The 1,153,433-nt window shown below is 33.1% G+C and overlaps 1 protein-coding gene and 1 non-coding gene across 2 annotated transcripts; one reads left to right on the top strand and one right to left on the bottom strand.

The window, feature by feature from the left end:
* Nucleotides 1-4,841: 4,841 nt before the first annotated feature.
* Nucleotides 4,842-730,750, bottom strand: Lrrtm4 (leucine rich repeat transmembrane neuronal 4). Its single transcript, XM_076832764.2, has 2 exons — nucleotides 729,173-730,750; nucleotides 4,842-5,063 (listed from the first exon to the last, which is right to left on the bottom strand). The coding sequence occupies exons 1-2, from the start codon at nucleotides 730,748-730,750 to the stop codon at nucleotides 4,842-4,844; spliced, it is 1,800 nt and encodes a 599-aa protein (XP_076688879.1).
* Nucleotides 730,751-831,644: 100,894 nt separating this feature from the next.
* Nucleotides 831,645-831,717, top strand: Trnav-uac (transfer RNA valine (anticodon UAC)). The gene has a single exon. It is a non-coding gene; the product is annotated as a tRNA-Val (tRNA).
* Nucleotides 831,718-1,153,433: the final 321,716 nt, after the last annotated feature.

A 1,153,433-nucleotide genomic window follows, 5' to 3' on the forward strand; every position in this document is an offset into this window, starting at 1 on the left:
AAGAGAATAGACTGCCTGTCTGAGGGTAGCATTGAAGGCTGGCCGAGGAGAGCACAGTGGGTATTAATGGTCATAAACAGAGCAGGTTTAGTAACAAATGATTGGAATTCACAGGTAGGAATCCGCTGTTTGGTAATATAGACAACACAGTATTCAGTCTTACAAAAACCAGGACCTAGAGGCACATCAGAGCAGGAGGAGGAATTCAAAACTTTAGAGAACAAAATGGTAGGCAGCACTTTTTTTTTTTTTTTTTTAAACAGGGACAATGCTGAGATAATGTCACTACATGTGGGTATTTGGAATGAATGATGTTAAAACTCAGTTTGGCCAGGTGTGGTAGGGCTGTCCTAGAATCCCAGCAGCTCAGAAGGCTGAAGCAGAAGGATCCCAAGTTCAAAGCCAGTCTCAGCAACTTGGTGAGGCTCTAAGCAATTTAGTGAGAGCCTGTCTCAAAATATAAAATGGCCTTGGGCTGTGGCTCAGTGATTAAGCACCCCTGAGTTCAATCCCTAGTACCAAACCAAGTCAACCAAAAAAAAAAAAAAAACAAACCAAACAAACAAAAAACTTAGTTTTCAGGATGTATAACCCAATTTTCTGAAATTGCATGTTTATACTGTTCTGAATTAAAGGAATTAAAAGTTATGTAAAATTTGTATAATGGCAAATATGCATTAATCAGAGAACATGGGGCATTAGAAATTAGGTGCAGAGTGGGAGAGTTTAACAAGGACCTGGGCAAGCTAACGCCATAAGAATCTTGGATTCTTCAAAAAATAAATTACCAATACTGGTTGGCTATCATGGGCCTATGGAGCAGAGTGAATTTGCTACCATTTGCTTCTCTCCATGGTTTGATTACATGTATTGCTTGAATGTCTTCAGCTAGCAAATAATCCTGATTCCAGCTCTTCATTAAGCAGGGATATATGAAATACATTGACTTTCTGTGTTCTGGTTACTATGCTTACAGCTATGTCTTGGAAGTTTGATACTACCACTAAACTCCAAGTGTGTTCTGACAAGCCAGGTTTAAATGTGAACAATGATATTTTTTATTAGGTACACCTCTATGATCTATTTCTCTTTGGCAGTCTTGTTGAGTTACTGAGTAATATTAAGTTATCTTTCAACTTAAATCCCCAAGTTTAATTAAAATGCATGATTGCTGATCATAGGCAAAGGTTTACAGATTGAAAAAATACATTTTCTTCTTTTTTCCAGTTTTATGACATCAGTGATTATGTAGGGTATATTTGCCTCTACTACACTCAAGCTACTGACAGAAGTATGGCCTGAGGCCCAGGAGAGATACTGGGGGCATCCCCCTTGAGCCTTCCTTCCACCCACACTGCTTCATTATTGAATAAAACTACTTGAAATATTATAACTTTATGTACTTTTTATTTTAGAAAGTACTTGGGTTTTTTTTTTTTGGCATCCTGCAAATGATGGCTCTTGTTATTTATATCCTCTGTTTCAGAAGGTCATACATGAAATATTATGAGCAGAGGTACAAGGGGATGAAAATGTAAAGCACAGTTACTCCTATACACATATCCATCAAGCTGCTGACTTAAGATATTTACTTATGGCTTGTTACAATAAGTAAAAGCAAACTCAGCATTACTAAGAATATTTATGAAAAAAGTTAATCAAAATGCTTATATAATTGACTGTTCCAATCTGTACTGTGTCACATTCATAATTGCTTTTAGGCATGGTTTTAATGCCCTTCCTCTATAAATACTCCACGAGACTCCTCAACTTTGAAATTAGAACCTGCATATCCTTCAGAGGTTCAATAAACATTATAGTATAAAATCAAAGTTCTAATTAGGAGAGCATTGAAATAATGCATAACTTTCTTTAAGAGGGCTCTTTAACATTTCAACATGAACAAGAAGTAGAATCGACATCATTCCTGCCTTCTAGAAGACAGTGCAAAGTTTTTATATTAGCTAGAGTCATAATCAGAATTATAAACATTCTTCCATGTTAAGGGAGAAAGAGGGACTCTGGGGAAATCAGATTGCACAGCTAAGTACATGAATGGACCTGAAATGGAATGAAAGTGACCTGCATAGACAAGTTTGCTCCCTATTGTTTAGAGACCCAGACAATCATTTAGCTATGTCTTGGAGTGGTGACTAAATGCAGAAGCCTTGAATCCTGCTTAGTTACATCAGGCTTTCAGCATAAAAATGATTGACTTTGGGGCTTAAAGGATCAATAATCCCATATTATATTCTTAAATCTTCTACTGAAATAGTGTTAACTTAAAAAAATGATGTTGTTTTCTCTGAAAACCTGATGATCCATCATAAAATATTAAGTCTGAATTTTTCAAAAGAGAGCTTTCTTAAGCTAACTCAGGTAAAATCACCATTTGAATATTTTTTTTTGTATTTTGGTTTTAATCATCAGTAGATTCCCAAAGCTCTGTGTAAACTTATTCTGACATATGAAAATTTTTTTTAAATAAGGTTTTTGAAAGTTTTCATGTTCAGACGGTACAATTTTCTCAATGCTGTGTTTTGCTAGTAGTTCACTTTTATGTTTGACTTGAGGCAACTCCTGGCCAAAGGTGTCAGTTTTAAATAGCATAGGCGATCTCTATAGCACTGTTTTAAGTTGTAAGAAACAGAAATAAATTGGAGCCCAATTAAGTCAAATTTGATCAAGATTCTTCAGGTGTGATCTCCAATAAATCAAATCTGGTAGGCATGAGGTATATGCATAATACTGCACACATTAAGAAGTGAGGGAGTTAAGAAAATCCTTGTAATTTGAAAAGACACTTCAAATCCATTGAACAAATCCTTAAAGGAAAATAAAAATGCCAAAGAATTATCTTTAACTTTTAAATTCATAGTCAACATACTTTACTTGCATGGTTAAGAAAATAGGTGTAACTCAGATTATAAATATTAACTGGAAAGTTACCAGAATTTGATAGCAATGGCCATATCTACTGATGTGTGTGGGATGAGCAGGTTTCTCTTGATTGAACTTTCCTTCAGCATGACATGATGTTTTTCTCAGTTAAGATAGAATTTAACTTCAAGTCTAATTGTGAATGGTAGCATGTGAGAACAGTTTTGAGAACAAAACTCATGCTCAGTACCCTATGCTGGTTTACTTTGATATGAGGGTATTAGAAACCTCTTTGGCTATTATTTCCATATAATTTAGAATTAAATGAATAGCAGCTATTAACTTGGTTCTTGTAACATCCAGTAGTACCATGATGTGTTAGCACTCTTTAGAATGTAAAACTTGCTCTAATAAATTATGACATACATTTCATGGTTATGTTTTGTTTTAAAAATGAAAGTAGGCCAGTCAGACCAGTGAGTACATCAGAAGAATGTCCATAGTGAGTCTGGGGAATGTGAAACCTAGTATCACAATGCTGAGGAAGTGAAGAGAAAATGGCTCAACTGTTATGAGAATTATTTCCTTTGTTAAAGAAATACGAAGGAGCATTTTTCTTTTTAGTTAGTGAGAAATTTTTACACAGATCTTCCTCTCCTGTAAGATCATATGACTTATGTTTTTTCTCATGTTATATGATTTTATTAAGGAAGGCCACATGTCTAGAAAAAGAATTGTGAAATATGTTAGCTCATGAGCCATATCTCATTTCTTTTTTATACCTTTTTTGGCCTCCTTGTCTAGCCTTAAAACATACAGAAGGCACTTAGTAGATACCTACTGATTCTTATTGCATTGCCCTGATATACACTAGAAACATAACACAAATATAAAGCACTCAACATTAATGTGAAGTGTGGTATACCAACCACAAAATAATATATTTATTTTTCAACATGTTTTTCTTTTATTGATAAAAACTACACAAAAGCTAATTGATCATCAATTTAAAAAGCAATGTTACACATCATGTTGTGTTTAGAAATTGGTCAGGTTGGCGGTTTCACTCATGGACCACATGGCCATTGTTGTCATCTACCCTTGGTCCCCGTGAGAATAATTCTGTTGGTCTTCCCACTCCGAGGTCTTCAAAGGTCTCTCTTTCAGGCTGTCTACAGTGAGGGCTGCCAATGGGGAAAAAAACCAAAACTCCTAATACTGTGTACAATGTTGTCCTGCAGGAACATTCAGTTTGATTTATTGAATTTTTATTCCAGTAGTTTTATCAAACTTTGTGGCCAACTTTATTTGTGGTCTATGGTAAAGCAAAGTTTCTTTTGGTACAACATAAGCTTTAATGCCCATGTTTATAATAATAATAAAAAAATAAAACAGAATCACTTGACCAATAAAAAAAAAAGAAAAGAAAAATTAAACCAACCAAACAAGAACATAGTATTTTTAAAGGGAAAATAAAATGAAAGCAATTGAAATAAAGTCTGTGAGTGTTACACACAACTAACAAGGAAAACCGTTTTGTTTTCCCAAGTTCCCACCCACCCCTGTTTACCTGCCCCCTGTGGTTCTCCAGCCCAGGAACCATGCAGTGTAGAAAAATCAAATATACAAACAAACCTATAGATAGCTAGGGTGAAATCTATTTTTATAAGAACTTGACACTCTGGACTATTTACATAGTGTCATCCGGGAGCATTTTTGTTTGTTTTATATTTTAAAGCAAAGAAAGTTTGGTAGTTCTCCCGGTTATGCTGAAGGTGCATCCGCTGCCCTCTGTAAGCAGTTTTGGTTTTTCTTTTCTCTATGTCATTTATGTTTGTTTGTTTGTTTAACAGGAACGATGAGCTTGCTTGATTGCGTGGGCTGGGACACCCATATCTCCTTTAGGATGAAAGCCCTCCCTACCCACGGCGAGGTCCCCCAGTGAGGAGTTGGCTTCTGCACTAGTTTGTTATTCTCTCCAGGTAAATGGCAGGTGCAGCCGACCTGGCGATGGTGGCGATGAAGCTGTGGTCTCGACCAAGCTCCAGGCTGGGGCTCTCCTCCTGCTCTGGAGACACTGTCTCATAGCCCTTGTTGACGTGCAGTGGCTGGTGAGCCTGGCAGTACCCGATCACCGGCTGGTCGTAACTGTAGTAGGGCAAGGGCTTCACGTGGTGTGGAATCTGCATGGGAGAGACGGAAGACGAGTTGATAATAGAAATGTTTCAGAAAGGTAAGCAGATTATATTTTTGTTCCCCATGCTGTTTCAAGACATCCATAATGGATCCAACGACTAATAAACACTAGTTAGCAAGAAAAAAAAAATTCATTCAGGATGATTTATATATGCTTTGCACATAAAATCATAGACAAAGAATCTACAATGTAATATCATCTATCATGGTAGCCATTACCATATTCCCCATTACAGAAAGTCAGAAACCACTTAAATGTCCACCAACAGAAAAATTTAAAACATTATGTACATCCATGCATTCAAATGCAGAAAAGCAGACATTACAAATATGGGTTGTGTTGGAATAGGGTAAGACATATTAAGTGCAGAAAAATTAAAAAGGTGAAAGAGAATGTATGATTCATTTTCTGTAAATAAAAATGTAATCATGTATATTTTACATATATATTATAAACATGTTTATTTTCATTTGTACTTTTCATTTCATGTATTTCAAATCTCTATAATGGGCACGTATAATTTTTATTTAAACTTAAACAATAATCCCACAAATCATTTCTAACAGTTAATTACTTAAAAATATTATTCCAAAGAACTCTGGGATCATGGGAAAAGACATATCTTTGTGTTAATAACATGTACTGTTATTATTTGTGTTCAAGCTAAGATGCTAAATGTGTGTCTACTGAAGGTATAATAAATGGTCTACAGAAACTCCTTTAATAGGAAAACCTGAACATATTAGAGTACTTTTGATTTGCTCTGCAGCTTTTTATTAAACCATAAATTTTTGATTTAAAAAAGTATATTCTAATGTTAGAAAAAGAAAATTGATGATTGCTCAATTCTTGATCTCTTTCTAGAACAATTGCCATAACCTGTTAGATCCAATTTGACACTGTTAATTAGGGATCCAAAGATGGTAGAGTGTGATTGCATCACGGCTCTGTGAAGTTAGAAGTTGTGGCAGTTTTTAAACTCCTTTCTCTCAGCTTCAGCTCCACTTTTGTTGTACACTTTATGATGCCAGAGTTGGAGCTTTATAGACTGCATTCCTTTTACCTGTTTTAAGCATGGGAAGGCTTAGAAGAAGGAGAGTAACTGCTCTCAGTGTAGGCTGTCTATCTTTTCCTCCTGCAGGGATTCACTCCAACAATACTACTTCATTTTGTCTCTTTCATTTAATCCTATAGTAGCAGGTGATACCTGGTTTCAGTCTTTCCAATATTTGTAACATAGGAACACTTGTTAAAACTTAACTTACACCCCTCCAGCCCCTGCCCCATCACACACACCAGATACCAACACTAGAGAAATATAAGGATCATCTCCCCAAAGCCCTTTCTCCAAACTTTTAGGTTTAGTGATTTCAACATCTTCCTTTTGTGCCGTCAACCCTACATGAGGAAGGAGTGGTGACTACTTCCTGAACTTGTCTCTGTGATACCTTGGCACTATACTAGTCTTTTCATTAATTAATAATTCTATATCATATTAGCAATTCTTAATTAGCCTTATTTGTTAGAATAACTGATATGCTGTCTCCTAACTGGACTACGTTCTCTAACTAGAACAGAGAGTATCAGAATAAAGTTAAGGGTATATTGTTCCATTAGAGTTTTGCTTCAAATTGACATGCACACATATTTGTGTATGTACTGGTCACATTGTGAATTTTTAAAATCTGGAGATCACAGTTAAAGATGTTTCTGAAAAATACTTGATCAAATCACATATTCAGATTACAGTTTAAGTCTTTGCAATAGTTCAGAAAAAATTCCCGTGCTGCTCTTAATATTCTTTCTAAATGCATATGATTCAGTATTTTTCATGATGAGATGGGAAATTAAATTTATATATATACACACATATATATACTATTGATTTATATATTTATAATATAAACATACTCTCTATGTATACACACACACAGGGAGAGCACTTTTGTAATGAGGCACATTGACTTCTAAGGAAAGCAAACATTATTTTCAGCAAGATTTAATAAATAGTGATGAATCAGAAATAATAACAGAATTTCTCACCAAATTGTTGTTATAACCTTGAATACACAAATCCATCCTCAAAAAAAAAAAGGTTTGTAAAAAGTACATACTAGGTTAATTGTGACTGATATAGAGATGTTGTAGACATTAGACATTTATTGGTGCTGACAGATCAAAGAACAGATTTTAAGGCAACAGGTTCAAATTACTTGACAGTAAATACAAAGTTATGTCTAAACTACCTCACCACAAATCTGCAGGTTTGATATTATTTCTTATTTATTTAAACCTCTACATATCTGTACAGATTCAAACATGAACTGTTTGCCAACAAGCTCTATCTTGGGAAATCTCATAGGATTTTGTGCTGTGTCAGATAGAAAGAGAGATGCATGATTGGTATCATAGGTCACCACAACTATGACAAAGCACATCAATGGAAGTAGATACTTTGTTCTGGCATTCTAGCCAGGATAAATATTTTTGAGAAGACCTACCTAAGAGTAAAATGATCCATTCTTACTTTTTGTCATTAATAGGTAGATAGGTATAGCTTGAAAACATCCTAAGATTTCAACACATTATTTCCAAAATACACAAATACTCACCAGGTATAGACATTTATTCCACACAATTTCATTTAAAGGAATGACTGGTTTTCTCCAAATTAGCCAACTTACCAAAACAAAAAAACACATTAAAATTAATATTACTTCCGACTTGTGCCTCTTCCAATGTCTTGTAGCACCCCAAATACTCTTTCTCCAGTCATTGCAAGAGCACATACTTGAATCCACAAACATGTGTTAGTTAATATGACAGGAATTAAGAGTCTTCTAGACCCTTCTGTGTATCAGTAGCTCATAGGTGAACAGCATTGAATTTCAAATAAGAATTAATACTTCCATAGCTGAGAAATTCTATTTGTCTTCAAATTAAATTGACTCAAATGTCAAGGAACCTGCATTAATTACAGAGTTTTGGGGTTGGACAGGTTTGTTTTGTTGTTTTTGCAATATACAAGGATTCATTTCATTTTTCTTATTGTATTTTAGACAGGCTTAGAACCTCTTGCAAGACCAGAAATCATTGTAAAGTTGCCTTCTGCAAAACTGACCAATGGCAAAAGTTCAAAAGCCAAGTGAATTGGCAAGGTTTAAAAAGAGAGTACAATGTTTGTTCATTTACTCTTAAAGTCTATTCTGTAGGGCATTTGTAATCAACAGAATTTGTGGTTTCTGAGCAGCTAAGAGACTGAGGTCTTGTACTTTATAGTAATAATGTACAGTACATTAACCACCTGGGTCCCTATGTGTATCATTGTTTCCTTTCCAGTAGTCAAAATAAAGTATCTTTTAAGCTTCCCTGAAATCAGTTCTGGTATTTTTGTAAATGTGTTCTCAGAGCTTTTCCAAAGGGTCCCAGTGCTCCCTCAGCTCTCTGATGGGCTTTACCGGGTAGCTCAGCAGAACACCCCTATTTAAAGACGTCCTCGATCCCATGCTTGACTACACATTGGCTGCATTGGAAGCTATGCTTTACTTACAGACAGTGGGTGTGGTACACAGAATTAAAAAAAATCATATCAGGAGAATATATTTTATTATATTGAAATTTTGCCATTCACTTCTCTGAAGGATATGAGCGCTTCAATATGAATCACATTTAAACATCCGTAAAGGCATATTTCATAACTAAATCAGAGGTAAGTTGCAAGGCGGATGAACCATCATTATGACTAATTATAAGTCACTTTAATTCTTTTGAGTTTCATGTGAATCCTCTGAAAATGGGGATAATAATGACACCTCATTTACCTCGATAATAAATTTCAGATAACCCTGAAAGGCCTCCCTGATTCTTAAGAAAGAAAAAGAATACAGTGAAAGGACATATTCTTATGCTTTTTTTATTTGATACTGACAGCATCTTTTCTGGAAATGTGCCCTGTCTTTTGTCTTATAGTTTCCATTCAGAGAAATGCAGGCCATGAGGGTCAGAGAGTGGCTCATTAACCAAAGGCTTTCAGTCCTACTTGGTGCACTAAGAAGCTGGAAACCTTGGCGTGTGTTCTGGTTTTCTGAAAGCATCATTTACCCTTTACCAGGATATGTTTTCTTCCAATGCACTGAAGGGAGTAAAAACTTGACACATTCCTCTCAATTACAGAGTCTTGTAGTGTTCATGATTTAAAGAGAGAAGTCCGGGGGGAAAGAATATTTTTGAATCTGGGAGGAACAATGAAATTTTACTCATGTAGAGCTTCAAAATCTGCAAATTGACTTCCATCTCATAATTTTACATCTGTAATAATTATATTTAAAATGAGAAATGAATGTGTAGAGTAAATGTGAGAGAAATATGAAACGGATTCTTTATATATTTGATCAAGGTCTTTTGAAGTTCAATTTTTGTTATGAGCATGAAATTCCAATATTGTTAACCTCTTTTCTCAAAGGTATGAGCCTTAGTTATAAGTAGTTTAAGAGTTTGATCATTCTTAAATTACCTCGGACTATCATTAGTCTTATTTATTAACTTTTCATGAACATTGTTCACATTTCAGTATGAGCTCCTTCAATTGAAGTCATAAAAGGTTGATTTTCAATTTCCTAAATGACATTTGTTCTCTAATTTCCAGAATTAAAGGATAGTGTCTGAGTATTCAGACCGTTTAAAAAGTACCATCATATAAATCCAGATGAAAAATTCAGTATCCTTGAATTGCTTAATGAAGATGGACACTTGGTTTATTGGAAGTAAAATTGATTAAAAATGAAGGGCAATAGCTAGATGAGTGTATAACTTCAACTTTATTCTACTCACTCTATTAGTATGTGACAAGATTGGAAAAAGAAGAAGTACATGTAAACAAGTTTGGGTAGTTTTTTTTTTCAGGAATTTTGATTAAAACTGATAGAATCTCAACTCATTTAAGTCAGTTGAATGAAACTGACGCTTAATTGGCTCATAAAATACAAGAAAGGATTTAATAGCTAATTTGAAGGATGAACAAAGGCACCACTGAGTCTTAGGAACACAGATGTCACTAGATTTTTTCCATCAAACATGCATGATAGCTTCATACCCTGAGTGCCAAATAACTTCCTACACCTGACTGAACTCAAGACTGTCACAGCTCCTGAGTTTTGTGTATTCCATCCAAGATAAGTGATGAATACCAAATCAATTTATCATACTACATCATCTAATCCCATTTACCATGTAACATTCTTGTTTATTTGAAAAATGCAGGCTTACTTCTCAATTAGAAAACATCAATAATCTAAGCATTAAATTCTGTTCAATTAAAAGTCAAACTTCCCAAAGAACATGGCATTTCATATACGATATTTGATATTTGTTAGAAGGCTTATTTTGTGACACTACTTTGAAAAAAGTATTTTGAACTCAAAAGTTAATAATTGTTCTTCTATGTCTGGATGGAAATTTGAGCCCTGACCTTTGAGTACTAACTCTCTAACTTACCATTCAACAAACAAAGGCTATTCTACATAAAGGATGTTTCTCATTTTTAGTTTTTGCTTTTTGCCATTCCTAAGTCAGAACACCAAGAAACCTCTACAAGGTAGAGAGGATAGTGCTTGAAAAAAATTCTATCATATAATTCAATGAGGCTGTAGGAAAAGCTGGCTTGGGTTGCTGAAAGTTATTTTCCATAATCCACATCCCTCAACCATGTGATGTTTTTAGTGCTGGAGAGGAAAGAGAAGAATGGACTGAATACTTTCCTGGCCATGAGTAAAATCAGGGAGAACATTAGAGGAACAGAAAGAAGAGGAGCCTACATCTCATTCCCATAACTCACACTACAGAACACTAGGGAAGGAGAAAGCCCAAACCAGAAGACTAGACTTCCATTTACAAAATTTCTGTATCTGCCATTTTCTTTTATCTATTTATCATCTATCTATCTATCTATCTATTTTTGAGTCCAGGTGTACTTTACCACTGAGTCACAATCCCAGTCATTTTTATTTTTTAATTTTGAGAAAGGGTCTCACTAAGTTGCTTAGGGTCTCACTAATTTGCTGAGGCTGGCTTTGAACTCACAATTCTGCCTCCTCCTCCTCAGCTGCTGGGATTACAGGCATGTGCCGCTGTGAAAGACTCTTCCGTTTTATTTTTTGGTGTTCACCAAATTCTTTCCTTCACCAATAGCTCTTCGTTTTCTCTCCACCCATGCCAAAGCTGATTGGTTCATTAATCAAATGAAACCTCTTTTTAAAAAAATGCCATTTCTGATATCTGATATCTTAATACTTGATGCACACAAAGACCTGCCTCAATAAGAAGTAGCTAAAATAGAAAAAAAAATTTCCAGAAATAAAAAAGATTCAAGAATCCAGGAGATGATAAATCCAAGAGATTATAGCAAATAGCAAAATTTACTAAGAATAAATGAAAATAGAAGTTATGTGAAACACATTATTATTGAATTTTGTCATCTAAAATATTTCTTGGATACATTATGGGTATTCACTTATTTATCAAATGAAAGCACTTGAAGAGTCTTATCCTTTCCCCATTTTTTGAAGATAAAATAATAAATATGAAAAAATCTATCATAAAAATTTTAAATAATTTATTTCATTTATTGTCCCTTGTTCTAAAAAAAAATCTTCAAAGAAAAACAAAACAGATAAAGGTCAAATTGATAACTTATTCACTTCTAGTTTGTTCAGGGGCTGAAATGTGTGTAGTAGCTCTAGCATGTGAAATATACAATGCTAAATACAATAGATGTGGCTTTTTATATTGCCTGGACTATTCAGGCCGTTTTCAACTTTAGTTCTGACGAAAGTTGCTGTGTAGAATTTGTTTTTCTTGTTCTGTTTTTATTCAAGGGTGGAAATGTGTACTATTTGTGCACTCATGGTTGTCCAAATTTTAGCTTTCAAGTCAGTAGTGGGATATCAGAACAGAACATCCACTTGCATCTTTATTGCTCTCCTACTAGGATCTGTTGTCTATGAGGTGTCAAGAGAGTTGATTAAGTTAATGAATAAGGTACTAGCTGTTCTTTGAAGTTAGCTTTGACTCCATTAACTGGGAATCTTATTACATTAGCAGCCCTCTCAGCATTCAGTGAGGTTTTGGGCTAATGAGCTGGATTAATTAGCTGGTATTAATTTCTAAAGGCTTTCCTACTATAGTTCTGGCCTCTAAATTAGGAAGAGGAAGTCTTCCCCAACAGTGTATTGGAAGCAAACTTCCTATCTAAACATATCTACATTGATTTGCTTACAAAGTATTTAAATAAAAATAGAGATGATGAAATTTCAAATTACATTATTTTTCTCCTCTTTGGAAAAACAAATGTGGAAGTTTCAGTAATATATGATGATGCACAAAAGACAAGTTTTTCCTAAGATGGTGATCCTTGTGTGGGTCTAGATTCCTTCTTGGAAAATTAAATACATACAAAAGCAAACAACAAAAGAAAATTATCAGCATATGCAATTGACTCAATTTAAGATGGTTTTGTTTTCATCCCTTCTAGCAGTTTGGGAAAGGAAGTGAAAGCAGGAATATCTGCACCAAGGAAGTACTATCAACATTGGAGACAATTTGCACCCAAGCCCCCTCTCACTTTCTTCAATGTGCAGAGCAGCCTATTCTATCTTCCATATGAATTTGCATAGTATTCTAATTGGATTTATATTAAACAATTTATCTGCCATAAATGGGTTTTATACAAAAATGTGGCTCTTGATTAACCAGAATGTAACTGATGTATTTTCCCTTGGAAGACATATTCAGTTTGTGACTCTCCCAGTGTATCTAATCTAATAATACAGTGGGCATACATTTAAAGTTAGAAATTATTTAACAAATACAAAATTGAAGTGTAATTCTCATGAAAGGGAGGTGATTGAGTTTCTTCCAGGCATGTATCTTTGTAAAACAGTATTGCATAACCCAAGGTAGAACTCTAGAACCAACTAATAGACACAGAAGGAGGAAAGGCCCAGAAGGTTTTATACATAATTGGTAGGATGAAATGACTACCCTGATTCTAATACCATTTAAATTAAACTCCTTGGGAGACTGGCTGTTTCTAATGAAAAAAAAAAATCTTTAGATGTATGTTTAATTATAAAAATAGAAGATACCCATTAAGAAAATGCAATTAAAATTTTTTTTTCTGATTGAATATATATTAGAAAAGCATAAGAGAGTGATTCATAAATAATACTGGTTTCATACTTCATATGAAATATCTAAAGGTCTAGGTCAATGCCTGGATCTCTGCCATGGTGTCTATACTATTAAGGAGTAATTATATCAAAGTGAATTTGCCATCATAGTTCATGTATTTATGTGTTCATTCATTCATTCACATGACACATATTTATCACAGGGCTTGGCAAACCTTTTTTTATAAAGAGCCAGCAGTAAGTGTTTTAGGCTTGCGACCCATACAATATCTATTGTAACTACTGAACTCTGCAACAACTACTTAATTCTGCTTTTATCTATGAAAGTAAACTTAAGCAAATGTGAATGGATTAGCATGACTGTTTCAATAAAACTTTATGTACACTGAACTTGAAATTTCATTGGATTCTTATGTGTTACAATATTAATCTTTTTCTTTCAATTTTTTTTAACCATTTATAAAAAACATTGACCATTTAATTCATAGTCCATTTATCTGTGATCTAGGCACTGTGTTAGGTTCTCTCTCTCTCTCTCTCTCTCTCTATATATATATATATATATATATATATATATATATATATATATATATATATATATAAAAGATTAAGTACTATCAACATTGGAGCTTATTAAGAACTGACAGAGTGAGATGAACAGGATTACACTTCCCTGTGTTTTAGACCACCGAATCCATATCAGCAAAACAGAGAGAAAAGCACTCCCAGCATTGCAGATTTACACTGAAGTTCTAATTCTTCTGTAGAATAAAGCTCTCAGTGGCTTCCAGACAAAGAGTGAGACTCATGCAACCTTGGTACTTGGAAGTCAGACTTGAACCTCCAGGTGGAAGTCTGAGGTCGCCATCCAGGGCATTTTGATCAGATGTACTCTAGCAGGATAAAAGCCCAGTGACCTTTTAGCAAAGATCTTACAGGACACTCTTAAGCCAATGAACCTGCCCTTGAGTATATGATGGCTTCTAACACAGGACCCAAGAGAACTTTGGTGATTTTGTAAAAGTGGTTAGGTTCAGGGGTCATCTAATCATAAACTGATTCCTCCCACCCACACTTTTTCTCATGGAAAAGTTAAAAATAAGCCTTCTTTCTATTTCTCAATCTCACTAAACTGTTCCTGTGCCTGGGTCTTTGTACTTACCATTCTCTTTGCATGGAATAGCCTTCTTCTTCTTCTTTTTTTTTTTTTTTTTTCCTTCAGTGGGCTTATGCTAATCTTTTGAGTCTCAACTTAAATGTCATGTTTCAGAGAGGCCCTCTCTAACCACCTTGTCTAAAATGCCATCCCACCCCCATTTACATATGTAAGCCATTCCTTGTTTCAATTCCCTGTTTATTTTCTGCTCAGCATTTATCAAAATGTCGAATATTCTTGACGATGTGTGTCTTCGCTCCTTTACTCTCTGTTTTCCCCGCCGTGTAAGCCCCATGATGTCAGTTTCTGACTTGTCTGCTGTTGTCTGCCTAAAACTCTTCAATAAATGTGCCATAAAAGAATGTATAAATTTATGAGAGGTATTTGGTGGGGAATTGTGTTTTATTTCAAAGAGATAATACCTCAAAAACAGTAAGCTGCTCCCTCTTCTTTTTTTCTTTCTACTGTCTCCCACCCATTCTCAGCTATGAATTGAAACAGGAGGTCTAGGATCACACTCAGACATATTTAATCTACAAATGCTTACAGGCATGACATTGTTATGAGAGCTAAAAACATTAGAATTACTAAAGCTATCCATGACCTTAAGGTTTTTTTTTTTTTTTTTTTTTTAAAACACCTATAACCTGATATAGAAGACAAATGTGAGCAGAATTTTACACTATAAAATGCCACACTGGAAGAATTTGAAAACCTATGAGGAAGGAAAGAAGGAGGCGGGATGATTACCAGATTGTTTCTAACCCAAACAATAGATGTCTACAAAACCACTAGGAGAAAGCCTGCAAAACACAGAGCTATACACAGGCAGTACTTCTGGGTCAGCCATCGAGGCACGGCTGTATATGTGCCATGGTGTATACCGTGAAACTACTCTTTTACAAATTTTAGCACTCTGTCCAATCCATTCACAAGTTGCCCTGGTACAAAATAGATTCCACACCCTTGATCTTTTCAGACCTCATCCTCAACTCTCAACCCAAAATGGCCTTAGCTTCTTGCAAAGGAATCATTCCTACATTATAATGAGCAGTAGAGACTGACCATGACCCCAGGGTGGAAGGGCAGGACACTGCTACAGCTGCTGCCTCTGCTGCTTCTAAAAGTCAAAACAATCAACTCTTGTCTGCCATCCCTAATTTCAGAAACAGGGAGAAATGCAATGCTTCACCTTCCTTTCATTTGCCATTTGAGACCTTTTCAGCCATGTAGACTGCCCTTAAAGCAGTGGTGATCAGCCCTGGATACAACTTTGAGACATCTGTAGTGATTTTAAAACTCCTTTTTTTCTGGTCCCTATCTCACATCAATTAAATAAGAATTTCTTGGGTATGGCCCAGGCCACTCTATTTTAAAACAGCATCCCTGGTGATTCAAATGTGCATTCAAGGTTGACAGCAGTGCTTATTGTTAAATTTAGGTTGCTGTGGCTTAAAGATGTAAGCCCAGCAGGGAGCACCAGCTATGATTTACCTAATTCCCTATTCCTGCCAGGAGACTGCTTGACTTAAAACAAAGCAGACTACTTTCTAATCACAAGCCAACAAACATGGTGTGCATGTGTGTGTTTTTGATTTACCAATTAAACTTTCCTTTTTCATAAGTTCAATTCGTTACTACTGATTTTATTCTGTCTCACCAATTTGAGCTTATTCACTTGGTCCCATTCATATTCTTATCAGTGATTATACTGCCATCTTTTTAGTTATCATCAATTTGGAGATACACATACATAGTTTCTACTATTTTTTTCCCCTGAAGTTTGGGCTAATTCAGTTGGGTAAATTGAACAACTATCATTATACTCTTGTTTTCTAAATAGCTGCTTGTAGGTGAATTTACCTTGCCTTGGTAGCGAAGTACCCATAAATGTTCAGTCAGCTGGAGAACTCCTTTGGCTAAACATTTTCACAATCCACTCCTTTTATTTTTTTAAAGTAATTTAATTTACTGGGATGGTAGTAATAGCCCATTCCACTTTGCACTATGGGGAAGAAAGGATATTTTTATCTACTTAAAAGCTAATAAAGACTCCCACTGTTGAAAAATATTCAAACCTTCCAATTATTTCCATCAAGCGATAAATTTAAAAGAAAAGAAAAAAAGAATTAAAACCCCAATGTGTTAGCAAGTAAGCAATAATGACAAGGAGAAACTTAGGGAAGGATCATTAAATTCATCTTTGCTTTCAAACAACCTGATGCTCGTACACATAGGGGGCTATAAAAGGATGTCCTCTGACACTTGAAATAATAAGAGTCAACACATAATTGATGAAATGAGCCATCTGTAGTAATAAATCATAGGAAGGAATTATCTATATGTGCAAGACTACATAGAACAGCTTGAAGGAGTTGATTTTTCCATCCTTTACACCTCTCTTAGTTCCACTGCTACCCCCAAGTTCACAGGGTTTATTTACTTGTATCTCACCACTGTGCTCCAGAACACCACCGTGTTCACCTGCTTATAGTTCACACCACTACAGAGCTGACTTTTTCAAACTCCTATGACCCTTATTTCAGAATGAAGCTAAATTGAATAGCTAGATAGGTTGACCATACTCCAGAGGAGTGGAAAATTCTACCATGCTACATTTCATTGTGTTTCTTGGCCAAAATACAACCTTTTCTGGGCATCTATACCTGTCTACACTGTTTCTATAATCTTCTTTCTCTTTTCCTCATTTCCAGTGTTCCCACCCCATGTCCCTCCCTGACCTCTTAAACTCTAATTTCATCACTAAATACTCTTTATCCAAAACCACATCAAGGAACATGTATAGCTTCCTCGGCTGTTTGTCATGACTGAGGTACCTTGTACTTTTGACCGTGGAAGCAGGCCACTTGTCATCTGTCATGTTCTAGTTCTGCATGTTTCTCCTAGACCCTGACTTGTGGCCATTTAACCCTAGTCAGTGTACCTTGCCTACATTACTCTCTTCCCACTGCTCTTTGGATTTGGCAGCTCTTATTTCTGAATTGTATTTTAACACAGATGTGCCATTGTTTTCCAGGAAGAAGGTTTAATGTATATTATTAAGAGTGCTCAATGGAACAAGTAGTTTTTTACACTGCCAACCAAGTTGTGGTTTGCTGGTTTATTACAGAAATAGAGTTATTTATAATAAAAAAGTTATAAATACTTTTATTTAGGTTATTTAAGTAACTTCATTAAGTGATTATAAATAAGTTTATTATTTCTCATGAACTTAAATTCTCAAAAGAGCACCTCTTGGGACCAAGATTAGCAATGGGATATTGATAAAAAAAAAAAGAATTCATAATATCTTGGATGGATTTAATTTTCTGTGCCTTCCAAATGGCCATTTGCCTGATTTGTATTTAGGGTACTAAAAACATGGAAATGACTCATTATATTTTTAACTAAACATGCAATGAGACCACAATGATTCAGATCAACTAGCAGAGGATCCTTTGATAAGAATCATGCATTATGGAGTATAAGAACATAATTCATTTCATTGAGTAAAACAAGAAATTTATACTTAAATAACCTAGAATCATCAAGCTACCAGTGTATGTAGACAATGGTATTTCTCAACTCTTTCCTTGACGGGTAGAGAGGTTATATAATCTGATAGTACAGATGTGCAGTCCGGAACTGGAGAAACTGAGGAGATTAAAAGAGATACTGAAAAGGCATCCCCTTATTTTCTGTTGTCTGTTAGAGGACTGGATAGATCAGAAGTTAATGAAATGGTTCATAAAAGATTTGTGACACACTGGGTGTAAAACACTGCATACACTTGCCAAAGAGTCTGTTCTCCCCCCGCCCCTTTTTTTTCTGGAGAAGATCAGAGCTCATACCCTTGATCTAGTAAGTGGCATTTTTATGGTAGAGCACTATTATGGATGGAATGTTGCATTCTCTCAAAATTTATATATTGAAACTCAAAACCTGAGTGTAACTATATGAGATTATAGAGCCTCTAAGGAAGTAATTAAGGTTAAATGTTGTCATAAAAATGTCTCCTGATCTGATGGGAGTAGTGTCCTTACAAGAAGCAACAAAGGGCTTTTATCCTCTCTGTTTCTCTCTCCCTCTCTCTCTTTGTCCTTGCAAAAAGAAATCATGAATACACAGAAATATGGTATAGGGAAGAGTTCTCAAATTTAATCGGCCTTAATATTACCTTAATCTTGGACTTCTGGCCTCCATAATTATAAGATAAAGAAATAAATACATTTCTGTTGTTTAAGCCGCCAAGCTTGTTCAGACTTGTTATGGCAACCCAAAATGACACAGATTTTCATACTGTGATTTGAGTCACTGCTATAACTAATACCTAAAAATGTGGCCATAACATTGGAACCTGGTGACAGAGGCTAGATAAGTTTTGAGGTACATACTAGAAAAAGCCTATGTTGCTATGAAGACATTGTTGGTAGAAATATGGATTTCAAAGGTCATTCCCGGTGAAGTCTTAGATGAAAATAAGGAGCAGGCTTTTGAAAATGGCAGGGTCCTTGTTCAAGGTGACAAAAAACTTGGATGGACCATGTTATAGTTGGTAAAAAGATTTAACGCAAAATATTGTGGATGCATCCTGGGTTTCTTCTAACCGCTTATTGCAAAAGGTGAGAGAAGAAAGATGGATTGAAAAGGAATTGTTAAGCAGAAAGAAACAAAACTTAAACATTTACAAGATTGTCAACCTGTCTTTATTCTAAAAAAAATGAGAAAGTTATAGCAGAACAATCATTTGGTAAAGACATTCAGAAACAAAACACATTTGAACTAAGGAAGAGAGAGAAAAGGGAACAGAAGGCAGGCTGCTGGACTGCTGGGATTCTACAGGATGGAACAACAGAACTATCCAGTAGCAAATATGCTTTTCTCTCAAGAAAAGGAAATAATGAGCCTGAGGTGATTTAGGAATCATCAGAATTGAGACTCTCTCCACATCCTCAGGGGAAAGGCACATTCCCACTTGAGGTCAACATGTCACAATGTTGCTTCCTAGAGCTTTGGGGAAAGACCCTAATAGATCTGTAGGTGTGGAACTGCTGCCTAAAGCCCTGGAGGCCACCACTTCAGTTGGTCAAAAGGGAACGCCAACCCAGTATGCTTGTAAGGTGCGGTATGAGACCAAAGGAGATCATTACTGAGCCTTAAGATCTCATGGAATATGCTTTGCTAGGCATTGGACTTGCTTAAGACCCATTATTCTTTTCTTCCTTCAAGTTTATCTTTGATTTTGGGAAGGGGGATGTCTATCCTATGCACACCACACCATTGTATTATGGAAGCACATACCTTGCAGGATTTCTCAGTTTCTGAGTTCTAGAAGAATTTTGCCTTAGGATTAATCATACAACCAGTTCCTCTTGTGTATGACTTCAGTGGTATTTGGATGAGACTTTGGATCTTACAGTCGATGCAAGAATAAGTTAAGATTTTAAAGACTATGAGAACAGAATAAATGCATTTTGTATGCAAGAAAGACATGAATTTTGGGTGGTCAGGAACAAAACATTATTACCGAATGTTGTATCTTCCCCAAATTCATATGTTGAAACCTGAACCATAAGGATGGCTATACTTGGATATAAGGACTCTACTGAAGAAATTAAAACTAAGCAAGAGCATAAATTTGGGGCACTGATCCAATAACAGTAGTGTTGTTTACCAGATGAGACATCAGACAGTTCTTTCCTTCTGCTTTTGTCTCTGTCTCTCTCTTATTTTCTGTCCCCACATCAGTAAGAAGAAGTAATATGAGCAACAGCAATATGGGGGCAGTCTACAGGCCAAAAAGCAGAGACCTCAGAATGTGGGTCTCTTCATTCTCTAAAGGAAGAGTTTGTGCTAGCCTCTATTTTGTGAGTGTTAACAGCACAACTCTGCTTGTACCTTGATGTTGGACTGCAGACCAAATAACAAAAATTAGTTTCTGTTGATTAAGTCACCCAGCCTATAGCATTTTGTTATGGTAGCATGAGTAAATGTATATGGGCACCATCACCATGGTGTGCTGCAGCTTTGCATAAAGACATGTGGATGACTTCATAATGGTGGAAGAAATGTTATTGCAATGGATAAACCATTTGGGGAGAAAGTATTTAACAATGTTCTGTACATGTCAAGAGACAATTTCTTAAAAGAGGGATTAGTAAAATCATGTAACTTTATAATGGAATATAGGGATATAATTTGGCATTTAGTTGATTTATCGATTCGGGACCAAAGGGAAGACCCCCCCAAGGATCAGCATATTGGTTGTTACAATATGCTGAGATCTTTCTATAGGAAAAACTCCTTTGTGTTTAGAATAATGATAATTCATATCCTTCTTTCTTGAACATTATTACGTTTTAAATGTGAGGTGTCCCTGAAAAGCTCACATGTGGGACAATGCAAGAAGATTCAGAGGAGAAATGATTGGGTTGTGAGAGTTAAACCTGATTAATCCCTGATAGGGATTAACCAATTGGCAACTGAAATGGTAGGGTGTGGCTGGAGGAGGTGGGAATGGCTTAGGGGTATATATTTGTATATGGCAAGTGGAGACCATCCTCTTTGCTTCTTTGATCATCATGTGAGCTGCTTCCCTCTGACACACTCTTCCACCATGATGTTCTGCCTTACATTGAGTCCTAAGGAATGGAGTCAACCTTCTATGGACTAAGACCTCTGAAACCATGAGCTCTCTAATAAACTTTTCCTCCTCTACAATTGTTCTGGTTGTGTTTTTTAGTCACAGTGGTGAAATAGTGGACTAAACAAACATCTTCCCCCATCCTCCATTTCTAAATGTTGTTTTGATAGTTTTTAAATGAGGTCAGAGCTGTAAGGGGTTATACATGAGTGGATTTTAAAATTTTCTTTTTTATGCCTATTTTTTTTTAAATGAACATTCAAAATTCAAGCTGGAGACATTTAGATCTACGTAAGTATTGTTGCCTTTATTGTCCAGCTGGGAACTATGAAATTAATACATTTTCTTAAGGTCCTACAAGCCATAGTATTCCTTGTCTTTTTATGTCACCCTAAAGTATCATGACTAGTGAAAAAGGGTCCAGGTAATCTAACTTAATGCATGTGTTGGCACTACAAATTGTTCACCCTCTTTTTTCTTCCTTGGATCCTTTGCCCACCCTTTGCTGCCTTGCCTTGTACCCATGAAATCTCATTTCTTGCCTAGACTCCTTCACCTTGCTATCTGGCTTTGCTAAATGTCAGTAAATAAGAGATGTTCATCAATGACAGGAGTCGGAGGTCAAGATATTTACTGCTTTCCTATGGTTCTGGAAGGTCTGGTTCCCACTACAGCAGTGTTTGCCAATATGAGGCAGTTTGGCCTCCCAGGGAACTGTTGGCAATGTCGGGAGGCATTTCAGATTGTGGAGATGAGGATTTTTTTTAGCATATAGTTGGTAGAGGCCAGAAATACTATAAAACATGCTGCAATGTGCAGGACATCCCCACCTAATACAGAATTATCAGGTGTAAAATGTCAAAAATGCTACTGTTGAACAATCTTCTGGGTACGCTCTCTCCTCCCTCTTTGTCTCTCCTCCTCCCTCTATATATCTACATTATAAAGACATAAAAAGAATAACTCCTATTAGATGAATCTGTGAAACTTATCTGTAGTGTTCGTATCTGTAGCTCCTTCTACATCTAGCAACACGGTACCTTCACTTTGCTCCTCAGGCCTTACTAAAGGAGAGGGAAAAGAACTCTTTCTGTTTCTATCAAGATTCTTCAAAAACCCTTGAAAATTTTCACTTAATTTCGCTCTCATTTCTATAAAATTCCCTTCATTAAACTCTCCTTGGTTAAAATTCTTAAGGGTACAGTCTTTCTTTCTGGGATTCTGGCTCCTGTGGAATTTAGGTCCACATATAATAGTTGACATTTCACATTATGTTCAGATTGTTTAAATTAGAGGTGAAATGGCAAACTCTTCAACTAGTCTTAAGTGTTTACATTTATTGAGGATGTTTCTGAGCCTCCCTTCTTTATAAGTCCTTGATGAAAATTAACTCATTTGATGTTCACAAGAGTTTTGTGATTTGGTTGCAAATCCGATTCCCACTTTAAAAATGGTAAAATTAAAACACAGGAGTGACATGTTCTGCACAGGTTCACAGACTGAAGATGGCTCTTGACATTCATACCTAGACATTATGGCAAACAGGCATCTCAAGACAAAGAAAGCTGTAGTTGACTCCAGTTAGCTAGTCAAATGGGAAGCAATGGCAAATTTTCAGAGTGGCATCTGGGGCCATTTTGATGGCATTCCACCTTCCTTGATTCTCTGTCCTTAACTTCTTCCTGCCTCCTGTCCTTCCCTTTTATTTTTTGTTTTTCCTTCTGCATTATTCTTGCATGCATCTGTAACTTCTACTCCTTCTTCTCTTTGCCTTTGCCCATTTTTCTAAAAGTTAGGTTTGTTTCTGGGATCTGAATGTTAAAATATCCTAAGTTCTGTTTTCATTGAGAGTAGCACTCAAACCATCAGGAACAGAATATTAAATTATGCAATATAATAGTATGCATGAAATATTAATTAAGCCTATTCTTGGGATGTCATGAAATGTTAGGCATAAAATTATTTAAACATTAGTTTTCCAAATGCCAGTGACTTGATATGACAATATAAGCCGATTTCACCAGAAATGCATAACATATAATGAATTGATTGATAAAGACTATGCTTAGGCAATACAGAGGAAAAAAGGTTTTAATTATAGATGTGCATATTATAGAGCAGTAGGAAGGCAAAGTGATATAATTTATGTAAGAGCTTTGGTTTGAAAACATAAAATGTTGATTTGGGGAAGTAATAGTCTCTCCTTCCTAAAGAATTGTGGCACACAAGTAAAGTATTGTTATTGTTTCACATGCAACGATCCTAAAGATGGTAACTTCTTCCCATCCATTTTTCACAATAAATATCTATTAAAATAATTAATATCAAAAGCTGAGTGTGGATGACACTATGATAAATGGATGCATTGATGGAAAAATGAAACAAGATTTTGTTTTAGAGTGAATATTGGCTTTTCATTAGGTCAACTCAAAATATGTAACATGTAAAAAACTATCTAGAATTGACAGCTTCCTTAAAGAAGTTTAAATACTAGTTCTAAAGATATACAAGTTATTTTCCAAGGAAAAATATCTCAAATTTCTATGAATATTGAGAGCAGTATCCAACATTCTTTCCTATACTTGTAAATGGAAAGACTTAGGACTGGAAACTTATGCTTTTAAATTCAAAGCACTTTTCTACTTTGTCCTCTCATGGGCAAAAGGATAGCCTCAAATATTAAGGAAATAAAAGCTCTGTATTTGTTCATGATGATTTTTTTAATGACAATATCTCACGTGCAGGATAAGAACAGGAATATTCTCACTTGTCTTTTCAGAAACTTCAAAGAAATCAGGATAAGGTTCCTTCTACCTAACAGTCTTCAGGGTTTTAAAAATAGGAGGAGTAAATTCATTGCACTGTTCATTCTTCGTAAGGTATGGAATGTGCTGGGGTGCATAACACTGAAATTCACATGAAAGTGACACAAAGTTACATTTTGTGTACATCACTTTAATTAGTGTTAGAGGACTTTCAACAAAGTTATTGAATGAAGAATCTTGTGGTACTGCTTAAGAAATAGTCATGTTTCTTTGAGGACTTCCTCATAATCACCTTCTAGCTTTAGGAACATTGGGATTATAAAATATGTACTTCATTTCATGGCCATAAAAAGAGATAAGTGAAGGTCATTAACCTTATCATGGAATGAGAAGGGTCATGCTACTTCTTGGGTTCATAAACTGTGACGGCTAATTATGAAACCTCTTTACTTTTAGACTAAGTCTACCCTAAGAGATTCACACAAACAAAGAAGTATCCAATGATTACACCATATTTTTCTTATTCCCAGTCAGGTGCAAGATTAAGAAAATATCCTGCTAAATAAAATGAATAAATTAACTTGGAAGATATTTGCTGTATTCTGTGTTTTATGTAAACAGAAAATCTTTTCTGTTGAGGATAGTTGATGTGATAATATAACCTAGTTGCAGAAGTATAAAGATGACTTTGGGATTTGAGATTCCCCTAGAAAGAAACCCATTTGCAACTGAGAAGAAACCCCACTCTCAGAGTTGCCACATGCACCCAAATCCTTCAGCACCTTGCTTCTCCAAGTACAGCCTACAGCACCGACCTTGACAGAAATGCAGAACCTCAGATCTCACTTCAAACTCACTGAATCTGAATCAGCATCTTGAGAAGGCTCCTAGTGCTCAATGTTTATATTAAAATTTGTGAAGCACTGCTTCACAGATCAGTTGTCTCGCAGTAATCATCTACCAGAACAGCAATGGTATTTACACTGAATTACAGCCCTGAGTTTTCCCCCACCATGCCTAGATCAAAACTGCAATAAAATCAAAAGTGATATAATTGATTTTATAACTGAGAAGTGCTTCTTTCATACAAATAGTTATAACATCAACTATTAACTTGTTTGAAATGCAAATAATTACACCCCATCCCAAACCTCTGGGTTTGAGACCCAGGCATCTGTAGTTGCATAGGCCGACAGGTGACTCCACACAGAGAGTGGCTGCAGGGTGGTATCTGGAATTTGCAAACAAGCAGAAAATAGACACTCCAAAATGTAGCTTAAAGGGAAAATGGATTTCTTCCATGTGAAAAATGCTGTTTTAAAATATTAGTACAATAATATGTGTGGACTGGACTACAGTTACTGTACTTTCTCCAATTTCATAAATTCTTGTATTTCAAAAAGCACAGTAGGTTCCTTTGGGAAACCTATTTCCCAATATGGTGACTTTTTGCTGTTTTGAATACCCATTCCCATTGTCTGTATTGACTATGTCATGGTTTTTACTTTGAATAATTTTCACCAGAGACCACAGGAGAATTACTTTATCTATAAGGGTTTGGAGAGTAGGGATTGTGTCTTTCTCTTGTATAACTCTCAGACACCTAGAATGATGTCTGTGACATCATTGATGCCTAATATATGCCTTCTAGATGTTCATGTTTTTGTTTGGGGTTGAAAAGGCCCATTTTTGTCTTGTTCTAGTTTGATAATTTATTTTAGTTCATTCTATTTTTTTTTAAAGATGAAACATTATCTGTAAGGCAGTTTCGAGATCTTTTATTTCAAAGTAAGCAATATTCAGTACCTCTCCTTTTATATATTAAGCACTAGGAAAAAAATCTAATGTCATAGAAGGTCTTTTACCCCCCAGTAGTACAATTGAAACATTTGACATAACATAAAATATGTCTCCATTTTCATGCATTTAAATTTCTAATTGTTTCTAGGTCCCTTGGAGAGCGTTTCTAGGTCAACGAAGTACTCACACTGTGCTACGTTACACGTTCCAAGAGTTCAAGTTAGTCTTGACTCTGTGACACTCACAAAATAGAGTGCTAGCACAGGTTCTTCCTTTATACAATAGTTAGAAAAAAAATCCTAAGAAAAAAATGTGACTATTTGACTGTCAAATACAGCTCTTAGATGCCTGGCTGACAATGATATTCTTAGCTCCTTAATATTTATTTCCCCTTCTTCCAGGTTGCTTTCTAATCCAGTTTTAATACTAGAAGAATTTTTTTTAGAGATGACAAATTGTTAGATATATAGCATTACATTATGATTATTGACTTCTAACCCTCATCTCCTCTCACTTCCAATGTAAAGAAATGATTAAAGGATGAAAAAAAATGAGAGGAGGGATACGGGGTTGGAATCATTGTATCAGCTATTTGGACACAGTACAAAGTACCATCCACTTGCCATGACCTGAGAGGATGTTTGTGAGATTTAATGCAACAGGAGCCAGACAAGAATCAAAACAATGGCTGGCTCAGAACTACTCAGTATGATTTAGATGAGATGTGGCAAAATCCCACTAAAATGACCTTATTTGTAAGAATGAAGAATGAAGGTGAAGTGGGACAGCAGAAAAGGCTCCATGCAGAATCCTTTTAACCACTGTGATTCCACAGCATTCCTAAATAGCTGCCTGGGAGATCTGAGGCCAGCCTGTCACTTAGAAGAGCTTTGTCCAGAACACTCTGCTGAAGCAGCAAGAAGGCTGCATGCTGTCCCTGGAATCAATAGCAGCTGTACTGAAAATCAGTTGTGTCTAAGATTGCTTTCCAATGTGCTTCCTGTGGACCAAGCAAACAGGGAAGACCAAACTTCAAACTTTAGCATCTTTCTCTTATTATACACCAGAGATTGATGACTTCCATTGTCCCTCTTGGTCTGGTATCTGAGATTCTGTCTGTTTTATTAGCAGCCCTTTACTGTCATATTGAGGAGGTCTTTAACTGTCTCCACATGTACAATGGAAGATTTGAGGAAAAGCAATTCAGGTTATTTTGAGGAAAAAATGCTGTCTGGTATTTCCCTTATCTCTTCAAAGAAAGAGGGCAAAAAGGACAAAATAAACTTTAAACTATGAGAGGCCGGGTATAAGACAAAAGCAAAGACTTGTAAGGGATTATGTAGGAATGGAGTTATAAACTGAATGCTCACACCCTTCCCTATTTATATGTTGAGATACTAACCCCCAGTGTGATATTAGGAGCAGGGACCTTTTGGAATAGTTCAGACCTCAGGGTGGAGCAGTCATGATAGGATTAGTGTTTCATAGAAGTGATCTCAGGAGCTCACTCTGCTCTCTTACCACATGACACAGTGTGAAGATAACTGTCCATGAACCAAGAAGCGACCCCTTCCCAAATACCAGATCTGCCTTAACCTTGGGTTTTCCAGCCCCCAGGTTATAAGAAATAAATTTAAAGTTTCTCAGTCCATGGCATTTTGTTGTTGTTGTTGTTGTTATGGAAACCTAGTATATTGTATAAAACATTTTGTGGGGCAAGTCAATTCAGACATGTTTCAACATCATTTCCCACAGGAATATGGCTCCATTCCAGAAGCTGAGTTGGGTGAAAACATGTTAATTTCTAATGAAGTAGATTCAAAACAAGGAAACAATTAAAAGCAAATAAAAAATAAAAATTTAAGTTGAATAATTCCCAAAGATGCACTGTTTATACAAATACGGAACACATAATGAAATACATAAATGCAAAATATTTTAGAAAAAATATACAACTATAAATACAAAAAGAAACTGAATAATTATGAAGAAGAATCTAGGAAGTTTAGTCTTGAATTCAATATATTTTACTTATTAGGCATATTTATAGAATTCCTAATTCCATTAATACCAAATATATCTTAAATTTGAAGTAGTTATAGATAAATGGAAAAAAATAGTAGTATAAAGAGAAGCACATTACATTCGTTTTAAACCACTGGTCTCAGAGATTTTTAAATCATTACTTGGGAGACTAAATTGTACAGAGTTATCTTAAAAGAATAGATCATATAGCAAAATTGTTTAAGCCCTTATTCAGAGATTATAGATTCCTTGAAAAATGGCTTTTACCTTTTATTGTTTTTGTGTTCTTTTAAAATATATATGCAGTATATAAACTATATGCTTGGTTAAGTGAAAGTTTTATATACAAGAGTGTTCAGAGAAGCATTATTTATACAATGGCCAGGGCTAATCATTACTGGGAAAAATTCATATACTACCATCCTAGAATGAATAAATAAATTGCATTTTTGTCATTTAGAGGAAAATATAGAACCTTATTGTTTTTAGATTTAGACAGGAAGAATGAATGTAAATGTATTAACCATTTGTTTCAAGAAACTAAACAAACAAAAATAATAATAAAATTAATACATAAGGGAGATTTTTAAGAGATTTTCTTAAGTGATTTTAATAAATTATTGGATCAAATAAAAGTAAAAATAACTATAATATTATATGAATCATTTAAATTATTCTCTGAAAATATGTATAAAATATGAAGCATGTATTTCCCTTCTGTTTATTTATATATTCTAATATTTTCTGCAGTGATGACACATTCATTTATCAGTATTTAATTGCACCTGTCACTAAGTCAGACCCTGGGAGGTGCACAGTAGAAAAAACAGACAAGGTTCCCGTCTTAGACAGTTCATGGTCTGTTGGAGAAGAGAGACAGCACATTAGTTATGTTAGGAAGTTGTGGTGGTATCATGAGAAGGCAGACAGACACTTTGTAATCTGGAGCTGTGATATTACATACCAAATAAAGGGGTCAAATTGGGGAAGATGAATTTTCTGGCAAAGATGAATTTTCTGGCAAAAGTAGGAGGCACAGGAACACTATACATTTTCAAGGTACTGAAAGTCATCCATGGTGACAGTGGCTGTGTATCTGTGTGTTTATATGTGGGAGAGAGACAGGGAAAAGATTGGGGGTTAAATGCAGGTGGAGGATCAGATACAAAAGGACTTTTAAGACTCAGGTATTTGGACTTCAACTTAAATTATTTCTTTTTCTACCATGCAGATGTAAACATGGGAACATAGCGGGTAAGAACCACAACTGTCCATCCTAAATACAGCTTGGACTCTAATGACTGAAAGTACTTGCCCCTTCCCCCCTCATCTCTCTTACCACACCTACAACTTAATCTCCAAATTACCATGTCTTTATTATTCCATTGCTTCATTGGCATATCCCTCTTGCTCCAAGAATCTTGGGATCAGTCAAGTAAACTAATGATTCAATTTTTCAAAAGGAGGCACCAGCAGGAAATTTTTGTCTTAAGATTCTTTGAGTCCCTGATCTCAAAATGCTCGCCCTTTCTACCAATTTTAAACTGTTATGTGACAATATACAAACCTGATACAGACATGCTATTGAAAGACCACATTAAACAAAACTTCAAATCCTTAATAAAATTCTACCTTCCCATTTTTTTTTTTCTGTCTAAAATCCTATTCCACTGCAAGAAATAAACTTAGCCTTGTCTTATTATCATCAAGCTGTGCTGGTGATATGGGGGGAGGTGGCTATCCACAGAAGAAATGGTGTTACTTTCAAACATTTAAATTAAGACAAATAACCACTGAAGGGCTATTTTATTTATTTATTTTTAAATTTTTATAAATTGTAGTTAAAAATATATATAATGTATATATATCTAATATATAACATGCATTTTAGCCATTTTTAAATCTTACAACTCAGTACATTAAATATAATCACAATAATATCACAGTTCATCCCCCAAACTTTTTCTCTTTCCAAAGTGAAACACTGCACCCATCAAATGACAACTCCCTTTTATACTCCCTCTCACTTCTGACAACCCACTATGTAGTGTAGATTTTGCAGAAAATGCTAATATAAAAAGTCTCTTAGGAAAATATACCAGGGGATTATATTGTGATAAAATTAACTACCTTTTATTGAGTGAAAACTGTGTGGCATGCATTGGACCTTCTGCCCCTTTCTTCTCAACTTTAGAGTGACTCAGTGGGTATTTTCAGTACCTTTATGGATGATTTAGCTGACATTATCTATAGTGCTATTAGCAGTGAAACCAGGATCAAAAATTCGGCTCCTGTATTACATATTTCAAAATACCATTTGAAAACGTTATTTCCCATTACAGACTTTTACTCTACTTGGATATTTATTGCAAACAAGTTGCTTATCTGAGATCAAAAAGTGGACAATGAATTCAATGGTACTCTGTATTTTAACTGCAATCTTCAATTATGAACATTTCATTAAGTAGAAATTAATTTATGATACAAAAGACTCATAACAGAAATGCTCAGTAATAAATAGATTGTTCATTAGGAAAAATGTACAACTAGAGGATTAACAAGATATTTTGAATTTTAAATAAAGTTGCTACTTGAATTATCTATTTAAAATTATTTTAGGTGAGAAAATGTAAATATTGATTTGGGAAATTAATCTTTAAATAAAAGTTCCTCTTTTGAACTAAAACAACCCCCAAAGCTATGATATATTCATATTTATATGTGTTAACCTTTAATCCTAGCTATAGTTGTGTCACAACAAAGAAGCATAGGTATCTCTAGATGAATGTTTTTGGAAAATAATTCAGTCTCTTCAGTTCAATGCATTATTCAGATAAATAACTAATAACACTTTAATTCATGCTTTTTAACTCTATGCAGACTTTGAAAATTATTATGAAATAGCATATGTAATGTTTGAAACATTTTCCATACGTATGATCATATATTAACTGCAGGCCATAGATTACTATATTCCCATTAAAATACATCTAACATATATAAGTATATGAATAGATATGTGAATGCCATGTTTTTAATTGGGCAATTAGACGAAGCTGATATTTAGTTTCTTTTTTAATAACTATAAAATTTAAAGGTGCTTCAATTTCAAAATTAGGTATTCAGTGTAATTGTATTCATTTAAGTTGTATTTATTATTTAACTCTACTGATTTTGAGATGAATGTAATGTTCTCTTTATTTCATGCATGAATTGCTTCCTGTGATCTATTAATATTCCACCTCTAAACAGCTTTTAAAATACCATAAGAGTGCTGGGCAGTCATTTTGTCAAGACTGAATATCTGTGTGATTTTTTTTAAACTTAGTTTCACAAAAATTTTAAATACTGTAAAGATAGTTAAGTAAATATTCCTTAAAGAAAACTATTTGCTTAGCCCCAGAACATCATGAATGCTTTGATTGCATAATCAGTTATTTTGCACAAAACTAATTCAATTTAAATAGAGGCTTGCAATAAACTGAGTGCCAGATTGCACTCTAGATTTCACAACAGCAATCTGGGGTTTTCATTTTATTCTATCCTATCAAATTCCCTATAGACAACTTTCTCTAGTTGTCACTCTTATAATATGGCTGCAATCAACATTCAATTTCCTAATAGTTTAGAAAATTAACTATTTACATATCAGTTCTTTGGAGATATCTTGCTGCATAGTTTCTCAAAGAAGGAAGGATAAACAATTAATTGAAACTTGCAATCTTGTTGATAATTAACATCTGCTTTTTGAATAGTCGCATTAAATTTAGGAATGAGAAACTTCTGCAATGATTAATTTGCAGTATTATGAAAGTTTTTCTCAAGTGGGGGAGGGACTACTATTTTCTTTCTCAAATTAAGCATGTGGAACAAGTGCTCTTATAACACTAGTAGAAGAATTAAGCAAAACAGAGCACCAGTTTATAATGATATAATTTATAATGCCAACATATTAATATCATATTTAAGTGGCACAGGAGAATTCACGAGAGTGAATTTTGGTTGGGAACAAAAATAGCAGCTGCTTTGATATCTTTGGACTACTTTGGCAACCAAGATCTTTGTCTGCTGAATGTAGACTATATTTATAGTGTTCCAATTAACTACAAATAATTTCTTTTGAACACGTTTTAATAACATTCTTCACAAAAGGCCACTAAGAAGTATAAATGGTTACATGGCATATCTTAGGGTATTAAGGTAAGAAAGTTCTTCTCATATATATACATTCAGTAAATAACTAATGGTAAGTGAAATTGATTCTGATGTACAAGAAGCTTAACAAATTCTTATTTAAACCGATAGCATGGCTTTAAGACATCATGTTCTCGATTTTATTTATGATGGATATTAAAAGACAAAGATCAACCGGCAACTACAGAGTTGCTGGAGGAAGAGGAAGTCTTGTCTGTGGATCAACCAAAACCAAAATGAGTTCAGGGTAGAAACACCAGCAGCAGAAGTTAATCAGTGATAAACTTGATTGATTCCTGCACAACATGTACTTCAGCTGAGTGGAACTTCACTGCTTCCTATCTTTTTAATAGTTTGTGAGTCCAGAAAATGTGAGCTATGGGAGTATTTTGGAAAGCTCCATCTTCAACTTTTACCTGAAATTCAACTGCATCTAGGAGACCTGGTATAATTGGTTGCGGGGGGAAAAAGTACAAATTATTTCATATTCATAGAGCGATTAAATGAAAAAAAATTCTACCTATCTGCCTAAATAAACTATGAACCATTAAAAATAAGCCACACAGAAAATGACATTTTACAATTGATCAATTTTTCTTAAATTGTAAATGTGAAAAGATTTCTTTGGTTAAGAAAATTGATATATTTTCATGCAAAAAATTTGAGAAAACACAGATGATGAATAAGCAAACTATTATCTGATTTTCCAAGATTTTCCAACATTTGTTTAGCAGCATTTGTACAATATTTTCAATTCAGTCATGGATTACATTATTATAATACTCTAAAAATAAAAGTAGCTCTCATTGAATTTAATGAAAATTATAAATATATGTCATGCAACTCTTTTGGTCCTGGAGGGAGTTGTCTGATTCAATTTCCCATTACCTTTTCTCCACTGAAATCTACAGAGGAGCCAAATAACAAGAGAACTAAAAGCAGAGGAGTAATTTGGTTTCAAAAATATCTGGGGGAGATGCAGATTAATTCAGACAATTTTCCCACTTCTTTGATTCAGCTCTTTAAGTGACCCCCTTTCAATTTCTTTATCTTGTGTCAACAGGCTACAAGATTGTTGCAAAGGAATACATCATTTTATTGGTTGACAAGCCAAAAATAGTTTGCTTAAAGAATGCAGAGCCAACAGGATTTTCATATTGCTTCCCTTGCTGTTTCTTTTCTTTGTGTTGATAACATCAAAGTCAAAGCCACCCCAATCAGCAAGTTCCTGACACTGCTATTGGCTGAACACAGTGAAAAGTTGTAGGGGAGAAAAATGTGACTGCCTTTTTTTTTTTTTTTTTTTCAACTTTCTGCCCTGACTAGTGACTTTAGGAACTTAAAGCATAATATCTAAGGGAAGGATATAGGAATGCCCATAGCTGGGGAAAGTTAATATGTGGAAAGGCAAATGGAAGGTCAGTGTCCATGTTGTAAAGGAAGCAGTAAGCTGTCAGGCAGATAAAGAAACGGTGTGCTATAAAAGGGAGAAAGTGGAAAGTAAGAATAGAAGTTTATTGGATTAGACAAAGGGGAATGAAGGGAAGGAAGGAGGGATGGGATAGAGAAGACAGTAGAATGGATCAGATGTGACTCTCCTATGTTCATATACGAATACGCCACAGTGAATCTCCATATCATGGACAACCACAAGCCTGGAATCCTAACTAGAATACTACATGTGTGTATAACATGTCAGAATGCACTCTTCTGTCAGGTGTATCTAAAAAGAACAAATAAAAATAAAGAACAAAAAAATAGTTCTGGAAAACATCGTGGTTGGGTGGAGAAAGTTTACCTCAGAGATAAGTCAGGGTGCTGTTACATTTTGGATCATAACTTTTCTTTGAAGATCCATGTGACAAAGGCCAATTTCCCCAGGATGATACTATTGGGAGGTGGTGTAACCTTTAAGAAGTGGGGTCTAGTGAGAGATCTTCAGGTCAATGGGGGTGTGCCTTTGAAGAGGAGAGTCGGGGAGTGGGACCCCAGATCCTTCCCCTCCTCCTCCCCCCTCCTCCTCCTCCTCCTCCTCCTCCTCCCTCCTCTTCCTCCTCCTCCTCTTCCTCCTCCTCCTCTTCCTCCTCCTCCTTCTTCTTCTTCTTCTTTTTTTTGTCCTGACCACTAGTGAGAAATGTTTCTTCCCTCAAGTGCTGACTCACCACAGATTCCAAAGTAGTGGGGACAAAACATAAGACAAAAATAGACTTTCGTTCTTTATAGATTGATTACCTAAGGTATTTGTTTTAGAAACTGAAAGCTACCTAACACAAGGGCCCAACTGACCTGAGATTTGAATTTGTGTTAACGATATAGCCTGCCTTTATTGGCAATATTCAGTCCAAAATTATTTTTGTCTCTTTTGCCTCCCTCTGTACTGATAGGTGTAGCCTGCTCTGCCTTTTCTTGTGTATTATGTTCTAGTCCTTCAAACATTTCCAGAGTTCAAGATTGTCAAATGGGAAACTCATTATCTACTGAGGTAAATATGAAACATTTAATAATTAAGTGTGCTGTTAAAAATGGAGAGAGGGAATTAAAAACAGGAAAAAGAAAGAATGTATGGAGTTAATGGCAAAATGTAGTGCATGGGTTAAATTGAATATGTATTATTTTTTTTTGTGTGTGTGTGAGAAGCTCCAGAGTTCTTGGAAATACTTGTGATTCAGTGGAAAACTGCATTGTCTAGAGCACACTTTACTGGCACATCTGATTCTGATGCAAGGGAGTTATTTTTACAACCATGAAAACTTACTCTTCTCTACAAATAACAAATCTATTCTGTCAGATGGAACTTCAGTTGTCTTCCCTTACTCTCTATGGAAAAAGCCAGTTTCTCTCTAGTTGCAAATTCATATCACCAACCTTTTACTCTATACAAATCTGTGCTTCTCTGGCTTCTTTTTTTGAACTAATTGTAGCATCTGACATCTTCATTATGAATTATGGACGATTCTCAACACATGTTTACTTGTGTCTCCATTAGATTCATGAAGTTATCATTTTAAAAATACTTTCTTTAACAGAGTTAATTATGTGTTAAAATCGCTTAGAACTTGCCTGGTGTAGGTAAAGATGAATTAACTTTGCAGTTTTTGCTACTGTTGGTATAAGAAAGCATTCTTGATTCTAAGTGCCTGGGTACGATCATGATTACAACCAAAGAAGGTCAGAGTTTAGTGAGAAAATCAACTAAATAAGTAGTTCCAATACAATGTGTTAAGAAACATAATTGAGGTAAGTACAAGGTCCTGTAGAAATGTGGACAGAACAGCAATTGACTGTGGCTTAGGGTCAAGAGAAAAATGTGTGGGTGGGAGCAACCTTTGAGAGATTAGTAAAGGAGTTAACCAATCATATTATTTGCCCCAGATATCCCTGATGAATAACTATAATCAGATATTACAGTTTTAAACATAGAATCAGGATAAAAGCAATGAGTGAATAAGCTCTTTTGTACTCAATCAGAAAGAAAATGAGCTTTTACACAAGGTCACATTTACTAGTACTAGAAAGTCAGCAGAGACCCAAAGTGTAATGTTCTCTACTTAACCCATGTGGATTTAGCAGTGTCTGAGATTAGCCAAGGAAACATGAGAGAGAGAATTTCAAAATAAGTGCAAAGAAGCTTATAAATCAAGGTTAAGTTTAGATCAAAATTTAATGCTGGTTTTTTAAAGGTAATCACATGTGAGAAAAGTCACTACTTTTTAGTAAGATTTTGTACTGCTGAGATCTCTGTTCAATGTCATTTTATACCTCCACTATCAATATCACTTCAGCAACAAGACCCTGGGAATTTGTTCAGGGAAGGGGCTATTATTAATGTTGTTTTATAGTTGATGGCTCTGAAACACACAGAAGTGTTTATACTAAAGTCTGTGATAATAATGATAGATGATTTTATCATTTATCATGTCTAATAATGATAAATGTTCTTATTCTATAGGGTTTATAGTTTCCAAAATAATTTCTATATGTAGTATTTCCTCTACTTCCCAACTACAATTGCAACAGAGATTTTTTCATATTTTCAGATGAAAAAAGTTTAGTCCTCGAGAAATAAAGTCTTTTACACAACTAATAGTTGACACTCTGAATTTCTGGTTCTGCAATTTTGTTCTTTTTCTACCAACAGTTGCTTCTCAATAAAGAAATAAACTGCCGGGCATGGTTGTGCACACCTGTAATCCCAGAGGTTCAGGAGGCTGAGGCAGGAGTATCACAAGTTCAAAGCCAGTCTCAGCAATGGTGAGGTGCTAAGCAATTTAGTGAGACTGTATCTCTAAATAAAATATAAAATAGGACTGGGAATGTGGCTCAGTGATTGAGTGCCCCCAAATTCAATCTCCCGTACCCTCAGAAAAGTAAAAGGAATAACCATATGCTTTGCTTAGAAAATTCAAGGGGTCATGAAGTTCAGGTCTATGAACCCATTCAGGAAAGAGATAGCTTTGAGATTAGAATTAGAAGAAGCTATGACATTAATCTTCATTTTATTTAAATGCCAGGAGAATTACAAAGGATGATGACCAAGGATCCAATTAGGTCAAGAAAGAAAGCAAGTCTCTTTCTTGCCTTTACCACCCCATACTATGATATTGGGAATCATAAAGAATTATATAAATTCATATTTTATCCCAGAACTGATACATGCAGTGCATTTTGGACCATTTAAAACAAATTCATTGCAAATTTTAATGAAAGGCACAGGATTTTGATCTAGTTGGAGAAAAAAAAAAGCATGCAAATATCAAGGAGACTCATAGCAACCCCCATATACAGTAGTATCCTTTATTCAAAGGGGATACATTCCAAGATCCCCAATGAATGCCTGAAACCACAGATCATACAGAATCTTAGTGTATATACAAACATGACCTTACCACAATAGTAGATCAGAAACCCTAGATGGCTACTAAGTGACTAATTGTCAGGTAGCACATAGTATGAATGCAGTGGACAAAGGAATGATACACTCTGGGCAGGATAAAGTAGGAGAGTATGAGATTACATCATGCTATTCTGTATAGCTTAGGATTTAAAACTAAAGAGTTGTTTATTACTGGAATTCTCCATTTAATATTTTGGACTGTGGTCAATCACAGGTAACTGAAACCCCAGAAAGTGAAACTGCAGATAAGGTTACACCAGTAACCTTATTAAGTAGTTTCAATAATGTTAATGGTCACCCAAATAATGGATGGTATAAGCATATATATTGACTATCTTCAATGAATCAAACCCAGAATTCCAGTTTTTCCTTGAATTCAGAATGGGCTATTATTATAAGTTACATACCTAGAGTATCGACAAATTTTTCAATAACTCTCAAATTCATAGAATGAATCAAGTTGTGCACTTTGCAAGTCAACCAGCCATACAGATGAGGTAACTCGATTTCAGCCGACATTTCACTGACCCTCCCTGTCTCCAGAAAAGCACCCTGGAATTGAGCTACAACTATCCAAGAGATGCAACCTCTATCTTTATTCATAATAAGGCACAATATGTGTTAACAATGGCAGCAATCAAAAACAACATGAACCATGAGGAGAACACAGGAAAAAGTGACTAAGTAGATGAGATTCACGTTTAGGAATCTAACCTTCTTGTTTTATATCACTTCAGTTGCTCTGCAGTCCCTTGTCCTCACCAACAATCATCTCCATCTTTCAAAAAAAATTAAAAAAAAAACATTTGCAAGGGATAATTGCATGTGTGACATACAGTTCTTCTTTGGGAGGCTCTGTCTTGCTATATAGATAGCTGAAGATAGAAATTTAAAAAATAATTAGACTTTGCTTTTAAGTTTGAGTGGCATATTACAAGAGGGTTTTTGTTTGTTTTAGGAGTTTGTGGCACCTCCTTCATTCATGCCATTCCCCATTTGTTCTTGCATATGTCACAGTTTTGGAGACTCCAGGGTTGATCCAGAGGAGTCACATTGTGTGCTCTCTAGCCTATGGGTAAAATGCTTCCACGAGATGAAATTCAATTCATGGAGAACATATTGATGATCTCTTGCCATTCTTACTATTTTTTCATTTCCTGATAGTTAGTGGAGACTCTTTTACTTAGGGTAATTTCAAATTCTCTTCTCTTTAGTTCTTCATTATCTCACTTTTAAATGGTCTTGTTCTCCTTTGCAGTTTCCAGAATCAAGGGTCTCCTCCTTGGTGTAAGGTCTGGGGGCTCTTTCCCCACAGCTCCACTGGAGGGAATTGGACAGGTGTTCTCTCTTGCTTCTTCATTAGTTCCTTTCATTTTTACTGCAGGAGATGTTTTCTTATATCAGATATTTTGACTTACTCTAAGAAGTACCAAAGCAGATTTTTCAGACTTAATGAAGGAGACACCAAAAAGTTGAGCTTAGTTCACTAGACTTCCTTTCTTAGGCTATGAGTAAGAGTCAAAACTCATGATAGTGAAGTATTTGGCTCTAACCTGCCATCCATATTGTGATGCTTGCCTTTCTACTCTGCAAGGCATTCCTGGATTTCTTCTGTTTCTCATGTCTTATTTTTTGGTCCTCCAAGAACACCAAACATATTAGGAATTCCCATTCTTCAAAGGGGCAGAACACTTTCCCACTCTCTACTGGATTATTTCAATAATGCTAGAATGTCTTGTCTATTTGAAAAAACAAAACTCCTCCTTTAATTCTCATTAAAGTTTTGATACTCATTGGCAAGTTTTGAAACACACTGGAAATATTTTTGATTGCAGAATTGGAATACATGTCTCATAGGTATTTATCAGGGGATGCATCAGAGAATTTATGGAAAGGTAAATGAGAACATCATATGGATATTGAAAAATCAAGGAAGAAAAAGGGCTCAGATGTTTAAGGAAGAAATTGGAGGCTTGTACTTTAGCATAAATGCTCAGAGAATAACAAATCCTATCTACTAGATATACATAGGGAAGCACAATAGTATTAGAAAAACAGCAAAGGCTGCTGAATTTTATACACAACTTTCTGGAGTTGTGAGGACCAACTAAAGACACAATTTCAGTGCCTATTATGTTCTCATACAGAAAAAATGTCATCATGCAAATGGGTGAACGAATCATGCATGTGGAGCTGCACAGTCCATAGATACACAGCAGATAGGCGCTGCAGGCTTCAGGGCAATACTTATTTATTTTGCCAACAATATTTGTCATAGGAAATCAAGTCAAAACATTGTAATAAGCTAGTTTTCAATTTAAAATGGACTTGCAAACCCCAGAGAGTTTTTGAGGAAAAGCAAAATATGAAAACCAAACAAGAAATTCCTAAGTAGTTTAGCATATCACCCTCTCATGTTTCTGTATCAGATCTGGGTCATAAATTTCATTACTTCCCAGTTTTCTCTATTGTATAGTTCTATTTCAGAAAGAAAGTTGGCTCTTGTTTATCTAAGCATACAAACCAGGGGGCAGGCAGAATATCTAAAATATAAATGCCCATATTTATAGAAATGATGTTTCCCAGTTATGAGAGAGAGAGAGAGAGAGAGAGAGAGAGAGAGAGAGAGAGAGAGAGAGAGAGATTGCAGAGTTAGAAGAGATCATATGCATGGTTTTTATGCAATACTCCATCTATATTACTATTATGTCTCACTATTAAAAATAAGTTGACTCAATCAACTTAAAATAACTGTGTCTCACTATTAAACTGTGTCTCACTATGTCTCACTATTAAAATTAAGTTGACTCAATCAACTTAAAATAACTGTGTAAAAAGAAAGTCAAACACTCTCACTTTAAACATTTAATAATATATTAACCACACAGACTATGAATATATGAAAATGGAGTAATGTCATTATAGAATGCTAATATTCAACTCCAGGAAAATGATAGATATTATTTACAAAACACTCTGTTAGGAACCGTGCATAATCTAAAGATAGGAAGACATATATCCAAAGGTGTGTGTGTGTGTGTGTGTGTGTGTGTGTCCTATTAAACTATAGACCTATGGCACAGTGTATGTTATGCTAAATTTCTAGTAAGTGTTAGGGGAAAAAGCATTTCAGATAACAGAAACTGCCTTAGGAATGATAATGCTGCTAATGTCAACATCAGGCATCTAATAAATACATGGCGGGTACCTTCTACAGATCACTGGACCTTTCTTTGTGCAACTCTCTCTCCTCTAGTATTTTTCTGTAAATTCAACTTTTTAAGAACTCTCAGTTCTGCCTTGTCTCTTCAGATAAGGGAGATAAGTTGGCTCTGCTTGGATTCCTCATGCATGGCAGCTGGGAAACACATTCAAATAAGTAATCTGGAGCAATCAGAGAACTCACTTTACTTGTTTCCTGTCTCTCTTGGATCATTCTTATGCATTGCTTAAAATCTGGTGTCTGAAAAATTTTAATTTCATATATTTTGTTTGGGTTTTTTATTTTTTTATTGTGGGTGGATGGGTGAATCCTGTGTCTGCTGTTCCATCCCAATGGAAAGTAGATGTCCTTATTGATTTTTTAAAACAAAAAAATGCCCATTTTCTGGTTATAAAACTGAGGCTTTAGCACTATTGAATAACTTTCTGAATTTAACATAGAATATGGAAGTATGAGTTAGTATTCCCACATAAGTCTCTAGGAAAGTAGTATCTAGAGGTCCCTTGAATATGGAGAATTGTTTATGCCATTTACCCTCCTTCATTAGTATTCTTTATATTAGTTTACTGTTCTTTGACTCTTCCTCACCATCAGAGAGGTTAGATACCAAAGGCAGGGATCACAGGTTAGCCAACAATTTGTCTCTGGCTGCTTTTCCACTACAACCCTCTTCAGCAGATATGGCAGAAACTATCTAGAACATAAAGTCTAAACTCCAATTGGTCCTCTAAATTTGAGGTTTCCGCACCAAGGATTCAACCAGTTGCACACACACACACACACACACACACACAAGTATATATAATTATTATTAAATTGTGTCCATATATAATTATAAAATTCTTATTAACGTGTTCATATTGAATGTGCACTGACCTTTTATTCTTGTTTTTATTCCTTAAACAATATAGTATGACAACTATTTACACAGCCTTTACTTTATGTTAGGTGTTCTAAATATTCTAGAAATAATTTAAAATACATAGGAAGATGTGTATAGAATACATGAACACACTATACCATTTTATATAAAGGACTTAACATCCTTAGATTTGGGTAGTTACCAGGTCATGGAACCAGTTTCCCATGAATACCAAGGGACCACTGTACTTACTATTTATCTCTTTACAAAAACATTTTAGCAACTCCTAGAGAAAAGAAATCAAGAAGAAATTCAGACATCATTTTCTCTAACCATTTTACTTTTATCTAACACAAATTGTATTTTGTTGATTTATTTGTGGTCAATATCTAGATATTGAGAAGCTATACCGTATTTTGATATTAGAAACCTCTGATAGGTTATTTACAGTGTTCTTCTCTGTGTTGTTGGTAAATTTTAAGGGGATTCTCAGGAGATGGCCCAGAAGAGATAAATGAGACTGTTGTAAATGAAGGGTCAACAACTTGAGGATTGGAGCCTGAGCAGAGTATCTTTCATTTCATCATAATCTGGGAGAATTTGACAACCTATGCAAACTTATAAACAGCAGATTGAGATCTAGAAGGCAAAGTGCTGACTGAGGATAAGAAAACAGACCTCTGAGAAACACTTTGTATTGTTACAAACCTGAGAGAAAGTCACAGATTTACATGTCCTATTAAAATATTAGTTGGGTAATGATTCTTCACATTGGCCAGAGCAAAGTTTTCTGAAATCTCAAAATGCTAATACAGAAATATTCCATTTACATTTTGGAGAGGATTTTAAAATTGATATCCAATAGTGATCTGTATGAGCCAAAATTTGGATTTATATTGAATGCTAGGGAAGCCCCACTAGGAACTAAAAATTGCAGGAGTAGCTGTCTGTCTCCTGAGCGACACTACTTGGAGTGAAGAACATCTGCTTTTAGAGAGTGATTGATGGGGCTAGAGGTGATTTCACTTCAAAGTAAGCAGAGATCACTATGTAAGCATGCAGCTTATTGAGTCTGACCTTGTTAAATTATCTGAATATGTCTTATACTACAAAAAGAGAAAGAGCCCTATCTTTAGATCAGAGATAAGTAATACCTATATTAATCTGAAAGGAAGCCAGGTCTCAGAAGGAGGAAAGTGAGCCCTAGGAAAAACTGAGGATGGATTATACATCAAAATCTCTAATGTTGCCAAAATACAAGCTGGTTACTTATCAGGTATCTTATTTATTTTGTTATAATTTTGAATGAATTGTTTCCTGCTCATTAAAGTCACTTATTACTGATATAAAATATTTTCTACTATTTCTTTTATTTAGCCTAATTAAATTGATTTATTAACTATAGATTATTTTTATTGATTTTGCTAACCAGGGCCCTGTGCTTTTTTTTCAAATAATGATAATTTTTTTCTCTTTTTCCAGTGTTAAAAGTTGTTCCACTTTTTTTTTTACAAGATTTTTCAGCTTGGTATTATTTTGGTTTTTTTTGTCTGGCTTTGTTAAATATGGGGTGCTCTCTTGTACCTTCTAGGATGTTTAGCATCCTCACAACCAGATTCCATACCATTCATACCCCAAATGTGACAACCAACATGATAATAGACATTATCAAATATCCTCCTAGAGTGGCAAGATTGTCTTAGTTGAAAAATCACAGTTCTAGAAGAGTTATGTTATGTTTGAGTATACCACAGTGAATCCTACTTCTGACACATATGAGATATACTGATAATAATAATTAAATACACAGTGCTCTTATAACATTAATGTTAAACTGGACAAACACATGAATAGGCCATGACAAACATAGGAAAACGTACTCATATCCACTAATAAATAAAGAAATTAAAGGGAGAAGTTTCATTGACATTTTAAAATTTATTTTAACTGATAAACAAAAACTGCATATTTATCATTTACATATCTCTTGAACTTATTTCTTTTAACTGAAACATTGTATCCTTTGATCAACACCTCTCCAAACCCCCATCCTCAGACCCTGATAACCAGCATTCTGCATCAATTTTTATGAGTTCAACATTTTCATGTTCTAAGTATCGATGAAATCATGCAGTGGTTGTCTCTCTATACTTGGCTTGTTTCATTTAATATAATATCCTTCAGGTGCATTCATTCATGTGGTCACAAACAACAAAAATTCCTTCTTTTTCAAACCTGAGTAGTATTCAAATGTAACTACCTTTTCTTGATCCATTCATCCACTGATATTCTGTTTCTGCTCCTTGGGTATTATGAATAATGCTGCAATGAACTGGAGAGTAGGGATATTTCCTTGCTATACTGATTTTATTACCTTTGAACACATATTTTAGGAGGCCAACACCACTCTGACACCAAAGCCAAAGAAGGACAAATGAGGAAAGAAAATTACAGGCCAATATCCCTGATGAACATAGATGCAAAGATCTGGACAAAATATTAGTAAACCGAATTTAATAGAACAAAAACGCATTCAGCAAGATCAAGTGGGATACATTGTAGGGATAAAACATACAAAATTTTTGAATGTAATATAACATATTAATAGAATAAGGACAAAAACATGATCATCTCAATAGATGCAGAAAGAGCATTGTAGGATATTTAAAATACTTTCATGATAAAAACTCTCAACAAATTAGGCATATAAGAAATGTACTTCAAGGCAATAAAATCCTTATATGATAAATCCACAGTTAACAACACACTTGATGGTTAGAAGCTGAAAGATCTTCCTCCCAGAGCAGGAACAAGGAAAGGATATCAATCTCATCACTTCTACTTCACATAGTATGTGAAGTCATAGCTATACTAATCAGACAAGAGAAAGAAATAGAAGGCATCCTACCTGAAAATTGAAAAAAATAAATAAATTTACCTATTTGCATATGATTTGACCTTATAGAAACAATCTTCTATTTATAATGGTGCAGCTTACTGTCTTTTAGCTATACAATGCTGAAAGTGGTACGCATTCAGAAGAAATCATAATTTGAATTTTGATCTTTTCTTGCCCTAGCAAGTTGAAATATGATTCTATCTTGTAATGATGGGCAGTGGTGCCAAGCCACAGTTTCCTGTTCACTATGCCATCATAAGAGCTAAGAAACCAATATTCTATAGGGTTATGTATTGCTGAGTAATGATATTTTATAGGTAGGTATGCTAAGTGCATCCTTATCTGTGATATTTTGAACTTATAAATGGCTTAACAGAATGTAACCTCATTATAACTAAAAAAGCGTCTGTATATAGAAAATTCCTGAAGGTCTGATTAGAAAACTTTTTAAGCTAGCAAAGACAAGAAGAAAAAATCAGTTATGTTGAAGGGTACAGAATCACCATGCAAAATTTACTTTCCTTTCTCTACAATAACAATGAACAATTCTAAAAACATGAAGAAAACAATGCCCTTTACCATAGCTAAACCTCCTTAGGAATTAATTTAGCCAAGAGGGTAAGACCTGTTTACTGAAAACTACAAAAAATTGATGAAATAAATTGAGAAAGATGCAAATAAATGAAAAGGTTCTAGATTCATTGATTGGAAGAAATAATACTCTTAATAAATGTCCATACTACCAAGGTGACCTACGTAATCACTGAAATAAAAATTCCAATGACATTTTTCACAGAATAGAAAAAAAAATCACAAAATTTTTAGGGACGTATAAAAGACTATGAATATAAAATAATCTTGAGCATAAGAACAAGCTGGAACCATTACACTCACCCAACTTCACAGTTTACTACGGAGCTATTAAAGTCAAAACAGTTCTGCACAGAAATAACAGTTGACCAATGGAAAATAATAGAGGGCCAAGAAAGAAATTTATGAATTATATCCTTTGATTTTTTACAAAAAAACCAAGACACCACAATGGGGAGATGATGAATTCTTTAATAAATGATGTTGAGACAAATGATATCCACAAGCAGAAGAATAAAATTAGAATCTTATTTCTCACAATATATAAAAATCAACTCAAAGAGATTAAAAACTTAACTGCCAGATCCAATACTATAAAACTACTGGAAGAAAATATAAGGGGAAAGTTTCTTATTATATTTGTCCTGTTACATATGCCCCCCGAACAGACAACAAAAGTAAAAAAAAAAACAAAAAAACACACCAAAAAACCAAATGGGATTATAGCAAACTAAAATCTTTTGTAAATCCAAGGAAACAATCAATAGAATGAAGAGACTACCTACAGAATAGTAAGAGATACTTGCAAACCACATATTTCTGATAAGAGGTTAATATCCAAAATATGTAAGGAGCTCATAAAACTTAATAATAAGAAAACACATGATCTGATTAAAAAAGGGCAAAGAGTCTGAATAGATATTTCTCAAAAGTACACATACAAATGGCTAATAGGTACATTAAAAAATGTTTAAAACCATCCACAATCGAGAAATATAAATAAAAGCCACAAGGTACTACCTCACATCTGTTTAATAGGTATTCATAGAAGGAGGAAAGACAAGGTTTGGAAAGGATGTGGAGAAAAGGGCAGTTTTCTCCTATTGGTGGGCATATAAGTTAGTGTAGTCATTATGGAAGACAGTGTGCCCTGTGATCCAGCAGTATCATTACCAGGGTATATACGATGGAAATAAGATCAACGAGAAGCTTTCCAAAGAGGATATGGTAGAAAACAATGAATGCAGCAGACCTAAGAATGCTACCCTCAGAAAAGTCTGCTTGTACTGTTGACACTTAGCTGGCATCTGGTAACTTGCATATTGGGAATCTTTCCACCAAGTATCTGATACAAGTGGCTAACCATGCCTACAAGATTCATGCAAATATATGCAATGCCAAAAACCTGCTTTGCTTCTTGGTACCAAGAATTTTGTTATGTGACAAGCAGAGGATGTCTCCCTGACCATTTTCCCAATGAAAAGGTTGGCTATGAGTCTTTAATGAGCTTTCCTCATAGTTGACTTTTGACACATGTTGTCACAACTCACTGCTTAAGGAATTAAGCAAGTCCCATGTGATCCCTTTGGGAGAGGGTTCTTAAAAGCTTGTACTTTCTTTCCTTCAACTTGCTCCATGTAAACGTTTCCTTTTTTGATTTTGCTTTGTATCACTTTGCTGTAATGAGTCCTGAAAACCCTCCTCCTAAACAAAGAGGTGACCTGAGGTACCATTAACATAAACAGATAATTTTGTCAATATTACCATATTTTAACTATATAACCATTGCCCAAATGTAATCTTCACACTGTATTGTTTCAGTCCAAAAACGTTTTATCCTGTAATCCTCACATGACATGTATATTTTTTGTCATGATGTTTTTAAAGGTAAACAGCTCAGCAATACATTCATCAGTGGCATATGGGCACACATTTGTCTTCTGGAGAACTGTGAACCTTGAGCTTAGAATTCTCAGTGCATATGTATCCAGTATAGTTCTGAAAGCCGACTTGCATGATTTGTTTAGAGCACTCTGTTCTGTGAACAATTCTTATATGAATGGTGCTGAGGACGGTGCATCAGATAACAAAACCTATGATAGTGGTGTAGAATCTTCAAACAACAGACTGAATTTTCTCAGTCCGTACTCTGCAACACTGTAGTAAATTTTCTCAAGAGGAATAGTTTGATTATAATGCACAAATGAATAATTACTAATGAGTTAATTTTTTTTCCCCAACTAGAAAAATGTTCACTAAGCTATTGCAAAGTTTCCCTAAACTATTGTGAACTAAAAAGTATAGGGAACTGGGGCTGGGGATGTGGTTCAAGCGGTAGCGCGCTTGCCTGGCATGCGTTTGGCCTGGGTTCGATCCTCAGCACCACATACAAATAGAGATGTTGGGTCCGCCGAGAACTAAAAATAAATATTAAAAAAAAAAGTATAGGGAACTAAAAAGTTTCCTAAACTATTATATGTCAATTTGGACTACTCCATTATAATGTATATTAATGAATATTTGCATACAAAGACAGTTGAGTAATAAATGATTATTAAGTAAAACTGTCACAATTTCCCTTCTAACACAGTTTCACATGATGATTGCACTCCAGTTTTTGTGAAAAAAATTGGAATAAAATCTGTGATGATTATATGGTTAAATACAATATATAGAAATAGGCATCTTCTTGTGAGGATTTTAATTGGTTCATCATTTCTGGAGAACCATTTGGCATTACATAATACATAATTTACATAGATGACATATATAGGTTCTAGGAATTAGAACTGGTATGGTGGGCAGACCATTATTCAGCCTACTACTGTTAGAAACCTAGAGGTTGGGTGTGGTGGTGCACACCTGTTAATTCCAGAGGTTCTGAAAGCTGAGGCAGGAGGGTCTTGTGTTCAAACCAGCCTCAGCAAAAGCAAGGCACTAAGCAATTCAGTGAAAGCCTATCTCTAAATAAAATACAAAATAAGGCTGGGGATGTGGCTTAGTGGTTGAGTGCCACTGAGTTCAAACCTCGGTACAAAAAAAAAAAAAAAAAAAAAAAACCTAGAATACATTTAAAAAAACGAGAATATAAAAGTGACAAACTTATGACAATGTGATCACAGAAATGTAAACTTAAAAATAATAAAACTTCAAAATATTATCAGTGGAGAAAACTTTATTTCATTTATTTTTATTTTTACTTAAATAGGATTGAACTCAGAGATGCTTTACCACTGAGTTAAGTCCTTAGCCTATTTTACATTTATTTTGAGTCAGGGTCTCACTAAGTTGCTTAAGCTTTGAAAAGTGGCTGAGTCTGGCTTTGAACTTGCAATCCTCCTGCCTTAGCCTGGTGAGTCCTTGGGATTACAGGCATGTGCTATTGTGCCCCATGTCAGTGGAGAAAAATTATAAAAACACACTTATAAAATGCACTGCAAGTGAAATGTTGGCAAAGGAGCTGCCACTTTATAGGAATGTGAAAACGAACACAAATCTACTTGCAGTATGGAATCAAAGCTTAGTTTAACAGCTAGCAATTCTATTTCAAGGAACTAAGTCAAAGGAAATAATCTCCACTGTTTATCTATGGAAATGCTCCCTGAAATACTGTGATGAACAACAAAATTCAACTACAAGGACAAATTAAATGAATTGTAGCATAACCACATCATTTGCCACTGTGCGAATTCTGCATGTTTTATGGTGAAGGAATCTATAATTATATAGAATAGATAAATAGGTTCCCAGAATATGTATTATGAACTTCATAGTGATCTATGTAAATAAGCCAACACACATATATGTGTATTAATACAATATATATTCACACTATAAAATGAACATATAATATATATAATATGCACATATAAGCTATAAAATAAAATCTTTACCATACTATCTTTTATCTCTGTCATAATCATTAGTTTTGATTTTTTATTTTTAAAGTTTTAAATTTATTTCTATATATTATTCTATTCTTTATTCTAAATTATCTGTAATGTTTATTATTACTTTCTAATAATAAAATATTTCTCATAATATAAATAATATATGTACTATTTTTGTTTGTTTTGCAGTTCTGAGGTCTCATGTATATTTGGTGAATGTTGTACCATTAAACCATATCCCCAACTCCAGTATATTGCTTTTGAAAAGCACCGAACAATATATAAGCCCACAGGAAAGAGAAAAATGCCACTAAACTCTCATTACCCTGAAGACAGCATCACATGTAGGGGTTGCACTTTCTTTTATCTCTTGATAAAACACACACTATTTTTAAATATGCAAAATATTGTTGACATTATTTTTGTAACCAGTTTTATTTTCCTGAAAAGTATCCTAAAGTCCACTTTCAAATTCCTAGAACTGGCACAGGATATTTTTGGAATATACTTTCACCTGCCTCATTGGTGTAGAATATCATGTGTGTGCTCACCATCCTTTTCCACAGGTCAGTGTTAGGAAATTCACAAACAATACAAATTGCTGAAAATTTTCATCTGGATTTTTTTTTTTAGTTCAACTCAGAAAATAGATGGCAATCTTCTTATTTTAAGGAGATGTTTTCTTCCATTTCTTTTTCATTTTAGCAGAAACAGTAAAGAATTCAAATTATATAATATCTCTGTCCTCCAAACCAGCTGTGTTTTGTGTTTGTCAGATGTTTCAAGTGATTTTCAAACAGCTGGGTTTTTTCCAACCATATTTTACCCCAATTATCTTTCTCCATGATCTTCAAAGTTATTTCAAATGATTTTCTCCTTGATTCAATACATACACACATGTTTATAGTTAAAAAAAAAAAAGGAAAATAGAGAATAAAATGACAAAGAAAATCAGAGTCAGGGGCTGTGGTGTGGCTCAGTGGTAGAGCACTCACCTAGCACGTGTGAGGTACTGGATTCGATCCTCAGCACCACATAAAAATAAATAAATAAAATAAAAGTATTGTGTCCAACTACAACTAAAAAAAAAAATTAAAAAGTCAGAGTCAGCTATAATTGTATCAACCAGTGATAAATAATGTTAACATTTTTATCACTGATAACAGTTTTATATCTATGTATATATATACATACATACATATATACATACATACACACAAACACATACATACATACACATACAAATAAATCTCATCATATGTCTTGTTTCATAGCTTTATGCCTCATAATATAGCTTGAATAGTTTCCAAATTTATTAAGTATGCTTTCAAAGCACAGACTTCAGTGTTTGCAGTCTATTGCCACCACCTCACCACCACCTGCTCCTTCCCCAGTGTCCCCTTATCAGTATGTCAGCTCTATCCCTCAATTGCAAAGGCCTCAAGTTACAGACTCTTTTACAAATTTTTTTGCACAACACACATGCAAACATCAGAAAATCTTAAGAACTTTACAAAACATGAAGAAAAATAATAAAGTAGTAAATAAACTCTAACCTATACACTTCCTAATCTTCTACTGCTAATTCCTAACCTAGCAATCACTATTTTTTTTCTTTTTTCTAGTGTTAAGAGGAAAACCTTTCTTCTTTCAATCTGTCATCCCTACCTTGGATCAAATGTAAGACAGTCCATATATACTCTGCTTAGAACCCATTGCATTGAAAATAGAACACCAACCATGAGCTGTAGCTTACTAGCTCATGAGAACCTAGATGATTGGCCTGTGCTGCTCTGTGACCTGTTGTGACTCCAGCACCAACTGCTGTTTCTAATGAACCTTGAACATGCCAAGTTTGCTTCTGAGGAATTTTGCTCTTTCTGTTTGCTGTGCTATAAGACACCTCCCCAGACACCCTGAGAGTCACTTCATATACCTTTTCTCACTTCATACAGTTCCTGTCCAAATGTCACCACCTCGGAGAACTTTCTTTTACCAAACAGTTAAGAAAGACATCACCTGTGATTTCTTCTTCTACATTTTTTTTAGTATTTCTTTAAGTATTGATCACCAGCTGATATTATGTCATATATTGATGTGTTCATTTTGTTTTATCTTTCATCCCCTCCGCATATAAGCTGAATGAAGATACATTATCAGTTTTTTTAATCACTGCATTTCCAATATCTTGAAAGTGAGTGACACAAATTAATTGATTTAACATTTTCGTTCAATAAATGGGTTTATTTTCTGAAGAATGATGTTTCTCATTTGTGATTGTGTTTTAACAGTAATAACATGTTATTTTTTTAAAATTGAACGTTCTATGATTATCAGTAGCAGATTATTCTAATTCATGTTTCCACAAAAAAATTTATAAGCATAACTGTTTACCTATAATGTTATCCATCCTGAGTTCTGATTATTTTCTTTTATATTCTGCACTTGCTTATGAGTTTAGATGTTTATTTTCATATTTTAGGTATTATAAAATTACTCTGCTGTCATTTATATGAATGTTTTCTATATAGTGAAACTATCAATAAGTTAGGAATTTTTAAAAAAATCCTGACCATGTTGATTTACCAAGAATTCTTAAAATAGATGAAAATTGTATTATAAAGGTAAAACATAACAAAAAAAAAAGAAAAACAAAAAATAAAACTTGTGTTAATAGTCTGCTGGAACTTAACTCTCTTTCCTGGGTTTCCTTTTTAATATTTTTCACTAAAATACTAACATTCTAATTTCTAAAGAAAACTATGCTTTGAGATCAATGGATGAAACTGATAGACATGCTGATTAGGTTTGAATGTGTTTTCTGAAGGAAATAATATCCATGAGGCTTAGTCCTAGTTGTTATTCAACATAACATGCCGCAGCCCGGCTGGCTGGGCAAAATAACCGGGGGGTGACGAATGACTTGTATACGTTGATGCAGCAGGAATGAGAGCCATTTATTGTGTGATAACAGAGGTATTTATACATTTTGCACAGCTTATCTTAATTAGCATAAACTAGATATTGCAGTCAACCAATCAGGAATCTCCACACTTAATGGCTCGCTTTTGTTACTTTACAAACCACTCCCTCTGGCATTTTGCCAGGCGCCATCCAGACTTGTTTACAGACTCTAACAATAACACACATACTCTTTCACCACTTACATATCTATCTAGTTATTTTTAAGAAATACTTCTCTGTTCAATAGTACATCTGATAATATCATACACAGGTCAAAAACCATGAGATCCACTGAAAATGAACCAGGGGATATTTGGAGGTGACTCATTTGAAATAAAAATGGAAATGCCCAGTCCACTTAATTGAGACAATGTCCTCCCACTCTGCCCCATCTCCACTTTAGCTCCATCCTTACCTGGACATATCAGACAGGGACCCTCCATTCCTACACAGGCATTTCTTTCTATTAAGGCTTTACTCCAAAAGGCTATCACTAACATGCTTAAATACAGAGTTCTCGACATCTTGTAAGCCTTCAAAGAATGGTTTTGTGTGTGCGTGAATTAATGTTACTATAGGAAAATAAGCATTAGCACCTTATATTGTCTTCATTAAATATTTACCAAATTTGTAGCTGACACAAAAGTGCCTGTAGAGGTTTAAAGGTTAAAGACCGATGAATAGACATTTTGAAGACAAGTGAGGGCAAAACAACATGATAAGGGACTCTCAAGCATATACAAGACAGAAAAGGGACAATGACTATTTGCAGGCAGGAAAGCAGTTCACCCAAGGACTCAGTGGGAATAGTGCACAACCCACTATCCCCTATGTTGTAAGTTTGATGAAGGTCATATAAAGGAAGGGGGCTGTTCCTTTCTGTGTCTGATTTTAGTCAAAGCATCTGCCTTTGTTTCTGTCATGCCTAGGTCTAGAAGATGAATGTGTCTATGTAGCAGAGAAAGGCCAATATGAAACAGCTGTACATACTGACATAGCTGATATCTTGTATAAATGACCTGTGAACCCATTCCAAAAAAAGACCCTGTGCTTGCTCTATAAAATAATTTTTGAACAAAATCCTCACATTTTCATTTTACCTGTTCTGAACACCAGTGAGGCAGCTCATTAGAATCCAAGTCCCCAGTGGTGAAAAGTAAACCATCATTTGATTTGTAACATAGGAAATCAAAGAAATACAGTATGGGAAGATCCACAATACTATATTTCTGCAGTCTTTGGTCTTATTCATTGCTTTTGTTATATAATAAGTTTACTCATTTACTTTTTGTATGCTAATGTCTCATTTTCCTCACTCCCATTTTACTAAGTGTGTTTCATAAGAATTGTATTTCAAATACTGAGCTTATTTTTTTTCAGTAGCAATAAAGCATTAAGATAACTTATACTTCTTTTGATAAATGCAGTTATTTGAACTTCATAAAGCACTAAGAAAAAATTTATAGTGTAACTGAATAATAAACATAGCTAGTAGAAGTCTTTGAGGTCTGGAAGGAGGAATGAAACAATGTACACTTCCTCCCATCTCATATATCTTAATCCAATTTTCAGATCTAGGATCCATTCTAGTCACTTAAACACCACATAAACTTCTTTGACATTTAATTATATTATCTATATGCCTGGTACTATAGAAGAACCCCACAGAATGAAAAGTTCATTGAGTGTTTTCCTGGCTGCTAACCAATGAAATGCTGTCTTAGAAGGAATACTGGTTAACCAAGGCTGATGGGTGTAAGGGCTTAGACAATAAATTCTCCATTCTGAATAAACTGTTGGGAAGGTCGGAGAGGGGAAGCTTGCTAGACTCTAGATTGAATTGACTGGGGATACTTGTTAGTATTGCACTGAGATTTATCAGGCTTGGCATGAATTTGATAAGAGCTGGTATCACCAAGAGACATTTAGTGTAATTATTGGCTTTAGGGTACACAGGTTACCTCCAGCCCTAATGCATTTCTATGAAGGAGACTGTTACAAGGAAGCTGTTTATCAAGAAAGGAGACTTTTTGAACTTCATCTTAAAATGGGATATTTAATTGGGATTGGTGGCTACACTATATTTATATGTTAAAATAGGGTTTTCAAAAGTCAGATTTAAAGAAAGTTTGCTTCTTTTTCTGCTAAACAACTCCTCAGACATCGTAAAGGAGGAATATGTATACATATTTTATGCAGACGGGTATACACAGGAAATCATCCCACTGGGGAATTGTTTATGGGAACAATTTTTCTTGACCTAAATCATCATGAGTGGTATAATCTTGTTCCTGTCAGACAAGGACCATCTCTCATCAGTTGTCTCACCAGATGTCCTTTATCAACCCTGGGCTTTCTCAAGTTTGCCTTGTGTCAGAGAAATATGAAAACCCAGGTCTTCAAACAATTTCATGACAGGAAGTTCCACAAGATAGAGAGTACTATTGCTACTTTGCTATTCATGTCTCAGATTCCAATTTAATTTAAATTTTATTAAAAATATAATTCATGCATTTTAGACACAGATTATATATATATATATATATATATATATATATATATATATATATATATATATATACAGTAAATAAAAATTATCCCAGCCAGCACAAAATTATAAAGTAGGCCAAGTTAACTTTTGGTATATAACTTTTGGATTGTGAGTGATTGACAGGTTTGAGATTTATTTCCTCTCTAGAGTTGGGATAGGGTAGATGAGAAGGATGGACTCTTCTTTTGTTTAATAAACTTTTTAAAGATGGTTTGAGATTCACACAATAACTGTGAAAACAGTATAAAGAGTTCCCACATACTGCACGCTTAGTTTCTTTTACTTTTAACACCTCAGATTACCATTGCATTAGGATTGTGTTGTCACAATTGAACCAAATTAACACATTATTATTATCCAAAGTTTATTCAGATATTTTTAGTTGTTACCTCATGTTGATTTCCTATTTCTGTATTCCTCACTATATATGATCTTTTTTTTCTCTCCTTAACCTGTTCTGTGTTGTGACAGTGTCTTATATTTTTGATAATTGTATTAGCCAGCTTTCCATAACTGTAACAAATACCTGAGAATCAACTCACAAAGGGGAAAATATATCTTGGCTCACAGCTTTGGAGTTTTCATTTCTTAATTTATTGGCTCTGTTGCTTTGGACTTCTGGTAAAGCAGCACATCATAGTGACAGCAAGTAGTTAAGCAAAAACACTCACCACATAGCTCAGATGCTAAAGAGAAAGAGGAAGGGACTGGGGTCCACTATCCCTTTCCAGGGAATGCCTCCAATAACCTAAAGACCTTCCATTTGGCCCCACCTCTTAAAGGTTCTACCACCTACCCCAAAGTCCTTCCTAGGGGCCAACCCTTTCCATGCATAGGCCCTTGGGGGATATTTCATATCCAGGCTACACCACTGACTGAAATTTTGAAAAATACTGTTGGGGTGTTTCATCATCTGCCATAAATGGGGATTAATCTGATGTTTTTGTCATGGTTCTTTTGAAATTATGAGTTTTGGTAAAGTGTCTTTTTCATAAAGTACATCAAGAGTGCATATTATCAGCATGGTATATCACTGATGATGCTAATTTTGATTGATCACCTGTTTGCACTGGTATTTGTCAGTTTTATCCACTATAAAGATACTCTTCTTTCACCTGTTTTCCACATTGTAGTCATTGGAAGGAAGTCACTGTGCAGAGACTACACTTCAGGGAAGGGAATTTATGTTCCACCTCTTTGAAGGATTAGTATTTATATGGCTTCTTTGGAAATTTTTTACACTGAAGATTTTTCTATGCCCTTTCTCTTAATTTCTTAATAATAATAGTGTGACTGATTAATATTTATTTAATTTTTGGCTTCCAATATAGTACTGTGATATTTATTTGGAATTATGACAGTATAAGTACTGAAGAGGCTTCAAGATCCAAAGATATTTTTGTTTGTTTGTTTGTTTTGGGGGTTGGGGGGTGGGGAGGTGCTTGAGGATTCATCCCAGGGCCTCACACATACTAGGCAAGCACTCTGCTACTGAGCTATAACCCCAGTCCAGAAATACATATTTGTCACTGTAACCACATATCCTCTAGTCAAAGGTTATGGACATATTTTAATGAAGGATGTGTCTCAAATCCTACTTCTTTACATCATCAAAGAAACATATCCACTTGCTGATGAGGAGAGGAGGCAATATATTTGCCAGTACCAATGTTTCTTTTCAATGAGAATACTGTGAGAGAATATTCTTCCACAAATGGGAATAATAACAGTTTTCAATACCTGTGAGAAGATTTAAGGTTGAAAAATAGTATATTTACCATGTTAATAAAAGGAAATGGAAACAGGAATAAGCAATTTCTAAGGTCCAGTTTCTGAGTCAGTTGTAGGAAACCTCTCTATCATCAGGTAAATGGTTATTAAGACTTGAGTTTATGGTAGATGGAATTGTAAAGTGCATCAAATCTGTTTTTGAAAGCACTTCTTCTTTTCTGCTTCTGTTTCCTTGGTTTTCTGCATGAGTCTCAGTCTATGGCACTCAGTGTTCTGATTGCTGATTTGACCCTACTTGTCATGAGGGTAAGCATCTCATTAACCAAATAACCGAATACCTCATTGTTTAACTTGTTACTTATCATATTTGACTAAAAAAATCAATTTTTTGATTCGTTACTTAATTCCATTCAGCAAACTTTTATGGAGTGGCAATTCCATGTTGGTCATGGGCATCCTGGAAATCAACAGTCTAGAAAAGGTAGATACACAAATAGTTATGATCCAGTATGATGAGAGCGCTATTGTAGAGAAAACTCCTTAGGTTTTTATTTTTCCCAATGGTATTTATGTTTTTCAATAAATCTCCAGAACAATAAGTGTTTACTTCAAAGGAATCATTAATTGCAGAATTTTAGACCTGAAATATAGAAAAATGATCATAGGGTATGGTGTTAGTTCCTTGAGATTGATCTTTAAACTACCTCTGGGCACAGATGTTGACAATACAGTACAAAGTAAATACCCAATAAATATTTTTTGTTCAGGTAGTTTTTTTGTTATATTTTGAAATAAATTTAATAGGCTTTATTTTAGGGCAGTTTTGTGTTCACAGAAACATTGAGTGGAAGACAGAGATATTTTTCACATGTTCCCTTCATTCACATAAGGACAGCCCCTTCTCAAAATGCATATGCCTTTTGATTAATTTTGTTCATACGAATTAACTCTATAAAGATATTTCATATGCACCAAATAACAAATGCAAACTATCACTCAATGTTCCATGCTTTATATTAGCAAAATATGTTAAACAGCCTGAATCTTCACAGGGTAAGTTGGGCTAAATAAACCATATATATTCATAAAATTGACTAAAATAAAATTTGAAAAAAAATGAGGAAAGATTTTATGAGCTAAAGAGGAAAAAATAAATCCAAGGTAATAATATTAGGTAAAAAAAATTGACCATGATGCAAAAGTATGGTTTCAATACATTACTATATGTATAAAAAATTAGAAAAGTATTTGGTTGTTAATATTACATAGGATTTGCTTGTAATATGGAAAGACACTTAAAAACTAATGGTGATTAATGGTTGTGGTAAAAACTAGGGAGAGTGGGGATATGAGTATATGATAAGTTCATTGTGTTTATTTCATTTTAACTTTCTGCCTTTTGAAACACACAGCCTTATTTATTTGAAATAAATAAAGCAATAAATAAAATTAGTAAAATAGTTATTTTTGAATGAGTCAATGACACTTCACACAAAAAGAATGCCCCTACTATGCCTACTTCACATTGAAGTTGGACTAATTCTGTAAAATAAATGTCTGTTGTTTCTAAGCTACAGAAAACTAACTCAAAGAGCTTAGGTAAAAGGACTCCTGCATTGCTTATGTTACAGGGCAGGGCCTACCCTGAACCTGCCAGAAGCTAGGGACTCAATTTTAATAAGCATCTCCTGTATCTGTCTTTCAGCTATGCTGCCTTTGGCAAATTCAGAAAGCTGGATATATGGTTGTTGCCAGCTAAAACAGATGATAAAATATTGATATCTCTCAATTTAAATGATTTAATATATGTAATAGCATAGAACACAATTTGACAAACATTGCTGTGCAGTTAGTAATAGAAGGAGGAATAATTATTTAAAAAATAGATATTTTTGTTAATGCATTTATATGAGTGAATTCTTTTGAAGATCATGAAATGTTTGAGGAACCCAAAAAAGTAGGACTTACATAAAATCACAGACTGCTGGCCAAACACATACATTAGAGGTAACAGGAAAAACTGATTTTGCAGGTATTTATAAAATAATATATATCAAAGAGTGGGATAAAGTGGAATGATGTGGGTTGGAACAATACAGAATGTTAATATTAAGAAATGAATTTCTGTATTTTGCATGTTTTAGCATCTTCCAATAACTAGTAGGGCTCTTTGAAAGCTTCTGAAATTGTATTATTTTTTTCTCTAAACAAAATATTTCAATTTTATTTTGTTTATTGTTAGTTGTTGTTATTGTTACTGATTGGGGAGGGTAAAATTTCTTATACACCTGTTTCTATTTAAACCTTCCAGAATAACCAATACCACACGGAGAGATGAAGGTCACAGTTCTGCAACTATATCCTCCCTACTTTCCTCTGTCTGCCTGGAGAAGTTGACCTTACTTGTATTAGACAGAACTGGACACAGAAAAGACTGTATGCAAAGGGGTTCGTTAAAGAGACATGTGACAGCATAAATCATTAGAAGACCCTACCCCATAAAGTACAGGTAGCTTTCAGAACCATCGTCCCCCAGTGTTGTAGTGGCTGCTTTGACTGTGGAACTGCAAAAATCTGCTGCATAACTAGTGACCTCTATCCAAACACAGTGTTCTCAAGCTGGCTACCGATCAGAAGTATCCAAGCATTGCCAAGGAAAACAGATACTCACATTGATCTATTAGAACAAATAATAATCTGCAGAAGAATCTAGAATCTGTTCTTTTTTTTAAAACTCCAATATAAATTGAACAATAGTCACTCTTGTATACTGTTTTATTAGTTCTTCCCCAGCCAGCTCCCAATGTCATAAGCTATGTCAACACTGTGGAATCTCAAGAAATTCATGTGGTGACATTGATCAGAAAGCCCTCTAGCCCTCCATCTTGTATCCTGTTCCTTCTCTCATGTGACTTCCTTCAGATTTGCCATTAGATCATCTGAATTCTGCTTTTACTTAGAATTAATAAGTTTTCTAGTGCTTTAAGAGATCTATGCTCTTTCATATGAAGCCAAATAAGAAACAGAAATGACTTTGAGGTTGGAGGGACTAGTCCCCCCATCGAAGTGGGAGGACCCTTCACAAAAAGTGGGGTGGGGGGACAGTTCACAAAAGCAATGACACAGCCTTGTAACTGTGCCCTGTATACTCAGGTTAAGCCAGATCATTCTATTAAATCTTAAAATTGTGATGTTTACAATAAGAAGGAAGTGGGCCTTGTTCTCTAAGGACTTAATAGACTCAAATGGAGAAGAGGGAGAAAAGAAGATAATTCCAGATAGAGGGAACAGCCTGAATCGCAATGGCTTGTGCCAAGAGCAGGCCTGGTTGTTTCTAGTATCAATGAAGCAAGTGGTCTCAATAGTTTGATGGTGTATTCTAAAGTATAACTGGCAATGATACATCATCACAGTATAGGATAGGATTGCAGATTTGATTTCAGTTGTTGCTGAGTCAAAGCTTTTCATTGGTATATTAGTTGACATGATTGTAACACAAATAAAAGGTGGAGGATTGAAGTGGTGCAAAGTGGAGTTAGGGTTGGGATTTAGGAGGTGGAGCAATTAGCCAACATGTTTAAGTTATATTGCCTGGGAACTGAATGAATAGGACTTCATTTTATTTTTTATTTTTGTGCAGAAATATCACTCTTTTAGTGATAAATAATAGCCTTGGAAAAGTTAAGAAACTTATTGGAGGTCACATAGTTAGTAAGTTAATGAGATTCCTTCCATAATTCTGTGCTTAGCAGTAGAAAGTCCCGGGAACAGTCAGAATTACAATGAGAGAATGAGGCTATGCCCATTACATAACGACTCAAGTCCCTTGCAGGTACCTTGGAAAACTTCCTTTAGTATCACTTTAAAATGAAAAGTGCTTTAGAATGTGCTTAAATGCTCTTTGAACAAGAGATGCTTCTAATGATACTATCAAATTTGTGTTAATGAATCTGAGCTGCAGAATAACATCATCTTACTTCAGAGATGTCCGTCTTTCACATGAAAAGGCTGTTTTTCTTCTCTTGGAAGAGTTGTGGTATTTCGCATGGAGAGTATCATCATTCATAAAACATAATCATGTTGGACAAAACACTAAGGGGTTTCATGCTCTCTTAAACTCCGAGGAAATAAAAATTCAGAGCAAGTTCTTTTAAAAGCTAATGAGGATGCAGATGGCAAGATGAACATGGATGTTTGTGCCTTTCTGTCGAGGGGGAAAATAACTACAGTGGTATTGTTTGTAATATATATATTTATTCTGCAACTTTTATTTCATAAACAACAAAGGGCAAATGAAACATTGTTTAACTTAAATGTTTTCTTTCAATTTATTTTAAAAATACCATGTGTTATTGATTTTGTGTATACCCTTAGTGAGCGAATAGGATGTAGGAACTTAATAGGACATAGTCTTATAAAGTAATATCAAATTTCTCCTTAAAGAGAAATAAAAATAGGAAAAAAATAATAAATGCATGAAAACTGTGTTTTCTTCAGTCACAACCCATCGACTCTTCACATTCCCAAACATGAAATCTGAAGTAAAATCGTCCCTCAAACTCCTCGGCTAGAGAGAAGGAATGTGAACATGAGAACATGGTGTGAATGAAAAGCAACATGGACACCAGTCTTCCCTTTCTCGATTTCTTGAATATAAAATAGTGATGCTTTTTGTATGGTCTGGATTCAGGATGTTTTCCTGAAAGCTCATGTGTTAAAAGCATGGTGCCTAACACAGTAAGGCTCAGAAGTGGGCATTTTAGGCAGTGATTGGACTATGAGGATTTTGGCCTCCTCAGTGAATTAATCTATTTGGTAGTTGAGTGGATCCTGGGAGTTGGAATCCAGGTGGCAGAAGTAGGACATTGGGGTGTGCCTAGAGGACTTTCATTCTTGGTGTGCTCTTTTAGCTACTGTGGGCTGAGCTGTCTTCCTCTGCCATGTCACCCTGCCAGGAAGTTTTGCCCCACCTCAGGCCCAGAAATGACTGTGGATTCAAGTCTCTAGAACTGTGAGTCAAAATAAATCTTTCCTTCTTTAAATTGTTCTTCATAGGAATTTTGGTCATAGTGATCAAAAGCTGACAAAAACCCCTTTTCACTTTGTAATACATATTTTTTTAAAAACCTCTTTCAAAAAAATACTAAGTGAAATAAGAGATCAAAGACTTTGTCATAGCAATAGTGATACTTTCACATTATTTTCAATCTTCTTATTTTCAACCTACCGTTGTGACTAGAATTTTAAATGAGAAAACAGATAATATCAGATGGGTATTGTTGAGATACAGGACTCCCATCCCAGCATCATATTAAAATTAAGCTTTCATGTGCATTCATCCTTCCTTTCTGTCATTTCAATAGCCCTACCATGAAAATCCAACCCATCCATTTTTACTTTTTCAGGCATTCTTATTCATCTGCACAACAACTCTGTGACCTAAATCTTTAACCCAATGTCCCCTTGACATACTGCCATATTCTCACAGTACCCTTCTTGGTGACAGTGGTAACAATAACAAGAAAGGCTTTCCAATACTACATGTCCCTCTGCATGCCCATTCCACTTTTTCAAGTTTTAACGGATTTTTTTTTTAAAAGTAAACGTAAACATACTTTATTTCCTCAATTCCCATTCTGTTTAATCCAAGATTTGGGTTATGCAATGATAATGGAATTGCTATGTAATTGTTATTAAATTTAACTGATACTTTATAAATTTTCATTTTTCATGGTCTCTTTCAGTCATTTGTGGATTTTTTTTTCATTTGGCTTCTTAGTTTTAGTATTCTTTATTTTTCTGTCTTAGGACTTCTCATTTTACCTTCAGTTCTATGTTCCTTAACTCCTCACTATATCAAGTTAGAAAAGAAAAACTTAGGCTCAATTAGGTTCAGAAATAAAGCAGCGCTTGTTTGCAGATGAATGGAAAGTTTAAAATTACTCCATGTTATTATGGAAATAGGAATGAAAAAAAAACATAGAATTATAGCACAAATCAATGTTTTCACGTTAACCTTAATCCCTGGGAAGTTGTATCACTAAAAGAGCTTTGTGGCAAAAATAATGAACTCAGTTTTACATATTATTGAAGGAATTACACAGATATCACTACCCAAATGTACATAATTGTTTTGGTGGGTTTTGTTTATAGAAGAATTACTTATAACACATCATCAATTGTCATAATATTAATAAGAGACTGAAGCTCTCTTTCCATTAAAAATAATAGAAAAGTGAGCTTATGCATCAAACTGGTGATATTAATGACATGCGTTTATAATTTCATATTATATAAAACTGGGAATGCTGTTATGGCACTAAATAAAATGGAAAGTCACTGAGGCACAGGAGGAACTGAAAGGAGCTTCAGTATCTGAATTTTCCATTTCCTCATTTCTCTGGAGACTGAGAAAATTAGGGCAAACTGGTAGAATATTGGCTAATGCATTTAGTGCATTCAGCATTTGCACTAAAAATAACTTGATTAAATATATGTCTTGATGTAAAACTATGGGTTATGTCACCATGGAGAGTAGGAGTATATATCCCACTGATACTATGAATAAAAAAGCACATGGGTAGATATTGATGAATCAAAAATACATAAATGGGAGAGTGCCTTTAAAGCAGTCTGTGATCAGGGATCAGAAAAAAATGAATTGCTTCAAAAACATGGCACATATAATCACACAGCAACACAAAGCCAAAACTTTTATGCAGCACTTTATTTAAGTAGAGATGATTGTATTTTGCCTAAATATATTCCCAAACTATATCCGACAACTTGAGAAAATCATAAAAAGTGAGTAGGACAATGCATCTGTCTGCCCCTCTCCACTCCAGGAGGGATTATGTTCAAAATGGAAGAAAGATCGCACACAACTCTGGGTATTATGTACAATTGAGGATGGATGCCTAGCTCCTTTTCTCCTTGATTCTAGCATAATTACTATATTTTAAAAAGACAAAGACCTTCATCATTTCTGAAACACCACAGAAAATTTAAAGGCATTCTTCTAGGTGTTAAATTTACAGAACTGGATTGAATCAAAACCCCAGAGACAACATGCATTTCAATGGAAATCAGGAAAGGGTATAATAAAAACAAATCACAAATATTGACAGCACTTTGCAGCGCACAGCTTGCAACACCTCCTTTGACTTCCCTGGCTCTTTGGTATTAACTAGGAGACAATGGATTCAGTGAATCCCAGTAGGTGGAGTGAATTGGAGGAGTTTCTCTTCACCTAATAAAAAACGGGCCATGAAGAAAATACAATCAGCTTATCAAACAGTAGGACAAAAATGAACTTTAACATGACTTCACCCTCTCTCCCTCTTCCTCTGTGCCTTCTGGGCCACCTCATAACATAGAATATTCCGCAGAATGTGTTGGCACAGACTCTCATGACTTCTTTTGAGGAAATCCTGAGATAACTAATCTACCCTGATTTTAGGATAAAAAATGTGAAACAAAGAAATTGGTTTATAAAAATATTCACTAAAATTTTGATAGTATGAAAATATGATATTGTAGAGTCAAACAAAAATCATATCCCAGGGGAAATGAATACTTTTCTTGGTTAAATAACATGCTTTGAGCTCTCAAAAATAAATGAAATAGAACATGGATTTAGAGCTGAAAACATGATAAGACCTGGATTCATAGGGAGAATGAGATGACTAAAAAAGGCAGAAATAAAAAGTCAGGTAGACATTATTTTTTTTTTCATTTACAAATAAACTGAAATATTATAGCAGAATTGAAAATGGCATTAGGGCAAAGAAAATAGAAATGAACATAGCAAATCAAACTATATAATTCTAATGGTGAATCCAACTAAGAACTCATCAGCTATTAAAAAGTGGACAAAGATTAAAAATGGAGAGAACTGTGTTTCCTAAAAGAAGAGACTAGTAACAGTGTAGTGAATCATAATAAAATTAATAAGAGAGAGCAAACAAGAGGTAAATGTTACTTTTTTTACATGAACACCTTGAACCTTTGGAGGTAAAGTGCTCACTGCATTCCATAAGGGATGTAACAACGTAAAGAAACCACTGTCATCTCAAGGAAGAAAAAATAAAAGGTCACTAATCATAACTTCCTCAGGAAATGGAAACCCTTCAAGGATAAGGGAGAAACTAGTTAACACCTATGGAAGACATGACAAGAACAAAGCACTCTGAAGTGAAGGCACATGCTAGCTGTGAAATGGGGAAGGGAACTGAAGTGTGATCTTCAGTCTACCTCACATCAGAGGTGAAGTTTGTACAACACAGAGCCGGCCGTTGGCCAGAGGAGATTTGAAGTAAATGTTCAATGCCACAGAATTCTTTCACCAAACAATTCCACTATTATAAAAATAACAAAAATTCCTTTAGTTATCTATGAGACAGTGAGAAACGAAACTCATACAATGTTTCTAAAACACTGAAGCTACTATGCTTGCAAAAATAACATTTAAAATTATAAATCATGTCCAAAAATGACAGGAAGAACCCACAATAACTCAAAAGTGAGAGAAGCAGAAATGGGACAAAATTAAAATGGTTTAGTTCATCATTTCATGGAATGACAAGATCATGTATCCATCTTAATGTCACAATTAGAGTGTGAGTTAGTTTACCGTGGTAGAACTAAAAGTAGCTGGATATCATACCAATCTCTAGAAAAACTTAAAAAAAGATATATTCTGTTCTTATATCAAAAAATGGGAAAATACATCAAATCAGAAAAAAAAAACATTAGAAAAATTAAGATAAAACTTAGAAGCAAGCAAAACCTGTAGAAACATCTCGAGCAATTAAATTTGCTAATATCTGAAAATAAAATAAAAGATTCACAAATCCAGTAACGTATGACCATTTGAAAATATATTGGCAAAATGTCTAGTATTCCTCCTTTCAAGTAATGAAGCCTAGTTCCTCTCTTTTTATGTGTTGACTGGACTGAAAATCTCACCTCTACTAGAATAAGGCAGACTAACAGTGTGACATCAGAGAACAGGCCCTTTGAAGGCACATACTTCTTCATCACCTGCATTTGCTTGGGTTGGTTGCTCCGGGAGAACGTGGATACCCTGTCATAAGTGCACTTAGTCAGCCTGCAGAGAGGGCCATGCAGTAATGAGCTCTGTTTTCTGATAAAAGAGAAAACCATCTCCAAAGGGGGCTTCCCACCCCATTGAAGCTAGGTGACTTCCACACCTGGTGACTCTTATGGAACAATGAAGAAAGCTAGGGCCAGATTACCAAACATAGCAGCTATGAATTCCTAACCCAGAGAAACCATCCAATAATAGATATCTGCTGTTTTGAAACACTGAATCTTAGGATTATTTCTTATGTAGCAATAACTAACTAAAATACTAAAACCTACCTACATGTGTTTCAGAAATGACAGTATTCCATCTTCAATAATCAGTCTTAATACAAAGGGACAGAGAAAAATTCAGTATAAGAACATAAACAAATGCAAGTATTGAAACGCATTAATATCAACTGGGCATGGGATTAGATTCAACAATTGTTATTATTATTATTATTTCCAGGAACTGAACCACATCCCCAGCCCTTTTTTTTATTTTTTGAGACAAGTTCTCGATAAGTTGCTTAGAGCCTTGCTAAGTTGCTGAGGCTAGCTCCTTTTTTTTATAATATTATCATTTTTTAGTTGTAGCTTTTTTTTTTTTAGAGAGAGAGAGAGAGAGAATTTTTTAATATTTATTTTTTACTTTTCGGCGGACACAACATCTTTGTTTGTATGTGGTGCTGAGGATCGAACCTGGGCCGCACGCAGGCAAGCGTGCTACTGCTTGAGCCACATCCCCAGACCCTAGTTGTAGCTTTTTGAACTTGCAATCTTCCTGCCTCAGTCTCCAGAGCTGCTGGTATTACAGGTGTGTGCCTGGCTCAACACATGTTTTTCAGCACAATGCAACTTTATTCTCTTTTTATAATGAATAAAATAAGAAATATAGATTTATCTTCTATCTTATTCTATTTAAAATAATGATTAAAATAAAATTTTATGGAAAAAATAGGCATAAATACATATTCATATAGATCTATTTTAAACAATGAGATGAATTTATATGGAAATAAACAGCTATGAATACATATTCATATAGAAATTATGAAAGCATAAAATAAGTAAATTCGTGTTCATTATTCATACTTACCACACAAAACATACACATGCACGCACACACACACACACACACACACACACACATACATGAATACAGTAAAACAGCGAGCTATTCCTACAACACATAAGCAATAGTACATTTTTGTTAATGTGAAAAGGATGTATTTAGTAATTTGTTAGAAAACGTATGGTTAACTACCAAAAAAAAAAATACAATTTCATCTCTAGATCATTTCTTATATCAAAATAAGAGCCAAATGAATCATGCCATCATATGTAATAGAATAAAACATCTAGCAAAAGAAAAGATAAGTATTCCTTTATTCATGAGCAAAATAAAGGTATAAGTGGGAAATTGATTAAAGATATAAGTGGAAATTGATTCAATTATACAAATTCAAATCATTCAATTAAAAACAGAATATTTAAAAAAATATAAGCTTTGAAAATTTATATAAAATAGTACTTAGAAAAATCAACAAAAGCATATAAAATGTACATTTTACTTCCTAAATATAATGTAATAATATGTGATGAATTTCTTGTCACTTTAATGAATACTCTTATCAACTACTCAGCTTTACTTATATAGAAAGGTCTGCATTCAGTGATCAGAGAAAAATCTGTTCTCCAATAAAAATCCATGTGCCAAGGTCTGGGTTACAAGTGTTCTTCAAAGGATCAAGTGTTGGGAAGTTAGTCCACAGTGTGATAATATTGGGAGACAGGTTCTTTAAGAGGTGGAAGGAACTGAGAGTTCCTTAGGTAACTTGATATTATGCTCTTACAAGGGACTTTGGGACTGCAAACTCTCTCTGGTTTCCTGTTTCAAGAGGCATCTCCTCCTTTTACATATACTGCTATAATTTTCATGTACCATGAGATGATACAGCCAAGGGCAACCCTTGCCAGGATATGAATCATGTTGTTTGGGCTTTCAATATTCAAAGTTAGGAGCTACATAAGCCTTTTTAGAAAAAGGAGCTACATAAGCCTTTTTAGAAAATAAAGTTAACCTGTCTCAGGTATTTCATTACAGTAACACAAAATAGATTAATATAGCATATATTGTCTAGAGTACATCCCTATGGGGTACCTTATTCTCATCTTTCATTGTCTTAGAACTATATTACAAAAACTCTGAGAGTTAGAGATAACTCATAATAATACAAAAATAATTTTTATATTCAGACATGCAAGTTTTGTCTTCCCTGGTAGAGGTTCAATCAACTTTTCCCAACCACTTGTTTGTCATGGAAGACCCATTTGCCTCTATTCATTTTTATTGGTTTTTAAATGTGTGTTCTTTCGTATTATCTTTTTTTTTGAGTAGTTATAGCAATTCCTTTTTTTCCTCATAAATATGTGTGCATAATATAATTTTTTTAGCATGTATTTATTTCATGTATACATGATGATCGGTCACAGATCACATATAAATAGAATGTTTCTAGAATTTCCTTGGGATATTCTCCTGTTTAATAAATAAATTATAAGCCATCTGATAAATTTTTAATCTAGGTAGCACCTATATACTCAGCTCCTTAAATTCATTAGCACGCTGCTTTGTTTTGAGTATTGTTATAATTGTCATACTAAGGTAAAAGTAGATTGACAAGAATAAGACATGCCACCTGCCCTATAAATAGGCAGACTCCTATTGGAGACTTACACTACCAATTATTATTTATACATATTTGGTTTTTCAGGATAATTGGTGAAAGAGCAACCAGTTAATTAGGATTTAAAAGTACCAAAGGCATATTAGCATTATTCCAAGGCATTTCAGCAGTAAATAAAGGTGACAGACCTTAGGAAGTTTCTAATGGCAGGGTAGGCATTGGGGGTGGATCTGATGGACCTGCAAGAATGGGCAGAGTTGGAGTGGATGGAGGAGAAGAAGGACTTCTTCCAGAAGAAGGGAAATGGTGGGAACAAGAGCAACCAGCACAGATTTCACATGTTACATGGAGTAATCAACAAGTGACACTTTCAATGCACCTAATTCCACCATTCAAAGCGTGCTTTATTCATTATTTACTTTATTTAGATATATTTGATAACCATGTAATACTATGGACAATTTTCCTAGATGCTACAATACAGAGATATAAGCTCAAGAGATTCATTCCAATGGTCATGATTCTAGTAAATCAGATAAAGGATGCAACATTTGTATTCAATGCTGAATGTCAGATGAGGGAGGTTGGAAGGAAATGGAAAGCGTTAAGGAGGAAAGAAACAGTCTGCTTTCCATTTTTAAAAAGTCATTTAGCTGATGGGTGGTGAATTGGATTGCATGAGTACACAGTAAATCAGAGAGGATAGTTAAGACATTGTGTGACAGTCGCCGAAGTTAGGGACAATGGCTGATTCAACTATTCTGACACTAGTAGTGATATAAAAAAGTGAACAAGAGTTGTAGATGTGCAAGAAAACAGGCTGATTCAAGATATCTTCTAAACACAGAGTGACTCGATATACTGAAGACTGAAGGTAATGGAGAGTGAAAGGTATTACCCAAGACTTCTAGCTAATTTATTTGAGCAGTTGTGCAGATGGGTGCCTTTTTTTCTGACATGGAAGAGACTAAGATGCAGAGTGAGGGTTTCTGTGGGTGATGGCTGCGGAAGCAAGTTAAAAAGTCCATTTGGTATGCATTAAGTATAAGATGATAGATAGACATCTAAATAGAGTTGTCAAGGAGGCTTTTGAATATACTGTCTGAAGTGCTAGGGACAGGTCAGAGCTAGAAAAACAAACTTGAGCATATACACTGTGTTTAAATTCATGAGACTCAAGGAGAATATATAGGGAGAGAGGGTAGAGGCTGAGCCATCTGAAAAAGAGCCCAGAGCATTAAAATATAGAAAGGTTAAGTCACAGAGAAAATTCCAAATAAGAAGAAGGAGAAGAAGCAGGCAGTAAGATAAGACAAAATACAAAAGATATGGATGTGCAGTTTTCAAGAGCAGACATTATTTTTACAAAAGACGTACTCCATTTTTCTGAATATGTTCAAAGAAAATCAAAGAGATGAATATCGGATTTGCTAACAAAGAGTGATCGAGGATGTTGATAAAAGTAGTTTCAATGTAATTGAATGGATAGATGTCCTCATAGAGTAGATGAAGAAAATTAAGATGAGATGGTATACAAGCATATCTGTCCATAATATTTGTTATGAGTAGGACAGAGAAGTGTCAATGGAATCCACAAAGAAATTTTTTTTTCTTAATGTTGAAAATTCAAGATTATTATAAAATGAATTTGTGAATCACACAAAGATCTTAGAAAAATAAAAGGAAAACATGGTAGAAAGAAAACACATACTTTAATAAAGTAGCAAAGAAATTAATATTAGGAATGAGAAACAGATGGTTTTGAATCTAGGCATCATTGCGTACCAGATGTGTAATCTTAAATAAGTTACATAAACCCTTTAAACATCATCTAATCATACATAAAAGAAAAAAAGAAGTAACTTTGTGATATTAAGGTCTGCAATAGTGTACACCCAGTGATTTTGGAAAAATGGAGAATGAATTGTCTTTGAAATATAAACTGTTATACAAGAAAATTATATATATATATATATATATATATATATATATATATATATATATATATATACACACACACACACACACCACACACACACACACACACACACACACACACACCACACACTTTGGCGGGTGTTTGACATTTACCCTTAAGAAATAATATAACTACAAGTCCAGAAGGATTTAGCAACACTTAAAACAAACTGCATTAAACTACTTTAAAAATATCTTGTGCCATTCCGAAGAAGGGTTTGCTCAGTCACAAGAGCAGTGATAAAAAGAAAGTCACCAGGGAAGATGCTCATCATGCTGATTCAAGTAGTGTGCAGCAAGTAGTGCAGATTAATCATGGCCTCAAAATATCTGTTCAAGGAAAAGCCATTCGTGGAGTAAAAACTTGAGTAGCCAAGGGGATGGATATTTCTAGTCTTAAGGGAGACTCATCACAATCATGAGTGGCTTCTAGCCATCTCAGGTGCTTTGAGCTTTGATTCAGCCAGTGCCTGGTTTGCTTTGGTACTCAGCAAGCCACCTTCAGATTCTTGTGCACGTTCATCTCTTAAGGAGAATCACTGATCTAATGGACTTTTGAGTATTTCCTCTACTGAGACCATTATTACTCATGGTAAAACAATAAAGTGGTTTCTGATTTTGATTTGGCTTCCTAAAGTGTTGGAATACAGTGATGATAATATGCTGGTCACATTAACAGTAAGTTTTTTCTGGTCTTTATGACCTATTTTTCCATTGTGAAGTAATAAACATGACAGTTGATGTATGATGTATGGCTGAGCATTATGAGCATTTTAGTTAGCAGTGTTGAGTCTCTCGAGACCTAATTATTGTGAGCACTCTAAGAGAAAAGTTTCGGGTCTTAAAAGAGAAGGGTCAAATTCCAGAGGACTTTGCTTATAATTTATTTGTTGTGCTGTTTTAAAATTCAGTATTCTGGATGATGTTAAAGCACTTGTAAAATTATTAGAATTCAAGGGGATAAATGTAAACAAATTGCAAAACAGACTGTTATTTAACTTGTTTTCTGTGGTTTTGTCCCAATGGTTGCTGACTATAAATCTTTATTAAAACAAAAGCCCACAGTGCTACACGGTTTAGGTTAAATCATTAACTGATGTTGTGAACTACACACTATGATGACTATAAATTGATGAATTGATAATGGGAATTATTATAGCTTCAAAAAAGATTTTATTTGATTCTGAAAATGAACAATTTAAATGACCACTGTGCAGATTCATGAAAAAAAGATTTATATTATGATAACAAAATTGGTAAACCTATCCTATTTTTTTTAATTGTGTATTTGAGGTCAACATGTTGAGTACTGATACGATTGCAAATCAGGTGCTTTAGTTTGAGGCAGTCCCAATACCTATCAATACAGAAGATGCTATAGCTGTTTTCTTCTATCTGCCCATGGAAACTAGATAGTTAAAATAAGATTAATTTTATTGTTGTGATTCAACAAGAATGATTATTTCCATTTTGCACAAGTATTAATTTTAAAAATAACTGTCTAGATGAAGAAGACAATAGAAATATGTTATTTTCAGAATACACAAGAAAATAGCATTTACATTTACTATTGAGAAATAGGGAGTAAAAGATTTGTTGCCTTTGTTAGTATAGTCTTGCTTATGCTTAAGTGTTTACACAGTGAATTTGGACTTACTAAAAAGAAAAATAATTTCTTTGGACATCTTTATTACTACCAATTTTTGAATTATCACCATCTCCTGTGTGTTTTTCTTTAGCATTAAGTGACCTAATGGCAAGTGATCCCCTGATTTCCTGAGCATGTCATTTAGAGCACTATTGAGTTTTCTAAAGGGTTGCTGCTCCTTCCAAAATTACAGTAAAGGAGGAAAGCTCTTAGAAGTTCAAGAGCAATGACCTCCTCCATTTCAACTCTTTCATAATTGCATCTTATGTGGGCTCAAATCCTACACGGGTTGTGTCTAAAAATGGAGCCAATAGTAACATGAAGTGGAAGCAATATCATTGTAATACACATTTCAAAGAGTTTCAGTGCTAGCTCACTTAACTTCGTAGGCTTTGAAGTGTTCAGAGAATGAAATGATGACACTTAGGAAGAAGCTGAAGAATTTATTCTCAAATATTAGTGTAATGCAGTCTATTGAGAGAGGACAAGAGGGTAGTATACAGATCCATCAGAGAATTAACAATTTCTTACTATAGCTATCAAGTTGTGGGTGACATAAATGCTTGGTATGACTGAATTTTCCCTTGTGTTTTTAAAAACATTAGACCTTGATTCTTTACTCTCAAAAGACACTTTAACTAATTTGAGCTCCTCAGAACACAGTGCCTACTGCCTTTTCCTAATAGCTGAAAGTAAATTTGTCTTTGGGCTCCCAGCTTCTTTTTACTCTGTAGCTCTATAAAAATGAAACACATTTAATATGCATAGCACTAAACTTATTAATAACCCCAATTCACCTTTTCAATCTTCTTTTGCGATTCCCACTTTCAATGTGGCCTGTAAATTATTCTTTAAATCCTAGTCTCTAATATCTAATCAGTGATTAGACCTTGAGATCCTTCTGCAATTTCATATCATAAAATGTACTCACTGAATTCTTCCCAAGCTCCATCTGCTTTGAAGAGCCTATCTTGCTTCTTATTCCACTTGTGAACTTCCTTGTGTGCCAAGGGTCTATGGAAACAGGGGAATATCCCTATTCAAAACCTTTATATTGTCTTGAAAGTCTACATTTTTAGAAACCTAGTTCTCAACATTATTGTTGAAAGGGCCCCAAAGTAGCTCCCCTGGAGATGGGCACACAAACATAAGGTATAGTTGAGGAACAAATATTAGTTGTGTAGCGATAGCCCTAAGAAGAGACTAAATCTTAGCTTGAGAGTGTCCATTGCAAATGTACATAGGCCACTGGAGGGCAGGAAGAACAAGGAATAGGAGAAGAGGAGCATCAGGATTCAGGCTAGGTATATTCATTTGTCTTTTGCTCCCAACCCATGATTATTAGGAGCTCCCCTGCCTAAAATGATTCAGCTTAATCTTACCATTAACTAACTTTACTGATTATTTCATTTCACAGAGAAGCTGGTCACTTATCACTGCAGAGCTCTTAAAATCTGCTGCATAATCTGATCTTGATCAGATACTTTTATGTCATTGCTCTTTGATTGGTTAGGCTCCCCCACCCTCTGTAATTAATGTAAACTAGAATTTTTTTACTGCTTAGAAATCTATTGCTATGCATAGTACATGTTTGTTAGATAAATGTATGTGGAGAACAAGATTTATATTAATCTACTTCTCTCTTTCATTTTTCTTTGACTTGTTCATATTATTAATGTGCCTTCAGAAAGTAGAAGCAATGTATTCTGGTGTTTTAACAGCTTCCTCGAAATATTGTACCTCAACCTTGCATTTTAATTGATCCAGATTGTAGATTTTGTAACTTTCACTCATACATTTTGACCAAATTTATTTTCAAAATAATAGAATTACATGGATTGAAGAATCATGAATTGTCATTGAGTTTAATCTACCTTTTTTGTTGGCAGGAATCCACGGCATCCTTGACAGATGACCAAAGACTAATTGTTCATCCAATTAACCTTAGACTTCCAACAGCGTGTATTACAGGACTCTGAGAAGCTTTAACATGACTGATTTATAATATAAACCTCCCAGAATAGAAAAAAAAAAATTCTCATCATGTTATATGTTGTAAGTAACAGTAACCTGATTATCAGGACTATTGCTTATACAGGTAAATCTTAGCGACTCTGAATTCTTCCACATTCAATGTGCCATATGCCATGTTATCCTTACTATCATCAAAGTATTCAAATACAACATAACTATAAAATCTTATATTTAAGTCAGATATTTCTACTCTACTTTTATCCTTTTCACTATATGTCTTTTCTTTAAATAGTTGCACTTTTTAATTTCAGTAATTAGCACTAATATGGTTTTATGTTTTTATTAGTGTATTATAGTTATACATAATACTGGGTTTCATTTGGGCATAATCATACATGTGTGTAAAAAAATTTACCCCATTTGAGTTTCCATATTTCTTCTTTTCTTCCCCTCCGTCCTCCCTGTTTTCCTTCCTTTACTCTTCTTGTCTTCTGTCTACTCATTTATTTATTTTTTTTAGATGGATGCTTTATAGAAACTCAAAAAGGTGAAATTCACTGTGGTATATTCACATATGTACATAGCATAATTTGCTCAATTTCATCCCATCTTTCGTCCCTTTTTTCATTCTTTCTCCCTCCTCCTTTATCCTTCTCCTGGATGTCCTCCCAATTTTTTGCCTTATTTTGGTTTAACTTCTGAATATGACAGACAACATTTGACTTTGTCCAAATATGTCTTATTTCGCTCTCCAGTTGCATCAATTTACCAGCAAATTCTATAATTTCATTCTTTGTGGCTGAATAAAACTTCATTATAGATGTATATTTCCTTTATCCATTCATATTTGTCAATGGGCACTGGGCAGATCCCATAAATGGGCTCTAGTAAACTGTACTACTATAAACATTGAATTGGTTCTATCATTATAGTACATTGATTTTAGATCTGCACGATAAATACCAAGGAGTGGGATAAATGGGTCATGTGGTGGTTTAATTTCTTCACGTCTTTTGAGGAATCTCCATACTGCTTTCCAAAGTGATTGTGCTAGTTGGCAGTCCCACCAACAAAGTATGAGTGTATGTTTCTTGCCACATTCTCACCAGCATTTATTATTATTTGAATTCTAACTGGAGTGAGACCAGATCTCAATGTAGTTTTGATTTGATTTACCTAGAATGGTGAATTTTTTAAATATTTATTTGTTGGCTATTTGTATTTCTTTTAAGAAGTGTCTAAATATTCCATCTGTTTATTGATGTTTAATTTGATTTTGTACATATAATTTCTAAATTTTGGGATTTTGTTTTTATTTCTGCAAGCAGGTGATTAAAGAGTAAGACTAGAAATCTATTTTACCTCTGACTGCATTTTTTTAATCTTTGAAAATAAGTTTGTAGCATGTGACTGTGTGTGCTTGTGTGTGTGTGTGTGTGTGTGTGTGTGTGTGTGTGTTCATGCATGAGTGTACTAATGCCCTAGGGAACATAACAATGGAATGTAAGTAGAATGTTTGTAACTTTTAGATTCTGAAATTGTATGTTTTTCAACCATATAAAAGTTGGAGTGTATTTCTAAATTTAAAATTAATCATTACATTATCAAAATATTTTTTAAATGTTATTGTAAATTAACATTGCAGAAAAAATGGAAAATTTGTGCTTATTTAAAAATAGGTGGGGCTGGGGTGGCTCAGCAGTAGAGCACTCACCTAGGACTAGCACGCACGAAGCCCTGGGTTGGATCCTCAGCATTATATTTTTTAAAAAAAGTAAATAAATAAAATAAAGGTATTAAAAATAGGTAACATTTTTATTTTAAAAAAAAACACTATTTAAAGGACATTGAGGTTTGATTGTACATACAATTTTGATCTAGTTTGTTTTTTTCATCACAAGTCTGCTGTGAATATTTATCTTTGACCTAATAAATAAATAAAATATAAAAATTTAAACAATGTCATAGTTCTAATCATGGTCATCTTTCTAAAATAGAATTATTTCATGTGGTTATAATTTATCACAACAAGTTTTAATATTTAGCCAATTACTTAATTTTTGGAACACTTTAATTTGCTTTAATAAAGTTAATGATGTTTGACCTCCCATCTTGTTTAAAAGTGAGGATACTAGTGGAGATTTTTCTTTTTAATTCTTTCTGTAATTTCAAATCTCTAGGAAAACCATGGTTAATAATATAGTGAATTGTTTAGGTTATGCACATGTATTTATATACATGCATATCTTACATATGTTGAAAATATTATGCTATAGATAGATAAAATGGACAAACATGCACAGATATATGGTGAATATAGTAAACATGTATTAAGACTTTCTGAAAGTGGTTTGCCACTGCTGGAAACTATTTTTAAATTAGTTTTTGCCTCTGTAACTTAATTGATGTCTGTGCATGAACACACAATTGTCCCTTACGATAATGACCCTCACTGCATTTCTGCCCCTCTGCTCTATACATTTTTAGGAATGTTTCATCTAGTATTTGGAATCTACTTAAATAGCCTCTCCCTGATATGCTTCCTGTTTATTCTAGTTTTGCAATTAACTCTCATCTGTCCAATTCTCTAACATATATAATCGGAAACACACAATTCGGTTGCTAATAAAAAGATGCCTCCCTCGATACCTGATCATTCAATATTTCAACATTTACAATAATGACTTGCAAAATGGTTTATCCCAAATTCACAATCTAAATTGAAATCCTGCTCTAATGAATATGTTCACACACCAATGAACATGTTGACATCTGGGAGAAAGGGTATTAGAATGCTAACATCTCAGCTCAACCCCTCTGTTATTGTCATTAAACTCTTCCCCATCCTTCCTGAGAACGTAAGCTGTCATAGGTCTCAGTGTTTCATGCACCAAGTTCAGTGAGTACTACCACACTGGGGGCAATTAAGATGCTACGTTTAATATTTTCTCTGTTTTTCTTCCTTAAAAAAAAAAATTACAGACTGGTACATATTTGTTTGTTGCAGTGTAGGAAGGAGATACAATCTACATCTTTGGGTTATATTGGTGTTCTGCACACAAACACACCCATTTTGGCTCATTAAATGTTACATAACTTGATAAGTGGTGCCTTAAAAGCATTACATTCTGCAGAAAACCTTCAAGAATTTTTATATTGGTGATTAAAGATGTTTTAGTAATTTGAAGGAAGATGTCTGGGGGTTTGCTTACCATAGGAACCCATGAATTTTTCCCCATTTAACAGAAGATATGCAGGCTCCCACTTTCTGAAAATTTGCTGCTATACACTGATGGGGACAAATTAGGTTTTGATACTTAGAGATGTCTGCATTTGGTTTTATTTTATTTGCCTTTGTTTAGCATGTCTGAATTCCCTATAACCAATTTGATTATCAGTAATTTGGAAGTTTATCTTAGGCTTTTGATGTATTTTTATTGAGCCTATATTACATTGAATGTGAAGCAAGTGTCTAACACATATATTCTGGTTGATTAAAGCAGCAATCTCTCTCTCTCTCTCTCTGTGTCTTACACATACACACACAAAAACACATACACACTTCCCTGACCCACCGACTGGTTTCCACATCTCATGATTTACTGCAGTTCATTTTCTAACTGTTTCAGTGCAACCTTGAAGCAGTTCTTCTTTCAACACTGCTTAATAGGACAGAGAAGACTAAGATTCTCTTAGGTCCTCGATAAATATTTGTTGAAGTGTGAAGGAATATTTTACCTTTGTTATTAAGGTTTAAATTATTTCAACACATATCCAATTTGTTTTACAAATCCAGTTTCTTTTACAAAGATGTGTTAGACTGAATGCATTGAACACATGAAGATTGAATTTAAATAACAACATTCTAATTCTAATGTCTTGCCATTTTCAGTTAACTATAGTGTTTAGTTGAGGCAGGAATGATAATTAAAAGCCATCTATGACATTTCCAGTGTACCTAGAACAAAGGCATCTGAATATTTATAGATATGATATGACATGATATGATATGATATGATACGATATGGTGAAAGTCAGATTAAGGCTCTAGGGTTTCAACGGAAAGTTATGGAGGATTAGGGTGAAAGAATCAGTAGCATAAATTGATGTGACAGAACCAGGAGCTAAAGACCCACATGAATTAAGATGTGAGCAGATTGTTCCTTTTGAGAGACGAGGTTAGGTGTGGTACTCCAGACACACCGATACTATTATGAATGTTGGAAAGTTAGAACACATGAATTGGGCAGGAAGGTGGCAGTGAACTGTTTGGAGTTTATATGACTCATATCTATGTAGACCTGAATGTGAAATATAGATTCAGAACTTGGGTGAGTGATTGTGGTTGGAAATACAGAGTTGGGAGTTGTTTAACATAGAAATAATGGTTGAAGCCATAAAAGTAAATGAACTCTGCAAGGGAGTGATCACAAAGGGTGAGGAGTTTTATTTGAAAGCTTCTATTTTCCTTTAAAAGAATCCTCTGTGACTTATCCATCCATGTCCCTGCAGCAAACTCTGATTGTAAATATGCCACTTCTCCAACTTCGTGTGGATGTTCTAAGTGGGTCAGAGTAGTCTAATCCATAAAGTTATCTATACATAACATATTTTATCTAAGATCTAGAAACATAAGAGATTTTTAAAAAACACCTTATAATACATAAGCTTCCTTGTATACAATATAGTTTTCAAATGTGATCATTATTAAAACTAGTAGAAGACAGCTAATTGTTGATTTTTTCCATATAACTATACATTGTAATATCCATTTGCAAATCAATGTTTTTTAATTATGATATGTTGTTAAGAAATAAAACAAATATTATAAAATATATTATTAATAGTTTTAAATTGCTAGTCTTTACAGCTGTTTTACTTTATCATAATTATCTACTAAAGTAAATCTTATGATTAAAAAATGTTTACATGTTAATTACAAAACACTTGAAAATAGAACAACTTAAATGTTTTCCTTCTTAGAGGAAATTTGCATAAATATCAAAATATCTAGTTTTCTTTTTTATTCTCTTCTGATAGAGATAATCCATACACAAAATGTATAGATCTGTTTGGAAAGGTGATTTATATATAAAATTCTCTAAATTAGAGTAAGTTAACAATAGTGCATATTTTGTTATACAGCAGTACTTGAATAAATGCCAAGTGAATAATTTCAGACAAGGCTGAAGTCATTTCTTCCATAGCAGGTTGTGGCCAAAAATATGCATTTGGAAGATCACAAAGGTCTGATCTTCCCTTCATCTGTAAAGTTAATAATAGAAAGAATACTCACAGTTAAGTTACTAGGTTATTTTAATTTTAGTAAGTTAGATGATTTGGAGGAGACACTAACTTCTAGATACTTATAGGCTATAGCCTCAAGTACATGTTGTATCAAAAGAAATCATTCCTTTGGTAACATGATGAGCAATATGTAAGACACCAATACTACTATAAATTAGCTTAAAGGAATAAGTCTTTAGTGTCTAATTTATTATTTGTGTAAAGTAATATATATCTATAGATTCAGAACTTTATGTGTATTAGGCAAGCCATGTAAATTCTTTGGTTGACATTATTATTTAAAGTATAATGAAAATACCAGATCAAATCACATGTTCTAAGTGTTTGTCCTTCATTTATATTTCAATAAAGCTGAAAAAATAGCTCTGGGGGGCAGCTAATGTAAACAAATGAACAAATGTGGTTTTTTTCTAACAAGTGCATAGGTCTATGAGGTGATAAATACTTTGTCTACCTAAAAATACTAATTTATATAATCTTAAACTCTAAATTAATGGTAGAGTTAAACACAGACAATGTGAGTTTTTAATGTGTGTGTGTGTGTGTGAGAGAGAATGTTTCTAATATCTGTTTAGAAACATAAAAAGGAAGTGAACTTTCTGACTAAAAAGTGTCATTTATTCCGTTTTTATTCTTGTACGAACGTTACTAAGGTTTAATCATTTGAGGCAGAAAAATAACAATGAGATTGGCCTTCAATCAGGAGAGTACTTTCTGGGAGACAAAAAGTACAAGGAGAAGCCAGGTGCCCTGGTCCACACCTGTAATCCCACCAGCTTGGGAGGTTGAGACAGGAGGATTGTTGCATTCAAATCTGGCCTCAGCAACAGTGAGACGATAAACAACTCAGTGAGACCCTATCTCTGAATAAAATTTAAAAATGGCTGGAGATGTGTTTCAGTGGTCATGTGCCCCTGTGTTCAATCCCCAGAACCCCTACACCAAACGAAAAGTACATTGAGAAAAGCAGTAAGAAGCTTGTCATGCAACCTGGCAATTCATACCTCTTTTTGGGTGCATATTTGTTTACACATTCAAAAGGTCTTTGATATGGTCACTTAAGGATAGTTACCCTGGTACACCAACATTCTAATTACAACTATAACATTAACCATGACTAGAAAAATAAATTTCATCAGAAAATAGATGACGAATGTAGGTTTGAAAGTGGTTGAAAACATTTGGATCAGTTAATTACACAACTGGAAATAGATAAGACCGACTTAATGTTATAATTTAGCAATGTCTTTAAATTTATAGATCATTGCAGGATCCCCTAAATCTCAGGGAATATTTGTTTTCCTTTCTTGGTATCAAGAAAGTTAGTTTGTGTAAGGCTATAGATCAGAATACCAATGATGAACTTATCCCTGGCCTAGCATTTGAAGATGCATTTGGAGGCAATTTTCCAACCTTCAGATATAAACATATGTGGACAAATAGAGTATGAAAAATTAATCAAAATACCTGATTTTTGCAGGTTGAAAATCTCTAATCTGTAAATATGAAATTAAAAATGTACCCAAATTCAGAACTTTTGACTGTTAACATAATGCCACATGGAGAAAATTTTACACCATAAAACTTGTTGAATGCAAAAAACTATTTAAAATATTGTACAAAATGATCATCAGGCTATGTGTATATGGTACACATGAGGATAAATAAGTTTTCTATTTAGACTTTGGTCTTATGCATACTATGTCATTATATACATAGAAATATTGCAAAATCTGAAACACTTCTGTTGCTAAATATTTCAGAAAATGGGCATTTAAAATTCCCCTCACAAAACTTGGATTAGAACCACCATTTGACTCAGTTATCCCATTCCTTGGTATACACAAAGACTTAAAATCAGCATACTACAATAGTGACTGGCCACTTCAATGTTTATAGCATCTCAATTCAGAATAGCTACACTGTGGAACCAACCTAAGTACCCTTCACCAGGTGAATGGTTAAAGAAAATGTGGTATATATACACTGTATATAGGTTAAAAAAGAATGAAATTATAACATTTGCTGGTAAATAGATGGAACTAGAGACTATCATGCTAAGTGAAATAAACCAATCGAAAATAAACCAAAGGCTGAATGTTCTCTCTCATTTGTGGATGCTAACAAACAATAAGAGGGTAGGGGAATAGAAGTTCATTGGATTAGACAAAGGAGAATGAAGGGAAGAGGGGTAGGAATAGGAAAGTAGACTGAATCAGGCATAACTTTCCTATGTTCATATATGAATACATGACCAGTGTAACCCCACATCATAAGCAACCACAAGAATGGGAAGTTATACTCCATGTATATATAATATGTCAAAATACATACTACTGTCACATATTACTAAAAAGAACAAATTTAATTTTTTAATATATTATCTTTGTGACTTTGAACCAACCAAATAACTTTTCTAAGCCTGAGTTTCATAACCAACAGAAAGATGTGATAATATCTAATCAGGTTTTATGAGCTGATTAATTATTGAGATGAGTTATTTCAAAAGCTCTTGGCCCCATTGTAGCTGCTAAGTCAATCTCACCAGCTTCCTTGTTGTCTTTGATCATGTGCCTGCTAATATTTGCAAGCCACTACTCCAGGGTATTCTGTGTGCCTTTGTATTTTGTTTCTAATCTTCATTTTCTTCCACACATTTTTCCATCAGCCCTTTCTCCTCTTGACTCTTCAATTTGTTTTTAGTTGTAAAGACATTGGTGAAGACAATGTTGTGAAAAAATTAAGTTAATGAATACTTAATATACATTAGAGACTGTGTTCAATGCTTTCTGGACATATCATCTAATTCTGGTAAAAATTCCATACAATAAGAACTGAGAAGGAGTAAAAAAGATTGAGAGGCATTCAGTACTTTCTCCAAGGTTTCAGAGCTACTGAGTAGCATGACTGGGAAAAAAATTCACAGGTTTTGCTCCTAAGATGTTGTCAACTCAGTATGCAATATATTTCCCAAAGCCTGAGGCGAGGGGGCAGGGACATGGGGCAGGGGGAAAAGAGAAAATTGCAAATGAGTACTAAGGTTTATGTTCGACTATGAATTGTTTATGTAGGTCTCAGATGGATTGTTCTATCTTTTCCCTTCTGTTCCAAGAACACTTTAAATTCTATTACTACTGTTAATCAAAATAATTTACAATAGCAGGGAATCGTAGGATTTTCTCAAAGTTGTATGCAGGTAGGATGAAACTTAATTTGGGTTCATCTCTCACCTTTGTACCTCTCAGAAATTAAGTATTCAGGAGTGGAAGCAGAAGAACAGACTAGAGATGTTCAAGCTATTTTAGTACTATTTGTATTTGTGACTCAGCTAATTAATACACAAGAGGCACCTAATTACCTTTATCATTCAATTAATATCACTGTAGGAAATGATTTCAGCTGAGTAATCCAAAAGCATATCTTAATTGTTTTATTCTGTATACTATTTATAATCGTTGTTTTTCTATTTCCAGTATAATAATTAATTCATTTAAGAAGATCCTCTGCAAGAAATTGAATATCTAACTCTAAATCAAGAATGATGCATTATTGAGTAAAGACAACTAATGTAAAAATTCCAGGCACTACCCTACTATTCTTAATGACAGTGCAAAAGAATTTCAACTTGTGGAAACTTATTCTGATTTCCCTATCTCAGGTGTCTTTGCAAATTAGGTTTGGAATCCATTTTCCATTTCCCCACTCCACCACTATTCTGTATCACGAAAGGAGCCAAAATGTCACTCTCTACTTGAAGCTACCAGTAACACTTACTGAGTTCTGAAATTACAGTCAGTTTCTTCTCTGAATCACACCTGGAATAACATCCATAAATTCATAAAGATGCATGTTTTAACAGAGGTGATATTAGAGTGAAATTATATTCTCAGTTTGACAATGAAAATGAAGTGTCAATAAGGATCCATAGATAAATTTCAAGCGCCAAAGAAACACCTTTGAAATGGATCTGAGAAAATTTCAAAAGTTCAAAAGTGATCCTAGGTTAATAATCAGTTATTTAGGTATACTTATTCTCTTTTTCAGAAAACAAGCTTTCCTCCCAACTTGTTTTAATTTACACAATCATTTTGTGTTTAACTAACAATTATTGTTATGAAATGTCCTATCCCTTAATGAAAATAAAGAAATTTGGGGTACCATTAAGGAAGCCAGATTACCTCATGTCCTCTGTAATGTAAATATTCTTCATATTGAAATATTTTTGTACCATTTTCCCAAAGATATTTACCACAATACAGTGTTAACTATAAAATGGTTAAACAGAGAAAAAAGAAATTAGAAGATTACGTGAGGAAAATAAGAAATGCTTTCCAATTATTGTTGACAACAGATGGCAAGTCAATGAGGAAAAGAGATACAGAAATTTTATCCTCAAAAAACAATTTCTGTAGGAGAAACTCTCAAAGCATGAACACTAGATTGTACTACCATTCCCAGTTAGGTGTCAGAGGAGACAAGACTCACAGGAGAAGGGGGGAAATGTTCACTTAAATTTTGCTACAACTGAAAGCATTTTATTGCCCTTAAATTCTCAAATGGTTATTTTTAAAGTGGTAAGAAATAAGTAGACTACTTTTAGTACATGATAATGATAATAATGCATAATAACTTTACCAGAAATAAATGTTTTATTTATAATTAAGTAATTGATTTTGTTTTCTAACATTTGAAGCCTTAGTTGCAATACCAAGTCATCCTGCTAGATCTTTTTTGATTCTGCCATTTCCAACTAATCATGCTTATTAACTGGAGATGGTTATACTGGAATTTGTCATGAAAGTAGTTTTATTAAAACATTATTATTCCAACAAAAATTTACTACCTAATGAGGTAGACGATAATATTCATAAGCATATATCTGAATACATCATATAACATATTTCTTTAAAATAATATTTTACCTATGATTGTTGAATTCAAGTAATTTCTAAATGCAAGTTTATACTTTAAAATATTAAATCTTGGGGCTGGGGCTGTAGCTCAGTGGCAGAGTGCTTGCCTAGCATGTGTGAAGCACTGGGTTCCATCCTTAGCACTGCATAAAGAAAAAAATAATAACCAAATAAAATGAAGTCATGCTGTCCATACACAATTACAAAGAAAATTAAAAAATAAAAATAAAAATAAAAGTGTCAGAAAATGTATAAAGGTAATATCTGTGCCTTTGGCATGAGGCATACATTCAAGTTTAGTGTTACATTAGGAAATTCTTGCTTTATCAAACGATTCTAGAATTTTTCTTTTACTGACTTAGTAAAAAAAAGCAATAAGCCTAACCTGGAGGCAAGGTATTGAATGAGGTCGTATCTACAGGCCAAATATTTCTTCTACACCAGAAGGGGTCTCCATTAGCTTTTCTTTCAGGGTCTTAATCACACTATACTCTTGAATATCATTGATAATGATAACTCTTATCCTTTAAAAATGAATTTCCTCATAAAGCAGTATTTGGTGACGACAAGGCAAGGGAAATTGATTTTGAACTAAGCTTTATTGGAAGACAAAATCATCAATTTTGTACTCCCCACCCCCCAAAAAATGTTTAAATAAAACTAATAAACTTCAAATAGGTTCTGAAGGTAATTCCAAAAATACCTTCAAATCAGTTGGGCAAAAGCATTCTCTCAGATATTATCTACAAACCCAGTCTTTGGAGGACAAAAAACTTTGTAATTTCAAAACACATTCCTAGGAACCTAACAGGTGCTTATGTGTCCTTGATGGGCTACTGGCTATCATCTGATGAAGTCATGGAGCCATATCAGTGAGCAGGCAAGTTCCACTTACTGATCAGAACTTACAGGAGACAAGATCATGAAACAAACAAAAACCCAAAACGATAGCAAATAAGAAAACAACTAGATATGTTTTCACAGAAGCCCTGAGTAGATGTAGTTTCTCTGTTTTGCATGAAAATAGAGAAGAAAAAAAGACAGATGTTGGAGTTAGTACTGATATCTGGATCCTTGTTTCTAATCATGAATGCACCGTCTCTTTGACCATATATCCAGGAAAATGTCACTTTTAATTTTACTGTATTTTAAAGGCATCTGTAACATTGGGGTGTCCTGGGAATTCATTATTATGAAATACTTTGAAATCCTCAACTTTTCAATGCCATATAATTGTGATGGTTGTTAGTATTCAAGACCCACAAGGCCCATCAAAAATATAGAAGGCTCAGTGTCAGATGACAACCTGGAAAAAAGAGGATGAAAAATATACTGTGAGCACATTAAAAAAAAAATTCAACATGAAAGAGGCAAATACCCCCATGGAAAGATATAAAAAGTCTATAAAATGAATAAAAATAAAAGGTAAGTAAAATATCAAATATTAAATTATACTAGAAATGAAAGAAGTGTGACTTTTTTTTAAAAAAGATATTATTTTCACATATCAAATGGGGAAAATTTGAAAAAGAAGATTACTGAGGCTGTGAGACAATGTGATCAAATACATGCTGCTCATAGGAGGCCGAATTTAGATATTTTTCCTGATGATTAATTTTGTGTATACACTTGAGTGGGGAACAGGATGCTCACAGAGCAGGTAAATTATCATTTCTGGGTATGTCTGTGAGGGCATTTCTAGAAGAGATCAGAATTTGAATTTTGGAGGACTGAACAAAGCAGATGACTTTGTATAAATGAAAACCTGAATAGAACAGAAAGTAGAAGAACATTGAGTTAACTCTGCCTAATTACCTAAGCTTGTAGGATTCTATGTTCTCCTGTCCTTAAGGCACCTTGTTCTTAGAACTTCAGACTTGGACAGGAATGTGTGCCATTGACATTGACTTCCTGGTTCTCAGGGCTTCACACTACTTCACTGATTTTCCTGGTTCTCTAGCTTACAGAAGGCAGATGATGGAACTTTGCCTCCCAGTGGATTGAGGCAATGTCCCAAATCTATCTTTCTCTCTCTCTCTCTCTCTCTCTCTCTCTCACACACACACACACACACACACACACACACACACACACACAGTTCATTCATTGTTTCTCTGAAGAACCCTGACAAACATATTCTAATACATTCTATTCTTAGGGAAAAACTGAGCATTATCTATGATTAAAAAATTATTTGTAACTGGGGGAATTCACTTGTTGGTAGAATGCCTACTTAGCAGGTTGTTGGGCCCTCAGTTGAATCCCTGTTTGGACTTTGACATTTATATTTAACTTCTTAGATTTAACATCTATGTTCCTTTGAAGCAACATCAAAACAAATAATATTCTATATTAGTGCCCAATAAAAGTAGAGGAGGGGATTTTCCTATTCTCTCATAAGTACAAAGTGATTAGGATATATCTTTGAGATTTACCCATATTAGGAAAAAAATATCAACTATTTATAAATATATGGTTGGAGTTAGCTATTCCTCTTTCGGGTTCAGATACATTAGAGGATTTTCTTCATCTTTAAAAATGGTCCCCAAATCCCAAAGTTAAGCTTAGACGTAAATGGAAAGTTACACAAGATGACTCTTTTTAAAAATGGCAACTTCACATTATGATGTAGTCTCTGAGAGATAAATGGTGATGGCCTTCCTTCTATTGGGCACAAATAGACAACAAATTCAAGTAAGGAGAAGTAAGAGCAGTGAGTGTGGATGACGCCACTCCCTTAGTAGTAGTAGAAAATCGCAGGACCCAGAGGAGGGAGACAAGAAGAGGAAACAAGGGAGGAATCAGTCATGGTCAGAGTGTATCATTTGTAGTTTTTCCAGGGTCCATTCTTTGTATTTGTACCTGAAAAATTTCTGAGAACTTACATTTAATATATATCTCAAGTGTATCTAAAATTTCTCTCCAAAGATATTCTTTTAAAAATTTTTTCAATGAATTATAATAGTCTGGATTCATTCTTAAGCATATGTGCCTATTATACATAAAAAATGTATGTATACCTTCACACATGAGCATCTGATTTAATTCTCACAATTTTTTTTTCAGGTGGGTTTTTCATGTATATTATATAGGTGAAGAAAATGCCACACAGTAAGTGAAAAAGTGGGGTTTAAATGCTAGTTCTTATATATAAGCAATTGGAAATTTCAAAGCTGACAGAACATTTGATAATATAATGAAACATTTTGAAATTTTGACATCTGATAATAATGTGGTTATATTAAGAAAATTAGCTTCCATTTCTAGAATTACATATTGAAATATAATCTGATAAAAAACATGCTTTGTGGGACATAATCCAAATAATTTGGAAGCAGGATAGATAGTTGTTGAGAGAGGGCCAGGGCAGAGGGAAACTGAGACTAGATGGTAGCAGGGCTTATTATATACTACTACTTATGTGTATATTCATTATGAAATATTAAAGCAACACTGATTCTAGGCCTGTCTCCAAAGCTCATGCTTTAAAACCCTCAAATAATTTCTTTATAAATATTTTTCTTGAATAAGAGTCATCATTTCTGTTTTTAGGGGGCTGATCTTTTCTCTTGCATTTTTTTTGTGTGTATTAGCAAAAGTTAAATGAACATTTATTATTGAACCGCTAGTATATAATTTAGTTTCTTAACTGAAGTTTGACAAATCAAATAAGCAATGTATCATTTTCAATAATGTAGTTTAGAATTACTGAGCCTTATGCTAAAAGTTATGTTACCATAGTTCTTATTGACAATTGTGTCTCTTAATTGCCCCTTCTGAAGTTATTACATATCTTACTTAATGATGGATTACTGTTGCCTAGAGACTTTTAATAGAGAATTATGGCATTAGGTCACCAAACCTTTACATATTGTGTGGCTGGATATCAACTTAACTTTGATAAGTCCTTTCTTTTAAAACACAGTATGTTTTCTTCATTATGAAAAATAAAGATGGAATATTTTAGTTACCAATTAGGAGGCATTAAAAAGAAGGTTTAAAAAGTAGGCTCACAGGTCCTCTTTGAAACATAAGTATGACAGACTTGCAAATGTGAATTCATTTTAGTGAATTATCACTCCCAAAACCTAGTTTCCTTTACCCTATTTCAATCTGTTTTGATGCTTGAGAACAATTACTTTTTGATTTATTAAAAAGTCTAAGTGCAGAATCTGAATTTCAAGAAACTAAGACAATCAACATAATCAATCAATGTATATACAGCCTAGTTGCTAAGTTTAATAGTAAATAAGAAAATGCAAATGCATAGAAGGGTGGAGAGCAGGAATGTTAGTGGCAGCTCTCTGTTGGAAACAATCTCCCAGGAGGCAGGACTCAACAGAGGCTGCAGGAGGACCTAGGAGCAGGACCTAGGAGCAGATGCAAGCAGGTTGAGGGGAACATTGAGGACACTAAAAATAAATTTCTTTCTACTAAGCCATTTTCAATAAAACACAATTACCACCACGGGGGAAGCTAACAAGAAATATGTTTCAGTCTTTTTCACTTCAAAATGAAATGGCTATTTATAAACACATCTATAGCATCTATAGTGTTCTTCATATGAAAGGTGCAGAAAAGACTAAAACTTTGATAAGGTAGCAAGAGAGAGAAGCTTCTAAACACAATACTGGTTCAATACCTGTTTTGGTTTAGATTGAGATGTTCCCCAAAAGTTCATGTGTGAGACAATGCAAGAATGTTCAGAGATGGAGGGATAAGATTATGGGAGGTATCAGCTAATCAGTGGATTAATACATTTACATATTAACTGAGCAGTAACTGTAGGCAGGTAAAGTGTGACTGCAGGAAGTAGGTCACTGGGCTATAAATTTGAGGTTTATATTTTGTCCCTGGTGAGCAGAGCACTCTTGCTGCTTCCTGGTTTTCATTCCTGAATGCTTTCCTCTGCCTGTGCACTTCTGTCATGATGTTGTTCCTCACCTTGAGCTTAGGGCTATGGAAGTGTCTATAGAGCTGTCTGTAGACTGACCTCTGAAACCATGAGCCAAAGGAAATGTTTTCTCCTCTATCTTGTTCTCCTCAGATCTTTTGATCACAGCACTACAAAGCTGACTAAAACAATGTCCTACCTCGAAGCATGAGGAGTAGTAAGAAGGTTCTAGAAGTCTGGAAATAGTCTTATAACACTGGAAACAATTCCAAAAGGGGGAGAGTTTTTGAGACCAGATGTATGTGAAAGAGATGCCTAGGGTGCAAATTTTAAAGAGGCACTCATGCTTAGAGGGCTGTTGGGCACTTGCACCTGATAAGAACCTGCTTGCCATCCATACCCTAAGTGCCTCACATTCCCCATGTTGACCTGGTCTAGGCACCTTAAGCAAACTCCACAGATGACATGTTTCTCACAAATAATATTACATGTTCTGAATTACTGCAAACACAATGTTAAAATAGATAGAATTTTATAACTCATAAGGTTGATATTGTTTTACACTTATGTATGTTTGTACATACTCATGTACATACTTCTCACATATCTATCTATATATACATCTATCTGGATAACTGCTAGCTAGCTAGCAATTTCTTTTACTTATCGGAAAAGGTATCCAGTAATGTTATACCAATTTATCATGGAGAAAAAGAAACATTCTTTCAATTACAAATGCATTGAGATAGTTAGAATAGTCAATTGGTTTTCCTATTTTGTTGCATTACATACAGATCTTAATAAATAACCACATTTCTTTCCTCAACTATATACTAGGAATATCTTTGTATTTAAAAACTGCAGAGGGCTGAGGTTGTGGCTCAGTGGTAGAGTGCTTGCCTAGCATGCATGAGGCACTGTGTTCGATCCTCAGCACCACATAAAAGTAAAATAAAGGTTATTGTGTCCACCTACAACTAAAACAAATATTAAAAAAAGAAAAATAAAAATTGCTATTTGTTAATAAAAACAATAGTAAAGAAGTATAGTTGTCTCCTGCTACAAGGGAGTGGCCAAATAATTGGCTATATAATCTATTTATTTTATAATATTAAAAAATGATGTAAAGCTAATTTGTTTTCCATTCTAGATGAATTATTTGTATATTAACAAGGTGCTCTGCTCACCAGGGACAAATATTAAAAAAGAAAAGAACCGCAGAGTTAAATATTCCTAGAAACTTTCCTGAATATAGTCCGCCACATGGTAGGATAAAGAAAAAATGTTCATAATTAAGTAAAATTGATTTTATAAAAAGTTCACATGATACATGCAAATAAATAGGTCTTAGATTTGAAAGAAAATAAAAATCATAGTCCTTCTATGGGAGGGATTCAGGGAAGATTTTTCTGAAGAAAATGATATTTGAGTTAGAGTTTGAAAGTCAAACAAGTAATTATTTATTAGGTCAATGTTCTCCAAGTGGATTAGATACCCAAATTGACTGGGAACAGTCCACTTCAGGTGGTCTTTCAAAAGTGTAAAGAAACAATTATTCAATTCTCAACATCTGTGTCAGGGAATGGTTGCAAATTTTCTGAAATAATATATTTTGGTCATCTGTTCCTCCTTCATTTCTCTTCCCAATATACTTAATGCTTCTACTAACACAGAGGTTGTGTTGAGAATTATGCTGCACAAAATATCTTATATTTGGAGCATACTATCCAACCAAAAAATGTTTTCTGCAGTAATTGTTATGACTATAATACTAGAAATATTTTGAAGAAAATTTTAAAAAGTTAAAGAAATGTTCTTTGCATTTAATAAAATTTGCATGGATCAGTACCTTTCCTATTTATTATTATCTTTTCTTCCTCTATCCCCTTTCTCATGTAGATGCTTTACTATTAGGTTACCAAAGTAAATTCTGTGATTAAGAAAGAGATGGCCAGCAGGACATTTAGGGCTTCTTTAAACACTTATTTTAATTATACTTAGTTTTTGAATCACTTATATAATCAGACCATTATTCTTGAAAATGATGAAAAAAATGTCATTTGATTATTACAAAATGAATGTTTCTACACATACTGATACTATTACTTATTTGTAGATAGTCTAAATGTGCTCATTTTTGGTCATCTTTGTAAGAAATTCTTTATTATATAAACCTTTTATAAAAATTTTAAAATAAATCCCATTCAAATGTTTAATGAATTTTCATGAACACTTTGAGCTGATTGATGTTAAAATTGATATTTTAACTCTTCATATTTCCATAACAGGTAAATGTCCATGAGATCCTTATAAAAACATTCATCTTCCTGGTGCCCAACCATTGTAGGCGTGTGTGTGTGTGTGTGTGTGTGTGTGTGTGTGTGTGTTCCCTATGAAGCACTTGGTTAAGAAATGTGAGACCTATTTGTCAGTGATAAAGAAGTAGCAAAAATCAAGGCAGAATTGAATTTCAATGTATCTTAGAAGAAATTTAGTGCTGTCTTTTTTCTAGAAAGCTGTGTATGCATCCTCTGTCCTTTCTTCTTCCCCTCTCTCTCTCTCTCTCTCTCTCTCTCTCTCTCTCTCTCTCTCTCTCTGAAGGCTTTTCCCTTTAGATTTTCATTTTTTTGTGAGGAAACGGTAATTTATCCATATGATATGATATTTTGTTACTGTTTGTTGATGTTATACAACAATATTTATTCATACATTTTTTTATCTTGGAATTTGCCATCATACAAAATTTTGTTACTAATTCTAATTATTTTTCCTATTTGATTCATCTTAAGTATAATTTCTATAAAAAAGGAACTTATTTACCATCTATAAATTGTCTTTCTTTTCTCAAGCCAATTTTAGTTATGAATTTTCTTTTCAAAGTCTCTTGTTCATAACTATTTTAAAATGTATTGTCAATACCATTTTATTCTACTTGAAATAAAGTTATTATTATCTGTGCATAATTTCTGACAGATATTTCTAATCTATGTTATAATGTGTGAGAATTAATAAGGAATTACAGAAAAATAAATGCTTTATATGCTCAACAAATATTTGGGAAATTGTTTAAAGCAATTATAAAGTTAATTTCCAACAGAATATTTGGAGCAATAGAAAATGTACATACAAATTGTTGCTTTATTTTTCATGGGGTGTATACAGAATTCTGGAAACTTATTTCATGAGAGAACTATATAGTGATGGGCATGGTCTATGCTAAACATTTTGGGGAGTCCTTGTTAGCAAATATTAGTTGGTAGAAGGTCACACAAATGAGATCTATATTCTCTATTGTACCAAATTTACCCCACCCCAAGTGTTCTTCTTCTGTCTTTTGAGATAAAAGGAAAATAATTTTTTTTTCCTGTGTTAGATGACAGCACAGGGTTTTAATAAAGGCTGATAGTTGCTAGTTTGGAGAGTGATGTGGGAATGATAGTGCAGAGAAGAGAGAGTAGGTTGAATCAAGGAAAGGCAATCATCTTGAGAACTATTTTTCTTCTTCTATCCCTCCAGCTTTAGTGCTCAAAAAATTCAGCATTATCAATATGATCTTCTTCCACCTTTTCTTGGGACAGCACACCTCAATTCTTGGAAAAAAAATGAAAATCTATCCACTGTGATAACTCTGTGTAAAAATTGAAAATTCAGAGCTGGAATATCTCCCACATGAAACATAGTCCCATGGAACAAATTATCCAAAATAAACGCTATACATTTCTGAGAATAATGATGGGGCAAAAAGACTGCACAAAAGAATTATGTTGCTACTTATACCTCCATAGAAGATAACTTTGAAAATAAAATCTAGTTGCTGAAAGAAAAAAATTCCATGCCAATGAATTGTTTCTGTCAAATTCTTCCTTGCAAATAAGTTGCACAAAGTAAAAAAAAAAAAAAAAAAAAAAAAAACAAGCTTTGCTAATATTAATACCAAGCTGAAACACTTTAACAACAAATGCTTGATACTAGATTATAATTTTCTTGAATTTGAATCTATATTTTAGGACCAGGGATGTAACCTAGTGGAAGAGTGCTTTCCTAGCATGTAGGAGGCACTGGGTTCCATCCTCAGCACTGAAGAGAAAAATGATTATCATGAGAAATTGATCTCTTATGTGGTGTATATTTTATGACCAAAGATTTTTCATAGTGTTTAAAAGAATACTAACCAATCCCTTAAAAGTTGAAGACAATTTTTAAAAAGGAATGCTAATGCTAGGTTCCTTTCATACAAAGAATTGATTTGTAATTCTATTCCCCCTGCCCTTTTCTTTTCCAAAAAAAAGGTAGTAGTTAATTGGTGGCAGATGAAGAAAGAAGTACAGGGTGTGAATGGTGGAGAGAACCATTCTGCCTGCCCACAGGTGGAAGTCTTTTACTAATAATAGAGCATTATTTATATTTGGTTTTATAACCCTCCACCCTTTTGAATCATTTCAATTTAGGTTCAGTTCTTCAATCTTTTGTCTCACAAGTGTTCAAGTTAAACACACCACTGTCTCCAAACAAGGTTTCCCAGGCTAGATAAACCCTTTCTGCCCTACGGACTTTCATGTCTCACTTTTTTCTCTCTTTTCTCAGCTATTTACATTTTGTCTACCTCCCAAGTTCTAGCTAAAGGTCAATGTTCACCATGAAGGGATGCATATACTAAAATTCCAGTGAAGGTGGAGATAGTCACGCAGTGAACAGAAGAGAACATGAAGCATAGGAAAATTATGGATGAAAATTAAGAAAATTGATTCAAATTTCAATTCCATTAATAATTCAGTGATGTCATGCAGACTAACAAATACTTCTGATCCTCCATTTGATAATTGCGCATGAAAATAAATTGTATCCACAATTACTCAGGTGTTAAGTGCTATGTTTAAGAGAGACATATAAGAGAGATTCAAAAATGGATTTTATTATGCATTTGCATTTAGCATTATGCATTACTATTATTAGCATTTTATTGTCCATTAAGCATTTAGCACTCTGAACATAGTAGACACTTAACAGATGTCACTCTTGCCTCCTCACCTCTGCTTATCTGAAGAGACAACATCTCAACGACATCAGAAACTTTTATTCATGCATGTGCCTCATAGAAACTAGTCCAGTGTTATATACAGTAATTTCTCTACAAGTATTCTGCCAATACTTGGCTAGTTCTTAAAATTTGTTAATCTTTAATAATTATAGGGGAAGTAGAAAAAGAAAGTTATGAAATGATCAAATATCACAACTGAGATTTTACATATCAATTTAATTTCAAACATGGCTTACCGTAGACCCCTTTAGGATGTCTAAAAGATTAACATTATTTCTAAATATATTATATCCCCAAAGAACCAACTGATTTTGGCTAAATAGAAGCAGCCAGTTTGGGTAAATCTGGAGCCCCACTTGGGCTGAGGGCCCAGTTTTGCTAACAGTGCACATTCAGGGAACACTGTGAGCAATTCTATTTATCTAAGAGTTCAGCCTCTTGCTTGGGTTTGCAGGTGCAGCTGTAAATTTCAGGTGATTTACAGAGTGGGAAGCACACCAAATCTGAAATTATAATGGAACTCAAGGCTCACAGCATCTTTTGTTAGATGCTCTGGTTTTATGATTTTGGGTGGGTGCCACCACATTTTTCTTCCAAGTGCAATAAAAAAAATGATGCCATTCAAGCTGAAAAGCTTAACAACCACTTTACCTTTATTGAATCTGTAGCTAATGTACTGAAATAGCAGGGGTTTGCTGCAAATGTAATTTGGGGTTTTGTCTGGGCATCTCTTCATGCCTTAAAATTGGGTTTGCATTGAGCACACATGAGTTACCTAAAAGATCTAAAGATAAAAACACAGACCTGACCTTCCTGTTACAGGCAGATGTCCACCTAGACCCAATGAGAAGAAAGCGCTGGCTTAGAGATCCCGGACATTTCCTATGGAAGCCATCTGGTTGACTAACTGGCTTTAGACAGATGCTTCCTCTTAACAGGCTCAGTTTTTCTTTTTTAATCAATAATCTGACAGAGTTGCAGTAGATGATCTTCATGTTCCTTCAAAGACCAGAAATGTTCTCTTCTAAGGAAACTGGCACACTTAGATTTTTCAACTAATTGATTAAGTTTTTTAAACTCTTTCCAAGTCATCCTAAGAAACCTGTCTTTTAAAGTAACACTGTCTTCTGAAGAGTTGGTAAGTTAAACATAACTTTTTGATCCTGTATTATGTTAAAATTTTGGCTGTATTTTGTTCATCACAGAGGAAACAATTCGTGTGATTACAGGGAAAAGGAAGAAGGAAAACAAAATACTTTTATGATTCTAGAGTTTAAATATAGCTCACTTTTACATAAGATTGAATCATACTGCTTGTACATGAAAGACTCAAAGGAACTTTATATGTTTCCTAATTCTGTTCAGATTTAACTAGTAACTTTGACCACTTCCTAACTACTTCCCAAGGTACTGGGGAATTTCACCTTCATTACTGAATGTTATTACAAGAGCCTTGCTGAAGGTCACACAATGAGAAAGGAAGATTGAGATTCCAGCACCAGGCTTTATAATTCCAAATGTAGCATCATTTCATAATAACTTTTCCATTGAATCCACCCCTTATTATCACCCAGCACACACTGGAAGTGCCACTCAACCTAGGCACCTACTAGGCTGAGCTTCATTCCATCCTCAAAGTCATTCCTTCTTTCTGACACTGTTATCTTTAGCTCCTAAACATTTTTTTTTTTTTTAATCTTCCTCTGACCGTGCAAAACTTAGAACTGTGTCAAGGTCCAATGAGATCCCAACTCCCTTCAGTGAATCGAAATAAAAACTTCAGATTTTATTTACTCACTTTTATGAATATAGTGCATTTTGTCTATTATCACTCGAATGTAATTTGCTGTTCATTTATGTTGTAATTTTTAAATTAGCATTGGCCTATCAGCTCCTACTTGAAAAAGTTTATTTCTTCTGGTCATTTAGTACTTTACAACAATTATCTTCTAGACTGTTCATTCAACAAAAATCTGACTTTCATATCCTAAAATATTTAAATATGATAAGGCATTTTTGTTGTTGTTGTTGTTTTCTTTTAGGGCCAAGGATTGTGATAAGGCATTCTTAACCCTTTCAGAACTCAGGGTATACATACACCCCAAACAAATAAACTAAAATGCTATATAATATGATTAATGAATAAAGTTGGCTTAAATGTAATTATAAGAATAGATTTGGAAATGGTTTGTGGAGGGGATTATGTTACAATATGCATCAATGAAAAAGCTACAAATAATTGAAAAATGACTTTTTGTAAAATGGGGAAGAATTTTTGATATTTGAAGAATCAACATGTATAAAAACAGAAGTAAGCATTATTCTGGGAAAAGGATAGGGGTCTGTGTCCCAGAGCAAGTTGAAGAGTTGAGAGACAGGCTTGGGTTTCTGACTAGGTACCTGTCAGCTGAAAACTGTTTTATGCTCTAATAAAAAAGTTCGTCCTGATATAGGGAGACACTACAGATTTTTTAGTTTTGTTTTGGGAACAGCAGAGGTTTGATGCCATCAGATCTGGTGTTAGAGAGATAAGACTGAGTACAATGTGGCCGATGAATTGGAGAGGAGGCTATTGTCAGTAGTATAGATGCGGCGAAGAAAGAAAGGTTAAAAATTGATTCAAGAGATGTTCAAGAAATATAATCAGCAAAACTGAATTGAATTGAGATAGACTCTTGGTACCTCCAGATTGTTTTTTTTTTCTTTCTATTTTTATTTTTAATACAAGCCTGCCTTTATTTCAACATCCAAATTGTTGAGAGCACCTGTCACCATCTAAATAGAACTCAATAGCATTTTTTCTCTTTTTCTTTTCTTTTTTTTTTTTTTTTTTTTTTTAACAGATGAAACTGGTCCTTGCTCTTTAGAGGTTAAAAATATTTTTGAATGAAAGTGCTGCAAAGTTGTACATTATTTATATAGAAAATGATACCCAGGGCACGTTTTAAAAATTACCTCTCTATGGTACTACTTAAAATAGGTTAAGTGGCATATATTTCTGCATTGAAAAATAAAAATGTGTTAATCCCAAAGAAGAAAGATCTTGAAAACAGGTTAAATTTTCTTCCACAGTGTATACCAGGCATAAAAAGCATTACAAAAAGTGTTAAATCCCAGATTAAGTCATTTTTCAGAGGGCAAAGAAACAAAAAATACAAAAATAATTGTGTTGGTTTTCTACAAGAACAAATGCAATTACAGTACTATAGCTGATCCTTACATGCTGCTAACCTACCATACATAGTATTAAAGGTATTTTGTTTTCTCAATGTAAACAATATATATATATATATATTGTTGAGTTTTCTTTACTGTTGTGGATATTGTTTAAAATTCATATGTATCTGCCTCTCCTCAAAATTTCATATGCTTATTTTTTGGTTCCTTAAAAGTTTCCACTACTGAACAAGACTTTTCATTGGAGTTTTAGTCTGTAGTAGCAACCATTCTAAGGTACCAACCTTATAGCTTTCACACTCCTCTTCCCTCTTGGCAACAAATTCTTTATTTCCTTCACAAATGTAATCACTTTCCCAGGAGATGTACTATGATTACTCTCAGCCAACAGTGGAAGAGCATTTTCTATTGTTAGACATTTACTTTTGCAGTTCTTTGAGCAATTGATAGATGGTCTTGTAGCAAGAACAGACCAATGAGAGGTGAGCATTAATATTTTAGGAGGCCCCCTTGGAGGATTTTGACTGTCTGGTAAAAGAGTTAGTATGTTGAGAATCTGCTTCCTCTTTCCCTCATCAGACACACAAATCTTTACATGTTGGCAAGGTACCTACTGAAGTGGGGGTCTTATTTCAATCTGAAGTACTAAGCAGAGTGACCAAAATCCAAATTGGGAGGACTGGTCAATCAACAAAAGGAATAAAAACTCTGGATCCTTAGATGTGCATAGCAATCACTCTCTGAGGAAAAAAAATGTCTTGATTCACTAGAATTTTCCAATTATGATAGTATAAAGACTTTCATTAAAGCTCAGTAAAATCTACTAATCACTGAAATTCCAGCACACCACTTCCCAGGTATCTGTTGACAAAAATGACCTACTGCACTTTCTCTAGACATTAAGATGTCATGTATTCTTTTATTAATCAAATATTTATAGAGTACCTACCATAATCTAAAACTATTAAAACCATTTGGGATTTATTAGTATGCAAAATAGAAAAAGAGCATTTCTGCTTTCCTGGAGCTGAAATTCAGAAGAGGAATGTAATCAACAATCAGAATAATAGGCATCTATGTTACATTTTATTTTGGAAATTAGTAAGCATTATTTTAAAACACAGAAAGAGAAAGAAGGATCAGGGACAAAAGAATCCCGTGGCCTAAGAAGGAAAATTGCAGTAATAAATAAGATGGTGCAGAGGTGATATTGAGTCAGGTGGAAAAAAAATTGGAAAGAGAGGAACTATTTAGCCACATAGGGGCCCCGAAGAAGACACTGCAGGCAGAGGGAATGGTCAGAGCAAATGCTTTTGGTCAGGGGCTTCAATAGCCTGCAGGAGCCATCAGGAACCAAGTGAACAAGGAGAGAAAATAAAAGAGGCATTGACCATAAGATCATGAAGGTCGTCAGTGGACATTATTGCTAAAATAACTAATGGGAATCACTGACTCGTATCTAGGACAAAGATGGACAGTTATGAATGTCCTGCCTCATTCTTTTTGACAATCTTTAACACTAACTCCTGCTCTATGAAATCAATTTTCCCTTAGGACTCAAAATATTCTAACAGAAAAGAAAATGTTTCCCCCTTACATTGATAGAATCCAAGCTACCAAAATGTTAGAAATTCTCCATTTTGTTATATAAGAAAACATAAACTCTACTTTGACAAATAATAGAATCATATCAAATACTTTATCAAGTTTCCTTTAAAACCAAACCGAATTATAAAACACATTCCGGGAAGAGATTAGCGCAAGAGAAAATATACTTCACTTCCACGAGCCTGCTTCTTTGCCCTCCATCCTCTCTTTAATGAAACCACTAAAAGCATATAAAAAGTCAGATGATTTCTAATAAAGATTAAAATAAAAACTAGCAAGTGAGACCATTAGCATGCCAAAAATGTAAAAACATGTTCTGAAAGCAAGTAATTCAGATCAATCTAGAAAGTGGGTCTAAGGGCATTCCCTTGGAGGAGGACAAATCACCCCCCTGTTGGCATGATTCTGAAAGTGCTGGTGCATAGAACTGGAGAGACAGGGTTGTGTTGGGTGGGTGTCCAGAGAACACATAAGAAATGCCACTGTTCAAACAGTAAGAAGAAACGGTACAGTTTGTTTAGGCAAAGCTTGGTGAAGAGTTGTATTTAATGTGGAGCATTGAAATAAGCAAATTATCCAAGAATTTCAAATATCACTTTGATTATCAATCACTCTGGAACCTGAAGAAATATAAATTAGTAAAAAATGACATTATTGTTATCAGTTTATATTGTCCAGTTAATACTATGTTAGGTAAAATATGCTATTTGATTGAAGTATGTGTAAAGAAAGCCTCTTGTACATGTGAACAAAAATACTGAAATGGACACATGTTACTAAGAGAGTAGCTCACACGTACCAAACATTCAGATTTTACCTCAGCTATTTGCTTTCTAGGAATATCAGTTACAGGATTTAATCCTATTTAGTGTTAAAAATAATTGTCTGCAAACTTTCTTTTAGCAGGAAAAAAATCTAAATATTTCATATAAGTTAACATTTAATGTAATGCTTAATTATTAATTAAATGTTGTGTTGCCATTAAAAACAATATATGTACATATCAAATTACTTAGAAGTATTTTTTTCCTTATATAAATTAATCTAGATATTTGTTATAAACTGTATGGAATTTGGGATTTTATAGATATATGAATTTCATATACATATATGGCTGAAATAAAGGATATGCAAAGATACAAAAAAATTCAAATTAGTCTTTTTGGTAGTATCTTGAGTGATTTGTGCTTGTTTACATTCTTGCTTTCTCTTCTCTAAGTTTTCCAATGTAAACATACACTTCTTTTAATATAAAAATATGATGAAAACAAAAGTAAAATTTATAGCAAATGTTTTCAACTTCTTAACAAAATTAAAATTCTTTCAATTTTTTAGGATATACATGATTTCATAATTCCTTTTATTTAGAAGTATCATAGACAGACACATTTATTTAGAAGTATCACAGATGTAATTTTGATATTCAAGAGTGAAAACATGTCTGGCATAATCGTCTTTTGTATTTTAATTACCAATTAATGTCCTACATTTTGTCTGTACTGATAAAAGAAACCACTACATTTTTGGCAACATACTTTCATGTCAGCAATTCTCTCTTTTCCTTGGCTTTTATGAAAATATGCTCTTGTAAATAGTTTTAATTGATTCGTTTTAATTCAATATTATTATTTGATCTCCTCTAATAGGAAGATTATCATGCATTTTAGACATTATAGGAATCAACTAGTAAAATACCACATTAATAAAGAAGTGAGTTTTAAGAAGATTATTATAAAGAAAGTAAAATATAAATGAGCAACTGAGGAGCTTTCTCCCATAAGGTGCCGCAATACAGCCTCAGGTAATTCTTGGGACTATTAACGTGTGTATGTTTCTATCATGTAAAAAAAATTATATAACCATTCAAAGGAAATTGATAATGACCCCTTTATATGAAAAATTAAAAGGGCCATTGATATCCTGATGGTTGATTTTATGTGTTAACAGGACAAAAGAGTGCCACATCTTTGACTAAATAAATGTTGATTGTTTTTATAAGGGTGTTTAGGGTGCGATGAACATTTGAATTGGTAGACCCCATAAAGCATATTGTCCTCCCTAATGTTTATGGGCCTCATCCAACCCAGTAAAAGCCTGCATACAACAAAAGCCTGATGTTCCCTCAAATAAAGGAGAATTCCTCCTGCTTTCAAACTAGGACTTGATCTTTTCTATTCTTTGAGTTCAAACGGAGACACTGCTTCTTCCTGGGTGTCTAGCTGCCATCCTTCCAGCTGAAACCACACTACTGCTCCTTCTGCTTCTCCCGTTTTTGGATTCTGACTGGATTCATATAAAACACAAGCTTTCCCGGCGCTCCAGTATGTGGACTTACCCTGAAGATTTTGAGATGTGTCAGCTTCCATAATGGCATAAGCCAAATTCTAATTTTACTGACTCTTAGTTTTGTTTCTTTGGAAAATGCCAAATAATAAAATGTCCTTCCAATTGTGAAGGGTTCCCCATTATTTGGTAATAGGTAATACAGCTTTACCACTGTGGCAGAATTATCCCTTTAGAGACAATAGATATGTCAAGTAATCCACTGACATTTTACTCTATTAACTACTCTGCCAATTGGTCTTCCTTGGCAATTTCAAACTATAGGAAGATTTTACTGGTCAAAGAATATGAATCTCTATTATCTTCAACATTATATTTAATATTGCAATTTTGTGAATATTTCTTGAATTGTTTACTGCTTTGTTTCTTCCTAATTGAATTTATATTAGTCAAATTTTAAGACCCTAAATCCCTATCAGATACTAAATATTTCAGATATCTGGACCTTCACAATTCTGATACAGCCACTAAAAAAAATATCTTCATCTAGATGTCTTAGGAGTTAATTGTCTCTTCTCAGGCTAAAGACCATATTGTAGAGCTCCTTCAAACCAACATATTCAAATCGACATGTTACTGAATTTACATTTAAAATATGGTCATCCCTTTCCGATGCAATTTTCCATATCTTTACCGTGTTTGAGCTTCAGTTTTTTTGGTGGGGGTGAGTATTGGGGATTAAACCCAGGGGCACTTAACCAAGGAGCAACATCACTGGTCCTTTTCATTTTGAGACATGGTCCTGCTGAATTGCTTAGGACCTTGCTAAGATGCTGAGGCTGGCTTTGAACTTTTGATCCTCCTGCCTCATCCTCTGGAGTTGCTGGGTTTACAGGCTTGTGCCACCAGACCCAGCTTGTACTTTATTTTTAAAATATCATAAAGCAGGAAGGGCAGCCAAGTATCTGTAGCTTAGTAAGGGAGTAGAGGATACAGGTTGAGTGCAATCATGTTGGAATAAGATGAATTCACTTGCTGTTTTGTTCTGCAATTTGTTTATTCTCATTTCCATCAGTTCTCCATTTATCAGATAGAACTAATCATAGGTTGTTTTGAGGAATAGATACCTGTTAAACACACTGTTCCAAGTACATATTAGACACTCAATCAGACAAAAGTTTACCTTTTACTTAAAGTAAGTGTGTGTGTGTGTGTGTGTGTGTGTGTGTGTGTTTGTGTCTGTTTGTCACTATAGCCTTTCTTAGGTAGTCCCTATGACAGTAGAACTTAATTACATTTTTCTGAATCTCAGGTATATTCTATTTGTCCATTTCATTTTTGTAAAAGAGAAACTAACTAGACTTTAGTGATAAGAGAGGGATTTAAGTAGTGACTTAAATATAATACTTTTTCTATAAACTCCAGAATTATAAATACCTCTCCCCAGATTTAGAATATCATAACAAAAAAAGAATTAAGAACTAGAAGAAGAGATATCAAGCCAGTAATGAATAAATATAGAATGTGGGATTTGTATAATATACAGTAAGATTAAGAAAAGAAAGCATGCTAAAAGAAGAAAGCCTTGCCAGGCATGGTGGCACACGCAGCTCTAAAGGCTCAGACAAGAGGATAGGAATTTCAAGCCCAGCCTTAGCAACTTAGAGAGGCCCTAAGCAACTTAGCAAGACCCTGTCTCAAAATAAAAAATATAAAAAAGGGCTGGGGTGGGGCTTAGTGGTTAAGTGCCCAAGAAAGGAAGAAAGAAAGAAAGAAAATAGAGAAAGAGAAAGGGGTGGGGGTGGGGGCGATGGGGAAGGAGGGAGGGAGGGAGTAAGGAAGAAAGGAAGGAAGGAAGGAGGGGAGGAAGGAAGGAAGGAATAAAAAAGCAAGCAAGCACTGGTTTTACTATGAAGACATAAAGACACAGAGAGTAACCACAAGGGAAACAGATGAGGGAAGCTGACTGAGAGAGTTCATCTAGTTTTTCCAGAAATTTCTCTTCTACTTTTTGAGATCAAAATAGGAAGATGTACTTAGTATCTAAACCATAGATGCCTTTTGGTAATATATTAGGCCTTTGTTAGTTTTGATTTCCTATGTCCAAGTTTAGACAAGGTGTGTTTTTTTTTTTTTTTTTTTTTTTTTTGAGAATAAGTTTGCTTCAGTCCTACCAACTTAACCATTCAATGATTTGATTAACTTCTGTCTAATATATTTATTCTCATATCCTAAATTGAAACTGCAGGGAACGATGAAGCTCACGAACACATGAAGCATCCCTGTGTTTGCATTCTTTTTTGTTGTTGTTGCTGTTAGGATTTGCCAAAATAAAATTCTTCCTGTGCCTCTTCACCCAGCATTTTGATGTTTCTTCCCGTATCTAACTGCATGTCACTTATCTCCAAGAGGAGTGAAGTTGTTTCTCTTCTCCATCAAAGCAGTCTGATTCATTCACAGTTTCAATTTCTTGCTAATGGTCTATTGGGTGTACTTTGCTTTCTCAGTTCAGTTGTCAACACAATCTTTTCAACAGACACTGTCTCTGTCCTTTCCTAGGAAATCTGCATGAGTCCTAGCTGTCCTTAATCTTGACAAAAGCATTATAATCTGCCAGGATGATAGAATACTCACTTGTTTAAGAAAAGCAGTTTTTCATTTTCCTCTTTTTAGGAATCTTTATATAATACAATGATTCATATTAATTAATGGTAATAAAGTTTTTTTTTAATGTGTGTAATTTTAGATCAGACCATGAGAAGAGAATTTGAGTCAAGAATCATAATGCTGGCTTTGAATTTCTCATGTTGTAAAAGAATGCCTGCTTTATCCTTATAATGACACTTATATGAAATAACACAGACATATATGAAATATGAAATACATCAATAAAACCCAGGGTTTTATTGTGGGCCTTTCTAGGGCCTGAAGCAGCTATTGTATTCCTATATCAAATAAGGCACTCATTGGCTGGAATATTCTTTCTGACAATTTCTGGGCTGTTCCTATGCTTAGTATAATCATATTCATATTGAGACACAGGTATAAACTCTTGCTCATTTAGGCATTTTCAAAAAAGCAGGTTTTAAATTTTTTGCATTGCTATAATGACGCACCCCTATTTCAACTATATTAAAACCATGAAAAATGGGACTAACATTTCCAAATATCAGCAGCTTCAGTATCATTTGGTGCCTTTGATTTTTTAGAACAGGCCTACAGGAAGTGGGTGCTTATACTTATAGAGCTCAGTCCCTCTTGGGTCAAAACGTATCCTCTTTGTTTTTTAATATTTTTTGTTTTTAGTTGTTGATAGACCTTTATTTTACTTATGTATTTTTATGTGGTGCTGAGAATGGAACTGAGTGCCTCACACATACCAGGCAAGTATACTACCTCTGAGCCATGGCCCAACCCAAAACATGTCCTTTTGATATGAGGAAGACTTTGATTAAATTATAATTTATAGCATCACATTGCAAATATTATCTTCAAGGCCTGATAACCAGTTGTCATTTGCTGATTTTTTCTTACAATTGCTATGAGTTTTGTTCTTCATTCAGAAAAGTACATAGAAAAGGTAATAAAGTCAGCTATCACTTCTAAGGAGACAAATGTGGAGAAATGCTGTTGTCTCAAGAAGATGATTCGTAAGGTCATTACTCTCCACTAGATACAATAACAATAGATAGTAGCAGCATGACCTTCCTGAGAGAAAAAGAAGTTGTACTTTGAGGAAAGGAAACTATTTTACACATATAAGTACAAATATATAGAAAGAGGCATAAAATAAAGCTATAAGATTATCAAAGGATGCTCTGTAACTGCAACTTCTCTGTTAAACTGAATTCTGTTTAATCATGTTTGAACAATCTAAGAACTGAAGATGAGGATCTTATTCACATGTATGTATTGACTTTGAAAGAGAATTGCAGGTAAATAGGAGAGTGTATCTATAGTAAATGAAGACACCTAGCTGGCAAGATGCATTCTTATTTACAGAACATCATTTTGTTAAGGGTAATGCTACCTGTATAAGCATTTTTGTAACCCAAAGCGGATTCTATTTCCAAATTGTTTTTATGTCCTTCAATTAAGTGCTTTTGTCAGAACAGAAATTAAAATCATACGCCATCACATCAAAATTCAAATTAGAAGCATATAACCTGCAACTTATATGCATTCTGAACTGCATATTTTTACACCCCCCCCCCCCCGCCATGTGCCCACAGTTTTCACTGAAACTCTTTTATTATTTGTAGACATGTCTATCTCCCCCAGCTTCACAATTATGGAGAGAAGGAACATCCAGATGCCAAAAGCCACATACTTGCATATAATAATTCAGTCCTCATGATGATGTTGTGGTAAGATATAATTAAGTGTGTGTGTTTTCCATGTCAGAAATGTTCTCAAGATTATTCAACTTGCTAATAGATATAGAATATGAACCCTGAACTGCTTGACATAAACTTGACATTGTTTTCATTATACTTTTCAGGTGGAGGGCTTTATATTTATTATCTATGATTTGATAACATGGTTATGGGGAACAAGATTTGAACTAATTGTATTTGTTTTTGATGTCATGGAATTCAAGTAAAAAAGTAGAATATGGAGTAGAATAATTACCTCTCAGTGTGAAACTAAGTTGTCCAAAGATGGAATAAAATATTCAGGAGGTGGAACTTTCCTCATCCCTGGCATTATTTATGCTAATATGTAAAAGCTGTTTGTTGGGAATTTGAATGATTTGTTTCTAGCATTAAATACGGGAAATATTTTATTCCATTCAAATCTCAATTCTTACTTAGTTATGACTCCAAGCAGATTTTATTTCCACATTGCCTTTCTACACGACAATTATTTACTTTTTGTATTGTTATAAGAAAAGTATTATTGGACCTTGAAAATGTTCCCACCTCTCATTTCTGGGTAAGTTAGGTTGTCTCACTAGACTCTAAAATGGCAAGATGAATGATACTTTGACCATTGATTGTTTTAAGAACATATTCAGCATTGTGCATTCATTTCTTTCTTTTCATGGGTAGGGCTATGTCCCTCTTGATACACACTGCCCATTCACCTTCATGGAGAAGATAATCGAGAAATAAAAGTATTTTATTTATTTTGTCCCACAAAAGCCCATGTGTGAGCAAATGTAAGAAAATTCAGAGGTGAAATGATTGGGAGATGAGAGTTTTAACCCAAATGCTGAATTAATTCCATGATGTAACTATAAAAAGTGCAATGAATATAATGCCATCCCTATTAAAATTCAAATGGTATCCCTTGTAGAAATAGAAAAAGCAGTTGTTAAATTCATTTGGAAACATAAGAGGCCCAGAGTAGGCAAAGCAATCCTTAGCAAGAAAAGTGATGCAGGGGGCATCACTGTACCAGACCTTAAGTTATATAGCAAATCTCTTGTAACAAAAACACCATGGTATCGGTACCAAAACAGACATGCAGATCAATGAAACGGAACAGAAGACACAGAGACAAACATAAATATATTTATATCAAAATAGACAAATCTCCATAATCATACATTGGAGAAAAGATAGCCTCGTTAACAAATGATGCTGGGAAAACTGGAAATCCATATGTAGCACAATGAAATTAAACCCCATCTCTCACCATCCACAAAATTCAACTCAAGTGAATCAAGGACCTATGCATTAGACCAAAGACCCTGCACCTAACAGAAGGAAAAGTAGGGCCAAATCTCCACATTGTCAGCTTAGGAACTGGCTTCCTCAACAAAATACCTAAAATGCAAGAGGTAAAATCAAGAATCAATAAATGGGATTGTATCAAACTAAAAAGCTTCTTCACAGCAAAGGAAACAATCAAGAATGCCAACTGAGAGCCTATAGAATGGGAGAAAATCTTTACCACCTGCACCTCAGAGCATTAATCTCATGAATGTATAAAGAACTAAAAAAAAAAATTAAATAAACCAATCAATAAATGGGTAAAGGAACTGAACAAGAATTTCATAGAAGAAATATGAATTGTCAAAAATACATGAAAACATGTTCAACATCTCTAGAAATTAGAGAAATGCAAATTAAAACTAAACTGAGATTCCATCTCACTCAGTCAGAATGGCAATTATCAAGAATACAAGTAACAATATATGTTGGTGAGGATAAGGGGGAAAAGGTTCACTCATACCTTGCTGGTGGAACTGCAAATTGGTACATCCACTCTGGAAAACACTATGGAGATTCCTCAGAAAACTTGGAATGAAACCACCATTTGATTCAGCTATCCCACTCCTTGGTTTATACCCAAAGGACTTAAAATCAGAATACTACAGAGACACAGTCACATCAATGTTTATAGCAGCTCAATTCACACTAGCCAAAGTATGGAACCAAACTAGGTACCCTATAACAGATGAATGAATAAAGAAAATGTGGTTACACACATAATGGAATATTATTTTGCATAAAGAATGAAATTATGGTGTTTGTCAGTAATCAGATGGAACTGGAGACTATCATGCTAAGTAAAATAAGCCAGTCCCCCCAAAAACAAAGGCCAAATGTTCTGTCTGATATTTGGATGCTAACTAACAACAGTAAAGAGTAGGAAGGGGAAGATTACAAGTTCATTGGGTTAGATAAAGGGGAATGAAGGGAAGGGAAAAGGGATGGGAATAGGAAAGATAGTAGAATGAATTGGAAATAACTTCCCTATCTTTATATATGAATACATAACCTGTGAAACTCCACATCATATACAACCACAAGAGTGGGATCCTGATTAGAATAAGTTATACTCCATATATATATACAATATGTCAAAATATACTCTTCTGTGATGTATATAAATAAAACAATTCCCTGATATGATTCATTTAATGGTATCTGAAGGCAGGTAGGGTGCGGCTAGAGGAGGTGGGCATTGGGGCTGTGCCTTTGGTACACGTTTTGTATGTGGAGACTGCAGTCTCTCTCTTTCTCTCTCTCTCTCTGAAATGTGAGCCCCTGAATAAACTTTTCCTCTTCTATGTTGTTCTTTTCAGGGCTTTGAGTCACAATGATAAAAAAAAAAAGCTGACTAAAATAACTTAGTGATTGATTAATAATTTTCTTGAATTTCCATTTGGAATCCAATTTTGGATGTTCTCAGGGAATGAGTGTTAAAAGGCCAATATAACCTTGATGCCCACAACACCATTAGGTCTAGGTGACCTGCTTCCTCCATGATCACCTTGAGTTAAATTTATAAAATTCAAGAAATTTCCTTCCAATGCAATATTTGAAATTTCTTATGTAGTTTCTGTCCAAAAGTATCACTTTATCAAAGAAAGTATTATCCTTTCATCTAATGTTCATTCCTAAGTTAAGACATATTTTCTTAGATATTCACTTAACTTCTCATTGAACATCTGAACTCATGATTTTGAGCTCTCTCTTTGAATTGCTAAAAGTCTAGATTTAAGTAATATTTTAGAATCAAGGAAGTATTTAACAATTTTTTTTTTCCAGTACTGAGGATTGAACCCAGGGCCTCATGCATGTTAGGCAAGCACTTTAGCACTGAGTTACATCCCCAGCCCAGCTCTTCCAACTTCACAGGGATAAATCAGGTAGCAATACCCTTGCTTGAAACATAGACATTGACTAAATAAAAGGTGAAGACTGTACATTTAAGCCAAGGTGAGGGGGCTGTTACTGTCCGATGGCCCTGTCTCATATATAAAGGAAGACTGTGTTAGACCTGCCATGTTGCATATTTCAAGAAAGAAATATAAATACTACTCTTTTGTAGATGGAGAAAGTCCAGAATGTCACTTCACATTTTTACAAATGTTTTGAATATTCAAGTTTCCATGTTGAAATAATTAAAATTATACATATTACTATTTGGGTGATTAGTCAAAACTCTACATCTGATTTCACTTGTTAGCTAGTATGGAAGGAGCAGGTAGGGATGAGCCTTGGTCCTAGTCCAAATCCTAACTCTGAATGGAAATAAAATAAAGTGGCAACATTCCTTAGTAGGATGGTACTCTGGCCATGGAAAACTCCAGTTATCTAACTTCTCTGCCAGAACCATCCTGCTTTAAAGAAAGGAGTCCCTTTGGGGCCACTAAGCATTTCAAGAGGTTAATTTGAAACTATCTGTACATTCTGCCATGGAGGGGCAGCCTTAGTTCTCTTCATCCCTCTCTTTTCAAATCTTGAAGAGATCACCAACATGAAATGATTATGATGCAGCGATCTCATTTTGAACATTTTCCTCAGGGTTTTCATGAGCTCTGCTGGTTACCTTTCTTTCCTTAGAGCAATTTCAATTTCCTTATGACTCAGCCAGCAGCATTTGGATCGATACTGTATTTTTTACTCCTTCAGTTGTGGATCTGCTTTTCTTTCTTTTCTTTTTTCCCCCCTAAAACAAATGTAAAACCTTTTCCTTGCAAAAGGCAAAAACTTTGAAAACCCTGAACTGTATCCTTCTGCAAACAATCCTTGATTGATGTGTCATGTTGTGTCACATCACCTTAGGTAACTCTTGTCTCCTTGCATTGTACCAGTCAACAAGCCAGTGAGAATGATGGCCTGAACTCCACAAGAGGCATTAGGATGCAGGGGAGGCTTGCTGTACGGCTTTCTTTGAGACTTTACAACAAATTCTGCAACTGAATACAAATATGAAAGCCTTTTAGCTCGTGTTTGCAAACCAAATTGAACACAAAGAATTCCAAGTATAAAAGACATAAAGTTAAAATAACTGGGATATGGCTCAAACCCTGGAAATACCTTTTCTGCTGATTTCCTCTGGGTATAATTGATGCAAATCTAAATGTGTTTGTTTTAATTTTTTTTCTTTCTTTCTTTTTATGAATGCTAGAAGTTAGCTGCTGTAATAAATCCTTCAGGGACTTTTGAGTTGAAGAGATATTTGCTGTTAGCTTAATGTGTAACTGATACTACAGTGATCCTGAAACCCCAGACAGTGCACTCCCAATCATTGTGTATAGGCTGCCCCACTTGTTGATGCTGTTTTGTGAGTAACCTCTGGCTTCACCTTGTGAAAGAGGTGCCTCTTGTGGCTTTACAGTTTTAGTGCTGTATGTTTTCTAAATCAGAATGTATTTTCCATCAGAGAAAATTCATGCGTGTATTCATATTTCTTCTCATTCTAATTATGAACAAAAACTCACCTATATCCCTTAACACATCAGACTGAGATTTTATTGACTTTTAATATCATTTGGAATTTTCTAGAGAGAGCAACTCCATGAGAACTTATTGATTAGTATTGCCATGTTAACCAAGCAAGCCCTACTCAATCAATTCAGCTATAGTGGCATTTCCTGTTGACTCAGATGTTCTGTTCTATACAAGATATGGGGATCCAGCTAATGTATCAAAAGCTGAGTCAGGAAAAGAATGTAAAGTCATCGAATGGAACTGAGAATATTTTGTCAACTGAAGTCAATCAGTCCATAGTAAGATTGCAGATATTCTCATCCAAAAATCTCACAACAAAGTTAGAATTTACTTTTTATTATTACTACTACTACTATTATTATTATTATTATTATTGGTAAATGTAATAACTCAGGACGGTACCCAATTTAAGTTTCAGTCTATACTCCTACACAATCTGAATCACATTTGTTAAAATTCCCATGTCTTCTATCTATGGATGTATGTTATGGTCAGTTTTCAACAATTTTTTTTTTTTGAGTGTGAAAAGGAAAAGAAAAAATACCCCTCGTTTATATAGCACCTTTCAATCAGAACGTTCTTTGTACACTGTACATGGTTAATTTTTCCTTTGAATACTCGTGTTAAACTCCCACAGATGTATCAGAAATTTCATGGGGCTATTTTTAAGATTATATTAGAGAAAAAGATTTAGCAGAATAAAAAAGCCTTGCGGAGCCTTCCTTCAACTTAAGGAAGTTCAAGTTATTTTTATATTGTCTACTTCTATGTGGAAATATTGCTAAGAATATAATGAAAAAAATATCCAGTGGATTTGCAGCAGGCGACATGTAGGTGGGAACCTGGTCACTTAATAAAAAGAAGTATAAAAAAAACTTAAACTGAGTCAGACTCAGATGAAAGGGTATGAAGTCGTTCTATGATTGCTCTGAGAACTTTTCTGGACAGTCTTTTTAAATTTTACACCCCATTAAATTACCCTTTGTGCCTTTCTCTTCTTGAATATCTGTGTTCTCATACCTTCCCTAACTACCCTATTAAAAATTGTTTTCAGGAAAGGATAGGGAATTTACTTAACCCTATCGTATGTTAACAACTTTACCTCCCTGGGGTTTTATGTTTTAAAAGCCAGTGTAACTGTAAGGGGAGGCAAAGAACTTCAGGTGTCAGGATGAAATAGCTGAGTTTTCTCTTTGCCTTTCAGGTTGTATAACAGTTTGATCACCAAGTTTTGTAATAATTCTTCCATGAGGTTTATCTTAAACTTAAAATGCAGACTTGTGAAACTGAGAAATCTCATGGGATACTGCTTGGCTTATTCTGAGGCTGATTTGAAAAATGAATGGGAGGTGGGAAAGGGTATATGATTGATTTTTTGTTTTTTTATAAAGGTCAGACCTTTAGGGGGAACTTTAAAAAATGTCTGCCAACTCCAAATGTATACTTAAAAACATGGCTGGCATTATGTGCAATGGAAGTTAACTTATGCTATTAAAATCGAAATACAATATAACCAGAGGCAAAATGAATTTATTTAATCTAGGAAATAGGATTGAGAGGTTGTATTACAAGATTGTAAGAGAACTTGAGAGAAAGCCACAGAAAGAAAATAATACCCAAGGACATAAAAATATTCTAGTAAATAACACACACAAAATTAAAATGGTAGTGATAATAACAATGAACTCACACAATAGTTTGCTTTTACACAATAAATTTATACCTGCCTTCCTATAAAATGCCCTTTTGGTGAATGATAACATGATTCAACTAGGATAGAAAGAGAGACATTTTCAACATAAATGTAAAGGGAAGAGATTTAGGAAAGCAGAAAACAATTACCCAAATTGGAACTTTTGTCAAAACACATAGCTTAACAGTCCTATCTCATGCAGATTATCCAGGATATTTACAGCTCAATGGTAGATAGGATCCTTTTTCTATTTCTCACCAGAAAGATATATGAGATTTTACTCCACTGGAGTTCTGCAGGGTTTCCTGTTTGCTCAGCATTTTTGCATACTTGTGCCTTCTGCAGGAAGAATATACAATTTGCTTTTGAATCTGTTGAGTTGCTGGGTGACTCTGGGAAGGTTCTTTTTGTAGAATAGAATCTGTTGTATGGTAAACAAGCCTCCCTGGCAATCTCTCTCCAAATCCATCTTCTTGAATAATGATTATGTGAATATTGTCATAACATCCTGAAATCCTAACTCCACTTTGAAGGTTCCCCAAAAGTTGAACTGCAACCTTTTGAGGGGATATAAATATGTATTTGTTTTTCCTTCTAAAAGAAAAAAAAAATGAAGTGACATTTTTGGCCAATGGAGCAATGGAGGCATATGGAGAATGAACTTTGCAACTAACTATAGTTACCTTTGATTTGGCTGTTAAACAGAGTATCAGGCCTATTCCTTTCCTAATATCTTTAGACTTTTCTTTTTTTATATCCCTATGCATCTTAACTTTATGGAACACTAAATATTTCCCCTTTCTAAGTGATTCTTTTTGATGTAACAAGACTTGAGATTCACTGGAAGCAGGGCTGGTCAATATTTATTTGTAATGTCATAGAAATGGCATTCTCCTGGAGTGGCCTTATGTTTATTATGTATTAAATGTGATCACCACATCCATGGCTCACACGAAAGCAGAATGTTAAATGGTGAGATGACAGGAAACCATACACAGGAGTGCCTAGACTCAGTAGATCCCTAATAACCCATACTTTAATCACACCTCCTTTGTACTAAAATTTGCTCTGTGAGTGAATCCAGAGACTGCTTTTCACTGTCCTTAGAAGTTCTACATTTTACAGACCACACAATTAGGCTGCAACACAGTAACATGTTGAATATAAAATCTTTGAAAAAATCAATACAGCATCAGCATGGTCACCCATATTTTAAAATAGAATACTTTGTTTTGTAGAGAACAAACATTGTCCCAATTTCCATATATATAGAGATGCCTTGGTAGAACAAAACATAAATTTAAAAAAACTTTCATTTAGGAAAAAAAAAAAAAAAACATAAAACCTTTCCCCCAAACTTAAAGTTTCAAATGATTATGTCTGGTGTACATTCATAAAATATTAACTTTAGAAGATTTCTAGTTCCATCTCCTGATATTACAGATAATGGATTTGGGCATCTATGAGATGGAGGATTTGATCAATATTGCAAGGTAGTTACTAGACACCTAGATTATAGACTGCCGTCTACTTTAACCAGGAGAAAGTGTAGCAATTTAAATAGCTTTACCACATTTTCTAGTCAAGGAAATCTAAAGTCGTCCCATGTATTGAATTAAAAAACTTGTTTTTGCCATAATTTTTGTATCCAAAGCAAATCTGTGTGGCACATAGACTCTGAGATGATCTCCAAAGATCTCTCCCTTCTTGACTTATAACTCTTGTTTAATTCCTTTTCATTGAGAGACCAAAAACTGTGGCTTGCTTCTAACCAATAGAACACAACAAAGTTGATGGGATTCCTTTCTGTGGTTAAACTGTAGATAATTATAACCTTGCTTTTGCTGACAGACTATCTTCCTTACTGATTTTGACTAAGCCAGCTGCCTTCCCTGTGATGAACTGTGCTATGAGACTCCAACTGGCAAGAAATGGAGGGCTACCTTTGACAATCAGCAAGGAACTTATTCTCAAATCTCACAGCAAGGAACTGAATCCTATCTACAACTGTGTAAGTGAGCATGAAAAAGAGGATTCTTTTTCATATGAAAAACCAACATAGGGTGGTATATTGATTGCAGCTATATGGAGACTCCCTAAATAGAAGTCATAACTAAACCATGCCTGGACTTCTGGTCCTCAGAAACTATGAAGTAATGAATATGTGTTGTTCTTTTTGTTGTTGTTTGTTTGTTTGTTGGCACTGGGGATTGAACTCAGGGGCAATCAACCACTGAGCCACATCCTCAGTCCTATTTTGTATTTTATTTAGAGACAGGGTCTCACTGAGTTGCTTATCACCTCACAGTTGCTGAGGCTGGCTTGAAACTCATGATCCTCTGGACTCAGCCTCCAGAGCTGCTATGATTATAGGCATGCACCACTGCACCCGCCATGTGTTATTTTAAACTGCTCAATTTGTGATAATTTGTTATGTCCCAAGAGGTAACTCACAAAATAAGTTTCTGAATGAAATAGCACTGCATAATCAGAATAATTCAAGGAAATGTAACTGCCATATAGGAACATTGACATTTTGCTTATTTTAAAGACAGATAAAAATCAGAATCATGAAATCTCCCTTAAACTTATGAATCAATATGGCAACCGTGAACCTGTAAAGGCAATAATGAAAAATGGCATTAATAAAACAGAAAAACATAATTACATGGCAAAATGCCTTTGCTCAAAATGAAGCAGTTCCCTCTATGTTACTATTTTCCAATATCTTCTGCTTCTTTGAAAGCTCAGGTGATACTTCCAGGAAGCCATTTCTGACTTCTAGTGCCAATGTTTGGTTTTGTTTCCATCTTCCCTCCGTAAGAACTGACTGTGTGACTAATGTGGTACTTAAGATAAGGTATTGGTACTACTGTAAGTATTACAATGTACCTAGGCATATCTTCTCTTCCTAATATGGTCTCAAATTTTCTTAATGGTCTAAAATTTCCTAAGGGCATGTATAATGCCTTTTATCATTTTCTAACATTAGCATAGTACAATATATGACAGAGAAGGTAAACTGGATTTGTTGAGAATGGTGCCAATTTTGGCCACATAAATCATTTATAATCTATATAAGAAGATAGTTCAAATATCTAAAGTTTTCAAGACATGAGAAAATCCACTTGCTATCTAGAGGTATGAAATTAGGTAATTTGGTTGTTATTTTCAGACCCATTGTATTCATTGGCACAACTTCATTTCCTGCCACTTAGTCATCTTTATATAAATAGCCTGAGTGTGAACCAGTTCTGGGGGGCAAAAAAAGACAGCTAGCTCCACTAGAGAAATTATTGATTTCTCTTTTGCCATTCAGGTAGGTAATTAGAGTACTTATGTTTGAGTTGTGTGATCTGGTAATCCCTGGCACGTGGAAGATGAACTTGTGCTTCTGGGTAACATTTTATCATATGACCTTATTATTAATCCCCATACTCTGCTTCTGGGAAGTTAAAATTTTTAATAGGTGAATCACGTGAAGCAGGTTGATAGATTGATATCCCAATCCTGATGCTAATGTACTCAAACACAAGAGAACTCATGAACGATGTAGAGAATAAATTTAAGTATTGATTATGTCTTTTGAAGGTCAGACTCCTCTGATAATTTGAATCTCTTGAAAATTTATAAGGTTAATGTTTCCTAACTTAATAGCAAATCATATTGATTGTAAATAATATTTAATGAAATTTTTAGGACCTACGAAAAAATATTGATATCAACCCAAAAGCTCCCTCTCTCAGAACATCATTTTTAGTTCAGGCAACTATAAAATTGGAGTACTTTACATAAAATTCAGGCCACATTGGACAATTTCTATTTGTTTTGTTTTGTTTCTGCATATTGTATATAATTTTCCTTCTGGCTGAAATTTCTTCTAAACACTCTTTGTCTATCTAAATCCTGTTTATTGTTCTTGTTCAATGTTAAACAACACTTAAGAAAGTGTGGACTTACTTTGACAAAACAATCATTGCTTTGTCAAACTTTCTGTACATTCCTCAAGTACCTTCCTCTCAATGCACATACAGAGAGACACAAAATGCATTTAATTTCCCAGAATCTTTACATACTTCTGTGGCTGGACTTTAATCCTATTGAGAACAAAGATAATGTCTCACTTACTACTCTGCTCCTAAAACAGGTGTGGCACTAGCTATGTGGTAAAACATCAGAAAACATTTGGTAAACAACGAGGATGAATGAAAGACATGAATAGAAACACAGAATGAATATATTTAAAATGGTTAAATATCCTATCACACAAATGAACCCTTTTTTATTTAGAAAGTTTGGTTGTTTTTGTCAATCGTTGATGTTATTTCTAATGCTTTGCTATTTTAGATAACAATTCAATAGTCTACTTTGTAATAGAATCCTAAATCTCTATTTCTGATGATTTGCTCAGAATGAATTCCTAGAAATGGAATACTTTTAAGGTTCTTGTTATTACTGCCAGATTACTTTTGTTAACAGTGGGGATTGTTTTCAAAATTTTCCTTACTTTTTAGGTAAGAGTCAACTCTTATGTTAAAGTTGCATGATGGAGGTTGAACATTCCATTTATATATATTTTTGGATATCGATTATAATAATTTACATTTCTTGTTACAATTTTGGAATTTCTCATTTTCAGATTTATATGCCAATATCTCTGTTCTATTTTACTACTGGAGCAGTATTTAATTTTTAAAATCATCTTTATGTTCATATATTTTAATCCACAATGACAGAGACTAGAAGGTTCTGCATGAGGCAAAGGGGAATATGGGTAAAAATAGCCAGGGTCTCATTAAAGGATAAAGAGTCTGTATTTGACGTTTTTAGGTAGATAAATGTTTCTGTGGTAAAACTTGAGGCAGTAAAAGATGTGTCTGCAATAGATATCAGTTAAATCCTACAATATTCTTATGTCAGGGACCTTCCCTCTTTAATACTTCCCAAAATGGTACCTCTTTTCTTAATGCTTCTCCATGATTTACATAAATTCTCCATATGTACTCATCTTTTTGCTTTTAGATTATACACTGATTTGGTTTTAATCCTCTAAATTCCCAGGAGGTCACCTCTGTAGTCTCATGTTTATTCCATTTCTGATATATTTTGTTCACAATGGCTATTGGAAAAGGAGTAAGTTATTCGTGAGTATGGGTGAATAAACACATCAGATGCATTTTTAAGATGCATGTCCATGAGTGTTGCCATTTTAGAGAGCGAGGATATAAGGGAATAGGAAAGTGGAATTCTAATACTGGCAAAACTTATGGGAGAAAAAGACTCTGACCTTTGCTTATTTCTCTATAGTTTCTGAATTATCCATTAGCATTGAGTAATCATTCATTTGATGTCTTCATATGTATGAGGATTAATTTCCTCTCATAAATTGACACATCTCTCTAGACACTTCAATATCCTTAACTAAAACCATTCTTCCAAAGCCATCAAAATTTTTGAGATAGGGTGTTGGGACTCTAGGTAATTGCCACAGGCAGATACTTACTGCAGCTGAATTTTATTATGGAGTGTTCCAAAAAATGCACGGGGTGGGAACACATCCTGAGTATAAGTACCTATTCACTCGGAACATCAGTTACAGAAGAAACCATCCTTTAACTTGTTGCCATCTTTACAATAATTGAATTTAATGTGCTTTTCTCCAGTTGTCCCCAAGGATTCTACTCTCTAATCAAGTCTAATTGGTGTTTTCCCTGGAGGTAAGAATTATACACACACAGTAAAGAACTAAGTATGCTGAAAGATTTTAGAGGGAAAGGGAGGTGATTTTTAACACAAATCACTAAAATTTGAATTAAATTCCATTAAATTCTTACATATTTACAATTTATGTAAAAATAATGTTCTTCTACAATACCTCTTAATTTAAAAGGTACATAAAAAGTGAACGATGTACCAATTTTAATGCTGGGTTCAAGAATCAAGAACTGCCTCAAACATGCATTATTTCATTAAGATTAGAAAATTATTACATAGTTTTTGCTAGTTTAAAGGTTTGGCAAATGTGTTTGAATTAATTTTATTTTTAATAAAGTATCTCTGTTAAGGCATTATGTTATAAAAGAAATTTAATTTTCATTTCCCTTAGATAAAAATATAGAAAATTACAAAGGATAATATAATGAATACCTATAAACCTCCTATCCCACATTAATATACGATGTCTATGATTTTGCATATTTGCCTCAGACACGGTTCCTTAACGACTTCTTATACACAAAGTTGAACATTGTCCTTTGTGCTCTCTTGCTTTCTTCCTTCATCATAATCTAGATCCTTTCTTCTTAAGTGACAGGTACTATGTCATGAGTTTTAGCTATATCTGGTTCATATTTTTATATATAAGCTGATTATATATACTTCCAAAAATTAGATATAGTATTCTTACTTATCAGCTTTCACTTTAACTCTGGCTAATTGTGTGTGTGTGTGTGTGTGTGTGTGTGTGCACGTGTATGAGCACTTGTGTACAAACACAAAACTTGTTGCTTAACAATAGAAAAATCATTCTGTAACTTCATAAATGATAAGAAATACAAATTGATAATCAATGCAATGATTTGGAAGGAGATAATAGTGCATGAAATTCATATTGTTAAAGTATTCCCAATAAGTGTTTTTAATCTCTGGTTTTCCAAATATTAAAATGTTAGTGTCTTACAGTTGGTAGGTGGTAGAATATACATTAAACTTAAATAATTTTATGAGTTGGGGGAATTTTAAAGATCAAGCCTTTCAGTTAGGCGTGGTGGTGCATGTCTCTTATCCCAGTAACTGGAGAGATTCAGGCAAGAGGTTTCAATTTATAGGCCAGCCTCCACAATTTAGCAATATGCTGTCTCAAAATAAAACAGAGAACTGAGAATATTTATCAATGGTAGAGGATGTCTGGGCTTAATCCCCAGTACCACAAAAAAATTAAAGAAATAAAAACTAATAAATAAATAAATAAAAATAATTAAGGTTTTTCTATACTTAATACAGAAAGATTTTATAACTGGTAGCATTTTGAAACTTTTTGTAAGCTACTAATAAATTTCATTATGTTTCGAGTAGCTTGGTTTTGCTCTGCTTCATTAGCAAAGTGTTTCCATTTTTTTAAGTAAATAATCTGAAAAACTATTCATTGAAAATTTGTTTTTATTATTTAATATATTCATAATTTTTTGTGACTAAAATTAATTTAAACAGAAAAAAATATGCATTTTATAGTTCACTTTCAAATGCTTGTTACTAATATTTCTAAGTTATTTTTTTTCGTTTTTCAGAATTAAGGACTATTTTGATATTAGGAACAATGGTTAATCAATTAATATATAATTGCATCATAATTACATGTTCTTTAGTGTACTCAGGGTGAAGTGTAAAATAATATCTATGATAATTGGAATTTTAAATCAATGCACTATGGTCAAAATTAAAATGTCTTTGTGCTTTATATTCTAATATTAACTTATAAATTATTTCTGAGTTTAAAATATAAAATTTAAAAATTGCTTGTGGCTTCTAGAAATGTTATTTTTCTCAAGTTAAAAGTTTTATCAAAATCACTGAAGATTAAATTCAATATAAATTTTAAGTTTCATAACAAAGAAATTGCCAAGTTTTGAGAGTTGATGTCAGCATAACTTTTCATAAGATGGAGTGAAAAGTTACAGGAATAAAGAGTCAAGGGAAAAGCATTTAAAAGACATGTTGAATCACTGAAGCAAATCCGACATCTGTCTATCAGATATTCCAGAAAGAACATAAAAACAGAAAGAAAAGGAGGAAGGTCAATCATCCAATGAGTATTGACAAAGGACTGTTTGGGGCCACAGGAAGTCAACTGCTTCAAATTGGTCAGATCCCTGGGTGCTGCACCTGGTGAGTGACAAATTCATGACTAGAGAAGGAACTGAGTTATTTTTTCAGAGATAGAAATGACAGTCACAGCCACACCAGAAGAATAGCAGCCACAGCTTATTCCCAAGTGAATGAGCACCTGACTGGTATTTGATTTTTCCTTAGTGACCCTCTTCACAAAGAGAGGAAGAATATCTTTATCATCCCGAGCACAGTCAGTTTGAACCCAGAATTCTGCAGGACCTCATTAGAATGAAGTGTAAATATAAAATGAAACACTTCCAGGCACGGGATCTGTTAGGTTCTTCCTTTTTTAATTTGGAGTTGTTCTCACTTACATTTATAATTCTAATATATATTTGGAGTTGCAGGCAAGAATATGACTTTTCTGAGGTGAGAGACTTGTCTTCATTATTTTATTTTAATTGTGTTCTTGCTGTCTTTTTTTGCTTTGTGTTTTATTTTTGTTTGTGTTTTTCACTCCAGATACTTAATGTTAATTTTACTGTTTTAGAAATCTTAACATTCTGTTTCAAATTCTCCTGGATTCACTCTTAGGAAAAAATAAATAATTGAGCCTATATTTTTCCTAATATCCATCATCAAAAATGAATTAGAACACATTTAGTCCCTGTTATCAAAGATGAAAAAAAAAACAACAAAAACAAACATTTCTCTTGTATAAGGCATTTTTTTCTCTTTGCTCTCTCATTTTTGTTTCAGTACATTTTGATTTTTATATATTCTTATTTCTTTAAACCTTAACAATATTTGAATGGTATATTCTATTCTAATATAACATAGTTATTTTCATGTAATTCCAACTAGAAGAGGTTGCAAGTATTGCCAACCATATTTTTATGTAAAAAGTAGAATATGAACCCCTTTAGTGTTTCTCTGTTGGTGAAAGTGGTGCTCAGTTAAATCCATGTTCATTCCTTACACACATTTTGATAGACATTACCGAAAATCACAACTTGGTTTTAAAATTGAATTCCTAGTAAAAATCCCTTCTTCCATAGCACTTGGTATGCATTGCTCTGCCTGAGAGTCTGAGACTGAGAAGCCTGAACAAAGTTAAATTTCTCTAAAATATCAGTACTTTCTTTTTCTTTTTCTTTTTTTTTTTTTTTTTTGGTGTGCTTTTTTTTGTATGAGGACTATTATTTCTGTATATGGAGGAGTAGTCTGGGCTCTGATACCATTTTCACTAATTTTTTAATGAAAAATTAATTTACTAATTAATATATTCTAATAGTAAAATGATTATGAAGAAAATGAGAGCACTCATCATTCTACTTCAAGTTAAAAATGTAAAAATCGGAAATAAAAATGGTAATGTAGGGCATATTATAACTTTTTACTGAGTCAATTGAATTCTACAGGAATGAGATTATTATCTTAAAAACTGTGAATTAGCGAGATTGATTTAAAGAGGTCTACCACCAAAAGCGCTTAGGAGGCCCCAATCTTGACTCTATTAGTGGCCAGCTGTTTCCAGTTGTTGAAAAGCTGAGGCCAGAAATAGAAGCATGGTTTCTGGAAACTTGTCTCCTGATCAGGAAAACACCACTTGTTGAAAATAGGGTGGAGGTGTTTGCAGGACACCCTCCAGGAGGAACCATAACTTTCCCAAGTTATTATCTCTCGGGTCTCCCAAATGAGAAAGCAGGGAGAAATTGTTACCATAGCGCTGCCAGGCAGGACTGCCCTCTGTCCTTTTCTCCTGAACAGATCTGCTTTCCAAGCCACGTCTCTTAGCCTCCAGTGTTGACCCCTTCAGATCTGATGCTCCCTTTGCTGGTCTAGTCAAATCTCATGTTTTCACTGTGGTCATAGAAGACCAGGATACCCTGTGACTGTTGTGTACCCTGTACCCTGGTCTGTGCTGCATTTGTGAAGTCCATCTTCTCAGCTCTTATGAATCTTTCCACAAGCTTCCTTCTCTCTTGTGGCAAGCTAACTCCTCTGAGGAACCAGATAGACCCAGCCCTTTTAGGATTTCCATATTCTCATAAGAGAAAGGAACTCCAGTGCTGAGTGTGCAGAAAGATTCTGCAGCCAGACAAGCTGTGGTTTGAGAGGCTGATTCTCATGAGCCCCACCAGAAAGTGAATCAAATGACCCCAAAGGGATGTACATGTTTGGGGCATGGAGATGGAAACAAGAGAAGATGAGGGGATCCTTATTAGCAAACAAAAGTTAAAAACATCTCAATATAACCCACTGTTCCCTTCAAGCCCACTTTGCCTACAGTCCCCCTACCCGACCCCAGAACTGCAGAACTTGGAGCAGAATCAAGTCACTGATAATTTTGTTGAAAAGTGCTTCATCAGCCATTTCAGTCCCCATGGTTTGGGAGAATAGAAGTGAAGCATTGCAGACAAGCTCTATGCAATTGTGAAGGTGTGTTACATCCTAACTTAATCAACAGTTGCAAGTTTTATTGGTAACTGATTTAAACTGAGCCAAATAAGCGAAATGTGACTTTTAAAAATGCCTTTGAATTCTATTTTTGTTGAGTGTTTTATAATCAGCATTGTGCAAAACTGTTATATTAATTCATTTCATTTTTACAACAACCCTGTGAAGTATATGTTTCTAAAATTATAACATTTTTTCTGGAAAGAAGAAAGGGGATTAAGGAAATGAAGTATCTTGCCCAAGTCATGGAGCTAATTAAAATGGAGCAGGGATTCAAAGGCAGCTCTCAAAGCTCATATCATAACTCCTATAAGGTCTACGTTATGCAAAAACAAATCCCATGGTGTTTAATGCTGAGAATTGAAACAAAGAAGAAACCCCCACAATAGGAAAATGTTCAATCAATCTATAATTATATCCCCACTATTATGCATGTATTAAAGGCTTACACACTATGTGTGAACACAATTGAATTTTTTTTGTTTGACTGAATAATTAGAATACAAAATTTTACATACATTATGATTACATCTATATATCTGATTTAAAATCAAAACAGTATGTTGAGCATGGAGGAATAAAAAGAACAAAAACCAGTAAAATAGTTCTGTTCTTTGACAACATGTTTCAAAAGCTTTTAAAATGTTGAACTTTTAACTTAGTAATTCATTTCTTAAAATCTGTTATAAAAGAATAATTGGAGTGGATAAATACTTGTGAATGAAAAAGTTCAGTAAAATGGAAAAAATGTAAACCACTTAAGTGTTCAAGTAGGTACTGCCAAGATAAATAGCTTACACATATAAAATGTTATTTTATATAAGAGTTGGGACTTCAAAATGTTTTCAATGACCATAAAAAAAGAGCTTCAAAATAATTGAAAGCAGAATTACATTGTACAAAGTTGTATGCATGACATTATCATGAAAGATGAACAAACACAAAATATACATAAAATATACAGGCCAAAATGTTAATAGTACTTCTTCCTGGAGAGGAATAAGATGAATGATTTTCTTCTTTATCATTTTCTACATTCTATGATTTTTTTCTAGTATTATCATGTATTATTTTTATTTAAAATAACATAAATTGTTCTTAATTACAGTCATCCTTTATCAAGAATGATTAATAAATAATTTTAAAAAGATATTTAAATAGTGACTTGCAGAGTAAGATCCTTCCCTATTAGATTGTAAATTATGAAAGTCAGGGATCTTCTAGATATAGAATCATGTCATCAGCAAATAGTGAAAGTTTGAGTTCTTCTTTACCTATTTGTATTAGTTTAATTTCTTTCTTTTGTCTAATTCTTCTGGCTAGAGTTTCAAAGATGATGTTGAATAGAAGTGGTGAAAGAAGACATCCTTGTTTTGTTCCAGTTTATTGCTTTCAATCTTTCTCTATTTAAAATTATGCTGGTCTTGAGTTTAGCATATATAGCTTTTACAATGTTGAGGTATGTTACTATTATCCCCAGTTTTGCTAGTGTTTTGAACATGAAGGTGTGCTGTGTTTTGTCAAAACCTCTTTTCTGCATCTATTGAGATGATCATATGATTCTTATTTTTGAGTCAATTAGTATGGTGAATTACATTTATTGATTTCCTCATGTTGAACCAACCCTGTATCCCTGGGATGAATCCCACTTGATCGTGGTGCACTATCTTTTTAATATGATTTTGTATGCAATTTGCCAGAATTTTACTGAGAATTTTTGCATCTATGTTCATAAGGAATATTGGTCTGAAGTTGACAAATGCAAATCAAAACTACTCTAAGATTTGATCTCACTCCTGTCAGAATGGCAATCATCAAGAATGTAGGCAACAATGGTGGCGAGGATGTGGGAAAAAAGGTACACTCATACATTGCTGATGGGACTGCAAACTGGTGCAACCACTATGGAAATCAGTATGGAGATTCCTCAGAAAATTGGGAATGGAACCACCATTTGACCTAGCTATCCCACTCCTTGGTTTATACTCAAAGGACTTAAAATCAGCATACTATATTGACACAGCCATATCAAGGTTTATAGCATCTCAATTCACAAGAACCAACGTAGGTATTCCTTAATAGAGGAATGAATAAAGAAAATGTGGTACATATACTCAATGGAATATTACTCAGCTTTAAAGAAGAGTAAAATTATGGCATTTGCCAGTAAATGGTTGGAGTTGGAGAATATCATACTAAGCGAAATAAACCAATCCCACAAAACCAAAGGCCAAATTTTTTCTTTAACTTTGGGATACTAATTCATAATAAGGCCAGGGGCACTGTAGAAGAATAGCATTATGTTAGATTAGGTAGAGGGAAGTGATGGGAGGAAAGCAGAGGGAATGTGCGGATAGGAAAGACAGTAGAATGAAACATACATTATTAATGTATGTATATATGTGACTGCATGACCAATATGATTCTGCAACATGTACACTCAGAAAAATGAGAAATATATGAAATATATACCATCTATGTATGATACATCAAAATACATAAATGCATTTGACTGTCATGTATAACTAATTAAAACAAATTTTAAAAGTTTTTTAAAAAGTCAGGGACACTGCCTTAGTTATACTTTTATACCCATTGACTATAACTCCGTGCTCCACAAATGCTGACAGAATGAACATCACCAATAAAAAGATATATAAGATTTGAGCTGACTGCTAAATAGGAAATAAACCTTTTCAGCAATGTACTAAAAAAACCTAAAAATTGTCACCAGACTGTGGGATTTTTATGGTAAACACATACACATTTGCAACTAATAAATAATAATTTTAAATGTAAGCCCTTCCAGATTATTAAAAAGACAGAAATGTTTTTAATTCATTTGAACAAATAAGAAATGGCTCAAAAAATAATCCTGATACACTAGTAACAAACCCAGTTCTAACATTTATACAAAATTGTTCAATACAATTTATTGTATCAAAGTTTAAACTGCAAGCATTTGAAGAAAATCAATATCCTCAATAGAAATGTAAAAAAAACAAAAATTAAGAAATTTGAGGGGGAATTGACAGTAAAATTTTTTAAGTATTTTTTTCTTAATGTAATAAAAGACCCATATCTCAAATAAACACCAAAGTTATATGTATTAATGATCAATATATTTGACCATTTGGTTCACAACTCTTTGGAGAATTTGTCATTAATGATAATTAGACACTTTTAAACTTGCACAAACAATATTTTTTTTAAATTTTTTGTTGTTGTAGATGGAAAGCATACCTTTATTTTATTTGTTTATTTTGTGGTGCTGAGAATCAAAACCAGGGCCTCTCATTAGCTAGGCAAGCACTCTGCCACTGAGCTACAGCCCCAGCCCCAAACAATATTTTAATGCAATATTAGGGAACATGTTTTACTTTTATGGGTGCATATTAATTGTACATAATGGTGGTTATATTGTGACATATTCATGCAAACATAAATATCTAATTCTCTTAAATACTGATCAAACTCAGATTAGGAACCTCTATTTTAGAAATGTAACTTTTAGAGTCAAGAACCAATTAAGATTTCCATGAACAGTTCCTTTATAAAACTTTCTTCTATGTGATGTAATAAAAAGCAACAAAGAAATTAATATAAGTGAATATAGAGAAAAAAACAGATATATTGCTACTTGGAGATGACATAGTTTACTACCTGGAAAACAGAAGGAAATAAATTGAAAAAACAATAAATTTAATAAAAACATTTGTTAAAATGATGAGTTACAAAAATAAAAAATAAAAATAACTTTCCTAGAAACTCTAAATATCCTTTTAGAAAATGAAATGGTAAAGCATTGAACACCATATGTGCAGAACATTTACAATGAAACCAAACACTTTTTCTGATAGATTTAAAATAATAAAACAAATGAAAATCTCTCATTATATAATGAGAGATTATAAATGGAAAACTCAATACAAGAATTAATCTATACAAAATTAATCTATAGTTTCAGGGGGATTTTTTTTACTTAGTAACCATATCCAAACAGAAAAATATTTCTTTAATTTTTTTATGAACTATTCATCAAGTCATGTTTGTAGTTATAAAATGTTTGGTACTTAGTTAATTTAGTTCATATATTCTGCTTTCGCTTATATAAGAGAAAAATATAAGACTAAGTTATTCTGTTAAGGCATGTCAGAAGCCTAGTATTTCTATATAAAACAGACATATTTCAACAAGTTTTCATTTTGTCTATGGAAACCAGTGTCGCTAAATATGTCAGGGGAATATTTCTATTTTAACTCAGAAATAGAATAGCAATATCATAAAAGCAAAAAAAAAAAGTAAAAATTGAGTTTGAAACATTTTATTTATTAGTGTTTTCCTGAAAGACAGGTAAGATGATGAACATTTTTGTGGTTAGATTAACTGCAATGAATGTAAAATTCATGACATCATTTTAATCAGCATTGTACTCATCTGTTTACAAATTACATTTTCAATTTTAGTTCTGAAAATTCTTCAAACCATAAACCTCCTAGATAGAGGGAGTTTAGATTAAGAAACCAGGTACTGATTGTGAGAAATAAATGCTTTTATATCTATTTCAAAATATAGCTTTCTGTTTTTATCGTCTTACTGAAAGAAATGAAAAGTTCTCTTCTTTGAAATATACCTTTCATTCTCAGTGAGATTAAAGTAAAAAATAAACCATCACTTCTTTTGATATTTGCATGAATCTTAAAGATTATTACTGTTTAGTATTGGATTTATATGAATTTAAGTAATGAAGGTGATGATAATAGGACAGAAGCTTGGCAACATGCACATAATAATAATTTGGCACCAAAGATCCAAGGATACTGATTGCAGCAAATGGAAGATCAAGTTAACTGATGATCCAATTAGCAAAGAGGCAGGCAGGCAAAAGATTGTGCTTCAACCTGAAACAAGGCCCCAGCATATTCTTAGAGGATGTCAGGAATCTAGAAGAAAAATTTTACTTGCTTCTGACTTTCTTTGTGTTTTATTCCATGCAGGAGAGGAAAGCATGAAAAGAGAAGAAAGGGAGATAAAACAAAGGAGAAGAGGAAAGAAAGAAACAGGGGAGAGTGATTGCAATAAAATTATTACAAAAGCAAGCATTCAATAACTCCCAAGCCATAGATGCAGGTATTGAACGAGTGTCCATCTCAGGGCATTCTGTTCGGTAATCTAGTCTTAGATAAATGACTCCAGAGATATTCAGGGACTTCTGTTATTCTGTCAAGAGATAAGGATCTAAGGTCATTTGCCAGTGAATGTCCTATCTAGGGTCAATGAAAAGAAATAACTGTAGCACACATGCTATCAAAAGCAAGATAGAATCTTAGGTCTTGGTTATAGATTTCATCATCCTACCACAGTAATTCTATGGTGTGAAGGCTGGTATTATGGTTGTGAAAGGCCACCCAACTAACTGAATAGCCAGATTCAAGAGTACATTTATGCTTAGTCCCCAGAACTAAGAATTCTAAACAGAAATGTTTTGAACTTCATAACAAATGATATTATGTCCTGACCACTTTAATATTTGACTCTGTAAGCTTTATAACCATGGTAAATATAATTTTATATAATTCTCAAAAATTGCTTCAGAGACTAAGAGGTCATATTGGATCTTTTCAATGTTGATTACGTTTTTTAGATTATTTCATGTTGATATTTCCTCAGACTCAATTAACAATTTTTGTTAGTGAATATTGAAATGTAAAACTTAACTAAATAAGGAAAAAAAAACACATTGGTTTATATATAACATATATATGGTTTTTATATGCTTTATATGTGCTTATATACATTTATATGTAAACTGTAAAATAGAACATGATGTTTCTTTAGTATCCTCGGTTTAGCAGTAAAACTTTCCAAAAATCAGACATATTAACAAAAATAGAAAATAGGATTGAGCATAATTCATACCCAGAATATAAGTATAGAAAGAGAGTGCTACAAAGTTGAGTTCAAATGGAAACGGGGAAATAATCAATTTAGACTGGCAGTCATCTCTGACTATTGTGCCAAAAGAGACCATTACTCAGATCCAGTAAAGGAAAGAAGGAAGGCTGCAGAGGACTAATGGTGGCAGAACTCAGGAAAGATCACCCCAGAGAGAGAAGAGCACTCTGATGGGGGAATATCAGAATAGATCTATGATTGGGAATTGGAGGATGATTACTGACAAGGCAACCAGAGGTCTGGGACTTTCAAGGGAAGGATAGTGACAATCCTAATGTCCCACCTCCATGAAAGAAAAAGGATGAACTGAATAGAGGAGACATCATTTGAAGGCTGCTCAGTCTGGACAAGGAGAAAATTAAAGATTCTGCATAAACAAAAGAGAATCATAAAGTTAAAAGACATGCTGAATACTTTCCCAACATCACTTTCCACAAGAAGTTTGCTAAAACAAAACAAAAACATCTTCCCTGGAGAACAACAAGGGAGAAACTCTTAAAGAAATGTAGTTCACTCCTCCTTGAAAAGAAGCACATTTTATTGCTGGTCCAAAAAAAATAAAAGGAATCTCAAGGTAAACAAAAGAGCAGGCAACACCCTTACAAACTTACTTTAAAGGAAAGAAAATCAATGCATTTCCGCTGTTGGGTATTGGAAGGCAGAACATTCTCATAGATCCACTTACTCAAACAATTTCTAGTCCCACAAGATTTTACAAGGGAACGCTACCAAATATAACCATTATTACAATATTATTTTACATCTTCGCAGAGAACAAAAAAGTAAAAAACACCCATATTCTTTAGATTAAGAAAAGTTAACATTAGTGTCTAAACATTTACATATACCATTTCTACGCATACACATTATCAATCTCACTTATACATATTATGTAAAATTTCTAAATAAAATATTATCAAAAATTGTTTAAGTGTGACAAAATAATACATGATTATCAAGTAGAATTTATTCTAAGAATGTTAATGTTTAGTCCTTTGGTATAATTTCTACTCATAGACCTGAACAGAAATATCATGACTATTTCTATAGAAACTAAGAAGGATTTCTATAAAATCCAACACTTATCCCTAATAAAAAAACACTTCATAAAGTAGAAATTGTCTTGCTTTGCATAGAAAAACGTTTACACCTTAGAACTAAACCCAACTTTTCATTCAATGTGAAAATACTAGATACATTCCTACTAAAACTATATAAAAGGCTAAGTTGCCCAATATCTCCACTAACAATTACCTTGGAGAGATATCCAACATATTCAGAGGACAACAAAATGAAACATCACACACACACACACACACACACACACACACACACAAATAAAATTTAAAACCCCCAAACTCTTAGAGTTATAGTAATTGAACACAAAATAAAAACATATTTTTCCAGATGGTACAGCAGAAGTGAGCAAAGTCTAGCTCCTCAGCTGGCCATCTCCTTTGATAAATAAAGTTTTATGGAATGATAGCCATTTTTATTCATTTGTGTGTTATTTATAACTGCTTTTGCACTACATGAAAGAGTTAATTTGTTGTGACAGACTGTATTGTCAATAAAGCTTAAAATACTTAGATATAGCTACTTAAGTAAAAGTTTATTACCTCAGCCCTAGACAATCTATGATAATATTAACACAAACAATAACATGTCATTAAGGTGGCAGAGTATGATATGAACAGGCAAAAATTAATAATCTCCACATATGAGAATAAGACATTAGAAGAGTAAGTCCAATTTTTAATAACAGGAAAAAAGTGAAATACTTCATAAAAAATGTTTCAAACTGATAAGAGGAAAATAATATAAATATAAGTAGAAATTCATCATATGATAAAAGTGTCTTTCCAAACTGCTGGGGAAAATATAGTCTTTTGCATAAAATGTATAAGGCAATTAAAGAGTCAAAAACAATGAAGTTGGATTAATAACTCTTAAAATCAGAATAAATTCTAAGTGAACAAGATATAAAGATATACAAGTACAGCAGGCCCTCCATGCTCTGAATTTTTGGATTCAATCAACTGCAAATCAAAAATGCCTAAATAGAGGATTGTACATATACTGCACTTGTACAGACTTCTTTTTCCTGTCATTATTTCCTAAACACTATAGTATAACAATTATTCAGAAAGCGTTTATATTGTATGTGGTATTATAATTAATATAGAGATGTTTCAAATATATTGTGAAGATGTACATAAAATTTTATGCAAGTGATATGACACTTATATCATATGAGACCATAGCATCAGGAGATTATTAGTATACATTGGGATCATGAAATCAACATCCTGTAGATACCTAGGGACAACTATACTAGAAGAAAATATAGATAATTTATAAACTGAAAATAGAGAGAGGGATCTTTTAAACTATGTCTCAAAATACAGATGAAAAAAAAAGAGATTAATTTGACAAAATTTTCACCAAAATAACCCATAATTAACAAAAGCAAAACACAAAAGATCATTAAGGAGAAAATACTTGCATCATATGACACAGATGAAAAAGTAATTTAATATATAAATAACTAAAATATGATATGGGACTGGATAAATAAAAAACATAATAAATTGCAGAATAGACTTTGATGTACTGTATAGAAAATAAGTAACACTTATGGTGCTATTACTTCATTAAAATTGTCCTAAGACATTATTTTAAACACTAGAAAAATTAAAAGCAATATAAATATGTTCTAAGTTATTATATGAAGAATTCAGGTAACAATTTCTAAAAATGGAAATGGTTTAACACTTTTTTAGGACAGTTAAATTATCTGTGTCATTTCATGCTGATCAATTTCCAATAGTTAGAAGCCAGATCAATGAGGGAAGTCTTTGCAATATACTTGGCTCTTTGATTATTATTGTCTAAACACATACATACACTGGGCATACATAAATTATCCATTCATTTCACTCATACATATTGATGCAAAATTGATTCAAAACTGACACATCTTTAAACTTCCAATATTGATGATATATAAACAATAATAACAATTGTTATTATTTTAGAAAACAAAGCATGCTATCACTGTTTCATGTAGTTTCCTTATATTACCTTCTATAAAGTAATAAAAGCCCATGAAGCTATCACTTTTGTTTTACATATGAGGAAACTAAAGAAAAGGTGTTGTTGAGTAACTTCAACTTGGCATTGCTGGGTATGATTATCAGGATTCAATCCTGGCATCTCAACTTCTAATCATTATCCATCAATATTGCTTACCATTCATACCCCATTTGAATCAAATACATGATATGTCAAGATCATTGTATTGTCATGAGCAACTAATAAAAAAAATATTGCTTACCATGTACCAGCATCAGAAATCAATTGAGATTTTTATACTTAAGGATTTGTGTGTGTGTGTGTGTGTATGTGTGTGTGTTTCTGTGTGTGTGTTGGTTCAATGGACCTTTATTTAATTTATTTATATGTGATGCTGAGAATCAAATTCCATGCCTCACACATGACAGGCAAGCACTCTACCACTGAGCCATAACCCCAGCTGCAGAATTTTTTGATGATCAGAACACCTGATTCAGAAAATTGGTGAATGGAGACAAGTCTAGACTGGTGTCAGGCCTGGGTGAGCTAGATGTATGATGATTTCAAATTTCAACATTTCCGTCAAAACTCTAGTGACTGGAAAATCTATTCCCAAGTCCAGTTTCATCATTTCATGGATATTTTAGAAAGTTAATTATTTCAGGCAGCTTCCACCTGTACCTAAGTAGCTTCCTTCTTCTATCTAGGGAGGCAGTTTAGAGGTGACACAATCTCTCTTTACCTGGCAAACTTTAAATGAATTAGAAAATAAGTATCTTGTTTATTAAATCTTTCCCCAGTCTAGATAACAATCATTATCTTACTTAACTACTTCTTATTGATTAAAAAGGACTTTCTCATTCTGGAATATAGAAGTCAGTCAATAATGGATAGGCAAAGTCATATACAGATATTTAGCTGGATAGTCTGCAATTCAAAAAAATGTGTTATGTAGGCATTATCATAAGCTTTAAAAATACTTCCTCAGCTCTTTCTTATGATCCTCTCAAAAGCTGTAGGTCATTTCATTCCTAAATATTGGCTGTTCTTTGGAATCCATATAGAAGAGTGCCAAAGTCCCATTTTGGCACTTGGCTTTAGTTAGAAGGCCACAAGAAGCAATTATATAAGACTGTGCATATAATAATCCAAAGCCTAGTCAAATATAATTTTTTCAACTGTCATAGCCACCTGCTCTACATAACTATACCATTGCTTTGTTGCTTTCATTTGTTGGTTCATTTCTAACCAATATGATCCCAAATAAAACAAATTGTCAGTCTCTAATCTTTCCAATCTAAAGGCTTCATTTGGATCTCAAAACATTGTACTTGAGGGGCAGACCTAAGGAAAAGCAGACTTAAACAAAATATTTGTAGCCTGTGGAACAACATCATTGACTCTTGATAGAGAAAAGAAATAGAACTGTGAGCTCATGATGAAATGGACTTAGGGATAAACAGCTCAATTCTCTTAACTGTGGACCCCCATGCCTTTCCTGCTAGTTCTCCTTTCTGTACTCGGAAACTCTTCCTTTGGTTACCTCTCTCAGTCTCATTCTGTCCTTTCTGATATAAAATTATAAAATGGTCTTAAATTTTGCTTTTAAGTATTTCATTTGGTGAATTTTTCTTCCATGTTTAGATCTTGAACAGCAGTTCCTAGTTGTCGGGTTAGGGATGGCAGCACAGATAATCCATGCTACAGGTCCTAGCTATTGCACTCTGCTACCAAATTTCCTGCCAGGTCCATAATATAAAGGTGATAGATAATGCTCATCTCATTTGTATGAATGCTAGAGCAGAGTTTGGAAAAGATTATAGGCCTGAATGACATGTTTTCTTCCATTTTATGCCTTCTGAAAAGTTATTTTAGTGAACTGAAAACTTTTTTTTTTTTTTTTAGTAAACCTAAGGACAGTGATGTATACCCAGAGATCCTAAAATATATTCCAAGGAGCCACAGATTGTTAGTACTTTTAATCTGAAAAGGGAAAATAATCAGTGGGGAAAGTAAGATTCAAAGTATGACATACATCTAGGAAAAGCTGATGATTAATTTCCATTTCAAACTGGGAAAGTCACAACATTTTTAATATTCATCATGGCCCTACAAGAAGGGAATGAATTTGATAGCATTCTCCAAACATATTTATATCCCAAACCACTCTTCAAGGAGCATCTTAAAATACTGCTATTCCTCATAAATTTCTTTAGGAAATATTGACTGAAAAGAAAATGTGATAAGAAACATTGAAACAGAGCTCCACTGAATGCTTTGGGGTTTTTAAGTCTCTCCTGCTAAATTATTCCAAGTCCTAAAAGTACAAAAAGATGTTTGAAATCATAATTAGAGATTTTATAATGAATCTGAACCTCAGAGAAAAAGGTATGACTATCATTAATAGCAAACAAAGCACAAAAATATCATCATACAAAAGTTAAAGCAAAAGGCTGACCATATAATTTAAATTCATAAATTAATTACCCAGTGAAATTAAAGGAATAAATACAGACTGAAACTCTCAGTAGTTCACACCTTTTTAGGGTATTCTCATCTCTTTATCAGTAGCAGAAGAAGAAGTGATTTCTCCCTATTTAATGATGAATCAGGGCATACAGCTTGTCCCTCCCAAATTAGAATAGATTTGTCTCTGAGGAGGTTTTTAACAGATTTTTGACGGCCTCACTCAAGCAAGTTTATAGAATTACTGGTTCAATCATCCATAAGTAACTCTCCCAATTAGATAAATTCAGATAAACTCATACTGAAAAATTCGATAAGTAATTAAATGTAATTATGGACTTGATCAGAACATTGTATTCAAGATGTACACAGATAAACAGTAGATATACTCTGGCTATTCCAAACTTCTATTCTCTAAGATTAAATTTCTCTTACAATAAAATAAGAATCCTCAGAAGTCAGTGAGCAATCCCTTAATTAATGCATTCTTATATATGCTTGAAAGCTTTATGATGACAATGATAATGAATTAACAAGAATTCAAGTGCTGGCGAGAAATGAGACAGTATTACCATAGAAGGTCTCACTGGGCCTGGGATTTCAAAAAGCTTTCATTCTTGTTTGCACAACATGCTGTCATATCATTTATTACTGTAGATAGAGGAGCTTTGTCAATTTAGCATATCTAAATTGACCGGTGTTGAATATACTTAATCCATCTTATCAATTAGCTTTTTTATAATTGATTAGAATGCTCAGACTGTGTGCGGGGGATGTAGCTCAGTGGTACAGTGCTAATTGACAGAGTGTGAGGTCCTGGGTTTGATACCCAGCACGTGTGTGCGCGCACACACACACACACACACACACACACACCTGCACACATTGGTTATTCACAATTTAGGTGTAAATGCATGCACCTAGCTACATAGGTAGTGAAAAATAATGATTCAATAACAAATTGATTTGTCATTATATCATACTATAATGATAAATTATAATATTACATATTTCACTTCTTTAGAAAAGCAATTTACCAAATATTGGGGAATGACATTTCATTTTAAAATGAAACAAAGGAAAACACTTGGGCAAAAATGCCATTGTTTAAAAAATAAAAGAGCCAGACTTAATATAACAATCCTAGGTAGATATTTTCCTGTTATAAAATTTTAGCACATCATTTGCATTTCTATTTGTAACTTATCTACTTTTTATAGCATTCTGTGTTAATTTCCAACTCTATTTATATAACACTTGTGGAAGATGGTAGACTGATTTTCCATGGATAAAAATACTTCATATTTAAATAAACCTCATAAAGATAGATCACCTTTAAATTTTTTTACTAGTATGTATACTGTCAAATTGCTGCACCACTTAGCCATCTGAGAGAAAAAGTGGTCATTATAAAAAATAACAACAAAAAATATCTTGTACCAATTTGTGTAGCCTGTACAATTATCAGTCAAGTGCACAAATATTTAAATTTGATAGTCTCAGAACAAAGGCAGACTTGGATGATAGGTTAAGCTAAACTAGTTTATCCTCCAAACCAATAGGCATAGAACTGAAAGTATAGCCCTCAGAATGACTTATCCCTCCCAGTCATGGCTTCCGACAAAAAGAACCAAATAGACCATCAGAGATTTAAGTTTTTCTTTACTGTTAATTTTGAACTCTAGGTCTGTCCACTATCTGTCTATAAATCCAGCAAACTCTTTATGTTGAACAATTAAGGCAACAATCTGTGCCTTCAACACTCCATCTGAAGGGAATGTAAAGAGCCACAGGGGTAAACATCTAGTGAAAAATGTATCAGTGGTGCTGAGCCCAGTGCTGTTTTTCTTCCTTTCCTTTTCTTTTTCTTTAAATAAATAATTAAGGGAAATGGCTAACTTCCATGCAGTCTGTGGAGGGTGGCAACACAACCCCAATTACTTACATTGACAACTGAATTAATCTCCTTCTTTTCTTTTTCTCTTCTCAATAACATATGGGCTCCATTCAGCTGTGGAAGATGGTGGAACCTCACTGGGATCACATCTGTTAGGTTTACAGGGTGAATAAAAGCACTCAGCAGGCTCCTGTGCTGCCGTGTGTGTGAATACAGGTGTGAATGTGTGCCAAGTCAAGTCTTATGTCCTTGGAAAAACACTTTGCCTTGTCTCATAGATGTTTAACATCATTGTCTCTTTCGTAGATGAACACCATGGAGTATCCTTCATGGGAAATTTTAAAATACATGTAAATATTGGGGGGGGGGCAATATTTATACTGGTTGGAATTTTCATTGCACACACATTCATACACTTTACTTTTTAGTAAACATTTTTCATATTTTATATACAAATGATCACTTGAAAAATACTTTAGATAATAAACATTCTAACCTATGTTATCACGGTTTGAAAAAACAAAATAGGATGAAAAAAGTGGATTAGCTTAAATACAAAGATGACTAGTGTTCATCAGATATGAACATATTTTAATTTCTTCCTGACCTTGGTCCGAAGTACTGCAAATTATGTTCTGTTCCATCAAACAAAACAAAACAACAACAACAAAAAAATAAATTTATGAGACTTATCTCAGAGGAAAATTTTCATGAAGTGGCAAAGATTTAAAACACTAAAAATGTTATAATTGGCAAAAGTTTATATGATTCAGATTGTTATAGGCCACATGTCATTTCAATCTTCCCAAAAGAGGACCTTACTCAAAATTATGATCTTATATTTTCACTTAGTTAGGGAAGATGTCATCTAATTAAAAATTTAAGAGTCAGTCTGATTTTAAATTTCTTTGTTGCAAGTTACCAAGTATTTATTGCACCCCTCCTGGATGCACTGTTTTGAGGACCATGAAGGCTGCACAGATATACAGGATCTGTTCCTTATACCAAAAGCCCATGATTTGATAACACAACATACACACAAACATGTCAAATAACTATATAAAACAATTTCTATCAAAATAATAGCAACTCTACAAATTTTTAAAACAGGGAAATTAGGAAAAATCCAAAATAATTACTTTCAATTGAACTGAATTTGGGAAAGATAATATTTTGATGAGGCTGCCCAGCATATTTAACTAAGATGCACATTCTTAGGTTATTTTAATTTCAGAAAGGAGGTGGTTGCTTAACAACTGCTGTCATAGCTCCACTGAGTCTAAAAGCAACCCACATACTCTGAGAACCTGAGATGAGGAGGAGAGCTCTGAACTGAATTATAGTTGTTTATCCAGTGCAGAGTAGACCCTTCCTGAGAATGTGATCACATTCCATCCTGTATTGAGAGAAAACCTACTTTTCTGAAATTTATACTACAAAAGGATAGAAGAAAGAAATGTGATCACACAACACCTATGATATCTCATTTTTCTCTAAAGTAAAAAATAAGACCTGGTGTGTAATGAATAGTTATTGTTATTAGCACTCTTAGACATAAATGAAAGAAAAGTGAATGTTCTAAATTCTTTTACAGATGTTTACATTATTGTACACTCTATAGACTGACATCACAACTGATTTGTTTATTATTGATCTCTAGTAAGTAGACATAATATTGGATGTGATGAATGGAAATAGAAAGAGTGGGATGTAGTCTCAAACCCTTATAACTTTGTTGAAGATAGTCATTAAAGCAGTTGTTCTACCTATATTAGCTTGCACCTACAGTTAATACAAATAGGAAGCAAAACATTTTAAGTAAAGTGTATTGTTTATTCACAAGCTGGGTTATGACTCCCTGAATCCTGTCTATTTCAATGATCTAGGTTTGGCCATATGTGCATTCCTACTGCCCAGGTTCAACCTAGCCACTTACTCTGTGGACGCTGTCCCATGAGCCCAATCTCAATAAATAACAGCAGTTCACAGAGGAAGGAAGAACAGTACAGACTTTCTGTATGGGTAGAATCAAGCAACAAACTACAAAGTATTCAAAATAGTTGGAATTTCACATAGTAAAAAAATATATATAAAAATATTTTTTAAATTTTTAATTTCCTAATTTTTCCAAATGTAAACTCTAACCTCTAAGAAAATAGTCAAGATTATTCCTATGTCCATGGTCTCCATAATTTCTCTTTAGAAATGGAAAGAAGGACAGGGCATGAGTGAATGAGTAAATGTTTTCTGGTGTGAGAAAATTTACCCAAAAGAAATGTGAAGACTTCATGAAAACTCGGTTCCTTTATAAATAATATTTCTCTGTATTATAAAGATTGTCTCCTGAGTCACCTATACATCTTTTAATACATTTAGTTTTTTCCTGCTTTTCAATTCTTATAAAAATAAAATAAATATTTATTATGTAGTGACTATTATTTTCTTTTAAATAAGTAAGTGTTTTTCAGCTAAATCACTGTTTTCTCTTAATATTTTAGCAATTAGCAATTCTAAATGACTTTTTTTCTGAAAGAAAATCTTTTGGAAATCAGCAGATTATGTAACTGTCTCATATATATTAAAGAGACATTTAAATAATTTTGCTTAGATGCTGCAAATCAACATTTTACTTCCATATAATAGGATAATTTGAAAACATTTTAAAAAGTCAGTACAGTGGTGGGTGGTGGAACAAAATAATGTCTCCTGTTGAAATCTGCATTAATGTTTTCATTTTTCACACCCATAAAGATTTTTTTGAGAAAACAGAATCTAAACATATTGAAACTTACAGAATCTAAACATATTGAAACTTACAGAATATGGTTACTAGATTGAAAAACAACTAGTATGAACTAGCAGAAATATAACATGTACATTTGTATATTTATTTATAATTTTTCACAATTTGTAGACAAATTGTTAGTTTAATTTTTCATTTAGCAGTTCAAATTTTTTGAAAATTTGAATTTTCCAAAGGCAGAACTTAATTTATATAAGAATGTACTTTTTGATTAATTTTCATTCATAAATCAGTAGAGAAAGGAAATTTTATGAGAATACAGTATTGTAAAACTCAGTTAATTGCACAATTGAAGAAATATGAGACTTTTACCCTATTCCTTACAGCCTAGTGAATAATGGGTTCATTAAAAGACCAAACTAAAAATTGAAATGAATGTTTATATATCTCAAGATAGAAAAGAACTTCAATAGTTTATTCAACATGCTGCATAAATACCAGCCTTATGGATCTTAAACTCTATTGGGGAAGGGAGAAAGACAAAATAACATTTATATTTAAACTATGTTTTGTGATAGTACATAATAAATATTAAGAGAAAAGGTGGTTGAAGAATTCTAAATAGACTGGTCATGGTAATCCATATGGAGGAGGTGATGATTGAACAAAAGAAGATGAAGGTGAGAAATAAACCCTACTGATCTCTGGAGGGAAACATCATATATGGAGGATATAGCAATTATGAAGGATGCTAATGTAAACTAATACTTGATGCCTTCTCTTCTTTTTAAAAAGAAAATTAGTGTAGCTGGAAAGAGAGAGTAGATGAGAATTTATTAAAACTATGGATGGACTTATCAAAAATATTGTAGATTGTATTATTGTGTGTCTGAGCACTTTCTGAACATTAAAGACAAATTAAGAAGCAAAAGACCAAGCAGGTTAAATAGTAATAGGAATTACAGCAAAAGACAATCCAATGGACAGCAAGCATTATGTCAACTAGGACATTTCTTTTCTCACTGTGGAATCAAAAGTGCTTTAAACCCTGTTTTTTACATGATGACTATGCTAAATACATCTTGAGTATTGTTTAATGACTTAAAATATGCTAGTAGAAATGCAGACTGAAAGATATTGATATGCAATTTTTAGTAGTTGTATAGTGTGAATTTTTTTAAGAATTAGACCATAATATATATATCAGAGGTTTCAAAACTTCATATTGTTTTATGATTGTCTCTGCCCCTTGAACTTCCTTAATTATTTTCAAAATGATAGTTATTTCCTGATGTTAAATTATACATTTATTTATTTATACTATATCTACTAGGGCAATGCTTTTGTTTGGTTCTTTCCTGTATGTCAAATCATAAAATAGTTTCTGGTATCTCATAGTTCTCTATACATATTTCTTTAATAAGTGAATACTTTTCCTCTACCAAATAATCCAATTGAAATAACCAATGTGGTCAAGATTCATATACAAGGGCTCTCATTTTGGTACCATGAAATGTAAAAAGTCCAGACAACCTTACATTTATAAAATCAAAACAATGGTTAAAAATTGTGACATGGCTACTTGATAGAATATCACAAGAATTATCTGTACAGAGAACAATGATATTTACCATTATGAGAAAATGTTCCTGAAGCACACTAAATAAAAATAATATGATGCCAAATCCTCGAACATTCAACTGACACTTGTTGAATCAAATCATGTTGATTAGAAATACTGGATTTTAGAGTTGTGAGAGTCCTAAAACACACAACTTTTGTTTTGGACATTTTTTTTTCTTTTACTTTGGGAACAAATTATTTTACTAAAGAAAATGTTTCATCAGAAGCCAATGCGCACACACATACTTTAAATGGAGCCAGTATGATTTAGAGAGCGGACAGTGAGAAGAGAGTGCTCCAGAGGCAGCGTCCTTACTCCTGAACCCACATGTTCATTCTCTTATTACTACAGGGAAGGCCCGTAGAAAACCCTTTAGGATATCTCTTTAGGCTATCTCTGAGGCCAGGAAAAAAAAAAAGAAAGAAAAAAAAAATTCAAGGAGATTTTTCTGCTTTGAGATCTGGAAGAAAATATCAGAGCCCAGAATGTCATATAACTGTGAATGTGACTTAACAGAAAAAAAAAAAAATCTGGTATCAGAAAACTATCTCCTTAACTTGGAGTTAATACTTTTTAACTATCCTTCTTACTTATAGAGTGAGGACCCTGGGATCTCCAAAATTTACTAATAAATCTATATAAACTCATATATATATATATATATATATATATATATATATATATATATATATATATTCATAATTCTTGTGGAAGTAACTCATAGGAATAATTACCATTTGGATAATTTATCTGATATATAGGTGAATTATGCACCAAGGATGTGAAGCATATCTTTTTTGATTGTTCCTGTACTAATTGTCACAAACAACTTGGCAGCTTATAACACAAATTTATTATCTTACAGCTTTGTAGTTCAAAAGTTAGGCATGGATCTTCTTACCAAGCTAAAATTAAGATGTCAGCAGCGCTGTGCTCCCTTCTAGAAGTTCTAGAGGACGAAGGCATTTTCTTGGCTTCCTTGCTTTCAGGGGCTGCCTACAGTTCTTGCATTTTTGGCTAATGGCCCATTCATTTTCAAAGTCAACACTGTATCTTTGAAACCTTTCTTCCATAGTCACATATTACTGTTTTTCTTTCTTCCATTTTGAAGGATCCTTGTGATTACATTGGGGCCACATGAAGAATTTAGAATTATTTACCTATTACAGTGATTAGCAACCAGAATTCCACCTGCAGTCTTCAGTCCATGGCCATGTAACCTAAATGGTCACAGGTTTCTAGTTTACAGTCTCTTTATTCTTCCCATGAGTAAAAGCAAGAAGATTTAAAGAAAATATTCTCAGATTACAATTTTTTAAAAATTTTTAACTCTTTTCAGACAAGGTACAATGAAAAGCAGAAAAAAAATGTGAATTGTATCTATGAGAAAATAACTTGACTAAAAAATTAAAGGTCAATCTCCAAGTCGTTTAAAAATAGAGTGTCTAATAGAGTTTACAGGCTACTCTGGCTATACCCAAGCATTACTGTTCCTACCTGCTAAATTATAAGTAGGTCAGAAGTAAATTATATTTCTCCCTTTTTAATCAACCTTGCATAAAATTAAATAACCAAGCTTGTTTTTGATTAATTAACCAGCCCCTATTCAATCATATTTGAAACATTGTAATATACATTTAGCAATAATCTGCATTCGTGCTTTAGCAAGAATTTGTATATTGAGTCACTTCTCATTAACCAGGAGCTTTTCAAGAAAACAACATGAGACATGCAGATTGATGACAGAGAGGAGACTTGGAAGTCTGGAATATTGAAGTGGAGCTTAAAGATAACAGGTGTGAACAAGAGACTCATAAGACCAAGGGCTAAAATGGGGTCCCCGTGGATAAACACAAGGAGGGTGTTCCTGCATGAGATTTTGGTTCAGTTAAGAAACTATTTTTAGTTTTACTTGGACTTGTTCTCTGTATTAAGTTCTGTTATATACCACCACTTTATTTTTCACTGCATACTTACCTAGAATCAAACTGCCCTACTTTTAAAATACTCTATTGAATTGTACATGGAATAGACCTAAATTGATAGAGCTCCCCAGTGCATTCAAAGGGAGTTTTTGAAAATATTATCATGTTCATTTGGGTTTTTACCATTTTTTTTGGTATCTCTTAATTAGCTCTATTTCCAGGAACCATGATTGACTTTTTCTATAATAAACTAATACACTGGGTGGGTCAAGGGTAATGTAATTGTTAACTGAAGATCATATTCCACAGTTTCTCAGCTCATTAAGACATGTCAGATGATTTCACTTATCTTTCATCAAGATTTCATTAAAAGTGCAAAAGCTTATTTTATCTAAACTTGATAATGTTTGTTGATGACACTGTTGCCTAGAGAAATTAGGGCTTTGAGTCACACTGAATAAGATGATATTCTTGTAAGTAGGATAAATAAATAAGAGAAACCTCTATAAAGAATTTTCATTTCAAATAAATACCAGAAATTATACCTTTCTTATATTTCAGATGTTTATGGATTCAATTACTAACAAGCTGATTATAGAAAGGTCGAGGCCAGGGGATGGGGTATGCTTCCTTTCTCAATTATGTAATTTTCCCATTATAATGGAAGTCCTTATTAAACAATGTCCATTCACTGATAACTCAAATGTTTTAAAATGTAGATGATAATCTGTCAAATGTGTCAGCATCAAGAGAGTGACTATTCTTCAAATGTATGAATCCAACTTAGCAAAAATGTTGAATACCAAGCATTCCACATTCCATCTAAGGTAACCTTTTCAGCAATGGTGGTGGTAAGTTTATTTCCTACCTACTTATAAGAACTGAAATGAAGAGGCGTAGAGTTCCTTTCCTGGGTTGACACAGCCTGGCAAAATTAGCATTCAGACACAACCCTTCAATCCTGTGCTCCTTCTACTCCACAACAATTGCCTTGGGGAGAGCAGCATGTGACTTGACACCAGGGGGTGTCTTTTATTGAATGATTGGAGCATGCTTTACAGACCTTTTTATCTCTCAGTTAAGCTGTGTTAGCTACTTGTCTAATGGGAATTTTCACATTTTATTGAGAACAAAAATAGTTTTCTTGGGAACCTCATTTGGGGGAGAGCATAAGAGAAAGAAAGAACTATGTGTTTATAGAGAATACAAAATGAACGATCATTCAGAAAAAATAAGAAACCAGACCAGAACAAAAAATGGCAAAACTTGAGTGGATTTGGCATAACCTGGCATTCTATCTTTATGAAAGAAGAGCAGAGTAAAAAAGAAAAGTAACTTTTTGCCTTATACCCAACAAATATCAAGCATTTTCATGTATTTTATATCTTTATGTTCACACTACAAGATTGTTTTTATAAGCCATATGTTACATATGGAAACAACTTAAGGCTCACAGTTTAAAATGCTAGCCCAAATATATTTGATAGAAACAAATAAAATTGAGATGAACACAGGTAATTGCCTTTAAGACTATATACTCTCAACTATTCAGCATTTAGCATTCTGTCAGATAAAATCACAGTATTTTGATTGTAAAATGAAAATAAAACAAATTACTATCCTTTTCTCAAAATCATAATGATTATATTGTTATTGTGATGAGAACATTAAATAAATATTTTACCATTTGCAGAATTACAAATAAAAATATATAAATAAGGCTCAAAAATATTAATAATGATGATGTGATTATTGAAAACTTTTGGTAATAAAATGAATTAATTCATATATTAGTTTACTTTTAATAGAAGATAAACATAATTTTTAAAAAGCAGTTAAAAACTTATTGAAAGTGATTTTACTTAAAAAGCTTGACATGGGGCTGAGGTTGTGGCTTAGTAGAAGAACACTCGCTTAGCACATGTGAGGCAGGCACTGGGTTCGATCCTCAGCACCACATAAAAAATAAAATAAAAGTATTGTGTCCGGCTACAACTAAAAAAAAAAAAAATGTATATTGAAAACAAAGCCTGACATACTAGTGAGTTACTCTTAGTATATATGACTCAAATAGTAAAAATAATAAAATGAAGATTTCAAAAATATTTTTTAAAAGTACCTTCAAAGATTTAGTCCTATTGCAAAAAAAGAGTATGAAGTCTTGGGTTGAATTCACCAGTATAAGAAAATTTTTTTTCAGCTTAGTAGTAGAAAATAAAATTTGTAAACAATGGAATGAGGTCAATGTGCTAACAATAGATGAAAGTTTTCATGGTGGTGTTAGGTGCCACTTGTTTCCCATGTTGTCTGCAGGGGCAAAAAATGATTGAGTGGATCCTTCTAAGTCTCTACCAATACTGATTTTTTCCTATATATTTTTTACTACAGGGATTGTTAATGTGGAAATACCTACTTCAAAGATGATAAATATCAGTGATTCAATGCCAGCTATTATTTATAGTTTTATGTCTGTATAGATTAGGCTGAGGGAGAAAAACATGGAGGTTATGTTGCATAACTAGCTATCTTTTAAGATGAATACAACTTGATCATTTGAACAGCTCTATTTTTTTAAGAAGATACAGCTTTATCAACAGCATCAGATTTGATTCAGAGATTGTTGCTCAAGAAAGAAACAAATCATGAATGGGGTGTTATGGCACATATACTTATGCTACATGATGCCCTTACATTTTATAATCATAGTATGATTTTCATTATAGAAAATATTCTGTGTGGTTCCATGAATGTGAGAATTATGATGAACTAAAACATGCATACCTCAGTAGTGTTAATATAAATATTTGTGAGTGTAGTGAAGACTTTGAGTACCCTTAAAGGATCAAAGGTTGTATGTCTAAGCAGAAAGAAATCTGCATCAGTATCTTAGAATGTTACTGGCACAATGGGAAGAACATTGACATTGAAGTTAGAAAATTCATTTTTGAACTCCATACACTCTTAGCAAGCCTTGTGACTTGAGACAACACCCAAATATCACATACTTGAAAAAAAAATTGCAGTACGGTATAAAATTACCCACCAGGAAATGCTATGGTAAAAGTCATATGAGCCACACACTCATCTTGGAGCACTATTATGAGTAATAAATATTTATCAATTTCTCATGTCATGGTTTGATGGAATATCCCTCTCAAAGTGTATGTGTACTCAACCAAGAATAAAGATAGTATTAAATTCTTTACATACCATTCTACTTAATACCTGGCTATGTGAAGAGGTCTTTGCAATGAAATAACTATCAAGACGCTGGAGTGTGGCTTAATTCACAAAAATGTTCTATATGTAAAAGTGTCTGTGGTGAAAAATACTAATTGATCTCTTATTTTCTCATTCCCTTTTAAGTCAGTTTTCTCCCTCCATAGGAATATACTTTAATTCTCCCATTAGGCATATTCAGTCTTTTCTGATTATTCTTCTGAATTCTACATAAAGTCTAAATAGTAATAAGATGCTAATGATCTTGATGATACTGAGTAATAAATCCATCTACATAAAATGCCTGTATTCAACAGAGGATGTAGATTGCAATAATGAACTGAAACAATCCAAGAGAGCAAAACTTTGTTGAATACAATATTTTCCATTTTGATCAATAGTATTTATACATTTTATTTAGAGAATTAAAGTGAAAAAGAAATATCTTCAAAGGTACCTTTTACTTAATAATGAATCATTTACAAAGAATCATTTTTCCTGGAATCATAGAATATTGGTCATTCTAGTATTGGATTTGCAAAGGAATCTATTAGTAGGAAGTTTTATAGATAAATGTACCATGAAGCAAGTAAAGTAAAAAGTGATCATTTCATCACAACATTTGCTAATTAAATCATAATTAGGAGAATTTTCACAATTATTTTAAGTTCCCTAAAGATTTCTTGAAAAGAAAAATAAAAAAATATATTTCCTTGAGAATGAAGAAAAAATGCTGTGACAGATCATAATGCTTTTCAAGAAATGATTACATCAAACCTGTGAACATCTCTCCATTTTTGTAATCTTATCAAGAGTTTCAAAAATTTTAAATCTGTACTTAAGACTGACAGCTTTCCTATGGTTCAAGTTAATGGCAGTGGGGTGTGAATCACGATGTCCTTGAATGGATCATTATGAGACTTTGATATATGCTTTCAAAGAGGAGAAATTGAATATAGGAGACAGAACAGAAAGTCAGAGAGGTAATGAGGAAGAAAGAGAAAGATTAAGAGGTAGGATAAAAAGAGAAAGAAAAGGCAATAAAAGTGGAAAGAGCTTATCACTTTTTCTGATAACACATAATATTCACAACAAGAACAGAAAGAAAATGAGAAAATAATTAGGAAGAGGAGGAAAAAGAGGTGGAGTAGGCAGAGGAAAAGGATATGTGTGTTTGTGTGTGTGTTGTTTGAAATTGCCCATAACTCCACACCATGAACTAGAAAGTCACTAGTATGTGATGTTTTAATGAGGTATGTGCATATAATACAATAGAACATACTATTTGCAATATTTTATGCTTTTTGCATTTACTTTATGAGAACTCTCATTCCATGTCAATGTATATATTTCTGAAAAAATGGTATAAAAGCCATTTTATCGATTAGATTTCTTCCCATCATTTAGCTATGTAAATAATGTTATGATGAATCTCTGTGGGTATAAAATTTTATCTATTCTTAATTATTTTATTGGAATTACTTCCTCTGAGTAAAAATCACAAGCAGTTTGTAATGCAGAATTCCAAAATTACTAAAACAGGGACAATATCATTTGGAAATCTTCTGCTACTTTATATTTGACTAAAAATGTCTTTGATATCATAAAGCTCCATTTTCTTACCCTGGGAAACACTGATATTTATGATAGGGTCTAATCTTTGCAAATTAAAAATCATAATTTATTTTGCCAGCAATATTGCTATTCATATCAAACATGTCTTTACATCTATATCTCATATGCTTTGCTTATTTATGATCTTGGTGCATTTTTTTTAAATATTTGTTATGTTTGTTAATTTCATAATAGGTCTAGATATGTTGGAAACAAGAAAATTTAGCAATATATTTTCCCTTTGTGTGATGTTTCATTTAAAGATATTAGTTGGTTTGTCATATATATTTTTCTAAAGTGAATTTTTGTGTTTGTTGGGTTATTACTTATATAGAATTGTTGGTGTTAACTTATTTAACTAAATATCTTACCAAGTCCTCTGGTTAATCAAAATTCTTTAAACTAAATGCAATTTTTTTTTTCAGTGAAAGAATTTTTGTATTTATAAGTTAGAACAACTTTTTTATATACTCCCCAGTCCTCACAAGTTCTCTATCAATTGTTTCCAATGTATTGACTAGAAGCACTAAAAAATGTATAAAAAATAGTTACATTAAATTGTTTCCTTTGTTACTTCAGTGAACACTCTAGCCTTTTGTCATTGTGATAGACTGAATCTTAAATGTTCCTAAAAGCTCTTATGCTAAAAGGCTTGGATAGCAGACTGTGGTGCTACTGGGAAATGGTAGAACCTTTAGGCAGGAAGTAGTGGGGCCTTGTTGGAGTTGAGGCCATTAGGGGTGTGCCCTTGAAAGAGATATTGGAATCTTCTTCTCTCTCTCTCTTTTGCTTTTCAGACACCATAGATAAACAGGTCTCTATTATACACTCCCACCATGCTGTTTTGGCTTACCTAGGCCCAAGAGCAATAGGGCCATATGAACATGAGCAGAAGCCTCTGCAGCCATAAGCCAAAATCAATCTTTTCTACTTAGAAGTTGTTTATGTCAGGTATTTGTCACAGTGATGTAAAACTAACAGCAACTAAGCTTCAAAATTGTTTGGAAATACATATATCTTTAATATTAAAAAATTAAGTGAAGAATTAAATTTTCAAAATACATCTGAAAAGTGTAATAACGTAAAACAAATGATTTTTAAGAGTCAAGTTTCATTCATAAAATTATCTTTCCTCTTGATTATTCTTCAACAATTTTAAATTATTTCCCCCAAAGTTTCCATTCAATTCTATTTTTTTTTTTCTGGTTGTGGTGGTGTTGTTCTGTTGAATTTAATTAACATTCCCATAATACACCATTCATTAATTGTAGTTATGTCATTTTTCATTTATTCCCTTTGTGAAAGTACTGATTGCTTTTTATTTCTTTAGTCTTCTGTTATTTTTTTCCCAATTTCATTGTGAATAAACAATGTATACAGAATTCCTCCCACTTTTCTTTATATTTGGAATTCCCTTTAGGCTTGCTTCATGCTCTAGCAAATACTTGTTTTATAAACTTTCAATGATAATTTGAACTAGTGCATCTTTAATTCTATATGGCAAATTTTACCTTTATTACATCATGATTATTAAATTCTTACTGAAGATATAATATCATGTATGTGTCAATTTGAAATAAACTGAATGGTATATTAGAGTGAAAGGCAGAGATTTACACATTTTAATGTGTATGCTCTGATACACAAAATTCCGATTTCTGTTTATAAAATGCCCAACTGAATACTTAGTGTTTTTAATTTTATATAATTCTCTATTTTATTTAATCTAAGTATATTCATTTAATCTCAAAATAGATTTATTTCTAAGTTTAACTAAATTTTTACCATCATATATACTTATTATCTTTGTGATACAGATGCACTATTAATAAAGAGCAAAGATTACAGATTGCAGAGTAATTTGAGTTTACTAAAACAAAAAGGAAATTTCAGTTATGCACAAAAAATAAACATTGAATAACACCATTTTTCATTGATGTTGAAGTACACTGCATACCTTTACTTATGATCTATTGTGTACCTTCCACATACTCAAAAAATCATAGGAAGAGATGTGAACTGGTATGGAGGGAAAGTGTCATGGAATCATCCAAAAATATATTTTAAAAAATCTTAAGAAATTTAAATTAGTCAAAATGAAAAGAAGAGACAAGCGATAATTTGTGATATACAAAAAATAATAATTGCTTTGCACAGGGAGAATAAGAGGTGGACACTGGGAACAAACTGGATTAATGCATCTTATTTGGAGCTTAGGGAGGCAGAAGAAAGAACAGATGGGCTAATGGGTTGGAGCCTCTGGGGAATATCTTTTCTAAGTCCATCAGTTAAGTATAAATATCAAAATAGGATCCAATCCTAACAATTATAATTGAAAGCACTAGAGATTGTTCTGGGTAAAGCTGGGGCAAATTTTAGGACACCGCTCCAGACAAATTTGCAAGATATACTTTTAATAAGAGGCAAAAATAATTTTCTTCTTCCACCTCAGGCTCTAGTACTATTCTTTGCTTCCAAGGCTAAGGCTTCCAACATTACTGGAGTTCATGGTTATAGTCAGTGTACTTGGGTAAATCTACTTCTGTCACTCAAGGGTATCCGGATGTTCTCTTTTACAGTCTTCTCTTATCAGCACACAGAAGGCTCATTCAGACCTCTCATGCCTTGCCTTCTGGAAACCATCATGACCTCCCCACTAGTGTACTATTGGATAGGAAAAATTCAAATGAAACAGGAAAAAAACTTTAAATAAAGAATTAATTCTGGTAGTTTCTCTTTGTGTGTATATATATAAAAGTTATTATAAGAAAGGGAAAAAACTATAAATTATTTCTCTAATATCCTTATCAATATTCAATAACACTTTCCACACAAGTTGAACATTTTAAATAATGAGCAATGAGCTTTACTGAGAAAATGCTTATTGGGGAAAAAAGCAATCTTTTCATTTTTAAGGCATTTTGATGGCAAGACATTGATTAATTACTGGAAAAGCCCAATGAATATAACTGAAGACAAATGAAGAAATGCTTCCACAATCAAAGATAATAAATAACAATGTCAGTAATATGGGGGCAAATGACCTATAAAGTAGATGTAAGAGACAAAGTGTATATGTAACATGAATTTTAGGGGACATAATAAAACAAAGAGAGGGATTATGATAATTTAACCATAGTAGTGGTAGAATAATGTGACCACAAATTGTAAAAAAAAAAAAAAAAAAAAGTAAAAAATTACTAGCATCTGATCACATCAAAGTTTTTTAAAAATTCTTTAGCTGAAATCCAAAATGTATTTGAAAGGCCCTGGTGTCACGTTAAAAGGGTCAAATATACAATTTAAATGTTAAAAGCTATTGTGCCTTCACTAATTTCAAAGGTACAGTGTTTTGAGGTAAAAATACCATGACCTAAAAATTCTAAATCCCTGAAACTCAAATGTACAAAAATACAACTATGTTTCTAAAACTATCTTTACTATCTCACTGGGAAACCCAACTGGCTTCTTAGCAGGAAAGCTCATCTAGTTATTTCTAGTTAATTTAAGTCCTGCTAATTCCAGCTAAGATATCTATAAGCCTGTGTTTCAAATAAAAGCCCATAGTTGAGTTCTTTTGTTCACTTCATTGGCTCTAAAATCGCAGTAAGACATTTATAGCATCTAAGAGTTGGTGCTCATGTTCCTTTTTATCAGAGGGTGTCATATATAGGTGCTTTTTGTTAACATAATCTTTTTTGGTGTAGAACAGGCTTTGGCCATTTTTTTCTTAAAAGGGCCAGATAGTAAATATTTCAGCCTGTCTGAGCCAGGTACTCTTGTTGCATGTAGCTCAGGACTTTGCCACTGTTGTTATGAAAGTAGCTATAGATGATATGCAAATTAATAAACATTGCTGTATTCTCTTAAATCCTGGTTTACGAAAACAGGAAGGAGGCTAGATTTAATCCATGAATTGTAGTTAGCTGAACAGTGGTCCACAAATTTCCCAGAACTCTTTCTAAATTATATGCAATTTAAATATTACCATTACGTTTTTGTTGTTGTTGTTTTGGAAGGGCACACCCATATCTTGAGCACTGTAGTTCATGAAGAGTGGCTTCTGCTCTAAACAGAGATACATGCATGGTCATCTCCACTGGGTGAGTTAACTCTAAGCTCTTGGTATCTCTCAGAATTATGAAAAACATGAGATCTTCGTCCAGGCTGTTTGCCTATATAGAAAACTCAGGGAGCTCTTTGGGGTTCTTAATTGTATATATATCACCAGGTGCCCATTCTTACAAGGCTATGGAATACTAGCAATCAAAATGATTGAGCTCCAAATTTATTCTCCTTTATAATTCATGGTTGGTTTTTTTTTTTTTTTTTTTTTTCCTTTTGGTACCAGGATTGAACCCAGGGGCACTTAACCACTGAGTGACATCCCAGACCTTTGTATATTTTATTTAGAGATAGGGTCTTACTAAGTTTCCTAGGGCCTCATAAGTTTCTGATGCTGGCCTTGAACTTGAAATCCTCCTGCCTCAGCCTCCTGAGCTGCTGGGATTATAGGAGTGTGCCACTGCACCCATCCGTGGTCATTTTTAATCATGCCCCTAACAGTCCTGTTTACTCTTGTGTCCCTGACACAAGATACCCTTGTGTTCCTTGTGGGGCAGGTTATCAAAAAGCTATACATTTCTTTTTATTTCTGTTTCTTCCTCTATTTTTATTCTTTTTTACCAAAATTATTTTAACTAGTGTTCCCCACCTCTTGTTTTTTTCTTATTTCTTTTTTGATGTTAATTATGTTCCAGGAAGTAAGACATGCTTTTATATCTTCTCTGTGTAGTGCTTGTCATCAATCTTGACTAAAACAGGCAAAAATCTGGTATTTTTCCCCATTGGGTCAAGGAATAGAGAATGATATCTCAAAGTACTAGATGGTTTCCCAGTGTTAATTCTTCATATATCATCTTTTTACATAACTATAATAGTGCTATATTAACAAAACAGTAAATATTAAAAATTGTGACAATATACCAGTGTACAAGAAATCCACTTTTATGGAAAATGTCTACCCTCCTAATCCATTTATAAAATTTCTTCATGTAGCTTGAACAAGGATTAAAAATCACAGTTCAGCAAGTAATTTGTAGGAAATAAATATTAAAGTTTAAAATTTAATTTATTGTGCAAGGACTGGTGATGGGTCTTTTATTGGTGTTGGATGAATCCTCCTTCTAATGTTATCCTCTCTAATTCCTTCCTTCTCTCATGTGTTCAGATCTCCAGGTCAGAGGCCTCTTTCTGCCAATCTGTTCTGATATGCAACATTCGCCTTCTCATTCTTCAGAGAAGTAAGAACCTCTTTGGTCTCTTGCAGAGGTACCTTGTTTGAGATCCTTTACTTTTGGCTCATCCAGACCCAGGGGGTCCTCCACAATTAGGATTGCAGTAAGGACACCCTCACATTCTCCAGTGGAACTCTGTCCAGTGACAGACATTGAGGGATGCTTTGATATCATCTGCCATCCCAGTCAAATCTCTCCAATGTGGGGGCTAACCAGACTATCCCACAGAACTCCCCCTTAAGTTGTCTCATCAAAATTTTAAAAATTATCTACCTCATTTCTGACCTTAAAAGCAAATGCCTTATTAGGCTTAGCACCCAGATTTGGCCACAATCTAAATTAGACAACTTTAGTCAGTGGCCCAGATTTCGGGAATTTGAGATCTTTACCTTCAAATTCTCCAAGACATAGACAATTTCCTCCAATGAAACGGCAAACGGCCTGAGGTTCCTCCAAGCTTTCTTTTATCTTCTCTCAAGGCCCTTATTATGCCAACTTGCTCTGCTCCACCATGGATTAATTTTCACTGACTCTTCACTCCATGAGCCCCTAGTTCAGGCTCTGCTCCTAGCTCTCTTTTTTTTTTTTTAAATTAATTTTTATTGTAGGTTGTTCAAAACATTACATAGTTCTTGATATATCATATTTCACACTTTGATTCAAGTGGGATATGAGCTCCCATTTTTACCCCATATACAGATTGCAGAATCACATCAGTTGCACAACCATTGATTTACATATTGCCATTCTGGTGTCTGTTGTATTCTGCTGCCTTTCCTATCCTCTACTATCCCCCCTCCCCCCTCCCCTCAATTATCCTAGCTCTCTTCTTCATTTCCTGCCCCTGAAATAACAGATGAACCTCCACAAGAAGTAAGTGAAGCTGGAGGCTATAAAGAAAAGTTTCATAGAGAGGTGTCTGTCTGTGAAACTGACAATTATCAAAAGAGATTGTCATAGTCCTAGTTTTTTTCTGAGTCAATTTGAGACCTACAAATCTTCCTAACCTTCCACAGAAGCAGGCTTGGTCTGTGATTCTGTGTTTGCTAGTATGATTATTAAGCCCCAATACTTATCCCTCATATTGATCTAAAAGATGTAATGTGGTCCATAGAAAGCCCTGATAGAGATAATGGAATCTCTAATAAACATAGAGGTAATGCCAAAAGAAAGATATTTTGCAAAAATCAAATGGCATTAGACATCTTAACTACAGCTCATGAGGACGTCTGTGACATTAAAAAAGCTAAATGTTGTGTATAATAATTCTATCAAATGGACCCATTGTGCTGACACCCACATGCTTTCTTTTCCAAGAAGCCATTTACCTGCAGCCCTGCCTGGTCTCTGTAGAAAATATAAGTCACATTCCTAGCAAACTACCTATTCACTGCAAGAAAAATGCAGGTCCACAATAATGTTGATCAGAGGAACCTAAGTTTTCCTGAAGGTGGGAACTTTTGTGACCAGATCCTGAAACTCTGGGAGATAAAAAATAGTTCCTCTTAGTCATAAAATCTGTAAAAATGTAGGGTTAGGAATACAATTAGAACAGGTCAGCATGGGCCAAGGTGACCTAGAGTTGCCATGGGAGTGGGGACTTGAAAGTGCGATGTCCCCTTGCTGTCAGTCAAAAGTCAATAGGTGGGTTGTATCCCCCTGCACTCAGGTGTTGGGAATGTCAGTTCTGTCTTGCTTCAGTTTCATTTCTATGGGGAAATGTTTGTGTGTGAGACAGACAAAGGCTTGAAACAACTGAAGAAATCTGGCCAGGGTTACTCCCAGATGCTGCATGAAGGTCTCATGTCCTGAGTCTGACCCTGACAGCCCCCAGGGATACCAAGTATTGGCTAATATCTGTCTCTGTTTCTGATTAACTTGACCTGAGGGTGGAGGGCACCCTCACCTAATGAATGTTGGATCCCGAGATGAAATCCCAGTCTGATCTGAGGTCTGTGGGAAAGAGGTGACCCATTAATCCCCAGAACACAAACCAAGCAATCTCCACCTCTTCAGAAATACTTCTACCCCAATTCTGTCCACACTGTCTGCCTCTCAAACAGGGACCCATCATTAGAGATAGAGCTTCTCTAGCTTTAAAATTAGTGTATCTTCTCTAGACTCTCATAGGACACATTTTATTTTTCTATATTCCCGTCATCTGGCAGGGAAAAGACCAGAAAATCTGTCTCAGTTAATTGGAGTAAAACTACCCCTCATCTGTCCTAGTTCAGGAATCCAAATTATTTATTTTCTCTACTGGAGTCATCACCAAGACCACTAAACATGCTTGCCTCCAACTTGAAATTGAAGAGCATAATATGAAATTTGTTCCTGTGAATATGAGGATTCAAAAGGACAAAGGGAACATGTAAAAAAATCTAAAAAGCACAACTAACTGGCAAGTGTCCTCCCTTAAATTAAGATAGTTATCAAGAAGTTAGTCAGTATCCTCCATTCTGAGTGAAGCCCCAGCTAGAGGTCATGGAAGGAAAGGCAGAAGCTGATGTCCCCAGAGGATCTGGGATTGGGGAAATGTCCCCTTGACAAGGAGATAGCTGTCTCAACACAGGAGCCCATGTTCTGTTCTCTTTCACTTTCTGTTATTGTTGTTGTTGTATGTTTGTATTTAATTTTTGTTTAGAAGGGAGCCTCATTCTCAAATGTGAATCATTTGAATCATTTCTTAATCACAGCTGAGATAAAGAAAATGTCTAATAATTTTCTGCATCCAAACCTGGCCTGATTACCAACTGGGGAAATGAAAAATGGTTAAAATGCCTTATGCATGAAGTTCTGCTCAAAACAGCAGCTTCCCTCTCTTCTTAGCTTCTGCCACAACTCTCTCTCTCTCTTCAAGGCTTGGAGAGCCTACAGGGCTTGCAAGATTTACAAGGCTTACAGAGAATCCGTTGATAACAAAGGAAAAAAAAGTCTCACTTTTAAGTTCAAGCCCACTTGTGGGATAGAAACAGCTGGCCATCTTAACTTCTCTTAGCTGTCAATCAAGCTGTTTTCTCAACAAGTCCCTCCCTAAACACTACAGCACAGGGAGGGAAGACGGGGTGATTTCATATATACAAGTCTTCTTTACGTTGAGAATCTTTACTTAAGGATTTCAAGGTTTTCCCATTCTGTCAATATCTGAACTGACTCTAATCTGACACAAGAGTTCACTCTGATCTGATAAAGAGGTTCTGGCGTATCTCTTTACTTTATCTATGTCATTTTGGTTTTTTTAGAACTCCTGTTTGTTAAAATTGTGTATCTTTGAGTTTATGGTTTTATGGTGAATTCACATTTGATCCTGTATGCCTAAACTAATTTTATTTTTCTGATCAGACTTATTTTTATCTAACTATAGAAGTTTTTATGCTCTGCCTTTGTTCAAAGGCCAAATTTTCAATGGTTAGCTCCCAAATACGCTGGAGAATCTGTTTTTCAAAACCTTATAAAAGAACATAGACATGGTGATGTTGGGAAAAAAATCTGATAGCCATTGAGGACAAGCAGCCACCTGAATCTTTGATCTCAGTATCCACCATGGCTATTAGACTTCACACCTAATATTTCCAAGCCTCTTTATTTAAGGCATAACGGGAAAGTCTGATAAGCTTTATTTTAAATCTAACAGTTTAAATCTAATAGAGGCTTTAATAAACATTTGTAGCATTTTTTCCTAAGGGTGGAGATTTACATTCAAAACAGCTGCAAGATCTCTGTTTCCTCTCTGTTTTGTGTATGTGTGCACACCTGTATTGTGTTGTTGTGTCTACATATGTGCTTGTGTCCATATATCATGTACATGGTATCAATATTGGCATATAGATAAACGAGTGACCATAAAGTAAAGTTTAAAGAAGAAATGGATCCAAATAACTTTTAGTTCATGTGACTTAAAAAAAAAACAACTTTAATTTAAACTAGATAAAAAAGTGAGAGTAAAGATGTCTTTAAAATTACTAACTCACAAGTTTTTCTAGGTGGTCGGACAATTAACAGAGTGTTGGCTTCCATAAAATGTTTAGAATGTAATATGCATTGTTTCTAGGATTTTTCTTTAGGAGGGAAGAGATAGCTAGTACTACTGGCAAGTACTACAAATGTTAACTACATTTTTCTGATATCTTAGTTTTTACAAAAGAGTAAATTATATTTAACATCAACATCAATGTGTTTGTTAGAGGAGATATCTGATTAATTCATAAAGTTACAGTGCTAACACATCAAATACTAAATATGAAATCAGTACTCTCAAATTCTTAAATTCCAAAAGAAAATATATTCAAACATTAAACGTGATTTTCTAAATTGGTAAATGGAAAATAGCATTTAAGATTGTTTTGTTTTTTGGTCTTTAGTAAAGCAAGATTACTAATAGTTAAAGTTCTAACAGGTATAATTCTATATACAAAGAGCCTCAAAAATTTCAGCTGTGTTTCAATTAAAGTACTGTAAATAGCATAATGTATTTTATCTTATTAAGAGTAATAATGGAAAAAATTCAGAAAATTCATAAGGTTTGTTTCAGTATGTGAATTTGAAAAGGGATCAACAGCTAAGAAAGAGATATAAGAAGACTGTAGGCATGGAAATATGTTTTAGTATATATGTTTTATACTAAATATGTTTTAGTAGAAAGAAAAAATGTTTCTAGATGAGAAGTATTTAGCGTGCTAAAATAAAGAGTTATAGAATGTCTAAGTAAGTTGCAGAAGGTAAGTGGAGGTTAAATTTTAAAAAGTTTGCATGAAATTAAATTAGTTATATATAATTAACACAATTATACTATTTAAGGATTTTTCCTAAGGTCAAATAGTAATGTACTCATATAAACCAAAGTTTAATCCTCTACAGGTTGAAGTAACAAGGATTTCTTAAAATATTAATCTTATTTTATCTATTAAGAAAATTTCTTGTGTTTGTTAAGTATTATTATTTAGAGAAACTTGTCTTAAAGAAATTAGGGTTTGTGGCTAGGTATCATGATGTGTACCTATAAATCCAGTGGTTCAGGAGGCTGAGGCAAGAGGATCAGGAGTTCAAAGCCAGCCTATGCAAAAGTGAGGTGCCAAGCAACTCAGTGAGACCCTGACTCTAAACAAAATACAAAATAGGGCAGGGGATGTGGCTCAGTGGTCAACTGCCCCTGAGTTCAATATCTGGTACCTCCCCGAAAGAAAGAAAGAAAGAAAGAAAGAAAGAAAGAAAGAAAGAAAGAAAGAAATTAGAGTGTGTATAACTCTAGATAAGCAACTGTTAAAGGTTTGCAATTATAAAAATTATGTTTCTTAGTTCATAACTATTATATAAGCTGAAAATATTTTTACTCTGTTAATTTCATTTTGTATTTTCTTTGTAACTTTAATTATTATCTGTTAGTGCCTTATAAAAGTACAACTTATAACAGCCTGAGTTAACTTGAGATAATAATGAGGAGACTTCTCTAAGGTCTTTGTGACTGTGGGCCACATGACTTCCCAATAAGATATATTAATAAGACCCTGGAGATCAGAGAGCTGACCAGTACACATGCTGCAAAGACAAGGGTCACTGGAGAAATAGACATCCCTGATGCTTTCAAGGGAAGCCACCTGATCAAGGAGACACTGACCTATCCTAATAGATGTCACTAAAAGAGTTAGGGGCTGCTTACAAGTTCCCAAGAATGACCCCATGAGGAAACTCAACTGACTCTTAACAATAGATAGGAACACTGTCAGTTTTTGCAGCTGGGTCTTGAACACCTAGCAAAAACAGTTATAACTAAAATACAGCTGTACCTGGGCATTTAAAAGAAAAGACAATAGTTTTTTTTTAATGGAACATAAGATGTATACTTGTGTCAGCCCCACAGCCCTGCTGCCCTCCAAATTCTGAGGCATTTTTTTTTCTTTACGAGGCTCATATTTACCTCTACCAAAATTTGGACTGCCCTCTGTAATTTGGTCTACCTTATTCCTCAAATTGATGTTCTATCTAATAACCAAATTTTTCTAGCCCAATAACAGTGCACACCAGACCAAAAAGAGCCTTTCAGTTTATTCTCTTACTCATAGGGCTAGAGATATCAACCAGGATTGGCACAGGAGTAGCAGGATTAGGAACTTCTGTTCATGACTATAACAAATTGTCAGTACAGATTATTGAAGATATCAAACAGTTTGCCAATTTGGTACTGTCTTTACAAAATCAATTGGATGCCCTAGTGTCTGTAATCCTACAAAATCTTTGGGGCCTAGATCTTACTGTAGAACGAGGTGGCCTCTACCTCTTCCTTGGGAAAGAATATTGTTTCTGTGTTAATAAGTAAGAAATTGTAAGGGATAAGATAAGAAAGCAAAAGGAATAAGCTGCTAACCTAGCAACCATCTCTTCCCCATTTGGATGGTGGGGAGGACTCCCAACCTGGATTTGGCCCATTATGACCCCATTTATCCAGATTAATCTGATTTCTCTCCCTTCTCTCATGTTTCATTAATCTTTTGCAGAAGTTTCAAACAGAACTTGTCACCATCATCTCCAGGGCCACCACCCAAAGACATGTGAAAGCTATGTTTTTCCTTGAGACTCTAGAAGATATCCCAATGATGCCCCTTCTTAGCAGGAAATAGCCAGATATGATGATGTAGCCCCAATTCATTATGCCCCACTTAGAGTCTGAAATGAAGGAAATGGAGACTTATAAAACCCTCAGAGAAAAAAGGAGGTCAGGAATCTGAGCTGTCACAATCTCCCTTGTCTGCTAAAATCCCGCTATCCCCTGAAAGTAAACCCTCTAAAAGTAACTGGCCAACTTGTCACATAACCTGGCCCTGCTAAACTCAGACACTTGTAGTAGTCTGCCTTCATTTTGTCATCTTGAAAAGGTGCTCCTCCACTGCTTAATAGAGCATTACTGATCTGTTGAGGTTTGTCTCTCATTGTTTTTCTTTTTGTATTCTCTTTCATTTGCTTTCAGGCATGTGCCACCCACCTGGCTCATTTATGTGTTCTTGAAGACTTATTTTACTTCCACTAACTTAGTTCGGTATTTTGTATAATTAGCTTTCAATAAATATATTGTATGTTCAATCTGAATTCCAGATAGAACAGTTTCCAATGAGATTGTGCCATATAATTGTTTCAAAACACAATGAGGGACCTCAGTGTGAAACCAACAGGTGATAAAAATTACTCTGAAGAAGATATTCATGACCTTGTAAACTTAAGGAGAGTGGTCAATTTATAACATTGTTCATTTTTCTTTTTTTTTTTCTATTTTAATATTTTACTCCAAAAGGATAAAATTTGATATAAACCTCTGGTAATTTACACATGCAACTTTTAAATCCTAACTTTTCAAAATCTTCTCTTCTGCAATACCTTGCATTCTTTGGCATACTTTTAGATTCTAGACCTCTTTTATAATCTCCAGGCCCAAATAATTGGTTTTGAAATAAAGATAAAATTTTGCACTTTCATGAAACAATGATATTGAGAATTTTGATAATTTATTTTAGCACCCGAAGAATGCATTTTCATACTTGTCCTATTGGGTTTTATGCTGGTTTTAATGACATTCAAAAGTTGTCAATTTGAAATATTTCTAATTTGGGAAGCTTGGCTGGTAGATATTTGCAGGGAGTTTGTTAGTTTAGTGTTGTTTTCATGTGTGTTTAAAAATAGAATAACCAGATAGCAATAAATGAAGTGTAGGAGAGGAACCACCCAGCACAGACTCCAGCCCATGGTGAATTCTCAACAAATGGTCTTTTGTCTTGTACTTCATTTGCTAACACACCATTTTCTAGGCCTACTCTCTATCATATTTTATTTAAATACTTTAAAAATATTTCTTCTTGTTTCTATTTCTTTTGATTTAATAAATTTGTCTAAAATTTTTTAAAGATTTTTTGGATTTGTGGAAAAGTTACAGTTGCAGTAAATAGTTCCAAAATGCCCCAACCCCATTTTCCCCAATTTTAATATCTTACATTAATTTAATTCATTTATCCAAACTAAGAAACCAGTCTTGGTGCATGATTAACAACTAAACTCCATAATTGATTCAGATACCCTAGTTTTCAACTAATGTCCATTTTTCTCTATTCCTGGATGCTATCTAGGATACAACAATAAATGTAATCATTATGCCTCCTTTTTTACTCTGATAGTTTCTCAGACTTTATTTTTGTTGACTTGACAGTGTTGAGGAGGCATAGTTAAGTATTATGTTCATGATTTCCCAATGCACATACATATTAAAAAATCATGTTATATACCTTAAATGTTCACTACCTTTGTCAGTGACACCTCAATAAAACTTGGAAGAAATATTTTACTCTTAGCTTCAGAGGTGAGCATGTGGTTTAAAGCTACCCAATCAGAAAAAATCTTAGGATCTTGTTCAGGAAAATTTTCTTTGTATGTGTAGGTCTGACACCAACATATGCTGCAGCCATGACATGATGATATAACTATAATCAAAGCCAGTAGGAAAGTAAGACTGAGGCAAAGCTAGAATGATTTTCATCCCTTAGCTAGAAAAAAAATTGATAATCTTGAAATACCATAAAGACTAAAAAAATAATTTTTGAAAAATATTAACTCACAAACTTCTTTGGTATCATTTATTTACCTATTACTGACTTTACCTGGGGAAATGCAATAGTATTATGTATTATGTTAAACTTTTATCCAAACAGTTTATGAACCCTCTTGAATCTAGTGGTGTCCTAGACCTAGCTTATATAAGCTTGCTAAAACCAGTTGTTAAATTTCTAGAAAGTTTGTAAGCTGGTTATAAAACAGAACCATTGTTTAAAAGTATGTAAATTTATATTTAAGTAAATTATGTTAAAAATGTAATAAATGCTCAAGAAAAGAGGAAACTGAGATTTGGATGTTGGATGTGCTCCTTGCTACTGGATTCTTTTTTATTTGTTTCATGGAAATATTCAAACAAAAGTTGAAAATTAGTGAATCATGTAAATTCCTTTACTTAATTTCAACAATTATCAACAAAGGAAAATCTCATTGCATTTACTCTCCCAGCTCTTCTCCCAAAGCTATCTAAGCCCCATTATCATTATAACTATATAGTCTCTAAAAGATAAACCTTTCTTTAACAAAACCACAATGTCATTATCAAAGTTGGGAAAAAAATCATCAAAAATCTATAATATTATCAAACCCTTAGCTAGCATTAAAGTGTCACTAATTCTCTCATATTTTAAAGTTGATTTTTTCCTTCTCCTCTGAAAGAACAGGAATTTCACCATAGCCTTAGTATGAGCCAGCAGAGTATTTACTGTTGGTTTAGAACTTAAGTTATTCTTTCATGGGTTCACTTCTTCAGTGTTTGTCAAAGAAAACTTGAAATTTTCAAATTAGTACATTACATGAATCCCTAAGTACAGTTTCTTATTATTATTTTATAGCTCCATGGCCAATATGGCAGAAATGTTGAGTGCCTAGTACAGAGATGTAAAGCCTGGACACAGGACCCCTGGCTAAGGCCTGGCTAGGGACAACCAGAGAGTGTTTTCTCTGACCTGACAGATGAAATACTCAACAACTTTTCTGGCCATAGTAGATACTACCTAAACATTGTGGAATGGACCATATATATACCAGAATTGGACTTGTTCTAATATTATCTAATTTGTCACTGACTTTTTTTTCTGTTTATATTTGCCTACTGAAAATTTATCCATACCTCTGTTATTTTCTTTCAGTGCATTTGTTTTGAGATATGTGTTCAAAAACAACATGTTTGGGATTCACTGACTTTAATTGAGAAAGTTTCAAAAATTCACTTTTATTACTATAGCTGGTAAACATGAATTTATTTTCATTCTTACACATATTTTTTAGCCACTGCCTTTGATTTCTTTTCCTACTTTTTTCTATTTAATACAAAGCTTTATTCTCAGCTCCATGTGTACCTATATATTCTAAGAAACTTCCTGTACACTTATGGAATTATACTTTGTTTGGGAATTCAGTGAAATCCCACTGCATTAGTATTTTGCGGAAAATTCTCACATTTTATATTTGCTTGAGGCAATTTTCTTACTATGTTTCACAAAGGCTAATAAGAAAACTCTTATTTTATGTACTGTTAGATATTTCAATAGTAATTCTGGTGGTAATGTGAATGGTCAGAAATTATTGTCTTCAAAGACGATATTTTATTGCCTTTTGCAAATTCCTAAAACAGTCAAAAAAGGTGATACACTCAAGGCATCCTGAATATTGCTCTTGTATACATGTTAAATGTATTTTGATACTTAGCATGTTTTCAATTATGTTTCTAATCCCCTCCAACAGAGGAAGCTGTATTGGGCATATGCTGAAATATCCTAATTATAATGGAGCTTTGATTACCTGGACAGCATTTCATAAACAGCTCAAGTGATAAATGAAGACAAACTTAGTCATGTATTTCCAAAGTTTCTATTATAGAAAATCATCTACTTTTGGAAACTCACTTGTCCAAAAACATATATTTTAAAACCAAAGCAAAATACATGTAATAGAGATCATAATGACAGTCTTTAAATTAGAACTCAGGTATTCAAATTGCCTTGTACTATCTTTACAATATATATTTTCCTCAACTCTCTTCTTTTGGGCCCCCTAAGCTCTATGTGATTGCAACGATAAATGATATATCATCCTTTCATCTTTTCCTTTAGCTCATTGAGGCCATAACACAATTCAGCAAGGACTTGATGGATTTAACTAAAGCCCATTCACATATCTGTCCCAAATTCCAAAGTCTATTTCAATTCTATTCAATTTAAAAGATATTACTAAACTTCCACTGTATGACAACATACATTGAAGATGGTAGAAAGATAAATAGATATAGTTCACCCTGCTATAATGATTGTTTTAAAAATGCACACTGGTTTCAATACTACTGATATATTAAGGAACAATTTGAACATAATACAGAATTTACATTTGCTTATGCATGATTTCATCTGTGAGAAAACACTAGCTGAATGCATAATACTGCACCCAGCTGAATTGAGCTACCACATAGGAATACACAAAATACACATGTTAAACATCTACAGCCTGCCTCAGTTCACAGCATGTGTTTTGAGCCCCATTGAGCTACCTCTCATGTTAAAAATTTCCTTCCAATTTCATATAGCCCTATTTCCACCTCTTCACAATAACCCACAAGCTGGAAAGCTCCTGTCTTAAGCAAAATTCTCAGAAGACCTACAGTGACTCATTGCTTTGCCTTAGTCCCTGCTCTTGAGTTGAGAGATTTGTAACTTGTTTTTACGCAATAAAACGTGGTGGAGGTGGTGGGATATTTCACCTATGTTTATAACACATTGTATGCCAAAGGTGAAGAAAATTTAAAGACAGTTGATTTCAGAATGAGGTTCACCTAATCAAGTGAATCCTTTCAAAGAAAGACTAGATGTTAGAGATGGAAGAAGTTAGTTTTTTTCCTGCTGTCTATGAAAAGGCGTTAGTGAGGCTATATCCATTGTGGGAGTTGCTGAGAGACTCAATCCTGTAACCCAAAGTCTGCCAATAACTTGAATGACCTTGAAAAAGAACTGGAGCTTTATAAGAGACCAGAGCCTCATCTGACACCTTGATTTCACAGTGAGAGACTCTGAGCAGAGGAGCCATTTGTATTCCTCCTGGCCTCATGACCTATAGAACTTCAAGACAGAAAATGAGTGTTGTTTTAAGATACCAAATTTGTGGTGATTTGTGAAGCAGCAACAGCAAAACCAGGGCTGGGGTTGTAGGTCAGTGTTAGAGAGTGCTTGCCTCACATGTGTAAGGAGCTGGGTTCAATCCTCAGCACAAAAATAAATAAATAAAAATAAAGATATTGTGTTCATCTACAACTAACAATTTTTTTTTTTTAAAAAAAGAGTAAAACCAATAGACCGTCTGTTACCTGTATTCACAAATTTCGAGTCCTTCTCAAGTTGAGTGTCATATTTTTTATAGTATTTTTGTATTTCCTAAACCATTCACTTTGTATGGAAGTATATGGTTCTTATCTTTTCTCAAATGTCTCTAATAAAAAACAATGTGTTATTATGATCCAAACACTTTTTCCCCATAGGCTTTGTTGATTTTTCAAGTGATTTTTTTGAAATACATATGTCAGTCATATGTCATTTTATCCATTCATCTATTGAAGAGCTCCTACATTGGTTTCATAGTTTAGATATTGTGAACTGACTTTCTGTAAGTATTGATGTTTTATAAAGGGGCTAGGGATATAGCTCAGTTGGTAAGTGCTTCCTTCATATGCACAAGGTCTTGGGATCAATCCCAGCACCACAGGAAAAAAAAAATGATGTTTTGTAAAGAATTAACCAAGGTCTTAAAATAATTTCCTTTGTGTTGTGCATGGTGGTGTCCACCTATAATCCCATCAGCTCCAGAGGATGAGGTGAGAACATTGCTCACTGGAGGCCAACCTTAGCAATTTAGTGAGAACCTGTCTCAAAATTTAAACAAGCTGGGAGTGTGGGTCAGTGGCAAAGTAGAGTGCCCCTGAGTTCAAGCTCCAGGACCACCAAAAATTAATAAAAACTTGTTGGTAAAACACAAATTGAAGAAATCTATAATAAAAGACTTACAAAGGAAAACTCTTTAAAGAAAACTATACCATTGCCAATCAGCAGTAGTAACAAATCAGTCTATATTAATGTAATACATTTTAAACACAGCACATTACTTCTCTGATTTCTTCTTTCTAATGAAAGACCATGGTTGTCTATTACTAAAGAGTAGATTGATGAAGTAAAATAGAACTGAGTTATAGTTGATATAAGATTGCTCCAACTATTATGATAATGGGTTTTCATCAAGAAAAAAAAAATCAACCTTTACTTGTGTCAATCATATGCATATTCCACCACCCGTATTGTATTTAGAAAGTAGAAAACTTGCTTTGGTTTCACAGATTCACAGATAGATGGAAACTTTTTTTGCTGGAGGATGAATATTACCTTGAGAGTTACTGTACCTGATTTAAATAAGATTCAAGTCTTTGGACTTTGGGTGCTTGAATAAGACTGTGTGAATATTGAAATGAAATATATTTGCATATGAAAAAGACATAAATTGGGGGTAGAAGGGTTGGAATGCTAACAGATTGAATGTGTCCACCCAAAAGCATGTGTTGGAAACTTAATTACCATTGCAAATTGGAAAGTGGGCCTAATGATAGGTGATTAGACCAAGAGTGCTCTGCACTCATGAAAAGCTTAAGACCATTATACTTGTAGTGGGTTCATTATGACAGGAGTAGGCTCTTTATAAAATACTGAGTTTAGCTCCCTCTTGCTTTCTCTCTTACCCCCTCTTCACCTTTCTGCCATGGGATGATGTACCTAGAGTTCCCTCACAGATGTTGGCCTCTTGATGTTGGACTTTTCACACTCCAGAACTGTGAATTAATGAATTTCTTTTCATTGTAAATCACCCAGTCTCTAGTATTCTGTTATTAAAAACCTGCATCTATTCCTTATTCTAAAATTCCCTAAAACCTATGTTAGCAAAACTCACATGAACATAAAATTTTCTACTGGTTATACCAAGACTAAAAGTCACAGAAAATGTACCAAGATGATAAATAGGAACAGAATACACTAAATCTGCTTAATTTATTTCTTCATTCAAATTACAAATCGGTAATAGTTTATGGTGATTTTATCTATGACCTTTGAATTTATGATTGTTAGCCATTTGCAAAACTTATGCTTATATATTTTTTTTAATTGGGTCTCTAAAGAGCCCTTTATCCCTCTTGTGGGGGAGCCTCCCTTGCTATACCCACATAGTATCACTTTAGGAAATACTGGATCCCTACATGACTTCATACATAACTAACTACCTTCAGAATTATGTGCATAATTGATTTACTTTGGTATAGAGATGTGTCCCAAGATGAGGCAATTCAATTTCTTCCCTGGGATTTAAAACATGAGGTGATTGAGAAATGAATAAAGGCCTTGCCAATATAAAAACACTCAAAGGTAGACCCTGTGCTACTGGATAGCTATGATTCCTATAAGTCAAGTATGAGAAATAATGAAACAAATGCCAGACAGAAATAGAAACAAAAGATGAACTGGAACAAGCTTCATGGCAGAGGCTTAGTTCTTGCAGGGACTGTCTTTAACATATCTTGATATTCCAATTATCATTCATTCCAAGAATGAATGTATTGTTTTGTTCCTTTCCACTAATTTACCTGAGTTTCTGTAAAAAAAGCAATGGGATCCTGATTAATAAATTGACGGAGAGGATGCAAATAAATTAACATATTATTTAGCATCTTAATTTCTACCTTATGTTTCCTCAGTTTACAAGTTTAGTAAAGTTTTGATTTCAAAGTGATAACTCTATTTAAAAGCACCAGTGTCTCTCTGTAGAATTCTTAACATTTAGGACAGGAGACAGAAAAACTAAGCAGGAGGTAAAAATGTGGCTATGTCAAGGGTCAAACTTTCTTCTAACCAGAAAGAAATATAATTTATTTCCTCATATAACTTATTTCAGAGACTTTGTTCTTAAAGAGAAATTAAACTAAAATGATTCAAATAATCTTACTGATTTCGCGAAATGCATGTTCAAATTGCCATTTTAAATATCATGCTCTTGTAAGGCACAGAATGTCCTTTTCTTACATTTATGGCTTTTCATTGGACATATAATAGTCACATAATAAATGTTTGTTGAGTTGAAAAGAAGGACAGGAGCCATGTGGATGTGGAAATTTGGGTTTGTGATGAAAGTCACACTTTAGAATCACACTTCATATCTGATGCTTCAAATCCTTTAAAATATTGATAAAATAAAAATTCAGTGTTAATTGGAATTCTCTATTTTGACTGTCAGTTCTCTCATTTAAAACATTAAAACGGGTATCATGTATAATTGACTGAATAACAGCAAAAGCCATTCTGAAGTGTTATGAATATGTTTAAACAAGTGCAGGACTAGAGGCTGAGATGTAAAGACTTTCAATTTTGTGGTTTCTAGATCAAATTCTGCAGTGTGCCTATGGGCCTGACCACTGTTCACAGAGGAGCTTTGAGGATTTTTGATGATGTGGAACAATCAGTGGTGAAAGATCAAAGGCTGGAACATTGAGGGCAAATATGGGTTCATGCATTTTAAAGGCAGTCATGCCTTAAATAATTTCAGGGCCAGGATGAAGCTGCTGGTGCTAGTGAGATGGAATTCCTTTCTATCTCAATATGGTAGGGAATCCATCGAACCTTCTCTTTAGAGAAATAGGAAACACTCCAGCCCATCACAATGACTTCTCAGTTTTTTCAGGCTAACTGAAGGACGATTAACCCATTCAAGGAATAAGAAAGTACTTGTCAAAGTTGCTGCATTATTGGTCATCATTTTCTTTCACCTGTTCCTTAATTTATACCATTTAGAATTAAGCAAGGAGTATAAAAAGCAAGCATGCGACAAGTCATTTTTAATACTAAAACATTTTAAGTGTGTTTGCTGTGATTGGTTCTTTGTTACCATATTGAATTTTACATGAACAGTACAATTTTCTGTATTCTCTTATTTTAAAGCAAGTTAAATATGATTTTTGTGATCCATTATATTACAGAGGTAAGCAAATGATCAAAACATAGTTTTATCTTCCTACTAGTAGACAACTCTGAATGATACTGGTAACTACATATTTTATTTATTTATGGTTCTAGAGATTGAGCCCAAAGACCTCATATATGCTAAGCATGTGCTATACCCTTGGCTCTGGGGACCAAATATTTTATTCTCAAGTTCAAACTAGTAAACTCAACCTCTTTGGAAGAGCTCTGTAATGTTTTAAGGAAATGGAAACAATTTAGGCCATGGAGTGGAGGATCCAAAATATCATTGGAATGAGAAGGGTGAGGTTTTGTTTGGTTTATTTCTTTGAGAGTAGTAATAAACACCTAGATGTCCCATATACTAGGGCACATGGACTACATCCATTTCTAAGTTAGGTGAAGGGTTCAAGATCAATACCCCAAGTCCTCTTTAGTCTTCTGACTGACAAGGAACGTTACTTCAAAGAAGAACAAGTCACCTCACATATACTAGCTTTATAACTTGTTTGCAGAATTAAATAGGAAAAACAAAATAGGCGAATGGGTTTTTAGTAAAGCTCTATAGACTTGTTGGTTGCAATAGTGTGTGTGTGTGTGTGTGTGTGTGTGTGTGTGTATGTGTTTTAATTTGTCTTATAGGAATTCTGCTTAGAATGAAATCCAGTTTGAGTTGAAAAACTATCTGTGGTGGTTTGGGTTTTTGTTTTTGTTTGTTTTACTTTCATTTATTACCTCTCTGCAGAAAGTCTAGAGATCAGTACAGTTTGACTTCAGGCTCTGGGTACTAATGGTGTAATTTCTAACAGCCAATCCACAACAAACCCCATAAAATTTGTCTTAATGGGATTTGCCTTGAGCACCATCTGTAATTAGGTAGGGGGTTTCCACTGCAACTCTATTACTGTGATGTCTAGGTAAGTCTCCCGGGGCGCCTTTGGCCTCTGGGCCTCAAAGCTCTGCAGCATTCACTGAGCATTAGAAAAGCCTCAGAGGATGCGCAAGTGTGTATGTGCACATGTGTGTGTGCATACACATTCACACATGCAGCATGGTAAATATCCATCATCAATTCTGTAGTCACCAAATGTCTCTGTACTGTGGGTTTTGTCCTTATTTTATCATTACTTTTTTTTTTTCTCTTGCACATATTGGCTTTTTCGGTGTAAGTAGAATCCAATCTAGAGGCACAGAAGTTACCGCAGATGCCGCACCAGAAGTGTGCTGATGACACCATCTGCTTTCTGCAATTCTCTCCTGGTCATTGATTTCTCTGGGAGATTTTCTTCAAAATAGTTGGACAATCTTATGGCATGTTGCGTGACATATGGAGTGCTTTTTCACTAGTGACTCCAGCATGCTGTAGTGGAAAGAGCAAGGGATGTGGAATCAGAGTGCCAGATTTAGAAGCCTGGATAGGTTTCCTCACACTAGAAAAAGTCAAGCATTCTTCCTGTCCTTAGTCTCTTACTCTGTAAAATAATGGTAATTTCTTCTCCAAGATGCCTGAGAGGTGCTTCAGTGAGGGGAAAAAGAAACATTAAAATACTAAAAAATGATGAAATATCATATAAAAATAAATCATCATAATTTTATTTTCCTCACACTTTTATTAATGGTACCTGGATCATCTTTTTTTTTTTATCATCCAAAGGAATCTTTTTTACACTGTCCCTAGTGATATTTATACCACTTCTGCCAACACTGATTGAGACTTATTGGACTGATGTGATCTTTGAGGTATTAGACTTTTGTTGGAAATTTCTCTTGTAGCAATATCTTACCCATGTAAGAAAAAGGCTCTAAGATTGTGAAATAATAGGAAGGAGAGAGAAACAGAGAGAAGGGGAGAGAGGGGGAGAAATGAGAGAGAAAAATAAAAATAATAATATCCATGCATACCAACACTATGTTAAAATCACTTGCTGTCATAAGATAAAAGAAACAGGGAAGGGAACCCATTTCCTTACTTTCTGCATTAATCCATGGCTTAATTCTTATTGTCTTGCTATCCTTGATTTTTCTCATCACGTCTGTACTGATTCATGAGTGTAGGATCAGGTTCCCTGCTGTGCCCACACTGTGCCTGATTACTGTGTCTCTCTATCTCCGTCCTCATCACCTAATACCCTATAAAACCTCACATGGTCAGAAGATCCTGCACTTCCCTTTGTCCAGGTTTGGCTAACATAAACTACATATTTGATACCTATCTTACTCTTGTTTTACTTTTCAGAATATTAAGAACCCATAAGGTTGGGAGGTCTGATCATTTAGTCCCCTGAAAGTTCCAGTAATTTCAATATCAAGATAATTTTTATTAAGTTGAGAAGAAAAAAAGGTTGGGCAGGGCAGAGAGACTTGTGAGTAAAAAATTAGTGTCTTAAACTTCAATAAATGCGTTTCAACATGATATTTCACTTCAGGACTTTAATCTAGGAACTGATCACTATAATCACAGTGGCTTCTGTATTTATCCTAGTCTTTACTGCATGGTGGCTGAGGTAGAGATAGCATAATGAGCCCTGTCCATCACCTTCAGAAGTGACCACATTCCAAGTGACTGGGCTTTGAGCACAGAATGCAACAGTAAGTACACTTATAATGACAATAGAAATACTGATATGGCATACTTTAAAAATTTATCATGACTCAATTTCTTTCATCTGAATCTCATGAAAGTAATCAGTAAGCACTCAATGAGAGAAATAAGCTTCCTCAAACAAATAGCTATAATTATCCCATTCCCCTACTCTATAAGGTGCCGATTACTATGTATTGAATCTTTTTTTTTTCTAACTAGATATCCGTATGTACAAAAGTCAGCTCAAAATAGAGTGAAGACCTAGATATAAGACCACAAACATAGAAACTTCCAGAGGAAAACAGGTGAAACATTTCACCATTGTAGTCACAGGCAACAACTTCCTCAATAGGAATCTCATAGCTCAGGAAATAATTCTAAGAATTGATAAACAGGATGGCATCAAATTAAAAACTTCTGCACAACAAAAGAAACAATTAATAAAGGAAATAGAAAACCTACAGAATGGGAAAATGTCTTTGCTAGCTACCTTCTCACAGGGGATTAATATGCAGACTACATAAAGAACTCAAAATATCAACACTGATAAACATAACCCATTCAATAAATGGATGAATAAGCTAACCAACACTTCTAGAAAGAAGAAGTACAAACGATCAATTGTATGAAAAAAAAACATGTTTAATGTCTTTAGCCATCAGGGAAATGCAAATCAGACTACATTAAGATTCTATCTCAGTCAAAATGGCAATCATCAAGAATACACATAACAATAAAGGCTGAGGAGGATGCTGGAAAAAAGGAACTCTTACACACTGTTGGTGGGCATGTAAATTAGTACAGCCACTGTGAAAAATCAAACTATCATATGATCCAGCTATACCAACTTCCTGGCACTTACTCACAAGAATTAAAGTCAGCATAATTTAGAGATATAGATATACCCATGTTTATTGAAGCACAATTTACAATAGCTAAGTTATGAAATCAGTCTAGAAGTCTATTGATGAATGAATAAAGAAAATGTGATACACACACAATGACGTTTTACTTAGCCACAAAGAAGAATGAAATTATGTCATTTGCAGGAAAGTGGACGCAATTAGAGAGCATAATAAGCCAGACTCAGAAAGACAAGTGTCATGTATTTATTTTCATGTATGGAAGCTCAAGGGGAATAAAAACTAAACAACAACACCAAAAAAGATCTCATGAAAGTAGGAGGGGGACCCAGGGTAGAGGAACGACAACATGGGGAAGGAGGAGGGGAAAGGCAGGAAAGGGAAGTCTTATGTAGTGAAATTGATCAAATAATGTTATGTGCATGTGTGGATATGCCACAAAATCTCACTATTCTGTATAATTAATACACACCAATTAAACACACACACACACACACACACTTTTTTCTGTGTCCCAAAATAGGCAATCTTTTTATACTCATTCTGTCCAATTGATAGTTACTTGCTCAAAGAGGTGGATCATTTTTGAACACTGGAATAAGAATCAAATTTTACATATTTAACTATGTGGAACAATTCATTGATGATAAATAGAATTGAGGTATGAAAATAGAGAGGAGTGCTTATTAATTTTTTAGAATTTATTACTAAACTTAGCCTATTATTATTCTTACTAATTGCCTTCCTTCCATGATATCATGCTTTGAAATAATAGTATGCAGGATTTTGATCCATTGGTGTAACTAGCAGTATCTATTATATTGATTGAAAGCTGCCCAGATAAATCTCTTCAGTTACAAGGTGTCAACTGAAACCAGAGAGTGATGGTTTAAATAAATAAAGAGGGAGAAATTTCTGAGCACAGCATTAGTGTCAGAATCAATGAATTATTCCTACTGGGCATTTATTAGCACGTACAAATGCTAGTTTCAGAGGGACATTTGTGGGAAAGTTGATGAAAAATTTACCGTCACCCCAAACTTACATGCTTTCATTTCCTATTTGACTCAGATACTAAAGGTAGAGATTTAAAATGTATCAGGAATAGTCTGCTTTACACAGACAGCCCCATGCTGAGAAATAACATCTTCAAGGAAATGGCTAAGATGTCAATTGCATTCACACTGATTTAGCAGTGTCCACTTTGCTCTGGGACTTCAGTTCTCATGGCAAGAGTCTGCCTGAAATGGAAATGAAGAACTCTACTCTGTAGGAAAAGCTCACGAGGATTTAAATAAACCTGGGTATCCGTCCTTGTAAACTAGAAGGTTTCTTCAAAAATTTCACTATGACTTAATTATAATGTTAAGTGTAATAAAATTGGATATTGCTCCTTATGTATAACATTATCAGAGATATGAACTGTAATGGAAGTCAAATTTTTAGTAACATGGTACAACTGTATTAAAGAGTGAAAAAGTAATTGAATTAGAGGCTCCAGACCTGCTTTTAGATCTAATTGTACATATGACAGTTATATGAATAAGGACATGGCATCATAATTTGGGAATCTTGTATGTCTTATTTGAAAAATGTGGATAACTGTATTTCAGTTCACCTACAAGTTGTAATTTAAATCACCTTTTCTTGGATAGTTTTTACAAGACTTTCCATTTAGGGATGTGCTAGTAAATGTGTAACAACCATTTCTCCAGGTAAGAACATGCCCCAATCATGGTTGTCAATCTGCAGTGAATCATATTCCTACCACATCCAATTTTAAGGCATCAACGTAATGTCACTGCATATGGGATTGGGAAGAGAGGTGCAGAATCAGTTTTTATAAACTGGCATAAGCCACTTTCAGCCAAGTGTTGCTCCCACTGGAAAATACAAATGGTAGTACTCTGTACTGTGTCTCACATACAGCAAATGCTCACTAAGTCTTTATGGAACGAATCTGTATATGAAAGAATCCTATGGACATTTTTCAAATGAAGAAAATGAAGAATGTATTTATTAGTTTATCCACTTAATAGAAATATAAAATTCTAATGCTAATTTATCTTCAGAATAAAATTCTGGAAAATGGAGATTTTTTCTTCTCAATTCCATATTCTTAAGAGAAAAGAAAAAAGGAGATGAAGTAAGATAAGACTTTTACTTACATATGCTGGTTATTGAACATTCTCAATTTAGTATCATTTCAACAAATTTTTTTAAGATAAAATAATAATAAAATCAATGTAATGGTCTCTTGCACACATTCCTCAGCATTCAAGAACATGAAAGATAAAAGATGAAAAATGGCATCTAGTAGCTGCAACCCAAATAGAGGTAATGGGAACTGTTTTCTTTTTTTCAGGTCAAGTTGCATATTGTATATGAAAGAACTTTGTAGTTACAAATTTTTTTTCCCCACTCACTTTTACTGGTCAATTTTCAATTCAAAGATTCAATTCAGTACATATGAAAACATCATTTTGTCAGTAGATCCATGGTTTCAGTGACACCAGGGAGGCATAGTTGAACTCAATAAGTGTGGTGTGAGAGTGTTCAGCACGACCATTTCATTGCCCTACTCCATGGGAAAATTTCACTCAGCACACAGTGCAAATGGGGCTTCCTTGCTTAGGAACCAAAACTGAACCCAATAGCCTTTAGATGTAGCTTCAATACACAGGGTAAAATTATTCTTGAAGATTATTATCAGATTCAAACCAAAATCTGAAAGTTTTTCCATAATAATATGAAGAGGGAAATGGGGTTGTAGGTAGTCACAAGTCAGTGTAATGTTTTGACAGTTCTTTTCTTTCTCATGCTGCGACAGACAATGTGGCAACAGAATCCATATGGGATCAATTATTTTTAAACCTAAGATGAACCTTTCTAATAATTTTAAACTTGAATTTGCTTATGCAACAAATTATACTTTTATTTTAATAAAATAAAAATTAACTACATAAAAGGATATTATATATACATGGGGATGTTATTTTTAGAAGATGACATTATATAAGATGATATGGAGATCTTAGTGGTCTTTATCAAATCCTCCGTATTTTTAAAATGAACCACATTAATAATATACTTGAATGTATGTTCTTGGACCAAATTATCACTTATGAGCCAAAAGCAATTAAAGAAAACATGTTAATTTTATTTAAAATGTGAAGGCTTTTATTTTATTGGCTTTACTTTGTTAATAATATCCCTCCTTACATGATATCAGTTAGACAGTTATTCTTCTTCGCCTCCCATTTCTCAGATCCAAGTCCATCTAATTGACAGGTGCAGAAAGAGTTAGATTACAAAGATTACTCTTGATGACTCAGACTAATGAAACATACTTAATTTTGTCCCTAACTGTCTCATAAAGTTAAGCATCTGGTAAAGAGTCTCATACTGATCATATTTTAGAAGTTGTAATAAAACCACTGTGACATATTTTAATTTTCAAAACAAAAAATATAAATTATTATGTAATTTCCATCTCAAGCTATTATGATATTTTCTGAACAGTTTTACTGATGACATATTCCATAATCCTATTAGAAAGGGCTGCTTTATAGCTGCTTGTCCTTCTTTGTGACCACTGTAGCCATGTTTGGGAAGATGTGATTTGACATTTGATATGCTTGCATATGTAGACTAATGAGCTGTATTATAATGAGTATGATTGAACAAAATGAGATATTGCTTTTTTTTGCGGGGGGTGGGGGGCTTACAAGGGATTGAACCCAGGGGCACTTAACCATTGAGCCATATCTCAAACCCATTTTTATTTTTTTATTTTGAGACAGAATCTTGCTAACTTGCTTATGGCCTCACTAAGTTGCTGAGGCTGGCCTAAACTTTCCATTCTCCTACCTCAGCCTCCTGAGTAGCTGGATTACAAGCAAATGTGTACCAGCGCAACTGGCTAAGATACATTTTGAGAGACCATTTACCCTCATATTATTCAAAAACTTTACATTTAAAAACAAAGCAATTTTTTTTCAGGAAAAGGTCCTGGTATGATGGTATAATGTTCTATATAATTGTTTGATATAATTATATGCAAGCAGGAACAGTATTATGAAGCTTATTTTTGAAAGATAGTGTTATTTATAACATCTGAAAAAATATACTTAATAAGAAAGGCAAAATGTTTGAATTATTCATGTTTTAAAAGTTCTTATTTTCATCAGGTGTTCCTGCCAAATTTAAATTCTATATATACACCTCTAAACTAGTCTTTCAATATCATGAATCCAGTATGTCTCACAGGGGATCCCTGTAGGAAAATTCCTAGGGAAAAAGATGAAACAGCACTTTTTTTTCCCTCTATGTAGCAAAGTTATTCTCTGGAGATCCTTCTGTGTCCATAGAGTAAGATCAAGGCTTCTGTTCACATCAACTCTTGTTAAAGCACACCTTTGGCACATTTGTTCTAAAACGTCATTTGTGTAAGAGACATCATGAAGGTAACACATTTTTATTATTCCATTCTAATAATGGAAACTACAGAGTATCATAATGAAAAGTTGGAATTAACCTACATGATCTTTAACAAATGAAGATGACTGCTGGTTCCGCACTTCACCCATTCCCAGGGCCCTTTTTCATCCTCATCCTAATGGGGATGGGAACTTCTGAGCAAAATAATTCACTAAAATTTAGTTACATGACCCATTAGCAAGAGACTATCTGTTGTAAATTTACACATAGGCTAAAGAATGTAAAGCTAGTACAAAATGGAACTTGCAGTTTGGAGGTCCTGAGCAAGATCTTGAAATTCAAAGAGTAACAGTATCAAACCAGACTAAGATGGCAATGGGACGAGAGTGTGAAGCCAAGAACCGGAGTGATTGGGACATGCAGACTAAAGACAGACAAAGAAACCTATCTGTGTTAGCAGACTAACCCTCTTAGGGTTAAAATCAACAGAGGAGCAGTGAGGTATCTATATTATTAACCTTGCACCACCAAGTACATTGATGAGAGTCTGGAAGTATTACAGGGTTTCTACTAAAGACTGGGTCATCTGGCCTATTTGAGTCAGCTTTTTTGCTGCTATGACTAAAGAATCCAACCAGCAAAATTATAGAGGAGGAAGAGTTTATTTGAGAGCTTCTGGTTTCAGAGGTCTTAGTCCATAGAAGCCCAGCTTCATTCCTTAGGGCTCAAGGTAAGGCTGAATATCATGGCGGGGAGAGGGTGGTGGAGGGAAGCAGCTCATATTGAGGTGATCAGGAAGCAGAGAGAGAAACTCCACTGGACAGATACAAATATATACCCAAAGCCATGCCCCAATTCTCACCTCCTCCAGCCACACCCTACCACCTTAATTAATCCCATGAAGAATTAATTTACTGATTGGGTTAAAAGACTCACAACCCAATCATTTTTTCTCTGAACCTTATTGCATTGTTCCACATGGGAACTTCTGGGGGACACTCACATCCAAACCATAACAGGCCTGTTCATGTATTTGTAGAATATCCATAGAATCGCTGAATTGCTATCTTACATCAGTATAGAACTGGCATGTAAGTTCTGAGGTAAAGGGCTTTCCAAGGCTTTTCAATGTAAAAAGAATTAAAAAATTAGAAATAGAAAAATACTAATTTAATTAGCTTAAGTAAATCTTATATTAATGAGGGTATATTGTGTTTTGTTTTGCAAAAGAAAAGAGTATAATTATAACCAAACTTTTGATATTACAAAAATCAAATTATTCACAAAATACTACTAAAATACTTGGAGGTTTCATGTTCCACTTTTCTTCATGGAATAATTGGGTTACTTAATATACCTATTTTATATTTAAGTGTGCTCATAAAAGCACTTGACAGGGAATATGGAGATCTGGTGTCTTTCTCTGTATTTATGAATTTGTGTATCTGTTTAACCTCTTCTCCTTAGTTTATTTATGTATAAATTATGGACTACACAATATGTAAAAACATTTTCAGTCATGAATTTTATGCAATGTTGAATCTTCTGAAGGCTTGCTGAGGAATATATTTCCTGTTATGCTAACATTGACTTAAAGTATATCAATATTTATTCATAATTTGTATTTTATGTATTTATTTTAACTGTAGGATTAAATATTTAAAAATTAGTCTAAATTATACTCCTACATGTGAATGTGTCTATACAAATGTATACATATAATAATACATACAAATACAAATAATACAAATGAAGTAACAGTTTTACTTGTTTTGTATTAAGTTTTTGGAACTCTACTCAAACAGGCATGAGCCTTCTAGAAATGTGAAATGTATAATACCTTCTACATATTAGAATTTAAAACATTTACTAATGTAAATATTGTAGGCATTGGGCACAGAACCCTTCTGGCTTCTTTGTACAAATGTGATTCACTGGCAGTAAAGTATTTGTAACTTTAAACATAGTGTCTGCTTCATAAAGAGAACATAAAATAAGAGACCCAGAATAGCCAAAGCAATCTTTAGCAGGAAAAGTGAAGCAGAAGACATCACAACACCAGACCTTAAACTATCCTACAGAGCCATGGTACCAAAAATGGTGTGATATTGGCACAAAACCAGATATGTGGACTAATGGTACAGAATAGAAGGCACAGAGACAAACCAAAACAAATACAGTTATCCCATAGTTGACAAAGGTGTCAAAAACATTCATTGGAGAAAAGATAGCCTCTTCACCAAATGGTGCTGGGAAAACTAGAAATCCATATGTAACAAAATGAAACTAAACTCCTATCTCTCACCCTGCACAAAATGCAACTCAAAGTGGATCAAAGACTTAGGCACTAGAACAGAGACCTGCACCTAATAAAAGAAAAAGTAGGCCCAAATATTCACCATGTTGGCTTGGGAACTGACTTCCTTAATAAGACTCCTAAAGTGCAAAAAGTAAAATCAAGAATCAATATATAGGCTGGATTCAAACTAAAAAGGTTCTTCTCAGTAAAGGAAACAATCAGTAATGTGAAGAGGGAGCCTAAAGAACAGGAGAAAATCTGTACCACAGACATCTCACATAGAGCATTAATCTCCAGGATATAGAAAGAACTAAAAAAAATTAACATAAAAAAACCCGCAATCAATAAATAAACAAAGGAACTGAACAGACACTTCACAGAAAAAGAACTACATCAACAAATTTATGCAAAAATGTTCAAAATCTCCAGCAATTAGAGAAATGCAAATCAAAACAACTCTAAGATTTCATCTCACTCTAGTAGAATGGCCATTATGAAGAACACAAGCAATAATAAATGTTGGTGTGGATGTGGGGAAAAAGGTACACTCTTATACTGCTGGTAGGACTGCAAATTGATGCACCCACTCTGGAAAGTACTATGGAAATTCCTCAGAAAACTTGAAATGGAAACATCATTTGACTCAGCTATCCCACTACTCAGTTTATACCCAAAGGACTTAAAATCAGCATACTACAGTGATGTAAGCACAACAATGTTTATAGCAGCTCAACTCACAATAGCTAAAATATGGAACCTAGATGCCTTTCAACAGATGAATAGATACAGTAAAGGTAGTGTATACATACACAAAGAAATATTACTCAGCCATAAAGAAGAATGAAATTATAGCATTTGTAGGTAAATGGATGGAGCTGGAGAATATCATGCTAAGCAAAATAAATCAATCCCTAAAACCAAAGGTTGAATGTTTTCTCTGATATGTGGATGCTAATTCACAATGGGGGTTTGGCTAGGGAAAAATAGAGGTACTTTACATTAGGCAGAGGGGAGTGAAGGGAGGGGAAATGTTATGGGGTAGGAAGAATAGTAGAATGAACCAGACATTATTACCTTGTGTACATATATTATTACATGACTGGTGTGACTCTACATTATGTACAACCATAAGAATGATAAGTTATATTTCATTTATATACAATGTGTCAAAATGCATTCTAATGTCATATAAAACTAAGTAGAACAAATAAAAAAATAAAATATAATAAGAAAGAGAACATAAAAGCTAGAGTTAACAATATTCATCATTACAGTAATAATGATAATAATGATACTCATTTTATCATCATTGTCTGATACCTGTTGACTTCTATAAAGAACTCGAGGTTCTCCACAACAGAGGAATAGCATGCCATGAACAAAAGTCAGGAAATGTCAATCAGAAAGAAGATACCAGTTCTATGAAGTTATTTCTAAGATTTGAGGCTGTTGATCATGAACAAATTAGGAAAATCTAGAAAAGTCCCTAGAACACTAGAACCCTTAGTTTAAACACAGAACCCTTCTGGCTTCATTGTACAAATGTGATTCACTGGCAGTAATGTATTTGTAACTTTAAGCATAGTGTCTGCTTCATAAACAGAACATAAGATAAGAGACCCAGAATAGCCAAAGCAATCTTTAGCAGGAAAAGTGAAGCAGGAGGCATCACAACACCAGACCTTAAACTGTCCTACAGAGCCATAGTACCAAAAATGGTGTGGTATTGGCACAAAACCAGATATGTGGACTAATGGTACAGAATAGAAGGCACTTTAATTTTAATTTTAATTTTTGGTACCAGGAATTGAACCCACACACTTAACCACTGAGGCATATCCCCAACCCTTTTAAATATTTTATTTAGAGACAGGGTCTTCCTGTATTACTTAGTGCCTGCTAAGTTGCTGAGGCTGGCTTTGAACTCACAATCCTCCTGCCTCTGCTTCCCCTGCCACTGGGATTACAGGCAAGTGCCACTGTGCCCAGCACTAATTTTTAGAAAAACATTCAAACTCCAAAATCTTCCATGTTTATTAGAAAAAGGTATCATAGATTTTAGATTTTTAAAAAATGAATACATGGTGTTGAATAAAATTTGTTAATTGCACTTTTACTGCAGTACTTTTTCCTATAACAGGCAAACCTCAAACTTTAGGTGACTAACACAATAGAATTTATTTCTCACTCAAATAACATTTCAGTGCAGGTTTTCTCAGAGCCTTTCTTCTGCCTGAAGACGTACAGATGCAGATTTCTTTTATCTTGTAACTCCACTACTCCCTAAGGGCTTGGAATCCACTACATTTAATATCAAGTGAGAGAAACAGTAGTGAGGGCATGCATGTTCCTTAAAAATTGGAAAATGACAAGCAGCCTTCTGTTCACATTCCACTGCTGAAAACAGTCCCACAGTCTTGCCAGAATTAAAAGGAAGCCAGGAATGGAGTTTTTGCTTGGATGGCTCCCTAACTATTTGCCAGTCTGGGTATTGAAAGAATAGAACCAATATCATTATTATAAATGCCAGGGTTTATTTTTTGACTATGTTAAATAATAAATTTTCCTCTGACCACAAAATTGAAGAGCAATTTTTATCCAAAATTATTGCAGATGTTTCAAACCGTCTTATTTGATCTGATTTTTAAGTGATATCATGTTGGCCAGTCAATATTAGCTGTTTTCTAATTGGCCATAGATAATCTTAAGTGCTTTTCATGTCCCAGGAACTTTAGAAAAATAAATGTCTTGGAGGATTTTCCCACAATTCCGCAATTTTTACCACTTAGTGCTGTGCTCAAATGAATATTGGTGACAATTATTCATTCGTACAAGTAAAAATGAGTTTGGCTGTTCACATACACTTTGTTCACTTGTAATGACGTGCAGATACCAGATTCTAATCACTATTTGAACTTTAGAAAGAAATTTCTGGAAGTAAGTATGCAAATTCAGTCTCCCCTTACCCTACTTACAAGGCATCTACCTAAATTCTCTTTCTATCTTCAGAACTTAAACTCATTACTTTAGCTTTAGCAGAAATCACCTTCTTAGCGACCTCTTTCTTTCTCTATTATAATAGAATTAAGAAGTCTAACTTTACACAGAACTTCAAACCTTATTTACTTTGCACCATTTTTGTTTTCTTCCGGATTGAGGTTAATTCTCATGGTAAAAGCCAATCAAATGATTGTTTTGTTTTTGTGATTTTTGTGACTGGTAAGGTGATATTGAAAATAACATATTCTATATTATTTCAGAGTTGAGACACAAAGATGTGAAAAAGATATATAGAAATCACTATGTCATATGCAGTATTTCCTAGCAAGATGCACACACACTATCTTTTATACATTGAATCATATTTGATTAATTCCCAGGTTAAAAAAATATAGCTATTTATATTAAGTGCACTCTAAATGCATTCAAGGAAGAGTCAGACTATAGTGTATTAAGATTTAGAGATAATTGGTGTTTTGCCCCCTGAGGAGAACTGATACAAGAATATGTATTCCTGATGCTTAAACCTCTGGGCTAACTTTGCATTGCAATAAAATCTCTCTCAGAGAGTTTTAGCCAGATAAACAATAAAATGTGCAAATTTTTATTGCAAATATAATATGTCCAAAAGTTTTGACCCCCACTTTATGAATACTATGTCTATTAGTGAAATTGCAATAGCACTTTGTATAAGTAATCAACTTCTAGGATCAGAGTTTTTTTTGTTTTCCTTTATAGAGTAGATACAAGTTTTAAGTATATTAGTATATGATTATCTGGAGATGGACTCAACATCATAGCTGTTAACCCTCCTTTATATTAGAATTCTCAGAAAGTTGTTAACAATGCCAACCCTTGAAGCCTGAAACAGCCAAATCCTCAAATTCTAATTTAATCTTTTGATGATGGGGCTAGAACATTACTGTTTTCAAAATTTCCTTTGATGATATGCATACTGGCATGAACATCACTTAATTCAAAGATTCTCTGGAAACAGTAAACACGCCATAAAGACATATCCACATCTATAGTGTATACCTTGTATACTTTCTCATTATAGTTTATTTCATTGTCAATGACAAATTGACTTCCATTTTTGTGAGATCCATACCTCTATACCCTCCTGTATTCTGAATGATTTCAATTGTGCACTCTGCATGGCTTTGTCAGAACACTACAATGTAACTTTATTACATTTGCCTAAAATCCACTCTTTCTCTATTGTGCATTTCCGCGAATGACACTATAATTCACTTCTTGTTTAAGCCAGGAACATGAGCATTGGCCTTAATGTCTTGCCTGCTTTCTTCCTTCACAGGCAATCCTGTATTCCAGAAAGCCTCCACGTGTTGTTTCTCATGCACTGTCTGCACTTATTCGTGTATGGAAATACCTTAGTGCCATTTTCCTAGTTGACCACACTATTTCCAAAACTTCCTCATCGGTCTCCCTGATTTCAGTTTTCTCAGTATCATGCTCTTGCTTACCTCTTTGCTGGAACCACTTTTAAAATCATACTTTCCTAATTTTCTTCCCTTTCACTCCAGACTCACATTCTTAGAACCTCTCCTTCCTACAGTCTTTCCTGACACTCAAATATGGAAGAAATGTCTTCTTAGGGACTCTTATGCGACTGTGTCTCTCTCATCACATCATATTTAATTCTCTACGTGCTTATTTCCCAACTGTTTCCAGTGAATTTCTTGTCAGTGTCTGAGAAACACTAATTACACACAAATGCTTGGTGAATCGATGAGCAGAGGCTAACACATTGTTTAGAAACATAAAAGGAAACACCTTACCATGAAGCAGGTATGGGGAGATTCATTTACGTGGAGGAATTGGGGGGGGGCGGCGGGCAGGAGGCAAAAGTAGATCACAGAAATATAATGCCATTGTCTTCAATTTTGTCCTAAAAGCATAATAACATTCATTTCTCTGAAAACTTTCAAGATATTCATTTGGGAAACCAAGAATTGTCCCCTCAGATATTCTCAGAGTTTATAGAATGGTGAGGAAATGGACCAAAGGCTAATGAAAAGATACTCACAATGAAATAAGAAGCAATCAAGCTAATCCATTTGTAAAAGGTTGAATTTACATGACCGAGGAATATTTAACTTGTTCTTCAGTTAAGGTATAAGAAGGGAAATGACAAATTATGGAGTTTGTACAGAACTTGCATGGAAAGTTTTCTTTTAAGGATTCCAGGACTACTTTAAGAAGCTAGTGGGTTTGTTGAATGTGGAAAAAATTCTGGGGAGTTGTGACCCAGAAATGAAGATTTGGAAACCTTAATTAGGGACAGGTACGAGTTTTGGCCAATGTCATGGATATAACACAAGTCAGGGTATTACAGCATGTTGATGATTATAAACTAAATAAAAAAACCTAATGGGAATCTTACCCAATGTAATCACTCAACAGTTTTCCTTTTATTTTTGTAAAAAGAAGATGGACTATTCAAATAACCTCAACTTCAGGGAAATTGTTCATAAAATAAAGCAACTAATATACCTAAATGACACTTTTTATATTTTCCTGAGGAGAATGAGATTCACTTTAATGTATATTTATTGGTCTCAGAGTAACAACTTTTCCAGTGTGGAAACATTTGCTGTGAAAATGCCACCACCATAAAATGTGTCATGTTTTATTTTAGCAGATTGAAAATGGCTCTATAAGGCATGGGACAATATTGATGAAGAGGGAAGAATAACTACAGCCAATGCAGTTGGCGAAAGAAAGAACTGGTAGTATAGTACAGAATCTGAAATAGCTTTCCATAAAATATGAAGTATCATTTTGATTAAAAAGACATTTTAATCTAAATATCTATTAGACCCTGGGAAAAGATCTGCATATATATAATACAATCCTTTTTTTAAGGTTTTGTACTGAAACTCAAAAACAAAGAGAATAGTGAAATGTTGATAAGTGCAAGTGAAAAATAATTTGAGAGGGAAAAATGAAATATATCAAACAATCACATTTTGAGTGAGTGAATATATGTATGTGTATATGTAACTGTTTTGTAAAAAGGCATTATAGAAACGTACATTTGTAATAACGACAGTGAAATTGACTTATGAAAATTGAATTCATTCAGCTACAAAATCATATCTAGGATTAAGAAATTATAGTAAGAAATCTGGCTTGTTGTCCTCTCAGTTTCTCCATAAGAAAATGGGATTTCTATTAAAATGGTAGAGTGTTTTATCCTTTAAAGTTCTATCTGAAATTTCAATGTAGCACCATTAAAATACAGCATTTTATCAAGGTTTGTAAGCACAGACACATTGTATCTTGTCTCCAGGGACAATAAATGCCTTAGAAGTAAATATTTTCCCTCAACATAAATGCTTTCCTGAAAGATGGTAGAAGGCCTTCTGGGGAGTAAATATTTCAGAGAAATAACTTCCCAAATTATTCTAAATGGGCATGATCTTACACACACACACACACACACACATGAAATCATAATATTCCTATCCTAACATGTTACTGACATCCCTCTTTTTTACTATTTTTACAGCTATAAAGTCAAATTCAAACAAGAAAAAAAAATATGATAAATATAAACACTATCCCCGCTTGTTTGGGAAGAAGAGGTCCAGTGCTCCTATTTATGTCTGGAAATTAGGCTGAAGACTTGAAATAAAATCAAAACTAAGACTTTTGGTGTTTGAGGAAAACTTAGCAGTGACACAGTTAAAAAGAAATGTTAAAAGGTCACACACATTGGGCCACTCAGTCACCTCCTAGCACTGAATGAACTCATTGTTTTTGAACTTTGATTTTTCATCTTTACATTGAGATAATCATTTTTGCACTGCTAGCTTCACTAAAGAAATAAGTGAAACTGAAACTGAGCATACATAATCTGCCAGTTTCAACAACCTTGTAGGCATGTAAAAAATGTTAAAGTGTTTTCCCAGATCAGACTTAGGGAAAGAATTTGGTCTATAATCTTCAAAATTACCTAACATAAAAAATGAAGTTATTTTTTTCTGTAAAGTTTTAATGAACTTTTAAATATCATTTGAAGCCTCATTCAAAACACAAGAATTTATTTATGCACCATTATTCACAATATGTCTTCTCTGGCAAATGAGGTACACCTGTTATACACAGGTGGAGAAGAAAACAAATGATCAAGTCCCTTCCTTTGAAAGGATTTCAGTATTAACAAGGAAGCCCTGAAAGCAAAGAACAATTATTGAATAATAAACAAAGTCTAACTCATGAATGTAATGTAATCACCAGCTTTGGATGAAGATGGAGAGATTTTAAACTCTGATTCTGCTCTTGGAATTTCTAGGAAGTAGTGAGCTTTAAGAGAGAAAAAATGAAACTATTAAAATGCTAAGTGCCCTTGTCAATTGCAAATCAACAGAAGAAATAATGAAGTGATAAGCAGATAATAAGCAGCAACAGAAGTAGAACTAATATTTATTTGAATGTATTCAATAATCCTGAGGCTACACTGAGATGAGACAGGTCTTTTCTCATTTGAGTCTCATAATAGCCTACTACTAATTCTCTCTCCATTATAGAGATGAGAAAGTTAAGAACTAGATCAGATAAGCTATGTAGCATGCATGGAATAATAAAACCAGTAGAGAACGGGCATGAGTTTGAAGCCAGATTATTCTAAAGAGTTGTCATAAACCAAATACAATATTGAGGGGTATATTGAATTGTTTCGTGAAGCTCTATGTATCAATATCATATTAATATGAAATATTAAGATAATTTAATCACTCTTGGGCTCATTTATATACATACATATATACACACATATATATATGAATATATATACATATATATACATATGTGTGTATATGTGTGTGTGTATCCAAATCTTATCTATTTTTGTATGTTCAGTAAACTAATTAATAGATAAAACTTCAGCCAGGAGCAGTGGCTCACACCTGTAATCCCAATGGCTTGGGAGGCTGAGACAGGAGGATTGTGAGTTCAAACCCAGCCTCAGCAAAAAGCAAGTTGCTAAGCAACTCAGTAAATAAAATACAAAATAGGGCTGGAGATGTGGCTTAGTGGTCAAATGCCCCTGAGTTCAATCCCTGGTACCCCCCGACCAAAAAAAAAAAAAATAGATAAAACTTTAAATAAGACTTCTTTACACATACAGACACATAAATGGATAGATATTTTTATATATCTGTGATTCACATATAGACATATACATATACATACAAAGTGCATGTTACTTTTGATAAACTTCTGTAGAAGACTCCTGCTCTTTAGAAAGAAGCAGCAGTACTGTTAATACAATACACCATGAACCACAATGTCATTTATGCTTGACTTTGAAAATAAATTTTTTCTTCTTATGTTTGAAAGAAGAGGCATATTTATGTCAGATTCTTAACAAAGACCATACAAAGGAAGGGAATTGCAAGATCTCTCTTAAAATCAAAATTAGAAGCTGCCCAGATACTCTCATCTTCAGCTTTATTTACCAGTCCAGAGCATCTTTTTTAACTGTACACTATCACCTTATTTTTACAGTATTTTTCTTTTCACAATTCCTCAGTTTATTTTATTTATAACAGTATAAAAAAAGAAGTTTTGATTCAGGATATTGATTCCCAAATATTGTGAGTGTTGCAAGATGCATGACAGAAGCAAGCATCCAACATCACAAATCATCACAAATCCCTTCGTTGACAAGGGGAGCGTGATTATATTTACTTCTTCCTGCTGTTATTATTGTGAGCAGGAAACTTTACAGATAAAGGTGATGATAAATATACATTGGAGCCAAGATCTTATTACCCCCATAAATCCTGTTCTTCATTTAATTAGACTGAAGATGTGTGTTACCTATATAACTGAATTCACTTGAGTTTTGTCAAGTGAAGACAAATGTCTTTGCATTTTAATTTTTTCTCATTGAAATCTATTGGACCTATTTACGAAGGAAATTTAATAATCCTACACTATTTAAAAATACTTTATTTTAGGATGTCTCATCTTTTTGCATTTATCTGATTTCCATTTCCAGTAGAACTGGTCAGAGTAATTTCATTTGCAATCAATGCCTTCGTCTGATTATGATTCTGTAGGTGTTATATGGTAACTTAATAATAGTTCTTAGATGGTTAAGTCACTAGAGCTAATTTAGAGGGGAAGTGCATATGGAATAATATATTGCTGCTCCACTGAATTTCAAAGGAATTCATTATGATTAATAACATTACAATAGCAATTGAAAGAAGTAATAATGATTTGCCACAAGTTATAAGAACTCATTGAATAGTTTTAATCTTACTACATTTAAACATTGAACTGCAAGTAAATTCAGCAGTACTCGATAATGAGATTTGGAACTTATAATAATACTATTAATCATGACTAGATTTGTGCATTTTATGGTAAGGAATTTATGATATTTGGTGGATTTGATTTAAAATATTTTACTTATTTTGATTATGCTGCATGTGTGAGATTTGGAGACATTGGTGATTATATCTTTACATAGCCATTTTGTTTTAAGTGATTGACAGGTTTAATTCCCCCTAGTGAATATTTTATATTTGTACCCAAATCCAAACACTTCATACAATTAAGAGTAATGGAGTGCTTTGAGGGAAATAAACAGTGCTTTAGCTAACAAAAGTAGATTAATATCCAATTCTCTGCTGCTTAAGAGCCTCAGTTATTAGAGACATTCTCAATATTGAATCTGGGTGAAATTTACAGAATATGTGTTCAAATAAATGAATAGTTATTTTGTTTCTGGCTCTGTATGAAACATTGGGGAGACAAATATAAAGAAGCCGGGCTGCTCAGTCTCTTGAAATTCCCAATACAGTAGATGCAGGTCCACATACAACTCAATACAATAAAATGTAAAACCTGCTGTACTAGGGAACAGAATAAAGTACCCCAGGAGAGAACAATTACTTCTGCTTGAGCAGTTTAAAAGAATGCTTCATAGAAGATATAATACTTTCAGCCAGAATTGATGGATAAGAGAAATTTCAGCTGCTGAGGATGGCATGGAAAATGTGCTAAAAATATTAAAAGAGAAATGGTAATGCTCTATGATCACAAGGTGCAGTGGAAAGATCTCACTTTCCTCTGATATGCAGTTTCACTGACCTATCCATAAAATGTGGCAGTAATTATGATAATTTGCTCATATCTAATAGGATCCTCCTTTTCAAACACATCAAGATGTTTAAACTACCTTGTGATATTGTAAAGACATTATTATTTAGGTGGGTATGCAAATATTTTATGATAATATTAATAACTTATAGAAAATGCAATGATTGATCTAGTAGACAAGAGATAAGCAGCATTATCATTGACTGGTCAAGATCATAGACTAAGACCCATTATAACCAAAAAACTTAAGAATTATGAGAAAAGTAGCTTGTAGGAAAAATGAAAGATAAAATGCAAGAAAAAAAGTGGTGGCACACTCCTGTAATCCCAGTGGCTCAGGAGGCTGAAGCAGGAGGATCACACGTCCAAAGCTAGCCTCAGCAAAAGCAAGGCACTAAGCAACTCAGTGAGACCCTGTCTCTAAATAAAATACAAAATAGGGCTGGGGATGTGGCTCAGTGGTCAAGTGTCCCTGAGTTTAATCCCAAGTACACCCTACCCCCATCCCCCAAAAAAACATACAAGAATAATCATAAAATTTGTAAAAAGTGAAAGAGATATAAGTATAGATACAAACATACATACTGGTGAGAGAAAGCACCATGGTGCAAATCATGAGAAGTGGATTTGCAAATTATGAAAATGAGAATAGTAATGGAAATCCATAGGAAGAAGAGATAAGCATGCCTTTCCAAACAGATTTCAGAGCATATGCATGGGAACTCAGTAATGATTAAACAGCTTTGCCAAGAAAGAGTAAAAGCAGCCCCTACCTTTGAATAAAAGTCTAGAATCATAAGAGTTTACCTCAGAGTTCTTTATGGTATAATTGAATTTTTACCTCGTGTATCATTGGAGACATGTGGATGAGGACACTTAAGGAATTCGGGTGGAGCTGGTCACAAATACAATAAAACCTCACACTTATGCAGCTCAACCTAACCAACCATATGGTAGAAAATCATTTCTGCTTATAGTTTCCAAACTGCCAAGTAAAGGGAGCTGTGTAAGAAAGTTATATTAACTTCAAGAAAGAAAAAAAATTAATATTGTATCTCAATTGAAAAGGTTGGAAAAAATTGAGGCCCTTGGTGCATCAATGCGATATTGACTTATCTGTGTCATATAAAATGTTTGACCAGAACAGATGGCTCTTCAAACTTTCAAATGAATTATATTACAAATAATTTCACATAAACACCAAACACCGTATTGTTAAGTTAGTCCTTCTATAAAAGTACTTTTAATGTTAAAAAATAGGAAGTATTTAAATTTGATCAAATTATTACTAAAAACAAAACATTCCTAAGAGTGCTTGCAGTTAGAAGTTCTTTGAAAAGAAGTTTCTGCCATATTAAGACCAAATTCTAAGTCATATGGAATTGGAAACTTCATTTCACTTCTCATTTGCTCATGACCAATAATTATGTGTTGCTTGAAGCATAGACAAAACATTCTGAAAATAACCAAACATGAAAACTTAAACTTCAAAGTAAGTTTGCAATTATTTCAACAAAATTAATATCTGAGCACTATTCATCCCTTTCAAAATACTAAAGCAAACTCCCATTATATTCCTAAATTTGATCAGCATTCCATAATTTGTGCCTGAGAACATTTGTCCTTGTATCAAATATAAGAAAAGCAAACTAGTGAAAAAGTGCTAATGCTTCGGTCTTTCATAAAATAAGCATCTGGTGATAAAACAATATGATGATTTCATGCCACTGAAAGGCATTAGAAGATTAATTTATTGCTTTCAAAGTTTATGTTTATGTTTGAATGCAAAAGACAACTATTTCCTAACTGGTTTATGTTTGAATGGAAAAGCCAACTATTTCCTAACTGGTTGCATCAGACATTTGTATCTTTACTGAAGTCGGATATAGTTTAGCTCTTCATTTTGTGGGTAATTGTAAAATTTATCCAAGGACAAGCAATAAAATTCACATGGAAATAAAAGTTTTGGATTATTGAATAATAATGTCCTTTGCATTGTTAATAGTTTATTTGTCAGGGATTAATAAAATGCTATCTGCAAGTACATTAGTCTGTTTAATGGAAACTATTCTGACTCAAGCTATTACTGGGATAATAGTGGCATATTCTTTTGACTTCCTGGGAAGGATTCTGCTATGACTGTGAATATGTAGGATAATTGAGTTATTTAGAAGCTGCTTTGCCCAATATCTAAATGTGCATCATTAATGAAGATAAAATGAACTTGAGTTTCCCAGATGTCAGGAAATGTTCATTGTTTTCCTGACAACATGTCTTCCAAATATACCAGACAGATGCATTCACGTGTAGCCTGTTAAATTTCATTTCAACACTTTGGAGGAGGAATACATCAATACAATTTAAGAATAGAACTACATATTAATATTTTCTACATTAAGAAAGAAAGAAATACAATTAGTGTATCACATTTAATTTAATGATGGTTTTATGCATAAAGGATTTGTACAAAAGTCAAATGATAGATTATCTGTTCTTTGAATAATAGTTTGAAAAAATCAGTGAGTGAAAATGCACATAAAGAATTTTTTCTACTGATTTTAAATTTTAAAATTAATTCTACAAGCAAGAAGTAACAAAACTGAAGTGATTAATAGACTACGATTCTGGTGATCAACATGCACACAATTTAATGGTTAGTATGTAAGAAGTAAGATAAGGACATGTGGTCTGTTACTCTTAAAAGCAGCCTCTTTTCCACTTCTCTCAATCTATCCTTAACTAGAATTGCACTGTCTTGGATTGGAGATACAGCTCAGTAATAGAGCACCTACCTAGCATGTGCGAAACTCTGGGGTTGATGCCCAGTAAAACACACACACACACACAATTTTTCTCTCTTAAAGGAAAAGAACAGTTTGCTAACTTATAATTTTAATTCCACTTGTTCCAAATATTATTTTTGGATTTTTAAAAATCTGAGTAGGGGGATAATCTAAAGAATTTAAAAATAAGAGAAGTCAGCAAAATAGTATAATAGGAAAGTCTAGAACTATTTAACAACAAAATATGATTAAAAAATATATCATTATGAATACTTTAGAAATCGCATAGAAAGTAACAATGCCCCAGGCAAACTCAAAGCCAAGAATGGTCACTTTCAAATAAGTAAAAAAAAAAAGATCTTTTATTGCAACCAATTCAACCCCTCTTCAAACCACAATATTCATGATTGAAAGAAAACATTCAACTCATGAATACCCCTTGAAAGGAAAAGGGAAGACTGGAACATATATCCAACATTTACCCCTTTGGCAGATTTCAAGGAACTGATTTTGTGTGTTGACAGGGAATTGGATACTTTGAATGGCTGGGGCACCAGAGATTAAAGAAAAGCTCAACAAATGCCACTTAGTACAATATGAAGTTAGCTCCTAGCTTATGGTTTCTCTGTTGGGAAGGAAAGCAAAAAGGTGAATGTTTGGGGAAGAAAAGAGAAAAGTGGAATGTACATATAACACTCAACCTTGGGGCTTACCTGAAGTCCTGGTTTCTCTCTTGTCTGACTCAGAGGGCTGGTAGACTTTGAATGTCTGGAAGCCAGACAGAATGAGAGCTCAGCAGCTTGTGGCAGTGCCAGAGAGCCTGCAGTACCATAGATATATAGACAGATAGTACCATAGAGACCAGAGAGAGCAGGAGACTATAAGATGCTGAGAAAGAAATGAGCAAACATCTACTGTTGAGAAATTATACTCAGAAACCAAGAAAAAAAAACATGTCCATAAAAGGTTTGAGAAACTTCCATAGATTCTAGCTGTGTTTGCTGGTGAAGAGCTTTCTGTGTATGAGAATCTTTTTTCAAATGCATGAATCTTAGTACAGAGGTATAAGTCTCACAAAGAAACATGGAAACGTGGCCCAAATAAAGTAACAAGATGAACTACCAGAAATGGAATCTAAAGAAGCAGATGTACATGAATAATGTAACATGCATATGAATTATGTATATGAATCATGAACCTCAAAAAGATGTTTATAAAGCTTAGAAAAACAATATATGTACAAAATAAGAATATCAACAAAAAGAAAAATTTTAAAGAAATCAAACAAATAACAGCTTAATTGGAAAATTCACTAGACATGCTCAGCTGAAGATTAATCAAGCAGAGGAAAGAATCAGAATTCAAAGAAAGATCATGTGAAATTAGTTAGCCAGAAAAGCAAAAAGAAAAAAAAAAAATATATATATATAAAAGAAATAAAGCCTAAGGAACCTATGAGCCATCATCAAATGAGCCAAAATGTGATTTCAGAAGGAGGAGGCAAAAGAGAGGGGCCAAAAAACATACTTAATAAAATAATGGTCAAAAACTTGTGAAGTTTATGGAGGAAAAGATAAATTGGAAAATTCAAAAGTATGTGAAAATTAAACATACTCAAACAACCAAGAAAAAAAAAAACAACAGGAAATTAGAAAATATCTAGTAGAAAAACAAAACAAACAAAAAAGACAATATACCAAAACCAATGAGATGAAGCAAAAGTTGTACTGAGAAGAAAGTTTATAGCAGTAAATGACTACATTAGGAAAGAAGAAATATATTGAATAAACAATTTCCATTCTATCTTAACGAATTAAAACAAAAGCTAAATGTAAAGTTAGCAGAAAACAAAAAAGACTAATCATAAGAAAATAAAATAGAGAATTTAAAAATAAAACAATAGAAAAAAGCAATAAAACTAAGAATTGTGTTTTTTTTAAAAAAATCAATAGAATGGGTAAATCTTTAGTGTACTAACCAAAAAAAAAAAAAAACAAACAACAACAACAACAACAAAAAAAAAAAAAAAACCCCAAAATCAGAAAAATAACATCACAACTGAGAGAGCAGACATTGCAACCAATACAGAGAAAACAAAAGAGGTTGCTGGGCCCAGTGAGGCATGCCTGTAATCCCAGTGATTTAGGAGGCTGAGGCAGAAGGATCTCAAGTTCAAGACCAGCCTCAGCAACTTAGAGAAACCATAAGCATCTTAGCAAGACCCTGTCTCTAAATAAAAAATAAAAAGGGTTGGGTATGTAGCTCAATGATTGAGTGCCCCTAGGTTTACTCCCCCTTACAAAAGAAGAGGGAGGAGGAAAAGGAAGGAGAAGGAGAAGGAGAGGGAGAGGAAAGCAATAGAAAGGGTTAAAAGAGACTATGAAAAATTCCATGCCAACTAATTTGATAATCAAGAAGAAATGGATAAATTCTTAGAGATATGCAAACTACCAAGACTGAAGGCTACAGAAATGGAAATTCTGAACAGAATTATAACTACTAAGAAGAATGAACGATAAATCAAAAGATTCCAACAGCAAGAACAACAATAAATTCATGTCTACTCCAGTATTCCTCCCAATAATCAAGAGGTAGAAACACCCTGAGCGTTCTTCAACAGATGACCTGATAAAGAAAACAAAGTCTATACTGCAGTGGAATCTCACTCTGCCATCATAAAATATCCTATTATCTGGATGACCCTTGAGGATGTTATACCAAACAAGTCAGTCTCATAAAGGCAAATAAGATGTGATTCCAATTCTAGGGATATGTGAAGTAGTCAGATTCTTAAAAGCAGAAAGAGGAGTTCTGTTTGCCAGAGGATGGAGGGAGGAAGAAATGGAAAGTTGTTCTTTAATGAGTACGGAGTTTTAGTCATGTAAAAATGGAAAAGGTCTGGAGATACGTTCTGAAACAAGTCTTATAGAGTTAATATTTTATTGTATGCATAAAAAATTGTTAAGAACATAGACTCAGATACTTTTACCAAGTTAAGAAAAGAATTTCAAGATAAGAAATACTATTTTACTGTGCTTTGCCTTTTAAAATGATACACAAAAGTGTTAAATTTATAGGGAGTTATAGCCAAATTTTGAATTTAACTTCAACAATTTCAAGAGGGAAATTTGTTTGCAGTTCCAAAATCCATTATCAATCTTTGGCAAACTTGTATTATCATATTTGACTGTCATTTCACGGTAGTCTTAAATTTATTTCATAGTACCTCAGAGAGCCCTATTAGAAAGCAGCCTCACGAAGAAAATGACCACACTTTACTTTCTATTAATAAGATGTAAAATGTGGCTATGATAAATAATAAGTTTCTCACAATCGTACACACTCATGGTTTTGACTTATATAATTCTGCCTGGCAAGCAGTCTCTCAAGAGATACATGTTTTTATTTTAACTAAGATCAAGTCTTCTGCTGTAATTGGTTTCAATTTCACCTCTTCTTAGCTATACGCCTTAGGCATTGTTATAACTGTAAGATCAACTTTAGTGCTTGACATGACTCACAGGTGGCAGAGAGTTTTATTTACTACAAAATTCTGTGGGAGGAAACACTTCACCACCATTTCCTTAAGTATGACATCAAATATTTACAGAAAAGCTAACCACCTGTCAACCAGTGGCTAGGCAGAGGGCCATGTCATCCCCGTAATGACAAATTTCTTTTCCCAATCTGTTGCAGGAATCTAGAGTGCAATCCAGAAAAAAAAAAAAAAAAAAAATTGACAGAATCTCTTGATTGCTGAAAGTCCTAGATCTTTTCTGTGTCTCTCTGCTATGGTTTTTGATAGATTTTTCACCTCAAAATTGAACAGACAGCCTAATCAACTGAAAGCCCATAATCATTTGAAAAGGAAAACCCTTTTAAGACCCACTTACATGCACAGGGAAACTTAGTGTGATGATTGAATATGCCAACTGAGAACCCTTTTGAATTCTTAGTAGCGGGTTATTACGGTTTCAAAATGTTAGATACCCTGAAATAGTAAACTTAGCATCCACTCAGACAAGATACTTATGGCTTACAAGGAGGCCCTGAATTCTCATACCATGTCCACTTTCCAGAACTCTTGGAGTCTACTCATGTTCTTTGTTCAATTTGAACCAAGCAACAGATCTTGGATAGCTTTCATGTTTCACTGAATGTAAGACAAAGCTAACTCACTAAAATAATATTTCACGTAGATCGAAATTACCCTGGATTATGGTTGGCAACGTGTGTATAAAACTAATTAGTAAATATTTTACTCTTTTCTGACCAGATATACTTATATCTCAAATCTACTTACATCTGTAGTATAAAAGAAACCACAGACAATAAATAAATGAAAGTGCATGGTTGTGTTTGAATAAAAATATATTTAATAAAACAGGCTGCAGAACATATTTGGCCTTCAGGACATAGTTTTCTGAGTCCTAAGCTGAGACCTCAAAGGCCTGATTCTAAATTTCTGGATCAGGTAATGGAGTCTCAGTAAATCTTACCACTCAATCACAGGGCAAGTCCCTTTCTGCTTTTCTTCTCTGGGTTTCAGAGTCCCAAACCTGACCCTGTAAAATTCTCAGTCTCTTTCTGACCAGGTCTCTATAGCTGTCAGTTTTTCATCTTTACTTAAGCTGCTTGATCTGACAGTTCATTTCAGTAAAGCAGAAGGTAAAGGTAGTGTGAAAAGATCCCCTTCAGGCGGAAAACTCAAGAGAGATTTGAAGAACCAGCTAAATTATCAGCCCGTTTGGGTAATTTAGGTCAATGATTACGAAACCTTAGCAAGTGTAAGAATTACTGGAGATGCTGTTAAAACTGTAGGTCTCACACTCCTGCTTCCCTGAGATTACAATTTGGTATGCAGATCTGTCAGAAATCATGTCACATGCTTTGGGACCATGTAATAAGGATCCTAAGGTCTTAAGGATTATTCTGTTGTGAAAAACAAATATAGAGGGAAACACAAGTTGTTGAAAAATATAAATGCTGCTAACAGTGTCCTACTGAGTTGTCATTGTAAATAAGTAGTTCTCACACCTCTTGTGGCATTCAGTGAGGGTGATAACCCAAATCCAATATTTAGTTCATGCACACACATCCTGAGGATGTCTCTCTTTGTTCTGACCAATGAAAAGACTGACCTCAGAGAAGCAAGCCAGAGAATCCCAAGTAGATTCAGAATAAAAAAGTTGGAAAATGATTTGAAGGGTACTCTATGTACAATCTCTTCCTTTTGTCTCCTGTTTCTGTATCCCATAGAGCCTAATTTAGAATTGAGTATACAACCTTCAAAAGAAGAATAGTTTGTGTTTTTTTTTTTTTTTTTTTTTTTTTTTTAATGATGTTCTCTGGACTAGTAGTCCTAAATGATAATGGCAGGTATTAAATAAAAGAAAAAGACCATGTGTAAGTGAGAAGGAAGAGTATACAATATTTCTGATTTTAATCTTGAACTATCTTTCACTCTTACCACTCACTCACTGCTGAAGTAAGTAGCTTGCTAGATGAATTTTTTTAAGATCTGGGTTTCTTTCTTTTATTATTTTGCTTTCTTTTGCTTTATTGTTTTTTGTTTGGGTTTTTGTTGTTGTTGTTTTGCTTAGAAATATTTGGTAAAGGGTGAAGAGCATGTAGGAGATGACATGTAAGTTTTATTTTTCTATTTTATACTTTATATCTTTAAATTTATATAAACAAGTATTCTTGTCATTAAAATGATAAGAAAATTGAAAATTTAAAAGTGTAAGTTTTTCAAAATACAGGGACACTATATAGCCATTCTCAGAGCTATCTCATTAAAAGAAAGAAATTAATATAAGAGCCCCTGCAAGACCTCTGCCAGGTACATGTGGTTTTCATTTTTTGGCTTTTTATTTTTGTAATCACACTTACATTAGCATGCCCCAGGCATACACACACACACACACACATGCATGCATACATATATCAGATACTGTTTTCAATATTAGTAATTCAACAATATTTTCCTGAAGATCAATATGATATGAAAATAAAGGGACTCTAGGATCATATGATATAAGTTTTAAACCTGTCATTTCTTGTGTGATACAAGTTTTTCCTTAAAAAAACAAAAACCTATAATGCTTTTTTCCCCTAATCACTTAAATATCTTAACTTACCTCATGCCATTTTTATGAGGTTTGAAATGAAAAATACATGTACAGTGTTTAGGGGATGTTTAGCATGTTGTATAAACAAGCAACAAATGCTCACCATTTTTATTGAGTGACTACTTTCATAATATATTGTGCTAGGACTGTGGGGGATATAAAAATAATTCTATGTGAAATCTCTTTTTTTTCAATGTGATTTTGTAATCCATTCTTGTGAAAACTTAAAATCTTATTTTAAGTTGCATCCATGATGCAAATCTATTAACATATTACCTATTTTCATTTTTATTATAACAGCAGGGTAAAAACCTTTCTTCTTATTGGATGGAATTGAGTTTTCTGACCATATAACATTGTAGACAGTGGAATTTGTTATCAATTGGCTTAAGTGAATAAATATTTGTTAAATAAAATTGGGAATGAGTTGCCCAAACATGAAAGATTTGTACGCCTCTCAATTTCCTAGTATTAAAATTTCCAAATGCTACAATATGGCGTATTTGAAATATCAGAGGTGGAATTTCACAAATCTATTAGCTTGCCAACATTTTTATATATCAAGAAAAGAACTATGTCATTCCAGACTTTTGTCTCTGCCAAGGTAAGGAATACTTACATTATTGGAATGGATACCTTAAATGAACTTTTAGAAATTCATTATATATATTATTCTTTGTACTTTAGCTAGAATAGTTCAAGTAAAAAATATCCAGGGTAATCAAAGTACCTGAACAGAGAGACTTTTATAAATGCAATGGAGATTGGATCAATAAACTTCATGAAATGTGTTAGATCCTCAGGGCTGCATGAAACTAATAAATTTATATTAATGAAGTTATATTTCTGAACCTGTTCCTTCTCTTCTAAAATGAGGAATTATAATAAATTTGGAACAAAAATATATTTTAGCTCTCAAATTCTGGGTGATACATGATATGCAAATGTATCTGACTTTTAGTAAACTTTAATTCAGTAATATATTTTAAATTTTGCTTTAAGAATCCTCAATATTTGTTAATTCTTAAAACTGAATTTAAGATAATAGCTCCCATTTAACGTGGGTCATCTTTGCAATTTTCAAGTCTCTTTGCAATTACAAACCCTTCCACACTAAGGGTATAGTATTTCTGTTTCTCTGAGATTTTTCTTCTCAATATAACTTGTATACATTGATGATAACCACAGTTGATCAAAAACCCTATAGTAACCTAATGGAGTCTCTCTGTTTTAACTTTGCTTGAGGATCATTGAACTGTTTTTGTAAAAAAGGACACATTTTGAATGTGACTTTGGTATCACTGCAAATACCTAGTTTCTAGTGAATAATCTCAAAGAGAACAACTAAATGAAAAGTCAGATCATCTGAAATGTCTCTCTGATACTTCTGCAAAACCTTCCAGCACGAGTCTTGAAATTTAACATCATCTCCTGTGTTCAAATAAAATTCAAATAATTCTGCAGGCAACTCTACCCCCTGCCACATATTTATTGATAAATTGAAAATTAAAATCACATTGTGTTTTCAGAATAGTGCGAATAACGCATTTATTAGACAAGATGAAAGACCTAAGTGTGGTAATCTAAGTTTCCACCTTAAAAAGCTAGAAAAGGCAGTGCAATTTAAGCTTAAATTAAACAGCAGAAGGAAAGCAAAAGCAAAATTAGAACAGAAATTAGTGGAAACAGGAGAACAAAAGAGAAAATCAATCAAAATAAAAGCTGTTTTTTTTTTCTTTTTTTTTTTTTTTTTGATAAAACTGAGAAACCTAATCTAGCCAGACTAAGAAAAAAGATAGAGAAGACAAAAATTCCCAATAAGAAAAATGGGGAAAAAAATCCTCAATACTTACCCTATGAACATTAAAATAATTCTAAAGGAATATTTTAAACAACTCTACAAATTTAATAATTTTGAGGAAATAAGTCTATACAAACTATCAAAATTCAATAAAAAATAGATTATTCAAATTGGCCTATATCCCTTAAAAATTGAATCTACAATTAATACTTTTCTAAAGTGAAGAATTAGACCCAGATAGTTTCACTGGGAAATTCTACCAAACATTTAAATAGGAATTGTTGCCAGTCTCCACAATCTATAGAGAATAGATGCAAAGAGAATATTTCTTAAACTCATTCTATAAGAAAAGCATCACTCTAACACCAAAACCAAATTAAGAAATTACAAAAGAGAAAAACAAAACTACACACCAATATCACTCATGGAAATAACTTCAAAAGTCCTCATATAGCTGATTTTGGTGGGGCATGCCTGTAATCCCTGGGGCTGGGGAGGCTGAGGCTGCAGGATTGCAAATTCAAAACTAGCTTCAGCAATTTAGTGAGGCCCTAAGCAAGTTAGCAGAACTTGTCTCAAAATAAATAAAAAAATAATAATTTTTTAAAATCTGGGGATGTGGCTCAGTGGTTAATCATTCCTGGGTTCAATCCCTGGTACCAAAAAAAAAAAAAAAAAGTCATCTAAATTAAAATATTAGCACATCAAATTCAACAGCTTATAAACCAAGAATTTTACACCATGAACAAGTGAATTTATTCAGTTTTCAAAAATTTGTTAATGTCATCTAACACATTAACACCATAAAGAAGAAAAATCATAGGATGATATCAATTGGTATAAGATAGGTCTAGAAATGCCTTAAATTTTGTAAATATTTATCTTGAAGCTATATAGTGAAAAATGATTGCCTGTTTTAGAGCAGAAGAAAGTGTAGATTTGCATATTTAACTCTTAGAATTATTAAACTTCGTAAATAGAAAATCATTATTCGGAATTGAGGTGGCTCAATTATAGTTACATCCACATTTGAGTAATACTTGTCCCTATTAAACTTTTTAATTAAGAATTTCAAATAAATGCTGTAACATATTATAAATGTAAAATGCATAGTCTTTGAAAACAAATTTGTATTAAGTGAAAATATTTGATTCAATGTTTTCATTACAAAAATTAATCTTGCTCATTTGTGGCGATAATAAGCTGGGCGAATAAAGGTATGGAACATAAATAAAATAACATAGTGTATCTAATATTACCTGGGTACACGCCCATCATACTGTTATTTGGGGGATTGTTGCAGCCAATTTCAAAACCAAAGTACAAAGAGATTTCCCAGCAGCTATTCTGGTAGTAAGACTTGGATCCACGTGGTTGCTATATGCATGACAATAGTTTATATAAAGTTGTAATCTCTGTGAAAGATAGGCAGAGGTTTCCAAAGCAGGATTCCAAAACCAAATTCTCTTAATAGGGTTTATAACCAATGGCAATAAATATTTTGAATTTTGCAACATCAAATTGAGTTACAAACAAAAAAGAAAGGGAAAGGAGTGAGAGAAGAAAAGGTTGGTAAGAAAAGCATAGAAACAGCAGGTAAAATAGAAGAAGGTATGCGGGGAGGAGGAGGAGATGCAGCAGGACAAGAAATGGGTGGAGGAGAAGGTGGAGGTGGAGATGGTAGATAAAAAAGAAGGGATTGGATTGGGATCACTTGCATGCATCTTTGTGTCTGTTTTGGTCTTTATTTCAGATTGTGCCCTCATGTTTATAGTTTACTTGGTAACTCAAGGGAGAAAAAAAAATCACTGGATCCTTCTCATAAACTTTCAAGAATGCATGAGCCTTTTCAACCTCTAAGGAAACAAATAATAAATAAACACATAAGGAAACAAACACAAGCAACAATAACAACAACTTCCTAAACTCTGTATTTCCCTTTTGAAATTGTTTTACTTCTTCTATTGGAACTAATTTTCTTGGAAAACTTTGTACTTTCTCACCTTTCATTTTTTTCATTATTCATTTTTTTTGTTTGTTTGTTTGCACTAGGGATGGAAACCATGGGCGCTTTAACACTCAATTTTATTATTCCCAGTCCTTTTTATTTTATATTTTGAGAATGGAACTTGCTAAATTGCCCAGACTGGCCTCAATCTTGCCATCCTTAGCCTCTCAAGATGCTTGGATTATAGGCATGTGCCACTGTGCCCAACTTTATCACTTCTTATTACAATCTTGTTCTGTCAGACTTCCTCCACAGAAAATAGTAGCGCCATGCTTTTAATGACAATTTCATTACCAATTCTAATGATATGTTTCAATTCTTGTACAACATTTTACAGTGTTTGACACTGTCGATTAATCCTCTATGGGGATCCTTAATAACATTCCCTGCTGGTTTTCCTTCCATTTCTCTGACAACTTTTCAGGTTGCCTTCACTGGTTTCTTTATTTCTTCAGGGACCTTAAATTTATCCCCAAGCTATTCAATCAGCCTTCTCAAATTTCATTCTCATGTATTTCCTTGAATAATAATACCATTATGTTTTTAGCTTTTATAGCTACCAGCCCACCTAAATTCAAACAAATGAATTCATAAAGTTATTTACTAGCTCCTAAGTCAGTATTTCCATCACATATCATCTGTGACTCTGCTAACTTACATGTTTTATTGTCTTCTACATACTGCTACCTATTATGCCCACAAACACCCTCTCTCAGAATGGATGTCTACCCATGCACTGATTTTTATTCTTAGCAGACATCTACCAGAAATCTCCCTCCCTAACATGTTCCATATTCAATTAATCAGAAGATATTAAAGATTTGTCTCCTAAATATACCTCTGACCACTTCCCTTCTAATTGCAGAGTCACTATCAGTTCAGATTCTAATACCATATATATTTCCACCCACCAATCCATTTACACAAGTCAATTGATTTGGTATTTCTATCCTACACTTTGATAATGTCACTTCCAAAGTACAGTCGTTTACTGGACTCCCCATGATTACAGAATCAATTTTTAATATCTTGGGTATTGTTAAAATATGGGCATGAAACCTTTTGAACCAACTGTGTATGTCCTTTTAAAAACTCTCTTCGGTTAACCTTTCTACCTATTTCTGTTTCATCACACAAAATAATTGTAATTCATCAAATTGACCATATTCATAAAAACATACACCTTTGAACATGATGATTCTTCTTGTTAGAATATCTTTTTTTTCCTCAGCTGCTTATATCGTTTTGTCAAAATCCTATTAATTCTTCAAAGTACACATTTCTTTTCCTTTCCTTTTAAATGACACCTGTGAACACCAGTGTTACAGCACACATTGCACTCTCCCCTTGGCTAATGGGTTCCAAGTGAAAAGATACTGTCTTATTGTATCTCTATTCCCAGCAACCGGCTCAGAGCTTGATGGCATTAGTAGTTTAACAAATCGGAAGACAAATGAATGTTGACTGAGGACTCACATGTCTTTGTTCATGTATTTATCTGATTAAAAAGCGAGGATGGATGATTAAAAGATTAAAGATGGAAGTTAGCAAAAATGAAAAGGAGAAAAAAACTCAGACTGTGATTGTACCACTCAGATCTGTGGGTTATTAAAATTTTGGTGTATATTAGTCATTCATTTATGCAAATCTACTCAAGAATAAAAGTAGTTCACAATGCATATGTAAAAAACTGGTTAATTCCATAATCATAAACAAATTAGTGTTGATCAAAACAATATTGGGAACTCTTTTTAAAAGGAAAAATAAATCTTTCAGTGAATCCAGAATCTCCTGTTACATAGGGCTGGTAAAAATGTAAAAACTATACCCTATAAATTATAGAAAAACAAACAATTCCATCTTTTAATTTTGTATTCTCCCTTCTGTCTCCTCTATCTGTCTATCTACCTATCTATATCTATTTATGCATGTTTCTATCATCTACTTATTTGAATTCTTATACTTGAAAGATATATATTCAGGTTAAACTTCCAAAAATATTTGTTCATCTAGAGCCATCCTAGTGTTCCTAGTTTTCTTTAAACCTTAGCTAATTTTACTTTTAGCTAGTTCTTCTATTTTAGGTTTGTCAGAGGAAGAAAGGGATAAGTGTATATAGTAGAAGAAAAATAGGAACAATTAAGGAGTAAAAGATAAATGTTGTACACAAGATGTCCAGCAAATCCACACTGCCTGGTATGAATCTTCACTCTGCAAAACTGTCCTTCCCTCACCCAGACTCCAAGCCAGTCTTTCAGAGTTCAAAGACTTCTGCTCAGCAAAGCATTTAAAGTGGATCCCTATTCTCATTGATTTGTGGCTTCCTGTTAAATACTTCACAATCTCAGAGCTTTGCTGTCAATGTGTTAAATGAAAACTTTGCTTCTTCCATCAGTGCCTAGGAAACTGTCAATTACCTTGCATCATTTAGCTTTTGCTAATTGTAAAACAAGTAAAATAAGCAGACCGCTGCCCTTATGGCCCCCACAAAGGGCTGTGCCTTCATCTACATAGTATATCCAGGTTTTATTATTATCCATATCACTTTGTAAAATTGAAGAAATCTAACTTTTAAAACAGAAAAAAAAAAATTAAATAGCTGCTTTTAGTCCATTGTGTGTGTGTGTGTGTGTGTGTGTGTGTTGTACTGGGGATTAAATCCAGAGATGCTTAATCACTGAGCTGCATCCCCATCCCTTTTTATTTTTTATTTTGAGACAGAGTGTCACTAAGTTATTTAGGGCCTTGCTATGTTTCTAGGCTGACTTCAAACTTGTGATCCTCCCATCTCAACCTCCCAAGCTGCTGGGATTACAGGTACGCACTGTAATGGCTTGATCCTTCTTAAAAATAACTATTTCTCATGTTAACATTCCACTACCAGCTAATTAGCCTCTTTAAGGTTAAGTTATGTACCAAAGGAACAGTAGCATAGACTTCATCACTCTGCAAACTAAATCTTATTCTACCTTGAAGACTTTCTAGTAACATTTCATCTATCTCATTTTTCATTCTCTGTCATTTCTGTTTCTAGCTGTTGCCACATATGGAGATGCAAAATGCAAGAACTATGTTTTTAGTATCCCCTGCCTCCCCCCGAAACTCATATTCTTGATTTTCTCCAAGAAAGATAAATCTGGAAAAGCTTTGAGTGCAGCTCAAAAGATGGAGAAAGTGTAGGTCATTCAAGTATTTATCCAGACAACCAAAGAAGAATTGCATGCTGAATCAAGTTTTGCACTTTTCATAAAGATTTTTTAACAGTAAAAAATTCCAACAAAATAATAAAAATAATGCCAGTAATATTGATAATTGTGATAATGTTGATGATTTTGGTAATGAGCTTGAGCTTCTGTTGCATTCTTAAAATAGATTATGGACTACTTGCCACTTGCTTTACCTATACTATCTTCATGAAACCTCACAAAGATCACAAAAGCTGAAATCCACGTCTTTCTTTCTAGGACAAAGATAACAAACAAGACACTGGGGATTGAAAATAATTAGTAGCGACCCAAAGTCTCAAGTCTTCAAAACACCTTTATTCTGCTGAGAATTCTAGAAATTTTCATGTAACTTCAAGCCAAAATGGTTTTAGAGATGACTTAGTCCTGTGCTCTCATTTTGGGAAGAAGAAATTGAGAACCATAGATTTAAATGATGTATCCATCTTCACTCAACAGGTGTGCTACAAAGCAGACTTCCAAGTTTAACCTCCAGACACAAAATACAGACTTCCTTCCATCACATCTAAAATCAGGGCACAGCTCCAAAAATTAGGACTTACAGTTTGAGCAACTGTGAATAAGCATGTAAGGATAGAATATTTTAAATCTCCAAAATACACAATCAACACAGTACATCAGGCTGCCAATTTTCTTCAGAGAGGAAAAGGCGCATGTCACAGAATACCAAAACAGTCTTTTCTTCCCCGGGTGCTCATGACAACTAATAGTACCGTAAATAGTGGGAAAATCATTTTTACTTTATTGAAAATTCTCATGATGCCCCTTGTTGGTTTCTTTCCTATTAAAGTGTTAAGCATATTGGTTTAAGTACTTACTCTACAAGTATATTATTGACTCATAAGAAGTTATATAAATTCAGTAATATTTGTTGCATATCATATGCATATTATAAATGTTATAGAATAACTATTACCCTCAGCTTAATAACCCCAGAAAAATAATTGGTTTGCATTATGAAACTTGTAATTTCTCATAAAAGGAAAATACCCTGAAGCAATTTCACACCATCTTTACGTATGTTCTGCCAAAAGTTATATAAAGCTGAACCTCACACCCTAGAGCTATAGCAATGTAATTAGATTTCTATTTTACAACTGTATATACTGATTTCATTGGAAGGTGTTTTGTGATATTTCTTTACTCGTTATGTTAAAATGTCATGGTTAGAGGTTGGAAAAGTTGATTTACAATTAATTTCACAGTTTCAGGGAATGACTTGGAGATAAGAAACCTGTGAAGGAGTTGCCATTGAGATCCATCCACAGGTTATGAGATCATGGGTTTATTTGCTCTTTTGTTCTTGCTTTTCTACTCTACGAATCTCGAGAGCTTACAGGACAGAAAAAGTGATGACAGTCCACAGCAGAGGTAAATTGAGTAGGTAATTTAATGATCCAGAAATTCTGGTTCCTGAGACTGCTACTAGCTCTGATTGATCTGATTCTCTGCAGAGCAAGTTCTTCCTGGACAAGTAAAGCAGGAACTTTAAAATAGGAAACTTTCTCAACGTTCTGGTTCTGATAATCATCTGTGTCTGCATCAGCCTGTGTGTTTGTTAAAATTGCTCATTGCTTAGTCAAACCTACCCAAATCGGGAAGCATCTAGTTGGAGTCCTGGAAGAATATAACTCTGACCAGCTCCCAGACCATTCTTCATGCATGCTCAAGTTTGATAATAGTCTACCTCTGAAGTTTGGTGTCAGACAGTTTGTCAGAGGCAAGCAGATGACTAGGAGGCTTGATACCCATAAAGGACATGAGTTGTATTGGGAAGGTCATCAGGGACACTAGGAGAGATCACATTTGATGTGTCTATCAAACAGAAGGGTGACAAGCCTCCTGTTTGGGCTAGGCTTCAATTCCAGAGAATAGATATTGGTTTGACCCTTTGTGGGAATAATAATGGAACAAGCAAGGATGGTAAAAGGATATAAGGATATAAGCCTGGAATTGAAACATAGAGTCAGGGTTTCATAGCAGTAATTTTATTTAAATGTATTAAAATGTATTAACAAATTTAATTATTCATGGTTAGGTTTTATTCTTTTTCAAAGTTCCATTGAAAAACAGTAAAAAAGAAAAACAGAAAACAATAGCCTCTCCTGATTCCTTCCTAAAATATACGAACAAAACAGGGGGAAAAAAATCAATAGGATTTAAATTATAATGGAAACTTTTTAATGGTTATTTACTTTTCTATAAAAATGAAGACTGATGATCCTGCTGATACTGTTATATTTTATCCCACAAATCATGCTGTTTCATTGAATTGCAGTGGGACAGAAACCTTTACTGTGGTACTATTGTTATTCTTCCTTTATAGAGTCCAGTTAAAATGCAGCACTAGAATCTGGGTGTCATTGTAGCCCTTTACCAGAAGACGTCTACTTTCATAAAAACTTAGTCATTCTCAACTGATGTTTCCACAGAAGACTCCATCTTAGTGAAAAGAAGGAATCCAATAGTACTTCTTTAAGAAATCTTGGTCAAATTTGCTCATCTAATTAGAAGTGAGAAGACTGAGGAGGATGAGATGGGGGGAAGTAATTGGGCATGCTTGTATGGCAAACACAGTGAGCCTCTCAGCAGAGAACAAAATCTTTTCTTCCTCAAATATATGCAAGCTGCTAACTAACAGTACTTTGAAGCCACCTGTTTTAGTTAGTTCTTGTGTTGCAGTGATCAAAATACTCTACAAGAAAATCTTACAAAAGAAAACGTTTATTTCGGCTACAGCCATACTCTACCTGCCTACAGTTACCACCCAGTTCAGAATTCAGACCATGGTTAGCAGACTCCACAGCTCTGGGTGAAGGTGAGGCAGAACATTATGGCAGAAGGGTGTGGCAGAAGAAAGTAGCTCAGAACATGTAAAACAGGAAGGAGAGAGAGAGAGAGAGAGAGAGAGAGAGAGAGAGAGAGAGAGAGAGAGAGATCGCTCCTTTTACAAAGGACAAAATATAAACCACTAGATCATGTCCCCAATGATCCACCTCCTCCAGTTACAGTCTCCATGCCTACAGTTACTACCCAGTTAGGTTACAGTTCTCCTAACACCTGCAGAAAACCCCATACTGGTGTTCCAGCTCACTCAACTTTGAACATTCTTGCATTGTCTCACACATGAGCTTTTAGAGAGTACTTCATATCTAAACCATAACACCACCTTTTACACTCGACCTTGTTTATACATCATGGGTAATTAATTCACTGAACTTTTTTTTTTTTTAATCAACTTCTCTGTTTGCCACGTGGTGGCCTGGACACATCCTTAAATAAGATTGTTGATGTCCTTACCCTAATGGCATTTGAAATCCACGATGGCAGGTTTTATGTCACTCTTCATATCACCTCCCATGAAGAAGAATATTTGCCAAGTGAAATCATGGACGACATATAATGGAAAAAGTTTGCTAGAGTTAATTCTGTTTCTTTTTCCTATAATCCCTGTAAAAAGCAGGCCAGAGTATAGAAAAAGTTATTTTTTTTCCCTACAAATGTTTCAAAAGTTTATACTGTGTTTTATTCAAAGAAAGTGTATCCTACATTTTACAATATACAAGAAAGTGTATTCTGTTATACAATAAAATCAGGTTTTGACTCTGTGAAGTGAATGGGAATCATTATTTGGTGAGATATTAACTAATTTTATTACACAAAAAGGGCAATATTTGATGGTAATTACCAGAAGACTGCTGACAAGGAAAGGTTGGGAGATCAGTGACATTGAATTAGAATGATTCAAATATGATTTCTGTGTTCTCGAAATGTCTTGACAGTAATAGTTACACAATATCCTGAGTCACACTTTAAGTAATTTTGTATCACTTTATTATGTTTATAAAATAGTAGAGTTCAAGCTTCTAAATGGATTAAATTTCTGAAATTTTATTTATTTTGTTAATATTACTACATGGAAGAGTTTCAACCAGTCATTGTATTACATTTGTCATGTATATTCTGAAGGTAGACATGCTGTCTACTTTTCCCGTTAAGTTTTTAGAAGAACAGAATACTTCCTCTGTATTTGGAACATTCTGACCAAGAAAATGCTGCCTTTCCTGTGAGACAAGGGGCATTGCAGACTATATCACTTCTGATGAGCTTTAATACATACTTTTGAGGGTAATGCTCATTTCTATTCTATCAGTGCTAATACAACCGAATAACCCATTTATGCAATTTTCCATCTTTCTAGAAGATGGATGAGTGAGCTTAATGTATAAAGGATGACAAAATGAAATATATAAGTCTGGACAGAATAGAATAACCAAGGTAGCGCATACAATTACTAGCATCTGTCAATTCTTCTCCATCATTTGTCATTCATTCTCTTACTAATTCTCAAAGCTGAAATTATGTGTCATGGGATAAATATAATGGAAAGTTACTTCTCACCTTTTCTTAAGTAAAGGATCAATGAAACTCATGCTCAGAAAAAAATGCAACTGATATTGCTTGTCATTTTTCACATTTTCAAGATGGAGGAAAATGTTCTCTCCATCTCTTTTCTGAAAAAGTAGTACTGCCAGGAACATAGTAGTAAAGGATAATAATTTCCTGTTCCTCGGAGAAAGGTTTTACCACCTTGTTCAGATAAATGCACAGTTTCTAATGCTGAATCATATAATTATTAATATACTTCTTCTAATATATCTAGCAAGCTATATACTTTTATATATACCCATGTATATACACACTCACATATATATATGTGTGTTTGTGTGATTCTTTTGATACCTGAGCATCAACAAAAATAGCAATTTTAAACATATTTGTATTTATTAATCCCAAAATTGAAAGAAAAAAAGTTTTTAGTTGATAATATTTATCTTGAGAATATTAGAAAGGCTCAAAATAATGATTGAATTATTAGTACAACATGACATATTTTGTAAAGTATTAATTAAAGCCTTATATGGCTATATACTTGTAAATAAAACATCATGTTATTACCATTATGATACACAAACACACAGAAATGAAAAAAAAAATGAAAAATTATCCAAACACACTCATCCTGTTTAGTCTCAAAAGTGAATTTCAAATCAGTACAAAGTATATATTTTGAAGTAAATTGTGCTTGAATCTGGGGAAAACTAGTGACCTTTGTGAGAATAAAGTCAAATGAATGTTCTAATATAGTAGTATTATAAATTTAATTCTCCAAAAATTTTACTGAAGGATGGTTAATAATACATTTCATTTTTTTTAAATTGACATTCTTGATTATCTTCTTTTATATTTTCAAACCATGGTACTCTTTTACCTTTAATCTAAGGAAATCATGAGGGGCTTGCAGAAATGTGCACAACAATATTCATCTTGGTATGCCTTTTAAATATTTTTTTCTGTTTTAAAAATATTTCTATGCTTTCCCTATTCTTAGGAAATAAAAATTTTTATAAATTACATGACACTTGGGAGAGTGATAGCTATTTTTAAGTATCGCATTAGTGAGGTAGATTAATATGCTAATAAATGTTTAATAAAAATAGTGGCTGATTAGAACATGGTGATTTCCTTAAAAGGACCTTTCTTTCCCAGCACACATTGGGAGAATCTAGATAGGTTGCTGCTTAACACCAAATTTAGGCAAGAAGAATTCACTTCCATTTGCTCATTAGGGATTTGAGGACAAATCATTATAGGAATTACACAAATTCATTCTTCTCACCTAATCCTATGTGACTTTTTTCCTAGGGAAAATCTAGGAGTACAAGGAGGCTGTTCATAGAAGGGACAAACAGTGATGTTAAATCATGTCTCTGCCATATTCCTGTCATCCTTAATATTTCTTAATATTTGGAGCACTTTATGTAACATACCTTCATCTCAATTGTCATATGTTGAAAATAGAACCATATCTCCACTAAAAATCAAAAGATGGTTGTGAGGCACATGGTAGGAGTTAATTCTGTGATGAACCCATCCTAATTCCATTTTAAGATTGGGAACCATCTCATCACAAAATCATGAAAAGTTAATTTCTGTTTTACTATAAATTACTGTGATTTTTAAACTTGTTTGGAATTTCTGCCCATGCCTTGAACTCACCCATGCCTGATTTTCCCTGATCAGATTACAACCCTCTCTGAAACCTCAGTGGCACCTCATAAATCCAGATGTTGGGATCTGAATTACTCCCTACTTGGAAATATCATGCCATGTAGATCATTAACCTACAATCTGCCTTTGTATTATGCTTGTCAAAATCCTATTAGCTGTAAGTTCTCAAGACACCCCCTTTCCAACTTTTTGTGCTAAAAAATCTTGTTCCTGGAGAGTTGGTGGGGGGGGGGTGATCTCTAGCCTGGCTTAGGGAGAGACAGTTCTGGCCAGTTCTTGTGTACACAATAAAAGCTTGCTTTAATCTGATTTAAAATTGGAGTCCATGGTCTTTTCCTTGCATCCTGTTCAACATGTGAAAGAAGGTTGCTAAGCAGAAAACCTTAAACAGCCATGAAGTCATTGGATCACTGGGGCACAGTGCCTTATCAGAGGCCCTAAGCAGTGAACAATATTACAACAACAGGCCAGTTCATAAGGAGCAAGTCAAAGCAATCTCTCTTATTTTTTTATTTGTTTGTTTTTGTTTTTTGTTTGTTTGTTTTTTTGGCTAATCGAGTAATTATTTTAGTAATCTAGAAACAGTAATTGGAAGCACACTAGTAAGTTATAAGGACATTTTGAGAAGAACTGATTTCTATTTCTCTTTCTTTCTAATGAAATAAGTACATTTTATTCTTGGTCAGTCAAGGGATGTGTGTGCATTTTCTTCTTTACTTCTAATTCTTTGGGGAAATAGTATTTCTTTCCATTGAATTACAGCTTGCCTTGTAGTAAATATGTTCTTTCTATTGAAAACTGGCTTGTGTGCATTTTATATAGTATAGTTTCAAAACTTTATACATTTCCTATCTATTTACAGGCATACACTATAATCCTCTGTCTGGCTTCGCATAAGTAAGTGATGGAATAGAACTTTTACATTTGCTTTCTTATCATGCCACTAACAATTCAAAGAGCCTGTCAGTAATAACACAATGTGTTCATATCAAAATACACTGAAGATAACACTATCATGAGAATAAATGAAATTAAAATATATTTTATGTATACCCCTCATCTGTAGAAAGCAGAACATATTGGGCTTGATATAAAAAATCCTGTGTTTACATGATGAGTATTTTATATAATGAAAACATTGAAGTAGGGAAAAAATCATACAAAAACTCGTGAATAATTAGGCTAAGGTTATTATTAGTTATAAGAAAAATAATTAAATTATTTATCAGTAGTTATTTGCTCTCTTGGTTCCTATGTAGCTCACTAGTTTCACTTGTTATGTCTTTTTACAATTTCTTCTTCTCTACTAGTCTTCCAAATGCTGGCATGACCCAGACTCAAAAAATTTCATCTCTTTACTTCTCCACACCTCTTATCAATCATTCATTTCTATGGCATGAAAAGGCTTCAGTATGCTGATATATCATATTGAAACCAGAATTAGACAGGAGTCAGTATAGATAAGTAAATCAAGTTGAAATTAGGCCAGAACAAGGAGAACAATTTTGAGAGGGTCAGGAAGTTGGAGACTGTCCCCTGAAGAATTGAAATGTTAATTCCTTCAGAACCCTTCCTCCCCTCCCCCTTCCCCCCACCCCCCACCATTCCTTCACTAAAGTAACCTTTCCCAGGAATTGCCCCTCCCTACTGTGAGCTATAAGGCTGTTCATTAATGTATCTTGGGCTGCTCCATCCTGCCCTTCCCCCTTCAACCCACCTATATCCCACATTTTGGTCATCCCATGGAGCATTCCTGGGCCTAGTCACAAACACAGGAAAGGGGAAGAAATCAGGAGAACAAAAGAAACCTAGGACATATGAAAAGGGCAGAAAGGCTTGCTTCTAGGGATCCAGGAAACCAGCTATGGTCCCCTTCGCCTTCCTAGGAGAAGTCTATGTTACCCTTTTTTAAAATAAAGCCTGCTTTATATGCTTGCTTCAGCCTGCTCTTTTAATGTTCAAACTTCAATGAGTGAGAGAGCAGAACTCATCACTGATAACCAGGGCACAGTGCACAGTGCACAGTGTCAATATCATGTGTCCTTGTGTATACCCATGACAATGTATGTTCACCTGTGTCATTTCTCTTTACTGTCAATGGAGAACTTCCCTTTGATTTTTTTTTTTTTATGGGTAAATAATAGTGGTTTTAAATTCTATTTAATTTAATTAATTAATTTATTTATTTATATTTTTTTATTTATTTTTTTTCATCTTTCATACATTTGATTCATGTGAGTTATGCTTTAGCAACACCATCCCTTCCTTTGGGTTCTTCTTAATCCACATTAATAAATCCAAAATTAAACCCTGGACTCCATATCTCCTAGCAAACTTTATCACACCAGCAACTAATTCCATTAAAAAAAAAAATACCTAGATGTTATCCTGAATTTCTATACCCTTTCCCAATTGCGTTTTCTCAGATTTGATATCTTTTGCTCAGGTCTTCTCCTAGGAATGACACATGACTCTTAATTTTTGACCAATTGAACTACAAAACACCATAAAATTTACCCATCTGGCAGAAATTATAATTCCTGCAGAGTACAGACAGCATGAAGACATTTCGTTGCAAACAAACTCTTAAAGACTACAAATGTCGACTTGTTCAAAATGTGAAACTAAAATTTCAGATGACTAGGAGAGGATTACCCTACTTCACTCATTCTTACTTGAACCAGTAGCCTGTTCATTTCTGCAGTACAGGAGTCTGCCTCTCAGTGCCCAAGGCGTTAATGTAATAACAGTCACAAACTGTTACTGGAGTCCTAGGTCCCCACAGACATAACTCACAGTAAAGCTTTATTTCTTTTAGAATATTGATAACATTTAGACTAGGAAAATGCGACATTTCACTCTCCTTGGCATAATGGTTGTCAATTGGTGATTCTTTATTATATTTCAGTCATGAAGGAGCAATCGAAAGCATAGGAAATGTGTTTTCTCTTTCAAAAACCTATTAGAAGAAAACAAATAAGGATTAGGGCATAAACTTTTTTTTTCATCCAAATGTAGTGAAAACAGTGGGATGCCCTTTTATGCTAACTATGTCGAGAAAAGAATTGAAAGGCTTGCTGAGCCAGAAACATAAATGGCTTTGATAGCACTGGAGTTGAAAACCTTTATTTACATTCACTCAGTGTGAATGTGAGCTTCCATATGGTCAAACCTATGGCTTATGAGTCTATGGGGAAGGTTAATACTTCATCTGGCTCTTCTCACACAAATTATATTCTGATGGCAACCATTAGCCTTCTCATAGTTTTCTTTCTTTTATGAGCCTTCCTAAACTATTCTCCCCCTTGGCCTACAAACAGATTCCCTCCTCCAACAGACAGTTCAGCATGAATGACTCAGAAGGCAAATGTCTTTCCATCTACTACAGAAAAGTGATGCTTTCCTAAGATGTTGCCTTCAAAAATCATTTGGCTGTTTGATATTTAGAAACAGGAAAATAGAAGAAGGAACAAGCTTGGCTTAAGTTGGAGGATTTTATTGCTTAGTTACGTTGGTGTGATGAACGGTAATGGCTGTAGTCATTTTTTTCTTATATAACATAAAAGTATGTCTTTTTTCAGTGTTCTGCTTTCACATTTATTTTCTGCAATCCAAATGCTCTCTAACTATATTGCCTCTAGCTTAAGGCACTTGCTTTCTAAGCAATAGATGAGATAGATACAGAATAAAAATAAAACTGGGGAGATACCACTGTGTTGTTAATCATTCTTTTATTCATTTTGTCATTTGTTCAATCAACACATATTTATACAGGGCCTATTTCTAAGATTTACCACTTTCAACAGAAATTGAGGTTCAGACTTGCCTGGGTGTGCCTGGAGAACTGATAATCATACCCTCAAGTAAGTGGTTTGCATGAAAACATATTTATTTTGGCAGAAGGTAAAGGGAAAATTGAGGAATGCTGGCATCCTGAAATTGAGACTGGGATGGGGGATGGTGTGGGAAAATATAGTGCCCTCTCTTATCAAGCAGCAGGAATTGGGTCTGGAGTCTGAGGCCACAGAAATGAAGGGAAACAGCAAAAGCGATTTTCACGTAGCCTAATATGACACCCTGAAATCCTTACATCTGTAGACAATGGGAAATGACACAGAGAGGCTTTATCTTCTCTTCATCCATCAGAAAAGGGTCAGAGAGAACAGGATGTTTCATGGTCAGTGAGGATGCTTGATCTGTATTTAGCATTTAAGCGAGTCATATCAAATTTCAGTATTATTAGATATGCATATGGCCACATATCCAGCATCCCTGAGGGACTCCTTGGAAGGCACTTTCCGATTCTGCGTGAGTAGTTGCAAGCAAGAACAAGTGAAATTTCTATTACTGCTATTAACTTGACCTCACTTTTACTTGCATAGTGTTGAAGTCTAGGAAAAGCAGCTCTCCTCTCAAGGGATGATTTAGATTTTAGGTACTCAGCATATAAAGGAGGCACTTGCATTAAAACGAGTCCAAGTTACTCATATGCTAGACAGATAAAGAAGTTAAGTACAACCTAGTGTAAGAGGCTGTGATAACTCAGGTATGATTATGTGGGAACACAGAAGATAGGTACTGAATCCAAAATGGAAAACTACGTTTGGATAAAGAGGGAAAAATAAAAACAGGAAAAGCATCAAAGTTACTATAGGAAGGAGAATAGCAAGACACTTGTATTTGGAGCACAGTTTTCAATTAGGGCATAAGTGATAGATGAGACACAGGAAGTTCTTAAAGAAATGACTGAAGATATTTCAGTCATGGCAATATATGAAAAGAGTAGATTCATGAAGCAGGGTCTAGATTCTTGTCTGACTACCTGCCACTTACGTCAGTTATTTTGGTAACTTTCTTCCCTTCTCACCCTTTCTGCTGGGAAGAAACTCTGATCCAAATAACTCCAAACTATCCAGACAGCTACCTTCAGAGTCCCTGGCCACAGGTGATTGATTCATAGGGGAAGGGAAACTCCTGATCTAAATTAAGGCTTCATGTCTTTCTCTGTCTTTTAGATGACACAGAGTGAGAATAGGTTTTCTCTAGATAACTGTTATGGTTTAGTTCTGAAATGTTCCTCAAAAGTTCACGTGCTGAAGACTTGATTCCCAAAGCAGCAATGTTCAGAGGCAGAACTTTTGGGAAGTGATTGGATTATGGGGTTCTAATCTCATCAGAATGGTTTAAATCACTGAGGGATTTATGACTGAATGGCATTATAGGGAGGTGGTGGAGACTGTGTAATGGTGGACCTAATATGGTAAAGCAGGTCACCGAGGGCATGACCTGGAAGACTATATCTTGACCCTGGGCTCCTCTCTCTCTCTCCTCCCCAGCTCCATGAGGTGATCAACTTACCTCTGATCTTTTGTCATAATACATTTTGTGTCCTCAGGCCCAAGGCAATGGAACCAGAAGACCATAGATTGAAACCTCTTAAATCATGAGCCATAATAAATCTTTCCTCCTCTAAGTTGTTTTTATTAGGCATTTTGTCCCAGGAAAAGAAAACACACTAACACAGTAACTAAAATTATACTATGTAAAGTTACATATAACAGGGTACTTTAGATTTTTGGCAGGCACTTGTATTAAATGCGTTCAAGTTCAAGTTACTTATATGCTAGACAGACTGAAGATTATATAAAGCCCAGTCTTCAGCAATGAAGAGTATCATACATATCCAAGAGCAGCAACAATGGGACATAGAGAAAAATGTCCTGATAAATCCTTGGTGGAGGAGTTATTGAGGCTTAGACATCCTAGCCTCATGTTTTCCGTGAGCATCTTCTATAGCCTTATCTCAGGTCATGCCACAGGTTCAAGCTAATTGGAGTGTAGTATCTTATATTTGCAAAAGAAATAGTCTTGAACAATAAACCTGGGTTGGTTCAATTGTTTTCCAATATATTAATTTAAAAAGAAATATAGGTGACAGAGGACAAAGGATGGAATATTGCTATTGACCTATATGTTGCTTGCAGAAAGATTCAATAAAAGAGAGGACAGATCCAGATGGAAGGGAGTCACACTCTTAGAAAACTTGCTGTTGGCATCAATGAAAATAAGATGGTAAACTCTTACCTGGTTTGTTGTCAAGCTAATGAAAACCATGAGGCAATTCTGAAGGAATGCACCTGGTTGGGCCTCCAGAGTAATGCCTCTGAAAGTGAGCACAGCCAACATTTGCTGACCATGACAGAAGACTTCCAACATTTCCAGCTTAGATCTAAACTAGTGCCAGAGATAGTGATTGAATAGAAAACATCATAAGAGGATTAGAAGAAATGGAGGTATTTTTGATTAATGTTTCTGTATTAAATTTTACTTCTTACAAATCTTGAAAATGTTAATGGAAATTGGAATATTAAGTGTCCTTTAGTTATACATTGCTATGTACTATTCTTATCTGTTTAGTAAATACAGATGACTTGTTTTTTAACATTGGCCTTAAGTTTCTTTGGGGAAAAATTAGGAAGATGAGGTGAACATAGTTATTCAATGATGTTTCGATCAATTCCAATTGATGACCACATAATGTACATTATAAAAAATATTCATATCCAAAGAATAAATATAATCTTTGTTTATCTTGTTGATACTAAAAAAGATAATTTTAATTAATTTGTTAGTCAGAACTTACAAACACTTTCTGTAGTTATATGTGGGAAATATGGAGATGTGATTATAAAATTTGTCTCCTCTGTCTTTAAAGAGAAATAAAGAAAGTAGTGAAACATGGAAAGGAAATAATTTCTTGACTACCTCTCGCTCAGCAGTGCACGGTCTGGAAGAGCAATTAGGCACCATCAACAGAAATCACTCTGCCATGACAGAGCCGGCTGGGCTTTGCAAATTCACAAGCATTCTCATTGTAGGATTTTAATATTAGCACTACTTGGAAATATAATAAGCAAAATGTATACTTCGAAATATATAAGCAAAAAGAGCTACTAAAAAAAGATTTAGGGTTCTCAGTAAAGTAATGGGACTGATAATGTGAATTTTGTCATAAATAGTGTACAAAAGATGTGTATAAAACTTAAGAAGTCTGAAGATTCTCAAGTTTTCTGGATTTAACTTGATTTAAAAATTAAACTGCCATTGAGTAGGCTTACTAACTCCTTGATAGAAGGGCATTACTTCTAACAATGTAAGCACATGTGTTAACAAAGGAATTGTGCTCCATGAATCTCTACCTTCTTTTATGACTTCAACAGTCCTGTGTCCTGCTCCAGTATATATTCATGAATACAGTATCATTTGCCGATTTTCATATTTTCTAGTTCTGTAGTTATTTCTTCAAAAGTAAGTCTGCCATTAACTTTGATCTGTTCATTCAGTCTTCTTGCATTTGAATGCAAACAGTAGAAACCAAGTATGAAATTCATGAAAATAAAATAAATATCTGGAAAGTTTCAAGACCATAATTAAATACACACACACACACACACACACACACACACACACACACAAAGTCACTATAACAATCCCAATGATGTGAAATGGAAAATATCTTATAACCTTGCACAGAATTGACTTTCAAGCAATCAGGCTCTTTTGGGGGGCACAAATTAAGTGGAAAGGAAAGAAGTATTTAAACTACATTACCCTCACCTCATTTTATGAGTAATAATAAAAAGGTGACTTTCCATGATTCTTTACATTTTTCCAACCATGATGGCTCCCTATGGGTAAGATCAGCTGAATACTGGAGGTGAAGAAACTTGTGCCCAGAGTAGGGGAACTCAGGAGTCACATGTGACCTATCCTGATGCTGAGCATGGGCAGAGTGGGACCAAAAGCAGACCCAAAGACACAGGCTGTGACCTGGGTCAACTGTAGAGTCATATAAAGTGAGTTTGAAAGTACAAATGGATAAAAGGATGTCACATGTAAACCAAACACCAATGTAAATAATAAGTGACCAAATTTCAATAGATTTGCAAAAATGCAAATAAAAAAGAATAAGGAGAGAAGTTATTATTTTTGTTTTATTTATAATTTTACTTCCAAGCTCTGACTCTTTTATTATGAGCAGAAAAACATTTCTTTTTTTTTTTGTAAGGAGGGGTGATGTGGGAATTGAATCCAAAGACTCCTATGTGCTAGGCAAGCACTCTAGCAAAAGAGCATTTTATTTATTTATTTTTCATTCATTCATTCATTCATTCATTTTGGTACAGGGGATTCAACCCAGGGGTTAACCACTGAGCAACATCCCCAGTCCATTTTATTTTTTATTTTGAGTTAGGGTCTTGCTATGTTGCTTAGGGCCTAACTACGTTGCTGAGTCTAGCCTCAAACTTGCAATCCTCCTGTCTCAGCCTTCTGAATCACTGGAATTACAGGCATGCACCACTGTACCTGATGGAAAGCATTTCTTAAAACACTTTTTCTTATGCCCAGATTACAGATAAGAAAGTTGCATCTGTGGTCATTATAAGATTAATTCAAGTTCTTACATCAAATCAAATAAGGGCATATATTTAATTCCTCTTACTATAAATGTTGTTGTGTTGTTTACACTCAAATTTTAAATAGTCTCTTTGTTCCAATATATTGTAAAAATGCTAAATACTTTTCATCTCTATTTTTTTTTTTTTTTTTTTTTTTTTTTGTGATGCTAGGGATTGAACCCAGGACCTTGTGCATGCGAGGAAAGCACTCTATCATCTGAACTATATCCCCAGCCTTCATTTCTATTGGTATAAATTCATGGCACTATTCAGTAATGTTTTAATAAACTTACATATTCAAGGTAATGATATAGTTAGAATAAGGTGCAAGGGTCCCAGTTGATCTTAAGTTCCACATCTTTTTTTCTGGGCAATAAGTCACACATTATTGAACAGAAATGTTTTTTTTAATTTGACCCTGTTCTTCACAATCATACACAAGATTGGAAAGGAAATGATCTGGGATCATTTTCAATCATCTTATACTTTAACTCTGCAAATCATGTTAGTAAAATGAAAAAAGATAAGGAAATAAAATATTTTAAAATTTAATTACCTTCATAATGACTAAGCTCATGGGGGGGGGGAGAAAAAAAACAACTCCAAATGAATAAGTGATATCAGGCCACAAGAGTTTTGCTCTCAGATGGCATTTTGTTTTTCTATTTATTTTGTATACTTTTGAGTGCAGGACTATCCAAATTTGAAAAAATATCCATTTGGAAGAAAATGGGGTGGGCTGGACCTATAGCTCAGTGGCAGAGTGCTTGCTTAGCATATGTGAAGCACCAGGTTTGATCCTTAGCACCACATAAAAACTAAACAAATAAAGGCATGCTGTCTTTTATTTAAAAAAAAAAAGAAAAGAAAGAAAAAGAAAAGAAAAAAATAGAGAAAGAAAGAAAGCTAATGGGGCAAATTCCAGTGTGACTACCTAAGCACCTGCTATTTGTCATCATCCTCTGAATTAATATTCACTATGTGGTTACTTAAATAATTATGAATTATTTTAAAATTAAATAAAACTTACATGTTAAAGTGTTAGTAGTCTCATTTTAGAAATACAGATACACAATACAAAGGGATCATATCACCAAGAATATATGCGCTGTGATTCAAGTCATCTTTTCACATTCCCTAAAACATATTATCACTTTACTAACAACTGCTTCTTAGTGCAAAATATATTTAATATTAATATAAATTGATTGAGATTTATTTTCAAATCCAGACATGTTTCAATATTTTTTTTTAAATTATAGAATATTCCCTTACAGAATTGAAAAATGCTAGGCATGTGGTACACACCTGTCATCCCAGCTACTTGGAAGGCTGAGACAGGAGGATCATAAGTTTGAGGTGAGCCTCAGCACTTTAATGAGACCCTGTCTCAAAAATTTAAATAAGTCAATGAAAATGGCAGGGTATATAGCTCAGTGGTAGAAACTCCATGTTTAATAGAACCACAAAAAAACTTAAAATTTTAAAAGAAACTTTTTACAATTTTCATATTTATCTCAAAGTGGAAAAACAGCAGACTTGTAACACATATTGTTGAGTGGTTTTGTTGTTTTACATCCAGAATCTGCTTTCCTCTGAGTTTACTGATACGTGTGAATGGTCATATGGAGAAATTTTGGTCTATAAGGCTGAAGAAGAAACCCACTGAATGGTACAGGCTTTCTGCACTACTCTTGTCTTCCTGAGCTAAATTATGAGACTAGAGTTGGAAAAGGCTGATGATAACATGAGGCTTAGGGACAAAACACTAAGACTGCTGAGTTAGAAAAGCAGCAGAAGTCTGAGAAGTTGGGGACTTGGTGGGGACACTGACTACATCAAACTGCTCATGTCAGGATTTGTTATTGTAGGGGATAAGCTCCTACTGGTATAAACTCAACCATTCCTAAATAGACCAACCACCTACAAGTTAACATGCTTATAGAATTGAAATGGGCATAACATATTCAGATTTGCATAAGTAGATAGTAAAGGGGGGAGTTGACAATGTAAGAATTTCAAAGCAATGTATAGGTTACTTTCTGGAATTTATAGTTCTTCGGGGATAAAAGTTACACTATTATAATATGATAGATATCCCACAGTAAGTATTTCTAAAGCATGGGTTTTCTTTGAATCTTAAAATTCCAATCAATTCCTCTTATATCTTTTGATAAAAGTATTATTATTATTATTTTTTTTTTGATAAAAGGATTTCTTCACCTTTTCTCAAGACATTGGTGCTCCTTAGGAAATCCTTTAAAAAAAACTCTTCTCAATTAGAAAATCTGATCAGAGAGTTTGTATTGGAAACATGTAAAAGTTTTGTATATTTAAACAGACCCCCAGCTGTGAATTAATTGGGGGGATAATGTTTCCTTAAGAGCAAATTGAGAAATCCCCTTCTCTGTAGAAAAATAACTATTCACAGATTTTGCATTCAGCTAAGAACCCCCAGTGGGATTGCAGTTTCTTTCTTTCTTCTGCCAATATCATAGAAAAGGGAGGCAGGAACAATAAGGAATACGATGCCCTTTCCAGAGACCTTGAGTGGCAGTAAGGCAAACAGGGGTCATCACTTTAATTAGCTTTAATACCCCAACACAGGGTGAAAAATTCCCTCCTGAGACAAAAGTTGCCAACTGCTGAAAGGATGTTAGTGAAGGTTCTGTTATGTCAAAAGTCTTGCCGCGTGAATTGAAGTTTTTATTAAGGAAGCTGGAAGGTTCCTAGGAACATGTGAGAAGCGATCAAAAAACAGATGAAATCTACTGCCTTTTATTATTATTTTCAGTCAAAAACTAGCTTCTTTTAATGGCATCATCTTAGTGTATATCAGTAGCTCTACTAACAGACCACATGCTCATCATTTTTAATGACAAAGACATTAAAAGACAATATGAAACATTAATAAATGCACAGAAAAGAATGAAGCCTGTCTTTTCCCCCGCCCCCCACCCCCCACTCACATACTTGCTTAAAGGTTCCAAAAAGCTGAGGGGAAAAAAATTTCACCCTGTGAATCTCTGAGCTCTCAATTCACCATCGTTCATTGGGTGGCCCTAGAATAATGGGGCTCCTGTAAAATAAGACATTTTCAAAGAAGTCTCAAATTGTTTTTTGCTCAGTTCCAGCCATTTTACTCCTAATTTGTTCTTTATGCTGTTTTTCCCACTCCAGCTTCCTAAGGGTAGTCAGCTCATGTTGAAAACAGAAGCTGAAACTGGCCCTAAATCCCTGGCCTCCAAAGTCAGGAGGATGCAACAGAACCCGCAGAGCCGGAGTTACAACCCACCTCTCCACTGGCATGGCGGACCAACAGCCAAACCAGGTGTAACCTAGTTCCACTAGACCCTCTTTAAAGAAATTACCATAAAAATACCACAAACTCTGCTAAACCCAGTTTTCAATAAAATGTTGGATCATTCTTTTATTCCTGGGCAGGTTTTTGTTTGTTTGTTTGTGGTATTAGGGATTGAACCTAGACACACTTTACCACTGAGCCACATCCCCCTTTTAAAATATTTCATTTAGAGATAGGTTCTCACTGAGTTGCTTAGGGTCTTGCTAACTTGCTGATGGTGGTTTTCAACATGTGATCCTCCTGCCTCAGCCTCCCAAGCTGCTGGGATTCTGTTCCGCTCGGATTTAATGTCACCCTTTAAAAGTACTCATTGTAGATAGCAGATACCAGAAAGACCTGAACAATGGGAACTCAAGGTTGAGAGGGTAATTCTATAGACTTGTTCCACTGTACTGACTTCCACATGCTTTCTTTTTAAAAGAAATTTACCTAAGAACACTCTGGACCTGCCTGGTTTAAAGTCAATACTCCCAGAAACACTGGAAAGGAAGAGGGGCATAGTATCCTTCTCTCTGAGAGAATTCAGTCTCTCCTTTTCTCCTGTACAAGGGCCCTTTTCCATTTTATTTTCTCTTCTAATAAATTCTGCCTGCTACTATGTACAACTCACTTGAAATTCTTCAGGCAATATTGCAAGAACCAGTGGTCACAGACCCCCATGGTCGCTTCGGTTCTGAGGGTGGATCCCATTCTGTGACTCTCATAGCATTCCCTGTAACTTGTGTTTTTCCTTTTGGAAGTTTAAACTTTTTGCAAAGAAAACAGAATGTGTGTTTTTGTGTGCTGTATTTCACAGGAGAAGATAATCAGATGTGGTCTATCTGAATAGCTTTGATGGGTGAAAATATGAAACAAATCTCTTGGTTTAAGAATCTTAGTAGTGGAAGGCATTGGAAGCCTAGAACTAACTGGCACAGCTTTTCTGGCATATAGAAAAAGTTCGTTTGAAAATGAAATCAACAGAGAGAAAAACAGAGCCAAGACATGGAAAAAATGATATTGTTTGCACTCTAAGATCCAGCCACATTTGGAACAAGTTTTACTCCTTGAACTTTGCAGCTATGAAGAGTGATACATTTCTTCTTTGCCTTTGGCTCATTTGATTATTGCTTTTTAATCATAGGCAACTAAAGTCAGCATAGTAAATGTAATGTAATTTTTTTTATATTATTACATACACGGTTAACTTTTCATTCTCATTTCTCTCTTCATTTCTAAAATACATTTGTTATTACCAATCTTAGATCTAGAACTCCATAGCCCTGAAAAAAATGATTAAGTGGCAGAGTAGAAGACTAGATTTAAAATATAATAATTTATTGAATATGGTACCACAATAATTTATGGAATATGGTACCACAATCCCTATTCAAAGCAAGCACTGGTTGTCTGTGATGGACCCCTAACAAAGACATTTTCTTATTAATGATCTCAAAACAGAATAGTTTATTTGTGCTCCAGTATAGAAAAATTAATGAAAAATTTTAATCTGCAACTATGTAAGAATAGCATGAAAAAAAGATTGCACGTGTTGGGTATAGTAGAAAAAAAGAATATGTTAGTTAATATGAAGCTGTAATTATCTTTTGAGAGACAATAAAACAAATGGCTTAAAAAATGATCATTCTGGAGCAATCTTGTCTTTTAGTTGTTATTTAACTTAGGCAAGGTATTGTCAATCTAAATAAAAACTACAGGGAAAGAGTAATTGTCGCTAAAAAATAGTGACAATTATTTGGGAACAGCAGAACATGGTAATGTGGAGGCACATGACATAGAAAACTATAGGTATACACAAAAATATTGTGACAAAGACAAGGAGAAGTGTTTTGTTTGCTGACTTGTTTTTGTGGTACCGGGGGATTTAACTCAGGGGCACTCAGCCATTGAGCCACATCCTCATTCCTATTTTATATTTTATTTATAGCTAGGGTCTCACTGAATTGCTTAGTACCTTGCCGTTGGTGAGGCTGGTTTTGAATTTTCAATCCTCCTACCTCACCCTCCCGAGCCACTAGGCTTCCAGTGCCTTCCACTACTAAGATTCTTAAACCAAGAGATTTCTTTCATATTTTTACCTATCAAAGCTATTCAGATAGACCACATCTGATTATCTTCTCCTGTGAAATACAGCACACAAAAACACACATACTGTATAGGATTGTGGCCAAGGATTAAAATCTGGTATAATCCTCCCCTTGAGATTGTGACAAGGAGAAGTTTTTAAAGAAAAAGAAAATGAGGATTATACCAGATTATTTAAAACTATAACCTTTGGCTACAATGACTAATAATAAGAATTTTGTCAGAGGTGGCGTAGACAGTTGCTAGGCAGATGGCCTTGTAGAAATGTTTTGTGTATAAGGTTATGATGGCTTCTGTGCAAGTTTGTGATTTTGGCAGGGGCAATTGTGATAGTTACTATCAGGAAATTTATATAAGGAATTCTTACATCATAACTTTCTTTTCAGCTTTGCTTTTCTTTTTTACTTTTTTTTTTCTTTTTGATTAGGGTTGACATAAGCAACTACACTTAATTAATTCTGACAATTTTCAGATTTCTTTCAACAGTACTTAACCTCCCTAGGTCTCAGTATCCTGAATTACAAAATGGGAATAATAGAGGATTTGATTTAAAAACAACCGATACCTGTCATATAAGAGCTTATATTATAATTATTCAAATATATTCTCTGTTATATTTGTTTTGTAAAAATCATTCTGAAGGTGCCTCTAACCATCCCTTTCATCTGGCTGCACTGGTCTTAGGCAAATGACTTAAGATAGGTGGACTTGTTTTCTTTTCTTTCTTTTTTTTTTAGAAGGAAGGGATTAAAAATCCAAGAGGATAATGATAAAATCTAATCTCGATAAAGTAGATAAAGTACCTTTGACAATTTTTAATAATCATTGGTTAGTAAATAAAATGCAACTATCCTTCCTAATTCCTTTTGAGAAGACACAGTTCCTCAGAACTCTGAGTAGCCCTGCAAGTTCCCGTTGGGCAAACCTAGAAAGCCAATGCCCTAATTTCTCATTACCAGGACCATTTATCAAGGTGGTATTTGTAGGGCAACCCTGATAGATTTGATAACACTCCATCCCATTTACCATCTGCTGTTTCAATGAGACAAATTGTAGGCTTACTTTTCCCTTTTAAAAAAGTGGTGAATCATCAAAGTGGTTTTCCTATTCTGTAACATAACCAATTTCATGTTTAAGTATCTATGATGGGCCCTTTCCATTTCCCTTGTAGGAGTGTGTTGCAGGGAATCCTAGGGAACTGATGAAAACCAACAGGAGGTTCTGTCTACTGCTTTGCCATGAGTAATAAAATCATTTGTCTTTGACCCAGGAATCTCACAGTCTTTGCCAACATCCTTAAAACTATGGTAGGCTAATACTTTTGCTTGTAAGTGAAATTTCAGAGGTTGCACAATTCTTGACATAGTTTAACTCCCCCCCCCAAAAAAAATATTATAAAACATTTGTCTCCTAAGAAACACTGAAGCTAAAGGAATTTTTTAAATAATTTAAAATTTTGATACACTGAAGTTTTAATTCATTGTTTTATGAGCATGATGCTCAGAGAAAGAAAACTAACAAAGCATTACATAAATGTATATTATCTGCTATGTTGTTGAAAGTGTGTTATCTGCTGTATTGATGAACGTGTAAAATTGATTTCCTCCTACTATCAACAACAATGCACAAAAGTTATATCCAGAACAAGTGAGGAAACTATTTTATGGCATTCCATCCAAGTTAAATGATTACCTTATCCAACTAGGAAAATGAAATCTGTACTCAATCCCTTCCTGACATTTCGATCTAAATCAAGAAGTTTCCAAGGATAGAGCTCAGAGTTGAATCTGATAGCTGACAAGTCTGTCATATTATAAGACTTGTGATTGTAAGGAAAAATATGATCTAGGAAACTAAATTTTTAAATTTGTTATATGGAAAGTGTACTTCAAATATTTATAAAAGAAACAGAAAGAAAGGCATAGAATATTTTTGAATTGAAATGGCTACCTAGATAATTCTTTAATTTTTCTCATGAGTGAAGTTCACACATCTTTGAAAGATAGCACAGTATACTGAAATGTAATAATTCATCTTTTCTTGTTTGTTTGTTCATTTCTGTCTTTGAGTTTGTATCATAATAACTGTGAATGCAGAATGCTTATTCTTGTGAACTCTGGTCAAGATATTGCTGTGACTTTAGTCGAATCCTTCCCCACTGTCCTCCCCCAAACATAGCATTTTAGTTTTCTTATACCATGTGATCATCTCAATGAAATAAAAATGGAACTGGGACCACAACAATAAATGAAATCCTGATGACAATTCTATGAAGTTTTTGAATCAAAATCTGGTAGAGGAAATTGGCAGTTGGGTATCACCAATTATCCAGGCTGTGGTAGCTAGTAAGAGGCATGCTGAAATCTTGGATTGCTCACAAAAGTAGATGTGAAAAAGCTACAATTACTTTTTGCAGTTTCCATTCAAGAATGACCTGGGGGAACTAGAGATAAGACCAGGGTAAGCTATCAAGATTCAGGAACTACACTTTTGATATCTCCATAGGATTAAAGCTTTGAAACTCCAATACAAATGCAGGATTCTGATTTGCAGGATGGACACAACTAGACAGAGACAGGTGAGCATAGAAAATAGGAAGTAAATATGTGCTTATGTACATTCAAGATGAATTGGTTCTAACGGTCTAAAGAACAAAGAAAAACCAGTAACTTGAAAGTCTCCCATTAGTCTCCCAAGAAACTCCAAAGCTAAAGGAATGTTTTAAATAATTTTCAATTGATACACTAAAGATTAAATTCACTAATTTATGACCATGGCACTTACAATGAAGGAAACCAACAAAGGACTACATAAAAGTGTATCTATCGTCTCCTGTGCCAATGAACACGTAAAACTGGTTTCCTTTTATTGTCAACAGCAATCCTCAAAAAATCTATTCACACTCACACAAAGCCTTTCTGCAAAAAAGAAAGAGAATTGACATGATAGAGCATGCAGATTATGTAGAAGTTTTGTGAAAAGCCTTACAAATAATTCTCCTTCAAATATTCAGAATCACAAAGAAAGAAATAACATTCATAAATCATAAACAGGAAATGATGGAACAAAACGTATTTAGATAGAAATCATGAATTAGTTGAGATATAAAATTGTCAGAAATCCTGAAAATTAAAAATGTTATCATGAAAGAAACAATTGAGATAAATTTCAGAAAGGCCCAAGGAATACAGAAAATTATTATACTGTAATATAATAATGAGGAAACAGCCAGAATGAAACAAAAAAAGAAAGAAAAAAGAAGAGAAAAGACAGTTTCAAATCTTTTAAAAAATGTTTTTATTACTTGTTGATGGACCTTTATTTTATTTATTTATTTATATGTAGTGCTGAGAATTGAACCCAGTGCCTCACATATGCTAGGCGAGTGCTCTATTACTGAGACACAAACCCAGTCCCTCAATTTTTTTACTTATAAATAAAGGGATATTGCCAGGCACTGTGGTGCATGCCTGTAATCCCAGAGGTTCAGGAAGCTGAGGCAGGAAGTTAGTGAATTCAAAGCCAACCTCAGTAAAACCAAGGTGCTATGCAACTCAGTGAGACCCCGTCTCTAAATAAAATGCAAAAGAGAAACATGGCTCAGTGGTTGACTGCATCGAGTTCAAACTCTAGTACCAAATAAAGAAATAAAGGAATATTCTGGAGAATAAAAGAGAAAATGGTGGAAAGGCAATGTTTAAAGAAAGAATGGCTAAGATTTGTGTATCAATGAAAAGACATGAATCAGAAGTTATGAGCATTGATAAGATTTTTTTTTTTTTAAATTAGTGCCCACCTGAACAAAGGAAGACTACCAAGAACCAGGATAAAATAAAATTCTTAGACAATAAAAATCCTAGACAGTGATCACAATAACTAAGTCTGATGGTGCTATTAACTATAACAATTGCCAAATATCACCATCCATTATTTTCAAAAGTCTGAGAGAAAATAACAAAAGCCTTGAAATTTTACACTGTTGTAAACTACTGTCTGTATGTCTGCTTTAAATTAAACTTCTGATTTCAAATATTAGAAATATTTGGTGTGAACAAATGCTCACATGTTAACTACTAAAGACAAGGTTCATTCGTAAGAAATGTGGCCCCAGGTGGAGGGCTGTGGGGCTAGGAACTAAGAGGACTTAAAAAAATGAAAAATGTATTTCTGTGTTTTTTGCAAGATGAATTCAAAATGCTAAATAACGATAACATAGACTGTGGATGGGGAGTTTAGAGATTAATGCATGAAAAGGCCATTGTCTTGTTCAAGAAGAGGGTCAATAGATACCATAAATCACTTTAGACATTTATAGAAAAGTACAAAATTAAAGATGTATAAAGAGGCATTGAGGGAGATTGAGTCATTTATTTAATATATATCTAGTTAGTGCTGAGTAAATGCCAAGCAGGGTGCTAGGTTCTGAGGGTTGTTAGCCAATGTCCTGAGTTGAAGGAAAGGTAAAGTGTCAATTATTCTTAAACTATTCACAGCAGCTGAGAGATGGCAACACCCAGCAAGGTTTGGGACCGAATTTTGTCCCCTGTACTAAACTACTACCTGCCAGTAAACATTAACAGTACTGAAGAATTTGGGAAAATTCTTCATTGTATAGGGTTTATGAGGAATATTATTCCATTTCTCTACAAAGCCAAGTGCGCACAGTGAGAGGGACTCCATCATTTGCAAAGATGTGGAAAAAGTGGCTGGCACTTCACTTGCAAATGCTCATGAAGCTGTACACTGATGTAGGCATAAAAGGGGCTATGCATGTTCATGTGAGGAAAAAAGGGAAAGTGTAACACATGCCTCTGAGGTTTGGATTTCATTTGATGGAGACTGCTAATTAATTCTAGTATAGACATTTCTACAGAGTTTTTAGAATAGTCGGAACTCAAAATATGAAGGAATGATGGCACAGCATGGGAAGAAGAAAGAAGAAAGAGAATTTTCTGGAAAAATTTAATGGTTCTTTAGGTTCCTCCAAGAGAGAAGAGTTGGGGGAGGTACTTCAAATCATAATTTTTTTATTTCTTCTAAGATATAATATGTTCAAGGGTGAGATAGTGATTGCTTTATTTTAATTTTTAAGAAGAGCCCTATTAGTAAAAGGTGATATAGGAACAGGTCTGATGTAGCCACATGTTGCCAAATTCAAATTCCCACATGCATAGTCTTAGGCAAGAGTGAGGTGGGAGAGGGGCTATGGGAGAGGGGCTATGGGATTGTGCATGGAAATTTCACAATTAGGTGAAGATGTGTTTTGAAAGACAATCTATGTGGAATTGATACTTTACTAAAAGTTGGCCCAACATCTTTTGATCTATTGCAGTCCTTCAATAATGTTTGCTTCTTTGTTCCTGACAGAGTGCACACTGAGAGACTGAGCTTTTACTCAACCTAACAGTTCTATAATATCCCTATAGCATCAGAACAAAAAAAAATAGGTAACTTGGAACAGTTTTGTTGATTCAGATGAGCATGGTATAGAAAGCTCATGAATCTGAATCCAACCTCACCAAAGCTCCCATTGTGTAATCCCCCCCGCAAATAACATTAATCATGAGAGATTTTTTCCTTGCCCTACAAGTCTAAGTTGTGTTAACCTGCATAATTTTTGCTTAGTGCAATATAGGGTATCCTTTTTCAAGCTTACCAAAACAGAAAAAGAATATTTCAAAGGAAAATAATAAAGTGGAACTACTTCTTTGAGTTACAGAGCAGCCAACTCTTAATGATTGCATAAGGTAAAGTAAAAGTTCACTTAATAACTTATGTCACTGAAAAATAAGAGAGAAAAAAAACAAGGACAAATATAAAGCTGTATTAATTCTCCAGGCCTGGCAAAGTGGAAAAGCATCCTAAGTACTTGTAACCACAGTAGGGGGTTAAGAGGAAAACATCTCTAGTAATATTCCTTAGGAGTAATTGTGCAGAGATGCTAATGACTGATGATAACTTTCTTGACAGTTGACCCAGAAGACATGTAAAAATAAAATGAAGTATAGTTACATGTGTAAAGTATAGTTAAATGTGTGTGTATATATATATATATATATATATGTGTGTGTGTGTGTGTGTGTGTGTGTGTGTGTATACATCATATATAAATATCATAACTAAGTTATTAGTTTAAGAGTCACACCTATCACAATTATTTTCTTAGAGACACATTCCTTTACTCCTGTAGATAATTTGCTGGAACTTGTCAGAAAACAATCAAGAGCACACACTTATCCAGCCTGGCAAATATACACTATGAAACGAAAATCCTGGTTTTGGTCAACAGAAGAGGAACCAAAGCTGAAGGATAAAGTGGTATCAAGTTATTCTGAGTATTTATGTAGAACTGGACTGTTTTTTTTTTTTATGACTTTCTCAGAATGTCTTATTCTAAAGCCAGTAAAATTTTAATTAACCTAACCCCTCCTTCTGATTCTATGCTCCCTAAGCAACTATCCATCTATCAAGCTCAATCAAATGGAACTCAAATATTTATGATATCTTTGACAGTGATTTTTAGCAATGAATTATTACTTGCAGTCCTGAAAAATTTTCCCCACTTTCTCGTTCAGTTTGAATAGAGAGAAGGTTGCTGATTATAAATACATTGGTGTACCTGCCAATGAGTTTTATTTCTCACTGTGTGTTTAAAGATTTAGCCAACTCTTAATTACCTTAGTCTTTTGGATGTTTTCTTTAGCATGACTTGGTCCTCCATCTCAGACCTCATCACCTCTGAACACTGATAGAATATGTATCTGAGATCCTACAATGATGAGACCAAATTAAAGTACTACCTTATGAGATCCAGCACAGCCCAAATTAGTCTTCCATGAGACCACACATCTCCCATTTGCTGACTTGCTCCACTAATTTACACAACCCCTGTTTAAACAAGGAAGAATTCATGGGTCATATTTAAGGATATGTGGTTTGTTACATAGCTACAAGAAACTGAACTCATATTTTGCATAATATCTACTCCATGCAGTCACCTGTGCTTGGTATCTCATACAGATTGTTCTGACTTATCTTTTTCTATTTTCTGCATAGGTTTAGAAGGCTTTACCATCCATCCAACTAGAAAGCAGTGGGACCTGGATAATTTTGACAACTGGCATACAGTATCTTCCCTGGGTCCCTATGGATGATCTTAACGTTAATTTGAGGTTCCTCTACTATCTCTATCAGAATCAACTGGAGCGCATTTTAAGCATATAGATCCATCACAGGGGTGCACACGCACACACATACACACACACAATAATACCAATAACAAAAAAAACTGTGTAATCAGAAGCCTTTGTTGTTCATTTCTTTGTTTATTTGCTACCCCGGAGAACCAACCCAGGGCCTTAGCACATGCTAAGCAACTGCTCTAACATTCAGCTGCTTTCCACCCCTGAAGTAAGAAACCTTAGGCAGACTCTGGGGTCTGTGCAATTAGGAAGAAGTCCCTGGTGATTTTTGTACACATTGCAGTCTGACATCCACAGCTATAAAATCTATGGGTATCCCTTTGGAGGAAAAAAAAAAACAACAACAATGTGAAAAAGAAAGTCATTGTCACAGTCCCTGGTTACTCTTTTCTCCATTTTTTTCTTTGTTTTTCCTCATTTTGTTCTTACCGTTAGGCGAAAGTTAAAGTTTCCTTCAGTCAGTCATGACTTATAGTCCCTTTGTGGTTGTGACTCATCCCAAGCACTTTCAAACAACTGCAGCAAAATCAATAAATCAATGTAATTAAATCACTATCATAAAGAATATTACTCAACAGGATAAGAACTGTAAAGACTTGCCCTAACATGTGTTTCTTTCCATTTCCTATCCTGGGAGCCCATACAAATTCTCCAGTGAACTGTTTCAGAAAATATCTTGATAGAATCTAAGATGTACTTGAGCAACTGGTTCACAGTAACGATGGCTATGACTTAGGGCTCTCAAGGGACCAATCACAGAGCCATAAAAACTACTTAAATCCAAGAAGGAAAACACAAAATATAGCAAGAAAGGAGGTTGGGGGTGAGGCAGTTGGTGAGGAGTCTGTAAGTGGTAATGTGTGGTATATAAACGGTTTCTCAATTTTCTAAAATCAACAGAAATTTAGCCCAGGCGGGATGAAATACAGCTATCCTATTTTGAGTAATAAGAACAGCAGAAGGACCTTTAAAGTTTCCTTAGCCTTTCTTCTTTTCAGGATTTAAAACTTGAATCATATGAACTCTGACTATGGTAGAAACAATCGGCAGGTATCTGGCACATCAAGTTTTCTTCATCATAGCTAATACTGGTTGAAGTTTGTCTTCCATAACACACCATCTAGAATTTCCATACCTGTACCTATTTTCCATTTGTCTCAGGACCTCCCATAAGAAATCATTTCAAAGAATTATGAAAGATAGATTCCAAACTTTCATAAAACTGCTTCAGCATGCTATTTTTAGATGCCTTCTATTGTACTTTAAAACGAAGTTGTTACAGTTTAAAAGTGTCTAGGGCGGTGTGACAGCCCAATATACTATGGAGAGAAGTAAATGGACAATGATAATAGTTTCTTTCAGCCAGGAAATCGTACAATGGATCATTCTTCTCTACACTTTAGGTAGACTGAAAAATATAACCTACATGAGTTTTTGGTTTCTTAGCCTCGTTTAACTTGATGAATTGACAATAGCTTCTGATAATGGCTGAATAGAGCAAGCCTGGGAAAGTACATCCACAGGTGGACAAGCATGACCCTGAATCAAAACTGTGAATGAGCCTGCAGGGGCAACTGCAGCACAAGAGCATGATTTACCCCCATTAAGGAGCAATTTCCTCTTCAGAACTGAACATCCAGTCTATCTCTTTCTCAGCCCTCACGGATTTTCAGGAGAAATAAAGTGATACTAATTGTGTGGTCTTTTTCCATAACACAGATGCTGACATTTCAAGTTTCAAAGGTTATACTAAATGATAGCTTGGGACATTCAGGTTTAGCATTCAAATCTGCTAATGGAAAGGTTGAGAACTGCTATACTTTGGGTCTCCATATCTATGACATGTAAGGAAGGAGGGTCATTAAGCAGCCTGAAACTTTTAGCATTGCTAAGGGTCCTAAGGCACAGCGGACTGTAAAGGTGCAGAGGCTGATGGCCTAAATGAGAAGAGGTGGTCCCATTAGTTTGTAAGTTTTTAGAATATGGAGCGAAAGAGAAGCACATGTTTTGAGTGGTCCTAGGAACTTGAGGTGTGGTAGAATAACTAAAATTACTTTTGCAATTCTTGCACCTTCTGGTTTTTTTAATATTTATTTTTTTAGCTGTAGTTGGACACAATACATTTATTTCACTTATTTATTTTTATGATACTGATGATCAAACCCAGGGTCTCGCACGTACGAGGCAAGCACTCTACTGCTGTGCCACAACCTCAGCCCTGTTTTGTTTTTTCCATAGTCATCATTTAAATTCTGTCCCTATCTCTAGAAACTTTCAATTCTTTCCCCCGCATAATCAATCCTTGTCCTTCCATGGGGACATTAAAAGAAATTTTGACAGAAACATCCTAATTCTTAGTCACTAGGAAATCTCTTTGCCATTGAAGTGGCACCAAGCCTCCTCAACACTTTTTTTTTTTTTTTTTGAGAGAAGCTACCTTATATCTCAGAACAGAAAAGTCTGAAACTTTAAAACAATAATAACAAAGCCACAAAGGAAAATACTATTGCTGAGCCCACATGATGACAAAAAGATCTGCCCAGTATATATAAACTAACTAGCAAATGTTGTCCTGCCTTTTTCTCTGAAGCAACAGGCCCAGAGCCAGTAAAGGACTGATTTCCTGGTCTGTCAAAGGTGTCATATCAGTCTAGTAAGGAGTGAGATCCAAAGAGAGAAGATACCTCTTCTACAGCATGTTTCAGGCATACCATGAGAGTTCTGAGTTGCGGTCTACTCTTTCTTAATTAATCCACAGGGGATCTGGAATTATCATTAAATTCAATGAAACATCTGGGTCCCAATTTCAGGAATGCCATCTTCCCTGATGCCTCATAAGACAACATTATCAAAATGTACTACAGTACTCCTGAGACGATTGTTGCATGCATGATGGAGTTTACTGGATCAAACATTCCCTTTGAAATCCCATAAATACTTTGTGAATAGGCGGTAAGAAGAACCTCAATGCATAGTCCCAAATTAAGGCATCAGCCTTGAACCCTCTTTCCTTCACTCTCACAGTCACTTTTCTATGCCTATACTTAACTCCAAAATTGGCCTCTCCATATCCAAAACAGACCATATAAGGTGTTCTAAAAACTCAAATTCAGTTATGAGAGACACTGCAGGATAAAATCATTTTCTAAAGTGTTTTTCATTTCTGTACCCAGGCAGCTGCTTCTCCCACCATCTCTTGTAAATGACCTCACCTCCTTACCGCTCTATTCCACCTCCTCTTGACAAAGTCCATATTGCCTGAACAACAGCTGGTGAGCTTCACTAACAATTCCTTCCTTTCGAAGAGCCATTGTTGATCAATTAGTTCTGAAACTAGCTGAACTTCCTTCAGCTCGTCCCTTCTCATAAAGCTCCTTTTAAAGATTTTCCCCTCCTTCCCCAAATAGGAATGTTCTATTCTCTCTGTTTTCTGGCTGCCATGAGCTGAACAGCTTTCCTCTAGCATGCCCTTCAGCCTTGCAAGGCTGACCAGGTTCTAAACCTCTGAAACTGGTCTCACTAAGTTGCTGAGGCTGAACTTGAACTTGCAATCCTCCTGTCTCAGCCTCTTCAGTTGCTGGGATCACAGATGGACATACCACATCAGGTGTCCCTTCATTTATGTGTTTTAGGTAAAGCAGTTTCTTCTATTCTTTGACAGGGTGTGCTTGATAAACTCACATCCCTGGTTTCTCCAATATGGATTTGATATGCCCCTGAATCCCTGTAGCTCTGATTTAATTTGATAAAGTTCACAGATGGTTAACAAGATTAATTTATCGATCAATTTGTGCCCTTTGATTTTGCTATATAGCTGGGAGTTATTCTTTTCAGTAAGTTATATATGTTCAAAATCTAATACTTATCTATTGCTCAGACAAGTTTCTAAACTATTCTACCTGACCACTTGCACTTCAAGTGAACTATCTCAGAGCAAACATAATTTTGTAAAACGGAATAACTCAGATTAGGCATAGCCTGAAAGCTGCTGTGCTATACAATATGGGGCTACACAGAGAGGGTACAGCCTACTCTTCATACCATAATAAATTAAAACAGGAAGCTAAAGCATTAGAACACTTTGAGGAAGCTGTCCCAGGTACTTTTTAAGGTAGGGTAAGAATATAAAATGCTCTTTGACCTATCCGTTGAAGGGTTATGCCCAAACTTCATTGGTTTGACTAGGAAAAAAAAAAAAAAACTACATTAGAAGGACTTAAGTCTATCAACTAGATAAATCTCCAGAATATGACTTTCTGACATTATTGTGAGCTATTTTGATGCTCCTGTTAAAGAAATTTACATCTGTAAAGGAAGGTTTCTTATGTCAGATAGTGACCAACTGTGCAATGAGGAGAGACCTTAAAATTTTATAACAAGTCTCCCCCTGACCATTTTATCTAGGCTGGACCTTAACCCATACACTTTTTTGTCTCCATAAATACTGCTGTTTTTCTTCTTTGATGTAAATGCCTTTTCTTGTTTCATCTAAAAAGTCATACTTTTGTAAATGCAGATTTAGGGCTGATTAACTATGGAAACTTTGGGACAATAAAACAAGTAATAAAAAAATTGATATTCTAAGAAAAGTAAATTACTTGAAATCTAGAAAATCAAGAATCTCAAAGCTCTAAGATCCTTGTTTGTCTGAATTCTGATGTATATATGTGTATATGTGTGTATTCTATATTTTGTCTACATGTATACTTATAGCTATACACATATTTAAACATTGCCCAAATGGCCAAATGGAATTAGAAATAAACAAATATTTATAAATTAAATAACATGAATAAATGCTTTTCAAAGACTATATAACTTCGGAAAATCTTAAGTAAATAAGATGAGTTTAAAATTGTTGATTTAGTAACAAAGCAGCTGTGCCATCAGATGAACATAATACCCATGTTTTTAACTTTAAAAATCTTGATTGGGCAAATGCTGAGAAAATGGTTACCAGGGAAGTAGCTTGAGACGTTGGCTAGCTAGTTTTGGTCAATGCCTCATAAAATTTCCATGAACAACTCACACAGAATTGTAATAAGCAAATTACATAAGTGTAAATGGAATAGACATTTGTAAATGAATTCTTAGCTTCAAAAATCTCTTACAGTGCTTTCAAATTTTAATATTACATTATACTAAGTGAAATAATGTTCATTATACATCTACTTTGTAACTACATAAGTTTAAAACACCAGAACATTAATTATTAAGCATAAATTTAAAGTTAATATAATATACATTTGGATTTGTTTCTGCATTCAAATATTGTGTTATGAGAAAAAAATCTATTATATATATATGTGTATATATATATATATATATATATAGAGAGAGAGAGAGAGAGAGAGAGAGAGAGAGATTTTCGTTTATAGGATGCTAGTTCATAATTACCTAGTATTAATAATCAAACTGAAAAAAAGGGAAACAACTTTGTGTGTGAGGAAAATGATACATTTTATGAGAAAGTTATGGAATATGAGGATATGTTGAGGAAAACAAAATAGTTTTTGTCCTTAAAATGACTGTTAGTTTTTCCCATACAGGAGAAAATATTATAGTAACAGAGATAAGGGTTTGAACAAAATATTATAAACATGAGGAAGTTGGAAAAGGGTTTTAAAAAAGAGTGAATCTTGGAAGATTTTTACATGTGATCAGGTTGGCAAAAACATGTTTTCTGGAGATTGGTACAAAATATCCCGTGTGTTAAATGGTAGTTTTCTTGGAGCATTGACCTGTTCTTAATAGGACATTGTGAAAGGTTTTTTACTTAAAAGTTTTTTTTTCCATCTAAATTATATTTCATAATTATCCTCTTTAACTGTTTCAACATTTTGATATTCGTGACAAACTTCACAAAATGTAATTCTAAAGTTAAACCCTTTTGTCTACAACTAAATTTAGGATTTCCAGAGGGCCCCTGGAAACACAAAAGACACATACTTAAGAGTTCTGTGAATGCATTATTAATATACGTTCCAAAATTGTATAACATTCATATAAGTCAGATATTTTTTTGGTAGGTTAGCCATGATAATTTTAATGTTAAAACATTATATGCTATAAAAATAACCAAATTTCCTTGTCAGTTGTGAACAGTCATCAGATCTTTAACCATGGATATTTTAAATCTTCTCCACAATTAAATTGATTTATTCTGAGGGAAAAAAAAATAGTGTTCCTTGGTTGCCTTTTCATGGCTGGCATTTTCAATAAAGGCTTATGTTAATCCTTGATTGATTTTCTTCTACACCATATATAAAATATATGCTAATATTTTGTTCTCTTAGAATCAACATCATGACATCTTTGCAAGGTCTTCAATGTCAGGCCCTGTGTTCTTCTTTAGTAAATATTGTGTTTCTCCTTCTTTTCAAATGCACACTTGGCCTCTTTTCAAATCCACAAACTGGGGATTCTAAAGTCTCCCCAGCAGGAGTAAGAGTCAGAGTGCCACCCATGCATCAAAAAGGACTTGGAAAAATGATGTGATAATGCGAGAAGTGTGGTAGATTCCCAACTCTTAGCTGGGGAGATTCATTTTTCCTGCAAGCAGATCTTTGGCAAATGACAAATTTTAAAATTCATAGTACATAAGCCTTTTCTTCCATAATCATCATTGCTGACTTTGTTCAGCCTGAATCCATCACTCATTTGAATTAGTACTCTTTACTCCTAAGTGGTGTTGGTGCTTCCACACTAGCCCTATGAAACCCTATTCTTTTTTAATTTTTTAATTTGTTCTACTTAGTTATACATGACAGTAGAATGCATTTTGATATATTCTACACAAATGGAGCACAAGTTCTCATTCCTTTGGCTGTACATGATGCAGAAGCATACCAATAGTGTAATCATATGCGTATATAGGGTAATAATGTCCGTCTTGTTCCACCATCTTTCCAGTTCCCACACTCCTCCCCTCCATCCTCGCTGCACAATCCAAAGTTCTTTCATTCTTTCTACCCACTTCCCTGACCCATTATAGATTAGCATCTGCTTATCAGGGAAAACATTTGGCCTTTGGTTCTTTGGGTTTGGCTTATTTTGTTTAGCATGATATTCTTTAGCTCCATCCATTTACCTGCAAATGCCATAATTTCATTTTTCTTTAAGGTTGAGTAATATCCCATTGTGTATATGTACCATGTTTTCTTTATTCATTCATCTGTTAAAGAGCACCTAGGTTGGTTCTGTAGTTTAGCTATTGTGAATTGAGCTACTCTGAACATTGATGTGCCTTTGTCACTGTAGTATGCTAATATTACATCCTTTAAATCGAATGGATTCAAACTAAAAAGCTTCTTCTCAGCAAAGGAAATGATCAATAATGTGAAGAAAGAGCCTACAGAATAGGAGAAAATCTTTTACCCACAAACCTCAGATACAGCACCAATCTCTAGGATATATACATCACTCAAAAAACTAAAAAAACAAATGACCCGATCAATGAATGGGCTAAGGAAATGAACAGACACATCAGAGAAGAAATACAATTGATCAACAAACATGAAAAAATGTCCATCATCTCTTGCAACTAGAGAAATGCAAATAAAAACTACTGTAAGATTTCATCTCACTCCAGTCAGAATGGCAATTTCAAGAATATAAGCAATGATAAATGTTGGCAAGGATGTGGAGGAAAAGATATACTCATACATTGCTGGTGGGACTGCAAATTGATGCAATTACTATGGAAAGCAGTATGGAGATTCCTCAAAAAATTTGGAATGGAACCATCATTTGACACAGTTATCCCACTCCTCACTTTGTAGCCCTATTCTTTTCATCACAGCTGGAGCATTCTTTTAAAATGTAAGCAGAGTATGTCACTCTTCTGCTTAAACTCCCAAGGCTTCACTTCATAGTGCTCTTCATACTTCCTGGAAGCACAGAGCTCAATCTTTCACCGTCCTTTGATGATCACCTGGTGTCCCGGTTCTCACATTTCTCACATCCTCCCAAGACTGGCTTCTTCCCATCATGTAAGTCCCAATAAAATGGTCCCTTTTCAGAGGTTCCTTGGTACACCAGATCCAAATGCTCCCTCTTCCTTCATGTTCTTCATCACTTTAATCTTTTCTATTCATTTAGGTTTTCTAAATCAATATTTTAGTCTATTCAATTCAGTTTTACTTGATTGACAACTCTTTCACTCACTGTAAGAATATATTCTACCTGGAGCAAGAAAATTGTCTGTCTTGTTTATAGGTGGTAAACACAATGCCTAGAACAGACTGGACACATAGTGGGTACTCAGTTTAATTTTTATTTATTTAAGTTTTTAAAGTATTGAAGTATTACTTAACAATAATAAGGTATCGAATTTCTCTTTTCTGAGATTCCCTTAAGCTACATCTTCAGATATATATAAAATATGTGTATATATATTTTATTTATAGAGTCTAGTTTATTATTTTTTCCTCTTATCATTGTCATTATTATCTCTATTTATATAGAACCTATAATTTTTGAGGAAGTACTCTAGCACTTAACAGATACTAAGTCAACTACTAGTAAATATCCTTGTGAATGTTTACCTATACATTACTATTATTTTTATTTTAAACAGTGATATGGAGGGACAAAATATAAGTAAGACTCATAAACATGTAGACAATAAATTTAGAATCCAGGATTTAAATTCAGATCTGTATAGTCTGGAATTCAGAATCCAGACTTAAATGAATATAGAATAAGTCCCAAAGATTTTGTATATATATATATATATATATATATATATATATATATATGTATATACATACACAAATACATGCACACACATATAAATATCTATTTTTAAATATATATGAAATATATGTATATAAATATGTTTATATTTAATAAACATGTTTACATTATAAAAGTTTACTATAATATTATTATAGTAAATATTACATTATTATATTTTTATAGATGTAATAATATATAATGAACATATAGGCATTTTGAACATATACATTTTAAGTATATGTATATGAACATAATATTTAAATATATTATACATGTTTAAATACAGACATATTTAAAATATTTTCTCATATAGATCATTCCAAGAATTTCTGGCTCCAATACAAAGGGCACCTATTCCTCCAGGGGGGATAATATGACCTTCAATAAAATGTTACAGATCATTTTTTAATCTCAAACCTAACATTTTGTGAATCCAAGAATTACAGTAACTTTAAACCTAGTCCTTGCTGAGGAAAAGATATTTCTGAATTCCAAAGCTCATGTTTTTCTACATATAGAAACAAAGAAATAGTCACTGGGCCATGGCAAAGAATTATTTGAAAAATATTACCTGAAGTATCTTTCCTAAAGTAATGTTCCTGTCTCTGGACAGGAACTATATACACACCTAAGTCCTGAGTAAAGAGGTACTGAACAGGTATTGCACTCCACAATACAATTTGGACTTTACCTCTGCTCAGATAAAGAGGTGCAGGTGCCAAAGTGGGTGTCACCCAATGGGATTAGATTACACTCACTTGTTTGTTGTAACCTTACCCCTTGCCTCTTTTGAATGGCTTCTCCCCAGTAAAACCTGGGTTCAACGTGTGCTGTTTCTCTTCTTGCTTGCCTTGTCCCCCTTGTGGAGAGCCATGGCTGAGGAGCGATCACTGAACCCAAAGAAAAGGTACTTTCTGTGTTTGTGTCTGTGTCTTTATTTAGTCAGCCCAAATTCATTTGGAGTGACCCCAACTGGTTTAGTCATATGTCACAACAGTTTCCAGAAAATTTTATATTGCTATATGAAGATGTAGGAAAGAGAAGAAAATTAGAACATTTAGACCAACAATGATTACACTTTCAAAGTCTTTTATTCTTCATGATATGCTAAGCTCTAGAAGTATTAATCAAGATAAAAAAGTCTCTGAGTTGTTTACATTCAGAGCACTCCCACCCCACCCAGAGGTTGAGGAAACCAACATGTTGCAGAAAAATAAACTGAGAGATCTGCTAGAATATCATAGAATACCTGATGAAAACTGGAAGATTAGAAATGTGTGGGGTCAGAATACATGGACTGAGGTTGGGCTTTTTGATACTGGTGTATAGCAGATGGCAATAGGCCACTTATAAGGAACAGGTAGGACCCTCCAACCTACAATGGGCACCAGACCTTGACACAGAGGAGGAGACTAGGGTAGATTCTGAACCCTTCCAAAATCAGCAAAGCTCCTGAAGACAGAAATTGTATCAAATGAGTTTCTAGTCAAGCATTATCAGGCAAACTTCCCCATTACATCTCAACTCACAAAGGGTAAAGATTAAATTGTATATTCTCTCAGAAAGATTATACAAGTATATGTTTTAAAACTTTCAATTACCTATAATTAGAAGACATTTGAGTTAAACATAAAAATCCAACTCTGACTAAGGAAAGTTGAAAAAAAAGAGAATTCAAGTATTTATAAAAATAAGAAATAGGGGCTGGGGATGTGGCTCAAGCGGTAGCACGCTCGCCTGGCATGTGTGGGCCTGGGTTCGATCCTCAGCACCACATACAAACAAAGATGTTGTGTCCGCCGAAAACTAAAAAATAAATATTAAAAATTCTCTCTCTCTCTCTCTCTTTAAAAAAATAAGAATAAAGAGGAATATATTAATTTTTGCACATATTAGATGAAATGTGTGCACGTTTTCAATTCTAATATGTAAGAGAAGATTAAGAAATGCTGAGGATTGTTTGTGCAAAGAGGAGGTGAATAACTATTCTCCCTTGTGTATTTCATTAAAAGAAACACTGAATACCTGTAGACACTGTGCAAAATATTACAGCAATTTAAAATGATCAATTGGGAGATAGCAGCCATGCATCTAAAATATACTGGCTATATAATCAAATTCTACTCCGGTGTGAAAGAATATATTTAGTAAGCAGGGAAGGCTATAAATAGTAATAGGCATTTCCACCTGTAGAAGGACTAAGGAAAATCTGATTCTGAGGTCTAAGACATAGACCGTGTTCTAGATCTAGAACCAATAATACCTGGGTAAATGCAAACAAAGAAAGTTAAAGCACTACCTGAGAATATTATCAATCTAAATGTGAAACCTCTAGAAAATTCTGCTGGGTAAGGGTATAATGCAAGTGTATTATTAGCGAATATTATTGCAACTATATCTTACCAAGCAAGTCTCCCTTAAGAGGACAGAATAAAGCAAGTTATTTACAGTACTCTTGTAATGGGTCAGTGGAAAAGAAAGCCTACACTTCTTTTATTCTGCTTCAGAGAGACTTTTGTGAATGGAAAATTGGCTCTTTTCCTCATTACTCTCCTGGAAATCAGCTCCTGAGTGGGACTTTATAACCTACACCTTCCTACAAAAGATATGACAGAGGTTAAGTGATTTTGTCCTACATCCAACATAACTTTTATATAGCTTTATTGTTCTTTCAATGAATTGAATCATTCACTAAAAATACACACTTTTACTGTGTACCAGATATATTATCCGAAGTATTAATCCCCATTTCACCAAATTGGAATATGGAAGTAAAATGTAAACCACATTGACCTGAACAATTGTGGAATCCTGTTGTTTAGCTGACCACTTATCATGTTTGGCCAGATGTATTAATGAGGGAGAAAATGAAAACAGAAAACAAGTGAAAAACCTCCAATGTGGTGTGTTGTTAATGTAAGGTAATGTCACCCTCAGTGGCTTTCTTTACTTTGAAATGTGAATGACTAAAGCAGCAGCTACTTGCATTGGCCATATCCGTATTTATGTTTATCCAGGCATATTATATGAAGCTTCTGACTTTGGTTTCCCTTATAATTGTCGAATATTTTCTACATTGCAATTTTCAAAACCTCAGTCATTCCTAAAAGCAGAATCACAGAGGTATCATAGAATACAAGGTTCAGATCCCTGTGTTCAAAACAATGCAGCCCTGTTCAAAACAATGCAACCCTATTCAAAAGATAGCATAATTGTGTGTGGGCAGTTTGACTTCAGCTCTGATGTGATATTGGTTAAGCTTTATGAATAACATTACCACTTTTGTTACCATGAACAAATAATGTAGGGGCTGGAAGAATTAAATTTACTAAGTGTTGGGAATGTGAGGCCTAACAGCTGTATATTAGAATAACATCTGGAGAGCAGACTAAAGCCTGTCCTTCTTGCTGAGGTGTGTTTGTCATGTAGCTCATGCTCATATCGGTAGTCAAATCATGTCCATTAACTTAGTCAATTTATTCCTTCTGCCTAGGACACAGTGAATTCCAAGTATACCATTTTTATAATTGTTTTCTAAGCCTGAAGGCATGACAAGGCATCTGCGTCGCCTTTCCTGTGGCTTATTACTTTCTCCTTGTAGGATTCACTGTTTCTGACTGGGTTAGCACTTTCTGTCTAACACTTTACTGTTATACAGTAATGCCAGATTTCAAGCCACTGTGGAGTCAAGAAGAAAAAAGAAAAAAAAAATGACGAAATGCAGCTAAACGGTTTTGCTGACATCTTCTTATCTTCTTTCATTCACAGAGTGTGAACCCCTAGAGTTTTACTATCATTTGAAATTCAAAGGTAAATGCTGAGAACACACCATCACGTGAATCGGCATCACTGAAAAAGTTTGTCAAAACCGGCTTGGCACTGAACTATTGTATGTTTGGGGCACAAATAGAAAGCTGACACCATTCATTGACAACTCATGGGCTAACCCAAAGTAAAAATGTCGGATCCAGTGAATTCTTTCCCTGCAGGTACTGTATGATTTCAACACTGAAGTCTATAAGAAAAATAGGATGCTGTTTTACTCTGCTGTGTGATCTGTGGAATTATTTATTTTATCATGTGAAGTTTGTCCTCTTGCACTTTTCCTTAGAGCTTGAGCATGCATTTTATAATTCTGCTAGTGATTTTAAATTTCAAGAGATTATAAACATGATTCATGTACTATGACTCATCCCTCTTAAATGTTCTAATTGTATAAACCATATCCTTCAAAGCATCCTATGGACACATTAAATATTAATAAACAAATTTAAAAGCTCCAAGAGGTATGATTCTTTCATCCTTGCCAATAAAACTGTAATTGATCCCCTACTTCCTGTCTACAATTCAAAAATACAGCTAGGATTCTGGTAAGCCTTGCAATTTTAGCATTAAACTTGAACATACCAGGTCTACCAGCTCAGTAGGCATATCTTCATTATCAACAGCTGTCAACTCTATTTCAACATTCATAATTTTCTATAATTTTCCCCTTTGTTGCTTCAAATCTACAAAATTGGAATTATTTTTACACTATATAAACTTTTTTATCAATAAACTATGCCATTTGTCACAATGTAAATCACTATCTATTCATATCATGGGAAAGAAACAATCATTTTCTAACACGATTTTGTTCCACTTACTATCACACTTCTCTCTCTTATTTTGTTCAAAACAGTTATCATCTATCTTCCTTCATTAAGCTCAAAATTCTTCAGGGCCAGACCTCTTAAAAAAAACAACAACAACCAATTCATTGATTTGTTTTAAATTCACAAGTAAAAATTATATAAATTTATAGTATTCAACATAACACTTTCATAAGTGGATACATTGTTGAATGGCTCACTCAAGCTATTTAATGTGTGCACTATCACACATTTATCATTCTTTTGTGGTAAGAATTTTTAAAATCTATTCTTAGCAATTCTCAAATATGCCGTATTTTATAAATTGTAGCCAGTATGAATAAAATTTTCTTAAACTTATTCCTTCTTTCTAACTTAAACTCAGTGTTCTTTGACTAATATCTCCCCACCTTCTTCACTCTGTCAATTAGCATTTTATTCTATTAGCTCAACTTTTTAAACTCCACATATACTGCGATTATGTAATATTTGTCTTTCTATGCCTAGCTTGTTTTACTTAACATAATATCCTTGAAGTCAATCTACAATGTCAAAATGTCAGATTTCCTTCTTTTTAAAGGCTGAATAGAATTCCGTTGGGCATATACCCAACATTGTCTTAACCATTTATCTGTTGATGGACACAGGTTGATTCCATATCTTGCTTATTCTGAATAATGCTTCCATGACCATGGAAGTGCAGGTGTCTCTTTGACATACTGATTTCATGTAGAGGGGGACCCTTTTGTCTTATGTTCAAAGTTATATCTGCCTTTCCTCCATACACTCCATACACTAGAAAAGTGAAAGATACTGAAGGTGGTACTTGAAGAATATTTGTTGAATGAATGAATAAATGGATGAATCTAATGATTGAAAAGATATTGTTCAACTTAAGTCTTATCCACAGGCAATTTTGTAAATTGAGACTGATTGTGTTTTGAAGCCCTGGAAGGCAAAGTTAATTTACCCTTCTCACAACACAACCATGTGAAAAGCAACTCTGAAAAGAATTGATGAGCTGGACATCAAATATTATTTTCAGAATTTTCTCTGATATTACTCATCAATATAAGAGCAGAAGCTATTAAAGTTGGTGAAGAGTAGATTTTTTTTTTTTAATTGGGGATTTAACTCAGAGGTGATTTACCACTGAGCTATGTCCCTAACCCCTTATTTTTTATTAATTTTTAAAAATTTGAAACAAGGTCTCACTAAATTGCTTAGGGCCTTGTTATATTGCTGAGGCTGACTTTGAACTTGGTATTCTCTTGCCCAATCACTGGGATTACAGGTGTGTGTCACTGCACCCAGCCTCAATTATTTTTGATAAGAGGCAAAAGTACTCTGAGTGCTCTAGACTAGCTGGAACATAATGTAAACCACCAATTTGAGCCATATGGTAGATTTAATTTTTTTTCTAATAGTTCTGTTTAACAAAAATACAAAGAAAGATGTGAAATTAATTATTGTATGATACTAGGGATTGATTCATACATGCTAGGCAAGCATTTTACCACTAAGATTGTGCAACCCCAACCCTGAAATTAATTTTATTTCATCTAACTTAATATTTTAAAAAATATTTCAACATAAAATCACATATAATATCATCAATGAGATAGCTTACATTCTTTTTATAATCACATTGCATTTTTTAACATATAGATTGCATTTAAAACCTATAACATATCTGAATTTAGACTGGTTACACTTAAGTAACCAGCCATATGTACTAATGGTTATCATACTGGACAGAATGGAGCTAGAGTAAGGGACCAATTTTTGAAGTTAGAACTTACATTATTATGGGAATTGATGGAAGGGGTGATGCAAGGTTTGGATGTTGAGCCTGATAACTCTGTGGGTCCCACTTACAAATGTGGAGGAAGTTATTATGGACATGGATAAAGAACACATGAAAGGCAGAGGGCAAACTGTAATACAGTTGTATTTCTCACTGTCTTTAGCTAGATGTGATGACTTGCAAGAGAAGTTGGTACATTTGCTATGGACTTAAATAACCCTGTGGTCCACCCCGAGGAATTGCCAAAGGAAGAGAACTGTTAGGAGGTCAGGAAGCTACAAGTTCAGACACTACCCCACACATACAAGGTGAGTTAACAGATCAATGATAACATATGTCATCTGCCACAGGGCTTGAAGCCTTACATCAAAGCTGAAAGCATAAAGATATGGCTGTTGATTTACTTCTGCCTTCTACAACTCTTGCAAAATGTTGTTTGTGCCCAGTATAAATTCTAAAACATATAGGGATTGAATTCTTGGAAATTCCACTTCAGCTCTTCTAAATTGGTAAAGTATAAATACACCATAAGCAGAGAGGGAAGATGCTCGAGTATTTTCAAGTACTGTCAGATGTTCTAACAAAGTGTCTTGTAGTTCATAATCAGCTTTTGCACTGAGAAATTAATTCCTACAGAGTTTATATGGGCATATATTTCATATATTTCCCTTACTCTTCTCTCTTTTTAATTTAAAGTATAAGACCCAACACAAAATCATTTAATTGCAGAGTTATCTAAGAACATCAAGAATCACACCTGCAAAGTCCAGGCGGGATTGATTAATGTTAATTGCACTTGAAGTCAAAGTTCTAATGGAATGTTTGGAGTAGAAGTATCATAAGTTTTTAGAACTGGAAATAATTTTTCAAATTATCAGGTTGACTCTCCAGAAAAGAAACTGAGACCCCAAAACATGAATTAAATGACATTCAAATCATGCAGCAGTTCAGTAAAAGCAGGACACTGCTTTTCAGAGATCGAACATAATAGAACCATAACAAAATAAGAAAATAAGGCAAGAACAGATGAGGATATAACTAAGTGGTGGAACACTTGCTTTGCATATGCAGGGCTCTGGGTTCAATTCCTAGTACTGGAAAAAAATTAGATAAGATTACTAATTTAAACAAAGATTACTAACTCACAAAAAGCTATGTAATATCTACTTGTAATATCTACTGTTGATAACATTCTTATATAATGAGCATATGACATATTAGGTAACTGGTAGGTTTATGGCACATGCCAGCAAGGTAAATATTTAAGAGGTACTTTCTTGATTCAAACAGAATTAGAGAGGAGTAGCATGAATGGTATTACACGTGAATGAATGATAACATGAAAGCATGCATTTACCTTCTTCACACTTTGCATCATTCTTTTTTTTTTCTTTTCTCTAAGCTTTCTCATTGAAAAGTATCATGGCACTCATCTTTGGTAATCATCTCAAACAGAAGGAACCATTCAGAACACTTGAGGTAGAAGCAGAGAGCAGGACATGTATGCCTTGATTTCAGTTAATTTCTCCTGCTCTTATCAGTTGACTGCATAGAGAAGATATGGTATTGTGCAATATTTTGGCACAGGTAGAGCCAGAGAAAGTGTTTAGCATTTCCTGCAACTGCCAGGCAGTATGAAAGGGTAATCTTATCAATCCAGCTTGCCTGTGGGATCCACAGCGAAGGGAAAGTGTTCTTGTAGTGAGCATGGCAGGGCAAGCTAGAAGACAAACGGAAACTATAGGCAGTCCTGAGAGGACTCAAAGAATTAAAATTGGGCTGAGAAGGATATCATGTCAATGGGTAGATAGTTCATACCTTCCAAAATGCATGGCTTGACAGTCTGTGTTGAAAGAACAGGATTAAGTACAGCATCCTCTGGCTTGTTATTAGTGGTGGCAACATGGGCTAAGGTTACTCCCAACCTGAAAGTTAGTCTAAGTAACATTCTTCCCAATAAATTTACATACTGTCTTGGACAGAAGACCTGAACAAGAAACCAATAGAAAGGCAGAAACAACGCAGATAGAAAACTGAAATTTGAAGTATATTCACCTCCAATATAATCACACATTGGTCTCTATTCATCCTGTAATATGATTCATTTCCTATCAAGATCTTCTAGATAGTAAACATATCTAATTGACTATCCCCTCTATCAAGATCAATGCAGAAGAAGCACATGTGTCCTTTCCTAAAAACTTTTACAAACATTATTATTAGAGACTATGCAATAGTGATCATGTAATATCTGATCAGATATGGTACCATAATTGATTTTTCATTTGTTTCAAAGAGCATTATTATTTGGTGATTATGATGATTTTTTTGGTCCATCTCTAGTTATTCAATAAGCAGCCAACTAGCTATTACTGTGAAGGTATTTTGTGGATGTGATTAAACATCACTATAATCAGTTGGCAGGAGAGTATCTCAGATAATCCAAGTGGATCTAATGTGATGGAAACTGGAAGAACTAAGAAGCAAAGCGGAACCTTCTCTGATGAAAACTTTCTTGTGGGCAGCAACTTCTCTTGTACCTGAAGTTCCAGTCTGTCCTTCCAGCAACCACCTTGATGGGTTTCAGTCTTGCCTGGCTAGTCCTAACATTAACAAGCCAACTCCTCACGCTGAATTCCTTCCTCTCCATCTCCTTCCGATTCCACTTCCCTGACCAATACGGGGAGGAAGGTTTCCCTTTTAGAAACAGCCTTACCACACTGTACAGTAATCAAATAACCACAAAAAGCTCATCTGCCTAGCGAATGCATGAAGTGCCTAAGAAGGGGATGCGAGGGACAAAACAAAACAACAGAAACAAATATCTTTTAAAAAAAGTTTGGAAATCGAAATTTCTCAGACAAGCTCTCTAAATACAAGGTGAGAAATATAAATAGTGAGATGACGGCCACCCCTGCTAACCAGCCTCGCTTTGGGAGCGATGATGGAGCAGTGAGGGAGATGGGAAAAGGAAATAAGCTCTGATGGATGAATAGAAGCAAATTTGTCAAGTGTAGAGGGTCAGAGTAACAAAAGTGAGATTTTTCCCCTGTGAAGCACCACCATCCTGATGATGCGTCACTGCAGCTGGGGAGCCCTCTGCACCGGTTCACCATCCGCCTCTCTTTTTTCGTGCTATTTCTGAAGAAAGAATATTTTGCCTCTGAAAATGCAAATAAACTTTCCCCCATAGAGGCCCCCTGCTCAAAAATGATAAATGGAGGCCTTGAAGTGTTTCCTCTAGTGAATTACATATTAGAATTACACTTGCTATTTCTGGGAACTTCACATTCTCACCTACTGCCTAGTTGGCCATTTGCTGCCTCTGGCTGCAGAAACTGATTAGGAAGCAAGGCCAATTGGAGATTTGAAATGATACTGTATTGACTTTTTTTTTTCTTTCTTTCTTTTTTCCTTTTTTTTTTTTTTTTGTTAATAAAGGAGACATAGCCAGCAGAGAAATGCGTAAGTAGCACTTTCTATTTGACTGTAGTTAGGATCCTATCTTGTTTTCCTTATTTTATAGCAAGGAACCAGGAATACTCCAAGCTTCCTTTTCAATTACACTCAGCTAAAGTAAGTTGGGTGTTACTCATTTTAAAGGCCTGAGGGAAGAGAAGCTACAATAGGTTGTAGGCACTCTGCCCTTTGTTTGATATCCCCTGAGTGTCAACAAAATGAATTCTTTCTGGACAAGGATCATAAAGATGAAGACTCTGAAGCCCCAGAAATGAAGTATCTTACCCCCGGCTGAAATGAGATTTTTAACCAAGACTTGCTTTCTTTTTGCTCAGCCCCATTGGGTGATGCATGCATTCTCTAAAGTCATATTTAAATTTATCTCCATATTACTTGTGAAATTCCTTGGGAATCACCCACTAAAAATAATGATATATTGGAAACTCTTTTTGTAGAACTGATACGACTTTATTGCTCTTACTGATCCTTTTTTCTTTCTAATTTTGAGGAAATATAAAAGAATCTTTTCTTCATAATGCATCCTCTTCATTACTTGTATGTCCTAAGATTTGGTAAATACAGGCAAGCTGAAGTTAAATGAAACGGTGTCTACATTTCTCACGTTCAAGTGTCATTTACAGAGAAGAAATATCCTACCCAGAAGGAGGGTTTCATCAGACCTAGAAAGATCATGGACTACTTAAACTCAACACAACATAAATATAAATAATAATTCTTCTCCTGCTCCCTCTCCCCACTACCCTGGGTAGTTACTAAAATATCTAAAAAGAAAGATAATTGGACATGGGATTTCAAAGAAAATTTTCAGAACCATTATGAATAGTTTCCTCATTAATTAATTTAGTTAGCTTTTTACAAGTTTTCAGAATATGAGAATCTCATGCACTAGTATTTAGCAAGTAGCAAGTATGCATTATCATCAGAACAGTATGTATCAGGAAATATTTTTTATTTAAAACAAGAAGTGTTGGGGGCTCGAAAGAGATAAGACGTAAACAAATAATCATAAGGGCATGTTACTCTATAAATATATTTTATGTAAAATTAATTTAAATATCTGGTTCATCTATATGTATGTTTAGATCGGTATGGACTTGACTTCTTATTTGTAAATATGCTACACAAATTGTTTAGTGTGGGAAACAGTTGAAAGAACTATTTTGCATTTTGATGTTTTTGAAATCTAGTTTCCATTTCAAACATTTAATTTCTGTTATAAGATGAAAAATAGGTTCCCTGAAGAAAAATGCTTCTGTTTTCTTTGTTCCAAAAGTGCGTTTCACTTAGCCATCGAGTTCCAAGCTCTCAGTTGCTTTTATTTTTTGTCTTTGCTCTTTTTCTGACTGTGAGCAGGTGACAGAAGAACAGGAGGGTGTAAAGCACTCTTTGATACCAGAAGGACCCCTAAGGCTTCTTTCATTTGTTGATGGCTGGGATTTTCTCATTTACATCCTTTCAGAGAACAAACCATGTAGCTGCCATATCATATCAGTGTTTGGATAGCCTTGCGGGCTTGACTGCTGTGTATGGATTACCTCGGGATGACTGTGGCTATTGACTCTGAGTTCTTACAGCATTCTTCTGAGCAGAAGGCAGGATTCAATCTCTTCCATTCTTTATGATAACAACAGCATCCAGGCCAATTTCTGGTATCATTAGATTTCAATTAGGATAAAAGACAAATGGATTTGACTTTTCTTGAGTTAAATTCCAAATTGCTAATAGTTCAGAAGTTAGGCTGAAGGGGTGACCTTAACCCAGAAAGTTGCTAACTAAATAGGCAAGTACAATCATTAAAGCAAAATTTAAAGTCTTTAAAAATATTTATGTAAACTGATGAAGTGAAAAAATATATGACTTCCACGTAAAAAAAAATGACATCTGTTGTAATTATCTTTCATGAAAGCAATTTCTCAAGGATTTTTTAAGGTGTAGCGAAATTTTTGTTGAGTTTCAAAATTAGTTTGTGTCTGAATGTTCTACAATGTAATGTTCTTAAATATTCCAAATTCTGATCATTCTCATTTAGTTTACCATCTCAGTCTCAAAAGAAAAAAAAAGAAATACCTTGTAACAGAAATATAGTGAATTCACAGTTCCAATCTCAAACATCACGCCTTGGAAAGCTCCAATCTGCTGTTCATTTCACAGTGCTATGTGAAAAACTTAATGAATGGAATATGGAACTCAATTTTTAGACTTGTTACAGGGAGTCAGAATATAGCTTCCTGAACACACAGATAGTACTGAGTTTTACAAAATGCGATTTATTCAAGAACATACTATTGGATACAAAGCTTGTTCCTGTTCTACAAGGAAAGGAGACAGAGTGTATTGACCCTGCTTATTGATATCCTTTGTTAATATGAAGTCTCCAAAGGCCTTAATGCCTGCTGTGCAACATTATAGACACTGTTGTGGAGTATTTAAGAGTACTGTCTCTGAAGTCAGAATAGTAATCCTAAATTTGTTACTTTTTATATGGCCTGGTGAAGGTTACATAACACTGTCCATCTCATTGTGAGAGCTGCTGTGAAGATGTGAAGAAGAAGTAAATTTAAGCCCTTCACACAATGGAAGGCACCCAGTAACTGCCCATAAGGGTTAGCATGTATTTATCTTGCTAGGCAAGTGAGAAAATTTATATCAATTGGGAGAGAAAGCCAATTTCTTGTTTATGATATATCTGAATGGAGTTTAAAAGAAACTAACTTTTTACAATAACAGATTATCACATTAATGGTACTCATTATATAGCAATAGATAATTGGGCCAGACAATTTTATTAGAAGTGAGGTTTGAATGCAATCACTTGAAAAACAAGTAGCACCAGGTTTGGAATTAGATGGATGAAAAAGGCCAGAAAGTATCAAGGAGGCTGCTGATGAAGATTGAAGAATGGTAGAAAGATATGAGTGAGCCTGGAAAACTAGTGAATATATCATTACTGCAGGTTGAATAGAATGGCAATCTGTGTTTATTTTAGTAGAAACACTGGCCATTCTGTTTTCTGAGTTACTTGGGAAACAAAAAAGTTACTGATGAATCAAAGGGAATTTCTAGGTCCTTATTACAAATTTGCTTTTTCTATTGTTTGTAATAAGATATATCTATCTTATTATATACAATTATATATATATATATATATATATATATATATATAATTTTCTTATAAAAAAAGATGTAAGAAGAGAGAAAATTTCGATTTACAAGTAGTATTTAAAAAAATAGAAATAATGCAGAACTCATTTGCTCTAAAAGGAAAACCATTTCCTCTAATCTTTCTACTCAGTAACACAATTTCCAAGTAAGAAATGGCCTCACAAGTAAGGATTAAATCTGGTGTGATTGCAAGATTCAGTTAATACTCTAGAAAGAAGGGAGGAACTCTAGGAGACCCCATCTGCTACACAAAATGCTTTCTAAGAATCCTAAAGATTTTATCCCTAAAATTAATTTTGAGAAAAATATATTTCAGAAATAATTGTAGATACAGTTTTGGGGCATAGTATAAGCACCAATTACATGTGTGTGGAGACCACTGTGTTTTTAAGGGGCAGGCCATTCAGAATGGATACATAACTTTATGCACATAAATTTCTATGATCATGAAATAACCTAAAATAGATTGAGAAGTCACAGCTTCAAATGGAAGTCATTTCTTAAAGAAAAGGAAAGACATTTCACAGGGTAGAGTCACAAGTCTACACAAACAAAGAATGGGAGAATCAAGGAACATTCCCTGCCATTGGAGTTGGGAGTCCTGAGAGCACATACCAAATAATTTCACAATTATTATAAGACCAGTGGTTGACTCCTGTTGAATAAGAGTTTTCTTTGTAGCTACCCTCTATTTGATTCACCATTATATAAGGTATATAACTTGTCTTTTTAGAACGTGAGTACTTCCTAGAACCTTAAGTACACCCTCAAGAAACCACGAGCAATAAACCTTATCTATCTAGATGTGACATAGAGTAACAACATTACGAATTTCAAGACAACTGCAATGACTAGATGAAGATATTGGGTGTGTTGAGAAATCGTGAGGATATTGTATGGATAAGGGAAATATTAATAATTGGAGTAAAAAAAATCTCCAGGATAACATGTTCTTTCAGTGATCCCAAAGAATCATTCTATCTAGCATCCATGCATTGAGATCATGCGTTTTCATGTTAACATCATAACCAAAGGGGCATTAACATACATGACACAAATGAAAACATGATAATTGTTTGCATCTCTGGGTTTGTCAATTAGCACCATGTTAAGAAAAGATCACTCCTTTTTCAAGACTCCTTAGTTATTCCAGCCATTCCAACAATGCCCAGTTTTTAACCAAACTACCTGATGAATATAGTTTTAAAAGTTCTTCTGCTAACTCAGGTAGTATTACCAGAAGAAACTTTCTTCCAACTCACTAAATTAAAAATGACACCAAAAGAATATTTTTCAGGTTTTTTTTCCAGGCATCTAAATTTTGGAAGTGATTATACAGTAATAGATAGTCAATGAAAATACTAACTCTTTAAATATTTAAAGGATATATTTAAAGTATATACTGAGATGATTTAATATACATATATGTTGCATAATTATTTTCAAAATCAAATTCATTAACATATCCATCATCTCTATTGCCAACATCTCTCCTGGTTACCATTGTTCTATTCTGTTTCTTTGAGTTTAACTTTTTTAGATTCTACATATAACTTTCATCATGCATTATTTGTCCTTCTGCATCTGGTTTGTTTCATTCAGTGTAATGTTTCCAGGTTCATCCTTGTTGTCAAAAGGGCAGGATTTCCTCCTCCTCCTCCTCCTTCTTCTTCCTTTTTTTTTTTTTTGTGGGATAACATTCCAGCACCATATCTCACAAATGCATGTCAATGGTTGCAAAAATAATAAAATGATTAAGAGAATTCAAGTTCTATAAACAGAAAGAAAAGAAAAAAGTGGAAAAAGCAAATCTCTTTCTTTCTAATTAACTGAATGCCTGCAAATAAGCAATACAATCTCTGCTCTTTTTTATTTTATTTCTTATTCTCTTCCAGGGAATTTCAATCACTTAACATTTTCCCACTTAAGTATTAAATGACATGATAAATATGAACTACTCTGAAATAATATGAAATGTATAAAGTTAAGATATTTATAAAAGTCGACAGGAGGGATCTCATTATTGATATGACTATCAGATCCAATTTTCCTTCTCTGTTGTTTATAACAATAGCCAATCTTTCCTTCTTGAATGTTGCTAGGTCTTTCTCTCTTTAATAAACACAGGAAAAATCCTGGAAAAGGTCTTCCCTATGATGAGATGTAGTTTGTCCCAATTTACTGATGAGCTAGAAATGAGCATCGATCTCTTCCTTACTTAAAACAATGCAGTTGATAGAAATGGTTGATTTTTATTCTCCTGCCCATCTTCCTCCTCTTTCTCCTTTTCCTCTTATTAACATTCTGAAAATGTTTTTTTCTTTTTGCTACTGATATGAATGCAAGTGAATAAAATCAATACTTCAAAGTATTATATTTTTAGTAATATGATCATTATTGGATGCCAAGAAGAATGGGGTCTATTCCCTCCTTTCTGTTATGTAGTAACTTGGTAAGTGACTAAATGAAAAGGATCAGGATGAAGGGAGGTGATGGCAAAAGTAGACAGGATAGGAATGGAGCCCTAAAGAATGTTGACCAAGGGAGAAACATAATATGATGAAATCTTAAGCATTTCCACCTCATGAACAAGGTTCATGATTCTTTCTTTTATTCCTTGTTTTGGATGCCAATTTATTGAGAACCATTCCCACATATGTTCAGCAACGTTTCTTAATTATGTCAGTGTCCCCAACATGACAATGACTACTCCTTTCAAATATTGAGAAAATAATATAAATAAAGAAGCTATGGGGCATGGCTGCACATACCTCCTATTTAAATAAAAATGTAGCATGTGCAAAGGGGGAGCAATGAGTTCACAGTTCTAAAAGTCATGCATTATAAACATATACTAAACTAAAATGTTATTTTCTTTGTCTTGGATAAATAAATTTACTGGGGATTAAATGATACCACAGCATACTCTGTGAAATGTTCTCTAGTGATTAACACCACAGGAAAAAGAATCTTTTGATTTATTACAACTAGGATAATAATACCATCTAGATTCCAAGGGTTGTTTGAGTACATAACATGCATCATCTCGATCAATCATCACTAAAACCCCAGGGTGTAGATGTTATATTTTCCAGATTTTATAGATAAGGGAGATGAGCTTCAGAGAAATCAAAAGCCTTTTGCAATTTGGAAGGTGGAGCTAAGAATCAACTACATAGCTTCTAGATCCTAAATGATCAGTGCTTGACCAATATAATGATTATGAGAGTAGTCATCTCACGTATGTTAACAACAACAACAACAACAACAACAACAACAAAAAAAAACCTGAAGTGTCAAAATTACTGAAAGTAAATTTTTATTGCCTTTAACTTATATTGCATAATTATAACCAAAATAATCATAAGAGAATAACCTATATATATATATATATATATATATGTATTTAAAATTTTGATATCAGATTATATTTTAACTATTATACAATATACAGATAGATCTTTCTATAAAAACTGAAAACCAGTTTATTGTCATATAAATGAAAAAAGAATCATTTATTATTTGCTTGTACATCTCTGTCTCTCTTTCTCTCTCTCTCTCTCTCTCTCTCTCTCTCTCTCTCTCTCTCTCTCACACACACACACACACACACATTAATCCAAATTTGTTTTAATATATTTTGTCTGAAATAAAACTATACTTTTGAAGAAACCTACAGTATTCAACTTCAGGCATACATGTATATACAAAAAAAGTCTTCAATATCCAGAAATACAATGCAAATAAGTGTTAAATGTGTCTGAATTTTTAGCAGAATACCCCAAAACATGTTATTTTTGAAGGAAAACATATGAACTAAATATAAGGCAGGCAAAGAAATATATCTCTCATGTTTGTTACAGTTTTGGAACAGAATTTGAGTTGTTCCATCTACCACACTGGTCACGGATTCCTGCTATACTTCTCACTGAGATTACAGCAATACTCAGACTGTCCTTATACCATACCTCGGAAAGCACACCTTTCTTGCCTTCTCCTCTAAATTATTTATGGACCACCTTCAATACTAGATGTGATATTTCTTTTTGGACACAAACAATGTAAGGCCTTCCCTTTTTATTCTCAGGCAAGCTCAAACCAAAGAAAGTGCTATGTAAGAGCAAGGTTGAAATTTTAATAGGGAAATAGACTCTTTAACCTGAGGTTTGATTTTTTTTATTTTAAGGTTATAAAATTGGAATAGATGAATATAGGAAGGAAATAATAAATGCTTTTAAAAATAGCCTACGTGGTAGACTGAATAGTCACAGCATGCAGAAATTAATTTGCAGTACATGCATGCTTCAGTGATTTGAAGGTTTTAGGAGCAATGAAGTGCTTCTAATCTCAGTAGCCAGGTGGCTGGGATTGAATAGATGGGTATGCACCCAGGGGGCTAATAGTAAAAACTACTTACCAATAGTATAGATGAATTTTAACATTTTAACAAATGGCATGACAGTACCAACCCTATCAGTGGAACATCAGTGCATATGCCTTCTGAATCACTAAAAGCCTTCTAAATGATTATAGTTAGTCATGACTTGTCAACAGTCATTTCTTCTTGCTTAATTGTTTATTGTCTTTTTGTTTTCTTTTTTTTTTTCTTTTTGACAATATTGGGGATTGAACCTAGGCCCTTGCACATGCTGGGAAAGTGCTCTACTACTGAGTCACATTTTCAGCCCGACTCTATGGCTTTTATAATAAAATGAAAGTGAAATATTGTGAATTTTAAGACATTTTGAATTATAATGTTCATTGCCTTAATTTTACCATGTTCATGCAATTCATACCATGTTTATTTTTGATATACAAATGGATACATTCACTAAAATCTCATTTGAGAAACATTGATACTGCTCAAAGAAAAATTATCAATAAAATTAATGCTGAAATATTTAAACTGCTTATTATATCTTTTGCTCATTTTTTAGTATCTGTCTCCAAATTTTTAAAAAGAAACACATACTTGCAATAATGTAAAATATAAAAAAAACTAAGTCATTTTTCACTCCATATTCATATTAGTTTGATGAGATTTGCTCATATTAAAAATGCATAAACAATTATTCATGGTGCTACCTTCTATTACACTCTGCATGGATAAAAAAAATGTTAGCTCCCTTTAGAATTCAGCCAGAAAAGGAAAGGCAAATGTACTGAAATCTTAATTCCAAATTCCGATTGGAGGAAAGAAGAGGTATCAGAAGGTAGCAGATGACTTACTGAGAAATGAAAGGTGCATAGATTAAGAAAATTGGCAAGTGTTCAATGATATAGAAGCAGAACATTAGAAGCCAAAAGCATGAATGGAAATCAAGTGTCAGAAAGCACTTAAAAACATTAATCAGAGAATTTCCAGGAAAAACGTTAAGTTGAGATCAACTTTCTAACCTTGCCTCAGTCCATTAAAACCCTTCTGGAAAAGCCCACAGGAATATAAAGATATAAAAAAGGATTGTCCAAATGGGACCATATTGAAAAAAAGATAGGAGGAAACAGACAGCCAACTTATGCTTTTTGTAATTTCAATGACAAGCAGGAAATATAAATTTGAAGAACAAAGCAAAATATCAATGATAGAACAAAAAATGACTCTCATACTGGTTAAAAGAAAGAAAAAGAATGAACAACACAGGAAGAGGATGATGGTATCAAGATAGATTAAAAGAAAGCCACAGAGAATTGAAATACTCATAAAACATAAAATCAGTCATCAGAAGAAGAACTTATCATTGCACAAGTTTGATAAGCCTAATATTTAGAGATGACTCAGAGACAAAAACTCAAAATGAGATTGTTTGATAAAGAGGACAGAAAACAGAAATCTTATATGTAATTATTAGAGATTCTGAGGAAGAAATAAAATAAATGGTAAATAAGAAATAATAAAAGATGTAAGTAATATAAAGCATTTTTGAGCTGAAGCAAGATTTATTTATTTTTTTTCTGAATAAAAGGAATCATCATTATCCTTAAGATATTAGAAACAAAACCCAGGGCAACAAAGAACAGACCACAAGACAAAATAGGTGTCCATGGTGACCAAGAATCCCACAGATTCAGGGGAAAACACATCAAGCAAAATCAGAAGACTAAAATGAATTCAAGAGTGGTAGCAATATAGTGCAGCACTACAGAATAAGAATCTAACTGGGCATTGCAGCAATTAGTACATTCTCTTTATATCAGAGAGGTCAGTCTAATAATTTCATATAAAATAGCCTAGAATTCAGCATGAGGAATTTGTAAGTATATTTATAACTAAATCTTAAGTTTAGGTATTCTATTTGATTCATTAAAAATGAAATGTGAACCAATAAGCACTTGTATACAGGGTCAAATATCACATATTTAACAACAAAATCAAAGCAATAAAATTGAAAATATTAAGAAGGAATCTTTAGTACACATTTTAGAATTTAGTTCTAAATTTATGAAATCTTAAAGATGAGGACTATCAATATTTAAAACAGGATTTATACTTTCCACTTTATAGAGGATGAAAAAATAGTATCTGAGTCTAGATGGGCCCACTGGTATATGCCTATAAACGAAGAGATTTGAGAGGCTGTGGCCTAAGGATCACAGTTTTAAGGCCAGTCTTAGCAATTTAGCAAGGCCCTAAGCAACTTAGAGAGACCTGTCTCAAATTTAAAAGATTAAAAAAAAAAAAGAAGACTGTGGATGTGGCTCAGTGGTAAATCATCCCTGGGTTCAATCCCCAGTACCAAAAAAAAAAAAAAAAAAAAAAAAAAACTAAATTAAGAAAAACCTGAATCTACCTATTAAAACATTTTAAAAATGTGACAAAATAACAACAAACAAGATAATTAAAAATTATAATATAAAAATAAAAGTAGATGAGGCAAGTGCCAACATTAAAAATAAATCCTTAAATTCTTGTAGTAGTTTTCCTAGAAATGTTTTCTAGGCTAAAGATTATAGGTTTTGTTCAAAGTTTTGATAAGTAGCAACAAATTATCAGAAAATTTACACCAACTTTTCTCCTCCCAATGTGTTAAAGAAACTGTTTTTTCTACAGTATCAAAGATTAGATTCTATTCAGGTTCTAATATTCTTACTTTTATGGTTCTGTTCATTTGCAATGTCTTGATAATTAATGATGTACATATTTTAAGACATTTAATTGACTGTGTTAGGTATTTCTTCCTTTGTGAATAAATTGTTAATGCTCTTTTCTCATATTTCTATTAGATTACTTTTTTTTCAGGATTTGCAACTGCAATTTATAGTATGTCATATACAACATACATGTAGAAGTTAGTACTCCATTATATTATAAAGTGTATATTTCTAAATTAGCCCTTTGTTTTTAATGTCACATTTTTTTGACATACCTAATATTTGATGCTTTAAAAAAAGAAAAGGTGGCTGTTTGTCATGTAGAAATTTACCTTTTTTTTTTTTTTCCATCGAGGTTAGACTTTCAAATACTTTCACCACTTTTGAGATCAACTATATTTCTATAGCTCTCCTCTGGTTTTACATTCTCATTTAGTCATTTATTCTATACAAAATTTAGTTTGCTATAAAATTGAGGTAGAGATTGAACATGCTTTTTCATATGGATCACAATTGTTTTAGGGCCAAATTTTAAAAAAATTTTCACATGGTTACAGCTAATCTTTGTTCAAGTAAAGGCTCTGGAAAAATTATGAATGATCATAAATCATGGATTTCTCGGAGTGCAGATTACCTTGTAGAGTTTTAAGGTTTAGTCTTCCAGTCTTTTTTCAGGGCATGTTTATGTCAGTGATCCCATGTAGGAACATGGTTTTAAATATCAGCTATGTCTGATGATCCCCCAAAGAATCTCTCCCGAGAATAACAAACACTATCTCATTTATTTGTGTGCGTGTTAACATTTAATATGTGTTGAATTAATATATTTTAATAAGAATTATTATATGATTATTAATTATTATCATTTTCTGAAATCTCTTTCTGAACATCAATGTTCCTTTCCTTCTATATCTCTACTTTTCCGGTTGCTCAGATCCCAAACCCTAATATGATTGTCAAATTCTCTTTCTTCTAGTCACATCTCAAAACTCAGCAAATCACAATACTTTTTAAAGGATATCAAGAATGTAATATCTTTTTGTCTCCTCTACAGCAGCTGTCCTGGTGAAAATCACCATCACTTTGGACCTGCAATATTTGTTTTGGCTTCTCAAAAGTCTTTCTGCCATTATCCTTGCATTTGATCCCTGATTTTATTTATTTTGCTACAAAGAAGCCAGAATGAAATTTTAATTTGCCCCTTTCTTTCTGAAAATTTCTTGTAGTTTCCATTTTTCTTTCTGCTTGTTTGTTTTGTTTTTCAAATATATGCTGGGGATTGAGCCCAGGGAATCTTACCACTGAGCTACATCCCCAGCCTTTTTACTTTGAGACAGAGTTTCACCTTTTTATGAGTGTGGCCTGAAACTTGTGACCCTCCTGCCTCAGCCTCCCTGGTCACTGGGATTACACGTGTGTGCCATGCACCTGGCTGACCTTAATGAGTGAAATCCAAGTTCTTTAGTATATTTTACCATGCTCTGCATGATCCATCCTTCTCTAGCCATTACTCCAGCTCCATTTGGCCTTCTCCTATACCTCAGTACAATAAAAAAAAAAAAAAAAAATCAGACTTAACATTTCCTTCTTTCTGCAAAAGTCCCCTGAAATTGTCCCACAGAAAACTCCTTCATTTATATCAAATTTCTGCTCGATTTTCTCCAGGTCAGAGAGGTTGGCCTAAAAATCTCATATAAAATAGTACCCCATCCTGTCCCATTACTCAACCAATTTTCATTAGTTTCCTTTACAACATTCACCATTGAACTATTCTATATTCATTTCATTGATCATTGTCTTTCTCTAGTAGATTATAAATTTCATGACTGCACATAATTAGTTTTGTTCAAGTGCCATATATGTTGTAAGAGGAATTGGCACATAGTATGAGTATGAGTGTAATGTAGTTATTGAATGAATAAACAAACAATTGAATAAATGAAAGAAAGCTTCACTCATTAAAATCTTTTGATTCTATTTTAATCCACTTTTTTCCTAAAGGAGTAAATTTAGGGAAGGAGGAGAAATTGATCCTTAATATGTGTCTATGTGTTATTACCTAATATGTTCCAAAGTGTTGCATTAGAAACTTCTTAAGTCTTACTTGTTCAACTCAACTTTAAATTTCTCTAATTTATAAATAGCACTTATTTATATGTAATTATGTTTCAATAATGATGTTTAGAATTGCTCATTTGTATTTTACCACTGTTTTTGTCATATTGATTTTATGAGACTTTGTAATGTGCGAGCTTTCTTTCTTGCTGGGTTTTAATTGCCTATTATATCATAGAACATGGTTCTACTGATTTTACTAAATAAGAGTTATCCACTTATGGCACATTTCATCCTTAATAATTATGTTCAAATTCTCAAAAGAATAGCACGTAGATGAAAAAGATGAAAGATCTTTTGAAAAACACATGACCCATGTTTACCTGGTGTTTTTAAGTTGAAATGTGACTGAAAAGCTGCTGTAGAAATAATATCTCCAGGGGAGATTTCTTTTAAACCTAGCTACAAAGAAAGAACAATAATTCCTGGGAACCAACATGGGCTATAATCTATTCAGTATTTAAAACTCATATTTTCTAAACAAGATCATTGTCACATGCATTTATTATTTTAAATGGGCTCTCTCAAGAAAGCATTGACTTTATATTTATGAAGACATTTATTGCACAGTAAATGCCAAGTAAAGATTATAAAAAATATCTTTATTGAAGTCTAACAGCAACGAAAGACATTTTCCATTAGTAGTGTAATTAGTTCATAATTATGTAAGTAATAAATGCATAATTAGTTTTCTTATTCTTATGATATTAATATTGTATATAATATTGGTCATGGAGCTGTTAATAATATTGACAAATTAAATCATCATTTCCTTGTGTACTGAATATCAATTTCCTTGAAGAAAGAGACATTTCTAAAACAGAATATTCAAAGAATTCTTCCACCACAAATCCACAAGCTCCTCTCTTTTGGGATCTGAGAGTAGACAATAATTTTTCACACTTAGATTTAAGGAATGATAACAATCCAAACTCTTCAAAAACTATCAATAGAGATAGGAATTAGTGTTTTCATTTGCACTTTATTTCAAAAATTAATAAACTAATTACTTTTATAATACACATTTGCTTTACTGTCTCCTCAAGGCTAAATGTTTTATTTAGGGAATGTTATGGCTTATACATTAAAGATCCCCCAAAAGTTCATGTGTGAGAAAATACAAGAAAGTTTAGAGGTGAAATGATTGGGTCTTGGGGGTATTAATCTGATCAGTGAATTAATCACCTTCTGGGTATAACTGAGCGGTAACTGTGGCAGGTACAGTATGTCTGGAGGAGGTGGGCTATTGAAGGAATGCCTTTGAAGTTTATATTTTGTCTGTGCTGAGTAGATTACTTTCATTCTCTCTGTTTCTTGGTGGCCATATCCTGACCTGCTTTCTTCTACCACACTTTTCTGCCATGATGTTCTGCTTTATCATGGGCCCAGAGCAATGCAGTTGGCCATCTGCAGGCTGGTACCCATGAAATCATGAGCTTCAAATAAATTTTTCCTCCTCTAAAATTGCTCTTGTGAGAGCCTACCAAATGGGAGAAAACTTTTGCCACCTGCACCTCAGAGCATCAATCTCCAGGATATATAAAGAAAAATCTTAACACCCCAAACCAAAGAACCCAATCAATAAATGAGCAAAGGAACTAAACAGATAGTTCATAGAAGAAGAAATATGAATGGTCAACAAATATGTGAAAGAATGTTCAACATCTCTAGCAATTACAGAAATGCAAATTAAAAGTATACTGAGATTTCATCTCACTCTAATAAGAATGGCATTTATCAAGAATAAAAGTAAAAAAATAAGTGTTGGTGAGGATGCAGGGGAAAAATGTATACTCATACATTGCTGGTAGGAATGCAAATTGATGCAACTATTCTGGAAAGCACTATGGATATTCCTCAGAAAACTTGGAATGGAACCATCATTTGACCCAGTTATCCCACTCCTCCATTTATACCCCAAATTTATATTTTATATCCCACTCCTCCATTTATACTTAAAATCAGCATAGTTATATTGATGTAGCCATATCACTGTTTATAGCAGCTCAATTCACAATAGCTAAACTATGGAACCAGCCTAGGTGCCCTTCAACAGATGAATAGATAAATAAAATGTTGTATGTGTACACATTGGAATATTACTTGGCCACGAGGAAGAATAAAATTATGGCATTTGCTGGTAAATGGTTGGAAGCGAAGATTATAATGCTAAGTGAAATAAACCAATCCCCAAATTCCAAAGGCTGAATATTTTCTCTGATATGCAGATGTTAACACATAATGGGCAGGGGAATAGAAGAATTTTGCATTAGGCAAAGGGGGATGAAGGGAAGGGAGGCAGATAGGAAAGACAGTAGAATGAATCAGATATAACTTTCCTATGTTCATATATTAATACATAACCAGTGTAACTCTATATCATATATATCATATATAACAAGAATGTGAAGTTATATTCTATGTACATATAATATCTCAAAATACATTCTACTCTCATATATAACTGAAAAAAACCCAAAATATTAGAAAAAATACATAAAATAAAATAAAACTGCTCTTGATAAGTCTTCTGGTTACAGCCATGAAAGAGCTCACTAAAACAGAGGGCTAAATCCAAAAAGTAATCAATTTATAAAGAAGGAGATGGATATTAAGTGTTAAATAAAGACACACTGAAATTGTTCAGACCATCACAGTCTTTTATTTCCTTTAATTTAGGAAATAAAAAAAAAACAACGAGAAATGAAAAACCTGAAGCTGAAATTGTAATACAAACAATACTTCCATACCTCTCAATAGAAAGTAGTCTTACAATTCTTAATAATTAAAATCTAGTATTAGTAGTAGAAAGAATCCTATTGCAAATTCTACATAAGTGTCTTTTACCTTGAAATGTTAGAAATGTTCCTCATCTTACAATTGGATTACCTCCAAATAAAACAAACCAATTTGAAAACATACTGAGTTGAATATGCATTTAGTACACGCACCTACCAAACATCAGAGCCCAGCAACAGGGTACATTATGGAGTATCAGTTGCTCATTCTCTTTATCTCATGGCTGACTGGGAGATATGGCTCTATCAGCGCTGCTCAGCATCACATGACAATATCCTGCCACCGTCTTTAGCCCAGAAAAAATCCAGAAATCAAAATCAGAAATGCAGTTCCTACTGAATGTGTACTGCTTTTGCACCATTGTAAAATCAGAAAACTTGAAAAATTATTAAGAATCTATCAGAGACCATTAATATATAATAAAACTTTTAAAATAAAGATTTTAAAGCATTTATGAAATTTGGAAATTTTTTAATTTTAATGTTCTTTAATTAATAAAAATTGAAAATACATTCAGAGCTTAAAAAATATTATCAGGTGAATATCCAAGTGAGGAAACAGAACTTTGATAATCCTCCAGAACTCTCACAGAAGGGTCTCAACTCAATTGCAATCCTCTTCTTCCCCCCAAAATTAAACTGCTTTTAGATCCGTATAGTAATCTCTTTTTTGTGAGTTTTCTAGTTTTAATATCAAAGGATACATTCCTAGACATGAGAGTTTAATATTTTTATAGTTTTTAAAGCTATATTTTAGTGGTAGGTGGATACAATACCTTTGGTGCTGAGGATTGAACCCAGTGCCTCCCACATGCTAGGCAAGCACTTTACTGCTGAGCCACAACTGCAGCCCATAAACTTACTCACTTTTTTTTTTTTTTAAATATAATGTCTTTGAAGTTTCTGTTCAATCTACAGATCTTTCCATGTTTTTCTCTCTTACTATTTATGGGTAGAACACCTTTGGGGAACTCATAGATTGGATTATGTTGCTTTTATAATCATAGTGCAGTTGTACGTGTCCCTCTGTTTCTGGTCTGTCCTGACAATAGGCAGCTCAGTCTGAGGCTTTGATCATTTTGAAGTCTCTATTTGCTTTCTTTTATCCTGAAGCATATTATGTCTGCTTGTAGGTATTGTGGTGAGGTTGGCAACCACTAAAATTCAGCACCTGTGTTTGTTATTTTTGTGAGGGTTATAAAATGGTGATAGTCTACTTGTAATTTTATTTTTCATTTATTAGCAAGAATAATTCTATAAAGGGAAACTTCCATTCATCTGTTAGTAGTTTATATAGTGTTACAAAGAGTAAAAGTGGGTTGTTTTTCCCATTATTGGAGACTTTTCAAAATGAATTGATTTGCTACCATTTTCTGAAGGTAATTACACATAAAATGTTATTTTAAGTTTCTTATAAATACATAAGAAATAATAAAAATGAGTCCTGTGAATTATTTGCCCAGTTTTCTGTAAAGGCAAGATCTTACAACGCTGAAGGTAATACTACAAACTGGTTATTATCCCTGATAAAAGACACAGAACGTTGCCATCATTACAAAATACTTCCTATTTCCCTTTTAAATTCACACTTATTTCTTCTACACTCCCAGCCCCTTCACAAAGTCAGGCAACACTAATCTGTTTACCATTTTTATAATGTTGTTATTTCAAGAATTTTGTATAAATGGAATTGATTTTTTAATTTAGCATAATTCTCTGAATACCTGATTGCTGCACATATCAATAGTCCTTATTTCTGAGTGGTATTTCATGTTATGATGTCCTACAGCTTCTTTAATAATTCACCAGTTGAAGGACATCTGAATTGATTCTTGTTTTTAGTGATTATAAATGAAGTGGTTACCTTAAAAGTTGTTCTGCATCTACCTTGTATGTCTAACTTATGTCTAAGCTAGTTTGGCAACATCAAAGTGCAGTTTTATACTATTCCAGAATTTTAAAAGACAATAGGGATTAAAAATCACGTCTTTGGTGAAAAAGAACAATATAATATATAATATGATTTTGGAAGTTTAGTGGGTTTTTTAAAAAATTTTATTTTCATATAATTATAGATTCTTAAGCATTTACAACAAAAAATAGAGATCTAGTTTACAATTTTTGCCCAGCTTACCTCAATTGTATGAATAAGAACTTGCAATGTGTATGGGTTTAATATGAATACGAATCTTCATTTATTTGGGATAAAACATTAGTAATGAAATTGATTTTATGATAACTGTACATTTATATTTTTAAAGAAACCTCCAATTTTTTTTTAATGTGGTTGTATCATTGTACTTTCTCACTAGTAATGTATCAGTGATCCAGTTTCTCTATGTCTTCTCTAACATTTGGTGTTTTCACTAATATTAAGTTGAGCTATTCAGATTGATGTGAAATGACATTTCATTGAGGTTTTAATTTGAATTTCTATAATAGTTAATGACATTAAACATCTTGCCTTGGGCTTTTTGTAATCTATGTATATACTGCAGTGAAATGCCTCTTCATGTTTTGCCCATGGATTCTATTGGCCACTGATTAAATTGCCATTGGATTTTTTTTTTCCTCTTGAGTTTGGGGACTTCTTTATATATTCTATATACTAGTCCTTCATCCAACAAATGATTTGTAAATATTTTCTCTTATTCCATAATTCTTCCTTTTGTCCCCTCAATAATAAATTTTACAGGCCAAAAAGTATTTAATTTTAAAGAAGACTACTATATTATTTATCCTTTTATGGATCATTTTTACTGTGTCAAACCTGAGAACTCCATCTAGTGTTCAAAGAACTACTTTTTTGTTTTATCAGGTTTCTCCATTGCTTTGTCTTTAGTTTTATTGATTTCTTATCCTATCTTTATCAATTCCTGCTTTCTGTTTATTTATTATTTTCTTCTTCTAGTTTCTAGGTTCAAGGTAGAAGATTATATTATTGATCTGAGAACTTTTTTCTTATGTATACTTTCAGTGCTCTGAATTTCCATCTTAACAATACTTTCTCCTTTCTCCGTGTCCCATAAAATTCCCATTATTTTCATTTTTGATCAATTCAACGTACTTCAAAATTTCCCTTGAGACATTGTCTTTCATACAATAATTTTTCAAAAGCATGCTGTTTTTCTATTACCTGTTTGTTATTGAGTTTTAATTTAAATTCATTGTGTTATAGATCATACTGTTAGTGGTTTTGATTCTTGTGTATCTTTTGAAATTTGTTTAATGATCTACCTTCTTAGATGTTCAATGGGCACTTAATTAGATGTGTATTATGTATTATGAGTTGAATGTTTTATAAATGTCAATTAGAGTCCATTGTTTAGTCTTGTTGTTGAGTTCTTATTTACCTCAGGTGATTTTCTAATTATTTTTTTGATCACTTATTGATAGGAAGTATTGATGATAAAATTATAATTTTAGTTTTTTCTGTTTCTTCTTAGAATCTATAATATCTTCATATTATATATTTTGCAATCCATTCTTTACTGCATACACATTTAGAATTGCCATGTTTTTTGGTAAAATTATTATTTTATTATAATTTTCATTTCGGTCTGTGGTTATTTTCACGTATTTGAAGTTACTTTTTTGATATTAATATATCTACTGCTTTACTTCAAAAATATTTGCATAATATATCTTTTTTCATCCTTTTACTTTTATTCAACCTTTTAATTGGAGTATTTAGGACATTTACATGTATGTAATTATTTGTATGTCAGTGGTTACATCTTTCATTTAACTTTTTGTTTTAATTTTTTCTGTTTTTCTTTTTCTTTTTTCTTTTCCCTGCCTTCCTTTGGTTTAAACAATTTTAGGATTTCATTTTAAATAATTGATAAAATTTTTGAATATATCTTTTTTAGTAATTTCTATAGAATTGCATTTTATTTATACAAAGAAATAAAGCCATATATATATATATATATATATATATATATAGATAGATAGATATAGATATAGTGTGCCTATATGTATGTACATAAAATCATAGTATATTGGTGTCATTATTTTACCAGTTTGAATGAAGTATAGAAACCTTGCTTCTCTTTGTTAATTTAATCTTCCCCCATTTATAATATAATAATGTAAAATATTTTTCTACATATGGTCAGAACCATATCATACTATATTTTTTTTGTTTCAACCATCAAGTTTAATTTATAAAGTTTAAGAGAAGGAAAGCTTATTATATTGACCCATAATTTTGCTTACCAAGTAAAAATTTTTTTCTTTCCTAATGTTACAGACTTTCTTCTTTTACTGTTAACTTTCTGTTCATTTGATTCCCTCTAGTTATGCATTTACTGTAGGTCTGCTGTTTAAAAATTCGTTGTACCTTTATCTGAGACTATCTTTATGGCCTCTACATTTCTGAAGAATATTTTCTGTGAGTATAGAATCCTGGGTTAAGTTCTTTACTTTCGGCACTTAAACGATATTGTACAACTTCTGAGAAAAACTCCACTGTAATTCAAGTCATTTGTTCCTGATGGGAATTCTGTTATTTTCCTCTGAATGCTTTTAATAGTTTGTCTTTGATAATGAAATATGATGATTCTTGCCATTGTTTCCTTGAGTTTATTCTATACATTTGTTATCTTCCTTCATATAGCTGAGTGTTTATTAATTTTGATTTTCATTGTATTCTTCCGCATTTTGGGACTGGATTGTTTCTGTTATTGTACCTTCCCATTGACTGATTGTTTCCTCAGTTCTCAACCTATGTCTATTGAACCTATTCACTCAGTTTTTTTTTATCTTATATTTTAATGCTAAATTTTTCCTTTGGGATATATATCAAATTCTATTTCTTTGTCGAGGCTTTCATTTTATCATATATTTCAAGTATACATATGACTGCTTAATAAAACATTTTCATCGTGACTTATCTACAATCTATGTCAGATAATTATAATAATCTTGTCATCTCATTGTTGGTGTATTTTCTCTTTATTTTCATTCAGTTTGATACCTTTTGTCTTCTTGAGAATTAAGTGATTTTTCAACTAAAACATGAACTTTTACGTTATGAAATGCTGGACCTTATTTGAAAAATCCACTTTAACTGGCTTATTATGATACCATGACAGCAAAGGAAGAGGAGTATGCTACTTCTTCTTTGGAAGGATATAATATTCTAGGTTTCCTTTTTTGTCTCTACTGACACATAAAGGAATGTAGCTCTACATTACTCAGGTTGGAGGTGAATGCTCTAGTCCTCATGTGGTCTCTAATGATACCCTGGTAAACATATGTTATGACTCCTGGGTTCAGCAAAATTCATGACTCCATTGGTCTTCACTAATACTATCAAGTAAAGAGGGTGAAGGGGCCTTAATTATGCTTGGTAGAGGTGAAAGTCTACAAATTCCTATTTGGTCTCCAAATATAAAGTACAGTGAAGTTGGACTCATCCTCTGCTTTCTGTGACCACTACATTGATGGGGAAATTGGAGTGCCTTGTTAACATCCTCAAAAGGATGAAAGTGAATTCTATCCACTCAGGTGTTGCTGAAGAGGGTGGTAATGGAACTATGATTTTATCCCCTTCCAATTGAAGTTTGGATGCAGTAGAACACTTTTTGTGTAAATGATTTTTGTCTTGTTACAATTTTCTTTGGATTGAGAGAGCTTTTTTGGGACTTGTTTTGTTTGTGCATTTTGGCATTTCTGGGTTACTGGCTTCTTTATTTTCAATTCTGAGATACATGAGTTAAAAAGCCCAAAACCAGAATCAGAGGACTCACCACCATGTTACTGAAGTCCTGAGGCCTTAGCATTTATACCTTCTTTTCTCCATCTTTGAATGATTTCTTACATTTGTTTTATATATAATTTCTATGTATTTTTGTTATAATTATTGGAAAGAATGGGGCAAAATAGGTCTACTCTTTCTTCTAAAAAAAAACCACAGCTCAACTTAAAAAAAAAATACTATAATCGATTTGATCCTATTGATGGACTTGAATCAATTATTTATCCATAATGAAATTCCAAGTGTTGAAGTTTCCATCATTAGAAAGTCTCTTGTATACTGACTTTATTCTGCAATGACCCTAATAGTCTGCTAATTAAGTACTATTTAATATTCTCTCATTTAATCTTAAGTCTGTAAGTCACTATTTTTTCTCATGTTTGCATTATATTATTTTCTCTCTAATAATTACACGCAGCTGATGCTTGTTCTCTAACGAGTGCTTCATAAGTTCATCATGGGAAGAATCTTTTTCGAGTTCTGGCATTGATTACAATTTGTACTCTTTATATTTGAATTTTGAAGTAGGGAGCTATAAACCTCTTCACTCAGATTTCTTTTCTTTATTGTTTTAATTTTTTTTGTACTAGAGATTGAACTTCACCACTGAGCTACACCCATATCCAAAAATAAAATAAATCATAAAATAAATTTTCATGATTTATTTTATTTTTGGATATGGTCTTGCTAAGTTGTTAAGGCTGGCCTCAAGCTTAAAATCCTCCTGCTTCTGCCTCCTGAGTTGCTGAGATTGCAGATGTGGGACTCTGAGCCACCACACCCGGATAAATTGCATTTATCATGGGATAAATCCCTAATTTTGAAAATTTTGTTGACCACTTCTTTCCTCATAAAATCATTTTTCTTATGTCTGCATATGCAAGTGTTTCTTTTTTCTTTTCCTTCTCCTTCCTTCCTCTGTTATTTCTTATTCTCCTCGACCCCCATTCTTTCTTAAAGTCCAGTAATTTTATGGTAAGTCTCTGGTGGTCAGTTGTTTTAGGTCACTACTCTCAAGTATGTGGTATGAATTTTAATTTTGAATGCTATTCTTCACAAGCTTTATTTGTCGTCACTATTTTTCATTTTATCTTGATCATTTTAAAATTTTCTTTATATTTTCTGGAATATTAAATCATTGTTCTTTATTTTATGTATTTCTCTTAAGATACTATCCGTGTGGTTTATTTGCTTTTGTGTTCCTTCTAGTTTCATCTTTATTTCTGAAATGAGTTTTTGTGTCAAATTTTAATTCTTTTCTGTGCTCATCTAATTGCCCTAAGGTTTTCTAATTCTTGTTAATTTTGTTCTTTCATGTTGTACATTTTAACCTTAATGCGTGTTAGCTTAATTTGAATCATGGATTCTAGTTTCATATAATCATTAGGGTAAATTTATCTTATGGAGATTTTGAAATTTTTCTCAACTTTAACAAGGAGAGTTATTCAGGATAATTATTCTGACCTGGTATTACTCCTTTTCCTATTATTTTTCTGTTGTGTTTACAAGTATAATAGCTTACTTTTGTAGATCTTCTGGCTTTCCCCTTTTCTTAGAATTATTTTTTCTCCATTTATATTGCCCTTGTCCTGCTCAATTATGATTCTATATCAACCAGTTTCTCCTCAATTAAAAAAATTAAAAACTTATTCTAGAAAAAGAACAGGTTGATTAATATTGAGAGCTCATGAATATTATGATCTTCCAATGCCACTAGACCCGGTCCCAGATCATTTGCTATTAGATCATCACAGACAAAGATAAGGTTGTGTGAAATGTTTTCAAGTGCAATATCAATTTGAGAAGTGGCAAAAGTATGCTTTGCAAGAAACATTTGTTGGATATTTGGGATCCATATGCCTAATAATATTTTTGAAACATCTTTACAGAACCCTGTAGATTTTATTTCTTTCTGCTTGAATTTGGTTTATGCATAAGAATTATCTTGTCACCTATTTTTCTAATAAATATTATTCCTGGGTTTTTAATTCAACTTAATTATCTGTCCATTTTATGTGAAACTTGGGAAGATCTAAGTAATAACACATCTATTACCAGATTCCTCAAAATAACAAAAGATAATTAAATTTTAAAATGTCTTCCATACTACCCCCAAATTGTCCTTCATGGCTCCAGAGAAAATAAGTAACCTTATTTCTTAAGCTAACTCTATCTCACATCATTTCACTAAGAAGAAAGAAAAGAGTACAGGAATCATATGCATCTTGACAAGGGATTTCCTGAAAGGGTACTCACCTGTGAGGGAGAGGGATGAAGAGTAGTGTTTCGGTGTGTGGGGGCAGAGGAGGAAGTTATGCTTTTTTTTTTTTTATCAGACATGGAAAAATGCAACATTACCATCATTAGTGTACTAACGTATAAATTTCTGGAAATAAAAAAATAATCTTGAAATAAGGGTATTTCTCATGCTAATTTAAAAATATTTTAAAACATCCAAAACTGAACTGAAGCTAGTAAAAACACATTGAAGTATGAACCAAAATCTTTTATTTCTTCAATATGTCACAAAAACAAAAGGCAATAAACACATTATGCACAGTTAAGTTTGTTATAAACTAAAGAGAAGGAACGGAGCTTTTGTTTAAGAGTAAGACAGAAAAGGAATAGGAGATGCTTTATGGTCAATTTGGGCTGACATTAGCAAAAGGCCGAGACTGAGCAGAAAATTTCAACTTTCATGTTGCACATGCATTTTCCAGAATGGAAAATTGTTTGCAATATTTGATGGATAAAAGAAATAAACTAAAAAGGAAATCAAAGCCTAATACATGAAGGAATAGCAAGCTAACACCCCCAAACGTGATATATACATAGAGGTTGAGGGTTCCAGGGCTGCTGGTGGATAACAAAATCTGCAAACACTCAAGTTTCATGTAAAGCAGCATAATATTTGTATATTACTTATGCATATTTACATGTATATCTTTTTTTTCCTTTTGTGCTGTGGATTGAACTCAGCATCTGACACATGCTAAGCACCTGCCCTACTAGTGATATTCAGGAATGACTAGTTATATATTAAGTTAATTCTCATCACATTTCCTGTGTACTCTTGAGCCCCAGAAACATACTGAAATGTCCAAAAGAATATTAAACTTAAGCTGCATCATAATTCTAAGACTATTTAATGTTTTACTCAAAATTAGGAAGTTAAAAAATGGTCTATAATATGCATGGATGTAATATATACAGTCTATTTCATTAGGATATTAATGAGAGAAGTATATTCCACTTGTAATTTTAAAATTAGAAAATGCATACTAATCAAATGCCAAAATTATACTTCCAGAATATTAAAAAATGGAAAGTAGTGCCTACATCAACAGATATAGAACATACAAATAGCATATCATTAAGATGAAATCCAAGGAATCATATAAAAATCATTTTGGCAAAACTATCTACTGACCTGAAAAATGTTTTTGATTTAGTTTTAGGGAATAAAATAATTATTAATCATACAGTTAGTATAAAATAAATATTTTAGAGGAAAAATATGTATGAACATATAGAAGAAATAGTTTTCATATAAAATATTTAGGGGAAATTTTTATATTTTTGATTCATTATTTGTTCCTTTTTGCATATGTATACATATGTATTTATTAATATGCATATATGATAAATGAATGAAAAACTCTCTCTCCTCATAGATGGATTGATGATAGATTGGTTGATTCAGTATATACTAAATTTTAAAATTTGAGAAAGACATGAATGGTCTTAGTATTTTAAGTACATGAGGACTTTTAAAAATGTTTAAGTATTAAGATCACTATTTTGAAATAATTATTTAGAATGAAAGTAAAATCTATTTGAAGAAAATGAATAACTTCAAAATTTTAGCTAATGAAAAAGTTGAGATTATAAGATGTCTGTGGAAATACTTCATAGAGCATAACACTTATTAGTTACCTTGCCTGTTGTCTGTTTAGATGACTAACACTAATCAGATTATGTCTGCACTGCATCAGTCAATGGAGAGTCACAATCTCACAAAAAATGATGATTGAATGTGTCCATCCTGGGTGAGACCTTGAGGTCCAAATATAACCTGCTCCATCCACCATTTCATTTCCCTAATCTTACCATAAGGCTGGCATAGACTTTCAGTAAATATGTATTTAATTTGATGAATCAATAAGAAGTTTCTAGGGCTGCTCAGTGGCAGAGCACTTGCCTAACATGTATGAGGCACTGGGTTCAATCCTTAGCAATGCATCTACAACTACAAAAAAAAAAAATTGGGGGGCTGGGGATGTGCTCAAGCGGTAGTGCACTCGCCTAGCATGCATGAGGCACTGGGTTCGATTCTCAGCACCACATAAAAATAAAATAAAGACATTGTGTCCACCTAAAACTAAAAAATAAATATTTAAAAAAATTTTTTTAAAGAAGTCTCTAGTAATTTAGGGAGGAAGTGCATTATCAAGCATAATTAATATGTTAATAAATTACCTAATATTCTAAAATTAGATTGATAAAAAAAATCAGGTATAAGAAAGAAAAATAATCAAATCCTGAGGATTCATCTCTCCTCCTGATAAGTTAGAAGTCCACTTAAGGTTAGTCCACAGGATAGATAGAACAGCAAAAACGTTCAGAATTGATTTCCAGTATACAAGAGAAAATCAAGAATATTGTGGTGCCTTGGGATCAACAAAAAGGAGGGTGCTCCAAATGAAGAGATGTCAATTTTGTTGAAGGCCATACAGGTAAGATGAGGACAGAGAAATGTCAGTTGGATTTAGCCACATGAAGATTTCTGATGACCTTGGAAGAGCAAGTTCTCTGAGACAGGGAGAACACTATTTTTCAATCTATTTTATTAGTTGTAAAGGACATTTTATTCCTTACATATGGCGGACTTGTATTTTTTGGAAGCTAAATATGGAATGAATTGAAGAGTGATTGAAGGATTGAAAATATGGGATTTAAAAAATAATATACCTTAGAAGGTTCAACTTTATACATATAGTCCTCTAATCCTCAAGAAACCCTTTTGAATTAAATAGACCAGATAATATCTTTTTTTCTCAAAAGTGAGACATTACTACATAGTATAGCAGAAAAGAGGCTAAATTCTAGCTTACTTATTCACAGTCCAGTGCTATTTTCACAGCAATGTACAACACAATACTCGCTGAAATGCACCTTTAGTTATAGAATTATGTAAGAATTTAACACTTTATAAAAATTTTGACTGCTATTGGCAGTTAAACAAATTTAATAAGTAATGTCATTTAATCATTATCAGGGGCTTTTTAAGTCTCTGTCCCCTTAGAATGAGATTTGATTAAGCTCCGAGGAACAGCCTAATGGTTTTTGAGTTCCAGATTTCAACTGTATCTCTAGGGTGTTAGAGTGCCTCACTCTCCAAGAATTAGTTTGGGCCTGGAATTAATTAAGACATATGATTCCCATAGTGATATGGATGTTGCCACATAAAAGCTAAAGACTACAAATTGATAGCTTATTCATATGCATGAGTAGCAATGGATCACCTGCTTAAAGAAATACTGTCGACCATAAAACAGAAACATCACAGAAAAGCATTTATGTTGGTGTGTGAAACAAAAGTGAGGGAAAATTGTGGGTATGGGGAAAATATAGAAAAGCAAAAAATTGCATAACAAAGTTCATGTTATGGGAAGTAGCATTTCTGGCTTTTTCCTCAATTCTATAAAGAGATTTCACAGTATCATGGACCAAACATCATTATCCTGATATGGTTTTCAACCCCAGGAGCATAATTACATTTTCTAGCAAACAAAACTCTATCTTTTAGAAAGTAGACTTTCAGAATCCTGCCCAGGTATCTCATCCTCAGCAGAGGTACTCCTGACCAGCCCAGCTAAACTAAATTTCTACCAACACTTAGGTTTCTGCAATCCTAACTATTCATTTACTTCTCAGCATTTTCTTTTCATGTTTTTTTTCTTTTTTACCTTAAAATGTATTATTATTTCTTAATTATATCATATATTCTGTGAAACAATGATTGTTTCTTTATAGTTCAATAGGCAAAAAGTACAAAGACCTTCAAACAGTATATATTTTGTACCTGGTAGATGAGGCTGTTGAGTAGTCAACCAGGTATTACTGAGACTCTGGGAGAAAGAAGCCTTCTCTAGCTGACTCTGTAATAGTGATTGAGTAAAAAAGGTGGTGAGAGATGTTTTATCTAGTTCTCTCTCATGCCAACTTAGGAATTTCTTAAATAAATCTTCTGCTGTTCATGGAAGGCATAGAAATGACTTACCAACCTTAGGTTGTAGAGCAATGCTCTAAAAATTTCCAGAAGTGATTGGGCTCTAGTTAATTCTATAGAAATTAGAGGTTACTCAGATGATTAGTATTCTTGAGACCCCCCTTACCAATTGCTTGGTATTCCTCTAGATGGCCCCTCAATAGGGTGGAACTGAGGGAAACAATTTCACCATTTGCCTTTCTCTTAAATCATATCACTGAGGTAATGAAACAGAATTTCTTTGATAAACTCCAATTATCAAGGCAGCCAAGGGTGTAAATTTACTACTATTATCTCCACGACACAGAGAGAAAGAATGTGGGCTTCACAGATCACAATTTCCCAAGAAAAGCCTTCATCCATTTCAGTGAGTATTAACATAACTTTGTACAAACCAGGTGAGAGATAAAGTTCATATTGGTTATTAAACAATATGGCCACCTCTAAACTTTGTGTGTGTTTCAGTCAGCTTTTTCGCTGTGTGACTAAAGGATCTCACCAGAAAAACTATAGAGGTGGAAAAGGTTCAGAGGTTTTAGTCCATAGAAGGCCAGCTCCATTCTTCCTGGCTGGAGGTGAGGTTGAACATCACGGCTAGAGAGAGTGGCAGAGGGAAGCAGCTCACATCACAGTGATCAGCAGGCAGAGAGACTCCACTCTCCAGAAACATATCCCATGGTCACGCCCCCAATTAACCACTTCCTTCAGCCACACACCACCTGTCCTGAGTTCTCACTCAGGTAATCCCATCAGGAATTAATTCACTGATTAGGTTAAGATTTTCACAATATGATCATTTCTCCTCTGAATCTTTTTGCATTGTCTCACATGTGAGCTTTTGGGGACATCTTACATCCAAACCATAACAGTGTGTTATGTGGCTGTGCATGTGCATATTAAACAATATGACATGTGTATATGTGTGTGTGTGTGTGTGTGTGTGTGTGTGTGTGTGTGTGTGTTCAATTCACAAGAAACTCAAGCACCAAAATCTCAGAAGTCCATAATGTTTCTCTCAATGATGATTGCTAAATTCTTCCTTGCATGAGGGTCTAGCATTATACAACCTCTAAATGTTCTGTTTGTCTCAATGATTAACTTGCACATATAAAAAAATTCTCTTGTCACTCTTTTCTGTACAACTAAATCAACCAAAGAAAAGTCTCAAATACATTTAAAATATCACATGCAAATAGAATACACAGATCTCCATTTTTAAAAATGTAGAAACTCTAATCATGGGAAAGATTATTTTAAATGTGTTTTAAGTATACAATTGGGGTATCTTTATTGGTTTTGTTTTCAGCTTGCAGCTTCTACAACTAGAGTTTTTTTTTTAACACATAATCAAATAATTATAGATTGCAAGTGCTCTTGTAATGTTGATTTCACAATTAAATTGGTTTCTTATTAATGCATTTGGGAGAAAGTACACATTTATCTGTCCTGCTCTCTTGAAGACCAATAGTGGAAAGAGCCTGAAAGAGGCCAGTGCCCAGTAGAACCCTGGAATCCACAGGCTTCTATTCTTTGTGGAAGTCCAACAGAGCTTGGTGGTCCTCAAAGTATCCATATAATTTTAAGTAAGCAGATTTTTCTGCCCAGTGAAGTATTGGTCTCTTTTTAAGACCACATATTTTTTTTCCTAAACATACATTAATGAATATCTACTACATTTTCACAGAAGATCTCTGTGGACCTTTGAGTATTAAAACTGCTAGAACTAATAAAATACTTTTTGTATGATTTTCAATGATTCTTTTTTACAAGTACTTTAGAAAGAGGAAAATGAAGACTGTGTTTGAATCACCATATTACATTAAAAATTCAGCATTTGAAATTTGCCTAATAGATTATTATTTGGTGTGCAGAGTCAGGCACAGCTTTGTGATTAGGATTCACTTGACCTTAGGCATGTTAAGCTAAACTGCTGTCCTAAAATAGCATCTGCTTTTGTTTGGGTTTGGTTTGAACTGGTTTGTTTTTCAGAAGTTTCCTTTGTATTTTAATGCCTGAATTTTTATTTTAGAAAAAAATATACAGTATCATTTAGACTCTATGAAGTCATAATTTAGCACTATAAATTTAACATGCCAAATACTGAAAAGATGCAAATTCTGGCCTCTTTTCAATTTAATTTCTTCCTTTATCCCTACCAGCACCTGCAGGTTTATAAGATTCATGCCACTAAAAGAACTGAGCTGTGTCATAACAGTTTCCTGCCCTCTACTTTTAGTGTTCATCTGCCTTTACAAAGCCAGAGCTTAAGAAATTATCTTTGAAATGCAATTAATTATGAATTTTATGCTGATTAAAGTTATTATGCATCACAATGATAATAAGGAATCATTTCCCATTCTCTTAAACTATTGTATACATATCTTTCCATTTCATGCTGTGTTTTATTTCATTGTATATCTGACGCCCACATCAGTCTACATGTAATTGAGCTTAGGCACTATATTATACATGTGATATTGTCCCTATTATATATATTTTTTTTAAAAAATGTACAAAATAAATAATATAGTAGTTTCAATTTTAGAGGTCCAGTAAAGATCCATAGATTCCTAAAATCTCTTTTGTTCTGTAGAAAACAGAACAAGGCTATGTATTTGCAGTCCAACAATGAGTAGAATTAATGGGAAAAAAATAATCAAAATTCTTTCTTGCTCAAATACAACAAAGGAAGTAATTAATTTATAAAACAGTAAAGAAAACCAAGAAATGGCATATTTAAGACTGAATACATTTGTTATCTTAGAACAAGGGGAACACAGGATAACTCCTGAAGGTGAGAACTGGGGGCAGCTGAGTTTTCTCTTTAGTATAGAATGTGAGTCTGAATCAGGAAACATATTGAAATGAATCCAAAACCTGTATCAAATATTCTTTGTAATTCTTTTAAAAAAAATTAAAGAAAGCCAGAGGATAATATTTAGGTATGCTTTTTCAATCAAGCTCTGTATGATTTTTCTTATTATTTTGGTATTGGGGATTGAACCCAGGAACATTTAATCACTAATTAATCTTTTTAATCTTTTATTTTGAGACAGGATCTCACTAAATTATTTTAGGGACTTGTTAAGTTTCTTAGGCTGGCCTTGAACTTGCAATTTTCCTGCCTCAGCCACCTGAATAGCTGAGATAACAGGTGTGCACCAATGATCCTGGAGAGCTAGTATGTTTTGATTAATATCAGTTCCTTTAAGATCAATGGTGTATGTCTCCACATTCTGTCATTATGAATAATTCTGTTCAATTTTGGAAGACACAGGATTGTCACTGAGAAACTTTTTTGAAGTTATATTTTAACTTCTATGAAGCAACCCCACCACCAAACTGTCTTCTACTGGTTAGAAAATTATTTTAAAATAATGAAAAAGTCAGTTTTTAACACATATAAATATGAATAATCTAATGTTGTCTTGTGTTTATTTACATGTAGTATTCTATTCTTATACTAGAATATTTCCTCTTTCATATTAGTCATTTCTATGAAATATTGATTTCTTTCTTCCCCTTAGTTGTTTCATAAATAAAATACTAGTACAACATACTTAGAACAACATTGAACTCTCAAAAGAGAAGATTTTCTTTATTTTAATACAGAATAATATTGCTAAAGAAAGTAGACTCAAGATAATTTTTGATAGAAATTGTCAATAAAATCTTTTAAAATGATTATTTTCATAGATATCGATTATTTAAAATTGTAGTAAGCGCTCTTTATGAAGAAGAGTATTGGAATTTTGTCCTATGTTGTTGGCTAAATCAAGTTATCTTGATGCATGTCTTAACACTACAGAACAAGTTTGCAGGCAGAAGAAAACAAAACCATAGTCTTAATGATACTGCTGGAAATTTCATTGTATTCTAAATCTATGAGATCTTAAAAAAACTATACAGATTTTCCAAAGTATTAAAATATAATTGCTCTTTCCTTAATCAAGACATGTCTTGAATCTCCTTTATATTCTGTACCTAATATATAATGGTGACGTGTGCAAAGCACAAGTCTTCATTCTCTAAATGCTTGATGAGATTTTGACAAATGCTACACATGGAATAACTAAAAATAAACAGGTCTTGTTTAATCTACTGAATCTCTAAATGAAGCTTGAATGAGCTTGTATCATCTGAATCCAAAATGAACTGTCAAATTGATAAATTTCAACAAATTCTCAGTAAATTCAGTAAAATGGGCAAAAAAAAATCTTCATGGCTGTGACTTGGTAGGCCTACTTTGAAGTGCTAATGCATGATGGGTTACTCAGTGGAGCAAATACTATGAAACCTCTTGTATGGCAGCTGCAGAAATTAAATACTCAAATACATATTCTAGTACATATGGCAGGAGAGAGGACATGTTATATTGGGCCATGATGAATTTATGAAACCAAAGTAACAAAAATTAAGAAGCCAACCCAATCACTCATTTTTACCATCATGAAAAAAGACAAAGTTATAAGTCCATTTTCTTTGTGTATTCAAATTGAGAAGTGTTCCAATATTTTTAAAGGATCAAAGAAACTTAAAAGTGTAATGTGGAACCAGAGAATTTTTAAACCTTCAATTAATTAACTAATTTTTAACTATAGGACTAATACTGGAACAACTGAAAAATTCTGAGTAAAGTTTGTGGTTTAAATAATAATACTGAATCACTTTTAATTTCCTGATGTTGACAGTTAGGCTATCAATATGCGAAAGAGTGACTTTGTTTTCTAGAAAATACTTGCTGACATATTTAGGGGTAAAGAGACATTATGCATGTGGCTACTTTGAGGTAATTTGGATAAAATAGAAAGAAGGAAAACAATAAAGCAATATAACAAAATGTTAACATTTGGGGACTAAGGGTGAAGGATCTATGCAAAGTCTGTATTCATCATTGTATGTTTTTGTGCAACTCAAATTACATCAAAATAAAAAGTTAAAAAATATTAAAGTTATGAGTGAAAATATCTCTCCTTATTATGAAATTTAATTTGATGTATAATGCCTTTATTAGAAAGACATTTTATTATATATCAAAATAAATTAACAATAATAAATAATTTAATAACATATTTTATTATAGGTACTAAACCAAATCAGAATTATAATAAGACTGTAATTTATGTGTATAATAGCACCCAGAATAAAATTATGGAGATTTTATTGTATAGGAATAAAATAGAAGATCTTTCATCATATAGAAACTATTTTAATAAAATAAAATCTAACTTTTTATGAGCTTTATAATGAAATGTAAATGATTCATGTGAATATTGATATGAATTAATGTTACTAATGGAATATTTAGAAACTTAAATTTATCCAGAGTATTTCTAGTGACTGAAGGGTAAAGGCATGTAATGACACCTGTGACTTCAGGGGATGGTGTTACTCTCCACCCCCATCCCCATATTCGAATGGGATACAGTGGTTTTGGACAGGAATTTTCTGCGTCGAGAAATTAAAGGGATTAAAGTCTTATCCGATATTGGTGGGGGAAATGGGGGGACATGAGCTGAAGTGTGTCTTCTTTGGGCTCTTTATGTTTCCCTCAAGATGTCCTAGGTCTCTTGAGTTATTCATGCATAGGCATGGTCTTGTGTGGCTTCCTCAGCTCAACTCTGTCCTTGTACTTAGGAAGAGAGTTTTGTTGCTTTCTTGATCTTTATTGATTTGTCTCTTGTACTGTCCATGACCACTCCATACCATTCAAATATGGGGGTGGCTGGAGAAGAACAACATTCCCTGAGGTCACAGGGGTCATTATCCAACCTTTACACTTCCATCACTACAAAATCTAAGTTTCTAATTTTACTACTATTTGTGTGTAAGTAGATTCAGTTCTCAGAAAAAAAAGAAGCCACTGTTTAAATTTTGGTTGTAGGTCAGAGCCTGCCTCTAATCTAGGTGTTCAGGTCTAGGGTATGTTGTGATTGACATCTGCCCTTCTGTGTGCCTAAATTTTCTCCACCACTTGACAGAAGAGTTGTCTACAGGATAGTAGAAAATGAGGATTCATGCATTGTTTCCCAACCACTATTATCCTTCTCTAACACAACATATAACATTGCAACAAGAAACACTGCTGAGAAATTTCTAATTCCCTGGAGGGTATACCTGTAATGCTTACAAAAGGGTTTTAAGACACCTAAATGAATGTCACTGTGTTCAATTTATGCAGTTCACTGAAATCAAATTCAAGTCATAATCAACAGTGGCACTGCATGAGAGAAGAGACAGAAAGAGTTAAGGAGGTACAGTCTTCCTCAAAAAGTATAATATGGGAACATTTAATCATAACTGGGATATTATCATATAAATGTGCAGATTACAGCCAAACTTTATGAAGGATGATGAATCAGGACCAGTCTAATGATCCTATAATCTGGCAGCATTCCTCTTGCAAACATCCTTCATCTTAAAGTGATGAAGGATTTCTACTGGAATAATAACTAATGGGTGTTAAGCTCTGTGTGTCAGGTAAGAAAGAAATCAATTATAATTTATTTGCAATTAAAATAGCAAAATGGTCAATTCTGCAGCCCGCAAACAGGCAAAAACAGTTTTCAGCCCACATCTTGGGCACAACAGTATTGTGTATCCCAACTAAGAGGACACCTGCCCATTTATTTGTATAAGGAGGATTTCCTCAGTTTCTCCTTAATTTCTTTGTGCTTTTGCTTCACCATCTTCCCAGATTATGAAGACAGAAATTATAAATGTACTACAACTTCTAGTGAAGGTCCTGTAGGTATTTTCAATCACCTTTACGTGCATTAGAGTAATGCAAGCCTCATGATATGGGGATACATTTTAAAGATCATACTGTCCTTTTATACTTGTGTTCCATGAACCCATTTGAATAGAAAGTACACAAAAGTTGTAAAGATAATATCATTCTAATGGAATTAAATATATACTATTTAAATAAAACAATTCAGCTAAAAATTATCTGCATGAATATGGTGCTTACATTTATTCAAAATTTCAACAATTACATCAAAGAGTCTAAATACAGCTGCCTATGGAAAGCTCAAAACTGCTAACCTTGATCTTACTATGGAAAGCTCAAAACTGCTAACCTTGATCTTACTTCTTTGAAAAGGGAGCTACTGTGAAAGAGAAAATTCATGCAGTTATTTAAGTTGACATTCAAAATGCTACTAATGGTAATGTGTTTTTCTAAACAAATGGCAATTATTAGTCAAGTTGTATGTGTGTGCACACTCATTTGTGAAAAGTATGGATTTGATGAGAGTGAAAACGACTTACTCTTGTCCTGTATAATTCTCTTTTGAATATATGTAAATATATACACATACCTGCTGACATACATACAAATGTATAAACAATACACACATATTTACATGTTTACATGTGTAAATACACATTACAAATATGTGTGCATACACATCACATGTACATTAGTGTGTTTACATATATGTGTGTATATTATATATAGTTGATTTATATGTATAAATCAAATTTTATATATACACACACATATATATATATGTGTGTGTATATAAAATTTTCCTGATAGCTTCAAAAATATTTTTTCATCCTTGGGTTGAATACTGATGTAATCGATGCAGTGCATTTATATTTATGTCCCTAAATCTGTGTAATATGGTATAATTTCCTTCTTATTTCTTTCAGCATTTCATTGACTTGTTATAGAAATCAGAGTAGTTGTTCTCTAGAATGTTCCACATTCTGAATTTGTATGTTTATTTATTTTACTGACATTCAAGAATGCTTATCTGACCAGGCGTGTGGTGTATTTTGTAATCCCAGTGGTTTGGGAGGCTGAGGCAGAAGGATCACAAGTTCAAAGACAACTTTGGCAACTTAGAGAGGACTTAAAAAACTTGGCAAGACCCAGTCTTAAAATAAACAAAAAATTAAAAAAACAGTCTGAGGATGTGGTTCAGTGGTTAAGCATGCTTGAGTTCATCCTTGGTTTCAAGAAAGAAAGAAAGGGAGGGGAAGAAGGGAGAGAGGAGAAAAAAAAATTCTGTTAATATGTCTCATCTGAATAGAAGCCTAGCAACTTACTTTGATTGTGGTCAACTATTTAGGAAAATATACTTCATAGGTGGTCATATTTTCCATTCATTACTCTGGAGTCAGCCTTGGAAGCCTATAAGAAAGGATATCTGATTCCAAAACCCATGCTATTTACTTCAAGACCCCTTTTTTACACTAGACTATAAACTCTATCCCTGGAAACAACTTTTAACAAACTAAGGCACCAAGGCAACCAAAATACAAGATTTGCAATGGGTAGATTTTTTTTTTTCAGAAAAATAGCTACAAATCTTTGGCAAAGGAAATTTTGATGCCAGCCATTATGTTCTATCACCCCACAAAATAGTACTCTGGAAAATAATCTGATATTTGAATGCCACAAAGCCCTGGCTGACAGTGTTGGTGATGCAGTCCCTAGAGGAGCCTTCAGCAGAGTGGTTAGAATAGATACTGCTCAGAAGGGAGACATTGATGTTCTGGCACATGCACCCTCAATGCGGCAGTGCTGAACAATCCATTTTCTTCCCAGGAAGCAGTTACTACATTCACACTGAGAAAAATGGTAGAAGGCATAAGATAAAAATGACACATGGGGAAAAAAGCAGAAGGAAGTCTCCTCCCAAGTACATGTGTTCTCAGTTTACAATATATGTGTATATCTCTGTGCACACTCATGCACCCCCCCACATACACATGAAGGATGATAAGGTGACTTAAGAATTTGAAGCATTTGCAGTGCAATTATAAATAGACCCAAACCTGGAGGCTTTAGCTGCCTTTACAAAAGGGAAGCAGACTTCTGATATTTAGAAATGCAACTCTTTTGATTCCTAGTTTGCTCTGCAAGAGGGTATCCTGCTCCTATCTTGAAGCAAATGTCCAAGAATCAAACCACATTTTATCATGATTTGGGCATAAAAATGTAGTTAGTGGTTCAGAAATATGTTCTATCTCAGCCAGGGAGGAAACTTTACAAGAAGTGCTTGTTCTTGGCATCTGTGATACATCTTGGCACACCTTGGGCAAAGTATGTGTTGTCTTTGTTTTGATTTCAAACAAAACATTGAATTTAATTGAGTGCAATGCTAAATGAACTGAGCCTTAGTCTTCTTGAGAATGGTTATTGTTATTATTATTATTTTTCCACATCTGTTCCCAAGTAGAATCCCTAAGTAGGCTGAGCACATAGTAGAGAAGTATAAAAGACAGTGTATTTGTTTGCTAGGGCTGCTATAAAACAGAATCCAAACTAAGTGGCTTCAACCACAGGTGTTTATTGTCCAAGAGCTGCAGAGACTAGATCAAGGGGTCAGTAGGACTGGTTCTTTCTACATGCTGAGAGAAAGATTTCTCCATGACTTCTCCCTCACTCCTTGAGGTTTTCTGGTAATCTCGAGTGTTCATTGGCTTGTAGAAACATCACCCAGATCTTGACTGGCATTTTTACAAAATGTCCTCCCTGTGTGTTTGTTGTATACAAATATCCCCTTTGCCAAATTTTCCCTTGAGGTTGGGAGTAGGGGAAGGTACATCACTTGTGAAGAGTCATTGAATTACTAGACAGCTTTCCTGTTAATTCTGTATATCCACCAAAACTGGAAAACATAAGCCATTACCCTTAGCAATAGCAGTGAACTTTTTTCAATGTTCTAAATGTATGGGCTGGGGATGTGGCTCAAGTGGTAGTGTGCTCTCCTGGAAGGTGTGAGGCACTGGGTTTGATTCTCAGCACCACGTAAAAATAAAATAAGGATATTGTGTCCACCTAAAACTAAAAAATAAATATTTTTTTAAAAAAGATCATTATTTTCATATCTACCTAAAAATATATTTGGATTAAAAACACAACTTATGATTGTCTTATCAGCATCTCTCTGAATTTTTATTTTAATCTTTAATAAGAATAAATTGAAAATAAATTCAGTATTAGCAATTGAAGATACTGTGTTAGTAAAAGAAAAACAAATAAGTAGATGCTTCTGTTTATGCACAAAATAATCATGATTTTATACCAATATATGTGCGTGTTTCTCTGGGTGTATAAGGATGTATTCAGATGGTCCTGCTGAAGTACTGACAAGAAAACTTGCATTTATGCCAAGTGAATCAAGAGAAGTGGAATAATACATGTACCTGCATATTATGACCATGATTTAGCATAAATTATTTTTTTAAAATGCTTCAACTGCCATTATAGATAGACCACTTTTTAAATTTTTTAATTTGTTCTACTTAGTTGTACCTGACAGCAGAATGCATTTCGATTCATCATACACAAATGGAGCACAACATTTCAATTATCTGATTGTACATGATGTAGGGTCACACCATTTGTGCAATCATACATATACCTAGGATAATGATGTCCATTTCCTTCCATTACCTTTTCTAATTCTCATAACCCCTCCCCACCTAGACCACTTTTTATAAGTAGGCAATAAAATTAATTTGTGTCAAAGCAGCTTAATATAATTGTCTAAAAACTGAAGTTATAATTTAAAAGATTTCTTTATATACAAGATTAAAACTATATTTTGAATGACAGATCTAAATAAACACTGCTGATTTGAAAGGAAAAATAAAACCCTCCAAATGCATTTGCTTTTGAAGTCTTTTTAAGGACATCTCTTAGGAAATTTTGATGACAGAAGTATAATATTCCTTGCTTGTCCTGAAAAGAGACAAAAAAAAAAAAAGAAAAAAGAATATATATAGACATTGTTTTGACAATAGTCTCAATATTCTTTATCCAAGCAATTCTCTTCTCAGGAACATAACATATTTATATGAGTTGAGCAAAGCTTTTAACTCTGTGGGTTTCTTTTCTTTAAAATAAGCATAATATTCTCTAGTTTGCAAAAGTATTCTGAAAATTTATTATAATAACATTGCAAAAGAAGTGTTTGATAGAATTTTGATTCTTCTCCATGTAATCTGAGAAGCAGTTCCATGACCAAAAATGGTCAGGAATTGAACTACTGTAAGAATAGAACTTCTTTTTTGTTGTTTGTGTTTCATAATTAAGAATGGACTTCATGATATGCCCTAACACATTGACTCTTATCATTTGAAGCAGATGTCTAAACCAATTCCAAATGAACTATATATATTTTTCTGTAGATGACTTTTGTTCTTTTCTTTGTTTTAAATTTTATGAATAATCAAAGAATATGGGATTCCTACTTATCTTTTGAATCAGCAGATACAGAATCCCTGGCTCCATATTTCTGCATGGTAACCATCTATCTGCTAAAGCTAAAATATTGTCACTCTTTTGGCTTAGCAGGTCTTCTGCAGTTGGCTACTGTCCCTACCACGGCTCATTCTCTCTACAAATTGCATATTTGTTTGTGTGGGTTTTAATCTGCTTTAAATTAGTACCAATCTCTTCAACTTCATGACCTGTAGAAAGCCCCTGGGTTCATCATCTAATACCGAAATTATTGGAAACTAAGTATGAAGAATCAGATGTCAGAAACTTCTGTTAGGAATTAGGCAATAAAAGTAGGACATCAAAGACATACACCTGCAAAATCTATTTATTCACACTTTGACGAAGGTTATTAACTCTATCCGCTTGGTATCATTAGAAACAAAGTAGTTTGTGACCTAAACTTCTATCTCTGGTATTGTAAAGCTATTTATTTGAATGCCTACTTCTTTTGCTAGATATGTGATCTTGACATTACTTAACTCTCCAAACTACACTTCCCACTTCTGTAAGATGATAAAGTAATTGTGTGTTTATTTCATAGGCTTAAGTGAGCATTACATAAATAAATAAACACTAACTGCCTAGAATAATATTTGCTGAAGTAAGTCCTTTTTAAATGTTTTCCTATTTGTATTACAAATAGGTTTATATTTCAAACATCCATTCTTTAAATAATCATGTCAATGTCTTATATTTTCAAATGACTTAAACACATTGGTAATTAACTTCAACATTCTGTATGTAGGTCAACAAGATCCAGAAAATCAAATTAATAGACAATACTAAATTTAGAGCAATGATTCTTAACCCTGAGTGTTTTGGCCCCCATTTGGTAACATCTGCAGTTATTTATTTTATTTTATTTTATTTTATTTATTTATTTTTTAAATATTTATCTTCTAGTTGTAGTTGGACAGAGCATCTTTGTTTTATTTATTTTTATGTGGTACTAAGGATCGGACCCAGGGCCTCGCACGTGCTAGGCACTGAGCCACAACCCCAGCCCCAAATAGAGTGTTCTGTTTGTTTGTGGTGCTGGGGATTGAACCCAGGGCCTTGTGCATGCAAGGCAAGCACTCTACCAACTAAGCTGTATCCCCAACCCATCTGCAGACATTTATGATTGTCAAGACTAGGGATAGATGCAATTGTCACTTTGTGGGAAAAAGCAGGATGCCTGCTTAATATCCTAGAATGCAAAGGACAGCCCCTTACCAGAAAAAAAAATGTTCAGTCCAAAATAAGAATCTATTACCATAAACTAAAGAATTACTGTTGTGAAGGTGGGAAAACATATGTCTACAGAACACTGAGAATGAGGGAACTGTTTTCATTTCACTACATGCTTTTTAGAGAAGTTCTTATTGTCAGATAAATAAAGTGCTCTCCTTTGGACCACAGAAGTTTGACTTTCAAAAGAAAGCTTCTAAGGTCACGATAAATCCATCAACTTAATGCCTACAACTAAGCAGCTGAAACCAAAATAAATGAATTCCGCCAGTGGATCACTAGCCATGAGTGCAAGTCTACTTCTAAAATTAATACATGTAATGTCATGGTGTGCAACTACTTTTCACACTTTTCCTCTGGGACAGATAATACTCCAAACGTCCCAAGATATCTATAAAACCAGTTTTTGTGTAAGAGCATCATCTGTTAGCATAAACTATTTACTTAAAGACTAAATTGATAATCAAATTTGCAACTTGAGCACCTGGATTAGGACTATTTTTCCTTTGTTTTTCCCTTGCTTCAGCTCTTCATCTAACTTTGCCAAACAGGGAACTATAAAAACAGTGGATGGTTTTCTTGACAATGGAAGCATCTTTGAAAATCAACCATCCATTTTCCTCCAGTATGCTATGGTTTTAAGAAACATATTTGTTTCTTGGGCTTAAAGGCTTTAATTTCCATTTGTCTCTCCATGTCCTAAAGTAATTTATCTGTAACTTTTAAGAAATCTATTTTTGTAAGTTGGAGTTAAGTTGGGTTTGGAGACATTTTGACATTTAAAGAGGAAGATTTTGAGGATTAGGAAAAGATACAGAGCTCAGAACCTAAGGAATGAAATACAAGAGGAAACAAGGACAAGATCACATCTTCCTTTGCATGAAAGATAATCAAGCTCTTAAAGGTTATTTATGTCTAGGTTAATCATCTAATCCTTTTAACTCATCTACTTCTTACAGATCAGAAAGACAAAGCCAGGCCATATAATGTTTAATAATGATAACATGATGGAGTCATTATAACAAACTTTCTTCTAGCATTTTCATAAGCATTGCATTTACTATTCTATATTAGGGAAGTGTGTGTGTGTGTGTGTGTGTGTGTGTGTGTGTGTGTAAAATCCTTGTGAAAGGTTCTATTAATTTTCCATTTAATTATTTTCTTATAATACCAAGGGTGCTGACACAGAAATCCAAAACAAAAGTGAATCATGTGCTTGATATAAAGCTTAGCCTCATTGATTTTCTTCAGGGGATGTACAATGGAATAGCTTTCCATCTGAATTCACGAATATAATGGGTTTTTAGGCTCCATTCAATAATTTTCCAAAAAGAAGCTTCTATCCCAGGATAGAAGTTAAAAAAAAAATAAAAGAACTGTCAGATGAAGTGAAAAGGGTATTTTATCATCATACTTTAAGAAAAAAACTATATCAAATCTTAGAAAGATAAACAAGTAATTCTTGATGGTAACTACAATCTCACTGGTTCCAAAACCCATAATTGGCAGACAAAATGTAAACTTATCACTAAACCACAATGCAGATCAGAAACACTGTGCTTATGGGAAATTTTGTCTCCATTTATTTATCTCCTACTTTTCCAAATCTGTTCATAGTTCAGTCCAAGTAAGTTGCCCATATTTAAAAATATCGAGTAAATAAATAAAACTTTATGGTTTAATAAGACAACAAAGCAGGGATGGTAGGTGGGAAATAAAGTAAATATCAGAATTAAGTTTCCTTATGAAATTTAGTGGGCCAAAGTATTTAAAAATCAATATATATATATCATCAGGGTCTAATGATAACAGATTTGTAGGAATAAATAACAGAAAAATATCCGTAGGTATAATGCTCTTAATTTCAAAATAATATGCTTAAAATTTGCTTTGTGTTTTCTGTAGATTTATCCCAGGCCTAAGATGATTGCTTTCAGCTGACAGCTTGCTAGTCTCCTAGTGATTCCAATAATTATCTCTATTGAGTTAGGGTATTGATCTGTAGCTGCTAGCCATTTCCAAATTCCCCTTTTATCCTGCTAGAGGTAATAGAATTAATGAGTATCTTTGCCAAACATAACAGGAACACTGAGTACACAATTAGGTCACAATATGAAAGTTAAAAAAAAAAAACTACAGAAAAATTAAATTAAAAATTTTTGAGCTAAAATAAATTTAAATAATATTACTTTCACTTAAATTGTTTGTTAAATATACCAAAACAACAGCCAAAGAAAATCAGATGAATTTACTGGAGAATCTTCAAAATATAAGTGTTTATATGAATGGTAGATAAATCAAAAAGAATGATTATGAGTTAGGAATGTACTTTGAAACCTTTTAAAAAGTTTTTCCTTCACAAGTATTGTTAGAGAATATTCAGAGTTTTGTCCCTGAGTCAGTATGCCTAAAATGGAATCTGGCTTTGCCTAGTGGATAGCTGAGAAACTTTGCCTCAGTTTCCTCATCGAAAACATGAGGATAAGGCAGTATCTACCTCAAGGAGTGAGTTTGTTCTGAGGCATCCATAACTAGGCAGGCTATTGGAATGGTGGGCATTGGTGAAAGATGTCTGCATAGCTTATATAAGTTCCTATCCAAATTGGCAAGTGGTTAGGAGCCCCAAGAATAGTCCCAAGTAAACTCTTGACTACCTAATGGTTGGAAAAAATGTGCATTGTCTCTATAACAAATGAATGCAATGTGACTATGTTCAATTCCTGATTTAAAAACACTTTTACAGAGGTATTCACTCTTGCTTTGTAAATAATTGGTCAAAGTGATAGAGGCTGTCTCATAGTATGATCAATGAAAGGGAGGCTAGACAGATATTTCTCACAATTAAAATAGTATTCATTTTTTTACTTCAAGTGGCATTTTATGAGAAAGACTTTATCAAAGCAAATTAGTTAATTAGAGAACTAAAAAACCATGTAGAGTAAATGGAATAAATACAGTGAAATAGTTAAATAGGTAAACTAGGTGCTATTCAAAGAAAAATTCCTAAAGTAGATAATTTTTCATGAATTTGGCGGCCCTAATAAGTAAAGGCATTATTACAACCTTTGTCTAATTGCACACATTTATAATTAGAAAGAGCTACATGCTCAGTATGAAGAATCATAGTTTATGAAACCAGAGGGACTGCCAATGGCTGACCACTGTTTTTAAAAGTAGAAACAATCATGCTACTCTTTCTTTAGTTTGAGTAATTGCTGTTTTTAAAAATAAAGCAGGCATCAGTGACTGGAAAAATTGCAAAATCGGTGACTGGAAAAATTCATTTTTGACCAATTTATCATTTCAACAAGTTTGTTTTTGACTTATTCATTTGCAACCTTTTTTCCTTAACAATTTATTTATAACCAGATCATCTGCTTCCCGCAGAGCAAGAATTCAACAGTTGCATTTATTCTTGCTGCAATGGCAAGGCTGGTCCAAAAGCCACACCTTGTGACAGCTGGCTCTCATCAAAGGAAGAATGCCAAGGGAGGACGACAAGGTGCTGAATCACTTAGCTTAGAGTTTCTACAACAACCCAGAAAAGGAGCTGTCCTGCAAGAAGGGGTTACTCTTGCTTCCTACTCTTGTTTTCTCCCTCAGCCTTTCCTAGGCTACTGAATACCCAAGGAAGCCTTGTGAAAAAACACAACTATTTATTACTCCTTTTCTCTGTTACTGAAGTTTTGATACTCAAGGAAAAAACACACCCAGCTGTTGATAGAAGTTAGTTTTGCCCTTTCTGGGCACACATCCATCTTTTATGTATAATACCAACCTGAGAATAACCATGTGGTATATGAAAAGATAAGGCAATTTCAAGAGAAGAAAACCAGTCAAAGCATATGAATTCTCCTATGTGTTACTGTTAGGATATAAAATTCCCCTCAAAACTTGTGTGTTGAAGTCTTGGTCCCTTATGCAGCAGCCTTCAGAGGAAGGAAATGACTGGATCATCAAGAACTCTAATATCATCAATGGATTAACCCATTGATAATTCATAGGTTCATAGGCTAGTGGGAAGTGATGTAAACTTAAAGGGTGAGGACTAGTTGAAGAAAGTAAATCACTATCTTTGTAGGTTATATTTTGTCCTTGGTCCTTGTCCCTCCCTATCCCCTGCTCAGCTGCCATGAGGTGATTTTTGCTTCACCACACTCTCTTTGTCATGATGTTCTGTCTCACCATACACCCAGAAACGATGGAGTTAAATAAGACCATGGGCCCAAACTGTGAACCAGAAATAAATTTTCTCTCCTTTAAGTTTTTTCTTCCTCAGATTTTGTTTTGTTTTGTTTTGTTTTGTTTTACAGTGAAGGAAAACTGATTAACAGTTTAAAAAATAAACTCTGTTCAAGAAAATGAAAATCTGGAGATGTAACTCAGGGGTAGAGTGTTAACTTAGCACATGTGAGGCTCTGAGACTGATCCTTGGCACTGCAAAAATTAAACAAATAAATGGGAAGGAGTGGAGAAGATAGGCAGGCAATAAAGAAATTAGACATTTTTGTAAAGCCTGAAACTCAATTTTCCACTAGGTTCAAAAGTGGAGCTGTTCCATATATCAAAATCTGGTAGAAATGAAATGATCATGATCTGACATCAAAGAAAATAGCAAGAATAAGGCTAACATAAATCTAAAATACAAATGAGGCAACAGGGAACAGATTCCCTGTAACAGAGAACTGAGTAAATCATAAATCAAGGCTCATGATCAAGGGAGAAAACTTGAAGACATAAAAGTGATTAGATAAAAAGAATTAAAATGCATGAAAACACTGTTAAGGAAATTTGTACATAAGATGTAATGTGTGAAAAAATATTTAAGATTTTATATTACTTTTAGCAGGTAAAGTTATCTACACCTGCATATATTCTTAGCTAAGAAGTTAATTCTAATACTATAGGAAGGGAAATCAATGATGCATCAATGTCCTCCTCCCTAAAACGATTGCTTATTTGAGGGAAAATTCCATTTATCTAATTGCCCTTCATATCTTAAATGTCTAAAGACAAGATCCAACATCTGCACAGTTTTAAAAGCTAATGACCAGAGCACAAGAATTGTTTGTAGAGATAAATTACTATTCACATAGTACAGGGAATGGCAAATTACACTGATGTGCCAAATTAGATTCATCTTCTATTGTGGCGAATAAAGTTTTCTTGTGCCACAGGCATGTCCACATTTTTCAGGCTGTATAGGGATGGCTGTTTTCACACTACAATGACAGTGTCATTGCAACAGAGACTGTATGGTCTACAAAACTTTAAATATTTATTACTTAGGTTTTTGTAGAAAAATCTTTGATGACCCCTGATACAGAATTTACTGATCTTGATCTAAAAGATATGTGATTAAAAAAATAACATTTATGCTTCCTATAAAGATATAAAATAATTTTGGGAAAATATCCTATAAAATATTAAGTAGTCTAGATAATTGTGATTTATTATTATGAAACATATATGTATACACATACATATGTATACATATATATATACATATGTCAAAAATATGTAGAAAAGAGGTTAACAATATAATAGGTACATTAAATTAAAAGAAATTGTAAATATATATATATTATATATATAATATATATATATATATATATATATATATATTATATATATGAAAATGCTCTGAAACCTGGAACAAGCTATGCAAATTAATTGAAATATCATTAACCACAAGAATACCATTAATTAATGGAATAACTAGAACACGATACAGCAACATACAATTTACTTGTTAAATCACAGTGTAGCAGTAGTTAATTTTACCTTTTCTTACTATTAATAACATGGATTTTAGCCTGACTTTCTGGATTTCAAGGAAGTGAGAACCAGCCAAGCTAGTTCAGTAGTTTTATATCCTTTTCTGCAATGAGAATCACTGAAGGAGCTTTCAATCAAAATGCCAGCACCCTTACCTCTTCCCAGACCCATTAAATGTGAACTTCTTGGCAATTTTCTCCTCACATGCTTGTAATGGGCAGCCAAGGTCAAGAAAAAATTGGACTATTAAAATAAATGAAAAAGTAAATATACATGTAGACATATACATTAGTGGGGACCTATATTAAGCATGGGTATAAAGTGGGGATTTGAGTTTCATGGAAACCTATGAATGTGATTTATAGGTGCCCAGAATTCATAGAACTTAGAACTGAGGAAAGTTCTTCAAAAGTATATGTACATACAAATGTGACTCAGCCTCATTTCCTCTGTCACCTTTTTCATAGTCGGCTATCAACTGGCTTCTGCTGGTTTCTTCTGTTCCTCCAAAAACTTTTGGCAATAATTTGAATTTTTCATGGACCTCTGGCATTTAGTTCATCTTGTAATGACATTTTGTGGTAACCTTTTAATTTTTCTATCCTGAATTCCTTTGTTTTCCTGGTTCAAACAATCTAACCAAAAAAACAAAACAAAACAAAAAACCCACAAAGAAAAACAGATCTGAGTATGCATAAATCTACATATCTGATAGCATTTTGTAAGTGACAGAGCAGAGGTCATTAGTGAGTGGGCATTTTTTAAATTGCTGGTCTTTGTTCATGTAGCAAGTGCTTCTGGCTGAAGGAGTATACATAAATAGTGCTAGGGCTGGAGCGAGGCCAGTTAATGTCAGTGATTACTCCCGACCATGAAGGCCAAGTCCATGGGTGAGTCAGCTTTCTGCAGGGGATGAGCAGGAGAGGCAGGTCCACCGCAAAGTCACTGTGATATGAATCTTTTACATCCCATTTTAACCTGTAGTCCTTTTTCCCCTCTTTCCCTTTCTATCATCTGTCTTGTCTTCTCTTTTGCTTCCTCCCTTCATCACTCAGTATTTCTCTTTCAATAATTTCATCTCTTTTACTATTTTGTTCTCCTGCAAGAAAGTAAAATACTCAGTAGTCATCTTTTGTCTTTCTAATATATTTCAATATATAGTTTTCTTGATTAAAACCAGAAAACAATGATATTTTAAAAAGTTGAAACACACTATGAAGACAGACTATAAAACATCAGACAAAGCTAGATTTTTGTTTTCTGGGTCTCACCATTAGTCATATGACCCAATTAATTTTATTTATTTAGATAATCATTTTAGATAAGGTTCTTGAATCAGTTCAGTACAGGTGATATTGAATAATTCGTTCCTTTGAATCTTCAGTCAAACAGTTGCAGTTTTATCATTGGATTATTATTCATTGACTACCTATACATATATTTAGGAATGAAAATTTAATGATTGAGTATTGAAATCGCCATTTTTTAAGAAACTTTTGTAAATTTCTCCATTAGTTAGAACAACCAAAAAGTTGTCATTTCCAAAACAAAGCCTTTTTCTTCTCCCACTTAACTTTGTCAATCTCTTTTATTTTATTGCTAAACTTGGCAATGGTTTTCAGAATCTGCAGCTAAATTTATTCTTTTATACTTGGCTATTTAGCATACTTGAATCAAGGGAACTAGACTTATCCTAAAAGAATGCACTTCAAAATAAATATATTGTGTTTGTTTCATTCTTTTTTTTTTATTTCTTGACAAATGTCTTTGGATTTGGAAGGCCATTTGTCTTTCAGTATATAAACTATTATCTTGTCATAGTGGATAACACTTTAGTAGAGTTGTCTAAAAATTCCAAAATCTTTTCTTTTTAAATTTTGGTTCACTTGGGTTACTTTAGCACTTAAATATTAAAATGAAATAGCAAGAAACTACACATAATGGCTTATATTTTGGCCTATAATCAATGATGCAACCTCTGAAAGTGAGGTACCATTCCTTCTCAATCATCATTTGTAATACTTTCCATATGTCTGACCAGCATAATTTGTTTAGAATTAAGTCACTGGCAAGATACTTGATAATTTTGTTTTCCTTTTCAAATGAGTTAAAGGGGATTCCTTAAACCTGAACAACCCTCTTTTATGGGGTTGTGCTATAACAAGTAATTAACCCACATAGAGTGGCAGTACAGTGGGCAATCATAAGGGGAAATAAATATTTGCTTGATGATCCTTGCTTGACAATTTTAAGTAAGACTGAAGGATAAAAAAAGACATTTCACCAACATTTGAAGCCATCTTTTCTATTAAGTGTTAAGTTATTTTGATTGATTAATTAGTCTGTTATAGCCCAAGTCATATTTCTGATTCCTCTGAAGAGCCCCAGACTTAGCTCCAACTGGTCAGCATATAGACTTCTATCTTGAGAAACAATACAGTCAAAAGAGTTTTTGTTTGTCTGTTTTTTTTTTCTTTTGTTGGTTTGTGCTTGCTTTTATGCTTTTAGACCAAGGTAGAGTAGCACACAATTGCAGGGACTGGTAAACTGTGAGCTGCAGGCCCAATATGACCTTCTGGTTGTAGGTCACTAGCCAGCTGTGTTTTCTGTAGATAAAAATTTGCAACCAATTTGATGGTGGGGAACAATTTGCATCGATGTGTTTGGATTCCATTTTTGTTTGACTATGTGACCTTGAGCCAAATAAACAAAATATCTATGTTGTAAATTCCTTACAATTTGTACAAAAATAAAATCTATAAATGTATATACCTAAATGTTCATAATCCATAGTATAGGTTAGAAAAATTATGATCTTATCCTTGTTTTCTATGTAATTTTTTTTTGAATAGGCATAACCTCCCTTCTCTGCTTCTATTATAAAGCTGCTCTTCAAATAAAATAGTAAATTGCAGCAATATTCAGAATAAATACCCCTATGAAGAATGGATTAGCATATTTGAGAAAAGAAATTTATGTTTTTAATGTTTTAGAAATTTAAAATTATCAATCTAAAGAAATTTAGCCATAAATTACTTATTGTTATTAAAATGAGTGAAATCTTTTAGAAAAGTTAAGCATTAATTGTGATTAAATTGGATGATTTAACAATTATTTTGCATTAATGGCAAAATACAGATATTAAGACAAGGGAACATGTTTATATGATAGACACAGCGTTGTGTTGTACCAAATAGCTCTAGATCTAGAGTTTGTTTATAATTCAATATGTGGCTATTCCTAATTTATTGCTCTTAACTTCTGTAAGTATGATTTATCTAAGACATTACTTTTTTTTTTTCCAAAATGAAACACAATATAGTATTTCTTAATCAGAGTGTTTTGAGGGCTATTTGGGAAAATTTATGGAAAGACTTTAACACAATACTTGGACCATAAATGTTAAACTATGACTTGATCACAATTTGTATAAATTCATTCTACCAACATTTGTAACTTTCTTTTTGAATTTAAGTGCAAAAAAAAAAACAATAGAAAGTTATATCAATAAAAAACAAACCAAAAAATAAACTTTGCTAGAGTACTACAAAATGCATTTGGTGTAAACAAAAAATATTTCAAGTCCTAATTTTCCCATCTCCTTGATTTATAACATTGAAAAATATTCAAATGTTTTCAAAAACTTGATTTCTTTACTTGTATAAAATGAGGACGTATTAGTTGTCCTTATTTCACAACGACATGGTGAGAAGCAAATTAAATAATGGAATATTCTTCATTATAAATAGTGGTCCAATTTTTATTGTCATGATTATATTTGGCAGATCTGAAAAGTTCACTTATGTCACTAATGCCAGTAATTCAAATTTTTAATTTGAGGCTGTCCTTAACAGTTTATTAATTTACTCTAGTCCACCAGAATCTGAACAAAGTAGTCTTCAAAAATCAAAATACCGTAATAAACCTGCTGAGATACTGAAAGCCCACACATTAATTAGTTCTCCACTCAATTTGATGCAGTAGCTTTTAAAATGAGATCAGTCCCTCTTTAGGCTGGTCTAGTACATTAGTCTTAGGGTTTATTACAAATATTCAGATCTCAGGAAGAAAGTTCAGCCTGGGGCTAGATGGAAATGATTAGCACTGCTTTGTTTGCAGCACCGTTAATTTTCAGGTTAGTAGAAAATACCACATATATATAGTATATTACACAAAATACCATATATATATAACATATATATATATGTTAGTATACTACACAACTCCTATCCATTAACTTCTATGAGACTGTGATTCATTAGTGGGAAGAATTGTGAGTTACTAGAACCATCTCTCTCTCTCCTTCTCTCTTCCTCTAAGCATGCATGCACACACACACACACACACACACACACACACACACACACAACTAACCACTGTATTATCTTTGTTGCCTGATGAATAAATTGAACCCAAGATGACTTTCAAAGTCATCTCACAGTACTTAATAGTTGATAGCTTTTAATGAGCCAATTAAACAAAATATTTTATGCAGTCTCCTTGAGAGTGTGTAAAGCACAATTGATCCTATAAAGCACAGCACAATGAAATAGCTAGTGTTCCAGTATTTGCCTGTGACAGATGTGTGAGGGGCATGGAGAGGTTAGCAGAATAGCCAAAACATTTGTTTGATTTAAAAACTTTGACTTGAATTAACTCTTGATTTTTTTTCCCCCTGAATGAGTCTCTGTAAATTTGCATTACTGGATTCGTCTTCAGACTGGTAATTCCCCAGTGCACTAGACAATAACTGTAAGATCTAAATAAAATGGAAACATCAGTAATTGTAGTTTATCTTGGCTCATAAACTAGATTAATCAAAGAGCACATGGCAGGGAGAAAAGCAGTATGTTAAGTGAAAATGTGATCCATTTAAAATGATAGATGGCCACATCCATGACAGTCCCTGTAGAAAAATGACATAAGTCAGGATTTGGAATAATAACTAACATACACAATGTTATGTGATAAATTTAAAGTAAATGAGTATTCTGATCTGCTACTTGTTGCAGGCGTTCCTACTCAGAAAAAGCTTATCTGGAAAATGAACCAGTACTTTCGACTTGACCATTTTAAGGAGGACTAAAGGGTAAAGTAAAAGATATTTCACCAGTATTCGAAAACTTCTTTTCTATTAAGCGTATTTTGCTTGATTTACCAATTTAAAAACATTTTCTTTTAAATATTATTCAGAATGCCAATGTGCATATGTTTTTATACTGATACTTTAAATCCCAGCAGTAGAGACAAAACTCAAATGATAAGGCAGATATTCTCTGCTCTTTCTCTCTCCTCAGAAAACCTAGTATTATATCTTTCAAGATGTCTTATTCTTGTCTTCAGTAGAGTGCAGCAGAGACAGGTGGCTTATGGATCTCCAAAGCTTAATCACTCCTCAGCATTCTGTGATGTTGGCACAGGATACAGCATTCTGCAGTAGGGATGCAGGAAAGCAGAGGTGGGCCTTAACTCTCATCAGTGCAAATTGCAGGACTCAGATAGTCTTCTGGTATTTTACTTCTGTGTTTAGCTTCCCTTGTCTTTTTATGCAACCATAACCTGGTGGTCATCATTGTGTTCAGATTTTATATCACACAAAGATCTCTAAAGACTTGTTTTACATCTGTTGAGATATTTACATCTATTTACAATAATGTAATGCTGCCTCCTTAGCCTTGTGTATTTCCTAACCACAGGACCATTATATCATATCCCTCTGTTTCCACCAAATTATATATACAATTATTGTCTTGGGAAGAAAAAAATATACAAAACAGAAAAATGAGGCTTCCATTTGTTTGTCAAAAATTGTTTGTCAACAGGAGACGTGTGTGTAATCTTTTACAAATTTTGTTTTCTTTTCCAGAATCTAAAATTTGCTAGAATGCATAAAAGGCAAAGTGATTCAAGTTCAAAATTACATCAACTTGTTTTATAACTCCCTAAATTCAGTAACATTAAAAATTGGCCATTGTCAGTCAAAATTAAATTTTTCCAGTTTAAAAACATTTTCTTTTAAATACTATTTACAATGCCAAATGCTTATTATAATAAACTAAAAATTCTGCATTATAATAAAAATGTTAAATGCCTTCTTCTTTGTTTCCCACTAATTCAATCAAGTCAGTGCTCTACTGTTCTTGGAAGTCTAGCACATCATTAAAATAAAGAATACTGATGGCGTAGACTTTTTTTTTTTTTTAACAGACAAAGGTTATTTAGAAAAATAGATTCAAAAGGAAAAGTAGGGGCTGGGGCTGGGGCTCAGTGGTATGGTGTTCACTTAGCATGTGTAAAGGCCTGGGTTCCATCCTCAGTACTACATAAAAGTAAATAAATAAAATAAAAGTATTGTGTCCAACTACAACTAAAAAATAAATATTAAAAAAGGAAAAGTATATATGGAAATAAATATTAAATTAGCTGTATGCTTGTGTGCATACTTACAGCGTGAATTTTAATTTTATTTTAAGACAAAAAATGTTTCTAAGGTGTTCCTTCTCTTTCTTATGCATTTATGCAATGTAGAAATATAGTCTAAAAGAAATATGTTGGGGGGAAAGTTAAAATTTTTATTTCAAAACTGATTAAGTATTGGTTGAAAAAACGGGGAGGGGGGATTCTAATTTTATCTTCCAGTACCTAATCTAGATAATATTGCATAAAGATTAAGGAAGTTATAATTGTGAGTTTATGTGTTGTAGAAGTATGATTATGAATCACTTAAAATAGACCTTCAGTGGACCACCTGATAATTACCTCATTTACCACAGTACACATAGTAGAGATGAAGCCCTGAGAATTACAGAGGAAGAAATGGTATCTCAATAACTTTATTTAAAAGTGGATTTTAAAGTTGACATTTTCTTCACAATGAGAGTTTCAGGCAAATTGTGATAGGAGACACAGATAAAAATGCATTGAAAGGCACCTGTCAAAAATAATTTCACAGCACACTCATTAGCTGTATTTTTCAGGCCAGGGAGTAGTGTGCATATCTTAGAGGAGCTCAGTTTATCTTCAGATAAGGTGACATCTGTCATGCACTCCAGGACTGTATCAAATGCTCAGTTCTCCCATAAGATAAACAACAACTTAGATCTGTGTGACACCTTTTCTTCATGTTATTTTAAAAACTTATTCCCATAAAATTGTACAGCATTTTGAGAAAGAAATTGTCATAGACAGGGGGACTTTGGAATAATCTGGGTTGAACTTTCTGCACTGATTGACCAACTTTATCAACTCCTGAGGATCTTACCTAAGATTTCACCAACAATCTGGAACCTGTCCAGTTTGGCACAAATAGTCCCTAGATAATATATGATCTGATGAAACTTTATAATTAATTGTGTTGTGTTGATTATAGCAACTACTGCACTCTACTATGGAATTGTTCAACATATATTGTTGATTCAAATTTCTAATAATAATTAATAATATTAATGTTTTATTGAAAAACTATTATGTGTCAAGTATTATGATGGACAATTCATAAGTATTGTTTCATTTAATTCTCATAAAAATCCATTCAAGTACCATTGCTTCCAAAAATGAGGATTGTAATATGCCTAGTGTTAATTAGGTGGCGAACAGGGTTTTTCACTCAAATTTGTCAGACTGGAGCCATGAACTTTTTCCATTACTTGAGTGAATTCTCACCAATAGAGTCTGAAGATATACAGATAAAAAGACAGTCATTATCCTCAGAGAACTCACATTGCAATGAGAGAGATTACTTATGAAAAATAAAGTTAGAATACAATGCAAAACTGATTTAAGTCTTTCTCTTTGTTGACCTTTTGTTATTGGGTTTTCTTTTACTCAGCATTTCAATTTTCCCATAGAGGATGGTAATGCATATTTACTCAAAGAGTGGATAAATACTATATATACTACCATATGCTACTAAATCACACTTTTTAACAACATAGTCTGACAGAATAACTTTCTGGATTATATAAAATGAAATTTCTTGTAATGCTGGGGAAGATCTCGGGCTGTGAGTCAGGAGAAACATTCTTGATATTAAGCAGGGGCATATATAAGGAACAAAATATTTGGCTAAAGTTCAGCAAATTCCTGTTCCAAGCCAGAAATCTCTTAATCATATCATTTGATTTTCTTCCCATTAGATAATAGAATGAGGTTTAATTCTAATTTACCCATCAAACATTTACATGGTTGACTCCAACAGTAAGATTCAATTTTTATATTGATATAAAAAGAATGTAACTAATAGATGTATTATATTAAATAAGATGATATTAAATGAGATCATATGTGTGCAATACTTACTATAGTCCCAAGCACACAGTTAGTACTTAATACATGTTCCTTTAAATTGAGATTTAAAAAAAATCATTTCCATATATTCTGATAATTTCTATAAAATAAACCTGGGATGCCATAAGAAAAAGAAAGTAGTTTTGAAAAGCAGAAGACAATTGGTTTATTCCCAGATTTTTCTCTCACATTCTACTAAGCAAAAAGCAAGAGTTTGCCTTTGTAAGAGACAAAACAATGTATTGGTTAAGGGTTCAGATGTTGAACTAAATTGCTTTTTCCAATCCCTGGCTCTATCAATTACTATTTTGTGACCTTCCACATGTTATTTAAGTTTTTATATGTCTCAGTTCCTCTGCCTATAAAACTCGGTTAATAGTAGTTCTGGACCTGCTAAGTATGTTGTATTAAATGTATACAATAAGAAAAGGATTCAGAACTGCATGTGGTAAATTCGATAAAAACAGAAAATGAATGGGCATCATCTTTGTAGGCACTGCCACCTGTGGTAATAGAATCAACCTCTGAAGTTCAAATTCTCCAACTTGATTCATTTTTAAAGTTCCAGCCACTCTGCAGCGGAGTCTGTAATGCACATGGAGGTGTATTAATGGATGTGACTTGAGTAGTGTCATGAGAAAGCCCAAAGTTTCCCTTTACTTGGGCATCTAGTGTGATACAATGGCCAATATGAAGAAAAGAGCTAGAAGGTCATTCATAGAAGGTCATTCATGTCATGGGGGCTTGCTAAGGAGTGTGTCTGTGTGTGTGTGTGTGTCCTGTGTGTGTCTGTGTGTGTATGCATATATATATATATATATATATATATATATATATATATGCATTTATATGTGTGTGAGAATACATAAACATACATTTACACATGAAAGTAATTCAAAAATAATAAAATATGAAACCAATGAAGATTGTCATTTCGTAAAAAAAATGAACTAGAGGGAGCTGGGGCTGTAGCTCAGTGATAGAGCACTTGCCTTGCATGAGTGAGGTGCTGGGTTTGATCCTCAGCACCACATAAAAATAAATAAATAAATATATTGTACCAACTGCAACTAAAAACATTTAAAAAAAATGAATTAGACCTTTGGTATGAATCTGGAAGCATTACTAAGCATTTTCTCAAAGATGCCTATGATATCATCCATGAATACCCACTAAAATATGCAGAACAGAGCATGTGGGGGCTGAATTTCAGCTGATCACAAATCCATGAATCTTACCTCAGTGTTCCTGAGATGAGGGGTATACCAAACTCCAAATTATTAAAAAAAAAAAAAATGTATTGACCAGAGTGGAAGACATTTTGATTCCCCATTATTATTGGAATTTAGCATATTTCCAGTTAATAGAACTAGAAGCATGTCAAATTCTAGTTGCTTTATATTATTACAGCCCAGTGTTGGATAAGCCAAGTGGATACCTATTAGGAGACAATTTGAATTTAACACCATTTTTTTCGTAATTCCTATTGAAGTGAATGAAAAAGGAACAATAGTTGTTTTAGTCAGCTTTTTCACTGCTGGGACCAAAGCAAGAACAATTAGGGAAGATAAATTTATTTGGGGTTTAACAGTTTCAGAGGTGTTAGGGCATAGATGGCCTACTCCATTTTGGAGGGCTGAGGTTAGATAGAACATCATGGCGAAAGTGTGACAGAGGAAACAGCTGGAAACATGGCACCAGGAAGTAGAGAGAGAGAAAGAGAGACAGACAGACAGACAGAGAGAAATAGGGAGCAAGAGGGAGTGCTCCTGACCACAGACAAGATATATATACCTTAAAGGCACACCCCCAGGGACCCACCTCCCAGCCACCCTCTAGCTGCCTATAGTAAACACCCAGTTAATCCCTACCAGTGGATTATTGAACTGATTAGGTTAAAATTCTCATAACCCAATCATTTCACCTCTAAATTTTCTTGAATTGTTTCACATAGGAGCTTTTGGGGGTCCCTAATACCCAAATCATAACTGAACATGTAAATAACTTCAAATTTTAGGATAAATTTCTGGAGAAAATCCAATAGAATTTATCTGATAGGATAAATGACAGATGAGACAGGAAAGTAGAAAGGACCGAGGGCCTCACAATATATTGCAAATTAGAGAAAGTTCTCCCAGATAATAAAACCGAGCCCTAAGCTAACCACCACCTTAAAACTGCAAAGGAGAGCCTCGGTGCAGACGTTGGGGGTGTGGGGAGTGTCTAAGGAGGAATGGCTTCAAAGCTAAAGTACCTAAGAGTAAAAAGCATATTTTTGAGATTAGACATAATACTATACAAAACAGGTTAATAACTGTAAAATAAGAACAAGAATTTCTCCAGAACTCAGGGAAAAAGAAGAGGAGATAAATATGAAACTGTCATTAAAAAAATTAGAAGTAGGATGTTTGCCTTTCAAAGATACATATATGTGGAATAGGAATTTTAGAAAGAATGAAGAAAGCAAATTGGGGAAGCAATAATTTAATATATGATAAGAGACATTATCTTTGAGTGCTACAGTGTGTATCCAAAGGCCTATGTGTTGGAGGGTTGGTTCCCAGCCTGTGATGCAGGATTAGTAAGTGGTTGGAGCACTAGGAAGTGGGGCCTAGTGGAAGAGGCTAGGTCAGTGAGGGCATGCTCTTCAAGGGGATATTGGGACCTAGTACTTTCCTTTTTCGCTTTTTGTTCCCTGGTCACCATGAGGTGAATAATTTTCCTCTACCAAAAGCTCCCACTATGACTTGTTGTGCAACCAGAGGCCCGGAACAGAAATCTCTGGAACCATGAGCGAAATAAATGTCCCTTCTTTACATATTTATTATCTTAGGTATCTTTTTGCAGTAACTAAAATGGAACATAAGTCAAAAGAGAAGCTTGCTTTAATGAGAAAAATCTGAGTGCAGTAAAATTTAATATATAACTATAAATATGAATATATGCTAATATTCATGTGCATTTAAAACAAAAAGGGAAATAATAATAAGTTTATGCATTTATGCAATAAGAAATTTAAAACATTTATTGATAATTGTTCACCAGTATTTACAATAAAGTAAATAATATACAGTTGGGTAACATTCTGTTTACTAATACTGTAAAGACAGAACCTACATGTAAGGAATTAATTGGGGCAAAGATAAAACATGCAGGTCAATAATTTAGATATAAAAATTTGGTCACTTTTATGTGAGCAATTAGTATATTACGAATCTTCAGTTTTGATATTTTCTCTAATTGTTAATGATGTTAACCATCTTTTCATGTATTTAGTGAACATTTGTATTTCTTTTTTGTATAAATGATGTTTTCAAATTATTTTCAAATTTTCTGTTACTTTGTTTATTTTTCTTCTTGTTATTTTTGAACTCTCTATCCTCCTGCCTCAGCCTCCCAGCCACTGGGATTATAAGCGGGTGCCACCAAGCCAGGATATAATGTTTTTTATACTCTAGTGTTTTTTTAAGGTTGTAATTATACCCTGTCATACTTTTTTAGTAATCTGAAACTCATCTCTTTTTTTCTAAGTCTATCTAGTTAAATAAAATTTTGTAAACTTAATGTTTTCAAAGAAGCAACTTTTGGGGTTTGTTGCTTTCTCAAATAATATTTCTATTTTCCCTTCCTTCCTTCCTTCCTTCCTTCCTTCCTTCCTTCCTTCCTTTCTTTCTTTCTTTTATCCCTTCCTTCCTTCCTTCCTTCCTTCTTTCTGCTTATCTTGGGGGGTTTTTGCTATTATTTTTTAAGTTTCTTAAGCTGAAAGATTAAGATACAAGTTTTCTATGGTTCTTTTTTTTTTAAGGAGAAACTTTTTAAAAGTAAGCACTGATGAATTTTATACTAAACAATACACTTGTGCAACCTCTAAAATTTTGGTTTTCATTTTCACTTAACTTGAAAGTGTTTTTAATTCTTCTGATTATTCCTTTGACCTATTTTTAAACTAGCTTTGTGTTTTTTTTCTCATATTTCTGTGAATTTTCTGAATAGCCTTATGGTTTTGATTTCTAATTTTATTTCATTGTGTTTAGAGAACATACTTTGTATGGCTCCAATATTTTCAAATATATCTAAGCTTGCTTTATGTATAAACATACCTGCAGGAATATTCCATGTCTTCTGAGAAAAATGTGTATACTGCTGTTGTTGGTTTTGAGTATTCTGTAGATGTCTATTAAGTTCATTTGGTTTACAAGATTGGTTAAGTGTTCTCTTTTCCATTTAATCTTCAATCTAGAGTGTTCTTTTCATTGTTGAGAGTGAACTAATGAAGTCTCCAACCATATTGTTTCATCATTTATTTCCTTACACCAGTTTTGAGTATTTGCTTCAGATATTTTGGGGCTTTGTGACTAAGTGACTATGTATTTGTTATTTTCTTTTAAATATGACATGGACTATCATTACTATTTCTTGGTAGTGGTGTTTGTTTAATGAATTAACTACAGTAATTCTGTACAATCTTTATTTATGAATTATGGGAAGGCACTGTAGTCTCTATTTGATTGTACTCATTAGTTAACAATAGGTCACCAGTTTTCTCAAATGCCTATAACCAATCAATTTCCCAATCTGTGAGAATGGGTTCTTGTGTTTCCTGCCTTGACCTCAACACTCATCCAGATATTTTTTAAGTCTTCCTTAACTTTTCCTTCCTGTTTTGTGTGGAGCTTCATATATATCTCTGGGAGCTTATGGCCTTTTTAATACTTTCTTGAGCATGTTCTCAGCCCTACACATATCAGTTTCTTTCTAGATTACCAGGAATATATCAGAAGTTTTTCAAAGACCTTTGGAAGTCACATTCTTCAGCTTTTCCTTTCAAGCCTTTTGGTTAGTCTGTTCTTTGCCCAACTTTTGGCTTGTCTATTCCGTCCATTGCCTTGGGAAGCTGAAAATTTTAAAAGACTCACCTGTGAATGTTTTGAAAAAACATCCCCCTTTGAGAAGCTTTTAGACTTGGCAAGCTCCAGTCAGATCAAATAATAGCAAGCTTTTTGAGGAGAGACTTCCAGGTAATGACCTGACAGATCAGATAAGGGCAATTCTTGGAAATGAGGTCATGAAAGACTCCTGCTCTCTTCTATTCCTTCTCATACCTGAAATGCAAGCTGCTTTTTTACCAAGGATACTGACGGACTTGAGGACAGGAAATGGAACTAGGATAGGGACCACGATAAGATAAAATAAAATGCCACTGAAGTTATGGTTCTTATGGAGACTCGGCTATTTTTCTTGAATAAATGTTTCACAGGTGGCTTCTGACCTTTGGTTAGTTTCAACAGTCACGAAAACTTGCTTCAGACAACTTTTGCCAGTTTCCAAGTAGATTTTAAAGAGGGATAAATTTCTGCAGGTCCTCGCTCTTTCATTTTCATTGGTATCCCTCTACATAGAATTTCTTAAAGATAAAATGGAAATGCCAAATTACACATTAAATATGTTCATTGTTATGCAGAATAACAAGCTAAAACAATACTACTGTTTATCAGTATAACATTAGTAAACTTTTAATGTTTTCATCTTTCTGCTGTTTTTTTTTTCCTGGATTTTCTAGAAAATAATAAAATTGTGTCTTTTTATAGTATCAGTTCAAAATAAGTTTTGAAATAATAGTTTTAAAAGTTCAATGGCTGTGTTTCTTTAGCATCTTGGAGTTTTAATTCTATGTTCAGCATTACTTTCTGAGCATGCCTAAATTTTTGCTCTTTTTTAACTCCAGACACCCATCACACATCCCTTGGGAATAATTCACATAGATAAATACAGGAAAATAAAGAATCTATTTGAAAAAGTTTTGAGACCCACACTTTGAAGGTCAAAACCAAATCATCAAAATCTTCACAAAGAATGTAAATATGACACATTAAATACCACATGAATTTTAGTCTGCATATTATAATTACATGTCTTGAGCATCTTTATGTGTGTGGAAAAGAATGATCCAACCATAAAAAGCTTCCAAACCCAAATTATATCTATATATTGTTGTCATTTTCCAGAGATCATTATTATTAAATTAGCAGTATGCCTTATTTTAATTAAATCCAAATCCAAAGAAAATTGATTATTAATGTATGATCTGAGGATATCGCCCTTATATTTAAAATACTATTTAAACTACCATCCCCAAACCCTCGATATTTTAAGTGAGATGGAGTTCACTAAGCTAAAATACTTTTCCTGATTTCTCCCCAAGACAAGAGTACAAAAAGCAATCAATTCTAACTGTGACCTGTAGTGGCAAAAAATAAGAAAGCAGAGAGTTACCTGTCTTACACAAGCTGACACAAGCTGAGTCTGTTAAAATCTGAAGTTCTAACCATATGCAAATCATGAATATGTAATCAAAAATCAAAAATTAATTGTTTTAGTGTGTTTAATAACAATCAACTAAAGAATCTGTTCATAAACATGGGGAGTATGCACTAGTCTTTTATAAAGAGCAAAATTCAAGAAAACTATACAGTATCTGTAGTTGATGAAGTTTTTAAATAAAATCTAAAATCCTACATTTGTAAAAGAATGTTGAGAACAAAGTATGCAAGTTTTATTTTAATAGCTTAGGCAACAGCCAGTTAGTAGTGAAAATTATGAAAACTAAAATTTGTTGACTTGGTTAGTCTCTTTTATTTTGGTTTATAGCCATGAACTATAAAATTTATTTTACTACTCCCAACATCCTACAAAACTTTTCACTGATTTCACCTAATAGGGAAATATCCATTATTAATGACATATCTATATAGATACATTAAAATGAAGTCAATCTGGAAAACTCAGTTATAAAAATGTTATTAAATATTCAAACTTTTGCATTCCCTGCTATCAACTTATAAACACCAGATTGAGAACTAATGGCTTCTGTGAACAGCATAACAGTAGGAAAAAATAAGTCAACTAATTATAGTGCTGACTATGTGTACACTTATAGATTAATCCCTTCTAAACTGGTGGTCTTTTGCTATCTACTTAGCTAATTCATGTTTCTGTAATTATTAACTAACTAGTCAACAAGTTTTTCATCAGAATTGAAGCATTAGTTCTGTGAAAAAAAACAATGGTCTAAACATATACATTTATGTGTTTAATTTCAAATATATGCAATATATATATATATATATATATATATATATATATATATACACATATATATGATTTCAAAATAGGTGAATTTGAAGACTTAGGACATATGATAATTTAATTAAGATTTTATAATATCATCCTGACTCACTGAAGACTGCCTTACCAATCCTTCCCACAATCATTAAACTTAAGATTTTCTCAGTGATCTAAAGATGGTTTGGAAGATAGATTTTTAGGGGCTGGGGATGTGGCTCAAGCAGTAGCGCGCTCGCCTGGCATGCGTGCGACCCGGGTTCGAGCCTCAGCACCACGTACAGACAAAGATGTTGTGTCTGCCAAATACTAAAAAAAAAAAAAAGATAGATTTTTAGGAAAAAATCAACACTTGTGCTGATTTCAACCCTAACAATCAGAGATAAGATAACAAGATAATAGATTACAGAGAGTTTGCTTAAATTTCTGTTATAACCATTTTATGCCATAATGTATTTAGAGTACATTTATTTTATAAATTTATCATAAATGTATTTTAAAAGCTTAGTATGTGTGGGACTGGGGCTCAATGGTAGAGCACTCACCTAGCACGTGGGAGGCCCTGGGTTCGATCCTCAGCACCACATGAAAATAAATAAATAAGATAAAGATATATGTATTAAAAAAAGCTGAGTATGTGGAAAAAAATTGAGTCTGAAGAATAAGTATTGTGGAAAATATAGGACACATTCTAGTTTAATATTAGAAAGGTATACTCTGATTTTTTTGCCTATTGTAGATAGTTTATTTTTCAGTCTAGTTATTCACATGCACACTCAAACAAACATATATTTCTTTTAACCATAATTAAAGATTCACCATAGCTAATATGTGACCTTCTGCAAACATTTTTCTAGGAATGTGGTAAACCCTTTGATTTGTATATTCCTGTCTTATTTTAGCTGAGGTTATTTTATTTAAGATATATGATCTTTACCATTTCTGTTTGTGATAAAAATATTCTTAATAAACTCTACATTGGTTTTCTTGTGACTATTATTATGCATATTTGTACTTTTTTGTCTGCATTCTGAAAGCCTTTAAAAGTCTGTCTTTTATATTGGTGATTCAGTATTGCACAATGTAATTTTATGCAAGTTTACAATTTCTTTTTTTTTATTGGTTGTTCAAAACATTACAAAGCTCTACAATTTCTAATAAAAATTTATTTTAGCTACCTCTGAGTTCATCTTTAAATAGTTCCTTTTTAATTTTATTCTGTTATTATATCTCAATTTGTGTACTTGTCCTCAAGCATAGACATGGTCCATTAAATATAAATCCATATCAGCCTTTGTAATAGTACAGGTATGTGGTTGTGTTGGTTCATAAAACCTACCTTCTTGGGACCAGCTGATAAGCGTCATCATATCTGTAGGTAGAAAGTGCATTTTTGTCCTCAGTGCCCTGAAGACTTCCCACTGTTGACATAGACTTTATCATTTGAGAATTAGCAGTAATAAGATAATATCTTTTCTCTCCCCTACTACTTGGAATTATGGTAACCCAAGGTTAAGGGTTGAATTGTCTTGAATTGCTTCTGTTACTAAATTTATGTTAATCTTTCTGGTGACTACATTTCTAAGTTTCACAATCCTGAATTTTTCTTACTCAGATTTATGCGTGTGTGTGTGTGTGTGTGTGTGTGTGTGTGTGTGATTTATCACACTTTGCTGAGTGGATTTACCACTGTGAGTTAGGTTATGAAATGTAAGTACAAGGAGAGGTTCTGATATGGAAAAGAGGGAAGGAGAGCTGCTGTTCTAAAATATTAGAATGACAGCAGATCAATGGCTTAAGATCTGGATTTCCTGAACTAAGAGTCAGACAAAGCTGAGAATGGATTTTCCTATAATACCCAGTTAGCACTGCAAAGATGGGCAAGAATTTGAGGTACTCAAATAAATTTCATTAAGTTATGGCTTAAAGGTAGTCAGATACATTGGCAAAAATTTGTCTTAAATTTTACTTTTTTTTCAGGGTTTAATGTGATCTTGCTCTTTATTTTATTCAGTACATATTTCAATGGAGATGTAGTTGACATCATGTGCAGACTCATACCTATTTCCAAATAAAATGCTCCTTAATCATGGAAGCAGACCAACATTGTCACATAAAAATTAAATATTTATTTTATTTTATTAGCATTAACAATGTTTTTAGACCTACTAATTAGGAGGTGAGATGCTTCTGCTAATACCTGTCACTATAAAGTTGAAATAGATTGACATACAGTGCCTACTTTTAGAACATACATAAAAATTGATATTTGAAGGAATAATTTTGTTCCTAAAAGGGCTATTTTTTTATTATTATTTCTTCAATTGGTGAAGCTTAGACTTCATCACAAAACAAGTAGAATTCTATGTTTGTTTCTTTATTTGTCTTGGGAAGGAAACCAGAAGTTAAATTGTTTTAAATTCCTCCCAACTAAGTAGCGCCTTAGCTTTATATTTAGTTTACATGTCATAAAAATTTGCAACTTGCTTCACTGAAATCTAGAGGAAATAACCAGGGTGGCAATAACATTACTACTTATGATCCCCTTATAAAATTTCCATAGCAATAAGTTCTATATACCTCACACATGCAAATAGTATCCAAATGTGATAATCAGAATTAATCAGAATCAAAACTAGTTTTCAATTTTGTTTTAAATAAAGTGTGATGAGGAGTTAAACTGGTTTGTAATAGGGCCATTCCAAAATCTGGTATAGACTTGCTTCCAAAACCTGTTTCCATTTATTTCAGTACTTTTTTTTTTAAGCACTATGTTGATCAGTGAGGCTTTTGACATTTACATAAAGCAAAAAGGCATTTTCATTCTCTTGGAGCTATTCTTCGAAGAGAAAGATGGTGCAGCTAGGGAAAACATTAATTAGAAGCTCATCTAACATAAATGGCTTGTCACTGAGTTACACTACTTAGCAGAACTTCCACTGTCCTTGGAAGATCGAAAAATTCCTTCAGTGCTTGGTTCTAACAGGAGAAGTTAACTACTCTAATTTGTAGGGATACATATTATGCACAGGCTGCAATGTATTTGCATATTTTAAATACTTTAAAGAATATTTCACCAAATGAATCCCTTATGTAATATAATTTAGTTCACAGGTTGAAAAATGGGATAACAGTTTCAGTTTGCTGTCACTCTCCTCATGCTGAAAGTATAGCTGGAGAATAAAATAAGCAGTGCATAAAAACAGATATTACAGTTAACAACTGCCATGATTATAAAAGGGATACACTGCACTGTTTTTGCTTATTTATAACAAATGAGCATAACTATCTTCTTGTGTTTCTTTGGGGAATAGGATTAATTTCTTTTGCTACATTGCAATGAAGCATGGGTAATGTCATTGAATGTGTGTCTAAATGACCCTAAAATATTACATTAGTAGAAATGATGGGATAAAAGTCATGCAAATGAACAAGATGCTTATGTCCCCCACATTCTTTAGTTTCACATTGCATGATAATGAGATAACTCTGTCATTGTTCAAACTACCCATGGATGCCAGTTTATTTGCGAAAGTGTCTTTGAACAAAGCAGAAAATTGTAAGAGCTTTATTACTTGATCTGTGCTGGATTTATAAGTACCCAAATTTGCATCAGTGTATCCCTTTATCAACCATTTCCCTCTTCTTCTCTCTGTTTATTCTAACAATAATTATGTTAAACAAAGATGAAAAGCAGCAATTCTAGGACAGGGAATACAACAATTGCAACCTCTCTTCTTCAACAGATTATTTGTTGGGCAGTATATAGATGGTCTAAAAATCCAACACATTTTCCTACCTTTACATTAGTCTGTAGATATAGTATCTAACCATGTGAAAAAATTGCACAAAAATAGAACATCAGATAACTTACATATTGATCTATGACCATGATATAGGGACTTCTTTTCATGTATCAAGTTATATTATCACTTATAATAGAAGTATCAATAAATTGTTCCATAGATTTCACTAAGTGTCTTAAAATTATATCTCTTAAATAACTATTATCAATGAAAAGATATAAACTGATATAATCTTAATCTTACTTTTTATTTCCATTCTAGGGACCTAAGTCTTAGTGCATCCTAAGAGAACTATTCATCAGACATGTCAGAGATATTTTTCAGTTCTTCCAGGAACTGTTTAGAATTAGGTCAGAAATTTTAGGAAATTATGGTGTGAATATAATCACCTGCAATAATTTATAAGTGTTGTTACCTCTACAGAGCTACCTGTGGACCACAGTGGAAAACCCAGTTGAGTAGGACTGTCCTCTAAGATTCTCAGCAGGGTTCCCCAACTACGGTTTAGTAATTGCTGAAATAATTCCCGTACACAAGACTTACAAGGATGTCCAGTAGCAAAAATAGGGCTCTTGTTGAGAGGTTATAGGAACTAGGAGAAAAGAGAAACTCCACAAACTCTACGTGGTCACTTTTCACATGTGTAGAATATACTTAGCAACAACCTCTAGAAACAATACATTGACCAAGATTGAAGGAGTTTAAGTTTTGATTAATGAGGAAGTTACATGGAACACATCCATTGTACTTAGTACATGTCAAACAATTAATCTTCATAGTCCCCAGCAACAAAGGGGGCATTATATTTTTAAGTGAAGAAAGAGACACACAATGAAGTAAAATAATGTGCCTCCTTGCATTTCCATCAGTATCTTTTATAATCCCAGTTTCCCAAAACTTCTTGGCAGTGAACTCCAGACTTCTTTCTGAAATACTTAACTATTCTTTTATAACTCTGCAAGCAAAACATTCTTTGTGACTGTTTTGTTTTTGTCTTTTTTATTTGAGGCAATAAATAACATTGTCATTGACTTTTTATATAGACTCCCCATGAGTCATCTGAGATTTCATTAAGAAGTCTGTCATCTTTGTGGCTGAATAAAACTCCATTGTGTGTGTGTGTGTGTGTGTGTGTGTGTGTGTGTGGTGTGTGTGTGTGTGTATATATATATATATATATATATATATATACCACATTTTCTTTATCCATTCATCTATTGATGGACACCTAGAATGGTTCCATCGTTTGGCTACTGTGAATGGTGCTGTTATGTATCACTATAGAGTGATGACTTTAATTCTTTAGGATAAATGTCAAGAAGTGGTATAGCTTTAAAAAATAATTCTGTCATTTTGCAACTTAACATATGCTATAAACAAATTTAGTAAGGACTGGAAGTGCTGAATTTGGTTCTGTTAGTTTCTCTTATTATTTTTTTCATACCCAGTTTTTTTCTAAAACAATAACACATCCAGGGAAAAGGTATTATTGAAATACACACACATACACACACACACACACACAAGTTCTGTGATCTAGTTAATGACAGAGGAGTTAGAAGCAAAGAATTTAAAAAATAGCAAAGTAACTGAGGTGACCTTGATATTCATTGATTATAGACTATTAATTTAAAGCAATACTTTATTAACATAAAAAGTCTTTGTATGCTTAAGCTTGAACCATTAATGTAGAACAATTGCCACAATTTTGTGGACAGGCTGATTTTTAGGGACCTTGGCAAAAATCTGATTATCAAATAACACATAGAGTACCATGTACAAACCTTGTATAACAAGCAAGAGACTATGGAAAATATTTACAGACTTCTGTAAAATTTCCTTTTCATTGACAAAAAAAAAACTTATCCAAATGATTTTCAGCTATTCAAGGTGCTATAAAGAGCATAGAAAGAATAGCTTATTAACAACCAAAATTGATTTTTCAAAGTTATGGAGGCTAGGAAGTCCAAGATTTAGCTCTTGCAGATTGTCTTTCCTGAGTTCTCTCTTCCTATCTTATAGATGGTGCCTTCTTGACATTGTCTCACATGGTAGTAATGGAAAAAGAGCTCTTTTGGGAATGTTTTATACATGTATTAAAACCATTTTTGAGAATTCAGGTCTCATGACCTAATCACAACCTAGTATTATTGCACTGAGAATTAAGACTTTAAAATAAGAATTTTGGAGATACAGATATTTGGATCATAGCAAATACATATATATATATATATATATATATATATATATATATATATATATATATATATATATAAAATACAGCAAACAAGGAAATATGTCTCTTGTCTCTTGTATCAGTAATAGATTTGGGATTTATGCATACCCAAAGTTTTAAAATTTTTTCATGAAGCTTAATCTAAGAAATGGAATCGTGAATTGCATGATAGTTTTGCATGAAGATCAGTGAACTATGAGCTACAGGCCAAATAGGGATGAGTGCCTATCTCTGTATATGCAGTTTTATTGAAACACAACTTTGCCTATTGATTTACATAATATGGGGCTACAATTACCAGACAGTTGTCATGTTGAATAGTTAGGACAGGGATCTTAAGATTTTCAAGCCTAAAGGATTTATCATGTACTCCTTATCTAAAAAATTATTCTGATTCTGGGTCTTGCTGTTTTATGAAGCAAAACAAATATTAATTAAAAGTTAGGCAAGTACAATTCATTAAATGATAGGATAATGGTGATTTTTTTCCCCATTCTTCCATTTTCTTCTTTCTAGTTTTCTGTGTATTCTATTTCTTTGAAATGTTCATGTATAATTCCTATCATAGAAAATATAATTTTAATTTGGTTCCATTTTAAATATTCATTTTATAATAGGAATATATTTTTAAAAGCACTTTAAAATTGTTTGCTTAATTTTCTTTTTCTTTTTTTTTGCAGTACCAGTTTTTCCACCACTGAGTACATCTTCAGCCATTTTAATTTTTCTCAGCCTCATGAGTTACTGGAATTGTAGGCATGCACCACCACCTCCAGTTTCTTTGTTCTCCTTTTCAACAAAATTTCTCATAAAATATTTTTCAAAATGGTAGAGCTGATCTAGGCAACAACCCTCAACCATTCCACACCCCAGAAAGGAAGCAGTTGACCAGAGAAGTAGGTGACCAAGATAATACTATGAAACTCAATGTTTCTCAATTTAAGATTAAGAGGGGCTTAGAGTTTGGCTTCCAGAGAAGAAAATAATGACAGAATTCCTTGACTTCCAGTGTGGGGTCAGGCAGGAGGTGTAACAAAGAGAGAGAGAGGAAGAGGAAAAGCCCATAAGTTTACTTCCTTCATGACAATGGAAAAGAAAAGCAGAGCAAGTTAAAATAACATGGGAGTGGGAGCTGCAAAGACAGTGAAGGAGATCAAATGGTTAAACCAAATTGTGGACTGAAAGTTGTACTGGGCTGGACAGTCATTTTGGAGAGTCCACAACTAGTCAAAGTCCTTTGAAGAAATTAGATCAACACAGCTTCTGTTCACCTTCAGATAGCAACAAATAAAAACAGAGAGAATACCTCAGAAATGGGTTGTCTCAGTAATCTGTCTGGATGGAAATTGTAAAGGGATCCCTATTAGATCAACATAAGCAGCAAACGACACAGCTGTACCACTCCTTGGTATCCTGAAAAACTAAAATCTTCATACTAGCAGGAGAACTTCAATTTTAAAGTTAGCCTCAACAATTTATTGAAGCCATAAGAAATTTAATGAGATCCGATCTCAAAATAAAAGAAATTTAAAGGGCCCGAATGTAGCTCAGTGTTTAAATGCCCCTGGGTTCAATACCTAGTATATATAGATACATACATACATACATACATACATAATAGAAATTCAATTAAAACTTTAAAAATAAGAATAAAAAATAAGATCTGCATACATAATGATATAGGCACATCAATGTTTCATAACAGCACAATTCACAATATCCAAATTATGGAACTAGCCAGAATCCCATCAACAGATGAATGGATAAAGTATGGTGTTCTATAAACACACACACACACACACACACACACACACACACAATGGAGTTTTTCTCAGCTATAAAAAAGAGTGAAATTTTGGCATTAGGTAGTAGATAAATAGAACTGGAAAACAGCATGCTAAATGAAATAAACCAGACCCAGGCAGTCAAGAGTCTAATGTTTTCTCTCCTATGTAGAAGTTAGACCCAAATAAGGGAAAAGATGGGGGAGGGAATCCTATGAAAATAGAAGGGTAATCAGTGGAGTAGAGGAAGAGGCTGAGGAAGAGGAGGAAGAGAAAGGAAAGTGAGGAAATGTGGAATTAAATTGACCAGATTGTCCTGTGTAAATATATGACTATACCATAGTGAATTTCACCTTTATGTATATGTCTAAAGCACTGATTAAAAAAAAAAAACTAAATAAATACAAGGAAGACCAATAGGGTAGAGGAAGAGGAAACAGGGGAAACGGGCAGGTGACAGATAGGATGTACTGGGGACTGAAGCAGAGCAAATTATATTCTAAACATGTATGATTATGTGAAAATTAGCCCCATTATTAGATATAACTATAATTTACTAACAAAAATATAAAAATATTCCCTAAAACGATTATTTATGTTTTCTTGTCTCTAATTCTTTAATTCACATTCTTTTTTTAATGTTTTCCTAGTTTCACTCCCACAAAAATGTTAAAATTGGTCTCATCAAAGTCTTCAATGCATCTACATTGTCCAATTCAATATTTATTTCTCAATTGTTTTACTTGACCTTTTAGCAACATTTGAAAGAGTTGATCAGTCCTTTTTCCTTGAAATTTTTTTAGTATTTGCCTTCTAGGATTTCATTCACATCTATTTTCCTCCTATATAACTGGTTTCTACTTTTAATCTCTTTTTCTGACTTTTCCTTGGCTTTCCACCTCTTCGGAATAGCTAATTGCCTTTGGACTCTGTCCTTGATCACATTTCTAAATCTATACCCATTTGTTCACACCCCACCCATGTCTCACTGTATCCTTAAGTTATTCTGGAACACCAGCCCTATATTTATTTCCTTTTAGACATCTCCACTTGAGAGTCCAATGGGACGTCTGAAATTTAACCTAATATTGAACTACTGATAGCTCTTCTAACCCAGATTGACTTTTCTAGCATCCACTCTATCTCAGCGATGGAAACCACATTTTCTGTCATGTAAGTAAATCTTTGAAGTTATCCTTGACTCTTCATTGTCTCACACTTCATTTTTTTTCATTACTTTTTTATTTATGTAAGACAATGGAATTCATTACAATTCTTATTACACATATAGAACACAATGTTTTTATGTCTGGTTGTATACAAAGTATATTCACACCAATTCATGCCTTCATAAATGTACTTTCGATAATAATGATCACCACGTTCCACCATTATTTCTAACCCTATACCCCCTCCATTCTCCTCCAACCACTCTGCCCTATCTAGAGTTGGTCTATTCCTCCCATGCTCCCCCTCCCTATCCCACTATGAATCAGCCTCCTTATATCAAAGAAAGCATTTGGCATTTGGTTATTTAGGATTGGCTAACTTCATTTAGCATTATCTATCCATTTACCTGCAAATGCCATGATTTTATTCTCTTTTATTTTTGAGTAATATTCCACTGTGTGTGTGTGTACGCCACATTTTTTTTTTGTCCTTTCATCTATTGAAGGGCATCTAGGTTGGTTCCACAGTTTAGCTATTGCAAATTGTGCTGCTATAAACACTGATGTGGCTGTGTCCCTGTAGTATACTGTTTTAAGTTTTTTGGATATAGGCTCAATAAATGGGCCAAGGACCTGAACAGATGATTCTCAGATGATGATATACAATCAATCAACAAATATATGAAGAAATATTCATCATAACTAGCAATTAGAGAAATGCAAATCAAACCACTCTAAGATTTCATCTCACTCCAATCAGAATGGCAGCTATTAGGAATACAAGCAACAATAAGTGTTGGCACATTGCTGGTGAGACTGCAAACTGGTGCAGCCAATATGGAAAGCAGTATGGAGATTTCTTAGAAAATTGGGAATGGAATCACATCCCATTTTAACAAAAAATAACAACTTCACCTTTAATTTATGGACAAAATTTAAGCATCACAACTTTTACAAGCAAAGCAGCTAATGTTGCACTATCTTCTCTTCTTGCTCTCAAGGTAGTTTTAATGCTTATAATGCCCTATGTGATCAGCCCCCTGGTAACTCTCAGTCTAGTATAATTTTTCTCCTTTCTACCACACCAACTCTACCTTAATAGGAAATTTTCTTCATTATTGGGGCATTCATTCTTGCTAGTCTCTCTGCCCACATCCCTCACATCCCTACCAACCAATAAATGCCTGCATCGTCAGATTCATGCTTGGTAACTCCCTCAATTTTTTCTTTTCATCTAATTCCCATCCTGTACTTTTAATTGATCCTCTTAATCCTACTCTGTATTTGCTATGGATTATTGCATTTAGTATCTGATGTTGTAGTCTAGAATTTGCTTTTTGATTTTTTATATTATCTGTCCTTCTGATAGATCAACCCCATAAAGAGAATAATCTTCATATTTTTCCATGAATATGTCAAACAGTACCTGACAATAGTATGTGTGTATACGCATATGTATACATATATATTTATAAGAAATAAACATGTATACATGTGCACATAGAGTCAAACATGTCTACCTATCCTTCACACTAGAAGAATTCAGGTGTTCATCACTTTCAAAAGTTTTACTGTGAAGAAATATTTCTCTTCAATAAATGGCAAATATATTTTCAAGTTCAGGATCCAGTATATTTTTTCCAAATCTGACATTTCAGTGACAGTTTATCAGTTGGAAACACATTCTGGATAGGTTTTTAAAAATGTTCAAGACATAATTTTCTGATAATACTGTATATTGAAGAGTGGTTCAACTTTCTTGCCTTGGGCGATTGCTGAGCCATCTAAATATCCTCCTCAACCAATCAGATATACTCATCCCAGGAAGCAATATTCCAATAGTAATAGCTACAAAATCCATTAGAAAATTTACAAAGATATGTTTATTCAGTTTTTTTAATTACCAAAAAACTAAAAATAAAACTATTGTCAAAATTCTTTTTTAATGGAGATTATCATCTCACAATCCATATATATTTTCTGAAAGACTTGAGGTCAATAGCCTTAAATATATCTATATCTATGTTTCATCTTTGCTTTATATTTTTCTTTTGTTGACTATTTACTCCTTCCTATCATTCGAGAAGATAAATAGGTCCCAAAGGAGTGTTGCTTCTGTTGAAGGCATTTTCTCATCTCTGTCTTAATTTTTTCAATCCATCATACTTCATGTGAGATTGTAGGAAATTCATGTGCCTTTTTGGATTTTCTTCTGATGCAGATTTCATTTTGTTTTTCTCTATTGCTTGCATTGTTTTAAAAAATACTACAATTAGGGCTGTAGCTGTAGCTCAGTGGTAAAGCTCTTGCCTTGCATGTGTGACCCACTGAGTTCAATCTTCAGAACCACATAAAAGTAAATAAATATACTGTGTGTTCATCTACAACTAAAAAAAAGTTTTAAAAATTACTATAATTAATTTTTTTGAGCACCTTTGATGTGAATAACATTAAACTAAATGCTGAGATGGACCAATATTTACAAAACTTAAAGACCTTAGTATCTTGCTTTATTTTATTCTTTTCATAAATTTTGTCATAGAAACAATTGTTAATTTCCATGATACTGCAATCATAAAGTTCAGGGAGAATTTGCATGGCATCTACTATTGAAAGCAACTATACAACTTAAAGTTAACTTAAAATTTGATTTGGAAAAATAAGCCCAGAATAGCCAATGCAATTCTTAGCAAGAAAAGTAAAGCAAGAGGCATCACAACCAGAACTTAAATATTACTAAAGAACAATAGTAACAAAACATTATGGTATTGGAACCAAAACATACATGAAGTCCAACGGAACAGAATAGAAGACACAGAGATAAACCCACATAAAACAGCTATTTTTTATTAGACAAAGGCACCATAAACATACATTGGAGAAATATAACCTCTTCAACAAATGGTGGTAGGAAAACTGGAAATCCATATTATCAGAATGAAATTCAACATCAATCTCATACCCTACATAAAACTCAACTCAAAGGATATCAAATACCTAGGCATTAGACCAGAGAACATGAATCTACTAGAATAAAATATTGAGAACTTTCCATCACATCATCTTAGAAACCAGCTTTCTCAACAAGACTCCTAAAGTGCAAAGGATAGAATCATGAATCAATAAATGGATGGTATCAAGCTAAGAAGTTTCTTCACAGCAAAGAATCAAGAATGTTTAGAGAGATCCTACAGAATAGGAGAAAATCATTGCCACCTGTACTTCAGATAATCTCCATTAGTCTCCAGGATATACAGAGGACTGAAAAAAATTGATAAAAAACAAATAACACAAAAATAAATGGGCAAAGAAACTGAATGGGCACTTCACAGAAGAAAAAATTTGAATAGTTAACAAATATATGAAAAAATGTTCAACATCTCTAGCTATTAGAGAAATGCCAATTAAAACAACACTGAGATTCCATCTTATTCCTGTGATAATGGCAATTATAAGAATACAAGTAACAGCAAATGTTGGTGAGGATGTAAAGGAAAAGGTTCACACATATATTGCTGGTAGGACAACAAATTGTGCAACCACTCTGGAAAGCGCTATGGAGATTCCTCAGAAAACTTGGAATGAAACCACCATTTGACATAATTATCCCACTCCTTACTATATATCCAAAGGACTTAAAATCAGCACACTGTGATGCAGCTAAGCTATGAAACCAACCTAGTGGCCCTTCAACAGATGAATGGATAAAGAAAGTGTAGTAATATGTACAATGGAATATTACTCATCCATAAAGAAGAATGACATTATGGCATTTGCCGGTAAATGAATGGAAGTGAAGACTATCATGCTAAGTGAAATAAGCTAACCTCCCCAAACTGAGGGCCAAATGTTCTCTCTGATGTGAGGATGCTAACACACAATAATGGAAGAGGTGGGAAGACTAGAATTTCCTTGGATTAGATAAAGGAGAATGGAGGGAAGGAAGAGGGGATAAATATACAAAGACAACAGAATGAATATGACATAACTTTAATATGCCTATGTATGTATACAAGACAAGTGAAACTCAACATCATGAATAACCAGAAGAATGGGATCCTAATTAGAATAAGTTATACTCCATGTACATATACGTAATATGTCAAAATACATTCTACTTTCACGTGTATCTAAAAAGAACAAATAAAAAAAAGGAAAAAGAATAATTTTATTCAAAAGAGCACCATTTGAATACAGTATACAGGTCAGGGCAGAAAATTGCTTTTGTCTCAATAAACTGAAAATTAGTAACAATGAATCCAATGTGTGAAAACATATTCTTGTACTTGTATTTTAAAATGTGGCCCACATCTTTAGTTCTGACATTAATGTCAGAGAAAAAAATCCTATACTGAATATATTTTTCTGTGATTATAAGAATTTCATTACTTCTCATGATATTTTGTGCATCTGCTCTTAAAAAACACAAATTTTCTGCCAAAAAAACTATATACACAAAGCAAGCAATATTTTACCTTTTATTTTTTATGATCTATTCATTGGGAGAGTAGTTTATTATATGTATTATATTTGTAATAATTTCAAAATTTTTAAATATTCCAAAAATGGTTAAAATAAGTCAAGCTGACATGCTTTTATTTTTAGGGTCTATTTTATTAATTAAATACTTTTAACTATTCCTTTTGATCAAAATTAAAATATTATATTTATGTGTGTATATATATATATATATGTTTTGGGGTTAATATTTCCAAATTTCTTTACTATTAAGACTTGGAAAACTCCATGCCTTCAAATTTCCATACATTGAAAGTCAGATGGTGTAAATTCCATGGAACACAAAAGCTCACAAAATGTAGTAGAGGATTACGGTTTAGATCTGAAATGTCCTCCAGAAAATTCATGCATTGAAATCATGGTCCATAATATGCCAAGTTTCCGATGTAGAGCTTTGAGAGAATATTTTGATCTTATGAGGGCAGAAAACTTCAGTGGGTTAATCCATTTCATGAATCAATGATTTGAATTAACTCTTGGGTAGTAATCATAGGTAGATAGGGTGTGTGGTTAGAGGAAGGAGGTCACTGGGTATATGGACTTAGGAAATATATCTATCCATGGCTCCTTTCCCCTCTTTCTTTGCTTCCCAGATGCCATAAGCTAATAATCTTCCTCTGCCTTATCCTTCTGCCATGATGTTTCTATCTTGGAGTGAATAGACCATGAAGAGAACTTCTTAAACTGTGAGCCAAAAAAAAAAAAAAATCTCTCCTCCTCTAAGATATTATTGTCAGTGTTGTTATGATTTAGATGTGAGGAGTCCTCCAACAGCTCACATGTAAAACAATGCAAGATGGTGTGGAGGAGAACTGATTGGGTTATAGTCCTAACATAATCAGTGAATTAATACCGGAGAGGATTAACTGAGCAATAAATGGAGGCAAGTGGGGGTGTGACTGGAGGAAGTCATTTATTAAGGATGTTGTGTTGGGGTATATATTTTGTATCTGGAGACAGGATTCTCTCTGCTTTCTGATTACCATGTTAGCTTCTTTCCCTTGCCACCCTCTCCTTCCATGATGTTCAATCCTCACAAGCCCTGAGGAATGGAACTTTGCCATTTATGGACTAAGAACTCTGAAACTGTGAGCCCTCAAATAGACGTTTCCTTCTCTACAATTGTTCTGGTTGGGTTTTTTAGTCACAGTGGTGAAAAAGCTGACTAGAACAGGTGTTATGGTTTATATATGAGATGTCTTCCAAAAACTCATGTTGTGAGAATGCAAGAATGCTCAGAGATCAGATGCTTACATCAGGAGAGTTTTAATCTAATCAGTGGACTGGCTACTGAGACAGTTAACTGAGTGGTAACTGTAGTCAGGTAGGATGTGGAAGGAAGAAGTAGGCCACTAGGGTTGTGCCTTTGGTAAGGGGTATGTTTTGTCACTGGTGAGCACAGTTCTCTTTATCCTTCCAACTTGCCATGTCCTGAGCTATTTTCCTCCACTCCATTGTCCCCGTATGATGTTCTGCTTCACCTTGGGTCCAGGGCTATGGAGTCCACCAACCATGGGCTGAACCTCTGAAGTCTTACCTTACTCTATGGAATTCTTGTCAGAATAAAACATCAGGTATTTTGGACTCAGTGATGAAAAGCTAAATAACACACAGGGTAATGGCTCAGTTTCACAGAGCTGAATGAGTAGTCCCATGGAGTAAAGGATCTTTTCAATCAGAGGCTGTGGAGCATGCTACATGCAAGGGGTCTTGAGGAGTGTTTATACTTGCTGAGATCCCACATCCTAAGGGACTCTGAAGGTTTTACTGGCAAAAGCATTGAAACAATACAAGAAGTTTCAAAGAGTCCAGTTCAGAAGCTGTAGTCAGTAGAAAATCATCCATACATTCCATACATCCACACATGATTTTTAGCTTTGGGAATCATTAAGCTAGCCAAAAAGAATAACAGCGACAGGGTATGGGAGGCTAGTCCTGGCAAATATTCAATATTCAACTATCAAAAAAAAAAGTAAGTTGCTCTCCTATTTCTACTGCCTCATGATTATTTTGTAAAGAACAATACCTCTAATTCCCTGTTACTCTATTAAGAGCTTTGATTATACCTCAGTAGCTACTCTCCCTTTCTTCCATAGTAATAAAACTCCTCAATTTTTAACTAAACACAGAATCCTTTCTCATTTTGAATAAGGAATGTGACTAAGATCTTAACCATGGTATATAGACCGAGGAATGTCTGGGGGAACTTCTCAAGAACATTATTTAAAATAACTGACTTTGTCTTTGGCTCGTCTTTAGTTAGTCCTAAATTCTGACACTTGTTAATTGGGATGTGATAGCTAGGTTATCAACAATAATTTGGAACTCTGAAGACATGGATCATACCCTGGGATTGGAGGGTAGTGAGGTGAAATCATCCTACATCCTGAGGGCTTTGTGAAAAATTTTCATATAAACCTCCAGAATTCTATGTGGGACAAGAATGCCTCTCTTGTTAAGTGGTGTTTAATACGCTGTGTTTTCTCTCAGAGTCCCATGTAATTCTAATGTATTCAGCATTTCCAGATTTATCCTGATATTATTCTTAGAGAATCACTTAGTTCAAAATTTTGATATCATGGTTGTTTAACCAATTGAAATAGAGAATGTGACCATTCTCTCTTGGGTACCTCTAAGTAATGGTGAAGGGGATTGGCTCTGGAGTTTGACAGACTTTAGCCTTCTAATTCTTAGATGAGATAGTTTTTTAAACTATTTAAAATCTCTAAGTATCAATTAATCACAAAAGTTATTATAAATGTACCTATTATCTCATACCATTGTAATGAAAAATGATTTAGATAATGTATACAGGACATAATAGAACATATACAACATAATAGAACATATAGTAAGAACTAAAAATTTATAGGTGAACAGGCATACACTGAATCACACTTTCACGTTTGTTCCAGTTATGAGTGGTAAAACAAGCACTAGATAATTACATAGGTTAAAGGTTACTATTTAAAATTATGATAATTTTATATACACACATACTTAAATTTTAAATTCCAAAATAAATACTGGAAGAATCAAAGTTGTTATCTTTGCTATAAAGAAAAAATTCAATTGTTTATAATATAATAAAGAATTTCTCTATATCAAGTGAATCTAATCTCCTTTTAGTAGGATATTTTAAAAATAAAGCTTCCTATTGTTGGAAAATAAATATTTTCATGTTGCTAGATGAGTTATGTTTGAGAATTTTATCTTATAAACAAGTGTTTTATGGTATTAAAATATTTTATAATACCAATCTATATATAAATATAAGTTTACATATATACATATATATATGTTTAATACATTTTTTTCAGTTAAAGAGAAAGATATTTTCACAGACAATCTTTTATTTGTGGACATTTATTTACCTACAAGTGGGATGTAGGTAAATAGTGTTAAAAAACACTGTTTTAAGATTTGAATAAAAAATATTCCTCCAAGGTTTTCTTACCCCCGTTTAAGAATATTATTTGTGTATTTTTGGAGGCCTTTTAGTCTGATAGTATTTAAAAGTAGATTAACTTAAACCAAAAATGATTAAAAATTTGTTTAATTCCCTATTCCCTTTGACACAGAATATATATTAAGAAAGAATAGTAAAGTGGCCTTGCATTCTAAAGAAAAACTAATTGCCTGTATGTCATTTGTTCATTTTCAGCAAATAGTATGTGGAACACAATTTTCTGCCTGACACAATTCTTTTAATTTTTAGCAAGAAAAATATGCTCAAACCTAACAGAACATTTAAAGAGTTTTCTATTTCAAAAGTGATATCCTATTTTATTTTTGGCATTTTATACATCATCAAGTGATTTTCTGCTAATTTAAATATGGCTTCTTATCACAGACTGATTACCTAAGGTAAAATATATGGACGTAAAATGGTTTCTAAATGTTCTCTGTTCCTAAACTTTTTCAAGATTTCCTGTTTGCATGAATATTCCCATCCTCACAGAACTTATGTGGATAATGAGGAGTCGAAAGGAATAAACTTTTTTTTTTGTATATTTTTGGTTACTGCAGTATAAAATGAGTTTATTTTTTGAGATAGGGAGAAAGCAAGTGAGTTAAATTCAGTTTAGAAAAATATCTCATGGAAGATTGCCTCAATCATATTGATTAAGTAATTCAGAATTGCTCTAAAGGTGGACAGTATAGAACCTTAATAATATTTGAAAAATATATAGACTATTTAAATGTATGGGCACAGTTCTACATATATTCTCTATACAATATATTTAACCATACCAGCCCTCTGATGAAGGAGATGCTGTTATTTACACATACATTTTGTAGATGATAAAAGAAAGTCAAGGAGGTTGGCTACTGGCCCAGAGTCTAACATCACAGAAGAAATACAGCCAGAAAACAAGCTCGGGCTGCCTGCCTGCAAAGTTTATGTTTTCCACCTACATACTATGGCCTCTTAAATGTTGCTGTTTTTGTCATTTTTAAAACATTTTTCATGTTTGTTTGTTTTTCAGAAATTATGTTTAGAGGCCATATGTAATAATTTAAAATACTAGTAGGTACAAAGCTATTAAGCCCAAGCACAGTGAATTAATACCACAATTCAATGTCAGAGAACGGACTTCTGTTTCTGGCAGTAATATTATCTAAATAACCTGAAGAAACAACTGACAAAGCACATCTAGACATTCTAGGTTAAATATAAAAATACAACCTTTTAAATGTTGTAGCAGAGCTCCCAACATAATATCAGAATTACCAGAGGCACAAAAGAAAAGAGAATTAGAAATCAGAAACCAGCACAAAACATCAAGAAGGTACACACACACACACACACACACACACACACACACACACCTCAAGTTGAACTCTCAAAAGCCTACATTCCTGACTAATTTGATGAACCAAAAAAAAATTTCTTCCATCTGGAAAACATAAAACCAAGCAAATTTGCCTATCTTGGCTTAGAACCTGGTAGGAAAAAAATCACTTCCATAAAAACTACAAATCATAGTCTGTTCTCAGCAGTTAGGAATTTCATTTTATAATTTCTATGTGGTCTAGGAGAGAATGTCCAGCAATAAGTTCACTTAAAATTTTCCCAGGATGATAGTAACTTACAATGCCTAGCTGAACAAAGTCCAAATATACTCTTAAGGTAAAGACATTAACTCATCTTCCTAAAGGTCCTGCAGATTAAATCTTGAGACACTTGACTCCCCATTTAAAATTATCCAGTCCATAATAATAAGTGACAAATAAGTGTGAATCATCAGAAACAAAAGTATTAAAACTTAAACCCAGCAGCATAGGATAAAGAAAATAAATATCAGATTAAAGAAAAAAAACAGGGGCTAACTTGCAGTAATATTAAAATTAACATGCTTAAAATATAATTGAAAAGAGAGTGGGGAGATAAGAAAAATAAAAAGAGCATTTACAAAGGAATAATATAATTACTTAAGAAAGTAACCTCAATTGATGTGCTAAAGCAAATAATCCAGGAGCTGGATCTAATGTATTGAGAGATATATGTGCAGAAAATAAGGTAATGAATAAAACAGTATATCTCTTTGCCAAAGTGTTCTTCCTCCAGAAAGAGAAGATCATGCACTAACACTCTATTGGGGAGTACAATGCCATGGAAATATAAGGGAGTGGAAAAGGGAAGAGAGGAGGGAGGTGGAGACAATAAAAACAAGGAGAGGGTGCTGAACGTATTCCTGAGCTAGCAACTATACAGCTTCATGTCAGATACAATGTTTGCTCTTGCCTGATCAGAGATGAGAATTGATCTTCATCACTGTATTTCATCTCCTATTGGTCAAAATTGGCCACATCAGTGTTTGGCTTCCTACACTCTGAGGCTCTCTGTGGGTGAAATCAAGTAGATCCAGCCAGGCTCTGAGATGGTAGAATTGTTGATAGAGTTTGGACCCCTGTAACCACCATTAGGCCATATAATATATAAGCTCTGCTTATAGACCCTCTTGCCACTAATTAAATTAACCCATTGTATTAACTTCAGACCTGCACTATATGACTCTTGCCTTTGACCAAGGGCCAGTTGCTTTTGAGGTATGCGACACTGTAGTATCTATTTGGCAACCAAATAGGAAAGGAGTAAGTGAAATTGTTTCTGCTTGCTAATGACATATCTTATACTACCCAAAAGCTGGTAGAAATGATAAATTATTCAATAAAATTGTAGGTTTCAAATTGATATGCAAAAACTAGTATGCTTCTATATACTAATTACCAACTATTTGAAAAAGTTAAGAAAACAATTCCATTACAACAGCACTAAACAGAATGAAACACTAAGAAAGAAATTTAACTAAGATGGTGATAGGTGTACACACTGAGGGCTATACAAGATGGATGAAAGAATTGAGGATATTACAGATAAATTGAAAGGTATCTCAGGTTCATTGATTGGAAGAATTGTTAAATTATCTATACTATTCAAAGTGATCTAAAGATTCAATGAAATTCCTGTCAAAATTCTAATGTCAATTTCACAGAAAGAGAAATAAAACCCTAAAATTTCTATGGAACCAGGAAGGACTTTGAATAAGAAAAACGATCCTGAACAAAAAGAATAGACCTGGGGACATGACACTCCTGATTTCATAATCTTGAAAATTTGATTTTTATAATTAAAACAGTATAGCACTGGTATAGAAACAGGATAGAAAATCTAGAAGTAATTCCAAATACTAATGGTCAATTAAATTTAAACAATTAATTATGAATACACAATGGGTCAAGGACAGTCTCTTTAATAAGTGGTACTGGAAAAACAAAATATACCATGCTGAAAAATGAAACTGGACCTATATATTGAGCCATAAAAATTAATATAGACTAAATTTAAGACCTGAACTATAAATTAGCAGAAAACACCAGGGGAAAGTACCATGACACATTGGTCTGGGGAATGTTTTTTTTTTTTTTTTTTTCAATGACTCCAAAAGTACAAGTAACAGAAATAAAAATAGACAAATGAAATTACAGCAAATTAAAAAGTTTCCACAAAATACAGAAAAAAATAATTAACAGAGTGAAGAAATCAACCATGTTTTGGGAGGAAATAGTTACAAATTATATATCTGATGAGTGTTTCATATGTTAAGGAACTCCAATAACTCAAAGAATAAGAAAAGAAATAATTAAAAACATGTGTATGGGGCTGGGGTTGTGGCTCAGTGGTAGAGTGCTCACTTAGTACATGGGAGGCCCTGGGTTTGATTCTCAGCACCACATATAAGTAAATAAATAAAATAAAGGTATTGTGTCCAACCCCAAAAATAAATATTAAAAAAAAATGTGTGAAGTGCCTAAATAGACATTTCTCCAAAGAAAAGAGATGGAATGGCAATCATATATATGAAAACATTCTTGATATTTCTAATTTGCAGGTAGAACAATTTCAGAGTCCATTGGATATAATTCCACCTGTATTGGAATGTCTGTTATCCAAAACATAAATGATAACCACTTCTGAGTGAGGATGTGAGGAAAGGAAACTCTTGTACGCTGTGGGAATGTAAATTAGTACAGCCATTTATGAAAAAGGGTTTTCTGGAAAAAAAATTAAAAAATACTATGATCCAAAAATCCACTATTGTTCAATACACAAAGAAAATGAAATTATTCATTTGAAGAGATATGTACACTACCATGTTCTCTACAACACTATCCCCAGTAGCCAAGAAATGAAAAGACCCTAAATGCCTGTCCACCAGTGAACATAAGGAAAATAAGGTACATATACATGAGGGAGCATTATTCAGTTACAAAAAAAAAAAAAATGAAATCCTGTTATTTGTGATTTGTGATGGCACAGATGAAACTGGAGATTTGTTATGGTTTAGATATGAGTTGTCCCCCAAAACCTCATGTGTGAGACAATACAAGAAGGTTCAGAAGAGAAGTGATTGGGTTTTAAGAGTTTTAACCTAATCAGGGATTTAACAGCCTATTAGGAATTAACTGAATCATAACTGAAGTGGTACGGTGTGTCTGAAGGAGGTGGGAATTGAGGCATGGCTTTGGGAATATGTTTGTATCTGGTGAGTGGAGTCTCTCTCTGTTTATTGATCACCCTAATGTGAGCTGTTTGCTTCTGCCACCCTCTCCCTCTATGATGTTCAGTCTCATGAGCCCTGAGAAATGCTACCTCTGAAACCTTGAGCCCTCAACCAAACTCTTCCTCCTCTTTAATAGTGCTGGTTTGTTCCTTTAGTCATGGCACTGGAAAAGCTGATTAAAAGATTGTTGTGCTCAGTGAAATAACAGAAAGACAAATATTGTATGTTTTCCTTCATATGTAGAATTTAAAATGTTACTGGTTACCAGAAGTGGAGGAGAGTAAAGGATGGGAAAGAATGAGGAGAGTTGAAACAATGGGTACTAGTAAGCATTTGTACAGTAGGGTGACTAAGATAATGAAAATGTCTGTAGATAGTATATATTTTAAAAAGCTAAAAGAATGTATTTTCAATGTTTTCACCATAAGCAAATGACAACTCTTTGATGATAAGTGTGTGTGTGTGTTGTGTATGTGTATGTTTGTATCAAACACATACATTTAATGATTTAAACATACATAATGTATACTAATATCAAAATATTGTATGGTACCCCCAAAATAGGTACAATTTTTATTATTTGTGTATCAGCTAAAAATAAATTTAAAATTAAGAATATGAGAATTAAGTACTTTTAAGTCTAATAAAATGTTGAATAATCTGATAACAACTTATTTAGTGATATTTATAGAACTTTGCATCTTTTATTTCAATAATGTTATTTTTGCATGCATGAAAGCCAAAAAAGCATTGTTCAACAAATTTCAAGATTTTATGTCACAGAGATAGTTATTTTTGCATGCATGAAAGCCAAAAAAGCATTGTTCAACAAATTTCAAGATTTTATGTCACAGAGATAGTATCCATGGACTAAGCTATAACACATAGAAATAAATAAAAAGACAACTGAAAACACTAGAACAGTTAAAAATGTTTTAAGGTTATGAATTAGAAGTAAAATCATATTAAAAATTAGAAAGTAAAACTGAAACATAATCACAAGTATAATAAAATTGATGAGCCATGTAAATGTGGTAATGTGAGGAAATTTTTAACCCTTATAAAAATTTCTGTTTGGAAAAAACAATGTGTGAAAACTAATTATCCAAGCATGTGAGTTAAAGAATTGAAAAGAAGAATGTGATACAAAAATAGTTCTTAAAATAAGGAAGATAGAAGTAGTAATTAATGGAATAGAAAACAAGGAACAAGAAAGAGAATCATTAAAGATGAGGGTGATTATTTGCAAAGATAAATAATACCTACAAGCACGCAAGAGGTTATTCATATGTAAAAGAAGAAACAAATACAAAAGATAAGAATAAAAAGGTGACAAAATTATAGTCCCAACAGAGAATTTTGACTTAATTAGAGAATATTTATGAACTACATTGTGAAAATATATTTGAAGACCCATAAAAAGTAGACACTTAAGAAATAAGTGGGACACCCATTCTCTATTTATTTATTCATATAAATAAAATAAAATATGAAAACATATTTGCTACTAAAAAGTAGAAATGTTGAATAGGTCTAACACTTGGTGGTACATCTAGAACTGTATTCTACAATTTTTGTGGAAGACACAATTACAATTATCCAAGATAAATTTAAAAAATGATTCGGGAGAACAACCTTATCAGATGACAGGATGACAATGTTGTGATTATTTATGTGGTTTTGATATCAACATAGACAAATAGAGTAGAGGAGAATAATTGAGAGTTCAGAAAAAAGAATAATCTATAGGTATAGAAGCTTAATATGTAACAGGAATGACACTGAATATCACTCAGGATTAGATGGGCTATTGAAAAATGACATGAAAAAAGACTATTCTCCTAGGAAAAGATAAAGTTGTCTACCTCTTACCAGAGACATAAATTTATAGTTACAGTTTAAAGAACTAAATATAAAAAATCAAGCTTTAAAATGGGTAGAAATAAATATCAGAGCCTATTCATAAGACCTCTTTATTAATGGAATTTTACTTGAATAGAACCCAAAAGAATACAAACCACAAATAAGAAAGATTGATAAAGTTGGCCATGCTGAAATTATAAACAGATATAACTTAAGTGGCTATAAAAATATAAACTGCTAACTAAATGTTCTCATATAAAATATATTACACATAAAAAATGAGTTTCCAATAGAGGTCAAGAATATTTACAAATCATAAAATAACAACAAATCTGTAGGAAAAGATCAAAAAGTATAAAGAGGTGATTCATATAGAGGAAACTGCAAGAAATAAAGAAGCAACTTTTAAATGACATTGATAGTTAAAATTAACTTTAAAACCACGATGAGACATCTTTGGCACACCTACTAAGTTGGTGATAACACAATAGTTGGATAATGTCAAATGATGGCAAATAGGTGAAAAAAATAAAATCTCTTACATGCTGGTGGTAAGATAAATTCACTTCAACTTAATAATTCTTACCTAATTTTTAACATCAATTGAAATATTAAGATATTAGTCACTGTCACTTGGGTGGTTTTCATGAATGTGGAGAACAAATCGCAGATATAAACTTCGGGCAGTTCATAAAAGAAATATTGTAAAAGTAACATAATTATTTTATCATGAATGAATTATTCTTTTTCTACAGATTATTCCTTTCTTTCTCGAAGCAGCTAATAGATTTTTTTCTTCTTAGGTGTCCTTTTGGTTCTTTGACAACCATTCTATGTGTTTTCTGTCATTTCAGCATCATTTAGACATTAACCTTCTTGTCAGCCTCAACCCACTATTTTGACACATTTGCATTAATAATTTTGGCTGTGGTAGAAGAGGGGAGAACCATCACTTTGTCAAGAATTTAAGTCATCTTGGGCTAAGAAATTTCTTTTGTACCATTAAGCACTTCATCAGAACATACATTATAACACCAAAACATACTTCTCCAAAATCTAAACTTTGTGCTGAATTTACTCCAAATACCTACAACAGATATTGCAAAAATTTTATATAGCATAATAGGAAATTCATAGCACTATTGTAGTATTCTTGATACCAAAGCATTGTTGAGTCAAGTCATACCTTTATTTCTAATAGAAGAAACAGCAGGGATAGATAGCCAAGTGACATGTCACCACAATGAATTAATTGCTAAACCCAGAATAATGGACATTCTACAGGACACAGACCTAGCTTTTCAATAATAATTATTGCAAAAAAATAAAAGGTGAGTATTTTTTTTGTAGTATTGATTATTGTAGGCAGAACTTTGTGCATGTTAGACAAGCACTCTACCACTGAGCATACATACTTCCAATCCAAATGGTGAGGTTTCTTAACCTCCTAGCGGATCCAATAATGAAATGCCATGGTCAGTCATGTTTCAATTGGCATAGAATAAATCAAGTTGGAAAAAATCATAGAGGCAATTAGAAAAAGATGGAAGGATTAGCTATTTGATGATATTAAGATATTTTTGTCAAATGAAATAACAGAATGGTATTTTTCAAATATATTGTTATATCTTATAACTAAGAGAAACTACTGAAGTATATGCAAATTGGGGAATTGCTATAAGCTTCTACCAAATTAGCTGCTGTTTTTAGGTAATATTATTATCTAGAAACTTTTTTCATTGAAAGTATAAAAATATTTTTAGATCTCTTTAGGATTGAACATAATGCTATGTACACAGAAGACCCTGGAAATAGTCAAATAAATAAATGGAGAAAATTATCTTGATAGCTCTTTTATATGTGCTTATATATATATATTCTTAAAGTCCTGGGAATAAAGACATCTTAGTAACAGAAACTCCCGTATATAAAACTAGGAATCTTTCCAAAATACAATAAATACAAAACGAGGAGATTCAGAAAGTACTATCAAAACTGAATAATGCTGTAGTCCAATAGTAAACTTTTAAGACTCTGCTTATATTTCAATATCAATAGACATGTTCCCTCTTCAGGCACCCCATACTATAGTTAGCCACTAAAAATTTAAGAAAAAGATATCTAAAACCAATTTGTGCTGATCATTTACCTACTGTCTTGTAGCCTAAAGCCTATCTACTTTAGGATTTTCCTTTTTATGCAATTCTACAAACTACACTTCCCACATTGGCCTTCCACACAATTATATACTGGCAGGAGTTAAGTGGAGATTATGGAACAAGCATGGGGACTTTCTTCCTGCTTCCTAGTTTCTGTCTGTCCTTCCAGCAGCAGAAGACAACTGGTTTCTCCTGCCCATAGCTCTTTTCTGTACTCCAATCCTCATTCATAACCATATTTTCTCAGCAAATAAAGAATCAGCCTCACTGCAGTCTGCCACACACTGGGCTTTGCACCCACCACAGGACCAGGAACTAGTCAGGGCTCACTGTCTCCTCAGAAGCACAAGCACCTCTTACTCTTTACCTCCTGTGCCGGCTTTCACATCAAAAGCACTGTACTTATGATTGCCCGTCTTGCTGCTCCTGAGTTTTATTAATCCTATCTACTTCCACTTCTTTCAGTGAGGACTCCCAGGTTCCTTCAAACATCCAACATCAAAATAAACAGATTCCCTTTGATGGAAACGTTTAGACTGTTAATCTGACTACATCTGAGTGAAAAATGTTCAAAAATGGGGACCTTAGCACATATTTAAATCCCCTATTTGGTGAAATTGATTTTTAAAGTGGTGAAAGGGATATAAAACTCGAATGGGGTAGATGAGAAATTCTATTCCTCTAATCAACAAAAACTTTTCTGCAAGATTTTGAGTGGAGAAAATGCAAGATTTTGACTGAAGGAAAGGCTAGCCACAAGAAATCTGTATTTCTCAAGCTGCTTCGGGAAACATTGTATTTAAAGAAAATGTTTTCCAGTGGAATCCCAGTACACTCATAACACAGGGGACCATGAGCTAAAACTGGTGGGATAAATGAGGTTTGAAAACAAAGTTTTATTGAAACATAGTCACACCCACTTTTGTACACATTATCCACAGCTGCTCTTGTATTATAAAGATAGGTGGGTGACAGTGATAGAGAACAAGTTGCATGAGAAGCCCAAATCATTTCTGTCTGGGACTTTATAAAAAATATTAGATGGAAGGGTAAATATGGTACCATTTGTATTAAAAAAAGTTAAACCCAGTATTAATTCCAAATATTATTCCAGGGTGCAAGAATTCAAACAAGTAAGACATTGCATCATAACATTCACTCTAGGTTTTGTTTGTGGCTGGGACAGTGGACTATATGGTAGAGATTGAGTGACTTGTCATAAGAAGCTGACAATAAGGGAGGTCAGGACATTTGGAGAAGAAAAATAACACCAGAAAAAAAAGATAAAGAAAAAATATTCAGTTACCACAGAAAATAGAAGAAACACTTTGGCCTCTAGAGATACAATAGATATGAGAGAGATTGCACAGGCAATTGAAGATTTAAATTGGCAAAGTGAATCTAAACTTTTTTCCATCTCTCTTGTCATGAAAGATTTAAACAACTCAACACAATCTCCAAGAGAATTCCCCATAGTGTAAAAAATAGCCTTCACTCTGTAAGAGTAAGAAAGAACTTGTTCACTGGGCATGTGAATAGATTTAGCAGTTGGAAAAGGGGACCGATTATTAAACTCTCTACACTGGTATTTTCCTAGAAATAAATTTATGTTGCAAAAAGCTAAAATTTTATGGCATTTTTAATTGGCACTGTCAATGTAATGCAGTAGAATAAATAAGTATGTATATAAATAAATATGTATGTATGTATAAAATAATAGAGGAGAGAGTTTTGAAAAGGAGATAGTCACCAGTCCTGGTGGTTCATGTCTGTAATCCCAGGGGCTCAGGAGACTGAGGCAGGAGGATTGCAAACTCAAAGCCAAACTCAGCACCTTAGGGAGACCCTAAGGTGGGAGGCAACTAGGTGAGATATCATCTCTAAATAAAATACAAAAAATGGCTTGGATGTAGCTCACTGGTTAAGTGCCACTGGGTTCAATACTTGGGAAAGGAAGGAAGGAAGGAAGGAAGGAAGGAAGGAAGGAAGGAAGGAAGGAAGGAAGGAAAGAAGGAAGGGAGGGAGGGAGGGAGGGAGGGAGGGAGGTAGGGAAGGAGGGAGAAAGGAAGGAAGGAAGAAGGAAAGAAGGAAAGAAAGAAAGAAAGAAAGAAAGAAAGAAAGAAAGAAAGAAAGAAAGAAAGAAAGAAAGAAAGTGAGATACTCTAAGACAGCGGAAAGGTTTTCTTGTTTAAAAATACAGTGGAAGTAGTAAACAGCAGGTCGCAAACTGTGAGAAACTCATTTAATTGATTTAAGTAATTCTAGAATTTAGACAAAAACCATTAGAAGAGGACAAAGAAAGAAGATATCGAGATGGATCTCAGTCTTAATTTGTCCTTGGAACTTCAGATACAAACATTCAACTGCTTATCTTTCAATTGCACCTGAATATAACAGGCATTATGAACTTAACAGGATGCAGATAAAATTTTTATTTCTAGTCCTGAAACCTCCTCCACGGACAGTCTCCAAAATCTAAGAGTCATTGATTTCTGTCTTCCCTTCAACTCAGTGGAGAATCTGTCTACTTAGAAGTCACCCTCATCTTCTGTTCTTGGCTCTGCCTGTGGCTCAGTGGTTCAGGTTAGCGTTCTCCCTCACCAGGACTGATGTGAAAACTTCTCTGCCAACCTCCCTGCTCTCTCTGCTGTCACCACTGTCCCCTGTCCACAGGGTCATCATCAGCATGATCTTTTCAAGATCAGATAATGTCACTTTCCCAGTAGAATTTTCAGATGACTTCTCAGTTAAAAAGTCAATGCAAGAATTTGAAGCCAGTGTGATACAGATTTTAATTTCCAAAGACACTCTCAAATCTACCAAATTATGCTATTTCCACGTGTTAACATACTACAATGAATCCTGTTCATTATATATAAAATCATAATGCACTAATTGAAATAATTATAACAATAATAGAAGGTAAATGAGTAGACCAAGTAGATCAGTGAAGAGAGGAAGAAAGGGGAAGGGAAGGTACTGAGAATGAGAAATAAATAAAATATTTTAAAACATGATAACCTAGGCATAAATTTCTGTATCATTTCAAGAGCAACTGAAAGCTAAAGAATGTGAATAAGAGAGGATACCCGATAGTAAATTTCTTACTTCCAAAGGATATTAATGTGGTAACAAAAATGAGCAATTTGTAAAGAAATTTATATATCTAGACTACTAGATAGTGTAAAGATATTATGTAATTAACCAAAGTGAAAGGCAAAATTTTAATATCTTTAAGTTTAAAAAAATAAGTAAGATCAAGTAAGTATAAAATGAAAATACAAAATTAAAGGTATAAATAGTCACAAGATTTAATTTTATATTAGTTGTTTAAATATTTTTTATAAAATATGGTTCTGGGGTAAGTGTGGTGGTGTATAATGGTAATCCCAGTGGCCCAGGAGGCTGAGGCAGAAGGATCACAACTTCAAGGCCAGCATTAGCAATTTAGGAGGCCCTGTACAACTTAGTGAGACCCTGTCTCATAATAAAAAACAAAAAGAGCTGAAGATATAACTCAAAGCACTCCTGGATTCTAACCCCAGAACCGAAAATAAAATGAAGTTCTGGGGATTGCACACAGGGTCTAGCATCTGATAGGCAAGTGTTCTACCCTTGAGCTGAACTCCCAACCCTAAAGAGTCTTTTTAAGGGAAAAATAGAACACTCCAGATAGAAGATAGATATCCAACTATGGGAGATTTAGAGTGAACAAAGTTATACAAAGAATAAAAAATAAGAGTATTGTCAAAAATATATAGAACATCAACAGAAAGAAGGATAAAACAGTAATATTTGTAGACAGTAATGTAGATAGAATTCATAGCAATTTTTATGCTACTGAAAATAATTTTAAAGTAAAAATATCTCACAGCACAGAAAGACAAGTAGCACATGATCTTACTCACACATGGAATCTAAAAATGTTAAGATCACAGAAGTTGATAATAGAACGGTGGTTACCAGAGGCTGGGAAGAGTGGACCAGATTATGGAGAAAGCCTGATGGACAGGTACTAGGTAACAAATAAGAGTAAGGATTTCTGGGTGCTGTTGCACAGTAGAGTGACTAGAGATAACAATTATGTACATATATTTCAGAAGTAGAAGAAAAAAATTCTGAATGCTTTCATCACAAAGAAAAGACAAATGTTTGAGGACACAGATATGTTTAACCTGATTTAAATATGACACAACATATACATATACCAAAACATCTCATGTTGTTTCACAAATACGTATAATTTTAATGTTTTTAGGTATCAGTTAAAAATAAATCATAAAAGAAAAAGAGAAAAGAAAATGTATACAATTTGCATACATTCAAAGAAAGAAAAAAGAAATTATGAGGAGAAATCTACAACATTAAAAAGGGAACCACATTTAATAACTCTTCTTTGAATGTGATTTGTATCTCTATATAGATTTTATATATATTTTTATAAATAAATAAATATATATGTGTGTGTATATATATTTAACTCTCCTTTGTTTTGGCACAATAAGAACAATAAACTTCAGCATTTTTACATATTACAAAAAATGCTTGATTAAACTATGTGTAGGTGTTAATAAATATATATTTAGGGAGAATGTGAGAGAATGTTTAAAAAAAAGAATATATTTTTCAAATATATCTACATACTTTTTTCTAGATATGGTAAAAATAAAACCTCAAAATGTTTCAAAATATAGAAAAGCAATAGCCCATATTCTATGACCAGACTGAATATAAATAGCAAGAGATTCAAATGTAACTGGGGACTTAAAACTATTCCAAATTGCTCTTGGTACAAAAGCAAAGAACCTACAATTACAAATTGTTTAGGAAATAACAGGGGGGAGTTCTACACTAAATGTTAAATATGATGATATTTTTTTAAGAAAACTCTTCATAAATATGGAGATATTGACATTTCAAAATTAATAAAGGAAATTCAATTCATTGCACAATAAATTTAGTGAAAAACAACCAGTAAGTTCATCCAGAGGAATAAGGTAAAAGAAAGAATTAGAAAAAAAAAATACTAAAAAGAGCAGGAGGAAAACAGGAATCTGAAGAGATAGTTCATTGAAAAGAACATAAAACAAACCATCACTGGGAGGCTAAAGAGGCCAGAAAGAATCCACATGTGTTACTAGAAAAGGAGAAGAAGAAGAAATACAGGAGAAAGAAGGAAAGAGATAAAAGAAGGAAGACCAGTTAAAGACAACAGCAGAGGGAGAGGAGAAGAAAGAGGAATTTTATGACGCTTAAAAATAATCATACATCATTTTATAAGAAATGTTCCTACCACTGCTTAAAGATTTAAAATATTAATGCAATGGACAGTGCTTTATAAATATTTGAATAGTCAATTAAAAATGAACTGCAATAATTACAGAATTTACATATTTTTTTTTACTTCTCAAAGAACTGGTTAAGTACAGGCACATGGTTCTAGACTATTTTAGGAAATAGCTATTTAATTTTTAAAGGAACATGAACACTCTATAGAAGAAAATCTAAAAGGACAAAAATCTCTCCACAGACTTCATAATTCTGGAAAACACCCCAAATAAACCACTTAAAATTTTAATTTATGACAATATGGTAAATCAAAATGTAAAATAATTTGTATTACTTATATTAAATATAAGAATATTTTCCACAAAAATAAATGCATTAAAATAAATTGAAAAAACCAATTATGTTACACTGAAGCATACATTGAAAAAAAAAAAAAAAAAGAAAGGAATTCCTCAAAGTAACAGAAATCAAAGCCATAGTTTACATGGATATTTCATTGGCCATGTGTGTTTTGAGTATTTTTTATTTTTTTTAAGACATAATGGTAACCAAAGTGCCAAAAAATTGTTTTGACTTTAATAACTGCTAGGTTGAGTGACAAGGCCTTAAACTACATAAGGTAGAGTACTGCAAACTTTTAAAAAGTTATGGCATGAATAGGACTCCTCCTAACTCGAAATATCAACTTAGGGTACAAAAATATAAAAACAAATTAAGAAAAGCAACGTTGTGAATATAAGACAGGGTGATTAACAAAAAAAAAAAAAAAAACAAAAAAAAAACCACAAAAACAAAAACAGAACAAAACAATAAACTTCAGATAAGCAGATTATTATCAGATAAAGAATATAAACTAAGTGTAAAATGTTAAGTATAAACTGTTTAAAAACAGGAAAGAATACTTAAAGATGAAAGCAAAACATAAACAAAGATTAGGACAATTTGAAAAATACAATGCTTTTAACTTTTATAAATAAAAAATGCGGTACTAAAAATAAAAACAAATGTCTTCAAGACCTAAAGAATTAGGGAGCTGAAAGATAAATATGAAGAAATTACCCTCTGTGCATCAGAAGAAGCTATGACACAAAAATTATAAAAGATATCTGGGTGCATGGGCTCATGCCTGTAATCCCAGTGGCTCAGGAAGCTGAGACAGGAGAATCATGAGTTCAAAGTCAGCCTCAGCAACAGTGAGGAACTAAGCAACTCAGGGAGACCCTGGCTCCATTAAATAAAATACAAAAAAAAAAACTGGGGACGTGGCTCAGTGGCTGTGTGCCCCTGGATTCAATCCCTGATATCTAAATAAATAAATTAATTAATAAAACAAAAATTGTAAAAGAAATACATATTATATATTTTCAATTCAAGGGAAAAAAACAGTACAGAGAATATGAAGGAGAGATAAATGCAAAAAATTATGGTTTCGCATTTTTCATACTTGATGAAATTCATGATTCCTTAAATACAAACATTACAGGAAAATCTAAGCAGGATAAAGGTAACTCCACACCTAATCTCCTTGAAATGAATCCTCATGACATCTAAACTATGAATGGTCTTCATTAGGAGGAAAACAAAAACAAAAAAAAACTAAACACTTCTAAAGAAAAGACAAGTGATCTGGCAATTGAAATGGGAGGAAATAGCTGGCAACCTTGAATTTATACCCAACTCAACTATTGTGTAAAAATGAATAACAATATAAATTAAAAGCAATCTTCAGACAGATAAAAACCAAAATAGTTTAGCAATATTGCTGAATTATCTCTTATGTTAATTATTTAGGGAAAATGTATTTTATTTGTAAGGATTGCCAGTTTAAATTGTCAGTTTAAGGATTGGAAATTAAATTTGATAAAAACAAAAACTGGCTTCTATATCTTATAACTTTTAAAAATGTGCATGCTCTGTGTATTAGGAATTTTTAAACTAGAATTCTTATCATAACATTATTGTAATATGTGCAAATATTTTATCATAAGATCTATTTATTTGTTTTTATGACATTAAAATAAAAAATATTTTTGACCCCCAATAAAAATGAAGTGTTAAATATACCATAAAATGTTAAAATAGTATGCCATCATGAATAAAATTAGTATATAAAGACTTCTGTCTAAAACCATGGATAGATTTCTAAGTTATATTAATTTCAAAAGCAATTCATGCTCATATAGAGCTTAATCATAATTTTATTAAAATATTACTAGATACACACTCCTGAAATATTAAGATCAGTTATCTCTAGTAGTAGAATTATGAATACATTTTAACTGACTTTTGTGCTTGACAGTATTTTTAGATTATTTCTCCAGCAAAATTTTGCTTTGTATTAAAAAGTATTAGAAATAAATGCTATCTTTGGGTATGATGGTGGCTCAGTTTTTGAAAGTTGGAAAGAAGAAACAGAATTCAGAAAAGAAAGAAGCATAAAAGTACTGATTTGATTAGCTCATGAGTGAAAGAAGTTTGAGAGTTTGATATTGAACCTCTACTTCTGGTCTCACAAGTTTAATTTAAAAATTGTGTGATACAGGAGGATGGAAAGGGGAAAAGAAGGACCCTGGGAATCCTTTCCTGTTTCTAAGGCAACCGGTGCATTCTGACTATTCTCAACATATGATAATATATCCAAAGGTCTACAATATAATCTTATAAAAACTGACTTTTACTTAGTAGTATCTTTGATGATTGCTAATATTTACTTTTATTTGCTTATGTTTTTCTTTCAAACAAGATTCATAGCTGGCTGTTTATTTTCTTGAGAGACCAAGAAAGAAAATCAGGAACTAGTTTCCATTGTAACTAGAAGTGGCAAAAAAAAAAAAAAATGTGCTTTCTTATTTGCGTACCTATTTTAAATAACACTACATATTAATTCACCTCTAGGCATAAAAAACACACTGAAAAGGTATCCTTGAAATTATAAAGAATATTTTCTATTTTATATGGCATTTACAATTAGCAAATCTGTAATAGATGTTCAACAGTATTATTGATTTTAAAGTGCAATACCTGAGAATTTCTTGTGAAGGCTTTTTATAAAATTCTAAATTGTATTTTGCATTTATTTTCTATTCTGAATGTTAAATTTGCATAATATAACAATATACCATATATAGGATTCATATATGTGTCCTTATATGTACAAAATATATGTTCATATGATGCACACTTTTCCTTGCCTATGTCAGATCCTGCATTTTTCTATAGGTTTTCACAAGTACATTCTTATGGATATACATATTTCCCCATATTATTTTTCTCATGTAGTATTAGGCCCTGACTTCGTTAACAAGACTTCTAAAGCATAATAAATAAATCAAGAATTAATAAATGGGTGAATTCGAACTAAAAAGGCTCTTCTCAGCAAAAGAGACAATCAATGAGGTGAACAAAGAGTTTACATTTTGGGAGCAAATTTTTGCACACATGTGTCAGATAGAGCACTAATCTCCAATGTATAGAAAGAACTAAAAAAAACTAAACACCAAAAAACCAAACAACCCAATCAATAAATGGGCTAAGGAGGTGAACAGACATTTCTCAGAAGATGATGTACACTCGATCAACAAATATATGAAAAAAATTGTTCAACATCTCCAGTAATTAGAAAAATGTAATCAAAACTACTCATTTCATCTGACACCAGTCAGAATGGCAGCTATCAAGAATACAGACAATGATTAATGTTGGTGATGATGTGGGGGAAAGGCACACTCGTACATTGCTAGTGGGACTGCAAATTGGTGCAATCTGGAAAGCAGTATGGAGATTCCTTAGAAAACTTGGAATGGAACCACCATTTAACCCAGATATCCCATTTCTCAGTCAATACCCAAAGGACTTAAAAATCAGCGTACTATAGTAACACAGCCACATCAATGTTCATAGCAGCTTAATTTACAATAGCTAAACTGTGGAAGCAACGTAGATGCCCTTCAATAGATGAATGGATAAAGAAACTACAGTATATATACACAATGGAATATTATGCAGCATTAAAAGAGAAGGACAGGAAGGAGATTGTGAAGGTTTTTAACAGAGAGAAAATCCTAACTGAAGCAGGCTCTAGCAAATTTTTTTTCTGAGGGAATTTCTTCTGGACACTGTCAAAGTAATATGGGTCTAAAAACCCATATGACCTTGATATTCTATGAAGGTGCCTTGCAAAACATTAAAGTGTAAGTCCCACTATACAGTGAGACTCAGAAGAAATATGAGTTTTTAACAAATTGGAAGATGTCTCTCTTTAAATCATGGAGAGCAATGAATTTAGGAAATTCAAAAGAATCTCAGGTAACACAGTCAACATAGAATGTTGGAGTTATCCTGCAATATTTCCAGCAGCAGAAGTATAAGAATAAACTCAAAATTAATACCAAAACATTCCTTGTAGAGAAATATAAAAGAAAAGGCAACCTAAGAGTTTATTGGATGTGTAATTACTACATGTATATAATTATTGCAGTTGAGGGAGAGCTACCAAAAGCTTGAAGGTTATTTTTAGCGAACTAATATTTTGAATTTAGCATTGCTACCCACTTATTTTCTAACCATGAGAAAAATAGTCATCTTTTTTGTTGTTGTTTGTTTTTTACCATTTTATAGCACAGCACGACAAGCTAAATTTATTTCAGATTATTGGAAGTATTTCACTGGTTAAGAACAGTCCTTCAAAGCTTAACAAGAAATTTCTTTCATATTGTAAAGGTAGTTTTTTCCTACTCTCCCAAATAATCAAGCAGTCGCTCTTTCCAAAGCAATCAGTGTCTTTACATACCATGTAAGTCACCATTCCAACTCACAAGTGCTTCTCAATGATGTTTTAATCAATGTACCAAGTTGTTCAACAATTACTGTGAGTTTTTAGCATATTTTCATCACTCCTGCAAAATTCCTTATAGGCAGTAACTATGAATATGCACACAACATATGTAAACACACGTGCCTCAGGCAACAACTTTTGGTCACCTTAGACTTGCTTTTCTTGTTAAATCCTATAAATAAGGTCAACAACACATGATCTTTTATTTCTGGATTCTTTCAGTAAGCATAATGTTTTCGAGATTCATCCTTGTAACACTATGTATGCAAAGTTCATTCCATTTAATCACTGAGTGTATTGTATTCTATAGTTTACCTCTGAACATAAAGGGTTTTCTTTCATTTATTTATTTATGGCTTTTATGATGCTTATTTGCAAATATCTGTGTAGTTTAAATTAATAAAAATATTAAGAGAAAAAAATCTTTAGAAATGAGCAATTTAGGATGAATCAAATGAGAACAAAAAATGTTATGCTTTTTATTGTAAAACTTGTAAACTTTAATTAAACATAATCTCTAACATGTTGTAATAATATATGCATCCACTTTTCTTTCTTCATGAGAATTGAGGAAATACTTTAACTCTGCCTAATAAGCAATCATAATTTCCTTTGTCTTTTTCTTCTTCCCTTTTTACTCTAAACTGCTCCATATAGGCGTAGTAATTGTATAAAAAATATTTTTTGTGTGTGTCAGTAATGACCAAATAAATAAATAACACTGCAAACCAACACCTATTTATGCAATTAAAATGGTGCAAAAAATAAACCCAGCTGATCCAAGTTATAAAAAGTTTTAATCGTGTGGGAAATTCATATTGTATACACACATACATTTTAATTTAAAAAAATACCATAAAAAGCTGAATTTATTCAAACCTCCTAAAAACATTTATAGAGTCTTGATTGCTCTAGATGCTGGAGCTTATTTCAGCTTTAAGATTTCAAGAGTTAATTGGATGTATTTATCTGTGTGCTGTGAGAAGAGATGCAATTCCAGCACATTAGAGGAACTTGGCCTCCATTTGCAGAATGCAGTCCTCACAGTGGAGCTACACAGCGAACTGCTGACAGCTGGAATCTATAGTTTATTTCACAAGTAAATCATCATTTCCTATGTTCATTGAATTTGGAAATGCATAGTGTAACAAGGAGTAAATTTGTTGTCCTCAGGAAATCTCCCTCTTCATCACACTGATCTGATTTACTTACATAAGGCCAGAGTTTTTGTCAAACCCTGTCACTGCTAGAAACTGGTAGGTTTTGTAGACATATTGCCACTGGGAGGGAAGCTCATTTTATGCTACCTTCTTAGCAAAGAAACACACTCACACACACACACACACACACACACACACAAACACACACATCTACACACAAAAACACTCACACAAACACATGCTGATAAGATAGACTTTAAAATTAAAGGGACAATTATACTTCTAAGTATTATTAAGTTATAGCTTTGGCTTAGAAATCTTGAATGCTGTTATCATCAGAAAATGCTATGGTCAGAAAAAAGCTACAGGCCAACTCAGAGGAGTTCTACTATTTTCACGAAGGAAGGGTATAGAGTCTCAAGTAACATCACTGCAGCTGTTAAGTGACTAAATCCTAATTCATTATTAGCTGTAAACAGATGCATAGTTTTCTTTCTTATACTTGCTCATTCTTAAAGCTTAAAATCTTCCAATAGGGGATAGAATGTGCATCATTGCTAAGGCATTGTGACATTTCTGACACTCTTTAGATTTTGATAATGTGTAATTTAGAATCTAGTAAATTGAATCAAAAGAAAATGAATGTTCATCCCAGAAGGCAATTGACATGTTCCTGGAAAAAGTGGTAAGAATTAGAGATTAAGAGGATTCATTATGGAGCCACATGATATGATTCATAATTTATTAATTATTTGGGAGAGAGGGACAGGTCAGTCAAATTTTTAGCCCTTGGTTTTCTCTCCTTTCAAGTAATATGAATGGTAGTGGCATACAAATTCTTTAAAGATCAAATGAGAAAATCTCATAAAGCTAGATGGACCAAATACATTAGATACAACTGTCACTATTAATTAGGACACTTTGAGAAAGGGAGATATTGAGAATCAGGCTGGGATAACATATATAAACCAAGATGGACTAAACAAGTCTACATATTATGCTATGTAAAACATACTTAGCATGATGCTTGTCACCTAGTAAGTATGAATGTGTGTAAGAGAAGATTCGTGTTACAGGTGGAATTGCATTAATCTGTAAATCCAAAATCTCAAATTCCTTAAATTCAAACTTTTGAGCATCAATATGACACAGAGGAAAATTCCACACCATAAAACTTTGTTTCACACATAAAATTATTAAAGTCACTGTATAAATTGACCTTCAGCTTGTGTGCATAATGAAACATAAAAGAATTTAATTATAATGAAACATAAAAGAATTTTGTGTTTAGATTGGAGTCCTATCCCCAAGATATATTATTCTGTATTATTAAATAAATATTTAAATTAAAAAAATATTGGAATTCAAAACATTTCCAGTACAGACTATTTTAGATAAGGGATATTCATCCTGTGTTTTAAAATTTTTACACGTCCTCTTTGTTCATGAAGATCTATTACCCTTTTCACCTATCACAAAGAACTCACCATTTCAATGAATCAACTGATCCTGTTGTCTATACAATATATTCTCCCTTTAGTTAGTGACTGCTTACCACCAACCCATCTCCATCATACCTCCATTCTTCCTCCAACTTCCTTTGTCAGTCTCTTCTACAATCTAATTTCTTCCTTTTCCTTTTCCTTTTTCATTCATAGACACTGCTTAATTGAGTTGTCAATTTATGAGACTTAAAAGAGTGTTGAACTTTCTCCAAGAAATTGTTAAGGAACGATTTCTTCTACTTGAGTAAGTTTCTTCACGTTACATTTTGGGAGCAGAAATCTATTCCTTAGATATTAAGGAAGTTGGCTGAGTCCAAGTATCTAAAAGCAACTAAGATAAAAATTCAATTCAACCACTCTCTTGGGGACTTAACTCATAGGCATACATAGCTAGCAAATTACCTTTTGCTCTGTTTCTACTCCAAGCACTGGGGCAAATGTTAGAGCAATTAAGAGGGAGTACCTGCTTCCTATAATTTACTTCCTAAAACTTATACTCAAGTAGAAATAGAATTGTTCAGAAAATAGTTGAAAAGGAGGTCACTCATGACATAGGTTTGCTTCTGTTGCAAAAGATTCACAGGAAGCTTGGCTTCAACACAGAGTTTTAAAGATCACTGCTCTGAGTAACTTGTTCTGTCTTCTATGCTTCTTTCTCACTCTTTGAATCTTGACAAGAATTGAAGTATAAAGAAATTCTGAATTACTTGTTCTAAGACCTATTTTATCTGAATAAGTAGAAGCCGATGGTAATTGTATGGGTAAACTACATTTATGCTGAAACAGCCAGAACCCCTCACCCTGCCCCAGACACAAACTAAAACTCAGTGTTTAACAAATAAGTGCCTACTTTTTGCTCATAGGTGTCTCCTGGTTGAGTAGATTTCTATAACTGCTTCTAAACAGTGATTGGGTGATCCAGGATATGTCTATCTTGTAAACAAACCACTACTTCATAATTATCAACCAAAAAGAAGAGAGGTTCTAGAAGGTTGCAAAATGGTTTTAGAATATGTCACTCCAGATAAGGTTCACATCTTTTATGCATATAACCCATTGGTTCAAGGTATTTTTAAGAGGGCTGAAAGACACAGGAAACTATATAGTTATACAAGATGCAGAGAATACTTCGTCCCTATGAGTCTAGAAGTTTCTACAATGACTTTGAAAAATATTTAGGACATTGTCACTGGGAATGTTGGCTGAAAAGAGATCTACTATTAATTAAATTTAGCCCTGGACTTAAGTAGAAATTGAGATGAAGAGTGGTACAGAGAGTGTCCAAAGAGGTACTTCCTTACTTGAAGAGTGAAGAAACAGGGTTTCAGAAAGAAAGTTATTGAAACTACTAAAGAAGAGCTGTTCCCCAATTTAACTCAAAAATATAAGGGGAGAGGCTAGGATTATGGCTCAGCACTAGAGTGCTCACCTAGCACATGGGAGGCTCTGGGTTTGATCCTTAGCACCACATAAAAATAAATAAATACAATAAAGATATTGTGTCCAGTTACAACCAAAAAATAAATAAGTAAATAAATATATAAGGGGAATATAAGAATGGGCCATTATTAAAGGATTCAAATACATAGGATTTTAAATACTTCACTAATTTTCTAGGTCAATAAAGTAATTTCATGCTTCTGATGCTTCATTTTCAAAACTAGATTGAAGCATCTTTCTTTTATATGCTCACTTTCTTAGACTTAAGTCCACTGAGAAATGCCTTGACAGTGCCTAAAATGTTATATATATATATATATATATATATATATATATATATATATATATATATATATATATATGACAATATTTATCTTAGTAGGAAAACAAAATCTGCACATTCAAAGAATATCTTTGGCATCTCTGATACAGCCAAACATTGCATTCACTTCACTGATGCATGATATTTGTGTCAGCGGAGGAAAACTTTTTCCTATCAACATTTCTTGTTCTCTGACAATTTGAGAACATGTAATTTAATTTGGCTTTATAACAGCAGTCTACAGTTCTTCAGTGCAGAACCTCAAGTGTTCAGAATAATTTTAAAGCAATCTCAAAATGGAAAAAAAAAGAAAAGAAAAGATACACAGGAGATTTATGTCGGGGTGTTTGTGTGGGGGTGAGTATGGGCAGGTATACTGTTTGGAAGATAATGACAGGAAGGAAAAATAAGACAAGAGATGAAGTTTTAGATCTGACTGAAAAACTTGGCTTTTTGAAAGTAGGAGAAAAAAACAAAACTGAAAGGCAAATTAGGGATTTGCTACTTCATTAATGTTTCTAACAGCTATATTAGTCTACATTTTGTTTTACATGAGAGAAAATATTTTAATTAAAAAAACGAACTATATATAATAATTTGAATCATCAGCTCCTTTAGTATAAAGTAACATAAATATCCATCCATATTTTCTTAAATTTGAACTTCACTTAGACAAGAACAGCAAAATAAATGCACTGTCCTCAATTTAAGGCAAACAAGAAAATTGCTCACAAAAGATATTTTTTAAAGTTGGTGATGGACCTTGATTTTATTGACTTATTTATATGCAGTGCTGAGAATCAAACCCAGTGCCTCACACATATGAGCCAAGCACTCAAGCCACAATCCTAGCCCCAAAAGACATCTTTTTTTAATGCTTACATTGAAAAGGCACATAACTAAGATTATGAAATTAAGACGCTTACTGTGAAAAACTGCAAAGATCTTGAGTTTGCAAGATAGACAGGTACTGCTTACAAATACAGTGAGTTTTATGCCATGCTGAACTTCAAAAGATGAAAGATTTGCATGCAAATATACTTCCACAAACATAGCCAAAGTGTTACCAACTAAGCAGGGATCCAAGATGACTCAGGGTTTCCCCCTTCATCTGAAGATTGGTTTTAGTCCAATTTTCCTGGATAGATGACATTGGCCTTCCACTTTTGTAGGTTTCCTTTTCCACTGAAACATGGAATCTTCAGATATAACAATCTTCTAAAAATTTGATTAAAATTTATGTTTTGGAATAATACAGAAGTCTCAAGGTTGTTGTGTATTTTAGTAAAGATTTGTAGTATCACTATCAGTAATGACTTAACATGTTGCTACTGCTACTGTTGTTTTAGAGGACAGATATGTACAATATTTATATATAAGTATATACTTCCATGAAGTGCATATTATTTTATATACCATTAAACATAAAAGGCATTTGCTTAAACAAGGTTTTTACTAGCAGCTAGAGATAAAAGTCATGGAAGGATGCTGAGAGCCATAGCCAAGTAGGAATGATGCATGGCAATTTCCTTGTCAGCCTACCCAATGCTGCTTAGAGGGATGACTCTCCATTGTGGAAATGAACTTGCCTTGGACCCAGGTCATTTGCAGTGACATTGCATGAATGTTTGAGAAAGGTGACCCTGCTCAAGGACCAGGGAGGATCCTGGTTTAGGGCGGTTCCAGGTTTAGGGTGGATCCTGCTGGGAATAGGGCAGGCGTATCCTGCTGCCTCAGGCCCGGCTTCTTGAGTTCCCATTGAGTTCTCCCACGGGATTCAGAGGGTATTTGGTATGCAGAGCCCTGTGGAGTGTGTGTATTTTCCTCAGAACATGCGTGCAGAGTGCCGGTGAGAGTTTGGGAATATAGAGTTGCTGTTTGAATCTACAAGGCTTTTGTGGTGGCTCGATTATTTTGTGCCTAGACAGACTGCGGCAGAAGGAAACTGAACAACTTATAAAATTAATAAATTCAATATGATAAGAACTATTTAAGTCCATTACTATACTTGGTCAGATTATGTGCCTTAGTTCAACATCAAGAACATAAAACTATTTTGGAAGTGTGAAAATAAGGGTAATGAATTATTTGGTACATTTTGGCTTTTGTTTCCTTTTTAAGGATCTTACTTCTAGAACACCATCTTTATGTTGGATCTATTAGATTTACACACACACACACGCATACACATACACATAATTTTGGAAGTACATATTTTGGAGAGCTGAATACCATTCTTAGAATCTGCATATATGGCTCAGAAAGTTCAACATTGTATTTTAACATTTTAAGGCTCTGCCATTCACCATGAATGTACTTTTCCCCATGAGACTGTCTGTTCACAAAGTTAGCAGAATACATGACAATCATTCAAATAAAAAGTTTTTGTCAGAATATAAGGGACAATAAGTGCAGGAGAGGTACAACTCAGAAAATCCAGACATCCATAATGAGTGAGACATAATTAAACTTTAATGTATTATCAGTGTTAGTTTATCACTCCAAGTGATTCAGCAGCCCCTCATATTTCCTTGAGGCTTTTATTTATTTAGTATATGTCAAGTTTCATATGCATCTACTCTAAGACTCAGAAAATGATGAGACCCTATTCAAAAAACTACTGGCATTGCTCAATGTGTTGAGGGCAAAGAAAAGTAGATTAGAGTCAATTTACATATGTGAAAAATATTTCCTTAATTTTCTAACATTGAATGTCAAACTAATTTTCATAGTGAAAATAATTACGGAAACAAATGATGAGTTGATGGAGAAAAATAAAACATAAGCAACACCCTCCCCTGCAAAAAAACCCACAAAAACAAAACCAAAAAATCCTTCTTATGTACATGTCCAATCTCACACATGGGGAGAGGTGAATGTGTTCATAATTAATCTTTTAACTTTTGTTTTGGCATGCTTTTCATAGCCTCACACTAAAGTAAATTAACTTTCCTGTTGAACTCTGTTTCATATATATATATATATATATATATATATATATATATATATATATATATATATTGTCTTTGCTGGCTTGCAGACTCAAGTAACTGAGAAAAAAAAAACACTAATTGAACTATGTTGAAAACTAAATGGGATTGTTGAAGTATTTCCACCACGTTCATTAATTTATCTGCATTTCTTCTGGGACTATGCCTTTGCAAACAACAAGGATTTGAAGAAACACAGGAGGGCAGAAAGTGTCCATAATAGCACAGATTCATGAATCTAATGTCTATTCTTTGACCTTAAATAATATGCTTTTTCAGAGAAAAATGTAATGAAAATTAAAAAAAAAAAAAAACACTTTTGGAGTGACATTTGTGTAAGAAAACTTTTATTTAATTATTTTTATTTTGGATGCTCTGGATTTCATCTCATTTTATGTCTTTGTCTTTTAAAAGAATAATGCAGGGAACCATTTTCTGCTTAACACAAAATACAGTTTTAATTTTTTTTTCATATCAGTAGTTAATATGAGTTATGTTAATGCACGTTGGGTAGCACTACAAAAAATATTCACGGCATGCACACCAGTACTTCAGTTAAACCCCAAAGACATAGCTGTACTAACATGGAACTTTACCCTTTCTCCTGGGCCTCAACAGTGTGTAGCAGTACTCTAAGTGCATCATACAGCAGAACTAGGTAGCAAAAAGAAGACAGTACATTTCATGTGGTATTTCAAGCTGTTAAGATGGTAGAAATTAAGGATATGCAGAAGTTGGTGAGAAAACTCCTTGGGCTAATGTAGACCAGGAATGCTATTAACAATTGCAGTAATGATTCACCCAGCACTCTGTCTGACATCAGAGAAATAAAGACACAGGTAGAGCTCAAGGGCAGGACTTGCCCTAAGGATGAATGGGCCAATTCAAATCAGTGTCTGATATTTGGAAAAACTGGGCTGTGGCAAAGAGAATCAAAACATCATAGCAAGAAAAAGAAAGGAGTTATGAGAGTAATAGGTTGTGGAAGTGGCCTACGGCTTATACAGAACCGCAAAAAGGAGCCAAATTAAATATATTCAGGACCATGTCGAAGCAGAACGAGTAGGACATGAAACTTTAGGCTACGACATTGAAGACACATGAAGGTTAGTGTTTGAAGTCCCCCTTCTTCAAAACAAGATTGTTCATAAATTTTGGTAGAAAGAAGAACTAGTTGAGGTGATTACAAATACGGTGTCCATGAGACACTTTGGGGGGTAAATGAAAGCCACTGACAAGGTAGCCTAGCTGCTGCTTTTGTATCCATGTCACAAAATAACTAGAAGATCCATACTACCTCTGTAAATCCTTGTCAACCTTCGATTAAATTGACAATATTGGAGTCATTCTCCAAGTTTCTAGTTCCCTAAAGGAAATGCTAATATTTTTTTTATTCGGTTTTGTACTCCTCTAGCCATCAGCCCAGATTTATGTAGCATGTTTTCCAGGCAATAGAACATGGCAGCAAGATATTCTGCTGACTGTAGTGTTTGGGGATGTGATGCGGTTCATGACATCCATCTTCTTCAGGTCGATACATAACATTGTGCTGACTTTTCAAAAGCATGTCTATTGTCCTGCATGTCTTACAGATGTGTCCTCAGGGAATAGAGATCAGCAAAAAGAGACATGTAGCTTCTGCTTGCGTCCTGAGCCTGTTTGGACCAGTTACATTTTGAATAAGCTGAAATAGCATACTGCTTGCTTCTTTCTCTATTCTCCTAGTCAGAGTTCCATAAAACTCAAAAATAAATTACTACCTTTATTAACATATGAAACTGATTTAAAATGATATAAAACAGTTGCCAATATCATTGTGGATTGATTTTTTTATAGGATATTTTCCCACAGTTTTTCACCACACATATCTGCTGAAGTTTGAGTGGCTGTTTTGGTGTATGACAAGATTTTGTCTTCAGAAAAGAAAGCCATATTTTGAATGCTGTCTGTGAAACTGTAGTCCTGGTTCCCAAGATGCTGATTAAAAGTTTCTATAAAGTCTTTTTCAGTATTTTTACCTAACATCTGATGAAGAAGATATTTTGGAGATGTTTCCATCAGAGACAGAGCATGCAAGTGCAGAGCGCCCCATAGTCACTTTCTTCCCACTCTCCTTGGAGAGTGAGAGGATCCGCAGGCTTTGTTTCTAATTTGCTATTCATTCCTATCCTAAACTCATGTCAAGCCTCCTGCACATTAGACTGAGGACTACTGAGGCAACATATTTGAACTAGGACTGACCTGTCCTGAGCTAATGAGTTTGCCACTTTAAGGATGTTTTGTAGAATATCCATTATTATTTTTTCTTTTTTTAAAAAAATTATTTATTTATTCTAATTTGTTATGTATGACAGAAGAATGAATTTCAACTCATAGTGCACATATACAGCACAATTTTTCATGTTTCTGGTTGTACACAAAATATAGTCATATCATTCATGTCTTCATACATGTACTTGCAATAATGACATACATCGCATTCCACCATCTTTCCTAAGCCCCTGCCCCCTCCTTCCCCTCCCTCCCTTTTGCCTTATCTAAATTTCCCCATTGTGGATCAGCATCCACTTCTCAAAGAAAACATTCGGTCTTTGTATTTTGGGGATTAGCTTACTTCACTTAGCATAATATTCTATTATTTGACATCTACTATTATTTTTATTTGCCCAACAAATAAAATTGAAGTAAACTCATTCGTTCATGCTCCTAATGTGTGTGTGTGTGTGTGTGGGTATGTGTGAAGTTGTAGTTATGTGTGATTTTAAAAATGATAAAGATGAAATTTTTAACCTCCACACTAGAAAATTTAGATTACCATTACTAGCTTATGTATTCATGCATAATAGAAATTTCATTTTATTTGTAACAGAGCTCTAAATTCAGTGAATTAAGTAGAGAATTACATATCAACCACATATATTTGTGCTTTTGTGTGTGTATATATGTAAATATGTGTATATATGTAAATGTTTATATTTATGTTTGTAGATATGCTATATACACATTCATATGTTCTGAATTATGTATACAAATACACAATGTGTCTATTCTGGGTAAAAATGAATTGGATGAATTGTCTGAAATCAGAAATAAAAATAACTATGTTGTAGTCTCAAGAAAATCAATTTATGAAATTCTTAGATTTTTATCCCTGGATTCACTTTTTTTCCCCAAGAAAATTATGCTTTTATGCTGTAAAGCTAACTTGCCTTGATTATACTTTATTTTAAATTTGGTGATATAATCTATTATAGGAATATATTAGTGAACAGAATTCTAAAGATAAAGCAAGAGTTGAAGAAAAAGACAAATTTGTAAACATATTTAACAATGACAAGTTAATGAGGAAATAAATACAGGAATTTCATATTGGGCCTATGGGGCATAAAATGAAGAGAAGCAGAAAAAAAAGTTTGGTGTTCTAGGTATCTGTATCAGTTATTGTGTCTTCCCCTTGCCTCTAGTGTGCTATATTTCTTCCTATGAAATGAAAAGGAAAAAGTTTCTACATCCAGTATCCCAAAGGAAAGTAAAATGGTGATTCCATTACAAGGGAGGCTATTTAAGTAAGAAAGATAGATTCTTTTCATGGGAAATCAATTCTCCAAACTCACTTTATATGGATTTCTCTCATCCTACAAGTGAAATGTGGGATGTAGACAGAAATGTGAAATGACATAGGGGTCTTGTCAGGTCATTTCTGGAAAAGTTTAGAGCCATTAATGGGATCCTCAGGGAGTTGATTTAGTAACAGCTAGTAATGGAAGAACAAAGTAGATGAAGGTTTTTGGTATGATAAAAGGAAAGTCAGTCATTCAATCCTTGCAAGGTATTTGCATCCTGGACTTGTTCTAACAGAGAGCTGATCTCATTTGGGTTTGAAGATATTTACCCATCATTTTTTTTTCTACTTCTCTGAGGGCAGCTGAGAATTATATTATGCAAGCCCAAGGATTTGTGAAAGGTTCTGGAATTTATTTTTGATTCTGCTACTGGTTTCTGGAAGGTATCTGTACTTCCTTTATCCACAAATATATGCCTCCCATTTCTTGCCCATAATTTTTATTATCCTCTAAATATACCAAAAAGCTTAAATAATAGGCCTTGGTCTCTTCACCTAAGATGCTTATTTTTATTTCCCTCTTCCTCAGTTTAGATGTTATTGGTGCAGGTATTTGCTTTCCCTGGTCACCCATGCTCTGGTGTTCTTGAAGAATCCAGAGCCCAGCCCAGCTGAAGTTTTTCTCAATTACTTTTAAATATCCTGTTACATGGTTCTCTTCAAGTTCTATGGGATCATGATATGTAGGTAACAGATATTCAATGAAGAATTAATAAAAACTATTTGAATCTAAATGCATAAATCATATGAATCAGTAAACTAATAAATGATGTGGTAACTAACTTCCAAAATATTTTCCTAGCAATCCTTCGCTTTTGATATTTGCAGTGTGTATATTCCCCTTCCTCACTGTGCTAAAATTGGTCTGTATGACCTTTAGAATTATAAAATCATGATATGTCACACTAAGAGTAGATTGTAGGTGACTATTTATTCTTTCTCTCATGAATCATTTTCCTTGATCACTTGTGGAAGAAGAGCTGTTATGAACAATCATAGAAATAGCCCACATGGAAAGAACAGAAGTGTCCCAAAAAAGCACCTTATGGGACCAACACTGGGTTCTCAACACAAGAGTATCCCTGACTGAGAGTTTGAAGACTACCTTAGGAGAGACCTTGAGCCAGAAACACCTAGACTCCTTCCTAATCCTGAGAAAATTTGAGGTAAATATTTTCTTTTTAAGCTGATAAATTGTGGAATAATACAAATACAATATTTGGGAGGAAAACGAAAATTAAACTTTTCATGTGTATAATAAATGCCACTTATAAGCAAGTGCTAATGTTTGTATGTTTTCTTCTTCTGCAATTTATATCTGGGTACAAAAGATAGAAGATAACAATGGAAGAGCCAAAAATCTGAAATTTTACCATGAAAGATACAAGTCAAGAAATGTGCCTTCAAATTTAAGACAAAATCTTTTGTCACTGATGTGACTATATTTGTAACAAAATCAGACCCAAGAAGCAAAGTGTCCTGAGTAATCTCCCCAAGAGTCCCATCAGGTAAAACCTTGCCAACTCTAAGCTTTCCTTTTACAGTCAAAACAAAGGTTTTGCTGAGTGTTATGAGAAAGGAGAATTGTGCAAATATTTTCATCTTAAAAATTGTATTTAATTTTTATTTTTCACACTTTTATTTACATCCTTTGATTTTTCCATTGTGACCATGCAAACAAGTGGTCCCAACAGAAGTAAACATTTTTCTTTCTCTGAGTGCCCTTAGTCTTCTTGAGCTTCCCTTTTTCATGACATATTTTCACAGTTCCAACTACATTGCAATGGTCTGAGAACACTGATTTCAACTGGAGATAACACTTGCAGTAAAAAAAACCCAACAACAACAACAAAGAGCAGGGCTGTCCATTCCATTGCCTCAGGACTGACTGATCTCTCAATTCCCCAGGGGTCTGCTCATGGACACACAGGCTTTCCACCGATTTCTGACACCAAGCCCTCTTACAGAAAAGGGTGAAGGAAGAACAATACTTCCGTAACCTCTGTACAAAGCAAGTGTTTTTAATATAGAGATGGCTGTTTCGAAGGACTGAGTAACCCCTGCCAGGAAGGAGAAACAGATCGATTGTATCTGGGATAGTGAAAATGTAGAATGATTTGCAGCAGGAAATCCCTCTGAATGAGTGAACCAAACTTCTATTGTTTTTTTTTTCTTTTAATATCTTTTTCCCCCCTATATCTAAACTAGTTGTTTCCAACTTTTACTGTGATAAAATGTATCTGCTCTGAAACCTGTTTGGCCTAAATTGGATTTCTCACTTGATTATTGAACCTCAAAGAATGCTATGGTTTTTCCTTGGTGATGAGAATCAAGGTTTGCCAAACACAGACTTAGGTAAAGGGAAGACAGACGTACGATCCTCCACAAGAGCACAATTCTAGTGACACAAAACTCCCAGGAAAGTCATATGAACATGGTTTGCAGCACCTTGGCCCTCTGCATATGTCAGGTAAGTGACTATACATGGTGTGGCATCTGTGCTACCCTAGGTTTTCCACAGACTTTTCTCTGTCCACTCTGTATAACTGCTGGTTTTTCCCTGGGGTAAAGAATTGCCAAAGCAATGATTAGCAACATGTAGTGTTCATCAATGATTTCAAACATGCTGAAATGTTAGGTTTGGAATTCAAATTGCAACAACCTAGGTAGTTGCAGGCATATGAGATAGAACTATCATGTGTATATAGTCTTCTTTGATAGTGAATTTATGAATATCACATTTTATGTTGGAGGTTCTTATTCATTAGGACATGTCTTATATTCCAGTCTTGCAACCAAATTCTTTGATTCTAATAAGGATTTTGCTTGTAGAAAGGGGAGTTAGGTATTTTTTTTTTCATAAATGTTCCATTTTCTCCTCATCAGTGACTTTTCATGCCATGTGTTATTTATGTGGGTAAATGCACACTATTTTCAGTTTAATTAAGAGGGTTGCCAATAGTTAACAAATGAGAATGATAGGAATGAGAAACAGAGGTCTTGATAAAGGGTCTTCAATCACATTTGTTTCAGAAAAAAATCCAGAAGCTTTTTCACTTACCCATTTCAGACACAAATGATGTGTTCATAATTAAATTTCCCTTAAAATAGCCTCTTGGGCTGGAGTTGTAGCTCAGTGGTAAAGTGCTTGCATAAGCATGTGTAAGGCACTGGGTTCGATTTTCAGCACAGCACCCAAATAAATAAATAACATAAAGGTTCATCAACAATTAAAAAGTATTTTTTAAAATAGTCACTTCTTCCCCATATTCATATCATTTAATCTGACTGTCTACCTGGAAAGATATGACTTTTGAAATGCAGAAAATAAATGAGTTGTTAGATAAACTGAGAGAGACCTTTACTCCTTCATATTCAGAAGGATGTGTTGAGTGTGTGTGTGTGTGAGAGAGAGTGTGTGTGTGTGTGTGTGTGTGTGTGTGTGTGTGTTTGGGTGTGAGTGACATGTCTAAAAACATCAATAATAACAAGCTTCCAGTTTTTCCCCCCTCTCGAATCACTTTTATTCTATGCCTAAAAATTCTGCTCAATGCAGCTTTCAGTCTTTGACATACTAGACTTATTTGTTGTTTACTATTCAAAGCCCATGGAGAAGAACAAAGATGTTTGAAATGCGGCTTGGGGCCAAGAACATGAGTTATTTGTCATAGTTGTTTTTAATGTGCATCGGTGCTTTGTAATGGATTTATTACTACAGAAGTTAGTTAGAGGGAAAGACAGTGAATTTCACACACACTCACAAAAGAAAATAAAACACATAGGTATAATTTAATGTGTTATTCACTCTGTGCAATTCCAACTTTATTAACAATTTGGCATCATTTACGTGATCTAGTTTGGGGGGGGTCAATGCCCTTTTCTAAAGGATGATAAAACATTATTATTGTTGTATGTCATGATTTGGATTTAAAAAAAATAATATCAGTTATTATTTTGGGTGTCAGGTATTCTATTGTATATATTTATGTATTTTTTTATCTTATTATCTTATGTGTATCACATAAAGGGAGAAACGTTGTATATGAATTTATAACATAAACAAAGCTTCAAGTAAATTATTAATATATATTTAAATTAATCACAGAAAACTATGTGGTAGGTATTAGTGTTATTCCCATTTTATTGACAAGAAAATCAGAACTCAGAGATATTAAACTAATTAAAGGGACTTAGATAATAAGTATGAAAACTAGAAGAAATCAGTTTTACTGAAATTTGAGCCCTTTTTAAAGTACCAATGTTTCTATCACTAACGAATTGGCTGTTATATTCTAGTATATTAAATGTATAAAAGAAAACTGATGGAGCTGGCCTGCTTTTTGCCCAGTAACATAAATGCATGTTGTTATGGTTTGGATCTGGAATATTCCTTAAAAAGGCTCATGTATTGAAAGTAAGGTCTTCAATGCAGCAGGATATGGAGGGGGCGGGGCTTTTGGTTAATGATGGACCATGAGGTCTCTGACCTCAGTGGATTAAGGCATTTGATAGATTAACCCATTGATAGCTAGATGGACTACTGGCATGTGGGTCTTAGTTGGAGGAAGACAACTGGGTGCATGCTGGAAGGGTTTATTTTCTCCCTGGCCCTGTGTCCCCCTCTCTTTCTATCTTGGTCCCCCAGATGCCTTGAGCTGAGCATCTTCCCTCTGCCATGTCCTTCATGCATGATGTTTCCATCTTGGAGCAAGTTGATTGTGAATTCTTTGAAACTCTGAGCCAAAATAAACCTTTCCACCTCTAAATTGTTCTTGTCAGGTATTTGGTCACCATAACAAAACAACTTAATAAAACATATTTTAATTCATAATATGTTGTATGTTGTCAGAACATTATTTACTAGGGTGGTATATGATCTAGGGAAGTGAGAGAAGGCCAAACATCAACTTCTGTAGAGGATAATTTTGTCAAAGATCAACCTAATCTAGACTTTATACTATGAATGGAATATCGATGACTCAGTGCCCTGGGGAAGAGTTAAAATTAATGTTTCTAGAGGGAAGATCTAAAAGGTTCACCTTTACAATGAAATTTCTGTGAAGATACCTGACTGGTGAATACTTAGGAAGACACATCCCTGAAGGACTCCCTCTTAGAATATCTGTGCTGCCAAAACAAAATACTGTAGATTGGGTAATTTGTAGACAGAAATTTATTTTGCACACTTCTGGGAGATGGGAAGTACCAGATCGAGGCCTTGGTAACTCTTGTGTCTGCTTCCAAAGTAAAGCCTTGAACTTAGTGTGTTCACATCATAGAAGGATAGAAGAGCAAAAAGGCTACAAGCTCTGTGAAGCCTCTTTTCTAAAGGATTTAATTCTGCACCTGAGGGCTTTGCCCTCATGTCTTGATTGTCTCCACTTTGTGCTGTCATGATGCAAATAAAGTTTCAACACAGGAGTTTGGGGGACATTTAGACCATAGCAGATGCAGAAGCAGATTTTTTTTTTTAATTTTAAAGCAGAAAAACAGGCAAAAGAGGAAGAAGAATAAAGGAATAAGAGGGACTGGTACAGCCTAGAATCAACACTGATATACCACGTCCTGACATCTATCTGCCTGTGTTCATCTATTTTCTGGTAAACATCTGTCAGAATTCAACCAATCCTGGCTGGATTAAATGTTGCAACTTCACAGAAAATCAACTTCAAGTTATTGAGCATAGCCAAGGCCATAGTAAGAATTTTGGATTTAAATTATGTCTCCATTGTGTTTTGTTTGTTTGGAAATGCAGTTAAGCTAGCGTTGGCAGCTTTACAACTATCTAAGAAAGAGACAGGCCAGCTCAGCAGTAAATGAGGTAAATATTGATAACACTTCCCCTGACCTAACACAACCGATGCATTTCTTTCATCATTACAAATAGAATGGTAAACACGTCCAACCCAAATTTTGAAAACTGTGCATCAGATCAGCATTCCCTCAGTAGAATCTGATGCCTTCCAGGCGCTGGCCAAGATGTGGAACTTAGATCACTGATCACAGTCTGATGGCGTTAAATGAACCAGAGTTTTCTTGCACAAGAAAGTCCATGTGTAAGATCAGACATTCCTCTCTTATTACACAAGTCTTCTCATTTCTGTCCTCATCATTGCCAGGGTCCCCAGTGATCAGTGAAGAGTCCCCATCCTATCCATCCTAATGAGAATCAGTTCTTTACAAAGTTACTTAGGATTGCCTGGGATCGCAAAGCCACTTGCAGTTTCTGGATTAGATAATAATATGATCAGTAATAGTGAGATCTCTGTGTGTGTGTGTGTGTGTGTGTGTGTGTGTGTGTGTGTGTGTGTGTGTTTGATACATGAATGTGTATATTTGAGTGTGTATGCCTAAATATACATATGTATAAACACATATAATGTTGTGGAATAACTTGATCTAGAAAATCAATTCTATATTTACTCTAATGACTCATTCGAACTACTTTGCATTATATCATTTTAAAACTTACCATAAATCCCCCACGAAATAAAACGCTACTGAGAGTGTCTGAAAATTCTCAAAAAGCAATCGATTATAGAGAAGTCTACTATTGTGAAATTGTTGAATTTTGTTTGCAACATTACTTTTGAAGGCTTTCAAAGTAATTCAGAAGCTAGGCTTTTGAAAATAATCACTACAAATATGAAAATTACAAATAAATAAATAGTAAATCATTTTTAAAAGAATTAAGGCAGAAAAATGAGTAAGTAAATGTTTATTTTCTTCTTTTTTTATCAAAACAGCATTCAATATTAATACCAAAATACAGAATTTGGAAAATGATTTAACAAATTTTAACTTGAACATCTCAAACTATCAGTTATAAAATCAGTCTAGGAAGAGACCTCCTGAATTTTTAATTTCTAATGAGTTTTAATGAGTTGCCAAAGTCAACTTGTTTTCATTATTGTTATAAACCTTTATTTTTGACCACTATATATGTCACCAAATTGTTTATATTATGACATAAAAGTCATAAGGACATAGTAGGCATAATCAGTCTATAGTTGAGGATATTGAAATTTACAGAAATCACAATGCAAGTAGGTAATAAACAGAGTGAGAATATCAGTCCAGGGTTCAACTCCAAAGTCCCACATCTTCATCACAATTCTCTTCCTTTTGAATTATTACATTTACCTCCAGAAATCATATTTACAAGCTGTGCTAGAGACAGTTCTAAAGTAGACTGAAAAACTTCCAGCTACAAAGATATTGAAATACAGGCACAACACAAGGAGTAAGAGTGCCTCACCCAAAAGTTATAGATTTCATAGTTGGCCATCATTTCTGTAAAGTAGTTTCTAGAATTCCTCCTCAGGGATTCGAAGATTTGGAATTAATATCCTTGAAAATGCATTAGAACATTTGCAATATCAAATTGTTTTGCACTTTCTTCACCACACACACACACACACAAATTAAGAACATTTTTTAGCTGGTTGAAATCTTCTATCTCATTCCCTGTGACTGAGTTCTTGTTCTTGTTTCCATGGTTTCCCAGGATGCCCTGTCCAAAGACTAGAATATATCAAAAATCTAATAAGCCATTCTCCTTTTTGTTGCTGCTTGTTACCATCTACATATTCTCTCTCTTTCTCTCTCTCTCTCTCTCTCTCTCTCTCACACACACACACACACACACACACACACACACACATAATCTCTCTCTAAGCTTCACTGATTAGTGAAAAATTGACAGTTCTATCGATTAGATGTACATGAAATGGTAGTTTAAATTTAGTATCTCAAACAGGTTCATTATTAATTCTGAATCCAAAGATTAGTTTCTATCACATTACATATGTCTATTACCGACAAATAAGCCAGGAAAATCAATATGATAACAAGACCATCCACTTGGTGAGAACCTTCTACAAACTTTAAGAAAAGATATTGAGAAAGAGAATGATAGGCAGTGATCTCTTATCTGTTTACAAAAGAAAATGTTTTCAATACAGTTTCATCTTTATCTCTAATCTGATTCCCCTAACACATAGTATCTGAACTTTGTAGTACACCAGTTTGTTTGTCTGTTTCTAATTTGCACTTAAAGATAAGAAAACTGGTTAACAGACCTGTTAAAAGAATTTCTCAAGGTCACTCCTCTTGTGAAAAAGCCACACATGAATTTAAGTTTTCAGTTCAGGCAACTATGTGTAATAAAGGGTTACATTCTACCTATATTTCAGTTTTATATACTCACACTTGAACAAATGTAATACCAACAATAATAACACAATAGCAACACACACACTTTATCAAAAACTTGTATTACAGGCTGGGTTAAAATCTCTACATGTATTTTTTCCTTATAACCTTTATAATAATCCCATGAGGTTACTCTACTCTCCATTTTACAGATTAAAATATTGAGACAAGAATGTGGTGGATCCAGGATTCAAATAAAATGGAATGATTTTTAAATATAGATTTTTAATTCCAATTGTAAATATTCTGAGTTAAGTAACCTCAATTAGAAAACGAGGGGCAAATTTTCTCTTATTTTAACTAGAAGGTCTTTATAGAAAAAGTGATTTTAAGATAATAGTTATATTTTTATTTGGCTTTCAAATATCATTATAAGAAAAAACACTCCAATATTTGTTCATTTTTTTAAAATGAATGTCAGTGCTCCATTTTACATTCTTTCTTAGTAGTGTTAAAATATTAATTTTAATATCAAGAATATATCTTGGTAATATGCTTTAAGATTGTGATCTATGCCAGGCACTGTGGTGCATGCCTGTCATGCCAGCGGCTTGGGAGGCTGAGACAGGAGGATCACAAGTACAAAGCTGGCCTCAACAACTGTAAGGCAGTAAGCAACTCAGTGAGACTCTGTCTCTAAATAAAATACAAAATAGGGCTGGGGATGTGGCTCAGTGATTGAGTGCCTCTGAGTTCAATCCCCAGGGTGCCCTCTCCCAACAGCAACAACAAAAAAGATTGTGATCTATGCTCATCCTTATAGATCTCCCTGTTTCTCCAGAATTTCTGTGAAAATAATAAATGACACACCCATAAAAGTAAAGGGAGTTAGTAATAAAAATGTGAGAAACTAGGAAAATTATGTCATCCCCAACCAGAAGCATGTCAGAATTTCTACAAGATGTGCATAAGGAGAGGTTAGATTGAGGAAAGGCCAATTGATTCATTATTTACAAATACAGTAAGAGTTCAGCAGTAAAATAAATGGGCAAGATCACTAAGGGATTATCAATGCAAACTGCTAGCAAGAGACACTTCGGTCAATTATTTGGGGCCACATCTAGATAATGCATGTGTCTTCTGTAAATTCACTAAGTTAATGAGTTCACACACAGATGAAATATCCTGTGACGTTGCACATAACTTACTGCTGTAAGGTCAGTTGCCCTGGAAGCAGATTCTGAGACAACCTAATGTGTAGTATATTTATTAGGAGATGCCATTTGAGGACAACAACCGTGGAAGGAATGAGAAGGCCAGCAATTTCTGCAGAGGGAGAAGTTGAGCTATAATAATGTCCCAGTAATAGATTTGCTCAAACTGAGGGGAAGCTCAGTGTCTGACATCCTTGAGTTGTCCCAAGGTAAGCCAAGATGGTCAGGCCTTTTTGATGACACAGCAATTAGTCACTGAATGTGGATGTTCCTGGAAGAGCTGTGGCTTTGATCTTCATTGCTTTGCATAAATAAGGTCATTCCTGAAAAGGCTGATATCTGAAGGCTGCCTGCCCACCACATTCCCAACAACAAAAGCTACAGATCCTTCATGAAGGGAGATCTGAAAGTACATCAGCACAGTGTTCATAGTGACTCAGACCACAGCAAGATTACTATGTTAAGAGGGAGCAAAAATAAAACCATTTTCTGATGACAACAGTCATACTGATTACACAAGGGAATGTAGAATCAGCTGTGATTGACATGGAAGAAAGACTCACTGGCTTGGAGATGAAGCTCCTACAACAGCTGCCTCCATCTCTAGTTCTACTCTACTGTGCTGATGGACAGAGACCAGAGCACCTCAGTGCTAGAAAAATAAAACTACAAAAGAGCTAAGTTTTTCCTATCATTTTTTATGCAAATATGAAATACTAAAAGAGGGAGTAACAAATATGACAGAACTTATATTTTCCTCTCCATGGAAAGATGATCAAAAAGAAAAGAAACAAACCGTCATATGAAGAAATTCAGTGATTTCAAAGAAGAGAAAGAGGAAACTCATCGTAATGCAACTGAGTTGATATGAGGAACCTGTGGAAGTTCTAACTTTTCATAAGATCTGAAAGGATATTGCATTTATGAACTGAGGAGAGAGTGAGATTTGAAATGTATGTATAAAAATATGAAAATGCAAAGAAAATTTTAAGAGTAAAATAATTCCAAGTAAAGGGAAGCAAAGAAAACATGTAGAAAAACCAATTTATTGACTTAAAAAGCAAGTTCAAATGTATTAAATGCAGCATGAAAAAATTTTAGCTGGAGAAAATCAAGATAACACACAAAATGTAGGACAAATACCACATTCATGGAATTGAAACTTCAAAATTAAAAAGTGAAGCTAATGAGAGAAACATTAATTAAAGAAATACTAAAAATAAAAAAAAGTGTGGACACAAAAAAACAGTGGACTTTCTGTGTTTTCCTCATCTATATTTTATGATTTTGATATTGACACGTGTTAATTTCATGGCAAAACCAGCAAATACTATACAAAGAATATATGAAGGAATTAAAATCTCAGATTTCATAAGAGTTTTTCTTGTAAGATTGCCTGTGTGCTTGGGTGAGAGGAAGCTAGGTAGCTTGAGGGCATTTTATACATTCTTAGTATTGCGTTTCAAAGATTATTCTTCTGTCAAGAAAATTTAAGATCAAAGTTTTCAAATCCCATTGCTGGAACAGCTCATTCAATATGTCACCTTTAATCTACAGTCCTCTATCTTCTTGAAATTTTGTAAACAATATTAAAAATGTGGCCTTTTAAAATCTATATTCAGACCCCCTCTGATGATGACATATATTTAACTTCTTGTTTCAGTGTGTATTTATTTGTTTGTTTCTTTTAGACGCTACTTTTAGAATTAATGTTCATACACTGTAACACTGAATATTTTTGTCCCCAGAGAATTAAGGTCCTGTTCTCCATATCATTCCATACCAATTGAGGATCTAAGGTCTGAGAGCAGAATTATGGTAGCTTAAGGGTATTGTGTGTAATTTTAGGAAGACTACTTTCAAAACTCATTTATTGCCAGGTGTTTTTTTTTTTCCATTCTTAATTTCAACCCTGGCTTTCAAAGTTCTTCAAATTCAGTTAGTCAGCCTACCATTAGTTTATGTGAGGACCTTGACACATAATAAGTATAAGGTATATTTCTGTCTTGTTACCAGGACACACTTCACTTGGGTGTGTAGTCTCATGCACACAAAAGGTGTTCTGGCTTCTGTGCTTTTCCATCTATCATTGAAGCTCTTTTGATTTTTTTTCACAAATTCCATCTAGTTACTCTCCTGTGCTGCTGCAAATATTACTAAAAGTTATTTCATCCTGGGCTCATCCTGTTTAAGCTTTCAGACCTGAAAAGTTGTACTAAGGCTAGATATCGCAGTATGAGTAAATCTATGAAATAAAGAGTTCTGTTTCAACTGAGGGGCTTTGAAAATTAGAAAAAAATAAAAGGTTGTGAAATTTTAGGCCATAGGTAACTAGAACTGAAACTTTCTTCCATTGTTGCCATGTGGCTTTTTATTTTTTTTTGAAAAGTCCAATATTTCCATGAGTTAGAATTGAGAGATTCCAGAAAATAAAACATGCTTCAAAATATTTTTCTATTTCTTCCTTATGGAAACATTCCATTTAAAGTATGGGGGAATAAATAAAACTCTAAGCATTTAGTCAATTGTAAATAATTTTATTGACTGAGTAAAGCAACTTATTCAGATAATATAAATAATTAATGATCTCTCCTCTTTCTGTTCTCCTTTTTCTCCTTTATTATCAAAAATTGCTTAAGCAATTTTTTTGATACAGAAAAGGAATTTAGAGGAATCTGATTTATTTCACAAACAACTTAAAATCAACTTAAAACAAGATAAGTCAACATTAACTGACAAAATCTGATTTCATACATTTAATAACATTTTTAAAAATTTTTTAAATGATAAGACTTTCCCAGACAAAAAGAGGAGTATACCTAAATGTAAGGATGATTAGACTAAAATTATTTCCTATATGCACATTTATTTTCCACAAATCTATAGATATTCTATGTTCAAAAGGATGATTTCAATGTTGTGTCTTTTATTTAGGTCTGCTCTTAGCCCTTTAACTTGAGGAAGACACTGACGCAGATATCAGCCTCCAAGATGGATTTCCCATTCCTGGTGACAGAGTCATAAGTATATTAAGTCTAATGACACAGCTCAGGCAACAAAACATATGTTCCAGGAGCACATTTAATTGGGACAGGAACTCTTAATGTACATAACAGCAGAGCAAAATTAATGGCACAGTGTTCCTGTATGGGCTTCCTGAAGTGGCTTCATGTGATTGGAAAAGATTTATCATGGTATGTTAATCAGCTTTTTGTTACTGGGACAAAAATATGTGACAAGAAAAAGGTAGACAAGAAAAAGTTTATTTGGGTTCATGGTTTCAGAGTTTCTGACTCCACTGGTCTGAGCTTGACGTGAGGCAGATATCAGGTGATGGATGTGGGGGAAGAAAGATTTTCAGTTCATAGCAGCCATGAAGGGGGAGGGAGGGAGGGAGGGAGGGAGGGAGAGAGAGAGAGAGAGAGAGAGAGAGAGAGGCGGGGTGGGAGCATGAACATAGGGACGAAATAAAGTCCTCAAGGGCATGCCCCCAGTGATTCAATTCCCTAGGCACACCCCACCCACCTATAGTTACCATTCAGGGGTATATGCAAACTATTGATCAAGTAGATCGATCCATTGATGATATTATAATTCTCATAATCTAATCTTTTCCACCTCTGAACATTCATCTATTACCTAACACATGCACTTTTGGGTGACTTTAAGTATCTAAATCAAAACATGCATACAGTATGGAATATATGTTTTATTGTCTGAAGAGTGTCATTAGATTTGAGGTACTCACGACTTCCATTACTTAGGGATGGGAAATCCCACTTGAACGCTTGAGTCTACTTCAGTATCTTCCTCAAATTAATATTACTTGAGTATTACATCTATGTTATGCCATCACATTTCTATCCTTTTACCAAAACACTGTTTTTTAAAAAAAAAAAAAAAAAAAAAAAAACTTGTGTTTCCATTCTTATCCACAAATAATGTTTTATTTTCTGGCTTTTATACTTTCTCATCTATAATTGAGATTCTTTCTTTTCCTCTCAATTCTAGCTAGTTACTCTATTGTACTACTGCAAATATTAAAAAAAAGAGAGAAAAAAAGAAGTTACTTAAAAGCTTTGACATTTTTGGTTAAATATTCCTCTTGACTTAATTGAAAATAAGCAAAAATATAAGCTGAGGAGTTAAAAATATTTTAAAAAGAGCATTGATATGAATTGGGGGTGATTTGTTAAGGAAGTATATACTAGGTATTATGCCTAATATGTAAATAAAGTAGGAAAACTAATCTGCTTTTACAGATATAATAGGTTACTGAAATTTTATGTTTTTAAACATTGAAGGTTTTTCAACATTTAGTTAAATGAAGTGATTCATGAAGCTTTTATATACATGATAAATAATTTAACTTTTAGTCAAAGTGAATAAGATTTGCAAACCTTGTGATAATGAAAGATTTTCCCCTAGTTTCTATTTTTCAATATCCTCTGTACTCAACATAAGAGGCTTTTATTAGCCATTTTTTATAATATGGCTAACATGCCTTGGCATCCAACTCTAAACCCCCATCTTTTTTCATGCAACCACTTACTGTATAGTGCCTACCTTTCTTTCTAACCTGTATCTCATGAACATGTGTAATTAGCTATTTCTAGGGGGGCTATTGATTTCAGTCTGGCAAATGCATTCTGTGAATACCTTGGATGTCTTGCAAAATGAAAATCATCTTGGCATACTATGAAATTCTTGTGGGAAATGAACTGGGAGATAAATAGGAAAACTCCTATGAGAACTCAGTTGAGTCAGAGACTTTTATCTAAACTGCTATACTAAGGATGTCAGGAATTTAACTTCTACATGATCCATCAATCACTCTTTTTCTTTTTTCCTAAGGCTAGATACATAAATGAGTTAGCTTTACAAAACACAACCCCAACATTAGCTGATTTACTTTTATGAATGATAATTCTGTTGCATTTGAACAATGGAAATGCACCTGCTGTCACATGAGTTAGGCAAATATAGACACAGTGTGACAGAGAAGAGGAGGAAAGAGGAAAAAAGTATGTGGAAAATACATACAATTGATAATTGAAGCAGTAGAGGGTAATTACAGTGATTCACAAGTTGTTTGTGAAATATTTGAGCATATTCATCACCCAATGAAGGAACAAAAATTAGGCAGTAAAAGATGGTAGGTTTATAACAGGAATTCCTAATACTATTTGCCTTTAATTTTTATATGTCTATAGATTGCCTGTATTTCACAAATTTTATCTAAAATCCCTATTCCTAACATAAACACATTTTTTAAAATAAAACTTAATTATACAAGTAGGAAATCTTAAGTCCAAAGATACCCTGAAATGTTATATAATTTTGTGTTTGTATTTATTCATAGCATGATTTTCTGACTAAGCCAAGCTTCATCTTAGTAAATACTGTGGATAGTGAACATGTAAACTATGATCTCTCTGAATGGAGATGTGAAATAAGCAAAAGAATAATACTGGTTTTAAAAACTGAATGTAAAAATGTCTCAGTAATACCTGTTTACTGGTTACATGCTCAAATACGATACTTTAGATATATTGGGCCAAATAAAATACTAAATTTTATTGTATTTTAGTTTTCACTGTGATGGACAGAAAATTATAAGTTCTATACAGAACTCACATTTGTCTCCAATTATACTTCTATTGCACAATAATCATCTAGAATTTTCCTTGGTTTCACAGATTCCATGGTCTATTACAGAACAGGAACCAGAACCTCACAGGGTCTCTTTATGTGAACAAACAGTTCTTTTAGATGTATGTCCCATCATGGATAAAAAGACCAAAGTACTTGGTAAGTGTATCAAAGCTGTGAGAAAGTGTAAACCATTTTGTCAGGGGAGCAAAAATCTGCATGAATTTTCATTAAGGACTTAAGATTCGTTTCTGATACGTCAGGCTTTTCTGAGAGAATTTACACTATTCAGGGAAAAAATCTCTGTGAGAAGGAAGAGGCACATGAGAACTTCTGAATGCGACTGGGTGGACACACACATTCGTGAGGAGCTGCATGCCTCCTTGGTTGAGTGTGAGTGTTCACCTGCCAGGGTCTCACATCTCCTTGAACTTGGGCTCCCAGGGAACTCCCCCAGTCATTTTCTGCTTCACTCTCCTTCCTGCTCTGAAGGTGCTCTGTCCTGACACCTGCTCCTGAGTCCACTACCTTCACTTACAAGCATTACCGATGGGAAGACAATCCATGTGATGCTCTAGGGATATTATTTTTTTCTTTTTTAAAAAAAAGAAGGCTAAAAATTTGTACATTTTCCTCATTGATTTTAACATGAATACTTTCCCTGGCTGCCTCTCCGAAATCATCTATTTAGCAGAGAGTAAAGGAGTAACAGCTTTAAGAGAATCTGAACCTTAAATAATGCATTGGAGCTCTCTTTTTAGGTGAATCTTTTGAAAAACTGGAAGGAAAATTCTCCTGATAGGAGTACCTTAGGCTGGAAATAGGAATACTAGGATAGAATTAGAAAAATACTAAAACAATAGAATTCATTTTCCTTTCTGTATAAGTTTATAGCCTTCCAAATAAGGTGCAAAAATCCGTCTTACGCATGCTGTAACACAAACCTGACTCCACCATTTAAGACTTCCCTTATTTTCCACTTTTTTTTCCCTAAATAAGGGGAATTATTTTCAAACAAAAGGAAAATTTTTTTAAAAAATTTATAATGAAATAGTGGATTTTCAATCCTGTAAATCTGTTTTATAGTGGGAGCTAAATTGGGGAGAGACAGATTGATTTATTGGCTGAGTGACTGTATTTATAAGAATGATCCAGAAGCCCCCACTGATTTTAAAACCTCATTTAAATGAACCATGTTTTTCATTCCATAACTATTGTATATATGTTGGAACATATGTATCATATCTGTCACATATTTTTTTTCTATCTAATTGAGGAACTAATTATGGTAATCATCTATTTTTTTAAAAAAAGCCTGTATGGCCCAGAAATAGATGAACTGGTTATTGTCAGTTTTCATACTTGTACAATGCACTCATATTTAGAAAATAAAATTATATTTTCAATGTTGAATCACTGTGTCAAGTTTTTCCTAACACCACCATCATCCCTCAGTTGTTTTATCCTCTTTATTTGCCATAATCATTATTTCTTGGAGTTTTTCTTAATTTTCTCAGTTAATTTTCTCCTTGTCTCATTTTTCTTTATTCCTCAAGCTAAACACATTCAAGCACCTTTTAAAATATTTTATTAAAGTATAATTGATACACAAAGAAATGCATGTATTTAGTATATGCAGTTTGATGTTTGGTCTTAGGCAAGCACCCATGATACCATCACTACATTCAAGACAATAGATATATCTGACACTTCCCAAAATTTCCTTATGCACCATATGTTTGCATGTTTTTGTGCCTGAGTTAGAAATACTTAACATGTTATACACCCTCTTAGAGAGTGAACAATATTGTATCATTAACTATAAGTCTAAATAATATATTATATCCCTAGAATGTTTATCTAAGATTTTTGAAACATACCATATTTACTCCATCCCATAGCCCCAGGAAATCACTATTGTATTCCATATTTCTATATGTTTGACTATGATAGCTACCACATATAGGTGAATTTATTCCAATATTATGCAGCAATCCTACATCTGGCTACATATCAATAATTGAAATCAGGGTTCTCAAAGAGATGTCTCTACATTTCTGTTCTTTTCATAGTATTCATAGCAGTATTCATAATATCCAGGACATGAAAACAATGCAAGTGTCCATCAATATATAGATAGATAAAAAATATGGTATAAATATCAATGCAATATTACTTGGCCTAATTAAAAGAGAAAAATCCTTTTATTTGTGATGTGTATAAAAAGTAAATCATACTCAATAAGTCAATCACAGCAGGGTAAATATAGCATTCATATAATTTTAAAAGTATAGTTTAATGAAAAACACATTGGAATGCAGTTGTGCATTGTTAGTAATTTCAGAGATCAAAAAGGCCTTTCTTTGTTCATTATAGTACAGACAAAATATATTTTTTAAAAAAATTCTTCATCCCATTATTTTTTCTTATATTCCTGTTGTCTTATATCTACCTTTAAATTTTTTAAAATGCGAAGAATTTTATCTCAAGAATGCACTTCCTTTAAATGAAATGTTACCAAATTGGGTATCTAAGTGGAGAAACATATTACCACACATGAGGAATGGAAAGTTTAACCAACATTTGTAAAAATGCAAAGAAGAAAATTAGATATTTAGTGTAGTTTATCTTTCTCTACTCAATTTCTTAATTAATTTGTCTTGACTGTAGGTCACTTTGTTCACATAATTCCATCTGGGGCTTGCCAAATGGATTCGCAAAGGTTATATCATTTTGGCCAAAGGACCCTAACAAGTGTCCTCATACACATTATATGGGATCTGCAATTTAACCCCAACAGAGAGCAAAGAGCATGGTAGTAAGAGCTGCTACTCTGGAGCTACATTACTAAGGTACAAACACATATATGACATGGAAATTTGGATATACTTCTTCAATTTTCCGTATCTTTATTCATTCATAAGGTAGAGAAAAAACTACTTCAAGGGTTTCCTGTGTAAACTCAATGAGCTAGTTCACAGAGAGCACATGTGAGGTATAGAGCCACTCAGTGGTAATGTTCATTATTTTTCTTCTATTTAAATTTCAACCTTCTTTCCAGATCTGTTCACACCAGCATGCAGGACCCAGGCTCACAGTAAACCTGGGTCCATCCCCTCCACTGGTGGGGCAGACACACCTGGAGCTCAGCCTCCAGCATCAAATTGCCTATTCTGACAGGTGACTACCTTGGGAGCCCAGGCCCAGCCCAGATCCACCCACTCCGATTTGTGCAGGACCCAGGTCCACAGTAGGCCTGAGTTCTTCTCCCTCCCATCTCAGAGCCTAAGCCTAACCCACTTCTATATCTTGGGACACTGCAGTCATTGCCATAGCCTCCCCCATGCAGAAGCCCCTAACTTTTTGACAGTAGACAGGACCTAGAAGCAGCTGCCTCTCAGAGCAGGCTTCCCAAAGAGAGTGTGAGGCCCACCCTTTCAGCCCCATCTCTATAAGACATTGCTTCCATCTTGGGGCATCTTAACTATTATCTCAAGTTGCTGCCACCACCTGTAGATGCAGTAGCATACATTGAGGGACACCAGCAGGGTCTGGATGCCCAATATCAAGGTGAGGTAAAGACAATCTGTATGGATTCTACAAGAATATAGGGAAGATATTGTAATATCTCAGATCTACACTGCAGGAAAGGAAGACACATAGACAACATGAAAAAAAAAAAAAAAAAAAAAAAAAAAACAAGGGAGGAAAGTGTCTCAAACAAACCAGGACACTACAATAACAGAACCTACGGACAGAAAAGTTGATGAAATATCAGAAAGGGAGTTCAGAAGGTTCATAAGTAAATTTATCTGTGAATTAAAGAATGACCTAGATGAGCAAATACAAGCAAAAATTGATCACTCCAACAAAGAGAGAAGAGAGAAATACAGGTAGCAAAGATTACTTTGAGAGAAATAGGGACTCTAGGAAAAGACCAGTCAGAATTCCTTGAAATGAAGGATATAATAAACAAAATAAATAACTCAAAAGAAAGCATAATCAACAGAAAAGATCAGTTGGAAGAAAGAACTTCAGATAATGAAGACAAAGTATACAATCTGGAAAATAAAGCTGATCACACAGTGAAGATAGTAAGAAACCATGAATAGAATATCCAAGAATTATGGGACAGCATCAAAAGACCAAATCCAAGAGTTATTGGGATAGAGGAAGGCACAGAGTTTCAAACCAAAGGAATACACAATCTCTTTAATGAGATAATATCAGAAAATTTCAGAAGCATGAAGAACGAGTTGGAAAACCAAATAAAGAGGCTTACAGGACAGCAAATGTACAAAATTACAACAAATCTACACCAAGTCACATTAAAATGAAAATGCTTAACCTACAGAATAAGGATAAAATCTTGAAAGTCACAAGACAGAGGAATCAGATCACATATAGGGGGAGGTCAATTGTATCTTAGCAGATATTTCAACCCAGACCCTCAAAGCTAGGAGATCATGGAACAACATATACCAAGCTCTGATAGAAAATGAATGTCAACCAAGAATCTTACATCCAACAAAACTAAGCTTTAGATTTGATGATGAAATAAAAGCCTTCCATGATAAACAAAAGTTAAAAGAATTGACAACTAGAAAGCCTGCACTACAGAACATCAGTAAATTATTCCATGAAGAGAAAATGAAAAGCAATGATGAAAATCAGCAGACGGAAGTATTACACTAAAGGAAAATTTATTCATAGAAGAAACCAAATCACGTTAAATACCAAAAATAAACAAAAATGGCTGGGAATACAAATTATGTCTCAATAATAGCCCTGAATGTTAATGGCCTAAATTCACCAATCAAAAGACATAGACTAGCAGATTGGATTAAAAAAAAAAAAGACCCAACAATATGCTGCCTCACTCAAAGAGACTCATCTCATAGGAAAAGACATCCACAGACTGAAGAGGAAGGGCTGGGAAAAGTCATACCACTCACATGGACTGCAGAAGCAAGCAGGGGTTTCCATCCTCATATCAAATAAAGTAGACTTTAAGCTAAATTTAATCAAGACAGTTAAAGAAGGACCCTATATACTGCTCAAGGGAACCATGCACCAATAAGACTTAACAATTATAAATATATATGCCCCAAACAATGAAGCATCTATGTTCATCAAACTAACTTTTCTCAAGTTCAAGAGTCCACAATTCAGAGACCACAACACAATAATTTTGGGTGTCTTTAACATACTTCATTCATCACTAGATACATCTTTCAAACAAAAGCTGACCAAAGAAAATATAGAACACAATAATACAATCAATAACTTAGATTAAACTGACATATATAGAATATTTTATTCTTCAACAATTCACTTTTTTTTTTCTGAGCAGGACATGGATTCTCCTCTAAAATAGACCATATATTATGCCACAGAGCACTTCTTAGCAAATATAAAAAGGTAGAGATACTACTCTGCATTCTATCAGATCATAATGGAATAAAATTAGAAATCAATGATAAAAATAAGAAATATAGCTACTCCAACACGTGGAGAGTAAATAATATGCTACTGAATGAACAATTGGTTGCCGAAGAAATCAAAGAAGAGTTTAAAAATTTTTAGAGGTGATTGAGAACACAGATAGAACATTGAAATCTCTGGGACACTGTGAAAGCAGTTCTAAAAGGAAAGTTCATTGCATGGAGTTCATTCCTTAAAGAAGAAAAAATCAACAAATGAATGACTTAACATTACATCTCAAAGCTCTAGAAAAAGAAGAACAAATCTATGCCAAAAGCAGTAGAAGAAAGCAAATAACTAAAATGAGAGCTGAAATCAATGAAATTGAAACAAAAGAAACAATTTTAAAAATTGACAGAACAAAAAGTTGGTTTTTCGAAAAAGTAAATAAAATTGACAGACCCTTGGGCATGCTGACAAAGAGAAGAAGAGAAAATTCAAATTACTAACATGTTATAAAAAATGAAATATCATGATAGACACTACAGAAATACAGAAGATAATTAGAAATTATTTTCAAAACTTGTACTCCAATAAAATAAAAAATATTCAAGGCATCAAAAAATTTCTAGAGTCATAAAATTTGCCCAAACTGTATCAGGATGATATACACAATTTAAACAAATCACTTTCAAGAGACAAAAATGGAAGATACCATTAAAAGTCTACCAACCAAGAAAAGTCCAGGACTAGACAGATACACAGCCGAGTTCCACAAGTCCTTTAAGGAAGAACTAATACCAATAGTCTTCAATTTATTTCAGGAAATAGAAAAAGAGGCAGCACTTCACAACTCATTGTATGAGGCCAATATCACCCTGATTCCAAGACCAGGCAAAAACACATCAAAGAAAGAAACTTACAGAGCAATATCTCTAATGAACATAGATGCAAAAGTTCTCAATAAAATTCTGGCAAATCAAATACAAAAACATATCAAAAAGATCATACACCACAATAAAGTGGAATTCATCCCAGGGATGCAAGGTTGGTTCAACATATGGAAATCAATAAATGTAATTCATCACATCAATAGATTAAAGATAAGAATCATATGATTATCTCAATAGATGCATAAAATGCATTTGACAAAATATAGTATCCCTTCACGTTCAAACACTAGAGACATTAGGGATAATGGGAACATATCTCAACATCATAAAGGCTATCTATGCTAAGCCTCAGGCCAACATCATTCTAACTGGAGAAAAATTAAAGGCATTCCTTCTAAAATTGGAACAAGACAGGGATGCCCTCTTTCACTACTTTTATTTAACATAGTTCTTGAAACACTGGCCAGAGCAGTTAGACAGATGAAAGAAATTAAAGGATGGGTTGAGGATGTGGCTCAAGCGGTAGCGCACTCGCCTGGCATGCATGCGGCTCTAGGTTCCATCCTCAGCATCACATACAAATAAAGATATTGTGACCGCTGAAAACTAAAGAAAATAAATATTAAAAAATTCTCTCTCTCTCTCTCTCTCTCTCTCTCTCTCTCTATCTCTCTCTTTAAAAATAAAAGAAAGAAATTAAAGGTATACATATAGGAAAAGAAGAACTCAAATTTGCACTATTCGCTGATGACATGATTCTGTAACTAGAAGACTCTAAAAGTTCCACCAGAGAACTTCTAGAATTAGTAAATAAATACAGCAAAGTAGCAGGATATAAAATCAACACCCATAAATCAAAAGTATTTCTGTATATCAGTGAAAAATACTCTGAAAGGGAAATGAGGAAAACTACCCCATTTACAATAGCCTCAAAAAAAAAAAAAAAGAGAATATTTGGGAATCAGCTTAACAAAAGAGGTGAAAGATTTATTCAATGAAAATTACAGAACCCTAAAGAAAGAAGTCAAAGAAGACCTTATAAGAAAGAAAAGATAGAAATATCTACCTTGCTCTTGGATAGGCAGAATTAATATTATCAAAATGACTATACTACCAATAGCACTATACAGATTTAATACAATTTTGATCAAAATCCTAGTGACGTTTTTATATAAATAGAAAAAGCAATAATGAAATTCATCTGGAAAAATAAAAGATCCAGAATAGCCAAAAAAAAAAAAAATCCTTAGCAGGAAAAGTAAAGCAGGTAGCATCACTATACCAGACCTTAAACTATACTACAGAGCAATAGAAACAAAAATGGCAAGGTATTCACACCAAAACAGACTGGTAGACCAATGTTACAGAATGGAGGACACAGAGACTAACCCACAAAAGTACAATTATCTTATATTAGACAAAGGTGCCAAAAACATGCATTGGAGAAAAGATAGCCTCTTCAACAAATGATGCTGGGAAAACTGGAAATCTATATGCAACAAAATGAAATTAAACCCCTATCTCTCACCATGAACAAAACTTAACTCAAAATGTATCAAGGACCTAGGAATAAAACAAGAGACCCTGGGTCTAATTGAAGGAAAAAGTAGGCCCTAATCTTTATTATGTGGGATTAGTCCCTAACTTCCTTAATAAGACTCCTTTGGCAAAAGAGTTAAAATCAATGATCAATAAATAGGATGGACTCAAACTAAAAAGTTTCTTCTCAGAAAAAAAAAAATCTGTGAGGTGAATAGAGAGCCTACATATTGGGAGCACATCTTCACTCCTCATACATCAGATAGAGCACTAATCTCTACGGTATATAAAGAACTCAAAAAGCTAAGCACCAAATAAATAAATACATAAATAACCCAACCAATAAATGGGCCAAGGACCTAAACATACACTTCTCAGAAGATGATATACAAACAATCATCCAAAATGTGAAAAAATGTTCATCATCTCCAGCAATTAGAGAAATTCAAATCAAAACCACTCTAAGATTTCATCTCACTTTAGTCAAAATGTCAGCTATTATGAAGACAAACAACAATAAATGTTGGCAAGGATGTGGTGAAAAAGGTCCACTCATCCACTGCTGGTGGGACCGCAAACTGTGCAGCCAATTTGAAAAGCAATATGGAGATTTCTTGGAAAATTGGGAATGGAACCACCATTTGACCCAGTTATCCCTCTCCTCCTTCTATACACACGGGACTTAACAACAGTGTTCTACAGGGACACAGTCACATCAATTTTTATAGCAGCACAATTCACAGTAGGTAAACTGTGGAACCAACCTAGATGCCCTTCAATGCATGAATGGATAAAAGAAAATATGACATATATACACAATGAAATATTACTCAGCAATAAAAGAGAATAAAATCACGGCATTTGCAGGTAAATGGATGGAGTTAGAGAAGATAATGCTAAGTTAGCCAATCCCCCCAAAGCCAAATGCCAAATGTTTTCTCTGATATAAGGAGGCTGATTCATAGTGGGGTAGGGAGGGGGAACTCTAGATAGGACAGAAGGGTAGAAATGAAAAGGCAGGGGGGGCATGGGGTTAGAAATGATGGTGGAGTGTGGTGGACAATGTTATCCAAAGTATGTATATGAAGACATGAATTGGTGTGAATATACTTTATATACAATCAGAGATATGAAAATTGTGCTCTATATGTGTAATAAGAATTGCAATGCATTCAGCTGCCATATAAATTTTTTAAAATAAAAAAAATATAAATTTCAACCTTCTTTATTGATATTTACAGCAAGATTTCTTCTCCCTTCCATTTTGCACCAATTCATTAGTACCTTTAATGCACTCAGATCACTTACTCTCCTTTAAAACCAATACTGAAACTTCCAGAGAAAGAAGTGCCAAGATGTGGCAGATTAGTTCTGTACTCTTCTTCATGGTCACTGACAAGTGCATGTTGAATCTGGCTTGCCCAAGAATGGGGGAGAATGCCTCTCTGCTCATCTTTTCTATAATAGTTGGTCACATGCTTACAGGTAAGAAGCATGTTTCCCAGGTACATTAAGTCTTTAATGAAATTAGCTCTCTGAGTCTTTTAAATATATCTCAATGTTAAAAATACAAGAAATACTAATATAGTCAATTTAATGTAAAAAATAAAATGTGTTATTTTCTCTCTTTTTAAAAGGCAGGATAAATACATTCATTATTATGAACAGGGATACAGAATTGCTTTCTTTTATTATGCCTCAACTTAAAGAGCCCCATGCCTTATTCAAAAAGCCAGGCTTTCACCTCATGGTAAGAAATATTTTTATATAACTTTCCAAGTGGATTACTCCTTTGAGCAGAAAGGCATTTTAGGGTTAACGGATTTTATACACATTAATTCTAAACCTTAGGAATGCTTTTAGATTTTACCTAAGGGAAAATAGCAAATGTAAACTGTCAACTCATATGTATGCATCCAAAAATCTCAATCAAGCATTGTGAAATCTTGTCAGGAAAAATAATTATCCTCTTGATTTAAAGAGTGCATTTTTGTCCCAAGTGACAAAGGAAGCATTTAATTACTAGAAGCTTATAGTGGTTCACAGTTAGCATCTAATTTATTTAATCACACTAAATATGTTGTAAGATGCTATGTTTAAACTATCTTGGAACCTTCAGAATTGTTTCACAGGAGAATAGAATAGATTTCTATTACTCTCAGCATTTTTGAATTATTAAACATGATCAATATCAATCAAACCCAGACACAGAGAAGATGGAGTATAGCACAAAATGTCCTGGTTTGAGTTCGTGAATATTTGGGTTGTAGACCAGGTATTCCCATGAAATTTGTGACACTAGGAAAGCTATTTAGTTTCTTCTTTTTCTCATTCTGTGTCTAGAAACTTTAGAATTCAACTAAATATATCTTATAGTCCTTCTCTAAAATTTCTTTTTTTTCCTATTCAATTTTCTGGGTATTTGATCCCTTGGTGAAAAAGAATTATTCATAAAATGCAATTAAACAGTTGAAGAAAAATGTGTAATGATTTCTGGGTTTTGAAAATGCAATTGACAATTGACACAAAGGAAAAAGGGCAATCATAATTAGTATAGGCACAGACACATATGTATATATAAGATACAGATGGTTGAGAAAATGAATGAAAAGCTATAAGAAAACGCATCAACCCAACATTTCTACATAGCAGAATTTATACTAAGATACAAAATTTACACTTTGTACTTAAGAATATTCAGGGGGCTGAGGGTGTGGCTCAGAGGTAGCACGCTTGCCTAGCATGTGTGAGGCACTGGGTTAGGTTGTCAGCACCCCATAAAAATAAAATAAAGATATAAAAAAAAAATTAATATGTATTTCTTTATGAAGGCAAAGAAAAATCCAAAACATGAAAACACAAATATTAAAGAATAGATTAGTTACATAGAAATTGAATGAGACTCTGCACAAGGCCATCACAGTGGGCACAAGCATGGGCTTTGGAGTCAGAGTCTGTTTCTTACTCACTTTGAAATTCTCTAGTATTATTTAACTGTGAAACACTCTTAACCACTTTGAAGCTCTGTTTTTGACCTTTTAAAGTGGGAATAATACTATCTTCATAAGATGGTTGTTCTGAGAACTAAAGAAGATATGATTCTCATTGGAGCTGGCAATATTAACCTTCAATTTTAGTCTAAAATACTCTTCTCTTCACATAAAATAACAATGATCGTACAAAATTATGTCAATTGACATAGGACATAATTCTTAAATTGCTATGTCTAACAAAATGCAACAACTACCTGGCAGCAAAGACCTATGTAAAGTACAATCTTATTTTAAATATTAATAGTGAGAAGGTATGAAAAATCCTTCATATGCATTTTGTATTGTATTTTTACTTTAAAGATTTTCCATAATCCCACAGTGGAAGATGGGAGCCAGGTTTGAGCCCCTGGTGTGAAGCACAAAATTTCAAAGGCAGATCCATCTTTGAAAAAATGACTAGAAAAACAGTGTTCCCATTAGCTATAGGAAGCTTACCTTCTCAAGAAAAGGAACTCTAGGATCCCTCCTTTCAGCATCAAGAACACCCAAAGGTGCTATTATGTGGAAAACTGGGGAGAGTTACATTTTATAAGAGCATTCACTTAACAATAATTGCAATTTAATATCAACAAAAAACAATAACAACAAAAATCGATGTACCATGAGAGAGTAGGGTAAGAAATAGGAACAAAGTTATAAAATAATAGAACAAAAGCTATAAGAATTTAAAATAATTAAAGAAATACTGGTGGGAATGAAAAAGAGAGATAGAAAAGATACCATAAAAATGAAAATAGAATTGAAAAAGATAATTATAGAAATCAGCTGGGGGCTGGGGATATAGCTCAGTTGGTGGAGCTCTTGCCTCACATGCACAAGGCCCCAGGTTCAATCCCCAACACCACACACACACACACACACACACACACACACACACACACACATACACACACATAAACACACACACAAAATCAGCTGAAAAACTGATTTCTCTGAAATCTGAAATCAGCCAAAGAAAAATAGTTAATAAATCATAACATATCTAAGCCTGGAAATTTGTGTGGAACTAAAATATGAGTCAGAGTTTACATTTCAAAATGAGCATTGAATTTAAAATATAACTAAAATGATACAGAAGGACATACACAGAACAATGCCAATAATATTAAAAACATGCATAGCCATGTCATATATAATTTAGAAACACATGTGCAGTATCAGTGCAAAAAAGTGCAAAGAAACATAAAATTCAGATAGAGGTAGGAAGATACAAATTGAAGAGAGATATACAATTAGACCTTGAAATTGATACTAATGTTTTTCGTTTCCTCTGAAATTACTCTTTAACTTGATGATGATGATGATGATGATGATGGTGATGATGATGATTGATTATTTTGGTTATGAGGGATTGAACCTCAAGGCATCTACCCATGAGCCACATCCACAGTCTTCTTTTTTTTTAATTTTGAGAAAGAGTTTCAATTATTGAAGTTGGCCTTGAATTTGCAATTATCCTGCCTTAGCTCCTGAGTCAGTGGAATTACAGGCATGCATCTCTGCACCTGTATGAATGTATAACAACGAAACCCATCATTATGCACAACCACAAAGCACCAGTAAAAAACAGAAGGAAAAAAGGACGATGAAGATAATTTTTGAAAAGTAAAAGCACATGCATATTTGATTTTTCTTATAAATCATGGCTTATTTATGCTGTTCTCAACTTTAAAATTCATGTTTCAACCAAATTTCAGTATATGATATTTGATGGATTTTTAAAAGATCATCTTTTTCCAAATGTGTAAAGATAGTTATCTTTTGATACTGATATACAGTTTGAAATATTCATGGTCAAGGAGTGAAATAACATTCTACATCTTACCAGAGATATGTCTAAGATATAAAATTCCTCTGTTTCTTTTAGAATTTTTATCTACTTCCTCTATCCATCATTAAGAGATTGGTGTTTGTGGTCCTGATGTTGTCATCTTCACCAGCTGGAGTCTTGCTAAAGAATTGACATGAGTGTGATCTGGCAATGTACAGGAAATCCAGGGACTGGGGAATATGGAGATCTGTGCTGTGAGTATGCTTTCAGCAAAATTCAGATTGGATACTCTACAGGTCAAATGGGTTGATTTTTTTCAACAGATGAATTACATGAAAGAGAGAGGAATGGAGGGAAGAATTAAAAGAGACTTAAAGGACATCTTGTTAAAAAAGAAAAAAAGATGGGACACTAAACAATAGTGTCCAAGGATTTGCACTAGATGAATCTACCATACAGAAACACAAGGGGATTTTGAATCAATATTGAAGTCAGAATGGGCTGTCAATGGGGGGCAACACAGAAAGAGAATTTTGAGGGAGTCAATCCGCATTCAATTTCATGACCTAGGTGGTGGTTAAGCTATTCACCTTATAATAATTCACTAAGTTGTATGTTGCTTCTGTGTAACTTTCTCTTTGTTTTATTTACAATAAAAATTTTTAAAAAATAGATTTATGTTTTAATTTCACACCAGGAGAGGGGATGTCTCAATTTCTACTTACAGATGTAACATATTTTACATTACTGACTTTGAAACTATGTTGTTAGACATGTGGTATTTTGAAATTATTTTATCCTTTTTGGTGAAATAAACAATTTATATCTTGAATGTCTTAAAATACACTATAAACCTTATTTTGCATCATATTGAATAAAGACAGCAGTTGTGTTTTATTATATATTTCATTGACATCTCTTCTTTTTATTGCAATGTTTGTGTTTTCTAAAGTTTTAGATATATATTAGAAATAAAATACTAGACTGCATTTTTTACACCTTTTGATAATTTTTCATTTTAAGGTAAGCATTTAGTTCATTCATTATTACTATAATTTGGAGTATGATTAAATTCACATCTACTTTTATCTTGTGTTTTCTGTATTTCCTATTAGTTTTCTCCCCTTCTTGCTTTCCAATGGACTGAATTTTTTTTCTTCATTCCATTTCCATTTACCCTATTAAAAGTGAAGAAATTATACATTCACTTTCTAATCTTTTAAAAGGTAGAAAAATTTAGCATGGATATATAACTTTAAATTAACTAATTATGTGTATATTGGATTAATTATCACCTGCCTTTTGCAAAATACAAGAATCTTACAATGCTTTTGTTCCGTAACTCTTCTTCATTTATATACATGTTTCTCTATAATAAACTTCATATTTTAAACACTAAATAAAACGTTTTTAACATGATTATTATTATCAACATGTCAAATTTAGCAACACTTTATTATTTTACATGTGAGCTATTCATTTTTGTGATCCAAATATTTTCTTGTAGAGTTCAATTTCTTCTTCAGAAGTATAACTTTTAACAGTATTTTAGACAGATTCCACAGGTAGTAAATTATCAGGGTTTATTTTACATTTCCTCTTGAAAATGTCTAACTTTTTTCTTCTTTGGTAAAATATTATTTCATAGAATGAACGAGTCTGATGGTAAACATTCTTTGAGATTAATTCATTCTCTGTTGACATTTGTTGAGTTTTCCAGAAATCAGTTATCAGCTACCAGTAAAACATTCCTTCTTGTAGGTACTCTGTTTCTGTTTTTGTTTTCTCTCTGGCTTATTTAAAAATAATTGTGTATTCATTACCTTTTGCAATTATCTTCACTGTGTGTTCTTGAAAGACATGTGTGCACTTTAATATTTAATTCTAATTGAACTCAAGTGATCTGATATATATATATATATATATATATATATATCTTCACACACATATATGCATTTATCTATAAAAAATTATCCACCAAACTATCTTATGTAGAACAAGGTTTGGTCCCCCCATGCAAAGTAAAACAATTGGATTTAGCAAATTGGCTTGCTTGTTCAGAACCATATTTATGATTTAAGTATTCCCTGTACATTTTTTTTGGGGGGGGGGGATGTTGGGGATTGAACTCAGTGGCACTCAACAACTGAGCCACATCCTCAGCTCTATTTTTTTGTATTTTATTTAGAAACAGGGTCTCACTGACTTGCTTAGCACCTCGCCATTGCTGAGGCTGGCTTTGAACTCACCATCCTTCTGTCTTAGACTCCCAAGCTGATGCGAATACAGATGTGTGCCATTGCAATTGGCTCACTGTATGTTTTTGAGAGCTCAGTTATGCAAATAAATATTTGATAAACATATGCATATACAATTTTACCCAATATTTTTAGAAATTTTATAACAGGAAAGTTTATAGCAACAAATCATCTCCCACATTTCTCATTTTCAACATATTTTTCCTATGTATTATGTTTTTATTTCTTTTTATATTAAAATATACAAAAATATGAAAAAGTGCATTAGTATTTGTTAAGTTTGGATAAGGAAATTAATTACCATTTCCACTTTTCTGTATTTTTTAAATAGCCCATTGCAATATTTTTTTTTAAATAAAGAAAAAGAATAAAGGCCATTTGTCTTCATTTAATTAAGTCAGGAAAATAAAGACCACTATAGATAGTCCAAATAGGAAGATTTTAATATAGCAAATTACAGAATTGCATAACCCTTGTAAAGGCTAGAGCACTTCAAATTCAAAGTCACAGCTACAAGTAAGTCATTCTTAGGGACTCCCAAGGTGTTTATGTTCACTTTCTGCCTTTACTAAAATATCTAAATTGTAAGAAATAATAGTATTCTTTCACTGAGCTTTATGTAACTATCTATTCCCAACAAAAAAAAATATGTTTACTTTCTCTCAAAAAGGTAGACAGAAATTTTCAGGCGCAATCTCTGTGATATTATTTCTATTCTAGTTCAATCATGATCCCCCTATGATGAATCAGTGAAGATGGGTAGTATTATGATTCTGTAAAGATAAACCCCAAAAACAGCAGCTCAAATATAAGAAAGATTTATTTCTAAGACAGTTTGTTTTCATATGCATCAAAAGTGGCTTCTTGAGGCATGTTTTCCGCAGATTAGGACCCAGGCTAACAGAGGCTATCTCATTTAGAAAATTGACAATCTAGCCAACAGAAGGAAAAGAAAATAGAGAATTGAGCACTGGTTTATAACTGTTGTTGTTTGTTTTGCATGAGATACTGAACCCAGGGGCACTTAATCATAGAGCCATATCCTGGGCCCTTTTTACTTTTTATTTTGAGACAAGGTCTCGCTAATTTGCTTAAGGACTTACACCATTGCTAAGGCTGGCTTTGAAGTTGGGATGTTGCTGCCTCAGACTCTGGAATCTCTGGGATTAGAGGTGTGCACCACCATTGTTTTAATAAGTCACTTTTCTCCATACTTCATTGGCCAGGTCAAGTCACACTGCAATGCCTAATTCTAAGTAAGGGTTGGGGTATCTGCTGTTTAGATATTCTCAAATGTCTGAGGGAACCCGATATCCATTGTGGCAGTGATATTTACCATGGAAATGTATGATAGAAATTAAGGTTGTGTAAGTTGTATAATCAAGACAGTAAAGCAAAATGTACATTAGATACTTCTACCTAATGTAGCTTGTTATCATAAGTATTTTCATATTTTTATTAGGTTGTTTATTTTCAACTATTCTACTTAAAATCAAGATTATGTATTTGAGCATACATACATTTTTGTGGATAGGTGTTACAAGATGATTAAGCTTATCTATTCTACTCATAGCTTAATATATGATTTATTTTTCTTTCTCTCTCCTCATGATTACTAAGTAAAACTACAAACATTGCCACTTGAGCTATTTCCTCCAAGGTATTGCAGAAACAATGTATTAAGATATTTATAATTCTCAAAAAATTACTCAAGAAATAAGACCAATTGATTTTTTATTTGATGCCCTGTTTTCTTCTTATTAAAGTTTATCTGAGATCAGTAATTTAACAGAAGTATAATCTGATGAATAAATCTGTAAAAGGAGAATAGACTTGAATATTTAAATGAAGACTATTTAAGCTGGGAAAAAAAAGACTAAAAAATGGCCAAATAATAACATAAGGTTAGACAGTGATTTTCTAGAGTAAAGAAGAGTCCTGGGTATTTTCAATGCATTGTTAAAACATATTTTATAAACTGGTTCTTCACTTCATACCTTTCTTCTTTGTGAAATATGTAAGTTTGAAAAGAGATCAGAACAGTGTTCATGAAGAAAAATAATGCTAGCATACTGTTTGTTTTTAAGCAATAAAAAAATTATTCTTCAGCAAATGGAGGTGCCTTCCTAAATATTCAGACATAGATAATTTCCTATTATTCATTTCTTCTTCTCTGACCTCCTGTCTGCCCTTCATCTGCCTCCTTTTATCATACAACACACATATCCAATTATCTATGAAAAGAAAAGAGAATCATACTTCTATGGCTTATATATGAGGTGTTCTCCAGTGTATTATGAGACAATACAAAGAAAATTTAAAAATGAGAAGATTGGACTATGAGAACCTTAACCTAATCAGTACATTAATCCACTTATAGGGATTACTGGATGGGATAAGCAGGAAGGGTGTGGCTGGAGGAGGGGGTCACTGGTGGCAAGCCTTTGGTGTATATATTTTGTTCCTGGTGAGCAGAGCTTGGTCTCACCTTGCATTCTGATTGTCATGTCCTGAGCTGATGTACTCCTCTACTCCCTTCCACCACAGTGTTCTGCTTCATCTCAGGCCCAGGCTATTAGCTGGCCATCTACAGGTGAAGACCTTTGACCATATGAACTTTTCTTCCTCCAAAATTGTTCTTGTCAGGTCTTTTAGTTGCAGTGGTGAAAAGCTAACTAAAACAATCACCATTTCATGTATTTGGGCATGAAGAAACTTGAATATACTTTCATGTATCATATATCTTGCTTAATAAGAGATCTATAGGGAAGAATAGCAATTGGAGAGCTTTCAAAGAAAAGAGAAATCAGAAGATATATATATATATATATATATATATATATATATATATATATATATATATATATCTTTTTTGACTTTGCATTCCTTGAAGTGTTGGTTGCTCAATCAATATACCTTTTAATTGACAGAGTAGAAAGCAGTATCACAGGTAGCCAAGACACTGATATGAAGTAGAACCCTTTTTACTCTAGATGAAGAGTTGAATGTATTTGAGACAGAAGTGAATGTTTTAAAGGCATAGAGAATGCAAGTGAATAAAAATCAGTATAAATTTTGGTCAAGGTTTTTCAAGTAGTGGTGGGGTAATAGGAAAAAATGCTAGCTGGAACAATGGCAATCGCTTCCCTCTTCTAAAGTGGAAGAAAGTCTGAAAAGACAAGGAAATGAGAAAGATAATGAGTTAAAAGAGACAAGACATATGGGACTTGAATTAGATTTCTTAAACATTGTGGTAAAGCAAAGAATGATATGATCTGTTGTCAATGATGGGCTAGTTTTGCAGTAAGTGACAGTACTGTAAAAAGGAAGATACAATCCTGATTAGCTAGAGTGAAGGGATTAACATGGAAATAAACATAAATAAACCCGGAGATCAATATGAAGAGTTGCAATTATGGGACCTAAATTGAACTTGGCTTCTGATTTCATTTATTTTTGCCAGATCCTAAAGATTCCAAACTGATATTGTTGAATGAGAAATGAGAAGGACACTATTTCAAAGTTCAGTCTGTTTTAAGTTTAAAGGAAGAAAAGGCATCCATTTGACTTTTTTCTTCCTGATGTCCTCATAATGTGAATGTCAGGGTTAGAAAGGATCTTAGACTTTGATTCTAAATTCTAATATCTTCTATAATTCCAAGACATGTATTTAGCCTCTGCTTGGGAATCTCACTTTAATAACAGGAAGTTGTCTACCTGAGCCTTGAAGCTTAAGATAGTGGGTGCTTGGCAGATGGTGTGATTTGAATGGTATTTATTGCCTTAAGCCAAAAATCAAGCTCACTGTTAGGCTGCTGAGCACTCTGCTTTAGTGACATATTGCTTTCTTTCACCTTGATATGAACTTTTTCTCAGATGCTTAAAGTCAGCAATCAGGTTAATGTTTCCAGACTGGTGAGAACTACTATTCAGTTTATCAATGCCTCTTCACATTTGTCACCCATCACTCCAGATACAATCCTTGACCTCAGTGAAGGTATGTATCCAGATTGCAAAATTAAGGTGAGCAATGGTTCTGGTTTGCCTGAGACTGAGAAAGTGGCACATGACATTCAACATTAAAACAAAGAGAGTTCTGCTCAAATAGGAAAAAGTTAGTCAACTTACTATGTACACAATTCTTTGGTGGTTCACAACCATCACAAGAGAACAAATTCTTCTAAATCTGGTTTTAATATCTTTCTCTTTTCCTTGCAGTTCCTCTAGAACATAGGCTAATGATCAAATCAATAGGTCAGGCAGTAAGAGGGTGGAGAGAGGAGTAAAATAAAATGGATCATTTGCAGTTGGATTGTCAGGACCAAGGTGATTAAAAAGTAAGTGGGTTTGCCTACTATGCTGTGAATTAAGAGATTTAGGATACTGATTTTATCCATTGATTTTATGATATTTCAGCATTCCACAGGGATGGGATGGGCCCACTGATAAGCTGTCAATGTGATCTAAGTTAGATTTATGCTGAAGAAACAACAGAAAATTATTTAATTCATATGTTATTGTTTGGATGTGCAGTGTCCCCCAAAAGCTCCTGTGTGCAACAATGCAAGAAGGTTTAGAGAAGAAATAATTTAATCCCCTGGTTGTATTAACTGAGTGGTAACTGAAGGTGGGTAGTATGTGGTTGGAGCAGGCAGGGCATTGGGGCAATGCTTTTGGGGTATATATTTTGTTTCTGGCAATTGGTCTCTCTCTTTGCTTTCTGATCGTCATGTGAACTGCATCCCTTCACTATACTCTTCCACCATGATGACCTGCCTCATCTCAAGCCCTGAGGAATGGAGCCGGGCTTTTATGATTGAGACCCTTGAAACTGTAAGCCCTTTAATAAACTTTTCCTCCTTAAATTTGTTCTTGTCAGGTCTTTTAGTCACAGCAGTGAAAAAGCAGATTAAAATATAGTGTCTCTTAGAATCATTTTTTATGGCTCTAGTTAGAAAGAAAAAGCATTTTCTTTATCCAAAATGTGAGAGAGGACTGCATGGATTTGCTTCCCAGAATACTTTTCCAGTTCTCACCATGTTCTCCCAAAGTGTCTTCTACCTTCAGTGTGCTTCAAGGTTTCTTCCAATCTCCTTAACATTTCCAAAGGTGCAGAGACCTACCAGATATAATCAAAGCATTTTTGTTCTGCTGTCTGCCTATTCCCATGAAGCAGATTCTCAATTAAACTTGCAGAATCCTTGCAGAATCTTTCCATGACCTCCACTGTCTAAAAAATTTTGAAGAACAGAATCCACATTTTTAAATAAGCAGCTCAGCTCCCAGTTGACATTGGGAGTAAAGGTTTTCTTAAGGACTTGATTCATTTAAACAAATTTTAGCTGTAGCCTCCATGAGTTAATCTCTTGTTGGCATCTGAAGTCAGTGGACTACGCTCATGCTCTCCATTCTTTAACACCTTTGGTTTGTTTGCTTGTTTGTTTCCTACTTATCAAAAGTCTCCAAAACTCATCAGATGATTTGCTGTTGATTATCAGTAACAGAATTCCTTTAGGAAAGCTTTCCTGCTGAGAGTCCTAAAGGAGACAGACCTTATTCATATGCTTATATGTGCTTATATATTATTGCAACAGCAAACTCATTCATTCTAAGTGAGTTAACAAATGTAAAACACTTGGAGGAGTGACTGGCACATAATAGTGCTCGAAAGATGTCAACAATTATTAACCAAGTCTTCATACTACGTTATAATGAGTAAATGCTTTCTTATTATATAAATCATTAAATTGCATTACAAATGTATAAATTATCTATCATTATTATGCTCAGGTGTGAAAATTTTTAATATTTAGTGAATAATATGTGTATTTAAAATCATGCATAAATCTTAAAACTCCTTTCTCACTATTTCATTATTTCATGTATTCATTTAATAACTAGAGTCACTCCTCATGTAGTTATGAATGTGGTATTACTAATATAGTCTCTAATAATGAACATAAATTGTTTCTAACATTTCATTATTCTGAACAAATTTTGTTTTCAATTTTCTTTTACCTAAACTTTTCAGCAAAGTGTTAATTAACTCCTTAAGATCAAATTCCATGGGGAATTTTTAAGCAAAAATGATATAATTTTAAAATATATGATCCATATTGTAAAACTTCTCTTAAAGGAGATGTGGCCAATTTACATTCAGGCCAATAGTGAAAAACATCCCACATCTTCTTAAATATTTATAAATGTCTGTAGATAGCTGAATGTAAGCATTGGTAGCTCTAATCTTTGTCATGTAATTTTATTTTGGCTTTTCTAAACTTTATTTTAAATATTCTTTAAAGAACAATTTTGCATAATTCCAAAAAAAAACTTTCATACTCAATGTTGATGATAGTGCATACATAATTAGGTCACAAAATTGCTATAGCAAAGCTATGGATGACCCAGTCCGCAAGTATTAAAGAAACAAAACCTAGGTCTTTGAATGACAAACCTAGAACATTCCCTATTTCATTAAGCATAATTAACATGTCAGTCAGTACATTTCTAGAAATATAGAAGTAGCACTGGGAGAACTCTATTTTAGGAAATCTAATTTGGCATTGCACCTAAAATAAGTCCAAAAAGTCAATGAACAAAGTCATAATCATATACTTAGAGATATCCTGAGTCAGTGATCTTTGAAATATTTAACTTGTCCCCTTGCGTGTTGCTTGGGTTTTACTGAATAATATTATGTGAGTTTTCATAATTGTTTGTTCAATTGATTGACAAGCATTACATTGAGTAAGTAATTACTTGTCATTCATCAGTATTTCAAAAAGACTGTGTGGTTAAGTTGAGAGTAAAGTCACTTAAGGTTTAGGGGTTTAATGTTCGATTTTCCATTGATTTATGTCAGGCTTTACTCTATTAAAAAAATTAGAACATAAAACTGTCCTAATAAGGATGATTCGGGCTTCAGCTAGAGGAGAAAAAAAATGAGAATAAGAGCCAACTTGTTTTATTACTAAGACAAGACTTATTTCTTATCAGCATAATCAGCTCATATCCAGGATGCTAGTCCCAATGCAGTCAAAAATGAAAAGTAATTTGACCACAGACTTAGAAAAGTGATCCTTTTAAGTCACTAGTTCCCTGTTGTTTAGGGAAACAAAAGCAAAATTTCACCAACAAGCAAAATTATTTTTCTGAAATATGTGTTGCATAAAGTTATAATAGAATTTTAAAAGTTTTCTAAATATATTAGAGAACTGAGTAAAATTACTATTATTAAAAAGTAAAGAGCAAAAGAAAACAAGAGAGTTTATTAACATGATTATGAGATTACATCTACTATTGGCCATCAAAGAATAGGAAGTTAGCATTAGAAAACACATCAGAAGCAATTCAAGTATACAAAAGAATCTGCTCAGAAACTTGCTGTACTATCATAATCTCTTGTAAACAATAAGAATTATAACTTTGACAGCACCTACCAGGAAGCAATGACAAGTACCTGATCTAAGCCTGATTCTAAGTTCCAGGAGAATTATCTTTTAAGAATGGAGAATAATAGTAGGTGGCAGAATAAACCACATGGCATATGGCATCCCCCTTGTCTATCTAATATCTCTCTCTCTCTCTTTCTCATCTTCCTCTCTTTCTCACTCACTCCCTTCCTGTGTTTTGTATCTACGGAAGCAGTGAAGAGGCAGCTATAAAGTCTAATGACCAAGGTATGGATCCTGGCATACCCACTCACTTTAGTATGACCTGCATAATTAACCTCTTTTTGCTTCAACTTCCAAAAATAAAATGAAGACTCATTTCTTCCTATTTCATGCACTTATTGAGAAATTCATTGAAAACCTTTGCTCCAATAAATTGTAACCATCATTATAATTTTCTTTTTTCCAGTTAGTTTGTGGAAAATCATGAAAACTATTTTTAATATCATAATGTTGAATATAAGCCCATTTCACTTTGATTTGTATGTGGAAAATCATGAAAACTATTTTTAATATCATAATGTTGAATATAAGCCCATTTCACTTTGATTTGTATTTGGAAGAAAATTCTGACTGCCTCATCTATGTCTCTATATCATGAATTGATGATATCTATTTGTCATAAAAGCTTTCAAATGAGTATAACAAAAACCATTTGAAAAAAAACAGTGAATTCAGAAGGTTATGGAACACTCTGTTCTAATCTCTTCAGACATTGTGTACATACTCTCTGAATCAGTCATGAATAATAAGCATTGAAATATGTGACATCTCAGTATACTTACGTTTGTTATATAAAGTCTACTCTCTGTAGCTTTATATTTCACTCTAATAAAGCTCTCTAATCTTTTTTCTTAAAAGATTTAGAAGAATAAATAGACATGAAGGAAAATGGAGACTATGATTTGAGCCCATAGATCAATCCTAAATGACTTTTTCAAATAAATATAATAATAAGTAGAAATGGATTCTAGCACAAGATAACATAAATTTCTCAATGTCAGGATACACTGCAGGTTACACTGAATTAAGAGTATGGTCTATGATGCTTGAAGGAAGAGCCCACATGTGTATAATAGGAAGAGTGACCAAGAACCATGAACAATTTGATCTGATGTTGGAAGGTGAAGTACATGGGGAAAGAGAAATGAAAGGGAGTTGAACTTTTAAATCTTCATATCATAAAGACTTAGAAAAGTAGCCCAAGTATCAGAGGCTGCACAAAACATTCCTATCCAAATATTCAAGGATTTGTATTTGATTCAATATCTGGTGGAGCAAAGGTAACAATATATTAAAATGGATTAAAGGGATGGTCAGTGGTACTGGACAGGAAAAAATAACTACCATTCTGCCAACACAATGAGGAAAACAATGCAAACATATAAGTACAAAAGTAACACGTCCTATAAAACCAGTAACAATAACAAGAAGGAGTTAATTAGCCAGGCATACATTTAAAAATATGAATGCTAATATGAATATGCATAACACAGAATACAGATCATGAGTAAATAGGAAGATATTAACTCTCCCTACGATAACTAATAAATTTAGCATGGTGCAATAGAAAGCAATATCTTTGGGGCACATGATTTAACAAGATTATGTCAAAGTGCACATAAAAATACATCAAAATTCTAACAGATTAGCAAATTTTCTTTTAACTAGCATAGTTAAAAAATAAAAAACTGTGTAGGCACATATTACTACATGGTACAATATAAAATCTGAAAAACTGAAGCACAGTACCATTGGATAAAGTTTCAACACTTATTAATACATACTAGCAAACAAGAAAAATAATGTTCAAAATATAAAATATATCAGTTTGATATCAAGGTATTATTAGCATGTAATATGTTTGAAAGAGCTATGAATAATAAAACAAACTATATGCATATTTCACTTATCATTACTAGTGACTCTGTTGCAAACCATATTCAGTTGGAAAATGACTAAGTAAAAGACAGTTGATCTAAGAGCCATAATCTTCTAGAGTTAAAACCAGAGGTTTCTTATTAATACGACTATGCCATATTTAAATGGAGAGAGAAGTATAATGGGTAAGGACAACAGAAGTAAAATCATGCAGACAGTTCTCATTTTACATTGGAAAAGCCAATGACTAAATTTTACCTATGGTTTCAATAGAAATAATTAGCTTTTGCATTTTTAAATTAAATGATAATAATCTGATCATCACCAGACAAGACAACAGATGAGAACACAAAAAATTTTAACTCCAAAATTCTGAAAATTGTTTGTATTAGGAAATGTGATGAAAATTCATGTGCTTTCCGCTGTGTTTTTGGTTTTTAAGTGTAGAATTTCATCTGTACTTCCTTTTTGTTGCATACATGCTTCCTTGCATATCGTTATTAACTAGTTTAACTTGTCTCACAAATGAAAATATTTTAAGTTTATTTAAAACTTTTGGGTGTTTGATCACATCTTAAAAACTGGGGTACTGTAGAGCACTTTGCGAGAGTGTGTGAGGCACTGGGTTTGATTATCCCCACCGCATTTAAATAAAGGTCCATGGACAACATTTTTTTTTTTTTAAATTCATCACATTAAGAAGTTTAAAGTAAAAGAAGATATAATCTGGAGCAATGATTCAAAAAAAATTGATAAAGTGCAATGCATGTTGTTTTTAAGAAAATACAATACTCCTACTAAATAGAAATTAAAGGATAAGTTATTAACATAATAATGATTATTACAAAAAAGCTGAAATCCTAAGTAATGGAACTATCTCATTAAAATCAAGAAAAGATAAAGACATCTTGCTTCTCTACTGTTGTGAATGAATTAACCAAGGTAACTGAATTAAGAACTGTTTTTAAAAAAGTAAAATAAGCTGGGGATATAGCTCAGTGGCAGAGCACTTGCCTGGAATGGGCAAGGCCCTGGGTTCAATCCTCAGCAGTAACAAAAAATAAATAAATAAGTAAATAAAATTTTTAAAAGTAAAATAATTAGAATAAAATTTGAAATATCAGTCATGAAACCACAAAAGAAACAACTGGAAAAAGACTGCATCATTTTAAATGTAGTTTTAATTATCAAAAAAATATCTGTGGCTACAGAAACAAAGGTTTTAGAGTTAAATGTTACTTTCCTTTCCTCTATTTTCTTTAGCTGCTTTTTAATTTTTTTGTTCCATCACAAAATATATTATTAAAATTTTAATTTCATTAAAATATATTCTGAAAATATATTAAAATAAATTATACGACAAAAGAAAAAATAATGTCGCTTCCAGAACTCCAGTCTAATGAAGTACTAAAATTATATTAATGCCCAAAGGTTTCAATATTTTCCTACAATATTTACAAGAATTATTAATATATTGTATCTCATTCTACTTGTATGAAAACAAAAAATACTCTGATTTTCCTCAACATAGAAAAGTCAGGATCCAGAAGTCTTTAATGTAAGATCTTTAGATACTTAGGTAATTCAGATTCATCTAATTCAGATCCCTTCTCCAGAAGAGACACACACACACACAAACACACAGTCTCTCTCTCTCTCTCTCTCCAATGCAGTTTCATGAGCCCTTTGTGTTAATATTCACAATGTTTTTCCTAAACATTATCATTTCCTTTTCTGAAATGAGAAAATACAGGCACAGAAAGGGCAATTCTAACTTGGCATTGGTTTTGTGGGGAAGAAAGCAGGAACATTGAGATTTATGCCCATGCCTTATCTCTTACAAAATACCCAGAGACAGATCATTGAAAACATGATTTCTTATAAAAATGATATTCTGGTGAGCATATCTTGAGCACTTTATTAAAAATTACTAAGGAAGTAGAATTATTGTTCTTGCCCTGCTCCCTAAGTGTCATTGCTCTATCTGGGTAATTTGAAATAATGCTCAGATTCTTAAGATCATACATAAAATCTTTCCTAAAGGAATTCCATTCACAATTTGTCCTTGGAATGATTCTGGCCATAATTCCACATCACTCTATGCCTCTCTAATCCCAGACATAAATAAAACAAGCACAACTGGGAGACATTGATTTATACATAAATGTTAAATTTGTGTGTGCTCATATAAAAGTGAAAATGTTATCTTCAAAGAGAGAAATATTCTAATATTCTCTTCTATGCTAATAAAAGTGAGAGCCAGAAAGATATTTTATATTTTTCACAAGTCAATATATTAAGAAATAAGAGGATTGATTGGGGAAACATTTGCTCCCAGTATTTTATTTTTTATTTTTTTGTGTGTGTGGAAAAATTGCTGGTGCCCAAGCCACAGATCAGTGATTGAAGAAAGTCTTTACTGGTAGGTTCTACAGATTGCATAGTAATAGCCAGGGAAGAGAACCATGATTCTAAAGTAAAACTTTTGCATTTTGTCCATCTCCATTTCTCCCATCATTCTTTCTCTCCTGTGGGAGGAGAGATGAATTATTCATTCAGCAATCTTTGGAGAAGGAATTAAGCATGCTCAACACAGCTGCAGCATCCTGAGATGCCAGCCTAATTATATACCACCTGTTCTGGTCTGTTCTGTCTGTGGTAAGGGAGTCACTCCCAGTAGGAATACTCGCTTGTTGTGTAATGCTGCCCACGGGATGAAACATTAGCAAGCCCAGTTGGCCATAGATCTAAAGTCATTTTCAAAACAGTTGGATCAGTGATAACTGTCATACACTTATCACTTTATCACTCTACTGGATCTGGAAATTAGTGGCTTCATGAACTCTTATTTACATATCACTCTCCTCCCACAAAACTCCAAGAGGATAATTTAAAGCTTACTTTACCTTCATGGCTCAGAATGAGGAAAGTTAAGTGACCAAACTCCTACAGCAAGCATAGTGTGTGGGTATTTGGAGTGATTGTGAGGTTCAGGGTTGGAGAATAGTGGTGAAGTCAAGCTAAAATGTGAATAAGGAACAGACTTTAAATTATATAATGAGGTTTTTACTTATTAAAGATTAGGTAGTTGTTCATAAGCCACATGCATCTTCTTAATGTCACCAACACCCTGTGAGTTAAGAGGGGAGCTGGTTGGTAGAACAGTGCTAGAGTTAACCCATGGAAATGGAAGTCAAACCAGCCTGTGTGAATCCTTGTTCAACTGTTTACTAGTGATCTGACTTTTGGCCAGTGACTGCATCTCTGAGTTTACTTAGCTCTGCCATAAAGTAAGGGTTCACTTTATGAGTTTGACATGAGGATTATGTGATATTATGTTTGCAAACTTTTCAGGACAGTATTTGGCACATAGTAGTTGACTCATATTCACAAGCATCACTAATTTGTAAATGAAGACCTGATAAAGAAAATTGGCTATATCACAAGGCTACAAAGTGGCATATTGGAGATAATATACCTTGTGTTTAAATACCTTCAATAACACACCCACTTTAATTCTTGTGAAATTCAAATTAGTTTGCAGAAATTTAATTGCCTCCTTTGCACATTCAATTCTGTGTCATGAAATAATTCTCATCCAATCTTTCTGTTCCTTATTGCCATTTATCAGTACTTTAAAAATTGTTATTACTTTATTTATACTTATTTATAGAGCACAGTGTGATAATTTGACACATGGATAGAATATATAGTGATCAAATCAGGGCAATTAACATTTCTATCTCCTTATCATTACTTTGTGTTTGGAGCCTTTGAACTCCTCATTTTTAGTTGTTCATAAAATGCATAACAGTTTACACTAGAACTTATTTCTTCTATCCATGTTTGGGTGCCTCTTATGCAGGCTCCCTTTAATACCATTCACAACACTTCCCTGACTCTGTTAATTGCTATAATACCTTCTGATCTACTTTTTAATGCTGTGTTTATTCCTCCATGAATCTCTTCTGAATCATCAGGAGTTGCTTGCTCTTTCATTAACAAATTTAGCAAGCACTTCTTTGGTACTCATCAGAGATTTACATGGATAACTGTGAATTGGAAAAATGTATTATCTCACTGAATTTTATGTTCCTGGGTAGGAAGACTTGTGTCTTACTCCTTCATTCAGTTCATTATCTTATTTAGAATCAGCATTTAATACTTGTTTGCCAATGTTTTAAAAAATTTAGTGAACCTACCAATATTCATATTGCAATTCCTTAAAAAATTGACATAAAGATTGTGGAAACAATGACAGTTAAGTTCAATTAATATGACTTAGTACTTACATAAGAAAAAACTCTCTAGGATAAAAATGAGTTGGCATGCAGTAACTTCCCATCCAAGTTGTGCTTTTATTATATTTGGTCCTCAGTTATGTGATTTCTCTAACTGTTTTAAAGAGAGACATATACTGGGAAATTAATACTTGGTAATTTGTGTCTACCTGTGAGCAGAAAGTCTAAATTTCCCATATTATTACTAAGTCTCTTACAAATGTACCAAGCGTTACTAAGTTTTGAAGTCATCAGACAGATGATGCTCAAAAAAGCAACTTCATTGTGATGAAGATGGAAGGAATGATTGTTGTCTTGATTAAAAGCAGAAAGAGGCCTAGATACTAATTCTTCTGACTCCCAAGGACAGGACTTTTTCCATTATCCATTGTAAGTGGAAGTATAGATATCTCAGAAGATGCATATCCCATTTACAGCAGATGCAACTTTCAAAGGCTTCTAAAAGGCTCAGTGCTGCATTCTTTGTACACAAGGAGCCTCCATAATCGAAGGGGTGGGTGGCAGGTCTATAATCTATGGCTGATTGACTGGGAGTTACTAAGAGCCCAGTTCCATTGCTCTGAGGTAGGGCCATTGTGATGCTATTATTGTTCCAGAATTGCTTTTGAGACCAGATTGAACCTTGATTTCAGCCAAACCATATTTTTGCTCAGTTCGTTCTCCTGTCTCCAGATCACAGATTCTTCTCCTTATAACACTTCTTCAGCAAATTATTTCCGCAGAATAGACTTCTCTGAGCTTGTCTATATTTAGTCATACTCAAAGATAACTGTATTAACCATATCTTTAAAATAGTCCTTTATTTTATTTTCATAAAAATTCTCCATCCCTTAACAAGCAAATACTTTAAATCTTTTTAGTCTCATCACTGAACTGGAAAAAAAAATGTTTTCCAGGCATGCAAATTAGAACCTTTTAGGGAAAATCAACAGGGAAACAAGGGAATCATATTAAAATGTTTTCTTCTGATAAAATGGTAAGCCATGCCTCCTATGAAAATATCTAAATACAGTTATTTTTAAAGTAACTGTTGCAAGTACTATATTTTTACAAATATATTTTTTTAATTTTCTATGTATTTTCAAGTTTTTATTAGATATAAATTGTACTCCATACAAAATTTTACACTCAGCTTTTATTTTTTACAAATGTTGGTCTGATAACTTTGAATATAGTGACTATTCCATGAAACTCTTAACCTGATTGTAACATCAATGTTCTTCCTTCCTGTAACAAAAGAAAAAGGGACTCTTATGATAGACCAAGGTCTCCACATGTGCTGAGTTTCATTACTTCTTACCTCCTTAGGGATTGCACTCATCTATTTCTTTTTTCCTTCTACACTTTCAATCTATAAAGACTATTTCCAAGGTGTTTCCTGTCTGTGAGCAAACATGGTACACAACAAAATTCTCCATGATTCAAAGGTTCTCTCACTAATTCCCATCTCTCATTTCATATCACCTAGTCAGTTCCTTCTTCTCTGTTCTTAGTTTCATGGACATAACTTATTCCTGATATTCCCCTCTATATTTGGTCACTATATATCTATATTTCTAACTCAAACTGATTTTCCAGGCACTAAACTCAGATATCCAGCTCTTTATCGCAATCTCTCTTAAATGCTCCACCAGTTGGAAACATGATCTATCCACATAGAAAACTTCTCTGTTAGCCATTAACACCTCAAGGATTGACACTACCAAGTGGGATAGAGAAGATAACATATTATCCAAGTGCTTAATGAGCTGGCAATAAATGGAGCCCTCTGCCCTAACCTTTGCTGTGCTCTTAAAGTTTACAATCAACTAGAGGCTAAAACCAAAAGCATAGTGTGATCCCTGTCTTCTGTTTCCCATTCCAATCCATCAGCAAGTTCTACCATTTTTATTTCGAAAATGTATCTTGAATTCATCTTGTTTCTATCACCTCTATGAGCTTCCTTATCCCCATTACCCATCCCGTCTCATCTGGTCTATAGCAATAAATTCTTCATTTCATGAACATGGAAGGAAATTTCAAACAGCTAATAAGAAGATGTCATACTCAAATTCAGCTCCAATTGACAATGTTCTGCCAAATGAAAATCTTTCTGTACTCAACATGGTTATTTAAGATGTAAAAAAATCTCTGTAAATTTCCAAATGCACATGTAGGACATATTCTTCAAATACTGTAAACAAAAATGAGTAATGCCAGGTTAGGACCACCACACACACACACAAAAAAAAATCAAACAATTCAGAACTTTTTTTTTTTTTTTTTAAAAAAAACAACACTTCTAGGTAATTTCTCAATCAATAAGGAAATAAAATTTAAAATTAGACTAATAATAAATCAAAAACAGCAATAACACAGAGTATGGAAATTTACAAAGTACCATCAAAGCTCTAACCTGATGAATATGTATATGAAAATTAAGTTCATTATGCAAGAATGAAGAAAAAATTGAATATTTATCTCTCAAATATAATTTTTTGAAAAAAACTTATGTAATCTATGTAATGTAGAAGATAATATAAAGATATAATCTGAAATTTAAAATCATAGAAATAATAAATGTAATTAAAAATAATACTAAAATATACAATTTTCCAATTTTCACAGAGATAAAAATTATGAAGACCAATGGAAATTTAAAATTAAAATCCTATTCCTTTATATTAAAGATATTGAAATTATGAGACTATTTTTTTAAGAATATGTCTATCTCTGTCTAAACACACACACACACTTGAAAATATTTATTCAATGGGAAGTTTTTTAGGTAAAATGCAATTTGTTTCAGGAAGAAAGAGAAAACATGGATAAATTAATTGCCATGTAGAAGGTCTATTTGTATTAGTACACAGAACTTTTTCTACATCTCTACTACCTATATAAATGATCATAATGTTATAATCATAATCATGAGGGACAGTTCCATTCTTTCCCTTGACTTTACAGGGACAAAAGTGTACAGATCAGCCTCTACAAACTATACATTTAAATATTGAAAAGGTTAAAAAAAAAAACACCTAACTGGCAAATAAGATGTGGTATACTTTCTCCTCATAACAAATAAACTTCTCAAATATATGTTTGTGAAGCTGGAACATAATATAACTGGAAGTTGGAAAACGTGTATGACAGTTGCATTTAAATACTACTACACATTTTGAGTATTCATAAGCTGGGATATTTGTGAGAATAATAAAATAAAATCTTTTTATTTTTTAAAGAACCACATGTATATTATTTCAAACATTTACTTACTTTCACTTAAGCAAAATCACAAGTAAGGTCATTTGAATCAAGATTTTACTATACATGCGTTTTATTCACAATGACATTAAATTAGATGATCACATACTTTTAACTTGATTATGAATTATATTATATTGATGATAAATATTCCTTTGTCATCAAAAAAAAAGTAATGGAGCTTTTTAGTTCTTTCTTTTCTAACATTTTACTAAAGCGCATAACCTGCCCCACCCCACCCCATACACACAAAAGAAAAGAAGAAATAAAAAAGGAAGAAAAAATGCTGGAAATAATAACAAAATATTTACTTGACTAAGTCATTTTTTCAAAACTTAGAAAAAGCATACATTTAAACTAATTTGAACTTTTTCCAAGTAAAATAGCCAAGTAAAATATGTTCATTGTTTTTAAAGCAGTTCCAAAATCTGTAGCTAGTACAAGTTCAAAATTAATTTGATTTTTTTACCAAAAATAACGATTTGTTTCTAGTACATTTTGTATCCTACAAATAGTTTTTACAGAATTTAGATGGCATTATCATTGTGTGTCTAAATGTGGTTTTAAGTTTAAATTTATTGTGTATATCACAAAATATTTCATCTTTGAGTGATTCAGAAAGTGTCATGTGTAATATTAGAATTTTTCCAAAGAACATTTTTGGTATTAGCATAGTAAAATTTCGGGAAGCTACAGAAACTATATGGCAAAAATAAGACTTCTAATTTTCAGTTACAATTATGGCTTGTACATCTAACTCACAAACTTAATTTTAGGTAAATCACTTAAATGCTGTTAAATATTTTATAAAATAAAATCATAATTTTGTATTTAAGAATCCATCTATTTGCAGTGTAACAATCAGAATCATGTCTTACTCTTGTTATTAAAATTAAACATACACACATTTGAGAAAAAAATTAACGTTACAAATATTTATTTCACTCACTTTGTGTATCACTAACCTAGATGAATATTAGGAGCTCACGAAGAGCAAGAAAATGGAAACTAGTTCTTTGTAGCAAGTGATTATGCAAGAATCTTTGGAAACTATTCTAAGAATTTTACAGGTCATTCAATATCTTTCTCTTTTTTAACTGTTGCTTATAGTTTCATAGTTCTGAAATAGACAGCAGCAGCACCCACATATCTTGCAGGCATTCAACTGTGGTGACATTTTGTTTTGATTGTTGGGATTAGGGATGTGGAGGCATGTTCCCTGGAGCTAAGCAGTGACATGCCATAGAATACCTCTTGCCCAGGTCTTAGAGAGTAGTACTCAGGTGAGGAGTCAATCTAAGAAAATATGCCAATACAATTATCCTTTAGTATTCACAGGGGATGAGTTCCAGGAGCCACATGAATACCAAAATTTGGAGATGCCCAAGCCCCTTAAATAAAATGGCACATAACCATTTGTGTGTGAAATGCAACCAATCCTCAAAGATATTTTAAATTGTCTCTAGATTTTCTATACTTAATATAAGTGTTATGTAAAAACTGTCTTGTTTAGGGAATATGGCAAGAAGAAAGGTCCATATATGTTCAGCATGGGAGTAATTTTTCTTTTCTCAAATATTTTTGTTCCATTGATGATTGAATCCATGGATACAGAACCCATGGATACAGAGGTCCACTTGTGTCTTGCAGATGAGATAATAAAAAAGAGAAAACCATGAGCATTCTGACCCTTAACTTTGGAGGAACATATTGTTATTATCATGTACTGGATGTTTTCTCTTCTGCAACCATGGAAGAGTGCATAAAAGAGTAAGTGCTATCATGATGTCCTACTAACTACCAACAAGCCAAGGTATTTTTATATATATATATATATATATATACATATATATATATATATATATATATATATTTTTTTTTTTAATTACAGTCCTAAATACCCATATCAGAACACCAGGTGCATTTATATATTAAATAAAGAGAAGAAAATTTATCTTTAAGAATGGCAGTTTTAATGTAGTTATCAAATCAAAAGCTTGAAATACTCGTTGTTTAATTTACATTGTTATGCTGAAGCTATTAAAATGTTTGATAATTTCTATGGCAAAAGATCCCTTAAATATCACAAAAAGGTTTTAGAACAGTAAATTCAAAGATATACATTTTTTTCTTATATTTACTATGTATCAATTTGTATTTTTGAATTATTTAAAATAAGCATGTATTATTTAAGAAGTTTATTGGGTGGGAGGAATTAAACTTATCAACTTTTTTGTCTTTTGCTAAAGTGATATGCCACTGGAAGTATTTTAGAATTGACTTACAACTTGAAATTACTTAATAAATTATTTTCACAGATATTTTCTTTGACACTATTCCATAGAAATAGATAGCAAGTTATTTCTAAGAGATGATTTATAAAAAATTTTAAAAGCTACCATTTATACTTTAAGTAAACAGAACAATTATGCACATATTTAATAAATTTTAACAAGTGGTAAAATATATCATCTACTATAAAGAACTATATCTAAAATTAAGATTATTCATATATTCAAAATTTATTATTCATATATTCAAAATTTATCAAAACATGTTGAATACAGATACAGATACAGTCATATCTATAGTCCAGTAAAATAATAAATGTATATAATATTAAATACATTTCTTTAAACTAATATGATGAAGATATAGATACAATCATATAACTGTGATAGTCAAATTCCAAATTACAAACATCCTCTTATTTCCCTGGGTGATAAGAACATCACTAAATGTCTGAAACAGCAAGCAGATAGTACCAAATTCTATATGTACTATATTTTAGATGTATGTAAATAACTGATAAAAGTTGTATTTGTTATTATTATTAAAACTTTATTATTAAAATTATTGGGTCACAGTAAGAGATTAACAATAGTAACTAATTACAGAAATATTATAACACTATAAGTTGTTTGTATGTGGTTTCTCTCTCAAAATATTTTATTGTCTCCCTACTTCTTGTGATGATATGACATGATACTGCTTTGTGTTTCTGCAAACAAAAGACCTGACAGTAACACTTAGAGAAGGAAGAGTTCTTTTTGGCTCATTGTTTCAGAGGTTAAGACCCTAATCGTCCAACTCTGTTGCTCTGGGCGGCAGGTGAGGTAGAACATCATGGCAAGGAGTGTGACAGAGGAAAGCAGCTCAGGCCATGACAGTCAAGAAGGAGAGAGAGAACAACAGGGCGGGGGAAGCATGTTGCACTCTCTAGGGACAAAATGCAAACTACAAAGGCTAGCATTCACTGACCAACGTCCTGAAACAGCATCCTACCTGCCTACAATTACCACTCATTTAATCCATATCAGTGGATTAATCCAATATTAGTTTACATTTCTCATGAACTAATCAGTTCACCTCTAAATTTTCATGCATTGTCTCACACATGAACTTTTGAGTGATATCTCATATCTAAACCATAACACAATGCTTATGTGATAAGATGAAATGAAAATGTGTGGACATTGTGATGTAGCTTTAGGCTACTCTGTAAGGGTCACTTAAACACAAGCACTTAGATACTGCAACAGTCAATGTAATATCCATGATAGCTACTAGAAGATGAATGGACACTTGTGCATACAGACATATATTCTACAAAAAGGGTTTTTTTACATCTCCAGGGGAAGGTGCAGAATGAACTAAGATTTTATCACACTACTCCAAACAATGTGTGATATTTAAAATGTACAAATAATTTATTTCCAAAATATTCTACTTAATAGTTTTCAATAGTGATTGACTATGGATAACTGAAATCATGAAAAGCAAAACCACAAATAGAAAAACTACTATAAATTAATTCTAAAATTCAAAGATTAATAAAGTAATGTGATGATACAAAAATGTTATTTTTTATTCTAATTTTCTTATTTCTTAGGTAGGTATGAGACCATGTTGTTGATCATCCAAAGAGACCATGAAATCTGCTAAGAGATAATATTGGGTGAGGTCAATCATAGTGAATCCTGAGGTTCAAACAATGATGTATGGCGATGGTATGGAGAGGGAATGACATTTTAGAAGAAGTAGTAGTCACAATGGATTTTGAAGATTGAATCTATGTAGAAAGATATTCAAATGTGTAGAAAATCAATTAACCTTCCAGGACAAAAAGAAACCAATCTTTATATGCCTCTCCAACTTCCCCATTACGTTTGATGAAGACATTCAGATTTTATTTAATAAGTTATAAATAATAGTACATTTGTTTAATTACTATCATTTACTAAGATTTCAATGATAGTGAAGAGAAATGTATTTTTGAATAAGGGGATTAAAACTGCACAGGATTAAAGGGAAATCTTAGAAAATTAAAGGGCATTATGAGAATACCACCAGCCATCAAATCAAGATAGAAGTAACTATTTAATCAATTCATGTAAGTTGAACCTGTAATATGAAATTCAATTTTTAAGTAAAATAAGTCTACTAAAATTAGTATAAAGAACAGTAAAAATATAAGAAATATCATTTTAAAATATCTGTTGAAATATTTGGATGATTTAAGATATAACTCCAGGACCCTGAGTTGCTTTATTCTAGTTGTAATATCCTATAACTTTATTGGTCTCCTTGTGTTGGCTTCAGGCATTCTTGTTACTAAATCTGTAGCAAATTTGGCATGTTTCTCTGTCTTGATTTCAGTAGAATTTTCTATTTTAAACTAAGACATCCTAAATTTGTATCTCCATTACAACATTGAACAGCACTATAAATAGTAGATATTATTGCTTTTTTCCTAATCTTAATGGAAATCCCTGCATTGTATTTCCATGTAATAATGGAAATAGATTAAGGCAGCCTAAAATAAGTGCATTCCTGGGAAAATACTTTTGAGAATATTAAGGGCATGCTGGAAAATAAGAAGGTGGCTCCAACACATTATTAATAAGCTACATTAATAAACTTATTAAAGTAAAACTTATAATCTACACATACTACACAATAAAGTAGAATGGTACAATTGTCACAGATTTTTCCATAAATCTATATTATTGGAAATGAGGGATACCATTCATTACAATGATTGATTTCAGGTTATTAATTTCAGAGGTTATTCAATTTAAAGAAAAACACCTATCTTATGACTTTCTGTTCAATCACATAAATATTACTAATACAATGAGCTATTATTTGAAATAGTTAAAGACAACTTATAATACTCTAGAAATATTGTTCTGTAAATCTTTATAACAATAAATCACATGTTGAAAATGAGAATGAGTTAGGAGGTCACACACTGGACTGGGATTAGTGAGGCATATTCTCATTATTTTGCATGTATTTTTCTGTGACACATTGAGAAACTAACCCATTATAGATGAACTTCAGTTCTTCCCTTAAAAATGATGGAATGCCACAAGATTAAATCTTTTTCTTTCATTTATTGAAAACTTAATACCATGCAAAGACTTAAAGGAGGTTTTTCTCTTTGCATGCAATATATCATCCAGGGAAAATATTGTTTGAATTCTATTCTTATTTAAGTTTTCTTTTTCACTCTTAAGAGAAAAAGAAACACACACACACACACACACACAATTACATGATTTTATGTTGAGAGATATAAGTATCAGTTAGGTTAGGCTAACTTATGTTGCATTACAGAAAAACTCTCAATATCTCAAGAGCTTAAACAAAAATGTTTATTTCTTACTCATGCAACTTCTGCACTGAGCATTTCTTTTTTAACCTTTTTTTTTTAAATTGGTTTTTCCTAGTTATACATGAGGGTAGAATCCATTTGATAAAATGGTACAAGTGTTGCTTTGACCACTGAATGTTCTCTAAGGCCTAAAGCTACTTGAGACTTCAGCATGGCAGCCTGATATCTCTTGCCATAGTGGAAAGGGGCCTCTAGAGGGCTCTTAAATAACCCAAGACTCTGGCTGGGGTATGATACATGTCACATTCCTCCACTGGAAGCAATGATGCCCCACCTCAACACAGTGGTGTGAGGAGTTTCATCCTTTCTCACGGCGGTCAGAGGGAGAAACCTGGATGTCAGGCAACATCTCTAAAGTCTCACATGGAGCAATCTCAATAGCTCAAAAATCATAAATATGTTTGTATCTGTCAGCTTCAGGTGAAACATAATTGAGCTGGTTGAATGATTCTGGTCCTTTCATCTAAAAGTGTTTAAATCAAAGTTATTTGTGATTCAACCAAATAGAAAGTGTATTATCTGAAGTTAGTAAAGGTATGAAAACTTAGAAAGCATAAAAAAAAAAAAAACTTAGGTCTGATCTCAGAATTCATAAACTAGACTTTTTTGAAAAAATAGGTAGCTACAAAAGTCATTAATTTAGCTATTTGCTTCCAGTCACAATTTAGCCCCTCTGCAAAGCCTTCTGTGAATCTAGTCTTCCCTGCCTATTCAGTCAAAAATAAATCCAGAACAATCTCTTTCTAACCATTCTGATTACTCCCTTTTTAGTTCTCATCATATTTCCTACATACATTATTTCTCATATTTCTTGTGACCAGCACCTTCCTTGGACTATAAATCTTGCATAATCAGGGACCCAACTGCACCATTATCCCATGTTTCTTTGGAACCCACCACATAGTGATTGATGTGCCAACTTCTGAATTCTTGTGTTCTTAGTATCTGGAACTGCTTTGACATTTTGCAATCTTGTTCATAAAGCTCTCTATGTTCTTCTGGTAGTGGTTATTGAATGATAATTCATTATATAATTAAATATTGCTTAAAGAGGCATTAAATAAATTTTCATCCAAAGAACCTTAGTTACGAGTCAGAGGTTTGGATTTTAATAGTAATAATAGCAAAATCTTTTCCAGCTCTTGCTATATACCAGGTAATAAAGTTTACATATTTGAACTCACTTGGTCCAAAACAAGCATTCTTTGAGTCAGTTACTATTATTATGCACATTTTACACAGGAGAGAATTAAAAATACAGAGGGTAAGCAATTTGCCCAAGATCAAATGGCTAATAACTGGAAGTGCCAGGAATTGACCCCAGACTGGCTGGCTCCTGAGCCTGTGCCCTCAACCATTGTGTATGATGCTTCATTATTGGTAAATTCTATTTTAACTGAGGTTTCTAATTTTGAATCAGTTGTTTTGCTTGTTTTGTTTCCCTTCTGTGAAAAAAAAATATTGAAGCAAATGATCACCACATCCCACTTTTTATTTTATGAGTCCAAAAGTCATGTTAGGGAATTATTTCTAAGTTGTAAACTTTTAAATATAAGGCTCTTCATAATCTCTTCTAAATACAGCTGAGAGTGATACAAACTTTGCTTATCTTATGCTGTCATTATAGTTCAAAGACAAAGAACAATTATGGTGTGATGTTAATAAAGAAGGCTTACTCATGATAATTAATAGTAAATGTTAATCTACTTCAAGAATGCTACACTAAAGAGAAAGGTTCAAATCAAAAGGATTATTTGAAGGAAACACTTTTAGATAGACCATAAATATCCCTGAAAAGTTCAAAAATTTTGTGAATTTTTTTCAATACTTGTATATCTCTAAGAAGCAGGTTGTTATGATTTAGACGCGAAGTGTCCCCCAGAAGCTCTTGTGAGACAATGTAGCAATGTTTGGAGGTAATATAGTTAAATTGTGAGAGTTTTAATCTGGTCAGTGGAGTAATTTGCTGATGTGGATTAACGTGGAGGTAACTATAGGCAGGTGAGATGGTTGGAGGAGGTGGATCACCGCAGGTGTGCCTTTGGGGCTTGCATTTTGTCCCTGATGAGGGGAACTGTCTCTCTTCAATTCCTTGTCCATGTCCTAAGCTACTTTTCTTCCCCACATTTTTCCTTCATGATGTTCAGCCTCACCTCAGACCCAGAACAATGGAGCTGGCCATCTACAGACTAAGATCTTGGAAACTGTGAGCCAAAAATAAACTTTTCTTCTTCTAAGTTGTTCTTCTTGGGTCTTTTGGTGACAGTGACCAAAAAAAAAAAAAAAAAAAAAAAAGGCTGACAAAAACATAGACACAGAATCTCAATTTCAAAAGTCAAATGTGTAGGAAATGCTAGATTAGTGCTTTGTTGTTGTTGCTGTTGTTGTTGTGTTTTGTTCCAGGGATTAACCCAGGGGTCCTTAAACACTGAACCACATCCTTACCCCTTTTTGCTTTTTTATTTTTGAGATAGAGTCTTACTAAATTGCTTAGGGCCTCACGAAGTTACTGAAACTGGCTTTGAATTTGTGATTCTCCTGCCTCAGCCTCACAAACCACTCAGATTACAGGCTTGCACCACTGCATCCAGCTTAGATTAATATTCAATCTACTTTCACATTAATTTTTTAGAAGTTTCACTATGATTATGAAATCACATACTTCTTTTGAAAGGAACAACAGTGTTTCCAAATTTATGGGGCCATCAAACACCCATTTGTTTTGTAAAGTATTTTGTGCAATTATGTTCCCTGAAACATCCCCTAGGAAACAGGAAATGCTGACTTCAAACTAAAACAGCATAAAATAAGAAATTGAAAAATAGTGAGTTCATTGTAAATGTTCCAGGGAATTGAAAGGAACACAAAATTTTAGCTCTCTTAATAATATAATTTTCTGATAAAAATTTTTCTCTCTGACCTAATGTAGGTGTTAGCTGAAAAAACCAATTAAATGTAAGTATGTGTGTATGTATATGTACATATACAGTTGTTTGCCTTTACATACACACCCACAAACACACACACACAAACCCTTTACATACACACACACACACACACACACTCCTCCTCAAGTAAAATTTGGACACAACAATTTACTTTTTAAAATGTTATGAAAAATATGAGCATCCATATTAAAAACTCTCTTTTATGAAAGATTCCGTGTTCCTAGATTTTATAGGGGTGGGTTGTTGGTTAGTATCATTTTGAATAGGATAAAAATGTTCAGTGAAATATAATAGTTACTCTTTCTTTTCTTCAAGTTGCGCCTCAGTGCTACAAAGGTCAACAGTTATAGTCCTCTGGATTCTCAGAATATGAAATGAAGGAGATTTAAATGATTTATTCTGTCACCTGTTCCTAGAAAAACTGACATAATTTAGTATGATGACTGTTCTTTTTACCTTATTAAACTGGTAAAAGGCTGCAAGATAGCATCTTAAGATGTTTATGACTTTCCACTTACAAAATATGTTTTGGATTCAAACTCCACCTGCCACAACCACCTTCCTCCAACACTGGCTAACCCAAAGCATCATGGCATATAATTGAATGCTCTAGGTCAAGCCCCTCCTATGTGTCCAAGGCAAGTATAAATCAGTATGTGACAATTTAATTAGCAACACCATTGTCTTCCCTCAAAACATTGATTTGAGAATTATCCTATATATTATTGTGCCTTAAAAATCAATGACTTACAAAGGAAGAATGGAAAACAGGAAATATTCAAAGCATATAGAACACACAGTGCAGGAAAAGCAAAAGAGAAATTTAAGACCTTTCAAGTAGGGCTTTAGCGAAGTTGTTGCTAACCTGGACTCTCAGACATAACTATACAGCTCTTAAGACTGGTCTGCAATGAGTATTTTAGAGTCTCAGATATCAAAATGGGAGTTCCTTATCACAAGAGTACCCCAGAAAAACCAACTACTACATTTCTTGGCTATTGTCTAGACTTAGTTTATGCCCATATACAAACTGGGTTATGTGATAATAATCTCTGGAAACTGGAAGTTCCATGGGTATTAAGTTAAAATTTTGAAAATTCTGGAAATGTAAATTTTTATCACTTAAAAATATAGTTTGTTTTGATAAATTTTTTTCAGACCATGTGACAAAAGAGGTGCATTGTACAATATCAGTATGCAGATAGGGTAGTATAATCAAACCTCAGAAACAAAATGCAGAGAAAGAAGAGGTAGCTCTTTAAATACAAAGGGCTGTACTCAAAAGATTAGTGTCCTTCCAATCTCCCTGGTAAAATAAATGAATTGGAGCATAGGAACAAAGCATCTAATATGTTCCAAGAAGTCGCAACATTCCAAAACATTTTTTAAAAAATATGATTAAAAATGCATGACTTTCTAGGAATTTTATTACAGACAAATAAATTAAATTATAAATAGTTAGCCAGTAACCTAATCTCCCTCAATTTGTAAAGTAATTATCAAATTTCTAAATATAATCTTTCATTATGCTTTTTATCAGAGGTACTACTGGGGAAGAGTGTCATCCATGCTATTTCAGATCTGTCATATATAATCTTCTAATCTGCCAACTTTTTGTAACTAAAAGATGAGCTCATGTACAAGCTGACAAAAGGTACTGATGAGACTAGGCTTTCTTGAAGATTGTTAAAAGTTTAAGTCCCCCACCCCCATTGTGCAGAAGCTCCCTGAATTGACTTGGCAAATTTCTATAATGATAGCTGATGTCAGGTGATAAGGTAAATTATTCCGCTCAGAAGATGTTGTCCGAAAAAGTAAAAGGGTGCTAGAAATAGAAATGGACCCAGATATTGAAGACAGTGACTTGTGTAAATCTATCAAATCTCTCTGGGGATCCTGGATGTTTCATTTTTCCCCCAGCTATGCTTTAAAACCACCACTTCTGCTGATGATGACACTTTCTTTACATAGAAAGTGAAGTGAAGAACTAATCAGATTAGTTGAAAGAGAAAAAACCTCAGACACGTCAATCTGAAGATTTAGGCCTTGACATTTTCAAGTCCGAAAACTCCTGATAGAGTTTAATAGCACCAATTATTATTATTATTAGCAATAATACAAATATCACTTAAGTGTGATACTGCAAACATTCATGTACATATACATAGAAGTCCATGGCTTTCATTTATCTCTCAAAGTGTTTAACCCATATAGGTGACAATTTTACATTAAAATTTCAATAATTATTTTCTCTAGCATGACTGGACCTAAGAAATAAGGCAGAGGCTTGCTTAAGATTCATATTCCAAGGTGATGTTAGCACAAGGAATCCAGAATCTTTAATTGGCTGATTTTTCTGGATGAATATTACTGGAGTAATGTCAGCTATTGGTATTAGTTTAAAGACTTAGGGAAGTTTCAGAAAGTTATTATAATTTCCCTTTTGTTTTACATGTTTCATATAATTTTTTTGTGTTCACAGTGTTTGCTTTTAAAATTTCCGGATTACTTTTCAATTTTTAAACAAATGGATATTAACATAAAATCAAATTTTCATTTTCTAAGGGAAAATAGAATATGTGGGAACACAAGGACTACACTCTAACGTGGTCAGAATGAGCCTTAAAGGAATTACTATGGGCCCTAGGATATGCCTGCCGATCACTGTATTTCCACCTGGCTGGTTTCACACGTATAGATCATCTACCTGGTCTCAATGATTAAAAATTTTGCAAGACAATGAAGGGATCCAAGTATGAATAAGTTCTTACAGGTAAAGAGAAGCAAAGCAATAAGCCATTCTTATTTGATAATAACAAAATATTCAGAAAGTTACTTAGGATTTGAAAGTTCTTGCAAAAAAGAGGGGGGCTTTTTAGCATTGTTTTATTAACTCAATTGTGTATGAGGTCCATCACAGAAAGGCTGGCAAGACTAAAACAGGTTCTGTTAACAGCATAGAAATGGACAGGTTATTCAACAGCAACTGCAAGGGCTTTGGAAAATGCTAAGTTAAACAATCTGGGCCTCCTGGGAATGGATAAGAAGAGGTAAAAAATGAAAGAAAAGGATTTCTAGAAATGGATGATCCTGTCATTGTTGAAAGAACTTCACATATAACTGAGTCCCAGATATTGGCCAAGATTGGTGTTGGAACCTGTCAGTGGGGCATAGCTTACAGAAAGCCCACTGTTGTTGCAAGGATAAGAAGACACGTAGAGCCCAGACCTAGATAAGACAGGCAGGCAAAATTATGTGTCTCTATAATGATGCTCCAGATTGTGGCTTAGCAAATACAACTGATGGATTTGCCCTAAGGAAAGAGCTTTAAGCTGTGGGAAATGCATGAAAGAGAAATCAAATGCAGAGGTTTGGTTCAATGACAGTGAATCTTATTTATAAGAGAAGCAGTTTTGGTACATCCAGTACAATGATAACTCCCCTCTGTCCAGAAACTTTATGCTCAGAGTTTCTACTATAAGATTAAATTAAAAAACATGTTGCTCCTCCAAAATATCTATGAGAGCCTTGGAACTGAAGACTTCACTGATATTTTGTCTAGCAGCCTGAAGTAGAATGCATTTTGCCTCTTTCTAGGTCACAGAGTCACTATAGCAACCCTAGACTGAACTGAAGCCACATTCTGAGTGTCTGGTACCATTATCTGAAATGACTTGTAATTCATAAGGTCAGTGTCAGGCATGCAGCACAGGTCACCCTTTGTCGACACTGGCATCTGACCAATGTTATAAACCAATGAAGTCATCTTTTTTTAACAATCCAAATTTAATAACATAGGAAACAACAGAAGAGAAACACATGGTACAGACTGGCCAGGTAAACTGGAGTTAAATAATATGTGCTTCACTTCCTCATATGTAAAGTAAATATCATAATTAGTACCTATTTCTATGGTCATTATAAACTATCAGGATTAAACCATGTAAAGTATTTAAAAATAGCTCTTCAATAAATAATGATGATGATGGTGATAGTGATGGTGATGATGATGATAATGGCAAAAAGTAGATGGACACTCTTGGAAGCAAACCAATTTTTCAACACTTCATGGGATGAAACATTTTGAAGATTGGACTCTAGCAGTTATTCTAGTTGGGGGTCAAGCCAGGTGGATACATGATTTCTCCTAACACTTACCTATCCTACAAGCCCCAGTTTGTTGTTACTTCTTATGGAGGTCTTCTCTCACATCCTAAATCGAGACAGATGCTCTGACTTTTCCTGTGTCCAAGACATTATATTCCTCCCCTATCATAGCACTGTTTGTGATTCATTGTGATGAACTGTTTGACTTATGGTTTGTCCCTCAAAAACCTGTAAACTCCATGAAAGTTGAAGACCTTTCAATTTATGCCCTACAACAAGCAGAGCACTGTGGAAATAGGGGTACTCAATTAAGACTTGTGGAATAAATAAGTCAATTGTCATAGTATAACTTACTACCCATTGACTTGGTAAAGAATGCCATAAGTAAATTCTTCTGATATAAACCAGCAGCATCCATAAGTAGTGTAATATTTTTTTCTCCTATAGTCGCATGCAAAATTCTTTTGAAGCGAAAACATAAGGCTGTTGATATTCTATAATATCAGGAAGATTTTGAGAGATTTATAATTCTGCATGTTCAGAGATCCAAAGGTGACTTCTTATTCATTGAGAGAGTATAAATATTTTTCAGTCCTATAACAATGTGTGTGTGTATTAAAACACACACACACACACACACACACACACACACACTATGATACTCATTTTTTTCTTTCCAATCACAGCCATTTCAATACCCTTTTTCCTGGATTTGGGGGATTCCTTTGTAAATACACTCATAAATACAGTCATTTGTTTTCATGAAGATTGGTAGAGGTAGAGGAAGAAACCAAGCAAATTAATATCAGATATTTAAAAGTACTTTGGAAGAAAATGATATTGGGTAATCGGATCTAGGGGACTAGGAGGTAGTGTTTTCTGTTCTTTTAGATGAAATGGTCATGGACAGTCTCTCTGAAGAAATGTGTGCTTGTGTGTGTGCACGTGTGTTTTAATTTCAGATAAAAATGATGACAGTGGCCATCACCACAGAGAACTAGGGGGACACCATTCCAGGTAAAAGAAGTGACATTAGGAAAGGCTCTCACAAGGGTGTGTGTTTGGCTGTGCAAAGAGCCAGGAGAGCAATGGAGGCTGGAGGAAAATGAAGGAGAGTGGAGTAAGAAGAAATCAGAGAAAGGATCAGACTCTGGATTTTGAGCACAATGGCAATCTAGATGTTATTCTGATTCCAGTGGAAATCCATTCATTTTGTCAGCACAATTTAAGTTATTTACAAAAAAAATCATAGCTATTATAAGGATAATGTATCCATTTTGTTACAAACTGAATGAACAAAGTCTATATAAACTTCAGACATCATTAATAATGATGTTGCTAGAGATTTTTGCCTCTTTTACAATACGAAATAATGATTTCAATATCATTCTGGATGAACATTTTAGTCTAATTGTTCTCTATTCTCCAACATTCCCCAAATGATTTTGTTGACAGATCAATAAAAACAGCCTTACTTAAGGCAGTGTGGGTCACATTTCACATCAAATACAGCTAATTTAAACTGAGACCCCAAATTACCAAAGTATAGAAAATTCTTCTGCAGCAACTCATTTATGGAGCACCAACACTCAAATAATCTCACAGGGACAGTGAGGTTATTTGTGGATAATTTCCCCTGATGTCTCTTCAGAGCCCAAAACATTCCATGGGAAATGTGACTTATCATTTTCTCCTTTGTTTGCACCTGATTGAAATGTTATGTTTCCCTGATTTCACCAGAAAACTTCTGGGACACACTTCTATGTTACCTTTTGGTCTCCTCGTCTCATGTCATCAGAATGAGGTTATAATTGACACTGACTTTCAATCTCCCTGTGACTTATTGTCCACTGCAGAGTTGAGCTCACAGCATTTGGCCATTTGTTATAAATTCATATTAAAGCTTCACAAGTAGGTCTCCTTGATGTCTCATTATGCTATTAACTTTAAATGCCTAAAATAATCATTGACAGTTCTAGGTACTGCAGAGATTTCAGCAGATCTCTAGGTTGTCTTTCATATATTCAACTCAGAAACAGAATACAAATTGCATGCTACATCACCTATTTAAAAGTGAATCATTGATTGATTCTTTCCTGCATGAGTAGAATTGGTTCTGTATACTCTGTTCCCTGCTATAATTTTTTGTATACTGGTATAAGACAAGGTGGCTTCTTTGAAGAGTTGTAGAATAAAGCAGGTAACGCCAATAATTGAATCATCTATTACAGGTAGTATATGGGAACTGGGTGCTATAGAGATTTATTTCCCTTCTCTTCCCTTTTTGCCATATTCAAAATGGAAATCACGGGAAACCTTCTCTCCTGAGATGAAGAACAAGGCTTTGAAAGATAAACAGAATTTTATGGGAAGAATAAATTCCTCCTTTGCATAAGGAGCCAGGCAGAGTTAGACTCCAGGGTGAAGACTGGAGGAAGAATGTTACTTCTGTGAAGGGAAGAAGGAAAATATTGTAGACAGAGATGTTGGTCAGCTGCTGTAGAAAGAGTTGTAATGGTCCCAATGGTTTCAGAAATTATGAGGTTAGGTTTTTGGAGAAGGAGTTAAGTTAGAGGGTTTGAAAAGGGGAACTGTTTGGGATTGTGATTATGGGAACTGAGAGGCCAGAAGTCTAGAGTAGAAAATTAAGTAGTAGGCAAATTAACAGCTTGTCAGAAAATGATGGGGTCAGGATCCTGGAAGTTTTGGTGGAAGGAGGAAAAATAAATGTATTTGTTTTATATACCAAAATAATTATATTTGTGGGCGAATTAACCCCGTTTGTTTGTTATTTTCACCACACAGGCTAATAAATTGACGTGTAAAAAATGCCAGCATGTTTCAGAGATGTTATTGATTCTGTGATTCAGCACTAACTTACAGATACTCATTTTTTTTTTTCAGGTGAAATTTCACCTCCTATTTAATCTCCACTAGGCCTTCAACATCCATCCTTTGTGGAAAATACCCAATCCATCCTATTACCAGCTCTTTCTCCTCAGATGGCTCCCTCCACTCCAATTTTTTTTAAATAGAACTTAAGTCCTTATGACTTTGGCTGTCTAATTATCAAGATTGTAAAGCAATGCTTCGAGGAAAATATTGCCATATAATAGTTGGTATCTGTATAGCCAAATTCCCAAGTAACTTCCATGTTAGAACATACTACTGCCCAGGCTTCATGATAAACATTAAATTAGACTGCTCAAGAAACAGAGTCTGGGCAAAGGTTCTTTGGGGAAAATTCCAAAGGTGATTTTAGTACACAGACATATCAACTATATTGTTAGTACTTAGTTGGCACTGAGAAAAGTACTGTGTTTGAGAAGCTTTTGTATGGAAGAAAAAAACCACTAACCAACTTAATACCAAACTGCAAAAACACAAAAATTGTAATTGTTACTCTTTTTTTGCAATAGCAGGGTCAATGTTCTTTAAATCATAGATAACGTTTTAGAGCTAGGTATTATTAACAATGGTACGATTTAAATAAAGTTCATTTGTTGGAGCATACAAACACGTTGTCAATCTGACCCCTTACCTGTACATAATTTATTTAGCACAAAATTTTTTTAAAGAAAGAGAGTTCCAGTGAACTGTAATTTTCTTATGTGATTTTCTAAAAGGCATAAAAGGCAACACATAAACAATTACATTGAAACAATGCTCTGACCTCAATAACCACACATTGAAAATACATTTATCTGGAAAAAGCCATTAGGAAAAACTGTGAACAAGGTGAAAACAGCTTTTGTGTGTTTTGGATAATAGTAACTCAGCAGGACCACAACAACAAAGCCCTATTAAATCTACTTCTCATTCTACACTTCTTGCTTATGCTGAAAGTAACTCCTTGAATCCTGAGTTCAAAAATTTGTGTTCTTGACCCAAAAATGCAATCATATAGGATTCTGTCCAGCTTATCTGAGCATTACACTTTCACAAGTATGTATATATTACAGCTATCCCAAGACCTATCTTATTTATGGAAAGAATTAGCAACATTGCTGACAATTTCTCACACACCAAGGGATTGACTAGTCATTTGAAGGACAAAACAACAGCAAAATGGCTGAAACTTTTATATTGCCTCCTCCAGGCCTCCTGTTGTCCTTTTAAAAAAATCCATTGGAAGTAGCATCTCTGCTTCTTTTCTCACAATAACACAAAACCCTTTTTGCCTTTTCTAGGAACTATTCCTAGAAGCTCATCCCTTTTTCTGTATTTCCTTCCCCTTCCTGACATGAAGCTTTCCTTTAGCTAGCTAACATTTGGATAGAATATAATTATTTAAAATGAATTAAAATTCTTAGAAAAAGTCATGAAACAACATTAAAAACAGTTTTGGAAATGAAAAGAAATTTTTTTAAATCGATTCACCACTTTTATAAAGCACTACCATGTTGTCCTGATTTTATCTTTTTGTCTTATTCATGAGAGATTTTCTAAATGTTTGCAATTAAGTCTCCTCCCAGAGTCTTTACCTGACTCCCTCCCCATAACCTTAGGTCACACAGCTGGCTCATGGTGGAAATAAAACTCTAATCAAGTTCAGTTTGACTCCTAATCTTATACGCTATTTTCCCTCTGTATTTTCAGCATGTGGTGAGGATTTTGAAGTAGCAACAGAAATAGAGATCATGTTTAAAGCTTCTACCTGAGGACCTTCTGTTAATCACCCTCCTGAATAAAAGAAGTATCTTTTTTTCTATCAGGCAAGTTCACCCCATTCACCAAATCTGTAGAAAAGAGAGGAACAGATCTAGAGCACAGAAAAGCACTATCTCTACTGTAGTGTAGGTACAGGAAACTGCTCAGCAGTGCAAGAGAAGATAGATGTAGTAGCCCACTCATTCCTGTAATCTTTAATGGGTGTAAAAGTCATCACCCCACTAACAACTCCATCAAGAGTCCCTCTGAACCCCTGTAGTGCTTAGGATCTATCCAGGAGAAAAGAACCAATGTAACTTCATAAAATGTTTTAATGTGGGCGACTAGAAATAGAATTATTACAAAATAATTTATTAAAAAATTATTTCAAGGTGGGGCAAAGAAAACAACCATAGAAAGTCCCTCAGCTTTGGGACAGAAGGTCAAATAGAGGTCATTGCTATAAAAAACTAATGATAAGGCCATCATGTGAAAGTTGGAAAGATAGAGAAGAGGGCAACAAATAGATAACTGGAACCATGAAAGAGAAGCAGAGAGTGCATGTATCATCACCAAAGCAGGAAGAAAAGATGAGAAGCATTCCCCTTGCCTCTACTCTCAGTGTTCTGCTGCTGCCTACATTCATTAAAATTAATAGCCACTGGGCAAGGAAACAGCACAGGGTAATTTTTATGAGAGCAAATAGGCAAGTGATTGGTTCTATATCCAGTCCAATTGACTTGATTCTGTTACAATAAAGTTGAACATCCCTCATAGGGTAAAGGGGAAAAGGGGAGGGAGCGGAAGGGAGGGAGAATAGGAGTTGAAAAGATGGTGGAATGTGATAGTGATCATTACCCTACGTACATGTATGAAGACACGAAGGATGTGACTCTACTTCGTGAACAACCAGAGACATGAAAAATCGTGCTCTATATCTAATATGAATTGTAATGCATTCTGTTGTCATATGTAACTAATTAAAATTAAAAATTAAAAAAAAATTTAAAAAGAAAGTGAAGAAGTAAACTCCACCTAAATTAAACATTCACTATGCACATATTTGATAAGGACTTTCATCTAGATTATACAAAGGACTTCTACAATTCAATAATAAAAAGACCAAAACAACTCTACAAGAAAAAAGAGGCAAAAGACTAGAATTGATTTTCACAAAAAGGTATATAAAAAGTCATGCTCAATTTAATGCCAGTGAAGCCATTAGTAAGACTCCATTCACAAATCTATGTCTCTTGACAGTTTAAAGCCTACTAACGGAGACTTCTATGTTAAATATGTCTTAGATATTCTCTATATTATTCAAGTATTTCAACAATCTTCATTTTATATTAAATTCTCTATGAATAAAGCTGAATTTTTACATTATTATATCCAGTTCCATGTCCTAATTTTCCTGTGCAATTAAAATTTTATTGTGTACTATAATATTCATTAATTCTTCATGAATATTTTCTTTCCAACTTAGTAATAAGGTCTACATGGATTGAGACAATGAATAATCTTTCTTAGTTCCATTGGCACCTGATTAATGTTATGCATATAGTAAAAGATAACTTTTCTTATTGTACATATTCTATTAAAATTAATAGACATGATAAAACATTACTAAAAGGACAAAATGTCATTTTTAGTTTTCAAATGTTTAGAAAGAAAAGCATTATATTAGGTTGATTATATAAGAAAAATACTAACAATTACTATGATGATAATAACATATTTATACAGAAGAGTTCCTTTGAAATGAAAATCCAATCTTGAATTTTGGAACTATTGCTTAATGAATACCAAGTTGTTTATATTAATTTTTATTTAATCCCCATAGTTAATTCATGTGATAAATATGTATATTCCTAGTTGATGTACCAGAAAAAATGGAGGGTAAAGAAATTTAATTAAACATCCTTACATCAAATAAGTTGCAAATGCTAGTACTTGTGTGAGAATCTAAATCTGCCATAAAAATATTGACTTCTCATTTTATACTATGTTGTGTCTGAAAAAAAATACTTTTGAGATAACAATTAGGATATAAATTATATCATATATAATTTATTTCTAGTATAATTGTTTATATGATCTTTTTATTTATTAAAGGTATTGCATTTTTTTGTGCATGTATTCTTGGAGATTAAATGAGACCCTTTAGGAATAGGATATCATTTCTGTGCATGAAAACTTATTTCTTTGTTCTCCGCTGATCACATAGTGAAGTTTAATGTACCTCATTAAAAATACAGAAATATATGTTCTTTAAAGACTTTAAGCCATCAAAATTTTGTTTCAAGGTTGCAAATTGATCCTCAAATCAAACATAAATTAATTGTTCTGAATTAGTTTTGAATCAATTTTTATAGACATGTTAGCACCTGCAAATGTTACCAGGAAACAAAAGACACTGGTAGGTCATTTTGTCAACATAATATTCATTTTGCTTTAAATATAGGCAACTCGAATTATAGTTCATGTTATATAGTCAGCTTGTAAAATAGAGAAGCTGCTCTCTTGTCAGACCTCTAGGGACATTGCTATTTTGACAGCAAAGGATGGGGCAGAGTAGTGGTCAAAAGCAGAAACTCTAGAGCCAGACAAACTGGATTTAAATCCCTACCAGCTTCTCAACTTATTGTGTCACCTGGTCATGTCAGTCAACTTCTTTGAGTCTTGGGCTCTGCATCTACAAAATGGTCATGGTAATAATAGTCATTTGCAGGGTCATTATTAAAAAGAAGTGAATTTATATACATATATATATATATATATATATATATATATATATATATATATAATCTACACACACACACACACACACATACACACATATGACATAAAAGAGTGCCTGCCACACAGTGTACTTTCCATAATATTAGCTGCTACTATTGTACTATATACAAATTTGAAAACAGGTCCTTAAAACTATTTTCCAACAGCAAAAGATAAGAAAGACACCCTCACTTTTCTGTGAGCTGTTTTTTCCCAGTGAGTGAGGAAATCTAGAATATCCTATGTAAGGACTATCAGAAACTCAGGTGAGAATTTGGAGACAGGTTGAGTTATTTTTTTTATTCCAGATCCCTGTTCAGAGATGCAACAGCACTAGAGATCTTTGAGAAGATTACTTGATTACAAAGATTACTCCTTTGATGGAACTCCAGCTTACTTCATCTATGTCTGTAGTAGAGCAGAAAAGGAAGAAAAATATTAATTAGCTATACACCTTTTGCAGTAAAACACTGTATCTTGAGCCTTAGAAGAACCTGAAATGTAGGAAGTCAGAATTCTCCTGTGGGATAATCTAGGTTTCCTATTGAGCTTGTATTCTGAATCTCAGCAAAAACCTGACTCTGTTCAAGCAATAATGAATTCAGTAAAGCTTTGCCTTTACTTGAGAGTTAATTCTTATGTAGAAGCAATATTCCAATGTAATTCTAACATGAAAGTGAGGTAGTAGAAATAGGGACCCATAAAAATGATTCATGAAACAAAGTTTAGTTGAGAACAAAAGAAACCTGTGTTCATACTCTATGCCTTCCCATTTTAATTTATTTTTACAATAGGGATGATAATAATATTTCTTTATATAATTGTTAGTGTTATTAAATAGCATACCATATGTAATGCCCAGCTCTGTGCCAGATGCACACAGGATCACAATAAATGAAGCTATTGTTACTTACTGAGTTTATGTTTTCAGTGCAATGACAATTATTCCACGCAATGGTAGAACTTATCTTAGGCCTCCTTAAATCAACCCCAATATGATAAATTATTTTGATATTTTTAATATAAAACAGAGCTATGAGAAGATTTAATATATTGAGTTTGGATTTATTCAGGTTACATACAATGCTTATGTTATTAAACCTTCCCAAAGTACAATTTGAAAAAGAGGTAAGTGGCAAAATTACTAATTTCCATATAACTCCTTTTTACCATTGTAAACTTGCTAATATGGACAATCATCTCCAGCCATCTGTTAACTTTCCTCTCAAAAAGATTTATTTATAATTCAAGTGAACATAGTCCTTCCTTGAATTAAACAGATGTTGTGATGTTTGGCTTCCTAAAGAGGCAATTTCTTATCTTTATTCCATAATGACATAGTTTTCTGTGAGGTAATATGATAATTTTTAAAATTATCTAGATTATTCTTTATTTGAATTAACTAATATCTAAGTTCCGGTATAATTTAATTGGCTTATATGTAGTAATTTTCCAATTGTCTCTTTTTAATAAATTGATATTGACTAAGTATATTCCACATATGGCTTAATATAATCAATTTAGAATAGCTCCTACATAGACTATCAGTTGACATGAGCAAACTTTATGATTTAACAAAAAGTTCTCTTTATTAAATAGTATAAGACCCTTCAAGTTTCAACGGCAATTAGTAAAGTGATGATGAAAAAACATATTTTAGGAGAGGAAAAAAAATGCTAGGGAGGTAGAAAGAAAGAAAAAATGATTCAGAGATTGAAGGAAATGAGGTCAGAGAACAAGCAAGTTACCCTTAAAACCTGTTACTGTTGCTTACTAGAAAGGTTTGAGATGCTTCATTAATGAGAAGAGTAGCTTGTCCTAAAATACACATCAAAGTTACATAGTGCAATTGGACTCTTCCGTTCCCAGATGCCTCACTTGCCTTTAAGAAAATATCATGGACTAATTAGGAGGTAGTCTAACACCATAACTTTAACAGGGAAGAATTATGACCTATTTTTTCTTTATTCCTGATAACTCCTCATTAGATGCAAATTGCCTAATCTCGTCATACTTAGAGTAAAACTGAACTGAAGCTTTACTTTTGGGGTGAAACTTTTGAGCTTGGCTTCTACCAATTCCATTTGAAGTGACTATGAGCCACTATTTTATTCATCATAATAGTGAGCTGCTTCAAAACTGACTAAACATCCAAATTTTCCTTTCTATCAAAGTTTAATTGAACTTGGGTTTCTCTAGTTTCTTTGGAATGACTGATTTTAATTGCCACTGCTGAACAATGTCAATTATAATGAAACCTCAGAGAGTTTAACCTCTCATACCATCTTAATTAGTGGAGAATTTAAAGTAATGGGTAAATATTTATAAGCATTATTTTTCTTCGTAATTATTATTGCTAATGGCACCATTGACAAATTATGGGTCAACCACAAGAGTTTTCATTCCCTATTACATCATTTGATCCTTGCCCCCATGTCCTGCTGCACTGCATGGAGACTGATGGAGCTAGCATAAGAACCACAGAAACTTCTCTTCTTTCTCAAGAAGCTGGGAATGAGGATGCTTTGAAAAAAACTCCTACCACAGCAATGCAACTAGGACTTGGACAAACTAGAAAACAAATTCTAAAGCATTGTAGGGGTACCAGAAGTATAAATGGAAAACTTCCTGGACAGATGGAAAGGTGAAACCTGCTTGATAAAATTGCCCCAATGCAAAACTAGGATCGACCTGGTTTCAAAATGATCCCAGGTATTTTATAATAAATGAGAGCTTGCCTTTTTTTTTTTTTTTTTTTTTTGCTTAATGTGAATGCCTAGTTAATAGAGTGCTTCTTAGAAAAGTAAAGATGCACTTACTTTAATAAATACATGATATAAATCACAGCATGTACACAAAACATCTTTCCTGAAGATAACTTGTTCACCTAAGCAGGTAAAAGTGAATCACCCTAAATATATGTTTTCTATTTGAAAGGACATATGCATAAGAATAAGACTTTTAAGGAGGAAACATTCAGAGATTCTCAAATTCAGCTACGAAGCCTGATCACTTAGACTTTGGAAAACTAAGAAGATTCAACTTCGCCCATTGAATTCAGGATTTCAGGGAACTTGCAGTACTGGTATCCAAGCATTTTTTTTTCTCTCTCCTTAAACATTCTTCTGGTGACTTTGATGCATAAGATTGATGTCAATCATTTTATTTTTCCCTAGTGAGTGCTGTTAACCTACTCTTCCCATTCTAGACACCATAATTGGGGACATAAATGTAGAATTTTGCCTGACTTCTGTTTACTCGGTAATATAATTATGTTAGTTGGGGATGACTTGGGCTATATCACAGAATGAACTGCACATGTTTATTTAGGATTTAACTTGAACAAAATGTGCCAATAAAGTAAATTGTGTTCCTAGAATTGGGTTCAGGTTACTCCTTATTTACACTAGAGCTGGAAGTACCAACTAAAACATGATTGGTTTTTGAGTCATGTTCCTTATGCTGTTCTGATGTTCTTGCTCCATGTCCCAACGCTTCTGTTTTGACAGTGTTGCTTTTTCTCCTAACTGGTTGTATCCCAATTGTAGATAAATCCTAAGTCTTTCTGTCTACAATAACTAAAATTTAATTCCTTTAGCATTGTCTTCACCAGTTTTATTTGTCCCTAGTAGCCTGCTGTATCCTTGATTGTTCCTGAGGAAATGAAACATACCCATCTTTCATACCATGCATGATTCCCAAATAAATAAGGCACAATCATCATTATATTGAAAGACTGTGCCTGCTTTGTTGACAACTATAGTCATTGTGCAACATGTGACATAGGAAAGGTTTCCATAATATTCATTAAATAAAATTGATCTCTATTTTTCCTGAAAGCTGTTGCTCAGAATTGAGTTATTTTGGACACTAATAACATACTTTATTTCAGATTTTTTTATCTCCACTGTGGGTTTTCTGGAAGAAAGAATCAAAAAGAGTACAGAAAAACTTGTCTGTAACTTATTCCAGAAATTAAATATTTTCTAATATGATTGATCTTTACTCTATGTTTCCTGTAAAGTTTTTTGAATGTTTTTTCCAATATTGGTTTTATGGTATTGTGATTTTATTGTGATATGGTATTATGATTTTAAAGTTCATCTAATACTTAATGGAAGGCAAAGAGTTTCCAAAAGTTTTGAGAAAGACTTGGAGATTTACTTTAAATAAAGGTACAGGATCCTTAATCCTGCTTTGGTGGTATCATCAAATATTGCTTCTAGCTCTATTCCCTTAGGTGTTTAATTCTTCATTTCCAGCTTCACATGAGCAACAGCTGAAGCATATTTAGTTAAGGTGAATTTTGCAGCACTGTTGAAACAAATAAAATACCGTATGTCATGATATATTCTGGGCATTGCTAGAATTCCAGAAAAAATAATTGTGAGTGATGCTAAAATGATATATTTTTTACTGCAGATTTCTTGATAAATACAATCTGACCATCATTAGCCTAAGACTTTGTAGAATTCCTTGGATGGGGAAAAGTTCGAGCTGTATATTTTTCCATATGTGTGTCTTTGGGAGACCCAATTTCATGATAAAACTACTGGAGAAACACAGAGAAACAAGGTTTGCACCGTCAGTTTCTTGTTGTATCTACTTTGCTAACCACATAAGGAATTTATACTGGTCACTATCTGGATCATTGACCAAGGAGCATGGTCTGTTGAATCACTAAAACAAAAAAATACTAGAAATCCTCAAGCTATTTACCTTATAAATCTAAATTCCTCACATTCAGGAAGCCCACTGGGGGGGAAAAATAGGAACATGTTTAACAAGTGGGTACAGATAGTGAAAAATAGCCCTTGCTCTTGTTCACAGTACTAAGAAATTTTGAGAAGAGAAGTATCTCTCATCTCTGTGATAGCGCTGGGAAGACCATTAACACTTTCAATACTACCCTGACATTATTCTTCTCGGGGTGAGGACATGATAGAATGTGTAATTTTGCAGAAAAAAACAGAAGGATTTGTGTGATTTCTAGGAAGTCATTTCAATGACAGTAACAACAGTTAATATTTCCCAAGTGTCCATGCTGTGTACCACATTCTAAATTATATAGTAAGTAATTTTCCCTTCTTTCTCTTCCTTAACAAATATTTACTGAATACTTATTAGGTAAATCATGGAAACTTACAGTCTTTGGGATGGTGTTAGTCTCATAATTATCCATTAATTCTTATTGGGATAATTAATAATGCATGTACACATTTTAATTATATAGTATATGAAAGCAAGTGCTTTCCATTTGCTAAGGCCTACATATGCTATGGTGAATACACACGAAGTGCACAATATAGCCATGTCCTTAAATAGATTCAGTTTTTCCAGAGAGGAAAATTAAAATATTACATGAAAACTGATTTGAATTGCTTAGCAATTTTATCTTTGCTTTTGGTACAAATTAACACATTCAAATATAATATGTTAGAGAGAAAACATGATAGATATTCTTATTTGTAGACAGAAATGACATCAAATAGCTATGTTTGGAAATGAATGTAAGTAGCAATTATATCTGATAAGTAATTCATTCTTACTGCATGGGGGTAAAAATAAAGAATAAAAATTATACATATTTAATATTTTAAATATATATTTTACAAAATATATAGTTATAAATTTTATAATTACTATCTTTTAAAAGTAATTTATTTTAATTTTTAGAAAAAATGTTTATTGTAAATTAGATAAAGAACAAAACTTAAAGAATAATTCTAATTCTTCTCTACAACATTTCATTTAAAATATTTAAAAGTGGTAATATCTTTAATCCATATCTATTAGAAAATTCTTTCACTTCTACCCTGAGTAAAATGACTGCAGGAAGGATTAGTAATAACAAAACAAAAACAAAAATTAAGAGTGATCGGCCATACTGTTGCGGTGGTGCATGCCTCTAATCCCAGCAGCCTGGTAGGCTGAGGCAGGGGGATTATAAGTTCAAAGCCAGCCTCAGCAATTAGACAGGCCCTAAGCAACTCAGTGAGACCATGTCTCTAATAAAATTCAAAATAGGACTGGGGATGTAACTCAGTGGTCATGTGTCCTTGAGTTCAATCCCTGGTACTACTGCCCCCACTCCAAAAAAAAAAAAAAATGGCTGGCCATAGTTTCTATTCCTCTTTAATAATTATAATCATAGTTCAATGTGCTTGCAAAGTAGAACACAGGAATATTTAAACATGTATTTAGGTTCCATATCACCAATTAAAAGGAAAAAAACACACAATCCTGATTGTAATTTGTCCTCTATTCTCTACTAATACGTTTATTAACAGAAATAATATGTTTTGTTGGTGCCAGAAACAATTCTTACACTTAGTTCTTTTTTGTCAAATGTTGTCTCGAAAATTGAATAAATAAATTATATTGAGCTTTAAAATGAAATACTTGTTTTTAAGTATTGGATTTACTGCTCAAAGCAAACATATCCTATAAACCTCTCTTTAACCTACTTTGAATTCCTTAAAAAAATAATAGTTGGCCATTCTTCTAGAAGAATAATGGTTTGCACACAGAAACAATGTGGGGTGTACCAATAGTTGAGCAACTTTAGCTAGATGATGGTTTTAGGCAGAATGCATACACACTGCCTTTAAGATATGAACTAATTTTTCTATTTCAGTATTCAATAGTGAAATCCCAGCCATATCTAGGGGCAAAATGAGATTGGTTAATACCACCACTATGTGGTTTTCAATTTTTCAAAGCTAGTTTTTGCTCCATTATGTAGAGCCTCCACCACTTTTGCTGCCACTAACCCCAGTTTTAAGAATGTTAGCAGCAATCTTTCAGAATTTAACACATAAGGGCTGGTAGAACACTTGCCTTATATGTGTGAGGCCCTGGGTTCAATCCTCAGCACCACATTTTAAAAAAAAAGATATCATGTCCATCTACAACTAATATATATATATAGTTTTTTTAAAGAAGAATTTAACATACATCTTCCAAGCGACAAAAGGAAAGCAAATTGCACTATTATGACTTTCCAAATTGTCATAGCTCACACTTAATATTGATTTTATTTTAATATTACTGACAATGGATTTTGTTGAGTGAAATAAATTCAGCACTAATGAGCATATTTTGAAAGTTTAAAAACACAATTTGATGAATGATTCAATGTAATCTCTACAAAAATGACTCTAGGGGGCCAAAGAGTCACTGAGCAGGAGGAAAATCATGAGAAAACAAAGGAACAAAAATAAATAAGTGAAAGCGATTCTGATAGTTCCAAGAGCAATTAACCAACAAGTCCTTGTTTTTTGTTTTTATTTTTTGTTTTTTTATTCAATATCAGAAAGAAATAGTTGTGCAATGACAAAGTTAGGTCAATTTAATTATAAACATTCCTATACCAGTTATTTCTTTGAACTAATCTAGGAGGGCCTAGCACATAGTAGGGTTTATAATTGCTGTTTCCTCACCGATTTTGGCTTCCCTCTTATTTCATAACATTTAAATGGAGTTCTTATTATGTAGTCTGATATCTAATTTTCACAGTTAGATTTATGAATTATGCCAACAACTGTTGGGCAATAATTATTGCCCAATAACGGTTGTCTTTTATAAATAGTTATTACTTTATGACAAGAATTGTTTAAAGGAGCATATTTTGTAGTCTTTAAAGAATAGTTATATTTTTCCATATGCATATGCCAACATTATTATTTTCTAACAAAATGAGATATGACTATTATGTTTCTTCTTATTGCTACCATTTAAATTGCAATAGATATATCAAAAACATGTCTTCTAGGACTTTTTTTGGAAAAATAAAATATAAGGGGCACAGAAATATTATTATAGCTAATATTAACTTGGTTTTGAAAGAGGACACAATAATAATTTCCTATATCACAATGCAAGCCTGGGCAGAGAAACTCTGAAGAAACTGAGAATTAAAGGGATTCATTTTTTGGTTGAAGTTGCATAACAGATCTAAGTAAGATTTCAATTACAGTAGGAGCTGTCCAAATCCATGGTATTTCCAACAAACCTTACTATATTTCACATAATAATTTTATGTTTACTTCCATGTGATTATGATTTATACTCTTTAATTCCACTTCCTGCCTTCCTCTGTTCTCTTGAACCCTTATTAATATGGTTTTGTTCCACCTTGAGAGAAGGATTAGTTAGCTTTCTTGTTTTTGACTAATCTCTTGTAGACTGGCCACTCAGGAAAGGTACAGGTCTTATGTAAAGCTCCATAAAATGTTGATGAAGCTGGGTAAATATCTCATTCAAACCTAACTACCTACAAAACTGAGGTTCAGGCACTGGATTATATCAGAGAAGGGTCTGTTGTTCCTCCAACTGTATATTCTTATGCATGCAGGGAGCCTTGCTGTCAGCTTCTACTTTCCAAGGCTACAAGCTCAAGGCTTGGACCCTCACCCACTGATCACCCCAGGGGAAAGGGTTGTTGCTTTTTCCAACAATTAAAGCTGAGTTAGCAGGACTGGACTGCCGCCAAGATTCTGTCACAATGTGCTCCTATTGTGTCCTGTCCTTGTCCTTATCAGGAAAAGAGTAGCACTTTCTTAAAACAATATAAAATTCTGGAAGGTAGGAGTCATACTCACTTGTTATCTAAAGTCCACTTTCACTAGTCTCTTGGGATTACCTTAGGATATGCATGTATCAGGGGTTCCACCCAGCTGTTAATTCTCCTGTTTCTCAGTGAATCAAAAGGACTAGTGGATATAACCTTTGAGATTCCAACATCCTCCCCTTTTTAATGCAAATCAATAACTTTCCAGAATCTCTTTCATATTTCCAAATCAAGTGATTATTACTCTATCATTATATCACTCCTTCTAGGAGGATGACAGCATGGATTAGTTTTTCTCCATCCTTTGAAAGTCTTTCTTAATTGGTTTCCAGAATACCACACATTGGACTGTTCTTCTATCATACTAGTGACTCCTTCTGATTCTTCATTGTTGAATTGTACTTGAATTCATAAACTGTAAAGCTAAAGTGTCTTAGCTCATGTGTCTTTTCTGTACTCCTCTAAATTCATTGCCCAGATAACCACACTTTGTTTTATGACTTAAAATATCACCCACAATCAATGAGTAGCCACTGTGCCTTTCCAACTGCAAAGTCCAAATTCATGTATTTCATTCTTTATTCAATTTTTCAATTTTGTAAAAGAGTCTTAAGCAAATAAATCTTAACCTTCCTTGCTCTATAAGGAAATCTTCTTTTAGGTCGCTAATTAGACTCACAGGTTTAATAAGTTCAAATTTGTACACCTCTAACCAACATCATTAAATGGCAACTACAGTTTTCTGGATAATAATTATATTTGGCACCACTTTTGCCCTCTTTTTCTCTAATATCTCACATTCAAACCACCAGCAAATTATCTGGAAAATTCTCCTGAATGCATCCAGAATCTGACCCTCACTCTCCAGTTCTAATGGGACTCTGTTGACAGCCCAAGTGCACATGCTCCTCAGGGTTTTGTTGCTAGATATTCCTCTCCCTAGAATGTTAGTGTCACCAATACCCGAGTGGTTTGCTCTCTTACATTTTTTAAAATTTCTGATCACATATCACTTATCATAGTTGCCATTTTAAACACTTCATAGAAAATATCACCTCCACTACAATATCTTAATATGTACTCATCTCACTTTACATTTCTTCATTGCATTTCCCATTGCATCTTATATCTATCATTGCTTACTGTCGGTCTGTCTTTCCTATTGGGAAAAACTAGAGTGCAGGAGAAAAAGGTCATGTTGTTCTTAGCCTTCCCCTAATTTTTCAGTGCCTAGGACTTGATTTATTGGTACCTAAAAGATACCTCTCTTGGAGTTTTCAGTCCCTTACAGTTGAAATCTTCTATTTTGAAACTAAAATTAAGAGTCACATTCTTTCATAATAGCTAAACTGTGGAACCAACCTAGATGCCCTTCAATAGATGAATGGATAAAAAAAAATGTGGCTTATATACATAATAAAATATTACTCAGTAATAAAAGAGAATAAAATCATGGCATTTGCAGGTAAATGGATGGAGTTAGAGAAGATAATGCAAAGTAAATTGACCAATCCATAAAAACCAAATGCCGAAAGATATAAGGAGGTTGATTCATAGTGGGATAGGGAGCAGGAGCATGGGAGGAATAGACGAACTCTACATAGGGCAGAGGGGTTGGAGGGAAAGGGATGGGGCATGGGGTTATTATTAATGGTGGAATATGATGATCATTATTATCCAAAGTACAGGTATAAAGACATGAATTGGTATGAATATACTATGCATTCAACCAGAAATATGAAAAATTGTGTTCTATATGTATAATAAGAATTGTAATGCATTCCGCTGTCATATATAAATAAAAAAAAGAAAAGAATAAAAGAACAAAAAAGTCACATTCTTTGCATACATTTAAGGTATATACTACAGAGCCACATGACTAATTATTAATTATTCAATGCTAATAAACTTTTCAGCAAATAAACTTTTAAGTTCTTATAAGTATGAGATTGTGCTAACTACTGCTGGACATATACCATGTACATTTAAATAAGACACTATTGTTCTCCTCAAAAACACTATCTAAATTAGTCAGCATCATAAGAGAAAAAATAGAAAATGGAATGTTCCACTGGGAGAAATGACTTCCAGATGGACAAAGGGAAGTAACAGAAAGCTGTGCAGCATAATTGGCAATTGGACAGGGTCTTCATTTAATTTCAACATAAAGAAAAGTTTGAGAAAAATATAGCAATCCCATCACTTGGTAATTATAAAATGTTTGACATTGTAGCCTAAAACTTTAACTGCTGTTTAGTTTTTAATTCTCTGATTCTTAGTTGGCTCATGGTACAAATGAGGCTTTCATGCATAATAAATGTGATAACATTTACTGAATGAACAGCATACTTGATGTAGCCACAGAATGACAAGTTTTATCCTTAATATTCTTTCATTTTTAAAGAAACTGTAATGTATTTAATAATAATGTATACAACCAGAAATATGAAAAATTGTGCTCTATATGTGTAATGAGAATTGTGATGCATTCTGCTGTCATATATAAATAAAACATAACTATTAAAAAACAAAAGAATGTATAATCCAAAGATGTTTTTGAAAATAGACAAAATAATTTTTAGTATAAAATGGTCATTTTTGTCAGTATTACCCACAGGTTTTCTAATCAATGCAGGTAGAATTGCCAAGTTTAGCAAAAAGAAAAATATACAATGCCCAGATAAATCTGAATTATATGTAAACGATAAATAATTTTCTATCTATGTTCTAAATATTGAGGAGACATGCTTATTCTTTATAAATATTTAATTTTTATGAATATTTAGATTTAACTGAACTTCCTGAATTTTATTTGGCAACTCTAAATACAGTCTCTATTTTTACTTTTTTAAAAATACTAATAAATGAGCCTACCAAACACATGTTCACATGTGCACATGTGTGTGCGTACACACACACACACACACACACACACAGGACTGTTTTGCAATGTTACTAGAAGGAGCCTTAGAAATCAAACTAAGATCCACTTATTCTGTATAGAGCAGGGATCAGCAAACTACACATTGCAGGCTAAATCTGCTCCAGGGCCAGGTTTTGTATAGCACTCTGGCTAAGAATGGTTTTACACACTTTTAATGTAAAAATATAATGTTTTTTATATATTAACTTATATTTTGTATTTTAATTTATAAGTAAGAATATGCACTAATCTAACATGACCCATAAAGTTTAAACTAATTGTTATCTGTCCTCTTTTAGAAGTTTGTTAACATGTACAGAGAAGAAATTCATTTGTTAATTTACTTCTTCAGTAAATAATTATTGAGAGCCATTATGTTGCAGGAACCCTTGTAGGTGCCCTTGTAGAGCTTACAGTGTAAAAAGAAAAGACTAAATTAAATAGCATTGCCATAAATCTATGAACAATCAAATAAATCATATATGATAGCGTAGAACATTATGCAAACACAGTTAGGCATTTGAACTTTCTTTTTATACTGCAAGTTAATAATTTAAACCTATCCTAAATGGAGCACTATTTCTGAATTCTTATGTTTATTAAGCTGTTATTTTAAATACTTAATTAAAAAGTTTACTTTTCATATACCTTTTGCTTCTCTTTAGAATTACTATTCTGTTCAAAGTTTTCAAGGAAATTTTAGTTCATAGTATTATTTTGGTGGTCTTTAATTTTCTACATCAGAAATTCTGAATTCCAATTTTTTATTGTAATTTCATGGCAAAATTTTAATGTTTTTATTCAATAGCAAATTCACATATAATTCAATTATCTGACAATTAAAATATTATAATTAAAGTATATTTTGTCAAAATATCAAAGGATTTTTCTTATTCATGAATGCCAGCAGGTAAGTATCTGTCTTGTTTTTTTTTTTTTTTAAGACCATTTTGAGTATAAGCATGTCCGGGTATATAACACATGAGGTGCCTATCTATAGCAGTATTGAATCAGGCCATGAGAAACCATATGAAGGAGATAGATGTCCTTGTTGTGCCAACAACCCTCCTTGTTCCTAATGCTCTGTGCCATCGATTCAAAGGAATCTACATTGATAGCCTACTCAACCATGAAAATACAAGAGCCTAAAGGGGCTGATTTAACATCTGAGAAAAGATACTTTCTCTCCTTAGCTCACAAAAACCAAGTCATTGCAATGATTTCAAATAATCTGTGACTACCGTTGAGATGTGGCCTCTGGTAGAATATGTGTCTACAAGTATAAAATATGTGGTTTTGGATGGTTTCTTTTTAAGTAGTAGGATTTAAAAAAAAATCTTCAAATAAATTTATGATTAGGATATATTTAAAAATATGATGGTTCGCATGCTAGAATTTGTTATTCTACACATTGTTCAGATTTATTGGACCATTTAGAATGATTAGAGCAGAAATTCTTAACATTAAAATCACCTGGGTAGAGTTTTTAAAAATACCCTTGCCTGGGGCTCTGCTCAGACCAATTAATTAAGAATCTCTGTAGGATGAAACTTGGACATCAATATTTTTTAAAATGACTCCTAGTGATTCTTATTAGCATCTGGGGTTGAAAATTGCACATTAGGGATCATGCATGCTGCTTGAGTTTCTGGGGTTCTTAACTTTAATAGTACATTGGATGAATATACCCAAAAAAACCTTTCACTGTAAGTGGTGGTAGGTGGGTATAGCACAGATGCTGGAGTTCTGCTTCCATATAAGATTCTGAATTTCATAGAAAGACCAAACTCCCAAACAAACAGAAAAAAAAAATCAGAAAGATGAACAAAATTATAACTTATTTTTAGCCCAGAATGCTGAAGACCAAAGCAGCACAAATAGCCTGAAATCAAAGAGCCTCCCCTGTCCCAGTTTGAAATGATTTGCAAACATTGAGACAACTTATTGCAGAGCCTGAGAGAGAAAACACAGAAAATACCCTTAGCAAGTAAGAACTCAGCCCAAAACATTAATGAGTTGAGGGTACTGAATTGCAAACTTAAAAATAGTTAAATGGGTAAATTTATGTGTATTTTTACAAATTAAACATTTATTATTTAAAAGGGACAATTGGATTATGCCCCTTGAAATAATATGTTTGTATTGCTTTTCAGTTTTGTTTAATGGTGTTCTAAGGTCTTTACCATCAATAATAGATACTTGTGTCTAGATGTTTTAAAGAGAATTTGTAGCATCAAAAGGGGAAAATGCTTGATATTGATAGATACCTAAAAATAGAGGTTATGGTAGGCAGCTTTAGAAATGGCTCCAAAGTGGGGTTCATACTGACATACATGTCCTAATTCCATACTCTCCTTTTGAATGTGGGTTAGCTCTAACAGGCCTTAAGCTCATAACAAACTTAATATGGCAAAAAAGGGACATCATTTTTAATATTTGGTAAGGAAAAAATGCTACCTTCCTTTTCTGTCTCTATCACAATCCACAGGCCCCACCCTCCTCCAGCTGAAGCAAGGCACAATGATGTTTTTAATTGACCTATGAAGAAGTCCCAGGAAAAAAATGAGTGAAGGCTCTGGCTAGCAGTCAACCAAGAAATTAAGGCCATCAGCCCAAACCCATTAAGAAAAGATTCCTGCCAACATCTAAGTAACTTTGGACTTGGATCTCTTCTCAGCAAAGCCCTGATAGGATGCCCTGGCCAACACCCTCTCTTATAAGAGACCCTATGACACAGAGAACCCAGGTAAACCAAACTCAGATTCCTGACACATTTACATGTGAGACAATGGCTTTATAAACCACTGCATTTCATTGTGTTCTTTTATTCCCAAATCAGTAATTAATAAATGATAAAAATCTACTGAAACAAATAGGAAAAAAGAAAGATTCTTAAGCATTATGAAAAAGTTAAAAGGTAGCTGTAATCTCCAAAGGCACACACACACACAAAAAAACCCCACAAATTATTCCCTAAACATATTTCTAAGTATATTACCGAAGTTATAAATTACTAATGCCCAGAATTATATATTCTGAAGAAAACAAAACCAAAATAAAAAAACTTGGATTTATTTTAAACATATTGTGTGTCTCTCTGTGTGTGTGTGTGTGTGTGTGTGTGTGTATGTGATAGTTTCTTGTTTCTATCTGAAGTAGCCTATAGTTTTTCCTTTTCAGAGCAAACTAACTTTCAATTTTCAGAAATTAGCTCTCAATTTAGTTTATGAAAATAGATTGTTTTTCATGTCTACTTATAGCATGTGTATTTTGTGCTTTTAAGGTTGTGGAATGGGCAAGAATGAAAAGGATCAAAACAACATTCTGTATCATTGGTAGAGAGATAACTTCACCTGACTTTTCCTTCTCCAGTTCAGAGTGAAATCTGGGGCTGTGCAGTGATACTTGGACTACATGAATTACATTTTTGAAATCTTACAAGAGAAAAATCCAGTCCTTGCTAATTACCAGGAATCTACACTGGTCCACCACACATCATGATCAGGCAGTTCCATTAATTTTAAATGCCACTAAATACTCTGTAAATCCTTCACTGCATTATTTATCTTCTCTTTGTTTTTCTAGTCCTGTTTAAATAGCCAACTTTACTGTTGATTAGGCAAAGCTTCCTTTAGTTCAAACTGTGTGTGATTCTAGATATAAACATTTACAAGTGACAAAATAATTTATTTCACTAGATTCAGTGGCTGATGAACACTTTAGAGTCTACTATCTAATTACTTAGCAATTAGAGGACATCTGCATCTGAATGTTTCTAGTTTCTGCTCCTCCATAAACTTGGAATTAGGCAAGAAGTTTCACTGGCTCCATAGTGTGACCATTGAAAGCACAGGTCTAATTCTGGCAACATTTCTTCCATGTACACACACTATAAAGGTAAAGAGGATCAATGTGTATATAAACTATATTGTATATCTACATTGTTCATAAGCAGAATATGTGAATATTAGCATTTCAATTATAATCAAATTAAATTTCATTCCTAAATCACATTAAACCTATATTAAGTACGAAATAGCCACATGTTATTATTAAATTGGACAGAACAAATATTGAACATTTCCATCATCACAGACCTGTTGTTTTCAATGAACAAAACTTCTCTAGACATTATCATCTTTGATTTTGCCACCTTTAAAAGTTTGAAGTTCCATGCTTACCTCAAGATATACATGTAAATATCAACTGATAATGGGTGTAAAACTTCTTCATAGATAAGGGTGTATTATCATCATTATTGTTTTCTTTTTTTTTATAAATCAAAATATGACACTTCTGGGTGAATTTATAAGACCATTCTCTGAAGAAAATATACCAGTTCATATAAAAACAATTACAATGTATGATTTTTTATGCAAACCTTCAAAAATTATTGTATTTTATTATTTTAAAAATCACACCTTCATCACCATGATCTACACAATTCTTACTTCATTGAGGCAGTTTGTTTGTTAATTATATTGATTAATGTCATTTAACATCACATTTAACAGATGTGCAGAAGTGTATTATAGTTTGTTTTTAATAGCAAATAATTACCACTTGACAATAGAGCAATCTTTTCAAATGAATGAAATATAAATAGTTAATGTGAAATAAAAACAAATACACAACTTTACAAGAAATTGAAAATATTCAATCTACAAAATTCTGTATGTGCAATTTCTTAAAACTTGGTATATGAAATTGAATGGTCACAAAACCATACCATATAAAACTAAATGAAACATTTCTTTTTCTTTTTATTTAAGTACTTGAAAAAAATTCTCCTATATTCTAGTGGCTAACCATGATGTCTTTTAGATAGTACTGTAGGATTAATAGGCCTATTTATTCTTCATACATAATACTAAGAACTACTTTGCTAAATCCATTGTTGTTTTGAAGACAGTGAGCCTGGAAGTGACAAACCACATAAGAATTCTAAGAGGACTGTTATTTTTCATAACCTAGTTACTCAACACATCTCTTTTTGCTTTTGTTATTCTGCCAACATTTTGTGGGTAAGAGGTTGGAGAGAAATTTCAAGCAACACGAAAATAACAGAATCAGATCTTCTTCCAAAAATATGTGTTTGTGAATATTGAAGGAATGTATTAGGATTACATCTGTGATATAAAAAAGTACACAAAAATAAAGATTAATTAATATTTTGAAATTGTGCTTTTCCATGTAGTATATGCATAATTCATAAAAACAATTGGTCATTGTAATAATACAATGTTATTTCTATTAATATTGATCAATTGCATGCTAAATAATAATAATTAAGTATATTAGTATATTAGTTTTTAACTTTATAACTGTTTCTCTTTGCAAGTTAATTACTCTAAAACCTACAACTATATAAATATATAGATTTTACATATATTTTGTATATGTATGAATTATGTACATTAATTTGTAAAATAAATACAAAGTAGTCTATAAATGAATAGTATGTACATATTCATTTATTTGAAAATTATAATATCAACACAAAAATGGTATACTCTAAAACAATGATATAGGTATATATCTAATGAAATATGTACAACATATGAAGAAAAACACAAAACCCTGATGAAATTAATCCAGGAATCAAAGAAATAGGGAAATATTCCACAATTATGGATAAGAAGACTGACTCTATATTATTGAATTATCAGTTTTCTAAATTTGATACATGCATTCAATGTAATCCTGATCAAAATCTCAGAAAGTTACTTTTTAAACATCAAGAAACAGATGTTAACAAATGTCTGAAGAGTCAAAAGACCCAGAATAACCAAGATAATGTTGAAAGTGAGGGACAAAATTGGAAGAGTGGCACCACCCAATTTCAAGATGACTTATGAAGTTACAATAGTAATAGGAACAATAAGGTGTACCCAAAGAATACACCAAGAGATCAGTGTCATGTAAAAGAAGCTTTGTAATAGATCCACATAAGTATAGTCAATTGTTGTGAAAAAGAAGCTAAGATGATACAATGGAAAAATACAATCTTTCCAATAAATGGCATTGGAAAAAAAATGGACATTCCTATACAAAAGAATGAATCTAGACACAGGCCATATGCTTTTTAGAAAACTACAGAATGAATAGTAGGTTTATATAAAAGAAAAATTATATTACTTTAAGGGCATAAAGGAGAAAATATAAATGACCATGGGTTTAACAACAATACTAGATAACAACACTACAATCATGACCTGTAATAGAAATATTTGATAAGCTGAAATTATATATTTTTTTGTTTTGCCAAGGACACTGTAAAGAGAACAAGGACAGAAGAAAAAACTGGGAGAAAATATCTGCAAAAGCCTATCTGAAATACAAAGAAATTTTAGAACTCAATAAGAAAACAATCTATTGCAAAATGGACCACAGACCCTAACAGACATTTAACAGCAAGAAAAACATCAAAATGATATGCAGATGACAAATAAGCATATAAAGTATGCTCAAAATCTTGTGTTATCAGAAAAACAAAAATTAAAACTAGGAGATGTCAATACACTCTTATTACCATGGCCCAAGTTGAGACAACTGACATTACCAAACATTGGAAAGATGTACAGGAAAAAGAATTCTCATTGGTGGTGGAAATGCAATGTTGTTCAGCCACTTTGGAAGAGGGTTTGGCTGTTTCTTACAAGAATGAACCAAACCATATAACATAGTATTTATACATCTTGAAATTTACCCACAGGAGTTGAAATTACATACATACACACACACACACACACACAAAAAAAAAACCCTGCACAAAGAGGTTTTCATAGTTTTATTTGACTTTGACAAAACATGGAAGCAACTAAAGGTGGTTTTCAAGTGAAATTGGCATATCCATACAGTAGAGTACTATTTAATGCAAAAAGAAGTGAATTATTCAGTCCTGAAAAGACACTGAGAAAACTAATGTGGGGTTGGGGTTGTGGCTCAAGTTGTAGCACACTCGACTAGCAGACGTGAGGCAGTGGGTTCCATCCTCAGCACCATATAAAAATAAAATAAAGGTAATGTGTCCACCTAAAACTAAAATAAATATTAAAAAAGAAAGAAAACTAATGTGCATATTACTAACTAAAGGAAATCAGTCTGGAAAGTCTACATACTGTGTCATCTCAACTGTATTATATTTTGGAAAAGGCAATATTATGAAGATAGCAAAATGATCACCAGTTGCCAGAAGTTTTGGGAAAGGGAGGGCCATAAAAATAGAGCACAGAGGATTTCCAGAGCAGCAAAATTGTTGACAGTGTACTAGTAGGCACTTGTCATTATAAATTTGTCCCAACTCACAGAGTATACCACCAAGAGTGAATCTGAATGTAAACTATGAACTCTGAAAATGATGTGTGAGTACAGGCTCATCAGTTCTAGCAAATATATCACACTGGTGGAGCGGGTGTTGAAAACTAGGGAGTCTATATAGGTATTGGGGCAAGGAAAATATGGGATTCTTTGTTACCTTCTGCTGAATATTTTTGTGAACTTAACAAAGTCTATTAACCAATCAAAAATATTCTGAAATATTTTATATAAATGAATATATATATATATATATATTTTTTTTTTTGAATGCACTTATAGGTACATTAACTGATTCAGTTAAGTTTTAATTAATATAAAATGTACAGACATGCATTTATTGCCAGAATGAAATATGAACACAAAGTGATTGTGTGTGTGAATATATGTGTGTGTAAACGATATGAATTCATTTGCAAATCAAAATATGGACATAAAAGAGTAAATATTTGTATATTTTATGTAAATTGTGGAGAGAAAATAATGAAACCAAATAATACTTGCTATAAACCCCTATTCCACTAGAATAAAAATGATTTTAATTTCTATGTTTAAAATTTCATAGAAAATCAATCAATTCGAGCCTGATAGTCTGAAGTAAGTTACGAGGTTCAATTTTATGAAAATCAATCTATAAATATCATTCATCAAAATTCAGAAATAATATGAAATAATAAACATTTAACAGTGAATTAGTAAATCCATGGTGAAAAGCTTAATGTATGTTGTTTTGCTTTAGATGAGTATGTTGTTTACTTTGTATATTTCTTCACTGGTGACAAACAAAGGGAGTCATAACCTCTTATCAGTTCTATATTATTATAATTTTATCAACATTATATTAATCACAACTAGTAAAAGGGGAAAGGGAAAAAAAAAACAAGGGAGAGAATTAAACAACAGCAGATGGGGTAGAGAGGGAAGATGAGAGGGAAGGGGAGGGGGGGATAGTAGGGGATAGGAAAGGTAGCAGAATACAACAGTCATTAATATGGTATTATGTAAAAATGTGGATGTGTAACCCATGTGATTCTGCAACTTGTGATTCTGCAACTTGTATTTGGGGTAAAAATGGGAGTTCATAACCCACTTGAATCAAATGTATGGAAGATGATATGTCATGAGCTTTGTAATGTTTTGAACAACCAATAAAAAAAAAGAAGTATATATATTCTCTAGTATGGTAGCTGCCAAAAAATAGAATTAATAAATGAAAGCTTTTCAGAAAGGTAAAGGCATAAGCACAAGGATTTAATGTCTCTTCTCTAATATTCCCTCTAAAATAATCAAGGTAATAGATTGTTTGAAGTAAAAAAAAATAAAATATTCATATTATCCTCAAGTGTTTACACATTACCAGCTCTGGAATGTATTTGGTCTTTTAGATTTTTATGATGCAGATTTTGAATAACCAGAAGAAGCTAAATGCATTTCTGCTCTTTGGTGAAATTTTAAACTCAGAAAAGTGGATTCTTGGGTGTTCCAGGGAAAAGGAGAAGAAAGGAGAATTAAGAAGATGTTATATGGAAAGGAGACTCAGACCAACAAGGGAACCAACAAATCTGTCATCTGAACCCACCCCAGGAAGCAGGGAAGACCTTAGGGGCATAACATTAAGTACTTTCTAGAGCTAGCTGTGTACAAGGAACTACTCTGTAGCCTTCACCTGTGTTTATTCTCTAAATCCGCACAAAGATCTTTAGATATTAAGAACTAGGGTTTACACTTTACTGGCGAAGAAAACTGAGACAAAGACAGGTGATGCGATATTTCAAGACCACATCCCTAACAGCAGAGATACTGTTTGACTCAGAAATACTTGATTCCACTGCCTCTGTACTCACCCACTGAATTCTTTCACTGCTAATGTCCACATGAGATTCTGGGCTTCACTTCCATGGTATCTTGTTAGCAAATTCTTCACTGAGATTGCATTAAATAAAGCCCCAGACATTTGTCTTCCTAAGGATGATGGTATTTGTGTGGGTAATGGTTGTTAGAAGTTGAGAATTTCTGAGATTGAATTTTCTGCCAGCTTACTGAACGGGGGCTCAGAGGCATAATTATGTTAATTTAAAACAAAATTTAAATAACATCAATATTCCCACACACTTGCAGAGAACTATCAATATTCCCACACACTTGCAAGAAACTTGAGGACTTTAGGCAAGATCTAGCACAGAAAGAACTGGATCCAATGAAAGGCCAACCAACCCGTCATTCATCAAACTCAAGACAACAGTTGACCTCATAAATATTCGGAACAGATTTCAGTAGATCTTATTTCAGAATATCTGGGTCCAAAGATAGGGAAGTTCCTGGGAAGTATAAATCTTGATTCAAAAACAGCCTTGGGAAAGGTCACCAGAGGTCTGAATGATGACTCAGGGTGGGGACCCTAAAGAGGGCAGGCAACCATGGGAAAGGAAGAGCTGTGACCCAAGAAAGAAGTTACATCTTCATGGAGACCTCCCTGGCTTTGCGGGAAGACTGCATGTCACTTAAACAACAGAAAATGATTTCCTAGAATTCTGGAGACTAAAAATTCAAGATCGAGGTGTTGGCAGAATTGTTTCTTCTGAGGCCTCCATGTATGGCTTACAAATGGTGGTCTTCTCCCCAGGCCTTTACGTGGTCTCCTTCCTCTATGTTGTTGCATCTCTGACTTTAAAATCTGTGTAAAATTTAATTCTTTGAATTCTTCCTGTACTCTTATACTCTTCTCTGACTCCATACCTCCTGAAAGTCCAATGGTTTTCTGAACAGCTATGCTAATATCTGGCCAATTACATTCTCTTTACCCTCTCTGTCTCTTTCATTACTCTCTAGCTATAGTAAATTGTCTTTACCATAAACCATGGCATTTACTCATTCCATTCTCAAACACACAAATAAGCAAAATTACTAAAATTGATTAACTCAACATCCATATACTGAAAATGTGCTGGAGCCCCACAAGGGGTGTCACGTTGAATGTCTCTGAGCTTTCCATCACTCCCTAATTTTCTATACCCCCTTTCTTTCACAATTATTATTCAATAGTCAGTCTTTATTTCCTGAATATTCCCTTAGCTTCTCATCCACAAGTAAAATATTTTTTTTTCCTGAAATTCTTGTACCAGCTGTTCAGAGAAAGAAGTTTTTCACCTCAGATGAAAAACATCGTAGCTGATGTAAAAACTATGATGGAGGGAGTGTACGGACCATTGGATATAGTCAAAAGCCACGTGAGTGAATTAGATGTCAACTTTAAGAAATCTTTGAGAAAATACCTAAGGGAAAGGAAAATAAATCATCAATTTTGAGAGCAAGAAAGGCACAGTGGAGTAACCTAAAATATAACTAATGGTCTAGATTGGGGGGGAGAGCAACATGAAAATTAATCATCAAAAAGCAATAAAATGAATCTTTCTGTGCTGAAGGAACACTTGAGTTTGAAGATCAAAATTGCTTAAAAACTCTCAGGCAACATAAATGAAGAGACAGATTCAACATTGTGTTTATGCTGTAGAAAGTCAACTTTCAAGGACAACAATAACAACAAAAAAGTTTGTAAGCTCTTATAGAGGAAAAAAACGACATAGTGAGTTTATAATGAAAAACCTTTTATATTGGATGTGGAATTTTCATGCATGATAGTAATGTCAGAGAGCTGTAGTACAATTGTATCAACATATTTTGAGGGAAAGGGATCTACATATACAAATATAGATGGGTGTCTACCTTTTTTCTTTTCTTCTTTAATTGTTTCAAGTTATAGCATATGAATAATAGCACCAGAAGGACATGGTCAAAAATACAAGGATTTCAAAATTCCATTTAAGAAACAACAAAAATGCTCAAAAATGTTCTTCAGATGACTAAGAAAGTAATCCAATAAAACATTGGCAATAGATAGAATGAAAAATAAATAAGCAAAACCTCTGTTTCTGGAAAGATAGAAAGGAAGTATTTTTTTTTCTGCTTTACCTGCTAAATATAATTAAAAACACTGGAGAAGAAGGCAGACTGGAAAGAAATATGGATGTCTAGGGAATGACAGAGGGGTGTTTTCTGTGTTTTCTTCTATTCCAAGCTTGGTGCTCTGGAAAAGTCAGCCTGGAAATACTAACGGGCACAGCCAAAAATAAAGAAAATAAAAATAAAAATGGTCCTAACAAAAACCTTCTCCTCTTTAATAAACTTAGGAAAAAAGAAGTATCCAAGTAATACGGAAAACTTTGTTTTCCAGTACTGAGAATTAAACCCAGTACCTTAGGCATGCTAGGCAAACACTATGCCACTGAACTACATTTCTAACAAATAAAATAGAAATATTTTAGAAACTAGCCATTTAACTTCCTCCTACTTTTATGGGAAAAATCTTTGGCCCCACCAACATCTATATCAGCAAGTCCCCATTGTGGAGTCTAGATTTCTATCCTCTGCTGGCTACAAAAACCTGCTCAGCTCCTTACTCCCCATGGATATGGATCAGAGGAGATTGAGTAGTACCAAAGAAGACCAAGAAATATAATCTTTAAATGAGATCCAGAATCTCATACATGGCCCCTGGTTATCCAGGATTTAATAATAAAATAAAACTCTTGACATAAAATGTACCAAGAAAATCTCAACCAACTACGAAAGACAATCATCAGATACCAAAACTGAGTAGATACAAATGTTAGAAGTAACAGATAATATTAAATCATGTATTGTAAAATTGTTTCAATAAGCAATTATGAATACACTTGGTACAAATAAAGAATAAAAAAAAGTCAGTAAATAAATACAATGTACAAAAAGAACTGCAAAGAAGGAGCCATTGAAATTGTGCATATAGAACAACTGAAAGAACTTAGATTGGGAGTAAAAAAGAAAAAGACAGCAGAATCTTTGGAACTTCTGAGACTGTTGTAGAATATCTAACAATCATGTTTAGAGTTCTGGGATGAAGAACAGAGAATTTTTGTAAAATATTCAAAAAGAAACAAATCTTGAACACTTTCCAAAACTGTCAAGACATGAGCTTAAAATTTAAGAAAAGCAAATCTCAAAACAATATATCCATAGATATATGTATGATATATATACAAACATATGTATAAAATCACACCTGACACACAGAAGAGTAAACTTATGAAATTAAAGAATAAGAAAAAAATTGAAAGAGACAGGGAGAAATGACCTATAGAATGAAAATAAAAAGTCTAATAACAGTTGATTTCTCCTAAGAAACCATCAAGGCAAAAAGGAAGTGACCTAATATTTTTCTGGGAATATTCTAGGTATAAGAGATAGCCCAGTTGCTATGGTGATGCCCTGTTCATTAGAGGGTTCTCTGCTAGCCACAGAGCCATTCAGTTCTTGATCTAGATAGACCTCAGACACCAGTTCCCAGGGATAGAGGATTTTGAACATAGCAATATAACTACAATGTCTCACCAGTGCTGTAACCTTCAAGCCTTCCATCTTAATAGAAACGTTGGACAATGAGCTTCCTAGGTGCCACAGGAAGCTCCTAGCATTGCAACAGTGAAATAGCTATGAGAGATTTCTAGCCCTATAAATTTCTAGTGCACAAAGAGCAATACCTCTGTAGTCTTTAACTTCCTGATTACGAGACCCTACATAATAAATGAGCTGGACCAGCTCTAGGTCACTGCTTCTTCACCAGAGATCTGTGTCCCACCTGATATCAGCTTTTTCTCTAAATGTCTGTGTCTTTCTTAATCCCACATCACCCCCTTGCCAGTTTCTTGGGTTCTCTGTGCAGGTTGTGGCAAACAATCATGTTATAACTGAGGGAGGGAAATGAGATATAAAAGGAGAATAATTTCCCATAGGGCATTTCAACTGGTAAAATATTGACCCTAGAAGATTTTGTAAATATCTCTCTCTCTCTCTCTCTCTCTCTCTCTCTCTCTCTCTCTCTCTCTGTCTTCCTCCCTCCCCCTTCCTTCCTCCCACTTTCCCCCTTCCTTTGTCTTTCCACACACACACACACACACACACACACACACATTTTATATATTACTTAAAGCAAATTTTACAAAGAGGCATACTTAAAACAATGTAGTATAAAAAATGTTCAAGTACATTGCAAGACAAGAGATCGCAGAAAATAGACCATAATCTTAATTTATAGTATAAAACTTAAAAACTTTTTGAAAATATAGGAGAAAAGTTTTTAGACCTTGGGCGTGGTGAGTTCTTAAACATGATATTAAAAAGACAACCCATAAAGAAAAATTAAAAATTTGAGTTTAAAAATTATTATAAAAGTCTCTGTAAGGAGGATAAAAAATAAGTTCCAGAGAGGGAGAAAATTTGCAAATCACAAAACTGATCAAAGATTTATGTCAGGGATTTAGAACAAACTCACAAAACTAAGTAAAAACATTCAATTGGAAAATAGGCAAAAACGTGAAATGACATTTTAGTGAGGATGATACTACATAAGTGCCAAGTAAGCATGTGAGAAGAAATTCAATGTCAGTACCCATTAGGGGAATGTACATTGGGGAAGACCATGATATCACCATGCATATATTATAGTGACTAAAAGTTAAAATACTGACACTACTAAATGCTGATGCAAATGAGATGAAAGTCAATTACTCATCATTGCTAATGGGAATGCAATATGGCAGATTTACTATGGAAAAAAGCTTGGCAGGTTTCTAAACAGCTAAGCAGACATTACCATACAACAGATCAATTGCACAATGGGATCAGTAATTTATAGTGATGAAAGACTTCTGTATTTCAATTGTCTATTGGAGTGATGGTTTCATAAATATCCTCATGCAATAAAGTGACATAGGGCTATGATCATATTTTATAGCAATATCAGTTTTCTTGTTTTTCTATTATACTACAGTTATGTAAGATGTATGACATATCAGGATGAATATAATTAACAATAATGCATTATATATCTCAAAATAGAAGAGAGAAATTTGAATGTAGTCATCATCAATAAATGACAGATGTATAAGATAACAAATATAATAATTACCCTGAATTGATCACTACACAATGTAAATATGAATAAAATATCTTATATAGATAACCAACATTATGTCAATCAAAAATTTAAAAAATAATTTAAAATTTATAACAAAATATCTTATGCTAGTAAGAAACATTTTAAAAGTTCTTCTGAATATAAACAAAAGGAATCTAAATAATGGCAATGAAATAATAAAAGAAGAAGAAGAAGAAAATAAATAGATGTAATCCATAAGGAAAACTGAATGAATGGTACTTGAGAGCACTATGTACTCTCTGACAACTTCCTATATATGTTTATTTCAGAGCAAGGCGTAGCAACAACAACAAAGCAGAGATCAAAATAGTTAAATTCATAAAGTGCAGTTGGAGAGTAAACTTTTTTATTCCTAATAAATTCTTGCTTATATTATGTTGATGAAATTATTACAATCTTCAAAATAAAAAAAAATGGCTACATATCCCTACTATCTTCATCTCAAATAAAAACCTCACCTGGACCTGCATTAGAATAAGGCTTATTTCTAATAAGGTTTACCTAGAAGAATAATATGGACAATATTTTTAAGAAAATACTAGGCAGAGGTGAAAACAAAAACAGTAATAACATAAAAAAGTTGTAAGAATGTGTAACAACAGAGAGGTGGAGTGGGCAGCCTATAGGAATACAGGAAATGAACTTCTATCAAATACATCAAAATATGTAAAATTACAATAACTAAACGTATATATCATTGACCACAAATTAACACAGAGTTCATGCAAAAAGTATAAAACAAACAAAACATAAGAGAATTAAGTGTCTTCTAAAGTATTAATAGCAGCGTCAGAATATTCTGTGAAGAGTATAGGCTTAGGAGTCAAGTACACTTAAATGTAAATCCTGGCTCTTGCACTAACTGGCTGTGTGATATTAAACAACAACAACAAAATGTTCTTAGCCTCTCAAAAACATCTCTCATATACTTGTGAGAATGATGATACTGCTTTTAAAAAGATTGTTAACCCTGAAAATGAAAATGTTGAGGACCTGACCCATAGAAAAAATTTAATATAGATCATCAATGATAATCATCATTATTTAATTTTTAATTCATTCAACAACCACCTTTTGAGAGCAACCTGTTTAAAGGACCATGTATTACCACATTGAAAAAGAAATGATGATCAAGATATGCTTACTTCCCTGGGCAATATAAGAAGCACAGATAAAAGAACAAGTAGCTATGATGTGGTGGGATCCTCCTACACATTTGCACAGGAAGTATGGGGAATATAGAGGTCAACAGGTAAGAAACCTACCCAGGATTAAAAGGTGTGAGCATACGTCTTAAAACAAGTGATCCCTAAGACTATAATGAAAAACGAGTGAGAGTGGCCTCAGTAAAGACGCAGGAATGGAGAGCAGTGGGCTATGATAGTAAGAAACACGGCTCAATATAGAGGACACACGGTACTCAAGCTTGAGAGGAAATAATTATTATAATGTTGATAAAATCTGCTTTTTTCCAATTCTTCCATGTGTAACAGCTACATGTTTGACGGACAGAGTGGTCTAATAGAACCAGCCATGTCAAGAGACATGCAGGTCAAAACAAACTAGTGACACTTCCATTGACTATTGTGGATGGTAAAACAGAAAAGAAAGGAGAAAGCATTCTATTTAGAGAGTCTGAAGCAAGAAAGAGCTTAGTGTCAGGAGGTTCAAGATGTGAATTAATAGAAGTAGCTCAATAGAGCATAAAGTTCCTTTTTGCAACTAGCAGGAGATAGTTCTGTCTGAACAGAATGTAGAAAGCCCATTACATTTTTAAGAGATAATATTTTTTGAATTTACACAATATTCAACTTTACAAAGATGTGGTCAGGACACAGGTTACCTGGGTGAAAATCTCTTCTGACCTTTCTTAGAAGAGTTCAATACAATAGGAACATGAACAGAGCAGAAGTGCATGAGTAAGAGTTCCCCAGGCTTCCCACATTAGATTTTCTTTACTACTTCAACAAACATTAAAGACACTGGAAATATCAAGAAATGGTGTGTGTGTGTGTGTGTGTGTGTGTGTGTGTGTGTGTGTAGATAAAGACATGGCTGCTGTCAATTATCAGATAATATTTGTAACACAGCACCACTACACAAATGGGTAAAAGTATTTATATACCAAACCATTCCTTGCCATAATTTACCAACACATTTTTATAATAGCCAGTAACTACTACAACATCATGAAAGATATTCCAATTTGTCAACATTTTAGTTCTTATTGTAATTAGGAAAGGTAAATATAGAATGAGTTTGTCAACAGGATGCAAAAGCTAATTCAACTATACTTATAGGCACACATGCAATAAATGAGTGTCAAAACATAGCATTTTCATAGGTGACTGGGTGTTTATGTTTGAAGTGGATTGTTAGAATTCTAAACTATCCAATTTAGAAGGCAAGTGTATACTTTCCTTATGAAAATAAAGCCTCACCAAGCCTGATTGAAATATAGCTTTACAGTTTATGGACTTAGGACACTGGAATTGGAGATAATCTTATGGTGATTTCAGATTAAACAGTGTAACTTAAACTTTTCCCTATCACTAGGAAATAACTTAAAATAATAGTCATGATACACTAATTTCAAATTTATTATTACTTTTTTCACTCATAAGTCTTGGTCAGCCGTAAATTGAAAGAAGCCGAGTATTGTGCTTAGTCCGTAGGTAGAAAATCAAGATCTGTATTAGTGTTCATCATTCCTCCAGAGAAAAGTCTGAAGCTATTGTGAATATAGAATGTTAAGCAGAGTTCTTAATTTCTTTTCTTTTTATAAAAGAGAAGATTCTTTTTATTATGGAGATTTGCTCACATGCTTATGGAGGCCAAAAAATCCCACAATATACTATGTGGAAGTTAAAGATCCAGAAAAAAACTTGTAATATTTTGGAAGTAAAATTAATAGTAATAATAGGGGGCTGGAGTTGAGACTCAGTAGTAGAGCATTTACCTGACATGTGTGAGGCCCTGGGTTTGATCCTCAGCATCACATATTAATAAATAAAATAAAAAATCCATTGACAACTAAAAAAATTAATAACAATAATAAACAAATTGGATAGAAGAAGCTGAATGTTGGTAAAGAATGAGGAAAGAAGGATGTGTGGTGAATTTATTATTCAACAAATGTTGTATTTTTTTTCCATCTATATTTCTTATCCTCTTACAGTTAGCCATGATTGTAGGACATATTCTACCCATGGGCTATGAGGAAAAGCATGGTGTTTTCTTTTGGACTCAGGCAGTGAAAAGCCAATATGTTAATATTCAGGGTATCTTTCTTGTTCTGGTGAAAAGAGAACCTTGTTTGAGATGGAGTGTCATGTGATGCTCCCATTAGGTCTCGGTCCCTAAGTAAGAAGACCCCCTTGGTGTTCCAAGCTGGAAATGAAACATGAGAAAGAAATGAACTTGGATTGCTTTAAGCCACTATTTCCTTATTTCTTCCTCCATCTCCCCATTTTAATTATGGTGAATTTTAACAATATTTCTTTACTTTCTACCTAGTGACCTTTTTTTATGTTCCAAGATCCCATCAAGAATACAATGCCTTTTAATAGTATTCTTAGATTTTTAATATTCTTAGATTCTGATAGGGTATATCAGCTCTTAAAATTTTGTTTTTGATGACCCTTATAAGTTAGTGAAGGGTTGGTCATATATTTTTAAACTGTTTTTCAATATGGATGTGTATGATATTTTTCTCATGCATAGACTGAGGTTAGGGGTTTGAAGCAATAATACACATTATACCAAAGCTACTGCCCAATTTGGATTTATAATTAGGAACATAATTGTTCCATTCCTGACACAGATCTCCCAAAGCCCTGGGAATTTTCTAAGTGATACGAATGTTAAAGATAAATGAAGAATCTTTTATTATTCAGAATATTTTATTATTCATAATAGGCCCCTTAAGTTATGTTAATGAGCTAATATTTGAAAAGCCCTACAGATAAAGATAAGGTAGTAGCTGGAATTTGTAGCAGAGAGGCTAGCAGAAGGCTCACTTAACCTCAGGAGTTTTAGAAGCCACTTTGAGCCCATCACCAGACCTTTAGAGAAGGAATAGGGGTTGGAGGTTAGGTTAACCAATAGTGGACAATGATTTAATCAAACATGCCTAGATAATGAAGTCTCACTAAACCCCCAAAAGGACAAGGTTGGGTTGTTGAATATGTACAAGATGAAGCCCACAGAGACAGAATGGATGTTCTACACTCCTTTCACCATATCTAATCCTATGCATCTATTTCTTCTGCTTATTTCCAGTATGTTGACTTTAATAAACCAGTCATCTACTAAAAGTAAACTATTTTCTTGAGTTATAGGAGTTTCTACAAGGAAGTGATGGAACCTAAAAAGCGGGCATGGAAATTTTCAATTTTTAGCAAAATTGGTTAGAATATATAGGTAAACTGGGGATCTATTACTTTCCTTTCATATCTGCAGTAGGATGTACTCTTGTAGGACTGAGTCCAGAACTTGTGGAATCCTGTACTGTCTTCAAGTAGATAGTTTCAGAATTGAATTGAATTATAAGACTCTCAGCCCCTGTTAGAGAATTGATGAGCATGGGAAGAAATCCACATATCTAGAGTTTAATATGAAATATTAAATGAGTGTTGAGAGTATGGTACAAGATAATAGTCCTCCTCACCCAACTGTATGTGTACATTATATTAAAATGACTTATCATTGATAATGCTCATTATCTTTAATCACATGGCTAAGTAGTATTTGTTCACCACCTCCCTCTATAAAGTTGCACTTTTCCAATCTTTCCATATTATACCTTATAAAAAGAAGTTATTTGCATACATATTTATACACCCAGACATCTCCTGGTCCAAATATTCTAATTGGAATCTCATTCTCCACTTGTACAATTATACTTCTTGGTTCCTTTTCATACTGGTTTCCATACAAAGGAAGACCTTCAAATGCTAAAGTTTCTAACTTGTTATAGAAAATTAAGCTCAGGTTTCTTCAAGCTTTTCCTATGGAATTCCTCTGAACACTTGTGCATCTCTCACAGCAACTCAGAATGTTACATTTTCATAATTTCACATTGGAAAGTGTATTTTTCAGATCAAACAGCTATAACTAAAAACTACAGAATGGGTGTTTAAGCAACAGAAATTTATTTTCCGCTTTGTTTTGGGTTGGTTAATGGCTCAAGGTCAATCAGGTTCTGGTAAGAACTATCTTGGCTTGGTGGCCTTTTTCCCCTATATCCTCATGTGGCCTTTCTTCTGTGTGTGTGCATTGAAAGAGAGAGGAAGAGAGAGAAGGAGGAGAGGGGGAGAAAGAGGAGGATAGGGAGGGGAAGGGGGAGGGGAGAAAGAGGGGAGCAGGAGGGAAGGAGAATGCTCCTTGTTGTCTCTTCTTATAAGGACACTAATCCTGTCAAATCCTGTTAAAACCTCCTTTTACCTTAATTAATTCCTGAAAGGCTCCATCTCTAAACTGGGCCACACCAAGGGTTAGGGCTTCAACATTTAAATTTTGGAGAGATATAAATATTCAGCACATTAGAGAAGATAAAGAAACCTAAGTCAACCAAAAGAATTAATAGAGGGCAACATGTGACATCTCTATCCTAGCAGAAATTAAAGGACAATAAATTACTAGTAAAAATTTTGGTTTTATTGAGATTATTTGTCTTCGGTATAGCTATAATATTTATGTTTTAAATTTGCATTAGGTGTCATGACATGATGAGATATAAATCTACTCAAACCAACCCTAAAATGAGGCCCCTTATATAAACACACAGCACAATTAGAATGAAATGGTCATCTCAGTACTGCTCAACTAATGAGAATTGCCTCTATGAAATGACTATATTCATTTAATTAAAAAGCCCATTATGGATCTCATTCAAAATGCTGTTCACTGAACTCTTCAGAATAAATCTGGTTTGTTTTAGTAGAGTGTTTAGAAGTGTCACTTTTATTTGTTTTCAAAGATGGTAAAACAACAGGGTCTTGGAAATTATAATGAGCCATTCACCAAGAGAAGTCTCAGTGAATGGCTTTTGTAAGTTTAGAAAGCTTTAAAATTAAGAGGGAAGTTTTGTCTACATAATATGCTAAGAAAAGGACAAAAGAGAGGCTCTACTCCAACTAGAAATGATAAAAGGCAAGTTGTAATATGAAAAGTGTTGTTTCTTTTAATGTCTACTTGTTTAGTACATTTAAAAATAAAGTTGCATTTTAACTACTGTAATTATCTATTTAAGAAAAACACTAGTATAATAATATCTGTTCTATTAGTAACATGTTCAAAGAAGTATGCTACACAACTTCATATTTAAACTTTTTTGATTTAATATATGCAAAATCTGGAAAAAAAAGCTTTTCAATCCAGAGGAAGTATATAAAAGTCTTTAATATATAATAAAGATAGAATAATTAATGATATTAAAATAATGGGTGATAAAAATATACTAGAAGAGTTGAATTATTTGGAGAGAAAAGTGCAGCAAGATTACTTAATATTATATTTCAATATAAATTTTAGGTGGAATATAATTTAAATTTAAAAATATAAGCATAACACTACTTGTTGAAAACATAAAAATGTTTCTAAAGCAGAAGTTGGAAAACTATAACCCACAGGCAAAGTCAAGCCAGCCACCTGTTCTTGTAAATGAATATTTGTTGGGACACAGTTTTGCCCCATTCATATACACATCATCCATGGCTTCTTTAGTGCTGTGGTAGTAAAAGTGAGTAGTTATGATAGAGGACATGGGTCTGCAAAGTCTAAAAGAATTACTTTTTCATCAGGGATGTTTGTTCATCCTTCATTTAGAGGTAAAAGAAAACCTTTTACTAAAGGGCTTCTAGGTTGGTTACATAATTTACCTATTGTGAATTGTGCTGCTATAAACATTGTTATGGCTATGTCCCTATAGTATTCAGACTTTGGTATATATATATATATATATATATATATATATATATATATATATACCCAATGAAACATTATTCAGCATTAAAAAAGAATGAAATCATGGCATTTACAGGTAAATGGATGGAGTTGGAGAATATAATGCTAAGTGAAGCAAGCCAATCCCCAAAAAACCAAAGGTCAAATGTTTTCATTGATATGAGAATGCTAACAAGTAATGGCCATGGGGAGGGAGCATGGGAGGAATGGAGGAACTTTTGATAGGGAAAAGGGGAGGGAGGCCAAGCAGGGGAGAAGGGGGTAGGAATGATGGTGAAATGAGTTAGACATCATTACCCTAATTACATGTAGGAAGACACGAATGGTGTGAAAGTACTTTGTGTACAATCAGTGACTTGAAAAATTGTGCTCTATATGTGTAATATGAAATAAATTATAACAAATTAGAATAAATAATTTATTGTCTTTGGTATAGCTATAATATTTATGTATAACAAATTAGAATAAATAATTTAATAAAAAAGAAAGCCTTTTAAAACATGACAGGAAAGGTAAACCCCATAAAGGAATATCAGATGCCTTGGCTGTGTTATTTGTAAAAATTGTGCATTTAAAACTCAGCCAGTTAGGTAAAATTGAAGATCAAAAGCGAAATGGGATAATCATAGGATGGAAAACAACAAAAACATAAGCTTAGAGTGTCTTATTTCCAATATACAAAAAACAAAAGTAGAAGAATAAAAGTTACTAGAATCACAATAAGTGAATGAGTGAATGAATGAAAAGAAGCGGGGTTGCGGGGGGAATGAATAGGAGGAGGAAAAAACAAGAAAGGGAGGAAGAAAAGAAGGGAAGGAACAGACATCAGGACCAACATATTTTAACTCTTTGGAAAAGAAAGAAGATGTGTGTACGTATATGAATACACCACAGTGAATCTCCCCATCATGCACAACCAAGACTGGGATCCTAATTGGAATAAGATGTACTCCATGTTTGTATAAATATGTCAAAATATACTCTACTGTCACATATTACTAAAAAGAACAAATTAAAAAAAATAAAAAGAAAGAAGCTAAAAGAAAAGCAAATAATTAAGTACAATGAAAGAATTTTGTAGAGTGAAAGAGTGAACACTTAGAATTTGTAGAAGGGATTCTGATGAGAAAAGGGCCTATTAGCAGCACTAAACTCCAGAGAGTACAGCAGTTAGGATCGTGGATAGAAAGTGCTAAAAATATGTCTGAAAGGCCTAGTTCTTCTAACTGTAGGAAGCAGGAATACTATTCTCTAGATCACAGACATGCTGAGGCTCCAGATGTGAAGGAACTCAGGCACAGTAAAATGTTCCGATGAGGCTTCTGGCAAAGACAGAGGGCAGTGAGGGTCAACATTGAGATGAAGTCAGAGATATTCCCCTCTTCTCCTAATCTACTTCCTGAAAATAAGTCAGAGACTGGAAGTTTGTCAAATAAACTGCACAATTCAGAGAAAACAAGCAAACAAATAAGTAAAAGCATTGAAACATTGACATTTGGTGACCTCTCTCACCAAAAAGACCAGAAACAAAAATAAGAAACAACCAAAACCACCCAATTTTCCTCATGTTTTCTGTACTGCAAAGCCCCAGGAAACACATGTCTCTAAACAAGTTTTCCAATAATCACTTTAGTATTTCCATTATTATCTAAAGGAATATCTCAGAAAGAAGAAAATGAAGTGATTGAAAGAAGATAAAAATAAGATAATAAAATATTTACGTGATTAATCTGGAAGTTCCAACATATGACTAATTTAGGGAGATCACTTATTTTTGGCAGTTTTGTGCTGCTGTAACAAAATATCATAGACTGGATAATTTATAGAAATAGAAATGTATTACTCATAGTTCTGGATATAGGCTGATGCAATGGTTTGGATCTTGAATGTCTCCCAAAGCCTCATGTGTTGAAGACTTTGTCCCTTTCTGTAGTCACTGTGAAGTAACTGCTTTGGGAGGTGATAAGAGGAAGTTAATTCATTAGAGTTGTGATCTTGAAGGGGATATTGAGACCCTTTCTGGGTCCTTCCTATCTCTCTTTGCTTCCTGACCTCCATGAAATAAACATGCATCCTCTGCCATATGCGTCCATCCTGATCTACAGGTTGCCACAGACCCAAAGTAACAGGGTCAAGTAACCAAACTGAAACCTATGAAACCATGAGCTAAAATAAACCTTTCTTCCTTTTAAGTTGCTTAAGTCAGGTATATCGTTGCAGTGACAGAAAGTCAATGTTCATAGCTGGGGAGTCCAAGCCATCCTGCATGTTACTTAGGGCCCACTCTCTGCTTCCAAGATGGTGCCTTCAACCTAGAACACTGTGTCCTTGTGATGGAAAGAACACTGTCCTCACATAGTAGAAAAGAAGAGAGAAAAGTCACTCCTGAAAATCCTGCTTATAGTGGCACTAATTTATTCATGAAAGCAAAGTCCTAAGCATATCCTATGAGGTCTCACTTCCCAACACTGTTGCATCCAGGATTAAGTTTCAACATGAGTTTTGGAAGAAACAAAAATACACCCTTTATATTTCTGTTTAGAACTACTTTTCCTGAACATTTATGATTTTCCGTTTTATTTTAAAATGTTCTAGTTAGGACTATGAATTATATAATCATGGTATTAGACAATTAGAATTTCTAAAAAAAAAAAAAAACAGAAAGAGAATAAAAAATTTAAATGAGAAAGTTTCAGAATACTCTGGTGAAATGCCAGAGCATTGAGGTTAAATAGAAAATCCTAACCATTTTCAAAAAAGGGAAAACAGTACTAAAAAGGGTTCATAGGAGAATTATTTGTCACGCTAACAGTAGCTTTTTTTTCTTCAATATCTCTAGCTACTACCTCTCAGCTTCCTTTAGCAACTCACTCTGTTTGCTGTCTAGTTTTTTTTTTTCTCCTCCCAGAAACTAATTCTTAAGTCCCCTTATGTTGTATTCTATATTCTTAGATGATTTGGTCCATACATGCAATTCCAAATTCCACCAATAGGTCCTGACTTTTAAATTTGTATGTCCTTTTTGGTTGCTTGTTCGTTTGTTTTGGCACATTCTTCTCAATTCAACTCAGGTCCAAATATATATAAATGCTCATTTTACTTTTTCCCGTTAAAAAATAAACAAACAAAAATCCTCCAAGAACCAAAATACATATCGTGTGTTCCTCTTTTTTTTCATCCATTCCATCTCCAACAACCTGGCTTTCTTCCAGGAATTTTCTTGCCTGAGTCTACTAAATTGCCTGAAGCTGAATTCTTATGAGTCATTTTTGTCCCTTCTATTATCACATTGATCCCCAAATCCTCCTGCCTCTCTTAAATATTTGTATCATCACTCCTACAACCCCCCGCATTGCTCTCACCTGAATTCCTGGAAAAGTCTCCAAACTACTCTTAAACTACATGTTCTTGGTTTCCCTTTGATTCATTCTATGCAACACATACCAAGTCATCTTTTTAAAAAACAGATGTGATCACATCCAAAAAGTTCATCCCACTGTTTTTAAAACATGATCTTTTTTTTTAAAAAAAGAAGGCTGTTTTAAATAATCTGTCTTCTCCCTAAATTTTGCCTGCTTATTCATTTATTCTCATGGCTAAATAAGATGGGCCATAATTATCTTTCTTTAATTCCTTTAATTCAGTGGTTCTCCAACTGTATTCCCTAGACCAACAGCAGTACCTGGGAACTTTTTAGAAATATAATTTCTGCAAATACTTTTACCCCAACCCAAGCCTGCTGAATCATCAGCTCTACATGAGACTCAAAAATGTGTTTTTAAAAGCCTTTCAGGTGATTCTGACATATTCTAAAGCTGGGAACAAATGAACCATTGAACACTCTGATTTCTTCACTTCTTCCTCCTTTATTCATATATACTTTCTAATCAGTGTCCAGATCTGAGCTCAAATTTTATTTTTCTTTGATATTTTCTCTGACCTTCCTTCTTTACATGTCTAGTTTGTATTTTCTTGTCCTAAACTGATATATCTTTGTGCATTTGCCTTCAAACTTTTTAGAGGTATGATTAGATATTTTCTGATTATTTTAATGTCTATTTTCTTAATCGGTTTATTAGAAAATAGGAGAACCTAGACCTGGTTAGGTTGACTCAAAATGTATCTAGGATGGCACATAAATCATGTTCAATAAATATTATTTTACTATTAATATGTTAAATAAGGAGATAAAACAGTGGCAGAAATACACGATAAAGGAAATAAATTAGCACTCTGCATTTTTTAACGACAAGCACTCATGACCTTAAGGCAGTAGATTATATGTCATTTTATGAAACTTGATGAATCAAAATATCTGCCGTTACATTCTAAGGCAGTGCCATTTACAAATACAAATGAAATTTAAGCACGCAAATGGCTGATAATCAATAATTACTTTAAAAAAGGGAAAAAAAGGCATTTAGTTATACAGGGCATGATAGAGAGCTCGCTTATAAACAAGGACCTTTGCTAAGTCTTTGCTTTAATTTCTTTTGCTCAGTGTATAAGGAGCTTTATTCAATCCACGTTGGTCTTGGGTATACCTCATATAAAAACCTTATGTTCAACAAAAATCAAATAATAATAGAATAAATGGTTAAATGTTTTATCCGTGGGAACAGAGTTTCTTTGAAAGAGCTTGAACTAAACTCCAGGCTTCCTGGTTCCCTACATTTCTGAATTATGTTGCCTGGTAACTAAGCAACATGGGTGCTTCCTGGAGGACAATGCTTTCAGCGCCAGCATAGCCATGTCTTTCCTACCTGTGATTGCTGGCAGACACAGAAGTTGAGGTCATCTGGCCACAGGAGCATGCTAAAGTGGAAACATGATTACTTAAGATCTGAACTGTGACAAAATGTCTGGATTGACTGATAAGGCAGCATTTGTACATCTGCATCCTTCTGCAAAGGCCTGGGTAAAAGTAAGAACCTCTATCTTAATAAGTTATGTATTTGGGTCACTGATTTTAAGAAAGAAAGGGACAGCTTAGAAAAGTGACCTAGAAAATTGAAAAGTTAGGACTTAATTGCAAGGAAAAAATTGAAAAGGTAATAGGTCTTGCTCCAGCTTTGGCAAGGAAGGCTGCGAAATTCCATCCTTTTGCCCTTTCTCTGTGTTCACTAAAAGGAGATTATTTAGACGTGAGGTCTCCTCATGATCATTGGTGTGGAAATAAGATCATTTTTGCTTGGTTCTCCTCCAAATGCTCTTTTTTTATGAAAAAAATAAATAAATAAAAATCATTCTAATTTGGTATTACAATAAATATATGGCAAATAGCCCTTACAATTAATATTGACGAGGGCATTTTCTAGAAAGCATGTCTGTTTCCCTTCATGTACCTCAAGGATCTTCTTTATATATCCCCTCTTGCATTTCTTCTCATTATTACACCACATCTGCATTCTCTCTTTTTTGGTTTAAAGCTCAATAGCTACCTAGAGTCCACTCTGAAGGTCTTCCTGTCTTCTGCTTCTCCTTTTATTCATTTCCCAGGTTGCGACTCAGTCTGTAGTTTCTATATCATCAACCTGATTATTCATTTGTCTGTCCTTCCATTTTTAATTATCACTTTTTTTTTTTTTGGTTAATGGACAAGTCCTCCATAATAGGATTAAAGTTTTCTGTGACCCAGGAATTGATTACTCATGTACTTTTACCTCCTATTCTTCTACCCACCATGCCCCGTGCATACTTCCTCCATGGACACAAGTAAATCAAACATAAGACATTATTTAAATTTGACTAGTTCATGTTGTTCCACACCTTTGAGTCATTCATACTTGCTGGGTTCATTTGCCAAAATGTCCTATCCCTTTTCTATGGTTTTTTGCTTACTTTATTCTTAGCCCTCCTTCAAGTTGGCTCATGTTCCAACTCCTTTTTGAAACTCTCCATCCATCCCTCCCCACTTCTCAATAAGCACAGTTATCACTTCCACTGTAACCTAATTATTTTCTTCAGACTTTAATCAATGCATGATATATTATAGCGATTTTAGGGATAATTTTGTGGGATTTGTTGGGTAATCCTTGCCTACCTATGATTTTTATTGAGCTGTTACTTGATGACTCAGGCATATTGGCACTTTGATAGGGTAACTTGGAAAACAAATTTTAATGTTCATGGGTGAATCACGAAAAAGGAATTTCAAGGAATGTAATAAATGTGATCATGGTTATTTGTGAATGAGTGGGATATGGGGAGAGGAAGGAAGGGAGGAGTGGAAGCAGCAGCAATTCACCATGCCTGAGAAGATACAGACATTGCTTGAAATGAAGTCATTAAACAAGTGTATTGATCATCATCTCTAACTCCTTGATGATCACAAGAAGTTAACCTTCTAAATATTAAGGTGGATTTTTTTTCAGCAAGATATTGAATTATTTAGAATTGTGAAAAGTCATTTTTATATATGATTCAGTGATTTAACGGTTTTGAAGTCATGTATTTTGAGTACAAAGAGCTTTCAATGGCAGTTTTTTTTTTAGTGATTTTCCATCTTAATATTTTCATTCTGTGCAGCATAACAAATTATAATGGGACCACTTTTAATCAACTTGTTTTTTTCATCCTGTTAATTTCCATGTCTATTTGGGACATCCATTAAAGTCAATATCCTTAATTTAATGGAAGATTTCCTTTTGAAGTTGCTACATTTTTTCTGTCTAAATTAACACTGAGGATATGTAATGGATGTGTTAAATAGATAATGCTATTAATGGGAAAACTGCATAAATTAAATACAAGTCCAATAATTTTCAAAGCATCTGTTTTACTTTCAACAGTTTAGGTTCTTTCATGCAGTGAACAGACAGACCTCTACCTTATATTATCTATTACCTTAATTTTATAATCACTGTAGCAAAAAAACTAACTGCTAAAATCCTATTTTTATTTTGATATGGATTTAGCACTAGAACGATGATAAGCTAATGTTCAAACCCATGTGGATGACACTTTCAAAAAATAAACCAAGAGTTTGGATAGATGTAAAATGGGAGTTTTTTAGGAAACCATAACAATGAGATGAACCAGAAATTTAGAAGTTTATGAGACATGAGGGGAAAGGGGAAAAAAACAAGAGAGAGAAATCAATTACAGTAGATGGGGTAGAGAGAGAAGATGGGAGTGGAGGGGAAGAGAAGGGAGGGGGGATAGTAGAAGATAGGAAAGGCAGCAGAATACAACATACACTAGTATGGCAGTATGTAAAAAAGTGGATGTGTAACCGATGTGAATCTGCAATATGTATACGGGGTAAAAATGGGAGTTCATAATCCGTTTGAATCAAATGTATAAAATATGATATGTCAAGAGCTTTGTAATGTTTTGAACAACTAATAAAAATAAACAGAACAAGATTTCTAAGTTACTAAAGTCTATAGCTGCATCACTGAATGAATTGAAATTGAAACTGCTGTTTTAATTCCACAAAGAATTTTTAACTTTGTAAGATTTATAAATAATGACTTATTTGGATTTGCTTTCAATTTATATTTGTTGAAGGATAAACATCATCTTTCCCAGTACAGTTTGTCCATTCATCCTTCTAGTGTTAATGATATCACTCGACACTAAAATGAGGGAACTATACAAAAAAAAAAAAAAGAAGAAGAAGTTTATGAGAATAAGATATTAGATTTTTAAAATATTTAAAGGGACTATATGCAAAATGCTATCTTCAAATGTATTACTTCCTCATTGGAAATAACATAAAAAGAGATATATATAATAGTAGTAGAAAAATTTAAGTATTTGCAGTTTTCTGTTTTGCTTTTGACGTCTAAAGGCATTTAGAAGCAGATGCAACTCGTGAGCTTCTTAAACTCAGTACATGATAATGTATTTATCATGGATTTATTGATTTTGCAAATTTTGTGGATGATTTTATATATATATATATATATATATATATATATATATATATATATATATATCCTAGTGTTCTGTAACCAGTGATTTCTTTTTATTACTAGTGAATGCAATATTCATATTTCTTACTTATTTTAGTAATTAGAAAATACTCAGGAAATGATACTCACAAAATGTTTTGAATCTTTCCTAAAAATAAACTCCAGCAATACTTCATTTATTTTATTACCCTAGGAGCATTTATGCCCACTCTTGAAAAATAATGCACATTTTGTACTTCCAAAACCCTCACTCCTTTCATTTACAGCTTTCTCTTTTATATGTGCACTCACACATGACCACACATATATACATATAATACTATGCCTTTAACAACCAAGAATGAACTTTTTCTGCTATTCATTATATATATTAAGTTACTGAACAATCTATCACCAGAAGGTTAATGAGTATCTAGAAGAGCTGGAACCCAAGGACTTGAATGTTCATTTAGTTATTTTTAAGGTTAAATGTACCTTAGCTTCCTGCTGTATCATTATCTGTGGAGAAATGTCTTTAACTTTAGAAGAACACGGGACAACCACAGGTGTAATAAAGGTCATAGCATTTGGTAAGAGATCTGCTCATCTGGGTTGGGGTTGTGGCTCATAGGTAGAGTGCTTACCTAACATGCACGAGGCACTGGTTTTGATTCTCAGCACCACATAAAACTAAAATAAATATTTTGTGTCCATCTATAACTAAAAAATAAATATTTAAAAAATAAATCTGCTCATATTATTAATCATACTATTTTATGTGGAGAATGATATCGGATTAGAAGTTAACAAAAATGCTTCTGTTTCTTTTTTATTATTGATTTTTATATATGACAGCAGAATGCATTACAGTTCATATTGTACATATAGAGCTCAATTTTTCATATCTCTGGTTGTATATAAAGCATATGCATACCAATTCATGTCTGCATACATGTACTTTGAATAATGATGTTCATCACATTCCATTCCATTCTTGCTAACCCCATGCCCCCTTCCTTCTCCTCCCACCCCTCTACCGTACATCTATTCCTCCCATGCTCCCCCTCCCTACCCCACTATGAATTAGTCTCCTTATACCAGAAAAAAAAAAAAAAAAAAAAACATTTGGCATTTGTTTTTTTTGGAGACTGGCTAACTTCACTTAGCATTATATTCTACAACTCCATCAATTTACTTGGAAATGCCATGATTTTATTCTCAATTAAAATAAAAAATGGATAAATGGGATGGATTCAAACTTAAAAGTTTCTTATCAGTAAAAAGAAACATTCTGAAGGTGAATAGAGAGACTACATCTTGGGAGCAAATTTTTACCCCTCATACATCAAATAGAGCACTAATCTCTAGAGTATATAAAGAACTCAAAAAGCTAAACACCAAAACCAAATAACTCAATCAATAAATGGGCCAAGGACATGAACAGACACTTCTCAGAATATGATATACAATCATTCAACAAATATATGAAAAAAATGTTCATCATCTCTAGCAATTAGAGAAATGCAAATCAAAACTACTCCAAAGAAACAAATGCTGAATGTTCTCTCTGATATAAGCAGGGTGACTCAAAGTGGGGTAGGGAGGGAGAGCATGGGAGGAAGATTATTTCTAAATAGGGAAGAAGGGTGGGAGGGATAGGAGGGGGAAGGGGATTAGCAAGGATGGTGGAAAGTGATGGTCACATTATACAAAATACATGTATGAAGATTTAAATTTCGCGTCAACATACCTTATATACAAACAGAGATATGAAAAATTGTTGTATATACATGTACATGTATAATGGCATAATTTGGCATGAACATACTTTATATACAGAGATACAAAAAATTGTGCTGTATATGTATAATAAGGATTGTAATATATTCCACTGTTGTTGTATATTTAAAAAATAAATAAATTAATTAATTTAAAAAAACTATTCTAAGATTTCATCTCACTTCTGTCAGAATGATAGCTATTATAAATACAAACAACAATAAGTGTTGGCAAGGATGTGAGGGAAAAGGTACATTCATACATTGCTGGTGGGACTGCAATTGGTACAGCCAATATGGAAAGCAGTTTGGAGATTCCTTGGAAAGCTGGGAATGGAACCACCATTTGACCCAGTTATCCCACTCCTTGGTCTATACCCAAGGGACTTAAAAACAGCGTACTATAAGGACACAGCCACATCAATGTTTATAGAAGCACAATTCACAATAGCTAGATTGTGGAACCAACCTAGATGCCTTTCAGTAGATGAATGGATTAAAAACAAAATGTGGCATATATATACAATGGAATATTACTCAGCAACAAAAATGCTTTTGATTTGGTGTTGGGAAATATTTTAGAACCCTGTGGCTTTTCTTTCTCCCCAGTGTACTAAAAGAGTACAATGATGCTAGTCAATCAGTAATTTCAAAGTGACATTAGTACAATCAAATTAGAATGTGTCAAAAGGTTTTTGACAACAAACAACTATTATTGCTCTTTTTAAATCTATGATCCTGGCTGGGGATGTAGCTCAGTGGTAGAGTGCTTGCCTAGTTCGCACAAGACCCCACATTTGTTCCACAACACTGGAAAACAAAACAAAAAATAACAGTAAACCTGGCTAGTTTGAAGGATTTTTTTAAAAAATATAATACTATAGCATAAAACATTTAGGTTTTACTTTATGACTCATTCAGAATATCCACTAAAGTCCTTGTATCTAATTTTAAAATGGAGATACAAGGAACCACAGAAGAGGAAACTAAACCATCAGTAAGTTCTTCCTTATTTTCTAAAATTTCAGAACCCAGATGTCTGAACAGGGTGTGTAGATGGAGAAGAAACAGAGGGTTTGGTGTAACATGGGTATCACAGCATGAACCAGGCAATGTATGTCTCACATAGATTGGTTCCATTCCCAGCTTTCCTAAGGACACAAGTATGAACCTTAATGTGAAAACAGTAGAGTCCTTATCTCAGTCCGAGGTGTTAGGATAATTTATGGAGGGAAAAAAGCTTATGAGCAAGAGCAAACTTGGGAATTAAAACAACCCTTTTCTTCTAGCATTCAGGAGATAGGAGAACTTTCTCTGCCTAAGTCTATTGTCAAAGGGACTACCCTTTAACAATACAACCCCAAACAAAAGTAATCCAGGGTAGAGGACACATTCTTAGTCCAGGGAAAGAGGTCAGGTGTGTGTACACATCTCAGTAGACACATTTTACTTTGTCCTTGAGATAATATCTTCATATCCTCTATCAGTATTCCGTACTCTTGTATGTTCAATCTTTAAAAAGCACCAGGCAAGGTCAGTGACTTACAACTTCAGAGTTGTGAGGGCAGAAGGAACAATCCAACGTGGGTATTTTTGAAATGATTTTCTATAATGTGGCACATGCCTGAAATCTTTATACTTTTTGAAAACAGTTATTTTCAAAACCAATTGCAGATAGTTATTGACAACGATACCCAAAGCATTCTTTCTGGGAATGTAAATTTTAATATTTTCAGAGTTAATACGTATATAAAGCAATGGAGATGATTTTGTTTAGTTCAGTTTGACATTTTTTTCTTTGGTCTTCCCGGTTACATTACATAGGAAATAATTGTTTGGGTATTGAATACTGCATATTATCTCAGAGAACTTCTCTATTTCCAAAGTAAATGATGTACAGATATTAAAGAAGAAGCTAAAAAGCAGAGAGATGCATCTTTCTTTTATTCAAATACTCTTTCAACCCAAAATATTAAAATTATATACACCCTCTTCAGATTTGCCTTTCCTTTCTACCAGCATTCATTAGGACAGACTAAATGAGGGAATAGTCTAATAGTTAGGTTATTTGAAACTAAGTCACTGAAAAATGATATTTTTTTCCTGGCTTCAACAGAGCTTAGTGCACTGTTAAATTCTCCCTTCAAATATAAAAGCAGATGATCTCATTTTCTTAAGTGACAAATGGATTCTGTTCAGTATAGCTCATTGGTAGTGAACTTTACAAATGACTCACACTATATATGAGTTGTATAATTACATTTACATTTGCTTGTCATATTTACTCTAAAATGTCACTGAATACTTTTTAAAGTAGCTCTGTATGGCACACCAAAGATGAGAAAGCTGAAGCTATTCATTTCAGATTAAGTCTAACCCTGATTAGTTCCATAAGGAAAATAAATCAAATTCATTTGCTAGGGTTAACTGGAACATTTCACTTGGGATTCTTTTTTTAAAAAAATTCTCTCTGCCTGTCTTTCTGTCTCTCTTGCCCCACTCCCAAAAGAATCACTGCCTCAAAGTCACACTGAAGGCTAATTACCATGTTGGAAAGATGTGGCATTTTACTTGGAAAGGTCACATGGCATGGTAGAAAGAGCCTTGAACTTATAATTAGAAGTCCCAGATTCAAAGCTGGGTTCTTCTCCTTTGTAGCACCTCTTCAGTCCTGTTCACCTCTAATCAGTAATGTGACCTTGAGCAAAGCAGATAGGTTTCAGTTTCCTCATGATCCCTTTGCTTTTTTTTTTAACAGTTCACATAAGTACCATAAGAGATTAAACCTATCAAAGCTATACATTTAGCAAAAGTAAATGTATACACAAATGAGTTTTTTTTTTTTTTTAAAAAAAAAACAGGTTAAAAACATAGTTTTTGCATGGAACATGGTCTATGACAGCTGGAAGAAACTTCAAAATTTACCATACACATATGTCTGTGCACGCTTGATTGACACCTCTGAGATATGAAAAGCATAACACCACAATGGAAAGAAATGTAGACAAATTAGCAAACATTCATAGGACAGCAGCTAAAATGATGCTTAGAGAGCAATATAAAACAAACTTAGTGAAGAGATAATATTTATCTTGTCTAAATCCTAAAGAGAGGAGAAGGTGATTGCTGGAACAGCATTATTATATGTTTGAAGAATCACGATGGTAAAAAAAAGAAATAGTTTCTCCCCCCATCCTTGATGAGGCCAGTTTTTAGTAAGTCCATGGAAACCATTTTTTGAACCTATGAATGATTGGAGTTGTCCATAGAAAAAGGAATTGTCTCAAAATACAATGACCCATGAAATGTGATAAAAATGTTGGTTTTTTTTCTTTTTTCTTTTTTCTAGACTTCAAATGTTTATGGTTTGTTTGTTTGTTTAGGGAGGAGTTAACTGGGGATTGATTGAATGTAAGGGCATTCTACCACTGAACTTTATCCTCAGACCTTTATTATTTTTATTTTAAGACGAGGTGTCACAAAGTTGCTGAGAAACTTGCCATCTTCCTGCCCTAGCCTCCCAAATCACTGGGGATTATAGGCAGGCATCAGCATGGCCACCTTTAAATAGTTTTATAGTTTCTTCTAATCTAAACTTCTTAAAATTTTGTAAGGGATGCATCTTTGTCCTTTCTGTACCAATCATCTCTAAAACCATGTTTGATGCTTTACTTGGTTTCCATTTACAGTCATTCTTACTTATTGTAACAACACTGAACCACTAGGGCAAGTGAAATCTCATTTCTTGGTGCCAACTCACTATTCATGTTTCTTAACCGAGGACAATTGAGGTACATTTGAACTATATAGCTCATGAGGGTGATCATTGAAGGAAAAACCAGCATGCCAAATGATAATGTAGTAGAAAGTGGTTGAGTCCATAGGACATGTGTTACTTTCTAATTTGAAAAGTAACATGTTGTGTGGGTGGGGGTATCTATATCTCCATCTATAGTATATCTATATCTATATCTTCCTCTTCAACTATATTAGCATAATACTCCCTTGGATTACTCTAGATTAGCCCCCAAATTTGGAAGTTTTCATCATTAATTTTTCTTGCCAATTCTTCTCATGCCATTATCAGTTTGAAGACAATATTTTTTGCAAGTGATATAGGCACTCTATCACCATTAGATTTAGGCCTCAGTCTCTTATTTATTGTCATAAAATGCTTGTTAAAATAGTGTATCATTATTCAATTGTTGTTTAATCATTGTATCATGGGACAGCATGTTCTCTTGTTCTATATATTACAATTCTACTAATTTAGCACACATTATTAGTCAATAATTAGACTTCCATAATAATATAAACAAATATGATAGATTGTCATAAAATCCCTGGGTCTATTTTTAAATTTTTATTATGGAAACATTAAATATATATAAAAGTAGACTAACACAATTACCTTCTCAAATAACCATCACCCACCCAACTTCAATAATTTGCAACTTATAGATCATTATGAGTTTTACAAGCCATGAAGTTGGTTGAATAGTAACTCTAAGGTGAAGAAAGAACACAAGGTTTTAAGCAGGATTTATTAAACTATAAGTTGCAGTAGCAAACTTAGACCAAGTGGTTTTGTGAAGAAAAACAAATGTGTATGCCTTAGAATTCTGGTGTTCTATAATGGAGAATTAATTACAAGGATTGCAGTACATAATAACTCTCACCATTTATTTTAGTATTCTTAAAGTATTTTAATACTTTAAAATTATTTATACTTTACACTTTTCCTCAAGGAGAAATTGTTTCTAAATTCAGTTCATTTTAATTATCTTGTCAACATAGAAAACTTGTCATGCCTGGCTGAAATCCAGACCTGTCTGAAGCCTCTTTAATATCCCTTGATCTATTAAGCTACTAACCCTATTAAAAGGAAAAATTGAATTAGTCTGACATGGCTTAGTCCTTGTGAACCCTTATTGAAGCTGAGTGGTATCTGTGCCTTCTTTCAGGTACTCACTAATAAGTTTGTTTATAATTGGTTCAAGAATTTCATCTGAAATCAATATCAATCTCATTTGGCTAATGTCTGACCAATGTCCCTTCATTCACTCCATGTTTCATACAGGAACCATGCTTAGGTGCTTCTTGTGAAATAAGGCATTGTAAATTTCTACAAGAAGCTAGCAGTCTAGCAAATTTCACTTTTAAGTTTCCAGACACCTTATTCTTCATGATCCCTGGAAACCATGATAATGTTTCCAGAGTTTATATGGCCCATACAGTTACCCCTTGTATCCATGAGGATTTAATTCTATCACCTTTTGCACACACTAGAATTAGTGGAAGCTCAAATATGCCATCTAAAATGCTGTAGTATTTGTATATAACCTATACATATCCTTCCATATGTTTTAAATCTCTTTAGACTATCTATAATACCTAACACAAGATACCTGGTATGTGAATAGTTGTTATACTATATTGTTTAGGGAATCATGACAAGAAAAAAAAATGGCACATATTTAATACAATATGTGGATTCAGAATCTGTGAATACTGAGAACTGGCTACTGCCCTCTCTTGCTTGTTGTCTCTAAACATCTAACAAAGAACATTGAGTCATCATGTCTTAACTAGCAATTTATTACTTAAATAAATAATAAAGGCAAATTTTTAAAATTGTGGAGGTACAGAAGGAATTTTCACATATCACTTCCATATGTGGCTCAGTTTTTATGGTAGAAGAAAAGAATGATATGATTTGTGCTTTAAATAATAGGGTTGGCAATTTTCAACTGTTCTCAACTGCTAAGTTCATCTTTTACAAAATGGGCATAGCAAATGTGATGTATGTCATATCAAATACCTTCAGCCTTTTAAGAGTGGGAAGGTGTATGCCAATGGTTGAAACAGAAGCCCTGACTTGGATAAAGGTGTTAAGGAAAACATTGAATTTAAAATAGTCAAGCACAGAAAGAGTATGTGAAGAGAAATCTTGACTACCCAGTTTTGTCATGTACATAAAATAATTAGAACATAAGATACAGGTGAAAAATATATTTCACACTGTGAATGATAAAGAAATTTAAGTTATGCTTTTTATTTTATTTACTTAATATTTTTACCAAGAGCACCTTGTCCCCATGCTATCTTCTGCACATCTAAAATTAAAGCTTCTGGATCCCAGGAATGGATCCTCAAGTTGTGTGACTGTTTTCATTTCTTTGTGAACAGGTGAAACTCACTCTCATTTGGGAGTTAGAACTTAACAGTTCCTTCCATCCCATGCATTTCCCTGGGATGCATTTCATGGGGGAAGAGCATGTGCCTCTGACCCTAGGCACCATGCCCATGGTCTGTTAATGACAATTCTCATAGTATACTTACTTATTGTCACAGAAAGTGATACTGTTACTCACTCCTAAAGTTAGATGATAACACATACAGATGTCTAAATTTATCTAAAGGGCTGGGAATTTACATGTGTAATTTCATGTGTAAATTTCATGTGTAAAATAGTTAGCTTTTTAAAAATCTCTGTCATTCCATTAAATATAGAAAGTAGTTTAAAAAAGATATCTAGATTTAAAACTTCATTGGACAGGTGATATATTTACTCACATTACATGTCCATGAATCACAGAAAAGAATACATAGTAGGCATTATAAAATTATTGAATAATCCTAATATTTCCCAATCAAAAGATCTCTGATGCTGTTCCTCTGTTCGGCAAGTAATTTTATTAATTTTCTCAAGATCTTACTAGAAGTTAGTAATGGAGTTAAAAATGCAATTAACATCTAAGTCCTTCTGTGTTTCTTCCACCTTAACATGGTGCTTGCTTGCATGATTTCACAGTAGTGAGGAAAAGGTATATTTTAAAGAAATTGGAAAATGAAGAAATCAAAGGAAACGAATGTTGATAATCTCAACAGTGCTTGAAGTCTGCTTATCTACTACTAAACAGGCAATTCACTCAGAAGCTAGGGAAACCTTAATACACTCATCAAAGCCCTCTTTACAATTACAGAGGTGTTAAATAAAGTGCCCAGCAGTGAGAGGTGAATCTTAAGTAGTCTAAAGATTGCATTTAGATGATGAAGATAAGAGCAATAATACTTAATGCTACTATAGAGTCTTTAATCCTGGAGGCTAAGAAATTTAACTAAAGGTCAAATGATATAAACCTCTGATATCTGCAAAACTGGGTTGGAAACTTTATTCTAATAACATTCTATGCTTTTTTCCTTGACTTTTAAATTTTCTTGCAGTAGAAACAAATCCAATAGTATCTGAAAGTGTTCTAGCACAAATTTTCTTTTAAAAGCAATGGGAATGTATTCAACTTGCAGTTAAAAAAAAATGTCAGTGCTCAGGTTAAATCCTTTTTCTCTATAATTAAATCTATGTAAATTTAATCTTGTCCCAATGCAACATAGAAAAATTTTATATGGATAATAGAAACAGTAAATGTTTTAATAGTATGAGGAATTATAAGTGAACATTAGAGAAATCTCATAAGAAAGAGAAACATTAAAAATAGAAGCTGATAGTATAAAATAAAACAGGACAATCAATGCATACTTTCAGGTATCCTTTTAAATTTTACTGATTTGGTTTATTTCTGCTTTCACAACACAGAATAGAACACATACTGCTGGATTAAATTAATAAAATTTATCTAAATATAAACCCAAAGATTTACTATAAAAAGTCCACATAATCAAAGTTATTTAGCAAAATATTTTCATTAAACATAAATGACTTTTCCTAACACATAAAATATAGATGTTGAACTTTTTTTCTCATGGCATGCAAACTGCATTTGATGTGGCTGATGGGAAAATCATCATGTGATATAACTTCCGAGCAAATGGCAAACTTCTGTGTTTCCTGTTACTCACAGTTTGAAAGAACTCTATGGATTAGTCCATTTGAACAATTGTTTCTGTCCTGTAAATTTTACTGTCATATGTGGGTCAAACTCTAGATTTTTGGACAGTTTAACACTATTCTTCATACTTATTTCAGTAAACATTAAAATTAGAATATATTTTTAAACATATAGAATACAAGGTAGTCAAGGTATAATTGATAAATTACTCTGTCATTTTTCTATTGATTTTAAATAGAGGTGGTATTTAAACTCATAATTACTAATAGTCATGTGTTTTTATTTAATTGAAACATTTAAAGGTTTACCTGCATTATAAAATAAACCTAGTTAATTAAAACATACTAAATGTTAACTACTTTTGGCCTTTAAGCATCTATTATTTTTGCATTGTGAAATGTAAATGATTTTTTTTCACAAATAGCATTTTTTTTTATCAGAAGTTATCACCAAAAATTATATGTATGGGGAAAGAAGTTCTAGCAAAGGAGAACGTGAATTTGTGGAAACTGTGTACTGATATTCAACCAAACAGCAGAAGCTAAGAAGAGGAATTTTGTTTTAAATTGTCTTCTTTATATGGGCCAACAATACAGTCTCGATTCTATAAAGTAACAACAGGAGAAATGATAACCAGATATTATTGTTGCCATGTTTACAAGGAGGAATAAACCCTCAATTAAAGATTACTGGCTACATGAAAGAAATCATATTCCAAATTAATCTTATTAAATACTTTACATTTTCTTTATAAAAGTTAGGGAAATTCTTCATGAACTCCACACTCTTTCTTCAGAATGAAAAGATATTCACAGATTTAAATCTTCCTTCCTTCCTTGTACCAGTATAGAAGAGCAAAATTGCTTTTTTCCTACCCAATCACATCACTTTTTTTTCTGTACATAAATGGGGAGAATTTATACAAAGATCAAGGATAATGCTGTGTTCAAGTTCAGCTAGACCCTTCTCATGGGTAAGTATAGGTTATGTAATGAATAGGCAAGTTATTTGTGATAAGGATGAAAGAAAAGGAATAAGAGAAATTCAGGAAGTGGGGAAGTAGACCTTATTTGTTTGGGACTTATTTGTTTCATATTCTATTATTTTAGAATGTAGAAAACCAGGCATTGTGTGATGGAGAATCACACCGTACTAGAACAAAGGAATTATGATGAAAACCTACTTTAAATTAGAAGCTCTTCATATCTACTAACCCGCTATCCCCAAATCTTAAATATAATATATGTATACATCATTATGAAATATTTATATTTTCCAGAAGAAAATCATACAAAAGGGGCGATAATTAGTAGCTAAGCATCAGACAAATATTTTGTCTAGACATTTTATTAAAACAAACAAACAGAAAGGTAGCAAGATGAATTAGCATTGTTCTTATGGTTAGTGTTTCAGTCAGCTTTTTCACTGCTATGACAAAAGACCTGTCAAGAACAATATTAGAGGAGGATGTTTATTTTGAGGTCCACAGTTTCAAAGATCTCAGTCTATAGACAGCCTTCTCCATTCCTCAGAGTTCAGGGTGAGGCAGAACATCATGGCAGAAGAGTGTGGCAAAGGATAGCAGTTCAAGACACCCAATCAGGAAGCAGAGAGAGCTCCACTCACCAGATATAAAATATATACCTCAAAGACATGCCCCCGATGACCCACCTCATCCAGGCAGACCCCACCAACCTTCAGTTACCACTCAGTTAATCCCTATCAGGGGATTAATTCACTAACTGGGTTAAGGCTCTCATACTTGATCTTTTTAACCTTCAAACACTCATGTGTTGTTTTACACATGAGGTTTTGTGGGACACTTTATACCTGAACTATAACAGTTACAGAAAGAGAAAAAGGGGACAGGAAGACTGTGGAAGTGAGCTAGGCAGCAAGTTCCAGTCTCCTCAAAACACATAACGGAGGCAATGGAGGAAGAGCAGAATTGAGCTGGTGTGCGGGAATTCACCTATTAGCCTAGCAGCTCAGGAGGCTGAGACAGGAGGATTGCAAGTTCAAAGCCAGCCTCAGCAACTTGGTGAGGCCCTAAGTAACTTAACTAGGGCTTGCCTCAAAATAAAATAATAATAATAATAATAATAATAATAATAATAATAATAATAATAAAAAAAGGTTTGGGTATGTGGCTCAGTGATTAATTGACCCTGGGTTCCATCCCTGCTACCAAAAAGGGAGAGGGGGAAAGCAGAATTGAGAGGTGGGCAACAAATTAAATGCTCTTAAGATTCAATATTACAAAGCGAGAGACATGGAGAGAATGGAAGATAGGTTACCAGAGTAGAAAACAACTCAGGGTTCCCGAACCCCAAACCCAAACCTGCAGATGAGAAGCGGGGAGGGGCAACAGAGAGAGAGAAAGACAAGGTGGGTAGAAAATCTCTTAAACTCAACCACTTGAAAACATTTGGAATGAAAGACAAAATTTAAAGTGTGACAGTAACAGGAGGGTCCATACAATTTAAAAAAAAAAAAAAAAAACAGGTTAAAACCAAATTGTGAAAAGAAAACTGAGACAGGGGTCTGCAGCCCTCTGGTGGAGACTTTGGCTGACCAATCACCCCCTTAAATAGCACAGTGTCTGCCCACATCCAGATAGCCGCAAATTAAATCAGAGGGAAGCCCCCTGAAGTGTAATCTCTTAAGAATCTGGCCACAAAGAACTTCTAGAAGGACCATTACTAGCCCCAAATCACTGAAACCTCTTCTCCTTGCCCACTAACAGCAAACAAGGGAAATGGACAAGGCTGGTGGAGACCTGGTGCTGGTGAATGCACCTAACCCTGCTCAGCATCTGTGACCCAATCAAGAGCAAAAAAGCTTTGTGCTGGGTCTATTGGCAGGACTCAGACAGAGATAGCAAGAAAGTAGCTTTGGCCCCAAACAGAGGAAAGTAGAGGCCTTGAGCAATGACATTGGGGGAGGTACTATGGGAAGCCTAGGGATGGTTCCTGGGATCAAGGAGCCTTATCAGAATGAAGTCGCCTGAACATCTAGTGAAATAGAGACCCATTGGAAAATTACTACATGGTAGGAGGCAGATGAGTCCAGCCTTACCTGGGGCACAGACTGATCACATTGGCAAATTGAAAAGGCATTATTTGAAAACATGTGGGACATTGTATGTCAGAAAACAGAGGGAATCAATGCCCATCATTCACAACCTGGGGCCATTCATAACCTAGGGCAGTGGAAACTAGATTTCAGGTGAACCACCTGAGGCCCTCCACAACTGTACCTCAGACAGTGGCATAAGCCAGGGGAATAACTCTGTGTCACAGAACACGCACAGAAAACCTACAACCGGGGTTCATTTTTCTTCATTTTTTTTTTTTTGGATTGAACCCAGGAGTGCTTTACCACTGAGTAACATCCCCAGCCCTCTTTTTTCTTTTTTTTTTTAAAGACAGGGTCTCACTAAGTTGCCTAGTGCCTAAATTGTTGAGGCTGGCTTTGAACTTGTGATCCTTCTGCCACAGCCACACAAGCAGATAGGATTACAGGTGTGTGCCACCATGCCCAGTTACAACCAGAGTCCTTGCATTCACAGACAGTCACCGGGATCTTCCTACTGTGAAAAAATATCCTGCACAGAGGATTAGGTACATGGTGATCCACAGCAATCACAGGGACACAGAGCCTGCATTCTGAAGTGCATACTGCACACAATAGAAACAGCCAACTGACAACACTGCACCCTCTGAGCAGCCAATTGCAGGCCTCTAAGATGAAAAACCAGAAGCTGCTAGTAGGAAATTGGCTCCTGTGTCCCTGACACTTGGGGGAGATCCACAGGCAGATAGTTTCAGATATCTGCTAAATGTCCAAACCCCAATGAAATCTAAACCAAGATTCCACAAGAATTTTCTACATCTTAATATGGTTTACTATAAATAACTCTAATGTCAACTTTGGTCATTTAAATAAATTTTTAACTTCAATAATAATTGTTAGCCTCATAGCCAACATTATACCATCAACCCATTTGAGTTTATTTTATCTAATGGCTTAAAATACTAATTGGAATCAGCCTTTGTTTTCCTAGATCTAGTTTATACTCGCTCTCCTTACCCCCTGCTTATCCTCTTGCATTATCAGCTACTATATCAATTACCAATCATTCATCTAATTTTCTTTTCTTCCTTCATATGAATTATTTTTATTCTCTCTCTCTCTCCTCTTTCTCTCTCTCTCTCTCTCTCTCTCTCTCTCTCTCTCTCCCCCATTCCTCAACATTTTGTCTATTCTTTCACCCACCCCCACTTTAGCCCTTAATTAATATTATAGTCACTAATTTTGATCTATACCATAACTTTATTATAGGTTTATACCCTAACTTGAGGAACCATAAAGAACAATTGCAACAAGTTTTTGTTTCTTTTAAGGTTGAACAGTATGAGGCTTTTCTCTGTAGTGATCATAGTCAATAGAGCTGTACGGTATCTTTTAAAGTAGTGCTGATATTGGGATGAGCAAATGTCACACATTGAATTAAAATATCATTATTTGGATATTCTCTCAACCCAGAGCTCTTGCAAAAAACAAGCTCACAAAGTAATCCTTCATTTAAAAGAAGATGCCTGAACTATACTGAGAATGTGTAGACGTGCAAAGAATATAAAAAGGCAAGGGAACAAACCATCTCAAACAGTCCATAATGTGGCAACAACAGATTTCACTGACACCACAGTGGAGAACATATCAGAAAAGGAATTTAGAAAGTTCCTAGTTAAACTGTTCTAAGAGCTAAAAGTCAATGTAAGGAGATAAATCAGAGAGAAAATATAAAAACTGAAAGGTGACTTCAATAAAGTGGTAGAGATTCCAAAAAAGAACCAAATGGAAATCCTCAAAGAATCAGTAAAACAAATTAAAAATTCAATGGAAAGTATAACCAATAGATTAGACCATTATGAAGACAGATTTTCAAGACTCAATGTATATAAGATTGAAAATAAAATCAACTATAAAGAAAAGCTGTGAAGATATAGGAAGAGAATATTCAATAAATCTGGAGTAGGGCTGGGACATAGCTCAGTTGGTAGAGTGCTTGTCTTGCATGCAAAAGGCCCTGGGTTCAATACCCAGCACCAGAAAAAACAAAACAAAAAGAAATCTGGCCTAGCATTTCAAGGCCAAATTTAAGATTCATTAGAAAAACGAAGTCCCTGAAATACAAACTAAAGGATGAACAATCTTTTCAAGAAAATAATACCAGAAAATTTTCCACACCATAAGAATGAAATGGAAATTCAAATATAAGAGGCATATAGACTCCAAATACACAAAATCACAATAGACTCACTCCAAGATACATTATTATAAAAATGCCTAATATACAGAATAAGGATGGAATTTTAAAAACTGCAAGAGAATAATGATTGGTCACATGTATTGATAAACCAGTCACATTTCAACTGACTTCTCAACCCAGACACTAAAAGTCAGGAAGGCTTATAATAATATATACCAGGTTTATGAATGAGAATGGATGCCAACCAAAAATAATATACCCAGAAAAACTAAGCTTCAGAATTTAGATGATATAAAAATCTTCTGTGATAAACATAAGCTCAAAGAATTCATAACTAGGAAGCCTGCACTATAAAACATATTCAATAAAATACTTTATGAAGAATCAATGAAAGATGAAAACAAAAACTCATAAAGAGAAAAATAACACTAGAAGAATAGTCAATTAAAGGTTTATCAAGACCAATTTAAACATTAGAAATAAATCAAAATGGCAGAAAATAAAAATCATTTCTTAATAATAATAATTAATGTAAAAGGTCTAAACTCTTTAATCAAAAGACATAGGCTGGCAGATTGGATTAAAATCAAGACCAAAATATGCTGAGTGCAATAGTCTCACCTCACAGGCAAAGAAATCCAAGACTGGAGTTGAAATAAAAGGGGGAAAAAATCATACTATTCACATGGGACTCCAAAACAAGCAAGGGTTGCTATTCTCATATTAGATAAAGTGGACTTAAAATCAAGATTCATAAGAAGACACAAATAAGGTCATGTCATACTGCTTAAGAGAATCCTACATAAGTATTTATGCCCCCAAACCAGAAGCATCTAAGAACATCAAACAAACCTTTCTTAATACTAAGAATCAATAGACCACAGTACAACAATACTGGATAACCTTAGCTCACTTCTCTCAGTACTGAATAGAACATTCAAACAAAAACTAATATTCTACATAACTAAAAATGTAATTAATAATTTGTACCTAACAGACCTCTATAGAATATTTCATCCATCAATGACAGAATTCACTTTCTTCTCAGCAGGACACAGAACATTTTCTAAAACAGACCATATTTTAAGTCACAAAGCAAATTTTAACAAATACAAAAAAATAGAGAAAATACATTTCATTATAAGAGATCATAATGGAACAAAATTAGAAATCAATAATAAAATAAAAAAAACAGAAACCACTCTAACACATGGAGATTAGATAATACACTTTTGATTAATGGATATCAGAAGAAATCAGGGGAGAAATAAAAACATTCTTAGAAGTAAATGAGAATAGTAAGACAACATATCCAATTTTCTGAGACAATATGAAAGCAGTTCTAAGAGGAGGTTCATACCATTGAGCTCATACATGAAAAAAATATAGGAATATGCCAAAGAAATAAACTAACAATACATCTCCAGGTCCTAGGAAAGGAAGAACAAAGCAACACCAAAATCAGTAGACGATGGGAAGAAATTACAATAGAGCTGAAATCAATGAAATTGAGATTTACAAACTGATACAAACTATCAATAAATCAAAGAGTTGGTCTTTTGGAAAAGATAAAGAAAATTGACAAATCCATAGCCATACTAACTAATAGATGCAGGAAAAGCATTTGACATAGGATAGCACCTATTCATGTTTAAAACACTAAAATAACTAGGAAGAGAAGAATTTACCTCAGCACTGTAAAAAGCTACATATGACAAAACCAAGGCCAACATTATTTTGAATAGAGAAGAAATGAAAGCATTTCCTTTTAAAATGGAAACAAGACCAGAATGCCCACTTTCACCAGTAGTATTCAACATAGTCCTTGAAACTCTATCCAGGTTAATAAGACAAGAGAAGAAAATTAAAGAAATGTGAGTAGAAAAAGAAGAGCCCAAACTCTCTCTGTTTGCTGGCTACATGATCCTATGTTTAGAGTACTCAATAAAGTCCAATGGAAGACTTCTAGAGCTCATAAATGAATTCAGCACAGTAGCAGGGTACAAGATCAATGCCCATACATCAATCATGCCCTTATAGGTTAATAATAAATCTGCTGAAAAAGAAATTTGGAAAACTATCCCATTCACAATAGCCTCAAAAAAAATAAAATAATGGAAATTAATCTAACAAAAGAGACAAAGGACCTCTACAATGAAAACCATATAACACCTAAAGAAAAAACTGAAGAACTTAGAATATGGAAAGATCATGCAGGTTCTTGAATAGGCAGAATTAATATTGTCAAAATGGCCATACTTCCAAAAGTGACACACACACACACACATACACACACACACACACGCACATACTCAATGAAATTCTTACTCAAATCCCAATAATGTTCTTCATAGAAATAGAAAAAGCAGTCATGAAATTCATTTGGAAAAATAAGAGGCCCAGAACAGCCAACACAATTCTTAGCAAGAAAAGTGATGCAGGAAACAATACCAGACCTTAAATTATGGTACAGGGCTAAGGTAAGCAAAAAAGCATGGTATTGGGACCAAAACAGTCAAGAAGACAAAATGGAATAGAATAGAAGTCAAGAGACAGACCCACATAAAAACAGTTATGGTTCACTTGATAAAGGTGCCAAAAATATACATAGAGAAAAAATAGCCTCTTTAATAAATGTGCTGGAAAAACTGGAAATCCATATGTAGCAGAATAAAATTTAACCCACTATATTTCATCCTGTGCAAAACTCAACTCAAAGGAATTAGACCAGAAATCCTGAACCTGCTAGAAGAAAATGTAGGCCCAACGCTCCAACATATCAGCTCAGGAATTGACTCCTAAAGTGTAAGAAGTAAAATCAAAAATTAATAAATGGGATGGGGTCAAATTAAAAAATTACTTCATAGCAAAAAGAATAATCAAGAGGGTGAATAGAGAGCCTATATAATGGGAGAAAATCTTTGCCAACTGTACCTCAGATAGGGCATTAATATCCAGGATATACAAAGAACTCAAAAAACTTACCACCACAGAAACAAAGAACCCAATCAATAAATGGGCAAATGAACAAAGCAGGCACTCCTCAAAAGAAGAAATACAAATGGTCAATAAATATGTGAAAAAAAAGGTTCAACATCTCTAGCAATTGGAGAAATGCAAATTAAATGTACATTAAGATTTCATCTCAATCTAGTCGGAATGGAAATTATCAAGAATACAATTAATGATAAATGCTAGCAAGAAAGTGGAAAATAGGTATGCCCATACATTGATGTTGGAACTGCAAATTAGAGCAACCACTCTGGAAAGCAGTACAGTGATTCCTCAAAAAACTAGGAATGGGCTGGGCGCGGTGGCACATACCTGAAATCCTAGTAGCTCAGGAGACTAAGGTAGGAGAATAGCAAGTTCAAAGCCAGCCTCAGCAACTTGGCAACTCCAAATGAAAATATAAAAAAGGGCTGGAATGTTTCTCAGTAGTTAAACACCCCTGGGTGCAATCACTGTTACCAACAGACAAACAAACAAACAAACAAACAAACAAAAACTTGGAACAAAACAACTATATGACCCAGCTATCCAGTATATATCCAAAGGGTTCAAAATCAACATACTACAGTGATGAAGACACATCAGTGTTTATAGCAGCATAATTCAAAAGCTAAGCTATAGAGCCAACCTAGATGCCCTTTAATAGATGAATGAATAAAGAAAATGTGATATGTATACACAATGAAATATTACTCAGTCATAAAGAAGAATGACATTATGGAATTTGCTGGTAAATGGATGTAACCAGACACTAAATGCTAAGTGAAGCAATCTAGTCCCTAAAAGTTGAAGGACAAATGTTTACTCTGATAGGCAGAAGCTAATCCAAAATAAGGGGTTAGATAAAAAAATAATAGAAGAAAGATCAGTGGATTAGACAAAAGGAAATGAAAGGAAGGGAGGACGAATGGGATGGGGAAAGACAGTAGAATGAATCTGACCTAACTTCCCTAAGTGCATCTATGTATATACCACAGTGATTCTCACCATCCTGTTCATCCACAAGACACTAAGTTAAAAAATTAAAAGAAAAAAAAAAAGCTAAGTAAGTAAGGATAAGGTAGAAGAAAGAAATGGAAGTACCGCAGACTGAATTACAACAAATTATATTACATGTTTTTATAACTATGTCAAAATGAATCCTATTATAATGTATAACTAAGATTAACCAAAAATAAAACAGAAAAAACAAAGCAATATGAAAGTAAATGTGACTCAAGGTAAGATCTAAAATACCAACATGCTAAAGTGGCATAACAAATATACAACAATAGAGCACTCCCTTATGAATCAGAAGAGTGTAATATGGTGAGAACACACTAAGAAGTCAGAAAAAATAATAAATCTATAAGGCAACCACTGAAAGGATAAATCGTAAATAGTAAGTTTTAAAAAAACGTATAAATCGTAAATATTTTGGAGACAATAAATTACAGAAATGTTTTAGAATAATGGTATATGAGAAACAAACTTGCTTCAAAACAAGTAAATTTCTAATTTATGATAAATAAAGAACAGATGTAGAAATTCAATGCCATTATAGAAGATAATATCCATAAAGTGTGAAAAAGATTACATATCTTGGCACACAGTATTCATTATTTTCCAAAGTAAGGTGCCCAATACATAAACATACCATTGTAATATTTTTAGATTATAAATAGACAATCCTTATGCACATATGCTAGAAAAAAAATACATACAAAAAGAATCTAGATTTGTTTGAATTCAAATTTTTATATTGTAAAAATTAATATTTTGGAAGAAAATGAAAGTAATTACATAACTTTTATGAAATGAATACTATAAATGGTTCAAACTCATTGTTATCATCCTGCTTCCCAATTTCCCAGCCTTCTTTGAAGCTAGGAGCTCTCTCTGTCAGGTTTCTCCTCAATGGTTGCTCAGGATAATTTAGGTTGGGTATAACCACAAAAATACAGTTACCTGGCTATGACCACTTTACCTTTTTTACATGAAATTTAATATTTAATCTTGATCCACAATAAAACACACACTTCATAATTCTGAGTACATTAATTTCCTTTCCTATGACTGGCTCATGCTATTATTTACACAGCATGTCTAAAATCACCCTTATGCAAATCACGTAGAAGAATGAAGAATACTGTAGGTCTTTAAGAGGTGTTGGGTATTTGTCTGTAATTCTATAAGTTCTAACTCTGCTAATCAGAGTTGTGTGGCAACAGTGTCAGAACCAGTTAAGTTCTGTATCAGTTACCACAGACTGTATCACTTACCTCCTGACCAGGATCGGGTGGATTTGAGTCCTCTTTAGGGGGATTCTGAGATTTGGCTTCATTTCAGGATAGGTCATGAGGAGGCAGAGATATTAGGACTAGTACAAGTCAGAAATCAACAAATGTAGGCTGTCCAGTTAGCCACAGAGGTCCCCAGTGCTGGACAAACTCAGAGAGCTGCTCACAGGTCAACAGAGAAGGTACTTGCTGAGCATGCACCTTGACTGTATCTTGACTAACTGCCTCAGATACTGTACTCAGGAAGGCCACAGGTTTATCTGAAGTGGTGGCTTATTTCTTGAGTCCCAGGTTCTGGACTGGATGTTATGCTCATTGGTAGCGCACAGGGCTCTTGTTGGCAGACCACATAAATATGTTCAATTTTGCTCCTCTGTCCAGCATAATAGGACTTTTGTCTCTTTTCCAAAATTCAAACTGCACTCACTTTCTGGACAGTTCCATGTTTGAATTTGGCTGCTATCTTTGGAAATTTTCATTTTCATTTACCTAGATTTTCCCTCATCTGAACTCAACTTTTATTCTGATCTAGCAATGTGGTTTCTGGCTTTGAGATTAGTTTCTTTGGAATTTTCATTTGGATTGGGTTATGATTCTTGTCTTTGGATGCAGCTCTCACTGGAAATAGGAAGAGAATATCGTGCCTCTTTCCAATGGTTTGTCCTTATATGATCCCCTTCCTTTAAAAGTGGTGGGATATCAGTGCCTTACTGCCTCACCACTTTCTCTCTCCTATTGTCTAGAAACCAGAGAATTCAACGAGTACCTCTGTGAGAATAATGTCCAGGGAGCCAATATATCTTAGTAGAGTCTGGGCAGGCCTATTAGAAATCTGGTGACCACTTAGGTCAATGAGAACATAATGATGGTTCCCTGGTTCTAGCTATAATTTGCTGGGCTCCCATCCTGCCACCAGGCCTTCACACTGTGTATAATACCAGGTCTGCCCTACCTCAAGTCTCAAGTCCCCACAACATGACACTAGGGAGAGGCTGATGGGAAAAGGCACCACTTTACTTTTATCTTTGCCTATACATTCACACATATCTTAGTTTAGGCAGTAGTATAAAATAAGAGTTATTCTTTTCAGTTGGAAAATCTAAAAGCTAATGGATTATCATCCCAACATTTCTAAATCAGAGTATGGAAACAGTTTAAGTGATGAAATCCTTCATTACTACATGTTTACACCTGAACTATCACAGCCACATTTGCCTTACCTGCTACACAATTATCATAATCTCTAGAGCTACTCTCATGACTCTGATTAACATTTATATGAACCATGGGCTTCATAATGCACAGCTGACAATGAGCCCTGTTGTTTTATCTCAAGCCAATAATAACACATGTGTGATCAAGAAGGTAGTTTGTGTTTATAGGAACTGTTTTCTGGAGTATAGGCTGGGTTGCCATTGATAATTTGAACCCTAGGCTTATACTGAAATAGATCTACTTCTGTCTCCAAAGCAGACAGGATGATTGAATTTAGTATCCAAGGATTATGTAACAAGATTTTTTTCAATTCTAGTATTTAAAAAATAAAAAAAAATCTTTTCATATTTAAAGCCTCTGAGGTGAAATCTTTTTAATACAAAGAACATGTCATTTATCTCTTTTTTTCATTACCATATTTCTCAAAATAATGTCCCTTTATCTTATTTCTTGGCCTCTCCCAGTTAATTTAGTTCTTAGTTCCCAAATAAAAATTGTAAAAACCATCCAGGATGAAGTAGCATCTGATTATGGTGTTATGAAGACTTTTATCTCTTTATTAGTTGTATTTTTTAATAGTAGTTTATAAGCAATCAAGTATTTTGTGGGCTAAAACAAGGTGAAAATGAATGAAAACATAGAGGAGATCAGAATGAAAACCCTAAACTGTGATTCATTAGATACATCATAGGACATAAAAAGCCAAGTTCATATTAATGTGGACCCGAACGTGGTTAAGTTGATGTTAACTATTGGCTGAGAATCTTTCTAGTCAATTTATGCATTGTTTTTGGAAGAAGAAATAATGCATCTTGTGACTTTCTTTGAATGCTTGCAATCAGTGCTGTCTCATCACCTTCAAAGTTCAACCTCCAAGTTTCTTTTCATCTCACCTAACTACAGTCTCAGGGTTTTTTTGTTTGTTTGTTTGTTTGTTTGTTTTTTAATGCTTCAGCCACACTGGAATTTGTGTTCTGGAATTTGTGTTCTTCCTTGATGCATCTGTTCCCTGACATAGTTTGTCTCCTGAGTTCCTTTTGATTTGTCAATTCAGATATCTTTCAGTCTCATTGTAGGAAAAATTCATATAGGAGAATAATACTGGGGCAATGTGTCTTTTTTTAATGCTCTCATAACCCATATATAACTCCACTTTCTAACCAACTGAGTGAGGGAAGGAGAGTGATCTATTATTTTACGTTCTGTTCACAGTTGATGGGTGATATTTAGTAGCTCTTATAGATTTTCTTAATACCTGAAGAATTGTGATTTTATTTTATAGGTTAGAGATGGGAGTAAATGATATTTATGTTAATAAAGATAAGTTTTATTACACCTCTCTGGTAAATGTATTGGAATTAACAAAAATTGTGACAGAATTCAAACTAATTTGGAATAAAAAATGGAGTTTTGTCAGGGGAAAGAAATAGAAGAAAAGTCTTTTCAAATAAACTATGTCAAAGAATTGGAAAAAAGGAAAGTCAGCAGAGATTTATTATTAAACTATTCTGCTATTAGCATTTTTTACACATCCTTAATTCAAAAGCACCTTTCAACTTTTTAGAAGATGTATTATAAGTTCTTTTGCATTTCCATAGGCGTGTCTTATTTACTGCTAATGATATCAACTTAAACATTGCCTATAAAAATTAAAAACTTAAAAGTAATACAGTATTCACATACTAATATTCAACAGAATTTCTGTGTGCTTCAGGTTTTCAGATAAGACAAAATGTCTGGAAATATAAACAAGAGAAAATTGTTTGGGAAGAGAAAAATAAGCAAACAAACATGTTATGGAGAGGTCATTATATTTTAGTACCAAGGTATTCATTTTTCTATGAATACATCTTAGCCAAAGCTGTTAAATCTTAAATTAATAATAAAAATATTGCACTCCATTCAAACTCCACATTAGGATGGATATCCTCTTTTGATCAGGCCACAAAATAAAGGCTAATTTTATGTGAGCGTATAGGTAGTATTCATTTCTTGGAGGCACAATATAAGAATAGGAAAAAGAATAAATATTTGTGTGGAAGAACATTGTGGTTGGCTCTTCCAGTGATTTTTTTCATAGCCACATCATCCTGTTTTTCAGACCTGTGAGAGGAAGACCGTCCTCTGAGGTGTGCCCTGAGACAAAGCCATGTGGATGACTGGATGATAGACTAAGGCCAAAGTCTATCATTGCTCCTGTGAGATCTGGGGGCTTCAGTCCTCTTCTTCCCTGTCCTGACAATGCCGGAAACCTTATGATAAGATAGTGATGTCATAATCAGGTAGAAATTTTATCAACCTAGGGTTCCTGTGACTAAAGGAGCAAACCCTTTCAATGAACAGTTTTGAATAAAAATATGAGAAATAAGCCTTTGCTGTTTTATGTCACTGAAAAATTGTTTCCTTACTGCATCATATCCATGCAATAGATGTGTGTCCCAAACATATATGCATATTGCATATGTTTGGGTGTGTGTGCATTTATATATGTGAGTGCACACACTTCACTTAATTTTCTCATCTCTAGATGGTAGATACTTATGTTATTTTTCTGGTTTGGGCTTCTTGAAGGTGCATTTTTTTTTTTCACTTTAGATGGCATGCCGTATATGTAGAATAACATAATCAAGTATTCAATCAGTATGAAATGACTGGTCTTAGGTTAAAAAAAATGGAGTGGAATGAGGCTTGGATTTTTATATTCTGATTATATCAAGAACCATAATTTTAATCATATTATCGACCTTAGATATTTTTGTTTCCTGTTTAATAAAAATCATGATTTACAAAATTTTTAGAGAAAGAAGGTGTGTATTTTGTAAAACATGTTCACATAAATTAAGCATTTTAATTTAATATGGAAATAAGCAATATCAGAAAAAAAGAAGTTAATGAATTGTAATCTCTATGTTTGACAACATTTTGGAGTATCAAAAGCAGATATAAAGCTTAAAAAGGGTCTTATACATGTTTTTAGAACTTAACTACATAGGATTTATCTTTTGAGTGGGTAGAAGAGTGCACATTAATGGATACCACTGAGATACTTTTCTTGCCCAACTTGTAACAAGACTCAAGTGTGACCTGAATGGGTCCCTGGTGCTTGGATGTATATTCCTCTCAGAGGCATTGGATATTGTATTTCACTACAAAGAGCTAAAAACATTGCGATCATTATTTATAAATCTTTTAGAAAAATGCATTTTCTTAGCAGCAACTATGGCAACAGGGAACTTGAAATGACACTGGAAAAGAATTGAGCTCAGTTGCAATGGGTAATGTACATGAGATTTATATTCTATCACTACCTGTATTTTAAAACTGGAAAAATTAAAACAAACATTCAGTATATATGATTATTTTCTTTATTTAACCCATGTGTTGTTGCACTGAAGTAACATTAAAATATCATAACATAAAGTATAGTTATGTGATCATCATGAAAATTTGTAAACATTAAAATGACTCCACATGAATCAAAATCATCTCATTTCCAGTGTACAGAAACTTTACACTTTTGCAATAATGCTAGCATTTCTAGTCATAGTGCTTATTTACTGTCATTTGTTATAAATTTAATAAACTTTCCAGAAATGAAAATGTGGTCATTCTTTTGAAGTATTAAATTTAAAGCAAGCAGGAGGGTTTTTCTTCACACATTAAATGACACACTTATAATAGCCTTTTATATTACTTGAGACAAAGAATATTGACAAATCATCATCTCCAGTTCTATCACTTGACTATTATTGTATTAGTTTGCTTGAGCTATCATTACAACTACTGCAGATTGTATGTGTGTGTGTGTGTGTGTGTGTGTGTGTGTATGTGTGTGTTACACAACAGAAATATGTTTTCTCATGCTTCTGGAGGCTTAAAGGTCCAAAATGAAGGTATCAGCAGAGCTGATTTCTTCTGAGGGCTGGGATGCTGTAGCACTATAGTGTGGTCAAGGCCTGGCTTCCTGCCTTTCCCTTTCACACAGATGGTCACATTGGCTTCATTTTGTGTCTGTTGTGAACAAAATTATTTGTTCCTTTAGAGACCCTACTTTGAAACACAGTCACTTACTGTGTTATTTGGGGGTAGGATAAAATGATTTTAGGGGATAAACTTCAGTCTATAACAATTGTATTTAATTTAATAATATAACATGTTTGAAATATGTTTCCAATGCTCTTATTATTGTTCTACAAATTCTATAGTAAATATCTTTATAAATATCTTTGTAGTTAATTCTTGATATAAAACTTACTTTTTTTTAGACTATTTTCCTCAACATGGATAAAAAATGTAAATATTTCATAAGCTTTGATGTTTGTTGAAAAAGTCTCAACCTGAGAATTCATAGATTTTTGTGGATATAATATATTGGAGCCAACTTTTGCCAATATCTTTTCTAATACAAATGATTAGATATTTTTAAAAGTCAACATTTGAGGGACTGGAAGTATATCTCAGTGAATTGCCTACAATTCACAAGATCCAGTGTTTGATCTTCTCAAATCACCATATACACAGTAATAATTATATTACTATAATGATATAATATATATTAATTATTAATATAACTATTATAATTATATTATTATTCCCTATTCTGTTAGGGAAATAAAATAGTATATCATTAATTCAAATTTTAATTCCAAAATACTAAAGACATTAAATTATTTTTATATAAATAATTTCTCTTTCTTTTCTGAAGGAATTACCTGCTCAATCTTTTTTCTCTCAATTTTTATATTTGGTAACTTACATTTTTTGTAATAAATTACATTCTTTGTAATAAAATATGTTAAATCATTTTCAAGGGTTTGGTATGTGCCCTTTATTTATGGTATGCTGTTTCTGTACAATTTTTTAAAATTATGTACTAGATATAAAAGACAAAACATTTTTCTACAACATTTAGTTGATTTGGTGGCTGGCTAATTTATATAAAAAATGCACATTTTTTTGGATAAGAATATACAATTGTATTTTGCATGTTCTTCTGATATGGATATCTCATTTACAAATTGGAATTTTGCCTGCTTAAAGTTCTTTGCTTCAGGCCTTGTACACCCTAGGGTGAACTGAACACCTCACTCATATTTCCTTCTTACTTGCTTGTGTGCTGAGTGCTGCCTTTTCTCATGTGGATATAAAGAAAGTGGGGCTGGGGACACTCTCTATGCCTCAGAGTGGAACACTAGTTTGATGCCTATCCACCCTCAGCTCTGAGCCAGATTGCACAGGGTGCCAAAGGCTGGGCTTCTATGCTTTCACTGTGGTTCTGTCATATGGAAAGACCTGATCCAAGGATGAGAAAACGGTTTCCTGGTACTTCAGCCCTATCACAGCCCCATGAAGTACTAAAAAGGGATGCCTCAGTATTCTGGCACTAGTACATTCTATTTTTGTTTTTGTTTGTTTGTTGTCTTTTCCACTGCTTTTTTCATTTTGAATCATTATGGAAGTTTTCTTCAATCATTTTACATGCCACAAGGGGGCTGTAGAAGCCCCTTCTGTGTATTTTACTATTTATTAAAAGAAAAAAAAATCTCCTTTACATGAATTTTACATCATAATAAAAACAATAGACGATGTGACCCTTGCAGGTCTATAAAAGTTAGTTAATATTTAATAAGGCATTATTTACTTGACTTATAAAGAACACCCTAATTATTCTATAGTCACCACAAGTAACTATGTACTGATGAGGCCACTCTCTCTTATTTAGGAGTATTATCTAAAAACTCATAGTTAAGTGTAAGAAAAAAACTATAGATGGACATGAGAGGGATCTGTAGGAATTCTCCTCATTCACAAACTGGTTACTATTTTCTTTTTCTTTCCTATGCCATGGATCAAAGGATTAACTAATTCTTTTCCTAGGAAGCCTGGATTTACTGTTCCTGTAGCCAAGAGAAGCTGTTTCTTAGGGCAGCTGTCCCAGGAAGTTTTAGATTTTTCACTTTAATAAAAGAGTCAAGAGATCCAGACTTTAAAGTAAATTAAAGCAAGGTAATGACAAAACTTTTCCTCTTTGATGGTTCTCCTGTTCTAATTTCATCAGATTTCAAACTATCCACCTTGGTAATACCTTGTGAGGATATTGCTACTTCAGGACTTACTGAAGATCATATGGTGATATCCAACTAAAAGATATACATGTATATGTATGTATACACACACACACACACACACACACACACCCGAGTGTGTGTGTACCTATATTTGCCAAAAAGATTCCATAAGGTTTAAATTTCCAACTATGCACAGTATGCTGGAGAATTAAATATGACATATAAACATGCAATCTGTAAGAAACTCAAAAAGAAAAAAGTATATTCCCTCTTTCACTAATTCATCAAGAGATAAGTAGATTAGTCAGTCATTGGGAGTGCTATCACCTACTGTTCTGTGAGGCTCTGTTATTAAGGAGAGTCTAAGATGAACAGGTGGTTCAAAAATTATTTTATATAACAATTACTAAAGGCAAGTTTAAAATCAATTTCCAGATATCACCCCAGACTTACTCAATCACTCCCTAATTTTGCAACCCAAGCACTGATGTTATATGAAAGTTCTAGAAGCAATTTTTATCTCCCACCAGAGTTGAAAACCACTGTGAAAATTGATCAAATAAAATTACAAACTAACAATGCAATTGGTCAATCCTCTCCTCAATTTAGCTCCTGAAATTTGCAATTAATTAATAATTGCATTCACCAGAAAACATCCTGCTGTTCTCATTGGAAGGAAAAACATAACTTGAATAAAAATAATCCCACTTTCATTTTGTTTTCCAACACATGATTGAATTTGAATCTTGTTTTATTATTCATTTTTACTCTGTTATATCATTGATGGTTAGTATTGATTAAGATCTTTAAAAACACCTAATATAAATTTTAGATATATAGGAGATAATAAAAACTGTTGCTATAAAACATTAGACAAAACATTTCACAAGAATATTCATATATCATAGAAAATTTTTTAACTTTTAGTAAAACAGTGAAGGGTTTTCAATCTTGCCAATTATAAACTAAAAGGAATAACACATGTATTTTTAATAAGACATTCTATTTGGTCATTTGTAACAATTTAGATCAACCATAAAGAAGGACGGTAAATGCATGATGGTTCTTAATTATCACGATATATGTACGTAGACATCACAATCAGTTTTTCTGAAAAAGAGCTCTATTGAGATATAATTCGAATATCATGCAATTCACCCAAAGTACACAGCCCACACATTTGTAGCCAAATGATCTTTCCTAATTGGCTTATTTGTTTTCTTCATTACTACATTATGAGTAGTGAAGGATAATTAATTCAACTTGGAAACAATTCACAGAAGGTTTCTGGACTAAATAATTGACTCTTCAAAATTCAGCCTCTAAGAACCACGAGTGGTTTTCCTTCTGTCTGGTGGTAGAATATTTGTTCAAGCCATCTATTTCCAAAAAACAGAGTGCAGGAAAAACAAAAGCTTGTCTGAGTAAAACCAGAACATTATTCTTCACAAGACCCTGAGAGTCTTAAAAAGTGGGCAATATTTTAAAAGAGTTTATACATTATATGTTATTAAAAGAAAAACTTCTAACCTTTCAAAGCAAACATGTTGAGATATATAGAGAAATATGGCAACACATTGTCACTGAGAGGACAAGATGTTGATGATGATGATTTTTAGAGATTTATTTGAAGATCACATAGTCTATCAGTCCATGAAAGTGATGTCTTGTAGAAAATATGACATTACTTTATATTTAATTTGCAGAAGTGATTCTTTATAACTCATTTACTTTAACCAAAACTGTTATCATAGCTAGAAGATTTGTACTAATCATTTGATACTACTATTTACACAGAAAGTCAAAATTTTAAACTTTGGTTAGACTTCTAGAAAAACACAAAATAATTAAGAGTTAATAGTCTTCACTTTTACAAGGTAGGATCATGACCAAGTTGTACCAAAGACTATATGTGTCATTTTGGGGCTAAGTGCTTAGTGAATAGCTCAATTCTTCATTTGTGATATGGGGTTTATAATAAATAGCATATATGATTGTAATGCACACATCATTCAATAGAGGACCTAGCACAAAGGAAGCCCTTGAAAAACAGCAGCTATTGCTGCTGTAAATCCGATCTATGCAGGCATCAGGCATGTTCTCTGATCAGTTAGTACTTCTTAGAAAAGGACCTGAGGGGCTGGGGTTGTAGCTTAGCGGTAGAGTGCTCAACTAGCACGTGCCAGGCACTAGGTTGATACTCAGCACAACAAATAAATAAATAAATATATTATATCCAAAAACAACTAAATATATATATATATATATATATATATATATATATATATATATTAAAAAAAGAAAAGGACCTGAGGCATATAGTTAATATGCATGCGTGTGGGTTCACTTCCTGCTTATCCATTACCCTTACCCTCATATATTTGATTAAAATGGCAACTTGCACTGTACAATATCTTGTGTATTCTCTTCTCTCATGGTTAAAAATTATAACATATGCTAAGTTAAAGGAAGATGCAAATCATAATAAAAATCTAGTTGTGGCCAAAGAAGAAGTACTTTAAATAACTCTAAATAGATTGACTTTTTCCTTTTTATTTTTACTTTTTAAATGTGATAACAAGTCACAGTGTGTCCCTTTTAAAGCTGTTTAGACATTTCAGTTTGTTTAGGGTCAACCGCCCTAATATGAACCCATCAGAAAAAAAATACCCTTTACATGTTTTCAATATACTATGAAACAGATGTATCATGAAATATTTAATGTTGCTTTTCTGTTCAACTTTACATTTTAAAACAGTTTTTTTAAGAAAGTGGATGAATTTTATGCTTCCTAATTTTATAACCATGAATGTTGAGTTTGTGATTTTGACTTTATATTATAAAACAATTAAATTTGAAAATGTAACAATAGCATAGTGAATAAAATAAATTATTTCAAAAGAGATTTTAAGTAGGCACTGCCAACATAAAATATTATCAATAAGTATTTTAGAAATAAGAATGGCATTTCATGTGGTTTTAGCCTGGGATGGTATATGTTCTGGGAAGATTTTATGCTTATGTCATTATGTCACAGAGACTATATTAAGTAGTAATTACTACTAACAAAATGTAATATTGCACAAATTACCAGAGCCATCCTTTTTTATTAACATGACTTGATAAAAAATAAAAAAGCTATTGCTAAAACCATCACATTAATATCCCTCTGAGATTTAAACTATAATTGCAGTCACTTTTATTCTGCCCCATGAGACATAAGAGGAATGCGAGAGGCAGCTGGCAATCCACTCGTGTAATTATATTTCTCCCTATGTTTGAATTATTAGGCTGAAGTTTTGCTAATAGAACTGTAAACGAATAGTATCCCATTACCTTCATATTAAACTTGGTTATTTTCAGACCATAGAAAGATTTCAAACACAGGGATGATATTAGATATTGTGTGTCTATGACCTCTACTCACAACTTATCCGTAACAGGGAGAAGTTAAGGAATTGTAAGAAATAAAGGAAAGTTAAGATATTGCCTAGCAACACCTCAAAATATGAAAGTCATGGAAGACTCACCAGAAATGAGAAAAGGTGAAATCATTGGAATACTATTTTAGACATATTTCTTTAGTTTCTATGCCATCTAGGTAGAAAAAGAGAGCTAAGCAGAAATAAGCTCATTTTCCATGCATCAGAGAAGCAATAGAGGAATAGATAGAAATAAAGACATACTTTTCTAGTCATCACAGCAAACTCACATTAGGGCAGTAAAATTTCCATCAAAATATTTCAAAATGGGTTCCAAATTTCAAGTAATAACCTATACATGTAATAAAAAAATAAAGAACTGAGTCACAGTATTACTCGTTCTTGATTCCATGGGGCATCATTTTAGTTATTTATTTCAAGAAATAATAAATTCTGCTCTTTATTTTTAACATTAAAATTTCGTTACATAAAATGTATACTATGTTTAGTGTTAATAACCAAACCTTGTATTTCAGATACTGATTTCCTTGCAAATGGCTCTCAAAAAAACGTTAAACGGGAAACACAGGAGTTCCTCTGACACAGTGGATATAATAATGAAAAGAAAAAGACACACAGGTTTGAAATCAGAATATACCTAACAGTGTTGTGAGAATTAAATAAAATAAATAAATATCATAGTCTCTATGAGAATGGGGAAGTATTTTCAGCAGATATTAGCTCATATTTTCTCTGATTTCTAAGATCCCAGGAGAATTCTTTCAGCAGCATGAGGATTTGTGCTGGCAATAGTAGGTGTAGCTACTCAATCTACTAACACCCTTGGTGTGCCTTCTGCAGTATTTTCTACTGAAATGTCTTCAAACACACATTCTTTCCTGAGACTGTGAAATGCATATGGGGGAACTGCTGTCAGAGGGATACTCAGAAAGGAATGGGACAGGGCTACGTTATGTGAAGAGTTTGTTAGGATAATGCAGTCTGTCAATACAATCTAGCATTTGGTTGAAGGGGGCAAGAGAAAGAAACAAGGACCTGGACATATAGGCCAGCAGTAGAGCATGTGCTTAGCATGCAGAAGGCCCTGGGTTCAATCCCTAGCCCAAAAGTGGTCAGGAGTGGGGAGCAGGAAACAATATGGTAAAGTAGGCTGAAGCATTCCCTGTTTAAGGTAGGGTGTACTGGATGATTCCAATGTCCCTCTCTATAGGGCTCCGGAGAAATCTTTCTAAAATATACCACTGAAAGTTTTAATTACCTGCTTAAGATTCTTATGTCTATTTTTCTCTTCAGAATTAATTGCAATTGTCAGAGGTTGGTATTTGAAAGTGGATTTGACTAAGGTTGAAGATTTTAACAGAGCAGGTGCTTATAATTTATATTTTTAACAAGATAAGGAGTTCTACACACTCCTTTTGATAGAGAAGAAAGAAAAGTAATGCAGTGAAACAGGAGTTGTTATCCATGTGAGTGATGGGACACTAACAGGGTCAGATTATTGGCTCAAACCTTATCAAACACACATTCATCTCCCAAAAGACACACCACTCCATCCTTAGCACTTCCGAACAGTGCTGATCATGTAGTATACATTCTACAAAGTTTTGTTGAATAAAAGAATGGAGTTCTTATAAGAAGTGAATTCCAGTTTCCTAAATCCAGAAGAAGAGGTTTGGAGTTTAGTAGCAAGAGGCCCTTCACATAGGTTACTTAACAAACCTTCTCTTAACCATGAATGATTTAAAAATAAATGGCAAAAAATAAATGGCATACTGATGCCATGGTTTGAATATGAGGTGTCTCCCCTCACAAAGCTCCTATTAATACAGTAATAGTCAGGGATAAAAAGATTAGACTGTGAGAGTGGTAGCCTAACCAGTCCAAATAAGTTTGATTGGACTGACTAGAAACGGGTGGAAGGTGGGATATGGCTGGAGTAGGTGGATCGCTGGGGGTATACCCAGGAAGGGTGCATCTTCCTGTGGTCCCTTCTTCCCTCTCTCCTTTTCTCTTTTTCCTGACCTGCCATTAGCTGAGCAGCTTTCCACCACTGGGCCCTTCTCCTGTGATGCTGCCTCACTTGGGCCCAGAGCAATGGAGTCAGCTTCCTATGGACTGAGATCTCTGAATTAAATAAGGCCCAAATAAACATTTCCTCCTCTAAGTTGTTCTTGTTGATTATTTTGGTCACAGCAATGCAAAAGCTGACCAAAACACCTGAAAAAAATACTTGAGACTTTTGAATACAATCAAACAGAAAAACCAAGAGTTTATTAATCTGTTTTATTATAATGGCTGTCAGACTTTATGTACTAAGGCCAGAAAAATAAAAAATTGAATTAATGTGTTAACTACCATGTACTGAGATATTAGTATTTAATCAGTCATCATGCTCAATACTTCCAATACACTATCTCCTTTACTGTATAAATAAACATTTGGAATTTATATTATTTTTTTTATATATAAATAAACTTAGGTTTGTAGTGATAAACCTTTTCCAAGATCACACAGTTAGCCCACCGTAAGGACAGTTCAAATTCATGCTTTTTTTGACTACAGATCTTCTTAAAATATCATAATGTATTTAATTTTATTAAAGCAATACCATTCAAGGTCTCTTTATAATATGCCAACAATTAGGTACAGTCTAGATAGCCAATCCTTTCATTCATGCATTGTACATTAGTTCTTCATAGAATGTAATATAACATGTCTGTATGAAAGGAAGGGAACATCTTTAATGAACATCAATTTTTTGCAAATGTTGGGTCATGTAAGGTAAGGCAGAAAAGACACAAAAAACTTAATTATTTTGGATTATTATTTAATCAGTTTTTTAAATTCAAAACAATTAATTCAAAACCAGTGTACCATCAGTCATCAAGCTTTCTTTGTTGAATTACACACGAATTGTCAAATCTATTATTTTTTCTGTTAGAAATACTAAATTGCAAACAATTCTGAGAACCTTAGGAATATGTTCAAAGGTGTGCTTGAGAGTAATTTAAATATTCAAGATGTTGAAATACTAATCTCACAGTAAATTTTCCAACTTCACATAGGGAAACAAAGTTTCAGTCCAGGTAGCTAACATAACTGATTACACAACAAAATATTTTATAGTCAACTTTTTTTTGCAATCTTGCTATTTATTTATTAAAACTGGTGCTTTAAAATATTTCCACAGCTTATATACATTATTTCGGAAAGGGTACATTGGGCACTAGAAATTACAGGTGTTTAATATTCAACAAGCATAGTCCTAAGAGTCAATGCATGTTTTAAAATTTTCAAGGCATATCCATGTGTTACTGTTAAGCTTTTAAAATCATTGCTTTGTTAGGCTATTAAAAGTTGGCCAGATGACTTTTTGATATATTTAGTGAAAAAACGTGGATACTGTGTTTTCTGAAAAATATGCAAGGTGATATACTTAGTAGTATACTCAGAACCACCTACTTTCTGCTTTCAAATAAAATAATAAATCTATATACCTTAAGTTTCAAAAATATATTAGTACATTCATTATAACTGAATCATTTGAATCAGATTATTTTGAAACTGTATATGTTGTAATAATTCAATATCTAAAAATTTGATATAAATTGAGTCACATCATTTTTAAATTTATATATTACTTAAATTTAACCAAGTATCTACATTTGCATATTCAATAACATATGGATTGCACTATAGTTTATGTATCAATCCTTGATATTTGGATATATTTAAATTCAATTTTTCAATATTTTTACCAATTTTGCAATTTTCCTGTCATGTAAAGAAGATAAAATATTTTTAAGTGGAATTTTAGGTCAAATTTTGTTTTCAGTAAAGAAATTTTAATATGCATTGCCTTTATTGTGTATAAAAAACATACAAAATTTTGTGCCCTTTTTCATCCTGCAGCACCTGACAGATCTGCAAGCACCTGAACAATGCAACTTGACAGGCAGTAGTGACAGTGGCTCATATCAGGTTGGGATTCTAAGCTCTTTGCAATAGCTGTACTGCAATTTACCATGGCTTTTGGATATTGCTGATTGGCCCCATCATGCAAAAACCTTAAATTTGATAGTTTCCATTAAGTCACACCTGAGGCATTGGGAGCTAACATATCCCAAAATGTTATGCAAATGTGACACCACTAGTATTCAAATGACTATTCAGCTTTTGCAGCTGATAAATCCTTAATATCTCTTTCCTTCTCTCCTCCTCAAAGCAGTTAACCTGAGAGCAATTAGTGATAAAGTCAATGCAATTTTCTGTGATGCAGATACCTTTCCAAGTCAGAATATGAGACTAAAATATATGCAGAGAAGGGTTTAATATGGTGACTTTGATTTTTCTAAAAAATGAAAGAAAAAAAGAAAGAAAGCAAAAGTTGTGTTTTGATTTTTCTCAAATAAAAGTTAAATGGTGAACAATAAATTGTGATTGATGAGATAAATTCCTAATGTTTTTAACCATTTAAAAGTAAAATTAAATAGTATCTATCATTTTACTTACTTTAAAAGTATTTTTATAGTTTACTTTGAGTACTAACATCTAAATGATTTAGAGACCAACCTGAAATATGAATTACTCATCACTTTCGCTTCTTAGCTGTGCTTCTTATTATGTTTATCCTTTCACTATTTCTGATTTCAAGATTTTACACATTCATTAACAAATATTTTTTTCTGCATATTATATTCAATGTTTATGATACAAGTTTGTTTGTAAAATTTAACAATATGATGTTATGTATACACATTTGTCACTTCTATTATATATAAACACATATGTATATTTGGCATTGTATTTGTTTCTGCATAAAGAAAGGATTTAGAAGAATTAGCAAAATAATGAAATACTTGGTGTGAAATGGAATGAATCACTTATTATTGATAAAATGGAATTCACATTCACAATGAAAGATCCAAATGGTTAAATATAATACAAAATGAAAACTAAAGGACTCAAGAACTTTCCCTTTTAATTGCAATTTCCAATCCTTAGAGAACTACTTCAACACTATTGTAATTATAATATTTGTTACACTCTAAGTATATAAGAGTTTGAAAATCAATTTCTTGATTTTAAGCCTCAATCAGTAAAAAAGGGGAATTTAGTTCATATTTTAATTTGAGGAATTTGTTTCCTATTTGCCTTCCTCTGGTAAGTTTCAGAGATAGGTATTTATTTTTTATCTTTATCAGTTACTAACATAAGCACAATTTATTGTTCTGTCATCTTGAGATGATGGCTCTTAATCCACACTGTGTGAGGTAATAAGTGCCATTACATTTCTCTACCTTCCTTCATTATCTACATATTCTACTATCTATTATCAAAGCAATGCATTTACATTGATAAAGTTTGAGGAAAGACCTATTCTTTTTTAGGCCAGCTGTTTTTTTGGTAGCAGTCTGTATTATATTATGATTTATTTGGGTATGAGGGTGGGGTGAGGTCAGCTAAGTAAATTCTAAATCTATAAAATACATAAAACATAACTCCAAGAAACAAATAAACAAAAATATTAATCATAAATTCATAATTATAAAAATATAATTTTCAAACCCAGAATCTCCTGGCATGTGTAGTAAAAATTACAAAACAAACAGAAATGTACATATAAGGAAGTCTAATTGAACTTAATTTTTACCATTAATCTATTTAGGGAAAAGAATAATGAAAATTATGAGGAATGAGGAAGCATAAACAAAGCAGTTTATGATTATTTTTCACCCATCCTTTCTAATGCAGAATGGCAAAAGTTGGAGCAGAGTTCAAATAAAGAATTTTTAAATAAAATTGTATAACAACATGGACTAAAAAAAAATCTAAGGATATAAAGGAAGGAAAGGGTGATAAATGTACAACTCTTCCTCCTATCTTTAAGATTCAGCAAATGTGAAACCATGAGAAATAAACTTTCACAGACATTTTGCAGAATGTCTGTGAAATGAGGTACAGATATGGCCATAATGAAGCAGCACACCTATCAAAAGATGTGCTGTAATCCATCTCTCTGATAATATGGTGTACACTTGAGACAAACAGTGGAAGTAATCCAAAGCCCACTGAGGCCTTCTAGCTGGGAAGGGGGAAGGCCTGGAAGTCTAATCAGGAGGAAAGAGTTGATAATGCTCCAGAGATACCAGGCACCACAGGAAGCAACATGTAGTAGAATTCCTGGCAAGTAGGATTTTTTTTTTTTTTTTTTTTTTTTAATAACAAAAGGCTGAAAGTACAGAAATCCCTCAGGGGCATATAAGGCTTAAATAACCTTGTCATATCCATAGCCTGGAAGTTTATGCAGCTATTAAAATAGCAGTGTTGGTTAGGATGAATGCTTATAACCCACAGATGGATTCTGGTGCACGTCCTCCTTTTTTAAATAAAGTTTTATTGAGACATATCCATACCCATTTTTAAATCTGTTTGCTCTGGCTGTTTTTATGATACAATGGCAAAGCTGATTACTTGTGACAGAGACCATCTAACCAGCAAAGTCTGAAATATTTGCAATTTTGCCATTGAACAAAAAAGTTTTTGAAAAAAAATTTAAGAAAATTTAAGAAAAAGGTATATTTGACTCAGAAACATTGTCATTAGCTAGTTCTGGGTAAAAAAGAAAGCAACAAAACTATGAATGCTACACTTATATGTTTGTAATTATAAATTTATTTGTGTGTACATGTACATGTCTCTGGTTTGGGGACATCTATACCATAAAGTCAACATTGGCTACCTCAACTACTAGGATTGTTAATGATTTCATTTTGTCATTATATTGCTTTTTAATTTATTTGTAAAAATATGTTAATTATACTACCAAAAATATAATTTAAAGCAGAAAATGAGTAAATCATTGAGGCAGTTTTTATCATTGGTTGTCAGACAATCATAACAGCTGAATTTTCAGAAAAGGAACAAAGACACTTCTTGTGTTTCAGTAGAATAGGACTTGCCAGACTCAAGGACTGTGTGAGCCTCATCCTAGTGCAAGGCAGGCTGCAAATTATTTCAAGGTTCTATGAGTTTGATAGCAGTTGTCTGGAAGGGGGACAACTGCTCATTTTCAACTGTGGTCTCACAAGCATGGAAAGACTGTTATTTTCATCTGTGCTCCTTCAATCGAACAAGGAACATCTGTCACAAAACTATTGTCTGATGTGGCAGCAAAGGCTTTGCTCAATCTGAGAGTCTAGCAGCTGTGATAGGAGAAAAGATCAGACAGCTACAACCAATATGTCAATACCTGAATCAGACCACCATGATTAATTATGTTTTCAGTAATATCATTGTGGAATTAAGAGTAAAAACTCTGGCAATAGGTTATAAAGTGATATAAAAACAGATGGATGGACAGATAGAGAGATAGATAAATGAAAAGAGGAAAAGATAGAATATTATGTGTATGTGTATTTTAGCCTACCATTTGACCTAATATAGACTCTTAAAAAAAGAATATGAAATGGTTTTTTGAAAGATGTATATCATTTTCATTATGAACTTAAGCTTTGGACTATAGTTTGCTTTACTTTGGCAGGTAGATAGAGGTTTACAAGTGTGGTTACAGAATGTTCTCAAATTGATTGTGGGTACTGAGTTTTTTATTTTGTTGTTGTTGTTTGTTTTAGGGAAAAAGATCTGTCAAATTTAAATGCATCTTTAAAACATTTTCCTAGGTTAACAAATTAGAATGTAAGGTAGAAATGTGCTGCATTTGAAAAGGCTGAGACTTTTATTGTGTTCTTTCCTGTGTGCTATTGTTTTGTTTATTAAGATTCCTTAATTTTTGCTGGTTTCTATGAGGCATATGCATGAAATCTGGTGCTCAGGAGGAATTACTAATTTAGGGTAAATAAGGGGTGAGTGTTAATAGGGAAGAAAGCAGAATATCTGGGTGAGGAGCTTAATATTTGCAGTCAGAAATCACTTTAGATTGAATCCTGTTTGCTGGCTTTGGGAAATCAGGAGGTCCCAAGTCCTCATTGTGCACATCTTTAAAGTATAGATGATTACACAGCTGCCTGTTTCCCTTCTAAGGTTGTTTTGATAATCAAATGGATTAATATTTAGAAAATGTTTCATACTATAGATGGCGTATATCAAAAGCTGTATATATTGGTTAAATAAATGGTGACAGATGTGATGCTGATTTGAGATGCCATAACAGGCCTCCATTGTTAGCCACCAAAGGGAGACAGCAACAATGAAGCAGTACTTAGAGCAGCAAGACATTTACTTGAAAGCAGGAGGCATAGGTCAGACACAGATTAAAAACAAACAAAGAAATCCAGAAGACACAAGACCATTGAGAATTTCAACATTGTTAGCAAATGAAATTGCATGAAAAAGTAATGAAGAGTCTTATACTGAAAAAACAGCAGTTTGGTTTTACTTCTAAATGGCTTTGAGACAAAACATGTTGAGTGCACTGGAATCTATTTTTTTAAATTTCAAAAATGACTAGCAGATGCAGTATATATTTCCCTTTTGTCACCCTTCAATTTTACAGTATTGATGAACTCTCATAACCTCTACCCACAGCTCAGATACCCACCTGAGCGCTCAAACTATTGAAATGTGTTTTCTCTTGTTTTTTTCAAAAAATATTTGACTTCAACCCATATCACTACCCACACATCCCTGTCATTAATATCACTTTCTCCCCAAAAAATCTATTTCTCAACAGTATATCTCTTCTACCAAAATGTGTAATTTCTCTGTATTAATTAGGTGTCACTTAAATTTTGCTAATAATGTACAACAGCTGACCCCCTTATTCATGTTGCATTTCAACCTCTCCTAGATTTTTATAGCTTCAATCAGTGAAAAATGTTGCTATTGAATCTTATTCAATTACACAAACAAGGTATCAACACAACTATAAAAATGCAATTTTATTTTGCCCACATCATCGGGTAATTTTGTATTGGGAGACCAGATTCAATGATCTACTTTGAACCTCTATTTAAAAATCAAAAACTGGAAGCTGATATTTTAGTTCAGTGGTAGACTACATGTGTAGCATGTGTGAGTCTCTGGGTTCAATCTCCAGCACAAAAAAATAAAAATAAAATAAAATAAAATAAAATAAAAGAGAATAAAGAAAAGGAAAGAAAAAAATCTAAAACTTTAATTAAAACATGTTTTTTAATTTACACTTCATCAATTAATATATAAATATCATTTTTCTTCTTTCTCTTTGGTTTTTAATACCTATAGTTCAATTAATTCAACTCTGCATAATTACCTATATGGTTCTTAAATCGCACATACACACATTTCTTTTTTTTCAAATTGTGAATTAAACATTGTTTTTATAAAATCCTAATTAGTTCAGTTGAAAATCTATTATCCAATAAAATCCAATGATATGAATTATATTATAAATACAACTCATGCTTAGATACTGATTAACAGAAATAGAAAATAAAATTCATACTTTCAACAGAGTTAAGCACAGTTCAGATCCAGGCTTATAGCCTTTTATATATTTTAGACATACATCTACACTGATTTTCACTGGAAAAAACTAAAATAACTCTTAATTCAAATAATTCCAACAATGATGGCCTTTCTAGAGGCATAAAAAGCTGAGGGAAGACAATGAGAAGATTTTGAAGCTACAAAATACGGTCAAATGAGTTGTTAGGAAAGACACCTTTTTTGAACACATTGCTGGGAGTGCAGGGGTAAGCTCCGGAAAAACAATGATGATGCACACCAGGAGTTACAATGATTGCAGTTATTATAAAAGTAAGTGTCTTCTCTTGAGATTGTTTTATTTCCTTTTGTCACTAGGAAGGTCAAGCCCACAGAGGTAAATTCTGAGACAGTTTAAATCAAAACTAACTCTAAATGACAAAACAGACTTCCAGCAACTGAGATGCTAACCAAGCCTCCCCATCTTCTTCCTTCCTCCTGGGATTCAGGACATCCTTCCTGATGCTTGTTTGTCCTCTATCTATATCTTCCTATATCTTTTTTTAAATCTTCATGAAGACTTTACATATATACTCTCTCCTCTATTCATTGTTATCAGAATCATACATGTGTTATTCTTGCTCCAATCTCTCCTCCTACATAAAACTGTAGTGTTCCTGAAACCTGCCTCTAAAAATGTCAACCCTACTCTTTGAATTAAAAAAAAAAAAAAAAAACAAAGACAAACAAACAAACAAGCAAAAACCAGAATGCCAAGGATTTCCTGAAGGCTACCCAGTAGCATTCAAATTCCATAGGAAACCATACTCCACCCCAAATAAAAAATATTGTATTGGTTGTTATGGTTTGGATATGGGATGTCCCCCCAAACTCCTGTTAATGCAGGAAGGGAAATGATTAGATTGTGTGAGCTGTGATCTAATCAGCCCATCTTAGTTTGTATGGACTAATGGGGTTGTAAATGTAGGCTGTTGAGGCATGACTAGAGGACGTGTGTCACTTGGGCACATACCGAGGAAGCATAAACCTTTCATCTTCCCTCTGGCCTCTTTCTCTCTTTCTTTATGTGTCTGTCCACCAACAGCAGTGTAGCTTTCCACTGCCACATCCTTCTGCCAGGATGTCCCGTCTCACCTCAGATCCAAAGCAACATTGTTGACCATGCAAAGACTGAACCTATGAAACTGTGAGCCCAAATTCACTTTTCCTCCTCTAAGCTGTTGTTGTCAGGTATTTGATCATAACCACAAAAAGCTGACTAATATATTGGTGCATAATACATAGAGATGGGCACCTCAAAATATTTTAGTATGATATTATCTGTCTGAAATAAAAATATATTATCTATTTTTATTACAAAAGTCTAAGCACAGGAAATAAATATTCTCATGGGAATTGTTACATCCAATTTTGAAGCAAGTTTCCTTTGCTATTTGCCCAATTGTTTGTAATGCAACTTATAATATCCTCTGTGGCTAAAGAGGCAATTTGCAGATCTAGAGGACATTTAGATTTCAGACAATTGGAAAGAGAAAAGTTTTACATGTGGCTTAGATCAGGCTTATTTGTAGTATTTAAAGTATCTATGTTTTTATTTATTTGGTTTCCTTAAGTGTGCAAATACTTAAGATTTATAATGGGGATGTCTATATTTATAGTCTTCCTTATATTCTATACATATTTCTTTCATATAATTTTTCTGTGTTTTAGTGTTCAGTGAAAAAAGTTTTAAATATATAAATATATATGAAATATCATATTATAAATTATAAATGCAATTTGAGTTCATATAATGATTAACAGAAATAGAAAATAAAATTCATACTTTCAACAGAGTTAAGCAAAGTTCAGATACTGGTTTATAGCCTTTTATATATTACATATATCTGCACTCATTTTCTAAGAATAGGGTCATACATATTCACCACTTTTTAAATCAGCTTTGGTCACTTATATAATCTAAGCTTGGCAGTTTTACTAATTAAAACTTATATTGCAAGATCACTTACTAGCTGTGTGACCTTAAGGCAACAACTTATTGCCTATGTGATTAAAATTTCTTATATAAAAAATACAGATGAAAATAATATCTTCCCCTTAGGAATCTTTAGAGAATTAAAACCAAAGTACCTAGAATACATAGTACATACCATTTAATAAGATATGTTATTATATATTAATATAATCTTATTATTATTCAAATTGATTCTTTTTTTCCAGAATAGTATGTGGATGCACATATTTTATTCTTTGGTCGGAAACTAAATATATATGAAATGTAGGTTTTGTCTAACTATAAAACTGATATAATGTCAAATAGAAATTTTGAGTAATAGTGTAGAAGTATAGGAAATTATATTTAAAAAGCACTGCTAATTAGAAAAGTAACTTATTTGCGTAACATAAATAGCTAGTATAAATGAAGTTTTTTTGTCTCTGTGTTCTCATTTTTAAAACAATTATGCTATAGATTATAATAGTAAATTTCATAAACATTAATAAAGTAAAATATAGTTGATAAAACTATTTACAATAATCGTGGCTAACAGTTTTTTTTTTTTCTTTAAATATTGAAGGTTGTTGTGAGTGACCAAGAAGGTCCTAATAGTCTCCTCTATTTGACTAAATTTCAAACAGGTTAATCCTTCTAGGAATGGAAGTAGAAATTGCTGTTGTCTTTCTGAAGGGTGGTCTGTCAATAAATATCAAAAGTATTTAACTTATGCCTACCTAGTGTCCTACTTTTAGGACTTAGAAACAGTCCTGCATTACAAAATATTACTCAATGATTTTCATATCAGCTTTATTTTAATAAGGAAAATTATGAACAGATGTAAGAAATCATAGAAAATAAATAATGCAACTACAGCTAAGTACAAGAGAATGTACTGTGTAACCAAGGACTTGTATGTAAGAATGTTTTATAATTTGAGAAAATATCTATGAAAAAATATAAAGTGAAGAAAAAGAACATATTTAGTATATTTTCTATGCACATATTCTGTATCAAGGAAGATAGTTGTGGTCCAAAAAGCATAATAGAAAAGGTTTAAAATAATTAGAATCTTACAGTTTTCTGTCATTTTTACAACAAATCACAAAAAAAAAATTGTTAAAATGATCAAAGTAACCACATCTAGTAAACCTTCTCTAGTTAAAAAGCAAGCAAGATTTTCCTTCAGTTCATTATTTCCTAAACAAGGGAATTAAAGATTTCGATATGTGAGATACTTCTTACAGCTTTCTTTCAGCATTTTTGACTTTATTTGTATGAACTATTGACTTCTTTCTATAGACTCATAATAAATTGTATATCTCTGAACAATATAATAGTTACCAGTATGTTTTATAATTTCAAGACAGCTTCACAGCCTAAACAGACATTTTTTTCCCTTGTGCTTTTTTTATAGGTTAGGTGTTGAGAGGTATAACTACATCAGATTATGGTATTTGATGTATACATAAACTGCAGTCACTTTGACCATAAAGAGGTTGGAGGGCAATCTGGTTTATCAAAAATGAATACATGTGATTTATTGGTTTATTTTTCCCTTACAAAGATAAAACATGTCACTGAGGGTGTACTGTCTAGTAATTAAAAAAAAAGAAAGAAAGAAAGAAAAAATCTCACATCTAAGAACAATCAAAATAACCTGAAGTCAATGTAAGTCAATGTAGTTTGGTGAGGATGTTAGCAAAGACTCATGTGGAGGATTTTATTTGCTTAAAAGTTATAAAAATATTGTATTATTGCTTTTGTCTCAAAACCAATATTTTCCTTTAAATTCCTAACACTCTTGTATTTATTTTAAACATACTTATATGGTAAATCAGTTGATATAAATGGCACAGGTTTAAATAGTTACATTTGACTCCTGTGGAGAAACTCAGGAAGATCTAACTAAAAATTTACGGATTTAAAGGCACCATGAGAAAGCAAACTCAGACCCGAAACTTCCATTGACCTGCTGCAGATCACATTATCTTCTGGCTGGAAATTAAAATGACACCTGGAAAATAGAACTACCCTTTTCAAGGAACAGAGCCCAAATCTAATAATGTTCTTATTTAATATCATTGTGGCTTGAAATAGGATAGTTTATCTAATTTGGGTAAAGGAAGAGGCAGTATTGATTCCTTTGTGTGTCATGTATTTTGTTTTATTTATTTATTTTTGCATACAAAAGTGGTAATTATCATTTTAGTATGGGTAATTTCTTAAAGGATACTTTGCATAAACAGATTCTCTGTTGAAGCTACACTAATACAAAAATTTGAGAAAATGAACATTTGAAACCTAAGGTAAATCAGATGATCTTTGTGGGGTTCTGAGTATCATGGTCTTGTAAATGCCTATTTTTTCTTTCTATTTTCAAATAACATTAGAATTATGAAAATTTGTAAAAATAATAGGATTCCTTTACAATTTTGTCCAACTTCCTCTATGTTTACAATCTATAAAAACCATAGAACAGTGATATAAACCAGGAAATCACATAGATGAAATGCTTTTCACTGATTTATAATTACTATTCAAATTTTTCCAGTTTGACCACTAACATGGTTCTGATCTAGTATTCAATCCAACATCTCCTCAGGCTCCTCCAATCTGTGACAATTCCTTTGATTTTATTACTTCTGTTATGATTTTGACACTTTCAGTGATATTAGTCATTCTATACAATATACTCTGACTTGTGTTTATCTGATATTTTCTATGACTATATTGACGTGCTGTTTTGGAAAGAGCAACAATTCTTGGTTTGTCCCACTTAGGGGTTACATGATGTTATTTCAGTTTATCAAACCCTTGCTTTTTAGCGCAGGTTATACCTTTGGGATTGCTGTACAGGTAAGAACAGGAAAGTGACTATCCCAAAATGTTCATACTGAGTAACTCATATCAAACAGAAATTATCATTAAGAAAAAATCAAGCATGATTTTGAAGGTTAACTCCTCTTATTTTAAATGTCAACTTGTAGGTATTGATGCATTTCTATTATGCTGAAAATGAGGGCACATTTCAAATAAAACAAAACAAAATTAGAATGTTGCATTTTTAGGAATAAAATCTGTTTTAATACTTGGGATTTGGGTGGAAGAGAAAAACTACTAGGATATGTTTAATTCAGTTTATCAGAAACATGTAAATTTAAAGTCATGGATAAGTTAATATGACTAATATTTTAAATTAGTATATGGTCACACCAAGAACTGCATTAACAACAAGGTACATATTAGGATGAAGATCTAATATTGAATTTGAGAGATCTGAAATGGCTAAGTGGGTAGAGAGCAACAAACTATTTTCAAAAATATTTCTCCAAACTTCAAATAAAATGTGAAGAATGGAAATTAGTGTAATTTAAAAAGTTGTTAACCTTGTAAATATTACTATCATTCTTAATTTTGGAGTCTCTCCACCCAACCTAAAGAGGTATATTGAGGTATAATTTCTATCTTTCAAGATAATGTAGCCAAGGATTACTGGACACAGCTTATGTTCTATAATTGGGGAGAGTATTTCTCACAAAGTCTCAGGGACTAGAGTTAATTATAGTGGGTGGGCGCTGGAACACACCTGTGTTGCTATAGGGTTAAAACTGTAGGTATCAATAAGCATTAAATAACCTCACTAAAATCCACCTGCTACTTGATTCCACTTAACCATCTGTCATTCTGCCCTTCAGCTGAGTTGGTTCCTGGCAGGAAGGCTAAGGAATGAGTCAGTGAGTGGTTCAGAGACTGGAAGAGTTTTTTTGTTTTTACACCACTTTCAACTTGGTGTTTTTTTCTTTTGTCTCTTTCTCTTAGATTATGGGGAATAAGGTAACTTGGAATTTTGGGAGAATAAACAAGTCCAACTTTCTGGTGGACAGACTTATAAAAGTCCTCAAATATGAGTGAAAGCCATACAAGTTCATCACTTTTTCACAAAATTATAATTGACTTTTAAAAACTAAAGACACACACACACACACACACACAAGATTGAACCCAGGAGTGCTTTAACACTGAGTCACATACCCAGTCATTTACTAATTTATTTATTCATTTATTTTTATTTTAAGAAATGGTCTTTTTAAGTTTATTAGGGCCTTAACAAGTTCTTGAGGCTGCCTTTGAACTTGCTATTCTCCTGCCTTAGCCTCCTGAGTCGCTTATAGTCTATTAGTTGTATACCATCATACCATACATGGCATATACATGGATGACACCTATATTTTTAAATTACACACACACACACACACACACACACACACACACACACATTTGAGATTCAAAATAAATCTAGGCTTGTATAATTGGATGATTTTTTGAAAATCACTACAGAACATCACTTTGAGCATTGTGTGATTAGAATACACATTTCTTTTTCAGAAACTTTTACTGAAGACTGTAAAAGAAGAGGTAATAATATAACCCCCACTCGGTGTCTTAGTACTTAAGAATCTCCATTCACCCTGTTGTCTCTACTCTGTTATTTTCTGAGCTTTCCCAGACATTCTGCATCCTTATGCCTCTGCCCTCCCCCAACATTTCTTATGAATATCAGATCTGCTGAATTTCTTCATGCCTTCGAACTTTAAATAAAATGAACAAGAAAATAACAACTACAAAAAGGCTTAATGATATTATAACAGGCCTGGAGGGTTAAAATAATAATAATAATAAAAGCAATCCTAGTTTCTCATGTTTCAGCTAGTAAAAACAAGTTGTAGGGTGTCCCACCAGCACCCTTCAGTTCACACAAGGGGAGTCTGCCTCATAGATGTTGTCCATGGAAGTGGAATGGAACTCTTTTTGGACAGTATAATATAGCTTTTCATCCTTCACATTGTGACAACCTCAAATGTGATCTGCATAAATCTTCCATGAATATCAAATCAATCTGATTTTCTTCTCTGATCTCTTTGAATAGCATATTTGAAATTATAATTATTATCAAAATACTGTCTAGTGTTACTTAAATATTTACTTTCAACCAAAGTCTGTCTAAATAGTATTTAAAGTAGCTGACCAAAATAGTATTATACAATTATGTTAATGTAAGTGAAATGAAAGCCCGAGCCAGAGAAGGAAACCAAATAAATCTAGGAGCTAACGCTAATATACTTGTTAGAAGAGATCAGGAATCTTACTTGGATGGTAATTTTACCTATATAAGTTATTCTAAATGTTTAATTTCTACTATTCAAATACATTACACACACAAAGAGAATAGGTTGTCAAACCAACCTGAGTTAAGATAAAATATGTGAATTTATCTGTGAATAGGAACTTGGCTGGCAATTAAATAACTCCAACTACATAAACATAAAATTTTTAAATAAGTTATTAGGATATACTATTTACACTACATCTTCTTTGATATTTGTATCTCTCATTATTTGGCAAGTACCTAACAGTGACACTGGAAAAACCATACTGAGTTCTGTAAGAGCACATGTTAATAACAATAAAAAGCATAGTCTTAGCTTCATGTCATGCAAAAATACCACCTTGTCTCATCTCTGGTTAGTAAAAAAAAAAAAAAAAAAAAAAAAAAAAACTAAAACTCTACGGAAATGATATTCAAGTAAACTCTTACAACCTTATTACTAAAAGCACCATCTGCTGGCTAGTAGAAATGGATGCATTTTCAATCTGTCTGTCTTGAGATCCTTTGATAAGAGCATAGAAAAAAATGTTTCTCTGTTTCATGCCAGTGCAGATTGCCCTCTGCATATTGAAGTTACAAGCCTAGAAAAGCAGGAGGTGGATTTTATTGGTAAAATGTTTTAGTTTATATGTGTGTGCGTGCAAAGGAAATCAATTTTTCAGCTTGTCTTTTATTGGAAATCTTAGGTATATAAATAAGAGTATTTTCTGATCTAAATCCATCTTATATAACCAGAAGGCAGATGTTAGTTCAGGAAGTACAGAGTCCTCTCTCCTAGGGAAAACTACAAAACCTAAACTGAAGCTTTTTAACTACCCCAGGTTGTTGCCTGATTCTAGCACACAGTAGATAGGTGTTGACTGAATAACAGAAGGGAAAAATGGATTAATTACTATAACTTGATGTAAAATAAGACCAAACTGGAGGCAAATATCCTCACGTTTTATATTCACTAGGTAGATATTTTTAACCATGCCAAAATTTGATGTGCAAATTTAATATTAGCAAGGGAAAAGTGGGGATTTTTATTTTTAATAAAAAAAATCATCATACAAAGAACAAGTGTAGATTTTTTATTTTTAGATTTCCAAAATGAGGCAAGGTATTAATTCTAGGTTTAAAAAAGTATTAGTGTGAGCAGTTGACCTAATGGATTTTAAAAACAGAACAAAGAAATCCACTATTGCTACCTAGCATTGTTTTAAATTCAATAGAACCCATTTTCTACATTTTCTTGAGATGATTTAAATAGATAATTTCAAATTGATATTAAAAATATAAAATTTTGAGCTGTAGCAGTGTAAAATATATATTTTTTCTTTTCTCCAAAATTAACACCCCTCCCCATTGTATAGGGAGAAACTGAGTTTCAAAGGTGATCAAGATAAAGTCAAGTCACACAGGTAAAAGTATGAAGTTGGCATTTAAATTCAGCACTTTGTTTCCAAATGCATTGTTTTTAAATTTATAAATAAGCCCCTCAATTTCACTAGTACACTGTTTTTTGAGACTTGGGTACAGGAGAGTGAATACAATTTTCCCTACATATAGGCAACTTCCTCTAAACCACAGTATGATGCTACTTTGTCACTCTCTCCAATATATTGCAAACGTACCTCTTTAAGTAAAATAATTGACATTAATAATATATACTCCATATCTGGCTCTTCTAACCACTTTGAGGTTAAACTTTCAGGGATTCAAGATATGATTTTGAATTAAAGTTAAATTAAAAAGAGATTCTGCTTTCACTAAATAACAAGGTAAATGAAACAGTTGGCCAACAGACACTTCCCCAAGTGTTAGAAATTTCTGAATCCAATGGGCAGAAAAAGGCATTCATATAAATTTTTTAGACAAAGATGAAAATGAGGTTTTGGCATAGATTTAGGAGGAAACTGCTTCTGCAATGGAAAGTTTATGTTGATGTACTCCAATATCAGTAAGGTATTATTATCAAATATGTACCCAGTAGCCTAAAAAAAGTGAAATGTCTAGATTCCACACAATCTTTTAAATATATCATATTTTGATATATTCACACAAAACTGAAGGTGGAGGTTGAGATATTGGGATTATATAATCTCTCTCTATTCCTCTTTCTTTCAGTTTATTACAATAACCAGTGTGCAAAATGGAAATATTAGCATCAATTATTTGTCATGTTGCTTTTTCAATATTAGTAACAAAGCATTGTAATATTATCTTTTAGTCAAAATTCATTTTTTTTTGTCCACCCAATATCCATTGTCTCTCAGAAATATCCAAAACATCCTTGGAGGCATCAACCTTTCTTCACTGTGTCATAGATACAGGATTTGGGATTGGCTTCTGGGGAGAATGCTGATGATCAGACAGTGGTGCCTTTTTCTATTCCTTTTGTCCCAGTAAGACAGTGACCCAGACCTTTGCAATTGTCTCATGAAAATCTCCTGTCTACCGTAAAGACCAAAGTTTGTTCAAGCAGAATAAATCCCAGAACTTCTTTCCCCAGAATTTTTTTTTTTTTTTTTCCCCCAGTGGCCAAAAGAGAAACATTCTCTTTCTGAACTGGAAAGAAGCCAGGATTTCATTGTCTGCTGCCATCTTGAGATCCTAATAGGAGCTGGCCTTTGATAAAACTGTACTGCCAAAGAACAGAGCTGGAAATAACCTGAACCCTGGGGAATATCGTTTAGCCTCTAATCTTTGCCAGGAGTTCACGGTACCTGTGGACTTTTCAGATACATGGGTGAACCATTTCCCTTTATTTATTATACCAGTTTAACTTAGGTTTCCTGCTGCTTAAAAATGAATATCCATAATCCCAATGGCTATGGTGATAGGTATTATTTGAGTGTTCTCCGAAGGATGCATTTTCAGGGTCTAAAGAAAAGGAAATAGATTCAGCTAGGTTAAATAACTTCCTTAAGATCATACATGTAAAAGAAGTTAGAGTTTACTATTCAATCTGAACCTTCCTGATTATAGAGCACACATTCTTAAACTTTATAGTATGAACACCCTGAATGAGACAATGTGATTGAACATTGATTTCACCATTACTAGCTGTGCCGTCTTGGGCAAGTTGCTTAACTTTGCTGAGTCTCAAGTTCTTCAACCATAAATTTGTAGAAACAATGCTCTCTAATTTATATACAGAAAAAGAAACTTATACATAGAAAGTGCTTAAAATTACTCTTATAATATAAATCACATGATATTAGATTTTCTCATAATTATGAGGCTTGCATTTATTAGTTTTCAGTTCAGGTTTCCTAACTAGTAAAATACAAATTCTTCAGGCACATTATGGATGTCTATTAATGGACTCAAATAAAGATGGTAACATGAGATTTTTCACAGAACTCTGATTACAGTGACTGCAATATTTCTAGTTTTCCCTCCTTACCCCACATTCATTTCACTTTATTGATTTTTCTTCCTCAACAAATATTGAGAGCTTACTTTGGGTTAAGAAGTTTTGTAGAAGAAAGAGCAGCAAACATAAACATTCTTTAACATACTCCAGTAGAAAAATTGAAGTATGGAATCTATAGTTAGGACAATGACTGAGGAGGTTGACAAGAATAAGACCATTCTGCTTTTATAGGTAATTTTATAAACTTGGGTATTCATCCTAAGAATTTTAAGTAAGTCAGTGATATGATTTTTGTTTTCTAAAGAAGCCAGTGACTATTTGGGGAAAATTAGATAAACATACATGCAGATTTGCGAAGAACAATTAATGGGTTATTTTATTTGTCTTAAGCAATAATGCCTTGAACAAGGGTGATGGCAGAATGATAAAAGCAAATAGCTGTATCAATGATTATTTAATTAATAACATTTAATGATAAATTATATGTAGTTAAAGGAATAGATGCTATAGTGTCCACCCACATCCTCATTACCAAACCACTTAGTGTTTAAGTTGGCTCCTAGGCTCACAAGTTATCCCTTCTCCAGAGAATTACAAGACACATCTTGGAACCAGTACATCACTTTTCTTTCCTCAGACTCACAAGCCCAGCCAATGATGGCAATCTCTAAAGAACTATCCTAATTTATATGCAATAGCTTGTGTACTCAAATCTTGGTTTCAGTCTCTGTTTCTAGGGAGTCTGAACTAATAAATAAGACAGTTGCCAACAGACAAGTGAATTACAGGCTTATTCTCAATCTTTTTGGACAAAGTAAACTTTATGTGCTCTGGAGGTAGATCTTATTAAAGATTTGCCTTCAAGTTGTCATGTATTGTGTTTAAGACTCTTATGAGCTAAACAAATAGGGATGCCAAGTCATTGCTTACCTACATAGGATTCTGAATTTCAGAGAGAAATGGAAAAGAATTAAATTGTGTAGATATCATAAAAAGTACATGCAGCATAAGAATGAGAGGAAAATGCATGAGAAAGAAATCAAAGCTTCCCTCATAGATATGCAATTGCCAGTGAGACATTTGCTTCCCGAGTTTTCTCTACTTTCTTCTGCAGGACCCTTTCCCGTTCTCGCTTGGGAAATCGACCCTTTTGTTTTGTTTGGGCAAGGAAACTCTTTCAGAAATGATATCAAATAATTTTTCAGCTTTTTATTTGTAACTGCACATGCCCATCCCCCATATAATACACCAGCTTCATTTGGTGCTGACCCTGGTGGTATAACTATTATGGGTTGTATTTAAACCATGCTGTTCCTCTCTGAAGGGACTAAAGACATGCAAGCCCAAAATGTGGTACCTTGTCTTTTGCAGAAACAGCAGAAGCAAGAAGGTTACTTTTATCTCCCCTGTCCCTTCTTCCTTGAAGCGGATTATAGGACCTTCATTTGAAAGGTACCCTCTTTATACTTAGAGAAAAGTTGCTGAAGACACAGAAACACCCAGACAAAATGCTAAAAAGGACTTGTTAAGTTTCTGACCATTCATCATCATTAGATCATTTACGTTTGTTTTTCAAGAAGATTCCTTCCCTACTGTCCATGTAAAACAGGAAATTAGAGGTTGTTTTTGCTAAAAGCATTCTTTACATGGGCATACAGATATCCAATAGGTAAATGAAAGCATGGTAAAAGTTTGGCAACTCCGCTTATTTTACATCTTTTTCCTTTTCTACTTTAAAGTTTGGGTCAGACTCCTCCTCAATTCTAGTTAGACATATTAATTATTTAATGAGTATTCATCTAAAACTAGAAATTCTTCCCCTTCAAGGAAGAAAACACAATGCTAAGAGTAACTAAGGTTTTCTCAAGATTTACAGGGACATCACAACAAGAGATTACCAATGTCCAATTTTCACAGCATCTTGTTACAGAGCACCAGAGTGGTTCCTAGAAGATCCCAGTCATTTCCCCAAACCTGAAGAAATGCCACCTTGATTTCTCCCAAGTTATTCTGTCCTGTAGTCACCTGGAATTTCAAAAACAGTAGGACTCTGAGGAGAGTAGAAACTACCTTCAGGCAGGAACAACATTGAGATAAAGATCAGCCAGACCAGATCTTGACCTAGACTCCTTAACTATGTGTACTTCCTGCTCCAAGCTCTCTTTTATTTCTTCCCTATAAAATTCTCAATATCTTGTCAATAACACAAAGATAGGGGGTGAGGACTCTTGGTCACCATTGGTTCTTCCCTGTATAGCCACACTAAACACATTTCTTCCTTCACCATTACTTTTTTCATTTGGACTTTTTAGTACAAGTGATCAGGCCTAGTTTGTGGGGATCCTTGGAATCTGATCTCTGGCTGAGGCCTCTGTTACATGTTCATCAAACCCATTTTTTTTTTTTTTTTTTGGTCTCTATTTAGTTATGAATGTTCTAATACTTACATTAAATAAATTTATTAATCTGCCTTTTGTTATAAAGGAATCAGCCATAAACCTAGCAATAGTGAAAAAGTGCTTTCTAGCCTATCTCTCTTTTTTTAAAATATTTTATGTTTTATTTGTTGTTGGACACAATACCTTATTTTATTTATTTATTTGTATGTGGTGCTGAGGATCGAACTCGGGCCTCGAATGTGCTAGGTGAGTGCTCTACAGCTGAGCCACAACCCCAGCCAGCCTATATCTCTTTATATTCAAAATAAGTCACACCTCTCCTCATCTCTAATTTTAATAAGGTCTATAGAATCTAAACTTACTTCTAGCCAAAGGATGGAAAGATAATGTGTTGAATGAAGCTAGATTACTTTCCCTTTCCCCATTACTAGCTTGTCACAACGCATCATGCTTATGACATGCATGTTGGAGACATTATATGACAAATAAATTTCTCCCTAATTCTGCTGGACTGCTGATGTGCTTCCATTTCCCTCTCATCCTTGTTTTAATTTCAGAATTCAAAGACTTTCTATAAAAGGACCTGAGATGGCTCTGTTGCTGAACATGTTACAGGCAAAAGGAAGTTTGTTTTGTTTGATTTAGTTTTAAATCTGCAGTTGTCTCTTCTGACACAGATATGGTCATGAAATAGGGAAGTATATTCTTCCTGAATTAAATGTGGAGGATAGCTCCTCATCTGGACAGAAGAATGGCAATCAAGCTAATTATTTGTACAAAACTATTTCTATATACTATGGAACTCAAGAATAATGTTGTATGATTTCAAATAATTTGTGGGCCTAATCACACTGTGCAAAATACAAAAAGCTATAGAAAACACAAAAGAGGGACAAACCCAAGAATAGGATACTATTGTATTTCTACATAATTTTAGAATCCTTAGCTCCTGCAGCTTCCCAACATTCCACAGCACTTAGGTGATTTAGAGTTCTTTTTGTACCAGGGTAATTAATAACAAGTCAATAACAATAACAAGGAAGAGCTATTTGGCTACATAGGATACAGATTGTTCTGTAAAACTGGTTACTAATCAAGGTACATTTATTATTTGAAGAAATGATTTAAGTTCTATATAGGTCACAGAAGGAAAAGAAGAAGAAAATATTATAAATTGGGCAGATAGGAAGAAAAGAGAGAGGAGAGGTGGGGTCCCTTATTCCTCCATGTAATTTCAGCAGTTAGGACTGATGACATTCATTATTCGCCTTGTACTTTTCTTCAATTTAATGATAGGCAGCTCTACCTTCTCTAGGTATTATTTTGTGTGTGTGTGTGGGGGGAGGGGACTGAGTGAAATTCACAGAATTGTCCCCCTCAAGCCCAATCACAATAACTCATGTGTAGAGGGAAACATATGAGGAAGTATGCAAATGTAAATTAGTTAAAAAAAAAAAAAGGTGGGGGAGGGGGAAAGGAACAAAAAGAATAAGAAGCCAAAAAAAAAGATGGCAGAAAGATTTATAAAAGCAAGGGCAGGAAAGTCACCAGAAAGAGAAAGGACAAACCACAAGTGAGTGAAAACACGTAGGGAGAAATGGGTGGCTTGGCAGATTTACCATTTTAGAGATTTACAGCCGGAATCTGCCTTTATCAAAATACATGTGTTGAGAGACATGGCATTGCATTTCTTATTACATATTGTGCTCAGACCCTTTGTGACCTCCTATTTTTAGTAATAAAAGTTATAATTTCAGCAAATTGGTTTTATCCATTAACTTCATAGCCCGCTTGATATAACCTGAGATTAAGTTAAATTTAAAGTCCAAGTGAGCTCAAAGGTGTGGGTGAAGGTTGTAGCTATTAGGTCTAACTGAATAATAGCTCTGCAAAATCCCAACCACATAAAAACCCCTGTTCTGGCAGTCATAGCAACCTCACCAGCTTGAGCTGCGATCGCTGACAGAGAGTTCACTGATTTTTTTTTCCATAGAGAACCCTGAAGCTTGCTGTTTGGGTTGACATTTTTACAACCGTGTAGTTGAAAAGGGAAAATTTCAGTAATAGAGGGGCACATGTCATCTTCCTTTCTCCCCTCTCTCCTTTCTTTCCTCTTCCCTCTTTTCTTGCCCTCCTTCTTTCACTGATCACAACCGATTCATTAGTACATTTCCAGACCCATAGTTTGAGGATATAAGGGTTAGAGCTTTACAATGACAGTTACTAAAACTATAACTTTCCAAATATATTATACATTCCTGAGCAAAATGTGAAGCCCTGGCGGAGAGTGCAGCGAGCTATGATCTATGGTTTACAAGTGCTGTCGTTGGGAGAAGTTACATGGGACTCTTCAGAGAACTCGGCAGGTGATTTATTCCTGTTTAGGGATTTCGGGCTGCCCGATAGGCACATAAATTGAAACAAGCTGACGAATGGCTTCTATACTTCAGTCCTGATATCTCAAAAAGGTACTGCATGTGCTCTGGGTACAGAGTCCCTTGGAGCAGAGATCTCTGAGAGCTGAGTGTGACAACTTTCAAGTTGGGACTCAGAAAACCATACCCTACAAGACATGGTGCTCTGACACTCTAAGCGCCTTTGTTTTTACTCAGAATCAAGGTCCCTCTGACCTTGCTTTGTCTCTCCCCCTCCCAGCACACACAGGCTTTCTGCAAAGTTCCCTTATCTAACTCTGGACTGACCCAAGAACCAATTACCTCTGGTGGCTTCCTTAAGTTTTCATTAAGTAAATTCATATTGCAGGAAGACAGACTGAAATCTGTCAACTCACCTGGCCAGATTTCTGTCACACACCGTTGTCCTCTATTTCAGCCCCCCAAAGAGTCATATATAAACCAGTGTCTGTGGGTCTAACAGACATTGTCCCAGGCAATTGTATGCTCTCCAAACCCACTGAGGGTCCCTGAAAAATCATTTAATAGACCTCTAAAAACTGCCTACATCCCCATTACTCCCCCTACCCCATAGAAACAGGGGTATATAAATTTCTGAACGATGTTTATCCTAGTAGATAATCACAATTTCCTGATTGTCCCACCTGCTAAGATTTTTTTCCTCCCCTGCACGTTAATAACTCTTTACCTCTTCTATTTAATCTGAGCTTGTCATTTTATTTCAGTGAAAATTCATGGGGTAGAAGAGAAATTTCACATTACCCCTACCTACATTTTTGTGCTGAGTTTTCTCACCTGTCAAATGTAAGGAAGAGAAGGTTTTCATGAATCCCAGCTGAGACAGAATGTCTTCCCCTGAGGTTATCACACTCAAGACAGGTTGTCCCAAGATAAGATTCACTGTAGGACAGCAGCCTGCTCATCACACAAGTCCACAGTGTTCCCGTGACTAGTGATGGTACACTCAACTATGAATAAATTCCCAGAATTCAGTTTAAGATATCAGAATAATCATTCATATAAAATCATACATCTATCTGTGGTCTGTGCCCTCTGACTTTCTAACCAAATACTGATTTTCATTCGGTAGGTATTTAATAAGTGTCTAATATGGGAAGGACCAGCGATTTTTTTAAATGAGGAATACAAGCACACTAAAACAAAAACCTTATGTTCAGAAAAAGTTCATTCCAGAGTGGGTGACCAGCCTATTAAAAACAAATCAAAATAGGCCCCAAGAATCTACAGTGGCAATGTCCGGAGTATGTTTAACACTGCTAACTACTAAAAAAAATAAATAAAATGAAACGAAGCTGGGGAAGGTTTCCTGTAATGTATTTGTATAAAGACTATAAAACGTACATAGCACAGTCCTTGAAGGTGTTCAGATTAGTGAAGGTGTCAGGAGTGTCAATGAATGTGTCACATGAGCCATAAATACTCTAAAAGCAGAAGGCACAGGGGCATGTGGGAGGGAGCGGAGAAGATGTATACCTGGGACCAGAATATGTGTGAGAGGCGAACAAAGTGATGGAAAGACTCCCAGAGAGGACAGCATTTGTTTTAGGTCTTCAGGATTATGCAGGACTTTTCCAGATGACCTAATTAGCTGGAGTGGAGGCCTTACAGATGTAGATAATAATCCTATTGTTTTAATAATAAACTGAGTTATCCTGCCCAGCTGGAAGGTGTGAATTTAGTCATGGTCAAGAAACTAAAGGAAAGAGCTGATCTGAGCATGAAGGAGCAGGAAAGGGGTAGCAAAAGAGGCAAAGAAGGTAGATTCAGCCATGCCAGCTCTTCTTTCTCTCTAAACAGCCAAGTTGATTTTGTTGAAATCTGGGGTGATAGAGTAAATGGCTCCAATTTGTATTTTAGAAATGTCACTTGGTAAATTAATGTCACTTGGAGGGGAGTGATTTGGAATGACAGGACTGTAGGTGGAGAATCACTTTCTCAGTACAGATTAGGCGTTCAGCAAAAGATTGGGAGTTATTTTGTTATTTAATTGTTTGCTTCCCTCATTTTGGTTCCTTGTAATGTGCCCACATGGTTCAGATTACTTGCTAACTACCCACAAAAGGAGGTGACATGTACCCAATTAATAATGCTTTATTGAATAGGACTGATTGCAATCAAAATAGGGATATTTAAAATATTACTAATTGTTTATATTTTGTTGAGTGGCGAGAGAAGAAACTCTTCAGTGAGTTTTATCCTAAGCTAACAAAAAATAATAAGTTAATCTGCTACCTAAAACTTTACTTAAAAAATAATTTTAATGATGTAAGGAAATTTCCACAGTGAAATAAAGTGAATAAATTGCATGTACAATATGATTGCTATTTTGTAGGCATGGGTATTTGTTTATATATATATGTATATGGCGAAAACATGTCACTATGTTAGTTGCTCTCTTTAGAGTAATGGGTGGTTTTCTTTGTGTTTGCACTCATCTATGTTGTCAACAAAAACCTGTTTCTGTCAGTAAAACCATGTATTCAAAAAAATAAAATACAGGAAGTTTCATGATCTTCTTCTCTGTGTTGGAATGAATTTCAGAGCATTTCATAACATTTTTATATTATGGGAAAATGATTACGTTGTCAAACATCAAAATGCCATTTTATCCATTATAGAAATAAAGCCGTGAAACTCAGTTTAAGATTTCTCTGTATATATTTTGAGTCATTAAGACTCTTTGTTTGCAAGTGAAAATAATCTGTTCAAAAAATAATTTATAGGGCTGGGGATGTGTCTCAAGCGGTAGTGCACTCGCCCGGCATGCATGCAGCATTGGGTTCCATCCTCAGCACCTCATACAAATAAAATAAAGATGTTGTGTCCACCGAAAACGAAAATAAATAAATAAATATTAAGAATTCTCTCTCTCTCTCTCTCTCTCTCTCTCTCTCTCTCTCTCTCTTTAAAAAAATAATTTATACTATTTAAGGAAAAAATGTGCAGATGATGGGTAAACCTAGAGATACATATAAAACATAACTTTGGGGATCAAATTCGTTAATCCAACAGTATTCTTTCTTCACTTCATTTTATTTCTTTTCTCTTTGGTTCTTCAACTTGCTTTCTTCTTCAGGTTAGAATTAATCTCTTTTACTTCAGGCATGTATTCTTTGCACAGCACAGGCCTAAAATTTCCAGTAAGGAAACAAAACAGGGGGAAAGAAAAAAATAAAAAAATATCCCTTCTAAATTATATATCAATCCCAGGTACAGCCCTGTTTGGTTTAAATATCTTCATCACAGTAGGCATGATTACTAGGCTCATAGAAGGGTACAAGCAGCATCCAGGCTACTCTGCATGAAACCCTTTGTAAACTGAAAGCTGAGGTATATGGTTAAATAGCTGTCCTGCAGACCATTCTCAACTTTGGTTGGAAAAGACAGAACATACAGGTTATGAGTGAAAATGGGGAGTTGATGTGGTCCATTCCCATCCCTTCTTCCTAAACTGGATGGTATTTAGAAGCCTTGTATGTTAACCTGGGCCTGGGAGAAGCCCTGATATGGTGAGCAAGAATGTAAAGAATGATGTCTGAGGTTGTAGACTTTTCCATCCTTGATCATATTTTATGCTTACTTGTGTTCTTAGAAATTTTAACCATAGTGGAAACGGGGTAAAATTTCTAACTTTACAACTATAATTTGACAATATAATTCTTGTGTTGTGGGGGCAAAAATAAATGGAATTGAAGTGGGGTAACTACTTACAAAACAAGTGGATATAGCATGTAAATTATTTTCATGACAATTCTCTGAATTCTATAAATATATTGCTATATACAAGAAAATATATTTTAACTAATTAAAATCAATTTTAATATCAAGGCAAAGTGACAAATGTTGTCATGAATAATATAAATGCCAATGTTTCCTAGGAAGAACATTCATTTCAAGTTTTCTAGGAAAATCTATTTCATATTTTATACTGTCTAAATTCCTTTATTGATTTTCTTTTCCAAAATGAAAGGAAACCAGGAGCTGCATAATTAGTACATTGTAGAATAGTCCTCCTCCATTATTATGAACCTGATTTTACACTAATGTATTTTAAAAACATAGCGAACTAGCAAACTCTTGTACGTGTAGTAATGATTTACAATTTGATCATAAGGGTTTCTTGACCATATCAAATATCAAGTTACACTTGGCTTTTGTAAAAAAAAATAATAACCAAAACTTGTTAGCCATTTGCTCTTATAAATTAACTACAGAAAGATCAGATTATAGCTCTGTTTTCCTCTGTAATGATAATGAAATGTTCCTTCATCCCTAAATATGTCTTTTTAACACTTATTTGGATTTATACTCACTTGCAGAATGTGATTAGTTACTAGTTGTTTTATTGCATTGTATTTTGCACCTATACCATATAATTGCATAATTTTATACTTTTGCATTTGCAGTTGTGAACTTTTTTGGAAGCCCCAACCTTTGTTTCAATATAGTACACTTATATTACTCCTTTATTCTCTATAATTTGTCTCCATCTTTCTTGTAGTATGATATTGGGTCAGTACAGTACACTTATATTCCTCTTTAGTCTCTATAAATATGTCTCCATCTTTCTTGTAGTATGGTATTTTATTAGAGATCATGTATCTGTTAGTTAAAATACACTGATAGTCTTTCTGTATACTTTCAGTTTCCAAATCCCAACCATAGGTAACATTAGATGTTATTGTTTATTATTTAGACATAGAGTATATTAGGCAGTTGCATCATCTTCAAAATAAAAACACTCTCTTGCATTTGTGTTTCAACCGTTAATAAATCTAAGATGCTAGTATGTCTAACATCTTTTGGACATTTAGCAAATGCTAGTTTCTAGTTAAAACACTCTCACTTCCCCTTCATACAGTCTCAGTAGTTCTAACTTTAGCTCATTCCTTTTACTTTCTAATTTTACTGGCTCTAAATTCTTACAGGTAATGGTAATAGTTTAGCATTTGCTAATAGCTTATATCAATTTGCATTTTGTATGATAGTTTGCTGTCTTTAAAAACCTATAAATTGACCCAGAATGGAATCAAGACTTCTATTTTTCCAGGTTCAATCTGCATAAAATATTTTACCAAAACCTCCTTATCACTTCCACATTAGCATAAAATTCATTATCTTGAAATGGCTAAAAACAAGGAGTGGTCTGTTTTCTGTGCTGTTTCTATGGTCTCTGCTCCAGTGAGTATATCTTTTTTTAGTCAACTTCAGTCCAGCAGGGTCTTCCTTGCTTATTCTCTAACAAGCATTCCCCTTCTCAGGGTCTTTGCCCTGGCTTTCTCTCCTGCCCCAAATGCTCACACTTTACAATTTCCCTTAGCCAAATGCTCATCTTTAGGTATTTGTTCAAATTGTACCTGCTCAGGAAGGTCTAACTTCATCATATTATTTAGACTGTGCCTTGTCTAGAATTCTCAATTACTTTTGTTTTTTATTGAATTTATCACTTTAAAATTATATTTAATTTGCAATATTTATCATATTTATTTTTCTAGTAGTTTAAGCTACAGGAGGGCAGGATTTTAAGTGTGTTTTAAACACTGATAAATCCCTTTGCCTGATTCATAGCTGGTACTCAACACTATTGAAATAATGAATTTATTCACCCAACTATATCCTTATTCTCCTAATTTTCATTATATAAGCCTGGATTCCTAAAAAATTGGGGGATGTTTTATGTCTCTATCTAGTGATAGAGTGAGATTGCTTTTGTATTTACGTATATAGATCTGGATGCCTTCTAAAGAAGATTAAGTAGAAATCCTTCTTCCCCATTGTTTGTATTTTCAATACACGTTAACATAAATAATTCACATATTATTCTCTTTCCATACCTAACATACTTAAATTACTATTATATAAGTATTTACTTTTATTACAAATGAATTTATTTGTATTGGAGACTATTAACATATTTACATAATTTTTCAAAATGTGAATATGTTTCCCTGGAGACAGTGTTATTTAATATTAATATTATAAAGAGGCTGTACTTTGAGATATGAAAGGATTGGGTATTTAAACATCCTGACACTAATTTTTGTCTCAAATACTCTAAGCACCAGTTTTTGAATATTTAGGAACAAAATAGTATTTTCCTCATGTGATTTTTGTGAGGTACTGTAATAAATTCCCTAGTGTGATGCTCCCTAGACAGCAATGCTGTGAATATTTTGTTGGCACAAAGAAGCATGTTTGATCTAACTTTGCAAGATGAAATGAATAGGTCCATATTCTCCCTTGGCAGATCCTCCAAAATTGAATTTGTATCTTTAATGCAGTCAGTATTTTTCACATAGAAGTTATTTTGGAGCTACTTATAAAGGATTCTTTGTTAGTCTGTCATGCCTAATAGTTCTTAAACTTGACAAGTTAGAGTTGAGTGCAGGGGCCAGAAAAATTTTCTATAAAGTGGTAGATAGCAAATAGTGTTGGCTTTGTGGATCCTACAGTCTCTGTCACAACCACTCAACTCTGATGTTATAGAACAATAGTAGCTGTAAACAATACATAAATGAATACGAGTGCCTCAATTCTAATAAAATTTTACTTACAGAAGCAGGCAGTTAGATTTGCTCTGCAGGTTAGAGCTTGCTGACTCCTGACCTAATAGTTTTACTGATCCTTCCATGAAATGGTTGTAAGGAAGGAAGGAAAAGAGAAAGAGATAGAGAAGAAATGTCCTCCCATAAATTTTGAGAGCCTTTCTCTTACAACAGTGAGCTCATAAATAAACTTTTTATCAAAACGATTATGTTTTTCCTGCAATTCCTTTAACATATATTTATGTATTCTCAAAAATTCCTTCAAATTACTTTCTGAAAAATCTGTTGAACCTAATTTGAAGCAGTTATCTTTCCTGAAATTTAGATTAGGACATGTTATTTTTTTTTCTCTGTTTCTGCCATCAGCAAATTGGAGTTTAGAATTCATTACTACCATCGTTTTAATTTTTTTTTTTCACAGTGCTAGGGATTGCACACAAGGCCTATGTGTGCTAGAAAAGTACTCTATTGCTCAGCTATTATCCCTGATTGGAGGTCATCGAAGGTGGCTGACCCTTGTTTAGGAGTTGTTTTATTCAGGTTTCGCATTGCTGTGATGACAGTAACAAATAAAAACAACTTACAGGAGGAAATGCTTATTTGGGCCTCACAATTTCAGAGGTCTCAGTCCACAGAGGGCTGACTCCATTTCTCTGGGCACACAATGAGGCAGCACATTATAGTGGAAGAGCCAGTGGAGGAAAGCTTCTCAGCTTGTGACAGGCAGGAAGCAAAGAGGGAGAAAGAAGTGGTTAGAGGCCACTGGAAAGATGAGCCCTTCCGGGGAACACCCCCACTGTCCCACCTCCAGCTACAACCTACCTGAACAGTTACCACCCAGTCCATTCCAACTAGGATGAACTAATTAGGGTTCCAACTCTCACAGTCCAATTAGTTTACATTCAAGCATTCCTGCATAAATACATGAGCTTTTGGAGACATTCATATCCAAACCATAATATTGGTACAGATAAGTAAGTGTCAAGGGTCTTCTATTATTAGCCCCTGCTTGCAACTGCAATCAAGGCTAGTGTGTCTACTCTCCTTGTTTTAAAACTTGAACTTATTTAACTGGGCTACAGAAGTTTTCTCTTACTGAAACTTTTACATTTAAGTCAAAGAAGAATGTCATGTATCTTCTAAGTGATCATAATCGAAGTTGATATTATTTGAAACTGGTCTAATTTTTTGAAACCACACTTTTATTTAAGGGGCAGTATAGAAATTTTGGGACTGTACAGGCACTTTACAACTTAAAAGGAGTATGAAGTGGAGGTGTAGCCTCTTAAGAAATAGTTAACAATTAACTACTAAGGCACTAACTTAAAATGGCTTTGTGAAATAATTTGACACACCAAAATTGTATTATGCCACCAGTATATAATAGCCAAACTGTTCTCATAACAAAATTTCACTAGACATTTTATAAGCCCCACATGATTTGAAGGCCTCAGAGTGATGTGTATACCTAGCCAGGTGACTAGAACTTTCTGACAGGCATTTCTCCTTCTATGGATGTTCTCTGTCTTATCTATCACATTATTCCAAGAAATTGGCCCGTTTCTTTTCTCTGAGGTGCACACTCTCAATAATGTGAAAAGATTTACATTCACAAAATCAAATATGAACATAGCACTTTGCAGTTCAGAAAGCCATGGCTTGCTCTACTTCATTCATGCCTCATTTAAATGCCAATTTCTTGGGATAGTCTTTCTGACCACAGTTTCCAGCATATTGTATTCTGACTCTCTGGCAGGTTCTATTCCTTTTTGTTTTATCAAAAATAATTAACACTACTGAGTTGTATGCTTTATTATTATTATTATTATTATTATTATTATTATTATCATTATTGTTATTTAGTATATGTCTTCCCCATGTCATTCCATAGGGGAAGCAAGATGAAACCAAAGGTTTTTCTGATGTTTAAATTACTACCTGGTATGGAGGAAGTGTTCAATAAATATGTGTTAAATGAATAACTAAATAAACCTTATCTGTTGGTAATGCATCCATGAATTTTCTCAAATAGCAATGAGGAAAATGAGAGACCATAATTGCTAACGTTCCTAAGGTTCTTAGGTCTTAACACCTCCCACTCCATCTCTGCCATATGTAATGGATTGGCTACAGGTCTATGAGGACTGGGTGGACGGTAAGTGTATAGAGCCATGTCTCTGGTCTCAAGAGGTTGAGGATGATGTGATGTAGAGTCAAAGAGAAGAATGGGCTCCTCCTTCTGAGCAGAGTAGATTGTCATAGGAAGCTTGAATATAGGTTTAACTCTCACACCTGATTTAGCCTCTTCGATGCCTGTTGTTTCATTGCCTAACAAGAATGATGCACATTAATGTCTGTGACCAAAGATGTGGGCAAACACTTTAAGGTCATAGATCTACATTCTGCATATGAAAGAGTTGACAGGCATTTGAAGGATGCTGGTGTAAAGCAGATGCTATGAGAAATAGGACGTTACACATTCTGCCACATTTTTAAAAGACTGATGACACATTATCAATGCAGTTCCCAAGAGGAAAGATGAAATAAAGAAAGATGACAATTTATTCTTATGAAAAAATTTAGCTTGCATGTTTGACTGCATATATTTTATGTATATATGCATATACATATATACACATTCATATTCTAATGTCCATATTTACATATATACAGTCTCATCCATGAATTGCTAGAAGTGACAGCATTGAATAATGGTTGAAAACCTGGCTTAGGATTCAAAAGTCCACTATTTATGAGCTCTCCTATTTGGGAAAAAATCTCCATTTTAATTTGGTATCTTTAATTATAAAAATGAGATGATAATAAAATCTATCATGTAGTACTACTCTGAAGATTGCATAACTTAATAGATCTGAGGAGTTTAATATATTACCTGGCACATTGCAAGTCCCTACTAAAGTTTAGGTATGCACATTCAAGGCACTGAATATAAACTTAAATGCTGAAATACCAACAAAATTAACTATAATAAATCTCATAATGTATTGTTGACCTTTTGAACATCTTTATTATCACATGTTCAGAAAGACAAATGGGAAAGAATTGGTAGGGATAAAATTATGAACTGAGAATTCAAATTAATATAGAAATAAAATAATTTATGGGCCTCTGTGTTTGTATGCTCTTGATTTATCATTTATTGAGCATCAGAAATAATTTTAATTGAACTTTCATAATCCATGATTTCAATATTCTTCATGGGCATTTGACACTATAAGTTGTTTAATAGAATAAAAATATGGACCTTGCTGAAGGAACATGATCTACATTTCAAAGTAAAAATTTGTTTTTTTATTAAAAAAAATATTGGTGAGACTACATACAGAGTGGAAATTTAACAGTGCATATCACACAATGTCATAAAATATTTCTGAGTTAGAGAAGCAGTGTAAGACCCTGATATATGGCACTTTACAATTATAATTTCAGAGAGTCTACCAGGGAAATGAAATCCTCTATAGACATGATTGTGTTTACTAGATAACCCTCATTATTCCATGGACTATCTATAATTTAAGAGTTCATTCACTCAAAAAACTTCTGTAATAACATGGATGGGACAAACACTGTTAGCTGCATGAAAACTCAGACACAGTTCTCAATATCTGGAGGAACTACCTAGGTGGAGAAAATGCATCCCCATCTATACTAGATTCTTCTTGTCCCCCCAAATCTGCAATCTGTCCTCTTAGGCTGATGTTATTCTTTATGTAAAGGGACCACACTCTTTGACTCTGAGATTTGATTCATGCTTCCATTCTTGCCTCTCCCATCCATCTAAACTTTTATTGTCCTGGTGGACACTGCTTAGCTTTGAGGTTTCTGCTGTGATATTACTCCTTCATGTAATTCTTTTCTTATCCCCTGTCCTGGGTTATATCAACTGTTTTGTGACAATCTGTCTTTCCTGTAGGAGAGTGATTATCACATTCTCATTAATAATCACATAGGAACTTCTTTTCTCCTATGGGTTATTATATGTCCTATGAGAATAAGAAACATATACACTGCTGTTTAGCATAATAGTGTGCAGTCAATAAATATCCACCGGATAAATGAAAGAATGAATGCCACCTGACAAATTGAGTTAGAATGAGACATCTCTAAGAAAAAAATAGTTTATATTTGGGGAAGATTAGGAAGTTTACATTGACCCTCCTTAATTTGTACATTTTTATTTTACTAAATATTAAGAGTTCTTACATAATTTTGATGCTCATGTGTTTGGGGGATAAAAATGAAATGAATGTCATTACACCAAAAGGTTTGTTTTTAACTCACAGATCAAATGTGCCTTAATATATATATTTTTTTCATTTAGATTTCAACTAGTTGATAGGCTTGCCATTTTAATACACATAATTGGAGATTTGCTTATTCATAAACAGCCTATTTTTCATTTGGAAAAAACAAACCAGTTGACAATATTAAAAAAAGAAAGTTGATATTAAGTAATTACCCTTTCATATGACTCTTGTAAGCATGGATAGAATTCCCCAGACAGACCAGAAGGAGAAGAGCATTTATAGGAAAAAAAAAAACTATTGTAAAGGTGAAAGGTATAGCTTTTTGTAAAGAATATTTTTTGTGTGTATGTGGTACTGGGGATTGAACCCAAGGCCTTGTGCATGCGAGGCAAGCACTCTATCAATTGAGCTATATTCCCTGCCCTGAATATTTGTTTTTGATATACAAATTATACAGAGTTTAATTGAATCTACAATAGTTCTGAGGTAGGTGGATGAAGCATTGTGGTATCCCAGAGGTTCTATATAAGCTAATTGGTGGTTTAGACACACAAGAACATAAAGTAAAATGGAATTTGAATAGATTTTATTATTGCAGGAAATTTAGGAGGCATTTTAATGTCAATGTACTACATCAATGCACTTTACAATTTTGTTACAGTGTATATGGAGCCTTTTAAAGTTTACTTATAGAGCTCTCCTTTTTTTGCCAAGACAGAGCATCATCATGTATTGCGGTACACAGAGAAGATGTTGGGAATCAGTGGTTTCCCAAGTAGGGTGCTTTGCCCCAAAGGACACTGGCAATATTTGAGCATATTTTGGGCCATCATAGCTGTATAAGTCTGGGGTAGTTACTCGTTTCTAGTAGATAGAGGCCAGATTTGATTTCAAACACCCTACAAAGCACAGGAAAATCCCCACAACAAATTATTATTCAACCCCAAATATCAATACTGTTAAAGCTGAAAAATCCTAAGAGTGAAAGAGCAAGAGCTGTGGATTAAGATCCAAAGTGTCTATTTTGCTGCTTAATAGTTGTTAAATATTAAACAAATCATTTTTAATGTATCTTGACCTCAGGTGCTTCGCTGGAAAAGCAGGAATAAAATCACTTAATTTGAAGGTTAACATTATGTTAAGAAGGGTAATATGTATAAAATTGTGAAGCGGAATAACTGTCACAGAACAGTCACTTAATAAAAATTGTAGTAGCTAGATGGAGTTGGTTGTTTTGGGTTTGGTTTTTCCCAAGATTCCTATTCACTCTCTTTTAATTAAGAAAGCCGAGTTGCTTGCGGTAAACATTTATTTCATGGACACCCCGGAAGAATTTGCTCAGACTGGTTCAAATTTAGTACTTTATGCCACTAGCCTCAGTTAGGATCCTGGGAATGGGTACATAGTTCAAACTGTAGCATGAGTGCCTTTTACAAAAATTGTGAACAAAACAAAACAACAAAATACTATTTATACCTTGTCAAGGCTATGATAAAGTTGTCCTGGATATGAGTCAAAATCACTTACAATTATAAAGTTTGAAGGTGGCACTGAGAGGAAGACAAACATGAGATTCACAACTAGTATGACTCACTGAAGCCCTATATCCACTCATGATTGAAGCCAGCTCCCATTGTCATTTGAGGTAAGTAGAGTTAGCACAGCCTCTATTTTTCTTTAGCTAGTTTCTCTTTCACTTGACATAAAAGGAGTCGTAACAAACACAGGCACAGCATTTTTTTTTTTTTTTGGTAGAAAATACAGAACTCTCATGTGTTCTAACATATACATAGTAGGGTTAATGGGATTTTCCTAGGAACCTAATTGGATGGTGTCATTAAATATTTAAATGTTTCACAAACAATAATGTATCATATTAATGAAATACAATGAGAGTTTCCAGAACCTGAATTTATGTTTTAGATTTCATCCACTGTGCTAGCTTTTGAAGACTGACTGCTCTCAAACAAGCAGTCATTAACACAATTCTTTGTCTGTATTCTGTTTTTAAAATGTAGTTTCAAATTTTAGTTGGACCTGGCTTATTATCCTTAAGTAACCAATACTGAATTTCCCAGGAAAAATCTAAAAAAGGCAAACAGTTAATTAATTAGTTAACTAAGGAAGTTGAAAATATCATGACTGTGGTTGTTATATAATATAAAATCATAGAAGAGTCTCTAGGCATATTTAACAGATTTGTTTACTCAGTAAATACTTGCTTACTGAGCACGCATTATATGGTGGCTACTATTGCAAAAGGACTGCTATGTTGGTGTTAATTGCAAAGAAATAAAATAATAGCTTAGGTAAAACCTTTATAGTTTGTACTATGAGTATAAAACAAGAGATTATAATATGTGTGTGTATACATAATTATGCAAGTGGTAAGTCAAGGCTTTTCTGAAGAAGGAATATTAAACTTACATGAAAGTAGAGAAGACATGCAAATAGAATTTCTGGGACAGCATTCCAGGAAGTTGTAATATTTGATATAATTGTCCCCAGGAAATTAGGTTATTGCAGTGAAGGAATGGAAAGAAAGATAAGAAGGCTTAAATATGGCATGAAAGACAGGATAAAAAAATAGATTTACTTAAAATTTGTACTAGTCTTGCCACTAAATGGTACTTGCAAAAGCTTGATATAACAAATAAATAAAATAAATCGTCATTTTCTATATTATGTAAACATGACCTATATTTCCATATATTTCCATAACATTATACTAAAAATCCAAGACAGAAGCCAAAGCCAAAATTACATTAAAAAGAAAAAAAATAAATAAAAGTATTATAGATACCAATAAATTCTGAGACGATATAGATGTTAAAATTACCTGACAATGACTATAACAGTAGTTCAGAAAGTAAGGGTAAATGCTCTTTAAATATGTCAGGTGTTTGGCAAATCCAAGTAGAAAAGTAGGAGACAAAAGATTACTAAATGGAAATTTTAGAACTAAAAATAATTGAATGGGCTTCATAGAAAACATTGGAATTACATGAAAAATATCAATAAACTTTAAGGCATATCAATAGGAATTACCTGATAAAAAGAGAGTGAAAAGATTGGGGGGAAATGAACAGAGTCTTAGGGTCTTATAGGGAAGTTCCAATAGTTTAATTTTTGCATTATTATAATATCAAAAGAAAATTGTGGTGCAGAAGAAAAAAAAACATGGCTAAATCATGACTGGAAACTTCTGAAATTCATTTAATGTGATAGATTTACAAATTGAAGAAACTCAAAGAACCCAAAATCAGGTAAATTAAAAAAGCATTCATAAGAAGATATATCCTGAATCAAACTCCTAAAAACCACAGACAGAAAATTCTAGCACTAAAATAATCATATAAATAGATGATAAAACACTCATTGCAAGTTAAATTATAAAAATACAAAACTCAAGAAAAATAAATAAATGAAACAGAAAAAAACAAAAACAAAAGCCAATAAAATGGGAGACATAATAAAACATTATCAATAATCATACTAAATGTAAATGGTGTAGTGAAACTAATTAAACAATCAAAGATGATGAAAATATATTTTCCAAACAAATAAAAAGGACTTTATCATAGTTAAAATTTATGCTCTGAGCAACACAGTGGTAAAAGAAGAAAAAGCAAGCCAAGTCTGGGAAAAACATTTTGAAATCATGTATTTTAAGAAGGACTTCTATTGGGAATGGTGGCACATGCCTTTAATCACAGCAGCTCAGGAGGGTAGACAGGAGGACCAAATTTCAAAGCCAGCCTCAGCAACTTAGTGACCCTATGCAACTTAGCAAGACCTGGATTCAAATAAATAAACAAACAAACAAATGGGGGCTAGGGCTAAATATATAAAGGAAACTAAACACTCAACATTTAAAAAAAATGTGTGGAAGATTTGAACATATACCTCTTCAAAGAAAATATGTAGATGACACAAGATGTCCAAACTCCTTTGCCATTAGGATAATAGAAATTAAGAACATAATGAAATACTACCATTCTAGGATAAAAAAAAAATTACAATGCTAGCACTATGACAATACCTACTTCTGGCAAGTATGTACAGCAATTGGGATTCTCACACTTCAGGAGTGAAAAATGATAAAGTTACTCTGGAAGAGATTAGCAGTTTCCTTTTAAGTTAAATATTTGTCACATGAATTTGTGATCTCACTCTTAGATATTTACTCTACAGAAATGAAATATTATATTCACACAAGACTTATACATGTTATTTATAGCATTACATTTGTAATCACAGAAAAATGAAGATAATGTAAATATCCTTTACCAACTGAATGTATAAATAAATATTATACGCCCTACCACAGAGCACTACATACCAAAAGTGGGGAAGGGAGATGAACAATATGTGTCCATAACATTATGCATTTCAAAGTTATTATGATAACTTAATAAAAAAGTCATTATTAATATGGCATACATCATAATGAATGATCCCTTAATATGATATCTGAAAATGGTACACAGATTATTTGCTTAACCTAAGGTTTAAAAGTAGAGGGTGAGTTTGACACAAAGATGTAGTACTTGGTAAAATGATAGAAATATTATATATTGAAATTGCCAGGGTGATTGCTTGAATATAACCATGTATTAAAATAGATACATTAATAAACAGTAACAAAAAGCTAATTTTTATATAAAGATACAAATTTAAAGAATATCGACACAAATTTTAGATGAGGTTTTTAAAAGATCATACATTCAAAGACAGAAATTGTGTTAAAAAATTAATTTATCATAAGTAAATGCAGATTATATTTGTGGGGACATTTTGTTATGCACATGTGCATAAAGTTTATTAACCATAGTTTGTAAAAGGCTCTTGCCAATTTCTTAAAACAAACATATACAATAAAAATGGATAAATTCATATTAAGGTAATTAGTGTATATAAAACTGCATAAAGACCAGATATAAAAACTGTTTTTATCTTACTGTCAAATAAACATAAGTTTAAGAAGATACGTGATTTGAAAATGTTTCTCCCAGACTTGGCTTGCTTTTCCTTCTTTTACCACTGTGTTGCTCAGAGCATAAATTTTAACTACAATAAAGTCCTTTTTATTTGTTTGGAAAATATAATTTCATTATCTTTGATTAATTAGTTCACTACACCACTTACATTTAGTATGATTATTACATTTAGTATGAATATTATATTTTCAGAAAAATTTTAGATGGATGTATATGTATATGTCAGTACATTCATGCCTATGTTTGGGTCTATGTACTTACATGGAGATATGAGAAACTGGGATATGGGAAAATGATTATCCATGTATATTAGGAGCAGAAAATTTGAATTGTAATGTATTTCTTAACATTTTTCAAAAACTTTGAAGAACTCTGCTTTTAGAATTCAAATAAGGGAATAATCATGCATGTACACGAAAATACACTATGGGCTTTTTAATTGTAGAGTGATTTACAATATTCACTTAATTAGTGAAATATAAATATAATTAAGGGTTTCCTTAATAACAATGAAAATAATAATAATAATCTTAGTAGCTATATAAATAATTATGAAAAAATAGTTACTTGGGGAAAAATAATCCCAATGCATTTTTTTATGAATTGGTTAAAGAAAAAAACAGATGACTTGCAATCTTTTAATAAATAATCGATATTTCTTAATTTTGCACAACCAAAATGACACAAATTATGGATATTATGCTATGTATCTTCTAATCCCTCTATATATGTACTCTGTAATCTCTCCTTCCTTCCCTAGGTCTTCCCTTGCACCCTGGTTTACAATTGGTTTGGTCAAAGTAGGGCACTATCAGAATAGAATGTTAGAAAAATATTGAAAATATTTATTCTTCAGCTTTCTCCTTATTGTCTGTTATTTGATCTTGATTATATCCATTAATCCTATCAAGTGGTTAATCACAACAATGGGATCCTAATTAGGATAATTTATAGTCCATGTACATATATATGTCAAAACACACTCTACTGTCATGTATAACAGAAAAGAACAAATAAAATAATAAAATTTAATTAAAATATAAAGACTAAAATCCATTAATTTCCAATAACCACTGCCTCCCAATCAGACCCAGGGCTTGTGATGACTTCACAAGGGCACAGCTCACACCACAGGAATTTTCAGTATGTCTTTTATTATCCCTCTCTGACTTTTTTTTTTTTTTTTAGCTAAACTCTGTCTTTAATCACACCTGTTTGGGGGCACCCAGAGATTGAACTCAGGGACACTTGACCACTGCGTCACATCCACAGCCCTATTTTGTATTTTATTTAGAGATAGAGTGTCTCTGAGTTGCTTTTGCTTTTGCAAAGGCTGGCTTTGAATTCTTTATCCTGCCTCAGCCTCCAGAGCCACTGGGATTATAGGTGTCTGTCACTTCACCAGGCTAATAACTTCCTTTTAATTAATGGTACTTTATCAGTACCCTAAACAATACCTGATAAAAATAATAGAAGGCTATTTGGATTACTTTTTGACCACAATTTATTATTTATATTAAACTTTTTTTTAAAAGAGAGAGAGGGAGAGAGAGAGAGAGAGAGAGAGAGAGAGAGAGAGAATTTTAATATTTATTTTTTAGTTTTCAGCAAACACAACATCTTTGTTTGTATATGGAGCTGAGGATCGAACTCGGGCCGCACGCATGCCAGGTGAGCGCGCTACCCCTTGAGCCACATCCCCAGCCCTATATTAAACTTTTATGTAGACTACTATTTCTTTGTTTCTCATATTTCTAGTAAATGTAAACATACTTATGTTTATTTAATTTTGTAATTATATTATTATAATTATAAGGAAAATATACAATTTGCTAAAATAAATAAAATACATAATAAATAAATTCGCTAAAATAATATTTGTTTAGTTTTTAAATCAGTCATGGATATACAGTTTTGTAAAACAAAATGCAAATAAAATGCAGAAAAAAAAATTTTTTGGTCATGCTGGGTATTGAACCCACAGCTTTGTACATGCTGGGCAAGCACTCTACCCTCTGAGCTATATCCTCAAATTTTTTTAAAATGTAAAAATACACACCTACATATTTTATATTTTAATTCCTCTTGTGCAAAAGTACTCTGTGAAATTTCTACAAAAGCTTAAAATGTTTGATCTCAATTTCTGTGAGTAGTTTGTGAGCTTACATCAGTTTGTAGATCATATTATTAGTGGCTCTTGCCTTAACTATGAAAAAGTCAGCTATGAATAATGTGATATCTATATCTATTTGTGTGTGTGTATATATATATATATAAATTATATTTAGTTATATTATTTATGTATACACACATATATAAATTATATTTTTCCTACATTTATGCATCTACTTTTATCTATGTGTGTATTAAGTATTGATACTTAACCAGCATCTTGCTACTCATTAGGTACCAAATAAATATTGGTTAAATATGAAAACGACTACTTATTAAAAGGTCGGACAAGAAAATATAAAACACACACACACGCATGTGCTTACACATATATGTATTTTTTACTTCTGAAGTATCAGAGGATATATTATTTCATATATTATCTGGGGAATGTAAATTATGCATAAAATATAAAAATGTTTAAATGGTTATACTTTCAATATGATAATTAAACTTAATAATACCATTTATAAGACAAGAAAAGTTAGAAAATCATCAAGGAAAGATCAAACAGAAAGAAGAGTTTAAATGTTTTGATATGATTTTATTGAACATAATATAGACTCTAAAATAAAATTCTGTACACAGATGCACATGCACACGCACACACACACACACACAAACACACACACACACACACACACACACACACATATATATATATATATATATATTATGAAAAGATACAAAATACTTGTTAAGTGAAATAGAACTAATAAATAAAGTGAAATGCTATATTTAAAAGACTAGGTATCTGGAAGATTATAAAAAACATTATGTTAAAACTACATCTTTTAAAGAAATTATATATTTTTATATATTCCCTATTCCCTTTTTGCTTATATATAATCCTATCCTCACTGAGCTTATATTTTGAAATGAACAAATAAATGCATATAGATATTATAACCCAATCTGTTGTAGTCAGTTTTTTTTTTTTTTTTTCCACTTTGGCCAGAAGACCTGAGAAGAACATAGAGGAGGAAAGGTTTATTTGGGGATCCCAGTTTCAGGGGACTTCAGTCTCAGTTCAGAGACAGCCAACTCCATTGCTCTCAGCCCAAGAGATTCAGAACATCAAGGCAGAGGGTAGAAGGGTGAGGAGGAGAAAAGCAGATCAGGATATTGCAACAGGGAAGCAGAGAGAGAAAACTCTGTTCAACAAGAAAAAAGTAAAAGTCCCAAATTTATGCCTCCAGTGATCTACCTCTCCAGCTACATACATTCTACTGCCTACAGTTACCACCCAGTTGATCCCTATCAGGGGATAAATGCAGTGACTAGATTAAGGCTCTCAAAACCCAATCACTGCACCTTTGAAACTGCCTTGCATTATTTCACTAAAAAGCTTTTGGGGGACACCTCCCATGTAAACTATAACACCTTCTTATTTAAAAAAAAATATAGAAACTTACAAAAATATAGCTAATAGAAGAAATTAATTACAAAATGGATAAATCCAAGTAGAACTCATTTCCTGAATGGAGAAGGGGTTAGACACAAAATAAAAATTCTATCACCATAATATTGTATCTATAAATTAATGATAAAATTAAATGAAAACGCATTTGATAAAGTACAGCAGCCACTTATATTAAAAAAACAAAGAAAACAAAAATAGAAGACTATTAAAACTGACAGAAAATATGATTATAAATGTCAAACCTCTAAAAGCAGTTCCAGCAATATCAGGACCTGGACAAGGATGTCAGCTAGCTCCATTTTTTTTTAAATAAAGTATGTATTGTAGGCTCTAGTGAAATAAGAAATGAAATAACATCAGAAAAGTAGAGATAATATCATTTTTTAGCTACTTTTGAGATTAGTGAAGAGTCATTAAAATTGTTGCTTTACTTTTGAACATAGGCTAATTATAAGGTAAATACATTAAAAACAAAATCCTAGCTTTTCCTTCACTAATAGTGTCCTAGAAAAGTAGATCAAAATTCTTTTACAAAAGGTTTTATTGCCTGGCCTGGTGGCACACAACTGTAATCTCAGCTGCTCAGGGGCTGAGGCAGGTGGATCATGAATTCAAAGCCAGTCTCAGCAATGAGAAGGTGCTAAGCAATTCAGTTAGACCCTGTCTCTAAGTAAAATACAAAATAGGGCTGGGGATGCAGCTTAGTGGTTGAGTGCCCCTGGATTCAATCCCCAGTACCGACCCACCAAAAAAGATGTTATTTGCAACTAAGAAAAAAAAGTATGAATGAATTTCAGAAAACAGTCCAGAAGAAATGTTCTGTACAACTTCAGAAAAAATTCTATGAGTCTATGCTCTGGACCACAAAACTTCTATGAATTTCATGTAATTATGAAGACAACCACTTGTGAGAATTTTGTTCATGTTTTCATTGATGGTTTGTTGTTGTTGTTGTTGTTGTTGGGATTAAGTGTTAAGGTCTCCTTCATCTTTTAAGAAAAAATAGATGTGTACAAACAAGATTTTTTTTTTTTGCTCAAGAATAATAGAAAAAGAGGATGTTTTAATTTATATTAGAAAACTTATATTTCAAACACACCCATATTATAATTATAAAAAATAATGTGTCAATGGACTAGAATAAAAAGACTATAAAAATAAATCTCGGGTGTATTTGATAATGTCAATTATGAAAGTTAGTTTGTTGTATTCTTCCAATTCAGTATGTGAATAATGGATTATAAATTGCTTAGTATTATACATATACCAAGCTAGCTAGAGAACTTAAAATTTTAGTTCATCTTACACTATCTATAATTATAAATACAAATTAGTCTTCTGACAACAGACCTACAATATTAACAATGGGTTTAACAATGGGACATTTAACTTATTAGAAACTCCAAAATTATCTCTCATACATTTTTCTCACATAGGACTTGATGATGCTGACATATGAGAGAATGAATTTATAAGTATTTGAGAAAAAAGTAATGCATTTGAAATAAATAACTTTCTAAAGTATCTCTAAGAATTACTCTAAAATAATATGTTTAATGAGTGCTTAGGTGTACCTTTGAAATCAAGACTACAAATCCAAAAACCATGCAAAAAAATGAAGATGTTTGAATATAAAAATAATTTAAAACAGGTTTTAGCAATGCTATAGACAAGGTAAAGTGACAAATGATAAATTTGAAAAAGTTAATTTCCATCAGCAAGCTGAGAATTATTTTATATTAAAGGCAAATTTTATAAACTGACTAAATCAGGACAAACAATTAAAAGACTAAAGGATAGGAACTGATAATCATATTGGAACAAATTTAGTTAAAATATCATATAAAAATTTGTTCAGACTTATCAAGGCACAGGAACAGGCTGCATACAGAAGTATTCTATTGGAGTGAAATACCAATTTAAATCTATCACTGAAAATATAAAAATATAAACAAATACACAAAATATTTTCCAGTGAATACAATCTGTTATAGCTCCTGGTGAAATGAAGTGGGCAACAATCCATGAAGTTTGGAAATGCAGAGCTTCTTGGACATGATATTCCAAATTCAAAAATTCTGTTTCATTAAAAAAATAGCAACTATATTGAAGGTGTATGTACAAAGCTATTTTCTGCAGTATTTGCTACAATATAACATAAAAGGCATGAAGTAAACTGATTCCACTTTAGTAGTATTTTAGGGCTAATAACTTTATAGTAGATCTGAAACATTGACTAGTAAAGAATAAACAGAAATATAGCAAATGATTTAGAAGAATTTCTATGAGTTGCTCTAAATGATAAAAGCAAGACACAAAAATAATATACTTTTGTGAAAGAAGGACAAACCCCAGTGCATGTATGCTTATGAGATAATTTATACATATACTTTTATGTGATGGCATAGGTGTATAGAAAAATATAAAAAGATTCATTTTGTTATTAAAGCAGACTCTTGGATTATTAATATGTGAGGCAGGAACCAAGCAAAATGAAAAACAAAAGGATCATACTTTGTATCACATTACACATCAGGGAGAAAATACAGACAAAGAAAAGGATTTATATATGTGAGTTCAGTATAATTTATGCTTGCAGAAATATTTCTAAGCTGAAATATGAATAATTACAACAAAACACATTTAGAAATGTTTGATGATATTTCTGGTCTCTTTTTCTCTGAGTAGATTGCTTCAGTTCTGTACCACTTCAGTTATGAAGTCACTTGCACCATATGTGAAACACCTGATAATGTAACTCACAATGAGCAATGGAGCACCAATGTGCATAAGTATGTCATACACCCTAGTCAATCACATGAATATCAGTTGTCAATCAGTGAAGAGTCTATTATTTCAGAACACCTTTTCTTTTCTGTTTAGCATTCATGAGAAGATGTTTTCTCTCCTCTTGATGCTGAGCTTGATCTTGCATTTCATAAGAGCAATTATTTGTTTAGATCTTACTAATGTTGGAATAATAACTAGATGTTAGGATTAAAATCATATTATTGATTTGATGTATAACCCACCAGAGGAAAATTTGTAAGTTTCCTACATTTGATTTCAATGAAGAATAAATTGAACCTCTCCCTCAGTGGTCTAATACATTCAAAACAGATTATTCTTGTAATTATTAAGGGATCTACATCATCCTTGGGTCATTTTGTGAACTCCAAGAATATCAATTAATTTTATGCATGCCCTGTCTTATTTAAAATACTCACTATTCCAGGAGACTGTTGGAACTGAGTTGTAATCAGTTCTTATTGTTTCAGGTGTTTACATTTGAGGAGAGACCAGGTTTGCCTCTGCACATAGAACTATATTTTAATATGAGCTATTGGTCCAAATGGGACAATACTGAAATCCCTTAAGCCCTACAATTTCATTTTCCAAACTAAGATTTTTTTTTTTTCAATTTGTGTTGAAAATTCTAGGTAATGAAGGATAAGAAAAAATAATTGAATTTTGTTGTTTTATTGTACAGGCTATTAAAAATGCCTTTTTGGTAGAGTTGAATGACAGAGAAACAAAAAAAAAAAAAACAATCAATCAAATAAATATGTAAATACTATGCGCCTAATTGCAAGACTTTTAGCAAAGAGCCTCATTGGTAACAATACATAAATCAAAATAAGTAACTCTAATTAATTTTATGTATTTGCATTTATGAATAATTTTAAATAATTGAAATTTACAGCCAATTTTATTGTATAAATTTGAATTGTACATTTAAATTAAGTATTATAAAATACTGAAGTTTTATTTTTATGCATGAGAAGTTTAATACACACAAAAAAAGGAATTTAATCACTTTCATTTTAAAAATATTCATTTTTATCACAACATAAATGTTAGATATAGCAATATCGGAAAAGGCAAAAATTCAAAGTAAAGATTTAAAGGTGAAAGTATAATCACTGTAATATCATCTCTTTCACTTAATGGAAGAATGATATATATATGTATCTATACATATATATATAAGACTTTATTGTCTTTTTTCCTTGCAAAAATAAAATAAATTTGTGAATATTCTTTTGTGCTCATTTTGTTTTACCATTCTTCTTTATTTTTATAAACTCTTCAACTTTGTGATTGAAGACTTTTTTGTTGTTGTTTTGTGGCTAAACCATAACATAAAACACCCATAATCTATTATTAGACATTCAGATGGGTTTAACTTTTTCCTTATTTCACACAAAACTGTAAAAAATTTCTCCTACACATTTGTTTTGAATAGTATAGAGAAATAATGACAGCATGCTAAAATTATAAAAATAATTATATTATTATATAGTTAATGTATATATTACTTTTAACCTTTTGACTTTTTTGGTGTTCTAATACTGTTTAATTTTCTAAATGAAATCATTCTCTTTATATCCTAATATAATTTAGTGAATTCATTTTTTTTTATCTTCCTAGCTAGATGATGAAAATTAAGAAACAGTACAGGGGGATATGAGTGTATTGGTCAGCTTCATGTTACTACAATGAAATACCTGAGGCAATTAACTTAATAAAGAGAAATGTAAAATTTAAGTCACAGTTTTAAATATTCATATCCAACATCAGACAGTCTTAATGGTTTGGGCCTCTAGTGAGGGTGTTAGGTGGGAACATTTGTTGGAATGATCAGTCACAGCCCAAGACAGGAAGAAGAGAAAGAGAGGGCCAGGCTCCTATAATCTCTTTTGGAGGTGTGCCCCAAAGATGTAAGGACCACCTACTACGTCCCACCTCTTAAAGGTACAAAAGACCCTCCCATACTGCCCCTCTAGGGACCAAGCCTTTACAAATGGACTTCTGAGTGATGTTCAAATTCCCAAGCCAAAATCAGTTTGGGAGTTGTTGGTTAAAGGATATAAAATTACAGTTATATAGAGGGAATAGTTTCAAGAATCTAGCAGCATGGTGATGATAATTATGATATACTTTGAAGTTGTATCTTAAAATTGTATCCATTCTGGAAGTGGATATTCAGTGCTCTGGCCACAAAAATGATAACCCTGTGAGGTAATGCATGTGTTAACTATCTAGATTTAACTATTCAGCAATGTATATATACTTCAAAATTTCATGTTGTACATGATAAACACATACAATTTGTCAAATAAAAATAATAATTTTAAAATATAAATATTGGAAAATGAAAGAAAAAAGAAGAAAGAAAAAAAGAATGAGAGAAGGAATATGGGAAAAGAACACTTGGGAAAAAGATATGTTTTGAACAGGAGAGAAACCAAGATGAAAAGCTCGGATATCAAGAAGTAAGGAGATATGTGTTCAGACAAATGGTTTTTACACTTTAGTATGTATACAATTTTATTTTGACATCTTTTTAAAAGACATGTTTCAACCAGAAATTTTATTTGGGGGACTATGGGGAGGAATAGTGGGATTTGCATTTTTAATAAGCTTCCAGGAAATGCTGCTGCTCTTGAGTAGCATATTCCAAACTTGACTATCCTAATCAACTATGCGACTTATTGAATTTCTCAGAAGTGAAACTTGAAGCCAGTCATCAAGTCAAGCATTTTATTAAAGGAAGTGCTCCTAGCATACACTGGTAAGAGAACTGGGAAAGCAGATCCCGAGGAGGAAAGAGACAAGTCCTGGTGTGATTTTAAGTAGGTCTCAGGTTAGTCAGATACCACATGGGTCTCTAGGATGTAAATTATGCTGAGTTACTTTTAGCTCCACGATGGTCAGCCACTGGTGAAGGGCCTTCTACAAGTGGGCAGAATATACTCCGACTCCTCTTCCTCTTTTCACTGACATAAAGAGGCCTTAAATCAGAACAGAGTAATAGATCCACAGCCAGCTACTGGCCACAGACAATGCCCACATTCCTCTGTCCTTCATTAGAGAAGTCTTCCTATTGGTTTTAAATACACATGGAGATTTAAAAAAAAAAATACGAGGAAATAAAAGCAATTTAGACAACTAAATAATTTCTCCTTGCTCTACAATTCCCTTATTTTATAGAAATGAACTATTGAATATAAGAAAGAATCTGATGATCTCATGCATGGATTTTGTATTACAAACAATGCCTAATAACTTGCTTCTAATGTTTACTGTTTTGTTCCAATGAATAAAGTAAAAGTCCTTTTTATTATCCCACATATAGTTGTAGGTAAATAATGTAGAAAAGCATCTTTTGGAAATTTCCTCACCTAATTCCAGTTAATTTCAAATAATCAATTTGAATGTTGATTTTTTAAATTAAGGATGAATAATATAGCTTCAAATCTTGCCTTCTCCATAACTTACGTTGGACAATAGAAAGTAATGTGGAATGCTTTGCGTTCCATCTCCAGAAGATTTCCTACCATTTAGAAAATCTATGTTGGAAAAACTCTTTTCTATGTAACATTATTCATTCTGACTAATTGCTGGCTTTCCTGATTATTTGAAAGGCTCTAGATTGCTATAACAATGCTATTATTGGGTAAAAATACACAGAGAAAAAGTACAAAGAGAGCACGGATTTGATTTGCTTTTCTCAGTATTAAACAAAAATGAAAAGCAAATGCATGCAGTGTCTGCTGAGAAAGAATGGCAGAAGTGCAATGGAATTTATGGCAACTCTTCTTAAGGTTTATATTGGAAAAAAAATTAAAGACAGTGCTGGAATACCAGGATACAATGTTCTTTTTAATTAGATCATAGATTAATTGAAATATTAAAGGTTTTAGTCAGGGAAATAACAGGATCACAGCAACTGCTCAAAAATAATTATTAGATACTATTTTTATATAATTTCAAAAGGAAAGATGACCACTTGGAGATTTCAGAAGTACTCTAGACTTGGGTTTGCAAGTCTAATGTTAATTGTGTGTCAGTGACATTTCAACAGGAGAATGGATAACTCAAAGGAAAACAATAACTGAAAACTTAGGAAGATGGCAGAAAATAAGAGAAGGGAGCTTCAAAGATCACTTGGACATTGCAAACCTCAGACAAGGAAAATATAGCATTTCTAGAAACTACTGTATTATCAGAAATTACACAAAAAGTGTCTTTAAGTTGATTAGAATTGATAATAAGCATCATATTACTTTAAGAAATTCCTATTAAAAGGAATCAAAAAATAATCTGTCCATATGTTTGTGATAACTATGCTGTCATTTTAGAATATAGAGTCACATAATTGTGTATAATGACAACAAGAGTTAGTGGATGAGGCTAAGTGCCAATGTCCACCGGAAGTAATTATGAAAACATACCTGAAATCCAGTGTGAATAATCCTGTGAGATTTTAGTCTTATTTTTTAAGCTTTGTGTATGTCAATTTTTCTACCTGAAAAAATGAGAATGTGCACAATATTCTAGGCATTATGATTACTGTAAAGGTCAACTTAATTAACACATTTGAAATTTTTTGAAAATTTATATTGTGCCATTTGCCTATCAGTATTATAAAGTACTGATCCTTAGAAATTCACTCTGCCTTCCTCCTCAGTGTGAAGAAATGTGCAGTAGCATCCTAAGTTGTCAGAAACTGAAACTATTTAGATGATGTACTTTATATTCTCTTGAGTTTCATGGTTATGAATTAGAATCAGATTAAATTATGTCTTGCCTGAGATATTTTATTATGTGTAGGTATGACATTCACAATTCTCTTCTCTCAAACTTGAAAATGTTTAAACTAATTCTATTTTTTTGTTTAGATAATGGAAGTGAAGGCTAATTTCAAAAATCTTTGAAGAAGAAAAACAAATAAAATGAAAACTACAATAAGAATAACATTTTGCAAAGTGTCATTATAATGTTGCAAGATGAGTAAAGATGATTCTGACCTTTTTCTATTTCCCATAGCACAATATAAATTAGCACAGCTGGTATATTCTACAGAAAATGGAGCATCATAGCCACACATTTGATTATACTTTATTTTTTTAATCATTGCTTACAAAAACCCTTCCCCAATATTCTTTGTTCTTCTGAATACTAATTAAATGGAAAACATCTAGTGAGGCTAAATATCTGCTTCAAATCTTCCCAAGAGTTATGCATATAAATATGAACTTCATTCATTTGTCAACCCAAATTTGATGGTTCATTCTATCCCTGGATCTCTATTAGGCCTTAGGTCAAAGGTATTTAAAAGACAGGGTGTTATCATAGCAAACTTGGAACTTAACTGAAAGTTATATACATTTAAGATAAGGATGACATATGAATGGCTTTATTACACAAATTTATATCTTTAAGAATAACTTATAATTTTAATTCAATTAAGATTAGCACCCATATAACATTTTAAAAGTAATAAATTCTCATAATAGGGATTGAAGAAAACACTGATGGGATAAAGTATAAAAAAATAAATATATAGTAAGAAATTCACCCACCATTCTGAGAGACTGCTTATTTTAAAATATATTTCTTCTCTTCATTGCTCTGTTTATGAATAAAACTTTGGAATATACACATATTCCAATATCTACATTAGTATATAGATATACTACAGGATATATATATGTGTGTGTATATATATATCCTAAAACAATATTAGCATCTTCATATACTTTCAGACTTTCCCATACTTAGAATATACTGAAATAATTTTCTTAGTTTTTCCCCCAAAACATAATGTCTTATGTCAAAAAATAATTGCATTTTGCTCATTTCATTTTTGATATATTTACCACTATATATTTACCTAAATTTTTTCCCAAAGGAAATTCTTTTTTGCAGTATGTTTTGAGGCAAGATTCTCTATTTCTAGGTTCTCTCCCCAACCCAAATTAGTGAAAGGACTTTTTTAATGTAATCAGTCATTTACATTGTGATATAAAATGGCATATATAAAATTCTTTAAAAATTGGGATTTCTGGGGCTTGGGTTGTGGCTTGGCAGTAGAGTGCCCACCTAGCATGTGCGAGGCCCGGGATTCAATCCTCAGATCCATAAAAAATAAATAAAATAAAGGTATTGTGTCCAATTACAACTAAAAAATATTTTTTTAAAAAATGTGGGATTTCCTTTTGGGCATTTATTTTTTTTCTTTAGAGTATTTTCCTCAATGCCACACTATATTGTTATAATTTATAATTTAGTCATCTAATATTTCCCTAATTTTCTTAGTTTCCACATTATTCTGAGCCTTTCCCCCCCTTTTTTGGTGTTTCCACTTTTTTTTTAATTGGTGCATCATCTGTGTATATAATGGTTAAATTTGTTGTTACACATTCATACATGCACATAATTTAATAATAGAATTTGGTCAGCTTTTTTTTTTCATTAGAGAAAAATGTGGCAGTATTTTTCTACATAGTATTCTTAGATTTTATGAAATAGAGTGTTGTAAATTTCATTTTTTTTAAAGAGAGAGTGAGAGAGGAGAGAGAGAGAGAATTTTTTAATATTTATTTTTTAGTTATCGGCAGACACAACATCTTTGTTTGTACGTGGTGCTGAGAATCGAACCCGGGCCGCACGCATGCCAGGTGAGCGCTACCACTTGAGCCACATCCCCAGCCCCATAAATTTCATTTTTATTAAGAAGGCTTCTTATATCTTTCTGCAAGTTAAGAGCAATGTAGTAGGAAAAGCTAAAAATTTGAGACACATATATTTTATTAACCAGGGCTAGATTCTGAAGCTACTGCTATTCACAATTGACTTAAACTTCTCTTTTATATTTATAAAATTGGGGCAATCACACTTTCCTCAAATGATTGTTGTGTATATTGAGAGATAAGGTATGTCAGGTGCCCCAAACATAATGCTTATTTTATATATCTCTTTATACTTCTATTTAATTGGGTAAGTTACTTGAGTTATATTATGGTCAATTTCTAGTTAAAAAGAGACACCACTGATATTTGAATATTTATAGTCTCTAAATTATTAATTATGATAGAACATGAATTATCCTCCTGTATATATCTCAACTCCTTGGAATGTTGGACTTTAGAGCTCTGAGCTCCAGTTTTCATTGCTGCTCTCTTATAAGGAGATCCTAGGGAAATATGTAACAGGACATGTAGATATATTTGAAAAACAAGTGTCATGTGAATAAGTGTGTTAAAATTTATACTGACTTTATCTTTTAATTAACTAGTTAGTTCTTTATCACTCCTCTAAGAACTCTTCTAAATATTGATTTCTTCCCTCCATTCCCATATGCCTCCTCTCCTCAAATCTCTACACAAACGGTCTTTTCTTCTTCATTGAGTAAAAAGTAGAAGTAGAGGGTGCCAATTGGTAAGAACTGCGTAACCTTCCCCCTTTTGCTATAAGCAATGAATCTAACTCTGTGCCTTCTTCCATCTTTCCCTTTCATTTTAGATGAAGTGTCCTCTCCAAGATAAAATCTACCTTGTTTTCCAGGCTTCCTTTCCTGTTGCTTGCATAGACAGGCTACTGCAGTCCATTTCATTCTCTCCAACCCCATTGTTGTTTTTTCTTATAATATTCCTTTAGACAAATTATGATGTTCAACATTATCTCATCCCTCAAATCTACATCTTTTGCTCATGGAAATCCTATGTATGTATCCTCTTTACAGCTATACTACTGGAAAGAATTTGTCTAAAAAACATGCCACTTATCTTTTCTATGTACTAACTATACTAAAATCTGTACATTAGACTCCCTATGGAAGATAACACAAACAAACCAACAAAACTAACCACGATTTTGGAAACTAAAGATCACTGACATAAGGTGAAGTCTGATGGTATCTTAGATCAGCTCCATGTTGAAATTTCATGTTTTACCTCTTTAATATATCTAAAAATCCATCTCTTTTTCTCTATTATGAAATCAATTAACATTTTACAGGTAAGAAAAGGAAGATCCAGTAGGCTAATTTGCAGAAGAAGCCTATTCAAGAACTAATTCCAGATGGAAGCAGCTCTAGAGTTCATAGCTTTATTCATTCCAAATTCTCTCCTTTACCATACGCTCAGTGTTTTCTAGCTAGAAAGAAGGTTCTGGTATATTCAACTGCACTGCCCAAGTAAGATAAACATAACTGAACTTAATTCCACATGACTCTCACTGTGAGACCATAAAACAGAGAACAATCTAACATTTCTAATGTGACAACTTTATTGAAGAAAGTAGATGGTTTAAAAGATAAAAGCTTAGAAACAGATATTAGAGAAAGGTTGAACTTTAGTCACAGGTGAGTGGGGTCCATGTCACTCAAATCCATTCACATATCTCCTTAAAATTGGCCTTATTCTTCCTTCTCTCCCATGAGCAGTAATATAGGGACTGGTAGAATTTATTGCTGGCCCAAAGAAGTCAGTCTGAGGGAGAGTAAATGTTAGTGATGGACAACAGTGTAGTTGGGCTAGCTGTGTCCTGCCACTGCGACCATTATAAGATAGAAGACTATGACTGCTACTGCCTTTCTTTACTTTTTGTTCCTGACAACCAGATAAATGAGTCCCAATTTCAAGTGTATGATTTACAGATATCTTAGGTAAGATAAAAAGAACTTTTAGGAGTAGAACTAGAAGTCAGTCTATAAAAACTCCAATCTGTTGTAGAATCAATATTAACCTATTTCTCACTTCAACAAGTATAATGTTTTTAAATTTAATGTTGAATGTACAATTTTATTTATTTAGCCATGAATCTTCACAAGAATCCAGATGGATACTGTTATTGCTCACCATTGTACAGATGACAAAATCGTGGCCCTAAGATATTAAGCACCTTCCCAAAGAATATGTATAAGAATATGGCAAGATGAGAATTTGCAGCCAGATAGTTTATCCCCAGGATCCATGTTCTTAACCACAGTGTTATTTTGTCCCTTTGGAATTTATATCACATTCATAATTAAAATCTACTGGAAATTTTACCATGGCTTATAAAAAATTATAGTATACTTCTACATTTTATATGATGTCAATGTGATTGGCTATACAAATATTTTCAGTTCTTCAAAACTGAATGTTAAACAGAAAGAAAAAGTAGGAAACCAGGAAGAAAAAAAAAAAGGAAACTGTAAAGGTAGAAAAGTACAGGAACAGAAAAAATATCCTCCCAGGAATATAGCCTATTGCCTTGAACTGAAGACTCCAGCATCATCCCTAATAGCAGCAATGAGATGGAATCTAACAAAGCCTGTCATCTCGCTGAACAGAAGTAGTGGTGGTAATTTCCCTTATGTCCTTTAAGGAATCAAGGCCATGAACAATTTCATGTATTCTGTGTCTTGTCATCCTGATATGGTTTACCCAGCTTTGCATCCAACCCGAAATTCCATTCTGACTCAGAATTGTAACATAAATAGTAATGACTAATGAATGTGCTCTTCAAAATGCTGTCTCATTAACATCAGGTCCTCAATAAAAGAAGGCAAATTTACCATAAATAGCTGCATCCCCTATGTGTAGACCACAGCTCTAACTGAACAGAGAGTACATATATATTATTTATCTCCTTCTTTTCAAGAAGGTATTAGGAGGAATGCTTTGGCATTTTAACTAAACATAGTATGTAACTCCGAATTCAAAAATTAAAAAAAAAAAAAAAAACCTTTAAAGTAATCAAACTAAAGTACTTTTTGGCATAATGGAAAGCTTCAATTACAAGTGATATACAATTCCACATATGACTGACACATTTAACACAGTTACTAAATTACTAAAGGTAAATGAGCTGCACGTGTTCCCTCTCAACACATCTAAATTTGAATCCCAAAAGGAAAATTTTGCTTAGTAAAGGCTCTCTTTTCAATGGTATATTTAGAAGCAGAGAATGTCATGGATGACTAACGACAACAACAACAACAAACTGTTGTTATTTACTCTTCTGCATGTGAATATTTGCATTCAGCATGAGCACACCTGCCACATCATAGCAGGGTGGGTGGCTCTGATCACCAGAGTGTTTACCTTCTGCTCCTTGGCACATATTTGTTTAAAATTCCTGTAAAAATTGAGTCTTTAAATGATACTTTAACTAATAGAGATATATATCAAAGACACACACTGTATTTGGAGAAAGAAACAAATTTGATTCAATTTTAAAGGACTTAGAGAATTATAGGAAATTGTGGATTCAAGTTCAAATAAGAAAGGATATGCTAACAGTAGAGGACAAAATGCTCACTAAGAGGTAAAATCTCTATCTGGACATATTTTAAAAGGACAACTCTAACAGCCTAGCAGCCATAATGAAAATCGGATATAACTTTCCCTGAATTTATAGGGCTGGCTAAAATCCTATTGTCCTCTGTGATTCCCATTCTGCCCTTTCACTCCCTCCTCTTGCTACAACCTCCATCTCCTGGTGTCTGCCTCACCCTCTGCAAGTCAATAGGCAGAAGGCAGCCTCTAGCCCCAGACGCAAGACAAGTGACTGAGTCCATCCCAATAAGCAAGTGTCCTAATAGTAAGGCGGGCGTATCAAATATGCCCAGATACCTCAGAGTCAACACTAAAAGCAACACTGCCTCTGTCATTTTGGTTACTATCATTGCTATAGATTGTGTGGGAAAAGCACTGTATTTAGTTTTATCAGAGTAGAACAAATCCTCAATAATCATTTAATCCTACCTCTTAGCAGATAACAAACAATGTTCATTTACATCAAACTTTTAAAACCAACATTGATCTTTCTAGCAAGACACATATCACTTTGATAAATTCCAACAACACATTCAGGCCCAAACCTCTACTTAATAATTTTGTTTTTTAATTTTCAGGGCAGAAGTTGAATATTAGCAAGATGTAAGAATTAATCATGTTGAAAAGAAAAGAGTAATGTTTTCTCTATCCACATGTAGAATCTCAATTTGCATTTTGACTCTCACATATAAAAAAATAGCCTTAAGTAGAATCATATTACCCAAATTATTTTTACTGAATACTGATATTCTCAGGGAAAGGCTGTAGTCAATGAAGAAAATCTTACCATTTACATTCAAAACACCACAAAGTTCAGCCCCATCTCTACAATATAATGTCTAATTACTTATTGCTAAAACTGTATTCCAACTCTGTAGAACACTTACATCTTTTTAAATTACATTAAAATTATTAATAAAGAGACATTAATCAAGCAATCTGAAAATTTTTCATGATTTTTCCCCCTCTGGTTATAGTTATGTTTTTAATTAAAGGTAAATAGTTTAAGATTTTGCATCTCACTAAATTAATTTGTAAGACCTTTACATAAATAGGACTGTAAATCAATAAGAATAATTTTGCTTAAGTAACTTACTACATATTAATGCAAATACTACCTATTAATTATAGCAAATAAAATATTTGTTTTATATATGCAGCTAATGTTTGTGAGTCATTTTTTGAAAAATTATGGCCCAATATTATACTGTATTTAAAATATTTAACAAAATTGTATTATAATAAGTTAAATTATTTGTATAATATTAAGTGAATATAAATTTAAACTACAATTGTAGAGAAGGAAAAATTTATTTGAGGTCTCACGGTTTCAGAGGTTTTAGTCCATAGAAGGTCAGCTCCATTCCTTGAGGCTCCATTGAGGAAAGATATCATGGTGGAAGAGTGTAGCAGAGGGAAACAGATCTCAGGATGATGAGGAAGCAGAAAGAGAAAGACTCCACTCTCCAGATACAAAATATATACCCCATAGCCCCACCCCCTTTGATCCACTTCCTCCAGCCACATTCAACTCCCACCAGTAATTAATTCACTGATTAGGTTAAGGCTAATTACATAAATGACCCCCAATTGTTTCTCCTCCAAACCTTCTTGCATTGTCTCACATGTGAACTTTTGGGGGACACCTTACATCCAAACTATAACATAATGTATCTATGGCACTTACACTTATCAATGGCATTATGTTACTTTTTTGCCTACTAGACAATAAGCTATATGAAAGCAAGATGCTCTTTTTCTTTATGATTATAACTCCAATTATTAGCAATAGAATACATTCAAGAGAAAATGTAAGTAGTCCATTTTCTATTTAAAGTAGAAACCTGATTGAAATTGAATGATGTGCTTAAAGAACCTCTGTGCAGAGCTTTCCTCAAGTGAGACTGTAAGATAGGCAGAAATGGTTAAATCTTTTGTCCTCTTCTTTTTTTGGTTCCACTCTCCAACTTCTAGCAATTCCTTTCACCATTGGATATCTTTCTGTGCAAACTTCAGTTATGATTACTCTTTCAAAGCAATACCACCCCCAGGACACTTACATTTCCAATTATCTAAAGAAAGGAGTAATTATTTATAATATAAAAATTACAGGATTGGGTTGTTCCTTTTTGAGTAAGAGACAGTAGGTCAGTCTGCTCTGTGGACTTCAAGGTCTGTATTAAAAAAAGCTTTGTCCTTTAGTCAGTCTTTTACACACTCATTAAATAATTATAGATTATCTCATACTAACAGTTTCCACTTGATGACTACAATATTTGATGGCTACATGGTCAACACAATAGCCAGTAGTCATGTATGGCTATTTAAGTTAATTAAAATACAATATTCATTTATTTTCTGTGATTGTATTTTGGATACTCTTTTCCATCATCATATAAAGCTCCATTGAACAATGTCATTCATTCCACAATATGTTTTAATACATAAACTCTGCATTGATAAACTCTTGATTCTTCTGCCTCAAAAGGAGATTGATCTTCTGGCCCATATACTATCAGTTTTGACTTGGAAGAACAAGCTTTCTTTTGTATACTTCTGCAGGATTTTCTTTCTCCTTCACATAGGAACAGGTAGGTGTGAGCAGGTTCCCAAGGTAGGGAAACTTGTTTTTTTTTTTCCTAAGGAATTTGGAATTTGATGGAGAGAAATGTCATTTTTTTAGGTGACTCAGCTATGAATTCTACTATGTGGTTTGGGGGATGCAGAAGAACAAAATTCAGGAAACAAAGAACATGTATCATAAATTAGTAATTAGAAGAGAAATGAAAGTCATAGCAGTATTCTACCCAGTTTTGTTATCAGTAACTTTTTACCCTTGTTCTTAAACTAATATGATTTACCTCTGAATCCTGAAATATACACTATCATCTGTAAACATATAATCTATTTTAATTAGCTTTTAAGTCATTCTCATAATAAATAAGGAGATACGTTACAATTTCTATTTACCCATGAGAAAATTTTGGGTTCCCTGAATGCAGTAAAAATAGCAGACCACAGATTCAAATTTATATAGTTCATATGAATTCAAAACATGTTATATTTTCCTTTGCTTTTCTAGTGTTTGTAAAGTGCAAGGGTGCAATAGAAACTAAGGCTAAAGAAACAAATAAGGTTTGGTGCTCGGTTATAGTTTTAGTCCATTGTGGGTCAAGATATAGAAAAGGAATAGAGATTAAAGATACAAAGGTAAGGCTGTTTGCATAATCAAGGCTTATCCCAGGAAAAGTCTGGGATTGGAGGCAAAACAAAACTTTTCTGATCAGCAAAAGGAAGTTATTAGAAACAATTGAGCAGACTGTAGTTGAAATCTATATATAGATTATGAGTCAGATATTGGTCCACTTATTTATCATATGGCATTTCCATAGAAATATGCTACATCTGAGGCTAATAAAGTCCAGAGAGAAACAAAGGAAGACCTTGACCTTGAATAAGGAAGTTTGGGCAAGGGCAGAAAATGGGGACAAATCCTGTGTGAGACTAGATATTTAATCCATCAAGTTAAGAGTCTGAGCATACTAGCTACTGCCTTAGCTAGTGCTACTTTTTGAAAACATAAATCTTTACAGAAGATTAATTTGACAGTAATCTTTCTACTCCTAATTTGGGTAAAATAGAGCATTGTTTCATTTCTCAGTGCTTCATTCATTTTCACATCATAAATGAGTGACTGTTTCTATGACTGATGAACAAAAAGAAAAAAATAGGTCTGATTTGTTTTTGAAATTTAGAAATATGTATATGGATGACTAGCCAAAGATGGCAGAATTTGGATATGACAAGATGGATTGATGTAGCTATCTGCCAAACAGCATGATTAAAACCATTCAGACCCCGAAGATGAAGCAGAGTACATTGGCTTTATTTCTGTAAACTAAACTGTCACCATCAGACTTAAGTGCTCTTGTCTTGTCAGAGGATTTATTATTATTAAGAATTTCTCTGACATGCATTTGCCAAGTGCTTCATTTGAAGCTCCCCATCACTCACAGCTCCTTGGTGACATGGTCTGGCTAGACCTCAAAAACAAAAGGAACTGAGGTCTTCATGCAAATTAGCACCAGTTTATGCCCAAGGCCCCTCATTAATATATGATTTGAAAAGAAGGCGGATTTAATCTGTAATATGGTTACTCATACAAGGAAAGACCACCTCAAGTAGTAGAAAAGTGTTGGAACATTTTTCAGTCTCAGCTTATGAGAATCAAAGTGTGAGTTACTCATCTATTATCTCAATGGTCAGCTACGTACATGAATTTATAATTAGTTAGGACCTCAGATTGACAGGTTTGTCCCAACATATTCAGAAATGAATATTATTCTCTCTGCTTATTAAGAAAGTCAACTTCTAAATTTAGCATTTTTCCTACTTCAAAGCAATTTAATTCTACCAGAGACCATATTGCAACCATGAGCATTAAAAAAAAATCTTCCAATTTATATTTTCTGAACTTAGGTGGGCTCTCAGCACCACCTATCCTTTCTTTTATCTGCATTTAGTCAGCTACCTCTCCCATTCTCTTCCTGACAATTTCAGAATCATTCTTTCCCTAAAATGTTCTCTCTGCTCAATTTCCACCCAGCTCTCTCCTCTCAGATACCATGACTACCTTAAATTTGTTTCTCCCAGGCTTGATTTCCCTCAACTTTTCACCTCTTTATTCCACTTGTACCTTTTTGTACTTTTTCCCAGCCTCACAGGACGAAGTTACCTTCCTCCTGCTCTAATCTAGATTCATTATTTGTGACTTTGAATATCTCCTCTGAGTTCATCTCTAGGACCTGAATACATCAACATGAACTCTTCTACAAATCTTCAGAATCTCCTTTTCTGTTGGCTCACCTCTCTCAGCTCTGTCTTTCAAGTCCCCGCGACCTTCTCTTTGCCCCATGTTCTCTTTATCTACTGACAAAGTCTCATTGTGCTCCATGCTAAATGGTTGTGTCAGGAATCTTGAAGGGAATGAGATTTTCCTGTATCTGAAGGCTAACAAGCTTGTCTGCCACAGTTTGATACATAGAGGCAGAACACACATAACTCATGGGTGAGAGAAAGTGGACTTTATTACCTGTAGAACAAGAAGCATGAGCTTTATCTTTACATTAGTTTCCCATGACCCTTAGGTCCCAGTGGTGCAATTGGCACAGGAGGTTGCTGTGCAAATGGTGGGTTTGTGTTACAGCCAAGGAAACACCCACCCTTAGGAAAACTCCAGAATTGAAATAAGCTGCTAGCAAGTCTGGTCCAACACTATGCGGGGATGGGGACATTATCTTTGTTATTCTTCTCAGGAACAAACTTGCCCTGTGTCCTTGAGGGAGATTCTATCTGTATCTTCCAAGACATTTTTTATACAAACATCCTTGAAAAGATAACCTGGAACAAAAATTGCCCAAGACATGTAAAAATGCCACAGAGAATTCTTTCTTAATAGGTTGTCTGTCATCTATTTGTATTTTTATTAATTTTTTAAGAAGTCTGACTGTTATCTACATGTTAAACATTTTACTAGGTGGAGAGCACACTACCAGACTCAAAGAATCCTACTGAATTCTTCATAGACACAATGAATCTCATAACACATTTCAAGAATAATGGTGACTTTTAAAAGCCCTTAATTATAAATCATAAATCATACACAGTCATTTCATTATAAACTGCTGAAAGGCTCCTAAGCATTGAGGTCTGGTAAAAAATCTCCACATATATTAGTATTGATCCAATATAGAAGAATAAATTGCAAATAATATTTCAGCATTAGCACTGTTTTCTTCACTCTACAAGATATACAAATGGAGCATCATGGAAAATACACTATTGCAGTTGCTCTAAACCTCCATTTCATTTTCAGCCAACAGTCAAAATCACATTATATTAAATAACTGTGTATGCGTGGTCTTTTGGGGTAGGGATAAGAAAACATATTTTGCCAAGTTTAGCTATTATGAGTTCAGAGTTCAGAAGCAAATTTAATTCTTCTGGAAATGAGTGCAATAGAACAGCTGGTCAAACACAATTTAGTTGCTCACAGAAACAAACTTAATGATTTAAAAAAAAGCTTACTAAAAAGGGTCATAAAGAATACCAACCAGATTTAGGACACTTTTGGCTTAAAAGGGCATCTGTTTATAGGCCCTGATGCAACTTTCCCCAGTCCTGAAAACAAACAACAAAAATAAATAAACAATAAAACACCCCAAAACTGAAAACATGAAAATAAAAGAAGGATCACTTAACACATTTAAATTTAGATTGATTGATATTTATAATAAGGATCTTTGAAGACTTTCCATTAACTATAAGAGTATTAACATAGATTATGAGAAAAACAAATAACATTAATTATTATATTATTAAAAAAAAACAGGATTTTCTTTCTGTAATAAAACTCACTTGAGAAAACACATTAGAAAAATATTTGTTTTAAATTGCTGTTTGCCACCACACGCAGAAATCCAAGTTTGATATAAAACTTAAAATGAGAGAGATGTCCTACAAAATTAGTACCTCATATTGAGGTCATTGGGACACTACATTATGTCCCCTCCCCTTTCATTTATTTTATTTTTTATTTGAAAAAAATAATCAGATTCACTAGAGGTTGAAAAATGGAGAGTTCCCAGGAGCCCTGTACTCAATATCTCCCAATGAAAATATCTTCTATAAACCCAGAATATCAAAAACAGGAATTTGATTTTGGTGTTATATATAAACAACAAAACTTCATTCTTTATGTAAATTTCATCACTTTTTTTCCCTTCTCTTTTATTTTTAAAGCTACCTTCAGATATAAAGCTCACAGAAGATAAACAGCAAGAAAATGAGGTGGGTCTGGGGTGAGAGGAGAAAACATGGTACCTAATATAGGTGCACATTTCTGTTAACATAGCACCAAAAAAGTCTAGGCAGGAGTAGGAAAACAGCCAAGATTGCTGCACAATGAAAAGTCTGCATTTTTTTTTCCTTGTGCCCTTTAGTTGACAGTATCAGAAAACCATGGAGTGGAAAATAGAGACGGACTTGCCCAATTACAGAGGAAAACAAACAATGAAGAGAGAGACCCACAGGGAGATTTTGACATCCACTTTTCCATTGGCTAAGATCTGAAGCTAGAGTCGAAGCTTATGTCCAAACCCGGTCTGCCCATAGTTTTTACTACTGCTGAGTAAAAATACAAAATTTCATAAAGATCGACACTATCGAAAGAGTACAGGAAGATGTGATGCAAAGTGAATAGCCACAAGAAAGAACAGATCAAAATTAAAAGTGGACAAGCTCTAATGACACATGAGGTTGAGAAGCTAAGAAAGGATTTCAGAACTAATGGAAATTAATATATGAAGGTAGGAAATTAAATTAGCTTACAGAGAATACAATGAAATTAGTAAGTTTACTTCTTCCCTTCAAAAGGGTATTATATATATCAACATCTAATGCCCATTTCATTATGATTTATAATTTGGCATATAAGGTTTTTTATAGAAACTGCACACTACTTTTCTAAAAAGTATTTGTTTAAATGTAATACCAAATTCTTTGTATAGATTCCAATTATTTCTAATATGGAAGGAAAACTCACTAGATGATAATTCTAGGGCTCAATAGTGAGAAGTTATTTTTGTAGGGGAATTGTCCATCCACTCCCCTGGCTAGGATGGTCCCAGCAGATTGATTACTCACAATGGCTGATTAAATTTATTGATGTCAGCCTTAATTGCCTTCAAAACTCTTGACTAGAGACCATCTGGTCCCAGAGATTTATCTATATCTACTTTGCAGATTCGGTATCAAACATTCTGTGGTTGTACCACCACTTTGTCTAGTTGCTATAAATTTAAAATTCAAAGGTCATTTTGGAGTAGAAGAAAACAAAAACAAAGTAAAAAACAAAAAAAAAACTCAGTTTTTTTTTTTTAGAAAAGGCAAGAAACATATTATTTTTCTGTTTCTCCCATGAGTTTCCACTTTCTAGAAGAACTTCCTGCAGAGACTACCAGAGGATACCACTAATCTCTCACTTTCCTTCATTTCTTCTAATCCTCTAAACTTCCTAGCTTTTCTTTCCCCTAAGTTTCTTCTGATTCTGAGTCCAAACATTTTAAAATAAACTCGATGTAAGTTCCATCTCCATTTACTCTTTTCTTCCTTACATTGTTTTTTTCCTCTGTGTGAGCCTCACCACTTAGTAAGTAAGGGTTTAGGTGCTACAAATTGCAGATTGCCACTTTCTATAAACTCACAAGGATTTTTAATTTATTTTTAAAAACAAATTTGTTTTCAAAATTGTGATGAGAGCTCTTAACATGAGATCCCTTTTTTTAAATTAAGAACTTTATGATAATGTCAACAAAAGCTGCACGTTTATCTTATGCAATGGATGACTTTGGACATACACACACCAAATATTTTCTTTTCTTTTTTTTTTTAAGATAGAGAGGATAGAGAGAGAGAGAGAGAAAGAGAGAGAGAATGTTTTAATATTTATTTTTTAGTTTTCGGTGGACACAACATCTTTATTTTATTTTTATGTGGTGCTGAGGATCGAACCCAGTGCCCTGCGCATGCCAGGCGAACGCATTACCACTTGAGCCACATCCCCAGCCCCAAACATTTTCTTTATCCCCTTTTTGCTAGCTGTTTCATTTTTCAACAGAATCCTTAACAATGGCAAAATTTAAGTGCACAGATATTATTGTTAATGACAGGCAGAATGATATACAGCAGAACTCTAGAAAGTAATCACCTTTCATAACTAAAACTTCATACCCACTGAAGAGCAACTCCCTGTTTTTCCTTCTCCCCATATCCTGGGAGCCAACATTCCTTTTTCTGCTGTGGGTGTTTGGCTGTTTTAAGTAGCTCTTATGAATGAAATCATGGAACACTGATCTGTGCCTGTGACCCCTATACTTGCTATTATATAATAGAAGCTGTTAATATTTTTCTCCAGTTACCTTCAGCTTTCTCTGAAGGAAAGGACACAAATTAAGAATCCAAAGAAAGGGGGGAATCCAAAGAGCACCTTATAATTTTAGCCAAGTCTCTGGCTCTCGAGCTTTCCTCCCTTCTCCAACCCCAGACATAAACAGTGTCCTATATTTGGTGCCATCATTCTGACAAGTGCTGAGAAAATATAAACACGGGATGAAGACAGCTTGGTTTGGAATTGTTTCCCTGTTGCTTGCAGGCTCTATGATCTTGAAAAGTTGGCATCTGATCCTGTACCTTGATTTCTTTTCCTATGATTGGGAAAAATATTGATACATAAAGACTGCACACAGGAAACAAAACATGAGGATGAATCAAGTCCTTAGCAATTTGCAAGGTACCTAGTAAATGCTCTATAAATTTAAATACTATTATCATCAATATTATTAAAATATTTTTATAAAGCCTTGGAGATTAGATATTTTGAATTTTATGAGTCCTTTGTTATGTTCTTTCTTCCTTCCTTCTATTTCTTTCTCTTGTTATTTCTCCCTCCCTCAATTCTTTAAAAATGCAAAAGCAAATGAACCCTCTGAACTCATGCACCATAGGATGAATTGCAACTATGGGACAAGATTTGCTGGCACTTACTCTAAATTAATTCTAGGATAGTAACAATTTTGTGATATTATTTTTTCCTCATTGAATGTCTCTAGTATACAGGTTTTCATGTGCTTCAAAATTTTTTTGGTATGAAAACTGTACCTCTTGTTAGATTTATTCCTAGGCACCTTGAGGTTTTCTTTTCACAAGAAATTCCCTCTTAATTTTTTTAAATAAAAATTTTCATATTAGAATTATTTTAGGTTTATAAAAACTATCAAGATAGTACAGTTTCAGGTAGTACTCACCTAGTTTCTCCTAATGATACCTTCCTATAATACTGTGTTGCATTTGTCCCAAGTAAGAAATCAACATTGCTACCCTATTATTATCTAAACTACACAGTGAATTCTGATTTCATTAGTTTTTCCCTCATGTTATTTTTCTTTTCCATCCCCAATACTAATCAAGGTTCTTCTGTTTCCTTAGCCTTTGGTCTGTGATAGTGTCTCATTTTCTTTGATTTTGACAGTTTGAGAATTGGTCAGTGATGTTTTAGAATGTTCCCTGATTATACACTTTTCTCTTGATGAGACTGATGTTACAGATTTTGTGGAAGAAAACCAGAGACATAAAGTAATGTTTTCATGATTTTTCAACTCACTATCAACAAGATTTATCTTGTGATGACAGCTTTGATCCTCCGGCTGAGGTGGTATGTGTGGTCTCTCCACTGTAAATTGACTTTTTCACATCTTCTAACCCTTTACTCTTTGGAAGGAAGTTTCTTGCACATCCCAACCACAGGGAAAATGTAATTGAACTTCTTTTCCTTGTAGTGGAGGTATTATCTACAAGAAACACTTGCAATTCTTTTGTAGCAGAGACTTGTCTCTTTCTCCATATATTTATACTTATTTATTCAATGAATTATTTATATCAGTAGGTACTCATTTGTTTTATGTAGCATAATAGGGTAATGATGTAATATGTTATTTACTTTGTGGTTCAATTTGTTCCAGCATTGACAACCGGGAGTTCTTTTAGATTGTCTCCTGTGTGCCATTGAGGTCCACCATGTTTTTGTGTGTTGAGCATTTGTTTTTGTTTCTGTTTTTTTTTACTTTCTGAAAGAAGAAGATACTCAAGGGTAATCTTATACATTTTCTTTCCCAGCCCTAGAATCAATCATTTCTTAAAGGAACTCTGGAGAATGGTATTAGAAATCAAGGGAAAGAATAATGTGTGGCCATTTTTTTAATAAAATTGTAACTTACTTTTTTATTTATAATATGCAAGATCACTATCATTTATTGTTTATTTATCTTAAAACTGTCCATTTTAATTCTAAAATGTCACATATAATATTCTGTAGAAAAATAGTTGAATATTCTAAAGGGGTCACCATATTCTTTCACAATTTTATTTTTTCTTTACAAATCATATGTCCTTTATTTTTAATTATTGTGACTTAGACTGAAATCTCCAGGACATTGCTAAACTTGAATCTTGTTTTTGTATCTAACTTCACATGAATGTTCTAATTCTTTTCCTTAATAGGTATGATATTTTCTGTAACCATGTGATAATGCTACTTATTGGGTTAAAACTGCTAAAACAGTGAGTACTGAATATTAAATGCTTGCAAAACTCTCCACAAAATACCACATGATTTTTAAATCTCTAAGTAATTTATATAATAAATTATATAAATATCTTTCTGAGTAGCACAAGTCTTTCAGTGTATGAGATAAACTGAAGGCATTTAGTTTTCCATTCTTCAATAATTCAACCTATTAATCTTAAGAAAATCAATTTCATTTCTTTAATGTTTATTGTCCTATCAACAGTTTGTATATTTTTAAAATATTTTGGTAATTTATATTCAAGAAAAGTTCATTTTGCTCATTTTTAGAATTATTGGTTTATATTAACAATATCTTCATGTTTTAAAAAATTTTCTGTGATTATATTATCTATATCCATTAAATATTACTTTGTTGAACCTTCAATATTTTCCCCCTCTTTATGATCTGGCTAAATATTTCTTTTATTTTACTTTTCAAATGATGCATTTTAGGATAATATATACACACACACACACACACACACACACACACACACACACACACATACATATATATATATTTCAATTCATGTTCATTCTCATTAATTTACTTTTATAATTATCTTTCTTGTTTTGGCAGTATATCTTTAGTTTCCTTATGATAAACAAAATTAAATGGTTTTCTACTTATCTGCTAATATGTTTAAATCGACACTATTTATTTTAGATTCTTCTCTAAATTTATTTCATTTGTTTAGATATATGGTATTATCATTGCTTAAATGCACAATATATTATATTTCAATTATGACTCAGAGCTATTTCTTTTCTAAGGAGTGTGCCTGTGTGTGTGTATGTGTGTGTGTATGTGTGTGTGTGTGTGTGTTTAAAATTTATATAAAATGTATTAGAGGATCATATATTTGTATGCATAATTAACTGGGAACATTTAGAACTTGATCTGGGTGTTTAATACTACCAGGTCTGTCTGAGACTTTCCTTTTACCCTGATATCTGAGCAGATACTGTTAAAATTTTTCAGGAGCTTGGACATAAGGTATATTTTTTCCCTCCGAGGTGAAAGCCTCCTGTTGTATTGGTGGTATCTTCATGTTACCTGCTGTATCTCCATGTTACCCAGCATTTGAAGCCAAGCTTACCAGGTGCACATTTACCTTATCTGTGGCCACATATGTGCACTCAGGCAGGGCATAGCAGTCTTCACCCACTACAGTATCTTCATGGTGCAATGGACCCTCTTGTCTCTTCATGGTAAGTATCGAGCAAATGGATGTGTATGGAGCTCCCAGAGCTTACCTGTGTTTAGGTTGTAGAGTGCTTGCCTTTGCACAATTCAAGCACTCATAGATACTATATCTTCCTTGTAAATTCTTCCTTTTGTCATTGTGCATAATGATGCTCTTTATGTTCATTTTGTCCCATGTTCACATTTACAAGGAGTTGCTTAGTATAATTTTTCATTCCGTCCCTTTAAGCTTTGTATATTTTTATGTTTTAGAGGTGTTTGTTTCAAAAAAATATCTAAGTTCAATATGTTTCTTTTCAGAGTAGATTTTATTTGCCTTATTTTAATTACTAATATGTTTTGGATTTATTTTGAACTTTTTTCCTGACTTTTTCCTTTTCTTTTTTGTAGATGAGCACAATACCTTTATACCTTTATTTTATTTGTTTATTTTTATGAGGTGCTGGGGATCAAACCCAGGGCCTCACAGGAGCAAGGCAAGTGCTCTACCACTGAGCAACAATCCTAGTCTCTTTATTTTGAGCTTTTATTGCCAGGGATTTTTTTCCCTCTTTCTCCTATTTCCAGTCATCTATTTTTTCATGAATTTTTTTAAACTAGGTATTTTCCCTTATGTACTTTTTTCACTGGATTGGAAGTGATGCATTGTATTTATATGATCTGAATATTTATGTGTATATTTTAACATGACTATTTGACATGGCCATATATAAAGAAAATATACAACTTTATTCTCCTTTCCAACGATATTTGGTATTTAGATTAGTTTAACTCCAGTGGCTCTTCTCACACATGCATGCTATTGCTGTCTTTTATTTTGCCTGTATTTTGCACTTGACATCACAACAGATACTGCTATTAATATTGATATTTATAGTTTAATTATAGAGATTTCCTTATGTGTCTATCGCCTTTCAATTTCTTTGTTCATTGTCATTACTTTCCTGTACTTTCTGCTCTTCTTTTTCCTACACTTGCTACTGTTGTTTTTCTTCTTGAATTATTACTTTGCAATAGTTCTTTAGAAAAAGGCTTATGAGTAATTTTTATCTTGTCTTGTCTTTTATGTGCCCATCTTTCTTCAATGATAGTGCATGTGAGTCAGAAGACTGCAAGTTATTTTTCTTAACAAGTTAAAAATATGACTTTACTGTTTGCTGGTCTTTCTTGTTGAAGTTGAAAGGTATGCCCTCAGTCTCACTGTTGTTAATTTGTGGTAGATTTATTTCTGATATGTGCCCATTTTTTAGGTTTTTCATTCAGTGCTTGGCAATCTATAGTTTTATAAGGCTACATTTATTTCTAATAACCAGGCAAAAAAGAAGTCTGAGGCTCACATTTAATTAAGTAATACTTTTTATCCAGCAGGCGGTGAAGCTATAATTTTAGCAATAAACTCAAATAGTATAGATAATATAACTTATGACTTTTAGATAATATACTTAATTAACAGGACAAATACTGCATAGAAATCAATAATCACACTTAAAAACAGCCTTTACATATTGAATTCTCAAATATTTTGTTTTTAGTTTTTGATTTGTTTTTGTTTGATTTTAAAAATCACTACCAAATGAAAATTTCACTTATATGGAAAAGCTGAGGCACAGTTCATGAGATAACAGTCAATAAAATCTCTCTTAGGGCAATTTGGAAGCATATGGAATGAGGTAAAAATTTATTCAATTATTTGACCTACGAATTCAAATTTCATAACAATAATTTTACTCAGAGTACAATATAAAATGATATTCAACATGATTTTAGTAAAATAGCAAAAACTTAACTTTGTAGTAGCATGCTTAAAACTTACACTGTAACTATGTGATTAAGTCCTTATTTAGCTATCAAAGTAATGTTTCTAAGTGACTTCACATGAAATCAGGTAGGTCATATTAATTTTTTTTTTATAAAATGATATGCTAAATGGTATAATAATATGGCCAAGTTTGTGGATTGAAATTTTACTAAATGATAAATAATAATACATGATGTAAATTATATATACATACATATATATATATATAAACTAATAGCAGTATCTTGGTATTAGCATTTTCATAATTTTTATTTTCCATTTTTTTCTAAATTGTTTAAACTTTTTAGATGAATTATCCATATGAAGCAACACAAGGAATGTAACAATAATTGACATAAACTAGACTTTTTAATATTTAGCTTAAATTATTAGTATTATTAATATGTTAAGAACACCAAAGAAATGGAGTTTTTAAGCAAGAGATTTAAGTTTTAGAGAAGTATAAGAGATACAATTTCTAAACATTTACTAATACCAAAGGCAAAAATGTAAATACTAGTGAATTTGATTTTACAAAATATTAAATCTCCTATGTAGACAATATCATACACTATATCAAAAGATAAATGATAAACCAGAATAACATGGTAATCATATAAGAACAAGAGAGAAAACTGTTTTAACACAAAATTCTTCTTTCAAATCAGTATTAAAAGATCAAACAGACCCAGGTGGAGAATTGACCAAAGAGTATCTAAATAATCATTAAGCATCAACATCTGCAATCTTAGTCATAATTAAATAAATAATGATTGCAATAAACATACTATTTCTCTCCATATGATAGTTATAGGTGAAAAATGCATTAATAGCTAATGTGGATGATAATTTAGTTGGTTCTTTAAATGTTTTGGTGAAAGTGTAAGTTGTCATAACCTTTTAGGCAAATGAATTAGTGGAGTTTTGAAAAAGAGTATCCAGAAAATCCACATCTAGGTATTTTTGATATCTATTCCTATATATTTGTACCAAAATCAGTCTGATTTTGCAATGACAAGATGACAGAATATTGAAAAAAAGAAGAATATTAATGTTAATATAGTGTGTAACATAATAAATAACAAGTTTGTGAAATATTTTAGTTTCTGAAAATACTAAAAAACAAATTATACAATATACTTTATCTGCATGGTAATCATGCAAGATAAGTATGTATTTAGATATTTCAGGGTAAAAATGAATGTGAAAACATTATACTAGAAATCCCTCTTGTTTTTTAAGTCATGGCAAAAACATTTTACATAACTAAGTGTTTGGTACACTCTTGAAGATTTTTCTGTGTTGAATCTTTGGTATTCATAAAAATATGGCAACACATTTTAAGCTAAATATAAAATAAAATCTTGTTTATTATGTGCTTTATTCTCTCATCTGACCTATTATCACTGATTGATGTACTTAATATTTTTGTACACTTCACTAACATAAAGAGATGTTTCAGTCAGGTTTTTTTTTATAGCAAAATACCTAACACTGAGTATCTTATGGAGAATAAGTTCTATTTATGTCATAGCTCTGGAGATTCAAGATCCTGGCACCAGCATCTACTCAGCCCTAATAAGGGCCTCGTGGTGGTTGGCACCACAATGGCAGGAACCCATGTGATGAGAGAGAAAGCAAGAAACTGGGGCGGGGCCAAGCTTGCTGCTTTTCCAATGAGAATGCACTTACTTGAGAAAAACATTAGTTCCTCTTAAAGACCTAATAAACTCACACTAGAAGTGACCTTAACTTCACTACATTGGTGACCAAGCCTTTAGCATTCCAATCTATGAATAACAACCCACGTTCAAACCATAGCAAGGAGGAAAATGTAATTTTTTTAAATATATAATATTTTCACAGGAAACCTGAATTCAGCAACATCAGATAGCTACATGCTCTGAAAAGAAAAGAAATTGCTCATTTTACCCATACAGGGGTTGATTCATGTGTCTACCACCAGAGGTTACAAATCAGTGATCAAATGTCCAGAAATTTATAGACGTCTTGCTTGATTCTGGGGCATGTACCTCAAGACTACATTCATAGAAAATCCAGTGGCAATATCAGTCATTTACATCGTCTTGGCAATGTTCATCTGCTTTTATTTCCCTACTGTCTGCTTCAAGAGGATACAGAAAACAATTATGAACCTATTCTCACAACAGTGGCCACAGGAGGCCCTTTTACTTAAAAGTGTTAAATAGGAAATCGTGCCACTGCTTTATTTTCTAAGAATAAATTGATCTTCTCAAAACCAGTAAAAAAATTAAAAATTATTTTTAATTGTTTTACTTGAATTGAAAAGAAAATTGAAATCAAAGAATACAATGTAAATGGTCAAATCTAAAACTGGACCAATTTGTAGACTATGTTCTTCATATCTTTGGGTATTACACCATATTGTAGTTACCTTGGCTGTTTAAAACCTGACTTGAGTGAAAGCCTGGCATAGCATATGCCATTGTTAAGAAAAAATGCAGATTCAAAGAGTTGCTGGGGTTCTCCATTAGTAGCAATGTATTGTGAAATTCACCCAGTTTCTAATTTTATTGCTGGCATATTCACAGATAATAGAACAGTTGATACACATTTGTATCAAATTAAATTTTAAAAATACACTTAAGTTTGTATCAAATTAAATTTTAAAAATACACTTAAGTTTGATAAACTCAAATAAGATGATTGAGAAAATTATGTATCATGTGACTATCCATGAAGTAGTGACAATATTATGTGTATTAGGAAAATTCATCTTCCATTTTGTCTGTTGAAGATGGGTCCCTCATTTACTAAAATTTTCTTGACTTCTGCTCTTTCCCTTTTTAAATCATCTTGGGTTCTCCTTCTTATTATCAAGACTCCCCCCCCCACCCAAGGGGCTTTCTGATTTCTTTGTTAATTGTTTTGGATATGACTAGCCCAATGAATATCTCAGCCTAGTGTCTCCTTCTCAATGCTTGATTTTTGCCCTCCCACTCAAAAGGCAGGCTAGCAAGGAGCTGATGATATGATATTCATAATTTTTTTATTAGTGTTAGTAAAGAAAAAGTCAATGAAATTAATTATTGAGCACTTATTTATCTTGCTCTTCTAAGAAATTTACATGCACTTTTTCATTGAATTCACACAAAAGTTTTAATATTTGCTTTATATGAAGAAACTGAGACCCACTTGCTCAAGTTCACATGGCTTATAAGTTTCAGTGCTGAGATTTTAGTTATTCACTTATGATTCTAGAGCCATTAGCTAATGGCTCTCTAAGACCTCAGATCTGTTGAATCAGACACTTTGGAGAAATCTGTACTTGGATAAGACCTTCAAAGAATTCTGATGCAAGTTTAAGTGTGAGAACCACTGCACCAAGCTGTGCTGTTTAGATGTTTGATATAGAGCTGGATAGAGACCAATGACAGAGACATTCTTAAATGAGTAAGGTGTCTTATTATTACTCTTATTTGTATTTCTTTAAACATCCAAACTTACAATTCATTATATCAATGTTCAATTAATGACTTAATGCAGTAAATTAGACATTGTGAGGGAGGCAGAGATGTACAAAACATTACCCTTTCCTTCAAAAAGTTTGCACTCTAAAGAGATAAGGAAGATTTTTTAAATGGAGATCTCTCAAATCACAAAATAAAGTTTGATGGTTTAGAATGTGAGGTCTTGAATTAGGAAACCTAAATTAGAATACCAGTTTCAACATTGATTAGCTGTGAGACTTTATGCAAGTTGTCTCATTATTTAAGTACCTATTATCTTAACTTCCTTATAGCACTTACTTTATTAGGTTATTAGGAAAATAAATGAGAAAAATATTTTGTACAATGTCTGATGTATACTAAGCAACCCATAAATGTTAATTAGTTATCACTACTTCCCTTGCTATTATACTAGTTATTACTATTAACATTTGTAATAGTATTACCACAGCAATAGACAGGTTTTACTGAGATCTTAATGAAAGGAAAAACAGAAGTTTTTAGAAGTTAAAGAAACAGGAAAAAAAAAAAAAAAAACAAAATCGTTGAAGACCCGGATGTGTAAGGAAAAATTTAAAAGAAAGAATGGGACCTAAACTGGATCATCTCTGTCTTTACCTCCTTCTGGTGAAAAAGAAGGAATTGGAAAAAAAAAATAAAAATAAAATTTAAAAAATCACAAAATTTGAAATAATATTTCTGGGAAAGTGAATAAACTGAATAAACCAGTGTTGATGGAACCCCAAACTTACGAAGGAAAGGATGCAAAGATGGAAGAAGCTCAGGTTTAAAGTTAATGCATATGGCCTTATCTTGCTGTAAACTGAAAGTCAGCTCTATTAAAGACAAATTTCACATTATATCGACATGCTTCCGCAAAAATCTGACCATGAAAATTCTCAAGTTAAAGTAGGCATTTACAAGAAGCCACTAATCTCCTGGTTATGCTGAATTTCTTTTCATCTTCAAGTGCCAAGCCAAAGCACATGGAAATGAAAGGAGAAGGGGAGAATGAGAACACTGTGAGGTAGGACACTAACAATGCTGGGTAATGCCTTCTTAAGAGGTTAATAATCACAGCAGGATCTCCCTGTGCTAACCCTGGAGTCCAAGAAACAGATCTAAAGATAATGGAGAATAGAATCTTTCAAAAGCGATCTGCACTAGATTGCACTCTAATGACCCATTTAGTTTTATAAATTCCATTAATAATTCTAGCTGTACATTTTTCAACCTTTTATCCTTGGGGCTTAGTCAAAATTAAGTCAACTAACAACTACATTAACAATAAGCAAGAGAATAGAATTCTGTTTACTGTGGTTCCAAAGAGCTTTCCCAAGCAGATTCACTGGTAAGAACAAATCCTCTTAGCTGCTGTTGGCTCTGATAATATTTATGTACTGCAATTCTTTGTTCCACCATTAACCCACTCACTGACTGCCCGGGCAGTTGTGTTCTGACACAGATAAGATTTAAATGTGCTGTTTTCTAAAACCAACTATGACAGAAGACTTCAGATTGAAAAACCTCAACTTGTAATATTCTTAAAATGACCAAAAAGATTACTTTAAAACATGAGAACATGCTTTGGAAATCGTAAACTTCAAACTCTCACTCCATTAACACCTATGGTACTAAATTAATAATTAGATGCTCTTCTTCTTCTTCATTTTTTTCTCTTTTATTAATAAAAAATAAAGATCTAGAATATATTTATGATATGTTATTTGGTACAATTTTAGGTGTTATAGGTTATGATATGGAGGATGGAAAGATTATTTCTAAGAGAAAATGTTGTGTCATTGGTTGTCATTGATCCCAATTCATCATCAAAATTTCCCCCAAACAACTGCATTTTAAGAATAAGAGGCCAAAAAAAGAGAGAAAAAGATGAGGAAGAGTAGGAGGAGGGAAAAGAAAAGGATGAGAAGAAAAAGTATACTGGAGAAATTAGATAAATAAGCTTTCTAATTCAAGAGTGACTTTATAAATTTGTATTTATATGATAATTACTACTGCTAGGGGACAAACATGTAAGTGATGGGAACAAAAAGTTAATGGAATAAGTCTATAAAATCGGCCCATTCTGTGGACCCTTACATGCTTTTTTTTTTTTTCACGAAGCAATTTACCTGAACCTGCCTGGCTTTAGTGGACAGGATATGTTACATTCCTTAGCAAACTACCTGTTATCTGCAGGAGAATTGCAGGCTGAAAAAAATAATGTCAATAAGAGAAACACAAGTTACCTTGAAAGGGGAGATTTTGTCACACTTTTCACAGACTAGGTCGCAGAACTCAGGGAGATAAAGATAATTCCTTCTAAGTATAAAATTTGTAAGAATTTATATTTAAGAATCCAATTAGAACTGGTCAGCATGGGCCAAAAGGACCTGGACTTGTCATGGTAGAGGGGATTTGAAAGTCCAATGTCATCCTGCTGTCACTCAAAAGTCAAGAGGTCGACCTGGGCAAGACTCTCTGGAAACTTCTCTGGGATCTCGGATAAAACTGGAGTGCAGGAGAGGCACACTGTCCCTCTCCTGCCTGAGAGTATCCATCCTCTCACTTGAGAGTGTTCCCATTTCCTTTCCCTGTCTCTTCAATAACCTGTCACTCTGTTACCTGTTACTCTGAGCAACACATCTGGAATCTTTCTGACTCCATCACAAGAATCAGGTTTGAAAGGGGTCTGGGTGTTGCCTTAGTTTCTCACTACTGCCTCAGTAGTAACACTACTTTCTAACAACTGGCTCACATATATCCAGACTATCTACAAAGTGAATAAAACAAAGAGAAACATGGTGTTAAAAACTGCTTATCATTTTCCCTCAACATACTAGCTTTATAATGATTGTTTCTCAATACTCTTTATGGAATTTGAATCCTAGTGCTACCATGAATGGTTCCAGGACCAACAGCCAGGAAATATTCCTTGCAAGAACATTAGTTTCCTTACCTGTGCAATGGAGAATAGTATGAAATTCTTCATGGAGTTGCTTTAGAATTAGAGTAGAAGAATTTGTGGAAATGGCTGGGGTTTGGCAGGTATTTATAGATATTATTCATGACTAAATTCATTTGATTATGGTGTCTCTTACTTCTTCCTCATGAAAGTGAACATACTGATTCACATGCATGAAGATTTGCATATTCAAGTTCTTGCTTTTGATTTTTGTTTGTTTGTTGAGAACTACTGGGTGATAATTTTCAATTTTTCTCATGTTTCCCTGCATGTCTTCTGAACAAAGGGAAGAATCACTTGCTTTTCAGGATGCCTCCTCCCTACACGGGAAAATTTCGGCAGGTTTTCTAGCAGCCCTCTTTAAAAACTGGGGTTCCCTAAGCTTTACGTTTCTAAGAGCCTCACAAACCTACTGCGTGTGCAACATCAAGTTGGACTACTCTGCATCACCGTTGGGACTTGGAGGTGGGTAAGTGGAGCTCATTAACATAAACTAGACTATTCCTTCTGTCCACTTCTGTGAACATATGGCCAGGCTAACTTGTGAGCTTCCAGGCAGGCTAACACCTTCACAATTCTTGACAGGAACCTACCTTAGCTAAAGAAAAATCATACCAACTAAGAAATTGGTAGTGAGTTGTAAAGCATATGTCTAAAAGTTAATGAAATTCCTTCACCTACTGTGTTATCTTTTGTTGTTGTTGTTGTTGTTATTTTTCTGGTGCTGGAAATTGAACCCAAGGCCTCAGGCATGTTATTGCAAGTACTGTACTACTGAGCTACATCCCTAGTGTCTATGTTATGTTCTTTGAATAAGGCTCATACCATTTAAAATATTCTCAAACTTTATTACATCTTAATTCAAAAACATTAAGAAAATATGGCACAGGATATATAAATGTGTTCTCTATATTTTCACATAACGGAGGATTAGATGAGTTCCTTTTTCTTTTCCTGCTCAAATCACTCTTTTGATGCAGGCTTTATGCTACTTCCTGGATAAAGGTCTTGTCACTCCATGATAAATTGATTTCCTGACACTTGTAGCAGAAGACTGAGGGACATGCCCATCATGGGAAAAGGAAAAGTCAGATTAGTAACTTCAATCTTTAAAAAAAAAAAAGAAAGAAAGAAAGAAAGAAAACAAGCAAGGGTTCCTGAAAGTGACAGTTATTTAAGTTTAGTGTGAACGAAGTGAACGAAATGAATCTTCACAGAGAGGATTAGTTGAGATATGGAATGCTGGAGCCAGAATGAACCATAAATATCATCAGTCCAAATGGAGGGAGGCTCGGTCACTCTCCAAGGTCAGTCTGTGCAGTGGGTGGCACACAGATCTCACAACTACAAGGCCAGAATATTATTTATCTCCATCAGACATTCAAAACTCTGACAGCAGTGCTGAAGGAGTGTGCAGTCACAGTTTAATTGATTTGGGAGGAAATAAATCTAGGAGAGCTCCTTTTTTTGTTGTTTCTTTCCTTCATTTTAGTGTGGCCATTACATTATTTTTCTCTCATGCAGTTGTGTTATAGTCAGATATATAAGCATTTGGAGATTTATAATTATTGTTTCCTTCTTAGGTTAATTCATAACGTTTTTATTTTGAATATTATTGTTAGCACATCAAATCATTCATAACAAATATAATAGCATTCTACTTATAAAGCAGTGATTCAGTTTAGTGACTTAGGTATTTGAAGTTTGTTAGTTGTTTTAGATGTGTCTTTTCTCAATATTTCCCAAAGTAGTTATTTTGGCTTAGATACGAAGTGTCCTCAAAAAGCTCAGTGTGAGACTATGCAAGAAAGTTCCCAGGTGACGTGATTATAGATGATGAGAGATGGAACCCAATCAGTGGATTAACCCATTGATAGAAATAACTGGAGGTAGGCTCCAGTAATCATGCCTTTGGGGTTGATATTTTGTCCCTGATAAGTAGAGCATGCTCCCTCTACCTGCCTCTTCCTTATTGCCATGTCCTGAGCTATATTCCCCCTCCATACCTCCTCACAATTTTCTGCCATGATGTTTTGCTTCACCTTGGGCCCAGATCAATGGAATTGGTCATTCATTAACAGAGACCTCTGAAACTGTGAGCACCAAATAAACTTTTCTTTCTCTAAGTTGTTTTGGTCTGACCTTTTGTTTAGAATGACTCAAAAAGATGACTAAAACAGCAGCAGCCACATTGGAGAATATGTTCAGGGCTTTTGTTGTTGTTGTTTGTTTATTTTTTGTTTTTCAGTGTCAGGGATTGAACCCAGGTGCAGTCTACCACAGAGACAGTGTCTTGCTAAATTGCTAAAGCTGACCTGGAACTTGTGTTTCTCCTGCCTTGGCCTCCTGAGTCACAGGGACTACAGGTATGCACTGTAATGAGAATATGTTTTATGCCATTGTCATTCATTGAAATACATCTATATCGATATCCATCTGTATGTACATATAATGTGCTTCACCCTTCCTACTTTCTTTCCTTCGTCCCTTCTGTCATTTTTACCTTTGTCCCTTCCTTTCTGTGGTACCTTCTGTTTCTTGAGCTCCCAATAAATATGTGCCAGACACTGTGGTAGGTTTTGTGAATCCAGTGGGGAACATTCATGGAGACCATTAGTAAGGACAGCAGACAACCTGATAAGCGTATCAGTGCAACCATCAATCTCCTCTGTATCGTTTCAATTTTAGTATATGTGCTGCCAAAGCGAGCACATCAGTGCTACCATTAAATCCAGGCAACAGGGGCCTCTCTATTGAGTCCAGAGACTTAGAGGGATTTGATATATCAAAAGCTCATACACAATGTGCAGTACAGAACACACTGACATCTTGTTGCTCAGAATTCAACATTCAGGTTCAGCATAATACTTAATCCTACATTGTTCATATTCCAGGGAACTTTTCAACATTTTTGCCCCATTCCTTTGAAACCAAAGGCAACTGTTTCTGAGTTCTGAAAAATGTGTATGCTGTAATGCATGGGAAGTTGGATGATGCTTCTGACACTATGTACAGTACTTGAACAAGGAATGGGCTTAGGAAAAAGAACATACATGAATTTACTTGGAGAGTTACCATGAGGGCAATAGATTCTGACATAGTAAAATATAATTTTTCAGAATTGTGAGTCATCTATGTTTTTTTCTTGTTCCATTTTGTGCTCCCAGAGGTATCCATTCTTGAAATTTTCATGTAAGTTTCACATAGCAGTGCCAAAGCATTTTGCACTGTGAAGTGATTTATATCACTGATAAGTGTGTAAGTATGAAGGTTTAGACAAAATACATATGAATAATCACTGTTCTTAACACTAACATCCAGAAATGTTTTTAGATTATAAAAAAATTAAAATTTTACATAGTTTTATTATTATATACACAGGTAAGATTAACTTTACAAATTGCTAAATGGAATTATCTATCCACAAATATGTTTTAAAAAATTATTTCTATAATTAAAATTGAGAGATTAACACAAATTATAATATGTAACATTGAATATTTTAGAGAAAAATAACGTTTTAGAGGTACATACTTTTGTTTACTTTCACTTATATGTGGATGAAAATATATCTAACATTGTATACTTAGTGAATAAATATAATATTTTAAAAATTCTTTTAAGCATTGAGAATGAATAAAACTATTAGAGAAATAGAAAATAACTTGAGAAATAGTTCAAAAATTCAATACAGAGGAAAAAAACTGTTAAAGAAGGAGATACATTTTATTCAGGGAAGCCATCTATTTAAATCTTTAAAACCTCAAGACAATGAAAAGGAGCATATTTTTGTGGAGCGTGACCCACTTAAAATTTGCAATCAGGACATTACAAATTCTTCATTAATGAATATTTAATTACTTAATTACTGATCAAAATAGTGAAACCAAGCAAAAAAATTTTTTTCTTATGAAATAGCTGCTTGAGTAGGTAAGATGAAAACTTTCTAACTTTTTATTCTTTACTAGTTAAACATTTAATTAGCCATAGAAACAATGGAAATGTTTTTGTGCTTCTATTTACATACATTTGCTCCTATTTGAATAAAAATTCTCTGGAAGGCACTTGAGGAACTCTGAAGAAGCTTCTGCTGGGACAGAACATTAGTGGCTATATGGGGGTTGCGGGTGCCATTGGTTCTTTTTGAATACTGTCTATGCATTACCTATTAAAATTTATTAAAATTTGTTTTATATAAAAGTTTTTAAAAATCCCAATTAGAAGTAAGAAAATTCTTTCTTAGATCATATTAATCAGTTCACATCTATCTTTAATGCTTATCAAAATGAGATACTATAGCTTAGAGTGATATACAGTATTTAAAAAATAATTGGAAGCTATGTACCTAGCATGCAAGAACTGTATCAAGGGTATTCCTATATTCACTGTAGCACTATTCACTAAAGCCAAGATACAAATGAACTTAACTGTTCCTCAGTGCAAGAATGAATAAGGAAAATGGGGTATATAGACACAAAGGAATATTATTCAGCCTTAGAAAGAAATCCTGCCATTTTTGATAATGCAGTTGAACCTGGAGGAGATTATGCTAAATGAAATAAGCCAGACACAGAAAGACATAGACTTCACGTTCTCACTTATGTGTAGAATGTAAAAAAAAAAAAAAAAAAATGGAAACAGAGTATAATGCTCACCAGAGTCTGAGGTCTGGGGAAATCGAGGAGATTTCTGTTAGAAAAAAGTCCAAGAGATCTGTTACATCTTTGTGACTATAGCTAAAAACAATATATGTTATATTTGAAAATTGCTAAGAGTGTAGATTTCAAGTGTTCTCACCACAAAAATATCAAAGGAAAACAAAAAACAAAACCTGTAAATATGTGAAGAAATCCATATGTTAAATAGATATATATCAAAATATCGTTTTGTGTACCATAAATGTATATAATATTTACTTGTAAAATAAAAACCCATGCTATTAATGAATAATCAAAACAAAACTAAGAACCGTTTAAAAGTTTTGCTTTATTGTTTCAAAAAATGCCCTCATTACATCTTACCTGCAACCTTGATATACTATTAAACTAAAAATCTTTTCCTTCATTCAGTGCACCTTTTTAAATAAAATGTGTCAAACGGTGTGTATTAAACTTAAAAAAGTCAATCCCTTCCCTCCCAGGGCAGAGCCTACTGGGGAGACTAAGGAGTAAGGAGGCAATGGAAGTACTATTTGATACATGTTATAAAAGGCTAAAATTGGAACACTGGAAGATAAGTGAAGAGAAAAGGTGAACACCATGCACAAAGACTGAGATTGGTGAGCAGGAGTTCTCCAGAGGCAAAATGGGGAAAGGTTGAGATCTTTCTAGGCAGACACATCAGGACTGGATGAGGCTAACTGTGGCTAAATTTAATTTACAACAAAGGGAAGAGGAAGACAGAAGCAGACCACCTAGGGCTTGACATTATTTACTAAGGAGTTTACATTTTATCTTGAGGGCATGGGAGAGCCATTAACAAGATTTTAGTATGCAAGTCACCTTGATCAGGTTTGTGTTTTAGAGCAATCATTTTACTACAGAGTGTAGAAGGGAGAAAGTAAAGCCGGAGGCAGTTGGTAGGCTATTGGAATTACTTATGTCAGAATAATTATGATCTAAAGGAGGGAGGGGAGAGGAGGAGGAGGAGGACAGAGATGAATGGATTAATGGATAAACAACTCCTTGATTAGTTTGTTTAGGGTTTGGCATATACAGATGTGTGGACTTCCTACAGTCTAAGATTATTATACTCAGCAAATGAAAATACTATATGCACCATTAAATTTGAATTTCAGGTTAATAGTGAATAATTTCTCAGTATGACAATGTTTTATGTAAAATTCAGAATATATTTACAACCACCAAAAAAATCCTCCTTGTTTATTTGAAATTTGAATTTGATCTTGTGCCCTGTAATTAATCTGGCAAACTTACCACAGTGAATTAACAAATATAGTTCCTGCATTTTTGCAACATTCAGGCATCTCTATCTATAATGCAGATAAAAGTTTGTGTATAATTTAATACAACTCAATACTTTAAATTAAGAATACCAGATCTCATAGAAGTTGAGAGCCGAAGTCTTGTATCAGAGGCCAAGGAGAGTTATGGGCAAGCTTACCCTTAAATGAGGAACAAGAAGTTCTGGGATGCCATTGCTAAGTATAGTGACCATAAATCACAATAAAGTTTGTGTATTTTAAACAGCTAGGAGAAAGGATTTTTAAAGTATTCACCATTTTTAAAAAATGATAAACACTTGATGAGATAGGTATGCTTAACTTCTTGCTCACATTATACAATGTATACACAGAGCAAAACATTGCATGTTAGCCCATTATTATGAGAACATTTTATGCAACAGTTAGCAAAAGAGATTTTGCCACAAAAAGCAAATTTAGGGTCACAAAGAACTGGAGGCAAGTATTCACTGTGTAAAAACAAAATAAATTCAATTAAAAACATGATATGATTATTTTTATTCTGTTATAAAATTTCTGACTTCTACTTAGAATTTTCATTCAGGAAAGTAAGGAACTATCATAGCATTAGGAACAATTACTTTCCACTTCCCCACATCAGTGTTTTCTTTCTCTGGCTCTGCTGTTAGGTTCTGCTTTTGTCTGTGAGAAATAGTTACGGAGAGCTAATTTCTGAGATAATATTACTCTTATGCTTCATATGTACAAACTTATTTGTTTTTTAAAACAATTAATGGGGTAGATGTTCATTTTACCTGGGCTTTCAGATATCTACCTTGAAAAATGGCTCAAGAAGGTTAAAAAGTCACAATTCACAGAACGAGACCCCAAAGTACCCAGTGCTTGAACTTAGTTCTGGCTATGTCAACATAGCCTTTGCTTTCAAGAGATAGCCTCATCTGTCATTTCACTCAAGCCTTTTTGGTCAATCTGCAGACTTTTTATACATTTTCAATTCTGAGTAAGTTGCTCTGATGCTTCCTTCATATTGAATTTGTTCTTTCTGAAAATTTATAAATCTAACTTGAGCCTCTCTTGCTATTATTAAACTATTTCTGGTCTCTGTGTGCAGAAACTGCCAGGGTTATTTTTGGAACCTCTCTGCTCTAAGACCATTGGACAGAGGCCTTATTCCAAATTATTCAGGACACAAATCATTTTGATGAGTTAACATCCACTAATATTTATTTCAGTATCATATCAGCTATTCTTTTTAATTTTTTAATGGTCTAGTTTTTCTTGTAATTTTTTTTGCCAGCTTTGAAAAACTTAGATATAAATAGTTGTGATTCTATGACATTTGCCAAGGTGTTAATTTTGCTTATTATTAGCCATTTCATATATTTCCTGTCTTAGAATTGAAATTTGTACTGAAACATTTCTTTAAACATTAAAAGCAGGGTCATTTAGTTTTGAATCACTTAGATGCTGTCTTTAGGACATGCTTAATTGTATTGGTTTCATATTAAAGCCACCAAACAATTATTCATTTCAAAGACTGATTACATAACATACAACAGAACCACCCACGTGTGTTCACATACATGCATCCATCTATGCATATATATTCTACGTTTTATTTCAGCAAGAAAATAATCTCCACAAGCTGCTGAACTCAATAGACTTTATGCTCCCCTGAAGGCATTTATCATATTTCCAGCTTGTATTCTAGCTATTTATGCACATTTTTGTTTCCCCTAAGGTTTTTACAGGTAGGCACTGTGTTTAATCCATCTTTATATCTCCCACAGTGCCTACACACAGTTTGCATACTGTGAGTACTTGTTAAATGTTGTTAAATGAATGACATAAAAAGTAAATTTTGCTTATTTGATCTCTCAGACTAGAAATTTTTCTAATCAAAATGTAGTAAATCCAGTCTTTATAAAAGCTTTCTCCCAGAGCTTACTTTAATTTCTTACTGATATATTTTACTTTCCAAATCTTAAATCATTTTTTTTTATCAATAGACTGCCATCTTCTACCACAGATGTGAGGTTAAAAAGGGATTTTAGATGAAAATAGAAAATACTTAAGATTTATTATCCTGCCTTCTGATTATACAATCCTATATTATCCAGCGAAGCATAACTTTATCAGTTCCTGATATAACAACGTAACTGAATAGTCTGAGAATGCCGAGATCAAAAGCTTATTATAAGGAGGATATACAGAGAATGCTAAAGGCCTCAGAATTGGCAACTAAAACTACCTTTCTCTCTATATTAAAAGTTGACCTGAATGAACAAAGGAATATTGAGGTAGAGAAAATTTGCATCAAGTCTGTGAAAAGAGAGAAGACATCCACATATTGAACTCTTTTAGGGCTCTTTGCTTAATTCAAATGAAATGGAACCTAATTGAAGGGCAAACATATTTTCTGAAAAAGCAAGGTGCTGCTAATTATATAAAGAGTAAGTCAAAGGAAATTTCCTGAATTTTTAAATGTGAGAATTGAAGGGGGGGTTGTGCAATGGATCTTTTCTGATTTAAAAAAAAAAAAAAAACCCTTTGACCATCTTGAATTAAAAATAAATATATAAAAATAAATTAATATCTGCTGAACGAGTTGGTTCTGGAGCAAGCCTAAGTATGGCCACGCTAAGCTGAAATTGGCTCTGTTTTCTGTGTTCTCTGATGCAACAGACCCCTCTTGATGCTGCTCTCTGTGACACAGAGAAGGAGGCAGAGCACGGCTACTTCTTGCAGCAGAACTCCAGAGGATAGATTTAAACAACATGGAGAAGAATCAGTCAAGCTTCAAAGTCCTCCTACTGGGATCGCCCATGGCAATCCTCACTCAGGTTTTTAGGTCACTGACCTAACTAAAGAAACTTACAGCAGTCACCTGCAACATCAAGACTTCCAAAAGAAATTCTACAAATAGATTTGCTGACAGTGAAGAGAATGAACGTTCTTTCTCACCATGTTTTGAGCTGTAAATAAAGCCATTAAAAACCATTTTCCTCTTTCGAAGATAAGTAAAAACAAATAAATCTGTATAATTTCTTTAACAAAAAGAGAAAGAAAATGAAGATAGAATGAAGTAAAAGAAGAGCATTCGTTATAAAATAGAGACTCAGCTAATTACTTGTAGCATGTTTGAATTTCAGTCAGTCTTTTGAAATATGTGCTCTGCATGCTTAGAAGGAAAGAAAAGTTTTGTAAACATATTGTGGCATACAAAAGTGAAAATGTATTTTGAACTGAAGACTGAAAAGTCCACAGGTTTATTTAACTTTTATTAAAAATCAAATTATTTCTGTTTCAGTATTGTCATCAAACATGGAAATCACAGGCTGGTACTTCCTTTTCTTTTTTTCTTTTTTAGTTGTAGTTAGACACAATACCTTTATTTTATTTATTTATTTTTATGTGGTGTTGAGGATCGAACCTAGCGCCTTGCACATGCTAGGTAAGTGCTCTACCACTGAGCCACAACCCAGCCCTGGTACTTTCTTTTTACCTGATAGAATAAAGCAAAATTACTGTTCAACATCTTAGGAATTATGATCAGAAGACCACCAGCTTGGGAAAAACCTTGACTAAAAAGGCTTTTTAATACCTGGGTGCTCACTCACATTGTTAAGCCACAGTGTATCTCAGTGTATCTTCACTGAAAGAGAGAAAACCATATTTATGTCCTGGGCAGAAATGTCATTGTAGAGATTCAAAACATTGTTCCTTAATAGCAAAACATGAAACAGAGAAAGCTCCCTTTTTGGCCAGTGAGAATGTGAAAGTTCCATTTTCAGATGTCTTTTGAATATTAGGAATTATTAGTAAATAAGAAAGTTACCTCTACTTGGTTAACTGCATGATAAACTCAGTTTGTAGAAGACATTTAGAAGGTAGTTGAAATAGTTATTTTCTAATTTAATATTTGTTACTTTTATTAATTTTCTAAAAGATAAAATAACCAATAGGTGTTGTCCCACAAACTATAGTCATATCAAGAAGCAAATGGTTAAAGAAGAATGAAATCATGGCATTTACTGGTAAATGCTAAGCAAAACAAATTCCCCCAAACAAAAGGCCAAATGTTTTCTCTGATACGTGGATGATAATTCACAATAAGGGATGGGGAGTAAGGCTAGAGAAAAATAGAGGAACTTTGGAGTAGGCAGAAGGAAGTGAAGAGAGAGGAGGAGTTATGGGGGTAGGAAGAATAATAGAATGAATTGGACATTATTACCCTATATGCATATATGACTAAATGACCAGTGTCATTCTACATCATGTACAACCAGAAGAATGAGAAGTTATACTCCATTTGTGAATGATGTGTCAAATGCCTTCTACTGTCATGTATAACTAATTAGAACAAATAAAAATAAAAATTCTTATAAAAAGAAGCAAAGGCATTACAAGTCCTATTTCAGCATGTAGATACTTGAGAGAAAACAAAAGCAGGGTTTGGAAACGATACTTAGAGGCACTTGCCAGTGTTAAACCTGTTCTGGGCATATAGTCTCTTAGAGGAACTAAATTACATTCTTTTCAATTATTTAATCCAAACAAATGAAAACAACCTGAATTGAATCCTGTGTAGTTAAAATAACTTTCTACTTTTCTATGAAAGAAAGGCAAAATGTTGAAGCTTGCAGATAAAATTGATTGCTACTGATTAAAAATGTGCTCAAAGTTTTGCATCTAATAATGAGAAGTTCCCTGTAGCATACATTTCAAATAGCTAGAAAATCACCTTGAATTTGCACATGTGTAAGTGTCTGGGCCACTTCACAGCTTGGTTTCTCTTCTTGACCTCATCAGAACTGATCAGAATTTGGATCCAGAATGTCATTGACTGGCTGTGAGATCTTGAACATGTCACATAAACCGTGTCTCTGTTTTCTTTTCTTTAAAATGGTATTATTTTATACTGGGTAGATTTATTTTGAATGTTGAGTAAAATAATGCAATATTAATTATTGTTGGTTTTACTTATTAATAGAACCACTGAAAATAACTATTTCTTGTGTCATGTGGGCACAAAAAGTAAAACACCAAGTCATTCTTTTCTGAATATGAGTATATGTGTGTATGTGCAAACAAATGTATCTATCTGTAGAAATGATGATGTTATAAAAAGATTTAGTAAGTTAATATAAGGAAGAAAACAGCTCTTATTCAGCCCCATTAAATACTGAGGTCCCTTTCATGTGTTATATCATTTTTAAATGGTAGTTTTATATTTAGCATTTTAATGTCCATTTTTTTTTCTCCTTGAACACTTTATTCCCTCAATGTTTATTACAACAAAAGTCTAATACAGTCCTATATCATATTATGCCACATTACACAGCTCAGCCAAAATCAAAATGCAGAACTGATAAGATTACTCATCCCAGTGATGTCACAGTCATTCTAATTTAAAATGCATACATTCTATGATGTTTGCACTAGGCCAACATTACCTAACAATGCTTTTCTCAGAACACTTCCTGATTGCTAAACAATGCATGAATATACTTCAAAGAGCATTGATTACTCAGTATTCAGTAAATTGGATAAATTAAAATATTTTTATGAAGGATACACAGAGATCTTTTAAAGTATTCTAGATATGGAGGCACACCAAGATGATGTCCACCTTGGGTTCTTTGCTTCAGATCACATGCCTGTGGGATTATCTATAAGATACAGCCCACAGATATTGTCATATACCTTCATTTTAAGTCCATACTGGATCAAGTACTCAAGGGAGCATGCAAATCCAGAATATTTGCTTATAAAACAATGTCTAATCATCTGAATCTTTTTCTTATGCCCTACAAAATAGTGTATCAATAAAATAACGTAAAGAATAAATGAATGAAGAAAGAGGAAAGACAAAAAGAGGAAGTGGGGATAGAGGGGGGACTGACAGAAAAAAAAGAGGAGAGAAAGAGAGAGATAGGAGAGAGAGAATGAGAATTAAAAGACGGGGGAAATCACTAAAAAGGTGTTTCTAGGGTGTACATTTTGTAAAAGTGTTTCTAAGTGAATCACATAGGGCACGTATGGGTGGTTGGTGATAAGAAATAAGCTCAAAACTTCCTGAAGATCAATATAAAAATAACACATAGTAGATCAGGAGAATGTGAAGATAAACAGGGTCAGAGGTGCATGCTTCCAAGATATGGCTGACAGAAGAGGTTATTCATTAGTAAGACCAGGCAACCTACACAACAGATGTTTTCCTGAACAGCACGGAGAACAGTAAAGTGATTAACTTGCATTGTGGCTGCTCCAGTGTTGAGCAACAAGGTTAATTGAAATCAAAGTCTGAATATATGTTTCTTAAAAAAAGACTATTTATACATTGAGGACAGCATAATACTATCGTCTTCTCTTACTTTAATTCTTTATTTTACGCACAGGTAAAATGGTAGATTATGCATAACAAGAATCTTTGAACTGGGGCTCAAATACAGCAAGACTCAATGATTAATAAATTGTTTGCTTTTTTATTTGCTTATTTGTTCAACAAATGTACACTAAGTGTAGAGAGTATACAATTTTTACTGTGATCTAATAGTGATATATATATATATATATATATATATATATATATATATATATATATATCAGAATTTTCCCCCGTGTTTCTTTTGGTATATGTTGTTTAGTTGATTATCAAAACAAGTAGACAAGGCCATAACTAAAATATTCCCATTTCCATAGTTAATGTGTGCAACAGATGCAGTAATCATTCCTATTTCTGAATAAGCTATAAAATCAAGACTGGAACTCAGATCCTCTGATTCTGTATTACATGGTGGTTAATTGTATTTTTAAGTCCTCCTTTATTATAATACTCTAAACCTTAGCAACTTGGAAAGAGGAGGTGGATGGAAGAAGTCTAAGGTTGATTTCTCCTAATTAAATGCAGATAATTAATCAGGAAAAAGATAAGAAAATACATTTTAAGGAGACTTGATGGCTCACAGGCAAGCATAATATGATTATACTCAGATAAAAATATTTATCATCTCTAAAAAAGAATGCATCTTTCTAACCCTTAGGGTTGTGGAAGTTTGCAGGTCAAAGAATATAAAGGAGATGTGGATAGAAGAACCTCAGCTGTGCTGATCCCAGAGATGTACAGAGCTGGGAGATTCCCTGCCTCAAGGATGTGCATTGTCTCCTCTGTCCCCAGTGTGATTCTTTGTTTGAAACTATCCCCAACTTACAGAACACCTATGCCACCAAACATTTAAATTTCTAACTAGCAAACCCATGCTTTTATTCTTATTTTATGCTACATGAGCAGAGTTATGCATATCATTGTCTCTTTATGTGCTCCATTGAATGTGCTATTCCCTTATCAATAAATTTTAAACTAACATTTTCAGTATGATTTGGCTTTCTATACCTTTGCCTATAGAAAGAAACTGCACTAAGGATACATAAATCCACTTGCAGTGAGGGTTTCCACTGGAAATTACAAGGTTGACATAATAGTTTACACCCCAATCACATGAGCTTCATTAAATCAAATCAAACATCAAATGACATATCCATTGTCACAGAGATTTCAGAGACTGCAAGGATTGAGACAGATTATGAAATGCAGCAAATTCCTATTTGTTATGCTACTCATTAATCCTCAAAAGTATTCTATTAGCTGGCCTTACCCAGAGGAACTTTCCTTTCCACTGTGTGGTACTTCAAACTTCTAATTCTTTGGTCTCTTCATCACTACACCAATGCAAACACTCTCATCAATGCAAATAATTTTCTTCTAGTTGTATTATGATTTATTATGTTAAGGTGAGTCAATAAGATAATGTTCTATTGCCCAGCATAGGGTATATTCATAAATTATTATAAATTGTAATTACAATTTATATTTGTGAATATAAATTGTAATTGTAATATAAATTATAATTTATATTCATAAATTGTCCAGGTACCTGGACACTGGTCTTTGCAGAGTTTAACAAGAAGCCCATAGGCTCATTTTGCTCCTCAACCTGTCCCCAAGCCTTATTACTGATGTCAAATGACTGGATTTAGATCCTCGAAAGTCTCCTTTCTCCTGGTCAGTGATCATTGTTCTCCAGCATTCCTATATTGCCAGCAATGATACACCCGATCTCAAGAAATTGCAACAGTTTGTTCTTGCACACCTTTTGCTTTATATGCTATACACAACCTAATCTGAACCTCTGTCCAAGATGCATTGGATCTCAGAATATGTCTTCATCAAAAGATTCTTTCAAGATGTTCCCTCAACATCTTCTCCAAATCAGACTCCCTTTTAATAGATTCTTCAAAAAGACTTTCACTTCATTTCAAAGTCCTTGATTTCTTTATTTTCTCTCACCCCAATTCACAGGTGATATGGAGGTGTGTAAGGGTTTTCCTTGTCACTTATATTCCACCAAAAAGTAGAAGAAATCTGAAAAGAACGGGTCCCTCCTCTGCCAAGTGATGGTTAATCTTGGTTGTTAACTTAACTGGATTGAGAGGTGGCTAAAAAAATTGGTAAAGCACATTCTGGGTGAGTCTGTGAGGGTGTTTCCGGAGTAGATTAGCCTCCAGTCAGCACACTGAATTGGAAAGTCTAACCCTGAACAGAGTGGCACCATCCACTAGGCTGGGGGCCTAGATGGAATGAAAAGGTGGAAGAAGGGAAGAATTCATGTGCATTCATATATATTTTTTTTTGCTTTGCTTTGCTTTTTTGCTGCTACTATTGTCACTCATGTATATCAAACTTCAGGTTCTTCAGGCTTTGAATTTACACTCACATTAACAACTCTCCAGGGCCCTCCAGGCTGTGAGAATGGAACAGCTTCCTAGGTGCCTCCTGTTCTGAAGTTTTCTGCTTCAGGGACTGAAGAGCTACCAATGTACCAATTTTCCAAGTCTATAGTTGGCCATCGTGAACTATTCAGCCTCTGATTGTGTAAGTAAATATAATCTCATCTTACTATATATATATGTATATATATAGTAAGTCTTATATAGAACCCATTATACACACACACACACATCCTATTGATTCTGTTATTCTGAAGAACCTGACTAATCCACCACATATCTCTTTTATATACCTCTTCATGAATTAGTCCTACTTCTCTTCTCTACTATTTCACTATATGAGTTGTTCCTCTCTGTGGTAATAACCCTTCAACCATGAACAGAAAATCATCCTTTACTAAACAACTCAATAGTAATCTAAATCTGTCATTTTTTAACAATCCATTCCCCTCCATCAAGTTTTTCCTCTTGATTGGATAACCTATATGAGCATACAAACATGCTGCAATATTCCCAATTTTTATCAAAAGATGTATGTGAAAGAGATTGTCTTCATATCTTTCTAGCCCCTTCCTTATTCCTTTTGTTCTTGCTAGCAAGTCTTCCAGAACAATTCATAAAAAAAAAACACTCTTTAGTAGGTTCTTTCATTATCTTTCTCCACATCTTGTTCCCCTTCCCCATATGTGTTTTCTGTGATAGCAAAAGTCTTCTAGAACAATCTATTTCTCCTGTATTTCTCTCATCTCTTAAATCTTATTCATTACTTTACAATTTAGCATCACAGTTCTATAGAAACCTCCAATTTTATGCTAGTGGCCAATTATCCATCTTTATCTTTACCTCAGCTCCCAATATCTGCCCATTTGTGCACCATTGTTCTTGAAATATTTTCTTGATGACATGATGCTGTATTCTTTTTCTTCCTTCTTCTTTCTAAACAGCTATTCTTCCCTCTTCCCTTTCACAATTCTTGTTTTCTTTTCAATCTATTGCCTACAGCTGAGTAATTGGCTCTCCAATTTACTCTAATAACTACTGCTGAGTAATTGTCCCTTACAATTCGGTTCCCAGGACTGAAAGACTCAGAACTGTCTCTCACTTCATTTTTCGTTCATCCCTCAGCACATCTATCAGCATGTATAGGGGTTTATAAACTCAAAAAACAAAACAAAACAAAAAAAACCCAAAACCTGTCTTCTACTGCTTCTGTCCCATTACCTGAGTTCAAACAAAAAGCATTTACCTGGATAACTGGGAGAGTTTCCAGATAAGTCTCGTGCCTTATTCTATTTCTCCACAGTTTTGTCTCATGATAATATAAATAACTAGAAGAAAGGGACATCAAAATGTGACAGAGGGTATTGTTTCCCTGCTGAAAATCTAATAAGATATTTATTTATTTAAATACAATTTATGAAGGGTTTATAAGACCTCATGGCTTGGGTGGCTGTTCCAATTCAGCAGCTTCTCACCTATTTTTTTCCCTCCTAGAACACACCAAATATGTGCCTGCCTCAGGGATTTTCATCTTTTTATTTACTTCTTGAATAAGGTCTTCAAACTTTCTGGACCATATCTATATTTTGCAAGGCCCATTAGATAATGATGGTTTTTTAATATTTAAATTCTTGAAAAGTCAGGAGGGATAATATTTAATCACATGTGGGAATTATACAAAATTCAAATTTTAGTGACAATTATGATTTAAATATCAGGTGTGTTATTAAAAAAAGCTTTTGTTCTTGCATGTTCTTCTGAATCTGCAAGAATGTTCAGAGATGGAAATAATTATATCATGACTGGTGTTGCCTAATCTGTGGATTAATACACTGATATGGATTAACTGGGTGATAAGTATAGACAAGTGGGGTGTGACAGAGGATATAGGTCACTGGGGGTATTCCTTTGGGGTTTATATTTTGTCCCTGGTGAGTGGAGCTCTCTCCCTGCTTCTTGATTGCCATGTCCTAAGTTACTTTCCCCTGTCACACCATTCTTCTATGATGTTTGATTTCACCTTAGGCCCAGAGCTATGGAATCTGCTGCCCATGGACTGAATCTCTGAAACTGTGAGCCAGAATAAACATTTCTATTTCTAAGTTGTTCTTGTCTTTTGCTCACAGCAACCATGAACAAATAAAACTACTTTTGGACAGACACAGTTTTAGTTAGGTAAATATTTAGTTTAGATAAATGTTTAGTCATCTACACTGTTGTCCAAAAGTAGCCATAGAAAATATATATTTATCTAACTATTTATCATCTGGACCTTTATAGAAATAATGTTTGCTTAATCCTTTATTCTGGAATAGTTCTCAAAGTGTTGTACTTGATATCAGTTTCACCGGGGAAATTGTAAAACATGTAAATCCTTGAGCCCTACCAAACACTTGCTAAATCAGAAAATATGGTGGAAAACCCAACAGTCTGCATTCTATCAAGTAATCTAGGGAAATTTGATGCATGCTAATATTTGTGAACCAACACTCTAGAATATTTGAATATCTAAATCAGTTACCATTTATGTAATCATGCTCCTTGATGAAATTTAGCAACCAGGCTACTTAAAATTGCTTCTCTATTTTTAGGTTACTTTGTTTTCCTTCATATCATATATCACTATGTAATATTACATGAAGTATAATTTGCTTATTTCGTCTATTTTCTCTCTTCCCTCATTATGACATATGTCATAGACTTTGTCATGTTCATGTTTTAAATCTTAGCACTTAGGACAATGCTTGACATAGGAGATGTTAAATATCTGTTAATGAATGAATGTATAAATAATCGTTTTTCATTTTAATTTACATTATCATAAATATCTAGACCTGTCCCTGAAAGTATGACCATTTTTTCCTTTCAATATTCTGCCACAAGAATAAAATTAAAATAATCTTCCTGATTCTTTACTTTGTAAATAAATTATACATTTCAATATTCAGAAATGACCAATCTATCTTTCAATATTTGTAAAACCATATAACCTGTATCTTCTATGGTTAGATTGGAAATTCAGAAATTCAGGCTATAATGCTATGTAATAGACAATATGCTAACAATCTAAGAATATCTGGTGAATTCCATTATTTTTTTGTATTTAAAATTGCTATTCTTTTTTTAGAATGCTCATTGCTTCTAAAGAGTTTATCTAATTTTTTGTACATAAGAACATATTGAACATATATGCCCATAAAATGAAGTGTTCTCTTAATGTCAAGATAATTTTAAATGAAAGTAATCTGCATTTAACCAAAATCCTCTATTAATAAGGGATTGATTCTAAATTTGTATTGTTTAAACCATAAAGTATACCTGACTTATGGTGGTTTGAATTACAATTTTTTGAGTTTACAAGTTTGTGGAATTGATAAGGATAAGTAGACACTGTAGCTGTAGTTTTGGATTTTTTACCTTTTCCTGAGATAGTGATATGTGGTATGTGTTTTGTGATGCTGGGCAGAGGCAGGGAGCAGCAGCTCTCAGTCACTGACATGATCATGACAGTAAGCATGGTTGTTGTTAAGCTCTGCATTCCGTAAGTTAGGTGTATTAAATGTATTTTTGACTTATGTTATTTTCATAACCATATATGATGGTTTTATCAGAACATAATCCAAACTAAATTGAGTAATATCTGTAAGTGTCATAATATCTCTTTAATCTGTCATGCACACTCTGGGATTGACCATCAGGATCTAGTGAAACAGACTTGTACCTTCTAACTTCTGTTTTCAACATGAACTGAATTTTTGCTTTCTTCCCTCCTGAATGATGATCTGGTCATCGTTCCTTTGGTAGTCAATATTGTCCCTTTTCCTAGGTTTGTTTTCATATCTTGATCTGTTTTACCATGTTTTCACATCGGGGCAATGGCCTAATCTCTTATAACATCATTCTGCCTGAATCAAATCCCCACCTTGAACCCCCTCAATTAGTATGTGATTTTGATCACCATAGCTTAAACTTTACTTTTTAATTTAGATCCCCCAAATAGAATTTTCAAAAATTCCTACTTTGTTTTTTTTCATGGATGTTTATACATATCTACTGAATATTCACCATGTGCAAGGCTTTCTATTACAGTGGTAGATAAGACCTTTCTCCAAGAAAATGTGTACAGATTTTTCTACTTTCCATTGGTCACTACCTTAATTGTGATTAAATCTATTATTTCTTAGGTTCTTATAAGCATTTTGTTCTAACTCCATTAAGCCCTTCTATATACTGAGACATAAAAGTCCCACTGAAGTACAAGTCTGATCATAACAGTTTTGTGTATGTGCAGTGTTTTAGTCAGGTTTTCTACTGCTATTACTAAAATATATGACAATAATGATTATAGAAGAGAAAAAGTTTGGAGGCTCACAGTTTCAGAGATCCAGTCCATTGATAGCCAGTTACATTTCTCAGGGCTTGAGGTGAGGCAGAGCATCATGGAGGAAGAATGTGGAGGAGGGATGCGGCTCATGCGATGTTAGGAAATAGACAGAAAGACTCCACTTGCCAGATACAAAATATATACCACCAAAGTACTACCCCAATGACCCACCTCTTCCAGCCACACCCTACCTACTTTCAGTTACACCCAATTAAACCCAACAGGGAATTAATCCACTAATTGGTTCTCATAACTCAACAATTTGTCCTCTAAATCTTCTTGTGTTATCTCACACATGAGCTTTTGGGGGACACATTACATTCAAACTATAACATGCAGAAAACCTTTTAACGACAGCCCCCACCCCCTTAACCTCACTAAAAGATATGACAATAACAATAATAACAAAAGTTCCTAACCTGATTAGGACAAACTCTAAATAATCAGTTTGTCCTATCCCAAAGTCTTAATACATATTCTCCCATTTGTACCCACTACAAACAAAATGAAACAAACAAAAACCTCTCCACTGTTAGACATTAATAATTATGGTCATCTCCTGCCTATTTTATATAATTTCCATAGGGTTGAGGTAAGGATATATGTGTTGTTCCAGTTGTATTTCAGGACTTAATATAGTACAGTATACTTGATATAGAGCAGGTGCTTAATAAGTATATCAATAAAGGATGAATGAATGAATGAGAAATAATAGAATTGTGATTTTTATATGCTTTTAAAATATATCAATCCTTTTATTTCTTTAATTTTGTTTGACTGAATAAGTATTTAAGGAATGTTTCCTAACTTTAGTGGTAGGGTAGGAATTTGACAGGTCTTAGATAACAGGGGAGGGCTTGGAAAACTCCCACCTTCAAGCCTTGTTCTCTATCAGGTCTCAGATACGTGTCACATTTTCTACCACCATCTTGAGATCTAATACAAAGCTAATCCTGGTTCCACTCTGCAATACCCAAAGCTAAATATAACTAATTGTTAGTTTGACTTTTTAAAATTAGACCAGTATGTCATTTTCCCCCATTTAAATGAAAAACAGATATTTATTTCAGGAAAGGAAATTTTATTGAGAGTTTTTTTTTTCACTCACTGGAAGAAAGAAAAATGTTTACAATATTTTAAATAATGCATCCTAGATAAATATAACAAATACACTTTATTATATATATATATATGCATATGTATAGTTGTAAATGTATCTTTCTTTATTTACTTATATGCAGTGCTGAGAATCAAATCCTGTTCTGCACACATGCTAGGCAAGCGCTCTATCACTGAGCTATGACCCCAGCCCTACACTTTATTATTATAGTTTTAAAGGACCCATGTTTGCATTTGGCATGAGTCCGCTGGAATCATTAAGTTGTCTTGCCTGGATAAATAAGACAATACTATTTCTATTATAGTTTATTGTTTTATATATGACTATAGTCCTTAGATCAGTTCTTATTATGGTAATGCTGCGTGATGATGTTCTGGCTTATGATTTAGCAAGTCACTCTATTTTACAATATGGTAACATAACTAATTTATAGAAATGAAAAGCAAATGTGAAATTGGTGTAATTGTGTGCTGGGGAAAAACACTCTCCTTAGTTGTCATTATCTCTAATTTTCCCATTTTTCAGCTGGCTGCTACCTAATACAGACAGAGTTGTCTTCAATTTGATATATCAGTATTTTGCTATAATATTGAAATACTTTAATTTTTTTTTAAAATATAAGGCCTGTCTCTGTTGGGCACTACATTTAGAAAATAACACACTTCAATCTCTTAAGAGAAAGAAAAACATTTGCCTTCATGCAAAGTTAAAGTGGTGAATGAAATCTTTAGAAGGAGAAGAAATGCTGGGATAACACAATGGCTGGATATTCTGACTACCCCATTCATCAGAATTATTTTTTGACCTCTGATTAGCTCTGCTTAATGACAAATGGACTTAAAAACTTGAAATTACACCCCCCCCCCAGATTTCTATGAAAAAAATAAAAATAAAAACTAGTTAAACCAGAGTCAGACTGAGTTAACACATTATCCTATCTGCCTATCTCACAGGAGAGGTGAGAAAGCTAATTAAAGTGGCTGCAGGGAACTTCTAAATGGGTACTGGCATGGAGTAAAAGTTTTAAAAAAACAACATTTAGTTAAGCAACAGGAATTATTGAGCATCTGGCATTTAATGTTTCCAATGTTTTTCGTGAACCCCACCCCCTTCTCCTTTTCAAATCATTGAATTTTCACATTATTGGTAAATGTGATAATGTCACTTTTTAAGGTAAATTTATAAACTTATTAAACACTCTGCAATCAGCTTTCCCAAATAGCAGGTGTAAGCCATGATTTAAATTACTCTTATAATGTAATTTTAAAAGTCTAATATAAAAAAGCCCAGGTTCCACAGATGTTTAAGTTGAAAGCTTCCACTTATCAGTCTCACTCTAATTGCAACCAAATTATTACTATTTACTTTGATTTATGGGCAAAATGCTAATTTTGACTTGAGGCCCTTTTGTAAATTCTACAAAGCCCAGCAGTACTGTTAAGTTCTTCACCCATCCAAACCGAGAGGAGGCGTGTGGAGGAAGCTCCAGAACATGTTAAAGACTGGTGATATCCATGAAGTGGCTCAACTCTTCCCACTCTGACCCTTAAAATATAGTTTTTACTCTGTCGAACAACATGGACAGCCCTAAATGTGATATATCTCTCAGGATTTGACTTCAGTTCAACATAGGATAAGGAGAATATGTCTTTCTTCTTTTACACCCTTTCTCCTCCTCGATGATGTCATTTCCTCCCCTTTCCCCTTTTACACTTTACCTAGCTAAAACCAATTTATGTTACATATTACATCCAAATGTATATCCTTCCAGGAATTCTGTTCTAATCATCTGCAATAAATTTGGTAATAGTGGTACTTAAAAAAAAAAAAGACATAAACAACCCACAAATCCAAAAGAGTTGGCAGCTATATTAGGTAAGTAGGCTTGAAGTGGAACTTGAGAGCCAAGAATCAGCTCTTTATATCCAGCTACCTCATGTCTACTGAGAGTCTTCTCTGCCTTACAACACTCAGGGATGAGGCAGTTCCCCTAGACTCTTCTCAGGCTTGTGAAAGTGTTCCTCCATTGGCTTCATAATTTTTAATTTCTCTTTGCCATCTTTTCATGTTCACTTGTCTTTCACACTAAACAAGGAGGTCTTTAAAAGCACAACTGGGTCTTCCTTTTCTTTGTCTTTATATCTAAACCTAGCACCCTGTATGTTACCAGTAGATCCTGGATAAAGAAATGGAAGAATTTATTGAAGAACAAACTATGGTAATATCATCATTCGTGTTTTAATAGATAGATATTTGCCATAGTATCCTTTCTTCCTTCAATGGTGAAGCAGGGTAAAAAGAGGATAAATCAGGGAGGTGAGAAAAGAGGACATCCATGGAAATTACTGACTGGAGTTTTGGACCAAGATATCAAGTTGAGACAATTTGTCAATCAACTACTAATTTTAGCAGCCAATTATATACAATGTGTTCTGCAGTAGGGATTTTTACACATACTACTTCTCAGGCTAATATTTGTTTACATTAGCAGAAACAAATAGTTTATGTTAAAACAATAATAAGGTTGTTACTATGATCACTGATGGTTCTCAGACCACTTTGCTCAGTTTATGGATTGAACATAAATATGTTCCATCAGTGTGAGGAAAGACTATGTCCATTTCATATAAAGACAAAACAGAGGGAAGAGAGGAGGTGAAGGGAAGGAACTAGGGAATGAGATTGATCAGATTATGCTATGTGCTTGTATGAATATGGCATAAAGAATCTCACTATTCTGGACAATTAAGATGCCCCAATTAAAAAATAAATAAATACAGTGAAAAATATATTTTCCTTCTCCAAATCCACAAAGACTGAAATACAGTAATCTTTTTTATCTTAAGAAAATATGATTACCAAAAATATATAATTTTTCATTATAATAGAAAGGAACTGGGGAAATATATTGCTTAATGCTGGGGTAGAAATAAGCTCTCCTTCAGCAGGCTGCTGATGCATATCCCACAAAGTTAACTACTGTTAAGTTGGTCAATAAAGCCGATCTTTTAAATGAATAATTTCTAATTGTAGAGAAAGAATTTATTCCCTGGGCTTAGATTATTGAGTTCACTTGTAATTAAAACTAAATTTTACCAAGAAAACCTCTCTCTCTATCTCACACACACACACACACAAAAAAAAAAAAAAAAAAAAAAAAAGGAAAATAATTTGGCTAGGAGAAAACAAGATGTACATAAATCAAGTAAATTTCCCTTTGTATTAGGTAAAGACTGTGCTCTGAAATATTTTTAAGTATATGAGGTATAATTACAGCATGACCATTTTTACAGATGAATTTTTGTGTTAATTATGCCTGAACATACCCTAGAGAGTAAAGCTTTAATTTTGGACTAAAGCATATCAATTTTTGAGTTTATGTTTTTTTTTTTCATTTTGAGTTTATTGTTTGTTTGTATTTTGTTGATTTAGTAATTAGAGCCGTTGGTGAATCTGTATAGCAAGAATCACGGTAAATATCATATATATGCAGTTTAAGAATTTCAATTTTTAGTCCTACCTAACTTTTTAGAACCATTTAAATGCCTCTAAAATTGTCTTTAAATACTCTTGTAAAAGCCTTTTTCAAGATCGTTTGAATGATTTCTCCTTCAAGCTTTTGAAAAAACAATGATTATCAAATAATCTGACATCATAGAAAACATTCACAAATGCCTAACATGTGTTCCCTTGGTCCAAACCCATAACCTGTCTTTATACTGTTGGTTTTAGAAGAAAAATTCCAAATTAATCTTGTGGCACTGGAATATTATTCAACCTTAAAGAGGAAGTAGAACTTGCAATGTAGCACAGCGTATGTGGATGTGGAAGTCATTATACTAAGTGAAATAAGCCAAGAACATACAAAGAAAAAAAATTGCAGTTTCACTTATATGTTGAATCTAAACAATCAAAAACAACAACCAGAATCAAGAAAAATGGAGAGAGAGATAGAAAATGAAACATTAGTTATAATGGGTGAAGGATGGGGGCGGGATGGAGAAATGTCAGTCAAAGGATATGAACTATGCAATTACTAGATATTTAGAGTGAACAAGTTTAGAGACCTATTGTACAACATGAGGAATATCATTAATAAAAATTTTATTGTAAAAGAGATTTTTGTTATATAAGTAGTTTAGATGTTCTTGTCATAAAATAGAAACTCTGGTGATGATAGATATGTTAATGGGTTTCACTACAGCACTTATTTTACCATCTATATGTATTCCATAAAATCATATTGTCAACCTCAAGTGTATACAATAAATGTTCTTAAAAAAATTTAAAAATAAGTCTTTAAGTCCACACATAAAGATATTTCTATTGCTATAAATATTCAAAAAAATGTATCAATGCTTGCAAGGAAAGATATTTTCTCATCAGTATTTTCCATTTCTAGAATCAGTTTTAGTACTGATATTTTCATATCCTTTTTTTCTTCTTTTTTGTTGTATTAGGGATTGAATTCAGGGTCTTGCACATTTTATGCGAGTGCTCTATTACTGAACTAAACCACTAGCCATTTTTATTTTGTTTTGAGACAGGGTCTCTTTAAGTTGCCCAAGCTGGCCTCAAACTTGCAATCCTCCTTCCTCAGTCTCCTGAGTAGCTGGTATCAGTACACCATAATGCTGGGCTCAAATCCCATCTTTTAATCATGTTTTCTAGTGGGAATAATATTTTCCTGTCTACATTTTTCTTTATAAGAGGATGGCCAGGACCCTGTTTATGACATTTCTTCTTCATGCAAACATCATAGCATATATGCAACTGAACTTGCCTCCAAATTTAGTGATTTTTTTTGTGTGTTAATAGCTCAACACTTTTATTTAAGTTTTATGTGAACTATACATAAAAACGAGAAATATACATATTTATGGGGCACCATGTACTGTTTTGATACATAAATACATTGTATAATGTTTAAAACCGTGTTAATGTATCTATCACCTCAAACATTTATGGTTTCTTCACAGTGAAAACATTCAAAATCCTAATAGCTCCGTATTTATCATGGTTTCAAATATTTATTCACACATAACTTTTATAGACAAAATTGGATTTTGAATCAGGTTGTAAACCCCAATTTGCAATCAGTCATTAAAAGATGGTACTACTAATTAGGACTTTCGCCTATCTGCTGAGTTTAGAATTTAAATCTCTAGGAAATGTAATATAAAATCAATTCTTAATTTGCTGAAATTCTGTTCACAAATAATTCTCATTGTGTGTTTTCTCACAAATATAAGAAATTGCAGCCACTGGACCTCTGACTGCTAGATTCATCCAAATTACCCGTGAGCCCTGCATGCTTCCAGAAGTCTGCAAACCCTCCTGCCAGGGATAGGTGCTCCTCCTCTGTCAAACTCTGGTTCCCCATGGTGGCCTTTGTCACTCTGTTTTATAATTGCTTTTTTTATTTCTATATATTCCCCCATTAAACTAATGCTCTTCATAAGAAGAAATTGTGCACATATTGAATCTCTAGTGTCTAGTAGAGGTATGAGAGTATCTGTTTAATAAATATGTTTCAATAAAAAATGAATACCAATTAAACAGTCAGTTAAGAAAATTATAATGAGTCACATGTGCATGTTCTACTCTACTAACAATTTGCACTTATTGAGAACATTTCACAAATGAGTCAACAACTGTAGGGAAAATATAGTTATTTTCATATATATATATATAATCATGCAAGAAGCATTCTTCCACTGAAAGTATGTGCATGTGTATGTGTGTGTAATGAACATTATATCCTGCTTTTCTCTACTGGAAATTCTGGAAATTTTACCCGTTAGGTCTCAACTTCTTGATGTGGAAAGTAGACAATGTCCACCCAAGAAGAAAGCTTTACTTGGTTCCTAAATGGAGATGGTATGAATCAATCAACCTGTTTCCATTGAACTTGTTCTAGGCTGCATTTCTTGGATATTCTGGAAGAATTGTTTGTTTTTAAATGTACGTATCCATATCTGCATTGATCTATCAGTTTCAGAAGAAAAAAAAAACAAACAAGTCTCATAGAATTTAAAATAAAATTTACATAAGGACAATCGACAAATGAATATTTTCTTACATTGGAACTTCAAAATTCAATAGGAAGCAATTTCCTGAATTTTTTTTTCATGTCAGGTATAACTGGGGTCTGATATTTGGGAAAATGGGACCAGTCACATGAGCAGGGAGCAAGTTCTATTGTGATTTTTTTTTAAGGTCTATTTTAAAGACCTCCCTTCTCTGAAAATAGTTCCCTCATTGGTGCTTAAAACCCCTATTAGATATCTTAAGCCCTGAAGATTTTGGTCTTTGCATTTCCCTATTAAATTGAAATTGCTTTACAGGATGTAACACCATAGGAAGCACTAGCTAACACCTGATCAGGGATTGCTTTCGGATCTGGCAGACAGCTAATTAAGTGAGATAGGTCCTACGGGGAAAGTCCATTGAGGATGGGGTACATATGAGGAGAAAAGGAACCCTGACTGAGAAGGCAGGATGCTAAGGAAAATTTGGCCCAATTGAAATTTATCCTAGGGGTGCAAGTATTGGGAATCAACTTTCTTTTCTACTCACTAAAGTAGTGATTCTTGACCAGGGATGGAAGGGAAAATATCTGGAAGAGTAGGGTATTAAAATCATGGGTACAACTCTAAAATTGACTGAATGCATTTTAATCTGCTGCGTAGACGAATACTGCTATTTTTGAAACTCTCTCTAGGTGAGTCTGTTATATGCACTAATGCCATAAAATGTAAGCAAGTTAACTACCTCAGGCTCAATTCCATTCAACAAATACTTCACTGAAAACTTGGAAGACACACAGGTCAGCTAATGCAAACAGAAAAGATGAATCTTATTTTCAAGATTATAACTACCAGGAACAACAAATCATGGGCATTCAAAACACAAGGCATAATATATAAGATAGTATAAGATGAAACAAAATAAAATGTAGAAGAGAATATTACCTATAAAGGGAACACTCAATAAAGGCTTCCTGGGACATAAGTTTTGGACAGCTTTCTCATCTCCCTACTCTCCCTGGTACCTCCCAAAGGAATCTATTGGCCATCAATTACCTACTCTTGGTCTTCTTTGTGTCCCAAAGCTCTACTAGGCCTAAGATAATGAGTTACTTATCAGCAAAACATGAGATGGCTGGTTAGATTCATGTGAAATTTTTTTTTCTCCTCAAATTGGCTACCCAAGCATTTGATCCCAGAGCCTTGGGATTCTCCCATAGATCTAACCTACCTCCAAACCAATGCATTTACATAGCCAATTTACAGAAGACTCAGTAACCCAGAAACTAGTGTCCTTGGCTCTGAAAGACAAGAATAAATAACATGTCACTCCTAGCCTTGAGGAATACAGGAAATACTGATAATGAGATTTCAGTTTTGGGTTTCTGTGGCCATACTGCATGTACTCGGACTTCTCTAACTTTATTTTAGAAATGAGATTCTGTGATATCAGTCCTGCTCCATCCCTTGTCCTCCCCTAACCCTAACTAGTATTTAGGGACATGGGACTAATCCCAGGAGTAGGGAGCCAATTTTGTTGTGATTTTATATGAATTTTACCTGATGCCCTAAGGACTGACCACCTGTCTCTGAATTCCACAGGCTTGAGGTCTGCCTCTGCAAGGCCTTATTCTTAGGGACCTCTAAGCTCTTATATCTTCTGTTTCAGGAATGAGAGGTAGGTGAGTGGAACAGTCAAGGTCACGAGGCATAGAGTTAGGGAGTCTAGGGAAAACATTTCTGCTTGCGGTACAACCAAGTTTCTAACAGGATGTCATTTGAAAGAAATTTATCTGTGAACAAAGTCTAGCACATGGTACAAGAAGACATTCTCTCCTAATATGTTCCACTCTTAAAGGTTCCCTAATTCTCTGCAGCATACTATAATTGCAACTTTTCAGTCACCTAGTAAATATTAAGTATTTGCAAGCATTTTGCAAGCAGCCACCAGTGTTTAATCCTGGGATAATGCCTTCTTGATGTGCAAACCCCCAGAGTATTTCCAACAGCCTACATGTGAATTATTTGTTGTAAAGAAGAAAATTGACTGCTTCAAATCATGTCTGCCTGTAACTGAAGATATGACAACATCAAAACACAAGGTCACATCTGTGCAATAAAACCTATAAGCAAAACTTTGGCTGCAATAGCAGTACCAGGGGAAGTGTGTAGAAATTAATAAGAAATTACCATCACTATTAGAATATAATTTTGAAAATTATCCCATATCAATAACTAAGAGTGAGATCCATTATCTTGAAATATGTAAATTTAAAATAAGCAGCATAAGGGTGGATGACAGATTTGGATAGAAACTTTAAATATCCTCATATAGTTTTCTTCTATCTAGCTTTTGGACATCAGTTTGATTCTTGATAAAAAGGGGAAAAAATAATACTCATCTTCCCTAATGCCTGTGAGGTATTAATAATACCCATTTATTGTTGTTTATCAATTTACTACTTTAAAAACTACTTTCAAATGTATGATCTCTGTTGAGACTCTGAATAAATAAGTTAGCAGGAAATATTTCTGGGTTTTGTGGGGGTTTGTTGGAGTTATTTTTCTCACCTGTAGAGGTGACTTGTCCCCAAGTGCAGGTGTGGCAAGACCAACACTCAAATATTGATGTTGCCATTCCTTGATCCCCTTCACCTCTTGGCTTCCCCTTTGTGGGACCATTACCCTCAATTCTACTTCTTCTCCTCGTGGGTCCCTGTTTGCTGAACCTCCTCCCTGTTTACTCTTTGCCTACAGAACACCAACCTGCAGATGTCCCAGAGACTTGTTGGAGACTATCAACCTCTCATGTCTGAGGCCCTGTTGCCATTGTCACCTGCTTTGGATCAAGTAGGACAAAAATTCCAAAGAGTTTTGAGGGTGGAATTCTAGAGAAAGCAGCTAGACGTAAGAGGGATCAGGAGGAAAAACAGGGCTCTCACTCTTAGTTACCAAAAATCCCTGCCAATAGGCCCACCTCCTTCAGGGACAAAGACTACCTTCTTCAACTAGAAGGACATGATGTCACCACCTGAAGGGACTTTCTAGCTTCAAAACACATACAGAGCAGTGAGGTACTGTCATCTGGGGGGACCCTGATTCATGGAAATTTGCATTATGACTTTAAAAGCCTTTTGGGGGCTGGGGATGTGGCTCAAGTGGTAGCGCGCTCGCCTGGCATGCGTGCGGCCCGGGTTCGATCCTCAGCACCACATACAGACAAAAATGTTGTGTCTGCCAAATACTGAAAAAATAAAATATTAAAATTCTCTCTCTCTCCCTCTTTCTCGCTCTCTCTCATTCTTTCTTAAAAAAAAATAAAAAAATAAAAAAAAATAAAAGCCTTTTGGTTTTGCTTAGACAATAATGTAAATTTTCCAAAGGGGTGAAAATCAGCTCAGACACATTGAGCCACGGCCTGAAAACCACAGTAATGTCCTAAGTACGTTGTTGTCCCGTAGGAGGGAGGTTTTGAGTCAAAATATAAAAACCCAGAATGTGGGAAACCCGAGGCTGCTTCATCTCTTGAGGTAAACCACACTTCCATTTCACTAAATAAAATATTGGCCTTCCTAATAATGGTAACAATATTATTATTATTATTATTATTATTATTATTATTATTATTATTCTCAGTTCACTTTCTGCATCATTAAGGGTCTTCTGACTTGTCTTTTGCAGAAATACTAATGCCAACTGGACTGCATTAAAAAGAAATGTATTGCCTTAGAAACTCGAAAACCTAAGTATGGCTGGCTTTTGTTGGAGCTAAGGTTCAAACTAGGTCACTGAGATCCTGGCCTCAGGCCCCTTCCTGTGAGTTGGTCTCATCATGAAGCTGTCTCTCTGTTCATGTAGCCGAGTGACTGTAGTGGCTTCAGCTTCCTAAACTCAAACTAAGCATTTCAAAGAGAGAAAGTCTTTCCTTTTTAAAAGCTCAGCTGTGCTTCTTTGATCTCCTTTGATTTAATGTACTACTTGCCTATTCTGAACCAATCATTATTAATCCGGAAATGGATGTTCCAAGGGGCTGAAGGCAATGCAGTAGATGGAGAATATTCTACCCAGATATGAGAATGACAGGGTGGATTCTTACAGGAGATACGGCAAACTGTTTCTAGCAGAGAGAGATTGGTTGTTGAGAAGTAAAACACAAATGGGCTCTTCTCCAGCCTCCTCCCAATGAACATGATCACCTCCTGGCATAAGATTGTGTGAATACATATGGATGAGTTTTATAAATGGAGAGCCCCAGGCAAACATCAATTGCATTTTTGTCTACTTTGGTGGTGTTATGTTAATCCCCTCAGAGATATCTGGACTATCTGGGTAGCTGAGGTCCCGGACCCAAAGTTGGTAAGCAACATTCTCCAAAATGTCAATGAGTATTTGGCTTAAGTAGCATTTACTGCAAATATGTTTCAATACATAGGGGAAATAGGGAAATCTTTGTAATACTCCTTACTGGCAAAGCACTTGAGGGTTGGGAGAAGAAGGTGTTGCTACCTTAAATTAAAATATTCCTATTCCCATATGATTATTATCAGGTTTCTTTTTTCTTCTTCTTTTGTTTCCATACTTTCTCTTTATACCTCTTTCCTGTCTTCTTAGTTAAAAAAAACAGATACTTGTGGCTTCCTAAGTGCTAGGCACTATACTAAGGGCTGAGAAAATAAATGTAAATAAGCTAGCTCCTTGTCTTGACAGCAAAACAGACTAGTACACAGATAGTTATAATTTAGTCTGATAATTGCTGTAAAAAAAAGAAATACTGAGTGCTCTATGGACAACTTATCTTCTAGCTTCAATTGCCCAAAAGAAGCCTTCTCCTGCGCTTTCCCCAAACTGTGTCTGAGTTAGTGATCTGTGCTCCCAAGGAGCCTGGTTCATAATTCTATTTATCTAAGATCGTTTTAATTGTCTCTTTAATTCTTGGCCAACCACAGCCACTACCAGCAACAAAACCAATTAAAGGCCATGAATTCCACAAGGACAGGATTTTAAGTATAAGTTACTATCAGTTGAGGATGTATTTTTTTTCTGCAGTTTCCTACAGTGATGAGGGTTTGTTCTGACATAAACATACTTTCTCAGCAAAACAAAGACTGTTGAGAAGCACCAACAGTATGCAGTAGTCTAATATATAAGCAAGATATTTATGCTTACTCGTCCATGTGACCTATAAGCAATATCTCTCTTCTTCCCAAATACCTGCTCTGCCCTTTTGCCCTTCACACACATTCAGTAGCAATAATTCATTTCCAATATCTGTGCTACCTGCTTGGAAAAATCAAGTACAAACACAGAGATTAAACTCAAAGGTAGACATTGACATTTTCCAAATGCTTTTTTGTTTGTTTTCTTCTGCATTGTCATATATAGTATGAAGAAATTAGACAAGATAGTCTGTAGTGTCCTACTGAAATCCAATTATTCCAAAACAAGCTTTAGAAAGATTTGATGGTAGCGATTTAGGAAGAAGCTACTATTGATTATGATTTTAAATTGTAATGCTATGTTTGCACTCCGGTGCATTGCAAATCAAATTCCCTGAAAAATCACTAAGGAAGACACAAGTCTGCCCACTTTACTCAAATACTTGATAACATTTCCTTTCTGGGAGAATGTATTTAGGACAACCATTCTGATATAGACAATTCTGATAATGGACGAATAACTATGTCTTGACTACAGATATCAGACTTTGGTCAGGGAAGTGCATTTCTTCATCCTATGACTTGTTCATTTTTTTTTTCACTATATTAAAGACTGCACTCTGTATCTGCCATTTTTCAGGTGCAAGAGCATATTAATCCATCAAATTTGTTCTTTGTCAATTGGTGACTGTCAAGATTTCTTGGTGACTTTGAAATTTGTGCATGCCATTTTGTTCTTTCAAAATACATGCTCCCTTGGCTCCCCATGAGGTCTTAGCACATACTGTTCTGTCTGCACAGAACTTTCCATCTCCCCACCTATGTGTGTGGTTAATTCTTTTTCAACATATAGTTTCATCACCCAGGAGTCCTTTTAAAATTTTTCCAAATATTTTGCATTGTGGGTTCCTTTCTATTTCTGTGTATACTTCTAGTCTTAATTCCATGATAGAAAAAAACAGTTTCTGTATCACAGAACTTAATATAGTGCTTGAGTACATAGTTAGTATTCTCAAGATATTGTAACATGTATAACTAGATAAAAAAATAAATAAATGTCATTAACATGTGATTAACAAGTACATTAACTAAATCTAAACATAATTGATTTGTGATTACTAGATTTTGGTGGAAATTCACTGTAGAAAATCTATATAATTGCCCAATAATTCCCTGAATGTATAGCTTAGAATCAAGATGTCATTCGCAATTACACAATTATTTTCTTCCCTAGACTATGTTCCATCTCCTTTTTTAAAAAAATATGATTTTCCATTTTTCTTTTGTATGGTAGTTCCATTTTTCCAACCTGCTTTAATCTAGTGAAGAATATTTCTTTCATTATACCCTCTAAATCTTATGGATTTAACAAATCATGACAGCAAAATTAATAACAAAGAGCAGCTAAAAATATTGACCTCTATGAGGTGAATTGGTAGGTTCATGAGTGGCCTACAAATAAGAAAGTCCAATGCTATTACACTGTTTGGTCTTTAGTTATAAATAGTATTCTTTGGCCACATGGATTATTCAGTCCACTTTGTGTATGTGTGTGAAATTACATATACCTTGTGGTATACACTAAAACACATTTGTAAATGATTTTGTTAATGCTTTGGGTTTGTTCATAAATATATCTTACCTCTTATAAGGTTTATAATTGACCAACATCAAAATAGGTACAAATTCATTCTCAATAAAGAGACCCATTCTAAAAATGAACAAAATGACTATTATTAAAAGGTATCTCCTACTGTGCACATTCATGAAAGGAAACTTACTAAAAGCATGCCACTTTGGACAAGACTGTAGATTAGAACTGCACATCCCATCTTCAGTAAAAAGGCCAATATTTAATAAAAAGAAGAAATAGTAAGATAAAAATGAGATAAAATAATTAATATGGCAACTAAATAAATGGGTTTCAAAACCAAAGAGTTATCTTTAAAATACTATAATATTTAATTTTTCTTGAAACCTAGTTATAAAAACTACTTTAAAAGCTTTCTAAACCAGTCACAGTAGGGCATGCCTATAATCCGTATGACTGGGCAACCTAGTGACACCTCATCTCAGAATAAACAATGAAAAGGCTGGGAAATACAGCTAAGTGGTAGAGCACCCCTGAGTTAAATCCCCAGTACCACACATTTAAAAAAGACAGACAGAAAGAAAAAATGCCCTTCTAAAATATAAGCTCATTATCCATCACATCTTATTCCTTAATTTTTAAATTGCAACACACATGCAACGTACATGGTCACTCCTCATGCCATTTAAGCTATTTATTCATTTATTCAGCAAACTATCTTCATAAATCGTATCTGTACTATTAGTTAGCTCTGTGTCACTATGACCAAAATACCGGACAAGAACACCTTAGAGAAGGTAATGTTTATTTAGGCTCATTTGGGCCTGAGGTGAGGCAGACCATCCTGGCAGAGGATGTGGCTGAGGAAAGCAGTCAGGAAGCAGAGAGAGAACAGGGAAGGAGCCACTGAGAAAGTAAATTCTTCCAGGACATGACCTCAGTGACCCACCTCCTCTGGCCACATTTCACATGCTTACAGTTGCCATGCAGTCCCCTCATTCAAACTAGGGTGGACTAGTTAGGTTATAGATCTCATAATTTAATCGTTTCACCTCTGACAATACCTTCATTAATATACATTAACATACATTAACATAAATGTGGCTGGAGGTGCTAGATGTAGATCAGCAATATCAATAAGACTATAACTTTGCCACAGCTAATTCCCTAATTCATCAATCAAAGATCATTTGGGGAAGGCATGCAATTTTTTTTACAACTTTTACATTAAAAAGTTTTTAAAAATAAATACTGCTTATTTTTAGAATATCTAATACAATATGAATGCAATAAAAGTGATTTTTTCCTCATTAAAAACATTATTGAAGTGAACACTAATACCTAAGGTATTAAATTTCTATTATCTTCGCCATAGGACATAGAGCTTTCAAGGAAACAGGGTATAAGTGGCATCAAATGCTTTTTTTTTCATGTGCTAATAAATTATATTAAATGTATAAAATATGTTTTTTTCCTCCAATGCAACTTGATTAGCCTACATTTTTGAAAAGGGAGTTTCAAAAATATTTTCCAAAATCACTGCACAATGTTTTAAAAATTTCAGTCATTTAAAAAAATTAAATTTTGCTTATGCTTAGAAAAGAATTTACATTAAATTTTATTTGTAAATACTTTGAAAAATATGCTTTAATTCACTAGATATTCTCTAAGAGTAGATGTTTCTAAAACAATAGGCATGGAATTTGAAAATATGATAAGAAGTAAGCCACGAAAAATATCATGTACCAGTACTTTGATCTTCTAAAAGACATTTTAATTATGTATTTTATTTTGCTTTAAACATGTGAGGTTTTGAACTATTATCCTGCTGTTTGCTGGTGTAACTGTAAAGCAAACATTTCAAAATAATTTCCTAATTTGTCATTTTATGGATGAATGATATACCTACCAGTGTGTGTGTGTGTGTGTGTGTGTGTGTGTGTGTGTGTGTTACAAATTTTCTTTCTTTATTTATTTGTTGATTTGATATCTTGGCTTTTACGAATAGTACTGTTGTAAACTTGCTGGGCACAGTGGTGCACACCTATAATCCCAGCAATTTGGAGACTGAGGCAGGAGGATCAGTAGCCTCAGCAATTTAGCGAGACCCTATCTCAAAACAAAAATAAAAAAGAGCTGCTCATGTAACTCAGTGATAAAGCACCCCTGGCAAAAAAAAAAAAAAAAAAAAAAAAAAAAAAAACAAAAAAACTATAAATTGTATTCTTTTGAAAAATGCTAAGAGAATGATGTAAAATTACCTCACCATCAAAATAGATACATGAGGTAATAAATTTGTGAATTAATCCTTTCACAGTGTATATGTACTTCAAAGCATCATGTTAAGCACAAAAATGCAAGCAATTTTGTCAATTTAAATAATAAGGAAAATTGTTAATTTTAGGATGAAACTCTATAATCTGACTTTTAAGTAACATGATTGAAAAATTAGATGTTCTTATTTAGAGTCCCTTTCATAATTTATGTGCATGCATGACATGCAGCCCCCATCTTTTATAAAGCTAGGTAAGTCCTTCAGGGAAGTAGTCTATATTCCAAAGAGGGCCTCCCTCAGAACCTATTTTATAAATTGCATTTCTCTGATTTACCATTTTAATATGATTTCACCATTTTATTTAAACTAGAAATGTTAAGAGTTCACAAGAGTTTCTAAGGCAATACCAGAAGGATCATGAGAAAGTAATCTATCTTTTAAGTTGTTTTTTTCCTGATTGTGGTTTACTAGACAAAGCTGTTGACAGATAGTATTAGGCTAAGCTAATTTCCATCACACATCCCCTTAAACTCTTGGCTAGTCCTCTTTCCAATGATGTATTTTGCATCACTTTTGTGTTTTAGAATATTTCCCAGGAAGATCTGATCTTATATTGCTAAGAAAATCATAACTAATTTACTCCACTGATTTTATCCAAAGCTACAGTAGTGAAACTGGTGTGGAGTTCTTACTCGAGATCTTCTATTGCTTCTATACTGACATTCTGGTTAAATCAGAAAATATGATACACTGAAATAATCTATTGTTCCATAGCACAACTAATCACATTGTAAAAAAAACCTGATAATTACCAATGAAACAAAAATGTTTAGCACTTATAAAGTAAGCTTGAACTGTGTTGAGTCAAATACAAATTGTTTACTAAATGAAATGAGTCTGTATGTGTGTGTCTCTCTCTGTGTGTGTGTATGTATGTACATCTTAAAGTAAATCTAATATATTAAAAGGAATGCCAACTAGATTTTCTCAGACTTGGCTTTCTTCTGAGTCTTCTAATCATCCCTTGCACCTTTATCTACCCATCTATTGAACTATCTATCTATCTACATTTACATACATATATATATAATATATATACTTTATGATATATATATAACAAATATTTTATATATTGTATATTATATATTATATATGTTTGTTTTGTTTTTTACATAGACTAGGTAACAATTTCACTCCCTCACATTCATGATATCCTTTAATACTGCTTTAAGGCATCTCCAATAAATCTTCTAGTGAACTCTAAATTCATTCAGACTACCAGTATTTTGTATTTCTACAGGATTTTATATCAAAGTCAGCAAGGAGTTTATCCTAGGCTTACTTTAATTATCTCTGTTTATTCAATCATGCCTGAACTTCTCACTATATAATAAACTTGTGAAGGTCACGAAGTCTCTTTCAATTCCATTATTTATTCAATTATACTTAGTAGAGAATTGCATAAACACAAAGGCAGAAAATTATTGCTAAATGAACATTTATTAGATTACTAAACCTATTTTTTACAAGAAAATAAAACAAGAACACAGGGTGTGTGAATATAAATTTTTAAAATTGAGATCTTTGACCCCTGAAAGAAGACAGAAGAAAAAATAAAATCCAAAAGATACTGACAGCCTTGGCTCTTACAGGGCTAAACAATCATAGTAGGACTTTGTTTTTACTGTACTATATCCTGTTGGATATAATAGAATATATTATTTTAACATAATATTGAAACCCTGATAGAAAAGAATGGGAGAGGAGGAAAAGAGGCTATCTTCAGTCTGAAGGGATGCACACATGTCAATTTCTTATTCTCAGGTATCTTTGCATGTAGGAGCCCGTGGAATGTACCTGTTGGATACCTGCTGGCTCAGGATATCTCCCTGACACGAGGGGATGAATCATTTCTGCCTGCACCTTAGATTCACATCTGAGAATATATTGCTAGTATTTCTGTTGTGGTTGCCTTCTAAGGTCTCTGTTAAAGTGTGAAATTATTTCTCTGTAGTGTAACAGGAAGAGACCTACTTTTCCTTCTCTTATGAAAAACTGAGAACTAGTAACCTCTTGTATGGCCCAGGAAGAGGCTTTGCTCCAAAGCCCATTCAATTTCAGTCCACAGACAAATAAATCCTTCTCTAGCTGCCTGAACTGTGTAAGGACCATCCAGTCCCTCACTGAAGACACACACTCAAAGGGAAGGTTGGGTTATTACAACTTGAATACTATGAGTAGACAAGGGAGTTAAAATTTTGCTTAAGGGAGTCAGTGGTTTGAAGAACAGTGACCAACAAGACAAATTGCAATAGGAATTTTTTTTTTCTGAAGACAATTTAGTAGGAAGGGATTTTAAGGAAGTGAAATCTGCATCAAGGAAATACCTGTACTCCCATGTTTTTACATAGCTAATAAATGAATCAACTTAGATGTTTGTTAATATATATAAAAATTTAAAAACATGGTACATGTATACCATGGCATATTATTCAACCATTAAAAAATGAAATTCCATCATCTGCAGAAAAATAAACAGTAATAAAGTATGTTGTATTAAGTGAGATAAGTCAGACACAAAAGATAAATGTCTCAGGATCTCACACAATATGTGGAAGGAAAAAAATTAGGAGAGAGAGAGAGAGAGAGAGAGAGAGAGAGAGAGAGAGAGAGAAAGAGAAACTAGAAGCATGATACCCAGAAGCTAGCAGGTCAGGAGGAAAGACAGCTAAAGCAACATTGAATACCAGGTAGCAAATTATAGTTATATAGGAGGAAAAAAATGCTAGTGTTCTACAACTCACTAGGGAAGCTGAAGTTTTCAAGTGCCTACTAGCTATAGTATAAATAACTAGAATGACAAGGAGGTGGAAATGCTAATTACCCTGCTTTGATAATTACATATTATAATATATATTGAATTATCACACTGTACATCATAAGCATATAAGTTTAAGTCCTAAAATTATAATGTGTCAATAAAAATAAAATAATACTACGAAAAAAGACAAAGAAAACATCTGCAATTTTAATTCTTAAGTAAAAGAAGATCTTAGGAATGATTTGAAATGTATGCCTATAGATATGTACATATATACATGTACATATTATTGTATAGTGTATATACATTTGTGAATACATATTATGTATATATGCTGTATCCATAAATATATACGTATCCATATGTATACACATGCATACATACCACACACACATACACACACATACACACACACACATACACATCTATGTACATACTTAAAAAAACAAAAGGCATTGAGAAGAACAGAACAAACAAATGTTGAAATACAATCTGTGGTCTGAAATACCAACAATGATCATTTTTTTTTTAATGACTTTGACATTGAACTGAACTATGTCCTCCTGAAATTCAATAGTTTGAATATCTAACCTTCAATGTGACTATATTTGAAGATAGGACATTTAGGTTGTAATTAAGATTAAATAAATTTATAGATATAAGACCCTAATTTGATAACATCGGTGGTCTTCTAAGGAAAGGAAGAATCTATGCCATGTGTGAACATATTGAGAAGGCAGCTGTCAGCAAGTCTGGAGAGAACTCTCGCCAGAAACCAAACCCTATTATGCCAACCATGCTAGCACTCTGATCTTGAAATTCCAGCCTGCAGAATTGCAGAAAATGTTTCTGTGTTGTTTAAGCCACCCAGCCTATGATGTTTTGTTATTGTAGTCTAAGAGAACACAAACACTGAACAAAATTTCAAGATAATACAAAGTAAGAATGAAAACTTAATAAACAAGTACAATGTAGCACTATCTACTATGTGAAGTACAAGGATTCTGGAAGAGAAAGAACCAAAGCATATCATAAGTGCATTAGTTATATGAATAGTTCCTGGACATTAGTTCATTGGTACAGGATAATATCTGAAGGAAGCAGGTATGAACTTCCAACAGGGAAGCTTTTGGTCAATAAAAAGCCACACACACACACACACACACCCTGATTCCAACTATTCCTGTTTCAAAGGGTTCTTAATTTACACCCTCACTAAAATTGTGGTATGTTTTAGAACATTAATAATGTGGACTTGAGGAGCGTTTCAACTGATTCTGTGAGGGAGAAACAATAGAAATGTTAGCTGTCACATTCTTGATGATTCTTAAAAATAATATGCAACATGATCTGGTTGATTGACATATTTTCATCCATTTCAATCTTTTCAAGAATTTTTAGAAACATCAATCTGAGAATATATTATTTCTTTTTCTCAAAGATACTTGAAAATTTGAGGTCATGTTAGAAAATTATTAGACAATACTCGCTCCCCTGAAGAATTCCTCTTTCATGACTAAAGTTTATGCACTTGGCTTCATTTTTAAAGGTGAAGGTTGATGTATGATCTCTCTTGTCCTAACTTCTCTGCCCCAAAATGTACAATGCCTCAGCAGTTTGAGCACAAAAAAGGGAAAAACAAATCTTCTTCTGTGTATGTGGCATTACACACGTGAGCACCACACACCCCCAGGTTTTCTGTCACTTTCCCTTCATTCTGTCTCAGCCACACAATTGCCTTGCTATTCAGGGGCCACAGGAGGTGCGAATTTGCCTCAGATCTTTGAGTTTTATATTCCCACAACCTAGTTGGGTCTTTCCCTAGGTTATATACATAGCTGTGCATAAAATGTTCTTGTTAAAAGAATCATCAATATCCATCTAATTTTAATTTAATTTCACTAGCATATGTGTACTTCTTATGCCCCATTCTATTGTATTTATCTCTATAGCATTTGCCAGCTCTCAAGATATGATGTCATTTTTTTACTATCATCAATCGACTCTTAAGTTAGCCTATGGGTTCCCTAACTCCCAAGATTTCCTCCTTTATTTTATTTATTATCACTTCCTAATAGACTTTAAGTCCAATGAAGGTATGAATTTTTTTCATACTGAGAGATTGAACCCAGAGGTGTTTTACTACTGAGCTTCATTCCCAGCCCCTCTGCTTTTTTTGGGGGGGGACACAGGGTCTCACTAAAATTGCTTAGGTTCTGGTGATGGCTGAGTTGCTGAGGTTGCCCTGGAACTTGCAATACTCCTGCCTCAGCTTTCAGGGATAGAGGAGGAGGAGGAGAAAGAACAATCCCCTCCTCTGGACTAAACAACCTGGTTGATTCTTCCTAGTACGAGTTCTTGAATGAAATTGTTCATGACAACTTCCCTTCTATTCATTGTCAATACCTATAGCCAAGAGCTGGGATTTTTACCACAACTTGAAAGTAGTGTCAAGGATTGCCTTGACACAAGGATTGTGCTAAGTATTTAGATATTATAAGAATGTAAAATAGTTACTTCATTTTCACTTACAAATGATGCTCAGAAAACAGCAGACTTACTGGGTTTTCTTCCATTTTGCTCTTAAAAGAATATATATAGAGAGAGATAAATAGACATATATTTATCTATATATATAATTGAAATGGAACTAACCAGATACATCAGACTTTCTTAGGATTTTCATTTTCGGTTTTATCCTTTTATAAAAAATATTGTTTTTATTTTTAGGTGGACACAATATCTTTATTTTATTTTTAGGTGGTGTTGAGGATCGAACCCAGCGCTCCGTGAATGCCAGGTGAGCACGCTACCGCTTGAGCCACATCCCCAACCCATTGGTTTTATCCTTTGATATTTATATTTAAATAAAGTGAGATGATTATTTTTAATTATAAGCAACATATCACAATGCCTCATCTTATTCCCTTGCAAAACTTTCTTCTAAATACTGACAAAATACTCTTTAATGTGAGTCCCTGATCAAATGTTTCTGTTTATGTCTTCTCTGACAGATAATATAATTTCTCTGTTTTGTTTATTTTCATATTGACTGATTTTATTTATTAATATATTACATCCCCCCAAAAAGAAAATTTAGTAAAACTAATAAGTACAAACATAATATCTTTGACAATAACAATGAAATCATTTATATATATATATAAATATATCACAGTGAATTCCAACTTTATGTATGTCTATAAAGCACCAATTAAAAAATAAATAAATTGAAGGAAGACCAAGAGAGTAGAGGAAGGGGAACAGATGGAGGAAGGAGGGAAGGGAAAGTGGAAGTAGTGGGAGTACTAGTGATGGAAATGGAGCAAATTATATTCCATGTAGGCATAATTATGTCAAAAATGAATCCCAATATTATGTATAACTAAAACACTAATAATAAACATTACTATGTGTATAATTATAATAAACACTAATAAAAACATTGAAAAATAACAATTATAATACACAGTGTTTTAACTCTTCCAATTTTGGGCTGAGCAGGAGTAGACTGCACTTTAACAGAAGAAATCTCTGAGAAATGGAAAAAAAATGTTAAAGATAAAATAACTATTCAATCAGTTAATCAGCTAAATTTTTAGAAAAGGAATTATATTGAAAGATATAGATTAAAAACATAATTTCTAGAACTAAATCAGTAGAAAAGTACAATTTAACAAAATTGCCCACAATGAAGACAAAAGTCTAGAAAGGTCAGTCAACATGCAAGAAATAACTTTGTAAATGGAGCACTAAAACCAAACAAAACCTAAGATCCAGCTGGTTCTATAGGAGAATTGTCTCCATAATATAAAAATTGATAAATACTTCAGTTCCTAAATGACATTTTTCTTAATGGGAAATTATAGGGCCTTTTATGATAATGTTGCAGATAAAGCAAAAATACTCACTATTTCCACTATTGCATAGATTTTATTGAAGATATTATCCAATCCAATTAGAAAAGAAAATGCAATAAGAGGTTTAAGAATTGGAAAGAAAGATATTAAACTCTTTTTTATATAATTTTCAGATGATATTATTATAGATCTGGAAAGCCCAAGAGTCAATGGGAAATGTACTATAAACAACAAGATAATTGGGGAAAGTAGAAGATTATAAAATCAACACAAAAAAATCAATATCCTTCAGAAGAAAACAACAAAATCTCTTAAAAGATGTAATGGAAGAGAAAACTACTTTTAAAATAGTTTATAAAGCAAAAGGAACCGAGGAAAAGACTTTCAATAAAATCTTAGAACAAAATTCTGTTTAAAAATGCAAAACCAATGGAAAATTATATTTCATTCTTGAAGCAAAAACTTAATATCACAAGACTGTCTGTTATCACCACATTTAATGGAATTTTAGGTAAATTACCATGTTTTAAACTGAAGTTTGAAAAATTATAAGAGAGCAAGAATATCTAAAAATTATCTTATTGAGAAGGGACTATAGCTTTACTGATATTATTATATACTTTTCTATAGAGAAATTAGCATGGTGTGAGCATAGAGACAAACCAAAGTTAATATTAGAAAAATCAAGAAAACTATTTGGAATGTTTTTTTAAAAGTTAAACATAAATTTACCATATGATTCAGAAATTCCACTCCTAGCTATACATCTAAGATAAATAAGAATGTATGTCCAGGACTTGGGCGTGAATGTTGATAGCAGCACTATTCATAGTAGCTGAAAATTGCATATAACCTAAATATTCATAAATTGATCAATGAATTCAAAGTGCGGTATATCTATAAGGAATATTATTTGGCAATAAAAATGAAAAGTACATACAACAAAATTGATGGATCTAAAAATATCCATTATGCTTAGGTGAAAGAAGCCAGACTTCAATATCAAATAATGTATGAATGAATTTACATAAAATTTTCAGAAGCATAATATTTTTGAAGACAAATACAAGATCAGCATTTTCTTCTGGCTAGAGATGGGAATGGGTAGTGATAAGAAAAGTAAGCAAGAGACATTTTTGGCATGATGGAAACTATCTGAACTTGAATTTCATAATGGTTCTATGCTGCTGCAAATTTGCTAGAGTTATTTAGGTGTATCCTTAAAGCAAGTAAATTCCATGGTATTTAAATGATACCTCAATAAAGCTGCTAAAAATGGAATTGAAATCCAGAGAGACCCAATATATTTGGAAATGTAGTATATGATAATAGCACCTCCTCCAATCAGTTTGGAAAATGAACTTTTAAAAATAGTTGTGTTAGAATAACTGCAAAGTCACATTGAAAAAGATATTTTTTTTTTTTTACTATATGACAGAATGAATATAAAATGATTCAGAAACTACACAGTTAGTAGGGGAAAGCATGAATAAATCCCCCTTCTATTTTGGTTATAAGAGGTTTTACTGACTACAGCTCTGAATTCTAATAGGACAAATAAATCTACAAACACAGTTTTAAAAAGAATATAAAACATTAACATTGATAACAAGTAAAACAAAATAGATAATTGGAAAAATATTTTCTACATCTGCAACAAATTCTTTGTAGAACTAATGTGTAAAGACCTCCAAAGGAGAAAAAGAAAGTGAGACAACAGATAGAATGTGGGCAATGGATGTGATCAGATAAATCAAAGAGAAAAAAAAATGAAAATGAACATCAAATATAAGAAAGGTAGCTGAGCCTTGCTCATCATAAGAGAAATTGAAGTAAAATGACATTTTGGTCCCCTTACTCCCCTATAAAGCTAGCAATAAAATTTGACAACATCTGATGTGGTAAAGCCAGAGGTAAACATTCTCATTTACTGATGGTAGGGAAGTAAAATGGTTTGATCCCTATCATATGGGAGTAGAATTTACTCACATCTTGCAAAAATACAGATGCATTTATGTTTTCACATAGCAATCCTGCTATTATGACTCTATTCCAATGATATATTTTAAAATATATATAAAGAGAAAAGCTCAAGATTACTTAATGCAGGTCTAGGTGTAACAGTAAACACCTGTAAAACACCAAAATGGGTAGCAAAGGACACTGCTTATAAACAATGGTATACACACAAAAATGAATAGTATGAAGTTGTAAAAAAAAAGAATTAAGTATATTTTTAACTAACACAGCACTTGTGAAAAAGGAGTGATGTTTTTCCCCCAAAGGACTTTTGCAATGGTTGGCAAGGACATGTGGTGTTATGACTTGCAGGGCAGTGCTACTGTCACCTATTATGTAGAAATGAGTAAGGGTGATAAACATCTTATGATATGGACAGTCCTCACAACAAAGACTTATGTGACTTGTAATGTCCAAAATGCCGAAATAGAAAAATTCTCATCTAGAATGTGTTGGCAAGTGAGGAAAAGCAAGGGGAAGAACTAGGTACATGGTATGCTACAATTTACCTTATATTCCTAAGAGAGGGTGTAAGTATATAAACTGACTTAGTTTTATTTCCTTACCAAAAAAAAAAAAAAAGTTATCCATAGGGTTTAGATAAAAGATGAAATAGAGGGAATAGGGTCAAAAATAAAATTTAAAAACTATTCCTTGCTTATGTATTTGATGTTAAACTATGTAAATATTGTCATAATTATACAATAAAGCTAAATTTATAACAATGAGAAACAGTGAACATAATTTGGTTCTGAGCAGCAGCATAAACACATGGATAGAAATTAAATTGAGTTTAAAACACAATAACTGTCCATCCTTAGTAATTTATATACAAAATTAATGACCCCAAAAAATCCTAACTAATTTAAACATTTAAATATTCATATTGTTGACAGCAAGGGTGATATGCATGATTTCTTATGAGACAAGCTTTTGTGTGTTGGGTTTTGTATTAGTTATCTATTGCAGCAGCACCAAGAATTTAGCAACGTAAAGCAATGAATATTTATTATTTTACAATTTCTCAAGATGGGGAATCTGGGTGCATCTTAATTGGCTGCCTGTATTTGAGGTTACTCAAAAGGTGGTGAGAAGATGGTGTCAGGTACAGCTTCAGTCTTTGGAATCAACTCAAGGATCAACTGGGAAATAATCTGTTTTCTTGCTCACTCAGATGCTTGTTGGCAGGGTTTGATTCTTTGGGGGCTGAGGGCCTCAGTTCTTCTCTGGCTGAAGATAGGAGGCCTTTCTCAGTTTCCTGCCTTGTTGGTGTCACGAGAGGGCAAATCAACACATGGATTACCTCAAAGCATACCAGTGATAGAACATGATCAAACGAGCAAGACAGAAGTCACACTCTGTAACCTCATCTAGGAGGAGACCACCCATCACTTTTGCCAGATTGTATTCATTTTTAAGTAAGTCACTGTGTCCAGCCCACACTGAAGAAGATGAGATTAAAGTGGGGCTTGACTACCAGGAGGTACGGATTTTAGGGTAACTGTAAAGTCGGCCTAACACGAGTATAAAGCAAATTAGTAAATACACTGATATCCTGAGATGTTACAATGTGCAGCAGTGGGTGAAGGAGATACAGCTGTAAGGTAAAAGACTAGTCAGTAATCCTATAGTCCTAAAATTTAACTGGAAGTATGAATCTATGGGTGTGTAGTGGTGTGTGTGTGTGTGTGTGTGTGTGTACGCACATATATATATTCTATATTTGTTCATAGATGAGACAAATTGATGAGCATCTCTTTTACCCAGACTGTTCTAAATTCCATTTCTTACAAAATGTATTATGGACCTTTCGAGAAATAAGGGCCTGGGCAGGAGAGGTACAAAATTAGCTTAGAAGAACTTACTGTAGCAGAAAGTAAGATCATTATATGTGTCAAATGAATTTAGGAATCAACCTGAAGAGGCTCATATATATCAAATCTAAGAAAATGTGAGCATTAAGTGGAAATGGTAGCTGACATAAATGACACTTAAACCATGACTTCATCATCATGTATCTCACCTACCACCTCCAGCCACATCCTACCTGCCTACAGTTGCCAGCCAGCTAATCCATTTCAGTGGATTAAGCTATAGATTAGGTTACACCTCTCATAACCCAGTTAGTCCCCCTCTGATCTTTCTTTCAAAGTCTCACATATGAGGTTTTGGAAGATTCCTCATATCTAAACCATAATGCCATCAAAACATTATAGCATTCTGCTTTTATATGCTTTTGAAATTTCATGCAATAGAAGGGTTTAAAAGTTTACAATTTCCTTTTAAGTTATTACAAGAGATGTATTAAGAAAAAGAAACAAATAATAAAATAGAAACAAAATATTCCATAATTTATATCAACCTAGCATTATAGTTGGTTTAATATAGTGTTGTTATCATAATATATATAGTTTCAAATGTTAAATTTTTAATTTCTATTTATATTAAAATAAGTTTTATTTTAGCATTACTCATTTTCAAGGGTCATTTTCTTGCTACATAATGGCTCACTAAATAAGTGTGACTTGTTTAGTTTACTATTCATCCCCTACTTGCCATTTAATTTTTTCTACTTTTCAGTATTATAAATAGTGCCAAAATAAACACATTTTGCATATAATATAATTTATTGTCCAAACTCATTCATTTTAGGGCATTAGAGGTCTTGTATAAATCCATCTCCTTGGAATAATTCCCAGAATTTAAATTACTGAATATAAGGTCTCATCTTTCTAAAGATTATTGAGACATAAAGACCCATCACTCTGTAGAGATTAAGAAAGCATTTGGCTACAAAGAATTGAACATCTTTCAACAATTACCTAAACAATAAGCATTTTGTTGTCTCAGATAATAAAAAGGCTAGGGCTAGTACAGGGGAAGTACAATGTCATCAGTAACATACCTCTTCTGTTCCCCTGAGATTCTGCCCTGTTCACAGCTTCCTTGTGGTAGTAACTGGTTGCTGATGTACACTATATCTAGGGACCAGATTAGAATAGGATGGAAGAAACAAAATCTGTTTTCAAAAGTTTATCTTTGCATGTGGATAGACAAGTGATTACGGGAAAACTTCCTAGATTTCTTATCAGCCAGAATTGTTTTGCAAGGTCATACTTAATTAATTAGAAGTGGTTTATGAAAATATGAAGTTTTTTTTTGGGGGGGGGGTCTTCATAAAAGAGATTGGGTAGTTGGGAATGGACACCACGTGAACTAATTCACAGTACCTGAGGCATGGTTTACAGATTTAAAAATATTGAAAGACAACCAATATTTGGAATGATTATTCACAATCCACTGAATAATTATATATAATTTTATATTGATTTAAGTTGAATTTATTGAGTTGTCAATAAGGTTAAATTTGTTTTGTATCTTAATTAATTTCACCACATCTTTTAAAAAATAATCTATTCATGTGTTTTGTCATTACCCTATTATGTATCAATGTATTTTTAAACCATTTATGTTTCATTTGTGTGTGTAGCAGGTTCTACAATGACTGAGAAAGCAGTAAGCTCATAATATTAAGTTTAAATGTCTGGTCTTGTGTAATGCTTGAGTTTTTAGCATGCATGCAAACCCGGCAAACTCCTGGTTACATGGCAAGCATTCTGTACATTTTAGCTTATTGTTCTTGTTGATAAAATAACTGATCACTGGGAAATTTGCTTTAAAAAAATTGAGATGATTTATTTTCACTCATCTTCCATGGAGAATGCTTTAGCTAGATATTGTATTCTACATTTTGGCCTTCAAAAGTTCTTCATAATTTGTCTCATTATACAGTGAGCTAAAATTAGCTCACAGTTGCTTTGGGAAAAAATCACATGAACACTTTACTACTGAAGTATTAATGATAAACATCAACTAATTCATCACTCTCCCCTGGAATGCTTTAATCTTAGCCAAACCAAATCCTTATTCCAATGGAAAATATATTTCACTATGTGATATCTCTGTTAGCACCCTTCTGATAGGTGAAATTTTTTAGCAAGAGAATATTTCCAGAACTCATCAAGTAAGCCATAATAATGATTATATAAATTTTCAACCTTGTTGACATGAATTTCTGAGATTATTTAACAAAAGATGCACCAGAGCTAACAAGTATTTTGCACACTTGCTTTATATGTGAGGAAATTCTAGCTTTAATTACATAGCACTTATCTGATGAAAGCCAGACTCTGTGTGGCTATAGATTCACAAATGCCTGTGGACAGCACGGTAATTGCTAATAAGTCTATTATTTATGTTAGTTATTACCACAAATCTCTAGGACAAAGACTAATATATATATAAAAAATATATATTTTAGATGCTTAGTATTTTAAGTGCAGTAATGAAACATCTTTAAATCACAGTTGCAGGTTTTTGAAAATGAAAGCATGGTGTCTATTAAAAACCTATTCCAGTTATGAAAATAATGTGTCAAATAAAAATGCATTCATATAGTGAGAAATTCAGTACTTAAAAACCTTCAACACTTTTCATTTATATTTCTTCAGTTTTTCTTCTTGATTTTACTTGTCCAAAATAACACAGCATATGAAAAGTACATACTAAGTTAAAGATATCATAGCTTCATATACAAACTTTTTGTAAGAGCTCTTTATACTCTCTGATTTCTTATAGTTTTCAGTTTGTCTTAAGTTTAGTCCATCAGTCTATTTTCAGCCTTAACAAACTTGCTGAAACTTGTTAGTGCTGAAAGAAATTTGTAAAAAAAAAATAACAAATCCTTTCAAGTCAAATATCCATACATTGATTCTTTCTTCATTTATGTATGTATGTATAAAAATAATATATTATAACTATATAAGTACATATTAACAAATGCATTTATCAAGTTAAATCAACTACTTTCCTCTTGATAACATGCTTGCCAAAGTGAAAACATGCATTTATTTCATTCATACACAAACATATGCAACAATGATCTATCAGTACATAATTCAGAGAAAATTTTATTATGTGGGTAGTTTGAAGATAAACTTCTTAGGTCAATATGAGTTAATTAAGCTCTGTGCTAAAGATAAATCTTCTGTGTGAAGTAGCTACATAGTTGTCTCTTTGGTATTATATTTTTACCTTAGATTATATGCTTTGACTGTCAGACTGACATAGGGAAACAATATTGGGAATAACTGTAGACTTGGAATATATTATCTTTATTTAGATCTTGAAACCAAGGCTCAGCTGAACAGATAAAATTCTTTGTGTATTTTGTATAAATAAATGTTACTAATATTTAGAATCCACATACCATAAAACATTTCAAGTAGTGAGGGAGAAGACAGTCATAAATTTGAAAGCTTTTATCATTTACAACCTTACAAATTAAAACTGCCCATAGTACTCATCCTGTAAAAATGTTACCAGCAAATATATATATACACACACACATATATATGTATAAATATACAAAAAATCAACAAATATATATAAACACAAAATAATCAAAATTATATAAGAATAGATTTTTGATTTAATAAATGTTAAACCCCCTTGCTAAGTTATGGTGAATCTCTGCATTTGTTATCAGCTCACATTGGCCTGGCAAAGGTGTCATCAGAAACTTGCCTGGCCCACAATCTGACATTTGGGAGTCATTCATATAATGAAGGACTTTTGCCTACAACAAAATATTGACTTTTGCCATTATTTGTAATATTGTAATATTTCTAAAAAATGGTCCACATCATTCAGATACAGGTTCACAATAATTTCAGTATTGACAACATAAATGTTCAAAACTGGGAAGGAAAATTAAGTCAGCCCATGTGTTGTCACAAGGAAACACAGATAAAATTGTTCATTAATGGAAGAACCAGAACAGTAAACTGTGGACGTAACTAACGCATGCTGTTAAGCAAAGTTTCACTACTGAGACTGTTTAAAAAAGCAAATACAGTTTAATTGCCTTGTGATTAAGTGAAATCCCTTAAATGTCTTAGAATTCATCAGTATGCCCTGAGACTCCAGTGTGCTTTTAAGCACATAGTGTGCTGCTTAACAAATGCATATTGATTAGTGGATAAGCAGTAGACACAATTAGAAGAAAAAGAACAGAACTAAATTAAATCTGTACTGGGTGGGAAAGTTTAACAATGTCATTCTCCAGGTTTGACAGTCATTTTATTTAAAGATTTTTATAAATAACCTAAAAGTGGGAGTACACAGCGAACTATCTAAGCTCTTTTTAAGCAAAGGAATGCTGAGTCAGTAGGAGTAAAGTGCAGGAAGAACTCTTGAAGCTCTGCAGGGTAAGAAAAATGGCAATTGAGCTCCAGTGTGGGCAAGTGTGAAGCAAAGCATATAAAGAACAATTCTAGATATGGGATGATACATAATGCAGTATCATTTATAATCCAGGAAAATGATCTAAGAGTCACAATACGATGTTTCATTAAAAAAGCAATCCCAGTATTGGAGGTGTGTGTGTGTGTGTGTGTGTGTGTGTGTGTGTGTGTGTGTCTGTCTGTATATGACTCCAAATGAAATGATGTCAATGCCAAAATGTTATCTACCTTTCCCTGGTTATTGCAGCATTATTCACAGTAGCCAATAGTTGGTTCTAAAATACAGAATCAACTTAAGGGTCCAATAAGAGATGAATGAATAAAAACAATGTGGTATATATACCTAATGGAATAATATCCAGCCTTAACAAAAAAGAATATCCTGTCATTTGTGACAATATGGATGAACATGGAGAATGTTATGCTAAGGGAAATAAGTCTGGCACAGAAAGAAATACACCACATGATCTCATTTTTATGTGGAATGTAAAATAGTTGAACTCATAGAACTAGAATAGATTGAAGGTTGCCAGGAATTTGGGTAGGGAAGAGAGGATTGGGGATTAATCATAGAATACAAAAATTTAAGTTCAATGGGATGATTAATTTCAAGACACAGTACAAGTGCAGCATTGTGAAACTTCAGCAGACTACATATATGGCAGTAGTTGCATAAGATTATATCACCTAGTGAAGTTGTAGAGGTCTTGATTTGCATAAGGACACTCTATGATAGTCACACAAAAATAAAATTGCCTAATGCAATGAAACATTTCTCAGAACTGATACTGTATTATATCCTTTAAAAGTATTAGAGAGTACATGCTAAGTGTTCTTACCATAAAATAAGGAAAATATAAAACCACACGTTAATTCCCTATGCTTAGTTATTCCAAAATGTGTATGTATTTTAACACATCATGTTGTACACAATAAATACATACACCATTATTTGTCAATTTAAAAATATGATCTTGTGAGTTATATAAGAACTTGAAAATTAGGTAACTTCTTGTCCTACGTATGATGACATAATCTAGGTCAATAGGGAGGCAATAAGAAAATATTGTAGACTTGTATTATGGTTAGTTTCAGATATCAACTTGACTGGATTAAGAGATAACTATAAAGATGATAAAGTATCATTTCTGGGTTTGTCTGTGAGGATGTTTCCAGAGGAGATTGGCATGTGAATCCATGGACTGGTGAGGAAGATCTACCCACCATGTGGGTGGGCATCGTCCAATTGGTCAAGATCCCTGATCTAATAAAAAGACAGAAGAAAGACAAATCGATATCCTCGCTTCTGGAGCTAGGACACCTTCTTCTCCTATTTGAACATCAGAACACTGGTTCTCCATCTTTTGGATTCCAAGGCTTTCAACAGAGCCCATGGTCTTAGACTGAGAATTATACCATTGTCTTCCCTGCTTGTAGTCTCCTAATTGTTTTAATCAATTCTTTTTATATATTACACTCATCTATGTGTGTATGTATTCATCTATCTATCTATCTATCTGTCTATCTTTTCATATAACTGGTTCTGTATCTCTGGAGAACTCTTACTAATTATCTGAGTAATTGATAAAATTAGAAATTTATTGCTCACTATTCTGAGTATGGAAAGTCGAAGATCAAGATGCCAGTGTATTCAGTGTCAGTCAAGGGCTCTCTCCACTTCAAGGATGGAAGCTATTATGTGTTCTCTTGTGGCAGAAGGAATGAACAACCTTCCTAAGATCACTTTTCTAAAGGCATAACCCCATTCATGAAGGATTCACCCTTAGGATCTAGTTACCTCCTAAAAGGCCCAACTTCAATACTAACACATTTGGTTTAGGTTTCAAAATATGAATTTTAAGGAATGTATTCAGACTACAGAATTATGCCCCTTGCCCCTCCCTCAAATTCATGTCCTTTTTTTTTTTACATGTGAAATACTCATTCCTTCCCCCAAACCCCCCAATTTTTAATTCATTCCAATAGCAACTCAAAAGTCTAAAATCTGGAGTCTTATATAAACATCATCTAAATCAGGTATGAGACTTAAAGTATTATTCATTCTGAAGCCAATTGCTTTCCAATTGGATAGGTGTAAAAATACCTAACTTCTGTGATTCTTACATACAATGGTGAGAATGGCATTGTACAGATATTCCTATTTCAAAAGGGAGAAATGAAACGAAAGAAAAAGGCAATTGTTCCGAGTAAATTGAAAACCCAACAGGAAAAACAATATTACATCCTAAGTCTTAAGAACCATCTCTTTTGACTCTATGTCCTCTCTCAAGACACATGGAGATGGGGATTATGTCCCCAAACTCCACAGGACCCTACCTCTAACTGTGCTGGGTGAAGGCCCTGCAGTAGCTCTCATTAGTCGGAATTGGATGCCTGTGTATTCCCTAGGATCCTTCATTTCCTCACATTATCACATTGTAATTAGGTTTCAACATATGAATTTTGGGAAATCCAAATTTTCATACTGTAGCATTATTTAAGATGATTTCAAATTGTGAAAGATGTATTTTTCTTTGACAAATTATATGCGTAAACCCTTCCAAAATGTATCTTTTATTAAAAGGTACATTTGGTGGAGCAAATTTATCTCATTCAATTTAACAAAAATCTCTACATTGACAAAATCCAGTTTTTATCATCAAATAATAATGAATCCAAATTTGACTTCTTTTCCATAGAAAAAGGATATGGTACCAGGGATTGATCAGGGGCACTCAACAATGGAGCCACATTCTCAGCCCTATTTTTTTTTTATTTTATTTAGAGACAGGGTCTCACTGAGTTGCTTAGGGCCTCACTGTTGAGGCTGTCTTTGAACATGGGCTTACCCTGCCTTAGCCTCCTAAGCCGCTGGGATTATAGGTGTGCGCCATCACACCCGGCAGGAAGACTACTTATTTTTAATGAAAATCAACATATTCATATATTTTGTGACGATGTTTTCACTATTGAATTATAATTCTGTTTTAGGTAGAGGCCTATAGATAGAGATAAATGTAAATATAAGTAAGTAAATGAATATATATATATATATATATGTATATACACACATAAACATGGAGAAAGGGGAAGGGAGAGATAAATACATATATAAATATATGCATTGAGTATATAGAAATAGACACATAAAGCACAGAAGGTGTTGACAAAAAGTATTATAAGAGGCAGAGTATAATTTCATTCCACGTGTAAACAAGAAATATGTAAGTATGTAAGTAGGCTTAAAGAAGACTCCCCTTTTCAATACTTCTTCCTAACACTTTCTTTGCTTTGCTCTTGAGACTATCTTTGAAAAACAAAACACTCTTCAATTGCCTCTCTGGTTCCCTGGAGACGTTGACATTTCTTGCCAGTGGAAAAATAGTAGCTAAGTAAGAGTTATATATCTTCTGTAAAATGGTAGAGGGGCAACTATGAAGGGGAAAGTGGGAAAGAAAATCTGCAGCCTTTAGACATTCCTCAGGTGGGTTTGTTTAGAGAGAGTATATGTGGATCTTGAAATTAAATCCCTTAATTCTATGCATGCCCTTGTAACCTCTGAGACCCCTTCCTGTACCTCAAGGAAGGCTTCGATTGTTTGGACTCCTACTCTGAAGAAGGCCTCAGGGAGAACAGACCATTGTTGTTAAAGACCAAAATGGTAGAGAAGAGAGAAACAGAAAATTACAGGTACACTATGAGAAAGTTAAGACCTTCCAGGGGGCTAACATATTATATTTTGTGGAAAACAGAACTGGGAAAGGTCAAGCAGAATCACAAAACTACCCCAAACAGATGGCTAAGTTAAATGGAAGCTTACTTTCCATCTCAAGGCTGCACCAATGTTAACAAATTGAAGAATACTGCATTTCTAAAAAGCAAAGACTGTGAATTGTGTTTATTATTAAATAGAGTGGACAGTAAAGCACAATGATATACTGATTATATAATACTTTGATATGTTTACCTAATGTAATTATTATTTACTGCTATAAGACCTTTAGCCATGTTGCCATAAATTAATTTGGGAAGCCATAACACACTTGGGGGGGAAAAAAAGTTTTCTTCACTTTGAGTTTTAAAAATCTGAATCCTAACAAAAAAATCCTAACAAAAACAAAAGAAACGGAACAGGTTTCAAAGCCATTGAGAGTCTACACAATAGAAGATAAACCTTTTCATTCATTGAACATAGGAAGTATCAGGGAGAAGAACAAATTAATTCAGTTGACTTTGGAACAGGTCTTTGAGAAACAGTTTTCTGAGTTACATTTTTTCTGACTGAACTTTCTACAAACAAGAATAAGAGAATCCTTAGTAAGTTTTGGGATCCAAGAGCAAAGGTACCTAAGTCAGTTTCATGGACTTGCAAAAAGAACAAGGTTCTAGAATTCTCTGTATGTGAAAACATTGCAGCAATAAAATGGACATACATGACCATTGTGTCTATATGTGAGAATGCCCTAGTAAGTTTACTACAGAGACAAAAAGTAAAGGATAATATCAAAGAGGTCCTCTAAAGAGGATATAGATCTGCGGAGACTGATGTCATAGTCAAGATATCCAACAGGCAGAGTGAAGTGGGTAGGCCCTTTATCAGAACCCAGACTGAAAAAAAAAAAAAAAAGAATATCTTCCTAATGGCAAAGCAGAGTATCTCTTGATAAATGAGAATTAAGGAGATAAAGAGGCTGTAAAAGACATAAAATGAACCAATAGTTTCCAAAGGCCTTTCGAAGGTTTTGATGTGAGTCAGAAACTTATGTGCAATCTTGAAAATAAAGAGAAAAAGGATAATCTTTAGTAGGTTAAGAAACTAAGTTTAATATAAGAGCTATAAGTTTTTCAGCACTTTCTCCAGGTTTGGTATTCAGTATTTTACATGCATTATTTTATCCTCAAAACAACCTCATAAGTTATAAATTGTTACTGCAACATTCTTATTTTAAAAATATAGTAACTCGCCCAAGGTTACCATGCCAACCAGCAGTAGAATTAAGACTCAAACCCAAATATACTCACAGCGATTTTCCTTTTCCTGAAAACTATACCCCATATTCATAAAAAGAAGGAGGGATAGGGATATTGTTGAGTGAGAATATGAAAACTATTTTGAAGGTTTTGAGTTCATTTATACTGTAATGCGTCAGATTACTCCAGTTTTAGAGATTTTTAGTCTTGTCCCTACTGACATTTTGCAATAAATAACTTTTTCTTCTGAAGGACTGCCCTGTGCATTGTAGGATATTGAGCAACATCCCTAGTCCCTACCCATAAGATGCTAGTAGGACTTTCCCATTAGATGCCAGTGGGACCCCTATCTCTTCTTGCCACAGCAATGTCTGTACACATTAAAAAATGTCTACTGGGAATAAAAGGAGCCCTTGGTTGAGAACCAGTAGATTACATTTAAAGTAGCTGAACGGCCACTGGAATGAGTAGATAATTACCAACCATCCAGATTCAAGTTTTCAGATTTCTGTCAATTTCATAGCTAACGTTGAAGACTTGACTTCAAGTAATTAGAAGAGCTGAAGACACATCTAAAAAGACACTGAACCATAAGATATATTTTTCAAGTTTGTTATTCAACTATCGATCAAATTGCTTTATTACTCAGTTGAAAATTCTTAGGTCAATTATTTGTGAACAGTCTCTCACTTCCTAAAGAAAGATCATTGTATCTGCCTTATATAATAAAATTGTGATGATAAAATTAAACAATAAACATAAAACTTGTTTAACTGCAAAACCAGAAGATTGAATCTACATTTACCTGCTCCATAACCACAGGGGAAAAGAAATCAATGATCAATATTGCAGTTGCTGAGATGTTTGACTCATTCCTTCACTCAGTTTTATTTCATTTATTTAATCAATACAAGCATCCGCCTTGATAGTTTTGATTCATATGTATATATGCCATATATATATAAATCATATATATATATATATGATTAAGAGGTATTGATAGTTTCAAGCAAGATAAAGTATTATGAGAAAATATTTTTTAAGCACTACCAAAATTGTTAAAGTCCCTCCATAAAAACATATTCTATGTTTTAATGAACTATTTTAAGAAAGAATGCTCAAAGAAGAACTCTAATTACATTATTAACTTTAAACAATGTGGTAGAGTTATAGCACAGAAAACATACCCTAGTCTTCTGGTGATGCCGAGTTAATGATGGCTAGAATCTAAAGAATAGAGAATCATCTGTCTTTGAAGATTAATGCTAAGGTTGTTAAATAATTACAAGTCCAATTACATTAATTACATATGTATACAATTGTGCTTCTGATATTACACACTTAATATAATTGATTTCATGAGGTAAAAAAAAATGAAGTTAAAATTAGTCACAGCTTGATGTGAAAGTAAACTTAGGACCAATGGGAAAAAGATCAATTTATCACAATCCCATACTTCCAGAAATGGCAGGCACTTAAACAAATAAATATATTTCAGAAATCTATAAAGGTTTAAAATATTAATGTATAATATGCAATCTTTAGATGATAAAATGTATTAAAAAGAGGAAAGAAAATTAAAACGTGTAACTTTGATATGCCAAAACTTTATTCTGTATTAGTTCTTCTATGATAAATAATATTCAATTATTTTCTGCATTTAACAGAGATGTATTATTGTACAGATAAATCTGTCAATTCTCTAAACTCCTAAAATAACAAATAGAGTTTAAGGAGATGGGCTTAATGTAGTTACGGTCTGTTCTAGATACTTCTACAATAAAGCATATTTTTATCAGATGAAAATCCACACAGTATGTGCCAATTTAAATATTAATAGACATAATTAATGTATAATAATACCATATATATTCTTTGTTGGATGAGAAAGAGAATCATGATTATCTGCTTTGACAGTGATCTGATTGGAAAGAACCCATGGTATAATTAATTTGCTAAGTATATCCCTTTTAATTAAAATGACCTTTCAATAATTCTGGCCTGTTACATTTGCTGTTGGCAAAATATATGATTTTTATGAATTTTTGATCAAGTAAAACGTTTAATATGGTTAAAATTCAAAAATATCAATGATATTTCTATACATGAAAAGTTTAGCTTATTTAATATGCCATTCTGAGCAGGCAAGCATGAGAAATTTTAAATATGCTTTGCATTTCACAATAGTTTCATATTATACAGAGACTCAACCATCTAATGAACTCTATTTGTTGACTCATGCAAGAAAACAAGGTAATTGCATTATCTCAACCCCACTGACTTATTAAGCCATGGTGTGAGAGCTATTATACTCCATATTTAAAATAAAATATATTAAAAATAACCAAGTTGCTTTGAGAAAATTAGGGCATGACCTTTTCATATAAAAGAATGGAAACTCATTGAATTAGAAAGAAGTATACTACTAGGAGGACATTTAACTCACTCAATAAGTGTAAAACATTAACACTACTCTTGTAAAAGTTACCAAGGTGATTAAGACAAACATAAAAAGTCCATTACAAAAATTAATTGAATCATGTTTGATAGAAAACATAAAGTGTACTATTTAATGAATAAATGTTTTAGATTTTTTGTTTATCTGAGATTTAATATTATATACATCCCTTTTTGAACATTTTTTTCTTCCCTTAGTAAAGAAATAATTAAACATATATTTACCCAGCATTAGTAATTTACATTTTTTGTTAGTTTTATCCATATGGGAGGGGAAAAAGCAATAGATAGGGATGACAATTAGCAGCATGCATTTAAGCATAAAGCAGAGCGTTTTTCTGTATGCATAGCAAGATTATTATCACGTTTTTACAAAAATTTAGTCTTGTAACCAATGGTAAAATTATTGTATAAATTCTGCTAAATTTCTCAAAATAAAAATAGCTAGGTCACAGAATAGTACTAAAGAGCTTGAAAAAAATCATTTACAATGTATGAGTAAAATATATACAAACTATATAGCCAAACTAAGAAATGTACTAAAGTTATGTTTTTCACTGGAGTAACAAATCAGAATACAGAATTGAATAAAAATATAAATTTAATCTTGACATAGGTTATATAATACAGAAATCAACACAATAGTAACATGACATTTAAACTCAGATTTTATATTTAAAAAAATATTTTGTTGGGATAGTGGAAGTAATACTATAGGCCAAACAAGTTGAAATCTAAAAGTCACTTTTTGCTTTTGATAATGATAATTAGAAAAATAAAAAGTAAAAATCACAAGCATAGGTATTATCAAATATACACCCACTTGTGAACCTTACAATACTTTACGAAATGAAATCTCCTCTTCAGCATGTATTGAACCTCAAAACTTTATGACCCGTGTAAACCAGAGGCGCTATTTTGTGGATTAGCTATGATAGAACCATAACTTAAGAACAAAAGAAAACTGCACTACCCTGCCCTTTAGAAGGTAAAGAACACTCCTACAAGTTGCTCAAGACAGAATAACTCAAAAATGCCCTTCTGGGCTCTTCAGAAAGAAAGATACCAAGAAAGAGCAGTGTAAGGCTCAGTTTTGAGATTCGTGCTGAAGTGATGTGAAGCTGATGACATTATCCTTTTTAAGCCTAAGGTTCTATAACCTTCTGCAAAAAGGGAATGAAACTCTGAGCAAATTCAGAATGTTGTAAAAAAATGAGATGATTTCCTCCTTAAAGTTCCTAGCAAGCCTATATCAAATGATTTTTTTTTTTAAGGCTTAAAAAAATCTTCTTCTTTCCTCTATCCTTCTTTTTTTCCACTTTCTTTTTCTCCTTCTATCAGTTACGTGTCATAGACTAAAGTCAAAAATTAAATAATAAAATCATATGTATCTATATAAGTACATGTAGGTGTATATAATATATATATATATAATTAAATCATATGTTTGTACAAAGAAAATAGTATATATATGATTTTATTATATATATTTATATATATATATATAGACAGATAGATAGGCAGATAGATAGATAGATTCACATACATAGTCATGGGTTTAAAGTATTTTTTCTGATTTCTAACAAATTGTTCTAAAACATATTATTCGAAGGATTTCTATTTTCCTAGAATTCATCTCCAAATTTAGTGTGATAACAATCAGAAACCATACAGGTCTATATTTAGAAGTTAATAATATTACTATGTTAAGAAAATATGAACTCTCTTGAATCAACCAATAATAATTATAGCTGACACTACTGACCTTGCCAATTCTAAAAGATATTGCTCTTTTATTTTATCTGCATTAGCTCATTTAATCCTCAGAACAAAACCAATATTATTGTCATTATATAAATAAATCAATGGAGCAAAGAAAAATTTGAGTATTATTTTAAATGTTACAGCTAGTACAAGATGGACCAACCTGGCCGGCCCCATAGATGGTACACTTAAAGATTATACTGCATATCTAAATACAAAAAATTACATCTGCCTTATGAAACAATAAAATATATTCAGCATATAGTAACTAAAATAACATAGTTCTGGCAAAGAAAAAATAGTGAAATTGAATATTCTTCAAGCAGACTGAAGAATGTAACAAAAATCATGTGCTGGAAAGAATATTTTATGGGATTGCAGTCTATTGGGGAAAAACAGAAATACATTTTTCTTAAAGAGTTTAATAAGAAATTACATGTTTGCTGTGGAAATAATTTTATTTTAGATATTGATCTCTCAGAATGTTAATGACAAATAAACGAAAACTCAGCAGCTTCTTTTAAGCTTGCAAATCAGTACCAGTTCAGTGGTTATGAATTAATTAACTGATGTTGAAGTGATTCTCACAAAGACAGGGTAAATACAATTTATATTTAATGACTATGGTGTCTTATATTACATATTATTTTCAAAATACCAAATGGCTCACAAAGAAATTTCCTTTAGGTAAGTAGACAGAGGAAAAATTGAGATGCCCTAGGAAAATTTGGATACATTTTACTACTTCTGCTACACAGATTTGATTTTGCAGCAATGCATGTAATAGTTTAATAGAATATTCTTGACTGGCCATTTTATATTTAAATTTGGAAGTCCTTTCCCAAGTTTAAGGAGGAAGTCTTACTACTGTGCAGTTGTACATGTTAGAATTTTTATTTACACCTATAGAACCATGAACTAAATCTGCTGAAATGGTCTGCCTAAGAACTGACATTGTTAATAAATTTGTATAATATTTAATATATTAGGGGAAAACCTAGTATCTAAATTCTCTTGCATCTCTGTCTCACAATCTGGTGTAACTACACAAATGCCTTAGAATTTTAAAAAAACATATTTATTAATAGTCCACTAGGAAAGTGAGGAGTGTTTTTACTACCATTTGTTTATATTTTTAAATATTTTTAATGCTATCTGCCTAATGCCTAGAACAGTAACTGGTTCCATGTGGATACTCAAAAAGTACTTACTGAAAAAATTAAAAATGTAAAATTGGTAATATTTATTGGGTACCAACTATGAGAAAAATATCATATTAAACATTTTAAATGTTACCTTATTTTAATACTTACAATCACCAAATTAGTTCATATTTTTGTTGCTCTACATTTACAGACGAGAGATTATGAATTAACTTTTTACTAGTTATTTTATGAAGATTTTTCTCTGATCCTTTATTTCCTCATCTGAATAATGGAGATATTAAGCTTATCTGGCCCAAGTTGTGAGAAATAATGACTCACCATGCTAGACACATAGTTGACACAGAAAAACTAAACAAGTGGAATTTCAATGAGCAGCACATTTTTTTCCATCTTATAATTTTGATCAACCCATATGGAAGCAGGACAGCCTTCCTTTTTTGAATATTGTCTAATTGTTATTTTTGGTGATGTAGCTGTGCTACTGTGACTTCACATTACTCAAGTCAAGAATCAAATTAAGGAGCTTTTCATATAGGTTATGAGTGCTGATTACTGGCTAGAAGCCCTGTAAGTTTTTTGGTTAAGTAGAAGAAAATATCAGCAAAATGAAATGTGCAGAATAGAAGTCATTGATTTTGAAAGACAAAAGAAGACAGTGAGAAAATGAAATCCAACAAACAGAAACAGCATTGGGGCATTCTTTTCAGAAATCCCTGACCAGCAACCTTCTCAGTGTCTTGAAGAACAATATCATGTGGGAGAACATGTTCACAGAGGACTAGCTAAAAATCTGATACAGAAGAAAAGGGTTTTTAATGAGTTTTTTAAAGAGATTTTTAAGGGTTTATAAAGAGATTTCAGAAATACCTTGACTAATTTGTTTCACTTGTGTTTTCCTTTTATCAATGTCCATTTCATTAAAAATGAGTATGAAATATTATTTCATTAGTGAAATATACAAGATATGTCATATTTCTACTGGTAGTCCTGTAACTTTCCAAGGAGTATATAAAACAAGAGGGAGTCTTACAATTTATAGCATTTCAGATTTCCTAAAATATAGTAGTATTTTCAGGACATTTATACCAAAGAAGAAATTTTATGTCCTACAACTAAAAACTACTCTTCTTTCTAGAAACAAGAATTTTATCACTGATACCACCAACCAAGTAGTGTACTTGGTTCCATTATCACCTTCTACATGACTTCCCTCAAAGCTGTATGGGCACTAAGCCCTTCTCTTAACAATGTCAGAAGACATGAGGAAGTCTGAGGATGTATGCCATTTGTTTGACACTGAATGTAAAATATATATTGTTGATAAAGCAAATATTTGGTGTGTCCATACATATTCTAGACCCTATGAGAAACTAAGAAGTCAATAAGAGCAACCAAAGATACCTTTTTTTTTTTGACTCAGCATTTGATGTTAAAATCTATGTGGAGAAAGCACACTGTTTTTTGTTTTGTTTTTTTTTGGTAGTTGTATATGTGCAGCATGCCTTTATTATTTATTTTTATGTGGTGCTGAGGATCTAACCCAGTGTCTCACATGAAGGAGGCAAGTGCTCTGCTACTAAGCTAGAGCCCCAGCCCAGTGCCCTGTGTTTTGACATCTATATTTGCTGAAGGACATACTTGAAGAAATGACCCTTGGGTGGAGGTCTGATTGAGACAAAAGGTTTGAACACAATGGAATGGGATCTTTTTAACCATTTATGTGTCACTCTGATATTCCTTACAAGGACTGAATGACCCAATTCATGATTAGCATCTTTGTGTGTACCTGGAGAAAAGCAAAGGCTCATTCAGCATGTGTTATTTGATTTAGTAGTATTATTTAAAGCAGGAATATGACATGCTCAAAAGCTCTGTGTCATCAGAGATCTTGGCTAACAAGAAGGCAGTGTGGCTCAAGTAGAAAGAAAAAGAAGAAAAAATTGTAAGATGAGCTAGAAAAATACAGGTAGGAGCCAATCTAACCAGAGTGTAAAATCTGTGCTGTTTTTTGTTGTTGTTGTTGTTGTTTTGTTTATTTGTTTTTATTTGAAGAAAGCTTTTGAAAGGGGAGAGTAAAGATGAACTGAACAAACTTGTGAATGTGAAAGATGCTTCCTGCTTCAATGAGCCACAGGGACTGGAAGGGAGGCAAATCAGATGCAGATTTATCAATTAGTTGTCTTGGTAGTGGCTGTTCAGAGAAAAGAATGGTACCATGGAGGATAAAACACCCATAGAATAGTCAATAAACATTTTATTATTTTATCAGACTTTGAAAATGGTGCACCTTTTTCTTAAAATGGTTATTATTATGAAGGAAATTCTAGTCCCAGAATGTCTGACACTCAATAAATGCTAACAAGTTGTTGTATTATATTTACTAGTATTGTTAGGTAATGAGACACGGGAATGATAAAACATACAGCATGTGGAGTATTCTGAGTTCAGGGAAAGAAAAACATGCAATAAGAAAATAAAGCTTTTTCACAGCCACAGGAGGGTCTCCTGATACTTTGTATAAAGCATAATAGCTTTCCTAATATAGACATTTGATATGAAATTATAGATTGATTATTTTCTAAATTAAATGTTTTCACCAAATTGATCCATAGGTATAGCAGTATCAGACAACCACACATCCATGACAATAAGACTCTTGGGTTGAATTCTATAAAATAAAAATAAAAAGAGTAATAAGTTCGTGGAAAGAGGAAAGCTTGACAAAAAATAGAAAAATACAGGGAGAAGAGCCAACTGATTACATCTTAATCACACCATAAAATCTTCATTTAAAAGAGTTAAATTCAATAAGGAAATGCCAGAGGAGACCACTTGAACAGGTAAATAATTGCTCATTGGATACTTCTATAAGTATCCTCTATAGGAAGGTTGTCATGTCAAAATTCAAAGACTTTTCAGAAGATAATAGTTAAGAATTATACTTATTTCTTAATAATACCCAGTGGCTCCAAGATTTATGTAATAACTAGTTGCTCACAGATAGATATTTAATATATTGTTCATCTGCAAAAGAAGTGGGTACACACCAACCCGGTCATATAGTCATAAAATTTCTAGGAGGCCATTTTCTCAAGAATTTGTAATTTTGAAGTTAAACTTCTCATTGTAGTGATAATATCACTCATTCGTAAGAATTATGGATGCACTTTTTGTGTTACTTTTATGAAGGGGAATTTTGTGTAAGGATATGCTCCAAGCTGAAAAATCTGTTGATTTCTGGGGTAAGAACATCTGTGAGGAGAAACTGCAGAGATGGGTGATGTAGTTCCCTTTATATACATATCTCTTTGTACTTATTATTTTGCCTCATAAAATAGGCCTACATTGCTGCTCAAATATACTTTGAAGTTGGAAAATATTAAGATAGCAAAGTAAATTTAAAATGTAGGGATATTTTAATATCAGTATCTGTCAAACCTGATAATTTCTAGACTCAAATTAACAGTGTATTGAACAATTTACTTCATAAATTATTTCATGCTCCAGGGTTCTATCTGTGAAAAATACTAGAAAACAAGTCATTCTTAAACATATTATGCCAATTTCCTCCTACAACTCTGTTGGAAATGAGCTCCAGGTACATTAATATGCAGTGCATAGACATCTGCACTACCTCCACCCTCTTAGACACAAAGGCATTGCATGTGTGTGTACACACACAAACAGAGAGAAAGAGAGAGAGAGACAGAGAGAGAGAGAGAGAGAGAGAGAGAGAGAGACTGATGATCATCAGAAAGGGATCATCCCTAACTGATTTATGCTTAGAAATTGTCCAGAAAACCTATGCCCTCATTTTTCTTGTTTGGGTCTTATATATATATATTTTGTAAGGCAATACTAGGAGATACCAGTTTTTGTTTTCTTGGCCTCGGGAAGCTATTTCCCTCTCAATCCTTGATGCGGGCTTGCCTTTCTTCCACAACTTGAACATCAAATGTCCACCATATTTTGTTATTTCTTTCCTTTCTTCTTTTCTCTATTTTAATTTTTCTTCCATTTAACCATATGGTCTGCTGAATCTTCAAATAATTTCTGAATCTCTATGTGATAAAGGGATGAAAGTGAGCAAATACAGTTTACTCTTTCCCTAAGCATCAATAAAACACATTTAGATATATTCTAAATATGCTCAGGCTCTCAATATCCAATTCCACACTCCCAAATAAAATATGATTTGGCACAGTTGCAATAAAGGTGAGATTCTTAAGTTCCAAGTTTATTTTAAAAAATGGTTTCATAAGTAAACCTTGATTCCCCACTTCTTAGTTCTATGGTAGCAAGCTGGGTAACTTGGTTATTTAACCTCTGTTTCCCCATGTAAAGCAATAAAATTTCACATATCTCATGGATTGTAAAAATAGTCAAAACTGTGTAACACATGTTAAGCAGTGAATGATAGTTATTAATATTATTAGTAATTTTTTATCAATAAGATAAAAACGTAATGCATGTTCTGCATTTCTTTGAGATGGGTTGGAGATTGATATGTAATAAAAGCACTTTCATAACAGCATCATAGGGAATCCAAGATGGTGGGCCAGAAGGAGGCAGAACTCTGTGTCACTCCATGACGGGGTCTCAACTAGTGGGAATACTGCTTCTCTGCGAGTGATAGAGGACCACTACACACCTTCTCTCAGGCAGAAATCACCAGCACTGTGCACATGCACAGGGCTCCAGGCCTTAGCATTAGAGCAGGACTCCTGACACCTGATTCCCAATACCCAACTCCCCACTTAGTAGCCCACACGGAACTCATGAGTTCATTAGTGGGATCACCGCATCAGTGACAGTGCCAAATTCTCAGACTCCACTCCTCACCAACACAGAACAATCAGCTGCTACCCACACACAGGAAATCAGGCCTCCAGGTCGCCTCCTGTGACTCCACAGATACTGCCATAATCACCTACGTGGTAGTCTGCCTGCACCTGGGGATATCCCACGGGCTATGAAGATGACCGAAAGCCCCAATGCTATGCAGCAGAGCTCATTTCTGAACACATCACATGCCATCTCCCGGCTTCCCCAGCCCAATCTGACACCCAAACCCTTGAAGCAGAATGACTCCATCATTCTGAATATATCCATTTAGAAGGGTCACCTTCCTCACCACCTTTGGTGGGGGCAGCTCTCAGATCAGAACTCCAGCTGGCCAGGTATCCAGTTTCCAATTTCCCCCTATCCCCAACGGCCAGTAATTCAGAACAGTGACTATCTAACTCTCAGTGGGACAGGTGCACAGAGTGATGAGGGCACTGCCCATGGGAGCCCCAGTAAGAGAGGTCCCTAGACAAGAAGGTGCAACAGTTTGGAGACTAACAGAGAGACCAGGATCTGGGAAATCTCCAGGCAAGATTGGGAGATAGGTCCCGGTGCTCAAGTCATACCAGAGGAACCAAAAAGAGACCCTTGAGGTGCAGTCTCCCTTCAGGGACTGGCAGGTGCCACACCTCACTTCTAGGTGCTCTGCACCAGGACCAGCCTTCCCACCCTGGTTACCTTCACCATGTTAACAGATCCCAATATCAACAATATACTACCTATGAATTGAGGTGGAGATACCAGCTCACAACAAATGACTCCACCTATTGGAGGAGAAGGGAAGCAGGAAGCAAGTGACAATCAAAGTACTTAACAATCCTGGTTTCTTCCTTTGAGATTTTTAAAAATTTATGTATTTTTTCTCTTTTACTTCTCTCCCTCTATTCTCCCACCTTCACATCCCTAACATATGTGAAAATACACACTTTGCATGAACTAGAATTTTGAGGACTGGGATGTCTGAATAGTGTATTATACTGGAGTTGTGTATGCCTTTTTTTTCCTTCTTTTTTTCCCTCTGATTTTTACTATTTTTAACATCCTTTATTTTTCATAATACATATGTGTTTGTTTTATGTATTCCCATGTACCTGACTACCCTAAATTACTTCCTGTATATTCTCCAGCTACTAACCCTCTTAGTTAGATTTCTCTTTCATACTTCCTAAGATATATTAACTCTATATCCTCAAAATCCTGCCTCCTCAGCATATCATCCTACGCCTCACTACCAGTTCATTGTCCACCATCGGAAAGTGTAAACCTTTTTACAAACCTACTGATTTTACTATAGATAATAATCAAATTCAACATTTCTGTACATTGTGACCAAACTGTAACATCTTAATAACATCAAATTATTCGTAGGTAGTACATTGTTGATATTGGGATCTGTTAACATTGTCCTTCCCCACAAAGGAGAGGTATTGGAACCCTACAGGAGTACTATAAGCCTATAGGGTAAAAACAATAACACCTTGGATCCACAGTGCTACAAGGGAATACACATGAGCAACCTGAGAAGACAAAGGAATAAAGTGCCTCCCAAAGATCAAGATACTACATTATTAGAATTCATGGACAGCATAACAGATGAAATTACAGAAAAGGAGTTCAGGATGTGCATGATTAAAATGTTCTGTAAATTAAAGGATGATGTAAGAAAGCAAATATAGGCAGCAAAAGATCATTTCAACAAAGAGCTACATAAACGAATACAGGAAGCAAAAGATTACTTCAATAAGGAGATAGAGATTCTGAAAAAAATCCTTGAAATGAAAGAAACAATAAACAAATAAAATTTCAATTGAAAGTATCACCAACAGAGAGACCACTTGGAAGACAGGACCTCAGACAATGAAGAGTAACTATATAATCTTGAAAATAATGTAGACCACACAGTGAAAATGGTAAGAAACCATTTTCTTACCAATGAGCAGAACATTCAAGAAATATGGGATAGCATAAAAAGACCAAATTTAAGAGTTCTTGGGATAGAGGATGGCATAGAGTTCCAAACCAAATCAATCAGCAATCATTCCTCAAAAAAAAAAAAAAGTCAACAAATGAATGACCTAACATTATATCTCAAAGACCTAGAAAAACAAGAACAAATCTACACCAAAAGTAACAGATGTCAGGAAATAATTAATATTAGAGCTGAAACCAATGAAATTGAAACAAAAGAAACAATAGAAAAAAATTGAGAAATCAAAAAGTTGTTTTTGAAAAAAAAAATAAAATTGACAGACCCTTGTCTACTCTAAGGAAGAGAAGGAAAGAGAAAACTCATATTACTAACATACATGATGAAAAAAGTAATATCACAACAGACATTACAGAAATACAGAAGTTAATTAGAAATTAATTTGAAAACTTGTACTCCAATAAAATAGAAAATACTGAAGGCACCGACAAATTTCTTAAGCTATATGATTTTCCCAAAATGAATCAAGATGATACACACAATTTGAACACACCATTATCAAGTGATGAAATAGAAGACGCCATCAGAAGCCTACCAACAAAGAAAAGCCCAGGACTGGATGGATACACAGCTGACTTCTACAAGAAGAACTAATATCCCAATATTTTTCAGTTTATTTCAGGAAATAGAAAAAGAGAGAGCCCTTCCAAACTCATTGAATGAGGCCAGTATCACTCTGATTTTAAAACCAGGCAAAGAGACATAAAAAATAAAAACAAACAAAAACTTCAGACCAATAACTATAATGAACATAGATGAAAAATTCTGGCAAATCAAATAAAAAGAAAACATATCAAAAAGATTATGCACCATGATCAAGTGGGATTTATCCCAGGGATGCAAAGTTGTTTCAACATTTGGAAATCAATAAGTGTAATTCATCACATTAATAGACTTAAACATAAGAATCATATGATCATCTCAATAAATGCAGAAAAGCATTTGACAAAATATAGCACTAGTTCATTTGAAAACACTATAAAAATTAGGAATAACAGGAACATATCTCAACATCATAAAGGCTATGTATGCTAAGCCCAGGCCAACATCATTTTAAATGAAGAAAAATTGAAGGCATTCCCTCCAAAAAGTGGAACAAGACAGGGATGCCCTCTTTCACCACTTATTTTTAACTTAGTTCTTGAAACACTGGCTACAGCAATTAGACAAAATAAATTAAAAAATATAGATAGGAAAAGAAAAACTCAAATTAGCACTATTTGCTGATGATATGATTCTATACCTAGAAGACCCAAAAAAGTTCCAGAAAACTTCTAGAACTAGTGAACTCAGCAATGTAGCGGGATATAAAATCAATACCTATAATTCAAAGGCATTTCTGTATATCAATGACCAACCCTCTGAAAAGGAAATGAGGAAAACTACCCCATTTACAATAGCCTCAAAAAAATACTTGGGAACTTCATGAAATAGATGAAAGACCTATACAATAAAAACTACTGAATCCTAAAGAAAGAAATCAAAGAGACTTTAGAAGATGAAAAGATCTACCTTTCTCTTGGATAGGCAGAATTAATATTATCTAAATGACCATATTATCAAAAGCATTATACAGATTTAATGCAATTTTTATCAAAATCCCAATGACATTTCTCATAGAAATAGAAAAAGCAGCCATGAAATTCATCTGGAAAAATAAGAGACTCAGAATAGCTAAAGCGTTCCTGAGCAAGAAGAGTAAAGCAGGTGGCATCACTCTACCAGATCTTAAACTGTACTACAGAGCAATAGTAACAAGAACATCATACTATTGGCAAGAAAACAGACTGGTGTACCAGCGGTATAGAATAGAGGACACAGAGACTAACACACAAATTACAATTATCTTCTATTAGACAAAGGTACCAAAAACATACATTGGAGAAAAGATAGCCTCTTCAACAAATGGTGCTGGGAAAACTGGAAATCCTTATGCAACAAAATGAAATTAAACCCCTATCTCTCACTATGTGCAAAACTCAACTCAAAGCAAACCAAGGACCTAGGAATTAAATCATAAACCCTGAATCTAATAGAAGAAAAAGAAGGCCCCAATCTCCATCATGTTGTATTAGGCCCCAACTTCCTTAATAAGACTCCTATAGTATAAGAATTAAAATCAAGAATGAATAAATGGGCTGAATTTAAACTAAAAAGCTTCTGCTCAGCTAAAGATACAATCAGTGAGATGAACAGAGAGAAAATTTTTACTCCTCACACATCAGATAGAGCACTAAGAACTCAAAAAGCTAAACACCAAAAAATAAATAAATAAATAACCCAATCAATAAATGGGCCAAGGATTTGAACAGACACTTCTCAGAAGATGAAATACAATCAATCAACAAATATATGAAAAAAATGTTCATCATCTTTAGCAAAAGAGAAATGCAAATAAAAATGGCAGCTATTAAGAATACAAACAACAAGTGTTGGTGAGGATGTGGGGGAAAAGGCATACTCATACATTGCTGGCAAGACTGCAAATTGGTGCAGCAACTTTGGAAAGCAGTATGGGGAATCCTTGGAAAACTGGGAATGGTCACCTTTTGACCCAGCTATCCCACTCCTCCCTCTATACACAAAGGACTTAAAAATACCTCAGGGATACAGCCACATCAATGTTTATAGCAGCACAATTCACAATAGCTAAACTGTGGAACCAACCTAGATGCCCTTCAATAGATGAATGGATAAAAATAAATGTGGTATGGAATGGTATGGAATATTACTCAGCAATAAAAGAGAATAAAATCATGCATTTGCAGGTAAATGGATGGAGTTAGAGAAGATAATGCTAAGTGAAGTTAGCCAATTCAAAAAAAAAAATTAATGCCGAATATTTTCTCTGATTTAGGAGGCAGATTCATAGTGGAGTTGGGAGGAGGAGCATGGGAAGTTTAGAGGAACTCTAGATAGGGCAAAGAGGTGGGAGGGAAAGGGAGGGGGCTCGAGGGTAGAAATGAGGGTGGAAGAGATGGGCATCATTATCCTAAGAACGTGTATGAAGACATGAATTGGTATGAATATACTTTGTATACAACCAGAGATATGAAAAATTGTGCTTTATATGTATATTATGAATTTTAATGTATTCTGCTGTCATATATAACAAATTAGAATAAAAAATTAGAAAAAAAAACCAGCATTATCATCATATTATCTGCATAGGGAGAACAGGCCAATGTTTTATTAAATGTTCCACTCAACATGAACTATAGTTTAATTGAATAAATGAAATAGAATGTTTCCTTTATTTTATTCTTTTTCAACTTTGACTCCACTGACTTTTTGGATCACATAATTCATTTCTTATGGAGGGTTGTCCTGTGACTTATAGCTTGTTTAGCAGCATCTCCAGTGTTTTACCACTAGATACCAATTCCCCAACCCTCTACCCAGTTGTAATAATGTCTCCATAAGTTGTCAAATATCTCTGGGCAGTAAAAATTACCTCTGATTGAGAACAATTGCTTTATATTGATCTGAAGTGATGTGTCTTTAACAAAATATAATTATACTATTAAAAAATAGGTTATTCTTATGATTAACAGTACTATTAGTGATCTACAATAATTAGTCCTTTGTGGAGTGTAATTTTGCTAGTTCCAATGTAAACACACACCTTTTTTCCCCCTCTTTTAAGATTTAATATCAACCATACTGATTTTACTCTTTCATTTTATTGATATAAACAAGAGTCAGTTTTGGAATTTATCCATAACAAGACAGCACTTTCAATGTGGGTCCTATAAAATCATAACCCCCTGCTTATGTACATTACCCAAGCAAATATTCTTTTTTTCTCCCTAAAGAATATTCTGATAATCTCTTTAACCCACATTTGTTGAAGTGACCACTTCTTTCTAAGGGGATAGAAAAGTAATATAAAAATCAACCAGACTTTACAGATCTCAAAAGTACCCATGGTTATGGAAACATGTTTGAGAATGAACTTAAAACTTCTTTGACTGAAGGAGTGTTTTCCATTTGACAGATTCCAAACTGCCATAATTCGATTAGTACAAAGTAAAGTGAAGGGAGTACAAAATCTAGTGATACAAAATAACTTTTCAAAAATATTTCACAAGAGACAGAAAGGGTATTTTATTTATAAGGAAGGGTATTTTTTTATAAGGAAGGGTATTTTATTGCAAGTGCAATATGCATGATTGCATGAGTGTATATGTGGTAAATGGGAGAAGAATCTGTCATCAGATTCTCAGTACTTGAATAACTCCAAATATCATAAAAATATCAAATATCACACGTGTCTTGAAAATGCAAATTTGCTTCAAGGCAATTAATTAGAAGGCAGGAATATCTACATGGATGTTTATTTCATACATATATAAATATATTTGCCTATGTGCAATTGTGCCCTTAAAAACACTAAGCAGATACAGAAAACTGCACCCAACTAAATGCAGCCAGGTAGGAAATACTTAAAATTCAAATAAATGTCTATCAGCTAATCTAAGCCATACTCATCCACATCTTGTGTGCAATTTCAATAACCCTCCTTCTGTCACTTTATAATAACTCATAGGCTTTAATCATTCATTCACTTCCACAAGCAAGGCTACATGCCATTATTATTGTAGTCTGTCCGCTTTTCTTTTCTCTTTCCTGTGCTAGAGATTGAACCCAGGTGCCTTTTATCGCTGATCACTGAACGGCATCCCCAGCCATTTTTCTTTTATTTTAAGAGAGGGGCTCGAAACCTTTCTGAGGCTGGCATTGAACTTATAACCTTCCTGCCCCAGCTTCCTGAGTGACTGGGAATATATGTGCCATTTATTTGCCTAGCTCTATATTCCTTAACCAATGTAATATGTATAAAACTGTGCTATAATTTTATTAGGTTCTTATGTTTGTTTTTTTACATGTCATTGACAGAAGTTTTAGAGTGTTATGCCCTTAACTTCATTTTCTCACCAGCTCTATGAATTTTATTGCACAATTTTGCATAGCTCAGTGGTTTTTAGGAACACATATGTCATGTTACAGAAGACCCAACTGCAGTTTAATAGTTGGCAAACATTCCTAGTATTGGTGGATTTAGCTTGTTGTTACCACATAAAGAATTTAGTAATGAACGTTGATGTGGGAATTAAAAAAAAAAAGTTGTAGATGGATTCAATATCTTTATTTATTTTTATGTGGTGCTGAGGATTGCACCTAGTGCCTCACACTTACAAGGCAAGCACTCTACCACTAAGCTACAACCCCAGCCCCGAATGTAGGAATTTTATCATTGTATTAGTACAACTTATTTCTTAAACATTTCCCTTTATACATAAGAAGCAGAAAAGTCATTGTCTATTTAAAGAAAAAAATTGGATGTATGAACCATAGGGGAAATTAAGAAAACAATACAAAAGAGAGAAAACACATTATAAAAATATCCTTTCTTAAAGTTTTTTCTAAAATTCATTTTTTATTCACTCTCAAGGGGCTAAAAAGTAGGACATGTGCTATACTACACAGAAGGTGGCATTAGCTCCTTTGTCAGAGTCTGTAAGATTTTGCATACAAATCAGCTGTCCTGATGAGGGTAGCTCAGCAAGTTCTGACCTCCTGTCCAGGGCTGTAGTGCCACTGTGGACACCAGAAGATGATTGACAGCTCCGGAGCATACCTGGCTTCTGTTAAAGGTGAGCACTTTACAAAAGTGATATATACACATACTATACATAATACCTCCCCCAGGCTCATCTTTAAGTTATTCTTTTTTCTACAACAACAATAACTAAACTTGTAGGGAAAAATAATTTAAAGTTTTACATCTGTATCATTCTAATTGTACCACCAAAAATATCAAGTTTATTTCTTAAGAATCCTTGATCTTCTCTATAGTCTGAATTTCAAAATTAACATTATCTGGAATACTCTGATGGGGAAGGCAGTGAAGTGGCTATAAAAATGATTCTTGTTCTGTCTTCCTTCTTTAGGTCCATTTTTCCATAAAAAAAAATTGAAGGAACATACTTTTGAATACACACAGTCTCAAACACACACACACACACACACACACACACAAACACACACACACACACACAAACAGATATAACAAAGTAAATGTGACCAGCTGGATATGTTTTTGCTAAATGTACTGCCTTTGTACTTTTTATTCACAATAGAAAATTGTGGGGCTTGGAATAAATGACATCACAGCTGTGGAGGGTGAAAAGCTTCCACTCTCCCAGTATTGGGTCCACTCCCTTTTCTTCCTTCCTTTGTCTCACGTGGGGTGAAAGAAAGGAAGTATTTGCTAATTTGATTATTTAAAGCCAAGAGTAATGATAGTAATCACTTAGTACATGCTAGGGACTGTCCAAGCCTCGCACATGTATGCATTCTCTATGTCCTCACTTTAGTATTTCCCAGGCTCCACAGGTGGGAGAACAGAAGAAGCACAGAGGAGACAAGTGATTTTCCAAAGAGCACACCCCTCACCATTTGCCAGGCTGCCATGCTGAGTCTCATGAATGTGAAGTTATGCTGAGTTTATTTTGATCACACCTGGGGACTTCAACTTCTTTGGGATGCTATTTTAAAGAGAAGAAAAGAAAATTCTTGTTTGGTTTTACTATTTATTTGGGCCTGTTGAATGTTGTAGGACTCCATATTGCTCAACGGTAAGATGTGTATCATCTTTGTTGAGTCCAATTGCACAATCGTAAGTGTGAATTATTTGAGATGAGAAATAAATTCAGGCTGAATTTTTGAGGTAAATGCTCAGTGATTTCCATGAATGTGCCTCAATGATCCTTTGGGAGGTAAAAAGCAACTTGAGATGCAGTTTCTCTAGCTTTACTAAAGATTGGATAGATAGATAGAAAATCATCCTTGCAAGGAAATATTTCATAAATGGAAAAAAGCTAATTAGGTAGTTAAAATAATGAATAAATAAGACAGCAATTCATGTGATTGAAGAAGAATGCACACAATACTCAAAAGACCAAAGGGAAGGGTGATATATCAGCACAGTGAAGGTTAGGGAAAGTTTTGCAGACACAGGAACTAGTAGAGCAGTGAAAATCCCCTAAGAATTAGTTAGGAAAAGACAGAGGTAAAAGTGATAAAAACAGAGATGGGGGCGGAGAGAGAGAGAGAGAGAGAGAGAGAGAAAGAAGAGAAGAGAAGAGAAGAGAAGAGAAGAGAAGAGAAGAGAAGAGAAGAGAAGAGAGAGGGAGAGAGAGAGAAGAGAGAGAGAGAAAGAGAGAGAGAGAGAAAGAGAGAGAGAGAGAGAGAGGAGAGAGAGAGAGAGAGAGAGAGAGAGAGAGAGAGAGATTGGAACCTATAAACAAATAAGCAAATAATTTGCTAAGTTCAAGACAGAATCACATGTAGGAGAATGAGGTGGTAGAAGAGGCTCTAGAATTAGGCTTGCCCATAATGAATGTAACTGTCCCTCTATGACATGGCAATCTAAGGTTTGTTTTAGACTCAATGTACTACAATTAAAAAACTGTCACATAGGGGAATACTTACACATTTGATCAGAATGAGGAGAGACTGTGAGCAGAAAAATAGAGATCTATGAATACAATGCAGCTGATCAACAATAATAGCAACATCAAAAGTAGTGAAAATGCTTTGGGTATAAAGAAGATACATAGCATTGAAAGGCATTCTGAAGCTATAGTTGATAATAGTTGGTGATTGGTTATGAAGACTAAGTGGGAACATGGGTTCAGGTTGACCTCATACTTGGGGAGGAATACATTCATTAGGTTGAATGTAACAGAGATATATATAGGATACAGGATATCCTAATATTTATGTGAAATCCTCCAATTTTTAAGTGTTGATAACTAATTCAAAGCATTTTAAATAGCATAACTACCCAAAGATAATATGTTCATTGAGCATACATGATCCATATTTTGCAACATGCATCTATAAGTTGAAGGAAAACAGAAAAATAAAAGATCATGCTGAAAACACAGGATAGCACTGTCTCAATGATTCAATAGTATTGTTGGGGGAGGGGCATAAAATTACTTGTGTATTTAGAAGTATGTGCATATGTGTTTGTATATCCGTGCATCACTATCTTAGTCAGCTTTGTCTCATTGTGACCAAAATACTAGACAAAAGCAACACAGAGGATGAAACGTTTCATTTAGATCACAGCTTCAAAGGTTTGGTCCATAGTCAGCTGACTCCATAGCACTGGGCCCAAGATAAGGCAGAACATCATGGTGGTAATGCATGGCACAAGGAAGCAAATCAGAACATGGCAATGAAGAAGCATAGAGATCTCCTTTCACCAGGACAAAATATAAACCCCAAAGGCACACTCCCAGTGACCAATTTCTTTCAGCCACATTCTACCTTCCTACAGTATTGCCTAGCTAATCCATATCAGTGGATTAATCCAATCATTTGATTAGACCTCTCATAATCTAATCATTTCACCTCTGAAAATCCTTGCATTGTCTCACACATGAGCCTTTGGGAAACACCTTGTATCTAAACCACAGTGGTCACTATAGTGCCTTTAATGTTCTGATTAACTTGACAAGGTAAAGGTAGGGTTAATTATCCTGTCTCTAAATTCCTTTGGTTGAACTGTTTTGCTTTATAGTGATCCTTTAGTTTTTTTATAGAATGATATCAGCATGCACAATATTAAATTCATTATAATTATCACTCTAAGTCTTTTCTGAATGTAAGTCAGGTGAATCATAAGCAGAACCATATACTGAATATGAAGAATAGTGGCAGTATTAGTAGTAATAGGCATGCTAACACTCTTAGAGCCACATTTAAATAATTTTGACCCAAACTGTCAAAAAAATAAGAAGTATTTTGTTTTCAGAAAAAAAATCATTAAAATATGGATATTCCTCCTTGTATCAAAAAGGACCCATAAATAACTACCTGATCATTAATATAATAATTATGACCTTAATTAATAAAAGTGTTAATATATGAACAAATGTGTATGGTACCTGAATTAACCTATCCTTCTTATAAACTAAAAGAGAGTAAAATGCTAATAAAATATTATATGGGATATAGAAAAAGGAATGTCAGAAATAAACAATGTTGCTTGTGGCTAGTTGATAGCTATATGGAACAAAGAGAAGAAATGAGTATCTTGACTGACAGTGAGTGCGGGGAAAACAATAAAACATATTTAATTTCCTTTAGTATCAGGAAAAGGTGGCAGCAGGTTGGAGGTAAAAGGGACAGAATTTTTAAATTACAAATTCTTTCCCAAATACTCTGCATAGAATCAGCCCCAGTAGGATTAATGGTTCTCCAAAGCTATTACCTAGTATCAAAGATTTTAAGATTTTGAATTTTGGCATAAAGAATTATATGCCAGTCACCTTTCTTTGTCATTTTTCATCAAACCTGATTATATTATGTACTTCATAGTGTATAACACCTGTATTTACTACTTAAAATGCAATAATAAAATTGATACAGATTAAAAAATTAAATACTACCAGTACCTTCGAGACTCCCTCTGTACCAATTTTTTATAATATCTTATTTTTTACCTTCTACTGAAACTCTGCACATAATTTTAAAGTAAATCTCTTTCTTAATAATTGTCCCATTATCAATACATACAAAATAAGATTCTATTAGGTTTTTCTTGATTTCAAACTTTATATAAATGGAATCACATTGCATATTTAGATTTTTGTGAGTTGTCCTTTCACCTAACTTTATATCCTTGAGATACTTTCATGTTGACGTATGCAGCTACTATATAAATAATATAAATATTAAATGAAACGCAAATAAAGTATGTTTTTCCTGCTCTATAGTATTCTATTGTATAGAACAAAAATCTGTTTTCCACTCTTATATTAATAGATGTCTGTGCCATTTCCAGTTTTGACTTTATGAATGGTACTTCTATATTTGTGTGAATATGTGAGCAAGAATTTATTTGAGATACAATTTTAAAAGTAGAAATACCCAGTTGTACAGTAATCCTCACTGTAATATGCTATTCTTTTAAAGTGGATGATCTTTGCCAAAATCAAAATAGTACATTATTTCTTAGTGTGTCTAACAAAGTTGAGAATGTACTTTTTAGTTTTTAGCAGAATTTTTATTCAAATTTAATAATATCAATAGGTAATAATCCTCACATGATATTTATGAAAAGTGGCAGGTTTAAGCAATTTTAATGTATTTGCAGCAGATATTGATATATTTGAAATGTAATGATCTTGAATATAGAAAAACTAGAATTATTTTTACAATTTCTTCTGTTTTGTGACATATATCATGAATAATAATATAAGAAATAGCAGTGAATTGAGTTGAGAAACAAATTATTTTGTAAGTTTATATGGTACATTCCTGTCATTGGAAATTTTGCATTCATAGAAGGTTTAGAATCTTATCAATTTGATGATTTCAGCCACTGTGAATATAGGCTATAGGTTTAAGGTAATTTTAGATATTTTAATTTACATTTAAAAATGAAAAAAGTAAACTAATAGACAAATATAGTCCAATGTTATTTCTCCCCTTTGTAGAAATGATGAAACCAAGAAGAGTTAAGAAATACATTTCATAGCACAGCTTGTAAATATAAAGGAGAGTAAAAAGAAAAGTCTAAAAATTGGTAAATTTATGAAAGTTTTGCAACACATGTTCACTGGAATAAAATTTAGACTAGTTAGACTATTTCATATGTTGGCCTTTCCACTATTTAATTTTAATCTTTGCCCAACAGTTATGTCATTTTAAAAATAACTATAATATTGGTGTTGTGGCAAGCCTTAATGGGAGAAATCAAAACAGTTGAAGTTTGTTATTTTTGTTTCTTTGTCATTTCAGAATTGTGAAACATTTTTTGTTCAGGAAATCTTCCACCTCATGAAGCAAAGCATTCCTGAAATTGTAGAAACTGAATTGTCAGCCTCATTTCTCAGTCTCCCTCATTACTAGGGCACATTCAGTTGACGAGACACTGCCAATCTATACACCCAACCTGGAAACAAAAGCCAGGGATATAAAGCAGCAGGATTTGTACAGAATCCACCATGGAAAGCAGCAGCCACTGTGGCAAAATTATCTACTTTCTAGAAGTGGCAGTTCTAGGGTCCAGTGTGCTGTGCTAGTAGAATTGGCATTGCCAGCTTCAGCCTCTGGTGCCCAGTCCAACCAGTGTTGCTTCATTGGACCATTTCTTTTGACATGAATTTGGACACTAATATTGGCAATGTCAACTCAAATCCTGTCTCTCCAGCTCCACTATTATTCAATTCTACTCCTACTTAAATCTTTCAGAGTCAGTTTCTCTTTCTTTGGGCAAAAAACTTTGACTCCCACCATATGTTAAAAGTTAAGCAATAACAGGTCTATAGTAACAATGCATATTAATTCCAAGAAATCAGGAATTGTGTACGACTTGTTCAGGGTTACATTCTTAGCACTTAGGTCAGACTAGCATAGAGTGAATGTTCAATGGATGAAGGCTGGCTATTATTATTTCAAACATATTCGTAAGATAAAATTTAGTCACAAAAATTAATTATTGTTATATTGAAAACATTATTAAAATGTTTGATATAATATTTTTATGACGACTGACACTACTTGGTGGTTTCATAATTGATTTAAAAAGAAGTTAATCAATTGTTTGGGAGTTATAATAAACCACATACATTCATTCACAACACACACACACACACACACACACACACACACACACACCTCATTATGTTAAAACATTCAGAACACCTAATAAAAATTATCATGTGCTATTATCATTAATCAGATACTACATTTCCCTTGTCTATCTGTCTTGGACTTAAATTTGAATTTCAATTTATGTCAATAACAAAGGGAGAGGACAGCTTCATTCATTTTTTGATTCTATTTTTAAGGGAACACTTAATAAATTGTAAAATAAATAAAATATAAAGTATAAAATATAAAACTTAATAAAGTAGACAAGTGTATTTGTTATTCACCTCACTGCCTGTAATCCTCACTGACCCTCGACTAGACTTTTAAAAATTTCAAAAAATTGAAACATATCCTCTAGGAAAGCAGAAATCAAGTTATATCAGGAGTTTCCACCTACTGTTCATCTTCAGGTCACAGAGAGTTGAAACAATCACCAAGATTATGATTTCTGTTCTTCCAAAAGAAACTATAACTGGTCATGTACCAAAGGCTTGCTATGTTTATCCTCCCAGTGCAATTTTCTATATAAACATATGAGCTGAAGCACTTATCTCATTTCTAGACAAGTATAATCTAACTTTTATTACCAGCTCCAAGTTCCTGCTTATTCTACAAATTTCTGTAGATTAAATTTTAACATATGACTTTCCCTAATATTAATCCCCTACAAAAATGATTTATGGATCTTCATTGTCTGCATTTTGACTTTTAAATGGATTTAGCATTGAAGCATCTTCACACATTAACTAAACATAAATCTCCAAATTATTTTCCATGGAGTCTGCATGTACACTTTGCAATTTACAAAACAATTCACACACTGTGGCACAAAATCTCTTTAAAGAAGTTTATATCCACATTTGCAAGTCTTGTTCTGAAAACCCAGACAGAAGATCTGAAGACTAGTTCTTCCTGAAGTCATCCCTCATCACTCCAACCTTCATCTCATGAATTTTGTTAGATTTTTGATTGTGACATCGTTAGATAACATCTAATCCCGTCTAATAGGTCGTACACATATTGTTATACTTTTTTAATGTCCCACATCACCTAATCCTGCTCAATGACTAAAAGAGGCAATCAATAAGTATCTATCAATTGATTTTTAGATGCAATCGAGCATCAGTTCTGTTCTTCCTGATGAGCTGGAAAATGAAACACGGAGGTTCAGTGAACTTGATTAGAGATGAGAATTGGAATACAGAATCAAACATGCATCTTATTTTGGATGTGGGGAAACTTGCATGTGCTTGCTCATTCTTTTAATCCTTAATTTTTAATTTTCTGACAGGAGTTAAAGAATGAAGCTTGCACTGTTTCTTCTTGCAATTTCCCTAAATTCAAGGTACTACTCTATGAATTGAAAAGATGCTTTTCTCATAGATCTTTAAAATAGTTGGAAGCACAACAATTCTCTATCTAACTAACTACTAAATAAATAAATTAGGAATTTCAGATGGTAATAATTACTCTGAATATAGTCCATGGGGTACAGGAACAAAAGATAATTGGGGAGAGCCCATTAGAGGTGTGAGGGCTATTGATAAGATCCTGAATTAAGACAGACAAAGTGAGAAGGAGCTACCTGTGGACTCTGGAAAGCACTTCAGGCAAAGGGATATGTAAAAGTTAGAGTATCGAGTCCTTAATGAATTCCAGATGATTAAAACTAGAATTTTTTATGTTCTTGTAAACTTTTTATTTATAGGCTACTGGAAGGATAGAAGAGGTGGATGGATTGAAGAGGTGGATGGATTGAAGAGGTGGATGGATGGGAAAGGGGAGACCTGAGAAGGGCTCAGATTTTACATTACATGCAATGGAAATCCACCAAAGGCATCTTATGATCTTAATTACAATTTCAAAAATTTACAGTTGTGTAGAAAATGGCTTCCTAAAAATGCAAATTGATCAAGGGATGCCATCTTTTAAGCTATTGTAGTAGTCCCATGTGTCATGGGATAGGAGGATAGCAGCAGAGTTGTGAAGCTGACAAATTTATACTATTGTGGGTGGTAAAACCTATAGAACTTGCTAACAGGCTATATGTGGGAAGCAAAGAACAAGAATGAAATCAAAGCCAAGTTCTCATTGCTTACTAAGGACTTTGGATCTCATTCTTAGATACATAAAAACAATTTTGAGAATTTTGAATATGGATATGTCATGGCTCAACTTAACCACATTTCTAACAAATAAAGATATTCTGTATGTGTAATGGGAATTTCAGGACAGTTTTACCAAAAACTACAGCAATAAAATGGGGTAAAATCATTTTAACTGAGGTTACAGGGCAGAGAAAGGTGCTTTAAAGGGAGATTAGCTGTGACATCTGCACAGTGACATAGTCTCCATGCTCAGAAGGGTCATTTGTTTGGTTTAAAGCTTTCCTGTGGCTAATGTGAAATTCTTTTGCAACTATTAAAAGAAAACATAGGGAAAACAACCCAACATATACATGCAGGCAATGACTTCCTCAGTAGGACCCCTATAATCCAGAAAATAATACTAAGTTTTAATAAAGGGGATAACAACAAATTAAAAAGCCTCTGCTCAATCAGACAATGAAAGATCACTTCGACCACTTCGACAATGTATTACATAAACAAATCCAAGAAGCAAAAGATCAACTATACAGGGAGATAGAGGTAATAAAAAACAAACAAACAGAAATCCTAGAAATGCAGGAAGCAATAAACCAACTTAAAAACTCAATTGAGAATACTACCAGCAGAGTAGAACACTTAGAAGATAGAACATCAGACAATGAAGACAAAGTATTTCAACTTGAAAAGAACATAGACAGCTCAGCAAAACTGTTAAGAAACCATGAGCAGAACATCCAAGAAATATGGGATAATATAAAAAGACCAAACTTAAGAGTCATTGGGATACAGGAAGGTATAGAGGTCCAAACCAAAGGAATGAGCCACCTATTCAATGAAATAATACGAGAAAACTTCCCAGACTTGAAGAATGAGACAGAATCTCAAATCCTAGAAGCATACAGGACGCCGAATGTGCAAAATCATAAGAGATCCACACCTAGACACATTATAATGAAGATGCCCAACATACAGAATAAGGAGAGAATTTTAAAAGCTACAAGAGAAAGGAAGCAGATTACATTTAGGGGTAAACCAATCAGGATAACAGCTAATCTTTCAACACAGACTCTGAAAGCTAGAAGATCCTGGAATAACATATTTCAAAAACTGAAAGAAAATGGGTTCCAACCAAGAATCATGTATCCAGCGAAATTAAGCTTCAGGATGGAAGATGAAATTAAAATCTTCCACGATATACAAAAGTTAAAAGAATTTGCAGCTAGAAAACCATGTCTTCAAAACATCCTCGGCAAAACATTACAGGAAGAGGAAATGGAAAATAACAATGAAAACCAACAGTGGGAGGTAGGACAGGAAACGGGGGAAAAATAATCAAAAAGGAAAACAAACCATGTTTAGTAACATAAATAAACAAATATGGCTGGAAGAACAACCCATATCTCAATAATAACCCTAAATGTTAATGGCTTAAACTCACCAATCAAGAGACACAGGCTAGTAGAATGGATCACAAAACAAGACCCAACAATATACTGCCTACAGGAGACGCATTTGATAGGAAAAGACATACATAGACTGAAGGTGAAAGGTTGGGAAAAATCATATCACTCATATGGACTTCAGAAACAAGCAGGAGTGTCCATACTCATATCAAATAAAATAGATTTCAAGCCAAAGTTAATCAAAAGGGATAAAGAGGGACACTACATACTGCTCAAGGGAACCATACACCAACAAGACATAACTATCATAAATATATATGCCCCAAACAATGGTGCAGCTATGTTCATCAAACAAACTCTTCTCACGTTTAAGAGTCTAATAGACCAACATACAATAATCATGGGAGACTTCAACACACCTCTCTCACCACTAGACAGATCTTCCAAACAAAAGTTGAATAAGGAAACTATAGAACTCAATAACACAATTAATAACCTAGACTTAATTGATATATATAGAATATACCACCCAACATCAAGCAGTTACACTTTTTTCTCAGCAGCACATGGATCCTTCTCAAAAATAGATCATATATTATGTCACAGGGCAACTCTTAGACAATATAAAGGAGTGGAGATAATACCATGCATCTTATCTGATCATAATGGAATGAAACTGAAAATCAACGATAAAAGAAGGAAGAAAAAACATGCATCACTTGGAGAATGAACAATTGGTTACTAAATGATCAATGGGTTATAGAAGACATCAAGGAGGAAATTAAAAAATTCTTAGAGATAAATGAAAGCACAGACACAACATATCGGAATCTATGGGACACATTAAAAGCAGTTCTAAGAGGAAAATTCATTGCTTGGAGTTCATTCCTTAAAAAAAGAAAAAACCAACAAATAAATGATCTCATACTCCATCTCAAAATCCTAGAAAAAGAAGAGCAAAACAACAGCAAAAGAAGTAGAAGGCAAGAAATTATTACAATCAGAGCTGAAATTAATGAAATAGAAACAAAAGAAACAATTGAAAAGATTGACAAAACTAAAAGTTGGTTCTTTGAAAAAATAAATAAAATCGACAGACCCTTAGCCATGCTAACGAAGAGAAGAAGAGAGAGAAATCAAATTACTAGCATACGGGATGAAAAAGGCAATATCACAACAGACACTTCAGAAATACAGAAGATAATCAGAAACTATTTTGAATCCTTATACTCCAATAAAATAGAAGATAGTGAAGGCATCGATAAATTTCTTAAGTCATATGACCTGCCCAGATTAAGGCAGGAGGATATAGACAACCTAAACAGACCAATATCAATTGAGGAAATAGAAGAAACCATCAAAAGACTACCAACTAAGAAAAGCCCAGGACCGGATGTGTATACAGCAGAGTTTTACAAAACCTTTAAAGAGGAACTAATACCAATACTTTTCAAGCTATTTCAGGAAATAGAAAAAGAGGGAGAACTTCCAAATTCATTCTACGAGGCCAACATCACCCTGATTCCTAAACCAGACAAAGACACTTCAAAGAAAGAAAACTACAGACCAATATCTCTAATGAACCTAGATGCAAAAATCCTCAATAAAATTCTGGCAAATTGGATTCAAAAACATATCAAAAAAATTGTGCACCATGATAAAGTAGGATTCATCCCTGGGATGCAAGGCTGGTTCAATATACGGAAATCAATTAATGTTATTCACCACATCAATAGACTTAAAAATAAGAACCATATGATCATCTCGATAGATGCAGAAAAAGCATTCGACAAAGTACAGCATCCCTTTATGTTCAAAACGCTAGAAAAACTAGGGATAACAGGAACTTACCTCAACATTGTAAAAGCAATCTATGCTAAGCCTCAGGCTAGCATCATTCTGAATGGAGAAAAATTGAAGGCATTCCCTCTAAAATCTGGAACAAGACAGGGATGCCCTCTCTCACCACTTCTGTTCAACATAGTTCTTGAAACACTGGCCAGAGCAATTAGACAGACGAAAGAAATTAAAGGCATAAAAATAGGAAAAGAAGAACTTAAATTATCACTATTTGCAGATGACATGATTCTATACCTAGCAGACCCAAAAGGGTCTACAAAGAAACTATTAGAGCTAATAAATGAATTCAGCAAAGTGGCAGGATATAAAATCAACACGTATAAATCAAAGGCATTCCTGTATATCAGTGACAAATCCTCTGAAATGGAAATGAGGACAACCACTCCATTCACAATATCCCCCCCAAAAATAAAATACTTAGGAATCAACCTAACAAAAGAGGTGAAAGACTTATACAATGAAAACTACAGAACCCTAAAGAGAGAAATAGAAGAAGATCTTAGAAGATGGAAAAATATACCCTGTTCATGGATAGGCAGAACTAACATCATCAAAATGACGATATTACCAAAAGTTCTCTATAGGTTTAATGCAATGCCAATCAAAATCCCAATGGCATTTCTTATAGAAATAGAGAAAGCAATCATGAAATTCATATGGAAAAATAAAAGACCCAGAATAGCAAAAACAATGCTAAGCAGGAAGGGTGAATCAGGCGGTATAGCGATACCAGACTTCAAACTATACTACAGAGCAATAGTAACAAAAACAGCATGGTACTGGTACCAAAACAGGCGGGTGGACCAATGGTACAGAATAGAGGACACAGAAACCAATCCACAAAACTACAACTATCTTATATTTGATAAAGGGGCTAAAAACATGCAATGGAGGAAGGATAGCATCTTCAACAATTGGTGCTGGGAAAACTGGAAATCCATATGCAACAAAATGAAACTGAATCCCTTTCTCTCGCCATGCACAAAAGTTAACTCAAAATGGATCAAGGAGCTTGATATCAAATCAGAGACACGGCGTCTGATAGAAGAAAAAGTCGGCTACGATCTACATACTGTGGGGTCGGGCTCCAAATTCCTCAATAGGACACCCATAGCACAACAGTTAATAACTAGAATCAACAAATGGGACTTACTCAAACTAAAAAGTTTTTTCTCAGCAAAAGAAACAATAAGAGAGGTAAATAGGGAGCCTACATCCTGGGAACAAATCTTTACTCCTCACACTTCAGATAGAGCCCTAATATCCAGAATATACAAAGAACTCAAAAAATTAGACAACAAGATAACAAATAACCCAATCAACAAATGGGCCAAAGACATGAACAGACACTTCTCAGAGGAGGACATACAATCAATCAACAAGTACATGAAAAAATGCTCACCATCCCTAGCAGTCAGAGAAATGCAAATCAAAACCACCCTAAGATACCATCTCACTCCAGTAAGATTGGCAGCCATTATGAAGTCAAACAACAACAAGTGCTGGTGAGGATGTGGGGAAAAGGGTACACTTGTTCATTGTTGGTGGGACTGCAAATTGGTGCAGCCAGTCTGGAAAGCAATATGGAGATTTCTTGGAAAGCTGGGAATGGAACCACCATTTGACCCAGCTATTCCCCTTCTCGGTCTATTCCCTAAAGACCTAAATAGAGCATGCTACAGGGACACTGCTACATCGATGTTCATAGCAGCACAATTCACAATAGCAAGACTGTGGAACCAACCTAGATGCCCTTCAATAGACGAATGGATAAAAAAAATGTGGCATTTATACACAATGGAGTATTACTCTGCATTAAGAAATGACAAAATCATAGAATTTGGAGGGAAATGGATGGCATTAGAGCAGATTATGCTAAGTGAAGCCAGCCAATCCCTAAAAAACAAATGCCAAATGTCTTCTTTGATATAAGGAGAGTAACTAAGGACAGAGTAGGGACGAAGAGCATGAGAAGAAGATTAACATTAAACAGGGACGAGAGGTGGGAGGGAAAGGGAGGGAGAAGGGAAATTGCATGGAAATGGAAGGAGACCCTCAGGGTTATACAAAATTACATACAAGAGGAAGTGAGGGGAAAGGGAAAAATAATACAAGGGGGAGATATGAACTGCAGTAGAGGGGGTAGAGAGAGAAGAGGGGAGGGGAGGGGAGGGGAGGGGGATAGTAAAGGATAGGAAAGGCAGCAGAATACAACAGACCCTAGTATGGCAATATATAAATCAATGGAAGTGTAACTGATGTGATTCTGCAATTTGTATACGGGGTAAAAATGGGAGTTCATAACCCACTTGAATCAAAGTGTGAAATATGATATATCAAGAACTATGTAATGTTTTGAACAACCAACAATAAAAAAAAAGCCTCTGCTCAGAAAAGAAAACACTAATGTGAAGAAAGAGCTTAAAGAATAGGAGAAAATCTCTGTTAGCTCCTCTTCCAACAGAGGAATAATATGCAGAATATATAAAGAACTCAAACAACTTAACACTAAAAAACCCAGTAACCCATTTTATAAATGGTCAAATGAACTAAACTGGCTTTCTCAAAAGAACAAGTATAAACAACTGAAAAATATATGAAAAAATGTTCAATACCATTACCAATCAGGGAAATGCAAATCAAAACTCTACTGAGATTTATTCTTACTTCAGTTAGAATTCCAATCATTAGGAATAAAATAACAATAAATGTAGGCAAAATGTATCAGAAAAAGGGACTCATTTCTTGGTATGGGAATGTAAATTATTACAAACCCCTACAAAAATCAGTATGGAGGTTCCTCAAAAGACTAGGAATGGAACTACTATATCAAGCTATACCATTCTCAAAATTGTTAATAATTTTTAAGGAAAGGTCCTGCATTTTCATTTTGCAGAGAAAAATAACTCTTCTGCAAAGAATCATGCTTAAGACTAGAAAGTTAATTTGGGACATGAATTGACAGTAGCTTTTTAAGCCAAGATTTTATAACTCAGTTTCAGTGTACCAGGAGTCACTGGAGAAGAACAAAGACTTACATTTTCACCTTCTAAGTCTTATTCAGTGCTATTTTTCATAAGATTAACTTCTTCCAAGTGTCCAAAACGAATCAGTTGATACTTTCTATGTAACTACATGATCTTTTATAAAAATATTCCATGCACATTTTGAAACATTTCTTGATATAGTATAGAAATTTTGGTATAGAAATACTAATTTATTATTAATACTGTTTAAATCTTATAAATCTACGTTTTTTGTCATTTTTATGATGTGCCCAAGATAGTTGAGTATTGTAATATATTCTAGCACAATTTTAATCTGTCAATTTCTTAAATTTTTACCTTCTCTGAAAATATTGATTTGAAAGCATTGATTTTTAAAGATTCCCTTGTGGTCTATCTTAACTGTAATGACACATTTGATCCTTGTAAAGTAGCAATCAATGCTATTTGATAACTAATTTTAGTATTGAATTCTAATTTTCTTGATAAAAATGTTCCTATCTAAATTCATATTATCTTTTGCATGTGTCCAGCTTGTCCTTTATCCTTTCTATCTTTGATGCTTCTGTGGTATTTTGTTTTGGGTGTAAATTTTTTGCAAGATGCATATTATTGAATTAAATAATAATTATTTAATTATTATTTAATTATATAATTAAATATAATATATTTTTAAGTATATAATTAAATAATATATATTTCCTATATATTACTTAATCTGTGCATATTTATTTTGAAATCTTTTTATTTATACTTTATGATATTACTTATATTTTCTTTTGTTTAGTTTTTATTTTCTTACTTGCATTCCCATAGTGATTACATTTTCTCAATATTTTGATTCTCCAGAGCAATTTTCCTTCTGATTCACCTGGTTAGCATGTGCTTAGAATTCAGATTTCAACACAAATCTTCTTTTCATACCTCACAGAAATGATCTCTCCCTTAGTTATTTCTTCTTGCAACATATCACAATTTTTAAAAAAATACCCTATCATAATTTGAAATTACATACTTGATTGATTATAGTTGGAAATTGGAAATCCTGATTGATTATTCTATAAAATCTGTTAAAGCATATATTCATAAAATAATATAAAAAACTTATTTTTAAAGTTTTAAATTAAAATTTACACATGTAGTATTATTTATGTTTGGATGGAGGCCCACTTTTATTTCTTAAGAAAGAGGAACAGGAACTTACCCAAACTGGTCAGGAAATTTGAGAGTCTTCTTTTTTTATTTTCCTCAGTCATTTAGAACTGTCCCAATCACATCTAATTCTACATAGCAGAGGAGTTCAGTGATTTTTCTAACCACATGTCTTAAAACATTAAAGTTTGTTTTCATAAAATAAACAATTTCCAGGGTTTATATAATATTTAATTAAATTGTATCATTATAAAACAAGTACAACATAGAAACAAACTTTGAAATAAACTCAAAGACTCTGGCTGCATCAGAAATTCTTGGTACATATGTGACTAGCAACAATTGCCATTATTCAGAGTGCTATCAAAGTTCAGTAAATGTCACAGAGAGAAAAGTTTTTCTTTCTTTATTGTTGTTATATTTTGTAAGTCATTTAAACAAAAAAAAGATTAGGAGAGCTAGATGATTTGTTAAGTTGAGGTGGCTGTATCACTGTAGTATGCTCATTTTAGATCTTTGGGAAAATACTAAGGAGTGGGACAGTTGGGTCATATGGTGGTTCCATCCCTAGCTTTTGAGGACTCTTCATATTGCTTTGCAGAGTGTTTGTACTCATCTGTGATCCCACCAAAAATATACAATTGCAGCTTTCCCTCTATCACCCTGCCCATGTAATTTTTATGCTAAATTTTATAAGTATTTCAATGTTTATTCCAAAATCAAAATATGAGGGGCTAGAACTCCAGGTGAGCCTTCAGTAACATTTTCATATATTCAAACTCCCTTCATGTTATGCAACTCAAAATCTGATTGACCCACAATGACCCTGGTTTTATTGCAGACTTCTCTAAAATGGGTTTGTCCCCCACAAACCACACTCTTCTAACTTAATAGACTACATATATGTCTCCCTCCCATTTTACCCTTTTCTTTCATATTCTGCCCAAATCTGTTTTTTTTTCTTTTATCCTTCCTAACTCTCCTCCCTCATTATTATCTCAAAATTACTTGTCACTCTTTCTCATTTGCTCACTTTGGTCCCACAGGCTTGATCTGTCATACACGTTGCCTCTCTTGCACCCCGCTTGCCTTTTTTTTTTTTTTTTAACCACTTCACATTAACCTTCCACTTGTGTTGCCATGTGCTATTTTGTTTTTTAATTGGAAGCTGCACTTCCAATATCATCTGTTTTGGGATAGTCTACACTTCAATGTCACTCTCCACTACTTCAGGATACTTACTCTCAGGGCATTACTGAATATCCCCTTGCCTGTAATCAACGGTTTTCATCAGCATCACCTCCTTCATGATCTCACTTCCCTCCGTACCTAGTTTAGAATACGCTCACTACAAATGGTATACACTCCTTGTCAACATACTTGATTCCCTCCACTTCTTCCATCTTGAACTCTGTTGTCAAAATCTCAGAACCGATTATACCCAATCAAATGAACATTGCTATAGAAAAATCACAAACCCTTACTGACTGAATTCACTTTACAGTTGTGCTTATAAATTTCAAGAAGGCACTTAGCAATCCAGAAACTCATACTGCAATCTGCTAGTTTTTATTTACTATGCCAACCTGAAACATCTCTGAAATCTCCAATACCTTTCCCCAGAATCATGCTCTCAACTACTAATGTTTCCTAATACTTGGTAGGGAAATGTTTAAAACAATGATGTATTTCATTTTCCTCTTATCGGGTAAGCTACTTACAACTTTCCACAAATACTCTGTATTTTCAAACTAAAGTAGTTTAGATGTCCATGTTCATAACTGAAGTAAGCTGTCTGTCTGAAATCTGTTTTCCAAAATTTCTTCACCCATTGACTATGCAAGAAATTATCTTGTTTTGTGCAACATACTCAATTTCTCTTTTTCCATGGGATTATTCCCATATACCTACAGATGTATTCTAAATAATATTTAATATTTAGCTATCTCCAAGTAAAATTCCCTTTTAAACTGATGCCCACCCCCAATCTGGAAAAGGCTGCTTTTCAGTAAAACTTCTACTCTGCTGAAAAGATTCTTATCAGGTCACAAGTGACATCAATTTGCAGTACCTCTGGTATATTTCCTGATCTTATCTGTCATGCTTAATATTGATCACAATTATTTACTGATTCATTACCTTCTCTAACTTTCTGTAACACCATTCTCCATTCCCTCTCATTCCCTAAACCTACCTATTTTTTTCTGACTCCTTTTTCTCAGCAAACCCTGTTTCTTTTTCTTTTTCAGCAAGCCTTCTTTGATTCTCTTTTTGCTCAGTAGTTTTTAAAATGCCCCTGTATTCTGGTTAATTTTATACCATATGCCAATCCTGATCATTCCTCCATAGAGTTCTAATAATATCTTACCTTTAAAAAGTCATCAGCACATGGGTTTCTATATCTTCACCATAAAGCATGTTTTTCCTTCAGATTTCCATTTCTTAGTAAATGGGGGTGGCTAAACATCAACCTGATGTTTTTGTTTCCCTTATCATTTCCATCTCTTAATGCGCATCCCCAAACTCTTTGAGTTCTGTTTGATACCAGCACATAATCCATCTTCTTAGCCTAATTCCAAACCAGTCACTTTCACTTCTCAAATGGAAAACAGTGACAACTTTCTCCACACCAACCTTCATTCCTTCTCAATACAGAAGTCAGAATATTTAAAATATAAATCATATCATATATTTCTCCTAGTTACAAACAGATAACAGCTTTCCATATTGCCCTTAAAACATGTTCTAGCTCTACATCATGTACTATAAGACCTAACAAACCTTCCTAATTCCCTTAACTGATATTTATACCTTCTTTTCTGTCTATTCTGAGAAGCCACTGCATCTGTTTTTGTCCTTCTATCATGAACATGATATTCTTGAACCAATATTTTGACCTTTCTGGCTCTTCTGTCTAGAAGGATCTTTCAGAACACCATCTCTTGGCACCTTCTTCTGCTCCTCACATCTCAGCTCAGTAGTCTCCATCAAAGAGATGATCTTCATGGATCACCCTGCATTCCTGACACAGTTTTATTTCAGAGAGTTCACTCTGGCTTCAGTGCCCATTATCAATTTAGAGAAAGGAAGACAGACTAGACACTAGGAATGCAATTTGGTGACAATTAAAATTATCCAGGTAAGAGAGATGCCAAAGCTGCCTCATAGGTAGCATTGGTTTGAATCCTTAGATTAACTCTTTTTCTGAAAACTAATCCTTACATATGTCCAATATTTTTCCACCCATACAGAGTACAAACAGTCAATGATACTTTTCCAACTTTGGGATTTGAGATGGGATCTATCAGAGATTATGTTGATCCCTGTTCAAATATTTCAGGACCAGACAAAAGAATAAAGGACAAGTTTTAGAGTGACTCTATGTTCACTTGCCAGAATGGAGCAGCAAGGGAGCTGTAGCCAGAAAGAGCATAGACGTAGTGCTTCACCTTTCTGCCAAGCCATTTCTTTTTGTATTTCTCAGAGCAACAGGCATTAGCTGGGTCAGTGGCACTCTTTAGAGCTGGCACCACATCCTTCATTCAGAGCCAGCTGTAGCCCTGCCCTGATTTATTTAAAATGCCATATATGCCAATGCAACCTGGGAGGCAGCACCATGGCAGGGTTGTGCTATGGAACTAACTCTAGTGTTTGGTGTAAATCTGGAGGTAATAATGAGATCAATTCCCACTTCTCATCAACTAACGGAAGGCTGCCCTTGGCTCAGGCTTCCATTGGTGAAAAGAAGAGAGAATTAGTTGAGATTTCATAGTGCAGCGCCTGTTCCGTATGTAGATCCAGGTGGAATTTTCCTTCCTTGCAGAGACTCTTTGGATGATTGACGCTCCTTTTATAATGTTAATTTCTATAATTTATTTTGTTGAAAATTTTTCATATTTGTGTGCTCTTCTAGACTTCGATATTGTTAGGAATTTTCACTTTTATTACATTTTCAGTTGTTTGGGGGAAATAAAAATAAGGAAGAAAATTAAATGTGTAATCTCCAATTGCTGTCTTAAAATACACATCTTAAATACACCAGTGACTGAAAATCATAGTCTCGTTTCCATGAGTTCATGACACCATGCCCTCTGGTTCTTTATTGCTTCTAATAGTATATTATCTTTTACGTGAATTTTGTAAAAATTCATAATATTACATAGGAATTTTTACTTTAGAAAATCTTGAACATATCACAAGGTTGTTTATTTTTTCAAAAAAATTCAGATAGTCATTTTTTTGTTGCAACTCTAAAACTTGCAGCAATAGTAATAAAATAATAACCCCCACTCCAAATCCCTGAGGGAAATATTGTCCATCACCTCCCAAACTCAGCTTTCCTTTGATCTCACTCATGGGAGTAGTGTGCCTGGTTTGATTTAATCTTTGTTACTTGGTATTCAGTTGTAGATCACTTGAGGAGAAGTAAATGATCACCAATAAAGGTGATTATTTCAATGTACCCCAAGCCCAGCATATTAAAGTTAGGGTAATTTTCAATATCTAAATGAGTAAATCACATATACAAATATAGCAACTAAGAATCCTTATTTAAAAGCTCTTGTTGGGCTGAGAATATAGCTCAGTATCAGAGAATTGTCTGCAATCACAAGTGCTTGGGTTCAATCCCCAATGCCACAGACACACACACACACACACACACACACACACACACACACAATAGCTCTCATTGATCAACACAAATTCAGATTTAAAAAAAAAATAGAGTTTGGCTTTTGATTATCACCTTGACGAAACTCTAGTAAAATATACTTCAGTGAAACAGAAGAAAGAAAAGTGAATTCCTTTCCAAAAATGCATTCTAAAAGTTCCATACTTTTAGTGTACAAATGTATTTGATTTAAAAAGAAGAAACCAAAAGAGATAAAACCTCACCATCAAATGATGTGGCTTTTGAATAATCATTTATGCTAATGGAATTTTGAATGCTTATGAATTAATCTTGCCTTCTAGCAATGGGCTTCTTCCTTGTATTATGCTTAGACACATAATTCTTCTTATAATGACCATTTCATCAAATCCCAATCTATCTTAAGATCATGATGAAAAATGATAATCAAATTACTACATTTCTCTTTCCACTTGAGTGAACTAATTAAAAGAATTCCACATCTGCATTCTCTGCTGATACCCTGAGGAATACAAGGAAACATATGGAAACTAACTGAATACCTAAATATCTAGATAGCTGCTGATGAACACATGTATTTGTATATGTTTAATATACTGATAATCTGAATATCTCCCACATATTCAAGTTGACCTAGGCTGCTTCCCAAAACTGAAGTGCAGTTTTATTTTGTCTATATATATATATATATATATATATATATATATATATATATATTATTGATCACATTTCATTGTGTGTAGTGGAAGTAGTATGACTTCTGGACTAAAATAAAGCTGAATCTGCACCCTTGCTATCTATAATTCTGGTTAAATTACTTAAGTACTGTTAGCTTTCTGTTATCAGTAAAAGAGAAGGCTTTATAGCTGCTAATCTGAAGATGATGATAATATCTTTTGCATGTCCATTTGGTCCAGATAACAACAAAAAAAGTTATCTCAGGTGGTTTTTGTGTTGAGTCCACATCATAAACAGATTAAAAATCACCCAGAGATATGCACTGCTACAGGTATTTAATTTTTTGATTATTGTTTATATCCTCAAGTGTAGAGAAATGTATTCAGATTCAGTATTGTCAGGCAGTGCCAGTATTTGGATTTCCCTGGCTCTGTTTATTTGAATGTTGGTTCAGTATCTTCTCATATTTGTAACTGGATGAACACAGCTTCCTTTCCTGGCAATGTTTAAGAACTTCAGAAGTCATATGGATTAAATGTCACCAATTTCCATTATGGAATGAAACACAAGTATACTACAGTACTGTAGAATAAACATAAAGGATATCATCTTTTTTCTAATGGGGACTATTTTTATGATATTTCTGAAATAACAAGTATCTTTTTTTAAAAAAATCTTGCATGCACAATGCTCTTATTGAAAATGTAAGCAACTTCTTCACTGATAATGTGTTTTTTTTTTCTGAGGATTTAGAAACATCAGAGACTCTAAACTAAACTTACCCTGCTCTGACCGATTTTGGTGACTCAAGTTGGGAATGTTACATTATATTGAGTATTTTACATAATGATTTTTCAATCAATTGCTTCAAATGGCTGACTGAACTGCTATCCCTTTCTCCTATGGCTCTTTTTATCTTTCTGCTTGCTTTTGGAAAGATGGTATTGGTAGTTTTTGCCATTATGCATGTATTAATTAACATTAGTCAGTTTTTAACCCTTGAGCATTTAAATTAAAAAAAAAAACTCAAATTGCCTCCTTTTTGACAGCAATCTGAAAGAAATTGAGAGCATTTTGTTTCCTATTCCCCTCATCATCAATTCATTAAACCCAGCAGCTCAATTGACACTTTCTTTGGAAAGTCAGGCTTAAATGCTTCATATACTCTGTTTCAACAATGTCTCATACAATGTTTCACCAAAATATTTACTATGTCCTGCTGTAAAGTTTAGTTTGTTTGCTGTTTATTTCAGTATTGTGAAAACGACAATTTGTGATCTCTGAAGTATACACTATGGCATTCCTAGTGTACTGTTCAAGCATCTGACAGAGAGAAGACATTATCAAAACAAAACCAACTAGGTTGGGAATGGAGATCAGTGGTAGAGCACAAGGCCCTGGATTCAATTCCCAGCACCAGAAAACAAACAAATAAAACGAACCAAATCTTCTAAGATAATTAATTTCATTGCCCAAAAGGTAATGAGTCAAAACCTTTGAAAATTCTTCCCTCACACAGGAATCTTTGGGGTTTACCACTCTGTCCTTGTAGAAATTTGCACAGGCTCAGGGGAAAAGGGCAACAAGGATTATTTAGAGTCAGGATGGTCCTCATACTTCTTCACACAATCCTGTTTTTCCTCCTGTCCATCACCAGTCAGTAAACTGCCTGCCTTGAAAATAAGGAACCCTTATAAGGAAAATGTTTCTAGCATATGGAAATTCACGACCATCTCACCAGGAAAAAAATTTAAAAAAAATAAAATAAGAGCAGGTGGCAGGAAGATCTACCAACAGCTCTCTCTTTGATATTCATGCTGTTGCTGGATTCACAGATGATGAAATACTCTCAGGGTAAGTCTTTTAAATGGAAACAAAACAGGTCTTGCATCCGCCCTAATTAGCAATCAGCATAAGGTAAAATAAAATCACAAATTGCCTACCTGTGCAGAAATCAATGCACACATGGTTTTAAAATTGCGAGACTAGGGTAACCCTTCTTATTTTAAGAGAACACTCAAAAAAGGGCTCATTTTGTGGGTATGTGGGTATATTAGATTTGAGGAGCAAGGATAACCTAAATTAATAAAGAACAATCTAGGCAAACATCATGATAGGCGCAAAGAAGAGATGATTAAGAAACCAGAAAGAATCAAATTGTTATTTGTGTCATTCTAGAACAAATAAATAACAAGCCTCTGTTTCTGTGTCCAAATATTTTGATAAACAAAATGAAGAGTACAGATCTTAAATATCGTGCATGAATAGAAATATTCTCTTTAAGCAATATATCAAAATCTCCCACATGTTCATAATTGCAAAATTCACAGTAGCATAAAAAAACTGACATTATAATCCAACACTATAGAACATGCTTGGAGCTTACAAGTGGATTTCTATGATTGGAATTAGCCTCCAAAAAAAACCCACCAGAGAACAGTGACCACATTTTATATACATAATAAGTTATTACACATTTTAATGTCCTGAAGGTGATTCTAAGATTGTATTCATCCACAGACCTTGTCATGTTAATTCTGGTTGAACCCCTTTGAAATACATAGAATAATGAGCAATAAAGTAAAGGTACATATTTTATTGCAGTGGCACTTTAGAACCAGCTTGAGTGATACATTTTACAATACTAGTGTAGCTAGTGATTACTCATCTCCTCTGTACACTGCATGGCTGTTATGCTACATGGTTGGCTACACAAATGATGGGAAATATTACCACTGCACCATTATACATCAGTGTCTTCCACAGTTCCTAGTAGCTTGTGACTGAGTAATATTTTTTAGTTAATTGATAAATTAATTAATACATAGTTATATAAGTATAGGCGGAATAGAAATGGTTCTGAAAGGAGAAGGAATTAAAACTGAACTTGATGAACTAGTAGGACCGCCAAATACTTGAGATGTATTCTTGTTTGGAAAGAAAGACAAGACACATGACCTTTAGGTAGGCTGATACAGAGCCTAGCAACAGCAGAGAGCACTTGACCTTGGTATAGCTAGGAGATGTGGGTAAGACCAAGCAAGAATCCGACATCTGGAAACAAGTTCAAGAGAACAGTGATAACACCTCCCTAAGATTTTTTTTTTTCTTCAAATGAATAAGCATTTATATTTAGTTTAAAGTAGTACAGTCCAATAGGAAGAAAACACAAGCCACCTATAGAATTTTAATTGTTAATGGCATCATTAAAATATGAAAAAGGATTCTCACTGAACTATGTAACTTCTCTTTTTTTATAGGCACTTTTAAAAGTCAGTATGTGTTTTGCACTTTCAGCCCATCTCAATTTGACCATGCACACATTGAGAACACTAGCTTCACAAGAATTGTTAGAGCAGCTCTTAATGTGAACTGGTTTCTTGTTCTTCAGAATCTTTGCTTCTAGGGACTGGTATCAAGGTTTGTAACCAACGTTAATTATCCATTCCTTGGGGCAATTTTCTTCTCAAAGTGTGGCCAATAGATCATCTTCAGTAGAACCATCTCAGATACTTACTAACTAATCTTCTATCATGAATGATTAAATCAGAAACTAAACTTGGCGTTTAAAAAACTGCAATAAAATCCCTAACCTGGTGTTTCTTATGCAGTAATCAAAAGCATTTATTTAAGAATATTTTCTCCCAAAAAATAAAGAGTATGAGGAGAGATACTACATGAAACATTTAACATTTTATAATCAAATCATTTCTATGTCTCCCTTTAAAGGAATAACAGTAAGGGGAAAAAAATAGAATATTTCATTATCTCAGACATTAAGAAATTCTTATTTTTTTTACAGTAATATGACTTGTTGATCACCTTTCTACCACCAATAGCATATAAATGTCATGAGATTCAGATTGATCACTATATATATATATATATATATATATATATATATATATATATATATATATCTTACATACATAATCATTATATATACAATCACCTAATATCATATATGTATGGTATATCAAAGTATGGCCAATAGATCACCTACGATAGAATCATCTCAGATTCTTACTAAATAATCTTGTATCAAGAATGACTAAATCAGAAACTCTGAATTTGGCATTAAAAAACTTCAATAAAAATCACTAACTGGGTGTTCTTTGGAAAAAGCAAATATGTTATTATTTTAAAAACAGCAGACTTCTCAAATGTAGTATGGACTATTTTCCATTGTGATTCTATTTTGCTTAGTGATGGGCCAAGTATTAGGTGATAACAGAGATTTGATTTATGAATAAATGGAATTTTTTTTCTTTAGTGGATAATTTCCAAGTATTCCAAGTTATTTCCAACAATCCACAAATTGAACATAATACATGTCTCAAACTATTGTGTAAATGAGAATGACTTATATGTACAGGGATTTTATTCAAAACAACTTTTCCAACTGCTTGTCCATTTTTCTTGGGAGAAAGATAAAAGCACATGACATCAGTAGTGTTTAATAGTGAGTTATATTTTCTCTCCCCAAACATTTGCATTTACAAGCAAATGCTCAAAGAGATCCTCTTCAATCTATAAGGGGTTGCTCTAATAGTTGTTATCCTGCCTTGTGATAGTGGTGTGGGACAAAACAAATGCCCCCATGTAGGGCATGACTGCCTGCTTCCTGGTCTTGAGGCTGCACAAGTGGCTGGGATGGCTCCCGGTGATCAGCCAGGAGGCGGTGCTGTGGGCGGTCACAGAAGAGGCGGACCACCTCAGGATAGGTCCAGGACTCTTCCGCCCTTCCTCGTGGACAGCTGGTGCCTTCCCTTACAGACTATGGGGTGGGTATACAGGTGAACTTGCTCCACCCCTCTGACCTTTTTTCTGATTGGCTCCTGTGCAGTATATAAGCTGTGTGTACTTCCTTACTAAGTGAGATCCTGCTTTGACTATTCTCCCTGGCAAGTCTGATTGTCCTCCTGGGAGGGAGGGCTGGGGTGGGCGGCCAGTGGACCTTTACCTTTCTTGGCTCTTCTTGGTCCGTGCGTGCTTTTCCCGCTTCTCCCGCTGGTCAGGAGGAGACGGGGGCTAAAAACCCCGACACCCCCAAACCTTATTATACAGCAAAGTGGCTACCATTCACCCATGCGCTTTAACCTGGTTCAAGATAATAACATATTTGGTTTTTCCAAAGAAAAGAAGTGATCTTGAAAAGCATTTTTCTTCAGAATGCAGCAGTTCTAAAGTTATAGTTTTTGTTTGGATTTATTGTTTTAAGCAAGATTTCTCTGTTTTTTGCAGTCATTGTGTTTCTGGTCTCTGCACTGATTAGAGTGGTGTTACAGAACAATAAGTACAGGCAGCTGGCATCTAAGGTAATGGTAAAAACAGCAGGCTCCTCAAATGTAGTATGGACTATTTTCCATTGTGATTCTATTTTGCTTAGTGATTATAATCCATTCACAGAACATAAAACTTGTCTAACTCTGGCCCTAAGCAACCATGACTCTTTTTATGTAAGGAGAAGATCTTTGTTTTGGAGAAAAACAACAAGAACTTAACTATGGGATACATTTCTAAGAAACAATAGAATTAAATTCAGATCAGCTCTCCGCAGAGTTTCAATTCTGAACAAAGCTTATCAGAAAGGGGCATATGGGGACACTCAAGGCTTGTGAATTTAATTGAAAGGAAGTGGAAAGAACCCTGCTTCTGCAGAATCCTGATTTTTAAAAGACCCCAAATTAATTACTTCAGGGGAATCTGAATTAATTTTTTTTCTTGGTTACCACTGAGCAAGGCAAATAAAATAATGAGAATATCTGGCAGCTAAGTATAAGTATTTTGAATTTTATAACTTCAAAGATGAGGTTAATGGTCTGGGAGAGATGCCTTAATGCAAGGAGTAAAGTTGCTGATGCAATTTACTAAAGCCACTTAATAAACAACAGCCTCCATTTACTGGTTCATTTTAAAAACATTCTTTCATGTGATATTATTGTTAACACTTATGTGATAATATGCCTTTACTTCATTGATTTTCTTCATTAAAATTCAGCAAATTCAGGTGTTTAAGACAAAAGCCCAATAAAATTCCTTTTCTCATTCTTTGTTTCTAGAACCATCTATTGCCAATAATATGTTTGACCCTAGAAAAAGTAAGCTTCTAAAACATAGCAAATTGACTTTCTTTTTGTAAACTCATTGCTGTTACTGAAACTAAAGCTTACAATTTTTTTTAAATAGAGAGTGAGAGAGAGAGGTGAAGAGAGAGAGAGAGAAAGAGAATATTTTTAATATTTATTTATTTTTCTTAGTTTTCGGCGGACATAACATCTTTGTTTGTATGTGGTGCTGAGGATCGAACCCGGGCCGCACGAATGCCAGGTGAGCACGCTACCGCTTGAGCCACATCCCCAGCCCCAAAAGCTTACATTTGTTATGCTTTTTATATTAAAAAGTCTGTTGTTGTTATTTTTGTTATGTCTTTTTGGTTAAGGAGAGAAATCTACTAGTCTGTGTGATAAAAGATATAGGTCATTGACAGCTCTGAGTCCTGGTTTTTTCACTGAGTCTAGTGATCAACACATCAATTTTCTCTTTTCTATGTATTCTCAGTTTGGAATGACCCCTCATGGGTGATAGCAACACTAGGTCCTTTCCATGGATAGTTCCAGCTATGACATCCCAAATGTGTGGAATTCAGAAAGGATAAAAGCCATGCTGTTGTTGCTCTGGATTCTTACCTCTCAGGGACAATCAGGAATGACTCAAGCCAGCTAGTTATTTTCTTATTCCTTTAAGGGTCTAGATGCTTAGATGAAATGCTACTACAGATGGGCCAGGATTCTATGCACATTAATTCACACACCCATTTATGAGTGCATGTTTGTATGTATAGAATTGAACATTTGCATTTTTAACCACCAGGATAGTGAGGGAAACTTTTGAACACATTCTAAAAATGATAAATGTAAAAAAAAAAATTAAGACCAAGGACAATCTGATTATTAGTTATGCTGAGATTGAGTAGATTTTGTAATGTGGCAGTGTCTTTAGACACATTCCAAAAAGTTTTGTTCCAAACATCATATAATTTTTGAGAAAAAAATTAGACAAAGTGATAATAATTTTGGATGGTAGAGAAAAATGAAAAAAAATTTATGAAAAAAAAGCTACATTTTGTGTGCCATAAAATCAATGTGTCAACTCTGAAAAAAATATTTTGACTAAATGTCAGAAGTTATTTATTGATTCCTTTTTCTCCCTCATACTTGTTTACTTTTGAGTTGCAATCAAATGCACTTATATATACTCCATGTTAGCCAAGGGGTTAGAAAAAAAGTCCTGTCACTTATGTTTATTTTTATTTATTTGTGTATTTTTTTGTTTTATTATATTTTAATTGTTTTCATCCAAATATCTATTGTATTATCAATATCCATCATGGAATAAACTGCCAGTGATAGTACTATCCATTTTATACCCCCCCTTGTTGCTTCTCCACAGAATAAATACCAAAGGATAAGAGAAAAACAGAGAACTCCTTTATCAAAACTACAGAAGCTTGGGAGGCTGAGGCAGGAGGATAGTAAGTTTGAGGCCAGTCTTGGTAACTTAGGGAGACCCTGTCTCAAAATTTTTAAAAAAATATAATAATAATAATAGGGGTAGGAATGTATTTCAGGGGTAAAGCTCCCTAGTTTGGATTCTCAATACCAACCACCCCTAAAAAAATATCTACATTATGTATATGTTTAGCTATAACAAATAATAATAATAATATTGTTTTTACTCTTCCATCTGTGTCCTCATGTGACAAACATTTAATTTTTACTACAAGTTTAGTATTATGTGGTGCTCCAGGAAATCATAAGGACTCAGAGCCACTTATTTAGAATGCAAAGATGGACTATATACATATCTTTTGCACAAGAAGTCCAAGTCAGGCAAATTGAGCATTGTGTTACAATGTGTTATAAAATGAAGGTAAAATTAAAGTACTTTTAAAAATAGTCTTTACTGGGCTGGGGATGTGGCTCAAGCGGTAGCGCTCTCTCCTGGCATGCGTGCAGCCCGGGTTCAATCCTCAGCACCACATACAAACAAAGATGTTGTATCCACAGAAAAACTAAAAAATAAATATTAAAATTCTCTCTCTCTTTCTCTCTCTTTAAAAAGTTACTCAAATTTTTAAAAAATAGTCTTTATTTATACTTCAGATACTGAAAATCTTCAAATACTGACATATCTGGCACCACGTCTGCACTGTTCTTAGAGTCTAAAGGGGAAGACAGACCTGTTCAGGGATAATTAGTGGTGCAGCACTCTGATGCCATCTTAGTTGCTCTTAGCCCAAGCTTGGGGACATTAATTCTGACTGGAGGAGTCTGAATGATTTCACCTGACACCATGCCTTTCTTTCTGCTTCCCTCTGGTTCTAGTGTCTTGCATAACGACATGACATCCACTCCCATCAGTCCACTACCCTAAGTTGCAAATTGATCATTTTTCCTTTCTCTCATCTTAGCAGTACAAAGTGGACATGACAGAAAACTTATGCTGAAGGAGGCCACTCTGAGATTTTAATGACTTAGAAGTGCTTAGTATGCTGCTGGCTTTTGCCACATTGGTGCTGAAATTGAAAACTAATCTTAGGAGTGGCCAAACTGTGCCCTATCTGTGTAGCTGGTGTCTCAGGTAAGGACTGCACCATAGCACCCAGCTTTAGCTACTTTCTTAGGGAAGAACAAAACCAAATGAAGATGGAAATATGAGAGGGGGCGAGGTTGACCTGCCTTATGGTTAAGTATTTACTTTTGGGAAAGTAGTTAGATTGCAGTGGAGGTCTCTAAACTGTGCAGAATATGCCTGGGCAAAAGAAGCAGCAAGGGTTTGCCTCTGAAAGCAGAGGCAGCAGGCAAACCACAGCCCACACAGAAGCGCCTTTATTTCACAGAAGGCAACTAATAAACTCCCCAAACAGAAGCCTATTTGATGGAGAAGGAGAATGTGTCAGGGGGCAGGGAAAAAAAATCCTGCAAAGAATTCAAACTGAAATTTAGTAATAGAGAGCTAATGTACTGAAAAAATAAGCTTGCTGCTAACAGCAAAGACACTGCCAAGAAGTAGATGGGAATTAGTGCCAGGTTAACACATAAATCAAAATTTTGCAATTATGCAAATGAGAAAGCCAAAGACTTTATTTCATTTCCATCTGATTCTAGAATAAAGGCCCTAATTTTGATGAATATATAAAAAGATTTTAAGAAAGTGAGATGATGAATTGCTGCAAACTAAAGATATCAATCTCCCTCTGAAAAAGAGAGATAATTAAATCCTTATATGTGTGTATAATATATGTACTTGAAACATATATATGAATTCATATATTTCTATAAATATATTCTGTATTATAATTCATACATTTTCAAGCAAAATCTTCTTTTTCTAAAGCACTTCATACTCTTTATGACATTTTACACAACTATTGAGGGTAGGTAAGGTAGATATGATTATCTCATTTTTAAGTGCTGATTAGTTTAATATCAGAATTGATCATAACAAAGGTTTCCTATTTTTAAAAGTGCAGTTAATCACAATAAATTTGTATTCTTGGAAATGTCAGATTACAAACTGCTTTGAAAGGTATTGTTGTTGGTTTACATAGGGTAAAAAGTGAAAGTTCATTCACTCTTTGTATTGTCTTTATAAAACATAGTTTCTTAGGACTGATACAAAATAGTACAGGACAGTGAGAGCACATGTTTGAAGGTGTGGTATAAAAACATTTTAAAATGCATAAAATTAAACAGAGTTGTTAGGTATGTCATTCATGGCCACATACAATATAAAAAAGATAGAATAAGTAATCCATCCTAAGTAGTCCAATTTTCCCCTTAAGAACTAAGGATTAAGAGCCATATATCCTGGTTTTGGCATATGGACAAGCAGATGGATGGACATAAGAATTTTGGAAGGCACACCAAGTTGATGCCAAATATGTTGGAAAATTACATAAAACAGAGACCAAATAACACAAAGCAAGTGTTTAAAAGCATGAAGTACTTCTGAAAAGGAAGACAGAGAATATTTTTAGAACAAGTAAAATACTAACCTACAAAAGGCGTTTGGTTTGCTACCCAATAAAGATACTCTGTGCAGACAGGTGAATCTGGATCAGATGTGTAAAGTTCAGATGGAGCCAGGCACTGTTGCAACGGGTGATGTAAAAATGTTTCTGGTTCAGCCACAAATTTTTGGTTGTTGATTGCTCATATAAATGTACACCAGCACCGTAAGGTGGATTCTGATCAGAGATAACACTTTACCTTATTCTTAAGAATGTTTGCCTGAAAATTGTGCATTTGCAGCTTATAGAACACAAAATTACACTCTGCAGTTTTTAAAACAGAAACTGACTTTTTCCCTCCAACAGATAACTTTTTTTCTAAATTTAGATTATAAGAATTAAACTACAGCAGAATCATGGCAACAGACTCAAAAATCACAGAAATTTTGTGGGACTTGATTAATGCCAATAGAGTAATTATACACATTTATCAAAACCATAAATAGTCTATTGATTCAATGTATAGGATTCACTTTTAGGGCCTCCTCACTTACAATGCTTATACTTAATAATCCCTTTAGTCCTTTGGCTTTAAAAATCTTCCATATGTTGCTGATTCCTAAGATAAATGTATCAGAGATCATCTGAAACTTGACATATATAAAACCAAATTATTGTCCTTCCCCCAAAAATTACCTTTCACCCATCTCCTGGTCTCTCATTGAATGAAATTCCATTTTCCCAGCTACTCAGAAAGATATAGAGTTATCATAAATTCCTCTATTTCCATAAATTTTACAACATCAATAAATCTTATCAATTCTATTTTCCAACACAATCCTAAATCTAACAACTCCTGATCCAAAGGATTATCTTTTCTCAGCCAAACTACTACAGTAAACTCTAGAATTCTAATAGTTTCTTAAGTGAAGACTTTGACCTTTAGAATGTGTCTATTCTCCACAAAAAGCCAGGTGATCCATTTTAAGTGTGACTGATTATGTCATTCATTTCCTCGAGCCTTCCTTGATTGATTTGTCACTTCCTTCTCTAATGCCTCACACGATGATCTGCCCCCTTGCAACCTCTGTGACTCCATCTCCTTTTATCACCCACTTCATTCACCTCAGTCCACTGGCCTTCTTGTTCATCTTCCAACTAGCCCACCATGATACTGATTCAAGTCGTTCGCCCCGTGGCTTTTCCTTGCCTAGAAGTCATTCTAATAAATATCCACTTGGCATCCTCCTTAATTTTCTGGAGGTCTTTGTTCCAAAACCAGCTTATCATAGAGGTCTTTGCTAACTACCCTAGAGACATACCACACACTCACTATCACCACCAGCAGTAATCTCTGCCCCGTTTGCCCTGATTTATTTTCTTCTGTAATACATTTTACCACCTAGTATACTTAGACATACATAGGTACATTTAATCTGTCATAATCATTCATAAATTCTGTATTCAAAGATTCGCTTCCTCACTAAAATGTATTTGTCATTTCAGGCATACAGAGCTGGGAGAAATTTGCTACACTTGGGGCGTTCATTCCCAGTTGAGAATATGGCAAGGAGACGCTCTGTCTTCACTTTTCAGCTTTGATGGTAAACAAGGGTCCTTTCCATGGCCTACTTTGTACCATATTCTTTGCATTTTTGTGCTTTGGGCTGGTAATTTTATTGTTTAAAATTGCCCCCAAATGTAGTACTGATGTGGCGTCTAGTGTTACTAAGTTCAAGAAAGCTGCGTTATGTCCTAGAGAGAAAATATGTATGTTAGAAGAGCTTTGTTTAGGCATGAGTTAGAGTACTATTGCCTGTGAGTTCAGTGTTAGCAAACAACATATATTAAATAAGGTGTCTTTAAACAGAAACACATATAAAACAAGGTTATATACTGATCAATATATATGCTGATCAACAAAAGTATTGTGATGAGAGGCTCGCAGGAACTTACCCTGTGTTTCTCTTAGAATCATTAGTTTAGTATGTGCTAATTCAGTTTGGGGTCTACTTTATACAACATGAAATTTAACCACTATATTAGCTTACTTTTACTTGCTATAGCTTTCCTAGATTATAGGACTTTCCATAAACACAGGACCTTAGCCTGGAATGAAGTTCAGTAGTGATAATAATATGTGATTGCATCATTTAATCTTCCCAGAAAATCATAGTTGTGGGGCTATTTCATGCATTTAACATATAAAGAAGGTTGTCACAGGGACATCAACACTTGCTTAAGGCCACACAGTGATAATTGTCAGTAGCAAGAAGTAGAACAAGCAGTGTTTTGGGGTTTCTCCCTATTTTAGTACTGTTCATGATGAAGTTATATTCCAGGTAAATGATATGAAATAAGGGATAAATGAATGAATGAAATAGCAATTCATTCAATTTAAGGATACATAATTACAACCTGAATTTATCACTTTTCATCACAGAGAAGTCTGTATCACTTGTTATAAAACAAATTGTAATATGAAGATTTATTATTATTCGTAAATTCATAAGTAGATACTTGCAGAGATTAATCTAAACCTAAAAGGAGCTTGGATGAGACTGCAGGCCAAGTGTATAGAGTCAGAGAATCTGGAATTTATGCTTGTCTCAAGAAACATTTTTCTGGAACTTAGGAGACACTGTGATAAACAAATCTTCGCTGCCCACTTTCCTGAATTGTCAAAGCAATCAAGAAGTACAGAAATATAAAAGCAACTTGAAAATGACTAATCGTTGACATATTAAAATCACGAAAAAACATTATTCAATATTAAGCATTTATCTAATATTTAGAATAATTGTTTATCAAGGAATTCAGAGGGAGGCAGTTTTAAGATGGATAAGCCTGTTGACCTAATAAGAAACCATGTGAAATCAAAGACACATGCACAACTCAACATCATTCAGACAAAAGAGTTTTTTGCTTTCTTCTGGCTAATGAGATTGATTTTATGCACAGTGCTCACCTGATAGCTCTATTAGCCTTTCTTTTTTTTTTTTCTTTCTAGAAATGAGTGAGACTGGAGTATAAGTAAAATCAAATAAAGAGAGGGCCGTTGACCTGACTGCAACCTGACAACTGTGACACAGAGCAGCTTCCAGGCTGACTTGAGCTTTGGTTTTTGCCTCATGAGGGCTTCTGAGCTGTCACTTTGACTTAATTGTTTCTTTGGGGAGTAAGAACTGATAGTTGACCATGATTTGTGTTGATTTTCAATAAAGTTACTGCCAGGGGTATTTAAGCCAAAACATCTGCCTGACAGCTTTATTGGCACTGTATATGTGACACTAATAAAGAAATGAAAAGGAGATTTCCTTCTATTGTGAGTTTCCTCCACTTTCTTTTAGCAGGTGGAATTTTAAGCTCTTCAACAGCCTTGCCAAACCTGCTTGTACATCTTTTTTGTTTTTTTCCCTCCCCACAAGTAATCATTTACTCAATTAGTGCTAGCAATTTAGAATGTGTTCATTGTCACTCCCTGCTTAGAATGTGAGCCAGGTGGATGTAAGCTTTGTTCCTATTTTGTAACCATTCATTATAGCTTAAAACAAATATAATTTTTTGGTTATTTCTGATTTTTTAAAATTCTGGGACAGAAATGTGTTTTTCTTTTGTTGCTGTTGTTGTTATTTCTGGGTCAAAAATACAGAAAAAAATATTAACCATGACATTGAAGGTCTTTAAATGTTCTTTTTTTTTTCTTTTTTCATAGAAAATAAAAAGGAAATCATTTTAAAAATTAGCATGTGGAGAGACTGTCTAACACAAAAGAAAGGAAGGAGGACAGATAGAGTACATGCAAAACAGGCAAGTAGAAAATGAGGAGGGCCCCAAAACAATGAGATTTAGTAGGTTTTTAGATATGTAGGACTGCAACTGGTTATGGCAGTAAGATTTTTTAACATAAATTATCAATCTCATTTCTTGCTGTGTTGACCTATACACATGGCTTTCTAACTGGGTTCAGAACTACCAACTCTTAGACAACTTACTGTATATAAAGTGGCCACTGAAGACTATTTCAGTGACTATTTCTCAATAGAGTTGCTATAGCAATGTCAAGTCTACATTTGTGATAGAATCATTATGGTAGTGAGATTCAGTTTAATCAAAAAGTGTCAAAATAAAATCAAGATAATACAATGGTAAAAACTCAAATAATTCTTATAACATCTAGCACCAAAATGTTAAATTAAAATTATAAAGTCCTAATTACCCTTCAGTTATTTTTTTCTTTGGAATTACAATAAAGCCATATTTGACCCTCTTAATAAAACATGTTCATAACTAAGGATTAAAGTCTATTTCAAGTGTATGTAGCAATGATCATCTATGAGTCAATTATGTTGTCTATGAGATCAATTCTTTCCCATTGCACTCCTTATAAAGTAATAAAGGTGTGCTATGATGGAATGTTCAAATAATCAATACCTACCTTTGTGAAAGGAATAGCTTTAATGTTTTCAGAAGCTAGTCATTGACTGCCAGGAAGGATCTCAGCATGATAACATACAATTTTGTTCATCCAGGTAATATTGAAAAGTTCAAATTTCACTTTTTAAAGTAAGTTTAAAATAATGGACAGAGTCAGTATATTACAGACAATTGATTTCTTGAAAGTCAAAAAAAACTGATATCAAGAAAAATTTGAGACCACCAATTTTCCTCTAAAATGTCTAAAAGATAAAAAAATATCCTTTCCTTAATAGAGCAAATATATTGTACAGTTCAAGCAATTCAAATCCATGCCTATGGGAAACACAGGGGGTGCTGGGTCTAATACTCCATTTATTTATGGGAAGTTTAGCTTTAATTTCAGGCAATATTTTTTCTAATTGGGAGGGGTTTACCACAACTTTAAGTTTCAAACTGAACAAGTAGCTTGTATTACTTTTATTGCCCTTTGCATACTGCTAGACATGCAAGTTACTAACATGATGAACAATGGCTAAACTAATTTGCACAACCGTATCATCTATTTTAAATGATAGTAGTATTTTTATTGAAAGGATATATAACAAACTAATCTAGAATTTTCTTACCTCTTTATACATAATTTTCTCCCACAGATCAGGTAAAGATAAATGTCAATTGCTGCTTAAACCTATGTCTTTTTAAATTTAAAAATATAAATCTTTTCAAGTATTTTATATTTCTAAATTGCCTTCTACCTATTATGCACATTTCTATTATCTCATGTTCTTACCAACACTAGAGTGATAATTTTAAAACATTTATTTATTCTGCCAAGATAAAGAAGTTAATTAATGTATTTAGTATATAATTTGAATGTCTTTTATATACCTTTGAATTTAGGTATTTTTACAAATATTGTCAATTTATAATTTGTTTTTTTTTTCTGTTGGCTTGTTCATATTCTTTGCCCATTTTTATTTAATATATCTGATACTTTATCATTGATAGGTTTATTGGTAGGTCTACTTTTTCTATTTAATAAAAACTTTTTTTTCATCATATTATTCTATATATTATCACTCTCATTGTAATTTTGTTTAAGGTTTTATTATACAAAGAAAAAGCAAATGTGTCAATGCTGACCTTTTCTAATATAAACATACCTGAAACATTATTAAATTAATGGAATCTTTACTCAGGGCAAAATGTACCCAGAAAAATTTTTCTACAGATAAAAAAAAACCTCATGAACCACCTGAGTCCATTAATGGACTCTGAGAGCAAAAGAAGAGCTCCTTTTTTTGTTGTTACCTCTCTGGTGCTCAGACTCTAAAACTCTTTCCAATGATGTCATCTAAATATCTACTTGTACGTTTCCTATCTTTAAGAATATCATGTATTTTCATACGTCCATTTATTAAGTAAAGCATTATTGTCATCATGGGAATAAATAACTTTTTAAAATAATTAACCAGTTCCATTAAACTAGTTGCCCACTTCTCACAGAGAACAAATGTTGGTGTGTATGTGTCAGACACATAAATTTATCCAAAATTTTAATTTTTCCACTCTTCAAGAGGGTGAACCCTTGATGTACTAAAATTGTAATATATAAGTAAAATTTTCAAAACTTGAATAATATAATTGGCAGATTCATTTTAGAGTTATGTATTGAAATATCTGTAATTCAAAGAGGACATTTTCTTATGTGCTCCTAGAATATTTGCAAAACTTATGAAAGTAAATACAGAAAGTTCAAACCAGTAAATATATAAATTGAATCAGTTGATCATAATGTAACAAAAGCCACACATTAATTTTTGCAGAAAAAAAACTTCACAATTAAAAAAAAAGCATTCTTAATAATTTGTACAGAAGAGAAATAAATCTAAAAACCAATATTTAGAAAATCCTCAGAATATAATGAATAGTTTAGAAACTCTGAATTATAGTAAAAGTGATAATCAAAACCTTATTTTGAGAGGGGAGGGTACTAGGGATTGAACTCAGGGGCACTCAACCACTGAGCCACATCACCTGCCCTATTTTGTATTTTATTTAGAGACAGGGTCTCACTAAGTTTCTTAGTGTCTCACTATTGCTGACACTGGCTTTAACTTCAGATCCTCCTGTCTTAACCTCCTGAGCTGCTGCGATTACAGGCATGTGCTATGGCGCTTGGTTTAAAGCCTTAATTATTTTCGAAAACTTTCAATGTTATAGAGTGCAATCATCAAATAAGGTTACAAGATTTCATAACATGTAATGATTGTCTTGCTAAAGTAAGTCATAACCATCATTAATAGTACTTGCCTCATTTTTGTTAATAAATAATCATACTGAAAAATTTAATGCAGCCTATTTTAGCAGAAAAATAATCAAATGATGGCTTTCTTTAAGGAATGAAGTTACAGATGATTCACTCTTTTTTTCTCTTGGTATACATTATTTATTTCTCTTCTAAAAGCACCACCCATTTCTCTTCTAAAAGCACTATACTTAAAAGAGAAAAAAAAAGGAATATATGGAATAATGATTTTTTAAATGACGTGTGTGTATGTAAGTGTGTGTTATCTCACAAATGAAAGAGTGTGATAAATACTATCCTTCATAGATATGGTTTACTAGGCTTTCAAATGTCCTTCTCCAGAAACAGAAGGAAAGGAGAATGGTGACAAGAGCTGGGATGTGAGAGAGATATAGAGGAAGATAGAATGTAGGCCACAAAAATCTAACATTGACACTAAAGAAGACTTACAGAGGATTTAGGGGAAAAAATTTGAGAAAATCAAGAGCCATCATAGAAAATAAAAGTACATAATACAATGCATCTGAAAAATTCTAATTTTCATGGCAAAAACAATTAATTTCTGAGTTAGAAATATTCATCCTCACTATAGGAAATCCTAAAATGAGATTTGTCAAAGCACTGACCCATTCTGGAGAAATAACTATTTTAAAATTTTCCATAGGCATAAATGACAAATTATTTTCCTGTTTTCTCCGTTTTGGAAAAAAATTTTTTGAAATGCATCTTTGTCAATGTCATATAGCATTTAAAATTATATTTGATGTAGTTTTAAACAATTACACGAAGCAAGAAATATTATAATTTTATCTTATGAATGACAGATTCATGTTCAAATATGATTAGAATTTTCTTTAAGTTTATATAAATTCTAAATTACTAGGTCAAAGTCCAGTTTCAGCAGTCTCAGAAGCCACTGTACTTTTTACTGCCTACTGCCTTTTCAATATTTTCCCTCCCTTCTATTTTCTTTTTTATCTCACTTATTATCAAGCTTGATTAGGACTTATATGAAGACAATGGAAACATTTCAAACCTTATTCACAGAAAAACCATCATTTTATTGTGAACAGAAAATGTGATCTAAGACAAAAAAAAAAAAAAAAAAAGGATATTTTCTTAAATTGTAGTTTTAGCTTTGTATCTACGCAAATAGTATTTAGCTTTAAAATCCCAGTTCAGGTTTCAATGTTTCAGGACCAATATGCATTCCTTATTCTGTAGTCCCTTCTTTAAATTATTAGAGTTCTTATAGATTATTTAGAAAAATGTACATATCTAAGGGCATAGAATCCTAGATTGGCAGCTAGTTAGTATTTTAAATATTTCTTTCATCCTACTGGATTCCTTAAAGGGAAAAACTTTAGCATTGAATAGGAAAACACGTTAGCATTGAATAACTTTGAAACTTTGCACAAATGGCTGCTCATTCAGAAATGCTCTTCTGTATGCGTATACTGACACTTACACACTAATGCCTTTCCTGGAAAGCAATCTGTGCTTTCAAGATTTTCAATTAGATAAAATGAAGTTTTATTTGTTCATGTCATTTCAGAGGCAATTACTTCTATAGAGATGTAACTGGTCTCTAATGTGAAGACAATGTCTGCTGTAATTGCCACATAGGAGTTGACAAGTTTTATCTTTTTAAAAAGAAAATAAAAAAAGTGTTAGTCTTGATCCATCCTCTACAGAAAAGGATCTTTATGTAATTCAGTATTTATTTTTATATAAGGACTTTTCTATCTCATAAATAATTGAACTTCCCTGTTGACCTTTTCATTAATGTCAAAGTCTAATGTTTTTACATGAAGGTAAATGTGAAAGTCTCTTAATAGGCACTGTAGCACTCATCATAAGACCGTATAGAAAGTCTGATACTCCAGAAATGAATATTTTTCTGTTAACAAAGTACAACTGACAAAAAAGAGATCAAATAGGCAGTCCACTTTGTAAAAGCTCTGGAGGTTTCAAAAAGCAAGTCCTCAGGGCTTACTGGACAGTGTGCACCTTAGCAGGATGCTAATCTCTCCAGACCCTAAACAAAGATAACTAACAGACAGGTGACTTTGATTAGGAAAGCAACGTGACCCTCAGGAAGTACACAGTATATTACTGCCCTGCAAGTCATCCTGAGTCACACTGGTTCTCAGGGTTAGGGTAAGAATCCTGCCAGTCCTTCCTATCATTTTCTGCCCTCTCTCCCTCTCATGTCCCTGGCTCCTCATGCCTTTTGGAACGATTGCGCACTTCATCTTCAACTATATGTTATTCAGGTGATACAGAAACAAGAAAAGGCTAAAGGTTTAGAGAAAAATAAATATACTTCAAGTAATACTTTACATACCATACTAGGGTTTCCCTTCTAAAATATTATTTCACCCTAAGCCCCTAGCTTGGTTTGGCCTATGATGGTGAAACCACCAAAAATCAAAAGAAGAAAGCATTCTTCCCAGATTTAGAGTGCTTAGCCAGCATTGGCAGGATTGTGATTTGGTGCAAGGGAGCCATGGGGTCTGACTCAGCCAGTGTTCTTTCCATGAAGCCATGTTGCCTCTCATTATTAATGTCAGGCAATTCTGGCTAATCAATAAAGTTGATGTTTGTGGATTTCTACCTTGACAAGATTGCCTAATTGATGGAGCCACAGAAGAGAAGTGGCAAAGGCCTTGCAAACTATCTCCAGTACTGTTGCCTGCCAGCAGATTATATTCAGCTGATTCAGAAAGTTTTCAGTCTTCCTTAGAGATGCTTTGTGCCAATTCTTGCCCTTTTCCCAATGGTGAAATGGTTTACTTTTTCTATTTGTAATGAATTAGCAATGCAAAGAGAAATGCACAATGCACAGCCCACAGAAAATTAGCAACCACCTCACCCAGGGTTAAGGGTGATCTGCTCATCTAACAATCATTCAACTCAGATTGTGAACACAAGCACAAGTAGGCTTAAGCAAATGAATTAATGTATCATTTCAATCCTAGATAGATTCCTTTCTGCCTACTCCATACAGTCACTATTAATGAAGCAGGCAAATCAAGCAATGCTAGCAGCAGGAGGCAAAAAGAAAGTATAAGCAGGAAAGCTCACAGTTGACAAAAACTCTCAGTATTAGTATTACTCTCCAAGACTAACACATAAGGCATATTTCCTATCTGTTTTCTTTTTTTTTTAGAGGTGTGTGTGTGTGTGTGTGTGTGTGTGTGTGTGTACAGTATATGAGAGAGCGAGAGGGAGACAAATACTGGATTAGCTTTTATACAAGTTTTAATTTCCTTTTTCTTTTCCTTCAAAATTGGATGCTGCATGCAAATCAACAGAACACAACTGAGTCACTCAACACATCCCAAACTGCCACATCTGACAGAGACTTGAACTGATAGAAGGTTTCTCAGATATGACCTATGTGGAAAGACAGCGCTGGACAACCTTTGTGAGCTCTCCATATGGCTATTCCCAACTCTTCCACTAGGCTCACTCATTCTTTCCTCACTTGATTGCGCCTATCAAGAATATTTGCGCCTTTGCGTGTATACAGAGGATTGGGCCACGTCAATGTTTATAGCAGAACAAGTCACAAAAGCTAAACTGTGAAACCAACCTAGATGCCCTTCAGTAGATGAATGGATAAAGAAAATGTGGTGTATATATACACAATGGAATATTATTCAGCATTAAAAGAAAATAAAATCATGGCATTTACAGGTACACCAATGGAGTTGGAGAATATAATGCTAAGTGAAGTGAGCCAATCCCCCAAAACCAAATGCCAATGTTTTCTCGGATATAAGAATGCTGAGTCATAATGGGGATGGAGGGGGGAGAATGGAAGGAATAGAAGAACTCTAGATACAGCAAAGGGGAATGAGGAGAAGAGAGGCAGCATGGGGGTAGGAAAAGCAGTGGAATGAAATGGACATCATTATTCTAAGTACATGTATGAAGACTTGAATGGTGTGACTCCATGTTGTATACAACCAGAGATTTGAAAACTCGTGCTATATATGTAATATGAATTGAAATGCATTCTGCTGTCATATATAATAAATTAGAATAAATTAAAAAAGAATATTAACTAACTTCATTAACCACTTTACCTATGTCAAGCATTGTTCTGATGTGTGTTAGCCCATTGAATTCTTGCTTCAACTCTTTAAGGAAGGGTCTATTGATGTGTCCACTTTATGGGGAAGAAAATTGAGTATCAGAGGAGTAAAATAACCTGCCTAGGATCATAGATCTGGGAAAAGGCAAAACTGAACCTTAAATGCAGCAATCTGACTACAGGAGCCGCTTTCCTAACCATGAACATTATCAAAGGAGGGGGAAACTAATGGATTGATTTTGGCATGAAAATCCATTACTTCCCCCTCCTTTTTTGTACATTGTAGAATGAGCAGACTAAGGTAGGTGGATTCTGCCTTTGTCCAAGAACTCAAATATAGAAGTTTCATAATATTAAAAGAGCAAAAAAAATAGTGGTTTTATAGCTATTTGAGCTTCCTCATCTTCTAGGATCTATGGACATGGAAAAATATGTCCAGGACAGAGAAGTCAACATCCCAGGTCTTCTCATGTAATAGAAGACCCTCTTAGTTTTCTCTTTCAAGTGCTTTGCTTCTTAGTTTGGGGTGGTAAGATTGGACATGTGTGGTATTTGTCTCAGAAACCCCTTGTCAGTTTCTTTCTATGGATACACAAAATAGAATGTTCCATTTCCAAAACAGTATGATTTTCCAAGCAATGAAGGAAACTGCTGTTCTGTGTTAACTCATTTCATCAGACAAACATAAGACTGGGGCTGAGGTTGTTTATTTTTTATTCCTTCAGGTTATTTTGGGACTTGATACTAAGTATAAAATGTACCAGTTTTCTCAGCAGGCATAGATTGCTTTAAAGTTCTTTTGTAATTTTTAGGAACTAAAAACGTTCTAACCAGTTCTATGAATATATTAAAAATGTTACAATATTTCAAATAAAATGTTATATGTTCCAGGTCAATGGATGACTAAACTTTTTTCCTGACATTGAATTAGTACCTTTTTTAAAACAGAAAATAATAGATGAAATAATCATGTTTTAAAGGACCATAGATGGTTCTCAGTAATTTGACATTGCTGTTTTTTTTCTTTCAATATGGTTTAACCAATCTTTATCCAACTGTGAGAGAACAAGAGGCAACTGCATTTCTCATTTGATTTCCTACAAGGTACTGACTTATAAATCGAATACCCTACATGAGATTTTTGTGACTTCAGGAAATAACTGGAAAGACATAGAGAAAACCAAGAGATACAAATTGCCATAAAAGATAATGTATTTTTAAACGCAAAAATACCATAACAATACTTAATCTCACACATACACCACAAGCTACCTATGATTAACTTTCTATCTACTTAAATACATTAGAAAATAAAAATACACAAATTACAGAGAAGTGCTGATTAAAATAGAAAAAGGACAATTACATGATAAATTTAAAAGAAGTTTAAAGTAATTACATAATATAATAGTTGATATATATATACACACACACACACACACACACACACATATGTCATGGCAAAATATATTTTCTCTATCTGTAATTTTAATACAAATAACTGGTAATTTTTATCAAAAGCTGATTTTAAAAGTTTCTTAATTCAGGTACTTAGACTAAAACTAATTATCATTAAATGAAAATAAATAAAACATGTTTGTATGCCCCAAATATATTTCTACCTAGAATATAACCTCATGTTATTGGTTTAAATGCCATGAGGTTTGAAACAACAATACATGTATGTCCTCTAACAAGTTAACAGGTTAGTTCTTCACCTTAGATTAAGATCCAGAAGACTGTATAGGAAATTTTAAAAATTTATTTGGAAGATGGGTGAGTGAATAATACAAAGAGATAAAATCATGGAAAGAGAACTTTGAGTGAATTTTTCTTTAAGAATAAACTAATTGGCTAGAGAACAAAAATGACATAGAGTGCAAGTTGAAATCTGAAAAATAAATGTGAATTTAGAAAATGTTGAGAGAATGATGTGAAAAAAAAAACACTTCTATCTAATAACTTGTACTAACATTAACTGTGATTAGTATAGCAAGCTAATCATCTAAGTATAGCTGGAGGTAATTATCTTTACAAAAGCTTGAATTTATTGCTCATCTATTCTATGTCAGATATTCTGTCTATCATCCGATATGGAAACTCTATCTTCACGCTTCATAGTGGGTGTTTTATTTTCAATCACTAGTAATTCGATTCTAAAGGTTTTTCTAAGATAGCAAATCATATATGTTGCATTACCAATAAACCACAGCATAGTGAACTGCAAATGTGCTGCATTTATTTTATTTGTTTGAATCAAACCAAAGGATGTCTAGGCATGCACAGGTTAAGAACTATGTCATTCAGAATCAGATATAACTTTTCTATGTTCACATATAAATACATGACCAATGTAACTCCACATCATGTACAACCATAAGAATAGGAAGTCATACTCCATGTATGTACAATATGTCAAAATACACTGTATGTGTATATTTAAAAAGAACAAATAAAAAATATTTTAAAAGAAAAGAATATGTTATTCATAGGTAGACAATGTGACTGTTTGAAGCACAAAGTCAGGACTTTGGGCCACAGGGTAACCAAGAATTTAAGTATAATTTATGTCTCTTTATAATCTAATACTTGTTTTTTATACATTTAATTTGCTCTGTTTTGTTCTCCCAGAATTCATTCACTATATTTTATGGCATATTATACAATACTGCGTCATGGAATTATTTACATATTTTCCCAAGATTTACGGTCTGTACTGGAATGGCTTACTGTATTCTTAGGACAGATGTGAGATGAAAAGGGCTGACCATAGATTCAGTGTTAGACTGTATGATTATTTTCCTGTCTTTAAATTTTATAATTTTTCTTTTAATTATCTTTTTGTCAATGTAATAGATAAAGCCTAGAGTCAGAGCATTAATTGTAATAAAATTTGCTTAAATTTCTTATTGTTAATATGTAAAATTATAACTCAAGAAAATATTATTAAATTCAAATTTTTTTTGTAAGATTAAGTACCAATGCTTATAAGTTAAACATATTTTCAAGGGTTTTGTTTGTTTTCAGTTCTTTATTGATAAACTCAGTTTCCTTTTATTGTTTTTAACAGTTAATAAAAAAAAAATAATCATGGGATTACTGAATTTAATTACTGTAATTCCCAGTTCCCCAAGCACAAGTAGGAGTTAATAGCGTGTTCATCAATAAATGACACCAAGGAATATCTAGATATCAAATCTTTGTGGCAAGAATGTAAACACTCAGGGTAAAAAAAAAATTGCTCAATGAATCAAGACCTCAAGTAGAATTATAAGTTCCAGAATTGGATTATGTTTAATGAGTTACTTGCAATATTTATGAAAAGGTGTTTACTTTTAAAATTTACTATGGACAAGCTTGCATGAGACACAAAATTTACTAGACTCTAAGATATAAAATATAAACAGAATATAAATATAAAAAGTTCAAATTCAAATGCAAAGAGTGATGTGTAAACAAAACCTTAAAGTTGGTCACATAATGTAATTCAGGAGAGAGAGAGAGAGAACAAGGAAACTATGGGAAAATCTAAGAGGGCACCACTGTTGAAGGATCAAAGATGAACTGGATCTAAAATGATAGTGATTTTGCAAGTAGACTAAATAGGACACAGTGTAATCTACATCAAGAAGAAACTATGCAAAAAAAAAAACCCAGTGAGTGAAGAAAATTTTAATAATCCTGTATAATTGCAGACCAATGAGTTCCTACTGCAAAGAAAAATAATATGTAAAAATGAATATTAACAGGACTTTAACTCAGACACACTGTTAGAAATCATGTTATAAAGAGGCTGGAGTACGTATGTTAGAGAAAAACCAAGAGAGCTAAGATTTATAATTCAGGGTGGGACAAGATTTTAGAAATATGCTTCAAAAATTTACTGTGCTGCCTTTCTTTCTCTAATTATAAAAAAACGAGGGAAAGAATGTTGATTTCCATTCTTTCATATTTCTGTCTTAGAAAAGATGGTATTTTTTCTCACATACTTTCAAGTAGGAAACCATAATGTACTTATTTTAAAAATTACATAAAAATGGCAGAAATACAAATTATGGATTGTAAAGATGGGTCCAGTAGAATGACATATTTCTTATAAGAAACAAATAAGCTATATTATTAACCAAGATACAAAAATTACTTCTTTGGAGGTAAAGCAAGATGGCTAAGATCATCTAGCAGTTGTCCTTGCACAGGTAAAAGTTGAACAAATATTCACATAACAAATTACCTGCACAAGAGCTACAAAAACTGGGTGAGAGATCATAATGTCTGCTTTTTGTATCACAAACTGAAAAGGTACATTGGCAAAATTAGGAAGGAAGAATTGCCTGTGTCATCCCATACCAACTCCAGGCTGCACAGCCTCAAGAGAAATATCTCTTTCTTGGGGAAGGGAGAGGGATTAAGTTCAGACCTGAGATTTGAAAACAAGTACTAGGCCAACAAGTGAAACCTACTGCTAGGTAGAGCCACATCACTCCTATGCCCAAAACAATACCTGCAGATTGAACTGTTAGAACTTTGGTAACCATACACCACAGACTGTTTTCACCATCCTTCCCCTGAGGGGCAGAGAAGAGAATAGGACACTACTTGCTGGGAATCAGGGCAAGAAAGCTAGCACAGAACTTTGTCTTGAATTTCACTGCCAGGCCCAGGAGATGAAACTCAACACAAGGTAGAAACCAAGGGCACTGTGCAGGGCCAGAGCTGGCCAATGGATCTTCTAGTCATGCACCAGAATCAGGCAAATGGGCATACTCATAAGACAGACTTGAATTTTGGCTTCTAACCTTGGCAGCCTTAGAGTTGGTCTGGAAAGATACCACCTAAGACTGTGCAGATCTTTGTGTCTGAGAGTCTCAGGTGTGACATAGGTTTGCATCACCCATTTTCCAATCTCAGACAGCACAGGTATGGCCAGGTAAGTGCCTAAAGACAGAGTTAAAGACTTGCCCTGACACCAGGTAGAGATCTGTAACTTGATACAATGAAATCATGGATGGAACTTGGCATGGGCCTAAAAGTGTGCATGTCCTTGCAACTATGAGATTTAGGTGCAACACAGTTTAGCATCAGTCTAGTTTGACAAGACAATGCTTTCACCAACACTCCAAATTATGGAGAACATCATGGAAAAGTTCCCATTCTTTGGCAATTGGAAAGAGTAGCCAGCACAGGATGTTGCCCAGGAATACTGTCAAGTTGGTTAAAACTAATATAGGCACATTCTGACAGTCCCAATTCCTAGGCATGCCTATAAATGGAGTCTCTGAAACAACTCTAGTGCCTGGAAGAAATATGTAGCCCAGTGTCTTCTGATTAGAATAGAAAACTTCTAGTCAGCTTATCGTTGATTATAGTGTTCTTGGTCATGAGTCCACTTCAGCAGTAGGCAGACTACAGCACTGTGGGCCTTATTCCTACCCTATTGCTATGCTGGTCTTGTTAAGCTGTGGTCTCAGAGTGTGATATAGCCTGGGGCTGGTCCATCCATGGTGGAGGATACCATCATGCCTGGAAACAGAACAGTGACTGTGAATAAGGTATATGGGCCTACACCAGCCCCAGGGAGAGGCTTCTGAGAATTAACTATGCTTTATACATACTCCTGTGGTTCATTCTGAACAACAAAACTTCAGATTTGGGACAAACTTGGGTTGTATCAACTTTTAATATGATACAGTGACAATGCACTAACAGCTGACTGGTTGCAAACATAAATTCGATGCCATACAGAGATGAAATAATGGAAGCTATAGTAAACTTAGAGAAAATAAGCAGCCTGCTTAGAATTTCTGGCAAGTCAAACACAACCCAAAGAAAATAAGGAAGACTGGAATAAAATCCTAATTCTTCAATACCCAGACAACATTGTATACCAGCAAGCATCAAGAGCTTGCAGGTAACTATGACCTCACTTACTACTCAAATTGAGGTACCAGAACATGGCTGGATATCATAAGAGAACTCTCTGGTGGAGAACATAAAATATCAATTTTAAAGAAACTCAAGCAGGAAAAAAATAATAATAAAGAAAATGATTCAATACTGGAAGAGAGAAGCTTAACAAAGAGATGAAAATATTTTTTAAAAAACAGAAATTCTTGAGGTGAAAAAATATCCTAAATTATATTAAAAATGGGATAGAAAGCATTGATACCAGGAAAGATCAAACAGATAAACAAACAAACAAAAGAATAAGCTGTCTGACAGCTTATTTCAAAATACACAGAGAACAACAAAGAGAACAGAGTAAAGATGAATGAAAGCTTCTGGAAAATTTGGAGCAGAATTAAAGAAGAAATATTTGGTTTACTGAGGTTCAAGAAATACTTGTAAATGCCAAAGGAGGAAAAAACTTATTTAAAAGAATAACAAAAAACATTTCCCAAACCTAGAGAATAATACAAATATCTAGAAGATAGGAACAAGATTACCCAAAGTCACCAGTCAGATTCAACTCAACCATTTATACCCCAAGCATATAATCACCTTCCAAAGGTGAAATATAAAAAGAAGATTCTAAAAGTAGCAAGTGAAAGGAGATAACACTTAAGGGTGTGCAACTGACATGACAGTAGACTTCTGAGCAGAAAACTAACAGGACAGATGAGTGGCATAAGATTTTCACAGTACTGAAGGAAAAAATTACCAACAGATAATATTGTACACACCAAAGCTATTCATTAAAAATTGAGGGAAGATAAAAATATTTCCAAACAAAATCTGAGAGAATAGATCTCCACTAAACCTGGCTAACAAGAAATGCTTAAGGTAGTTTTTTCAAATAAAAAGAAAAATGAGTTAAAAAGAAACATCAGAATATTTAAAACCCACTCATACTAGTAACTATTCAAATTACTCATGCTCTAATATTATAGCATGATGCTTTAAACCATTAATATCTTTAGTGTAAAGCCTAAACAAAACAATTAAAAGTAATTACATACATATATTTAGAGATATGCAATGTAGGAAAAGGTAACATGGGATGACTAAAATACAAAATGTGGGGAGAAATGGAGTGAAAGTATACAGTTTCTTTTTTTTTTTTTAAATATTTTTTTTATTGGTTGTTCAAAACATTACAAAGCTCATGGCATATCATCTTCCATACATTTGATTCAAATGGGTTATCAGCTCCCATTTTTACCCCTCTTATTAGTTCATTTCCTCTCTCTTTTAAAAGATAGAGAAAAAAATTCAGGTGTTATATTTATTATCATAATAAGTTGCAATTATTTAAAAACATATTGCTATAATCAAATTTTTTTAATTTTCATGATGACCACAAAGCAAAAATTTATAATAGGCAAACAAAAATAGTAAATAAAATAAAATAACATTCCCAAAGAAAATGACTTAACCACAAAGGAAAGCAGTAAGATAAACACAAAAGAACTACAATAAAATTAGAAAAAAAAGGGGCTGGGGTTGTGGTTCAGCGGTAGAATGCTCACCTAGCACATGCAAGGACTGGGTTCAATCTTCAGCACCATATTAAAGTAAATAAATAAAATAAAGTTATTGTGTCCAACTACAACTAAAACAATATTTTAAAATATAGAAAACAGCTATAAAATGATTGTAGTAAAGTATCCAGTATTAATAATTACTTTAAAAGCAAATCTATTAAATTCCATTAAAAGATATATACTGAATTTTTAAATTTTTTTTAAAAAAAGGACCCAAATTTATGCTATTTACAAAAATTTTCTTCACTTCAAAAGACACATACAGCCTGAAAATGAACGGATGGAACAACATATTCCATGTAAATGGAATTCAAAAGAAAGCGGTAGTAGTCAGGCTTGTATCAGATAAAACAAACTAAAAATCAAAAACACTGTAAAGAAATAAGGAATGTCATAAACAATCAATTCAACATGAGAAATAAAATAATTTTAAATAAATATTCACCAAATATTGATGTAATAACATTTTAAAGCAAATATTAGCAGATCATCAGAAAGATATAGATCTTAATAGAAATAATAGTAAATGGACTAAATGTGGACTAAATATGGACTTTAACAGCCTGTATTTAGCATTGGTCAGATCATCCAGATAGAAAAATCAATGAAGAAACAGCAATATACAAAGTTATATTGTACCATGAACTAAATGGACATAGCAGACATCTACAGAACACTTTACACAAAAGAAAAAAAAATACAAACTCTTCTCAGTAGTGCATAGAATATTGTCCAGAATGGATCATACAATAGGATTCAGGATGATTGTCAATATATTTAAAATTTGGGGATTATATTGAGTATCTGTTCTGACTACATGCAATAAAACTAGGAATAAATAACAAAAATAAAAGCAAGAAACTTGTGGAAACTATACAAATATATGTAAATAACTTACATTTAAACACAAATGGCTAAAGAAAGAAATCAATGTAGAAATGAAAAGCTTTTTTTATTTTTAATAGATGGGAATTGTCAAAACCTATGAGATACAGCAAAGGAGTATGAAGAGGAAATTTTAAAGTCATCAACACCTACATCAAAAAGGGAGGAAATTCTCAAACAGCATATTGGTGCATCTCAAAGAACTAGAAAAACAAAACTAAAACTAAACCCAAAATTAGTTAAAAGGAAAGAAATAATGCAGAGAAGTTTTGATAGAAACTAAAAAATAATACAAAATGTCAATGAAGAACTTATTCTTCTAAAAGACAAACAAAATAGACATACTCTTAGCTAGACTAACAAAGAAAAGAGAAGAGTTGAAGTTCAGGAACAAAAAGGGAGACATTACATACAAAATACTATCAGTGATTATAATGAACAATATACCATCATGTTTTATTACCTAAAAGTAAAGGATAAATTTCTGTATGCATTCACCTTTCTAACACTGAATCATGAGAAAAATGGAAAACCTGAACACACCAATAACAAGTACCAACATCAAATCAATAATTTTTTAAAAATCTCTCATCAAAGAAATGTCCAGGACCAAACAAATTCACTGCTAAGTTCTACCAAGCATTTAAAGAAAAAACTAATGCCAATTGTTCTTAAATTATTCAAAGAAATAGAAAAGGAAGGAATAATTCCAAGCACATCCATGAGGCCTAAAATACCCTAGTATAAATGGGGACACACAATAACAACAACAAACAATCCAACAAAGAAAGAAAGAAAAAGAAACTATAGCTCAATATCCTCAATGAACATTTAGACATAATTTTTCAAAAAAACAAATGCTAGCAATTAAAATCTAAGAGCTGATTGGATATTCAACATGTTCAAGGAGATTCATTTTAGGGATACAAGAATGGTTCAATATATGGAATCAATTAATGTGATATGACATATGAACAGAATGAACAAAAACTATATGATCATCTCAATAGATATAGAAGAGGCAATGGATGAAATTCAACATTCCTTTATGATTAAAAAAAAATCACTGAATGAATTTGGTAGAGAAAAATAAAAGTCATTAATAATCAGGTAACACCTAACATTATACCAAATGAGGAAACTCTGGAAGTTTTCTAAGATTTGAAATGATCAAGGATGCCCATATTCACCATTTTTATTCAACACATTGATAGAAGTCCTAGCTAGAAAAATAAGTGAAGAGAAAGAAAAAAATTGCATCCAAATTAGAAAAGAGGAAGTCAATTGTCAATGTTTTCAGATGACATATCCTATGGGGAAATAAAAAGACTGTACAAAGAAAATAGAACTAATAAATTATTCAGCAAGCTCTTAGGATAAAATATCTCCATAAAAATTAGGAACATCACTATATGTCAATAGCAAATTATCTGAAATAAAAATCTGAAAAGCATTTGTAATAACTACAGAAAAAGTACTATGAATGAATTAACCAAAAGGATAAAATACATAAATATATCTATAAAAAGTATAAAATATTGGTAGAAATTGAAAATGACAAAAAAAAAAAGAAAGACATCCCATGTTCATGGATTGAAAAAATTCATGTATTTAAATGATTATACTATCCTAAACAATCTATAGACTCAATGTAATCTTTATAACAATGCATTCTCCACAGAGGTAAGGAAAAAAATCCTAAAATTTGTATGGAAAAAAGTTCCAAATAGCCAAAACCATCTTGAGGAAAAAACAACAAAATAGGAGGAATTATATTACCTGATGTAAAAATATATTATAAAGCTATAACAATCAAAATAGCATGACTTTGGTATAAATATAGTCATATAGATCTGTAGAAAAGAATAGAAAGCCTAAAAGTGAGCCCACACATCTACAGTCACATGATTTTCAACTAAGGTGCTAGGAACACAAATTAGAGAAGTAACACTCTTACAAATGATGCTAGGAAATTTGGATACCACAAATGATGCTAGGAAATTTGGATACCACATGCAGGAGAATAAATCTACCAGAAGAAAACACAATGGAAGGGGTGCAGGATATTAAAATGGGCAGTTTTTTTTTTTGATAAGACCCCAAAAGCATAGTAAACAAACAAACGAAAAAAAAAATAGACAAATGTGATTACATTAAACTAAATGCTTCTGCCAGCAAAGGAAACAAACAAACAAAAAACAGTGAAAGAACTACCTATAGAATGTAAGAAGTTATTTGCAAACTACACATCTAACAAACGGTTATCTAGAATACATAAGGAAATCCAAAATATCAATGGTAAAAAAGAGCAAAAAATACAACTCCCCAAAACCCCCACAAATAACCCAATTAAAAAGTGACTCTAGATCCAAACAGACATTTTTTTCAAAAGAAGACATACAAATGACAAATATTTGCAAATGTTCATCAGTAATTATCAGGGAAATGCAATTTTAAACAGCAATGAGATACCAATTCAACTCAGTAAGAATGAGTATAGTCAAAAAGACTAAAGATAACAAGTACTGATGAGAATGTGGAGAAAAAGGAACTTTGCACTTTGTTTGTGGAATATAATTTAGTACAGTTGTTATGGAAAACAGCATGAAGGTGCTTCAAAAATTTAGAGACCATATGATCCATTAAGTGTTCTGCTAGGGGAATGAAACAGGGAAAAAAAGAAAATGAAATCCAAATGTTGAAGAGACAACAGTGCCCCCTTGATCATTGCAGCACCATTCATAATGACCAAGAAATGGAAAGAACTGGAGTGTCCATCAACTGATGAGTGGATAAAGAAAATGTGGTACATTTACACAATGAATTACTCTTAGGCCAGAAAGCACAATGAAATCTGGTAATTTTTCACAACACAAATGAAAAAGGAGATCATTGTGTTAAATGAAATATGCCATGCCCAGAAAGAAAGTACAAAATAATCTCACTCATATGTGGAATCTAAAAGAGTTCATCTCACAGAAGCTTTGAGCAGAATGGTGGTTACCAAGGCTGGAGAGAGTAGTGGGCATGAATGAGGAAGGGTCAGTCAACGGGTACTATATTACTGCTGCGTACAAAAAAGAAGCTCTCGTGTGCTATTGTTTAAAAGAGTGGCTATAAATACCAATCATACACTTTACATTTCAAAAGTTAGAAGTAAGGATTTTGAATGTTTTTACATAAAGAAGTTATAAATGTTGAGGATATAGTTATGTTAAACCGGATTGAAGTATTACACAATATATAAATGTTTTGATATATCACATTGTAACCCTTTAATATATACAGTTTTATTTTTATATAATTACATTAAAAATCAAACATAGGGGATACCAGTTTTGATTAAACATGTAATGAATGCAAAGTTTATAATAAATGTAATACATATTTAGTAATATAAAAGAAATTACTATAAACTACTTCATCTTACACATGGTTTGTGATTACTGCACCCTATACAGTTTTACATAATTGTACTGAAATGAAGAAATAAGTCAATGCACAAAGATATGCGTTGTTTGTTGTCTCATATTGGTGATATTGCTCATTTCTAACTATTGTGATAGAGATGTAAGAATATTATATTTATAGTAGGAATGATCCCTTCTCATTTGAATTCATGAAGCATATTAAAGATAACTTAGCATGAGCAAGAATCCAAAATTAAATAGCTAAATATTTCTATGTATACAAATAATTTAAAGCACTTCAAAAGATCATTTTAATTTCATGTATATGCCAGTAAATTAACAAAAACTTAAAAAATTAATTGAAAGAGCAACATGTTGAAACTTTAATGGAAGTTTAAGTGACATATTTTCAGATCTAGTAAGCAAAATAACAAGTTCTTTTTTTATTACAAAGTACAAATGAAAATGAATTAATTTCAAACACTATGACCTAATCAATGTAGTAATTACTAGAAATGACTTACATCTTCTCTTTTTAATTACTTGCTAACAATCTTTGTCAAATTGGCACCTGGTACTAAAAAAGGGTCTTACATTTGGCAATGAACTATGTGGTAAGAGGTAATGGACTTTGATGGTCCATATCAACTTGTGACCCTATCAACTACAATACACTGTTACCAAAGCTTACTACTCTAATCTAACAGATATATGGGTAAGTAATAAACATAATGATTGATAAATTATCTTTCTATATATTCTGTTTTTTTCAGTAATACTATGATATTTACTTCTGATATCTTCAAGTTGTCTCTTATCCAGCAGACTATAATCTGTCTAAACCTGTTAAAAAAATATCACACTTTGGAAACAGATAGCAATGAGTTCCCATAAGTGCTCTTTAAAATTTTTATTTACATAAACCTGTATCATATTTACCACTTATTTACCACTTCCTTAGAAGTCTTCTTTTACTATGATTTGTAGAATTGGCTCCTGATAATAAAATATTTAAACCACTATTTCTAATACAGACTCTGAAGTATGGGTGCACCAATCAACAGAAAATATACCAAGAATAGCTTGTTCATGAAAATAAACTACTTCCTTGTTTTCATAAGCATGCTACTAGAAACACTTATAATTTACGACAAATGCATGTACAAAATTTTTCTGCATTTTAACAACATGAAATACTTTGCCTGAGAAATAATTATAGTCAGTCTTGGAACATGCCAAAATAATTTTATATTTCAAAGAACACAACATGTACGAATTGTAGATAGATGGACCAATATGATAAAAATAGTCCATAGATGCCTAGATCTTTTATTTCTAACTGCTTTCATGTAATTCATTATTCCTTTGTATGCCTTGGTATTCTTTGATATTTAAATAAAAATTACAGTCTTTTACAATGGAGTAGATCAATTTCTTGTTAGAGAATATGCTGCCTATCCTGATTATTAGATATTCAGATTATGCAAAATGTGGTTGAAATAATTCAATTGTTATAGAAAATATTATATTAGAAAAGATATAATACTTAATTTAGTATTTTGCTCAATCAGCATACTTTAAAAATGGTAGGTCTGACCAAAGACACTAATAATGTTTGAATTTGATATTTATATATATAAAATTATATGCATGAGATTTTTTGTAAATATAAAGTGTTATATGGCTAGCAGACTCTGATACACATTCTCTCAACTTATTATCCAAATATATACAGATAGAAAGGATAAAGATTTAAAATAGAATTGAAAGCAAGAACAGAAAGAATCTTTTTGCAGATATTGGAGGTTTTTCTGAACCCATTAGATGATGGAGTCAGAGTGAGACCTTTATATACAGGTTAATGGAATACCATGGAATAAATAGACTTTGTGTCATAAAATATTAGTTACATAAAATAACCAGGCAAACATTTAATCTCTTCCTTATTTTCTACCATTGTTCTCAGAGACTCAGGAACTACACCACAAAGAAAACTGGCCAGTAAAACCTTTGATTTATGATTCTCACACATGTAACTGCTCATCTGCAAGACCAAATATCAGAAGTAGCATGGTATATGTCTAAAAATAACGTTGGATTCAGCTTTGCTATCTTGAGTATGAAGGTAACACCAAGACTTATCCACACATATAAAGATCCAAAAGTTACATCACTTATACCTGTGCAGTCCTTTAAAAATCACTCAAAGATTGAGTTTATCCTAGAAGACTTGATACAAAGAGCTGAAAAAATGAAGAAATTGTGTAATGAAAGTAAAAAAAAAAATAGTGGTGGTGGGGGCTCTGACTGTACATTGCATGTTTAAGTGTTTATTCATAAATAGGGAATAAAGCAAATTTTAAAAGGAAAATAACATGGAAAGTAAGAAGTATAGTATCTCTATATGTGCTTAAATTTTTCTGTTAGTAGGGCATTCTGGTAATGAGAAGAGTAACATCACATTTTGAAAGGGGCAGTACTCAGAAGACTTCTTTTCATTATAAGAATGTGGATAGCAGCAGCACATGATATAAATTGTTCTTTCACATTCTAGCTTGCTGCAAAGTAGAAGAAAATCAGGCAGTACAGAAAGGGGAACAGGGTATCTCATTAGAGTAAAGGGCCACTGGATTAAAAAAAAACAAAAAAAAAAACAGAAACCCCAAACTGGAAGTTTGAACTGAGCCTATAATCAACTCAAATTGATTTCCAGAGTTGCTGCAGATCTAAGATAATAATTCTGCAACTTAATGGCAAGACACAATGTCAGCCCTGCATCCCTGTGTCTTTGTAAATACTGTACTTATTTTCCTTGTTTTTCATCAAAAACAAAAGTGAGTCCAATAGGAAATACTAAAAAAAAAAAAAAAAAAAAAAGGAAAAGAAAGAAGAAAAACACAAATATATTTAAAACTTTGCAAAGGATAAGTGCAAAAGTTGACGCAACTCATTTTGTTCAATACAATATGCTAAAAATGTGATATTTATAAAGATGACAGAATAGCAAACTAGAAAGTGAGTTAGCATATAAAAGCAACAGGAAGAGAAAATAGAAAGGAGGATCAGAGAGAGACAGAAAGAAAGAAACAGACACAGAAATAGAGAAAGTTTAAAAAATGAATTCAGGAACAAATTGCATACATGAAAATAAATAGCATAGTGCACCTCATAAGTAATACAACTATTGTATATCAACTACTAATAAAAATTACTCAGAAAATGTGTTTATTTGTGCTCACCACACAAAAGGTATGTGAGGTAATAAATAACTTAAGTAGCTTGATTCAGTCATTCCACAATGTATGCATATGTCAAAACATCATGTAATATTTGCCAAATAAAAGTTTTGAAATTAAAGGAAATATTTAAAAAGATCAGATTGATCAAAGTCTTTATATTAGAGGTATTAATGGGCAAAACAGTCAATTGATAATTAAAGTGACATTGGGGAAAATTTTGAAAATAAATTCCTGAATGAGGAAGAAACAAAAGATAAATAAAAAATAAAGAAGAAAATATTCAAATACCACCAGGTATATAATGAGGAAAGTTAATAAAAAGCCAAATATGGGAAATTGAGAGTGAAAAAGAGATTTTAAAAAAAACAAAAATAATCAGATGAAAATTAGAAATGTTCCAGAGATGAAAAAAATCTCAATATATAAATGGAATTGGCTCATCACATCCAAACATTATCATTCCTACAGTTTGGCACATCCTAGTTAAATTCAAGAATAATGTAAAATGAAATTGTACATTGCCCTGCAGAATTAGCAAGTTCAAATGCTAAGGTGTAATGATAAAATAGGTCACAAAGATTAGTTTAAATGAAAAAAAAGAAAAACACTGTTGATCAATCTACAATATTCTAAAGAAAAACAAAAATAAAATGCATTATAAAAATAATTTGTAGTTTATGTGATAATAAAAATAACAAAATTATATTTAATAGCACCATAGGATATATTTTTAAGAGAACAGAAAGATTAAAGACTTTACTAGTAAACTCTTAGTGGGAATAAAATAATTTATATTTCCTTGGTTTTTATATACATAATTACAGAAATAATTTTTTAAAAATACCTTTGTTTAATTAAAAGAGGACTCTCTTGAAGAACACAGAGCAAGGTGTCTACCTTCAAAAGTAGTAATGAGGATGAGAAAAAGCTTATACAGCTGATGTGCAGAATTAGACAACAAAAGAAAGAAAAAAAGTGTCAAGATACAATGTATATAAATGTTTTATAAAACATGAAAAATTAGTGATTATATGTGAGAATAATTTCTAGTGGGTTTTTTGGGGGGCTGGGTACTGTGGATTGAATTCAGGGGCACCCAATCACTAAGCCACATATCCAGTCCTATTTTGTATTTTGTTTAGACAAGGGTCTCACTGAGTTGCTTAGCACCTTGAAGTTGCTGAGGTTGACTTTGAACTCATGATCCTCCAGTCAGCCTCCTGAGCTGAGGGATTACAGCCTTGTGCCACTGCTTCCCAGCTCTAGTGGTTCTTAAAACACAATTATCTATAAAGCTAACTATTTTACATCCTGTAAATTGAAAGAAACCCTACATTTAAAATAACAGCTACAATATTAAAAATATTTTATGGAAATATATTTGGATATTTTTTGGAAATTAAGATAACAAATTTAAAATGAAATAAAAATAGCACTTAAAGATCATTTTTATATATAAAAGTCACAATATGTATATTTCAAATTGATAGTATTCTGAAGACATATAAATTGCTGAAATTTTACAATTGAAAAAGTATAAACTTATGTCGCTATACACCAATCTAATCACACTAAAAATGGAAAGGATCAAATGTAAGAATTTGTTATTAAAATAATGATTGAGGTGTAAGGATTATTTATAAAATCAACACCAAGTTCTCAGTTTTGAGAGATTAATAAGCAAAAGGGAAGCAGAGATTATACATTTTAAACAATATTAGGAAGGTTTATTTATTGAAAGTTGTGTCACAAAAATAAATAATAAATTTTCATACCTAGAGCTGGTGATACTTAAATTGTCTATACATTAGTCAACATGGCTAAATATCTGTCTCACAAATAAAAATAAATCAATGTAAAAAAAAAACTAGAAAATAACTAGCATTGCTTTAAAATCTTATAAATCAACACTTACAAACAGGCAAAACCATACCATTCTCTTTAATAAATCTAGTGCCAAAATAGAAAACAAAACAGCAAATAAAATCCATTTGAAAATGTTCCATAATCAGAATTGTATGCATCAGAATTTGATAGCATGACCTTATATACTTTCATTTTGCTACAAGAAAGGATATTTTAAAATTTAAAATTTATATTTAGTAATATAAATGTTATAATAATATATGTTTAGAAGATACAACTTAATATTCCTCATTCCTTGAATGAGGAAAATGAGTTCATGATAACAAATCTGGAGATATAATAGTATATTTAGTAAATACTTATTTGAGTCATTTTTGAAACAGAATAAATATATGTAAATCTCTGTGAAACAAAACCAAGAAAGAAGGAATGTGTGTATGTTCATGTAAATATATATATTTGACATCAGGTTTTTGGTTTGTTTGCTTGCTTTGGTGCTAGGGATTGAACCCAGGGGTGCTTTACCATAGCCTTCATCCTTTTTGAGACATTACCGGTATGGCTAAGTGGCTGGGTCTGGCCTTGAACTTGGCGATCTTCCTGCTTCATCCTCCCCAGTCTCTGGGTTAAGGGCTCATGCCAACATGTCATGTTTTGCACCAGCATTCAAGAAAGATAAGAATGCACAGAAAATCAAAGTATTTATAAGACTAATTTTATGTAATGTTGAATATCTTTTAAAACTGATTCATTTCTAAAAAATACATATTTTTAATACTATTTCATGAAGAGAAGGATTATTTCAATAGATCCATGACCACAAAAGTTATATAAAAATGATTAAAAATATATCTTATTTCAAAAGTTATGGGATTGAAGAATTGTAAGGATAAAATCAAGGCATTATTTCCATATTTATGTAGTTTAAAATAGAGCATGATTCAGAAACAACCAAAAGCTTTGCAATATAATTTTAAAATCATGTTTAATTTCCCTAATAAAAATTGCAAAAGTGTTAACTTGCTTTCTTTAGAGTTATTGGTACAAATACTTAATATTTTATAACCAATATACTTCAGTTGTATATTACCATTAAGTTTCATGAAACAGAAATAAAATTTCTATTCCTAGAAATAATTTCTAGTAGTAAAACAATGATGGTTGAAAATTAGAACACCTCATAAAATAAGTCTACTTTATGAATAATTTAAAAGAAATCATCTCCATAGATGTGCCATAATGACATCAGCATAAATTGATGGCAATAGAGTATTTGCTTGATAAGGTAAACAAATGCACAGATAAAATCAACTGCTATTGTTGCATATAATGATGCAGACGATCAACCAAACTTCTGCCTATGAGGTTAGAAATCCAATAGAGGAAAAATAAACTAAATTTTAAAAATGAAGAACCAAATGCTTTTAAAAACTTCTTCTTGTTTTTATCATGCCCCAGGCAATCCACTCCCTAGTTCTCTGTAACCAAATCATCTTTGATCTTGTTCCCTAAGGTCACATGTTCTCCTGCACACTGGAGGGTGTTGGATAACGCTAGTGTTCACTCAATCTATAGTTCCCCAACATTTAGATTTCTCTTCATATTCCATAGGCTGAAACCTTTGGATCAGAAAGGTCCACCTCTGATTTCCATCCAAGCAGATGGAAAATGAGGCTGCTTCTCCCCATTGCTTCTGCTACTAGGACTGTATATGGCCTTTCCTATTTTCTTTTTTTATTTTGCTGGATCCATCGAGAGGTTCAACTTCAAGAATGGTTGAATGTTTTAAACATAATTGACATTGGATACACTGTACATATATAAAGTATACAAAAATTTGATGGAGAAGCGTAGGCATTGACGAAACCAATAACATAATCACAATTGTGAATGTATTTCCTACCCTGAGAACTTTCTTTGTGGCCTCATTTAGTTCTCCTATCTCTAGTCTCCTTCTTTACCAGGAAACAACTGATCTTCTATCACTATAGATCAGTTTGCATATCCTAAGGTTTTATTAGAAATTGTATGGAACCATATAGAAGTTTCTCTTTTTCATTTGGCTTCTTCCATTCAGCATGCATATTTTGAGATTAATCTATATCCTAGTATCAATAGTGTGTTCTTTTTTATTATTGAGTAGTGTCCCACTATATGGAGACACCAGAATTTATCCATTAACTTGATGATGGTCATTTGGATTATTTCCAGTTGGTTATTACAAATAAAGCCACTGTATCTTTGTGTACAGTTTTTGTAAGGCATGCACTTTCCATATCTCTTGGTTAAATACCTACAAATAAAATGACTATGTTACAAGACTGCTTTCACATTTCACCTTTTAAAAAAACTACCAAATATATTTTCAAAATGATTTTACAACTTTATGTTTCCACCAACAATTTATGAAAGTCCCTATTCATATCGTTTTTAATATTTTGTTGTAATCCATTATTTTCAATTTACCTATTACTCTTAGTCTGTAGTTTATATTTTCTTTCTCTTAATAATGGCTTTAAAAGTATAAGATTTATTTTAATTATGTCCAGTTTATTACTTTGTTCATGAATCAGACCTTTGTGATGGTCATATCATCTGTCATATCTAAGATATTTTCACCTAATAGAAGATTTTAAAGATATTCATTCTTCCATGCTTTGTTATAAAAGGTGTTATGGTTTTAGATTTCTCATTTATGTCTACTTATGTTATGGTTTTAGAATTCTCAGGTCTATGATACATAGAATCAAATTGATTTGAGTGTAGGATTTTTTGTTGTTATTTGATGTACAGATATCAATCATTTACTGAAAATATTTTGCTTTATCCTTTGAGCTGCATTGCACTATTGTCAAAGACTAGATATATGTGTGCTTGGGTTTATTTCTGGATTCTATCCTATTCCAGTGATCTGCTTGTTTATCTTGCTGCCAATTTTAAAATGCGTCAGGTAATATTAGAATTGTTGTATATTTCCTTATATTCTCTAACTGATGGTCATATCATATGCAAATAAAATTAGTTTTATATATTTTTATCTAAAACATAGATCTTTTATTTTGTTTTCCTGACTTATTCCACTGGCTAAAACTTTTGCATAATGTTAAGTAGAAAGGTGATAACTCATACCTGTGTCTTGTTCATGATCTTAGGTGAAAGCATCAATTTGTTCCTTTATTGATAATATTAGTAATCATTTTCACAGATTTTCAAGATTGATTTAAAAAGCTTCCTAGTGCTCTTACTTTGTTGAATTTTTATTAGAAAATAGACGTTAGATTTTTGTCAAGAGTTTTATCTGCATGTATTTAGATGATTATATTCAAATTATATGATGAATTATATTGATTGATTTGGGGATACTATATCAACATGCATTCCTGTGATAAAGATTTATCTTGGTTATGATTATATATTTTTAGTATGACTTGCTAAAATGTGTATAGAATTTTTGCACATATATTTGTGAAATGTGTTTACCTAGAGTTTTCTTTTCTATAATTTATTTATTCATTTTTTTTAAATTTTGGTACCAGGGTTTGAACCCAGAGGCACTTAACCACTAAGCCATATCCCCAGCTCTTTTTTGTATTTTATTTAGAGACAAGTTCTCCCTGATTTGCTTAGGGTCTCACCTAGTTTCTAAGGCTGGCTTTGAATTCGCAATCCTCTTGCCTCAGCCTCCCATGCCACTGGGATGATGAGTTCCTCTTTATATGGCTTGGACCATATGTTTTTCTTTTCAATTTTCTCTTTAGTCTTCTTCATTTTGTGTAGAATTTTTATTATTTCTTTCTGTTTGGTACAATTTATCAGTGATCCCACCAACACATGACTGTTTACTTGTGGAAGGTCTACATTTACATACTTAATTTTATAAATAAACATAGGGATATTCAGTAATCATTTTTTTTTGTAAACTTTTGTAGCTTGTGTCTTTGAAGTGATTGGTAAATTTTATCTAAATTATCAAATTATTTGGCAAAACATGTTGTTAGCATTCCATATTATGTTTTGAAGATTTGAGATCTCATCTCTCTCATTCCAGTTATTTATAATTTCTGTTCATGTCTTAAATATTTTCAAATCTGTCTAATTCGATATTTCTAAATTGTATTGCTTTCTCAAGGAATCAGCTATTTTTTTTTCATTTTCTCTGTATTTTTCTACTTTTTATTTGATAAATTCAATTTTAATCTTTATTAGGTTCTGTTTAGTTTGGGTATGAGCTGCTCTTTTTTAAAAAAATTATTAAAGTATAAACTTGGCCATTTGATGTGAGACACTTCTTTTTTTCCTAACGTAGACTAATATTTCTATAAATTTCCCTTTCTGGTTGTGGCTTTATTTTTTTCAGGGCCTGTAGTCATAGTCTTCTTCCATATAATCTGCATGTCACACCTTTCTATAGTTTTAAGAATTGAAAAAAAATTTCTAAGTCTATATTTGCATTCACACACAGTGTATACATGTACATACACATATGCATGTAATCTTGTATATTTTCTATAATAACATCATAGCATATTCTAAATAGCATGCCACATATACTGTTCTAGGCTTAAATTACTGTTAACACTAATAGACATCACCAAAAGTAGTGATGTCTAAGGTTGTAAGTTTGTACATCTGAAGCAGAATAACACATGACAATAATTGCTATCATTTGTTAAGAACAGTCATTATGTACCAAAGACTACCTGCTGTCTTCATAGCACCCTGTAGGATACAAAGAGAATCATTATTTTATAGATAATAAAACATGTTGGTATAGCCTATATAGTCTGTTCATGATCCCAGAGCTGAAGCATGGCAAGCCTAGTATTTGAGTCCTAGGTTTTTTCTAAAGAAAGAAGTGGGGGAAAAAAGTATTTTCTTTTTAATTTTAGCTTCTCCATGTCAGTCTGTGGCATTTGTTCAGATTTGTTCAGATTTCATTACCTGTGAGCCTCAAACTCAATTGGAAGAAATCTTTTATCAAGAGTTTAACCATATCTCTTCCATATAATAGGGGAAAATTCTACCATCCGTGAAAATTGCTTCCTCCAATAGAGCATGTCATCTGAAAAACTCTTCTTAGAGTGTAGAAAATTACAGAAGTGTCTTGCCAGATTCCAAATTTTTTTTCCCCCAGAGGCTAGTTTCCTCCTGCACATTTTCATTCACTGCACTCAAAACCATTTTTTTCCTTTTTATTTTCCCCTGACTCTTCTTCTCTGCAGAGTTTCTAATGCTGAACTAAGTGCAAGCACTTTCTCACTCAGTTCTCTTCCCTTTCCATATGTGTCGAAGGTAAGCAAGCAAAGGCATATTCCTAAAGTCACTGATTCCAGCTGCACATTAAGTATTCTCAAAGCTGGTGGGTGCTATTTGTGTTCCCCAACTCCAATAACTCAGATATTCTACAGGAAATTCTACCATGTACTTACTTCACTCCACATTATTACTCCTTCAGATGTCTCTATGACTAAAATACCACAATGGTAGTACAAAAGTTACTTATTTATTTTCATTTTTTCCTGGGACTTGAATTCTATTGTCTGTCATCTGCAAAAACTTCTCAATCCTTGATAAGTGAAATATATTATCATCGTCATTAACAAAATTCTGATACCAATTAGTGAAATACCTACACACAAGTTGAAATGGTTCTCATTTAACTTTAGAGATACCTACCTATCTCTGTATATAGATATAGATATAAAGATATAACTTATCTATGTGTAGAGTATATCTTGATTATTATGTATGACATCTGACTTTTGAAGTTCTAGGATTCACAGTGTGAGTTCTTAGGGTAATGAAATGTATTCTAATCCTTTCCAAGACCAGATTCTATGTTGTTCTCAGTCATGGTGGTTTTACTGTTGCATCCCCTGTGGGTCATTTTGCAAGATCTGGAGACACAGTTGTCTCTATTGAAGGCTGAGGATTGATGCTAAAATCTACAGAAGCCAGGCATGTGGCCTACAGTATTCACTCCCTTCTCCTCACCATTTATCTAGCCTAAAATATCAACAATGCTGAGGACTTTTAATAGGTCTTTTCCTAGTCCAGGAGTTTTATTTATTTATTTTTTTTGCTATGGCAATGTTGATGGAAGAAAAGCTGACTTGACATTTGTAAGTCTGAAGGAAAGAAAGATTTTCTGGTCTTTGTTTTCTACACACTTACCTGAACCTGCCCAGCTATGCCACATGTTACTCTTGTCTCTGGGATGTAAAAAGATAAAGGTGAGGTGAAAATAAAGAATGTAAAGAAAAAAAAACTTCATTAGCTGTCTAGTTCTGTTATTATTTTTGTTCCTAAACATATTTTTGGAAAACAGCAGTGGACATCATGTGCCTCAGACAGCTTTTCACCTCTTTAAAGCCTAGAGATAGTCACTGTAAGTAGACAGTCACAGCAAAACTTTCAATTAAACTATTTTCTTTGCCCAGTACATTATTTACCTTTTGGTTGACTTCACAGACACAGTGCAAACTGTAGGTATCCACAGTCCCCACAAAATAATAATCCTTATCATTTATACATTGCCACTTTGTGTACCATGTATGTTACTTACCTCTCTTGCATATGAGTTTGCCTAGGCTTAGTTAAAAGTAAACTATAGTTAAAATTAAACAGAGCACACACTTAACAATTTGTCCTAAACTCACATGCTTATTTTGGTTTTCATGTTCTCACTACTCCAGAGATAATAAGAGCTAGAGGAAACCTAATAAGATATAATAAAGAAAGAAAAATTTTTCTTTATATAGTTCAGAGCAACTTGTCTAATTCTGCTTTCCCTGAGTAGGAACACTTTTAATTGGGAATTGCTGCCAGACCATCTTATTGTATCTTCCTCTTTCAGAGTTGTTGTTATCTGTTGAAAATACTCTTCCATCATTTAGAATGTTCCATGTTCTTGACCCAAATAATCCACAGTAATCCTTTACCTTCTCAGAACAATTGCAGAAGCAAGAGAAGGGGAAGTTGGTGAGCAATCTCAGAGCTTCTAATTGATCAACATCATTTAAACAGATTGATCAATAAAATTAAATGAAGAATGTGAATGGAAGTGATGAGGATGGGTTGGAAGTCGGAGCAAACACTGTATGGTTTATTAAACCAAAGATAATAGTTTCAAGCAAAATTGTAATTAATATCAGTATGTTACTGTTTTTGGTTATAGGATGCACATTATAAATAAAACCATGTAAATACATAAAGACAAAAATTGCATTTATATTAACAGAAAAATACAAAAAAAATTGGAAAAGAAATGAATTATATTGTGAATAAAAATTAAAAATATGCAATATATTTTAAAATAAAGTTTCTCTACTATGCATATATTGTAGTGTTTTGCTACATATTTTACTCACAAAAATCTATAGAATTTTATAATATTCTAAGATGAAATATTTAGAATATGAACAATATTAATTCCCTCTAGAATATTCTTTAAAAATAAAACAAGTCCAACAACTATATTAAAGTCATTTTATTAGATTACCAACATAATTTTAAAGATCATTTTTATATCCTCAGACATCTCACTTGTCAACCAAAGGAGAGTTATTTTACTAACTTAAAAACAGAGAGGTAAGTTTTTGTTTACTGTCATGGAAGAACATCTGAAGCATATTATGTGAAACAAAAGCATATAGACAAACAAGAATTAGGTGAATATAGCTAGTATAATACTATTAGAAAGGAAAAATATGTTCATAGAAACTATTCAGAAGAACAAAAAACAGAGTATTAACAATGATTTTTTGCTAGAATACATATTTTTAGATTATATTTTTGGAGAAGATAAAAGGCAATAGGAAACAACACAGTAGGAATGAACCCCATGTATATATTTATATTTGTCAGTAATTGGTTGAAAATTGTAGCCAAAAAAACCTTTAAATAATAACAATGAAACATAACTTAATCTACTAGATTAACTAAATCGCATAGCAAAACCACCAGCAAGTTGGAAAGTTTAATAGAAGAGTATGTCTTCATACATATTTGTATATATGTAGAATACATATGTGAAAATGTAAGTCATGCTCACACTACATAAATATATACGTACAAAATGTTAATTTTAATATACATATATATAAGAAACTACTGACAGGTTTATAAATTAATAAATGTAATCATTGTAATTAAATGACAAATGAGTTTGAAGAAATGTTTAAAAGTTAGTTGAATTAATGATTTTCATGCTGAAATGATAGATAAATATAAAGCAAACACCATGAAACTATTAAATGAAAACAAAAGTGAATATTTATTTAATACGTCCTATAGGGAACTTTGATATCATGCAACAAAGAAATTATAATATAAATAGTATAAATTAAATGAATAAAAATAATTTTCTTACTATACAGCAAAAATTTCACTGAAAATAAAACACTTTATTTGGCTTACTGAAGCAAAAGAATTAATAAACTATTTTAAATTCTATTATTAGGCAACAAAATTGTGAACAGGCAAAGAAAATTAACATAAATTATAGAAATTAGAATATACAATATAAAAAGTAGTTTTATGCTTCATTAGTATTCAAAGTGGTCAATATCAAAAGCATAAGAAAATACATTTGAGCTTAACTGAAACATCACTAAAAAAGGAAAAACAACTAAAAATTTTTAAATGGAGAAGATGAATTGAAATGTCATTATAAATTATGAATCATCAAGTACTTTGGAAAAATATAAGTTCAAGAGATCATATTACATATGTTTATTCCCCAAATATTTTTATAGCCAACAAAATAGAACTGGAACCCATGTACAGTAAAGTAACATAATTCACTAAAATTACATATACGTGAATGCTTGTTGATACAGAAAGTGCTCAAAATATAATAAATAAAAATGAATATCTACATTATTTGGGGTAATAATAATACATATACACACATATACAAGGAAAATGATAAAAAAATATATAAAGGAATTTTCATTTTTACTTTTATACATTTTCTCATTTTGAACATACATTTTTATTTAAAAGATATTAATGAGAACAGTTTGTAATAAATATGTATATATTAAAAACTGATCAAATCAAAATTAGTTAATCTATAGCTTTGTACTTTAAAAAATGAAGCAAACTTACTAAACTCTCTAGACTTATTTTATCAAGAAATTTTTAAAGAAGATGATCTATTCATGGTTAAAAAGCTGAAAATTACAAAGAAATAAAATTTGGGAATGCATTTACTTATTCATTATAAAATATTTATTAAATTCCTATTATATATATATATATATATATATATATATATACACACACACACACACACACACACACACACACACACACATGATATGGAGTGAGTTACTGTTGTTTTAAAGTTCAACATAAACATCATCATTAAATCATCTTCCTTTGGGCATATAAGATTTAAGTAAGAATGACAGATATTAAAGAAATCATTATGGAAAAAATGTTATAATCTCACTTGCACACGTGAGGACACAGGATAATTAGATGGTGATGAATAAGAAGGAAACAGGGAAGTTTAAACACACTAGGATTTAAGCAATTGCTTCCTTGGGAGGTGATGAATGGAAAATATGGGGAAGAGATGATTACCATTCTGGAATGGGGCTTTATACCAAGATAGGTAGCGAGTGCAGAGAGTACAGAGGACTCTTTGGATACAGAATTGAGAGCAAGGAGACAGTGATGTGAATGTATGGGAAGGCACAGCCAGGTTATCCTGTTTTTTTTTTTTTGTTGTTGTTTTTTTTTTTTAGTTATTTAATGGTTTAGATACTCATTCTAATGAACAGGGCTCCACTAAAGGGCTTAAATAAATAAAGGAAGAGGAAGAGACTAAGCATTTGTTTTGAAAGACTGTACCTTGTCTGCAGTCCAGAAAGCAAATCTGATGAAACAAAACATGAGTTAGAATAAATAGGACAAGAAGGAGGCACTAATAAAGGTAGTGAACAACGAGTGGAGTTGAGAGATATTCAGGAGGTAAAAATTAACTGGATGCTAAGGCAGGTTACTTCAGGAGTGGGAGAGCAAGGAAAGGGTCAAAGATGAATTCCTACAACTGACTTACCTAAATTGGCAGCTTCACTTGAAAGACAAGAGACTTGGGAAGAAAAACACATTTGGAAAGAAAGATCATAGTTTGTTTTTGGAAAGGGACTTTAAGGGGTCTCTAAAATATCTGAATTCAGATGTTAATAAGGAATTGGCACATTTGTGGGGACCATAGAAAAGACATACAATCAATATCCTATTTATCTTTAGTAAATAAATTATCATCTTTTCCATATGTGCAAATGAGAAAGACTAAGAAAGAGTGGTAGAGAGGTGATTTAGTAGTATAAGGAGAGAGAACAAGTAAGCAGTAATTAGGAAAATGTAATACTTAGAGGAATTTGAGCTTACAAAGGAAATGGAAAGTAATTATCTCACATTTAGAGGCCCAAAGAGGAGAACATATGAAGAAGGAAGAAGATATCCAGTGTTGAACATTATTGAAATATCAAAGTAAAGTCAAGCATAAAATAGTTATCAAATTTAATGATAATGATGTCAGTGGCAACTAGGTTAAAGAAATTGAAATTGAGCAATTGATGGGGAAATGCAGATTGGAGTACAATCTTCTGAAATTATTTCTAAGAAAGGGAAAGAAAAGATAGTGATGGAGTAGAATAGGAGTTCAGGTTGTGGGAAAACTCTTTTTTTTTTGTTTTTGAAAGGTAATAGTTATGAAAGTCATATAAATTAGCGTCAGCAAACCAGCACATGTGCCAAATTCAGCCTGTTTTTGTAAATAAGCCTTTATATTTGTACACAGTTATACTCATTTCTTCTACATTTTTCATGGCTTCTTTCATGCTACAGTTGCAAAGTTGATGTGCCCTAGACTATATGGCCCATAACATCTAAAATATTTACTACCTTGTCTTTTCAGGAAGAGTTTGCTGACCCCTGATCCAGGTCAAAGAAATGATTTGGCTATATAAGAGAGAGAAAAGTAACTAGTAAGGTAAATTTACCTAGAAAGAGAGTATTGATACGAGTCATTCAGACATGGGTAGTATAGAACATAGGTAATATTATCTGTTATTTGAAGGAAATTCTCCTCAGCGTCTTTTAAAAAAAAGTCTACAGACCTTAAGATCATTAGCAATTATAAGCAAGATTAAACAAACAAAGGTGATATGCAAAAAGCAAGACTAAAGGAAAAATATATATTGAAAGAATTTAACATTTTAAGGAAAAAAATACATTTAATGATCCAAACATCTTACTTGGGTTGTGTGTACAGATGCAAGAGCCCATGAGTCTCATTTACAATTTTTAGCATCATGGTCCATACTCCATTGAATGAACAAACACATAACCAGAAAAGATATTTAAGAGTAACTTTGACATAAAATTTATAATATTTTCTCAATATATCTAATAAGGGGCTTTACAAAGGTAGCTTTTGGTGTATATGTTACATATTTCAAGGAAAAAATAATTTGTGCACTATTTTAACCATTTTAGAGCTAGAAAAAGACAAACAACTATAAATTATTCACTAATAAAGAGAATACAATGTTGAGTGCCCTTAATTGAATAATAAAAATTACAAATAGTAAACTCTGTGAGAACTAATCTTAAAAAAAAGAAACAAACTAATGACCATATTATTCTATAAATGCAAACAACATGTGATATTATAAAATAAAAAAGATACAATTTATAATGTAAAAATTATGATGTATGATAAAAAGATATGCCTCACAAGAAAATAAAAACATGAGGACAAAAATTCCTTTAGGGCTGGGGTGGAGGCTCAGTGGTAGAGCACTTGCCTACCATGTTTGAATAATTGAATAATTTTCAGCACCACATGTAAATAAATAAATAAAATAAAGTTTCATCAATAACAACAACAACAAATTTTATTTCCTTTAATAAAATTTAGTGTCCATCCTGGTTAAATCTGGATTTTATAATGTGATTTTATTTATGAAAATTGTGGTAAATTAGATATGGCTAAACAAAGTGATTTTTTCCATTATTGTGAAAATAGGACTAAGTCCAGTTTTACTGATATAGGTAAACATATATTTTTGTGAATAAGTAAATGAATAAATCAAAAGATAAAATGAGTTGGGTGCATGGGGCATGCCTGTAATCTCAGTGGCTCTGGAGTTGGAGGCAGCAGGATCCCAAGTTGAAAGCCAGCCTCAGCAATTTAGCGAGGTTCTAAGCAACTCAGAGACCCTGTCTCAAAATAAAATATAAAAAGGTATAGGGATGTGGTGCAGGGGTTAAAGGTCCCTGGGTTCAGTCCCCAATAACCAAAAAAAAAGAAAGAAAGATAAAATGGAAGAAATAGAATAGACAATCTCATTATGTTAAGAATAAAAATAGCTGCTCCACACCATCATAATTATGTAACAGTATTCTAAAAATTTTAATCAATTTAATAGATATAATCAAAATATTGACAACTACATATACCTATAGAAGTATATATTTTAGATCTTAGAATTTTAAAATAAAGCATATCAACTCTGGAGTCATGATACAAATAGAGCATATGATACAAGCAGAGCCATTTTTATACTATTCTTAAGAATTCCTTATAATAATTATAAAGATTTCCATCGTCTAAGAATGAATTCATAGCCTTATATATTCATAATTAAAATAACATGTTCATGGGAGAAAAAAGAGAGAGATACAAAATTTTACCTCAAATAAAATACAGAAGATAAACCTTTTTAATTAAACCTTTTTAATTAAAGATAATTAAAAACATGTATAATTTGCTGGTTGAATCAGGACAACTATTTATAAAAATTAAAAAATATTGTAAAATTTTAATGTTGTTTAAAGACACATGAATGACACAATGATAGAAAGTGAATCCCATGGGAAATATTGAAAGTACAAATATGATTTGGATGTATGAAAATTTTATATTACTGTCATATAAAACATCCTTGAAAAATTGTAATTATTAGGTGCGAAAAACAAGGTGGTTCTTTCTTTTGTATAATATGTAAATAAATCATTGTAGAGGAAATGATGAAAGCATATTGTATATTTGCTATACCCATGACAGGGAAGTTCTTTTAAAAACAAAAGCATTTTTAAAAATTATAATTAAACTTATTATTTTGGATCTTGGATATCAAGAACTGTTAATATGGTATACGTCAAAATAAAAAATCCAGTAACACAAATCATTTTTTTAAAAAAGATTCTACTAGATTAGATTAAAAAAATAAACACTAAAAATAATCTGTCCAGCTGGGAATATAGCTCAGTGGTAGAATACATGTCCAGCATGCATGAGACCTTGGATTTAATTCTCAGTACTGCAAATAAATAAATATAAATAAATAAATAACCTGTCAATTTGTTATAAAATGATAAAAAATGTTGGTATATATGTCAAAAAATGGAAACTTTTAAAACTTGGGGTAATACAAAAAAGTACACATTTTTAAAAGGTTTGGCAATATGATTAACTTTTATTACCTTTGGCCAAGTTTTTCTTCTTCTAAGAATGTATATTCATGAATTCACTTAAGATATATTTATGACAATGAAACAGAGCATCATAACTGTCCACCAAAAAAAAGAAATACTTAAGTAAAACATGGCCCATTGTAGGGATAAAATTTTTAAAAATATTTAATAAGTACTCCTATTTATCACAAAATGTGAATTTTAAAGAAACAGTTTACAAACTTACATAGTTTCCAATACCAGATAATTTTGTATAATTTCCATACTCACATACCTGTACATATGATAGGAGAAAATCTAAAATAGTATCTTTGCACATTACAGTTTTTTGGTAACAGTTTTGGTTCATTTATAAATAATTTTAGGTTTTCAACATTTCAAAATTTTGTATGGAAGCATTCATTTATTTTATAATTAGAAAGCAATGGAAAATAAAACACATCAAGTCAATCCACAAAATTATACGCGTTCAAACTTCAGAATAAACTGTGTCTTTCTAATTGTTTTAATGAGTAGGGTGGAAATGAGTTTGACAACATTGTATTATATAATGATATATTTTTGTATATAATAAATCACCATGTTTCAATAAAGTTTCAGAAAAAATTCAATGAGAAAGAGAATGAAAATTACTTTCCCAGTGATCTTTGTGCATCTTCATTTTTCGCTGGAGACTCATATATGTGCACTTGTGTGTACTTATTAAAAAAAAAGATGTAATACCAAAATTGAAGGGAAAACATGTTGGAAGCTGATTCTGAAGCATCTCTTACTTTCCAGTCATTTGAAAAAAGAGCATCGTGGGTGGACAGATAGCAAAAGGAATTGTAATTTGCAAAAGGTTAAAATTTTATATCTAAAGTTTTCAATCTGTCACAAGTTACAAAGTTGGGATCTAGGCAGTATTTTGTTACTGTTGCTGTTTGTTTGTTTTGGTACTGAGGATTGAACCCAGGGGTGTTCTACCATGAGCTCCATCTCCAGTCCTATTTTAATTTTACTTTGACACAGAGTCTTGCTATGTTGAAGAGGTTGGTCTTGAACTTGGGATCTTCCTGTCTCAAATTCCCAAGTCACTGGGATTCTAGGTGTGCACTGCCCTGCCTGGTTTAAGCAATGTTTCTCAAAATTAAATAAAAATTAAAATGTAAAGAAGTTCTGATTAGAGTACCAAAGGCCATGACCTAATATAGGTAGAAAAAAAAGCGTAAAGAAAGTTTAGGGTTATCAATTCTGTGGTTGCTCTGTATGGTTCAGAAACTGTAGTGGTAACAGTTGAATTTGAGATCCTTAAATGTAATGGAAACAATAGGATCCAGGGATTTTACAGTCCTGACTGAGCTCTTCATCACCATAGACAAGACAGGCATGGTTACCAGGATGACAACAAAGTCAAAGCCATAAAAATAGCCTGGTTCACAAGAGACAGAAGATGCTGGCTAGACGATCACATTGTCCCTAGAAAAGAAGTGCATGGGCAGTCTACTAAATTCATACTCCAGGTTGAATTAACTAAAGTCTAACTTGAGTCACCAAGAGAGAATCACAACTCCACAAGCTATTCCCAGACATGAGCCAACTGACAAACATATAACACATTGAATGAAACCGAGGCCAGATCTCTTAGAGAAAAAGATCTGCTACCTTTTCCAAAATTATAGTGTTCCTTTTTCTCCAAGCCCTCCCCAATGGGATCTGCAGCAGTTCGCCAAGTTGACTGTGCATTGAGTAATATGAAGTGATTGTATTTGGGGGCTTACTAGGCAATTATTGAAATGACACAAATATCTGATGATCCAAAACATCACTGTGATCCTCTCGTCAGAGTAAGAACTTGTGGAGGTCAGGTGATGACTGGAGTTTTAGCTCAGGTACATCTCATAGTGAGCTGTGGATCCCTGAACCCATCCTCTGTTTATTTCCTCCATTCCAGAAAATCAAATTATAATAGGCATATCAAAGAGCAGAATTCCCCATACTAGAATAATTCTGCTTTTCCAATCACGAAGCATACCCCTTGTCTTCTCTAGCAAAGAGAAGATTCTTATTTTTTTTTTGTTTGTATGGATTTTGAATTAGCTAAGGACCATTCCCACTGTTTCCTTCTCTATTTAATAGCACACAAAAGTATTATGGGAAATGGTCCATGAGGAAACTTAAAAACGTATTTCACCTTAAAAGGACACAAAAATAAGAATGATGCAATACGTGTTTCTGCAACAAATAAGAACTCAGTTTATATTCAACAAATATAAATATTACACACATCAAAGCATTAAAGATATGTATGTGTGTGTGTGTGTGTGTGTGTGTGTATACACACACAGATCTGTATGCTATATATCAACATCTCAGTTGACACAGTACTGAGTACATGATGGTGGTCAATTGTATTACATTCCCCAGTGACAGTTTAGCCATCTTAGTTATTTAAGTGCATTCTACAATGCTCACACAATGATGAAATGAGAAATCTCCATTAAGAAGCATTTCTCAGAACACATCCCTGTTTTTAAGCCATTAATGACTGTGTGTGTATGCTACAGAATTATCAGTTCTTGAAGTTAGTTATTAACTTTTTAATCCATAAGGGTGGTTCCGGATATTGTTGAAAATCACTGCTTGAGATCCATAAACATTTGAGGCATTAAAACTTCCTTCACTTGTTAAGAAAATGAACTGAAGAGCAATATTTGATGAGATTGAGAACTTATAAGTTGTTTTTATAACCCATTTCATCTCCAGAGTTAGTACCAATAAAAGAATTATAATGCTGCTTTCTGAGAAAGGTGAATAAAATGTTCAACTAAGGGAATATTTTACAAATTTTGAGGTATTATTAAATATTACTGTCGGATACCCAAACTGAATTATAGCTCAGACAAGGGACTGAAAGGTCAGGTTTATTATTCGCTTCAGTTAAAATGTAACCACAATACTTGTTTCTACATCAGGGAGGATTGTAAGCATCTATATAACTAGTAATAACAATGAAAATAATACAGCCACATTGAATTTTGCATTTTTCAGTAGATAGTTGGGCATATAGTTAATAATCATTTATATTTACACTGACTTTTTTAGGAAGGAGTTCAGAGTGGTTTTTCAAATAATACCTCATTAATCATTTCAGCAAGTTACTTGGAAAGTTATTATCCCAGTTCAATAGATAGAAAAATTATATCAGAGAAAGGTCAGATATATATTTACTTGTCCAATATTAGAGAAGTAAAGTGAGTCAGTTTCAAATATGAGACCTCTCTTTCACCCTTGATCCAACCACTGGACCAATGCAATATCAGTCCATGTTGTGGTTAGACCATCAACCTGAAGGGCTTCAAGGCTGACCTCTCTGCTATTACTTTTACAGATCTATAAACACAGAAGAGAATATCAATTTTTCATCTAAGGTAACCAAAAAAAAACTTAGATATAATTAATTTGTTGTTTTTTTTTTCATTTTTTCATAGTCTTTTAGAAATACTTGATGATTATTGGTGTCAATATAAATTTATAAATATCAAATATTTCAATAGTGAGACACATCATGATCAAAATGAAGATATAATAAACAAGTGATATAGTTAGGGATTCATTTGAACATAAATGTATTTCATACATTTATTGAATTATTACAAGAAATAAAAAATCACTTTTAAATAATTCTCAACACCTCAGTTATGTAGATGTCTAGGAGTAGAAGAAAGAACCAATGAGTCAGTAAGTGTGACTTGAAGGAGGAGGAAAAAATTGAAAAAGAAAGTATTGAATTTATATTCAAAGACTATTTCTGCTTGTTTGTTTTAATACTATCTGTGCAACTTCATTGCTTTATATAATGACATTTATTTTTAAAAGAAGGTAACTAAACAATTGTTAATCCTTTAAAGTAAAAATATAGAGTTCAGATGAATTAAGTATTATAACCTTTTCAGAACAAAACCTTCTCAAGCATGTTTTTCTCCTTCTCTGTATCATTTGTTATTCCAAAATTAGTGTCCACGTGGTTTTCCTTTTACTATAAAATTTTCTGAATAGAATTAATTCATAACTCTATGTATTCCTATTTTGAAATATAGTTTTTCTTTTCCTAGATCCTAAAGAAAGAACAACTTCTCTTAACCTATCAATATTCAACTTAGTTTGTAGGCTGTGAAACAAGTAAGCTGTTAAAATAAATATTCAAATATAAAAAATCTTTTCCATTTTTAAGTTCCATGAAATTTGAAGATTCCAATAATTAACAGATTAGATAAAAATGAAAATTATACATGTGTGCTAGAGGTTTTGAAGCTGAAACTTCTCTTTTGAACTTACAATTTTATTTTAAAACTTGACTAAAATGTGTACTGTAACTTATTTTTATTAAGAAAAAAATGTGTTTTCAATATATAAGGCAAGGAATAAGATGATCTTTCTTGTTGGATTAAATGAATAAATCTTTGTCCCTATCTTTGAAATCTGAGAATCCAGTAAAAACTGAAAACTGGGGTAAAGCAGAAAATATCACCTTCCAAAATATGGTGGTGAGGAGATCCCAAATTTCAGAAAAGACTGAACTGAGGCAATGGCAGAGGCAACAAGAAGGTTTTTTTTGTGACTTTAAATTCCCCTTTTTTGTATCTACCCAGAATGTTGGCTTTGGACACAAATCCTATAAACTGGAAAAGTTAGTATAGAACTAGGTTTATTCAAAAGTGAAATGTGTGTTACTCTACTGTTTTAATATAATATATATTTCAGCATTTTATAAATAATTACGTATGATATATGGGTATTTAATTGTATGTCATTCATTAAATGCAATAATATTTTAGTTACTTTTATATTTGTGTTGAACAAAATCATTTCTGTCACATTAAGATATTAGGATAATTCATTTTCATGAGCAAACAATATTTCTAAATACCACAACCTTAGTTATGTATTTGTTTTTTTATTGTTTGATTTGCTAAGCCAGGCATCAGTTTTAATAATGATTTTCTATTAGTCATTCTTCTTCATAATTTTTGTACAAGATATATCTGAAGATTTTAAAATTTTCCCCATTTTTTTCTGCCTTTTCTTAAGGTGTATAAGATTTTGCTTTCATTTCACTTGCAAATATTATATTTATAAATATTATAATATAGTTGATGAAGTCACATATTTTATTTTTTGAAAGGACTCATCTTGTACTTATCTAGATATTAATTTCTCTTGGCAGTATTTAAACCCTGGAGCAGGAGTTTAGATACATGGCCTTTGTACATGTCTAGCAGTAGTCAGCAGATATTCATTAAAAATCAGTGGTTTTGATACTATAGGAAATACTGTGTTTTACCCAACTTTCCTCAGCCCTCAGTTAAAATTTTAATGGCTTATGGAGTGCATTAGAAAAATAGCCCCATAATTTCTTTTCCCTTTTAAGAATATTGAGATTTTTATTAAACTGACTCCATGAATGATGGCTCTTCTGGTTCTATAAAAAGCAATTTTAATTTTTAAAGCATATTCAACAGCACTTCATGCTTTTCACTGATCAAAAGACTACTGATTTTTCAAAACTTCTAGTGTCTTGTGATACACAGGTTGCCACTCTTTCACATTGATTTAGTGAATCATGATAAACTGATGAAAACTCAGATGAGTCACCAAGTTCCAATGATAATATGACTGAGCAATTTCTAAAGTTTAAAACTGTCTGTAAATTCTTGGGAAGAACTAAGAATGATCAGATTTTATTGAGTGTAGAAAAGTCTCACAAATTGAAGTTCTATAATCATGAGGAGATTATGAGTTTTTTTTCAAAGCCATATATTCCTAAAATGGTAGTCAGACTTCATAGTTTGGAGTCTTTAGACAACGCCCAATTATTCAAACTTTGCCCGCAAGATGCAAATTCCAGCTAATTCTAGAAAAATAATTGAACCAGTTTCAGTCAGTATAAAAATCTTTCCTAATTTAGCCATGTCAGACCTTTTTGGCAGCTGTCATTCTTCACCACTACCATTTGCAAATTTTAATGAAATTGCTATTCAAAAAGAGATTTTAATTGGATCAAATTCTGACAGTCAATTTTTTAAAAAGCAGTTATAGCTTTAAGTTCTTTCCCAACAACTAGCTCCTTGGAAGAATTTAAGAGAGAAGTATTTGTGAGCACATGCACATGTGCTCATGCATTTGTGTATGCTTGTTACATATTCCCCGAATCATGGATACAGTACAGGACTGTTCACCTGAACACACCAATTTTCAATAACTCAAGAAGTTATTTTTGTTCTTATCAACAAATTAACATAAATAGCTCATTTTCCCTCAATATCTCATCTTGCTTTTTTAGTCCTGAAAATGACTATAGAAATTTTATAAGATTTACTAATCTAAGAATTGCTTTGGCTTGGGAAATACAGTGCTAATCTTCAACATACACTCATTTGAGTGACAGGTCAAAGAGAAATTAAGTAACTAACTCAAAGTCACACCAACAATGACAATATGCAGGATAGACACAGATTTACTACCATAAATTATTTTAAAGCGAATTTTAGACTATGAAGATGAAAGATACTATTTAAGATAATAAAATGTTTAACCTAAAAAGTATAATCCTAACTAACAAATCATGGTATTTTGTCGCCCAGTATTTTTTTTTAAAACTAATTTTTCAAAAGGTTCAAAGTGGACATTAATTCTAATGAAAAAATATTAATATTTCTTTGTCCTCTTGTGTCCCCTGCTCCAATTACATATGTGCATATAGACACAAACTCACATATAAATCACACATCTGCATACATATAAATATATCCTATGTGAATATATATATAGTTTCAATTGTAACATTCTATTGTGATACACTATTCAGCCACAAAAATAAAGTTCATTTTCTGTAGCTTTTTATTGATAAAGTCTTAGTTAAATTCAATACTGGATCTGCTTCACTCAGAATCCTCTTTTAACAAAGAACTTGCCTTAGAGTCCTTGGGAATCCATTAAGGACACTGTAAAATGACAACTTCTAAAGTGTCCAAAGAAGTCAATAGTACGATGAAATCAATAATTTAAACTTGCTTTAATGCCTTCAATAAACATAAGTGTAAATTGGCCTATACCACCCACTGCATTAGTAAAAGAAGTACCTGAAGTTCAAACCTGTCAAAAAAATATGTTCTTTTATCATACTTACTTTGAAGAATGAAATCAAAATGTCAACTATTTGGAAAATATATACCTAAATTATCTCCTATATTGCCATTTTTTAAATAGCATTGCTGTCTGTATTATGGAAAAATAAAATATTACATTTCAATTATTGAATGTCTAGAGACTACTTTCATTTAACATTTCACCATTTGTACTTTTTTTATACATAAAAAAACCTAGAAACATCTTTTGTCCTCTATTCACACTAGCTAATTTTGTAAATGTATTGTTATATTCAGTTAATAAAACAAATCCTAGAAGAATCAAAATTTCATTCTTCACAATGTCTAAGGAAAAGTTTGGTGTACAGATTGTTGTAACTTTATAATCTATGAACATTTTAATGAGCTAAATATAATAATAATTATAAGTTCATAATCTATTTTCAAAAGTAAATATTTCAATTTTCTCCATTTTTCAATAACCTACCAAAGTTTTAAGCAAAGGGGTATCCTCTGGGCTTTCAGTTTTCTTTTCTGAATACTTACTTAGGACAAATTAAATGATTCAGTTCAACCAAGCACACTGATACACTCAAAGTATGATGATTGAGATATATGTGTCTCTTGTACTCGTTCCATTAATCATATTAATTATTCATAACTATCTTACTCTATTCCTCTTTTATAGATATGAGAAATTTTACTGCCTAAGTTATTATAAGATTCCTTTTCAATTTATTAGTATGATACATTCATGTGGGCTTTTCAAAATTAAAACTTGCAAAGTTTTAAATAATTACAATTAATTAATTCGAAAATCGCATGTGATACGTATGCAGTTGCTTACAGATGTCATTTGAATAACGAAATTTGATACCTCTCTCTACTTTTAAAGAAACAGATACAATGAATATTTTAACTATATTTACGCTACCATAACTGAATATAAAATTAAGTAGAAAGTGAAATTTTCAATTTAATGCAATTTTTTTCTTAAAGGCACAATTTAAAAAAATTAACACTTGTTGCTACAATTTCTAGTAAAATATTTATGGCTTTACTGGGTAGAATTTGGCATTTAAATTAAAAAAACTACTTGATAAAATTGTATTACAAATAGATTAATTGTTCTTCAGCTTCTAAGCTGTTGGTATTTGAAATTTATGAACAATGCTGAGTTCAAATTCAACATACATTTACTCTTCCTAAAATAATTTTAAACTTAGGAAAACCATTCCTCTTTCTTGACTCCATTTCGTAGAAAAGTTTTCTCTCCAGGGATGTTTCTCCATAGGAATAAATTTTTGTTGGGTTGACAAAGAAGTCAGGATAAACTGGGGATTTTGTAATAACCATTTCTGAGAATTTGCTTTTCCTTATTTTTTTTTATCCACTTCTAACTGAACACCCTGTCAAAAAGGGAGATAGTTGGCTGTGTTGGTTGCTTTAATATATATGTGTTTCAAAACAAGTTAATATTCATCTACATATAGCTTGATGGCACTCCTGTACCTTCCCAAGTGAATGCAATAGGATTAAATATATAGCCTACCGTTTTCCACTTTTTACTGCATGGAGAGTTTGATCTGCTCCAGACCAAACTTTTTGACTCAACAGCATCATTACAATAGTTAATAGAATTATTACTTCTTTAATGCCTTAATAACCACTTCATTCTCAACAATGCTGGAGCAATTTCACCATCTCACACTCCATCTATGCAATACACAGTAGTACCACAGTTTTTCTTTTTCTTTTTCTTTTCCTATCATGGTAATGCCTAGAATTCTAAAGGAATAACCTGTGTAATTTAAATGCTGGAACACTTTTAGGACACGTGTTTTTAGGTCCTAATTTTTTTAAGAATCTTTCTTCCTTCTGGTGATTTCACTAGATAAAGATTACCATTCTATTCCAGAAGTCAAGAGTAAACGAATGAATAGACCTGGATTTTCCTTTTCTTTTTTCTGTTACTATCCTCTAAGAGGAACACAAAATACAAGGAGAACCCAGAATAAAAGAGTATAACTTTGTGTTACTTAGATTCACATTGCATTATATCAATGTGGGCCTGCAAGAAAAACATCAAGCTTTGTTAGACTTTTATAGAAATATTTTATTCTCTTTATTTTTAAGGGCAATTGCTTATACAGATTTTCTTTTTCAGGAATTTATTATCTGAGATTCCGTTTCTTCTTTTCAATGATACACCAAAAAAAAGGAGAAAATAGATTCTGTGGAGAACAGTTCAATAGTCCAAATTGTACTGAGTTGGATATTGTTTCAAATTCAGTGCTCTGTCTGAAAACATTTTCAATAGCATTTGTATTTAAGATCATGGAAAAATTGAAGTATATATTATCAAAGAGAAAATCATGTTTTCCAACTGTTATAAGTAAGAAAGGGCAAAGTCTTTAAATACTCATTAAAACTCTTTTGAAAAAGAAATCATCTAGAATCAGATACTAAAAGAGCATATTGCCAGAGCACAACCTGTCTTCACTAGTTTATTCCAGCAACAAGGCCTGGGAAGTCAGAGTCTTTGCACATTATGATCAGTTTTACCAAGAAAAGAACAGTTACATCCAGTGTCATTTATTGACCAGTAAGAAGCTTGTGACTACTTTTCTACTCATTAACACAGTCCTATAAGTGATTTTCCAAGTTAAATGATCGAAACTGGGTCTGAATTTATTCTCCTGTATACAAAAATAGCATATCATGAAAAGCATACCTTTGTTCAAGGCTTCCACAGATAGGGATAGATACCCAGAACAAGCCTTATTCCTTTTATTTGTAAATATTTGCATCACTTAATTTTGGGTAAGATTAACAAGACCACATCTCATTTTTTTTTGGGGGGGGATGACAGCAAAACTGACAAACAGTTCCTGTTATGCCTGTCATTATGTTATTGCTAAATCATCCACAACACTGATCCTGATATCAGTTATCAGAACAGAGACAAAACTGGAATTGAAGTTTCATTCTCATTTCACACAAATAGTCAGCACTTAAAAAAAAAAAAAAAAAAAAAAACTTCAAAAAGTGATCTATGTCCCCAGTAATTTAAAAAATAATAATAAAAAGGGATGGAAGGGAGGAAGGGAGGAAGGAAGGAAGGAAGGGAAGAAGAAAGGAAGGAAAGAAGGAAGGAAGGAAGGATCCTTAATAGCCTGATACAATTACACAGTAGGCCTCTGACATTCTCTATGCTGGTATCATAACTAAATGGCAAGTGACAGGGCTATGAGATCCCTGTTGCATGCTTTAATTAAAACTGAAAATTTACAACAAAAATCAACCCTTGGGTAAAGTGCTCTTTGGTTTAAATCTTCTTTGTTACCTCCTGAAATTTTGGTAAGCTTACTTTGTTTTTAAATTAAGCTGGTCCCTCCTTCTTTACTCCCTGACAAAAGTCAAATACCAAGAACCATTCATAAGTTTCAGAATGAAAAGAGTTTCATATGTGTGTGTGTGTGTGTGTGTGTGTGTTTAAGTCCAACCCCTGTATACAAACTGTTTTAAAAAAAAAAAGCAGGTGTTTTAACATAATGCTTTATTCCAACTTAATCTCATCCTTGAATGAACTTCCTTCAAGTTTCAACCATTAAAAAAAAAAGAAAAAAAGAAAAAAGCAGTCAATTTTCCTGGTGGTTGTAATTTAATTAAGTAACCTTTCACACTGAGCAAAACCCCAAAAGCAAAAGGGTCATTAATCTTTCTAGTGATTAGAGACACCTCTAGAGCTTCAAACATTTACCTCTCCTTCCCCGCAGTAGAAATGCTTTTAGGAGGATCATGGTTCATACCTCACATTCCCTGGAGCCAGAGATGGTATATGTGCAGGGCCCAGATCCATTGACGGATATATCCATGGTCTCAGAGTTTGTAGGCTTGTAGTCCACATAATACTCCTGTAAAGGGGAATTCATTTGTCTCTCAGACTCTCTGGCCTTTTTCCGCCGCCTCTTCATGAGAGAGTGTTGTTGGAGTTGTTTCATGCTGGCGGGATAGCGTTTCCAGGACACATAGATCACCAAGAGGATCATGGCCACTGAGAGAAACAGAGCGACACTCCCTGCAATGATTTTGTGAAATGAAACATGCTCATACTCTTGCTCTGTGCCAGGAATCTGGAACCCTGGGGAAGGGCTGGGTGTTTCCAGGGTGGGTTGGCTGGCATCTGGTTTGAAGATGGTAGGTTTCGGGATAACCAGAGGCTTGTGGGGAGTTTGGGGCATCAGGTGTGACCTCTCTGTATTGACCACCTGGACTTCAGAACAGATGTTGTATGTTTCCACAGCATCACTAACCTTTTCGCCCTGGATGTGCTTAGGTCCTGCACATATCATCGTGCTTTCCTTATTACCTTTGAAATTCTTAAGCCAATAATATAGAGGACAGATGCTCCGACTGCATTCCCACATATTTCCAGACAAGGTAATGGATATTAATGATATCCATGCATTCACAGTTTCCTGTGAGATGTTGGTAAGCTTGTTGGAATCCAAATTCAATTTCTGCAAATTGGGGAGGCATTTAAATGTGCCCGGCTCAATTCCTTGGATGTCATTCCCTGATAAATCCAAGTTGTGTAAGGAACTCCAAGTCCATGTCAAGCCTTGGCTAATTGAGCGAATCCTGTTCCACTGTAAGTAAATGGAACGGAGGTTGAAGAGACGTGGAAAATGAGCAAAGTTGATCTTGGAAAATTGGTTGTGCTCCAAGTGGAGCTCCTTTAATTTCAAAAGGCCAGCAAAAGCATTTCGGGATAGGCTTCTAAGACGATTGTACCCCAAATCCAGAAAGTCAAGATTCCGACAGTCTTGAAAAACTCTTATCGGCACAGTCTTGAGTGAGTTAGATCTCAAGTGCAAAATGATGAGTTTCCGAAGGCCTTTAAATTGTTCAGATTGCAATGTCTGAAGTTTATTGTAGGAGAGGTCCAGATTGCGGAGATTGGGAACTGGGTGAAATGTTTTATTGTGCAGATAGGTAATTTTGTTGGAGCTTAAAATTAATTCTTTGAGTCGACGGATCCCTTGAAATGCATCTTCATCCACTGAGCTAATGTAATTATGGTCGAGATAAAGCCATATAAGCTGGTTAAGGCCGGCAAACTGATTCGATTTGAGCTTCTGTATGCTGTTGAACCTTAATGATAAGCCTTGTGACCCTCCAGAAATGTTCTCAGGGATATCTGCGAAAGCATGAGACTCACAGTACACAATTTTGCCATCACATCTGCAGTTCTTCGGGCAAGCTCTCTGAGCCCCCGTGAGCACAACAAGCAGCAGTGTAGGAAGTAGCACCAGAACCACACTCATGCCTTTCAGCTGCGTAATTAAATGGAAACCTACAATATTAAAAAGAAGACAGATGCACATTGTGAAGCTATTAAAATACATCACCACCAGCTTACTCATATCAGGGGCATTTTGTCTAGTGCAGTAATGGGGCAGTTGATTTAGGAACACATTTAACTAAAGCATCATTTTCTTCAGTGTTGCATATTTGCTGTTTAGGTTTCATTCTTTCTTCTTTGATCTTCAAATCACCACAGAGCTGTAGAAGAACTAAGAAAAGGCTTTCCGAGTTTCAGGAGTTCCTGTGTATGTATCTCAATAGAAAAGCACAGAGCCTTTCTTTTCACTGGAAGCTGAGATTTTAATAATAATAATAATAATAATAATAATAATAATAATAATATTTTGCTAGTTAACTGTGTTGAACAACAGTATCAAAAGGAAATTTACTATTGCAAAAGTGTGACTTGGTAAGCCCAGAACTTGCACATCTTTTCTAGTTGAGCAAAGAGCCTGTGATTTAGCAAACGAGCTTCAGGAAGCTGTCAAGGTAATCCAAGTTTGTCCTGCCTGAATTCGTACACTTATTGCGTAATGGGATGGAAAGATAGGAGCTCTGAAAAATGGCATTGGGACTAGCATAGGCAGCCCATGGAGCATAGTGTGAAGACTGATAACAACATGAGGTAGTCTGGATTTGTTAATAAGCTTATATTGTTGCATACTGTGACTCCAACCCCAGTGACACATGAGCTAAGAGACATAAACACCCTTATCAGACAACACTCCAAAGTTAAGATTGTCAAATTCTTACTAAATAGTTGCATAAAATGCAAAATAATCTTGTGTATATTAGTTTGCTGTTATTTTTCAGAGTTGCTTTTGCAAATTTCAGAGATAAACAAGGAAAGAAAAGGCAGACTCCTAGACCCTCCCCACTATCCGGAACTGCTCACATTTCTCACTGACTTTTTTTTTCTCCCCTACCTCCATTAACTTCAGAAACCCTGCAAAGTTGCAATCTATTGGCACTTATGCTGCATTTCCAAGTCATTGCATGTTAAGGGACTTCTTTCCTTCGTCGACAGTAGATTTATTATTTCTTAACGGTGAGGAAAAAAAAAAAAAACTACCGTGTGCTGCAGTTTTTTTTCTCTCTCTCTTTAATATTTATATCTTAACCGAGAGGCATTCAGCCAAACCCTAATCTAAAAACACTCCTTCTTCTCAAACAGTTAAGTTTCTTTTTCTTTCTTTCTTTTTTTTTTTTTAATTTAAAACTCGATCTTGCTCTGTCCTTTTGCCAGCTACAGACTCATTGAAATACATTCCAGCTCTCCCAGACAGTAGAAGAGGGGAGGGGGGGGGGGGATAAAGCCAGTCACACTTGAAAAAATAAGACTGGCAAATGACTGCTGGAAATTTGGAAGCTGTGTTCAGGATACAGCTTCAAAGATAAAACAAGCCCTTGTGCAACCTTTGATAAAGTCAGGACCCCACCCCTACACACACACACACACACACACACACACACAAGCACACATACACACATGCAGTAAAGTGTTAACAATCTTCCTGACAGCAACCAGAAATACAAGCGTGGCTGATATTAACAAGGAACAGAGGCAAACACAATATTTATCTCCTGCTCAATTCCCAAGCTGTGGATACGCAGGCGGCAGAGACGGTCTTAAAGATATTTCTCTAGAGTCTGTTTAAGTCCGCGTTATGCATTTATGGATTAAACAAAAAAACACTGCAAAAAGGAAAATGATCTAAAAATATAATAGCAACTCTAGTGAGTCAACTGGGAAACTCAAGGCTGCCGCTTTTTGCCTGTTTCCACGTCTTTTATCAGCTAATGCCAGGACTAAGGATAGGAAAGCAAGAGGATCAGCTTTGCTAAGAAGGAAACAACAAAAGTTCACTTACCCATCCTTTGTCATCCAAAAACGTTTTCCCCCTCTCTCAGCTTTCTTCTTATTTGGTCTCTCGTGCTGAAATCACCACCACCTTCATGACACAGTGCGGCTGTCATTCACACCATTCTGATCCCACATGTGAGCTAGTAGCCCCATACAAACTTCCCCGGAGAAGACAGGCAAAAAAATATGTATATACATATATATTTAAAAAAAAAAAATCAGCACAGGGTGGGATGAAGGGGCAGGGAGGAGGAATCCGTTGGGGGGGGGGTAAGGGGGGGAGGGCCTCTATGCTCTGAGGACCATTGTGTAATTCACCAGAGACCCATCAGCAGTAATTGGCAATCTGTGCAAAAGAGCTACAGCCCCATCTCGGAGGTAACCAACTTCTCTGTGAAAAGAGAGGAAAAAAATAAAATCTTCAGAATACCTGGCATTCCTTATTGTGCTGGCTTTTGCCATTCCCAGATAAAGCAATTCATCCTCTGGATTTTCAGTTCTTGAAGCAAGCAGGCCTCCTGTGCTGTATGAGACCCCAGTTTAAAAGCTATGCAGGCTAGGTTTATCCATTTAGCTGGTCAGGTTTAAAGTGTTTTGTAGCTGTGCTGAGAGGCAGCCCTTGTCTAATTCAGAAGGCTTTCCAGAGACTGATGATGCTCAGAGCTTGTTGGTGCTAATGCTTGAGTTTGTGATACACTGAGTGCCCTCCGCTGGAGAAAACAGATTGCACATTAAAGACAGGAACAAGTGAGCTTGTCAGTGGTGTGCAGCCTTCCCTTGCTCAGAAAGGGAAATTAAAGGCACAGGATCGTTTTTCCCCCCCTCCAATAATATAAATTATGAAAGATTTATGCCAAATGGTTCCTTCTAGTGACTGCAAATATTAAGTAAAATACTTCTCCTCTAAATATTATACAATACTTATTAATTACAAAGTTGTCTTGACCCCAATTTTTTTTTTCTTCACGTCACAGGTGATTTATCATCATATTTTTCAATGACAGATAAATTTGAGTTTTATTTAGTATTGCCATTGGTTTATAATTATTTACACTTTTAAACTAACATATAAGGAAGCATTCTTACTGCAGGGGGGGAAATGCAATTTGATAGATTGTAAAGATAATTACATTTAAAAAATTAAAGTCTAATAAAAAGTTCTCAGCTTTCAACAATCTAACATACATTTTCCAACTTTGTGCATTTTATTGAGCAGTCTAGAATGGGACTTTGTAAAAGTTTATAGTTTTTCGTTTCAAGGCAATTGTCATGTACACTATTTTACCATGAGTGAAGGTTAAGTAAGAGACTAAAAAGTTGGACAAGAGTATAATTTCAGCTCAGAATCTTTAGTGCACTTTCCTTAAACTCATCCACATTTATAATGCACGTTTTACTTATGCAAGTGTTTTACTGTAATGTGCAATACCAGTGAAACAAAAGCACTTCCATCCTGTATTATTATGGTATTTCTCTAAAAGTTCTAGAAATCCTCAGAATGAAGACTGAAGAAATCGTAAACTATGAGATAGATAACTTAAAAAAATCTATGCTTTTTCTTAAAATTCGAATAAATATTAAAACCCTAATAATATAATGCATCATCTGCATTTTGTTCTCCACTCTTACTACTTTATTACATAATTCTCTGGGGGATAACAACTTTTTCAAATGATGCAAGAGAATGAACCAATGGAATGCAGAAGAGAGACTATTAAGTATGATTGCTAACCTAATTCAGCAGATATGAGAACTTTAAATGAATTTTACATAAGCATCTAGAATTTCTGTGGATCATTGCAAATAAATATTTTTAGAAATAACTTGGTTTTAGATTATTTGCCAAAATATTAATAATTAAAAGAGGCTTATCATAGGAATAACACACATAATTTGACTGAGATTCATGAGTAGGCAGTCACAGGCAATTGTCTAATTACTAAGATTTCTCCAGGAACAGAAAGGGATAATATGTCCCTCAAATATATCCTTTTCCCATTAACTGATACCTGAATTTCTATTTTAGAAATGTGTGCCTTTGGCTTAAGGCTTAATACCTATTAAAATGCAAATGCACACCACAAGAGGCAATATTATTGTGGTTACTGAAAGGAAATAAATCAATATAAATGATACACATACAATTTGTTCAAAGTACTGCAGTTTACATAGAAACAAATTCCACCCAAATATTCAATAGTAGATGATTGATTAGTTAAGCAAAAAATAATATATTCATAAAAAGGAATGCATGCTGCCATTAAAATTACAATAAAGTTTTGAACTGGCCAACAGGAAAGAATGACCACCATGTAGAATGTAAGGAGACCAGGGACAGAGAACTCCAGTTCATCAACAAGATGAAGAGAGTCTAGTTATTTATGTCTATATTTTCATTTACATGGGGGCAAAATAAAATGCTGAGAGATGATTTTTCTAGAAAGCTTAATCAGGATATATTTGACTTTGTTAAAAATACTTTGTCTTTTTTATTCTAATTTCTAATTATAACAAATACTGTATGCATGATATTTTTTCTATCCATGTGTAAATTTTCTTTTTTTGTATTTCAATTTATTTAAAAAAATAAATGGCAGCAGATTGCATTACAATTCTTATTACACATAAACAACACAATTTTTCATATCTCTGGTTGTAAATAAAGTATGTTGACACCAATTCGGGTCTTCATACATGTACTTTGGATAATGATGTCCATCACATTCCCCCAACCTTGCTAATCCCTTCCCCATCCCTTTTCCTCCCACCCCTCTGCCCTATCTAGAATTCATCTATTCCTCCAATGTTCTCCCTCCCTACCCCACTATGAGTCAGCCTCCTCTCTTATATCAGAGAAAACATTTGGTTGTTTTTTGGGGATTGGCTAACTTCACTTAGCATTATCTTTTCCAAGGCCATCCATTTACCTGCAAATGCCATGATTTTGTTCTCTTTTATTTCTGAGTAAAATTCCATTGTGTGTGTGTGTGTGTGTATATATATATATATATATATATATATATATATATATATATATATATATGTAATATATATATCACATTTTTTAATCCATTCATCCACTGAAGGGCATGTAGGTTGGCTATTGAGATATGAAAATAGCTTTTAGAGTATATCAAAAAATCTTGAAGATGACAACTTTGTTTATAGTGTAATAATGGGGTAAAATGCAAGTTTTGTGCAAGATATCAAGAAAAAGACTGAATTACAATGTAGACAGTAGTAAAACAGTGATATTGCCGATGGAATGTGTCTTCTGCTACCCTATTCTAGATTAGTTCTACTATGCAAATTGACCTTGCTAAAGTTATTCTTTGTTTTTTTCCCTTTGATTCACATTTTGTTAGCCTTTAAGTGACTGGGACACTAACTGCAACCATCCGTTATTGCAGGAAATGGAACTAAAAAAACATTTGTCCCAGGACCTGCTAATCCATAATCTTTACTTTTTCAGAATTTGGAATATCTGATACTCTTCAAATAACATCAAAGTTCAGGCCCAGGATTTGCTAATCCTGTTCTTTAATTAAAAGTAGACTAATGTTCAATTTGTGGGGAAATATGTGCTTGTTTAAAGAATTGTGGGGAAAAAAACAAAGAGGTACGGGGACTGGTACGGGAAAACATGCCCTGAGTGATGGAAGAAGGTTCCTGAATCTGAATGCCACTCTCGGCATGAAGTCTTCCCATTATCTCACTACCAGCCTTCCTTCTCTTTAAATGCCACTTTGAGCAGTTGAGTTTCCTAAGATGACCTTTGTTTGGAAAGAAAGTGTTAGGTAGATAGTCAGCCAGGAGCAGGTGCATAGGGAGAGGACAATGAAGGACAGTAATTTATAGGGAGGACATCAGACATATCCATCAAAGAAAGTCCATAAATCAGGACTATAGATAGCAGAAAACTTGATCAAAAGAGACCAATATCTGGAAAATCTGAATTGAAATTTCAAATCTACCCCAGTAGAGTTCATAATAACCCCTTAAGGATCCTATTGTTTCAAGATCATGTCACAACTATCAGAGTCACCCCTTGTGAGGTCATCAGAACCCTGACAAAGAAAATTTGCTAAGGGATATACAAAGAGCAATAAAACACTTAAAGGGATATGAGAAACTAGGGAAAGAACAGAGGGACCCCCATTCCTTTATAAACCCAGACTCTGTGTAAGAACTACATCATTGTCTCAGAGACATCCATTCGGTGCATGCACAATGTGCTTATCTCACTTTCTGTCTACTAAACCCCTGCTTGTTACTCTGTGCCATCCATTTGAAAGCCTTGCTGCAGGATCACAGGAACCAGTTGCTGAGGTCATTTCAGCTCTGTGGATTTTCTTTATAAAGATAGCACCCTGCCACCTTCCTCCCAACCCTCCTTTCCATCTATTGGCTTTTGAATGACAAAGAGATGGTTTTGAGTCTGATAATACTAGATAGTATGCATAACTTTACACAGAATATAGACCTTCATCAGTTTCAGACGTCTTGAGCACACTGTAAGGATAGAGTTAGGTAAACAGAACTGAAAGTGGCAGAGATTTTGTCTGGAAAGTTTGTTTGGAAAAAACTGTCTTGGTATTACTTTTGTTCACACGTCACCTGTATACACACACAAACACACACACACACACACACACACACACACACACACTCTCACACAGAGGTATACACAATCCCTTAACCCATGGGAAAGCAGCAGGTATGTCAGCTTCTCTGCCTAAGTGTAGAGACAGGGGCTTCCACAGGCTCTTTGAGAATCCTGTATGTGTTTCCAACAGGGAGTCCAGCAGCCAGAAAGAGTGTCTGATGCCTGTTGGGACAATCCAAAAGAAAATAAATGGGTTCTCCAGAACAAAGGAAAATGAGTGTTGGGTTGGAACTGGCTTTCACTTTCAGAATTTGGATAAATATATGTACATATGTTTTCCATGGAAGAGAAGAGGGCTGTGTGGGAGGTCGGCTTGGAGCCATTTTAAATTCTGACAAGACTCCCCAGCAGGAAGAGTCTGTGACTGCACTGACAAAGCAAACACAAAACACAAACAGAAACCAATCAAGGGTGGAAAGGCACCAGAAAGATGTAGAAAAACATGTTATCTTTGGCCATTACTGTTAATGGTGGTGGTGTGACGTATCTATCAGAGAATATGTTAAAAACAAAACAAAACAAAAATAAACAACTTTCAACATCTCACTCTGGGCTCAGAGATCTCATAAATCCTTTTTACAATAGTTTCAATCAGCCCAGAAGTTTCATGGGAAGGTCAGAAATAGTAGTTAGTATGTGTGGAGGTGATAAGCAAGAATGAGAGAAGCCAGCTATACTTTTTCCTTTTTCCTTGGTAGCACAGTCCCACCTGCAACTGGTCCTACTAAGGACTAGGGGTAAAACAATTAGGATTTATATAAAGTATAAAGTTGACTAATATATTGGACCTAAAACTTGCATTTACTGATTTGACAATTTATAAACTAAGGAATTAATATAGTTTTTGTTACCTTAAAGAGAATTGAGTGACCTGACCTTGGGAACTTGAAATTGACCATAATGGGAGTATTTATAACACTGAAATCAACAAATATATAATTTATTATATTGTTATGTTTTCAGACTTGAGAAGACAATCAGGAATATATTAATAACAGACTCAACTAAAAAGTGTACTGCGTCTGTAACTATTTAATTGCAAATATAAAAAAAATGGAGAAATGGTTTTTCAATATTTGAAAGCTCTCTGCTGGTTGAACAAACAAGTCATTCATGTCATCAACAAACAAAGGAAGTTTCAACCTGTGTCTACATCATGTTACTTTTGTCTTATTAACATAAAAATATCAGACAATACTCTTGTTAGTTATACTTAGAGACCCAGTGGGTAAACATTTACCAGCACACCACTGAATATAAGGTTTATATATGTATTACTCCAAATTTTAAGTAGTTTTAACAAATACATACAGATGATGCACTGGTTTGAAGAATCTACCTCTATTCTCAGACTAAATGTAGTATTTAGTGAAAAACAAATCCACCAAAATATTTATTACATGTGTTCAATATATGACTCTTTTTCAACTCTGCCATTTCATGCTTACATTTTACTTTTTATTAAACACCTGAAATATCAAGACCATTCAAATAAATCTGTGTTTCTAAAATTTTAGTAATACTTTGGTAGCATCGTGTGAGATTTCTGTTTTAAACTTCAACATTTTACACCTAACATCTGCCAAATTACAGATCCTCCATAAAATGTTTTAAAATGAATGAGTCAATTAGTTAATCAAGTAAGTTGGCGACTATCATTCAATCAATTGATCAAGTAAACAGTCATTATTATTGTTATCAATGGCATCTTCAATCCCTTCAATACTTTCTTTCCCAAGATAGTATTAGTTCTCCCCAATTAAAGACTAAAGTTCTGTGTCAACAAATCTGAAATGATAAGTGAAACAAATCTCCAATCAAACTAAAAATAAAATGAAAAATTGTGTTTTTTTCTTTTGTAAATGAAGATTCCATACTCAATATAGCTTGATCTAGTGACTAAGTCTATTATGGTATACAGTTTCCTTTGATTCATTTATCAGACCTAACTTCCAAATGTATCATTTCCAATCAATCCTAATTTCAAGATATCTCTTGTAGTTTCACTCCCATGTATATCTATATTCAAGAACAAACGCACAACTCATTGCATTCAGTAGCTCTAATGGGGCCTTTTGGTATCTTCCTCACCCAAATGAATTTTCATGTTCAGACAAATGAGATTTTCCTGGGTGGTTTACTTAAAGTTCACGAATTCTATGATTAGTGTGAGGAACAGTTTCAAAATTATAATAATAATAAGGACTAGTGTAGAATGGTGGTACATACCTGAAATATCAGTGACTTGGGAGGCTGAAACAGGAGGATCACAATGTCCACACCAGCCTCAGTAACTTAGCAAAACCCTGTCTCAAAATAAAATAATAACAACAACAACAAAAGACTGGGGATATACTTCAATGGTAAAGCATCCAAATCCTATACCTAGTACTGCAAAACAAACAAACAACAACAACAAAAAAACAACAATAACAAAAACATGGACCAAAGTTAGACGAAATACAAATGTGTACATACATAAAAAGCATAAATAATCATTAAAAAGTGACTGTCCTGCCAGGGCCATACCCTGTGTGAAATATGTTAATAATTCTCATCCATGGACTATGAGCAGAATTGAAGTATATCATTATGAAGCAAGGCAGAAAGAAGAGTCTCCTTCTTTCTCTGGCCAAGTTGAGGAATTGATAGCCCTCCTAAACTACTAGATTTCAGTGGATTATTTATGTTAGAGTAAAAATGGGATAATGGATAATAATGGACAATGGTAGAGAAAGCCATATGTATATATCTGTATATATATATATATATATATATATATATATATATATATATATATATATATAAAAGCACAAATATATATATACCTGTACATATACATAGATACGTACATATATGTATACATCACACAAATAAATTACAAACCAACCAAACATAAACAAATATGTTAAAAGAAGAAAAACAAGGCAGACAAAAAAGCATAACAATCTCCAGTGCCCTTTTTTTCTTTTTACTCAGCCCTGGTATTATGTCTACATGGTGCCTCTTCTTTCTTTGCTTTCCACACTTAAAATTTTTCCTATTCTGCTTTACTAAATATCCCTGAACCTCCTCACCTCAGTCTTCAAATGGTAAATGAACATACTTAATACTTTTTTTGCTGGCTCCACCCCACAGATAAACATACACTGAAATCCAAATCACATTCATATGTTTAGAAATAATTTAAGACACATTTAATTAAGTACATAATTCAGTTTCAACAGAAAGAGGAATCTCAACTCATCTTTTGCAAAATGAATGCCCTTTACACCTTTTCAATTTACTTGCCATAATTTATTAACTTCTCCTTGCTAGTAGCAGTAATATTTAACTCATTAAAAATTTGAAGAAAACTAAAATCTTATTAGTATTTAGCTGCATTTTGGGATACTGATATTCATACTCAAAACCTGTAATCTCCAATTATATTTTAATTAAGACAATGTTCATATTATTAATGTAGTCAAAACAAAAACTACTGATATACAGACACATAAAATTGATTCTGTGTCTCATTTTCTCAATCAATATGTTAACCTATCAATGAAAAATTAATCACATATGCTAGGATATTAATAAACTGATAATGATAGTATACTTGTGATAAATATTCCACAACTAAATAGGTCATGATGGGTGGAAATTAGAAGCAAAAACAACAAAATCAAAAATGATTATATAATTTAGAGGTTATGAAAAATGGATGTTAAGAAAAAGAGGGCAAAAGAGAATGCTATGAAACAATAGTGAGAAGTAATCTGTATCAATATAGTGGGACAGAAGTCTTTGAAAACTCATATTTTTTAAGGGCCTTTTATATAAATGACTTTCCTACATTTGTGGACTGAAAATTTACCAGTGTTTGTGTGACCTACAGGATGACCAGGTGTGAAACAGGGAAAAAAAATTTTTGCAAAGTGTATAGCAGAGAAAACAATGACAGAGATGACTTGTTGGTGGGTTCAAAGAAAAAAACAGACCATAGAAATAGACTCCCAGATGATTAATAAATGGAGTTATCAGAAAGATCTGAAAATAACTATTACTATTATGACAAAAATAATAGACTACAATATGAAGAATTTCAGCAGAGAAGTAAAATATGAAAACAAGAATCAGATCAAAATTCTAGGCCTACAAACACAGTAATTGAAATTGATTACTCCAAAGACAGATTTAGATGGAAATGAGAGAAAGCCAATAGAATTAAAACCAGATAGAACAATAGAGTATAAAATGTAGTTTAGTGATTTTAATATGCATATATAAACATATATTTTCACTATCATGCACAGAAAGAAATATATTTCATTGATGGAGAATACTTTTTATAAAGCAATACTTTCTCTGATGTTTTTTATGCTTTAGCTTTATTTAATAACATACCGAGAACTATGAATTTAAACAATCTCTCAGTGTATGTAATCTAAATGATTATATGAATACACAGATATAGAATCTACAGTTAAGATAATCAGCTTTCTAAAAAATCTCACAAATAGCTAGTAGTAGAGCTATAAATAGAATATCATGCATGGTCAATGGCATTATGTTGTTTACATAATATGGACAATTTTTTATTTATCAACAAGCAATTCTGGCAGAAAATTTTTTACCAAGAGAGAACTTTAGCATGATAATATGGAATTACATTCTTATATAAAATACAATAATATTATACAAGATTGTATACTACAATGAGCATACCATAATAAATGAATATACCATAATGGATCCCATTTTTATAGGTAATATAATACACAAATTAAAATAAAACAAATAACAACAATAATAACAAAAGAGAGATCAATGGAATAGAGCAAGTGGGTCAGAGGAAGGGAGGAGAAAAAGGGTAAGAGAAGGTACAGGGGGATAAGATTTATCAAATTATGTTATACACGTATATGGCATAATAAATTACACTGTTTTGTGTAATTATAACTCACCAATGAAAAAGAAAGTCCAAAAAACAAATCATTAAAATATAGATGTGGCAAATGTAGAATGAATCAATAATCTCCAGTAGGAAAATAAATAAAGATTAAACCATATACTACTATAGTATTGGATATTATATTTTAAGTTATACTGAACATGCTTTTCTATTTGTTGTCAAACCTATACAGAAAATGGAAATGTATATTAAAACAATTATTTTTGTCACATACATAGCAATGTATATAAATATTAATAGACACTTTTTAGCCTTTAATCTAGTATTCCTATTCCATGATTTTATATATATATATATATATATATATATATATATATATATATATATATATATATATATTTAGTTGTCAATGAACCTTTATTTTATTTATATGTGGTGCTGAGAATCAAACCCAGTGCCTCACACATGCTAGGCAAGTGCTCTGCCACTGAGCCACAACCCCAGCCCTCATTGACTTTTTAAAATAATAGAATAGAATATTCAAAAGTATTATTATACTATAGTATTACTAGAAAGAAAAAGAAAAAAAATGTCATGAGATAAATTTACAACACAGCACATTTTATTGAAATATGACATATTCATTAATAAAATATCTGTGCCAACTAAAATAGAAAAATAACTTTTTAGACAAAGGCAAAAATTGGAAAGCAAAATGGTATTCATCTAATGATTATGACCATGTTAAAAAAAAAAAAAAAAAAAAAAATATATATATATATATATATATATATATATATATATATATGAAAAAGAGTAAAAGCAACAGAAAAATATTTCCTGGAGGAATATATAACTATTTGAATACTTTTTCTATATATAATTTTCTTTCTACATCCCTTTTGAGTAAGGTGGAAAAAAATTGTTTTCACCTTAAATTATGACAAATTATTTAAGATTTTATAAATCCACATTCTTGATTTTATTATAGAGTTATCTAGAATACATATTTGAATAACTTTAAATGCCTTTTCTCATTTTGTACTCCTTAACTTAGATATCTAGTGAAGGTGGGGAATCTGTTAGAGTAGGTATTTTACAATGTAATCTTAATTTTGAATTGGAACCAGGCTGATGAATCTCCTTATCATTTACATATTATGTTTATCTTCTATCAGTAAGGAAATGATAACACAACTTTATATAATAAGGATACTTTGAGAACTAATTGAATAATTATAGAAAATATATATTAACAGTTAAAATGTTTGTGCCACTATAATATTTTCACTTAGACTCATGTTTATATAGCAGGTAAAACAATACAGACAATAAGGCTTTTATTTTTTGTATATTGTCTAGATATATCCAGAAATTGTATCTTAATTTTCATCATATTGCAATTATTCATTGATTTTGACTTTTTACAAAGTTGTGGTTAATAAATCTTCCATAAACAAAAATTTTATAATTATTAATTAGATAGTTATTACCATGATATGATATTGCCTATTTGCACAGTCTTTTATGAGGTACTATGCAGAACAACTTTGATTCAACAGCTCAATCAGGTATTCCTCAGCAAACAATCCATGGAGCCTTAAATAACACCACAGTCAATATCTTTCTCTGCCACACTGGTACAACTTTTTTTTTTTTTTGAAATGTAAGGAAAACAGTATGTTAGCAAAAAACATGAAAACTGAAATATAAAGGTTGACATTCTAAGGTGTCATAAGTAGCTCTCTCTCCGCGTGACAAATATTTGCTAGGAAAGCACGGTTATCAGTGATCCAAAGGTATCTGTCCCTGTGCAGCTTGATAATTTTAAAAACATAGCAATGCCTAACTTACATCCCTTATCTAAAAAATCAGAGATAGCTGGATAATATTAAAGAATAATATAAAATTTCTAAGATTGTCTGACTGTTACATATGCATGTGTTTATCTCCTTATTATTGTTTAGATAAGAAGTATCTCTCAAATATATAGCTCATTTGTGACACAAAGCAAGAATTTTCAAAAGTGAAATGATTCAACAATGAGATGTATAATCTATCCAATAGACTAATCCACCCTGATATGGAATAACTGGGTGGTAACTGTAGACAGGTAGGGTGTAACTAGAGGAATCAGGTCACTGTGAGTACGCCTTTGGGGTTCGTAGTTTGTCTTTGGTGAGCAGAGCTCTTGCTCTGTGCCCTGGTTGCCATGTATGGGGCAGCATTCCTCTGCTACATTCTTCCATTTTGATGGATCGAAGGCCTCACCTTGGGCCCATGAACTGAATCTCTGAAACCACCAGCCAAAATAAAATTTTTCTCCTCTAAGTTTTTTTTTTTTTTGACAGGAACTTTGGTCAAAGAGATGAAAAACTAACTAAAACAATCTTCATATCAGTATCCATTTTGGTAAATATATCAATATAGTTGTGTTTATTTAATGCATGTTCAGTTTCCTCTCCAATAGATTTCATAATATTTGACAGAGTCTGTATATATTCTTGAAGTTTTTCCTATCAATTTTACTTGATAGAGAAATGTTTTGTAATTCATTTTTATGGAGTAACAATGCTATTAATCACCAGGCCTGCTCAAGACCTTTAGGCAAATGTGTCTTATATCACTGGTAATACCATCCTGGTGTATGTTTATGATCCAAGCTCAACTAGCAATGTGCAAAATGACCTTAGAAACATTACAGTTTAGCTAATTTTCCTCCTTCTCTCTAAATGAGGGAGGGCATTTTTGAGATTTAAATAATCTCAGATAAGTCACATACTATGTGAATTATAATAAATATATTATATCAGAAAAAAATCAAGGAATTGTTATTCTACTTCTAGCTTTCTTGTTATTACAAACTTTGAAAAATTTGAATTTATCATGGGTTTTTCCAACAGCTATTAAAAGATCTCTTCACTTCATATGCAATATAAAATAATAATGAAAATGTAAGATAATCCTACCTGTCCAGATTGAAGTACATTTATAAGTCAATTCATGATTTTATAAATTCCCCCTAGTTTTTAAAGAAAGAAAGCCTTTCCATAGGAAAAATAAATAAATTTTACATATCTCAAATGTAAACTCTCTTTATTTTCAATGTTACAGGGAACAAATGAAATATAACAACAATTTAAAAGTGGATTTTATCTGCACAGATGTGACAGCTTCAGAGTTAGCATTGAACGTTTTTAGGGTAGTAAGATATATAAATTGATTTACAAGGTCCCCATATGACTGAGTCATTGTCTTATAAAGCAGACAGCATGAAGTTAATAATGATCATAGTAAATGAACAAAATAAACATACTTTAGTAGCAAAGAGTAGATATCAAAGAGTAGACTTTATTTCACCACACAGGAGCATAAATAACAAGGCAACCTGGACTTAGATGCTTATCACGGTAATTCCTATCTCCTCAGAGTTCAAGGGTTAACACATTATTAGAATGGAAATAAGAACTCTCCAGATATCCCAAAATACATGTCCTATCAGGAATTAATTCTGAACTAGAAATGCTGATTTCTCATAGACATTTGTGCACATAGACACACAAAACACACATTATACACACATATACTTATAAAAATATTTGATTGTCTTGTATATTTTTATTTATCATCAATTACATCCCAGGAAAATATGCATGTGTTTAAATTACTTTTTCCAACTAATATTGAGTTGGAAATAACATATAACATATAATATCTATAATCGGTCATTGCTGTTAGGAAAGGACCATTATGAAATTTTGATGTCACCAGAAATTAAGATGATAAATTGAAAGAGTATGCCATGAATGATATGATTCTAGGCTTTCAGTGCCCTCCAGATCATATATTTTCCATACCTATTTCACAACTCAGGCTTCACCTTATAAATTGTAATAGTCCATATCTTATAAATTGTAACATATTTAATAAACATAGTGGATAAATTGAGTAAGTATTAGTAGATTAAGGTATATCAACCTGAAAACTCCCAAACTAAGAAATATCTTTGGTGATTATGACTTGTGTTGTAAATTTAAGGGACAGGATTTATTTTAGCAGATGATATTTAAGGAGAATTGGTGACTGCCCACTTTGAGTACCCGACTTTGGTTATAGGACCTAAGAACTTGTTTCAAAGACAAATGGTCTGGGTGGGACATATGCTCAACATAGATGCTAAGACACCAAAGATGACTTGTTGGACCTATTCAAATGTGTAGTACAACTGAAAAAGAGACCATATGGAAGAGCAGTCTGTCCTCTGTGTGTAATAGGCTACAAAATCAGATTTCATAAGCAATCATCATAATAAAATCAATTTGATCCTTTGTGCCAGTCATTCCTCTAAATAGTTTATTTTTTACAAACATGTGATATATACTGTTAATATTTTTCTTTTACAGGTGGTAAAACTAGGCACAGATTTCTCAATTTCTCATCATTACACAGACGATATAGGATGAGCCAGCATTATAAGCCAGTCTGTTGGATTCCACAGTCTACACCTTTCACCCTTTTCCCAGACTGTACTAGACCAATTCACGTGAAGGGGTCAGAGAACACATGCAGGGATGTAAATCCCTGTACACTATGTAGGTAGATTTTGTCCTGCTTAAGTTTTTCTTTTACACTAAAGTTGTATGGACAATGACAAACATACAAGTTCATTGAGCATTTAACTCATTGTGAGCCAAGAAAATCATGGGAGCAATAACCCCTTGAACACTGAGTTTGTGTGGGCTGAGACCAGTTGGTCTTTCCTTCAGGGAGACAATGATGGATGCTGAGCTGCTTCCAAGAACTGACTATAGTTACAAGAACTGGAGAAGATGGCATCATTTATACAAAATCTGGAGGTACAAGACCAATTGATGGAAGGCTTGTGGGCTGAGGGCTAAGAGAATTTTTACCATAAAAATACATATGTAGAGTCACACACATATATGTCTGTATACACACACACACACACACACACACACACACACATTTAAAACCAAGCAAATGAACTAAAGGTAAAATTAAGACTTAGGAGAAACTTCTCTTTTTCATCTCAAATTCAAGAATTCTCTCTTCAGTTACATATAAATTACTTTATAAATGTAATTCATTGAATACAAAATGGACTAGTAAAGGTAAGAATATGGTACTCCATGGCAAAACCTTTACTGAATGTTCATTATTATTTGCTTAGTATTGCATTAGGAATGAGAATACACATAAATACGATATATATTAAAATTTGAAGGAATTCTCTTTCTAAAGGAAATAATTTGTATATTTTATAGATTTATAGATTAAGATCACTTTAAAAAACCTACAAAGGGGTGTGATAGACAAAGTATTGAAAGTGTAGAATATGAATGTCATAAATTACCTTGTGGCTCATGCAACTTTTGACAGAGAACAAATTTGTAAGGCTAGAAGCCATTTGTCTGTCAACAGAAATGTCAGCAAAACTCTCTTAATGTAAGTCTTCTTGGGCTGCATAACAATTCAATCTTTACTTAGGCTGTTCTTTTAGGTCAAATTTTCACTGAAGTAATCACTATGTAGAGGCAACACCTGAGCTTTAATTTGATAAATTTTTAATCAATATCAACTTCTAATTTGAGTCATGAGAAAGTTTTTGCATGATAATGCCTTTTTTATCAATATAGATACATACATTTATGATCATATATAGTATAGAGTATATGTTATATTATTATATGATATATATAGTATAGAGTATATGTTATATTATTCTACAGAATGGTAGATATTATTTCAATAAGAAATCATTCGTCATTATTTTCAGAAATTATATTTATGAGAAGGCTGCTATATTAAGTAACTTAATATTCTACCAAGCTTTAGTGAACAAGTACAAACTCCATTTTTTAACACTGCAAAAACCTATGGATAAATTACAGAGAAAAAGCATTTTTGAGTCATAAACAATATGTTTCATATTTCCAAAATATTGCATATTTTCAGTGTTTTGTTTTTACCTCCTAATACTTGCACATACATGGCATGATTTCCACTTACATAATTTTGAAAATGTTCCTCTGAGAAAATGTTGGAACTAATGATTCTATTAGTGATTTGTGCATTGTGCTTGAATGACTCATTAATTTAAGTGATTTGACTAAATACAACACTTAAATCCTCTTATTTGAAATAGACTTCACCAATGAGGTCTAAATTATGGGGGAGGTGGCTTTTAAAACAAATGCTGGGAGTCTATGTTGAAGATTAGGTTTTTGGTAAGTGTACACTAATACTTTAGTAGAAGTTTTCTGAAGATTCACACTATTGAAATTCTGGACCAGATAATTCCATAAGGGCTGTTTTGTGCATTGTGCTACTTAGTGACACCCCTACTCTACTCACTAGTTACAAGTAACAGCTCCCCATACCAATTACAGCAACCTGATATATATGCAAATATTACTGCTTACTCCCTGTGGTCAAAATACACTCCATTTCTCCTTCTTATGTACATAAAGAGGACTAAAGAAATTTAGAGGTAACAAAAAAAAAAGGTAGGATTTTAGCATCAGAATTTTTCTAGAAAGGTCTTAGGTACCAGAAACAATATTCAATATAAACTATACTGAAGAATTAAAGTAACTGTGTTTTATGATGATAAAATAATTAGACTAAATGTTTAATGAAATATATACATTTAAGTCAATCAAGTTCAGATGGAAATTAATTTACTTAATCATACAAGTTAAACAGTTTGAGTTTCCTAATTAGGGAAACATAATATTTGCAAATGCTATGATTCTTAACATTTTTGTTTGGTCCTAAATTATTAAGCCCTCAAATTCTATCTTGTAAAATTTTCAAAATTGAACATTGTCCTGATTTTGTTTCTGAAAATGATTGACATTTGACAATTAATCATTTCTCACATTATCAATGGTGAAATTCTTCAATTACCAATTACTTAAAATGGAAAACTAATTGAGGGAAATACACCTTAAAATAAAAGATATCATTTGAGACTATTCCAATAAGCACATGAATAGTATTAAAAAGATGAGCAGACACTAATTTAGTTATTAGTTCAACTAATCACTCTTTTCTTGAAATAAGTAAATGCAGTTGCAACAAAATCAGAAACATAGTTTTATTATCACACTTTTAATTAAACATTGTCTTTAAATAAAATGATACTAAATAAGACTCACATTTACCAGCTCATACTCCATTCTATTCGTATACTGTAGAAATTATCATTTATATTAAAGATCAGCCTAGAGTTGGTTAATTGTGTCTAGAGTGCCATAAAAATAATTCAAACTTGGCAATTCTTAATAAATTTAAACTCTATAATTTGTGGCAGCCTCAGAACAATTCAATAGGCTAAGAAGTAACTTATGCTTATTCCTAATACTATTAGGAAGGAAACATGAGATATGCAGTATTCAATTACTGCATTAGCATGTGCTCCTTTATGCTTTGGAGTAGAAAATTAAACTTCTGGCATTCATGGAAGCCAAGATGTGTCAATTTGTAAATCAAGACAAAATTTACTAACCATGTCTATGATGTATCAAAGACCCCTGATAAGCTTCACACTGTTCTCCCTGGGTGTTGCCTTAGATTTCTCTGAGTAGCACTGCTTCTAAAAACAATAAGACATTACAACCACATGAAGCCAATGGTGGTTCCTCCAACACGGTATCTGTGGGTTTTCTGTCTATAAGGTACTGACAAGTGCCTTATAGAACCATTCATTCAAAATGAGACATTAACCTTAAGGCTGCCCTTATCAACATATTCAAATTGAGATTGGCAGGAGGGGAAATAATAAATATATCACATGAGCTAAATTTCAAAAGGAAAAACATTGGTTGGTATATTTATTTTTAATTCCTAGTGCCATTTGAGTTCTCAAAAGCTTTGTTCTACAATTTTTAAATAAAACTAACACCATTAAAGACCATTTGTCTCTTAAATAATGGAAAGTACTTTTGTTCATTACAGTGCTCTGGATGACACAACCTTAGGCACTTCATGAAGAAAGTCATGGTTAATGTATGGTTATAAAGGATGCATACTTATTAACTTTTCCTTTACCAATTTGAGTTAGGTTGCCGTTCTTCTGAAAATCATTCTTTTTTATTTATTGATTCTTTTTAGATATACATATCAGTAGAATCCATTTTGGTACAATTATATAAAAATGGAATATATTTTATTCTCTTCAGGAACTCATTCTTCTGGACGCACACAGGTTGGCTGTGTTGTTTTCATATATATACCTGGGAAATCTATGCCAGATTTATTCCTCTGTCTTTCCTTTTCCTAACCTCCTCTTCCTTCCTTCCTTCCATTCCCTATTTCTAATCTACTGAATTTCTATTATTCCCCCACCACCCTTTATTATGGGTCAACTTTCATGTATCAGAGAAAACATTCAAACTTTTGCTGTGGAGGATTTGCTTATTTCACTTAGCATGATAGTCTCCAGATCCATCCATTTACTGGCAAAGGCCATAATTCATTCTTCTTTATGCCTAAATAATATATATTGAGTATATATAACACACTTTCTTTATCCATTCATCTGTTGGTTCCATAGCTTCTCTATTGTGAATTGAGTTGCAATCACTGTAGTGGCTGTGTCTCTCTAATGTGCTGATTTCAGTCCTTTGGATATATACCAAGTAGTGGAATAGGTGGGTCATATGGTAGTTTCATTCCTAGTTGTTTGTTGTTTTTTTTTAAATAATCTCCAAACTGTTTTCTGAGTGGTCACACCAATTTGCAGCAATGTATGAGTGTACCTTTTTCTGCATATCTTCCCAACATTTATTATTACTATAAAATTCTTGATAATTGCATTTTGAGTGGAGTGAGATGAAATCTAAGTGCAGTTTGAATTTGCATTTCTCTACATACTAGAGATGTTAAACATTTTTTCCTATATTTGTTGACTGATCAGATTTCTTTTGTGAAGTGCCTGTTCAGTTCCTTAGCCATCTATTAATAGGGTTATTTGCTTTTTTGGGTGTTTTTTTTTTTTTTTTTAGTTCTTTATATATCCTGGAAATTAACACTCTATTTGAAGTGCAGATGGCAAAGATTTCCTCGCTTTGAGTAGGCTTTCTCTTTATACTCTTGATTGTTTTATTGTTTTGAACAAAGATGACATACCATTTATTGTTTTTTGTTGTTGTTGTTTTTAATTTACTTCTTGCATTTTAGAAGTCTTGTTAAGACAGTCAATTCTTGAGCCTATATGTTGGAGGGTTGGGCCTACATTTTCTTCTAGTAAGTGCAAGGTTTCTTTTGTTCTAATACCTATGTCCTTAATCCATTTTGAGTTGAGCTTTGTGCAGGATGAGAGATAGGGGTTCAATTTCATCCTACTACCTATGGATTTCAAGTTTTCCCAGCACCATTTGTTGAATAGGCTTTCTTTTCTCTAATATAGGCTTTTGGTGCCTTTGTCTAATATGCGATAACTCTACTTTTGTGGGTTTGTCTCTGTGTTTTATAATCGGTACCATGTGTCTTCTTGCCTGTTTTGGTGCCAATACAATGTTGTTTTGAATTTATCCTGATATTTGTAATAGCAGGATAAAGCAAAATTTGTTTTGTTTTATAAAAGGAAGAATGTTAATTACACATGTTAATTTATATTATATAACATTCACAAAAACTTGATGGAGAAATGCAATTCTTCTTTTGATCATCTTCTTTTATGCTTCATCTAAACATCTAGATTTTGGCAACTGGTTACATCTCTTTTTGTATGCCACACATGCATTTCAAATCTTGTTCACTTGGACACAAATGATTATATATTCCTTTATTTAAGGAATACCATTCTTGAAGACTGTAATTAACTCTGGTAAGCTATACTTAAACAGGCATTTCTAATTATTTATCAAAATTAAATGATGTGCTTCAGATTTTGATTACTGTACTTTCTATGACATATTTAACCTCTTACACACTCTTATTTTTCTGCACTCTAATTTGCAGATAGACACAACCAAGCTTTACCAGCTCTATTGCCTTGTGTCCTTTCCTTTGACTATATTATTCTTTTTATGATTATTTAATTTCACATTTTTATGTACTACTTCCAGAATTGTTGTGTGGGTGGCATATTAAATGAATCCTTACAAGTTAGAAAATCTTCTATGAGGTACCTAGAAAAGAATGATGGTCTAGCTAATTTAAATGTATTCAATTACAATCTTTCAACTTTAAATTTTGCATTATTTTTTCATTTCCCTTCTACATGAAGAGAATCTTGAATCCAATTAAATTCTTTTTTGCACCCATTATAAGTAATATGATGCTTTGCATACCTGCTTGTGTGATTTTTTTTCTCTTACTAATGTTTATGAATTTTTCTTAAAAGAAAATTTGAAGCATGCATTACATGTCCCTAATACATATAAATAATCACAATTTACTAAAATCAATATAGACTTATATAATTACTAACAGAAAAAAATCAAATGACATAGCAATTGGGAAAATGTTAAAAAAAAAAGTCCAAAAGTTAATATTCAGTGAAAATAAGATTTCATTAATTTCAGCTCTGATTTTAATTATTTCTTGCCTTCTACTTCTATTGCTGTTGTTTTGCTCTTCTTTTTCTAGGATTTTGAGATGAAGTGTGAGATCATTTATTTTTTGGGTTTTTTTTTTGTTTGTTTGTTTTTAAAGAATGAACTCCAAGCAATGAATTTTCCTCTTAGAACTGCTTTCATTGTGTCCCATAGATTCCAATATGTTGTGTCTGTGTTTTCATTTGTCTCTAAGAATTTTTATTGTTTCTTTTGCTGAGAAAAAACTTTTTAATTTGAGTAAGTCCCATTTGTTGATTCTAGTTATTAACTCTTGTGCTATGGGTGTCCTATTGAGGAATTTGGAGCCCGACCCCACAGTATGTAGATCGTAGCCAACTTTTTCTTCTATCATATGCCGTGTCTCTGATTTGATATCAAGCTCCTTGATCCATTTTAAGTTAACTTTTGTGCATGGCTAGAGAAAGGGATTCAGTTTCATTTTGTTGCATATGGATTTCCAGTTTTCCCAGCACCATTTGTTGAAGGTACTATCCTTCCTCCATTGCATGTTTTTAGCCCCTTTATCAAATATAAGATAGTTGTAATTTTGTGGATTGGTTTCTGTGTCATCTATTCTGCACCATTGGACCACCCACCTGTTTTGGTACCAGTACCATGCTGTTTTTGTTACTATTGCTCTGTAGTATAGTTTAAAGTCTGGTATCACTATACCGCCTGATTCACACTTCCTGCTTAGAGTTGTTTTTGCTATTCTGGGTCTTTTATTTTTCCATATGAATTTCATGATTGCTTTATCTATTTCTACAAGAAATGCCATTGGGATTTTGATTGGCATTGCATTAAACCTATAGAGAACTTTTGGTAATATTGCCATTTTGATGATGTTAGTTCTGCCTATCCATGAACAGGGTATATTTTTCCATCTTCTAAGATCTTCTTCTATTTCTCTCTTTAGGGCTATGTAGTTTTCATTGTATAAATCTTTCACCTCTTTTGTTAGGTTGATTCCCAAGTATTATTTATTTATTTATTTATTTATTTATTTATTTATTTATTTTTTTTGAGGATATTGTGAATGGCCAGTGTTTCAAGAACTATATTGAACAGAAGTGGTGAGAGAGGGCATCCCTGTCTTGTTCCAGATTTGAGAGGGAATGCCTTCAATTTTTCTCCGTTCAGAATGATGCTAGCCTGAGGCTTAGCATAGATAGCTTTTACAATATTGAGGTAAGTTCCTGTTATCCCTAGTTTTTCTAATGTTTTGAACATAAAGGGATGCTGTACTTTGTTGAATGCTTTTTCTGCGTCTATTGAGATGATCATATGGTTCTTATCTCTAAGTCTATTGATGTGGTGAGTAACATTTATTGATTTCCTTATATTGAACCATCCTTGCATCCCAGGGATGAATCCTACTTGATCATGGTGCACAATTTTTTTGATATGTTTTTGTATCCGATTCGCCAGAATTTTATTGAGAATTTTTGCATCAAGATTCATTAGAGATATTGGTCTGTAGTTTTCTTTCTTTGAATTGTCTTTGTCTGGTTTAGGAATCAGGGTGATGTTGCCCTTGTAGAATGAATTTGGAAGTTATCCCTCTTTTTCTATTTCCTGGAATAGCTTGAAAAGTGTTGGTATTAGTTCTTCTTTAAAGGTTTTGTAAAACTCTGCTGTATATCCATCTGGTCCTGGGCTTTTCTTAATTGGTAGTCTTTTGATGGCTTCTTCTATTTCCTCAAATGATATTGGTCTGTTTAGGTTGTCTGTATCCTCCTGACTCAATCTGGGTAGATCATATGACCTAAGAAATTTATCGATGCCTTCACTGTCTTCTATTTTATTGGTGTATAAGGATTCAAAATAATTTCTAATTATCTTCTGTATTTCCGAAGTGTCTGTTGTGATATTGCCTTTTTCATACCATAAGCTAGTAATTTTAGTACTCTCTCTTCTTCTCTTCATTAGCATGGCTAATGGTCTGTCAATCTTATTTATTTTTTCAAAGAACCAACTTTTAGTTTTGTCAATTTTTCAATTGTTTCTTTTGTTTCGATTTCATTAATTTCAGCTCTGATTTTAATTATTTCTTGCCTTCTACTTCTTTTGCTGTTGTTTTGCTCTTCTTTTTCTAGGATTTTGAGATGAAGTGTGAGATCATTTATTTGTTGGTTTTTTTTTTTTTGTTTGTTTGTTTGTTTTTAAGGAATGAACTCCAAGCAATGAATTTTCCTCTTAGAACTGCTTTCATTGTGTCCCATAGATTCCAATATGTTGTGTCTGTGTTTTCATTTGTCTCTAAGAATTTGTTAATTTCCTCCTTGATGTCTTCTATAACCCATTGATCATTCAGTAACCTATTGTTCATTCTCCAAGTGATGCATGATTTTTCCTTCCTTCTTTTATAGTTGATTTCCAGTTTCATTCCATTATGATCAGATAAGATGCATGGTATTATCTCTACTCCTTTATAATGTCTAAGAGTTGCCCTGTGACATAATATATGATCTAGTTTTGAGAAGGATTCACGTGCTGCTGAAAAAAAAAGTGTAGCTGCTTGATGTTGGGTGGTATATTCCACATATGTTAATTAAGTCTAGGTTATTAATTGTATTATTGAGTTCTATAGTTTCTTTATTCAACTTTTGTTTGGAAGATCTGTCCAGTGGTGAGAGAGGTGTGTTGAAGTCTCCCATAATTATTGTATGGTGGTCTATTAGAATCTTGAACTTGAGAAGAGTTTGTTTGATGAACATAGCTGCACTATTGTTTGGAGCATATATATTTATGATTGTTATGTCTTGTTGGTGTATGGTTCCCTTGAGCAGTATGTAGTGTCCCTCTTTATCCCTTTTGATTAACTTTGGCTTGAAATCTATTTTATTTGATATGAGTATGGACACTCCTGCTTGTTTCCGAAGTCCATATGAGTGATATGATTTTTCCCACCCTTTCACCTTCAGTCTATGTATGTCTTTTCCTATCAAATGTGTCTCCTGTAGGCAGCATATTGTTGGATCTTTTTTTTTTTTTTTGATCCATTCTACTAGACTGTGTCTCTTATTTGGTGAGTTTAAGCCATTAACATTTAGGGTTATTATTGAGATATGGATTGTTCTTCCATCCATATTTGTTTATTTATGTTACTTAACATGGTTTGTTTTTCCTCTTTTATTATTTTTTCCCTTTACTGTACTACCTCCCACTGTTGGTTTTCATTGTTATTTTCCATTTCCTCTTCCTGTAATGTTTTGCTCAGGATGTTTTGAAGAGATGGTTTTCTAGCTGCAAATTCTTTTAACTCTTGTTTATCGTGGAAGATTTTAATTTCATCTTCCATCCTGAAGCTTAATTTCGCTGGATACACAATTCTTGGTTGGAACCCATTTTCTTTCAGCGTTTGAAATATGTTGTTCCAGGATCTTCTAGCTTTCAGAGTCTGTGTTGAAAGATCAGCTGTTATCCTGATTGGTTTACCCCTAAATGTAATCTGCTTTCTTTCTCTTGAAGCTTTTAAAATTCTCTCCTTATTCTGTATGTTGGGCATCTTCATTATAATGTGTCTAGGTGCGGATCTCTTATGATTTTGCACATTTAGCATCCTGTAGGCTTCTAGGATTTGGGATTCTGTCTCATTTTTCAAGACTGGGAAGTTTTCTTGTATTATTTCATTGATCAGATTGCTCATTCCTATGGTTTGGACCTCTATACCTTCCTGTATCCCAATGACTCTTAAGTTTGGTCTCTTTATGTTATCCCATATTTCTTGGATGTTCTGCTCATGGTTTCTTAAGAGTCTCGCTGAGCTGTCTATGCTCTTTTCGAGTTGAAATACTTTATCTTCATTGTCTGATGTTCTATCTTCTAAGTGTTCTACTCTGCTGGTAGTATTTTCATTTGAGTTTTTAAGTTCGTTTATTGCTTCCTGCTTTTCTAGGATTTCTGTTTGTTTGTTGTTTTTATAACCTCTATCTCCCTGTATAGTTTATCTTTTGCTTCTTGGATTTGTTTATGTAATTCATTGTCTGATTTTGCTGTCTAATGTCTTCCTTGATCATCCAGATCATCTGAAGCATGTAAATCCTGAATTCTTTAGCTGACATTCCATCTGCTGAAGCTATTACCTCTTCTAAAGTTGAGTTGACCTGCATTGCTTGTGGTCCTTTCTTTCTTTGTCTTTTCATATTGCTTGCATTTCTTTCTGCTCGGTGAAACTGTTGTGTTATTGAATTTTCCCCCTATATATTTATATTGCTCTTGTAGAGTTTCAAAGTCTCCCTTGCAGGGGCGGGCGGTGGCTGTGCTCCTCCTCCAATTGGGGTGATCTGTCTATCACACTGACTGGCTGCTGGACCCCTTCTCCAGGTTGCGTGGTCTGCCTACCTTGCGGGCAACGGCTGTGCCCCTCCTCCAATAGGGGTGATCTGTCTACCAGCTGGTGGGCCACTGGGCCTGTTCTCCAGGTTGCAGGTCTGCCTACCTTGCAGGTGAGGGCGGCGGCTCTGCTCTGCCCCTCCTCCAATTGGGGTCATGCATCCTCTTTTATCCAACAATTTGATATTTAAGTATTTATTCCAAGAAACTATTGGTATAATATCACAAAGTTACATAGATCCTATGAATCTTGAAGTTTTATACAAAATTTTCAAGGAATTATTTCAGAGAGTTGTATACGAATTATGGTGTATAGACATATAGACAAGTGGAATAACAGAGAATCCAGAAATATGCTCTCACATATATAGCCAAGTGATTTTTGACAAAGGTGCTGGGATCATTCATTGGAGGAAAGACAATTAAATAGAATATTTTATTTGATAACAGGAATATGCATGATTCTGCCAATTACTTAGTTATATGTGTGAGGGCATATTTCTGTATTCTTTTTTTGCTATCAATGGTGCTGGGAAAAATGATTATTTGCATATGAAAGAATGAAGGTGAACCTTACTATTATGACTTAGATATATGTCCCCCCATTGCTAGTTCTCCTGGCAAAACTTATTTGTTGTAATCTAACCCTCATGAGGAGAGTGTGAAGAATTAAGGTCTTTAGGAGGTTATTGGGTCTTGCTGACAGTCAATATAGTTTTAAAATAATATGTCATGAGGTTAGTTTACAGCAGTCTACATAAGCTTACTTAAAACACTGTCATTTTAAGTTGTGCCTACTGAAACCGCAGAAGATAATAAAGAATATATGCAATTTATATAATCCTGGTTTCCACAATTTTATATCTCTTAAAGATAACTATGGATACAAGTGTTGCTTTGAGCAATGCTTTTTATTATTTTGCAAACACTATATTTAGATAGCCGTTACTTTCCCAGATGTTTCTTGAAAAAAGAATCTAAACAATGAACTGATTCCAGAATTTAACATCAAGGGAATAAGATTGAGATGGGATGAATATATGTCTCTAAAATTAAATTTATATGCCTACTATTATGTTATATGTTATATTCAAACTTTTATTAAATAATTAAGACTTTGGCAATTGGAACCAAGGCTATCTAATATAAAAATAGAGGATGGAGCAGCAGTCATCAAATTTCAGTTGACATATTCTTCATGTATACATGTTTATTGTGATTTTAATTTATAATTTACATTTATATTAGAAACATATTTTACTCATGTATATTCTTCTAAATAACTTTTGGAATAATGATAGTACAATAATGATAGTTATCATTTATGCATTGGCATTTATGTGGAGGACCTGCCATAATTAAGTTTGCATATGTTATGTCATTTAAGCCTCACACAAACTTAGTAGGACACTTAGCAGTGTCTTCAGAATATTACTAGAAATGTTTATGTAGTAGCTAAGATGTAATTTAGATATGTACACACATATGCACACACACAAACCTGTTTTATAATCTCAGAACTCTGATAAAATTTGAAAACCTTTTTAAGTAGCTCCTGATATAGAAGGTTATCAAGAATAATGTTGCATAGTTTGTTTTTTATGTGTTTATGTAATAATTTTTCAGTCTCTATATATTTGAATTACTGTGTTCTAATTTTAAAACACATAGAAACCCCCTTTACACTTCTTTCTCTTTTTTCTCACATAGAATCATGCATATTCTTGTTGTTAAATAAAATATTCTATTGAATTAAAATCTCTTTGGTTTTATATTATTATAAATGCTTTCATATTAGAGATAGTATATCTTTGTGAACTCATCTATTGTAATTATTTTACAGATTTAACTTTATTTTTAAAAGGACCATTATTATCAAAACACCAAATACTTATTAAATTAAATGACTTCCAAAATACTTATTAAATTAAATGTCTCCCAAAATGTCATGGTTTTGTAAAAGGAGTTAATTTTTATAAAAATGAATGTCGAGACAGGAATTTAATATCTAAGAAAGTATCTTTAGGCATATAAAAATGGAAAATGACAAAGTTCTGTTTGCCTACTAAGCCAAATATAAGTCCCGCTTTGTGTACCAGTAGTTCTGAGATTTTCAAACTAACATGTCATAATCACCTGAGAATTTTATTAAAACACAGATTGCAGTACTTTACCCTCAGAAGTTCTGTTTGCATAGGTCTAGGGTAGCCTAATAATGTCCATTTTTAGCAGTTAGAGGATGTTAGCTTGGCTGGCTCAGTATGCACACTTTTAGGAATGACCATGGTACAATATCTCCACAATGCTGTGTGGAAGATCAGACCAGCCACAATATTTACTCAAGCCAACACCTAATCTAGAACAAAGCCATAAGTCTTTTTCAATTCCAGGAGGGCTGAGAGAGGCAAGGGAATGTCAGAAAATTTGAATCTAGTAGAATTAGGTTCATAATATGAAAAAAATAAGCCAGCTCCAAAATATAAAAGAGTAAAACGAAACAGTAAGTGCTGATGTTGAAGTCTTAGCTATATCTAAGATAACTGGTGAGGATTAAAATTTAAAAATGGATTTTCAGTGTATCTTAACTGCCCTTATATTGGAAATAGATTGCCCTAGATGGAGATACTCAGAACAAGAGAGGAAAAGTCAATGCCTGGTTTCACAGTTTCATAACTACAGGCTGATTCTTTCAGAAGAGGCATATGCAGCTAGTGACTTGAAGTAAAAGCAATGCTGATTTATCAACCCCAAAACTCTAGGGCCCTCAAAAATTATATTAATGTGACTCTGCCTGTGCTTTGTAAATGGAACAACAAAGCCTGGTGACAGCACATCTGTTTACAACATGGTTTATTAAATATTATAAGCCCTGTTGAGACTTTCTTAGAAAAAAAAATCACTTCCAAAATATTATTGCTTATTGACAATGCATTCAAAAGCTTTGATGGGGGCATACAATGAAATTAATTTTGTTTTTCATGCGTAGGAACACAAAATACATGCTGCAGTACATGGATTAGGAAGTAAATTTGACTTTCAATTCTTATTACTTAAGAAAAACATTTCATAAGACTTTGCCTTCCATAGAATGAAGAAAGTGGCTTCTTTAGATGAACTCTACTCTGGGAGTGTTCTAATTTTAAAACACATAGAAACCCCTTTTACACTTCTTTCTCTTTTTTCTCTGAATACTGTTGAAATGATCACAACTAATGGTGACTGCTTAGAACATTATGTAAATGTAATTAATAAGAAAGTAGCAGAGTGTGAGAGGATTGGCTCCAGCTTTGCAAAAACATTCTAGTGTGAGCAAAATGCTATCAAGCAGCATCATGTGCTACAGAGAAATATTTAACAAAATAACTGATCAACACAGCAATCATCATTGTCATCCAAAGTTAAGAAATGAAAAAAAATGGAACAACTTAGGCAACCACCACCCTACTCAATCAAGAACCATCAACATCAAGGAAAGAACTCCCTTTAGCACACTGAAGGCTCAGGCATTGCTTAGGAGATTTTAGCAGTAAAATAATTTTAATTATTTATTTATATTATTTAATTATAATGTTATTAATTATTAACGATATCAGTATAATATTTAATTACATTATTTTAATTATAATTATATACATTGTTTTGTAGGTATACTGCTATTTCACACTTAATAAGCTTCAGTATAGTATAGGCATGACTCACTCACTGGGAAACCAAAAAAATTCATGTGACTCAATTTATTTCAATATTGGGATTATTTTCATCGTCTGGAGCTGAATTTGCAATATCTCCCAGGTACACCTGTTCTCACTTTCTTTCAGCTTTCAGAAAAAAAAGGCCTAATTCCACTGAAAGTTTGCTACTCTCTGCTGATCCAAAGCCTCCACAACAGCCTTTTGGGTATCATGCACATGAAGACCTGCTGCAGTGACAAAAAGGAAATGTGACCATTTTTGTGATAAAACATGTCAGCATAAATTGTCAAAAATTATATTTTATAAAAAAGATTTCAGACCTTTTTTCCTTAGTTCTGTCAATTTCATAGTTGGGATTATACATAGGTTTTTCATTAAAAAGTAAATTCCTGAAAATTTACATGTAATTTTATATAACAATAAATAACACTTAATCCCAGAAGGACATAAAAATAAATATAGACACACAAATTATGGAAAACTTGATTTAAAATAAAAAGAATATAGAAATTATTAGGCACACAGGTATAAGAAAAAAAAGAAAATCATGACTAAATTGTCTACATAATGAAAAGCAAATTCCCTATGAAGAAAATTAAAAAGCAAAACATACCCAGTGAATATAAAGTAATTATGAGCTACACTTATTAATACATTTTATGAAAAGAGCTTCTAAATATTGATAAGATGTACATCAGTAGGTATACTAGCAATGGGCATGAAAAAGCAATTCTCAGGTGGGAAATACAGTTGAGAATTCTGAAAGTGGGAAAATGTACCTTTAAAAAGCAAATTAAGTTTAAATAAGAAAACAGTCATGAATTTAAGTAGTAAAAACAAAGTGAATACTAATATGGAAAGTCTTTCTGGTGGGATATATAAATTAGCAGAACACCTTAGAAATGAATTTCACAAAATTTATCAGTACCATATATGTCCTTTGATTTATTGGTTTTTCTTGTGAAAATTAATCCTACGGAAAAAAATTCCAAGAAGTTGAAGATATACATTGCTGCATCATCTATTTAAAGATAAAATTAATCTTTTAACCATTATTTCATATGTGCTTAGGTTAATTGCTTCAATCAAAATAATAACATATTATACAATCTTTAACTAGCACTGAATAATGCTTTGTACCAATAATAATTTTCAGTAAAAGTTGATTTAAAATAAAAGGGAAATAATTTTAGTAAAGAGAGAGAGAGAGAGAGAGAGAAACAGCCATACATATATAAACACCCATTACATAGTAATAGCTATAGAAAATTGTGTCTGTGAAAGGTAGATATAAAGATAATCATATAAGAGAGATGCAGATTATACAGATATTTTTCATTTTTAGATTTAGTATGGCTTCAATTGCATATAAATGTTTTGTTATTAACATATATGCACATCGCCCTAGGTCTTACTCTTTTACTTTTTCATAGCAGAATTAAGTATATGAAATGATGTTGTTTTCTCTCCTTAATCCATTAATAAATTGTGACATAGCAAAGACAATATTCAATGTTGTTTTTTAAAACCAAGATAATTAAAATGACCTTGATTCTGCTGCAAAAGCTCAGGGTGTATAAACAAACACTGAGAGGGTGCCCCTGTCCAGGGAAGCCAGCCTGGGCTCTGTCATGGCTCATTGCCTTGGAATAAATCTGCTTCACTTGGAGCCACATGAGCTGGGAGTTCTAGGCAAGGAACAGTGGGGTGGATCCACTCAGAGGAGGTTGTTATGTCAGGTAGATATTTTTGCAGAAAACATTTTCACCTCTTTTAAACTGGCAGTTACTTTATACAATTCTGCACTGAGAATGAATTTGCAACATAAAATTGGTCAACTGTTGATGTTATTTATTACACAGAAACTCACATTTACAATTCAAACACGTAATTTGTGTATGGGAATTATCTTCCTTTATTTAAAAATGAAGTAGTGCACATATGATAACAAATTAAAGATTATAGAAATCATAAAATCAACTCTCCTGTCTTCTTTTACCTTGACACCTTTTCCCTCCCCCTAAAAAGTGAGTATTACTTAGCTTATACATTTTATGTTTGTTTGTTTTTTTTCAGAAATAAGTAAATATATGAATTTGTTAATAGGAGAATCAGTTCCACAAAATAATACAGACATGAATGTACTCTATCAGACATCTTCCCTTCCTTCTTATTGCATGAGATAAATCCTATTTGCCTAGACAGAGCTGATGATATATGTGGTTCCTAAGATTTCTTAATTAATTACATTTTCAACAAGCAAATGACATTTACTAATAATTACTTGGTGTAATTTTGAATAATCAAGTATTCATACAACTGGCCTTTCATAAATGAATCTAAATCAGCACAGGATTCATTTATTCACTCAAGATATACAAATTGACAATGTCTTGACCAACTTCCTGAATCAAAGCTTACTCCAGGATGGTGGAATCATACAGACATGCACAAGGAAATATGGAAATTGTTTTTTTTTTTCCCCTCAGTGTGGGTGGAAGTATTTGTTGCTTCAGAATTTGGATTTGGAAAGGGCTCTGCTAAAAAACATAATCTGTTCTTTGTCCATATCTATCGAACCCAGATGAAAATAAAAGAGAATCATTGAGAGTCATTGCATTTTCCTTTATCCACGTAGAAATTCAGAGAATGGAATAATTTTAAAAGGAATCTGACACAGCTTATCAGATGTTAAACACAGAGGTTTGCTGTTTTGGGAAGAAACAAACAAAACCAAAAATGCATGGGGTAAAGACCTCTGAGCAATTTGATGTTTTGGTACTAGAAATATTTCTTGAAAAATCAAAAATCAAATTCACTTTTTTTGTTTGTTTATTTTGGTACTGGGAATTAAACACAGGGTACTTAACCACTGAGCTATATCACAACTCCCACCTCCCTTTTTTAAGTTTTTATTTTAAGACAGGGTCTCACTAAGTTGCTCAGGCCCTCACTAAATTGCTGGGGTTGGCACTGGATTAGTAATCCTCCTGTTTTAGCCTCCTGAGTGGCTGGGATTACAAGCAGGAGCCACCACACCCAGCTCAAATTCACATTGAGCATATTCTGTGATGTTATAAATTACTCTGTAAGCAATTTCCTTAAAACATATTAAAATTTAGATGGGGCATAATTATTTCAGAGGGTCTATTCTGGTCTTTGTTAGCTTTAGATTACAGACATAAAAAACATGTTTAATGTGGTACATTTTGTTAAACCAAATACTTGTGAATAAAGTCTAAACTCTGGAATGACAATTTAATAGCACCATAAACAAAAGTAAAAGAGGGAATGACAAGAAGGGAAAGTGTTTGCAAAATATATTAAAGTGAGAGGATTCATTCATTCAAGTAGATAGATAAGGGTCAAATTAAGTTAAAGCCATCATTGAAAGAAGATAGATAATTTAAGAAAAGTAAAGATGTAGATGTCAGCACACACAAAACAACTCAAATAACAAATGTGAAAAAAAAAAAAGCTTTCCCTGATGAAGAATAAGATTAATGAAAAATAAACAGAAAAGAGTATTCTTTCACCATCTTTACCCCCAGGGGCCTACTTCATCTAAGGCACTGCTATGCCTCACCTGAACTATTGAAAGACATCTTTGCAATTCTACTCTTGTGTCTCTCCAATCTATCCGACATGGGACAGCCAGAGTGATATTTTTAAAATTTACCTAAACCATGTCATTCCTCTGTGAATGCTCTTTTAGACTAGCTCCTTCTTGAGTGCAGTGCAAGGCATAGTCTTGGGGCAGACACAGATGTACTTGCCCACAGACATTTCTTTGTTATGTGTTTAGAAGAGTGTAGTGAGTTCAGACTCTTGCCTGCTTCTCAGATAGCCAAATCCTCACTCATCAGAGGCTTGCACCTAAGTTTTATGTTACAGCAAGTGCAGATCAACACGAAGTATGTTGACAACAGCGCCTTCCTTTGTGTTGATAATAAAATTAAAATTTGCTCCTCTCAAACTTTAGCAGAATCATTCCATAAACACTGTCTACAGCCCTCTTTCAATCATAACTTCGGCCTGCTCTTCTGATGTCCTAACAGTGTCAGAACAGTTCTTCTTGGCTTCCCTTTTGTTTATGCCACAACAAACTTTAAGTGAATCCTTGTGTTAATTTGCCTTTCCCTCAACCTGTGTATAGCATATTTTTGAGGAATTTCTAAGAGTGTTCTGTAGGCAGATGACATTTACTAAAGCTATTATTGACTTTTAGTAAATTAATTGACATTTAGTAACACAAAACACCTAATATGTTGAACTCATTGATTCTGGAGACAGGAATTTGGACAGGCAACGCAGGGCTGGCTTTTCTCTGTTGTACAATATCCAGAACCTCAGCTGAGAATGCCCTACATAGGATGGGAACAGGTGACTCCGAGGCTTGAATACTATGGACACCTACTCCAGCCAAACATGGCTTCTCCAAGTGGCTTGGCTCCCTTTTGGTTTAGCTGAGTTGGGCTGATTTTAAATAATAGCTGGTGGCTCTAATCACAGGTGTTATAACCGAACAAGACAGAAACTGATTTTCCTTTTATGTCCCACCCTAGCATCACTGAATCCATGGAGGTAGAAGCAGTGATAAGCTTATAACCACATTTTGAGGAGACTGCTAAAATCAGGAAATGTGTGAAGAAACTGAGGCTCATGTGTTAGAACTTCCAAAGCATACTCTTCAACTTTTTGTACTGAAATAATTAGATTGTACTAATTTATAGAATTTTAATCATTATTATGAAAATGAAAGATCAGGGGTGAAGAGATCTACTAACTGAGCTCTAAGAGTACGGTTAATTTGGAAACCTTATTTGCCTTCATCCATTTGCAGGAAAAAAAAAAGTGGAAATGAACATAGATATTGAAAATAAATCTGATCTTTTTGCTGATTAGAATTTTGTGATGATAGAACTGAGGGTGCAGTTTACTTATTAAAGTTTTTGGAACATTTCTAACTTGCTTAGAATTTATGAAATGTTCAAAGTCATTATAAAGTCAATGATAAGGGGCAGAATTTGCAAAGAAAATTTAGGACCAAGATTCATAAAATTAAATTTGAATATGCAATGAATGTTGAATTTTTGTGGGTGCTTTATTTGATACTACATTCTAAGTAGTAAAAAGAAAACATGTGTAAATATGTGTATATATTTTTCAAATTTGCTTTGATGACATGTAATTTCACTAAATTACCACAGAGAAAGGAAGTCAGAACAGAACATAATGGGGATATGGCAGAAGGTTTTACAATGAAAATGGAAATAATAGTTAGCAAATAACTTACTAAGTATCATGAAATGTGAATGTGCATGTCTGTGAATTATGTGTGTGTGTTTGTGTGTGTGTGTATGTGTGTGTGTTTGGGGGTGACTAAATACAGTCACATCTCTGTAATTCAATAAATTATGGATCTAGGTCTCTCTCAGTGAAATAGTTTTGATATACAATATATATGGTTTATTTTTCATTGAATATTTATAATCATATTTAATATGCCAAAATATTTAAATAATTTTATTTTTATAGTACCTAACACATGTATATTTCAGGATTATCATTTTAGTCATCAGTTCTTAGTGAGGTAAAAATTTTAAAAGTTGCTCAGAGAGAATTCTGGGCACTTTATGAATGGTTATTTAGAATTTGTTATCTATGTCATTCTTAGAATTAATATATTTTTATCGTATAAATACTCTGCTTCTAATACACAAATGTCCTTTAAAAACAGATGGAAATTTTTTTACCCATGGGTCTAATTAGTGTTTCATAGAGAATTCTTATCCTAGTATCTGTTTTGAGATTGGGGAATATTATCCCTTAAAGAAACATTTGTGAAATATTAGTGATGCAAATGTCTCTTAGCCTCAAGTGGAAATGCTGAAAAAGATCATGCAACATTACTAAACATTATAACAGTGTCAGATCCTTTTTCTCTCAGAGGAGCTCTTTTAATTTTAAGCTCTTATCTCTTAAATCCCTAAGTAATTCAGAATTTACTCCATTATTTCAGTCATATGCAAATAAAACATATATTGTACTCCTCAGTGTTATATTTAAAAAACAAAACAACAAGAAAATAAATGTCATCCTATAGATTATCTTACACTAGTAGCATCAGGTAAAATATTAGGCCTTATAGCACACAACAAATTTCTTTATGTGGTTGGCAGGGGAGCAGTGAAATAGAGGATAAAAATACAAATTAAATATTTTGTGCAAAGCTCCAGATAATTAATCAAAAATATCCTGAAGACAGGCATGGTGCCACATTCCTATAATCCCAGCGACTCAGGAGGCTGAGGCAGGAGGATCATGAGTTCAAAGCCAGCCTCAGCAACTTAGCAAGGACTTAAGAAACTCAGTGAGACTCTGTCTCTAAATAAAATACAAAAAAAAAAAAAAAAGATAAGAATATGGCTCAGTGGTTGAGTGTCTCTGAGTTCAATCCCTGGTACAAAAAAAAAAAAAAAAAGTCCTGGATGTTATCAGCCCTCTATTCTTTAATACATGCTTTAGATTATCTAAAATGATAGGGAAAAAAGATAAAATTCCATCAGAATTTAGGAAGACAAAATTAAAATGTTTCAGTTTCAAGAAAAAAAAATGAGCAATGTAAATCTGTGGGTAGTAGAACTTTATACTTCCAAATTTTCAAAAAGTATTCAAAAGAATTTAGGAACAAGAAAACATGCTTTCATGCTGAAAACCACCATAAAATATGCTTCACCTCTCACATAATTTAAAAATATTTTTAAGTTAACAAATTGATAGAATGTCTGAGGATCCCATTCTTATTTCTGATTGTAAGGGACAGGAAAGCAAACCCTTAACTTTTGATAGCTGAAACAGCGGCACTGGATCTCAATACAGGCAGCATTACAGTCAGTGCAAGGAAGACACTGATCTTTGGCAATGATTATCTCTGGACAAGGATGAACCGTGGAATGATGTTACATTATTTGAAAATAATAAGGAGAAGAATCCATATATAAGCAGCAAAAGAAAAGCAAATTTAATATATGATTCAGGAAAAAATCTTGTAAAACATTTTGGTTAAAAACAAGAAAGATACAATTACAAAAGATTTCAAAATTTGTCTCATTGTCATCTTAAAAAGACTTAAAAAGAACACAATTTTTAAACATCTAAGAGTATACCAGTAGTTAGAAATTATATATGTATAATATTAATATGATAATTAATAAAAAATATTACTAACATAATAACCTGAAAATTATTTTATAAAAATTGTATAAAAATAATCTACATTATCATATACAAAGAAAAGAGAGAGGGCTGGGAATGTAGCTCAGGGACAGAGCACTTAACTAGCATACACCAAGCCCTGGGTTCAATGCTTAGTGCTGCAAAAACAAAAATCAAGTAAAAAAAAAAAAAACATAGAAAAATGAGAGAAGATAAAAATGTGAAAAATTAACATGAGTTAATTTCCTTTTACTCCATGAAAAGGGTAAATATGTTTTTTTTTTCTTTTTCTTTTCTTTTTTACCATGAAGAATGTTTTTTTTTTAATTTTATTTTTTTTATTGGTTATTCAAAACATTACAAAGATTGCAGAATCACATCCATCGGTTACACATCCACATTTTTACATAATACCATAATAGTAACTGTTGTATTCTGCTACCTTTCCTATCCTCTACTATCCCCCCTCCCCTCCCCTCCCATCTTCTCTCTCTACCCCATCTACTGTAATTCATTTCTCTCCTGATTTTTTCCCATTCCCCTCACAAACTCTTATATGTAATTTTGTATAACAATGAGGGTCTCCTTCCATTTCCAAGCAATTTCCCTTTTCTCTCCCTTTCCCTCCCACTTCATGACTCTGCTTAATGTTAATCTTTTCCTCCTGCTCTTCCTCCCTGCTCTGTTCTTGGTTGCTCTCATTATATCAAAGAAGACATTTGGCATTTGTTTTTTAGGGATTGGCTAGCTTCACTTAGCATAATCTGCTCTAGTGCCATCCATTTCCCTGCAAATTCCATGATTTTGTCGTTTCTTAGTGCTGCGTCGTACTCCATTGTGTATAAATGCCACATTTTTTTTTATCCATTCATCTATTGAGGGGCATCGGGGTTGGTTCCACAGTCTAGCTATTGTGAATTGTGCTGCTATGAACATCGATTTGTTTTAATTAACTAGTAAAATGCATTCATGCACTTTGATATATCATACATAGATGTGATATAATTTCTCATTTTTCTGAGTATACATGTTCTAGAATCACATTGATCATACAGTCACATGTATACATAAAGTACTAATGTTGGTTTTGTTCTACTATCCTGCCTATCCCTACATTCCCTCCATGTTCCTCCCTTCACTTCCAAATACCTAATCTAAGGTAACTCTATTCTTCTCTAGTGTCCCCCTTTTTATTGTGAACTAACATCAGCATATTAGAGAAAACATTTGGCCTTTGTTTTTTGGGGGGATTGGCTTATAGTTTTATTTTATGTGATCTTATTTTATTTTAAAAATTGATTTATATTTAAAATTGAACATAGAAGAGTTTCAAATGAGTATTTGAAAATGTGAATTAATTTATAGTCAAATAAAAAATAAAATTTACCCAAAATAATTGGGAAATTTTGAAGGAATAAATGACAAAAAAATGATCACAGATGAAAAGAAACAATTAGGAAAGAGTAAAAAGCAGGTAATAGTCTAAAAATGATACATAATTTATGATCTATTTACACATCTTCCTGGAAAATCAAAACTATATAAGATGATAAGCAAGTCAGTGGTTGCTGCAGATTTAGGGACATGAAAGGGTTGAAAAGGAAAATCATAGGGGATTTTTAGGATCATGAAACTCTAATGGTTTTAATGCATTATACATTTGACAAAGCATATAAAACTTTACATGAGAAAGAGAGGGCCTTAATATATGTAAATTTTAAAAATCATTCATGATGTCATGGGACCCCAGACTGTGATTTTACAAAAGAAAATCTTAGTATATCATAAATGTATGAAATAGCTTCACTGAAGAAACTTAAATAATTTTGCAAGTGAGAAGAAACTGTAAGACTAAAGGCAAAAGGAACTAGGTAGAAGCACTACACACTAGTTAAGAAAGATTTCTGTTTGTTTGTTTCCATAGAACTATAGCTTAATAGTTTTGAAACACTATATACATAGACTAAATTTCAAAAATGAAGTACATGGGTGGTCTATAGTGGGAACTGGGTTTCTCAATGTCAGAGATAATGAACAAATAAGCAGAAAATGCTGGTATGACAGATGAGATAATAGATGAAAGTTGAAGTCATCAGTATAAACTCTTGTTTCACTTAATATCAATATACATGCATAAGTTTAGTACACATATTTCTAAGCTATGAGAGGACATAAGATTTACAGACTCTAACTCTCAGATCTTGGTCTTTTGATCCAATTCTTCAAAGAAAGTATAAGTAGGGCCCCAAGGAAAAATGGCTGCTATATAGGGAAACTACAGATGAAACAAACATTTTCTAGTGCTAGCAATTAAGAGGTAGTCAGAATAATAATAGCAAGAACAATGGCACCAAAAGTAAATTAGTGTGGTAGGAGACAAATGTCCCATGAAGAACAATTACAAGTAATTTATGTATGTATTCTACTTTCAAATCACAATTCTCAGCTTTTAAAGTGTGGATAGCACACTATAGTGACTTCTTTCTAAGCTGGGTGTGGTAGCTCATGCCTGTAATTTTAGAGGCTGACGCAGGTGGACTGCAAGTTCAAAGCCTGCCTCAGCAACTTAGTGAGGCCCTATGTAGCTTAGTAATATATTGTCTCAAAATAAAAAGTAAATAAAAAGGACTGGGGATGTGCTCAGAGGTTAGCTTCCCTGGGTTCAATCCCTGGTACCATTTTTTTAAATAGTAATTTCCTTCTAAAAAGTATAATAAGGAAAGGAAGAAATAAGAATAAATTCTACAGTCAAGATACCTCTCAAACACTACCTATAATTCAGATGATCCAGGTTAGTGTTAATAGTGATTACTCACACTAATGAATATGTACCCTTGATATAATGCAATTAGAAAGACATTTAACCTCTGTTGATCTTCTTTCCCAGAACATATAACCTAGTCTAATAATGAGAAATACATCAGAAAAGAACTAAATTAAGGGACATTCTGAGAAATACCTGGCCACTATGCCTCAAAACTGTAAAGATCATGAAAAACAATAAAGGTCTGAGAAACTAACAACCAACTGATCTTAATAAGACATGGATACAAAAGGCAATGTGTCTACATGCAATCCAGGAACAGAGAAAAAAAAAGATCATTAGGTAAAAACTAAGAAAATCTGAATAATGTACTTGCATTAGTTAATAATAACATAATTGTTTTGGTTCACTAATAATAAAAGTGAAATAATAATGGGAGAAACTAGATGTGAAATCTCTTCTGTATTTTGTCTGTCCTTTTTTTTTATTGGTACCAGGAATTGAACCCAGGGGCAGTAAAATACTGAGCCATATCCCCAGCCCATATTGTTTTTTATTTTGATACAGAGCTCTCTAAGTTGCTCAGGGACTGGCTAAGTTTCTGAGGCTGGCTTTGAACACACAACCCTCCTGCCTCATCCTCTGAAGCTGCTGGAATTACAGGCATGCACCACTGCACCCAGCTCTATCAGGTCTTTATAACATTTATGCACATATAAAAGTTTTCTAAAATAAAAAGTTTATTATAAAAATTCTTTAAGCCATGTGTGGTGATGGAACTTATAATCAATCATATATTCTGTAAACACAGCTTTAATATTTCAAAAAAATGGGAAAAAAGAAGCAGGTGGCATATTCAGACATTTATTAAAATAAATGTAATTAAGTAAATTCTCAGAATTAAAACAGAGTCTTTATGATTTGGCCATCCTAACCTAAAAATCAACATCTCAGAAAAGTTAAAAAATGACATATCAAGAAAAGAAAAAGTATCCATTGTGAGCAAAAACCCTGAATGCAATAGTGACATTAAAACAAGGAATACCATATAATAATTTCCTTAATTTCATAGATAGTATGTTATGATACAGAAAGCTGTTTATAATATTTATATAAAAATATTTTTAATTATATTACAAACAATCTATAGTTTTCTGTCTTTTAAAAATGCATATATGCATAACAAATTATTAAAAGAATGTCCAACAAAAGATTATTATATTTATCTCTATGTAGCATAATATTTTATGATTATTATCAATTTTATTTTGTGTATAATGACTATTTTTAGAAAATGGATAGTTACCAAGCACAGCTAAGAATCTGTTATATTCAATCATTTATGATTCCAATCAAATATAAAAGATTTAATTCTACAAATTTTGCCCTTAAAATATAACAACACAAAATCAAATTACTTGTGTGAATAAATATTGATTTAGTAATACTTAATTATTTTCACACTGAGATTTTGACTTTGCTATTTAGCTGATGCAAAGTAAAATCATTTATTTAATTATGAAGTTTGGCAGTAGGAAAAGAGACTAATTTCAGACTTTCCTCTGGCCTTTCATAAACCATGGAACTCATTGACTCGGTTCTGGCATTAAAACTTATTACAAGTTGGTAAAATGTTAATGATACCATTCTATTAAAAATGCTTGAAACTTCCATAGACGAGTATTCTCAAAGCATTGGGTTACTAACACTTCATGTTGCATACCTTCCTATTTAGTCTATCACAGTGTAAAACACGGAAATAATTAAAGATGATAATTTTTTTCTTTTCAGTCCATTATATTTTTCTTCCCATTATATATAATATGAATATGAAGAGACACTTTTAATTTTGTCTGTACACATTTTTTATGGTGGTAGAACTCATATGACACAATCTCAAATGTTTTACTACTACATATGTACAGACATTCATACCTCAGTGCATTCTTAACAGAATTATTTCTTAGGTCTTCTATCAGTTTTCACAGACAGCAACCTACTAGTTTTCATTGTTTTTCCCCAGTTTTGTTAACCTTAAAAATAATAATCATCTTTTGACCAGGATGTATTTGAAATTGGCTATCTAATGAAATAATCATTAATAATTCATTAAGAGTAATCATTTCACTGGATTTGTTTGTATATAATTTTCATTCTCACCATCTCCTACAGGTTAAATTAAAATATCCTTTTAAATGATACATGAGTTTTTCTTCCCTTTAAACCATATCAATCATTAAAATAGAAGTGAGCATTTATTGATTGCTTACAGTGTGTCAGAAAGAGTTTTAGATGTTTTAAATTAATTAATTCAATGGTAACTCATTAGATTTGGTTCCCCAGAAACAGGTCCTGAGAACAAGTTTTTATGATTGTGTTTTTTTATTAAAGGAGAGTTTTGTGTGTGTCCAATAAGGGCAAGAAAAAGCAGGATTAGGGAAAATAAATGTTATGCTTATGCAAGAATATGAATTTAGAAAGATCTAACCAAACTTCATCTCAGAGGGATTCTAGTTGGTAAACTACTCCAAAAACTTGATCCTTCTTTGGATAAAAGAAACACCGTTTTTGTTCTTGTCCAGTAATTGACTGGATATTTTTGTGGTTTTATATTTTTTAGTTTGTAAGTCCCAAAGGAGAGAGGTAGAAGAAGAAGAACAAAGGCCAGGTATAATGCCCAAGCATCTTACTGTTAGGTAGCTTCAGTTTCCTAGGATTTTCCTTGGAAGAATGTTAAAATATGAGACATAAGAAAGAGTGCACAAGTGGGACAGCCATGTGGAATGGCCACATTGACAGGACTCAAAAATGCCTTCCAGGAACAACACAGGGTTACATCAGCCCTCATTACTACAGATTCAGATTTCTATTGCTTTAGAACTCAGGGACACTGAGATACAGAACAATTATGTTTTTTACCCCAGCCATGCAGATAGGAATGGTAGACTTAGGATGCGAATCTTGTCAGTCTGTCTATAGAGCCAAGAAATCATTTTTGTGAATATTAAAATGACTTGGGTTTTCAAAATAGCATGATACTCGTACACATTTATATATAAAGTCTGTTCTGGCAAATATCTATGAATTCATACTTTTCCCAGGGCATTAATTGGAACTGAAATTACTACAGATGTTAGAAGACTTACAAGAAAGTTTCTTATTAGGTAACTGAAGATACTTTTTTTAAAAAAAATCAACTTGTTTTTGAAACATAAATTGGTAGCACAATTGTTTTACATATCTTTTCACCCAGAAGTTTCTTTTTTCAAAATTTTGATTTATAATTCCCAGGATATGATTCATATTTTGCTATATTATTTATGTAATTTTTCAGGGATATCAAAATTAATCTATATAGATTTGATTTTTTTTTTTTAAATTCGAAAGCCAAGAGTTTGTCTAGGAAACTTGTTTAAGGAGTCCAAAATCAATATGTAATTAAGGCACTCACATGCAAGATTTTAAAAATTACCATAGTAGGAAATATGCAATCAGAAATAAACACTTCAAGTTGAGTGGTAAGTAGTGCTGCCAACAGCAAATAGGATGGGATATGCTGCAGAACCAGACATTACACTGACTACAATAATAAACATTCAAGAATATAATGTAATGAGCACACAATTATGAGTTTTAATAAGGATATCCTACAGCTAAAGTTGGAAATATTTTGGGGTGTAATGAACCTTCATCATTTAAAGATAGGCCGTACACTGCAGGCAGTGAAATTCAATTACAGTTACTGCAAGATGCATTGGAACATGCTCCCATGAACCATAGAATTTGCAGCATCATTTTGCCAATAATGCTTTCTACAGTTATGGCTGGTCAGTCACACTTTTATGTTGATCATTTTATTTATGAACATAACAAAGGAACTAAATGGTTTCTGTGGGATTAAAATAAATTAATATTCCATCATAGTGATAAATTCAATCTTCAGAAAAGAATATGTGGACTTTGCAAACAGTTTAAAATGTCAGGGGGTAGCTATTAACCTGGATCCTAAATCTAACAGGGAATGAAAAAAAGAACATATATCGGTGGAAGAAGAAATGTTTATGGTAGTAGAAACATGAAGATTGACAATTATACTTAGCATACCATTTTGAGGATGACAGGGGATTTCATTGGAAGTATTCATTTTGAATATTGTCAGACAACTTTGGTTGGAGGGGTTCCCTTCCAATATTTTCCTCAGGAAATAGTTAGCAATGTAGTGGGATTTTGTTTCCATTACTTTAATAATTTTATCCATATAATGTTTCTTAGAAGGAATCCAGGCTTGCTATATCTTGGATTTAAACAGCATATCTTTTACAAAGAGAGTAATTGTGTTTAAGAGTACCTCTTCTGCAAGGAAAATAAAATTGTCTACAATATATGCAAATTGCATGGAAACTGTTATATGAATGAAATGTTCAGAGCCTTAACTGATGGATTATTACATACTAAGGGGAGAATATATGGCATTACATTTAGCAAATTTACAGGCTATAAAAGGAAAGCGCACAAAGTTTATTTATATGAAAACAGCAAACAATTGAAAAGTTACATATTAAGTTGCAATATTTAATTTGATATCAAACATTATTCAAGTGAATGTAAATATTTTACTGTTGTTTACTATTGTCTAGATTTTTTTTAAAAAAGTTTATTGTTACATTAAAAACTTCAACAAAATGTCAATCTTACATTTTTCTTCATTATAACCTCCAACTCCACTCACTAAAATGAAGTCACATAAATATTATTTCTCTTAGAATCATCTTAGTAGTAGTGTTTTCTTTCACAGTGAATAATAAGTTAAACAAGGCTTTCATAATCTTGGAAAATATATTGAGCCATTATCTTTATACATGCTTCTAAATTACATTTTTATTAGTCTTCTCTAGATATTTTCAAGAAAAAAAATAAAATTTAAAAGTGTTAGACCAGGATGCAAGAAAAGACCACTGACTCCAATTAAAATCAAATTAAAGCAAGCTTATTATTTTGACCGGTCGGGTGCTAATCCCTCCCAAACGGCGGGAACAAGAGAGCAACCCCAGCTTTCCTGCAGCCCAGCTTTATAGCCCAGAAAGTTACACAAAGGGGGGTTACAGATAACAGAACTCTGAGGAGCTAATGGTAGTTTACATTTTTGCTGGCCCCAACATCAGAATTTATGAGAACCATTAGAGCCTCAGAGAGGGTCGTTATCTGGTCAGGGAAGGCCAATATTTATGAGGTGTCACTAAGTTTCAGAGAGGGCTGCTATCTGGTCAGAGAGCCAGGCATGGGTGAGTTCAAGGCACGGGCAGGTATTCCAAGCAGGTTCAGAATTTGCAGTAATTTATAGTAAAGCTGAAATTATCTTTTCATGGCTTTGTGGTGAGATGGCTCCCAATTTTAAGAAAAGATCAGGTTGGGTCTATCAAAAAGAAACACAAAGAGCAGGCAAAGACATTTTGTATTAGGATCTTAATTCTCTTTGAAAGTACTGCTTCATTGTTTTTCTCATGTCATGGATTTTTTAAAAAATATACATTTGTTCGTCCCTGGCCACCACCTCCCACCTCTGCCCCAGGGGGTTGCTGCTTCTCCTACCTTACTTTGCCAGCCTCCAGCTTCTTTGGTCTCTCCTTGTAAATGACAGAGGATTGACCAAGATGGTGGAATAGAAGAGGTTGCCTTTCTGGCTGTTATGTACTGTGAAACCAAAAAAGCAGACAGGCAGCTTCTCCTCAAGGTGGGTGAACAAAAACAGGGGTGGGAGACTTTACTGGAACCTAAAAATGGAAATTCAAAGCAGAATAAGGACAGGGGAGGTTGGATATAATAAAACAAGGAAAAAATTCCCAGCTGCACAGCTGCTGCCACAGCTGGGCCAGAAGTTCCATCCACAGAGCTCCCTCTATACGCATAGCAGAGGGATAAGGGAATTAAAGGAACCTGCATTCTGGGGAGGCCTGAGGCATGTATGGGTACAGAGCATTTAGAGACAAGAACATTGCCAAACAAACCTGAAGGATGCACTACACAATATCTGTGTGTGGGGAAAGAAGACGCCATCTTTCCAGGAAGCGGAAAAAAAAAAATCAATGACAGAATAAAAAACAAAGGAAGGAACAATTTAGCATCTGCAGCGGGTTCCAGCAACTGAGAAAGCTGATTCCTGGCAAACCAGAGTTTGGCCCCAAACATAGGCCTAATAATCACATGTTGCATGACATAGAGTGTGCTTAAGTGACCATAAAAATCAAACGTGGAAAAAAGTTTACACAGTAAAAAACTGATCTTAGAAACTTAGAAGCTCACCCGGGTCTACCCCTTCCCATCCAATCTGATGGCTTGCAGAATCTGCTGGTAGAAACATATCTGGCAAGGAAGTTGGAAGAGGTGACCCCAGAAATATTGTTTGGAGACTGAACCCAAGACCAGAAAACTTGGTGTCTGTAGGTGACACGGGGGACCAAGAATTGGCTACCCCACTACATGAGGAGAACTTAGAGGAGATCCGAACTCAGGGAGATCCCTGGGGTAATGTCTTCCAACATGGACCAGCAAGTATTGGGCCCTGGAGGAACGCTGATTTAAAATCTGTAGACCAATTAGCATTTAGCAAAGAGCTTTGAGCCTGCCTAACCCTAAACCTTGCCTCCAGGGATTCCTTCTACAATATTACCTCACACTCCAGAAATCCAGAGGGTGGAGTCTCACAATCCAGAAGACCCCGCCTAAAACTGCTGAGAAGAGAAACTGAGAATACTTTGAACTCCAATGAAAAGAATTCTTTAACTTTTCATCAAGACTTTTTTTTTTCCTTTTTAAAAATTCTTTTCACTGTTAATTGCAATTTTAATGGTACATGGCATCTATACAGTTTCACATTTTTTTCTTCTTATCACTAGTATTTTTGAAGCCTATCATTTTACATGTATTAGATTTTATGAAGTAGGATGTTTGATAGTATATTTTAGTTTTGTTTTTTATTCTTTTATTTTTGGTTTTAATTGTTTAAAATTATTTATATATATATATATATTTTTTTTTCTCCTTACTGTTTCTGTCAATTATCACATTTCTTCTAACAGCCTATCTCTATTGTGCTTTATTTCACTCTTTTTAATCTTCCCTCTTCTTCCCTCATAATCATCACATCCTATTTCACTTCTTTTTTGGTGGGCAGAGCATACCAGAGATTGAACTCAGGTGCACTTGGCCACTGAGCCACATCTCCAGCCCTATTTTGTGTTTTATTTAGAGACAGGATCTCACTGAGTTGCTTAGTGCCTTGTTTTTGCTGAGACTGGCTTTCAACTTGCAATTCTCCCACCTCAGCCTCCTGAGCCACTGGGATTACAGGCATAACCCAATGTGTCTGGCTCTATATGACTTCTCTTTTCTCCCTGTCCACCATTTGGAAATGTGAAACCTTTTGCAAACTTGCTGTTTTTATTTTAGGCAGTAACTGATCATATTATTTCTGTTTATTGTGATAATTAACATTATAGACATCATAGTAGGAACTATTTGGCTTAAAGCTGTAAATTGTTTACACTGGTTTTAGTTACTATTTGTACCCCCTACACAGTGAGGAATTGGAAACATTCAGGGTCATTATAAGTCCACAAGGTAGAAATTCTATTCCCTCATATCCATAATATTAGATGGTTAGATACTCAAACAACATGAAAAATCAAGGGAACAAATCACCCTAAGCAAACCAAGATATTCCAATAACAGAACCCATTGACACCACAGTGGAAGAAATGTCAGAGAAAGAGGTTAGGATGTACATAGTTCAACTGATCTGCAAAGTAAAGGATGATATAAGAGAGCAAATACAAGTAGTAAAAGATCACTTCAATAAAGAGACAGATGCTGGGGGGAAAATATGAGAGAAATTCTTGGAATGCAGGAAACAATAAGCCAAATTAAAAATTTAATAGAAAACATCACCAACAGAATAGACCACTTGGAATACAGAAACTCAGGCACTGGAGACAAAAATATATAATCTTGAAAAGAGAGTTGGCCATGGACAGAAAATATTAAGAAACCATGAACAGAATTATGTGATGAGAAGACCAAATATAAAATTTATCAGGATAAATAAAGGCATGGAGATACAAACCAAAGGAATGCACAATCTTTTCAGTGTAATGATATCAGGAAATTTCCCACATCTAAAGAATAAAATGGGAAATCAAATATAAGTGGCTTACAGGATGTGCAAAATACAACAGACCCACATCAAGTCTCATTATAATGACAATGCCTAGCCTGCAGAATAGGATAGAACTTTAAAGCCTATGAGAGAAAAACATCAGATTACCTACAGGGAAAAAACAATATGGATCTCAACTGATTTCTCCACTTAGACCCTCAAAAGTAGGAGATCCTAGAATAACATATACCAAGCTCTGAAAGAAAATGGAAGCCAATCAAGAATCCTATTTCTGGCAAAATTAAGCTTCATATTTGAAGATGAAATGAAAATCTTCCATGATAAACAAAAATTAAAAGAATTCATAACAAGAAAGTCTTGACTTCAGAATATTCCCAACAAAATATTCCATGAAGGTGAAATTAAAAAAAATTAAAAAAAAAACAATGAAGGGAGGGACTACACTAAAAACAATAGTCAATCAAAGGAGAATCTAAGTCAAATTAAAAACTAGAAATAAACCAAATATCAATTACGTGGATTGTGTAGATAAGCAGAGTTTTCTATCCTCATATTAGATAAAGTGGACTTCCAACCAAAGTTAATTAGAAGGGACAAAGAAGGACATTTCATACTGCTTTAAGGAAATTATATATCAGAAGGATATCACAATCATAAATATTTATTCCCCAAACAATGGAGCATCTACATACATGAAAAAATAAAACCTTCTCAAATTCAAGAATCAAATAGACAACAACACAATAATACTTGGTGACCTTAACACAACTCTCTCACTAGTGGACAGATCTTCCAAACAACAACTAAACAAAAAAACTCTAAATTTAATAATATAATCAATAATTTAGACTTAACAGACATGTACAGAATATTTCATCCATCAATGAGTGAATCCTTCCTTAAAATAGACCATATTTTATGTCATAAAGCAATGCTTAGCAAATACAAAAACATAGAGATAATACCCTGCATCCTATCAGATTATAACAGAATAAAATTAAAAATCAATGACAGAATAAAAAACAGAAGCTACTCTAACACCTGGAGACTAAATAATACACTATTGAATGATGAATGGATAACAGAAGAAATCAGGAATGAAATAAAAAATACTTAGAGGTAAATGAGAATAGTGATACAACATATCAAAATCTCTGGGACACCATGAAGGCCTGCTAAGAGGAAAGTTCATTGTATTGAATTCATTTATTAAAATAATAGAAAGCCAATGAATAAAATACCTAATAATACATCCCAAAGCCCTGAAAAAGAAGAACAAATCAACAACAAAAGCAGTAGAAGATAGAAAATAATTAAAATCAGAGCTGAAATCAATGATACTGAAACAAAAGAAAGAATTCAAAAACTTGACCAAACAAAAACTTGGTTCTTTGAAAAAAAATATAATAAAACTAATAAATCCTTAGCCATACTAACAAAGAGAGAAAACTCAAATTACTAAAATTTGTAATGAAGAGGGAAATATCAAAATGGATGCTGATTAAATACAGAAAATAATTAGAAACTATTTTGAAAATTTATACTCCAGTAAAATAGAAAATCTTGAAAACAGTGACAAGTTTCTAGAGACATAGTATTTATTCAAACCGAATCAGGAGGACATACAAAACTTGAATAGATCAATCTTGAGCAATGAAATAGAAGACACCATCAACAGCCTACCAACTACGAAAAGCCTAGGCCCAGATTCTCAGCCAAATTGTTCAAAACTGTCAAAGAAGAATTAATACCAATACTTCTCAAATTATACCATTAAATAGAAAAGGAGGGAACACTTCTAACTTCATTGTATGAAGACATTCTTACTCTGATACCAAAACCAAACAGAGAAACATCACAGAAAGTAAACTTCAGGCCAATATCCCTGGTGAACCGGAAACAAAGATTCTCATTAAAAATCTTGGCAAAATTCATGCAAAAATATATCTAAAAAATAGTGCACCAGCATTAAGTGGGGTTCATTCCAGTGATGTTGGTTCAACATATAGAAATAAATAAACATAGTACATCACATCAACAGACTTAAAGACAAGAATCATATAATCATCTCAATAGATGCAGAAAAAGCATTTGACAAAATACAGCACTCTTTCATGTTCAAAACTCTAGAAAAACTCAGGATTGTAGGAACATACATCAACATTTTAAAACCTATTTATGCTAAAGCCAAGGACAAAATCCTTCTAAATGAAGGAAAATGGAAAATATTCCTTCTAAGAACTGGAAGGAGAAATGGATGCCCTCTTTCACTACTTTTATTCAACATCATCCTTGACACTCTAGCCAGAGCAATTAGAAGAAAGAAATTAAAGGGATACAAATACAAAAAAAAAAAAAAAAGAACTCAAACTATCACTATTTGCTGATGACATAACTCTATATTTAGAAAACCCTCAAAATTCCAACAGAAACATTCAATAACTAATAAATGAATTTAGCAACATAGCAGGATATAAAATTAACACCCCCAAATCAAATGCATTCCTACATGTGGTGGATCCTCTGAAAGTGAAATTAGAAAAACTATCACATTCACAATAGCTTTAAAAAAATACTTGGGAATCAATCTAACAAAAGAGGTGAAAGTCCTCTACAATGAAAACTACAGAACCCTAAAGAAAAAAGTTGAATAATACCTTAGAAGTTGAAAAGATCTCCCATGCTCCTGGATAGGCAGAATTAACATTGTCAAAATGGCCATACTACCAAAAGTGGTATACAGTTTTAATGGAATTCCTCTTAAAATTCCAATGAGATTCTACTTAGAAATAGAAAAGGCAATCATGAAATTCATTTGGAAAAATAAGAGACTCAAAATAGTCAAAGCAATCCTTGGCAAGAAGACTGAAGCAGGAGGCATCACAATACCAGAAATTAAAGTATACTACAGAGTTAGAGTAAGAAAAATGGCATGGTATCAGCACCAAAATCGATATTCAGACCAAAGCTATAGAGTAGAATACACAGAAACAAAGCTTCATAAAAACCGTTATCTCATGCTAAAACACTAAAAACATACATTGGCAAAAATATAGCCTCTTCAACAAATGGTCCTGGGAAAACTGAAAATATGTGTGCAGGAAGTGAAATTAGACCACTATCATTCACCTTCCACAAAACTGAACTCAAAGTTGATCAAGGACCTAGGAATTAGACCAGAGACCCTGCACCAATAGAATAGAAAGTAGGTCCTAATTTTCATCATGTTGGATTAGGTCCTGACTTCCTTAACAGGACTCCTAAAGTGCAAAACATAAAATAAAAATTAACAAATGGGATAGATTCAAACTAAAAGGTTTCTTCTCAGTAAACAATCAACAATGTGAAGAGAGAGCCCATAGAATGGGAGAATACCTTTACTATATGCATATCAGATAGAGCACTAATTTCCAGAATATATAAAGAACTCAAAAAACTCAACACCAAAAGAATAAATATTCCAATCAATAAGTGGGCCAAGAAAATGAACAGACACTTCCAGAAGAAGATATACAATTGATCAACAAATATATGAAAAGTGTTCAACATCTCTAGCAATTGGAGAAATGCAAATAAAAACTACACTGTGATTCCATCTCACTTCAGTCAGAATGGCAATCATCTAGAACACAAGTAACCATAAATGTTGGTGTGCATGTGGAGGAAAAGGTACAGTTATATGTTGCTGGTTGGACTGCAAATTGGGACAATCACTATGGAAAGTGGTATGAAGATTCTGCAGAAAGCCTGGAATGAAAACATCATTTGACACAGTCATCCTATTCCTAGGTTTATACTCAATCAATTTAGAATCTGCATACTACCATGATACAGTCATATCAATGTTTATAGCAGCTCAATTTATAATAGCTAAACTGTAGAAACAACCTAGGTGCCCTTCAATAGGTGAATAGATAAATAAACTGATATATATATATCACTGTGATGTATGTATATGTGTGTGTATATATATATATATATATACACACACACACAGACACACACACATGGAATATTACTCAGCTTTAAAGAAGAATGAAATTATTCCATTTGCCGGGAAATGGATGGAGCTAGAGAATATTATGCTAAGCAAAATTAGCCAATCACAAAGAACCAAAGGGCAAATGTTTCTCTGATATCTGGATGCTAATTCACAATAGTGGGTGGGGAGGGATAGAAGAATTTTGTACTACATGGAGGGGAGTGAAGGGAGCAGAGGGGGTATGAGGGAAGAATGATAGTTTAAGTTTAAAAACTTGTTTGTAAAGATTTTATTCTGTGTGACTCCAACATTATGACATTCTGAAAAAAAATTATGAGAAGATAAATTTCCAGTGAATTTCCAGATAAATTGGGCATTTTTACTCTATATGCATATGCAATTACATGACCTGTGTAACTCTACATCATGTACAATCAGATGAGTAAGAAGTTATACTCCATTTATATATGTTGTGTCAAAATTCATTCTACTGTCATTAGAATAAATAAAAAATACAAGTGTCTTCAAAAATATACATTTTTCTTCAAAAAATCTTTGGTACACTTTGTCTTTCAGAAATGTTTTAGATTTACAGAAAAAAAAATTACAGAAAGTACATAGTTCCCATATATCCTTCCCTCTTCCCTTGCATGCTGACACTTTCTCCAATTATTTACATCTTGCATTAGTGTGGGTGCATTCTCTATAATTAATGTTCTATTATGAATATGACATTATTATTATTTAAAATTCAAAGTACACATTAGGGTTCACTCCTTGTTTTGTAGAGTTTTATGAGTTGTGACACATGCATAATGTCATGAGTCCATCACTGTAGAATAATGGAGAGTGATTTCACACACACCCCTAAAAACCCTGGGAGTTCCACATAGTCATTGTTCCCTTCCTTCATCTCTCTTCAATCACCTGGAAATCACTGGAAATTTATCTTCTTATAATTTTTTTTCAGAATGTCATAATGTTGGAGTCACCCAGAAAAATCTTTACAAATAAGTTTTTAAACTTACCATTTGCATTTTAATTTATTCTATGACTTTTAGTTGCTCAGTAGAATATTTATTTTAACCACTGCATATTATTCCATTATAGGAATATACTACAATTCGTTTATCCATTCTCTTACTGGAGGACATCTTGGTTGCTTGTAATTTGGGAATTTATGAATTAAACCACCAGAAATATTCGCTTATAGGTTTTGTATTTATGTAAATTTATAACTCATCTGGGTAAATATCTAGAATTATGGTTTAGATATCAGGTACACCTTTAACAAGCTCCAATTTGATACAATGCAAATATTTTCAGAGGTGAAATGCGTAGATTATGAGAGGTATAACCGCAATAGGGGATTAATTCCACTATTAACAGGGTGGCAACGTTAGTTAGGTAGGGTATGACTGGAGGAAGTAGGTCACAGGGGATATATATTTACATTTTGTCCCTAGTGAGTAGAATTTTTTTTTTTCTCTTTGCTTACTGGTTGCCATGTAATGAGCTACATTCCTCCACCACACCCTTCTGTCAAAATACTCTGCCTCACATTGGGCCAAGAGCTATGGAGCCAGCCTATTATGGACTGAATCTCCAAAAGTATAAAACAAAATCAACTTTGCCTCCGCTAAGTTCTTGTCAGGTATATTGGTCATAGCAATGCAAAAGCTGACTAAAACAAAAATTGGTACTCAGAAATGGAGGAACTGCTGTGAATAACTTGACCATATGGTTCAGAATTCTTCATAGTTTGTTGGTAAAAGAAATTTTGAAAAGTTTAGAAATACAAGATGAACAATCTTTAGAATATTGTGTGTGGAGATTAATAGGCAAGGAGTTCAAAATACCAGAATGCACATGGGACTGTGGACAGTAGACATGGCTCTTGAGGTTCCAGAGATTAAATCTAACAATATTGGAATTTGAACTAGAGAGCTAGAGGCAATTTGTTTTGAATCTGGCAAAAAATAAAAAAAGTTGTCTACATTTTGCCCATGTCCTGATACATCTGGGAGACTGAATTTTATGGACTAGATTCTTTAGAAAACTTGGAATGGAACCACTATATAACCCAGTTAACCCACATCTTGGTTTATACTCAAAGGACTTAAAATCAGCATACTACAGTGACACAGCTACATCAATGTTTATAGCAGCTCAACTCACAATAGCTTAGTGATGGAACAAACCTAGGTGCCCTTTAGTAGATGAATTGATAAAGAAAATATGGTACAAATACAAAATGAAATGTTAATCAGTAATAAAGAAGAATGAAATTCTGGCATTTGCTGGTAAATAGATGGAATTGGAGAACAGATGTCAAATGTTTTCTCTGATATGAGGATGCTAACATACAGAAAGGGGGTTGGAAGGAAAGAATAGAAGTTCTTTGAATCAGACTAAAGGGAATTAAAGGAAGGGAGTAGGGTATGGGAGTGGGAAAGACAGTAGAATGAATCAGATATAACTTTTCTATGTTCATATATGAATACACAACAAGTTTAACTCCACATCATGTATAACCACAAAAACAGGAAGTGATACTCTATGTATGTATAATAGGTCAAAATATACTCTACTGCCATGTACATCTAAAAACACCAAATATTAAAAATGAAGTTAAACTGATTCTTTAATTTTATTTTTATATTAAAATAGATTTTGGGGGCTACCATTGACTTCCAATAAATTCAATGTATTCATGGTGAACATTTTGGTAAGTTTTGACATATATCTATGCCTCTGCAAGTACCAGCACACTCATAATGACAAACAATTTTATCCATTAGAAATCCCTTCCTCTGCCACCCAATTCCAGTCCTTAGAAACCATTATTCTGCATTTCACTGTAGATAAGTTGTCATTTTCTAGAGTTTATATAAACAGAATCAAATCTCTATGTGTAATTTTTCTAAAAAGATGGGCTAAATTAATCTGGTGGTAGAAATTCAAGGCAGCACAGCATTCAGGTGGTGACTTGGATAGTGCTACAATTGTTTGGCTAAGTTTACTTTGATAATCAGGAGCAGAAAACAAATCAGAAATGTTTTAAAAACTTGCACTTTGGCCAGAAAAATGTGAATAAAACTGTGGCTAATGAAGTTTTGGTTCTTAAAGTGATTACAGCCACTAAAGAAAGGCTGAGTTATTTACCCAGAGATAATAGAAAAGATGGCTTGAAGGCATCTCTGGAACTGACAAATCACACCCATCACAGGCTCAAGAGTGTAAAAATAAATATTCATGTGAAAAGAAACCTTGGAGTACCTACTTGAATAAGGAAGTCTAAGAAGTTATTTCACTAAACTCAGCTAACCAGGCAATCTAGAGGGTATTACAGTAATGGCCCCAGGATGTTAGCTATTGCTCAAGAAGTAGGCAGACCTTGGAATCAACCATTTGATGATGGATCCTCAGGAATACAGGTTGCTGGAGTTATGGGGTCCTGGAGGCTTGCATCAAGATTTCAAAGGTAGGCCTATGGAGCCAGGCAAGGTGTAGCAAGGTCAGTTTTCCTTTTGGCTGCCACTGAGAGAGTGATTCATAAAGATGTGAGAAAGAAGCCAAATCTGAAATAGATAGTCCTGAGATTAAGAGAACTGACAACTGCTAAAGCAAGCTGCAGTGCTTGATCAAGACAGTCAAGAGAGAGTTTACATGAGTTGTAATCAGCAAGGTCATAGGGAGCTACATAAGCCCTTTGGAGAGAACATCACTACCTATGTGCTGCAGATTCTGGATGTGAAGCAATAGGACTTGTTTGGCTAGCCAGTTTTCAGTCTTGTTTTGGCTCTTTCACTTTTTTCTATGTCCCTATGTATCCAGTGTTGAATGGAAATGTTTACTCTATGCCATTATATATATATATATATATATATATATATATATATATATATATATATATATATATATGAATTGCTTTTGATATTTACAGGGGGGAAATATCCGTGAGTTTTACTTGACAAATCAGATGAGGCTTTGAACTGGAACTTTTGGGTAATGCTAGATCCATTAAGAATATGGGAACTCTTGACAATGGACTATATATATTTTGCACTGTGAGATGAGCAAGAGATTTTGGGATCCAGGGGTGGAACAGAATGTTTTAGATGAAAGTTGCAGTCTCAAAGCTCATGTGTGACACAATGCAAGAAGTGAGATGATTATATTATTAAAGATGTATCCTAGTAATCAGATTAATTCACTGATATGGATTACCCGATTAGTAATTGTAGGAAGGTAGGGTGTGGAGAGAGCAAATTGATTACTTTGGATGTGCCTTCAGGATTTATATTTTGTGAGTGGAGCTACTTCCTGGTTGCCAGGAGATGAGCTGCTTTCCTCCAAAACACATTTTGGCCATAATGTTCTCTTTCATGTTGAGCCCAGAGCTATGGAATAAACTAATAAGACTGAACCACTGAAACTGTTGGTCAAAATAAACTTCCTCTTCTGAGTTGTTCTCTTCAGATATTTTGGTCACAGTAATGCAAAACTGACTAAAACAACTAGGATTATGATTGCATGTTAAATCTGTGTTTGGAATTAGAAGAAATTGTCAAACTCTTCCAAATGACTGCACCATTTTGCATTCATTAAGCAAATGAATGAGATTTATTATTGTTTTACATTTTTTACCAGCATTTAATGTTGCTAGTCCTTTAGATTTTAGCACTTCTAATAGGTGTATAATGGAGTGTCGTTGTTGTAATTTGGAGTTCTTTGCACATGCTTATTTGCCATCTGTATATCTTTTATGAAGTATCACATTTTTTATAACAGTTCTTAATCAGCTATATGCTCTAGAAATATTTTCTACAAGTTTTTGGCATGCATTTTCACTTTCTCAACAGTATTTCACAGAGAAAAGTTTAATTTTAACAAAATTCAACTTTATTTCATACATCTTACTCTTGGTATTATATCTAGAAACTCATTGCCAACCCAAATCACCTAGATTTTCTTAAATTATCTCCTGTCCTAGAATTTTTATAGTTTTATGTTTCACATTTATATCTCACACATTTTGAGTTAATTTTTGTAAAAGGTGTAAAGTCTGTTTAAAATATATTCTTTTTTATGTGGCTGCACAGTTGTCCTGGCACCATTTGAAGTAAAGACCCTCTTACCTCTCCTGAATTTTCTTAACTCCATTTTCAAATATTGTTTGATTACATTTGTGTAGATCAACTTCCAGGCTCTATGGTCTGTTCCATTGATAAATTGGTTGATCTATGCCAGTATCATGCTATGTGTATTGCCATAACCATCTAGAATTTTGAAGTCTTCTAGTATAAGTGCTCCTATTCTTCTGATTCTGTGGGGGATTTTTGTTGTTGTTGTTATTGCTAATACCTTCTGGGCTATTCTTGATCTTCTGCTTTTTCATAGAAACTGTAAAATCAATTTCTCAATGTAAATAGATTGAAATACTAGTATTTCAATAGAAATTGGATTGTTCTTACAAATAAAATTGGCAATGATTAATATTATAACAATAATAAATCTACCTTTCTCTCACTACAGAATATTTATGCATTTATAGATAAAATCTTCAGTTTCTTCTTTTCATCAGGTTTCCTCTTACATATCTTAGACATATTTTATTAAATTTATAGTTAAGTATTCCATCATTTTGGTGTTAATGTAACTAGTCTTGTTTATAATTTCAAATGATGACATTTTAGAAATTAATTAATTTTAATGTAAATTCTACATCATATAAACACTTTCATTGTTTATGAGTTCTAAGGTATTTTTAATTCGGGAAAGATTTTCTATAAATACAATCATATTCAATCTTGGAGAGAAAACTTTAGTTTTTAATATCAATCAACATGTATCTAGGGTTTCAATTTATAATCTTTTTTTCTATCATGTTGAGGAAACTTTAGTGTATTCCTTGTTCACTGAGAATTTTGTTTTAATCATAAATATGCATTGGGTTTTGTCAAATGCTTTTTCTACTACTTAGTTCTACTGTTGTGTTATTTCTACTGTACTGATGTGATCATTTGATTTTCTGTTTTATTTTGATGTTACGGATTATATTTCTTTTCTTTTTTTTTTATTTCAGAGAGAGTGTGTGAGAGAGAGAGAGAGAGAGGGAGAAAGAGAGAATTTTTTAATATTTATTTATTAATTTATTTTTTTTTTTTAGTTTTTTTCAGCGGACACAGCATCTTTGTTTGTATGTGGTGCTGAGGATTGAACCCGGGCTGCATACATGCCAGGCGAACATGCTACCGCTTGAGCCACATCCCCAGCCCTACATTTATTTTCAAATGGTGACTCAAGAGTTGAATATCTGGGAACAAACTCTTCTTCCTTATGATTTATAATTATTTATATATTATTGAATTTGAAATGCTAATATCTTGCTGAGGATTTCTAATGATATACTGATCTTTAGTTTTTCTTTCTTGTAAATCTTTGTCTACTACTGGTTTTAGAGCATTTTATGAAACAAAATTATTATCTTTTTTTCTTAATTGTTAGAATTCATATGGTGTTTTCTATTTTTTTTTAAAGAAAGAGTGAGAGAGAGAGAGAGAGAGAGAGAGAGAGAGAGAGAGAGAATTTTTTAATATTTATTTTTTAGTACTTGGAGGACACAACATCTTTGTACCTGGTGCTGAGGATCGAACCCGGGCCGCACGCATGCCAGGCGGGCGTGCTACCACTTGAGCCACATCCCCAGCCCGGTGTTTTCTATTTTGGTATCATTGATTGAATTTCTGTAATCATCATAAGTCTATTCTGAAAACATATTTTGTTGTTGGGCTTTCATAGCATGTACCTTTGAAAAAATTAATGCAGTTTTCAACATAGAGTTGTTCATTCCATTCCTGTATTACTTCTAATATATACAGGATCAGTAGTAATAGCTTTTCTTTCACTCCTGATATTAGTCATTTGTGTCTTCTCTTTTTATTCCTTGATTAGCCTGGCAAGAAATTTCTCAGTTTTTGGAAATTATATTCAAATCATCTGCTTTAGGTTACATTGATTTTCTCTACTGATTACAATTCCATTAACTTCCTCTGTTTTTTACTATTTGTTTTCGTCTGTTACTTTGAATTTAATTTATCGTTCTTTCTCTAATTTCCTAAGGTAGAAACTTATGTTTTTAATTTTATATACTTCACATACATATTAATATATAATATGATCCTTTTAAGCACTACCTTCTTTACACCCTCTATATTTTGATGTTTTTGTTAAAAATATTTTTTAAATTTTTCTCAAGAATTTTTCTTTCATCCATGTGTTATATATAACTGTTATTTACTCTCCAGATACTTTAGAATTTTTTAGCTGTTATTAAATTTTTAGTTTATTTCCATTATGTTCCAAGAGTATATTTGGTATGATTTATATTCTTTTAAATTTGTTGAAGTATGCTCTATGATTCAGACCATAGTCTTTTGTAAATATTTGGTTTCCAATTTAGAAGAATGTGTATCCTGCTGATGTTATTCCACAGGTATTTTATACATATCAACTAGATCCAGTTTTGTGATTGTGATATTCAATTCAACTATCTTTCCTGATTTTCTGCCTATTATGTTTGTAAATTAATGATAATGTTTTAGAATTCTCCAGCTGAAAGGGTGGACTTATCTATTTCTCCTTGCAGTTTTATCAGTTATTTTTTCAAAAATTTTGACATTCTGTATTGAGATGCATACACATTCAGGCTTTCTCTTTTCTTTCTTTCTTTGCATTCATGTTAGCATGGATTATCTTTCCCATCCCTTTACTTTTAATTACCAGTGACTCATTCTTTGAACACTAACTTGGTGCTCTACAATTTAGTTGTGCTTTGCATTTCTGACACAAACAGGCAAGAATGTATCAGAATTCATAAGTTTAAAGTTCCATTTCCCAGGATTGTTCTCACTTCAGACACCAGTCACAATGATGGGGTTCCAACACTTTTCTGGAGGGGACAAGAGTTGGGTATTTCCCTTTGGCCATCTTGGCTAGGCTGTGGTAAAATGCTTTTCTTGAGAGTAGGTCCTTTTTTTAATGAGAACAAAGTGTTCAGGGTGTATTTCAGAATGGCTTATTCTCTCTTTCTCTTGCAGAATGAATGCAGGAACGGGATTTCCTCACCAATATTCAACCTGAGAAGCTGTTGGGGCTTCTACCAGTACTACAAACATCTGAGGGCTCCCTGAAATCTGAGCTGTCAGGAATTTTTATCTCTCAAGCTGCTTGATTTTCAATGTCCATGAATTTGCAAATTACATATTAAACATTCCTAACAGACTTCAATTGTTCTTCTCCCACTCAGCTCTGATTCTCTGTGTTCATATGGCTCTCTGAGTTTCACAGTGGTAACTTTTCCTGTGACCTCAATTCTGATTAATCTAAAATGTGATATTGATTTTCAGTTTGTTCATCTTTTTTTTTTTTCCTTGTAGTGAGTTTGGTAGTGACAATATATTAAATCAGAAACTAAAATGTCCACTTAGATATTTTAAGGATGTTGCTAAATATATTGTTAATATCCTTAACAAACTCTTGATAATAAAACTTAAACTCTACATTTAAACTTTAAAGGTTAAGGATCATAAACGTAAAAAATACCTTTTCCACCTAAAATATGATGTTAAGTTAATATAAAAATATAATTCTTAAAACTTGAACAAAGTCTTTACTAAGTTCTCTTGAATGTTTTAAAGATGTTTTAATATTCTTATAGTCTGCACACCCTGTAATTAATTACCATGTATTCCTTTTTGCTCTAAATAGATTATAATCTGTCCTTATTAGTAATGATCGTTTTTTCAATGATTATTTTCATGGGGTTGCCATTGGCACTAAGAGAAAGAGAAGAGTACTGGGAGATAGCAACATTAAAAACAAATAAGATCAGAACTTGCCACAAAAGATGAATTAAAAATATTTAAACAGAATGTTGTGCAGAATCATATTATTTAGTGAAAAGGGTACATAGAGTCAGAACAGTTTGATTTTGTTACTAGTTTATATTCTTAAATAAGGGTGATCTAGTTCAAGCTGCTTTTCTAAACCACTATTTCTGTTCTGTAAGAGGAGCTGATAAATTATAAACTATCAAACATCATAGAAATATAAAAAATGTACTAAATACATGCACTGAAGTTGAATTCTAGTGAAAAGGGCATATTTTTGAAAGAATAATTCCTGTGAAATTACTAAGTTCTTGAACTTTTCTACATCATAACCACAATGTTGCCTCATATTTAAAGTATTTGGTAACCATGCCAATAACAGTCTGCACAGCCAAATTTCACACAAGCTTCTTTTATATTTTCCTTCTTAGTGGGAGAAGCATGTAACTGTGGAGGTATTAATTTGTGAAATGCTTGAATTTCACACAGATTATCTTTATTAACTTGAACTTTACTATTAATTTTTCTATATATACTGAATTGTAATTACCCTTATTTGACCTTTTTAACCACTGAGTTTTTTGGATATCATATTTTTATTGCCAATAATTAACGTCGTATCCATATTATTTTCAAATTTGTGAGTAGTAATTAAACGGGTAAAAAAAAAAAGCCATCAGAGAAAGAATCATTAATAATCAGAAGGACAAACTTTTCATTTAGAACACTTTGGAGTATGTGGTAATTAATAATGGCATATTCAGACTGTAGTAAAACTCTTTCTTGATGCTACTGTGATAATAGGGCAATTGCTTAACAAGGCTGATTTTAATGAAAGTGTATTTTATATTACAATTAAAATATTTCAATGAACACAATAATTTTCCTATTAATTGGATATTTCCAAAGATATATGAACAGTACACATTACACAATTATTCTTTATACTGTAACATCTTTTAAAACTGGATCCATTTTCAAAGTTCTGTCATATATTAAAATGTGAAATTGTATATTGATGTCTTCTTAAATGTAATCATTGTGAAATAATTTTGCATAACTTCCACATATTTAGAAATAGATTGACCAAAGTCCATGAATTCTTTCTAATGTCTATAATTAGTTGGAACAAAGAAGTTGAATAGACATTTTGTTATTAATTGGCTTTTAGAATCCTATAACTGAGTCTCAGAAAACTTCTTTTAATGAAACTAGATAATTTAGATATGTGAAATATGAAGTTATTTTGTCTTTGACCTAAGTCTGAGATAATAATCAAAAAAACTTTAAATCAAATATTCCAAGTTTCTTTTTACAGTTATTTACTTATTTATTTGTGATGCTGGCATTGAAACTAGCACCTGGGGCTTATGCTGTATCACTGACCTAAATCCCCTAGTCTACAGTTCTTTCTGAGTGACAAATAGACTTTACTACATTTTTTTATATTTATGAAATATTGTGTTAAAATTGTATTTAAATTTCTGATACATGTTAATGTTGTGTGAAATACATGACATTATTATTTTTGAATTGTTTATTATCATAAGATAACATGAATATTCATGAAATTTCAGTCACTTTTTCTTCCCTACCTAAAACTGAGAAGAGAAACATGTTTAGGGCCCTCTACTCACATTGTCTTTGGAACTGAACTAGCATCAAATTTAAAAAGAAAAATGATGCTAAAATTCAGATGTTTCCCATCAGTAATTTTGTAGGTGTTGAGGAATTTATTTCACCTATATCATTAAATAATATATTGATGAAAATTTTCTCTACTGCTTTCCATCTCAGAAAATATGGATTGTTTATTATCATTCCATGTTCTTTTGGGGTTTTCCTCAGATCAAGTGTACATTAACACTTCAACATCACCAAAGGTGAGACAGGATTCTCATTTATGGGCAAGAAAAAAATTAATTAATGTACATTTTTATAATTTTAGGCTGGAAACTACTTACCTATAATCCCTCTTGTGGCAGGAGAATCACAAGTTCAAGGTCAGCCTCAACAATTCAATAGGCCCTAAGCAATTAGGTGAGACACAGTCTCAAAATTAAAAAAAAAATACTAAAAATTAAAAAGAGGTAGGGATGTATCTTACTGGCAATGTGTCCTTGGGTTCAATCCACAGTATTTAAAAAAAAATTTCAAAACTTTGTCAATGTTCAGGAATGGACTAATTGTTGCTCAAACAACAATTAGTTTATGGCATAGAGTGGATGGTAAAGGAAGAAATTCATATTATGTGTGATCTCATATGCTATGATAAGGAGAGTAGATTTTAAGATGGATGAGTTTCAAGTTTTTTCTTTGCAGGCTTATTAAGGGAGGTATATTTGACAAGTAGGAAATATATATATATATATATATATATATATATATATATATAAATATATTATATAAAATTACATACATATATTTATAATATATATAATATATATAGTCAGGTGTACAACTTGGTATTTTGATATTTGCATACATTGTATAACCATCCCTACCCTGAAGTCTTTTTTTTTATTTTTGGTTGAACACAATATCTTTATTTATTTTTATGTGGTGCTGAGGATCAAACCCAGGGCCTCACATATGCACAGCAGGCACTCTACCACTGAGTTACAGCCCCAGCCTCAACCCTGAAGTCTTGATAACCACTTTTCTACTCTGTTTCTATGATTTCACTTTTTCAGACTTCATGCAAAAGTGAAATAGTACAGTATATGTATTTTTGTGTCTGGCTTATTCTCAGTATAAAGTCTTCAGGTTAATCCATGTTGTCACAAATAGCAGGATGTTCTTTATTAAGACTGAATGTTACTCCATTTTTTATCCATTCATCAATAGACACTTAAATTGTTTCCATATTTTGGTTATTGTAAACAATGCAAAAATTAACATGTAAGTAAAGATATCTTTTGAAGGTACTGAATTCATTTTCCTTTGGATATATTTCAGAACTGGGATTGCTAGGATGTAATAATTGTATTTTTTATTTCATTAAGAAGCCTTCATACTATTATGTATTATTATACCAATTTACACTTTCACCAACAGTATACAGTGTTTCCTTTTTTCCGTATTCTTGCCAACGTTTGCCATCTTTTGTAGATATAGAAAGAACTTGCTTCAACACAATAAAGTCCATATACTAAAAGCCCATAGCTAACATCATAATAATCCGGAAAAAACCAAAAGCCTTTCTTGCTAAAATCCAGTTCTCTGCAACAATGCTCTCTCTCACCTCTTCTATCCAACAAAATATTGAAAATCCTAGTCAGAACAATTAGCAAAGGAAAAGAAAAGCATACAAGTCAAAGGACAAAATTTTCTCTGCTGATGACATGAACATAATATGCAGAAAATCTTAAAGACTCATCACAAAATCTTGCTAGAGCTATTTTTAAGTTTAAAGTAGAGGGCCAACATGGTATAATTTAGAGGTAAATTATACCAAGACAGTAAATTATACCATGACAGTGCGAAACAATCAGAACAGATGTAGAAGCGTGGCCACTGAAACTGTCTAAGCAAGTATCCTGGAATGAAGACTGGGGAAACGCAGATGGGCTTTCTACTTGGGGAGTTGCTGGGGTATGGGGGATGATGGTGCAAATGCAGCAGGAATTAGTTGAGGAATTAATAGAAAAGGTAAGAGATATAATAAAACTTTGCATATGGACCTAAGCAACTTGGAGGAATACACTCCATTGAGTAAGGGGAGACTATGAATCAAAATTATAAAGAAAAAAAAAGAATTCTGCTTTAGATACCATAAGTTTCACATGATTAAACCTCTGCTGTCCAATGTTGTAGCCATTAACCACAAATGTGAAAAATAAAAATGATAGCAAGTGAAAAATGTACATGGGATTTTAAAAACAGTATCAAAATAACATAAAGCATCTCAGTTATCTCATTAATAATTGCTTGAGTCAGCATTTTTGCTGCTGTGACTAAATGACCCAACCAGAACAACTATAGAAAAAAGAAACAACTTATTTGACAGCTCACGGTTTCCGAGGTCTCAGTCCACAGACAGCAGGCTCCATTTCTTGGGGCAGTGAGGCAGGATATCATGGTGGAAGAGTGTGGCAGAGGAAGGCAGATCACGTGGTGATCAGAAAGAAGAGAAAGAGAGTTTCCACTCTCCAAATACAAAATTACCTCATAGCCACGCTCTCAATGAACCACTTCCTCCAGCCACATACCTGCCTCCATTTACTACTCAGTTATCCCATCAGACATTACTTTAATGATTAGGTTAAGGTTATGACCCAATCATTTCTTCTCCAAACCTCTTTTTTATTGTCTCACATGTGATCTTTTGGGGAAAACCTCACATCCAAACCACAACAATAATTTTTATACTGATTACAAGTCAAAATAATATTCTGACTATACAGAATTACACAAAATGTTAAAATGAACAATAAGAAAATTTAAAAATTTTTGTGGGTCACATCATATTTTATGAGATCAAATGTTATCAAACCAAGAGTCAACACACTATGACCTATTTTTATATGGTCTTTGAGGTAAAAGTGGTTTTTGCATTTATAAAAATTGGTAGAAAATCAAATAATACAAAACCTGAAAAACTTACTGCTTTCCCATTATAGAAAATATCTGCCAATCCCAAATTAGACAGGCATGTGAATGTATGAAATACTCAGAGATGACAGAGATAAAGAGAAAGGAAGAGAGATAAAGGAAAGTGAGAGAAAGAACACTGGGTCACATCAATCATCATTGTGGGAATTATGAGCAGAGAGATGGCATTTAAAGTTTAATCTGGAATAAATTACTTGAAAGTGTTTTTATGTAGTTACATATTGACTCCAACAATAATATTTAAACTGAATAAGGTAAATAATGCTGGGGAAAATGATCTCTCTCCTCATACTAGAATATATAGTATTGGATTATGTTGATGTTGCATGAATTTAAAAAACTAGTAGAATTATCATTTCTATTTTATTTATAGTAATAATTGTCTTGTACTCTTATTTGTTTACACATACACCCTCAACAAAGTAAGGAGATCCACCCCAGTTAATGCTATAATAGTTATTTATTTTAGAAACCATTTTTTTAATTAATAAAATCCATGTTTGCATTTTAGAATAGACAATGCTTTTTATATAAAATCCAAAAGCACTAATATATCTGCCTATTTTAAAAACTTTAAATTAATAAATTCCATTCCTTATTTTTAAAAATAATTATGTTGCACCAGGTATAGTGGTACCTGACTATAATTGCAAATACTTGGGAGGCTGAAGCAGGAGGATCACAAGTTGAGGCCAGCTTCAGCCACTTACCCAGATCCCCCAACAATGTAGTGAGACGCTGTCTCAAAATAAAGAATAAAAAAAGGCTGGGGACATGGGTAGATCGTAAAGTGCCCCTGTGTTCAACCCCCCATCTCTCACATGCAAACACACACACACACACACACTCACACACACACACACACTTATATTGCTAAAAATTACTTTTTCCTGTTATTTAATTTATCTAAACTTTTTTTAAAATTTTATTTCATTATGAAAAATGAATCAGATTTTGAAGATTAGACTTTAATGTAGGGAAAATTGTATATATTTATATATCATATAATTAAAAATAGTACTTGAAATATGGAGATACTGTGCACACACAAAGCAAGTCCCTGGTATGAGAGAAGAACATGTTTATGTGTTTTTCAAGGTAATATCTGTGCCAAGGCACAGTTAAAACTTGTATGTTGGTTATATGCTTAAACATTGAAAAATATCTATTTTTTTCCTTCTTTTTGGAAAAGACATAAGGATGTCATCCACAAATAAGACTAGCTTGAGTGAAATTTGAAATAGATTGAGGTGAAAGACCTCAGTTTTGGTTCTGGTTTGGTTATGAAAATTTTTCTCTCTTATAAAATAACTTGTTGGGCTAGATGATTTGTAAGTTTCTCTCTCATTCCATCGCTTTATGAAAATTACACATTTTTCATTACAAAATAGTCCTAAAGCATAAGTTCACACCTTAATATGGTAAGATTATAGAATACTTCCATATAGGTCTATGATAATTATAAAAGATATGATCTGATAATATACACATAAAGAGGTAAGTTTTGCTTAGCAAAGTATTTATAATTTTTGAAATATAATGGTTTAATGGTTATGTAGAAAACAAAAAAATATTGACCTTTCCCTTCATGTTCAATTTTTCCCTATTTTATCACATCAAGCAAAGAAGCAGAACACAAAATTGATCATGTTTCATATGGACACTTTGATAACAAATTTATTGATTCTTTTGATCTATAGTAGTTTTTAAAATTCCTCAAGATGAATAAGATGTAAAATTCATAGCAAAGTAAGAAACATAGTCATAAGTCTTCAAAAATGATCATGTTCTAATCATTTGAGCTTTATAAAATAATTTTAAGGGGGGATAGAAAATATTTGCATACAGTATATCTTATCAAAATATATATAAATGTTCATAGGATTGAAAAGCTGGAAAATTCAAGGAGCAGCAAGCTTATGTGTGGAGACTGAATCTCTGGGAACAATTTTCAAAAAACAAGTACTTTCTTTTAAATACAGAGGAAAAAGTAAAGTCAAACGAACTTGAAGAAAATCCAGTAATTATTTGTAAATCAAGAGCACAAGTCTTAAATATTTATTCATCTATATTTTATGTGCCAGGCTTGGTGTATTCAGTACATTTTCTCAAAATGGAGGAAAGAAGTCCATCTTGCTGATAACACTTATCTCTAAAGCACGTTTATGCGTTTACGCACTGCCTCCTAATTGGGCTCTGTCCTTCCAACATTCTCTTTCCTTAAATCTCTTTACACCTCTCTCTTGTCAAACTTATCACTTTAAAATTTACTGCCCTAATCTGAAAAGCTTCTACAGTCTGGACTTAACCTTCTTTTCTACAATATATCAAAGAAAACGTTATTAATATATTTCATTTTCTTTTATTTTCCCTCCACACTCCCTTAAAGAATAGAAAGGGAGACAAAGGATAAGTCCTGGGGAAGGACAGGCTACAGATCAGGGAAGAAATAATTTGCCCATAAAACAAAATCTAGAATTGAAATGGAAACCACACTCAGAGAGAACATGCACATATGAGAACCAGTCTCAAGGTTGAGGATGATCCTGAGTAAGACGTTCTAAGAGACATGATGGAGTGTAGAATTAAACAGGGTCTCCTGACACAGACACATAGCAGGTGCATTTTGGAGGTTTTTTTCTAGATAGACTATTTGATGGGAAATCTCTTAAACTGCGAAGGTGACTTATGTCTTTTAGTGGTAGTGATAAATGAAGGAAAAAAAAAGAAATAAGGGAGAGAGAAAGAAAGGAAAAAAAGAAAACAAAAATATAAGAATAAAAAATTCTGGGAATATTCCAGTCCTCTTAGCCAAAATATTACTGAGCTCAGAGGTGGTAGGTGATGCAAATTCCAGTCTAAAGCTTTTAAATGCACTTTCTAAAGGTTGGGTCTTTCGAAATCATAAGAATGTTACATCCAGATGAAAGATAATTTTTCATCATATTATTGAACGTCAGGTTCCTTTGAGCAATTTGCTACACTCAAAAAAGTATATGACAGATCAGCAAAAATGAAAGGGCATTTCCATCACCTTGAAAAACGGAGATCAAAAGAAATGTGCCAACCAATTAAAGCATGATCAATGCCTCTATTTCTTTTCTTTGCTGTCATAAACTGTATCTAAAAAAGAATTAGTTATTATTTTTTCAAAGCCTACCTCATCTTGATAATGTCATAGCAAAATGTTCATAAGGAAAGTGATTTGGAGCATAAGAATTTAAATATACCATTGGTGAATTACATTGATACACTTTTATGATGGCAATATTAATCATGTTTGAAACACATGGAAGTCTGTCTTGTGGTTTCATTCAATATAAAGCAAAGAAATTGGCATTGACTCAAAATGCCTTTTATTTTTCTTGGAAATATATGAAAAAAAATAAATTAGGATGAGTTTCTAGCTTAAGGAACCATATTCTTCTTCTTTTTCCTTTACTTAAAGTCAATTATAATAAAGTACATTTTCTTCCACAATGTACTCATTTTCTTATCTCAGAACAAGACCTGTTTTTCAGTCAGCTTGGTAATTTGGATATATAAAACTCAGAAGCACATTTTCTCTATCTGCTACACAGCATGTATTTAATTTAGGATTTTGATTTATGGATGCAGGTTAGCTTGGAAAGACAGATATAGGTTTGGCACATGCTCAAGTGTCAAAATATTAGGAACCTGGACACATCTGAAACTTTTACTGTTCTAGGGCCATTGATTATAAACTGTCAAAACCTTACCGAGAGGATAAGGGTCCAAATGAGATTCTCAAGGACAAGTGCCTTAAAGTGACAGTCTGTGAACACACTTGCTTCTTGCATCTCACCCTGGGGAATTTGGTATTTTCTTCCTGTTTGTAGTGACTTACACAGTCCTTTTGAGACACTTTATATGTCAATCCTGTATCTTTTACAATGATTTACTCACAAAACAAAATCTGTAGGTGTGGTAGGCCCCTTTGGAGTCTGCTCTGATGTAGTCACTGCATTAGTTCCCTAACCTACCACGTAACATATTTAAAGTCAACCAAGTGTCATTGGAAATTGATGCACCAAGCATAGAGGACAAATCAGAGCAGCTAGTTATTTGGAAGGACTTTATAAAAAGCCATGGGAAAGATAATGGTACATGAGGTCATGTGGTGCCTGAGTTGGTGAGAGAGGAGGAGACTGATTTCCTTCTCTTTGGCTTCAATTATATTTCCAATGAAGCAGAAAGCAAGGGCAAAGGCATAGCATGAAGATGGAAGATTTACTGTGCTTAAATAATGAGAAAAAGGGTGAGAAATTGTGAAAAAGGAAGAAGAAATGAAAGTATGAGTGGGCTGGGGACTTATGGAATGGCTACCTGGAGGCAGAAAAGGTGAACTCATGATCTGTAATCAAGGACTTAAATTGGCTTAAATAATGTGCTTGTGAGTTTTACCCTAGTCATTTCAGCAGCATAGAATTAATTATACAATTAATTATTTATATTCAGAAAACAGTGTTGTTAAATGTAGGTTTTTGTTTTGCTCTGTTTCTTTTTGCTGTTATTGTTTTATTATTTTTATTTTTTATGTTTTCATTGTGCATGGACTAAACCCAGCACCTCTTACATGCTAGGCAAGTGCTCTGCTACTGAGCCACATTCACTTCCTTCGTAGGAATTTTTTTAAGGGCAAAAGTGGATAAAAAAAATAAAAAAAAAACCACTTGATTTGAGATTATTCTTCATATCTTCTTATTACCATAGTACCTTAGTTTTATTCTAGCATTAATAATTCCTTCCTTTGTTAAATACATAATGTATTGCTATTTATTTTGTAGTTAGCTAATTTATGTGCTGTTATTAAGTAATAAGTATACTAAGTTACTTGGAAGATGTTTTCATAATAAAGATTAGCATGTTTTAAAATAAAGACAAAAAATTCAGATGGAATAAAACTTTGCTTCTTAACATGTACAAATACATTAACAGTGTTAGTTTTAACACTAAGCTTTTGACCAAAAAAAAAAAAAATTCAAGATCATACTTGAAAGACAAAAATCACAAATCATGCTAAGTAAAATAAGCTGTTCCCCAAAACCAAAGGTTGAATATTGTTCTACTGAGTTTTTTCACTGCTGTAACTAAAGGAGCTGAACAAAACAACTATAGAGGAGGAAGAGTTTATTTGAGGGCTCACAGTTTCAGAGGTCTTGGTCCATAGAATGTTGAATAGAATGTCCATTCTTCAGGGCTTGAGATGAGGCTGAACATCATGGTGGGAGAGTGTGACAGAGGGAAGTAGCTCACATCAGGAAGCAGAAAGAGACAGAGACTTCACTCTCCAGATACAAAATATATATACCCTCAAAATACACCACGAATTCCGACCTCCCCCCATACCATACCACTTTAGTTACCACTCAGTTAATTCCATCAGGGATTAATTAACTGATTGGGTTAAGACTCTTGCAACCAGATCATTTCTCCTCTGAACCTTCTTGCTTTGTCTCACTCGTGAGCTTTTAGAGGACTCCTCATATTCAAACTATGACAAATGTTTTTGCAGATAAAAAGGTGGGGGAGGGGAAGAAGAGAAGTTCAGTAGATTAGACAAAGGGGTACCAAAGGAAGAAGGGGGAATAGGAATAGGAAAGATAGTAGACTAAACCTTTCCCACATACACATATGAAAACACTTAAGTCAATCCCACCATCGTGATCAACCACAAGAGTGGGTTCCTAATTAGAATAAGATATATCCCACGGTTTTATAATTTTATCAAAATGGATTCCACTGTCATGTGTAACCAAGAAGCACCAATAAAAAAAAATTACTTTAAAAAATGATTTGTCTATACACAGGAATACTCTAGAAGTTACTCTGTCAAAGTGATAAATACATTCTTATAATGACTCCATGTGTTTTAACTTCTGAAGCCAACTAGAACTTTCAGCTCCAAAGGAGGAGGATGGTGCTGTTTCCTGAAAAGTGGCAGGTGGATGAACAACCAGAGATGGAATGAGAGAATAGGGAAGAAGAGAAAGAAGGATCCATAAGAAAAGAGAAAAAGCCAAAAGAAAAATTGCTCAACCAAAGCATCACAAAAAAAAGCCCTTCCCATCTTACACAGTATAACAAAGACACTGTCATAACAAGTCTATTAATATTTCTGATAGGAATATGGCAGCAAATTAAAAATAATGTAATATATATATATACATATATATATATATATATATATATATATATATAGAGAGAGAGAGAGAGAGAGAGAGAGAGAGAGAGAACACTATGATGTAAAGGATCTTTAAATTATTATCTTTGGTCATTTCTCCTATTATTATTGAGAATTCTATGAACAACTTATATATATATAAATATATATATATATATATATATATATATATATATATATATATACATATATTTTTAAATATGGTATATAAGTCAGGTATGGTGGTACAGCCTTTAATCCCAGGAGCTTGGGAGGCTGAGGCAGAAAGGTCACAAGTTCAAAGCCAGCCTCAACAGTGATGTGTTAAGTAACTCAGTGAAACCCCATCTCTAAATAAAACACAAAATAGTGCTGGAATGTTGCTCAGTGTTTGAATGCCCCTGAGCTCATCTCTGGTACCCCCACCCAAATGTGATATAGATTTTTAATGCAATAAGTATTTCTAAGGAAAAGTGAAATAGAAACATGTATTGATCATTGTAATGCCTATTTTAAAAATAGTTAATACTCCAATGATAAGATACTAAAAATTCCCTTTTGATTAAAAATAATGCCTGTGCTACTATTACTAGTACTTCAGATGTTCTGGTTCATGTTAGTAAGATAAAAATTAGCATTAACATCAAGAAAGATAGAATAGAGTCCATAAAATTATCAGGTGGAAGAAAGTCATAATTCAGAAAGTCATAACTGCTTAGAAATTTTAATAAAACAAAATACTATCTATAGTAACCTAGAATGAGGTTCCTTGTATTAAGACAACATTTTATTCCATGTCCACTATTAGAAGCTGCTTAGTCTTACATAGTTGATATTTTGAAGTATAATGTAAGAATGTTTAACTAATATTACTAGTATTTTATGTAAGGATTTATAGTAAATTATGCTATCCATTACGTTTTAATTGTTGTTACCTTTGGTCATAAGCATAATTTGTGCTTGTAATTATGTATACAATTATGTATACTCTGTTACAGTTTTGAGACATCATGGTGGAAAATGTATATTAGGTTGTGCAACGTTTTTCTTGAGTAGTTTAAACACGTATAGAATAATCTGTTTTCCAAAAGTCTGCATGAAATAAGTGAAGTCATTAACTCTGGGGGTTCTCACTATTTGATATCTCTGTAACTGTTTTCAATTCCATCTTTGTTTAATTTTTCTTCATATTTCATGTAATGTTTAAAATTTTTATTTGATAAGATTATTGCTTATACAGTGCAGATTTCCTAGAAAACAGTAGTTCCCCATACAACAAATACCTTTGGTGAACATTTCAGTGTGCACAAGAGCCTCCCTAACTCACTACTCTTCACTGGACACCATTTTTTTATCTTGATAGTTTATCATTCTTCTTTCCATTTTACCCCTTTTCCCCTAAAGTTCACTTCTATGGGTTTGCTATCAGTTTGCACATGGAGAGTCTATTAATTATTCCCAAGTCTTCTTCTGGACATTGAAATGGATTATTTTAAACAATTGAAAGTCTTTTTCAGCTGATCTTTCCCTTCTTGCCTGTCAGATTTCTATGGAACTTTAATAGACTGTCTTCTAATTTCTGTATTTGAACAAGGTAGAATAAATCTGTGCTAACCACTGTCCAAACAGATATGTGACTAAAACTCTGATATGTTTCTGACCATGTCTGAGTGACAGCACTGCAACAGTTACATGACATTTCTTATTAAGGGAAAAAAAGTTGTAACAATCAGTTATCTAGTTTTCCAGAATAACAACAGGACAAAATAATTATGACAAAATCATTGCTTATGATTTTGTCATAACAACTTGCTTCCATTAATAATTATGGAATTCATAAAATGTTGTATTCAGGAATATAAAAATGCATTGGGTAGCGATCCTATGTATTTTAATCCCGATGGTTATCTTCCTTACTTCAACTAAGACAAAGATATTCTCTCTAGAGGTGGAGAAAGGGGCTTGGCAGAACACCAAACGTTAAGGAGGGGACAGTTTTTATACCCTCCTCTCAGCCATGAGTGCACATAAACATTTTTATTTATTACAGCCTCTAAAGGTATGGAGCTGCATCTATGGCCCTAATAAGGGCTCTCCACCCTTTAGAAAGAGTTTGACTTGTTTTTATTCTTTATTCTCTTTTCTAGCATAGTCAAGTCTTATCACAGAACTCTACTATCTTGATGCTTGAAACTTACCCAGTTTCCAATTCAATTTTGAACCATTGTGTCCTGCATGCATTTCCCCCTCAAATACATGAATGAAAAGGAGAGTGAGCTGACATCTTAGTCCAAGCTATTTTTGTATTTCTTTACAAACTCTTCTTTACACATGACTTACATTTTCAAATATTTTGGTGCACCTTCAGTCAATGGCATGTGCACCAAGGGGATCAGCAAGTGTAACTTATAATGCATAAATGGAGGAAGAACTTTTCTCAAATAGTCAATTTAATCTAATTTATTTAATTTTGCAAAGGAATGCTGTGTGGCTGCTAAAAGGATACCTTTATTTTTTGACTTAATTACCCAAAGAAATAAAGGAAAATGAATTTTCACATTCTTTCCTAATACAGGTATATGACTGATGGATTAAGATGTCTCCATTCCCAGGTTCAAAAGGCATAGTCTTTTTACTAGAGTTGCTAAGGAAACAGAAATAAATAACCATACAAATTATCCTATTTGTTCCATTCTCCTTTCTCAAGAATATATTTCCTTATATTTTATTTTGATTATGTATATTATTATATCTAATTATATACTATATCTTTATTACATATTTTAAAAGTCATAATATTGTGGACATAATAAGTTGAATGAGGTTAATTTCACCAGATTCTTTAAAACGTTTAATTGTTTCATTATGAACTTTAACCTGCCTATTTCCTCGAATTTGTGGCTCACGTTACATTTCTATTTGTAAGTCCTGTCTTAGATATATTGATGATAGATTAGACTGATAAAGATTTAGATATTGACATATATATGTATATATAAACATATATATATATATATATATATATATATATATATATATATATGTATTTATGTACATTTGCACGCAGCACAAAACTCTGCAAAGACCACCTCTGGGTGACTGTGAGTGATGGGTGATTTTTATGGTAGTCTTAGACAGTAATTCTGGCAGTAATGTTGAGAGATTTCTGCTTGGATTTTCTTCTTTCTTCCTTTGACAACTTTTTCCTAGAGAGAAGGTCTATATTCATGCTTTTTATACAACCATCGTCTTTGCAATTTTCCCGGGGCTTATTTTAACATCCTTCGACTTGGACATCAATGAAGTTAAAGCTCCCCTCCTCCCTCTAGGCTTCAATTTATTTGTGAAGCTTGTTACCTCCTCTGTGTCCCTGACTTCCATTCCAGGCCTTGTTACACAGGGAGGAGCCCTAACTTCTGACACCAGCTTTTTGATGCTCTCCTTTACGGACTTTTAATTTGTGAGGCAAATTCTTCCTGAATTTGTAAGACTCCGAATTTTATCTCATGGGCGAGAGTTAAATCTTAAAGCACACAAAAATTTATTTTCAAAGAAAATGCATTTTAATAAAAGTCTATATCACTGGTTTTATGGAAAAATTCCTGGGTACCTAGTTGAAACATTTCCCCTCCAATAATTAAAGTTATATAATAAAGGTAAAATATGTTTTTTTCATAATACTTGGGCTTCCCTTCATAAAAATGCTTTACTTATTACCTTATAAATATTCTCTCTGTATCACAGAGGCCTTAGTTTAAGAAAGGCAACTTCTTTTAGCAATATTAAGATATTGACTCTGGAATCAGGCAGGGAATGAAAAATGAAGTTATGCATATTTAATCTACTCAGCAAGGATTTGGGGCTGCCTCTGAGAATAAAGGAGAAAATTAATAACTCCCCACCCTCCTTCCCAAGGATATTTATGAGGACAAAATTATTTGGAAACATCTGGGAAAGCATTTAGAAAGTATAATAGGATATTAAATATAGAGACTTTTATGATTATTTTTACGATTGATAATTATATTATTTAAACTTTAGAAGAAACATTCATTTGACTTTTGTGAGTTTAACATTTTCTTTAAGCCCTAAGGGCCAATTCCTTTTTCTCTTTGAATAAAAAAAATCTATTTTCACATAAATAATAGAATGTATATTTTCCTACTTCTTTTTTAACCTTTCAAAAATTCTGCTTTACCTTGAACAGTGTTTAGCCTTGACCACCTTTTCTAAACAGTCTGTGCCAGGGGGACTCTTATATGTCATTCCTCTTGGCAAAATAAATAATGTAGAGAATACAGGTACTTTCATGGGTATAGAGGCAGAATAGAGGAGGAAAGTTTTGTTTTTTAAACTGTCAGTATGTATAGTCCTGTAAAATGACATATTATATTCCACACATCATTTATTTATACCCATGGCTTTAAAAATAATTATTTAAAACTAAGAATTACACAGTATAATGAAAAAAGGAAAAACAGAAAAGGAAGGAAGGAGGGAAGGATGAATGGAAGAAAGGAAGAAAAGGAGGGGAGAAGGAAGGGAGAAATAAAGAAGGAAAAATTAGTCTTCAAGTTGAAGGATTATTCAGTAAAATCTAAACTGAAACTTCTACATTTAGATGGAAAATTGATTACTTAGTGTTGAAAGAGTATCTTGTTTCTAGGTTAAAGACTGGAATCATTCATGGCAAGTAACCAACATTAGGATGGTCCTTTGAAGTCTTGGGGATTTATAACAAACCCCCACAGACAGCTGTTCTTGAAGCTATGAATAGTGAGATAACCAAGATAGAGATATTTTAGGTAAAAATGCTACTTTTATTTCTAATTTTAAAGTTAGGTGTACTTCTACATTCTTAGATAGTGTTTATCCTCCTAAGGCTACCAAATAATTACCTAGTGCTGTTACCTAGTGTATGATATGAGGATGTAACACAGCCCAGGAAGGGATGATGAGGTCAGAGGGTGTTGCTGTCTCTTCGAGAAGTCACTTCCAATAATTGTGGTCATCTAGCCAGTATACTGAGTTTCTTTTTATCCAATGGATTCAGCAAGATCTTGAGATTTTAGTTGGATTATGGTCAAATATAAAGAACATTTTACCTTTCCCAAGGCAAAATTATGTTTGTGTAGAAAGATATATGACTGTTTTGAGACGGGGTCTTGATATTTTGCCCAGGCTGGTTTTGAACTCCTGGACTCATAAGTTACCATTACAGGGTATCAGTGTCCAGTTCAGTGATGATATTATGAAATAACTCTGTAGCAGAGGCTAACTCAAAGAGAAGGGTCTAATGAACTAGTCTGTGGCTGTACAATGTGATCATTAATTTATTCACACTACAATCAGATGTGTAAAATAATTATAACTTTTTTGCCACTTCTCTATCAGTCTTACCAATTCCTACACCCTATGGATTAAGAAACACAATTTGACTTTCCAATTAACAATATCTCAGTTTTCCTAGCTTAATCATTTTTATTTCACCTTAAATATTAATTCTATCTGAAATCCTTCTTTTCACACTGGTTAAAATAGTCCCTTTTCATAACTTCTGTCTTGACCCCATTTCAGGTTTGAAAACTCTCTACTGCCCTTCCACTTTTCAAGATCCTTCTATTTTCTATGGTGGCAGTGTGGTGACATTTTTACGGAACTTTCATTGCAAGGGTAAAAGGAGTGGTGAGCTTTGGGTGGACATGGCATACAAGTTGACTTGTCTCTGCAGTGGGAAGTCTAGACTATTCATTAAGCTAATGATTTTTTTCTTTCTTTTTTTTTTGTTTTGGTACCAGGGATTGAATTCAGGGACACTAAACCACTGAGCCCCATATCCCAGCCTTTTATTTTTTATTTTGAGACAGAGTCCCACTAAGTTGCTTAGAGCCTCACTAAGTCTGGTTTTGAATTTGTAATACCCCTGTCTGAGCCTCCCCAATCACTGGGATTTCAGGCATGTGCCACCATACCCAGCTAGTGATTGTTTTAATGCAGCTGAACTCTTTGACCATTTAAAGTTCTGGAACCTGATGCTGAAATTCATGCTGTCATATCATGACTTATGTCAGGTAAAATAAGTAGAGTTTATTCTGATATGAATAAGTAGATTCTTATTCTATCATGTTTCCTAAAGATTAACTTAAGTTTTATCATTTTCTGAAGAACAACTTGCTAGGTTGGTTCCTACTGGTAAGGGAAGTAGAAATAAATATTCCAATGCAAGACGCCCATTGTTAAAGTACTTATTGATTGTCTTAATTTCTTACATTCTTCTTTCTGTAGTGTTTTTTCCATTTTATTTCTTTGTTTCTCTCTCTCTCTCTCTCTCTCTCTCACACACACACACACACACACACACACACACACAGACACACACATACACACACACACAGACACACACACACACACACAAATATAAGCTATGTGAAGCCAAGGATTTAACTTATTTTACTCATGGTTTCATTTCTATGCTTAGGAAATTGCTCTGTATAAAGTGAAGGGTCAATAAATTTTTGTTGCATACGTGCATGAATCTTCATTTATGTAAGCCAAAGAAATTTCCCTCTAAGAAATGGTCTAATTGATTAGAGAACATTTATCACATTTGTATTCAAAGCACAGCTTATGGACTAGCAGCATCCACATTGCTGATAGGTTGTTAAAAATGTATCACCTTGGGTTCCACCCTAGAGCTTAGGCAATAGAATCTGCCTTTCATCAATTTTTCCAAGTACTTCCCATTATACTTGACATTTTGGGATGCCCAGTGTTTTGTTACATAATCATTTATAATGTCATAACCTGACCTCCACCTTAATTAATCAGGACAAACTTTCCCACTGAATCCCATTCAATGAAAACTTGAAAAAAATTTCATAATCAACCTTCCCACAGCTTTGAACAATCAACTTTACTGAACACATAGAGGGCTATAAATTTGTGGATGTCTATATTATAAAGTTAATTTCTTCTTTCTTATCCTTTAAATTTCAGGAATTAGGAGAACAAAGACAGTTGAAAAGCTTAGGTGGAGGCATCTATTCATGAATGAGTTCTTATGGAATGATAAATTTTTGCTCTCAATTAAGCTTTTAGAAAATAAAAACTTAATATGTGTAATATGTTAATGAGTTTACAATTTTATGAATATGCCAGAAAGGTGAGAAAAAAGGGGAAAATTAAAAGTAAATAAATAAACCTGTAATACTTATTAATTAATTTAACAGGTGTGAAAACTGATATGTTTAAGTCACAAATATAACTGGCATCATAGGAATTAACTAACGTAGATACATAAAGGAACATAAAAGGGAAGAATAATATTATTTTAAAGACATAAAACTGATACTCAAGGAGAATAAAATACCTAAGCAAGAGGCTAGAGGGTAAAATGATGACAGAAGAATTTGATCTCTCTTCATAGAGATCAATAAAAATATTTAAAAAATGAAAGGTAGAAATGACTAGCATTGATGTAAGAGAGAAGTTACCTCTGGGGTTTGCTTTCAATAACATCTCTTATTTTTATTTAGTTAACTAGACAGATTGTTTTTTTCATAAAAAGAAATCTATTTGATAAAGAAAGAAGGATGTAAGCAAAGGATTTTCTTAAGGTTTGAAGATGAAGTGTACCCCCCAAAATTCATGTCAGGCAATGCTGGAATGTTCAGAACCGAAGTGATTAGATTATGATGGTTATGACCTAATCAGTGGATTAGTCCATTTAGTGTACTAAGACTTTGAACAGATTACTGCATAATAACTGTGGTAGGTAACTGAGGTTGTCTCCTTTATATTTTGTTCCTCGTTCCCCTCAAAACAAAATTTCCCTCTCTCTTCTTTCTCCCCCAACTTTCTCCCTTTTTTTTTTGACTCCCATGAGCTAAGCAGCTTTTCCTTCTGCTGTAATTTTCTGCCTCCCCTAAAGCTCAAAGCAATAGAGTTGGCCGACCATGGGCTGACCTCTAAAGCAATGAACCAAAACAAACTTTTCTCACCTAAGTTGTTCTTGTCAGGTATTTTGGTCATGGCCATGAAAAGTGGACTAACACAGACTTCAAGTGAAATAAAGGCTAATTTACAAATAATTATTACAAAGAAAGTGAATGATATACAGCAAACTTTATATGCAATTATGCAGGATATATTGGGAGACCATAAATTCAAATATTGAACCAGAAATTCAAATCCACATATTCATTGAAAATAAAGATGAGCTTAATGAGTCTATGTGAAGATAATTTAAAAATGAATAATGCTAGTGTCATTATTACTTTTTGCTCCCTTTGAACATATTTTGCTTAAGAGCCATAAGATATTTTGGGGGATTTCACAAGCCAGAGACTACCTGTGCTCATCAATCTGTAGCTAGATGCGGCCATATTCCTGATGTCCAGCCAAATACCATTAAATACCATTGTCCAGGCAATGCTATTTAAGCAAAAGTGCATGTCACATTTCTGGGTCATTCCATTCAAACAAAGGGGCATGCTCTTTTCTTCCTTTTCCAAACAGCCAATGATTACAAAATACACTTGGGGAAAGGAGCTGAAAGAGCAATTTTAGGCTACGCTATGATTTCCAAGGGTTTAGACTGTCAGAGCTACACTGAGAAACACTCACAGCAGCCCTAGGCTACTTATACTTGGATGACACTGGAGAGAACATTAAAATTCTATCTTGTTCTGCCATTGCTATTTTGGCCTTTGTTAGGAAACTTGATTATTATCCTTCCTATTACACCAATGGAGATCACTCATAGCAACATTTAAAGGGAGAGAGTGACAAGTACCAAGTTAGATTCTTGCCCCAAGGCATGAAATAAAATGCAAAGACTTAGGCAGAAAAAAAAAATCTACGTGCTTAAAACTATATAGAAAAGTTTACTAATTATTAACTCAGCAAATGCTTTCACAGAATTCTGGATATATAGCAACAGTTAAATACACACTTTTCTATATGTTTTATTTTTCTATTTGTGTGTGCATGCATGCATGCATATGTGAATGTGAAACAGTATATTAATAGAGAACGATCAGGATATTAACAATAGGAAAAATGATATCTCTGAGAACTCAGAGATCCTAGATAACCTGAAATCCTGAAAACTCATAAAAAAAGGGAAGACATTGGATCTCCCTTGCCTGGGGAAATTTTACTTTAAAATTTTACTTTCAAGCTAACAAACAATAACAACAAAATAAATAAAATCTAGAAGGATAATACTTAGCCTAATGTACTCTGTCTTAGTCATCTTTTTCATTGCTCTGATCAAAATACCTGATAAGAACAATTTTAGGGAAGAAAAGTTTATTTTAGGGCTCACAATTTCAGAGCTCTCAGTCCATAAACAACCAACTCCATTCTTTGAAGACCAGGGTGAGGCAGAACAACATGGTCAAAGAGTGTGATGGAGGAAAGCCGCTCAGGACATGACACCAGAAAGCAGAGAGTTAAAGAACTCCAATGACCCACCTGCCCCAGCCATCCCCAACCTGCTTTCAGTTACCATCCAGATTAATCCACTGAATGGATTAAGTTTTTCATAACCCAATCATTTTACCTCTAAACTTTCTTGCATTGTCTCACACACAAGCTTTTGGGGGACACCTCACATCTAAACCTTAACATACTCCCTTCATATTTTTTTTCTTTATTAAGAAATTATTTAGGACAGTTGCCTCTGGGGATCTGACCATTTGCTTCTACAGCCTGGTAGGCTCTTGACACTGCATTTACATGTTGGACAACAACACTCAGTTCAGAAAGTGAGAAAACCTAACTAGACTGGGGATGACTTAGCTGACTCTGTAAGACCTAGTGAAAGGGAAAGATCAGGAGAACAAGATGATTGAGTTGCTCATTGACTCAGACAGGGCCTTTCGTTGTTACTATAGCTAAAACTTCTACATTAAACTTTTTACAAGGCCAATGCAACCCATAATCTCCTCCAAGATACTATCAGTCAACTGTTAGACCATGCAAACAGGGTGAAAGAAGAAAGGCCTCTTCACACTATCATGAAGTAGCTCATTTCCAACATCACCAAGAACAAGCAATCTGAGACTCTAGTGGACAAGACAGGTTAGCATCACAGCTTTCAGTGAGCAGTAGTATCAGGATCTGATCTATTTTGTGTAATAGCTGCTCTTCTTATAATGAGGCCTCCGCAAGATTATTATAATGTAGACTGCTTTGACTGTCAGATGACACTATCTTCACTACCTTCTTGGATGTAACAAAAGAGCCGGAGATTGGCCAACAGGGCACCATCAGCTAAGAAACAACACATTAGGTACCAGCATCTGGTTCATGAAGTCTGACAATGATTTTGTCACATCTGCACCCTGCCATTATACTACCTGAAAGCATCCAAACACCTAGTAGAGAGTTCCCCAAAAGAAACCCAATATTTTCTTTTAAACAATGAAAAATAAAACAAGGAAACAATTCCTGCCAAACATCCATTTCTACTCAAAGAGCCTGGGAGGTTATTTTGCCTGTTGCCATCTCTGCTGTGCAGGGTATTATGTGGGGTGACCTTGAGTTCCCCTCCACTTATAACATAATGAATTTTCCTGACTTTAATTTAAATATACAAATTATCTTCATAATCTAAGACATTACAAAATTATTATAGTAGTTTATCTGAACTGAGTTGAATTTCTTTAATAAACAAATATTTTTATATACTTAAAAATGATTTGTACTCAACATGACTCAGTGGCAAAACGCAGAAAGAAATTCAAAAAGGAACTATTGCCCTCATCTTTTCAAACAAATTAAGAAGATTATGCTATAATTTTTTTTAGAATTGTGGAAATAAAAAGGAATACATGACACAAGTAATTTTTTTTCCATATAGCTCAATTTGGTAAGCTGAATATTCCTTAGCAGAGAAGTTGCACTCAACAGTCTCCTAAGCTGTGGTTTTTGAAGTGTATTGACCTCCAAAGAAAGATATAGAATACACAAATTTTCCTATGATGAAAAAAAACAGATGAAAGAGTATATGCTATTTCTTTAGAAATGTAAGATCTGTCATAATTGTGTGACCAAGTGAGATTTTTAGTGTTCTCCAGGTATAAAATTATTGATTATCCCATGTTCAGTTTACCTACTATCTTAACAGTTCAACTTAGTATCTGACTTAATGATTCTGATTTGGATGCAAAATAGACTTTGGAAACCTAACATGTTCAAAACATAATTCTTCCCTGTAGCCCCAAATTGTTCTTCTCCAGACTTCTTCATTTCTGCAATGGGTACATTTATTAAGCTGCCACTGATCAAAACATGATATCATCATTTTAAAAAATTTCTGTAATTCTCTTATACATTTTTTATTCAGTGTTTCATCATTTTGACTGGATCTCCAAGATATATTCATAGACTGTCTATATGTCATAAGATTTACTTGGACCATTCTAGTCCAAGCCATAAACATCTCTTGCCTGCATGATCATAATAGCCTCATGACCAAGAGCTAGGTTTTCATTCCTGACTCTTTTTTATCAAATCATCAGTGTGTATCTTTAGGCAAATTACTTAGTTATGTGTCAATTTCTTGCATTGTAAAAATGAGGCCAGACATGCTGTCTATCAATTTGAGTGAACACTAAATAACTCATATGGAGCTTCTAATTGAGTGCTCGGCACACAGCAAACTCCACAAAAATATGAGTTTTTATTTTACTTCATATAGAAGCTAGATGAATTCCTTGAAAAAGTAAGTCAGAAGATATAGTTTCCTGTTCAAAGTATTCCAATAGACCCCTAGTACATATAAAGTAAACCATAAAATGAATATAACTGATTTTTTAAAAATGTCTATTAACAGATGAAACTATGAAGAAAATTTACCATACACAAAATTAATATTAAATGATAAACTATAAAGGAGATTGAAATTCTGTCATTTGGTAACATGGCTGAGCCTTGAGAACATTATGTTAAATGAAATAAGTCAAGCACAGAAAGAAAACTTCTGCATGTTCTCACTCTTAACTGGAAGCTACAACAGATGATCTCATAAAAGTAGAGTAGAACAGTCATTACAAGAGGCTGCAAAGGCTAGGTGGTTGGGAATATAGGGACAAGTCAGTGAATGGGTGCAAAATTAGATAAGAAGAATGAGTTCAGTGTTCTCTACCACAGTAAGGTGAATATAGTTAACAACAATTTACTGCATATCTCTAAAATAGCTAGAAGAGAGGATTTTTAATGTTCTCACCACAAAGGAAGGATGACTGTTTAAGATGATGGCATGCCAATTACTCTGATTTGATCAGTATGCATTATATACATGTACTGAAATATCATGCTGTACCCCATAAATTAAAATTAAAGGCACTAAATATTATTTCTAGAACTAAAAGAAACAATGACTAATTTTAAGAATTCAATGGATGGATCTTACAACAATAACAGTAAACAGATCATGAAGGAACTTATAAACTGGAATCAGGAGCATGCAATGATAATTAGTAAAAATTATTTAAGAAGTTGTTGAGTATCAAAAAAGAATTTGTTTTATCCATATCTGTATATATTTTTTTCCAATTAGGATGTGATAGAAAGAACATCATCACACCCCACCCCCATATATAGTCGGTACTCAATAAATGTTGAAACAAAATCAACAAAGTCATGTACAAAACATGAAAAAGAAACCTATAAAAGAAAAAAAAAAAAGAAAACCCATGGCCTAAAATTTGAATTATCATTTCATAGACAAAGACACAAATGTCCAGACACATCATACACACACACAATATAACTATGCTATATAACAACATTTTGGTCAGTGATAGACCATATGCAAGATGATGGTTTCATAAGAATTTATATACTGCACAGTGACATTGTGGCAATATTAGTTTCTGTAAGTATATCTTATGACCTTCCCACAAGGGTGTAATTGCCTATTGATAGACTTCTCACATGTATCTCCGTTAAAAGATACATGACTATATATGTTTTCACCTAAGATGTTCAGAAATTAAGTAGGGTGATACTAAGTGCTAACAAGGACATAGAGCCACTCACATTGACTGGAGTGCAACTTGTTGAAACCGATTTGAAAAACTATTTAATATTCTTTACTAAAGCTGAATAAACACACAATTTGTAAGCCAGATATTGTACTTTTAATTTGGCCTAATGGAAGTTTCTAAGTAGCAACACAGAGATGAATTAAAGAGTAATTGGGGGCATTAATTACCTTCTCTGACTTTAAACTTCATCAATAAATATTACAGTATCATTTCATTTGTTTTATTGTAGGAAATTTAGGGGTTGAAGTCTCAGGCCTAGTGCATCCTAAATAATTTAATATGTACAGTCATTCACTAAGAGTGGAGGAGTGAGAGTTAGTTTGAACGAAAAAGAAGTGGTATAAAATGATTATCTTTGGGCACACTAATGATTGCCCTTGGGAAAAATATATTGTTAAAAATATATTGTTAAAAATATATTTTTAAAAATATATTATTGCTGAATAGTGCTAAAAGGAGGTCTTGGTATAAATTTGAAGTGAAAATACTAACATATTTGTGGAATTTTCCATTGCAAAATTTTACTATTCCCAAACCAATACATAAAATGTGGACTGTAGTATTTATCAAAGGATTATTCTGAGCAAGAGAAGAGGAAGAAAATTTTTGAGGGGGAATATGATGATTACTTGATTCATGAAAGTTTAAGATTAATTTGTTTTTTTTCCAAATAACAAATTATCTCACATTGATTTTTAGTTACATTTCTTTTTTCCAAAAACATATTTTTGCTTTTCTTTTAAAGAGAGAGAGAGAGAGAGAGAGAGAGAGAGAGAATTGTTTTTTCATATTTATTTATTTTAGTTTTCGGTGGACACAACATCTTTGTTTGTATGTGGTGCTGAGGATCGAACCCGGGACGCACGCATGCCTGGGGAACGCGCTACCACTTGAGCCACAACCCCAGCCCAACTTTTGCTTTTTATAATTTTCATTGCCTTAAATTTATGGATGAATATTCTATTGTCTAGAATATTGTCTATCTAGGTGAAGGTTTAAGTACACTTGAATACAGTAAATATTCTGTGTTGTTATATGGAGTGTTACACATGTATATATGTATAAGGTCATGGGATTTGGCACTTTATATCCTTACTGGTTTATCCCTTTGTGTCTTTTTTAGTCTTAAAAGTGAATTCTCCAAATATAATTAAGCACTTCAGTTTTCTTTTATCTACTGATAAATGAAATAAATTTTCCTAATCTTCATTTTTTTTTCTTATTAGAGCTTAGTTATATAGTGGTTGGGCTTGTCCTGACAAACTCATATATTCATGGAGATTTCTTTCCATTCATGATTGCCCCATTTTTCCTTCCCATCTTTCCTCCCCTCTTTGTTCCCCTGTCCCATTTTACTTACTCAATCCACTAGATTTCCTTTGGCTCTTTTATTAATTTATGTTTGATTAGGTCTTTATGTTATCCAATCCTTCCCTCCCCTTTCCTTTCCTTTACCATAGCTTCTACATATGAGAGAAAATATTTGATCTTTGAATTTCTGAGTTAGCATGATATTCTCTAATTCCATTAATTTACTGTCAAAATGCCATATTTCATTGTTTTTAGGAATAAGTAGAACTCTTGTGTATATAAAACACAGTTTCTTTTTTTTTTAAATAGAGAGTGGGAGAGAGAGAGAGAGAGAGAGAGAGAGAGAGGGAGAATTTTTTAGCATTTATTTTTTAGTTCTCTGCAGACACAACATCTTTGTTTGTATGTGGTGCTGAGGATCGAACCCAGGCCGCACGCACACCAGGCGAGCGCGCTACCGCTTGAGCCACATCCCCAGCCCCAAAACACAGTTTCTTAATCCATTGACTGGCATCTGGGTTGAATCCATAATTTAGCTATTGTGAATTGTGCTGCTGTAAACACTGATGTGGCTGTACCTTTATAGTATTTAAATCTTTTGCATTTTCCCAGTATCTTACTTTTAACTATTCATGATATTTTACTATTTAAACTGTTTGCTTTAAGTAGCATATAGTTCCATATCAATATTTTATATAATGGGTAAATATCTAGATTTTAATTGGATGTTTAAACCATTTGTTTTAATGCAGTAATTGATATAATCAGATTTAAGTCAACCATAATCTTTCTTCTTCTCTTTTGGTTTCATTTGTTCATTTTCTTCTTTTGTTTGTTGGACTGTGTTTCATTATTAATCCATTTTAACTTCCTATTATCTCTTTGATTTGTTATTACATTATTATAATTTAATATTCATTATATCATTCTACATGTAAATAAATATATTAATTTATTTATAATTATAGAGATAAAGATGACTTCACTATATTTGACCCAAGCTACTTACAGATGAAGTTTTCATTTGCTAAACTGAGGAAGAAAGAGGACTATATTTTAGTTGTGAGGTCTGGCACATAAAATTCTGTTTCAGGCTAATGGTTTTCCATATACCAGAATTCTGATAATGTTGAGGAAGGAATCTACAGAGTTTAATATATGCATCTGTCTTCAATAAGACAGATATCTTAAATAATTCTAGCATGGTTAATCCAGTGCAATTTGTCTTAATAGAATCTGCATATTTAATCTCAAAACAGTAAGCATTTATTGAGTGTCTACTACACACAGAGATTGTCATGAAATTTCTGGTATCCAGAATTCTCAATCTAATAGGGAAATGCACACAGAAACAGATGATACAAAAATTGAAAATGAAAAAAAAATCTGTATCATCATTTTTCATTAAGTACCACACTTAACCTCTAGTGGTACTTAAGTACATCCTTTGGTAGAATTTTAGGATCACTTTTAAATTTTTGCTGCCTTTAAAATTGTTCATGATACAATCAAGGTAGTTACAATAACATTACTCTGAAAGAAAATCCATGATGGAAAATTTTAAGTGAAAAATGATTACAGTTAATGTTTCAGTGCTATTAAATGGAATAATACGAATTCCATCATGTGAAGTTTAAGGCATTATTCCTAAACATCTGACACTAAACACACAAGGTGCAGATTATAAATTAATACTAATTTTTCCTCCTGATTATAATACCTAACTTTTTCATCGGTAGTAATTGAGCAGGTGCATTTAGCTATAGAGATTATTAGGAAATATTGAAGGTGATATTTGATATAAATGTGGGCAAAATGGATGATCCACACACTGTCAGGGTCTGTCATCCTTTGGGACAGACACATATATCCTTACCTGACACCATATCAAAGAACATAGGCATTCCTCAGTATCCACAGATAATTGGTTCTAGGATCCCCTCTGGATACCAAAGTCCAAAGATGCTCAAGATCTTGATATAAAATGGCCTAGTATTTGCATGTAACCTACAGTAGACTTTAAATCATTTACAAAAACAATGTAAAATGTTGTGTAGATAGGTATTAGTTGTTATATCATATTGTTGGGGAATGAAGACAAGAAAAAAATATATATATGTAGTAAAGACACATTTTTATTTTTTAATAGATCTGGGTTGGTTGAATGAATGTGGAAACTGCAGATATGCAAATGTTTACCTTTAAAATGATTTTAGAGACATTTTATAGCACCAAAAACATTTTTCTTCATGAATTTATTGATTGACTGCATGGAAGTCTATTATAAGGAAAGCAATAAACCCAGATACCAGAACTCATAATAACACACACCAGAAATACTGAGCAGTTACTCAGCCAGACTTTATCTACATTTTGTATTTGAATTATCTTATCATCCCCACAAGCACACAAGAAGCAATCACTCTTACTTTCTCCTTTATGTGTTAACTGGCTGAGACCAAAAAGGATATTGCCCAGATGGTCTGTATTACAACTTGTAAATGCAAGAGTCAGTATTAAACCTCATTTAGTTTTGCTTTATAATTATAACATAAAAATTAAAAGATCAGATACATTTTCAGATTATAAGAACTTTTTAAAAATCTTGTATCATTCAATGATATCAAAAGAGGAAGAGGTTGTTTTCCTACAAGGTTGTAATATTATTTGATACGTAGTTTTTTAGGACAATTTAGAACTAAAATTTAAATTTAAAATATGCCTATGACTTGACTCAGTTTTGACCCTTTTATGTGTTAATCTTTTATTGATTCTGTATACTTTTCCCTATCTTATTACATAAGAAGGAGATATGATTATGAATTTTGAGAGGCCATTAGGGTTTGTAAATGGACTTCTGTAAAACAAAACTAAACAACTATGAAACTATAGAGCTGTAATAAAATGCAGGTATTCCTTATCATCTAATATGATATTTAAATAATTTGAGAGTTAATGAGGTTAAACATTTACTTACATTAATATAGCTAATTGGTAATACAATAGAATTATGATATTATATTATGTTTACTTCAGTGATAAAGTTTCAATTCTACAGAAGTTTATTTTTATTTGATAGTCTATCAATATTTTTGTGGATTCTGTAAATATTTTGTTATTTATGCTAAATAACCATGTAATTTGTTCAACAGCCTAAGAAATCATAGCTTTATAAAAAATTCCAGCACCTCAAAACTCATATGTACCAGGTCATTCTTTTGTAATGAAAATGAAGAGATAAAGACTTTTCCTTAGGGAGCTAACCAGATTATATTTAAAATCATAGTTGTAGAGTAGTTTATATAAACAGATTAAGTAAATACCTTTCATAACCCCTGTCAGTGCATATTAAAACACAAACTATTATAGTTTAACAATAGCACTATCCACCAAAGGATTGTTTTAAAATATTTTTGAAAATTAATATCATGATTAATATTGACAAAATATTTAGGGCTGAGGTTGTGGGTCAGAGGTAGAGCACTCGCCTGGCATGTGTGAGGCACTAGGTTTGATCATCAGCACCACACAAAAATAAAATAAAGGTAGTGTGTCCACCTACAACTAAAAAATAAATATTTAAAAATAAGATTTCTATAAAAAATATTCAAATAATGCTAACTTTTATGCATTTCAAAGTTAAAATATTCCCAGGAGTTTCCCAACCAGGATCATGGCACCTCAGAAACTGCTGTCCTCCCACATAAGTTACTGTGTACCACATACTTGTATTTTTTCTTGTATTTGGTTTTACATAAAAGAAATTATGTCTCAGAAATCTTTCCCTGGCCTGAGGTTGTGGCTCAGTGGTAGAGCACTCACCTAGCACATGCAAGGCCCTGGGTTTAATCCTTAGCACCATATAAAAATAAATAAATAAAACAAAAGTATTGTGTCCAACTACAACTAAAAAATAAATATTAAAAAAAAAAAAAAAAAGAAATCCTTCCCTGGTCAAGTGTGGTGGCTCCTGCCTGTAATCCCAGCAACTCTAGAAGATGAAACAGGAGAATCTCTAGTTCAAAGTCAGCCTCAGCAATTTAGGCCCTAAACAACTTAGCCACATTCTGTCTCAAAATTTAAAAAATAAAAATACAAAATGGGAATAAGCCTCCGTGGCTGGCACCCCTGTGTTCAATTCCTGGTACAAAAAAACAAAAATCTTTCCCTGTAAAAAAAATAGGCCTATCATTTTTCTTTTAAGAAATTTGGAATGTTCTCAAAAATTTTTCCGTAATAACAAAACTTACTCTGAGTCAAATTTTCTCCATTATAAAAAATATTGGATATCCTTAAGTACAGTTTTGCTTTCTGATGCCAGCCTTTCTGATAAGTAAAAGAAATGCAATTGGTGGATCAAATGTTATGCATTTTATATCTGGTTGCCAAGTAATTCAAAAGAGCAGCTCAAGTTTAACCTTCCAACACCATTTATGGAATGAGTGTTTCCCATAACCTTGACAATTATCAACTATTTTTATTTTATACAGTATTTTTCATGCCTTTTAATTTGAATCTCAGAGATTGAAAAAATAAATATTTTTAACTTGTTTACTTATTCCACAGATCATTTGCATTATCTCTTACATTGATTGAATAATCCATATTAATAACAGTTTGTGAAATTTGAGAGGTCTCTCTATTTTTTCATTTTTGGTGGGGCTGAATACTTTCTTTTTCCTTTGAAAACAATATTTATATAATAATATTCTAATTAATTGACTTAAGAACATTACAAATAAATTCTTCCAGGCTTTTGCTGTTTTTTTTCAGAATATTCCTGTTTTCACAAACTGAAATTTAATTTATTTTCATATAATAAAATTCACCAGTAGGTTCCTTTACAGATTTTCAGTGTTGTGCCTTCTTGCTTATCAAAACCAAATGTGTTTTTCAAATATTTTTAAGAATGACTTGTATCATTATCTATAAATTCATGACTATATATAAAGCAAATGCATTTCTGTGTCTATATATATGTAATATATGTGTGTGCATATATATAATATTTATACATATGATAAATAATTTGTGTGTATATAATGGTATATATGTAAATTCTTATACATACATAGATTTCCTTTTCACAGTATTTAATGATATAATTGGATGTAGGATACTGCAATAAAACTTCCACTTGAGGGCTGGGGCTGTAGCTCAATGGTAGAGTGCCCATCTTGCATGTGTGAGGCACTAGGTTCAATCTTCAGCACCATATAAAAATAAATAAAAATAGTGTATCCAACTACAACTGAAATAAAAAACACACAAAAATATCACCTTCCACTTGAAAATTTTACTTTTTTTTTTTTTTTCTATTTCCTTCTAGGTAAGGTTCGGAGGTTTAGAGTAAAGTATTCTTTGACCAATTCTGTAGATTCCTTGGCATGACAAGAACCATTATTTTTCAACATGTACTAATTTTTCCATCACTGTCAAATAGCTAAATGGATTCTCATTGTTTGGATTCTCTTTAAAACTGACACCTTATGAAATAAGTCTAAAAATATCCTTTTATAATGATATTAGAATAAGAAATTAAGCAGAGATCTTACTATCCAACACTGTTATATAAGCATGAGGATGACTATCATTGAGAAAGTTAATATGCTATAGTATTGGCACAAAAACAGAAATAAAGACAAATGGAATAGAATAGAAGACACAGAAAAATCCACATAAATACAGTTATCTTATCATTAACAAAAGTGTCCAAAAATACATTGGAGAAAATATAGCATTTTAAACAAATAGTGCCAGGCAAACCGGATGTCCATATGTAGAAAATTAAAACTAGATCCCTTTCTCTCACTCTGCACAAAAATTAACTCACAATATATCAAAGACCTAGGAATTAATGTAGAAATGCTGCAACTCCTGGAAGAAAACAGGGTCAACACTCCAAAGTTTTGGGGACTTCTCACGCTCAATGAATGAAGTCAAGGATCAATGATGACTTGAAATGAAGAAGCTTCTGCACAGCAAAGGAAACAGTTAAGATTGTAAAAGGAGAGCATACAGAATGGGAGAAAATCTTGGCCAGATCCTTTTCTAGCGGGAAATTAACATCCAGAATATATGTAGAACTCATAAAATTAACACCAAAACAAAGCAAAGCAAAACAAAACCAAAAACACCAAATAATCAAAAATGGGATAATTAATAAGACACATTTCTCAAAAGAATAAATTTAATGGCCAATAAACATAAAACAAATTTCAATAACCTTGTAATCGGGGAAATGTAAATAAAAATTACACTGGGATTGCATCAGACTTCAATCAGAATGGCAATCACCAAAAATACAAATAATACTAAATGCTGGTAAAGATGTGGAGGAAATGATACAGTAAACATTTTTGGTGGGACTGAAAATTAGTACAACCACTTTGGGAAGTAGTATGGAGAGTAATCAAAAGACTAGGAAACGAACCATCCTACAACCCAGCTATCCCATCTGTGGGTGTTTATCCAAAACAACTAAATTCAGCATACTATCATGATACATTCTTATCAATTTTTATAACAGCACAATTCACAATAGCCAAGTCATGGAACCAGCCTAAGTGTCCCTCAGTAGACTATTGGATAGAGAAAATGTGTTCTGTGTACACAGTGAGGTTCTACTGAACTATAAATAAGAATGAAATTATGCATTTGCTGGTAAATGAAATGAAGAATATAATGCTAAATGAAATAAGCCAGATTCTGAAAGCCAAAGGTTGAATGTCTTATATGTGGAAATTAGAAAGAAATAATGAATTAAAAGTGGAGTGAGTATCTCATCAAAATAGAAAGGAGAACGATGGAGTAGAGAAAGGGGTATAAAGGTGGGTAGAAGAGAAACAAGAAAGGAAATAACAGAATAAAATTAACCAAACTGTCACATGCTTGTTTGAACCTGTCACAATGTATAACAATAATGTATAATAACAATGCATAGCTTTAATATATAACAATAATATACCATTTTGAAAAAGTTAACGAAAATAACATGTTAAATTTTAGTCAATTTTTAAAGAACACGTAGTTTTAGAATAATAAGCCCTTTGAGATAGTTGCTTTCTAACCCATTATTTTAGATATTACCTTGAAATTGGAACATTGAGATATCAACAAGTAAATCGTACATCATATGACGATCATGGTATAACTGACATAATAAGAGGTCTTTGAATCAGAAAGTAAATTTGTGTTACACATAGTTTGTTCTGCTAAAAATGTTCAAATTAACTTTATTTGAGTCAATAATTTAAGTTCTGAAAATATTTTCTGTTTATCCCAATGATAGGAGCAATTCAAGGAATGAAAACTCACCCCCAAATAATGTGAAGAAAACATGTGATGTTGTATATAGTGGGACAAATTATAACCATACCAAGAAGTTATGTTCCTTTGGGAAACAAAATGTCAAATATCAATCCTTGGTTGGAGAATACTATTCAACTTTGTAGTCTATATTCATTGTGGACACCTAAAAGCTACTTTATGCTTAATCAGTCAATGAAAAGATTAAATACCAAAAAGAAGAAGAAAAATTACCCTGCAAAGGAAAAGAAGAAAAGTAAAGGTACAGTTACAGTTAAGAAGTATTTTGAAGTTGATTTTCAAAAAAATTAGACACACAATATTGTTATCTACATAGTAAAAGAGAGTCTGTAGTATCATCTAATTTATTTTTTACCTTTGTAAATCACATTGAAGTACACTTTGTCATAATTTTCTTTTGAAAGGTTTAACAAGATTTTTACAACAGAAAGTAGAGATTTAAATTACTCTCTCTTAGGTGAGATTTCTATAGACTTAATTTTAGGTCAAAATACATAACATAGATTTTTAAAATTTCATTCCTATAAACAGTATTATTTCAGCATTTCACAGAATTATACATGGTTAAATTTTTCTTCTTTATTTAAGTATAGTGAGCAAACACAGGGGTATAGAAAAATATAGAAGGAAGAAAACAGAGGAAGGAAGGAAGAAGGAAATAAAGAAAGAAGGTAGGTAGAGGAAATAGAGGAAAAAGACAAATATTCTAATTTGAAACTTTTAAACCAAATAGAAACAAATTTTATAGGTCCTCTTTATTAAAAAAATCACAATATTTCTTCAAAATCAGTAGTAATGGCTTTACTTATAACCTTAATAATTTTAAACTAAGAAAAAATGCATGTGAATATTTTCAATTAATTAAAAATGAGAATACAAATAAAAATAGGAACATTTTTTCATCTGTTACCAAATTAAATAAAAATGGGCAAATTGGTAAAAGGGTTGTTAGTAAATACTGAATAAGAAACTCCTACCATCAAATCTGTACTCACTGAATACATTTTCAATAAAGAAAAGAATAAATTGAACATTAAATTATTCTACTGGTTTTTCTGCCCAGTGACTTTCAGGCATTAAAGAATCACAGTTGGAATTGTAGTATTTAGATCTGGTTGCATATGGTTCAGGAAATATTCATAGCTTTATAGAAATCCAGTGCACTTCTTCAAACACCACCAGCTCTTGGTTCACTTGTCAATCAACTGGAGTCACAGATAAAGAAGAAATTTATAAAGGCCCCATTGAGCACTGCTGGCAGCCACAGACACGTAACTAAAAAGAGCATTAGGAATCATTCTGTTTACAGCAATTAACTGGACCCAAAGCCCTGTCGGCAGTTCCAGTAGTGTGGGTCTTCTTTGTGTTTGTTCTTTAATATTCAAAACTTGCTCATATAGTGTGAAAAATTGAATACATCCCTCCATGCAACTGATACATATGATAAACTCAGAAGCTAAGCTACAATGATGCATCTTAATGCATCCAGGAGCTATCATCAAATGCAACATGTGACACAAACAGTGGTTTTGTAGAAATTTTATGCTGGGATTTCATTTCAAGGTGGAAACAAATATTTTAACTAAAATCCTTAAGTAAGCAACTCATTAGCCATCCTTATGATGATATTTAACAGTACTGAACTCATTTGTGAATAATATAAAGACAGTGGCTTTCATTTCTATGACTGAGCATGCATTTTATATATTTAAAAAATAAGTGACAATGTAGGGAAACAGCAGGTATTAGTTATGTATGGCAACATCAAATTGAGGTTTATTTTTAATTAGGACAGCCCTCCAATGCTGTCTCTGAATAGTATGAATTAATGGATGTTCTTCATTTTAAAGGAAGAAATCCCCAAATATATCCTCTTTGTACATGTGACTCTTTTTCTCTCTGCAGCCAAAAATCACCACCTACCACCAAAAAACTCTGCCCAGGGAGCCCAAATTGTGCTCTGCCATTACCACATTTTCCATATTGTCTTATATCTTTATTTAGTCTGTAGAATCTCAACTGAGTACTTAACATACATAAAATTAGTTGTTTTCATTATTTATGGAATCAAAGGAATATTCAGTTTGATCAGTATGTCAAAGATGATATTTATCATAAAACAAGAATTGATAAATCAGTGTGGGAAATTACCTTGTTATACAATGACACATACAATGACTTAACTTTTATCAAAAAATGAAGTACAATTCCTTTTTCATACATTTATTTTTAATTTTTAAGCTCTCATCTATGAATTATATTATCTTCACACAAAGATATACAACCATCATCACTATCAATCCAGAACATTTTCTTTCTCACTATCATATCCATTAGTATTCTCTCCTCTCCACAACTGCCAGTAACCACTAATCTACTTTCTGTCTCTGCATTTGTGGATTCTGGACACATCATTGAAATGGAATCATACCTGGTGATATTTTATGTCTGAATTTATTAAGTTAAGATTAAATTTTAAGAGTCAATTTATTGTAAAGCATGTTATTAGTACTTCATTTCATTTTATGGTTAAATACTATTCTATTGTATAGATAAGGAACATTTTGTTTACTCATTAGTTGATGGCCATTTGGTTGATTCCACCATTTTTCCATTAAGAATAACCTTGCAATGACCAAATATGTAAAATTTTTCCCTACATGTATGTTCTCATTTTACTTGGGTATCTACCTAGGCATGGAATCATTGGCTTATTTGGGAATTCTACTTTTATGTTTAGGGAGAAATAACAAACCATTACCAAAGGTGCTGCACCATATTACATTCTCTTCACCAACATCTACAAGTTCAAATAGCTTCACAACCTATCCAACACTTTATTCTCTATCTACCTATCTTTCCTTACATGCTTGCACATGAATATATATTTAGTGGCTTCCTGTATAACAAAGAAATTTATTTATATAGGAAAGCCCCCAAAATATAAACTAGATGAGCCACAAGGAATACTTTTCATAAAGTGACTGGAATAATTCTTTACATATTAGCAATTAAAACTATCTGACAATAAATTTAAAGTAAATTTTGTCCAAAAAGTTTTTGTTGTTGTGTTGTGCAGTGGGGTGGGGGGCTTACTGGGGATTGAACTCAGGGGCACATAACTACTGAGCCACATCCCCTGCCCTTTTTTGTATTTTATTTAGAGACACAGTCTCACTGAGTTGCTTAGTGCCTCACTTTTACTAAGACTGGCCTTAAACTTGTAATCCTCCTTCCTCAACCTCATGAGCCACTGAGATTACAGGCTTGCACTACTGAGCTGGGCTAATTTTTTTTTTAACTCAGGAAAGCACATCCAAATATTGACTATGAAAATGTTAAAGTTTTAAAATATGTAGTCAAACTATTCTTTAAGTGATGTTGACTCAATGTTTAACCATCTAAAGAACTGTGGCTGCACAACTGGTAAAAATATAAATTGAAATTGGATAAAGCGTATAATTGGGAAGTAAAAGCTAAGAATCATGCTAATACCATAGCAACATAACCATGGGTATTTTAAAAGTCACTCTATATTTTTAGTTTCTAAATTTTCAATAAAAGTTATCAAAATGAGTTTAAAAATTAACAGCAATAAACTTCATAAACATAGTAAGTAATAATGGAAATGCTTGGTAATGATTCTATTGGAGATTTACTTTACAAAAACTCAGGTTGATCTATATGAGGTAGGATAAGTTAAACTTAGTGAAATAATTAATATGGAAGAAGTTTATGATAAAACCCTATGCAAATGTTAATTATTAGTTGCACTAACATATTAATGGGCCAAGTATAAAGTGCACACAAGTGGCTAGTTCAGTTCTGAGGAATATTACAGCAATCTAGACAAATGCAAACCAAGTATGAGATAAGGAAGTTGGTATTGTAAAACATCAGGGACACCAAGCATCAAAAATGACACTGAGTGGTGCATCCAGCATTCTACTCCCATACCCACATTGCTCTTCACTGCATTCCACATAGCATACTCACTTCCAAGGTGACCAAAGTCTGTGTGACTGGATTATGTCTGTGTATTCAAACAATACAGGTAAGAACAGTCTAATGAGATGATAGTCTAGGGAGTTCATGCTGTTAATCCTGATTCACAGAAATTCATATAATAATAATAATTGCTGAACACATTCCTACACACTTTATAAGCCCTAAATCATTTCTTAACAAGTTTATGATCTGAAATATTTTTCCCCATTGTAAAGGAAACAAAATGCAGGAATTGCCTAAGTTATTCAAGATAAAGTTTGGCTTTAAGATTCAGGTTCTATGACTGAGCTGCTCTTGAGATGATTGGCACACTTGCTGACTGGGAAGACTTTCTCTGACAGATGCCAGATTGGTCAAACCAACATCCAGGTGACTTCCAAATCCATTTCACTTAGATATGACTATTTCCCTATTTCCTGGTTTCTCTGACTTCTTCCTCCCCACAACCTAATTCTGCATTGTGTCTTTGAAAATGCTGAATTTGACATTTGAATTTTATCTTAATATCTTAGATAATAAATTATTTTTCAAAACTCTTGGTTTTCTCTTCTCAAACATTCAGAAGGTGAAGAAAAACACAGGAGCATGCTAGAAATAGCAACGGCATGATTAGTCGGGTCAAGCCTATTTTTATCCAAAATGAAATTACAAAATATCAAATTGTGACATCTATCTTAAAACTGATAAAGATAATCTGAGAATACATCAAACTCTGATATTTTTAAGTCATCATTCATTCCTCCAATAAATAGTAAGTTTTGGAGCAAAAACCAATGTGTAGCCTATTAGCCATACTGGCATGAAATCTTATACAAAAGATATACAGATGTACAGTCACCCATAATATATAATATATGTATGTGTGTGTATATATACATATGTATATATATGCATATGTATATATACACACACCATATATGTTATATATGTTATAATGCTACAGGACAAGATGGAAAAATTATTGTATTTGGGTGAAGTAAAAATAGTTTTGCAAAATTTGTAAAAATAATTAAACAGAAATTTATAGCATAAGACATTTCTGAAATCTTACAGCTAGGTCTATTTTAATGCTAACAGTACTCAGTTTGAAATATATAGAAAAATAAGATAGGAAGGAACATGAAAAGTAGCAGGAAAATTGGTAAGATAAAGCATGTAATATTATTATCTTAATAACTGATAAAACCTTGCCTAAATTTTAAGAGCTTATTAATGTCTCATGTATTTTCTCCTAAAATCACTATTCATTCATTAGTTTTATACCATTTAAAATTAACTTTCAAAATCAATAATTTAATAAGATATTATTTTATTCATCTTTTTAATTATCACTGAATGTGTTCAGATTTAATGAACACATTATCTTATAAATTATCATGAACCATTACCAGAGGACATACAGATCTTCTCTATGAATTTTAACATACAATTACAGAATTTAGCTTTTACAATGAAAAGGAAGGAGGTTTTGGACCAAAACATACATAATAACCAAGTCTGAACACCTTTTCATTTGGCAAAACCAAGTCAAACCAAAAACAAAACTGTTCCAAAGCATTTGAAGTTTTAAATGCAGTTTTAATGTATTAGTAATATACATGATAAGTTGAGACACATTGGAATTCCTACACTGAATTGTGGGAAAGAAAAGTGCAAAAAAGGGGAGGGATGAATATTACTGATTTCTGAAATTCATAGGAAGAGTGGACAACTTGACTTTCCCTGGGCCAGCACCTGCTCTAATAATCTCTCTTTTAATTATTTTATGCTTATCATGTTGAGAAGAGAAACTTGGATTCTTATTGACATTGAAAAATTTGGTCAATTAGCTAATTTCTTAATGGCAAAATTAACATCTTTCTTGATTAAAGTAATAACTCATTTCAAGTAAAATAATTCATTTAAAGATGAAAAGTGATCCATGAAAAACTCAGAAAAACAATTGATATATGATATTTTGTTTCTCTTTTCTTTTGACTCTGTTTTTAAAAGTGATTCTTAGGCAATGATGGCTCAAAAGAATCTAAATGGGGATTTGTGGTTAAGAACTGTCACTGGTTTTACGGAAACAAAACAAACAAAAACAAAAAATAACAACTTCCAGCACATTTTGAAAATCATGTTTCCACTTTTCACTGTAGATTATTTTCATAAGGTTTTTTCATATTTATTTATTTTTATTCACAGGCAGTACAATTAAATCTACCTTTAACTTCTTAAAATGCAGTATAAATTTTGCTCAGAAGACTGATCACCCCATGTGTTATCAACTTAGTTGAGCTTAGGTTTGGGGTTTGTCATTTCCAGCTACATGCCCTCACCATTCCTAGAAGTTCATTGAAAAGTTTTTCCAGCTTTGTCTTCAAAGTTCTTTTGTGATCAGCATACTTCTCTCCTAGATCACCATCCCAATTGTGGTCCAAATCACTTCTCTCCTAGATCACCATCCCAGTTTTGGTCCAAATCACCAATGTCTTTTGTCTATAGTACTAAAATGATTTTTCAATTGTTCTAAACACATAAAGTCTCACCCCTCTTGCAAACTTTCATTTACACACAGTGAAAGCAATTCTTTCAAAATCCAACTATAAGAATGCCATTCCTTTCCTTACTTTGTTACCCATAAAGACCTGACTGCCACAGTTGACAATACTTGTCAAAAGATTGATTCCCATTCATTACTTATATTGCTTTGAACCCCAACCCTTGAAAATGCATATCAGATTGGTAGAACTAACTTATATGAATGCACTGGTCCTGTGAGAAAATCTGAGGGTTTGGGGCTCTATCTAGGTTAAAAATACTTGTATGGATAGAAATTTTAAAATAGATATCAAGTATTCAAAAATATCCTCCAATAATGTATTTCTTTACATTCACAATTTGGATGTCCCACACCAAATGTGCTATTTCAGATTAATAAACCTCCACCACCATCACTTGCGCCACCATCAGTACTATTCCTTCCAGCATGTGGGAATGCTTCTTCAAGCAATTCTCTCATGTCTCATGTGATATTACATGCATCTCTAAGTCCAAATTACTCAGTCTTGTTCATTTCTCCTTAAATAACCTCACAATGTTAATATTTTGTAATTTAGAAAGTAGATTTAACTATGATCTACAGTGTTTCAGAGAAATCATAAAAAAAGGAAAAATTTTAAAAATTACATATTTATAATTTGGTGAATCACATACATGGTTTAATATATATGCATATAAGTTAGAATACATCTGTCTCTACATGTTTATGTTTATTTACTATACACACAGATATGCATAGGATAAAGAAAGAAAAGTTGTAAAAGTAGGTCTCTTAGTTCTGATTCCTCAAGGGCTGGGGATGTAGCTCAGTTGGTAGAACACTTGCCTTACATGCACAAGGCCCTGGGTTCAATCCCCAGCACCATCAAAAGAGGAAAAAAGAGAAAAAGTCACATTAGTCCAGATTTCTTTAAGCAGTTATGAGCCCATTTTTGGGTTATGATTCCTTTAGATAGTACCTATTTTATATTTTCTTCTTATTCAGGAGAATTAATTCATTGGGATTCTTTACCTAATGAGTGTAATCAAAATGTGGTTGTTCCAAGATCTAATACTTGCTGCTATTTTTTTTTTACTATATACTTGTAATCAGTGTCATTACTAGATACAGTAATGTTAGAAATGCCCTAGTTCTAAAATGGGCTTTATTGAAAGCCCTTTCTGTTCTTTTTTAGAGAGGGTAATCCTCTTTCCCTATAATAATGAGGATAAAATATCCCAGGTAGCACATAATCTCATTTATTATCTGTCCTATCAGTGAAATGAGGAGAGTGGGGTGACCAGCCTCTACTTTTAATTTAAAGGACGTGATATGAGGCTCTGCCAACATTTTTATTGCTTTATTAATATTGACATTGTTTTAGTTAATCCTTCTTTCCTAAATTTCACGTTTCCTGAATCCTAACTTACTCTCCATTCTTTAATAAAGATAAACATTTTTTAAAATAGTAAAAAATTTAACAATGATTGAGTACAACCTAAACCCCATCAACTTTCTAACCATAAATATTAACTCATTTCAACCTCCTAATGATTCTAAGAACTAGTTAGTGTTACTACCCTAATTTCACAATGAGGCATAAAGAAGTTGTTACTTGCTATAGTTAATTTATCTCAGTGGCAGTGCTGACACTGGAATCCAGGCAGGCTCCCTTCAAGGCCCAGTATATTCATACCATACTTTGAGTTTAATCATAGAAATCTCTGATTTGTCCTGTTCAGTATCTTAAGCTTCCTTCTGAATAACACCCAAACACCTTGGCATGACTTACAAAGATGATTTTCCAGTCACATATTTTGACATCCTTCACATATTTCACTTATGGACCTGTCAGGTTATTTCCATTTTCATGAAGTTTCCAAGAGTGTTGGTGGATTTGGATTCTATATAGCTTCTTCTCTTCCAAGGAATAATTCCTTTACAACTCAGCTAAAATGGCTTTATAAAGAGTAATCCACCTAAGATATATGATATAAACTTGAGGTTACTAAAGATCTCATACATCTTCTTTTGTAGAACTACAAAGTTCTACTGTAAGTATTCAATTTTTTCTCCATACAGCTATAAGGATTATGAATATAGGTATCATATCACATTTCATTCCCACAATTTCTGAGTGGCCATAATACATAGTATAAAATTAATAGATGTTAATTGGAGAGTTCAATGAATAAATGTGTGAATAAATAAATGGAAATGTACATTGAATACCACAGGACACTTCTAAACTGAAGTCATAGAAATAATTTATCCAATTTATTTATAATCATATTCATAATATGGACTTGGAAAGAAACAAAAAACAGTGTTACAAATCCCTCCATGTATTTATTATATTTCTCTCAGCTTTGTAGAAATATGCTTATTTTCAGAAATCAAAGCAGTTGTTAATCAAATCTTATTTAGCTAATTATTTTTAAAATATGAGAAGAATGACTTCTATTATTTTTGTGAGATATACAGTCATGACAATTTATAAATGTAAATGTCATTGAATTATTTAGAGCTGAAAGTATACCAGATGTTATAAAGTAAAGCAAACTTGCAGGTGCCATGTTTAATGAAAATGCCTCGTTTTAAATCTTGCTAATTTGCATTTTATATTTTGTATCATGAGCCTTGCTTGTATGTAGAACTTTATGAGGTGGCATGGTGGATGGGCTGTATAAATCACAACCTGCATTTATTTATTTTAGAATTTGCCTGGAAAGCATCAATGCAAAGAAGAAAACAGCTTTGGATTGCAATAAATAAGGGTGATAGAAAATAATTGCAGAACTTCCAGAACTGAAAAGAAAAACCTGAAACAAATGAGACAGACTTCACATAGAGAGGAATTTGGGTGGAGCTCAGTGGCAAAACTGAATTTAGGTAGAGAAGAAACAGAAGATAAACTAAGTGTGTGGAACATGCAGTCTAGCAAGTTTTCTAAATTTTTTTGCAGGATGGTGGAATATTTTTTAGACCAGGAATAAAAAGGATCATATGATATAGATTAGACAGGAAAAGGAAGTTTAATATGTGTGGTGATGGAGTCATGCAGTAGTCTACCAAGAACATTCCAGTTGTCTTACCATAAAGATCACGGATGCATTCTCCAATGAACTGGACAAAATTATTTCATCTAGTGTCCTATTGGTACCTTAATAAGAAGCAGTCACAGAGTCAATCAATAAAGTTGGCTACACTTTACTTAATGGATGTTGTCTGGTTTTGATCTTTTTATCACAGATAAGCACAAAAGGACTAGTTGATTCATTTCCTTGAAGTTGTTTTGATTCCATCGAATTAACTGGAAAAATTGAAGATTATGAACACAAATAAATGTTTTATGAGACAATATTTAACCTATGTCCATTCATGATAATTAACCAACCCTTTTAAAAATTTCTAACATAGGAAAATCCAGAGCATCTCTGGGCCATGAATTCAGTTTTGACAGACTATAAACAGTCAATTTTCTGATAAACTAAGGTTCCTTTCTTCTTATGCTCCAGTAGAATGGAATAAGAATGAATTGTGTGGAGGTTTTTAATGAAAGGAATTCACTTTCACATCCTTTGCAAACACTGACCAGCTAATGCCTTTTGTTGTCTCTTTTCTTCTGATGCTCCTTTTCAGAGAGTGTTTAAGTTAAAAGATCTAAGTGGAGTGAGATTAGATAATGCCTAACTAAGTAACACTATTCCCTTTCCTCTTCAGTGAATAATAAGTTTCTTAAGACCCTTTAACAAGTATATTTACACTAGATACAATTATAGATTACAAACTAAAAAAAATTTTGATCATTTGTTCAATTATTGTAAACCTTTACAGAAATATTTCTTAAATATAATTTTATATTTTATCATCATTTATTGTATTTTCTAGAAGGAAAAACTTTATATATGATTCTTTGTCAGTTTTCTATATGGTTTTCTAAAATCACTTTATTGGAATTGAAAACAAGTAGAAAAAAAGCAAAATCATTTATATTATTATATGGTAACTAATCACAATCAACATACATATACGCCCCCCAAAATAAATTTGTTTAAGTATATCAGTTGGCTTTACTTTCTACCGAGATTTTCACAGCTGGGTTCCTAAAGCAAAATGCAAATTAAGCATATTTCTACACATATAGATTTAATTCCATATGAAGAACAAAGGTCATGCTTCACCTTCTAGTGACTCCGTTTATTTTTCTATAAAATATTGTGAAGGGAAATAAATTGTATGAACAAGAAGCAGTGGAGGTGAGCAATAATGGAAAGAACTTTTAGCACATTTCTAAAAAAAAAAAAAATCTGGCAGATGAAAGAATGTTGACAAAGTGCATACAATGGAGGAAATTCCAGCTCAAATTTAAGTTTGCTGTTGAGGTGAAAGCTCTCCATAATCCAGAGGAAACTAAGAAACAAACAAATGGGGGAACTTAGAGGCAGAAAGTATGTTGAAAGGATGGATGGCACATCTCAGCTTCATCATCATAAACACTTCTTTATGTTTAGATATTTAAAGATAAAGTTCTCCCTCATCTCAAATTTCATCACCTTAGGAATTTAATAAAATTAAAATGATGGAAAGCTAATAATGAAGTTTTAATTCAATAATAAGAGCAATTATATTGGTCATTATTAATCCACTTTAAAGCCACAATAAAGTCAGTTTAATAGTGTCTCAGAAATAATCAGATCAATCATTGGAGCTGAACATGAAGAATCAGGCTTGAGTGTATGTAAAGAGCTGTAGTGTATGTTATAGAAATTGCTTCATTTCATTGGCAAATTCACTCACAAAATTCTCAGTACATCTAAATATGCCCAAATATGCGTTACCTTTATTAAATTCTATAGATGTTCTCACTTCATTTGGTTGACTTGATCTGCCTGATTTTGAAAGATGATTATTAAATATACACACAGAGATTATCTGTTTTCTTTTTTGTCTAATAATTTATTCATCATTATTTTTCAATGTTTTCATTTTATCGAGACTTAAGTTATAAATCCTCTTGGATTGTACTGTAAATCTTGTTAAAATGCCATTATCATTTCAGTTGAATAATATTGAGTGATGTGAAAATTTGCCTAAAATATTTTTGTTTCACAGCTTTTACCAACATTCTTTCAGTCATTTTTTCTTTCTTCTGTTTACATATTTTAGGGGGAAGAAACAGAAAACTCATTCATTCAAACATTATAATTTTTCTTTTTATGGAATCCTTAACAGTTCTTTTAAGTTTTTCAGATGAATCCTCTAAAATTGTTTAGATTAGTTATGTGCTTTAATACTTATCCCCCTTCTTATATGTGTTACGTATATCCAAGTGTCTTCTTATATTTTTTCCCCACAATAGATATATGAGCTATAAACTGTATGAATCCTTACTTGTCACAAATGTATTTTTTTTGGATAATACTTGATCAAAAGTTTGGCAATCTATGGGAAATTAAGTTCAAAGATTTACTCTTATGATTTGAAAGCACTGTATTAAGTATGGTGTAATTCAGGTCAACAGTATGAATACTTCAAAAGCATGACATTCATTCCCATGTAAAAATATTCCCTGTTTCCCTGCAATTTGATGGATGCTGAGTACTTTGTATTTAACTTTTCAGTTTAATATTTTATACTTGTTAATGTGTTTATCTCACATTTATGTTAATAAGTTTCTTACACATATGGGTCTCTTTCCATCAATTTTTCTGAAGTTTGGGCACATCTTCTTCAATAATGCCTTTTCTTTTTTTTCCCGTCTTGATACTGGGGATTGAAACACTGAATCACATGCCTAGCTCTTTTTTATTTTGAGACAGGGTCTTGCTAAGCCACAGGGCCACACTAAATTGCTGAAGCTGCCTTTGAAATTGTGATCTTCCTGTCTCAGCCTTCTGAGGCACTGGAATTAGAGATATGTGCCACCACATCATCTCTGTGATCATTAAGCTCAATCATGCTTTTATACCAATAGTAAAAAATGTGTTGTCAAAGATCTCCCTTTGGATTTTCTTAAAAAAAAATGAAGATTGGAAACATCAAATTAACTGTTGATCTTTCAAGTTTTCTTTCATAATTTATGTCTTTCTGTTTTATTATTTTTTGAGATTTCAGATTTTTCCATATGATCAGTATGATAACTATCTCTGTTACTATGCTTTTTAATTCTTTCTTTTCTTTTTTTTTTTTTTTTGGTGCCAGGAATTGAACCCAGGGCCTTGTGCATGCAAGACAAACACTCTACCAACTGAGCTATATCCCCTGCCCTATACTTTTTAATTCTTGTACACTTACTTTCAAAAAGCTACTTCAAATAACTATTCCACACCACCCACACTATCTCTCTTTCCCTCCTCCAACCCACCACTGGTTCTTGCTGGAAATCCATGGAATCCTTTATTTTTTTCTAGAGTTACTAATTCAAAGCTCAATATTTTCTTTAAAACATATTTTCCCTTTCTTGCTTCTTGGTTGATGATGGTTCTGTTTAACTTGAAATTTGCAATACTGTACTTTAATTCTTTTCTTTTTAATCATGCCCCTCAATGTGCACATATCAAATTGCACAATTAAAGGAGTTCTCATCACTTTAACAGCAATGTAGCACTAGGCAGGTCAAGAAATAAAACTGCTAAACACCAAACTCACCCATACTTGCTGCTTTTCAAAATCCATTCTACTTACTCTACTTATTCCAGTGTATTATTTTTTCTGACATTTTATTAATTAAGACAAAGAGAAAGAGGTTTGTCTTATCTGATTGTGCATCTAAATTTACAAAGATGATCATTTATTTTGGTTCATTGAAGCTAACTTAGATCAAAATATGTAGTATGTATTGTGCAGGTATGCCATAGTACACTCAGCAATATGTTTTCAGATTCTAACACACTAGTGCATATTTAATTTATTGCTAAATAATAATCCATTTTATGAATACACCATAATATATTTATCCATCAACTATTGACAAATGTTTATATTATGTCCAGTTTTTGACATTAATGAACTGTGTTGAAAAAACAACATTGCAAATGTTTTTAAGAAAAGCTTTCTATTTGTTCATGGAGATGAAACTCATATGCAGGTATTGACGTTTTCTTTAATTGATAAACACAGCAAGCGGCTTTTCCAATTGGTTATAAAAAAGAGAAAGCTTTCTGAATTTAATCTGGGTCAAAAGCCACAAATAAGAGGTAGAAGATAATTTTTCCTAAACTTTGCAATTGATTACCCTGCTTATGCCTCTATGGGATTGCCTTGGTCTCTGCTATTTCTGAAGCTGAATTGGGAATTTGAGCTATGAGGTAGAAAAAACTTACTGTGTTTTATACACTGTATGGAATTGCAGTTTTATCAACTGTTAATAGCATTTCCATATATAAGAAAATTTTTAAATGCTCATATTATTCAATAACATACTTTCAAATATTTTAATATTATTATGGGCATTGATAAACACACACACACATACACACATGCATGTGTCTGTGCCTGTTAATTTTCCTGTTTCAGTAATTATTCAATGGACAAATAAAGAGGTAAATTAATTAGTGTCATAGCCATTCTGAAGCAAAATTAAGAAATTTTTAAAGAACAGTGAAGAAACAATAGAAGGAAAGCAATAAAGTCAGCAGCAAAAATCAATGATAATAGTACTATGTAACATTTTCTTGAGCAGCTAAAGGATCATTATATAAAGGACTCACCAAGCTTGCAATTAAAAATTAATATAACACTATGTTCACTTAGAACAATCCAGTATTGGGTATATAGTTGAATTTGTAGGCAATGAGGAGTTGTTTTTTAAGAAAATATATTGATATTATATTAGGAAGAAACATAAAGATATAGAAATACTTGCATAGCTTCGACTTACACGACTGACTCATTCAGCCTTTTTCACCATGGCATATAGAGAAAAAAGAATTTTTTACTTAGTTAGAGTGCATTTTCTATTGATATGATAGCAACAAAAAGAGGAATACATGGATTGAAACATGGATTACTTATAGTTATCAAACCTTAAATAAAAATGTTAAGATAATAGCAAGTCTTCATGAATGATCAGAGAACCAAAGAGAGCTTCTATAACTTCCTAAAAGCAACTTCTTTTATTTCTTTAAAGGCATGGGGATTTGATGGCATAACACAGAAAAGTAAGAGGTTGTGAGCTATTAGATTATTGTGACAAATCATAGCCTTTTCAGGTCTCCCATGTAAAAGCGAAGGCATTCCCTGGGAATGCCTGAGATTCTAAAAGTAGGAATGATAATGCATGAGGCATTTATACAAGTAAGTTACTTGAAATTTATCAGAGCTACACAAGGTTACATGGAAAATGGGATATACAGATGATAGACTAAAGAAACAAAATTTTGGATCATGTCAAATTTGTCAAGAGGTTGTATTTATCAGATACTACAATTGTGTTTTAGGTGAACCAGTTAAGAATAATCCTGTTCTTTGCTCAGTTGGAAAAGTACAACCTAGATTCCACAGTGACCAACATTAACGGAAATCGAGATGCCAGCAATTTTATTTTAATGCAGAGGTTGGAGTCCAAACTATTAAGGGAAGTCAGATTTGGTTTATTCTGTGGACCAATAAACTCAAACTTAGCTAAGTTTCATAAAAGGACATGAAAGACAATACATTCTTGAAAATTTTGTGAGAGAAAACTGTAGTGGTCACTATTTTTCATCTGTGCCACAAATGGCAAGTTGTATAACTTAAATGGGTTTCCACATTTCTCCAGGGAAGATGTGAACCTAGGGTTTTAGACATTAAGGGCCAGGACTTTAGCTGTTATCATACAAAGCAGTGGGCCTCATGGGCCTCAGTGGGCCTCATTACATTGATGTAATCCAAGCAACTGCTGCTGGTTGTTAATTGTTCTTTGTGTTCCTAGAATAGAAAAATGTATGGAAAGTTCTTAAGCTCTAATTTCATTTCCATAATTGGAAAAAAATAAAAGCTATAATAACAACAACAAAATAGTCCTGGCAAGGGAAGTTTAATCCGAATGGGAAGATACATAGTCATTACTTTTCATTTAGTTCTAAGTGTTATTTAGTTCACAGGCCTAGATATTCTCAAATGAAGAAGGAAATTTATAATAATGAAGAATATCTCTGCAGTACCCTCTTCCTGGTTCCTTATTAAATATCTCTAGCATGCCTCAAATTGAACAGAAGTTATTTACATGCTAACTGGGCTCTGAGGGAAAATAAAATTGCCAGATCTCCAACTCTATTGTAGGTAGACTCAGAACATCTTTTCAGTATATTGGTTAAAGTAGGAAGTTAAGAGAACTGAATAACAAAAGAATCTTTGTATTTGGTTCATCTCAAAAAGATTCCACTGAGTTTATGAATAAGCTCTTATTATTTTCTCAATAACTAAATATTTAAGAATAATAGAAACAACAACAGCTATACTACCCATGATATATATATATTTATATATGACATATATTTTATATATAAAAATATATAAATATAAATGTATTTATTTATTAATATATTTAAATATATTTATTTTAAAATATATCATATATTTATATATATTTATACATATTTTATAAATAATATATTATATATTTTTAAAAAAGTAATTTTTGTTAGTATATAATATCATTATATATACATATAGACATCGTGGGTAGAATATAATATCTATCTCTCTCTATATATAGATATCGTGGGTGGTATAGCTGTTGTTGTTTCTAAACTTTGGCAAATACATTATACTTCATGCTTTCTTGTGGGGCACAATTGGATTCATTTGATGAATATTATACACAATGGAATGTTACTCAGCCATAAAGAAGAATGAAGTTATGGCATTTGCCAGTGGAAGGATAGAACTGGAGATAATCATGCTTCATGAAATAAGCATGAAATAAGCCAATTCACAAAACCAAAGGCCAAATATTTTTTTCTGATATGTGGAAGCTAACACAATGGGAGGGGATAGAATTTCTTTGGATTAGACAATGGAAAATGAAGGGAAGGGAGAGGAGATGGACATAGGAAAGGCAGTAGAATGAATCAGACATAACTTTTCTATGTTCATATATGAATACATATACCGTGTAACTCCACATCATGTACACCTACAGGAATAGAAAATTATACTCCATGTGTTTATAACATGTCAAAATACAATTCTACTGTCATGTATAACAAAAAACAAAAAGTTAAAAAAATATTTAAATCAGATGGAACATTCCTACTTCCCTGAATCTTTGGAATCCTTCTTCGACGTTATACGTAGGAATTTCCAGCACTTCAATTCTATTTAATGTGGGCCACCTGACCACCTGGGAGAATACTTATAATGGTTAATTGTCTTCTGAGGTAAAAATTTATTATGAAAGACAGGACTAGAAATTTATCTTCCTTCCTAATTAATTGCAAACAATGCCATAGCATGTAAAAAACTGTGGAGGTTAATGAAAATCTGCAGATTTTGAAAGTGTGGTAATTCATTTGACCTCTTCATTTAATTGTATTAAATAATACAGTGTGAAAATAGAAATGCAAATTCAACTGCAATACACAAAACCAATTCCGTACATAAGGAATCCAGAGGTAAGTTAAGAACTGCCTATGCTCCAGGAAAGCTTAAAATCAGTCACATTGAAGATGGCAGGAGAATTATGACTATCATTCATCATAATCCCTTCTCTCTGTACAGTACATTATAAGCAGGAGAAAACCCCTAATTCCTGAAGGAAGATAAGAGCTAGAATGTGCATTGAAAGTTTCAGATATTCACCATGATATTCAAAGGACTAGTGCCTTTCCTGATTCACAGCGCACTGATGAGATACTGTATATTCTAGATGCCTGAGGATGAAAAGGAATAAAAAAAGTATATTAGCTATTTTCTTTCGGGGAATGGGGGGTAAGCGGACATCCATACAACCTGAAGTATTGCAGACAGATAACAGTGGAAGCAGGATACTACGAGAATCCCAAACAAATCAAAGAAAATTTACATGGGCAATTACAAAGACGTTCCATCCACAAAAATGGCCTGAGAAACAACCAAAATATTCAGATAAACTGATTGCTGAAAGAGAAAAAAAAATCTTAAATCTAGGGAAGAAAATGTACATGTAGATTTAAGAAGTCAAATTGTCTGAAAAAGAAGTGCATACACAAACATATATTGCATTCAAAATTTCAAACGTCAGACAAATAATTTTGAAAGACATAAGAGAAAATAGTTATCACTTACAAGGGAACCTCTGTAAGACTCTCACCACAATTTTAAGCTGAAATTGTCAGGCCCAAAGGTCGTAGAATGATTCAAGTAATAAAAGAAAAAAAATACTTCCAATCAAGAAACATATTCAGCAAACTATATTTCAAAAATGAAGTAGAAATACAGGATTTCATGGAAAAACAAAAGCTGAGTTCAACATAATTAGACCTGCTACATCAATTTTCAAGTTGAAAGAAAAGCATACTAGAAGACATCACAAAGGCATTGCTGATATATAAAATTTACTGGCAAGCAAATATATAAACAAATACAGAATACAGTATCCTGGAATGATAATATGTGAAGTTCCCTTAATAATGGTTTGGAGTCAAAAAGACAATATATAAAATAATCCTAATAATATAGTAATGTGGAACCATACAAAAAAGATAATTTGTGATATCAATGACATAGTTTGGGTGATGGAAAAGTAGAAGGGCAGTTTGTGTGCAGTTGACATTTATCAGCTTACATGTCTTTTATCCTTATAAGATGTCTTAAGGAAGATCATTGGTAACCACAAAGAAAATACCTACAAAATTTACACATGAAAAATGAGAATGGAATCAAAGAATATCAATAGAAATCATTAATGAAAAATAAAGACAAAAAGAAAAAGAGGAACAAAGTTACAAAAAAGGCAGAAATTAATTAATGAAATGGTAATAGTAAATCATTCTCTGTAAGTACTTTACCATAAATAGAATAAACCTTCCAATTAAAATTCATAGAATGGTCAAGTGATCAAATGAGTCAATAATTTAGAATAGAAAAATACAGAAAAATAAAAATAATCATAATAATATGTTAATGTGGACAATAAAAAAAGAGTCCCAACTATATGCTACCTCTAAAGAGATTCAATTTCCTTTTAAGACAATAGTCTGAACATGAAAGAATGACATAAGTAGTCCATATGAATGGTAACCAAAAGAATAGTTATGACCATATGAAATAAGGCAAAATAAATTTTAGGTCAAAACCTAAGAAACAAGAAGAACATTATGTCAGAAAAAAAAAAAAGGTCAATCAAGCCACAATGACATTATTTATATATATATATATATACATATATATATATATATATGTATATATATATAATATATATGTATGTAATATATATTAAATAGCATTAAAAATTAAATATCTAAATATGTACATATATGATGTCATGGCAGCTTGATTGACCGTTGGATATATTTTCATATATCCAGCATCAGAGCACACCAAAATACAAGGCTAATATTGAAAAATTGAAGAAAGTATTAGAGAGATAATATGAGTGAGATGCTTCAATATCCTATTCTAATAATGCATAGAATAACCAGATAGATAAACAAAAGTACCAGCAGACTAAAAGAGCAACACTATTGGTCAATTGGACTTAACATGGACATATAAAGAACATTCTTCAAAACAGTAGATACATGTTCTTCTCAAATGCACACAGAACATTCTTCCAGGCAAATCATGTATTAGGCCATAAAATATGTCTTATAAATTAAAAATATAATAAGTATACCATTGTCTTTTCTGATTTACATGGAATGAAGCTGCAACTTTGTAGCTGAAAACTGGAAAATTCACAAATACAGAAATTAAATTTTAAAAATTATTGAGAAATCAATAGGTAAAAAATCAAAAGGGAAACTGAACATGTGAAACACACATAAGAATATAACACACCAACATTTACGAGGTGTAGCAACAGCAGAACTAAGAAAGAAGTTTACAGTAGTAAATACTGACTTTAAAAAAGAAAGAAGTCAACAACTAAATAACTTTTTATCTGAAGAAACTAGAAGAATAAACTAAGGCCAAATTAGCAGATGGAAGGAAATAATAAAGAATAAAGGAGAAATGAATAAAATTGAAGAAAATAACAGCCCAAAAATCAATTAAATGACTTGGTTTTTAGAAAAGATCAACAAAATTGACAACCTTCTAGACTGACTAAAACATAAAAGAGAGAAAAAACTCAAATGAAGAAAGCTGTAAGAAAAAGAGAAGATACCAAAGAAATAAAAAGATTCTAAATGACTACTATGAACAATTATATGGCAAATAATTGTATAATGTAAACACTTAGCATTAATTTCTAGAAGTATCAACCTGAATTTTAAACAGCATTAAAAAATAAAATATCTAAAAAATTTTATCAAAATATGTAAAATATCTGCTCACAGAAAAAAACACAAAATATTGGTGAGTGAAATTAAAGATCTAAACAAATCAAAAGATACCTAGCTCCTACATTGAAAGAATATTCTTAAGATTGCAATTTTTTCCTCACATTTATCTACATTATTAAAACAATCCCAGTAAAAATTTTAGTAGACTTTTAAATATTACTGCTGAGAGCCATAGCCAAGTAGGAATGACACATGGCATTTTTGGTTGAAAGGTGACCCCAGCAAGCCATTGAGATGATAATGATTATGTTAAGATGTGCATTCAATTGAAGATTAGACCCCTGCTGTCTGCCTAGGCCTGCTACTTTGGAGCTCTCATGAGACTCCCAGAGAGTCCCCATTGGTTGGGGAAGTGCGGTAGGAGGGAATTCCGGAGGAGGGATTTCCTGTTGGTGTAGTGTGTCCCAAGAGAAGGGCGCGTGCGTGGCATTTGCGGGAGTTTTGGAAATAAAATTTGTTCCTGCTTGAGTGGCTCGTGATTTTGTGCCCAGCCAGACTGTGGCATTAGGCAGCCCATATGGGGAACGCCTGAAGCTCAGAGGTAAGTGAAATTGCTTGCCCCTGAGGGAAGGCAAGAGAATGGGTGACCATTTCAAAAAACAATGTGTTCTTGTTTTGATTTATTTTGTTTTTGTTTCAAGCTGCCTATCTTTAGAACTTTCTCAGGCAAACTGGGAAAAATGGTTGGCTCAAGATTTGAAGTTGTTCGGCCCTGAGGAAGAGAAAATTGATACAACAATTTTTTGTTCTGTTTTTGTTTCATTCTGTTTTGGTTTTGTTTTGTTTTATATTGTTGGGTTGCATTATCTTTATAGTAGATTAGAAATTACTAAAAAACAAACCAAAAGAGTGTTAAGTAAATTGTTAGAGGTTCAGACCATGGAGAAAGACATTTTAGATCAAGTAAAAGAGAAGGTCTCTCGAGCTAGCCAGACAGAGGAAGAAAATTTAAAGGAAAAGGGGCTATCAGGGGAAAAGTTACAACAGGAAGCTGCTACTAACACCTTTCTATCACCAGAGGGCGAAAGTGCCCAACCAACAGCGCCGCCTATGGGAGCTGATAGATGGGATCCTGAGACAGGACCTCAACAATTAGCATGCCCTGTACTTGAGCAGGCAGGAGGGCAGTGAATTCAACGTGCTCTAGATTTCAAAACAGTGAAGCAGTTAAGGATGCTGTAACAACTATGGGCCCCAAGCACGCTTCAATATAAGCATGTTCGAATCCATTACCAACTTGGACATTACGCCAGCAGATTAGGCTAGCATGTGTAAATCAGTACTAAATGGAGGACAATATTTGTTATGGAAAGTTGCCAATGAGGAATTTTGCACGGAGAGAGCTAGGCGAAATGCAGCAGCCGGTTACCCTCCACGAAATCTAGATATGTTGTTAGGAAAAGGACCTTATGAGGGCCAATGGCAACAAATTGAATATGATCCTGCTATATATGGACAAATTGCTGCAGACACAGTTAGGTCATGGAAGACTTTACAAGGACATGGAGATTTACAAGGTCAATTATCTAAGGTAATACAGAGAGCTAATGAACCTTAAGCTGAATTTGTAGATAGGCTTATTCAAACAGCTGCCAGAGTTTTTCGGGATACAGAACAAGCAATGCCATTAATAAAACAACTGGCTTATGACCAAGCGAATCATTGCTGCAGAGAAGTCATTAGACCATGGAGACATAAAGATTTAAACACATATATTATGTAGAGACATTAATGAACAAGGGCAAGTCTTGGCAGCTGCAGTACAACAGGCTTTAGATGCCAGGTCAAAAACATGCTACAATTGTAAACAAATAGGACATTTTAAAAGGAGTTTTCCCATAGGAGGAGGGTTTAACAAAGCTAGGTATCAAAGGAATAGAATACCGTGTATTTGCCCACGATGCCATAGAGGGTGACATTGGGCTAATGAATGCCTTTCTCAAACCATAATAGAGGGTACTCCATTTTCAAAAAATGGACAAGGACCAGGTGTTTACCCAGGATATAGAGGAGAAAAGCATCGGGCTCCATTGCCAAAAAACGGACTGGGAGGCCCAATGCTCTGGGGCCCACAACCACAAATATACTGGGCAATGGAGGAACCCAGCAACACCATCAGGGTAGTGCCCAGGACACATTATCCATTAAATCCCTCATCAGACAAACCAGAGGGAGCGCAGGGTTGGAAATCTGCGCCTCCACCAGAGCAGCACTAACTCCAGAGATGGGAGTTCAAATCATTCCCACAGGAGTAAAAGGACCTCTTCCCCAAGTAACAGTAGGCTTATTATTGGGACGCAGTTCTTCCACTCTAAAAGGACTTATGATAAGTCCTGGGGTAATTAATCCTGATTATGAAGGTGAAATAAAAATTATAGCTAGTTCTCCAAGAATTATGTCAGTAATTTCACCAGGAGATAGAATAGCACAGTTATTAATAATACCCAGCCTACATGATAAATTTTCCAGCTGTACTGTACAAAGGGGTTCCAAGGGACTAGGCTCCACAGGTGTAGATTGGGCTATGCTGTCTTTAAATTTAGATTCTCACCCAATGCTAAAGCTAAATATTCAAGGACATGAATTTAATGGGCTACTGGATACAAGTGCAGATCTTAGCATCATATCTCGTCAAGAATGGCCAAAACATTGGCTGTTACAACAAGCCACTCAAATGCTTTGAAGCCTAGGAGTGGCGACTAATCCCCATAGAAGTGCAATGGTATTAGATTGGAAGGATCCTGAAGGATGTGAAGGAACTATACAGCCATATGTATTGGATCATCTTCCTATAAATTTGTGGGGACGAGATATCCTAGATCAATTAGGTTTGACATTAACAAATAACATCAATCCAAATGTGCCCACAACTAGGGCTAGACAAGGTTTCAGGAAAGAAACAAGATTAGGAGAACAAGAACAAGCTATAGCAGCACCAATTCAAATAGATCAATGAATAAATAGACATGGATTGGGGTTTCAGAAGGGGCCACTGAGACAATCAAAATTACTTGGAAATCAGAAAGACCAGTATGGGTTCCTCAGTGGCTCCTGACTAAAGAAAAGATACAAGTAGCCCATGACCTGGTCAAACAACAATTAGTGGAGGGACATATACAACCTTCTGTATCTCCCCATAATACTCCCATTTTTGTCATCAAAAAGAAATCTGGTAAATGGAGATTATTGCAAGATTTAAGAGCCATTAATAATGATATGGTTATTATGGGACTTGCTCAATCAGGGATTCCTCAATTGTCTGCTTTGCCAAAAACCTGGCATGTTTTAGCTATAGATATTAAAGATTGTTTTTTTTTTTTTTCAATTCCAATTCATCCTGAGGATAGTTCCCGTTTTGCATTTACTATCCCAACACTGAATCATGAAGGTCCTGATCAGAGATATGAATGGAAAGTACTCCCTCAAAGGATGGCTAACAGCCCAACTATGTGTCAAATTTATGTTAACAAAGCAATCCAGTCATTTAGAAATCAAAATCCTGAACTACAAATATTTCACTATATGGATGATGTATTATTAGCACACAAAGCTAAAAACACATTGCTAGAATGTTATGCCACACTTGCAAATTTATTGAAACATGTAATCTAGAGATAGCAATAGATAAAGTACAATTAAATTTTCCAATTAATTATTTAGGAGTTCTATTATCCTCAACCATGGTCCGTCCACCAAAAATTCAAATACGAGTAGATCGACTCAAATCACTTAACGACTTTCAAAAGTTATTAGGAGACATAAATTGGATAAGGCCTTATCTAGGCATACCAACAGGAAAGTTGGGACCTTTATTTGATATCCTAAAAGGTCCATCAGATCCAAATTCACCCCAAATATTAACACCTGAAGCAAGAAAGGCATTAAAAATTATTGAAACATATATGGAAAATATGCATTTGGATAGAAATGATGTAAGTTTGCCTTTATTATTTATTGTAATACCAACAAAAATATTCCTAAAGGAGTATTTTGGCAAGAAGGTCCATTATTGTGGATACATTTATCTAATTCTCCTAACACTATTCTTACTAGGTATCCTGAGACTGTAGGACAATTAATACTCAAAGGAATAAAAGCAACAAAGGGAGTGTTTGGAATTTCTCCCAATAAAATTATTACTCCATATACTATGGATCAAATTGATGAGTTAGCTAATGAGTTAAATACTTGGGCAATAATCATGTGTAAATCTAATGTTTCATTTGATTATCACTTACCATCTAATCCTTTATTGTCTTTTTGGTCTTCGCATCCTGTAGTTTTTCCAAAAATGACAAGAAAAACACCTATCATGAATGCTCCGAACATATTCACTTTTGGGTCAAATAATGGTACAGCAGCAGTAGTTACCCGTGAACAAACTTTTACATTTTTAGTACCCAATCAGCTCAAAAGGTTGAGCTTAATGCAGTATTACAAGCTTTTGTGATGTTTAAAGATTCTGTATTTAATTTATTTTCTGATAGTCAGTATATAGTTAATTCTATAGTATCCCTTGAAGATGCTGGTAGGATCTCCCCTTCCTCTCGTGTTTTCTCTTTGTTTTCCACTATACAAAGTCTAATATGGGACAGAAAAGATTCGTTCTTTATAGGACATACCAGGGCACATACAGGATTGCTTGGAGCCCTTAGTTTGGACAATGATTTAGCAGATAAAACTACACATGACATACATATTTTCTCTACACTAGAAGAATCTACAAATTTTCATAAAAGGTTCCATGTCAATGCTAATACTTTACAAAAGCATTTTAAAATAACTAAGGAACAAGCAAGACAAATAATAAAACAATGTCAAAATTGTGTGACCTTTTTACCACAAGTTAATCTTGGAGTCAATCCTAGAGGACTGATACCTAACCATATTTGGCAGATGGACGTCACACACTTGCCAGAATTTGGAAAATTAAAATATTTGCATGTTACAGTTGATACTTCTTCCAGATTTTTGATGGGCTCCCTTCATGCTGGAGAAAAAAACTAAAGATATTATAGCTCATTGCTTACAAAATTTTGCCAATGTGGGCGTTCCAAAACAGTTAAAAACAGATAATTGTCCTGGTTATACTTCTACCTCTTTTAAACAATTTTGCTCATCATTTGGTATTACTCATATAACAGGAATTCCATACAATCCATAGGGACAAGGCATAGTTGAAAGAGCTCATCAAACTATTAAAATGTACTTATTAAAGCATAAAGAGGGAATTGGAAAGGGGTACATATCTCCCAAAGGTAAACTTAAAATAACCCTTTTTACTCTAAACTTTTAAAATTTGGATTCATCAGGGCTTAGTGCTACGGAAAGGCATATGTGTCCAAAAAATGTACATAAGCCTAAGGTACTTTGGAAGGATATTTTAAGAGGACAATGGAAAGGTTCTGACCCAGTGATTGTCTGGAGTTAGGGTTCTGTTTGTGTGTTCCACAGGGAGAACAGCAAATGATTTGGATTCCAGAGAGACTAACCAAAGCTATTTGTACAGACCAAAAAAGAAGATGATTTGACTCAAATCCATAACAGCTGATATACAGAGCTCCAGCTTGGCTATTCTTACATCTGCAGCAGTGGTTCTTCCATTCCTGGAGGCTAATGAATAATGAACACCATTAAAGCCTATTTCAAATGTCAAAAAACCTTGGGGCTTGTTTGTGGGAATACCTTCAGACCCATTATGCAAGCTACAGGAAAAAGGATGGGATATCCAAATAAGAGTCAAACCCAGTTGGTAACCAGGATGTCTTTTTTCAATATCTATTTTATTATTGCCTTTTCCCACATCATAAAGTTTTATTTTGTTTTCTGAGCTCATACAGAACTAGGTTAATGTTTTTCTGATCAGTTCTGTTTTTTGACTATGGAATTTTTAAACATTGCAATGGAGATTTCACCTGTGAAAAGCTACAAGACCTTTACTTTTACATTATGTGTTGTATGTATTGTATTATGTGTGCCCACTTCTGTTTTGTGTTGTATGTCTTTATGTGCGTATGTCATATATCATATATGGGAATCGCTCATGAAAAAATGGATCCAAATATTTTTTTTTTATTCATGTGATTTAAATCATTTAATTTAAATTGGGTAAACAGCTGTTGAGGATTGTTTTAATATGTAAACAAAAAAGGAGTTTAACAGATCTGTTTGTTTACTTTCACCTTTCCTTTTCATTATATTTAATAATTTTGTTCAGGATAATGTAAATTGTTTAAAAAATTGTTTTCTTAGTAGCTGTTGGAATGTTACATAATTTTTTTAAGCCATCATTGCCAGAATTCCTATCTTCATCCCAGTTCTGGTGAAGACAGCTTCTTTGATAGCTATCAAAGTAAACTGTATAAACTGATGCATCAATGAATAATAACTCAACAAGTAATGCTCAATCAAGGAGTCAATTTACTTTGGGAGGAAATGGACATATTGATAGATTCCTCTGCTTTGAACTGCTTGCAGAACTTGCCTGGACTATGTATCACTTGTATGCATTATGAACTATGTGTTGGTGCAGCGAATTGTGATAGTGCTGGAGTATCTTTGCTGATGGTGTCATCAGTGGTACAATTTTTCCAAAGGAGCTGTCATTTGGTTCAGTGTCATGGTGTTCTGCATCCTCCTCCCTTCTGCTAATGATGGTCTAAAATTTGGGGGCCAACAGAGGTGAGGCAAAGAACCTCACCCCGCCCCAACTAGCACCAAGGCCAAATTTGGGGGCCAACAGAGGTGAGGCAAAGAACCTCACCCCCCCCCCAACTGGTGCATAGGCCTATCCACAAGTATGGCTGTATGCTGGAGCGGTAGTCAGTGACGGGTATGATCCAATTGCACTGGTACCAACCTAAGACAGGAGGCTGACGCCTAGAGATCAGCTCATCGGATGTCGGGTAAGAACCATATGTTGTATTGGACAACCTAACAGGCAAGGTCCCTAACCCACATTGCTTGTTGTTTAATTAAACAGAAGGCCAGAAGGCGGGAGATGCTGAGAGCCATAGCCAAGTAGGAATGACGCATGGCATTTTTGGTTAAAAGGTGACCCCAGCAAGCCATTGAGATGATAATGATTATGTTAAGATGTGCATTCAATTGGAGATTAGACCCCCTCTGTCTGCCTAGGCCTGCCACTTTGGAGCTCTCATGGGACTCCCGGAAAGTTCCCATTGGTTGGGGAAATGTGGTAGGAGGGAATTCCGGAGGAGGGATTTCCTGTTGGTGTAGTGTGTCCTGGGAGAAGGCCGTGTGCATGGCATTCACGGGAGTTTTGGAAATAAAGTTTGTTCCTGCTTGAGTGGCTCGTGATTTTGTTCCCAGCCAGACTGGAGCATGTTACCTGAAAAGCTATGATAAAATTCTTATGAAAATGAAAATAAAAAGAATTGTTGCCTCAGTCTGTTTTGTGTTACTTGTTTTGGGCTATAACAAAATACTTGGAGCTGGAAAGTTTAAAAATTAAAGAGGTATATTTAGCTTATGATTCTGGTGACTGTACAGTAAAAAGAGTGTATTACTGTCATTTGGTGAAGAACCCCTTGGTGACATCAAAATATAGAGGACAAACAAAAAGGAAACAGCCATCTACAGAAGAAGTGAGGCATGACAAATGGAATTGCTATATAACAATTACTCCTTTAAGACAGTCAAAGAGACCTAACCTACTTCTGCTTTTTAGGTACATATATATTTTTATATAAGATATATTATATGTGTGTGTGTGTGTGTATAAACAAACGTGAATCCCAGATATCTAAAAGATCCTTAGAATATGTAGTTTAACATAATACATTGTATATTTAAAAATAGCTAGAATGTTTTTAATATTCTCAAAACAAAAAAATGATAAACATACTTAAGATAATGAATATGTCATTTACCCCAATATTATCCTTATACAATGTATAAAACAATTGAAACATCACATTTACCCCACAATATGTACAATCATGTTTCGATTAAAGGTAAACTAAAATAAATATAAAACAAAAGATGTTTAAATTCAAGTATTCCAAAATTCAAAATAAATTAGCTAATTTTCAAAATATATTTTCTCATTCTTATTTGTTCTTATTAGTTTTACATTATAGTAGAATGTATATTTACATTATACATATATGGATTATAACTTCTATTCTTCTTGCTGTACGTGGTATAGAATTACATTGGTCAGGTGTATCCTATGTGCACATAAGATACTAATGCCTGATTCATTCTAATACCTTTCTTATTCTCATTCTTCCTCCTTTCTCTTCATTCCCCTTTATCTAACCCAAAGTACTTTTTAAAATAATTAATTGATTGATTGATTTTAATTAAGTACATATGACAGCAGAATGCATGTTGATTCATTGCACGCAATGACTGCACAACTTTTCATTTCTCTGGTTGTACATGATGTAGAGTCACACCATTTTTGCAGTCATACATGTAATGATGTCCTTCTCATTTCACCATCTTTTCTGTCCCCTGCCTCCTCCCCTCCTCTCCTTCCCCTTTTCCCAAAGTTTCTCTATTTTTCCTGTGCCTCCCCACATTATTGATCAGTATCCACTTATCAGAGAGAACATTCGTCCTTTGTTTTTTGGGATTGGTTTTACTTCACTTAGCATGGTATTCTCCAACTCCATCCATTTCTTTGCACATGCCATCATTTTATTTTCTTTTAATCCAAAATACTTTTATTCTTTCTTACCCACCAATCCTTACTGTGAGTCAGCATCTGCAAATAAAACATGAAGCCTTTGGTTTTCTGGGATTGGATTATTTCAGTTAGCATGATATTTAATATGTTTCACATCATATAAAATTTCCAAAACCATTTTAATTACATAATGATCCAAATTCTGATAGAACATAAGAAACAACAACTACAACTTAAATAGGAAAAAAACAAAACAAGATGTTATTTAACAATATTTGGGGCCATACATATGTGACCAGCAATTGAATTAGTTCTTTTTTTTTTTTTTTTTTTTTTTTTTTAGAGAGAGAGAGAGAGAGAGAGAGAAGAGAGAGAGAGAGAAGTTTTTTTTAATAATTATTTTTCAGTTTTCAGCGGACACAACATCTTCGTATGTGGTGCTGAGGATCAAACCTGGCTGCACGAATGCCAGGCAAGCAGGCTACTGCTTGAGCCACATCCCCAGCACGAATTAATTCTTTATTAAGCATTTACATAGCACTTCTAAAGCTGGATTTATATCAAGACTATTTCAACTTACATTGAAATGCATTCTATGAATAATACAGAGAGAAAAAACTTACTGGTGGCCGTGATGATAATGATTAAAAATTCAAATTTTGCACCAATATTTTTTAAATAAGTAAACATACAACATGCAAGCATCAAGTTTATATTACATGGGGAGGATTGTAATATTTAATATAGGAACATGATTCTTGAAGGGATAACAATAATTTGACATTTGTTCTTGGAGATTGTAAAAACAAATTAACAAGAAAAAGAAGTAATATAATTATTGAAATTAGAGAAAAAATTCTATTTGCTGACAATATATTATTTTGAGAAACCAAAAGATCAAAATATAAAGTAAATCACAGTTTAACATATAATAAAAAAAGTAAGCTTACTTTGCAAGAGTTATTTTTTGAAGAGGGAAAATATGCAAAGCAAAATGTGATTATTAAAATAACATTGTTGGTATTGTTATAAGAATGATACCATCATGTTTTCACTAGAAGGAAGTTTACCACTTTATTGAGTACAAATATTTTATCAAAATAGTAATGAACATTCTAGATAAATAATTCAAAATATTTTAAATATTTAATTTGAGCAGATAAAATACATTCCTCAGTGAATGATTTACCATATAGATATAAAAATAATTAAAATTAGATTTTATATACAATATTCACAATAACTAAATTTGGTTTAGACTAAATATACAAATATATCAGGTGAAAAATTATAACTTTTAGAAAATATTATGTGTATACGTATGAAATTTTGGCTGGAGAAGAACTTGTGATATTTAAAGTGGAGAAAATTACTTATTTCATATATTTCAATATGAAATAATAAATATTAAAATGCAAGGAAGAATTTTAGGAATATTTTGCAATATGTATCATGGATAAAAGGTCAGTATTACTATTTTATAAAATGTTCTTAGAAGCCAATAGAATATTAAATGGTACAAAAATGGAAAAATTCATGAAAGTAATTTATAAAATAAATAATTTAGATGAGTGATAAACATTTAAGGAAATGTTCTACTTCAGTAAATTATTGAATTAATAGAATTTCTTAAATGACAGGGGATCATATTTTCCCCTTCAACAATCAAAACTAAAATATGCTGCAATATCCAGCATTGACTACAATGAACTGACATGGAAAATGTTGTTCATGTTTGCAAGTAAGAAAAACTGCCAAAATTTCCAGATGCCTATTGGACAGCTCTCAAAAACAGTTGAGAATGTGCATTTTGTTTAATTAAACCATTACTTTCCCACTATGTAGTCCTAAATAAATAATAAAATTGACATATAGGGATGTACATAAAAGTTATGCTCATAGAAATACAGCATGGAAGCATAAAAGATGGTAAAAAAGAATTATATTTCCTCCATAGAATGGGTGACAGTGAGGCCATTAACATGTGATGTAAAAGGTCATGTTATCTAATATAATTTTAAAAAGATAGCAAATCAGAAAGGAGTCCTCCCAGTGTGTGTGTGTACTCACACACATATGTGAACATCAATATTTTATGTAAATAGGAAAAATATGTATGAAATGAGCAAAATTTTAGCTGTGGCTTTATCTGATATATGGCATTAGGCTTGTGTTTTTATTTTGTGCTTTGTTACAATGGAAATGGAATAATAGGAAAATAAATAAATATATTAAAATAAAATACTTGCCACCAACTACAAGGAATATGGTTAAGAAAAACTATAGAACTGGAATCACGGGATAATGAATCACATAGTAATATCCATTGCTTTCATAAGTAAAGAAACTTTTCTGTTTTGACCAATTCCTCAAGTTGCCAGTTTTTAAAGCCTTTTTGTTTTTCAAAAAACAAACTTATTTAACTTGGATTAACCAAGTTAGAGACACAGACACGTGCTCAATAACTGTTCCTATGTGTATTCTGGGGGCTTTCTTGTGCTCAATCTTAAGATTGCCACTTTCCTTTATTTTTATTAATTAGGTAATTAATACTATTCATTTACCAAATATTAAATATGCAATCCATGGCAATTACTAAACAATTAGGTAATTAATAATATTCAATTTAAAAATATTAAATATTCAATCCATGGCAATTACTAAACAATTTTCTGAGGGAAATAAAAGTATCTAAATAGAAATTCTTCCCACAGAGAGTTTCTCATTGAATAAGAGAGCTTAGAACAATGTTACCTTGGATAAATCCTGGTTTCTGCTATGGAATGCAATTTAGCTTTGGTTTCTTGCCTTCATTCATTGAACCAAGCAGCATCTAACTAATAGCTTGAAAATCTCACCTCCGCATTCAATGTTATATTTTCTAAAAACGAAACTTGAGAAAGTAACTTTTGTTGTAGACTTCATCTTAGATAAGTGGCTAATGCTCTCTGGAGTTTTCACACTGGCCACTGAAATCCTGGATTTATCCTCTTCACAATCTAGCAGAAAGGTACAGTCAGCATTTTGGACAATAACAGCAATTAATAAGAAGTTATACCCTAATGACATATCAAAAATTCTTGGGCTGGGGATGTAGCTCAAGTGGTAATGCCCTTGCCTGGCATGCGTGAGGGGCTGGGTTTGATCCTCAGCACCACATAAAAATAAAATAAAGATGTTGTGTCCACCGAAAACTTAAAAATAAATATTAAAAAATTCTCTCTCTTCTCTCTCTCCTCTCTTTCTTTTTAAAAAAAAATCTTGTAAGTCAATGATTTTATAATAACATACCAAATATTTTCAATATCGAAAAAGTTATGTCAGTATTTTAATATCATTTAATTTTGTAATTACTATGCAAATTCATGCCAAAACTCTTTCCTAATACACATTATTATTTGATAAGAGCAACCATTTACAATTATTTTGATGTTAAATAAAATAAATACAATTTATTTTTTAATGAAAATATTAGCCTAGAGTGATTATTTTTAAGTACTTTTATTGAGGAATTTCTAAAATCAGATGAGAATGTAAATGTCCTGTAACTGTACGGAGGCAGGCAAAATAGCAACTAGCAACAAGTTTGAAATATATTTATATTTGGAAAATCACATTTAAATTGTAATCAGGGTACTTTTCCTTTATGTTCAACAAAATTTGTTGTTTCTAGTAGTGATGTTTATGACCTTTTTTTAAAAAAAAAAAAAAAAAACTTATTTAACTTGGATTATCCAAGTTAATGAATTCCATGAAGATTCCCTAAATATTTATTGGATTTTTCTGATTATACAAAAAATATATTGACAACTCCAGACCACCTCTCGATTAAAAAATAGTTTTCACTAAAATATATGAATTCAAAGTGTACTTTTATGTATTACTATTTCTTAAACTACCTATTTTTTATGGCTTATCTTTATTGTATTATTGAATCACTTGAGAACACAAGTCTATCCATTCAAAAAGTGTTGTTACAATTCCCTATAAGTGAAACTGCCACTCACAATCTTGACAATAACCCAGTTGACCAGCTCTGTGAAAAAGTTAACATCAGCCTTAACCTCATACACTGAGTTTTTTTTTAACTGTGGCAGACACATATTTCAGTTTTGAGAAAGTCATATTTTTGTTCCTTTGAGAGTGAAAATTATAATTGATTATATACCATACCGAGACATCATAAGGGCGTCAGTTACAAAACATTTTAATGTGGGCACATGAGACCTACAATTTAGAATCTAGCAATCAAGCCATACAACAAATAATTTTGTCCTCTAATTATAAAAGCAATAGTTGTTTCCTGAAATCATAATGTAAGAGTCATTAGATGCTTATAAAACAGTAGAGATTCTTATACCTTATCTCTTTTTCATAGCCAAATTTCAGTTCCTCATCTTCAAGATTATTCCTTCACAGTTGAAAAATTTGTGTTATTATAACTTTTATCCCTTCTCCATAGGAGAGAAAGTTATTTTTTCTTGCAAATTTCCACTATACTAATTTTATCTCTCTTTATTCAAATACTTAATGTTTTAAATCTTGGTCATTATAATTGCTTTAGGTCTTATCTTCACAGTGAATATTTTGTGAAAGGTATGGTATTATTCTCAATAGTACACATTAAAAATTAGAAGTCCTTGTACATATTTAGTACTGTACACAATCCACATGTTTAAACAAAAGAATAAAAGATGAATGACTGAATGATATTTTACTACACTTATTTTGGTATTTATGCTTTGTAGTGCTAATGAAATTATGCATTAGTATTAAAGTTGGATCTATGCATTTTCTTAAAGGTGGGGCATCATTTTACTCAGGTTTTTTATTGTTTGTTTGATATTTTGCTTTGACCAAAAGATTTGACAAGAACAACACAGAGGATAATGAGTTTATTTTGGTTTACAGTTTCAGAGATCTCAATTCATAGATGGCCAACTTCATTGCTCTAGATTCAAGAAGAGGCAGAATATCATGGAAGGGTGTGGTGGAGAAAAGGAGCTCAGAAATTTACAGCCAGGAGCAGAGAGACCTCTCTTCACCAAGGACAAAATGTCAACCTCAAAGGTAAGGTCCCAGTGACCTACTTCATCTAGGATCACCCTACCAGCACTCAGTTATATCCATATAGTGCATTAACTCACTGATCAGATCTCAAATACACCTTTTATTTCACCTCTGAAAATTCATGTGTTATCTCACATATGAGATTTTGGGGGGATACTACCCATCTAAACCACAACATTCTGCCACTGAACCCCAAAAGTGTATGCCATCTTAGAATGCAAAATTATTTTTGTCTATTTCCAAGATTCCCAATAGACTTATAGTTCTAGCATTACTCAAAAGTCAGTCCAAAATCTCATATGAGACTCAAGGCAGTTTCGTGCATGTCTTCTCCTGTAAAGATTCAAAACGAGCAAAACAAGCAACATATATCCAATATATATATAATGGCAGAGAACAAATAGTTCCATTCCACAGGGAATAAATAGGGGCAAAGAAAGGAAATGGTACCAAAGAAAGACTGAAATCCAGGTAGGCAAACAAGTTATGTATGTCCATGTCCAGTATATGAATATACATCATAAAGATTTCTCCAAATGATTGGTCTAGCTTCTTATGGCCTTGTTGGCTACAGCCTACATAGACACTCTATTGACTATTTTTCTATTTTATTCCTTCAGCTTTCCTTGATGACATCCCATGGAATAGGCATGTCTTAATCTTGAGGCTCTCCACTGCATTTTTGGCTTCCTTATCATATCTTCATGAATTACCCTCTTAGGGGAAGCCCAATGGGACTCTGACCCTGTCTACCCTTTGCCTGACCTCCCAGGCTTTCTTTTGAAATCTTGGTTGAAGCCTACTTCCCCTAACTTCCGTCTCCTACATTCCTATAGAAAGAGAATCATGTGGTTGATGCCAAGGTTTTCCACCATATAAAGGAGTTTCCAAGTCTCCTGGAAACATGCCTGGAGATTCCTCTTAGTGCCTGGCAGCTGAGCCAAGTGAAGCAACTTGCTAGGCTTCCCTGTGCAAGCATGGTGCCCCATGGTCTCATTTCAAAGAATTTTTACTTTTACACCCTTGAACCTTAGATGGGCATAGTTTTGCCAATTTCTAAGATGTCTTCATGCCATCTTTTCTATTACATCTGGGTAAAATACTTAGCCTTTCTTTAGTGACTATAATCCCTTTACCAACCATACCTTCCTTATCCCCAGTTTTTATGGTTCAAATATGAAGTATCCCCTGAAAGTTTATGTGAGGGACAATGCAAGAACATTTAGAAATTAAATGTTTGGTTTATGAGAGCCTTTATTTAATCAAAGCAATTCTAATAGGGATTAACCTGGTCATAACTGCAGGCACAAAGTGTGAGACCAGAGAAAGTGGATCGCTGAGGGCATGCCTTTGAGATTTATATTTTGTCCATGATGAGGAGACCTCTCTTCCTCTTTCTGTTTCTCTCTCTCTCTCTCTCAGCTCCATGTCTGAGTGGCTTTCCTCTTCCATACCTTTCCATTATAATATTCTGCATCACTCAGGCCCAAAGCAATGGAGTTGGCCATCTGTGGGCTGATACCTCTGAAATTGTGAAATTCAATTAAACTTTTACTCATCAAAATTTGTTATCAGGTCTTTTGATTACAGCAACAAAAAAAGCTGACAAAAACATGCATTTTCACTCACACTTTTCTGGGAAAACTGCAAATTTTTCAAATCTCTCTGCTTTGCTTTCTGATCTTGATGACCAAAGTAAACTTGGCTAAAAGCTGTGAGCATTACCGATGCCACTGACTGAATGCTGTGCTGCCTTTTAATTTCCTTCACTGCATTATTTAGCTCATCACCTTCATATTCAATCTCACAAAAAGTCTCAGGGCATAGGTTAAATGTAGGTAACTTCTTTGCCAGAATATAGTATGAATGGCCTCTCACTATTTCCAATAGAGTTTTCCTCCTTTGAATCCTCATGAGCCCAGTCCTTACCATCCACAGTCCTATTGGCATTCTGGTCTTCCTAGCTCACACCAGAATTATACATTAAGCTCTGCTCACAACATTTTAAGTTCTTCTAGCCTGCATTTCTAAACTTTCAAAATTTCTTGCTGAAATTTCAAAAAGCTTCAAAGGCTTCTGAACAGCAGGGTCAAATTAGTAACAAAGACACTACTTCTCGGTACCAATTTTTCTTTCTTTTTTTTTTTTTTTCTTTTCTTGATACTGGGTATTGAATCCAGAAATGCTTAAACACTAATCAACCCTATTTTAATATTTAATTTAGAAACAGAGTCTCACTGAATTGCTTTGGGCCTCACTGAATTTCTGAGGCTGACTTTGAACTTGCAACCCCCCTCGTCAGCCTCCCGCCTCAGCCTCCCTGGAGTTAAAGACATGTGCCACCATGCCCAGACAATTTTTCTTTTAGTCAGCTTTGTGTCACTGTGACCTACATACTTTATAATGAACAATATACAGGAGGAGAAGTTCAAATTGGCTCATAGTTTCAAAGATCTTGGTCCATAGATATCTGATTCCACTGTTCTGGGTCCAAGGTGGGGCAGACTACCATGGCAGATTGCATGATAGAAGAAAGCAACTGAGAACATAATAGCCTGGAAGTAGACAAAAAGCTCTGTTCACAGAAGACAAGGTGTAAACCCCAAAGGCAAACACCCAGTGACGTATTTCCTCCAGCCACCTCCTACTGTGTGAAATTACATTCCAGTTAATACAGAAGTGAATTAATCCACTGATCAGGTTATGTCTGTCATAACCTAATCATTTCATCTCTGAAAAGTCTTGAATTATTTCTCATATGACTTTTGGGGCTACCTCACACCTAAACCATAACAGGCACTAATAATATGCTGCCTGTGCAGTCTCTCAATGCTTACCTCTATCTATATATGATTCCTATAATTTTTCTCTCATAATGGAGACTCATACTCCTGCTAATTATTATTTTTTCCACTATATACCCAATGAGAATAACATTGTCAATCAATTCATTACAATGTCAAATTATGCCATTAAGTGATATATATTATTCTAGAATATTTTGGAGAGTGATAAAAGAAAGATTCACCTCTTTTGTTAGGTTGATTCCCAAGTACTTTATATTTTTTGAGGATATTGTGAATGGGGTGTTTTTCCTCATTTCCATTTCAGAAGCTTTGTCGCTGATATACAGAAATGCCTTTGATTTATGCGTGTTGATTTTATATCCTGCCACTTTGCTGAATTCATTTATTAGCTCTAGTAGTTTCTTTGTAGACCCTTTTGGGTCTTCTAGGTATAGAATCATGTCTTCCACAAATAGTGATAATTTAATTTCTTCTTTTCCTATTTTTATACCTTTAATCTCTTTCGTTTGTCTAATTGCTCTGGCCAGTGTTTCAAGAACTATATTGAATAGAAGTGGTGATAGAGGGCATCCCTGTCTTGTGCCAGATTTTAGAGGGAATGCCTTCAATTTTTCTCCATTCAGAATGATGCTAGCCTGAGGCTTAGCATAGATAGCTTTTACAATTTTGAGGTAAGTTCCTGTTATCCCTAGTTTTTCTAATGTTTTGAACATAAAAGGATGCTGTACTTTGTCAAATGCTTTTTCTGCATCTATTGAGATGATCATATGGTTCTTATCTTTGAGTCTATTGATGTGGTGAATAACATTTATTGATTTCCATATATTGAACCATACTTGCATCCCAGAGATGAATCCTACTTGATCTTGGTGCACAATTTTTTTGATGTGTTTTTGTATCCGATTTGCCAAAATTTTATTGAGGATTTTTGCATCTAGGTTCATCAGAGATATTGGTCTGTAGTTTTCTTTCTTTGAGGTGTCTTTGTCTGGTTTCGGAATCAGGGTGATGCTGGCCTCATAGAATGAATTCGGAAGAGCTCCCTCTTTTTCTATTTCCTCAAATAACTTGAAAAGTATTGGTATTAATTCTTCTTTAAAGGTTTTGTAAAACTCCGCTGTATACCCATCCGGTCCTGGGCTTTTCTTGGTTGGTAGTCTTTTGATTGCTTCTTCTATTTCATCCATTGACATTGGTCTGTTCAAATTGTGTGTATCCTCCTAACTCAGTCTGGGCAAATCATATGACTTAAGAAATTTATCCATGTCTTCACTCTCTTCTATTTTATTGGAATATAGGTTTTCAAAATAATTTCTAATTGTCTTCTGTATTTCTGTAGCATCTGTTGTGATATTGCCTTTTTCAGCCCGTATGTTAGTAATTTGAGTTCTCTCTCTTCTTCTCTTCGTTAGCATGGCTAAGGGTCTGTTGATCTTATTTATTTTTTTGAAGAACCAACTTTCAGTTTTGTCAATTTTTTCAATAGTTTCTTTTGTTTCAATTTCGTTGATTTCTGCTCTGATTTTAATTATTTCTTGCCTTCTGCTACATTTGCTGTTGTTTTGCTCTTCCTTTTCTAGGGCTTTGAGATGAAGTGTGAGCTCATTTATTTGTTGGTTTTTTCTTTTTTTGAGGAATGACCTCCAGGTGATGAATTTCCCTCTTAAAATTGCTTTCATTGTGTCCCATAGATTCCTATATGTTGTATCTGTATTTTCATTTATCTCTACGAATTTTTTGATTTCCTCCTTTATGTCTTCTGTAACCCATTGAACTTGATATCAAATCAGAGACTCTGCATCTGATAGAAGAAAAAGTTGGCTCCAATCTACCTATTGTGGGGTTGGGCTCCAAATTCCTCAATAGGACACTCATAGCACAAGAGTTAATAAGAAGAATCAACAAATGGGACTTACTCAAACTAAAAAGTTTTTTCTCAGCAAGAGAAACAATAAGAGAGGTAAATAGGGAGCCTACATCATGGGAACAAATTTTTACTCCTCACACTTCAGATAGAGCCCCAATATCCAGAGTATACAAAGAACTCAAAAAATTAAACAATAGGATAACAAATAACCCAATCAACAAATGGGCCAATAGGATAACAAATAACCCAATCAACACTTCTCAGAGGAGGACATACAATCAATCAACAAGTCCATGAAAAAATTCTCACCATCTCTAGCAGTCAGAGAAATGCAAATCAAAACCACCCTAAGATACCATCTCACTCCAGTAAGATTGGCAGCCATTATGAAGTCAAACAACAACAAGTGCTGGTGAGGATGTGGGGAAAAGGGTACACTTGTACATTGCTGGTGGGACTGCAAATTAGTGCAGCCAATTTGGAAAGCAGTATGGACATTCCTGGGAAAGCTGGGAATGGAACCACCATTTGACCCAGCTATTGCCCTTCTCTGACTATTCCCTGAAGACCTTAAAAGAGCATACTATAGGGATACTACCACATCGATGTTCATAGCAGCACAATTCACAATAGCTAGACTGTGGAACCAACCCAGATGCCCTTCAATAGATGAATGGATAAAAAAAATGTGGCATATATACACAATGGAGTATTACTCTGCACTAAAAAATGACAAAATCACGGAATTTGCAGGGAAATGGATGGCATTAGAGCAGATTATGCTAAGTGAAGCTAGCAAATCCCTAAAAAACAAATGCCAAATGTCTTCTTTGATATAATGAGAGCAACTAAGAACAGAGCCGGGAGGAAGAGCATGAGGAAAAGATTAACATTAAACAGAGACATGAGGTGGGAGGGAAAGGAAGAGAAAAGGGAAATTGCATGGAAATGGAAGTAGACCCTCATTGTTATACAAAATTACATATAAGAGGATGTGAGGGGAATGGGAAAAAAAAACAAGGAGAGAAAGAAATTACAGTAGATGGGGTAGAGAGAGAAGATGGGAGGGGAGGGGAGGGTGGATAGTAGAGGATAGGAAAGGTAGTAGAATACAACTGTTACTAACATAGCATTATGTAAAAATGTGGATGTGTAACTGATGTGATTCTGCAATCTGTATTTGGGGTAAAAATAGGAGTTCATAACCCACTTGAATCTAATGTATGAAATATGATATGTCAAGAGCTTTGTAATGTTTTGAACAACCAAAAAAAATAAAAATAAAAATAAATAAATTTGAAAAAAAGAAAGATTCAGAGAGTATAAGAAATAATAATGTATATGAAAGTATATGATACATGAAAGAATAAGTGTGAGAGATTTACCACAGATACTAAATGACTATGTGACCTTGTGAAAATCAGAAAATTACATATTCATAAAATTAGGATAGATCATAATCTTCTTGAATTTTGTAGAACTTGCATGAAAACTGATGATTATTTTCAAATTTATTCCTACTGAAGTAATATGCTTTACTCTGTAGAAGTTATTTAAAAGGATAACCCCTTTCCAAATGTTAAAAAAAATCACTCTTTTGTCAGTTGTTCAATTCACAAATACTATTTTATATTTTCTTCAAATCATAGAAGTAATATGAAATCAAGGGCGAATATTGTTAGATGTATCATTGATACATAATACTGAATATAAGTAATAATTAATTTTATTATTTAATATATAAAATTACTAGCTTTATATTAGACTCCATTTCATAATTTTTTAGTTCATAAAAATATTATGTTAGGAAAATATATTTATGAAAACTTAAAGTCACATTTCTGCCATGCATTATCTTGATTTATTGTTTTAATTATTTTTCTGTTATCAAGCATATCTAAGCTATTGACATTAGATGAGAGAAAATCCAACAAAGAAAGAATCAAAGCTACATTTTTTTTTCTCTTAGAAAGTAAATATCATTTCTCAAATAGAAATCTTGATTGACTGAGATTCTGATTCATAGGGAAATGAAAGTTGTAATACATTGAAATAATTTTACTATCTTCAATTAATCATAAACAAATGACATTTTTTGTTGAGTTCAGGAAATACATTTAAGCCTAAGAATTTCTTTCTGATGCATTCATGTGCCAAAAGTTTTAAATTTGAAATTGGGTCTAATTTTAAGCTAAAATTTATAGATTCTATGATAAGATACTTATTTATTCATTGGATAAATTGTTTAAATTTTTTTTAAAAAATCATTACCCTTTCACCAGAGATCACCTCTTTTATTAGTAGATTTATATTCTTCTAGATGGGATAATACATAAAAATATAAATAAGCTGTTCTGTCAAGAAGATACTCAGTGAGACTCTTTCTCTAAATAAAATGTAAAAAAGAGCTGGGGATGTTGCTCAGTAGTTAAGCAACCCCTGGGTTCAATCCCTGTTACCAAAAAAGAAAAAAAGAAACAAAGAAATATGCATGTATATTTTCATAATTGGTTGCCTCTTTCATGTATAAATGTATCATATTTCACTTTAATATCTGAGATATTTGAAGATTCCTGTTGTTTAAAATTTTCCTAGTATACATAACACTGTGGTGAACATTTTAATATGGCTGGAAGTGAGAAAAAATTAAAAAAAAAATAGTGTCCTACAGTTTTTTGTGGTATGAGAGACAATCAAGATCTAAGGCACTTATTTTTTCAACCTCCCAAGAATCTGTTGACAAAACGTCTATAAGCAGACAATGAATTCAGGAGACCCTGTCTGCAAGATTATTTATGTACCAAATTTAATAATTCTTCTTTGTACCAAGATTTTTAAAGATTTTTAATAATATTATAGCATTGCAATGTAGTTACTTACTTGAGACTGGATTCAAGTTCTGTGGCACTCTTTTCCTCAGATGCTAGCCAAAATATCTCAACATTTGGAAAATTCCATATGGAAAGTAAAGCTTCCTATGTGAGCAGATCAAATGAATCATTCTTTCTTACACTATTACAGCTTGTATCTGGAAAGTACTGCAAAAGCTTATGTGTTGAAGTCTTTATCCCAAAGTAGTGATGGTCCTGAGGTGGGGTTTTTGAGAAGTGATTGGATAATGGGGACTCGGACCTCATGAGAGGACTGATCTATTATTGATAGATGAATGGATTACTGGAAGGTGACAGAAACTATAGATTGGTGAGCCCAAGGTATGACATTGGGGACTCTACCTTGTCCCCTGGCCCTTTCCTTTTTCTATTAGATTACCTGTTCTTATAGTTGAGAAGCTTTCCTCCTTCACATCCTTCCATTATGATGTTCTGTCTTACCTCATGCCCAAAACAATTGAGTCTGCTATCTATGGACTAAAACCTCTGGAAACATGGATAAGATAATTTTTATTATTTGTTGTTCTTGTCAGGTGGTTTGGTCAATGCAATGATGCTAACTAACACATAAGCTAAGAGATCCATTTTCTTATTGTTTTTATAGGATAGTTAAAAGACCTCATGGATAATAGTTCTAATTAACTTTTCTACAATTGTTCTTTATTATGAAAACATGCATCTAATATATTTATTGGCTTGGAGAATTAGGAAAGGTCAATATTTCAGATGTATCAGAACTTTAGATCCTAGTAGAATCAAATCAACAGATTTCTACTAACTGATATAGCACTGGCTTTTATTGCATATTCATTTTAATTTCCCCCAAAATACGTGAAGTATTTCCTTTATTTATAGTCAAAAAATAAAAAGGTACATAGATAGCCTAAGTAATAAAATACAAAAAAAAAACCCTGAGACTAAAGAACATAAATCTTTCTACTTTCCAAATAGTATGATAATGTAATTGTATAAAATACATATGAAGTATCCACAACAAGAATTTGGCTAAATATAGACAGTTTTATACACAGTATATGAGCTACACCATTCCTTATAATTTTATAGTGTTAAAATAAAGCCCTGAATCATGTAATATGTCACATTTGTTTAAAATAGTGGTTAATATTTTTAAATTACAAAGATGACATTGAGTATTATATAACATGATATTTTGCAAACTTTGATGTACATATGTATTTCCTGTGAATCTTATTATAATGCAGATTCTATTTCAGTAGGTTTGGGGTAGGCCTGAGAAGCGACCTTTCTAACAAGCTCCTAGGGGATGCTTATTCACACTTAGACTATACTTTGAGCAACAATGAATTATAGGACTCGTTAGTTAAAAGGCAAAGAAAAAAAAATCTTCCTTTTTAGTAAGAATTATCCAAATACAGATATTAGAAATCTACACAAATATACTAAAAGTCATAATAACACAAGAAGTATTAATATACATTTTCTCCCTGTATAGTTTTTGAATCTTCATCGATAGAACTGGCTGACATTGGTAGAAAGTTCACAGTGTCTGTTGTATCCATATATCTACATAAAATGTTCAGCTTCTCTCATTCTCAGCAGGTATGGTCTCATTAGCACCCGTGATTTAAAAAGCCTGGGTTTCTCTCAGCAAGATGTAGTTTTATTAATATGTGTTATATTTATATATCTCTCATTTTATGATGTTATTATGTGGAACCAAATCTATAGCTTGCTCTAGGACTTGTTTACTTCATAAATATTGACTGCTAGAGGTGTGAATCCTACCAGGTTCTTTTGCATAATTACATGAGATAAACATTAAACAAAAATGACTTAAGAATAAATGAAAATAATAACTTAAATGGCAAGTAAGATGACACAGCAGCATGAAATAAGAGTGTGGAAAGAAGATGTTTGCTAACTATTTTTTATATATGAAAGCTATTATTTTTGAAGAAATAAATGTATAGTCATCAATCTCTTTTTCAGGAGAATTGTGAATTGTTTACTAGATACATTTTCTGAAATATCTTTATTTGGTTTTTCTTAGCACTGGAGTGTGATGGTAAATGTTTAACAACAAACCTTCCATAATAATAATAAAAAAAAGCCAGGTTTGTAGTGTTTTCAGATTTCCATGGTGTCAAAATTCCCCCTGGCCAATTTCAAGCTACCAATATGAGATCTCTGAGCAGTATTAGGAGAAAATGCATGAATTGACTCTATCAGAAGCCAGTATACATCATTTCCAAAACATTACTTCTTTAGCAGACCAAACATCACTTTGTTTTAAAAAGAGTGTATCATGATAATTGTCAGTGAACATTCATTTTATAATTATACAGCTTCAATTAAAAATTGTGTAAAAAGCAAGCAAAACAAAGTTAAAATTAGTAATAAATCTAATACTCAAAGTATGATCATTACATATTTGCTCATATTAATTAAATCTAATTAAAATATTTATCCATATTTGTTACAAAATCGAAAATTTGTTTTATTTCGCTATGATGTTCTACACATTTCACTGACAATGTTATAATTTTCTATAATTAGTACATATTCATTAAAAATACTCACAAGACTATTCAGTCATGGAGGCAACCTGTAATCCCAGTTGCTCAGGAGGCTGAGACAGGAGGATAGCAAGTTTAAAGCCAGCTTCAGCAATTTAGCAAGACTGTTACAAAAGAAAAAAAGGGCATCGGGGGTGGGGATATAGCTCAGAAGTAAACCAGCCTGGGTACAATTCCCAGTGCCACAAAAACAAAATAAACAAATAAACAAAAATACACACCAGGTTGAAACTCTGTTAATCAGCCAAAATCAAATGATTTCTATTGCTTATTTTTGACTCATCTCTATCTTCATCCTGTTTCAGAATTCTAATAAAACAAGTAAATAAGCATGCTCATACACAAATATTTGTGATAATTACCCTGCTTCTTTAGGGTAAATTCCAGAAAGGAAAATTACTGTGTTGAACATATAATTTTTTAAAAGATTTTTGAATTTTCACTAAATGGTACTCAGTTCTGTTTTAGCTTCATATCAAGTGGAATTTCTGGTTGGTCCTCTTTCACCAGATTCACAAAACTCAAACTGAATTAGATAGTGAAAAAAATCCAAAACCTGGGAGCTCAGGTAGACCATATGCAATTTAATTTAATTTTAAAATCCTCTTAATTTATATTGGACTTTTCAATATTTCTTTCCTGAGTTTCATGTTAACACTTTCCTTTAATTTATTGAGAACTATTTAAATAACAATGACATTAACAATTTTTGTGTATCAAATTTATATCTTGCCTGATAGTTTTTTCTTATCATTTCTCTATATATTTCTTGATGTTAACATGCATACATTTCAAATTTTTATTAGTAAAAATATCACATTGTACATCTTGCATTATTATAACTGTTATATCAAATTTGTGTAGTTTCTGCTGTGTCTCTTTTTTCCTCCTAAATAATTATTTTCCATTTTGACTTAAAAATTAGATGAATGGATAAAAAAGTTGTGGCATATATACACAATATTACTCAGCAATAAAAGACAATAAAATCATGGCATTTGTAGGTAAATGGATGGAATTAGAGAAGATAATGCTAAGTTAGCCAATCCCAAAAAAACAAATGCTGAAAGTTTTCTTTGATATAAGGAGGCTGATTCATAGTGGGAGAGGGAGAGGGATCATGGGAGGAAGAGAAGAACTCTAGATGGGGCAGAGGAGTGGGAGGGAAAAGGAGAGGGCATTGGGGTCAAAAAGATGGTGGAATGAGATGGATACCATTACCCTAAGTACATGTATAAAGACATGAATGGTGTGAATATACTTTGTATATAACCAGAGTTAAGAAAAATTGCACTCTATGTATGTAATAAGAATTATAATGCATTCTGCTGTCATATATATAAATCAAATAAATAAATGAAAAAGAAAAAAGTTACAGTAATATAACATTGGGAGAAATAAAAACAGCAATAACAATACAAAACAACAACAAAAAACCTCACATAATTAAATATAGCTTATAGGAATACATCTACATTCCAAAAAAATGTTTAAATTAGCATTCAATTTAAGTTGACTATTTTCCCATGCACTTTCTATTCTTATCATTGCTTTATTATTTTTATTCTACTTTTTCTTTATTTGGCAAAAAATCTCAAATTTACTGTTTGTATTTATAATCACAGAAATATACTAAAAATATATATTCTTAAGTCTGAGGAAGTAGTTTATGGGTAGCACACTTGCCTAGCAAGTGCAAAGCCCTGGGTTCAATTCCCATTACCACAAAAAAATATAAAATAAGTTTTAAAATACATACCCAAAGAATTTAAAATCAGCATACTGCAGTGACACAGCCACATCAATGTTTATAGCAGCTCAATTCACAATAGCTAAAATATGGAACCAACTTAGATGCCCTTCAACAGATGAATGGATAAAGAAAACATGGTATACACACACAATGGAATAGTACTCAGCCTTAAAGAAGAATGAAATTATGGCATTTGAAGGTAAATTGATGGAACTGGAGAATATCATACTAAGCAAAATAAGTGAAACCCAAAACACAAAAGGCTGAGTGTTTTCTTTGATAATTGGAAACTGATTCACAATAGCAGCGTGGGGGGAGAATGAAGGAACTTTGGATTAGGCAGAAGGAAGTGAGGGGAGGGGAGAGGGGTGTAGGGAAATAATGGTGGAATGAAATGGACATTATTACCCATATACATACATGACTACACTATTGTATGATTCTGTATCATGTACAGCCAGAGGAATGAGAAGTTGTGTACCATTTGTGTACAAGATGTAAAAATGCATTCTGCTGTCATGTATAACTAATTAGAAAAAAAATTAAAATTAAAAAATACATTAAAAATACATCCTTGACTTAAATATAATATTAATTGATATTTTGGTTAACTGGGAAAAAATGGATACCTTCTAAAATTCTAACTCCCTTGATGTCCATCCAAATGTCTATGCTATTTTCATAATAAATTTTAATGTATGTTCATTACTCTCATAACATTATTATTATTATTTCATATATAATATATACATTTAAATTTACTCAAGAGTATAATTTTGTTGTTTATCTACTTCCTGAATCTATGAACTACCATCTAGTATAGTTTTATTTTTGCTTAAAGGAAACCTCAAATGTGGGTTCTGTATTGGTGTGTTATTTCAGTTTTCAATAGTCTGAAGAGGTTTTGTGTCAGTTTGTGAAGGACATTTCCACTGTCTATGCAATTGTCGACTGTAAATTATTTTCTTTGAGCACACTAAAGTTATAATCATTGTCTTATGGCTTCTGATATTTCTTTTCAAACATTAATTAACAGTATAAAGTCTGTCCTTTTAAAGGTAATATGTCTTCTTTTGACCAATGTTGAAATTTTTCTTTTACTCTGAGTTTCTGAAGTTCCCTCTCTTGGTCAATGGATCTTGAATTGTTTTCTGTTTTATTTCTTATGTAGGTTCATTTTTTCTTGCAACTAATAATTTTATCCATTTAGAAATATATCATTCTTGTTCTTGCTTTCCTTTCTTGAGCCTCTAATTATGTACGTGAGGTTGATTCTTTTTCTACTGTACCTCCTATATTTTATTTCTCTTTGTCATATTTGAATCTGTGTATCTAACTCTGACCTATTGTAGATCATTAATACTCTCTTCAGTTATGTGCATTATCAAACCTCTATTGTGTTTGTTGACATTATGTATATTTACATTTAAAATGCTAACTTTGGGCTGGGGTTTTGGCTCAGAGGTAGATCGCTCGCCTACCATGTGTGAGGCCCTGGGTTCGATCCTCAGCACCATATAAAGATAAAATAAAGACATTGTGTCCACCTATAAGTAAAAAAATAAATATTTAAATAAAAGAAATAACACACTAACTTTAAGTCTTCTCATTATTTAATGAAATGTTCATATTATGATATTTTATCTCCACAATAATTCTATATGACTACACTATTGTGTGCCTCTGTATCATGTGAACCAGAAGAATGAGAAGCTGTGCACCAAATTTGGGGGGTTTTTGAAAAAAATCCCACTACCCAAGGTAACTTTTCCGTTTGTTGTTTGTGCTTGTTTTCTATCATGTTGGTTTGTCTTCTTGGTTATCTTTGATTTTATACCAGTTGTTATTTTACTTGTAGACTGCTTGGAATATGCTAAGAGCACTCTGCGGTTGACAGTTTCTCTGATTATCCCTAATTTCTAATATTCACATCCTTAGCAATACTGCCCTCCCAATATATGTGAGCTAGACTGACTTGTTTTAAAAGAATTCTTAAAAAAAATTTACCTTCAAAATTAATTTCTAAAGAGACACTGATATCTCTCTTAGGTCCTCTTTCTCAGACTCTCTCCTGAATGGCTCACTCTGGAGGAGTTCTCTTTCGATGACTGAGGGTGTCCTGTGGCATGATCCACAGGGTGATGATGATTGCCAACAATCACATGAGTGAGCTTAGAAAAACACCCCTCACATACACACTCTGAAATAAATCTTCAGAGAAGAACACAATCCCAACTGACAACTTGACTGCAAATTCAGGAGGTTCTCAAAGGTCCTCAGCCAAGCCAACCCTAAATTCACAATTTTCAGAAACTATGAGATCTAAATGCTTATTAAAGTAAGATTAAAAAAAGTTTGAAATAGTATGCTATGAAGTAGGAGCTACTCAATGCAGTCTTCACTCTGCTGGATGATTAGGTGTGTCCCCAACATTCTCTTTGCTCAAATCTATGCCCTCACATCATCTCTGATACTTCTGCCTGTGACTTTCTTCAGTCAAATTCTTAAATTTCTACACCTTCTTGAGAAACAAAGTATCTATCCTTTATCATCTTTCTGTCTTTAGGGGTACTCCTAATGACTATGGCAAAGGTCCTATGCCCATGTTGCCTGCGTTTTTCTTAAATACCACAGACTTTACCCCCTCCTCGCCAAATAAGGGGAATATACTTTCCTTGTTTACCCAAATATCTTTTACCTGACTTCTGTACTGCAGGGCAAACAGGAGGAACTCCATGTGCCAGACTTTATTTACAAAATAATTTGCCTTAGGTGGTTATGTTATAGATTTCTCAGGAAAGGATTCACAGAAATTACTCTCTATATAGGTTCAGAAAAAGTGTATTACTCACATAAATTAATAATTTAATTTTTGCCTCAGACCTTTTTTTTCTTAAAACCAATTTACCTCAGAAAATGGACCTCCATTTCAATTCCACATTCTGAGATTTATAACTAAACTTAATAATTCATTACTGAAAAGCTTCAGTGCTGTGATGTCCCCCCTTATATATATATTTTTTTCATTATGACCTGTCTCCAAGTAGAATGGAATTTCCTTTATAATTGTTTTCATACTGTCTTAGTCCATTTGGGCTGCTATAACAAAAAATGCTACAAATTTTGAGACTGATATACAAGAAACACATATTTCTTACAGTTCTGGAGAGTATGACGTGCATGATTAAGGCATAAGAAGACCTGGCATCTGGTGTGGTTTTTCTTCCTAGGAGATGCTGCTGTGTCTTTCTTCAGTGCATTCTCTCATGGTTCTGCAGTCTCTCTTGTAAGAGCACCAATCCCAACTGAGAGTGCAATAAATAAACCCCTTTTATAGTTAACATTTTAGTCAATTGTACATAAATGGGCACTGACACCTACAATGTGTATATAAAAGATGCCCAGATTTGTAAAAAGGACTTAAGAGCTAAATGATCAATAAGGTCTTTCTTTCCACAAACCAATAGATAATATACTCTGCATATCTTCCTTTTTTTGGGTGCTGGGGATTGAACCCAGGGCCTTGTACATGCAAGGCAAGCACTCTACCAACTGAGCTATATCCCCAGCCCCTTCTCTGTGATTCCTGGAAGATATCAAGGACTGAAGACAATATATCCACTCAAAACTAGAACTTTAACCATTATTTTAGGAGAACATTCTTCCAGTGGTCTTGCAAAATATCATTCATTCATTCACTCACTCAGCTATCTATCCAGAATGATTATTGATGTACATATTCTTTAAATTCTTGCAGCATCCCTCCTTCTTAGACTAGATCAAGTGACAACACATAATGAAAAGAAAATGGCAAATGTAATATCACTTCCAAAATTAATCATGAAAAGCTTGCTCTCCTTTTCCTACAGGTCCTTTATTTTGGGAAGAGCAACAAGGTACAGCCCAATGGAGAGGCACCTGGGCCAAAGAGTTGATGTTTCTGGTTAACTGCCATAAACAATCTGAGGGCAGCCAGCAGCTGAATAAGTGACCTTGGTGGAGTATCCCATACCAATGGAGACTTGAGGAAATCATAATTCTAGTGAAGACCTTAATTATAGCTTCATGAGAGATTCTAAATCACAGGCATTTGCTAAACAATGGATTTGTTGGATTCCTGACTGTGAGAAACTTTCAAATAATAAACGTTTGTTGAATCAAGCTCTGAGTTTTGGTGTGAGTTGTTATAAAACAATAGGTAAATAACACAGTTAAGTATATAGACTCTGACATCAAGTGACTTGTAATGGATTTTGGGCTCCATAATCCTTGACTTCTTTGCCTTGGGAAATTTATAAACTTTCTGTATATCAATGTCCTTGTTTTTAAAGGGAGAATATTAACAGTGCCTCTTACAAAAAGTTATCTTTAGTTAATGGCAATGTACACACACCCACACCCACATAGACACAAAGAACTCAAAGCAGTGCCTTATCCATATTGAATTTCAGTGTACTTTCAATCATTTGACAATATTAACTGAGCACAAATTCTGTATCAGCCTGCATCTGTGTGTGTGGGTGTGTGTGTGTATACTTTGTTAACTTCTCAAGCTTATATATATATATGAACAAGTGAGGGATGTTTTTATTAAGTGAAAAAGGAAGACTACAGGAGAAGCAGATTTGTGGGAGAATACGGGAAGCAATCGAATGTCCAGGGTAGGGTCACATGGGCTGCCAGGCCTGGTACAGTCCATAGAGTATTGCATTATTTGAGAAAGCGAATTCTCACTCTAGAGCAACTGATGAAGGATCTGAGAAGGTGCATGTCAGAAAGCTCAAAAGAAATTCTGTAAATAATGTTTGGGAATTATGCTAGAAATCATTAATGTGGAATGTTTAAGAACAGTAAGAAGGTCTGTTTTATTAGCATTATCATTTATAATCATTAAGGAAAAACACTTATCCCCTTAATTTATAAACAATAGCTATGGTTATTGTGGGATTTGAGTTTTCAAAATAACCCCCCAATGAGCACATTTTTCTAACATAGAATTTAAAAAGCATTGTAGTCTACATGGAAATTAACTAATGTAAATCCTGGTTACACTGTCAATCCCAATATACATAGACTCAGCTTTATATGTTTGTTTTCAAGGATAAGTTCTCAGTGGCATAGAATTTATCCCCATATATTTTATCATTTAAATTTGTTTAAAATAGTATTTTTAAAAGTTCATTTTCTAAGATTTATTAATACCATATAGAACACATTTCTATATATTGACTCTATATTTGGAAACCATATTCAAGTCCCATATTAGTGCTATTTTTTATATTTCTTAGCATTTTCTATGCAAGCTTTAATTATTTGTGAACAAATGCAAATACTTGTTTATTTCCAATCAGCATGTTTTAATTTATTTTTCTTGCTTGATTGCACCATCTAAAACCAATAGCCCAATGTTAAGTAGAAGTATTGGAAGCAGATGTATTTACTTTCTTCTAAAGTAAGGGAGAGAGTAATCATTTTCCACCATTAAACACAAATTTTTCTGTAGGAATTTTATAGATAATCTTAATTTTGATTATTTTATATTTTTATGAAAGTATTTACAGAGGATAAATATGTCAAAAGTTTTTTTCTGCATCTTTTACAATTATCATATAATTTATGTTTATTATAGTAATATAAAGAATTACATGAAATTGATTTTTGAATGTTAAGTTAATATTTAATTCCTCAGATTTTTTTCTGTATTTGATTTGTTAATCTGCTGTGGGGAATCATCGTATCTATATGTAAAGGGTATTTCTCTGTAGTATTAAATGTCTTAATGTCTTTTCTTCACTTAGTATTAGGAATGAAGGTGATAAACTTGCAAAAGTGAGGGGGAAAGTATTTTCTTTCCTACTATTTTCTAAAAACTTTGTATAAAATCATTATAATTTCTTCTTGAAATATTTGATACAGTTTACCCTTATAGGCAAATGGGCCTAGCTTTTTCTTTCTAGGAAGATTTTAAATTATGAGTTCAAATTCTTGATATATGTTAGGTTATTCTACTTGTATATTTCTTCACTTTCGTTGTTAATTCCTATTCATAGACTTTTCACATTTATCAAGGTTTTCGAATTTATTGACAACATTTTGTTAATAATATTTCCTTTCTATTAGGCAATTTTTATTATCTTCCTCCTTTCTTTCCCTATTTCTTTTCTTTTTGTTTCTTTTACTTTCTTTTCTGTTTGTTTATTTTTGTTATAGAAGACTAGATTATATTTTAGGCTTTCCAGGTCATATAGTCTTTGGCTGCTGTAGTGAGAAGGCAGCCATAGATAAACAAATGGTTATGGCTATATTCCAATAAAATCTTGTTCACCAATCAGACTGCAGATAAGATATGCTTTTAAAAACTGAATTTGTCAACTCCTGATTTGCAGATGTCTGAATATATAGACAGAATCTACTGTAGTGTATTCTCTTTACTTATGGATATTGTCAATTTGTGTTTTCTTCCATTGTCTCCCATCAGATTATTTAGGGACATGTCCTTTTTATTCATCTTTACAAAGAACAAAATTTTGCTTTGATATGATTTTTCTGTCTCTTTTTATTTAATTTTTTTGTGTTTAAATCTTAACTATTTATTTTATTTTTTTGGATATAATATCTATAATTTGAGGTGAATACCTAAATAATACCTTTAAAACCTTTTCTTTTTTTTCTAACTCAAGCACTCAAACTATTAAATTCCTTCTAAACACACAGATCCCATATAGTTTAATATAATATTTTAAAATCTTATTCAGTTTCAAACATTTTCCAAATGTCATTATGATTTCCTGTTTGAGTTGTTTAAAATATGGTTGCCAAATCTGAAAAAAATATCCATAATTCCCTCAGATGTTTTTTTTATTAATTGCCATGTAAAGTCCTTAGAGTGAAAGATCACACTTTGTAAACTTTCAATTCAGGAAAATTTTTAAGATTTTTTTTAAAAAATCACTTAATATGTAAAATATCTCATTGGATCTTAAATGTATTCTTAAAGAAAGTTTATTTTGCCCTTTGATTATAGTATCTCATAGTTGTCTTTAGATTTAAAATTATTTAAATGTGTTATCATCACTGAGTTTTTTGGTCTCAACCAATTATTGGGAAATGGATTCTAGAAATCTCTTAATATATATGTGAATTTTCCAGGTTCTTTCTCATGTGTTTTGAATATCTACTGATTTTATGTCATTGGCATTATCTCTTTTAATGAATTTACTGTTTTATCTAAAGAAAACCATTAATTTTGTCTTAAATCACTCACTTTCTTATGCTGTATTTGTTCATTAGTAATGTAGCAACCTTAACTTTCTATAGGTGGTATTGCAAATTTCATGCCAAATTTTAATTTTAGCCATATTTAAAGCACAACTCTTGTGAACAGCTAATAACTGTCTCTGTTTTATACAGCCTCATAAACTCTCATTTTATATGTATTGTTCAATACATTTATATCATGCATAGTTGTTTACATGTTTGGAATTATGCTTATCATATTAGTATATTATTTCCCTACTGTCTGGTCCATTTTGTTTCCTGTAGGAAATCAACAGTAATTAATAATGTCATCCATTTTATGCAATGCAAAATTTTCTCAGTACTTGTGAGATTTTTCTGTATCTTGAATGTTCAGTTTTCCTATGATTTTTCTGAGTTTATGGAGTTGATGAATGTATATATGTATTTTAATATATTTCGGACATTTTTGGGCCATCAGCTCTTTGGATATATTATTACCCCCCGAGTATTTTTCCCCTTCTCTATGACAGAAATAATATGTAAGATAGACTAGGTATTCATCCTCTATATCCTTTGTTTCTTATATCACATCATTTCTATTATTCTATCTGTGATTGTTGAGTCTTTCCAACCCTCCTGTCTTCTCCAATCTGCTGTTCAGTTGTCATAGTATGAATTTTGATTTCAGGAATTATATATTTTGTTCGTAATTTCCTCTTGGCTCCTTTTTTAAAATTTGAGGTATATTCAGCTTTAACTAATAGAAATATTATGGGGTACATGGATTTCAATACATGAATCCACAGTATAATGTTTGAATCAGATTTAAAAATATCAATCTCCTTAAACATTATGGACATTTGAGGCTTCAAAAATATAAGAAATAAATTTCTTCTTTTTCTTGTAAGTTTATGCCATTCATATTATTTTGTTAGAGCAGTCTAAAAGGACTAGGACAGGGTTATGTATATTTTTTGTATATGTCCAGTAATTTTAGATTTGATCCTAGGCATTGTGAATGATACATTATAAATATTCTAGATTGTGTTGTTTTTTGTGAAGTTCCTGTTTTTGTTTATTTGTTATATTCTTATTTGACTAGGAAAATAGTTTGCATATGCTTGAAATAGAACATCTGTCTCTTTTGTGGTGGATAATAGCAAAAATTTCAGTTCTGTTAGCCTCGGTTGTGCTGCTTAGAATATTACTTGGGCATTTGTACTTCATTGATCAAAGCAATATTTAGACTTAGTTCACAGGTAAGAAAGAAGTAGTCTTCTGCTTTATTTTTTCAAAAATTTCCCTCCTTATTTTCCAGCTGTGTTAGTCATCCTAATTTACATACTCTGGTATTTAAAATCACTAGGATAATAACTTTTCTCTTGATTTTTAACCACTCCTTAGGATACTGGCTAGACCCTTAAACAAAAATTTTTAGAAGTGGAAAATTCATGCAATGTTTCTTTTTTACTTGACATTTTAAATCAGTTAATTATTTTATAATGGCTGATTATGTTATCTATTTATCTATTAACTTTTTATATATTTATCTTTTTAATGATGTAAATATTTACCCGTTTCTTTAATTGATTACTCTGCATAATGAAAAACTATCATGTCATTCCACATATAAGAACATTATAAAAACATATTTCTTTTAGCATCTTACCCTACATTAAGATAAAATTTTTATACGTTATTTCTATATACATCTTATACCTCCCAATATATTACTATTAATTTTGTTTTTCAACATTCATCTTTTCAAGAAGTTTAATAAAAAGTATTTGCCTAAGTATTTGCCATTTCTACTTATTTTTATTATGTATTTTTGTCTCAATCATTTTGCCTAGTGAAACCCTTTTGTGGTTTTAAGTGATGTGCAATGAAATTCTATGTTAGAATAAAGATTAAAAATTTTCAACTAACTTCCAGGCAAGTTTAGACATGTCAACAAGATCTATTATGCAATCTCTGATTGTGCCTTCAATATGATTCGTCCAGGTGAATCCTTGACTTTTCTTCTTCCCAACCAGTTGGAATGCAGTAAACATTGCAGTGGTCATCATGTGCCATGAAATAAAAGCCTCATGTTAAGAACACAAAAGCAACAAACTAGAGAAAGTCTAGAACCATGTCAAATTCCAACATGGAAATTTAACCTACAAGCTTCAATTTTCATATAAAAATATGATTATTTTAATTACATCATTATTAAATTTGAATTTCTTCTATGTAAGTGAAATGATACACTAAACAATGTAGAACTGAATACCTAAAATAGAATGTTGTTATAGCAAAACTTAAAATATGTGATGTGGAAAATGGCTATCAAGGATACAGTGTAGAAACCTATTGATTACTAGAGAAACTGTGCTACCTTTTAAGGTAAACCATGAACAAATAGAATCTATAATTAGTGGGGAAATCACTGGAAAAATAATTTAATGCATGTGATTACTTTTCTCTTGTTGTACAAAAGTCCTTTAAATTAGGAATGAATGTAATCTAAATCTAGACATCATGTAAGCCATTTTGCTAACAGTTCTGCTAAGGATGCCCTTTTGCCTATAACTTGACTTCAAGATGACTGAGGTCCACAGAAATGGGAAAAAAATAGCTCTAAATTGAAGCTGTGGATGGCTCTCCAGAAATAAGATTATGCCCTTAAGCTTTTTGAAACATAACCTAGTAATTGTTTTCTACCAGAAAACGAGACAATCAAGTGGCATAAATGGAATAAAGGTCTTTTCTTTTTCACTGAAACCTATTGTTTCCAATGGCCCCAAGTTATGTGTGATTAAATTGAAAGAGACTGTGATAGGAAGATCATAGGACTAGTATATAAAAGATCATAGATTTTAGGATTAGGAACTATTCCTAAATATCAGTGCCTTAAAATTGTGCAGAATCAAAGAGAATTCCTAATAATGTTTTAAAGAAATTACTAGTTTTGCTTGAGAAAGACTTTGTTGGATTCCTAAAGTAATAAAAAAGAGGCCCAAAAATTGAATAGTAATTTGCAAACTGGCCAAAAGATGCTTTCCAATGTTCACTTTAGATAGGCCATAGAAACTTAGGTACAAAGAACTACTTTGCATTTGGGTAAGTTAGGAACTTAGAGATCCTAGGAGAAAGAAACCCTGATCAGTGACAACTAGATATGCTAACCAAGAAATTTATTCTATTCCTGGAAATTTCTTCATTACAGGACTTAATCACTTCCTTCAATAGTGACAATTATGTATTTCTCGATCTCTTAAAGGAATTTGAGTTGCAATGCGTTTGCTTGAACTCACCCATGTTGGCTGAGTTTGGTTTATGAATACCTCCGCCAAGAAGAAATTACATGTGGTCCTGAAAGAGAAAAACACACAACTAAAATATCTAAGAGACTGGATTGTAAATAGTTACTAGTTGGAACTTTGAGATGATCACCCTTAGGGTTGGTTTGAGCATAATCTGGGTATAAGAACAAATAATATGAACAGATATTTTGAATGATCAGAAGAATTGGCTCTGGGACTTCTCATTCTATACAGATATATAATTTTACCTGGACAGTTTCCACCCATACAAAAAGCGAACTACAATGCTCAGTGTACTTTTTACTAGAGTGTTACCATGCAACCAATTTTTTGGTAAGCTTGATATACATATTTATACATGGCCAGTCAACATAGGACAAACAAAATAACTCTGATGCCAAAAATCTGTAGCAAACATCTTGGGAAATAAGTCACTATGTCAGCGGCAACAGGGAAAGAACAATCAGGGCTCCATCCACAATTGCCAATTTCCCTAAATTTGTCTTTAAATCTAACTCAAGATGAACAAAACAACAACAACAACAACAACAAAAAGTGGTCTCCAAACTAATAAAATGCCAGCTTTCAATATTCCAATGCTAGAAAGAAACAATGAGATTATACTTGAATCTTAAACCTCTTTTTCCTGTAAATCCTTCTCAATTCCTACCTGACTTTGAATCTTTGACAAATGAAAGTATTGGTGGTTAACTCCCTTGCAACCTCTGAATAAATATCTAGTGTTTGTTCTCATTCAGGTTATCTATGTTTATTTCCACATTTTTGTTAATGGGAAAAGTCAGGTAAAATGCTAATCATTGCCTCAGAAGAAATAGATTGAATTTTATCATCATCTTGGTCTTTCCTCTTTGCTAATTGTTAAAATGAGGCATAACACAGTATTGCAGATACTAGAGCAGTCATATTCAACCATAAGAGGTTAGGGATAACAGGTGGTGCTTTCTTTGGGGAAGAGAGACAATATACTAACTCAGAATTTGAAGGAAACAAAATAAATATTTATTTTGTTTAAGATATTGGTGACTTGGGGAAATTTTTAATAATATCTGAAGTAATATAAGAAATAAGTCAACACTTTAAAAAACACTAGATATCTGAAGTTCAGATATTAAAAATATATAAAAATCTATCTTTTAAAATGATACTAGTAAATAAATTTTGGCATACATTTACATTTATTATTTTATCATCACCAAAATAAAAATATGGAATACTTTTAGGTAATGAATTAAGAATTATCTTTTTAAACCATTATTTAGAGATACAGGCTTAATTAACATTTGAAATACAATTTGAAATACCTGCCAATGTTTGTTTCTGTGATGGCAGACTGATGTAGCAGATGTTGGAACATTAGAATACTATTTTCCCTTATAGTCGTTTGTGCATATATTTTTTATTAAGACTAATATGAATATTTGTAATAAGACACATGTACATATGATTTTCTGCCATTTCTTTATTTACTTTAATGATAGATTAAGAAATGAATAAATAAACAGTTAAGTCTCAGAAGATTATCACAAGATGGGGAATAGGAAGCATTTACAAGCTATTTCTTTTAACCAAGATAACATTTACATTGGCAGAGTCATCTGATGTAAGTCTTTTGGGACACTGGAATCCAGTGAAGACTTGCAACTTTCAGAGGAAGGAATGGATAGTAAAATGAGGCTAATTCTTTTGTCGATTTTAGCTCCTAGGCTGACACTGCTTATCCTTCCTATCCAAATATACACACATTATAGTCTCATGGCAGGAAGTGTATGTATGTTCCTGGAGAGGTTTATACAAAGCTTTTGGGGCCCATAGTGAACTTTAATGAAACTGTTCTCCTGGTATCAGGAATCCGTGCTCTGATCCTTAATTTCTCCTTGTGATCATGGAGATGCACACTCAGTAATGTAGCGGTACTGTTACATCTACCTCCATTATTGTGAGACCCTCTTCCTCCAATCCAGGTAGCTTCTAGATGATTTGAAGAATAAGTGCCTTTTTACCCCTTTACTTTTATTTCTCTTTTTCTCCTTTTGGGAACCAGATATTAAAGTCTAGACATTCAAAAGCAACCCTATATATGGGAGGAATTAGAAAGTCCCAGTCCATACTCAAAGAAAAGCTCAGAAGACACTCTCAAAGGCCTAAGTCCATAGATCAGGCCAAAGATAGCTTCCAGTAATGAAAAACTAAACAAAAATAACCTCAAACTCTTAGCTCAGAGAAAAGTCTATTTTTTAGATGTACTAAATTGTTAAATTAAACTAATCAGTTTTCAACAAAAATCACAAAGCATACAACAATATTGAAACAATATGGTTTCTTCAAAGGGGTATGAAAAGGGTAGTCAACAAAAATTATCCTTGAGAAAGACTTGAAGGAAGATATAGTAGAAAAACATTCTAAAGAAGAACTAAGGGAAGATGAATAAAAGGTCAACAAAATGATGGAGAACAAAATGAAAATAATCAATACAGAGATTTATAATATAAAATGGAATTCTATATTTGAACAGTAAAATAACTAAAGTTAAAAGTTTACCATTTGAGATTCAAAGGTAGATTTGAAGAGGCATAAAAATAGTAACTTGAAGCTCAAATTACCAAGTCTGAAACAAAAATAACTGAATAAATGTGAACAGAGTTTAATGGATCAATGCGACACTATCATTTTTATCAACATATTCATTAAGGGATTCCCAGAAGGAAAACAGAAAGAAAGGGGCAGTGAGAATATTTGAGGAGGTACTGACTGAAAATTTCTGAAATTTGATAGAAGATATGAACATAAATATCTAAGAAGCTCAACAATATTTTAACAGCATGAGTTCAAAGGGACACAGATGTATACAGATTACAATCAAACTTGCAAAAACTAGAAAAAAGAATCTTGAAGGCAGGAAAGATAAAATGATTCATAAAATATAGGGGCTCTCAATAGGAATATATGACTATTTCCCATCAGAAACCTTAGAGAACAGAAAGCAGTGGGCTCATTTATTTAAAGTGTCAAACAGCAAAAACAAAAACACCACTCAAGAATTTTACATCTACAAAAACTATCCTTCTAAGTTCAAAAGTTAAGAAGAAATTAAAGATTTTCCCGGAAACAAAAGTGAAGTGTCTGTTACTCTAGTAGTAACTAGTTTTAGTAAATGCCCTGCAAGAAATTCAAGAGATTTGAGACAAATGAAATGAAAGGACATCTAGACAACAACTCAAATCTATGTGAAGAAATAAAGATGATAATAATGATAATTAAAAGGGCAACAATGAAAGCTAGTATTGTTTGAACTTGAGTCTGTGGTTCATTTTATACAAAATTTAATGAGAGAAAACTCCATTATAAATTAATCATTAGTTCATATTTTTGAATGCAAAATGTATAAAGATAGACACCAGCAAATGAAAGAGGAAAGGAGCAGAATTTTGGTAACGTTATTGAAGACAAGTCTCTCTAAATTCATATTAATGTGTTACAGTTTGAGATAGAAATGATTCTCTATGGCAATCAAGAATAAAATACCATAAAATATGCACAAAAGGAAATGGGAAGAGAATAAAAATATCTTATCACACAAAAACACTGCCCCCCACACAAACACAAAGACAGTAATATAAGCAATAAGGAAAAAGATCAATAATTAAGAATTCTTGAAAACATATGGCAGTGTAATAGAAGCCTTTCATTATCAATAATTATTTTAAATCTAAGTTCATTAAAGTCTAATGAAAAAACTACAATTGGCAGAATAGATTTAAAACATGTGCTAGAACTACATATGATCTGTTACTAGATAGGTTTCAATTCAAAGCAAAAAAGTAGGTTCAAAGTTACAGGATAGAAAAGGTTGTTCATAAAATAGTAACTAAAAACAAGCACAGGTGGCTATACTAATAGCAAACAAAATACAGTATCAATCAAAAAGTTTCAAGAAACAAGGATTTTATATATTACTAAATGTTTAATACAACAGTGGATATAATAGTTACAAACATTAACAACTAATAAATAACAGACCATTAAAATATATGATGGAAAAAAGAAGAAAATGAAAAGGCAAAATAGTTCTACATTAATAGTTGGAGATTTTAATTCTTCACTACTCAATATTGGATAGAACACACAGAAGATAAGTAAAGTAAGGAAATATCAGACCTAATAAAATACTACGAGTAGACCTAACAGCTTCAGAATAGTCTACTAAAGAACAGTATCATATGCATTCTTTCAAAATACCCTTTTGCTAGGAAAGACCACATGTTTGGCTACAAATAGAACCTGTAACAATTTCTAAAATATAGATATCATTTAATGTATTCACTACAATCAAAATGGCATAACTCTAGAAAGGAACAGAAATAAAATATTAAAATTCAAACATTTGTATAAGTTCACCAGTGAACTCTCAAATAAACAGTAAATCATAGAATGAAACACATGCAAGAATAAAAACACTTAGAGATGAATAAAAATTAAAACACAACATGTTGAAAGTATGGGACACAGAAAAAGTAAGTGTTCAGGAGAAATTAATTTCTATAAATACTGAAGGCAGAAGAAAGTATCTTACGTCAAATATCGAAGCTTTTCTTAACAAAAAGAGCTAGGAAAATAACAAATATCTAAACTCAAAGCTAGCAGCAATATGGAAATAATAAATTGTAGTAAAGATAAAAAACAGAATTAAAAAAGGAATAAAGTAAAAAAATTCTATAAAAGATGAACAAAATTGGCAAACCTTTAGCTAAATCAGTCACAAAGAAAAAGGGGAAGACTCTAATTACTAAATTAGAAATCAAAATGAGAACTTTTTCAACCAATTCTATGAGAAACTAAAAAGAATTTTAAGAAAGTACTATGAACCAACAAATTGAATAACATCAATGAAATGCACAGATTCCTAGAAAAACAAAACCTTAGCAGACTAACTTGGAGATAAACAGAAAATCTGAACAGAGCCATGACTAGTAAGAATAGTAAATCAGTAATCAAATATTTCTTGACAACAAAAAACCTGAACCTGGCTTCATTTGTGGAATTTATCAAGAGTTTAAAGAAAGATTCCCAAATTCTTCTCAAACTTTTCCAAAACACGGAAGAAGAGGCAACACTTCAAAATTCATTTTATGAAGCCAGAATTACTGTGATAGAGAAACCAAAAAAAAAAAAAAAAAAAAAACACACAATAAGAAAACCGCAAATATCCCTTATATATATTATTACAAATATCCTCTAGGAAATGCTAGCATACTTAGTTTAGCCATACATTAAAAGGATTATACACCATGAGGAAGTAGAATTTTTTTATTGGAATACAAGAATGATCCAATATAATGAAAATTAAAATTGATTAATATAGTACCTATAGTCTCTAAAAAAGGAAAAATGTATATAGCCATCTCAATTAATGCAGAAAACAAGAATTTGATAAAATTTAGCACTTTTTATGATAAAAAATTTTCTCAAAATAAATAAATATAAAACAGCTACTTCAACAAAGTAAAGTCCATATATGAAAAGCTCACAGTAAATACTACACTTCATGGGAAAAAAAAAAAAAAAACTGCAAACTTTTCTTCTACAACTCTGCAGTCAGGAAAAAGGTCGGGATGTCTATTTTCACTTCTGTTCAATACAGTACTAGCATTTCTGGCCAGAACAATGAGATAAAAAGGAAAGACAGCTAAATAGGAATGTAAGAAGTAAAATTATCTGTTTGTAGATAATATGCTATCAAATTACACAAAAAGGGTAATAAAATCAACCTAATCAATCCAGCAAAGTTGCTGGATTCAAAATTGATAATTAAAAAAAACAGTTGCTGCTGCAGTCTGGCTGGGCACAAGATCACGCAGGAGCCACTCAAGCAGGAACAAACTTTATTTTTGAAATAACCACCAATACCCCGTACTCGCAGGGAAGATTGCCGATCCACCCATGTGGCCTTCTCCCCGTCCTCCCGGAACCCCAGAGCAAGTTCCTCCCCCGGAATTCCCTCCTACTGCACTTTCCCAACCAATGGGAGCTCTCCAGGAGTCCCGCAGCAGGCCAAGGTGAACAGCAGGAGTCCGATATCCATATGAATGTAATTTTTAACATAATCATATCATCTCAATGGCTAGCTGGCATCACCTTTCAATCAAAAATGCCATGCATCATATTAATTGGCTGTGGCTCTTAGCAAGTTGCATTTTATATATTAACAACATACAATACAAACAAGAATATTAAAATCAATTCAATTTACCTTAATTGAAAAATAATAAAATGTGTAAGAATCAACAGAGCAGATTCAAACTTGTAAAATTAAAACTTAAAGATATTGCTTAAATAAATGAAAGCAAATGCAAATAAAGAGAAAATCTTTAAAAAGATGTTTGATGTTCATGGATTTGACTTAATACTGTTAAGGTGCCAGTAGTGCCCAAAATGATCTGCATATTTAATTAAAATATTTAATAAAGGGCTGGGGATGTGGCTCAAGTGGTAGCGCGCCCATGCCTGGCATGAGTGCGGCCCGGGTTCGATTCTCAGCACCACGTACAAACAAAGATGTTGTGTCCGCCGATAACTAAAAAATAAATATTAAAAAAAAAATTCTCTCTCTCTCTCTCTCTCTCTCTCTCTCTCTCTCACACACACACACTCTCACTCTCTCTTTAAAAAAAAAAATTAATAAAATCCCAATGATATACTTTTTCTTAAATAGCAAATTCTGTTTTAAAATTCACAAGAAATTGTACAAAACTGGTGCAAATATAAAATAATATAGATACTATTTTCTTTAAAATATAAAAACAGAATTACCATATGATTCAGCATCCCACTTCTGGGTTGACATATAAACTCAAAAGCATTGAAAGTAGTTTTAAGAGATATCTGTACCCCAATGACCACACCAGCATTATTCACAAAAGTTACAAAGTCTACTAATGAGTGAATGGATAAGAAAAAGGTGGCATATAAATATCAACAAATATTATCCAGTCAAAAATAGGAAATACTAACATACATTACAACCTGGATGAATCTTGAGGACATCATACTAAGTGAGTTAAGCTAACCATAGGAAGATAAATAGTGTATAATTTTACTTATATGAGGTACTAAGAGTAGTTCAAAATCACAGAGAAATAAAGCAGAAGGTGGCTGCTGGGGTCTTGGAAAGAAGTCCCAAAGATTTCTCTTTGGGAGAAGGGGAGTATGGAGCTATTGTTTATGTTTGTAGAGTTCAAAATTTACAAAATGAGATGTTCTGGGCTCAGAAGGTGATTATGGTGATACAACAGTATGAATGTACTTAATATATTTAAAATGTACTCTTAAAAATGGTTAAAATGCTAAACGTTTTTCTGTATGTCCTTTTATCACATAGAAATGATCAAAAAAGAATAAAAATTGGAAGAGAGCATATGATGGTGTCTCATGTGAGATTAAGAAATAAGGGAGATCATTGGGTAAGATTTAAACAAATGATCAAAATTGAATAAAGGTAAAATAAATCAATCTATTCCTTTCGTCTGTGGATTTAGTCTCCTTAACAGGTCCAAATCCAATTCCATGACCTCTTAATGGGTCTTAAAATTTAGCTGCTAGATTTTAAAAAGTAATAATAAATGACTTGAAATAAATAACTATCCACCCTGACCAGTATGCCAGTGACTCATTCCTCTGTGGGAATCCTGCCACTTCAGCAAAAAATTCTTAGTGGTACTTAAGGAAGTGTTTCAAATTTAACCCTCATATTTTCCTCAGAGTATATACCTTATCTGTCTATTATGAAGATTACAGAATTAAATTAAAATGTATCTAAATGTAAAAGCAGGCTGGGGATAGAGCACTCCCTAGCAAGCATGAGGCCCTAGGTTTGATCCCCAGCACCACAGAAGAAATTTTAAAATTAAACTACAACAAATTCAGCTGAAACAAATGATCTTCATATTAACTTATTAATAACAAAACTTAAGAGATGAAAACTGTAACTTTCTCAATGGTTATGCTAATTTGGAATAACTTCACCTCTCCTTCCTATTAGAAATATGTATTCAAAATATGGGGTTATGAAATTTTATCTTGGTATAGACTCGAGCTTGACATTCTTCCAAAACTTCAGTCTTTAATTAATCGTTATACAAAAAGAATAAACTATACAGCATGCTAATACTCATAGAGAAAGTATGGAGCAACGAAAAGGCAAGTAAATACAAAGGGGAAATGAAATGTCTGGAGAACACTGATTGTGAAGATTCTGAATCTTATCACCTATTATGGTTCAGATATGAAGTGTCCCCCTGAAGCTCATGTGTGAGACAATGCAAGACAGTTTAGAGGAGAAATGATTGAGTCATGAGAGCTTTAAGCTAATCAGTGCATTAATCCACTAAGAGGGATTAAATGGTTGGTAACTGGAGGCTGTGAGGATGTGGATGGTGAAGATGGGTCTCTGGGGTGTGTCTATGGGGTATATATTTTGTCTGTGGGAGGGGAGTTTCTCTCTCTCTCCTCTCTCCACTCTCCTCTCTCCTCTCTCATCTCTTCTCTCTCCTTCCTGGTACCATGTCTTGAGCCACTTTTGATTGCTACAATCTTTCACCATAATGTTCTGCCTCACTTGGACTCCAAAGAATGGAGTCAGTCATCTATGGACTAAGACTTCTGAAACTGTGAGCCCCCCAAATCAACTTTTCCTCCTTCAATTGTTCTTATTGAATCTTTCAGTTACAGCAACAACAACAAAAACAAATAAAGACTGATTAAAACATCACCTATATGCAAAACTTCTAATCCTCCTATAATTTCCTACATAGCGCTTCAAACCCCATTCGTTTTAACTAAATATAAATAACGATTTTACTGACACTTTTCACTTCTGAGAAAGTGCTAGAGCCCCTGCCATGTTTTAAATGTTTTATTGCTAGGACATACAGAGAGAAGATTAGGTGATAAATTGATTTCTTGGTGCACTTACTAAAATTTTAAATTCAGTCCTAGTGATATATCTCACAGCAGAGTGTGCCCAAGATATCTGCCTTTTTTTTTAGAAGCAGAGTTTATAAAGCATTAGAATATTTAAAAATCCATAGTTTGTACTGTCAACCAAGAATGAACCTAATGTGAACTATGGGCTTTGAGTGATAAGGATATGTCAGTGCAGGTTCATCAGTTATATCTCCCACTCTGATAAGGGATGTTTACAATGAGAGGACTTACCCATGTGTGGAGGCAGGGGATTATGAGAAAGCTCTACAATGTGAATCATAATTTTTCTAAAAGAATATGTGAATGCAAAGGCATTATCATGATGGCATCCCTGGAAAGAGAATAGACTGCATACTAATGAGAAGGAAAAAAAAAAAGGTCCATCTACTAGAATAGAACAATTGAATATCATGGATCTTTGATTCTCTTACACCTCAGATAATTATATATATATTTTTTCAAAATAAATGATAATAATAAACTACATTAAGAGCTTTCTCCACAAAGGACATGACCAGCAGTTTGCCAAAGGCTCTTAATTTCTCAACTATCATACTGATTTTCTTTTCAACCTGAACTCTGGAAAACAAAACAAATCGTACTTTCACTGTATCTCAGTAATGTAGACATAACACCCCCCTACATGGACCCCCTCTTGATGCAGTGTTAGAACTATAGCTGGCATGAAGGTCCATGTGTCCTGCACTTGGTTACACAGCTTTCCATAGGGTCCTTATTGTCCATTCAAGATTTTGTTATGTTTTAATACATTAGTCTTTTTATTGAATTTGGACATTAAAGCAAAGTTGTTTGTAGTGAAATTTTCATGAAGAATGCATGATTGAAAGGCAATGCATTTCTATAGATCAATAATGATGCAGTGATAATCTTATAGAAATTTCCATTCCATTCCATGTTTATTTGAATTTCAAACCACATTTGTACAAGAGCTAATTATTTGCCATAAGGAAAAACAAAATCATTTTGACAGAAAATACTAATTACTTCAAAATAAAAAATGCTTCATACTCAAGAATGATGTTTCAGGTTCTTCTTGTCTAATCAAAAAGCAATTCAGTCCTTCCTGCAGTGGTTCTAGAGAGCAGGGTTGGGTAAGATGCGTCTATCTGGGCCTTAAGCAGTCCTAGAAGAGTCCTCATACCTTCCAGGTTGGTGTTCCTAGAATTAATTGGAATAGGGTAGTAGAGAATACTAACAAAATTAAAATAGCCAGAAATTCACAGTTTGGGTCCTCCCAAAAAAGGGTTATCCACAAATTCTTTCGAAATATTTTGATAAAATTCACTTCTTAGATTATAATTATGTAAAAACCTCCACTTACAAAAGCTCTGATTTATATTATTTACATACTTGTCCATTTCTGTGGTACAAATATTACCAACAATATCTATGTAGCATGATATCACTAACCATTAGGAAAATATATGGAATATTATATTATTGTATTAATAATAATTATAATATACTGAAATAGCTAAAATAGCCACAAAATAAAGATAATAGTAAAACATAATGACATCATTAAAAGTGATGACTTTGAGTATGTGAGGGTTTACTTCACTAAAAATGATTCATTAAAATGTGCCCTTATCTAACTTAATTTTTAACAATAGCTGTGTTTTACAACCACACTAAAGGCTCCTAAAAATTTAAAAATTGGTTCTTTCTGAACAATTTCAAGCTTGTTCCAACATACTATTGAATACAACTATACCCTTTTCACATAGATGTGTTTTTGTACACGTCTTATTTAAGCAGCATCATTTTACTTAAAATTAATTAATTAATCAGCCTTATACATGAGGTTTGTGAATATCAACTATCTAAATTTAATCTGGTGGTCCAGATTAAAATAACTATGACTTTGCAAATAGTATTTTCAGTGCTTCATTTATAGTTTTAGGAAATTGTTCTCAAGACTCAGAATATTGAATTTCTAAATCTCCACAGCTTATTGTCACTTGTAACTGCATTTGAAATTACTGAATAGACATGATATAGCTGAAATTTGTTAAATATTCCTTAGATAACCTTTCTGGTACCTGTTTGAAAACCTTAGCTGGCATACTACCTTGGAATGCTGTTGCAAAAACATTGGGAAATTCCCAATTTACCTCAATTAATCCTTGATATGAAACAAATTTCTTTGTTTCCTTTCTACATGGTCTTATTTTGGATTCAAATACTCATGTAAAGGAAAGGGTTTACTAGTTATACAGGTACAATTTACTCTACAAAAGATGAAGTAACACACCTATAAAATAAGCAGATGGAAGGAATTTTTACTCCATTTATTTTTCTGAAGATTCCACCATAAGATGTTTTGACTTCTGTGTTCTCTGTGACCTGAAAGTTTCCTATGGAGTTAGATTTAGGGAAGAAACATGGTATAAAACTCAAACTCTGAAAAAAAATATCTTCATTATTTAAGTAGGAAGCTGGGAATCCTAGAGGTGGAATAATTTGTTTAGGATTAAATAATATGCAATAGCCAATATCTGAATCCAAGTATGCCAGGTTCTATATCTTATTTTACTACTAACTCCTCTTTACTTAAGATTGCATCAAATCTCAAAATAAAAAGATCATAAAAACCCAGGCATTTACTCTTTCTTACTTTGGACACTGGTCCCAAGCACTCCTTTGCTTGAGAGGATCTCAATCTCATTTTAAAGGAATTGTGGTCACTTTCAAAGGGAAGACATACAGAAGAAATTTGCAAATATGAAATTATAGCAATAGTAAATCAAATCAACTAATTTATTAACAAAAATTAGGCAAGTAGTCACTTGTTTTTACAATATACCTATTACTTTTTTTCAATTTTAATCCAAATTGTGCAAATTATATATAGGAAGAGATGTTCTGTGTGGGTTTTTTAAAAATTTTATAACATTATCCAGAGCAAAATATGTATCTCATGTCATGAAAGAGTACAATCTCTCTCTCTCTCTCTCTCTCTCTCTCTCTGTCACACACACACACACACACACACACACTTTCCAAAGCAAAACTTACTCTTTTCTATATGAAATTTCTCCACTTATCATATGTTATCTATTATACCTCATTCATTTGAAAATGCTTTTCTGATCTACTAAATTGGCTTCATGACTATTAATAATTTAGAACTTATAGATTAAAACCCATATAAAATATGCAACACATAAGAGTTTTGGTTAAATTTTCTCTCTTGTCCTTTTTTTTTTTTTTTTTTTTTTTAGATAAGTGAAGTTATATCTTACAGTATGTCATTTTCCCAAAGTATAGAAAAAGAGGTGAAGAAATTAACTGGTTGTCTAGTGTTAGCTATCAGTCTACTTTTTAATTCTCCCAGCACCTAAACATGTGTTTATATTCTTCTTAAGCAATTCACCAAAGATGCATTATAATTTTTTATTTTTTATTGTTATATAGTTCTACCTTTTATTCAGTAGAAATCCATGCTCTGTAACTTCCAGGTTCTCATTCTTACTTGAAATGTGGAGCCACAAAGAATTTGTTTTCTTTCTCACAGGCTCTTTCCTAAGCATGCATAGCAATGTGTTGTTTGTTTATTCATCGCTTCTAAAAGATGAGCGCCCCAGTTATATAATATCTCACATATGCTACAATCTTGAATGTCTTCACTCCACTACATCCTCTTCTTGGAATACATCCTAACTCACTTATGTCTCAATTAAAACATTTGCAAAGCACTGAACACAACTCTCGGGAATTGTCTCATGTTCACTCACTGTAATACTATCTGTCTTAAGAGCCAAAACATTCAATCACAAATTTGTTACATATCCTATTTTTCTAACTTGTGAAAATTTATTGTTGGACATAAAATTTAGGCTTCAACTATGAATTTAAAATCAATCTTTGAGGTTTTTCCCTAAATACTGCATGCATAAAATAATCCTCATATATTCAAACTTGATAGATCATGTCACCCAATATCTAATCTTTCTTCAAAACACTTTTCTCAATAGAGAGGATTATAGACCAGCTTAGATTGCCTTTTTTAAAATTTTAATTATTTGTTTTAGTTCATTACACATGACTATGGAATGTATTTATGCACTTTGATATATCATACTTAGATGAGATATAATTTCTCATTTTTTGAGTATACATGTTGAAGAATCATATTGGTTATGCAGTCATACATATATAGGGTAATAGTGTCCATCTCATTCCACCATCTTTCCTGCCCCTCCACCCACTTCCTTCCTCTGCCTACCCTTTGCTCTAACTAGAGTTCCACCATTCCTCCCATGCTCATTCCTGCTCAACCCTATTATGGATTAGCATCTACTTATCAGCAAAACATTCAGCCTTTGATTTTGGGGGATTGGCTTACTTCATCTAGCATAATATTCTCCAACTCCATCCATTTACCTGCAAATGCCATTATTTTATTCTGTTTTAATTCTGAGTAATATTCCACTGTGTATATATCACGGTTTATTTATCCATTCATCTATTGAAGGAAATCTAGGTTGGTTCCACAATTTAGCTGTTGTGATTGGGCTGCTATAAACATTGATATCGCTATGCCACTGTAGTATGCTATTCTTAAGTCCTTTGGGTATACACTGAGGAGTGGGATAGCTGGGTGAAATGGTGGTTCCATCCCAAGTTTTTCAAGGAATCTCCATACTGATTTCCAGATTGGTTGCACCAGCAGTCTCATCAGCAACGTAAGAGAGTGCCTTTTTCCCCACATCCTCATCAACACTTATTGTTGATTGTATTCTTAATAACTACCATTCTGACTGCAGTGAGATGAAATCTTAGAGTAGTTTTGATTTGCATTTCTCTAATCACTAGAGATGTTGAACATTTTTTCATATACTTCTGATTGTATTTCTTCTTCTGAAAAGTGTCTTTCAGTTCCCTAGCCCATTTTTTGATTGGGCTATTTATTTTTTAAGTTTTTTGAGTTCTTTATATATCCTGGAGGTTAGTGCTCTGATTTGCGTGTGGTAAAAATTTGCTCCCATTCTGTAGGCTCTCTCTTCACCTCACTGATTTTTTTTTCTTTTGCAGAGAAGAATCTTTTCACTTTGAATCCATCCCATTTATTAACTCTTGATTTTATTTCTTGCACTTTAAGAGTCTTGTTAAGGAATTAGGGGCCTAATACAACATGATGAAAATTTGGGCCTACTTTTTCTCATATGAAGTATGATGTATGAAATGTAATTCAATCAAGTCAAATCAATTGATTGCTCAAAACACTAAATAACTCACTCCCATAAAACTGAAATTCTATCCATTGACTACTTGTTTGACAATGGGTCATGAATTTTATGTTATATACAATAATTTACCTTGTATGCTTATTGACCTCACATTCATTATGCATATTTCCTCTATTCTATTACATGTCCCTGCAAATTCAATTTACTTACCTTTAACATTCTCTTTTACATTAATTTTACAAATGAGAAGCACAAGTAAAAAACTAGAAGACAGTAACTTCTTGCTCTCACTCTCTGAGGCTGAAATTCTGGTATTGCCTACATCATCAATGTAGTTTTAGCCCCCTTTGTGCAACGCTTCCTTCCATGGACTCAGCTCCATATGAAAAGACTCCATAGATATTTCAGCTCATTTTAAATGACCTGAGCTTTTAGTTCTAATATTGCTTTTTACACTTTTACTTTCATCCCTCAAAAAAGTAGCAACTCTCACTAGTCTTTTTTTTTTTTGATAAGAGGAGGGATTGAACCCAGAGGTACTTAACCAAGAAGCCATCACCTCAGGCCGTTTTTTTTCTTGTTTTTTTTCTTATTTTTTTTAATTGATTTTATTTTTTTAAATACACGACAGTGGAATGCATTAAAATTCTTATTACACATATACAGCACAATTTTTCATATCTTTGTATATAAAGTATGTTCATGCCAGTTTATGTCTTTATACATGTGCCGCAGTCTGGATGCAGCAAACTAGCCGGGGGGTGACCAGCAACTTGTGTAGATTGATACAGCAGGAATGAGAGCGATTTATTGTAGGACAGGAGTGGTATTTATCCATTCCACACAACTTATCTTAATTAGCATAAACTAGATACAGCAGTCAACCAATAAGAAATCTCCATACTTAATGGCTCACTGGCTCCACCTCACAAACCACTCCCTCTGGCATTTTGCCAGGTGCCATCCAAACTTGTTTACAGACTCTAACATACATGTACTTTGTTTGGGGGGGGGGGTTAGCATTACAATTTTTATTACACATATATACCACAGTTATTCATCTATGTTTGTATATAAAGTAGGTTGACTCCAATTCGTGCCTTCATACATGTACTTTGGATAATAATGTTCATCACATTCTACCATTCTTGCTAACCCCCTGCCTCCTCCCTTTCCTTCCCTCCCCTCTTCCCTATCTAGAATTCATCTATTCCTCCCATGTTCCCCCTGCCTACTCCCCTATGAGTCACCCTCCTTTTATCAGAGAAAACATTCTGTATTTGTTTTTTTGGGATTGACTAACTTCACTTAGCATTATCTTCTCCAATGCCATCTATTTACCTGTAAATGCCATGATTTTATTCTCTTTTATTGCTGAGTAAAATTCCATTGTATATATGCACCACATTTTTTAATCCATTCATGGACTGAAGGGCATCTAAGTTGGCTTCACAGTTTAGCTATTCTGAATTGTGTTGCTATAAACATTGATGTGGCTGTGTCCCTTTAGTATGCTGTTTTTAAATCCTTTGGGTATAGTCTGAGGAGAGGGATAGCTGGGTCTCACTAAATTGCTTAGGGCCTCACTACATTGCTGAGATTGGCCTTAAAATTGCAATCCTCCTGCCTCAGCCTCCCTAGCTGCTCAGAATAAAGGCATATGCCTCCGTGCCTGAATATGTATTTCTGAGTGGATCTGTATCAGCTGCTGGGTTTCAACTCCTATTACATTATTTGACAGAACATTTTGAAAGTTAACTCTAAAATGTTATTAAGAAAGGTATTTCTTTATTACTGCTCTCCTAGTCAGACTATAAAAAATTTCTATTTATCTAAATAAGCAGCAGAAGTTATACAAAGTTTATTATATGAACAGTTAAATGTCATCTTAAATATTAGATGGTAAGCTCACAAGTTACTGTCTCTTACTAAAATATGTCTAACTTTATGTCTGATGTAACTGAAGCCCATCTCTGGGATATTAAACAGAAGTTGTATTCTCTGTGTCTGTTTTCTCATCTATGAAATTAGAAGTATCTGTTAAAAAAACTCTTTTGAATATGTTAATTAAGAGGCATCATGTAAAAATTTTTAAATTATAAATTATTGAAGAAATTGGAGATAGTGATATGATTAATTGCTGATAAGAAAACAAAGTTCCTGATCAGTACACCTATCTCTAATCTGCTTAACCTTTCTGAAGAATGTAACAAATGAAATATTATGGCTCATAAAAAATTTTCACATACTATCATTAAAATATATTTTTGACAAATCTCCAATTTTGTAATTTGAATCATCTATATGGTGATCCTTAACCTTTATATGACTGTATTATTCAACAATATTTTCCAAGCTCCTTCAAAATCCAAGACAGTCTTTTGACAAGTGTTATATGAAATCCATTTAATTAAACACTCAAAGTTCTGGTTTTTCATGCTGGATTATTTCATGTTCATAGATCCCATGAAGTTAATTCATTCTTAGGAACAATTTCATTGACTAGGACCTAAGTTACCAGAATGTCGCTATGTAAAACAAATCCAGTACATTGTATGTAGCATGGAACTTGACACATGGTACATATATCAACTAATTTTATCAAAATTTTATCCAGAAACATTTTATCCAAATTAATAATTTAGAAGATATATTAGTAAATCTCGGATGCAGAGTCCTAGTTCTTTTATAAACTGGCTGGAAATATATACTTAAGAATTTAGTCCATGTATGTCTCCAAATACACAAATTTTGCAAAGGTGTGCTTCATTGTGTCCTGGTAATCTAAGTATATTGCAGTAAAAGTAAGCAGTAATTTCACTGCCTCTGCCTTGGGCCATGTGCTCTATCTCTGGGCCACTAAGTTGGAGTTTTGAGGCCACTGTTTTCTGCCTCCAGTTGTCTATGTATTGGTAAATAAGGAAAACAACAATTTAGGCAGACGATGTGGGGATAGAAATTTTAGTGAAGAAGATATAAGTTTTGAGGCTTATGGGAATCTAAATTTCATTTCCCCTTTAGAATTGGATATTCCTGATAGTCACATACCTAAATCAATGCAAATGATTTCTGATAGTGGCTATCCCATTTCCTAGAAGCTGCTGGCATCAATTGATTTATTTTTTGACCATCATATCTCACTCTACTCTGATCCTTACAGTGTACTATGTTATATAAAACTACCACACTCTGTTCTGGGTGGGAACCACCCTTTCCATAACACATTGGGCCTAGAAGCTGCAGCCTGAATTCTGCTCTGTCAAATTCTCCAGCCATAGTCTGGTTTTGTTGTTACTAAGACAATATAAATTATGACTAAAAAATATTAAGCCTTTAAGTAAAATTTGTACAATTACATTATTATTAACAGATAATAGCCTAACTGTAACCAAGTTCTACAATCCTCAGTCCTGCTTATGAAAGCAATTCTTACTTTTAAAAAATGAATTGGCTACAGTTTCCAAGCAGCAGATGAGTAGGTTTGGATCTAATTTTCTGCTACTGCTGAGTTTAATCTCATGATATTTTAATTTACCTCTTCACTTTCTCCTTCTATTATGTATTTCAGATTCACCATGACAACTGCTTTTCTATTCATTTCTTCTCTAGTTTCTTTTACCTCATAATTTAGAATTCTCATTGCTTTGCCTAATAATGTTTTCACCCTCAAAGGAAAGGTTATATATTTACCTTCATGTATTCTGTTGATTCTGAGAAGTGCTACCAGGAGTTCAGTTTTAGAAAATATCAATTTTAAAAACAGTTGCTATTATAAATGTAAAAACATTTACATTTCTAGGATATCTTAGATAAAAACTAAGCACACAGGTATAGCAGCCTAAAGTTGGTCTCAAATTCATTGCCAGTTCTACTGAGAAGTGAGCTTGAATGTTCCTTGTCTTGGTCTGGCCTAGCATTCAAGACTTGCTTGACTAATATAATGTGCCAATAATATTACAATGAGACTTCTGAGTCTGGGTCACATGCAGACATGTAGCTCCCACCTCGGTTTCTTGGAACATTTGTTCTTAGTGTCCTCAGATACTACATAAGAAGTATCACTACCCTATTGTCGATAGCATGTGACAGACTCGGAGAAAACAAGGAGAAAAAGACAGGCACAGCTTCCCATCTTTCCTGCTAAATTATCAGACATGAATAGAGACTTCTTGGACCATTCAGATCAACAAATAAATACTTTTAAATGATCTCTCAGTTTGAATAAAAAGATTTCCTACATAACCTCATTCAACAGTCACAAAATAATGATTTAAAATAATGTGATTGTTGTTTTAGGCCACTAAGTTTTGGAAGCAGTTATTATGATGCAATAAATAACTGGAACATATTTCAATATCCAATTCATTTGCCGAGATCATTGATCAGATGCTCAATAACAGGAGTAAGATTATTATCTGAGTCTTTAATGCCATAACTATGATTCAGCTTATATTCTGCAATTAATGAATCAAAATATTGTGGAGTCTGAAATAATTATCTTGAAGTATGCTTCCGACTACACATTTAAGTTATATTAATTTTATTCTATTTTATAATCATTATTAATTTCCTTAAGAACTTGTTTTGAAATTGATAAGAACCTGTTTTGAATTAAATAAAATATAGTGGATTAATAATGAGGGAACACTATGCTTAGAATGACAGTAACACTATTCAAAAACTCCAACTACCTATCAAAATCTCCTTAAGAACCAATATGATGGGTGTGTATGTGTGTACACTGATGTATATTTGTAAATTGATAATATATGTCTGTGCTTACATATTGATTTTATTCATGAGTTAATTTAACTCCAAAACACAATGAGTCTCACTAGTTAGGTCACTAGATCTTAGCTTCTCTAGACTTTCCAAAATTCACTTTTTCATTTATAATTTTTATGACTGTCTGCCATTTCAACAAAACCTTCTCGCATGTAATCTGAAACTCTGAGTGTTAAGCAGTGGAAAAGATGATAAGAGAACAGCAGTCAGTGTCTAGGCAACCCTATCACATCCTAAAGACATCACTGATGCCTCTTTTGTTTTTATTTTGTTTTAATACATATACACCTACAGACATACATATTATTGTAGTCTACTGTTAAAAATGGCTTAATTCCAGCCTCAGAGACTTCATGGAGTTGACAAGGGAGAAGAAAGGAAGAGTATCTGTTCTAAATGTGTTTGGTACAATTCACAATTGAATTGTAAATGAGGTTGACAGAATTCTAACAAAGAAGCAAAATGCATTTTCATTCCCCATCTATATCTCTCTCTTTCCATCATTTTCACTATTTTTACTTTTGGAAACAACCAAACACTGCTTTGCAGGGTGTGGGACTAATTTTTGACATTTCACTTTTGTTCTATAAAATTAAAATTCTAAAGATAAAAATGAAATATTATTATATTACCTTCAGGATTTCTAAACATTATATCTTGAAAATTAGTCAAAAAACTGTGACATCTCTCTCTCTCTCTCTCTCTCTCTCTCTCTCTCTATATATATATATATATATATATATACACACACACACACACACACACACACACAGATATATATATATATATATATATATATATATATATATATATCCCCCACTAAAATGTATTTGGTTTTCTTATGTTAATTTTTTTCAAACAAAGCAAATCTACTTGGCTCCTGCCTATGAGAAATATATGGGCTTTTAAACACAATCAAACAAATTTAAACATTATCAAAATAGCCATTTAGGAGATGTAAGTGGAAATAAAAAATTATGAAATTCAATCCCTAAATGAGGCAATGGAGTTTTAAACTTAAAGTATATCTAGTTACATCTGCACACACCCCCGCCACACACACAGGCACATGTATGCATGTGCACACACAACAATAACTTTTCCACAAAGGGTGTGTGAATGGTTGTCCCCAGTATGGTCTCTCCAAAATCCCTGTAAAATTTCTATGAATTTATTAGGAATGTAAAATAATTCTCCACAAAACTCATCAAACTATACCAAAATGATAAATTAATAGCAAAAATTTGCAATTATTGCTGTATGCTAAGATAAACCCATTTAGTTGGCATTTTATAAAAGACTACTTGCAAAAGTGAAAAGGATAACTTATACCTATACTGCTTACACACATAATGAAGCAACCAGAGAACTTGGTCCAGCACTGCTGAAGAAACTGAGTTTCAGAGCCTCTTGAGAAGGAGCCAGAATTCACTTTCCTTCTGCCTGTCCCAGCACTAATACCTTTCTCCCTCTTCCAGAAGGACTTCTTCCTCTAAGAGACAGTGCTGGTCTCAAGCTGTCTGATGCTTAAGGCCCAAAGCTACTATTTTGGAAGCTCTGATAGGAGGAAACATAACCAATTATATGATTTAAAAATAATATTTGATTCACTGAGAATATTAAGCCACCACCATTGGTAAAATAAAAATTAAAACAGGCAGTGGAAGTAAAGAAGTTTCCATTTCTGGGCAACAGAAGGTCACTGTGATAAAATGATTTCAGCACTAGAAACTAAACTCATGGTTGCAATCACCAAGGTGCAGATGATTTTAATGAATTAAAATAATGAGTATAGCAATAAGATCCCAGGGCCAGGGAAATGAACACGGCAAAAAGGGGAAAGAAAGTCTTCTGGGTAGACATGGAAGAATGTGTCTTGAAAAAATTATCTTCTAGAAGATGCCATGGAAATTCCACAGAGGCAATGAGAGAATAGAATGGATCTAGCAAAAATTCAAAATACTGGCTAACTGGAGGGTGATGTCTGAGTCCAAAGATCAAATATTTTAAAAATGAAGGTCAGGCATAGAAGATATGGGAAACACAAGTGAGCTATTGCTAGGGTCAAAGATAGCTTAAATAGAATAAAACATAGTAATCTGAAATGAGTAGTTCTTGAAAAAATTAATTGATTAGATTGAAAAGAACTAAAATAAATAGAAGATATAAGTAAGGGAATAAAATCCCCAAACGACAAACTTAGGTCTTCAGATGAAAAAGTTTGAGTGTCAGATATACTAACTTAAAAAAAAAAGTTCCCTGTATCATAGTGAAATTTATGGACTTATACAATAAAAGAAAATATATAGAAGAGAGAAAAGTTTATATGTAAAAAAGAATTATATGTACACACATATATATGAAAAAAATCAGAATACGAATCAACTTCTCATCCACAATACTAAAATTTAGACATCAGTGGGATTTACACACTCCAGAAAAATAGCAGACTATAAATCTGGAAACTTTGCTAGCTACAGATCATCTGAAAATGCTGCATAAAACACGTAGATATCTCCTTCCACACCAATAGACTGTCTCAGTTCTTAAGAAAGTAGAAGGTGACTGGTCAGTGCAAACTTCACATAAAACCAAAGTTATCGCAAATACAGCTGATGACAAAAAACTGGGGCCCAACAATAGCAGGGGAGATGAAATTGCCATTCCTTCAATGCACAATGAAAGAGAAGGTTGGGAAACACCTTCTTTCCTGAAGAATCCTGTTTTCTTGCCTATGCATCTGAGTGGATTACTAAAAGTAATTTTCTATAAGAATTCATAACCACTGCCCCGGGAGTCAATTGACAGCTTAAACATACATTGTTTCTGTGATCTGAAACTCACTCCAGAAATCATTTTAAAGTAGTCTCATGTTGATATTCCTCCTGGTCAATAAGCAGAAGCAACTACAAATTCTCTGTAGAGAAATACAGCCTTATGCCAGACTTGTCAGATTACCCAAGAGAGGACATAGATTCTGAATAAAGAAATAAGCAGGGAAACATCAGTCTATGAACAAATAAAAAATACGAAATAGAAATTTAAGTAGCTCAGTTAAAAAATTAAACACATAAAATGTTAATAAAATGAAAGGTAGGCTAAAACATGAACAAATAATTAGAATCTATAAAATGATAAAAATGATTTATACAGATTTTTAAACTACTTTAAAATTTTAAACTAAGAAGTTATTTAAAGAGCAAATACAGAATTACTGAATTAGGAAATAAACCTGAAGAAATTACTTAAAATTGTGGCAAAAACATAAATATAAGATAAACTAAGAGATATTATATTGATGAATTATATATATATATATATATTTGTATATATATTTTTAAGGGAGAGGTTTTCATGTAATTTTCAAGTAATGAGTGAGTATGAGCTTTCACTAGAGGGATCTAGACCATTTCTGTAGAACACATGGTTAAGAGGACTCCACCATATACTGGGGACCTAACATACCACATTGAAAGAGCTCTGATATCCCCACCAAACCTCTCTGGGGTCTATGCTTTCTGGTGACATTGATCTTGGTATAGCCCACATGGAAAGACTGGAATTTCACATCTCAGGAATTGTGCTACTATTATACTTAAACCTTGAAGCCAGTCCTCAGATTTTTTTGTCCTCAGTGTGCAGATGAAAACCTGGTTTTCACGTCTCACCTTAAATTGGCAGTTAATTACCCATATGTTTGCACTCAGTGCATTGACAACACTCAGCAAGAGGTGTGCAATTCCATATCCTTTTTTAAAATTTATACTTTTCCCAAATTTGTAACAATATGGTAATTTAGGAGAACAAAAGAAGTCCTCAGATGACATCTTTAAGAAATGACATTAGTAGGATGGGTGTAGAAAAAGTTGACATATTTGCAAGAGAAGTTTTAGCTGTTCCTGTGGGTTACTCTAGAGCAGAAAAGTTCCCCTGGAGTTGGGGGACACCAAGGAAAGGAACTATGAATCAGTATCCCATACGTACTGGGGACTGTTTACAAGCTTTTCCCGGTAGGATGTAATTGTAAGAGAACCAGTTTATATATAACATATGCAATTTCTATAAAGGATTCAATCCTGAGCTCTTAATAGCAGGCATTCCCAGTACTTAGAGACTGAGTACCTTGGGACTAGAAAATCATTCAAAACATTTTCCACAAGGAATGTATAATTCTGTGTAAGATTTTGGAAATCTTGACACAAGAAATGTATCTTCAAAATGTATCAGGATTAACTTAGACTTACCTGACATCCTAAAGATTAGATATTAGAATATATTTTACCATGATTCCCAATATTAAAAATTCACAAAAACAGAGAAATAATAGAATTTTTCAAGTAAACTTGCTAATACTATTTATTTTATAAAGCAAGGAGTAAACTTGCTAATACTATTTATTTTATAAAGCAATTTCTAGGGGTTATAAGTCAATGCATTAAGATATAGACAATAAATACTGCATGTGAGGTCAGGAATGGAGAAAAAAACCTTATATTTTTTACAATTAATATTATTGCCTGCATATTAAAAAATGGCTGTGTAAACAAAATAGAAGGTGATATAATGAAGAAAATATGTTTCTAAAAACTAATACAATGTAACAGTAATATCATGTAGATAATCACTATTTCAGAAGAAAAAAATTAAATTAAAATGTGAAGTATCTGAAGATATAGTGATGATAGATTTCTCAAAATTCAAAACTCATGGAAAACCTCAGATTGAATTTGTGCATAGAGGTACTAATAGGAGAGATAAGGCAAAATTCAACCTAGATGCATTTTAATATACAGAGAGATTATAGAGATACATTTTCTTGTAACTTAAAGGAAAAATACATGTCCAGTAGAGAAAAACAAACTCCATATCATTATAAGAAGTTTAAATATTATATTAATTTTGAAAATAATGAAATTATAGTATTAAAATATATAAAGAATAAAAAAATAAATGCTGTGATTCTGTATGTATTTGAGTCACCCTTTAAATGTGATTGTGTACCTAAATATCCACAAGCATTCAAGTATTCACAATCTTTAAAACACATAGATTCACTTTAAAAATCTAGAATAGAATAAAGTACACAAAAATATTAAAAGCAGAAAATAATCCAGAAGATCCAAAACTATATGAGGAGAAAACCTAAAGCAGGAAAATTTATTTTGAGAAAACAAAAATAGAAAGAAGGAAAGAAGAAGAAAACGATGTTAAAAGAATGCTATTGAAGACAGGCATGGTAGCCCATTTGAAATCCCAGGGAATTGGGCAGCTGGGGCAAGAGAATTGCAAGTTCAAAGCCAGCCTCAGCAACTTAGCAAAACCCTAAGTAACTTAGGGAGACCCTGTCTCAAAAATTATAAACAAACAAAGAAACAAACAAACAAACAGGAAAAGACTTGATTTGACTGTGGATAAGCACCCCTGGATTAAATACCCAGTTTTAAAACATTCTATTGAAGAATTATTAAGATAATGAGGAATTAGGGGTGGGGTAAGACATTTTCTCCTACAATCATAATTCCACTAAAACTGGCATAACCTTAAATTCTAGACGGTATAAAATACCCTATTTTGTTGCTGTTCATTATCCCCAATGCCTGCTCCCAATTGTTAAATGAGTTCTATTCCTGGGCCAGTTCTAATCTTTCCAATCTGACTCCTATCTTAATTCTCAGTGATTTGGATCTACAAATGAATGTTCCTTCCAACAGTCTAGATCTACAAATGAATGTTCCTTCTTTCTCTTAACTCTCCTTCAGTGGTCTTGTTCATCACAGTCTCTAGCATTTAATCCCCTAGTTATACCATACTTTTCCAGTAACTGTAGTCCTTTCCCAAGTTTCATTTGGTGGATCTCACTCCAGGCTACAAAATCCCTGTGTATTTCACTATGCTTTCTCTACCCTGATTCTTTTCTATTTTCTCAGCTTAAATTCCATTGTTCAGCACCATAATTGCTTACTTGCAAAAACTCCTCATTTTCCCCATGCTCAGATAGACTCTTGTATCATCATGCTCATTTTTTGAAATCACAACTCTGATTAAATATACTTCAGCCCACTCCACACCCACACCCAGGCAACAGAATGTGGTCATAGGGAGAAATAAATAACACTGTATTGACAAATCTCTTTAAGTCATGACCATGATCATAAAGTGGTAACAAATGCACACAGATTACACTGCATTTCACTAACCACGTATTGTGGTATTTCCCTGGACATTTTTAACCTTTTTATTATCCTAAAATCTTATAACATACATGGCCCCATACCCAATATCAGCTGATGAACTTCTTCTACTTCTCTGACATAATGAAATCAGAAGGAAAAATCCACAAACTCCTACAATTTCATTTACCAACCCTCCACCATCTGCATCCAACTTTCTACCTTCCCACCTGTTACTATAGTGAGCCATCTGTGCTTTATATGAAGCCAATATCTCCACTTACATCCCTTCTCACTTACTTAAAGAAGTGACCTTTCTGTGTCCTGCTCTGTAAATCATCCCCCTTTATTTCATTATGTCCTTCAACATAGGAATACATTGTTACTTTTCCAATTTCACAATAAATTAGCATTCCATCATTTCCCCCCTTGTCTACCAGATTATATGCATTTCTCTTCTTCTTTCCCAAGAAAAATTTCACGAAAGAACTATCTTTACAGATTTTCTCTAATATCTGTATTCTAATTGCCTCCTAAAGCCTTTCAAATCAGGCTTTTGCTTTCACTGCTCATATCAAGGTCATTGGTAAGTCTGTAACCGCTTCTTTGAGTGGTTAATTTTAAATATTTACTTATTTGAAGCATGGTACAGTATTGCCTCCCAACTCTACTTCATATCCAATCTACCCTCTGAGTAATGACAACTCATTCTAACTGTTCCAGCTCAATATTGAACATTTTTGGTCCCATATCAAACCAAATATTTCAGGAAACACTTAGTCTACCTTCACAAAATATTCAAAATCTATTACTTTTTAAACACTCGATTAATATATTGATATTTGTTACCATCATGTCAGGTACTTGTGCAATAAAATATTTTTCATTTCTGACATTATCCTTTGATTGGTGAGTAAAAATAGAGAGTGACTCTGTTAACATATAAGTCTTTTTTTATTTTTCCTTCACTTAAAATTATAAAATGATTTTTGTATGTTGCTCAAGGCAAAAGCCAAAATCCATATAATAACACACAAGGACTTGCACAAAGAGCCTCCCTGTTCTCTTTCTTAATTTGCATTCTACCACTTCCTCATCATAGGTGAATGCAAGATTGAAAATATAAAGGTGGCAAAAATTATTTCAGCTAAAAGAGAACAGGTGTTCAATCCTAGCTTATCACAAAGTACAAAGAAAATGTTACAAACTGTCACGACAAAAATTATAAAATTCTATTGACTACTAGTTAGAGGTGGAGATGTTTTCATGATAGAAAACTAGTCCTCTATTCCTGTTATATCAGTGTTTTCTCTTTTTGACACAGACGTCTCACCTTTCAAATGCCTTTCGCTGTAATGTTTTCTTAAACTGGATATATCAATATTCATACTTGTATTCTCAGGTTGAGTAATGTGAATAATTCCATTCCATCTCCATTTTTTAAAGCACTAGAACTGCTATCCTTCTGTATAACTTAAATATGGTGCTTAAAATCATTTTCTTTCTCCCTTATCTAAAATGCAGATCTAAGGAGGAAAGATATATTTTTTAATCTGCACTGTTCAAAAGGCATCTAATTGTGCAAGGCACAACCAGGTACTCAATAAAAATGTTTACTGAATAATTGAATTACCATACTTTCTATTATTGATCTATGAATTCCTAAGATATTTTATGTTTTAAGCATGATAAATTATTTTGTTAATACACTGTTTAATAACATTTATTCAAACATTGCTGTTTTTAAACCTATATAAGTTATGAGTCTATAGCTTTCTCTACTTCACTGTGATCAGGATTTCATATATTAACATTATAAAATGTTGTAAAAACATTTTTAATTCTCTGTTTCATTTTTAAGCCTGGGAATTTATTTCTATGAATAAAATATCTGGTGATTTAATAATTTAAACTTAAGAGTATCTCATTACTAACATCTTAGTACTAATAATGGTCTTGTGACATAAAATTTAGAAAACACTATTTTCACTGGCATGATAATACTGAAACTTAATTATCAATTTGTATTAATCAAATTATATAAATGTAAAGTTAGAATATTTCAACATGCACTATTTATTGTGATGTCACTTAGTAATAATAAAATGAATCATGTTTACACAGTCGGCCCTCCCTCTCCATGTGGTTCCACCTCCACTGATTCAAACAAGCTTGAATAAAAACTATTTTGGGAGTTAAAATTGTGTTTGTACTGCAGATGTTCAGACTTTTTTTCATGTTATTATTCTGTAACAGTACAGTGTAATACATAGCATTTACATTGTGTTAGGCATTATGTCATCTATAGATCATTTAATTTACCTATATGGGATGATGTGCATGGTCTATATAAAAGTACATAAGGAACTTCAGCATTAAAAAATTCTGGTGTTCAATGTGGTCCTCGAACATATCCTCTGCCAGTAATAGATTTTCCTATTTAACACTATTTTCCTATTTCTTAAATCATTTATCACTGAGCTTAAAGAAACTCTTAATGAAGATGAAACTAGAAAGATAATTTATTTTTGTTACAAACAGTTGCATGAAGAACTTAGGAAGTATTTAATCTAAAGTACTTGTGTGAGTGCATGCACATGTACATGTGTGGATGATACATGTATACATACATATGGGTGATCATATACATAGCTGGAGTTGTAAAAATGAGAAAATAGTTGTAGTTATTTTTCTGCTAGAATTGAGACTAGACTAAGAGACAAAATATAAATTCACCTGCACTATCATATGTAATTTTGACCTGGTGATAGGAATGAGCCTGGCATGTTGAAAGAACATGAAGATGGCCAGTAAATTTTTTTGGTACCAGGGATTGAATCTAGGGTCACTTAACCACCAAGCCACATCCCCAGCCTTTTTATATTTTATTAAGGACAGAGTTTCACTGAGCTTCTTAGATTCTTGCTAAATTGCTCAGACTGAGTTTGAACTTGTGATCCTCATGCCTTAGCCACCTGAGATGTTGGGATTACAGGCATGTGCCACTATACCTGGCTAACATAAGATTTTAAAGGAAGTTTATTATAAGATCTTACAGTGCTTTGTAGACCCAGAAAAGGTCTTCTGATGTTTCTCCAAATGTTTTCATTTCAATTTCAAATATTTTTTTCAAAAAGTTAACACAAGAAATGCATAGCGATATGTATAGTCATGTCTTCTAACAGTGTTTCAGTCAACAAGGGATCACATACAAAGTGGTAGGCCCAGAAGATTATAATGGAATTGAAAATTCCTATTGCCAGGTGAATGCATAGCTGAAGAAGACATGGGAGAAAAGGGAACACAGAAGAACCACACAAAATTTCACCTTGAAAGATTTGGCAGAAGCTTTTATATAAGTTGGCAAGCTCCTTTAAAAGGTTCCAAAATATGGACATCAATACCAAAAGATTTTCTTTAATAGAGAATTCATGGTGCACCATTGGCTTATAAGACAATCTAGGATGTAAAACAAACAAAAAAAGCAAACCACCAAGGTATGATTCTGAAAAGAGTAGCACCTCCTTAAAAAGACCCTCAGGCAGCTCCCTGAGGAGGTACTCCAGGAGACCCTGTTGTTACTATAGGGAGTGACAGCTTCATGTGTGATTCTGCCCCAGTAGGTTAAGAGGTGAAGCAGGAAGACAATGACAGTGGTGATCCTGAACTTGTGGAGGCCTTGACTAATGTATGTGTTTGAGTTTCAGCTCTTAACCAAAAGAGTTTTATAAATAAAAATATTGAATTAAAAATAAAACAGAGAAAAGCTCATAGAATAAAGATTTAAAGAAAAGTATTTTGGTGTAGCTGTCCCATTTTTGTTTCAAGCTAAGTATTATTAAAAACACTAAAAGGGTTAAAAGTTTATAAAGGAAAAAGTCATAGTAAGCTGAGGTGAATTTATTATTGAGGCAAGAGTAATTTTTAAAACAATTTAGCATAGCCTAATTAAACAGTGTATATGAAGTCTGCGGCACTGTAGTCCCCTGCCCTCTCATTAAAACTCACCACTCCCTCAGTGACACACACTGAGCAACCTGTAGTCCTAAAAACTTTCTTCAAGGTAAGAGTGAATATGAGGGTACAGATTTTTCACTTTTTATACTGTAATTTTTCTATGTCTAGATACACTTACCATTGTGTTACAATTGCCTAAACTATTAAGTATGGTAACATGCCACATAGGTTTGTGGCCTAGGAGTAGTTGGCTATAATATAGAGCCTAAGTATGTATTAGGCCATACCATCTAAAATTCCTCTCAATATACTCTGTAATGAAATTGCCTATCAATGAATTTCCAGAATGCATGTGTTAAATAAGGCATTACTCTTTTCACTGATATTTTTACCTGAAATTTCTCAAGTAAGTATAAATACTTATTAGACTTTTGTAATATGCTGATTTTTAATATATTTTTTTCACATCAAAACAAAACTGTCATTTTTACAACTTGGTTGTATTCAAGTATTGAATAAACTTGGTCCAAAAAAAAAAAAAGGAAAGAAAAGAAAAGAGGCAGTTATTTCAAGAAAACAAATTAATTTTTAGCACATAGTCCAAATTCAAAATTTGTCTTTATTTTAAAAATTCTATACATTTTATAATTTTAAATAACTTTTAATCAATTAAATACTAGGTGAAAACAATTATAAGATGTTCCTTATCTCAAGGTTGTTTGCAGTAAAACTTTGAGATATAAAAGTCAAATTTATAGTGCTGGCTGCATATTTTGTGTGTTCTTAGTGCCTTGACATTGCTTAAATAAAAATTTTAGAAAAAAAATGAAGAGTTTGGGGATAAATACAAAAGAAGCATAGAAAGATTCAGGTGTATGATCAAGAAAGATGAGTTAAATGGCAACAGCAAAATGCTCATTGTTTAGATGTGTCAAAACGTTGTTTCTACCAAAACATTTAATTAATTTAACTCAATAGAATTCAATCATATGTCATGTACGAAAATATATTTGACTTGTATGAAGATAAAAAGTGGAAAATTAAATGTTTTGATCTCTTTATATTTTTACAGCATGCAGAAAAATACATTTATGTCACTTCTATCCTGGTGACAAAGTTTTACAACAGATAGGTGAGCCCTAATCTAATTCCTTCCTCCAAAATGTCTATAAACATTATAAAAATAAATATTATTATTTATAAATATTATTATTATAAAAATAATAATATAGAACATTATAAAAATAGCATGTTAACTTGTTAATTTATAGCTTAAAATTACATATATTCAAGATGTCAAATTCTCTAAAACATCAAAGTGATAACAATGTTTACATTTCCAAAATGAGCCATCTGTTTGTCCAGATAGCTTTATGGCTTTTAAAAGTGTTCCTTTTTGACTCAGTAAAAATTTGTGTTGGGGGCTGGGGTTGTGGCTTAGAAGTAGAGTGCTTGTCTAGCATGTGTGAGGCACTGGGTTTGATCCTCAGCACCATATAAAGTAAAATAAAGACATTGTGTCCACCTATAATTAAAAAACAAATATTAAAAAAAATTGTGATGGGGCTGGGGCTTTGGTAGTGCACTTACCTGGCATGTGTGAGGCACTGGGTTTGATCCTCAGCACCAAGTGTGAGGCATCATATATAAATAAATAAATAAAATGTTTATTAACAACTAAAAAAATGTGTTATATTTATTCTAATTCATATATTCCAGAACTTAGAATGGAAAGGTTTCTTCTGCATCCAGCCAGGAAAAAAAGTGACAAAAATTTTATCTCTATAAGAAAACATATTGGATAAATTTGTAATACTTTATAATATACAGTACATAGCAGATTTCAATGTGTTGTGTACATGTGCTATTCTTTGTTACACACTTCTTTTTAAGCAATGATCATGATTATACAAACACATTTCATTAACTGTTTTTCTGTTTTTTTTTCTTTTTTTAATGAACAAGACTTAAATGCCCTGAGGCAAATAAGAAACTAATTTATTTTTTAAGAACCATCAGAAATTCACACAATTCTTGTGACACTGTTGAGTCAACCTTCACTGTCGTAGATTTAAAAATCTAAAAAAGTTGCATACTTGCATTCTCAAACAAGACATTTCCATCTGGATATCTCATTAAAATAATCAAATTTGATATGTCAGAACATGAACACATCATCTTATTGCCCTTTCTCCAAGCTTATTTATTCTTGCTATTATGGAAACTAAGACCACAGACTCAGAATTCAAAAATCTTTAATTGATAATTTTTAAAAATCCATTTAAAAGTCTACTGAAAGAAGAAAGGAACTGATCACCAGTGAGAGGCTGAGAGAACACAACTCTTACACATAAAGGTATGGATTGTCTTGTTCCCAAACAATCATCAAAAATCCTTACGGAGAAGGGCTTTGTTAGTATTTGGAAGAGGAGTCTGCTTGATACTCAGGATAAGTGGTTTACTGTAAGGAATGGGTAAAGAAGATTCCCTGGCATTCAGACAAGGGAGGTATGGGAAGATGACTTTACTGTGGTTCATTAAAAATCTCTTTGAAAGTGATACTGATAAACATTTTGAAACAGTTTCAGAGTTTTCACATAATAAAACATTGAGAGAATATTTCTTTTTACGGAGGTGCTGACTTCCTCACCATTGCTCTGCATTCATCCAGAACCCACTTTTAAGCCAGTTCAGCTATGGGCTCCTGTATATCATTTCCCTTCTTTTGCACTTTTCATAATCAAATTGTTTGTCTTATGCATAAGCACACCAATAGTGATGAGAATGCATTCATTATTCCCATTGCTTTTTCACCTTCGAGTCAACCAAAATAAACTTTTAAGAGAACAGTTTTGTCTTGCTGAATCCATTTAAAAATTATACAGACTTTTAAGTCTCAGAAAGGATAAAGTCCAAATTTCATAGTCTTCTAAATTCTTTATCAACAAAATCTTGGAATTCAAATTTAAATGTGTATTGCAATCTAATGTCTAATACTTTCAACACCTAAATCAACATACTTGTTAGCTTTATTTTGAAGATATTTTCTTTTTGTCAATTGCTGAAAACTTCCAATCAAGTATGTTGAGGATACATAGCTCCTGTCAATTTTATTTAAGTAATACCCTCTATATTTATCAATATACAGCAAAACAAAATGGCCCTACTTGATAAGTATGTACCCAACCATTTATTTTATTAATTTCTGAGGGAGGGTATGGAAAACAAGGTAACATGACTTTTATTAAAAAATTAATAAAATTTGAATCACAGTTTCTAATAGAGTATAAAATGCTTTAATATGTATTTTCAACATATCTCAAATATTTTACAAGCTTTTTACATATAAATAGCATATCTACATGCTATTCGCTTCATTATATGGCTGTATAATAACTGTTGTTGTAAAGATTATTAACAGTTTTTGCTGGTTCTTTACTATTTGCTCTCTGAGCTGTTCCAACACTAATCTATTTGTGCTTCAGGAGACAAACTCCTGCCACTTGTTTGGGTGGGCTCCTCGAGCAGCTGTCTTCTGGCTGGTTGGATCAGTGAGAATTTGGCTGGAAGATAGTGAGATATGTTATTATTACACCTTTTCTCTCTGCCTTGAGTGAAACCTGTGCTATCAGCTTCATCTTCTCTGAGGCTCTAACTCTCACTGGAAAGCCACACTGTGGCTCCATCTCTTGTCAAGTGATTTTAGTCTCTGAGCTTTGAACCTTCCTCTTTTGTCCATCCAGCCTAGAGTGGTGAAGACTCTTTTCTCTCATTGACCTAAGAATTCTCCAATTGGCATCTCAGCTCTAACTTCACCCATGTAGCCTATTCTCTATTAAATTTCTCTGTTTTGCTTGCTACAATGGATTAATAATTGATAACACCCTGGTGTGTAAATCTAGGAACTCCTTTGCTGTTATTTTTGTATAAACTCTTAGATATTAATTTCTTCATTAAAGAAATGAATTGGGGCTGGGGATGTGGCTCAAGCGGTAGCGCGCTCACCTGGCATGCGCGCGGCCCGGGTTCAATCCTCAGCATCACATACAAACAAAGATGTTGTGTCCGCCAAAAACTAACTCTCTCTCTCTCTCTCTCTCTCTCTCTTTAAAAAAAAGAAATGAATTGTTATCATCAAACTATTATCTGAAAATTTCATATTCAATAATAATGTTAAGAGAATGTTTTAAGACTTCCTGTACACTTTCACCAAAATTACTATCAAAAAGTAGTTGATAAAAAAACATTGTAATGTAATAGCTTAAACATGATATTTCACAATTTTCTTAAATTATATTTGATCATTGTGGATGTTTTAAAACACATGCTATGTTATTTATTAGATATCTTAAGATCTTCATAGACCTTTATATGTTAACCCTAAATTAAAAGTGGAAACATGTATCAAAATCATATCAGGGAATGACTTTTCTCATGTTTGGGGTTAATTGTGTACTCTAAGTCTTTGGAATATCACTGCTTAGTGGTAGCATTGGAACTGTAAATTTCTCACCACTTCCTCTTTGAAATACAAATGGATGTTCAAAATACAAAAAAAATCATAAGATGCAATGCATTTAATAGAGGAGAGAAAAATTAATAATTTGATACAGTATTGTAGTAGACATATTAATGTGAATATATTTCTTATTATAGAATTAACACTTGTCTATTTGAAACTCTAGAAAACCCAGCAAAACAAATCAAATTAGCCACACTTCTAAACGCAAAAGTTATATTGCTAATAGTTTTGTTTTCTCAGCTTTATGAGATCGTTTTCATCCAGTATATAGAGAAAGTTGAAAAAAAATCACATATTTTTAATATGTGTGAATCTATTTACATCAAAATATAAATATCACATATGATATTTATGACATTATCTTTTTATATGCATAATATGATATAATATAATATATATTGAAGCTTCTTTGAACAGTAAAATAATCCATTAATTTATATTTGTGTATTCTAAAATCCATCCTTTCCTGAGATTTGAGACCAGAGACCAGGGGTCAATATTACTACTGAACATTATCATGTTGAAATAAATAAGTAAATAAAGGAATTGTCCTTTCCTGCATGATATTATCAGCTTCTAATGAGACATTGTAAAGTTTATTTTCCCAACTATTACTCAAATAGGACAGAGAAGGCTCTGGGTAACTCCTGCCTATTTTTGTATTCAGTAAGAATATTATTATTGGAGCAGGGCCTGGTGGCCCAAATCTGTAATCCCAGGAACTTGGGAGGCTGAGGCAGGAGGATTCTCATTCTAAGGTAGCCTCAAAATTTTAGCAAGGCCCTAAGCAACTTATGCAACCCTGCTTCTATATAAAATGTTAAAAAGGGCTGGAGATATGTCCCAGGGGTTAAGTGCTCCTGGGTTCATCCCTGGTGCCAAAAAAAAAAAAAAAAAAAAGAATATTATTGCTGCTTCCGAGCAATTGGTCTACTTTCAGTTTGTGAACAAGGAACTCTATGACAAGGAAACTGCCCTTACTAAGATGTCTCTGTGAAATCCCAATCAACTTTGTGGGCTTAAACTTCTCATCAGTTAATAAAAATCCTGTAGGGTGTGAATAAAGTATTGGACCTCCTCCCTGATCCTGTTTGATCTCTTCACCTTTGCTCATTTGATCCTTCTTTGTTGTATTGCTGTGTGCCATGTATGTGTATAATGTTGAAAGAGGATGTGTTTTCATTGCTCAATCATATATGGTAACTGTACAACCAAATTATGTGCAAACTAAGCAGTGGGTCAACAATTTTCATCATAAAGGATGAACACATAGATATGAAATTTCTGGGTTATCCATTTAATTTTAAGATATCTTTTTCCCTGTTTTTTTTTTTAAAACAAGTAACTCAGATATTCATACAATTTCTCTAGTTATGGAATCCCATCTGTTTTTATTCAGGAAAGGCTTCAAAAGAAAGGCCAGAAAATGAAAGTATCATAACAGACAGACACAGAGCTTATTTAAGCTTGAATTGTAATAACAATATTTTTAACTAAATAAAAATGACTGTTGAGATAGATTGCTAAAATATAACAGGAATCAAAATTTTGCATCTGTTGACATATTCTTCCACCTGTGAATTTCAACTGGCTGTGTAACAATTTAATCCTAGGAAATATCCTTGTTCTTTACAAAAGTAAGATTATGCCTTAAGAAAGTATTGGCCTATATGCGGTTCTCTGAGCTCTTCTACACAGGGCAAATTGATTAAACAACGATGGTATAAAACAGGAGTGGGCAAACTTTTTTTCTGTAATGTGCCAAATAATAAATGTTCTAGGATTTGCTACCCATCTGGTCTTTTTAACAACTGCCCAAATTTGCTATTGTAGTATGAAAACAGATGTAGAGTATAAGTAAACAAATGGTCACAAATGGGCTTACCTGTGTTCTAATAAAGCTTTATTTACAAAACCAGTGCTGATCCATACTTGGCACTAATTCCATAGTTCTCCAGTCTGTGGAATAAAGTAGTAATTTTTATTAAATCTTCTTTTTCATTTATTGGCAGATACCAGAGAATATAAAAGCACAGAAATAAAAATAAAATTAAAAAATCATGTATAAGAAATAATTGATGTTAACAGCTTGATACTTTTTTGTATATTTCTAGGTTTTCTATCATACTTAAATATGGTATTACAATAAATAAATATGCATTGATAAAATGTGATTGTGCATATACTCAATCTTTTACCTTTTTAAAATTTTAACATTATGTTTTGACCCAGGAAAGATAAAGAATCACATTGATGTTTTGAAAAGGCCTGCCCTTTGTGGTAGCTTTAGGCTCTTTCCTCATTCCTGTCATAAGTTCTTAAAGGGCCTTGCATTTCTACTTCATTTTAATAATCATTTTCATTGTCATCATCATTAATCAAATTGCTTACTAAAAAGTTTATGTTACTATACATTCCACAGAATAGTTTGTGAGTATGAATGTTTAATAAGCTAACAGATGAAATATTGGGAAAGAGATATTAGGACCCATCTAAACATAGAAAGGAAACAATCTACCTCTATAATTCTAGATTCTCAGAGGTATGGGATGTGGAATTCATATTCTGAGCTATTTCAAATGGAGAAGTGTAGTGTTGTCAAGGACTTAGCAACCAGAAAATTGTAAATACTAGTAAAGTTCCCTTTACCTAGCACTCTGTAAAGAAGTTATAAAATTTTTATGTATTAGTTATGTAGTTTGAAAGTTTCTATTTCTTATTTAGAAACGAATGTATGGGGTGGAAGGATGGCTTTTCACGCCTGAAACTCAGCCAAATTCCCTAGGTTGCAAGGGTCCTAGAGAACTGTTGAGCACTGGGTCTTGATCATGGAATAGTCTGAATGTCTACTATAGCATTGATTTTCCCTGGAAATAGTCAAGACTTGATAATATTTAATACCCATTTTTAGTTAATGTCTGGTCAACAATAAAAAATAAATAAATAAAAAGCAAATACAAAGATAAGCCTAAATCAGAGGGAAGACTTTACCTACTAAGAATGAGACTGTTCTTGATATTTCTTGGGGACTTTCCTTTAGGAAATACAATTGAATTTCATTGGTTCATCTTTTCATTTCAAATCCTATACCAAGAAACAGTTATGATCCTTACCTGTGCTCTAACTGCCAAGTGAAAGTAAAAACATTCAGGGGGGAAAACAAAAACTTATAATCTACAGATATAGATTGGTTACATTGTGGACTCCTGGGAGGAATATATGGTGAAATGGTGAGAAGGGAAAAGCATGCTGCTGCCATCTAAACTTCTGTGGCCCTGGATTAGCAGCAAAATCTCCTGACACTTATTATTTTTCCACTCCCAGTCAGAATTTTGCTCTAGGTTTAATGCAATCAATCTCACATTGATAAGTTAGGCTTAAGAATTTTCTAGGCTGAGTTATAAATATTACAATGGCCTTTCTAAAAGGTGCATTCTAGTATATTACTGTAAATCCTTTCTCAATTTTATTCTGTTCAAAATGTTAATTGTTCCTGCTGTGATCCTAGTAAGTTTTGCAAGAGAATGTAGAGATACACACGTTTAGATCCTCAGAGGACTTTGAAGAATGTGGGGACAAGGCAAATACAACAATTGTCCTAACTAATGGCCAAATGAGAGCAGTGCCCTAAGAAAGGCAAAGACCTAGCAACTTGTCTAGAGAAATGCCTGAAAAACTCAAATTTGACAAAGCAGGTCAGGAAAGGACTTGACAGTGGGGATGGCCATAGGGAAATACATAATGTTGATCTAGCAAATGTGGCAATGACAAATATGCTGAGCCAGGGAAATCTGGGCTCTAAATAGATGAGGAATCATTCAGTTTGGCTGGAACAAAAGAACCATACGTTTATAAAGTACGTAAAAGAATATGGTAGAATAAATATGGGAAAGTAGTCTGATGAAATATTCAAGAACTAAGAGATAATCTGTTCTTCTGATTTTGAACCTGGAAGCAACCTACATACTAACTTCATTATCACTTTTAATACAGGTCAAAGTTTTCCCTTTGTTTCCAGGTTAAAAAAAAAAAAAAACTAGATACAAAAAAGCTAGATCATTGACATAGTGAGAGCCAGGTATGATATAATAAACCCAAATTCAAGAAGTACTTATGTGTATAAAATATCATATAAAATATAATAAAGGTGGAAAGTATGCTTAGTGAATACTAACATAACATAGTTCCATCTTTTACTTTTAAAAAACGCAAAGCAGCTGAGTGCAGGCTTATTCTTATAATCTCAGCAGATTGGAAGGCTGAGGCAGGAGGATCACAAGTTCAAAGCCAGCCTCAGCAAAAGTGAGATGCTAAGCAACTCAGTCAGACCCTGTCTCTAAATAAAATACAAAATAAGGCTGGAGATGTGGTTCATTGGCCAAGTGCCCCCGAGTTCAATCCCTGGTACCAAAAAAATAAAATAAAATAAAAAGGCAAAGTGCTTTCACAGGCATTACCATATGCAGCCACAAACTGTACTGTAAGTAGCAAGAAGTATGTATTTATTTTATGGATGAGAAAACTGAGCATCAGAATATGTGTGGCTAATGGAGTGAAAACCTTAAGAAGACATTCATATAAAACAGGATGAATAATAATACTAGAAAATTGCTCAGCACTAAGAAATCAGATATTGCATTGATATTGCTAAAAGAAATTCTACAGAAACCTGGGTGAAGAGGCCAAGACCGAAGAAGACTATTTGTTTAAAATAAATAGGTCTTGTTTCAATTTTGGACTAGGAAGGTAGTTCAGTTGAGGGACATCACATAAAGTTAAGCAGTTAGGGTTAACACGAAATTTATCCTGAATAAAAAGAAAAATAGAAACCAGTAAATATCAAACCAATTCAAGCATTTGTAATGAAGGGAAAGCACACTGGGACCACACTCTTAATTTCCCTGGTGTAGCAAGTTAAAAATGTGCCCTGCAGGGTCATTCAAAGCATATGACAAGTGTAAAGCAGTTTAACAGACTGACATTGGTGGAAAACAAATAAACATTTAATAATGGAATACAGTCTTACTACCTGCCACTCAAGTGTTCCTTTTTGTTGAAGGATGCTATTATAGTGGATGCTTCTCTAATTCCACATTTGAGATGAGAACTGCATTGTTGGGACCAGAATGTAGTGCAGTTATTTGAAAAACTTCTTGGAGAATAAAATGTACATGGATGAAGTGGTCTGTAGCCCATCCCTACAATGTGTTTCTCAGGAAATTACTGAAGATTGTAGCTTTAGAATCCCTTTGGGAGACACTGTTGGTTGGTCACAACACAATAATTTACAATATCCTGTTTTCCAAAGATTTAGCCTTTTAATTCTTATAAGGAAATTACTGACATTTTAAATTTCATGTTCTAAGAGCAATCACTATATGTAGCACATGTAATATATTCAATCAGACTTGAATGCTTGTGTCAGTTTTCACAAAATTACACTCTCCCAATGTAGAGTTGTTGACTGATTATGTCCTTTGGTTCTGTTGCAGCAGTTGGTTTGTGCTTCCAGAAGCCTTGCCTTTAATATAGACATTATTCCACATGATTATCAAGTAATTTGCTGTCTTATGTACAAAAAAATCTAGTTCAAGTTAACTTAAGAAAGGGAGGAAGAAAGTAAATAAAAAGCAATTGAAAATATAATTAGTATTTCAAATAAAATATTAAAATATTTGAAATCTGGTAAATGTGGGGATCAAAGGAAGCCAAGTCAAGTCAAGTCAAACTCCCATTACAGTAAGAGTTGATTAGTTTTTGTGTTCTACCTAATCTGCCACAATCCTTTTATTGCCATGTCACTGAATCATTCTCTTTTGTGAATTATGCAACATTTGAACTCTAATCACCTTTCTCAGGGGTTTTGAGGTGATGTAAAATAAGGAGATGAAAAGACAAAATTGACAAATGTCATTTTTCACTTTAAGTTCCTTTTGAAGATATTTAGTAATTAACCTGCACCTTTTGAACAAATATCACCAAAACTTGCTCTTACTGATCCTGTAAAAAGTTACGGTACAATAAGAAAAAAAATATAAACAGTCTGCTTTTCAAGCTTATTAAGAATATTAATTTTTGTTCAAGTGACAATTACTCAACTTTCTGGCTGTGTGATTCTGAAAACTAATTTATTTAATCACAGTCATAATTTCTTATGTGACATAGTAAAGGTAACATATTTTCCACAGTGGATTTAATTGGAATTATTTCTGGTTGAGTTTATAGAAATTATCTCCTTTGAGGATGCATTTACTCTTTCCATGATTTCTACCAATGAATTAAATGGAGATATGATGATATCCATAACTCCTATACTGTTGGATCTTTAAGAGAGCACTCTTCCTGTCATTGCTTTCATGAACACCATTAATTCTGATTTACTATTATCTTGGGATGAAAAGGGCATCATTGTTTAGCCTTCCTCACTACAGTAGCTCTTTATTGATCAATAATTCAATTTAGTCATATGTCAACTACAAACTTCTATTCTAAGTATACAATTGTCTATTCCAAATACACAATTCAAAAATGAGGAGATGACACATTGTAGGTCCATGGATTCAGTGAGGCTGGTGACTCTAGTATTAATGCCACCTTGTCCATATAACCATTTGTTACCTGTCTCATATATTTCGACTCTATGAAGGAGCTATAATGATCTTTAGGTCCACAAATATCAATGTTGTCATGTATCCTGTATGCAACAGTTCTTAAAATGTCTGATTATTACCTTTTCCTTTGTGTATGATTACATAAATAGCATTCTTTGATAAAAGACTCAGGAAATAATTACTATGTTCTCATATGATATTGTTGTAGAGAGCTCTGCACCTTTTACTTCTAGGGACATGGTTTCTCATTAAAGGCTTTGAAATTTGAGATTTAGCTAAAGACCAGAATAATGATTTATTTTCAGTTGGTGTGACAGTGGCTGATAACCTTCCATCTCCTGATCATCCATATTTACTTTTTTTTATTATATAGATTGAGAAAAACTATGGTGGTTTAACCATCAAGGAAGCAGGATTGGCTAGAAAAAGAAACTGAATAGTGCAACAGACACAATGTAAGTTTCATCTAGTCCTACAGGGAGACTCAAATAGCATTACTTATTGTCCTCACATGAGAAAAGTGTCATGCCTTCCAAACACCACATTGACCAGGTAACAAACAAAATGTGTCTCTGGTTGAAGGTGGCTTTCTTCAAACAACAGCAAATCTCATGCAGCATGTGAGGGACCAAGAGAAACTGATGGGTTCATCTATGTGAACTGTTACCTGTCAATATTTTCTTGGAGCCAGAGGAAAAATGCTTCAGTCCTCAAAAAGAAGAGGGGTCTTAATTTTCATTAATAAAACACAGCAATCTCAGAGTATAAAGGAAAAGACTGATAAATTCAACCACATTAAACTTAAAGACTCAGAAGTTAAGGAAAGTAACAAGAAAACCACAAACTGAAATAAATGAACAATGAGTAAACATGACACAGAATATATGTCCAGAATATTTTTAAATGCTTGAAAAGTGGAAAAAATAATTGACTAGACAGTTTAGAGAAAATATATGAAGTGGCAGTAAATGCTTTAAAATGAATTAACTTTCACTAGTATTTAGAGAAATGCAAATAGGTAATAGATAAAAATTCTACTTATACTCACTGACAAATATTAAAATGTCTAACAATGAAAGTCAAGAAATGAGGTTTTGTGCCCATACTTTGGTTGTTACAAATGTAAATTGCTCCATTACAGTTTGTAAAATAATGTCACAGGTTTATAAAGCCCTTGAATGTTACTTTTAATAATATAATTTACTTTTTAGAAATGTTGTATATAAGCTCTAGAAGATGCAAAGTCTTCATGACCACATTTTCTATATGAAAAAAGAAATAGTGAAAAAAATAACAGAAAACTCCCAATTGTAGAATTTTCATACACTGCAACACTAAAAATGAAGTAAACATGGTGTACAAAAAATCATGCAAGAACTTTATGTTAATGTTGAATAAATAACAAGCTGCAGAACATGTTTAACACTTACATTTATATAAATTATATAAATCTCAAAAGTTTCAAAATTGAATAATACATACCTGAAAATGTAATTATATCTTTATTTATCTTTAAAAAATAAAATGAAAAATATGATAAGGAACTCATTCAGATGAGAGTATTGTTGGCCTGAGTATGGAGTGAGACCAGAGATTTAAAAAAAATGTAGACAACATAGAAGAGTTGGCATCTAAGATTAAGTCCCAGATTTGTAATTATTGCTTTTTATTATGAATCTGATATGTGCTATAAGCATCCAATTATACAGATTCCATTTTGGATAAAACTATTTTTAAATGAATATAATAAGAGATCTATCTCAATGTTAGTTCTACATGATTTTATAGCTAAATTTTGTCAAACATTCAAGAGATTGATAATTTCTATGATATGTAAATTACACGCACATAGAGAGGAAAATATTTGTTTAAAATTGTCTTTGCCTTTTTCATAAAAGTTTCCAAATGTGGATTGTGATAGGGAATAGAACACTTTTGATTCAGTAAGTTAGCCAAGGACTCATATATCTATTATTTTTTCCTTACTTCTCCACCTCCTAACTTTCATTATACATATACTCAATATAGAGTCACCTCTGCTATCTTATCCAAACTCCAAACTAGGGTAATTGGTAAGAAAGCCATGCAGAGCAAGCATCTTCCTTCAATGGCTAAGATCTGAAAGTTGTACATACCTCTTTTTATCAACCACTGACTAAAACATATTCACATAACCTACCTTAGTTACATAGATCTCAGAAATGTAGTCTTCATGTGCCATGTATTCCGCTACAATGATAGGTCTTATTACTCAGGAGATAATGAGCAAATGAATATTAGAGAAAAAACATCACTGTCTGTTACCCTATAAATTTAAGCATCCAAAACAAACCATTAGAACATTGAGTCCAGGTGAGGGGATAAATGTATCATGACCAATTAAGGTTTTCCCCAGAAATGGAAGAATGATTCAGCATTAGGAAATATATCAACATAATTCTTTAGATTAAGCCATTAAATGAGAAAAAATTAAACAATGTATGATGTATCATCTGTAAAGAAAGGGGGGCAGGTCAACACCATGTCCTTGAATGCCCTCCTTCTGTTCCCCAAAACCTAAAAGGTAAGGGAGAGAAGACCTGGACTGTAAAGTCCTGATAAATATCACCTTGAAGGACAAGACTTTCTCTTATGCACACTGGGAACTAAAGCAGGTTGTTAGTATTATTTGTAGAAAGCTACTTGCTTGCTTGTACACCAGGACAATTGCTTCTTGGGATGTTGATTATATAAACAAACGAAGAAAGCTAACTGATGATGATGACTGCTTCTGCAGAGTAGTATATAAAACACCTCTCTGAATAGAAATGGGCATGGAAATGAGAGTGCTGTGGAAAGGGTACCATTCATCTAACCAGCTGCCTCTGGATAAACACTGAGAGGGGCAGAGGTGCTGCTTGGCAAAGCACACAGAAGTATGGGGTTGCTCTCTTCCAGCCTGGCCCCATAGAATTTTCCCTGGAGCAGTCACTAATCCCTATGAGCTTTCCCCAACACATCCATCTCCCATGCAATCTCGAGGCACTTTATTTATCCTCTCCAAAACCTACCCTATGGCCCTGGCACAACTGGGCCAAAGATGAGATTGATGGTTAGGTCAAGAATAAAATTTGTTAACAGTTGACCCATATTCATGATAGACACATATTCATGATAAAAACCTACCTAGAATCAATAATAGAAAGAAACATACTTGGGCTGGGGTTGTGGCTCAGTAGAAGAGTGCTTGCCTAGCATGTGTGAGGCACTGAATTCAATTCTAAGCACCACATATAAATAAATAAAATAAATGTCCATCAACAATTAATGAAAATATTTTAAAAAAAGAAAGAAACATCCTTAAAGTAAAACAACGAATTAGCTTATACATAGGAGCATGTATTTACGGATGAGCATATGTGCTTGAAGCACAAAAAAAGGTCTCAGATTTTGGATCCCCCTCACACCACCGTTCTTCCCCCTGAAACTTGAAAGCACAATTTTCCTCTCAGTTTTAAGGCCTTTAAAAATGGTCTGCATAACTTTAAATAATCAGCTTCCACATAGCACTCACAGTTATAATCAATGTCCAGCCACACTAATTCAATATTCATCCCTCAACTAACCAAACAACTTCATAAACTGTCTTTGCAAATGTTGTTCACTTTTCTTGAATTAAATCAACCCTTCATGAGAGTAGTCAAAGTATCTTCCCTGATTGAAACTAAATTTATCTAAATTCCTTCAGCTCAAGATAAAAATTTGCTTTTAAGAACCCAATCACATTTTGTACCTTGTCTGTCATTCTTTCCTTACGGTTCAGTTTCTCTGACAGAATATGCTATTTTGTTTCATGTACCTCAAATCTCAGGGCCTGACATAAAATTGACAGTAAGTACCCTTTCTGTTTTATAGACCATACCTATTTTTCAAAGTACCTAAATTTTCCCGAGTAGTTTGCTACAGGGCAGGAAATCAACTTATAAATCTCAGTATAATTTAATAATTAATTACTGAAAATTTCATTATCATATTTAGAAAGGCAAGACTTGAGATGCTCCTAGGTCAATAAATGGGTGTCTATAAGTTGAATATCGTGCCTCAGATATGGTTTTACATATTTTTGTTTAATCCTTTAACCCCCACATCCTCTTACTTTGTTCTTATTACACGTCTTATTACTTCCTTTATACTTCTACTTTGTTTTTATACATTTTGGATGAGGGCCTGTGGGTGGCTTGGCACCCAACAACAACCTACTGAGCATGTTATATTAAAATTAACGTCACTTTTACATACTTTGTGATTCATATTCTAATCACATTGTTGACATTTTTTGGAAGTTGATCCACCATGAAAAGTGTGTGTTCATGCATGTGGGTGTATATATTTGTGAATTATGTTCTTCTGGGATGAATCATAGGCATGAGAGAGTAATCTGTGATTATCATCTAAATTAGAAATGTTGAGAACTGAAGATAAAAGAGTAGTGATTTAAAAGTTAGTTAGGATGGAGGAACAATATAAAGCAAGGTGCGGTGAAGGAAGGGCTTTTCCTCTTATATTTATAATTCCTCTATTATAGATGTTTTGTGGGGTGTTGGAGACTGAACTCAGGGCTACTCTACCTCTGAGCCACATCCCTAGCCCTATTCTGTATTTTATACAGAGACAAGGTCTTACTGAGTTGCTTAGTGCCTCACAGTTTCTGAGGCTGGCTTTGAACTTGAGGTCCTCTTGCCTTAGCCTCCAGAGTTGCTGAAATTAAAGCATGCACCACACTGCACCTGGCTCTAACTATAACTACAAAGCTTCCAATTACATAAAATAATTGACTTAACATTACAAGAGGAAGAAGGCTAACAACCTCCAAGGGTGTGTGTGTAGATAGATAGATAGATAGATAGATAAATAGATAGATAGATTTATATAGATAGAAAAGAATCCAATTGCATAGATATAGAGAGATACAAGATGCACACACACACACACACACACACACATATATATATACATATATATATATATATATATATATATATAAATTCATATATGTAGAAAGAGACACAAAAATTGTGTATATATGTATCATATGCATACACACAAATTTTGTCTTCCCCCCCCAAAAAAAAAGAAGAAAGAAGAAAGAAAAAAGAAAACAATTTTGAGTCAATATTGAATGTCTTCTTTGCACACTGAAATGATAAAGGACCAATTTGTACATCTGGCTTAATAATAGTAACTGAACTAATTATGTGTTTTACACAATACAAAACATAGAATGGATTTACTTTTCATTTGACTTATAAGATGTTTGCAGGATTCAAGTCTACATCTAAACTCAGTATTGACTTGAATATCTTTTCATGTGTTACCTGGGCCCTAAATGTAGTTAATGATAAATTCTGGGTATGTAACATTCATAAAAGTATATGCAAATTGTGATAATTTATCATCACGGTTGTTAGATTGGGATTTTAAGTAGATACAAAGTTAGAAATAAATATGATGAATTTCAACATGGAGTCACCCATTGGCAATCGAGTATATAATGTGATGATCACTATGCATTATTCTATGAATAAGCTGCAAATTTTACTGATTTTACTACTCCCTTGTCAAAGCATTTCAGTGCACAATTGATTAAAATGTTGCATAATTTCATAGGTGTCTGATTTACTCATAATTTTAGATTGCTCTACAACTCAAGGAACAAACTTTACTGATGTAATTTAATTGTATGTTTTTCCCCATTCACTATACTTGACTGAGATGCATGCTCCACTGATTGAACTAAATGATTCATAGACTACGGTATTATAGTTTTTATCAATGGAGCAATGTATTTCCATGTCTTGATTTTTCTAGTACAGAAGTCAAAGTGTGCACAATTCCTCTTGAGAATGCAAGTTCTCTTGTTAAAATGATTACCATTTTTATTGTTATTATTTTTGTTATTGTATTTAAAGAGTCTCTCTGGTTTTTAAACATTCTAAACATTGTAGTTCGTTTTTGTTGTTTCTTTTGATCATTGTGGATATTTATGAGATATAATATTAGGTTCTGGTACACATGTACTTTGTGCAATACATAATTGCTAAAAATAATCACCCCACTGTCCAACAGGGTATCAAAATTTATTCTTCCTAACTGTAGCATTCTGCCCATTGACTGGTATTCTCCTACCTATACCTCCCTCCATCCTCCCCAGCCTGCAGTAATTTTTATTTTACTCTTGTTTCTATAGATCAATTTATTTAGATTTCCATATATATGAATGAGATTATGTAGTACTTTTATTTCTGTATCTGGCTTATTTAACATAATCTTTTCCTTAATTATTCACACTGCCACAAATGTCAGAATTTCATCTTTTTATGACTGAATAATATTTCATTGTATATACATAGCACATTTTCTGTAAGCATTCACCTATTTTTGGACATTTAAGTTGATTCTATAACTTGGTTATTGATACAATAGACATTGAAGTGCAGATATCTCATTGACATAGTGATTTAATTTCCAATGGATATGTTCCCAGTAGAGTAATTGATGGATCATATGGTAGTTCTCTATTTAAGGGATCTCCATACTGTTTTCCATCATGGAGAATGTACAAATTTACATCCCCACCAATGTTGTGTGAAAGTTCTCCTTTCTCCACAGCCTTGCCAGTCAACATTTGCTATCTTCTGTCTTTTTGGCAATAATCATTCTAACTAACGTAAGAGGATTTGTGAGTGAGATGGTTGAGGGTTTGGTTTGCATGTATGCCAGATGGATAGTGATGCTGAGCATCTTTCATAGACCTATTGCCCATTTGTATGTATTTTTGGAAAATATCTATTCAAATATTTTGTGCATTTTTAATTGTAGTATTTGTTTTTATCTTTTTCTTCTTCCTCAACAGAAACAGTATTCATAATAACAATCTGCCCATGTTAGGCCTCCCATTTTAGCTGCAGGTAGGAGTGAATATATGGGTGTTAGAAATATAAAGTACTTGCCTTTTTTGACAATGTTGCTTCTCTTCAGTATACATGGGACAGGTTGTCTGGCATACATATTCTTAATTAGAATAATGCTTTAAAAAGTTTTTTAAGTAATAAAAAAGCAAATGGTAATCATTTCTTTAAATAAAACCCAACATTCTTATGTTATATTTTTGTTTCCTTATCTTAAGATTTTTGGAACATAACAACATAGTTTCAGATTGGTAGAAAAAGGCCAGAGATATACTTGGCAAGACTAAGTTAAGTTCCTAATTTATATATCAAAATATGTAGAAACTTAGCTGAAGATCTTTGGCAAGATGGAAAAAGAAAAAAAAAACTACAATTTGTCTCATCAAAGGCTTCTTTGGAACTTAAAAGCATCTAACTGGTGAGTAGTTACTAACTAGTGATGCTATCTGAACTATGTAACCTTCTCTCCAATTCAAAGAGCATGATTTCATGCTGTGCAATGGACCTTTCATCAGTTAGGCTAACATCATGCTCAGGAAAAGCTTTTAAAAATCCATTAATTTATTCCTTTCTTTTAAAGGAATGTGGAGTGACAGCAGAATGGACCTGATTCTCAATTCAAACTCAATATTACCTGAAAGCCTTTTGTCCCTGGTGATACAATGACAATCATGAGTCCCTAATTATTTTATGCAATCTAGTACAACCAACAATCCATAATTTTCTCAGTTGTTATTTTAAAAAATATAGGTCATCATTTTTCCTCATTCTGATATTAATCCACCTCTATCATATTAATTCATATATGTTCTTTCATTTCCATGTATTAAAAAAGAAAGAAAGAAAGAAAATGAGCAGACTTCTTCTTCTTCCTCCCCCCCACCCCCGGGACAGAGATTGAACTCAGGGGCACTTGACCAGTGAGCCACATCCCCAGCCCTATTTTTTATTTTATTTAAAGACAGGGTCTGAAGGATTTGCTTAGCACTTTACTTTTGCTGAGGCTGACTTTGTACTTGCAATCCTCCTGCTTCAGCCTCCCAAGTCACTGGGATTATAGGGGGGCACCAATGTTCCTAAGGTAACAAAGTCTTAATAAAGGAGACTAGCACCAATTCTGGGCAAGTCTTCTCAAATTCAGGATGTATCACGATTATCTGAATAATCATAGGTCACATTCAAGTTTCAAGTGGCTTTCCTCTATTCATCTATAAAACATCACTAATGATTATATAAACTCTTAAGCAATAATATTGTGAATAAATGTGATAATGTATTCAAAGCCCTTAGGTCAGTGCTTGTCGGTACATGGTAAGCACTGTGTGGGTCAGGTTTTTGATAATGGTGATGATTTAACTTCATTATTATTTAAAACCTAATTAAAATTTAATCTGAGGAAAATATTTATGAATACATGACATGTAAAATATAAAATTTTTCCACTTCTTTGTTATTGTTATTATCATCTTTATCATCACTGTTATTTTAACATTTAACAAACTTGGCTTGTGAATAGTTTTAGATTTACAGGAGAGTTTCAAGATGATGACTCTTGCACCAAGGATCCCCTAAAATTCACATCTCAGATCACCTATTACTGGAAAAGTAAGTTATTTTTCTCTAGAGGTTTTAAAAACTCATGGAAAACAATCAAATAAATGTGTGGTTAACTTTACCTATAATCATGGAGATAGTTACAATTGTGAATTATAATTTATTGATGAACAATTTACCAGGAAATCAATGGCTAATAACAATAAGTTTTCACAGGTATTTAGGGAGATAAGAATGCACATATTTTGGAAAGAGTAAAATTGGTAATCAGATGCTAACAGTAATTTTAAACTACCAAGCAAAAAAAGTAAAAGCATGTAAATTACAATTCTAAATTTCAACCTCTACCCTAGAGAATATCTTACAATTCAAAGGAAAATGTGAGACAGTTTACACTATCTTTTTGTAAATATGTTTTTGAAAAAGGAAAACCTTAAATGTTACTCAACAATTAACAAATTAGTTACATTTTAGTTTACTATAACAATGCAGTAGTAAACAATAGTAATGTAAATGAGTTCATCTATATAGTAAATTAATCAAGGTCAAAGACATAACTTCAAGTTTGAAAAGCTTGTTGTCAAAGTGAGAAATACTGTAAAGATAAGACAGTTTTTATATGTTTCAAGGAATGTAACAAAATTCTATATTTATTTAGAAATTTATATAAAGTAAAGGTATAAAAGTTGCTTAGGAAAAACTTACAAATATTTTCTGGTAGTCCTTGTCTTTTTGGAGATAATATAGAGAAAATGAGAGATAGAATGCAGATTTAGCAGTAAATTTTTAACAGAAAAATGATTTGAAGCAAATTTGGCATTTATTTTATTCCACTATTAGGTATTAAGATACAGGTTACATGGTCTGTTTCTGCCTGTATATCCAAAGCAATCTATCCAAATTTAACAAAACCCCAAACAAAAAATAGTTTCTCTTGACTGCAAGCCACTATATAGTTTCTTATCTCTTACCATCTCTGAATAGACGAGTTTCCCAGTAAAAGCTGCAAGAAATCTTATTTCTGTCTTTCAGATTCTCTATACCTATCAATGTACCCTGCAAATCCCTGTGTTAGAAGCTCACAGGAAATCACTAGTGAGCTTCTCACTGTTGCATTCATTACAAGTTAACACAACCTGACTTTTCTTTTACATTTTTGTCCAATGTATAAATTTATAATTGAAACTGAGATAATATTCTACAGAAACTTTCCTGAGCTCTGTTGCTTTGAAGAAAATCTCATTAGACACAATATCATTCATTCCCTAATATCTACAAAAATAACCAATTACATTGAGATTTCACCTCACTCCAGTAAGAATGACAATAATCAAGAATACAAATAATAATACATTTTTGGCAAATATGTAAGGAAAAGGCAAACTCATACCTTGTTGGTAGGACTGCAATTTAGTGTAACCAGTCTGGAAAGCCATATGGGAATTCCTCAAAAAACTCATTGGTATACATCCGAAGGATTTAAAATCAACATACTATGGCAACACAGCCACATTAATGTTTATAGCACCACAATTCACAATAGTAAAACAATGGATCCAACAGGTGAGCTTCAGCAGATGAATGGATAACAAAATTGTGATGTGTATGCACAATGAAGCCATAAAGAAAATTGACTTTATAGCATTCACCAATAAACGAATGGAACTAGAGACTATCATGCTAAGTGAAGTAACCCAGTCCCAAACAGTCAAAGATAAAATGATTTCTTGGATATTCAGAAGCTAATCCAAAATAAGGGGGCGAGGTTAAAAAAAAAAAAAGAATAGAAGAAATGTCAGTGAAATAGACAAATGAGAATGAAGGAAAAGAAGGAGGTATGGAATATGGTAGGACAGTGGAATAAATATGACCTAACTTTCCTATGTGTGTGTGTATGTATGTATGTATGTATATACATATATACATATATACATATATATATATATATGTATATGTATATGTATATATACCACAGTGAATCTCACCATTGTGTATATCCACAGACACTAATTTTAAAGAACTATAAAAGACAATAAAAAAACCAACTACAGACATCTTGCAAATTTCACATCAGTGTCAGACTTCTCCCCTGACCTATAGCCATTCAAATACTGTATTAATTTCTTCTTGATATATGTTGCAAATTCTTCTCAAACTTTGAAAGTCCAAATTTCATTTTTATTTTTATCACAAAAATATTGAACCTCCTCAGTGTTAACTCATGCATTCATGTTATTCCTCTTTTTAAAAATTATTTTAGGTGTAAATGGACACAATACCTTTATTTTTACTTATTTATTTTTAATGTGTTGCTGAGGATGGAACCCAGTGCCTCACATGTGCTAGGTGAGTGCTCTGCTACTGAGCCACAAAAACAGTCACTTGTGTTATTCCTTATACTTAATAACAATGCTTGATATCTTGACTCATCACTTTTTTGTATCCTCCTACATCAGAATCTACATCTATGATCCATGATACATTTTGCATTGAGTCATTCTCTCTTTATCTAGTATATACCTAATGCAGGTTTCAATGATCTTGCCTTAACCTTCATGGTAGCTCAGCCCTGCTCTTGGCCTTTCTGGATGGGCCTCTGCCAGTTCATTCCATATATAGCAGCCAGTAGCATCTTTTATGAAATGTACCTGATCATGTCACACAGCTTCAGACTATGCAATTACATCTGATTGTATCATAATTAAATGCTTGGCCACTGGCCTTGCCTGCAGGAGATCCCTTCTTATTCTCAATATTTGTTACAAACTCATTTTCCCTTTCTTAATTATGGTCTAGTCCCCCCATCCTCATTTAGTTCCTTGAGCAAACCATGTTCCATCATGTTGTAAGGTTTGCTCATGCAATTCTTCCCACTGGTATGCTTGTCCCCAACCCTGGTCCTAGTTAAATATTACTCATCAATAAGATTGTAGCTCTAGAGACATAGTCCATGAAAGGATTAGCTGAACCCCTTAGTGGACCACCATATTTCTCTGTCTTTTCCTTAGTACACAACTATTTATAAATAGTTTTTATTTATTCTTTTAGTATCACAGGATGATATGAGTGTCATTAGTTGAGGATAGGAAAGGCGGCAGAATACAACAGTCACTAATATGGCATTATGTAAAAATGTGGATGTGTAACTGATGTGATTCTGCAATCTGTATTTGGGGTAAAAATTGGAGTTCATAACCCACTTGAATCTAATGTATGAAATATGATATGTCAAGAGCTGTGTAATGTTTTGAACAACCAATAATAAAAAATAAAAAATAAATTAAAAAATACAAAAAATACAAAAAGAAACTAGGAAAGACTTTACAGTTTTTTGTCAATGAGTTCAAAATATATGAAACTCTTTTTAACTCTGCAGGAACTTTCTAGCTATGTTAGAGGTTAAAGTTTTCAAATATAAACCATTTGTATTTTACTTATAGATTCAATTCCAAATATTTTCAAATTTTGTTAACTTATTTATTTGTAGAGTTTCTTTTATTATTCATAGATATATTCTGACTTCAAATATTGGTTTGGGCCATTACCTTTATGTACTGTTATAGATAAATTTAACCTTTGAGGTCTTTAAATCAGAACATACACAATTAGGTTGAATGATTAAATAAGGTCATACATATATGCATACTTTATAAAATTGCCAATAGTTTTAGTAAACATTTTATGACTATGAGCAATCCATAGTCATTTCTTGAATAGATTTTCAGCATTATAGAACATTACTTATGTGTTCCCTTCCTGATGCCTATGAGGGGACCTACCATATGTTTAAAAAAAAAATCAACATAGTTAAATGTGGATATTTATTAATTTACTTTTCATAAATGGTTGCCAATCCCGTGGTTAAATTTAGAGTAAAATTCTACATAAAATTGCTCATGTATGTACTTTCTGAAGTATGTAGTTATGAGAATAATTGTATATACTAGAATAGTACATATATGACTTTCCCCCACCCTGATGTTCAGAAATAGTCCACAATACATTAAGGGTAGTTTTTTAAAAGTGAAAAGGATTTAGAATTCTGAAAGTTTTTGATTTAACATCCTTATTCTTAGAATACAAGTAGGTGTTCTGAAATTTAAAAAAAAACTACTTTAATGCAATCATAGATTTAAACAAAATTAATACATTTTTAAAAATTCAATGTTAAATTTTTTTTTTTAAAGGAAGACATAAAATTATCTTTATTTGTGATTAACAGGATCATATACAAAGCAAAACCTGAAGAATTCACAAAAGTTAAAAGCATAAATGGATGAAATAGCAAAGTAGCAGGATACAAGTTCAACATGTAAAAATTAAGTCTACTCCTAAATAATAACCATTACAAATTGTACATTTTGTTTTTTAAAAAATGGCATTTTCAAAAACATTCAAAATCTAATTCATATCCTATTCACTTAGGATAAATTTTAAAAAACCAACACACTGAAAACTACTGCTTAGAGAAATTAAAGAATAACTAAATAAATGGAGCTATATTGTGTTCATGGATTGAAATAGAACAGGAGTTTAGAGATTAATGCTTCCCTAATTGATCTACAGAATTCAATACAGTGGCAATTAAAATCCTACAGACACTTTGCATAAAAGTATAAGCCAAATCTATAATTGATATGAAAATGAAAAAGAGATACTCAATACAACTTGAAAAAAGAGAAACGAAGTTAAAGAATTTACACTATGTGATTTCAAGACTTACTATGAAACAATAAGTTGACGGGAAACACATATAGATCAATGTAATACAATCTACGAAAAGTACTACACATATACAATTAGTTGATTTATAACAAACATTTAAAAATAACTTAAAGGAGAAAAGATAGTTTTTTCAACAAGTGGACCTTGAACAAGGAGAGACAGAAAAGTGAACCTTGATCTTTACCCCACATGTATACAAAAATTAACTCAAAATGGACCAAAGACCTAATGAAAAAGCTTAAACTGTAAAATGCTTAGAGAAAAATGAGAAAATCCTTACAACCAGGATTCAAAGAGTTCAAGGAAGAAAGAGAGAGAGGGAAGGAAGACAGACCACAAAAGAAAATATTAATAAACTAGACTTAAATTTGAAAACCTCAATGTTAAATTTTTAATACCTTAACATTTTGATATATTAAAGTATAGGTATAGAAGGAAGATTTTTACCTAGCTAACACTTAACACTCAAACTAAGATAGAACTATATTTTTGTATTCAGGCTTGGAACTATTTTTTTTTCTCATGGATGACATGATTTCTTTCTAATTAGTCAACACAAATAGAATGTTTTTTCTACTCTTACTATTGTCTCCATATTTATGCCTTTCCAGAGACCTTTAAAATACTTTCAGTTTTACATTTGACCTAACACAACACACATTTTTTTTGTTGTTGTTATTTTCTTCTGATCAAGTTTAATAGATGTCTCTATTTCATGAATCTATTATTAAGTTTATTGATTCCACTGTTGTTTCTTCAAATGTCCCTTTATTAATTTCTCATTATTTTTCTCTTTTTTCCAAAAAAAATATTCTGTAATAGTTTTATATATGTTATGGATGACATGTTCTTTGAATACTTGCAAAACCCAAATATCTCTATTTCTCCTTCAGTTTGGTTCTGTGGTCATTTGATATCTTTCCCCTTCAGGTGTCTATAGTTTCTATTCCAAAATGTTCAACATATCATTCTGTAGATGAGAAATTCAAGGAATCCCAATGTGATTCTTTAACTATGAAGACTTTTTTCATAAAGCATGTATAATTTTCAATTTTCACTAGACTTATTGGATTTTACAGACTATATTGAGATATATATCCTTTGTTTTCTCACATTTTAAATTTTTTGGTCTATACTTTTAGCTATTTTTTGAACTGAAGATTCTAGTAACTAAATCTAGTCTCAGCAGTCATCTGTGCTTTTGCAGCTTTATAGCTTATAAATCCCATTGTTAATTATCATAAAACATTGCTTGTGTGATTATGAATGTCCTTCAGTATGAATTATAAAATTCAAACTTATTAAATATTTAGTGTATGTGCTTTGCCTATTCTGGATAGTATTGCTATTTCTAGATGAAGGGTTAATTCTTATTTTTTAAAAAATATTTTCCCAGAGAAATTCAGAGATATACTACACAAATAAATTTATTAGTTCTTTAAAGAGAATTTCACAAGAAGGAACGTAAAATAAATAGGCAAAAGGCAATATTCAACAGGATAATGCAGGTAAATTCTTAGTGATAATTCAAAAGGGGTTTTGAATAATGGTATATCTACTTTTAACAGAATACATACATGAAGTACATACATACCCATGTGCACAGTTAATGAAATATAAAAATTATTTATTTATTTATTTATTTATTTATTTATTCATTCATTCCTTTATTTTTGGTGCTGGTGATTAAACCCAGAGCCTTGTGCATGTGAGGCAAGCACTCTACTAATTGAGCTATATTCCCAGCTCTGAAATATTAAAATTATATAGGGAGCTACACATGATATTTCCAAGATAGAAAATTTACATATAAGAGGGAAATTTTATGTTGATACATAGAAAACAAAAGCATCACAACAGTATGTTAAAATTCAAGAAGTAAATAACATTCAATTTTAGAACCTATTTCTTGAAAAAAAATCAGTTGATGAAAGACATTTGATGCTGAGAGCCATAGCCTAGTCTGAATGACACATGGCATTTTTGCCAGAACAGAGTGGTTGAGAGGTGATGCCAGCAAGCCATTGAGATGATAATGGTTATGTTAAGCTGTGTATATTAGACCCCTGCTGTCCGCCTCAGCCTGCTACTTTGGAGTTCTCACGGGGATTTCTGGAGAGTTCCCATTGGTTGGGGAAGTGCCAGAGGAGTGATTTCCGGTTGGTGTGTGGTGTGTCCTGAGAGAAGACCACGTGCGTGTCGTTCATGGGAGTGCAGAGAATAAAGGAGTTCCTGTTTTGAGCCTACAAGGCTGTGTGGTGGCTGGGTTATTGTGCCCAGCCAGACTGTGGCATTTGGTGGCCCAAGTGGGGAACACCTGAGGGTAAGTGATAAGGTAAATTGCTCCTGTGTTCTTGTTTTGATTTTTTTTTTTTTTTTGTTATGTTTCAAGCTGCCTATCCCTAGAACTTTCTCAGGCAAACTGGGAAAAATGGTTGGCTCAAGGTTTGAAGTTGTTCACCCCTGAGGAAGAAATAGAAATAGACCACAAATGCACATGTCAAGAAAATAGGAAAATTGATACAATGATTTTTTGTTCCATTTTTGTTTCATTCTGTTTCGGTTTGTTTTGTGTTATCTTGTTGGGTTGCATTATATTTATAGTATATTAGAAATTAGTAAAAAAACAAACTGAAAAGAGTTTTAAGTAAATTGTTAGAGGTTCAGACCATGGAGAAAGACATTTCAGATCAAGCAAAAGAGAAGGTCTCTCGAGCTAGTCAGACAGAGGAAGAAAATTTAACGGAAAAGGGGCTATTAGGGAAAAAGCTACAACAGAAGGCTGCTACTAACACCACTCTATCACCAGAGGGCATAATTCAATCAACAGCTCCACCTATGGAGACAGCTGACTGGCCCTCAACCCCCATAGTTGATAGATGGGATCCTGAGACAGGACCTCAAAGATTAGCATGCCCTTTACTTGAGCAGGCAGGAGGGCAGCAAATTCACCGTGCTTTAGATTTCAAAACAGTGAAGCAGATAAAGGAGGCTGTAACAACCTATGGTCCCCAAGCACTCTTTACTGTAAGCATGGGCGAATCCATTACCAACTTGGACATGACGCCAGCAGACTGGGCTAGTATGTGTAAAGCTGTGCTAAATGGAGGGCAATATGTGTTATGGAAGGTTGCCAATGAGGAATTTTGCATGGAGACAGCTGGTGCTAGTGATTGAACCCAGAGCCTTGTGCATGCTAAATGCAGCATCTGGTTATCCTCAGAGAAATCTAGATATGTTCTTAGGAGAGGGACCTTATGAGGGTCAGCTGCAACAAATTGCATATGATCAGGCCATATATTAACAAAATGCTGCAGATGCAGTTGGGGCAGGGAAGACTTTACAAGGACATGGAGATTTACAAGGTCAATTATCTAAGGTAATACAAGGAGCTAATGAACCTTATGCTGAATTTATAGATAGGCTTATTCAAACAGCTACCAGAATTTTGAGGGATACAGAGCAAGCAATGCCATTAATTAAACAGCTAGCCTATGACCAAGCAAACAAAGGGTGCAGAGAGGTTATTAGACCATGGAAACATGAAGATTTAAACACACATATTAAATTATGTAGAGACATTAATAAACAAGGGCAAGTCTTGGCAGCTTCAGTACAAGATGCCTTAGATGCCATGCCGAAAACATGATGCAATTGTGAAAAAACAGGACATTTTAAAAGGAGTTGCCCCATAGGAGGAGGGTTTAACAAAGCTAGGTATCAAAGGAGTAGAATACCAGGTATTTGCCCATGATGCCATAGAGGGAGACATTGGGCTAACGAATGCCATTCTCAAATCACCATAGAGGTTACTCCATTATCAAAAAACGGACAAGGTCCAGGTGTTTAACCACGATATCCTGGAGAAAGGCATCGGGCTCCATTGCCAAAAAATGGACAGGGGGGTCCAATGCTCCGGGGCCCATGACCACAAATATACGGGGCACTGGAGGAACCCAGCGACACCATCAGGGTTAGTGCCCAGGACATATTGTCATTAGATCTCTCATCAGACAAACCAGAGGAAGTGCAGGATTGGACATCTGTGCCTCCGCCAGAGCAGTACTAACTCCAGATAAGGGAATTCAATTCATTCCCACAGGAGTAAAAGGACCTCTTCCCCAAGTAACAGTAGGCTTATTATTGGGACGCAGTTCTTCCACTCTAAAAGGACTTATGATAAGTCCTGGGGTAATTAATCCTGATTATGAAGGTGAAATAAAAATTATAGCTAGTTCTCCAAGAGTTATATCAGTAATTTCACCAGGAGATAGAGTAGCACAGTTATTAATAATACCCAGACTGCATGATAAATTTTCTAGCCGTACTGTACAAAGGGGTTCCAGGGGATTAGGCTCCACAGGTGTAGATTGGGCTATGCTGTCTTTAAATTTAGATTCTCGCCCAATGCTAAAGCTGAATATTCAAGGACATGAATTTAATGGGCTACTGGATACAGGTGCAGACCTTAGCATCATATCTCGTCAAGAATGGCCAAAACATTGGCCATTACAACAAGCCACTCAAATACTTCAAGGCCTAGGAGTGGCGACTAATCCCCATAGAAGTGCAATGGTATTAGATTGGAAGGATCCTGAAGGATGTGAAGGAACTATACAGCCATATGTATTGGATCATCTTCCTATAAATTTATGGGGACAAGATGTCCTAGATCAATTAGGTTTGACATTAACAAATAACATCAATCCAAATGTGCCCACTATTAGGACTAGACAAGGTTTTAGGAAAGGAAATAGATTAGGAGAACAAGAACAAGGTATAGCAGCACCAATTCAAATAGATCAAGGAATAAATAGATGGGATTGGGTTTTCAGAAGGGGTCACTGAGACAATAAAAATTACTTGGAAATCAGAAAGACCAGTATGGGTTCCTCCGTGGCCCCTGACTAAAGAAAAGATACAAGCAGTCCATGACCTGGTCAAACAACAATTAGTGGAGGGACATATACAACCTTCCATATCTCCCCATAATACTCCCATTTTTGTCATCAAAAAGAAATCTGGTAAATGGAGATTATTGCAAGATTTAAGAGCCATTAATAATGAGATGGTTATTATGGGACCTGCTCAATCAGGGATTCCTCAATTGTCTGCTTTGCCAAAAACCTGGTATGTTTTAGCTACAGATATTAAAGATTGTTTTTTTTTTTCAATTCCAATTCATCCTGAGGATAGTCAACACGTTTTGCATTTACTATCCCAGCACTGAATCATGAAGGTCCTGATCAGAGATATGAATGGAAAGTACTCCCTCAAGGGATGGCTAACAGCCCAACTATGTGTCAAATTTATGTTAACAAAGTAATCCAGCCACTTAGAAATCAAAATCCTGAACTACAAATACTTCACAATATGGATGATGTATTATTAGCACATAAAGATAAAAACACATTGCTAGAATGTTATGCCACACTTACAAATTTATTAAAAAGTATAATCTAGAGAGAGCAATAGATAAAGTACAATTAAATTTTCCAATTAATTATTTAGGAGTTCTATTATCCTCAACAATGGTCCATCCACCAAAAATTCAAATACGAGTAGATCAACTCAAATCACTTAATGACTTTCAAAAGTTATTAGGAGACATAAATTGGATAAGGTCTTATCTAGGCATACCAACAGGAGAGTTGGTACCTTTATTTGATATCCTAAAAGGTCCATCAGATCCAAATTCACCCCGAATGTTAACGCCTGAAGCAAGAAAGGCATTAAAAATCATTGAGACATATATGGAAAATATGCATTTGGATAGAATTGATAAAAGTTTGTCTTTATTATTTATTGTACTACCAACAAAAAATATTCCTACAGGAGTATTTTGGCAAGAAGGTTCATTATGATGGATACATTTATCTTATTCTCCTAACACTATTCTTACTAGGTATCCTGAGGCTGTAGGACAATTAATACTCAAAGGAATAAAAGCAACAAAGGGAGTGTTTGGAATTTCTCCCAATAAAATTATTACTCCATATACTATGGATCAAATTGATGAGTTAGCTAATGAGTTAAATACTTGGGCAATAATCATGTGTAAATCTAATGTTTCATTTGATAATCACTTACCATCTAATCCTTTATTGTCTTTTTGGTCTTTGCATCCTGTAGTTTTTCCAAAATGACAAGAAAAACACCTATCATGAATGCTCCAAATATATTTACTGATGGGTCGAATAATGGTACAGCAGCAGTAGTTACCCGTGAACAAACTTTTACATTTTTAGTACCCAAACAATAAGCTCAAAAGGTTGAGCTTAATGCAGTATTACAAGCTTTTGTGATGATTAAAGATTCTGTATTTAATTTATTTTCGGATAGTCAGTATATAGTTAATGCTATAGTATCCCTTGAAGATGCTGGTAGGATCTCCCTTCCTCTAGTGTTTTCTCTTTGTTTTCTGTTGAGAGCCACAGCCGAAGGGGACCCAGCAAACTTTCAGACTGCCAGCTGATGATTGGCTCACAGCGGCCCCAGCAATATCTAGCTGAATGGCTGGGTGCATGGGAGAAATTCCAAACACTCCCTTTGCTGCTTTTATTCCTTTGAGTATTAATTGTCCTACAGCCTCAGGATACCTAGTAAGAATAGTGTTAGGAGAATAAGATAAATGTATCCATAATAATAGACCTTCTTGCCAAAATACTCCTGTAGGAATATTTTTTGTTGGTAGTACAATAAATAATAAAGGCAAACTTTTATCAATTCTATCCAAATGCATATTTTCCATATATGTCTCAATGATTTTTAATGCCTTTCTTGCTTCAGGCATTAACATTCAGGGTGAATTTGGATCTGATGGACCTTTTAGGATATCAAATAAAGGTACCAACTCTCCTGTTGGTATGCCTAGATAAGGCCTTATCCAATTTCTGTCTCCTAATAACTTTTGAAAGTCATTAAGTGATTTGAGTTGATCTACTCGTATTTGAATTTTTGGTGGACGGACCATGGTTGAGGATAATAGAAGTCCTAAATAATTAATTGGAAAATTTAATTGTACTTGATCTATTGCTATCTCTAGATTATAATTTTTAATAAGTTTGTAAGTGTGGCATAACATTCTAGCAATGTGTTTTTAGCTTTGTGTGCTAATAATACATCATCCATATAGTGAAATATTTGTAGTTCAGGATTTTGATTTCTAAATGACTGGATTGCTTTGTTAACATAAATTTGACACATAGTTGGGCTGTTAGCCATCCTTTGAGGGAGTACTTTCCATTCATATCTCTGATCAGGACCTTCATGATTCAGTGCTGGGGTAGTATATGCAAAACGTGTTGACTATCCTCAGGATGAATTGGAACTGAAAAAAAAACAATCTTTAATATCTATAACTAATACATACCAGGTTTTTGGCAAAGCAGACAATTGAGGAATCCCTGATTGAGCAGGTCCCATAATAACCATCTCACTATTAATGGCTCTTAAATCTTGCAATAATCTCCATTTACCAGATTTCTTTTTGATGACAAAAATGGGAGTATTATGGGGAGATACAGAAGGTTGTATATGTCCTTCTGCTAATTGTTGTTTGACCAGATCATGGGCTGCTTGTATCTTTTCTTTAGTCAGGGGCCCCTGAGGGTTTTCTACTATACAAAGTCTAATCTGGGACAGAAAAGATCCATTCTTTATAGGACATATCAGGGCACATACAGGATTGCCTGGAGCCCTTAGTTTGGGCAATGATTTAGCAGATAAAACTACACATGATATACATATTTTCTCTATACTAGAAGAAGCTACAAATTTTCATAAAAGGTTCCATGTCAATGCTAATACTTTACAAAAGCATTTTAAAATAACTAAGGAACAAGCTAGACAAATAATAAAACAATTTCAAAATTGTGTGACCTTTTTACCGCAAGTTAATCTTGGAGTCAATCCTAGAGGACTGATACCTAACCATATTTGGCAGATGGATGTCACACACTTGCCAGAATTTGGAATATTAAAATATTTGCATGTTACAGTTGATACTTCTTCCAGATTTTTGATGGGCTCCCTTCATTTTGGAGAAAAAACTAAAGATATTATAGCTCATTGCTTATAAAATTTTGCCTCTGTGGGTGTTCCTAAACAGTTAAAAACAGATAATGGTCCTGGTTATACTTCTACCTCTTTTAAACAAATTTGCTCATCATTTGGCGTTACTCATATAACAGGAATTCCATACAATCCACAGGGACAAGGCATAGTTGAAAGAGCTCATCAAACTATTAAAATGTACTTATTAAAGCAAAAAGAGGGAATTGGCAAGGGATATATATCACCCAAAGATAAACTTAAAATAATCCTTTTTACTCTAAACTTTTTAAAGTTGGATTCATCAGGGCTTAGTGCTATGGAAAGGCATATGTATCCAAAAAATGTACATAAGCCTAAGGTACTTTGGAAGGATATTTTAAGAGGACAATGGAAAGGTCCTGAACCAGTGATTGTCTGGAGTCAGGGTTCTGTTTGTGTGCTTCCACAAGGAGAACAGCAACCGATTTCGATTCCAGAGAGACTAACCAAAGCGATTTGTACAGAACAAAAAGAAGATGATTTGACTCAAATCCATAACAGCTGATATCCAGAGCTTCAGCTTGGCTATTCTTACATTTGCATAAGTGGTTCTCCCACACCTGGAGGCTAATGAATAATGAACACCATTAAAGCCTATTTCAAATGTAAAAAAAAAAAAAAAAACCTTGGGCCTTGCTTGAGGGAATATCTTCAGACCCATTATGCAAGCTACAGGAAAAAGGATGGGATATCCAAATAAGAGTCAAACCCAGGTGGTAACCAGGATGTCTTTTTTCAATATCTATTTTATTATTGCCTTTTCCCACATCATAAAGTTTTATTTTGTTTTCTGAGCTCATATAGACCTAGGTTAATGTTTTTCTGATCAGTTCTATTTTCTGACTATGGAGTTTTTAAACATTGCAATGGAGATTTCACCTACGAAAAGCTACAAGGCCTTTACTATTATGTAATGTGTTGTATGTATTGTGTTATGTGTGCACACTTCTGTTTTGTGTTGTATGTCTGTATGTGCGTATGTCATATATCATATATGGAAAAATGGATCATGAAAAAATGGATCCAAATTTTTTTTTCATGTGATTTTCATGTGATTTAAATCGTTTAATTTAAATTGGGTAAACAGCTGTTGAGGATTGTTTTAATATGTGAACAAAAAAGGAGGTTAACAGATCTGTTTGTTTACTTTCACCTTTCCTTTTAATCATATTTAATAATTCTGTTCAGGATAATGTAAATTGTTTAAAAAATTGTTTTCTTAGTACCTTTTGGAATGTTACATAATTTTTTAAGCCATCATTGCCAGAATTCCTATCTTCATCCCAGTGCTGGTGAAGACAAAGATAAAACCAAACTACATCTTCTTTGATAGCTATCAAAGTAAACTGTATAAACTGATGCATCAATGAATAATAACTCAACAAGTAATGCTCAATCAAGGAGCTGATTTACTTTGGGAGGAAATGGACATATTGATAGATTCCTCTGCTTTGAACTGCTTGCAGAACTTGCCTAAACTATGTGTCACTTGTATGCATTGTGAACTATCTGTTGGTGCAGCGAATTGTGGTAGTTTTGGAATATCTTTGCTGATGGTATCATCAGTGGTACAATTTTTCCAAAGGAGCCATCATTTGGTTTGTTGTCGTGGCGTTCTGCATCCTCCTCCCTTCTACTTGTGATGGTCTAAAATTTGGGAGCCAACAGAGGTGAGGCAAAGAACCTCACCCCACCACTGGTGCAAAGGCCAAATTTGGGGGCCAATAGAGGTGAGGCAAAGAACCTCACCCCTCCCACTGGTGCAAAAGCCTATCCACAAGTATGGCTGTATGCTGGACCAGTAGTCAGTGACGGGTAAGATCTAATTGCAGTGTACCAATCTAAGACAGGAGGCTGACGCCTTGAGGTCAACTCATCCAATGATGGGTAAGGATCATATGTAGTATTGGACAGCCTAACAGGCATGGTCCCTAAGCCACATGCTTGGTGTTTAATTAAACAGAAGTGGGGAGATGCTGAGAGCCATAGCCGAGTCCGAATGAAGCATGGTATTTTTGCCAGAACAGTGTGGTTGAGAGGTGACGTCAGCAAGCCATTGAGAGAAATGTAAAAACGTGAATGTGTAACCGATGTGATTCTGCAATCTGTATATGGGGTAAAAATGGGAGTTCATAACCCACTTGAATCAAATGTATGAAATATGATATGTCAAGAGCTTTGAAATGCTTTGAACAACCAATAAAAAAAAGAGATGATAATAGTTATGTTAAGCTGTGTATATTGGACCCCTGCTGTCCGCCTTGGCCTGCTACTTTGTAGTTCTTGCGGGGATTCCTGGAGAGTTCCCATTGGTTGGGGAAGTGCCAGAGGAGGGATTTCTGGTTGGTGTATGGTGTGTCCCAAGAGAAGGCCATGTGTGTGTGTGGCATTCATGGGAGTGTGGAGAAAAAAGGAGTTCCTGTTTTAAACCTACAAGGCTGTGTGGCGGCTCAGTTATTTTGTGCCCAACCAGACTGCAGCAATTTGACACAAATTAAAAACTAAGACTATGCCAGCAAAGTGTCCCCAGTAAAACAATTTTTAAAGGACAGAATCTGGCCAAAAATATTTCTCATAATCAAAACTCAAGATGCACAGAAGTATACTGAATAAAGAAGTTGAGATACATGAATAAATTAAAATTTACTGTATTAAACAATAACAATGGTATCTAGTTTAACTGAGAAAATTAGAAGTAAAATATTCTGATTGTTTATATAACAGGAAAATGTGATTACTTTATAGTGATCTTGTCTAATGTTGGGGTAATATTCTTCTCCTTGTTAGAGTAACAACAGTTATTGAATTAATAACTGCATGAAATGATATAAGATTGTTCCTCAAGTGTTTAGTGTTGATTGTTTCAAAAGAAAATTGAATATAGAACAAGACCAATGATAAATTAGAAATGTTTTGGTAATTAAGATACCAAAAAATAAATGAGTTGACAATAGGGAATAGAAGTGAATTATTTAAAAATTTATTTCTATGAGCAAATTTTATCTTTTGAAAACAGCTCCTTAATAAACCCTCCAAAGTCATTTAAGTATACTTAAATAAATTAGAAGTCAGAAAATATGTTATTAATAAAATATAAATTTGATAATTTGTTTTCTAACATTGCTTAATTTAGTTTCGTTTGATTGGGTTTTATGTTGCTAAGACACCTCTTTTCAGCTAACAGTGATATGTCATATGTATAACATAAAAGTACTTACACATAGAATATATACTTGAAAATGAAGATGTTTTCTTCCTTATCTGTTTAACTTTTAAATTTTCACTAGATAGCACTGTCAATGTCAGTAGAGGATCAGTTTTCCCATATTATTTCAATATGGCAATATATTTTACTATATTCTTTAAATTTTAACTTTCACAAACACTTGGAAAATATTCATATTCCCATAATGTAAAGAGAACTAAATCTAAATCCCACATAGAAAACATCAGCCTATCATTCAAATGCGAGTTCATTCAAATAAGTCCTACTGTACATCCAAGGAAATTATCACTCTCACCTTTCATAAGTTATACCAACTACTAGAGGAAAATCTGTAACAGTTCATATATCTAATATAGCTTAGTTATAACAACTGAGCAAGGAGAATTTATTTAAAAAATTGAAACTTTCTTTCTGCTTAGCACAAATTACAAACCATAAAGCACCATATAATATTAGGAACTTATATACAATGTTAATGAAAATAATTTGTACATACAATTACATTTTGTATATGTATCTTTATATACACATTGTGTATAAAATAAATCATATAACAAAATAGAACTATTAAGGAATAGTACATATATATATATATATATATAGAGAGAGAGAGAGAGAGAGAGAGAGAGAGACCAAAATAACTGCATGATTTTGTATACACATAAACACACACATGATAAACAACCCTGAAAACATTCTCAGAATACAAGGATGCTTTATAGTTAGAACACTGCTGAGTACAATACACAGATTAAAAATATTTAAGAGAAAAAAATGTGTGATCCACCTCAGAGCAGAAAAATAAGCATTTGATAAAATTTAAAAGTTTATTCATGCTAATACTATTGTCAACATAGACATAGAAATGGCTTTTTTTTTGTTGTTAAAAATATGTGTCAGTCAAAAATCCAAAGGGACCATTATGCTTGATATAAATATAGGAGACATAATACCTTTGTTAGAAAATGCATTCTTTGTAAGAATGCATTATTATGGTATATGTTCAATATTGCCCTGATAATCCATACAGATTTAGAAAAATAATAAAACATTATAAAACTATATAAGATAATTGTAGGTTTGTGGGTTAGTCTTTATGGCCTTATAAATAATTATGAAATAATTATTGTTTGCATATTATTTTAGTGTACGTAATATTTTAAAAATTTTATATAAATTTTGTTTTACACAATTTTTAAATACAAAAATATATTTGAAAATAAGAGTCAATCTCACAGTAATTCTGGGTAAATAAATTTAATCAATAAATTACTTAGTATTTCTGGAATAGAGGTTTGTTGCTCATCTTTTAACATATATTAAAAGTTTATATAATCATTTACTATATAGGATCATCCTTACAATCTTTGGTTTTTCTTTTCTTTGTAGTTTAAGTATATTGAAAAAGTTTACTTTTTGCTAGAAAAGATCAACGAACTTTATTTTTCCAAGTCATTGTTAATTAATTTTACTTAATCTCTCTTGAAAATAAGTGTAAAAACACACCTTATTCATTTTTCCTAAATTTTACCACACACTAGAGAAACATCAGCTTACTTATTAATTAAATAATACTCTGCTACTATATATTAAGCAATATATTAGATATTAGGATAGAAATACAAAGAAAAAAATGAGTCTATATCCTAAGGCTTAAGAAGAATCATAGTAAAAATCAGTTAAAGGATTTTTGGTGGGTGTTAGAAAAGCAATAATCAGAATCTTCATGGGATATATGTAAAATGAGACCTCGACTTGTTAGGAGGTATAAGAAATGTTCTCCCAATCGTGTACTCTTCAATCTGAGATTTGGTTTTAATAGTCCTGCAAATGAGTAGAGGAGATTGAGGAGAGTGGTTCTGGACAAGCAAAAAGCATGTGTGGCTCTATATAATGGATCCAACATGTTGAATTAATAGAAACAAGCAAATGCCATGTTTGAATGAGCACGTATCACAATATTAGGAAATACAGTTAGAAAAGTTTAAAAAGGCAGGGGAGTTATAAGCCATGGCTATTATGCAAACTTCTCTAAAGAGTACTGTGAAATTATTGAGAAATTTTAAGAAGATAATCTGTGGGATCAGATTTGTTTTTTACATGTTACTGGAGTACAATGTAGTGAATGGAAAATGTTAAGAAATGGAAAAGATTGAGCTACGAAGTCATGGCTTCAGTTACTGACATGCCAAATTTGAGGTCCCTTTAAGAAAACCTGAGAAGATATTTTAGATAGTCAATTAGATCTATAGAGGCAACGTGTGACCTAAAAATATAATTTTAAACACATCAGTGCATAAATGATAATTGAATTGATAGGATGAGTACTGAGAAAATGTGCACTTGTAAGAAAGAAGAATGTCTAAGAGGGAGGTTAATGAACATGATTGTTTATAGATAGATAAAGGAATAAGCACACTGAAGTGAAGCTGAGAAGAAACTAGGAACACAAGAACAAAAATGACATAATGTTAAAGAAAAACAGTTAATCAAAAAGGAGAAAATAGTTGACAGCCTGAAGTGCCTTATCAAATAAGACAACAACTACAGTATGTTAGATTTCAATGAATGATCAAATATATGGACAGACACTGTCATTCATGCATCAAACTCCTAATTGTATCAAATGTTATTTGTGCAACTGAAAGTTGAAGCAGTAGTTTTCCAATTTATTTTTACTGGATCAGTGCTGCCACATACAGCAGCTCCAGGAAGCACCATTCATATAGATTTTAAAGGTTGGCCACTCATAAGTTGCATTCTCACTCAGAGGCTCAGCCCTGTGCCTGGATGCTGCAGTCCGGCTGCAGTAAAATAACCGGGAGGTGACGAACAACTTGTGTACATTGATACAGCAGGAGTGGGAGCCGTTTATTGTAGGAAAGGAGTGATATTTATACATTCCATACAGCTTATCTAATTAACATAAACTCCATACAGCAGTCAACCAATAAGGAATCTCCACACTTAATGGCTCGCTGGCGTTACTTCACAAACCACTCCCTCTGGCATTTTGCCAGGTGCCATCTTGACTTGTTTACAGACCCTAACATTTCTCTGGCAAAATGCCAGGCGCCATCCTGACTTGTTTACAAACTCTAACATCTGGATGACTAAAACAAAGGTAAGAAGGAGAACCCATGGCACAAGGTTTATAGAGAAAGCAATTGAGTTATTTACAAAAGTCTTAAATCTGCACTGACAAAAGGAGTGAAAGTGAGTTGGAAGTTATAGACAGTACAGACAATATTTTTCATATTTTCAAAGTTGTTAGTGTTTTCCCCAATTCCAAGTGAGTACTGTTGTAATGAGACCTTCCCCAACTTGTAGAACTTCATAAACTCCCAAAATTGGGGAATATAATGGACTCTATGTTTAACTTAAGTCAATAAAGCAGAAAGTGTGAGAGTTGATCAGTATGGCTTTCTTTACTTTGGGGCCAAGGAGATGTGAATGTGTTGGATTGGACCAGATTTTCCAAAATATTTAAGGAAAAAAATGTGATTGATTCCCCTGTATGAGATGTGGGCTACAGTGGTGAGAGTCCAGCATGTGGTTTTCACCTTTAATGCAGATTCTATCTTAGATGAATGAAAGTGGAACTCTGTTGTCAAGAAACTTGGGAACTAAAGGTCATTGACAATTGTTGAAATAGCACTTATTCCCTAAAGTTTGAGAATCATAGCTAAGTGGTCAGATTTACATTATGTTTCAACAACTGGTCCCAAGGAAAATAGAAGTTATACTAAATACCTCATATTACTAAAGAATTTAGTGTTATCTCACAAGAATCAAAACAACTCAAGAAGAAAATTTTCTATCCTAGTCTTCCACTTCAGTTTCCATTGAGCATATGTGAATGGATTCGACATCTAGACTCAATAGGTGGGAAATGGATGAGGTAATCATACTTTCCTCTATCACTTCAGGAACCCACCTGCTTCCAATATAAGCTAAAAAGAGTGGCAGCCACAGATTTGAGGGAAATCGAAAGGTTTTATGATAAAGTATTAAAAATACTATTTGTTGATTGAGATATTTAATTTATCAGCATCAGAAAAACTATGGAACTTACTCTAATTTTATCCACTGGAAGCAAAGCATCATATACACAGGGCAATTATAAAGGGATGGTAATAATAAAACATGAAACCATTGATTATAACCCTTCAGACCAGATTCATTAACATAACTGCTACACATATACCTATAATAAAATAACTAATTATCTCTAATTGTGCATATCCTTGGTATATATTATCAATTACATCAGTATCTTAATTATTAACAGTCCCAGTCAATAAATATTGGTATAATTTAAAACTCTACATTCTTTGTTTTTGCCATTTATTTAAAAAAGCGGAAATCAGTAACCTATAGTTGATAAACAAAATCTAACTCTCTACTTATTTTTGTAAATAAAGGTTTATTGTAAAATGGCTAAATTCATTTATTTATTTATCATTTATATTTATACACAATGGACAGGGCCTAGTTAATACCTTTTTCAAAATTATCAATGATCTTTTTATAACTAATTAAAATGCATTCCAACTTTAAATTAAAATGAAAATATAAATATAAATATAATTTATGAAAACATGCCATAGGACTTAGACAAATCTATTAATTGGTACTAATATCTGATATAATGAAAATATTTGCCATTTAAAAGAAGAAACCACCAACATTAAAGTTGGAACCATCCATGGACACAGCTACAAATATCTAAGAGAAATGGAAAGTTTCAATTAAAATCCCTACATCATATAACCAATAATTCTAGAAAAAGCAGATAAAAATGAAGATATCAAGCAATTCAAGTATGAAATCAAAATCAAGTCTAGAACAATTATTATTATTTTTTAATTCCTGGAAAGTATTCACACACAATTAACATTAGAATACAATATCATTAATGCTAAAATCATCACAATTTAAAGTCATATGAAGTAAAAAGATATGAGAAGAAGGTAGAACAACATGATAAAGGAAACCTTTATATAAAATTCCATGACATGAAGTTATCTCTTTATAAGACCCAAATTAAGGACTAATCAGATGGTCAGTTACCCATGCCATTTAAATGTGAAAGGTGTGAGTAGGCCTGGTTCACCTCTCCTCTGGCAGGGCAGACACTGCCAGAGCCTAGCCTTTGGCCCAGGCACACACCTTCCTACCAGCAGACTACAGCAAGAGGTCAAGCCCAGCAGCCCACATCTACCCACACCAGCCTCTGTAGATCCCAGGGCACAGCAGGCTGGGTCCACCTCTTTCTCAGCTGGGCAGACACTGCCAGAGCCTCTGGTGTAGGACCTTCCATTCTGACCAGTGAACTACCATGGTAGCTGAAATCCAGCCCAGACCACCCACCCCAGCCCATACAGGTTCCAGGCTCTCAATAGGACCCGTTCACTCCTCAACCAGGTTGGGGCAGACACTTCCAGAGCCTAGCCTTTGGCACAGGACTGCCCCTTCCGACCAGCATACCACCAAGGGGAGGTCAAGTCCAGTGTCCCAGATCCACCCACTCCAACTTATTTCAGGTCCCAGATCCAGTATGCAGTAGCATCCTTTAAGGGACACCAACAGGGTCTGGAAGCCCAACATCAAGGTTGGGTCCAGACAATGTGCACCAGTACTACAAGAATATAGGAAAGAAACTGTAATATCTCAGATCCACACTGTAAGAAAGGAAGACACATAGACAATATAAAAAAACCAGAGATGAAAATGTCCCAAACAAACCAGGACACTATAATAACAGAACCTATGAATAGGGAAATTGATGAAATGTCAGAGAAGGAATTCAGAAGGTTCATAATTAAAATGATCTGTGAATTAAATAATGATCTAAATGAGAAAATACAAGCAAAAATTGATCACTCTAACAATGAGATAAGAACGCAAATACAGCTAGCAAAATATTAGTTCAAGAGAGAGATAGAGACCCTGAAAAAAAACCAGTCTGAAATCTTTGAAATGAAGAATACAATAAATCAGATAAAAAAAAACTCAATAGAAAGCATAACCAACAGACTAGATCACTTGGAAGAAAGAACGCCAGATAGTGAAAACAAAGTATGCAATCTGGAAAATAAAGATGATCACACAGTGAAAAAAGTTAGAAACCATGAACAGAACATCCAAGAATTATGGGGCAGCATCAAAAGACCAAATCTGAAAGTTATTGGGAGACAGGAAGGCACAGGGTTTCAAACAGAAGAAAGACACAATCTCTTCAATGAGATAATATCAGAAAACTTCCCAAGCATGAAGAACGAGTTGGAAAACCAATACAAGAGGTTGACAGGACACCAAATGTATAAAATTACAACAGATCTACACCAAGGAACATTATAATGAAAATGCCTAACATACAGAATAAGGATATAATCTTAAAAGCCGCAAAAAAGAGGAATCAGATCACAGATAGGTAGAGACCAATTCATATCTCAGCAGATTTTTCAACCCAGACCCTCAAAGCCAGGAGATTGTGGAATAACATATGCCAAGCTCTGAAAGAAAATGAATGCCAACCAAGAATCTTATATCCAGTAAAACTAAGCTTTAGATTTGATGATGAAATAAAAACCTTCCATGATAAATAAGTTAAAAGAATTGACAACTAGTAAGCCTGCACTACAGAACATTCACAGCAAAATATTCCAAGAAGAGGAAATGAAAAACAATGATGAAAATCAGCAGAGGGAGGGATTACACTAAAGGAAAACTAATCAGAGGAGAAACCAAGTCACATTAAATATCAAAAATAAACAAAAATGACTGGGAATACAAATCATGTCTCAATAATAACCCTGAATGTAATTGGCCTAAATTCACCAATCAAAAGACATAGACTAGGGCTGGGGATGTAGCTCAAGTGGTAGCACGCTCGCCTGGCATGTGTGCGGCCCGGGTTCGATCCTCAGCACCACATACAAACAAAGGTGTTGTGTACGCCGATAACTAAAAAATAAATATTAAAAAAAATTCTCTCTCTCTCTCTCTCTCTCTAAAAAAAAAAAAAGACATAGACTAGCAGATTGGATTTTTTAAAAAAAGACCCAGCAATATGCTGCCTGCAAGAGACTAATTTCATAGAAAAAGACATTCACAAACTGCAGGTGAAGGGTTGGGAAAAATCATACCACTCACATGGACTATGGAAGCAAGTAGGGGTTTCCATCCTCATATCAAATAAAGTAGACTTCAAAGTAAAGTCAACCAAAAAGAATAAAGAAGGACACTACATACTGCTCAAGGAAACCATACACCAACAAGACTTAAGAATTATAAATATATATGCCCCAAACAATGGAGCAGCTATGTTAATCAAACAAATTCTTCTCAAGATCAAGAGTCAAATACACCACAACTCAATAATTTTGGGTGACTTTAACACACCTTTTTCATCACTAGATAGATCTTCCAAACAAAAGCTGACCAAATAAACTATAGAACTCAATAATACAATCAATAACTTAGACTTAACTGACATATATAAAATATTCCAACCTTCAAAGAGAGAATAAACTTTCTTATCAGCAGCACATGGATCCTTCTCTAAAATAGACCATATACTATGCCACAAAGCAACACTTACCAAATATTAAAAAGTAGAGATACTACCCTGCATTCTATCAGATCATAATGAAATGAGACTAGAAATTAATGATAAAATAGTAAATAAAATCCACTCCAACACCTGGAGACTAAATAATATGCTACTGAATGAACAATGGGCTACAGGAGACATCAAGGAGCAGATTTAAAAGTTTTTAGAGGTGAATGAGAACACAGATACAACATATCGAAATCTCTGTGACACTATGAAAACAGTGTTATAGTGTTCACTGCATGGAGTTCATTCCTTAAAAAAAGAAAAAGTCAACAAATAAATAACTTAACATTACATCTCAAAGACCTAAAAAACAGAAGAACAAATCAATGCCAAAAGCAGCAAAAGACAAGAAATAATTAAAATCAGAGCTGAAAATAATGAAATTGAAACAAAAGAAACCATTGAAAAAACTTGACAGAACAAAAAGTTGGTTCTTTGAAAAGATAAATAAAATTGACAGACTTTTAGCCATATTAATGAAGAGAAGGAGAGAGAAAAATCACTAACATACATGATTAAAAAAGAAGTATCACAACAGACACTACAGAAATACAGAAGATAATTAGAAATTTTTTGAAAACTTTTACTCCAATAAAACAGAAAATATCAAAGACATCAACAAATTTCTACAGTCATATAATTTGCCCAAATAGAAGCAGGATTATATACGCAATTTAAATAGATTGATTTCAAGTGATGAAATAGCAGATATTATCAAAAGTCTACCAAACAAGAAAAACTCAGGACCCGACCAATATACAGCCAAGTTCTACAAGACCTTTAAAGAAGAACTAATACCAATACTCTCCAATTTATATCAGGAAATAGAAAAAGAGGCAGCAGTTCCAAACTCATTCTATGAGGCCAACGTCACTCTGATTCCAAAACCAGGCAAACCGACATAAAAAAAAAAGAAAACTTCAGACCAATGTCTCTAATGAACATAGATGCTAAAATTCTCAATAAAATTCTGGCAAATCTAATAATACAAAAAAATATCAAAAAGATGATGTACCATGATCAAGTGGGATTCATCCCAGGGATGCAAGTTTGGTTCCATATATGGAAATCAATAAATGTAACTCATCACATCAATAGACTTAAGTCTTATCTTTAAAGATAAGAATCATATGATCATCTCAATAGATGCATACGAAGCATTTAACAAAATACAACACCACTTTATGTTCAAAGCACTATAAAAACTAGAAATAACAGAAACATATCTCAACATCATAAAGGCTATCTATGCTAAGCCCCAGGCCAACATTATTCTAAATGGTGAAAAATTGAAGACATTACCTCTAAAAACTAGAAAAAGACAAGGATGCCCTCCCTTATCACTTTTATTTAACATAGTTTTTGAAACACTAGACAGATGAAAGATATTAAAGGAATACACATAGGAAGAGAAGAATTAAAATTGACACTATTTGCTGATGATTTGATTTTACACCTGGAAAATGCTAAAAGTTCTACCAGAAAACTCCTAGAACTAGTAAATGAATTCAGCAAAGTAGCAGGATATAAAAGCAACACCCATAAATCAAAGGCATTTCTGTATATCAGTGACAAATCCTCAGAAAGGGAAATGAGGAAAACTACCCCATCCTCAATAGCCTCAAAATAAATAAATAAATAAACAAATAAATAAATCAACTTTGAGGTGAAAGATCTATATAATGAAAATTACAGAACCCTACAGAAAGAAATCAAAGAAGACCTTAGAAAATGGAAAGATATACCTTGCTCTTGGATAGGCAGAATTAATATTATCAAAATGACCATACTTCCAAAAGCACTATATAGATTTAATGCAATTTTGATCAAAATTCCAATGACATTCCTCATAAAAATAAAAGAAAATCATGAAATTCCTCTGTAAAAATAAGAGAACCAGAATAGCTAAAACAATCCTTAGCAGGAATAGTGAGCAGGTGGCATCACTATACTAGATCTTAAACTATACTACAGAGCAATAGTAACAAAAACAGCAAGGTATTAGCACCAAAACAGACTGGTAGACCAATGGTACAGAATAGAGACCACAAAGACTAACCCACAAAACTACAATTATCTTATATTCGACAAAGGAGCCAAAAACATTCATTGAAGAAAAGATAGCCTCTTCAACAAATGGAGCTGGGAAAACTGAAAAACCATATGCAACAAAATGAAATTAAACCCCTATCTCTTACCATGCACAGAACTCAACTCAAAATGCATCAAGAATTTAAGAATACAACCAGAAGAAAAAGTAGGCCCTAATCTCCATCATGTGGGATGATGGAGACTCATCATGTGGGATGAGTCTTCCTTAATAAGATTCCTCTGGCACAAGAATTAAAATAAAGAATCAATAAATGGGATGAACTCAAACTAAAGAGTTTTTTTCTCAGCAAAAGAAACAATCTGTGAGGTACATAGAGAGTCTACATCTTGGGAGCAAATATTTACCCCTCATACATCAGATAGAGCACTAATCTTAGGGTATACAAAGAACTCAAAAAGCTAAACACCAAAAATCCAAATAACCCAATAAATAAATGGGCCAATGACCTGAAGAGACACTTCTCAGAAGATGATGTACAATCAATCAACAAATATATGAAAAAAATGTTCATCATCTCTAGCAATTACAGAAATGCAAATCAAAACCACTCTCAGATTTCATCTCACTCCAGTCAGAATGGCATCTATTATGAAGACAAACAACAATAAATGTTGGCAAGGATGTGGGAAAAAAGGTACACTCATACACTCTTGGTGGGACTGCAAATTGGTGCTGCCAATATGGAAAGCAGTATGGAGATTTCTTGGAAAATTAGAAATGGAGCCACCATTTGACCCAGCTATCCCTCTCCTCGGTGTATACACAAAGGACTTAAAAATAGCATACTACCGGGACACCACCACATCAATGTTTATAACAGCACAATTCACAATAGCTAAACTGTATAGTCAACCTAGATGTCTTTCAGTGGATGAATGGATAAAAAAATGTGGCATATATACACATGAAATTTTACTCAGCAATAATAGAGAATAAAATCATGGCATTTGAAGGTAAATGGATAGAGTTAGAGAAGATAATGCTAAGTGAAGTTAGCCAACCCCCCAAAACCAAATGCTGAATGTTTTCTTTGATATAAGGAGGCTGATTCATAGTGGGGTAGGGAGCGGGAGCATGGGAGAAATAGAACTTTAGATAGGGCAGGGTTTGGAGGGGAAGGTAGGGGCCATGGAGTTATTAACAATGGTGGAATGTGATCATCATTATTATCCAAAGTACAGGTATGAACACAAATTGGTATGAATATACTATGTATACCACCAGGGATATGAAAAATTGTTCTCTTTATGTGTATTAAGAATTGTAATACATTCTGCTGTCATATATAAATAAAAATAAAAAATAAATAAAATAAATATGAAAGATTTTAAAGTAGAGTTTTCAAAATAAATATGAAAATATATGAATTGAGATTACTATCATATGGTATCATTTAATAAATATTAAACCCATAAATATGCACACATACACACATTCAAAAACAATCATATTCTGAAACTAACTGAAAAATCACACAAGTCATAATCTATATTATAACTCTTCAATTTTTTTTGTATTTTTGTGTATACTATTTTGTACTTTTAAATACAATTATGCCATTTTAACCATCCCAAGATTTTTTAAAAATCTTTAGACTATTTTATAAAGTGTTTCATAGAAATAAATTCATATCTAGATTATTCAGTTTGTTAAAACATACATGTATAACTTATCTGTCAATGTGAAAGTAAGTTAATGAATTTGAAATATAAAATAAGCCCAAATAATTAAAGATGTTAATAGAGTCGGAACTAGATGAAAAAGATCTCGTTTGGGTCTAACAGTAAAGTCAAGCACTTAGAAAATATGGAAAAGTATCAGTATTTGAGGACATATTGTTTAAAAGGTTCCATAGTCTCAGACATTTACACACAACCTCAGGACAAAAAGATATGCTTCAGAAAGAAAAATTAAATGAATTGAACCTAGAAAGTGCTATGGTGAAAAAAAAAACTGATTAACCCAGAAAAAAAAATTAAAATTTGTAAATTAAGATATTTTATATATATATAAAATATTTATATATTTTATATTATTAAATATATATTATATTTATATATATATTTATTTATATATATATAAAATATCTTAATTTACAAATACATACATACATATATGTGTATATATAATATACATAACATATAGTCACATACACATATATGTATATGTACATAAATATACAAATATAATTTAAATAATAAAATTGTGGAAGATGTTTTACGAGATTTGGAAATATGCTCAATTATTAAACAATTTATTTGAAAAAAATTCAATAAATGTATGCTTTATTATAAAAGAAACATACTTAAATCCAGTCCCTAAAATCTATAGGCAAACAAGAAAAGAATATAATTAAAATCTACCTTTTTTCAAGTACTTTGAATTGAAACAAACTGTATTCTACTACTGAGCTACATCCCCAACCCGTTTTTCCACTTTTTATTTTGAGACAAGTCTTTGTCTGTTTCCCTGGCTAGCCTCCAGTTTGTGACCTTATTGCCTCAAGCTACCAAGTCACTAGAGTTAAAGGTGTGCACCACTTTGGTTGATCTATCTTTTCAAATAAGAGTATTCAAAGTCATTGTGAGAATTAGATTTATTCAAACAACATGACAAAAAAATTAGAGAAAACCATCAAAGAATAAACAGAAAATACTAACTAAAATGGCAAATATTGACATCAGTTACTGCTATAGTATAAATAAATAAATTTAAGTTTTACAGAATTATTATATAATCACATATATGTCTCTCTATATGGATGTGTATACAGAAATATATTAGTTTTATATATGTATATACACACACACATTCATTTGTTGCTCATGAGCTATCAAAACGGACACATACATGAACGTATAAAAGTTGAAACAAAACAGAGATAGAAGTAGTGATCTCATACAAATTTTTTTTAAAAGACTATGGTAATGATATCAGTATTATTTTTAAAAATAACATCAATAGAAAACAAGAGAGGCTACACCTTAACATACATAAAAGTCTAGGGAAGTTATAAACATTATCAACTTATATATATGTACTAATAATTCCATCATTTATTTAATAAATAATATATGCCACTGTCCCTCATTAGATACAAATGAGACAAAATTTCTAACCTCAGAGAGCTTATGTTTTAGCAGAAAGATAATGTGTGTGTGTGTGTGTGTGTGTTTGTGTGCGTGTGTGTATGTGTGTGTGACATTTAAATTCAATATTTGCCTTAGTTTTTGGATTTAATTACACATCTTGATTAGACTTCAGTCCTACAAAACAAAAAGCATATTTAAAGTCTGAAAATATCCTTTTGCAGTTAAACTGAAAATATTTGTATTAACTTTATTTGTGTGCCTTTGTTTAATTCACTATGATCTAATAGCTTGAAAGTAGATTTCCTTGTATATTTTCTTAAACACTCATGTCTTCTGTTACCAAAATCAGTTATACTTTTCCCCTTTCTTCTATTTATACCATTCATGTTTTTCCTTAGGATACTAAGACCACCAGTCAATGTTAAGCAGAATTTGTGCAAGAAGATATGTTTGACATTTCCTAATGTTAGAAGAAAATCAATTCATATTTTAATTAAAGATTGGAATAAATGTAGATTTCTCAAGCTGTCCTTTCTCAATTTGATAAAACCTCCTTTTGTTTCTACAACTGATGAGCTTTGTAATGAACAAAGATACAATAAAATTATTTTTCTCCATATATTGAGAAAAATAAGTTTTTTAAAATGTATATATTCTGTTGGTGTGAATAAATAAATGAATTGATTTTGAAATGTTTGAATTGAACTTCCATTTCTGAGATTAACCCCTTCTATCATGTATTTTATGTTTTGTATATCTCAATTGGTTTTATTAGAGCTTTATAGTTATGTCTAGTAGTTGAGTATATCCTGACAAAACTCACGCATGCATGGAATTTCATTTCCGTTCATGATGCCCCTTTTCCCATCCCTATTCTCCTTCCTCTACTGTGCTAGACTACCTTTCACTCTCCTATATTTTTAATATTTGATCAGTTCTTTTTACTTGTACATAAAGGTGAAATTCTTGTGGTATATTTATATATGCACAAAACATGATTTTTAAAAGTATTCATTCTCCATTGCCCCTCCTTTCCCATCCTTCTGTTTCTTTATATTGTTAATATTGCAGTAATCAATTAGATAACATTTAAAAGTATTTGAGCCACTCTTTTTATATGGATTGCAATTTTTTTTTATTGTAATGTGCTTAATGAGGTATGGCATTAGGGTTGTAGTAGATTATTCAACATGTTGGGATGTTTTCTCATCTGCCATTTTTCTGAAATGGTTGTGTGAAAATGTATTCATTTTTTTCATTAAATATGTGATAATAATCATCATTTGAATTTTGGGGATAGAATGTTTATGTGTGTGTTGGTGTGTGTGTTTCCTATGTCTACTTATTTAACAGATCTAACAGGGCTTATGAAGTTGTCTATTTCATCTGTGTCAGTTTTGAAGATGATATGTAAGAATATATTCCTTCATTTTGTTGATAATTTTCCTGGCATAAAGTTGTGTGTATTATTCTATTGTATCTTAAAATCTGTGAATACTTGATACTATTCTTCCACTATACTAATATTAACCATTTTTTTGTCTTCTTCATTTTCTCTGGAAATCTTTTTAGGAATTTATCAATTTCCTTAATTATTTAGATAACAATTCTTTTAATTGGGATGTTTTTCTGAATTTTCCTTGCCAATGTAAAAAAAATATAGATGAGTGAGTAAATTACTGTTGCATTTTGGAATATTCAAATTCTATTAGGTTCCACTTGCTCTCTACCTTTGCTACTAGTACAAAAAGCCTCAACCCAGATATTTTTCAGTATATCACCTTCCTTCCTACACTGCTTACACTTGACAACATGGATTTGCCTCAAAAACCTATCATCACTCTCTGCTCATGTTTGAAGAATATGGAATTCAGTTAATCTGTTCTTCCATGTAAAATCTTCTCTGACATTTGGGGTGGGAGGGTGACTCAAAATGGGGTAGGGAGGAAGAGCATGAGAAGATGATTACCTCTAGATATGGAAGAGAGGTGGGAGGGAAATGGAAGGGAGAAGGGAACTTGCATAGAAGATGAAAGGAGACCCTCATCATTATACAAAATACATGTATGACGATGTGAGGAATTAAAAAAAGAAGTGTGTCACATTAGATTGGGTAGAGAGAAGTGATGGGAGGGGAGGGGAGTGGTAGTGGGGAAAAGAAGGACAACAGACTAAAATAGACATTATTATTGGTGTGTGTATATACGTGACTGCATGACCAATGTGATTCTGCAACCTGTACACGCAGAAAAATGAGAAATTATATCCTATCTGATTCAAATGTATGATATGTCAAGGTCATTGTACTGTCATGTGTAACTAATTAAAACAAATAAAAAAAATTTTAAAAAATTTGCTCTTTGATAAATTGTTTACCTAGATTTTGGGTGTTTGCACATAGGTAAAAAATGTTATTTATCCTTTTATATCACATAATCAGAAGACATTATATATAGGCACTTTAAAACTTTTCTAAACCAATTTTTATTTTCATATTTCCCTGATTAAAAATGTATTCTTTTTATATTTTTACATCTTAAATATAAACTATGTTTTTATTTCAGAAACACTATTGACTTCTGAGAGACACATTTAATACATTTGTCTACTTTCCACAATAGATATCACTTTTATCTGCTTTCTTGGTAAGTGGAGCAGTAGTTTTGAGTTTGCATTTTTTCCCCTCATTATCTGAAACTAAGAAGTGATGAAATTGGAGGCATTCCCTTTGATCTTTCTTGCTTTTTGAAAAAATCTGTGTCCTTTATTGTTGAATAATTGTGAACTTGAAATAAAGAGTGGATGATTTCATTTACCACTCTAATGTGTTCTATTGTGCATTGATTATAGTACTGATGGATTTTCAATGAAGCATATAAGTCTAATGAACTAAAATGTAATTCTGTAATCCATTTAAAATGTATAAGCATCTCTGAAATTTTAATTTTATCCATTTCCTTGGAGAGTTGTTACTTTTACACACTATTCTGCAGCATTTTCTACATGTTTTTGTAAAGATATATGTTGCAATGAAATGAGTGCAAAATCTATGAACATTAAATATGTGTTAGATAAAAAATTATGCTTTTACTTATATCTTTCTTCTATGCAGAAATAAGTAAATGGGATAATAAATGCAAAAATATTTTTGTAAGCTGAGAAATAGTATATAACTGATTTTTTTACATGTTAGCTTATTGTACAGCAAGATTGGATGCAGTGACTAAATAAAACACAACACACACATGCACAGGCACCAATTTGAAATGTAAATGTCTATCACCTGAAGGTGAACTATAAAAGAGCTGAATGTGGCTTGTCTATGGCCAGCTGGCAGAAGTTCTATGTTGAGTTAGTGTTTCAATTTCATCATGAGTATTTAAAGAACACACATTCATACACACTCACACACCTGGGTCCCACTCAGTAAATTCTATTATGCCAATTGCAGCCTTGGCAAAATCTCTTAGTAGAACTGCTATCAAAAGGTCACTTTTATTCATTCCTTTAGAGCCATTAAAGAATAAGCATCAACTACATATCTTTCCTTGACTATTAGAAAGGTCAAAAGTTATAAAAAGTCATACCTTTAACTTAAAAATGTGATTAAGCTTCCTGAAATTATAGCTCTTGTATTACCTGAAAAATATAATAATATTTTCTTCAATGAAAAAAGCGAAAATAGCCTTCTCAAAGTTGTATGCTTTTTAGCTGTCTTATAAATTATGTGTGATGTTGAGGAATAGTGTTAGGCAAAGAGAAAAAAAAACACTATTCTCTTATTTAAGAGAACTGTGTTATATTAATAATAACATTTTTATATGTTCATTATAATGATGTGAAAAATTTAAACTTTTTTTCTAATATGTTCATTTAAATCTGAATATTTAAATAAATTTAGTTTTAATTTGTTTAAAAAATTGACCAAAACAATTAAAATAAAGCAGAAAATAATATTCTAATTATTTCTTGAAAAGCAGAAAAGGATCACATCAGAGCTCAAAATTATATTGCAGGGACAGGGGATGTAGCTCAGTGATAGAATACTTGCCTGGCATGTATAAGACCTTAGGATAAATCCCCTCATTGACAAAAACAAAAAAACTGCATTTTAGATATTTATATTCCACAATATTTGCTACTTATAGAAGAAAAATATGGATAACACTTCTTTTTTAAATATTTATTTTTTGGTTGTAGCTGAACACAATACCTTTATTTTATTTATTTATATTTATGTGGTACAGAGGATCCAACCCAGCACCTCGCACATGCTAGACGAGCGCTCTACCGCTGAGCCACAACCCCAGCCCTTGGATAACTCTTGATTGAAATGATATGAATAATAGGATTGTCTCAAAGTTATTTCTTCATTTGTTTGATTTCCTGAGAAAATATCAATAATTACAACAAATTCCCAAGTTCCAGGTAAAAAAGAGATATGACATACTGGTTATTCCCATTCCAAAGGAAACATATTAGTAATTACGATATGGATGTTGAAGTAGCAGGGATTAAAAGCAAAGGTGAACAAAGACAAACCATTCGATAAAGATATTTGCCAGCAAACTAAATGGCATACCCATCACTAACAAACTTTCTCTTTATCTCTGCAGATACCATAGGAAGACATATCACATAGTGCAAGGGCATTATACTGCTAATTTACTTACAGTATATGGTTGGTTTGAAACAAAAGAACAATGAACTCCTCAACACAGAAGTGTAGTGTCCTAAAGCTGGGTTAACTCTGGATTAATTAACTCCTTCCACTTGTCTACATCAATCAAATCCACAATTTCTTAAAATAATGTCAGAAAATTAAACTCAGCCATTTGCTCTTTTGCAACTGATTTTCTTAGGGACTAGAAATCTCTAAGAGGACTCTGAGTAAATCACTGTAGTGAGAAGGGACATATTTCCTTCTATAAGAATGAGTACACAAAAAATAATTTCTGAATATATTAAACTATGGAGAGATGGAGGTGCATCAAAGAACTCTAGAAAAACAGAGCTAATGTTTTTCCTTAAAGCAGAGTGCAAAGCCAACAAATTCTCACTACACACACACACACACAAACACACACATTTTTCTTCTACTTGTTACTCTAAGTGAGATATAAGAGATTACTACATTTCTAATAGAGATTTCATTTATTGAAGCCATATTATTTGCCAGGTAATTTAACTATCCTCAAATGGTACTTTTTTAGACAACACGAAATCCAAAACCATATAATTGTCCATAATTTAGACACACACACATCAAAAAAAAATGCAGAAGAGGTTGTTAGAATGAAAGAGAAGCAATTAAATACAAATAACAATTTTTATGGATACTCAAAAATATCAGTTTGTCCTAAAATACCATAAATAGAACAAAATCTCCCAAAATATCTTTTTATTGATTTTAAAAATTCATTGTATTTTTCCTCGATTTTTAAGCTCAAAAACAGTGAATAAAGTGCAATAAAATAGCTAAATTTAAATATAAATACCCAGAAAAATTTCATTGGTTATTTTGCATATCATCTTAGAATTTTTATGAAAGCAAAATAATACATCCAGAAGCTGTCTTTGAGTTGTGAAACATAAGTCATTCTCATATTTCCTGGAATTGAGGAAATATAAAATCAACATATCAATTATTAAACATTTGCTTTTTAGCCAAATATCATTATTATTTAAGACTGCATGTGATAAAAATTTGAGCCATTCCAATTTGAAAGGCTAGATGGAGCAGAGAAATTAAAATGTATACACTACTTATAGGGGTATGTACACAGGGGAACTAATAGGCACTTCTTTTTTTTCCTTAAAGTTGATTAATTTTGAAATTTATACTTTATAAATTCCTACACTTAGAAGTGACCATAGACTGATTACATACCTAAATCTACTACAAGAAAATTAATATACATATGCAAGCCCACATATAAATCTAATAAGAAAAGTTCTGTATCATGTATTAAAGTTGGTAAAGTGATAAGTACATAAAAGCGTGAGAATATAAGTTGTAAACCAAAAATAGATAACTTTTGCTGAACACAGATTATGCAAAGGAACGTTGTTGTACTTTTTACATGTATTAACTCCTTCCTGTCATATCATCTATGAATTGGATGCTTTTATGTAACTCGGGCTCTGAAGCCAGACTACCAGACATTTCCTTTTGGTGATTTTATTGAAGTTAATAAAATTCTCAGGTCCTCAGTTTGTTTATGCAAATGTTGGGATGATAACACCTGCCTGAATTCCTTTTTCGGATGACTAAATATGACGTTTGGTTATTGTTGTTGTTTTATCTTAGAATTAGCTCATTTTATTATGAATGCTAATGGAAAATTTAGATTTTTTTGTAGAGCAAAACAAAAAAGATCATTCACAACAAACATTTCATATAAGCTCATGTGGTTACTTGACATAGTACAGTAAAATATCATTTTCACAAGTCCTTTGTACCAGTGACTGGATTTCACAGGGACAATGGCAGAGAGACAAACACTTCAACATAATGTGGTGTATTTGTCCACAGATACCAAAGAATAAGAGTGTGTCTTGCTGGGCCTTTTATTTTACATTATACAAGTTACTTGTGAATGTTGCCATTGAAATTATTGTGTCCAAAAAAAATTCAAATCCGAAGGTGACTTTGGTCATTTGAATATTAGTATTTCTTCCTTTGGTCCTATTTAGTCACCGCTATTCAAAGAGAAGCTCATGTGAGAAACTGAAGTTAAAACATATTTGTTGAAGTTAAAACATTATTGTCAATCGTGTAGCTGGCATAATGAATCTTCAAATGAAAATTTGTATCAATTATGTGTTTTGAAAGCCCAATGTATGTCTGCTCCCTCACTGATCTGTATTTTTATGTTTGCTATTTGCTATAGGTTGTTCCTAAGTATCTATTTTAATTCTGTGTTTAGATTTGTGGGTCTTTAAAATTAACCAATTAATCAATTTTGGCGCTGGGATCAAGACTTGGGCCTTGTGTATGCTAAGCTTATGCTCTGCCACTGAACTAACTATTCCCCTTTAGTATGTTTTTCTTACTCTTCACTCTGCATACTACTTTACTTTGGTAGGTTAACTTATTAATTTAAAAGCTGTGTATTGACTTCTATTATATACCTGACACTTCTCTATGCCCTATAGTTGCAACAGTACACAAAATTGTTGATATGATTTGCCTTTATGAAGTCACATCTAGTGGTAGTGAAAATAAGCAAGAAAAATAAGAAAAAATATGCTATGTTAAAAAATAATGTTATATGTAATATATGTAGTATTATGTAAAGAGTAAATTATGATAAAGGGAAAAACTATGTGTTTGCAAACAAATATTATAGTCAAAAAATTCAAAGATCACATTTGTGACCTAAAAGAAAACAAAAGGCAGAACAATGCAGATATCTCTGTGAAAAACATTTTTGGAAAAGGGAATAAATATGCTAAAAAAAAGAATGTCTGATGAAAAATAAAAGAATGTCTGATGTTCTAGGTACAGAAATGAGGCATGGTTCATCAGTAAGAGAAAAGAGAAGGGTAGTAGTAGATGAAGTCCTGAGATCCCTTAGAGTGTACAGCCTCAGAGGTTATAAAGAGGGAAACTTAAACAAAGCATAAGTGAGCAACCATCAAGCTAGGAGGAGAACAAGTGATTTCAATAACCCAGACATTAATAGTCAAGATCTTAAGCTCTCACAGAGTGATAAAATCACAAAGCAAGGTGAGAAGACAGTGGAAAGTGGCCAGAGTGGCTTCCCTGAATATGAAAGGTTGGGGGAAACCTATATCACAAGGGTAGGAATTAACCTGCAGTGAAAAGCAGCATGGGTAATATGATATTTTAAAAGAGGGAAATTAATGTATAAACATCTAGAGGAGGGGCATGCATAAATGTGCATGTGTGCAATCTAATATGCTAAATCAATTAGTGAACTGTTGAAAAAACTGGTACCCAATTGACATTTCTATCAGTCTTTCACTAGTTCAAATCTACTCTATCCATGTGAGACTAGTTCTCTGATAGTTTATTCTTCAAAAGAGTATATAAGAAAATGCTATGATTTTATATCCAATTCTGTCTGAAAGTGATTTATTTGTATGAACTAATATTGACCCTTAGCTAATGTTCATTGATTATTTTGTCCTTGATAAATAAAAATGCATCATCTTGCTTAACTTTCTCTCATTTAATTTTCATATCTATTCTTCTAGGTAAGTACAGCATGATATTTAATAGACTAAATATGGATTCTTATCCATGATTTCATTTCATAAACAATATTATTAATTTCATACTTTTGTCTGAAGTTCACCATCAACTATTAATTTTTGCACCATGGTTTTCCAAGATACATAAGAGATGCATGTAGATGGCATGTGACAGGGAAGCTTGCCTCACCAATCAGTAGCAGGAAGAAAAACAGGTCTCTACGTCTCCCCACTAGGGCTACCAAAGGAGGGAGTATAGAATGTTTCTCCCGTACTACCTCTTCAATGGTCTCTGTTAGCATTCTCTATGTTTATATTTGTATTTTTCAATTCAATACTCTACGCCTTTTCCTGAGTGAAGACTCCAAAATTCCAGTAAATTCTTCATAAGTCTTACTTTTCATTGTTTTCTTTTTGTATTTTCTCTGTAGACATTTTAGGTTGCCGTTGGGACAGATTGCATGAAATAATGGCCAGTTGCTCTTTTATGGCTGAAAGTTACTCTGATATTTTTAGAAAACTATGTGTTCATTAAACAAAAAAGTAAAGTAAGGTGCTGGAATTGTGGTTCAGTGGCAGAGTGCTTGTCTCGTACATATGAGGCACTGGGTTCAATCCTCACCACCATATAAAAATAAATAAATAAATAAAATAAAGGTATTGTTTCTATCTACAAAAAAAAAGTAAGCCAAATATTGGTTTTCTTTTATCTGACTTTAGTTCATTCAAAGGCAAGCTAAACCAGAGCCCTAAATGCTTACTAAAATGCCATTATTTTAATAATAGTAGTAGAATATTTCCTTTAATGGGCAATTATAGTTTGACTTTTACTTTTTCATTTCAAAAATTCTTGAAAATCTACATTCCAATAGAAAATTGGAATCTTTTAAATTTGACAGAGGGAAACTTACAATATTACTTTTCAGTTTCTACAATAACATATGGAAAGTTAATTTAATTCCTGTTGTACAGAGGAGGGCTGAAATTGAAAAGGACATTTCTATTGTTGTACAGCTGGTTAATGACAGAAGTATATTTTATATCCTGATCTAAGTGACTAAAAAAAATTCTATTTTTAAAATATACCACTGCCTTTCCATGTAGGAGGACTCAGATGATGAATAAAACAGAAAAAAGAAATGAATGAAAATTTGTACAATAAAACATTCATTTTAAATGAATAGATTATAAATTTAATTCCATAAATAAATCCCTATAAGGAATTAGGAAAATGGACAATTAATTTTCACTCATTCATGAATTTTTTTTATAGAAAGTTACAGGTCCCAGACTAGCTAAACAGAAAAAGAATGCAGGGAAATATTACTAAGTCTTTTTAATTGAATAGACAAAGAATTGCCTTTAAAATCACAATACCCTTCACTTTTATTTATTTTCTGGTTTTTTTTTCCTGGTTGTGTGATAGCTGAACAAATTTTTCACCCTTTAACTTTGGATATCTTTACTGGTATAAGAGTAAGGCTTTACGATACAAACCCCACAAAAAAACTGGGGGATTTACAAAAATAAGTATAAAATCAGCATTTATTGCATTTTTGTTATGTCCCAGGCATGGTTCTAAGAACATTAAATGTATTCATTCACTTAATTTGCCCATAGCCTTAATGGCTAGGTCAAATTATCATTGAGGTTTTACAGACAAAATAGAGAAGCACAGAGTTAAGTATTTACCAGATCTACCCCCAGGCACTCTCCAAGGCATGTGCTATTCATCACTGTGCTCAGCTGCTTTTCATCAAATGAAAACATGAATCTGGAGGTCCTTTTCAAATGGCTATTCAACTCCTACTTTCATTAATGGTTTTTAATATTGTTTTATTTAATCTTATATATATGTAATATTATATGTACAAACTAAACATTCATATTTAATCCAAGCAGACATTTGCTATATGTGTGTGTGTGTGTGTGTGTGTGTGTGTGTACTAAACACTTCTAAATGATAACTATTTGGGTATAAAATAAAGCATAAAAATGTATCAAATTTATCCACCCAGTCCAAATGAGTACTTCTGCTTTACAATACTTCTTTTCATTGCAAATATGTGTTTGTAATCTTATTTTCAATCCAAACACACTGACAGTGTATAGAAAAATGAAATTAGGCATCTCTACATAAAAACCTCCCTGACCAATTTAGGCAGTTTTTCTTTTTAACACAGGGCTTCATGTTCATTTAATGAACATTGAATGAGATAATTTACATGAAGTTCTTGTGGTTGAAACCTATCTTCTTATGAGATATTTCTTGATTCCCTTCATATTTCGTGAGAAATGGCAGAGCCATATACACAGTGGGATAAGAATAGAAGTGCTCAGCATCTTCTCAAGGTGCCAGTATAGAAGAGTGGATGTTAGCATCCCTGTTCTATCTTTTTTCCTTCAGTGCTTACAATGTCATATGCAAAACACAGAATTGAAGTAACTCAGTTTGCTGAACAGCTCTATGAAGCACATCTGCTTTCTAAATTCACCATTCCCATATAGGCTTTGGTCTAAGCGAAAAAAAAAATAAACTTAGATGTGGATGTGTGTATAAATGTGTGTATGTATCAGTAATAAAATAAACCTCTCCTATCTGGATAAAATAACCTATTTTATCATTATTTGAACAACATTTCACATAAATAGTGGATCATCAAAGATAATGAGTTGTTATTATGGTTGCTACTGGTATTATCATTATCATTGACAATAAATCATGGCATTTTGCAATGTAATTTGTTATCTTCTGTGGACTACAATTGGCTTAGTAAGAACTGGGGTTATTCACTTTTCTCAAAATGTCTAAATTGGGATGATACAATAATACTTATTGATACAAATATCAGGCAGTTCACCAGAAATTTTGACCATTGCCCTGTCAGCAAAATTTTGAAAGTTTCCTGACCCAAAAAAGTAGTTTCAAATATTATACGGAAAATGAGTGCAGAATCACAGATGCATTGGACTTGAAGCAATAAGTTTCTTTAAGGGCTGTCATTCTAAACATTATTTTGAAGAAATCATTTCTTTTGACTTTATATAAAATCTGCATATTGATACTGTGGTTCACACCTGTAATCCCAGTGGCTTAGGAGGCTGAGGCAGGAGAATCATGAGTTCAAAGTCAACCCCAGCAAAATCGAGGTGCTAAGCAACTCAGTGAGACTATGTGTCTAACTAAAATACAAAATAGGGCTGGGGATGTGGCTCAGTGGTAGAGTGCCCCTGAGTTCAATCCCTGGTACCCACCTCCAAAAAAATCTGTATATTGGTATCCTGTAAATGTAAAATTAAAATATTCGATGGCCTTGCATAAAGAACACAATATTTGATTCTGTGAGTTTATCAAATTTCTGACAAACACATTTGTGTTATCATTGACTTTTTATTTGAAAACAACTGACTGGGGTACATTCGTTGTTCTACCCAAAAATTCTGTGCCAAAAGCTGATTTAATGATCAGTCATTTATGTACGACCACAGCATTGCTACATTAAGGCACGGGTTACACTGGAGACTTACATTTGCCATCATCCTGGTTCAATTTCTTTATCTATCATTTAGATGGATTTTTATGTTCAAGTGTAGGAGAATTGTAAACAATATTGCAAAGTTAGGGACAACTTATCTAAACGTAAAAGAACATGAACTCCAATCTTTTAAGTGTGGTAGATAATTGGCTTACTTAATCTTTGCCTTTCATGTGCTTCTTCACTGATTTATTGAAGATTACCAATGATGTTTGGTCTCAAATTACAAAGTTTTAGAAATTTTATCGTTTGTACACATAATCACAGTTGTACTTGAGTATATTCCTTCACATGAAGTGTAACCATTAGAACTTCATATGATATAAAAAAATGAAAACACAAAGCTAGTATGCTAATGTAGTATGAAAAAAGAGATCCTATCAAATCTGAATATTTTTAGAACTCCCAACACATTAATAGCATCTTATGTCTTTATTTTAGCTTTCATTAAATTTTGGAAATTTTTACAAAGCTACTTTCCCCTAAAGTATATTTCCTCTGTCTATTTATTAACTAATTCATGTTTGGGAACCAACAAAATGCTTTGTCCTTAGAAATCAGGCTACAAAATTTATTGAATGAATTAATTCATGCACAAAAATATTGAATTTCTCACTACTGACAGTAAACTGTTTCAATCTTTCAAAAACTTGGCAACTTTTTTTAAAAGTTTAAAAATATATTTATTTCCTCAATATGACATAATATTCAGAAAATTAGCCTATAAAACAGTTTCTATGTGTCCAAAAAAGAAGTGCATAAGCACAGACTTTATAAAATTGTGGTAAAGAAAACCTATTTAGTGTTTTTCCATAGGTATGGGTATTCCTGTGATATATGCAATTATATATTATACTTAAAAATTCTCAATATATATCAATTGCATTTTGATAAATTAACCATAATGCATCCATAGTGCTAATACTCTGCAATAATTTGTAAGGGTGTTAGATTCTTGTTTGCTAACATGGAAAGATATGTATGTGATACACAGTTTTTAAAAAACTCAGGTGTAAACAGTTTCTGAGAAAACTCATCTTAGATCATTCATTAATGCTTTCTCACTATGTGTACAATTTTCAAAAATATATTTAATAGGAGTTGCCTGTTGGAATGGGTGAAGGAAGCCCCATTTGCTATTTTATTCTTAAATTAAGTATACATGATTTAAAAGAAGTAACTTTATTGATATTATTTCATGCATAAGACATTTGAAGTGAAATGGTACAGGAAAAATATGGCAACATTAAAGTGTAAAAGTAAAATTATAACCTGCAATGAAAAATAATATAGATGTTATTTTTATAGCCATGTATTAAAAGAGCCAGGTAATCTCAGTATTTAGCTTTTACAGGAAAAATTAATTCACATTTTAAAAACCCTTTGGTTCCACACATAAGTAACTCATAAGCCACAGTAGAGTGTTCATACACATTGCCCCTGTTAGCTTACTTTATTGAAGTTTTGAAGCTGCCAAAACTTTAAAGATTTTGGAAAATGCTCTATTTAGAAACAATTCTGATTAATTCAGTATATCCTTTTTAAATGTCTCTTTCTACCAAGTAGTTTTGCATGATAATAGTGTATTTATTTCTTAACGTTTCAAATTCTCTAGCTTTTTTATCCTCTTCACACCAAAAGTCATAATTATTTCCATAGCAACCATTCTTATTGTCAGAAGTAGAAATTTTTGACTTCAGTTTGGTATATTTTTTTAAGGAGCAAAGGAACATTTAAAGAAACCAAAGGTGCAATATTATAAAAATTGACAAGATTGAAAAGAAAAGAAATGCATTGGGTTTTGTTATGGTTTGAATAAGTGTTTCCCAAAGGCCCATGTGTTAAAAGCTTAGCCCCCAGCATGAAGATATTGGCTAGAGGTGGATCGTGAGGTGGGGCCTAATGGGAGGTCTTTATGTCATTGGCAGCAAGCATTGAAGGGGATGTGGGACACTACTACTCCTTTCTTCTGTCCCTCTTATTTTCCAGTGGTAAGCAGTTTTGCTTCACCAAGCCTCCAGTCATGATGTGCTACCACAGGCCCAAAGCAATGGGCCCAGCTAATCAGGGATCAAATCCTCCACAACTATGAACCAAATAAGCGTTTTCGCTTTATAAGTTGATTAGCTGAGGTCTTTGCTATAGTAATGGAAAGCCAAGTAACATATGTTTTCTTCAAAAAGTTACACAGAAAACTAAATACTGTTAAATGTAATGGTCAAAACTTAACACTTTTCTTTAATATCAAATTATAAATAATATGTTCTTCTACACAGTCATAATTTCTTGTATCAGTGAACAAGTCTTAACAAACATGAAAGGCAGAATATGTATAGTCACATTTTCAGTTAGGACATCCACTCTAAATATATAATTTTTGCACCCTCAGTTATTGGATTAATGGAAAATTTGTGTCAAGAATAAAGTTAAAAATAATTTATCCAAATATTAAATAATTCTTTTTCTCTTGACCCCTTCCAAATTTTAGACAGCATTTTAATTAATGTAGTATCATATATTGTCATTTATAAAATGGTATTTTATCATGCTCATTTATGAAAAATAAAGTATATCTCCCATAATACATTCTCAAATACAAGAATGATGAACACTAAAGCAAAACTTACTTTCCCTGTATACTTTATTGCTTGAAATTATTGTTTGATTCTACCGAATGGAGATAGTGAGTTAGTAAGGAGAAGGGAAATAAGTTTTATCATACCTATAGATTTGTTTATAGATGGCAGGTTATTTTAGTTGGATCTTCTTGGCAGTCATTACTACCAAAACCAGATCATACTTTATAGGAAAAAAAAAATACGGATACAAAATATTAGATCTATCCTGCCTCAAGTCACACAGAAAATTGGCTGTAGATCCCAAGCTACAGTTTCCATTCTCCTAGTTTATTATTCAATGAATCAGTAGGTAAAATGAAAGGGCAAAAAGATTAAGCTAGCAAAATGTTAAATATAGGTGCTTTACAAGTTCCACCTTGAGTATTGATTCATGAAATTTTTAACTTCAGAAAAAGGAGCTGCTTTACAGAATTTATATATTAAATTAAATATATACCAGCCAAAAAAAATGAGTGCTGTATCATTTCTGTCAAAAAAAAATGCACTATACTTTTGTCTCTGTTGGTAAGTATCAATTTAGTTAAGGGGACAAAATAGAGATAAATTATACACAAGTGAGGAGAAATATTAAAGCTGGGCAGACTATGGAACTAACTCTTGTGTTTCAAAGAATATCAGGATTGAGTTGTGCCTGTTGTAATGTCCCTTTTAAGAGCTGGATGCTCAGCATGAGAATAATGAGTCCACCAGGGCAGATTGGAACTCCCTCTGTGTTTTCAATGAAGGCCCATATTTAGGCTAATTATGCTGCTCTTCTAGCTGCATGGTTTGCAATATCCTGCTTTTCACATCTCTATGATTGTATTAAAACATTTTCTTGTTTATTTCTTTTCTTTTCATTTCCCCCAACATATGTGAGCCTCTCTGCGTCAGGAATTGTGCCTAGTTTTAATCTGAATCTCAGACCAATATTTGGCAAATGGTACAAACTCAATATGTTATTGAAGACTGCATTGACACCATGGACAAACCAATGGGATTTTGAAAAGTGATATTTCTTCCAGGTTCTAACTACTTCCTCATAATTCTCTAGCTTTCTATGGCACTAAAATACAATTACAGGAAAACAGTAAATTTTGCAACTGAATATTGTATAGCTTTGGAGAGTTTACAAAATAGTTTAGAATGCATGTACAGTTTTATTTTATCTTTAGGTAGACGTTAAAAACATCTACTAAATATCAAGGATATAATTACTGTACATATATTTGAGGGAAGGAGACCAAGCTTCAAAGTGTTTAAATGAACTGCCTAAAATCAAAGAGATAACTAAAACAAACAGTCAAGTTCAAAGAAAGAAGCATTTCAACATCTCTTTTATCAATTCCAGGACTTCATTCTATGATAACACACTATTATTGAAGAAGTAAGCTAAACCTTTTAAAATCATTTCATGTTAAGCCATAATTAGCCATTTTTTACTTCAAGGAATGAATCTAAAGAGATTTTTGTTTAAATTTTGTTTGTATGTTTATTTTTAATATGGCTAAAAGCAATGAGTAACAGAAGAGTTAAATTTCAGAGGAGAAGAGAATTAAAAGTTTTAAACAGCATACTGTACTCACTGCTTCACCCAATTTCTAAAATAAATCATGGTTTCTATTTTTTCTAATCATAATGTAATCATAGTAACTAGAGTTGAGTAAAATCCAGGAATGTATTAGAATATATTTGCAATCCCATTATTGTTAGATATTTGTATATAAATTTTCTTGTGAAAAAGTGAATAAAAATCATAAAACTTATGTTAAGTCAGTCTTGTAACTTCCCACCTTCAGTAACCAGTAAGAAATGAGCGGTTTTGTTATATATTTTGACCTAAAGCAAAACAAAAGAAGGATATAAAGAGAATAAAGACTCTGAGTCAGTGAAATTAAAGAATATAACTCTAGAGAAAAATCAGTGAAACAACAGATAGTTATCTGAAAAAATCAATAAGATTAATTAAACTCATATTAATCAATACGACTAATACTAAAAAAAGATGAAAGGAGAGAAGAAACAAGTCCCCATTATTAGGAATAAAAGGGTATCACTACATATCCTGTAGGGATTTTAAGAATAATACGTATTCTTAAATACTTAAATAATAATCACTTTTGGAATGATACCAAAAAATGACAATAATTTGAAAACATAATAAATAAAACAATTATTAAAAACTAAAATCTACAAAAACTCAGTGAAGATGAAACAATCTGAAATCAACCTATAACCAATGAAGAACTATAATTCTTTATTTCAAACCTACTAAAGAAATCTCCAGACTCTAAATGGGTTAACTGGAGAATTCCACAAAACACTTTAGAAAAAGTTTACACCTCCTGCACACAATTTTTCAGAAAATAGAAAAATAACCAAAAACAGGAAACTAGAGATAAAGTTTTACATGCCATGACAAACATGACAAAATGGATTTTTCCTCAAGTATTCAATGCTGGTTCAATGTTTGAAATCCAATCAATTATTTCCCCATATCAACAGTCTAACTAATAAAAGTCTTGCATTTACTGTAGAAAAGCATTTGACAAAATTCAACACCCATTAAAAATAAAAACTCCTAGCAATTTAGGAATAGATGGGAACTGCTTCTGTGTGATTAAAGAAAATGTGAAAGAAAAAAATCTTAAGAGAAAACCTATAACTAATATTACCTTTAATATGAAAAATAAATTGTTCAACAACTGAGAAGTTGTGAATTTCCTCTTTCAATACTATTTTTCAAAATTACAGTGCAAGTTATAGCCATTGCAATAAGGTAAAACAAACAGAAAACAAATTTTAAAACCTGTATTCATATTTGAATGGAAAAAATAAAACTGTTTCCATTTACAGATAGCACAAGGAATTTACATAAGAATAAACTCCTACAACTAAAAAGAGATCAGTAAAGTCACAGCATAAAGATCAAGCACAAAGATAATTTTTTTTTATATACTGACAAAGAGCAAGCATAAACCAGTATTAAATATATAGTAACATCTGAACTTGCTTTAAATAAATAAAATAATCAATAATTCTAAGAAAATAGATATAGAATATATACAGTAAATTATAAAATGCTAATGAAAGAACTCAAACAAGACCTGATTAATTAAAACAATATGCAATGTCATAGACTGGAAGACCCAACAACTATAAAGATGTAAATTTCCTCCAAACTAATAGCTTTCTTGCAATTCCTATCAAATCCCAGCCAGGTTTTTGCGCACATACACAAGATTATTCTAAACATTATATAAAGATATAAAATTTTGGAATACCTAAAACAGCATGGACAATGAAGAATGAAAGAGTATTCCATTTATCCTACATGAAAGCTGTACAATCAAAACAAACAGAGATAATAAACAGAACAGAGGACCCAGAAAGGGGTTCTATCCCCCACAGAATTTAGACATTGTCACTAAAAAAGGAGTTCTATGCAGGATGTGTAGATTTTCCCACAAATACTTCTGGAGCTTGTGGACATATATAGGGAGAAAAAAAATTCTTACCTAAATGTCATACTTTATATTAAAAGTGGTCACAGAATTACAATTCACAATGCTTTGAATATTTTTAAGACTCTACATGAAATTGAAATCATACAGTATTTGTCTTTCTGTAGTTGGCTTATTTTATCAGGTCCTCCAGATTTGTCTATGATGTCACAAATGGCAGTATATGCTTTAATATCTTTATTTATTCATTGATTTTTATGTGGTGCTGAGGATTAAACCTAGTGCCTCACACATGTGATTGGCAAGCATTCTACCATGGAGCCCCAGCCCCATCCCCAACCATTTTTTTTATGGCCCAGTGGTATTCCATTTTATTCTACTCCAATAATGTTCTGAATTTTCTCAACTCATCCACCTATCAGTGGACACTTTGTTTCCAAATCTTGGCACTCATTAATAATGTTTCAATGAACAAGGAGGTACAGATATTTCTTCTTGACATTCATCTTGATATTTCTTTAACATATTGATTTCATTTTCATGAGATTATATACACTCACACACACATATATGTATATAGATACATAAAGATATATATATATATATATATATATATATATATATATATATATATCTTCAATGATATAATTACTTACCATTATCAAACACATGGAAAAGAGAGTAAAATGAGAGTTTTCAGGGGCTAAGGAGATAAGAGAAATGAGGAGATGTGGGCCATAGGGTTCAAATTTCTGTTAACAAGATAAATAAATTCTTTTCTTAATGTGGAACATAGTAATTATAGTTAATATTCTTACCTAAAATTTTAATATTACCTTTAATTTTTATATTGTTAACTTAAAATTAGCAAGAAAAGATTTTACATGTCCTCTCTACACAACACACACAAAATGGAAACTAATTGTGATGAAGGTGTTAATTCATTTGATTATTTTTAAAAAGAAGTACTTTTTGAAAATAAAAAATTAAGAAATTTAAGCTGTATTATGAATCATCTTTTGAAATGACTAACATACTATTTTTACTTACTTACTAAAGTAGACAAAGAGTGTGTGCTTTGTGCTGGGCATCACTAAATTAGGAACTCATGACTAAGTACAGAGAAGGGAGAATAAGTACAGAAATAACAATATAATTAAGTTAGTATTATTGAAAATGTTTCAATAAAATCCAAATTAATCCAGAAAAAAAAGTTTGGATTATTTGCAATATTTCTTTTTAGTACAATAATTACTCTTGTATTTAATGATTTTACTGTTTATATAATCCAAAATATTTTTTCAAAAACTTTTGTTCCACATTTTAAAGCATCTCTTTTTATCGAATTACTCATACAAAGCATTTTTTTAACTTTTTTAATGTAAATGATTTTTAATTTATATGCAAGAACATAAAAATTGTACATATTTATGGGCACCATGTGATGTTTTTATACATATAAACTCTCTAATGCTCAAATCAGGTCTAACTCAGCAGTGAAGCCATCTGCTTCTGAAGTTTTCCTTGAAGATGAGTTTTTATAACTATTTCAATGTCACTGCTCCTCATTAATTTGCTCAGGATTTCTATTTATTCATGATCCCATCTTGATAATGTATATATGTTCACGAAATTATGCATTTTTCTTGGTAATCAAATTTGGTTGCATAGTTTACATAATAATTTGTAATGATTTTTCCTATGTGTATTTCTGTGGTGTTAGTTGCAATCTCTCTCTTTTCATCCTTGATTTTATTAATTTGAATTTTCAAGTCTTCTCTCTCTTTTTCTTAGTTTATCTAGCAAGGACTTTTATTTTTCTTATCATGAAGAAATGGATCTTCAAGTCATTCATCTTTTTTTTCTCACTGTGTATATTCTCATTAATTTTTGTTCTAAACTTTATTAGTTTTTTTCAGCTACATTTGGATTTGATTTGTTTTTGTTTTGCTAGCTCATTGAAATAAGGTAATATGCTTGTTATTAGTTTCTGCATATTGTATATAGATATTGAGGGCTAAGAGCATCATTTTAGTTTTGCTGTATCCCATAGATTTTAGTATGTTGTGCACCAATTTTCATTTGCTTCAGGAAATATTCTGTCTTCTTGATTTCCTCTTTGATCTATTAGTTGGTAAAGAATAAGTTTTGTTTTTTTTAATTTCCAAGTATTTACATAATTTCTAAATGTTTTTTGTTGTTTCTTGTTTGGATTTATTTACTACATTTTTTTTGCAATTTTTTATTTTAATGCACTGAGGTCACAAAAGATATTCAATATAATTTTAAAAAAAAGTTTAGACTTGTTCTCTGGCCTGTCATTATAATCTATCCTAGAAAATGTTTTATGTGCTATTGAGAAAACACACATTCGGAAGTTATTAAATGGAAAGTCTATAGATTTTATTTAGGTCCATTTGTCCTAATGCTTAAGTCAGCTTGATCTTTTGTTAATTTTTTTCTCAAAATTATCTGTCCATTATTGAAATACATGTGTAAAATCTCCAGCAATTTTGTTGTAGTTTGCTTTTTCCTTGAGGTTATTAAAAATTGCTTTATAGAGTTGGTGCTGTAATGCTGGTACATGTATAGATAAAATTGCTATTTCTTCTTGCTGAATTGATCCCTTTATTACTATGTAATGACCTTCCTTGTCTCACTTTACTGTATTTGATTTTGTGACCATTTTATATGATGTAAATATGGTTATTCCTGCTTCTTTTGGGAAAGGGGTTCTAGTTGCATGGAGTATCTTATACCACCATTTATCTTGGTCAATGTTTGTCCTATAGAGGTGCAATGGGTATCCTGTGACTGACATAGAGTTAGGCCTTTTGTTGTCATTTAATCAGCTAAGTCACTGCAAGTCTTTTAATGGGAGAATTTAACCCTTTTACATTTAAGGTAACTACTGATAGGTAAGGTCTTACTACAGCCACTTTTCAATTACTTTTCTGTCTTTATAACAGTTGTTTTCTTTCTCCCTCTCTTGCAATCTTCCTTTGTGGTTATTTATTCTAGTAGATTCTTTACTTAATATTTTTTGATTTGTCTATTACAGATTTTTATGGTAATCATGAGGCTTATAAAAACATTGTTTGATTACAACAGGTTATTTTGAAATGATAGCAACATGATTGTAAAGATAAGAAACAATAACAAACAGAAAGTAGTCCAAGAGGAATAGTGCATACTTGTAATCCCAACTACTTGGGAGGCTGAGGCAGGAGAATCACAAATCCAAGGTCAGCTGCAGCAACTTAGTGAGCCCATGATTCAAAAGGAGATGATAAAAGGGCTGGCGATATAGTTTATTGGTAGAATGCTTGTCTGGTATGCACAAAGCCCAGGGTTCAATCTCCAGTACAGATAAGATAAAAATCTCTCATATGCAAATACTAATTCACAATGAAGCTGGGGACACTAGGGAAGAATAGTGTTACCTTAGATTAGACAGAGGGAAGTGAGAGGAGGGAAGGAGAGAGGATAAGGATAGGAAAGATAGTAGAATGAAACAGACATTATTATTGTATATGTGACTACATGACCCAATATGATCAATATAATTCTGCAATATGTACACTTAGAAAAATGAGAAATCATATCCCATCTATGTATGATATATCAAAGTGCATAAATGTATTCTACTGTCATGTATACCTAATTAAAACAAATTTAAAAAATTTAAAGATAAATAAATTAAAAGTACTGCTAATAAAACACTGTACTTGCACTCTGTTCTTTCCCTCTTTTTAAATTTTTGATGATCCATTTTATATTTTTCTATATTGCATTTCTTAATGTATTAATGAAGTTTTTAATTGCTTTGTTTTTATAAAATTATGATATAGAAAGATATCAATGGTTTATATAACATGATTAGAAGATAAAACCATGCTCATTATTTCTGTATAGTTACCATTACTAGTTAGAGTTATTGTTTCTTATGGTTGTGTTTACTCATTAATATTTCTGTTTTCATTTTGAAGAGCTCCTTTTAACATTTCTTGTAGATTAGTTCTAGTGGGGATATATTCTCTCAACCATTGTTTATTTGGGAATGTCCTTATCTATTCTTTGTTTCTAAAGGACACTTTTACTGAGTACAGTAATTTCAGTTAGCAATGTTTCTGTTATTGCTGTTTGTTTGTTTTTTTATGAGTACAAAAAGAAAAAAATCACATGCCATTTTCTCCTGGCCTAAAAATGCTTCTGCTGAGAAGTCTGTTGTCAGACAAAATATCATTATGTGTTGTTTCTCTTATCTTATTGTTCTAATAATCTTTTCTTTATCTTCAACCTTTGAGAGCTTGATAATAATTTATCTTGGGATATGATTGTTTTCCTTAAATATTTCTGTTGATCTTCCTGCACTTAATTATCTGCATCCCTCTCTAGGTCTGAGAATTTTTCTGCTATTATCTCCTGGAATAAATTTTTGACTTCTTTGGTAGTCTCAATTCCTCTTAAACACCAATAATGTGAATATTTTCTCTTTTTATGCTTTCCCAATGTTCCAGAAAGCTGTCCTCATTCCTCTTAATTCTTTTTTGCTGAAAGTATTTTCAAATAGACTGCCTCTGAGCTCACCAGTTCTTTCTGTTTAATCTCTTCTACTCTTGATATATCATAATGTAAATTTTGTTTAGTGTATATTTTAGCTCCAGATTTTTTTAATGGCTTCCAGTTCTCTGATAAGTTTATCTATTAGGATGTTAAATCATTTCTCATTGTCCTCTAGACACATGTTGAATGTCATTAAAACAGTTGCTTTAAATTATCTATGCAAGAATACTCCTGTACCAACTATTAGTAAGTTTGATTTCTGGTGCCCTATACCTAACATCTGACTACAAAAACCTGAATAGTGTGTCATACACCCTGTGCCCCCAGCCTGCCTAGTCACCACTGTGGCAGTATTAACACTCAAGCTGCTATGGACTACCTACTGCTGAGATGAATTTCTGGCCCATAACCACTACAAGCAACTACATGTGATGGTGACCAGAACAGAAGTCTGACAGACTAAGGCCATGTGTCTCAACCTGATTGGGGTTGCTTCATGTACAGGCCTTGTCCTAGAGATGTGAATTGCAAATTGCACAATTTGAAGTTTTACCAGCCCAGCACACTGCTCCAATGAAAAATTGTATTCTTACTACCCTTTACTATCTCCAATGAATGAAGTCTTTCCCCATGCTATGCTTCCTGGTTCTGGACACTATTGGTGAAATCGTCATGTAACAGGAATGCATTTGAAATTGGAAAACTAAAAAAAAAAAAAAAAAAAAAAAAAAGACACAGTCATTGTCCTATCTAATTCAAATTCATTCCTCTAAACTGTTCTTTTATTTCTCCATTGTAGAGTCCTATAGGCAATCTCATGCAGAGAACAGAATCTGAATGGAACCTGCCTCCTCCTCATTCCACCAAGCCTTCTTGCCAGAAAGATACCAACAGAAACTACAAAATCAAGTTTGCAACCTCACATAGACTAGCCAAGTTTGCAGATGCACCTGCATATCTCTTGACCTACACTTCCTTTTCTTATCTGTGTAATCTTGAAACTATTATCAGTACAGGGAAGACATATTTCTAGGCTTGCTGCCTTCCCAGTTTTAACCAGCCAATAAATTCATTTCTTGCTTCATCATCATTTCTCTTTTTGTTAATTAAAGTCTCCACGCACCAGGTGTCTTAAGGCCCACAGAGTCAAGCCTCTGGCTAGGATCCACAGTCACACTCCTTTAGCCACCAAGGCTGATGCTAAGGTGAATCGCTCTTGAGTCTACAAGGACAGGCAGAGTCTCAGGATTGCACTTAGGCCCCAACCATAGCTGGTAGTGATATAAGCTAAAGCATGAGTCCTTCTCATTAGTATATAGTATTTGCCTGTTGCTGGTATCTGTCTAGAAACTGTTTGAAAACACTCATCTGGGGATAGCTGTGCCTGCTTGAATTTGGGAGGTAGGTGGTACCAAGGACAATGCTATACTAATTTACACCTGAATCTCACAGCTGTAGGGAACTGCACAATCTTTGGAGGCAGACAGTATGCCCCAGTCTCATCCCAAAGCTGGCAATGATACAGGCCAAAACTTGGATCTGTCCCACTGGCACATAGCTCTCTACCTAATGCCATGGTAGTTCTTGAGGCTCCATCTCTGAGCACTGACTTGGGTACAGGGGCCTTTGTTTTCTGCCTTGTAGTGATTTTCATCATGGAGGGCCAGGTACAGAGCTACAAGGCAAAGTCCTGCATTGGAGTTCATGCCCAATTCCTAGCAGTGAAGCCTTACTTCCTCACAATCCTGGATCCACTGCCCAAGGGTGGGGGAGTGGTGGTAGAGGCAGTCACTTAGCATCCTGGCTGATCCAGTTCTAGTAGTCCTGTCTAGGGATACAAGCACTGGGGAGGAAGTTTTGAAGCCATACCTCACACTGGGTTTTATCATCAAGATTTCAAGTGTATGTCTTGGCCTTAATTCTTATTCCTTTCCCAAACAGGAAACCTTGGGTTTGGGAGAGGTATAACTTGGGCAACTCTTCCCTTTCCTTAATGAATGCTTTTTTACTATTATACCAAATGAGGCATTAGGATCCCTCACTTACCCTCCAAAGCTCCTGTGGCTATTTTTTGATGCATTAATAGCTATTCAATTTAGTGTAACTATAGGGAGACAACCACTAGAGGATCTTCCTCAGCCTTGTTCTTGCTCCACCTGTCTCCCAATTCCTGTAAGAATTTGTTCTTCATTACTCCTGATTCAATTTATCTTTTATAAATTAACCTTAATCCAAGACCTTTGTAATTCACACAACTGTAAAAGTGATAAAGATTTTATAATTTTACTCTCATATACCTCCTGCTTGTTTTTAATTATCCTTTCTATATGATTAAATAATGAATAGTGCCTTTTTCAACATGTTAGTTGTTTTGGGATTTGGGGATTTTTTTGTTGTTTTCTTTTTTCCAGAACAGCTTTCATCCACTTGTTGGTGCACATAACTTCCATCTGGATATTCCTAGGTTAAATTGATGGGTACCAGATAGACTTGAGTAGCAGCAACATGAACTTCAAGGGATGATTTTATAGACTGCTCCTACTTCCTGGTCCTCCAACATTCTTTCTTTTAAAAAGCAACATATTTAAGGTCATTCTGGCCCAGTTTTGTCTTAAGTCAATGCATGCTACATTCCTGGATTAAAACAACAAAACAAAACCTGTTATCCTTGGGGCTATTCTCTTGAGGATAGACTCCTCCCTTCCAGGGCAAAGATCAATTTCTTTGTCCTTGAAAGGGGGCTTTTGAAACTTTCATATAGACCAAAGATTCTAAGACACAGAAAGAGAGGATGATTAAAAACAAAGCCCATCAACCATATAATCTGTAAAAACAAGTTACCTATGTTTAAGGCTTTACACAAAAGAGACTTAGAAATCTGATGCATTCCATACTGCCCGTCAAGAATTAAGAGGCAGCAGTCTCTCGAGCAAGAATTAAGAATTACTTGGGCAGCAGTCTCTCGGGAAACTTCCCTAAGATATCTAGCAAAACTGGGGATCAAAACATCTTGACATTACTCTCTTCTCTGAAAGGCCGACTCTATCCCTTGATGGCATCTTTACTTTCTTCTCTAATAAACTTTCTATGCCATTACTACTTTTCCTGTCTTACTTGAATTTTTTTCCTGTAAGAACACAGGAGACTAGAGACACAATGCAACCCCTGGATTGCCATGCCTCTCATTGACCAATTGGTACTTTTATACTTCTGTACTGCACAGATGGATCCATATATTTATCTAAGATATCCAATCTTCCTTCTGTTCATCCTGATTATCCCATTTTCACAATTTAAAAAAAATGAACAAGTGGAATATGTATCCAAATCTATGGGCATCTAAAATTAAATAATAAAGATTTCATAAATATAGTTTTTGTAATCTTAATGAAATTTTCTTCACTATTATTTTTATTTCTGTTCCAGAATCCCATTTGGGATCCCATATTGCATATACTTTTCACTCACCTTTGTCTCCTATTTTATAGCATTTCTTTCCTTTGTCCTTTAATGACCCCAATGTTTTTGAACATCATTGGTCGATGAGATTCTTTTTTTCCCCCAAAATGTCCCTTAATTTGAATTTATCTGGTATTTTCTCATAAATAGACTGAAATGTTGCTTTATTGGCAAAAACACCATAAAATTATGGGATGTCCTTCCTAGTTTGTTGCAACTGACAGGATGTTTGCTCAGCTTCCCTGAATAGGGCTGAAAGAGGTAGTGGGAAAAGATGAACAAACACAGAAATAGGGAAAGCAGGACCCTGTGGTTCAGCTGACCTCTCCTGGAGGGGGACTGACAATGAGCAGGCTCTGTGAAAGGACACTTGCAAAGTCCAAAGACCACAACACATGCCAGAATCTCACACAGGAGATTTATTGTCAGTAGCACAGAGCAAACCAACAAGCCTGTCCCTCTGCGGAGAGCAGCAGTGTGTTGGCACTCACAGAGCAGCTTTATAGCTCACAAGAAGAATTTCACATGCATGCTTAGAGGTTGCTGGGGAGGAGTTAACCTTTCAGCAGTTACATGTTTTATGGGAAGCTGAGCAGCATTGCCTCAGAATCAAAACATAGGAGTTCCTAGATAAAATGTCTCCAGACGTGAAATGGCGGATCTGATGCCAATACTCTACCCACTTATTATATAGGTTTTTTACATCAAAGGAATTCATTAAGAGAAAGTTGCTTTAAAACAAAACCAAGGTCAGAAGTTTGAACAGCCCAGTTACAGTCATCAGCTTGTGCCCTCAATTCTTCATCCCTGGGCTGGTGCCTGAACCCTAGGTCATAAGCTGATAAACACAGAATTTTCCTTTGGACAGGGAGTCACCATACAACTGGGCAATTTTCTTGGCCCTGAGGGAATCCCAAGAGAGCTGTCAGCCTCTGTCTCTGGAGAGTTCAAAGACCCATAATTCATTTACTGCTCCCAACACCAGATCATTATATTCCAGAGTTCATACCACTGATATATCTCATTATTGGTTATGTTAACCTTGATCAATTGTATAGTAGCTCTTCCAGGTTTCTCCAATGTAAAGTCATGTGATTCTCATTGTACTTAGAAAATATCTTGGGTAGAAAGCATACTTTGATATTATACATTTCTCCTCAAATTTTAATTATTACTTCTAACAGGTCAATGCATGCTATCATTACTATCAGTTGTGTATAACAATGATGATTCTATTATTTCCCTTTGCATTTTACATGAGAGACTTTTTCTTTTTCCTCTATTTGTGCGAGTATAATTTTATAGATATTTATTTTATTCCATGTGTATAATCATATTTTTGCTCATTTGTTTCAGTTTTGGCCAATTAAATTCTTTAGGCTATTTTTTATATATAACATTCATCTCTGTCTATCCTTTTATTTAGTAAAATGAGTTTATATTTATATGTTGTATTCTGGCTCAATGCCATTCAGTTAATTTTGGCCATCCTCTTTTTTGTGTGTGTAACTTCCTTGACCTTCTATTATACTCTACCATCTTCTTATCTACTACATTACCATATTTTAAAATTAGAGATTTATAGTATGTTTTAATGGCTGGTAAAGCTAATTACCTTTTGTAATTTTTCTTTTTCAGCAATTTATTCATTACTTTTGACTTTTTCTTAGAAACTTTCAGATAATCTTGTTACAACTATAAAAAAGGTTTATTATTGAAATTTTATTGAATCTGTAAATTAAAGAAAATGTAAATTTCCATGATGTTATGTCACTCTATATAAAAATCTAAGCTCTTTCAATTTCTTCAAATAAATACTTGAGTGTCATTGAGGAGTTTTTTAAAACTTCTCAAAATGATATTTTGCATATTTCTTGTTATTTTATTCTTAAGTGTTCAGTGTTCTTCCTTGCTATGAATGAAATTTTAGGTGCCACTACATTGTGTTTGCTATTTGTGTATAAGAAGGCCACTGATTTTTACGCTAATTTTATATTCTTCTACTTCACTAAATAAGTTTTATTGTTGCGGTAATTTTTGTCATTGATTTTCTGGCATTTTCCAGGCTTATCATCAAATCTGCTGTGTAATTAGAATAGGTTTATTTCTTATTTACTAATTCTAATTCATCACTTGATTTCCTTTTTCGAGCTGTCCTAGAACACACTTCTCATAAATTGATGAATAAAGGCAGAGATTGTGGACATCAAGCTGTGTTGCTGATCTTATGGGAAATGCCTCCAGTGTTTCCTCATGGAATTAAATACTGGCTTTAGAACTAAGGGAAATATATTTTATCATATAAAAATATACCTCTAAATTTCTTGAGTGTTTTATTAAGAATATATATTGAATTTTGTTGCAAATATTTATACATTTTATCATATAAAAATATACCTCTAAATTTCTTGCATGTTTTATTAAGAATATATATTGAATTTTTCTCTAAAATGTACAAAATCAACCATATTTTTGCCTTGGTGTATTAATATCATATATGTCATTAATGGTTTTTCTATATTGAAGCAAAATCACATTCTTGATAAAAATTTCACTTGATTCTCTTCTACTAGCCTCTTAACATGGTGTTCCATCCTGTTCTAATATTTTCTTTGGAATTTCTGCATTGATACCTAGTAAAATGGTCTGCAGTTTTCTTCTTAGTTATTCTTGTATCCTAAGAATGATTAGCGAGATTTCATTCCCTTCATTGGTCTATAATGAAAAAAAGAACATTGAGATCACCCAATCTTTCAAAAATTGACAGAATTACCCTGGAGAAGTAACTAAGCCTTATGCATTTTTGAGTGGGGTAGTCTTTAGTAGCTTTATATGTTCTATAAAATATGATTTGTTTAGCTTTCTTTTTTTTAATATATTTTTTTTATTGGTTGTTCAAAACATTACAAAGCTCATGGCATATCATCTTCCATACATTTGATTCAAGTGGGTTATGAACTCCCATTTTTACCCCAAATACAAATTGCAGAATCACATCGGTTACACATCCACATTTTTACATAATACCATATTAATGACTGTTGTATTCTGCTACCTTTCCTATCCCCTACTATCCCCCCTCCCCTTCCCTCTCCTCTTCCCTCTCTACCCCATCTGCTGTGGTTTAATTCTCTCCTTTTTTTTCCCTTTCCCCTCACAAACTCTTATATGTAGTTTTATGTAACAATGAGGGTCTCCTTCCATTTCCATACAGTTTCCCTTCTCTCTCCCTCTCTCCCACCCCGCTCGTCTCTGTTAAATGTTAATCTTTTCCTCATGCTCTTCTTCCCTGTTCTGATCTTGGTTGCTCTCTTTATATCAAAGGAGACATTTGGCATTTGTTTTTTAAGGATTGGCTAGCTTCACTTAGCATTATCTGCTCTAATGCCATCCATTTCCCTGCAAAATCCATGATTTTGTCATTTTTTAGTGCTGCGTAATACTCCATTGTGTATAGATGCCACAGTTTTTTAATCCATTCATCTATTGAAGGGCATCTAGGTTGATTCCAAAGTCTAGCTATTGTGAATTGTGCTGCTATGATCATTGAAGTGGCAGTATCCCTATAGTATGCTCTTTTGAGGTCCTCAGGGAATAGACCGAGAAGGGCAATAGCTGGGTCAAATGGTGGTTCCATTCCCAGCTTTCCTAGGTATCTCCATACTGCTTTCCATATTGGCCGCACCATTTTGCAGTCCCACCAGCAATGTACAAGTGTACCCTTTTCCCCACATCCTCGCCAGCACTTATTGTTACTTGACTTCATAATGGCTGCCAATCTTACTGGAGTGAGATGGTATCTTAGGGTGGTTTTGATTTGCATTTCTCTGACTGCTAGAGATGGGGAGCATTTTTTCATATACTTATTGATTGACTGTATGTCTTCCTCTGAGAAGTGTCTGTTCAGGTCCTTGGCCCATTTGTTGATAGGGTTGTTTGTTATCTTATTGTTTAATTTTTTGAGTTCTTTGTATATTCTGGATATTAGGGCTCTATCTGAAGTGTGAGGAGTAAAAATTTGTTCCCAGGATGTAGGTTCCCTGTTTACCTCTCTTATTGTTTCTCTTGCTGAGAAAAAACTTTTTAGTTTCAGTAAGTCCCATTTGTTTATTCTTGTATTTAATTCTTGGGCTATGGGCGTCCTATTAAGGAATTTGGAGCCCGACCCCACAATATGTAGATCGGAGCCAACTTTTTCTTCTATCAGGTGCAGAGTCTCTGGTTTGATATCTAGCTCCTTGATCCATTTTGAATTAACTTTTGTGCATGCGAGAGAAAGAAATTCAGCTTCATTTTGTTGCATATGGATTTCCAGTTTTCCCAGAACCATTTGTTGAAGATGCTATCCTTTCTCCATTGCATGCTTTTAGTGCCTTTATCAAATATAAGAAAGTTGTAATTTTGAGGATTGGTCTCTGTGTCCTAAAAGTTGGTTCTTTGAAAGAATAAATAAGGTCGACAGACCCTTAGCCAAGCTAACAAAGAGCAGAAGAGAGAAAACTCAAATTACTAACATACGGGATGAAAAAGGCAATATCACAACAGACACTACAGAAATACAGAAGATAATTAGAAAGTATTTTGAAACCTTATATTCTAATAAAATAGAAGACAGTGAAGACATCGATAAATTTCTTAAGTCATATGAGCTGCCCAGATTGAGTCAGGAAGACACACACAATCTAGACAGACCAATAACAAAGGAAGAAATAGAAGAAGCCATCAAAAGACTACCAACCAAGAAAAGCCCTGGACCGGATGGCTATACAGGGGAGTTTTAAAAACCTTCAAAGAAGAATTAATACCAATACTTTTCAAGCTATTTCAAGAAATAGAAAAAGAAGGAGCTCTTCCAAATTCATTCTATGAGGCCAACATCACCCTGATCCCTAAACCAGACAAAGACACTTCAAAGAAAGAAAACTACAGACCAATATCTCTAATGAACATAGATGCAAAAATCCTCAATAAAATCCTGGCAAATCTAATACAAAAGCATATCAAAAAATTGTACACCATGATCAAGTAGGATTCATCCCTGGGATGCAAGGTTGGTTCAATATACGGAAATCAATAAATATTATCCACCACATCAATAGACTTAAAGATAAGAACCATATGATCGTCTCGATAGATGCAGAAAAAGCATTCGACAAAGTACAACATCCTTTTATGTTCAAAACACTAGAAAAACTGGGGATAACAGGAACTTACCTCAACATTGTAAAAGCTATATATGCTAAGCCTCAGGCTAGCATCATTCTAAATGGAGAAAAACTGAAGGCATTCCCGCTAAAATCTGGAACAAGACAGGGATGCCCTCTCTCACTACTTCTATTTAATTTAGTCCTTGAAATACTAGCCAGAGCAATTAGACAGACAAAAGAAATTAAAGGCATAAAAATAGGAAAAGAAGAACTTAAAATATCACTATTTGCGGATGATATGATCCTATACCTAGAAGACCCAAAAGGGTCTACAAAGAAACTACTAGAACTAATAAATGAATTCAGCAAAGTGGCAGGATATAAAATCAACACGCATAAATCAAAGGCATTCCTGTACATCAACAACAAAACTTCTGAAATGGAAATGAGGAAAACTACCCCATTCACAATATCCTCAAAAAAAATAAAATACTTGGGGATCAACCTAACAAAAGAGGTGAAAGATTTATACAAAGAAAACTACAGAACCCTAAAGAGAGAGATAGAAGAAGATCTTAGAAGATGGAAAAATGTACCCTGTTCATGGATAGGCAGAACTAACATCATCAAAATGGCAATATTACCCAAAGTTCTCTACAGGTTCAACGCAATGCCAATCAAAATCCCAAGGGCATTTCTTGTAGAAATAGATAAAGCTATCATGAAATTCATATGGAAAAACAAAAGACCCAGAATAGCAAAAGCTATTCTAAGCAGGAAGTGTGAATCAGGCGGTATAGCGATACCAGATTTCAAACTATATTACAGAGCAATAGTAACAAAAACAGCATGGTACTGTTTAGCTTTCTTGATCACAAGAGGGTGAGTTTTTGTAATCTGATTTCTTTTTGTTCTCAAATATCTATGCATAAAGATTTAAAAATTACTGTCTTTTTTGATTTGTTTTTTTTAATGGTTATTTCTTTCTTGCTAATGACTGACTGGTTGATTTTTATGCTTGGTATACAACTCAGGGAAATTCTACCACAGAACTATATCCCCAACTTCTCCTCCTTCTCCACTCCCCTGCTCCTATCCTCCTTCTCTTCTTCTTTTCTCCTTCTCATTCGTCTTCTCCTTCTTTTTTCCTTTTCATTGTCTCCTCCTCCTCCTCCTCTTCCTCCTCCACCTCCTTCTCCTCCTCCTCCTTCTCCTCTTCCTTTTCTCCTTCTCCTTCTCCTCCTCCTCCTCCTCTTTATTCTTCTCCTCCTTCTCCATCTCTTCCTCCCTCTTCCTCTCCCCTCTTCTCCTTATCCTCATTCTCTTTTTTTCTTTGTTTTTGGTGAGATGGGGGTCCCACCAAGTTGCTTAGGCTGTCCTCAAACTTGAAATGCTCTGGCCTCAGCCTTGACAGTAACTGGGATTATCGGCTGGCTCCACCATTTCTTGCTTTCCCTTGTTATTTATTACTGTGTTCTCCTTCCTTTTTCTTTCTGATAAGTCGACAAGTGATTACATATTTTCATAATTATTTTTAATAAATCTGAGATTTAATATATTAATTGGTAATTGGATCTTTTTCTATTATTTCATTTATGATTTGTTTTTAGTTTGTAGTTGTTTATATTTTTGTTTCAGTAGTTAACTTTTTTGTCCTTTTTCTCATTTAACCATTTGCTATCAGCCAGCCCCCTACTTTTTAGTACCCATGAATGACTACTTTTTGTCTAAAAAAAGTGGAGATTTTCTTTCCTTCCTGTTTTCTATTTCTTTTTCCTCTCATCTTCAGTGGTACTATTCCCACTTAATCATAATATATAATATTTGAGAAATAGTCTTCCAGTCATCCTTTTGTTTTAAAATATGTATATTGATGTATTTTAAAAATTGATTCTTCATGATTATTTTCCCTTCCCTTACTTACTTTTTCTGCTTCTAAGCAATACTTTTTCATGGAATTTAATTTTTATTATAATAAAATATTTTAGGGAATTCCAAGTTCAGTAACATACATCTATGTCAGGGTACAAAGTCCAAGTAATTTAGCTAGGTTTCTTTGCTTTTAATTTTTTTTTTTTCTGTATTGTAGAGAGGAGTCATGGTTTTATTCTATCTTGTAGTGTCCTAAATATCCCTATTATTTTCATTTTGTTTACCAGTTGCCAGTGACAGTTATTCCTCCTTTATGAATTTTATTTGAGAGAAAAATTAATAGTAAATAGAGATTAAAAAATAGTAAATAGTAAATTTGTGCTTTTTTTAAAATCAGCTTTCATCATTAATTAGACCTTGTCCATAAATCACTTGCCAGTTACATTTTTTGATGGCTGTTTCTATAAGGATTTGATACTTAGAAATCATGTCTGTGTAGCAATATGCCTGGCTACTTCCTTTAACATTTTTGTATTTAGGGTGTAATTAACATTTCTGGTGTGTGCTGAATCTTACCCTCAGGTTGTGGTCATAATACCCAACTCTTCTATTCAGTTTTTCTTGTTCTGTCACTAATTTTGTGGCAAGGTTGGGGGAGTCATAACACATAAAAGCTTTGTGGTGATGATCATTGTTTCTTTATTTTTCTTTTTGTAATATTTTGCATTTTTTGACTTTTTTTGTCTTCAGCTAATACTGGGGTATGGTATGACAATCATTTGATATTAGATCATTTCATACCAATTGGGATATTTTGGGAAGTAGTTTGTGACATTGTATCTGCTTGTTACAACAATGAGTGTCTTTCACCATGTTTTTATATCCGATTGAGAAATTATTTTTATTTGCTTATTTTCCCTTAACATCATTTTTAGAATTAATGCTTAATTATCCTTTGCTCAATGTGTTTTTGTAAAACACCATAAGTTTAAATAATAATTGGGTATTAAAATACTTCTCTGAAATTTTAATGCTAAACAGTACAAAGCTATCATTCATTATATATTAGAAGCAAATCTTTTCAAAATATTATTTATATTTTCAAGGCAAAAAATAATGCAGTTTGTTAGAAAATTCCTCATTCACAGGCTGACATGCTCTTCTTCACATCTCTCAAGATGACATCAAAAAATCAAAATCAGTAAGGAAATTTTAATTTGTAATGAAAATTAATAAAATACTGCAAATTTTCAAACTAACACTGTATTAGGAGGTATATTCACTGGGAAGAAAAAAAAATGAGAGAAGGAAAATCACATAAGGACAAGGAGAGTGAAGAAAGAAAGTGAACACAAGAAGACACTCTACAGACTGAATATAATTACTGCTATGGTTTAGATCTAGAAATGCCCCCCAAAAAACTCATGTTTTGAAAGCATGATCCCCAGTGCAGAAAGGTGCAGGGAGAACTTTTAGGAAATGATGTCAGCTATAATCTCAGGAGTAGATTAATTCATGTGATGGATTAATAATTTGAATGGACCTCTGGGGTTCAACTATAGGCAGGCAGTGCATGGTCACTAGGGGTATGCCCTTGGGATTATATCTTGTCTAGGATCTCTCTCTCTCTCTCTCTCTCTCTCTCTCTCTCTCTCTCTGTCTCTCTCTCTCTCCCTCCTGGCTGCCATAAGCTGAGCATCCTTCTTCCACCTTACTCTTCCACCATGATATTCTACCCTTACCTCTGGCCCAGAGCAATGGAGTTAGCCAACTGATACCACTAGTTACAGGTGACAAGTCTTGCTCCTCCACATGTTGAACTATAACATTAGAGAAACACACCAAGGCAAGCATATAAAGCAGGGCTTATTTAAAAAGGGGTAATAGATTTTCCCTGGGAGGGAGATAGCTGGTATCCTGGTACCCCAAGAAGTGAGGGCTTTCTGTGTCTTTTATACATCTAAAGTTTCCTTTGTTCTCCTGCATTCTTCCCCCGTATCTCTCTCCTTCCTGCACGCATAACTATGCCCAGGACGTGCTCTGGTGGGAGGGCCAAAAGGTAAGAAGAAGATGGATAGGAAAGAGCAAGATGAAGTGATCCAGGCAGGAAGGGGGCTCTGGGTTCATTAACAACTTTTATAACTTCCTATAGAAAGGGACAATCCTTGGGACACCTTACCTTAGCAACAGGTTGAAGCAGGGGCAGGTTATCTTGATAAGGGTGGAGGATGGGCTCTGAAGGCATTAACCTTTCAATCCCTCAGAGGATTCTCCAACTTCCAGGATCCAAACTGGCCTGCATTCTCTAGATCCAACCCTTACTCATCTGCCTGTCTCTAATTTTGACTTCACAACCATGGATTGAAACTTTGAAATGATGAGCCCAGAATGAACTTCCTCCTCTAAGTTGCTCTCTCCACCAGTATTTTGATCACAGCAAAGTAAAGCTGATTAACACAATTACTCAAGATAAAAGAGAATTGACAGATTATGTAAAATATTGCCAATTAAGCCTCTGTTTCTCACAGCAGAGAAGTTATTTATCCATTGGTCCTTTCTTTCTTCTGCGTTTCATTGACAAATCTACTTACATTACCTAGACCTTTCAGGTATCTTGGAGAAGCAAAGCTTTGGTGGTTCTAATTTCACTGGGCCCAAGTTCAAGACCCTTCTATCTTTCTGTTTTTCTTGCTTATTTTCCAGATGAATGGTGTGATGTGCTTATTAATGACACTCTCATATGGAGTTACTTCAGCAGAGATCAAGGTTTTATCCTGGGGAATAACCTGAGATATCATTGTGGCACTTCTAGCTAATTAAAATTATAGTTCAATATTTGTATATAAAATTTCCTGTGAAAAAGTGAAGAAAAATCATGAAACATATGTCAAATCAGTCTTGTAACTTCCCACCTTCAGTAATAAGCAAGAAATGAGCTGTTTTATTATTCATTTTAAATTATGTAAAATAAAAGAAGGAAATAAAGACAAGACCCCAAAGCAGTAAATTAAAGAATATAACTATAGGCCCAAACCAAGGCAGATGACAGACCTGGAGGTCAGGAGAAACTTAAATCCTCTGGGTTAATGCAAATTGGTCCTGTTTGTAGAGACAAGTTGAAGACCTTCATATGATAATTTTTATATGTTAGTGCATAACAAAGTGATATCATGTAACATTGGTTCTTTCAGCAGTCCATTGCTTTGGATTCTGTAATATATAATTGTTTTCAGTTATCATAAAAACACAACCTTTTCTTAATCAGCTATGTAAAAATTTAATGATGCTTTAGATAGGGCAAAGTGGAGCGAGGGGAAGGGAGGGGACATGGGAGTAGGAATGATGGTGGAATGAGTTAGACATCATTACCCTAAATACATGTATGAAGACACAAATGGTGTGAAAATACTTTGTGTACTATCAGTGACTTGAAAAATTGTGCTCTATATGTATAATATGAAATGAGTTGCCATTCTGCCATCATGTATAACAAGTTAGAATAAGTAAATAATATAATAAAAAAATAAAAAATAAACAATCGTTGCATATGCTTTTCCAATAATATTCAAGTTGAAAACACAGATAACAAAATATTGCTACTATTTTATACACCAAGATCATTTTCAAAAATTTCATTACAATTTAAAGAATATGCTTATCATTTTGTTTTAATGTGTAAGGAGGGAAGGCTTTCACTTTCATTTCAATAATCTTTTGAAAGACAGAACAAGATGCTGAACAGATTGCTATTTCTGTTTTTAGAGCCATTGAGCAATTTTAACGAGTGTCTTCTACAATCGGAAACACATTAACTTGATGCACACGATAATTTTGGAGCTGTTTTGTTTCCTCTGTAATTTTCCTATTCATCTTTAGACTCTGTAGAGGCTGACCTTTTCCTCTGCATAATACATTATGTTATCAAGTTAAAATTGAACTACAGCGCAATGAAATTAATACACAACCATACTTTTTTTAAGATCTTCAACCATCCCAATCACAGAGAAATTCCAATTTTGTGGGAATTTAAACTATCCCTTTCCCAAAGTCCTCAATATTGTAAATCAAACACACTCTAGGCTTTAGGTGCACTAATTAGTGAATATGAAGTAAAGATCATGTTATAATTTATTTGTACAGAAGGTAAAGAATGTAGGAGCCGATTCATTGCAGGTATTTTTATAATTAAAATAAAATTCAAGCATTTTATCTGAGTATACATCTTAATGGAAATAATTAAAGTATAATTCTCAGTATAATAAAGACCAATAAGCTTATAAAAATTAATGTTCAAGAGACTTACAAAATATAAATAATGATAAAATTCTGAGAGTAAGCAGTCCCAGAAATCTTATTGAAATATATAAAAAGAGTGTCGATGAAAATAATAATTAGAACTATCTTTATGTATATTTCCTCCTATAAGAATGTACATTTTTGAGAAAATCAACAGCACAGTAAGTCCTAATTAATCAGAATTCATGAATTTTCATAAATGAGTAAATAATTAAAATTAATCATCCAAATTCCCTTAAGCCTTTCCTCTCCTTAAAAGGAAATGTGGAGAAATAAACAACTATCAAAAAATAATGTTTAGAATCTGGTCTATACTTTTAAAATATAGCTGGTTTCTTTCTATTCATGTTGTACCATTTCATATTTCTTTCACGTACTCTTGAGTAGCTAAAATTATAAGGGATTGTTATCTCTGATGTTAAATTTAGTTTATATAACTTTTGCAAACAAAATAAGTGGATAGCGAGTTCACATTCATTTATACCAGAAAAATTAGCTTTATGTGACTTTGACAAAAGTCCTTTATTTTAATGGCATATAGGTTGTTCTCATCATCTTGGTGTATTATGCCAGATCCTAAGTTTCACTAACCCACACAGATACTGTAGGCTTCTCAGCAGCAATTTGTGTTTTGAATACCTTCTCCTTTTAATTTTACCTTCTAGCCCCAAGGTTGGTGTTAATAATTTAGGATCTGAAGGCTGTACTTCACATTTAAATCTCTGAATTACGTGAGTAAAATATTCCACAGTGGTGTCTTATGAAGGTAAGTTCAGTAGCATCTCCCCCTGCCTTCAACCATAACTTTTGTTAGAATTCTTACCTGCTCATAGATAGAAGTTTCATCTCTTGTTACAGAATAATGGTTAGAAAAAGCCCTCAAATGATCCTCTGAATCTCTCTACTCCTGAACTTACAGTTATGTTTCCTCTAGAGTTTGATTCTGGTTTCTGTTAACTTTAAAAACAAACAAACAAGAAAAAAAAAAAAACAGTGACCTAAGGAATGAGCTTATGAATCACCATTGCTTCCTTTTTCAATGTGAAATAGTATCTCCTTTGAAGAATGTCTATGGTGGTCTTCAAAAGTCTCTTCTCAGTTTACAGAGAAATCTGTTCCTGCATGTACTTCTAAACACACTTCCTTTTAACCCCCTCAAGATTCTCACTACAAAGAGCATAGAAATGTACAAACAGAAAAATAAATAAATACCTGAAATTTTATAAGTAGCCAACCAACCAACCAAACATTATGGCTTAAACTAAAACTTTCATCATATGAAATAATATCTTTACTGGGAAGTTTATGGAAGAAGATTCATAAAACTTCATCATAAATCATTTTCTATTTTCCTGTGTCTTTTGATCTGCCTCTAGTAAAAACAGATCATTTTCTGCAGGAGATGGGATGGTGGGAAAATGTGTATGGAGAAAAACCCTAGAGCCTTCTGACTTCTGAGTTGTAACTCACACAGCTCATCCAGTTCCAGAGATCATTCCTGCCATATAGAGATCATTTCCAAAATCTCTAATACAAAAGCCATGTTTTCTAGGTAATTCTAAATATTTCCCCTATAGCAGTTTAACTGTAAAGAAATTTAGTCTTCCAACTTTTAGAGTATGGTATGATTTACCTGTTAGAACTTGTCTCATTGCATGTGATTAAGTCAATCTGTTGAAGTAAATCATTTACTTATTCTGTTGGGGAAATGAGGCAAGTCATGGTGAATAATCAGAGAGAGGGAAGAGAATGACACAAAAGAAGGAAAGAGAGCTCTGTTCTGTATTTGTGCAGCAGAGCAGACCTAAACTTATAATACCTAAGAATGCTCAGTGGAAAAATTTAGGCAAACGGTTTTAACACACCAGGAAAAAGAGGAGAAGAATTCAATAGAAGAGTCAATTGGATCTCATTGGAAACAAAGGAATAAAAGTATATGCAGTTACTCTACTTGAGAATGCACCATTTGACTCACAAAATAAATTCCTTTTCTTTGATTTGACCTTGAAGTGTTTTACCTTGGGATTACAGGGTAATAGAAATACACTTCTTTTATTTTATATTCACATATGTTATCAACATTAGGAAACAGAAACAATACATATTGAACAATGTGATCAGGAATAAATTTTTAAGTTTTAGAAGTGATACAGTTCTGCTATCTGTTTTACTCTATTGAAGTCTTTCAGTTTTCCATTCATTACCTCCAAAATTATACTTAAGTGCATTGTTGTTACAGCGCTGGGATCTTCCAGGAAACTAAGGCAGTGCAAAAAAAAGACACTGCCGGTTCAATCCCCAACTCATGTTATTAAGTAAGAAAGATTTCAGACAAGTTGCTCAAAGTAAAAGGCATGAATTTATTGGAAGGAATGAGAAGTGCGTAAGGGAATGCTCTAAAGGGGGTGAGTCCTCTCAGATACGAGAGAGACAGCTTGCCTCTATCCTCCCACTCTGGTCTACCACTTGACTTTTGACTGACAGCAGGATGACATCAGACTTTCAGTTCTAATGGTAAGCTATTCTTACAGATTTTATGGTTAGGAGGAATTATCCTTATCTTCCTAAGTTCCAGGTTCTGATTTGTAAAAGGGTAAGAAAAGTCCCCTCTTTAGGCTAAATTGTATTCCTCTTATGTGAATTATTTCAGGCCTGTATTTCTCCTGAAGATAACAGGTAGTTTCCTGAGTAATACGACATGTCCTGTCCAGTTAAGATGGCCAGGCCAGGACTTCAGGAAATTTGTTTCTTAGAAAAGAAAGCATGTATTGCAACCGCTCACAACTGTCTGTCCCTTATCAATTATCAGCATTAAAGGACCTCTCCCATTTGATCCCAACCAATTTTTTATTTTATTTTTATCACTGTTACATTGCTTTATAATTATTAAATAAACACCTTAAAAGTTATCTTACTTTCTTTTATTTAGATTTTCACTTTTTTGCCATTTACTATTAGATGCATTTGTCTGCCTTCCAGGTTTAACAGACAATGGCAGGGTTTTTTTCCATCTCCTTGCCTCCTGTCCCTTTCACCATCTCTGCATACTGTTTATATTTAAATTCCTTACAGTGTTTAACCCTGCACTAGGAATAATCATATTTATATCATAACCCTCATATTATATTTAAAGCAGGAGGAGTTAAGTATTGTTCCAGTTACCTGCTCAGTTAGAACTGGTTCAGAAGTGCGAGAGTTCCTAAAACTGTAAGGTGAGGCACATCTTACCCAGTTGAATGAAGCCAGAGAAAGCAAAGGAGGGGCTGAGCAACCTGTCACAGGGACTATCCCTGTGCCTTCTACATAACAAGACTTTAATGAATAATTCAATACACATTCAAAGATAAATATTTATTTTTATAAATGCAAGCCATTAAGAAAAAGGAAATAGTTCAAATTTTAAATTCAACAACCCTAGCCATACTTCTTTACAATGTAGTAGAAAGATTTCTAAAACCGCAGATCTTTCCCCTGGCTGTAGAAAACTGCAGTAGCTGAAAGTATTTACTTTATATTTTGCTATAAAATAGAATTAGTTTCTTAAGAGAGATCATTTTCAAAATTTCTCTTAAAAAACATTTTTCCTTCCTGTATTATTAAAAGAAGATCCTGTGTTCTTCCTATGTATCTATGATTTTGATTCCTTCCCAAAGATAATTTTCCATGCTTTGGATATTAATGCCATGTCATGTCGTAGGATAAGCAGGCTATTAGCAGTAAAAAATACACAATTTTTTTTATTGAAAAAGTCTTTTTATGATAGAAGGAACTTAAAATTTGCATTTAAATAGAGACTATACAAAAAGATCCTGCACTAGATATTTTTTTTAATATGTAATTTTTATGAGGTTGGTAAACATTGCCAATGTCACAAGTTTTTTGGAAAGAAGGCAAGGAATGAATATTGAGCTAGAAAACTTAAACATGTATAATCTCTTAATTCAGGCATTTTGATCTGAATTATGTTCTCCATAGAGCAGGATCATTTTTCAACATTCAAAGCATTTAAAAGTTCAGAACGAAACAGTTGATGGTATGGTTAGATCCTTCTTCATGCAAAACCAGTTAAATTCTAGATGTAACTACCCTGAACTGAAATCATTTTCTGTTCATCACCTCTTGGGGTATAAAAATGTGTGAATTCCTTACTCAGTGAGCCCTTTTCTTCTACAGTAACTGAAAGATAAAGTTTCTGGTACAAACTATGTGCTGCGTAAAACCATTACTATATAATTAAAGTCAATAAAATAATACAGTCTCTGATAGTGGTTCTAAAAGTTTATGGAGCTTAACAATTACATGAGAACTTGCCCAAAGTGAAATTATACACACACACACACACACACACACACACACACACACACATATATATATATAGAGAGAGTAATTCTGTTTCTGTTTTGGGTGGGATACTGAACAAATATCATAGTAACATCATGTTTTCCATGCAAACAAGGAGGTTAGATGCAAAGGATGCTAAAATAACAAAGATGCTAAAGTAAGATGTTGAAACCCTCCTCAATTGACATCAAAGGCTAAAATTGTTCGAATAGGCTCATGGAAATGATCCTTTTGTACTGAAACCTAGCTTGATTAACAATTCACAATATTCAAACAAGAACCAAGCATATAAATATGATTTCCTTCTGGAGAAGCAGTGATTATAAATCAAAACTTTCAAGAATTTTCTTTCTTTGGCATTAGGGCCCTTGGTGGTAGCTACAGAGTAAGCAGGTATCATCTGAATGATGCATTCAAAAACAGCTCACCAAAGAAGATGTTTCAGTTGTGGCTTACTGATTTCACACTCTGTACAGGAATGTAAAGTGGATTCTTGATTTTCCCCAATTATCCAAGTAGCCATAATCTATAAATCTATAATTATACTTTTACTGATATTAAAAAATTTAACAAAGCTATCTGTGTCCTTCTAAAATCGGTTATCCTTTAAAAAATGCAGACTTCTTTCTTTACTATTAGTATGTTGACAAGAGGTCTGGTGCAGGACAGAAGCGTATTTATGAAAAGACCACAGGAGGCCTGTCAATCCTATTTTCTAAAAGAAAACTCATCTTCTAGAGCATAGGCTTGCTATTTAATCTTTTATTGTCACTCCTGCCCATAAACTAATCATAAGAAAAACTCCTCTTTAAATCAAGAAATAATCTTTTCTGCTCTTCTCTTTCTGCAAATATCCATGCTAAACCAAGCATTGTTTCTTGAATAGAGTCCTGAAGGAGTAATGCAAATTGCATGTCTGATTTAGGCTTTACTTTTTCCTGATATTTGGCTATACATAATCCCTTTGCTTAAAATAACCACTATTACTAGCTAGTAGAAACATACCTGATATGGGTTTGCACCTTTTTCATTGTATATATCATTACATTCTCCTGCACATTTGTCAATGTTTATCAATTGTATATTAAAATCAACAGCTTACTTTCATTACAGGAATTTATGCAGTTTGTTCAAGTCAAAAAGTCAAAATGCCTTTGAATTAGAAAAGATATGGCATTAACTAGCCTCGTACAATCTTTCCTGTACAATGTTCAGTGGAATACACAGTATGAGGAAAAAAAAAAAGATTGGGGGAGCCTAGAAATACATAGAATCAATGAAAAATTTTTGAGTAAGTGAGAGACAATAAAATTAAAATCAACTTTTCAACCACAGTTCATCAATTTCTGAGACAATATATTCATTTAAAGCCCGTACTATATTATCAATCTTTTAAACAAAATCTTCATCCATTTAGTTTTTCTAAGCCACACAGTTAGCAAATACTAGAAGCCAGATTGATTTGGGGCCTCATTGCCTAAAGTGGGCCTCTTTTCATAACAGTGTGTCTTTCAATGTGTGATCTGTGGAAAAGTATTATGGGAAGAGGAAAGAGGCCCTACAGTAAATTTAGTTTGACAAACATTGAAATAAACAAAATTCCCTCTATTTCCTAGCTACAGGTCTCCTCAAAATTTGTAATATACTCTCATACAGTTTAAGTCTTGCAAAGGAGGTCATAGAATGTAATATTTACCAATTTAAATTTAATTATGGCAGAATGAACCCTGAAGCTAGTGTTCCTTAAAATTCTTTCTTTGTGATTCTGAGCTATAGATTTTAGATTCTATCAGTAAAGGAATAGTATCACTGAATCTTTATTGGAATGCTGGTTAAGAAAAATACCTCTACTTGGGAGAATCATCTAGAACTTATGATGGATGAATGAGATGATGTTTTAAATTAATATTAGTTTTCAGAAGTAACCGGGAATCAAAAGTTTAAAGAGAAATGTAACCCTTTCATAGGTACAAATGAAATATTAAAACATTTACTGGAATAGCATTCGATACTGCAACAACCTAAATTTCAGGTAAAAATTTTGACAGCCCCAAATGCCAAGGTACCTCTGAGTGAACATGTAGTTCCAACACTGAGTCTTTAGAGGAATTCCTTTTCAAAGTTATTTTCTCTATACCTGATATAAGATTTTTTCAAAACTGGAATTGCTCTATTGTCTGAAACTGTGCTCATTTTCTTAAGCTTTCAAAAATCTTCTTTTTTGTTTGAAAAGAAAACAATTGTTGCAATGCATTGTGCTAAATTACATCTAAGAATTCAAGCCATTTCTGCAGCAAATTCTATTTAACTGTCCTAATATCCTGTTTTAATAAGGGTTTCGCTAGAGAGATAAAAATTAAATGTTTGCCAGAGTGATGCATTAATAACTCAAAACCTTTAATTATAGCAGTGCCCAATTTAATTAAACCCTACATTACAAACTGTCAGCCTTCATATCACAGACCCCTATGTTGAATGGTTTATAGCTGAGCTATTTAAAAAAAGTTATTCCATGTTTCAGAATATGATACAAGTTCTCCACTTATGAAAGAATGATCTTTGTTTTCAATTGGAGGAACAAAAGCACCCAATACAAACCTAAAATCGACAATGAGGCACAATTTTAATTTCATTACAATATTTCTGTACAATTCTTTGACAATTACTACTAACCTAAATTAGCAATTATTTGAAGCAAATTGAAAGCAAAATGAAAGATGAATGAGGAGTCTCATATGAATTTTCTTTTACACATAGGTAAAAAACTTGACTGAACTTTAAGATGCAAATGAATAGCTATCTGCTTATTCAAATACTACTGTACTTAAATTTCCAGTGAAAGCACTGCTCTGGAAAGGTTCCCAAGTTCTCCTTTTTCTTCCTTATCCCACAAAACTAAAGGTTTCAAGATTAGAATAATAGACTGACAATCTGAGAAAGAATGAATATCATATAGAAGGCTTGTCAAAATAGATTATCCAGCCTCTCCCTCACCGTTTCTCATTGGTGAGACTGGGTGAGACTCAAGAACTCTCATGTCCAAGGAGTTTCAAGTTTATTCTGATGCTGCTGGTCTACGGACCATACTTTTAGTAGAATGAACAGAGATCAGACTCTTACAGTAATGGGAACAAATATGAAGAAAAAAATAAAAGTGAGGCAAAGAGAGGGAAAAATTAAGAGGTATGCCCTTTGTCTCTGGCTTAGGAACTCTTGAAATTTCTGAGTGATATGATTTCCCTTTTATTCACCCTGGATTCCTATGATCATAACTAAAATCAACAATGAAGGCACAATTTTATTACAATATTTCGGTATAATTCTTTGACAATTACTACTAACCTAAATTAGCAATTATTTGAAGCAAATTGAAAGCAAAAATGAAAGATGAATGAGGATAATTTATGATAACGAGATGACTCAAGAGTGTAAACTACCACCTATGATATTGTTAGCCCAGGAGTTAACCATGTCAGAAAGACAGTCATGTGGTTTAGGTTGGGTCTTCAGGTCATGAGGTTTCAGCTGACCTAGAGATAATAGCCAACCACATGCATAGTAAATCAGTAATGCCTATCTAACAAAGTCGCATAAAAAATGGACACTGAAGACACGGTGAACTTCCTAGGCTGACAATACCTTGTGATATTGTAACGATATTGTAACGAATGGAGGATATCAGGAAGTGACATTTCAGGAGGAGAAGAGAAGTTTCTAATGTAGGGCTCTCTTGCACCTCCCTATGGGTCTCTTTAGCTGATTCTAACTTGTATCCTCCTACAAGAGTCCCTATGAATGAGCATAGTAGCCATTGGCACGGTTGGTATTTTAACAAGTTATTGAATACATGGGGGTTTGGGAAAGTCCAAATTTTACATCTGTGGTCACTAAGGAGGGTAGACTCCCTAAGTTTTTTATTGGTCCCCATTTCCTTGCAGTTGGCACCAGAAGTCCTGAAGAGACTTGAACTTTTGGAGAGCTATACCCTAACCCTCAAAGTTCAGCTAAATTTGAAAGTAGGGGTGGGAAGCTGAAGGAAAGAGAGAGAGGCAAAGGAGAAAGGAGAGTGGGAGGGAGGTGGAGAGGAATAAAGAAAGGGAAAGAGGGGGAAAAGAGAAAAAGACTGGCTAGAGGATGCCAAGTAAAATCATGACTGTGAAACCTAAATTTATATGTGCTTCAGAGAACACTTTAACTGACCAGTACTAGCTTTTCTCCTTACAGTGTTAACCTCTCTATTCCCATTACTGCATCTCCTAAGGGATAGATGAAAGCAACAGTGGAAGCTTTAGGTCTTTTCATCTTCAGCACAGGAATCTAATCTCTCTCCTATATTTCTATATATCTCAGAAGATACAACACTATGCAACGAAAATTTAGACATCTATGTTTTTAGATTTTCCATTCTTTTGGGGACTATTTAATGTTTTGTATGACACAACACCATAATATCAAAAATCTTAAGTAGCATCCAAGTCATATGGGAAAAGAAACATTCTGTTTTTCTCTTACATGCTAGTCAAAAGAGCCTGCAGCAACTCTAAACATCATATAAATATTCCTATAAAATGCTCTCCTTAGATAATAGAAGAGACTTTTATAAGGGGGAGAAAAGGCTACTAAGTATCCATCAGTTTCTTAGGAGCTGTGATGGGGGTTGGCAAGGGTGGAAGAAATCCACTTGCCTGAGAAATACAGGGAGGAAAAAATAGCATTAATTAAAATTTCTTTATCCTCTTAAGTAGAGTTCATTACAATACTGTGTAACTATCTATAGAGTAATAATAAGCTTCTTTAAAATGAATTCCCTGAGGTTTGACAAATAATTACCCCTGATGGCAATTATGTGGCAATTCAGAATACAATGACTTGTGACATGGTTTTTTGCCCTATATATTTTATACATCCATTGTGTATTTGTGTTGAATGATGCCTTTTCTCTTCAACTAAAATTTTTTTAGCAGGGTTAAGAATTTATGTACAAGTTCTATAAAGAGGTTAACACATTCTAAATGCAAGGATCTGTGCCAAGCTTTGGGAATAAAAAATGAAGGAAAAATGACAAGAGTTATACACCCTGAGGCACTGAAAAGCAAACTATGACTGCAGAAGTTTCTATTTAGCAGGATAATAAAATATTTCATTAACATTCCCTCACTGACTTTGCATCCTACACCCTCTTTTCACACACTTGGCACTCAAAAATACTGATTGTCCACTTGAACTTCTGATAGTTTTAAAGTTATAAGAGTCTCACTCAAGCATACTGTTTCTGAGAGATACACAAGAAAAAGAGCTGCATTTAAAAAGAAAATAACTCAAGGAAATTCCTTCTGAAATTATTTAAGTCCATAAAAGTAAGAGGAATGCATAAATTTTCATCTAAAGGAAAATAATATCAATAGACAATTAATTAATAAATATCATTTAGTTGTACTAATTCTTAAACTGGATTTGATAGAGGTACTCTCACTCTCCTACTGCAAAAGTCATTTGTTTATTTTGTGTGTGTGTGTGTGTGTTCACATATGTTCATTTAAGTTACACTAGAGAAGTTCATTGAGGTTTTAAAATTAAATCTGCTTTCATACAACTTTCAAAGCTCCTATTAGAGTTAAAATATGAGTAGTAGAGAAAAAATATTGCTTGGAATACCTTTTCCATATTTTAATGCTGTATCTTAATATTTTTATGCCAAACATATATTGTTATGATTTAGATCCATGTGCCCAGAATAGTGCTCAGACTGGTGCTCCTGGAGGAGGCAGAAACTTTAGGGAGAAGTACCAGTAATTAGGTCACTGGGTGTCCCCTTGTAGAGCATAATGTGACACAAGCTGCTTTCTGTCTCTCATTGTTTCCTGGTTCATGAGGTGAGCAGTTTGCTTTGCCATTCACTCCTGCCATGATGATCCAATTTTATCATGAGCCCAAAGTGGAGGTGCGGGAGGTCACTAGATCTTTGGCAAGAACCTTAAGAAACAAAAAGCAAAATTAATATTTTCTTGTTTCAAGTTAATTGTCTAAGGTATTTCATTATAGTAATGGAAAGCTTATTAATACATGAACCTATACCCTTCAACCTATAATAATCAGGTATAAGTCTAAGAAAAAAAGATTTACATGAGAAAAATGTTAAAACCAACATTTACATTTTGCGTTTAGAGATAGGAAGACTCAATATTTTAAAGATGCCAGTTCTCTCCAGTTTGATCTACAGATGTAATGCAATCCCAATCAAAGTCCTAGTAAATAACTTTGTGGGTATAGTTAAACTGATTCTAAAGTTTATATACAAAGGACAAAGTCCCAGAAGTATCAAAATAATGTGGAAAAAGAAAAACAAAACTACCAATCTTCAAGACTTACTATAAAACTAATCTGGAAAGTGTGTACTGGTGAAATAATGAGCATATACATCAGGGGAAAAAAAGTAGAAGTCTAGAAATGGACTGAAATAAATATAGTAAACTATTAATTGACAAAGAGGAAAGACAATATAGTGAATACAGAGAGGAGACCTTATAAAATTGAAACAAAGTTAACATAAAAATGTGCATCACAGACAAAAATTCAAAGCTCAAAAAAACAAAACTCCTAGAAGGTAAAACAGGAGAAAATCTACATGACTTAGGGTTGGTGATGACTTTTTAGATAAAATACCAAAGGTATAATATACAAAAGAAAGAACTGAGGTTAAATTTAAGTATAATCAAACATTTATTCTGCAGTTAACACTTTGTCCAAGATGAGAGGACAAGCCACAGATGGAAGAAAATATTTGCAAAATATACATCTGATAATGGAGTGATATCTAAAAACACTTAAAACTCAACAATAAGGAAATTAACAATCTCACCATAAAATGGATCAACATTCTAATCAAAACTTCACCAAAATGATAGATATAATGGTGAAAAGTAAGGATATCAAAAGATGTTCCATGTCACACATCTTCAAGGACATGGAAAATAAAATAAGATCAAACACTGAACATTAACTGCTGTTAAGGTTGTGAAGCAACAGGAACTCTCATTAACTGTCCATGGAAATGCAAAATGGTACAGATATTTTGCAAAACAATTTGGCTGTTTTTTTACAAAACTGAAAGTACTCTTACCATGTAATTCAGCCATTACTTTCTTTGCTATTCACCCAAAGTCTTTAAAAATGTATAAACAAAAACCTACACACTGATGTTTATAGCAGCTTTACTATAATTGCCAAAATTTGTAAGCAACAGAAATGTCCTTCAGTAAGTTAGTGGATAAACTATGGCACATCCAGACAATGGTAAACTAGTCATTACTGAAAAGATATGTGACATAGCCATGAAATTATGTAAAGATTCTTAAATAAAAATTACAAAGTCATGGAAGTCAACATGAAAAGGTTTTATACTGTTTGATTCACACTATATGACATTCTGGAAAAGACAAAATGAAAAGATCAATGGTTGAAAGATATTTTTTTTTGCAGGAAAGATGAGATTTGGGGAGTAATGAAAACACACTGTATGAATAGACAATTGTGGACACATGGAATTATGCTTTCCCAAATCCATGGAATATATAATGCAAAGAATGAGCCCTAAAGTAAACTGTGAACTCTGAATGGTAAAGATATGTCAATATGGTTTCATCAATTATAACAAATATACCACTTTGGTGATGGGTGTTGACAAGGAGGAGGCTACACTTGTACATGGGCAAGGGGTTAAAAATCTCTGTACCTGCTCAATTTTGCTATGAATCTAAACTATCTCTAGAGAATAAGTTACATTGTGTGCATATATGTGTGTATATAATTATTATTAAATGTATATATATATGTGTGTGTGTGTGTGTGTGTGTGTGTGTGTTTATTTTCTACAAACTTGTCATTCAATTTTATGACTGTAGCTTTATTATAGATAACCCTAACTCTTTCATATTGCTGTTTCCAAATTTTCAAAATGAAAAAAAAAATGGTACTAGAAAATGATCTTACAGAAGAATGACAATTAATAAGCATAAAAAAGTCATTATAAAATCATCCAAGGGTGCTAACCCTAATTTCAAGTGTTCATCTAAACATTATAATAAGTTACAAAGGGAAAATATGGGGGTGATACTTGGAGTATGTCAAATTAAATCATCAAAGCTAATATCCTGGATATTAAAGAATATTAAAGGAAAGCTTCCTACTGTGTCTCCAAATAAAATATTATGAAATGGGTACATTATTTCAATTGTATTCCTGTCAGAAGGATATATCCTGAATCTATAATGAGTAAGTATTCAACAGACCTGAATAGTGGAACATTTAACAAAATAACTGACCTCAACTCCAAAAAATATTCAGGTTAAGAAACAAAATGTAAAGAATCCCAAGAACTGCTCTGGATTAGAGTAGATTAAAGTGGCATGCCAACTAAATGCAGAGTTGATTCTGGCTGTGGAGAAGGCATTAAGGTATTATTAGTGGAATTAAAGAAATTTGAGCATGAATTTTTAAACAATAGTGTAAGATTTATGTTACAATTTTCATTTTTACATCTTTAATGTGGCTATTTATTAAACTTTTCTTATTATTTACATATATATTACATATATATATATATATATATTTGTTGAAAATGACACAACGCCTTCAATTACTTTCAAAACAAGAGGAAAATGGTTATCATGCATATATATGTATATATATATACTAATATGCATATACACATGCAAATATTTATTTTTATGTATTTAGAGAAGGAGAGAGGCAAAGAAAGGGGCACAATGCAAGCAAATGGAGACATATGTGAAGAATTTTGCTCAAAGATACTGAGGGTTTCCTAATGTTATTCTTATAAGTCTTTAAATATTAAAATTATGTCAAAATATAAAGATATTTAAAAATAGAAGAAAATATGTACACTACAACTGTAACAAACAGAGAACAATTATTTATCCACAGAAAAATTCCTAGAGAAATCTTCAAACTTGAAGAGATTCTATTTACTAAAGTGTATCAGAATAACTCATCACCAATTTAGAATCTTTATTGTAGTTGATAGAAAATTCTGAACTACTTTTGAAAAGATTTGAGTAGTACCATTCAAAATCATGGTTTTGTCTTTCAATCTATTCCTGCCTCTCTCTTTTTTTTCTGTTTTCTAATAATGCTTATCAATCTTTTGGGGGTGAGCATATTGGGTTATTGAGAATCCTATACATTTCTTATTGAACATACATAGATAGAGAGCACTTGTGTTCTCTTTCTCCCTCCCAATGTCTCATACACTAATAGTTATCCGTGCTACAGAATTGAACAAGTTAAACTTATCCTTTCATTTCACATCTAATTTCTGCAAGTAAACAGAGATTTTAAGATGCTATATGTGCAAAAAGTAGACCCTGGTTTGTGAAGCAGAACGCATTTCTCAAAAGAATTCATATAGTATTTAAAAAGAGGAATACAAAGGAAATTCAAGTAGTTGTACTGAACTCTATCAGGATATCATGCAGGACTTAGGTGCTGAGTCCCTCAGCAAGAGTAATTTGAAAGGTAAGTTGAATGCCTCAATATCAAATCAATTTAGCTTTTCTATCAGTGTATCACTCCTCATTTTGTGCATGTGAAGAATTCTTTACCCTCTAGGCAGTAGATTTCAATAGTTTTGCATTCTTTAACCTACCAATTGCTCTTTCTGCATCCTGTGAATTGCCCTATTAGAGAAATTATAAATGTGTCAGTTTCCGTAAGAAGGGATTGCCCACAATCTAATACTACTTTTGATTTCAAAATAAATTTAGAGAAAATTAAGTCCTTAAAGTCATAGTCTTTTCTCATTTATTCAACAATTTTATTTCTATCAGTAGAATTAATAATTATTGCTACAATTTTATGAAGATTTGTGATCATATTTTCCTAAGTATTTAACACATATCTTAAGTATTACCTGGCCAATTTTATTAATTTTATTGCTGTTTAAATATTGATTGCTGGGGGCTGGGGATGTGGCTCAAGCGGTAGCGCGCTTGCCTGGCACGCGTGTGGCCTGGGTTCGATCCTCAGCACCACATACACACAAAGATGTTGTATCCGCCGATAACTAAAAAATAAATATTAAAAATTCTCTCTCTCTCTCTCTCTCCTCTCTCACTCTTTCTTAAAAAAAAAAAATGGTTGCTGGGCACAGTGGCACACGCCTGTAATCCCAGTAGATCAGGGGCCTGAACCAGGAGGATTGTGAGTTTAAAGCCAGTCTTAGCAATTTAGCAAGGGCCTAAGCAACTCAACAAGACCCTGTCTCTAAATGAAATACTTTTAAAAAGGGCTGGGGGTGTGGTTCAGTGGTTAAGTGCCCCTGGGTGCAATCCCTGGTACAAAAACTAAAATAAAATAAAACAATTTTCAATTATATTCTCTACTCAATTATTGCCAGTGTGATTTAACAACAACAACAACAACAACAAAAACTATTGCTTTGGAATTGGCCATCAGAAGGAAATATGTATTGAGTGTGTTTTTTTTTTTTTTTGTCATCTTGGTTGTTGGTTTAAAAATATTGGTTGATGTTTAAACTGTTTATTATTCATTATAAAAAAGAAAGTATACTTGTAAGGGGATTAGCAAGGATAGTGGAATGTGATAGACAACATTATCCAAAGTACAGGTATGAAGACTTGAATTGGTGTCAACATACATTATATACAACCAGAGATATAAAAATTGTGCTGTTTACGTGTAGTAAGAATTGTAATGCATTCTGCTGTCACTTATTTTTTTTAAATCGATAAAAAATATTCTTGTAATACTCTCTCTCTCTCTCTCTCTCATAAATGAATATTACAATTTTTCTTTCAGAAGTAAACACTTTTGTTTATCCAGGCAATCATAGTTTCTTTTTTAAATTGATATAACTGAGTAGATAAATTAATGTATTAGTGTTGGATGAATCATATGATTTGAAATAATCTACTTATGACAATAGTCTTTTATTACTCAGGTATTCTGACAGGGTGACCAGCACCCTGGCACAACAAGTTCCTGCTCAAGAGGTGTGAATCACCTAGGGAAACAAAAAGTCTGAAATAATCAGTAAGAAATGAAGACAAAGACAAAGTTAGATTTTAAAAGCCGGGTTCCTGATTGGTCTTCTAGCCCTGAAAGGAACTGGAACTAAACAACTGAAAAAGGCCCCAATTCTTTATTTAAGGGGGAGTACATCAAAGGCAGGGATAAGGTTTCAGTGCAGGAAGAGTCTTGTTTTGGTGCTTGTTTCTCTGTGTGGCGGGGGTCTTGCAGTAAACAGGTTGTTCAGTGTTTGGCAGGTTACTCCCATCTCTGGGAGGCTGTTTGCTCCTAAGGCTGTGAGCTAACTAAGACAAGGTGCCAGCATGAGATGGGCTTCTTCAAACAGGAGAATTACACCCAGGAGTTCCCAGAGAAGCAGCTTTCCTGCCTTAATGGCTCAAACAAACCCATAATTTATATATGGCTTCCAACAGTACCCTATTGAAATACTTCTAAAAAAATAATGATGGGAAAACTTTGACATGTGCCATACAAATTCAAGACTCCAAACTATCCAAACTACATAACTCAGAAAATATTATTATACACAATTAAAAACACAATATGATGTTTCAAAGGTTTACATGGCTAATATATTAAACCCAGGCATTTCTGACTTTTAAAGTCTAAATTCTATTTTCTAAATACACTTAACTGCTGTTTCTCTATACTTTGTTATTCCTTAAATAACTTCCAGTGAACCCAAATTTACCAGATGGACTTAAAATATAATCCCTATGCTATTTTCAAATATTCTTGAGCTAAAAGGAAAACACTGTGACTTTTGAAATGTATTCGGAACCTTACAAAAAATAATAGTGTACAGATATAAATGTAGAAAGTAAAACAACAGTTGACTCTATCCTTCAAAACTTCATTGTACACAGTAAATCAAACAACTTTATCTGTCAGATTAAAGTATGTGATTAAAAGATTAAAATGTAGAATAATTTTGCTTCTGTCTGTGATTATGGATGTGGAATACTAAACAATATGAAAGGCTTTCATAGTATTTGGGATAGCGATCTTCCACGAATTGATACATACAGTTGTTTCAAAATCACTATTCCAATCTACCTTTTAATGACCTCCATAAAATTAGCCTACATAACTTGAATATATAACATATATATTTATATATATATATACATATATATTTTGTTTTAATATATAAATATTAAAGCAAAATACTTTTACAATTAAGCAAAATTGTTTATATATATATATATATATATATACATACTTATATACTCAAACACACACACATTTTTTTTTGTACATAGACACAATACCTTTATTTTATTTATTTATTTTTGTGTGGTACTGAGGATTGAACCCAGGGCCTCTCACATGCTAGGCAAGCACTCTACCACTGAGCTATAATTGCAGCCCCCAAAACTTAAATGAAAACATTAAACAAAAACCATTTTGTTTATATATATATATAAACAAAATTCTTCCCACTTCCCACACAGTATTAAGTAACTCATGATATGAATAAAATGCTTAAAACATATTCTAAGTAGCAGGGATTTTTTGAATGAGTTTTAAAAATTAAAGGTAAACATTTCTTTCAATTTTTAAATGTACTAACATACTAATGTCTGAAAGAAGTTAGTTGTTGTTAAGTAAAAAAAATAAACATATGCAATGTTTACATTTATTACTGGTCAAAGAAATAACAGAAAGGATAATTATAACTTTTTTTGTAAACCTACAAATAAAGAAACAAAGATAGTATTCAGTATTATTAAGACTTTCAGAAAATGATCAAACTCAAACTCCTGAAGGAAGGATAAATTTTTAAAGAAAACTCTCCTACAGGTAGACTAAAATACAGCCAGTACCTTAAAATGCTTTTAAACAGTATTTTAATTTGTTACATTTCCTTCTCTTATTTTAAGGAGCACATCAAATGATAACAATCAACATGTTCCTAGAGGCTTACATACAGGTGATATCCATCATGTGTTGTATAAAAAAACTAGTAAGGTACAAAAAGTTTATCCAAAATGAAGTGAATGGATGAACGAATGACAATAAACAAATAAAAAGGAGAAACTCAGCTAGCATCTCTTAAAAGGAGATAAACAAGTTAAAGAAGTAGTTAATGATAGAACATTCACTTAAATTTTTACATTAGCTTTAAACATGTGTGCAGGAATTATTTAACAAGTTTTAGTTGCTTCATCAAAATGTAATTAAGGTTAATTATAGATACTTTAAAAATCACAGATAGGGCTAAAGAAGTAAATTTAAATCAGCGAAAATCTACTATAAATATTTATATGTACCTAAGCCTATACTGTCAAAACACACAGAAACATAAATTAGTAAGAGTCCAAGTTAAGTACATTACAAAAATAATGGAGTTTACAATGCATGCTCTTATTTAGTTTTGATTAAACATCCTTTTATGATGTATGACAACATAAAAAATTAAAAATTATCATAAGGCTATGTCATTTGTGATTATATCAAATACGTAGTGTTGAGTTTAGACAGGGGACGAAAAAACTTGCCAATCTTGTTAGACTGTTAAAAGCAAGAACTCTAATTATTTGAAAAAAGCTCTAATGTTAAAAAATTATGCAGCAATATATTTGATACTATTGCATTTCACAAAATTAAGCATTTTTGAGGATAGGTTTATTGAGGAGTTATTGTACTAAAAGAAAGATCCCACTTACGAAAGTATATAGAATTTTGTTCTGCTAGTGAATGAAAAGTGGTCTGACCTAATAATGTGACTCCCAGCTATCATATTTGTTTGTCTTTTTTCCACTTCTTGTCTATAGGATTGGTTCATTGTGTTAAATTCATTAGTATAATATTCTTCTCTATCACTATTGATTTAATCCTATCTTACATTCTATAATTTTATTCATTTTACTTTTTTATACCTATAAATGTGATTTCAAGTTGTTGTAAACTTGGAAATTAATATTTATAGTATGATTTACATTCTGAATATTATGCTACATACATAAGAATGTTAACAATTACTTTCAGATTATGATTATAAATTATTTTTTCTTTCTTTGATTTTATCTATTTTGTCTAAGAATCTAAACTTATTGCAGGATGCTTTGTTGATAATAAATTATATGATAAAATAATATTTGGAAGACTCAAGTAAAATATTAATAATGTCATTTTATATTAAAAATTAATAAAGTTAAAAAACATACCCATTAATTCCATTTGTTGCTACATTCACTCAACATGTTAAAAAATGCAAGAAATCAATATCCCTTACACTTTACTCTTTTGCATCAAAAAGTTTAGATATATAGCATGCTTATCTTTCAGTCTTTAAGAATTCAGATTTGTGACTTTTACTCTTTTGAGATGATTTTAGGTTCTAATGAAGGGATAATTTTAATGATTAAAAAGTGTTGTTGTCAACCCCAAAATAATTACATTTTATTGCTTTACCTGAAATTTTTCTGTATAAAACTGCAATTTCTCAAACTTAGGCTATATTTCACAAGGATTATGAGAATCTGGTATATTTCTTTTGATACTTGCCAGGAAACCTCTCCTTGGATGAATTGAATCAAACTAGCTAATCTTTTCCACCTTCTTCTGAGAGTCATTACACATGAGAATGAAGAATGAGAGGTGAAACCCAACTGTTACCACTGTGAAGAGACCCCATCCATCATCTTCTTTCTAATATTGACACAGCATCTTAAATTAAGAATTTGATACATTTGGCTCAGTTTGGAAACAAGCCAAAGCCATCTTTACTCACTAACCCTTGCTATCAGTTGAACTACTATAGTGAAAAATTGCAAAAGCGGCCTTCACAAGAAAAATTTATATATTTGTAATGAAATTTGGGTTACTTCTTTTTCAATGCTTTTAGTTCATTAAATATTTATTCTTAGGGCTGGGGTTTGGCTCAGTGGTAGAGTGCTTGCCAAGCATGTGTGAGGCACTGGGTTTGATCTTCAGCACCACATAAAAATAAATAAAATAAAGGTATTGTGTCCATCTACAACTATTTAAAAAAATATTTATTCTTACAAAACTAATACTTTGTTTTCATATGCATATTTTATTAATTCTACTTGTTGAATAACAACTGATTAATCAACTAGAACTTAATCTCTATTAAGTTATAGATTCATACTAAGAATAAAAAATGAATAAGATTTGGATGTTGGGCTGGGGTTGTAGCTCAGTGGTGTAGCACTTGCCTAGCATATGCGAGGTCCTGGGTTCAATCCTCAGCACCACGTAAAAATAAATAAATAAACTAAAGGTATTTTTAAAAAAAGATTTGGATATGGACACCTAGCACATAAAAATACTAGTGTCAAGGGCTGGGGTTGTGGTTCAGTGGTAGAATACTTGCCTCTTGCGTGAGGCACTGGGTCTGATCTTCAGCATCACATAAAAATAAATAAATAAAATAAAAATATTTTGTCCATCTACAAATAATTTTTTTTTTAAAAATTACTAGTATCAATAAACAATCTTTCAAACATCATGCCCAAAATACAACAAATCATAAAATCAATGACAATAAAGTTTCAAAGAGTAAATATAGAAAAGTCTAAATTGATTCAAAGATTATTGACAGATATTTCACAATATGTACTGAGAGCTAAAATTAATGAGTCTCTGTCCCTATACTGAACAAATCCAGACCATGTCCCTGTGTTTAACTTATAATAGTCGGGGATAAACAAATATCTGCTTCTGGAGATATGAGAGTGGGTCAAATAAAATGGTATTCTTATCAACACTTACAGCTTGCTCAAGACTTACTTTTAAGGCCCTTACCTCACTTTCCCCATCCACTTAAAGCCACTTTATTACAAACTCTGGCTAATCTCAACTAGCAATACAAATTACAAGTACTCCATTAATATCACACAACTCACATTCTCAGACTCTATACATTTTTCCTCCTGAGACACTGTGAACACTTTGCTAGGCTGATAGTCCATCCTTTTTGCAACATGTCTAATACCGTCAAATTTGCTTAATCACCAACTTTTTCTGGTAGGTCTTCCTACAGTATGATGTCAATAGTATTAAAATCTTTAAAACATGACAAAGAACTAAAGGTTCTATTTCCACAAACTTATCCTTAGAAAATAGCCCCCAAGTTTAGTTCATGCACATATTTAATTACAAAAATGTTCATTGTAATGCTTTTTTACTAGAGAGATACAAATATTCAACAATAGAGATATGTTCATTTTAATTAACATATATTCATTGGTGGAATGCCATAACATCATAAAAAAATCGGGTATTTTAAAATTTAACATTATATTATGCTCAAAAGGAGTGAAAAGTGTTATCAAATTTTGTTTTTGGCTTCCATTTGACCCAAATCTACGCCTCCCAGATTATATCTATTTCAATAAATACTGTCAATATTTATTTTGCTTTTTTAGCCAAAACACATAAACATTATTTTGGTTTCTTTTTTCTCCCACTTTTATAGTTTGTCCAAACCCTTACTCTTTGTATTAAACACTTCACGTATTTGGGCCATCTTTATTTTTTAATTCACATTCCCAAATCTTATAGATATTCTCACCACTTTTCAAAAATTCTGCGACTAGAATTGGTTCATTTTCCTGATTAACTTTTAACTTAATTCTTACCACAGTAGCTGGTTGGATCCTTCATAAAATGTAAATTAGATGCAGCTCAAATCACTTCAACATCTATTCATGGCAATTAGAATACAATATAAATTCCCTATTATATTATAATTCCTTATAAACATATGGTGATATAAAATATATAGTCTTACATTTCCTTATAATAGAGGATGATATAGCATATACTATTTTTTCTACGTCTTCAACTGCATCACTTACAATTCTGTAGCTCACACAAATCAGTTTTACTGATTTCCCTTACATTTTTCCAACAACCATGCTCTTTTACCATTGGGGCTTTGCTCCTATGGAATGTATTTCACTAGCATTTCATTATTCTTTGGGGAATACTGAAGAAATATAATTTTAAATATCTTCAAATATCAATGCAGAAACCCTTTCCACAAAGGTGGTAGAGTAAGAAAACACATTTATTAATCAATAAGCAGTAAAGTAGAAAGTGACACATTGCAGGCCATCCTTTATGAGATTGCAAAGACAGAAATCTTATCCTTCTAAACAGACAGATAAATCTACTACCTACCCATTTTTCAAAATAAACAATAATAAACATCAGGTAAAAGAATTAGTTATACCCAATTCATCCTAATTTTTTCTAATAATTCAGGTGAAGATCAATGTAAATTAATTGTTTTTATCCAGAGGAGAGGAAAAAGAAACTAAAATTAAACAAACAAACAACAACAAAACTTCTAAATTTTTGATGAAAAGTAGTTTCTGACACTGTTGAGCAAGGCATTCACTGACATTCATCTCCTACCATCTATATAACAAACAAATGGCTTCTAGGTCAGGGAAGAAGACCTTGCTAGGTCATCAAAGTGAGAAAGTTTAAAAAAAATGAAAACAGAACAACAAAAAAACTTTGGTTTCTAAAAAATACATTTCAAAGAGACAGAGAAAGTACTTAAATGTGTTTTGAGGTAAGTGTTCTGACAAAAAGGAGAAAATCTATTCCTTTATTTTGCACAAGAGAAATGAGGTCTTTCTTCCTTTGTAAATCTCTTTGTCCCACAATAATTTCTTGGTTGGTTGATCTATTATTTAAATATATATATATATCTCCAAAACCATTCTCCTTTCTAATTGTTTCCTTATTGAATGCTCAATATTTTAAATTATTATTTTCCCTTATTTTAAATTATTAATATTTTCTCTAGAAAGCAATTTTTCCATTAAGTTAAGTCTATCCTGTTTACTTCCTAGAAGTTATTAAGTTTCTTTTACATTGAAAATAGAAAATACATAAAGATAAAATTGAAAAATGATAAAAAATCTGAAAATTATAAAACATTACTAAGAAAAACTGAAGAAGATCTAAATTAGTGGAGAGATGTACCACTTTCATGGGTGAAAAGACTCAATAATGTTGACAGCAATTCTTTCCAAATCGATCTACAGATTTAGTAAAATTCCAGTGAAAACTGTAACACCTTATTAATAGAAATTGCTTATATTGAAATTCATGAATAAATTAAAAGGACCAAAATTAATCTCAAAACTATGAAACAGAACAAATTTTGAGTGGTTAAATTTGCAAAATAAGTGTAAATCATCCTCAAAAATAGCCTATTATTTTTATTTCTTTATTTGAAAGTAATAGCATGAGCTTTTTCTTTCTTTTTTTTTTCCCCTCATGTAGAATTTTGGTAAACTTTCTTCGAACTTCACACAATATTGTAAAATGGACATTAAAGACAAGAGATGACTTATTCTGGACCAAGACCAGAAAGGAATCTGTACTAAATCATTTACAAAAGGACAAGTTGAACTCTAAAGATATATAACTCTGGGTTCTTAGGAAAGATTTTATTTGTTTGATTTATAGATTTGCTTTTACTAAGCATAATTCTTATTGTATTTTTGAAAATCAGTGTTATAGTACTTAGTTTCTAAAAATGTCTTCTGGGTGTTATACTTGCATAAACCACTTTAAAAATGGAAAATTTTACTTATAGTGAAGAACAAATACTTATCAACCCCCCACATGAAGGAGAAGTGCATTTCTAGTTCTGATTGCATGTAGGAAGGTATACAATTTCTCCTCTTTTGTTTTAATTTTGACTATGTATCTCATAGACTACTGTCTTATAATTGTCCATATTTAGCATTATATAATTTTATACTTCATTATGAATGTATTAGATGTTATTTTTTCTAATAAAAGTGTGTCCATTTAATTTGAATGTTCTTAATTAAAGTCAATCACAACACTACAAAATCATATTCAATAGATGTTGCTTTATATGTTTTGAAAACAAGGTAATTTCCATACTTTCACATTAGAAAAGCAGTCTTCAAAATACACACACACACACACATACTTCTTGCAAATATAAATAGAGGAATCCTCCACAAATTGTTCAGATCAGGAAGGAGGAGACAAGTTTACTTCCCTTTCACCGTATGTTATTGATTCTGGGCAGCTATTCAGGCAACAAATGTTCTATTTAAATATAGACTCATGGGTTTGATATCTTTTTAAGTTCTTAAGAGTATTTCTGTACTCTCACAAAAGAAGGGCCAATCTTTTGTTTGGCATTGAAAAGAAAGAGAGTTTTTAAAGTAATGATGATAAAATGCATGAAAGAAATACTATGCTCATCATAATAAGGCACCAGGCCATGTCTTCTTACAACTGTGTAGCCGAAGTCACCATAAATTTCCTTAGACCAGGGATCAAGGTAGAATACATTTTGAAAGTTGACCCTCTTTGATTAAGCTGCTTCTGTACTTTCCTACTGCCTTGCCCACTTCACCTCTCTTGAATTCAGATCTCTTTCCTAAACCATATAATATATATGTATTATAAAACTGACTTATCCTCTTTCACATAGATTAATTCTGTGTGCTTGGGAGGTTTACTACATCATAGAAAATAACATCTTGAATTCTTAAAAGGCTAATTTCCAATTATTCTGCATATCTTTTCACATTGATCTACAAGTTGAGAACATCTAAAATATTTACTGAATTATTAAACAGATACTCTATAAACTACTATTTTGCTACATATTGTATAAGAAATTAGTACATAAAAGTTTTATAACTCTCTGTACACAACAACAATTCATTAAGCAAAGAGCCTGAAAATGTCTCTCAGGCTGTGAGGAACATGAGTGTTTCCTTAGGTTGAACTGGTTCTACTCACGTCATTCAAAAGTTATCAATAAACTTTTCATTGTGCTGCTCCCCTGTGCCCTCTTGTTTAGAATAAGTAGATTTCATAATGGAAAACCAATATGGTCTTAAAGACTTTTATGTTTTCTTTTGATACTGAGTATGTGCTTAAGCACATTAATTAATCAAAATTAAATATGCCAAATATACAACAAACTTGTCTCAATGTTGGACAACAACATTTCATACTAACATTCCCTTGAAACAACTTGATACTTAGAGGCAAAACAAATTTTCCCTTGCTCTACCTAGATGAGTGATTTGCAATGTACTAGTAAGGATTAGAAAAGGTACCTTCAGATTTTTAAGACACTGCTTGTGAGAACATTTCTAAACTGCTTTTCTACTACTGAAAAGCAACTCTGTCTTCACTTTTTTTTCCACATGGGAATTTTATACAATGGATATGCTAAGACACAGGATTCTCATCAATCATAAATTCATAAAATATATTTTTACATGTGTTTCTTATGAATGAAAGACTAATTTTTAGTTTATGAAAAAATCATGAGCCTGGGATATACTTCAGTGGAAGAGTACTCCGCCTAGCATGTCCAAGACCCTGGGTTTGATCCCTAGCACACAGACACATAAAAAGTATTTATTGCTTATAAAAAATTATTACTTATGCCAGTAAGTATTTTTATAAAATGATATTTTTTTGGGGGGGTACCAGGGATTAAACTCAGGGGTACTTGACCACTGAACCACATCCCCAACCTCATTTTTTTTGTATTTTATTTAGAGACAGGGTCTTACTGAGTTGTTCAGCACCTCACTTTTTGCTGAGGTTGGCTTTGAACTTGCAATCCTCCTGTCTCAGCCTCCTGAGCCACTGGGTATAAAATGGTCTTTTAAAATACTTTTCCAATAATCAAACTTATTGCGGATCATTCACTAAATAAAAATTAATTCATAATCAAATTTAATACATGTGTAAAATGCTTCATTTGTTTTAATCTGTTAAAATGCTTTATTTACATTTTGGTTCTGGTTAGTTCTTTATAGTGTTTAGATCTCCAATTTTTTTTCTGATTCTTTCAAAGTAAAAAAATGAATGTAGTCAAAAATATGAACCCCAAATTCCCACTTGATATCAATTTATTATTTATTTTCTGGTATTTATATTTGTTTTATTTTCATATTTGATTTATGATGACAGTCAATTGACTTAATTCTGCTGCGATAGTTGTATTTAAACTTTATAAAAGAGAATGCCTTTGCCAGTGAAAAGTATTTTTCCTTAATTTGTAATAAAGATGTCTTTTTCAATTTCAGGTAGAGAAGGAACCATGAAATGTCACCAGTAGGAAGTCATCTGCAGAAATTTTCAAGTCACTTAGTGGAGCTCTCTATTCAGAATAAAAATAAATTCATCACCTGAATGCAAACTACATCAGCTTCACTTGAGTTACTTCATTCTATTTAGTTTGTACATGTATGCATTTTTTCCAAACTACAGTTGCCAGACATTAGAAATTAACAGAGATTATTAGCTTTCAAAATCAGGACAATATGCACATATTATCAGTGGCTTTTGAAAAATGAGATTTAATATACCAAGTGTGAGGAATTAAGTAACTTCAGAATAATAGATTATCTTCAAAACTTATTAAGCTTAACTGTATGAGCATTTAATTACATTTCTTTTATTTATCTGATTTCACTACTTATAATTATGAATTTTATGAGAAGCAGCATCTAGTTTGAAATCAAGCTTTTAAGGATTGTTAATCTAGGGTAATGGCCTGTGAAATCACATGCGAGTCAACCAAAAGATGTGTAAGAGAATTCATCAGTGTAGTAGCAAAAAAAAAAAAAAAATCACTTGAATTTATAATTTGTTTTTAAGTTCTACCTTTAAAATTCTGAATTTTTAGATTTAAACATTTGTATATTAATTACATAGTAAAATACATTAGTGTAGTAGTACATCGTTTTAACATACAAGTAAGTAAACAGAAATATATTGGATGTGTATCTTTGGTTTTTTTTAACTGGCTATATATACAATTAAGTTATTGGGTTTCATTAATCTACTAGATTAGTTTCCTTCCAATGAGTTACTTAATGCCCTTTGTTTCCTATGAAAATTAAGTAACTCATTGGAAGGAAACTATTCTAGGACTCTTTACTATTCTAGGACTCTTTACTTCTGTATACTTTTATGACAGGATATTTCAAATTTTATTTATTTTAATATAAAATATAATTTAATATTATCACTTATGTGTTGGGAAAACAGTTCCACTTGTGATTTTGTTCTTCTTCTTCAAGAAAACAAAACAAAACACTACTGCCATGACATAATCTAACATCATCCTTTTGAGTCAGTAAAAAACTACATTAGTTACAATGATTGGGAAAAGCAAGGTCCCTATAAATAGTAACTAACTCCTGCTGACCCAAAGCTTCAGAGGTGTCTCCAATAATAAACAAAAACTAATGAGCTAGTAGTAGAGAATATATATCCAATAGGATATCAGATGGCAACTGTGGAATGAAGTAGTTAGTGAAGGTCTCTGAAACACATGGGCTTCACATGGACTTTTGGAAAGTACAGGCTTAGATTCTTATGGATATACATGATGGTGGGATTCACTATGTTGTATTCATATAAGCACATAGGAAAATTATTTCAGGTTCCTTCCACAGTCTTTTTCTTTTCTTTTTTTTTATGTGCCCTCCCTTCCTTTCCTTCCTTTTTTCTAATATGTAGGTTCTTTAAACCAGATATTTCTCTTCTGATATTTTGTTAACCTGCCATCTGTTAGTGTCCACTCTCTGTTAACTGTTATATAAATAGTCTAACCTTCAGTTGTAGAATACAGTGTTGAAGAGCAGCTCCTCTTACAGAGATTGGGGTGACTACAAGAGTAGCAATTAACATTCTGGAGAAATTAGCGAGGAGAGAAAGAGACTCAGGACATGTTGAGATTCTTTCTCCATTTCCAACAGAATCTCCCAAGTTTATTTTAGAAAGTTGGTAACAATTTCCTTACAGACCTGCTTTTGGTCTCCTCATTCTAGCTGTATTTCTTATTTTTGTTAATTTCCTTCATTTTTATTTCTATATACATACAAAATTTGGGTAAGATTCCAAATTTATTTCTAATTTAGAAAATATACACAAAAATGGTTAATGGATAGGTTTGGGTGCGGGGATCCACAAACAAAGCATATTTGAACTTAATCCCCATTAATGTACATACAGTCACTTTTTTCCTAGTTTGTGTAATAATTTTTTTTCATAATGCATAGTGGTAACTAACTGTATCTACAAGCTCTAGATATTGTTTTTTCTCAGAATAAATAGAATTTATAGATCAGCAGCATGTTAAAAAAGAAGGAGGAGGAGGAGGAGGAGGAGGAGGAGGAGAGGAAAAGAAGAAGGAGAAGAAGAAGAAGAAAGTATAGATGTAGGACAAGTGGAACCTGAATAGACTGCGATAACTAGTATTACTAGTAGGGTAAAAGTGAGACTGATTTAGTAATCGCTGACTAAGCTTGCCATATAGGAAATTTGCCTTTGAGGTTTAATGGAAAATGAGGTTAGGACAGGAGTAGTTAAAAAGAAAAAAGTACTACAAGATCTTTGAAAACAATTCTACTTATTTTACTTCTGCTTCATTAATACCATTTTAAAATAAAAATAAACATAAAATCAGAGAAAAAACTGAATAAACACCAAATCAGAATATAAGACTTTGTCCTTTGCACAAATTTGTATATAATCTCAGGTGATAAATGCTGTTGATTTTAAAAGCCTTATATAGTAGAGGGGAAAAAAAGCCTAAACTTGTCAAATTTGCTGGCTTTTGGATTTTTCTCGGTGCTTCAAAATATGATGTGCAAGTAAAGAGAATAATAGTATTACTAATTAAATCAAATTAAATAGTGGAAATAATTAAGATGGAGAGAAGACAAATTATATGAAGCACAACATATTCTATAAGGGCCAGGAAAAGTCAGAGTCCTGTAAGCTCCTGTTCTATATACTCATACAACTCAATCATTCAAATTGTTTTTAATAAACTATTGTTAGAATAATTTTAAATAGCAGATTTATTGCAAAGATAATATAAAAAGTCATATAGTCCTATTTCCTTTATTATTAAAACTCCATTATGGCTGAGGATATAGCTCAGTTGGTAGATTGCTTACCTCACGTGCATAAGGGTTAAATCCCCAGCATCACAAAAATAAAATAAAATTAAAAAACCTCCATTAGTTTAGTATTGATTCTCTAGCATATTTCAACAAACAAACAATAAAACACATTTCCTATCTTACACTTGTGCAGGCCACAAGTCTGTGTTCCCTCTGGAAACTCTAGGGAATAACCTACTTCCTTGACTTTCTAGCTCCTACCAGGTCATCTTCACTACTCAACTCAAGGCTCCCTGCCTCTGTCTTCAAGTCCAACAATCTAGCATCATTAAATCTCTCTCTGTCTGGTCAGCACAGTAACAACTCTGACTCTCCTGCCTCTCCTGCCTTTTTCTCACCCTTGTGATTACATTAGGCACATTCAAATAACTGAAATAATTTCTCCATCTCAAGATCCTTAAATTACATCTGTTCAGTTTCACAATTCCACCTAAGGTGAAAGATTAAGGTTAGGGTTTAGGTAAGAATTTTTTTTTTTTTTTTTTTTTTTTTTTTTTTTTTTTTTTGCCCAGGGGGCATCATTCTATCTACCACAAACACTTTACAACTTACATGAATATGGTATATTTGTCACAGTCAGTATAGCAGTATAAACATATTCTCATTAAAAAAAGTTCATAGAGTATTCAGACTTGAGTCTGTCCCTAGTATCCTTTCTCTTTTAGCATCTTATTCATGATACCACACTACAATAAATACTCTAGTTACTTAATCATTATGATGTTTTTAAAACTTTCTTTGTTTTGATGACCTTGACTGAAAGACTACTGGTTCAAGTATTCTGCAGAAAGTCCTTCAACTGGTACTTGTCTGTCTGATGTATGTTGGGAGGAAGGCCACAGTGATGAAGTACAATTTGCATCACTTCATACCTAGGGCACTTACTATTAATATGACTCATCATTGTTGACGTTAATCTCAATTGCTTGGTTGGAATTATTGTTCAATGGTCTTCTTTCACGCTAAATTTACTCTTTTGAAAATCACTTTATATAGTACTCTTTGCAAAAAAAGTCACCCTGTGAAACTAGCCTTTAAAGATGAGGAGCTATGTTCCACATCCTTAGGGATGCATCAATTTCTACATAAATTATTTGGAATTTTTATGCACAAAGATTTGCTCATTCTCTTCTTTTTATTTATTTAATCATTTAAAATAAATATCACGAGTAGGTATTTTACATTTTATATTATTCTCCCATATTACTTTGTTCATTTTGTACTGAAGATTGAGAGACTGTAGGATTGAAATCAAAATTGACCCAAAAGCTTTATGTGTAAGAAATGCATAAAATAATCTCAATCTATGAGATAGGGGAATGAGGTGCTTACCTGAATAACTTTGGCCATAGAAGTCTTTGAGACGAATACAAAGGGAACATTATTATACATAAGCATTATATATAGTCAAAAGTTGTGTCTTGGGGGTATGGATTAGACATTCTGAAAACATTCTACAAGTAAACTAGAACTGAATAACTAAAAAAAAGATATCAGAAGGTGGAGTCTATGTTTCTTATTGTTATACCATAGGTTACAAATAAAGAGTGGAAGCTAGAATGTTTTGTATACATTAGGTTTACTCTCTGTAAGTTCTGTGAGTTTTGACAAATAATTACATTATCATACAAAATAGATTTAACACCCAGTGCTTTATGTATTTATCCACAGGAAAACAAAATTTCAGAACTTTCATCAAATAAAATCCTTTGTTTAGCAATGCTTCCTCTTTCAAAGTATTGCAAAATGAAAGGCTCACCACCAGAATAGAACAGAGATTGGTGGGCAGTCATTATAGCCTATCTACATCAAACACACACACACACACCAGGAATGAGAGACTGAAGGCAACCAAAGGTTTAACTTACCCTAAAGGCACTGATTTGGACCTACAATGGGCAGTAGCAGGTTAATCCTAAGGCAACTGCCTGTTGAGCTCTCTTGAGTATAGGTGCTCTCCATTATTTACCTCTCCATTATTCTGCACTTTAGATCTCCTACCTTTAAGTCATCTGTGCCTTATCCTAATTTTATTTTCTGACCATTACCACAAGTCTCACATTTTACCTAATGCATCATCATAAATCCACAAGTAAGCACAGAACTCTCACTTACTTTCACATGACTTCCAAGATAGAATATATTCTGTTTTATTCTTCATTTAACAGTGTTTTTCTTCCTGGAATATTTACTGACTTCTTTTTCTATTCACAACCTCTTACAATTTTGTATATTAAAAGTCAGGTGTTTTTTTTTTCCTTTTTCTGTCCACATTTACTGGATCATCATCTTATTCAGCTGGATGGATTTATCATTAAATATTTGCAATAAATCCTAAAGTTATATTTTCACAAGGGCTCTCTTTCTTCAACTCCAGATACATGTATCTACACATGCATACCACCATCTCCCCTAAGATATCTGACACCCCAAACACACACACACACACACACACACACACACACACACACTTATATGTATATAACAGTTTTTTTTCACTTCAACTGAAGAGAACTCCTTTCTTTGAATGACTCAGGCCAGAAGCTTTAAATCATCACAGATTCTCTATTTCTCTCATCAGACCTAATCTATCATGAATTCCTACTGTATTTATTTAAAAATACATCATAATACAACTATTATCTATACAATTGAAACTATTAGCCAAGCTATGGTTGTCTCTTAAGCTGATTTATAAAATAGCTTCTGAGTTCTTTTTGCTTTCCCTAAATAACCTAATACCAATACAGAAATTAGAGTGGTTTCTTTTGATATAGAAGTCAAATCATGTAACTTCCCCACACAAAAAATTCAATACTCTCACATTTTATTCAAAACAAAAGGAGAAATCCCAAAAGTAGCCTGTGATAATTTAAAACAATTTATTCACTTCTATATTGTCTGTGTGACTCCTGCCATGATGACTTTTCTGTTGTTCCTCAAACACACAGCTCATTGTATCTTACCTCAGATATTTTTGCATGGGGTGTTCCCTCTGTCAGGTTTCTCTTTCCCCCAATATTGCTATATATAGTATTTAATGAGACCTTCCCCACCAACATTATATAAAATTACAACCTCTTTTTCACTGCTAAACTCTTGATTCCAGTTTTAGTCAGCTTTTTTGCCACTGACCAAAAGACCTGACAGGAACAATTTTACCAAAGACACTCATGGTTTCAGAGGTCTCACTCCAGAGATTGAACTGACTCCATAGCTCTAAACCCAGGGTGAGGCAGAGCAGCATAGTGGAAGAATGTGGTGGAGAAAAGTAGCTCAGGACATGAATACCAGGAAAGAGAGAAAGAGAGAGAGAGAGAATGAAAGAGAGAGGGAAACAGGGAGAGAGTGAGAAGAAGAGGGAGAGAGAATGAGAACTCAAAAAGAAGAAAACATATATCCCAAAGGAACATCCCCAGTGAACCACCTCCTCCAGCCATAGACTGCCTGCTGTTAGTTACAACCCAGTTAATACATTTAAGTGTGTCCACACACTGATTAGGTCAAAGCTCTCCTAACCTAATCATTTCACCTCTGAGTGTTATTGTTGTTGTTGTTGTTGTTTTGGTATTGGAGACTGAATCCAGGAATGCTTAACTACCGAATTACATCCTCAGTCCTTTTTCTTTTTTTTCTTTTGAGACACGGTCTTGCTAAAATGCCCAGATTAGCTTTGAACTTGTGATCCTCCTGTCTCAGCCTCTGGAGTCACTAGGTACAGGAGTACAGGCGTACACCACCATGCATCACTCTGAATGTTCTTGTATTGTCTCAACATGAGTTTTGGGTGGATTCCTCCTATCTTAAACACAATAACTCCTTTCACCCTACTCTATCTTCTCCCTAATATCTTTTCTTCATTCTAATATACCATTAAACTTAATTGCTTTATGTTTATGTTGTTTATTTTATATCCCATTTCTACATAAGGTATGCACTAGCAATAATTGTGATATGTTTTACTATTACATTTCAGATGCAGAAATCACTGCCTGTAAATAATACAAGCTCAACTGTTAAATAATAAGTTAAATCCTACTATTTAACAATAGAATATATAATATCTGGCAGAAACATAAGCATTATTTTCTACATTTGTTTAAAAAATAGAGTAGTAGTCAACCTAATGATTCCCAATTTGCTATCTCAGAACCAAAAATGTAGTATATAAAATATTTTTCCTCCAAAAAGGAGAAAAAATACCTGATATGTAAGGAAAATAAAACCAATAGTTTTACCTATGAAGTATTTGTAATAAAATCACAGAAGAGGGGCTGGGTATATAGCTCAGTTCATAGAGTGCTTGCCTTTCATGCATAAGGCCCTGGGTTCAATTCTTAGCACCACAAAAAAATAAAAAATAATAACAGGAGAGAAATATAGTCCAATGATTCCCAATACAAAAATTTAAACTTTTTATTCAGAGACAACTAAGACATGCAAACATTAGATTCAGCATCACCAATGGAAAGCTAAAACAATAAATAAAGAATTTTCCTTCTGAAGGATTGACTACATAGAAATATTTCAACAGGAAAAAAGGTATAAAGTTATGATTTCAAGGGAATATAAAAAATTAATGATTTCTCTGAGATTTTAATTTCAGGTATTTATGAGGTACAGGACTACTAGAGTCTACAGTTGCAGCAACAGCATTTAAATTCTGTACAGTGGTCTGCTAGGTAAAGTTAAAAATAAGTTAGAAGAAAAGATGGGGAATAATAGTTGAAAAATATCTGAAAACAAAAGAGGCTTCTAATACATCACTTTTAGCATTTATCAAAACAAGAGGAAAGAAGTACAAGTCTATAGGTATTTTCACATAACCATGCATATATGTATACAAGCATGATTACAATGAAGAGAATTCCTGTGGTGGTCTAATATCCATCTTTTACAGAATTCTATAAGCCATCATTGCAATGCACACATATAGAGTGAGATTGCTTCTACCTCAACAGGGAATCACAGTGAACTATCACACTTTGTCTAAGGCTTCTCCTTTCTTGCTGGCCATATACATTGCAATAAAGAATTAAATAGCTCTTAATAAAAGGCAAAATAAAATAAATTAAAAATCTCCATATTTTAACCCAAATATATACATACATATATTTTAGTCCCAAGGAAAGACAATTTCCAATGACATTTAATATCCTTCACACAGATCCTCATATATCTTTGTGTATCTAGTATTCTCTTTTTTCTATCTTTCATAAAAATATTTCCATGTGCCATCTAAAACCATGGTCTATAATCAGCTAAGCAGTTTACACTTTCAACCTTTTATGTCATGGACATCTGAACCTCTGCTGTGTTAGCTGTGTTGAAGCCTACTTATAATAAATCTCATTCCACTGGACCTGGGGCTAGTGCCAGCAGTGTCCTTAGTCATCATTGCCACTTTCAATCCATCTTCTCTTCCTCTATTAAAAAAACACTATAAACTGACTTGAATCTCATTTCACAATTATCTGACAATATTCTCATTGTTGTCTATTTAACATTTGAATTAACACAATTATATCTGCTACCTATCTTTTGGAAAATTGTGGAGAAATAGAAATTATTGTTTTTAAAATAATTTACATACTCTAATAACTCATTTTTCTCCCTTAGTAACATATTTTGGTAATGTTCTTATACAGTATGTATTGTTCTGTTTTTGAGCTGAAGTCTCACTATGTTGTTCAGTGCCCAGACAGTCCTTGAATTCCTGGCTCAATAGATCCTCCTCCCTCAGCTTCCAGAGTAGGTAAAACTACTGGCTCATGCCCCCATGCCTGGCTTACCACAATCATTTTCATGGATGAATATTATTTCCTGAAATGGAATTATTTTCATCTACTTAACAATTTCCAATTATTTTTTTCTTTTTAATTTTTAATAAAATAATAATTTAAAGTATTAAAATATCAAACATTATTTGTTAACTTCTTTGATTTCTCAGAACTTGATAAGTATATATAGAATTCTACTCTACTACTTTCTATTTTAGTTCCTGTAGCCTATTTATATATATTTAAAAAAATGTACTTTAGACTACAGAAAAAACTCAATGGATTCATAAAAGGAGATGATTCAGAAGCTAAATTCCATGATTACCATACACTTACACTAAAATATGGATTTAAAAAGAAGAAAACAATCACATGAAAAGGAATTCTGTTAAATACGTATTGGGTCTAAATATTAATAACAACAACAATCACAGAATCCTAGAAAACAACCCAAATGAGAAAGCTATATATCAATCTTTATAATATTGACAAAGAATTGAGAGAGAAAGAACATTTCAAACAAGGCATTTTGTTCAAGGAGTGTCAAAGAAAAAACCACAAAACAAATTTATCGAAAGCAGTAATGTCCCAGGGGTATAAAGATCCAGACTTCAGATCTGCCTGAGCTCTGCACTTTGTAATGTATAATTAAAACAAAGTAAAAGCAAAAGAATTATGTCATTGAAAATCATTCTGCCTATTTCAGAGTCTTTAATAAATGTTATGCTTTTACCTTCTGCCAAATGGCCCACAAAGATGCTACCATTTATGGACCATCACAATTCTAAACTGCTCAGCATTAAATGTATAGGAAACATGCTGTGGAAAATACACTTTGTCAAAATATCCTACTTCTCTAGCAAGGTCTTAGAATAACCTGTAAATGAAAAAACAAGCATCATATGTAAGACAGATTGAACATTCAAGGGAACATTTTGGAGCACCTTGTAAACAATAATCATCAAATCCCTCTTGGACTCCTGCCTCTGTTTTGGTGATTTGGAAACAAAATGAAAGTAGATAAAGTGTTTACTATGAGGAGAGGGTGGCTCTGCCATATACAAAGGGAATTGTAAACTCAGCCTGTGATCCCGGCATTAGTCTTTTTAATGATTCCAAACCACAACCTCCCTGAGATAACATCTTTTTTCTCTCTATGCTTGAGCTTTGAGAAGCCTAAAGAAATCTTGATTTTTTTTTTTTAGTCTTTTATTAAACTTCAGCCTAGAAATAAGGTAAAGCTAAAGGAAAAGCATTAGAGAGGTTTATTCAACACTGTCAAATAAAGAAAATCCCTTTCCTACTGCCAGATATATTAAACTCCTGTTCTTGCAACTGCATGAAATTGTTACTGGCATTATATCTATGTCAATTAAATATACTGCTACAGAAATGGTTTAACCAGCTCCCTTTTTCAATGTCATCCAAGAACACTAATTAGTGTGAAAGGTGTGTTTCTCTTCTAAGTAATGCTGGTCATCTAGGAGTTATTCAAATGTACCATTAAGTCTCATTAATATGGGAGTTTCTCAGATTGCTTGGGGCAGGTACTATTCAAACATGTTGGAATAAAGTGCTTTCTGTCATCAGACATTATATTTTTTTCAAGGTTTAGGAAGACTGATGACATTTATGTTTCATTTCAAAGGTCCCCAATTTTTAAAATATAGATATTTTTTCTTATTTCACTCATAGCCTTCTAATATCTTTTTTTATAAAGCAGGAAATTAAATAAATCTCAGTTGTTTGAGCTTCCTAAGTTTGCATCCCAAACTTCATATCTATCTCCTTCACTACTTCCATTTTATTGATTCCCTTTGTTATAAATAAACTTGTTTGAAAATAATAGGTTTATAAGATCATAATGGATTACAGATTGTAGCTTGGGAAAAAAACTACTTTCAAGTTTAGAATTTCCAACCTTCTTATCTTAAATAGTGTAAAAACTCATTGACTCATCCTCCCACTGAATCTCCATTAGTTCTTGGGTGATCTACTATTTTATAATAGAAGCATGCCTAACCAAAGAGATTACTTTCACCCTGAGACTAGAGTTGATTTTACATATTTTAATGATTCAATTCAGTAACAGCAATATAGTTAGAAATTCTTCACAGGCAACTTGTTGATTAACCAATTTATTTTTTAAATACTGCAGTTCAGAAACAAAATTAATAAAAATATTTGTTTACATATTTTAAAAATATAAATTATATATAAAATATATTAATGTGTTCTTGTAGCCAGGATTTAACAAGTGAATCCTACATATCATGTATAGTTCAGTTACAGATATGTAGAAAGTACTTAATGTTAAACTGGATCTCAGAATGTTCTGAACTTGATGGAGGAGAGGAATACATAAAGCAAAAATATTAAAATATTACAATAAAAATAATGAAATACCACAGTTAGCTAATAATAGCTAATAATAAGTAATTGAATAATACATGAAATAAGAAAGAAATTTAGATAAGTGATTTTTGGTAAAGGAAATAGAAGGTTGGACAAGGTTTGTGGGGCTACAGGGAATGGGGCAGAGAACATTTCCTTTAAAACAAAGTGCAAAAAATAGATCTTGAAGAACAAATAGAATGTGGCCAAGAGGAAAATTTGAGGGAGTATTTTTTAAGCAAAGGGAACAATATATGCTAAAACCAGATAATGGAATAGGACTTACAAGGACTTCAACTCAACATCCTTCTATTAGAAGAATATATGTGAGAAAATAAAAATGAAGCTGGCTCCCACACATTGGTCCCTTTCCTGTACTCATCTCCCAAGGAATGGGAGGCAGCAAAGGAGCAGGAAAATGCTGGTGAGTGATACTGACCAAATTATATTGTTATATTATGGGCATATATGAATATGTAACAGCAAATCCCATCAACATGTATAACAATAGTGCCCTAATATAAAATGAGGAAATAAAAAAGAACAAAAAAACAGAAGAAAAATGAGACTGAAAAGAAGTAAAATTGTGAATATTCAAGAGTTAACACTTTATACATAGAAAAAGAGACACCGAGGAAATAACTAGAAAGCACATAATAAAATAAGTCTCAAGTCATAACATCACAATAATCACCTTAATGGAATGTGATGATACCAATTAAAATAAGACATTGGTGGAGTTGGGGAAAAAATCACTACCCAACTTTACACAGTTGTTCACCCTTACCTGTGAGGGATATGTTCCAAGACCACCAGGGGATGTCCAAAATAATGGATAGTAAAAAACCCCACATATCCTATGGTTTGTCCTCTATATACATGCCTATAATAAAGTTTAATTTATAAGCTAGCACATTAATATATGAAAAATGATAACTAATAATAAAATAGATAACAATAACAATATGCTATAATAAAAGATATATGAATGCAGTCCCTTTCTCCCTCAGATTATCTTATTGGATTGTACTCATCATTCTTCTTGTGCTAATGTGAGATGATACACGACCTATGTGATGAGATGAAGTGAGCTAAATAATACAGATACTGTGATAAGCATTAGGCTACTGCATAAGGGTTACTTGGGAACATTACTGAGATCTATGATGACTGACCTGATAATAAAGACAGCTAATAACTGGTAGACAGCATATACAGAATGGAAATTCTGCACAAAAGCAATAATTCATATCCTAAACTGGGTAGAACAAGATGCCATGAATTGTTTACTGTTGGAACTGTCTGTTTAATATTCGATGACTACTAATTGAAACTCCACAAAGCAAAATCACAAGTAAGAATGACTATTGTGTTGTTTAAATTTAACAATACGGGTCATTTTGAAAATAAAAGTACAGGAAAAAAGTTGATCATGAAAATTACCTTTTTAACAAAAGTGAGAATGATTAGTAACTAAAATATGCACCAGAATAAAGAAAATTTTTAGAGACAGAGAGAGACATTTGATAAAGATAAAAACGATTCATGGCTCAGGAAGACATATGGATCCTAAATATGTGTGCTCAAAACAGCACAGCCTCAAACTGCATAAAATAAAAATTGATGAAGCTGAAAGAAAAAATAGACAAATTCACAATTACAATTTGGGACTTCAACACTTCTCCTCTCAGTAATTGATTAAACTTTAGACCAAAAATTATTAAATATCTAGAAAGTCAAAATAACACACAGTCAAGTGAAAGGCGCTAATGATATGTATAGAACAATCTACTTAACAACATTAGAACACATACTTTAAGAACTATGGAATATTTCCCAAGACAGATTATACTGTGGTTATAAACCAACATCATAAATTAAAGCAATCAAAACCATGCATTATACAGACTCTAACTAGAAAGGACTCAAACTAGAAATCATAACAAAAAATAGAAAAATACTTAAATTCTTGAAAATTAAAATATTTTAATGATCTATAGTCTAAACTTTTAAAATATATGGAAATCAAAAACATTAAAATATATCAAAATTTGTGGAATGCAGTTAAATCAATGCTGAGAGGAGAAATTTTAAGTAATGCATGCCTATATTAAAAAAGGGAATGGTCTTTCCAGTCAGTCTTCTGTGTTCCAACATAAAGTAACTAGGAAAGGAAGAGCTAGTTAGGAAAGAAAGTAGAACAAAAGACATGACAAATTAATGTTAATTAAATGATAAGTCTCTAGCATAGTCAAATATAAAAAAAAATTAAATTGAAAGTACACAAATCTCCAGTATCATCATAAACAGGTTATCTATGCAAACCTTGTAGTTCTCGCAAAAATAGTAAAAGCATACTACAAAAAAAAATATACTCTTAAATTCAACAATTTTGAAAAAAAGTGAAACAATTCCTTTCAAAAACATAATCAAAATTCAACCACAATAAAATAAAAAATCTGAAGAGTATTAAGCCATTAAGGAAATTGAATTTATAGTTCAATTTCATCAAACAATTTTATTAAATACTTAAAGAAGAATTAGCACCAGCATGACACAATCTCTTTTGTAAAGCAGGAGAGAAGGATTCTGACTCATTTTATAAAGACAATATTACCTTAGGCCAAAATAAGATTGTAAGGAATAAATACATACACAAAGGAAGAAAAAACTAACCATAGATGAACAAAATCATTTATGATTGAATTAAAATAAAAAGTTTCAACAAATACTGATAAAATATGTGAAGACATACATATACAGAAAATATTTAAATATTATACAATGCATGCATGTATCAAATTATCACATAATATCCTTAATGTGTAAAACTTTTATGTTTTTATGCTTCAGTTAAAATAAATTTAAATTAAAAGACACTGGAATACCCTGTAGTTCTTGCAAAATTAGTAAAAGCATACTACAAACAAATTTATACTCTTAAATTCAACAATTTTGAAAAAAGTGGAATAATTCTTTTTAAACACAAAATCAAATTTCAATCACAATAAAATAAATAATCTGAAGAATATTAAGCCATTAAAGAAATCAAATTTATAGTTCAATTTCATTAAATATTTAAAGAAGAATTGAATCCATCAAAGTGTAAAAATATCATACACTTGATTTGTTGAGATTTACAGCAGGGATACAAATATTATTCCACATTCCAAAAGTAGTTAGTATAATCTAATATCCACTATGCCAATTAAAATGCAACTCATATAATTAACACCAATTGCTGCAGAAAAAAGCATTTACAGAGGCACATGGTGGTACATGTCTTAATCCCAGCAGATCAGCAAGCTGAGGCAGGAGGATTGCAAGTTAAAAGCCAGTCTCAGCAAAAGCAAGGCACTAAGCAACTCAGTGAGACCCTGTTTCTAAATAAAATGCACAATAGGACTGGGGATGTGGCTCAGTGATTGAGTGACCCTTAGTTCAATCCCTGATACCCACCTCCCAAAAAATGCATTTACAAAAGCTAGAGTCTATTCACAATTATAATAATTTAAAGACCTCTCAGTAAGTTATGGATATAAGAAGACTACTTCAAATTCATAAAGATATATAGAAGAAACCTAGAGCTAACATTCTAATGTCAAAATATTTAACATTTTCACTGTGCTGGATATAGTTTTTCCCCAAAAGGTTCATGCTCTGAAAACCTCATTTCCAGCATTGTGGTATTAGAGATGGGGCTCAATTGGAGGTTATTAGGTTATGAGAGCTTCACTTTCATAAATGGTTTAATGCTTTCATATAAGAGCAGTTGTTATAAAGTAAGGCTAGGTCATGACTTGGTTGCTTCTACATAGAAACTTTCTATTACCCTGCCATGTGGCATTTCAATCAGGGGGCCCCTGTTAGAACCCAAGCACAGAATCATAAGACAAATAGACAATTTTTTGTTACATTATTTGGCATCAGGTATTATGTTACATAAACACAAAACAGATTATGAAGCACTCTAAAATGTGAATAATTACAAAAGATTGGCCACTCTCACCACTTACTCAATATAGAATTAGAAGTTCTAGCTACTGCAATTAATGAAGAAAAAATAAATGAAAAGACATAAAGTTTGGAAAGGAAAAAATAAAACTACCTCTAATTAAGATGATTTTTTAATGTAGAAGATCCCAAGGAATTTACATTAGAAATCTGTCTAGAACTAATAAGAGAGTTCAGCAGGGTTGCAGAATATAATACCAGGCATGAATACACATATCCCACTTCATATGCTAACAGTGAATATAAATAAATCAAAATAAAAAACGCCATATCATTCAAAATTTCCCCAAATAAATGAAATACTTCTATATAAGCTTCACTAATACCAATAGTATCTATATACAGTTGTCCTTCAATATACATAGGGAATTGGTTCTAGGAACCCCTTAGGTACCAAAATGTGTCAGTGCTCAAGTAAAATAGCACAGCATCTGGATATAACTTGCACACAGAACAGAATTAGAGAACTGAGTGACAGATTTCACAATTATGCTCAGGAGAATTTTTCTAATGTGTAAAAGATGTTTAATGAAGAAGCATAGCCTTTAAATCACATAGTATTCATGCAACCAGACAATCATATAACCAGGGGAGAAGCAAGAGGAAGAAGGATTTTGAGGATAACTTCATATATGAAAACTAACACAAAGCAAACATTGGACTTAAATGCAAAATAGAAAACTTTTGCAAAATTTGAATAAAATTTTTGGAATTTAGGCTAGACAGACATTTTTAGACTTGACACTGAAAATACAGACCATACAAATTTAAAAATCTGTAAACTTGACTTCACCAAAATTATAAACCTTTGCAGTGTGGACAACCCTATCAAAAGGACTGATAAGACCAACTATAGGAGTTTTTTAAAAAGCTAATAACATAACTTTACCTCCTGTCTATTCTATTTTTATACTAATACTGAAAAGGCAAATGTATAGAAATAAAAAATGAATTAGTGATCAACAAAGTTTAGGGACAGGGTAAACAAAGAGATATGGGATGCTTATAAAAGCAATATAAGATATCTTTTGAGGAGTGAAAATATTTTATATCTTGACCATATCAACATCAATAGCCTGGATGTGATAATGTATTATAGTTTTGTAAAATGTTACCATTGAGAGAAAATGTGAATAATAGTTATTCTTATTTCTTACAACTGAATGTGAAACTATAATTATCTCAATATGAAAAAGATTAATTGAAAAATACATGAGAAAGCTAAATGATATATTTGTACCAGTTATTTTTTTCTCCCTAGAAAATATTTTTAAAAAAAACAAAGGCAAAGAAAATTAAGCTAATAAATTCATTGTGCCTAAATAGCAGAGAACACACTTCAAAAGTTTGAAAAATGGTTCTATTTATATCAGATCAAAGATCAGATATGCTGTAATGATGTATTCAAACTTGCACTAAAACAATTTCAATTTGACATATATATTTCTTTTAGAATGATAGGGTCATATATTAAATAGAGTTAGAGAAGGTCCAAATAAGAAGATATTCTCTGTTTTTAAAACAACTCTTAGCTTTAAGAAAACTTGTTCTGAAAAATAAAATTGTGTTCCATATATAGGCAATACAAGTAACCCTGTACAAAAAATTTTAAACTCAATTTTGAATGGATTTTCATTCCAGTGGATTTTCATATTCCATTATGATCTGATAGAATGCAGGGTAGTATCTCTACTTTTTAATATTTGCTAAGAGTTGCTTTGTGACATAATATATAGTCTATTTTAGAGAAGGATCCATGTGCTGCTGAGAAGAAAGTGTATTCTCTCATTGAAGGATGATATATTCTATTTATGTCAGTGAAGTCTAAGGTATTGATTGTATTGAGTTCTATAGTTTCTTTGTTCAGCTTTTGTTGGACGATCTATGGAGTGGTGAAAGAGGTCTATTAACTTCACCCAGAATTATTGTGTTGGGTCTATGTTACTCCTGCAATTGAGAACAGTTTATTTGATGAACATAAATGCCCCATTATTTGGGGCATATAAATTTATTATTGTTATGTCTTGTTGATGAATTGTTCCCTTAAGCAGTATGGAATAGCCTTCTTTATGCTTTTTGATTAATTTGGATTGAATTCTACTTTATTTGATACAAGGTCTGCTTATTTCTGCAGACCATGTGAGTGGTATGATATTTCCCAACCTTTCACTTTCAGTCTGTGGATGTCTTTTCCTATGAGATGAGTTTCTTGGAGATAGCATATTGCTGGGTCTTTTTTTTAAAATCTAATCTTCCAGTCTATATCTTTTGATTGGTGAGTTTAGGCCATTAACATTCAGGGTTATTATAGAAACATGATTTGTTTTCCCAGCCATTTTTGTTTATTTTTGGTATTTAACTTGACTTGGTGTCTCTTTTGATGATATTTTTTAGTGTAATACTTCCTTCTTCTGATTTTCATTGCTGTTTTTTATTTCCTCTTCATGGATTATTTTGCTGAGGATGTTCTGTAGTGCAGGTTTTTGAGCTGTAAAGTCTTTTAACATTTTTTCTCATAGAATTTTTTTTTATTTCATTAAAAAATATAAAGCTCAATTTTTCTGGATATAAGATTCTTGGTTGGCATCTATTTACTTTCAGAGCTTGATATATGCTGTTCCAGGATCTTCTAGCTTTCAGGATCTGAGTTGAAAAGCCCCCACATAATCTAATTGGTTTCCCCCTATATGTAATCTGATTCCTTTATCTCATGGCTTTTAATATTCTCTCCTTCTTCTGTATGTTAGGCATTTTCATTATAATGTGGCTTGATATGGATCTGTTGTGTTCTTGTACATTTGATGCCCTGTAAGCATCCTGATTTTGTTTTTCCAATTCTTTCTTCATGTTTTTACATTTTTATGATATTATTTTATTGAATAGTTTGCTCATTCTTTTCAATTTGCTCCTATATCCTATTAAGAGCTACCTCAGATTTACCTGAGGATTAAAACTATTAAAATATGAACCACTTTCAGAACAGGATGGGAACATAGTGTGTACAAATTAAATGGAGTAACTTTATTAAAGCAGATTTTATTTTATTGACCTGTCTCTAAGTACCAGGTCTCTTCTACCAAGTAACAAGTACATGGAGGAAAAAAGATTGTTTTTTAATCATTTTGTAACTCCAGAGTGACTCACAGTAGACGAATGGATAAAGGAAATGTGGTAAGATACACATAATGGAATATCACTCAGCAATAAAAGATAATGAAATCATGGAATTTGCAGGTAAATGGAAGGAACTGGAAAATATAATGCTAAGTGAAGTTAGCCAGTCCCCCCCAAAAAAAATGCTGAATGTTTTCTCTGATATAAGAAGGCTGATTCGTAGTGGAGTTGGGAGGTGGAGCAAGAGAGGATTAGAGAAACACTCTATAGAGCAAAAGGGTGGGAAGAGAAAGGAGAGGGTTAGGGGTAGGAAAGATGGTGGAATGAGATGGACATCATTACCCTAAATACACATATAAGGACAGAAATGGTGTGAATACACTTTGTATACAACCAGAGACATGAAAAATTGTGCTCTATTTCTGTAATATGAACTGTAATGTATTCTGCTGTTGTATAAAACAAATTAGAATAAAAAATGATGCATGGCTGGTAGGGAGAGGATTCAACTAACAGGAATGAGATTTTTCTTTGGGGTGATGAAAATATATTAAGATTAGATGATGATGGTTCCACAATAATAAATATGATAAAAGAACATTAATTTGTATACTATAAACAGGTGTGCTTTATGATATGTTACATAAAACTTTTAAACAAATATGAGGGCTGGGGTGTGGCTTAGGGTAGAGTGCTTGCCTAGTATGTGTGGGGCACTGGGTTTGATCCTCGGCATTACATAAAAATAAAATTAAGATATTGTGTCCACCTACAATTAAATATATATATAAAGATAAGCCCGGAAAAGAAATGAGTTCAAGCGTGGTTAGTTCTTGGAATATAGAATGGAAGACTATATTCAAGCTCTTTTTTTTTAATACTTAAAATGTTACTGTAAGTGACAAATCCTCTGAAAAGGAAATGAGGAAAACTACTCCATTCACAATATCCTCGAAAAAAATAAAATACTTGAGAATCAACTTAACAAAAGAGGTGAAAGATCTATACAATGAAAACTATAGAACCCTAAAGAGAGAAATAGAAGAAGACCTTAGAAGATGGAAAGATCTATGTTGCTCATGGATAGGCAGAATTAATATTATTAAAATGACCATATTACCAAAAGCACTATACATGTTCAATGCAATTCCAATCAAAATCCTAATGGCATTCCTCATAGAAATAGAAAGAGCAATCATGAAATTCATCTGGAAAAATAAGAGACACAGAATAGCTAAAGCAATTCTAAGCAGGAAGAGTGAAACAGGTTCCATTGCTATATCAGCCCTTAAACTATACTACAGAGCAATAGTAACGAAAACAGCATGGTACTGGCACCAAAACAGACTGGTAGACCAATGGTATAGAATAGAGGACACAGAGACTAACTCACAAAATTAAAACTACCTTATATTAGACAAAGGTGCCAAAAGCATGCACTGGAGAAAGGATAGCATCTTCAACAAATGGTGCTGGGAAAATTGGAAATCCATATGCAACAAAATGAAATTGAATTCCTATCTCTCACCATGCACAAAAGTTAACTTAAAATGGATCAAGTATCTAAGAATTAAACAAGAGACTCTGTGTCTAGTAGAAAAAAAAGTAGGCCCTAATCTCCATCACGTGGGGCTAGGCCCCAACTTCCTTAATAAGATGCCTATAGCACAACAATTAAAACCAAGAATCAACAAATGGGATGGATTCAAACTCAAAAGTTTTTTTCTCAGCAAAAGAAATAATGTGTGAGGTGAATAGGGAGCCTCCATCCTGGGAACAAATTTTTACCCCTCACACATCAGATAGAGCTCTAATCTCTAGGGCATATAAAGAACTCAACAAGATAAGCCCACACACACAAAAAAAATAATAATCCAATCAATAGATGGGCCACGGACCTGAACAGACATTCTCAGAAGAGGATATACAATCAATCAACAAATATATAAAAAAAATGCTCATCATCTCTAGCAATTAGAAAAATGCAAATTAAAACTACTCTAAGATACCATCTTACTCCAGTAAGAATGGTGACCATTATGAAGACAAACAACAACAAGTGCTGGTAAGGATGAGGGGAAATACACTCATACACTGCTGGTGGGATTGCAAATTGGTGCAGCCAATTTGGAAAGCAGTATGGAGATTCCTCTTCTGGAACTATACCCAAAGGACCTAAAAACAGCATACTACAGGGACACAGCCACATCAATGTTTATAGCAGCACAATTCACAATAGCTAAACTGTGGAGTCAACCTAGATGTCCTCCAATGGATGAATGGATAAAAAAAAATGTGGCATTTATACACAGTGGAATATTACTCAGCACTAAAAATGAATAAGATCCTGGCATTTGAATGGAAATGGATGGCATTAGAGCAGATTATGCTAAGTAAAGTTAGCCAATCCCAAAAAAACAAATGCCGAATGTCTTCTCTGATATAAGGGGAATAACTCAAAATGAGGTAGGGAGGGAGAGCATGGGAGAAAGATTACCTCTAGATAGGAAGTAGGGGTAGGAGGGAAAGAAAGGGAGAAGGGAAATAGCATGGATGGTGGAAAGAGACCCTCAACATTATAAAAACTACATGCATGAAGATGTGAATTTGGTGTCAACATATCTTATATACAGAGATATGATAAATTGTGGTATAATGGTGTATTAAGAATTGTAATGTGAAATAATAATAATAATAATAATAATAATAATAATAATAATAATACAGCTCAGGTAAAATAAATAAATAAATAAAATTTAAAAATGTTACTGCAAAAGTGATTTAAATTAAAAAAAAAAAAACAGTTTTCCCCAGCTTCACTGAGGTATCATTGATTAATAAAATATGTGTACATTTAAGATGTAATCTGTGGTGTTTTGATATGCATACACTGGGAAGTGATTAAATTTATACCAAAAGAAAATTGTGGAATAGGATAGGAAGAATAGATTATAAATAATATTTATCATGGAAAAATAATAGCACTGAAAAAGCTTTAGAAGGAAACTAAAAATCCAGTTTATTGTCCCCATGAGATGTCTGATAAACTTACAAAACATTCTCAGGATTTCAAAGCAATTTTCGCACAGTGAGTTTGGATAATTAGGCCTCATGATGAAAATATAAATAATATTAGAAAATATAAATAGATTAATTTGGTCTGAGGAAAATATAGTTTGGATATTTTCAGCATCTCTATGTTCTTGGCAAACTTAGTTTTATATCTTTTGGTAGAAGTTCTGAAGAATAACATGTTGCTTGGTTGTCCTCAGTAAGTTTATCATTTCCAATGAGCATTGTGTTGGGCATTCATTAAGGTAAACTCAGGACCAAAGTATAGAGAAAATTAGAAAAGTGACTTTTCCTAATCATCCAAGAAGCTGAATATGTGTGAGCAAGTCTGTTGGTAATTATAATACCATCTATTCATTCATTCAGCTTTTTCAAGAATCATTAATCAATCAAGTGCCTACTCTGTGTCAGACATGGTGCTAAACACCAGAGTCTGAAGAGTTAATGTGAAGATTCTTGACATTCATTCGCTTAAAGCATAATTATAATGAATTTTTAAAAATAATTACAATATTAATAGCAGTCCATTAGGTATTTACTAGCTTTTTTGTGTGATCTTGGTATGTTTATTACATAATCTGGAGTGTTAACTACTGCATTTATAATCGATTAAACTTCATAGCTGTGCTGGTTTTACTGAAACATTGTCTAAAAATTATTACTTACACATATAAAATCAGAAAGAATTCAAAGAATAGCTCATGACAATTTTAGCTTAGCTAAGGAAATAAGAAGCCACATTTAAAAACAGGAAGAGATTTCTTTCTTGAAGACCAATCATCTATACGTTCTGTTGTATGTTGCAGAGAAATCTACTTTTGTAGAGTTCATGAGACATCTCTTTCAATAAGTCTCTTTTAGTCAAATGTAAGAGTAGTATAACTGTTTAGGACCACAGCTGTGTATCTATTTTAAAATACCCCCAAAATAAAGAATTAAGTTTAAGTTGGATATAGATGAGATAGATAGATATAGATATATATATATAGAGAGAGAGAGAGATATTTTAAGTTTGATATAGATTTTATATATATAAATCAGGATTCTTTGTGGTGTATTCATACATGGACATACCATACCTGGTTATATTTCATGTCCCCACGTCCTTCCGTCCTCCCTCTTCTTCATCCCCTTCTTCTACTCTATTGGTCTTTCCTCCATTTCTGTGAGATCTGTGAGATTCTTTTTTCCCCTTTCTCTCTTGGAGGAGAGGAAGGAAAGGGAAGGCACTGAGGCATGACATTGATCAAATTATGTTATGTACATGTATAAATATGGCATAATGAATCCCATGATTAATGTGTAATCAACACACACACACACACACACACACACACACACACAGAAAGAGATGGTGACAGACAGCATGAATGTCAGATTCCAAATACTGAAATCAACATAGGAATGTTCATTCAGCATATATCTTAATTATAAAATTATTTTGTATAAAAAGAGGGGAAATAGACTTTTCATTCTAATTTAATTGACAATAATTCCCCATTAATTATTTTAGCATTTATAGATTAATTTGTACAAATTAGGCACACAGTAATATTTTTGAGTTTGAACTCATTTAAAGACCAACTGTTTAGTAATAAGAAGACTTTCCTTCTCAGTTGCCTGCATCTGAACTCTGAAGAGTAACGCTTGGCAACATCCAATAATTGCTTCTGTTCCTGTAACCAGTTCATAGGATTATTTGTTCATACTTCTACCACTTACTGGAAAGCAGTACCTCTTAGGAATGACAATAACTAAACTCCTGCTAGATGGCAGGGGCCATATATAAGTAGGTTTATGTGATTTGCTCATTTGGTTTAAAAGTAAACCTATGGGGAACTACTGTTAAAAATCGTAATTTGACTTCTAAAGAAGGTAAGTAATTGTTGAAATAATTTGCTCAAGATCACGTGGTTAGCAAATGATAGAACATAGGCACTCAGAGTTTATTACCTAAGATGAATAAAAGAACACAAATGGGAAATAAATAGCTCAGAACTCCAGGAAAATAGACCTAGCATGCACACGCACATGAACACACGTGTATACACACACACATACAATGATAAAGAGACTGAAGCAGCACATATTTCAGAGTGAAGACAGAAAAAGAAGAATTTCAGATAGATAAAATAGCACAGAGCTAGGAGAATTCTGGGTCAATTTAACAATTAAAAGTAGTTCAAATTGGTGGAGCAGAAAATTTAACTAGATAAGTGTAATATGCAATGAAGGAAAGAAAATAAAACCAGAAATGAAGAGCAAGTGTATGTTACAGTATTGCTCACTAAAAATGAGCAAGTTGTCAGATTCTAAAAAGGGAATAGACATTCCTTCCAGACAGCACACACACACACAAAAATCAAGTATACATAGGAGAAATATCTGGTCTGCCTTGGCCAGCTGAAAGAGTTGTGGTACAGTGGAATGGACTTTCATTTTTAAGACCAGGAATCAGTGTGCAACAATAAAAAAAATATTTACTCTAATTTCCGAGAAAAACAAAGACCTTGGGGGAAAAGATTTAACACACTTAATAGAATGCAAAAATTAACAAATGACTTTGAGGAATCGAAAGAAGAAAGTCATGAGCAAAGGACAAGACCGGAGGAGATGAATAGAAGTCAGTAGAGAAAAATAGCCCAGAATGGGAAGACTCCTGAGATCACAACACATTTTTTAGGAAAGTAAAACAAAATAGCAAAATTGTGAAGTCCAGAGCAGAGAGTAAATAAGATCTCAAAATGAAATTTAAATGTGAGAGACAAATACAAGAGTCTCCATAAATATAAAAAAGAAGAACTTCATCAACAAAAATAAGTAATACGTGCAGAAAATCAAAACTCAGAACTACAATAAGGACAGGGGATTTTAAAAAAGATAAAAAAACAAATAACAGTGAACTTTAAAACTAGCTACACAAAAGCATTTCCAGAGATGAAGTAAAATTCATGCATACCATTGCAAATGCTTTTTTTAATTGTGTGTGTGTGTGTGTGTGTTTTCGTGGGGGTTTACAGGGGATTGAATTTGGGGGTAACCAACCACTGAGCCACATCCCCAGCCCTATTTTATTTTCATTTAGAGACAGGGTCTCACTGAGTTGATTAGAACCTCACTTTTGCTAAGGCTGGCTTTGAACTTGTGATCCTCCTGCCTCAGCCTCCCTAGCCACTGGGATTACAGGCTCGTGCCACCATGCCTGCCTTCAGCCAAATTTCTTAAAGGACGTAGTTGTCAAGTTAAACAGTATTTTGTTGTTGTTGTTGTTGTTGTTGTTGTTGTTATTGTTCTTGGTAGTAGCAAAAGAAAAAAAAAGATTCTGAGTGCACTGGGGTAATTAAAAATGAAGATCAAATTTCACACACAAATAAGATTAGATTAAGACATTTTTTTTTGCAACAATAAAAGTGAAGGGATAGTGAAGCCATGAAAACATTTGGAGAGGAAGTGTGTTTGGAGAATCTTACATTAAACTAAGTTGTTGTTCATGTGGATACCAAACAGAAAATATTCTCAAATAAAGAAGGACTCATGAATAAAACTCCTACACCTTATGGAAATGAATCAATGGAAGACATATAAGAAGTAGCCAAAAGATAAGTCAAACATTTGGTCACATTTGCAATATCATACTATAAACAAGTATAGCAAAGAATTTTAGAATTAATTAAAGTGGAAATAATCCTAAAACTTGTAACATTATAAAATCAAATACAAAAATTAAGGACTAAATGCTTGTGTCTCCACAAAATTCTAGCAGTGAATTTAATGCTATTTGAAGATGAAAAAATTGAGAATTATATTTATATGATATCATAAGGGTGAGGCACTTAGGATGGAATTGGCGATCTTTAAAAAGAGACACCAGAGCCCTGCATGGTGGTGCTCACCTGTAATCCCAGTGGCTTGTGAGGCTGAGTCAGGATGACTGTGAGTTCAAAGCCAGCCTCAGCAAAAAAGCAAGGAACTAAGCAACTCAGTGAGATCCTATCTCTAAATAAAATACAAAATAGGGCTGGGGATGCGGCTCAGTGATTGAGTGCCCCTGCGTTCAATACCTGGTACCAAATATACAAATAACACACACACACACACACACACACACAAACAAAAGACACCAGAGAAATTACCTTCTCTCTCTTCTGAGCACTCAGGAAGGTGGTCATTCAAAAGCCAACAAGAAATCCCTCAACAAAAATTAACCATAATGGCACCATAGTCTTGAACTTCCATCTCCTGGAATCTTAAGAAAAGATACTTTTGTTGTTAAAGGCAGTCACCTTTTATTATGATAGTATTTTATTGTGATAGTCTAAGATAAGACAAATACTATTATAATTGTTCATAATAATATTATTCTAGACATTATTTAAATGAGAATGAATAGAAAATAAAGGAAATATAGGTCCTTTTACCATTTGCAAAGAAGTTTATGGGGATTGTACAAATTTCATGAAAGCCAAATAGGTAAGAGGTACTACTAATGCACTTGGACAACAACGTCATTCTCTTTTTTTAAAAAATGGAATTAAATGCCTCAATTTATGAGGTAATATAAAAATTAAACTCAAGTTACAGGTGCAATGGTGCACACCTTTAATCCCAGTGGCTCTGGAGGCTGAGACAGAAGGATCACAAGTTCAAAGCCAGCCTCAGCAATGGTGAGGTGCTAAGTAACTCAGTGAGACCCTGTCTCTAAATAAAATACAAAATAGGGCTGGGGATATTACTCAGTGGTTGAGTACCCTTGAGTTTAATCCTTGCTACAAAAAAATTAAACTAAAATATTAAAATAATACTTAATTCTTTAAATACTTGCATAGATTTGTAGCTAAACATACTTGATTAATCAACCTGATAAAGTGAATAAACTTAACAAATCAGTTATTACACAAGTGTAAGGAAGTTGGAAGTGAAATACAAATCTATAGAAAACATGATATAGCTGTAGACATAAAAGCCTATTTTTCTCTGATAAGTTGATTTAGCTACTTATATGCTTCAATAGACAATATCAATGTAAGTTTGTTTTATTGTATGCTGATGTCAACTTTGCAAAATACCTTCGAAAAGTTTTGACTTGAAAAATGCATAATACCTAAGTGGCATAGACCATCCCCATGATGCCACATGCTCCCAAACTGAAAAAATGTCCTGAAGTATAAAAATGTATGGTTTGTTATCTCTGCCTTATGGGACTGGTTATTTCCCTATCATCTCAGGACTAAATGTTTGTGTCTCCACAAAATTCTTGCACTGAACTTTATGGTATTTGAAGATAAGAATTTTGGGAAATTATTATATTTATATGATATCATAAGGGTCTCCCTTTTCCCATATTTGTGGAATTTTATAACATCTGTAGACAAAGGGTTCTAATGATAAAATATAAAAATCAACATAACTGAATATATGGTATTTACATTCTGCAATGCAATGAAAACAGATTGTTTACAACTTCACACTTTTAACTATATGTTAAGGAATGCAGTCAATATCAAATAGAAAGGATATATGTTATTGAGATGGTTAGTGTCCCAAAGGAAGACCCCAAAGCCAGAGACTGTGCCCATAGTACTATGTGCCTAAGTGTTATAGCACATGGCAAAGAGTGACAGCTAAGTGTACATGTGTACTTCTGATGGTAGAGGAAGAGTGATTTTGGAGAAATTCATAGACTTAATGGCCCTGCCATAGAAAGATAAAAGGAAAAAAGTAGTATGAAGAGCAGAACTAGCAGGAGAAATAGTAATGAGCAAGGTCATAATTAAATAGATTCTCTTTCCCAAACACCACATGGAAAATAATTTCTACTTCTGAACTAAACCAGAATGATTAAATTGAACTTCAAAAGAAAATAAGTAAATGATCAATGGTACATAGCTAAATTCAAGCTAAAGTCCATTATCTAAGTAAGCTGAAGGGGGCCTGAACAGATCAGTAAAATTAAGCAAGATTTGATAATGTACATGTCAAAAGATAGGTCCTTTTTAGAAGCAGGAGCAACTGTGAAGCTGGAGCTGGAGGGGGCTGGGAATATGGAATGTGAGTAAGAAGCCAGTTACAGTTAACTTCTTGGAGAAGCAAACAGTGGAAATGTCATTCGGCACACTATCAGAGCTTTGCTCTTTCACACATCTCTATGAGATGACTTGACATATAGTTAGGAGATTTTTTCCTTTGCTATTTGCTTTACTCTTCTGAATCCAGGAAAGAACCAAAGTAAAGGGAGTGCTGTCTGGTGAATTAACCTTTTATGTTTTCTCTGAAAATGGCTTTCTTTTCCTATTAGTTCTGAGTTGGGCTTGAGATTCACCCCAAGTTACTACTGGTCAGTTTCTATTATTCAGTTCTCTGATAATGGCAATCAACCACCACTCTATATAATCAGCTTCAGAAAACCTCTGCCCCCCCCTGCCCGCCGCCTGCCCCCCGCCCCTGGCACATACAATAAGTTGCACACAATTTTACTGCTTTCCTTTATTCACCTCTGGTAGATACAGTCTTGAGGGGAAACAATTGTTGTAAAGTGAAAGAAAACATTTTTTCTACTTTATAATCTAGGAAGAAAAACATTTATATTGATCATGACTGGTATTGATCATAAGACTTCAAATCCCCCAACAAATTTAAAATAGTTTTCTAAGAGTGACCTATTCTTAAGATTTACTTAACAAAGGAGAATATTTATTATGATCCCTATATTTCCTAACTTATTGCAAATATTTTTTTAGCTTCTCTTAGAACAGTTAGAACTCAGTTATTCATCATTTATTTGCAGAATTTCAGTGGCCTAAAGGTTATTTCCACTTTTTTCTTACTTGTCTCAGAAGTATTTCAAATATTAACAGAAAAAGTAATCTCCAAAGTACATACATTTTATACCTTGTAAAATCCTCAGTCTCAAACTCCTAATTATACCACCTGCGAATACTATGTGTTGAGCGATGCTATCCAGCTATAACACTGTGACCACAGCTAGACACTCCAAGTTATCTTTCACTACTTTTCTCTCTGACCTTCTCTACTTCTCATATCTATATATTCAGCAGACTCTACCAACTATATTGCAAAATCATAAAATTATGTCTCTCCTCTCCAGACCTTTCTTCTAATAATGAGTGAACATTTACATCAACTTTGGTCCCCTGTCACAGGCTTCCTCTACTATATGCCATTCTTTATCAGCTCCTAAAAGTCAAAGTCAACTGTGCCCTTTTCTGCCTAAGATCCACTGTCTAGTTTTCACAGAACAAATCCCAATTTCAGTAAGTAACTTAGGTGCTTCTCATTCATGCCACTATGACTTTGCAAACACTGCCTTAAGCCTCCAAAATCCCTGTCTCCAACAATTCTGTCAACTTCATAATCTCAGCAGTGAACATCTCTATACTAACTTCTCAAAATGCTGAACTATTTGTAATATTTTGTTTCTCTGACTCTTAAAAAAAGTGTATGATAGCCTAAAATGTTTGATAATGCTATTCCTTTCCTCTCTCTCTCTTTTTTTGTTAACTGAATATTATTGACTAAATTGCAAGCTTTCTATAACCCTAAACATTTTCTAAAGCATGTAGGATTCCTTGAAGTATGTATGCAGGGTATTCCAGACTTTGTACTTAAATATTATGCTGTTTGTATATTTATAGTATAAGTTGATCTTAGTATTTTAATTTATATAATTATATATTTACTTTCCAATTAATTGTGAACTAAGAGTTAGTTGCATATGTGGACTGTTATATAACACCTGTTTCAATAAACAGTGGCTAGGCATTGAATAATATTTTTTATCAGTGAAATTATACCCTAAAGTCTATTAATAAACAATATTTGTTTTAAGTTAAGCTCCAAAATTTGAAATTTTGGAATCCATGTCTAAATCCTTTAAGCTGATATGGCTACCTTGACATATTTTTTCCCCATTACTTTATGGATGATGTTACCTAATATACCCATCTTGCAAATTGCAGGTGTTGATGAAGCATATCCATTTTAATTGAACTGTTAACCCATGGGAGAATTTCACTTATTTTCTCTTAATGGCATTTATGTTTTTAGATTATTTAGTGCCTTTGATTATTTAGAGAAACCCCTTATGATTTATCAAGTAAAATGACATGATTAATGTTGTACATTATCCTTTCTTTAATATGATTTTACAATTGGAAAGAAGCATCTGGATTTAATCACAAAATTACATTGAGCATCAATGGTGCATATAAAACAGCTCAGGCTAGTGCTGGATATATCATTTCTCTTGTGAATACAGAAATCTACTGGCTATTACAATTTAAGGAAAACTGTCACTTTTTTAGCTAGAGTTTAGATATTAACAAAGGCAGTTAAACATGTTTCAAGGGATCAAGGTACCCTTGTATGTGAATGCGGTGTTATTTTAATAAATTTAGACAAACTCTCTTGAATTTCACTAGTAGTGACCATTTTATAATTCTTGAGGGAAAAGAAATCCATAGTCTTCTTGTCATTCACCACCTGCTGGCTGTCCTTCCATACCTTCTCCGTTTCACAGCTCCAGCTTCTGTATCTGCAGTCTTTTCTTCATTTGTGGTTGTGTATATATATATATATATATATATATATATATATATATATATATATATATATATGTTTCCCTGGTCTTCTATTTAAAAACATACATAACTTTTCCTGGAAATGCCCTAACAAACAACATTGCCCAATTCTTGTTAGGTTAAAAAAGACACAAATAAATTGATTTTTTTTCATAGGTAAACGAATAATCTTTAGAGTCAAACATACTTTAGCTCATTTACCATTAATCAGCTGTGAGATTAATGGTTTAGTCTCAGTTTCTTTGAAAATAATTACAGATATTTCACGTGATTGTTTAAATGATGAAATGACATCATTGTAAGATGCATTTAGCATAATGCCTGGCAAATATTAAGTGCTATAAAACTATTAGCTGTTATTATAATTATTTGGCTATGTTACTTTGTTTCCAGTTTTCTATTAAAAATATTTCATTTAAATAAATTTTTAAATAAAACATGCTTTATATTCTGATTAACAATGAATATCAAGGCAAATGTATGTGTAATTCTCATTGTAAAAAGTGTGGACTTAAAATGTTATATAGTGAAATAAACTAATAATAGTAAAAAACTAAAAACTATAGACTTGTTAGATATCAACAGTCCAAAATTTGGATATATTTCTGCAATGAAAGTGTGAATTAACATTCCAATGGATAATCTCTATTAGAAGGAATATGGGGGCATCTCTCATGGTTCACAGTTATGGAAAGCAAAGCAGCCTTAGCTAGGCAAAGATCAAAGAGATGAGTTAAAGAGTTATCTGCAGCAAACATACTCCTCTTATTCAATTTTGCTTGCATGGCATTTGTTTGTTCTACAGGTTAAGGCATTAAATAAAGTATTTAAAGTACAGTGGTGAGCTTGGAAAATACAGAATATCAGAAGTTGAAATGGTATGCCAGTGAGTTTTCCTTACTTTTGCATTGAGCTGGACTCCAAGATTTCCTTTTCTCTTTCATCTAACTGAAGCAAAGCCTCCCAGTCTATAAGTCTGTCTTTCCTATAGAGAGATGGAAGAAAACAAAACAGAATGATTGGCAAAATTAAGATGAAGATATAGAAATGAGATGTTGTTATATATAACATTTCACACCTACCTAATGTGAAATTAAACCAGATAATACAGGTGACTAAAGAAAAAGTCCAGGACATTATTATTTTACTTAATAAGAGTTTACATGTATAAAAGATCTATAAAACTGATCTATTTGCTAGAATTTGCAAAGGCAAAAAATAGGGAAAATGAAATAGGCACACAAGGACAAATACCACATGATTTAACTCACATATGATTTAAAAAAAAAAACATGATCTTATTGAAGTCAGAGTAGAGTGGTTAGCAGAGAAATGGGGGGGAAACGGGGAGAGGCTGGTCAATAGCACAATTTCTAGTTAGATAGGAGGAATAAGTTCTAATGTTCTGCTCAGTATGTTAACTATACTTAACAATAATGTGTTACCTTTCTCAAAATATCTAGAAAAGAAAATGTTAAATGTACTTTCCATAAAGAAATATTAAAAATTTATGGTGGCTTGTAGGATAATTATCATTGTTTGATTATTAAGAATAGACCTGGATCAAAATATTACACTATAAACCATAACCATAATTTATTTATGTTCAATTATGCATCAAATATATAAAGACAGAGAAAGAAATGATGGAAGCAAACTCTTAAATCAAAGAAAGACAACGTTTTTGAGTGATAGAGCCACATGTATAACTTATTTCTTAAACATCCCTAACTAGGCATGACCATCCAGTATGCCCATAGCAAATACATTTTTAAAAAAATATTTCCAAGAGGTACAAATTCTTTTTCATATCTGAGTTTATAGCTTATTTATTCCATCTTTTTATCATAAATTTTGGTGAACAATATTTTGATTTCATATTGAATTTTCCATTTTTTTTATATGTTGTTTCATTTTGTTCTATTTTGAGAATTTTCTGTAGCCAAAAATATTATATGTATTACTACATTTTCTTCCTATAAAAATTTGATTTTCATATAGTTTTCTTCACTATTAGACTAATTAGAGAAAGTGGTATTTTTTTTTAACCTACATGAATAACATATTACTGAGACTGGTCATTTTCCTCTTAAATAAAATAAATTTCTCATAATGCATAAACTTTTGGAATTTAGATATTTTGTTTAGAATTGCATTGGGTTTATATCTTCCCATTCGTGAAATTTACCAATCAATTTAGTTCATTTCAAATATCTTTCCCCAAAATATTATAATTTTCTCTATAAACATCTTTCTTTTATAGCTATTAATTCAATTTATTTTAGGAATATCATAATTTTATCCTCACAACTGGGACCTTGAAAAGTAATATACTATTTATATATTTTTATACCTAATCCATAAGAATATATTTGATTTCTCAAAATGAAAATTACATATAAATTTTGTTCTACTCTTTAATATTCATAGATTACAGTATTTATTCTTGATTATAGTTACATCATATGTCAAAGGTGACTGAATTTTTCTAATTCTTATGTTTGTTATATTATTTAATGAATTGTCATTTACTTATTATTACATTAATTATCATTTATTTCCCTGAATTTAAATGATCATTATAAGATCAGCAGATTAGATAAAGGGATTGACAGGGAGGAAGAAGGGATGGGAAAAGAAGAGTAGAATGAACCTAATTTAACATTTGTATTTACATACATGAATATATCACAGACAATTCCAAAATCAAGTATATCCATAAGACATTAATAAAAAAAAAAGACAGAACCATAAGTAAATTGCAGAAAGATCAGTAGAGTGAGAAGAGCACAGGGAGGGGACAGGGAATTAATCCTAGGTAGGAGGAGGAGTAAGTGCTGGGGACTGATTTAAAGCAAATTATATTCCATGTTTTTGTGATTATGCCAAAATGTATCTGAATTTTATATAAAATTAAAAATTCTTAATAAAAATAAATATATAAAACTTACATTTCTAATATTTTCTAATGATAAAGATGTAATTTAAAATATTTGTCTAATTTCTCTAAAGATGTTCTTTTACAGTTTGCTGAATGTTTTCTTAAATTTATGTATATCTGCTAAGAGTAAATTTAATTAAATTACTTTTTTTGCATCTCAATCTATTTTCTTCTTTTCTGTTTTAATATAACATATTACATTCAATTTTAATTTATTTCAATAGTTATCATAATACATAAATTATTCTTAGTTTTCTGAGAAAACCCCTCTATCTCTTGAACTTCAATTTGGCTTAGAGATGACTTATTGTGTCCACTTTATTAATTATTTGTACTCTCTGTCCATACCTGAGATTTTACTAAGGTGTTTTTGTTTTACATGCACTTGCTAGTTAGGTTTTTTCAAGTTCACCTTATGGATGGTAGGAATATTTCTATTACTTAAATTTGTGAAATTTCTCTCTGAACTATCAGGGACTATGTGTGTGTATATTTTAAAAAACTGATTTAACTATTTTAATGACTATGTTTTATTTCACATTTTATTTTCACAGTATGGGCTGTAGTTATAAAGAAATTAAGCCTTTAAAATATTTTTCATATACAATGAACATAATTTTTTAAAGTTTTTTCCTTAGATTTTATAAATCTTCCTTTCTGGGGTTGTTTCATTTATTCCCATAATACCATCTATTAAATAATTCTTGTTTGTCAAACATTTGGCTATTTTACTTATTTCTTCAAATTAAACAGCAGTTTGTATTATCTTTGGCAATCTGTTTCCAAATTTGTTAAGTTCTGCCTATATATTTTGTTATTCTCCTTATTCTCTTTGATTTTTAACTTACTTATTTTGATATGATTATGATTTAAAAATTTACAAAGCGTCCAGAGAATTACACACTTTTACTAAACTCTCCCCGTTGATAACATTTTATATACCTGTCATATAGTATCAAAACCAGAAAATTGACATTATTATATTTCTATGAACTGGGTTTCATACTTAATTCATTTCTCACCAGTTTGTGTATGTGCATTTCCATGAAATTTTATCCCATGTATAGAGACTTATGTAAACATATTACTAAATACAGAACAGGTCCCTTCCCACAGAGGGATTTCCTTTTGCTACTATTTATACTAGAGTTGCACATTCCACCCCCACAGGATCCTTTGGAAATCACTAATCTGTTCTTCCTCTATATAGTTTCTTATGCTGTTTTCTCTTATATAATTGGAGGCAAATAATTTCTTGAAATTGACTTTTTTTCATTAAATTTAGTATCCTTGAGATCTACTGTAATTGTTATACATATTTGTTGTTTTTATTGTTGTTACTAATTCTCCATAATTTGTGTTAGTTTATTTAGCTATTAGCCTAATGAAAAACAGAACTGTTCCCAGTTCTGTAAATATTAAAGTTTTGCTATAAATATAGATTCTCTGGAACAAATGTCTAAGAGTGAAATTGCTGGATGATATGGTAAGTACATGGTTAGATTTATAAGCAACTCTCCACTAACTACTAGCATGTTTTTTTTGTTGTTGTTGTTTTCGTTTTTTGGTACCAGAGATTAAACTCAGGGGAACTGCACCACTGAGCAACATACCCAGCCCTATTTTGTATTTTATTTAGAGATAGGGTCTCACTGAGTTACTTAGCACTGCCCTTTTGTTGAGGCTGGCTTTGAACTTGTGATCCTCCTGCCTCAACCTCTGGAGCACCTGGGATTACTGGCATGTGCCACCACCCTGGCTACTAGCATGGTTTTATCAGGTAACTTTCCAACTATCGTCTCTGCATTTTTTAAAGAGCGTGTGTGTTTTACTGGGGACTGAATAGCACACTCTACTATTGAGATACATTATCATCCCTTTTTAATTTTTATTTTGAGACAGAGTCCCACTAAGATGCTGAGGCTGGCCTTGAACTTGTGATTCTCCTGCCTCAGCATCACAAATAGCATAATTAGAGAAATGTGCTACTAGGCCCAGCTTTACTGTCTCTGAATTCTTGCACAATTTATACTTTAGCCAGTCTCACATTGTGTAGTGATAACCCATTGTGATTTCAATTTGCATTTCTCTAAAGGCTAATGCATTCAACATATTTGCCTGTGCTTATTTGCCAACCATGTCTATTCATATCTCCTGCCCATTTTCTGTTTTTCTTTTCTTTTCTTTTGGGAACTCTATACTTTCTAGTCATAAGTTCTTTGTCAGACATGTAGTTTTCAAATATTTTTCTTCCAATCTTTAGCTTTTCAGAACTTTTTAAATAGCAAAATATAAATTCCAGTTTATCTACGTTTTTTCCTGTTACAGATGATGATAAGTCTTCTTGCCTTTGGTCTCAAACATTTTCTTTTATGTTTCAAGTCATGGTTTAAGTTTAGGTACTTCTGTTTCCTTTCTGTTTGCTTGTGCATGGCCAATTGCCCTATCAGTAATCATTAAAAACATTACTACATTACCTTAAAGCAGCAAATGGTCTGTGGAATAATGAATGAGTTTTTGCTATACGTACATACACACATGAATGCAGACATTACCCTCTGTGTTTGGTCTACCAGACTACATAATTTGTATGTTTTCTCTTTTACATTTCCAAATTTTTTTTTTTTACTGTTCTGATAATTTTTTGTAATGGGAGAACTAAAAAATACATTAAAATAAAATCTTTGATTACAAGATGGTGTAAAGATTTTCTGCATTAACTAAATTCAAGTCATTTAAATATGTTTCAATAACTCATAATTTCAGTTCTGGAAGTTAGATGAAGAACAATACTTTGCTGTGCAAGCTGGCTTGATGAAAAGGATTTTGAGACAGAAATTTGTAAAAGATTAATAGTTTAAATTAATATGATTCTCCTCACTAAAAAAAATCACTAAAGCAATACTTTAATTTAAATCATAAATATAATTCAAATATTGCTTTAGTGATAAAAAAAAACTCCCAGATAAATGTACTAAACATATCCCCCAAACACTTCACTGATGAAAAGGAAGCAATTTATAAAGTTTTGAGATTAGTGCCTGAAACCTAAACAGAATCCATTAAATTAGACAAAAGGCACATAAAGATTAAGAACTGAATATATCGTTAGGATGCTGGTAGCAATGAGGAACTAAAAATATGAGAAATTGCATATTTTTATGTTTCTTTTCTTTTAATGAAATATACTTTGGTTTGTATTACCCTCTTAGATCCAATTAATCCAACACAAAAGCCTCTCCAAATATGCCCATGTGGATTTTTCTCACATTTAGTTCACTCCCACATAACAACTAATTATATGAAATTTCAAATTAATGAGGAGAGGCTAATTACTTAACAAATATATTTTAAATAGGCAACTCTTTGAATTATCTTTAAAATACTTAAAAGTTTTCTTTTTTTCTTACCATTAAATGACCCTGCTTTGCCTAAAATAATTATGAAAGCAGATTTTTCTGTTAATATTTATAAGTTAGGAAGTTCGAGATCTGGTAATGTTATTATTGAAATTAATTAATACTTCACACCACACTGTAATACCACATACTATGTAAGATTTAAGAAAATTACATCTAATTTTTTTGCACACTCAGTAACTAAAATGACAATATTTGCTTATCTACTAAACAAATGAAAGTTTTATTATACATTGCAAGTGATATCCAATAATGTTTGATTTACTAGAATTTTTCAAGAATCCTTGAAATCAATACTGTATGAATGAGAAACTGAGGCACAGGGAATTCATGGTTTCTCCAATATAAAATAACATTTATAATAGAATATGATGCTGAAATGGGAGGGCCATTGAATTCAGAGCCTTAAAATATAGCATTCCCTCCATCTGATTTGGTCATTTAATTGAATCATATTCACCATATTAGACTAAGACCAATGAGAACTTGAAAAATGAAAAATAGCATTATAGAAAAAGACCACTTCTAATGTTTTCAACACTATTTCACACTCAAAGTCCTGAAAATCTGCCCAGATGTCTTCTTCCTTCCTTACTCCTCTTCTCCAACTCATTAGTGACCTCACGTCTCCTGAAATTTCCATTCTTTTCCTGTTATTCCTGCCCTGGATTTGTTGTTTTCCTACTCATTCCAAATCTCATAGATCTTTATGTTCCCTCAGCTGCTTCCAATGTCCTTAAATCCAGGAAGCCATCACCCTCCACTTTAGCTACCTGTAATACTCCATATCAATGCAAATCTCTGTGAGATGTCTACTACCAAGTCACCCACCATGCCTATAAGAAAATTCCTGAAATAAAGAAACTGGAACTAATAAAAAAAAACAAGATTGATAATACTAGTGGGGGAGGAGACAGTCAGTATAGGTAATAAATGACTGGGTCTCAAAGATGGGAGGCTAATTCAGGAGTAAATTAAATGCCAATACCTCGGTATCTCTTCCCCAGACTGCAACCTATTGTCAAGGTGACCTGTTTCCAAGTAATTTTCCTTACTGCAAGGGCCTCCTGGGCTGCTCCCTTCCTGCCCATACCCCTGGGTGGATTCATTCTGCCCTTGAATCATTCTACCTTCACCTTTTGGCAACTGGTCAAGTAAGCCGAATAGGGGGAAGAGAGGCTATGGGAACAAAGGGATTCTAAAAAGTATAAAAGGGGCAGGACATCCCCACTTCCTCAGATACCAGCTCTGGATCCCCTTCTCAGAGAAGTCTATCTCTGTTCTGTCCTTTGCTTTGTATGCTTGCCTTGGTCTGGGGTATTCAATCGTCACATCTGGGAAACAGCACTGGGCCCTGATTGATTTCCATCACTGGCATCACTTAGTAGTTTAGTTCTCCAAACTGACTAGTAAGATTTCTGTATGTTGTCTCAGTTTTTTAAATTTATTTTCTAAATGTATCCCACTGCCTTAGCTCCACACTGCAACACTTCTGCTCATACTCTCAGCTGATGCCATCTCTTTTGAGGCAAGACTAGATGATAAAGAGCAAACTTCATCTCCTTCCCCTCTCCATATTTCCACTGAAATCTGTGGCCTAGTATCAGAAATGAGGAAGTCCTGGTTCATAAATCTGTATAGTCAACTCATCTCAGCCTGGACCAATCAGTGACAGATGTCCCTAAACTCTGCTGGGCCAACCTATTGTGACAATTTAGATGGCATAGGCCTCCCCTACCTCCAGCTTCCCTTATAAGCATTTTTTTTGCCTTTCCTGCCAAGACTTCCCCAACCCTCACCCTTTAGCAGCCTGGTGAACCTTACCCAGGAGCGCCCCCCTAATAAATCTTATTTTCGTGCCTTATTCTTGTTCCATGGTTCCTGATCTCGCACATCTTTTCTGCTTTACACAAAGGACTTTCGCTTTCAACAGTTTTCCATCTTAAAAAGTAAAAAAGAAATTTTATCTGATATTTTCCATGTAACGTAAAGTAGAATTCCTTTGTATGTAGCTAAATTTCTTAGAAAAAGTAGACTAACCTGTATGACTTTTTTTCCTTACTTTTCAATCACTTCATTTATCTCATATGTTAAAACATGATGCAAAGAAAAGACCACAGGCTCCAATTTTAAATCAAATCAAAGCAAGCTGATAATTCCAACCGGCTGGGTCTGTCTATCCCGGAAATCTGTGGGTTAGAAGATAGTACTCTAGCTCTCTAGGAGCACAGTTTTATAGCACAAAAAGTTGCAAAAACGGAGGTGTCTTGAGAACTTACAGATAACAGGATTTTGACAAGCATAATACAAAGGCACATTGTAAGCACAAAATGACCATTAATCAATGGTCTAAATGGTTCAGCACTTAGGGAGTAAATTTAGATCCCAACATCAGAATTTATGAGGCAAAATTAGGGTTTCAGAGAGGATTGTTATCTGGTCAGGGAAAACCAGGCATGGGTGAGTTCAAGGCACAGTCAGGCATTCCAAGCAAGTTTAAAACATCAAAATACGGCAGGCCAAATAGATATCCTAATATTTTACAGAAAACAGAAATGAATCTTTTATAACTTTGATAAGATGGCTCATGATCTTAAGAGGGAATTAGGCTGGGGTTATCACAGAATGTCCCTATGTTTTGGGCACTTCCAATTCTGACTGACCTTCTTTGAGATGGAATATTAATGTATGTTTATTTTGGAAACATGCCTTCTCTTTGACTCTAAAGCACATATTAATAATGTAGTCTATTTTTTGGTCATCCTTTTAATATCTATCCATCCCTATTCTTTTTCTCATGCAGTTTTTGCTTCTCTTTATTCATCATTTTGAAATTCAATTCTCTTTCAGCTTGCCCTCCTTGTCTTTCCCCAGTTTGAGTTCTGAACAGTTCTTCAGATGACCAGTCATGACCTGGAGAACAGAATCCCCTTTTTCACCTCCAAATATTCTCTTGAGCTAGACTTACACAGCTGGTCATGTGTGAAGGGTTATAGAAAATAATATTCCTACAAGACAGCCCCCTAAGAAAAGCTGAAACAGTGCAGCTCAGAAGGAAGGAGGGAAAACTAGCCAAGCATTAACCTCCCAGGAAATCCTTATTCCTTTCCCAATAACAATGGGTCCTGAAAGAAGGGGGCAGACACTTAAATGCTGGGCTGTGGACTTTGACCTTCTCCCAGTGCAAATTGGTCCTAAATGGAGACACAGCAAATGTTGAAACTCTGGAAAGAAAACCAATGGGCAAAATTTGACTGTCCATCCCCGGGATCTGGGCTCCCTCCTGAGTCAAAGTTTTAACCTGCACCACTAGCCCTTGACTGTCCGATTGGCATGTGTCCAGTTTCCATTGATTAAACACCCTCATTATATCCTCTAAAACTAAATCCCCTCTGTAACCATAACCTAGGACTATTTTCGCTGAATCTGTTGAAGTCCACGTCCACCATTTTGTGCTTACAATGTGCTATACACATTTTAATTTATCTTGTTTCATACTACATACTAAGCAGGGCTCCTACTTGGTTTGCCCTTTCTCTGTATTTCCCCACATTCAAACAGCATGTTCAATTTCTTAAAAATCTAAAAGAGTTTTTGTATTTTTTCCCTAGTATTGGTCCAAGTGCTTCAAATTAGTTCATCATACACTTCTTTTCAAAACCTGGAAAATGTCCTTGCTACTTCTTCATAGTTCTGTTCCTGTATCTTTTCTAACCATTCTCTATCATAAGCAAGAAAATTTCTTTTAGTAAAGAACAAATCTGGTCTATAACACATTTGTGCTTCAAATTTAGTAATGATTTCCCTTTACCAAAAATTTAAGCTATTTTCTTATGACAGAAGATTATGTTCCTTATGAATTGTTTTTTACCTAGAACTCACACTAATATATTGGTCTTTAACACTCTATGTTCCATTTTATTCCCATATAAAGTATCTGCCCTTCTCCAAACATGTTATATAGTATCAAAACTTTCCTGTCCTTTAGTAAATAGGATGCTATTATTTGGCTGGAAATATTATTGCCAATAACTTTGCCAAGTTGCCTATGATTTTGTCCACTTCACCTTTATTCAACAAGCTTCCACGGTCATTCCAGGACAGATATTTCCCATCTCTCTACCTAAACATCAATTACAGCATTTAATCCCTTTTATGGTAAAAACGTGTTTTCTTTTTTTATCTACAATTTTCAGGAAACCATAAAGTACCTAGAAAGAAGGGACTATGTTCTACTCATCTTTAAATGCCTCATGCACAGCATAAGATTTCAATTATTGTAAGCACTCAAGTATTCAATGATTGAATAAATTAATGAACATACCTTTTGACCTGAAGTAGATTACTCTTTCTTTTGACAGGAATTCTCATGTTTTCCAGATAATGAAGTATATGATTAGGATCACTTTCTGACTTTAATCTCCTCATCTCAGCATTCCAAACAGCTCTTCTTCTTTCTGATACATTAGTTCTTCAAATACATTTGCAAAATTATACAATTTTCTTTTATATTCATTTTTACCTTTCTGCGAGTTTGCCTTTAGATTTATTGAGTTCTAGACAATTCTTCTCTTTCTTATTTGCCACTGATAGGTATTTGTGTATTTGGATTAGTATGGCTTTCAGCAGATGAGCTTATTTTTAAATTCTGACAGACCTTAAACACTAAAATATAACAAATAAATCAAAGAAAGATAGGGACTGAAATGAGGCTTCTGGTCAGTTTACCTGCACATTTGGAATAGTATAACAAAGTCACTCCAACTACTCATGCTATTCCATGTGTAACATCTTCATATCCTGTAACCAGGTAATTACTTCCCATACCCTTTCCTATCTGAGGAATTGGGGAAAGTAACATGTTAATTAATGATCCTACAATATCCTCCAGTTCGAACAGTCTCTTAAATTTTCAATCAGTTCAGATGCAGATTCCTTTAATTCAGACCATAGTTTAAATGGTCTGCTTTTAACAGTCCAGTCTATCAGGTGAGTACTCAGATTTCCTGTATTGGCTGCTTATTTCCTGAATGTCTTTCTGAGTATTCCAGAATGGGAACAGATTTCAGAATCCTGGATGCAGAGTGATTATTGTGGTCTGTGCTGATCTGGTCACTATATGTATGTCAGCTAATGTAAAACATGTTCAATCTAGTGTTTTGGACTTTGTAACAAAACCTACTCCCATAGTCTTTGGACGCAGAAATGCATACCAAAAGTATCCACACTCTCAACCTGTCTACTCTTCAACCTGTTGACCTCCTGCCCTTTCACGTTCCCTCACAGTGACTTACTGGAATATTTGGAAGTGTGCATGTCCACTATGGAACTTGCTGAACCAGAATATTCTGTAAGGCTGTCAATTAGGGCATATTTCTAAGCAAATTGTCTATTCTCTCTCCTAGGACATACTGAATGTAGCTTAGAGACTTGGAATCCTCCAGGCAATGCCTCCCAATCTCAGCATTCATTACTCATCTTTGGCTGCTTGGTTTATTGGATTTTTTCAAAACACTTTCTCTCTCCTTAGAGTTCCATAGCAAGAGAAATAGAGGAAAAAAGAACACCCTATCTCTTGCCTTTTTGGAGGTCCTCTGACACAGAAGTGTTCTGCATTCTCTTTGTTATCTCTCTAAAAAAATACAAATAAAACCCCCTTAATTCTATAAACTAACAAGGTAAAGCCCTATAGTTCTAACTCCTATAACTGACCATCTAAAGAATTTAGAATTTTCCTCATTTCTCTTAATAAAAGAAGGACTCTTCAATGAAATTGTGACCCATTCAATATTCTTATTTCATTTTCCATGGAGATATATATATATATATATATATATATATATATATATATATATATATTATATCCATTTTACATGGATATAATATATATATATTACTGGGATTGATAGGCTAGATTGGTTTTTGACATTTTGAGGAACCTCCATACTATTTCCCCAAATGGCCGGTCTAATTTACATTCACACAAACACTGTGCTAGAGATTCCCTTTTCTCCACATCTTGGCCAGCACTTGTTATCTTTTGTCTTTTTGATTCTTGCTGGGGTGGGGTGATGTCTCAGTGTTTGTTTTTTTTTTTTTTCTGATTTGCATTTCCCTGATAATTAGTGATGGAGAATTTTTCATATAACTGTTTTCCATTTATATTTTTTCTTTCCATGAATGTCTACTTATATTTATTGTACATTTTTAAATCTATTTACTTGATTGTTTTGGTATTATATCTTTTGGGAGTTCCTTTTATATTGTGAATATCAAGACCTTGTCAGATATATATAGCTTGCAAATATTTTCTTCCATTCCATAGGTCGCCTCTGCACTCCTTTTAGTGTTTTCTTTGCAGTGCAGAAGCTCTTCAGTTTTAGGTAGTACCATTTATTTATTTTTTCTTTTATTTTCTGTGCTTTGGGGTTGTTGTCCAAAAAAGTCTTTGTCCGTTCCAATATGCTGAAGCATTACACCTAAGCTTCCACATAGTTTTTCATAGTTTTTAGATTTACATTTAAGTCTGTAATCCATTTTAAATTAATCTGCATAACTGGCAAGAGACAGGAATACAGCTTCATTCTTCTGCATGTTATATTCAGTATTTCCAACATTACTGCTAAAATAAATAGTAAACAGTACCCATGACAGCTCAATCTCGCTATTTCTTGCAAATATGTATCTGTACATGGTGGAAACACTGAAAGTCACAAAGAAAGAGAAGCTTGTCTAAAAATATATGATGAAAAGTTCAGGAGAAAACATTTCATATTTTCTAGAATATAGGAATATCTAACTTCTATAAATTTGTAGCACAAGGTGATAAAGTCTAAAAATGAAAGGGTCAAAGGAAAGGATGAAATAAATATGCATGAAGTGAAATGTGTAAAGAAATTTAAACAAACTTACAGAATTCACAGTGGCAGTAGCAAAAAGCTGTTATATAACTGAGAACCCAAAAATTTTCACATAAAAATACCAAAACAAATATAGGTAACAGATATAAAGGGGAAAAAATGAAGAACCAAGACAAGGATCCTCTGTAATCCAGAGTATCCTAGACAAAAAGTTATAAAAAAATTGATAATAAAACAACCGACTGCTTTTTGTAGTAAAGAAGGTCTGTACATACATGAATACTGACATAATTCCTCACAGAAAAATAAAATCTGTTAAAAAATAAGACACCTGAATTTACTCTTCCACAGTGAGATAATTACAAGGAGAGGAGAGAGATAATCAGATTTTCTTTAGCTTTGCTAATGCACCACTTATCTTCTAAGTGACCTTGAAAAAATTTAGCCATATGCATTGTCTATTATTTCCATACTTGTTAGTTTCAGACAGGAAACAAATAAATTGTCTTTCATTATTTTAAGTTTTATTTCAATATGCCTCACAATTGGCAAATATAAAAATTACAGAGGACAAAAATGTGCAAGGTAGCAATAAATAACATTACTTACTAAATACTGAGAAGCTATACCCACATAATCCTATTGAATCTGGTTATAAAAATGAAACCAAATATTCAAACATACTTTTAAAAGAAGGATATATACTGCCAAAATAATAGTGTAATAATAATCTATAATTATCTTCTATTGAATGCCTGCACTATTCAGGCATAGTTTACATGTGCCTCCTATGACATTCATTCATGATATCACCAGGTACAAAGTAAAGAAAACTGACAAAGATAATGTACTTTCCTAGTGATCACAAATTAAAAACCATGAACCATGCTTTAAATCATGGTTGCCTGACTATAAATCTCACAGCTATTTATTATATTCAGCTGCTTCTTGGAACATAAATCAACACCCACATACATAGCTTTTTTAACAGAATGATATTCTTCAAACATAAAGAATTCAAGATAGCATTCTCCCAACACTGATTGTAGAAATTTTCAAGTTAGTTATTGTTAATATCCGCACTGTCTCTCATATCCTCAGTGAAAAGATTTTACATAATTTTAAACTTCCCAATATTTTAAACCTCGTGTAATTTATTATAATTCCTTTTATCCTAGATTTTTCCATTCTTTCTTTCTACTTTTTAAACTTTTCTAATAATAGCTAATGTAATTATTTCCAGGGCCCATGTTAGCTTATTTTATCAATGATGTTAGAGCCACGGGTATATTCCTACTTGCTCACAATATCTCCTATATAGAGAGGATGGGATCATCTTTTCCAAATGTGACAGCCATCTATATTCTGTAATCTCCCCTACTTGGCCTTCAAGGCTGTGATTTGTTGTTAGCCCAACAAAATTTAGTAATCACATCTTGCTAGAGCCCAGCCTGGATATAATGACGCATAGCATGAAGTTCACACATTTTGAAGGTAGATGGGTTTGAGTTAGAATTCAGGATTCACCATTTACTAGCTATGAGACACTCAGATCATTTGAGTGTTTTCTTCTTAATTAGTGAATTAAGTGAATTAAGTAAAAGTTACACCCAAATTTCAAATATTTTCCCAATGATTAAATTTTATACCTTTCTGAAATCAGTTGTATTGCTATAGGTGCTTGACAAAGTGTAACTTCCAAATGGAACTTTTATTTCAGTTGTGAAAAGTTTGCTCTTAAGACATTTTTCCTCTGTGTGTTTGTTGTTACCAACTTGGGAAGTAGGCAATGCATTAGAAAGATGTACAGGGGCTACTAAACCATTCCTTTTATATTAATAATTATACTCTAATAATATAATTCTACATACAATATATACTTTTTGTTATCGTTCCTGTCACTTTTATCTCACAAGTTTAGTTCCTGCTAAATAAATATTTGAAACAAATATTAAAATAAAATATTCTGTTTGTTGTTTTGAAGCTTTTGCTTTAACTTTGACATTAAATAAAATTAGGAAGGACAAAACATTTCTAACACTTTTAATATTCCACATTTATAAGAAGTAATAAATATATAATAACGTTTTAGAATGCTATGGGTCAGAGCACAATTTCATTTAAAAGTTGTCATTTAAGAACACTAAAATATATACAATAAAAATTGACATTTCATTATTCTATCTACCATTCAGGAAAAATTGTTATTACTGTTCATTACTAATGTCATGTTAAAAGATAATAGGATTTTTCAAAAAATGAGATGATATCAAACTAAAAAGCTTCACAGGAAAGGAAACAATCAAGAACATGAAGAGAGAGACTATAGCATGGGAGAAACTCTTTTCCACCTGCACCTGAGATATAGCATTAATCTCTAGGATATACAAAGAGCTCAAAAAACTTAACACCAAGAAAACAAATAACCCAATCAATAAATTGGCAAAGAAACTAAAAAGGTACTACACAGAAGAAATACAGTCAACAAATATATGAAAAAGTGTTCATCCTCTAATTAGAGAAATGCAAGTCAAAACTACACTGAGATTCCATCTCACATCAGTCAGAATAGTAATTATCAAGAACATATGTAAACAATAAGTGTTGGCAAGGATGCAGGGGAAAAAGTACACTCATACATTGCTGGTGGGGATGAAAATTGATGCAACCCTATGGAAAATATTATGGTTATTCCTCAGAAAACTGGAATGGAACCATCATTTGTCCCAGTTATTCCACTCCTTCATATATACCCAAACAACTTAAAATCAGCATACTACAGTAATGCAGCCACATTAATGTTCATAGCAGTTCAATTCACAATAGCCATGCTATAGAACCAACCTAGATACCTTTCAACAGATGAATGAATAATGAAAATGTGGTATATATATATATATATATATATATATATATATATATATATATTCAATGGAACCATAAAGAAAAATAAAATTATGCCATTTCCTAGTAAGTGCATGAATCTGGAGACTACCATGCTAAGTGAAATAAACCAGGACCCCAAAATCAAAGGCAGAATGTTCTCTCTGATATGTGGATGCTAACACATTGTAAAGGGGGAGAGGGAAAAATAGAAGTTAATTAGATTAGAAAAGGGGAACTAAGGGAAGGGAGGGGAAATGTGATTAAGAAAGACAGTAGGTTAAGTCTGACATTACTTTCCTATGTTCATAAATAAATATGTGACCTATGAAACTCTACCTTATGTACAAACATAAGTTGGGATCCTAATTAGGGTAAGTCATACTCCATGTATATATAATATGTCAAAATATACTCTACTGTTTTTAGATATATCTAAAAAGAACATAAAATTTTGTAAAAAAAAAAAAAAAAAGAAAGAAAGAAAGATTGATTTTTGGGCCAGGATTGTGACTCAGTGGTAGAGAACTTGCCTAGCATGGATGAAGCACTGGGTTCCATCCCCAGCACCACATAAAAATAAACAAATAAAATAAAGGCATTGTGCCCAACTACAACTAAAATAATATATTATAAAAGAAGATAGTAGATTTTAAAATTCTGAACTTTACATTAAAATGAAACATTTCCCAATGTATATAAGATGCTAAGAAGCAGCTCTCTTTAAGGGAATGAAGGGCATAAGAACAAGTTTTTCAATACCTCTCTACACACACACACACACACACACACACCCTCAATAAATAATAAAATTTCATATAATTTTCATTGTACTAAGTAAATAACACCTCTAGGGAAAGTTAATAAGTATATATATATATATATATATATATATATATATATATATATATATTTATAAGGGAAAATATTTGTGTGCCCACTTGTTTGCTCGTAGAGGTCCACAGAGCAAACAGGTAGGTAGGTGAGAAACAGATCATCAGGAAGACAGATAATTGACATGAACATTATTTTAACTATGCATGCCACTTATTTCAGCACACCAATCAACAAAATTCATTGGGCAGCATTCTTTTATCAGGCATTACAGATACACCAGCAAAGACTTACAGTAATGCCCTCAAGAATCTCAAAAATTTTGAGACACAAAATGTATGAAACTATTATAATAGCTTAAATGCCACTAAAATTTGACAGTCATCATACATTAGATAACACTAATATCATTAATGGGTTTATAAAAATAGAAATAGTATAAAACATTCCCTTATAGAAATCCAATAAAATTATAAATAATAAAATGCAAGATAACCCTTTACCTAGAAAACTGTGAACTCCCTTTAAAATGATCATGGGTTAAATTACAGTTTCAGAATCTAGAAAATTCACTACCTATCAGAACTTAGATATGGAAATATAGAAAGGCTCTGCAGCAAATTTATAATATCAAACATTTTTAATACTTGATAAAAAAAAAAGTGAAACTGAACAAAACAGTTTACTATAATCAGTATGATGACTTCCCTTGCATTGGACTAACTCTTCTCTTGAGATCAATTTTAAAACTAGATAATATGCTATACGATGCCAAAAAGAAAAAAAAAAAAACAGCATTTGAAGGCATAAGAAATTGAGCAATAAATCTGGGATTTGAGGGTGTCAAGAGAAATATTCCTTCCCTGAATCTTTTCCTACTCAGGTCAGTTTGTTAACTCTTGATGCAAAAATTTGCAGCCCAACAGAAAGAAATAGCCCAGAGATTTCACAAAGGCACTGGAAGGTCTAGGAAGAAGACTGGGATCCAGGTCAAAAGGAGCAGAGTCTTGCGACCAGGAGGAGGGAACAAGAAATTGGAACCAGAGAAAAAGAAACTACAGGTATGAGCCTAGCTTTTCATTTACATTTAGACTGCAATTCATTGCCAAATTTTAAAGGGGCAAGAGAAATAGCACCCAGGCATAAAACTGGGTCAGAGAGCTAAGAAGAAAAACAACAGAGTACCTGGACTTAACAAGGAAAATGTACTTGGCCCACATGCCAGTATTTCTACTGAGATTTCTGTTGAGTAATAACCTAGGAATAGATAGAGCAAACTGGAAGGAAATATGATTCCTTCCTCTTCAAGCTCCAGTCCAATCCCAAAGTACTTCAAAGGACCATAACTGCTGATGGAATCAACTGTTTATTCATACCTTCCTACTACCATCCATCCAAGCACTATACTCTCCTCATAGATATGTGGCATCAGCAAGAAGCCCTGCAATTGACCATCCACAGCATCCAGAACTAAATGCAAAAATGTTAAAATATTAGGCATGCTGGTAACAGAACCTAATGACCAAAAACCAAGAGATTATTAAAGACAATGTAAAGATAATTAAAAATTCTGGTTTGGGGTTTATCAGAGAAGAACATTCAGTTAACTATGTCTCACTATGGTTCCGTAATAGATGATAAGGGAGAACATCCCGCAAGGACATCTTAATCTTTAAAAGAAATCATATGAAAATTATAGAATAAAATATAATAAGTAAATGTAAAAATTCACTAGATGCAAATTGCTACTGTAGATTAACAGAGAAGACTTGATGTAAGGGCAGAATGAACTCCACAGGGATGATTCAGGAGGTTGGCCTTTGTGATATAAATAGGTTTAGATAAGGTCACCAGAGGTGGCTGTCATGATGGGATAATATTCTTTTCAGAAAATAACAAACTCTCTCTAATGTATATGAGACAATGGAAGACGGTGGCTATCTGTATGCTAGAAAAGTGCCCCCAATAGGAGGTGAATCAATCAGTACCTGCATAATGGGGCTGTGCAGCCTCCAAAACTGCTAAAAAAAAAAATTCTGTTGTTTAAGAATCACACAAAGACATCTTAAATATCCACTTAAAAAAAGATACTGTGGAAAGCAATATTTAAATAGATACTAGAAGAGATTTTATCAAAATTTAAAAATATTTGTAGTAAACAAATTCAAGAAGCTACATGGTACAATAATAGAATTATTGAAAATAGAATATTTTTAAAAAAAATAATTTCTTAAAGGTGAATTTTTTTAAGAATAACTTGTATTGTTAGCAATTTTATTAATTCAAAGGTAACAGAATTTTATAAATTCTAAGGTAATAAAGTGATAAAGAAAATACTATCAACCTAGTAGTTAATATTATTCAGTAAAAATATCCCTTCCCTAAAACACTCAATCTAAAATTTCTGGATGATGAGGCCTTGTCAATATATTCAAACTGATCCAATGTTTTATTCCTGCTCATTTAATCCCACACTCTTAATATCTATTCCCTAATATATTCTAAAATGTATGTCTATGTAATCTAAAAAACAAGAAATTTGATATTTAGAGAAGTGGATAAAATTTTTTATGAAAGAAGATACAACATACCTTATAGGGCATATGACCTATCATATTCATGCACGTTTGTATATTGAAAATTTACCCTATAACAATGTTTCTTCCCTGAGACTTTTGATGCATTTATTACTTTAAACTAGCAGTTATATCCACTTTGCATCTTCCTACAATACTTACTTGTTGTATAAAAATGTTCAGAAAAACAAAGAATCAAAGATGTGTGTTATTTAGGCAGTGAAATTACTTTTGATAAATAGCAGAAACATTTGAAATGGGTTTGTGGATTCCACAAACTAAACACTAAGAACTAGTCGTAGGGCCAAAGCGTGGCATTCAGAAACATGAACAGATTCTTTAGGAATTCTGATACATTTCAGTTGCCCAGAAAGGAAGGCTCAGCCCAAGGAAGGAAAGCCTCTTCCCTGAGACCACTGAGGTAAAGACCAGCAACCTTCCCATTAAGAACAGCAGAGGACAGACTGTGAATGAATCTGAACCAATTGACACAAAAGAAATTAATCTTTTTTTCACTTTTGTTTTTGTCTTTCCACGTGAGGCCATAACACCTGGCATTACAAGGCTGCCTGGAGCAAAAGACTTCATATGAGCAAATACTCATGTCCCTTCTCCCCACCAAAATCAGACATAGAATAGCAAAGTGAATTCAGTCTTAAAGAAAGACGGGGTAATAAAAATATTTTGAAATATTTGTTCAACAAGTTTAATTGAAGATACTATAAAAGAAAATGAGTGCAAATCAAATTAGGCTGCATCATAAAAGCCCAAAAGGTGTCAATAACAATGTCACTAGACGTAGCTTTGTTTTGTTTTGTTTTGTTTTGAGAAGCCACAACTGGGCTCATAAAACTGTAGGTAACTTGCATTTTGTTTAGTTTGTTTTATGTTAAACTATGACTTAGAGGGCATGGCAGAAAGATTACCAAAAGTCTTTTATAACATGTCATATAACCCAATTTATATGAGCTGCATTTCAGGAAATATTTTATCTCTGTGCTTAAATTTTCATATTTTCTACAATCACAATAAAAATACTTCAAAAAAATCCAGAATAATAGTTATTTGGATGGACAGAAGAGGGCATATATGAGATATATTATAAAATATAATGGATAAATTTCACCTTTTCTATGATGAATATGAGAAAGAAAATATATTAAACTAGTTCCAGTTTGGGGGGCACCACCAAAAATGGACACCATTAAGCACATTTACACCTACTTAGAGAATCTTAAGTCCAACCCTAATGCTGCTTCTCTACAGGAAAGCTAAGAATGAAGTCACTGTATGTGACAAGGTCAAGTTCATGGAAAGTACTGGTGTGTTTAGTACTATGTGTTTAAGCAGCTCTTTTCTATGAAAAAAAAATACCCAGGTAATATGGCTTGGAATACTCTGCAATATTCAAAATAATTAACAACTTAAGGCCATTGCTAAGGAAAAAATCACACCTTTGGAAAAGAGTTAGGTATGTCAAATCTTTGCACTTTACTATTGCTGTGCATCACATTTATGGAGACATAATAAATAGTTGTAATAGAAAAAGGGCAGTTAGAATAAAATAAAGTGGTCCATCAAGTACTCAGCCCAAGTTTATTACCGCAATGGACTTGGGTTATAATTACCAACAGAGGAGAGGATAACTATAAGTTATTTTTATGTAAAAAGCATATTATACTAAGCCAACATAATAACACAGTTTTTATGAACCACAATAATTACACTGAAGAATCACAGAAGTGCATTTTCCTAAAAGAAGAAGGTAGGTGTTGATAAGCTACTATAGAATTTTACAGTCTCAATGAACAAAAATAATTGTCATGGCAGAATAATAAAAGTACATTAACTTTTGTTGCAATGCTTGAGGAAGATTAAATTATAAAATTAAAAATACTTATTAAATAGTAAGAAAGGTTCCACATCATTTTTAATGTCTTTATTTTTAAATGACATGTTTTCACAGAAATTCTAACATTCAATGTTATTTTATTATCCTTCATGGTGGTATGTGGGAGATTGCTTCTGTTGCTAAGAATGTTTTCCTGTAATACTTCAGTGAATTAATATAGGGGAAAATGACTGTTAGGTGTCTATTTAAATATCTTCTTCATGAAACTTGTTAAGATTTGATCTCAAGCCACTATAACTTTATCACTATATTTGGTTTTACATTTGGAGTCTTAAAGTCAAATATTATGATCAGTTAATGTCTAAAAATAAGTAAATAATATCGAGTAATAATTAAAGTATATTAATTCACATTTGATGGCAAATGACAGACTATTAAAAAAAAGAATACATGGTCGGGAATATAACTAAAGGGTATATGTCAGTATCCTAATTGCTAAAATTAAGGGACAGTATAGAGTTATGAAATTGTATAAAGGCTATATATACAAATTCCTGAATATAGCCTAAACATTGATGGACCACATTAATCATGAGGAAAACAAACAATATGAAATATCTGACCGTACCGTGTTTAGTGAAAAACAAAGTTTTGTAAATGTAGGTTGAAATTTACAAACCATATTAATATGCCGGGCAATAAGAACCTTTCTCAGAATAATAAAGGACCGATCTGCTCAGACATTCTTAGAACTACCAACCAGAGGCAAGTCTTGTAATAGTTTGGGAAGACGTATAAAATATTTCAAGTTTCACAGAAAACAATAGATGGACGTGCATTGACTGCAAGCTCTAGAACATATGGGTGAAGGCCACACCAATTTTACTTTCAGGTTATCCAACCATAGACCAGCATGGTATGATGGCAGCTTGTACCAGGACATGAAGTCATGTATTCTTCTGCTGGCTGCAGGAGTAGGGTTCTGTCTGTTTGCTTGAACACTTGTTACCTAATATCTGAGGAACACAGCTATGTTGATTGTGACCTTTTGGACGTTACCCCACTAAAAAGGCCCCTTCTCAAAGAGGAAGGTTTGGGGCAGCAGCCGGAGATAAGTCATGTTGTCCAACTAGAGTTAAAAGGTAATTCAAACATATTAATTTCCATTTTTAAAAGCACCTTGTATATTTGAAATATAATCAGTAGGAGAAAATGTGTCACAATGTGTTTTTACTAATGACTATTTCAATTTTCACTGATTAACAGAAATGTAGAAACAGCAAAGTAATAGTGTTTCAAGAATTTATACACACAATCATAGTATGTGCAGGTCTTTTTTCACTGTCTTCAACTACTAACCTTCCAAAGGTGAGAGGCAATGAATAGTTATTGAAATGGAAATGGAGAAGCATAAAATATTTTAACCCTGTATATGCCACATAAAACAATTGATAACTTCATGAAAGGGCAAGTGAAAGACATCTCTGTGCTCTTGATTCCAGGTAGAATACTAACGGTAATAATACCCTTGCTTCCCACATTTAACAAATAGAACTCAATGGTCTGCATATAGTTTGTCTACATTCCCATCCATTATTCCATTTTTTAGTGATCATATGTTTATTCTTCCTTGTTTTATTCATTTCCCCATAGCAAATTCATTAAAATTTTGAACAAGCCAACATTTATGTCCATAACCTTTTCACAACTGGAGATTCTTGAAAGAAACACAATCGTCATTTTCTTGGGATTCCAGTAGTCCTGTTGTTATGCCTACCCTAACAAGAAAACATTCATTGTGATGGGGTAGGAAGCAAAATATGAGCTTGCCTGCAAGATGAAGAAGATTTGATAATATAACTGTGTATGGTGTATGGGATTTTCCTTAATTTCAATCATCATAAATATCATTCTAGTGCTAAGAAATATTATAAAATATGTTACATCTATTTTCCTGAATGTCTGTCTTTCTTGTATTTATATGAATAAACAATCCTTATATTTATGCCTAAATACCAGGTCTCTAGTAATATATGCCATACATGCTTTCAATTTTACAGAAATTTATTCAATGGTATGGTGATCCCTTTAAATTATTTACATTTGTCAGTTTATGACTTCTACATGGCAGGGGATGAAAACTGAGGTTTATATTTCATATCAGTGTAGACAAGAATCTCTTCATTAAACTACATTTAACCACAACATCTAAAAATAAAGCAAGAAGCTGATAGTTGAAAATGACATCTTTCACCATATTTTATTCATTCTTTGCTACGTTTTATCTGTTTTTTGCTTGGTTTTGTACATTATGTATATACACATATGACCTTTTTTCTGTCTAGCATATTTGAAATCTACCATTTGCCAGGCATTTTGTTAAGTTCTGCAAATAACAAAGAAGAGAAAAACAGCAATGGGAATGGAATAGGGAGGATCCCTGACCACAGTGAGTGAAATATACAGAAGTGAAACGAATAGAATATTCCTGACAGTTCTGTAAAATTGGGAGAAAATAAATCTGAAAACAGCATGAAATTTTTAGAATAAGAGTCACACTTTAATTTGAACCTGTGTAGACTTCAAAAAAAAAAAAACGTTCACATCTGACAATTTTGCATTTGGACAAATGCAAAATTGGTTGAAGAGGAATGAATAAAGAAGAAGAGAGAAGGAGGATATGAGGATGAGAAGATGATGGGGCTTTTAACAGGTAATTGAAACAAAAAGTCATTGGAGGATTGTGAGATGTGGAATGAAAGGATGGAGATTACATTTTCTTACAATAATTCTGTTGCTGAAATGAGAATAGGCAGAAGGATCTGGGTTCATGGGAATAAGATGGGAAGAGATCTCATTAAGATGACATTACAGGGTGGGGGTTGTATCTCAATTGATAGAGTGTTTTCCTTGCATGTGTGAGGCACTGGGTTCAATCCTCAGCACCACACAAAAACTAATAAATAAAATAAAGGTATTGTGTCTGTCTACAACTAAAAAAAATATTTTTTTTTTAAAAAAAAGACTACATTACAAAAACGTAGTGATGTAGCAAAAGAACACGATGGTATACCCTGGTGATGGCAAGAGTGGTCAGGGTATGTGTGAAAGCTAGCTAAATTATGACATTTTTAATTTTCCACTAAAATAAGGAAAACAAGACTGATAAACCACCCAAATTTGTAAACAAAATTTTAAATTTCTAGGTTGAATCTGTCATAAGTATAAAGATGATAAAAATAAAAAGGACTTTAACAAAAGAACTATGCAGTTTTCTCACAAATAAACACATTCTGAGGTGGGGCTGGGGAAATTTCCACTCTAATCTCATTGCTGATCTCACATCAGGTACAAATTCATAAGAGATAACCTATACTGGCTCTTATCTGGATAGAAGTATAACAATTAGAGTTTCCCATTTGCCTACATCTTATTGTTCTTAAACAATTTCAATTACAGCACATACAAAAAGGTGAACAGCTACATATTTAAAGCATAATCTTTAGGAAGTAAACATACTTATGTAACCACCATTCAGACCAAGAAATAGAAATTAACTGCTTGAGAGTCTCTCTAAAGCCTTTCCCAGATTATGTTTCCATCCCAAGATTATGTGGTTTTTTTATAGAATATTAATTTTGCCAACTTTGTATACAATGTATAAAAGTGAAATACATGTACTTTTTGTCTGTCATTTTTGCTCAACATTTCATCTGTGGATTTATGCTTTCTGTGTGTTAAAACATAATGTGTATATTTTCATGAGTGAACATATATACTGTACAAATAGTTCATAAACCATTCATTCCTTTACTGTTTATTTATTTATTACTTCTAATCAGTTATACATGACAGTAGAAAGCTCTTTGATTCACTGTACACAAATGGAGCAGAATTTTTCATTTCTCTGGTTGTGCATAAAGCAGAGTCACACAATTTGTGCAATCATACATGTAACAGGGTAATGTTGTCCTTCTCATTCCACCATCTTTCCTACCCCTTTTCTCCCTCCTTTTTACTCCATCCAAAGTTCTTCCACCGATCCCATGAGCCCTCCCCCCACCATATGGATTAGCATCCATTTATCAGAGAAAACATTTGGCCCCTGGTTTTTTGAGATTGGCTTATTTCAAACAGCATATATCTTCCAATTCCATCTATTTTCCTGCAAATGCCATAATTTTATTCTCTTTTAATGCTGAGTAATATTCCATTGTGAATATGTACCACAGGTTCCTTTTCCATTCATCTATTGAAGGGCATCTAGGTTGCTTCTAGAGTTTAGCAATTGTGAATTGTGCTGCTGTAAATAATGAGATGGCTACATTACTGTAATATGCTGTTTTTAAGTCTCTAAGTTATAGACCAAGTAGTGGGACAGCTGGGTCAAATGGTGGTTCCTTTCCAGATTTTCTAAGGAATCTCCATATTGCTTTCAAGATTGGTTGTACGAATTTACAGTCCTACCAGCAATGTGTTAGTGTGTCTTTTTCCCCACATCCTCACCAATACTTCTTGTTTTTTGTGTTCTTCATAACTAGTACTCTGACTGGAATGAGATGAAATCTTAGAGTCATTTTGATTTGCATTTTTCTAATCACTAGATGTGTTGAACATTTTTCATATACTTTTGATTGATTGTATTTCTTCTTCCGACAAGTGTCTATCCAGGTGCTTGGACCATTTATTGATTGAGTTGTTTGTGGTTTTGGTATTAAGTTTTTTGAGTTTTTGTATATCCTGGAGATTAGTGCCCTTTTTGATGTGTATGGGAAAAATTCGCTCCTAAAATTTAGGCTCTCTCTTCAACTCATTGATGGTTTCTTTTGCTGAGAAGAACTTATAAGATGGAAAGATCTCCTATGCACTTGGATAAGCAAAATCAATATTGTCAAAATGGCCATACTATCCAAAGCACTATACAGATTCAATGTGATTCCAATTAAAATCCCAACATCATTGCTTATTGAAATAAAAAAAGTAATCATGAAATTAATTTGGAAAAATAAGAGACCCAGAATAGCCAAAGCAATCCTTAGCAAGAAGAGCAAAGCAGGAAGCATCACAATACCAGAACGTATATACTACAAAGCTGTAGTAATAAAAGCAGCATGGTATTGGCACTAAAATAGACATGCAGACCAATGGCATAGAATAGAAGACACAAAAACAAACTCACATAAATACAGTTATCTCATACTAGACAGAGGTGCCAAAAACACACATTGGAGAAAAGATAGCCTCTTCAACAGATGGTGCTAGGAAAACTTAAAATCCATATGCAGCATAATGAAATTAAACCCCTATCTCTCAAAGTGGATCAAGAACCTAGGAATAAGACCAGAGACCCTACACCTAATAGAAGAAAAAGTAGGCCCAAATGTTCATCATGTCAGATTAGGCTCTGAATTCCTTAATAAGACTCCTAAAGTGCAAGAAATAAAATCAAGAATGAATATATGGGATGGATCCTTTACTATTGATGATTGGGTTGACTGAAATGGGTAATACTGTGAAAGTTGCAAATGATGAATGCATAAAGTTCATCAGTATATTTACTGGGGATTTTGAGTATATAAAACATTAGATTATCCCAAAAATATACCACATGAATATGAGGTACTAAAGAAGAACAAGGGAAATATTGTGTCATAATCACAGGCCACGATGCTAATAATATTAATAACTGATTACACCATATTCAATAAAAGATAGATGTATTCTGTGTTATGGCTATTAACACAGGAATGTTCCTCAGCATACGAAAAGGCAAAATGGTTCAAACAAAATATGTAGTAGCAATTGCTACTGCTTCCATTGACATAACTAGAGAGGAAGTGAAGAGACTTCTTCTCTTCTGTATGTTCTCTAAATTTACTAACATCTCCAATTTGTGGAGTAAGTGCTAATAATGACTGAAATTATGCTCACTGCAACTTAGTTGGGAACACTTTGGCAGTGAAGAGATCACTTATTCAAACATATCCTAAAGCCCATGGTGGAAATGTTCACCTTCTTCTAGCTCATTATTTGAAGATGCTCTGACAACTGACTTGTTAATGCAGGGCAGTGAAGCAAATCAGAGCATTAAAATAACAACTTCAGCCAGGTATAATGGTTATAATACCAGTGACTCCAGAGGCTGAGTCAAGAGGACAGCTTCAAGGACAGTCTCAGCAACTTAGAAAGTCTGTTTCAAAATGAAAATTATTTTTTTTTAAAAAAAAAAGGCTGTAGGTATAACTCAGTGGTAAAGCACCACTGGGTTCAAACCCCCAGATCTGAAATATAAAAATATATAAATAATTCATTAAATTTTGATGTTCATATTGAAGAAAAACCCTGAGATATATTTAAACTTCAGCAAACTAAAATAGATGAGTTATCTTGATCACTGAATGGATTCTTGGGAAAGAGAATAAAGTAGTATCCCTCTCTCCCTCTCTCTGTAGACACATTAGCATTTATATCCAGAGGTGTGCTCTGAAATACTGTTCAAAAAAGATACATGAATTCCTTTCTTACTGAATTAATGAGATAAAGAATTTTATTAAGCAATGGAAGAATATTGCTAAAAAGAAATTTTCTGCAAGTGAAGGGAAGTGAGGCTTTTAAACAATACTAGGTAATGCCGTTTAAACATTTTTCATTAGCACTTTCTTAAAATGCCAGAGAAGGCAATTCTATAGGGACAAGTGCAATAATTATGCATTCAATATGGTGTTTCTAATAATAAATTATTAAATTTCCTAGAGGGACAGCATCACGAAATTCCAAACAGATATATTATGGAATCCCGCCCACATCCTTCATGGGTAGTGAGAATAGGTTCCCCTCAGTAGAATGGGCTGGCAGAGAAGCAAAAGCTAAGAGAAATAAAACAGAAAAAAAAAAACCCAGAACACACAGAGTAGTTTCAAAAGCAGGGCAGAACAGGCAAGCTAATCAGAAGGATCAAGCTTCTAGACAAAATGGAGCCCACACCTGCTTTCTTTATATCAGGAAACATCAAAGAGATTTTATAGAATGTTCTTCTCCAAAAAATTAAAGGTGGGCTGTTCACTTTCTAAGGGGGTATGCCAGTCTCTGGAGCTACTATGAGGAACCTTCCTAGCAGAACAGAGGGAAAGGTTATGTGCATTGGGCCATCTATTGCTGTGGGAGAGCCACGGAAAGTTCCCAGTGCTAGGCCTAACTCTCCCAGCTACATGCCGAGAGAAGGTCCTCATGTATTTCACAGATGGATTCCTCCAATGGAACATAGACTGTTGCCTAATACACAATTATCCAGTAATGTCAATCATACACATACACACACACGCGCACATGCACACATTCATACTTCTATAAAAGGAGAAGTAAATGCTTATTAGCCTAGGCTTATTGATTCCTCAGAACCAAGGGGCAAGTCAATATAAGAAACATAGAGGAATTAATTTGGTTCTTGCCACAAATAAATCATAACACATATTAAGGAAAAAAATAATTTACCAGAGACCATTAAAATAATTCCACTTGCCATTTCAGTGGAACTATATAGTCGACTAAGCTAACTCAAAGTGGAGAACAAAATGAAACAGATTTCTCACTGGGATAAAAACTCTTATCTAAAATGATATTTATTATCTAGAATGATATTTATTATCTAGAATGATAAGGGAAATGAAGAATAGCAGGATATGGAAACTATGCATTACAATATTCTCAATACAGATAGTAATGTTGTATTGTTCTTTCTCCAATATTATACCTTGCATACTTTATTTTCCTGGATTTCCTTTTGCTTAAGTAGATTATTTAATATATAGGGCCCTATCTTTCTTTTATTTTCATTGTTTTAATTTATATCAATAAAAATTTACAATATTTGATTTTTACTATGACAATAACTAAATACTTATTTTGTCATTAAAATTGCTCTTTTTTGCCATTGACATCTCTTTTATACCTTTAATAGAAGTCCATAATTTAAGTCCACACACATATGTATATACACACATCCATTAGAATCTAAAATAAATCTAAAAAGGATTTATATAACTATCTGCAATTCTGGCCTATTACATGGGTTTTTCTAGCTATTGGAACACTGAGATCGTAGCTTCAACTATCTGTCATTCATTTACTTAATTTTTCAATTCCATAACACAAGTATATCTATATCAGAATTTTAAAATCACATCCCCATGGACAATATTTTAATCAACAGAAATGCAGTGCTTGTACCTTTATTCTTACAGAATCCTCAATTTGCAAGTAGGTGAGCATTTTTACCTCTACCCTATTAACTGAGGTTGTTTCATATGTTTGTAATATACTAGGACTGTTTGGTCATATCAGCATTCCATTCCACTATTCTCTGATATTCTAAATGTGCTCTGGAAGTTTGCATAACTGGAAGTGGTAGCACACACAGTGGGATGGAATTCTGAAGCAGGATGAGGCCCTAGGTAACTTAGAGAGATCCTGTCTCAAAATAAAAAGTAAAAAAAAAAGCTGAGGTTGTGGCTCAGTGCTTAAGCTCCCCTGGGTTCAATTCCTAGTAACAAACAACCAAGCAAGCAAACAAATAAACAATTTGCATGCATTAAGGTTGATGTTTTATAGCATAAATTTCTATGGTTTTCTAAAATTCATAATATCATATAGCAATCATTATATCAATAGAAGAGTTTTACTGTGATTTAAATATTCAAATTTCCCTTTCTCTACTGAAACATTTACCCATTTGTGTAATTTTGTATTTTCCAAAATATGATATAATCAGATTCATATAGCATAGAGACTTTCAAGATTGGCTTTCACACTTGGAAATGTGCATTAAGATTAATCATATCTATGGCTTTATAGCTCATTTATTTTCATCAATTAATATTATTTGATTTCATGGATGTACCGCTGTTTATTTATCCATTTACTTATTGCAAGAAGACTTGGTTTCTTCCAGTTTGCCTGATTATGAATAAAACTACTGAAAACATTTGCATAAAGTTTTTTTAGGGGGGACGTGAATATAGTTTTCAAATTAGCTGGTATCTAGAAACGTAATAGCTGGGTCATACATTAAATCTATGTTTATCTCTGAAGAAACTGTCATACTATCTTCCAAAGTGGGAATATAATTTTGCATTCCTATCATCAAAGAATGAATCTTCCTGTTGCTTCTCATCCACATCAGCAAATGGCATAGCTGTTTGTTGTTTAGGTTTTGTTTTGTTTAATTTTAGGATTTTAGTCATCTTAATTAGTTGCAATGTATCTCATTGGTGTTTTAATTTACAATTACATAATGATAAATGATACTGAATACCTTTTTTTATGCTTATTGGCCATCTGTATATATTCTTTAGGGAAGCATCTGTTCAGATCATTTGCTGACTTGGGTATTGTTTCCTTACTGCTGAGTTCTTTTGTATTTTGGATATAAGTTCTTTATGATGTATGTGTTTTGAAAATATTTTCTCTTACTGTATGTTTTATCTTTACATTCTCTTAACAATGTTAGTTACAGAGCAGAAGTTTTCCATTTCAGCAAAATCTAATTGTAAATGTTTTCTTTTTTGTCCATGTTTTTGATCTTTATCAAATTAGTTTTCTTCACTTCCACATTTTACATTTAGGTCTATCAACCAGTGTGAGATAATGTTTATTTTTTGGTACCGGTGATTGAACTCAGAGGAAGTTCCCACATCCCCAGCCCTTTTTTGTATTTTATTTAGAGACAGGGTCTCATCGAGTTGTTTATTGCCTCACTAAATTCCTGAGGCTGACTTTGAATTCATGATCCTCCTTCCTCAGGCTACCAAGCTGCTTGGATCACAGGTATGCCCTACTCCACCCAGTAAGATAATTTTTGTTAATAAAATGTGTAAAGTCTTTGTCATAATAATATATATTTTCTTAATTCTTCCAGCACTGTTTGTTGAGAATCCTATCCTTTCTCTACTGAATTATTTTTTTCCTTTATTAAAAATCACTTGACCTTATAGATATGAGTCTATTTCTGGGTTCTCTATTTTATTTCATTGATCTATATGGACAGCAATTGATTTTTTACATTAATTATGGCCCTGAAGTCTTGATATATACTTTAATTATCTCCAATAATTTTTGTTGAGTCCATGAGATTTTTTTATAGTCAATTATATATTCTGAAAATTAAGGCAGTTTTACATCTTTCTTCTTAAATGTATTGCCTATATTTCCTTTTCTTTTCTTACTGTACAGGTAAGACCTTTAGTAAAGACTGAACAGCACTGGTGTGAAAATATCTTTGTTTCTTCCTAATCTTACTGGCAATTGTTGAGTTTATCACTACGAGTTAGACATTAGCTACAGACTTTTTTAAAATTATTTTTTAATCAATTTGAGGAATTCCCATCTATTACTGGCTGTATGAAAACTTATATAATAAATGGGTGTTGGATTTGGCTGAATGCATTTTTTTGTATCAATTATTAGATTTAGATTCAATTTGCTGATATTTGTTGAGGATTTTTCTAGCTATATTAAGAGATTGCAGTGTGCACTGTTCTGATATCTTTGTTATTAGAGTATTGCTGGCTTCATAGGATGACTTAAGACATGTTCCCCTTGCTTCTATTTTCTGGAAGAGATTACGGAAAATTGACATTATGTTCTATTTCTACCCAGAACACCTGTCAACCAAATGTGTGGGATTTTCCCCCACACCAAACAATTCTCCAAATTTCCAGATACCAACTGGATATTCTACAACTCAATTTAATTCAGGGACTAACAAACAAGAAATAGCACAGACTCTACAGGTAAAAGTCTCAGTCCCACAAGAGTGCCCCCAATTCCAATGCCAGCTGAAAGTCTGAACCACTTAAATCGGAGTGGACAGCTATCAATTGGGATTTCCATGACTCCTTTAGAAGTTGAAGTTTAAATATTTGCTAGAACAGCTCACAGAACACAGGAAAGCACTTAAATTATAATGACTGATTTATTGTGAAAGATTTTTTTGTGGGGAAAAGTGTACCTAGAGGTTCAAATTCCAGCCATTTTTATGTTTTATTTTAAATAGTGTCTCACTAAGTTGCCTACAATGGACTTTAGTTTGTGATCCTCCTGCCTCAGCCTCTTGAAATGCTGGGATTGGGGGTGTAGGCACCTGGTTTAAAAAAGATGTTTTTTTAAAGGACACAGATGAACAAACAGATAAATAATTGATGACATGAAATCCAAATGGGTCCTGAGTGCAGAGTTAGGGTGAATCATTCACCTCAAGCATAGATTCACTCATCAAATTAATCGCTCTCTGAACCTCATCATTTAAAGATTGCATTATGCAACATTATTGATTAAATAATTAGCCATTGATGACTGAATTTTAATCCCTTGTTCTATTTTCCCTTCCAAAGACTTGGAAATGAAGCTGAAAGTTGAAACTCTCTAGTCACATGGATTTTGTCTCTGGCAACCAGCTTTTGGCCAAAACCTACCTAAGAACCCATTAAAAGTTATCTCATTAGTATAATCAGTTATGACTAAGAGTGGCTTATATGTGTTACAAAAGATGCTCTCATCCTTCTACACTTAGAAAAAATTAAAAGGGCTTGGGGAGCTGTGTACCAGGAAGTAGATATAATTATCAGATTTATGCTTTTTATGATATTATAATAGATATTTAGTATGACTTGACTAAATATTTAGTCAAATTCTCCAGTGAACTCACCTGGGCCTGGTTCTTTATTTTCTAGATGGTTATTATTTATTCAATATTCTTTAATACATATAGACCTATTAAGATTATTTTTTCTTGTTGAATATTAGCAGATTGTATTTTTCAAGGACAATTCATTTTATTTGAAGTTATCAATATAATGTAATTAAGTTATCAATAATACTGTTTTATTAGTATTTTCATGTGCAATGGGTTAATAGTAATGACTACTCTTTCATTTTCCATAAATTAATATCTTCTCTATTTTTCATGACTAAGGTAACACTTTATCAATTTTATTGGTCTATTCAGAGAATAATTTTGATTTCTTGATTTTTTTCTATTTTTAATGTCTGATCCTACTTTGATTTTTAATGTTTTTTAATTCTGTGTTCTTTAGGTTTACAAAAAATCAACAATGAAATACTAGCAAATCAAATCTAACAGCAGATTGAAAGGATTATACACCATAAGCAAGAGGTATTTGTTCCATGAAGACAAGGGTGGTTCAATATGACAAAGTCAATTTGTATCAATAGAAAAATATAGGGGAAAAAAAAAACGAAGAAAATAAACAAACAAACAAAAAAAAACAAGATCAAATTACATTGAAAAAGCATTTTCCCAGACTTCCATTATCTTTTATGATAAAAATACTCAGTAAAATTATAACAGAAAGGAATTTTCTCAAAATGGTAAAGGACATTTATTTTAAAAGGTCACAAGTAATCATACACACAATAAAGACTTTCGCAAGTAATCGTATACTCAATAAAAACTGAAAACTATCCTCCTAAGATAAGAAAAGGATTTCTGCTTTTACCACTGATCTTTTTAACATTTTACTGGAAAGTCTAGCTCCAATAATTAGGCAATAAAAAGAAACAAGAAGCATACAAACAAAAAGCAAGAAATAAAAGCATATATATATTCACAAGTAGCATGTTATTGTATGCAAAATATTCATAGAAATCCACATTAACAACACAGAAAATGTATTATAACTAAAAATGAATTCAATAAAGTTTCAAGGCATTAAAATCAACATATTAAAGTTATCTGTATTTCTATGCAACAATATTGAACAATACAAACATCAAGAAAGTAATTCCTTTTCAAAGAATGGTCAAATGAATAAAATACCTAAAAATCAATTCAGCAAATGAGTCTTACATACTGAAAAGTATAAAGTATGGCTAATTTAAAGCCCTCAATGATTGGAAAGATGCTTATGTTCATGGATTATAAGATTTATTATTCAGATAATGAAACTACTAATTTCTGTAGCTATCTACAGATGAAGTGCAATTGCTATTAAAATCAATGACCTTTGTTACATAAATGGAAAAACCAATACTTAGATTCATAGAAATTTTCAAATGATTTCAAATTTCCAAATCAATCTTGAAAAAGAGAAACAAAATTTAATACACATAATTCTTGATTTCAAAACTTATTACAAAGTTATAGAAATCAAAACAGAGTGGTTGGTCTGGGGATGTGGCTCAAGTAGTAGCGAGCTCGCCTGGCATGTGTGCGGCCCGGGTTCGATCCTCAGCACCACATACAAACAAAGAGTTGTGTCTGCCGAAAACTAAAAAATAAATATTGAAATTCACTCTCTCTCTCTCTCTCTAAAAAAAATAAAAATAAAAAAAAGAAAGAAAGAAAAAGAAAAAAAAACAGTAGCAGGAGAATGAGAACAGGCATATGGCACAATGAAATACAATTGAGAATCCATAAATATACCTACACATCTATCTGTGGTCAATTGATTTTTGACAGGGTTGCCAACACTATCAACAGGAAAAAAAAGTAGTATTTTCATTAATTATGGTTGGGAATATAAGATTTTCACATTCAAAACAAAGGGCATGGTAATGCTAGCCTATACTCATAGCAACTTAGGAGCCCAAAGCAGGATGATTGCCAAATTCAAAGCCAGCCAGAGAAAATAGGGAGGTTCTAAGCAAAGGTAGACCCTGTCCCCAAATAAATAGATAAATAAATAAAGGGCTAGGAATATGGCTTAGTGGTTAAGCATCATTGAGGCTGAATCACTATCACACAACATTTCAAATTTAACACAAGGTAGATCCAAGATGGTGGGCTAGAGGGAGGCTGCATTCTGTGTTGCTCCTGACTTGGGGTTCAGTAGTGGGAATATTGTTTCTCTGCATGTTATTAGAAACCCCCACAGCTGTTCCTGTGTAGTAATTCCAGCTGCTATGCCCATACAGGCCCCCTGACCTTAGTGTCAGCACAGGACTCTTTGCCCAACACTACTGAGCAGGACCACTGACATCAGCACCCATGCAGAACCCCTGGCTACCCCCACCTATGCAGGAATCCCAGCTGTGGCTCCCACAAAGGATACCCAGTCCATGTGCAGGACTGCAGGCCACCACTCCCACTCCCATGTGGACCCCTATCCACCAACATGGGGCTCCTCTGATTACCTCCATCTCAGGACACTACAACTACTGCCATAATCCCATAAACATGATAACATGCACCTGAGTATACCTCATAGGGTCTGGAGACAGCTACCAGCCACAACACTGCATGCCACAGAGCCGCATCTCTGAACACACTGCTTAATGTCACTGCCCAGCCTTCACCCATCCCGAAACCCCACCTCGGAAAGCAGCCTCCTCCATGTTGGGACACCTATGTTGTCATATTTAGTTGACAAATAAATAACCTAACATTATATCTCAAAGCCCTAGAAAAAGAAAAAATAAAAAAAATTTTTAAAAAAATAAAGAAAGAAAAGAAAAAGAAAAAATCAACACCAATAGCAATGGAATACAGCAAATAATTAAAATCAGAGCTGAAATCAATGAAATTGAAATAATTGATTTATTATTTCAAATAATTGATTTATTATTCAGCAAATTGTGATAGTTTGAGCTTTTAACCATTTCCCTTTAATTTCTTAAAGAAATTAAAAGAAACAATTGAAAAAATTGACAAAACAAGGTTGGTTCTTTTAAAAAATAAATAAAATTGATAAACTGGAATCCATGTTAACAAAGAGAAGGAAAGAGAAAATTCAAATTACTAACATCCGTGATGAAAAAGGAAATATCACAATGGACACTACAGAAATACAGAAGATAATTAGAAATTATTTTGAAAACTTGTCCTCCAATAAAATAGAAAATATCAAAGGCATTGACAAATTTCTAGAGTAATGAGATTTGCCCAAACTGAATCAGGATGATATACATAAGTTGATTTCAAGCAACGAAATAGAAGACACCATCAGAAGTCTACCAACCAAGAAAAGCTCAGGACCAGATGCATACACAGCTGAGTTCTACAAGGTCTTGAGAGAAGAACTAATAGACTTGTAGACCAATGGCACAAAATAGAGGACACAGAGACTAACCCACATAATTACAGTTATCTTACTAATACTTCTCAAATTATTTCATGAAACAGAAAAATAGGGAACACTTCCAAATACAATCTATGAGGCCAATATCAATTACCCTGATTCCACATCTGCAAAGACATATCAAAGAAAGAAAATTTCAAACAAATATCTTAAATGAATAAAAAGCAAAAATTCTCAACAAAATCAAAAACAAAAACATATCAAAAAAGATAGTGTATGATGATCAAGTAGGGTTAACCCCAGAGATGCAAGTTTGGTTCAACATACTGAAATCAATAAATGTAATTCATCACATCAATAGACTTTTGAAAGACAAGAATCATATGATCATCTAAATAGATACATAAAAAGCATTTGACAAAATACAGCATCTGTTCATGTTCAAAACACTAGAAAAAAATAGGGAAAACAGGAACATTGTAAAAGCTACCTATGCTAAGTCCAAGGCCAACATCATTCTAAATGGAGAGAAATTGAAAGTGTTCCCTCTAAAAACTGGAACAAGACAGAGATGCCATTTTTAACCACTTCTATTTAACACAGTTAGCTAGAGCAATTAGACAGACAAAAGAAATTAAAGGGAAATGGATAAAAAAAACCCTCAAACTATCACTATTTGCTGATGACGTGATTCTACAACTAGATGATCCAAAAAATTCCACCAGAAAACTTCTAAAAATAATTAATGAATTCAGCAAAGTAGCAAAATATAAAATCAATACCCATAAATCAAAGGCATTTCTGTACATCAGTGACAAATCCTCTGAAAGGGAAATGAGGAAAACTATTTCATTTATAGTAGCCTCAAAAAAATAAAATAAAATACTTGGGAATCAACTTAACAAAAGAGGTGAAAGACCTCTCCAATGAAAATTACAGAATGTTAAAGAAAGAAATTAAGAAAGACCTTAAAAGATGGAAGGATCTCCCTTGTTCTTGGATAGGCAAAATTAATATTATCTAAATGACCATACTACCAAAAGCACTATACAGATTTAATGCAACTACAATCAAAATCCTAATGACATTCCTCACAGAAATAGAAAAAGCAATCATGAAATTCATCTGGGAAAATAAGAGACACAAAATAGCTAACATGATCCTTAGCAACAAGAGTGAAGCAGGTGGCATCACTATACCAAACCTTCAACTATACTACAGAGCAATTGTAACAAAAACAGCATGGTATTGGCACCAAAATAAACTTGTAGACCAATGGTACAAAATAGAGGACACAGAGACTAACCCACATAATTACAGCTATCTTAATTTAGACAAAGGCACCAAAAACATACATTGGAGAAATATGGCCTCTTCAACAAATAGGAAAACTGGAAATCTATATGCAACAAAATGAAATTAAGCCCCTATCTCTCACCATGCACAAAACCCAACTCAAAGTAGATCAAGGACCTAAGAATCAAAGTCTAGTAAAAGAAAAGGTAGGCCCAAATCTTCATCATGTCAGATTAGGCCCCAAATTCCTTAATAAGACTTCTATAGCACAAGAAATAAAATCAGAAATCTATAAATGGGATGGATTCAAACTTAAAAGCTTCCTTTCAGCAAAGCAAACAATCAGTGAAGTGAAAAAAGAGCCTACAGAATTGGAGCAAATTTTTACTACACATACATCATATAGAGCACTAATGTCTAGGATATATAAAAAACTTAACACCAGAAAAACAAATAGCCTAATCAATAAATGGGCCAAGGAACTAAACAGACACTTCTCAGATGATATACAATCAATCAACAAATATATGAAAAAATGTTCAACATCTCTAGCAATTAAAGAAATGCAAGTCAAAACTACTCTCAGATTTCATCTCACTCCAGTCAGAATGGCAGCTATTAAGAATACAGAAAAAAATAAGCGTTGATGAGGATGTGGGGGAAAAGGTACATTCATGCATTGCTGGTGGGAATGCAAACTGTTGCAACCAATCTGTAAAGCAGTATGGAGATTCCTTGGAAAACTTACAATGAAACCACTATTTGACCCAGCTATCCCTCAGTTTATACCCAAAGGACTTAAAAACAGCATACTACAGTGACACAGCCAAATCAATGTTTATAGCAGCACAATTCACAATAGCTAAACTGTGGAACCAACCTAGATGCCCTTCAGTAGATAAATAGATAAAGAAACTGTGGTATATATACACAATGGAATATTAATTGGCATTAAAACAGAATAAAATCATGGCATTTACAGTCAAATGGATGGAGCTGGAGAACATCATGCTAAGTGAAGTAAACCAATCCCTAAAAACCAAAGGCTGAATGTTTTCTCTGATATGTGGATGCTGATCCATATGGAGATGTGCACTATGAATTGAAATGCATTCTGCTGTCATGTATAACAAATTACAATAAATAAATTTAAAATTGAAAATAAAGTTAACAGAAAATTCATTAACTACCTACATATAAGAACTAACGCCGGGCTGGGGCTGTAACTCAGCAGTAGAGCGCTCACCTATCACATGTGAGGCCCTGGTTTTGAGCCTCAGGCACCACATAAAAATAAATAAATAAAACAAAGGTTAAAAAAAATAACTAAAGCCAAAAAGCTTAGAAATAAAACACATAGATAAATCTTCAGGAAGGATCTAGTGTTCAGAATATATAAAGGACTCATATCTTAATGACAAAAAAATTAACAATAGGCAAAAGAAGTAATTAAACCTCTCTTCAAAAGTTCACAGCATCTAAGAAACACATGGAAAAATGTTAATATAATTAATTATTAAGGAATTTCAAATTAAGTACATATAATACAACTTTGCATCTCTTAGATTGACTATATTAAAATCAAAACAAAATAAAAAGTGATAAATGTTGTTCAATGGGATGGAGAAAATGAAAATATTATATATTGATTGTGCAGAATGTATGATGGTTCAGGTATTATGGAATACAATTTGACAGTTTCTCAAAATGCTAAATAGAATATCCATATGACCCATAAATTCTGTTCTTAGATGCATATACCTAAAAGATTGAAACACATACAAAAACAAATAATTTAACATTAATGCACAGATAATATTCACAATAGCTAAATGGAAAAAATAATTTAAATTCCAATTGAGGTGTAAATTAAACAAAAATATGGTATGGGTACAAAATTTTACTCATTTATTAAAAGGAATGGAATACTGACACATGATATGATGCAATTGAAGCTAAAAAGATCATGCTAAGGGCCAGGGATAGAGTTCAATGATAGTGTTTAGTATATGAAAGCTGTAAGGTCCTGGGTTTCATCCTCAGCACTACTAATCTCTCTCTCTCTCTCTCTTTCTCTCTTTCTCCATCTCTCTCTCTCTCTCTCTCTCTCTCTCACACACACACACACACATACACATACACACACACCACTCTTTCTATGTGCTAAGTGAAAACCAGAAACAAAAGCTCATATACTGTGTGATTAGATTTATATAAAATATCTAGACTAGGTAGGTAAGTCAATCAGTGATTATCAGAGGCTTAGAAAAGGAAAATGTGGAGAGTCACTGTATTTAATGAATATAGGATTTTCTTTTGAGGTGATAAAGTTTTGGTACTAGAGGAGGTGATGGGGGGCTGGGGCTGCAGCTCAGTGGTAAGAGCGCTTGCCTGGCACAGGTGAGGCACTGCATTTGATTTTCAGCATCACATAAATATAAAATAAAGGTATTGTATCCAGCTACAACTAAAAAACATACATATTAAAAAAGGTGATAGGTATATAATACTTTCAATGTACTAAAGGCTACTAAATTGTCCATTTGAAAATGTTTAATTTTATGTATTTAAAAAAGTCATTAAAACAATGTTTTCATCTTAATTCTGGTATTTTATATTTCAATGACTATTATTTTTCATACAGTTAAGTATGCCTATATTTTATGGTATCATTTTCAAATAAAATGATGTTACTTAACAGTACAACACAGTAAGAATATTAAGTTCACATAAACACATGAATACTGTCTCAAACCTATTCTTGCTTTATAAGTAAACATTCATCATCTTAAGATTTCACTTTTTTCTTCAGTTCAGGAGAGTAACAATGGAGAAACTGAAAATCTAGGATTTTTCTCACAAAGATCATAGAATCAAATTTTACATTCTGTAGTATGACTATAACATTCAAAATGTTTATGAAGTTTTATATATATATAAGTTTTAATGTCTATATAGTCAATGAAAATAATCATAGAACTGAAGTATTTCATGAGAAAACTTCTAGTTATGTATTGAAAATACTTTCATATACTACAATAATGCAAATAATTTAAATTAGAAAAGTTAGCAGCTAGGTATTTGTTACATTATAATACATGAAAATGCATGATGGGATGAGAAAAGCAATATGGACAATATTAATTTTATAATGTAAATATCAGGAAATATGTTAAATAAGATATTTCTGGCCTTCAATATTTTCTCCAGGAAGAGTATTTATTTTGCTTATTATACCAGAGCCAGATATTTAACATGGCAGAAGTAAAACATTCACAGGGAAATTTATTTTCTCCTGAACAACTGATAAGAGTTTAGACATAGACCAAAGTAAGAGAAATATGTGCACTGTAAAAATCTAAATCATTTCATATACATATTTACTTTTTAAACATTAAAATCTTGTATTTGTGTGGGGGGAATATAAGTGTTTTCTATATCTGGCATCAGAAAGGAGAGAAGAATAAAGAGAGAACTCATATATGCATTATATATTTGTACATATAATTTTAACTACAGTTATTATCTGATAGTAATATGAATGCAGAGATAGCAAGTTTTCTTCAGTCTATGCCATAGAAACCCTTGTAATAGAAACTGTGAAAATATCATTGCTATTCTTGTTCTCGTTTAAGGATTTCTATTATTACTATTGTTTTTTTTTTTATGACAGCTAACTCAAGTTCCACATGAAAGATATTAATCCATTCTAGAGGGCTCTGATCAGTGGACCGAAATGCCTCCTGCAAGGTCCTGCTTCCCAGCACGGCCATATGGGTACCAAACCTCAGCATGAGTTTTGGTGGGATCAAACAATATTCAAAACACAGCAAGGATTGAAAGGAATGAGTTAACTTTAAATCTTGGCAGGTAGGGTGGCCACTGCCAAGTCAACATGTAAGCACTTCAGGTTTTATCTTCTTCTGGGAAACACTTTTGTATAAAGGTCAAACTTCAGGGCTAGGGAACCTGAAAAGTTTTTTTACTCCATTATTAGCAGTATTTTTGTGCCTCAGTTTCCTTACTATAGAAAATAGATTTATTAATATGTAAAACTTGCATAACAATTATATGAGAGAGGCCTTTAAAGAATACAGGAATGCCTCTAACACACAGGAAACAGTGGGGTTATTACCAATAACGCCTCCAAGTTGGAGAACAGATTGTAGGGTTCTTTTTTTTTAAATTTTTATTGTTGGTTGTTCAAAACATTATGTAGTTCTTGACATATCATATTTCACACTTTGATTACTATTGTTTTAACATTAACTAGTTTCCTATGGAAAAGCAACAAATTCATGGAAGCCAATCCCTTTAAAATGCCACTTTGTTGGTTACCCTTAATTCTAGACATAAAACATAATTTTGGAGAACAGATCTGTAAGTCTTCACATTCTAAAAAAAAAAGAGAATTTTTTCCATCTTTTTCCTCAATTATCTTTTAAATTATCTTTTCCTTTCAACCTAAAGATGAAACTACTTCACTGCTCATTAAAATTAGCCATCTTCTTATAGGATCCAGGTACCACAAAAACATTAAAAATATCAAGTGACAGTAACAATGACTATTCCCAGTAGTAGCTGTTTTACTATCATTCATTAGGTACTCTCAAATATCCAGAACAACAAATTTTGTTTTTTTTTTTTTTTTAGCTGTAGTCCTACCAAGAATTGTCACTGAAGACACTTTAAATGATGAGGTAATAAAATTACCAAATTATCAAAATCTTAAGAAACAAACACTCACCATTTGTCATTCTACTTTTCTATCCAGGGTTCCTTGGGTTAGTCTGTACTGGGTCATGGAATAGCCAACCTGTTTAATATCTTTTTTCATTATCACAGAGGCAAAGACAACTTTTACTGATCTAGTTCAACAATTAAATTTTCTTGGCCAATGGAACAATACTTATCTCAAAATCAATAAGTATTAAACCTGCAACTTGTCATCTGGTCCCATTCAACCAGGGGAGTGAGAAAGTGCAGGGACATCAGGTGGTCAGAGAGGTGGAGATCAAGCACATTCATCAGCAAATTAGTCATTATTTTACTTATGTTTACATGTAAGAAAATAAAGGCTTAGGAAAATTTTGCTCAGGATCAAACAAATAATAAATGACAGAATCAAAAGTTAAACTCACATCTGTCTCACTCCCAATCAGGTTTCTTCATGTACACCATACTGCCTCACTCAGTTCTAATCAAACATGCAGTGGTGACATAGAATCTAAATCAACTTTGCTTGGAAAATTAAATAGCCTCATCAATCAACAGTCTAAACTTGATACTTGGATAAATAATTCTTCAAAATTGCTATGTTCATTTTACTCTGATCCTTAATGGTTTATAAATAAGTGTAAATATTTAATGATTATCAGCAACCCAGTAAAGATTAATGAGCATGAATATCCCTGATTTAATCAGCCCATTTAATATCTTCAAAGGGCAAAGAAAGAATTTTTGAACCAGATATATGTGTTGCTTTCATTGGTTCTCAGACCAACTACAGCTTTTTATAAGTACTGTGAAATGTCACATGATTATATTAATTTAAATGTATTTTATCATCTAATATAACTAATACTATACACTGGTCTCATTGATTAACTCTCTGCATTTTAAAACACAGAGGTCATGGTTATTTTCAGAATTTTGGCTTAGGGTAAAATCCCAGATTCTGCATTTATCATGTACAAAAAATTAAGAAGTCAGGCACTATGGCACATGCCTGTAATCACAGCAACTCAAGAGGCTGAGGTAGGAAGATCACAAGTTTGAGGTCAGCCTCAACAATTTACTGAGGTCCTAAGCAACTTAGATAGACCTATCTAAAAATTTAAAATGAAAAGATCTGAGGATATAGTGGATGGGTAAAGTAGCCCAGGCTTCAACTTCCAGTACTGAAAAAAAAAAAAGAATTAAGTGATAAAATCTCCAAAAATAAATGAGGCAGAAACAATATTTAGAACCAACACCACTATTATATCACTGGGGGACCAAATACATTATATATGTAGAACAAGTTATTGAGATAGACAAATGGATGCTATATGTAGGATTCTGGGCTTTAGCCTCAGACTACTTACAGATACTATTTTTTTTTGCAGATCTTTAAGGAATAGATAAAATCCTGATCCATCAATACTGCCTAAGTGTGCATATTTTTTTCAGGAGTAAAAAATCAAGTTATTTGGGGGCAACAAGACACAGACTCTTATTCTCAGTGAAATGATACAAATTTGGCTTGTTTTTTCTCATATGATGTAAAAGAGGGGGAACCACTGATGCTGGCTTTGGCAAGCACTGTTATAAGAGCTACCACTGGTTTCCCCTGGTGCTTATGATGTAGCTAATGTGACTTCTACTATCTATTGTTAAAATCAAAGAACTGCAGGAAAGAACATCACTCATCACTGGTTATTTGTGTCTTTTTTTTTTCAGAAAAGTAAAACCAATTTCATATGCACCTCAAATGTCACTTAACTTATGCATCTATGGCAAAGGAGAGTTACATGACCCATTCTAGTAAGCCTGATAAAAAGAGCAAGGAATGGTAAAAATTAACTTAAAATAGTCACAATTCTTGAACTGGTCTAGATACAACTACCATTCTGTGAGCCTTTAAAAAGGAGATGTGGATTTGATAGACAACTGTCAGATACAAGTGGGATGGGAGATCCCATCATACTGACATATTCCTTTCAAAGCAAAATAAAACCTCAAATGAAGTGACACATCATTTGCTTCAGTCGTATTGTTACAAGACAGCTACCCAGTCTAGCCCACGCTCAAGGAGAGGGAGTTAATCAAAACATGAATACTTGGAGGCAGGGATTATTTGGGGCCATGTTAGAGACTGCCTAGCATATTGGGAAAAACTGTTCCATATATATATATATATATATATATATATATGTGTGTGTGTGTGTGTGTGTGTGTGTGTGTGTGTGTGTAAAATAGTTGTAGGAAACAATACATTTATTTTTATTTATTTATTTTTATGTGGTGCTGGAGATAAAACCCAGTGCTTCACCCATGCTAGGTGAACACTGTATTGCTGAGACACAACCAAAGTCCCCCCAAAAAGTGATCCTTGAAAATAGCATATAACAGAAATCTAAACAAGATAACAAGTTTGTTACCTTTTTAGTAAGATAACTTAACAGGTATAGTCATTACCTTGTAGTGAACTCTTCTTCCTATTGAAACCAATAATATTGTTATTCTACTTATTGAGTTTTGTTTTTCTCTGGGTTTATTAAATTTTCTTTCCTGTATTTTAAAAATATCCCATGCCTTGTTTGTACCATACTAATTATTTTAAAATTCTTAAATCTACTTAAATTTATAATAATTAAAATACCAACATTTTATGTAATGACCCCCCGCCAATAGAACATACTTCTTTTCTATCTTCCCTTCCGTTTCTTTGCCCCACTCCCAAATCAAATTTGGTTTAAGTCATCTGATAATTTTGTGCTAATTTTTTATCTGAATTATGGATATTTGCTTTCTTCTATTTGAAAAATACTTTCCTTACAACTATATCAATCTTTACAACTATAACTTCAACAATTATTATTTAGTTTACAGTAGATCTAACATTACTAAATACCAAACTAACTCCTAATCATCTGCATCTCAAATGTAAACTTCTCATGGAAAACTTAGTTCTAATTAAAATTCATTCTATCACAATTTTCATAGAATGGTGTCATTCCCCTCCATAAAACTGATCGCCATTTATATTTGTAGGCTATTTCATGATTGTTTGATTATTTTTTTGTCTTTCCCTATAGACTGCAGGCTTCATGAAGGTAAAAACAGTACCTTATTATTTTCTTTTTTTATTATTATTATTTTCAATCATTTCTGCAGTGGCTCTTATGATACCTGAGTAAAAAGATGCTCATAAACCATTTTTTAAAATTAAGTACCAAAAAATTTAAGCCTCTTTATAATCACACTTTAAAAAAGCCTTATTTCAAGAAATTTGAAAAAATGCCACAATTAGACTCTTGAAAACACACTGTTCTCCACAGCACAAAAAAAGCTCACTTCCTTTAGAATGGAAATGGTACCTCAAAATTTGGGTAGAAAATTGGTCTCTCTACCCTACTTTACACAAAATAGAACAAATTAATCAATTATTTAGAACATTTCAATTACCATAAAGGTACATAATTCACTTTCTCATTCATTCAATTTTTTTACATTTAATTTTAAAATGTTCTTGGGGAAATTTTAATATTTTTTCTCTTATTATCTTTTTTAAATGATGAATAATTACTCTTTATTATAAATTATACATATATATATATATATATATATATATATATGCTACTGTCATAGTCATCTTATACATATTATAATCATAATATATGGGAAATAGCTTTCTCTTCTGAAGACCTTTTGGGATGAGTTCTGAAGTATTATTTTATCTTTCATGCATACTTTAATTCTTTAGGTATATGTCTTAAAGCTAGATTTTTAATTATAATCTTTTATATTCCTTGTATATTTGATGAAACTTCATCAAGCTATAATGTTATTTGAGTATAGTATATAAACTTCCTTACTCCCTTGCTCATTTTTTCTCTCAACTCATTCATCTCCTAATTTGTAAATTCATAAACATAGATGAAAGTATGCACTGTATTCTCTGTGTCAGATCTTCTGTGAATCAGTACAAATGGGAGAATGAGTAAGGAACATACCCTTTTATGAAGAATTCCTACGTTTTGTAGGTGGATCAGATATAGAAACTCTGATGTAAATGTCAGAAAACAAATTACCTAGTTGAGATATGATGGAATCACAGTATTTATGTGAAATGAGAAGGTCATCCTTGTTACAAAGTTGAAGAAAATTATACAGGAAAAATGAAATCTGAGCTAAATTAGAGAAAAGGATCATTTTAGCACATTGTAAAGTTTATGAAAAGCTCTTCAATACAGAAAACCATTCCTGATCTATTTATCTAACATTAACAGGACTCATGAAAGAACCAATGGGACATTAGAGTGAAATTCATTAGTATATTTTTAAGCTTGACTTGTGAAGTAGTTTTTATTTAATTTATTTATTTATTTCTCAACAGTGACATAGATGACTTATAGTAATAATCCATTTAGTCTTTGTCCTTAAGAAATGAGAAACAAACCAACAAACTGTTCTGTAATAGTTAAGTGTATCAGTTCCTTGGGCCATTGTAATAAATTTAGTGGCTTAAAACAACATAAATTTCATGTCTTTGCAGACTTCCCGGGATAATTTTTCTTTCTTTCCTTTTTTTTTTTTTTTTTTTTTTGTCATTTTTAGCGTCAAGAGCCTACTTGCATTCTTTGGCTCATGTTTCTTTCCTCCATATTCAAAGTTCATTGGTTCAATCTCTGATTCAATCACCATTACTACTTTTCTTGTGGTTAAATCTCTATGTTAGGCCCATCAGGTCTACCTAGAAGAATCTTTCTACCTCAAGATTCCAAATCATATCATCAAAGTTCCAGAGTAGACAGAAAGCCTATTCACAGTTTTTCCTAAATTGCTTCTCTGTGCTTTTCACTTCTGTTGAGGTGGCTGAGCAGATAAACGAATTACGGGTCTACTCTCATCAGGGTCTTTGTGTAACTAAACACTGACCTTTCATCCTTCCCAGGCACCAGAAACACCCATGTCCACGACTTTCCTCCTACAACATATTCTCTTGGCAGTAAATCTACTAGTTTTATTGTCTCTTCAAATTTGGATAAGGATTTCACAAATAATCAAGTTTGATTCCCTTTCGCTTCTCAGGTCTTCCTCAATATATCTCCATCTTTCATAATAAGCATTAAGAAAAAAAATGGGGTATATCCTCAATCATTTCTTTGGAAATAGCCTCAGCTAAATATCCTAGTTAATTGCTTACAAATCTGCTTTCCATATAACTATAGGAAACACTTCAGTTAAGATTATGCCACTTTATTACAAAGATCCTATTTCCTCAAGTTTATAATTACATGTTCATTTCTTTCTGAGCCCTCAGCAGTGATTTTAACTTCCATATTTCTAACAACAGTCTGTTTATGATAATTTAGTACTACAGTTTTGCTTTTTCATGCATATGCTTCCTTATGGGCCCTCATGGAAAAGTTTTTTAACATCCTATTTCTGCTAACCGTCTGTTCAAAGCAATCTAGGTTTTTTTTTTCCTATGGTACTTTTCAAAATTCTTTTAGACTCTACCCAGTGCCCAATCCCAAAGCTACTTCCACATTTTTTAGGTGCAGATTATAATAGCACCCCATGTCCTGGTACTAAAATTCACATTAGTTTTCTATTTCCCTTGCAACAGAAATAATCACAAACTTAGTGGCTTAAACAACATAAATGAGTTTGTTCTCTTAAACTTCTAAATTTGTAAGTCTAAAATCATGGCACTGACAAACCCACACACTTTCTGGGGCTGAAGAATGAAACTATTCCCTTGACTTTTCCAGCCTCAAGACATCTCCTGCATTTCTTGGCCCAATCTTCTTCCTTCATTTTCAAAGAACATCCCTTCAACCTTTAGTTGCATTCTGACACATCTTATTCTATTGTGGAATCTCCCTCTAACTCTTTCTTATATGGATACTTTTTTTGATCCCATTGAACAATCCAGAATAATCTCTCCATCCCACAGTCCTCAACATCATCATATTGAAAAATTCACTTTGAAATGTAAGATATATTCACAGATTCTAGCAATAAAGGCATTAGCATTTGTTAGGGAAGAAAGGTGGAAATGTATATTCAACGTACTATAGTAAGATATTTATAGATTTTATATTGAGAACCACAATTTTGGAAAATGTAGAGAATGCCCTGGAATTTAAAAGAAGTGACATGCTATTAGGAGATACAGACCAGGCATATTAGAAGGCCATTGGAACCCCGCACAAGGAGAATTTGTGTACTATTTAACCAATTTTTTTTAATCATGGAACCCTGTTTATAATAAATGTAATCTCTATTATGAACTTTCTTCTGTTAATCTTCACAAAATGTGATGAAGTAATAAATGTGTGCCTGGTAATAGAAGAATAAAATATGACACTGAATTTTCAAACTTTAGACGTAATGTAAGCTACTATTTACTAGAAACTAGGCCTCTGATATATTATGGAAGAGTAGATATCATTTGATATGAAAGTGAACATTTATGTAATAACAAATATAGGTTATTCAAAATGTCAGAGACGATGTTTATTATATTAGATACAGTCTCAGGCCTGAAAGTTTTTACCATCAACTTTCAGTTCCTTCTAGTTTTTTTTTTCTTGCTGTACTTCACTTATGTTGGTAAAATATCTTCATATTCTAGTTAGTGATGCTTCATTTGTTTAAACACTATGCAGATATCTGTTGTTCTCAAGTACACTTAAGTGTATGCATATTATTAAATAAATTTGTATATTCAATCTTTTTATCTTCCCACAAATTACCGTGCACATTGTACTTAATGTTCTTTTGGATTAAGTCTTGATGTATTATCGATGCTGAATGTTGCAGAGAATAGATACAATATTCTGTATTCCAACAGACTGGATTGCTCACATATAATAAGGGCCCTGAGAACACTCATTGAACACTGATGTCTCTCTTGGGACCAGCAAGGACAAAGCCATTGCACTTTATGTATTAGAAGTGATTAAGATAACCAAATTGCATTTGAAGTTACTAAAGGCTCAGCACACATCTTTAGCTATGACCAGCTACTCCCCCTACTACCACTTATAGCTAATGCCAGTTCTGTGAAGATATTATTATTCTTTTTTGACCAATATAAATGCTTAATGTAAAATGTGGATATTTCAGTTGATATTAGTTGACTGAATTGGGAAGGGATTGTGAAATGTCTTTCATTATTTTATGGCAAGTGACTTCATTCTTTTGTATGAACATACTTTTAGCTTGTGTTGTCACTAGTGGTATATATTTTTGTACCCTTCTATGCAAACTAGTACCTGATTTAATAAGTTTGGAACCTGTAAGACTAAAATCACAGATTTTCACACAGAAAAACATCAGTCTGAAGAATACATGAAATATGAATTTCCATGTTTCTTTCATACACTGTTGAAACTTTTAAAAAAATGTAGTAATTGCTAGAACTTTTCGATTCTTTCCAGTTTTACAAAACTTTTGTCCAGTGAAGTATTATTGATTCCTGATCAATAAAGCAGAGGCTTGTTTATTCAGATGCTGCAATAAAAATGAAGGTAACACTGACTAGACTTCTTCCTTTTCTCTATTCCATGTTAACTGTAGAGTAAAATAAATATCATGTAAATCCCTCAAAAATTAATTTCTAAGGGACATTTTGTTCATGAGACCTATATTTAGTCTTGGGGCAACATGAAACATTACTCTATCTGTAAATGCCTGAGAATAATCAAGAAACCTCCACAGGAAGCATCTGGAGGGCAGGTTAAAAGAACTCTTCTAATGCTTCTTGCTATCAGAGGTGGAGTGCCGATGCACAACCGTTTAATTTCTTGTACAGACTTGTATGTGTAGGGCATATTCAGCCATCGTCCAGCTCCTCTACCACTTTCGTTTAGAATCCCTCCTATCTTTACTTTTGGAAATTACTTTTTCCTTATGATATTCTGCCAATGTCCTTAGGTTGCCAATCACAGAGCCTTGGCTGCTTATTTCGTACTCCTTCATATCAAGCTGACAGGGGATCTTGTACCCTCCATTGTGTTCTGTTATTATAGGCTTTTTGCCACCCTGTACTTTTTTAGCCATACTTACATGACAAGAGTACTCATTCTGTGATCGCATTTAAAAATTAAAAATACCTTATATAATTATAATCAGCAACACACACACATACAGGACATAACTAGTTCAAGCAGCTAAGGCACACATGGAAAGCAAACACTGTATTGTGGTTATCACAGTTATTTGAAAGCTAAATAAACATCAATAATGATAATATTTGGTGGTTCAGTTGTCCATTTGTTTGGGCACTAAACAGTTATTGTATCTTTACAATGAGAGAGATGCCTTTTCTCCTTAGGCTGCAGATGAGTTTTTGTACCTATATTATTTTTTCAAGAAACACTGCAACTCTTATAAAAACTGCTATTTTAATGAACTATGTGAATCTAACTTTCAAAGATGCAAGAGAAAGGCGGACTGAAGCCAAGAGCTATAATTAACTGCGTGCTTATTTGCTAAAATAAATGTGCAATTCTCACTTCTTTCTTAGAATGGAGTCACTGGGACTACTATCATTAGACTGCCATTACAGTCCTATCATTATAGAAATAATAAGAAACAATCTCTGGAATCTGCTTTTCTCTTCAATTTAGGGATAATTTGGTGGTGGAAGCAGAAGCAGAAGCTATTTTTAGATACACTCAATAATTTTTACATAGTGATACCTACATACATTTGTAAATACACATGATATCTGGTCATTTTAAATAATGGCTGAAGGTAAAAATAATAATTTGCACAAAATTAACATACTTTATCAGATAATGTCACCAAAATTTTTATTGGAAATGGTTATGATGCAGTATAAAGAAATTTGCTACATTTTTTAAAAAATTTACTCACTTTACCCATAATAGTGAACATGGAATATTTTCAAGTATTCTCTGAGTGTAATGCTGGTTTCTCTATAGTGAGCCTCCCTTACATGCTGCTGGATTTTGTGTTCCTCTCTCACCTTTCTTGCTTCTTATTCTATATGCATCCTCTTCCATTCCTAATTGCTGTACAATATCAAAAATATATTCTCAGTCATGGTTTTCCCACTATATTCTTGGGTGACACAGACACATCAAAATGTACCAGCCTTAATCATTTTCCCATTTAACATGGGTCTTCAAAGGACCAAGGATTATGTCTTAAGAAATATGAAAATCAATCTCTAACATGGTCTTTTATACATAGATAAATACTTACATATACATATTTTTAGGTAAACTCAACATATCCTAAAATAGACTAATCATAATTTTGGCTCACTTGTTACTGTTCTTCTCTCTGCAACTATTTCACAAGCTACAAAAGAAAAGAAAAAGAAGAATGACTACTTTTTTGAAAATATTTCCCAGAGTAAACTAAGATAAGAAGTAAAGATTAGATTTGGCAACAGGGAAGCTTATCGGTGGTCTTGAAAAGAGAATCAAAAAGACAGAATGGAGAAAAAGCTAGACTGATGTGATTTTTACAACAGTGGGAAGGACATAGAAAATAACACTTATGAATATAAGTTATTTTACCATGAAAGCAGATATAAAGATAAAAAATCAACTGGTAAACCATCAACAAGTTTTCTTCCTTCTCTAAAATTATTAATATTAATATAAGAGGTATTATTTTAATGATTGTAAAGAAAATGTTGAAAGAAGAAATATATTGTAGAGAAAGTTGCTAGTTACAGAAAGAATGGAATTTAATGAGTATATGGAGGGATTTACCTTGGGCAGGAGACAAAAGACAATTTATTTTTATTTTATAATATTATTTTTATTATAGTAATGAGGACTGAAAACAAGGGCAACTCTACCACTGAATTTCATCCCAGATCTTTTTGTTGTTGTTGTTGTTTTCTTTTATCTTTTTGTTTGTTTGTTTTGTTTTATTTTTTGAGATAGGGTTTAAATTGCCCAGGCTCACCTCAAACTTGCAATCCTGCTGCCTCAGCCTTTTAAGCGAATTGGATTATGGGTATATGCCACTGTACTTAACTAGAAGGCTACATCTTTTGTTCAGGAGAATAGGCTGAGGATGAGTTTAGGAAAAAATAAGAAGATTTTCTGGGGAAAAAAAAGAAGATAAAGAGAGAATTATTAAAATAAACAATAACAATGGGCTGTGAAAATGGCAGATTAGTGGATTATAAACTGTGATCAGGAAGTTATATTTTTAAAAAAATGGAGGTACTAGAGGAAAAGAGAAGCTAGTGGCCAAAAAGTATATAGTAATATTTTAGAGGTGATCACCAAATTAGAAACATTTAGATGAAAGGTGTGCATGACTTACAGGGGAGAACATATTATTTGAAGAAATTTAGAGTTGGGGTTAAGGATGCACTGTACAATAAGGATGATATGAATAGTAAAGAAACAAAAGATAATTATGAGGAAGTTATAATCACCCACTAATAAAAGATGATCCCATGCTGAGAACTGTTTCAAAGATGATGATTTTTAAGAAGGGGTAGGAAGATACTATGTGAAACAGAATGGCAGTTGCTCCATTTCAAGATGTGGTCATATTTGGAGTTAATGAGAAAAAGAATAATTTCTTGAGATAGCAAGAAAGATAGGTGTGTAGCAAGGGGAAAGCAAATTTTTTACATTTGGGGCTAAAAATGTTATAGAGTATTTGGGAGGACACCAGGGATTGAACTCAGGGGAACCCAACCACTGAGCTACATCCCCAGCCCTATTTTGTATTTTATTCAGAGACAGGGTCTTAGTGAGTTGCTTAGCACCTCGCCTTTGCTGAGGCTGGCTTTGAACTCCCAAACTTCCTGTCTCAGCTTTCTAAGCTGCTGGGATTACATACCTGGCTCTTATAATAAAGTAATTTTTAAAAATCTTTTATTCTAATTTGTTATATATGACAGCCGAATGCATTAGGATTCATATTACACATATAGAGCACAATTTTTCATATCTCTGGTTGTATACAAAGTATATTCACACCATTTATGTCTTCATACATATACTTTGGATAATGATGTTGATTTCATTCCATCATCATTTCTAATCCCATGCCCATTCCCTTCCCCTTCCACCCTTTTTCTGAATCTAGAGTTCCTCTATTCCTCCCATGCTCCCCCTCCCTACCACACTATGGACCAGCCTTCTTATATCAGACAAAACATTTGGAATTTGTTTATTTGGGATTGGACTTCACTTAGCATTATATTCTCCAACTCTATCCATTTATCTGCAAATGTCACGATTTTATTCTCTTTTATTGCTGAGTAGTATTCTATTTTGTATATATACCATTTTTTAAATCAGTTCATCTACTGAAGGGCATCTAGTTTGGTTCCATGATTTAGCTATTGTGGATTCTGCTGCAATAAACATTGATGTGGCTGTGTCTCTGTAGTATGCTGTTTTTAATTCCTTTAGATATAGACTGAAGAGAAGAATAGCTGGGTAAAAATCATAGTTCCATTCCAAGTTTTTCAAGAAATCTCCATACTGATTTCCATATTGGCTGTACCAGTTTGCAGTCCCACCAGTAATGTATGAGTGTGCCTTTCCCCACCCCCCATCCTCGCCAACACTTATTGTTGTTTGTATTCATAATAGCTGCCATTCTGACTGGAGTGAGATAAAATCTTAGAGTAGTTTTGATTTGCATTTCTCTAATTGCTAGAAATGATGAACATTTTTTTCACATATTTGTTGATTGTTTGTATATCATCTTATGAGAAGTGTCTGCTCGGGTTCTTGGCCAATTTATTGATTAGGTTATTTGTGGGGTTTTTTGTGGGGGTGTTTAGCTTTTTGAGTTCTTTATATACCCTAAAGATTAGTGCGCTATCTGATGTGCATGTGGTAAAATTTGTTCCCAAGATGTAGGCTCTCTATTCACCTCACTGATTATTTCTTTTACTGAGAAGAACGTTTTCAGTCTGAATCCATCCCATTTATTGATTCTTGACTGTAAGTCTTGCATTATTGCTTAGAAGAAAGTGTATTCACTTGCTGAAATATGAAATATTCTATATATGTCAAACCTAAGTTATGGATTGTATTATTGAGTTCTATAGTTTCTTTGTTTAGCTTTTATTTGGAAGATCTATGAGTGGTGAGAGAGGAGTGTTAAAGCCACCCAAGATTATTGTGTTGTGTTCTATTTGATTCTTAAATTTCAGAAGAATTTTTTTGATGAACACAGATGCTCCATCATTTGGGGTATATATATTTACAAATGTTATGTCTTGTTGGTATATGTTTCCCTTAAGCAGTATGAAATATCCTTCTTTATCCCTTTTGATTAACTTTAGTTTGAAGTCTACTTTTTTGATAGGAAAATGGAAACCCCTGCTTGCTTCTGCAGTCCATGTGAGTGGTATGATTTTTCTCAACTTTCACCTTCAGTCTGTGGATGTCTTTTCCTATCAGATGAGTCTCCTGGAGGCAACATATTGTTGGGTCTTCATTTTTTATAATCCAATCTGTTATACAATGTATTTTGATTGGTGAGTTTAGGCTATTAATATATTAACATTCAGGGTTATTATTGAGACATGATTTGTATTCCCTGTCATTTTTGTTTATTTTTTTTTTTGGAATAATTTGAATTTTTCCTTTGATTGGTTTTTCTTTAGTGTATTACAAATTTTCATTGTCGTTTTTTGTTTCTTCTTCATGGAATATTTTACCGAGGACATTTTGTAGTGCTGGTTTTCTAGCTATAAGTTCTTTTAACTTTTGTTTATCATGAATAGTTTGTATTTAATCTTCAAATCTAAAGCTTAATTTTTCTGGATACAAGATTCTTGTTTGGTATCTGTTTTCTTTCAGAGCTTGATATATTTTGTTCCAGGATCTTCTAGCTTTCAGTGTCTGGGTTGAAAAATCTGCAGTTATCCTATTTCATTTCCCCCTATACATAATCTGATTCCTTTCTCTCATGGCTTTTAATATTCTCTCCTTATTCTGTATGTTGAGCATTTTCATTATAATGTGACTTGATGTGGATCAATGTTGTGATTTTGTACATTTGGTGTCCTGTAAGCTTCTTGAATTTGGTTTTCCAATTCATTCTTCATGTTTGAAAAGTTTTCTGATATTAATTCATTGAATAGATTGTTTATTCCTTTGGTTTGGAACTCTATGCCTTCCTCTAACCCAATAACTCGTAAATATGGTCTTTTAATGCTGTCCCATATTTCTTGAATGTTCTGCTCATGGTTTCTTACCATTTTCACTATGTGATCTACATTATTTTCGAGATTATATATTTTGTCTTCATTGTCTGAGGTTCTGTTTTCCAAGTGGTCTAATCTGTTGGTGATGCTTTCAACTGAACTTTTAATTTGGTTTATTGTTTCTTTCATTTCAAGGATTTCTGTTTGGTTTTCTTTAAGAACCTCTATCTCGATATTGAAGTAATCTTTTGCTTCCTGTGTTTATGTAGCTCTTTGTCAAAAATATCTTTTGCTGCCTGAATTTACTCTCTTATATCATCCTTTAATTCACAGAACATGTTAATTATGTACATCATGAACTCCTTCTCTGTCATTTCTTCTACTGTGGTGGCCATGTGGATGCTAATAATGTTGTATCTTGATTTGTTGGGGCATTTTCTTCCCTTGTATTTTCATGTTGCTTATGCGTCTTCCCTTCTAGCACTGTGGGTCCAAGGCATTATTGTTTTTACCCTATAGGCTTAGAGTACTCCTATAGGTTCCAATACCTATCATTTGTGGGGAAGGACAATGTTAACAGATCCCAATATCAACAATATACTACCTATGAACAATCTGTTTTTATTAAGATGTTTACAGTTTGGTCACAATGCACAGAAATGTTGAATTTGATTATTATCTATAATATATTAGTAGGTTTATAAAAGGGTTTAGTTTCTGATGGTAGACAATGAACTGGAGATGAGGTGTAGGATGATATGCTGAGGAGGCAGGATGTGAGGATATAGAGTTAATATATCTTAGGAAGTATGAAAGAGAAATCTAATTATGAGGGTTAGTAGCAGGAGAATAGACAGGAAGTAATTTTGGTTAAAAAAAGTATGTGGGAAGACACTAAAGTACATAAAACAAACACACATATATATTAAGAAAAATAAGAGATGTTAAATAGTAAAAAAATGGAGGAAAAAAGAAAAGAGGAAAAACGGCGTATACAACACAACTATATACTATTCAGATGTCCCAGTCTTCAAAATCTTTATTCATGCAAAGTATTTGGTTTCATATATGTTGGATATATGAGTGTGAGAGAATAGAGGGGGAGAAGTAAAAGAAAAAAAAATCACAAAAGAAGAAACCAGGATTGTTAACATTTTGGGCTGGAGATCAGTATCTTTCCTGCTTCCCTTCTCATCCTATAGGTGGGGTTGTCTGTTAGCTGGTATCTCTGCCCTCAGGATGATAAAGGTAACCAGGGTAGGAAGGCTGGTCCTGGTGCAGGGCACCTAGAAGCGAGGGGTGACACCTGAAGGGAGACTGTACCTCAAGGGTCTCTTTTTGTGTCTGCTTGTATGACTTGAGCACCTGGTCCTATCTCGATATCTTGCCTGAAGATTTCCCAGTTCCTGGTCTCTCTGTTAATCTTCAAACTATTATGTCCTCTCCCTCTCCATTACTAGTTCCCAATTAAAGGACCTCTCTCCCAGGACTTCCGTGGGTGGCACCCTGGTTGCACTGCATACCTGTTTCACTGAGAGCTATTTTGTGTTGATCAGTTACTGTGCTGAGTTATCACCACTGGGGAGATGGGGGGAGTTGGAAACCAGTACCTGGCCAGCTGGAGTTCTAATCTGGGAGCTGCCCCCACTAAAGATGTTGAGAAAGGTGACCCAAAATGGAGGCAGGCTGCTTCTAGTGCTGGGATATTGGGTCCGGGTTGGTGGAGCTTGGCAATGACCCTGTGCAATGTGTTCAGAGATGAGCCCTGTGATGTGCAGTGTTGTGGCTGTTGGTTGTCTTCAGTGCCTGTGGGATGTCCCCAGCGCAGGCGGACTACAAGGTATAGGGGACTATGGCAGTAGCTGCTGAGTCACAAGATGGAAGTGATGAGGGAGCCCCACATTGGTAGATGGGGGTCCACCCATCTACCATGTGGGGGTCTACAGAAGAATGACAGCCAGAGTTTCTTTGGGTAGGTAGCAGCTTAGTGTCCTGTATGGGAGCAGGGAAGCATCTGGGATTTCTGCACCAGTGCTGATGCAGTGATCCTGCTAAGGCACTCTGGAGCCCTGCATGGGATAGTAGTCACAAGTTGAGTGTCTAGAGTCGAAAATCCTACTCTAATTTGGACTGAGGCCCAGAGCCCTGTGTGGGGTCGCAGCCCTGGTGATTTCTGCCCAAAAGCAGCTGTGTAGGGGTTCTCTATCACTCTCACAGAAGCAGTATTCCCACTAGTTGAGATCAGAATCGCAGAGCAACACAGAATGCTTGCTTCCCTCTGGCCCGCCATCTTGGATCCACCTATAATAGAATATTAGATCATGGATGATTAGTTGTATGTTGTCAGGGCTCATACAAGGTTGGAGAGTGAATCAGATGATTTATTATAAGCAATCAGAATGATAAGACAGAGGCTGGAAAGACTTTTCTGATGGTGCTTGAGGTAATCAGAAGTATACTTTGTGGTGGCATTAGTTAATGGGGGGAAGCTTCCAAAGCAAAGAGGAAATAGCCTGCTCAGGGTCATACATCTTTGGCATTCTAGCCATGGTTCTTACAGTATTGGGAGAGGGAGTTTCATTTGTTTCTTTTGATCTTTAGCCTACCTTCTTCCCATATAGCAATACAATATCTGACTACTTATCTGGCTGAAAGTCAGAAAGACATAATTTTTTAAAAAAATCATTGATATTATTATAAATTATCTTCTGGATACTCTATAATATAAAATGATTCTTAATTTCATAGAGTGCTTTCTAAATTGTTTAAAAACATTGCTGCTCTTGGAGAGTCAGTCTACAATTCCCTGGATCTCATTTAATAGATTTCAATATTCTGATCACAAACAATGAGGTATTATCTCGTCCTAATTAGAATGGTAATCAATAAATATGAGAAATAACAAATGCTGACAATGATATGGAGAAAAGCAAATTTTCATATTGTGTTGATGGAAATGTAAATTAGTAAAGCCATTATGGAAAACACTGTGGAGATTCCTCAAAAAACTGAAAGTAAAACTAGCAGATGATCCATCAATTCCATTACTACTTATATATTAAAAAAAGAAGATGAATTCATTTTTTTTAAAAAAAGGTTCTTGCCATTGCCCAATGTTTATTTCAGAACTATTCACAATTGCCAAAATGTAGAATCAACCCAAATACCATTCACTGGATTAATGGATAAAATGTGACATATTTACACAATGGAATACAACTAAGTCATGAAAAGAATGAAATTCTGTTATCTTCGGCAACACAGAAATGAGTCTGACACATAAAAAAGAAAATTACCACATGTTCTCACTTAGTTGTGAAAACCAAGAATTCAACATTGCAGAATAATGGAATGGAATGATAGTCACTAGAAACTGAAAAAGGTAGAAAAAATTCCCTATGGGCACCAAAAACACATTTGGAGGGGAGAAATCACTCTTGGTTCCTCTTTACAATTTATGTAGGGTACGATTGGGCTACAACCTATGATACACTTCAAAATTACTGAAAAAAATATAGTACAAAATTTCCAGTTCATAAAAATGATTAGTGGAGATTATATATATATATATATATATATATATATATATATATATATATATATATATATATTTGATTATTGTACAATGCATACATGTACTGAATTACTATAATGAACCTCACAAATATGTACAAATTTAAAATATAATAAAAGACAAAAACATACTGGTTTTAGAAAAAACGTGGAAATTATTTCCATTTTTTCCTAATCTTCAGTGTTTAATATTTTCTTAATGTTTAAAACTTGCTTTTAATTCCCCATATATTGTACCTATTCATCTTAAGCTTTTAATCTAAAAAATAAAGAAACCTCTAATATTTTACATGACATTTCACTAACTTTATTTTTAGATATGTATTATTTATTTTAAATTTTAGCCATTTATATAATTTTCTACCCTTTAATTTTACTGATTACTTTGTTTCCTTCACTTCTATTTTATATTTTTACCCTTTAGATAGTGCTTGCTTCCTTCTTGTGTTTTATTACACTTTTAACCTCCTCACCACTTGTATTTAACAGAATATTAAAAATATTTTCCTATATCCAACAATTCCTTTCTAAAAATTTTTGGTTCTACCCTGAATTCTTGTATAGGTAACACCTAAAAGCTTTCATTTATATAATGCCAAAGGAAAATGAATGAAAACAGAAGTTTTCAATTGTTAACATTTCAACTGAAAGTAATAATAGCAAACACTTATTTGGGCCTATTTGAAGAATTAACTTGCATAGCTCAAACAAAACTCATGGATCATGGGAATCCTTAAGATATATAGTACATAACATTTGAAATATCTAGTTTCCTTTTAAATCAGGAGTTGAACCAAAGATCCTGTGAGACCTCCTTTTAAATACATAGCCCTTTAAATTTATAGTTGCAAATTTTAATATATGTCTTGTTCCAAAAACCTGAAATAGTCTCCTGACATTTTTATCTTGATTTTTCTCAGTAAAATTCGGTCAAGAGAGATTTGATGCAATAATAACCATTTAAAAATACTTTTTCATAGGCAGAAAGTTTTGATAGATTATGTTCTTTCTTGTTGGTCTTTGTCCAATGAAAAATGTACTGAGAAGCCAGTATTGAATTTCTTTACAATTTTTATCTTATTATTTTTGAGTATATCTTCCACTCTATTTACTTTTATATACCCATCTACTTTTAAAATAAAGGAACCCTCCTCTTTCAGTCCAGGAATAATAATTACAACATCTTTTAAAATAAGGATTATGCAATGTCTTACTTTTTTTCTTTCTTCAAATCAAGGGCATTCACAGTGGTTATAAAACATATTTGAAAAAGGGACTCCATTCCATTAACCATCTCATCCATACTTTACTCATAGAATACAACACTACTCTATATAAGGGACTGGAACATTTACAGATTTTAGATATGGAACATTTACAGATTTTGATATTGTGAAGTTGAGGGTCCTGGAACCAACTTCACATAGATATCAACAGACGGCTGAATCCCACTACAATTGTCACAACCAATTTGAAATAGTGTCATGTAATTAAAACCTTCAATTGCAATTATTCAGAGAAATAAATTCATTCCAAAAAGGATAACTGAAGGATGCATATTCCCTTCATCCATTTACCAGTTCAAATATTTTGCCAACAAATATCATCTAGAACCAAAATTATCAATAAAAAAAAGAAAAGAAATAAGTTGGAAATTGTTTGAATTACTGAGATTTATATGTAAGAGTAAAAATGGGGTGATCCCTTTCTGTTCATTAATAGAGGGACATGGCTGATACCCCTGCAGCAAAAGACCAATTAACAAGGAGAAAAGAAAAAAAGAAACTATTGGGTCATGGCTTCATGTGACAAGGAGGCTTCAGATGACAGACACAAGGACTTGGGGTGAAATTTTCATATTTATGCTTAGGTTCAATAAACTCTGGGCAGTCATGTAAAAATGTGATGTGACTAAAAAAAGAAAAAGTATGATCTCAAAGTAATTGAGAAGGGAAACCCAACAAAACCTGCCTGTTCAGATTTTTTTTAGCCACCCTGTTGTCATCTCCATTACCTTTGGGTCCAGGACACTTCTGAAGGAGGGCTTTAATTCCTTTATAAACAACTTTTAAACAGAAATGCAGGGGGAGGAGTTAACAGTAATATTTTCATGTTTTATGGTTATTTTGAGGAAAAAAAGTACTGATTGCTATGATATGCCTTGTTAAAAATTACAGTTTCTATGCCTTGCTGGGAAGGAAGGAGGAGCAAGAGGACAGGAGACTTTCAGAGACTAACTTTGCTTCTGAGGCCTTCACTCTGGAGTTCCATTTTCTGATCCTAAATATAGATGTACTAGTAAGAATACATGTTCACATACCTATATAATTCAGTATTATCCTGAAATAATTCGAAAACATAAAGACAAGTGAATGCTGCATTTAAAATTCTTTATAACCCAATTTAGACTTCAATTTATATTTGCACTTGATTTTCATTTTTAATTATAATTTAATCCTATACTGTTAATTTACTTTAATGTAATCAAGTTAATAAAGTGGAAAATTGTATAAGATGCAAATTTTCTCTCACCACTTATAATAACTGAAAGTATTTTCAAAATGGGATATTTCCTATTTAATGTTCTTATCATTAGAAAGACTCAGTGTATTTTAATAGAGCTAGATTCAATTTTCCTGATCCTATTATTTTCATATCCATGAAATATAATACATTATATGATTTTTTTTCATTCTCTTACTAGTTTGCTAATATTTTGAAATCAGTGAGTTCATGGAGTGTGGGAAAGAGCTAAGTGTTCCTTATTGGATTTGTCATATTTCACAGTAAAATATTAAGTTCATTATTACAAAATTATAAAGTATTCAAATATTGTTTTTAATAAAAACATCATTTTAGTAGGAAGGTTGGTTGTGATACCTATGATTAATCTCACACAATTTTTTTACAAAGGAAATAAAAATAAAAGGAATTTTAGAACTAAATTTCAGTTGCTTAATGTACTTAACATTAAGTTATGTTAATGTACTTAACATAAAAACTAAATTCTAAAACAAGAAAAATTTTGGATTTCTTATCTGAAGTGATTTGTCAAAAAGACTGGAAATGGTCACAAAATTAAGATTATATTAATTTATTCATCCTCATATCGGTTCAAAGATTTTATTAACAGTTGATGAGACTAGCCTTGTACTCAAAATCCTCCCCCCTGAGCATTTTAAGCACCTGGGATTACAGGAATGTGCCAATATGCCCAGCTCAACAAATTACCAGAATATTCTAAAGCCAAACTTGCCAATCAAGGATAAAAGAAAAAAAAAGGAACAAAGAAATCCTTATTATTTAGAACTAAGGTCTATACAAATCAGACATTTAGATTGTGATTCCCATATTCTACTCCAAAACTGTACTAATTGCCAATAAATGTAAGATTTCATCTATGAATACTCAAAATAGAACATTATTTAATGAACTAGTCGCTCATAAGAAACAAGCAGCATTAGAAGTGAAAGTCTTCAAAAAACATTTTGATACATCATACTTGTAATTAATATTTGGTACAATGTGATATTTAAACATGGGTATATATTGTGCAATAATCAAATTGGAGTACTTAGCACATCCATAATAGTTATAATCAGCAAAAGAAAAAAATCATTGAGACTACTTAATTAAAGTACATACTTGGACTTTGATACATTTTTTTTTTCAATAATGTTGGGAAGAGGAAATTGGAATAAAAATTTCTCTAGATAAAAACCTGTATGCTAAATTCATTTGGAAAAATATAAGAGACCCAGAATAGCCAAAGAGCGAAGCAGGAGGCATCACAATACCAGAACTTAAAGTATATATACTACAGAACAACAGTAACAAAAACAGCATGGTATTGCCACCAAGATAGACATGTAGACCAATGGTACAGAATAGAAGACACAGAGAAAAACCCACAAGAATACAGTTATCTTATACTACTCAAAGGCGCCTAACATATATTGGAAAAAAAGATAGCCTCTTCAACAAATGGTGCTGGGAAATCTGGAAATCTATATGTAGGAAAGTGAACATAAACTCCTCTCTCTCATACTGCATAAAATTCAACTCAATGGGGATAAAAGACGTAGGCACTGAAACAGAGACCCTGTGTCTAATATTAAAAAGACAGACAGACAGACAGACAGAAAGAGAGGGAGGGAGGGAGGGAGGGAAGGAAGGAAGGAAGGGAGAGAAAGAGAAAAAAGAAAAAAAAAGGCCCAAATGTTCATCATGTTGGCTTAGGACCTAACCTCCTTAAAAGACTCCTAAAGCACAAGTAGTAAAATCAAGAATCAAAAAATGGGACAGATTCAAACTAAAAAGATTCTTCTCAGCAAAGGAAACAGTAAATAATGTGAAGAGATAGCCTACAGAATGGGAGAAAATCTTTACCACACACACTTCAGATAGAGCACTAATCTCTAGGATATATAAAGAAAAAAAACTTAACAACCAAAAAATAAATAACCCAATCAAAAAATGGGCAAGGAATTTAACAGACACTTCAAAGAAGAAGAAATACAATCAAACAGCAAATATATGAGAAAATGTCCATTATCTCTAGCAATTAGAGAAATGCAAATCAAAACAACTCTAAGATTTCATCTCAGTTCAGTCAGAATGGCAATTATCAAGAATTCAAGCAACAATGGGCCTAGGGGTGTAGCTCAATTGGTAAAGTGCTTGCCTACTATTTACAAGGCCATGCACTCAAACTCCAGCACCACCAAAAAATAAAGAATACAAGAAACAATAAGTGTTAGCGAGGATGTAGGGAAAAAGCTACACTCATACATTGCTGTTAGGACTGCAAATCTCCACACCACTCTGTAAAGCAGTATGGAGATTTCTTACAAAACTTAAAATGGAACCACTATTTGACCTAGCTATACCACTCCTAGGTTTATACCTAAAGGACTTAAAATCAGCATACTACAGTGACACAGCCACATTAATGTTTATAGTGGCTCAATTTACAATAGCTAAGCTATGAACCCAACCTAGATACCCTTCAAAAGATGAATGGATAAAGAAACTGTGGTACACACACACACACACACACACACACACACACACACACAATGGAATATTACTCAGCCTTAAAAAAGAATGAAATTATGGTGTTTTCCTGTAAATAGATGGAACTGGAGAATATCATGCTAATGAAATAAGCCAATACCAAAAAAACAAAGGCCAAATGTTTTCTCTAATGAGCGATACTGATCCTTGATGGCAGGAAGGTCAGGGAAAATGGGGGAACTTTGGACTGGGCAAAGGTCAAAGGGGATTGAAGTGAGGAGAGATGGTGTGTGGGTAGGAAAGTATGACTCTGCATCATGTACAGCCAGAGAAATGAGAAGTTGTGCTCTGTATACAATGTGTCAAAATGCATTCTGCTGTCATGATTAAATAATTAGAACAAATTAAAAAATATATAATATAATAAAAAAGGCCATCTGTTTGATTAAAGGCTAGTGACAAAACCAATTGTCAGATAATAAAATGACATAAAATACTACATTCTTTGTTGAAATAATAAAACAAATATGCCTTTAAATTTAAAGTAAACATATTAATTCTATTTTAAAAAACTGCTAAAGTTTTTAATTCAATGTACTCCATTTCCAACAAAGCAGTTACTTCAGAAAATTGACTTAAATCTAGAGTCCTTATAAAAACAAAAGGAAAAAAAAATAAATGAGAAAATTCAAGAGAACAGATGTACTCTACTTAAAGACTTCAAAAGGAGTGAAAGCAGCAAAAATAGAAAAAGCAATTCAAAAATTAGTCAGAGACTTGACTCTTCTGAGTAAAAAATGGTGCCTCATCAAGTACCAGGAAGAATTAATGGAATGAGGACAGGAGAAAAGAGACATCCTAAGTCATACAACTCTCTCTCAAAAAAAGAAAAAAGTTAAAGCATGAAACATACATTGATTTCATCAGGTCTGACAAATGAGAGGTTTAAGAAACACATTTAAGGTCACTCAGCCGTCCTCAGAAAGGACCAGAAATAAAAGTGAGGTCTCATGATTACACTGCCTTACACACAAGAAAATTATATAATAATGATAATAAATCGCTTTTATAGAACATTTCTTCAGGAAGTGCAGGCTGTCATTATAAAAATTATTTGTTCTCTTATGATGATTATTGTAGAAGAAAGTCATTATTTCCACCACTATTACCAATTGAAAAGAAAGGTCAAGTGAATTGTTGAAAGATTGACAGAGGAACTGAAAATAAAAGCAAGGGATTTTAAAACTGAATTTCAATCACTTAATGTACTTCAATGAAAAGTAAAAGTTTAAACAAGAAAAACTTTGGGTTTCTTTTCTGAAGCGATTTATCAAAGAAATTGGAAATGGCCAAGTTAATAATTAAAGTATATCATGAAGGACTTCTGATTTTTCTTTAACAAAGGAACTAAAACAGTCAAATAAATACATAAATATATACATATTTTTTAATCTGGCTTTTGCAAGAGAAAACAGATGGGCTATAGTCACACTACTGTAATTCCTAATATATCCAGTTATCTGAGTTATTTAGTTCCCCATTCCAGACTGCAATAAAATTGTTAATAATTCTCACATGGACTGAGCTTCATCCTTGGTAGTGTCAGATCTCTCTATTCAAATAAAACACCTTCACACACAGTTCAATTACCTTCAGCTACCACAAGTTCAATAAAACAAATAACACTTATTTTACATTTTAAAGATTATCTTATGCTATATTACAAATACTTATATTTGAATGTTTGCAATGATGAAAATACAAAACTTTAATTAAAAATATAAACAAGGTGTTAGCCTTCCCTGTATTTTCAGATGTTTGTACAAATAAAAACACAAAATTTTCAAGCATTATTGCTATGTAATTAATAACATGGTAGTTGTGTAAGAGACCACCACATATATAAGGAGGAATTTAAAAACAAAACAAAACACAAACTCTTTCAATCATCAAAATCACTTATCTAATTCTACTCTATTTATTTCTAAATGACAAAATTTAACAATTAAATAAATTAGCAATATTTAATGATCAAAATTTAAAGATTCTTCCACTACAGTAACTAAAGCATGGGTATAATTTCTGACTTAGAAATTAGACAGCTACAAAAAAGATGTGATAGGCTGTCAGATATTCTGATTTATGCAAGGATGAAGAACAGGACACATTAAAATTATTAAAAGAATGTATCATGCTTAAATTCTTATTTTAATGTAAAATGCCTACATACGTACACATATGAATATATAACTGTTAAATTTTTGCATGTGAAGTTGATAAGAAAAATACACATAGGGATATCCTATATGGAGAGAAAAATCCATAATCTTGGTTTCATTCTATCAAAAAAATGAAAAAAGAATCAAAAAATGTCTATAATTCTTTGAGAAAAGTATATCATAATTTTAAAACTTCACCACCACAAAAGTTGTTTTCACATACATTTAAAGCAAGGTAATGCTTAGAAGCTCTATGAATTCAAAGTTATAGCAATTACATAACTCCCTTGAAAAAAATATTTTAAAACAAGAGATGAAACAAAATAAAATTGTAAGAAGTAGGATATTAAATTGTGAAAGCTACAACACTGAGTATTTAAATGTAGGTAGGCAAGTAAGGCTCAATCTCTTGAAAATATTTTAAATTTAGGCACATTAGCACATGCCTGTAATCCCAGCAGCTCAACAGGCTGAGGCAAGACAATCTCGAATTCAAAGCCAGCATCAGCAACTTAAGGATGCCCTAAGAAACTCAGGGAGACCCTGCCTCTAAATAAAATGCAAAATAGAGCTGGGATATGACTCAGCAGTTAAATGTCCCTAGGTTCAATTCCCAGTACCAAAAATAAAAAGAAAAATTAAAAGCAAATGATGATAAAAATTTTTTTGAAATGGATGGTGGAAGGAGATTCTCATTGTTATACAAAATACATGTATGAAGATATGAGGGAAAAAAAGAATAGTGTTACCCTAGATTAAGTAGAGAGAAGTGGAGGGAGGGGAGGGGTTGGGGAGATAGGAAGGATAGTAGAATAAAACAGACATTATTATTACTGTGTGTATATATGTGACCACATGACCAATGTGATTTTGCAACCTGTATACTCAGAAAAATGAGAAATTATATCCCATCTGATTCAAATGTGTGATATGTCAAGATCACTGTACTATGACGTTTAACTAAGTAAAACAAATTTAAAAAAAAAAGAAAAAGAATTTTTCAATAGAATTTATTTGTAATTGGAAATTATTATTCATATCGGTTTTGAAACATATGTACAGTTAAAGAAAACATGTAAAAATTGGTTGACAACAAAGCAATTCTTAATTTTCTTATCTTTCCATGAGACTTAATAGTCCACTTTATTTTCTATAAGTTCTTTAAACTTCAAAATAAAAATATAAAATTATAAAGAAAAGAAAAAAAAGAACCTCAAATATAAATGTTTATTAAAAAACTATATGGGGAAATAAAGAGTTAATATTTTCATAATTTGACAAACATCTAAGAAAAAAATCAATAAGTATAATTAGTATGGGACTAAAATATAGTAAGATTTCTTATAAAGAAGAAAATAACTTGTTCATTAGGAAATGAAGAGAACAGGCAATAATAGCATAATCTAGCTTCAGAACCAGAATTGTACAGCAAAAGAGAAACAATACAGAAACAAATCAAACTGAATACTAATGAGGAAACTCCTTTGATACCAAAGGAGGGCCTGGGCACACACATGAAAAGTGATGAGGGCTGGGGCTGTAGCTCAGTGGTAGAGTGCTCCCACAATATCTTTAGTTTATGTATTTATGTTATGTGGTGCTGAGAATTGAACCCAGTGCCTCCTGGGAAGCAAGCACTCTACCACTGAAATGGAAATGCATAACTCACTTGAATCAAATGTATGAAAGATGGAAAAAAAAAGATATTGTGTTGATATACAATTAAAAAAAATTTTTTAAAGTGATGAGCCCATTCGTATCAAAACTGGCAAATTGATACCTCTTGTCTAGATGAAATCCAAAAAATAATTAGAGCTACTATGACAATGAATATGTGTAAGGAGGGATAATTGTCAAAGAGCTGAAGGAAGAAAACAATCATTCCAGATTTGAAATGATTTATTTAACTAAATAATCAATCATGAGACAATGGTAACAAGAAATACTTCTAGAAAGAAGAGGACTCAGAAAATTGACCACCCAGAAACTTTCATGAAGAGAACTGTTCAAGGCTAAACTTCACTCAAGTCTGCCTCACTGCTATTACAGAGGGAGTCAAGAAGTCAGGGGTAATAAAGATGACTACTTCTGGGCATTTAATATGCATTTCTAAAAACTGTGTTCAGTGAGTTGGCAACTTTTGCTTATTTTTTTAATGTATTTATGGAAGTCTCTACATCAACAACATTTTTATTCGATTATGGGTATATGCTCTGTTCTAAAATGCTAACATCCTATTTTATAAGCAAATTTTAAAAAATCAACTATGAAAGTTTAAATAGTATCAGATGTCTAAATGAAGATAGCTTGAAATAGATGTTTTAATTTTTAAAAGAAAGGTGTGAAACATTAAAAACAAAGCAATGGCCTCAATAAACATAGACAATGTCATCATTTATAAAGGAGATTTACTTTGTTATTCAACATTAAGTTTAAATATTTAAGTACACTGGAAATTTAAATACAGAGAGAATTTATAGAGCAAAATCGTGTGTATAATAAAAAGAATATACACATACACGTAACTAATACCTTGTATTATTTCAATGAAAATGTTTAAATCTTAAATTTGTTCAAGGAAGATTAGGTTATATTTTATTTGTATTTATAAATCCCAAAATGTGATACATACAAATGATTCATGTGTAAAATGAGTATCCATTAATGTACCACCCAAGCCAGAAATATTACATGGCACTTCGATATATTTATCCTTGCTGTTTATGTTGTTTAAGATCATAACATATACAACCACTTTTCACAATTCTTCCTCGTATTTTGTGTCCCCTGTTTTTTAATTTTCAATCTTTTAATCTTGTGTTATATTTTTAAAAGTTTTTTTACAGATGCCCTAGAATTATTTTCCTCCATGTGTAATCTGACAATCTATATATTTCACTAGGGAAACTGAATGTACTTATGCTTACTATAAAAATCAAACTTGACTTACATTGAACCTATATATACTATTAGAGATTTTGTCTTTTACTTCTCCAGATATCTCATAAATTATAACTTATATTTTCATTTTGCTGAGTATTTTACAGATGTTATCCTTATAGCTTTATGTCACTGAACAAAATTGCATTCACTCCAAAATGGTATGCAGGGTGACTATAGAATTAGAAATTCAAAAATAATTTTCCTTTAAAATTTTGTCCTGCTGACTTCTTGAATCCAGTTTTGCCAATATATTATCTGATAGGAATCTATTTCTCTGCTAGTAATTACCTTCCCACTTTTATAAATCCTCTTTTTATGTTTGGCCTTATGAAATTTATCACAGTACATCAAAAGGATAGTCCTTGTGCTTTCCTGCTTTTCCTTGGAGGTTTGGGCCATTTGCTCCATGTTTTAATCTGATTTTGAATCACTGTAATTATTACAGTTTGTGTGGGGGTGTCCCCCAAAAGCTCACATGTGAAAAAAATGGGAGAGGGTTCAGAGGAGAAATGATTGGGTAATGAGAGCCTTATCCTAATCAGCTACCTGATGGGATTAACTGAGAGGTAACTGGAGGCAGGTGGTGTGTGGCTGGAGGAAGTGGTTCATTGGGGGCGTAGCTATGGGGTATATATGTGTGTCTGACCAAGTGGAGACCTCTCTCTGCTTCTGATCATCTTGTGAGCTGCTTTCCTCCATCACAGTCTTCCACTGAGATGTCCTGCCTCAACTCAAGCCCAGCTGAATGCAGGAACCGTCTATGGTCTATGAACCCTCAAATAAAACTTTACTCCCCTAAAATGGGAGAGGGTGTAAAAAGCTGACTAAAACAGCGACCAAAATGTCTCACAATAACAACTGAGAGGAGGGAACATTGATTCGAGGTGCGTGGTTTCAGAGCCCTCCATCTACAGAGGCCAATTCCATTGCTCTGGGACTAAGGTGAGGCAGCCCGTTATGAGGGAAGGGCGTGGTGGAGGAACCTCATGGCAGCCAGGAAGATGGACCCTTTGAGGGTATCCTGCAGGGACCCATGGTCTCCAGCCACAACCCACCTGCCTACAGTTACTACCCAGGCAAACCAGGATGGATTAATAAGATTATAACCCTCACAGTCCAATAATTTTATTTCTGAGCATTCCTGCATTACTATAGGAGCTTTGAGAGGACACTTCACATCCAAATTATAACACCCCAACAGTCAAGCTCTGGGAAATATTTCTGTTAGTTAATGAAAAAAAATATATATATATGTATGTATGTATATATATATATATATATATATATATATGTATATGTATGTGTGTGTGTGTGTGTATTTGAAAGTATATATATACATTTTCTTCCAATTTTGTTCACTTAGCTGAATAATAATTAGAAAAGCTTTGTATTTCTGTATAGTTTAATAATGAGAAAGTTAACTTTGAACTAAAAAAATATAAGAATCATGAACATGTTCTAAAGTAAATATCAAACTTCAAAATTTATAACCATGTTAGAACAAATGGGAGCCTACATTTAAATGTGAATTTACACATATCCCTAACACCCTTCATAAAAGTTAACTGAAAGTGAATCACACACTTTTATACAACAAAAGTATAAAACATTCTGGAATATAGGAGAAAATCTAAATTTGGTGAGACTTTTAGCTACACTATCAAAACAGAATATAGGAAAGAAATAATTAATGAACTAGTCTTCTTTAAAATTAATATTTATTGCTCTATGAAAAGCATGAGAAACAGTATGAGAAGACAGGCCATAGACTGACAGAATTTATTGCACGAGATTTACCTGATAAAGGAATGTGATTTAAAATACAAAAATAATTATTTAAAAAATGATAAAATAACTTCATTAACAATTGTACAAATATTCAGCATGGTGGCACATTTTGTGATCCCAGCAACTCAGGAGCCTATGGTAGGAGAAGATCAAGTTCAAGCCAGCCTCAGCAATTTAGTGAGACCCTCTCTCAAAATAAACAATTAAAAGGTCTGAGGACTTAGTTTAGTAATAAACCATTCCTGGGTTCAATTCCCAGTACAAAAAAAAAATGGGCAAAAGATTTGAACAGACATCTCATCAAGGAAGCTATAAACAAGGAAAAGAAATATAAGAAAAGATGCTCTACATAATAAGCTATTAGGAAATTGTAAATTAAAACAATAATATACAATACAAATCTATTAGACTGACAAGAATCCAAAACATTGACAACATCAAGTGCTTGCATGTATGTGGAAAAAGAAATCTCCTTCACTGCTGGTGAGAATGAAAAATGGTACAGCTAATTTAGAAAACAGTTTGGCAGTTTCTTCCAAAACTAAACATTTTTACCATATGGTCCAACAATTGTCCTCTTTGGAATGTACCCAAATGAATTTAAAACTTATGTCCACACAAAAACCTGCACACTTCTGTTTATAGCAGCTTTATTCATAATTGCCATAATTTGGAAGCAGCAAAGATGTCTTTCAGTAGGTGAATGGGAAAATAAACTGTGGTACATCAAGACTATGGAATACTTTCCAACGGTAAAAAGAAATGTCCTATCTAGCCATGAAAGCATAGAAATAATATTTAAATACATATTATTAAGTAAAAGCTGATATGAAAAAGATGTATCATGTATAATTACAATTATATGTCATTCTGGAAAATGTGAAACTATGTAGACAGTAAAAAGATACATGGTTGCCAGGCAAAATGGGGGAGGGATGAATAGATGAGAGAAAGAGGATCATTATGACAGTAGAAATATTTTGTATGATATTAAAATGGTAGATACATGTTACTCCAAACATATAAAAGTGTATACCCAGAGTGAAGCTTAGTGTAAATTATCATACTGGGTGAAAGTCATATATCCCTGATATTAATAACTGAGTCACTTGTTACAGAATATATAAAATAGGGACAGAGGATATATATATATATATATATATATATATATATATATATATATGGCAAATTTCTTTATCTTTTCAATTTGTAGCAAACTTGAAACAGTTCTGAAAAATAAAGCCAATTTAATATATTCACTGAATAAAGACTGGATAAAGTAATGTAATGTAAAAATGAACACTGATTAAAAAAATGATTAGAAACTGAAAATCTCACAATGAGAATGAGAGATTTAGTAACAACTACAACTAAAACAAATTCCCTTTAAAACTTTAGATGAGTTAAAACTAATTAAGTATTTGGAAATATTTCTTATTCAATTTACAACATTTTTCTAACAAGTTGTGCTCCTTGTGGAATAAACATTGTTTCTAAACACAAAAGAACAATGGCAAAAAATTAACCATGTATTAAATCATGTAGGAATTCTCCACAAGCTCCATAATGCAGGAATCACACTCTTTATAAAACTCAATGTTAAATTTTAATACACAAAAATGGCTAATTTGTGGCTAACTGAAATATATGAACACTCTTTCAAAATATAAGTTTAACATGCCTGTTATGACCCAAGTCCCTAATATGTTTTTTTCCCCTTAGCTTATTCATTTCTACATCTCTACTAAAGAGGAATTCTGAGGTTTTCAAAGTTATTCCCATGATGTTCTTTATAATTTCTTCAATATATAAAGTTTCAATGTAACTGTGTCCTTATTTTAGCTGTCTTTCATATTCATGAATATTATCTTTTAGTGCATTTTTTCAGTATATATTATGGTTAAACAATCATTTGGTTTTGGAATGCTTGATTTTGTTGTGTAAGCTTAAGTTTTGTAAGCTTAAGTTTTGTAAAAGTACCTAACTTAAACCATACTCCATGTATGTTCTCCAAACAGAAACATTTGCAGAATTTAAAATTCTGATAAATTATATCTAAAATTAATTTTTTTCAATTCTCACTGTCAGTATTAGGAGGCTCTGTTTTTTCTTTATAGCATTCAACAATTTAAATGTTCAGATTAAACATTCTTCCATCTTAATGTGTATAAACTGCAGTAATCATTCATCATTGGTCATTTGTATCTGAACTACATTAGTTTGGTTATTTGCATATAATTTTCTTAAGACTTTTATTTGTAGAAGATTATAAATATATGATCATGAATAAATGTTTATATGTTTTAAATAGTACTAACTATTATTATTTAAACAATAAAATTATTATTTTAAAAATAAAACTTTGATATTATATGTGTCAGGTGAAAATTTCCAGTGGCAATTACTTTGGTGTTTCCTGATTCTATCCTTGAATTAATTTGAAAATTTTATTATAAAGTAGCATATTCTTTTCATTACGGTTACCCTATTTTGTTTCTTATTTAAGAATTTTTATAATATGAATTAAAAAATAGATTGTTATGGTTTCTTGAAAACAATTATTTTCACCGTTAATTTTTTTGTCTGATTAGTATCTTTTGTGTATGGTATAGAAGTTTAAATTTTTAAAAGACAACAAATTATATTGAATAGTCATTTTTTTTCTCCTTCTCAGATATCTTCTATGTGATTCCTGAAGTTCCACATTGGCATAGTATGCCTCTTGGCTCTGTAATGATGACCACCCACCAACTCGTCTCTGTCCTCATTCAGTGTTCTTCAAGAGAACTTTGACCTCTATCTCCTATTGGCCTTTTAGTCTTCCACATACATTCCAGGGTAAGTCTGTTAAGTTTCATTCAAATCACTGACAATTTAATGTTACATCAGAAATCTTCATACAATTTTGATGAGATTTTGTAATGAAAATTTGGACTTTCTATACACAAAAAGAACTTACATTATTCCCCTTGCTTATGCATTCTTCATATAGGTAAGTGTCTTTCTCAAGCAGGTCACAGGTAATTAATCTGAAGAATATTTTCTTTATTTTTGTGTTTAATGTGCTAATTTTTTTTGTATTTAAACGTGCTATCCTTTTATTGTATTGTCTAATTCTTTGTTCCTAAGCATAGAGAAACAATTGATCATTGAAAATTTGAATATTAATCTTTTCATATCTATCACTGTTATCTTAACAACTTTAACCATTTGACTTATTCCTAATTCTTATAACTATTACATATGCTTTTCTTTGTTTCTAAGTACTTCAGGACCTCCCACTTATAATGATGAAAGGGGATCATCATAGTGGCCATCCTTATCTTGATCCTGATTTTAATGATAATGTTTCCACATTTTAGTATTGATCACTATGATGTTTAGATTTTTTTTGCAGATATGCTTTGTCAGCATAAGATAGTTCTATTTTAAGAAGTGTTTATTAAAAACTATTATCAAGAGTACTATTGAGATTGTATCACATGCCTTCTTTGTAAATTCTCAAATTATCAATTACTTTTTCTCCTATAAAGCTATTAATGTAATGCATTGTTGATTTATATAAGTACACTGCCTTTTACCCTGATATATGTGTGTGTATGTATATATACATACACACACACACATATATAACAGAATAAATATATATAATGTGTATTTATATGTATATAAATATATATATGCATATATACACTCATTATATACACATATATATATAAAACATGGTAAAAGGTAGTGTATTATATAATATAAATGTGTGTGTGTGTGTGTGTGTGTGTATATATATATATATATATATCAGGACCCAATTAACTACTGAGACACCCAATTCAATCTCGAGACCTAATCCAATGTCTCAAGAAAGAATAAAAGAGATTAATCAATTCATAAGGTGGATCCAATACCTAATTATCTCTTAGAGGTCCATTACCAATCAACAGTGTAACATTGTCAACAACATTTCAACAAGAGTCATATAAGGGATACACCATACCCAAATCATAGTAGATACTTCCCATAAGTCTTTTGAAATGTAAGTAATTGTTTTTTGATTTATTTGGCCTACAAAGTTTGATATTTATTTTCTTGAAGGAGAGTAAATTCTTCTTTGCATTTTATAATTATATGCAACCTTCTGAAAGAAGAATACTCCTGTCAGATTTTAAGCTTAATAAATTTATAGCTTAATTTAAAAAATATGTCTAAATGATTACTTCTGAAGATTTGATATATTACTAAAATCATTGAAAAGGTACATTTAATTTATATCAAAGGTCTGTTTGACATGTTACCTTATATTTGCATTTAAATGGGCTACTTTTCATATTAAATCATTCTCAAGCCATATGTATTTTCAATATGCTACTATATGACAACGGTTCTGTGATTTTACCCAAGGAAGTCAATGTGAGACATATTAATATTGTCTTATTTATTTTCTGACAATATCATAACCTATTTTTGGAAATTTGGAAGGACAATACAGTCTGTTTTATGTTACTAAACCCTGTCTCCATCCCCATGTGGTCACAAAGATCACTCTGCAAATGTTGTGTGAACAAAAGAAAGAGCTCCTGGTCCAAAAATAATTTGCATGCACTCCACCCACTTTTTCTTCCAAGCCTGACCCATGAGAATTCCCCAAGCTAGCCTCAATACTTTTTCATTTACCCTTTTGTTCTTCCATGTTCTCTATCTTATAAGGACACTTTCATTCAAAATCCACTCATACAAGTAATTTATTTTAGGAATAATTCCATTGGATATCATGGAAGGCTATATCATTCCATTCCAGAACTCACTGTAATTATATTATGCACTAGTAGGTATTTCTACCTATGAAGTAAAATGTTGAGCATCATTCTTTTGTTTTCTTCTTACTTGTACTTGCTTCTTACCAGCAATAGATATAAAAAACTGTTATATTTTCAGTTTTATTTTTCATTTTCTCACTTATCTTACCAAACAAGACAAATCATTCTATAACCATTGGTGACAATAACATATCATGAAACTTGCTGGGTGATGAAGTGTAGGAAGTTACTTTGGATGCTGAATTTTTATTAATAAATATAATTTCACAGAATTATGACAAAAACCAGAGGCACATTACAGTTTATGTAATTCAGTTACAAAATAGTACAATTGTTTCATCTTCCCATGTGAAGCCTAAGTTTTAAAAAGGCTGTAAAACATACTAATTTAGAAGTTCTAATGATTTCAAGTATATAAATTCCTTTTACATTCTAACAAATGTGTTTTTTCTGTAAGCTTAATGATTAGCATCTATATGCTTCAAGCTGTAATAGGAGGAAGGAGTCTGGGGGTTTCAGTCCCATTCTGTTCACCTTCACTCTCTTTCAGGTTGACTTATGAAGGTCAATTAACTCACCTGTCCACCCAGTCTTCTCAAATACCCATGAACATATATGTTTCTTGTTACTATTTTCACATGTATTTATTTTGTCAATATAGTCTCTATTTATTCATCTAAAAGTTACCTAACATGATGGTCATGTAACTCCGGGAATTCTTCAGTCATTGCCGTAACATATATCAGCTCCATTTTCCTTGAAGTATTACTAAACTGTAGTTATTATTGACATTACTGGTTCATAACAGACATGACACATATATTTTGTAAATTTTTTTTTATTGGTTGTTCAAAACATTACAGAACTCTTGACATATCATATTTCATACATTTGATTCAAGTGGGTTATGAACTCCCATTTTTCCCCCAAATACAAATTGCAGAATCACATGGATTACACATCCACATTTTTACATAATGCCATATTAGTGACTGTTGTATTCTGCTACCTTTCCTATCCCCTACTATACCCCTCCCCTCCCCTCCCATCTTCCCTCTCTACCTCATCTGCTGTTGTTCAATTCTCTCCCTTGTTTCCCCCGCCTTTCTCCTCACAACCTCTTATATGAAATTTTGTGTAAAATTGAGAGTCTCTTTCCATTTCCATACAATTTCCCTTCTCTCTCCCTTTCCCTCCCCCCACTCATCTCTGTTTAATGTTAATCTTTTCCTCATGCTCTTCCTCCCTACTCTGTTCTTAGTTGCTCTCCTATATCAAAGACATTTGGCATTTGTTTTTTAAGGATTGGCTAGCTTCACTTAGCATAATCTGCTCTAATGCCATCCATTTCCCTGTGAATTCCATGATTTTGTCATTTTTTAGTGCTGCGTAATACTCCATTGTTTATAAATGCCACATTTTTTTTTATCCATTCATCTATTGAAGGGCATCTAGGTTGGTTCCACAGTCTAGCTATTGTGAATTGTGCTGCTATGATCATTGATGTGGCAGTATCCCTATAGTATGCTCTTTTAAGGTCCTTAGGGAATAGTCCGAGAAGGGCGAAAGCTGGGTCAAATGGTGGTTCCATTCCCAGCTTTCCCAGGAATCTCCATATACTGCTTTCCATATTGTCTGCACCAATTTGCAGTCCCACCAGCAATGTACAAGTGTACCCTTTTCCCCACATCCTCGCCAGGATTACTGTTTTACTGTTTGATTTTTTTTTTTTTAATCTCTATCTCCTGGTAGAACTCGTTCTTTACCATTTGAATTTGTTTAATTCGTTTTCAAAATATACTTTCATTGCTTGGACTTGCTGTCTCATGTCTTCTCTAATATTTCGTTCCATCTGAGTTACATATGCCTTGAGTTCTTTCTCTGTCCATTTTTCTGATGCCTCTAGGTCCTACTGTAGATTTAAGTTGTCCTGCATTGTTTGTAATCCTTTTTTCCCTTGTTTCATGTTGTTCACGTTACTTTCCAGCTCTGTTTGACTGCTGTGTTTCTGCTTTCTCCTATAAATTTGTTTTGGTTTTGTATATCTCTGTTGTCTCTCCTTTGTGATGGGAGAATATGCCTAGAAATGTTGGGCTTTATTGTACTTTAAAGCTGATTCATTCAATTCATAAATGGCTTCCGGATTCTGTATGCATATAGTGATTTGTTGTCTGTTCTTAGGACTTTATGTTTAGGTTAGGTGCTAAGATGGTATGAGGGTTTCTATGTCTTGGCTACTTTACAAGATTGCTCTACTGAAGGGGGATACTAACAGGTGATTGTATCAGGGTGTTTGGTAGTAGGTAGGTATTTAGGAGCCCTATAGACAGCCTCGAAACATCCACCTATTTGCATTTAGGCAATTACACGTAATGGAAGACGTAATGCTTGGGATGAAAGTTGGGGGTAGGGGAAGGAAGGTGCTCTTAAAAAGAAATAAGGAGAGAGAGATAGATAGATTAGAGGATAATGGAAAGAACAATAAAACTTGAAACAGGAAAAAAAGAAAGAAGGAAAAGGGGAGAAAAGAACAAAGAGAGAAAAAAAAATTGAAGTCTTAGAGATCCATTTTCTTCTCTTCCAGTAGGCGGAGATGTGCCCTCTGAGCCGAGCTTCTGCCCTCTATGTGCCCATAGCAATCCCTGTAAGGCGGCTCCTGGGAGTCTCTCAGTCCTGTTAAAGTGGATTCCGCTGGGAAGGAATTCCGTCAGTCGAACTCTGATGACGTCACCTCTCTGCTATGGCAGGGTCCCAGGCTCCTTGCCGGAGTGTCCAAAGGGAGGGGTGGGACTGGTCTGTCTCTGGCTGGTTTCAGCTCCTGGTTTGCTACTTCATGAAGGCCTGGCTAGAGACTTCTTCCTAGAGTCCCTGCGCCGCACCTGCTGGACCGCGCCTTGGGGGCTAGCTGCCCAGTCGCGTTGGCCGCAGGCGGGCGGTTGCAGAGTTGAGTCGTGCGGGCAGCGGTGGCGGAGATTCACTCATCTGGGGCAAACTTTCACCTCCAAAAATCCTACCAATTGCCGGCCGGTCTCTCTTCAGTGGAATTTCCTCAGGAGCCTCTCAGCAGGTAGAATCCAAGCGTACCGATGCATCTCTCTGACCCCATTACTGAGGAGGTACTGAAAGCACTGCTCCCCGCCAGCCACCATCCTTCCATCTAAGATTGACCTCCATTTTGGGAACAGCCCTGGGTGCAGCGATCTCACACCCTCAACCACCATCTCTTGGAAGTGCCCATATTTTGTAAATATTATGATATATATTTCTCTTTCTGTTATACTGATTGTATCCTTGAAATATTGTATCCTTATTTGCAAAGGAAGACCTTATTTTGCATTTATCCTATTTTATAACATATATGTATAAAATACACATTTTATACATATAAAATATGTGTAAAAACATTTTATTAGTATATAAAAAACTCATAAAACTACTATACTACAAAACTCACTATAGAAAAAATTGTGATAAGCACTTAATTGATTAACTGACTGAATTTTTAAAATTATAACACATCAGAATATTCAACTTACCATGGCAATCACAATCATCTTATAAAAAACAAAAACTAAGTATGAAAAACACATTTAATTAACACCTACTTTTCTTAGTCAAAAATGAAAAGCCTGAAACAATTCCCCTGAGCAATGCTATTTAAAATAAAAGCTAATTGTTAGTTTGGTTTCCCTATTTTGTATTGCTAGAGTTAGGGTTACTTCCAGGCAACAGTAGTAACAGAATATTTAAGGCTATAGCCAATCTATCCCTCCACCTTTAGACACTCACTAGAGCCAGCCTCAGGCACAGGACCTCCCCTTCCGACAAGCAGAATCCTTGGGAGGCCAGGCCCAACCCAGATCTGCCCACACCAGTCTTCTTGGGACCCAAGCTCACAGTAATCTTGAGTCCATCCCTCCACCAACAGGCAGCCACCAGAGCCCAGCCTCAGGCACAGGGCCGCCCCTTCTAACAAGTAGGCTATTGTGGGAGGTCAGGCCCAGCCCAGATCCACCCACATGAACTTGTGCAGGACCCTGGTCCAGGGCAGGTTCGAGTTCACCTCCCACGTCCACCTGGGAGCAAAAGCCTAACCCACTTCCACCTTGGGACATTGCACTCATTGTCATAGCCTTCCCCATGCAGTAGCCCCTAACTTTTTGACAACATATAGGGCCTAGAAGCAGCTTCATCTCAGATCAGGTGCCGCAGTCTGGCTGGGCACAAAATCACGAGCCACTCACAGCTTTGTAGATTCAAACAGCAAGTCTTTATTCCCGAACTCACACCGGCCCTCTCCAAACACGTTCTGGGGGAATCCACGTTCTCTGCCCAAATCCACCTCCTCTGCCTCCCCAAAACTCTCTGAATCCCGGGAGAACTCAAGGGGAACTCAGACAATAGGATACGCCCTATTCCCAGCAGGAATAATCTTAAACCTGGAACTGCCCTAAACCCGGATTGTCCTAAACCGGGAATGCCCTAAATCCAAGGAGAGCCTTAAACCCTGATCCGCCCTGGTCCTTGAGCAAGGTCACCTTACATGCAATGTCACTGCAAAATGTCTAAGGCAAGTCCTACTTCCACGAGTCCTTCCACTAAGCAACATGGTGTACGCTGGCAAGGAAATTGTCATACCTGCTTGGCTAATGGCTCTCAGCATCTCCCCCCTTCTGATTAATTAAACAACAAGCAATGTGGCTTAAGGACCGTGCCTGGTAGGTTGTCCAAATCAACATATGGTACTTACCCGTCATTGGAAAACTGACCTTTAGGAGTCAGCCTCCTGTCTTAGGTTGATACCACTGCAATTGGACCATACCCGTCACTGACTACAGGTCCAGCATACAGCCATATTTGTGGATAGGTCTATGCACCAGTGGGAGTGTGAGGTTCTTTGCCTCACTTCTGTTGGCCCCCAAATTTGGCCTTGGTGCCAGTGGGGGAGTGAGGTTAATGTGGCTTAAGGACCATGCCTGGTAGGTTTTCCAATTCAACATATGGTTCTTACCCGTTGTCGGAAAACAGACCTTTAGGCATCAGCCTCCTGTCTTAGGTTGATACCACTGCAACTGGATCATACCCATCACTGACTACCCGTCCAGCATATAGCCATTGGCCCCCAAATTTTAGACCATCACTAGCAGAAGGGAGGAGGATACAGAAATGCCACGACACCAAGTCAATTGACGGCTCCTTTGGAAAAATTGCATCACTGGTGACACCATCAGCAAAGATATGCCAGCACTACCACAATTCGCTGCACCAAATGACAGTTACATAGTCCAGACAAGTTCTGCAAGCAGTTCAAAGCAGAGGAATCTATCAATATGTCCGTTTCCTCCCAAAGTCCGTTTCCTCCCAAAGTAAGTTGACTCCTTGATTGAGCATTACTTGTTGAGTTATATTCATTGATGCATCAGTTTATACAGTTTACTGTGATAGCTATCATAGAAGCTGTAGTTTGGTTTTATCTTTGTTTTCACCGACACTGGGATGAAGATAGGAATTCTGGCAATGATGCTAAAGAGACATTATCCTGAAAAGAATTATTAAATATAATGAGAAGGAAAGGTGAAAGTAAACAAACAGATCAGTTAACCTCCTTTAAAAACAATCCTTAACAACTGTTTACCTGATTTAAATTAAGCCATTTAAATCACGTGAATAGAAAAAAAATAAATCGGATCCATTTTTTCATGAGCGCTCCTCATATATGATATATGGACATATGCACACACAGACATACAACACAAAACACAAATGTGCACACAAATGTACAACACATAAGACAATAATAAAGCCTTGTAGCTTTACCTAGGTGAAATCTCCATTGCAATGTTTAAAAACTCCAGTCAAAAAATAGAACTGATCAGAAAAACATTAACCTAGGTTTGTATGAACTCAAAAATAAAAATAGAACCTTATGATGTGGAAAAATGCAATAATAAAATAGATATTGAAAAAAGGACCCTGGTTAATCACTGTCGCAGATGTAAGAATAGCCAAGCTGGAGCTCTGGATATCAGCTGTTATGGATTTGAGTCAAATCATCTTCTTTTTGATCTGTAGAAATTGTTTTAGTTAATCTCTCTGGAATCCAAATCGGCTGCTGTTCTTCCTGTGGAAAAACACAAAGAGAACCCTGACTCCAGACAATCACTGGGTCAGGACCTTTCCATTGTCCTGTTAGAATATGTTTCCAAAGTACCTTAGGCTTATGTACATTTTTTGGATGCATATGTCTTTCCACAGCACTAAGTCCTGAAGAATCCAAATTTAAAAAGTTTAGAGTAAAAAGGGTTATTTTAAGTTTATCTTTGGGGGATATATACCCCTTTCCAATTCCCTCTTTTTGCTTTAATAAGTACATTTTAATCTTCTATTTTATCCAATATTTGACTTTAAACTTTTCTCTTCTACCTTTTTCTATCTAGAATGTATGTATTTAATAGTTGTCTTAGCTTTTTGTATTTTCTAACTGAAATATCTTTACTTGACATTTTCAACCATTTTTTATCTTAATTCTATCTTCTAGTTTTTATTTTTTTCCCTAAGGTTTATACATTCACCCTTAGTTGCTTTTTTTCCTCCTATTTATTTTTTTGTTGTTGTTTTCTATTTTGTGGGTTTAAAATTCTTGTCTTTCTACATCTTCTCTATCTTCCTACATCTTTTCTATCTTTTTTTTTAACTTTCTATACTTCTGTCTTTAAACTTTTTCACTTCAAATTTTTAATCTTCTTTACCTAAGTATCTTTTATCCTATTATCTTCCCATTTTCATGTTTTTTTTTAAGTAATGTTTTTAAGATTAACTAGGCTTCGAATGACGCAATCTTTCCTCCATCACAAAGGCATCTTAACCACCTTAAATTTAACCTTTTAAAGCCTTCCAATCATCATCTATACTGTACTTTTAAATGTACTTTTCACCCCCTATAGCTTCACTCTTTTAAATGAGGCTTAGATTCTGTTTAAATCGCTTAATGTTAGTTTACATGGCTGCCCTTCAACCAAAGGCCTTTTTTACTTCATTAAGAAGCTTTGTCTCAATCTGCCATGCACAAATACCTTTTTTTCTTTCTTTCTTTCTCAAGCTTTTAAAGTAAGTCTAGTTTCCTCAAATCTTTTTAAATGGCATTTCACAACTTTTTACTTTACCACATAGAGATTATCTCATCTAGAAACATTTCTTTTTCTTTTAATCTTTTATATTAAAATATATTTCCACATCTTGAATCTATTTATCTCTTTTCTAGCCATTAACCCTTTTTATAAATTTACATTTTGAAACAACCCTTATAAAATTTTTGAATTTAGACAAATTACTCCACTTTAATAAGATGAAATAATTTCATGTTTTTTTAATGGTACTATAATACTATAATTGAAACCCAACTGAAACTTCTTATACTCTTTGTATATAAATTACACCTGATAGAATCTTAACACTTAGTAACCTTGTTTCAGCAAAGACACAGACCAAAGCCATATTAAACTTTTTTTCTATTTACCAATTTATGAAAACACACAAAATGTTTAAATATATCACCTTATGGAACTTAATAAGTAAAGAGTACTTGATTTCATATTTAGTGGTTGATATTTTAACACTTTAGCTTTGTAAATTAATCAGATGTCTGTAAAAACCAAGATCTTAGACAATTGTAGTAAATAGAACTAGCCATCTCTTTCTTGTTGAAGAACAATCCTTCTACAGGATACCATGATGGTCCCATTGATATATTTAATAACACGTCTTTAAAAAGCCATGGGCTACATTTTTGTATTGTATCAACATATGTCCTAACTGTTCTTGGTCTTACTGGGGTGCCTCCTTCTTCTAACAATTTCTCTTCCTCGGGGGTAAACAACTTTAAACCTTGAGTCAACCATTTTCCTGAGTTTGCCTGAGAAAGTTCTAGGAACAGGCAACTTGAAATAAAAACAAAATAAATCAAAACAAAAACACATTGCTTTTTGAAATGGTCACCCATTCTTTCACTCTTCTTCAGAGGCAAACAATTTCACTTACCTTCTCTTCAGATGTTCTGTGTACAGGCCACCAAATGCCGCAGTCTGGCTGGGCACAAAATCACGAGCCACTCACAGCTTTGTAGATTCAAACAGCAATTCTTTATTCCCGAACTCACACCGGCCCTCTCCAAACACGTTCTGGGGAAATCCACATTCTCTGCCCAAATCCACCTCCTCTTCCTCCCCAAAACTCTCTGAATCCTGGGAGAACTCAAGAGGAACTCAGGCAACAAGATACGCCCTATTCCCAGCAGGAATAATAATCTTAAACCTGGAGCCGCCCTAAACCTGGATTGTCCTAAACCGGGAACACCCTAAATCCAAGGAGAGCCTTAAACCCTGATCCACCCTAAACCCAGATCTGCCCTAGTCCTTGAGCAAGGTCACCTTACATGCAATGTCACTGCAAAATGTCTAAGGCATGTCCTATTTCCATAAGTCCTTCCACTAAGCAACATGGTGTACGCTGGCAAGGAAATTGTCATACCTACTTGGCTAATGGCTCTCAGCAATCAGGCATCCCAAAGAGAGTGTCGGGCCCACCCTTTCATCCCCATCTCTATAATACATTGCATCCATCTTGGGGCACCTCAACTGTTATCTGAGTTACTCGGCTATTGCTGCCACCACATTTAGTAGCAGTAGCATATGTTGAGGGACACCAGCAGGGTCTGGAAGCCCAACATCAAGAAAAGGTACAGACAATCTGCACCAGTACTACAAGAATATAGGGTAGAAACTGTAATATCTCAGATCTACACTGCAAGAAAGGAAGACATATAGACAGCATGAATAAACAAGTGAGGAAAGTATCTCAAACAAACCAGGACACTATAATAACAAAACCCATTGACAGCGAAGTTGATGCAATGTAAGAGAAAAAATTCATAAGGTTCATGATTAAAATGATCTCTGAATTAAAGAATGACCTAAATGAGCAAAAATTAATCACTCCAACAAAGAGATAAGAGAGAAAATACAGGTAGCAAAAGATTACTTCAAGAAAGAGATAGAGACTCTGAAAAAAATCAAAAATCCTTGAAATTGAAGGATACCATAAACCAAATAAAAAATTATAGGAAGCATAACCAATAGACTAGATCACTTGGAATAAGGAATACAAGATAATGAAGACAAAGTATACAATCTGAAAAATAAACTTGATTGCACAGTGAAGATAGTAAGAAACCATGAACAGAACATCCAAGAATTATGAGACATCATCAAAAGATCAAATCTAAGAGTTTTTGGGATAGAGGAAGGCACACAGTTTCAAACCAATGGAGCGCACAATCTCTTCAATGAGATAATATCAGAAAATTTCCCAAGTATTAAGAATGAATTAGAAAACCAAATACAAGAAGCTTACAGGACACCAAATGTACAAAATTACAACAGATCTACATTAAGGCATATTATAATGACATTGCCTAGCATACAGAATAAGAATTCAATTTTGAAAGCTACAAGAGAGAGGAATCACATCACATTTAGAGGGAGATGGATTGGTATCTCAACAGATTTTTAAACCCAGACCCTAAATCCAGGAGATCATGGAACAACTTATATCAAGCTCTGAAAAAAAAATGGATGCCAACCAAGAATCTTCTAGCCATAAAAATTAAGCTTTAGATTTGATGATGAAATAAAAACCTTACATGATAAACAAAAGGTAAAAGAACTGACAACTAGAAAGCCTACAATACAGAACATGCTCAGCAAAATATTCCAAGAAGAGGAAATAAAAAACAATCACGAAAATCAGGAGAGAGGGGGATTACATTAAAGAAAAAATCTATTCAGAGGAGAAACCAAGGCATATTAAATACCAAAAATGGCTAGGAATACAAATCATGTTTCAATAATAACCCTAAATATTAATGACCTAAATTCACCAATCAAAAGACATAGACTAACAGATTGGATCAAAAAAAAAAAAAAAAAAAAAAGACTCAACATTATGTTGCCTCCGAGAGACTCATCCACAGACTGAAGGTGAAAAGTTAGGAAAAAATCATACCACTCCCATGGACTGCAGAATCAAGCAGGGGTTTCCATCCTCATATCAAATAAAGTAGATTCCAAACTAAAGTCAATCAAAAAGGATAAAGAAGAACACAACATACTGCTCAAGGGAACCATACACCAACAAGACTTAACAATTATAAATATATATGCCCCAAACAATGGAGCAGATATGTTCATCAAAAACCTGTTCTCAAGTTCCAGAGTCATATAGACCACAACACAATAAGTTTGGGTGATTTTAACACAACTTTTTCATCACTAGATAGATCTTCCAAACAAAATCTGAACAAAGAAAGTATAGAACTCAATAATATAATCAATAATTTAGACTTACCTGACATATATAAAAACATTTCATCCTTCAATGAGAGAATATACTTTCTTCTCAATTGCACATGGATCCTTCTCTACAATATGCCATATATTATGCCACAAAGCAACTCTTAGCAATTATAAAAAGTAGAGCAACTACCCTGCATTCTATCAGATCATAATGGAATGAAATTAGAAACCAATTATAAACAAAGAAATAAAAGCTACTACAACATATAAACTAGATAATATGCTACTGAATTTAAAAAAAAATGGGTTGCAGAAGACATCAAGGATGAGATTAAAAAATTTTAGAGGTTAATGAAAACACAGACATAACATATTAAAATCTCTGGGACACTATAAAAGCAGTTCTAAGAGAAAAGTTCGTTGCATGGAGTTCATTCCTTAAAAGAAGAAAAAGTCAACAAATAAATGACTTAACATTACATCTCAAAGCCCTAGGAAAAGAAGAACAAATCTACACCAAAAGCAGTAGAAGATAGGAAATAATTAAAATAAGAGCTGAAATCAATGAATTTGAAACAAAAAAAAAAATTGACAGAACAAAAAGTTGGTTCTTTGAAAACATACATAAAAATGCCAGACCCTTAGCCATGCTAATGAAGAGAAGGAGACAGAAAACTCATATTAATAACACGATGAAAAAGGAAATATCACAGCATGCACTACATAAAAACAGAAGATAATTAGAAATTATTTTGAAAACTTGTATTCCAATAAAATAGAAAATAGAAAAGGCATCAACAAATTTCTAGAGTCATATAATTTGCCCAAATTGAAGCAGGATGATATACACAATTTAAACAGATCAATTTCAAGCAACTAAATAGAATACACCATCAGAAGTCTACCAACCAAGAAAAGCCCAGGAATGGAGGGATACACAGCTGAGTTCTACAAGACCTTTAAAGAAGAACTAATACCAATACTCTTTATTTATTTATTTATTTATCTATTTATTTCAGGGAATAGAAAAAGAGGGAGCAATTCTAAACTCATTCTATGAGGCCAATATCACCTTGATTCCAAAACCAGGCAAAGACACATCAAAGAAAGAAAAATTCAGACCAATAACACTAGTGAACATAGATGCAAAAATTCTCAATAAAATTCTGGCAAATTAAATAGAAAAACATGCCAAAAAGACCGTGTACCATGACCAGAAGAGATTCATCCCAGGGATGCAAGGTAAGTTCGACATACTGAAATCAATAAATGTAATACATCACATCAATGGACTTAAAGATAAGAATCATATGATTATCTCAATAGACACAGAAAAAGCATTTTACAAAATACTGCACCCTATCATGTTCGAAACGCTAGAAAAATTAGGGTAACAGGAACATATCTTAACATTATAAAAGCTATCTATGCTAAGCCCAAGGACAACATTATTCTAAATGTTAAAAAATTGAAGGTATTCTTTCTAAAAACTGGAACAAGACAGGGATGCCCTCTTTCACCACTTCTATTATATTAAATAGAACTATATTAAGTTCTTAAAACACTGGCCAGAGCAATTAGACAGACAAAAGTAATTAAAGGGATACACATAGGAAAAGAGGAACTAAAATTGACGCTATTTACTGATGATATGATTCTATACTCATAAGACCCAAAAAGTCCCACCAGAGAACTTCTAGAACTTGCAAATGAATTTAGCAATGTAGAAGGATATAAAATCAACACTCATAAATCAAAAGCATTTCTGTATAACAGTGACAAATACTCAGAAAGGGAAACAAGAAAAATTACCCCATTTATAATAGCCTCAAAAATAATAAAATACTTGGGAATCAACTTAACAAAAGAGGTAAAAAATCTATATAATTAAAATTACAGAACCCTAAAGAAAGAAATTTAAAAAGACCTTAGAAGATAGAAAGAAATACCTTGCTCTTGGATAGGCAAAATTAATATTATCAAAATGATCATACTACCAAAAACTCTATACAGATTTAATGCAATTCCAATCAAAATCCCAAAGGCATTACTCATAGAAATAGAAAAAGCAGTCATGAAATTCATCTGGTAAAATAAGAGATCCAGAATAACTAAAGCAATCCTTAGCAGGAAGAGTGAAACAGGTAGCATCACTATACCAGACCTTAAACTATACTACAGAGCAATAGTAACAATACAGCATGGTATAGGCACCAAAACAGACTGGTAGACCAATGGTACAGAATAGAGGACACAAAGACTAACCCACAAAATTACAATTTTCTTATACTAGATAAGGGTGCCAAAACATGTATTAAAGAAAATATAGCCTCTTGAACAAATAGTGCTCGGAAAACTGGAAATCCATATGCAACAAAATAAAATTAAATCCCTATCTATCACCATGCAAAAAAAAAAAACTAAACTTAAAATAGATCAAAGACCTAGGAATAAGACCAGAAACTCTGCATCTACTGGAAGAAAAAGTAGACCCTAATCTCCATCATGTGGGATGAGATATCTGAATAAGACACCTTTGGAGCAAGAATTAAAATCAAGAATCAATAAATGGGATGGAATCAAACTAAAAAGCTTCTTCTCAGTAAAAGAAAGAAACAATGAGGTGAATAGAGAATCTACATCTTGGGAGCAAATCTTTACCCCTCACATATCAGACAGATCACTATTCTCTATGGTATATAAAGAACTCAAAAATGTAAGCAACCCAAAAATAATCCAATCAATAAATGGACCAAGAACCTGAACTGACACTTCTCAGAAGATGATATAAAATCAATCAACAAATACATGAAAAATGTTCATCATCACTAGCAATTGGAGAACTGTAAAACAAAACTACTCGAAGATTTCGTCTCACTCCACTCAGATAGCAGCTATTATGAAGACAACAACAGTAAGTGTTGGCGAGGATGCGGGGAAAAAGGTACACTCATACACTGCTGGTAAGACTGCAAATTGGTGCAGCCAATTTAGAAAGCAGTGTGGAAATTCCTTCGAAAATTGGGAATGGAACCACCATTTGACCCAGCTATCCCTCTCCTCAGTCTATACCAAAGGACTTAAAAACATCATACTACAGGAACACAGCCACATCAATGTTTATAGCAGCAGAATTCACAATAGCTAAATTGTGGGACCAACATAGATGCCCTTCAATATATGAATGGATTAAAAAATGTGGCATATATATATAATGGAATATTACTCAGCAATAAAAGAGAACAAAATCTTGGCATTTGCAGGTAAATGGATGGAGTTAGAGAAGATAATGCTAAGTGAAGTTAGCCAATCCCCAAAAAAGGAATGCCAAATGCTTTCTCTAACATAAGGAGGCTGACTCATAGTGGGGTAGGGAGGGGGAGCATGGGAGGAATAGACAAACTCTAGATAGGGCAGAGGGATGGGAGGGGAAAGGAGGGGGCATGGGGTTAGAAATTATGGTGGAATGTGATGGACATTATTATCCAAAGTACATGTATGAAGACACGAATTGGTGTGGATATACTTTGTATACAAATAGAGATATGAAAAAAACGTGCTTTATATATATAATATGAATTGTAATGCATTCCACTATCATATATAAATTAAAAATTAATAAGAAATAATTAAGGCTATATGGATTTATGAATATTTATTATTCTCTGATATAGAGACTGTACTTTACAGAACCAAGAAGTTCTAAATAGTCTCATTGTAAAATTATTCTAGATAAAGTATGTCCATCAAAACTCCCATGTATGTCATCTTCTTATATATTAATTGTTAAATTGCTCTAAACTTTTCCAAAGTTAAACACATTTATTGCGCCACCAACTCTGGGTAATATGCTGTTTCATTACATCATATTATCAACTGATCTATGCCACAAAACAAAGTAAAATTTACTTTTTATCACAAAATAAAATATATGCACATTGACAAAGAAGAACACATAGTACAATGGTAGAAATCTGAGTATTTTAGAGAGAAGTTAACATAATATGTACACAAGTAATATCTAAGGCCCATATTGTACATTAAACATGCCACATTACTATTGATGTTTTTATCTTATGTTAGAAATATCAAATTCATATAATAAAATGTAATTTATGTACAAATATAACATGTATAATATATATGCATATGTGCACACACAATAAGACATGAAAACCAAATTAAAACAACAGTAGCATAATTCATAAAATCAAAATAAAATCACAAAACCTTCAGTTGAAACACCAAACAATTCTAAGACAAATAGTTTACTTTCTAAATAAATGATATATAAAAAGAATCAATACTGTAAAATATTTCATTTCCTGAGTTAACATCTAATTTAACACAAGCAAAATCCTAAAGAAAATGCAAATTTAGAGAGAAAAAGAACATTTGTGGAATCAGTGGTATAACTGCAGTATTTATTGATGATCATATCATATGTCTAAGTCAGATATGCAAGCATGGTACAGTTCAAAAAATGTACAATGTGACCAAAAAGGACATCCTTTCTTTACTGTTGTGTGTCTTTTTATGTGCATGTACGGGAGGGTGGCAGTGATGAGCAGTTGGAAGAATGAATTGTTGACTATTAATACAAATGATTTATGAAAGGGTAAACTAATCAGTAATATCTAACAGGAATTTCTTTTCAGAGTGTACTTTTCATTGTGTGGAGAATAAAAAAATATTCACAAGATTAAACGGAATAGCAGTATATTAATGCCTAAGTTATTCATTTGTGGTATTTACCATAATCTGAACAAGTAATTTAAATTCTTTTAGTAAGCTCTTTATCCATAGATAGGTATATACAATTCTGAATTTTTAAAATTAAGTCTGTCTTTCTACACATGGAAAAAAACCTTGAAATAATCTTATTAAAAAGAAAAAATATATATATATGTATATACATATATATGTATATATATATTTTAAAATTAAGTATATACTAAAGTTTGGTTAATAATATTTATTTGTATTGTGATTATTAAAATGTAATGGTAAAAAATAAAAACAAATAATAGATAAGGGAACCCTGACAATAGCTAAATATGCATGGTGTTTATCCTGTTCTAGTAATGGATTTTTTCTTATAACCCTATTAAATAGGTAGTATCACCCCTTAAACCTTTTTAACACAATACAAAAAAGCTGAGTAAACCTTATCACAGCATATAGTTATAAGGATATGCAGCATGAACTCTAATCCAGAACAGTGAACTTTAGATTTCTAGCATTTTTTTTAAAGTTCTAGGGTAAAGATATAATTCATATACATTAAAATTCACAATTCTTAACTGTTTAATTCAATTTGCTTTTAATTTAAATTTCTTTTCCTATCTGGTAAATGAAACAAAAACATACACATTTATGAAATATCATGTGATGTATTGATACATATATACATTGTGAAATTACCCTAATACTTATATGAGGGTAAACATATATATGTCCTCAAATATTTATCATTTCATTATGGTGAAAATGTTCAAAATGCCTTTTTCTAGCTTTTTCAAGTAAACAGTATATATGCATGTAACACTCTCCATATCTACAGTCACCTTTTTTATGCTGAAGTATACCAGAACTCATTGATCAACTTTTCCTCATTCTTCTCTCTCCTCTACTCTCCCCATCTCTGGTAAACGCCACTCTATTCTCAACTTCTATGAAATCAACATTTTTTAAATTCCACATATGAGTGAGCTATTGCACTACTTGTCTTTTTATGCTTGCTTACTTAGCACCATGTTTTCCAGTTTCATTCATATCGATACAAACGATAGAATTTCATTTTTAAAAGATGAATAAAATTGTGTATATGGACTATATTTTGTTTATTCATTCAGCAGTTGCTGGTCACTTAGATTGTTTCCATTTCTTGGATATTGTGAATAGTGCTCCAATAAACATGAAGGTGCAGATGACTCTTCAGTATAGCAACTTATTTTCTTTGGATGTATATCTAGTAGTGCTCAATCATATAGTAGTTCTATTTTTAATATTTTGAGGAACCTCCACAGTTCTTCATAATGGCTGTACTAACTTACATGCCCACCAACAGTGTGCAAGTATTCCTTTTTCTCCATATCCTTTCCAGTACCGGTTATGCTTGTTTTTAAGATAGAACACATTTTTTCGATTTTTTATTTGTAGTTGGACATTTATTTATTTATTTTTATGTGGAGCTAAGGATCAATCCCAGTGCCCCCACGTGCTAGACAAGCAGTCTACCACTGAACTACAACCCAGCTCCTCATTAGTGTTTTGATCATAGCCATCCTTACTGGAAAGAGGTAATATATCATTGTGGGTTTTATTTGCATGTTGCTATTCATGGGATGTTAGGCATTTTCTCAGATACATGTTAGCCATTTCTGTCATATTCTAAGAAACATCTATTTGGGTCTATTGCCCATGTTTTAATCAGATTATTTACTTATGCTATTGAGTATTTGGAGTTCCTCATATAAACTATTGTGCTGGAGTACACCAGAACTCATTGATAAAATTTTCCTCATTTTTCTCTGCTCTACTCTACCCAGAAATAACCTTATCAGAAATATAGTTTGAAAATATTCTCTACTATTCTGTAGGTTGTCTCTTCACTATGTATATTGTTTACTCTGTTATGCAGAATTGTTTAGTTTGATAATTCTATTTGTCTATTTTGGGTTTTGCTTCCTATATTTTTAGCCTTAGCTAAAATTTTTTGCTCATTTAGATTACATGAATAATACTGATTCTTTCAATACATGAACATGGGATGTTGTTTATTTTTTTATTTTCTTCCATTTCTTCAATTAATGTTTTACAGATTTCATTATAAACATCTTTCATCTCTGGTTAGATTTATCTCTAGATATTTTATTTTTATAGCTATTTTAAATTGAACTCAATCCTTAATTTTTCTTTCAGATAAATGGCTACTGGTTCATAACATGGCCACAAATTTTTGTATGTTATTTTGTTTCCTGCAGCTTTATTGAAATCACTTACTAAATGTAATAGTGTTTAGTGATGTCCTCAGTGTTTCTAGATGTAAGGTCATGTCATGCTCAAACAGTCAAAATTTAGCTTCTTCTTTTCCACTGTGAATATCCTGTATTTCTCTTTTTTGCCTGATTGCTCTAGCTAAGATTCCCAGTACCATGTTGAGTAAAAGTGGTAAAAATACATTTCTATGAGTTCTGACAGTTAGATAGATATTAACATAACTACCACTCAAACTATGTTGTAGACCAGCCCTAACATCTCAGAAAATGCCTTCATCCTTTTTTCCACAGTCAATCCCTTTTCCCAAGGAAGGAGTCATTATTCTTGCTTAGTTATGCCTCTCCTTTAACTTGTTATAAATGGAAATAACATTTTACTCTATATAATGTTCTTAAGCTTCACCTATCCTGTGATGTATTCAACCATCCTATTTTTTTTTTACTGAAAACTAGTATTCCATTTTGAACATACCTATTCTTTATTCATTTTTGTATTGTTGGACATGTGGTCATTTCAAGAGGCAATTCTAAGTAGGGAAAGGGAGAAGAGAAAGGGAGCATGAGAGACAATTACAAATAAAGCTTCTCTAAACATTCTCACACAGACTATTCTGTGATACTATCTTTTCTTCTCTCCAAGGTGAACACTGTATAGAATTGCTAAGTCAGGAAGAAGATATTAACTTCCCAAGAACTAGCAAACAGTTCTACAAATGGCTATATCATGTTACACTTTCATTACCAATGTATAAATCTTGATTGTTCCATGTCTTCCTCAACTTAGTTTTCAGTCTTTCTAACTTTAGTTATCGTTGGAGGTTTGACTGGGACAGTTTCATTGTTGTCAGATATCTAGGTCTTAACTGCTGTATATCTTTATATATAAGGATGAGAAATACTCTTGATTTCTGATGACATAGTATAAACCCCACTAATTCACAAAGTGAGCAGCCAGATTAGAAGACCTGGTAAAATCTGAGTAGACTGCTGAGAGAAAGTAAAGTTCTCTGAAGAGGAAAAAAAAATGGTAGTTACGGAGGAGGAGGTGCGCCTAAATTTCAAATTGAACTTTTCTTCTTCAAATCAAAATGGAAATTTCTTTCATATAATGATTAAATTCCCAAAAGGATAGCTAACTGAATGAAGTCCAGATCATTTTAATTTGACCCCAAAAGCTCGCTTTATTTTCTTTTTTTAGGTGTTTGTCCTCAGGGTTTCTGTCAAAAATTCTGACTATGAGATTGCTAAGAGAAAAGATGGAAGCGACAGGTACCACAGGTGAAGAGAATAACTGTATGAGTTAAATCCTCCAAGGCCCAATTATCAGCTGTAAAATTGAAGAAGTCAGAATTGTTTCTGACTTCAGAGATTCAATTTTAAATTTATTTTGCTTCATATCACAAATATTAGGAATAATAAATGTTTTATCTACAATTGAATTAAGAATATTTTATTGAAGATAATACACTTTCTATTGTTACTTATTATCTTTAATTAACTGCAGATGATTATAATTTTAATTCACTTCTGACCCTATATTGTGTTACTAAAAATCAGATTCAAAGCCTTACAAAATTTGTGCATTTAAATATAGCATAAAAATATATAAACCAGAGGTTATTTTTCAAAAGGAAAAAGAAATGGAAAACTCTGTAAATAAAGTTTGAAACAGTTTTGTTCTCATCTTTAAAACTCTCATCATTTTCTAAGAAAAATTAATAAAATCAGTTTCCTAAGAATTATCATTGGAAAATTTTTTGTTACTTCATGAAGACACAATTTTATCCTTTTTTAAAAAGATGAAGTTAATCTGTTGTTATTTTTGTCTTGTAGATAATGGCATTGTTGATTCTGACTTTTTAAAAAGAAAATCAAATAGAGTGGTTTATTTTTCTCAAATATAAATACAGAACAATCTCAAAGGAAAATGATTAATTTACACATATCAAAAGAGAAAATAGTATTTTATGGTTATCTATCAGAATTTTAGTGAATATAAAATATGGAAAGCAGAAGGAACTGAAATCTAAATGATAAATTGTAAACCAAGAATAATGATTATATTAAAATTTGATATTATGGAGGAGAAACCCTCAGTAGAAATTTAACATTAGTGGCAGGTTCTGTGGCACTCCCTTATAATCCCAGCATCTCAGGAGGCTGAGACAGGAGGATTTACAGTTTTAAGCCAGCCTCACTAATTTAGAGAGGCCCTTGGTCACTTAGCATGACTTATCTCGAAATAAGAAAAGCTGGGGATGTAGCTCAGTTGGTTAAGTGCCCATGGTTCAATCTCCCAAAACCAAAGAAAAGAAGAAAGAAAAATTAACATTAGTGAACTTAACCATTCTACTGAATATTTCAAAGTAATTTGCTGTTCATTAAACGTCATACTACCTAATTAAAGAAGATTCTACAAATCACCCTATATTTACGGAGTCTACCATTTGTTTAAAAGAAACAACAAATGAAAGCCAGACAAATAAAATCAGTTCAGACGAACAAAATGATAATTTCTGACTTCTCAAAATTTAACTCAGAGAATCATGACAACTGAGTTTTCCATGTTAAGCAGAAACAAGACAAAATGTAATTTTAAGTCAAATTCCACAAGTTGTATACTATAGGAATGTATCATTATAGAAAACATCATTTAAAAATGTAAATAAAGCAGAATGTAACTAAATATTGTCTCATAAAAATCTAAATGGTTGTTAATGAAAAGTAAATATGTATCAGTTTTTAAAATAAAATTAATTGGACTAAGTTGGTAGATTACTTTGCCAGTATGCTCAGGCCCTGAGTTCAATCCCCAGCACCACAAAAAAATAAAATAAAATAAAATAAAATGAACATTTAGCAATGTGATTAAGATGTAAGATTAAAAAAAATAAACTGCTCAGATGATTTGCTTATCATTTTTTATAACAAGAAAATTAAGATCATAATTTTCTACCTGTTGCAAAGGCTTCTTATAAATATAAAAGTTATCATAATTTTCAAAAGATTTCTTGTGTATTTGGTTTGAGCATTGTCTTATGGAAGAACAGAAAACAAATACCAAAGTACTAGGCTAGGGCTACACATATTAACAAGTGTAAAATACTTTTAAAATATGTTTGACAAATCACAATCATATTGGTTGCTTTTGAAACAGCCTTTCAGAAACTCACAAGAAGATATTCATGAATACACAAAAAGGAAAAGCAAAACAATAAATAAAGTAACTCACAATAATCTCGAAAACCAACCATGCCAAAGTCAAAATCTAGGCAGAACAATAACTTTAATTTTCAAGGAGTCAAAATAATAAAAACAAAAGTTTCTAAAGTTTTATTATAACAAGTGAGCTCTATTAAAGACACAAGGCTTAAGATGCATCTCTCTTCTGCTTACTTAAGGCCTTCAGGATAACACAATCAGGAAACTGGGCATCTGTCACTTTCTTATACCATGTGAACTTTTTTAAAGTTGGTGAGACACCTTTCCATATGTAGTCACCTTACAAATGGAAATAAATAAATAAATAAAAACTAGACAAATGCCATTTTGCTTAAAGATAAATTAGGTAGAAATGTGAAGAGAATAACATCATGGAGCCACGGTAGGGGGGGATAATGTGGGATTAGGAGAAAAGTAGAGAATCTAGAATCTGAGGAATAACCACAGCCTTTAAGTAGTAGGGGATTGATTAACATATTCAAATATATTAGAATAAATAACCTTTTTACCAGGAGATTAAATAAAATCTTGTAAGGTAAGAAATAATCTTGAGGAAAAACTACATCCTGTAGGTGGATTCTGGGTAAAGATGGTGAATTCGTAGATCTAGTTTTTAATTCACTGATCTAATCTGACTCCATTATAAGAACTCATTGGTATAGTAATTATTTCTCATAAAAGGCATCGACTCATCAAGTTCAGATGAGGTAACTAAGAAATGATGGACTTCACATGGATAAGCAGTCATTTCCATAAGAGAGCTGAGAAAGACAAATGTATTCTAGAAGAAGGGAAATCCAAGAAAGCACTCAACATTCCACAGAATTCTCATGGCCTCAAATTTAATGTTGAGGTAGGAGGAGGACTCAAAAGAATGTGGACTAATAATCTGTTTGCAAGTAGATAGATCCATAAGTAAGTCTCTTTACAACTTCACAATCTCAGCAAATCATCCACTCCTCCTTTCCATACATTTTACAGTTTATTATATGGAGAAATACTCATGACTACAGAACACCAGAGTTAAGGGTTTCACCCAAGCCTTTAATCTGTTGAAAAGAAATTTAAAATGGCTTATTTGGAAAATATGAAAAATAGCAGACACTAAAGATACAAACATGATGACAAACCATCCCTCAATAAATGACCAGCAAAATCATTCAGGAAAGATCAAAATTGATATATTCTTTCATATATGCATTTTTATTCTACTCTCATAGAAAATTCTTTTATAATTTTTATTGAATTTTTTTTGATATATTTGTTTCAAGAGCTCAAAGTTATTCTCTCAGGGTTCATTTTTTAAAATGCTATTTTTGGAGCTGGGGATATAGCTCATTTGGTAGAGTGCTTGCCTTTCATGCACAAAACCCTGACTTCAGTCCCCCACACCACACACACACACACACACACACACACACACACACACACAAATGCTATTTTGTTCTCAATTCCGGATGCACTACATCTCATGTCTATAAGAAAATCCAATTTTTATTCCATTTTTTGTTTTCTCCATATTTCATAGACTGTCTTCATTTTTTGTTGTTTTTTCTATTTTTTGTTTATTTTCTTCTTTCTATTTTATTTTGAAAGGTTATGTAAAAATAATGATTTTTACATAAATCATCATTTGAGTATTGAAATCACCATTTAACAGTGTTGGTTAACTCTTTCAACAATATTATTGAACATTAGGTAAGCACCAAACCTCAACTTTCAGAAATGGACATGCAACTTCTCACACCACTAAGGGATTTAGGCCATCTAGACTGACTTCTGTAGGATGGGTCTCATTGGTTAAGCTGACTTATAAATCTGACAGTTATATCACTTGCGCATCTCTGGGTCAAATGCAGCTAGGTGGTAAGGAAGTAGTGTATTATAGGGTTCTGAAGTGAACCACCTAGGCTCTAAGTGTTATTCATCCATCGGTGAGATAACTGGGCTAGTTCTCATGATGATGTTGGAGTTCAATAGCAAAAGCCATTAGCCCATATGACACATCCACAAAACAAAGATCACTAAAAATATGCTTTTAAAAAATTACAAAGTATCACCATTCCAAGAGATACTGCAAATGAAACAGGAGCTTCAGAACTATTAAAGGAAAAAAATGGAAAGGAATAAACATTTAAAAATATTAAGTAAAGGAAATTTTCCAAGAAGAAATGACCTAAATAAAAAGCTCCCTAAAAATACCCAGCAAAATGACTGATGATGCACTCACTATCAAAGCACTTGTGAAACTGTATAAGAGAGATAAAACTATTTGCATTAGGAACAATGGGAATTTACAATTCATTTAAATTCTTAATTTAATGATAAATGTTTAACCAACAATAACAATTCTCTACAATTCTAAACTAAATATTTATCACACTATAATTCTTTGTCTACCAAAATTAATAATTAAGTGTGAGTGCATGTAAGGGATGGCCTTAGGCCTTAACCTAACAAACTCCATTTTAAAACTCCATTTCAAAATAAACCTGCAGTCTCACCAGGCAAGCCACAGAGCCCTCTGATGTGTCAATCAGACATCACCTGATGAAACAAGTCACTTTCCACAACCCTGATAAGAGGCAGAAGGGCATCCGGGCAGAAACCACCAGACCATATGCCCTCTTTAAGATGTAAGATGTCACTAAGCAACCTGGTAACAGCTGATAGGGATCCAAAGGGCCAGAAGAAGCTCCCAAAATTTAGTATAAATAATAGAACAAATGAACAGACATTCAGCCAGCCGCCACTGATGCACACAAGCCTGAGAGCTTGATGAGGACCTGGACTGACATTCCAACTCTTCTCATCATTTGCCTGATCCTCTGCTCGTCCTCATCGCTCTCAAACTCTATAGCCACTCTTGACTCTGGTGAGAAAAGGACTTCTCCTTATGACCATGTCCTCAGCCAGCTGTCAACTCCATCCCAGGAGAAGCCTCTAAGGGTTCCTGACCTGCTCGCTAAGCTCTAAGTAAGTGTGCATCTGCTGGGCTTGAGATCTAAGACTTAAAACTTTAAGTCTAGCACTTAAGCTTAGCATGCACAGGGAATGTCTGTAATAGGTCTGTAATGATTAAGTGTGTTTGTAGTGCTTAGAGTTAACTTAGAATTGTTTGATTTAAATTGATCATGTGTATTGCAATGTCCAGCATTAAAGAATGTCATTTTCTTGATTAAGAACCTATAGAATAAAATTGTATTAAGTGATCTGAGTGAATAAAACATTGAAAAGGGAAGATGCACCTGGACATTCTTTATCTCTCCTTTTGACTGCAGATGTCTCACTTTTGCCCATTGCAACAGTGCAGAATAAAGACATTTTCCTACATGAAATGTTTCAATAAACTTACTTCCCCTTTATATTTTTGCAGGGGGTTTTTGGAAATGTTAATAAAGTGAATCAAGAAAGAAACAGGAAGTTCCAGAAAAGACAGAGGTAAAAAGAATCTCCAGATAGTTGTATGCTATTCATAAAGCAAGTACAATCACTTCAGATAGGAATTACAACACATAGTGCCTTAAAATCTAAGCTAAAAAAAGAGGCTAAAAGCTTTAAATCTTATATAATCTTGAGCTCCATGAAAAAGTAAAACTGATTATGTAAACATAATTATGCTTTGTTACATGGCTTATTTTGAAATATTATCTATAGTCATTATGGAAACCTTTAGAATTGAGTGAAAAACATAATATCAATATAGGCATATATAAACAAGAGAAAAATGGAGAGGCAGGAACTGAAGGGAAGGAAAAAGAGAAAACAAACCTGATCTTCCACAACATTTAATCATAATAAAATCAATAAACAAGAAAAATATAAATGAGACAGTGAACAAATAGAAAACACCATGTTTCCTATGAAAACATGGAATTAAACATCTAAATAATCAGGTATAATACTTGAGGACTATGAAATTGGAGGTGGGTTAGAGCTGAGCACTATATGTATATTTGTGTGAGTGGTGCTGGAGATCAAACCCAGGGCCTCACACACGCTAGGGAAATACTCTGCCACTGAGTTACAACCCCAGCCCTTTAGATATATTTTAATGATAAACTCTGTAGAAGTAAATTATTCTGAAATTTGTGAATATACACCTTTGAAAGAAATAAAACAAAAGAGAAAAATGAAGAGAAAAAGATTTCACACAAAAAGCAGTAATAAAAATTTTAACAGGATGTTCTATCAAAAGAAGAAACAAGGTTCTAGAAAGAAACCCAAAGCATTTCAGAGGAGTGAAATTTACGTTTTGAATGAATCTCCACAATTAACTCATAAAGCTGTGAGGAAGGAAGGAAGGAAGGGAGGAAGGAAGGAAGGGAGGGGGGGAGGGAGGAAGGGGGGGGAGGAAGGAAGGAAGGAAGGAAGGAAGGAAGGAAGGAAACCTTTACCCTATCTCGCTCCTTTTTACATGCAACCAAGAGAAATCCCTGGTCATCATTTACATACAGTATTGCAGCCCTCTGGCTAAAAGCTTGGGCTTTCCTGGCTTGAACCAGGTTTGAAAGCTGGGTTACTGAGTTTCCTTCACTATGGCAACTATTAGAGATGAACAATTTCAAAAGAGAAAGAGTTTACCTAGGATCATGGTTTCAGAAATTGAAGTCCCAGATCCTAACCAAGTAGAACCTCACTGCTCAAGTAGGAAGAGGAGGTCAGCTCACTTCACCACACCCAGGTAGCAGCAGGGAAGAGAGGCACACTTCTGATATCCCCTTTAAAACCACGCCTCCAGTGACCTCACTTCCTTCCACCCGTCTCTGTGTCTGAAAGACACCTCCGCCTCCCAGCAGTCCTGCAGGCTAGCAATAAAGCCATTAATGGATAGGCATTTGGAAGACACAGTTCAAACTACAACAAAACCTTACTCTCCCATGCTGTTTGCATCGGTGACAATCTTTTTTATCTGAGTTTTTCGTAATAGTTATCTATTTCATAAGTTTAATGAGAAGACTAATTTTGAGACTATAGAACGTTAGGAGGTCTTAAGAGCACGGTGGTAACTCAAATGCGTGGTGTCCTTAAAAAAATAAAGCCTAAAAATAAACTATACTTTGTTGGTTTGAACAACATACAATAAGAATCACAGAATAGTAAGAGACATAAAATAGTCAAAATATATATTCTTCCTTAACTTCTAACTAATCATGAGAAACATGTAGCCTTCAGCCCTTAGCTTAATGTTGGGCTTCTGCAGACGCAGGAACAACTTGTGTTCATTCTTCAAGGAAGTGATGCTGCCCCCCACACTCCCCCAACCCAAAGGAGAGCTTTTACAACTCTAAAGTCAGTAGTGCCAGAGGATTGCTCCAGTGATGATAAGGATAATAAGGATAATGAAAATGAGGGTAAGCTCCACTTTTTTTTTTTCTCCATTAAAGGCAAAAACTCAAGGAATCCTTGCCCATCCTCTAGAAGGAAGAAAATTTAAGTGGAGACCAAACTGTTTCAGGTTTATTTTTACAATGTTCACCTTTTGTTTGAGGCTCTTTGCTTGTTAGTTGCTTGCTAGATATTAACAATTTGGACAAAATTTTAGAGCAAAATTGAAAACGTGGTTTCTCAAATAAGGAAAATGATGTTTCTATTGGATATTTCCATGAGCCTTGAGTTTTGCTTTTATGTTTCCCAGAGTGTCCTTCCTTGTAGATATGCCTCTCTCTAAATCCAGCCTTTTTTTTTATATAAGACATATTGGCTTAGGATCCATGCTAAGGACTTCATTTTAATAAGATCACATTTATAAAGACCTTAACTCTAAATAAGGTCATATTCTGAAGAACTGGGGATTAAGACTTTAATAAATGAATTTAGAGGGCCACAACTCAAATGATTACACTACCAATAGATATCTATTAATGGAAAGAAATCTGCTCTCTTTTCTTCTGTTTGGAAGTTATGTGTTAGAGAAATAATAAGCATATGTCTGAGTTTGAGAAATTCTCATTTGAGGCAAATATCATTATTTTTCTTGTGCTTGATGAATTCTGACAATTTAAATATTATCCACCTGTGGAAAATGGTAGTTTCCTTTGCCCATTACTACCTCTATATTTTCTATATATTTTACTTTAAAAATATTTATCTAGCTTATGATATTCTGCTTTATTACCAATTGTGCTTGTGATAGCCTCTTAAATCCTGTTGAAAAGACAAGAACGTTCTTTCTCTTATTTGCAGCAACATTAATAGAACAAAGACTGTTATTTTATCAAAGCAATGTTTTACAGGAATATTTCTTTATTATGCGACTAATTTAGCCAAAGTCTTACTAACAAACTAATCTTTAGACATACCAAAGAAAG

The sequence above is a fragment of the Callospermophilus lateralis genome, chromosome 14 (genome assembly GCF_048772815.1).
Source record: "Callospermophilus lateralis isolate mCalLat2 chromosome 14, mCalLat2.hap1, whole genome shotgun sequence".
Classification (NCBI taxonomy): domain Eukaryota; kingdom Metazoa; phylum Chordata; class Mammalia; order Rodentia; family Sciuridae; genus Callospermophilus; species Callospermophilus lateralis.

Coding starts and splice junctions, on each gene's coding strand:
- Lrrtm4 (XM_076832764.2), bottom strand. CDS start 730,750: ATGTGCATCTGTCTTCTTTTTAATATTGTAGGTTTCCATTTAATTACG. Junction 5,064..729,172: donor CTGGCTCCAGGGAATGTGAG/GTATGAACCATG, acceptor TCTCCCATGCAG/ATTCCACACCACGTGAAGCC.